Source organism: Triturus cristatus, chromosome 8 (genome assembly GCF_964204655.1).
Source record: "Triturus cristatus chromosome 8, aTriCri1.1, whole genome shotgun sequence".
Classification (NCBI taxonomy): Eukaryota; Metazoa; Chordata; class Amphibia; order Caudata; family Salamandridae; genus Triturus; species Triturus cristatus.
The window spans coordinates 924,488,794-925,642,226 of NC_140591.1; the positions used below are offsets into that span (position 1 = coordinate 924,488,794).

A 1,153,433-nucleotide genomic window follows, 5' to 3' on the forward strand; every position below is an offset into this window, starting at 1 on the left:
TTACTGCAGGGCTCCGCCTCTCCCCCGACTAGTTCCGGACTTGGCTGACATGCGGGAGAATGACTGTATACGCCGCTACCGCTTCCCCCGACGGTTGATTGAGGACTTGACGGCAAGGCTGGCACCACACCTGCAACCGCTACACAGGTATCCTACAGCACTGACACCCAAGATGAAGGTAATGGCAGCCCTACATTTCTTTGCCACGGGTACCTTTCAATATACCATTGCTCATGTGGGCGGGATGTCCCAAACGATGTTTAGCCGGGTTCTGCATGATTTTTTAGAGGCCATGTTGCTGCACCTGGATGAGTTCATTAAGTTCCCAACTCCTGGGCAGTTGACAGGTGTCAAGCGTGAGTTCTATGCCCTGGGAGGGATGCCCCATGTCATTGGGTCCATAGATGGGACACATGTGGCGTTGGTACCACCACAGGCACAGGAGGTAGCGTACAGGAATCGCAAGCATTACCACTCCATCAATGCCCTTGTGGTGTGTCTTGCCAACATGGTGATTTCACATGTCTGTGCTCGTTTTCCAGGGTCAGCACACGATGCCTACATCATGAGGCGTAGCAGGGTGCCTGAAATGATGCTGCAGCTGCGCAATGAGCGAGCATATATTGTTGGTGGGTACACTCTGTCAGTCCTGTAATTTTGCATTAAATTCCTGTCTGACTGCTTCTCCTGACCCACTTTTGTCCATGTTGTTTCCATGTAGGGGACGCTGGCTATCCCAACATGCCATGGCTGATCACGCCTCTCCGCAACCCCAGCACGCCGGCCCAGCACTGCTACAACACCGCCCATGGGCAGACCAGGCGAGTGATCGAGAGGATGTTTGGCCTCCTGAAGAGCAGTTTTCGTTGCCTCCACAAGACCGGCGGCGCACTCCCATATGCACCGGTGAAGGTCTGCAACATCTTCATCGTGTGCTGCATGCTGCACAACATGGCAGTTAAGAAAGCTGTGCCACTCATCCTGGATCCGAATGAGCAGGACCATCCACCCGTGGAGGATGAAGGGCTTGGTGATGAGGCTAGTGATGTGGAGGATGTGGAGCCGCAACAGGACATCCGGAGTCGGCTCATACGCGACTTCTTTGCTTAGTGGTGAGTTCCAGTGTCTGAGTGTGCACGCATTGGGCCTTGTGTGGCATGTGTTGCAATGTGTGTCTCCATCTGCATGTATGCCACGTGAGTCAGAGGTGTGTTTGGATGTGTCACTCGAATGATGGTGCAATTGATGAATGTATTCCCGGAGTCATCATTGTCACCTAGCATGTTGTCATCCTTATACGTGTCGAGTACATGCACATGCAAGTGGATGTGCTTATTGTGGCTGACTTCTTGTGTGTCTCTCATTCCCAGGTACTTGCGCATGCCGTCTGCTGGTGGCATTGTTGTGGTCCAGCTATTCCTCATGAACACAGCAACGTGTGCTGACTCAGCGTTACATGCACGGACAAGTTTGAAAATCTACTTAGGGTAATTGATGCATCAGGGGTTTTTGGGTGTGGTATTTGTTTAGAATGTGTGCACACTGCTCCTGTTGATGTTTTGTTACTTTGCAGACATGTAGCATCACCATGGGGCACATGACATGTAGCTGGATTCACCTGAATTGATGATCAGACTTGGTGACAGTCATCTGTAATGGGATAGTGGATTGTCATGAAGACATCAATGTGTGTAACACTGCCCTCGGAAACATACGGTTTGCACCGGGTTGACATGGTGTGGGACTTCCACATTAGAGGATCAATGGTGTATAGCAGCCTCTCCGTGAGCAGCAGGGGGTGTTTAGCTGTTACCCGTCACTTGTGTGCCAGTTCCATGGATTTCCAGCATCTGTGGTGCAAAGGGGGGTGCCAGTGTCGGACCCACATGTTAATCCACATGACCTGTGTATGTGTAATCAGAGATGCATTTGCATTCCGGAAAACATGACTAATAAAGGTGTCCCTCTGCCTCCAAGGTGCCTCTTCTCAGTCAATGCTGGTCTGTTGCCACGGTGCATACGGCATGTCTGGCATAGTTCTCAGAGATAGTGGCTATGAGTCTATGTGTAGAGTAGCAAGATGCAAGCTGTTTGTCAGGGATTATAATCTGTATTGTGCATGATGTCCATGGCTGTGTAGGTATAGTGGCATGTCAGTCTCCTTGACCGCCACTGTGCTGCATGTGCATCCATTGTGTGTGTGGCATGTTGAACCAGACATTCCTTCCTTGACATACACCATTTGCATAGTTCCATCCTGAGATCCTTGTCTTTGTGTGCAACTTGCGGCCTTGTTTACATGACATGGCGCATGCTGCTGCAGGCCCTGCTGCAAGGGAACACAGTGTCCACGCACAGGGGCTGGTGCTCATCATGGATTGCTTGCTCACATGTGCTATGCTGATCAGCAGCATCTGTGCCTCATGCTGCAGCACACTCTGCATTATGCGCAAGATCCCCAGTTCCATCCACCTCAAGACAAGAGAGTCCATCCCCCAGGTCAACTACGACATCCGTGTCCAATCCTTCCCTGCACTCTACGGACATGTGCCTTACAACTCCCATGATACTTGTCCACATACAGGGTGCAACTGCACAGCTCTGCCTCTACATCCGGCGACCATGCCACATCGACGTACAACAGAGATGGGGGGAATGGATCACTGGCAGCTGCAGGATGACCTCCTCAATCCACGCACACACTCAGGATGCAGCCCACTACCCCAACACAACCTTGTGACACTGTGATCCCAGACCCCATTGTGCCATCCCCATGCATCCAATGTTGGCCAGGCCACCATTCTCCACATCCACCTGACTCCAGCTTGCAGGACATGGTTCTGCCACCTGTCTACACATACCTGGGAGTAGCACCCCAGGAAACTCCACATGATCCCTGACCTCTGCGCATGACTGTTGCTCTACTAAATAGGTCTGTCTGCACAGTTGTGTGGGCACTCCCTGAGCTGGCTGGGCCCATCACGGGTGAGTATGGTGCTCCATGTCTGTATTGGATGATACATTGTGACCCATGTGTGTCCTGTGGCAGACTCAGACCCCAGGCTATGGATGGTTGAAGTCATTTAAGAACTCAGGCATGTTTTGACTTTACAACACACACATGTAATGGAATAATGCAAAATGAAGGCATCATCTCTTGATTGTGATTATTTTTATTTGTGGTGGGGGGGGGGGGGTGACAAGAGGTGCTTTCCGGGTGTGTAGAATCCAAAGTTCACTGGGGGAGTTGGTATCCTTGCCATTGTAAATCATCAGAGTCCATGCCACAGTCTTTGTCAACATTGGTCAGACAGTGACCAGCAAGTCCATGTGGCAGAGAATGTAATTTGCTGATGTGCTGCTGTTGGGCCAGTGGGCCAGGTGCCAGGCCAGGTGACCTGGGAGATGGTGATGTTCCGCTGACTCTCACGGTCTTTTCCGTGGACGACCCGCCTTCCTGCGGGGACCCTCAGAAGCAGGCCATGACGATGCTTGTGATGCTCCGTCGGCTGTATCCTCCTCCTCCTGATCCCTCCCTGTGGCTGGTGATGTTCTTCGCCTGGTGGCACAGGGAGAGTTGCCCATGTTGTCGGCAATCCGACGGAGTGAACGGTTAATTTCCGTGTGCACCGTCAAGAGCTCAGCCAGTCTGTCCTCCATCCGTCCTTGGTGTTGCTGTTGACTGGCATGTTGCTCGGCCTGCTGGGTCTTGATCTCCTCGAGGGTCCCCTTCATCTCGTTGAGGGTGGACACAACGTGGCTGATGCCCCTGGTGTCACGCCGGTATGTGTCCAGGATGTTGCTGACGTGGGAATATACCGGTTCCGCAGCCAACTGGTCAGGCTCGCGCCTCCGCCATCCTCCACTCCCACCACCCCTGCCCACTTGCGCCTGGCCTGCCGTTGTGGGCACATCAGGTCTCCGGGACCCCTGAGGGATGGCATTTGCGGTGTCGCCTGCCTCCTCCTGGATGCCCGGAGAACCGTGTCCCTCCTGGTCAGACTGGCTGCGTTGTGGTGGGCGGGCAGGGCTCTTGGGTGTCTCCTGGGATGTGGCAGGAGTGGGGGTGGTGGTTGGCACAGTTGTACCTGATGCAGGTGCTGCAGGTGGTTGGACACCAGAGGGGCCAGGTTGGTCGCGGTCGTCCACAGAGTGGTAAGAGTCGTCGCTGCCGGTGGGATCCTCGTCCCGCAGAGCCTGGTCCTGTGAGTCTTCCCCCCCAGTGTTGGGGGGAGATCGACGACGTTGACCTGTGTGTGAGAGAGACAATGTTAATTGTGTTCCATGCGACATCCATGTTTCATTCATTTCAAAGTTGGCACAGTTCCTCTGGGTAGTTGGATATGTCTCGCATTCCGCTCACAGTGCACTTGTGCATGGGTATGTCCCTTGGCCACAGCTTTTGAGACTTTACCTATGTGTGACACACTCTTACTTGCTGCGTCATTTGTGACTGCAGTCAGCAGTGGAGTGAGCAGGTGTGGCGCGCCATGCATTGCCGCCTTCCGTGTTGCACTGTACGTGGGCAAATGGTGTTGTTCCACACACTTAGAGAATGCAGGTAGGTAACGATCTACTCGTGCACAGATTGACACATGGCCCAGTGTTTGCCATGGAGAAGAGAGGGGGATTCAGGCACTGCCTAACCTTGTCTACATGCACACAGTCCACCTGCTGACGAGCAGACATTCCCACACCACCCAAGGGTGAATTGGTCTCCCTGTGTCTCCCTTTCTCCCTCCCTGTGTCAGCCTCCTCCCTCTGTCCGTCTCCCTGTGTCTTCCTTTCTCCCTCCCTGTGTCAGCCTCCTCCCTCTGTCTGTCTCCCTGTGTCTCCCTTTCTCACTCCCTCTCTCTCCCCCTCCCCCTCCCTCCCTGTGTCAGCCTCCTCCCTCTGTCCGTCTCCCTGTGTCTCCCTTTCTCCCTCCCTCTCTCTCCCCCTCTCCCTCCCTCCCTGTGTCAGCCTCCTCCCTCTGTCCGTCTCCCTGTGTCTCCCTTTCTCACTCCGTCTCTCTCCCCCTCTCCCTCCCTCCCTGTGTCAGCCTCCTCCCTCTGTCCGTCTCCCTGTGTCTTACTTTCTCCCTCCCTCTCTCTCGCCCTCTCCCTCCCTCCCTGTGTCAGCCTCCTCCCTCTGTCCGTCTCCCTGTGTCTTCCTTTTTCCCTCTCTGTGTCAGCCTCCTGCCTCTGCCCGTCTCCCTGTGTCTCCGTTTCTCCCTCCCTCTCTCTCCCCCTCTCCCTCCCTCCCTGTGTCAGCCTCCTCCCTCTGTCCGTCTCCCGGTGTCTCCGTTTCTCCCTCCCTGTGTCAGCCTCCTCCCTCTGTCCGTCTCCCTGTGTCTCCCTTTCTCACTCCCTCTCTCTCCCCCTCTCCCTCCCTCCCTGTGTCAGCCTCCTCCCTCTGTCCGTCTCCCTGTGTCTCCCTTTCTCACTCCCTTTCCCTCCCCCTTTCCCTCCATCCCTGTGTCAGCCTCCTCCCTCTGTCCGTCTCCCTGTGTCTACCTTTCTCCCTCCCTCTCTCTCCCCCTCCCTCTGTCTGTCACCCTCTGTCACCTCAGCCCAGCTTCCTAGGCACACACAGTTTGCAGGTCTTTGAATGGCCATTGGCTTGTTCATGTGGGTTTGTTTGTAATCTCCAGGCACCCATTGGGTGTAGTGTCTGAGTCTGCGCTGCTGCTGTGGTGGTGTGTGCTGCCACTCTTTCACAGTGTTGCCTGTTCATTAGCTGCTGTTATGTGCAAAATGTGCCTTCACACCCATGTCTTCATGCAATGCGGCCGCCATTTGCAGGCAAGTCATTACTGTGTGGGGACACACTGTTTGTCTGGCTGTGACCTAGGCCATATTGGCTGAGGGCATTGTTGTCTGCTTCTGAGTTGCACTATGTGAATTTTGAGGCCCACCCTCCCGCCATCCGGGATACCTTGTCTTGTGTTGGTGTTTTTTGTGGCCTGTGACTTGGTATTGTCTTGCTGGGTGCATGGGGCATGGAGGCGCTAGTGGCATGTGCGTGTTTTTGGAGTGTGGTTGAGTCAGGGGATGGCTTTGGGGTGGTTGCGTGCATGATTGGGATTTTGGTTGTGGATGGCGTTCCCCCCATGTGAGGTGAGTTGTTTGTGTACTCACCAGGCTCTCTGACTCCTTCTACTCCGTGCACTCCCACCGGCGGCAGCGTGGCCATCACCTTCTCCTCCCAGGGATGGTAGTGTACCGTTCTGCGGGGCGGCCCTCCTCCAGTGATGTTGGCCTGGTTGTGGTCGTCGGTCATTTTGCGGCGGACCGTCCTCCGCAGATCGTACCACCTGGCTTGGCATTCATGCCTGGTCCTTCTGGTGGCCCCAACAGCATTCACAGCATCAACAATCCTCTGCCAAATGGCTGATTTTTCGGATATGCTGGTCTGTCTGACCAATGTTCCGAAGAGCTGTGGCTCGACTCTGATGATTTCGTCGACAAGGATCTCCAACTCTCGGCTAGTGAACTTTGGATTCTTGTTAGTGGGCATGGTGAGGGGTGTGGGTGTGGATGGTTGTGGGGGTGTGGATGGTTGTGGGTGTGTGGGTGTGGTTGTGAAGGTGGTTGTGTGAAGGTGTGCAAGTGTAAGGTGTAGTGGAGGTTGTAGTATGGTGCAGTTGTTTCTATTTGTGGTCTGGCAGCAGTGGGTCTGTTGCAAAGGATCATGGTTTGTGTGTGTTGGGCCTTTTTATTGGTCTATTAGTGGGTGTGGCTGTGTTTGAAGTTTGGGTGGGTGTGTTATAAGGAGTGGTTGTGTTTTGGGCCTCTGTTTAGGTGTTTGGTAGTTGCAGGTCAGTGAATAGGTTGTATTTGGGCTTGTTGGACATGTTTTGTGGCTTTGTGCGATTCGAATTGAGTCTCCTTGTGTTGTTTTGCTTAGTCCTGGTTCTGTACGTGTGTTTTTGGTGTCTGTACGGTGCGTACATCGGCCATTTTGTTGTACAGTGCTGACCTTTGCTGTGGCTTAGTGGTAATCGTACATGCGCGATATTGGGTGAGGGTGCTGGTGTGGGGGCCTGGAGTCCGCTTCGTACATTGACTGGTGGGGTGTGGGTTCACTCCGTACATACACGGGTGGGGGTACGCTTCGTACATACACGGGTGGGGGTTCACTCCGCACATACATGGGTGGGGGTACGCCTCGTACATACATGGGTGGGGTTTCGCTCCGTACATACGGGGTGGGGGTACGCTCAATTCATACATGGGTGGGGGTTCGCTTCGTACATACACGGGTGGGGGTTCGCTCCGTACATACAGGGGTGGGGGTATGCTCCATTCATACACAGGTGGGGGTTCTCTTCGTACATACACGGGTGGGGGTTCGCTCCGTACATACGGGGGTGGGGGTACGCTCCATTCATACACGGGTGGGGGTTCGCTTCGTACATACACGGGTGGGGGTTCGCTCCGTACATAGGGGTGGGGGTACGCCCAATTCTTACACGGGTGGGGGTTTGCTTCGTACATACACGGGTGGGGGTTCGCTTTGTACATACAGGGGTGGGGGTATGCTCCATTCATACATGGGTGGGGGTACGCTTCGTACATACATGGGTGGGTGTTCGCTCCATACATACGGGGGTGGGGGTACGCTCCATTCATACACGGGTGGGGGTTCGCTTCGTACATACACGGGTGGGGGTTCGCTCCTTACATACGGGGGTCGGGGTACGCTCCATTCATACACGGGTGGGGGTTCGCTTCGTACATACACGGGTGGGGGTTCGCTCCGTACATACGGGGGTGGGGGTGCGCTCCATTCATACACGGGTGGGGGTTCGCTTCGTACATACACGGGTGGGGGTTCGCTCCGTACATACGGGGGTGGGGGTACGCTCCGTACATACACTGGTGGGGTGGGGGTTCGGCGCGTCCATCTGTGGGGGGGCTGGGTTTGGCGCGTACATACTGGGGCTGGGGGGGGGTTCGGCGCTTACATACGGGGCTGGGGGGGTGTTCGTCGCGTATGCGGGCACATGTCTCCATGGTTGCTATTGCAGTTCGGTCCGTACGGTCTTTTTTCCATACGGTTGTGCATTTGGACGGACGGGACGGATCGTACTTGCGCGTTCTGACTTTTCCCGATGCGATTCGTATGGACTTTTTCCCATACGAATCATACTTGGCAGTTTGTACGGCACTTGTACGATTCGTACGGAAAAAATTCCGGATACGATTCGTACGGGGAATTTTTTTAACGGATCGGAATCGGCACCTTAATAGTAATTTCCATAATCAAAAGGGTGATATGTCGAAGACAAGAAGCAACGTTTCTATAAAGTATGAAGGTATATGTTGAGAAAAAGAAGGAAAATGGAACTGTGTCTATAGACCCAAAAGCCTGTGAAACAAAAAGACTGTAGTGAATATTTAAATAGAGTGAAAACCCATAGCAATCTGTGTAACACATAATAGGCCGTTACAAACCTTTGGAACAACTGACCTTTCAAGACAAACACTGATTTTTGCGACTGAATCCACTCCTGCTTCTTAATTTATGAGGTGGAAATGTCGTTTGAAAGAAGGGTATTCTGTAATATATAATTGGAGACCATAAGTACCACATCAGATTTACATATGGTCAAAGACGTTTCTCCAATGAGAGCCAGATGAATTTCCCAAATCCAAGTCCACTGCTCATTTATATTTAACGAGGACGTTGGATTAGTATGTAAATCAACCACAATAAAATGGATAGAATATAGAAGAAAGGGATTGCTTACTTACAAGCAAAACCTTGAAATATTGTGAAAATCACAAGCAAATGACATCGGAAATATCGAGTCATTCTTTTGAAATATTACAATTCGCGACTGGTCCCACATGGAACTTACATAGTAAGTCCCGGTAAATGGTGTCCAAAGAGAAACGTGTTTCATTAAGGGAGACCCAAATTCTTTTCCGCTCCAATGTCCGTTCGTTACCGTAAGATGCTATACGTCTCCGTCTGTGGTACTTGGAAATATACAAGCCATCTATTTAAAAATGAGATGGGAAATAATCCCATAAGAATGATATTTATAAAAACGCACATCTCCAGTTTGGTACTTATGGACTCCAATTATATATTACAGGATACCCTTCTTTTAAACGACATTTCCACCTCATAAATTAAGAAGCAGGAGTGGATTCAGTCGCAAAAATCAGTGTTTGTCTTGAAAGGTCAGTTGTTCCAAAGGTTTGTAACGGCCTATTATGTGTTACACGGATTGCTATGGGTTTTCACTCTATTTAAATATTCACTACAGTCTTTTTGTTTCACAGGCTTTTGGGTCTATAGACACAGTTCCTTTTCCTTCTTTTTTTCAACATATACCTTCATACTTTATAGAAACGTTGCTTCTTGTCTTCGACATATCACCCTTTTGATTATGGAAATTACTATTTAATTGTTTGTCATTAGAGTACTAAAGTTTCTTCTTTGGAGGGAAAAAAAAAATCTTTTTCTTTGGGAAGCGTCTTTTTCTTGTTTTCCTTGAATTTACTCGATGTATAACAAGGGATTTGCCTATACTGATTTCAGTTTGGACAGGTTCTTTAATGTATGGATGAACATTACATATGGCGAAAAAAATTCTCTTTCATTATTTTTACAGCCTTGAGAAAGTCACTGGATGTGACGAAACACTTGTCGGCTGTTCTCGTGCATCTCGTTGGAGCTACGAAATTGAGAACTTATTGCGCAAGCCTTCCCCCTCTAATACATTTCTCACAATAGGGGTCTTTGTGTAATTTTGAATTGTACTATTGTGTACCTTTTGTACTGAATTTCTCTTTCCAAAAAAACGTTTTTTGTAATAGAAGTCTGCTTGTAATTTGGATGCAATTATCCTAGTCTCAGGAGTAAAATATTGAAAAATGTATTCACGTTGTATGACCATATTAATGATAGAGTATACTGTGGAAATAGCCTACTAAAGCAATACATAAGAAGAGATCTAAAGTTTTGAGTGCCGGGATATGCTCAGTTTTCATTGTGTTGTACAGTGACTGTTCACAGTATCTGTACTTTTGTGCACCCCAGGTAGTAGGGTACACTTTTTATCCCTAGGGGCACCAACAATAATTATATCTTTGCTTGTCTTAGAAAAAACATGATACATAACCGTATTTTGTAAATACCATTTCTGATGTAATACATTTCTGATGTGCGACTGTCCAGAAAACACTGCTACCTCTTTTGTTTTGTAAGTATCCGGTCGCATATTGATAGTGATGTGAAAAAAGTACAGTCTACTGCATTCTTAGGTTTTGCAGGAAAATATGACTGCTGTAGTGGTCATAATAAAAAACTAGAGTCTGAAAACACCCTTGGCTGTCAAGTTTTTTACGTAATTGTTGTAGATGTGAAACATCTCTTTAAGAGTAGGCTGGGCACCACTTTTAGTGACTTTGGAACTGCAACATGTTCCATGTCAGAATGCTTGCCACTTAGTAAGCAAAGAAATGTTGAGGAGCAAGTCAGGAAAAAAATATTTTAGAATGCATGAGAAATGGCTTGCAATGATGCATAGAAATGTCCCTTCACCAACCATGGCATTTGAAGTCAATGAAGCCTCACTGTGGTACTCTTCATAAGTTCTAGATCCCGTCCATAACGGGGAATTTTCTCCGGACTATGAAAAGTACTACTTCATTTATGACTGCTTCAATGACTCGGAGGACATATGCGCCCAGTTCAAAGCATATTTTGCAGAACCTGTCCCAGAGAATCGCAATCTTCAGGTTCACCAGTATTGACATGGAAAGCTAAGTCAGTGGCCAGACTTAGCAAATTGTATTGGCTGTTATGGCATTTCCGTCTGAATTGCCAATGTTGAGAGGGCCTTTTAACAGATAATAGTTTCCATGGGAAAGAAAGAGAGAGTATGCATGACCAAAGACTCACTGAAGAAATATTGTATGGTGCACTACAATAAGTTTGATTTGTAAAAATGTATTTGGACCGCATATACACTGTACATTCACTGTCTATATACCATGCATTATCAGTGCAGAAAGCAAGCAGTAATAAAAGCAAAGCGTTCCATAAACACAGGAAAAACACTGTTTCTATTGGTTTAGATGGCATGAAAATGTTTAACTACTAATAGAAACTGAAAACAGGAAAGCCAAATTATGTCTCAGTGCTATTCTTTCTATAAGCACAGATGGATGCGTAGTTCGACACTAAAATAGACTTCATATTTAAAAGAGATATTTAGCCACAAGTGGAAGATCGCATACATAAGAAAGAGTCTGTTGAAAGGGGGAACAGGTTTAGGCACGATTCAGAATTTTATCTTGAGTATAAGAGCTGTGTGTCTGAGTGTGCTTTCGGTGTAAATATTTATATTGCTGACTTAAAGGCCACAAAAAGGTTGACACATAGATACATCCAGAATCACATGTAATTTATTTTCATACATACAGACCCCAGTAGAAAATGTTAAATGCTATATACACTGTAGGAAAAATAATCCTAGAATATGTATCGATCACATGATTGTTCTGTAAAAGTATTCGGCCAACGTTTGCTCTCAACGATCTCTTCCTTCTTATACGAGTAGTGTCTAGGCTGGGGACGCTGGCTGCCCTTCCCCTCGATGAGGTTTCTTCTGAATGGACGGAGTAGTCCATATCAACATCGCTGTCATGGTAGCAGCCGTCAAATGCCATTGCCTGCACAGCTTCAAGGTTCAGCATTGTGGAATTCTAAAAATAGAAAACAAATGAAAGTATGAGTGCCTTTGCATTATCCATAATTTGTTTAGGATGACATGCCTGTACTAAGCATATGAATGGAGGCTGGAGATTAAGAAGGCACGCATAAGGTTGTTTGACAGGTTGCATATAAGCGAAATGCGACAGAGGTTGCGTTGGTGACATTTGTAGTTTATTTGTATAGAAGAGTAGTAATATAGATCCACACGTTTTTTGTTGCGTTTGGTTCTTTAGGGCTGCACTCGTCTTTGACTTTGCATTTTCAGTGGTATTCAGAAATTAAGGGATTTAGCCGAGGTTTAAAATCCGATTATTTATTATTCTCTTTCTAACGAGTTGGCTTCATGTCCAAGGTATCCATGAGAGAAGGGGCCCTTGTCACAAGTACTTCTGCAAGGTTCGTCAATCGAGCAAAGGATTCTACCTCCACCAGACAATCACGTTGTTGCCACTTCTTACCTGGGGCCTAAAATCTTTAATACTGTCGGTCCCTGTGAGACTTTCACATATCTCAGCAGTGGCAATAAAGGAAGTCTCCTCCTGCCTAACATCATGTGTCACTACTGAGATTAAAGGTTTCCTACTGTAAACTTTGAAGCAAAACAGGGTAATTGGAGTAACATGGATTACCTTTAGGTAATCAAAGCATTGCCTTCTCATCCCCATTGTATGCCCCAGCCCGTTCACTTTAAAGATATACCAACGTAGCATGATTTCACCCCGATCCCAAAGATGATTAAAACACATGGATAAAGAATATCTGTTTTAGCTGAACTGCTACTTACTTTGTCCTAAGAGGTGACATCCATTGTGTAAACTAGGCCTGGGCGTAGTTCGCGAAGAAGCACTTCGCGAAGCTACGCAAAGTGAAGTTCGCACTACGCGAGCTACGCGTAGCACTTCGCGAACTGCGTAGTACCTTGTTCGCACTGTGCCAGATGTCGTTTTCAATGATTGCACAGTGCGGAAAAGCAACCGGCACTGTGCAATCATTGAAAATGGCAGCTTGCACAGTGCGAGCTGTAGTTTTCTGCTGCTCGAGTAGATTTTTACTCGAGCTTCAGCTTTCTCAACGCGAACTGGTAGTTTCTCATCGCGAGCGGTCGCGAGCATACGCGACCACTCGCAATGAGAAACCTGACCTCCTCGCGTTGGGAATCTCGCCGGGAGGTTTATTTTCCATGCTCGCGATCGCCAACTTGAAGTTGCTGATCGCGAACAAGGAAAAAGTATCGCCGGGATGTCATTTTGCTTGCTCGCGGTCGCCAACTTGACGTTGAGGACCGCGAGCAAGTAAAAAATGACCGCAGCACTACGCAACACTACGCTACGCGTGTTCGCACTGTGCTACGTGCAGTTCGCGTAGTGCGAAGTAGCGCGAACTTCGCAAACTACGCGAGCGTAGCGTAGTGCTTCGCCCAGGCTTAGTGTAAACCCTAGAGATGGCACTTATAAACCGTATGTGGAAAAGACTGAAACATAATGCCACATTAGGGAAGGAATAACCTCCCATAGCATAACTCCTCCCCAGGAAAATGCATCTGTCTCCTGGAGGACGCTCACACAGCAATGGAAAAGAGCAGTGCTGCTGGCCCAAGATGTTCAGCAATCAAGGAAACCCACCCAGGCTCATAATCTTAGTGCTTGATTCCCAGCCATTGGCCACAAAATCGTACAGTTGCCCAGTGATGACCGACTATAAATTGGTTGCGGCCTTTAAACTCCAGGGTTGAGCCAAATGTAACCAGCCAACTGTATTCTCACCTCTAGATTGCCAAACTCAATTGGTGGAAAACAAAGCTCACTTATTCTCAGACTTTGTTAGGGACTGGGTAATTTGGCCATACTTTCACTTCACTTCCCTTAAAACGTTTTATTTCGACAAATTTGTCATAAAAAGCGATTACAACATAAAATACATGTTGACAATAAAAGATTTCTCCATCAAACAGAAACTATAATTTCAAAAGTTATCAGTTCATCAAAAATACGTCTTATTATTAAAAACATTGAGAAAAAGCGAATATACATGATAAGAAAATTAAAAGAGGTCAGGGATGACAACACATAGGGAAGTGGCCAATGAGTCATACAAATGTCAACAACATTTTTTAACAAAAAAACAACTGATAAAAATCAAAACAAGTAAATTAAAACACAAACAATAATAGGAGATGTAAACATTTCTAATGGATGTGCAGCGCCAAGACTCGGCATAAGCAATGGCATATAGATAGCGCCCCATGCAAAAGTCAAAGAAAAGCCCTGATATGTGGAATTTCGCCATATCCAAAAACTATGGAGAAGCTACATCATATCATTAATACATTAGCAGGCAGCAAGAAATAGATATTGATCAAATTGCAATTGGTATGCACGACCTATGCTTAGAATGAAACAATCTTCTGACTGCCCATATAAACCAATGTGGTGCCAATATTAATGACATTTGTCTTTTTCATATTTGATTGCTCTCGTTAGCAACTAGTTTTGATCTTATACACCACATCCACCTTAGAAATTTGGCTATGGAGATTGCTTATTAAGTTGAGGGGTCCGACATAAAAATTCTCAAGGCAACACTACTTTGTCTGGTACCCAGATTCTTGCAAGTCTGCACTAGTCGGACCTTAGGGGAAGCAGCAAAGGTAGGACAGGCAAACAGAATTTATAAGTCGGTTTCTGCATGCTCGATGCAGTGGGGGCACTTGTTATCTCCCAGTGGTGATCATTTTGCTGTAAAGGTTTTTAGCGGCAGGGTACCCACTCTAAATTGAAAATAAAGTTTACGATCATGGGGTATATTATAATATCCCAATAGAGTTTAAAACGAGGACAGGGTTTTGTTGAAATAAAACTCCCAGTCAGTGTGGTACTATCACTCAATCGGAAAGTATTTTGCCCACCGTTTCCCAATATCTTTCCTTTATAGCTTCTTTGGATAGAGACTGCACACTATATGGTTTATCCCACAGAGTTGGCAAGCCCATAGCCGTCAGTGCCCCTTTGCTGTCTCTGAGCCACCTTATTTTGTGGAAATGATCTGCCTCACTAACAATCCTAAAACCATATTCTACGCCAGTATAGGAAGGGACGGAGCCTCGCTAAATCATCCAGCGAGTTCCTTCCTAGGTCACTGAGCAGTAGAAGGGCAGGGGTGCTCTTGGGGAGCCTAGAGAGTGTTCGTAGGAACCTGTATTCGGCAGATGCTAGCGTGGTCCGATTCTCAAACCCCCTAAGCTCTGACCCGTACAGAACTAAGCTCACCACCTTTGCATTATAAATCTGTAAAGCAGGACTTAGTGGTTTTGTCAAAGATGTTCTGAATTCTTTGCTCAGGGCTCCCACCAATTGCCGGTGTTTTAATGCCATTGTTTCAATATGGAGTCTCTATTTCCTCTATTTCACCAGAGTAATGCCTAAATAAGTAAAGGCAACCGCTTGCTCTAGAGGCACACCCTCCGTAATAATTGTGCCCCTAAAGGATCGATGCTTGTTAAAAATCATAAGCTTAGTTTTAGCTGCATTAATCTTTAACCCTCTAAGCTTGCAGAAATCTTCAAATGAAGTCAACGCACGCTGTAGTCCGCTAGGTGTTTTTGAAATGATAAGCATGTTGTCTGCAAATCTTAAGATAGGGACCTTGGAGCCTACTAAGGTTGGAGCATCGGTGGGTATAATAGATAAGAATTTAGCAATGTCATTGATAAAAAGGGAGAACAGCGTTGGGGCCAGAACGCACCCTTGGCGCACTCCCTATTCAAACGGAAATGGGTCTGTGATGTTCCCTTGCATGCCCCAGCGTATATGAGCGAAATTGTTCTTGTGGAGGCGAGCTAAGAGGGCTCACAGATCCATCGGCATGCCTAGGTCCCGGGGCACCACCCAGAGCTTGTTGTGGGACACTAAATAAAAAGCCTATTTTAAGTCGACAAAAGCGGCATACATGCTACCTTCGCCAAGCGCCACTATTCGCCAATATTTTTGGATGAATCTGAAAACTTGATCTATTGTGCTTATGTGCGCACGAAACCCAGCCTGATGTGAAGTTGGAATATCATTATCTTCTATCCACTCTTACACCTTACCTAGCACAAGACGTGCTACCACCTTTTGAATTGAATCAATGCTGCTGATGGGCCTATAATTCCCTGGCAGAGATCGGTCATCCTTCTTATAGACTGGTAGAATCTCCACCCCCCTCCATGAATCTGGGATGGGGGCGCCCAGCGAGATGGTGTTTGCTAATAGCATTATGTATCTGCCCCACTTCTCCTTATTGTGTAGAAAGACATCAGCAGGAACGCTATCGATGCCCGGGGCTCCCCCCTTGATTGCATTGAGGGCGGCCTGAACGTCTGCTGGCTCAAAAACCAGGCCCGATGGATACTTTTCCCAAGAATCTGGAGAAACATGGTTTTCTAGGGGAGGGGGATGTGCACCCCTGCCCTATTTTAATTTTACAAGGGACCAAAAGTGTTGCAGATTACTTTTTGTACATGCTAATTTCAGTTCCTGCCACCTACCTTTGTCCCACTCTTTTTTTGCCTTGGCCTGCACTATTTTATATGCCTTCCTGGCGTTCCTTATTGCATTCAAGTTTTTTGATCTAATGGCTACCCCCAGAAATTTACGAGCTGACTTGCATTCATTGTTATGCCAGTTTTGTTGGGGTTTGACATAAGAGCCTCTACCACTATACAGTCTCTGAAAATGGGACCGCATTTTATCAAATAAGGAATTATGAATAGTGGTTATCAAGCCTACTGATTGAGAGCGAGTACGGAGGGCCACCATCTCCGCTACCACGTCTTCCACATCCTTACTGATAGAGGTTAGTGTTTCGGGATTTTCGATTATTTTGGCCCATTTAAGCCTCCTCATATCATTGCTAATCAGTGGGTCTCTGGTAGTCATTAAATGAGGGGGGTATATTGATTCATTTGATTGCAGAAGGCAGAAGGTTGAGCAAAGTGGGTTATGGTCGCTCTCCAATCACTCCGTAACAACCATGTCCATAAGGGCGTACCATACCTTTAGATCAACAAGAAGATAGTCAATTCAGCTAGAATGGCGACCATTGTTAAAAGTACTGGTCCCTTTTCTGTCAGAGATGGTTCTGCCATTGTCCGCCCTAATACCTCTTTCTAGACAGAGTGCTTTCAATTGTATCCCTGCTTCTGTCCATCTTTTTATTGTGGATAACTCTAAGTTAGGTATGTCCCAAACAGCGTCTTCCACAGCTGACAGGCCACTGTCCTCGCAGTCCAATGGCTGAAAGATTACATTATAGTCTCCAACTAGTGTAACTTAGGATTCACCTGCTTGTTTATCCAAAAGCTCATCTACGGCCGCTATGATATCTGATTTCCTCCCACCTCTAACCCCTCTTGCATATATATTGTAGATGTCAATATTACCATGGCTAATGTTCAACAGTCGAATGGCAATGATATCTGGGCTCCCTGTCTGGAGATCCCGGATCTTAAGGCCCATGTCCTGGCAGATCCAGATGGTTAGCCCCCTTGATGGGCGAACATTACTACCATGGATTTCTGGGGCGTAGTAATTTAAATATCCAGGACTGAAAACTGGGACTGCTGACCATGTTTCCTGGAATACGCAAATGTCATGTTGTTCAATAAAGGCGTTTCAGTTAGTGGAGACAGTCTTAGACCTAAGCCCTGCGATGTTCCATGAGAGTAGGGATGTTTGATGTGATATGAAGCGTGTTGCTGATGGAATACCAACCCCACAGTCTGAATTCCCCGATGTGAGTCTCATCGGACTCCTCCTTGCGATAACGCATGTCACCTCAGGGCTGGAGATTGCGCATGCTAAATGGGTGGTGGGACTGACCATCTGTGCCGCCAGTGGGGCCTAATTTATTAAGCAAGAGGGTGAGTGTAGCTGCCAATCTCTTTCCCTTAGCAGGGATGACCTACTAGCAGAAGGTAACGGGGGAAAGGCTTTAGCCAATGGGGTTATCTCAGGGAGCTTATGCTGGAGATATCCACAGCAAACCCCCCCACCTCCACCCAGAGCACCTCAGATTCTACCGAACATAGACTCCCAGAGAGGAAATAAACAAAGAATGCGCCTCCGGCCCTGAGGACTGCAGAAAAATGTGTTCTCTTCCAGGATCCTGTATTTTGTAAATTGGAAAGAAAATTTTGGAGAAGCTACATGCCCTCTGGATTCCACCTTTGACCTTCATAATTAATCTCTTGGGGCATACAATTGGGGGATAAAAATAAACCACCTCACCTAGCCAGTCTACCTTTGAATCAAAAACAAACTATGGAATGCTGCCCCGGAAAGTAGGCACAGTGACATCAGCAAAAGTAAACCTAAGGATCTTGACACATCTCCTCCTTGGCCCTGCAAGGGGAAAGATAGGGACATTGTGGTATTCTGTACTTCCTTGTTTCTACTTCAGACAACTCTACATTCTGCATTCTCTCTTATGCAACCTGCCTTTGTTAAGGTTGCTAGGCTATGATGTAATGTAGAATGTATATTCTAGGGAAAGAATGTTATATTTCAATCTGTTGACAGTTCCTGATTTTCAACTACTAATTGTCTCCAGCCTGTACTTTGAAATTGGGAGGCATCACCTTATTTTGGTGACGAGTGAACCTACTTCTTTCTATTTTTTCTTCAAGAGACCCCAACACGACGATTACTGCTGTAATCCTTCAACTTTAAAACGTACATGCTTACCTCTGCCACGCAAAAAAACTTACTCTTTGAAGGCTTTTTCTTCAATATCTCGCTGTGGAGCTGTATTCTGTTGCCATCTCCGCTATCAAAAGTGTTTTATCTCTGCTGTTCAGCCCTGGGAGGGGTGCAGCTTGTTTCTTTCTCTCCTACCTGTGTCTGCCATCGCATACAGGCCTTGCTCAGCTACCTATACTATTCATCAAATACAGATGGCTTTTCCTTGATTTTATTCCTGCCCTGCCGGTCCGGCTTCAACCTGACGTCACGCTCGGCCATGACTCATGTGCTGCAGCATGCCTGACTTTGCCTGGCCCATGGCCTAGTTTTGCATGGCACCCGTTGCCTAGTTACGCATATCTCTGGGAACACTGCTCTTGATCCTCTTGGCGTTCCCTGTGTGCCTGATGTTGCCTGGAGGGATTGTTCCCTGGTTACACCTGATGCCTTCAACATCTTGATGCTCGCCTGCCTGGTGTGCCTGGCCTGTCTTGCCTGACCTGCTCGTCATCACGTCTGCGTGCCTCTTCCATTTGCCATTGGCTGCGCTCAATTAACGTCGCAGCCACGTCAATCTTTTTCCATCATTTGAATGCATACAGCTTTATTTCTCGCTGATACGCACAGCCTGTTCGAGTGCTTTCTCTGTGCTTGGTTACTGTTTCCGGCACTGGTGAAGAACGCGTAGAGCTTTATTTCACGCTGATACGCACAGCTTGTTTCTGCGCTCAATCTGTGCTTGATGATTTTTACATTTCTGGGAACGGCAAGACTACATTTCTGAACGCGTACAGCTTTGTTTCACGCTGATACGCATAGCTTGATTCTGCGCTTAATCTGTGTTTGATGACTTTACATTTCTGTGAACGGTAAGACTATTTTTCTCACTTCAGTGTTCTGCTGTCATCCTTCAACTCAATGTGTGCGCTGATACACACAGCTTGTTTCTGGGCCTTGTTTCCCCTGACATTTGGATTTATTTCACGCACACTTGACATTTGTGAGTTACCTTAATTTACAACTACATCTTTATTTTCGTCAACCTTTTGTTGTTTTCGCTGATACACACAGCTGTTTTGCGATAAACTTGTTATATTGCTTTCTTTTCTTGTTTACAATGCAAAACGTTACCCCAGTGCCATTTTTCATATCCTCCCCTGGTGATCCAGCAATTCCCCGGTTAAAATGTAAAAAAGTTTTTGCTGACTATGTGAGGGTGTGTGGCACATCTCTAAGTGCTGAGAGAAAAGCTTCTCTATTAATGCACTGTCTTGGTTCTGAGGGTCAGGACGTTTTTCAACATCTCCCTGACCTTCCGGACAGTGAGGCAGCTTCTTTGAATGAATATGAGATTTGCATGAGGAAAATGGATATTCATTATCTTCCCAAGGTGAGTATGGTTTTGGAGCACTACCACTTTGGGAAGAGGATGCAGAGGCAAGAAGAATCTGTCGAATGATACATAATCACATTAGGAAAGTTAGCTTCAACTTGTGACTTTAGAGCAACTTTGGATGAAAGGTTGAGAAATCAATTAATGCTTGGTTGTCTTATTGATAAAGCGAAGGATAGCTTGTGGCAAAAAGACAATCTTTCTCTACAAGAGGTTATCACCATTTTAAAGTTACATGAACATTCTAATGCTTGTGTAAATACCATTTGTAAGGAGTGCGTGAAGAATGATGCTGTGGAGAAGTATGAGAAGGATGTGGTCAGAGAAGTAATTGCCAAACCTCCTTCCAAGAGTTCTGCTGACAAACCGGTTTTTCTTCTAAACCTTCTTGTAACAACTTCTTTCAGGGTAAATGTTACAGGTGTGGAAGTCCTGGTCATATGGCCAACTTTATAGATTGTCCCGGTTGGAAGTTCACTTGCTCTAATTGTGGTAAGAAAGGTCATTTCATGGTGCTACAGATCTAAAAAGGAGCAGAAAAAAGTCAGGGGAGTCAACATCTATGATCAAGAATCTGATTTTGTTGAAATCTGTCAAGTCTTTAGCGCAAGTAATGATGGTCCTTTAGAGGAGGTGTGTATAAATGACCAATCAGTAAGAATGTTGTTTGATTCCGGTGCCAAAATCACACTTATTCCCAAGAACTTCTATGACCGATGTCTTGTCAACAAGGTCAAATTGGTGAAACCAGACATCAAACCCAGAGGTTATGGAGGAGAAATCATTGATCTCTTGGGGTATTTTTGTGGCACTATTGAATTCAAAGGAAGAATTATTCCTGGGGAAATGTATGTCTCCATGAAAGGAGATTCATTAATTAGTTGGTTTCACCAGCGTGATCTTCATATTTATTTAGATCCCAATCAAAATCCTTCTGTCTGCTTGAAGGATTTACCTGATGTCAAAACAATAAATGAAGAGTCTGACATCTGGGTTGCTGAGTTTCCAGACGTTTTTAAAAAGGAGCTGGGTTGCCTAAAGAACTATGTTCATCATATTGAGATGAAGCCAGGTGCTACGCCCAAGGTCGCAAAAGTCAGAGGCGTGCCTCTTTTAGTAAAGGACTCTATGAAAGTTGAATTGGACAAACTTGTTAGAAATTGGATAATTCAAGAGGTGAAGGCAACTGAATGGATCTCTCCAGTGGTCATGGCCCTCAAGGCCAATGGCGATGCAAGACTTTGCTTTGACTTGAAGGAGTTGAACAACGAGGTCATTGTTCACCATTATCCTCTTCCCAATGTCACAGAAGTGCTTTCATCCTTGGGTGGGTCTAAGCACTTTTCGACCTTAGATCTTTCTTCTGCTTACCATCAGGTAAAACTCCATCAATCCTCCCAAGACCTCACTCCTTTCATAACGTCATTTGGGACCTTTGAGTTCCTCTGGATGCCGTTTGGTTTGACCTTAGTCACCAACAGCTACAAGTAACTGTCAACAGATTGAAATATAACATTCTTTCCCTAGAATATACATTCTAAATTACATCATAGCCTAGCAACCTTAACAAAGGCAGGTTGCATAAGAGAGAATGCAGAAAGTAGAGTTGTCTGAAGTAGAAACAGAGACCTTCATTGGTGATTAAGATGATGGATTGGCTCATCCTGACTCACAAGGCATGGTCTGTAACATGGATATCATGGACACATTTAAACATGGGTCATCAGGAGTACCGTATATTTCTAGGTGGATTTTAAATCTTAACATTTTGAGAAGAAGAGATCACGGTACACAGTGAGGAGCAGAAAGTATTTAACATTGAATTAAACATTGAATTAAAGTGATCATTTATGGCATGGATTAAATGTGCATGTGCTAAAGATATAATTGACGAAGACAGATGCACTTTGAAGACATCTATATCCAATGAGACATATAGGTTTAAATTGAGGATGATATCAATTTGATGAGGTGCAAAAAGGAACAGCCCGGCACAATTCAGGCCAACACCATTGTGGGCACTATTCATTCCAGTAAGGCCCATTCAAACATAATATTTTTTGCTTGCACTTGCAGGGGCCTCAGAGATGTATTATGTGATCAGAAAATTAAAAATAATTGTTACAAATGACAATCGGTTGGTTAATTTACTCTAAACAATTCTTGTATTGATGTAATGTCATCAACCCAAAATTATAATTTCATGAAAGTGGATGAATATCTTTATATTTCATCATCATAAAAGACCGAACTTGCCATGATATTTGTCTTATTGCCTCCCTAATGAGTCTTAAAGTCTGGTATACCCTATTTTCACACTTTCGTCAAGGTGTCTCACCCTCCGAGGACCTAAAAGTATCCTCTAAGCTCTGGATCTTCTATAAGGGTCTGCCTGACTCTGTGGGGCAATAGAGTACCTATGAGAAAAATACCAAAGAGGACTTTTCTTATGAACAGGTTGAAACCGCAAGGAATGCACAAAATAGCCTAATTTAATGCATATTAATACATGTCAAGATTGAAAATAAGGATGGATTGGTATGCAACCTGATTGATTACCAGTGGCTGAGATTAATTCAAGCATTCCATCCATTAATGTTTTTTTTATTTATTGTGTCACCCTAAAACAGATGGGTACACACAGAAATGGGCCCTGTGCACACTGTGCCACTGGAACCAAGTTGTACCTAGCTGATTAACCCATAACTAGGGTGAAACTGGTCCTAGTTTGCTTGTGTTCAGCTGCAGGGAGTACCTGGCTTGGCAGTTCTGCCTCAACTGTTTCCACTGGAGCAAGGTCTAGACTGATTTGCATATAGCTGAGTCCAAATTGAGGTGGCAAGATGTGCAAAATAACGATGGATTGGAATGCAGCCTGAGTAATTACCATTGGCTGAGATTATTTCAAACATTCCATCAATCAATGTGTTATATACTAATTGCAGGCCCACTAGTAGCATTTAGTTTACCAGCCCTGGGTGTATGGTATACCGCTTTACTAGGAAGTTATAAGTAAGTAAGCTAAACATGCCAAACAGGTGTAGGTCAATGTTATCGGGGGTGAGCACAAGCACTTTAGCACTGGATAGCAGTGCTAAAATGCATGGAGTTCTAACACCAACAAAAATGAATTCAGCAATACTTAGGAGGGGAGTAGGCAAAAGGTTTGAGGGAAGTCCGCCCTGAGGCTGACTGGTCTAAGAGTTGGCATGTATTTTTTCTGGGGAGCACAGAACCTTCTACTCTCCTAGGCTGAATCTTGGGCAAAGGTTTACCAACAGTCACAGAATGTGTGTTGCATGAAAATCTGCGGGGAACAGCAAAACATTGTGCCACCCCCTATTTACTACATGTCGGGCACGACAACAGCATGGACCACACTAAAGTCATTTTGTGTTTTTATGCACGATGTCAAACATGACTCAAAGTTTCACTGTTGCTGAAAGGTAAGCAGGCGGTCTTCAGAGTGAGATTTGCACTTGAGGCACACCAACCAGAAGAAATCTCTTAATTACAGACAATCACCCAAGTGTCATTCACCTAATATATGTAATTTACACATATTTGTAAATTTTACATATTACTGTCGGAGATAGTATGCAGTTTTCCTTTTGCCTATTGTTTGCAACTTATTTTCAATTGGCTTTAAGGCTTTATGCAAAACCTGATATGCACTTCTTTTTGTGCATTTGGTCTAGCTTCACTTGGCCTCCTTTGTGAATTGTACATAGTTCCACATCATAACATCTACTTTGCATCAGTTTTGTGAGGGACTAGCGCTATGTGGAGCAGTCAGTTTACCATGAGCGCAAAAATCATCTTGCACGTGAAGGTTGACTGAGTTTATCTGGGGCAAGAGCCAGCAATAAAGCGTAGTAAATGTTAGGCTTGTTTTATTATCTCAACCCTCCAAAAACAGAATGATCAACTTAAGTAAAAAGCTGTCCTGGGACAATCAGTAGTATTCAATGAAAAAAAGTGAGCACCTGGGATGCTGGGTGGTTTCAGCAAGGCTCTTTTCCCATTCAAGAGAGCTCATTTTCAACCAACTCTGGAAATAAGTAAGCTTCAAAATCAGGAGATCTGTATTAGTGGGTAGTAACTCGGAGGGGCAACAGTAATTATGATTACCTAGTTTCACCCCTCTCCATTCGATGTTTCAGATCAAATGTTCAGCCATTAAAGCATTTTTACCTCTGCTCATTTTTTGTCTTTGGAAAGTTTAAAAAACTCCCTGGGGTCTTGAATACCTTGGGAAGTGCTTTAGTTGAATGGATTCTCACGCACAAGAGTCTGTGCCTATGCTGGAGCGGAAATCAATTTAAATAAGACGGTTTAACATCTCTGTGTCACACCAATAGGGTTGATCGCCGCTCTTCTGTATTAGTTTAATCACTTTACTGCGACAGCTCTTTGCCACGGTTTATGAGATCAGGAGGTAATAATCACAAAATTCATATCACAATACTACTTCTAAGTTCAGTCAATAATGAGAGCTTTGATTAGTTTGAAGGGTTTTATTTTCATTAAAAGGGTTTAGTAGGTTTTATTTTTCTTGTTATTCAGTTAGTTTAAGTATCAGTGAACTTAAAGAATTAATTCTAAAAGAATGGTTAGAGAAAATCATAACAAATAATGCACTATGCGTGTTTCTTAAAGGAAAGAATTCCCTATTCTATAGAATGGGGCAAAAATGGTGTTAGCAGAGAACCCATAAAAAGTCCAAGTTTGTGGGAAGGAGTGAGATAGAGCATAAAGCTAAAAATTCTATCAGTAATAGCTAAACTTCCCATAAAGAGAAGTTGACCAAACTCAATAGAGTCTCAGCAATAACGCAAAAAGAACCATACAGTAGCAGTAGCAACAGCAATCAGCAATCAGTTGAGGTAGGATAGTAAATCATCATTCAGCCTTCAGCATAAAGGAGTTAGCATTCCGCTTCACTGTGGACAAGTGATATGGGTAAGAGCATAGAGGGATAAGGCATGAGGAAATTAATGTGTGTTAACCTACTTTAGGAACAAGCACTAAGATAAACAGTTGAAACAAAAGTTGCAGTTTGTGCAGCATCTTCTTTTCTCCTAGACCAATCAACTTTTGATTCTTCTAGAGAATATATTCTTTCCATCCTTTCCCATGTCTCCACACAAAGTATTCACTAAATATTTATTGAAACTATGTCTACATATGAGGCCTTTCGATTCTTAGACCTCCTTTCCCATAAATATGAGCACCTTCTTAACCTTCTAATGAAACAACTGCATGTTGGGCTAAACAATAGACAATCTTAAACAGAAACATCTTCTGCAGCAAATATTATTCAACATCACATTTCTTCATTATAAATAAAAAAACTACATTAAAGAACAACATTTTCTATTCATGGGTTGTATTAAGTGTGTGAAATAAGTAACCCTGGGCGTAGTTCGTGAAGTAGCGCTACGCGTTGCTACGCAAAGTGCACTTGGCACTACGCGTAGCACTTCGCGAACTGCGTAGTACCCTGTTCGCACTGTGCAAGATGACGTTTTCAATGATTGCACAGTGCGGACAAGCATCTGGCACTGTGCAATCATTGAAAACGGCATCTTACACAGTGCGAGCTGTAGTTTTCTGCCGCTCGAGTAGATTTTTACTTGAGCGGCAGCTTTCTCAAAGCAGACTGATAGTTTCTCATCGCGAGCAGTCGCGAGCATATGCGACCACTCGTAAAGAGAAACCTGCCCTCCCCGCGTTGAGAATCTCGCCGGGAGGTTTATTTTCCAAGCTCGCGATCGGCAACTTGATGTCATTTTGCTTGCTTGCGGTCGCCAACTTGACGTTGAGGACCGCGAGCAAGCAAAAAATGACCGCTGCACAACGCTATGCTATGCTACGCGTGTTTGCACTGTGCTACGTGCAATTTGCGTAGTGCGAAGTAGCGCAAACTTCGCAAACTACGCGAGCGTAGCGCAGTGCTTTGCCCAGGCTTAGAAATAATATGAATGTATTCCATTCAGTGATAAAGTGTTTCTAGCAAAACATTTCAAGCATTGCCATTAATCAGAAGCATTCTGGTATATGATGCGAAGCTTTCATTAAAAGACAAGTCAGGGTAAGATCAACTTTTAAACATTTTGTGCATGTCTAAGCACATTTAGGTTTGCTGCTAGATATAGTAAGCTTGCTTTAGACACTTTGAGGCCTTGTTGTAACAGGTATGGTTACATACTGCGTTTTTCCACATTTTAATGTCACATTAGTTCAATATAGATTGCATGTTAACATTGCACATTTGTCACGATTCGCTCCCTGCGCTCTCGTGCCCTCCACCTACTTGTGGGACTTTCCACTGTTATAATGAGCTGCTGGACCCTTCCCTTCATGCACATACTGACTTCCAGCCATTTGGACTCTACTTGAAAATGGCCATCCATTCCCAATCCATGCTGGGTTTTGTAGAAGCCAGTCTGCTCATGCCTGAAACTCCATTACCTAGAATTCCCTGCTCATTGCTCCATCTCCACCCCTACAGGCCAAGGATGGGTGGAGGAATCCAGTTCACCTGTGGCTGGCTGCTCACACCTAATGCATATGATTACAGTGAGCTCTTTAAAACCCCAGCTCCCTTCAGTCCAGTGTTGGTCATTGTGGCTGTGTACCGGTGAGGTCGACTCTTGTATCCTGAGCTTTTGATATCCTTGTTTCCAGTGTTTCCTGAGCTTTTGATATCCTTGTTTCCAGTGTTTCCTGAGCTTTAGTTATTCTGAGCTGCTGCTGTTTTCCTTGTTCCTGACTTAACACTGCCTGCAGTGCTACCTTGCCTCTTGAGCCTTGGCATTCCTTGTTCCTAAAGTTCAGGAGTTTCCCTTGTTAGCACTGCCTACAGTGCTACCTTGACTCCTGAGCTTTTGCTCAATTATTGTTCCTGCTCCCGCACAGCCTTCAGTGCTACTGTGTTTTCTTGACTCCTGCTACCGCACTATTCTAGTATACACTTGTAGCCTCCCCTTCTGTGGATCCTTTTGCTAGTTCCTGCCTTTCTTTCGATTTCCGTGTTTCCAGTTCCTAGTTTGCTGTCTTTCCATTCCTGCTATCTTGCTTCTATTATCTTGTAGATTTGTTACCTGCTTTCTGCCAAGTGTGCCCTGAGCACTCCTTGCTACCTCCTTGTCTATTGTGCTTATGTTTAGTTTTATCCCCCTTGTGTGTTCCTGTTTGATCACCAGGATCCATGGGCACAGCTGGCAACCTAGGTGGTGTTTCTTGTTCACTGTGAGTATTGTCTTTGAGTTACATTTATAACATCACCATAGGTATCAGCTCCACAGACCCTGCCATTGCATGCATATCCTATATGTGGGTATTTGCAATCAGTATCTGTAACAGCAATTGGGGGTGAGTAACTTACTGAGCTTCAGTCTTACCGTGTGGAGCTTCAGAGTGCTTTACCCCACTTTCCCTTTCTTTTTTAAAAATACATTTTATTGGTATTTGCATAATGACAGTTCATTCTTTTTCAAATAGAAACATGTTAACATCATCATCATTTTTTTTTTTAACCCCTTCGATGCGCATGACGGAGCGGTTCCGTCATGCGCATCGGTTGCGCTGTGCGTATGACGGAACCGCTCCGTCATGGCCCCGCCCGCGCAATAGAACCTTCAGCACAGCGCGGTAATCTGCGCCGCGCTGAAGGGGTTAAATACATTTTTATTAGTTTTTTCCAAAGAAAACACAAAAGGATAAGCATTTCTTAACAGGAGCCATACATTCCATTCTGTTACTATGTCATTCTTGATACATGTCCCCAAGGGATACATGTCCCCAAGGGATCAGCTTGTGTTACAAAGCATTGTTCTAAGTCCCTTAACACACATTCTACTAATCGCTGAATATAAACTTAAACAGTTAACATAGTCCCACCCCACCCCTCCTCGGGTCATGTTAATCTTGCAATGTCGATCCCAGATTCTGAAAGCTCTATCTCTATGTCTGTAGTCTACACAGGCCTATCATTCTCAGGTGTCAGGGAGCCTCCTACACCCCCTCTATCTCTGATCTATCCATGCCTGCCAGTAGTTTATCCGTTTCTCCCGAAGATGGGTCGTCTGTCTGTGTTAAGTCAGTGATCATGGTGTACCATGCCCTCGCATCCTCCTCCTGCCTATCATCTCTCCTGACGCTCTTCATTCTTATTAACTCCACCGTGGCCCATTCGCACATTTCTTTAGTCCAATTCTCCACCGCAGGGGGGTTGGACTCATTCATCTAATGGCTATCCGTCATTTGGCCAACACTAGTCCCAATTGAAGGAACCTCCTGGTAAGTTTCTTAGTTTTGGGCACAAGGAGAAGCCCAAGCAGCACCCCCTAACATTATGCAGCACCGTCCAGCCCGTGACCCTCTGTAGACATTGTACCACCCGCCCCCAGAAAGGTGTCAACTCCGGGCAGACCCAGATCAGGTGAAGGAAATGAGCGTCCACAGATCTACATCTGGGGCAACAGGAGGAACAGTCTGGAAATATTTTGTGAAGCACTCTTGGGGTCAAATACGTCTGGTGCACTATGTTATATTGCGTGAGTGTAAATCTAGCATAGTAGCTGATCTGTTTAACCCCCTTGTGTACTCTTCTCCACTCCACCTCCATCAAAGATTCCCCCAGTATATTGTCCCGTTTAGCTTGAACGGGGAGGGGGCCAGTGGGGAGGTCCTCCCTGAGTACCCTATAGATGTGGGAGACCAGCCTACGTCCTCCGGCCAGGGAGGTCATTGCCTGAAGGGTTGCTCTAATCTGCGGTTCTTGAGGAAATGTCGGCCACAGCTCATGAGCCACCGCAGAAATTTTGGCATACTGCAAATATTGCCCCCTGCCCAGCTCAAACATAGTTTCTGCCTCTTCCCTCATCACGAACTGTTGGGTGATGTATAGATCCACCATCGTTTGACACCCCCCCTCTGTCCATTTACCAATGGACATATTCTGTCCTATTCTCTTAAAGGGCTGCACTGCCCACAGCTGGGCCTCGGGAGCATACGGCGCCCTCTTTACTACAGTTTTTATTGCCGTTTCCCAGACTACACGCTGAACAATATATGGGAACGCTCCGGTACATGAAAAGCTCAGACAGCGACATATCATACTGTGTGCCAGCTAGCAGCCTCTTCTCCCAGTTGTCCTGGTCATCCAACCAATGCACCGCATGTTGGAGTTGCATTGCCATGTAATAGAGCCCCAATCTGGGGACCTCAAGTCCCCCCTCTCCCATTGCCACTGCAATGTATCTAACTTAACTCGTATCCTCTTGGATCCCCACAACAGCTCCATGAGTATACGTTCCAACCGCCGGAAATACATGTGCGGGATTCGATATATTGAATTCTGCATGACGTACAGGCATCGCGGCAAGATCGCCATTTTGGAAAGCGCCACCATACCCATCATTGATAGTGGGAGTTCCTTCCAAAAAGCCACAGACCTCTGGATACCCGCCACACACCACCCCATATTACTCTCCAGAAATGCCAATTGCGTGTGTACTAACTTAATTCCGCAATATCTTACCTCGTCGCCCACCCATCACATCCCCACCGGTGGCAGTTCCTGCTCCCCCTTCCAGAAAGAACTCCCATAGGGAAGAGTTTAGATTTCCCTGGGTAGAGTTGCAGTCCCGATACCTCCCCAAACTTTGCAAGCTCCCCAGTAAGCATTGGTACAGCTTCTTCAGGGTGCCGAACGTATACTAATGTGTTATCTGCGTACATAGACACCGAATTATTGTTGGCCCCCAGCTTGATACCCAATTGCCCCATTCGTAACCTGAGGGTGATCGCTAAGGGTTCCATTGCAATGGCGAATAGTAACGGGGACAAGGGGCACCCCTGCCACATGCCCCTCCATAGCCCAAAGCTATCAGACACCTGACCACGAAGGCGCACCCTAGCAGTGGGTCCAGTATACAGAAATTTAATCCACCAAATGTATGCATCACCCAACCCCATCCTTTGAAGAACCTCCCTAATATAACTCCACTCAACGGAGTCGAAGGCCTGCTGTATATCCAGCTGGCACAGTGCCCAGGTTTCTGCTTCCAGGTGTGGCGCATGCTAGACATGTGCCAGCCGACGCAAGTTATGAGTAGTGTTCCGCCCCAGGATAAACCTGGCTGGTTCGTGTGGATCAACTGTTACATGTATGGTAGAAGACAAGCCACCAGTATCCCACCTAAACTTTTAGCATCGATATTCAAGAGAGAGATGGGCCTGTAGGTCCTGAGGGAGAGTGAGTCCCTATCCGGCTTAGGGATTATAGACACCGTTGCTTCCAGCTTAGTCTTGGGGAGTTCCCCTTGATCTATGGCTTCATTATATACATCAAGGAGGTGTGTAGCTAATTGTGGGGTGAATCGTTTATAAAACTCCGCCTGCAAGCCGTCACTCCCTGGGCACTTCTCCGTCCTCAACTTGTTAATGGATGCGAGTGCTTCCTCCCTCGAAATCGGTGCCCCCAGTGCCTCACCGTCTTCCTCCCCCAAAGTGCGGAGCATCAAACCCCCGAGAAACTCCCGCAAAGAGCGCTTGCTAACTCGAGAGTCATCAGCGCATGTATTTTAAGGTGAGCTGCGAATTCCTTATGGCTCGCCCCCTGGATGTGTACTACTTTTCCGTCACCTCTCCGCAATTGTAGAATGGGTGAATGCTTTGTTTCTGTGCGCAATAAGCGCACCAGGAGTGCCCCGGATCTGTCCCCCCTCCATGTGCAATTTCTGCCTATATGTGGTGTACACAAATTTTTCCAGCCTTGTCCAAGCCTCCAATAGCTCCCCCCGGATACGTGTCCAGTCGGCCAACTGTGCCGGTGTCTTATTCAGAGTGTCATCTAATCTCTTGAGTTGCTTTTCCAGGGCCGTGATATCATCCCCATAGGTGGGTCTCATGCATCCCCATAGGTGGGTCTCATGCACACCCCCGTAGAACCACCTTCCTGGCCTCCCACTCCGTAGATCTGTGAGTCGTTGACCCCCAATTATCTGTAAAATAGTGTCGCAGTGCCTCTTCAATGGTGTGTGCATCAGGGGGGGTCAGTAAGCACCTCCGCTCTAAGTCGCCAGAGTGGAATCGGTGGACGACCAGACCCGCTTTTTAGAATGAGCAATAGCGGCGCATGATCTCGCAGAGGCAGCCCCCAACGGGGGCATAAGAGGCCGGCGCCATAACCAACGCCGGGCCCCCTCCCCACCCCCGCAAAAACCGTTTTTGGCGCCAAGAAAGCGCCCACAGGACAGGGGCTACCCGCCCCCTCCCCCCCAGCCGCAGCCGCCGGCTTGGCGCCAACCCCCCCGGCCAATGGGGGCCCTAGCGCCATACAAACGGCCCAATGAGGGGCGAACACCGGCAGGGGCGAGTGACGCTGGGGGGGGGATATAAGCATGGCTCCCCCAAGCTGGCTACTATACTTGGGAGCGGGGGAGCAGCACCGGCGAAGGACCCTCCTTTTTCTTTGGCGAACAACGGAAGGAATCATCGATCTTACCCGGCATAAGGAGAATCTCGGACTTCGGAGACTGCCGGGCTGCCGAGGACGCTGAAGACCGCCGTGCTGCCGGGACGACCAGTGCCTCGATCGGGGACAGCGGCGCGGTCCTTCCAGAGTTCGCCACCCGTGCTCGCCGCCTTCCCTCTGCCAAGTGCATCACGTCCCAAGGAGGCCGCTGGGGACCACCGGCGGTGAACAGTAGCGTGGGGCCGGCCAGGCAGCCTGGGGAAGCGCTGCGGAAGGAAGAAGCACACACGGGAGCAGGTACGACGTCCCCCGTGCCCTGAGGTCTGGCGCAAGTACCGGGAAGCGGGAAGCGATCTCTCCACAGCCAGCCCCGCCCCAAGCGCGAAGCAAGATACAAGCGGACGCGCCTTAAAGGGGCAGGCGCGATTTCACGCGGCAGGTGGAGGCAGCGTTTGACTGCCTTAGAGGAAGGAGAGCACGAAGCGGCCTCCGCCGAAGCAACATAAACAAAGCTGGGTTGCCGGGCAACGTGAGGGAGGCGACGCACACCATTACAGTGCCATCGCGAGCGGTTTTTGGTGCATATAGCCGGCGGCAGCACCCCGCCTTTTGGCCAATTAACACGGGACCTGGGTTGAGATCCCTAAGAAGCACACGAGATGGCAAAGAAGGGCGGGAAACGCCAGCAGGAGGATTTGGGAGAGCTGTTGAAAAGGATCCGCGCTGCGTCGCAGGAGCATGGGCACGACTGGATGGACCGGTATTCGCAGGACGACACCAGCGAGGGGGCAAGCAGCCAGCGGCAGGTGCACGCCAGAGCCCCGGCGGCCAAGAGGATAAGAAGGGCACCAGCCAAGCTTGCTGAGGCGGCCGCTCCCAAGAAAACTCCCCAGAGGAAGGCCCAGCCACCTGTAGCCAGCACGGCGGCGGCGGGACCAGGCCCAGGGGGCAGTGACACGACAACACCCGGTGAGCATATCAGCGCAATAGTGCAGGAATGTATTAAATCTATGACACCGTTGCTGTTACAGAGTTTAAACCAGGCACAGGGGGATCGGGGGACAGGGGCACCGGCAGCAGCAGAGGAGGGGCGGGCTGGTCTGCCGTGGCACCTCATAGACCCAGGGCAGGCACGGGCGCAGGCACTAGGGCGGGGCGCGGCCGGGTCCGGGGGAGACAACGGGGCGCCAGTAGCAGCCTGGGGGGGGCTCGAGCGCGCAGGGCAGCTCACACATGGCACCGCCGACGCCCGAACCATATGTAAGGGCGTCACCAGGCCCGGCATCTATGACCACCAGGGCGACAGGCTTGGCATGCCTCATACCGCCAGCAGTAAAAGAGCGAATTTGGCGAAAAGAGTTTATCGACATCTTCTCCCTGTTGGAAATACAGTTAGAAGGGCTGGACTTGACGGCATGTGATAGGAAGGACGACGAAAGAAGGGAAAGGCGAAGGGAGCGCAAAGAGAGAAATTTCGACAATTGGCTTGATGCATTCAGGATCATGGCCTGCATCATAGTAGAGAAATTCCCACGCTGCGCAGCTGACCTATGGCTTTATGAAGCCAACATACATAAAGCGCAAAGGCAATTCCCAGGCGATGCATGGTTAGAGTACGACAAGGGCTTCAGGCTAAAAATGCAGACGCACCCCGAAATGGAGTGGAACGAGGAAGATGTGTCCGGCTTCATCCATAAGATGATGGTTGCGAAGGAGGCCAGGTCATGGGCGGGGAGGAGCGAGCAGTCCTTTCGGCCCCCCTTCCACAAAAGTAGAGGGAGGCCTTTTCAAAAGACCAGGCAGGCCAGTTCAGGGAGGCCATCACACGCCAATGGGTCCCCGGCAATATGTTGGAAGTTCGAGGCTAACGAGTGCACTTACGGGGCATCATGTAAGTTCCAACACTGCTGCTCATCCTGCGGGGGGAGCACCCAGCAGCAGCATGTAAGAAAAGAAAGGAACACAAGGGGGACAGGAAAGACGCAAAGAAATAGTGAAGGGCACACGGGAGCCACAGGGGGTACTAGGGGGTGGGCGGCATTCAGGCTAGCATGGTCACCAATCAACACACACCGGTTACGGAAGCTAGCAAACAGATATCACAACAGGAAGGACGCAGAAACTTTGGTTCAGGGCTTTGAGGAGGGCTTCCCCATCCCATTCTCAGGCCCCCTCCCGCCAGGCAGCACCAAAAACTTGAAATCGGCATAGCTACACCCAGGAGTGGTGACCAAGAAGTTGGAGAAAGAGAGGTCCCTGGGCAGAGTTGAGTGTCCCCTCCCTCCCGACATGGGCAAGGGCATGGTGATCTCCCCGCTAGGGGTGGTGCCCAAGAAGGAGCAGGGACAGTACAGGCTAATACACCATCTGTCCTTCCCTCACGGCTCCTCGGTGAATGATGGGATCTGCGCGGAGGTATGTTCAGTGAGCTACTCCTCGATAGACGACGCCATCGACTTAGTTTGGGCCACAGGCCGGGGAGCGCTCATGGCGAAAGCTGACATTGAGTCCGCTTTCCGCTTACTCCCGGTACACCCGGCAAGTTTCCACTTAGTAGGTTTCCAGTGGGAAGGTAGGGTGTATTTCGACAAAGCTATGCCAATGGGTTGCTCGGTCTCATGTGCTTACTTCGAGATATTCAGCACCTTTGTTGAGTGGGCACTGCACGACAAGCACCCGGCGGGCGGGAAGCTCCATTACCTGGATGACTTCCTCTTCACAGGCCCGGCGGGGTCAGCGGTTTGCGGGAACACGCTGGCAGCATTCAGGGAATTGGCAGACGAGCTAGGGATTCCCTTGTCCCAGGACAAAACAACGGGTCCCTCTACAAGCATCACCTTCCTAGGGATAGAGATAGACTCGATTGCAGGGACGTCCAGGCTCCCCCCAGACAAAGTAGAGGATTTCAGGGCAGAGATTAGGGGCCTTTGTGGGCGGAAAAAAGCCTCCTTAAGGGAAATCCAAAGGCTCATAGGTAAACTAAACTTCGCGGCCAGGGTGATCCCAGCGGGCAGGGCGTTTGCCAGGCGCTTGACACAGTTAACATGCGGGCTCCACCAGAAGCACCATCATGTGAGGTTGGGTGCGGCAGTCAAACAGGATCTGCTAATGTGGGACACTTTTCTAGCAGACTTCAACGGTGTGCTGATATGGAGGGAAGGCTGGGTGACCAGCAAGCAGATCGCGCTGTACACTGACGCTTCAGGTAGCACAGGCTTTGGGGCGATCCTGGGCGACAAGTGGTGCGCAGGGCAGTGGCCTAGCAGTTGGCACAAGGAGGGCATGACCAGCAACATCACCTTCTTAGAGCTATTCCCTATCATAGTCGCACTCACAGTATGGAAGCAGGCCCTAAAGAACATGAAGCTGACACTTTGGTCCGACAACAAGGGGGTGGTGCAAGCGATTAACAGAGGGACAGCCAGGTGCCCCAATACTCTGAGACTAATGCGCCGACTGATTAAATTGCAGTTGGAGGGCAACATAGACCTGAGAGCTCGCCACGTACCGGGAGCAGAAAACGAGGTGGCGGACGCCCTGTCCAGAGCACGAATGGCAAGGTTCAGGGAGCTAGCACCCAGCGCGGAGCGGAACATGACCCCCTTTCCGGAACCACTGTGGGGCCTGGCGGGGTTGACCTATCAGAACTGATTGGCCAGGCACTCACCCCGGAGGCTAGCAGGAGGTATAGGAAGTACGTTGATACCGTAATGCAAGTGGGCGGCATCCAGACCCTGGGCGATGTGGAGGCATAGGGATTATAGACACCGTTGCTTCCAGCTTAGTCTTGGGGAGTTCCCCTTGATCTATGGCTTCATTATATACATCAAGGAGGTGTGTAGCTAATTGTGGGGTGAATCGTTTATAAAACTCCGCCTGCAAGCCGTCACTCCCTGGGCACTTCTCCGTCCTCAACTTGTTAATGGATGCGAGTGCTTCCTCCCTCGAAATCGGTGCCCCCAGTGCCTCACCGTCTTCCTCCCCCAAAGTGCGGAGCATCAAACCCCCGAGAAACTCCCGCAAAGAGCGCTTGCTAACTCGAGAGTCATCAGCGCATGTATTTTAAGGTGAGCTGCGAATTCCTTATGGCTCGCCCCCTGGATGTGTACTACTTTTCCGTCACCTCTCCGCAATTGTAGAATGGGTGAATGCTTTGTTTCTGTGCGCAATAAGCGCACCAGGAGTGCCCCGGATCTGTCCCCCCTCCATGTGCAATTTCTGCCTATATGTGGTGTACACAAATTTTTCCAGCCTTGTCCAAGCCTCCAATAGCTCCCCCCGGATACGTGTCCAGTCGGCCAACTGTGCCGGTGTCTTATTCAGAGTGTCATCTAATCTCTTGAGTTGCTTTTCCAGGGCCGTGATATCATCCCCATAGGTGGGTCTCATGCATCCCCATAGGTGGGTCTCATGCACACCCCCGTAGAACCACCTTCCTGGCCTCCCACTCCGTAGATCTGTGAGTCGTTGACCCCCAATTATCTGTAAAATAGTGTCGCAGTGCCTCTTCAATGGTGTGTGCATCAGGGGGGGTCAGTAAGCACCTCCGCTCTAAGTCGCCAGAGTGGAATCGGTGGACGACCAGACCCGCTTTTTAGAATGAGCAATAGCGGCGCATGATCTGAAAGGTAGAGGGTCAAGTACGATATTCCTTCCATGTTAGCAGACAGACCAGCTGTTAGGCAGCAATGATCTATACGGGAATACGTGCGGGTCGCCAGAGAGTAGCATGAGAATTCTCTCTTTGCAGGGTAAATGGCCCTCCATTTGTCCCATAGCACATGCCCTGCATCATCGTGACTAATGACAGTAACATGCGAGCATTAGTGTTATCTCTGGGGGGGCCACCTATCCAGCGCAGCATGGAAAATACAATTAAAGTCCCCGAAAAGGATAACTGCAGCCCCCATATATGGAGTCACTGCTTTTAAGAGCACTGGGAAAAAGTCTTGGCAATCCGAGTTAAGAGCATTCACAGTAATTATGCAGATTTTCTTGCTCTCCCATCTCTCATGTAGAATAACAAACCTCCCTTCCGTATTCCGTATCCAGGACATGGTGTAAATGCTGGAAGGGGACTCCCAGTGCCACCCACACCAGAGCCCCCCATGGGAAGCCCGAGTATGAGGTAGCATAAAGCTGACCCTCCACCGCCTCCGTATATTTGAGATGGTGTTTACCCATTCATGCATTTCCTGCAGCCCAGCTATCGCTATCTTATATCTCCTCAGAAATGCTTGTAATATACGGCACTTCTCCAGGCCCGCCATCCCCCTAACGTTCCAGTTAAGTATCTTCAGTGTTTGTACTGACATGATTACGTTGATGTGTACGAATCATTTCCGTCTCTCCCCCCCACAAATGACCAATATTCCTTCCCAGCATCTTATGTGACAAATATGCAATTTCCCATTACCCTGAAACTCCCATAACAACTAGAAAAAACATTGAAAATCAAACAGTCCCTCCCCCTCACCCACCCCCTGGGCAGTCACATTACCTTTGATGTATACATTGTAATCCAAACAAATAGCAGCACATACCGCCCCAAACCTCCCCTCCTCCTACCCGCTGTAAACATTAGTTCCCCCCACAGGAATTTAGAGGCAGAAAGGTATTCCGACCTCGCCTAGTACACGGTTAGGTCTATCGCATCTGTTGCTGTGCTAGAGAACCGACTTCACCCGGCCACAAGATTCCTCTCTAGCATCCCAGACGTGCCTGAACTCTGCTGCGAGGCATTGCAGCCCAGTGAGTGCCCTTGCTCCCACTGTGACCATTTCCAAACATATGTAATACTGAATACAGGCAATAAAGCAAAAATAAAGGGGCAGCTTGATCTCTGCTGCCCCCCAAAATAGGTCCCACCCGCACCCAATTCGGCCTCAATCACTGTTATTACACTTATCTGTACATTTTCCCTCGAGTTGTCCATTCATGACAGTTATTCATGTCCACCGTTTAGGGGAGCCGCCCCGTCCTCCAGATCCGGCGTCAAATCAACAGAGTCCGGCACTGCCTCTATGTCCGATGCCTGAAGGGTACCATCATGTAGGACTTGTATGAGACCGGACTTGCCGCCCTTACAACTTGCAGCTGTTGATTTGGATGCAACCGGCCCTGCACCTAATTCTGTGACCCTGTTGCTCCAGTGGAAGCTGTTGAGGGCACCAGGCGTCTCCCCTCTGTCACCTCTCGTCCAACCAGTCGCTCGCCTCCGCTGCTGAGAAGAACAGTGTGCGCCCATCATTTTCTACTCTGAGTTTAGCAGGGAACATCAGGGTGTACCTCAGATTCAAGTCCCGCAGCTGCCGCTTAAACACGATGAAAGTCTTCCTCTGCTCTTGTACTCGCTGTATACAAAGATATAGAATGTCCGTCGAAAAAGAAACGCCATCCACTCTGGGACATCTGCAGGAGCAGGTCTCTGTCCCGAAAATTAAGTAGCTTCGCAATAATTGCCCTAGGGGGGCACCCCGGGCTGAGGTGGCACCACCAGCTCCCTGTGTGCTCTTTCAATGCTAAAGAATTTAGATATTCCTGCTGGGGCCATTTCCTTCATTATCCACTCCTCAAGGAACAGTTCGGCAGATGGGCCCTCCGCTTTTTCAGTGAACCCTACAAAGTAAAGATTCCCCCATCTCGACCGCCCTTCTGAATCTTCTGCCCGGTCATCTAGTTTTTTTACTTATTGATTGAATTCCACCCCCGTGGCACTGAGATTCTTGACTTCCATTTTAAGAGTGTCCACGTTCTGCTCAGTCTCTGACACCCTGTCCGAAACCTTTCGTAGATCACATCTCAGAAGGTTTACGTTGATGGCCACTGCATCTATTTTGTGGATCATATCATCCCTGGTTGTCTCAATTGCCTGGATGACATCCACCAACGTAGGAGCCTCCGCAGCCCCCTGCTCATTAGCCCTCTTGCTGCCCGCAGGCTCCTCTTTCTCAACCCCAGGTCCATGGGGAATTGCCTGAGCCTTGGGTGCTTTATCTTTCCCCATGATTGCAGAACTATCAGGGTGCCTGTCAGGGCACCCCCTGGAGTTCAGCATGGCTTCCAGCTGCTTACTTCCCAACTTACAGTCAAGTAGTTCCAGAGGCAGTATGAGGAAGCTCCTCCATAGGGACCAGTCTCTGGCCACCACTGTTTTAGTGCGCAATCAGTTCCAGAGGCCTCTCCACTGAAACATACAGCGCACGCACAGCCCCATCACCAGGCCTTTCCTTCTTGCCAGTCAGCGGCCATTATGCACCTTCCAAGTGTCCGCCCCTCTGTGATGACCTCTCCCAAAGCTCAGGGGTCCACCCCCAGCAGAATCAGACCCACTTGTGCTCCTCCATTGGAGTATTTCTGGGCCAGGCCCAGACCACTAGGTGGCCAGGCATCAGGACTGGTCCCTCTCCCTTTTCTTGGTGTAGCCCAGATGAGCCCTCAGTGCGCCCATGAGGCAGGAGGGTCAGCGCACAGTTCTCTTAACGAGGTGCAGGCCTGGTCCCCCAAAGAAACAAATCCTCATTGTACCTGTGTCAGCCCTGGCCCCAGCTCAGTCTCTCCAGGTCTCTTCAATGACGGGCCTTCTTCCCCACTTCCAGCCCGGGGGAAGGTGCCACAATTGCTCCCGGTTCCGACCACACCCAGCAAACCACTCCACTGCTGACGCGCTGGTTTAATCCAAAAGCGTCCCATCCCTGCCTCCGGCTCTGGCCCAGACTCTCTGCCCTTCAGCCTTCCATTCTCCGAGGGGGGGGGGCGCAGGCAGGAAGCCCTCAGTCACTACTCTGCCACTCCGCCAGAGCCCAGGGCCTGTCCCATATACTTGTAGGCTCCGACGGGGTCCTCCTCCACAACCTCCTCGTTCAGCGTTAGCCCCAGGCATCTCTTGCTCTGGCTCGGCACCACAGATCCCCCTGCATGCCACGTAACACTCACAGTGTACCGCTCAGTCCTCTGAAGGGGGAGGCAGCCGCCCCTCACTGTTGAAGAGGAATCTGAACACAATGATCCGCGGCCTCGGGCGAATCCGAGAGCCCGTCTCCCACAGTCATCTCCCGGGGCAGTCCAAGATGGCGACACCGCCCCTCCAAGACAGCAGCACTGTTTCAGCTGCCCGGGGGGCATTGTCAGCATCACAGCTGCTGTCAACGGCTGCTTGGGTGCCTGCGGCGTTTTAGTGAGGACAGGATGTTTCAGGATTTTATCAAAATTAGGGCTGCTGCGCAGAGCTCCGTAGAAGCACGTCTACACTGCCATGTTGGCTAAACATGGCCCCCCTGACGACATCAATTTTGTGCAGGTTTTCTATGATATAAACTTTGGGCCTCATACTTTCTTTTTCTGTCTTTTGCTCTCAGATTCTGCTCCGAGATACATACAGCGCATTGTGCACAAATACCATTCTACTAACTATGCAGAACTTTAATAATTAACATATCCCCCATACCTCCCCCCCTGGTAGTGTGGTCGTATCAACTCCAAGCTCCGAAAGTCGTATCACTGTGGGGGTCTATATTCCTGCCCTGTTCTCGGGTGCTGGGGAATGTTTGGGTGTCGCTACTGCCCCTGTCCCACCCTGCTCTGCCCGCATCCCGTCTGTTTCCTCCGGGAGGGGGTCATCTCTTTTAGGCATATCTGCTATCATTGTGCACCAGACCCTCGCGTCTTCCTCTAGTTTATCATCTTTTCTAATTCTTTTCATTCGTATTAGCTCCGCCGTGGCCCATTCACGCACATCCTTAACCAAGCTCTCAGCTGTTTAGGGGGTCAGGACTCAGCCACCTAATTGCTATTCGTCTTTTAGCTAGTACTAGCCCAACTGGAGATATTTCCTGCTGAGATTTTTGGTTTTGGGCCAGGGGAGGAGTCCCAGTATCACCTCCTTGATAGTATGTGGTATCTTCTAGCCCCTGGCGTTCTGTAAGCAATCACCTTCCCCCTGTAGGGTGCTACATCCGGGTTGTCCCATATCATGTGCACGAAATAAGCGTCTTTATATCTGCATCTCGGACAGTGGTTGAGGTGTTCTGGGTATATTTTATGAAGCACAGCTTACGAGCAACCACAGAAACTTTTGCATATTGCAAATATTGCCCCCTGCCCAGCTCAAACGTATTTTACGCCTCCTCCCTTGTTAGGAATCGTTCACTTTCCCTTTATTGTTAATGTTGTGTGTATATATATGTCTTGCACGTCCGTTTGAGTGTAGTTATTCTGAATGCTAAATCACCTCATGAGTGCCTGTCCTTTCTGAGTCTTAGCCATCTTGTTTCTTCATGAAGGCTTCCCCTTTGGATCCCTTTTCTTCTCTGACTTCCTGTATGATCCTGGGCAGCACTGTACTCCTTTTTCTGCATACGTTTTCTACCCAGTCACCAGTCCATGCCGAAGTCCCTGACTGTGTTCCTAACATAGTTCCGGGCAGTCCCTGACAACATGCCTTTTTAACTATATTATTTTTAATTTAATAAAATCTTTCTCCCATCTGATGGCTATCTTAACCATCACAATTTTGCAAGTAACGTCTGCTCAAAGGGCACTCTCATTATCAGTTGAGTCTTGTCTCTTTCTTTTCAAACTTTTGAAGTTCAGTGACTTTCAGTATTGGTTATTAAGACGAAGTTTAATGCTAATTCTTTTTCAATTATTTTGCTAATTTATCCGCTTTTTCTTCTGTTAATACAATAACTACAGCCTTTCAATGGTGCAAATAGGAAGAGTAAACAAATCCCTATAATTAGTAATAGTACAATATAAGATTGGTCCCAGTAGAGAAATACTCAGCATAAACATACCGTAGAGAACATGGTGAACATATTTAAACGAATATGTGGTGAATATTTAGTCCAATGTTATTTAATCACATTGAACATTACATTTGTTTATAAGTCAGCGAAAAAATCAAAGAATGCACCAAAAACAATTGCCCATAGGGGGAGAAAAAAGGGCTAGGGGGAGAGAAGTATTATGCATCAGGTGATGGTTGAAGAGGTGTACAGAATAGGGTATGACATTAGACTCATTACACAATTATTTACATTGAAGAACGGCTTATCCTTAAGCCACACAATTAAAAAGATGAACATAAATGCATAGCCATGATTGAGAGTTCAATATCACAGTGAGAAATCGCTGTTGATCGAACTGGCATGTGACAGTTATATTGTCGACGTTTTGACCCCTGAAGAAATGTAGGTAGCTTAATCCCTTATGGCGGGGTCTTCCTCGGGACTGTGAAAAAGGGAAGAAGGGGGCACCATAAGCCACCCCTAACTGTAGGTGGTATTTGTAGTGGTGGGGCCATTAGGCTCCAAAGGCAGAGAGCGGGAAACAGGTACTTGAAATCAATTGAAAAGGAATCTATCCCTTAAAAATGGCCATTGGACCAATGAGGTCATTTTGGGCAAATCTCTCGAATGGTTCGTGACACTTGAGAGGCCGCCCAGGTACTTAAATCTCTATTCTTAGATCTGCCACTACAAATACCACCTACAGTTAGGGGTGGCTTATGGTGCCCCTTCTTCCTTTCTTCACAGTCCTGAGGAAGACCCCACTTTACATCGACAAACTAGGGGATGTCCTCTCTGCAACCAGTAAAGACACCCCGAGAGCCGTCTCCAAACTTATTCCTACAATTTTAAACGCAGATGACACGGAGTTGTTTACGAGGGCTGCAGTAGGTCTTCAAAAACGTATTGCTTTTATAGATTTTATGGATTTTCTCGACCTGGCAACTAATTTTTCTAAGTCCCATACTATGATGATTGGTACGCAGTAGGCTGTTAGGCGAAAGTTCTTTTGCAGGAGGGTAGAACTAGCTCAAGACTCATTCTTCCCTTACTTGGGTGAGCTGTTTGGTGACAGAGGTTCGTGGGTTGCACAAAGAGCACACAAAAAGAAGGTTTTGGCAAGGGCATTGGGGTCAACCATGGACTTCGCAAAAAGACTAGGGGTAAAGCCTGTACCTACCCTATTAAAGATGTATAGAGATAAATGTTTTCCAATGGCACCTTATGGATGCGATGTGTGGAGGTATAAGGATGTGAGAGACTTGCAGGTGGTGGATTCATGCGCAGACTTCTCGCTGCCCCCCGCAATCCTGCCTTCATTTTGCATGGGGAGCTTGGTCTGGGATACATCGCTGATCATATCACTGTTGCGCTCTTAATGCGATGGCTGAGAATCTGGACATGCCCAGCACCCACTTTAAATCAACTTGTAATAGCGGATTGTACTGCACTTGAGGGAGCCTTGTGTATTCCCTGGCTAAGGTATAGCTCAGAGCAGATGAGGAGGCTAGGCTGTCCGGATTTGTATACAAACCCTAGGTCTTTACACCCAAGTGACATTAGGAACATTAAACATCTGTTTACGGTCAGGAAAGGGAAGGTAGGGAACTTGCTAAGCCTTCGGTGAGAAAATGTATCACATTAAGTTCAAGCTCACAGGCGCAGCCCTATTTGCTACTTGTCAACAAAGAGCACCATCTCTTCCTGCTAACCAGATTTAGATTTATTCTTATACACTGGTTATTAGCCTCTCCCAAAGGCTTCTCAAAGTCTGGTGCCTCAAAGCCATGTTCATGTGACAACTTCTCTGACCAGGACACTCTGCATTTTACATTCTTTTGTGAATTCTATGCCCCCCTGCGGACAAAATTCATCCTTCCAATCCTTAAATCTGGCCAATTTGTCCAAGTAAGGCCACATTATTGTATCTACAAATGCTTTCCTCCCCTATGGTTTGCCTCGGGTCGCAAGTTTTTTTTCAAGTAGCTCTAAGACTCAGGAAGAAGATGCCCATGGTCCAGTAAGCCTGAATCTGATTAGTGTTCCTTGGTCATTACTTGTGCTTTTCTTACGATGGTACATTGCATGGTTTGAATTTGTTGCTCCCTGATCACGCCAATGCACTGTTATATTTGCACCTTATCTGCTGAATTTCATATTTCGAGCTGCCCTCTGTATTATCTTTTTAACAGTGAGTCTTATCTTTTGCCTGTTTGTAGATTTTTATGTGTGCTAACCGGAACTGCTATATATTTATGGTCGCTTTTTAAGCTTTTGTATGTATAAGTGTCTATGGTATAATTGGTTTTACTTGTGTAATTTTACGGCCTTTGCTGGCCAAATAAAGAATATTTGAATGACTGACCAAATCAGTGAATCTTTTGCAGTAATTGAGTATCATATAATCTGTTATGCTCACAAGTGCATTTGCAGGTACAGCTGGCAGTCTTATTGCACATCCCATGAAAATCTTGTGAGACTATAAACCAGTTCTCCTCACCGAAATACTTTGAATATTCATCAGTACCAAAAGCAAAGCATCAAGCCATTTCACTGATGCTGAGGCACAAACCTTAGCCAACTGAGACTTAATGGTGCCAGTTAGCTGCTCTACAATGGCAGAAGCTTCAGGTCAAAAGCTGCAATGGAATCTTTTTACAATTTGTAGTGTTGTTCATATGATTCTCAGGACCTCATTGTTAAAGTGGATTCCTCGATCCTGTTCCAGAGAAAACAGCATATCGTGCCTTGGAATCAATTCTCGCAATAACAGTTTTGCTACAGTGAGACTGTCATCCCTTCTGGTTTGGTAGGCCTCCAGTCATTGCAAGAATATGCACACAATGACCTGGACATATCTCAAGCTGTTGCAAACAGGAATCTCGATAAAGTTGATCTGCATTTAGTTGAAGGGACCACCTGGCTCCCTATGTTACTCAGTGTAACAGAAGTTCCTTTCCCTACTTTCATTTGTTGGCATGTCACACAACATTGGCACAATTCTTCCACAAGCATCTTAAATCTGGGATTGAACTAATTTTGCCTAAATAGCCTTGTCTTGGCATCCCTCCACAATATGTGTGTCCATGGAAGTGCTGTATCATTGGAAACAACAAACTATCAGGTAACACTAGTTTCCCATCGGCTGACATCCAAATGTCATGTGCGTTTTTCTCCCATCCTGCTCTGATCCTAGCTTGCCGTTCTGCTTCTGAAACATTTTCTTGCATCCTATTTAATTCTTCCCATGTGTCAGTGATTGACATCAACATAGAAAAGACAGTATCCTCCTCAGATCCACATGCAAAGGTTCTGTTAAATGTGCATGCCAATAGTTCCCAATACTGTGCAACCTCATCAGCTCATCTGTTTCCAACAGCAATGCAACCATTGCAACATTGCAACCGATGTGCTGTACATTTTCACAGCAATTGCAACAGGCAATTGGAAAGCTTCCAAAAGATTTTTCACTTGCTCCCCGTTCCTGATAGGGGCTCCAGAAGAGCTCACGAAACCCCTTTGTGACCACAATTTCCCAAAATCATGGACAATACCAAAGCCATACTGAGTGTCTGTAAATATAGACAATTTTAATGGGCTGTAAACATACAAGCTCTTGTAAGGGCAATTAATTCAGCAACTGGTGCTGGGATAATACCTCCAAGCTGTGAAACTTCCACAACATCATTGACTATGCAGACAGCATTAGCTGCTCTGAGAATATCTTCATTGTTTTTCAAACATGAGCCGGCAACAAAAATGATATAATCAGGCTCATTCAGGGGTCCATCTTGAAAGTTGGGTCTTAGCTTTGTGCATTAATCAGTGACATCCTGGCAATCATGTTCAACCTCATTACAAACCTCATCATTTATAGGCAACACATTTGATGGGTTCAAAACCTTATTTAAATTATTTTAAAGTCAAGTTGTCTGCAGCTAGGATCTGTTCATACTTTGTGAGTCTATTGTGGGTCATGTACTGGGCTTTTGTACGGCTCAATCAGGGTTTGTATAGCGTGGCTACTCACACGTGAGAGTCTCAAGGTGCTGAGGGGCTGCTTCTGATGATGGCAAAGAGTTCTTTGCTGTTGTGCGCACTGGCGTTGATTCTATCTTGAAAGTCCGTTTTCTTGGTGGGTTTGAGGAGAAGATGGTGTGCGGTCACGGCAGATTTGAAGGTTGTGTGGGTTTCCGGGGTTTTGTTGTTCCTTCATCTCTTCTTGAGTTGTCTACAGTTGCGTCTGGACTGGCAGATGGCGGGAGTGAACCAGAGGGTTTTTGTGAGTGCTGTTCGCCTGATGTCTTCTGGAGGGGCCAGAGTGTTGGCCAGTTGGAGATCCATTGGTGAAAGTCGCGCGCTGCGGTGTTAGTGTCTGTTAGCGTTGGCAACATGGTCATGCTGAGGAAGTCAACGAGAAGTTCTTCCATGGTCTTGTTCCAGCTGTGATGGAGAGCAATAAGGGCAGTGGTGTACGGTGGCTGTGGTGAAGGCAAGATGTTTCTGCTGGTGGAGAAGACGGGTTCGAGCATGTGTCCGGCTCTGTGGGTCAGTGCGGGGACTAGTTGTTTGAGTCCGATGTTGTCGAGGTTCTCCAGTAGGGAGTTGGTATTCTGGTTACTGGGATTGTCTAGGTGGAAATTTAGGTCTCAGAGTAGGATGTAATCAGTGGATGCGAGAGCCTGTGGTGCAATGAGGTCTAAGATGGAGTTGGTGAAGGGCATACGTGGGCCGGGGGGCCTGTAGATGAGGGAGCCGTGGAGGGTAGTATTGGGGTTGGTCTGGATCTGGAAGTGGAGGTGTTCCATGGTTGTTGTTGGGTTGTTTGAGTGCCTGATCAGTCAGAGGGTGTTCTTGTGGATGATGGCGATTCCTCCTCTTGGTTGGTTGGCGGTTCTTGCGGGTGATTTTGTAGCCATACGAGATGGCGATGTCCGGTCCAGTACAGGGAATGGTGCAGGTTTCCCTGAAGAAGGTGATTTCAGGAGAGGCGTCGTCAAGGAGGTCCCAGATTTTTGTGGTGTGTTTGTGGAGGCCTCGCACGTTGAGGAAGATGCAGTTGAGTCGGTCGGGTGTGCTGTTGGTCTGCTGGACAGTGAGAGGAGCTGGTGTGTTGGCGTGGGTGAAGGTGTGGCTGCAGTTCCAGCAGGCAGAGTCCATGGGTCTCCTTCATCGACACGCAATGCCAGGCAGCATGTCGTCCTGAGTTGAGGGCGAGCAGGTTGCTGGTTTTTGCATCATGGGAAGGATCAAAAACCAGGGTCCCTGGTGCTGGGTGTGGTCCAGGCACGGCTGGGCCAAGACGGGCTTGCCTTTGGTGCACCAGTGGTGCTGCCACAAGTGCTGCAGGTGGCTGGACAGCTGGGAGGTGGAAAACGCAGGAAGGGTCACTGGAGGGGAGCGGGCCATGGGGAAACACAAAGGCAGAGGTGAGAGTGGCAAAAGTAAGGGAAAAGGAAAACAGAACAAAGGAATAAAGGCAGAATCAAGAGAAAAAGAGCACAATAGAGGCAAAAAGCAGAAAAGAGACAGAGGGGCAGCCCTAGCAGCAGAGTAGAGATGCTCTGTCACTAGACCACCAAGGATGAGGCGCAGGCAGAAGGAGGGCCTCGAACACCTGACCAGTGTGTCAGAAGCAGCAATGGAGGCAGCAGCCGACATTAAGTAAAAAGTTAAACAGAATACAGAATAAAGGTAGAATCAAGAAAAAAAGAGCAGAATAGAGGCAAAAGCAAAAAAGAGAGACAGATGGGCAGCCCTAGCAGCAGAGCAGAGATGCTCTGCACAAAAGTACCAGGGATGAGCTGCAGGCAGTAGGCTGTGGGTGGAGGTGGGCCTCGAGCACCTGACCAGCGGATCAGCAGAAGCAACCGGGGCAGCAGCAGCTACGAGGCAGAGCTGCGCCTTGAAGGCAGCAAGTCCAGTAAAAGGTTAGTGGACTGTCGGGTGAGCAAACTTTCCACAGAGTATAGGACCATTATAGTTCAAGGCTGTCCCAATCACTATGTCCTCACTCCTCTCAATACCAGACGGGCAGTCCTACAGCAACAAGGTCAAGGGTTGTCAAAAGTATGACACTGGTTTTCGAGCATCTCCATGCATCTGAGTGAGCAAATAGAGTGCAACCCTCCCTCTCACTGCAAAATAAAGTAAACATCTTACTGTATTCAGCCATTCCTAGTGTTGGGGCACAGCAGAGACTTTATCTCAACTGTAGGAAAGATTTCAAGCAATCGTTGTCCCAAGGAAGTGCATCAAGCACATCTTTCTGTGACAGCCTCAGTAAAGGCTGAGCCATTAGGGGAAATTTGGTATTCACTCTATACAGTAGCCAACCATTCCCAAAAACATCCTGACTTCTCTCTGTGTTAAATTTGGATTCATCTGAAGAATTACTTTCATCCATTCTGGTGACACTTTTCTTGCTCCCTTCTCAGTATTGTGTCCCAGATACTCAGCCAGGGTATTCAAAAGTGCGATTATATCCTGCTTACAGGTTTCTCGTGTCTCTGATGCCACAAGTAGGTCATCCATATATTGCACACAAACTGATTTGTAGGGCATAAATAATGACTCTAGATTATTTTTCAAGATCTGGATAAGGATGGAAGAAATCTCTGTATACCCTTGTGGGACTCAGCAACCTGCGAAACGTTCTGTTGAAATACAGAGGAAAAGAGATATTGACTCTCCTTATGTAATGGCACAGAGAAGAAAGTTTGGCAGAGATCAATAACAATAAACCATTCTGCAGTGCATGGAATTTGAAAAAATATAGTGGATGGATTCGGTACCACGGGACAACATGGAACAACAGTGCTATAAATGTTTCGGAGATCCTGAACAATCCAATATTCACCATTGAGTTTCTGTTAACCCATGATTGGAGAGTTGCATGGACTCCCAACCAATTCTCTCAAAATCACTTTACCTGCATGTCCTCAGTTGCAGGTGTTATTCCTGCAACTTTCTCGGGTGTCACATTTTATGGCAATGTTCTTGGATACACAGCATTTGATTTTAGTGTGATTTGGACTGGTTCTACACCTTTGATTAATCCGATATCTTTTCTTTTGAAGTCCCATACTTCTGAGTTCGCAGTTTCTTTCAAATTAGGAGGAAACTCTTCAGTTGTTCTCACTGGGAAAAATCCTCCAACTGAGTCTTGTCGGGCCATCTTAAACTTAACATCCTCATCATGAGTTTGGAACTCAACACCATCCGGTGTGCAGTAAATCTTGCAATTTAACTTGCACAACAAATCTCTCCCTTTCAGGTTTACAGGACTTGTAACACAAACAACAAATTGATAGCTTTCCTCAAATGAGCCTATTTTTACAGGAACATTCTTTGAAACTGTGTTTGTGATCTATTCATTTGAAACTGCAACAGCTTGGATCTTCTTTCCTGTGAGAGGTAGGTCTGGGACTTTCACTGTTATACCAGTGGATCTGGTAGCACAAGTATCAATCACAAATGATATGGGGTGGCCATTCACCTCACCTTCTACGAAAGGACCATACTGGTCTACCTCTAAGACTGCGCCAAGCATTCAATCTTCCTTCGCCCTCAGGCATCGCCATTGAGAATTGTCGGAGCTGAAACCGTCATTATCAAATATAGGAAATTGTTGAAATGTATTCTGATTTTGATTCTGGAAGGGATTTAAGTTTGCCCTAGGCAACTGATTGAAATTAAATCTGTGGTTGCGCCATATTTTGTGGGACCATCTGGGCTTGTGGGACTTGCATCGTCTGGACCTGTTTCTGCATCGGCACTTGCATCTGCTCATTAGGCACTTTTTGCATTTGCATTTGAGTTCCCCCCTGCATTTGTGCATTTCCATTCACTCTATCAGGATTAGGCTTACACTCCCTCTTTTAATGCCTAATCTTAATAAAATAATGGCAAGGAGTCATTTTCTTCCCAATAGCAACATCCATACTGGAATTTGGATTAACCGGAGCACCTCTACCTCTACTGAAACCTTCTTGAGTACCTTGCACTCCTGCTTGTGCACCAACCGCTTGCATACAACTTTGATTTCCTGCAAAAGACTGATTCTGAAATTTTCTCTGAGCAAACATCGTCTGGGCCTATATGAATTTTCCTTAAAGCTTTTTCTGCTTCATTTCTTGTTCATCATTTCAATATTTTGCATACCTTAGGATCTCATCAAGTGACGTCTTCTGCCAGTAAACCACAATTTGCTGTATATGCACACTGATCTCTGGTCTTAACCCAATAACAAACTGAGATACAAAGAATCCGATATCACTGACAAGAGAATATTCTCACCCACTGTTCTGTTGAAACATCTGAAGCAATTGCTCATATTAATTATGAGGTTCTTTTCATATTTACCCAATAGAGTCATTTCAGAGGAACCTTGCCTCTCAGGAAAGCAATCACCACTTCATACTTCTCCATAACTATAGGAGATGGTGTATTAGGTGTGTACCTCTCTCATTGGCTCTTTACGTGGCCACTGCACAATGACCTTATATTCAGACCACAAATAATATGGCACGACAATCTCAAAGAATGCATTATAATCAATCCACAACCCCTTTCAAATGTTGACAAATCTGTCAACCTGTGTGTACCACTGCACCGGTTTGTCTCAGTTTTGGAAAATTATTTGTAAATGCTGCAAGATCACCTCTGCTCCATGGGACACACCTCTACCTAGCAAGGCAACATTCCCAGATACACTTCTAGACACAGTTTCAAACCTGAAACACTACACTTCAACCTACGTGTTCTGGGTGATCGCAATATTTGGTTTGACAAACCCAATGCGCCCCATCCCAAAGCAATCACCGCTGGACTAGATGCACTGAACCTGGATCAGATCATCCACGAACTCGCACACATCTGTGGACAGATCCTAGATGTTATTTTCGCTAATACAGAACTAGTTACCTTTCAAACGATGACTCCAGCCACATGGTCAGACCACCATTATCTTGCCTTCCAACATAAAACAACAGTAAGTGGTGCACATAAAGCCACCATAAGTGCTTCCACCTATCGGCCATGGAACAAACTCAACTTGAAATACTTAGAAACACAAGTAACATCCAGTATATATCTAGAAACAATAAATTCTGTTCAAAATCTATATGATTGGCTACATAAATCTTTTGATATCCTGATACCACTAAAAACCACACAGCAAAACAAAAGAAAACACGCACCATGGAGAAATACAGAGATAAAGAGATAAAACAACAAATTAGAGATCTGCAAGGTGCCTGGCTCAAAACAAACGCCAATCAAGACAAACTTCGCCTTCAGAAAATTAACAGACTATACAAGTCAGCTATCAAAAACGCAAAGAAAAGATACTATACAGACAGAATTCGAAATGCTAAATGTGCAAATAAGGAATTCTATAAAATTCTCAATTAATTTTGTAAACCAAATTACATAGAAGGAGCTCATACCGTTACTCAAGATTTCACAGACAAACGGACAAATCATTATACGAACAAAGCAGACACGTTAGACTCATACATAAAACAGAGACAAAGCATCAGTACCCTTTTACAAAGCTACAATCCAAGAAAACTCTAACCCAGCCTCTCTGTTCCTTCCAACATATTTCAGACGATGAATTTCTGGACCTGGTCAAAGCAAGCAGGCCTGCCAGCAGCCCTTCTGACCAGTGTCCACCGCAAACCTTCAAGACAATTCTTCTAACAACCTCTGCTGCCACTCCAATAAGGAAAATCACCAACAACTCCTTAACTACTGTAATATTTCCAAAAGAACTCAAAAAGTCATACATACGCCCATTACTGAAGAAAACAAACTTGGACCAGCTGAACCCTGACAACTACAGACCGATTACACATGAACCTTTCCTGGGCAAACTAATAAAAAGAGCAGCATTCACCACGAGTCACAGGACATTGAAGAGAATGCCATAATTTCAGACTTCCAAACAGGAATCTGTCCAGGAAGAGGCACAGAATCTGCCTTCCTTTCCATCTGGGATGAACACAGTTGACCGCAACGCGGTTGTTGCGCTACTTCTCTTGGACCTCTCGGCTGCCTTTGACATGGTTGACCATGAAACTCTGATACAAAGACTCTATGGAGTCGGCATAGAGGAGACTGCTCTGGACTGGATCGCATCCTACCTTCACAACAGATCTAATGTCATCCATACCCCCCCTTTCTCGTGCAAACCGTATTTCACAAAAGCAGGGGTCCCTCAAGGCTTTATTATCTCACCCATACTTTTCAACATCTACAGGAAGTAATTACCGGCACTGCTCAATCAATTTCACCACACATGCTATAACTATGCTGATGAAACACAAATGATGACACACAAATACTCCTTCAACTGGAATGCCCCAAAGACAGTGGAAACTCACCAGTTTACAGTTTTCTCAGAGCTATGGATCAATGGATGACATGGAGCCATCTCAAACTGAATGCTTCCAAAACGAAACACTCGTGTGTGGAGTTTGGAAAGATTATGACCCACTCACCGTATGGCCTGAAGATCTGGAAACAGCGCCTAAAGCATCAAAGGAAGTAAGAAACCTGAGAATGACCATGGACTTCAAGCTATTGATGAATGTCCAAGTGGACAAACTAGCAAGATCAAGCTTTGTTACTATAAAAACTCTGCAACAAATTTTCCCCCATTTGGAATTTTCACACAAGGTGCAGGCTACCATCACCCTTGCTCCGTCCAAACTCGATTACGCCAATAGCCTCAAACACGGATCAAATTTAACGACCATGAAAAGTCTACAACGGATTCAGAACTCGGCTGCCAGACTACTCTTACATATAAAACCACAAGACCATATCTACCCTGCCTTAAAAGCACCGCATTGGTTACCGGTTGCCAGAAGATCCATGTTCAAGCTGCTTTATATCACCCACAGCGTGATACATGGATGAGGACCGCTCTTCATCAGGAATAAAATCACCAAACACATTCAACAAAGGAACCTCAAAATCCCAAGATACAAGAAGAGAATCATGGGTGGGACATCATCCACTGTTCAAGCAGCCAAACTACGGAACTCTTTACCCCCAACATAAGATCCACGGATAACCACCTTATCTTCAGAAAACAACTCAAGAATTGGCTCTTCCACCCATAACCACCATACGCAAACAGAAAAATACAGCATATCTCTCTGTATATAAGCATTTATTTGTACTATAGATATGTACCTATATATATGTGTATTGGGTTATATAAATGTGTAGAATAATTATGTTTAAAACTAAAATATATAGATATTCATTAGTTCTGTTTAACAAATGTACATATTACTGATAGTTACATTATTCTATGTTTTTAACATGTATATGTGACTGCATAAATAAGTAAATCTTTTATCATAACCATTTTTTCTACAATTGCTTCACTATTGATTTACAAAAAACATATATATAAATAAATACAATTATTTTATCGTACAACAACACTTGAAAGCTATGTTTATTTAATGCTTCTTTAATCTACATATACTACCTTCCTTTATGCATGTATATATATATTCATTACTTTTCTTCTAATTCAGCATATCCAGTGCACTACCCTATTTTTAACCCTATACCGCTCTCAATATATCCTCAACCTCAAGACTATGACTCATCTCAAACCTTTTTCTACTACTGTTTCCAATGCACTTCCCTATTTCTCACCCTATACCTCTATCAATATATCCTCTACCTCTCCTCTCTCATTCATCCCAAAACCCATTCCACCACTAGGATCCCCCAAAACAAACCTTTCTAAACCCTTCTCTCTGACTCTTCCCCCTCCACCTCCCTTTTTCTCACACAAGCCTCCTCCTACTGCTATGAGCTCCACAAAAAATATATCTCTAAATCTTTCCCTCTTCTATCCCTCCACTATCCTTTTCAATCCAAATAACATACTAACATGTCCACCACTCAAATTAATCTCATATTTTACTATACTAATTCACCACTAGTCCTGTAAGGGCTCCGGAGTAGCGTGCTACTTGCTGAAAAAGCACTTCTAAACCTCATCAGGGGTAGCAAGCGCTATATAAAGGCAAACCCTTTTCCCTCTTCTATCCCTTCTCTATCCTTATCAATCCAAATAACTAACATATTCACCACTCAAATTACTTTCATATTTCACTATACTAATTCACCACTTACTTGATAGGTTTCAGAGTAGCGTGCTACTCACAGAAAAGCACTTCAACACCCTATCAGGGATTGCAAGCTCTATATAAATGCAAACCTTTTTTTCTCTTCTATCCCTCCACTATCCTTCTCAATCCAAACAACTGACTAACATATTCACCACTCAAATTACTTTAATATTTCACTATACTAGTTCACCACTAATCCTTTATGGATTCTGGAATAGCACGCTACTCACCGAAAAAACGCTTTGACGCATTGTCAGGGGTAGTAAGTGCTATAGAAATCCAATTACAATATAGTACAATACAATATACTCCACCTCCTATCTCACTTAGTGGATTAGCCAAAGCTTCTTCCACATCTTGTGAACCTGTTGATGACCTTTTTGTTTTCCCTATCTTCTTCTGTTTCTTTTTCTTTTCATGCTTCTAAGACCATTTTTATTCTCTCAAAATCACTCCAGTTACTAATGCATTTCACAAACTCAGTTATGTGTAACCTCATTCCTGAAGAACACATTGTCTCAATTGCTCCATCATCTAAATGAACCATGTAACTTCTCTGCAAATTAAAACTTTTTGAAGGCTCATCATCAATGTTCCCTCCAACTATTTTCCTCTGTGTGCGGCAGTGTAAGGTCTCTATGCACTGCAGCCAAGGCTATGTGTGCCGGGAATCAGACCGCGTATGGGTGCAGTGGCAAATATCACTACAAATTTTTTGCTTAAAAAAGTGAAAAGACGGTGCATCTCCACACCTGTAGCATCACATGAAGCATCTTAAGGTAGGTTTTCAATTTAGATACACACGCAACAACATGAATGACATGATGCTGACAGTGCCTCGAGTCCTCTTTGGGCTCTTGCTGCGGCACTGGAGATGGGCTCAGCTGACTGGATTAGCAGCTGAGACACCACATTTGCCTCAAGTGTCTGATACTGTCAAGTGGCCGCTGCCTGCGGAATTATCTTCTGTGACCGGTCACTGGGCAGGTGATTCACACACATCTCAAAGACTGAGTGAACCTGTGTCTTGCTGGTGAAAACTGTAATTGTTAAATAGACAGTCAGTGCCCCACGTGGACCCGAGGGCTGCGCTTAGCCTTTTCATATCTTCTGGCAAGACGCGCCTCTCACTGTAATCACGCAGAGCGATTGACTCCCGAGGCAAACACCCTGACAGTTGGCGTCCATTTAAAGTTTTGTCTTTCCAAGGACCTTCCGCCGCCGCCAGAGTCAATTGGCGCCTGGCCTCCGCCTGAGGTAGGGGATCGAGTGTGTCATTCTGGGAGCATTCGATGCACCATGATTGTTAACTATTGTTCCGTTACACTGCATGTCCTTCATATAAATTGTAGACCATAGAGGCAGCAAAACATTAGCATGCATTTCAATACATGAAGCTGCTTATGGAGTCTCCTAAAACCCCAGCGCACACAACCTGTTACCCTCTGGTACAGCATCACTCTAAACTAAACTGTGTCTAGTATTTTAAGTGCTCTCGCCTCAGCTACGGTGGCCCCCTTTCCAAGAAAAAAATACTGGCCAGTTGTTGTTTTAAGAGTCTGAAAGGCCTGGCTATGATATGAAATAGAATTTTAAACAAAATCATATATATTTTCTAACATCACTTTTCTGCCTTTGTTTCCTTTAATTATTAATCAGAAATCATTAACATAGCACTAGTACACATTTAAAATTGCTTTCTATTTATAGTTGTTGTTTGAAGTATGTACGGATAATGGATAACATTTCATCTTTAGGTGATTTTGCTTTTTTGTGTACCGGCCGTAACCTAAAAAAACAAGCATTGGCATAGCCAATAGGTCTCGCCTTTCGGACCTTATAAGTGTTTAGCCATGCAACAGTTGATGTTGCTGCACCAAGGATATTGTGCTGCTTAACTAAATACTTATAAGGTCCAAAAATCGAGACCTATTGGCTATGCCAATGCTTGTTATATTATGCATCAACTCAGCTGCAGCACGCAGTTCAGGTGGAGCAATGAAGGAAGCCCCTGTTGGCTGTAACATGTATAAACTACACACCAAGTCAGACATTTACCTTGGAGCTGGGAGTGCCAAGTAAACCTTCCATATTTGGCAGATTGTGAGGGTGGTACAGGTTTGTATTAGATTATTAAAGAGATCAGTTTGCAAAGTACCGTTCTGGGCCATTCATAGATTGCACACACTGAGGAAAGATATTTCATTCTTGAGATGGCAGGCGGTAGGTAGAGTGCCACATAGTAGGGAATCCATTTATGCAAGCTCAAACATTATTCTGTGGTAGCGTAGGCCAATTTTATTTTTACAATATAACAATGCAACTGACGCACGAAGGAGTAGGATTTATCTAGATTGTAAAGCATATATGAATTGCTTTGTGTCGGTCACCTTGAGATAGAAACTGCAGGGTCTGTGTTCATAAAATGAATTATGTAACTCCTTTCTAAAGACGGGCAGGTGGACAGATTCCAGAAGAAAGTGTGTTGCATTACGGTACCATCAGTAATATGTGCCCAAGCACATTCAAATAAGAAAAAGTGCTGTTCTCAGCAGCACATAAAGGCCTCGCCTCCGCTTACTTCAAAACGGGTTAAAACAACAGTTACGTGAAAAGTATGCATAATAGCAAGCCCTGAAAGAATTTGGATGGTCTTAATGAAAAAATTAGTTTGACCCACGTGTGCCACGTGTTGCCTACCAACTTAGGGTCTCCAGGCCAACGCTTCCTCAAACAAAAACAAGCATTGGCATAGCCAATAGGTCTCGCCTTTGGGACCTTATAAGTGTTTAGCCATGCAACATTTGATGCTGTTGTACCAATGATATTGTGCTGCATAACCAAATACTTATAAGGTCCCAAAGGCGAGACTTATTGGCTATGCCAATGCTTGTTTCTCATGGTTACACTGTCTGGAAAAATATTTCACCTCTTCAGTACCAGTTTAACAACCAAATATAGCGATACGTAACTGAAACCTGACCAGTCAACTTTTGCAAATGGTTTTCCACTGCACTGAAACCAAGTTGTGACTTTTTTAGTAACTTTTGACCCATTTCAGCTGGAAACAAACTTTTTTGTTAAAATCTGAAGATTATGAAACCGATGATGGATTATGTGGCAAATGCGGCCAATTCATAATTATGCAGAAAATGCCTCGACTGCTGAATCACTCAATTCCAGTGACCCTGCCCATGGCATTTTTACTTAGGATTGATTCTGGAGGCTCTCATTGCGGAACAGTTCGGGTCCTGAAGAAAACTAGGTGTGGATTTAGGTGTAAAATGTCTGGTACAACTAAGCTGATTATACTTTTCTTAGATGGTAAGGAATAAACTACATATTTCACTTTTATGAACACAGTTTATCTAACAGTCAGAAACGTTTACGTATTTTCCCGGTTTCTGCGTGGGCCTATTGACATTCATTCACATATTTGTACATTCTGACATCTAAACACTTCCTCGAGACAAATGTAAGCAGAACCGAAACGTCTGGTGCTTGCTTAGTAACAAACATTTTGTGTTTGCGAAATATCTGGTCTATAAATCTGAAAATGCTAGAAATGAGAATTAAAATGCAAACTCGGCATGTTCGACTCAGTGGTATGCAGCAGATTGTCAGTTTCAAGACGCATTGCTTAGGCAACAGGAACACGCTCGTGCATTTTAGGGCATTTGAGGGTTGCGGCTGTCCAGCCTGGGACAGGAGGAAACAAAAACAAGGCAGGGCGGTGCTGCATTAATATTTTTGCAGTGGCCCTCACGAGCACTTCGCGGCGCAGCACTCCCTCGGCTGACAGCGGGAGCAGGCGAGGCAAGAAGGCCAAAGTGCATGCGAGCCGGTCGGCCCGGCCTGACCCAGCAAGTGGGGAATAAGGGCGTGATTCTCCGGCCCTCGCCGAGGCTGACAGCCAGCAGGATGCTGCAGCCGCTGCCATGGCAAGCGAGGAGCCCGCATGTTGACGGCCTGACGGCGTTAGCAGGGCACAGCGCTGATCTCGCCATGCGAGGGCTTTTGACATGTGCACGCGTATGGAGGGACAAAGATGGCGTCGGGCTGTCCACATGCGCGTGCATTTGCAGCTGTATGTAGACAGCCCGACGCCATCTTTGTCCCTCCGTTCTTGTGCACATTTTGAATTGATTACAAAAAGCCCTCGCATGGCGAGAGCAGCGCTGTGCGCTGCTAACGCCAGGCGAGATCTAAAAAAGGAGAACCACAAACGATTTCCGAGAGCCTATGGCTTACCACATAACGCTTTTTCACCTCCACAGGGAACACGAGAAAGGGCTGCAATTGAAATAGTTTTTACCAAAGAGTAAACGGTTTAAAAAGAACCTACAAGTTGCCAAACACCTCTTGTCTTCTTCTTTTAAAGTGATTTTTAACTCGAGCAACAGTAGCTTCACAACGCAGTATTGCTCAAGTAACCCATATCGATAGCAATTAAATCAGTGTTTGTTCTAAACTATGATAAGACTGGAATAAAACAGACAGGTCCCCTTGTTGAACATATAGATGTATTTTACAGTATAATAATACATTATTTGGCTTCTATTAAAGACAGTGTAGTTTAGACGGAGTTTTAGAGGCACACATTGCTATGTTAGCATAAGCGTCGTAGAAGTTAGAAACGCCATCTTGCCACTTTTGCTGCTTTTGCACACAACACTGCAGATATATGTTGTTATATGAAAACTGCTTGTCTGCCTTTTCTTCACATGAGAACTGTCTGTTGTTCACATCCCTAGACGTGCACCGTGACCTTGGTCTGAACATTGTGTGCAGAAACAGTCAGGGCCAACAAACAATGTATGCTTTTGAATTCAGGTTGATCGGCCCACGCTCTAGCCATAACACGCGCACAGCTGCAAATATCTGAAACTCGAGCGCCTTTAATATTGCAGTTTGCATGCATTACACACACATTCTGGAGAATAACTTTTCCAGGCACAGAGCAAAGCTGATCCTGTGATGTGATTCACCTAAGCTTATATTTACGGTATGGGGTTCCCCATTCAAACCTAGAGACCTTCTATTAGTTTAATACTACTAACTTACTAGCGAAGGGAGGGTGGTTGTATTCCACTGTCATTTGTAACATGATTTCTCTCATTTTCTATGGTATTGTAACAATGCTGATGGTTTTAATTTTAATCATTTGTCTGCTTATGTTAGCCAAAGTACTGCATCTTAGGACATGTAGTTTATAAAATAAATGTTTTAAACTTTACTGTGTCTCTGATTACTCTTGTTGTGGACTGATATGAGAATAATAACGAACAGGTATTTCTGATTCCCACCATTCCTGAGAGTACTCTAAGTCGCATGTTCTGGGTTGTCTAATCATTGGTAGCTTCTAGATGATATGAAGAGCGAATGAGACACTGATGCTAGTCGGATAGGGGTTCTGGGTACTGAGGCGAGTTTTTGGTACACCTCAATTCACTGAGGTCCTGGTTTCCTGTGCATAGTTCTGTGCATGAGCAGAATCCCTGCAACAACAGCATATTTTTTTATTATTATTTTTTGGAGCGGCAATCAATTTGACAGCAAGAGCAGTTGATTAAATGTCTGATCCATATTGGCTACAGCTGCTTCACCATCCCCAGTGAGCTTCTTCCCAACTTCTCTGTAGCACATATCTTATGTGCCTCAAATCTACCATACAATTTGACTACACTCATCCTCTAAGTTTGAATTTAGCAAGAACAGACACATACATCAAAGGTAACAAAACAAAATGAGCATTTAACCCTCAAGCCAGACACTGATGACATTCAAAGGCCCAATATATATTGATTTACCACACCTTGATATCTGTCCAAAAAGTACTTTTCAAAACAGATAACTAAACACGTTAATCTTCAGAGACTTAAAGGAGCCCAGACAATCTGCAGCTAGAGGTAAATTTAGGCCAAGGACATTCTTCTCTGACATGTGCTCTTCCCCTGCACCTTGTCTTTGTATAGGGATACAGCTGAGAGTGATGAGCAGATACCCACTCCTGAAAAGAGTAAGCTGTATGTGTGGGGGTAATCTTTGCCATGTGAGTAGAGAAAATTGCATATTGGTGTCACAATTTAAGAAACTGTTTGTTTGGCTTGGTGTTTAAGAACACAGTTTTTTGTTTAATTATATGAAAATGCCTCACTGGGCATGAACATAAAAAAGAGCAAACGATATGCAAAACATGCTCGGACATGATGTTGTGGCGCTTCAAAGCGGTTTCTTTGCTTTTCAGTAAGTGCATTCTATGAATTAAATAATAAAATGGCTTTAGCTCCACGTCACAGATCATGTGCTACAAAGGGATTTGAAAACATTGCAAAATATGTTTTTGCTACAAAAAACAAAACTGCAAGCCAGGCTTGCACCAGGATGTTGATTTTCTATTTTAAAAATATACATAAGCATGTGTTGTCACAAACAGAATTTAGCACAGGCCTCTCAGACGAATGTGCAACCTGTACACACAGTCATTAAACATAGCATGGCCAAATCGAGTCTTCAATGCGTCGGTCGATAAATGTTGTAGCGTACGTTAAATTACCTTTAACATTTAATTGAGATAACACCAACGTGTATCGTTTACAGCCCACTGCTACATAACGTCTAAAAGCAAAATCGGTATGAATGAAAAAGATATGTTTGTAGATTCGTGGAGACAGTCATAAATTACATTAATCAGTTTAACCAAGTCACAGGGCATAGACATTTAAAAGAGTTTTCCTAATGCCGCAATCACCTACATTTTGAGCAGAGAGATCTGATGCACAAAGTCTGTATGTATGCCTAAATAGTGAATAAAGATGAGGCATGACATACATGAAAACAAAGCATCTTTCGACAAGTCGACTACAGAATGCAAACTGTATGTAAAGTACAAGCATCCAAACAACAAGACAAAAGGAAAAGAAAAGCGGAAGAAAAGTGAAGAACAGGCAAGAAAGTGAAAGCGAACGAGAGCAGGCAAATATCAACAAGTGCGCGCGGCCATGCTAATTGAAAACGGATGGCCCCTGCGCACCGCTGCTCGCTCCCGCAAGGTGGATGCCGCCACAAGCACGAGTGCTTGAAAAGTGCAGACCGATTTCTAAAGGTCATCTCCTATAGCAGCGCTTGCGCGCTGTGCTTGGCTCGACCTAAAAACAGTGGTGCTGGTAGAAAACTGGACTGTAGGCAATCCTAGCCTCAGCAGTTCCCCCTCCTAGAGCATTTCACGACCACCTGGTATGGGACCTGCAAACACTGAACACTTCTCTTGCCCTCCAGGTATGTTGTGAGAGCAGGGGCTGGGCTGGGCTGCAGAGCCCAGTGTCCGTCCAAACTTTCAAGTGTGTTGACGTGACCCAGCCTGCTGTGAGACTGAGTGATGGTCTTGGTTGCACTTGTTATGCTACAAAATTTGTTTTTTAGACTAGTCTGCGGTCATGAATGATCAGATCAATGAGGTATTCTTCTGAGCTGCTGTAGTGCCTGCCTGCCCTCTGTTACTGAGAAATGCAGTCACACAGACTGTCTCCGGATACTGCCCTTCCATTTCTGGTGCTTTGCTGTACTTTTAAGGTCTTCTGAGAGTTTCTTGTTGCTCAAATGTGTGTAATACCTGGTATTTGTGTTTTTGCCTCATTTTCATTGAATGATTTTACTCATGAGGAAAAAGTGTCACTCATACTCATTGTAATGTCATTCATAATTACTCTCAAATTATGAAAATGTCACACATGGTAATCTGAAACCTTGGCAGCTGTCAGCCCCACAACCAAGCACTTTTAACCAAAGAAATGCAGAGTTAAACACGACGTGTGCATTCAGATAATTCGAAAAGCACACATTGTGTTTGACTCTGCATTCCTTTTGCTAATAGTGCGGGGATGATTGTGGACCTTTGAGATAGTATTCATGTTAATTGCAGCGCTGGTGTACACTGCAATTAACATGAATACTATCTCAAAGGCCCACATTCAACTAAGCAGCTGTGCACTTTTAACAAATGAATGCAGAGTCAAACACGAAGTGTGCTTACTGAATCATCTGAAAGCAGACGTCGCGCTTTGGATTTGCCGCATTTCTTTTCCTAATAGAGCGCGGCTGTGGGGCAATTTATTGGCCTTTGTAAAAGTATAAATGTTAATTGCAGCACATGATGGTGCTGTGATTAACAACAATACTTTCACAAAGGCCCACAATCTGCCCCCGAGCAGTGCGTTATTAAGAAAAAAAATCGAATGGGATGTGCTGTTTGTGCACGCTGCATACGGGACACTGCACGCTTGGGTTGACTTTGGTGCACATGTGCACCTTAAAGGTAACAGTGATCATCCTCATATTTTTGTGCCAAATCAGACAATTTATCATGTGTGATTGCTGCATGCATTGTAATTTCCTTACTCAGGACAATTTATTTATTTCTTCTGAAATTGGTTCAAGATCTAAACAACCCCATATGATTTCTTTAAGTTCAACTTTTAAATTTGAAAAATGTGGTGGTCTCTCCTTTTCAGTTTCTGGGATAACTTGTCATTCCACACTTTCAGTCTTTTTCAGTCCTGCTGCTTCCTCAAACCCTGGTGGACAAAATTCCATCTTCAAATGCATTTGCCTCTCCCTGCATTATTGAGGTTGTAAACACAATCCCTCCCCCATCTCTAAACGAGTGCATGGTTGGCAGGGGTCTCCAGGCAACAATCTTTTGGGATAAACCATGAAGCAGCCAATCATCCTACAGCTCCTTAAACCTCTAGAGTCATGACAATGTTTATTTGGGCAGTCGCATGTGGGGCAGTTACAATCGGGACAGTCACAACTGGTCAATGCACAGTCTGGATAGTTGCAATTTGCGCTAATTGTATCGGAACAGTCATAATTGACGCTGTAACACCAGGTGTGATAACGGTTGGTATATGAACAACAGGTGGTGAGGCAACCTGAAATGTCTGCAATGATCTTTTAAACTGTATTATACTGAGTTCAACAGGCACTGTAGTACTTGCAGTTACCATATTATTGGTGCTAGTGGTGAGGTTATCATAAGCTGAGGGACATACTGCTAACATTTCTATCAAAATATCGCTCCCTGAATCACTATCTGTTTCATCATTTCCTTTGTCTTTCTGCTGTGTCTTAGTCTTTTTCAATTTCTCACGTATCTTAGTGGTAATAGCTGAATACAGTCTAGTTCCCACAACAATAGCTTTCCTCCATATCTATTGTGCTTCATCCCAGCAGGAATCTGCATAATTATACATTGTTCTTTTAGTCTTCATTTGGTTTTTCTCCCTTTCCCTGTCTCATGCTACGTGCTCCCAAATATTCAATGCTTTGTAGTGTGTGGTCTAGGTGGTAGCTTCATTTCATACAGATTCTCCTTCAATGTTCCAATTATTTTAAGCTGAAAGGTACCATATTTAGGAAAACTCAATGGACCATCTTTTTTGGTGAGCTTGCACCATTGTTGAAGCCATAAACATGTATATAATACCAATTTGGTTGCCATATAATGTGCAGGTGTACCCTCGGGAGGCACGTCTTCACCTTCCTGTATTGGAATTGTAACAACCACCTTTCGCAAAACTCTTACATTCTTTAAAGCCTTTCATGATTTTTGCTAAGTTGAACAATAATCCTTTCAATAAATGCAATTCAGTCCAATGTTTTGATTCTGTTCCGTAAACGTCAAATCTTTTCTTCCAATCGTGTCACAGTTTGTATTCTTGAAGACCTCTTAACCAATCTCAATGCAATATATACACAACCAACTGACCTATCACAGCGTGGCACTCTGTGTTGTCACCAACCAATCACAACAAGTCTAAACAACATTTCCCAGCACGGCACACTATGAGGTATGATTTTACTCCTTGCAGCAGTTCACCCTCCTTTTCAATTTCTCTCGTATACACGATTCATCAACTTTAAATAACTAAAATAGTTAATCTTTGTCTGCTCCACTAAATAAAATCTAAAATAATTCACCATTCGGAATATTACGTTTTGTACACCTTTCGACTTTCCCCACAAAAATAATTTTACATTCGCAAGTGAGATCTCAATCAGCGTGAAATCACCCTAATCAATGTAGCTTTACACAATCAGGTTCTGCCAACAGCAATCAATATTCGTACAATCAAAGGAATGTATTCATGTCTCAATTTGTGTAGTCAACTGTACCTCACAATCTACACCACAAACCTTTAGCAGAAAAGAAAGCCATAAAGCAAGAACTATTAGTGTCTTCTACACTTTTCTCAGTATCTGTTTATCTATCTATCTTGGGATCTTACACTACACCGATTATCTATCTATCTTGGGATCTTACACTACACCGAGTCTGATAACTCTTCAACTTCTTCACAATAAACACTAAACATATAAATTCATCAAAACATTCACCTCTTGTATTCAAAATTACTTCTCAATAAACACAGCAATAATCACATCACCCAATTAATACTCACACCTTCAAACAGCAACCGCCTTCGAAACTCGCATCTTGTCAGTCTTTAAGTTCTGGGCATTTGGCTTTGGGATTCAGGCGTTACTCTAACTCGGGCAAGTATTTTAAGGCTCCTCTTCTCAAGACATTAACCATCGCTCTTCTACCAGTTCTGCTGGAGCAGGAATCAATTTAGAAAAGATGGTTTAACATCTCCATCGCACACCAACAATTTGATCCCTGCTCTTCGCTGTTAGTTTAATTACTTCCCTGCAAACGATGTTTACTGCCGTTCATGATAAGATCAGGAGCTAATCATCACAAAAGTCATATCACAATACAATTTCCAAGGTAATTTAACACCGAGAGTATTCATTAGTTTTAAGGGTTTCATTTTCATTGAAAAGATTTAGTACGTTTTCTTTTTCTTTTTATTCAGTTGGTTTAGGTATCAGTCAACTTGCAGAATTGATTATAAAAGAATAGTTAGAGCAAATGAAAACAAATAATGCATCAGGTGTGTTCTATAAAGGAAAGAATTCCCTATTTTGGAGAATGGGGTGAAAATGATATTAGCAGGGAATCCAAAAAGAGATAAAGTTCGAGAGGAGGCACGAGATAGAGCATAAAACTCAGAATTTAATGACAAAACAGCCAAACTTCCCATTAAGAGTAGGTCACCAAACTCAGTAGAGTCTCAGAAATAAAGCAAAAATAATCCTGCAGTAACAACGGCAATCAGCAATCAGGTCAGGTAGGATAACAAATCAGCATTAATCTTCAGCATAAAGCCGTTAGCATTCAGTTTCAGTGCTGACAAGTGGAATGGATATGAGCATAGAGGGAAAAGGCGTGAGGAAAAGCATGTGTGTTAACAACATTTGTGTTGACACACAATAGGAACAAGCACTAATATAAACAGTCAAAAGGAAGATTGCAGTTGGTGTAGCATCTTCTTTTCTCCTCGTCCATTCAACTTTCGAATCTTCATGAGCACAGATTCTTCCCATCCTTTCCCAAGTCTCCACACAAAGGGTTGACTAAGACTTATCATGAAGTACCAAACATTTATTAAAACTATGTTTATGTATGAAACTATGTTTATGTATGAGGTCTTTTGATTCTTAGACCTTCTTTCCCATGGGTAGAAGCACATTCTTAACCTTCCAATGAAACAACTATGTTAGGCTAAGCAATAGGCTACGTGAAACAAAAACATCTTCTGCAACAAATATTATTCAGCATCACATTTCTTTATAAAATGGGAAAACTATGTTAAAGAACCTCATTTTCCATTAATTTGTTGCATTTAGTGTGTGAAATAATATGAAGTCATTCTATTTAATGATAAAGTGTTTTTTATAACAAAACATTTCAAAACAATATTATTAATCAAAAGCATTCTAGTATACAATGTGAAGCTTCCATTTGCATATTTCAGCACATTTAGCTTTGCTGCTGGAAAAATGAAGCTTGCTTTAAACAAGTTGAGACCTAGTACGAACATGTATCATAACATACTGAGTTTTTGCACATTTTAAGTTTTAATTCAATATACATTGCACGTTGACATTCCACATGTCTCTTTAACTATATTATTTTACGATTTAATAAAATCTTTCTTCTGCCTACAGAATCATCAGGGTATTGTCCTGATTATAAAATTATATTCTCAAAATGTTCTGCATTTTGCCTGAAACCCAATGCCAAAGGCTTGAAAGCCAAGTTAAAAAGAAAAAGAGAATGGGGGTGTCTTATAATTTGCTTAAGGAAAATTGGCCCAGTAAAATCATGTGGCTTGCATAGCAGCATTTGGCAAATATGCTTTTGACACAAGATACATTCTAGTTTTTAAAGATAGAACATATATAGAACCAGGAAATGGTCCTCACCACTTGGGCCTCACCACTCTGTCATAAACCTTCTCTGCATTTAGTAAAAGAAGGAATTCACAGTGTGCTTCCAAACTGCAGTTATTTTCTAGGTGCAGTACTTATGTCATGAACTCAGACAAACTCCTGGGGGCTATGCATCCAATCTAAGGGACTGATTTAGATCTTGACGGTCTTACCACTGTCCCTCCATGGTGGTGGTCCTTAGTACTCTGTCAAATTGACGGTCTTTCATCAACTGTATTTAGATGCATGCAGGCTAGCTTCCCATCCGCATCAATGGAGTTTCCCTCCGTGGTTGCAGCACACTGCAGCCGACATGGTGGATTCCAGTGCTGGTGAATAGTACTCCATCGCCATCAGGGCAGCGAGTTCCCGCGGACTCTATTTAGATTTCACATTTGTGCTGGCAGTCTCCTAGCGGCGGTTCCCTGATGGAGGGGGTCTGTCGAGATACCCGCTCAACAACACACTATCCCTGTGACCATTGGATGGATGCTAGTATAACACACCTGATGTCCATTGCTCAAATGGAAACACCTGCATACCACACTGTAAAACACACTCCATTTCAGACCATGATCCTTCGTCATTCCACTGCACAACAGCCTTTAATACCAGAGATGTTGAGAGTTAAGTGAGGTTATTTTATTCCTTTTTCCTGTTTCTTGTCCCTTTATCTTCTTTCATTGAGCACTTTAGGGTTCAGTTTTCTTACTTAACCAAATTTATTTGCACAATGCCAGGCCTAAAAAAAATCCCTGTTTTACTGAGGAAGAATTGTCAGTCATACTGGATGAAATCATAAGGGTAGAGTCACAATTGTTTGGAGCAGAAGTTCAAAATACACCCCATCCCAGAAAAGGCAAATGTGGACCAGAATAGTCAACAGAGTAAATGCTCTAGCTAACAATCTGCGCACACAGGTGGAAATTAGGAAGAGGTGGAACGCCCTGTAGGGGAGGGTGTGTTCCCTGGCCTCCAAGCATCACCTTTAGGCCCAGAGGACTGGTGGTGGTTCTCCCATGCCCCCTTACAACTCATGCCCTGGCAGGAGACGGTCATGCAGATCCCAAATATTGACGGTTTGATAAGAACACCTAATGGAGTGGAGTCTGGTAAGTTACACTTTACAAACTCTCACTAAACCTCAATGTCCTGTGTGCTTTGAAGTTAGCTGTTGCTAATATAGTGTGCACATATTTTCATAACATGGGAACCTCAAACTATCTGTTTCAGATAATTTAGATTGTTTGTGTGAATGTATTGTGTTTCAGCTAAGATTATAGGTGTCAATCTCCATTACATGTCACATGATGGTATGGTGCCTATAAGTGTTAGCACACCAAATAACCCATTACCCGTATGTGTGTCATATTGTACGAGTATATCCCATTTCCACTGCATATTTTCCACAGGTAAGTTCCACTAACCATTTTGCAAGTTTTGGTAAGTTGTCTTTGAAATGACTACAACTACCATGCTGCCCTGTTTTGGTTTTGTCAACAGAATATTGCTTTGTCATATTGCTCATTCTCTCTTGTCTAACTGATTTCAACTTATGGTAAAGTGTCATTTAGTAATCAATCCCAATTCAATGCTCTCTTCTGAAAATTGTTTGTGTTGTTTTATAAATGTTTTCCTGTTCTTCTCAACCAATTAAATTGATGCCATGAGTTTCACAAATACAACTGAGTTGACATAAAAATTGTAAGGTACATAAATGACTATGCTGAACATAGCTGCTACGTGCACAAATTGACTTTGCACTGTTCACATGATGAATAATGCCAAACATCCATCCAAGTTGTGGAAATGTCTGTTTTGAAGTCAGCTAGGCTTTGGAAATGTCAATTACACATTATACCTTTCCACTGTGATGAGCTGAATGGTTGGGAGATTTTAGATATACTTCCCAATCACTTCATGAGCATTTCAGGGCATCTTATTACTTGCTTATTTGAAGTTCTACTACTGGAAATTGCTAAAGGTTAGGGTAATATGTGCAGTACCACTGAAAACTAGAATCTCAATAATCGCTATCTATTTTTTCTTCTAGGTATCTACCTTGTTTGTCTCAAAAGATTTGAATGTACAATACAAACGTATACTAATAAAAATGTTATACATTTCTCAGTAGGTCCAACAGGCAGAGCATGTGGCAGGGAATCCACCACTGAAGAGACCTTAACTCCTGACCAGGATCAAGCCATCAGTGCGGACAACGCTTCTGGTAATCTGGAAGATGACAAGGAGCCTGGTCCATCTGGTCAGAACAAGTAGATGGCTCCAGTGAGACTCACTGAACCCACATCGACCACCCCAGCTGTAACACCTCAGCTAACTGGAGTTCACTTCCTGTGTTTCTACTACTGTGACACCGATCGTGTGTCCCCCAGTCCTAGGTCTTGTTGAGACCACAGCACCACCAGCTTCAGATCACCCGGGAACCAGTCAGATGGGACACACTATGCCAAGGGCACTGGGTAGTGGGGTTAGGGATTGTGGGAGGGATAAAGTGAGCCAATATAGGGAGGCCGATGGGGTCATGCTCACCCAGACCACAATTGACCAAGTCTGGGAGCCTATCACCAGTTCCAAGACATGATGGGCCAGGTACTCAAAAGCTCTGGGAGATGAAGCAGTTGCAGAAGGAGCTCAGTTAACAGATGGAGGCTCACAATTTCAATATGGGCTCCCTGACTGGGGTGCTGGAGGACATTTACACCCCTATGTGCAGGGCTTTCCAAGCACGATCTACCCATTCCTGTAGGCCTGTAACATCTGATACATTATATCTGCCACAGGAAGGGAGGCTCTGTCGCCAGAAGAACCACCTGCAGCCCCTGCAACTGTGGATCCCCCCCTCCCCTGCTGAAGGCGATATCACAGATATTACCAGACGGTGAGGATGGAAAGACCTCTGTCACCACAAGCAGGTAACCTTGATCCAATTTCCTCCAGTGTGTGCCTACCATTAACTCTGTGGGCTATTTCTGAATATATTTGCCTTCCAGATACCAGTCGTATTTTGGACATTGGTCAGACAATTTTGGCTCTCCAACTATGGTTTTATTCACCATGACTTTCTTCTTCACTCTATGGTTTGCTTTTTCATTTTCACCCTGTATATATTTTCACGTTTATTTTAACAAAATTGCAACACAAAAACTCATAGACTGGTGCAGTATATTTCAAACCTATCACTGAATTTGTTTTCTCTCATCATAAATTGACAATGACAAATATCAAAAGTTTGTGTGAACATAGATCATTTGCAAGTAGGTAATGTTTATCTCAAGTTCCCAACCATGACTCCCAAAAATGTCATACCATTCGGTCATCTACTACTATGCTTATTCCATTTGAGCAATAATTGTCTATCAACATTTGCACTCAAATAACAATCTGATGAATCATGTCATCAGATGGAGCTAGATCTCCTGGTTCACATAAGGAATCCCACATCAATAACACCAATAGGCAGAAACATGGCATTACTACATTTTCTAGACACAGGATCATTTCAATCCACTGTTCCAGTATCTGGTGGAATGTCACAATCAAGTTTCAGTGGTGTGCCACAAGACATATGTCTTACAATGATAAGACAGATCAACAGCTACATACACTTTGCACACAATGACGATTTTGCCAATGTGAAGGGAGAGTTGTATGATCTGGCTCCACTACCACACGTGGTTTGAGCTAATGATGGCACACATAGTGCCTTAGTGCCAACACACAACAGATTACAAGTCAAATGTATTCTTCAAATCTTCCAATCACAATGCAGGTTGCCTTGGTACAAGATTTGTACCCCCAAGGTTTGGGTCTGCCCATTCCAGGATCAACCCTTTGTACTTTGAAACAGCAGCATATACCTCCAAATGTCACAACTCTGAAATGTCCAAATAAAGATGACATGGTGAAGGAACCTAAAACAGATCAAAACAAAAAGAATACTAATCAAGCATAACATGATGGACCAGATACAAAGTCATCTTTTGGAGGACACAGTTTCAAAAAACAATCAGAGATAAACAATGTAATTGAACCCAGTAATTAATGTGTCAAAACCTAGATCAACAAACACTTTTGATCGGATGTTCCTGAACTTGCCCTTCCTAACAAATTACCAACACATACTTCTCTTATCATCATATCAATATTTGGTGTAAAGGTGAACATGATAACATGTAAAGATATACTTACACTCGTGAGAAGAAGTTGTCAATGACATCTTGATGTAAATCAGCTCCTTCCTCTTCACCACTATCATCTTCATTTGGCATTTTAGGATCCACACCTAGTGGCTCTCCATGGTTCCATCCACTGCAATGTAAGGGATGTTTAATCTTAGGGCGATGTTGTGGAGCATGCAGGAGGCAACACTGATTTTGCCCACCTTAATGGGGGAGTATAGGAAGGCTCCACCAGTACTTGCCTTTAGGAAGCCAAAATCCCGCTTCACCCGCCACGGTATCCTTCCATGGGCCTCATTGAGGCGCACTTCACATGATTTGTTGGATTCCTCTACGGTGCCAGCAACCATGGTCGATTGGGATACGATGAGTCTCCTAGATGCCACAAAATGTAACACAATTACAGATTATTCCTATTTCCCAAACAATATTATGAAATATTGTACTGACCAACAAGTCAGGCCCTCACAGGTCCAGGTTGTGACATTTACAGGGGTTAGGATCTGTTCCGTAGCACAAAAGAATCATGGGCAGAGCCAGGGAAACATGCACAGACACTTGTAATGTAAAAATCCTGTGGCAGACAACTTGTATGTTGATTGAATGGAAGTTGTTTCTGATTCCAGTAAACCTGTTCTCTGGCATTGGGTAGCACTAAGGCAATATGTGTGCCATCAATTGCTCAAGCCACATGTGGTAGCTAACTCAAACTATAAAAGTCCCCCTTCTCATTGGTTAGATCCTGCTGCCATGGAAACTGGATGAAGCGGATGATGTATGTCATCATTGAAGATAGAACTTCTCGTAGCACGCAACTGAAATTTGGTTGTGAGATTCCACCAGATGCTGATACAGTGTATTGGAAGGATACTGTGGCCACAAAATGAAGTGCTGCCATGAGTTTGACAATTGGTGTTATTGATGTGAGATTTCTGTTGTGAGGCTGAAGATTGGGCTCCAAATGATGACATAAATCCAGTATAGTTTGCCTATTCAACCTGAACTTCTTGATTATATCCCTTTCTCCCCTGGTGGCAAGGTCTGGAAATGGGTGGTACACCTGAGGCTATCATCTCCTCATTCTCCAAGAGGTTCATATGTCTGTAATGGAAAATGCATTTGAAACATTTTCCACAGCAACATATTTGGTAACTAATACTAGTCAATAACTTTATTTCGGCCCTTGCGGCCATAAAAGTGTCACATGCATACAATACAGTACAGACATAGTAAACGATCAATTATAAAAACAGGCCATAGTAGCATAGGCTTTTTCTTCTTGGAGTCCAGAATACCTAAAACACCAGGCAAATAAAGATGCCACAAAAGTGCATGTGCATAGGGAGTAATAAATTAATAACCATTTTACAGAAGCAAGAGCCTTGGATTAGTAGTCTGCCCAACCCCCAGTTGATAAACAGGGACCTTGAAAGTGCCAGTGCCTAAAGTGCATAAGGGACTAGAGATTCAGAACAGAGATTCAAGAGCTAGTTCAGTTCAATTATCTAATACAATAATAAGTTGAAAAAGGAAGGCGATAAAAACAGTTAAAATCAGAACCAGGAGTTGTAGCTGCAAAAGTCTATGCCGTACGAATTAACGGCATTACCCGTCATGCAGTACAATTGCATATTTGATGCAATACTTAATTAATAAATAAATACATATATAAAATTAGTCAAAAAGTGATAAAAAACAAGGGAATTACGTCAGTTGCATGGTCAATGCATGCCTTCTACTAATCCACACTTTGCCTAGAAATTTTGCAACTGCACAGACAATTAGCATGCAGGAGTCAGATTTTAAGATACGTAATGCGTCGCTATGACAACGAGTACCTAGCTGTTTACAGATGGGAGCTATCCACCTGGATCTCAAATGGTGGTACCTAGGGCAAGCAAAGAGTATATGACTGATGGACTCGGCTGCAAAAGAGCAACCGGGGCAGATCACAGATGCAGAAGGGTGCTGGGACCAGGAGGCAACAAAAGTGTTAAGAGGGAGGGAACCAAATCTGAATTGCATAAAGAGTTTCCTATCCTGGGCATTTGTAATAACCTCCAGATATTGCTCAAAAGCGCCCTCCAGTTTAAACTACATAAAATCAAGAGTCAAGCGGCCCCCGGTTGGATGGGAGATAAGGGACGGCGCCACCCAGTCGCAGTAACATTTCTTTAGTTGGGCTTTGGTTGGTAGAGATTCTTGGGTGTCAGTATGCCAAATGTCTCCTATCCCTAGAGTGAACAACAGTGATTTCACCCTGGTTATCCAGCCAATTTTCTTGTAGAGAACTAGCTCATAGATTTCGTCCAGAGCAGCAGCATACGGATGTAGCTCAGGTTGTTTTTAGATGTAGCAAAAAGAGCAGGGGGCGTAACTGAGCTTTTTCATAATCACAAATCTGCCCAAAATCAAATCTGAGCTGTTGCAGAGGGGTACTCTGTGGGAGGCAGCAAAGTGATCTCAAGAATTTATTTTCAGTCACTAAGAGTGCATTTAATTTTTCAAACCCCCAGAGCTCCACCCCATATAGAGCTGCTCCTAAGGCTTTGTGATCGTAAATGCAAGCAGGCAGCTATTGGCTTCACACAGTAGCCAAGTCTTCGGCACTTTGAACAAACATTGGCAACTTCTCAAATTAGACCCGGAATTGGGTCCCCATCTTCAAGTAAAACCGCAGATTGTTTATAAAAGAGGTAGGACTCAAAGAAACATCTTGAGTCCCTCGATAATTAATAATCCCACGAAGGCTACTAGTAACATGTGGCTACCTGGCAAACCAAAGGGTTTCTTCAAGCGCTCCATGTGTAGCATGTGTCAGTTTGCTGATAACAAGAAAAAAGAATTTTGCTACAATACCAAACAGATACACACGATACAGCAGTTTATTAACTGCAACACCAAGTATAAAGTGTACTGTATTGTCTGCCAATGCAATTTAATTTACGTTGGCAGGACAATACGGCCACTCAAAGAAAGAGTACAGGAGCACATAAGAGCTATCCGAAATCATAATGAGAATTACCCTTTAGCAATCCATTATAATACTGCGCATGCAAATTCGGAGATCTTGCACCTTAAGTTTCATGGGATTGCTGTGGTCCAAACAAATCCTCGGGGTGGTGATAGGACATCAATGCTAAGAAAACTGGAAGCTAAATGGCTTATTAAATTGCGGGCAGTGGATAGAGGATTAAACACAGATCGAGAACTGCATGTGTTTTTACGCGAATAAACTGCCATTGTTGTGTCCTGTCTTTTGATGCTGACTCTAGTTCTCTGTAAGATTGCCCATATGAACAGTTATTGAACTTTTTATCCCTGTATTGATGTATTATGGATCTTGTTCTTCAAATGTTTTGCAATACTTGGTTGTTTCTTGCTTTCTGTTCTAACTTTTGTGATACATACTCTGTTAAGGAATATATTGAAATGATGTTTTAATAGGATAACAATACATTAAGTATCTGTTACGATCTTGATCGCATATATCTTTCCATAAAATAATCAATTGAGATATTTATATATTGTTTATTTCGACATATTTGATCATTTGTCAAATTACTATCTGGAATTTATTATAAGGGATACTGATCTACACCAGTGGTTTACTTTTCCTGTCCTTTTCTATTAAACTTTTATTCACTTTTTATTACGACTTATCCTAATTTGCATGTCTCTACTCATTTGCTTATGAGGGCCACAATGTGAAGACACTGATTAATATGGCCCTAAAGTTTAAGTCGACTCGCTTTGGATTGTGACGAACTGTATTTGTGAATAGCAGTGATATCATCTATTTTATTTCATTTCGGATGTTTGCGCAGGTCGCATTAGTCAAATATAGCTCCAAACCCGGCTAGTATCTTGTCTGTTACGATGAGGTCGCGCTTGATTGCAGACATGACAAGATGGCGCTGCATTGGGGTATGTTGTTTAGGTCTCCGCTATGTCCTTTGTCTATTTTTACTCACTGGGATGGAGGGAAGTCATGTGACAGGTTGAAACTAAAGGAGGCGCCGTTTAAAATACGAGCGTTTCTCGCATTTCATTTTCATCTTCGGCACGTAAACACGCGGATCGGCGTCTCTATTCACTTTTGTTCGGTAAGTGCTGAAAAGAGGTGATATGCCTATTGAAACAATTAGATGCCATAGAACAGTATAGAAGCATGTTGTTATCTTTGTTTCAGGTGACATTTTATCATATTTGTACCGTGGAACATTGATGAAAAATTGATGAATGCAGGAAGCCTGATAATGGCATTTTTTTGACGAATTGTGTCTTCATGTGAGAGGTGAGTGTTGTGTACTTAGAGGAAAACAAAATGGCCCTTATTAGGTGGTGATAGGGTAATCGAGGGTTTCATTTATATAGGATGTTCTGTGTTTATAATTGTATCCATGGCACGGGTGTTAAGATTTGGTAGTTTTAAAATGAATGGATGCAACTCCGTTTAATCATTGATTGAGATTGTTTTCCCTTCACTCCATGGCGTTTTGATAGAAACACCAAGTACGGTATCTCAATGGATTAGGGGACATTGAGCTGGCGTCTCCACTATAAATGTATATTTTTGTATAAAATTATTTAATATGTAGGATGGTAGTTACTAGTCTAGAATCTACACGCTGATAGCAAGAAAATGTGAGTTTGTTGGTATTATATGACAACACACATTCGTGTCTTGAAGTTATGTTTTGAAATAACAAGCTACATTGTTGATGAATTACCAGGATTACGATGATTTACTCAGAAGGGTTGGAATGGTCTGATACAGTTGACTCATATTTACGAGGAGTGAGTCATGTTATATTTTTTATACACTAGTGGGATTCGAACCTGAAAATTACTGGGAAAGTAGATACATTTTCTATATATTTATTGTTCTAACTCATGTGGTGCATTTTGTCCAATTCATTTCCGGACAAGGTTATGGATTGTTCTTATTTGGTTGACATTTTTGTTTTACAGTTTTCTGAAGGGTATATCAATACCTACTCATGAGTCATTTTACAAAGCTCATCATGCTTTAAAGAACTCGGGCTACTACTAGTATATGATATGCAGTTGTATATTTAAAGGGTAGGTTTAATACATATCTTTTAGGGGTTTTGGTTGCACCCAATGAGGGTTTCACTGGTGGTTTTTTGGTGATTTGGGACTTCAACAGTTTTCACATTCCTGTAATTTTTGTTATTAATCACACTTCAACTTTTTCTGGTATGGTTCTGTGCTTGGTGATACAATGTTAAAATACTGAAAGCACACATATTGTTTATACCTTGGTCAGTATTTACAATCATGACTGCTCATGCCACTACTCCTGTGTAAACCTTGGCACATTGCTCAATGGATACGTTTTCTTTGTTATTTTAAAGTTTTTTATGGGTTTGACCTTGTGTGTCTATATATTTATGTTGGTGTGTTTATTATTCCAGCCTTGAGAAAGTCTTAGAACAAGACGAAACACGTGTTGGCTATAATGTGCTGGGAATATTTTATGAAAACAATGAAATATCTTCACGGACAAGAATAAAGAAATACAGATCTTCACTGAAATTGGATCGTGTTGAATCAATGTTTTGAATTCATGTTATTGTATTTTGTCTAATGTGAAAAAGAAGGGAAAATTATCCTTTATAGTTTTTATACACTTGATCTTGAATATCTATAGACCTATTATATATACGAAGGTGTGCCATAGGAACCCTAAATTTGTTATAATAAGTTGGTGCACGGAAATTTCTCCTTTTCGTGCTATTAGAGTCTTTTGGTGGTAGGCTCTTTTAGGGTAGAGCACCCAATGATATCACTTGTACACGCTTTACAAAAACAATAATTGAATGTCATATTGAATGTGCGGATATTTCCCTTAGGGAACACCACCACCTTTGCTTCAATTTAACTTTTTAGGTGAATCCTTGCACTTCAATTCCTTTGCGTGCGTGATCTGATTAAGGAGACTTATCAGAATTTACATTGATTCATCCAAAGATCGGATGGCGAATTTCGAAGATGACAGGGACAGTCCTGGTAGTACGGGGTAGGTCTACGGGCGACACGGACTCGGCGTGTCTAACGCAAGGAACTCCTTGCGTAACCTACCAGGAACTGCAGTGTACTATCCTATGGAGTTTATAGGGTAGACCGAGTCGCAGGTAAAATGCCAGCTATATACGAGAATGCTTTCTGTTAACTAACTAATGCAGTCTGTACGTATATGTAGATAGAATACATTTTAGGTCCTGAAGAATCGCTCGAGTATAGCTCATCTAAAGCGAGAAACATGTTGACCCCGATGAGGCAGTGTAGACAACCCAGAACATTAACCTGAGTTACCAACACTTTACCTCACAATTTTAATTAGGTGAGGAGGCATCATAATAAATTTGTTGAGATAGCACTCCCTCCCCTATTTTATTTAACAACTACCATCCTTTCATCTACATCATTTAGAGCCCCACACTCCCACTTCACCTAACGGCTGTATTGGATATAAAGATCTCCATAAGAGTGCTCTCCAAACAAGAGCCCGTCGGGTATTGCACCAGCCGACTCGACGTAGGAGCAGCCCGATGATGTTACATTACATCCTGAAGGTTACGTGATTCACGATATCCTGATGGTTGTGTGAGGGTTCCAATATCCAAACATAAAACTCCTCCTTACATGGTACGTCCCCTTCCCTTAGGAACAGCTTTGTCACTTTCATGTTGTATACAAGATTTTTATTGACATCTTTTCCAATAAAGGGATTCAAAATAAACAATCCACAAGTAAGGAGGATAAACCCAAAGGACTCAAACAGCTTTTTGTAAAACTGGAAAGGTTGCGTAAATTAGAGTTGTCAAGATGGTGGGATCTAACCACCTTGAAAAAATATATTGAGATATCATCTTCCCTACGTTTGAAGATCTTGACCTTTTGGTGGAGTGGGAGAGCCTAATACTGGGGTCATTCTTTGGCATGATGGACATACTTATCCGTCATGCAGAACGCAAAAGAGCAAAATTGCTTAGTGAAATTGAAGAAATAGAGGATGAAATCAAACAACTGAATGTAGCGGAGGCCCCCGATAAAAACTTTAAGATACTAAAGGAGGTACTAAGCTCGCACCAAAACTATATTAAGGATAAGAAGATTAGAAAACTTAAAAGAGATGAAAATGACTATAAGAACGGCAGAGTTTTCACGTTTGCCAAACAATTTGACGATATTAAACCTAGAACAGGTATTGCTGGTCTGAGGGATAAGAGAGCTGATACTGTTTTGGTTGTCAGTGAATCAGATCTGTCAAGTAGAGTGAGCGACATAAGTGAAGCAACACGTGAAACCCCATCATCTTTAGGTACAATTGAGAACATTGTCTCTGGTTCTCCTTTTTTACTAGAACTAGAAAGGTACCGCAAGGGTACGAAATCAGGATTCAACAGGAAAAATATGGGAGGAAAAGAACAAGAAGGGGTGGTAGAAAGAACGGAAACAGATCAAAACAAAAGGGTTACCAGATCGGTATCACGCGAGCAAAGGAAGTGAATAGTGTACAAGGTGATACATCGGAGAATGATAATGGTATTCTATTATAAAAAGAAGTAAAATCATCCAAGGATGTATCTATTGTCAACTTGTCGCAAAATTCATTAACTGATATTGAGTTGTCTGTTCTAAAAAAAGGCTCAAGTTTTTGCCCCATGCCAAAACCAGACTTTACTGAAATACATATTGATTTGTCCGCAGATTGAAATTAAAAAAATATTTTGATGCAAACAAACAAATATGTACGGTACCTTTATATACTGCAAATAAGAGTGGTCAGACAATTAAAGATATCCAAGATGTGCGAATGTTACTATCAATGGATGACAGTTTAGAACATCTACCCAGTGTAGGCGAAATAATGCAAGACTTGGATATAGAAATGGATTTAACAACTGAAAGTGGGCTAAGAATGAAATCTACTTTTTTGCCTGTCTTACAATCGGACAATCTCATTGACTGCTTTTATAAAGCAGTCACTGATGATAAAGAGGTGCGGGTCCATGTATTGTCTGTTCTGCTGTCCGCACAACCACCACAGCTCCAGGAACATTATTCTTGGCCCTGCTTAGATAGGCAACTCCTTGTGGACTTCGTCAGGAGCATAGTGAACAGCAGCATGCAAGACCAGGAAGGCCAGTCCCAGCACCTCAGCGGATATGAAGTTATCATCAGGGGCATCGATTTCATCTTTATACTCCTGGTGCTGGTCAAGGAATGCTCTAGCCCGTACCATATTGTTGGTCAGCTCGACGGCGTTACTAAGTGCGGACATCTTCGGCACTCAGCTGATGAAATATAGGAAGTTTGAGCGGCGCGCGTTCACAGCAGCGAGAGTCGCGGTGAACACAAAACAAAAATATGACTGGCAGACAGGAACTGTAAGCAATCCTTCAAAATAATGTGCTAAAGCCAAGCACAAGATGGTGGCACGCCTCTAGACGCCGCGCAGGATGGCTAGCAGCAAAGACGTGCGCCAAAGCGTAGACCACAGTAAGCAGCTTGAAGAAGATGCGAACGTCATAGGAGTTGGAGGCATGACACAAAGGTAAGACAGCCCCACCAGGAGCAGGCTCCCAACAGCTCAGCCTGAGTTGACTAACTGACACTCTAACACAGAGAGGCACTCAGGCATTCTATGATATCATGGAACATTCTAGCAGAGCAGTACAGTGGAGAACAGTAGACAAGTAATTTACTACAAGGACCAAACTCAGAATCAAGAGGGAACAATTGGCCTTAGACGGGGAATCCCTAGAGCTCCATGGTGGCAGCAACAGTGTCCCTAGAGGTAGAGAACATACTCATGACCATAGGAACGTGAGCAAGATAGTCCCTCCCTATCAGAGTGGGGATGACGTCCACAAATGGATAACTGCACTAGAGAGAGCCTGTAAAGGGTCCCTCAAGAGCAGTGGGCAGCTATATTGTGGCTCTCCTTTGCTGACAAAGGTAGAGACAAGCTCCTCACTGTAAGAGAAGAGAATGCTGATCATTACAAAGTCCTGAAAAGTGCTCTCATTGATGGGTTTGGCTTAACCACTGAACAATACAGGATTAAGTTTGAAGACACCCAGAAGGCACAGACTCAGGACTGGGTTGACTTTGTAGATTGTGCTACTAAGGCTGTGGAAGACTGGTTACTTGGCAGTAAAGTGTGTGAGTTTAAATGATTGTACAATTTAATTATGAGGGAACAGATCCTTAATAATTGTCAAAATCAGTTGTTGCATCAGTACCTGGTGGACTCTGATCTGACCTCTCCCCAAGAATTGGGCCAGAAGGCAGACAAATGGGTCAGAACCAGGGTGAGGCAGAAAGTTCAGAACCAAGGTGGTGACCCTAATAAGCACGATTCTAAAACCTCAGATAAGGGTGGGGGGAAGGGCAAAGACCAGAAGTCTTCGCAAGGGCCCCAAAAATCTTCATCTGGTGGGGTGTCACAATCAAACAAGAAGAAAGGCAAGAAGAAACCATAGTGTCATATCTGTAAACAGAAGACCCATTGGACAAATGATTGTTCCAAGTCCAAGGAATCTACTCCAGTCACCACTGCCACTAGGGCAACAGTTCCCCCTAGTTCAGCTCAAAGCGGTGGTACGCAGAATAAGGGTGTAGTAGGGTTAACCCTAGGATCTGAGATGGACTCTGGCCTAGTCAGGGTTCCAACTCAGGCTGTGTTAGTCTGTGATGGATATTGCCTCCTTATTTGTCAGTCCCAGTAATCTGGGCAAATACAGACGGCAGCCTTTGATCAACGGAAAGGAGGCCTTGGCATTCAGGGACACAGGTGCCAGTGTCACAATGGTGAGAAAAGATCTTGTGGCCCCTGAGCAAATCATACTTGGTGACATGTACCAAGTGACCAATGCAAGCAATGTCAGGACAGACCATTCCTTGGCACTTGTGAATTTCACCTGGGGATGGGTAACTGGCCCTAAGAAGGTTGTGGTAAGTGCAGAACTCCCTGTTGATTGCTTATTGGGCAATGATTTGGGAAACTTCAGCTTGGGCTGAGGTGGAACTCGGGACTCATGCAGAAACGTTGGGCATCCCTGCAGATGTGTTTGCTATGACTAGGTCACAGGCAAAAATGTCTTCCACTGAAGAGGCCCTGGATCCTGGAATAATGGACCAGGCACCTTTCAAGTTAAGGAGCAGTAGGGGTAAGGTAGTGTCTTCCCCCTGCCTCAGAGTACAGATCAGTCTCTTGAGGGAGATGATCTTAGTCCTGAAGAAGGTACTGTCTCAGAGGAACTTGAACCTGATCAGGTTGAGTTCTTGGGCACAGAGGGCCCTTCCAGGGCAGATCTGAGCCAGGAGCAGCTGAGCTGCCCTGTCTTGAACCCCTTAGACAGCAAGGTGCTGCTGAGGCTGCTGGGAGTGCCAGTGGGTCCCATAGGATCTACTGGGATGATGGACTCTTATACTCAGAGAGTAGGGACCCCAAGCCTGGTGCTACCAGGAGGTTGGTTATACCTCTGAAGTTTAGGGGCTTCCTATTGACCCTGGCAAATGATATCCCATTAGCAGGTCACCTAGGCCAAAACAAAACTTGGGACAGGCTTGTCCCTCACTTTCATTGGCCACATATGTCAGAGGACACAAAGGAGTTTTGTCGCTCCTATATCACCTGTCAAGCCAGTGGTAAGGCAGGTGGTACTACAAAGGCCTCCCTGATACCACTACCTGTGGTAGGGGTTCCCTTAGAGAGGATTGGTATTGACATTGTTGGTCCCATGGATCCTCAAACAGCATCTGGACACAGATTTATACTATTGGTGGTGGACCATGCCACTAGGTATCCAGAGGCAATTCCCCTTAGAACTACCACAGCTCCTGTTGTGGCTAGAGCCCTCCTGGGAATCTTTTCCAGGGTGGGGTTTCCTAAGGCGGTAGTATCAGACAGAGAAGCAAACTTCATGTCTAGTTACTTGACTATGTGGAAGGAGTGTGGAGTAAATTACAAATTTACCAGCCCTTATCACCCACAATGCAATGGGTTAGTTGAAAATTTCAACAAAACCCTCAAGGGCATGATTAAAAGTCTCCCTGAAAAGCCTCAGGCGTAGATGAGACATACTTTTGCCCTGCCTTCTCTTTGCCTGCAGGGAGGTTCCTCAGGAGGGGGTTGGTTACAGCCCTTTTGAACTTCTGTTTGGACATCCAGTTAGGGGTCCTTTATGTCTCATGAAGGAGGGATGGAAGTTACCTCTCAAACCCCCTAAACAGGATATTGTGGACTATGTACTTGGTCTCCACTCCCGCATGGCTGAGTACATGAAGTAGGCATTCAAAAACCTTGAGGCTAGCCAGGAATTGCAAAAGGCCTGACAAGACCAAAAGGCTGTGTTGACTGTTTATCAGCCAGGACAGAAAGAATTGGTGTTGGACCCTGTGGCCCCATCAGCCCTCCAAGACAAGTGGAGTGGCCCTCATACAATCATTGAGCAAAAGGGAGAGGTTAACTACCTGGTATACCTTGGAACTCCCAGGAGTCCCCATAGGGTACTCCATGTGAACAGGCTCAAAGCATATGTTGACAGGGTAGACATGGTCTTGCTTATGGCTACTGATGAGGGACAGGAGGAAGAGAGTGATCCACTCCCTGACTTGCTCTCACAGAACCCTGATGATGGTTCAGTGGATGGTGTAGCCTTGGCAGGCAGTCTTACTGACCAGCAGCAAACTGATTGCAGGCAGGTACTCAATCAGTTGAGACATATGTTCTCATTGACTCCAAGTCAGACACCCTGGTGCACTATGAAGTGGACACAGGTGACAGTCTGCCTGTTAAAAATAAGATTTACAGGCAACCTGACCATGTCAGGGACTGCATCAGGACTGAAGTCCAGAAAACGTTGTATATGGGAGTAATTGAACCCTCAGATAGCCCTTGGGCTGGTCCAGTAGTCTTGGTACCAAAACCTCAGACCCAGAATGGCAAGAGAGAGATGAGGTTCTGTGTTGACTACAGGGGTCTCAATGCAGTCACTAGGACTGATGCCCATCCAATACCCAGGGCAGATTAACTTTTAGATACTTTGTCCTCAGCCAAGTTTCTGAGTACATTTTTCCTGACAGCTGGCTATTGGCAAATCAGATTAGCTGAGGATGCAAAGCCAAAGACAGCATTCTCCACCCCTAGTGGGCACTACCAATTTGTGGTCATGCCCTTTGGTTTGAATAATGCACCTTCCACTTTTCAACGGTTGGTGAACGAAATCCTTACAGGCATGGAAGCCTATAGTGCAGCTTATCTAGATGATATTGCTATCTTTAGCTCCACCTGGGAGGATCACCTGGTCCACCTGAGAAATGTTTTGGAGGCCCCTGCAGAAAGCAGGCCTCACTATCAAGGCCCCCCAAGTGCCAGCTAGGGCAGAGTCAGGTTGTATACCTGAGCCACCTTGTGGTTGGAGGTCAGGTTCAGCAGAGCAAAATCCAGACCATCATGGACTGGGTTGCTCCAACCACCCAGACTCAGGTCAGAGCTTTCTTGGGCCTGACTGGGTATTACAGGAGGTTTGTCAAAGGATATGGATCCATAGTGACTCATTTGAATGACATAACTTCCAAAAGAATGCCTAAAAAAAAGTTCAGTGGACAGTTAGCTGTCGAAAAGCATTTGATGACCTGAAGCAGGCCATGTGCACTGCTCCCATTCTGCAAAGTCCTGACTATTCCAAACAATTTATTGTTCAAACTGATGCATCTGAGTTGGAGGTAGGGGCTGTGTTATCACAACTGAATGAAGAGGGTCAGGATCAGCCAGTAGCTTTTATTAGCAGAAGGCTGACCCCCAGAGAGAAACGTTGGTCAGCTATTGAGAGGGAAGCCTTTGCTGTGGTTTGGGCCTTGAAGAAGCTGAAGCCATACTTGTTTGGCACTCATTTCACTGTTCAGACAGACCATAAGCCCCTCTTATGGCTAAAACAGATGAAGGGTGAAAACCCCAAACTTTTGGTACATTTCTCTACAGGGGATGGACTATATAGCGGAACATAGACCTGGGAGTCACCATGCCAATGCAGATCGACTCTCCAGATATTTCCACTTAGAACATGAAGACTCAACTGGTCAAGGTTAGTTTAATATCCTTACATTTGGGTGGGTTGTGTAGGAGAGTAGGATCTGCTTCTTATGGTTACGCCCACTTTTTGCTGATGTATCACTGTTTTCGACTTAGACTGACTGGGATCCTGCTATCCAGGACCCCAGTCTAGCTGCTTTCTCCTCTATATTGATTGCATGTACTTTACTTAGACTCCAGATTGGATGCTGGGGTACCTTTATCAGTCCCTAGTGTATGGTATACTATGTACCAGGGCATAGGTACCCTAGAGGCCTCCCAGGGGCTGCAGCATGTATTATGTCACCCCTGAGAGACCATTCAAACTGACACCACAGATCTGCTACTGCAGCTTGTGTAAGGTGGTGCATGCAGATATAGGTTCACTATATCTATTCTAAATCACTGCACATATAAACCTATCAGTCACCACTATGGCAGGCCTTATCGATCCTGAAGGCAGGGTGCTGGGTTTTATGTGAGAGGGTGCTCCCGCTTGAGCAGAGCCCCTCTGTAGCCTTCGGAACCTATCTTCCGGGGTTGTTTGTGATGCAGCCAACCATATATGTTTAAGTGCATTATAACCTCACGGTAAATTCTAACTTTAAAACGGTTGCTTAGAAACATGTTGTGCTTTCTCGAGCTGGGCATCACAAAATGGATGCTGCCAGCCACAGACAGGAGTCTGCCCTCCTGCCGCTGAGCCAAGCTCGTTGCAGGGGAAGGCTTGACAATAGGTTTCCTGTCACAGGGAGGTGTGACCACCTCCCAGACAGGATTTAGTGTATTGGGGCTGGGTGGATGCACTCTGAGAGTATTTGAAGTCTGCACTAGGGGCACATTTGGTGTCCCTGTGCATAGTCCAGTTCAAACCGGTTGCAGGAGCCATTTGCTCCTGCTCTGGCGTAAAACTGGACAAAGGACATGGGTGTAGCCCCCCCTCTGTCCTGACCCTCCCATAGGTGGGTCCCCAGAGTTTGTCCAACCCCTTCCTTGGGTATAAAGTAGGAACCCTGACTACAGGACTTTAGATTTTACCTGGAATAAACTCTGCTACAGAAACCAAGTACTTCAAAGATCTACTCTACGCTGGATGACTGAAGAATCTCCCTTGGAGTAAAGGAGTTACTCCCCTGCAGCAGCAGGCACCTTAATGCATCTGACCGGTTTGCATCTCCCAAGCTCCTGAGGACTCCGAAGATTTCTGCAACACAGGAAGTGGGTTACCGAGGTCTCCGACGTCGATCTGTTCTCTCAGCAAGTCTGTGACGAGTATCCCTCGTGGGGACCGTGCAACCCGAACCCCTGTGCACCTGTGTACTTTTGCAGCAGCATATGCTTTTTGGCAATCCCTGAGGCTGTGCTTTAGGCTTCTTGTAGTCCTGACCCCGAGCAGTATTTCCACTGAAGATTTCCGGCCTACACTCCACGAGTGTTCCGTGGGCTAGTATTTTGTGATTCAGCTCGAGGTCGCGTTCGCGATCCCTGGTCTGTTGGCCTGTGGGTTCCTGTGAAGGTAACCTTTACTTTCTTTGGGCTTCCCTGGTTGTTCCAGATGTGCCCTGACTCTCCATTGCTTGGAGAGTCCCCAGGACCTTGCTGGTCCTCACCGAAGCTTATTTGCTCTGCCCGCATGGGTTGTAGTTGCCAAGGCTTGTTGGTGTACAATGCAGACACTGACCTCCCAGTACTCCACATCCTTTGTGGGACACCTCACCTCCAGACTTTGGTTGTCATCAACATCTCCTGGTCCCCGTGGCTGCAGAGTCAAGCATCGCAACTTCTCACCTGAAGCACCAGACATCGGTGGGCATTCGTCTACTGAGCCCGTGGTCACCCTGAAGTGACCCAGACTCTGTCCCCTCTGCTTTCAGGTTCTTCTCAACTCGGATCCAGGCATGGATTCCACCGGACACTTTTCACCTTCCCGGCAGCAGCACTTTTTCGCATCACGCCATTGAAAATGACGAAGGTTTCCGACACCACTTGACCCCTATGCACCCAGCTCCTCTTGGATAGGTAACATGGGTATCTTGGTACTCTCAAGGGTGCTGGCCTTAGAACCTTCTATGATCCTAGGGGTTTGCTTAAAGTCCTCTCTGGAGTGTCCTTAAACTCTAAAATTCCAACCGCGACTTTCCCATAGAGTTGTACGGAGCTCGGGCCTGTGTTCACACACTGCACCCGTCCTCTGTGGATCCCCTGTATCACTACTTTGAGTGGTTCCTTGGGGTCCAAGCGATTCTACGTGCTCTAGGCACTGTGCCTAAGTCGTGATTGTTATGCCACTGTCTTAGTATATGCTTTGGTCTCCCCCTGGAGCCTGCTGTGTATTGTGCTATTTACTGTAGTGATTTAATATTGTGAGCTTTGTGCTCTAATCTCATAAAGAGGTTAGTAGAGAGTGTTTAGTAATAGATACATATATTTTATATATCTCTTGTTTGGTTCTCCTTTCATTTGGTCATTCAGGAGGCTCTGATCTGGTAAAACAAGCTGCTTTACATTCCTTCGAGACTTAGCCTGAAGGCTGCTCTCCACAGCTACCACTGGGATAGCTTTCAATAAAGGTTGTCTTTAACTTAATCATCAATAAGGGTCATTTGGACTGGTGCAAGGTGCCCACTTTAATTAGTGGACAGCATATACCAGGCCAACTTCTCACATAAGGGAGCGCACAGAAAAAGATGTCAGATTAATAAAATGTGCAGAACAAGTTTTAGTCAAATTAAAACGAGTTGACATGAAATTGAGAACACCACCAGTTGCAGAGATTCTACCCATAATTGGAGATAAACTGAGTAAAGGGTTTTTGACGGAATTGATTGGAAGTTTATGTAACTTAATGATCACAGGTTTACAGAAACTAAATGAAAAAAAACAGGATTGTGCAGGAGATTAGCAGCATAACTGTTCCATGTTGTCCTATGGTACCGAATCCAGCCATCATATTTTTTCACATTTCACGTACTGAAGAATGGCTTACTGTTAATAATTTTTGTCAAATTCATGTCATAGTGCCATTGCATGAGAATAGTCAGGAGTACTGTCAAAAAGAAGATGAATGCTTGGGACACACAATTGGAAAAGGAGCTTGAAAGGTGTCACCAGAGAGAGTGGAAGTAATTCACCAGATGAATCCACCTCAAATTAAGAAAGAAGTCAGGATGTTTTGGGGAATGGTTGGCTGCTGTAGCCAGTGGTTACAAAACATTTCCCTAGTGGCTAAGCCATTACTGAGGCTGACACACAAGGATATGTCAGATGTATGACGTTACAACGCATGCTGTTACAACGCATGCTGTTACAACGAAAGTTTTACAACGCGAGTGCATTGACAACGCAGGACATTACAACGCAAGTCTTTACATCGACTTGCACTAGATGGCGTGCTAACATTAAAAAAGTGTAATTTACTATTCCAACTCCAGTCCACGTAACAGTAGGGAAGGTGTTGGGTTAGTAAACTACACTATTTTTAATGTTAGCACGCCATCTAGTGCAAGTCGATGTAAAGACTTGCGTTGTAATGTCCTGCGTTGTCAATGCACTCGCGTTGTAACAGTTTCGTTGTAACGGTAGTGCGTTGTAAAAGTTGCGTTGTAAAGGTTGTTCCCCGGATATGTCTGATCCGCTTCCTTTGGACAACAATTGTACAAAAGCATTCCTAGATTTGAAAGAGAAAACGTGTCATGCCCCGGCACCAGGGATGCAAGTTTATTTAAAAGAAAATATACCAATTTGCAGTGAGAGGGAGGGCTGCGCTCTCTCAGTGCCTGTTCAAAAACATGATTGTGTTAAAAAGTCTGTGACGTTTTTCCCAATGACCCCTGACCCCATTGTCACAGAAATACCCAGCTGCCTTAACATAGTAGCTGTGGTAGATGTCAGTCATAACAAAAGTGAGAATATAATGATGGAATGTCCAATTACTGAAATGGTCCCTTCCTTTGTAGAGTTGTTTTGGGAAAATACTGTGATCAAATCATGTCAAACGTATTGAGCTTACTGCCAGCAAATGAAATTGTTTGTGATGAAACTGAACAAGAATGTCTATGTGTCATGAATTTATGCTTGAAGCCAAGGTTAGGCTTTAATGATGAACCCCTGATTGACCACAACAATGTCCATTTTGTAGAGGGCCCATGTTTGAGATGTACAATGGTACATTGGGAGCAGCTCATGCTATTCTCCCTACACATTATGTCGTCAAAGCTTCATAACTTTCAATAGTTACCTTAGCTCACATTTCAAAATTGATTGCCCTTTTCATAACATGCAGTATACCTACTCAAATGGAAGTCACTATTGTCATGGGAGAGAGAAATGTGAATTCAGTTGTACAATAGTGTGTCCTGTTAGCCTATACATTCAATGGCATTTTCACATGTGAATCTGAGAAGGATACTGTTTATCTAATGTTGATGTTAATGACTTACACTTGAAAAGAATTAAGAGGCTCAAGAAAATGTTTCAGAGGCAGAACAACAAGGTTGTATCAGAACAGATTTTGAGAAAAATGACAACTGCATAGTAGCAAATGAGATATTACAAAAACTGATGCTCAGGTATAGATTGCCAGTTTCTCTGAAATCAGATCATAATGAGGTCTCAAAGATGATGTGTGCAGAACAACAGATTGGACAAAGATTGGATTGTAGCTATCTGCCTGACGTTTTAAGCACAATAAAGCAACACAAAGACAGCACAGAGTTTCACTTTGCAAAAGACTGTGTCTCAACATCAGTGAAGTGGCTTGAAAATGTACATGCAAATGCACTTGTGAAAACCACAGATGGGAAGAATAGCCATTGCTGGGAAGGTGGAGTCTCTGCTGACCAGATTGCAGCTGCTACACAAGATCTGCATAGTGGACAGTGCCAAAACCTTGATATGAGAGATGTTGTGAAATGGAAAGACCTGTTCCAAATGATCCTGGCAATTACTGTTGTGAAATGTGATGGCCTTCCAAATTGGGTGCATACCTCTCATACACGTATGGTCCTGTGTCCCCTTGATAAAACAGCTCCTCTTCAAGGAGAGATGCCAGCAGTGGTCAAAAGTCCACAGAAAAGGCCCAGTCAAGCTCTAAGGGAACACATAGAGTGTGAAGCAGTACTAGAGCAAACTGAAGTGGCACTGGAAAAGCAAAAAGTGGAAACTGGCTCAGATAAAAATGATGTCAAAAGGGTGAATGAGTCAGGTGCAGCCTCTGAAGAAGAAATTGGTGCTGTGGGCCTACAAGTGGAGGTAGAAAAAAACTGGCTGAAACGGTGTCCAAAACGGCTACAGTGATCCCCATAAAAATAATTTGCATGCATAGCTGAAACGTCTGAATCTGAACAAAGTGAAGATAAAAGTGAAAGGTTTGGATTGAAAACGTGTAAAGAATTGATGGTGCTCTGTCAGAGTTTTTCAGCACCTGAGTGGTCAAATTGCATGGAAAAAGTACAGAATTCCACATTGAATGATCTGTGTGATGCAAGGCTTGAACTGTATGAGCCACCTTGATGGCAAGCTGGTGACAAAAAGAGCCAAGAAATGCTGAAACAATAACTGAGAACTTTCAAGAGCTGAAAAGAGAAAGCAAAGATGAAAGAGAAAAAAGAAGAAGAAAGAAAAAGAGAACTTTTCTATTGGATTTTAGTTACTTATTTTAGAGAAAACTAACAGTTCCAAGAAGCTACTTACATAACTTTGCACGACACTTTTGAGCTTGGCTATATATGATCTAGTTACAGACAAAACTTGTGTTGTCTTGGAAATAGAGGTAAAATTGTTTTATGCTCAGCTTTTGTAATAACAAGTGATAATGAACATACTAATTTTAGTATGGATTTTTCTTTATATACCTGTGTGAAATTAAGTGTGCTAATGAAATTACCATGTCTACATACACTAAAGATAAATAGGAATATTTTAGGTAGAAAAAAACCATATATTTGACTGAACTAATAATTAGTGCTCTCTTTGAACAAATGTCACCTGTGAAATTAAATAAGTGTGATGATTTACAAATCATTTGAGGTATCATGATTTGTTTATCATCAAGTGGTGGGTTGAAGGAGCTCAGATTTCATCTATAGATTTAGGCATTACTAAATGACAAAGGCTGCTTTGAGTTTAGACACAAACTGCATTTTAAAACTTGTAGCAGACTTTTGGTGCATGAAAAATGAAAACAATCGATGAGGCCTTCTCGGCTGCTTTCAGTTCATGAATCATGTAAAACCATGCTCAATTAATTAATTCATGGTTGTTTAATTGTGTTACGTTTAGACTTAACCTCACTATAGAATGTACATTTAATTTGGAAAATGTGTTTTGAACTTTCAAAGTAGAATATATTTGTGCTGAATTAACACACATTTTACAGTGTAGAAAAGCTGAAATACACAGCTAGTGATTTAGTTTGCTTTGGAAGGCTCTCAGTACAAGGCCTTGAGATAACAATGGAATGTGCTCTTTCTTCCCTGTTCCTCCTGTCTTCATGGAAAGACCTTTCTTATAATTTACACTTGTGCCTTACTTTTTTCAGTATGCAGCTGTTTAGATAATGCTTTATTCACTTCATAACGTAGAATGAAACTGCAAAGCACACATTTTTCTTCTTGATTATTATAATATGTTTTCTCTGTTTCCGCATATTTAATACTTTTTTGTTGGAGAAAATGTTATTGTTTTTAGGATGTTAGGAGATAAAGTCATTTAGCACAAGACTCAAATGTGTTACAAGAACTCGCCTGATTGATGACGTGTCCAGTCAGCCCATGGGGTGTCGATGTGTTCTAAAACTCCAATTGGACAAACAACGATGACCAAGTCATGTGTTTTTGTTAGAAATATTGGTTGCTAGCTGAGGTTCTGGGGCTTTTCTTTATTTTTCTAGCAGGACGCTTGCAGAACACACAGCTTTTTTCTTGAGTTCTGCAGAGAGAAGGAAGGAGGGGCCCATGGGTAGCTTCTGTGAGAGACACACAGAAGCAGATGGAGATGAATAGCGCACAGACAGAGCTGAGGGGACGAGGGCAGGTTTAGATGCTAAAACTTTAAATTTTATGCTTTGACTAATTGGCTTTGAAAAGGCTTATTTGTCCTATGCATTTATTTCTCTGTAAGGGAGATTTTTGTCAATTATTAATTATTGACTTAACTTTGCAAAACGCACTCTTGCATTATATTTCTTAAAAACTCTTTAAGAGTTCTGATTGACATTTAAGCCTAATTTCTCCATAGAAATAGAGATGTCTTCCTTTATGGAGTGCTTTGTATGCAATCTATAATATGGTCTGTATTCATTCTTTTTTTTCCAATTTTTAAATTTTGTAACCAGATTGATATTTGACTAATGAATAAAGAGTCAGAGAACCTTCAATTTGATTAGAAAATAAATACTTTTAAAACTACTCACAACTCTCATTATTGCCTTAATTGTTTCTTTGCATCTGATTTTTCATGTTTATACAAAGTGACTTTATGGTGGTATCACAGTGGCAAAGATCCATCCCCTTATGCGGAAGACAAGAGGTAATGATGTTTTGCATTGAGAAATTACCATGAAATTTCCGCTCCATCACTAACAATTCAAAGATGGGATTCAGAGTATTTACATCTATATCAGGAAGATGAAGCTAGAAAACCATGATTAAGAAGCATTACGTTTCTTCATGGTGCTCTGCTGTCTCACTCCACTTTACTTGTTAGCTCTTGCCCCTCTGGTTGTAGAGTCTGTACTGGTAAACAAACATGCAAGTCTTCTTTATTAGAAGTATAGTGCATGCTGCTGACAGTAGTCTCATGTGTATGCAAAAGGATGCTGTTCTCAAATGTATACACCCAGCTCCATGTGTACACCTTGACACGTTGTTCTTCAAAGGCAGACTTCACAAGAGACCCGCGCATCTTGGTTGCATGTGTTAATCAGTGATTAAAATGTGGCAGACTATGTCTTTGCCTAGAAAAGGTTGATCCTATTCTGTTTCCATGTTTTGGCTAATTTACATGCATTGACCTTGGGTATGTATGTGACGAGGTATCAATGATTTTGCATGATACTTATATGAAAACATGATGGATAAATAGTGGGACTCATAAGGAGGCTCATCTCAGTAGTTCACATTGGATGTACTTATGGTTTTTCATTACTGTCAAAATGTTGACATCATAACTGGATTGACTTGTACACTTATCCGAAATCTTCCTGAAAGGGAGGACAGTATGTCAATAATGGTGCGTTGGGCTTGGATCTCTGACATGGCAAGCAGGAGAACAATTTGCAGGCTCACAGACCATAAGATTAGTCACCAGGACAAAACCATTAACAGATCAGGAAAAGGGGAGGATGAACCGCTTAGTACAGTGCCAAAATGTGCGACCGTATAGGTAGCACTTTAGAATGTAAACTATTTCACACAGCTGCTTGTGCTTTAGGGAGCGTTGCCTCCTCCAGTACTGCTAATAATTTGGCAATGTATGACAGCACACTACATAATTTGGAGCGTGACGTTACTGTTAACTATGCTCCACTACAGTCTTTGCTGGAGCCAGTTACAGGCCTAGCATCATGGTCTTCATGTTATGTTGCTGGTGCCCCTTCACTACTGCTGCTCTGCTATTCAGGGCTGCACTGTCAATTACCTCCTAGTCCATCTTCTCCCCTTCCTTACACATGAGCAGTTTGCCTGCTCCATAGCATCTATCACCTTACTGTGGTCAAAATAGTTCCCCCAATATGGCACTGCATACCCAGCATACATAAAGGGAGAAGCACGTCACTAGAAATGAAATGAAATGAAATGAAAGAAACATTTATAAAGCGCATGGCTACCCATAGGCCTCCCAGCACTAAGAACCAATCAGACAGAAGAGCAGACTGATTAAACAGTTGGGAATAGATACGTCTTCAAGAGTCTCCGAAAGGGAAGATGTTCCTCCTCCAGACGGATGGATTCTGGGAGGGGGAGGGTGCTCCAAGCTCTGGAGGCAACATAGGAGAAACAACGGCCTGCACTTCTGGACTTGAAAATTCTAGTAACCTTGGCCAGGCGTTTATTTTCGGAGCGAAGGAACCTTCTGGGACAGTATGGAGAAACTATCCTCCGAAGGATTAGTGGGCCCTTAGCGGCCATGATCTTATGAGTAACACAAAGGGCCTTGAATTTGATCCTTTCTGCAACAGGAAGCCAATGCAGCTGTCTAATTGCTCCTCTCGCTGATTCTCTCCGCGGAATTTGCAGGAGAATTCTTGCCGCACAATTCTGGACCTTCTGAAGTATGCTTATTGTTGATTGAGGGAATCCCAAATATAGGGCATTAGCATAATCCAGACGTGACAGAATTAATGCTTGGAGAAGCAATTTTTTTGCCTTAAACGGAAGAAGAGGCAGAATTTTCCGCTCTGTTTTCAGTATCCCGAAACAGCACCCAGCTACCTTTTTAGCCTGTATCTTCATGTCAAGTTTGGCATCCAGCCAAACTCCTAGGCTCTTGATGTGATTTTTTGGAGTAGGCGTGTTTCCCATACAGCTAGGCCACGCGAGAGGCAGGCTTGGAGGCAGAGGCCTACCCAACAGCATAAGATCAGTTTTTGCTCCATTTAACTGAAGACAAGACTGTTTCATCCAAACTGATATTTCCTCCAGACATCTGGAGAGATTACTTCCAGGCTGTCCTGGGTCTTTAAGGGAGACTATCAACTGGGTGTCGTCGGCATATGTGACAATTTGTATGCCAAACACCTCCACTATTTTGGCTAATGGGCTCATATAAATGTTAAAAAGAGTGGGGCTTAGTGAAGAGCCCTGAGGCACTCCACTCTTCAAAGGCACATTCATGGAAGTCAGTCTAGGACAGCCTGTTCTTTAAATTCTGAGCTACAGAACAATACCTGGCGGGTTCAGAGGTAAGTTTTGCAAGTTTTATATGTTTATTTTTCTTACTGAACGAGCTGTCTTGTTTTTCTTTTAGGGGACCACACTGCACTGCTGCACAGGGATGGGTCCAATTGCGGTTTGTGACGTGGAACACCCTTTCTCCCATTGTCTGTTCTTACCTCTGCAGGGCTGCCGTTTTGCATCAGGTGGCCAGCAGTTGCTTGACAGCTCTTCAGAGGCACTGACGGTCCTCTTGGACTATTGTGCTTCCCCCCCCGGCAGCCGCATGTCCAGAGGCTGTGTTTATATGTTCAGGGCCGCTCCCTGTCTTCTTCAACTCCCGTTGGTTTCGGGAGCAGCGAGAGTTTGGTTGCCTAGAAACTGGTGAGGTGCAGGGAGCATCTGTATTGTGTTTTTAAATGCCGGCAATGGAGTCTTCTTCAGATAGTGCTGCAGTGGTGACAACTTTGGCAGCACTATGCCTCTCCATTAATGAAGCAGTTAAGGCTGCTTTTCAGGTCAGGGAATCAGAGGGGCCTCCTGCTGAGGGTCCATGAACAAATCCTGAGTTTTCCTACGCCTGTGGAGCAGGAGTTGGAAGATGATTTTTTTATGCCATACCAGTGCCCTTGCTCCTGACTCTTTGCATTTTCACGGTGCTTTTCGCAAAGTGCTTTCCCTTTAGGGGAAGGAAATTGACAAGGCTGCGTTCCCTCATTTTCTGAGCAAGCGGTATGATTTGGAGGGGTTTTCCAATGAATTCTCGCAATCAGTCAAGGTGGATAGCCTGATGACTGACCTATCTTCACAGGGCATAGTGCTTTTGGATGACGGCCTTCCTTCCGACCCAGTGAATAAGACAGTGGAAGGGACTGTAAAGCGGTCTTCTGCCACCTCCATTTCTTCCATCAGGGCAACTGCCTATACGAATTATATTGTTCAGTCCCTTTTATAGGATTTTAAGGGTCTGGCGCTGCAGATGAGTGTGGGTGGGGATACTTCTTCTCTGCTGGCTCTGATGGAACTCCAGGTCGGCAACTTACCCAACATCGGCTTCGACTTCAGGGGCTTCCATTGTGGCACATATTGATGCAGGCCAGGAAGGTGGATGCCTCACTGAGTCTGTCCTCTTGAAGTTACTGTTTAAAGGTACAAAGGTGTTTGAACACACAGCTTAAAGAGATGTGAAGCAGTGAGCCAATAATCGAAAGCTGGGGGCTCCCATTCGCCCTCACTCCCGGGGTAGAGGTTTCGGATACATCCACTACTTTGTTTTTCCTCAGGCTAGAGGCGCTAGCCAGCGGGAAACATCCTTTACATCACAGTCAAAATCAGGATGTGCCTTTACTCCGTAGTCATTACCCGACTGCGATATTACCATCCATTCCTTTACCATGCAAGTCATTACAATGACTTGCTTTAGGGGACTCGTTGTTGGACTGGTGTTGGATTTTAATTCCAACGCCTTCTCTACTGATACACTGACTGGAGTTGGAATAGTAATTTATAATATTTCAAAGTCCAGCGACCCCTAAGGTAAGTCATTGTAATGACTTCTGTGGTGAAGTAACGCATGGTAACATCACAGTCGGGGTACTGACTGATGTGTAAAGGCATGCATGGGAAATGGATGCATGATTCCGTCATACCTACCTAGAAAGCTCTTTCATGGCAGGGGCCATGGCTGGGGGACCCTGGAAGTGACAAATCCCAGTCTCAGTCTGCTGGTTCTTCCTCCACAGCAGTTACTATCCACCCCTTCTGGATGGTGGTCGGCTTTGCTTCTGTTTTTACCAGTGGCATGGAACTTCTGATGCCTGGGCATTTCAAAGAGTGGCCTCCGGTTACTTGCTAAAATGTTCATCTTGCCCAACCCTGGTGTTCAGGGAAACTCCTCTACTCCGGGATCCCACGAAGCCAGCAGCGTTAATGGAGGGTGTTCAGCTTCTCTTGGAGATGGCAGGGATCATCAAGGTTCCACCGCAGGAGATGGGGATGGGATATTATTACATCCTGTTTCTTGTGCAGAAGTCTTCCGGTGAATACCTTCTGGCCTTGGATCTCAAAGGGGTGAATTTGCACATTCCTCATCATCACATTTCAAAATGGTGACCTTGCAGTCAATCCTTTCAGCTGGTTCATCAGGGGTGCTTCCTCGCATCCCTCGGCCTGATGGACGCTGACCTGCATGTTCCCATCCACCTGGAGGATCAGCAGTTTCTTCGCTGTGCAATGGGCTTGAGGCACTGCCAATTCCAGATACTTCCTTTTGGCCTTTCATCAGAGCTAATGGTTTTTACAAAAATCTTGGCCCTACTGGTAGGTATTCTCCATTCTCAGCCTTCCCTGCTGGATCTGTTTGTCTCGGAGAAGGCGGCGCTACTCTCCCACTTTTGAGTCTGATTCCCTTGATGTTGGCCTGGACGATAGATGCTTTCTCCATCCCATTGTCCCAGGGGCTCATGCTTGCTTTCCCCCATTTCCCTTGATTTCCAAGATCCATAGGAACATTTGGGTGGATCGGACAGAGATTTTTATGGACCAGGAGACCTTGGTTTCCCCCTCTTCAGGGTTTGGCAGGAAGGTACCCATTGGAGATTTCCCATTCACCCATCTCTGCTTCATGCTCCTCTTCTCAGCACGTCCTCTCTCCTGTGCCTCCCGTTGGTGGTATGGCACTTGAGAGGTTGGGAGGTTGACCTTTCTAGCTCAGGGTTGTTCGCTTGAAGTGGCTCAGAACATCCAGCTGTCTTGCAAATTTCTCATCCTGAAGTCTTACAGTCGTCATTGGAAAAACATTGACTCTTGTGTAAGGGGAGGAGTCTGTCTCCAGTTTCCTGTGACGCTGTCAGGGCATTGGATTTTTTAAGGGATGATTATGTGGTGATGCTTGGAGTCTCGACTCTTCGTGCCCAATGGGCCGCCTTTCTGGCCTTCAGAGGCTCTGATATGTCCTCTGTCTCTCTCTTGGTGACACGCCTCTTGCTGAGTTTTTTGCTTCAGCGTCCTGTCTCCCACTCTACAGTCTCCACCTGGGATCTTCCATTTGTGCTACAGGTATTGACAGGTCCTCCATTTGAACCCCTGGTTTCAGATGACATTAAGTTACTTTCTGCTAAAGTTAGTATTTTGGTGGTGCTTTCTTCTGGTCGCAGGGTTGGTGAGATTGGAGCTGTGTCCTGGCTTCTCCCCCTTTTTTACATTTCTGTCCAGACAAGGTGATTTTATGCACTAGTCAGGTTCTTCTGCTCAAGGTATTGTATGATTTCCATTGTCAGGAAGATATTTTCCTTCCAGTATTTTGTCCTGATCCGTTTTCTCCCGAGGAAGAGGTTCTCCATTCTCTGGATGTGTTAAGAGCCCTTCCCATCTACCTGGACCAGTGAATTTAGACAGGTGGATTCATTATTTTTCACCTAAGGTCTCTCTGAGATGGCTCTCAAGCCTTCCTCGTCCACACTGACTCAATGGGTGAAGTGTACTATTGTCTTGTCATACGAGGCTGCTCACCGTTCTCTTCCCTTTGTCCCGGGGCGGTCGACTCAGTGTGTCTCCTCATCCTGGGCAAGGTTTAAGGGTGCATCACTGTGACATTTGGAATGCTGCTACATGGGGCTCTCCTAACACCCTTGTTTCCCCCTACCGTTTTCAGTTGGGGATGGGTGCATACGCAAAGTTTGGCGCTCATGTTTTATCGGTTGTACATAACCTGTGATTTGTGCTGTCTTTTGCACTAAATATATCAAGTATATTGCATCCTCCTTGGTTTCTGTGTAAACCAATCACCATTTTCTTAGGTATGGGCTCATGTGTAAGGAATGGGATGGGAAAACGGATAAGGAGGTAATGCTAAGTTATTTACCAATAATCTTCATTCACCCTCTCTCGCATTTCCTCAGTTGGCTTCAGGCCAAGGGGCTTCTTTCAGTACAGGAGAAGCAACAGTGACCCTACCATTTGCCATGGCTGCAATTTAGTCACGACTCCTGCCTCGTGTGGGCTGGTCAAGCATTTTTTGCTAAGGACGATTTTTTTTATCTAATCCGGCCTGCTGCGTTGCACCACATCAGGAACATCGACTGGGTAAATACCCTCCTGACGCAATTCCTATCTGATGTACGGCTCAAGTGGTCTTTATGTTAATACTAACAGGCAGTTATTAAGTTTCAATCAGAATAGTTAATGTTTCAGAAGCTTCAGAAGGGTCTGAGTGCTACTGGGGTGTAACTTGACATTGTCTCACGGCAGCAAAAGAGCAAGGTGGTTAAACATGCCCTCATTGTCTGTGTGACATGGTTCTGTCAAAGATTTTTCAGATGTTCCATTTTGGGTTTCTTGTGCGAATTAGTATTTTTAATGATGCATACGACTGTAAAAAGTACACACATGATTTTGCACTTGAAACAATATCAATCTGTCATTTAGAAGTGTAATGAATAATGTAGTATAGTTATGGCACATTTAAATAAGAGACGCCATTTAATTATAAAATGGATGCAGTTTCTAGTGTGCTGCTCATCTTGTCTCTGCTCATTCCCACTCCCAATTAGCGAACGGCTGCAAGTTTTCTCTTCTCACAGTTTCCTCAGAACACGGAGAGCAGTGACGTCAATAGGTTGAAGTAATAGAAAGCATGTATTGTGAATGAAACTTTCCATCGTGTTCTCTATGTATCATTTTGAAGGATTTCCGCTGGAAGTTCTGATATAGGTAAGGATGGGATGTTGTTAAAAATGTTTCATACTATTTTTTTCTAATCTCCTTAGTGCAGTTGCTGAGGAAGTTTCTTTTACTTTAAGAAATGGGTTAGTGTTCATGATCTTTTGAAATTGCAAAATTGTTTTTGATTTGTCATTGTAACCTAACTAGGATAACTGAATCATGGTTCAGGAGATTAATAGGGTTCGGCTCCCACAGTTCCCCAGTTCAACATTGTAACTTTGCTCTGTAAGAGGTGTAGTGTACTCAGTCATAGTAATGCAGACATTGCATTCTATTTTGTGTTGTCAATTTACGAGTCTAGATATGCCACACCTGTCTTACCACATGCACACCCAGCTATTTCACCTTGATCGGCAAGCTGATCAGAGACGTAGCTAACATGCACCCAAACTTCTCTCATAGTGCTAAAACTGTAGGGCAGATCTATCTTTTGAGAAGGTGTCTAAGAAGCAGTGTGCTACATGGGAAACATTTTTTTGACGAAAAGAAACTGCAGGAATATTATATCACTTTTTCATAACTGCTTCTGCGCATAGTGTCCAATGTGTTTTGCAAGCATACTTTAAGCAAGGCGCATAGAAGTGAGTCCTCTATATATCTGCGATACATACACATACATTACAAAATTGGCACTTTCATCTCAGGTTTTTAGAAAAAATTAATGAATGGCCATAATGGTAAGAACGTATGCAGTTGCTTCTTGCAAGATATGGTTTAAAGGTTTATGTATTTGCCTTTGTAGATCAAACCATTTAGACCTGCTGCACAAAGAAGACTGCCAATCTTTGGAAGTATGGCATATGCCAAACATTGTACAGAATTAAATCTGCCTACAGGATTTTTAAAATTCCTAGACATGGGCTTAAGCGGCCAGATGTACGAAATCGTGTGTTTACGATTTCCTAGTTGTGAATTTTAGCGATTTGCTATTAGGAAATCGCAAACTGAGATGTACAACAGTGTTTTAGACACTGTTAGGATTCACAGTGGCTCGCAAATGGACCTGCCTCATCAATATTCATGCGGCAGGTCGCAATTTACGACCCATTGTGAATGTCAACAATCACAGGGATGGTGGCCGGCTCGGGTCAGCAGACCACCATGTCTGAGATTGCTTATTTGATAAAGCACATTTTTCATTTTGTAATGCAGCTCGTTTTCCTTGCATTTCAAAAATAAAAATGAACAGCTGCCTGCTCTTAAAAATGTTGGCGCCCACAACCATGAAAGGGATGGGGTCCCTTGGAGAACCCCTTCTTGTTTGCGAATGGGTTATCACCAACTTGAAGTTGGTGGTAACTGTGAATGTTTTGTGACGCCAATTGCAGTCGCAAAACATTCCTACATACCAGTGCGACTCGCTATTAGGAAGGGATGACTTTAACACGCCCCTTCCTAATAGAAACTCTAAACCCTATTTTGTGAGTTGGTAATAGGTTACCGATCTGCAAAATTGGGTTGATACATGCCAAAAAAGCATTTTACCAGGAGTAGTAAAATGCTTCGTACATCTGGACCTATGTGTCTTCAAATGTGGGAACTTAGTTATGGAAATGTATGATATTCACGGATTTCTAATGTATGCTTTTTTCACTATCAGTGCATACTATGCAAAAGAAAAAAAAAGAAGAAAATACTTTGTAAAATATATTTTTACATATGTTTAGTTAATGGAAATAATTTTAAATGAAATGGATTCCCTTGCTACAATGATGATGTAGGTCACTCTGCATTGTACATCTGGTTCAATAAATGCAGAACAGTGTGCTCAAAGCATTGTCAAGCATTGCAAAAGTGCCCACAGAGTTTCAAATATGATGTTTCCATTGCATTTCCCTAATCATATTATTTTTGTGCAGAAGTTCTGCTTTTGCGAGTTGCAACTATCACGCATCTGTGACTTACGAATTTTGACATGAGAAGCCACACTCATCGAAAAATCTGTGGAAATGTGACTTCAATATTTATTGCAATAGAAATCTTTGTGCCTTATTTTCCTGTTACAGTTTCTTGAAATGTATACGGGAATAGATGTTGAACATTTTGGTTAAATGCCAAAGAAGGATTCGTTTATATTACCTTTCCTCTCCTTTTAAGTTGTTTTCTTTCTTCTACAGTTGTGAGATAATTCACTGCTGCATACTCAATTACCGACAAGAAGACAAAGAGGAAACTGGTCCATAAGTACACATCCACAGCTTTTATGTAAGACACCTGAGGCATTGAGGCGCTTACTCCTGTGATGATGGTTGACATGGTTAGCACAGTGGTTATACCTGTCAAAAATAAATACAGTAATAGGTAAAAAATTAAATAAGAGTCTTTTCTCATATCATGTCTCTAGAGTTTGAAGCGAAACAAATATACTGGATTTTACAGCAATACTCAAGAATGTGCAAACACATTTATGTAAAAATGTAAAATGATGAACACTTATGAAATTGTTCGTAGTCTAAGATTTTCACATCAAACACAATAGTCAACACTGCAGAAACTGATTAAAAAAGATCGTTAGTAACCATCAGCAATTAATATAACATGATGCTAAACTACTCAGTCAGTGATTTACAAACTGAAAGCAATTATACAGCGCAATCTCAACCATGGAGGCACTTCTGGTGTTGATTACTTAAATTCGAGCGAGTATGCTTTAACAAATCGCAATAAGGTGGCAATAGCAATGAAAGGCTAGATCTCAAATGGGACAGCATTCCACATATTGCAGTCATCTCTCTTGCCTTGTCTGAGCTACTTAGGGCCTGATTCACAAAGGTAAACGTACACTTATGTGTAAGTTTACGATTTCTGGCTATTCATGAAGGTGTTTTACTAGTGGCATCGTTACGAATGCTGAGTCTTCACACCAGGCCCGGCTCCAGGAATTTTTATTTGGGTGGGCCAAGGGTGCATTTGGGTGGGCCACTGCAGGCTCGATTTGTTGCATATATGTCTAAGCAGGCCTTCTTTAGGGCCCTCCTTTATCTCTTCTTAGTCTTACAAGGCCCAGTAAAATGCACTCTTTTCCAAATCTCTTTCTAAATATTATCACTCTCAATAAGTGTTTTTTTCCATGAAATGTTCCATTGATGGGAAGAGGAGGTTTCTGAGGTGGGAATATCAGGCAAGTGACACTTCTCGGGCTCCCTTTCTGTGAGCCTTCAGGGAGAATCCCTCTTCATTACTACATCCACCTGACCACAGACCCTTCAAGCACTCCCTTACAGACTTGATTATCCACTACTCCTCTCCAGTGCACCTTATCTCACAGCTGACCTTGGGCCCCAGCCCCATATCAGGCACCATAGGGCTCCACTTTCATTTTTCCCGGTAAAAACATTAGTAAAATCACCTTCTAACTTAAAACATTGAATATAGCAGTAAATTTAATTAGTACACACTTTAAAATATGTTCCACAGTTGCCCTAATGACCCGACTGCTAATTAAATTAACAAAAACAGAAAGGCCATGAGAGGGCCGGCTTCAGTGCTGATGCGAAAGTCTTTCTTGGCGCGGCACCAATAACCTATTTCTCCGTAAATACCTTTACTACCACCTTTCAACAGTGCCCCTCATCCCTCCATGGCCCCCCTATTGACCTCCTCCTCAGATTCCCTCACTGCCACACGCCCCAAGTGCCCCTCATCTCCCCATAGCCCCTCCCCCTTGTGACCTTCTCGGATTCCCTCACTGCCACCCTCCACCAGTGCCCCTCATCTCTCTGTAGCCCCTCCCCCTCATGACCACCTCCTCAGACTCCCTCACTGCCACCCTCCAACAGTGCCCCTCATCACTCCATAGCCCCTCCCAGTACCTCCTCCTAGGATTCCCTTACTGCCACCCTTCAACAGTGCCCCTCTCTCATAAGCATTTCATTTGTTGATTAACGCTACTCATATCAGTGTAGTGTGTGTCAGTAATTCACACCACGCACACATTATACAGAAACAATGAATCATACAAGTATGTAAATCAGTCTACAGGGAATGTCAAATAAGCCAATGAGGATATCAGGGTGTATGAATCACATGTCATCCATACAGGTGGGCAGTATATTTTAAGAGGGTTTGGTCTGGGGAAACACATCCTTAGGATTTAAAGAGTATTCCATGGTGGTTTGAAGCACTTTGAGCCCAATGCTGTTGCGCGCCTGCCTTCAAGCCCTCACTGCGAGGGCCATGGCTCATGTTTGGGTGGGCCTGGCCCACCCGGCCCACCCGCTAGAACTGGCCCTGCTCCACACACAAAAAGATTCAACAGTCCGATCTTTGTATGTGTGGAGACCGTAGTTGTAAAGATACTACTAGTAAAATACCTTTCTGAATAGCAAAAAATCTTACATTTACACAAAAGTGTTAGTTTACCTTTGTGAATTAGGCCCGTAGTTTCTAGGGTTCAGCATTGTTGGCTATTGGAGGTGTGGTTGAGGAAATTCAAATACGGCCCCATCTTTGCTTGTAACACCATTATGCTGTTGCCCTCACTCAGGCCCCTTCAACCTTCATAGCGTTTCTTTCATGTTCTATACTGTTGCACATATTACACGACCTTTCCTGTTTCCCCGAGCTAAGTCCATTCTGAGACCCGGCTCGAAGCAACTAATCCCCCAGATAACCATCTATTGACCCTTGGTGACCGTTCTCGGCCTCTCCAGTTGCTTTACGAATCACCATCTTCAACACGCAAACACGTCCTGTCGTAAATTAATTCAACCAAGGAATGGCTATGCCACCTGACCTATAGGGTCGGGTAGAGAACACGACCTTAGGGAAGGAATTTCTATTACCCATTATCCTGTATCTTGTACAAAGGATGTTTTCTTGTGGATGATTTGTATTTTTATTGCACATTGTGGGGGCTGTTGCTTTAGGGGATTCAAGCGCTACAAAAGACTGTGAGCCACGGATTGAAGTGGCAGTCTCCTGAGAACCTACGACTGATGTACTTCTAGGACAACTGTACCTAGCTGCAGCTAATAAATTGAAGTTCCTATGCCAGACAGAGTGTTCCGTGTCTCTGTAATTTGGAAGGCGAACTCAGAAGATTTCAGGCGTACCCTGCGCCGCCAGGCTTAATAAGCCCGGTTCTTCAATTTGGTACCCTCTGTGAGGCCGCTTCAGAGGTCGTGGGTCCAGCCCGAGGATCGTGAGGAGCCCCGCAAGGAAATTCCAGAGGACGCGCACCACGTGATCGACCCCTGCATGTCGTAAGTGGACCGAAGGTTTTTTACCGTGTGGCTTCTCCCTCCGACGGCTGAAAAGACCTGCTGCCCTGACTGCGGCCACGCTTTGGCTCCCTTTGGTAATTTGTATCGCGAGATATCAGACGGACCTCTGTTGGCGTACGGACACATCTGGATAAGTTAAGTATAGTGGCCACTCCTTTGTCTTTGTTTTGTCTTTGTTCGACTTTTGCAAAAGCCGAAACCGAGGGGTGAGTGCAGTTTTTGTACTATAAAGTGACTGTTGGACCCGGCCTCGTGGCGTGGTCCTTAACCCCCTGGATTGTGCCCGTTCCCCGCCCCGGCCTTCACGGGCCACCCGTCTGAACTGCACCAAGACCCTTCACCCGGAGCTGCACGTGGTCGCATACTCCTCGTGGCTCCGCCATCTTGTTGGCATCCACGTCACACCGTGCCCCAGCCGGCGCGACCCCGCTCAACCCAGCCTCGACCCCAGCGAAGCCCCGCCATCGAGGCACCACGAACTAGCCAGGGGGTGCCGCAGGAACCATTCATCGCCCCCGGCGGAGGACAGTATCGATGGGACCCCCAACTGTCCTCCCCTCTCGAGGTGTGATCGCCCGGCAACTCCCATGGGCCTGGTGCCTCTCCTGCTGGGCGTCTGGCCACCTCCACCCGGCCACTCCGCCCCCTCGGGCGCATAGGTCCGGACATCAAAGGGCTCCAGACCTATATCTGGGGCGACCCCACCACAGCTCGGCAGTTGTATCCCCGGAGTCGAGAGCCCTGCTGATTGAATCGCGGCTGACCCTACGGAGAAGAACTCTTGTCGGAACCATCACGAGCCCTGCTGACTGCGTCGCGGCTCCTTCCTGTGAACCCTTTCTGAACCACCTGGAACATCGGAGCCCTGCTGACGCTGTCGCGGCCCAACCTCGCTGAAGCCTCCCTCGGAGCCCTGCTGACGACGTCGCGGCTCGAGCTGAGCAGAAACCATCTTGAGAGCCCTGGTGATTGGATCGCGGCTCTCCACGAACTGTACGCCAGAGCCCTGCTGACGCCGTCGCGGCTCGACCCCTCCGAGATCCGGAGGTCCTCCAGCTTGAGGATAAGAACTGGGCCCCAGGTACCCTCGTACCGCATTCCTGCCAAAGACTGTCCCGCTACCCCGACCCTTCCAAAGAGACACTGAGACTTTTGGTGGATCCCTCGATCCCTTCGTGTAAATATTGCCCTCGTAACCCTTTTATTGCTGATAAAGAATTGCTTGTCACAAGACAACCTCCTTGAGTCCTGTGTGGTGGTGTTACTGTGCTAGTACGTGATAGGAGAAGGATCTCTCAGGAGACTTCTCGGCAGCGCTCGGCTACTTCGTGCAGTGTGAGGGCCCCCCCTTGGTGGTCGCACCGACTCCTCGGGGTCCGCCTTCCAACATTTGGTGGCCAGCGACGGGATCCGAGCCGAACGCAGTACGTACCAGCCAGTACCCACTAGCTACCCATCCAAACGAACAGCATCATGAGCAGCCAGGAAAACAACGCGACAATGGAGTTCCAGCCCGAACGGCTGGAAGAATATACGCACAAAGAATTGAAACAGTTCTGCAAAGACAAAGGCATTGCAACCACCAGCCTGGGTACCAAAGAGGAGATGCAGAAAGCTCTGAGGGCATGGTTGGAGGCCGGGGCAGGCCCCTCCCAGGAGGAAGGGCCCTTGCCCCTGACTGAGACCGCAGCAACCGCACGGACTCCGGCAACCGGAGGAAGAAAGAGTCTAGAAACCGGCCTCTCCGAAGAAGAAATACGAGAGCGGGAAAAGGTCCGGAGCCACGAGCTAGAGCTCGCCCGACTGCGGCTGGACGGGGAACTCCAGCTGGCAGAGAAGAAACTGGCCCTAGAGCAGCTGCGCCTTCAAGAAGAGATAGAGGAGAAGAGACGACACCGGGAGTTGGAGGAAAAGAAACTAACTCTTGAGCACGAGCGCAGTCTCAAGGAGCTCGAGATCAAGGCCAAGAACGGAGGGACTGACACCCCCAGAGACACTCTACCGCCTTCCGAGGCCAAGGTGCATATCCCGAAAGAAGTCGTCAAGGAGTATTACAAGAATGACGACATCCAACAATGGTTCAAGGCCTACGAGGTGGCCATGTCCTCTCATCGGGTGCCCCGAAAGGACTGGGGCGCGGGCCTGTGGGGGCGGTTCCTGAGTGAGGGGCGGGACACGCTGCTCCAGCTACCGGAGGAGGTGATGACCTCCTACGATCACATGAAGGAGGCCCTGCTCACCCGCTACGGGCTAACAGCGGAAATGTACCGCCAGCGGTTCAGAGACTGCAAGAAAATCCCGGGTACCACATGGGTGGAGTATGTGGACTTTTTCAGTCTGGCCCTAGAAGGGTGGATCAAAGGGAGCAAAGCAACCACCTACGGGCAGCTGGTCGACCTCATCGTATGGGAACACCTTTCCAACAATTGCTTCGTGGAACTGAGGCAGCACCTCCTCGACAGCAAAATGACCGACCCGCGAAAACTTGCCGTCGAAGCCGATCGATGGGTCAACTCCCGGGTCCCCCGGAACTCAATGGGGGAGTACCAGAGGAACCCCAACGGGCCCCCCCGCCAGCGCGGTGGGGGGGGAGGGCCGAACAGGAACCGAGACCCTCCCGCCGGGGCCCCCAGGAGCCCCCCTCGAGGGCCACCGCAGCCACATCTCTCCCCGAGCCTAGCCCGAAAGGTGGGCCCGGCCCGACCCGGACCACGGCCGCCAGTGACCTGCTACGGCTGCCAACAAACAGGACACTTTGCCAGCGATCCGGCCTGCCCTCTGAACCGAAGAAACGGGGCCGGCGGGCACCCGCCCCGGCAGCTGACCGCCGCCGCCTTGGGGGGAGAAGAAGAGGAAGAGGAGGCCCTCGACCGAGAGAACACTGAGTGGGAGCCGGCAGCCATGTCCCTGGTCTGCCTGGGTAGCCGAGAGATGGTACCCTGCACCCCCATCCCAACCAACACCCAGAAGTACCGGCAGCAGGTCACGGTCAATGGACAACGGGCCGAAGCCCTTCGTGACACAGGCGCCAGTATCACCGCTGTCCGCTGCCACCTGGTGACCCCTGGGCAGATTCTGCCGAATGTGCTGTGCCCCGTACGGACGGCCGACAACAGTGAAAGCCTATGCCAGATGGCCCTGGTCCCCTTCGAGTGGGGAGGGGTGACGGGCCTGCTAAAGGTGACAGTGCGCGACGACGCCCCGGTCGACTGCCTCCTGGGGAACGACTTGGAAAGTTCCCCCTGGGCTCAAGTAGAGCGACGAGAACACCTCCGAATGTTGGGACTGGCTGATTGGGCCTGCGCCATCACCCGGTCCATGACCGCCCAGGCCCCCCGCTCATCCTCGACCTCCGGGACCGCCCAGCCCGAGGGGCTCACACCCCCTCCCGCCAGCAGCGAGGAGGAGGCGGACACCGACCCGGGACCCAGCGAATCCTCCCCCGAAGAGATGGCTTCTCCGAGCGCCCTCCCAGAGCTGACACAATGGCGACACGAAGGGGGCCCCACCCGAGAGCAGTTCCAGCAAGAACAACAGTCCTGTCCCTCTCTCGAAGGGGTCCGACAACAGGCGACCGCGCAAGCCAACGGTGACCAGACCGGCACCCACTGGATCTACTGGACCGAGGGCCTGTTGTACAGTGAACAGAAAGTAGCAGAACTCGGGGCCAGCCGCGTGTTGGTGGTCCCCCTCCGCTTCCGGGAGTTCCTTCTCCACCTGGCCCATGATGTGCCCCTCGCCGGACACTTGGGGCAAGACAAAACGTACAGTCGTCTGGTGACCCACTTCTACTGGCCCCGGATGCGGAGAGATGTGGACAACCACTGCCGGTCCTGCCAGACCTGCCAAGCCAGCGGAAAGACGGGGGGTCGGGTCAAGGCCCCCCTCCAGCCCTTTCCCGCCGTCAGCACCCCGTTCGAACGGGTCGGAATCGATATTGTGGGACCCCTGGACCCCCAAACCGCCCTGGGCCACCGCTTCATCCTGGTCCTCGTGGACCACGCCACCAGGTACCCGGAGGCGGTCCCGCTAAGAACTATAACGGCCCCTGTGGTAGGCCGGGCCTTGATGGGGATCTTCTCCCGAGTGGGATTCCCCAGCGAAGTGGTGAGCGACCGCGGCACGAACTTTATCTCCAGGTACATGCGGTCTCTGTGGCAACAGTGCGGGGTCACATACAAGTTCACGACCCCCTATCACCCTCAGGGGAACGGCCTGGTTGAGCGGTTCAACCGAACATTAAAAGGGATGATCCAGGGCCTGGAAGAACCCCTCAGGCGGAAATGGGATGTCCTGCTGCCCTGCCTCCTGTTTGCCTATCGGGAGGTCCCGCAGAAGTCCCTGGGGTTCAGCCCGTTTGAACTATTGTATGGGCACCCGGTCCGCGGACCGCTCAGCCTGGTCAAGGAGGGCTGGGAGATGAAACCCCGAGGCGCCCCTCCTGACGTCTACCGATACCTCCTGACCCTCCGAAACCAGACCCGCAAGTTCCGAGCCATGGCCGAAGCCAACCTCGAGGCCAGCCAGGAGGACATGAAGCGGTGGTACGATCGCAACACCTCTACTATAGAATTCGAGCCAGGACAGAAAGTATGGGTCATGGCCCCGGTCGAACCCGGCGCCCTCCAGGACAAGTGGACCGGGCCCTTCAAGGTGGTGGAGAAGAAAAGTCCCGTCACCTACCTGGTCGATCTGGAGTCCCCCCGGAACCCCCTCCGGGTCCTACATGCTAACAGGCTAAAACCCCACTTCGCCCGGACCGAACTGAGCCTGCTGCTGGCGACTGACGAAGGGGGCGAGGTCGACTCCGAGCCCTTGCCCGACCTCTTGCAATCCGACATTCACGATGGATCGATCGAAGGGGTCCAACTCGCCTCGTCCCTGACCCCGGAACAGCGCAACGACTGCCAGCAATTACTGCGGGACTACGCAGCCCTCTTCTCTCTCACCCCGGGGGTGACCCACTGGTGCGTCCACGATGTCGACACCGGGGAGAGCCCCCCCATACGGCACAGAGCCTACCGGGTGCCTGACCGAGTGCGGGCCTGCATCCAGGCTGAGGTAGCAAAGATGCTGGCCCTGGGAGTCATCGAGCCTTCCGACAGCCCGTGGGCCAGCCCTGTCGTCCTGGTGCCCAAGGCCGCAGCTCCCGGTCACCCCCCGGAGTTGCGATTCTGCGTGGACTACCGAGCCCTGAATGCAGTAACCAAGACAGACGCACACCCGATACCCCGGGCCGACGAACTCATCGACCGCCTAGGGGCCGCTCGCTACTTGAGCACGCTGGACCTCACCGCCGGGTACTGGCAGATCCAGCTCACCCCCGGCGCCCAAGAAAGATCCGCCTTTTCGACCCCGGATGGGCATTACCACTTTCGGGTGATGCCCTTCGGAATGAAGAACGCCCCGGCCACCTTCCAAAGACTAGTGAACAAGGTTTTGGCCGGGCTTGAGGCCTTCAGCGCGGCCTACTTAGATGACATTGCCGTGTACAGCAACCACTGGGCCGAGCACCTTCGCCACCTGAAGGCCGTCCTGGCCGCCCTTCAGCGGGCCGGGCTCACAATCAAGGCCAGCAAATGCCAAATCGGCCACGGATCCGTGACCTACCTGGGCCATCAAGTGGGGAGCGGGCAGGTGGCCCCCCTCCAAGCAAAGATAGATGCCATCCAGACCTGGGAACCCCCCACTACCCAGACCGCTGTCCGGGCCTTCCTGGGCCTCACCGGATACTACCGGCGGTTTATCAGGGACTATGGGAGCATTGTTGGCCCCCTCACAGAGTTAACGTCCAAAAAGCAGCCCAAGAAGGTACACTGGACACCCCGCTGCCAAACAGCCTTCGACACCCTAAAAACAGCCATGTGTACTGCTCCGGTGCTGCAGGCCCCGGACTACCAGAAGGAGTTCGTGGTACAGACGGACGCCTCCGAGTATGGGATCGGGGCCGTCCTATCCCAAGCCGACGAAAAGGGGCTCGACCGACCAGTGGCCTTCCTCAGCCGACGACTACTGCCCCGAGAGCAACGCTGGAGCACTATTGAGCGTGAGGCCTTCGCTGTGGTGTGGGCCCTCAAGAAGCTCCGGCCCTACCTCTTTGGCACCCACTTCCGGGTCCAGACCGACCACCGGCCCTTGCAATGGCTAATGCAAATGCGGGGCGAGAACCCCAAGCTGCTGCGGTGGTCCATCTCGCTACAAGGAATGGACTTTGACGTCGAACACCGGCCCGGCAATGACCACGCCAACGCCGACGGCCTGTCCCGCTTCTTCCGCCTTGACGAGGAGAATCCCCAAGGAGATGGGTGACTCTCCATGCCTTCGGCTGGGGGGGACGCCTGTTGGACCCGGCCTCGTGGCGTGGTCCTTAACCCCCTGGATTGTGCCCGTTCCCCGCCCCGGCCTTCACGGGCCACCCGTCTGAACTGCACCAAGACCCTTCACCCGGAGCTGCACGTGGTCGCATACTCCTCGTGGCTCCGCCATCTTGTTGGCATCCACGTCACACCGTGCCCCAGCCGGCGCGACCCCGCTCAACCCAGCCTCGACCCCAGCGAAGCCCCGCCATCGAGGCACCACGAACTAGCCAGGGGGTGCCGCAGGAACCATTCATCGCCCCCGGCGGAGGACAGTATCGATGGGACCCCCAACTGTCCTCCCCTCTCGAGGTGTGATCGCCCGGCAACTCCCATGGGCCTGGCGCCTCTCCTGCTGGGCGTCTGGCCACCTCCACCCGGCCACTCCGCCCCCTCGGGCGCATAGGTCCGGACATCAAAGGGCTCCAGACCTATATCTGGGGCGACCCCACCACAGCTCGGCAGTTGTATCCCGGAGTCGAGAGCCCTGCTGATTGAATCGCGGCTGACCCTACGGAGAAGAACTCTTGTCGGAACCATCACGAGCCCTGCTGACTGCGTCGCGGCTCCTTCCTGTGAACCCTTTCTGAACCACCTGGAACATCGGAGCCCTGCTGACGCTGTCGCGGCCCAACCTCGCTGAAGCCTCCCTCGGAGCCCTGCTGACGATGTCGCTGCTCGAGCTGAGCAGAAACCATCTTGAGAGCCCTGCTGATTGGATCGCGGCTCTCCACGAACTGTACGCCAGAGCCCTGCTGACGCCGTCGCGGCTCGACCCCTCCGAGATCCGGAGGTCCTCCAGCTTGAGGATAAGAACTGGGCCCCAGGTACCCTCGTACCGCATTCCTGCCAAAGACTGTCCCGCTACCCCGACCCTTCCAAAGAGACACTGAGACTTTTGGTGGATCCCTCGATCCCTTCGTGTAAATATTGCCCTCGTAACCCTTTTATTGCTGATAAAGAATTGCTTGTCACAAGACAACCTCCTTGAGTCCTGTGTGGTGGTGTTACTGTGCTAGTACGTGATAGGAGAAGGATCTCTCAGGAGACTTCTCGGCAGCGCTCGGCTACTTCGTGCAGTGTGAGGGCCCCCCCTTGGTGGTCGCACCGACTCCTCGGGGTCCGCCTTCCAACAGTGACTAATTAACCCCTTGAAGTTTGTAAAGAAACTATTGTGGTAGCGATGCCTAGTTTCAGTAAGTTTGGAAAATGGTTTTGTTGTAATCGCGATAGGGCTTCCCGACTGGAGGACTCTTGTCCGATTCCTCCGGCCGGAACTCCCACTTATGAAGTATATTCTAAACATGGTATTGGCCCCATAGCTTTTAATGAGGCATGGGTTCGCTATACTAGAAAAGATGGTGTTTTACGATGGCCACAGAACGGCAGTTTTGAGCTCAATATTTTAGATAATTTGGAAAACACTTTGTTGAAGCGAAAAGTCCGGCCGGCTATGTCTGACTCTTTTCGCCTATGGCGTAAGGAGGCCAAACAGAAAGAAATAAAACAAGCTAAAAGGGATAGGAGGGATATGTCTATTATGCAAGCTGCGCAACAGTTTAAAAATAATGAAACCGATCATGCGATTGAGGTCTCAGATAGGCAACATCGTATGGCGGTAGATAAATGTTATCCAGTGTTGCCAACTTCCCCTACGGAGAAAAATGTGGACCCTGAGAAGGATCCTTTAATGTCCCATCTGTTGAGATTACCCCCGCCCTATGCGCAGGGAGCTAATGTACCTTTTGGATTACCGCCTGCCCCCGGAGCGAATGCACCTTTATTGTTAGCACCTGCCCCGCCTGTTCCGCCTGTTTTCCCACCTGTCGCTCCCCATCCGGTTCCTGCACCCCCACCACAGTTTTCTCCGGCATTGCCGAGCTCTCCCTTACCTTCGGCTCCCTCCATAAATGTTACTTCCTCTTCTGCCCCGCCTAATATTCTGTCTCCTGTCCTAATGACGAATTCTCCCTCCGCTCGGAGGCGAATGATCGATACCGTTTCTGGCCTTTTGTCCCTTCTCTTTGGGACATTTCAAATGACCCCGGTTCCTCCTCGTAGACAAACTCGTAGTCAGCTACCAGGTCCGGAGGAACGGGAAGTGCTAGATCTTCAAGCCCGAAGGCGGATCACGAATGGCCCCCAGTATAGTGTGCAAGATATTATGGTCACCTTTCAGCAGTGGGAGGCACCAACGCAGAGATATGTTTTTGATACTATGTGTAACATTTTAAGTCAAGAGTGGGAGGATATGGGATTGGGACGAGCCCCTCAGGGCCTGCTCGATGTACAGGCCAAGTTTGATAAAGGGCTGATTGTGGGCGCAGAGGTCGAGGACGCGGTAGGAACGCTTGTCACTTTTAGAATGATGCTTGCCTGCCTGTCCTTGCCAAAACGCGATTCCTCCGTCAGGCAAAAATTAAAGCACTATCCCATGAGAGAGGTTCCCCCAGTGTGGAGAGAGGAGGTTGCAGCTCAGGGTGCTAACCCTATTATACCTGCTCACTTTCAACGCGTGTGGGTACACGTTCCGTGGAAACGATCTGAGGTATTGGCCCTTAAACAGTCGTTACCGGACCCCCGTAAAAATCCTGCTGGGTACTACAAAGAGTTGTCCCAAACTGTCGATGCATGTATTATGAATTTGGCCGATATAGACATGCTAATGGGTAATGTGGTCCCAAAACCGTTATGGGCTAGGATTCGGAAGGAGGACCATGTGGGGGAACTGGGGGGTGATTGGGCTGCCATACTCGCCGCGGACAGACTCCAAGTGGGTGGTGCCAAACCTGAGGCTCTAATTACAGAACTCCCAGCTAGGATCATTACCTTACTGAAAACTATGATGCCCCCTCTGCGAGTTAATTGGGATAAGTTAGCAGCTTGTAAGAAGAAAGCGGATGAAAACGTCTCTGATTTATTCACTCGTTTCGAGGAGACGTTCATCGATCATAGTGGTCAGGATATGAGCACGGAAGGTGGCCAACGATTGTTTGTAGACAAATTTGTGTCAAATTTGGTTCCGGAAATATCTAATAAGTTGAAGAATTCCAAAAGCGCGTGGGCGGTCTCCTCTTCGGCCCAGATATTGGCTGCTGCCCAGTATTATGAAAATAGGGATAAAGAGGAAAGAGAGAAACTTGATAAAAAGACTAAAGAGTTGAAAACAAAAGTTCTTTTGCAACAAGCTTATCCTCCTCGCCCTGCCCAACGTGAATATCAACCGTCTCCACAATTCCAGAGACAGTTGCAGAGGTCTGGGCCTTTCATTCCCCGACCCCCACTGGGCCAAAATCAATGCGCTTACTGTAAAGAAGAAGGCCATTTAAAGTATAATTGCCCGATTTTTTACAGCGCACGAGTGGTATTCCCGCGTCACGAGGCCAGGGTGGTTATCAGTCAGCACCAAGAGGTAGAGGACGAGGTATGCCGCCTAATAACCAATGTTCCATGCCCCCTGGAAACTCCACAAATTATTTTGATCAGGAAAATGTTCAGTCTACCAACTATTACAACAGTGATTACTATACTGTGGATGAGAGTCAGAATTCCCAACCTAGCTAGGACAGCCATGGACAAAGTAAGGGAGCAGTATCAGTTCCAGTGGACCAAAGTGGGCCTTATGTTGACGTGGAAGCACTAGGTGTTACAGAGCCATTCCTATTAGACACTGGTGCAACAAAGAGCTCTATGATTCACTCTAAACTCCCTGGGGCACCTTTGTCTGGCTGTACAAATGTTTCTGTAGGTTTTTCTGGCGCCCCAGTTCAGAACCCCGTTTCATGCCCTTTGCCCATTTCAATAGGTCCTTACAAATTGGAGGCCCTACTCCTTTTAACAACTGGTTGTGGTGAAAATTTGTTGGGCTTGGATTTATTGAAGAGATTGTATGCAACATTACACTGTTCCCCTTCAGGTGTACGTCTTACCTTAGGTAAGAAATTGACCTCACCGATGTATTTGTCTAAAGATCAGCTTCCCCCTGAATTACAATCTCTTCCAGCCACCCTCTGGGCCACCGGCCCCAATGATGTGGGCCTCCTGCGGATTCCTCCCTACATTGTAACGCTCAAGCCTAATACTAAATTTCCTCGCATTCCACAGTATAAAATTTCCAGTGACGGCGAAAAAGCTCTTTTGACTATAGTTCATGATTTGGTACAAAACGATGTGGTTGAAGAGACTAGGGGAAATGTATGCAATAGCCCTGTTCTGCCTGTTTTTAAACGAACCAACCCTTCTCAGCCACCTGTCTATCGTTTTGTGATTGATCTCAGAGAGGTCAACAAGATTGTGATACCCCAATTCCCTGTTGTCCCGGATATTAATGCCCTGCTGACAATGATAACAGCCTCAGCTTCCTGGTTTTCCGTCATTGACCTCAAAAATGTTTCTTCAGCATTCCCATTGCTGAGGAAAGTAGGGATATTTTTGGCTTCTCCTTAGCAGGCCGAAGCTTCCGGTTCAAGCGAGCTCCTCAAGGCTATTGCGAGAGCCCCTCCATTTATAGTCAAGCATTGAAATCACAGCTCGATACTTTGTGTTTACCACAAGGGGCCACTTTCATTCAATATGTGGATGACCTGTTGGTTGCAGCAGATTCTGAAGACACTTGTAAAAAGGCTACCATTTCACTGCTACGCCACTTATCTGACCACAACCACAAGGTTTCACCATCAAAATTGCAATATTGCTGCCAAGAGGTTACCTACCTAGGTCATCTCTTGTCAAAGGAGGGACAGCGATTGACCCCAGAACGTATCCAAGCAATTGCCCAAATGCCTATTCCATGTACGCAAAAAGAGGTGCGTGCTTTTTTAGGTATTACCTCTTATTGTAGACAATGGATCCCCAATTTTTCCCTCCTGGCAAAACCCTTGTTGGCACTTACTCTTAAAGATACACCACACCCGCTTTCATGGACTACGGAATGTCAGAAAAGTTTCACTGATTTACGCACTGCCTTGTGCTCTGCCCCTGTGTTAGGTACTCCTGATTACAGTAAGCCTTTCACACTCTATGTTCATGAGAAAGAAGGTTGCGCGTTAGCAGTTTTAACGCAACGATTTGGGGACAAGCAACGCCCCTGTGCCTATTTTTCGGCCACGTTAGATCCAGTGGCCAAGGCATTACCTAGCTGTTTGAGGGCTACAACAGCAGCAGCAGTTTCCATTCGCCAGTGTGCTGGCTTGGTATTAGATAATACCCTTATGGTCATGGTACCGCATGCTGTAGACACCCTCCTAAATAGAACAAAGAGTCAACACCTCACGAGTGCCGGCCTTTCGGGGTACGAATTGACGCTCTTGGCTAGCCACATACACATTAAACGATGTAATACCTTGAACCCGGCAACATTGCTACCAATTCCAGTAGAAAATGACACTCAGGAGCAACACGACTGCTTCCTCCGTACGGAGGAAGAGACAAAGGGCAGAGTTGATTTAAAGGATACTCCACTCCCGGACCCGGATGGGACCTTATGGGTGGACGGTTCTTGTTTTAAGCTTCCCAATGGTGAAACGACCTCAGCCTATGCAGTCACTACCTTATACACTGTTGTAGAAACAGCGCGTATTATACATAACTCAGCCCAGGCAGCTGAATTGATAGCACTGACTAGAGCTTGTGTGTTGGCTGAAGGAAAAAGGGTGAATGTGTATACTGAAAGTCAGTATGCGTTTGGAGTGGCCCATAGTTTTGGCCGCCTGTGGAAAGAAAGAGGGTTTCTCACATCCCATGGCACTAAGATACAGCATGGCCAATTGGTAAATGACCTCCTTGAATCACTCACCTTGCCCACTCAGATAGCGATTGTGAAGTGTAGTGCACATAAGAAGATCATTGATGATGTAGGTCAAGGAAATGCTTTCGCAGACCACATAGCAAAAGAGACAGCTAGAGACACTACAAGCCGCATGTATGTTGCGGGCTCTGCTAGATGGGTTGCACAAGGAGGGATTTGTGAGAATACTGTGGACAGTGTGAAAATGATCCAGGCAGAGGCCACACAGAAAGAATTGAGTACGTGGAAAGAAAGTATAGGAAGATTGGATGTGACAGGGTGCTGGACAGACTTGTCAGAACATCAACGCTGGTTGTTACCAGATGCTTATGTACTCCCAGTAGTTACCATGGCACATGGTCCAGCCCATATCAGCGCTAAAGGTTTATGCAAGCTTCTGGCTCCGGTATGGAAGAATGTGGGGATTCCTAAATGTGCAGACAATCTGGTTAAGCATTGTATTGTATGCTTAATGCATAACCCGGGGAAGGGAACACCAACACCAGCAGGACACTTTGCTCCCCCAACTTACCCTTTTGAGGTTTTACAAATAGATTACATCCACATGGAACGATGTAACAATCTGAAGTACGTTCTTGTTGTAGTATGTGCCTTCTCCGGATGGGTAGAGGCCTATCCCCTGAAAGATAATACTGCTCTATCCATGGCAAAAGTCCTTTTGAAGGAGTTTCTGCCAAGATTTGGGTTACCGAGAATTATTTGGAGTGACAACAGAAGTGAGTTTGTGGGTCAGATCATGCAGAAAGTATGTGCAGGCCTTGGCATTCAGCAAAAATTCCACGCAGCAAACCATCCTCAGTCAGCAGGTTTGATGGAATGCTATAATGGCACCCTTAAACTTAAGCTGGCGAAAATACAAGCCAGCACGGGTCTTGCCTGGCCTGATGCCTTGCCCTTGGCTCTCTTATCCACCAGAACAACCACCCATTCCCGTATGGGGCTTAGTCCTTATGAGGTTGTCTTTGGACGCCCTGCAAATGTTTGGGGAGTCCCAAGGCCAAAGAAATACTCAGAGATAGAGCATCCATTGTTGATTGACTATTTACATGATCTAACCACTAAGTTACGTGTCCTTCATCAACAGGTACAAGATACTTTGCCCCAGGCTTCAACGGATCCTGGTCACACCATACGGCCGGGAGACTGGGTCTGTGTCAAAAACTTCCAGAGGTCAAAGTACTTGGCACCTCGCTGGAGAGAACCTCGTCAGGTACTACTGACGACGCGTGCTGCAGTAAAGGTGGTCGGCAAAAAGAACTGGGTACATGGGGTACATTGCAAGAAGGTGCCCCTACCATTGCCTTATGATCAATGGGTTCATAAACAAATTAGTGACTCTGAAACCGGAAGAACACCAAAATTTGGACTATTCAGCGATGCACGCCTAGACTTTGTCGGAGCAGGACAAGACGACGACGAGGTCCTCCAGACAGCTATACCACCGGCAGTGAAATTGGACACTACTAAACCACATCTCCTTTTCCAAGAACAAACTGTACCTGGTTCCCAGAGGTACGATTTGAGGCCCAGACTGAACAAAATACCTCAATAGTGCTTCATTGATTTTTGTCTTTACCCCGATTTCCACATGATTGCAGGGCCGTGATCGTAAGTCTCAGAATTGTGACCCAAATGTGGCTCTAGGCCTGTGGGACTTGTAGGAAAGTATAAAGAACTACAGACAATCACAGCTGAGTGAAGCAACCTCCCGTCACGGGCAATATTTAGAGCTGGAAATGACTGTTAACAAGGGAATGGACAAAATACAAACAAGGAGCACAAAGCATTGTAAATTATTGCATAATCATTTTATAGTGGTTTTAATATTATTGATTTTGATATGTATTATATTGTCTTGTATAGGATGGGGACTACACGTAGTTTTTACACAGCCTACTCCCAAAGTTACGGTTGAAATGCATACACATGGCACTCTACCACCTCATGTTGAGTCAAGAAGGAGTGAATTCCGCAACAACACATTTGTTTCCATGCTACATCAACATCAATTGGCCACTAATGCGACGAACTGTTGGGTTTGCGGTCTTCTGCCAAGTTCGGTGAATACTGGAATGCCATACATTACCCTTCCTTTTTCATTTAATGGCTCTTGTAGTGCATGGTGGGAATTGAGCGCCAGTTGGGTATTTTCTGGAGATGGGGATACTCGAGAAGTAAGGAGCTTGGGAGTACATCTATACCATTTATGTTGGCGAGACAGAAAAAGGATATATGGGACGGATAGTGAGAAGTCAGAATATGCTGATCGCCAAACCAAATCTACGGATTTGTATTTTCTGCCCTCTAATAGAACCTCTCGAAAAGGGCAAACTTTTCTAGTGGTACCTGGACAAGCACCATTCTTTATTAGGAAAGGAGGGTTAGAATATAAAGGTACAAGCAATTGCCAACATATTGTGACATTGAATGGGACAGATTGGCCTCGCATGGTTCCCTCACGTAATACATACTTTGTGTGTGGAAATAAGGCTTACACTTCTCTACCAGGTAATTGGAGAGGCACTTGTTATATCGCTTGGTTGTTGCCCCCTACATATATAGCAGATGCCAAGCATCATTTACAGAAAAGAGGGGTGGCGTCTGGCCAGGATACGTCAGGACAAGAAGTCGGGGATGTCTTGAAAGGACTCCTTTCATTCTGGGGTCAATAGCCAACAGTAGAGACATAAGACAACTAATTCGAGTTGTAGAAGCCACTGTCAATGAAACAGCTAGAGCTTTGAGTAACATCACTGCAGAACTCGCTGCTGACCGCCTTGTCACGCTTCAGAACAGGATGGTATTAGATATAATCCTTGCTGACCGTGGGGGCGTATGCAGATTGATCGGATCTAGCTGCTGCATTTTTATTCCAGACAACGCCCCTACAGTATACCAAGCCATCTCTAAGCTACATAAGATCGCTGAGTCCGTTCACCAGGATGAAGGGAATTGGTCTCTGATGGGATGGTTTGGGGGACTACTGTCTACATGGGGATGGAAGATTCTTACCTTTGTTGGAGCGACTTTGGCTATTCTCTTCTCATGTTGCCTTTGCCTACAATGTGGTCCAGCTATATGCGGACTCTGCACCACCCTGTGTGTTCCAAATCCGGTATCACAGAAAGCAGCGAACACAAAGATAATGCTGCAACAACAGCTTGTAGATTTCATGGCTATTGAAGTCGATTCAGATTAACAACAGCCTCTGCCTTCTTTGCCTGAGTAATGGCAAAAGGAGGGTCTGAGGAAATTCAAATACGGCCCCAACTTTGCTTGTAACACCATTATGCTGTTGCCCTCACTCAGGCCCCTTCAACCTTCATAGCGTTTCTTTCACGTTCTATACTGCTGCACATATTACACGACCTTTCCTGTTTCCCCGAGCTAAGTCCATTCTGAGACCCGGCTCGAAGCAACTAATCCCCCAAATAACCATCTATTGACCCTTGGTGACCGTTCTCGGCCTCTCCAGTTGCTTTACGAATCACCATCTTCAACACGCAAACACGTCCTGTCGTAAATTAATTCAACCAAGGAATGGCTATGCCACCTGACCTATAGAATCGGGTAGAGAACACGACCTTAGGGAAGGAATTTCTATTACCCATTATCCTGTATCTTGCACAAAGGATGTTTTCTTGTGGATGATTTGTATTTTTATTGCACATTGTGGGGGCGGTTGCTTTAGGGGATTCAAGCGCTACAAAAGACTGTGAGCCACGGATTGAAGTGGCAGTCTCCTGAGAACCTACCACTGATGTACTTCTAGGACAACTGTAAATAGCTGCAGCTAATAAATTGAATTTTCTATGCCAGACAGAGTGTTCCGTGTCTCTGTAATTTGGAAAGCGAACTCAGAAGATTTCAGGCGTACCCTGCGCTGCCAGGCTTAATAAGCCCGGTTCTTCAAGGTACAAAGAACAGTACTCAATTGGCCCATGAACATAATCAGGAAATATTAAACCAAATGTGGTCTTTCACAGGAAGCCAATGCAATGTCCCTTGACTTTAGAAACATGGGGTTTCATGTAGTGTTTGGCGGTGCATCTGCCAAAATACAGGTAATGCTCCATTCCACCAAACCCGCAATTTCTCCACCCCATTTGGAAACACAGCAACTGCAGGGTTTTCACCCGAAGATCCTCAGCTGGTTCTATTGGTGGAAACCCTTGACCTAGCAGTTCTTCCATCACAGGGCCTCAGCTGGCGCTTATGACAGAAACCCCTGACCTGGAAGGTTGTCCACCACTGGGATTGTCATAGAAATCATGGTGGACCTAGGCAGGAACAAATCAATGGCCGAAAGCAGAAGAAGAACACTCCCTACAAATCAGGACAGTTGAATGCTATTTTATACAAAATCCTGCTTTGTGAATTTGCTTGTATAAAGCAAATGAAAATGCCGAGTGGGCCAAGGCAACATAGAATCCACCTAGCATGCCCGACAGTCTCCAGGGTAATCACCAGTTCTGCAGCTCTGAGGTAGGTTGAACCAACCTTGGCAAGAAGGGAGTGATCTCAAAATCCGGCATACCCCTGCCAGGTGAGCACAGGTCACAAGCTCTGGTGTCCTGATGTCTAGCAGGGCGCTTGTCCATGTGAATAGCCTCATGTACCTTAATATGGAGTGTGGCAGAATGGGACATCCTCCATTAGTCGGTCCCATAGAAAGGTGGGGGACGGTAGGGATTGCACCAGTGGAGGCTCAGGTGGCTTTGCTAGTGGGAACCTTTGAACTGATGCCCCATCTTCTACAGGAATATTTTCAAACATTAATGCTCAATGGTATCTATTGCATAGTTTCTAATAAACAGTGCTGTCAGTTCATGTGCTGTTCAGATTTTTTGGTTTTCTGTTTCTGACCTTTCGAAAGAAGCTAATATTTTTGTCTTAACCTAATCGCAGAGGGTGTTGGTCTTACATTGAGATATAATAAGCACTGAATGCCTGCTTTTGTGGGCATGCAGAACCCCTAAATATTTCCACCCAAAAAGAGACCTCAACCATACGCCCATAAGTGGATGGGTTGGGATGGTGTTAAACCTCAATTTCATGAGGCAATCTGTCCCATGATAAGCCACCACACAACATATCCAAAATGTAGTTAAATAAGTTAGGACAGACTCAATAAGTGAGTGCTAGGGCAGAATTCGAAAATATTGAAATATATATTTTACAAAAATCCAAAAGTTACTATACAGAAATTGTAGATGCATAAAGCCATTGCCATGAAGGCCGTTAATAAAGGAGCAAAATGGGGGGGGGAAGATTAGCCAACCAGGCCAAGATGGTGGACGCTTCTTGCTGAGCTCCCAAACATCTGGCCATGAGCGGCTGAAACCCTTGGTGCTGGAGGGGACTTCGGGATGCATCCATCCTCGTATATGACCCCCACACTTCTGCCCCAATTTCTGTCTCATGGCCAGCAGTGGCACTCAACGCCAGTGATCTCTATTGGACCGAGGGAGAAAAGTTGCTCTCGGGCAACATGGAGGGCGGGCCCTGAGCCTCTCCATGTGCTCACACTGCTTCTTCTGCGATGGACCCTATGGGACTCTAGCTAAGGCATCGCTTTGTCCCGGCGCCAGTGGGCACCGGTGCTCCCCCTTATGTTTGGTGTGGCAGGTGCACCTTATTATGCCAGGCCACAGGGGATCTCTAGAATGGCGGCTGTGGACTGCCCACACTCCGCAGGATGACACTGCAGTGGTAGGCCCCGGGAGAGACAACTGGAGACCCATGGCTTGGCCTGTCCTCTCATCCGGGACGTCTTTGATGCTACAACACCAGTGGCCCCAGTCTCAGCAGATCGTGACAGTGATCCCCCACTGACTGCCACTGAGGAGGGGCATTTTTCACCTGCTGCCCTTTCCAGTGAGGACTGAGGCCTCAGACCCCAAGCTGAGGACTGCTACATGTCACCTCCACACTCCGGACCCTTCCCACCTCCTCTACCCACCGAGACTGTGTCCTGGTTCCATCTGGTTCCATCGGGGGACAAGCCGGCCAGGTTGAGGGATATGATATCCTTCACAGCCTGCATGCTTCCTCTATCCTCCCCGAGACTGTGCCCTGCCTGCTTGTGCTGCCCCACCCTCCATCTGGTTCCATCGAGGGAGCATGTAGGCCAGGCTGAGGGCAATGAGATCCTTCACGGCCTACAGGTCCTTGACCTTGATGCAGCACTTGACCCGGTGGGCAGGTCACCGATGGAGGGAGCCCCTTGCCTCTTGGTGGTCTACCACCTGAGCGGTGACAAACCTTCCACCTCCCATTTGCAGGCTAAATTGACCACTACATGGCACACCACCATGACTACCCAGGGATCCTCGACTCCACTGGACCACTCTGCCATGCCTCTAAATCCAGAAAACAACAATGCCATCCTACAGGCCGTCCAATCCTCCCGGATCACTTTAGAAACTAAGATTGGCAAGGTGGGAGTAGAGGCCTCCTTTATTTGCCAAAACCTCAGGGGAGTGATGGACAGAGTTACAGAGACAGATGGCTGGGTTTCGCAACTGGAGGACACCATCAAAGAGATCAAGTGGACGGTACAGGGCCTTTTGACAGCTTCTGTGGCACTGGAGGCCCAGGCTAAGGATGGCGAAGGTCAGGCCCACCAGTGCGTGCATTTTGTCAGATTCTATGAGGGAGTGGAGGAACAATCTCCCATGCAATTCCTGGACATCTGGTGTGTCTCCTGATCTCCTGGCTGCCTGCCTCCTCCTTGTTATCTTGCTTCATGGTGGTGAAGGCGCATAGCTCCCTTGCACAGCGACCCTTTCCCGGGGTCCCACCACGTCTCATGATAGCCAAGTTTCTGAACTATTGAGACTGGGACACCATCCTTAGAGAGGCTCATAACCTGCGTGATCTCCGATATCAGGGCAGTCTAGTGATGATCTTCCCACACTACAGCTATGCAGTGCAATAGTGGCGTAGGACTTAGATTGGAGTCAAGCAACAGCAGAGGGTTTCAGTATATGCTTCTATTCCCTGCACGACTCAAGGTTCCCCATGACTCTAAATGTTGGTTCTTTGAGACCCCTCACCTGGATTATGGAACACCCTTCTTTGAAATGCAGCACTCCACTCCCTTGGGGCTCTACCGATGCAGAGGGGAGGGAGCCTTGACTCCCCCACAGTAGCGCACAAGATCAATGTGACTCAACCACCAGGACACCCAGAGACGCCCATCTATGGGCTCTGGGGGGGGACAGCGCAGAGGCACCCCCTACCTCCCTTTGCTCTGGATCACCCTCCTTGGCCACTGACTCCTTGGTTGACTGGTGCCTTACAACTGATGCCTGACCTGCCCTGGTGACTATACCTGCCTACTCTATCACTACCGCCAGTACCATTATATCCTGTAATCAGCTCTGGCTTGATCTAGATGGATTGATCCTTTTGATTTGTTCTCTACCTAGTTCTTATTTGTTGTGTATTGGGGCACCAGATGTTTCTGGGGTGGAAATGTGGGGCGGAGGGTGTTACGTTGGGGTGTTCAAAGGTTTCAATGGTTGTGCTTTTTTCTCTGTTTCTTATTTCAACTATCTGCTGCACTATCTGCCCAATCTCCCTAGCCCCTGTAGCACTCATCGCCCATTATAGATTCCGCTACATTGATCATCTCCCTCTCCTGGAACATCAGTTGCCTAAATCATTAAATCAAATGCGGGGCTGTATTCCAATACCTTAAATGACATTTCTCTCCGGTGGTGTTCCTGCAGAAAACCCACTTGTTCGGTAATCACTGCCCTGTCCTGCAGTGAGGGAATTCCACCCAAGTTTATCTAGCTGGTTATACGGCCAACTCCCGGGGCACAGCCATCCTCTTGCACAAACAGCTTTCCCTGCAGGTGACAAGATCCCATTTTGAGGCTCTTCGTCGCTTCGTCCTGGTGGAGGGAGACATGGAGGGTGTCCACTGGACAATTTCCTCCATTTATGTCCCTACCTCGCTGGTGTCCGATACACTACAGGTGCATTCACCGTTACTCATTTAATCCCCCCTGGGCCCCACTGTTCTGGGGGGGAGACTTCAACTCTGTGATGGACCCCCAGTTGGATTCCAGTAATCCCTCTGGATGCCGCCCATATGACATGGCAGTGTAGGCCTCCTCCCTTCCCTCTTTGGCACCTGGCTCTTGCTCCACCCCAGACTAAGGAATGCACCTTTTGCTTACTCCCTCACAACTCCTTCACCCAGCTTCATTACCTTTTCATAACCTGTACGGCCATGAAAAGATTGATTGAAGCTCACATCCTCCCCATGCACTAATAATATATAATAATAATAATAATAATAATAATAATACTTTATTCGAGTTCAAGATTCATGAAGTCATAAAAGTAACATGTTCATACATAGACAAAAGTAAACCACAATAAAAATATTATTAAGCAGTACCTAGATAAATTACCTAAAAATTGATTAAACTTTTCCTTTTTCTTAAAATACTTTTTAAAAAGCCCAGCATTATTGACACACAGTATTCATCCTGTAAAGATACTAAGAACAATAAAGCGGGCCGGCAGTGTCTCCATGAACCATGTTTTTTTTTAAATGGCTTAATCCATCTAGATCTTTCCATCGAATAAAATTTACAGAAACAGATTACATGCAAAGTTGATTGGGTAGACAGATTGTCACACGGGCAATTACATAGTTTTCTTGCCCAATCATTAACTGCGGGGAAGGATACTAGACGGAAGAAGACGTCGAACCTTAGCCTAGTTAGCAAAAAACGATCAAAGCCCACCTGACACCATGTTAAATAGGGCTGAATGTTATAAGAAACCAGTATACGTTGATGTTGCAATACGTGGTTCTTATTAAATTCAACACCTAGTCTGAGTGATTCAACATGAGACCAACATAGCTCCTTCAAATCCTTTCTTGTTAAGCCGCACATGGACTCTGGTTGAAAGTAAAACTCGGGTCTACCAAGATCCCTTGTGAATTGACAAATATACTTCAACCAGGGTATCCTAAGTGCCCTATCCAATCCCATGCAATCCTTGAGGATATCTCTATTTAACGTTAGGACTGGAGAAGTCCATACCCTATACCAAAGCAGGACTGGTTGTATGCTAATCAGATCACTCACATAACGCATACCTAACTCTGCATGGCAGTTAAAAACAGGGGAACTAGCAGGGGTTGCCAGGATGAATCTTAGGAATGCATTCTCTACCCTTTGTATTGAGGAAAAATTGTTATTGATCCCCCAAATACCTGCCCCATATATGGCTACACTGATACACTTGGCTTGATAGATTTTTAACAGTATTGCAGGCGGTCTCTTCCCCAACTTTTTCGAGAAAGCCATAAGTGCAGCGGTGGCTTTCTTGAAAGACAATGTCCTATTTCTGATGGCTGGCCCCCAGGACCCCTTTTCCTCGAGGACTATGCCCAGGTACGAAAATATTTTAGATGGGGCAAGTTCCTCCTTCCCCGCAAACAAGCGGCACACTCTTTTCTTACTACTACCACAGGACATCACAAATGATTTGGAAACATTGAGTTTTAACCCCCTGTTATCCATAAAATTTATGTAAGTGTCCAGGGCAGTTTGGAGACCTCTTTGCGTCCGGGACATAATCACTGCATCATCAGCGTATAGGAGGGACGCGATTTGGTGCTGGTTGGCCTGAGGGGAATCGCGTACTGCAGCAACTAAAACATTTTCTAGGTCGTTAGTATACAGGTTAAACAGCAGTGGGGCGAGTACGCACCCTTGTCTCACGCCCCTTTTTACATAAAAAGGCTTAGTGTATTCACCATTTAGACCATATCTAACCTTCGCCCTAGCGCCGGCGTACAACTGTCTTAGAAAGGAAATAAGTACTTCGTCGACCTTCATGTCGCTCAAGATCTGCCACAATCGGTTATGAATGACACAATCGAAGGCCGCACTTAGGTCAACGAACACGACAAAGAGTTTACCCTCTTTGGCCTGGGTATATTTGCCAACTAATGACGTAAAGTTAAGAACCTGTTCAACAGTGCCGCAGCCCTTGCGAAAGCCGTATTGAACCGGCGATAAGATGTTGGACTCAGCGGCCCATAGTTGTAAACGATTCAGGATAACTCGCCCGGTGACTTTCAAAAAAGAATCCAGAAGGGATATGGGACGATAACAAGAGGGTTTATCCCGGTCCCCTTTTTTAAATATTGGTATAATTATAGAGTCTGCCCAGGTATCAATAAAGCCCCGTGCACAGCTAGCCTCTAGAACACGCATAAGTAGAGGCGACCAGAGCTGAATTTTGAATAGATCAATTGGGACGCCATCTGCGCCTGACGCTTTATTGCCTTTGCTCTGGGTGATTGCGACAAAGATTTCATCAACGGTAGCGTCTAAGTTAATCGGAACGAAATCGTCCGCCATTTGACCCTGGGTAATAAGCTTCTTAACTACCAATTTGTCTTTCCCTCCCGGATTATAAACCTCAGCAAAAAAGTCAACCCACGAATCTTCAGTGATGGCCACATCCATTCTATCGGTTTCCCCTGTAGTAAGGAAAGGAGCCCTGACCGCCAGCCAGAAGGCAGAGCAATCCTTTTCCAAGGACGCGTTATATAAACCTTCCCACGCATCGTTCTTAATCGCGCATTTCCGAGCCTTCCGGGCCTGGTTGTACACACGTCTAAGGTGAATAATTTCAGTTTGATTCCTCGGAGTTTTCCCTAAGGCTATCTTTAAAGCAGTATGGGCCTTAGTGCACGCTGAATCAAACCACCCTTTTCTAGCTACTTTCCCCTCTTTAAGGGGACGATGTAGGTCCTCTTTAATGATCTTTGTAATTGTAGCGAAAGATTCCAGAATATCTGAATGAGATACTTCGTCCTGAAGGCACACATTAATGGAAGTTAATGCTTGTTTAATAATGTTCCTGTTCATCACCTCTTGATTACACTTTGACCATCTAAGGGCAAACCCATTCGTTCTATTTAGAGTGCAGTCAGTAGTCCAGGCCAGTTTCTCCACCGGAGAACGGACTGATTTACAGGGGAGCTGTATGCTAAAACTTAGTGGGAGATGGTCACTCACCCCGAGAGTATGTGTGGCAAAATCGGTTAACCAGCTGGAGTGGGAGTTGGTAACGGTAACGAAGTCGATCACGTACTAAACCCTCTCCCCACATATGTCGAGCTGAACTCCACCGGAGGTCTACAAAGCAAGTTAACAAAACCAAGATCAAATGATGCCATCATTTCATTAAATGAATCGCCCCCGCTATTATGATCGAAATGTGGTTGATATTCTGATTTATATTTTTCCTGATCACCGCAGCCACTCATAAAGTGTTTACAGAAGTGGTGGTTAAAATCACCTCCCCAAATAATAATGGAATCCCGTGGGGATGAAACTAGCAAGGCTCCTAAATCCTTAATAAGAGTATTTATCATACCATTAACTAGACCTTTCTCAATACTATTATACAAGTTAACGATGAGCATCTCCACCTTGGGAGTCACCCGGATTAGAATAATCTGATAGTGATTACATTGGCCCACCATTTTTACTGACAAGGTCTCCATCAGGTTAGATAAATAGATAATCAGGCCCCCTTTATTTCTCCCTGAAGTAGAGGGACTAGCAGGTTGATGAAAGGTTCTGTGGCCGGTAATATGGATGGATTCCAGGGACCAAGTCTCTTGCAGACATAAAATGTCTATGTCCTTAATATAATCAATCCATATAGGATTATCGATCTTGGAATGGAGACCGGCTACATTCCAGAAGGCAATCCTGGTTCCTTTATTTTTAACTGCCTCTAGTTGGTCCGATGGTAGGGTTACCTTCTGCACGTCGCTTACACAGGGTATCGCAGTTGGTACACACAAATCAGTCGTGGCAGAAGTAACAGCAACCTCCGTAGTTGGGCGTCAGTCCACTCCTTCAAGTCCGCTCAAAACTGAGAAGCGATTGACCCCTACGAAACTACGGTGGTGACTGTCGTTCTCACTCCACATCTGATTAGGAAACGTTTTCCTGGGGTATTCCCAACCTAAATTAAGTGGGGTGCGGTAGCTCTTCCTACCCCCAAGCTCAGAGATCATACTGGTGTTTGGTCTATTCAGCTCCCTGTAAAAATAATCAAGTGAGAGGATCTGGATACCCTTCGATTGTGGCTTTGCATTAAATAACGATTCGTCAATAATTCGTCTAACCAAAAAAGAATTATTAAAATTGAGTATAATGCAGTCTCCAGCTTTGGTCTTCTTGGATCTACCAATCCAGGCCACTCTACGTACCATTATTAAATCATTCCAAATGTTGTTACCCGCCATGGTGTTCTTTGTAAACCAGTGAAGCACCTTATTTTTTAATTGACCAAAGTCCTCACTAACGCCCTTATTCAATGCAGGGACATTTGCGAGCACTACTACTAAAGGTGAGCACACTGGTGGAAGGTTAATAACTGGTAAAGGAACCCGTTCAGCCTGATCAACCCGCTCTTTCTCCCTCAAACATTTATCACTAATTTGTAAGGATGTAGTAGTAAGTGAGGTGGATTCGGCAGTATTAACACTTTTAGTTAGAGGGGGCATCAAAGGTACAGTAGCGGTACAGTTATCGCCAGAAAGGGTTGTAGCTACCTGGGTATTTAGACCTTGAGGGGCTGAGTTATTGCTAGATGTTATTTCAGTACAGGTGATCGACTTGGGCGATGTTATGTTTTCGAGCCTACGCGTATTGATATTGACAAGCTCACCCAAGGCGTCTAACTTACCATTAATGTTTTTCAATCTCTCAATTATTGGAAGGGTAAAGGAACGCAAAAGATGGGTTATGTTTGAAAGTGATACTACTGTGTCCTCGACCCTACCGCTAAATATAGCTCTATTATTTAAAGCAGGAGACAACAGAACAGGATCTATCAGTACTTGAGAGTTCTTCTTGGGTTTTTTAATAGCATTCTTAGGGCAAGTTACACTATGTATACCAGACAGCTTTATAACTTTAGATTTCCTGCCTGTTTGACTGCTCCCGCCCCTTTTCCTTTTCCCTTTCCCTTTCCTATCCAAACTAGGAGGAGCCGCTACCATTTTGGCTTCAGGGGCTACATGATCTTCTGGCTGTAAGCTTTTCCTGGGCTCAATCGGATAGAAACCCTCGGATGAATCAAGACTGCTAAAGGAGTTATTACTCTTAGACACAGAATCCTCGACAAAAGGGTAGTCAGAGTACGTTGAAATGCGTGGGCATAAGGAAGTCGAATCTGCCCTTGCTGGTGACACCACATTACTTAAATCTCCTAGAGAGGAGCGTCTGGCGCTCAAAAGTTCCATAGACAAACGCTTTTCAGTCCGGGCAATCTCCCTACCCACAACATCGGCTGCTCTCAGGAAAAAGTCATCAAGAGTGCCGGTGGGTCTTCCACCTGCTGCGGCCGGTGTAAGGCAGCGTTTCCCCTCGTTATCCGTAGCAAGTGACATGATTACGTACAAAAGCAGAAGAGTCAAGGAGTTCTTACCAAGGGGATGTAGGCCTCAGGGACGTGGCCCAGCCCAGCCTCTATTGGCCTCGGACGGCCGTAGACGGCCCGCCCTTTGCCCGGGCTTCGCCCGGCGCGTCCCGTGAAGCGGGCCTCAATGCAATTTGAAGGCGCCTCCTGGCGCTGGCGCTGCGTTTGCTGACGTCGCGCCGCCGCTGGGGCAGCCGGGAGATGAAGTCCCGGGGCGGCGACGCGGGAAAGTGCCGGTTTCAGGGTCAAGCTATCCCCCCGTGACTCTTGGCGGTGGCGGCGTGCTGCTCTGCAGGTAGGTTCTGATTTTGCTTTCCTCCCCATGCACTAATTGGACCACCCACCCTGGCCCTCAGGCCTTCTAGGCATCAGCAAATAAGCCACTGACGCCTTAGTTTGTGATAGCTGACAGACTCCGACTTTGCAGACTTCCTCCAGACACAAATTTTCTGACTACTTGGACACTAACACACACTCTTTTGAGCCCCCATCACCCTATGGAAGGCCCTAAAGGGAACTCTTCGTGGCCAAGTAACGTCCTACCAGACCGCTGCCTGATCCCGTAGATTCATGGAGGTCGTATCCCTAGAACATGAACTAAGCTTGGCATAGGAAGCCTATGCCAAAAATCCTACCGCCCAGCTGAAACACGTAGAGGACCTAAAGAGGCTGGCACTTTACCAGAAACAGCTGGACCCTACATCTTTTACACACTTTGCCTCAAAAGGCCAGATCTGCGTAGTGGGGGATAAAGCCTAGAAGCTCCTACATTGGCTGGCAAGCAGGGACTTAGCCCTCTGCCTGATTCCCTCCCTGGATATAGAGATGGGTCAAAAGGTGTCAAACCCACACTCAACCACTCAAAAAGTCACCCGCTACTTCACCTGCCTCTACGTTTGCGGTCCGGTCCCTGAGGCTGAGTGGCCTAGCCCTATCATAGAGGACTTACTCCTCCACCACTTGACCAACACTGATTGTCAGGTGCTGGAGGAAGCCAGCATGGCGTCAGAAATAAGACAGACATTGGGGCACTCCCCACCGGGAAATTGCTGGGACCTTACAGCCTCCCACTAGAAATATACATGAAATAGACCTCCCCCCTGGTCACTCCCTTGCTCGCAATGTATGAGGATTCGGTGAGGACGGGCGAACTACCCTACCATATCAGGGGGGCCACTATCTCGGTTATCCTCTAGCCACAGAAACGCCAGGAAGACTTTGGGTCTTATAGGCCTTTTTCCATCCTGAACATGGAATCTAAGATTCTTGTCAAAGTGTTGGCAAACCGACTGGTGAAAGCTATCACCTCCCTAATACACCCAGACTAGAACGGGTTCATGCCAGTATATAGCACACAACACTGACTCCAAAGGGTACATAATGCAATTGCACTATCTGGGGACAGCGTGGAATGTTGAGCTCTCATCTCGATTGATTTCAAGAAGGCCATCAACTCGGTTTGATGGTAGTACTTGTCCTGCTTGATGGAGCGGATGAACTTTGGCCCCCTCTTTTGCCACTGGGCCTGAACACTCTATTCAGGACACTGGGCTGAGCTCCGTGTCAATGGGATAACTTCCCAGACTGTCCCCGTGCTACGAGGTACAAGGTAGCTGTCCACTTTCACCCCTTTTATTCACACTTGCAATTGAGCCTCTGGCAGGATGAATCCGACGAGATGAGCAACTCTGTGGTTTTTGATTTCTGGGTCTTGCTCTATGCTTATGACTTGCTGGTCTATGTGGGTGATCCAGAGACTTTGGTCCCCCGCCTTCTGCATATGTTATTGGTCTATGCAGATGCCTCTGGTCTCATGGTGAACAAGTCCACCAACATTCCCCACTACTGGGCTTTCATGAAGACATCATGGCCATGACCCCATTTCAATGGCCCATCGATCATATCTGATATTTGGGGATATAGACACTTTCTCCCAAAACAGGCCAAGGACCTCAATATCATGCCTCCTGTTACAAGAGCCAAGAGGGATATGGGTGACACTCCCTCTAAATGTGGCGAACACAGGAGTGCTGTTTAAGTTGGTCTCACTGCAGGGATTTTCTCCATATTTTGCAAAACTACCCATCCTCTATTCCACCCTCTTTTTTTCGCACACTACAATCTGATGTGGTGTGCTTTATTTGAGCCGGAGGCCTGCGACGAATCTCCTTCCGCAAATGTGTGGTACAGACCTACAACAGCAGACCGGGGCTCTCGACCTCCACTTATTGACTGTGCCAGCCACCTCCTCCCCATCACTGACTGATTTTTCTCAATCCATGATGACCCCTCCATAACAGCGGAGCTCGACGAATTGGAATGTCATCGTACCCTCAGCATTCTTTACTGACACACCATTCCCATAAATCTGCCTCCTGTTACCCATTTGAATCTTACTTAACACCAGTTGCTGGGGCGGATTAGGCGGCACGGCTTATCAACGGCAATGACACTGCATTGGGCTGAGTACTTGCTTTCCCAAGCAGCCACTTTGGAGTGCTTTTGGGCATGGGATTCCATAAGCATCTCAACACTGGGGAACATCTGGACGGGTACTTTTTGACATCTTGTGGACACTTACAATACACACAAGACACCCTTGAAGCCTCCCTTGACTCCGCAGAACCCCTTCTCCACCACAACCCCCTGGAAGCATACTTATTGGAATCACGGTTAGTCAGAAAGGGCATCTCTTGCCTCTACTGCTCACTAATAAATAATACTCCTGATCCCACGACTACTTTCAGAGAGAGATGGGATCGAGATCCGGGCCCCTTGGATGACAAGAACTGGGTAGAGACCAAAATGACCACTAGATCTTTAGCAATATTGATGAAACTCTGCCTTATCCCAACTGAAATTAACCAATGTGAATACTATAGTCCCTCACGGCTACACAGTATGGGAGGCACCCTTCTACCACAGTGCTTTTCGTGTCAACACCCAGCAGACACCTGCTTCCATATGGTCTGGGACGGCCCAGCAATCATCATCATCATAATAACTTTGTTCGAAATCTTTTTATCGATCCATAAAAGTGCATAAAATATGAAGAGAAAATATCAAACATAAGAATAAAAACTTCTATCAATAGATCCAAAAAGTACATTAAAAAAAGAATACATCTTATATAAAATTAAACTCATTCAATTAGTAGTTAGAACTTCAGTAATAAAAATCATCTTGTTTCCTTAAATTTTATAAATTATTATCATCCCAAAATCATCTTTCAATCAGCTTCATAGACTAGGTTATCTAAAAATGCAAGCGATTTCCTTCTTTTTATAGCCAGGCTTACAGCAACAGCTCGGCATACTAATTCATTATTGAGGGTATAAATAAAACTCATGGCATCCTTATAAAAGAAAAGTTCCTTTGCTATAAAGATTGTCCATACAAATATTCTCCTTATATCTCAATAAAACTTGCAGAATAGCATAAAGTGCATCACGGACTGGGTAGTTTTCCCATCATATGGGCATCTGTAAACTATTTTCTGCCATCTTTCATGGTTTGGAAAAGCCATCAGTTCATGAACAGTGCCCAAACGTAACCTTGTCAGGTGAAATCTGTCCTGGGTATTTGTAACTTTAACTAGATATTCAGGTAGACTAAACAGCATTATACTAGCCATATATCTTGATGCACTTGATTTTTTCTCTTCTCTGCTCGCTCTTTGTTGGCTTTGTTTCTCCATGTAAATCTTTTTAATTTCATTTTTGCCGTATTGCACAAAACCTGCAGGACTTATCACTGATAGGTCTTTTTCGATTGCCTTCAACAGCTTATCCATATATGCTGGCCATGGGATTTTATTGAAATAATCCAGTGCTAAGCAGTCCTTAATTCTGTCCCTGGTGAACTTTGTTCCCTCCTTGCACCAGATGTTATGCCAAGAGCATAAAGCTCTTGCTTGTATTAGGTCGGCAACATACGATGCATCTAGTTCTTTATGTAGGAGATATACAGATGTAGACCTTGGTACAGCCAGCATAAGCCAGAAAACAGAACTTCCACTGGATTGCAATATATTTGCACTGGCGTTACATCATACTACAGAGCCATAGGTTGCTACTGATAGGCATTTACTGCCATATAGTTTGAGCATATCGCGAATAGGTCTACTGCCTGTCTTGTTACAAAATCTGACTGCCCAGTCATCCAAACATACTGGTCACAGATGTGCACTACCTTTTCCCAGATTGTGAGCAGGGTAGCCCCTCTTGACTCTAAATTAGTATTCTTGGGCCTGCTGGACACATGGGGGGATCGCCATAATTGGTGGCATGTGGGGCTGGGGCTCATCATTGCAAAAAGGGGCATAGCCCGCAATGCCGCTCTGCACTGTCCCTGCCATTCCTCGAATAGGCTTGGAAAATGGATTTTGGTGCTGCAGCATGAAGATCCATCTAAAAATCCAGGGGGTGCCTGGGAAAGTACCACAGAATATGGGATGAATGATTGCCATATTCAGAATCTTTGCCTTTTGACAAGTAGTTCTTTTATGACATACTTCTATATCTTTGCCAGCTGGGTATTGCGAGGATGGAATTATTGCAGTACTATTGTTTTGCTCGTTGTATACCTTTTGTTACGTAACCTGAAAATCAATAAATATATATAAAATGAAAAAATAAAAGGGCAATACAGAAAAATAGCCAAAGTCAGAAATTATTTTAAGTCCGGAATGAGCAGTAAATCAATAAGAAATCGGCCAGCATCCTTACAATCATCCTAAAATTATCATAGAAGTTCTCTGGATCACTTCCAAATTTGAGAGTTTATATAGGACATCTTCTCATATGAATAATTTAAAATTGCAGAGTCATCATGGTGTGGTGTGCACAAAAGAATTATAGAATTTTGACAGATCAGAGCACATAATTATAAAACGTCATATTAGCTTATCTCATAAGTACTATCCTGCTAAATGAATATTGATTTTGTCCACTGTCTGCTAATGTCATCTGGAGATGGCATACCAAATTAATTACAGAACAACAGTGAACTATTGTAAATTAATGCAATACTGCGAGCAAGTGGAACAGACCTTGAAAAAGATACAATATTTAGCCCAAGTTGTAAACATTTTCTTCAAGAATAGCAAGAGCAACAGAAATAGACAAACATGAATTTGCTTGACTATGTGTAGCAGAAAAAATAAATAGTGTGCGTGCAGGATGAGACACATTTTAAACAAGATTGCGTTGAGGCCTAATTTAAGCTTATTTTAGCATAAGCCAAGGAAAAACACTTTAACAGGTCATGTCAAAATTGTTTAAAAAATAATAACATAGATATGTGTGAACATGTCGATTTAAGTGTAAATTCATATTCTGCAAGTTGATAATAATGCACAATTTTATGAATGTGTAAAAACGTCTACAAATTCCTGTCTCTAATTATTCTATACTCACTAAAAACCAACAATTAATTATAATACAGTCTGTATTACTTTCTGCTTCTTTCAATGTCATTCTCCCAACAACATCAGTGGATTAGCTACCCGATCTCTGGCCTCTTTCTTTTCAGTTTCATCCAACTTCTTCTTAGATTTTGCTCTCTACACCCACAATCTAAAAATAATAATTCATCAGCTTGAGAAACAGAACAATTGCACAAATAGACACAATAATTATAGGGATAAGTATAGTCCTAAAAATACCCTAACCCAAGCTATCAGTCAATTCACTGACCTTACTAAAACACTTTCCAATCTCACTAACCAAGGAACTTACTATTTCCCATAAGCCCTACTCTTCCAAAGCTTGAACTTCACAACAAATAGTAGTAATAGTTGTAGTAACCCTACTCTTATCTTGTATGAAGGTGCAGCATTCACTCACCTTCAAAACCATGCACACACTGCCTTCCTTCGTGAGAAGGATATTTAGTGCTAAGCGCTTTTGCATAATCATCGCACACATAGCAATTAACTAGTATTTATTTGTGTTAATGTTCCAGCCATGTTAGAGGTGAGCCAATTCATGACCAAAGATAATTTTCCATGTTTCACATCATTTATAGCCACACCAATAAATGGAATCATAGCTCTTAATACATCTAGCACAACCTGACCAAAACCATGTTTCACTCTCTTCAAACCAACTGCATCACTCATTTCAGTTCACATGATGGCCTCTAGGAAATACTAAAGACAGATAACAAGAACTCTTTAAGTATTGGTTTTTCACCAATCGGCAAATCACCACTAATAACATCACTCCTTTCACACTGACTCTTTCCTACACACTGTTCTGATTCACCTTTGATAGGTTCATGGTGCACCATACACAGTTCACCCTTTCTCTTATGCTCCTTTGACAACCTTGGATGCAAATTTAAAAACCCAAATTCCTCTTCAGCCTTAATCTGTTCTCTAATCTTCCCTTTCATCTTTCCAATTCCTTAAAAATGTCACTCTCCTCTCATTATTGTCTTTAACAAATTCATGTTTCTCTTTATTCAAACTACACACATGCTCCCATTAGTCGGTTTGGTGTTACGTTTGTGCAGCTGTGTTCAGATATTTACTATAGGTTACTCTATTTCCACTATCATCAGAAACAATATGGTATTACAGAGAAAAGGTGAAATCCGACAATCATGGCGAAATAAACTCCTGCTTATTAAATATACTAACAAAGACATTACACAATAAGCTGTAGAAAATTGGTAACTGTAGATACGTTGGCCCTTCCCCTGCAGAAAAGGGAAGAAAAGTACACACCATGCAATTTTTGAACCCCATAATGTGAACATATTCACCCAACATATTTGTATAGACATTGTCCTTAAAACCACCAACTAAACTTTCTGTATGTCTCAGTTTATTATGTTCAATCTCATTATGTACTGTAGTCAGTTCATCCTGTGTGGAAGCAGATCCAACAGGAGAAATCGGGCACAGCAACAGGCCTATAAGAACAATTAGTATTACTTTTATTGAAGTTATGCAACAATTTTACAGCATCTGCTGTATGCCATTTCTATTGAGATCAAAAACAAAAATTAAAAGAATTTGAAACGCAAAAATTGATTCTGTAAGAAAACATAATTGTTTAAAAAATATGAATTACAGCAAACATCAGACTTCAGAGTCGCATTTTTTCTTTTTTATCTGTTTCCTAATTTCCTAACTCTTATATTTACACAATTTCAAGATGGCTCTTCTTCAAAGAAAAATTGACACTGGTTTTTGAGATGTAGTCTTCCACATCTGACTCTCCTTCTTCTTCAGAGACAGATGCAAGATATGCTCATTCAGTTAAGGCGTACCTTCTTGTTGATCTTTTGACAATAGGCAAATCATTCTCACTGTTCTCTGAATCGATTTCAATTGCTTCTGGTTCTTTCCTGATTGATTCGGATCTTTAATTCTTCTAATGTCCTTTCTTACAAGTTCTCTTCACTGCCTTAGGTGATTCAACTCTTATATCTGCACTTGTGACTATTGCTGAGTCTTCTCCACTCATAGATGTTCTTGTGCTTCAAACAGGATCAACTCTGGACACACCCCGAGCAGACTGATTTATTTAGCACGCCATATGTTGGAAGGCGGACCCCGAGGAGTCGGTGCGACCACCAAGGGGGGGGCCCTCACACTGCACGAAGTAGCCGAGCGCTGCCGAGAAGTCTCCTGAGAGATCCTTCTCCTATCACGTACTAGCACAGTAACACCACCACACAGGACTCAAGGAGGTTGTCTTGTGACAAGCAATTCTTTATCAGCAATAAAAGGGTTACGAGGGCAATATTTACACGAAGGGATCGAGGGATCCACCAAAAGTCTCAGTGTCTCTTTGGAAGGGTCGGGGTAGCGGGACAGTCTTTGGCAGGAATGCGGTACGAGGGTACCTGGGGCCCAGTTCTTATCCTCAAGCTGGAGGACCTCCGGATCTCGGAGGGGTCGAGCCGCGACGGCGTCAGCAGGGCTCTGGCGTACAGTTCGTGGAGAGCCGCGATCCAATCAGCAGGGCTCTCAAGATGGTTTCTGCTCAGCTCGAGCCGCGACGTCGTCAGCAGGGCTCCGAGGGAGGCTTCAGCGAGGTTGGGCCGCGACAGTGTCAGCAGGGCTCCGATGTTCCAGGTGGTTCAGAAAGGGTTCACAGGAAGGAGCCGCGACGCAGTCAGCAGGGCTCGTGATGGTTCCGACAAGAGTTCTTCTCCGTAGGGTCAGCCGCGATTCAATCAGCAGGGCTCTCGACTCCGGGATACAACTGCCGAGCTGTGGTGGGGTCGCCCCAGATATAGGTCTGGAGCCCTTTGATGTCCGGACCTATGCGCCCGAGGGGGCGGAGTGGCCGGGTGGAGGTGGCCAGACGCCCAGCAGGAGAGGCGCCAGGCCCATGGGAGTTGCCGGGCGATCACACCTCGAGAGGGGAGGACAGTTGGGGGTCCCATCGATACTGTCCTCCGCCGGGGGCGATGAATGGTTCCTGCGGCACCCCCTGGCTAGTTCGTGGTGCCTCGATGGCGGGGCTTCGCTGGGGTCGAGGCTGGGTTGAGCGGGGTCGCGCCGGCTGGGGCACGGTGTGACGTGGATGCCAACAAGATGGCGGAGCCACGAGGAGTATGCGACCACGTGCAGCTCCGGGTGAAGGGTCTTGGTGCAGTTCAGACGGGTGGCCCGTGAAGGCCGGGGCGGGGAACGGGCACAATCCAGGGGGTTAAGGACCACGCCACGAGGCCGTGTCCAACAGGCGTCCCCCCCAGCCGAAGGCATGGAGAGTCACCCATCTCCTTGGGGATTCTCCTCGTCAAGGCGGAAGAAGCGGGACAGGCCGTCGGCGTTGGCGTGGTCATTGCCGGGCCGGTGTTCAACGTCAAAGTCCATTCCTTGTAGCGAGATGGACCACCGCAGCAGCTTGGGGTTCTCGCCCCGCATTTGCATTAGCCATTGCAAGGGCCGGTGGTCGGTCTGGACCCGGAAGTGGGTGCCAAAGAGGTAGGGCCGGAGCTTCTTGAGGGCCCACACCACAGCGAAGGCCTCACGCTCAATAGTGCTCCAGCGTTGCTCTCGGGGCAGTAGTCGTCGGCTGAGGAAGGCCACTGGTCGGTCGAGCCCCTTTTCGTCGGCTTGGGATAGGACGGCCCCGATCCCATACTCGGAGGCGTCCGTCTGTACCACGAACTCCTTCTGGTAGTCCGGGGCCTGCAGCACCGGAGCAGTACACATGGCTGTTTTTAGGGTGTCGAAGGCTGTTTGGCAGCGGGGTGTCCAGTGTACCTTCTTGGGCTGCTTTTTGGACGTTAACTCTGTGAGGGGGCCAACAATGCTCCCATAGTCCCTGATAAACCGCCGGTAGTATCCGGTGAGGCCCAGGAAGGCCCGGACAGCGGTCTGGGTAGTGGGGGGTTCCCAGGTCTGGATGGCATCTATCTTTGCTTGGAGGGGGGCCACCTGCCCGCTCCCCACTTGATGGCCCAGGTAGGTCACGGATCCGTGGCCGATTTGGCATTTGCTGGCCTTGATTGTGAGCCCGGCCCGCTGAAGGGCGGCCAGGACGGCCTTCAGGTGGCGAAGGTGCTCGGCCCAGTGGTTGCTGTACACGGCAATGTCATCTAAGTAGGCCGCGCTGAAGGCCTCAAGCCCGGCCAAAACCTTGTTCACTAGTCTTTGGAAGGTGGCCGGGGCGTTCTTCATTCCGAAGGGCATCACCCGAAAGTGGTAATGCCCATCCGGGGTCGAAAAGGCGGATCTTTCTTGGGCGCCGGGGGTGAGCTGGATCTGCCAGTACCCGGCGGTGAGGTCCAGCGTGCTCAAGTAGCGAGCGGCCCCTAGGCGGTCGATGAGTTCGTCGGCCCGGGGTATCGGGTGTGCGTCTGTCTTGGTTACTGCATTCAGGGCTCGGTAGTCCACGCAGAATCGCAACTCCGGGGGGTGACCGGGAGCTGCGGCCTTGGGCACCAGGACGACAGGGCTGGCCCACGGGCTGTCGGAAGGCTCGATGACTCCCAGGGCCAGCATCTTTGCTACCTCAGCCTGGATGCAGGCCCGCACTCGGTCAGGCACCCGGTAGGCTCTGTGCCGTATGGGGGGGCTCTCCCCGGTGTCGACATCGTGGACGCACCAGTGGGTCACCCCCGGGGTGAGAGAGAAGAGGGCTGCGTAGTCCCGCAGTAATTGCTGGCAGTCGTTGCGCTGTTCCGGGGTCAGGGACGAGGCGAGTTGGACCCCTTCAATCGATCCATCGTTAATGTCGGATTGCAAGAGGTCGGGCAAGGGCTCGGAGTCGACCTCGCCCCCTTCGTCAGTCGCCAGCAGCAGGCTCAGTTCGGTCCGGGCGAAGTGGGGTTTTAGCCTGTTAGCATGTAGGACCCGGAGGGGGTTCCGGGGGACTCCAGATCGACCAGGTAGGTGACGGGACTTTTCTTCTCCACCACCTTGAAGGGCCCGGTCCACTTGTCCTGGAGGGCGCCGGGTTCGACCGGGGCCATGACCCATACTTTCTGTCCTGGCTCGAATTCTATAGTAGAGGTGTTGCGATCGTACCACCGCTTCATGTCCTCCTGGCTGGCCTCGATGTTGGCTTCGGCCATGGCTCGGAACTTGCGGGTCTGGTTTCGGAGGGTCAGGAGGTATCGGTAGACGTCAGGAGGGGCGCCTCGGGGTTTCATCTCCCAGCCCTCCTTGACCAGGCTGAGCGGTCCGCGGACCGGGTGCCCATACAATAGTTCAAACGGGCTGAACCCCAGGGACTTCTGCGGGACCTCCCGATAGGCAAACAGGAGGCAGGGCAGCAGGACATCCCATTTCCGCCTGAGGGGTTCTTCCAGGCCCTGGATCATCCCTTTTAATGTTCGGTTGAACCGCTCAACCAGGCCGTTCCCCTGAGGGTGATAGGGGGTCGTGAACTTGTATGTGACCCCGCACTGTTGCCACAGAGACCGCATGTACCTGGAGATAAAGTTCGTGCCGCGGTCGCTCACCACTTCGCTGGGGAATCCCACTCGGGAGAAGATCCCCATCAAGGCCCGGCCTACCACAGGGGCCGTTATAGTTCTTAGCGGGACCGCCTCCGGGTACCTGGTGGCGTGGTCCACGAGGACCAGGATGAAGCGGTGGCCCAGGGCGGTTTGGGGGTCCAGGGGTCCCACAATATCGATTCCGACCCGTTCGAACGGGGTGCTGACGGCGGGAAAGGGCTGGAGGGGGGCCTTGACCCGACCCCCCGTCTTTCCGCTGGCTTGGCAGGTCTGGCAGGACCGGCAGTGGTTGTCCACATCTCTCCGAATCCGGGGCCAGTAGAAGTGGGTCACCAGATGACTGTACGTTTTGTCTTGCCCCAAGTGTCCGGCGAGGGGCACATCATGGGCCAGGTGGAGAAGGAACTCCCGGAAGCGGAGGGGGACCACCAACACGCGGCTGGCCCCGAGTTCTGCTACTTTCTGTTCACTGTACAACAGGCCCTCGGTCCAGTAGATCCAGTGGGTGCCGGTCTGGTCACCGTTGGCTTGCGCGGTCGCCTGTTGTCGGACCCCTTCGAGAGAGGGACAGGACTGTTGTACTTGCTGGAACTGCTCTCGGGTGGGGCCCCCTTCGTGTCGCCATTGTGTCAGCTCTGGGAGGGCGCTCGGAGAAGCCATCTCTTCGGGGGAGGATTCGCTGGGTCCCGGGTCGGTGTCCGCCTCCTCCTCGCTGCTGGCGGGAGGGGGTGTGAGCCCCTCGGGCTGGGCGGTCCCGGAGGTCGAGGATGAGCGGGGGGCCTGGGCGGTCATGGACCGGGTGATGGCGCAGGCCCAATCAGCCAGTCCCAACATTCGGAGGTGTTCTCGTCGCTCTACTTGAGCCCAGGGGGAACTTTCCAAGTCGTTCCCCAGGAGGCAGTCGACCGGGGCGTCGTAGCGCACTGTCACCTTTAGCAGGCCCGTCACCCCTCCCCACTCGAAGGGGACCAGGGCCATCTGGCATAGGCTTTCACTGTTGTCGGCCGTCCGTACGGGGCACAGCACATTCGGTAGAATCTGCCCAGGGGTCACCAGGTGGCAGCGGACAGCGGTGATACTGGCGCCTGTGTCACGAAGGGCTTCGGCCCGTTGTCCATTGACCGTGACCTGCTGCCGGTACTTCTGGGTGTTGGTTGGGATGGGGGTGCAGGGTACCATCTCTCGGCTACCCAGGCAGACCAGGGACATGGCTGCCGGCTCCCACTCAGTGTTCTCTCGGTCGAGGGCCTCCTCTTCCTCTTCTTCTCCCCCCAAGGCGGCGGCTGTCAGCTGCCGGGGCGGGTGCCCGCCGGCCCCGTTTCTTCGGTTCAGAGGGCAGGCCGGATCGCTGGCAAAGTGTCCTGTTTGTTGGCAGCCGTAGCAGGTCACTGGCGGCCGTGGTCCGGGTCGGGCCGGGCCCACCTTTCGGGCTAGGCTCGGGGAGAGATGTGGCTGCGGTGGCCCTCGAGGGGGGCTCCTGGGGGCCCCGGCGGGAGGGTCTCGGTTCCTGTTCGGCCCTCCCCCCCCACCGCGCTGGTGGGGGGGCCCGTTGGGGTTCCTCTGGTACTCCCCCATTGAGTTCCGGGGGACCCGGGAGTTGACCCATCGATCGGCTTCGACGGCAAGTTTTCGTGGGTCGGTCATTTTGCTGTCGAGGAGGTGCTGCCTCAGTTCCACGAAGCAATTGTTGGAAAGGTGTTCCCATACGATGAGGTCGACCAGCTGCCCGTAGGTGGTTGCTTTGCTCCCTTTGATCCACCCTTCTAGGGCCCGACTGAAAAAGTCCACATACTCCACCCATGTGGTACCCGGGATTTTCTTGCAGTCTCTGAACCGCTGGCGGTACATTTCCGCTGTTAGCCCGTAGCGGGTGAGCAGGGCCTCCTTCATGTGATCGTAGGAGGTCATCACCTCCTCCGGTAGCTGGAGCAGCGTGTCCCGCCCCTCACTCAGGAACCGCCCCCACAGGCCCGCGCCCCAGTCCTTTCGGGGCACCCGATGAGAGGACATGGCCACCTCGTAGGCCTTGAACCATTGTTGGATGTCGTCATTCTTGTAATACTCCTTGACGACTTCTTTCGGGATATGCACCTTGGCCTCGGAAGGCGGTAGAGTGTCTCTGGGGGTGTCAGTCCCTCCGTTCTTGGCCTTGATCTCGAGCTCCTTGAGACTGCGCTCGTGCTCAAGAGTTAGTTTCTTTTCCTCCAACTCCCGGTGTCGTCTCTTCTCCTCTATCTCTTCTTGAAGGCGCAGCTGCTCTAGGGCCAGTTTATTCTCTGCCAGCTGGAGTTCACCGTCCAGCCGCAGTCGGGCGAGCTCTAGCTCGTGGCTCCGGACCTTTTCCCGCTCTCGTATTTCTTCTTCGGAGAGGCCGGTTTCTAGACTCTTTCTTCCTCCGGTTGCCGGAGTCCGTGCGGTTGCTGCGGTCTCAGTCAGGGGCAAGGGCCCTTCCTCCTGGGAGGGGCCTGCCCCGGCCTCCAACCATGCCCTCAGAGCTTTCTGCATCTCCTCTTTGGTACCCAGGCTGGTGGTTGCAATGCCTTAGTCTTTGCAGAACTGTTTCAATTCTTTGTGCGTATATTCTTCCAGCCGTTCGGGCTGGAACTCCATTGTCGCGTTGTTTTCCTGGCTGCTCATGATGCTGTTCGTTTGGATGGGTAGCTAGTGGGTACTGGCTGGTACGTACTGCGTTCGGCTCGGATCCCGTCGCTGGCCACCAAATGTTGGAAGGCGGACCCCGAGGAGTCGGTGCGACCACCAAGGGGGGGGCCCTCACACTGCACGAAGTAGCCGAGCGCTGCCGAGAAGTCTCCTGAGAGATCCTTCTCCTATCACGTACTAGCACAGTAACACCACCACACAGGACTCAAGGAGGTTGTCTTGTGACAAGCAATTCTTTATCAGCAATAAAAGGGTTACGAGGGCAATATTTACACGAAGGGATCGAGGGATCCACCAAAAGTCTCAGTGTCTCTTTGGAAGGGTCGGGGTAGCGGGACAGTCTTTGGCAGGAATGCGGTACGAGGGTACCTGGGGCCCAGTTCTTATCCTCAAGCTGGAGGACCTCCGGATCTCGGAGGGGTCGAGCCGCGACGGCGTCAGCAGGGCTCTGGCGTACAGTTCGTGGAGAGCCGCGATCCAATCAGCAGGGCTCTCAAGATGGTTTCTGCTCAGCTCGAGCCGCGACGTCGTCAGCAGGGCTCCGAGGGAGGCTTCAGCGAGGTTGGGCCGCGACAGCGTCAGCAGGGCTCCGATGTTCCAGGTGGTTCAGAAAGGGTTCACAGGAAGGAGCCGCGACGCAGTCAGCAGGGCTCGTGATGGTTCCGACAAGAGTTCTTCTCCGTAGGGTCAGCCGCGATTCAATCAGCAGGGCTCTCGACTCCGGGATACAACTGCCGAGCTGTGGTGGGGTCGCCCCAGATATAGGTCTGGAGCCCTTTGATGTCCGGACCTATGCGCCCGAGGGGGCGGAGTGGCCGGGTGGAGGTGGCCAGACGCCCAGCAGGAGAGGCGCCAGGCCCATGGGAGTTGCCGGGCGATCACACCTCGAGAGGGGAGGACAGTTGGGGGTCCCATCGATACTGTCCTCCGCCGGGGGTGATGAATGGTTCCTGCGGCACCCCCTGGCTAGTTCGTGGTGCCTCGATGGTGGGGCTTCGCTGGGGTCGAGGCTGGGTTGAGCGGGGTCGCGCCGGCTGGGGCACGGTGTGACGTGGATGCCAACAAGATGGCGGAGCCACGAGGAGTATGCGACCACGTGCAGCTCCGGGTGAAGGGTCTTGGTGCAGTTCAGACGGGTGGCCCGTGAAGGCCGGGGCGGGGAACGGGCACAATCCAGGGGGTTAAGGACCACGCCACGAGGCCGGGTCCAACACCATAGGTAAGCAGAAACAGATATTTATGATTCTGTTTAGGCACAGACTCGGTTCTGGGCATCTCTCTTGTTGCTCTAACAGACCTTTAAAGTGCTGTTGGCTTATTTGCAGACTCCTAGGTAATTGTTTTTTTGTTTTTATGGTTACACTGAAGCACTTTGGAATAATTACTGCACCTGGTATTTGGAGGCCACATTTGTGACTGCCGATTATGTGATTTTGGCACAAAGGAAGCACGTACACGGCTCCTTTTTGAATGCAACGTGAATGGGATATCCTCATCCATTTACAAAGGTAGAATGTGGTCATTGCCACAGACCTCTTAAATTTATGACCCTCGTCGGGGACCTAGCAGAACATGTCCAACTTTTGAGTAGATGTTGTTTCCCAAAAAACGCACGCTATTTTTTATGATGAAGGTATCAATTTATCCAAGACAAGAGAGTGCACAATCCCTGGTACTCTAACCCAGACAGAGAAAATTATCTATTACAGGTGAGAATAATGTGAGAGTTCCACCTGTCAATAAGATTTCAGATTACACAATACACTGACACTCAGTTTAGCTCTTTACTACACAGGCTGTATATTATCGAATATACAGTCCTGAGGAAGATCTCATGGTGATGTTACTCAACCATACACATTTCTTTAGGGGTCGAAACGTCAACGTAATCTGAACAAGTGCTCCATGCCCAACTAGACATATCCATGTCAGAATGCAAAACATATATCTGTCTAGGTAGCAACTGTGATTTTTTGGACGCTCAAACTACTCGTGTTTTTATGTTATTCTTGATAAACGTCTACATGTTCCATGGTGTTTATTTTTATGTAATGTATAAGGCACATTTGTTTATAAATTCTATTATTTATGCATCAGACCTGTCTTTTAAATTTTGATTTGTATATCATATACAATATATATGATTTTCTAATATATTGTTCATACTTTTACAGTCCTGAATGTCGTTTCCATTTTGTTTCAATGTATTTCGATGTAACGCTGATTACTAGTCCAAAGTAACTGTGGACTTACCAAGAAAAGTACAAATAACAATTGCACATTCCATGACAATTATTGATAATGACAATGTTTTTCTTTCCCTGATTATTTCTCTAACAAATAACACACCTGACCACAAATCGTCTGCAAAATTTCAGAATGTGTTATTCAACCAGTACTTTTTAAAAGTCCTGATCATTTTGTCCCTCTCTATATGAGTCTGGCCATGCAAATTATGGCTCAGAGAATGTAATTTAGAATCAGGAAGTACATATTTATATTCAGGTGTAGTCCAAACATTGCTGAAATTCTTTTTGCAACCTGCCAACTCCCATTTCTGTTTTTCAACTTCTGTTTCCCCCCTCCTGGAGGTTTCTCAATTCACTTTACGTCGTCTGTATTGGACGTAACTCAAACAATTTGCATACTTTGTATTTTCAGCAGTACTTTTATGTTAATTTTGTTCTGATTCTTGCTCTGTGAATTGTTAATTTGATCTCACGGTTGCATTCCCAAGTGGTTGAAAGCCTGTGAAGTTTTCTAATGGCCCAAGATTATTGACTATTTAGGAATGTTCACCAGTGTCCGGGCAGCGGCTTTCTGCAGAGAATGCAGTTTGATCAATTGCCGCTTATCCGCCCCTAGATAGAGGGCATTGCAGTAGCCAATCCGGGACAATACGAGTGCTACCACACATATCATTGCATTGATTTCAGATCATGAATCCTCAAGGGCATAAACTTCAACAACTGTATGAAAGCAATCTCCACCCAGATGAGGGATAATTGCCTTAAGTAGCATGCTGAAAAAACGGAGGTGATTATCTTTGGAAGTCAGTCTGTGATTTGGAATAGCAATTGGTGGCCAGAGACATTGAGAACTTTACTCTCACCTGTGAAATCAGCAAAAAATCTTGGGGTTATTGTTAACAATCAACTTTCCTTTGATGTACAGGTAAACTGGACACTATCATCTTGTTTAACATGGTTAGAATATTGTGAAAAGGTTTTTAATTTTAAACACTGAATCTTCATCTTGAGTTTCAATTGCACTACAATCCGGTGTTCAATAAAAAATGGAGTTCATCTGTGTGAGAAGTTGGCCTGGCATATGCTGGTCACTAGTTAAAGTGGCTACCTTGCACCAGTCCAATTTGACTCTTATGGTAGATAGGTTTAAGACAACCTTTTAAAGAAAGCTATCCTAGTGGTAGCTGTGGAGAGCAGCCTTCAGGTTAAGTCTCAGAGGAATGTAAACTAGCTTGTTTTACCTTATAATCTCTTGAATTACCAAATGAACGGACACCACACAGGTATATATATCAAATATATATGTATTTATTCCTAGACACACTCTACTAATCCCTTTATGAGATTAGAAGTCAGGAACATATGCAAATATCAACGTTTCACAATAATTTAGGCACAAATATGGCTGGGGCCCTAGGGGCGTACCAGACCATATACTAAAAAAGAGGTTTAGGAAAGTTGACTTGCAAGGGGACAAGGCCTAGGACCTGTAGAATCGCTGGGGATTCACTAATCCACCCAAGGCAGGTAAGTAAAGGACCCACGAGAGACGCGTGCAGTGTGAGAACACAGCCGCGGGTTCCCTATTGATTTCAATGGAGCAAGTCGCGGTTGGATTTCTAAAGTTTAAGGGTACTTCTAGAGAGTCTACAAGCAGGCCACTTACAAGGTAAGTAGTTTGAGGGCCAACACCCACAGGAGCACCAGAGTGCACGAGTTACCTCACCTAGGGAAGCCAGGTGCATAGGTATCTTTTGGTGTCGGGTCATGTCGTCTTTTTTAATGGAAGCCGAATAAGTTTTGCTGCTTGTGAAGACTGGAGAAGTGTCCGGTGGAATCCAAGGCTGGATTCAAGATGATGAGGACCTGAAAGCAGAAGGGACCGTGTTCACAGTCACTTTCCAGTGACCCGGGGCCAGGAAGATGGATGCCCACGGAAGTTGGGTGATTTCAGGTGATCAAGGGTGTTTTGACTCTTCAGCCACGAGGTCCAGGAGGTGTCAACGACAACCAGGAGCTGGATTTGGAGTGTCCCACAAAGTTTGCAGCTTACTGAGGTGTCGGCAACCAGATTGGAGCCAACAAGCCTTGGCAACAGCAAGTCTCATGGAAATTGAAGAAAGTCAGCGTTGCAGACCAGCACGGTCTGAGGGACTCACCCAGCAAGGGTAGGTTAGGGCAGGCCTGGAGCAATCCGAGGAGCCCTTTGGTTTGATGAGAAAGTCTTCAGGGGACCCACAAGCCAGCTGGCAAGGGATCACAAAGATGCCTCATGAGGATTCGCTTCACAGGAGCCCACGGTCACTCGGGATGAGGTAGGCCTCTGATTTTCAAGGGAAATCTTGCTGGAGGCTTGACCCATATGTGGTTCAATGCACAAGTTTGTAGAATGTCGTGAAGGGGTTGAACTGGACAATAGTGCGCAGTGCCCGGGTATTGCTGTTCCTCGTCACTCGTGGGGTTCACCCACCTCAGCTCTGCTGGGGATTCACAATGACCATCGAGAAGTCAGGAAATCTACTTTTGGGGATGCAGGAACTTCGGACGCCGGCGGGAGCGGGAAAGCTTGCGACTGTTGATTCAACTTTTTGGTGCCTGCCAAGCAGGGGAGTCACTCCTTGACTCCAAGGGAGATTCTTCAGTCTTTCAAAGGTAGGGGAACGTCGATGGTCCAGGATTGTTCTTGTAGAGTGTCATCCAGGGATATCTGATTTGCAATGGCAAGGTTTCCCTATCTTATACTAAAGGGAAGGGAGGGACTAGCTCTATGACCACTCCTATGGGAGGGTCAGGGGAGTGGGTGGTTACACCCCCTTCCCTTTGTCCAGTTTCGCGCCAGAGCAGGGGCAGGTAGCCCCTGAACCGGTTTGAGCTGGCATATGCACAGAGGAGCCTACTGCTCCCCCAGTGCAGGACTTCAAAGCACTCTAAGAGTGCACCAACCCAGCCCCAATACACTAAATCCTGTCTGGAAGGTGGTGTCACCTCCCTGTAACAGGATGCCTATTGTTGGGCCTCCTCCACTGCGAGTTTCAGTCAGCAGCAGGAGGGCAGCCCAGTGTCTGTGCTGGTGGCATCCATTTTGTGATGCCAGGGCTCTTTCAGATTTCTACAGTGTTTCCACAGTAGGTACATGTCGTCCCCTCTAGAAGGGTGGGACCATACTCCCACACCAGTTACTGGTGTGGGGGTATGATACCAAGTTTTTTGACACCAAACACGACATGTTTTGATGCAGTCATTCCAAAGTTAGCATTTACCGCTAGGTTATAATGCACTTAAGAGTATATGGTTTAACCGCATCCACAAAAAGCCACAGAGAATAGACTTTGCCAGCTGCAGAGGGGCCCTGCTCATGCAGAGGCGCCCCCTCACATTGTAAACCAAGTACCCTGCCCTCAGGATTGATAGGGCTTGCCTTAGGGGTGACTGATAGGTTTATATGTGTGTGTATGGTGAGATATAGAGAACCTATACCTCTGTGAGGAGTGCTAACACTACCTCACCCAGGCTGCAGTAGCAGGCCTGTGGTGTCAGATTTAGTTTGCTTCCCAGGGGTGTCATAATACATGCTTCATCCCCTGGTAGGTTTGTGAAGTACCTATGCCCTTGGTACCTAAGGTACCATATACTAGGGGCTCATAAGGTACCACAGTATCCAATCACTAGTGCACCTAATATGCACTCCAAGTTGTTTAGAGAGAACAGAGAGACTGGGGCCCTGACTAGCAGGGACCCAGCCAGACTATAGCCAGAAACCAGTGTTAACATCAGAAAAAAGTGGGGGCAACATAAGTGCAGATCCTACTCTCCTACAATCTGGCAAATCAATTCCCTCACAAATAAATTAATAATCTTGAATCACATAATAAAAACTGATGGTTATTCCTTATCAACCCTATTTTAACTGGGATATCTTCCATAACCACATTGACAATCTGTTCATTGCTAATGCCTACAACTTATACTTCTTTTCCCCAGAGGGGCAGTTGGGCCCACCACAGAGAGAACATTAGAGTGGGTAGCACCAGTATCAATCAAAAATTATATGGGGTAACCATTCACCGCACCATTGAGATATGAGTCACTCTTTTCTAGTTCTAAGACTGCAGCAAGCATGCAATTCTCGTTCTCCATCGTTGTGAATTTGTTTCTGATGAAATCCGAGGAAACTGATTGTTCAGAATCCATGCATTCTGCCTATTACTCTGGATTGTATGACACCTTGTTTCTCAGATTTTGCTGCAACACTGGAGCTATAGGCTTATTTGTGCGGAACTGCCTTTGAATTCGCATACTCTGCACAGAAGTCGTTGGGCTCAGGCAACAAACTGTGTCTGCACCTGATCGGTGTTTTGCTACATTTGGGGAACAAAGTCATTCTAGATTCTGTCTGGATTCTGTCTTAACTCGAGTTTCCAGTGTCAGATTGTCCCACAAAAATGACAAGCATCGCTCTTCTTCAGCAAATTAATATTTGAATTCATTGTAGAATTATTCACATTTGCTCTATGACCCTCTATCAGCCTCATCTCATATCCCATTCTAACACCTTGCATCCCTAGTATCTCATTTATTCTGGCATGTTTAGGCAGTGTAAAATGTGAACCAGACCCATCATCTGATTCCTGTTGCTTCTCTGAATCTGATTTATTTGTGCAATCATCAACTTCTCTTTAATCTTTTTCGGCTTTGCATCAAAACAGTCACTTCCAATATTTAAAATATTTCAAGATCTCAGCAATACTCTTGGTTTGTCAACACATAACACTTCATTGAATGTTCAAACTAAGCTCCAGACTCAAACCCATACTGAAAGCTGATATTAATTCACAAACAACTTCTTTCTTGGCATCCCCAACTCTGCTATATTTACTATACATCTGTATAAACCTCTCATAATGCACTTGAACTGACTTTTTTTGGCACTTGTGTAGCCCTCATGATCTTTGCTCAGTTCAACTTTTCCTGACACCTTCTTTTTTAAATGCTGTATCAATGCTCTGTATGTGGCAGCAACCAATGCAGCTAGAGAATGCTCATAAGTCAGGTGAAAATTATTATCAAATAGCATACCCAAATCAATCCAAGGCGTTTTCAAAGTTGTCACCAATCTTTGAATCTCTTTTTAACACATGTCAGGTTCCTGTCTAAATTTTGGAAAATGTGTCGTTAAGGCATGAAGATCACCCCTAGTCCAAGGCACCTGTATATAGTTCCCCCATGCATGTCTCCCAAAGGAAATTCTTACACTGTCTCAGGATCTGAATCACTAATGACCATCTTAGCTTTCTTCCATGCCTTTGCTGCTTTCCTTTTTAATAGGAACTCCCTGTTTCCACTTTTCTCTCTTTACTGCTTCAAATCTCTCCATTCTTTAGTTTTCCTGGCTAAATCTTTAATGTTAGCTCTTAAAATCACTACGTCCAATTATTTTATTTCCGATTCACCCAAATTGATTTTATATTTCCCTGTAAATTATTCATTCTACTTATATCAAAATTATATTCATCTGCTAATTCTTCGGGCCCGATTCACAGAACTAACTTAAGAAAAAATCCTAAACTTACTACTTTTGGTATTCACAGAAGTTAGGATTTTGTCTTCAGTTTGTCTTAAGACAAACTTAAGACAGACTTAAGACAGACTTAAGACAAACTTAAGACAAACTTAAGACAGACTTAAGACAAACTTAAGACAGACTTAAGACAGACTTAAGACAGACTTAAGTTAGGATTTTGTCTTAAGTTTGTCTTAAGTCTGTCTTAAGTCTGTCTTAAGTCTGTCTTAAGTTTGTCTTAAGTTTGTCTTAAGTCTGTCTTAAGTCTGTCTTAAGTCTGTCTTAAGTTTGTCTTAAGACAAACTTAAGACAAAATCCAAACTTCTGTGAATACCAAAAGTAGTAAGATTAGGATTTTGTCTTAAGTTAGTTCTGTGAATCGGCCCCTTCAAGTTTATTGAGCGCTTCAGTTGCACACCTTGCCTCTTTTGTGACTAGATATCTCAATTTATCTACTTTATATGACAATCTATGAAAAACAACGGTTCTCCTATAAAATATCTCACAATTCAATCTTTAAAAGTCTAATATTTATCTCCCTCTCCTTTAGAAGTACAATTGGTTCAGGATAGGCAGGTGCAGCAGTAGGTGCAGTAAGAACAGCAGCAATATTCTCAGGTGGGACACTTGCACTTCATGTTATACTAGTTCTTGTCACTGCAAATGCTGTCAATCCCAGTGCACTCGTACTCAGGTCATCCAATGCACCCATATCGGGCACAAATGTAGAGCCGACCTGTGCGCCTATGTGTATGGGGGAGGTCTAGAATTCAAACATTCATTTAAAAAGGTATCCTCTACACCTGATTATTGTACTTTGTCTTGTTTCTCTCTGCTTTCTTTTTATTTGTTGTCTCATTAACTATTGAAGGAAAAACTCTCACTCTCTTTACCATAGACTCTCTACAGGATCTCTAGTAAGTAGCTATTTGATCTCATTTATTCAGTGCCTCAAGTTGTGAGGTTCTAGGTAATGACTTTCTCTCATTCATTGTCTGTCTCAAGAAATTTGGCTTTCTAATGCTAAAAGTACCCTCTAAAGGACAGTGTAAGTCTTTGCCTCCAGAAGTATATTCATGCCAATCACGAATCAGGTACACGTAGAGAGCCCAACATTTATCAACATTTCAAATGCTGGCGAGCCCTCTGCAGTAATCTCCTGTCCCTTCTAGTAGGTGCTTTAGGGGCTTAAGGCTTTTCTAATACAGCACCCATTATTTTCACTCAAATAATCCAAAAAACAAAACAAGAAAGTAAATAACAACCAATCCCATCATAGTTATGCTAAAAATCAACCAATCACAGCGGGTCTTTGACAGCAACTAAACAATGACAGCACGACCCTGTGGTGATGTTTCACCAATCCCAGTGTAACTCCTCAGGCCAGTCAGCCAATCACAACACAAACATTTAGTGAATGGAAAAACAATACAGGGCCTCTTTTCTCACTGCACACACACAAATAAAAAAATATTGTTTGCTCAACATAATCAGGAGAAAATCAGCAAGTTAGAATTAAAGAATTTCACAATCAATAGAAGAGATATCTGCGGTACTTGAAAACACAATTCACAATAAAGCAGACTCCGTCCAGCAGCAATTCACCTCTGGCTAGTGTACTCACTCCTCTGCATTAAAGAGAAAAATAAAATCAACCTAAATTAGACAAAAACCTAAAAAGAAAGCTTGTTATTAGGAAGAAATCCCTATCTGTGTGAAGGTGGTGTCTTGCAAAATACACTTCCTTTTTGCAAATAAGTTTGACAATAATATCTTGAGATCTTGGATAACGATGAATCCAGTTATACATCAATCAATAACAAAGCCAAAACATTTGATACAAATCACAAATAGTACAAGTACATCAGTATCACAGTACATAACCCACTAATTGAACCAAGAATCAAAATCTCATAACTGAAATCCTCACATGTAGCATAACAATCCATCAGTCGACGCAAACTACACTCTCAACTACACAACTCACAATGTGCCATCAGAATACCAAAACACTCTCAATCTCAAGAATCATTCTGCCGTATTAATACTTAAAATCTTATTGCTCAGGAACAGCACTGCAGCCTCAGGAAAGCAGCAAAAATCCACAAGGATAACCCACAATGAAAATCCACAGTGGACTTGGGAATGGAGAAAAAAGCCAGTTTAGGGACATGGTAAAAAATAATCTGTAATAGCAGATGGCTTTATTTTGCAACCATCCTCTGTTTTCAAAATGTTGTGGGCACGGGGAACCCCTAAATTTCTACACTTAAAAAGACACCTCAACCATACACCCATGGGTGTAAGAGTCAGGGACCCTACCCTTTAAAAAAATATATATACATATTAAAACTGTTGGAAAACACTCTTTTTTATAATTGTTGAAAATTGTTCACAAAAATGGCTCTTTTCAGAGCTACCCTATTGTTTCATGATCTATCTACTTTATACTATATTTCCCTTTTTATCCTTCTCCAAAGCTCTTGCGAGACTTTCTTGAAAGCCAGGGAGGCAATTCCTCATGTGCAGGCAGTGGAGGCAGTGTTCCTGGTTCGCTTTCACGAAACTCTCACAAAATCATACTTTTTATAAAGGACTTTTGTAGTAACCACAGAGGCAGTGGTTAGTGAATAAGATCCTTTATTTCTTTAAGATAATGAGTACGTACACATCCATAGAGTAACCTCCAGCTTCATCAACTGGCAGCATTCACAGAATCTCTCAGTGATGTCATTCTAATGACATCACTGAGTTCTACAGCATTGAATTGATTCTCCACACATCCCCCCCTTTACAAAGAGTTTACAATAAAATTTCCCAAAAACAACAAACTATACATGTTAAGATTCATAGCAATAACAAAACATTCACAAATCACAAGAAATACAAGAATGTGATCATTCAAAAGAATTCGGAACATCAATTTTACACAAGTTCCCCATGCTCCATATTTTTCCATCAGCAAGAGTTACCACATAATTCATTACTTTTACCACTTTTTGAGGTTTGGAAAACTTACTTTCACCTTTCTTTATCAAACCCATTCTTTTAGTGATCACCCAGTCACCAACTGCAATTTTTATATCCTTCACTCCTTTTCTCTTGTTGTAATCATCCTTATTTCTTTCTTGAGACTCTCTAACTCTTTCTGCAATTTTTTCTCGATCTACCCAAACCTGATTTTTCTTTTGTAACCATACAGGGGATTCTTTCGTTGCTGGTTCTCTCCCTTTTAAAGCCACGAAAGGTGAAACGCCTGTGACAGAGTGTGGAGTTACTCTGTGTGCCCACACCATTTTATCTAACTCTTCTCTCCATCTCAATCCATTACTTAATGATAATTGAATATTGTCCATTATGATACGATTAACTCGCTCAACCAATCCGTTAGATTGTGGCCTGAATACTGCCACCCTTTCATGCCTGATACCAAGATTTGAAAGAAACTTTGTCATCACCGTGGAAACAAGTTGAACTCCATTATCCGTAACTAAGCATTTAGGTATTCCCTCTTCCAAAAATGCGTTCTTTAAGAAATCAATAACAACCTCAGACGTAATATGTTCAACAGGCTTTATTATAAACCACTTACTATGGTAATCAACTAGAACTATTAGAAATCTGCTTCTCATACCTAGCCTGTTAATAGGACCCAAGAAATCCATTGCCACTTTCTCCCATGGCCGATTAGGAACATCAAGGGATCCCAGTGGAGGTTGACGAATTACTCTACATTTATCGCTATTGCAGCATGGCTGACATTCTTTTACAATTGCTTCTACCTCCCTGTCCATTTCAGGCCACCAAAAACTATGTCTAAACCTTCTTTTGCACATGCTTCTACCTAAGTGTCCTTCGTGTACCAATTTAACTAACTTTCCTCTCAACATCTTAGGAGGGACCACACGGTTGCACCTCAAAACTCTGTTCATTTGAATACTTAACTGGTCCTTAACTTTCAGATACTTCTTCAACTCTTCATTCAGAGTAATTTCATCGTTCCAACCATCACGTATAACATTTTTAAGCATCATGTATTCTTCATCGTTATCTAAGGCTTCATTCCATTCTTCTTGTTTCAAAGCCAAATTTAAATCATTAACATCGTACATAGATTCTACCTCAAACACTAAGAAAGATTCTTCCTCTTGTCCCTCAACTGGCATACGCGACAAACAATCAGCTATAACATTTCTTTTACCTCTTACAAACTCAATCGAGAAGTTGTAATCCATGATTGATAAAAGCCACCGGGATATTCTTGGAGTCACACCACCTTCAAGACCTTTTCCACCTTTAAAAATGTGTACTAAAGGTTTGTGATCCGTTTTAAGAACAAATGGCAAACCCCACAAATAAAATTTAAAATGATTTATTGCCCAACAACAACCTAATGCTTCCTTCTCGATAGCAGAGTAAGATCTCTCTGCTCCCTGCAAACGTCTAGATGCAAACCCAATCACGCTTTCACCCTCCACCGATCTTTGAGTTAATACAGCCCCCAATCCTATATTGCTTGCATCAGTCGTCAAAATTGTTTTCTTAGTCACATCAAAATGGGCTAGAGTAGGAGCACTAACTAATGATGATTTAATTTTTTCAAATGCTGCTTCACATGAAACATTCCAGTCAAACAATACCCCTTTTTTCAGCAACATCCTCATAGGTTCGACAATCTCTGAGAACCCTGATATAAATTTTGAGCAGGAGTCAGCTAACCCAAGGAACGATTTCAACAAATCCTTATCAGTTGGTTGTGGAGCTTCTACAATTGCTTTTATTATGCTTTTCTTAGGTTTAATTCCCTCAGCAGAGATCTCATGCCCTAGATAGTTCAATTTTTCTTTTCTCAGCTGACATTTTTCTTTCTTGATGGTCATGACTAGCAATTCTTTTCAAAACATTATTTAACAATTCATCATGGTCTCTAAAAGATCTCCCCACAATCATAATGTCATCCTGAAAGCATAAAACTCCATCCATTCCCTTAAAAATATCGTGCATGATTCTTTGGAACACTGCAGAGGCTGAGGCTAGTCCGAAAGGCATCCGTCGATAGCGGTAAGCCCCCAGCAGTGTAACAAAGGAACTTAAAGCTCGTGACTCAGGATGCAGATTTATCTGGTGATAGGCAGCGGACATGTCTAAGACACTAAATACTTTCCCACCACCCATAACACTTAGCATTTCTGTTATATTTGGCAGCGGTTGTCGATCCACCCATATATTTTGATTCAAGTCTCTTAAATCAGTAGACAGACGAATTTTATTTCCATTCTTCGGTGCGACGACAATCGGAGAAAGCCACTCCGAAGACTCAATTGGCTCAATAATCTTACACTCCAAGAGTGTGTCAAGCTCCTTTTGTAAGGGTTCCCTCATTAGCAAAGGTATGGACCTAACCTTATGCACTACTGGGCGAGCATTCTTTTTTAAAATAATTAGGTGACTTAAATTTTTGAGCATGCCTAAATCATCAGTAAAGACATGTGGAAATGACAACATCAATTTTCCTCCCCAATCTGAATTATCATCTGAAACAGGTAAACTACATTCTTGAGCAGATTCTACAATCATGACTGGTTCTTTAGCATTCGGATCAAGAATGATATTGAGATCTTTTTGATGTCGCCATCCTAAAAGATTTGACCCATCTTCAGTTATATATACTCTACCATGAACGCTATTACCTTTGAAAAAGATATCCATCCACAACATCCCTATGATGTTTATTCTTTTTCCACTATGCCCCACAGCACTTATATCTGAACGTTGTAATTCATTCAAACTTTTCTTTAAATCTTTTAAGTAAACTTCCCTTGAAATTAGTGTAAACAAACTACCTGAGTCTGCTAATACCTTGACTTCCGTTTTTCCTAAAATAATACCGCAATGGGGTTTGTCTAATTTGTCAGTACTTTCCATTTTTATATCATTATTAGTAACTACACTAATAATTTCTTTACATTCGGATACATCACATTCATCAATGGAAAGCATTAATTCCTCTCTCACTTCCCCCAAATTTTCCACAATTTTTACACTGGTTTGGCCTTTAATTCTACACATTTTAGCTAAATGACTTTTTCTTCCACATGACCTACATGTTACAGTCCTAGCACCACATGCCAGACTAGACGCAATGTGTCCGGGACATCCACACCTGTAACATATAATTCTTTTTCTAACAATTCCACTAGATGCATTGGAAGTATTGGGTATATTAGTAATTTTTTCATTTTTAAAGTTAGATGAATGTGAAGATTCTGCCTTGGGCGCTTTTTTTAGCCCTACTTCTTCCACATCAAGGTTAACTACTTCTTTTTCTGAAGATTTTATATTTAATTTTCCAATATCAATTTCTTTCATCCACACATCAGTGTGTTACTACATTTCTATGGCGACGAGGACTATCCCATCCTCGTCGCCATAGAAATGTAGTAACCACAGAGGCAGTGGTTAGTGAATAAGATCCTGTATTTCTTTAAGATAATGAGTACACATCCATAGAGTAACCTCCAGCTTCATCAACTGGCAGCATTCACAGAATCTCTCAGTGATGTCATTCTAATGACATCACTGAGTTCTACAGCATTGAATGGATTCTCCACAACTTTGCATTTACACTGAATATATCCTGATGTAGTATTATAATTTATATACACCAGAATAGCAACAGTGCGTTTAGTTTAATGAAATGCAATCATTTATATGATTGTGAAGAAAAAATTTATGAAAAAAACCCACTTGTTTTATCTGCATAAGACAAACATTGGTACATAGCACATATTGATACTCATTTATTTACTTCAAGTCCATTTATTACTATTAGAAAAATGTAAATCACTACTTTTTTATGATCCCACAAGATTGTAAACTTTTTTTTAGACGAAGAATCTACACTTTACTTTATTACAGTCCTTATGCCTTATAGTCTCCAGTAGTAGGGTGTGTGAGGAAGGTAAACTTTCAAATGAGAACTTTTCACAGTATAACAGTGAACAGTAGGGTTTAAGGAAACACTGGAATCTCACTGCCACCTCTCCACAGCCTAACTGTGTATAGTAGAATATGAGGTGAAACTGGCCTCTCCAGTGAGACCTTGTATGAAGGAAACAAGTAGAGTATGTAGTAAAGAGACACTGCCTCTCCACTCACATATTCCTCAGACTCAGCAGTATGCATGGAAGAGTGAGGAAGGTGCCCACCTCACAGGTAAGACCTTGGTATTCCATAGTAAGTATAAAAGGTACTGGCCTCTCTACTGAGACCTCTCTGAGGAAAATAACCATGTATATCAGGGTGCGGGAATGGATTTGACTGTCTAGTCACAGCTGTCCCCAGAATGATATTCATATATACTAGTGTGCAGAGAAACATTCTCTTCTCCACTAACACCTATCTCCAGTATAGTACAGTATAGTGTTGGCAAGGAGTTGCTCCTCTGCTAACACCTCTCCCTAGATCAACAGAGATGGTAGTGGTGTCTGGTAAGGGAGTGACCTGTCCGCTAACACATCTTATCAGTATGAGAGGTGTCCGTGGTATGGTTTGAGAAAAATATATGTCTCTGCTCATACCTCTTTCCATGCTGACATGTAAACATAGGCTGTGGGGAAGAACTGCCCTGTTAGCTGACAGATCTCTCTCGCATGATAAGTCTGCAAAGTACAGTGTGGGGAGAGACTGACCCCTCTCCTGTGACCTGTTTCTAGGACGATCGATGTGCAATCACAGCTCAACCCAAGGATGACTGGTGCATAAATAAGGTGTAGAGAGGAAATTACCTCTATGCTGAGAAGTCTATCTTGCATATCAAGTATACTGACTGGGGTATGGAAACACACTGCCCTGTCAGCTGAGGCATCTCCCCAGAGTAACATATGTGCAGAGCAGTCTGTGGGTAGAAACTGCACATACCTCTCATCATAATGATAGCTGTCTATAGTAGAGTACAATATGGAGTATCCTATCTGTTTAGAACTGTCCTGCACAACTGGTGTTCATATATGATTGTGGGGACATGCTCACATCTGTTTCATACATTTCCTAATGTCGACAGTCATATGTAATACTGTGTGCACAGCAGCTGACAGGAGTGCCTATTGGAGTGCTAAGATGTACTGCCCTCTGTTCCAGACCTCACTCTTGTATCAGAGGTCCCTATACAACAGCGTGGCCAAGGACTGATCTCTGTACTGACACACCACTGTTGCATGACAAGTCAACATAGCTGCATAACAAAATAATTGCATTCTCCATTACCAAGTCTCTGTATGGTAAAATATATAAATAGTACCATAGAGATACATATACATGCAGTGCCATATTTACAGGCCCTGAAGATGGAAATACCTGTTCTAGTTAATGTTCCAGTACTATAATAAAATATAAATTCATAATATATTTTGGGCAAAGAAATGAAATGTAACTTTAAACTTTATTACTTTCAGGGAGTTACAGAGTCCAATAAAGGTAAATAAGGTTTAATAAGATCTGCACTACAGCCCCCGAGATCCACCCTTCAGCAACTACCTGGCTTCTGCCCTTCAGATTCCACAATCTAGAATGCAGTGGGGATGACAACCAGATGCTGTAACGTTGCTACGATACAACAATTACATCAAAATCATTTAACAATACAAAACTACAACAACTATATTAATAATCGACAACTATTAAACAAAAAAATACAAGCATATAATATAATAACATTTTTCTCTGACACTCAACAGCAGGTGCTAATGTTTCCCCCCTTATTTGCCTACTGTTGTTTGACTTCACAGCAGTTCTTTCCAGTCTTTTAGCCTCCTTAGCCTGCCAAAGAGTCTTCAGTTTTCTGGTATATCATAGCTGGCTAGGTGGCAAGAAAGTCTTATCAAAGCAGCACATCTATCCATTACAGTTGTTCACAAAGCCTAGCTTGTGCTTTTGAACTGCACAACTGTTCAGGCACTTCCACATCCTTCCATCCTGAATACACTGTGCCTGAAGAAGTAGTTATTGCTGAACAGCACAATAACCCTGCTTGTGTTAGCAAGGCTCTTTTCTCTGCTTATGTAAGCAGATAATTATTTTCTCAGAGACAAGTTTCCATTTCCTTGCTAAAAAAGGCAAAATAACAAAAGCTATATTAACAAATCTACACCTCCCAAAAGAAGCTTTTCACTCTGTAAACATCGCGTAGAATACGTTTACCAACATTAGTACACTTATTGACATTTCACAACAAAGTTTATAAGTTCTTTCTTAAATGCAGATGAAGACATCAGTCTCTTTCAGCTCCAAATTTTTTTACATCTGCTGAAAACAACTCACACAGATTTAATTCTCGTCCACAACACCAAGGACAAACTGAAGTATCTCTGGTTCTGCTCCGAATCAAATCATAGCATTTCTTAAACTATGTAATAAGAATGGTAACTATTACTTGAGCCTTGGCCCATTTTGTTCTTTCTTCTCTCCATACAATCTTATGATTCTCTTGTGGGATCGTAAAACACCTTGTGGCAAGGGCGTGGCTACGTGCGTCAAGATGGCGGTCGCACCTTAGGTGTGCTCCGGACCCCTTCGTCATCCGCTCGATCATCCGACGCCATCGGGAGCATTCAACACCCTGTGCCCTGTACCTGGCTGCCGGGGGACCTCTGCAGCTCTGTTTGCATCGTGTGGCACGGCACTTGGAGAGTTCGGGCTGATCTTGATAACTGGAGCTGCCGGGCTGCGCTCCCTAAGATGGCGGCTGCGACCGCGCTGAATCTAGCTCCTCTGCCGGTCCGCTGTCTGTGACCGGCCTGCCCGCCTGTGTTGGGGGCTCCTTGGGTGGCGGGTCCCCCCTCTGTCCTGGATCCTTCATCGCCTCCTTGGTGGGTCTCGCCAGCACCATATCGGTGGCCCTGCGATGCGCAGATGCGACGCTGAAGGCCTGGCACTGCCGTCCCGTGCCGATCGGCCCCTCTGAGGCGGAGCTGGAGTGTGCGTGCTTCCGCGGCTCTGTGTGGGGTCTCGGTGCGCGCTGGCTGCCTGTGGTGCTTCTGGGGCCCCTGTGGAGTCCTGCCTGTTGCCCGGCCTGAGAAGAATGGAGTGGTGGACATCCTCCGCGGAGCGGTGAGTGGGGGACGGCGGGCCTCTGTTGGTCCTGGGGATTTTGTCGGCCCTGTTGGCCTTGGACTTTGCCTGCCTGTTGTGGCGCTGCGGCCCGGTGGAGACGCAGCCTGAGGGGGGTGACCTCCTGTCACCCCAGTTGCCCCCGCGGCCTTGTCTTGAACTTGCCGTGTGCACTATTGGTGGCGGGGCCCTTCCACCACCCCCTGCTGCCTGGCCCGGTGCCACTGGAGTGCCGAGATTTCACCTGCGGAGCTGTTGACCAGGGAGGTGTCCGCGTGACACCTTGAGGGCTGCATTGGTCGTTGCTGGTGCTGGAGACTGCCACAGGGGGGGCGGCCTCCTGGATGAGGTGCTCTTCTGTCACCCCCTGGCGCTGGGTGGACGTAGCTGACTCCAGAGGCCTTGCCTGAGCCCACGCGAGGTGGTCCCATCCGAGCCCCGGTGGGCCCGGCGGCCTGGGCCGCTACTACTGGTGCTGCTGGTCATTGGCTGCTGGAGGTCGCACTTCTTGAACAGGCCTGCAGGTAAGGAGTGGAAGTGCGGTGGTGTCTGGTCTGGGGGTGTGGGTCGGCTGTCAATCGGGCAGCAGGTGGGGCGCGGGGGGGCCCTTGGCTGGTGTGGCTCCTTCTCCCCGCCCCCGCTCCTGGTGGACCGTGCAGGACTTGCTAGTGGGGGGAGCTGGCCCCTTTTGACTGGCGATGGTGGCGGCGTAGTCCGCAGGCTTACCCTCCTGGGCCCGGGGTGTGGGTGCGAGCGCCTCGGCCGCCATTTCGGGCAGCGGTGTTCCAAGGTAACTGTGGATGGAGGCCCTGTGGCTCCCGTGGGGCTGCAATTGTAGTCACTGAAGTAGGATTCGTGGGTCCCCAACTCACCCCTTGGGCGGCCCACGCATCCCAGGGAGCAACTGCGCGTACTGAACCCTTCCCCCATCCAGGATCCGGTAACCTTTCTGAATTTCTTCCTCATCTGCTGTGTTTCTTGCCCTGGTGGGCTGTTCTGTGGCTCCAGCAGAGGGGGTTCAGCCTGTGGCCCTTGATTGCGACCCTTCCTTCCGGCTCCTCTATGCTGGCTGCGCCTCTTGGGTGGCGGCTTAGGCTGTCCCGGGTCGTCACATCGCCTGCCTGCAATTCACGGCTCCCTGGGTCGATTCTGCTGCTTCATTGACCTTCCAGTGTGGGGCCCCGCTGGGGGGTCCTTGGGGCCCGTCCTTCCCCAGGAGTCGAACATGGGTAGAACGGACAGATCAGCAAAGGTCCCTGCCACCCAAGCGAAAATGGACCACTTCACCACCCGGGGGGTGGGGGGCTTCTGGGGGAGTGGCTGGACAGGAGGCTCTGCCGTCCACCGAACTGGCCGCCATCCTCCAGGCCATTCACACGTCCCAGACTTCGGTGGAGGGCAAGATCGCAGAAGTGAGGGTGGACATGACTCTCATCAGGCAGGATCTTCGCAACGCGAACGCCTGGATTAAAGAGACTGAGTCCAGGATCTCCTCTGTGGAAGATGATGTGCAGCAACTTAAGGGGCAGGTGGCCCGTCTTCAGTCTCATACTCAAGAGTTGCATCGCCGGGCAGAAGATGCTGAAAACAGGTCTAGACGCAACAACCTCCGCCTGGTGGTCTTTCCAGAGGGAGTGGAACTGGGATGTACAGTGTACTTCTTGGAGAAGTGGCTGAGGTCGTGGGTCCCTGGGGGATCCTTATCCCCTTGGTTTGTAATCGAAAGCAGAAGTTGAGGGCGCTTAACATTCAGTATCGTCTCCTCTTCCCGGCTCGTCTGTGGGTGGTGTATGCAATAAAAAGACATTGTTTTTCGACAGCCCGGCTGAGGCTTGGACATGGGCGATGGAGGAACGCCCTCTGCGAGCTGAGGGTTGTGCCCATGGCAGGGGGGATGCGGGGGGGTGGGCACAGCCGCCCTGCTCCCTCTGCCCCCAGCCTCCACGTTATCGATCCCGCGGGTGCCGTGATCGTAGGCGGGCCCGCTCGGACTCCCTGCTGGGTCACTCACAGCAGCCACCCCAAGTCGCAGAGGGAATGCCGACTGGGCGCGTTCTGGTTCTGCTGGCCAACTGGACGGCAGAGATGCTGCATCCCGGTCCTCCGCGATTGACCTCCCAGACACGGATCTTTCCTGTAGCCAGATGCTTTTGAGGGACCCTGCTTGAGCCGGTCTCTGACCGCCGGGCCTTGCTCCGCGGCTGGAGATGGCGCTCTGACTTAGATCTGTTCCTAATTTCCCGATGGTCTTTGTAAACATGCATCCGTTCAAGAGGAGGGTTCCTCCACGTTTCCCCATTCCCAAGCGTTTTAGTTTGGTTGTTTGCCCAGTGTATTAGGGTGTTGCTTTTGAGGGGTCGACAGATGCTTCTGTTCCTGAAGTGTAGGGTGGGGGTAAGGGGGGGGGGTTGGGAAGGTTTTTCCCTGTACGTTATGTTTTTTGTTGGTTTTTGTTTCAGCTACCACGGAATGACACATGTTATCGGGGGGAGGGATGGGTGTGCCCCAGTAGCAAGCGAACACTCCCACCACTGTGGGCCCCAAAGCGCGCTTGTATACCCAAATCCATCTGCTCAGCCTAGACCAGGATATGCCTATCATGACAGATAACGCTTCCCCCATGGCATCTCTCCACATGCTGTTGTGGAATGTCAATGGCCTGTTGGACCGCCACAAACGCACAGCATCTCCACATAGATATCCTCATGCTTCAAGAAACACATCTCTTAGGTAACCGCTGCCCCTTCTTAGCTCGCTATGGCTATGATAGGGTATAGCACTCCGGCTTCACTATGGGCTCACGAGGAGTTGCCATCCTCCTGCGGCGTGCACTGCCCTTCGTCCTCTCCCATGTGATACATGATCCTCAAGGCTCTTCCGTGACAGTCTGTGGTTCACTGGCCAGGTCTCCTCTTACTCTCATGTCGGTATATGTTCCCCCCTCCATGCTCGTGACCACATTCGCGCACACTGCCACCCTGCTACACAATGTGAATGTAAATGTAAATGTCAAGGTACTTATAGAGCGCACTGTCACCAGACGGCCACCTTGCAGTGTCGCCTATGCGGTTTCCTGGCGCTGATACTCATACCGCTGTGGAACCCCTCCTGGCTTTCCCTGTGAAGTGTCCACTCCTGGGCACCCCCAGGGTGAAGCCAGGCATCCTTAGCGCTGTTGGGGCCGGTGTGGAGGCTAAGCAAGCTATTGCCCAGAGTTGCAGCGTGGGGCCCATGATTAGAATAGGCACCGAGGCGAGAATAGACAGGTCCGAGGAAATTGAGCCCGAGCCCCGCCGAGGCGGGAATCGAACCCTGGTCCCTGGCCAGAACTCTGCTTCAGGGTCTGCCGCTCTAACCATTGAGCCACACTCCTCCACCAATGTGCCCGCTGGCAATATGGTCATTGACGGTGACTTTAATGCAGTCTTAGCCCCTGGCCCTCGACACAACGGGACCTCCATCTGCTGCCCGGGCGGCGAGTGTGAAACAACTGAAAAACTGGTCTGAGTCCCTGGGGCTCTGCGATGCATGGCGCACATGGCACCCGTGCAGCACCCGCTTTACCCATACCTCCGCGGCTCACCACACCCAAGCGCGCATAGATGCGAAATTTGTCCCCGCGCCCGACTGTTCTATGATCCTTGACGTCCGCATCCTGCCCAGAGGCATTTCAGATCATTCCCCGATACTCCTTAGCATAGAGGCCCCCCTCCCTAGGCCCGCCAAACATGGAGGATGAACGCCTGGTTTCTTCAGGATAAAGACTTTAACTGGGCGGTGGGGATAGAGCTTAAACATTATTTTGCTACCAACGAGGGATTGGTAGTCTCCCTGGACACCCTATGGGAGGCAGGGAAGGCGACCATACGAGGTTTCGCAAAACAACAGCTTAAGCTCCAGAGGCAATCGCAGGTGCAGGATATCACTTCCAAGGAAGCACAGGTGTTTCGCTTGGAACAGCTGTTTTCCACGTCAGAGGACGCTGCCCAGACCCCACAATTAGCCCTCATCTGGGACGACATTAAGCAAATGTCCTTGGATGCGGCCAAGCTCCTCTGGAGGTCCTCGGTAGCAAGAATTTACGGTTGGGGGGACAAGAACGGCACGATCTTACAGAGATTGGCTACATATCCCAGTGCGAACCGTATCATCCCAGAGGTGATTGATGCTGCAGGGGCGGTGCAGTGTGCCCCAGTGGTGATGGCAAATACCTTTGCTGCATACTACCGGAGGCTGTACACAGCCCGCTTCCCCAAGCTGTCCGTTGCAGCTCTCCTAGCCCATGGTAGGGTGAGCCTTCCTAAGCTGGACTCAGCCGCTCAGAAGGACCTAGAGTGACCCATTTCCCTGAAAGAAATTGAAGAGGCAATCACCCTGGTTTCCCCGGGTAAGACCCCGGGTCCGGATGGCCTTCCGCAGGAGTATTATGCAGCATTCCGAGGCAACCCAGCGCCCCACCTGGCCAACTTCTTTAAAGAAGCCGTGGAGAGAGGTTCCTTCCCACCAGAAACAGACATTGCCACCATCGTGGTTATCCCGAAGTCCCAGCCTCCCTCCCGGTTGTGCGCAGCGTATCGCCCCATATCCCTCCTCAACACCAAAATCAAGCTTTATGCTACCATTCTGGCCCAGCGACTGAAACCATACTTGGCCTTACTGGTGCACCCTGATCAATGTGGGTTCATGCCTCAGCATTGGACCCGCCACTGACTCTGCAGGCTGCAACTAGCTCTGGCACACCGGCACCTGCTTACCCCATACTTGGCACTCCTGTCCATAGACTTCGAAAAAGCTTTCGATTCGGTGGATTGGACATACCTGCAGGGCGTGCTGTCCGAGATGGGGTTCGGGCCCCACTTCAGTTCTCTGGTTCGGGTCCTGTACGCTCGCCCAAGAGCGCGAGTGTTGGTCAACGGGGTACTGTCAGAGGCCTTCCCATTGCCAGGGGCACTAGGCAGGGATGTCCCCTTTGTCCCCTGCTATTCGCCTTGGCGATGGAACCCTTGGTGTCCCTGGTGCGGGCTGAAGACCGCCTCCGCAGATGTGAGTGGCCCAATACTGACACGGACAAGATCGCCTTATACACGGACGATGTCCTTGTCTTCCTGTCCGACCCAGCCTCCTCCAGGCCACATTGCCTCCGGATCTTGCACTCTTTCGAGCAGGCCTCAGGGCTGCGGTTAAATCCCGGGAAATCAGTGCTGGTTCCTCTGCATCTCTCTAGAGAATGCTTTGACTGGCAGTCTACCATACCACTCTGGAGGCAGTCCTTTAAATATCTGGGGATTTGGATTACCCTGCTTCCCGAGTTGGGCTGGTCCCTCAATGTAGCCCATTAGTTAAGAAGGCCAAGGTTGACCTCCTTAAATGGAAAGCGCTGCCTCTGAACCCCCTGGGGAGGGTGGCCCTGTTTAAAATGAGGATCCTCCCCAGATTCCTCTACGTCCTGCAGTATACCCCCTTCTGTTTTCCCAGGACTTGGTTTCGGGAACCGGATAGTCTAATCACTATGGGGCATATTATCAAGACAGGCGATAAAATAATCGCCGCTTTAGCCATCTAACATGGGCTTCAATTGGAATTCCATAGAGCATATTATCAAGCCCATTATCGCCGTTTTAGCGGCAGTTTTCTGCCGCTAAAGCGGAGATAATTTTATCGCCTGTCTTGATAATATGCCTCCAAATTTCTCTGGAGCGGGGATGGGCACGCGTGGCTATGTCTGTTTGACAAAATTCCCTCCTATGATGGCAGAATGGGGATGTCACACTTGTATCTATACTTTTTGGCGGTACGTCTCCTGGTGGTCCACGATTGATTTAATGGGGGCTGGTCAGACCCAGCCTACAGGCTTGAACTGAGTGACCTAGGGCTTGCGGACATCCAAGCCATGATGTATGGGGGGCCCATTCCAACTCGACTGCCTGATGTGACGCGCTCTGTGTTGTTGGCCTGGCAGGCCTAGCTCCGTAACACTGGTTGGATGGGGAAGTTGACCCAATGTACTCCCCTCTGGCATGGGGCGTGGTTTTGGGAGGTCAGTGGACTACAGGGATTCAAACCTTGGGACCTTATTGGCATTTCCCAGCTAGGGGATGTATGGGCCAGGGGCGGTATGTTGTCCTTCCAGGAGCTCCAAACCGGCTACTCCTTACATTTGTCCCAGTTTTATAAATATTTGCAGTTGAGACATGACCTCCACACACATGTTACAGACAAGACGAGGCTCCCCAAACATAGCCCTTCTGAAGCTCAGACGTTGCTGGGAGACTTGGGTTGGGGGGGGTCTCCCGCATTTATTGCACCCTAGTTAACAATACCCCCACATCCCTAGATAGATTGAGGGGTCAAAGGGTGGAGTGGTTAGGCCCCCTTGATGAGGTGGATTGGTGTGATGCCCTCATGACCCCCAGAACAGTCACCGTCTCCGCTAAACTCAAGCTGATCCAGCTCTACTACTTGCACGCTGCGTACCTCACCCCCTTACGACTGTATCGAGCGGGTTTGCACCCAGATGCGTCATGCGCGAGATGTAACCAAGCACCGGCCGACTTCCTCCACATGGTTTGGTCGTGCCCCCGCTTAGGACAGTTCTGGGGATCTATTGAAGTGGAGCTAATGGAGGTACTGGGCTGCGAGGTCCCCCATGATCCACATCACTCTTTGCTGGGGATCACCGATGGGCTGGACGGGTCCAGGAGTGACAAGTTATTTTTTAATATAGGTATGATGGTGGCCAAGCGGGACATTGCAGCGGCCTGGAAAAGCCCTGACCCACAGGCCCTGGAGAGGTGGTGTAGAGGGGTGATTGGTGCACAACCCAAGTAAGAGCCCTTTATAAAGCCAAGGGGTGTGACAAGAAATACCGCAGAGTGTGGGGAAGTGGTTGGGGAATGTGAAGGGTCTTGATTAACTTGGTTCCAGATTCTATCTATGTAATTTTTATGGGGTTCGTGATTCGACTATGTCGCTTTGGTGAATGGATTCAACTTTGTGAATTCCGTGTATTGGCTGAATTGTTTTCTGTGTTGTAAAATCAATAAAAATTTGCTTATCAAAAAAAAACACCTTGTGGCAGGCCCAGTAATTTTCCAAGCGGGTCTTGCGAGTGTCTCTCTGGATTGAATGAGCTTTATGTGGCAGGAATCACCCACTGAAGCTTGCACTCTACCCTCTCAAGTCTCTCCAGTAAAAAAAAACTGTTGGATCATGGGTGTGCATAATGGAGTGTGAGGAGGGACTACCCTCTGCTTTCAAATCTCTCTCTCAAATAACAACTATGCATAGTAAGGTGTGTGCACAGACTGGCCTCTCCACTGCATAATGGATGTGTACATAGGAGGGTGTGTTGTGGACTGGCTTCTCTTTCAGACCTCTCTTTCAGATAACAGGTGTGCCTAGTAGTTACTGAGAAGGCAATGGCCCTCCTTTCAGACCTCTCTTTCAGATGACGGGTATGTGTTGTAGGGTGTGTGGGTGGAGTAAATTTTCCTTTAAGACTTCTCATTCAGATAACAGGCGTGCATAGTAGTGAGTGGGGAGGGAATGGCCTCTCGTTTCAGCGCTCACTCTCAGATGACCAGTGTGCCTAGGGTATGTGGGTGGACTGGCATCTCCTTTGATGCTAAGACTTCTTCGGAGGCCATGCCCTCCTTTCTCCACCACTCTGCAAACGCGCCTCCTGGCAGACTACGGGATGGGGGATGGATTCCAATTTACTCCTGAGGGACTTTGGGAGCACAAGAAGCCCTCCCGGTACCTCTTGTAAGTCCTACCCAGCGGAATTCCTGAGCATTGGTCGAAGGCCCAGAACCCTTATTTTACCACTCTGCAAAGGCGACTACTATTTAAAGAAGTGTTTGCAATGTAATAGGTTTCGCATTTGCGAGAGTTAGAGCTATTGGCGCTGTAAATGTAAAAGTTTTTTACTAATGTTTTTTGGAGTGGAGTGGATATAAATTGTGTGCAGTGGTATTATGTGGTATGTTGTGCAGTGAAATTATGTTGATAGAAAGTATGTGGCATTTAGTGTATAGGAATTATGTAGAGTGGGATTCTGTGTTATGGAGAGTAATTATGTGGTATGGTAGTTTGTGTTGTGGAGTGGTAACCTCAGGTTTAGTCACCCTCGTTTCCATTGAAGTTCAACTATGAACTCAGTGAGACTAAAAAAAGAAGGAATCACTGAGGAGCACTTGTGGACCTAGTCATAGGTATGAGCAGGGGCACTAGAATTATGTGATTGTTTGGCTGCACCGACTTTCTCACAATTATACAATTTCTGCATTAGCCACATAATTCATCATCTGCTCCATAATCTGCAGATTTGTACAAAAAAAGCTTTGTTTCTAGCTCAAACGTTACCAAAAATGCAATGAAAAGTGTTACAGCGTGGTGGAAGGCCCTTTGCAAACCAAGAATGGTCACCTGTTACTTATTGCTAAATGTGGGTGTTAAATTGGTACTAGTGGTGTGCAAGCCACTCTTACTTCCCTCTGCGCCTCTCTTGCCTGCATTTCCGTTGCTTCTTTGTGCATGTTTCTTTCTTTTTCTGCACTTCTCTTGCCTCATTCTGCAAATCTCTTGTACTTTCTGCACCTCTCTTCCCTCTTTCTGCATGTCTGTTGCCTCTTTCTGCACCTCATTTGCTTCTTTCTGTACTTCTTTTGCCTCTCTCTCTATCCCACTTCCCTCTTTCTGCACTTCTGTTGCTTCTTTCTGCACTTATCTTGCTTCTTTCTGCACCTCACTTGCCTCTTTCTGCACCTCTAATGCCTCCGTCTGCAGTTCTCTTGCCTCCTTCAGCACTTCACTTGCCTCTTTCTGTAACTCTCTTGCCTCTTTGTGCACCTCTCTTGCCTCTTTCTGCACCTCACTTGCTTCTTTCTGCACCCCTTTTGCTTGTTTCTGTATCCCACTCCCTCTGTGTGCAACTCTCTTGCCTCTTTCTGCACCTCTCTTCCATCTTTCTGCACCACTATTGCCTCTTTACGTACCTCTGTTCTTTCTTCACCTGTCTTGTCTCTTTCTGCACCCTTTGTGCCTCTTTCAGCACCGCTGTTGCTTCTTTCTGCACTTCTATTCCTTCTTTCTGCACTCCTTGTGCCTCCTTCTGCACCTCTGTTGCTTCTTTCTGCACTTCTCCTGGTTCTTTCTGCACTGCTGGTGCCTCTTTCTGTACCCCCTCTTGCCTCTTTCTGCACCTCTCCTACCCCTTTCAGCACCGCTTTGCCTCTTTTTCCACCTATGTTGGTTCGTTCTGCACCTCTTTTGCTTCATTCTGCACTTCACTTGCCTCTTTCTGTACCTCTCTTGCCTCTTTCTGCACCTCTGTTGGTTCTTTCTGCACTACTCTGGCTTCTTCCTGCACCTCTGTTCCAAATTTCTGCATCCCCCTTTCCCTTTTCTGCACCCCTCATCCTTCTTTCTGCACCTCTCTTGCCTCAGGCTACCCACCTGTTCCCTCTTTCTGTACCTCTTTTGCCTGTTTCTGCAACTCTCTTGCCTCTTTCTGCAGTTCTCTTACCTCCTTCTGTGCCTAACTTGCCTCTTTTTGCACCTCTGATGGTTCTTTTGCACTGCTGTTGCTTCTTTCTGCACCTCTCTTGCAATATTCTGCACCCCTCTTGCATCTTTCTGCACCCCTTTTACCTGTTTCTGTACCTCTCTTGCCTCTGTCTGCACCTCTGTTCCCTCTTTCTGTACCTCTTTTGTCTGTTTCTGCAACTCTCTTGCCTCTTTTTGCACTTCTCTTGCCTCCTTCTGCACTCCAGTTTCTTCATTCTGCACTTTCCATGGTTCTTTCTGCACCTGTTTTGCTTCTTTCTGAACCCCTGTTGTCTCTTTCTGCACTCGTCTTCCCTCTTTCTGTACCTTTCTTGCCTGTTTCTGCATCTCACTTCCCTCTTTCTGCGCCTTTCTTGCTTCTTTCTACACCTCTGTTGGTGCTTCTTTCAGCAATTCTCTGGTCTCTTTCTGAAGTTCTATTGCCTGTTTCTGCACCCCTCTTGCCTCTTTCTGCACCCGTCTTCCTTCTTTGTGCAACTCTCTAGCCTCTTTCTACACCTCTCTTCCCTATGTCTGCACCACTCTTGCCTTTTTTGTACCTCTGTTGCTTCTTTCAGCACTTCTCTTGCCTCTTTCAGCATCTGTTGCTTCTTTCTGCGTGTGTCTCCTTTCTTTCTGCTCTCCTTGTGCCCCCTTCTGCACCTCTGTTGCTTCTTTCTGCACTTCTCTTGGTTCTTTCTGCACCTCTGTTTCTTTTTTCTGCAGATCTCTTGCCTCTTTCTGCACCTCACTTGCCTCTTTCAGCACCTCTGTTGCTTTTTTCTGCAGCTCTCTTGCCTCTTTCTGCACCCCTCTTTTATCTTTCTGCACCTCTCTTGCCTCTTTCTGCACCCATGTTCCCTCTTTCTGCACCTTTCCTGCCTGTTTCTGTACCTCTCTTGCCTTTTCTGTACCTCTGTTGCCTCTTTCTGCACTTTTCTTGCCTCTTTATGCACCCCTTGTGCCTCTTTCTGCACCTCTCTTGCTTCTTTCTGCATTTCTATTGCCTCTTTCTGCACCTCTGTTTCTTTTTTCTGCAGATCTCTCGCCCCTTTCTGCACATCACTTGCCTCTTTCAGCACCTTTGTTGCTTTTTTTCTGCAACTCTCTTGCCTCTTTCTGCACCCCTCTTTTCTCTTTTTACACCTCTCTTGCACCTCTCTTGCCTCTATCTGCACCCCTGTTCCCTCTTTCTACACATTTCCTGCCTGTTTCTGCACCTCTCTTGCCTCTTTCTGTACATCTGTTGTCTATTTCTGTACTTCTCTTGCTCTTTTTGCAACCTTCGCGCTTCTTTCAGCACCTCTGTTACTTCTTTCTGCACTTCTTTTGCTTCTTTCTGTACCCCTCCTGCCTCTTTCTGTACCTCTCTTGCCTCTTTGTGCACCCCTCCTACCCTTTTCTGTACCTCTCTTACCTCTTTCTGTACCTCTCTTGCTTCTTTCTGCACCTCTGTTGCCTCTTTCTGCACTTCACATGCTTCTTTCTGCACCTCTTTTGCCGCTTTCGGCACCTCTGTTGCTTCTTTCTGCACTTCTCTTTCCTCTTTCTGCACCTCTGACTTAGAGGTAGTTTTAATCCCCCTGTCCTATTATGTACTAGGGCCTTACAGGGGAGGTCATGCCAATCACAGGGGTACCCCAACCCATAGTGTACCCTAGTGTATGTAGGTGTTTTTACTGTATTCTAAGTGTCTTTCAGTATAACACTTGCTCCGGGCCTGGTTAGTCAGAGTCAGTTACCACCAGTACCAGTCAGCAAAAAGTTGGGGGCACAAGATGACTTTGCAAAAAGGCCTCTTTGTGCACCTCTGTTGGTTCTTTCTGCATATCTCTTGCTTCTTGCTGCACCTTTCTTCGTCTTTCTGGACTTCTGTTGCCTTTTCTGCATTTATCTTGCTTCTTTCTGCACCTTTCTGCACATGTCCAACTTCTGAAGGAATAGTTAGAATTTAACATTTAAAAATCCTTTTAAATTCACTGAAAAACCCATTGGTTTCAGTGGCGTTAAAATTAGAAACAAGCATTTAAAAAACCTTTGACATTCACTGAAAAACCATATGTTTCAGGGACGTTATAGTTAGAAACTATCATTTAAAAAACCTTTGAAATTCACTGAAAAAACCATAGGTTTCACGGACGGTAAAGTTAGAAATTAGCATTTAAAAAACCTTAGATATTCCCTGAAAAAAACACAGGTTTCAGGGACGTTATAGTTAGATGGACATTTCACTCGTACAAATCCAGAGATATCCGTTATAGTTCGTTTTTTTTTGCAGAGTTTTATATAGCGCGAACTTGACCCGAATCCAATCAGGTATCAGAGCACTTTACATAGCACCAGTTACGTTACATTAGGACACACATTCATTCTTTGTTAGGCACAGGGAGATTAAGTGATTTGCCCAGAATCACAGGATGTTCAGCGTCATTACCAAGACTCGAACCCAGTTCCCCAGGTCCAAAGTCGAGCGCCCTAGCTGTTAGGCCAACTCCTCTCCCCGAGTTGAGCTAACTATAACTTACGCCTCCGCAATGCACTGCTGATGATGTCACATATTACATCATTCATGACATGGTCAGTGACATCACTGATGACATCTCAAATGACATCACTGATGACATCATCCAGTGACTGTGTGTTTCTGTAAAGTTTAAATATGTTTTATACATATAAATGCCAAGGTGTATTGAAGAATGAGTGGGTGTATGAGTGTCTGTATGGATGACTTTGTGGGTGTGTGACTGACTGTATAAGTGAGTGCTTAAACGTGTCTTACTGAATGCATGGGTTATTGACTAAACTGTGTAAATCTCTGCATCAGTCTGTTAGATGGTGTGTAAGCGGCTGCATGGGTTGGTGAGTAGCTACATGAGTGTCTATATGGGTTATTGATTGGTTGTCTACCCCCACAATGCACTGTTTATGACCTCACATATTACATCACTCTTGACATGGGCAGCGGCATCACTGATTACATCATCCACAGAGCCACTCACACAACCACTCACATCCTCATACATCCGCTTGTATACCCTCTCACATACCCATACAACCACTCACATATCCATTCACAGACGCATACCAGTGCTCACATACTTACTCACTTCATACAGCCACTCACACAACCATTCACTCACCAATACAGCCAGTCACTTATCTGTACAGCCACGCACATAGCCACACACTCACCTATAAAGTTACTCATCATCATCAACCGACTTTATTTCTCACTTGAGTTAAAATGCATAGACGTACACATAAAAATTCATTTCATTGCATGTGAAGGCCAAGCATCGAAGTAGATACAGCACAAATTCCAAAATAATTTTTCCATTCAAGATAAAATAAAATCATAAAGAAATGATCATAAATATAAAAAAAAAATACATAGATTAAAACAGTGATCTTAAAGTGCGATAGCTGTTGTGCTGAAAACTTTACGGGTTCTCTGGTCAGCCAGTAAAAAAGAAGCCAGTGCGTAACAAACCGACTGAGTTTTTAACTGGTAAAATAGAAAAAGGTCTGGAGCTAGAGAGTTGAACAGTAAAATTCTTACTCTCTGCTATATAAAATGGATAGAAAATTAGAAAATGTAAGGTCGATTGAATCACCGTGTTGTCATATGAACAAGACTGTAGATTGCTTATAGGAAATAGATTGCTTGGATAGCCCAGGCATTAATGGAATGAGATTTAATCGAAATCTAGTCAGAATAAAATGATGCTGTTTATTCTCAACAAACCCAAAATAGGAGTGAAAATATTTGGGTATCTGCTGTAAACTTTCACAAAAGTTTGCAGATTATTTCTCTCTATGACTATCCCACCTGTCGCAAGTGGCTTTCGTTAAGAAAATGTATTTCAATCTACATTTAGGGAAATGTTCACAAAGGGTTGGGGTATTGTATAGGAATGCAAGTCCCAGCGATATTAAAATTAAAGTTTGTCTAACATATGATAGCCAGGGGATTTTATGAGCTTGGTCCAGGTTCAGAATATCTTTCAAAATCTTCTGTTTCAAATCCATAGTGCCCCTTTTCCATACTGATAGCCAAAGAGAGAGTGGAGGTAATTCAATGGCATCAGTAATAAAAGACAAGCTAACTTCTTTATGTGCAACAAGGTTGTTACATACTTGTGGGACTGACAACAATCTTTTCATACATTTATCTTCTATGACTTGAAGTGCCGTCATGTCAGTTATCCCCCAGATTGCTGCCCCATATATGGCTGTTGATAATGTTTTGGCCAAAAACATTTTGGGCATTTCTGTTATTGGCTTACAGCCCAGTTTTTTAGAAAATCTAAATATAGCAACAATACTTTGGGCCATTTAATTAGCTCGACTCTGTCACATCCCCATCCAATTTTGTTTGTGATCAAAGACAACTCCATAATAATTAAAATATTGTACATGCTCTATATTTCCCCCCCATCTGGGTGATATTGCATTGGCTTCTTTTTATCGCCACCCTTCGCCATAATATAAGTTTTGGCTTTGTTTACGGGTAGGTCTAGATCAAACATAAAAGCTGTATAGTGTGTGATGAGGTTTTGAAGGGCCAAAGGAGTCCTCACCAATAAAACTGCATCGTCTGTGTAGAGTAGGATAGAGAGGGTAGACATTAGTATTTGTGGAGTGTCTTTCAAGATGTTATCCAGGGCATTATTTTGATCATTGGTAAAGAGGGTGAACAAGAAAAGGGCCAAAACGCATCCTTATTTGACGCTCCTTTCAATTTTAAATAAATTTGTGCATTCGCCATGCCTCCCATAGCGTACCATGGTGGTGGCATCCAAATAAAGCTCCCTTATAACATTTATAATGGAGTCATCCACTCCTATGTTCTTCAAGATATACCAGAGTTTGCTATGCACCACACAGTCAAAAGCCTTAGACAGCTCCATAAAGGCCTTGTATATTGGGGCCTTCTTTACCATGGTGCACTTTCCTAACATCAATGTTAGGTTGAGACACTGATCTATGGTACCCCTACCCTGTCTAAACCCATACTGGGCGTCCATGAGGATTTTCTTCTCCTCTGGCCAGACTTCCAATTTATTTAACAATAGCCTACCCATATTTTTAGCAGTGCTATCGAGCAATGAGATGGGGCGATAGTTGCATGGATAGAAGCATCCCCTTTTTTATGTATTAGAATTATAACATATTTTTTCTAAGAGGGAGGGGGACCAGTTTTAGCTATTGCATTAAAAACCACATTTAATAGTGGGGACCAAAAAGGGATATCTGTAAGAAAGATATCCATAGGGACCCCATTGGGCTCTGGTGCTTTTAGAGATGGAGATTGTGTCAGAGCAAGTTTGATTTCCTCAGGATCAAAAGATAGGTAAGAAAAAGACCCTGTATCCTGGTGTAGAGGACGGGGTTCTATGTGCACACATTGCTAGGTTAGCATAAGCGCTTTAGATGTAAAACGCCATCTTGTCACTTTGCTGCTATTGCACACAACACTGCAGGTAGCTGTTATTACAAGAAAAACTGCTTGCTTGCTTTTTCTTCACATGAGAACGGTCTGCTGTTCACAGCCCTAGACGTGCACCGCAACTGTAGTCTGAACACTGTGTGCAGAAGCCGTCAAGGTCAAATAACAATGTATGCTTTTGAATTCAGGTTGATCGGCCCACGCTCTAGACATAACACGCACACAGCTGCAAATATCTGAAACTCGGGTGCCTTTAATATTGCATTTGCATGCATAATTCAGACACTTGGAGAAAACCTTTCCAGACACAGAGAGCAGAGCTGAACCTGTGATGTGATTCACCTAAGCTGATATTTACGGCATGGGGTTCCCCATTCAAGCCCAGAGACCTTCTATTAGTTTCATAAAACTAGTTTACAGGCGAAGGGAGGGTGGTTGTTTTCCACTATCATTTGTAATATGATTTCTCCCTTCATTTTCTATGGTATTGTAACAATGCTGATGGTTTTGTTTTTAATCATTTGTCTGCTTATATTAGCCAAAGTACTGCACCTTAGAGCATGTAGTTAAGAATAAACATTTTAAACTTTACCGTGTCTCTGGTTACTCTTGTTGTGGACTGATATGAGAATAATAACGAAAAGGTGTTTCTGATCCCCACCATTCCTGAGAGTACTCTAAGTCGCTTGTTCTGGGTTGTCTAATCATTGGTAGCTTTGAGATGATACGGAGAATGGGAGAACAAATGAGACACTGATGCTAGTCGGATAGGGGTTTTGGGTACTGAGGTGAGTTTTTTGGTACACCACAATTCATTGAGGTCCTGGTTTCCTGTGCATAGTTCTGTGCATGAGCAGAATCCCTGCAACACTGGCATGTATCTAAAGTGTGAGTTTCCTCTATTTTTGGGAAGATTTCCTGAAAATACCTTTCCCACAAATCTTTGTTGATGTGTACATTTAGGGAAGGTTTCTATTTTCTTTCGAAAGAGGCAAATTGTTTACCTTCCAGAAAGCAGTACTGTCACGGAGGAATAATGCTTGCTTTAGATTGTCCCACGCCTCAGATTTAAGCTGCCTCAACCTGCTTTCCCTTGCTAGTTTGTAAGCTTTGCTCAGGTGTTTTTATTTCTAGGTGAGGTTTTAAGAGCGTTTCAAAGGTTTGCAGTGGCAGCAGAGCAATTCTCGTCAAACCACTGGTGCAGTGTGTTATCTCTTACAGATATTGGGCGAAGCAATCATGATTTTATTGTAGTTTAAAAGATTATTAAACGCTTCAGTTACCTGTGTTTGGTTTAAAGAAGGATCCAGGTAGAATTTGATGTACTCCTGATTTGCCACAATAAAGTTCGTAAAAAAGGTGGCCTCATCAACTGTATCCCATTTTAAGATAAAACCATTATTTCTTGCTAGGGTTGGTTTAGGGACTATAGTGCCATTACAAATATTTGAATCCTGCCATGTTAAAGCACAAGAAAGCATGGCATGATCACTAAATTCTGTAAATTTAGTCTATAACTTAGTTAAGCTTGATCTAAGAGTGTCAGAAGAGATAATGTAATTGATCGTGGACGAGTATTCAGCTCTATGAATAGTAGGGAAAAATGGCCCCATAAGTGAATCTATTTAATTTTGGAGCTCGAATTACCACTTCATTAAAATACTGTTTATAACATTCCCCTGAAGATCATGGTGGAAATGGGGGATAGAAACTTCCTTTATGCTAAAATCTCACAATCAAATAACTTGTATAGGTTTGAAATGAGACTTTACTAGGCCTCTAGTAAGTTATCTAAATGCTGGGGTAGCACCTCAGGGGTTTAGAAGTTGTTATTATAGTAATTCACTAATACTAAGACCCAAATATTTTTGCTTTTAATAACCAAAATATAAAAGTAGGGGGATGTATTTATAAAACTTAAAACATTAAATGCGACCACGTTAGATATCAGTGTAAGTAAACCCCTCTTAGGCCTTCCCCCTGTTAAGGCCAAAGCTGAAGTTTGGAACGATCAATACCCATTAATAAAAATTGGTGCGATCTCCCAAGTTTCTTGCATACAGATAATATGGAAATCAGCCAAGACAGTGAGCCACTCCTTGTAGTTCCACTTGCTGTTATAGCATGCTGTATTCCAGGACAAGAGAGTATATGCCAGAATATGTGCACCCAGGATAGGTTCCTTTGCAGCCTTGTAAGATGGATTTAAGTGATTGGAACCAATACAAGTCCGCTGTTCTGTTTTCTCCTGAGAAGATCCCATTACACCCTTTGCCTCAACGCCAACTCCCTCTGTTTGGGATGGCATCTGAGATTTCTGGTTGTTAACCACTTGTCAATTGCAAGAATCCAGGCCTGATAATGGAGCGAACCTGTTAGGTGTACAAAGCTTTGTGTGATCATTCAACAGTGGTCTGTTATCATTTATGAAACGATCCGGGGCTCTGATTGAGACCTTTAAATACTGAGAAGTCTGTGGCTTATAAAAACGAACCCAGGGGTGTAGGAAATATCTTGGTCACTGTTTTAGAGGCTAAAGGCGGTTGAAAAAGTAAATCTCTTATGAGTTGTGGACTATCAAAATTTAAAACGATACAGTCACCCTCATAAACCTTTAGGGATTGGCCTACCCAAGGGGTTCTCCTCACAATTATAAAATGTTTCTGTGTTGGCTGCCCTGACCTGGTATAATTGGATAGCCAATGACGCGATTTTTCCATAAGCTGAATGGTAGATTCTCTTTGTGATGATCTGATCCCTGGGGCATTTACCACAACAAGGACAAGAGGACAAGCAGCGGTTGGAAGATTGAGAGTTTGATGTTTAAACGCCCTATGATTCTGTATAGATGTGCTGTGGGTAAGGTTGGTGTGGGTGTAGTTAAACTCACCAGAACCCTCCAATGTGTTATTAATAATGGATCTATTCTTGCACGCAGTCAGTAGTAGAGAGCCTGAAGATGTTTCATTAAAGGGCCTTGCTGTTAGGGTCAGAGCACCCCCACCTGGTTGTGCACAAGATACCTTCCCCAAGGCAAGACCTTTTTACCCGCACCTGGGGCCCTGCTCGTCTTAGAGTGTGAAGTACTAACAATGGGGGGATAATTAGTGGTGTGTGTAGAGTGATTTTTGGAGATGGTTGTTTGTATGGGAATTCTGCTAGAATTTAATAACTCTTGAAGTTTCAATTCAATATTGTCCATATGTAACAAAATAGGGTTTAACATAGAGGATAAACTAGCGCAAATGTCCTCAAGAGTGGCCAAGGACCGCAGTGGTTCGGGATTGTCCACTCTAGGCTCTGTACTAATCTGTAAAAGTGTCGATTTCCTTGGTTTCTTTGGTTTTGAGGAGGGAGGTTCTTTATAAGGTCCTTTCTTCCTCTTGCGCTTATGGTCAGTAAAGAGCTCTACTTTTCTACAAAGGGATGGTTAAGAGAAATGGGAGTGTCTTTGGAGGTAGTTGGTGCGATTAATGAAGAGCTAATGCACTCTGAAACACCCTGGGTTACAGCATTAACATTACTCAGTAACTATGGCGGTAAGCATACCTTCAGACCCGTCAAGAGCACCATCCCTCAAAGAGAGTCTTCGCTCCGCCAAGGCGATCTCCATAGAAATTGCGTTAGTCGCTTTAGTTACAAAACGAGTCAAGAGTGGATATGGTTACCACTGGGGTAGATGTAGTGATTATATTCTTCTTACCCATCACGACCCCGATATCAAGCACAGCCCAGTACAGGTCAGATGGAAGGGGTTAGAGAGGTGGCCTAGCCCGGTCTCTTCTGGGCGTGTACTGGCCCGCCATTGGCCCGGGCTTAGCCTGGGCGTGTCCACGAGTGCATCCTGCGCTGCAGGACCATGTTGTGCTTTTATGCGCAAGTCCAGGAAACAGTGGCAGGATGTGATGGGAGTTGTAGTCCTCTTCCCAGCGGTGCTTGGTGGTGTACAGCTCTCCCCTCAGCTGGCAGGCAGATACAAGTAAGTGCAGGACCATGTCACGCTTTTATGCGTGAGTCCAGAAAACAGTGGCAGGAGTTGATGGGAGTTGTAGTCCTCTGCCCAGCGGTGCTTGGTGGTGCACGGCTCTCCCCTCGGCTGGCAGACAGGTACAAGTAAGTGCGGGATTGCATCACGCTGTTATGTACGCGTCCAGGAAACAGTGGCAGGAGTTGATGGGAGTTGTAGTCCTCTCCCCAGCGGTGCTTGGTGGTGCATGTCTCTCCCCTCAGCTGGCAGGCAGGCAGTTAGTCACACACTCACTTATTCACTCACTCACACAGCCTTTCAACACAGCCACTCACTTACCCATACAAGCACTCACTCACACACTCACTCTCACACCCACACAACTACTTACATACCCAATCACACATCCATACAAGCACTCACACATCTGCTCACTCATCCATATAGCCATTCATACAGACACTTACTTGCCAATACAGCCATTCACATACCAATACACTTAACCAAACACCCACTCAAACAGCAACTCACTCACCCATACAGCCACTCACACACCAAGTCACTCATTCATACAGCCATTCAGACATGCACTCACTCACCCATACAGTCACTGACACACCCACTCAGTCACCAATACATCCACCCACACACAGCTACTCACATATGCACTTATACACCCATACAGCCTCTTACACACCCATACACACAAACATACAGTCACACAACCACTTACATAACATAAGTTAGAAGTAGTATTACTCAGTAGTAGTACACCAAGTAGTACTAATTTAACTTTTGTAGTTGGTTACTATATATGTTTGACACCCATAAACTCTTAAAAACAATTACACTCACTTGATGATGCCATTAGTGATGAAGGAAGTGACCAAAAAAGGGCCACCTGGGTCACTCAGACCACCTCTCAGCCTTCCTTACCAAAATGAAGAGTCAGTCAGACAGTAGAGACAGAGAATACAAACCAATAATCGTTTATTAGTATACACTAATCTGTCCGGTCGCTAGGAGTGCTGCAGAGGGACTGAAAATCAAAAGCATAGAGATATATATTATACTATTTGTAACTGGATTAAAACATGCCCATAATGGAATTTTCCAAGCAGATGCAGCTAGACAGTGAAATACAAAAAAAGTTACGTTTTGATCCTCATATCGTGCATTACCTCAGAAGCTCAAGGTTGTATCTTCCTGCACCCGCCACTGGACAAGTGGGAGAGGACCTTTATCTAATGGGAAGGTATGCGGCACATGAACAGTGTATTCATTAATGAGGAAAGTTTCATCATTCTGGGAAATGAAACCTAACAGGGGCCTTTTCTAAGAAATGAGCAAAGGTCTGTTTCACTCTCGCACCTAAAATGGTGGCGAGACACAAAATGATGCTGCGCATGCTAACTTACATAAAGCAATTCGTAAGCATGAATTTTTTTCCATCCTGACAGTGATGGCCTTTGAGATGTCAACAGTGATGTCACTGACCATGTCATGAGTGATGTAATATATAAGGTCATAAGCAGTGCATTTCAGGGGAGTAAGTTATAGTTAGCTCAGGTAACTATAGCTTCTTAATTTCACTGGCTATATATATGTAAAGGAATCTTCATTGTCAGTCATCTACAAAGGAGAAGCTGGCACTCTAGGGATTCTTACACCAATTATTTATTTTGACGGCTAAAGCGTTTTGACCTTGTGGTCTTTGTCTATAATGTATCGGTAACCTTTACTTTTTTCAATGAATTTCAACATTTTTTTAAATTCAGTTTCCTATCTATAATGCCACTGTCACCCTTGTTTTTTGTGTACATTTCTGAGGTTTTTTAAATGCTAATTCCTGACTTTAATGCCCCAGTAACCTTTGCTTTTTTTTCAGTGAATCTCTATAGTTTTTTTAACTAGTAGTCACATATGCAGAGTGGTGGAGAAAGAAGACTGGGCCTTCAACCAGCTCTTAGGAGTCCCGCTGTGTACAACTTACAGGAGGAACCAGGAGGGCTTCTTGGCCCACAAGGTCCCTCAGCAGTAAAGTGGACTTCATTCTCCAACCAGTAGTGCACCATGAGCCGCATTTGCAGAGTGGTGGAGAAAGGGGATGTGGTCTCCGAAGACCTCTTAGCAATCTTGCTGTGTGGTACTTATTGGAGATAACAGGAGGGGTACTTGGACCTCAAGGACGTCTTTGGGGGCAAACTACCCCTCTTATTACCTCCAGTAGGTACCACACAGCAGGATTGCTAAAACCCGATAGGAGGCCATACACCCTTTCTCCACAATTCTGCAAATGTGCCTCCTGGCATATTACTAGTAGGGGAATGGAGTCCCCTTAGCAATTGAGGGTCATTGGGGGCCAACTACCCCTCCTGTTGCCTCCGACAATCCCCACATCATGGGTTTGCTAAGAGGTTTTTGGTGGCCATGCCCCTTTTCTCCACCAATCTGCAAATGCGCCTCCTGGCGCACTACTAGCTGGGGGATGAAGTCCCTTTAGCTCATGAGGGTCCTTGGGGGCTAACTAGCCCTCCTGTTACCTCCAGGAAGATCCACACAGGTAAATTGCTTAGAGGTCAGCAGAGGCCACACCCCCTTTCTTTTCTTCACCACTCTGTAAATGTAACTCCTGTTGCACTACTTGTTGGGGTAGCTATCGACCACCTCTCAGCAAACCCACTGTGTGGGGCTTACTGGAGGTAACAGGAGGTATTGTTGGCTACTACGGACCCTTAGCAGCCTAGGGGATTTCATTCACCCAACCAGGAGCATGCCAGGAGGCACATTTGCAGAGTAGTTGAGAACCGGCAAGTTGACAGCTTTTAATTTTGTAAAATCTTTTAGGAAAGGGGGCTGCGTGGACCTCCCATTCCCTGGACGATATTGGGCCCCAGGTACCCCGTCCCCTGAGCCCTGACCCTTTAAAAAAAATAATATTTAAAAAATGGAGGGGGATGTGCGGCACCCCTACTGGGCCTATTTTGGCCCGTGCAATCCCATCCTCCAGGGGCTGGCATTTTTTAAACATATAATTCAAAAGGAGGAGCCGAGCTGTCCCCCACCTTGGCCATTTTCGGCCCCAGGGACCCCATCCCCCAAAGCCTGCCCCTTTCTTAAAATGAAGGCCCCCACAGTCCCTGCCGGCTCACCGCCGCCTGCGGGAGCCGGCATTACTTTGTAACTTGGGAGCTCCCTCAATCCCAAAGCAATGTCTGTTTCCCAGCTCGCTTGACAGTGGGCAGGGCAACAGACATGTTCTGGCAACCACCAGTAGGTAATATATATACATATATATATTTGAACCACCACCTCCCAGGGGTCAAATATGACATAAATGCGGGGGACTATGTGGCCCCTTGGCAGGCCTGGGGACCACCCCAGGGCTGTGACCTGTAATGGAGATGGGGCACGTGCCCCCCCGGAGCCCTAGATGGCCCCAGGGACCGCCACCTCCCAGGCTTCTGCTATGTCTTGGGGTGCCCATTCCTGGGGCATGACTGTTTGCTATGGCTTGGCAGAAGCTTTACTGCTCTCCCCAAGTTATAGCAAACTGCATTTTGCTCTTGCTTGCTCAAAGTGGAGCACAATTGCTTTGACAGAGAGTGAGCTGCATTTTTAGCAGCTCTCTCTCTGTCAAAGCTATTCCAGCTCCCACAGGTAGAGACAGCAGGGGCTTTAAGGATCTCAACAGAGTGGGTGCCCTGGGTGGGACCAGCACCCCACAAGTGAGGCCGGCCCTGGGGGATGGGGTCCACAGTGCCAAAATTGGCCCAAGGAGGGGGCCACACAACTCCCCTCCCTGAATAAATTAAAAATTAAAAATTAAAAAAAGACCGGCACGTTGGCGGAGGCCCTGACCCCTTTATTCACCAATCTGCAAACACCCCTCTTGGCACACTGTTCATTGGAAATGAAGTCCCCTTGGCTGCTGAGCGTCCTATCCAATAAGTTCCACACAGTGGAATTGCTGAGAGGTTGTCAGAGGCCATGCTCCCTTCGGCCACCACTCTGCAAACATGCCTCCTGGTGCACTGCTGGTTAATTGGTGAAGTCCCCTTGGATGCTGAGGGTCCTAGGGGGCCAGGAACCCCTTCTGTTGCTTCCAGTAAGTCCCACACAGCAGCATTACTGAGAGCTTGTTGGAGGCCCACCTCCTATCTCCACCACTTTGCAATTGTCACCACTAGGTAAAAAACCATAGAAATTCACGGAAAAAAACAAAGGTTACAGGAACATCATAGTTAGGAATTAGCATTTACAAAACCTTAGAAAATCACTGAAAAAACATTTTACAGGGACATTATAGTTAAGAAATAGAATTAAAAAACCCTTAGAAATTCTCTGAAAATAACAAAGCTTACAGGGATGTTATAGTTAGGCTCAGGTTTCACTCGTACAAAATTCTATGAAATTCAGCAGTTATAGTTAGCTGAGCTAACAATAACTCGCGCCCCCACAATGCACTGCTTATGACCTCACATATTACATCACTCATGACATGGTCAGTGACATCACTGATGACATCTCAAATGACATCATTGTTTTTTTCTTTTTAAACATATTTTATTCCCTTTAATGCGCTTCTGCGGCTTTCCTATATACATCTATTATAATTATATAGAAACATGGTATCTCGAACATTTCTTACATATTACATACTGCTTGTTACAATCTATTTACTTCGTAAGGACCATACATTCAGTCTTATTTCTCCCCCCAACTTCCTCCAACTCCCCCCTTCCGCGCCCTCACTGCAAGTCATCAAATTATCTTGTTTTAGCTAAGCTGTCACACCTTGTGTTGTTTATTGTGTGGTTGCACATTTTTCGGAGGTTACTCCCGGTCTTGTACTAATCTATGTTTCCTGTTGTCTAAAGATTTACTTCCCTGGGTTCTTGCTCTTCTGCTCCTTCTTGTTCATGTCTCATGGGGCTCACCTCTCGGGAGGGCATTGTTGGAGTGGTGGATCCAGATCCCTGGTCAATGTGTCTCGTCTCTTCTATTAGTGCCTCCCATGCCCTGGCTCGCTCAAGTTTACCCAGTCCCGTCTTGCATTCCTGAGCAAGATTCTGCCCTCGCAGCCCGTCCATTTCTCCAGTTCCTGCTTCCATCGAGTTATACTGCAGCCGTTCTGTGCCTTCCACTTGCTAGTGATTTCGCACTTGGCTTGAATGAAGGCCAAGTCCTGAAATTTGTCAGTAACCTTTGTCTTAGCTGTATGTGGGAACAAGCCGAGCAGGCAGTGCGCCGGTGTGCATTGCACTACTCGACCAGTGATTCGGGCCGTTTTGGTCGTCACTGCCTGCCAGTAGTGAGTCAGGGCCTGGCAATTCCATCATATGAATCGTCTCTATGGATGAAGCGATAAATTTGATTCGGAGTGATGTATGCCCGGTGCAGTATATAGAAACTAATCAGGCCAAATTGAACATTTTTGGAGACCCCGGGTGTCCTCTGCAGTATGCTCTCCCAGTCCTTATCCTAAAGGGGCCTTCCTAGGTCTTCTGTCCAGGTGTTCCTCAGCGTGTCCAGTGTCTTAGCAGAGTCATTACCTATCGCCGTATACAGGCAGGTGACTGCATTTATGGTGCCCCAGCTATTACTATGTACTCACACGTGGCGTGTTGTGCTGGCTCAAGGGTAACCATTCCCCAGTGGTGCCACATGGCTCCCGTAATCACCCTGTGGAGCAGAAACTGGCCATCAAATCACTTATGATATCATCCACAAAATCACTGATGCACCCACTCACATCCCCATATAGCTTTTCATACACTCACTCCAAATCCCACACAACCATTCACAGACACATACCAGTCCTTACACACCCACTTACTGATTCATAGATCTGCACACATATCCACTCACTGATTCATACAGCCACTTATACATCTACTCACTCAGTTCAGTTTTCATTTTCAAACACATTTTTGGGATGAGATTTTCTTTCATAAAAGTAACATAAATTTGGAAAATATAACACAATTCATACAGTTAAAATCCTAATCGTGGAGAATAAATATGACACGGATAACAAAAGCAGCACATTTTAAAATAGTAAAGTGCCAAATGCCCTTACAACATAAGTTAAAAATTAGCCTACATGTAAGCAGATTTCACATCAGATAATTGCATAACCAATGAAAACACAGCTCTACACTGCCTGATATTGTGATACTTCTTTCTAAACAAAGGAATTAAAACCAGCCTGGTATAAAATTCATAGAATTTACGAAACAGTAAAAAATGTATAATTGTTGGCCAGTTTTTTCATCACATGGGCACGGAATAGCAGCAAGATTTAACTGAAACCCAAGCAGGAAGTAAAATAAATATTTAACAGTATGGTTTTGAAACCTAAATAAAAGAGAGCACCATCATCTCCCACAAGGATGCTGCAGATAAACAGAGGGGCAATCTGTGACTCTCAGAGACAAATATGCAGTATTGCGTAGATTCATAAAAAATAAAGGCTCCTTTCTTTGGTTAAAGCTTGAACAAGAATTCAGTGTAAAAAAGCCGTCTGCATGACATTTTTACCCATTTCTGATTCAACATATATCAACCACAGAATTCGGAGGCCCTTGTCACAAGAGAGGCAATCAAGTATTATATATCTGGTTAATGATGCCTTCTCGTTGCTCCTGATTGACAACCAAAATATTAAGGGTCTCACCCTAATAAAATCAATTATATATCGTAAATTCAGTTCTTCATGGCCGATGACGTGTGGGGTAGAAATTGGTAATCCAAGGAGTCGCCTTCAAAACCTAATTTCATCATATTGTTTGGCTTCACAGTTTGTTACCCCCCCATATTTCGGCTCCGTAGGCAGCAATGGAAACACATTAAGATTTGTAAATCTGCAGCATAGGTACCATTTGCTCCCCCTCCCCGAGGTTGAGGGAGACAAACTAGAGGACCAATTGCCTTTGAAAGCTGCATTCTACGATGTACAATGCCAGGTGCCCATGCGCCCGAAGCGGAAAACATGACTCCCAGATATGGGAAACTATTGACACTAGTCAAACAATTTTCACCCACTTTCAAAGAAGAGAGTTAACTGCATCATGAGCCAAACTCCATAATGTGAGTTCGAGAAATTAGTACGTAGGTCACGATTAGTCATAAATTCAACAAAGGCAAATACTAGAAGACGCAGTGCTTTAGGTGCATGAGCCATAAGCACAGCGTCATCCCCAGTGTAGGAAGTCTAGCCCCTTTAACTGTGGGAATATTACTGGTAAGCTTTGCTCTAAAAGGGTGCAGGTCATTAAAGTACAAAACAAACAAAAGGGGCAATCACACACCCTTGTCTGACACCCCTGTCAATCTCAATATCATTGGACACGTTTCCATTGTCTCTAATTCTAACCGTAGCTCTCATATCCATGTGAAAATATGCAAAGAAATGAACAAGGGAGACATCTGAACCCTGCAACAGCAGCATGTGCCATAATTCGGGTCAATTGACACAATCAAAAATGGCACCTAAATTAATAAGACCAAATACAGTGGTGTGCGCTTTGCAACTGTATTTTTGCCTATAACCACATTCAGGTTAGCACATTGCTGGATTCTCACAATCTTACTTCTGAACCCATGCTGGGAGGGATGCAGAATGGACTAAACTTGGGCCCACTCCTGGATTCTATTGTATATAACATGCCCCAAGATTTTAACGGTGGTACCAATCAGCGAAACTGGCCTGTAGCAGCGGGGGTCATCTCTATTACCCTTCTTGAATATAGGGACAATAATTGAGGTATGCCAGGAAGCAGGCACATCTGAATGTGCCAGATTGCTAAGCAAATTAGTTAAGATAGGGGACCAAAGATCAGTTTTATATTCAAATAAGTCAATCAGGACACCTTTGGGCCCAGGGGCTTTCCCACTACACTTTGTGCGATGGTCTCTTCCACCTCAGCTGCTGTAATATTAACAACTGCTAGTTTCCTGCTATCAATGTTAAAAATATCCTCTGTTGAGGGGACAGCATACACTTTTCTAAAATTGGCTTCCCAGGCTTCACTCACATTATGGCAGGAGACTGGGGAAACTAACTGATTTTTATGTCTCATATCTGCGACGGTGGCCCAAAAATGCCTGCTATCTTTCATATGGGCTGCCTATGTGTCCCACTGGTCTGTTACAACTACCTGCCATCGTTTAGCCGTGACAGCCTTATATTGTTTACTCAGAATAGTAACTAGTGCTTAATCTCTAGGTTTTTTCCCAAGCACTGTTTTCAACTCCTGGTTAGCCACGGTACAATCATGATCAAACCAGCCAGGTAGCTTATTAAGAGGGCTTACTAGTTTAAGAAGGTTGTTTTTCACACTAGAGCAGAGGTCACTAAATGTGCCCACTATGTGAGTCGCACTGTCCTCTTCCAATAAAAAAACTTCCACTAGTCTCATATTCTTTTTTAGAATTGCTTCTTGAGTTCAGGCAGGATCACGGATTTTCTATATAAGCTTTAAATTAACCATGGAAGGTTGAAGGTTACTAGCCTTAATCTGTCTCTTATGCACTTTCCTTAAAACCATTGAGGGAGCGACCTCAAGAGGATTGTGATCGCTAAAAGTAGATAAAACAACAGATCCATACATAGGCTATTTGGTTTTAGGTTTAAACCTATAATAACTGATAAAACCCCACCGAAAGGCAAATAGCCATCACTGGTGTAATCATATAAACACTCAAAAAACACCTTTGCAACCACAAACTAAGTGCCATTCAAAGAAAGGAAAAGATGAGTGAAAGAGTCATTTTTATTTCGTCCTTAAGGGGCCAATACAATGCATCTTTGTTATACAAGGTAGTATCAAGAGAGACTGGGCTAACATTATTCTGCTTGAGTTTTGTTGTTTAGGGATGTCACTGAAACATTGTCTCTTCTTCCTTCTGTTTTTTTAGGTTTGTGGTCTTTGGTCTAAAGATGCAGTGTTTAGATGCATTTTTAGGTCTTATTTAGTTATTTTATAAACTGTAGAGAATTGGGAAATATCAAAATCATATTTGAAATTTTGGCTACATTTGACTTCACTGATAGGTGAAATGGCTGGATTAATTAGAATCTTTCCTTATATGTAGCATCACATTTACCAACAGACAGAGAATGGGTGAAGTCCTTTGATACATCTGTCCCCCTTTCTAGTGAGTCAATATTGATTGTAAGTGAATTGCCAAACAGCCCAGTTTTCAAACATTCAATGCAAGATGTAGTGACAGGTATGTGTGACACGGATTTTGTAACCAAGCATCTGAGATAGTGGTGAAAACATGACACCAGGCGTTTGGTAAACATGGAACACAGTGTCACTTTGAATGCTGCTGAAAAAAGTTTCTACCAAGTTCAATTAAGATTGGAGTGATATTGTTTGTATTTGCAGTAATTCAGCTACGTATATGAAAAAGTTGTATGATGGCCTGTCAAAATCGATACCTGAGCTGAAGTGCTTCCCTGTAAGAGATCCTTGTCACTTGCTAGAGTGTATAGTGAAAGCATCTTTACAATCTTCAGAGTTAATGAAGAATGCTATTGACTTAGTAGTCCATTCTGGTGCAGTAAAAATGTATTTGGTCCTCATATACCCTGTGCACACACTACCTATACACATGCACTATCAGTGCAGAAAGCAAGCAATAATTAAAATTGAATAAAAATTCCATAAACACCGGAAAAACACTGTTTCGGTTGTTTTTATTGGCGCAAAAATGTGTAACCACTGATAACCACTGTTTTTTAAGGTATTGAAAAAACTGGAAAAAACCCACCAGAATTTACCAAAAATAGAAACTGAAAACAGGAAAGCCTATCCATACATAAGAACCTCCTCCAAACTCATTGTGACAAATATATAATAAATCATGGAGGGTGCACCTCTACCTTTATATGTTGGTGGAGCAATAATATCTTTCCCTACAGTTTTCATTATGTCCTCTAAATCAATGGATGCTGCTGTCATCTCCAACTCCTGGCTTCTTGGATCCAACCCACCCCCAGTAGGAGCTGGAGTATTTCATCATGAAAGGAGACGAACGATGAAGTCGCCAGCAAGACACAGATACAGTAAATAGCCTTGGGTAACAACCTTGTCAGATAGCTTACTAAGATAATTGGACAATTCAAAAAACTTTGTATTAGGTACATTGACAAAATCGTTGTTCTAAAAATTAACCAGGTGTAGATTAAGATGGATTCTCCAGCGTAACATCTGAAAGCTAGTATCAGCTGTTTCCAGAACAACCATGTGGCCACCTAGAGATATATTCAGCCACACTGCCAGCCCAGCAGCTGCTCGGCCACAACATGATTTAGTAGCTGGGATACTATAACATTGAAACCCATAAATAAGAGATGGCACAACCTCCCATGTCCCCTGCAGCATGATAATGTTGTAACTTTTGATAAATGAAAGCCAGTCAGGCAAACATAACTTAGAACGGAGCCTTGCCACATTCCAGCTCACAATTCATATCGGAATACTTTCAGCAGGGGAAGCGACAACAATGAGGTTAACAGCCATGGGAAGCTTGTTAATGGCTGCTCAGGGTCCATGGCCGCTGGTAGTCATTCAACATTTTCCAAACTATTAAGTACATCAAACCTGTTTGTACAGGTTAATGGGTACCATTCCCTGGAGGAGGCGTCTAGAAAAGGCAGTAGTACTGCAGGCTTATAAAAATAACGAGGGTTAGCAATACAATCTGAGAATTGGTGTGATGTGGTGATTCTCTCATCTACAAGTTGTTGCGTACTTACATTGGAGCCTTAAAGTTTACCACTATGCAATCACCTGAAATGTCCTTATGCCCTCGGCCCACCCAACCAACCCTCCGTACCATAATAATTACCGGATATCAAAATACGCATGACTATTTAACCAATGTACAGATTTGATTTTTTTAACTGTGAAAATTGTTTTAATTGCCCTGTTTTAATGCCCTAATTGAGGAAATTGTATTAGAATTTGAGCCGTGTTCTTATGTGACTCGCACATATTTTCTATTGGGAGGAGGAAGCAGCTAAAATTTGCATTTGCACTTTTTTCTGCATTTCAGTCATTTTACCCTGATTGGGAGAGCTAGAGCCACCATTTTTTGGTTAGAACTATCTAATCTAGAAAGGATGACCCTCCCTATTACACCTTCACAGAGTCTGTGTGATACTCTAAATGAATTCTTTGTGGACATGATTGCCGCAATAAAAAGGAGCATCCCTTTGGGCTTGTCTGCTCCCGACCCCCCGCAGGGAAACACTAATAGCTTTGCGCTCTCGCACTTCCCTAATATATCGCAGGACGACCTGATGGAACTTATGACAAAAGTTAAATCAGGGTCACCTAATGATGTCTGACCTCCAAGAGTCCTTAGAGAGGTGGCAACCTCTGGTGGGGAACGTCTCTGACAATTTCTTAACTATTCTATCAGCTCAGGCCTGGTACCTAAATCCTTCAAAAAGCAGTCATCATACCCATCCTGAAGAAAGCGGGGGCAGACCCCTCAGACATGAAGATCTTTCGCACAGTGTCCCGTCTACCGTATTAAGCCAAGATTGTGGAAGCCTACGTGGCTCACCATCTCTGTGATTTCTTGGAGAAATCTGAGTTTCTGGACCAGTGTCAGGCGGGGTTTCGCCCAGCACACTCCACGGAAGCAGTGGTTACTTCGGTTTTGGACGAATTGCGAAGGGAGGTAGATAAAGGGAACACCCAGGCTTTAGTGCTGCTTGACTTGTCGGCTGCTTTTGACACGGTGGATCACACTCTGTTGGCCGACCGTGTCCGGGCTGTGGGGCTACGGGGCTCTGCATTGAGTTGGATGACATTGTTCCTGGAGGATAGATCTCAATCAGTGCAACTTGCTCCTTACTCTTCTAAAGAGGTTAAGGTGAGCTGTGGGGTGCCCCATGGGTCCTCACTCTCCCTCCACTTATTCAACATCTATATCCAACTTTTGGTCAGATCCCTTAAGATGATGGAAGTAAACATCTTCAACTACGCGGATAATATGCAACTGCTGTTTGCAATTGATGACAGTGATGCAGCTAGATGCAGCTAGACTGCCCTTCCAAAACACCAAGCGATTCATCAGGGGATGGATGAATGAGAACCAACTGAAACTTATAAAACTGAGATAGTCCTCACTAAGAGTTTAACGGTATGTTGGAACCCAGGGTGGTGGCCTAGTGAGATGGGCTCCCCTCCCTCTCCGAAAAGGGCAGTAAAAATCTTGGGAGTGATTATCGACGAGGATCTATCATGTAAACAGCAGGTCAGTGCAGTAACCTTGGCTTGTTTCCTGCAACTACGCTGGAAAAAAAAGATTAGGAAATTCCTGACGAGAGAGGCCTTGATCCAAGTTATCCTGGCACTGGTTATGTCCAGACTGGACTACACAATTTCTCTCTATCTGGACCTCCCGAAATCCCTCTTGCAAAAGCTTCAATAAATTCAAAACCAGGCTGATAGTTCAGCTTCCAAGAGGGGGTCCTATCACGTGGGTGACTAGGGACCTACATTGGCTACCAGTGGCACAGAGATGCAGATTTAAGGCAGGATGCACAGTGTTCAAGGCGCTGCACTTGAGATGCCTGGGCTTTGTGAAAGCTCGTATTGTAAAATACTGTCCGACGAGAGAACTGCAATCAAGTCACCTTCACTATTTGGTCACCCCCACCTTCAAGAAACTCAGGATTGGAGGTCGTAGGTTCTCTACCGCAGTCCCTCGCTTCTGGAATACACTTCCATTGGAAATGAGGCAGGCATTCGTCTACACCAAATTTAGGCAACTTCTAAAGAAGTGGTTGTTTACACAGGCTTATAAATAGTAGGGATCCTTGACTTTTCATTACCTAGCGCCAAGAGACCTAACCGGTGAAGTTGCGCTCTATAAATAACCAATAACATAACATAACATTTAGCTTCCCAAGACCCATATTCATTTAAGGCAGGATGCAAAGTGGGCGCGCTCAGCAAGCTGGCCTTTTGAAGGCATGTCAAAGACAAGCCTGTCTGCGCCTGTCCGCATCCCGGAAGCGTCCAGCGCCAGCCATTATGCCTAAGTTGACCAAGAAGGTAAATCACTGGCTTACTTATAGTTCTTTGCAACTGCTGAGGCTAGCCCCTGCACGGATTTGTTTGCCCTTAATCTTAGGCTCCTCTGTGTTAAACAATGATAGGTGTGCACAGTGCGGTTTCAACACTAATTCGATGGCCCTTGCAAAAATATCATTTCATTGCCCGGATTTGAGAGCAGTAAGACTTTCATTTTCTTGTCAGCCTTGATAAATTCTTGTTCACTTCCATGACACGCTGATAACATCTGTGAGTTGCTAGGTGAGGAGATTCTGGATGTATTAACAGCACAGAAACTTGTTTAATCGAATCCTCTGGCCCAGCAATTTGCTCAGCAATTCCTAAGGGCTATGAAACATGTAGAGAGGATCGCTTGAGTAGTAGAGGAGGGAGAGTGGCTATGATTTACAGCGGCACATTTTCTTTTTTTTTTTTTTATAAAATTTTTATTAGAAACCGTTGGTACACAGTAAAATACAGACAAGGGCCTACAACCACCAGGGCCGGCCGCTATAGAGCCCGAGGGCCCGCAGTGCAACGCCACACCTTCAAATGAACCAGAAGCAAAGCTCCCGGCAGTTCGAGAGCACATGTAACAGGCCGTGGCCATAGGCCAATCGCAAGCGGAATAAACAGTTTCATTTTTTATTAAATATAAAACACACTCAAGGCAATGAGAGTCCGGAATAACAGCGTGCTCTTCCCAGGACGGGGGACAACGTACAGTGTCCAAAGCAGTTCTTGTCTGGAAGCGGTACAGGGGGGCAACGGGAGAACAAAGCATGGAACACACTTCACACCATCCCGCAGAATGCGTGGCTAGGGGGACAAAGCAATATCGATCTCTAAGGGCAGAGGCGGGGTGCAGATACGTCCTCGATATAAATTCCATGGACCCCATACCTTAGTCCACTTCCCTGGTTTGCCTCTCGCCACATACACCGTCTTTTCCCTAAACATACACCAATCCATATTCTCCTTCCATACGTCGATCGTGGGCGGCCTCGGGGAGCCCCACAGCTGTGCAATGTTACGCTTAGCCACCATGTACCCCAAGGTCACCCACTGCGTCTGTGCCGCATTGCAATCATTCGGTTCCCAGACATTCAACAAACACCTCCTAGCCTCTGGCAACAGAGCAACGTGCATGACCTCCTCCATTACGGTGTGGATACCGTTCCAAAATCGCACCACCTCCGAACATTGAGCGGCACATTTTCTTGTACACTAATACCTATAGTGGGCCTAGAAGGAGTGGAGGCTCTTGGATTCTGACTCACCTTTTCCCCTAATCAATCTCTGGCAAGAGCATTAGTTTACAGTCCTCCAGGTCCAGCAGATATTTGCTCATCTCCTTATGTAGTGCTTTGTCACCTCTGGCTCTGAGATACTCCCACTTTATTCTCCTGGGTGAGTTAATCTTCCTACGGAGATGATTGTAGAGAAGGAGGTAGTGTCCCTTCTTGAGAGTATCTCTTCACTGGTTTAACCCTATTTGTATTTAAGTCTACACATCAAGCTGGTCATGTTCTAGATCGGATATTTTCAAATGTATCACTGGAAGTGGACACTCCCACCCCATTTGTTTGGTTGGACCTCTATATGATTACATTTTGGTGGTCTTGTGTAGGGGGGAAATCAACCTCAAGAGGTCTCAGTATCTCGAGTATCGAGAGCTTTTCATCAAATTTATTCAGAGGCCTTCTGTAGGGCATTGGAGGCCTACTCTATCGGGCGATGTGGTCACTGATTTTGGCCTCCTGGATAACTGGATTGGCTCCACTACTCACAATTTAGCACATGAACTGCCACGGCAGTCGCGCTGAGCTAAGCCATACTGTCCTTGGTTCACAGACTCCTTAAAAGAGGTCAAGAGTGAGTGTAAACATCTATAAAGACAGTGGAAGGTGTCACATAGCGCAAATTCAAAGGTCAGGTACGAAATGGCTTTTAAAAAAATCATAAAGAGGTCAAAATGGGAAACATATCCTATTTTGAGGACAGAATTCTAAATGTTGGTAATAAGTTGAGAGACATTTTTAAAATAGTGGAAACATTTATGTCCCCAGTGGCCTGTGTAGGACAGCAGGTGCCCTCCATGGAATGGTGTAAACAACTTGCTGAGTATTTCTAGAATAAAATTGCTAACATTCAAGCTAGTCTGCCCCCTTCTTTGCAGGTGAAGGAAATAATGGGGGGGCAATCAGCTGGCTAACAAAACTTATGATTCAACCCTCTCACTGGATAGGTTTGATCCAATCTCACTGGAACGATCACTAATAGCAATTCACAGTCTTAAGTGGCTCTCCCTCGGATTCATGTCCCACAAGCCTTCAAACTCTAGGAGCAGATGTCATTAACCCTTTTGCTAACAATCTCCTAAATGCCTTGCTCACATCTACCACAGTACCCAGTGCCTCTAAGCAGGCTAAAATTGTACCTCTGCTGAAGAAACCACAGGCGAATGCTAGGGATCCATCTAATTAGAGGCCTATTTTGTTACTTACAGCCCTCTCAAAAGTTTTGGAAAAGCATGTCAACCAGCAGATATCCCACTACCTGGAAAGCAATAATTTGCTGCATCCAAGTCAGTATGTTTTCCGCCCCAGTTGCAGCACGAATACGACGCTAAGGAGGTGGTTGATTACATCAGGGGTACTTTAGATGTCAGGGCAGGGTTGCACTAATTATGTTGGATTTGTCAGCAGCATTTGACACGATACCCCACTCCACACCCCTGGCATGCCTCCAGACTTTCCGGATCAGGGGGCAGGCGTGGAAATGGCTGATATCTTTCCTGGAAGGAAGAGGTCAAGAGGTCTGGTGTCCACCTTTTGTGTCGGGATCTTGTGATCTACAGGCAGGAGTGCCACAGGGTTCTGCCTTGAGCCCTACATTATTCAATATGTATCTCACTCCTCTGGCAATTTCATATGTGGATGACACCTAATTACTTTTTCTTGGGGTAGAGAAGAAGCATTCCCTGGTAAAAAAAAAACAGAACTTGGTTGTTGGAAGTTTATCAGTGCCTATCTCAACACCAGCTTAAGTGTAATATGGGCAAAACTAAGCTACTTTTTTTTGGTACAAGATCAGTCATTTTGGCCGGAGGAGGCTCCCCCGCCATTGAGCCACACTTGCTCTGATAAACATCTTGTTATTAACTTTGATGGTGGGCTCTCTTTCCTGTCACAGGTTAATGCAGTAGTAGGGACTTGATTTGGTCTGCTGCGAGTGCTCAGGAAGTTCGTCCCTTTTCTGACTCTCTCTGCTAAGAAACTGGTAGTAGAAGCTTTTATAACATTTAGGCTTGACTATGGCAATGCACTGTATCTGGGCATACCTGATTACTAAATCAGTAAGTTGCAGGTGGTCCAAAAATGCAGCACCCCGAACGCTTCTCGACTTGCCTCTGAGAACTGAGGTATCCCTCTATCTTAGAGAGCTGCATTGGCTTCCTATTAGGAAGAGGATTCTTTTCATGAACTCACTATTGATCCACAGAACACTTCATCAGTCTGGGGCAAGGTACCTGAGAGCAAGAATGCGTTTTAATGCTCACTCCAGGTGTCTGTGCTCAGCTAACCACTTTCTGGCCAAAATCCCGAGGGTTCGTAGGTCCACAATTGGGGGCAGGTCCAGTTCCGGAAGAAGTTGAAAACAAAACTTTTTTGTACGATTGATGTTGGTTCTCTCAGTTTCTCCCCACTGGAAGTGCAGAGCGCCAGGGCACTCTTCAGAGTAACAGTGCGCTATATCAATGCCTTCTACATTACATTACATTACACCTAGTCACTCACCCATACAATCAAACACACAGCCACTTACTCACCGATACAGATACATACACACCCACTCACTTACTCATACAGATACTAACATGACTTACTAATCTATACATTCACTGATACAAGCACACACTCATCCATACAACAACTCACATTCACTCAATCACCCATACAGTCACTCATATAATATACCCCATGACTCACCTATACTTATTTTCACATAGCCAGTTACTCACCAATAACCCACTGACTCATCAACTCACTCAACCACAGTCATACACAAACTCACTCAACCATACAGCCCCTCACACATGCACTCACTAACCCATACAGCCACTGACTCACCTACTCACTCATCCATACAGGCCGTCAAACACCCCCTCACCTATCCACACACACTCAAACACCCATATAGGTACTGGGATAACCGATCACACACCCATATAGCCACTTAGACACCAACTGATAGACTGATACAGACATTCACACAACATACACACAACCTGTCACTTAACCATACATTCACTGAGACACCAAACCACTCACTTATATATAAGGTCGTGGTAGCGTACTTGTTTAAAGCAGAATTATTTGATAGTAGCAAAACACAAAACTTAATTAGTTCTGGTATAAATCCCAGAGGGAAGGAATCCCAAATGCAATTGTAATCAAAGCATTAACAATTAGAGGCAACGCAGTTGCTCAATATAATTTCAATACAGTATTCTCCAGTGCTCTTAGTGAGGTAGAGGAAAAACGGAAGAGGTAGGGGTTCAGTGGTAACGTGAAGGTAAGGGACAGGGAAAAGGTGGAAGTGACATAAGTGCATCAACAATTCATGGTGTGGTTCTTTTCCAGCCTCAATGAGGTCACATGTTCCAGATGTTACACATAACTCAGTAGGACACCTAATTATTCCTAAATAATGTCGCCGGAGTTTGTGTTGTCTGTGTAGTCGACGTTTCGACCCCTGATGGCAGGACTGGTTGTTGTCCTTGCGGTAGGGTCTTCTTCAGGACTGGGGAGAGCACCTGAGGAATGATTAGAGAATGTGGGTGTGAGGACAATCAGTCTGTAATGGTGTTGGCTACTAGAAAAATAGGTTAGGAAAATACCTACTATGTTAAGCGTGACGGGAAACCTCTGCCGTGTGTGTTAGCAAGATGTGGGCTGGGTGAAGCTCCTACAAGAGAAGGGAGAGGGAAAAGGGAAAAAGGGGTCACAGGGCTGCTGGTTGACTGGTCCCGGCAGCAAGACCACTAATGATAATGGTAGGAATCAGATAACTTACTCATGCCCTAGGGATGCAGCATGAATGGCTGGCAAACGTGGGAGCAAATCTCAAAAGTTCTAAAACGGTAAAGGGAAAGGGAGGTACTCATTAGTTAAAAAGGTAAAGCCAATCCGGATGATTACATATGAACTAGGAGCGACGTTGTGATTTGCTGGGAATGGTTAAAGCAATCAAAAAAGTGGGTGCGCGCAACGAATGAATAAATATCACAGCATGCTGGTGTATCTGGGGAGAGGGGGGCTGGCGTGCAAACGCTACTGGGGTGTGAAAACGCTGAAGCTCAAAAGCAGGGCTGCTAAGTGAATGGCGAGAAACAGAGTGATCGAACATGGAAGCCTGGCGCCGTGGATACAAAGCGCGCGGTCTAGCACTTAATGCTGAAAAGGTCTAAACAAGGTAAAACTGAACAATAGGCGATCGCGTGTGTAGATAAAACACTACGATCATGGCGTGGGTATAACCTGAGCGCAGATACATGCACGTTAACTGGAAACGACAGTGTGAATCACTGGTAAAGGTTAAGGCAGTCTGACGGTGCAGATGGCGTAGAGAGTGACTAAACCCAATATGCTGGAGTGCTGGTTAACCTGGGGTGAGGGAGGCATGCTAGAACACGCTGCCGGGATGTGAAAACGCTAAAGCTCCAGGATAGGGCGGCTACGCGAGTGAGGAGAACCACGGTGAAAGGGTGATCGGAAACAGCAGCCTAGCGCCGTGGTGACAGGGCGCGTGTGTTCTGACACTATATGAAGGAAAGAATAAAATAAATGGGCGATATCGTGTGTCAGTAAAACGAATAGTAACAAAGCGATCAGAGCGTTAGTTGGACCTGAACGCAGACAACATGGGTGGCAAATAAAATAGGGGTTACGGGAAAAGTGAAGACTTTAAAAAGCAGTGTAACCCCCTTAACAATACATCGACTGGGCTAGCTGAATAGGTTGTAAGTGAGAGGGCTGACGGCTTACCTTGGTGGGAAGGCTATGGGCTCACACAGGACACACGAGCACTCAGGAGTTGACTGAATATAAGATGAGCAAGGTGGGCGTGTCCGAGGACGCGCTGGCGGAGAGCGTCAGAGAGACAGAGGAAGAGACAGTAGATGTCCGAAAACCTCAGCAGGGAGTGTATGGAAAGAGCCCCAACTCCTGAAAAAGAAGGGATCGGATATAAAGGGTGGTAGGTCCTCTGTAATATCCATGGATTCATGTAGAGGTATGGAGTGTCTCACCGGGCTGTATGTCAAGGCCTGTAAAAAGGTGCAAGGGTTGATGGTCATCATATTCAGTGGGAGATCGCGGTAATAGATCAAAGGCGATGTCAATGTTTAGTAGTCAAAATGTTTGGTCTGACAGTAAACGTTAAAATGTATGGAGGCAAAATAATCACATGATAGTGTAAAACCTGTTGGTGATAAAGGTTGTTACACAAAAATAAATATCCACAGAATACAATCGTGTGATGAACATGAGTACATGAGTTGGCAATTGTCGTGTTACACTAATGAAATCTTAACAGATCTACTTTGTAAGGGGTACATGTCAAAAAGTGCATACATGTTGTCTGGTGATGCCCATTGCAGTGAATAGGATCAAAAGGATAATGGGGTGATTGAATATCCTATACACCCATGGTGCATCTGAGGATATGGTCTCAAAAAGAACACATATACAAGGTAAATACAAAGGATGATAGATGGGCGAAACAATGATAAGATAACCCCTAGTCAGTTGAGAGGCCTACCAACTGAGCGTTATTGATGTCCAGCTCATTTAGTCCATTATTCACCGTGTCTAACAGGTACATCATCTTACACTCTCTGGTGTTAAGGATAGGTCCAATATCACCACCACTTGGTCCTAAGGATACCTTTGCAAGGACCAGCCATTTAATAGAGTCAGGTGGGTGTGCGTGTGTTTTAAAATGTTCCAACAAGGGTGCACCTGGAGTATTACACCGGATCCTGCTGCAATGTTGCAGTATGCGGTTCTTGACTCTTTGTCTCGTTTGGCCTACATATAATAAATTACATGGGCATAGGATGGCATAGATGACGTCACATGAATTACAGTTGGTGTGTGCTTTGAGTTGTATGTCATGGTGTTTGTATACAAATGACTTAGTCTCGATCACCATTTTACAGGCCTTACAATGTGTACATTTAAAATGGCCTAGTATTTGCGGTAGATTCCACATGGTCTGGATGGTTGGACTAGGTGGAGTGTCGAGAAGTGAGCGAACAACATGGTCGCAGACATTTTTCGCTTTCTTGAACGCATGCATAGGCGGCGCCTGAATGTCTAAGTGATCTGAAATGAGTTTCCAGTGTCCATTGATTATTCTCCTGAATTCATTGCTCCGTGTGCAGTATGTTGTGACACAGATCATTCTATTGCTATTAGATTTTTCTTTGGGCGTCAGCAGTGCTTCTCTCTGTTGGTACCACGCTCTTTTTCTAGCTCTCTTGACAAGTCTTCTGGGATATCGTCTTTCCACCAGCCGGTTGATGAGGTCATCTGACTCGCAAAAGTAGTCATCCTTAAGGGTACAGTTCTTTCGGATACGAAGGAACTGGCCATAGGGGTGGTTATCTCTGCATTTTCCAAAACCTCTCTAATCCATATTATAGTTGTGAAGGTGCAAATATCCCATGTGGCGCAATCAACCGAAACAGCCAAAATCCAAATCATATGTGGGTGAAAACAGGTCTCCATCACAGATACAACAAAAGGCAATTATTATTTTCTCAAAGAAAACTTATATGACCAATACAGTTAAAATAGAGAGAGTCGTCATATCAACTATGGTCGACCATGAGAAAGTCAGACATAACAATAACCAGTATCCACCAAAAAAACCTACCCTTATCTTGAAACTGTGGAAAATCAAATATCTTCAATGGTATAGTTGCACACTGCTACGTACCACGTCCTACATAAGGGACACCTCACTAGGTGATACAAGTACTAAAAAACAGCAAATATATACACCAAGGGATAATACCCAATATTTATGTTATTGGGTGTGGGCAAGAGGACGTAATAGAGTCCCAGCTCTATAGCTGAGGATTTATATTTCTACCTCACATTCTATCAAAGCCTGCACCAAAAGCAGGCACAAACAGGACAACTACAACATAATTAAATCCTATTACTTGAAGTGATAGTCCCCTTGTATATTATAATAATCCTGTATAAAAAAAGCCATTATTACTTGGGCCTTTAGTTGGGTCTTTTGTGTTTAATCTGAAGACATGGCTCATGGTAGATGGACAGTAATGTAAACACATGGGAAAGGTTGGCAAGGAAGGTGGGACACAATTTTATTTGATTAAGTAATCGGGAGAACTCACGCTACCAAACCATCACAGAGGTTGATGATCAGAAAACTAAAAATATCTTTGCCTCCTCCCTTCAGGAGCAGGGAGTTGAGGATTCGTAGTTGAAGGAGTCATAAAGCAGATATAACATTATTCACACCAGAAATAAACTTCTAAATGAAATTAAAGATATGGACTCTTAATGCTTTGTCCTGAGTTCCCAAACATGGATAGAATGGTGGGGAAAACGGAGAGTTCTATATGTACTGGTAATGCTAACCAAAAAACAGGTACAGATTTTGGTATATACAGCAAAGATACTTAAATGTCACCTGCCCCCTATTCTGACTACATGCTATATTAAGACTCTGATTATAAGTTATACAGAACAAACTAATGAGTGGTACAGAGACCTGAGAAGACATTAGGCAGCATTTCCAGCATCTCCAAAATGAGTTGTTGCTCTACAATGATGAAGGAATGAATCCAGAAACACTTGTCTAGAGTTACGCAGTACAGGCTGCCCCAACACAGGGAGGAAATGACTAAGACTACTGCTGAAGTGTTATCATGCACTGTATTTACAATGATGCATTAGGGTACATTGAGTACTGGGATGTGAGGCAGTGTGCTCCCACCCTCCTTCTGTTTGAAGAGGCTCTATTGAGCTACTTAGCTGATGAGTTTGTGTTGATGCACCTGAACCTAGTCAGTGGTACAGAGACCTAAGAAGACTTTGGTAGCATTTCCAGCACCCCCAAAATGAGTTGTTGACCTCTACCGATTAAGGAATGAATCCAGAAGCAGGTGTCTAGAGTTAGACGGTATTGTCTGCACCAACAAGGGTGAACAACTTAAAGACTACTTCTGAAGTACGTATTACCATGCACTGCATTTACCATTATGTATTTGGGTGAAGTGAGTGCAGGTATGTGAGGAAGTGTGCTCCCACCCTCCTTCTGTTTGAAAAGGCTCACTTGAACTACTGAGCTGACAAGCTTGTGTTGATCACCTGTGCCCAGTGAGTGGCACAGAGACTTGAGAAGTATTTGGGCAGCATTTCTAGCACCCCCTAAATGCTCTCTACAGATGAAGGAATGAATCTAGAAACACATGTGTAGAGTCACACAGCACAGGCTTCACCAACAAGGGTGGAAACTTAAAGACTTCTGCTGAAGTAAGTGTTAACATGCACTGCATTTACCACAATGAGTGGTGGGATGTGAGACAGCGTGTCCCCATCCTCCTTCTATTTGAAAAGTCTCCCTTGAGCTACTGAGCTGATGAGCTTGTGTTAATGCACCTGCACCCAATGAGTTGTACAGAGACCTGAGAAGCTTTTGGCAACAAAAACATCAAACTTGCCTGCAGCCTTGTCAACACACGCTCACTATGCAAGCATTCCTCTGAATTATTGAACCTCATTGCCACCCTTGCACCCGACACGTCTCCCTCACTGAGACCTGGCTCAAACTCGCATCCACCCCATATGATGCCACAGCATTCCTGCCAGATATAAAATCACTCACCAGGACTGAACCAAAAGCCGGGAGGAGGAACAGCCATAATACACAAAGAAACCATTCAGAGTACCACCACCATCGACAACACCACCCCCATGGAACAACTCAACTTCAAGAGCCACACAGACGACAAGACAACCATCAGAGGCACCCTCGTATACCGACCCCCACCTGTGCTCCAGCTTCTGCAACACTATAGCAGACTTCATTGTGTCCCTATCTTACCCAAGGACTACATCTACATCGATGACATATCTTTTTTACACTGCTGACCCCAATGACAAAAACACCACACACTTCTGCAACAGTATGAGTAGCCTTGGATTGACCCAGATCGTCTATGACCCCACATACACCACAGGACACGTGCTGGACCCAATTTTCATCTCTAGCACCTGTGTCAAGTACTGCCATGTCACACACAACTTACATGAACCTATCACCCTATCGTTCACTTCAATGTCTCTAGCGCCCCCCACCAGAGGTGGGACAAAATCCAAGAGACCAGCTGGCCGAATGCCCTCAACACCTCCAACCCTGCTACTGCTACCTACCTCAAACAGGGAGGGAAAAACTCCAGCGGCTTGATCACCAATTGCACAGACAGCATTATTCTCATCAACAGCAACATCCAGAGAAAATCTTCCAAAAAGGCAGTTTGTACACCAAAGACCTCAGAACAGCGAAACAAAAATCAAACAATTGGATAAGAGATGGAGCACCAGTAAGGATACCTCTGACAGGGCGCCTTCAAGACCTACCTCAAAAAAATCTACCACCACCTGCTGAGGGAAACAAAGAAGACAGCCCTTGCCTCACACATCAAAACCAGTGCCAACAACACTAAGGAACTTTTCTACATCATTAAGGAATTCTCGAACCCGACTGCCAGCGAAAACAACATCATGCCCTCACAGGAGTTGTGCAACAACCTTGTCCGCTTCTTCCATGACAAGTTTGCAACTATATACAGAAACTTTGAACCCCAACCCACTCCTACGGACTTCTTCAATAGATACGCCACCACTGTAACCAACACAGACCACGCACTGACCACCTGGAATATTCTCTCCACCCAGACCCAGGAAAGAACCTCCAACATGAAATCCATGCACTGGGCAGCTGCCACGGACTCATGCCCATACCACATCTTCAACCTCAGAAACCAAAGGATCGGCCAGGAACTCAGACCCTACTTACCACCTCTATCCCCACCGCAACATTTCCCGACACCTGGAAAATGTTGAAGTCAGACCACTACTCAGAAAACCCTCTGCCAACCCCAGCTAACTCAAAAACTACTGGCTAATCTCCCTGCTTCCATTCCCAGCAAAGGTACTGTAACACATAATCAACAACCAACTCATGGCATACCTGGAGCAGAACAAGCTACTCAATGCCTCCCAATCTGGCTTCCACAGCAATTACAGCACCAAAACCACCCTGATTGCAGCCACCAACAACATCCAAACCCTCCTCGACTTAGGAGAAACAGCATTATCCCCATCAAGAGCAACATCCAGACAAAATCTTCCAAAAAAGCCAGCTTGTGCACCAAAGGCCTCAGAACAGCGAAACACAAATCAAACAATTGGATAAGAGATGGTGCACCAGTAAGGACACCTCTGACAGGGCAGCCTTCAAGACCTCCCTCAAAAAAATCTACCACCACCTGCTGAGGGCAACAAAGAAGACGGCCCTTGCCTCACACATCAAAACCAGTGCCAACAACACTAAGGAACTTTTCTACATCGTTAAGGAATTCTCGAACCCGGCTGCCAGCGAAAACAGCATCATGCCCTCACAGGAGTTGTGCAACAACCTTGTCCACTTCTTCCATGGCAAGTTTGCAACTATATACGGAAACTTTGAACCCCAACCCACTCCTACGGACTTCCTCAATAGATACGCCACCTTTGTAACCAACACAGACCACGCACTGACCACCTGGAATATTCTCTCCACCCAGGAAAGAACCTTCAACATGAAATCCATGCACTGGCCAGCTGCCACGGACTCATGCCCACACCACATCTTCAACCTCAGAAACCAAAGGATCGGCCAGGAACTCACCACCCTACTCACCACCTCTGTCACCACCACAACATTTCCCGACATGTGGAAAACGTTGAAGTCAGACCACTACTCAAAAAACCCTCTGCCAACCCCAGCTAACTCAAAAACTACTGGCCAATCTCCCTGCTCCCATTCCCAGCAAAGGTACTGTAAAACATAATCAACAACCAACTTATGGCATACCTAGAGCATTACAAGGTACTCAATGCCGCCCAATCTGGTTTCCACAGCAATTACAGCACCAAAACCACCCTGATTGCAGCCGCCAACATCCAAACCCTCCTCGACTGAGGAGAAACAGCATCTTTGATCCTCCTTGAACTCTCTGCAGCTTTCGACACCAAACCCCACCACACACTGATAAAAAGACTACCTCATCAGCATCCAAGGGGACACACTCAGATGGATCACCTCCTTCCTCAACGAAAGAACCCAGAGGATCCACCTCCAACATTTCCCCTCTGAACTCAAGGAGATCACCTGCGTTGTCCCCCAGGGCTCATCCCTTAGGCCCATGCTCTTTAATGCATATATAACACTGCTGGCCAACATCATCAGATCACGCGGTCTAGACATAATTTTCTACACAGAGAACACCCAACTCATCCTCTGACTCACCAACAACCCCACCACCAACAGAACCAACTTCCACAGATGTATGACAAATGTCGCTGACTGGGTGAAGAACAACTGCATGCAGCTGAACACAGACAGGATGCAAGTACTGATCTTTGGCAACAGCAGCAACACACGGAATGACTCCTGGTGGCCATCAGACCAAGGACCCACACCCACTCCCTCCAACCACACCAGAAACCTCAAAATCGTCATTGATAACAAGCTCAGCACAAAATCACAGATCAATGCCATCTTCTCCGCTTTCTTCCTCACTCTACACATGCAACGTGAGATCTTCAAGTAGCTACCCCTACACTCAAAACACACCATGACACAAGCCCACATCATCAGCCAACTGAACTACGGCAATGACCTCTACATAGATATCACCACACAACTTCTACAGAGACTTCATACCATACAGAACGTTCCAGCCACACTCATACTCAGACTTCCCAGACGAACCCACAAAACACATCCCACCTCAGGAAACTCCACTGGCTCCCTGTGCAGAAGAGATGCCAATTCAAGCTGCTGACCCACCACACAAGGCTCTACACAACCAAATCTCCTCACTTCTGGAATTTCAAACGGCCATCAAGACCTGGCTGTTCAAATAAGCCTCATGGGCCAGAAAGCACCTGTTTACCAGACTGGGTGATTAGCCCCGCTTTATAAATTCTGATTGAGTATTTGAAGAAAGGAAGGGAGGCAGGGAGGGTCGGAAATGGATGGAGAGATGGATAGATGAAAGCCAAGAAGGAGACAGAGATGAGGATGAATGGATGATAGAGAGAAGTTTGAATGAAGAGAAATATGAATGAAAGGAAAAAAAGGTGTGATGAGTGGAAGTAAAAAAGGAAGATACAATGGATGAATGATAAAGAGAATTAGGAGAAGAATGGATGGGTGATGCTGGGACAGAAAGTCCATTGCATAGTAATAGGCATGAACCCTTGTACTGAATGCCCCAGCTGTGGTGCTATCTGGATCCTTGGTAACAATTTTCGGTCATGGACAAACAAGGATCATGCGTGTGTGCTATGAACTAGGCCTGTCTCACAGATTGCGGTTTGTGTAGCCCGGGAGGGGCGCACAGTGCACTAATCTCATAGTGGTAAAGGGCCACTGCCCTTACTTAGAGCTAAGTAGCACAAGTACAGTGATGGCAGTATACAATTTTGTAATACGTATTCAGTAATATGACAAGGACTATTCCCTTGCGTAATGGGAGTGGGGATCTACTTACCCACTTGGGTAAAATACTACGGCTGTGTTCTCATCTCCCTCTGAGCCTGCATCAAGATGGAAGCAGGGCCAGCAGCACATGCATATTTTGTATGTGTACTTCTGGGTGCAGTACATGGAGGCATGTGTATGTGTTGGTATACATGTTGGTATACAGCGCACTGGTATGTTTGTGTGTGTGGCTGCAGAACATGGAGGCCTTTATGTTTTTTGTGTACAGTATGCTGCTTTATATGTGTGCCTACAAGTGGTGCAGGACATGAAAGTGTTTGCATGCAGCGCCTAAGGATTCATGTGTGACCATGAACGGTACAGTGCAGGGAGACCTGCATGTTCCATATTGGGAAGCCCAGGGTTGCTGGAAAAGGCATGAGAAGGTAGAGATTTGTGGATTGCTACATTCCTGAGAGATAGATGGGATATACCCAGTGGAGGAAGGTAGAGTGAGGCCCTTTGTGCCCTTCAAAGGGACTCTTTCATTCAAGAGGAAGTCACTGGTCAGACGGGCCTGGGTACATCTCAGGAAGGAACTGGGGCTGATAAGAGAATCATAAAGAATAGGGCTGGGGCTTTTTGGCAACCTTTTGTTAAGCATATATCAGTGAAGCTGACATCCAAGTGTAAACCTCAAGACCCTCTCATGACCTGTGTTATGGGGGGTTTGATAATTGTAAACAAAATTTCTCTTTTTGATACTATTACTGAGCTCTATGGCTTTCAGATGTACTCAGTGGCTCAGACTATATATATATATATATATATATATATATATATATATATATATATATATATATATATATATATATATATATATATATATGAAAAGCACCTACTCTCGTCGTGACGAAAATAAACTCGGACTCCAAAGTTGCATGCAGATTCTTTAATATCCAAGTGCAAAACGACGCGTTTCACCTTTACGGCTTGGTCACGCTCGAAAATGCAACAAACCACCATGTTTAAATACATAAGTTCATTAAAAGACGGACTTTCACATAACATCAGGCTAGGTGTCACTTAAGCGGCCATCTTGTAAGGTTATCTCAATACAGTTATTCCACTTGAATAGTATCGTACATAACACAATATAAGGCCAATACATAATGAAATCAAAAGAAATGAAATGCTTCATTATAGTAGCAATTACAGAAAGTTGTACATAATGTCGCCCAAGTGGGCGTGAACAAACAGTAATTGCCCACTCAGTATTTCATTATCGGTTTACATATCACAAGGCTAATAACTGCTTGTCACAGCTATCTTGTAATCGTATGCCTGTGCAGTATTGTAACCTAAATAGTCTAGATATACCATTATAGGGCCAAGGTGAATGTATCAAAAAATACTTAGCGATAGCGTAAATTTCATTCTTGTGTACAATCCAATGACCCAGGTGGGCGTGAACACACTGTCCCTGCTAACATATTGCGGAAATACACAAATCCTAATAGAAACCTCTGTGCCTCCCTATAATTGGTAAAAACGGGACTTCCATTCACGCATATCGTTAGAACCCATCATGTGTCCAAATAGGAAGGCCCACAAATAGGAATACCTCCCTTTGTCAATTCAATAAAGTTGCATACTCCTGTAATGCCCAAATGGGCTTAAAGGCATACTGTCTGGCCCCTCACGGTCCAATCAGAACAAAACATGTTACTAGATTTAAGCCCTAATTAATACATACAGATACTAGGCAATTGATACATATAATCATTACAGTGAATATGACTTCCTTCCTCAATGTTCATGTGACACCGTCTGAAATACAAACAAATATAAAATTTAAAATGAGTCTAAAACAGCTTAAACAGACCATCATTCTTCTTTTATTCTTGCAGATGTATGGCTAATTCCTCACTCATATTTAGGCCTTTAGGTGTGAGGCTTTCAAAATCCACAATGTAGCGGGATTCTAATTTCCTCAACAATAGTTCCCTGTTACCTCCTCTTATTCCCAAGTCAACAGAATCAATTACCACCATACGCATCTTGGTTTCATCTTGAAAATGCTGGTCAAAAAAATGCCTGGCTATAGGGTACACTCGGTTATTATTGCGTATAGCACGTAAATGCTCCAACACACGTTTCTTTGCTGCATGTTTAGTACTGCCAATGTACCATTTGGCACATGGGCAAATAAGCACATACACGCAATGAGTGGTGTTACATGTAAGATTCTTTTTGATGATAAATTCTCTTTTAGAGTTGGGTACCTGTAACTTGACACCATCAGTGCTATTTCTGCAAGCTTTACACTTCCGGCAACACTTAAAGCCCCCATAGTTAATCTTAAAATCGCCCTCATTGTTTGTGATGTAATTGTGGCTTAATTCATCTGCCAGACAACGACTCTTTCTGAACGTGATCTGTGGGTTGCTACTCAGATCTTTTTTAAGGTGTTCATCCGTAAGTAGCACATGCCAATGTTTTCTGAATACCTTGCGTATCTCAGTGGCTTGTCCTGAGAAAGTGGTGATAAATCTAATTTTTTCTTCTTTTATTTCTTTCTGTTTGGGATAGATGAGTTCATTGCGGGTTTTTGTCTCCACCCTGAAAATAGCATCTTTCACAATCTTGGCACTATAGCCCCTCTCCCTGAATCTCTGGCACATAATTGCCATCTATTTTTCATATGCCACCTTAGTACTACAGTTCCTTTTGGCCCGTAGCAATTCCCCATACGGGATGCTTCGGACCAAATTCCCTGGATGGCTACTGTTAGCATTCAAAATGCTATTACCTGCCGTTTCCTTGCGGAATAATCTGGAAGTCAGTTGGTCGTTTACGACCTCTAGGCGGACATCCAGGAATTCCATAGAGTTCCTACTGATGTTCTCAGTGAACTGTAGATTACAAGTGTTCAGATTCAGTCTGTCAATAAAGATTCGAACAGAATCTTCATCTCCACACCAGATGAAAAAAATATCATCAATATATCGCAGCCACAGGGCAACGTTGTTAAATTCCTGCATGTTGGCCACCACCTGCTCCTCCCACCAGCCCATGAACAAGTTCGCGTAGCTGGGGGCGACGCAGGTTCCCATCGCTGTGCCCTGTGACTGCTTATAGATGGTGTCATTGAAAATGAAAAAATTATTTTTGAGACAAATCTCAATCATTTCCAATATCATTTGAGAGTGGTGTAATAGTGAAATGGATCTGGTTTTGAAAAAGTGCAGGATTGCTAGTAACCCCTGTTCACGTTGGATGCTAGTATATAAGCTACTAACATCCAAAGAGACCAGAGTATAATCCGCCTCCCAATGTATGCCATCAATAATGGTCAAAAAGTGCGTTGTGTCCCTTAGATATGAGGGTAGGGCAACCACATAAGGTATAAGAAAATAATCAATAAACCTTGAAGTGTTCTCATATAGTGACCCAATAGAGGACACTATTGGTCGTCCTGGTGGGTTTTGCATATCCTTATGTATCTTAGGCAATAGATACAAAATAGGTATTCTAGGGTGTGCACAATACAGGTAGCTAAATTCTTCTTGTTCTAACAATCCCCTGTCCTTCCACCCAACCAGGATCTCTCTATATGCAATCTTAGATTTTAATACCTCTGCCATGTCCGTCTTACAGTAACACTTCACATCCTGCAGCTGTCTCAATCCTTCCAACAGGTATTTTTGTTTGTCCAAAACAACCACATTGCCACCCTTATCTGACTGGCGGATCACAATATTGTGATCTGCCTTCAGGTCATCAATGGATGTGATTTGTTTTGCTGTGAGATTTTTCTTATTTCCTGATATTTTGTTATATCTCATTTTCTGTAGGTCACTCAAAACGCCCTTCTCAAAAATGTCAATGGCTTCACACTGTACAGTAGGGAGAAATACAGATTTAGGTTTAAATTTACTCCCTGGATTTTCATCTAAATTCTCGCCCCATACACCCCACTCGGGTACAGACTGGCTCACATCAACATTCTCTGTCATGTTGTACAATGCATGCACTAATTCAATATCCAACACATTAAGATTGCTTTCTCTGTGTGTATCACTTACAGTTTCTTGTTGCTGTGGTTTAGTATTGAACCATTTCTTAAGCTTGAGTTTTCTTGAAAACAGGAATAAATCGATACGAGTCTGCGTGTAATTCATATTCGATGTAGGGCAAAAGGTGAGGCCAAGTGACAGTCTCAATTTCTTCCTTAGAAAGAGACCGTTGAGATAGATTAACAACTGTCATATTTGTTGTTGTTTCTTGCCCCTTGTTTCCATTCCCATTGGGCTTCTGTCTACGTTGCTTCCTCCTCTTCTTGGCTTGTTGGTTCCTCTTATTCTCCCTCTGTTTCCTCGTCCTCGTCCTCGTCCCCTCTGTGCCCCACTGTCTTGTTGATATTCTGTCCTGTTTTGATTTAACAACTGGAACTGTAATAAAAAATTGCTGCCTCTTTTCTGTGTGTCGTTATTGATTTCTTGGTTCATGCCAGAAGCGGATACGTCAGATACGTTCCCATCAGAAACATCACTTTCAATTATCTCCTCCGTTGTACCCGCATCCGTAGGGGGAACTATCATCATACCTGTTTTCTTTTCAAAGAGATGATCATATTTTCTTTGAAAGGTCAGTGTTCTTCCAGCTTGGTAGTCTTTGTAATCACGAAGAAATTTCCTCTGTTTCTTTGCTGTTATTTCTTCTTCTAGTTTATCCATTTTTTTGTGTAAACTGTCCAAATGATTATCCAACGCTTCTTTAGGCATGATTTTGCTGATTTCTATTAGCAATTTATCAATCTCTTGTAGCAATCTAGCACGATCCTTCAAAGCATATTTCACTAGTATGCGCATCATGGTCATTGAGCATTCCGCCGAGTTGTTAGACCATTCCTCTAGCATATCTGTATCCGGATCTTCATAAGTCGGAATAGTAAAAATTCTCAGTCCTCTAGGGACTCTTTTAACTTCAATATATCTCTGTAGGGATTCAGCTTCCCACCACTTCGCCAGTTCCTTTCTATGCAATTTTTCCAGAGTACCTAATAGTGTTTGTAAATTGATTTCCTCCAAGATATTTGTAGAGGAATCCGATACACTATTTTTAGAGCCAATCTGCGTGAAGAAAAGCTTGTCCGCTGTTTGCTTTCTCCGAGCCTCCAAAGCACTTGCCATGATATCTTCTCGAATACCAGCATGCAACTTCTGCGTGTCTAATGGCGGCGTAATTTGCAGCCAAAACACGCTCCCTTGCCCTTCAGTAATTATATCCCCCGTAAGAGGCACTCTACATGCTGAAGAAAATCTTCTGTTCAGGCGCACGTCTACACTCTACAGTGCAAGCCCACAGCCTTCCCAAGAATCGTTCACTCCAAGCATCAGTACCTCGTAATGCTGGCTGTTTGACACCGTTCCGTGTTATCGCGAACTTTACACATCCGCCAAATTCGGACTTAGACCTGATGTTACCAGGTCACTGAAGGGGTCAGACCGTTCCCGTCAAAGTAAATCCAAACCACAAGTTCCGGTAGTAGGATCGGTCTGTCGCGGGCGGTCCGAGCCAGGAAACCGGATTTCCTAATATTTGAAAAGCACCTACTCTTGTCGTGACGAAAATAAACTCGGACTCCAAAGTTGCATGCAGATTCTTTAATATCCAAGTGCAAAACAACGCGTTTCACCTTTACGGCTTGGTCACGCTCGAAAATGCAACAAACCACCATGTTTAAATACATAAGTTCATTAAAAGACGGACTTTCACATAACATCAGGCTAGGTGTCACTTAAGCGGCCATCTTGTAAGGTTATCTCAATACAGTTATTCCACTTGAATAGTATCGTACATAACACAATATAAGGCCAATACATAATGAAATCAAAAGAAATGAAATGCTTCATTATAGTAGCAATTACAGAAAGTTGTATATATATATAAACGTATTTTTAAAGGACTACTAGAGTTTAATTTTTAGAGATTTTATGAATTTTTAGAAAGTTTTAGAACGCCTTTTTTAACAATGTTTAATGCTTGATTAGAAGGGCATTACCATTTTAGTATGTCATCCGGTCAGGTGAGGAGTGGGTGTTCTGTTTCATAGGGTACCCCAATATAGGCCAGAGTATCCTCCTAACCTTTCACCTACATTTACTGTACCATTGCACTACATAACGGGTTTTTGGTATTTGGTACCTAGTTAAGCGCTACATAAAATGTCGGGTGGTTTCCCTGAAAACTAGCCTCATTAATTATGCATGAAGATTCTCAGAATCACAGCAGAATTGCCATCTTCTGCATAAAAACTATGTATACGGGTCCTCCCTTCTGTCAACCTCGACCGACATGACACATCAAAGTAGAATCCCCTGAGGGTACCCTTTGGGTATATATACACCAAATCTTTGCCCAGGCAGGCAGAGGAGAAAGACTTCCATGCTGACACACTGACATGAGACGCTGAGGTTCCTGCACGCAGACACTCCAGCTCGCAGTGGTCTGACATCCCTCGTGTGGTGTCCATCTTGAGACCAATACGGGGTCCCACAGTTTCTCACTTCAGGTAATGGGGTCAGCTTCAGCCTAGGGGGATTCTTGGCTTTACACCTACATACATGCTAGGTACATCAAGTTAGGGTTGCATTGTAGGAATACACATTTATTACTGTTGTGTATTTATATACCTGCCTATATTCATTGTCTTAGCACTATGTTAGGAATCTGCCATCCATCCCTTTACACTTTGGTACTTATAATCCTTTATATCCATTCCTTCCACTACTTCCTTTAAAAAACCTGGTCAAACGACTACAACTGAACGAACATTAACTCCCTCTTCTTGTGATCATGCTCTTATGTTTGTTAAATAACCTAATTCTTATGGTATTACACTGATGTCTTAGTTTATGTTGTTATCTTATTTTGATCCAGTCCTCAATGGCTCCTTAACTGGATTAACTCATGATCTCGCTCTTGTTTTTGTTAACATTCCTTGATTCGTATGGCACTTCTTTGGTGCTTTCTATTTTATGATGTTTTACTCTGCGTGTTCTAAGGCACCGTTGATAACCCATACTCTTTAACTTGAATGTTTTCCCACATGTTAGACCTTCACTCCCTTTCATTATGTTTGTACCCTTGCTGGCACCAACTTTGTACAGCGCTCTGATACCCCTGTGGGTCTTGTTCGTGTTTTATAAAACTATTCAATAAATAAAATAAATAAATATCTGTTTCTGTCTTATGGTTGTTTCAGCACACCTATTTTACACTAAAATGAGGCTGGTTCAATAAATGCTTTTGAAAAACATCCCCACTGTTTATTCTGTGTATTTCTCTGAGACAAAGTGAACACGAGTGACTGAGCGAAAAGTAATGTACTGTTTCCACGATCCCTGATGGGACACAGTTGTCATGTTCGATAGTTGCCAAGAACTATTCCCTCCTTGGTAAGAGAACTTTATAGTGGCACTGTGAGCTAGCTGGTATACAGGCGAACATACCCGGTGTGGGTGTCTGGAATCAGTCTGGACATCAATCCCACAGTCCATGTTGTCTAAACGCGCATATCCTATATAGATTTATAGAAACTACATGATACATGGAGTCGCTCCTACTGTGATAGACTGCATTCTGGAGAAAGGGAAGAACAGGGGAGAGGGCACTTTAAAAGGAGCAGCACCCATAACATACATTTTAAAGACTAAGTCACTAAATCACATTTGTGTCCAGAAACAGATAATAAAAAGGGAAGCTTCAGTCTATCAAATTGTCAAACTGTATCTGTACACCAGTGTGGGGAAGATGAGCACGACATTTACCTGTTCCTGGTGAAGGACATCACCCAGGAGAATCAAGAACACTCATCCTGGAGAATCAGCTTGCGCCTGACCTATGACCGGAGATCACCTTGTGGGAGTAAGGTCCAGTGGGGGATCCTGCCTAGTGGATTATGAGAATGGACTGTGAAATTCTGGACAGTCTGGACTGCCACACTAATCGGACCGTCAACCCACGAGCGCTTATCACGACCTCCGTATGCCAGGTGGGGACAGTGGGGAAGATTAAGAGGCATCACCCTGGTGCTGCACTGTGATAAGAGAAAGGCTGTCACCTTGTACAGCGCTGTGACCAGAGAGGGCTGCTGCCTTATTTATGCTGCTGCTCACAACTCATGTATGCTGAGAAGAGTGGTAAAGTGAAAGAGTCCTCACGTTGCAACAGCATGTAGCCATAAAGAAAAAGCAGGTTGTGACCCATAGTGTAAGAGTGACAATCCACCTACCTGACTCTAGGAGCACCCAAAGCCTGCCACCGAAATCAGAAAGACTTACTTCTTGACAGGATGAGAGCAATGGACACCTGCTGCCTTGACCGCCGCATCCAGCCTTCTGCATCACAGGGCTGCAGATGCAGACCCAGGCCCTCCACACCGCCACATCAGTGAGAGTGGGTAAGATCGAATACCGGGTAAATGGGACTCTAGGTTAACTTGCCCTGACTTACGCCCTACAGCGCAGGGACACTTTGACTTTGCTAAAGCCATTCTGAAACTTTCCAAGACTTGAATTCATTAGGTGGCCTAGGTTTTGAGGTCTCCTCAGGTGAGTAGAGACTAACCACCGTCCTTAGACAGGGAAGTGTGACTCGATATCTGACCCAGGTAACACAAGCCTGTCTGCCTTATGAAGATTGTGTACATTAGTTGGGGTATGTTATACTTTGTGTTTGTACACAAATACTACATTTATATAGAGCAGGTTTTTGACTGGACAATCCTTTATTGGGGTGGTTTGATGTATTTGTAGTTGGAAGCCTGTGTTCACTATATACCTACCTCTTCTCTCGAGAAACCTTGCACTGCTCGACCTGTGCTGCCACTGAGAGTCAACTGCTGTGCGGGTAGTTGGCCAAGGTGCTAAGATCCTCCCTTAGGCATGTCCCTGAGACATCAGGAATAAAGGCCTATCACTGTGGTTGGGCCCAGTCGGTCCTGAATGGTCCTGTGAACGGGGTTGTGATATGTGTAAATATTTATTGTACAAGTGAATAAAAACCTTTACAAAAAGGAGATTGCTCAAGTCAAAACAAATTCATAAAGATAGTGCACTACAATTTCATCATTTATGCAAACATTAAAAAAGGAAAGAGCTATGGGAGGATTTGGCCTGGCCCAGTTTTTCCTTTTCAGATTGGTTGAGCCTTCCTCTGACAGAATGTCTATATCAACAAGTGTACTTTAGTCAATCCTTAGTCCGAAGGTTGTGATATAAAAACATAGATTAAAAAAAACTTAAGAATTGCATTTATATTTAAAAGTCAGAGAATTAATAGTTGCATTTATCAGGATTGTTTAGATTTTTATGATATAGATACTACTGGTCCTTCTAGCCCTTAGCCTTCCCAAAGCCCAATAGTTTTCAAGGCGATGAAAAGCTTTATTGTGTCAGCCGATCCCAGGTGTAAAAAATAAGAGGCCAATCTAGGGACCAGGCACGGTAAGCCCTTAATTTAGAGCTGTTTTATGGTGCGCCAGATCTCTTCATTTTCTCCTCTGCGGCCACCATGAATTGTACAAACCGGCATGCCAGCTGTATGTCTCCTCCACCAAAGCAAGCCTTCACTGCTTGCCTGCAGGTTCTTATCCTCTTGGTGTTAATGATAGATTTCAGAAACAAGCGTGGTTCTAGGTCCAGACCGTGGCAAATGCATAGTAGATGCATGATGCTCTCTTCTGCTTCCCCGCAGAGGCGGCACTGAGTTGTTTCTGCGGTTCACTTCCATGGTGGTAGATGCGGGAGGACAGGAAGAATTCCCAATCGAAACCGGAGGTATTTCTATTTTAGCCTCCTGCTGAAGCCAACACGCAGGTAATCTTGAATGCCAGGTGTTGTATAGCTCTACAGCACACACCAACCGTGGGACCTTCTCCTGAGCGTTTCTTTGTCTTCGAGTACTGAGAGCTTTTTTACTGTCTTATTCACCAAAGACTTAAAGCTGTTCTGCATTCCCATAGTTGCCCAGAGTTCCTTCAGGCCTAGGCGGTTTATGGATGCGGTCAGGTAATCCTTTGGGGTGCAAGCTCTGCTTAAGTTTATCTCTTTCTATAGGTGGAAATTCTGAGAGCATTTATCCGAGCTTCTGATCCTAAACCAGCATTTCACATAAGCAGCGTTGCAAGCTATGTTTTGTGACTGTAGGCCAAGTTCCAGCCTGATTTGCGCGGGAGAGACATAATTTGGTAGGCTAAAGATTATTCTTCCTGCTCTTAGCACAGTTTGTTCCAAAGTCTCTTCATCTTTTCCCCTGGGGCATTCGCTTCCGTATGTAAAAGCTGGAATTAACTTTGCTTGTAGTACTTGTAGTAAGGGGTAAAAGCTTTAGCCCGGCAGTTTTATGTTTCAGAGATTTTAGAGCTACCGCTATGGAATTTCCTCTCCGTTTTATGGCTTCTTTTTGTGGCTCAAAAGTACCTTTCTCATCAAGTATCACCCCTAGGTACTTGTATTCTGACACAACTTCCATGGCTGTCGAAAGCAGCCGAATAATCGATGAAGCAGAAGCGTCAGGGCAAGTAGATTTGTGATGGTCCCTGTGCCTTTGGAAAAGCCTGTCTGATTGATGGGGATGAGGGATTTTTCATTTGCCCATGCTGTTAGTTCGTCCAAAAGGAGACCGGCATAGTATTTCGCCTCAACTTCAATTAGAGCTACAAGTCTGTAGCTAGTAGGTTTATTCTTATCTCTCTTTTTGTAGATTTGAGATATTATGGAGCCTTTCCAGGAGTCTGGGATACCAGCCCCTTCTTCTATGGATTTGAACACTGGTAATAATGTAGCCGCTCAGTAGTTTGGATCAGTTTTAAACAATATTGGGGGGATACCGTTGGGACCAGGTGCCCCCTCTGGCCTTCCTTTGGCTACTCGGTTTTTAATCTGCAAAATCGTGAAGTGCAGTTCTCTTGTTGACCTCCTGCTGATGTTTCCATGGGTGCTCAGCTTGTCAGGCTGTCCTGACCCTGGTTGTGCTGTAACAGAGCTTTCCCTTCTTGTGTTAAAGTGTTCATGGAGGTGGCCTGCCCAGATTTCCTCTGTTAGGTGGGAATTGATGCCCTGCACGTGGGTTTTACCTAAGTTATTTATTGTTCGCCAGAATTTTGCACTTTGATTTGTCTTTGCGTCAAACAGGAGCTTAGCCCACAAAGTATCTTCTGCTTCCCTTTTTGCTTGCCAGATCATTTTCTTCTTTGTTGCTTTTAATTGCGCAAGGGTTTTTTGTAGGGTAGTTTAGTTTCCCCTTTGTCTTAGCTTTCGTAAAGTTTTATTTATATCTTTATTGAGGGCCCTCAGATTTGGTATAATCAAGATTGGTAAGTGGTTGAGTTGGTTTCCAGATTAAGATCTTACAATCTGTGTATTGGGCGATCGTCTGTCTGGCACATGGCCCTCTGATCTTTTGGCAAGTTGTTCCCCTAGTTGTTTTGTCACTGTTTCCTAACGGGCTTTTGCGTTACTATGTGCCTCTGCTTGCTTTTCCCAGATTGACTTGGCTATGGTTTGGAGTTTGTCAGGTTGGCTAGTTTTGCAGCTGAGCCTTCTGAGATTCACGGTATAAATAGTTGCAGGATCCTCCACTGGGAAGATCCTTTTATACACAACGAAATTTCCTGGGGCTGATGGTCGCTATGCTCTTTTGTTAGGGTTGGTCTCCCAGAAAGCGACCATTTAGTACCACAAGACTTAAGTTCTCCATGTCCTGTATAAAATTCCTAGACTGGGCTTTCAGCTTTATCTTTTTGCCCTGTACCTGGGTGGGGATCTTCCCTGCTGTAAGTTGTTCCTCCAGCTCAGTATCCCTCGATTGTGGTCCTATTAAATGCATTTTGAAATACCCGGCCAGAACAAGGTTTGTTGTTGACTCTTCCGAGAGTAACTTTGTTATTTCTGTGCCCACCATTTGAACTCCTCTGGCTTTATCTCGTGGGTGAATGTAAACATTTAGTACAATAATTTGTTGTTTAGCGTTGCTCTCCTCTATGTCCAGTGCAAGAATTTGGAGCCCATTTGTTGGGGTTAGATTGAAGTCAACTTCTCTTGTCCCCCTTATGGTGCTAATTGAGGAGTAGATAGAAAGGCCACCCTTTAGGTGTCCAAATTTGTCTCCTTTGGTTGCTGGGAGATGATGGGTTTTGTAGCCAAGTAGGTGCTGAGGTTCTTCCAGCCACGTCTCCTGCATTAGAATTAAGTCAAAGCCTTGGATATAAGAGACATTCTATGTCCGATACCTTGTTTCCCAGATCATTTACATTCCATGAGCATATTCGAAGGTTAGGGCCGTCCTCGAGGTCTTTGATGGAACTAAGTCAAGTGCCCTCTCCTTGTGAGTTTATTGTTCTAGCTAGCCAAGTCCAGCCGTCCTGTTGGGGTTCGCCATCCTGTCTTTTCCCTCCCGATGGATGCACATCCGTGCTCCGCGCGCCCCTTTGAAGACTGATTGGGCGGTCCTGGTATGTGGATAGTCTGAGTCAGCTGGTCTGTTAGGTATAAAAGGATCAGGATAGCCCAGATGTTGGTATAAAAGTATTTTGATTCCCCAGGCTTTTAATTAGGCATCCTTCGCTAGGATCCTCCTTGCCGTTTCCTCTAAGGCCCAAGTTCCCTTGGTCATCTCTCCTTTTGACAGCTCTTCATTGGTTTTGAACTCAATTCCTTCAAGATCAGCTGAGTTGATGTCTGCCAAGCTCCTGATTGATTGAATCAGATGCAAGATGTTCCCTCTATTAAAGGTATCCCCCTGGCCTCTCGATTTGAATTCAGGGATGAATAAGACTGCTCGGCTCTTCTGGTTCGTGGTGTTAATGGTGAGGTGCTTGGTCTGATTTACCTGGCCTGTTAGTGGGGGGCGATCGGTGCCACAGGCTGTCCCCCCCACGGCATGCTTTTGTCCGGCAGGCGGGTGTGCAAGATTGTTGTTAGTTATGCCGTTCAGGTTGCCGCTGCTGTCAATCGGCGTGCATTCTCTCCCCGCGGAGTGGTCTTGCGTGGGCTGTTCTACTCCGAGAACTACCACCTCCGGTTCTGGGGTTTGCTGTGATGTCTTGGAGGCGTGCGTGACTGGCATGTGTATGTGCAGTGCTGTTAGTTGTCCAGACCGGGTTACTGTTTTTACCGGTCGATGTATTTTTGCATCCCGTGCAGCAATTTTGCTTAAGTCGTTCTACTGCGGGCGCTTTCACCTCTGGTTCGGGTGTCTCCCTAAATACCCCGGGGGACGTCTCCTGGGAGGCCTTCGTGGTTAGAAGGCCCACTTTGCTATCTGTCTTTAGCAAGCAGAGTTCAGAAGTAGCAGTGTTGACCAAGCTTGCTGTCCCAAAATCTGGTCTATTGAGAGGAAAGTAGTCCGTTATGTTCTTCTTCCCGTTTCTCCCTTTCCTCTTTTTTTGCGATTTTGGGTACGCTGCTCCTTGATTTGCCCATTTTCCATGCCTTGGATGTTAGGGGCTTGTGCTATCAATGGTTCCCCTTCTGGCTCCTGCATGCGTTCACATTGCTCTATGTTGCTGCTCGCTTCCGTTACATTGTTCCCCTTACTGGTTAACCTTTCCGCCCAAGATGGCTCTATTCGCTGGCCCTCTGCGGCATCTGAAGTTTTAAGCCAGCGAGGACTTGAGCGGATATTGGATCTATCCTCCTTGGTGTGGGCCTTTGAGGGGGATTTATCCCTGCCCTTCTCCTCAGGGGCTAGTTCTCTACTGACAATTGCCTCCATAACGTATTTTTTGATGGTTTCTTGGGAGTTTGTCCTGGTGGTGTTCGTTAAGTTCCTAATGTCGCTCACCAGATCCCCCATTGCTGCAAGCAGTGTGGATAGTTTGTACACTATGGTGTAGCAGGTACAGGGTGCTTACGTTAATTGTGTTCCGTCCTGCACCCTATGTATCATTTCAGCCATGTTTGTAAGTCTGTGGTCAATATTAGCAACATGATTGGCAACTGAATTAAGGATAGTTAATTGTATATCCATTTTGTCCAAATGAAATTGCATTGCCTTGATGGACAGCTGCATAGTATCCAGTAGGGATGACCACAGCCTGCCTGTGTCTAGGCCGTCCGTTTCCTTGGGTCGGATTCGGTGCCCACTTTGAGACTCTGGGTGCCTTGTGCAAGAGGTGATTAGAGTGTCATGGTGCTCCTGTTCTGGCCCCATGTCGGGCCCGCTGCTATCAGGCTCGGAGTGTGGCAGATCTGGTTCACCCCAGTCATGGGTCGTTATGGATCCTGTTCATTTTTCAGGAGATTTGTTACTCATACTGCCTGAGGCTGTGATTATAGTGTTGCTTTTAGCATCTGGCCCACAGTGCTGTATTCCTTTATTTGCCTCATCTCGTTCTTCCTCCTTTCCTCAGTAAGTACTTGAAAACCACAGGGCAACTAGATCAGGCTCCGTGGTGGGGGAGGTTTGGTCTACGGTTCCCTGTGCCCCTTGTGAGGAATGATGCTCGTCCATCATTGATAATTGTTCCTCTCGTTTCATTGTGTGCTGTGTTGTGGTCTCTTGTACAGCATTATTGACCTCCGTAGTTGAAAATGAAGAGGAAACGACCGTAGGAATAGTGGGTTTCCCCTCCTTAGGATTTTGCAAATACTTGGAGTTTAAATCTTCTCTTCCTATCGCTACTGTAACTAAGCGTTCAAGTGGTTGGCCTGTTCTTAATTCAGATGGCGCGCCAGAGACTCTTGGCGCAGCTTGGTTTAAGCCAATCCATGTACCTCTCTCTATGGTTTTTATGGGAATCCAAGGGACTTTATTGAGTGTGGCTGCCCTTAGTGTATTTAAATCTGACCCTTCTTCTTGGGTGCCCTCCAGGCTCGGGGCTGCCCTTTCACCTTTCTTACCCTCGCCCTTGCCTTCTTCGTCGTCTTTTTTTCCTATTTGCTGGTGTTTTGAATAAGGTGCAGACTCTGGGCAGAGGGGAGAAGGGAGGTCACTCAAACTTTCATTATTGAAAGTTAGCACTGACCCTGCATCCTTTAGGAATGAGAATTTCGAGTAGATTTTGGGCTGAAAGCCACCACTACACATAGCACGATGCTGCGTTTGTTTGTCGTCTAGTGCTACCAGACTGCAATGTGATGCTTTCTCCTCCATAGCCTGTTTCTCGTAGCTGGAGATCTCGCTGAGGCCTTGCTCTTCCTTTTCCTCTTGCTGAGTATAGATGTATTGAGTATAAAGGGGGCAACCCATAAATACTACCTGACCTGGGTCAATAAGTGCAGTATATAACATAAGGTTGTGGTAGCGTGCTTATTTACATCAAGGATGGTTAATAGTAGCAATACACAAAACTTAATTAATTGTGGTATAAATCCAAATTATTTTAATTTAGGAAAAGGGATGGAATCCCAAATGCGATTGTATTCAAAGCATTAACATATAAAGGCAACACTGTTGCTCAATATAGTTATAGTACAGTATATTACAGTGCTCTTGGTGTAGAGGAGGAAGGGGGTAGGGGTTGAGTGATAACGTGTAGGTAAGGGACAGGGAAAAGGTAATTGTGACATAGGTGCATCAACATTTCATGGTGTAATCTTTTCCAGCCTCGATGAGGTCAAATGTTCCAGATAATACACATAACTCAATTGGACAATTAATTATTCGTAAGTAATGTCGTCGGAGTTTGTGTGGTATATGTGTTGTCGACGTTTTTGACCCCTGTGGGCAGGACTTAATGTTATCCTTGCAGTGGGGTCTGCTTCAGGACTAGGAAGAGCACCTGTGAAATTATTAAAAAATATGGGTGTAAGGACATGCGGTCTGTAATGGTGTATGCTACTAGACATATAGGTTAGAAACTACCTACTATGTTCGGAGCGACGGGGAACTTCCGCCGTGTATAAAGGAGATGTGGACCTGTTGAAGCTCCTGTCGGGAGAGGGAAAAAGGGTCACATGTCTGCTGGTCAACTATTACCGACTGAAAGAGCGCTCGTGTCAATGGTGAACATGAGGATACTTACTCATGTACAGTATTTGCAGGATGAATGGCTTGCAAACATAGGAAAAAATCTCAATGATTCTAAAATGGGAAAAGGGGGGAGAGAAAGGGACGGGTGGTAGTCATTAATGTCAGCGGCGAGAATAAAAAAATGGAGATAATCAAGCATGTGAAGAATTGCAAGTGAAAGAGCATCGGGGTGACAGTGTCCATTGCTGGCTTCGTCAGCAAAAAGTCTGCCGGTGCGCAACAGCGCAAAAACCTCAGTGGGGAGGGAGATCGGCATTACGCTGGTGTTCTGGGAGGGGCAGTGTTGTGAGGCCTGAGGTTGCTTGGGGCATGCGAGAGGTCACAGCTAGGATGTATCCTCAATCGGAGTGTGGGAGTGATGGATGGCGGTCATTAGACACATCCAAAAATGGCCCTCATTAAGGTTCCAAACAAAGACTCAAGTGACAAGAAGCTTAAGCCTAATGTTGTATTAGGTACACGGGTTGAACCGGGGGGGGTTCTGTTAAACTCGTGGTGGGAATCTGGATGCGAGTAAGATCGGTAATGACCGTACATACAAATAAGTAAGCTCGCACACCATACTGGGTCGGGGAGGAGGGCAGCGGCTCAGTAATCGAGGAAAAGGGGCTATGCTGAGTGAGACGAGGAACGATCTAATTGTCGTGAAAAGACCGCATGAACGGGCAATTAATGTTAAAACTCAGCGATCTGGGAAAAGGGCTACGCTGAGTAAAACGATCTGATCGTCGTAAAGCCCTAACGTTAGAAACAAAGATCGCGTAATCGGGCAATTGATGTTAAATCTCAACGATGTGTGAGACTGAACGTTGGTGGACAAAAAGCTAGTGGAAAAGAAATTGCTATTGAAACCTAGCGATGTGCCAGACAGTTGTACTAACTCGGATATCTCGATGGGTCGTGGTTAAAAGCGGGGATATTCTAAGAAGTGGGCTGAAGCTCCAACGTATTGCGATTAATAGAACAAGCGGCTTACCTTGATCGTGTGGCTGGGCGCTCACGAGACACACGAGCTGCCGAAGGATGCTGTAATATGTGATAGATAGAGTGAGCGTGCACGAGGACGCGCTGACGCTCATCGTCATTGTTGCAGGGGAAGCGACAGAACATGTTCGAAGGCGTCTGCAGGGACTATGTAAAAAAGGTCATACCCCTGAGGGAAGGGATGGAGTCTAAAAAGTGTGAGGTCATATCGATTGTCCCATGTTCAAAGTGATGTATGTTGTAGTGTTGGGGGCCCTAGGCCCTCATGCTGGGAATGACTGACGCGGACACATGGTTATATGGTGGGTTAACTGGCCACGAGCACGTGCGCTCGGCCCTTTTATTAGCCTAGTCACCTGACCCAGTGACGTAGGTGGTGGGTGGGTGTAAAGTGTAGAGCATACACTTCTGAACACTAGAACGTGTCCATGCTAGGACACTACATTCCTCCCAATCTTTAATAACAAAAACCCAGAGTCAAATGTCCAACCTATGGGAGAAAAGACATATATCTACAGATGTAATACAGTGACTAAACTTCTGCAGAGTCGCTCACGCTTCAGCAGCCTGGAGTCACAGACGATGTTCTTCCTGTCGCGGACGATGTTCTTCCTGTCGCGGGCGATCACCAGTTCACTGTGGCACCAGTCATGGGTGCTCGATGGAGTTGGTCTGTTTGACGGCTCTGCCTTGAAGTTGCTCTCACAGTCTTTCTTCGCTTTACTTTCTTGGCGACAAACGCAGTTGTTGAGTTCTTTTGGTTCAGCGCTAGATGTTGCCATTTATCTTTTTAGTCCAGTCCTTTTCTTTATCTGTGGCGTGTGTTCTGTTTTGCAGAAAGACGGGTTATTCGCAAGACACCCCTCTCACCAGGATGCCCCTCTCACAGGTGTTCCCCTGCCACGGGATATCCTTGAGGCCCTCTTCCTCAGATCTGGCCTGGGTTCAGTGTCCTGTATCGTGTTACTCCCATGCCGATAAGTACGGGTGCGGAGGAGACGGCAGGTCTCACCTCAGATGCCGCAGTCAGGCCTGGAGGGTGGCTGTTGGCTCCTGTCTTTAGCACGCGAAGTCTTCATCCTCCTGAGACCTTTGCTGAAGGGCGGCTGATGACCATCTCTCGTCGCGGGGATACTCTCTCTCACCGGCATCCCTGAGGCCTTTGCCCCTGAGTCACCACGGCTGGCATTGACCAGTGTCCGTGTAACCCCAAAGGTGGGTGTTTCGAATGGTCCGGCCTGCTCACCTCTGCAGATCCCAGGTGTGCTGAAAGCATCATCAAACAGATGGTCTTTTCTCCGTGCCACGGGTGTTCTTCAGGACTTGCGCACTGTGTTCTGACACTTGTCACCTTCCTTGTCTTTGAGGTGTGAGTAGTCTTGCCACACTCTTCTCCTTGTCCTCTATTTCTTTCTCCGTGAGGCTGTCATGTCACTCTGACTTCTTCTCCTTCTTACAGTGGCAAACGTGCCACTCAGACATCTTCTTTTCTTGTAGTGGCAAACGTGCCACTCAGACATCTTCTTTTCTTTTAGTGGCAAACGTGCCACTGCGATGTCTTCTTTCTTCTTAGTGGCGGACGTGCCACTCTGGTCTCTTCATCTCTTCGCTTCACGACCTACTCTGGACCGTTTCTGTTCTCCTCTTATCTGGCCAGGCTTCTCCATGCAGCGCGCGCACTCTGCACGTGTTCCCCCTGGTCTTGTCCTCGTCCGAGAACACTCTCTTCATCTTCTTCAGCATTCCGAGTTCGGGTCGTGACCTTCTCTTCATCTTCACCTTGTCACCAGTTACTTCGGTTGAAGTTCGTGGGGCCATGCTCATGGTCCGCTTCGGTCTTCTCCCTTTCACCAGTTGCTTTGGTTCTTCTTGAGCTTCTTGGACCACTTGACGGTCCGCGCTGCCGATCACTGGCAGGATACCTTCGGTCTTGCGTCCGACCTCTTTGTGCGACTCCTGGCGAGTCGGCTTCTTTGTTGCGACCATGTGGCAGGTCGGCTGGGCCTTTGTGGTGCGACCATTTGGCTGGTCGGCTTGACCTTTGTGGTGCGACCGTTTGGCAGGTCGGCTTGGCCTTTGTGGTGCGACCGTTTGGCAGGTCGGCTGGGCCTTTGTGGTGCGACCGTTTGGCTGGTCGTCTTCACGAGGTGCGTCACGTCGTGTGACTACCTTTGTCCGCTGCCTTGTCAGGCGCTGGTGCGTGCTACTCTTCGTACCGTCGTGGTACATCTTCAGTGTAGCGTTGCTCCTAGTATCATGATTACTTGATGTGGTGGCTTCTTGGCGCCACTGGGTGGGGCTCGACATCCTTGCCCGCCAGTGTTGGATACTTGCTGCGCCCATCCTCTTCAGTGGGTTCCTCTCGTGTAGGCGCTGCAGTGTACTGTCCGCGTCCGGGGTACCTCTGCGCTGAGTCCGTTTGTTCTCTCGAGGGTTCGCTCCACTTGATGCGGCGACAGCGCAGTCCTCGCTGGGGTGGATGTGGCTCGACACCGTTCTTCTTTCTTCCTCCTTGTTGCTGCGGGATGGCGCTGCATCCCTGTGGCACACCGTCTCTTCTTCCTGTGCTTCTGTCGCGTTCCTGCGCTTCTGGCACATTCCTGTGCGCCTCCGTCGCACTCCCGTGCGCTCACCATCGCGCCTCCTTCAGACCTTGCGGTACGTGCCTTGCTGCCTCTTCTCCCTTGCCGTCGGTCTCCTGTAGCTGCTGGACTTCCTTGGCTTGCTGTAGGCTTGTTGGTTTCTTAGTGCTGCAGTACCACCAGTGGCCACTGGGTGGCAGTGTTGCTTTTCTTTGGCTTCAGCAGCAACCTTCTGTACTGCCAGAACTCTATCCCTTGTTTTCCTTTCCACTGCTCCCGGCTTCACTCGTGAGTAGGAGAGCTGGAGGGGAGCTGGAGCCAGGCAGACCAGTGGAGTCCAGATGGGCTGGAGTAGGAGCAGAGCAGTGGAGTCCAGGACACGTGGCAGCAGGTAAGTCTTTTTCTTGTATCTATGTTGACTGAAAGGCAGGGGGCACAGGCATTGCAGAGAGGATGAGGCATCTTGCTATGGGCACTTGTTTATTGAGGTGCAGGGGGCACAGGCACTTCAGTGGGCGAGGCAGTTCTCTGTGTGTGAGATAGGCGGTGGGGGGTTACTTCCTCCGGGTGCACAGGTAATCCCTTCTACCCCTGGCAGTCCTCTCGATCCCAGAGCACTCGGTTGCTCTCGCCTGGGGCACCTCGCGCTTCACCGCGCTGCCCTGCATTCGCGCTTTCAGGCGCCTAATCGTCGGTTGTCGGGCATCGATCAGGGCACCCGTCTGCAGGCACCACCGGGGCTCGATGTCCTTGTCCCTAAACTCGGGAGTGCTCCCCGGGTGCCGGCGCTGTTTTCCGCCTGCTCCTCCCGCCCACGGCAGCTCCTTCATTCGCTCGCTGGCCGGGGCGGGGGAGAGTGGTGCTGCTGCTATTCCGGGCGATGCACTGGAATAGGGGAGGCAGGTACCTGCTCATACTGCGGGTGGGCTCCGCTTGTACTTTCCAATTCTCCCACCCCCGCAGCAGGTCCCTGCCCTTCACGGACCATGCGGGGGGGGGGGTCTTGCCGGTGCCGCTCGCTTCTCTTCGCCGGGGCAGAACGGGGTTGGCTCCCGCTGTCGCTTTATGCTAATCGCGCCCCCCACCGCAGCAGCAGCGGCACAAAGCTTACACGCTGCGGGTGGGGGGGGGAGAGTCACTGCATACCTTCAGTCGGCGGGGTGGGCTCTCGACCGGCTTCCTCGCACGGACTTCAGTACGCGTGGCCGTTACTTCTGGTGCGGCTCCTCTACGTTTGGCCGGCGGGCCTCTTGTCTCCCGCGGGTGGGCTCCGCGTGGATCGCTGCCCCTTGGTGGGTCGCGGCCGATGCGGGTGGGCTCCGCACGGTCCGCACTTCCTCTCCTTCACCGGGCAGGTCGCGGCCGACGCGGGTGGGCTCCGCACGGTCGGCACTTGCGCTTCTGGGCACCGCGGCAGGTCGGGGTGGGCACCCGACTGCGACGCTTCCTCCCTGGGGCACAGCGACGCCTACCAGTCTTCGTGGCGGTGCGGGGTGGGCACCCGGTCACCGCAGGGCCTGCTGCGGGCTCCGCTCGCCTGGCTGGCTTCACGGCGCGTGGCGCCGTCACCCGGGGGTGTGCTCACCGGGCAGTCCTCTTTCCCCCTCATCCATCAATGCTGCGCCGATCGGGGCTTGCACACGCGGGGTAGATTACCCGCCTCGTCGCCATTGTAGTGTTGGGGGCCCTAGGCCCTCATGCTGGGAATGACTGACGCGGACACATGGTTATATGGTGGGTTAACTGGCCACGAGCACGTGCGCTCGGCCCTTTTATTAGCCTAGTCACCTGACCCAGTGACGTAGGTGGTGGGTGGGTGTAAAGTGTAGAGCATACACTTCTGAACACTAGAACGTGTCCATGCTAGGACACTACAGTATGTCATCTAACTACATATAATATGCTGGGAAGTTGTACATGTGTTGATAATCATTGTGTTACAACTCAAAATAGGGGTAATCGATCGATGGACATTACAGATCTCTACATAGGGTATACATGTGAAATTGTATATACAGTTGTCTCACGGTGAGCAGTACAATACAGTTCATTATAGAAGTAGTAAGGTAGTATGCATCCTGTTGATTATAGATGTGGTTACTACAATGGATAATCACATGTTGCAATGGTGTAATGGATAATCACATACTGCATCTAGATACATGGTTTCAGAGTGAATACATAAATGGAAACAGATCGGCAGTTCATGAAAAAGGCTAATAAACGACAAATAATGACTACCTCCTAGTCAGTTGAGAGGCCTGCCAGCTGCGCATTGGTGCCATCTAGTTCATTTAGTCCATTGTTAACTGTGGGGCGCTGTAAAAACACTTGGCCAATTACGCTAACGGACTCTGTGCTCAACTGCTTGACATCTGATTTTTCCCGCCTGTGCCTGCCTGCCCTTGTCTCCCTCCCGCCGCCGCATCGTGTAAATCTCGTGGCCGCCGTGTGAAGGGAGACTACTACTCCCAGGCTCCTTTACACCTTTACACCGGAAGCTGTCACTGTAGCATCCGCGCCTGGAGGCGCTTTAAAAATCACTGCAGCCCCGGTGGAGCGGGGGCTGTAAAAACACTTGGCCAATTACGCTAACGGACTGTGCTCCACTGCTCGACATCTGATTTTTCCTGCCTGTGCCTGCCTGCCCTTGTCTCCCTCCCGCCGCCGCATCGTGTAAATCTCGCGGCCACCGTGTGGAGGGAGACTTCAACTCCCAGGCTCCTTTACACCTTTACACCGGAAGCTGTCACTGTAGCATCCGCGCCTGGAGGCGCTTTAAAAATCACTGCAGCCCCGGTGGAGTGGGCGCTGTAAAAACACTTGGCCAATTACACTAACGGACTCTGTGCTCAACTGCTCGACATCTGATTTTTCCTAACTGTGCCTGCCTGCCCTTGTCTCCCTCCCGCCGCCGCATCGTGTAAATCTCGCGGCCGCCGTGTGGAGGGAGACTACAACTCCCAGGCTCCTTTACACCTTTACACCGGAAGCTGTCACTGTAGCATCCGCGCCTGGAGGCGCTTTAAAAATCACTGCAGCCCCCGCGTCGCGGCGACGCATGCGGGCAACGCCGGGTGAAGCCTGGGCAAAGGGCGGGCCATCTGTGGTCATCAGGGGCTGGCCGCGGCTGGGCTGGGCCATCCCTCTAACTCATCATCCACCTGCCCCTTTGGAAAACTGTAATGTATGATCTTTCTTTCGTTAGTGCATTGTTTTTTCCCCTGGTCATAGTTTCTCCACATATGTCAGGATACTCTGCCTATTTACCTTTCTTATCTCTTGTACTGTAAAATTCATAAGCTTTTTACTGTGTTCAGCGTATTGTTAAAATTGTTATTGTCTTTAGGAACATGTGTTCCTGCACAACTAGAGGTAGGAAATCAATGGTGGGTGGTTCAGTGAGGGGGACGCTGGATCTTTTTATAACTAGAGCTGCATCAGCTCTTGAGCATGAGATAGCCATAACAGAACGGCGTCTTTCCTCGGAACTTCTCTATAAAAAACGCTCCTCATTGGGTAATATTCAGAAACATAGGACAGGGAAGACCACAAAAGATGGTCTTTCTATTTCACCTAAGTCTATGACAGAACTAATAGGATCGATGTAACTATTAGTGAAATCTCTGATATTGCCCCTCCTAGAGAGAGTCAAAAGATTGTCAGCTCAACTGGGGACCATGGAACAAACTCTTATAACCAACACAGATACGATTAGGGCCTTTACTCAAATTAGAAACCCAAAATCGACAGACGGCAAACCGCCCCAAGAACTACTAGGTGAGAAATTATTAAACCAACGCTCTCCAGTAGTGAAAGAAGCTGTCCCAACGATCCCCCAGTATCATACTAAGCCCCGTACAATTCTGAGAGAAGAGAGAGAGGCCGGCAAAAATAGTACTTCCTCTGAACAGGAGACTTCATATAAACCTGTACCTAGGCTGCCCCTACCTAGTGATAGGATAAAGGGTAAGCAGCAAATTATAGACCTCCCCCGGAAGCGGCCCCTTATGTGGTGGTATTGACGGGGGTACCGAAACTCAAAGATGGAAGGATTGAGGGACACCAGGAACTTAAGAACAAAGTGATCCACTGGCTAAGCTGCAATAGGCCTTTGCCGGCGCATATTGATGGTGAAATTCTCCATGTCAGGAGATTATGGTGGTTGGGACGCAGACCCAAGGATCTAAGAGGTGATCTTATCCTCATTAACTTTAGAGACAGAAAAGTGATTAGACATATGGGTGATTGGTATAGTGAGAATGGAGGAGATACAATTTCTACCCGGGATCTAACATACTTCTATCCTCACTCCATGTTGTCAAACCCCCCTAGAGTCTGTCCTCGATCTGGGCATATTAGTGAATTATCTGGCTTTAACATTCCTACCTCGAACCGCTACTCCGCACTCTCCGGATTGGAAGGTGTGGACTCACGCCCTAACCAGGTCTGTGGGAAAAGCCAGGACGGAAAACAACCCTTGCTAACAAACGAACCAGGTCTCCCTAATGGTAAATTTCCTACAGTTGAGTTTGTCGGCAACCCGCCGGCAGTATTAACACGCATAAAAGGCCAGATAGTCTGTTCTGAATTGTCCCATAAAAGTTTAGGTTCATTAGGAGATATATCATCAAACATTCTAGGCAAAAATCCTATTTTGCCTGAACTCAGGGAAGCTCCATTAACAAGACAGTTCAAAACCCAGACAGGAAATAAATCTCCCAAACCAGGACCATCAATAACGTTACTCTTCTGGAACATAGCAGGCTTACGCCCTAAAGTAGATAATGGTATTGACCCAATACTTTTCCATCAATCAAATATAATCTGCCTCCAAGAGACATGGACTACCAATGTAATACACCTGGTAGGTTATAGAACCTACTTCTCACCTGCGGTTCCTACAGTTTCTGGCAGAGCGAAGGGCGGTTTAACCATTTATATCACAAACTTATTAGGAAACCTTCAAATAACTACAGTTACTCTTGAGGCCTATTTCCAAATATTGAGTATTCGCTTTGGTAAAGGGGAATTGGTACTTTTGGTTGATTTTTATAACAACTTAAAGGAGCCCGAACTACTGGTGGTTCTGCGACAGATCTGCCTCCAACTAACAACACTGATGAAGGCATCCTTTACGGGTGCTACCATCATTTGGGCAGGGGATTTTAACCTACATCCGTGTAAAATGAACAACGGGATTCTGTGTGGGCTAATAGAGGAGCAAGAGGAACCAATCTTTCATTTTTCGCATTCTGGCCCGGGCGCTTTGTTAAATGAAATATTAATTGATATGGATCTCGTGATTGCCAATAAAAGGAACCCTGAAACTCAGTGGCCGGAGGCAACACTCATAGGTAGAGATAGCCATTCTATCATTGACTTTATTTTAATATCAAATATGGCGGGTAATCGGGTAAAGGAATTCGATACACATATCACCGTAATAAGCGACCACTGTGCCTTGACCGTAACATTTACTCCACTATATGAACATCGAATCCAAACTTTATCCAGCGCATTAAGACAAAATTCTCTCTACTTGGATAAACTTAATGGATACTCCTTGAAATGGGAAAAAGTGGATTCAGTAGAAATTATACATAGAATAATGAAAGAGGTCCCTCATGCCATTGTAAAATGCTTAGATTTACACACTACGGATCGTGAACTCCTGGCCCACTTTGGGGAGGTTCTGAAAGCAATTAACAATGCCTTGTTTGTGAAATCACAAAAAAACCCAGCCAAAAAAAGTAGGATGGTTTAATCATAGATGTACAGTAGCACATTCCAAATTAAAAAAAGCATTGCAAAAAACAGGCAGGGTGCCGCAGGAAATAACAACTTTGAGGAGAGAATATAACTCAGCCTTAAAAGATAGGAAAGCTGAACTTAAATTGGACCTATGGGTGCAACTCCAGAAAAGCAGTAAAAACAAAAATAGCTCTGCTTTTTGGACCGTAGTTAAATCCCCCTTTCTTTTGAATTCCAAAGACTCTCCTACTATTGAGGTGGCAATTTATGCGGGGGCTTGGGTAGAGCATTTTTCAAAGATTTTTGCAAACTATCCTGGGGAAGGGGACAGCCAAGATCCTGCAATTCTATCACCTCCAGGAAAATCTTATCCCCTAAATATTGGTATAACCATGGAAGAGGTATTACCAGCATTAAAAGCCAGCAAAAATGGTAAGGCTCCAGGCCCGGATGGGGTCCCAATAGACCTATTTAAATCTAATCTAGGACTTTGGGCCCCTATTCTGACAAGAGTATTGAACGCGGCATGTGGGGTGGGAATATTAGATTCGTGGTCCAAAACAATCATGGTCCCCATCTTTAAGAAAGGGGATCGTCAAGATGTAACATGCTATCGACCAATCTCACTATTGGATTCTGTGGGCAAAATGGTGGGGAGGATTATCCTAGAACACCTTCAGGGCTGGGCTGAGGACGGACAGATCCTATCGGATATCCAGTTTGGGTTCCGGGAGGGCCCAGGGACAGTCGATCAGGCCTTAAACCTGACATTGTTGCTGGGAAAATATGTATCTGCAAAGGGAGGCAGTGTCTACATTGTATATGTGGACCTGTCTGCGGCCTTTGACTGTGTCAGTCACACGAAATTATGGTCCATATTACGGGATATGGGAGTAGATATATCTCTTCTAAATTTCCTACGTGAACTGTACTCCAACGCCTCAGCTAGGGTAAGGTTTGGGGTAAATGGAGAATTAACTGCGTTGTTCAAGGTAGAGAGAGGAGTTAGACAGGGTTGTGTCCTGGCCCCCTTTCTCTTTACGCTCTATACTAATGGCTTGGAGAGAGCCATGTTGAAAGGGAGTCAGGACCTCCCATGCGTAAAAGATCGCCAGATTCCGGCCCTACTCTACGCGGACGACGCAGTGATATTGGCCAGAACCCCGATCGAGCTACAAAGGGCACTGAACAGATATTCCGATTTTATGGGTAACCTAGATCTACGAATAAATATTTAAAAAACTTTTGTTATGACCTCTGGCCCTGGTAAAAAAAGGATAAAGGAAATGTTTCTGAATCAGGAGAAACTTGCTACTACAACTCAATACCCATATTTGGGAATTATAATCGATCGTAAACTAAATTGGAATGCAGCTAATGAATCTAGAAAGCTCCAGCTTGTAAGAACTACCAGGGCTCTTGTCAATTTTGTCACAAAATTGGGAAAGAGACCCCCTGTAGAACTCTTAAAAATATCTATAGCCAAATGGCAATCTGTAGCGCTATATGGGGCTGGTGTGTGGGGGCACGTAAAAACAAACTCCTTGCAAGTGATAGACAACGCCTTTTTGAGATACCTCCTATCCCTCCCTAGGAGTGCATCGACTTTCTCATGTCACTTGGAATTGGAGATTGCTCACATATCAGATCTAGCCAGAATACAACCTCTCTTGCTCTGGCACCGTATATGGTCCTCGGATAAGAATATATTCACACAGCAAATTATCCGAGACTGTATGGAGCTGGATTTTGTAACCAAGATTGGCTGGTTAACCCACATAAAAACTTTCCTAACTGATCTAGGTATGGAAAAGTACTATCTGGTTCCAACCTCGATTCGATCGGTACCTAGAAAAACATTGAAAATGGTGTCCCTTAGCCATCTTGAAGAATTACGGACTGCTAAAGAAGTGTCAAAATTAACCGTACAACAAAGTATGGCCGTACAAACTACTTTTAGCATTCAGCCATATCTAACCTATGATTTCACCACCTTTGAGAGAATCCTTTTGGTTGAATATGCTCCATCGTCTGGTAGCTTTTCCAGCAAGCAACAACTGGGACAAGGTTTTACCTTGTTGTCCCTGTGATAATAGCTCTAGACAGGCAACAATCCATACAGTTTTTTTTTGTCATTTCTATAGGGATCAAAGAAAAATATGGCTAATACCGCTTTTAAAACTTTTAAAATTTACGGGCATCAGAAGGTGCCGTCCGGCATTATTGTCCCTACAGCAACTGGGTGAGGAATGGATAGCAAGGCTTATTGTTAAGTTTTTGAAATGTATTTTTCGACACGATTGAACTTATAAAAATTTTATGGCTATAGACTCTGGGACCTGATTTTTTAAAAATCTGAACCTGAATAAATAAACTTGTCTCTCTAAACTAATGATCTGTACTATTACAGAGACACCTTAGAGCATGATAACAGCATTTTATAATGGATTTTTATGTTTTTAACACTTCTTAAAATTGTTAAACTAGTAGCAGATACTAATGTACAATATGAGATGTACCTGTTTTCATTTTATGTAACTGCTTTTATGGTTTTTAAATTGACAAAAGCCGAATAAAGTAATTTTCAATTCAATTCAACTGTGTCTAATAGGTACATCATCTTGCACTCTCTGGTGTTCAGGATAGGTCCAATGTCGTCACCCCTAGGTCCCAAGAATACCTTTTCTAGAACCAACCATTTGATGGAGTCTGGTGGGTGTGCATGTGTCTTAAAATGTTCCACAAGTGGTGCACCTGGAGTGTTGCAACGGATCCTGCTGCAATGTTGCAGTATGCGGTTCTTGATGTTTTGTCTTGTTTGTCCCACGTATAATAGATTGCATGGGCATTGGATGGCGTAGATGACGTCACATGAATTATAATTTGTGTGGGTTTTGAGTTGGATGTCATGATGTTTGTATGTGAAGGACTTGGTTTCAATCACCATTTTACAGGCCTTACAACGTGTACATTTGAAATGGCCCATAATTTGCGGTAAATTCCACATGGTCTGAATGGTTGGACTTGGTGGTGTGTCGAGGAGTGAGCGAACGACATGGTCACGGACATTCTTCGCTTTCTTGAACGCATGCATAGGTGGCTCCTAAATATCTAAGTCATCTGAAATGAGTTTCCAGTGTCCATTGATTATTTTCCTGAACTCGTTACTTCGTGTGCAGTATCTTGTAACACAGATCATTCTGTTGGTGTTCGATTTTTCTTTTTGCATCAGAAGTGTTTCTCTGTTTTGGTACCACGCTCTTTTTCTAGCTCTTTTGACAAGTCTTCTAGGATATCCTCTCTCCAATAATCGGTTGATGAGGTCATCAGACTCACAAAAATAGTCATCCTTCAGGGTACAGTTCCTTCGGATCCGAAGGAACTGGCCAAACGGAAGGTTGTCTCTGAGGCTTCTGTTATGGTGGCTAGTGTATCTCAGCAGGGAGTTCCTTTCCGCAGGCTTCCTATACAATGTGGTGTATAGGTGGTTTTCCAATGTTTTAATAGTGACATCAAGGAAGTCTATTGTGTGTCTATCACAGTGGATGGTAAACTTTATGTCCGGGGAACAGGTGTTCAACCACTCAAAGAAGCAATTGAGTTGGATTTCGTCACCCGCCCAGATCAAAAGTATGTCATCTATGTATCTATGCCATTGTGTGACGTTTGCCTTGTAGGGGTTGCTGTTTGAAAAGACGTGTTGGTCCTCAAAGTTATCCATATACAGGATGGCTAAGTCGGGGGCAAAGGCTGCTCCCATCGCCACTTCTTTGGTCTGGATGTAAAAGTTGTTTTGGAAAGTAAAGAAATTTTCCATCATGGCCACTTCCAGGAGGCTCACAATGAATTCAGTGGGTACATTAGACGGTTGCGGTCTTTTGTCCAACGCCTGTCGTATCACATCCAGCGCTTGTTGTTAAGGTATACTTGTATAGAGTGATACAATGTCTAGGGTGGCCAGCAGTTGTGATCCCGGGTTAAAGTCGATTCCATCCACTATGTTTATGACTTGCATGGTGTCTCAAAGGTATGTTTTTGTCGTTTCAGCCAAAGGTTTCAAGAAGAAATCGACATATTTGCACACAGGTTCCAAAAGTGAACCACAACCTGACATAATGGGTCTTCCAGGTGGTTTTTGTAGGTTTTTATGTACCTTTGGTAGTGTGTATATGGTGGGAAGGCGAGGTTGGGTATTATTAAGATATTTGAATTCATGTTCTGATAGAAAACCTGCCTCCTTCCCATCTGCAGTTATCCGTTGGAACCGTTTTCTTACTTCCTTAGTTGGGTCGGCGGTGGCGGGTTTGTAGCTGATCCCATCTCGTTGTTGTGAATAGATTTCATCTTTGTAGTCACTTGTATTCTGGAGTAGAGATGTAACTGACCGCCTCTCTTTCCCTGATCTCATTTCTTTTATACTCCTTAAGTCTCTTGAGGTCTCCTGAGATCTCCTTTTTTTAAAATTGATTTAGGATAGCCTTGAGATGGCCTTATATGTTTGGTACTTCTGGCGTCCTGACCTCGTAGAGGCTGTTGGCTAGAATGGCTTCAGTGGCAACGGTGGCCTGTTCTGCTGATGTTACAAGGCCTTATGTTGTACAGTCATAGAGAAAGGAATGGGGGGGGACGCGAGCAGGGATCACAGTCGGCCCCGGGAGCTGTGCCCAACCTAGTTAGGCTGCTTAAATGGGACCGACGGGCACACACTCTGCCGCCACTTGCTAATGGTGGTAGCGCTCGCACCTTGCCCCCTTTGCCTCCTTCCTTTCTGCTTCCTTCCTTCCTTCTTTCCTTTTATCCTTGTATCCCCGTATTTGCTGTAGGGGCTACAACAAAGAGGAGCTGTGGACCGTAGCTCTGTCCAGCCGTCTATGCTGTTTTACTGTCTTTTGCTGTTTTAGTCTTTTTTTTTTTTTTTTTTTTTGAAAAACCTTTATTGACACAGCAGTTATGTACAGTCACGGGCCTACAACCTCCGAGGCCGGCCGCTAGTATGAAAAAGGGAAACACAGTACAGCCAACAAATGAGCAACCTACACGGGAGGGTGGCCAACAGGCCCACAACTAGACTCCATCCAACAAGAAGGTTTTGAATTAACATTTTATGAAAAAGAAACAACAAAACAAAACTAAAACCAGGCATGGAAACTACATAAGCAGGAACTTGCTCTCACATGGGGGGGGGGGGGCAGCCGCCACTCAGCGGCACTATAGGCAAAAGTTAGTATTAGGCGAGGTAGGAGGGGGGGCAGGGAAAAACCCAAGTACCAATTCCAGGAAGGAACAGGAATAGCCGAGCTAAGGGGACAGAGCTACATCGGAGGCGATCACCAGGGGGGGCGTGCATATATCTCCGCGGTAAGAATTCCACGGACCCCACATCTTGTTCCATTTTTTGGGTTTGCCTCTAGCACCATACACGGTTTTCTCCCGGAATATGCACCAATCCATGTTATCTTTCCATTTTGACACCGTAGGAGACCTACCCGAGCCCCACAGCTGCGCGATGTCCCTTTTGGCTATCATATTGCCCAGAGTCACCCAGCGCTCCTGGGCCGCGTTACAATCAGTCGGTTCCCACACATTCAACACACAGCGCCGCGCCTCCGGGAGTAAAGCCACAACCAGTGACCTCCTCCATCACTGCATGCACCCTAGTCCAGAACCGGACAACCACTGGACACTCCCACAAAATATGGAAAAAGGTACCAAGCAGGCCACAGCCACGCCTACATAAACCATCACTCGAGTAGCCCAAGCGAAGCAAACGGGGACCGGTAACATAGACCCTGTGTAGTATCTTTAACTGCACAAATCTAAGGCGAGCGGGTATGGCCACTTCTCTCGGCGAGGCTATAGCCGCAACCCAGTCCTCGTCGTCCAATTCTAGGCCATCCGCGACCCATACCTCTCGCAGGCGGGTGAGGAGGTCCGCGCGGGTATTAATCAATTTTTTATAGATCAGGGAAATGGTGCTGTCTGGCAAGTAACCATCAAGTATACGATCCTCCAAGGGGGAGGCCTCAGGAATATCCGCCGGGGTCGGAAAGGCAGAAAGCAGGGCGTGGCGGACCTGCGCGTAACGAAAGAATTCCCTATCGCTCAGGCTATATTCGGTCCGAAGGACATCGAATGTTTTAAAAGCGCCCTTCGCCCACAGATCCCCCACTCGGCTAATACCGATCGTGTCCCACTTCTCAAATCCCTTAGTGCGCCACAGCCCGCCCAACTCTTCAGAAGCATACAGCGGAGTCGCACGAGTCAGGCGGCCCTTCCAGCCCGTAGCAGCAGTGGCGCCGTGCCATGCGCGTACAGCATTGTTCGTGGGGCCCGTAAGTTTAGTGCGTCCCTTCTTGGAGTAAAGCATTCGATTGAAATCCCCACCCGGCAACAGTAACTTATCCATCTCATACGCGGGGTTCAAAGCTGGGCCATACGTCCCATGGTTCACTGCCACCAGCTGGGACGCCCAATAATACCTTCTGATATCAGGAAGAGCTATGCCACCATCGTACCATGGAAGAGTCAGCTTAGCAAGAGCGATACGTGGTCTCCCATCCCACACCAGCTGTCGCTGCAGGCTTTCCACCTCCCGAAAATACCGTGTAGGCACCACGTCCAGCGTATTCTGTAGGGCGTACAAAAAACGTGGCAGAGACATCATTTTAAATAAGGCCGCCCTGCCCAGCGGCGATAACGGAAGCCTCCGCCAACGAACTACGTCAGCCCGAAGCCACTGAAGCGGTGGCAGCAGGTTCAGAGAGTAACGAACCGCTGAACTCAAGGAGACGTGAATGCCTAAGTATTTAAATCCAGACTGAGAGATTTGAATCGGACAGCCGCGAGGGAGAGGAGGGGGGTCGCCAACCAACACATATACACAGGACTTGGCCCAATTAATAACAAGCCCAGAATTGCGGCCGAAGGAGGTCAAAACATCGAACAACACTATAAATGATTTCCGCGGCGAGGTGAGGTAGAGCAAAATGTCATCAGCGTATAGTGACACGCGGTCCTCAAACGTCGGAGACCACCGGATACCCGCCATAGAGGGCTCCCACCTCAGCCACGCCACCAGGGGTTCCAACGCAAGAGCAAAAAGAAGCGGGGACAGGGGGCAACCCTGGCGGGTACCCCTCCCGAGCACAAAGGGGGCCGACACCCTACCATTCACCACCACCTGCGCCAGCGGCTCCACATACAACAGTTTCACCCATTTAATGAATCCGGGTCCAAAACCAAACTTGGCCAGTGCCGCCCAAAGATACGACCATTCCAGCGTATCGAACGCCATCGTGGCGTCCAAGGACGCCAAAATGGTGGGCTCCTGGATACAATCGACCCTTGCGAGAACTCCATGTAGGCGCCTCAGGTTCAACGCGGTGTTGCGATGCGGAATAAAACCAGATTGATCCGGATGAACCAGGTCGCCAATTACAGTAATCAGTCGATTTGCCAGGACCTTCGCAAGAATCTTTGGTTCGGCATTTAGGAGTGAGATAGGCCTATACGATGCACAACAGTCTCGCGGCTTACCCTCTTTATGGAAAACCACAATAGTTGCAAGCCGTTGGTCCAGCGGAAGGGAGCCTACCTCAAGCGACGCATTAAACATCTCACGGAGATGAGGCGCCAGCTTCTCTGGACGAAGCTTGTACAGCTCGATCGGCAGACCATTCGGGCCCAAGGCCTTTCCGGAGCGGACCGCGCGAATTGCCAGTGCTATCTCATCATTCGTCAATGCCGCATCCATCAAATCTCTGTCGGAGACAGAGAGGCATGGCAATGTAATATCTCGTAACAATTGGCGAGAGTCATCCTCCGGCCTATCCGAGACCGACGTATAGACGTCACGCAGATGATCTGCAAAACAAGTCACTATCTCTCCGGGATCTGTGACACTCACACCGTCAGCGCGCACAATCACCGGAACCACACGATTCACTCTTTCGCTCTTTTCCAGCCACGCAATCAATTTTCCAGCCTTGTCACCCACATCATACAAGCGCCCCTGCTGTTCCCGACTAGTGAGCTTGGCAGCATTCGTAACCATTGCCCTATAGTCCGACTGCTTAAGGCTAAGGGCGTGAAGTTTCTCCCTCGTGACTCCCCGCCCAAGATCCCCTTCCATACTAGTTATGTCAGACTCCAGGTGCACCACCTCTTCGTTTTTACGCTTTTTAGCAAGGGAGATCAGGGATAGGGCCTGCCCACGGATCACCACCTTAAAGGCCTCCCACAATGTCAAGGCTGACGAGACGGAACCTTGGTTTTCCGCGAAAAACCGGTCCAGAGACATCACCAATTGGGCACGAACTGTGGGGTCACGGAGATACCAGGGGTTAATCGGTGCCACCCTCCCCCCAGCCCCCAAGGCAATATCCAAGTGGAGCAGCACCGGGGAATGATCCGAGATTCCACGAGCAAGATGTTTAACTTCCCCAATCATTGGGGCTTGGGCAGCCGGCATCAGCACATAGTCCAATCTAGACAGGGAGCCGTGGGCCCCAGAGTGAAACGTAAACTGAGCCAGCCCCGGGTGCATCGCTCTCCAACAGTCAACCAGTCCCATAGTGTCAATAAAACCACCTAACCAAGAATGCGCCCCAGGGAGGTCTCTGGGCAGGTGTCGATCCTCTCTACCAGACACAACAGAGTTGAAATCCCCACCAACCAGCAACAGGCCCTCAGGGAGCCCGAGCAATAGACCTCCCAGATCCGCGAAGGTGGTAGTCTGCAACCCAGTGAGGAAATATGAATTTTTATGGTCAATTGTGTCCCCTATCCTAGACTCCAACGACTCCATGTACATGCTACAAGTACATGTATGTTCCCTCCAGTTCCAGCTATGAAGACGCAAATACATGTGCGTCCAACGCCAACATGTCCTCTTTCAGATCCGCCATGAATGGGTCGAATATTCCATTCCTAAGTATGATTGGCCACCGACTTTATATGGTTCACTTTTCTAGTTTTACAGTTCAGGCGAGTAGGCCCTGAATTCTGCCTCTTATTTTGACTGAGTTATTCTTACTAGACTTTACCGCATAAAAAATAGTACAGGTAATTTAAATATTTACCACATAAATTGGCGCCCGAATAGGGACACTTTCTCATCTCACGCGCCGGAGGTGCGTTGCAGGCCCGGTCCCCTGCCACAGCTGAACGGACAAAAACGCGTACCCGCAGGATTTCCTGTATCTCCCTCCGGCCAAGCGGGGGTGACTGAGGCTGCGATCAACACCCAGACGAGGCGGTGAGAAGTGCGAAGTATCCCGACCAGAGCCTAGATGAGAGAGCAAGATCCGAGGTATACAGAGGCCCACCAGGTTCCGAAGTTTCCGAGTCGAGTCGAGTCCAGTCCGGTCCAGTTCAGTTCAGTTCCGAGGCCTTCCGTTCCGTGCTACCCGGTGAGTACCATTGCTGGGGAGGCATTTAGACGTGCACATTAATTTGTGCCGGTCCTGACGGGTTTGGGTACACAGATCCGGTCTGCACTGTTTTAGCAGTGTATCTGTACTGTTTAGCAGTATATCCAGTATGTTCATATGTATATAATTCAGTATTACCTAGTATTAGTATTATGTCAGTGGTTAGTTTTCTCTTAATTATCATTGTTCGTTAAATGTTAAATGTTAAATGTTTTAATGTGTTTGAAATTGTGGTATGAATGAGTGTTCATTATTGTGTTTATCGTATTAATTGTGTTCAAGTCCAGTTTGAGTAAGAATCAAGTAGCAAGGTTTAAAGATGCCGTTCTTTTCAAAATTAAGACAGATTAAAACTAGAAAAGGAGTACTCGAAGAAGCTGTTCCCATTCCACCTAGGGACACTCCAGGGTATTTTATGTACCATAAGCATGGCCTAGATGCCGTATTATATCTTGACTTATGGGTGGACTACACCAAGGATCTAGCAGAAAGTCAGAGGTGGCCCGCAGCTGGGACATGGGATGCAGATTGCATCATGAGAGTAGAAGAAGAATTATGGAAAAAGAAAGCCAGACAGTCACAGAAAGATGCCATTGAGTTATGGCGTAAAGAATCGCATAGGCGCACAGAGAAAGCGCTCAGACAGGAAGAGAAAAGTAGGGAGAACTCAAATAAAGCCCGAGAAAATATCTTAATTGAGGAAGGTACCAGAGTAAAAACAGAACAAGTAGACAGACAACGAAACACTCTTATGAATGGTATGTATTCTCTTTTGGCCGAAGGTTTACCTAAGGCCACCCCGGAAATACCGAAAGATTTGCCACCCCCATTACTCCCGATTAAAGCACATCCCAAGACCGCAAAAGATATTTTCCTTTCCTCCTATTTAGACGATGTAGCTCCCGAATATGTTAATGTTCCACCACACACGCCACCTGTCGATGGTGCTCAATCCCCGAGATCAGCCGCCCCCAACTCCGCAACCACAAACTCCTCCGCATATTCCAATAGGTCCATCTGTTTCCACCGCTTTTCCCGCATCCACAGTTTCTACCTTACATCCCACAAATCCTTTCGTGCCTAGCACCTCAGAAGGTGCGACAGGAGGTGCGACAGCAATTTTCGCCACGCCACCATCACGAAGTAAATCGTCTCTTAGAGATTTAGCAAACCAACGTACACCCCAAATAGCAACGTCCGACATGTTTAAGGAACATCTTGTAGATTGTAGATATGATCCAGTGCCCGGTAAAAATGACAGAATGCTGCTATCATCACTACGTATACGACGAGCTTCAATGTATTTAACGACACTACCAGGAATGATTAAACATTTAGACAATATATATCGCTTTGTCCAAACAGGGCAAGGCCCTGAAAGTATTGACGAAGCCATGGAATATCAGAAAGTGGATATACAGAGACTACTGTTACGTTTCTTCATAAACTGCTTGATCAGAGACAGAGATAGGTCCGAGGTAGATCAGGATGAAATGCAAGTACTTACCAGATGGGGTCAGAATATATCAGAGGGAAAACATGATAAACAGACATGTATAGTAGCTATGTGCCGAAAGATCCGCAAAGAAGTAGAACGAATACATAAAGCCAGATTGGAGGCAGACAAAACTGAATCAGAGGGAGAGGAGGAGGAAGAATCAGAAATGCCCACAGGACAGTTAGAAACGATAGCTTATGTAGGTAGGGGAAGACCTTGTAACAATACCAGATACTTTAATGACCCAATACGTCCGATACGTCCAGAATGTAACAGACATTTTCAAGCCCCTATGCTAAATACGAAGTCCCCTGAACACTTATTCCAGGCTGCTGATAAACTACTCCGAGACCGAAGGGGGTATCATATGCTCGATTCTATGGATGAACAAGAATTAGCCAGGTCAGCAGTACAATGGGCTGACAGTTCTGAAAAATACAGCGATGATGCGTTAGCACACACGTTTTTGAATCTTACCCCAGACGAACAGCGTTTAGCTGGTATATACATGATACAACACCTCGTTATATTATATAGAAGCCAACACTCCGATCCTGGTCCCCTACCTGATATACTGATAGAATTACTCATGAATAAATGGAGAGGTTCAGGTACTGATTTAATTAAAGAAATTCTAGAATATCGACACCAGTACATTGTCTTCGTATGCCCAGAACATGTTTCGGTTCCCCCCAAGTTGGAAAGAAAAACGTATCACATAGACAGACAGAATCCCTTACGCGAAGTGCACCCAATCAGAGGTGAGGACAATACTTTTAAACGCGTGTTTGTGTACACGCCCATAACTAAAATTGAATTATTAGAAATGAAGAAAATAGTACCCAGCCATGACAAAGACCCAGCAGGTTTCCACCGTGAGATAAAAGACATGTTACTCATAAGAGAGTATACTTATCCTGACATTATGAAAATATTGAAAGTTTTATTGCCTGCCGGTATTTACGAGAAACTCAAAGAAAAGGAATGGGAGGTGGGAGACCAAAAGATAGAGTGGACAGCATTAGAAAACGAAGAAAAAGCCCGAGCTGCAGGTTCAGGGCTTGGGGAAAAGACTACAGCATTGCCAGGATTATTAGTGCAGGTACTACCACGTTTATTAACTACGAAAAAGGAAGACTGGGGTGCAATTTCAGCCTGTAAACAAAAACAAGATGAAGACACTAGTGATTTCTATTCCCGATTTGAAATTTTTTTTGGTATTAATAGTGGCATAAAAGCAAGTAGTGAGTCGTATCCACATCTGTTTGTGACAAAATTAGTTGAGAATTCCCTGCCCCAAGTTAAGAATAGAGTATTAAAATTCGAGAGTACCTGGCAAGGTAACACACCGTCACAGATGTTACAAATGTTACAATATCATCACAATAGAATTAGAGAACAACAAGAACATGAACAAAGACGTATGAAAGACACGAAAATGAAAATGCTTGTTGCTCAGTCAGTTCCAGCTGACGGTCATAAAAAGGGTACGACGCAGTCCAATGATTCAGCGGGTCCTGTTAGAGGGACATGCAACTATTGTAAACAGCCAGGTCATTATATACACGATTGCGCAGTTCTGAAACATAATATCTCTACGGGTATAACGAAAGAGAGACCACGTCCGCCTAGACAGGATCAGATCCAACAACAAGTACCTCAGAATATACAGCCTATGCCAGCTGTACAACAGACCGCACCACAACAACAACAACAACCACAACAACAGCCACAGCCTATTGCTGCAACACAAAACACGACACAACAGATGTACCAGTATGCACAAAATGACTACCCAGAGTATCAGCGCTATATATGAAATAGCCTAGAGAGGGAAGTTGGCTTACCCCTTATTGAGGTTCCCGTAGATCAAGAGGGTCCTTACGTACAGAGTCAAGTATTAGGGAAAGACAGAAAGTTCCTACTCGATACAGGGGCAAGCAGAACAACTATCAGTCACAGCGAAGTTCCAGGGGCACCCCTCTCAGGCTCACAAAATATTTCCCTTGGTTTATCAGGAAAGCCTACTATTAACGAAGTATCGCAACCGCTTGCATTCACAGTCGGTCCATTGACACGGACTACAGATCTATTGCTTACTAAATCATGTCCAGAAAACTTGTTAGGTATAAAAACATTGAAGGCTCTAGGAGCTGTAATATGTTGTTCTCCGGAAGGAGTACGACTATTTTTGCGTGACTTCAAAGGTCACTATGTGTCCAGAGACATGGATCACCGGTTACAGAATTTACCCACACATTTATGGGCGCAAGGCCCCACTGATGTTGGTTGCATGCACATTACACCATATCGAGTCACACTCAAAACAGGAGTGGTACTACCACGAATGCGACAATACAAGTTACCCCCAGATGCTGTTGTGGCTTTACTGCAAATCATTGACGAGCTCATTGCACAAGGAGTGGTTGTAGAAACGGACTCCAATGTGTGTAATTCCCCGATAATTCCGATTCTTAAACGAACTGATCCAAAAGCACCACCAGTATATCGATTAGTTATCGATTTACGAGAATTAAATAAATGCATTGTACCACAATACCCCGTGGTCCCAGATATCTCTTCATTGCTAACAGCCATAGATTCAGAAGCAACGTTCTTTACTGTAATTGATCTCAAGAACGCTTTCTTTAGCGTCCCAATCGATCCGGAAAGCCAATATTTGTTCGGATTCAGTTTAAATGGACGAAGTTTTAAATTCGCACGCGCACCTCAAGGATTCACAGAAAGCCCCAGCATCTATAGCCAAGCACTGAAAAGAGAACTTGACAGTATCCACATGCCAGCTAACACTGCCCTGCTTCAATACGTCGATGATCTGCTGATCACCGCCCGAAGCGAACCTGAATGTGAAAAAGCATCACTGACGGTTTTACATTTCTTAGCCGACAAGGGGCACAAAGTGTCCCCTTCAAAGCTGCAATTCTGTGTCCAGCAAGTTGTGTACCTTGGGCACTTGCTGTCCAAGGGGGGAAGACAGCTTACACCCGACCGTATCCAGTTAATTGTTAACATGCCGCCACCCAAGACACAAAAGGAGGTACGGGCATTCATAGGCCTCACTTCGTACTGTAGGCAGTGGATCCCTCAATATGCATTTCTAGCGAAACCACTCATTCAGTTGACAACACAGGAGGCAGCGACATCGACTGTCCTCCCTTGGACTCAGGAACATACGCAAGCTTTTGAAAGCTTAAAGAAAGCTTTATGCCAAGCACCTGTTTTAGCAACACCTGTTACAACAAACGTTTTACACTCTTTGTTACAGAACGTGAAGGTACTGCTTTGTCAGTACTCACGCAGGAACAAGCAGGATCACACAAGCCATGTGCTTATTTTTCCAGTACATTAGATCCCGTAGCTCAGGCTCTTCCTGCGTGCCTGAAATCAGTCGCAGCAACAGCTTTAGCAATCAGACAAAGCGATGCCATAGTGTTAGGACATCAATTGACAGTACAAGTACCACACGCAGTAGAGGTTCTCTTGAACCGGACCCAAACACAACACTTGACTATAGCAAGACTGACGGGTTATGAATTGACATTGTTCCAGCCACACATAGAAATCAGACGTTGTAGTACATTAAACCCTGCCACACTTTTGCCATTAAGTGGAACAGACCCATTGGCACATGATTGTATTGAAGTTATTACTATTATGACGAAACCCAGACAAGACTTGACAGATATTCCATTATCAGATCCAGAACTGACATTGTATGTAGATGGTTCATGCATGAGAACAAATACAGGAGAGTTAGTGGCCGCTTATGCAGTCACAACAGATACTGAAATTATTGAAACAAATTGTATCGATACCTTGTCAGCTCAAGCAGCAGAGCTCATCGCTCTGACACAAGCCTGTATTCAAGCCAAAAATAAGAAAGTCAACATATACACAGATTCACGTTATGCATTCGGAGTCGTCCATGACTTCGGCGTGCTTTGGCGAGAGAGAGGTTATTTAACTTCTCACGGTGCCCACATCCAGCACGGTCCCCTTATTCAAGCTCTGTTAGATGCAATACATCTGCCGACTGCAATATCGATTATGAAGTGTAAAGCCCATACAAAAGTGACTGACATTATTTCTCAGGGTAACGACCTAGCTGACAGAACAGCTAAACAGACTGCTCAGAATCAGACTCATACAACTGACACGACAAAGACAATAGTTCCGACACCAACACACTGCATGACAGTTAAGGATCCCGCCCTTGATGTAATTGACATACAGACACATGCTACACCAGAAGAAATAAAGAGATGGACTGAATTAGGAGGGATCCAAACGGATCAAGGATGGATGACGAAGGGAAAATCTATATGGTTTCTTCCTGACTCTATGGTTCAAGTCATCATTAACACAATACATAGTCCAGCGCACCTAGGAGAGAAAGCTATGCTAGACAGTATTCAACACATTTGGTTCAATAAACACTTGCGAGCAGCAGCTAAACAGAAAGTACGTACCTGTATGATTTGTTGTCAGTTCAATCCAGGAAAAGGCGTACCTGTAGAACAGGGTGGATTTCAACCCCCCGATCACCCTTTTGAAGTCCTCCAGATGGATTATATCCAGATGGAACGTTGTCGAGGATTCAAATATGTCCTCGTAGTTGTATGCGCTCTTTCCCGGTGGACAGAGGCGTATCCCGTCTCAGATTACACTGCCCCGACTACTGCCAAACAGTTAGTTCGAGAATTCTTCCCACGGTATGGTTTGCCCCGTGTCGTGTACTCAGATAATGGCCAACCGTTCTCATCCGAGCTAATGAAACATGTTTCACTTCTGTTAGGCTATCAATGGAAATTCCACTGTGTCCGACATCCCGAGGCAGCAGGTCTCGTGGAGCGGCATAATCAAACTTTGAAAATTAGACTGTCCAAAGTATGTAGAGAAAAAGGTGTCGACTGGATAGTAGCTTTACCAGTTGCGCTCTTTTACATGAGAATGGTAGCACACTCTCGAACAGGGCTATCCCCGTATGAGGTGATCTTCGGTAGACCACCAAATATGTGGGGGACGCCTATACCTCGTAAAATCACTGATGTTGATTGTAATATGCTGACAGATTACCTGGCTTCCTTGATGTCTGCACTACAATCTTGTCGTTCACAGGTAGCTGCAGCTTTTCCCGATAACACTGAGGTGAAGCCCCATGACGTGGTTCCGGGAGACCTTGTACTTGTAAGGAACTTCGACAGAAGGAACCCGCTGGAGCCTCGCTGGCAGTCGCCTAAACTCGTCTTATTGACCACAAGGACAGCTGTGAAGATTGAGGGACGTAAAGGGTGGTTGCACTCGAGCCATATCAAAACATTTCATGGACTATCATCCGACTTGAATTTTCAGCCCTGCATTCCCTCACAGACTGACTCAAAACTCCCCCTGGTTGACAAGCCAGAAAAAGAAAACTATAAACTGAAACTAAGGTCTAGCAAGTCAGACAATTTGATTGTTTAAGTCCTCTCCAAGGTGAATCGGTTGAATTTGTCTCTGACATGTATCCTCTAGACCGAAATAGAGAGAGAAATAGACAGAAACAGCTCAAGAAACATGCGTACTGTAAATCACTTCGTAGTCACTGCATAGTGACATTGTTAATTATGTTTTTTCTAAGTCTTCTGATTATTATTACCAGTATATTATTACACATGTATTACCCTATTTCCAAGCGTGCTTTCAATGCTACTGCCGAACATTCTTTTAGCGAATTACCCCCGCATGAGTTGTCCTATAGATTTGCGCTGCGCAACAACACCTTCATTAGTATGTTACATCATTCTCATCAGACCAGCAATGCTACAAATTGTTGGATATGTGGCCGACTCCCTCCCTATCAGAAATACAAGGGAGTTCTGCCTCTCTTTCCGTATCCATTCACACACAATGGCTCCTGTGGAGCATGGTTTAGTTTGATTAATTCCCTAGATTCAAATTCAGTAGTTTATCAAGATAATTGGGTTTGGGGAAACCTGAACCTAGTTTTACTTAAAGTCTGCTACCCTAACAAGGAGGGACTTCCCAAAAGAACAGGAACTGATCTAGAAAATGAAGTATATGGATTAGGTAACTTTACACTAAATCTCATGATCCTGAATGTTGAATCCGAAGCTACACCAATCTTGCCCGCTATGTCAGTATTTCCAGCTAGAGGCGAATTATGTGTAAGAAAGAATGGTTCAATACACATGGGCCATAGTAAATGTACCACTGTAATAGAATTCAGTGATAAAGGCAAGTCTACATTTAGAGCTTCTCGTCACTCCTACTTCATCTGTGGTCACATCGCATACATACGCCTACCCCTATATTGGGATGGTACCTGTTACATTGCATTCCTTCTGCCACCTGTTTTCCTAGCCCCGCCTGATTACCATAGGAATACCCATTTAGTACACAATAGACAGCAGAGAGATCTCCCGATTGTCGACTACACCGAAACAGCATGGGAGCAATACACAGATTTCAATAAAGGTTTCTTTCCCTACATAGGTACAGTCACTAATAGTAAGTTGATACGTAGATTAACTAGAACCCTTGAAGCAGTAGTGAATGAAACTACTTCCGCCTTAGGCAACTTAACAGAGGAGCAGTCTGCGATGCGGATTGTTGTTCTTCAAAATCGTCTTGTCCTTGACGTCATTCTGGCCGATAGGGGCGGAGCTTGTAGGGTCATCGGATCAAGTTGCTGTGTTTTCATACCAGAAAACGCGCCGTCAGTATATAAAGCCATAACTCGACTTCATAAAATCGTAAGCCAGATACACCAGAATCCAGGCACCTGGACTTGGTCCGGTTGGTTCTGGAGCGTGTTGTCAGCCTGGGGATGGAGGATCCTATCCTTCCTAGGTATTGGCTTCCTCATACTATTCAGTTGCTGCTTGTGTCTACAATGTGGGCCAGCGATTTGTGGTCTGTGTGCCACATTGTGTATCCCGCCTTCAAATTTTCATTCAAGATCCCGGAAGAAGAAAGAAGAACAAATGATGCTATATGAACAGATTGATGGATTGATGAAGATGGATATTTCATGAGGGTCCGTAGGGGACAAGGAGGGAATGAGGAAATATGAATTTTTATGGTCAATTGTGTCCCCTATCTTAGACCCCAACGACTCCATGTACATGCTACAAGTACATGTATGTTCCCTCCAGTTCCAGCTATGAAGACGCAAATACATGTGCGTCCAACGCCAACATGTCCTCTTTCAGATCCGCCATGAATGGGTCGAATATTCCATTCCTAAGTATGATTGGCCACCGACTTTATATGGTTCACTTTTCTAGTTTTACAGTTCAGGCGAGTAGGCCCTGAATTCTGCCTCTTATTTTGACTGAGTTATTCTTACTAGACTTTACCGCATAAAAAATAGTACAGGTAATTTAAATATTTACCACACCAGGGGGGACGTAAACTGAAACCAAACACAAAGTCTTACCCTCCCACCGGCCAACCAGCACTACGTAACGCCCCCGATCATCGTGCTTCACCTCGTCCATTTCCAGTGGGAGAGAGGCTCGGACCAGAATGCCTACCCCTCTGGATCCAGTGGTAAAGCCGGAATGGGCCACCAAACGGTAGCCCCGTCTATTCAATGCCTGACAGGAGTTGCCCACCAAATGCGTCTCTTGTAGGAAGACGACATCTGGAGAGAGACGCTTCAGATATTGTAGCACCACCCCTCGCTTCACACGGTCCCCCAAACCATTGACATTCCATGTTAAAATATGCAACCCCCTACCCCCCATCCCAACCACAACGATCATCCCACCCACTATGAGAGCAAAAAACAGAACATCGATCACCTGGTATAAAACAAACCTGAAACAACAACAACTCCCCCACCACCACCCCCCCAACTCCCGTGACACACCCCCCCACCCTGCACCCCTGCACTAGAACATCTAGCCACCCCAACTCGCAGTGTGCCTGTCGCCCCGACATAAACCTAGTCTACGAAAAGAAAGAAAACCCCCCTAGAGGAGGAAGAGTCTCACCAGATACCCCGCAGCCCCCCGACACAAAAGGAAGGGCAATGCAGTCCCATGTACTAGGTCACCCCTGACCAAAGTCTGAGTTCAACACACGATTAGCCAGGAACCATAGTTCAGTAGTTCACGGGTGCTCCGCCGAGCCACCTCCGTCGTCCTCGGCCCGCTCCTCTCCCCCGCGTCGACGATGCAATGTATCAAGCCATTCCTCCACCGCATCAGGCCGGTCGAAAAAGTGGGTCCGGTCCTCCAGTTCAACACGAAGCTTAGCCGGGAAAAGCATGGCGTACTTCAGTCCCATGTCTCTTAATCGCCGTTTTACAGTCAGAAACCCCATGCGCTGTTTTTGGACCGCCTGAGTAAAGTCAGGATAAAAGCTAACGTCCACGTTCTCATACTTCAGCGGGCCATTTACACGGGAGGTCTGTAGGATGGCGTCGCGGTCCCTAAAGTTAAAGATCCTGGCGATGATGGGTCGCGGCGAGGCCCCCGGCTTCGGCCGACCCCCCGGAACTCTGTGGGCCCGCTCCACCGTGAAGTATTTACTGAGGCCCTTTGGCACGAGGTGGTTCAGGATCAGTTCCTCCACAAAAAGATCCACTGACCCATCCTCCGACCTCTCCGGCACACCTACAATGCGCACATTATTGCGCCGTGCCCGGCCTTCAAAATCCTCCAGCCGCTTGACCGAAAGGTCGGTGAGGGCCCTCAGACTGTGAAGCTCCGTCTGCAGGTCAGTAACATCTTTCGTAAGGCCCGAAGTTGTGAGAGCAAGTGAATTGACCCTGTCGCTGGTTTTCGAAAGGTCCGCTCTGAGTAGGTTAACATCAATTGACACAGTGTCCAGCTTGTGGGCCAGAGAGTCAAACCGCTGGCCAACCGACTCCTTCATGGCGTCGATGGCACCCATGACATCGTTGAGTGTCAGTTCCGCCGAGGATGACGGTCCCTCCCGAGCCACCTCTGCGAGCCCACTCTGACCAGGAGACCCCTTCTGATGGGCATACCGATCCATATTATTCGTCTGCACATAGCCACCTCTCCGGGTAACCTTGGGCCTTAGCTTGTCCCCATCTAGTCGGGCCGCCATTACACGGCCGGGGAAACCAACTCTTGGATGCCCGTGTGTTGTAGTGGTTCCCTGGGGGGGGGCACAACGCAATCAGTGGTAGACAGCTCCCGCTACCGATATCACCCGCCGGCCTCCGAGCTGCTCAGATGTGGAGCCTCCGCAGGCGCCCGCCCTCCACGTCACTGAGGAGAGTCGAAAGCGAAAGTGAAACCCGGGGGGCACGGGTCAGCCCGAAGCTCCGGATCCGTTGTTGTTCAATTGGGACACGGGGAAGATGCCAACCCGAGTCCGGGGCAGCGCCGCGGAGCAGGCCTCTTTTCCAAAGACCGAAGAAGTAAAGTTCCCAAAGTCCGATTTGAGTTCTGAGAACAGGAGTATCCTCAGCGTAGGTTCGCCCGTAGTATTCCTTCAAAATATCAGGATGAAATCCAGGATAATCGTGGGAGGCTGCGTGGACCCCGGGAGCCCTGTGCCTACGCGTCCATCATGGTTGGGCGCTAGGCTCCTCCTCGTTTTAGTCTTTTTTAACTATTTGGTTTTGGTGCTTTCTTTGTTGACACCACCGATGCAGGCCTAGTGGGCCAAACCTAGTGGCCCAAGCGAGGCGGTGTAATGAAGGCGCTAAGAGCGCTGAAGAAACAACCCAGCCACAGGGCGGAAAAGACTGGTGCTGGTGCTGGTACTGGTGCTGGTGCTGCTGTTGTAACGGAGCTCTGTGCGGCCCCCGTGTGGCCCCCGTGCTCCGCTACCCACTCAGTGCTCTACGCTCCGATACCTGTGGTCTGGTCTGGTTTGTTCTAGTGTCCGGGGGTGCACTTTAATCCCCCCTCAAACCACAGACCACAAGGAAGCGGGTGCTTGGGAGCAGAAGAGAGTGGCAGATACTGCGGGAAAGCTGTGATGTCCGGGGGGGTAACTCCATTGAGGAGAAGGAGGGGGATCGAGGTGCTACGGAATTGATACAGCTGCCAGCTGCAGATCCAGCCCACTCCTGCTCCACCCGACTCACCCCAGCACACTGGAGCTGCCCCGACCCCTGCACCTCCACCTCCTATGGCTGCCGATGTCCGTCGCCAATCTCGCCGGTCCTGGCCTCCGCCTGATCTCCACTTGCTCCGCTCCTGCAGCTGCTCACCTCATACAGGGCTGCGCACAGAGCTGCCTCGGTTTGAAACTTATGGATACGCTTTCTGTAAGCGGCCATTTTATGAACATCAGAGAGCGTGGCTGATTTCCAATGGTGTAAGATTTCCACATTCACCAATTCAAAGGCCGTGGCTAGCCATCTTTTTTCATGGCGGGTCAAGTCCTGGAGTGCTGACGTCATGTAGCAAAATGTCCATGAGCTCTCACAATTATTGCAGAAATACCAACATTCAAAGCCAATAGTATTTGAATTGATGAGCTAGTCTCTTTATTAGATACACAGGCTTCTTAGAATCTTTAAACCCACGCTACTTGACCTCAATAAAAGCCAACACGTGTTTTTGTTGTTATGGCATATTGGCCTCTGACTTGATCTGGACTCTACACAATATGTCACAAATCAAATGTTTCACAACCAAATACTGATGGTACCTTCACCAAATTAAATAGTGCAGTGAACATGATAATATGGTGAAAAAACACAGTCAATAAATGATGTCTTTGGAACAAAAACATCCACATACATATATTAGCAATTAAATCATCTGTCTCAAATATAGTTTAGTTCCATACAAAATGCTTGTAATGAACATGCTGTGATAACACTATAGTGACAGACCTTAACTTGTGTTCCAGTCCATTTATACCTGTCTAAAATCTATCATGCACTTACATGAGTATAGTTCACATGTCTAAGTAAACAAAGGAAACCTTGAAGAGTTGAAAGTGCTATTCCTATAGCCACGTCACATCTAAAACTATAAAGTTATTATTAATCCGACTATTCACCAGGAAAAATGCCCACCATGCATCCAACAGCACCTCAGCGAATCCTATAATCAGTATATGATTGATTCTCGGTTCACATGTGGTAGAGGGAATAGTGCCACAACAGAACCTATAAGTATGGCATTATAAAAAAAAGATCACTCCACGTCCAGCTGCTTTTATAGGACTAGTCCAGTGACATCTTATCAAATCTTACTAACATTAGCAAGGGGTCTCTTTATGGCGTAATTGTAGTGAAGATAAGAATTTTTTAGAAATGCTGCGTGATATTGAATTTAGATTTTTGATGAGGGGTTATGACAGAGCTGTAGTCAAAACGTAAATTGCATCGTTCTTCCACTTGGATGACTAAGAAACGTGATGCCAGATGCCAGAGGGAAATAGTGAGGTTGGTCACAGACTTCAATCCCGAAGCCAGTAAACAATACAATATTCTCTAAACACATTGGCATTTAATAACATCCGATAAGACATTACAATCATTCTTAAAGGTACATCTGAGTATTACTTTTTGGAAAGTCATTAAAGAATAGAGTCAGTCCAAGTTATCCTATACCCATGGCATAGATCATGGTTACTAAACATGAGTAAAAGCTTCTTTAAATGTAGATGCTGTAACGTGTAGGTGGGCAGTTGATAAGATGAAGACATTTTGCTTTGGTGACTATCGTGAATATGTGATAAATACTCACATTGACTGTGGTACACGTTATGTGGTTTATGTAATAATTTGCAAATGCAATAAGTTTATGTTGGGAGCATCACTAAGACACCGAGGGAAAGGATCACTGAGCACTTCAGAGCATTGAAACAAAATGATCCAAAGTACCCCATAGCGACACATGCAAGGGAATGTGTGGGCCAGAATGTACATTCAGGTTTTACATTTAATGATAACGATGATATTACTAATGATGTAAGGGTGGTAATAGTGAATTAAAGTTGAGACGCTGTGAGGCAGTATGGGTTATGAGATTAAAAGCTGCGGATCAGACTTTAAATGTAGATCATGAGTATGTTATTTACAAATGGGAAAGATTTTTTTCTGATGAGAATATATAAGTAGTAATTTGAGAAATATGGGAAGTACAGACTCTGTAATGTAGAGGGTTTTGAATTAATTACGTAATTAAATAAATCTCAATATGGCGCTGAATGTTTGCATTATACAATATGAGGAATGGGAATGTTCTGGTTAATTTTTTTCCACCGATGTATTTTTTTAATGACATGGGACTTATGGATGTTTGTTAAGATGGCCGCTGCATAACATTAGGAACTTAGCCTGTTACTATGTCCAACAGCAGTATATAAATGAATCCCAATAAGGCACCCAGGTACAACAGCAGATATACATATGGCAAGGACGGAGATGGCCTTAATATGGCGTTGTATGTTTGGATTGTATATAATGCGAAATGACAATGTTCATGTCAATTTGTTTTGATCGGTTTTTTATAACATGGGACTTACAGACTAGGTAATATAATGAGTATATGTTGTGTGCTTAGTTACCAGGAATGCTTGACTAGAAAGCATTCACGGAATGTTTGTGTTTGACTAGGCACTGATCATTGAGGCAGCTGAAGGAAGGACACTGGAGATGGTGGCTGTGGCCTTCCGTGCTCTTGAGCCAATAGACATTTTACTTCATACCACATCCAGTGCATCATTTCAACGGTGTAGTTAAGATTGAGTTGCCGCTTACTGCAGCTCCTGGTGTTCCTGACTTGCGGAGGGGGTGACGCCATGCGCTGTGATTTTACGCCGCACTGGACCCCAGGGGAGACTACCACTTCCGTCAACCCCTGCTGTGGATACTGCCTACCGTGCATAAAAGCGTGCCTCGCTCCCACGGTGCGCGACTGGCCAGGGCAGCATGCGTGCAAAGCCTGGGCTAAAGGAGGACCCACCCACGCCTGTCAGGGGCTGGGATGGGCCCCCGTCTCTGACACCTAGGATCCAAAATTGTGCTTCAACTCCAGACAACAGAGGGGAAAGATGGGGAAGAGGAAGACAACCCCACTAGCATCGGAGGGGGTAACTGTGGCAGCTTTAGACTCCTTTTTGATAAAAGTGACATCTGCTGTTGTAAAGGAAATTGCCCTGACTGAAAAGGGACTTTCACTGGGAGGTGGGATTGGTGAAAGGGAGACCCTTGAAATTGTTGATGTTGAACCCCTTGCTATGATTCCACCAGAGAAACCTTTGATAACTTGCACTCCTGAGCTTCAGTCTTTAATTCATTCTTTCCCGGGCCCCATAATTGTGCCTCGACTGCTCCTATTGGTAAACGGAAAAGAGGCTCCACCAAATACCTTCCTCACATCCCTCTAAAATAGTGCGTAAGACTGAAGTGATACATTATACTTCTAATTCTCAAGACCACTTTCAAGGACAACTCAATGGTTCATTAGCTCCGAACCAGAATTGGACTGAAGTATGTGATAAACTCTGTGATAACATTGCTCAGTTAATAAAACCCATCTCCTTGCGTCTGGCCAGTATTGAGCGGACATTGCATGAAATACTTTCTGCTAAGTCATTGGCTTTGAAGGGAGATGGTCCTAATGTACAAATTTCACAGCCCTATACAACAGTGAATCTAAAGCCTCTACTGAATATAGGTGCACAATCAGTGTCCTTGAGAGAAAAAGGAAGGCCTGATGTAACCTATTTGACTGATCTAAATCAAAGTCCGACGTTAACAAATGATGTAGTATTAAATAAAGCGTTAACATCTGCAGGGCAGGGTGGCACTAATGGTGGGTCAGGGAAAAAAAGGGGAGCATCTGAGAGCTGGCCTTAAATACCCCTGAAGCAGGGCCCACAGGTGGATAGGATGGGGAAGGTAAACAGATTCCATTATTTAAGCTTACCTCCTGTTGCACGCCGATTCGTTATAATCATGGTAAATGTCCCGACACTAAGAGATAATCAACAAAAAACTACGGTACAACTTATGGATAAAGCACGGCACTGGCTAACAAGGCTTGAGAGAGCAGCCCCTTTTATTCAGGATCATGGCTAGAAGAATACCTTTGGTGGGCCCTGCTCCAAAACAAATAGAGGGTGATTGTACAGTGCTTAATTTTGATAATTCGCGACTGGTAGGTGATCTGTTAAGACAACTCCCCTCAGCTTCCACATTCTCTTCACAGATTTACATGGTTCCACTGGGTTTCTTTTATAAACCACCCTGTTCTGATATATATTTGACTGTCAAAATCCACTCAGTGAAATGGGCAATTTAGTCTGCCTTTCACAGAGGGATACGTTAGACATTCCTATCAGATACGCCACGTTGGAGAACCTAGACAGCTGCGACTGTCTCACTCTTCCTGTCCAGGTGACACAACTTATAAATGGCGTCCAGTCAGCTAAGAACCCATTAAACTTGATTGTTGTACAACCCGCAATGCAGAGTCCTGAAGTAACAATAAGTAAGAAAGAGGCCAAGGACAAAACCACGCATCTGAATGCAATTAGGGCTAGAATAGGAGGAAATAACCTCATCTTCCTTATGTGGAATATTGCTGGGTAAATATTAAAAAGGATACCAATGAATGGCATAAAGAACTGATAAATTCACATATCATTTACCTTTAAGAGACATGAGAGGAAGATTCGATAAATCTAAATGGCTACCCCTCATTCCAAACTCCAGCTCTTCCATCTATAAGAGGCAGGGCAAAGGGTGGCATCTTAACACTAGTTGCAAATAAGATCTTGTTTAAAATAGTGAAATGTTAGAATAATTCACCCTATTTCATATATCATTTGTAAAAGGACTTCAGAGTAGTGACATGTTATTAATAAACTACTACAATAATAATTTTGCAAGCCTGACCTAAGTAATAGAGGCTCTAGGAAGATCTTTGAAGAACTACTCAATTACCACCCCAAACCACTACAAATTACATGGGTAGGTGATTTCAATGTAAACAGATGCCCCAGACAGGACCCACGTTTATGCGGGATCATAGACCACAATGGGGAGGCAATTAGTAATTTTCATCATGCTAGCCATGGGAACACCCTAAATTTAGTTACCCATGGGAGGAGCATAAATCAAGGAGGGATGAATTCATTCCTAACCCAATTCTTCAAAGAAATAATGGTTATACCCTAAAATGGGATAAAGTGGATGTAAACACCCTAATTGTGGAGATCATAACTAATACTGGAAAGGAGGTCTCCTTGTGCTTAGACCCACAAGCAAACGAACAACTGGTATCGATTGCAACTGAAAGTATTTTGGAGTGTACGAGAAGCCAATGAACTTGCTTAAATCAAAAGGAAAAGATTTACCCTATATTTCGGTGGTTTGACAAGGATTGCTCTTATGCCGCAGCTAAGTTGAAAGTAGCACTTAAGCTCGAGATAGAGAGCTAATAAGTAAATGCAGGCCAGGATATAAATTAGCGAGGGAAAAAAGAAAGAACCAGCTTAAAGGAGAAGCGTGGTAGAAATCACGGTGAGCTTCATCCTCTAGGCATAGTAAATCATTCTGGGAAGTGGTTAACTCTCCCTTCCTGCAAGAGAAAGGTGGTCCATCAATGGATGTGCAAATTGATGAGGCTACCTGGATAATTCATTTCCAGGTTATCTTCTTAAAGGAGTAGTGATAATAACGTAGAGGCCCCTATTATAGGCCAGAATGTTTCTTCCCCACTGAAGTTCGAACTTAAGGAAATCGAGCTTGCTCTATCCCAATCTTCTGCCTTGAAAGCGGCTAGTCCGGATGGAGTCCCAGTGGATTTATTCCTTGCTAATAAATCATTATGGGCACCCTTGTTGACTATTGTTTTTAATGCAATGGTCAAAACAGGCCCTCTGAACTCCTGGAAACGATCTGTGATCATTCTGGTGCACTAGAAGAGGGTTGGCTCAAATCCAGCAAATTACCACCGGATTTCACTAATTGACAGTTCAGCTAAATGAATGAGCAGACTTTTACTCAACAGATTGGAAGAATGGGCGGAGGAAAAAAATATTTTAGTGGAAATACAATACGGTTTCAGAAAGGGCAGGGGGACACTTGATCAGAGTCTTAATTTAACATTATAACTTTCAAAATATACCATAGCAAAGAAGATCAACTCTACATGGCCTTTATGGATCTATCTGCGGCATTTGACTGCGAGGCCCACAGTAAACTGTTGTCAGCTATGGGAGTTCATGCAGGAATAATTAGATTAATACGACAAATGTATGTAGAGGTAGAAGCGGTAGTCCACTATGCGAGACAAGGGTCATGCACTAAACCTTTTAGAATTGAGATAGGAGTAAGGCAGGGTTGCATCCTTGGTCCCTTCTAATTTTCACTGTATACAAATAGCTTAAATGAGGTATTGAATGATAAATGCAAGGATGTCCCTCACACCGCATCTATTTCTCTCCCAATCCTGCTATATGCAGATGATGCGGTTTCGATGGCCAGAACCACGATGAATTTGCAAAACTCTGTTGCAACCTACTCTGCCTACATGGCAGCCTTGGATTTACAGGTAAATAAAACAAAGGGCCCGATTCACAAAAGTAATCCTAAACTTACTACTTTTGGTATTCACAGAAGGCATTTAGTAGTAGTAAAGTTAGGATTTCTAACTTTACTACTATTAAACTGAGACAAAATCCTAACTTTACGACTTTTCGTTATTCACAAAAGGCATTTAGTAGTAGTAAAGTTTAGGGCACTGCATACCTTGAACCCCTACAAATCATAGATGACAAGTGTGTCAAAAGGCTATTATCGATTCAGGGTTTGCGCCCCAATGTTATTACACATAAAGAACTAGGTCTGCCATACATTAGCGATAGTATTGAAACAGCCCCGCTTTTGCTGTTGCTATCAATATGGAAACGAAAAGATAACCAATACATTATAAGGGATGTTATAAAACTTGATCATGCTGAATCCTTACCCTGGCTTATATATGTCGGGGGTCTTTTGTGAATCAGAGAGCAGGGGTAAGACTCCAAGCCCTAGGAAGCCTTGGGGCAGCCACAGCCATCATCCAAATGAGCCAAAGGCGCTTGATATCCTGGGCTTTGGCCTCTGCAGCGCGGAACACGTATGGGCGCTTGCCTGGGCCAAGACCGGGCCAGTCTTCCCCCGGTGGAGGCTGGCCTGGGCCACCCCCTTTTTGGCATATGTCAAGATCAAGTTACAAGTAAGACTGGTTGAAGCCCATTACCGTTTTTATGCTTTATATTTGTATTTTGTTCCCTGTATCTTTTGAAATATCAATGTTCTTGTGAGTCTTTCATACAACATGGGTAAACGCAAGACTGGTGACCTTGCAAAAAGTGAATCCTATGCCAAAAAAACAAGAAAGTTAGGCAAAGGCAGGTTGGAGGCACCTTCCCCAGAACTTTGTACACTGACTGATATTGACCATTTAATAGAGGAAGTGGGGTTACTTTTAACCACTACCGGGGATAAAAGGAAGGATACATCGCCAAAAGTAGCAGCAATGTAAAAAAATCTAAAGCTTGTAATCGACCTGATGAAGCTAATTAACTTTTAGAGACAGTGGAGAAAGCTCTGTCCCTCTGTAGCCATCCAAACAAGCAGCGCCTAGTGCGGACAAACCAAGTTGCCCAGAGGAAAAGGATACGGTTGTGTACCCACTATATCCTAAAATATTTGTAGTCCCAAATGTGCCATGTCCTAATCACTTTACTCCTTTACAGCCAATTGACCAAACCCAGCCAAGAAAGACACAGTTGGCAGTTAACAGGTAAGAGTGATGTAAACACACACAGCATCTTCCAGCGTGCGGCAGAACAGGTGCTGCATCAGTGCTGACTGTGGTTGGCTGGTGGCTCCTGTCCCTGCCAGCCCCCACAGTGCAGATGAGTGACAGGAGAGCAGGCGGGCGGGACAAGGAGGTGTAGGGAAATATCTGTCCATGTGCTTCTGCTTGCGGGGTCAGATCTGTGCAGCTGGCGGCAGGAGCTCCATCTGCTACCACCAGGTGGACCATTCAGAGCCCCTCACAGCTGGACAACCAGCGTGAGAGAGGGGTGGATATTTACAGAAGGGGAGGATGGGTAAAGAGAAACTGGGGCAGCAGCACCTCAGATGTAAACCAGGCTGCCAGAGGGACAGGGGGCATTAACCTCTTCAGTGCCCATGACGAGATAGTCTCGTCATGGAGCACGGTCGCGCTGTGCCCATGACGAGACTATCTCGTCATGAACCCCACCCACTAATGTAACGCCCGGCACAGGAGGGGGAAAGGGCGTGGCACAGAAGGGGTTAACAGGATAGACACACTGCAGAGCGTGGGAACACAGAGAAAAGGTAGACTATCACCTCACAGCAGTAACCCTGGGGGAGAGAGACTGGGGGCAAAGGGCCGGGAGGGATTAGACTGAGGTATGATACCTCATATAAGGGAGGAAAAGGGGATGTCAGGTGAGTGGGGAAAGAGAAAGCATGTGGATATATATAATGGAAAGATAGGAGGGATAAAAATAATGGAAAGGGAAGGGAAGGGAAGGAAATGAGAATCGGAGGGATTAAACAGGTGTGCAGACCAGTTACTGAAAATTATAGCCAGGCAAAGCAGGGAGAGTGCAAGGAGAAAGGGAAGGAAGTGGGAGAAAAATTAGAGTGAGCAATGAATAAGGTGACCACTCGTCAGCTATTTACATGACATCCAGCAAATTAAGCATAACGTCTGACATTCCTTGTTGCTCATTCAACGGATGCCATTTATCCATAACTAAAGAACTTCGGGGAGGCTTAGTAGCCACCGCTGGTTGAACAAATTCTGTGTGCTATTTCTAAGTCGGAAGTATTGCTAATTGCAATGTGACCTAGGATTGGAGCACCGGGGTCACGTCACCCAATGCCTGTGCATCACACTGAATTTGACTGGTTGTGGATGCCACATGAGCTATGTGAGGCCGTTGGGGGGGTGTCCTCCATGGCTACTTCTGAACGAATTGTTATATTCCATATAGGTATCATAACATATCTCATTACCCCCACCTATATTCTCTCCCTACATTACACTTGTCACAGTTTACAGAGACTGACCTTTTACCTAGAAATTACACTGCAGTCAGAACGTGAGTTTTCCTTAAGTTCAAAATCTCATGCATTATGCATGAGGATTCTTGGAAGCACAGCAGGGCTACCATCTCCTGCATAAAATCTATGTACAAAGTTCATGTCCAACGTCATCCTCGGCCAACACAGTAATACAGCAAGGTAGGACCCCTGGTGAGACATATGGGTATATATACATCACCCGGGTTACCGTTCACAGAGCTAGAACAAGCAGCGTACTTGTACAAACCGCAACTGAGTTTGATAGAGCTCTCCGGTACTCCGAACCAGTTCACATTCTGAACTACAGAGGTACAGATACTTCGGATTTGACATCAAAACTATCAAGGTGGTGAGTACCCACCTAACTACTAAGAGTCATAAAGTACTCTTCGAAACCCCGGTCCTGACGAAAGCCTCTAGAGGTTCCAAGAGGCTGAAACATGTTGACCAACACTAGTGCGTCAGACCAGTAACTTGGTCTACACACGCACAACTGCATTTTTAATTTCCCATGTCACTCTCTTTTTTAATAAAACTCATATGAGTAGTGACACGAGGAATTTTATTTCACCTTATTTCACTTTATCAGAGTCCAAAACACACCCTCTTTTCATTTCTGACCACTACTGACAAACCAGTTGGTCTTCCTCCTGGCGGAGGTCAGCATATTGACTAACAAAAGACCCAATGATCATGCTGTTACAGTACACCTTGGCGGATAACCAAGATACACCGCCCTTTTTCCTGTGTACGTATATGAGGGTTTTTTAAGACGGTCTCCACACGATTTAAGACCCTGGCTACACTGGACAAGTGGTCCAATCTCCCCCACTTTGATTTTTTATATATACATCACACCCTGCTAAGATAAGACAGAGGAGACCAAGAATTCCTGGCCGACACACTGACCAGAGATGCTGAGGTTCCTGCATGCAGACACTCCAGCTCGCAGTGGTCTAACATCCCGCGTGGGGTGTCCAACTCGAGACCAGGACGGGGTCTCTCAGTCTCTCACTTCAGGTACTGGGGTTGACTAGATCGTAGAGGGATTCTTGGCTTAACACCTACCACCATGATAGGTACACTTTGTTACATCTATTTATGGAAGCATTGTAGGAGTATGCATCTTTTATCATGTGTTTTATATATTCATATGTATTCATGACTGTAGTAAGATGATAGAACTATACCATCCATTTACTTTTATCGTACTGCAAATCATTTATATCTTTTACTGTCCAACGGTTATTGCAGCACATCTATTCTACACCAGAATAACAACTGTTCAATAAATGATTATTGAAAACGCCCACCTTGTTTTATTCTGTGTATTTCTCTGAGACAGACTAAGTAAGGAAAAGTAGTATATTGTTTCCATGGTCCTAAGGGATCAGGGTTGCCATGTTTGACGGTTGCCAGGAACTATTCTCTCCCTGGTAAGAGGAGATTCTAGTGGTACTGTGAGCTAGATGGTACAAGAAGGCCAGCATACCCGGTGGGGGTGATCAGAGTTCGTCTGATACCAATCCTACAGTGTATGTTGTCTGAACGCATAGATCCTGTATAGGTTTGATAGGAACTACACGACATTGCGCCACCAACGTTGGCTGGGTACTTATTTAACAGTAGAATATGCGTAGCTCAGTTGTGCTTTTCTCAGAAATCCCTATTCACAATAACACCAGAGACATCTGGAGTGGGTAGGCTAAACTCCGCCACAGCTGAGTGAGCAAAAATACTAATTATTAGCTGTTGGTTAATCAAGCTTGAAGGACACAGTGTTCCTAAAATTTTGCAAAACACCTTATCTTAGTTCCCTTGAAAAGTTATTTTGTGTTCTAAACACAATGACAAACCAGGTCTTAGACCCACTAGAACAGCCACTACTACTCTCGGAAGATGAGGAAGATGCTACCGCAATACATATTGCGGCAAACATTAGACATGCAGTCACCCTGAAACTGCTAGCGTATTGTTTAACACCTAGGGGTGGCGTAGTAGCTTTCGTGAATGAGGCACACAGATAATATAGAACAGAGGTATTTTATTCGTGGGTTACATTCCCAGCAGCAAATGCAAGAACTTTTCATTTTAAAACAAATGATGAACCACCAGCAGAATATTGTCCTTATGAGGACATTGAGGTTCCGCTCACATACCAGGAACATTTATACTGGTTTAAAGGCGCCCTACCCCATACAAGAAGAAGAGTGAGACTCGGCCCACTCGAAATAGAAGGGGCAAAATGGCCAATACTAACAGCCTACACACCACATCTTGACATTGAAACAATGCCGGGACCAGACTTACTCATACTTCAAAAGAATTAATAAAACTTTACAGAAACATGAGGACTCTTATGGTCCAGCCAACGATGGTAACAACTAATACAGCTCACGTTCAATACACAACAACTAAAATTACACCTCAAACATTACATGCAATAATGGGTAAAATGCCCGCAAAACGTGAACAAATTCCCTTCTGGGTAGCTCAGAAGATAACACAGCTAGAAGCAGTATTCCCAAATACTAGCCCTTATGAAAAACACAGAATGCTGACAATCTGCTTACCCATGGGGATAATGATGGAGCAGGGTTTTTTCTTTAAAACCGAATACCTGTTTCATTTTCGCATGTTATAATTAAAAGTACTACTGATTAATTATTAATTATTAAAAGTTTGTCAAATGTTGTCTAATCAACCTTATTAACAAGAGAATTACATGTGGGAATGCTATTGCATGGCTAAATAATAAGTGAACTAAGTTGGTGAGCAAACTGACAGAAAACGATGTTGCTTATGTGATGTTATTGTGTTTTGCTCTTAAATTAATATGCAATAAAGGCTTTTGATGTCGCAAATGGCTAGATAAATACACACACATAAGGGTATTAGCAGGGGAATAAAACTGTATAATCATTTCGTGCAGTAATTCTGTTTTATGTTTATTTTTGCTTAAGTTGACTGATGTGGCCTACTACAAAATGGCCAACACCCGCAGCCTGCACTTGAGTAGATGGAAAATCACAAAAAGGCTTCGCTCTGCCTGTGACTTTGCACCTCCGATGAACTGAAAAGCCATATGCATGATGACAAGTCCGGGACATCTGCCAAGAGCCCCTGGAAGACGGAAAAGTTGATACGAACTTGTTATGAACTCACTATTGAAACAAATTCACCTAATAGAGACATCCGTGAAAGTATCAAATTGGTCATGGACATTCAATTCTGCTATTCATTAGTTGGGACAATCTATGCGTGAGAAAATCTCGCATAATATCGAAAAAGTACCAAGATGACATTATTTCCGCCATTCATCCGTTCTGAATAAAGAAATGTAACTTTATAGAATGTAAATTTTAGTATAAATAATAGTAGACTAGAGAGGTCTAGCGCCACTTCTTCCCGAGCTGATGATTCGAGGTCCCTATGCTGACGGAGAGGACGATGACTCTACAAGATGGCAGAAAACTCTAATTTTCTACAGAGGACCGGTTCTGACTTAGGATCTGACATTTAGACAGAATAGGTAAATATGAGAAAATGAATTTTGCATTTAATTGGCTTTTCCTGAAACTTTAGATAAATGAACAAATTGTTTGAATTTCTGTCTCGGGTGGTTATTTCTTGTCATGTTTATTCAATTTATTTGTGTATTCTATGAAATGTTTCTTCGCTAGATTTACAAGCAACTAAGCTGGTCGCATTGACCTCAAAGTACAGGCAGATCGGATAGGTATCTAAAGGTGTGTTTCCCTTATACAAGGCACGGATAAGAGTGGTAGGATGAATGTTGGTGTAATGGGCCCCACCAGCGTGTGATGTGTGTGTGCGTGTGTGACTGTGAGATCACTCCGTCCGTGGAAGTAGAGGGGATTTGGAAGCTCTGATCTGCACCAGTTTCTTGGTAGCAGAATGATGGTTAGCTATTGTCTTGATCTGGCGAAATTGCGTGTATATAGGCTTGTTGATTATTGATTGATATTTGTACTAACACTAAGGGCCCGATTCACAGAACAAACTTAAAACAAAATCCTAAACTTAGTACCATTTTGGTATTCACAGAATGCACTTACTACTTCTGGTATTCACAGAATTAACTTACTACTTTTGCGATTCACAGAATAAACTTACTACTTTTGCTATTCACAGAATGGATTTAAGACTACTAACTTTACGTCCGTACTCGGGCCGGGCGGAGCTTCCGGCCTGGAGGCGGAGCTTCCGGCCCGGAGGCGGGGCTTCCGGGCCGGAGGCGGAGCTTCCGGCCCAGAGGTGGAGATTTTAAATCTCCGCCACTGGCCGGAATCCCCACCTCCGGGCCGGAAGCTCCGCCTCCGGCCAGAAGCCCCGCCTCCAGGCCAGAAGCTCCGCCTCTGGGCCGGAAGCTCCGCCTCCGGGACGGAATTTCCGGCCCGAGTGCGGACGTAAAGTTAGTAGTCTTAAATCCATTCTGTGAATAGCAAAAGTAGTAAGTTTATTCTGTGAATCGCAAAAGTAGTAAGTTCATTCTGTGAATACCAGAAGTAGTAAGTGCATTCTGTGAATACCAAAATGGTACTAAGTTTAGGATTTTGTCTTAAGTTTGTTCTGTGAATCGGGCCCTATATGTTGAAGTCGTGTTGAGTTTTTATGTATTGTGAACGGCTTCTGGGATGTAGGGAGTCGGTGACAGTTCTGTAGTAGAGCAGAGGGAGTGTTGCTCTCGGAAAAAGGCGGGATTGTTGGCCCTGTATGCAGGCCGGGAAAACGTGTGACAATTGAACTTGCGCGTCGCATTGTCTGGGTTCGATTCGGTAGCATCGCCGTGTGTTGCCATTAGAAACGTATTTTTCTGTGTGAAAGAAGTGTATATGGTAGCGAAGGTTGCCTGTGAAGTTCTGGTTTTGAGTCCCAGGGATCCGTATGGTGTTCCGTTAAAGCTTATCACTAGGAAGGTAATAGGTATTCTCTGAGCTTGTTAGAAGGACAGAGCAGAGGTAAGCGCTGCTTTGTTAACGTGTGATATAATTCTGTAGTAGAGCAGACTGTTCGCTGTTCTCGGGAAAGACAGAATTCTGTGTGAATGTACTACATTTTCTGGTGTGAAAGTGCGTGAATGAGAAAGCATTCTGGTTAATTGTGAAACTCTTCGGAGCATTCTGGAGGAAACAGTTAATTGGTGCTTGTTAGAAGGGTAAGGTAGAGGGATGTGCTACTTTATCAACGGAAGTAACGATTCTGTAGTAGGGCAGAGGTAAGCGCTGTTCTCGGGAAAGGCAGAATTCTCGTGGGAAAGGTCTTTTGCTGTTCTGTGGCTAGCGAAGCAGACAATGGAGATGTTTGTATGTTGTAACTAACAGACTCATAGAAGTTGAAACAAAGTCTACCAAGTAGTCTTGTAAAGGAGGGGTAGACGTGAGAGACAGAAGACAGGAGCAGAAGCGACTGCAGCGACTGCTGACGTCAGGGAGACCGCGCTGTGATTGGACAGTGGATTAGAACGGTGGAAGCGCAGTGATTGGTGTGCTAGTGTACGCCGCGCTAGGATTGGGAGACGTACAGGGTGACGTAGACGCTCCAGGATTGGTGCGTTAGTGTGAGTCGCGCTGGGATTCGCGGACCGAGTCAGTGACGTAGGCGCTCCAAGATTGGTGCGTTAGTGTGAGTCGCGCTGCAATTGGACAAGAGATCGTACAGTTGTAGAAAGAGTAAACAGCTTGTGGAAAATTAGAAAGATGTATTACCACGCTGAGGAAAAGAAGAAAAAATCCTTGCTTAGTAAAGTAAAGAATTGGTTTGACAAGGATAAAGCTATAGTGTCTAGAGAAGGACAGTTACTGCCCCCGATAAGAACCCCAGCATCCTTCATGGTTGCGAAATATGGGTATCATACTTGTATTTGGTTAGATAACTGGGTGAAGTACACTAAAGATGATGGAGTGTTAGCGTTCCCAGAACATGGTTCATTTAATCTGGCCATATTGAGGAACTTACGGGAACAGATGATGAATCTAGAGCCTCGGTCTAGGCCGACGCAATTTGAGGCATTGACTGAATGGGAAGATGAAATGCATGAACGAGAAAAGCAGAGGAGTGGAGGTCGTTACAGGTACATGTTTGGGCGGAAGTATGATCGCGAAACCCATCATGACCGGATGAGAAGGTGGCGTAATGCCAGTATGACTGAGGGATTATATCCTGTGAGAACGGCAGAGGAATCAGGAGGGAGAAAGTGTACAGAGAAAGAACATAATGTAGAACCTAGGAGATATGGGGCAAATGAGTCTGATGATGATGTCTTAGAGGACATGCTCTACAAAAGACCACCCCCGTATAGACGAGACCCAGAGGTAGGAACAGCAGTTACCCCAATGAGAAACAGCCTGCGGATTATAAAGACAGAGGCTACAGCCCCTGAGTTGAAAAGCAGTTGTTCTCTGGCAGAAAGAGAAAGAGAGAGAGATAGAGAGAGAGAGAAAGATAGAGAGAGAGAAAGAGAGAGAGAGAGAGAAAGAGAGAGAGAAAGAGAGAGAGAAAGAGAGAGAGAGAGAGAGAGAGAAAGAGAAATAGAAAGGGAGAATGAACTTGAGGATGAAAAGACCAGAGAACTAGCAAGAACTACCTTTGAACTGACAGAGAAAATCAGAGAGCTGACTAAGAATCTTGAGGCTGTTACAGTGCCTGTGACAATAGGCCCGATTATGCCGATTTTTGACAAACAGAGGAAGGGTGAAAGTGGTTTGACGGTGCCATATGTGGGCAATAGATTGATTGTTCCTCCGGAGCAGGCAGAAATGAGAGCAGGAGAAACCCAGTGGAGAGCAGGAGAAAATTCAGTGGAGACATACCATATGTGGAGGAGAATTGAGTGGGCAGACTAACTCAAGTTTGAATTCTGGATGTGTGGAAGGGAACAGAGGATCGATCTTAGAACCACAAAGAATGACAGAACCAGGGGGTGCAGAAAAATCTGTGATAACAGCTGAAGATTTGAATGATTGGCTGAAGACTTTGCAGAAAAAAGAAAGAGAATCACAGGGAATTGATGTAGCTAGGCTACGTATGGAAATGGAGGAAATGATTGTAGGTACACTCCCTACAGAAACACTGAAGAATTATCAGGAAGGGGAGATCCTGTTCCTTTGCAAGAGCATCACATGGAGAGCAAAGAACATACATGACAGGTTGAAAGGAATAGCCAGTGAATTGGGAATTGACATGGACAAGGTAAAAGCTTTACAAAAGCCTTACCGAGTGGATTTTACAGATAAAGATATTGAGAATCTGAACAATGCAGGCCGAACAGGGCAGATTAAGGAAATGATTGCTTTACTGAAGAAATGGGGAGATGTAGAGAAATGGAAAGACAGATGGTACCGGAAGCGAGAGGATGGGGCAGATAGAACTTACTCAGCATTCCCCTTGAAAGAAAAAGAGAAGGCAGTGACGGCTTACCCCATGAGAGAGAATTCAGGAGGTGGGTACGTACATGTCCAATGGACCAGACAGGATATTTTATCATTTACGAATGATTTCCCTCAACTAAGGGAGAAGCCTGTTGAGTGGTACAGACAGGTTGACAGATTTGTACAGCTGTCAAAAGTACTGTGGATTGACCTGAATAGTCTGTTTGATATAATTGTACCAGCAGACCTGTGGGCAGAATGTAAAATAGTCATAGACTGGCCCACTAAGGAATACCCGAGAGATCCAAAAACAGGAGCTCCAGACCCGGAGGTCATGAAGAAGTACGAGCAGGTTACGGCCTTCTTGAAAAATAAAGTACCCCCCAAGGAAACAGACTGGGGTAAAATAGATCGAACACACCAAGAATTGAAAGAATCAGTCCATGCTTACTATGAAAGACTGATACTAGCTTTTAATCAGTTCAGTGGAGATGAACATTTGGGAGACAAGGATCTGAGCCATTTTGTATATAGATTTGTGTACGGTTTGCGGCCGGAAATCAGTGACATGATAAGGCAGCACACCGTAGACTGGCAGAGTAAGAAAATTGATGAGATTCTGAGACATGCAAAATACTTCAGTGATGAGATTGAGGCAAACCAGAGGAAGTTAAAAGAAAAGGCAATGTGGGCACAGGTGAAAGTCGCAGAAAGACAGGAAGCTCAATTGATTGAACAAGCGAAATAACCCAGGAAATAAACCCAAGTTTGTTCCAGGAAAAGGGAAAGGGAACATAGAAGAGGCCAAAAAGAAGTTCCCGTGTCACAACTGTGGAAAATTAGGGCACTGGAAATCCGAGTGTAAGAATCCACCGTCTACTAATGACGATAATTCATCATTGAATTCACAGGTGCAGAGTGAGGGGTGTGGTCAGCATCGGCAACAGCAGAAAGCTGATAAGCAGCAGAATCAGGTGCCAAAACCACCCTTGCCACAGAGAAAATGATCCCAGAAGTACAGCCAAGAATCGGGGTTCTACGATGAAGAGCAGGTAATCAAACCAAAACGCGCAAGCGCTGTTTCGCAGTACTGGTTGAAAAATGAGGGAAGTGACTCTGAGGGAGACTTCTGACGGTGCCGAAGAGAGGAGGAGGAGTGCGTACTTGGCGCAACTCTAGAAATAGACCAGGCAGGGCCTTTTGTAGATGGGAAAATCAATGGTGAAAGTATCACGTTCCTAGTTGACACTGGGGCCACAAGATCAACTGTCAGGTCAGCTGATATAAAGAATCTTCCTCTCTCGGATGAAGCAATCCAAGTGGTTGGTGTGTCCAACACACAGATTAAGACTCTACTTACTGAACCAGTAAGGGTTAGAATAGGGAAATTTTCAGATATGCACCGATTCGTGGTGTGTGACACAAGTCCTGTGAACTTGCTAGGCAGGGATCTGCTGTGCAAGATGAATTGCACTATTTTCTGTACTCCAGATGGAATAACTTTTGAAACACCTGATGAGGATGTTCTATACAGAATGACCATGGACAATAGAGAATGTGAGGCTTTGGGAACATATGCAATATTTAATCCAGATGCATTACCCCCAGAATTGAAACATACAGTGAAAGCAGCAGTTTGGGATTTTACTGGAGAAGATGTGGGTCTGATGAGAAATGTAGATCCAGTAAAGATTACTGTGAAAGAGGGAGTGGTTTACCCAAACATACCACAATACAGATTGACACCTGAAATAATTGAAGGAATAACACCCTTAATTGAAAAGATGATCCAGCAAGGGGTGTTGAGAGAAATATTGAGCAGCCCATGTAATTCACCGATAATGGGACTGAAGAAACCTAATGGAAAGTTCAGAATAGTACAGGATTTGAGAAAAATTAACAAGATTGTTGTACCATGTTGTCCTATTGTGCCAAATCCATCAGTGTTTTTGTATCAGATTCCCCATGATGCAGAATGGTATACGGTAATTGATTTGTGTCATGCTTTCTTTTCAATCACATTGCATCATGACAGCCAGCCAATATTTTCTTTTAGATTTGGAGAACGGATTTTGGCATGGTGCCGAATTCCACAGGGGTATACAGAGAGCCCTTCAAAATGTAATCAATTGCTAAAGAAATCTCTGGAAAGTCTGACAATGCCTGAAAATTCAGTTTTGGTCCAGTATATTGATGACCTACTGGTGGCATCAAAAACACGTGAAGCATGTGAAGTAGACACTATTGCTTTACTGAATCACTTGGCAGATGGAGGATTAAAAGTATCTCCAGCCAAATTGCAATTCTGCAAGAAAGAAGTCCAGTATTTAGGACATAACATTGAGAAAGGCCTGAGAAAAGTGACTATTGACAGAATCAAAATCATTAGGGGAATGAGAGCCCCAATGACACAAAGAGAGGTGAGAATGTTCCTGGGAATGATGGGTTACTGTCGTCAGTGGATAAGTAATTTTTCCCTGATTGCCAAACCATTGATTAAATTGACCAAAAGTGAGGTGAAAGACCCATTAGAGCTAAACCCAGAGGAAATGGCTGCATTCAGAGAGCTAAAGGACAGACTTTGTGAGGCTCCTGCCCTAGGAATGCCTGATTATGAAAAGGAATTTGAGCTGTACTGTAGTGAGAGAAATGGATGTGCACTTTCAGTGTTAATCCAGAAACATGGACGTCTGAGGAGGCCAATTGCCTATTTCTCAGCAACTCTTGACCCAGTAGCTGTGGGTTTGCCAGGTTGCCTGAAAGCAGTAGCTGCTGCCTGCAAAAGTCTGGAACAAAGTGAAGGAATCATAATGGGATATCCTGTAAGGGTATTCGTACCTCATGATGTGGCTATCCTTTTAACAAGGAGCCGGACACAGTTCATGTCTCATAGTCGGCTGACTAAATATGAGAAAGTCATTCTTGGTGCAACTAATGTAAGCCTGGAGAGATATGTAAATGTGAATCCAGCGACACTGTTGCCTGATGCTGAATGTGTGGGAGTGAGAAATTATGTTGATCATGATTGCCTGGATGTACTTGATTACCTTACAAAGCCAAGGCCAGACATAAGAGATCTGCCACTGCCTGAAAGTGATCATGTGTTGTTTGTGGATGGATCTTGTCTAAGAACAGATGAAGGAGTGTTGAGTGCTGCATATGCTGTGTGTAAAGTCTCGGAAGTTGTGGAAGCATCACCCTTGAAAGGAGTTAAATCCGCTCAGGTGGCAGAATTGGTGGCACTGACAAAAGCCTGCAAGATTGGGAGGAGTGTAAGAGTGACTGTGATGACTGATAGCCAGTATGGCTTCGGAGTTGTCCATGATTTTGGCCAGCTATGGCTACAAAGAGGTTTCCTGACCTCAAGTGGAACTCCTATAAAGAATGCTGAAGTGGTTGGAAAACTGCTAGAGGCGATACAGCTGCCTAAAGAACTAGCAGTTGTAAAATGTGCTGCTCATGGTCATGGTGATGATTTTGTAACAGTGGGTAACAAGTTCGCCAATGACATAGCACAATATTGTGCAAGAAACAATCACTCAATTAACAGGAGTAAAGAGCGAGAAATGTCTTCTTGTTCCTTAATGTTTACTAATGAGGTGGGAACATGGGAGGAAGTAAAACAGCTGCAGGATGAGGCAGGAGATGAAGAAATGAGAGATTGGGTGAAAGTAGGTTGTGCACCTAGAGAAAAAGATCATGTGTGGGTCTATAGGGATGGAAGACCAGTCATGCCAAACAGCATGCTATCAACAATGGCAAGGATGTATCATGGCCAAGGACATCTGGGGAGGGATGCTATGATAAGAGCCTTTAAGCAAACCTGGTACAGTCCAAAGTTCAGACTGATAGCAGAAAGTCTCTGCCAGAGATGTCTGATATGTCAACAATTCAATCCTGGAAAGAAAACAGTGGTGAGCCTAGGAACAATAGGCAGGGAGGGAGGACCCTTCACAAGAATGCAGATAGACTTCATTGAAATGCCCCCAGTCAACAGATTGAGGTATGTCCTGGTGGTGGTCTGTTTGTTCTCAAGGTGGGTGGAGGCGTACCCAACCAGAAGAAATGATGGAATAACAGTGGCCAAATTACTGTTAAGAGAGTTCATCCCAAGGTACGGGTTCCCAGTAACCATTGAATCAGACAGAGGAGGACATTTTTATAATGAAATCATGGGTCTAATTTGTGAAGCATTAAGTGTACAGCAGAAGCTGCATTGTGCTTACAGACCAGAGGCTTCTGGCGTAGTTGAGCAACTGAATGGTACCATCAAAAACAGAATTGTCAAAATGTGCTTAGCCACAGGAATGAAATGGCCCGATGTCTTGCCTCTAGTCCTGATGACCATTAGGTCTACTCCAGACAGAACAACAGGTTTGAGTCCACATGAAATTATCATGGGACGTGCTATGAGGCATGCATATGTACCAGTGAACAAGCTGATGACTATAACTGATGACAGGATTTTGGATTACTGCAAAGGCCTGGCTGACGCAGTTCATTCTGTGTTTCACCAGGTTGGAGAAGACGCCACCACACTTGAAAAGAAACCAGCCCATGATCTGAGCCCAGGGGACTGGGTAAGAATAAAAGTCCAACGAAGAAGGAATTGCCTGGTTCCAAGGTGGGGAAGGCCAAGACAAGTCATTTTGACCACAACGACTGCTGTGAAGTGCGCTGGTGTGAAAAATTGGATACATGCAAGCCACACACTGAGAGTTCCAAATCCAAGAGACGGCACTGGAAAAGAATACTTTGAAGAATCAGATTCCAGTGATGATGCAGACAGTGAAGCAGTAAGAAGGAAAAAGAATCCTGAAAGTGGGGAAAGTGAGTCAAGAGAAATTTTCATCCCACCAGAAGAGGTTCTGAAGAAAACAGTGCAAACTGCAGAAGCAAGTTCCGACTCAGAGGAATTGCCTGAGGTTCCAATTGACAGTGACCAACACAAAAAGAAAGAAAGAAAAGACAAGAACAGTCCAACAGAAGAGATACCTGAATCACATGAGGAAATTGGACAAGTTCCACCTGAGATAAATATTGAAGGAAAAGGGACAGATAAAGACAGTGAGGGACAGTTTGCGGAAAAACCCCGAGGAGGTGTAGGGAAGATCCACGACAAGCTAGGTGAAGGGACAAGTAGACAGCAAGAAGATTGCGTGTCGGAGACCCGAGGAGGGACAGAAGTAGGGAAATCTCAATTGGTGGAAAAAGAGACTGTTGGAGAAAAGAAAGCTGTTAACGAACCAGAGGTAATTGAAACAGAGTCTGATGAAAGTGACAATGAAATACATGGAGGACGAGTTCTGAGAAAGAGAACTTGGCTTGGAGAAAGAAACAATAAAGAAGGAAAACAAAAGAGAAATGCTAAAGGAGATCTTTGGCCAAATAAAATAAAGAGACTGAGGTATAGACTGACACGAGTTAACTCTTCGAGAGCTGAACAAGTGAACGAAGTGTCAAGTCAAAATCCTACCAAAGAAGAGGAAACAGAGATACCTGAGAGAACTAAAAGAGTAAGAAAACCAAACCAGAGGTACAAGTCACCGGAATGGACGTATGTGGCACTGCCTGAAGAAGGAGAAGAGGCGGACAGCCAAGGAAGTCCAGAGGAGGCTTTACTGAAAGAGGTTGCTGAAGAAGAAGCTGTGGGAATCCTGAGAGTTATCTTGTCCGATATTGGAGAAGAGACGGATGTTCAGGACCTGATACAGTTTGATGATGATGAAGAGACAGTGAAAAGTGATGAAAATCCAAATTGAGTAAATCCAAGGAAAATCACTTGGAAAAGAGAAGAAAAAGAAATACTAAAATTAATAGATTGTAATAATCAGTTGGGTACTTGCTGCCCTTAAAAGTTCAGTAGAGGAGTAGAAGAGGCTAAGTCAAAAGACACGGTCAAATTAACAAAATGGCTAATACTGAGAATAAAAGTAGATGTACCTTTCTGAAAAGATGGTGCAAAATGTGCTGCTGCTGTACAGGTTTATTAATGCTGCTTTGGAGCGTGCTTGCTCTATTGATTTCATTTAAAGTCACTATAGACACTTTAGAAGGTCATACTGAGAACAAGACTAATATAGGGAAGAGTCCATTAAAGGTAGTACCAACTAGAACTAGTAATGTACATATACATAAGGATAGGTCAATTAATGATTTTTCTAGCAATGTTTTTTCTAAATTGTTGTATGAGTACGTAAAGACAATGGAAGTAAGGGATTGCTACGTCTGCATGCAATTACCTGCCTCTGTTTCGGAAGGAGTGACTTATCATCATCTTCCGGCTACGTATGGAATTTCCTGTAGTGTGTTGATTAGTATATTTTACCAGTTAGGGAAATTAGATTATAATATGTCTAATATAGATAATATTCTTGGGCAGTTGCCTATGAATAAAGCACTGAATCCTGCAAAAGAAGCTAACACTTTAGGTGAGATTTTTTTTAGAAACGAAAGAATTAACCTTAGAATATGTTTTTAGAAACAATTTAACTTGCAGTTTGAAGGGAGAAGAGAAGAATTTTCTAGACATGGTTGAGAGAAGAAGGTTGAACATGCACAAGAAAGCAGAAGGGCATAAAATGAGTGTCACAATGTGGGATATTGAGAAAGAAAAGGAGCTGAAAAATGGAGCCAGTCCAACTATGGCTATAGATGCCCCACAGAAAGGAAAACTGTGCATTACCAGGAAGAGATCCCAGTATGATTATTATTTCATAGGGACAAGTGAGTGCCATGATACATACTTTATTGCAACCGGATGGGGATTTAGAGGAGGAGAAGATCCAGTTTTCCCGGGAGTGTATTATATTTGTGGGAACAAGGCTTATTACCGTTTGCCTGACCATTGGTTTGGTACATGTTATGTTGGCCTGGTCTTTCCAAAGATTTTTCACATGGATAGAGTAGATGATGCTGAACATTCTAACACATTAACACGCTATAGAAGAGAAACATGGACAGAAATTGTAGGAGATATTTTTGGAGCTTTAATTCCAGCAGTGGGAATTTCTTTGAATGCATTTGGCATTCGGAAGCTGTCAACAGTGGTGGATCGTTTGTCAACAAGCACCGCTGGAGGCTTTCTTTTGGTTAATACAGAAATGGTTGCTTTGCGTGCTATGGCAATGCAAAATCGACTTGCCCTTGATAATCTTTTGGCAAAAGAGGGTGGAGTCTGTGGAATGCTGAAAGTTCAACATTGTTGTACTTACATTCCTGATGAAAGCAAAGATCTAAAAGTTTATATCAAAAATATTACTGATTTGCTTGAAGAATTAGTACCACTGGAAGCTGAAAGTATCTGGACTAAAATGGCTAATAAGATGATTGCTATTAAGAATTTTGTAACCAAGATAGGTAGTACCATATTTGGTAAGATATTATTTCCATTAACCTGTGTGATCATTGCACTATTGATCCTTAGATTAGGATGTATGTGTTGTAGATATAGAAGAAATAAAAAGAAAAATACAAAAGAAATTGTTAAAAGAAGACAAAAGAAACCAGAAAGAGATCCACAAGAAAAAGAGTTAGAAGAGCTAAGAGAAAGCATGTATATAGAAACTAAAAAGGAAGATGAGATGGAAACTAGGGTTTAAAAACAAGAACAAGAAGATATTTTGAATCTTTTCAAAAGGGGAAGCTAAATTGATTTTTTGGGTTTTGATTTTTGTGGTGATTATATATCACCAAAGGGGGGATTGATGGAGCAGGGTTTTTTCTTTAAAACCGAATACCTGTTTCATTTTCGCATGTTATAACTAAAAGTACTACTGATTAATTATTAATTATTAAAAGTTTGTCAAATGTTGTCTAATCAACCTTATTAACAAGAGAATTACACGTGGAAATGCTATTGCATGGCTAAATAATGAGTGAACTAAGTTGGTGAGCAAACTGACAGAAAACGATGTTGCTTATGTGATGTTATTGTGTTTTGCGCTTAAATTAATATGCAATAAAGGCTTTTGATGTCGCAAATGGCTAGATAAATACACACACATAAGGGTATTAGCAGGGGAATAACACTGTATAATCATTTCGTGCAGTAATTCTGTTTTATGTTTATTTTTGCTTAAGTTGACTGATGTGGCCTACTACAAAATGGCCACCACCCGCAGCCTGCACTTGAGTAGATGGAAAATCACAAAAAGGCTTCGCTCTGCCTGTGACCTTGCACCTCCGATGAACTGAAAAGCCATATGCATGATGACAAGTCCGGGACATCTGCCAAGAGCCCCTGGAAGACGGAAAAGTTGATACGAACTTGTTATGAACTCACTATTGAAACAAATTCACCTAATAGAGACATCCGTGAAAGTATCAAATTGGTCATGGACATTCAATTCTGCTATTCATTAGTTGGGACAATCTATGCGTGAGAAAATCTCGCATAATATCGAAAAAGTACCAAGATGACATTATTTTCGCCATTCATCCGTTCTGAATAAAGAAATGTAACTTTATAGAATGTAAATTTTAGTATAAATAATAGTAGACTAGAGAGGTCTAGCGCCACTTCTTCCCGAGCTGATGATTCGAGGTCCCTATGCTGACGGAGAGGACGATGACTCTACAAGACGGCAGAAAACTCTAATTTTCTACAGAGGACCGGTTCTGACTTAGGATCTGACATTTAGACAGAATAGGTAAATATGAGAAAATGAATTTTGCATTTAATTGGCTTTTCCTGAAACTTTAGATAAATGAACAAATTGTTTGAATTTCTGTCTCGGGTGGTTATTTCTTGTCATGTTTATTGAATTTATTTGTGTATTCTATGAAATGTTTCTTCGCTAGATTTACAAGCAACTAAGCTGGTCGCATTGACCTCAAAGTACAGGCAGATCGGATAGGTATCTAAAGGTGTGTTTCCCTTATACAAGGCACGGATAAGAGTGGTAGGATGAATGTTGGTGTAATGGGCACCACCAGCGTGTGATGTGTGTGCGAGTGTGTGACTGTGAGATCACTCCGTCCGTGGAAGTAGAGGGGATTTGGAAGCTCTGATCTGCACCAATAACACCACAGATAGAGGATTGTACCTCTTGGGGTACAGTTTTCGCTGCCATATATACCAGAACTCATGGTACACCATCCTTAACTGTAATACTAGATGTATTAAGACAAATACAAAATGAGTACGGAGCAAAGCCTGCTCTGAACTTAGGGATGAAGTTACTAGGTAACTATGCCCAGGTATCAGCCATAATATTAGCAAATATTGAAGGGGAGGCAGTATCAGTGTCCATCCGCCAACGCCTAAGGGAGTTCAGTCCTTTACCGCAGGAGCACAAACCACCCAAAATAATTAAACCTGTGTATGCAGAGTTAGGCAGGGACAGTTTGGGTGGAAAAACATTAAAACTACAACTGATGGGTAGTCCTGAGAAGGAGACTTCCAAGCAGACATCTAAAAGAAGTGGGATAATAACAAAAAACAAAATGTTAAAGAAAATAGATCTCAGTCCAGAGGTAGATCTTCTCCACAGGAGGCCTCTGAAAGGAGGTATAACCTTAGGAATAGGGATAATATTAGAAAACCTGACAGGTATCAGGATACTGATTGTTAGACGGACCGGGAGGGTCGGCCGAGGACAAGGGGAGAGGTCTCCGGGGAGAGCCGTCTCCAGCGATCGTACAGACGAGTAACTTCCCCCCACAGATGTACACCACACAAGGATAAGGTTTTAACGTTCTTTATAAGCAATCTCTTAGGTACGATAGAATGGTACAAGGAGGTCTGGACTCAGGGGTCCCCTCGATTCTAGTCTCTTGGTTGGGAAAGGGGGTAGCGGGACAGTCTGGTTACCAAACTGGTAGATGCGATGATATGATGGATAGCTCACAATCCTCGAACTCGGTGTTCTAGCGGGACGGGCCGCGGCAGCGCCAGCAGGTCCCGGTGAAGGTGGTCGTTACACGGTCCGCGGCAGCGCCAGCGGGTCCCGACGAAGGTGGTAGTTATAACGGTCCGCGGCAGCGCCAGCAGGTCCCGGTGAAGGTGGTCGTTACACGGTCCGCGGCAGCGCCAGCAGGTCCCGACGAGGATGGAGGATGCAGAAGGCCGCGGCAGCGCCAGCAGGCAGGATGATAGTTCACAAAGCAGGGCTACGGCAGCGCCGGTAGTCCGTCAAGGATGAGTTCTTCTCGGTGTCTCTCGACTCCAGGATACAACTGCCTTCCTGCTCTGGAGCTGCCCCAGTTATAGGTCTGGCGCCCTTTGATGTCCGGACCCTCGCACTTGGAGGTCGGGAGGTCCGGGATGAGGGAGTCCAGACACCCAGCAGGGGGGTGGAGCCAGCGCCCGGGGGAGCTGGGGGGCGATCGGCACCTGGCGGGGGAGAGCCATCGACACTTCTTTCTCCCATCGACCTGCCAAGTGGTCCGTTCACCTCCTGGGTGGATGGTGGTGCCGGGATGTCAGGGCCTGGCCAGGCCCAGGGTTAGGGTCGAGCTGAGGCCACGCGGCCTCGTGGTGCAGTGTCCAAGATGGCGGCCGGGCCGGGCGAGGGAGCCGGTAGTGGTTCGGCCCCATGATACAGAGATGTCCGGGGCAGGAGTCCCGTCTGGAGACGGGTTGCGGGTTGTTTCTGTGGGTAACACCTGGAGGGCCGGGGCTCGGGCCCTGTCATGCGGGGAGGGAGCAAGCCCTTCATGTGGCCTGTCCAACATGCGTCCCCCCCAGCTGAAGGCGGGGAGAGTCACCCATCCTCTTGGGGACTCTCCTCGTCGAGGCGGAAAAAGCGTGACAGGCCATCTGCGTTGGCGTGGTCTTGGCCCGGTCGATGTTCCACAGTGAAGTCCATCCCCTGCAGGGAGATGGACCAACGCAATAGTTTGGGGTTTTCCCCCCGCATCTGCATTAGCCACTGCAGGGGTCGATGATCTGTTTGCACCCGGAAGTGGGTACCGAAGAGATAGGGCCGGAGCTTTTTGAGGGCCCACACCACTGCGAAGGCCTCCCTCTCGATGGTGCTCCAGCGCTGTTCTCGGGCCAGGAGGCGTCTGCTGATGAAGGCCACCGGTTGGTCAAGTCCCTCGGAGTTCAGCTGGGAGAGGACCGCCCCGATGCCATGGTCGGAGGCATCTGTTTGTACGATGAATTCCCGACTGTAGTCGGGGGCCTGGAGCACAGGGGCAGTGCACATGGCGGCTTTCAGCTTCTCGAAGGCCGCTTGACAGTCTGGGGTCCAGTTGATCTTCTTCGGGTGGTTTTTGGATGTGAGTCCCGTGAGGGGCCCCACAATGCTGCCATAGTCCCTCACGAACCGCCGGTAGTAGCCGGTGAGCCCCAAGAAGGCTCGGACCTCGGTCTGCGTGACTGGGGGCTGCCAGGACTGGATGGCAGCGATTTTGAGTTGCAGAGGGGCCACCAGCCCGCTTCCCACCTGGTGTCCGAGATAGGTCACGGACCCCTGACCAATTTGGCACTTGCTGGCCTTGATTGTGAGGCCGGCCCGTTGGAGGGCCTGCAGGACCTCTCGGAGGTGGTGGAGGTGGTCGGACCAGTGGCGGCTGTACACAGCGATATCGTCCAGGTAGGCGGCGCTGAACTCCTCGAGCCCCGCCAAGACCTGGTTCACCAGTCGCTGAAAAGTAGCTGGGGCATTCTTCATGCCGAAGGGCATGACTTTGAAGTGGTAGTGGCCATCGGGGGTAGAAAAGGCGGATCGTTCTTGGGCCCGGGGTGTGAGACCGATCTGCCAGTAGCCCGCTGTCAGGTCGAAGATGCTGAGGTAGTGGGCAGCCCCCATGCGGTCGATCAGTTCATCCGCTCGGGGGATGGGATGAGCGTCGGTTCTGGTAACAGCATTCAAGCCCCGATAGTCGACGCAGAATCGGAGCTCAGGAGTGGTGCCGGGGGCAGCAGCTTTGGGGACCAGCACGACCGGGCTGGCCCAGGGGCTGTCCGAGGGCTCGATGACCCCGAGCGTGAGCATCTTTGATACCTCCTCTTGGATGCAGGCCCGTACCCAATCTGGTACGCGGTACGCCCGGTGTCTGATAGGGGGACTGTCCCCAGTGTCCACGTCGTGCAAGCACCAGGGGGTGACCCCTGGGGTGAGGGAAAACAAGGTAGCAAACTGCAGCAGGAGGTCCCGGCAGCCTCGGCGCTGTTCCGGGGTGAGGGCATCGGAGAGCCGGACCCCGTCCACGGAACCATCTTTCTCACGAGTCTTCAGGAGATCAGGGAGAGGCTCGGAGTCTTCTTCCGCTCCACTGTCTGTAGCCATCAGGAGGCTGAGCTCCGAGCGCACAACGTGGGGTTTGAGTCTGTTGGTGTGGAGGACCCGGAGGGGGGTCCGTGGAGATTCCATATCGATGAGATAGGTGACGGGGCTCTTGCGTTCGACCACTTTGAAGGGCCCCGTCCACTTGTCCTGCAAGGCACATGGTTCGGTGGGGGACATCACCCACACTTGTTGGCCAGGTTCGAATTCGATGGAGGAGGCATTTTGATCGTACCATTTTTTCATGTCCTCCTGACTGGCCTCAAGGTTCGCTTTCGCCATTTCTCTGAATCGCCTGGTCTGATTGCGTAGGGTCAGGAGGTACTTGAAGACGTCTGGAGGGGTCTTTAGGGGGGCCATCTCCCAACCTTCTTTGACTAGGCTGAGGGGCCCTCGCACAGGGTGGCCGTACAAGTGTTCGAAAGGGCTAAAGCCGAGGGACTTCTGGGGAACTTCTCGATAGGCGAAGAGGAGGCACGGAAGTAGTACATCCCACTGGCGACGGAGGGGCTCTTCCAACCCCCCAATCATTCCCTTGAGCGTGCGGTTGAACCGCTCGACTAGTCCGTTTCCTTGAGGGTGATAGGGGGTCGTGAATCGGTAGGTGACCCCGCACTGTTGCCAGAGGGACTTCATATACTTCGAAATAAAGTTTGTGCCTCTGTCGCTGACGACTTCTCGGGGGAAGCCCACCCGGGAGAAGATCCCCATTAAGGCCCGGCCGACCACCGGGGCTGTTACAGTTCGCAGGGGCACAGCCTCGGGGTAGCGGGTGGCGTGGTCCACCAGTACCAGGATGAACCGATGTCCTTGTGCTGTACGGGGGTCCAGGGGCCCCACAATGTCTATTCCCACCCTCTCGAACGGGGTGGTGACAACTGGGAAGGGTTGCAGAGGTGCTTTGAGTTTGCGGCCGCTCTTCCCGCTGGCCTGGCACGTGGGGCAGGACCGGCAGTGGTTGAGGACGTCGTTTCTCATCTTTGGCCAGAAAAAGTGGGTCACCAGGCGACTGTAGGTTTTGTCCTGGCCCAGGTGTCCAGCCAGAGGGACATCGTTGGCCAAATTTAATAGGAAGTCTCTAAAACGGAGGGGCACCACCAGCACTCGACTGGCCCCTAACTCCGCGATTCTCTGTTCACTGTACAATAGGTCGTTGTCCCAATAGATCCAGTGGGCTCCGGTGGTGTCCCCTGCGCTCTGGGCGAGGGCTTGCTGGCGGAGTCCCGCGAGGGAGGGACAGGTCTTCTGTTCTTGACGGAACTGTTCCTGGGTGGGCCCCCCCTCTTGACGCCACTGAGCCAGGTTGGGAAGGTCCTGGGGCTGAGTGAGCCCTTCGGGGGTTTGCTCTGGGGGGTCGGTATGGTCGGTGTCCTCTACTGGAGCGATCGGGGGAGGAGGTGCTGGCCATTCTGGTTCTCCTGGTCGGGGGATGGCACGGGCGGCCGTGGACCGGGTGGTTACGCACGCCCAGTCCGGGAGGCCCAACATCCCCAGGTGTTCTCTTCTTTCTACGGCGGCCCACGGGGAACTCTCAAGATCATTCCCCAGGAGACAGTCCACGGGGGCATCATCTCGGACCGTCACCTTCAACATGCCGGAGACTCCTCCCCATTCGAAGGGGACGCAGGCCATCCGACATAGACTCTCCGAATTGTCGGCTGAACGGACGGGGCAGAGAATGTTCGGCAGGATCTGCTCTGGTTTTACCAGGTGACAGCGGACGGCCGTCACACTGGCCCCCGTGTCACGTAGTGCTTCGGCCCGGCGTCCATTAATGTTCACCCACTGACTATATTTTCTGGTGTTGGCGGGTAGGGGAGCCCGCGGGACCATGTCTCTTCCCCCTAGGCACGCTAGAACCATGGCGGCCGGTTCCCACTCTTGTTGTTCCTGCTCGTATTCTTCCTGTTCTTCGGAGATTTGTTCTCCCCCCAGGGCGGCAGCAGCTACCTGGCGGGGTCTCGGAGTTTGGTTCTGTGGACAGTTCGGGTCATTGGCGTAGTGGCCGACTCGCTGGCATCGGTGACACGTGACATTGGCTCGGAACCCCGGGCGCATCGGGGGGTTTCCCCGGCTGGCCGGGGGCGGGGTGCTGGCAGCGGGAGCGGCCGGGACGGTGTCTCTTCCTCGTCCCTGGCCTCCTCCTCCTCCTCGGGGACGGTGCTGACCTTGGTTGTTCCGGTTCTGTTCGTGCGGCCCTCTCCGGCCCACTCGGGTGCTTTCCCACCGGTCAGCTTCGGCGGCGAGTTGCCGTGGGTCAGTCAATTTACTGTCGAGGAGGTGCTGCCTGAGCTCGACGAAGCAGTTGTTAGAGAGGTGCTCCCACACCATGAGATTAAAAAGTTGCTCGTAGGTCGTTACGTGGCTTCCCTTGATCCAACCCTCGAAGGCTCGGCTGAAATAGTTGACATATTCCACCCAAGTTGTACCCGGGATCCGGGTGCAGTCTCGGAACCTCTGGCGGTACATTTCGGGTGTGAGCTCATATCGGGTGAGGAGGGCAGCCTTCATGTGGTCATAGGATGACATCAGATGGTCTGGGAGCTGTAACAGGGCATCGCGGCCTTCATTGACGAACCTCCCCCATAGACCGGCTCCCCAGTCACTTCGATCGATCCGGTGGGAGGTCATGGCAATCTCGTAGGCCTTGAACCACTGTTGTATGTCGTCCTCTCGGACATACTCTCGAACGACATCCTTGGGGATGTGGACTTTCTTTTCTGTCGCTCCCGGGGTGCGCGGTCGCTCGGGCACCTCCAGTTCTTTGTTCTGCTTCCGTAGGTCTATTTCTGCCAGTTTGCGCTCGTGTTCGTATGCTAATCTCTTTTCTTCGAGCTCTCTCTGCCTCTGTTTTTCTTCCCGTTCTTCTCGGAGCCGCAGATGCTCTAGGTTCAGTTTTTGTTCGGCTAACTTTAGTTCACCGTCCATTTTGAGCCGTGCCATTTCTAACTCATGTAGTCTGTTTTTTTCTCTCTCTTGGATCTCTTCCTGCGAGAGGCCCGTTCTTCGCTCTTCGGGAGCCGTGGTGTTCCTCTCTGATGCTGCAATGTTTTGGTCCGGGGATCTGGCGGCCCCGGTTTCTGCCCACGACTCAATGGCGTGCTTGAAATCGTCTTTGGTACTCAGGCCGGTGGTAGCAATGCCTAGTTCAATGCAGAATTGTTTCAATTCACGATGGCTGTACTCTTCCAATTTCTCCATCTGGAATTTCTCGGTGGATCCGCTCTCTTTGGTTGACATTGTGGTTTCGTCGTGGGGTGAGCTACTCTCTGTACGATTACGCGTTGATTCGGATCGCGCCGCTGGCCACCAATGTTAGACGGACCGGGAGGGTCAGCCGAGGACAAGGGGAGAGGTCTCCGGGGAGAGCCGTCTCCAGCGATCGTACAGACGAGTAACTTCCCCCCCACAGATGTACACCACACAAGGATAAGGTTTTAACGTTCTTTATAAGCAATCTCTTAGGTACGATAGAATGGTACAAGGAGGTCTGGACTCAGGGGTCCCCTCGATTCTAGTCTCTTGGTTGGGAAAGGGGGTAGCGGGACAGTCTGGTTACCAAACTGGTAGATGCGATGATATGATGGATAGCTCACAATCCTCGAACTCGGTGTTCTAGCGGGACGGGCCGCGGCAGCGCCAGCAGGTCCCGGTGAAGGTGGTCGTTACACGGTCCGCGGCAGCGCCAGCGGGTCCCGACGAAGGTGGTAGTTATAACGGTCCGCGGCAGCGCCAGCAGGTCCCGGTGAAGGTGGTCGTTACACGGTCCGCGGCAGCGCCAGCAGGTCCCGACGAGGATGGAGGATGCAGAAGGACGCGGCAGCGCCAGCAGGCAGGATGATAGTTCACAAAGCAGGGCTACGGCAGCGCCGGTAGTCCGTCAAGGATGAGTTCTTCTCGGTGTCTCTCGACTCCAGGATACAACTGCCTTCCTGCTCTGGAGCTGCCCCAGTTATAGGTCTGGCGCCCTTTGATGTCCGGACCCTCGCACTTGGAGGTCGGGAGGTCCGGGATGAGGGAGTCCAGACACCCAGCAGGGGGGTGGAGCCAGCGCCCGGGGGAGCTGGGGGGCGATCGGCACCTGGCGGGGGAGAGCCATCGACACTTCTTTCTCCCATCGACCTGCCAAGTGGTCCGTTCACCTCCTGGGTGGATGGTGGTGCCGGGATGTCAGGGCCTGGCCAGGCCCAGGGTTAGGGTCGAGCTGAGGCCACGCGGCCTCGTGGTGCAGTGTCCAAGATGGCGGCCGGGCCGGGCGAGGGAGCCGGTAGTGGTTCGGCCCCATGATACAGAGATGTCCGGGGGCAGGAGTCCCGTCTGGAGACGGGTTGCGGGTTGTTTCTGTGGGTAACACCTGGAGGGCCGGGGCTCGGGCCCTGTCATGCGGGGAGGGAGCAAGCCCTTCATGTGGCCTGTCCAACACTGATACATGTTCCTCTCGTTCCTTTCAGGGTTCATCGATAAACTCTGAGAGGGAATGACGCTCGGACAGACAAGAAGAGTCTACAAAGTCCGGAGACAAGCAGAACGCTCAATATACTTCCAAAAAAGAAGATAAAGCCAAACCACAGTTCAAAAAGAAGAAGGTTGCAGGTCTAAAGATCAGACATGCCCAGAATTCTGAGGACTCGACTACTGAACGGGGAATGGACTCTGACATTTCTAGACAGTGCGGCAGAAGTAATAATAGCTTGCCAGAACCTTTAGGAATTTCTGGTGACAGCGGACTTGAATGATTATATCACAGTGGAAGCACCAGATACTAGGGAAAGTGTACCACACAAATTATATGAAATAACACTCCAAATGGAGGGGGACAAATGCAGGACAGTAAGAGGTCTCTTTTGGGAGAAACCTAACGTTAGACTATGATATTTTGTTAACTGAACAAGATTGGCTGCCAGCTTTCGTCATGGATTGCCCTAGGGGAGAAACGGTAATTTTTCCAGCATTCTCTGACCACGTTCCCAAATATTTAAAATATACATATGCGCGGGAATGGATGGTAGCACAAGCCCCAGCATTATACAAAAAGCATGTTGGATGGGATGAGGATTCAACCCACCACATAATTCCATTAAAAAATACTCCAACTGCACAAAGCCAGTATCCAATAAAGCAAGAAGCAAAGAAACAGGTCAGGGAGCTGTTATATCAACTTGAATACCAAAAAGTGATTGAAACATGCACCTCTCAAATGAATAATCCGTTGTTTCCCGTATCGAAACCAGACAACACATATCATCCAGTTTTAGATTAAAGACATTTAAACACATTTGCAGTGCAAAATGCCCACAGTGCAGCATTAATGAATAACATTGTGAGGAAAAAATACAAATCTACGCTAGAAATCTCAAATGGATTTTTTTGCCAAAATATAGCACCTTACAGCAGATATTTGACAGCATTCTCAACGCTATTGTCCCAGAGGCAATGTTGGCGACTCCCCCAGGGGTATAGGAACAGACCGGGGTTGTTTTCAGCCAGAGTAACTGAATTACTTAAAAATATGGATGAGGAGGTATTGTCCTATGTGGATGATATTTATCTAACGGATGATGACCAGGAGGAACACTTGAACAGAGTGAATACCAAAATCTTGGGATTTGCCTCTGAGGGTTACAAATGCAACTTTTAAAAAGCGCAACTTAATGTCCTTTTTCTAGGATATGAACTCTCAAGTGAAGTGAAATGTCTAGCAGCTAATTTTTTTAGAAAAATGCACGATGCTCCAACCTCCAACATCACAAAAAAATTTACAATCAATCCTGGGATTCCTGAACTCTGGCAGAACATACAGTTTGGATTACGCAGAAAGAGTAAAACCTTTCTATGATTTGATAAAACCTGACTTTTCAGTTAGGCAGTGGACACAGGAACACACAGATACTCTTTGTTCCTTACAAGCTGACATGATAGCTTCAAAACACTTACAGACACGCGTAAAAGTATGCAACCTAGTGATCCGTATAGTTGCGGGTCAATCTGGGTTCACCTCTCTAACATATAAGGAAGGTGAGACAGTGCCAATAGCATATAAATCCCATTGGTACACAAATGATGAGTTGTGCTTCGCATCTACAGAAAAAATTCTAACACTGGTACAGACTGCTGTAGTCAGACAAAGTGCCCTGGTTCAAGGGAAACGTATAATAGTCGTTACACTGGTTACAACCTTGGAGGCTGCGACTAAGGCAAGCGTTCTCAACACTAAAGCCTTCATCCAGGATGGATACAATGGGCTAATTCTCTCACTGCAACAGATGTAGAATACAGGTACCACCCACATCTAAAAACATAAGCATTTCTGCAATACGAACATGAATATCCTCTACCAAATGAAATTATGCCTCTAGATCAGTATGAATATATAATTTACACTGACGGTTCTGTGCAGTCGGCCATAGGGAGCAAACAGCAATACAGTGCCGCGTGTGCTGTCGTTAAAGGATGCATGCAGGATGGAAAGTTTCATCCAAAATGAACAAAAACGCAGTCTCTAGGAGACTGCAGGGCGCAGCTGGCAGAACTAAAAACACTGATACTGGCACTGGTAAATACAGATTGAGAATTCCCCACAATATTGTGTGCGATTCCTTTTACTGTGTACAGTCAAACAATGAATGTGGGTGTGGCCCCAGTGCTCGACTGACGCTCGAACTGTTATAAAAGATTTGCGAGACTTTATAGGGACATACGCAATTGGCACATTACATTCTGACCGTGGCCCAGCATTTAGCTCTAGGGCTTACAAGGAAGCTATGGGAAGTCTAGGTGTAGCAGTGCGGTACTCCTCTCCATACCATCTAGAGGGAAATTCGGTTGTGGAGAGGAAAAGCAGTCTTTAACAGCTAGCATATTAGATTTGGGTGTAAATTGGGAAAAACACCTGTATGGAGTCCAGAGGGCCTTAAATAATCATCCAAGAAGCTCTCTAGGGGGTTCATTCCTTATGAGGTCCTGTTTGGGCCAAGATTGTGGGTACCTTATCTTGATTGTGAAGGCACAGTGGCGGATGAAAAACCCTTTGACATCCATAAACATTTGGCTGTTTTACAGGAACTGAACGAAAGCAGGGCACTACAGAGTAATGTCCAGACGAAAAGGACTGCCACTGGGGAAGTAAAAAGTGTCATGGCAAGACCTCTCTGGATCCCTAAAGTCAGGGATCTGGTCAGAAAAAAAATAGCGGGCAAAAAAGAATTTGGGCCATCATACAGAAAGCCTGTACCTGCCCTGACAGTTAAAGGAACAAGGAACTTCTGACACCCCTTGCCAGTAGAAAGGAGAAAAGATTTTTCTCAATTGACCTAATCAGACCACACTATGTGGCCGATACTGAATAGTAGACCACATGGACTCCAAAGTGACAGACACCCTCCTCTCACAGCTATACAAGAAGTTCAAATGGCAAAACTCATCATTTTTGAAGGGTCACCAGCACGGAATGAAGGACTAAGCAACAATGCAATGGAACTCGTTCCTCTTGAAACTGAAGTTTAAATGAGAACTTCACTGAGAGACAAAATTCAATTACACCAAACACGGATATCTATGTCAACATGCCCCAACAAGTGCAAGCTACAGTTTCTACAAAACCTGAGGAAATACCGAAAATTGATCAAACTGCATCTGGCTATTTCATTGACTTTTAAACCTTTTCGTTATATCCAAGCGAACCTGAAACAACACCAGCACAAATAACTCGTCAACAGCGATTTAAAGATTTTCTGAACTTTCTTAAAAAGACTTACCTTATATCACCTTGGGTGGTACTCCAGATATCTACAGGAATACTTTTCTTTCTTTTCTGCATAGGCCTGGTAATAGTTTTAGCATGCTTATTAATGGAACTTATCTTCGAGAAAGCTCTGAGGCACAAAAAGTGAATATGATTCTGAAACCGCACCTATCATCACATCGTGAAAAAAGAGACTTGTCATCAGTGAACATTACAGTAGTTCCTATACATGATGGTATAGTATGGGACAAGGTTAATTTCGATATATTTGGCCCAACTGAACTTTTAAGGATACCACATTTATTTAAAATATAATTGAGTGATATCATTACCTCCAGTACATTTCCCGACGATTGGGATTATGAAACTGTAAATAATATGTTGTCTGATTTAGAGAAATCTGCTGCTTTTTCTAATAATGAAATGTTGGAGGACACATCCGACTTTCAGAAAATGTATAGCTATCAACATTATGGTCATCACTTTCTACAATAAATCTGCTAAGTGTTGGAATGTTTTCCCGTATCACCAATGGGAACATTGCCTAAAACCGCCGAAAAGCAGTTCAAAAACATTTGCATAAAGATTTCCATATTTTTTGGGGTTTAACGCGTCAGACCCAGCCTCATATTACTATAAGGTTGCACCCACACCGGCACAGAAAAATATGCTGACGAACACCAAACAGATTTATTCTGCTTCCTTTATTGCCCAGTTTTCTGAACAAGCGTTCAACCTATGGGAAGACACCATAGACTTAAAATCAGTCTGGGGGTTCTAGAGACTGTCAGGTCCAGGGAACAGAGGCACTTTTCAGAGCATGTCTTATTCCTCGACAAATAATGTTCTTGAATGAAATGGAGCAACTTGTTTTGTGTTAGCCAGGAATAAAGATTTGAATATACATCGGGTGCCAGCACCATCACACACCGAGGATAACATAACATCACAAAAACAGGTTACAGTAGATGACATTTTGCAAAAAAATAGATCAGACCCCGATTGGAAGGAATGGTTGGTTTGGTCCGTAGACACCAATAACGATTTTTGGGTAAAACTAAGGGATTTAGTATTAATAGGCCAGATCCACGTTATGTGCAAAGACAACACCCAGGGGTAGTGACATCATCATGCCTCGATTGGCTAAAAACCTCAACACTCACACAGGTGAAACAACACGTATCCTTACTTTCACAGGATGTGGACCTACAGGATTTTTTATTAGGTCCTAGGAAGCCACATCACAAACGTTTCTATTATGCTTCTACAGTGAGATTTGGAAAATGTCACAAGAGGCCGTGGAGAGATTACAAGAAATAGATTGTATAAACCTAGAGAAAGCTCTAGCAGTGGTGTACAATGGTGGGTTAATGACACTAACATCCAGAATATATTCACTGGTCAACATTGTAAGATCTGCTATCGATGTACTAGAACAAGATTTGTCCATATTACAACACGGGCAATCACAATTGGGTTCTATTATGTTGCTAAGCTAGACACTACAATCTTTGCGTGCAGGCTATATTCCTTGGCGTTTCATAAACAGCGCGTCTCTGTTTACCTCGTACAATCTGACAGAAAAACAGATAGAAGTGACACAAAGAGGAGCAAAGTATACAATACTGCGCATGAAAAAATTGGACAGATTAGCTTTCACAGTGGCAGAATCACCGTCCACAGAATGGTTAATCCATGGCCACATAACTCTTCCGGTCACTACTTTTCAATTTCAATATTGCCTTGAACAAATGCAGGCAGGCAGATATGAAGAAATGGGTAGGGAATTCATCAAGAAATCTTGGGGATTACCATACAGGTTCCGATGCCAAAGTGGGGAAAAAAAGTGTTTCAAAGCGGTACAAACTGCAAGAATACTTTAAGTGGATCACTTATATGCCAGGATATAATGCTTCATGGGGCCTGTTAGGGTTCAGTAGCAAACTTATCTTGTCACTTAAAGGGTGCCCCAGCTGCCGTGATCACGCCAGTGTTCAGGCTACTTTCAAATGGGACTGAATGGGATTGATGCTGAATGATCAAGGTTGCTGTGGGATGCTTACGGGCATCGTATATCTGGTGACTGTGAGTTCCAGGGTTACTTGCTGTATGCAAGTATTGTTTCCACCAACACATACAGTCAGGGAGTTGCCGTTATGGCCTTCACTAAATGTTTCATTAATGCGGTTTGATACTTTGAGCAGAACGAAAGCCATGCTTATACAAACCTGTGCCCTTAACCTCCGCTCAAGAGACTTTTGATCTTCAAGTAGCAAAGTCTTCGGCAGAGATACAGACACTTATACGTACAAATTGCCCTTTTCATTTCACAGAAATGGTAAATCGTATCTTTAACATGTCTGATACGACAGGCATTGTCCATCTATTCGAAGAACATAGGTTCTGGACTGTTAAGCACCTTTCAGACGGTCCTTGGAGTTATACCAAACTGTATACACTCCATATTTGGAAGCATCTTTGGAGGGTTGCCGCTGATCCTGTTTCTGATAGCAGGTATCCTGTTTGTCACTTTTCTACTACGCAATGGATGTCCCAGTCACCAAGGAGATGAAAACAGTACTCCTGGAGAAAAAACCGTTGTCGCATGGTACAACTTCAAGGCACATCTCGCCAAAGAGTACTAAGCGCTTCTTGGTTCTTGTAATTTAGACCAGTCTGGATGGACTGCATCTTACCTGTCCTTCGATGCCTGTTTTGCAGAGAAGAATGCGTGTTGGATCTCTGTATAGCACTCCGATCATGTACGCAACCGGACATTGACGCTTAACTGGAACCGATAACGGCCCATGTTCTGCCGTGTCCCCAGCATTTTCCCATGTTGATGGCGGCATTCCTAGAACCACCACAGGTAGTATCTGCTCCTGTTGTTATGGACACCAACTCCTCCTCTGACACCAAGGCCTTGGATGGCGCACAGGCTGTCCCAGCACTGGCTGTAGACAGTACAGAAGATCATCTGTGCTCAATTGACATAATATTATGAACATATATTTACCTCTGAACCCATAAATTGCAAGAAATATTTGATCATCAGTCCTTTTTATTTGGCTGAGAGAACCAATATCATTTTGCTTATTTTCACAATTTTCTATATACAGGGTAAACTCTACAACAATAGGCTCCTATATTTTTTTGCTATTCACACAAGTATCCTGTACATAATATTTACATTTATTTACACAGACATATACAAAAAACAAATAATAAGACGTTATGTAGCTAAGTTGTACACCGTTAGTTTTTCATAAGAGAAAAGTCCAATATTCTATAACCTTGGGACCTTAAGCTGATTATTCCTCAAGATATTTTGATTTTGTTGGTCCTGAGCAGAGTCAGTAACAAAGTTTGCGATGTTCAGGCAAGGGGTAACCTTATCTTAATTAGGTTCCTATTATTTAGGGGAGGGAAAACAAAAAGGGAGTTGTTTCCACTGTTCCTGTTTTTCAGGATCTCTGCTAGGCTGGTTTTTATATATAGCCTACGCGTTTCGACCTTTAAATGGACCTACAAAGTCGTGGAAAGGTCTTCTTCAGGGCTTGCTTTGTTGTGATATGGACATGTGATCTTGCCGGTCTCCTATAATCATATTTAGCTCATGTGGCTCAAACCGGTGTTGTTTTCTTGGCCAGGCTGTTTTCCAGATCGATGGAGGATGCCTGTGCGTTTCTTTGTTGTTATTTCTTATGTTGTTATAAGGATTCCAAAAAGCCGTTTGAAGTTTTGATTTCTTCGAGGGAGAAGGCTTAAAGTTCCTTTTTCTCTCTTCGTGATCCTCGCGGTCTCGTTCTTCGTAGTCCTCGCGTTCTCGCTGCTGTGGAGCCGTCAGCTGCTGCTGCTGACGGCTCCACAGCAGCGAGAACGCGAGGACTACGAAGAACGAGACCGCGAGGATCACGAAGAGAGAAAAAGGAACTTTAAGCCTTCTCCCTCGAAGAAATCAAAACTTCAAACGGCTTTTTGGAATCCTTATAACAACATAAGAAATAACAACAAAGAAACGCACAGGCATCCTCCATCGATCTGGAAAACAGCCTGGCCAAGAAAACAACACCGGTTTGAGCCACATGAGCTAAATATGATTATAGGAGACCGGCAAGATCACATGTCCATATCACAACAAAGCAAGCCCTGAAGAAGACCTTTCCACGACTTTGTAGGTCCATTTAAAGGTCGAAACGCGTAGGCTATATATAAAAACCAGCCTAGCAGAGATCCTGAAAAACAGGAACAGTGGAAACAACTCCCTTTTTGTTTTCCCTCCCCTAAATAATAGGAACCTAATTAAGATAAGGTTACCCCTTGCCTGAACATCGCAAACTTTGTTACTGACTCTGCTCAGGACCAACAAAATCAAAATATCTTGAGGAATAATCAGCTTAAGGTCCCAAGGTTATAGAATATTGGACTTTTCTCTTATGAAAAACTAACGGTGTACAACTTAGCTACATAACGTCTTATTATTTGTTTTTTGTATATGTCTGTGTAAATAAATGTAAATATTATGTACAGGATACTTGTGTGAATAGCAAAAAAATATAGGAGCCTATTGTTGTAGAGTTTACCCTGTATATAGAAAATTGTGAAAATAAGCAAAATGATATTGGTTCTCTCAGCCAAATAAAAAGGACTGATGATCAAATATTTCTTGCAATTTATGGGTTCAGAGGTAAATATATGTTCATAATAGTCTATCGATTCTGGCCTCTGATACCCTTATTGAATCAATCCCCTATTTTTCATACTCTACAATTGACATAATATGCAAGGTGTTACAGGGACCGCCAACTGCGGAAGCAAGCAACAAGAATGTTGCGTCTACCAGCCAGGACACATAACCATTTGACTCATTTGACCCGTCGTGTGCTGAGAAAAAAATTAGACTTTTTGGAAAGTAAACAGAAATTGGAACTCTATAACCAAAATTGACATTCTTTTTGAGCATGCATGGCTTTCAAATGCTTGTAGTATTTCGAACTATACCTACGAACATATTAGAGCTATAGCTTGAGTGCCAATTTCCATTTAAAAAAAAAAAATGTTTAGAACATTTTTTAACGTTTTTAACATTGTTTTTAAGAGTGAAAAGAAACTAATGTTTTTACTATTTGCGTACCAGTATCTAGTCAGCCTAGTAGTACGTTTAGAATTTAACTATGTCGTCCATTCGGAAGAGGAGTGGGTGTTATATTCCAAATAGATATCATAACATAGGCCTCGGTAATCTCATTACCCGACACCTATTTTCTCTCCCTACATTACACTTGTCACAGTTTACAAGGACTGATCTTTTACCTAGATATTACACTACAGTCAGAACGCGGGTTGTCCCTAAGTTTCAAATCTCATACATTATGCATGAGGATTCTTGGAAGCACAGCAGGACTACCGTCTCCTATATAAAATCTATGTACAAAGTTCATGTCCAATGTCATCCTTAGGCTGACACAGTAATACAGCAAGGTAGGACCGCTGGTGAGACCTATGGGGTATATATACATCACATCTTGCTAAGATAAGACAGAGGAGTCCAAGACTTCCCAGCTGACACACTGACCAGAGACGCTGAGGTTCCTGCATGCAGACACTCCAGCTCGCAGTGGTCTAACATCCCTCACGGGGTGTCCAACTCGAGACCAGGACGGGGTCCCACAGTCTCTCACTTCAGGTACTGGGGTTGACTAGATCGTAGAGGGATTCTTGGCATGACACCTACCACCTTGCTACGTACACTTAGGTACATCTAGTTAGGGAAGCATTGTAGGAGTACGTATCTTTTATCATGTGTTTTATATATACATATGTATTCATGACTGTAGTAAGATGGTAGAACTATACCATCCATTTACTTTTATCGTACTGCTAATCAGGTATATCTTATACTGTCTAACGGTTGTTGCAACACATCTATTCTACACCAGAATAACAACTGTTCAATAAATGATTATTGAAAACGCCCAGCTTGTTTTATTCTGTGTATTTCTCTGAGACAAACTAAGTTAGCACGAGTGACTGAGCGAAAAGTAGTATCTTGTTTCCATGGTGCTGAGGGATCAGAATTGTCATGTTCGATGCTTGCCAGGAAATATTCTCTCCCTGGTAAGAGAAGATTCTAGTGGCACTGTGATGTAGTTGGTACAAGAAGGCCAGCATACCCAGTGGGGGTGATTAGAGTTCATCTGACACCAATCCTACAGTATATGTTGTCTGAACGCGCAGATCCTGTATACGTTTTGTAGGAACTACACGACAGAATGAGAGTTATTGACACAGTGCAGAGACATTTTGTCTCCAGACTAAGCTAGGCTTTCTGAGGCTGTTGTTTGTGATGGGAGTGAGGAGTGGGCAGGAAAGCAAAGGCAGCTCAGAGTAGTACCCCCGGTGGTTAGAGTGAGCAATGCTGATGTTCTTTTCACCTGAATCAATACACAATCGGCTGGCATAGCACAACAAGCAGTAGTGAATAAGATGGCTGGTGCTGCTTTGGAGCGTGTAATGGGAATGCATTATAATTGTGCATTCCAAAGGAGTGTCAGCCATCTTACATGCTGATATCGAGGGGAGAGGATATGGCGTAAGTGCTACAGCGGCTGACCTTGAAGCCAGCAAACAAATTTTGAGTCTGGAAGGCTCAACATCCTGTATTTCTGTGTAAATCATTTAGGTCTCTATTATGAGTCTGGCGGTCTGCAGGGGGGGTGCTGCGGTGGTGGTCTCCCGACTGCCCTATTACGATAAGGGTTGTTGGACCACCATTGCCCCGCCACAGCCGCCAGGGAACCACCATTTCCTGGCAGTGTTGCAGCAGTCAGGAGGCAGTAATATGTTTGGTGGGACCGCCACGGTCCCACCAAGCATATTACAAGTTTCCTCTCCATCATGGTTTCCATGGCGGTTCTACTGCCATGAAAACCATGGTGAAGAGGAAACAAAGGAGACCCTACATGGCCTCCTGGTGCCTCACGCCCTGTGGATGCACACAGGGGGGCACAACATGTGCCCCCTGTGAGGATGCACACCAATTCCTGTACAGCATGGACCTAACAGTCCATGCCATGCAGGAACTTTTTTGGGTGTTCCCATTGAGGGCCTATTTTCAAGGCACCGCCGTGGGAATGAAAAAAAGCCCGCCAGAGAGGAGGACACTCCTGATCTTTTGGACTGTCTGACCACAGCTTTGGCTGTGGGGCGGTAGAGCGATCCTGGCGCCACACCACCAGATTCTTAATCAAGCCCTAGATATAAAGTGCTCCAATGCCTGTCAAATTGCAAAAGAAAAAAAACAACAACAAAGGGGGGTAATCAACGTAAAAAGAAAAATCCTCTCACTTTGAAGTGATCTAAAGTAAAATAAATAGGGGCCCTCCTGATGGCAAGGCAGGACGCACAGATAAAGCACGGCAGACGAAGCTAAACAAAATAAGCAGCAACAGGTGAAAAAAGCAACCCTTTCAAACAAAAAGTTATTCAAAACCACAACGTAAAGGGGCTTGGCAAAGACGGCGTAGGAAATGGGAGGTTTGTGAAAGAAATAGTACCTGCATTAAAGCGGAGGGCCTTTAATTAAGGAAAATTAATGTGTAGTTGAGTGGTGCGCCTTAGCTCCAAATGAAAGTGATGTATCGGTTGTTCAAATCAATGAGGAGTCACCAAATAAAAGCTACGCTGGAGTCAATGTATGGTATGCAGTAGGTGGGATTGAACTCCATATAGTGAATACAGCAAGTCTTGCAGACAGCAAATTCGCACTGCCTATGCTCGACCCAAGAAATTATATTCATGTATTAACCAAACCTAGCTAGTTCTGTGATATCGTTAGTATTAAAGCACAGGTATAGTGCTTCCTTGCATGTGGAGACCTCATTTAAAAAAAAGTTTTAAATAAAGCGCAATGTGCAGTTAAAAATGTAGGATAACAGTAGAGTAAATTAACAATGGATTCTCTCATGTAATTGCAAAACCTACAGTGTGATCTCGTGCTTCCACAATGCTCTGTACTCTTCTATGGGTAATACCATAAACCTTGTGCGCAGGATGAAGGTTCTGCATCGCCTTCTCAGTGCCACTCCTAGATATGGCTGACTTATCTTTTCTTCATAAGAGTTGCAAATTAGATTGAAAGGTCCAGCCTATTTCAGCTTACTTAAGTCGGCCTCCCTCGATATAACTGTAACTTGCCTTTTCAATATGGCTTTTAGGGCAGGGTAAGTCATAATTCCCAATTGGCCCTCCTTAATGAGCTTTAGGTCTCTAATGGCTGCATCCAGATATCTCGACCATGTTTTTTTCTAGTTTACAAATTTCTTGAATCACCATTTTAAGTGTGTCTGGTTTTGCCTTTGTTACTATGTAATAATATTTTATGGTTGCTGATTTGCATTCCAAGCCCTGGTTTAGAAGGACAAAGTCAAGACGAATTTGGGCTCATTGGGTATATGTAACGTGGGAGATGAAATATCTTTCTGTGTTAAACATTGTAGCTTGTCTAGTTCTGGTGAAAAATTGGAAGGGAAAGCAAGATGGCCCTAAGAAATTGTTGGGATCTATTGTGCTTTGGTAACTTTTGGTAACGTTTAACATAAATGTGAAAATAGTTTGCAGAGGGCAAATGACAGAGTCCTGGCTTTTTTCCTGATGTTGTGTATCTGCATGGTTGCACTACCATTGACCATTACCCAGACTCCAAGATAATTGTATGTTGCAGTAGGAGTCATTCTTAACTGCCCTAAAGTACAAAATGCCTGTGCTTGATTTAAATTTTTCCGTACACCATGAATTTGGTTTTATGTGTATTCATATGTGCATATTGGATCCGGGCTATGCTCTGCAGCGAGTGGCAGTTTTTCCCTCTGCTCCTGTGGGGTCCCTCGTGGGTTGCCCATGCTTTATGCATGTGTGTTTTGTTGGAGGTGAGCCAGTGGGATGTCATTTGGGAAGCCCAGTCTTGAACTTCCTCTCAAGCAGGGGGATTCGGAACTCGGTTATTGGCGCGAGGTCAACATGTCTTCATGTGCCTGGTGCTGCTTCCGGGTCTTTTGGAGGCTGCCTGTGTCTGTGAACTTACGAACTTTCAGTTCAACGTCCTGCAACTCAGAGCGCCTTACAAGCATGAACAACCCCATGAGCCTTTTGGATAAATAGTAGAGAACTCATCAGGAGATGATGGATAGTGCAGCTGCATGGGGAAATACACAGTCTAATGGAGAATTTCTATTGCTCTTGGGTTTCCAATAATACAGCACAGCTCCGTCTTCATAGTACATAGCTGCCAAGGTTTCAGATTGCTTATGTGTGAATTTTTCATAATTTCAGTATTATTATGAGTGACATTCAACAACGAGTGACACTTTCTCGTGAGGACAATAAAGCAATGAAGATGGGGGAAACATATAAATATCAGAAATTACACTCATTTGAGCAAAGAGAAACTCTGCAAAGCATGTAAAATAGAAGATCTTGACATCAGGGCTTTCAGTGGAATGATATTATTTGGGGGTCTCTAAAAGGGGCATGCATTGCCTATGTAATCAAGCGTATGACTTAAACACATAAACAACATTTGTAGGACATCCATAGTGTGCCTTCTGATGCCAGTATTTTGGTTCCTCTCTGACCATGACAACTTACATATCTCTAAAAACAGCCCGGACTATTGGCTTTGTCACTGGTTGTTAGCAGTTTAAGATAAATGAGTAAAAACAATGATTTTGTTGTAAATAATGCTGAAAATGTTTTAATTATGAAACAGCGAGACTCTGAATTTAACAGTGATGAGGCCTGTAGAAATGGTAGCGGACTTCTGGGTTTCTCAATCACTCCTGTTAAGTTCAACCTATGTTAGTCATGTGCGCTTATGTATCCTATTTCTCTCCACATCTGCATATCTTACACCTCACAACTTTTCTTCTTCTGACCTTCTTCTCACTCACTCTTGAATGCACTTCCACACAACTCCTTCACTCCACTTTTTAAAACATAAAACAGACAGACCCACTCACCTATAAGCACTGCAGTTTCTTCCACTTTTGCTGTGTCAATATTTTGACAACTGTAGAAGAGTAGGGTCTGCTATCCTATGGTCACCACAAATTTTTGCTTTTTGCTTCACTGGTTCTTGACATATTGAGGCTGTGGGCCTGCTAATCAGACCCCCAGCCTGCTGTTCTCTCTACTAAATTGACACTATGCACTATAGGTGCATAACCAATTGGAATTGGATCACCCTGTGAGCCCCTGTACCAGTGTACACTAGGTACCCAGGGCATTGGTGTATCTAAGGCCTACCAGGGGCTGAAGCATGTATTGTGCCACCCCTGGCCTGGCCTAGCAATTTGACACAACTGGCTGATCACTCAGCTGGGGTAAGTTGGTGTAACCACCTCTTACTTAGGTGTAGTATACCTATACCTAATCTTACATGGGACACATGTTAACCTATAAGTCACTCCTATGGCAGGCCTTAACAATCCTGAAGGCAGAGTGCTTGGTTCCATGTGAGATGGTGCTCTGGCATGAGCTGAGCCTGTCTGCAGTGGTCGGAACAACTTCCTTCTACCGTTTCCAGATATCGTCATACCATATACTCTTAAGTGCATTATGAACCTCGCGGTTAAATGCTATCTTTGGTTTGGCTTTATCAAAACATGTCGAGTAAGGTGTCATACGAATTGGAATACTAACCCCTCGCCAATTCTGGCGACGGGGTTAGCATTCCACCCTTCTAGAGGGACACGACATGTACAGTACCTGAAACCCGGGTAAAATCAGACATAGCCTCAGCTCCACAAAATGGATGCTGCCACCACAGACACAAGTCTGCCCTCCTGCTGCTGGGAGTCCTTCCAGCTTGGGAGATGTGGACAAAGGGTTTCCTGCCAGGGGAGGTGCGTGCACCACCCCAGACAGGATTTTGTGTATTGGTCAGGTAGGGCTTGAATAGAATCAGACATGCCTGAGGCTCACAAGGAGCCTCGGTGCATATGCCAGTTCAAACCGGTCCTGAGGCACACCAGCCCCGGACCTGGGGCGAGCTGGACAAAGGATTGGGGGTGTAACCACCCCCCTTCCTGGTCCCACCCTTAGGGAGGGACCTAGCAGGTAGTCCGGCCCCTAGAATCCGCTTAAAGGTAGGAGCTGTGTCCTAAGACTTCAGACATCCTGAAAAGTCCTGACTACTCCAAAGAGTTTATTGTCCAAACAGATGCTTCTGAGTTGGGTGTGGGAGCTGTGCTGTCACAACTTAATGTAGATGGTCAAGACCAACCCATTGCTTTTATTAGCAGAAGGTTGACCCCCAGAGAGAAGAATTGGTCAGCTATTGAGAGGGAGGTCTTTGCTGTGGTGTGGGCCCTGAAGAAGCTGAGGCCATACTTGTTTGGCACTCACTTCAAGATTCAGACCGACCATAAGCCCCTCTTGTGGCTAAATCAGAATAAGGGTGAAAACCCCAAACTGCTTAGGTGGTCCATTTCCCTACAGGGGATGGACTTTACAGTGGAGCACCGGCCAGGTACAGACCATGGGAATGCAGATGGTCTCTCCAGGTACTTCCACTTAGGACATGAAGACGAGTCTGGTCAAGGCTAGTTTAATGTCTCTGCGTTTGGGGGGGGGTTGTGTAGGAGAGTAGGGTCTGCTATCCTATGGTCACCCCAAATTTTTGCTTTTTGCTTCACTGGTTCTTGACATATTGAGGCTGTGGGCCTGCTAATCAGACCCCCAGCCTGCTGTTCTCTCTACTAAAATGACACTATGCACTATAGGTGCATAACCAATTGGAATTGGATCACCCTGTGAGCCCCTGTACCAGTGTACACTAGGTACCCAGGGCATTGGTGTATCTAAGGCCTACCAAGGGCTGAAGCATGTATTGTGCCACCCCTGGCCTGGCCTAGCAATTTGACACAACTGGCTGATCACTCAGCTGGGGTAAGTTGGTGTAACCACCTCTTACTTAGGTGTAGTATACCTATACCTAACCTTAAATGGGACACATGTTAACCTATAAGTCACTCCTATGGCAGGCCTTAACAATCCTGAAGGCAGAGTGCTCGGTTCCATGTGAGATGGTGCTCTGGCATGAGCTGAGCCTGTCTGCAGTGGTCGGAACAACTTCCTTCTACCGTTTCCAGATATCGTCATACCATATACTCTTAAGTGCATTATGAACCTCGAGGTTAAATGCTATCTTTGGTTTGGCTTTATCAAAACATGTCGAGTAAGGTGTCATACGAATTGGAATACTAACCCCTCGCCAATTCTGGCGACGGGGTTAGCATTCCACCCTTCTAGAGGGACACGACATGTACAGTACCTGAAACCCGGGTAGAATCAGACATAGCCTCAGCTCCACAAAATGGATGCTGCCACCACAGACACAAGTCTGCCCTCCTGCTGCTGGGAGTCCTTCCAGCTTGGGAGACGTGGACAAAGGGTTTCCTGCCAGGGGAGGTGCGTGCACCACCCCAGACAGGATTTTGTGTATTGGTCAGGTAGGGCTTGAATAGAATCAGACATGCCTGAGGCTCACAAGGAGCCTCGGTGCATATGCCAGTTCAAACCGGTCCTGGGGCACACCAGCCCCGGACCTTGGGCGAGCTGGACAAAGGATTGGGGGTGTAACCACCCCCCTTCCTGGTCCCACCCTTAGGGAGGGACCTAGCAGGTAGTCCGGCCCCTAGAATCCGCTTAAAGGTAGGAGCTGTGTCCTAAGACTTCAGACATCCTGAAATCAACTTACTACAAAGAAGAAGACGGGAACTTCGACGCTCTGCTGCACAGAGGACAGAAGGAAATCTCCCCTATGGTCAGGGAGTGACCATCTTGCTAACGCAAGCACCAACCAGCTACTCGACATCTGCTTTGCCGCCGCCTCCTGCCGGAGCCCGAGCCCAGAGCCCCTCAAGACCTGGACCTCCAGACCTCTCACCGCCCGATCCACAGTCCCTGCAAAGAAGGAACCCGTGGAGGCACCGAGACACGTGGAGCCAGCCATCTTGAAAGACCCACGACAAGCTGCAAGCACAACAACAGAGGCTCCCTCCAAGTTGTGCTTTGGGTCCTGAGAAGCCCAACATCCGAGCAGCATCTGCACCAAAGGTGAGCCCTCCAGCATCTCCACGATCTGCGTGGGGCCCCTCTGCACTTTGCATCTCGACGCGCCTGCCCGGTCCCTGGCCCGTTGGCTAGTGGCCATTTTGGCGACGAACCTTGAAACCTACAATGCTGGTCTGGTTGCTCCAGACTGGCCCTTGCTCCCCTCCAAAGGAGCCGCCCCTCTGACCTTGCTGGTCAGAGTAATCAGCTTTCTTCATTCTTCACAACTTCTGCTTTTGCCAAGGCTTGTTTGCTTCCTTCGAGTTGCCGACACCGCCGACAGCGAGAGCCTGCGTGGGACAGCTTGTGAACCGACTCCTGGATGTCGTCAACCTTCAGGGACCACGTGGCTGTGGAGACAAGCTACACCTCATCACCTGTTTGCACCCGACATCGCCTGGTACCTACCTGGTGCCATGCCGGTCACTGGCTAGTGACTGTGAACACTGTCCCCTCTGCTTTCAGGTCTTCTACAGCTCTGATCCACCCTCGGATCCACCGCATCTCTTCTGGACCGACCGCCTGCAGCATCTTTGTCATCAGGCTCCATTGAACAGATAGACGAAACCCAACGCACTTCGAGACCTATGCACCCGCTTCCTGTGGGTGAGGTAAAGCTGGCACTCCGGTGCCCAAGTGTAGAGAAACATCTCTAGTGTCTGTGTTTTAAGTCTTAAGTTCGTAGTCCATCCAAAAGACCCTTCTAGCAGTAACTTTTGAACTTTTACGCACCCATTGAAAACCTATGGGAGCCCGCGTGTAACTTTCCTCACTGCACACGCGACCCGTGGACCTCCTGGTCACTAACTGACGTTAGCTCCTTGTAGGCCCAGCGATTCTAGAGACCCTAGGCCTTTTCCCTTTTCTAGTCGTGGTACTTATACCACTATTTTAGTATATGGTTTGAGTAGCCACCAGGGCCCATCCATATAAAGTGCAACTTCTGTATATTGTAATACTTTCTTGTTTAACGATTTGTGCTCCTGTGCTCATAAAGAGTCTAGGGGATACTTTGAGTAATAAATACATATATATTTTGAATATATATCTGTGTGGTGTCCTTTCATTGGTATAAAGGGGGGTTACATATGGTAAAACAGCTTGCTTAACACGCTTTAACGAGTTTGGCTTCAAAGACTGCTTAGCCTACGCTACCACTAGGGCAGCTGGTCCGAAAAGGTTGACTTACAACCACACCATAAGGTTGCTTGGCATGGTACAAGGTGGTCACTTTAACTAGTGAACATCATATACCAGGCCAACTTCTCACAACAACTGTGTCCCTCCTTCACACAGAATCACAGTTCAAAGTGGAATACATACCATTCGTCTGTGCACTCTGCAAATAGGCCAAGGATTGGATGGACATGTATTGTAAACACTTTTTAACCCACAGACAAGCACTATGAGGAACTCTGACTATCTTCATCTTAAACTCTAGAGCTCTTGATTGTGGCTTGTTATTAACACCTAGAGGTGAATAGTTCAAAGTATGCACTCACTATATAGAAGTAAAATACTACACGAAAAAAATACATAAACACATCCCGTAATTAACTAACAATCTTAAGCAATGCAAGATTAAGGACAATTTGAAATATACACAGTAACTAAACTACTGACATCATGGATTACCTTAAACACACCGGGATGCGGTCAGTCGAGGCAGGATGGCCACAGGCTTCAGAAGCAGGCACTGCCAGATGATCACATGGTGCAGATGATCAGTCATAGTTCTCCCTTCCTCACTTGAGACAGTATGTCTGACTGTTCAGAGCTGCTGGACCTTTCATTAGTACAATTGAGATTGACTATAAAAATGTCTCCCCACCCAGCCTGACACACATGTGCCAGATATAATATGGTGCTTATTGAAAACACCAATCAGGTCAGTTAAATCAGGGTGCTGGGTGGACTGGATGAGTGAAGTTTAATCACATGGCTGTCCCAGGTTGCAGTAAACCACATCATACGCCCCCTCTGACCTCTGCCATCACTTAGCCAGGCCGGTTCCCAACATTTACGGGTCTCTCGATTCATACAGCAGCACTTGTCTGGGCAGTCAGCAGAAAAGAGGTAAAACAATCCTACTGGTGCACAGCTCTGCTCGGCAGGACCAATCCTCGGCAGTGCAAACCAGGTCCAACCACAACAGAAGAGGCCTGATCCACGTAGGTCATGCTTCTGTTTTCGTATTTCCAGCGTGTAAACAAATGTATCCAACTGCAGTTTAAGACTTTTGAGTCACCACAGCAATGATTCACGAGTCTCACCTGAGCCTCAGGCCTGCAGCTGGACGATGTTAACTATTAAATTGCCTGGGCAGAAAAAGCACTGTAGCAGCGCACATCAAGTGCTGCGTGTGGGCTGCTTACATAGAGTACAGCGCTGCATGATCCTTGAGGAGCATAATAAATGTGTGACTAATGCATTTTATTGCGGTGATGTGGACAGCAGCACTAAAATGTGTTAGTCTAACACCTGATGTGTGGTACTTGGCAGGTTTAATAGTAACCAACTCATACCTTCTATAATATGCTCTTGCATAATGGTGGCTCCATGATTTTCATCAAGATTGTGATTAAATTTTTTTAATAATGCCTCCAAAGTACCAAGTTCTCAATTGAACCACACATGTTTGTAGACTCTGCGTTTACCACTAGCTATTTGTGTGAGGGAAGTGGTGATCATAAAAACAGAATTTTAACTTGATTCACATTTATATACGGATGGACCTTAATTAAATTTCTGTGGACGGAGATCCAGTTGGCTCAGTCGACAGAAAACTTCGTCTGACGGGAGTAGAGGCTGTCAAGGAAGTACATTACTACACCCGCCCCATTTAGGGTGGACGGTTTAATGACTTTTTTTCCTGTCAGTCATCGCCAGGAAAAACCTAGTGATGAGGGAGAAGAAAACAAATTACCCCTATAACCTGGAAAAAAATCACAGATATTTTTGTTTTTTCAGATACAAATTTTCGATTTGGTTGTTTGTTTTGAAAAACAAGTAAATATAAAAAAGTTTGGTCGACGGCCGGTGTCAATTTTGTAAACTGAAAGGAACCTCTGTGATAGTGGTTCCTTTCAGTGTACAGAGATGACCATTGAGCTTGTGGTCATCTCTAAATTTAATGGGCGGTAGTCAATCAGGATGGCAGAGGTAATATCCTTTGCCACCCTTGTGAATGAAGTACTGTTCGTCAAATTCAAAATCAGGCTTATAGTTCTGAGTAAAGGATTAAGTTCCAGTATGATTAAAAAAGTGGAGTACTGAGAGAGTGGAAGCAGATCAATATGCACTTAAATTCAAATTGATTACCCATCTAATCAGACCCATAATTGTAAACTGGAGAAATAGGGTCCGATTTAGGGGGATATTTACAAGCCCCTTGCCCCACCAGAGCTTCAGTTTTTTTTATGCTTCTGTGGGTCAGTATGCTGGCCCATTTCTACAAGGCCACAAAAAGGCACCCTGAATGGCTTTTCATGGCCTTGTAAATATGGCCCTGTTTCATGCATTACTCTGCATGAAAGGAGTGTTTCATGGGGGTTGCTGTGGGTGTTCCCTCGCAACACCCATGGATTCTTATGCATTCCCAGATTTAAAAGGTTTTGTGAACCTGGGAATGCGTCAGATTCTAACGCCTCTCCATGGGAGGTATAAAAGTGGCGCAACAAGGAGAAATACCTTTATTTCTCCTCTTTTTTCCTCTTTCTTTGTGTGCTGCAGCACACATGGAAGGAGGAAAACACCATTGATGATTGTTTTTGTGCAGGAAGGTATTCCTTCCTGCACAAAAACAATCATACCTGCAATGCAGGCACCCGTGCACCATGGTGCAAGGGTACCTGCATTGGCGCTAGGCAGCACATGGTGCACCAGCTCAGAGAAAAGCACAGGGATGCGTCGTATTGTTTTAAATATGACGCATCACTGCACTTTCCTTATGACGCAGCAAGATGGCTTGCAGCACCATCCTGCGTCATTATCTTGTAAATATGCCCCTTAGAGTTCAGCAGCCTCTGTCACAAACATGGCAATATACCTATTTGCCGTATTGCAAATGCCATAGGATATAATGCACTTGCAGTATTATTTTTGTTTTGCAGATTTTATATAGCGTGAACTCGACCCGAAGGTATTGGAGCGCTTTACATGAGCACCGGTTACGTTACACATTCAGGCACGGGGAGATTAAGTGATTTGCCCAGAATCACAGGATGTGGACGCGACCCCGAGGCTCGAACCCTGGTTTCCAAAACCAAAGTCGTCAGTCTAGCCGACGGACTACATCCTCTCCTGAAGAAATGGTGGAAGAATGGTGGAAGGTATTTCCAACTCATTTGTGACAAAGTATCCCGGCCACCGATCTCTAAATCAGGCACCTAGATTACTCACTGGTACAGTTTCTGATACTAAAGTAAAAGAATAGATAATGCAATACATCGGGCCCGATTCACAAATGTAAATTGAGACGGAAGTCTAACTTTACAACTTTCAGTATTCACAAAGGGCATTTACTACTCGTTAATGCCCTTTGTGAATACCCAAAGTCGTAAAGTTCAACTTTTGGGATTCACTAAGGGCATTTATGAGTAGTAAATGCATTTTGTGAATGACAAAAGTCATAAAGTTAGACTTTTGCCTCAGTTTACCTTTGTGAATCGGACCCATCAAGCGTAACAAAACCAGGAGTTGCCTATATCCATTTTTGAGAAGCTTTGAAAGTCTAATTTGCGAAGCTGGGAGTTCTTTGTCCTGACCCTGAAGAAATTTGGAGGGGTTCTGGTTCAAATTGATATTTGAATTAGGTTATTGTACACTGTTCTGTTGTCCATGCTTTGAACTGGGAGCTAGTCACTGACGAATGGATCTCACATTGCCACAAGGCAGGGTGGGCCATTGTCTTCCCCCTTTCTAATAGCAATTGTACCAGTGAACAAAACAATTGTGTCTATTTTTCAGGTATAGGGATTGGCATTAGAAGGGCAAACATAGGTTGTGGTGTCATATGTGGACTATCTCTTCACCACATATGCAATGGATTGTGTATGGGTTAGACACTGACACGTGTTCGGCGGAAAGAGACACAACAGCGTAAGTAGCTTAGGGCACAGTAACAGATACATTGCTGATGCATGAAGAATTATAGAAGAGCAAACCCCCTAACCCACATAGGATTGTTCCCAGAAGCATTTTAGTTATTCGCATTACAAACAAATATAAATATAAACATTGTATAGAGTATGTAAAAGAGTTAACAGGAGAATAGAGAACACTCCTCCCTATGCCCTTATGTGAAATGTTCATGATAAGTACTAGCAGACATAAAGTAAGCTTGACAGAAAAGAGGAAAGGGGTAATAGAGAATATAAGATATAGTAACACCTTGATAAAGGCAGAATTAGGGAATTTGATGAACTAAAAGAACTTGCGATTCCTAGTGTACATTATAATTATGAATATAATGGCGAAATGCTGGCCAGACCTCCCACTGGAACGAAAAAGCCAAATAGATAAGCATATAGGATATATAAGAATAACAGGCATGAATAACTGCTTTTTTGCAGAGCCTAAATAGATGGGCAATAGTTGTAATGCTGGTGAATAAAGCGACTGTAATGAGATAGCGTTCGAGATATGAAAATTAGTGTAATATCGCAAGAGACCATGGGATAGTCCATGGCTCTCGCAGTAGTAGGGGTGGTGCCATAGTCAATCACGTTTACGTGCAAGGTGGGCTCGACGGAGGTCGAGACCACGTGGGATGTATTAATAAAAAGACCAGGGCGCTGGGCGTGGTTTAGTTACCCAGATAGCCACCAACTGAACTAACTGTGTCGGGGATGATTTGTTACAGCGTAGGCCTAACCTAGCACAACACTACAATAAGGAACGGTGTGATTCCTAGAACTCAATCTATTACACCTGGGTAGTGGAAACATATAGGGACCGAGGAAGTAGGAAAATGGGATATACATCATAAGAAGGAGAGATGAAAGAGAAGTAAATGTAGCGAGGTATGACGTGAATGAGATATCTGATGAAATGCTACATTGAGAAGAATTGGGGAGTAAAGAGCTTCTTGGTGGAAAATGCAAAGGGCATGAGTATATTGTGTACTGAGTGAGCTGATTAAACCTACATTGCTGTATTGTTCAGACAAATTTCGGCAAAACCGATAGGTCTCATCTTATTGACTTATTGGCTTTGCCAATGTTTTTTGTCAATGCTATGCAGCCATCTGCAAAAAGCAAAATGCTGTTTGCTGGTACCGTACAGCATCAGCGACAAAAGAGAAAATAAGGTGTGATGACACGCTGCTTTTGCTGGCCACGTTATTTTGTAGAAGTGCATGTGTGGTGACATGTCCTTGTGCATGGGGCCTAAGGAATGATGCAGGTATAATTTTTTAATGCGTGAATGCCACTTAGACTAGTAAATGAAAACAAATATGACAGTTAATTGGCGCCAAAGTGCTTTTGGGATAACGGAGTGAGCCAGCAGCAAACAGCAGTTGCCGGGCCCTTCATACAAAGAATAACAAAATATTTAACTGACTTAGAGGGGGTGGGAGCAATGGAGAAGCCGTTAGGGGGAAGCGATGCGAGGCGTGGGCGGGGGGTGAGGGGGCAACAGAGCTGCATGAAATCACTGGCTTTTAGAGAGGACATCTACCGCCCTCCATAAAAAGTCACATTAAATGAAATATTTGTTTTGAGGACTGTGAGGAGTAGTGGAGCAACGGAAGAGTGGATGGGGCGGTAAAGGGAAAGCAATAGGGGGTGTGTGTGTTAGAAGGAAGGTAAGCAGCACAGATAGAGAGAGAGAGAGAGAGAGATAGGGGAGGGCAGGAAAACACATGCACTTTCATGGAGAGCTTAATTAAGCACAAAAAAGTAGTCCCCTCAGAGTGAACAGTGGAAAGATACAAGTCATCCTATCAAAAGTATGCTAAAGAGGATATGCTCCAGGGGGCAGACATGCAAGAAGAGGAGGGGAAGCTATTAAAATAAGAAGGAAGTAAATGAGATTGTCAATAATGCCAACCAATGGTAAGCAATAGTTGTTCTCTAAATCCTCTGTACATTTTTGGTATGGGCCACAAGAGGCTTTCACCTACAGATAATTAAATGCTAAAATTATTAAAATGTTTGTGCTTCACCAAAGGTCGGCACTATTTTGCGGCCCATTAAGCTGTAACTTTGAAAGCATTACTGTCCAAACTCTGAAAATCATCTAATTTGACTGTATTAGCAGTCCTCTTAAACAATGGCTATTTCTAACTCAGCTGGCTTCCACTGTTTTAAGATTGCTATAGAACGGAGACCTGCGTAAGTGTTTGGATAACTCACTCACTTAGTCATAACCCTAACTCCATTGTACCTCAGCAATATTTCACACTCCAGAAACAAAATAAGCGATAAAAGTTTACCTAGTGACACTCTAGCTGGAACAGCTCTTCTGTCAATCCAGAAGGAAACCCATGAAAGCATGACCAACAGGATAGCCGGGAAGTAGGATTGCAACACAAAGAAGAAGATGTGCCTTCTGAGGGTGAAATTGATGAAGAGCCTGTTGTACCAACCTGTATAAAATATACATGAGGAGAAACATGTCATATATTACTCTTAAGGCTATCAAGTATATTCCTAGTGTGTCTGATATTAGCAAATAGCAAATATTATCATATGTCAATAATTTCCATGCAGAGCATTGGTGCCATGTGCCTTTTGTACCAGAATTAACAAATTAACATTTAATATTATTTGTCCTGTGAAACTTGAAAACGTTGTGCCCTCTTCCGATTCTGGGAAGATTACTACATGTGTGCATCACGGTAACATATGTTCTTCGAGGTAAAGATAGATAATGTAATGCTTGAAGTACCAGTGTGAGGGGCACATTGTAATGGTTGTACCTTGCTTTTCTACGCTCTTGCCAAATTTTGGGATGTAGCTGTAGGAAGGTGGATATCTGACTATGGTTACCCCCAACTTTTTGCCTAGTGTCTAGCTGGTTTTTCGACTTAGTTGGCCTGAGATCCTGCCATTCAGGGTCTCAGGCTGTCTACTCTCTCTTTAAAATGGACTCCATGTACCCTAGGTATATTCCCAATTGGTAAGGATCACCTTATTGGACCCTGTACAGTGTACCCTAGGTACCCAGGGCATAGGTGTACCCTAGGCCTCCCAGGGGCTGCAGCATGTATTATGCCACCCCTGGTCTGGCCTTCCAATCAGACACAACTGGCTGATCACTCAGCTGGGGCAAGGTCGTGTAATCACCCCTTGCTTAGATATAGTATACCTATATCTACCCTTAAAATAGACACATGTGTACCTATCAGCCACTCCTATGGGAGGCCTTAACAATCCTGGAGACAGAGTGCTTGGTAACATGTGAGATGGTGCTCTAGCATGAGCTGAGCCTGTCTGCAGCTTTCGGAACCATATCCTTATAGCTGTTCTATGATATAGCCTACCATATACTCTTAAAGTGCCTTATAATCTTAAACGGTTATGGTAACTATGGTTTGGCTTTATCAAAACATGTTGTGTAAGGTGTCTAACACTTTGGAATAATACCCCCATACCATTTCTGGTGATGAGGATATTATTCCCCCCTTCTAGAGGGAGAGACATGTTAAAATCCTACTTTGCTGTTTAACTCTAACCAAAGCCTGAGCATCACAAAATGGATGCTGCTGCCACAGACACAAGTCTGACCTCCTGCTGCTGGGAGTGATCCCGGCAAGGGAGGCTTGGACAATAGGTTTCCTGCTTGGGGAGGTGCTAGCACCTCCCCAGACAGACTTTAGTGTATTGGGGCAGGGAGGGCTGAAAGGAATGAGACATGCCTGGGGCACACAAGGTGTCCCATGCATAGTCCAGTTCAAACCGGTGCTGGGGCACTCCAGCCCCAGTCCTGGCACGAAACTGGACAAAGGGAAGGGGGTGTAACCACCCCCCTCCCAGGTCCCACCCATAAGGCGTGACCTAGCAGGTAACCCAGCCCCCCAGATTAGTATAAGTATGGTAGCTGAGCCCCAGGAGATTAGATTATCCTGAACCTGCAACTTGAACAGAAACTCTGGACCTTCGACATTCGACGAAAGAAGAAGACTGAAGAATCTCCCTTGTGGCCAAGGAGTGGCTACCCTGTGGAAACAGGCACCATCAAGAGACTACCCATTGCTTTGCTGAAGTTCTACGAGGGACCGACTGCAGAGCCCGACCAGAGCCTTGACTTCCAGACTTCTCCGACCCTGATCCACATCCACAGCCGAGCTGAGATCCGTGGAGGCGACGAGAGACGGACTGGCTACCTGGGAAAAGTGGCGAGTATCTTCCAGCGCAGCTTCTGAGGCACCCTCGAAGTTGTGCACCGGGGATTGAGAAGCCCCAACCCCAAGCACCATCTGCACCGAAGATCAGCCCCCCACACTCCACGAGTCCTGCGTGGGGCCCTTCTGCATTTTCCTGCTTGCCGCGCCTGTCCGGTTGCTTGCCCGTTGGCTAGTGGCCTTTGAGATGACGCATCCAGAAATCTTCACTGCTGGTTTGGCTCCTCCAGACTGGCTCCCGCTTCCTTGCAAAAGAGAAGCACCCCAGACCTTCCTGGTCTGCACCAGAAGCAAGTCCTCCGTTCTTCGTGGGTTCCGCATGCCAAGGCTTGGTGAGTCCTAGTTCAACTTCGACGCCGCCGACAGCAAGAGCCTTCGTGGGACAGCTCGCCTCCTGGTCCTGGTCATCCTCGACGTTTCCTGGTCCCCGTGGCTGCAACGACAAGCTTCACCTTCACCTGCAATCTTCACGACATCGCCTGGTTCCTTCCTGGTTCCACGTGGTCACTGGCTAGTGACCTTGACTCTGTCCCTTCTGCTTGCAGGTCTCCTCTCTTCTTGATCCCAGCCTTGGGATCCACCGGACACTCTTCACTGACTGCCTGTCAGCAACTTTCCTTCAGGCATCCATAGAAGTCCACGACGAAACCCGACGCAAGTTCACACCTATGCACCCGCAGTCCGTGGGCTAGGTAACTTGGGTACTTCGGTGCTCACAAGGGTAGTGACTATCCTAGGGTCTAGTTTCTGAGTCTCGACTCTCTAGCTGCTAAAGAAGTGTCCTTAAACTGTTAATTGCTAACAACTACTATTTCTATCGACTTTTACGCATTACGCGTGAGTGTTTCCACTCTGCACCTGAATCCCGTGGGCCTCCCACTTCCTAACTGTTGCTAGTGCAGTGTAGCCCCAGCGATTCCCTAGGCCTAGGCCTATCCTATTTCCGTGACAGTGGTCCTTATACCACTTACTTAGTATATGGTTTGCGTGGCCCCTAGGGCCTAACTGTATTACTTACCTGTGTGACTTAATGTATGCTTAAATAAGACTGTGTTGTACTTACCTCTAATCTCATAAAGAGTGCTGAGGGTTTGACTAGAATAAATACACTTTATTTTATATATATATATCTGTTGTGGTGTCCTTTCATTTGGTATTCAAGGGATTATATATGGTATCACAGCTGGCTTCACATGCCATTCAGAGTTTAGCCTAAGACTGCTCTTGTCCATGCTACCACTAGGATAGCTGGTCTATAAGGTTGACTTTACAACCAATCACCATAAGGGTTGTTTGGACTGATATAAGGTGTACACTAGAACTAGTGACATCATACATCAGGCCAACTTCTCACATTGGTGAGCAGCGGTTGGGATCTGAGCTTGCTGTTGTAATACCATTGTAATCTTGAGATACTAAATTGAAAGATCATACAGATATTGTTTAGGTACATATAACATAGATTATAATACTTAAGTCCTACTGGACTTAGTGGTTGTAGGTTGAAGGGAGTAACACACCCTGACTACAACTACTAGAGAGGTTTAGTAGATACAACTAGTGTAGGTAGGTGCACACACCACACCCTCACTAGAATCATGTCCCTGAATGGAGATCACACTGATACTCCCTCAGGAAAGGAGAATCCTGGACAGATTCCCTCTAGATAGGATGCATTCACTTTCCAGGAGATGAGACAACTGTGTACCTCCAGGAGATTAAAACAGGGTTCCAACCCTACCCTTAGACAGCTAGTGGAGCTTCTGGAGGCCTATGATGCTGAAAGAGCTGCCAAGTATGGTGCCATAGCTGTAGATAAGGGTCTACCCACCACAGATGAGTCAGATGGGACTTCAGATGAAGAGGTAGACAGCCAGGGCCAAGTAGGAAGACTTAGCCAGGCTAACCTAAGCTTACATGGGAGTTTGCATGGGGTCCCCCCATACAGACCCCCAAGTGGGCTTACCCAGAGAAGTAGGAGAGACAGATCCCCTTCAAGGGAATCCATTCACTCCCATGTCTCTAGCATCTCTAATGCTTCCTCTCACAGGGGAATGACTTCCCCTGAGAGAAAGGAGCATGAAGCCAGAATGAGGGAAGCTAATCTGAGGATTCAGAGGGAAGAACTTGCCCTTGCCAAGGAGAAGCTTGCTCTGGCTAGAGAGCAAAAATTGTGTGGGTCAGAACCCACTGGTGGCAGCAACATTCCTAGAGATAGGGATAGGTCTTATGACCATAGAAACCTAAGCAAGATAGTCCCCCCATATCAGAATGGGGATGACATCCACAAGTGGATGACTGCTTTGGAGAGGGCCTGCAAAGTACAGCAGGTACCCCAGAGTCAGTGGGCAGCTATCTTGTGGCTCTCCTTTTCTGACAAAGGTAGAGACAAGCTCCTCACAGTCAGTGATGAGGATGCTAACAATTACAAAGTCCTGAAGAGTGCTCTGATAGATGGGTTTGGCTTAACCACTGAGCAATATAGGTTGTTTTTCAGAGACACCCAGAAGACACAGACACAGGACTGGTCTGATTTTGTGGATTGTGCCACTAAGGCTTTGGAAGGTTGGTTAACTGGCAGCAAGGTGCAGGACTATACAGGATTGTACAACTTGATTATGAGGGAGCAGATCCTTAGTAATTGTCAGAACCAGCTTCTCCGTCAACACCTGGTAGACTCAGATTTGACCTCTCCCCAAGAATTGGGAAAGAGGGCAGATAAATGGGTCAGGACCAGGATTAGGCCTAAAAATCAGGGTGGTGACCAAAAGAAAGATACCACCACGCCTCAAGAGAAGGGTGGGGATAAAACAAAAGAGAAATCTTCCTCAGGGCCCCAAAACTCCACACAGGGTGGTGGGTCCCAAGCTCCCTCCTCTACCACAGTTAAAAAGCCTTACTGCCATGAGTGTAAAATTCCTGGGCATTGGAAAAACTGACAGCAGTTGCCCAAAGGCTAAAAACAAAACTGTTCCTCCAACTACTCCTGTCACACCGCCTATTACTGTCAGCAGTAATCCCCCTGGTGGAGGGAGTGCCCCCAAAAATTTGGTTGGGTTTTCTTGGGGAACACAGGGGGACCCTGGCTTAGCCAATTCCCCTACAGCAGCTACTCTTGTCTGTGATGGTGGCATGGGGTTTGCCAACTTCACTGCCTGTCCCAACACTTTGGGTAGGTACAGACAGGAGCCCTACATCAATGGTAGACAAGCTGAGGCCTACAGAGACACTGGAGCTAGCATCACTATGGTGGCCCATAGGATAGTTCCCTCTGAGCAGCTTTTGCCTGGTTTCTCATACCAGGTAACTAACATTGATGGCAAACAGAACAGTCATCCCATGGCAGAGGTATGTCTCAGCTGGGGAGGTGTCACTGGCCCTAAAAGGGTGGCAGTGTCTCCAACCTTGCCTGTGGACTGCTTACTGGGGAATGACTTAGAACTCTCAGCTTGGGCTGGAGTTGAACAAGACAGCCATTCTAAAATGGTAGGCCTTTCACAAAAGGGTAGTGGGGTTGTACCAGCCACAACCCCTGTCCAAGTAGATTTCCTCCCTGAAAAGGTTGGAAAGGCAGTGGTAGCCACAGCCCAGGTAAAGACAGACTTCCCTGTAGAGATTGGCAGAGCTGTGACAGTCACAGCTCAAACCCAAACTGAGTGCCTCCCTGAAAAGGTTGGCAAGGATGTAATGGTCTCAGCCCACACTCAGACTGACATAGGTGTAGTGAAGCCTGAAACTATGGATCACTCCACACAAACAGAGAGTAGTGGGGAGGAAGAAAAGTCTCCCTCTCCCCAGACATTAGGAAAAGGTCAGCCTCCTCGGGGATCTGACCTCACCCCTTGTGAAGGAACTGCCCCAGAGGTAGCCAGGCCTGGCCTGGCAGAACCTCTGATGTCAGTGGCCCCTTCCAAGGTGGTACCCAGTCTGGTGCAGGTAGCCTGCCTCTCTCTACCCTGCCTCAGTCAGCCCAGGGCTGCAGAGGTCAGGGAGGCCAGTGGACCCCAAGAGGGCCCCTGTCCACAAGAACCCCCCCATCAAAAGAATGAGGATTGCCTGGCTAGTAGCCCTAGCCAGGTGATGGGTAAAAACATTCCTGAGGGATCCCCTTTACAGGTAGTTAGGGACCTCCCCCAGAGGGATTCTGTTGGGCACAGGCAAACATGGGACCTTAGGGCCCCAAACCTGACCTGTCCCTCCAGTAAGCCCACAAAAGGGACCCAGCCTCCAGCTTTAGGTAGCCAGAGGCTGACCCTGAGAGCACAGTGCAACTCAGTTATAGAAAGAAAGGCATCCATGGTGGAGGATGATTGGAGGAAGCTGAGGCCTCACTTTGAGGACACTCACTTCAGTACTCCATCTCAACACCAGCCTTTTACTTTGCAAAGACACACCCAAGGTAGAGATTCCCTATGGTGGAGACCCTATGATACCTTTAGGATGAGGGATTGCTTAGTGGACCATGAGACAGGGGGTAACCATGCCAGTGCTGGTTCTTCCTTATATGGCCACTTAGGCAATAGAGGCTTACCTTGTCAAGGCCAGCCTTATCTCCTTTCATTTGGGGGGGGGGGTGTGTAGGAAGGTGGATATCTGACTATGGTTACCCCCAACTTTTTGCCTAGTGTCTAGCTGGTTTTTCGACTTAGTTGGCCTGAAATCCTGCCATTCAGGGTCTCAGGCTGTCTGCTCTCTCTTTAAAATGGACTCCATGTACCCTAGGTACATTCCCAATTGGTAAGGATCACCTTATTGGACCCTGTACAGTGTACCCTAGGTACCCAGGGCATAGGTGTACCCTAGGCCTCCCAGGGGCTGCAGCATGTATTATGCCACCCCTGGTCTGGCCTTCCAATCAGACACAACTGGCTGATCACTCAGCTGGGACAAGGTCGTGTAATCACCCCTTACTTAGATATAGTATACCTATATCTACCCTTAAAATAGACACATGTGTACCTATCAGCCACTCCTAAGACAGGCCTTAACAATCCTGGAGGCAGAGTGCTTGGTAACATGTGAGATGGTGCTCTAGCATGAGCTGAGCCTGTCTGCAGCTTTCGGAACCATGTCCTTATAGCTGTTCTATGATATAGCCTACCATATACTCTTAAAGTGCCTTATAATCTTAAACGGTTATGGTAACTATGGTTTGGCTTTATCAAAACATGTCGTGTAAGGTGTCTAACACTTTGGAATAATACCCCCATACCATTTCTGGTAATGAGGATATTATTCCCCCTTCTAGAGGGAGAGACATGTTAAAATCCTACTTTGCTGTTTAACTCTAACCAAAGCCTCAGCATCACAAAATGGATGCTGCTGCCACAGAAACAAGTCTGACCTCCTGCTGCTGGGAGTGATCCCAGCAAGGGAGGCTTGGACAATAGGTTTCCTGCTTGGGGAGGTGCTAGCACCTCCCCAGACAGACTTTAGTGTATTGGGGCAGGGAGGGCTGAAAGGAATGAGACATGCCTGGGGCACACAAGGTGTCCCATGCATAGTCCAGTTCAAACCGGTGCTGGGGCACTCCAGCCCCAATCCTGGCGCGAAACTGGACAAAGGGAAGGGGGTGTAACCACCCCCTTCCCAGGTCCCACCCATAAGGCGTGACCTAGCAGGTAACCCAGCCCCCCAGATCAGTATAAGTATGGTAGCTGGGCCCCAGGAGATTAGATTATCCTTAACCTGCAACTTGAACAGAAACTCTGGACCTTCGACATTCGACGAAAGAAGAAGACTGAAGAATCTCCCTTGTGGCCAAGGAGTGGCTACCCTGTGCAAACAGGCACCATCAAGAGACTACCCTTTGCTTTGCTGAAGTTCTACGAGGGACCGACTGCAGAGCCCGACCAGAGCCTTGACTTCCAGACTTCTCCCACCCTGATCCACTTCCACAGCCGAGCTGAGATCCGTGGAGGCGACGAGAGACGTGGGACTGGCTACCTGGGAAAAGTGGCGAGTATCTTCCAGCGCAGCTTCTGAGGCACCCTCGAAGTTGTGCACCGGGGATTGAGAAGCCCCAACCCCAAGCACCATCTGCACCGAAGATCAGCCCCCCACACTCCACGAGTACTGCGTGGGGCCCTTCTGCATTTTCCTGCTTGCCGCGCCTGTCCGGTTGCTTGCCCGTTGGCTAGTGGCCTTTGTGACGACGCATCCAGAAATCTTCACTGCTGGTTTGGCTCCTCCAGACTGGCTCCCGCTTCCTTGCATAAGAGAAGCACCCCAGACCTTCCTGGTCTGCACCAGAAGCAAGTCCTCCGTTCTTCGTGGGTTCTGCTTGCCAAGGCTTGGTGAGTCCTAGTTCAACTTCGACGCCGCTGACAGCAAGAGCCTTCGTGGGACAGCTCGCCTCCTGGTCCTGGTCGTCCTCGACATTTCCTGGTCCCCGTGGCTGCAACGACAAGCTTCACCTTCACCTGCAATCTTCACGACATCGCCTGGTTCCTTCCTGGTTCCACGTGGTCACTGGCTAGTGACCTTGACTCTGTCCCTTCTGCTTGCAGGTCTCCTCTCTTCTTGATCCCAGCCTTGGGATCCACCGGACACTCTTCACTAACTGCCTGTCAGCAACTTTCCTTCAGGCATCCATAGAAGTCCACGACGAAACCCAACGCAAGTTCACACCTATGCACCCGCAGTCCGTGAGCTAGGTAACTTGGGTACTTCGGTGCTCACAAGGGTAGTGACTATCCTAGGGTCTAGTTTCCGAGTCTCGACTCTCTAGCTGCTAAAGAAGTGTCCTTAAACTGTTAATTGCTAACAACTACTATTTCTATCGACTTTTATGCATTACGCGTGACTGTTTCCACTCTGCACCTGAATCCCGTGGGCCTCCCACTTCCTAACTGTTGCTAGTGCAGTGTAGCCCCAGCGATTCCCTAGGCCTAGGCCTATCCTATTTCCGTGACAGTGGTCCTTATACCACTTACTTAGTATATGGTTTGCGTGGCCCCTAGGGCCTAACTGTATTACTTACCTGTGTGACTTAATGTATGCTTAAATAAGACTGTGTTGTACTTACCTCTAATCTCATAAAGAGTGCTGAGGGTTTGACTAGAATAAATACACTTTATTTTATATATATATCTGTTGTGGTGTCCTTTCATTTGGTATTCAAGGGATTATATATGGTATCACAGCTGGCTTCACATGCCATTCAGAGTTTAGCCTAAGACTGCTCTTGTCCATGCTACCACTAGGATAGCTGGTCTATAAGGTTGACTTTACAACCAATCACCATAAGGGTTGTTTGGACTGATATAAGGTATACACTAGAACCAGTGACATCATACATCAGGCCAACTTCTCACAGTAGCAATTTTATGCATTGGAAAATATAATGACAAAGTATGAGAAACAAACTTTGCTCTCTATAATCTGACAGAAACTTTTGATTGTGTTTTATACAGAGGCTAATTTAATGCATAGTATCCTTTCCCGCTTTCTTTCTATTGCCTCACAACTTTGAAAACAGCACAAATTATATGATACTTCTTAAATATCAGTTCTACTGGTAATAACTGATTAAAAAAGAACACTTCCCACGATGTTTGCTACCAAAATATATTCAAGTACAGACAGTGAGAGAGGAGTTAGGAGTAGATGATTAGGTGTTAAGAGTTTTCGTTACAGGTTTAGGGTTATGAGTTGGGTTATAGGGCTAAGGGCGTCAGGTATAAAGGTTCAGATGTAAGGGGTTAGGATTAGGGTTAAGGGGTTAGGATCTGAGAATTAGGGGTATGGGAGTTAAGAGTATGGATGTTTAAGCTAAGGGTATAGGATTAAAAGTATACGTTTAAAGATGTGGAGGGTTGGTTAGAGATGAGGGTTTAACGGTATGAATTTAGAGGTTGGGTTTAAGGGTTTAGTGTCAGCGTTTTCCGGTCTAAGGGTTGGGGAATAGCATTAAGGGTTTGGGGCACAAGGTTAAAGATGACGTTTATGAGTGTAAGGGTTGAGAGTTAGAGTGAATAGGCTGAGGGCATGGAGTTATGGTTTGGGTTTGTTAGCCCTGACAAGTGATGACATCTTTCTTTCTTCTTCTGACATTGACCGCCTTTCAAAATTTGTCCACACATTTCCCCAATCTTCCATGCTTGCATCGGCCTCTATCGTCAAATCCAGACTTTGCACTAAAAATGATCTGCCATCTCACACCTGCACATTCACATTCCATTCATGTTTTGCATCAGAGCAATCGACTGGGAATGCTTCAACCTCACAAATGCACAGTTTTCGAACTGTTGCAATGTGTGATAATTCAATGAAATGGAAAAAATACCCGATTTAGTCAAATCATTTGATTTAAATTCAGTTTAGTTTGACTAAAATATTTTCACAATAAAACAATCAATACACAAAGGCACACATAAGCAATAAACACACTTGTTAAAGACAGCGAATTCATCTCTAGCATCACCAAAACATGAAATCAGCTAAGAGTAGCAGTTTATTACAGAGCATGATGACTGGCCCATGGGCTAACAAGTCAAGAATTTTGTAGTGCTAGAAGCACTCTTATGGTTTGACACCACGTGATGACCTTTGACTACCATGATTTTAATTGTCTTTTGGTGTTTTATTTGACCTTAGCCTGAATGTACGTTCTGCATATGCCTTGTTTCCCTTGAAGATTTCTTCTGTGTATTCTTGCAGTTTTAGCAAAGTGGGAGCAGCCCCAGAGTAGAACAGCCTTGCCAGGAACAGAACGTGTGGGATGTACATTTGAAAGCATGAGAGAGAGAGAGGTATGGAATGTACTGTTTGGTTCCGAAGTGCAGTGTCATGAGCAGTGGTGTACAAATGTGCATTGTTTTGTACATTGAGAGATGAAGTATGTGATGCTATAGGCAGTGGTGTACAAATGTGCATTGTGTGGTACATTGAGAGATGAAGTATGGGATGCTATAGGCAGTGGTGCACAAATGTGCATTATGTTGTACATTGAGAGATGAAGTATGTGATGCTATAGGCAGTGGTGCACAAATGTGCATTGTGTTGTACATTGGGAAGTATTATGAAGTTCCTACTACTGGCTTTGACATACCCTCATCTCATCTTAAATCCGGACTCTGTCATGCTTGAGCTTTTTGCGCGCACAGGCAGGCCCCCAGAGTGCTCAACTGTTTGGGTTATTTATGTTCAAGAATGCTTTGTTTTTGGAGAGGAGATTGTTGAATGTACCCTCTGAGGCTTTCGTAAGCTTTGCTGGTACAATGTGTGGAAAGTGTGCTTGGTGCCTTTCAGAGCAGAGATTGTTGTTGCCAGCGAAATGTGTGGAATGTACAGCTCTGTCTCAGAGTCAAAATACAGGGGCCTGTCCAGCTTCTGTCTTGACCTTGACACAGACCAGTACGGTCAGCTCAATTTTTTGTAATAGAAGAAAGGAGGCGAGGTTTCTAGAACCTTTGCCTTAGGTTGAGTAAAAGGTATTAAAGGCGGTGCATCTTGGCAGCCAGTGGAAGATCATTTGTGGGGCAGACGTGATGCTACAAAAAAGAATCTGGGATTTGAGTCCCGGTCAAGAGTCACTGCCTGGCTGTCACTGTGCTCCGCCAGCTTGAGTTGGCAAAAATTTCGAGTGAACGACCGGTGAGGTGTTTTCTTTGAGTATTGACCTTGCGATGTGTGTGAGTGACTTTGTATGCATATCCAAGTCTAGTGATTATGTTTGGGTGCCTGTGTGCACATTAAAGTGTAATGATCTGATGTATTTTTTTTAAACATATTTATATTGGCATTTTACATATTCGTTACCATTTCACATGCAGTGTTTGCAAAATGTTCCAGTATTATTCTCTTTCACCATTTAGACAGGGAGTCATACGTTTCTTCCTTGAGGAAGGCATGGTGACATTTACCTAGCACAATCAATTACTGTCCATCGCTTTTTGCATGGCCATCGCCCCCCATCCCATTCCCGTAACAATTTACGCAACCCCCGTCCACTGCTCATCTCTGCCTTGTCTCGGAGGGCAGTTCAAGTCACTACCCAGGATTCAGGGAATGTCTTCCTCAATGTCATTCTTATATCCAGAACCAATAACAATACAACCATTTAAAAAGGAAAAGAAAGGAAAAGGAACAAAACTAAACTGAAACCTAATAAAATACAGCATGCATAGGGGCCAGAGTATCATCCAAGTCCAAGGGTGCATTTGTTGTTCCTATTAATTAAATGAAATGTTCTGCATAGTGTGCGGGTCTCTAGGGGGGGAGAAAGACGGGAAGATCGCCCCTTCCCCAACCACCGATCACATTTTCTCAAGCGCTGTCTGTCTTTACCCTTTCCGGACCACTGTTTCACTTTCTCGTAGTGTATATACTGTGCCCAACCCCCCTTTCTGAGTCCAATGTCTTCCGTGTGTGAGCACGTATATCACTCACTGCCGCTCCCAGACTCCCCCCGTCGTCTGTTCCCTCTCTGGATTTTCCCAGTTCACCAGCACTTCTTTCCAAAGGTCTGCTATCGGTTGTTTTCGGATACTCCTTCCTTCCTCCCAGCTCAGGGCTCTTTCCTCCGCTCCTGCCCAATCAATAACCTCGCTGTTCCAGCTGGCCACCTGCGGCCCAGCGGAAGCCTTCCACATTAGCGCTATCTGTCGTTTAGCTAAGCCCAGTGCTAGGTCAATGAATCAGTTCCCCACCTTCCTTTTAGGAGGGCGCGGGAAGAGCCCTAACAAACAGACTTCTATGGTCAGCGCCAGCAACCTCCCCAATGCTGTCTTTATCTTATCTAGGATTACCGCCCAGTACCCCTGTACTACTCCACAGCTCCAGGTCATGTGGATAAACCCGGCACCCACATAAGCACACCTCGGGCATGTCCTCAGCTCACCACCATATGTAAAATTGAGTCTGTGAGGCGTCATTTAGACCATATGAAGGTAGATGAAATGCGTGTACCTAAGCCTAGTATTCCTCGATATTTTCGTATGGGCTCTCAGTACTTTGCCCCATTCCCCATTTGTGAGCTCCCTACCGATCGCTATCTCCCATTTACCTCGGAGAGCCCCTATAGGGCGGACGGACTCAGCAACCAAGGCCTCATGGTGCCACTTCACTTGGTGTCCGGCCGTGCCCAGAGTAAACAACGCATGCAGCACTGGGTGAGTCATTGGTTCATCTCTGATTCCACCCCATAACTGTCTGAAGGCTCGAACCAAGGCTTCGTACCGCAGAAACTGACCAGGATAAAGGCTGTACTTCTCCATTATGTCTGCAAATGGGACCATAGAGCCATCTAGGTAACAATCTCCCACTGTATCCAAGCTCACCTCTGTCTATGACCCCAGCTGCTCCGCCGTGAACACTGTCACCAGGTCCCTTTATGGGAGCCCAACCAGGAGCAGCGCGGGGGAGTACCAGGGAGTCCCACCCACCTTATGAACACAGCGTTGCCAGGTATTTATGGCTGTACGCTGTAATACCGACTTATATGGGACAGTGACAGCCGGTCTCAATAATTTAGCCAACAACATGTCCGGTTTACCATTGGGTTCCATCATCCATGCACCTGCTTCATTCACTCCCTCCACCCACTGTGCCAGCCACTGTAACTGGGCCGCCAACATATACAATTCAAAGTCCGGCACTCCCAAGCCTCCTTCCACCATTGGGAGCTGCAACGTCCGTAGGGAGACCCTCTGCCTGCCATCTCCCCATATCAGATCCCTCACCAGTGCATTCAAGGGTCTGAAGTTATAGGTGACAAAGAATTCCATTGGAAGGCCATCAGGCCCCAGCGTCTTCCCCTTCGCCATAGCTGAAATAGCAGCTCGGACCTCGTGCAGGGTCACAGGGCCTCCCAGTTCCTCCTGCACCTGCTCATCCAGCGTCTTTAAAGGCAAGGTTTCCAGAAAGTCCCGGATTTTGGATTGGGGGACCGGCTCCGGGCTGGTATATAGTTTCTCATAAAAGATACGGAACAGGCCATTGATGGCCTCAGGATCATGGACTGTCTCCCCGGAATCTGATTGGTCCTGCATAATCGGTGTCCCCTTTTCTTTAGGTTTGATCAACCACGCCAGTAACCGGACGGCCCTCCCCTCCTCCTTCTACACTCGGTCTAGGTATTCCCTTTAACTGTGACATCACTACCTCACCAGGACATCACTATAGGTAGCGCAAGCTTTATGTAAAAGCTCAGGAGAGTCTGTTCCCTGTCCCTGAACATTGTCCAGCTGCCTAATCCGGGATTCCAAATCCAATATTTCCTGCCGATTTACCCGCTGCACACCTATGGATTGTCCCAAGCAGTATCCTTGCACTACCACCTTGAATGCCTTCCATTCAACCAACACGGAGGACGCAGACGTGGCATTAAGTGGGAAATATGACTCAATGAGAGCCCCCAGAGAATCCTGGAAAGGCCCATCTTCTAATGCACGTGGGTTCAGATGCCACAGCAGAATTGGGAGTCGTTTCCCAATTGCCTGCAGGGTCAACAGCAATGGGCTATGAAAGAGTCCTGCCCAGATACTCTGTTTGCGTAACGGATGTGCTAAAGTCAGGTGTTCACAAAAAGGCTTCCAACCTGGTGTGTACCTGGTGCATTGGGGAGAAATACGAGTATTCCCTATCTGTCGCATTATGCACCCTCAAGGTATCTTCCAGATCCCAGTGACTCTTTCAATCTCGGAACCCTGCTGCCATTCGATGTGTCGGTGAACCAGGGAGTTGGGGGTGGGACCTATCTGCCACAGTGTCCGCCACACAATTGATATTGCCCCCAATAACTGCCTGTCTCCCCATATAATCAACCAGCTGCGCTGAGAGAGCAGTGAGGAATATCACCTGGTCAACATTAGGTACGTACACGCTTCCAAACATCACCTCCCGTCCAGTCAATCTTCCTGTCACCAGGACATATCTTCCCTCACTGTCTACTTTAGTGTGGGTGCATTCGAGTAGGACCCCTGGCCGCACCCATATCAATGCCCCCCTAGCAAACTCAGAATAAGTAGTAGCATATATCCTGCCCCTTCACCTCCTGCGCAGCTTATCCACTTCGCCACTAGTCAGGTGGGTCTCTTGCAAGAGGGCCACCTGCACGTCTCTCCTCTTTAAGTAAGCATAGATCTTATATCTTTTAGCCATGGACCCCATCCCCCTCACGTTCCACGTAATGAACTTGACTGTGTTATACATTGAATGGGGTGTGATCTAAGCCCCCCCAAAGACCCCACCACACCCCTGTCAGGCGACACTTCAGATTTCGCTCCTCCACCCCCATCTGCATGCACCAAACAAAAATCAATAACGAACACCCCTATTGGGACAACTCCCCAACCCCAGAGCGGTCTGGCAACGGCCATCCGCCCAGACCGCAGACAAAACTGCATCAACTAGTTAAGGCCCAAAGCTACTATTGCAAGGACCTAAGGGGCAACAGATGCTCAACAAGGAACAGGTATTATGTCTTGACGCCTCAGCCTTGATTGGCCGCTCTAGACTGCTCCCGGGTGCGCACCCGGCCACCTCCCCTCCCACATCAGGGACCCCCGCTGTAGAGAAGAAGGTCAGGTGAGGGAGAACAGGAAGATGGCAACCGAGCCCAGCGAAACAATGGGGGGAGAGGGTAAAGGGGAAAGTGAGAATAGCCATCTACAAATCATACTATCCCATCAGCCGTTTGAGGAGTCACAACAGGTAGCCAGACTCTGCTACTATGGGACGTGTCTGAGTCCGAACCCTCAGTCCCTCTCCTTGAACCCGAGCCCCTCTCCGACAACGTTCTCTGGCCCTGCATCATGGTCGCCACTGCCTGTAGTGCCTCTGCTCTCTCCTTTTTGGTCTGTGACGGGGTCGGCATCTGGGCATTCCCCTTCTTCTGATGTCTGCGTAGCCTCCCTGCCTCTGGTTGGGGCTCCTTCTTTCTACGTCATGAGCGGACCTTCAGTTTTATAGGCCTCAATCCACTCTCACGCGGACTTAAGATCCTCGCAAAAGTGAGTCTTCCCATCCAACATTGTAAATGTAAATGTAGTTGAGCTTATATGTAGTTGAGCTTATATAGCGCACAGCTACCCGCAGTGGTTTTCCCGGCGCTTGCTTAGGGAACCCGTCCAGGTATTCCCCTGTGAGATAGCAGGGTATCCACAAGGTGAAAGTCAGGCATCCTGCCGCGAGGGGCCGTTGTGGAGATTAAGCAAGCTATTGCCCAGAGTCGCAGAGTGTGAACCCGTGAGTTGAGGAGGCAACAGGGCGAGAATTATCGAGTCCGTGGAATTTTTTTTTTTTTTTAGCCCAAGACCCGCCGAGGCGGGGAATTGAACCCTGGTCCAGGACCGATCTCAGCTTCCGGGTCTGCCGCCTCTAACCCCTGAGCCACACTTCACATTATCCAGAGACGAGCCGGGTACATCAAGGAGTACTGAATTCCTTCCTCCCGCAAGGCCCCTTTGACTTCAAGGAAAGAGGTGCAGCGCCTCTGGACCTCTAATGTGTATTCTGGAAACAGCGACACCTTACTGTTTTTAACCTCATAGGGCCCCTCAGAGCGCGCCTTCTGCAGAAACAAGTCCCTGTCTTTGAAGTGGAGTAGTCTGGCCACCACAGGGAGCGGGGGCCTTCCCGGCGCCGGTGGCCTGGCAGGCACTCTATTGTGTTGGGATAGGCCTTCTGGTGCCACCACTTCATTGAGCCAGCCCTCCAAATATTTGACCATGTCATGGCCCTCCACTCCTTCCGGCGAACCCAAGACCCTCACATTGTTCCTCCAGTTCCGCCCCTCCGCATCATCTGCTCACCGTTCCAGCACGTTAATCCTGCTAGACAGCTCTCCAACCTGTCCAATCAGAGTCTGCTGTGCTGGGGTGAGAACTGCCAGGGAGGATTCAGTCTGCTTCACCCTGTCTGCTAACTTAGTATGCTCCATCCTCAGCAAGCCCAGGTCCACCGCAACAGTGCTGATATCCTGGTGTAGCGTCACCTTGGTATCAGCAATAGCTTCCAAGATCTTGGCCAATTGCTGGTGGACCGGTATTTCCAATAGCTCCCCCCACCTCCTTTTGCACCGGGTCAGTCGCGTTGTCCTCCAGTTCTGGAGGAGGCCCCACCTGTTTCCAACTAGGCTTTCCCATCGCCAGGGGAGCACGTTCTCCAGCCAAAGATCTAGTATGCCCTTCCCTAGGCGTCCGGGGAGCCATTTCCAGGAACTAGGCCTCACCACAGTCCATCGCTAGGTAGAAGTTCCTCCCGCTGCGGCTCAAGGTCTCTTCAATTGCCGCCCTTTAAATGGCCATGGTCCGCGTCAGCCCAAGAAACCACCAGGACAGTCCCACAGAGCACTTACCCAGAGTCTCGCACATGCAGTGTTTGGGTTCAGACCTTGCCACCCACGCAGGGGGTTCTCACAGTAGGGAATCTGGTGGGGGCTGTGCTGCTCCACAGTGCGTCATAGTCCTGCTGTGCCCATGCCGTTTTATGGTAGTTCTGGCCAGGGCCCCACCCCTCAGTATCCGGGTCTCCCTCCTAGTCCGTCTGGACCTTAACCCAGGTCGTGTCCAATTCTGCCGTCTGAGGGTCCCCGATCCTGCTCGCTCCACACCGCCTCACAGTCAGGCCCCGGCGTGCTCAGCGGAGCCACTGTCCTCAGCCTCCAGGTATTGCAACTCACCCAGGTCACAGGTCGATGCAATGCCCCCTGGCGTGGTGGAACTCCTCAACGCTACTGCCAGCTCTCACCGGCCAGTGGGTGTACCCCGCAGTACAGCCCCCTTCAGCGCGGCCAGCTCCAGAGTCGCCCAGTGCCAGCACATGAAATTAAGGCACAACACAGGGCTCCAACTTTGGCCTGCAGCAGTCACATTCTCTCAGAGGGCCCAGTCAGGATATCTGCCCCTGTCGCAGTGCACCAGTGCACCAGCAGCCAGCCTTCAGGCCTACAACGATGCCTCCACCGTTCACCTCAAGGAAAGCGCTTCCCAGGGGGGTGGGGGGCCACCCCGGGGCTCTCCACTGTGCCCCAGTCTCCCCAGGCATTTCCGCTGCTCTCTTCGGGTGAGTAATCGTGGGGAATAAGCCCGATGCTCTCCGGAGCAGTCCGCCCCCAGCCTCGTAAATGCTGAATGCTTCACTGCGCGTCTCTCGGAGGTCCCGGCCGGGCCAGCGACACACTCCGTCTCCAGGTCAGGAGTTGCCCCCAGCTGTGTCTTGAGTGGCCAGTGGTACACCAGACTCCGGAGTCCACCGTGAGCCAGCCGCAGCTTCTCTCAGGCTCCGGGCGCAGCCCGCCCCCTCCTCCGCAGCTCCGGGAATGCCTCAGGCTGCCATTGTGTCTCCTCAGCAGCACTGGTCTCGCGCTGCCCCAGCGTGGCTCCCTGCTCTTCCCCAGACCTCAGGGATGCAGGAGCAGGGTCCCCGGCAACCCCGGCGGGCCAGATCCCCAGAAAGTGACCCCAGGCACAGGTGGACAACACCGGAGCAGGATAAGTGGCACGGCTGGCATGGACCTCTCAGCTCACGCGTCTGCCATCGATGGCTTCCAAGCCACGCCCCCATGTAATGATCTGATGTATTTAGTGTATATCTATCTTTCTGATGTCCTGCAGGGGTCCAGTATAGCTTGCTGGTATTCTTGTGTCTTATTTCATAGTATTATTCATGCATTTAACAGTTGCATTTGCCAAGTGTGTTATTATTGCTTGTATATATATATATATATTACCTACTGGCGGTCGCCAGTAGGTAGTTATAGTTAGGACCACGTTTCCATAGGAAATCCGCAACATTCTATTTTGAATAACTTTGGCGCCGGTCGACGAATCCTCGCGAATTTTTCAAAATAGGTGGGGCGCTACGCTACGCTCCTACCCTGAAAGTCTCAGGGGGATTCGTCAAGCGGGGGCTGAGATAAAAGGGGGGTCCCAAAACGCGTTTTTCACATGCATTTTTCCATAGGACCTTTAGACAGGGCTACAGCCCGAACGGCTGAACAGAATTACTAGAAATTTGGCAGAGAGGTAGTCCTCAGGTCAAGGAAGTGCCTTTTGTAGGTTTGGTGTAAATCTGTTCAGTAGATTCTGAGAAAATAGCCTTTAAATCAATATATATATCTGAGCCAGCTTACGGTACGCTTACCGTACGCGTACGGTGGCGTGCGCGAGCGCGATTCTGATTGGCTCTTAGATCTTAGTAAACATTCGAATCGGCCGAAACCCGGAAGCGGCGGCCGCCATTTTCTCTCTCGCACTGAGAGTGATGATGAAAATACAAAGCACAAAAACATGTAAAGGGGCTGTTTAGACAGCGCCCACACACATAGCAATGTTGAGGGAGTCCCCAAAGATCCCCCAAGGCCAAAAACGGAATTATTATTTCTTCGCTAATTTTGCCGATTACGCTTACCGTACGCGTACGGTAAAAAAATATAAAAAAAAAAAAATTATCCACACTCTCCCCACCCCGTGTTCAAACGGTGTCCGAAGGACTCCATTTGTGCATGGCTTATAAGTTGTACGAAAAACTGAAATATAAAAAAAAAATATTAAACAAAAAAATTATCCACACTCTCCCCACCCCGTGGCGTAAAGTAACTTAGCATTTAAAAAACCGTACAAATTCACGGAAAAAACCATAGGTTTCACACACGTTATAGTTAGGAATTAGCATTTAAAAAACCTTGCAAATTCACGGAAAAAAACATAGGTTTCACACATGTTATAGTTAGCGGAAATTTTACTGATAAAAAACCAATGAAATTCCCCCGTTATAGTTAGTGCAGGCAACTATAACTCACGCGACCGCAATCTTCTGCTGATGACATATGTGTCTTTATGAAAAAAAAATATTTGTAAGATATGTATAGCTAAAAATGTATGGAAGAAGACATGGGCAAATAAGTGTCTAAATACAGTATTAGCATCAGCAGAGGATTGCGGTCGCGTGAGTTATAGTTGCCTGTACTAACTATAACGGGGGAATTTCATTGGTTTTTTATCAGTAAAATTTCCGCTAACTATAACATGTGTGAAACCTATGTTTTTTTCAGTGAATATATATATATATATATATATATATATATATATATTCACTGAAAAAACCATAGGTTTCAGGCACGTTATAGTTAGGAATTAGCATTTAAAAAACCTTAGAAATTCACTGAAAAAAACATAGGTTTCAGGGGCGTTATAGTTAGCTGGACTTTTCACTCGGACAAAACCATTGAAATTCCCCCGTTATAGTTAGATCAGCTAACTATAACTCGCACGCCCGCAATGCACTGCTGATGACGTCACATATTACATCACTCATGACATGGTCAGTGACATCACTCATGACATCACTGATAACATCTCAAATGACATCACTGATGACATCAACCTTGTGATAGAGTGGCAGACCTCCTCTCCCCAATATAACCTTTGATACACACATTCAAAAATAGAAACTAAAATTTTCAAAACAATGGACATACCAATATTGGTTACAACAACCTATTCAGTAATTCTAAGATCCACATACACATCCACTCATTCACCAACAGTCCTATACAGTCACTCATACATGTACTCACTCATCATATGTACTCATACACCTATACATCCTGTTACACAATGCCACTCATCCATAGAGTTACTCACACACATAGTCACTCATGCTAATAAAGAATCAAACATCCATTTACTTGCATATACAGTTATACACACACCACCACACTTACTTCTACAGAAACTTACACATACTTAGTCTTTTAAACAATCACTTATAGAAACACATACTTATTCATACAGGAACTCTTTCAATCTCTAACTCTCACATATACTCAATTATATACACCAATAGTCACATATACTAGTTTAAAACATATGTAGTTACTCATAAAGACACTATTGAGACAGTCATTCACTCACTAACACACCCATGCACACACTCATCCATCCATACAGTCCTGCACACATGCTGTCTTCAACACATACAAACAGTGAGTCACTCATTCATGCATCTATGCACTACGTAATACCCCCCACCGAACCATACAGACACTCAGACACTCATACTAATACTCAAAAAACCAACTAATAACCTATATAGACACTCATGTAGCTACTCACCAACCCATGCAGCCACTTATACACAAAGTGAGAGACTGATACAGATATTTACAAATTTAAACATTACTCACTAAGCCATGTATTCACTAAGATACACTTAATCAGTCAGTTATACAATCAATTTTTCAAAAACAAAGCATCCATTTAGACACTTATATAGCCATTTATTCTTCCATCGACCTTGAGATATACATATATAAAACATATGTAATTTTCAGAAAAACACACATTCACTGGATGATGTCATCAGTGATGTCATCAGTGGTGTCATTTGAGATGTCATCAGTGATGTCATGAGTGATGTCACTGACCATGTCATGAGTGATCTAATATGTGACGTCATCAGCAGTGCATTGCTGGCGCGCGAGTTATAGTTAGCTGAACTAACTATAACGGGGGAATTTCAATGGTTTTGTACTAGTGAAAAGTCCAGCTAACTATAACGCCCCTGAAACCTATGGTTCTTTCAGTGAATTTCTAAGGTTTTTTAAATGCTAATTCCTAACTATAACGTGCCTGAAACCTATGGTTTTTTTCAGTGAATTTCAAAGGTTTTTTAAATGCTAATTTCTAACTATGCCTACAGAGATAGGACATGTGAAGAAAGAAGAAAAAACGCACAGAAAGAAAAAAAAGAAATGCAGAAAGAAGCAACAGAAGTCCTCAAAGATGAAGAAAAGTGCAGGAAGAAGGATAACGTGCAGAAAGAACAAACAGATGAGCAGAAAGAAGCCTTGTTGCAAAATCATCCTGTACCCTCAACTTTTTCAGATGGATACTGGTGTTAACGGAGTCTGACTAACCAGTCCTAGAGCCAGTGCTATGTTAAAAGACACTCAGAATACAGTGAAAACACCTACATACACTAGGGAACACTATGCGTTGGGGTCCCCCTGTGATCAGCATGACCTCCTCTGTAAGCCCCTAGTATATAATAGGGCAGGGGATTAAAACTACCTCTTAAAACGCACCACAGTGCGTGTTTGCACACGTCACCTAAGGCCCCGTCCCCTCACTTCCCCACTGTGTAAAGACGCCCTGTGGCCATTTTAAGTTGGGAGATTAAGTCCCCTTGAATCCTGAGGGTCCCTAGGGTCCAACTAGACCACTAGGTACCTCCAGTAAGCGCCACAGAGCTGCGTTGCAGAGAGATGTAAAAAGGGGCACGGCCTAGACCACCTCTCTGCAACGCTTCGCAGTGGTGCTTACTGGAAGCACCTGGTGGGCTAGTTGGCCCCCATGGTCCCGCAGGATTGAAGGGGAATTATTTCCCCAACTTAAAACAAACGCGCCACAGGGCTTGTTTGCACACGTTAACTCAGGCCCCGTCCCCTCCCTTCACCACTGTGTAAACGTGCCCTGTGGCCGTTCTAAGTTGAGAGATTAAGTCCCCTTGAATCCTAAGGGTCCCTAGGGTCAAACTAGCCCACTAGGTACCTCCAGTAAGCGCCACAGAGCTGCGTTGCGTAGAGGTGTAAAAAGGGGCGTGGCCTCAGAACACCTGTCTGCAACGCAGCTCCCTGGCGCATACTGGAGATACCTGTTTGGCTCGTTGGCCCTCAGGGACCCTCAGTATTGAAGGGGAATTAATTCCCCAACTTACAACTGGCCAGGGGGAACGTTTGCAGAGTGCTGCAGGGAGGGGGCGTGGCCTCCGGCGCGATGCCGGTCTTTTATTTATTTAATTTTTGTAAGAAGGAGGGCTATGTGGCCCACCTTCTTTTTATTATTTACTGGCCCTTGGGATCCCATCCACCAGGGCCTGCACCCTAATTTTTATGGTTGAAAAAAATACATTTGGCCCTCCCAAGGCCTTAATCGGCCCCGGGGACCCCAACCCCCGGGTCATGGCCTTTTTAAAAAAAAATCTTTAGGAGGGGGCTGCGTTGCCCCCCTCCTCAGGCCACTTATGGCCCTGGGGAGCCCATCCCCCAGGGCCGGCCTTTGTTTTTTATTATTTTTAAAAAATATATATTTATAGAAACACCTAGGACATGCTGGATAAACCGTATGTACCTATCACCATGACGATTTGCGTGATATTCATTAAAAGTGACTATGCATAGAATGAATCCACATGGAATGTATTTACACCGCTAGTGAAGCTCTGACGTGTCTGACGCCCTACCGTGCCTAATCCCGGCGCCCCCGCCGGTGGGTACTCTTCAAGTAGACACCCTTGTCGTTTATTTATACAAACATGGGTAGCTATTGACGGGCACATTTAATATACACGCACACCAAGCCATTCAAAGGGGATTCGACAAAAATTCGACCAAACTATGCAAGAAACCCCCCTCACGGTTAATAAAACACACATCCACAGCCGGATGTGTAATACTTTTTATTTTACTCTCTGGAAAGGAGACGAACCTCACTTGAGAGTCACAGCATGCTCCTGGCTGAGCCCAATGCTGTGTTACACCCACCAGTGCCCGCCGAGTGCCCCACACCTCTGTGTTGTATTCCACCAGCTAGTGCGTATGCTATGACACTCTCTAGCCCATGTGCACTGTAACACCACCCCGTGAATATGTCATGTCATACTTTCCTTCGCACGGGTTATATTGCCCCATCTAACGTGCCTTCCTCGATGCCTATGTAATAACGCACAGCGCTATGCCATACATATTACAATCTGGGATCCATATCTTTGTCACAGTGCATATGCAACGTTACACTCCCCAGCACATATTTTATATTACAACTTTAGAGACTAGTTAGGTTACACAACACTGCCCTGTGCATATTACACTCCAAGGCGCATATCACATAGCACGCGCTAGTGCCTGTGCTATCTCGCGCTCTCCAATGAATCTGTCATTGCGCACAATGTATTGCATATTATATTTCACGCCCCGGTTCATCTTATATCACACTTTTTGGTGCATAGTTTATACCATATACTATATCTAGTTTTAATTTTCAATCGTGCTCTCAGGACTATGTTCTATATAACACTGCGTCCACCTACCCTTTTCACGGGCATTATATTTTGTGATGGGGGTGGAGGGTCAGGGGGTGTTTCTGCCAAGTGAGCCCGGAGTCACAGTCACAAACGTCCTCTTCTTCCTGAATAAAAGTGAGATTATGCTGCATACTTGTTCATATTTTAAGTAGTTCGCACAGACACACATTTTAAAAACAATAAAGTTCCTAATACCCACCTTCTCTGAACAGTTAGCTTGCTGCCCCATCCACCTCCTCCCTATCCTCTGTTGTCTGAATCCATGGACTAGCCTCCTCCCTCCTGCCATGCATGGTCTGATGTGCTGCAACTGCCCTCCATTTAGCATGATGTACCAGTCCACTCCTCCTGCCCTCCATTGCCCAATTCTATGGCCCATCATTGATCTCCTGCTTAGCCTCTGTGCTTAGCTTGCTGCCCCTATTCTTCCTTCCCCCTGCCCTCCGATGTCTTTGTGCATGCCCCTGCTCCATCCTTTTTGCCCACCATGTTCCATGGACCTGCCACTCCTATCTACTCTGAGTGTTATGTTGAGCTGCCACTCCCCTCCCACCTGCCTAGCATTGTCAGATGACTGTAACCTGTCCCTGCCACCTCCACCCTGCCTGTCCACATGCCATGCCCCTATCCCCTTCCTCCTGTCCTCCATGGTCCATTTTACTGCCACACCCTTCTGCCCTCCCTGGCCTGTTGTGCTGCAACTGCTCCTCCTGCCTGCCCCGCTCGGTCTGTTGTGAGGCCCCTTCCCCTGAACTCTCTTGTCTGTGCCCAGGTCCTGACCCTCCCTTCTATCCTCCATGGTCCTTTGTGCATGCCCCTGCACCCTCCTTCTTGCCCATCATAGCCATTGTGCTGCCACTAACCCTCCCGCTTGCCATGCATGGTCTTCTGTGCTGCCATGGCCCCTCCCACCTTCCCTGTGTGATCAGCTAGCTGCCCCTGACCCCTTCCCACCTTCCCTCCATGGTCTGTGTGCATGCCATCATGGCTTGTCTGTTCCATTGTAATGTCCCTGATCCGTCCCTCCTGCCCTTTATGGTCTGTTATGCTGCAGCTTTCTCTCCTGTCTGTCAATTATGGTCAGCTAGCTACCATTGCCTCTTTCCCCTCTGTTCTCTGTTGTCCATGTGCATGGTCCTGTCCCCTCCCTATTGCTTTCTATGGATTGTTGTGCTTGACTCCCGTCCCGCATGCGCTGTGTGGTGTATTGTGCTGCTGCAAACCCTGATGCCTGCCCTGTAGGGTCAGTTTGGTGCACCTCTCCATGTCCCTCCTGTCCTCTGTGATCCGAGTCCATGTCCCTACCCCAATTCCTCCTGCCTACCATGATCCAATGTACCATACTTGCGAACATTTTGAACTTGGTAAGAGGGAGATTTTGAAAAAAAACTGGGGCATTGATTTTCCCCTTTGAGTTACATTGAAAAAGAGGAGATTGTAGACAGGAGACAGATCAAATTAAGCCCATTTGAGCTTAAAAACATTGGACGTTTCCCGGCTGAAACGGGTCTGTTGGCATGTATGGTTGTACTACCACTGCCTCTTCCTTCTGCCCACAATGGTCTATTATATTGCCACAGCCTCTCTTGCCAGTCCTGTATTGTTGGTTTGTTGCCCTGCCCACCTTTCCACTGCCCTCCATAGTCTGTTGTGCTGCCACTGCCCTTCCTGCCTTCCCAGTGTGGTCAAATTGTTGCCTCAGCACTCTCCTACCTGCCTTCAATTTTCAGAGTCCGTGCCCCTGGCCTCTGCCTCTCAACAGTATCTCAAAGAACAACTAGATTGCTAACATTCTATATTTATTACAAAAGTGTGGAACGCCTGACGTCATCTTGATGTAATCAAAACTGTAATACCTAGAGTATTTCCTTTAGAAATTACATATATGAGAGGGTGTTATTTGCATCAAAATTATGGTTAGTGCTCTAAAAAACTAAAATGAGGACATATTTTCTGAGTTTTCAAATAGCGACAAAGAACTTTTAAATTATTTGTAATCTTTATGTTTTTTTATCCAGTTGACCACTTGATTAAATATTGCACCTAGGGGAGAGGATGTGGTGTTTCTTCCAGAGCTGCAGACTTTGCAACTGGGGAACCAGGTTGGAGTTTCTGCTTCAGCTCAACATTCTGTGATTCTGGTCAAATCACTTAATCTCCCCATGTCTACAACCAAAATGAATTTGATCTTGTGTGATGTAACCAATGCTCATGTAAAGCACTCCAATACCTGACAAGTCTGCACTATATAAAACTGCAAATACTCAAAAAATAAGTGTTTTGCACACTTCTGCCATTGGGCTACATGTGGGCTACATCTGGGTGATATTTGTGCTGCATTTGGGCTCTTTTGTCTTTGGTGGCCATCTTGGGAGATTTATTTGTTATGAAGTTTCCTAATTTCCTCATTTACTGCAGTCTCCTCAGTAGGAAATGCTTTCAGTTTTTTACTTTGATTCCATCAAGAAGGTATTCAGATATGTCACACATTTGCCATAAATTCTGAATGTTAGCACTCTAGTTGCTCATTAGATCACTGTAGTAAAGCTGCTGCTCACCACGGAAGTCTGCTGCTGGTATTAAAAGTGTATGTTTCAGTCTGCATGTCAGAATATTTTTATGAAATAGAAGAGGATTTGAGAAGTCAAAATGTGCCCTAATTTTTCTTTCTACAGAACTAATCATAATTTCTGTGGGAAAATGAACCCCCTCATTTTGGTCCTTTGTAAATTAAATGTTTTAAGTGTTACCACTTTATTCCAATCAAGATGGCTTCAGGTGTGCCATACTTTTGTCATAAGTAAGACTGTTAGCGCTCTAGTTGTTCGTAAGAACACTCTGGGACATTCTGTCATTGGGCTATACTTGGGCTACATCTGGGTGATATTTGGGCTACATTTGGGCTCTTTTGTCTCTGGTGGCCATTTTGGGAGACTTATGTGTTATGATGTTTCCTAATTTCCTCATTTACTACAGTCTCCTCAGTAGGAACTACTCTCAGTTTTTTACTTTGATTCCATAAAGTAGGCATTCAGATGTGTCACACATTTGCCATAAATTCCGAATGTTAGCACTCTAGTTGCTTATTAGATCACTGTACTAAAGTTACTGCTCACCAGAGAAGTCTGCTGCTGGTATTGAAAGTGCATGTTTCAGTCTGCATGTCAGAATTTTTTAATGAAATAGAAGAGGATTTGAGAAGTCACTCAAAATGTGCCCTAATGTTTCTTTCTGCAGGACTAATCATACTTTCTATGGCAAAATGAACCCCCTCATTTTGTTCCTTTGTAATTAAATGTTTTAAGTGTTACCACTTTATTCCAATCAAGATGGCTTCAGGTGTGCCATACTTTTGTCATAAGTAAGACTGTTAGCGCTCTAGTTGTTCGTTAGAACACTCTGGGACATTCTGTCATTGGGCTATACTTGGGCTACATCTGGGTGATATTTGGGCTACATTTGGGCTCTTTTGTCTCTGGTGGCCATTTTGGGAGACTTATGTGTTATGATGTTTCCTAATTTCCTCATTTACTACAGTCTCCTCAGTAGGAACTACTCTCAGTTTTTTACTTTGATTCCATAAAGAAGGCATTCAGATGTGTCACACATTTGCCATAAATTCCCAATGTTAGCACTCTAGTTGCTTATTAGATCACTGTACTAAAGTTACTGCTCACCAGAGAAGTCTGCTGCTGGTATTGAAAGTGCATGTTTCAGTCTGCATGTCAGAATATTTTAATGAAATAGAAGAGGATTTGAGAAGTCACTCAAAATGTGCCCTAATGTTTCTTTCTGCAGCACTAATCATACTTTCTATGGCAAAATGAACCCCCTCATTGTGTTCCTTTTAAAATTAAATGTTTTAAGAGTTACCACTTTGTTCCAACCAAGATGGCTTCAGGTGTGCCATACGTTTGTCATAAGTAGGACAGTTAGTGCTCTAGTTGTTCTTTAGAACACTCTGGGAAGCTGCAGTAGAACACAAAGGAATCAACTGACAGTCTCTGCCCTTGTTGGATGCACATGTTTTACTGAGAATGTCAGACTTCATTCTCACATGACTGAGAAAGATAATATGAATATACAGAAAATATGCTCTCAGTTCAGCTTATAGATCACCTTCCAAACCTCTGTGGGAAAAGCATGAGAATATAGTTTTCTCTCAAACATGATTCATGATATCACAGCAGAAGGCTTTTTCACATGGTAAAATCACCTTAGAACACACCACAATTCCTAAAATGAGTATGGTACCATCAACAAATGATTTATAATGTAACTAAAGTCTTAAAACCTTCTATTAACTGCAAGGCTTTTTTAATGAGGTTCTATCATGTATATTGGTCCCAAGATGGCTGCCAACACTTCTTGGATGAAGTGCTGACAGCCAGTCAGATCTCACGATGAGATGTGTGGTTAGGCTCCACCCAGATATATATGTGATTTTACTTTTAATTTTCTTAGGAACTGCTGAACGGATTTACACCATTTAAGCAAAAGGCATGAGTCTGAACTGAGGACCACCTCTTTGCCAAATTTGGTGTAATTCCGTTCAGGACTTCGGGCTGTAGCTGCGTCAACAGGTCCTATGGGAAATGCATGGGGAAAATGCGTTTTGGGACCCCCTATTTTCTCGGCCCCTGCTTGACGAATCACCGTGAAATTTTCAGGATAGGAGCAGACCGGAGCTGTCCAAACGTTTGGAAAATTTCGCGAAGATTCATCAATCGACGCCAACGTTATTCCAAATAGAATGTTGCGGATTTCCTATGGAAAATAGGTCCTAACTATTACTACCTACTGGCGACTGCCAGTAGGTGATATATATATATAACATAGGTTTCAGGCACGTTAGAGTTAGGAATTAGCATTTAAAAGGCACTAGCACCTGTGTCCCTGAATGCCAAAGCTTGTCTGACATTTATTACAGGCTGCTGTTTGTATTTGCCCAGATTACTGGGGCTCACTAGGAAGGACATATCAATGTCTCCATCACAAATCAGCAATGCCTGAGTGGGTACTCTGACTAGGCCAGAGTCCACTTCAGAACTCAGGGTCAACCCTACTATACCCTTATTCTGATTACCACCTCCACCAGTAGCTGTACTAGGGGAAACAGTTGCCTTAGGGGCAGGAGTGGTGGTGGTTTGGTCTTTGGACTTGTTACAGTCAGAAGTCCAGTGTCCTTTCTGTTTACAGAATTTGCACTAGGGCTTCTTTTGGCCTTTTCCTTTGTTGGACTGTGACTCCCACCAGATGCAGATTTTTGGGGCCCTTGTGAAGACTTCTGGTCTTTTGACTTATCCCCACCTTTCTCAGAGCCTTAAGGATCCTGCTTCTTAGTGTCACCCCCTTGGTTCGGGGTTTTCTGCCTCACCCTGGTTCTGACCCATTTGTCTGCCTTCTTTCCCAATTCTTGGGGAGAGGTCAGATCAGAGTCCACCAAGTATTGATGCAACAACTGTTTTTGGCAATTATTAAGGTTCTGTTCTCTCATCATAAGATTATACAATCCCTTAAAATCAGTAACTCTACTACCAACCAGCCAACCCTCCAGAGCCTTGGTTGCACAATCAACAAAGTCAGTCCAGTCCTGATTTTGTGCTTTCTGGGTGTCTCTGAACTTCAACCTGTACTGTTCAGTGGTTAAGCCAAACCCATCTATTAATGCACTCTTCAGGACTTCATAATCATCAGCATCCTCTTCTCTAACAGTGAGGAGCTTGTCTCTACCTTTATCAGAAAAGGAGAGCCACAAGATTGCTGCCCACTGCTTTTGGGGAACCTGTTGTACTCTACAGGCCCTCTCCATAGCAGTTATCCATTTGTGGATATCATCCCCACTCTGGTAGGGAGTGTGAGAAGTTGGCCTGGCATATGCTGGTCACTAGTTAAAGTGGCCACCTCGCACCAGTCCAATTCGACTCTTATGGTAGATAGGTTTAAGACAACCTTTTAAAGAAAGCAATCCTAGTGGTAGCTGTGGAGAGTATGTAAAGCAGCTTGTTTTACCTTATAATCTCCTGAATTACCAAATGAAAGGACACCACACAGGTATATATATCAAATATAAATTTATTTATTACTAGACACACTCTACTAATCTCTTTATGAGATTAGAATTCAAGCACAAAAGCAAACATCAACGTCTCAAAAAAAAGTTAAACACAAATATGGCTGGGGCCCTAGGGGCGTACCAGACCATATACTAAAAAAGAGATTTAGGAATGTCGACTTGCAAGGGGACAAGGCCTAGGGCCTTTAGAATCGCTGGGGCCTCACTAATCCACCCAAGGCAGGTAAGTAAAGGACCCACGGGAGACGCGTGCAGTGTGAGAACACAGCCGCGGGTTCCCTATTGATCTCAATGGAGCAAGTCGAGGTTAGATTTTTAAAGTTCTAGGGTACTTCGGGAAAGTCTACAAGCAAGCCACTTACAAGGTAAGTAATTCGAGGGCCAACACACACAGGAGCACCGGGGTACACAAATTACCTCACCCAGGGAAGCCGGGTGCATAGGTGTCTTTTGGTGTCGGGTCGCGGCGTCGTTTTCAATGGGAGCCAAAGAAGACTTGCTGCTTGTGAAGACTGGAGAAGTGTCCGGTGGAATCCAAGGATGGATTCAGAAGAAAGAAGACCTGAAAGCAGAGGGGACAGTGTTCAAGGTCACTTGCCAGTGACCCGGGGCCAGGAAGATGGATGCCCACAGTCGTCGGGTGATTTCAGGTGATCATGGGTGCCTTGACTCTTCAGCCACGAGGTCCAAGAGGTGTCAACGACAACCAGGAGCTAAATTTGGAGTGTCCCACAACTTCTGCAGCTTACTGAGGTGTCGGCATCCGGATTGGAGCCAACAATCCTTGGCAACAGCAAATCTTGTGGAAAGTGAAGAAAGTCAGCGGTGCAGACCAGCAAGGTCAGAGGAACTCACCCAGCTAGGGTAAGTCAGGGCAGGCCTGGCGCAACCAGGGGAGCCCTTTGGTTTGATGAAAACATCTTCAGGGGACCCACAAGCCAACCAGCAATGGATTGCAAAGATGCCTTGGGAGGATTCACTTCACAGGAGCCCACGTTTACTCAAGACAAGGTAGGCCTCTGATGTTCAGTAGAAATCCTACTAGAGGCTTGTACCACACGTGGTTCAATGCACAAGTTCGTAGAATGTCGTGAAGGGGTTGCACTTGACAATAGTGCGCGATACCTGGGTATTGCTGTTCCTCATCACTCATGGGTCCACTTGCCTCAGCTTCACTGGGGACTCACAATGGCTATCGATAGGTCAGAAAATCTACTTCTAGGGCTGCAGGGACTTCGGACTCCAGCGGGAGTGGGAAAGTTTGTGACCATGATTCAAAGTATTGGTGCCGCCAAGCAGGGGAGTCACTCCTTGATGCCAAGGGAGATTCTTCAGTCTTCCAAAGGTAGTGGAATGTCGAAGGTCCAGGATTCTTCTTGTAGAGCATCGTCCAGGGATATCTAGTTTGCAATGGCAAGGGTTCCCTATCTTATACAAAAGGAAAGGGAGGGACTAGCTCTATGACCACTCTTATGGGAGGGTCAGGGGAGTGGGTGGTTACACCCACTTCCCTTTGTCCAGTTTTGTGCCAGAGCAGGGGCTGGTTGCCCCTGAACCGGTTTGAGCTGGCATATGCACAGAGGAGCCTACTGCTCCCCCAGTGCAGGACTTCAAAGCACTCTAGGAGTGCACCCACCCAGCCCCAATACACTAAATCCTGTCTGGAAGGTGGTGACACCTCCCTGTGACAGGATGCCTATTGTTGGGCCTCCTCCACTGTGGGTTTCGGTCAGCAGCAGGAGGGCAGCACAGTGTCTGTGCTGGTGGCATCCCTTCGGTTGGTGCTCTGAATAGGACGACACGGATTAACTGAAGTAATCTGTGCTCTGTAGCATCATTCTTCGAAAGGTAGAGGTAAACTAACATTACCCCTAGAGACACTGGACCGGACTGCAGCTGGTTCTGTTGTCATTTACACCTTACCAATGAGTATGGTCTGTAATTTATTTATTTTGGTTATACGAGCAGAGTGATAATATTGAGAGGTCCTGATGAATGCCGCGAACAAGTAGTCATCTGGCAGAAACATGTCGACCACCAATAACTAGGATATTATTTCAAACCTAGATCACCTCATTTTAACTCTAGCTGATGGGAACTATTATTAAATTTAAATTTGTTACCCTGTAGCTAGTTTTATTTACTCACATTTTGTTTAAATTCACACTCTGCCCCTTACTCCCCCTGCCAACTTTGGTATCCCCATTAAAACACCTCACGCTCCTCTCTTATTCTTTTCTGAGAGTTGTAGCCCACACTGTATACCTTGCGGTTGCAGTGTGCAAGAGGGGACCCAATGATGAAGCATGTCACCCTCGGGTGAGTGAGGGTTCTCGTCTTTAAAAGAAAAGATTTCTTTTTCCTCCCTTGTTTACACACACTGATTTTGTCTTTTAGGGCGGTAGCATTTCATCACTTTTAGTGAGATACATTCATTTGGAGTTAGTGATGCCTGATGCTTTGTTTTACTCCACCATTCGAACCCCTTAGTGTGATACACATCCATTTTGTGATGCCAGGGCTCTTTCAGGATTCTACCGTGTTTCCACAGTAGGTACATGTCTATCCCTCTAGAAGGGTGGGATCATACTCCCACACCAGTTACTGGTGTGGGGGTATGATTCCAAGGCGTTTGACACCAAACACGACATGTTTTGATGCAGCCATCCCAAAGTTAGCATTTACCGCTAGGTTATAATGCACTTAAGAGTATATGGTGTAACCGCATCCACAAACAGTCACAGAGAATATACTCTGCCAGCTGCAGAGGGGCCCTGCTCAGGCAGAGACACCCTTTCACATGGAAACCAAGCACCCTGCCCTCAGGATTGATAGGGCCTGCCTTGGGGGTGCCTGATAGCTTTATATGTGTGTGTAAGGTGAGATATAGGGAACCTATATCTCAGTGAGGAGTGCTAACATTACATCACCCAGGCTGCAGTAGCAGGCCTGTGGTGTAAGATTTAGTCTGCTTGCCAGGGGTGGCATAATACATGCTTCAGCCCCTGGTAGGCCTGTGAAGAACCTATGCCCTTGGTACCTAAGGTACCATATACTAGGGGCTCATAAGGTACCACAGTATCCAATCGCTAGTGCATCTAATATGCACTCCAAGTTGTTTAGAGAGAACAGAGGGACTGGGGCCCTGATTAGCAGGGACCTAGCCAGACTATAGCCAGAAACCAGTGTTAACATCGGAAAAAAAGTGGGGGCAACATAAATGCAGATCCTACTCTCCTACACAAAAGAAGTGGAGAAATGAGCAACAGAGGTACAGAAAGAGATAAGAGGGGTGGAGAAAGAGGGAAGAAAAGTACAGAAAGAAGCAACAGACATGCAGAAAGGGAGAAGAGGGGTGGAGAAAGAGGCAAGAGGGGTACAGAAAGAAGCAAGAGAGGTGCAGAGAGTAACAAAGGAAGTGCAGGAAGAAGGAACAGAGGTGCAAAAAGAGGCATGATAGGTCCAGAAAGAGGGGTACAGAAAGAGGCACGAGGGGTGCAGAAAGTAACCAGAGAGGTACAGAAAGAAGCCTTAGAAGTGCAGAAAGCAGCAACAGAGCTACAGAAAGAGGTAAAAGAGGTGCTGAAAGAGGGAAGAGTGGTGCAGAAAGATGCACAAGGGATGCAGAATGAGGGAAGAGGGGAGGATAAAGAGGCAAGGGAAGTGCAGAAAGAAGTAATAGACATGCAGAAAGGGAGAATAGGGGTGGATAAAGAGGCAAGAGGGAAGCAGATAGAAGCAGGAGAGGTGCAGAAAGAAGCAAGAGAGGTGCAGAAAGAAACAAAAGAAGTACAGAAAGAAAGAAAACAGGTGCAGAAAGAGGAAGAAAGGTGCAGAATGAGGCAAGAGAAGTGTAGAAATAAGCAACAGGGATGCAGAAAGGGGGAAGAGGGATAGAGAAAGAGGGAAGCAGAAAGAAGAAACTGAGGTGCAGAAGGAAGCAAGAGAAGTGCAGAAACAAGCAACAGAGGTGCAGAAAGAGGTAAGAGGGTTACAGAAAGAGACAAGAGAAGTGCATAAAGAAGCAACAGGGGTGTAGAAAGAGGCAAGATAAGTACAGAAAGAGGCAAGAGAGTTGAAGAAACAGGCACAAGAGTTGCAGAAAGAGGGATGCAGAAAGAAGCAAAAGAGGTGCCGAAAGAAGAAAGAGAAGTGCAGAAAGAAGCAACAGAGTTGCAGAAAGGGGGAACATAAGTGCAGAGAGAGGGGAGAAGGGTGCAGAAAGAGGCATGAGAGGTGTAAAAATAGGAAAGAGAAATATAGAAAGAGGCAAGAGAATTGAAGAACCAGGCAAAGGAATTGCAGAAAGAGGCAAGAGGGGTGCAGAAAGTAAAAAAAGATGTGCAGAAAGAAGGAACAGAGGTGTAGAAAGAAGGAACAGAAGTGCAGAGAGAGGCAAAAGGGTTGCAGAAAGAGGGAAGAGGGGTACAGAAAGAGGCACAAGAGGTGCAGAAAGAAGCATGAGAGGTACAGAAAGAAGCAAAAGTAGTGCAGAAAGAAGCAACAGAGGTACAGAAAGAGGGAAGAGGGGTGTAGAAGGAGGCAAGAGAAAAATAGAAAGAAGCAACAGAGATGCATACAGGGGGAACAGGGGTGGAGAAAGAGGCAAAAGGGAAGCAGAAAGAAGCAAGAGAAGTGCAGAAAGAACCAAAAGAAATACAGAAAGAAGGAACTGAGGTGCAGAAAGAGTCAAGAGGGATGGAGAAAGAGAGAAAAGCGGTACAGAAAGAGGCACAAGGGGTGCAGAAAGAAGCAAGAGTGGTGCACAAAGAAGCAAGAGAGGTGCAGAAAGAGGGAAGAGGGGTGGAAAAGAGGCAAGAGAAGTGCAGAAAGAAGCAACAGACATGCAGAAAGGGAGAAGGGGGTGGAGAAAGTGGCAGGAGGGGAGCAGAAAGAGTGAAGAGGGGTGCAAAAAGAGGCACGATGGGTGCAGAAAAAGTGAAGAGGGGTGCAGAAAGAAACACAAGGGGTGCAGAAAGAAGCAAGAGAGGTGCAGAAAGAAGCAAAAGAAGTGCAGAAATAAGCAACAGAGGTGCAGAAAGAGGAAAGAGGGAAGAAAAGTTCAGAAAGAAGCAACAGACATGCAGAAAGGGAGAAGAGGGGTGGAGAAAGAGGCAAGAGGGGTGCAGAAAGAAGCAAGAGAGGTGCAGAAAGAAACAAAGAAAGCGCAGGAAGAAGGAACAGAGGTGCAGAAAGGGGCATGCTAGGTGCAGAATGAGGGGTGCAGAAAGAGGCACGAGGAGTGCAGAAATTAACCAGAGAGGTGCAGAAAGAAGCTAGAGAAGTGCAGAAAGAAGCAATGGAGCTGCAGAAAGAGGTAAAAAGACTGCTGAAAGAGGGAAGAGCGGTGCAGAAAGATGCACAAGGGATTCAAAAAGAGGGAAGAGTGGTGGATAAAGAGGAAAGATTAGCGCAGAAAGAAGTAATAGACATGCAGAAAGGGGGAATAGGGGTGGAGAAAGAGGCAAGAGGGAAGCAGAAAAAAGTAAGAGAGGTACAGAAAGAAACAAAAGAAGTGCAGAAAGAAGGAACAGAGGTGCAGAAAGAGGCATGATAGGTGCAGAAAGTAACCAGAGAGGTGCAGAAAAAAGCTAGAGAAGTGCAGAAAGAAGCAACAGACATGCAGAAAGGGAGAAGAGGGGTGGAGAAAGTGGCAAGAGGGGTGCAGAAAGATGCAAGAGAGGTGCAGAAAGAAGAAACAGAGGTGCAGAAAGAGGCAGGAGGGGTGCAGAAAGAGTGAAAAGGGGTGCAGAAAGAGGGGTGCAGAAAGAGACACGAGGGGTGAAGAAAGAAGCAAGAGAGGTACAGAAAGAAGCAAAAGAAGGGCAGAAATAAGCAACAGAGGTGCAGAAAGAGGAAAGAGGGGTGGAGAAGTGCAGAAAGAAGCAACAGGCATGCAGAAAGGGAAAAGAGGGGTGGAGAAAGAGGCAAGAGGGGTGCAGAAAGTCACAAGAGAGGTGCAGAAAGAAACAAAAGAAGTGAGAAAGAAGGAACAGAGGTGCAGAAAGTGGCAGGATGGGTGCAGAAAAAGTGAAGAGGGGTGCAAAAAGAGGCACGAGGGGTGCAGAAAGAGGGAAGAGGGGTGCAGAAGGAGATACGAGGGGTGCAGAAAGAAGCAAGGGAGATGCAGAAAGAAGCAAAAGAAGTGCAGAAATAAGCAACAGAGGTGCAGAAAGAGGAAAGAGGGAAGAAAAGTTCAGAAAGAAGCAACAGACATGCAGAAAGGGAGAAGAGGGGTGGAGAAAGAGGCAAGAGGGGTGCAGAAAGAGCAAGAGAGGTGCAGAAAGAAACAAAGAAAGCGCAGGAAGAAGGAACAGAGGTGCAGAAAGGGGCATGCTAGGTACAGAAAGAGGGGTGCAGAAAGAGGCACGAGGAGTGCAGAAATTAACCAGAGAGGTGCAGAAAGAAGCTAGAGAAGTGCAGAAAGAAGCAACGGAGCTGCAGAAAGAGGTAAAAAGACTGCTGAAAGAGGGAAGAGCGGTGCAGAAAGATGCACAAGGGATTCAAAAAGAGGGAAGAGTAGTGGATAAAGAGGAAAGATTAGCTCAGAAAGAAGTAATAGACATGCAGAAAGGGGGGATAGGGGTGGAGAAAGAGGCAAGAGGGAAGCAGAAAAAAGCAAGAGAGGTACAGAAAGAAACAAAAGAAGTGCAGAAAGAAGGAACAGAGGTGCAGAAAGAGGCATGATAGGTGCAGAAAGTAACCAGAGAGGTGCAGAAAAAAGCTAGAGAAGTGCAGAAAGAAGCAACAGGCATGCAGAAAGGGATAAGAGGGGTGGAGAAAGTGGCAAGAGGGGTGCAGAAAGATGCAAGAGAGGTGCAGAAAGAAGAAACAGAGGTGCAGAAAGATGCAGGAGGGGTGCAGAAAGAGTGAAAAGGGGTGCAGAAAGAGGGAAGAGGGGTGTAGAAAGAGACACGAGGGGTGAAGAAAGAAGCAAGAGAGGTACAGAAAGAAGCAAAAGAAGGGCAGAAATAAGCAACAGAGGTGCAGAAAGAGGAAAGAGGGGTGGAGAAGTGCAGAAAGAAGCAACATGCATTCAGAAAGGGAAAAGAGGGGTGGAGAAAGAGGCAAGAGGGGTGCAGAAAGTCGCAAGAGAGGTGCAGAAAGAAACAAAAGAAGTGAGAAAGAAGGAACAGAGGTGCAGAAAGTGGCAGGATGGGTGCAGAAAAAGTGAAGAGGGGTGCAAAAAGAGGCACGAGGGGTGCAGAAAGAGGGAAGAGGGGTGCAGAAAGAGACACGAGGGGTGCAGAAAGAAGCAAGGGAGGTGTAGAAAGAAGCAAAAGAAGTGGAGAAATAGGCAACAGAGGTACAGAAAGAGGAAAGAGGGGTGGAGAAAGAGGGAAGAAAAGTACAGAAAGAAGCAACAGACATGCAGAAAGGGAGAAGAGGGGTGGAGAACGAGGCAAGAGGGGTGCAGAAAGAAGCAAGAGAGGTACAGAGAGAAACAAAGGAAGTGCAGGAAGAAGGAACAGAGGTGCAGAAAGAGGCATGATAGGTGCAGAAAGAGGGGTACAGAAAGAGGCACAAGGGGTACAGAAAGTAACCAGAGAGGTACAGAAAGAAGCTAGAGAAGTGCAGAAAGCAGCAACAGAGCTGCAGAAAGAGGTGAAAGAGGTGCTAAAAGAGGGAAGAGTGGTGCAGAAAGATGCGCAAGGCATGCAGAATGAGGAAAGAGGGGTGGAGAAAGAGGGAAGAAAAGTACAGAAAGAAGCAACAGACATGCAGAAAGGGAGAAGAGGGGTGGAGAAAGAGGCAACAGGAGTGCAGAAAGAGGCATGCTAGGTGCAGAAAAAGGGGTGCAGAAAGAGGCACGAGGAGTGCAGAAAGTAACCATAGAGGTGCAGAAAGAAGCTAGAGAAGTGCAGAAAGAAGCAACAGAGCTGCAGAAAGAGGTACAAAGAGAGATGAAAGAGGGAAAAGCGGTGCAGAAAGATGCACAAGGGATGCAAAAAGAGGGAAGAGGGGTGGATAAAGAGGAAAGAGAAGTACAGAAAGAAGTAATAGGCATGCAGCAAGGAGGAATAGGGGTTGAGAAAGAGGCAAGAGGGAAGCAGAAAGAAGCAAGAGAGGTACAGAAAGAAACAAAAGAAGTGCAGAAAGAGGGAACAGAGGTACAGAAAGAGGCAGCAGGGGTGCAGAAAGAGTGAAGAGGGGTACAGAAATAGACACGAGGGGTGAAGAAAGAAGCAAGAGAGGTACAGAAAGAAGTAAAAGAAGGGCAGAAATAAGCAACAGAGGTGCAGAATGAGGGAAGAGGGGTAGAAAAAGAGGCAAGTGAAGTGCTGAAAGAAGCAACAGACATGCAGAAAGGGATAAGAATAGTGGAGAAAGAGGCAAGAGGGGTATAGAAAGAGGCAAGAGGGGTATAGAAAGACACAAGAGTGGTACAGAAAGAAGCACAAGGGGTACAGAAAGAGGGAAGTGGGGTGCAGAAAGAGACACAAGAGCTTCAGAAAGAAGCAAGAGAGGTGCCGAAAGAAGCAAAAGAAGTACAGAAATAAGCAAGAGAGGTACCGAAAGAGGCTAGAGAAGTACAGAAAGCAGCAACAGAGCTGCACAAAGAGGTAAAAGGGGCGCTGAAAAAGGGAAGAGAGGTGCAGAAAGATGCACAAGGGATGCAGAAAGAGGGGTGGATAAAGAGGCAAGAGAAGTGCAGAAATACGTAATAGACATGCAGAAAGGGGGAATAGGGGTGGAGAAAGAGGTAAGAGGGAAACAGAAAGAAGCAAGAGAGGTGCAGAAAGAAGCAAGAGAGGTGCAGAAAGAAACAAAAGAAGTGCAGAAAGAAGGAACAGAGGTGCAGAAAGAGGAAGAAATGTGTAGAATGAAGCAACAGAGATGCAGAAAGGGGGAAGAGGGATAGAGAAAGAGGTAAGAGGGAAACAGAAAGAAGACAGTGAGGTGCAGAAAGAAGCAAGAGAAGTACAGAAACAAGCAACAGAGGTGCAGAAAGAGGTAAGAGGGTTACAGAAAGAGGCAAGAGAAGTGCAGAAAAAAGCTACAGGGGTGTAGAAAGAGGCAAGATAAGTACAGAAAGAGGCAAGAGAGTTGAAGAAACAGGCAAAAGAGTTGGAGAAAGAGGGATGCAGAAAGAAGCAAGAGAGGTGCCGAAAGAAGAAAGAGAAGTGCAGAAAGAAGCAACAGAGGTGCAGAAAGGGGGAACAGAAGTGCAGAGAGAGGCAAGAGAGTGGCCAAAAAAGGGAAGAGGGGTGCAGAAAGATGCACGAGAGGTGTAGAAAGAGGCAAGAGAAATACAGAAAGAGGCAAGAGAGATGAAGCAATAGGCAAGAGAATTGCAGAAAGAGGGATGCAGAAAGAGGCAAGAGGGGTGCAGAAAGAAAAAAAGAAGTGCAGAAAGAAGGAACAGAGTGTGAGAAGAAATGTTCTACTGGTAGCACCCACAGGAGCACCAGAGTACTACTACTTTCTACTGTGAGAAGTTGGCCTGATATATACTGTCCACTAGTTATAGTGGGCACCTTGTATCAGTCCAAACAACCTCTTATTGGTTATAGGTTAAAGACAACCTTTATTGAAAGCTATCCTAGTGGTAGCTATGGAGGGCAGCCTTCAGGCCAAGTCTTGAAGGAATGTAAAGCAGCTTGTTTTACCAGTCTATAATCTCTTGAGTCACTAAATGAAATATATCCACACCAGGTATATATATAAAATATATGTATTTATTACTAAACATACCCTCCTAGTCTCTTTATGAGACTAGAGGTCAAAACACATAAGTTACACTTCAATATTCACAGTAAAATAGCACAAATACATGTCAGGCCCTAGGGGCGAGCCAAACCATATACTAAAATAGTGGTATAAGAATCACGACTTAACTAGACACAAGGCCTAGAGCCTGTAAAATCACTGGGGCTCCAAGGAACCACCCAAGGTAGTGACACAGAGGACCCAGAGGGCTGTGTGCAGTGTATGAACACAGCCGCGAGCTCCCGTTAGCTTCTATGGGGAAAGTCGCGGTTAGATTTTTAAAGATTAGGGACACTCAGAAATGAGTCAGGACCAAACCCTTTTGGACTTAGGAAGTTCTAGAGCTAGCACCCACGGGAGCATAGGAGTACTCGTGTTACCTCACCCAGGGAAGCCGGGTGCATAAGTGTCTTTTGAGTCGGGTCGCGTCGTCGATTTCAATGGGAGCTGGTGAAGAAGTGCTGCTGCCGTGAAGATGTGAAGTGTTCAAACAGATCCAAGCCTGGATTGAAGATGAGAAGATCTGTAAGCAGATGGGACAGAGTCTGGGTCACTTGCCAGTGACCAGGAAGGCGATGAGCAGATGCCCACCGATGTCGGGTGATTTCAGGTGAAGGAGGTGAAGCTTGACTCTTCAGTCACGAGGTCCAGGAGGCATCAAGGATGACCAGGAGCTGGATTCGAGCTGTCCCATAAAGGATGTCGAGTGCTGCAGCATCGGTGCCCGGATTGGACACAACAAGTCTTGGCAACAGCAACCCACGCAGAAAGAGAAGAAATGCTTCGGTGCAGACCAGCAAGGTCTGAGGGACTCACTACTTGGTGGGGAGTCGGGGAACGTCTGGAGTAACCAGGAAAGCCCAAGGAAATACAAAGTTACCCCCTCAGGGACCAACCAGTCAACGGATCAGGGATCACAAAGGGACCTCGAGACAAAACACAAAATGGCGGCCCACGGGTCACTCGGAATGACCAGGCCAATTATCTTCGGTGGATTCAGTGCTCTAAATGGGGGCTACAAGTCAGCCCAAGCACGACTTTGAGAGACGTTGAGAAGTCAATGCACTTGCAGAAATGCACGGTGACCATGAGTTCAGGTTCCACGCTACTCACGAGGGCTGCGGGTCTCAGCTTTGCTGGGGACTCGGGTTGGCCTCTGAGATGTCTGGAAATCCTCTTCCTGGGCTACAAATACTTCGGAGTCTAGCGGGAGCTTCGATGATGCAGTCCAGCAAATTGCCTAATTGGTGCCTGCCACGCAGGGGCGTCACTCCTTGACCCCAAGGGAGATTTCTTCAGTCCTCTGGTTTTGAGCAGAGCATCAAAGGTTCAGGATTCAGCTTCAGAGTTTCGTCCAGGATAATCTAAAGCCCTAAGGACAGGGGTCCCATACTTATACTAAGATAGGGGTTTGGACATACTCTGGGGACCCACCTATGGGAGGGTTTGGAAAGAGGGTTGGCTACACCCATGTCCTTTGTCCAGTTTCGTACCAGAGCAGGGGCTAGAAGCCCCCTGAACCGGTTTGAGCTGGACTATGCACAGGGACACCAAATGTGCCCCCAGTGCAGGACTTCAAAGCACTCAGAGAGTGCTCCCATCCAGCCCCAATATACATAAGCCTGTCTGGGAGGTGGTTAAACCTCCCTGTGACAGGAAACCTATTGTCCAGGCCTCCCCTGCTGGAGTTTCAGCAGCAGGAGGCCAGCCCTGTGTCTGTGGCTGCAGCATCCATTTTGTGATGCCAGGGCTCTATTAAGTTTCTACCGGGTATACCAGTGCTGTCATGTCTCTCCCTCGAGAAGGGTGGGATCATACTCCCACACCAGTTACTGGTGTGGGGATATGATTCCAAGGTGTTTGAAACCAAACACATCATGTTTCCGTGCAGCCAGTCCAAAGTTAGTATTTACCGTTTGGTTATAATGCCCTTAAGAGTATATGGGAGTATATGGTCAGGCTGCACTACAAACAGCATGAGAGAAGGGTCTCCGAATGCTGCAGAGGGGCTCTGCTCATGCAGGGGCACCCTCTCACATAAGAACCAAGCTTTTTGCCTGCAGGATTGATATGGCCTGCCTTAGGAGTGACTTATAGGTTTATATGTGTGTATATATATAGTGATATAGGTAACCTATATCACAGTAAGGGGTGCATGCACCACCTTACCCAGGCTGCAGTAGCAGACCTGTGGTGTCATTCTGGGTGGCTTTCCAGGGGTGGCATAATACATGCTTCAGCCCCTGGTAGGCCTCTGAGGTACCTATGCCCTGGGTACATAGTATACCATATACTAGGGACTTATAAGGGCACCTCAGATCCAATCTGAACTGTACCTAAAGTACATGGAATCATTTTAGAGAGGAAGCAGCTAGGCTGGGGTCCTCATTAGCAGGGTCCCAGCCAGACTAAAGTCGAAAAACAGTGAAACACCTGCAAAAAGTGGGGGTAAACATGTGAAGCAGATCCTACTCTTCTAGACAACCCGCCCCCCCAAAACGCAGGGACATTAAACTAACCTTGACCAGTTGAGTCTTCATGTTCTAAGTGGAAATATGTGGAGAGTCCATCTGCATTGGCATGGTTACTCCCAGGTCTATGTTCCACTGTATAGTCCATCCCCTGTAGGGAAATGGACTACCTGAGCAATTTGGGATTTTTACCCTTCATCTGTTTTAGCCATAAGAGGGGCTTATGGTCTGTCTGAACAATGAAGTGAGTACCAAATAAGTATGGTCTCAACGTCTTCAGAGCCCAAACCACAGCAAAGGCCTCCCTCTCAATGGCTGACCAACGTTTCTTTCTGGTGGTCAACCTTCTGCTCATGAAAGCTACTGGTTGATCCTGACCTTCATCATTCAACTGTGACAGTACAGCCCCTACCCCCAACTCAGATGCATCTGTTTGGACAATGAACTTTTTGGAGTAGTCAGGACTTTGCAGAATGGGAGCAGTGCACACGGCCTGCTTCAGGTCATCAAATGCCTTATGACAGCTAGCTGTCCACTGAACCTTTTTAAGCATTTTCTTAGAGGTTAAGTCATTCAGGGATGTCACTATTGATCCATTCCCCTTGACAAATCTTCTATATTACCCAGTCAGGCCTAAAAAGGCTCTCACCTGAGTCTGGGTAGTTGGAGCAATCCAGTCCATTATGGTCTGGATTTTGCTCTGCAATGGTTGAACCTGGCCTCCACCTACAAGGTGGCCCAGGTACACAACCTGACTCTGCCCTATCTGGCACTTAGTAGCCTTGATAGTTAGGCCTGCTTTTTGCAGGGCCTCCAAACCATTCCTCAGGTGGACCAGGTATTCCTCCCAGGTGGAGCTAAAGACAGCAATATCATCTAGATATGTTGCCCTATAGTCTTCCAGGCCTGTAAGGACTTGATTCACCAACCTTTGGAAAGTGGCAGGTGCATTCTTCAAACCAAAGGGCATCACCACAAATTGATAGTGCCCACTAGGGGTAGAAAATAGTGTCTTTAGGTTTGCATCATCAGCTAGTCTGATCTGCAAGTAGCCAGCTGTCAGGTCAAATGTGCTTAGAAACTTGGCTGAGGCCAAAGTATCTACTAGCTCATCTGCCCTGGGGATGGGGTGGGCATCAGTCCTAGTTACTGCATTGAGACCCCTGTAGTCTACACAAATCCTCATCTCTCTCTTGCCATCTTTGGTGTGAGGTTTAGGTACCAGGACTACTGGACTAGCCCAAGGGCTAACTGAGGGTTCAATCACTCCCAAATCCAACATCTTTTGGAATTCTGTCCTTATACAGTCCCTGACATGGTCAGGTTGCCTGTAGATCTTATTCTTCACAGGCAGACTGTCCCCAGTGTCCACTTCATGAGTGCACCAAGTGGTCTGACTTGGAGTCAGAGAAAACATATGTCTGAACTGGCTTAGAAGTTTTCTGCAGTCAGTTTGCTGCTGGGCAGTGAGGCTGCCTGCCAAGGCTACACCATCAACTGACCCATCATCAGTTGCCTCCAGCACAGTTCCATCGACGGAGCCGACCGGGGTGGTTCATTTGGCAGGACATTGTTCCATGTAGTCGTAAGTACGGCACAGCCGGCTGGTATAGATATTGTTAATCATGGCAGTGTCTTTTGTGTGACCAGTGGGCTACATTTTTCTCTCCCGTTCTTTCCATCATATAGGTAGCCTATTGTGGCACTTCCACCACTCGGTCCATGAGCTCATGAGGTTATTTTATCTCTTTACAGCAAGTATGTTGTGTTTTTGATATGTTCTACTGGCATGGATAAACCCCTTGAATATTGCGGGATCACAGGAATGCGGTTCCATTCTGAATAGAGCGTGTGTTTTATGTTTTCTGTATGTAATGTCTGATGTTTGTGTCCATTTGTCACACAGTGCCTTCACCTCAGATCACGTGGTAACGTTATGGATAGCGTTAAGAGGAAATTATTTTTCACTTCCTTTTCAGATCACTATTCTCACACGATGGATTGTTCATCTTCCCACGAGACTAATGTCTTTTTATCTCCCCTTTATGTTTGTTCCTTTAGGTCAATAGGATTATGTAAGACCTATTGAGGCATTACTACTGTGTGGAGGTTATTTACTTCCTTTTTTCATTAATTCATTCACTATTCTTCTTTTTTACACATCACTGTGAGTTTTAGGAAGGGATCCTTAAGGTCCTGACGAAGAAGCATGGGGAAGCTTCGAAACATGTCGACACCACTAGGAGGCATAGCTCATTGAGGCATACACCCTCCTCCCCCTCACCTTTTATTAATACCAGCTCAAACGTCAGAATAAATTTTCCTTAGACCAGAGAGCTAGGTATTTTTTAATTCACTTTTCCATCCACTCCTGACCCTTCCTCTCACACCCTTGCATCACACATAGCCGTCTCAGTAATAACAGTGCTCCCACGCAAACGTAGGTCGTAGCACGCCCCATCCCGTAGAGGGGCGGGAAGACCCCTATGATGAAGCATGACACCAAGGGCCCTTTTGGTGAGTGAGGGGTATTTAAACTACTGATGTGTATTCTCCACGACTGTGGGATACATATTGTGTAAACGGGAGGTTCCTGACATACTATACCCGTGGGTGGATCCCTATGTTTATGTACACCATCAACTGACCCATCATCAGGGTTCTGAGAAAGCAGGTCAGGGAGTGGGTCACTCTCTTCCTCCTGTCCTTCATCAGTAGCCATGAACAAGCCCATGTCTGCCCTGTCAACATATGGGTTTAGTCTGTTGACATGAAGTGCCCTATGGGGACTTCTAGGGGTTCCAAGGTCTACCAAGTAGGTAACCTCCCCTTTGTGTTCAACAATTGTAAGGGGGCCACTCCATGTGTCCTGGAGGGCTGCTGGGGCCACAGGCTCCAACACCCACACTTTCTGTCCTGGCTGGTAGACAGTCAGTACAGCCTTTTGGTCATGCCAGGCTTTTTGTTATTCCTGGCTAGCCTCAAGGTTTTTGGTTGCCTTTTTCACATACTCAGCCATCCTGGAGCGGAGACCAAGTACATAGTCCACTATGTCCTGTTTGGGGTGCTTGAAAGGTAACTCCCATCCTTCCTTAACCAGACACAGTTCAAAAGGGCTGTAACCAACCCACTTTTGAGGTACCTCCCTGTATGCAAATAAAAGGCAGGGAAAGAGTATGTCCCATCTTCGCCTAAGCTTTTCTGGGAGTCCTTAAATCATGCCCTTTAAGGTTTTGTTGAACCTTTCAACTAAACCATTGCATTGTGAGTGACAGGGTGCGGTGAACTTGTAGTTCACTCCACACTCCTTCCGAATAGCAGTCAAGTAACTAGACATGAAGTTTGCATCCCTGTCAGATACTACCTCCTTAGGAAAGCCTACTCTTGAGAAAACACCCAAGAGAGCTCTTGCCACCACAGGTGCTGTAGTAGTCCTTAGGGGAATTGCTTCTGGGTACCTGGTGGCATGATGCACCACCACCAGTATGAATCTGTGCCCAGATGCTGTCTGAGGATCCATGGGACCAACAATGTCGATCCCCACCCTCTCAAAGGGAACCCCCACCACAGGTAGTGGTATCAAGGGGGCCTTTGCGGTTCCACCTGCCTTACCACTGGCTTGGCAGGTCACACAGGAGCAACAAAACTCCTTAGTGTCTTCAGACATGTGGGGCTAGTGAAAGTGAGGGACAATCCTGTCCCAAGTCTTGTTCTGGCCCAGGTGTCCTGCTAGGGGAATATCATGGGCTAGTGTCAATAGGAAGCCCCTAAACTTCAGAGGTACAACCAACCTACAGGATGCACCAGACTTGGGTTCTCTACACTCTGAATAAAGGAGTCCATCATCCCAATAAACTTTATGGGTGCCAGTAGCATTCCCAGCAGCCTCATCAGCAGCTTGCTTTCTGAGGGGTTCAAGAGAGGTGCAGGTTTTCTGCTCCTTGCTCAGATCAGACCCTGTCCCCAAGAACTCAACCTGGTCAGGTTCAAGCTCTGCTGGGACAGTTCCTTCTTCAGGCTCAAGATTATCTTCTTGAGGAGACTGATCAGCATTCTGAGTCAGGTGGGAAGGCACTGCCTTAACCCTACTGCTCCTCCTCTTGGGAGGCACCTGGTCCATTATTCCAGAATCCAGGGCTTGTCCAGCTTTAGACATTTTGGCCTGTGACCTAGTCACAGTAAATACATGAGCAGGGATCCCTAACATTTCTGCATCTGCCCTGAGCTCCACTTCAGCCCATGCTGAAGTCTCTAGATCATTGCCAAGCAAGCACTGTACTGGTAGGTCTTCACTTACCGCAACCTTCTTAAGGCCAGTTACCCCTCCCCAGGAGAAGTTAACAACTGCCAGAGAATGGTCTGTTCTGACATTGCTAGCATTGGTCACTTGGTACATTTCACCAAGTATAATCTGCCCAGGATCCACAAGATCTGTTGTCACCATTGTGACACATGCTCATGTGTCCCTGAATGCCCAAGCCTCTACTCCATTTATTAAAGGCTGTTGTCATATTTGCCCAGATTACTGGGACTCACAAAGGGGGACATATCCATGCCCTCATCACAGACACCACAGCCTGAGTTGGAACTCTGACTAGGCCAGAGTCCATTTCAGAACCCAGGGTCAACCCTACTACACCCTTATTCTGCACATTGCCACCACCTATTGTAGCTGTACTAGGGGGAACAGTTGCCTTAGAGGCAATGGTGGCTGGAGTAGATTCTTTGGACTTGGTGCAGTCACTGGTTATGTTATGTTATGTTATAAAGTTTGTAGAGTGCATCTGTTACCCGTAGGTGTCCTGGCGCTATGGTAGAAGTCCTCCTTCAGTTGAGTGGGTTATCATAACTGCCTATTAATGCGCAAATAGCCAGGTTTTTAGTGCCCTCCTGAAGCTGAGGTGATCCAAAATACCTCTTAGGTGTCGTGGTAGCGTGTTCCAGGCCTTAGTAGCTCCGACCAAAAAACTCCGACCACCCCAGTTCGTTTTTTTAGCTAGTGCGATTGTGGCGAGTTTGGCTTCAGCGGAGCGTAATGCTCTTCTGGGTATATACCAGCGAATGTGCTTGGTCAAGTATGAGGGCCCCTTACCCTGAAGTGACCTATGCACTATGCACATGGCTTTAAACAAAATGCGTTTTTTTACTGGAAACCAGTGTAATTTTTTGATTTCGGGTGAGATGGCAGCATACTTAGGGATCCCTGAGATAAGTCGAGCAGCTGCATTTTGAAGTAATTGGAGTTTATTCAAAAGCCTTTCCCGAATATTTAGGTAAAGGCTATTACAGTAGTCCAGTTTTGAGAGCGCAAGGGCTGATACCACTGTTCTTAAACTCTCTTTGGGAAGAAGGGGCAGAATTTTTTTGCAGGACTTTAAAGTAAATGAGGTGGACGACACCACCGCATTAACTTGATCTTTGTAGGATAGCTGATTATCTAGCATTATCCCTAGATTTTTAACTTTCCTGCTGGGTGGCGGAAGTGGTCCCAATTAATCTGGCCACCATTCTGGAGTCCAAAAATTTAGATCATTCCCAAAAAGAACCACCTCGGTTTTGCTGGAATTCAACTTGAGGCAGTTTTGAGCCATCCGCTTATAAATCTCTGTCATACAGTCATTAAACCCAGAAGTAATGTTCTGCTGTCCTCCCGGGAGCAGAGACACCACAATCTGGGTGTCATCGGCATAGGAGGTGAGATAGAACCCAAAGGATTCTACCAGAGGGGCTAGCTGTTTTACATACACATTAAAGAGAGTTGGACTCATGGAAGAGCCCTGCGGGACCCCACAGGGGAAGGAGAAGGGTTTGGCAGAGAAGTCTCCCAGAGTAACTGTGTGCACTCTATCTTCCATGAAGGAGTTAATCAGATTCCAAGCCATGCCTCGGACACCAATTTCCTTTAATCGGTTCATCAGCAGCCCATGATGGACCGTATCAAAGGCTGCTGATAGATCCAACATAATCAGTGCCGCTTTTCCTCCTTGATCAAGGGTGGCCCTGATCTCTTCCGTCGATTTAAGGAGTGCCGTTTCCGTGCTGTGTCCCACTCGAAAGCCATATTGAGTAGGAACCAGCACCTGACCTGCCTCCAAAAATTGCTAAGTTGGGTAGTCATAATTTTTTCCACGATTTTGGCAGGAAACGGAAGCCTGGATATGGGCCTAAAGTTATTGGGATCATTGTTATCCAGTTGAGGTTATTTTAGAAGTGGGAGGATAGATGCTGTTTTCCAATCTAAAGGGAAGTGGCCTTTTGTAAACATAGCATTAATTACGGATGCTAAAAATTTAGTAACTGGTTCGGGTGCAAGTTTAAGCACTGATGCAGGACATGGGTCCAGCGGAGATCCTGATCTGATTTTAGTCAACACATTCCCTACTTCTGGAGCTGTGATGGAGGCAAACTGGAGTAACTGGTTTGGTGGGAAATTCGGATTATTCTGATTTAGCGCGCTTAGTTGGGAATTTTGAGATAGTTGTGAAAAGGTGGAAAATATCACATTGACCTTGTCAAAGAGGTGATTGGCTATCCTGTCGCAAAGCTCTTGAGAGATGTTTAGAGGAGGGGGAACAGGATGAGCCAGCATCATAACTGTTTTAAATAATTCTTTAGACGAGTTTTTGGCCTCATTGATTTTAAGGGAAAAAAATTCTTGTTTCGTTTTGAACACCAGATTTTTATATTCCTTAATACACTCTTTATAAAATAATTTCTCTACTTCATCGTAATTCCTTCTCCAATTTCTTTCAAGCATTTTGCAACTGAGTTTTTTTTCTCTAAGTTCCGGCGAATACCATGGGGACGTTGGTCGTTTCCTAGTGTTCCTGCATTTTGTTTGTGGGGCCAGTTAGTTGCTGGCGGCTTCCACCCAATTAGAATAACATCTGGCGGCGTCGTCTAAATTAGTGGGAAGGGTAGGAAGGGTGTCACCTAACAAGTTATTTAAGTCCTGTCCGCTTACCTTACTCCAGGGGCGGTATAGCCGATATGTAGTCTTGCCTTGTATTGGGTCGGGAGAGGGAGAGGTGACAGAGAAAATCACTGCATTATGGTCTGACCAGATAACAGGATAGGTATCAATGAAGTTAAGTTGTTCATTGTTGGAAAAAATTCCATCTAGGGTGTGCCCTGCTTTGTGTGTGGGCCCCGAGACATCTGTTTCAGATCAATTGAACTCATTAGATCAATTAAGGTACTAGTGTCTGGGTCTCCTTCTTTTTCTAAATGAAAATTGAAATCCCCTAAGATCGTGTAGGATCTTGATCCGAGTTAATTTTCAACCCAGCTACTAGCTTGAGTGAAGAACTGAGATTTGGGGCCAGGAGGCCGATAGACCAAGGTCCCTTTGAAAGTGTAACGTTGGGAGAGATAGAAACAGAAATCCAGTATCTCACATTCTGGTGTTAGTGAACCCTTAAACATAGCATTCAAAGACTCATGAAAAATTACTGCGAGCCCCCCTCCTTTCTTGTTCACCCTGTTGAGAGAGTGACAGCTATACCCAGGCGGTGTGGCTTTAACCAGATCTGGACCTGAAGCCTCGTTCATCCAGGTCTCCGTAAAAAAGCTATCTTAATCCCTTCATTTTCCAGGAGCTGCGCACATTCCAGACTGTGTTTAACTAATGATCTGGTGTTTAACAGGAGGCATTTAAACGTTTTGTTTTCGTGCTCTCCCCTAACTGTTTTATGCCGGATCTGTGTCTTCACTGACGCGTGGTAGTAATATAGTAGTATTCTACCACTACAGTTAGGGCAAGTTATCTGGTCTATTCCAGGGAGTGTGTTCGGGAATAGACCAATACAACCAGAGTTATGTAACTTACTATTTAATTCATGCAGCTGAGGGCTGGAGTATGTCCGGCGTGTCTCCACATTGCTTGTGAGGCCGACATTCGGACTGGCGCTGGTCGCGGATTGTGCCGGACGGGCGCAGACGGGCTTGCCTTTGGCGCGCCGGCGGCGCGCCCGCTGCGCGCGTTTGCTCCAGCTTCCGGCTAAGTAGCCTGAAGGAGCGAACCACTAGACCGCTAACCCGCCTCCCTTCAGACAATGGCGGTCAACAGCATGGTGTACGGACCCCCGAGGGACAGGGCACACACGAGGTAAAATCACAATAAGTATCCACACAATGCAATTGTTTAAAAAACTTAAAATCGATTTAAATGAAGGTTAAAAAGAAGGTTAAAAACTACCTTATATTGCGCTAGTAAATGTCAACCCGGCTCAAGCCTCAGGTGACGACCAGTCGCGTTCGCTCCAGCTTCCTGCTAAGTAGCCTGAAGGAGCGAACCACTAGACCGCTAACCCGCCTCCCTTCAGACAATAGCGGTCAACAGCACGGTGTACGGACCCCCGAGGGACAGGGCACACACGAGGTAAAATCACAATAAGTATCCACACAATGCAAATTGTTTAAAATACTTAAAATCGATTTCAATGAAGGTTAAAAAGAAGGTTAAAAACTACCTTATATTGCGCTAGTAAATGTCAACCCGGCTCAAGCCTCAGGTGACGACCAGTCGCGTTCGCTCCAGCTTCCGGCTAAGTAGCCTGAAGGAGCGAACCACTAGACCGCTAACCCGCCTCCCTTCAGACAATGGCGGTCAACAGCATGGTGTACGGTCCCCCGAGGGACAGGGCACACATGAGGTAAAATCACAATAAGTATCCACACAATGCAAATGGTTTAAAATACTTAAAATCGATTTAAATGAAGGTTAAAAAGAAGGTTAAAAACGACCTTATATTGCGCTGGTAAATGTCAACCCGGCTCAAGCCTCAGGTGACGACCAGTCACCGGCCGACTGGTCCATTGAGTCTTCTGTTTACAGATTTTGCACTAAGGTTTCTTTTGGCCTTTTCACTTGTTTGTTAGACCGTGAATCCCCACCTGAAGAAGATTTTTGTGGGCTTTGTGAAGACTTCTGGTCTTTACCCTTCCCCCCACCCTTATCAGAGTTTTTAGGATCTTGCTCCTTGGGTTCACCACTTTGGTTCTGTACCTTTTGCCTCACCCTGGTTCTAACCCACTTGTGTGCCTTCTTTCCCAATTCTTGGGGAGAGGTCAAATCTGAGTCTACCAGGTACTAGTGCAACAGCTGATTTTGACAATTAGTAAGGATCTGCTCACTCATAATCAAATTGTACAATCCTTGATAGTCATGCACTTTACTGCCAAGTAACCAACCTTCCAGAGCCTTAGTAGCACAATCTACAAAGTCTACCCAGTCCTGAGTCTGTGCTGTTTGGGTATCCCTGAACTTTATCCTGTATTGTTCAGTGGTTAGGCCAAACCCATCAATTAAGGCACTCTTTAGACTGTTGTAATCATCTGACTCCTCTTGTCTAACAGTGAGGAGTTTATCTCTACCTTTGTCTGCAAAGGAGAGCCATAAGATTGCTGCCCATTGCTCCTGGGGGACCCTTTGTGCTTTACAGGTCCTTTCCAGTACAGTTATCCATTTGTGGATATCATCCCCACTCTGATAGGGAGGGACAATCTTATTCAGGTTTCTATGGTCATGAGACCTCTCCCTATCTCTAGTGATGTTGCTGCCACCATGGTACTCTAGTCCCAGCTTTTTTCTAGCTCTATAGAGCTCTAGGGCCTCCTTATCTAGGGCTACCTGCTTTATTCTGATTTCAAGCTGAGCTTCCTCATACTTAAGCAGTCTCTCCCTTCTCTCTTCAGAGGTTTCCCTCCTATGAGAGGAGATTGAGGTCCCTATAGATGAGTTAGAATGGTTAGACTCCACTGAGGGAGACCTTGACCATCTTGGCCCACCACCAACTCTCCCGGGAGGGACAAAGAGGGGTCCATTTTAGTCCTCTCCATCACTGTCTAGGGGAGGTGGATTTTCCCGGTCCAGATCATTGTCATCTTCCTGGCCAGCCTCAGAGGTCAGGTCATGGGGAATTTCACCCCTAGGCCTTTCCTCAGGTGCTGTCCCACCCGCTCTGCCTACCACACCAGATCGTAAAGATCAGCTAAGGTCATCCAGCCTGAGTACCTCTATGAGATGCTCGGTGGTTGGACTTTTGCCTGTCTTCAGTTTCCTAGTTGTACACAATGCTCTCAATTCCATGAATGGGAGTCTATCATACTGGGAATATTGAAGCACATTGGCTTCTGGCAAGGACCTACTGGTTCCTGGCCTTGAAGAGATTACTAGTGTGGTGTGGTGTATTGCACTACCTACTCTAGTGTGGCCTACTAAACTCTCTTGAGTTGTAGAAAGGGTGTGCTATCCCTTAACACACAACTCTAAGTTCAGTAGAACTTACTGTATTCTAAAGCTTGTATTATATGTACCTAGGGTGCCTTTAGTGGTTTTCAGTTAGTTACTCAATTGAGAATATCTAGTAAAAGAATAGCAAGCTGGAATTCTACATGCTGCACACCAATGTGAGAAGTTCTAGGGCTAGCACCCATGGGAGCACCGGAGTACTCGTGTTACCTCATCCATGGAAGCCGGGGGCATAGGTGTCTTTTGGTATCGGGTCGTGTCGTCGATTTCAATGGGAGCTGGTGAAGAAGTGCTGCTGCCGTGAAGATGCGAAGTGTCCAAAGAAATCCAAACCTGGATCGAAGATGAGAAGAACCTGAAAGCAGAGGGAACAGAGTCTGGGCCACTTGCGAGTGACCAGGAAGGCGATGAGCAGATGCCCACCGATGTCGGGTGATTTCAGGTGAAGGAGGTGAAGCTTGACTCTTCAGCCACAAGGTCCAGGAGGTGTCGAGGACAACCAGGAGCTGGATTTGAGCTGTCCCACAAAGGATGTCGATTGCTGCAGTGTCGGTACCCGGATTGGGACAAGAAGCCTTGGCAACAGCACCCCATGCAGAAAGAGAAGAAATGCTTCGGTGCAGACCAGCAAGGTCTGAGGGATTCACTACTTGGTGGGGAGTTGGGGCACATCTGGAGCAACCAGGAAAGCCCAAGGAAATACATAGTTACCCCCTCAGGGACCCACCAGTCAACAGACCAGGGATCGCGAAGGGACCTCAAGACAAAATACAAAATGGTGGCCCATGGGTCACTCGGAATGACCAGGCTAACAATCTTCAGTGGATTCAGTGCTCGAGGTGGGGGCTACAAGTCAGCCCAAGCACGACTTCGAGAGTTGTCAAAAAGTCAATGCACTTGCAGAAATGCAAGGTGACCAGGAGTTCCAGTTCCACGCTACTCACGAGAGCTGCAGGTCTCAGCTTTGCTGGGGACCTGGGTCGGCCTCTGAGATGTCTGCAAATCCTCTTCCTGGGCTGCAATTACTTCAGAGCCCGGCGGGAGCTTCGATGATGCAGTCTGGCAAATTGCTTTGTTGGTGCCTGCCAAGCAGGGGAGTCACTCCTTGACAACAAGGGAGATTTCTTCAGTCCTCTGGTCTTGAGCAGAGCGTCAAAGTTCCAGGATTCAGCTTCAGAGTTTTGTCCAGGGTAATCCAAAGTCCTAAGGATAGGGGTCCCATATTTATACCTAAGAAAGGGGGTTGGACATACTCTGGGGACCCACCTATGGGAGGGTTTGGAAAGAGAGGTGGCTACATCCATTTCCTTTGTCCACTTTCACGCCAGAGCAGGGGCTGGAACCCCCTGAACTGGTTTGAGCTGGACTATGCACAGGGACACCAAATGTGCCCCCAGTGCAGGACTTCAGAGCACTCAGAGAGTGCTCCCACCCAGCCCCAATACACATAAGCCTGTCTGGGAGGTGGTTATACCTCCCTGTGACAGGAAACCTATTGTCCAGGCCTCAGCAGGAGGCCAGGCCTGTGTCTGTGGCTGCAGCATCCATTTTGTGATGCCAGGGCTCTATTAAGTTTCTACTGGGTATACCAGTGCTGTCATGTCTCTCCCTCTAGAAGGGTGGGATCATACTCCCACACCAGTTACTGGTGTGGGGGTATGATTCCAAGGTGTTTGATACAAAACACAACATGTTTCCGTGCAGCCAGTCCAAAGTTAGCATTTACCGTTTGGTTATAATGCCCTTAAGAGTATATGGTCAGGCTGCACTACAAACAGCATCAGAGAAGTGCAAAATGCGAAGTGGGTCGCACACCGCTCGTCATACTAGCAAATAACCCCATAGGATTCTGGAGAATGTAGTGACAGCGGCGGGTACACCTATGCCACGAGTGTAAAGTTTAAAATGCCATCCCTGGACACGTGTTTCGAGGTAATTGCCTCTCGTCAGCAGGGAGCAGGACCGTATGCGGGGTGCCAAGTAGACTGCCAAAAAAATAAAATCAGGTATAGTACCTCTCAAGGCGCGCGGGTGCGGGATCCGGGCTCGTCAACCCAATAGCTCAGGGAGCTTTAAATACAAAATGCGAAGTGGGTCGCACACCGCTCGTCATACTAGCAAATAACCCCATAGGATTCTGGAGAATGTAGTGACAGCGGCGGGTACACCTATGCCACGAGTGTAAAGTTTAAAATGCCATCCCTGGACACGTGTTTCGAGGTAATTGCCTCTCGTCAGCAGGGAGCAGGACCGTATGCGGGGTGCCAAGTAGACTGCCAAAAAAATAAAATCAGGTATAGTACCTCTCAAGGCGCGCGGGTGCGGGATCCGGGCTCGTCAACCCAATAGCTCAGGGAGCTTTAAATACAAAATGCGAAGTGGGTCGCACACCGCTCGTCATACTAGCAAATAACCCCATAGGATTCTGGAGAATGTAGTGACAGCGGCGGGTACACCTATGCCACGAGTGTAAAGTTTAAAATGCCATCCCTGGACACGTGTTTCGAGGTAATTGCCTCTCGTCAGCAGGGAGCAGGACCGTATGCGGGGTGCCAAGTAGACTGCCAAAAAAATAAAATCAGGTATAGTACCTCTCAAGGCGCGCGGGTGCGGGATCCGGGCTCGTCAACCCAATAGCTCAGGGAGCTTTAAATACAAAATGCGAAGTGGGTCGCACACCGCTCGTCATACTAGCAAATAACCCCATAGGATTCTGGAGAATGTAGTGACAGCGGCGGGTACACCTATGCCACGAGTGTAAAGTTTAAAATGCCATCCCTGGACACGTGTTTCGAGGTAATTGCCTCTCGTCAGCAGGGAGCAGGACCGTATGCGGGGTGCCAAGTAGACTGCCAAAAAAAAATAAAATCAGGTATAGTACCTCTCAAGGCGCGCGGGTGCGGGATCCGGGCTCGTCAACCCAATAGCTCAGGGAGCTTTAAATACAAAATGCGAAGTGGGTCGCACACCGCTCGTCATACTAGCAAATAACCCCATAGGATTCTGGAGAATGTAGTGACAGCGGCGGGTACACCTATGCCACGAGTGTAAAGTTTAAAATGCCATCCCTGGACACGTGTTTCGAGGTAATTGCCTCTCGTCAGCAGGGAGCAGGACCGTATGCGGGGTGCCAAGTAGACTGCCAAAAAAATAAAATCAGGTATAGTACCTCTCAAGGCGCGCGGGTGCGGGATCCGGGCTCGTCAACCCAATAGCTCAGGGAGCTTTAAATACAAAATGCGAAGTGGGTCGCACACCGCTCGTCATACTAGCAAATAACCCCATAGGATTCTGGAGAATGTAGTGACAGCGGCGGGTACACCTATGCCACGAGTGTAAAGTTTAAAATGCCATCCCTGGACACGTGTTTCGAGGTAATTGCCTCTCGTCAGCAGGGAGCAGGACCGTATGCGGGGTGCCAAGTAGACTGCCAAAAAAATAAAATCAGGTATAGTACCTCTCAAGGCGCGCGGGTGCGGGATCCGGGCTCGTCAACCCAATAGCTCAGGGAGCTTTAAATACAAAATGCGAAGTGGGTCGCACACCGCTCGTCATACTAGCAAATAACCCCATAGGATTCTGGAGAATGTAGTGACAGCGGCGGGTACACCTATGCCACGAGTGTAAAGTTTAAAATGCCATCCCTGGACACGTGTTTCGAGGTAATTGCCTCTCGTCAGCAGGGAGCAGGACCGTATGCGGGGTGCCAAGTAGACTGCCAAAAAAATAAAATCAGGTATAGTACCTCTCAAGGCGCGCGGGTGCGGGATCCGGGCTCGTCAACCCAATAGCTCAGGGAGCTTTAAATACAAAATGCGAAGTGGGTCGCACACCGCTCGTCATACTAGCAAATAACCCCATAGGATTCTGGAGAATGTAGTGACAGCGGCGGGTACACCTATGCCACGAGTGTAAAGTTTAAAATGCCATCCCTGGACACGTGTTTCGAGGTAATTGCCTCTCGTCAGCAGGGAGCAGGACCGTATGCGGGGTGCCAAGTAGACTGCCAAAAAAATAAAATCAGGTATAGTACCTCTCAAGGCGCGCGGGTGCGGGATCCGGGCTCGTCAACCCAATAGCTCAGGGAGCTTTAAATACAAAATGCGAAGTGGGTCGCACACCGCTCGTCATACTAGCAAATAACCCCATAGGATTCTGGAGAATGTAGTGACAGCGGCGGGTACACCTATGCCACGAGTGTAAAGTTTAAAATGCCATCCCTGGACACGTGTTTCGAGGTAATTGCCTCTCGTCAGCAGGGAGCAGGACCGTATGCGGGGTGCCAAGTAGACTGCCAAAAAAATAAAATCAGGTATAGTACCTCTCAAGGCGCGCGGGTGCGGGATCCGGGCTCGTCAACCCAATAGCTCAGGGAGCTTTAAATACAAAATGCGAAGTGGGTCGCACACCGCTCGTCATACTAGCAAATAACCCCATAGGATTCTGGAGAATGTAGTGACAGCGGCGGGTACACCTATGCCACGAGTGTAAAGTTTAAAATGCCATCCCTGGACACGTGTTTCGAGGTAATTGCCTCTCGTCAGCAGGGAGCAGGACCGTATGCGGGGTGCCAAGTAGACTGCCAAAAAAATAAAATCAGGTATAGTACCTCTCAAGGCGCGCGGGTGCGGGATCCGGGCTCGTCAACCCAATAGCTCAGGGAGCTTTAAATACAAAATGCGAAGTGGGTCGCACACCGCTCGTCATACTAGCAAATAACCCCATAGGATTCTGGAGAATGTAGTGACAGCGGCGGGTACACCTATGCCACGAGTGTAAAGTTTAAAATGCCATCCCTGGACACGTGTTTCGAGGTAATTGCCTCTCGTCAGCAGGGAGCAGGACCGTATGCGGGGTGCCAAGTAGACTGCCAAAAAAATAAAATCAGGTATAGTACCTCTCAAGGCGCGCGGGTGCGGGATCCGGGCTCGTTAACCCAATAGCTCAGGGAGCTTTAAATACAAAATGCGAAGTGGGTCGCACACCGCTCGTCATACTAGCAAATAACCCCATAGGATTCTGGAGAATGTAGTGACAGCGGCGGGTACACCTATGCCACGAGTGTAAAGTTTAAAATGCCATCCCTGGACACGTGTTTCGAGGTAATTGCCTCTCGTCAGCAGGGAGCAGGACCGTATGCGGGGTGCCAAGTAGACTGCCAAAAAAATAAAATCAGGTATAGTACCTCTCAAGGCGCGCGGGTGCGGGATCCGGGCTCGTCAACCCAATAGCTCAGGGAGCTTTAAATACAAAATGCGAAGTGGGTCGCACACCGCTCGTCATACTAGCAAATAACCCCATAGGATTCTGGAGAATGTAGTGACAGCGGCGGGTACACCTATGCCACGAGTGTAAAGTTTAAAATGCCATCCCTGGACACGTGTTTCGAGGTAATTGCCTCTCGTCAGCAGGGAGCAGGACCGTATGCGGGGTGCCAAGTAGACTGCCAAAAAAATAAAATCAGGTATAGTACCTCTCAAGGCGCGCGGGTGCGGGATCCGGGCTCGTCAACCCAATAGCTCAGGGAGCTTTAAATACAAAATGCGAAGTGGGTCGCACACCGCTCGTCATACTAGCAAATAACCCCATAGGATTCTGGAGAATGTAGTGACAGCGGCGGGTACACCTATGCCACGAGTGTAAAGTTTAAAATGCCATCCCTGGACACGTGTTTCGAGGTAATTGCCTCTCGTCAGCAGGGAGCAGGACCGTATGCGGGGTGCCAAGTAGACTGCCAAAAAAATAAAATCAGGTATAGTACCTCTCAAGGCGCGCGGGTGCGGGATCCGGGCTCGTCAACCCAATAGCTCAGGGAGCTTTAAATACAAAATGCGAAGTGGGTCGCACACCGCTCGTCATACTAGCAAATAACCCCATAGGATTCTGGAGAATGTAGTGACAGCGGCGGGTACACCTATGCCACGAGTGTAAAGTTTAAAATGCCATCCCTGGACACGTGTTTCGAGGTAATTGCCTCTCGTCACTACATTCTCCAGAATCCTATGGGGTTATTTGCTTGTATGACGAGCGGTGTGCGACCCACTTCGCATTTTGTATTTAAAGCTCCCTGAGCTATTGGGTTGACGAGCCCGGATCCCGCACCCGCGCGCCTTGAGAGGTACTATACCTGATATTATTTTTTGGCAGTCTACTTGGCACCCCGCATACGGTCCTGCTCCCTGCTGACGAGAGGCAATTACCTCGAAACACGTGTCCAGGGATGGCATTTTAAACTTTACACTCGTGGCATAGGTGTACCCGCCGCTGTCACTACATTCTCCAGAATCCTATGGGGTTATTTGCTTGTATGACGAGCGGTGTGCGACCCACTTCGCATTTTGTATTTAAAGCTCCCTGAGCTATTGGGTTGACGAGCCCGGATCCCGCACCCGCGCGCCTTGAGAGGTACTATACCTGATATTATTTTTTGGCAGTCTACTTGGCACCCCGCATACGGTCCTGCTCCCTGCTGACGAGAGGCAATTACCTCGAAACACGTGTCCAGGGATGGCATTTTAAACTTTACACTCGTGGCATAGGTGTACCCGCCGCTGTCACTACATTCTCCAGAATCCTATGGGGTTATTTGCTTGTATGACGAGCGGTGTGCGACCCACTTCGCATTTTGTATTTAAAGCTCCCTGAGCTATTGGGTTGACGAGCCCGGATCCCGCACCCGCGCGCCTTGAGAGGTACTATACCTGATATTATTTTTTGGCAGTCTACTTGGCACCCCGCATACGGTCCTGCTCCCTGCTGACGAGAGGCAATTACCTCGAAACACGTGTCCAGGGATGGCATTTTAAACTTTACACTCGTGGCATAGGTGTACCCGCCGCTGTCACTACATTCTCCAGAATCCTATGGGGTTATTTGCTTGTATGACGAGCGGTGTGCGACCCACTTCGCATTTTGTATTTAAAGCTCCCTGAGCTATTGGGTTGACGAGCCCGGATCCCGCACCCGCGCGCCTTGAGAGGTACTATACCTGATATTATTTTTTGGCAGTCTACTTGGCACCCCGCATACGGTCCTGCTCCCTGCTGACGAGAGGCAATTACCTCGAAACACGTGTCCAGGGATGGCATTTTAAACTTTACACTCGTGGCATAGGTGTACCCGCCGCTGTCACTACATTCTCCAGAATCCTATGGGGTTATTTGCTTGTATGACGAGCGGTGTGCGACCCACTTCGCATTTTGTATTTAAAGCTCCCTGAGCTATTGGGTTGACGAGCCCGGATCCCGCACCCGCGCGCCTTGAGAGGTACTATACCTGATATTATTTTTTGGCAGTCTACTTGGCACCCCGCATACGGTCCTGCTCCCTGCTGACGAGAGGCAATTACCTCGAAACACGTGTCCAGGGATGGCATTTTAAACTTTACACTCGTGGCATAGGTGTACCCGCCGCTGTCACTACATTCTCCAGAATCCTATGGGGTTATTTGCTTGTATGACGAGCGGTGTGCGACCCACTTCGCATTTTGTATTTAAAGCTCCCTGAGCTATTGGGTTGACGAGCCCGGATCCCGCACCCGCGCGCCTTGAGAGGTACTATACCTGATATTATTTTTTGGCAGTCTACTTGGCACCCCGCATACGGTCCTGCTCCCTGCTGACGAGAGGCAATTACCTCGAAACACGTGTCCAGGGATGGCATTTTAAACTTTACACTCGTGGCATAGGTGTACCCGCCGCTGTCACTACATTCTCCAGAATCCTATGGGGTTATTTGCTTGTATGACGAGCGGTGTGCGACCCACTTCGCATTTTGTATTTAAAGCTCCCTGAGCTATTGGGTTGACGAGCCCGGATCCCGCACCCGCGCGCCTTGAGAGGTACTATACCTGATATTATTTTTTGGCAGTCTACTTGGCACCCCGCATACGGTCCTGCTCCCTGCTGACGAGAGGCAATTACCTCGAAACACGTGTCCAGGGATGGCATTTTAAACTTTACACTCGTGGCATAGGTGTACCCGCCGCTGTCACTACATTCTCCAGAATCCTATGGGGTTATTTGCTTGTATGACGAGCGGTGTGCGACCCACTTCGCATTTTGTATTTAAAGCTCCCTGAGCTATTGGGTTGACGAGCCCGGATCCCGCACCCGCGCGCCTTGAGAGGTACTATACCTGATATTATTTTTTGGCAGTCTACTTGGCACCCCGCATACGGTCCTGCTCCCTGCTGACGAGAGGCAATTACCTCGAAACACGTGTCCAGGGATGGCATTTTAAACTTTACACTCGTGGCATAGGTGTACCCGCCGCTGTCACTACATTCTCCAGAATCCTATGGGGTTATTTGCTTGTATGACGAGCGGTGTGCGACCCACTTCGCATTTTGTATTTAAAGCTCCCTGAGCTATTGGGTTGACGAGCCCGGATCCCGCACCCGCGCGCCTTGAGAGGTACTATACCTGATATTATTTTTTGGCAGTCTACTTGGCACCCCGCATACGGTCCTGCTCCCTGCTGACGAGAGGCAATTACCTCGAAACACGTGTCCAGGGATGGCATTTTAAACTTTACACTCGTGGCATAGGTGTACCCGCCGCTGTCACTACATTCTCCAGAATCCTATGGGGTTATTTGCTTGTATGACGAGCGGTGTGCGACCCACTTCGCATTTTGTATTTAAAGCTCCCTGAGCTATTGGGTTGACGAGCCCGGATCCCGCACCCGCGCGCCTTGAGAGGTACTATACCTGATATTATTTTTTGGCAGTCTACTTGGCACCCCGCATACGGTCCTGCTCCCTGCTGACGAGAGGCAATTACCTCGAAACACGTGTCCAGGGATGGCATTTTAAACTTTACACTCGTGGCATAGGTGTACCCGCCGCTGTCACTACATTCTCCAGAATCCTATGGGGTTATTTGCTTGTATGACGAGCGGTGTGCGACCCACTTCGCATTTTGTATTTAAAGCTCCCTGAGCTATTGGGTTGACGAGCCCGGATCCCGCACCCGCGCGCCTTGAGAGGTACTATACCTGATATTATTTTTTGGCAGTCTACTTGGCACCCCGCATACGGTCCTGCTCCCTGCTGACGAGAGGCAATTACCTCGAAACACGTGTCCAGGGATGGCATTTTAAACTTTACACTCGTGGCATAGGTGTACCCGCCGCTGTCACTACATTCTCCAGAATCCTATGGGGTTATTTGCTTGTATGACGAGCGGTGTGCGACCCACTTCGCATTTTGTATTTAAAGCTCCCTGAGCTATTGGGTTGACGAGCCCGGATCCCGCACCCGCGCGCCTTGAGAGGTACTATACCTGATATTATTTTTTGGCAGTCTACTTGGCACCCCGCATACGGTCCTGCTCCCTGCTGACGAGAGGCAATTACCTCGAAACACGTGTCCAGGGATGGCATTTTAAACTTTACACTCGTGGCATAGGTGTACCCGCCGCTGTCACTACATTCTCCAGAATCCTATGGGGTTATTTGCTTGTATGACGAGCGGTGTGCGACCCACTTCGCATTTTGTATTTAAAGCTCCCTGAGCTATTGGGTTGACGAGCCCGGATCCCGCACCCGCGCGCCTTGAGAGGTACTATACCTGATATTATTTTTTGGCAGTCTACTTGGCACCCCGCATACGGTCCTGCTCCCTGCTGACGAGAGGCAATTACCTCGAAACACGTGTCCAGGGATGGCATTTTAAACTTTACACTCGTGGCATAGGTGTACCCGCCGCTGTCACTACATTCTCCAGAATCCTATGGGGTTATTTGCTTGTATGACGAGCGGTGTGCGACCCACTTCGCATTTTGTATTTAAAGCTCCCTGAGCTATTGGGTTGACGAGCCCGGATCCCGCACCCGCGCGCCTTGAGAGGTACTATACCTGATATTATTTTTTGGCAGTCTACTTGGCACCCCGCATACGGTCCTGCTCCCTGCTGACGAGAGGCAATTACCTCGAAACACGTGTCCAGGGATGGCATTTTAAACTTTACACTCGTGGCATAGGTGTACCCGCCGCTGTCACTACATTCTCCAGAATCCTATGGGGTTATTTGCTTGTATGACGAGCGGTGTGCGACCCACTTCGCATTTTGTATTTAAAGCTCCCTGAGCTATTGGGTTGACGAGCCCGGATCCCGCACCCGCGCGCCTTGAGAGGTACTATACCTGATATTATTTTTTGGCAGTCTACTTGGCACCCCGCATACGGTCCTGCTCCCTGCTGACGAGAGGCAATTACCTCGAAACACGTGTCCAGGGATGGCATTTTAAACTTTACACTCGTGGCATAGGTGTACCCGCCGCTGTCACTACATTCTCCAGAATCCTATGGGGTTATTTGCTTGTATGACGAGCGGTGTGCGACCCACTTCGCATTTTGTATTTAAAGCTCCCTGAGCTATTGGGTTGACGAGCCCGGATCCCGCACCCGCGCGCCTTGAGAGGTACTATACCTGATATTATTTTTTGGCAGTCTACTTGGCACCCCGCATACGGTCCTGCTCCCTGCTGACGAGAGGCAATTACCTCGAAACACGTGTCCAGGGATGGCATTTTAAACTTTACACTCGTGGCATAGGTGTACCCGCCGCTGTCACTACATTCTCCAGAATCCTATGGGGTTATTTGCTTGTATGACGAGCGGTGTGCGACCCACTTCGCATTTAGCATCAGAGAAGTGTCTCCGAACGATGCAGAGGGGCTCTGCTCATGCAGGGGCACCCTCTCACATAAGAACCAAGCAGGCAACAGACATGCAGAAAGGGAGAAGAGGGATGGAGAAAGAGGCAAGAGGGGTGCAGAAAGACGCAAGAGAGGTGCAGAAAGAAACAAAAGAAGTGCAGAAAGAAGGAATAGAGGTGCAGAAAGCGGCAGGAGGGATGCAGAAAGAGTGAAGAGGTGTGCAAAAAGAGGCACGAGGGGTGCAGAAAGAGGGAAGAGGGGTGCTGAAAGAGACACAAGGGGTGCAGAAAGAAGCAAGAGAGGTACAGAAAGAAGCAAAAGAAGCACAGAAATAAGCAACAGAGGTGCAGAAAGTGGAAAGATGGGTGGGGAAAGAGGGAAGAAATCTACAGAAAGAAGCAACAGACATGCAGAAAGGGAGAAGAGGGGTGGAGAAAGAGGCAAGAGGGGTGAAGAAAGAAGCAAGAGAGGTGCAGAAAGTAACAAAGGAAGTACAGGAAGAAGGGACAGAGGTGCAGAAAGAGGCATGATAGGTGCAGAAAGAGGGGTGCAGAGAGAGGCATGAGGGGTGAAGAAAGTAACCAGAGAGGTGCAGAAAGAAGCTGGAGAAGTACAGAAAGAAGCAACAGAGCTGCAGAAAGAGGTAAGAGTGGTACTGAAAGAGTCACGAGGGGTACAGAAAGAAACCAGAGAGGTGCAGAAAGAAGCAAGAGAAGTGCACAAAGTAGGAATAGAGCTGCAGAAAGAGGTAAGAGGGGTGCTGAAAGAGGCAAGAGAAGTGCAGAAATAAGTACTAGACATGCAGAAAGAAGGGAGAGAGGTGCAGAAAGAAACAAAAGAAGTGCAAAAATAAGGAACAGAGGTGTAGAAAGAGAAAGAAAGATGTAGAACAAAGCAAGAGAAGTGTAGAAAGAAGTAACAGACATGCAGAAAGGGGGAAGAGGGATGGAGAAAGAGGCAAGAGGGAAGCAGAAAGAAGAAAGTGAGGTGCAGAAAGAAGCAAGAGAGGTGCAGAAACAAGCGAAGAAGTACAGAAAAAAGCAACAGAGGTGTAGAACGAGGGAACAGGGGTGTGGATAGAGGCAAGGGAAGGGTAGAAAGAAGCAACAGAGTTGCAGAAAAGGGGAAGAGGGGTACAGAAAGAGGCAAGAAGGAAGCAGAACGAAGCAAGAGAGGTGCAGAAAGAAATAAAAGAAGTACAGAAAGAGGGAAAATAGGTGCAGAAAGAGGCACAAGGGGTGCAAATAAGAAGAAAGAGAGGTGCACAAAGAAGCAAAGGAAGTGCAGAAAGAAGCAACAGAGGTGCAGAAAGAGGGGTGGAGAAAGAGGCAAGAGAAGTGCAGAAAGAGGCATGAGTGGTGCAGAAAGAGGGAACAGTGATGCAGAAAGAGGTAAGAGAGGTGCAGAAAGGGTAACTAAGGGTACAGAAAGAGGCAAGAGGAGTGCTGAAAGAAGCAAGTGAGGTGCGTATAGAGGTAAGAGAAGTGCAGAAAAAGGGTAGAGTGGTGCAGAAATAGGCATGAGAGGTGAAGAAAGAGGGAACAGGGATGAAGAAAGAGCAGAAAGAAGTAACACAGGTACAGAAAGAGGCAAGAGGAGTGCAGAAAGAGGCAAGAGAAGTGCAGAAAGAAGCAATAGAGGTTGCGAAAGAGGGAAGAGAAGTGCAGAAAAAGGGAAGAGTGGTGCAGAAATAGGCATGAGAGGTGAAGAAAGAAGGAAAAGGGATGCAGAAAGAGGCAAAAGAGTTGCAGAAAGAAGCAACAAAGGTGCAGAATGAGGCAAGAGAAGTGCAGAAAGAGGCAAGAGAGGTACACAAACAGGCAGGAGAGGTTCATAAAGAGCGAACAGGGGTGCAGATAGAGGCGAGAGGTGCAGAAAAAGGGAAGAAGGGTACAGAAAGAGGTAAGAGGGGTACAGAAAGTAGCAAGTGAAGTGCAAAAAGAGACAACAGAGGTGCAGAAAGAGGCAAGAGAAGTGCAGAAAGTAGAAGAGATGTGCAGAAGTAGGCCAGAGAAGTACAGAAAAAGAAAGAAAGATGCAGAAAAAGCAACAGAAATGCAGAAAGAGGCAAGAGAGGCACAGAAAGAAGCGAGAGTGGATTGCACACCATTAGTACCAATTTAACACCCACATTTAGCAATAAGTAACAGGTGACCATAAGAGGCTTGCAAAGGGCCTTCCACCACGCTGTAACACTTGTCACTGCATTTTTGTTGACATTTGAGCCGTTTAAACCAGAAACAAGTTTTTTTTGTTCAAATCAGCAGATTATGCAGCAGATTATGTATTATCTGGCAATGCGGAAAATGTATAATTGTTACAAAGTCAGTGCAGCCAAACACTTGCATAATTACAGTGGCCCTGCCCATACCCTTGACTAGGTCCAGAAGTGCTCCTCAGTGGTTCCTTCTTTTTTGTCTCACTGAGTTTATAGTTTAGCTTCTATGGAAACGGGGAAGACTAAACTTGAGGTTACCATTCCACAACACAGACTACCATACCACATAATTACTTTCCATAACACATAATCCCACACTACATAATTCCCATACACTAAATACCACATACTTTCTATCCACATAATTTCACTGCACAACATACATCCAAATTTGACTACACACAACCTACATCTACTCCACTCATGAAAACATTAGTAAAAAACGTTTACATTTACAATGCCAATAGCTCTAACTCTTGCAAATGTGAGAACTATTACAAAGCAAATGCTTCTTTTACTGGTAGTCACATTTTCAGCGTGGTGGAGAAAGGGGGCTGGGCATCAACCCAGCGCTCAGGAATTCAGCTGCGTAGGACTTACAGGAGGTACCAGGAGGGCGTCTTGGCCTCCAAAGTCCCTCAAGAATACAGTGGACTTCATCCCCCAACCAGTAGTGTGCCAGGAGGTGTGTTTGCAGAGTGGTGGAGAAAAGCGAGCATGGCCTCCAAAGACCTCTTAGCAATCCCAATGTGTGGGACTTACTGGAGGTAACAGGAGGGGTAGGAAAACCTTGGGGGCCAACCACCCCTCCTTTTACCTTCAGTATGTCACACACAGCAGCATTGTTAAGTTATCATAGCAGGCCATGCCCCCTTTGCAGAAGTGTAGAAAGAAGGAACAGAGGTGCAGAAAGAGGCAGGGGTGCAGAAAGAGAGAAGAAGGGTGCAGAAAGAAGCAAGAGTGGTGCATAAAGAAACAAGAGAGGTACAGAAGGAAGCAAGAGAAGTGCAGAAAGAAGCAACAGAGGTACAGAAAGAATCAAGAGAAGTGCAGCATGAGGCAAGAGAGTGCAGAAACTGTCAGGAGAGGTGCAGAAAGAGGGAACAGGGGTACAGAAAGAGGCAAGAGAAGTGCCTAAAGAGGGAAGAAGGGTGCAGAAAGAGGCACATGAGGTTCAGAAAGAGGTAAGAGAAGTGCAGAAAGAAGTAACAGAGGTGCAGAAAGATTGAAGAGAAGTGCAGAAAGAGGCAAGAGTGGTATAGAAACAGGCAGGAGTGATACAGAAAGAGGGAACAGGGGTGCAGAAAGAGGGAAGAGGGGTGCAGAAAGAGGCATGGGGATGCAGCAAGAAGCAGGAGAGGTGCAGAAAGAAACAAAAGAAATACAGAAAGAAGGAACAGAGGTTGCAGAAAGAAGCAAGTGAGGTGCAGAAAGAAGCAAGAGAAGGGCAGAAAGAAGCAAAAGAGGTGCAGAAAAAAGCAAGAGGGATGCAGAAGAAGTTAAGAGAAGTGCAAAAAGAGGCAAGAGAGGTACAGAAACACACAGGACTGATGCAGAAAGAGGAAACCGTGATGTAGAAAGAGATAAGAGAGCTGCAGAAAGGGTAAAGAAGGGTGCAGAAAGAGGCAAGAGGAGTGCTGAAAGAAACAAGTAAGGTGCAGAAAGAGGTAAGAGAAGTGCAGAAAGAAGTAACACAGGTGCAGAAAGAGGCAAGAGGGGTGCAGAAAGAGGCAAGAGAAGTGCAGAAAGAAGCAACAGAGGTTGAGAAAGAGAAAAAGGGACGAGAGGTGAAGAAAGAGGGAACAGGGATGCAGAAAGAGGCAAAAGAGTTACAGAAAGAAGCAACAGAGGTGCAGAAACAGGTAAGAGAAGTGCAGAAAGAGGCAAGAGAGGTACAGAAACAGGCAGGAGAGGTTCATAAAGAGGGAACGGGGTGCAGAAAGAGGCGAGAGGTGCAGAAAGAGGGAAGAAGGGTACAGAAAGAGGTAAGAGGGATACAGAAAAAAGCAAGTGAAGTGCATAAAAAACCAACAGAGGTGCAGAAAGAGGCAAGAGAAGTGCAGAAAGTGGAAGAGATGTGCAGAAGGAGGCAAGAGAAATGCAGAAAAAGAAAGTTGCAGAAAGAAGCAACAGAAATGCAAAAAGAGGCAAGAGAGGCGCAGAAAGAAGCAAGAGTGGTTTGCACACCATTAGTACCAATTTAACACCCACATTTAGCAATAAGTAACAGGTGACCATACTAGGCTTGCAAAGGGCCTTCCACCATGCTGTAACACTTGTCACTGCATTTTTGGTAACGTTTAAGCCATTTGAACCAGAAACAAGGTTTTTTTTGTTCAAATCTGCAGATTATGCAGCAGATGATGGATTATGTGGCAATGCGGAAAATGTATAATTGTTACAAAGTCAGTGCAGCCAAACAGTCGCATAATTACAGTGGCCCTTCTCGTACCTTTGACTTGGTCCAGAAGTGCTCCTCAGTGGTTCCTTCTTTTTTGTCTCATTGAGTTTATAGTTTAGCTTCTATGGAAATGAGGAAGACTAAACCTGAGGTCACCACTCCACAACACACACTACCATACCACATAATTACTCTCCATAACACAGAATCCCACACTACATAATTCCCATACACTAAATACCACATACTGTCTATCCACATAATTTTACTGCACAGCATACCACATAATTCGACTACACCCAACCTACATTTACTCCACTCCAAAAACATTAGTAAAAAACGTTTACATTTACAAAGCCAATAGCTCTAACTCTTGCAAATGTGAGACCTATTGCATTGCAAATGCTTCTTTAACTGGTAGTTGCATTTGCAGAGTGGTGGAGGAAGGGGGCTGGGCATCAGAGCAGCACTCAGGAATTCAGCTGTGTAGGACTTACAGGAGGTACTATGAGGCCTTCTTGACCTCCAAAGTCCCTCAGGAATGAAGTGGACTTCATCCCCCAACCAGTAGTGTGCCAGGAGGTGTGTTTGCAGAGTGGTGGAGAAAGGCGAGAGTGGCCTCCGAAGACCTCTTAGCAATCCCAATGTGTGGGACTTACTGGAGGTAATAGGAGGGGTAGTTGGCCCCCAAGGAAAACCTTGGGGGCCAACCACCCCTCCTATTACCTCCAGTATGTCACACACAGCAGCATTGGTAAGTTCTCATAGCAGGCCATGCCCCCTTTGCCCACCATTCTGCAAAAGCAGTCCCTGCTGTGCTCTTAGATAGGTATTGAAGTCCCCTTCGCTGCTGGGGGTCCTCAGGGGCCAACATGCCTACCTGTTACCTGCAGTAAGCCCCACAACGTGGGATTGCTGAGAGGTGGGCACAGGCTACGCCCCCTTTCTCCACCACTCTGCAAACGCTCCTCCTGGTGCACTCTTGGTTGAGGGATGAAGTCCCCTTGCATCCTGAGGGTCCCTGTAGGCCAACTAGTCCTCCTGTTATCTTTAGTAAGCCCCACACAGCTGGATTGCTGAGAGTGGTCTGAGGCCATACCCCCTTTTTACACCACTCTACAAACACACCTCTTGACGCACTGCTGCTCGGGAGATGAAGTCCACTTTAGTTCTGAAGTCCTCAGGACACAAGAGGACCTCTTCATCCCACCAGCAGTGTGCCAAGAGGTGCGTTTGCAGAGTGGTGTAAAAAGGGGCATAGCTTCGAACCACCTCTAATTAATCCCACTGTGTGGGGCTTACTTGAGGTACCTGATGGCCTAGTTGGCCCCCAGGGACCCTCAGTAGCTGTGCAGACTTAATCCCTCAACGCAGATTGCACCAGGAGGTGCATTTGCAGAGTTGCGCAGGTAGGAGGCAGGGCCTCGGGCGAGTTGCTGGTTCCTTTAGTGTTTTTTTAAGAAGGGGGCTGTGTGGCCCCCTTCTCTTGAGCATTTTGGGCCCCATCCCCCAGGATCTGTTCCAATTTTTTATTATTGAAAAGGAGGAGGGTGCAAGGCCCCACTCTTGAGGCTGACTACGGCCCTGGGGACCTTATCCCCCTTGGCTTGGCCTTTCCTTTTTTTCTTTTTTAAAGGGGTGGGCGCTCCTCCCCAAGCTGATTTCGACCCTGAGACCCCATTCCCTGGGACGCCACAAAAATGTATTTTTGGCAGGAGACCGCATGTCCCCCCTTCCCTGGGCCTTTCCTGGCCCCTGGGACCCCATCCCCCAGGGCCTCGTCAGCCTTTATTTATTTATCTTTTTAAATTGGAGGAGGACGCGTGGCCTTCCTCCAGTGGCCAATTATGGCCCCAGGGACCCCATTCCCCAGGCTGGCCTTCCGTTTAAAAAAAAAGGGAGGGGTCCGAGTTGTAGGAGAGTAGGATCTGCTTCACATATTTACCTCCACTTTTTGCTGGTGTTTCACAGTTTTTTTTACTTTAGTCTGACTGGGACCCTGCTATTCAGGGCCCCAGCCTAGCTGTTTCCTCTCTAAATGGATTGCATGTACTTTAGGTACACCACAGATTGGATCCTGAGTTACCCTTGTGTGTTTGTAGTATATGGTACACTATGTACCCAGGGCATAGGTACCACAGAGGCCTACCAGGGGCTGAAGCATGTATTATGCCACCCCTGGAAAGCCACCCAAAATGACACCACAGGTCTGCTACTGCAGCCTGGGTAAGGTGGTGCATGCACCCCTTACTGAGGTATAGGTTTACTATACCTCACCTATCACTGCACATACAAACCTATCAGTCACTCCTATGGCAGGCCTTAACAATCCTGAAGGCAGAGTGTTTGGTTCTTATGTGAGAGGGTTCCCCTGCATGAGCAGAGCCCCTCTGCAGTGTTCGGAGACCCTCCTCGGATGCTGTTTATAGTGCAGCCTGACCATATACTCTTAAGGGCATTATAACCAAACGGTAAATGCTAACTTTGGACTGGCTGCACGGAAACATGTTGTGTTTGGTTTCAAACACCTTGGAGTCATACCCCCACACCAGTAACTGGTGTGGGAGTATGATCCCACCCTTCTGGAGGGAAAGACATGACAGCACTGGTATATCCGGTAGAAACTTAATAGAGCCTTGGCATCACAAAATAGATGCTGCAGCCACAGACACGGGTCTGGCCTCCTGCTGCTGACTGAAATTCGGGCAGGGGAGGCCTGGACAATAGGTTTCCTGTCACAGGGAGGTGTAACCACCTCCCAGACAGGCTTATGTGTATTGGGGCTGGGTGGGAGCACTCTCTGAGTGCTTTGAAGTCCTGCACTGGGGCACATTTGGTGTCCCTTTGCATAGTCCATCTCAAACCGGTTCAGGGGCTTCCATCCCCTGCTCTGGCACAAAACTGGACAAAGGAAATGGGTGTAGCCACCCCTCTTTCCAAACCCTCCCATAGGTGGGTCCCCAGAGCTAGTCCAACCCCTTACTTAGGTATAAGTAAGGAACCTCTGTAACCAGAGCTTTACATATACCTGGATGAAACTCTGGAGCTGAATCCTGGAACTTCGATGCTCTACTAGACTAGAGGACTGAAGAAATCTCCCTTGGGGTCAAGGAGTGACTCTCCTGCTTGGCAGGCACCAACAAAGCAATTTGCCGGTCAGCATTTCCGAAGCTCCCGCCGGACTCCGAAGTATTTGCAGCCCAGGAAGAGTATTTTCAGACGTCTCCGAGACCTACCCAAGTCCCCAGCAAAGCTGAGACCCACAGCCCTCGTGAGTAGCTTGGAACCAGAACTCCTGGTCACCATGCCCTTTTGCAAGTGCATTGACTTCTCGATGTTTCCTGAAGTTGTGCTTGAGCTGAATTGTAGCCTCTACCTCGAGCACAGAATCCACTGAAGATTGTTGGCCTAGTCACCCCGAGTGACCCGTGGGCCACCATTTTATGTTCCATCTTGAGGTCCCATTGCGATCCCTGGTCCGTCGACTGGTGGGTCCCTGAGTGGGTAACTTTGAATTTCCTTGGGCTTCCCTATTTGCTCCAGACATGCCCTGACTCCCTACCAAGTGGTGAGTCCCACAGACCACGCTGTCTGCACCAAAGTATCTTTCTTGTTTCTGCGTGAGTTGCTGTTGCCAAGGCTTGTTGTGTTCAATCCAGGCACCGATGCTGCAGCACTCGACATCCTTTGTGGGACAGCTCTAATCCAGCTCCTGGTCATCCTCGACGGCTCCTGGTCCTGCCGGCTGAAGAGTCAAGCTTCACCTTCTTCACCTGAAATCACCTGACATCGGTGGGCATCTGCCTATCGCCTTCCTGGTCACTGGCTAGTGGCCCAGACTCTGTCCCCTCTGCTTTCAGGTTCTTCTCATCTTTGATCCAGGCTTGGATCTCTTCGGACACTTTGCATCTTCCCATAGCAGCACTTCTTCGCCAGCTCCCATTGAAATCGACGACGCGACCCAACACCATTTGACAACTATGCACCCGGCTTTCCTGGGTGGGTGAGGTAACACGAATACTCTGGTGCTCCCATGGGTGTTGACCCTAGAACTTCCTATGTCCACAAGGGTTTGGTCCGGACTCAATTCTAAGTGTCCATAATCTTTAAAAATCTAACTGCGACTTTCCCCAAAGAAGCTATCGGGAGCTTGCGGCTGTGTTCTCACACTGCACACAGCCCCCGTGGGTCCCCTGTGTCACTACCTTGGGTGGTTCCTTGGGGTCCCAGCGATTCTACAGTCTCTAGGCCTTGTGTCTAGTTAAGTCATGGTTCTTATACCACTATTTTAGTATATGGTTTGGCCTGCCCCTAGGGCCTGCCGTGTATTTGTGCTTGTTACTGTCATATTTGAAGTGCAACTTATGTATTTTGACCTCTAGCCTCATAAAGAGTCTAGGAGGGTGTGTTTAGAAATAAATACATATATTTTATATATATATAACTGGTGTGATTGTCTTTCATTTAGGCACTCAAGAGATTATAGACTGGTAAAACAAGCTGCTTTACATTCCTTCAAGACTTAGCCTGAAGGCTGCTCACCATAGCTACCACTAGGATAGCTTTCAATAAAGGTTGTCTTTAACCTATAACCAATAAGGGGTTGTTTGGACTGGTACAGGGTGCCCACTATAAATAGTGGACAGCATATACCTGGCGAACTTCTCACACGAGTGGCCCCCCTCCCGGGCCACTTTTGGCCCCCGGCGCCTGGCCTCAACGTTGGGGACCTCGGGGGAGCCCCATTGCCCCAGCGTCCCTGTTGGCTCCCCGCCTCTTGCGGAAGCCGACATTGCTTTTGGAGAAGGGGAGCTGCTAATATGCAGCTCCCTTTCTCCAAAAGCAATTCTGCTTAGCTTGATGGAATCTAGAACAGTTTTCCTGCTCTTTCTTCCATGAAGTGAAGCAAAAGTTTGCAATGACAGGGCGGGAGCAGTGCACCCGCTCTGCCATTGCAAATTGCAATGTCCTGGGAGTGGGTACCCCGGGACATTGTTGGACCTGGCGCTGGGGGTTGGTTGCCCCCAGGGCCATGGAAGGCTCCAGGAGGGGGGGCGTGTGCCCCCGCTCCCAACTTAAACATAGCCCCGGGAGGTGGTGGTGCCTGGGGCCAGGGGTCTGCAACTGACCCCCATATTTCAATATTTAGTGCCACAATTTGCCTTTAAATTAAGTCCTGGAGAGGTGGTGGTCCCCTGGGCTTGGGGTGCCTGTGAGGCCCCCCACACGAAATAATTAAAGCCCTGGGAGGTGGCGGTCCCTGGGGCAGCATGGGGGGCAGGAGGCACCCCTTGCATTTCTTTTAAAAGCCCCAGGGAGGTATTGGTCCCGGGGGCTGCGGGGAGCCGCGTACCCCCACGCACAATTAACAAAGCCTCAGGGAGGTGGTAGGAACCAGGGCTTGGGGACCTGTGAGATCCCCCTGCCCCTATAAATTGAAGCCCCGGGGTGGTGGCAGTCCCCATGGCAGCGTGGGGGGAAGGAGCCCCTCCACAAATATTTTTAATAAGCCCCAAGGATGTGGTGGTGCCCCCACGCATAATTAACAAAACCCTGGGGAGGTGGTGGTCCCTGGGACTGCAGAGGCCCCCACGAGCCCCTGCTACATGTTAAAGCATTGACCATGGGACCTAGCCCACCCGGGGGCTTAAAACAAACAAAGCTCGGGATCCTGCGCTTCATTTAAAAAAATTCATTTGGCCGGATTTACAATCCCTACGTGAATCCCACAAAAAATTAAAATAAAAAAATGCTTTTTTGGGCTGTCAGCACTTCATCCAAGAAGTGTTGGCAGCCATCTTGGGACCAATATACATGATAGCACTACATTAAAAAGCATTGCAGTTAATAGATGGTTTTAAGACTTTAGTTACATTGTAAATCATTTGTTGATGGTACCATACTCATTTTAGGAATTGTGGTGTGTTCTAAGGTGATTTTACCAAGTGAAAAAGCCTTCTGCTGGGATATCATGAATCATGTTTGAGAGAAAACTATTTTCTCACGCTTTTCCCACAGAGGTTTGGAAGGTGACCTATAAGCTAAACTGAGAGCATATTTTCTGTAAATTCACATTATCTTTCTCAGTCATGTGAGAATGAAGTCTGACATTCTCAGTAAAACATGTACATCCAACAAGGACAGAGACTGTCAGTTGATCCCTTTGTGTTCTACTGCAGCTTCCCAGAGTGTTCTAAAGAACAACAAATCACAGTGATCCAGCACTCCACAAAATTGTTTTATGATCATATAATATATCAGTCCATTCAGCAGGTTTTGTTTCAAAATTATTTCTTTATTGGGATCTTCTTCTCTTTACAAGTATAAAAGACACATACAGCGTAAATGAGGAAATTAGGAAAACTTCATAACAAACAAGTCTCCCAAGATGGCCACCAGAGACAAAAGAGCCCAAATGTAGCACAAATGTCACCAAGATGTAGCCCAAGTAGAGCGCTAACAGTCCTACTTATGACAAACGTATGGCACACCTGAAGCCATCTTGATTGAAATAAAGTGGTAACGCTTAAAACATTTAATTTAAAAAGGAACAAAATGAGGGGGGTTCATTTTGCCATAGAAAGTATGATTAGTGCTGCAGAAAGAAAAATTAGGGTACATTTTGAGTGACTTCTCAAATCCTCTTCTATTTCATTAAAACATTCTGACTTGCAGACTGAAACATACACTTTCAATACCAGCAGCAGACTTCCCTGGTGAACAGTAGCTGTACTACAGTGATCTAATGAGCAACTAGACTGCTAACATTCTGAATTTATGGAAAATGTGTGACACATCTGAATGCCTTCTTGATGGAATCAAATAAAAAAACTGAAAGTATTTCCTACTTAGGAGACTGTAGTAAATGAGGAAATTAGGAAACTTCATAACAAATAAGTCTCCCAAGATGGCCACCAGAGACAAAAGAGCCCAAATGTAGCACAAATATCACCCATATGTAGCCCAAGTATAGCCCAATGACAGAATGTCCCAGAGTGTTCTAAAGTACAACAAGAGCGATAACAGTCTTACTTATGACAAAAGTATGGCACACCTGAAGCCATCTTGATTGGAATAAAGTGGTAAACACTTAAAACGTTTAATTTGCAAAGGAACAAAATGAGGGGGTTCATTTTGCCATAGAAATTATGAGTAGTGCTGCAGAAAGAAAACTTAGGGCACATTTTGACTTCTTAAATCCTCTTCTATTTCATAAAAAGAATTCTGACATGCAGACTGAAACATGCACTTTCAATACCAGCAGAAGACTTCCCTGGTGAGCAGTAGCTTTACTACAGTGATCTAATGAGCAACTCGAGTGCTAACATTCAGAATTTATGGCAAATGTGTGACATATCTGAATGCTTTCTTGATGGAACCAAAGTAAACAAGCATTGGAAATGAAATAGGTCACGCCCTCGTTTAAGTTAAAGAAATTCTGTTTGTAATTAGGTGGCTTTTTAGCTTTGCTTTTATTATTGTTTTTCAAACTTTCATGTACATAACATGCATATGTATGCATATATGTATATGTATGCATGCATTTTTACAGATATGCAGATTATATATATGTTTATATATGTATGTGTATATATGTACACATACATATATATAAATCCAAATGCAACTTTGACGCTGAAGGATGCCCAGCCTGTCGGGTCGGGGCTCGTCGGCAGGCGCCACTGCCCATATATTCCAAACGACACGCTCACCACCTTCGGAACAGCACTCGAGCCCACCAGCCAGTATTACTTCAATATTCTTTTATTTGAATGTGTCCATGGATAAAACAACCTCCGCTACGCGTTTCGACACCTTCCGGTCTTAATCATGCGGTAACACTGCGTGGTTTAGTACATTTGTTTAAATATTCACGTAATTAGTGAACACTATGGAAGGACTTCTGCACGGATCGGGTCGACACCTGCTATTTTTAAAGTTATAGTAACTATTTGGTGGTTAGGTATTTGTATAATCAGTGACAGTTTTAATTAATAGTACCTGGTCTTCAGTAGACCACTTGTATATTGCTTTGGTAGCACAATTTAAAAGTCATCATCACTGAAAGTCTTTTACCAATTGTAATATGCGGACCACAATATCCATAATGCTTTGCAATTGTTCACCCAGTGTGATTTACTGCCATCCATAATTGTCACTTTTCGTTATTTCAATGTTCTTTTTATGAAACTCACTGTTCGTTATCCATCACGTTCACACAGCATATTTGTTTAACTTGAGAGCTGGCATTTCCCATCCATAGACAACTTCGAGTTTAAAAGTTACCAAAGACTGGCTGCGCAGAGAACACTTTCCCCGCGAACCCTGGCTGCTTTACCTTTTTCAGTTAATTAGTACGTGACAGGCCTCTCGTTTCCTTGCCAGTGGCCTTACTTCACATTCTTCTTTCCCTCAAAGTCAGCAGCCGGCGGACATCCTTTTGTACAAAAATCCAAATGCAACTTTGACGCTGAAGGACGCCCAGCCTGTCGGGTCGGGGCTCGTCGGCAGGCGCCACTGCCCATATATTCCAAACGACACACTCTCCACCTTCGGAACAGCACTCGAGCCCACCAGCCAGTATTACTTCAATATTCTTTTATTTGAATGTGTCCATGGATAAAACAACCTCCATAATTCCATAATTGTCACTTTTCGTTATTTCAATGTTCTTTTTATGAAACTCACTGTTCGTTATCCATCACGTTCACACAGCATATTTGTTTAACTTGAGAGCTGGCATTTCCCATCCATAGACAACTTCGAGTTTAAAAGTTACCAAAGACTGGCTGCGCAGAGAACACTTTCCCCGCGAACCCTGGCTGCTTTACCTTTTTCAGTTAATTATTCCAAACTTTAAGAATAGCAGGTGTCGACCCGATCCGTGCAGAAGTCCTTCCATAGTGTTCACTAATTACTTGAATATTTAAACAAATGTACTAAACCACGCAGTGTTACCGCATGATTAAGACCGGAAGGTGTCGAAACGCGTAGCGGAGGTTGTTTTATCCATGGACACATTCAAATAAAAGAATATTGAAGTAATACTGGCTGGTGGGCTCGAGTGCTGTTCCGAAGGTGGAGAGCGTGTCATTTGGAATACATATATATAAATGCATATATATGCATATATATATGTGCATATGTGTGCGTGTAGAGAGATGTAGACAGAGGTAGAGAGGTAGAGGTGTAGAGGTAGAGGTGTAGAGGTAGAGAGGTAGAGGTAGAGAGGTAGAGGTAGAGAGGTAGAGAGGTAGAGAGGTAGATACTAGTAGAGAGAGAGGTAGAGAGAGGAAGAGAGGTAGAGAGTAGAGGATGACTAATAGAGAGTAGAGAGTGAGAAGTAGAGGGTAGTAGAGAGTAGTAGAGAGAGTATCAGAGAGTGAGTAGTAGAGAGTAGTAGAGTGAGTAGTAGAGAGTGAGTAGTAGAGAGTGAGTAGTAGAGAGTAGTCGAGAGTGAGTAGTAGAGAGTAGTAGAGAGTGAGTAGTAGAGTGAGTAGTAGAGAGTAGTAGACAGTGAGTAGTAGAGAGTGAGTAGAGAGTGAGTAGCAGAGAGAGAATAGTAGAGAGTAGTAGAGAGAGAGTAGGAGACAGTGAGTAGTAGAGAGTGAGTAATAGAGAGTGAGTAGTAGAGAGTAGTGAATAGTGAGTAGTAGAGAGTGAGTAGTAGAGTGAGCAGTAGAGAGTAGTAGAGAGAGTAATAGAGAGTGAGTAGTAGAGAGTGAGTAGTAGAGTGAGTAGTAGAGTGAGTAGTAGAGAGTAGTAGAGATTAGTAGAGAGAGAGTAGTAGAGAGTGAGTAGTAGAGAGTGGGTATTAGAGAGTGAGTAGAAGAGAGTAGTAGAGAGTGAGTAGTAGAGAGTGAGTAGTAGAGAGAGAGTAGTAGGGAGTAATAGAGTGGTAGAGAGTGAGTAGTAGACAGTGAGAAGTAGAGAGTAGTGGTGTAGTAGAGAGTGAGTACTAGAGAGTAGTAGAGAGTGACTAGTAGAGTGAGTTGTAGAGAGTAGTAGAGAGCAAGTAGTAAAGAGCAAGTAGTAGAGAGTGTGTAGTAGAAAGTGAGTAGTAGAGTAGTAGAGAGTGAGTAGTAGAGAGAGTAGTAGAGAGTAGTAGCAAGCGAGTAGTAGAGAGTGAGTAGTGGAGAGAAAGTAGTAGAGAGTAGTAGAGATCGAGTAGTAGAGAGTGAGTAGTAGAGAGTAAGTAGTAGAGAGTGAGTAGTAGAGAGTAGTAGAGTGAGTAGTAGAGAGAGAGTAGTAGAGAGTAGTAGAGAGTGAGTAGTAGAGAGTAGTAGAGTGAGTAGTAGAGAGAGAGTAGTAGAGAGAGTAGTAGAGAGTAGTAGAGTAGTAGAGGGTGAATAGTAGAGAGTGAGTAGTAGAGAGAGTAGTAGACAGTAGTAGAGAAGTAGAGAGTGAGTAGTAGAGAGTGAGTAGTAGAGAGAGTAGTAGACAGTAGTAGAGAAGTAGAGAGTGAGTAGTAGAGAGTGAGTAGTAGAGAGAGAGTAGTAGAGAGTGAGTAGTAGAGAGTAGTAGAGTGAGTAGTAGAGAGGGAGTAGTAGAGAGAGAGTAGTAGAGAGTAGTTTAGAGTGAGTAGTAGAGTAGTAGAGAGTGAGTGGTAGAGAGTAGTAGAGCGTAGTAGAGTGAGTAGTAGAGAGTGAGTAATGGAGAGTGAGTAGTAGAGAGTAGTAGTAGAGAGTAGTAGAGAGTAGTAGAGAGTGAGTAGTAGAGAGTAGTAGCGAGTGAGTAGTAGAGAGTGAGTAGTTTAATTTAAAAGGAACACAATGAGGGGGTTCATTTTGCCATAGAAATTATGATTAGTGGTGAAAAAATAAACATTAGGGCCCAATTTGAGTGACTTCTCAAATCCTCTTCTATTTCATTAAAAAATTCTGACATGCAGACTGAAACATGCACTTTCAATACCAGCAGCAGACTTTCCTGGTGAGCAGTAGCTTTACTTCAGTGATCTAATAAGCAACTAGAGTGCTAACATTCCGAATTCATGGCAAATGTGTGACACATCTGAATGCCTTCTTGATGGAATCAAAGTAAAAAAACTGAAAGTATTTCCTACTGAGGAGACTGTAGTAAATGAGGAAATTAGGAAACTTCATAACAAATAAGTCTCCCAAGATGGCCACCAGAGACAAAAGAGCCCAAATGTAGCACAAATATCACCCAGATGTAGCCCAAGTATAGCCCAATGACAGCATGTCCCAGTGTTCTAAAGAACAACGAGAGCGCTAACAGTCTTACTTATGACAAAAGTATGGCACACCTGAAGCCACCTTGATTGGAATAAAGGGGTAACACTTAAAACATTTAATTTGCAAATGAACAAAATGAGGGGGGTCATTTTGCCATAGAAATTATGATTAGTGCTGCAGAAAGAAAAATTAGGGCACATTTTGACTTCTCAAATCCTCTTCTATTTCATTAAACAATTCTGACATGCAGACTGAAACATGCACTTTGAAAACCAGCAGCAGACTTCCCTGGTGAGCAGTAGCTTTACTACAGTGATCTAATGAGCAACTAGAGTGCTAACATTCAGAATTTATGGCAAATGTGTGACACATCTGAATGCCTTCTTGATGGAACCAAAGTAAACAAGCATTGAACATGCAATAGGTCTCGCCCTCGTTTAAGTTAAAGCAATTCTGTTTATAATTAGGTGGCTTTTTAACTTTGCTTGTATTAGTGTTTTTCAAGCTTTCATGTACATAACATGCATATGTATGCATATATTTATATGTATATGTATGCATGCGTTTATATTTGTATTTATAAAGACATGCAGATTATATATATGTATGTATATATATATACACATACAAATATATAAATGCATATGCATATATATGCATATATATGTGCATATGTGTGCGTGTAGAGAGAGGTAGAGAGAGATAGAGAGGTAAAGGTGTAGAGATAGAGGTGTAGAGGTAGAGAGGTAGAGAGGTAGAGAGTAGTAGAGAGAGTGGTCACGAGAGGTAGAGAGTAGAGAGTGAGTAATAGAGAGCAGAGAGTGTGTAGTAGAGAGTAGTAGAGAGTAGTCGAGAGTAGTAGAGAGAGTAGCAGAGAGTGAGTAGTAGAGTGAGTAGTAGAGAGTGAGCAGTAGAGAGTGAGTAGTAGAGAGTAGTAGAGAGTGAGCAGTAGACAGTGAGTAGAAGAGAGTGAGTAGTAGAGTGAGTAGTAGAAAGTAGTAGTGAGTAAGTAGTAGAGAGTAGTAGAGAGTGAGTAGTAGAGAGTAATAGAGAGTAGGTAGTAGAGAGTGAGTAGTAGAGAGTAGTGAATAGTGAGTAGTAGAGAGTGAGTAGCAGAGAGGGAGTAGCAGAGAGTAGTAGAGAGTGAGTAGTAGAGTGAGTAGTAGAGAGTAGTAGAGAGAGTAATAGAGAGTGAGTAGTAGAGAGTGAGTATTAGAGTGAGTAGTAGAGAGTGAGTAGTAGAGAGGAATAGAGAGAGAATAGTAGAGAGTGAGTAGTAGAGAGTAGTGGAGAGTGAGTAGTAGAGAGTGAGTAGTAGAGAGTAGTAGAGAGTGAGTAGTAGAGAGTGAGTAGTAGAGGGTGAGTAGTAGAGAGAGAGTAGTAGATTAGTAGAGAGTGAGTAGTAGAGAGTAGTGGAGTAGTAGAGAGTGAGTAGTAAAGTGAGTAGTAGAGAGTAGTAGAGAGTGAGTAGTAGAGTGAGTGGTAGAGAGTAGTAGAGAGCGAGTAGTAGAGAGCAAGTAGTAGAGAGTGTGTAGTAGAGAGTGAGCAGGCGAGAGTAGGTGAGAGTAGTAGAGTAGTAGAGAGTGAGTAGCAGAGTGAGTAGTAGAGAGTAGTAGAGAGCGAGTAGTAGAGAGTGAGTAGTAGAGAGTGAGTAGTAGAGAGTGAGTAGTAGAGAGTGAGTAGTAGAGAGTAGTGGAGTAGTAGAGAGTGAGTAGTAGAGTGAGTAGTAGAGAGTATTAGAGAGTGAGTAGTAGAGTGAGTACTAGAGAGTAGTAGAGAGCGAGAAGTAGAGAGCAAGTAGTAGAGAGTGTGTAGTAGAGAGTGAGTAGGAAAGAGTAGTAGAGTAGTAGAGAGTGAGCTCTGCTGACCTGGTTTCTCTGGCTCTACATTAGGTCTGCTGACCTGGTTCTCTGGCTCTAAAGCAGCTCTGCTGACCGGGTACTATGGCTCTAAAGCAGTTCTTCTGACCTGGTTCTCTGGCTCTAGAGCAGCTCTGCTGACCTGGTCCCTTGGCTCTAAAGCAGCTCTGCTAACCTAGTTCACTCCCTCTAAAGCAGCTCTGCTGATCTGGTTCTCTCGCTCTAAAACAGCTCTACTGACCTGGTTTCTCTGCCTCTACAGCAGCTCTGCTGGCCTGGTTCTCTGGCTCTAGAGCAGCTCTGCTGACCTGGTTCTCTGGCTCTAAAGCAGCTCTGCTGAACTAATTCTATGGCTCTAAAGCATCTCTGCTGACCTGGTTCTCTGGCTCTAGAGCAGCTCTGTTGACCTGGTTCTCTGGCTCTAAAGCAGCTCTGCTGACCCGGTTCTATGGCTCTAAAGCAGTTCTTGCGACATGGTTCTCTGGCTCTAGAGCAGCTCTGCTGACCTGGTTTTCTCTCTCTAGAGCAGCACTGCTGACCTGGTTCTCTCACTCTAAAGCAGCTCTGCTGACCTGGTTTCTCTGGCTCTGCAGCAGCTCTGCTGACCTGGTTCTCTGGCTCTAGAGAAGCTCGGCTGACCTAGTTCTTAAGCTCTAGAGCATCTCTGCTGACCTGGTTCTCTGGCTCTACAACAGCTCTGCTGACCTGGTTCTCTGGCTCTAAAGCAGCTCTGCTGACTCGGTTCTATGACTCTAAAGCAGTTCTGCTGACCTGGTTCTCTGGCTCTAGAGCAGCTCTGCTGACCTGGTCCCTTGGCTCTAAAGCAGCTCTGCTGACCTGGTTCTCTCCCTCTAATGCAGCTCTGCTGACCTGGTTCTCTGGCTCTAGAGAAGCTCGGCTGACCTAGTTCTTAAGCTCTAGAGCATCTCTGCTGACCTGGTTCTCTGGCTCTACAACAGCTCTGCTGACCTGGTTTCTCTGGCTCTACAGCAGCTCTGCTGACCTGGCTCACGATGCACGCACCCGACTTCGCGAAAATATATTCAAAAATAATATACATTTATTATAAGTACAAATATATTATTTTTATGAATATCTTAGATAATCTCTTGCCCTAATATGTATATTAAAGACACATACATATCATTTTGGAACATACACTTTTTTTGCGGGAGTCTCGCACCCAGCGCGCCCCAGCACGTATATGACGTCACGTAGGACCCGCCACCGCACAAGCATCTCGTACTGTAATGCGCATGTCGCGAATGCGTGGGAGCAGGAGTCGCGCACTGGTCGCATACCAATCGCACACATCACGTAATATTAAATGTATATGATGTAACTGAAAAACATGCAGCCGTCGCACACCGTACGCGGATCCTTCACGACTTTTCTAAAATGGTGGCTAGAATCCGCGCACACACCGTGATGTGTACGCTTTAAGTGTGCGACTCCGAAAAAAAATTGGATTTTTTTTTGAAGAAAATAATATAAATAAATTAAAATAAAAAATGAAAACAAAAACATTTATCAATATTTCCGTTTGATTTTTAAAATATTTTTTTTGTGCAATTTTCAGAAAAATATATAATGTTATTTAATGAATAAAATAATTATAAATAAACAGTTAAAAAACTGTAGGAAATCAGTACAAAATATAGGTATAACTACTATCACACTTAAAAATTAGCATTTAAAAAACCTTTGAAATTCACTGAAAAAAACATTGATTTCAGAGAGGTTATAGTTAGAAATTAGCATTTAAAAAAGCTTTGAAATTCACTGAAAAAAACATAGGTTTCAGAGACGTTATAGTTAGAAATGACCATTTAAAAAATCATAGAAATTCACAGAAAAAAACATAGGTTTCAGGGGTGTTATAGTTAGCTGGCCATTTCACTCGTACAAAACCATAGAAATTCCTCCATTATAGCTAGTTCTGCTAACTATAACTCGCACGCCCGCAATGCACTGCTGATGATGTCACATATTGCATAATTCATGAGATGGTCAGTGACATCACTGATGACATTACTGATGACATCTCAAATGACATCACTGATAACATCACTGATTACATCATCCACATGAAAATCTGATACACCTCATCATACACTAGTATAACCTTTCATCACTCACTGTAAAATACAGAGTATCATATTTGAAACCATTGACACACCAATACCAGTTACTACATACCCACTCACTGATTCCTAAGTCTACACACACAGCTCTCCATTTAACAACAGAATCATTTATACATGCAGTCACTAATTAATAGAACACTATCAAATGCACTTATACACATATATAGACATTGACACATCAGCAGTCATCTTAGTCGGTTATGCAGTCATCCTACTCACTCATGAAAAAAAAAATAATCACACTTACATTTACTCACTTACACAATTATCCAACAACATCTCATTTATTCAAACACATAGTAACTCATAGTTAATATGTTAAAAAAATCACCTTTACAATTATACACTCTTTCATATAGTTACTCACAATCACTGACTCTTACACATACTTATTTATATACACCAACTCTCACATACACTGCCTTTAATTTTTTCACCCAAACAACTGTTTCCACATGCACTCTTAAACCTATACACCTAGTCAATCAACCATTCACACATCTATGCATAGAGTTACACACACCCCATTCAACCACACACAAACTCAGTTTCCCATACAAATACTCACCCAACTAATCAATAACTAATATACACACTCATGTAGTTAGTGACCAACTGATGCAGCATGTTATACAACAACAGAGACAGTGATGCGCACATGCACATAGTTTAGTTACTAATCCATGTATTATGTGAGACACATTTAATTACTCACTTAAACAGACAGTCAGACAGATACTAAATCCTCCATCCAGACAGTTATATATCCACTCAATCTTCAATACAGATTGATATATATATAATACATATTTAAATTTCAAACTAAACCACATTCACTGGATGATGTCATCAGTGATGTCATCAGTGATGTCATTTGAGATGTCATCAATGATGTCATCAGTGATGTCACTGACCATGTCATGAATGATGCAATATGTGACATCATCAGCAGTGCATTGCGGGTGCGCGAGTTATAGTTAGCAGAACTAACTATAATGAAGGAATTTCTATGATTTTGTCTGAGTGAAATGGCCAGCTAACTATAACACCCCTGAAACCTATGGTCTTTTTCTCTGAATTCATATATATTAATAGATATCTCTCTCTCTCTATATATATATATATATATATAAATATGATTGAGATATATATAATTTTTTTTCACTAAAAAAACATAGGTTTCAGGAACATTATAGTTAGAAACTAGCATTTAAAAAACATAGGTTGCAGGGACGTTATAGTTAGTTGGACATTTCCCTCGTAAAAAAAACAGAGAAATGTGGTCGTTATAGTTAGTAGAGATAACTATAACTCGCGCCCCTGCAATGCATTGCTGATGACGTCACATATTACATCACTCATGACATGCTCAGTGACATCACTGATGACATCTCAAAAGACATCACTGAGTGGTGTAAAAAGGGGTGTGGCCTCAGACCACCTCTCTGCAATCCAGCTCTGTGGTGCTTACTGGAGTGTCCTGGTGGGCTAGTTGGCCCCCTGGGACCCTAAGTATCCAAGGGGATTTAATTCCCCAACTTACAACATGCCAGGGGGTGCATTTGCAGAGTGGTGCAGGGATGGGGTGGGGCCTCCGGCGAGTTGCCGGTTCCTTTTTATTCTTCTTTTTCTTTTATGGAAGGGGACTGTGTGCCCCCCCTTCCCTGGACCACTTTTGGCCTCGGGGACCCCATTCCCCAGGGCCTCGCAGTCTTGTTTTTTATTTTTTATTTTGGGGAGGGGCCACATGGCCCCCTCCAGAGGCCAATTATGGCCCTGAGGATCCCATCCCTTGGGGCCTGGCTAGCCTTCTTATTTTTATTTTGGGGAGGGGGGACACGTGGCCCCCCTCCTCAGGCCAATTATGGTCCGGGGGCCCCATCCCCCAGGGCTGGCTTTTTGTTTTTTAAAAACAACAATTTTTAATTATTGGGGAGGGGGCCACATGTCCCCGCTCCCGGGCCACTTCTGGCCCCGGGGAACCCCATCCCCCAGGGTCTGGCCTCTCCATTGGGGACCGTGGGGGAAGCCCCAATGCCCCACGGTTCTGCCGGCTCCCTGCCTCCTGCGGGAGCAGGCATTGCTTTTGAGCAAGGGGAGCTGCTAACATGCAGCTCCCCTTGCTCAAAAGCAATCCTGCTTTGCTACATTGAAGGGAGAGCAGGTTTTCCTGCTCCCGCTTCAATGAAGCAAACCATGGTTTGCTATGATGGCTCCTGCCCTGTCATAGCAAACGGCAATGTCCCGGGGTGGGCACCCCTGGACATTGCAGGAGATGGCCCTGGGGGGTGGTGGTCCCCATGGCCACCAAGGGCTCCTGGAGGGGAGCTACACAGCCCCCCTCCCGTACAGTTTAAAGCCCCGGGGAGGTGGTGGTCCCCGGGGCTCAGGGACCCGCAACGGACACCCCCATTTAATTACAGAGTGCCCTGGGAAGGTGGTGGTCCCCAGGGCAGTGTGGGGGTGTTGGAGCCCCCAGACTTCATTTTTTAAATTTTAAGCCCCAGGGAGGTAGCGATCCCTGGGGTTTGGGGGGGGGCCTGCGAGGCCCCCACACATTAATAAACATTACCCCGGGGAGGCAGCAGTCCCTGGGGCAGCGGTGGCCGCGTGCCCCATCACGCATATATTTTAAAGTCCCGGGGAGGTGGCAGTTTCCGGGTCTGTGGGCTGCTAAAGTCTAACTTTAGTAGTAGTAGTAGTAAAGTTAGACTTTTGGACTAAGTTAGACTCTTGGTCTAAACTTAGACCAAAAGTGTAACTTTAGTAGTAGTAAAGTTAGACTTTTGGTCCAAGTTAGACTTTTGGTCAACACTCAGACCAAAAGTCTAACTTTACTACTCGTAAATGCCCTTTGTGAATATTGAAAGTCGTAAAGTTAGACCTTTTTCTCAGATTACTTCTGTGAATTGGGCCCTATGAATCTGTGCAGAGTTCACCCTTATCTGCACAATCTGTATGACACTGGCTGAGGATTCAGTCAGCTTCATTTGCATTCAGCCACAATCTCCCCTTAGGGGGAGTATTGCCAAGGGAGTGCAAATACTGTACTCATTCTCACTTTCCTGAACTCTCACATGTTCAGCTGAAAGGACACAGGCTACACTATTACTGAGCACCTACCAGATCTTTTCTCTCCTCTCATTTGTGAACGTTTTTATGGTGAACTAGCAGCAAATGCAGTGTCCTCTGAATGTTGGGCCTCACACTGTGCTTCAATTAGCAAACAGGCTGCCGGCTGATTGAATGCCTGAGATGTTCTTGAATGTGATTGTCGTTTCCCTACTGTCGCTTAGGGAATGAGTGGTAGAGTTAGTTTACAAACTTCCTTTAGTTCAATTGTGGTCAGAGATCATTAACGGTATGTCCCGCAAAAGGGATAGTTATTATGGTTCCAAATAAAATTGATATAGATGAGCCAACCTGTACTTCTCTCCTAGTTTTATATACACAATCCTCAGGAGACACAAAGGGAAATGACTTAGTGGGGTTAGAGAGACATCATCAGATGCCAGAATGCCAGAACTGAATGTATTTTCCCAATTAATAGATAAGGAGCTTGCATCAAGCGACTTTTGGCTTTTAATGCATGAGGGTACACTGTACAACATGTTTAGACTGCTCATGGTGACTTGAGAAATGCACATCGAGCCCTACACCATCTTACTGGCCAGTGTTCACAGGAAAGTATAACAGTTCCCTCCTGTGTGACACATATTCTTCCCTGGCCACAAAGATTTGATGATCCTTATTTTTAACATGTAACAGCCCATGAGCTTAGTAACCTCCTTTTGGAGGTGGCTAATGAAAAAAGGGAATAGTGTAGGTGCAACTAAAATTTGTTAAAGGAATTATTAGCAGAGGATAGGAGTAATAAGAAGAACTAAAATGAGTAAGAGAAAAACTTAGTTCGCAACAAATGCTTGACAGCACAGAAGCAAGTGAATGTGCAGAACGTTTAGATAAATTAACTGATGTACAATTTGAGATTTTTATAGTTGCCCCATACGCGGGTTCCCGGTGCAAGATAATAGAACTGCTGCATATTGCAAGCAACTGGCAGAGGGGGATTCATGTCTTTTCCATGGCCTCTACAGGTAATACTCTACTAGATCTGGCGTGTTGGTAATGCAGAGATAAAATGGTGTCTTGACTGACCCGAGTACTGGTATTGATGTAGCAACATTGAAGAAATCTATTTTATTGTAACGAATAGGGCCATTGGAAGAAAGGAGTGTGTCTTAATTCCAGTAGGGGAATGAGCAAAAAACAGATTCAAAATTCAGTGTTAGTACAGACCAAGGTTATCAACTCGTCCAAACACTTAATATGCCCAGGCCAAGGATACAACATCCTAATATATCCCAAGGTCCAATTATGCAGATTCCTCAAGCCCTGATGCCTCAGCAAAACATGAATGGTCCTAGATTTAATCCCAACCCAGGCCTGAGTTTTATTCAGAATTCCTTCCATAACCAAAATCCGTTTCAGCATTTTCCTGTGTGTTGACTCACTTGAGGGCTACGGTTCTGATCTGTCACAATGACGGTGCCTGAGTAGAGGAGGAAGATTGTGCAGTCTTAGAGGTAGACCAGATTGGTCCATTTGTGGAAGGCAAAGTGAATGGCCACCCGTGTCATTTTTGACTGACACTGGTAGTACTCGTTTCACTGTTAGAACAGCAGAAGTTCCAAACCTACCCCTCTCGGGAAAAAGAATCCAAGTTGTAGGAGTTGCAAATAAACAAATGATAAAAACGGGAACACAAGAAGTACTTGTTAGAATAGGGTCCTTTGAAGAGAGCCACTAACTTGTGGTGTGAGATTCTAGTCCTGCAAACCTTTCAGGACATCGATTTGCTGTGCAAGCTAAATTGCACCATTTATTGCATGCCGAAAGGTGTTGGATTTCAGACCCATGACGAGGATGTTGATTATAAATTCGGCGAGTCAAGGGTCAGACATTGAACTGTACCCTTTGATGACAACTGATGATATGCCACCGGATCTCAGAGATACGACGAAGTCAGAAGTCTGGTACTTTTCAGTAATGGACATAGGTCTCATAAAGGTAGTTGAGCCTCTCTGTCTAAATGTTAGACCTAATGCTAAATATCCAAGAACTCCTCCGTACAATTTGACTCCTGAAATGATAGCTGAGATCACTCCGGAGATTGAGCAAATGATACAGCAAGGCATAATAAAGCATTTATGTTTTCCTGCAGTGTGAGGGAGTGCTGCACACTCTCTCAGTGCTTACACAGATGCATGGGGATGAACAGAGACATGTAGCTTATTTCTCTGCTACTCTTGATCCTGTTGCCACAGGACTGCTCAGATGCCTTAAAGCTGCAGCGGCAGTGGGTATCGACATTGAAAGGTGTGAAAAATGTGAGAGTATCATCATGGGACACCCTCTTAGTATAATATTGCCACACTCAGTAGAAATCTTGCTGACCCGTACATGCACTCAGCACTTGACCAACAGCCGGTTGACTGAAGATTAGCAGATTATACTTTCTGCAGAGAACATAACCCTTAAGTGGTGTGCTTCCTTGAACCCCACTACCTTGTTACGCTTGCCTGAGAGAAAATAGTGATGATGAGGAAGTAGAGCATGACTGTCTCGATGTTATCACAGAACTATGCACTAAGCCGAGACCAGATATACAACATGATCCCCGGGTTGTGAATGAATCTTGCATAAGAAACGATGGGGGTACCCTAAAAGCTGCATACGCACAGCCATGGGTAGTGAAAGCCTCCTACCTCAAAGGGGTATCTTCTGCATAATTTGCAAAACTGATTGTTCTTACTAGAGATTGCTATGTTTCTGAACAGCTGAGAGTGACTATTTTTATCGACAGTCAGTATGACTTTGGTTTTGGTTCATGACTTTGGGCAGTTATGGTCACAAAAGGGATTCATGACGTAATCAGGATCCCCCATCTGTAATGGAGAACATGTCATAAGATTGCTGCAGGCATTGCAGTTGCTTGCTAAAATTTCAGTAGGAAAATGTTACATACGAGCTAAGAGGACTATGTAACGGTTGGCAACCAATATGCTGATGAGGTTGCATGATATTGTGCTCATTGGTACTGAACATTTAATGCAGAAAATGTTAAATTAATCTGAATATGAGACCAATCACAATCTTTTGTTAGCAACAGCTGATACTTGGTAAGAAGTGAAAAGGTTGCAGCAGGAAGTACCAGAGGCAGAACAGCAGGGTTGCATCAGAGCAGGTTGTGTTAAAACAGAGGTGACATTTGGGTTGCAGCAGACGGAAGACCTGTATTGTCGGATATCTTACTGTCCCCCACGGCTAGACATTTTCATGGTCCCATACATGTTTGGAGGGACGCCTTGGTCAGGCTGTTTCAACAGAATTGGTTTAACCCCTGATTCAAATTGTTGGCTGAAGGAGTGTGTTACTGTTGTATGTCAGCAAATTAATGTAGGGAAATAACCTAATTGACATCAAGTCATAGAGGGAGATCAGGAAGGCCATTCAACAGTATGCAGTTGGACTTCATTGAAATGCCGGTGTGCAATAGACTTAGATATGTCCTGGTGATTGTATGTATTTTCTCACGTTGGGTTGAGGCATACCCGACGAGGAGAAAGGATAGACTCACAGTAGCTAAGTTGTTGAGGGAACTGATTCCCAGGTTCGGTTTCCCAACTTTGCTGGAGTCAGACCGCAGAACTCATTTCAATAATGGGGTCCTGAAAATGTTGTGTGCAGCATTACAAGTGGAGCAAAGATTACATTGCAGTTACCAGTCTGAGGCTTCAGGCACTGTGGAACAGGTAAATGTTACATTAAAATTCAGGTTGGTCAAGGTGCATGCGTCAGCATTTCTAGGGTGGCCTGATGCTTTACATCTTATAGCTAATGAGTATTTGCAGCATCCCTAATTGGAGGGCAGGATGGTCTCCACATGAAATCATTATGGGTCAAGCAAATGTGATTGTAATTATTACAGATTATATGATACTTGATTATTTCAAGGGACTAGCTGATGTGGTACATATTGTGTCCCACCAGGTTGGAGCTACTACCACCTCACTGCATCAGGAGCAGTGCCATGACCTCAGACCTGGTGACTGGGCCTTGATGAAGAAACACGTTTGGAAGACGTGTCTGGAACCTCAATGGAAGGGTGAACCTTGTGACAAACTCTGCTTTTAAATGTTGGGGTCTCCCAAACTGGATTTATGCTGCCCATTCTCATAGAGTGAAATGTCCCCTTGATGATGTCACAATACCTCTGCCAGAAGTGCAAACAGCAACTGAAGAGCACCGGGAAGAGGTTGAATGAGCTACAGAAACTCTGCGAGAATCTGCAATAGCATATCCTCGGTCCGAGGGGGGTCTTATTGAGCCGGCATCAGAGGTTGAGAAAGGAAGAGAGTCTTGATTTTGTGGTACTGCTTGAGCCTCATTCAGACCTTGGCAAATGGCCTAGTGATGTGCCAAACTGAGTGGAAACTGGAGACGGCTGGCTGGTAAAGCAAGAGGGATAGAGACTAGGTCTGCCTGCAGAATGTGTATCAGGTACTATCCAAGAGGATACTGAGGATTTTGGCCTGAGTGACTGTGTAGACAAACAATCTATGCTCAGGAGATCAAAAAGAGCTAGAGTACATTAGGAGCTAGAATTTTTGTTCAGCACTAACTTTAGAGTGGAAACACAAGGGAGAACTAAGTGTGCATAGAAATGAATCAGTAGTCCACACAAAAGTGATGGGAAGGAGTGATTGTGATGATATGTTTGTATATGGAAGAAATTGCCCTTGTTCATGGGAGGTCAGGATCCTGTTTTTCCTGGAGTCTACTAGGCTTATAGGGAACACACATATTTTACATCGCCCTGAGGGTGGTATAGCACATGTTTTTTGGCTATAGTCTTCCCGAAGTTCTATCATGTAGAATGTCTGAATAATCTAATGTGGGGATCACAAGTTAGAACCAATTGGAACAGTAGTGCTTCTGAAATAGTCGGAGATATATTTGATGCAATGATTCCATCTCTATGAGTGGTTTTTAAGGATCTAAAAATTAGAAAGTTATCCACTATAGATGATAAATTAACTACTTGTACCGAAAATTCATCGTTGCCCATGGACACTGAAATGAGGTCTATGGTGATGCAGAACCGCCTTCTGTTAGACATCCTTCTTGTGAAGGAGAGTGGAGTCTGTAAGATGTTGAAAGTTCAGCAATGCTGTACTTATATTGCTGATAAGAGTGCAGAGGTGATGCGATACATTAAAAACATTGTAGGTTAAATGGAGAGTTACAGCAATTGGAAGCTATAGGTACTTGGAAAAGGATTGCAAATGGATTTGCTGTGGTAGGCAAGTGGTTTGAAAATCTTGGAATTGGGATATTGGGCTCCATTTTGAGACCCCTTGGGATCATTGCCAATTGTGCCATTTGTTTGTTTATAATATTTAAGGGGTACAAGTGTATGAAACAAAAAAGGAAAGAGCAGAATGAACGGGGAATGAAAAGAAAGAGAAAGGATGTGGAACTAGAGGAGAGTTAGTCTAGATTTTATGATGAAATGAAACAGTTAAAGAATTCCAGGTGAAAAATGTTGAAAAAAATCAAGGCTTTGAGCTGGTCTCATGAGATAAGATTAATGTTTTGTTGTGATAGCTATCATCACCATCAGAGGGGAGATTAGAGCAGCATAATCTAGGCTCCACCTTTATAGGTCACAATTTTCCAATTATATACTTATGTCTGACTATTTATCACAAATTATCACCCACTTCAAGTAGGTGGTAATGCATTCGCAAATCCCCTTAGCAAATGCATGCACATTTATTTTTTAAAGGCAGGCAGTGGTCCCAGGAACCACTGCCTGCCCTTAAAAAATGAAACAAAAACATTTCATTTTTTTTAATGCAACCCGTTTTCCTTTAAGGAAAAAAGGCTACATTTAAAAAAAAAGCTGCTTTATTTCAAAGCAGTCCCAGACATGGTGGTCTGCTGATCCCAGCAGGCCACTGTCCCTGGGAGGGCCAGCCATTCCAAATGGGGTCACAAAATGCGAGTGGCTCATTATTATTCATGCATTTTTCGACTCCATTGGGAATCGCAAACAGTGTCCAAGGCACTGTTGTGCATGCCAAACAGGGAGTTGCAAATTGCGAGTCTCAAAAGGGACGCAATTTGCGAGTCGCTATTTGGCAGGTCGTACATCTGACTCTTAAATGTTTACACCTTTCAGTTTTTCAAATTGTGAAGTCATTGATATGGGCCCCTCATATCATGAATAGTAGTTAAACAAGCAAGATGTTTGACCTGTTTTTTCTGTGCTGTAGCTTTGTGTGTGTGTATTGCCTAGTTGGTATGCATATGTTGGAGTTTTTATTGTGAAGATCTGATACTTATTTAAGGTATTTAAACCAGATGTCTTCTTTGCTGAAAACACAAAGTGTGCAGTCACTAGTCTAATTTCATTTTCAAGATGCAGTGGTTGTCGAACAGTAATATTGATGCTGAGACATTCTTGATATTTGTAAAATTTTTTGCATTAATGGAGACTGCACTGTTCTTTCATGTCTATGCATCAAGTGCATTGTTTAACATTTCAAATAGTGAATGCAATATGGCACTTACTATGTGTGAGAAAGGCCACACATCTGCATGAAGAGTGGTCAGGTCCACCATGCATCTAGAGTCACAGTATCTTTGAAAATGTATGTTGAAACAATGCATGTTTAATTTTTTTTAAATTTCATCATTGCCTGTTGCACCAATTGAGAGATCTTATTCTTGTGTCCACTTTATCTACTGTCTGTCGCTAACATACCAACTTGTAATGTCTATCTTTTTCAGGGGGAAAGGAAGGGGCCGACTGGATCGGACCGGCAATTCTATCTGGGTCCATACCCTTTTCTTCATGGCATAATTGGCCTGATGTTACGACACCCCAGCTAAGTTTTTTTTTCTTCTTTTAATTGTGCACTAGAGTGTATCATGTTCTTCACATCTCACTGTATAGTAGAGCCCTCTACAACCGAGGCATACCGATGTCGGCTCTCGCCCACTAGGGGAATCCATTTATATATATACTGAATTTTATGTACCCAATCATCAATGTACCAACGGTTATACCATGTTCAGACTTACCTCAATCAGCAGTTTCGGTTACATTTATCACTACGATAACTACACTATTGTTGAAACAATACACATGTCTTATACTGCATACTCGCCATACATGTATGTTATTCTAAGCACTTACTGTATATATTTGGCGGAGGCACACATTGACACTGTGTCGTCTATTGGATGTTCCTGAGAGTTGGGTGCCCAACAAGCACAAAATGTGGGGCTTATGTGGCATGAATTATTTCCCGGTTACCGCCACCTTTACTGGCTGTTTAGGTATGAGGTCTAGACTGATACAGCACAGTTCACTGTTGTACCGCTATGAAATACACTACGTTGTATCGTATCCACTATAAGATGGCTACCAAACTCAGAGGGTAGTCCTCTGTTTATGTCACTTGGGACATCAAGTCCTATTGCAGTGTTTACCTTTTGTATGTAATGAAGCTCTGTGTGTTATACACTTTGCGTGATCCAGGCTGCTTGACGGCCGAAACGCGTCACGTTGCGATTTATGATTGAATAAATCTGCTGTTTTGACATCTTTGTGTGGTATTTGAGAGCGTGTATTATCTTCTCTTGCTTGGATATATATATATATATATATATATATATATATCGAAAGAACTCCTGCGCCTGTATCCTGGAAAGCGCCTGTAGATCCACAGAAAAGGAGCACGGACCACCACTGGATGCAAAAGTTTGTTTATTTAAACTCGAGGTAAGTCAGCCATGACGCGTTTCGGCTCCGTGGAGCCTTGATCACATGACACGCCATGAAGTCACCTGTTGGTTTATATACATTTTTTTCTTTTTTTGCTCACATTTGATTGGTTACCATTTTGCTTTACATTTAAAGTGACAGTGCTTAATAGTGCCCAGTTACAATGATTTTTATACGGGGTTGATTTGAAAACATCTCGGTAAAATACCGCGGTCTCTAGTGACAGATGTGGTTACACAACCGTGTGTGTCTGCCAATTGCCACTGACAACATCTGATGGTATGCTTTTGATTAATAAAAACATTATTTACATCAATAAATAAATAAATAGATAAATAAATATGCATAAATAAGTTTAGATAACACGTTACACACTGATAATAATTCTAAAACCATATGTATGGATTAAAATCATAGAAATACTTAGACACAAATGTTATTGGTTAAAACTTTAGACATAATGATCATAAGTTTGCGTTTACCACTGTCTAACATGAGTGAATCATTCTGGTTTAAATACCATGTCACTGTCTTCTTGTATCAGTGTGTAGCTAATGCCAATCATAATTGATGTTGTGTGTAATTATGGTTGCGAGACCTGTCGATTAGCCCCTGATATATTTTGATGTTTGGTGTCAGGAAAAGTGTAAAAAAGATTATGTGTAAAAATCAGTGTACCCTATCAAAACTATTTTAGAAAGGCCTTTCACAAATAATTATTGATATAAAATACATTTAAAAGTAACCATCAAAGTATGTGTATTAAAAACATGGATAGAAAATATTGGATATCCTGTGGGGAAGGGGACTTCTGGGGTAAAAGAGGCCGCTGTGTGTTACCTTATCAACAATGCAGTACGTCGTGAAGTTAATTTGTGACGATACTAAGGTAAGCTATACTACTATGCAACAGGAAGTGTCTGTTGTCAGCCCATGGTGTATTATTTTATAGAGATACATGAAAGGTTGGTAAAGTCAAGAGGTTGTGGGGTACTGATATGCAGTCGTGAATCAACAGATAGTCTGTTTCAGAGATAGGTATACATATCTTCTGTTGCGTTCAGGCCATTAGGGCTCTTGGAGTCTAGTTCTAAAATGAAGCGAGTCTCCATTTGTCTAAGAATCTTCTCCCTGTTGCCCCCACTTTGTTAAGGGGCACACAGTCGATTATAAAGTATTTGAGCAGTTTGGGGTCTGAGTGGTGATGTTCTGCAAAGTGGCGGGCCACTGGGTAGGTAGGGTCTTTGTTGGTTATCGCTCGAATGTGTTGTAGTATCCTTTTGTGTCCCTGCAGTTTGGTACTTCCCACGTATTTCAGCTTACAGGGGCACTCAAGGATATAAACAGCGTATTCTGTTTTGCAGGAAAGGGCTTTATTGATGGTCATTTCTTGATCACTGAATGCAGTTTTATATGTGAGTGTGTTAACCCCGCATTGGCAGGCTTTACAGCTGCTGCATTTGAAGAAGCCCTTTCGCTGACTGAGCCAATTACCCTTAGGTTTCATGGTTGGATTGTTTTGTACTAATTTGTCTCGCATGTTAGGTGCCCTTCTGTTTGTCGCAGACAGTTTAGCAGGAACAGTAGGTCCTAAAATGGGGTCATTTTTGATTAGGGGCCAACTTTTCTGTACAATTTTGTTGATTTCATGCTGTTGTTTACTGAAGCCCAGTATCATTCGGAATTCATCATTTTTGGGGCACAGTATGGTGTTAGGTAAAGATGTTGATAATTCATTGGGATGTACTTGCAGAAGAGTAGTTCTGTCTAATGTTGTGCATTTGGTGATGGCGGCTTCTATACATTTTTTAGAGTAGCCACGTTGAAGGAACCTAATGCGGCTATCATGTTGGGCTTTTAGTAGTTCTTCTTCCGTACTACAGATTCGCTTTAACCGAATCATTTCGCCATATGGAATGCTCTGAACCAAATGTTTAGGGTGTAGGCTAGTTGCGTGGAGGACTGAATTGACAGCTGTAGGTTTCCGATGGATTTTTGTTTCGATGTTATCATTATGTATATAAATTTCTACATCTAGAAAAGTAACCTTAACAGCACTGATATCATATGTAAACTTTAAATTGATGTTGTTTATGTTAAGTTTGTCAATAAAAGCTTTTGCCTCCAGTTCAGTTCCATCCCATATTAAAAATAAATCATCAATATAACGCCACCAGCATTTGACATTGTTATTCAAAGTTTCTGAAAAGTTTCTGTGTAGGACCATTTCTTCCCACCACCCCATGTGGATGCAGGCGTAGCTTGGTGAAAAACTTGCGCCCATTGCTACGCCCCGTAACTGCTGGTAGACACAATTCTGGAATAGAAATAAGTTATTGTGCAGGCAAAAGTCTATCATATCCGTGAGCATTTTGCTGTGAGCTTGATAGATGGGTGCTCTCTTGTCCAGATAGTATTGAACTGCTTTGAGACCATCCAAGTGATTGATGCTCGTGTATAAAGCTGTAATATCCATTGTTATCAGTAAATATCCTTGTTTCCATTTGAAGTTGTAGATTTTAGTCAGAAAGTCCCCAGTGTCTCTAAGGTACGATGGAAGTGCCTGGACATAGTCTTGGAGGAAATAGTCAATATATTGGGATGTGTTTTCTGTTAAGCTGTTCTTTGCCGAAATGATGGGGCGCCCTGGTGGTTTGTTTGGGTTTTTATGTAACTTTGGAATGAAGTAAATTTCTGGAGTTGTGGGTGAATTGTTTCGTAGGAAGCCATATTCATCTTTGTTAATCAGCCCCATGCTCCTCCATGCCATAAGCTTGCTGTAATAGCATTGATAGGTAGATTTGAGTTTGAAAGGGTCGCTTCTCCGATAGCATTGTGTATCTGAGAGTTGGCTAAGGGCTTCTGTATTGTAGTCTTCCCTAGACCAAATCACTAAATTACCGCCCTTATCGGCATTTCTGATAACAATGTCTTGGTTATTGGATAGCTTTTTCATGAGTAGGTTGTACTTGATGTTTTGTTTTCGAATCTTAGGTTTGCTGTTCTTATGATTTGATCTGTTTATTTTTAGATTTAGATTTTTCAGACCCAAGATTATTTGTTCATGATATACGTCTATTGCATCTCTGGGCATAATAGGTACAAAGACCGAGCGTGGTTTGAACTTGGTTGTTGGTCTTGCTTTTTCTGTGTCTGGAGTCATGATGGTTGCTGCTGCGTCTTGAGAATCTGTGGATGAGGCTAAAGATTGCAAGTCTCTGAGTAATGGCATGTCTTCATTGGATAAACCAAAGACTTGAGGCTCATTTAGAGGAGGTGATGTTGAGATTGCATTACTGTGGTTCACTTGTTTCATCAGGTGATATTTTCTTAATTTTAATTTGCAAATAGTTTTGTAGACATCAATTCTGGTTGCCGCATAGTTAAATGAGCTTTCTGGGCAGAACGATAGTCCAAGTGAAAGTAGCTGTAGTTCGGCATTATTAAGGGTCAAGGATGTTAGATTGGTCACAGTAATATTCTTTGAGTGTGTTGGATCAACGTCTATTTTCGATTCCATCTGCGGGTTTGGTATCGTCTTGACGAGTCTCCTTTGGTGTGCCCTTCTCCTTTCTCTTCGTTTAATTGTTTCTTTGTTGATGTTTGTTGCGGTGGTCTTTTTGGTGGCATGAATTATTTTCCGGTTACCGCCACCTTTACTGGCTGTTTAGGTATGAGGTCTAGACTGATACAGCACAGTTCACTGTTGTACCGCTATGAAATACACTACGTTGTATCGTATCCACTATAAGATGGCTACCAAACTCAGATGGTAGTCCTCTGTTTATGTCACTTGGGACATCGAGTCCTATTGCAGTGTTTACCTTTTGTATGTAATGAAGCTCTGTGTGTTATACACTTTGCGTGATCCAGGCTGCTTGACGGCCGAAACGCGTCACGTTGCGATTTATGATTGAATAAATCTGCTGTTTTGACATCTTTGTGTGGTATTTGAGAGCGTGTATTATCTTCTCTTGCTTGGATTTATATATATATATATATATATATATATATATATATATATATATATATATATATATATATATATATATATATATATATATATATATATATATATATATATAAATATGTGCAAAAAGAGAAGCAGAGAACTCTGGATAGTTCTCAAGTTTAGGTGGAAAGCAGCTCCAATATAAAACACTCTAAATTTGCTCACATCAATTGTCTGCTTTTCTATCAAACTCTTTAAGTGTAGAATTAGCACAATGCCATTCACACCGAGATAGAAAGGGACAAAGTCTTTTACCATTTTCACAGAAAAGTCTTCGAACATAGGATTAACACAGTGCTGTCCTTGCCGAGCTGTAACATGGCCAAAGCCTTTTACCACTTCAGGCACAGTATTACAGCTTTGGATTTGTAAAATACCATCCAAGTCAACCTGAAATGAATAAAAGCAACCTCTGACACGTGTTTCACTCTCATTAGAGCTCTTCAGAGAGGTATAGCTTTGTCCAGACACAAAGGAGCACCTAGTAGAAGTCAAAACAAAACCCTTTTAGGCATAGAGTGACGCATAAATTATGCACAAAAGAAGCAGAGAACTCTGGGTAGTTATCAAGTTTAGGTGGAAAGCAGCTCCAATATAAAGCACTCTCAACACCAGCGACACTCTAAATTTGCTCACGTCAAATGTCTGCTTTCTTTCAAAGTCTTTAAGCGTGGGATTAGCACAGCGCCATCCACACCAAGATAGAAAGGGACAAACATCTTTTACCATTTTCACAGCAAAGTCTTTAAGCGTAGGATTAGCACAGTGCTATCCTTGCCGAGCTGTAAAATGACCAAAGCCTTTTACCACTTCAGGCACAAAAATATATTTCCACAACAAGTTTTCGGCCTCCACCTTCCTCAGCTAATAGGAGATTGTTTGCTCAGTGGCTGCGCAGCTGACACTGTTATATTATTAAAAAAAAACACCATGAGTGAAGATTCGATTTCAATGTGGAATCAAAGCAGTGTTGGGATATATTGAAATGTGCAGTCATTAGATGGTATTGTCAGTGAAGTTCAGTCCATCAGGATGCAATAATTTTACAGGCTACATCCAGAATTTTTCTCTGGAGTCCAGTAGTTCTTCCTTTAAGACATGTTCCAAAGAGAAACTCTTCAAATCTGATGGAAAATAGCCCACAATGCTAAAATGATTGGCTAGAGGCTGGTCAAGTTCCTTAATAATTATTGCTGATTTGCGATTCCTGACTCATTTGTGAAGGCCATTTACTGTTTGGCTTACATATTGTTATTTGCAGCTTTGGCATGGCACATAAGTACAAGGTTTGCTTATGTGTGAAACTGTCATAATTTCAGTGTAATTACGAGTGACATTCAATGACAATGAGTGACTCTTTCTGGTGAGCAAAATAAAGCAATGAAGATGGGGAAACATATACATATTAGACATTACTTCCATTTGATCAATGAGAAACTCTCAGAAGGTCTTGAAACTGCTACAAAGCACCAGGAATGGAAGATCTTGACATCAGGGCTTTAAGTGGGATGATAAAAGTTGGGGTCTCTAAAAGGGGCATGCATGGCCTATGTAATTAAGAGTATGACCTAAAAACACATAAACATAATTTCTGCTATTTCCATAGAATGCCTCTGACCAGTATTTTGGTTCCTCTTTGAGCTTGACAACCTACCTGTGTCCCTCCTTCACACAGAATCACGGTTCAAACTGGAATACATGACCATTTGTATTGCACTCTGCAAATAGGCCAACGATTGGATGGCCATGTATTGTAGACACTTTTTAACCCACTGACAAGCACTATGAGGAACTCTCACTGTCTTCATTTTAAACTCTAGAGCTCTTGATTGTGGCTCGTTATAAACATCTGGAGGTGAATAGTTCAAAGTATGCACTCACCATACAGGCATAAAATACTGCACAAAAAAATACATAAACACATCTCGTAATTAGCTAACAATCTTAAGGAATGTAAGATTAAGGAAAATGTAAACTATACACAGGAACTAAACCACTGACATCATGGATTACCTTTAAAGCACCAGGATGTGGTCAGTCTAGGCAGGATGGCCATAGACTTTAGAAGCAGGAACTTCAAGACTGTCACATGGTGTAGACAATCAGTCACAGTTCTCCCCTCCTCACTTGAGACAGTATGTATGGATGTCCAGCAGTGCTGGACTTTTTATTAGTGCAAGTGAGCTTGACTGAAAGAATTTCTCACCGCCCAGTCTGACACACATGTGCCAGATATGGTGCTTATTAAATACACCAATCAAGTCAGTGAAGTCTGTGTGCTGGGTGGACTGGGAGAGTGAAGTTTAATCACATGGCTCTCCCCAGCTGCAGTAAACAACATCCTAAGGGTCACCACAGCAATGACTCAAGAGTCTCACATGAGCCGCAGGCCTACAGCAGGACGATGTTAACTGTTAAATTGCCTGGGCAGGCAAAGCACTGCAGCAGAGCACAACAAGCGCTGCGCATTGGCTGCTTTCATAGAGCACAGTGCCGCATGATCCTTGAGGAGCTTTATAAATGCGTGCCTAATACTTTTTAGTGCAGTGATGCGGACACCAGCATTAAAATGTGTTAGTCTAAGGCCTGATGCGTGGTACTTGGCAGGGCCGATGGACTTGAATCACATAAAAAATGTATGTTGAATGACATGTAAGATGCTACCTTATACATAGGTTCTTCTTGTGACAGAGCTAGTTACTGCTGATGTTTGTAGAAGATATTCACAGTATGCAGTATCCTGTTGCAGTTCTCAATGTATAGTTATGATTCAGATACACCTTCCATGGAAAAGGCATCTTTTGATTTGCTTAAATCTTTTGACCTCATGGATTCATCTGTTCAAGATTTCACAATGGCTTGGAGTGGTTATCTGAGGTCCAACATGCCAATTGTCATGCAGATCCGTATAGGGGGAAAAAGTTAAAGAGAGGGGGTTAAAAAGATGAGGATTCCCATTTTAGCTCCCATGGGAAATACCCCAAACTACTGAACTGATTGACACCAAACCTGACACAAGAGTAGAACTTTACTCAGAAAGCATGCTTTTGTTAATTTGATGTGACTCCATTCGGTAGTTTGTGAGATATAAGTACTTTAGAAAGTTGCTAAGTGTTAACACTTTTGTATCTCTTGCTCTTTTTAATCATGAAGGATTTGGAGATCTTACCTGCGGGTATCCACAATTCAAAAAATGTAAAAAATTAGGAAATCAGAATGGTTTATGGAGACTTTTTCCCATCATTCCTTTTGGATCAGTACTTCTAATACAAAGCCCAAAACAAGCTTCACCAACACATCCATTAATATTTGGAGATTCTTAGTTATGGATTCAGAACCACGAACCAACAGAAGGATGGATACGGAACAGAGAATCTTGCCCGGAGGTCATTGTACCTTGCATGAGGCTTTCCCTCGTATAGCTATTAGATGCATTTTTTTTTATCTTTGACAATATAAAGAACTGCACAAAAATTATGTGGGGATCAGGGACTGACAGGCTTTTGATTCCACCAAGCATTCCCTCAGTGGCCAGAGCCCTTGCAGGGCAGTTTTGAAATCCCAGGTCTGCTCCTGGTGCCTCTGTCGCCATCCCCAGCTCCCAGAGATTAATTGCAGCAGGTACCAGGAGGCTTCAAGAGAGAGAGAAATATAGAGGGAAGGAGAGGGACGGTAGAGGGAAAGCAATCAGAGAGGCAGATGAGAGAGAGGAAAGAAGGGGGAGAGAGAATGGATGACTGGATGGAATGTGGGCGACTGCATGACACAAAGTGGGTGAGTCTGGTTTAAGTATTTCTGCTGGGGATGCTTTTGATTGCTAAGTCTGGCCAGGGTGGGGATTCGAGTAGGAAAATAACACACAATATACATATGTGAGAAACTGAGTTGTGGTTTGAGGTGGGGGTGAATCCTTCTCAAGCAGCATCCACAGCCCTTTCTGGTTGAATCACAAAATGTGACTAAATTACCCTGTGCTTAACACTCTGGTAGCTTCGCACAAAAGCAGTCAGGCTTAACTCAGAGACAATGTGTAAAATATTTATGCAGGACACATTTTGTTATAAAGTGAAAACACAACACAAGAAAATTCACAAATGATTTGACACTAAAACAACAAAAATCCTATCAGTAGAACCAAAGATATGCAATTATAAAGATTGAAGGTAAGTGTAGCACCTAAAGGCAGAAAGTAGCACTCATCTAGTTGTGCCATACCGGGTGAAAGTCTCAAGTTCAGGCTGACTGCGATGGAGCGCAGGCCAGAAACAGGTACCAGGTAAGTCTGGCTGAAAAACATACCTTCTAAAGTCCAGGTGAAGCATTCCTGTCAGACTCTCACCCGAAGATCCCGCTGGAGTGCATGATGCTAAATTATCAACTCAACCACCAGACCAAAGCCGCCACACTTTAAATGAGCAGCAGGTTACCCAACACTCTTTCATAACGCTCTGTGCATATACATGTAGGTCAATGTTCATTATGTGACACCATGGCCTCATTAATTTCAAGACTATTAAATAACTATTTTCAGATTACTGAATCTCTCAAATTTGCATGAATAATTAGCTTCTCGACTAAATTATTAGATGTTAGTTCGTGGTCAAATGTCAATAGTACTGTCTTGTCTGCTTTACAGATCCCCCAGTCCACATTAAAGGCATGCTAAAAAGCTGGAAGTTCAAGAGGTTTTACATGGCATGCCAGGGCACAAAATAAGTATGCGGCTGGTGTGTGCAGTGCGTTACTGCATTAATCATCATAATCAGTCTGGTCCTCTTATTCTCTCTTTTAGGTCTGAGTCAGGAATTCCACATAGAACCGAGCAGATGAATTCAAAAGCCGCTAAAAGATCCTCCAAAGATGCTGTAGGACATTAGCAAACAAGGAGGCTGCAACCCGGATGCTTGAATTCCTTCAAAAAACTGGAACAGCAAACGCTCATTCCTGGTTGGATGTGACTAAATAGCTGAGATCAATCAGCCCCAGCTAACATGACAGCCAAGCCTTGTGGGATTTTACACCATCCCTGGAAACAACCCTGATCTCCTCTCTGTCATTGCCGACTACAAATTGTATGAAGGGTATCTTTGCAAGGATCAGGTCAGTGTGCCCCTGAATCCTACCCGCCATAAAGTCTGACTCCGCAGCAAGCACTAGATAGGTCTGACAATTCTGTTTGCAGTGGAAGTGGCTTCATGGAGCAGGGAGAGTGCCACAGATGGTTGTCGCTGTAGTGGACAGTTTTTACTGTAGGGCAAAGATCCTGCCGGGCATCGCGGATGGTCGTTGCTGGAGATTTGCTTTGGTGGTCACCGCGGGCTGTCGATGGTGTAACATGAAGTGTACATCTTGCGTTTGTCGTCATCGGTGATGGCCACTGTAGCACGAAGAGTCAGGTTCCCTGGAGTTTCACATTGGTAGTCAGCGTAAGTGGCAGGATTTTGGCACAAACAAGCCTGTGTGTAGCAATGAAGAGCCCCAAAACATCAGGATGTCTTCCTTTCTTGAAGGAGGAGCTCGTCAGATTCCTCACCAACGGTCCAGGATCTGAGAGACACTTCTTGGGGACTCACTCAATCAAAGGTCAGCAGGGCCAGCTGGTCCACTTGCAGCAGATCAGCTGGGCATTTGCATTAGGGGCTCTAAAGCTGGTCTGTATGTCCCTGTATCTCAAAACAGGAGGTCAGTCAGCTGACCCTTGGAGTCACTGAGCCTGGGATGAAGGGTGCAGGTCCAGTCTTCCTTCTCATATAGCAGGGCTGGCCTCAGGCAGCAGGGCAATCCTTCTTCTGTAGTATCCAGTGGTCCAGGAGTGTGTTGAAGAGTGGGTCTGAGGGTCTTACTTTTATACCTGGTGCCCACTTTGAAGAGAAAGAAACTTCTGGTGTTTTCCCCCTGCAGAAGTGTATGGAATTTCCTACTATCCTGCCCTGCTCCCAGTCTGTCTGGAGGCACAAAAGGCTAGTGTAAAGCTCTTCATGTGTGAGCTAAGGCAGTATCTTTGAAGTACAAGTGTGGTAGGTGACAGCTCCACTCCCTCATGCTGCCAGAGATGGCCCATCCTTCCAACATCCAGACTCACTGCTGTGATGCTGTCTGAATGAATACACAAAGGCCAATTGCCAATAATATCTAGTCATATGATCCAGGAATAGACTGTAAGCACCAAATGGTTAGGAGTACAATGCCAATTTCGAAAAGTGTCCTTGTCATAATTGTGACTTAAAATCAAAATTTACCAGTAAAAAGGATTTTCAATTACAATTCCTCAGTCACCCACCTTAACTTTTGTACCTGCTCCCAATCAAAAGTTATCACCTATTAAATGCAATAAGGGAACCATATGTTATCCTATGGAAGATGTAGGCCTTGCAATGGTGAAAAACTAATTGAATACTTTTTAATTACCAGGACATGTAAAACAAAGGCTACCTAAGTGGGTGGCACAATAAATGCTGCAGGCCCACTAGTAGCATTTAATTTTATTTGCAGGCACTGAGAACACATAGTACCACTTTTCCTAGAGACTTACAAGTTAATTACAAGTAAATTAAATGTGCCAATTGGGTATAGGCTAATTTTGCCAAGGTTAAAGGAGAGTGCACAAGCATTTTAGCATTGGTTGGGTGTAGGCAATTTTTGCCATGGTTAAAGGAGAGACCACACACATTTTGGTTAGCAATGGTAAATTGTGCAGAGGTCTAAAGCCAACAAAACCAAATTCAGCAAAACAGGAGGGGTGAAGGCAAAAATCTACGGGACTACACCCAAGGATGTCATGTCTGACATGTGTCACCTCAGCTAAAAGTGGAGAGAACTACCCATGGGAGTTCTCATCACTAAGGCGGAAAAACCTGCCTAGACCATCAGCATTGGAGGGGTTAGTCCCAGGGCAGTGTTCACCAAAAAAATCAATTCCCTGTAGGGAGATGGATCACCTCAACAGTTTTGAATCTCATCCCAAATTTGCATGAGCCATCTGAGGCTTCTGTGGTCTGTCTGAACCTAGAAGTGAGTTCTAAACAGGTATGCTCTCAACTTCTTTAGTGCCCAGGCCGCTTCAAAGGCTTCCTTTTCTATGGCACTCCACCTCTGTTCCCTAGATAATAGCCTTCTGCTGCTGAAGTCTACAGGTTGGTCTAGGCCCTCTTCATTTAATTGCGAAAGCTTGGCCCCTATGTCATGCTCTGAGTCATCTGTTTGGACTGGAATTTCTTAGAGAAGTTTGGCGCCTCAGCACTGCTGCTGTGCACATAGCCTCCTTCAAGATGTTGAACACTTTGTGATAGACCTCTGTCCAGATCACCTTCCTGAGATGGTTTTTAGGGGCCACCTTAGTAAAGGAAGCAACAATGGTGCAATATTCCTTGATAAAACTCCTGTAGTAGCTGGTGAGGCCGAGGATGACCCTCAACTCTGTCTGGGCCTTGTATGTTCCCAAGTCAGGATGGTCTGAATTTTGGGTTGGAGGGGCTGCACCTTGCTCCCAGTGACTTGGTGACTGAGGTAGACCACCTCTGACACTTACCGGCCTTGATAGTTAGGACTGCCTTCGGTAGGGCCTGAGGCACTGTTCTGAGGTAATTCAGGTGTTTCTTGCAGCTAGAGCTCAAGATCACAATGTTGTCCAAATAGTAGACAGTGAAGTCCTCCAACACATCCAGGACGCTGTTGACCAACATCTGAAAGGTGGTAGGGGCATTCTTTAACCCAAAGGGCATCATGCTGAACTGGAAGTGACCCTCTGGAGTGGAGAATCCCAGTATCCCAATGCCAAATCGAAGTTACTAAATAACATGGCAGCTCTCAACTGGTCAATGAGGTCCTTAGCATGGGGGGTGGGGCGCGCTTCAGTCTTGGTGACTTAATTAAGCCCTCTATAATCTACACCGAACCGGAGTTCTGGGGTAGCGTTTGGTTGGGTGGCCTTGGGTGCCAGGAGCATTGAGCTGTACCAAGGACTGTTGGAGTGGTCAATCACCTTGGACACTTCTCCCTTGATACTGGCCCTCACTTTGTCAGAAAGCCTGTAGATCTTATTGTCATAGACATACTGTCCTCTGGGCCAATGTTGTGAGTACAGCAATGGGTGAGCCCAGAGGTAAGTGAAAACAGGGAAGAGAATTGCTGCAATGCTTCATACAATTTCCTGTTTGAGGGGTCAGAGAAGGGAGAGGTTCACTTCCTTTACTGATTCATCATGCTCTTTTGAGGAGAAGAGATCCAGGAGAAGTTCTCCTCGCCTCCATCTGTCACCAAGACCATAGTCATCTCGGACACCTCAAAGTGTTGCTTGAGGCAGATAAGATGCAGGAGCCATAAAGAGTTCCTTGGATCTGGATGTCCTTTACCTCATACGGGCCAGACCACCAGTCCAGGAAGACCTGGGGATCCGGTGGCTCCTTCATCCAGACCATCTAACCAGATTGAAACTCAACTGGAGTGGCTTTCTGGTCAGACCAGAGTTTCATGACTTCCTGGCTGGATGTTAAATTCTCAGTGGCAGTTTTCAAGAACCGCTTCATCTGAGATCTTAGAGTCAACATGTAGCTAACTACACCCTACAGTAGTTTCTTGCTGCTTGTTTCCACCCCTCCTTGAAACGGCTGAGAGGTCCTCTGACATGATGGCTATACAGAAGCTCAAAGGGGCTGACCCCAACTCCCTATTGAGGCACCTCCTTGTAATCAAGCAACAAGCTTTGCTAGAAGATGTTCCACTTTCGCCTCAATGGATTTGATAGGCCCATTATCATGCCTTTATGGTCTTTTTGAACCTCTCAACACATCCATTGGTTTGGGGATGATAGAGTGTAGAGAACCTTTAGGTTACAAAGCAAACATAGATCTGGGTATAATTCATCATTGTTTTATAGCTCACTGCGTCACCCCAGTTAGGACCCAGCCATGTACAAATTAATCTTTGAACCTGTTCCTCAGGGGAACAGTCCATCTCAAACTGCCAAACCAGGTCTTCCCTGGACCAGAAAAAAGCATCCTGGGACCGGTTTTGCCAATGTGCAAAGTGGAAATTGGAGGAACCTGGACCACAGCCCTGATTGGCATGGCTTTGACTTTGCACTGACATGCGGCTCCCGCATAAAGCAATCCATCTGGAATGGCACATCACTGTCACGGTCAACAACATGGTGGCTGACATAAATGGGGCTCGCTGTTTTTTCAAACTGGATCCAAATGCTGTATACCACCAGCGTATGCTTGGCGTGCTTGACGAGGCAAGCCTTTACATCACAACCTTTTCCACCTATGTTGGTCTGTGTAGATTCCGACATCGAAACTTTGGGATCTCGACGGCAGCTGGGGTCTTCGAAAAAGTAATTAGAGAGACACGGACTGGATTAGTCGGTGTACTCAATGTGAGCCACAACATCTTAATATTTTCAAATACCTTGGAAGACCACCATGTGAGACTAAGAGAAAGAGTGAAGTGCCTAGCGGACTGTGAGCTAACCCTCCACTGACAAAAGTGCTCATTATATAGCAACACTTTTGACTTTCTTCTGATACCACTTTTCGAGTGTCGGACTACAAGTTGATCTGAAGAAGGTAGAGGCCATACAATCAGAAGCTGTCCCAAGAAATGCATCAGAAGTAAGAAACTATTGTGTGCGGTTCATTCCCAACCTGACCACTTTGTCAGAGCCCCTCCGGGCCCTTACCAAACGTGACTGTCCATGGGAATGGGACAACAGAGAACAAAAAACATTCAGGATGGTAAAAGGAGCACTCCTGGATGATGCCACAATGGCGTACTTCGGCCCAGGCACAGAACAGAGCTGGTAGAAAACAAAAGCCTTGTGGTACTTGGTGCTGTCCTACTCCTGGATAAAGAGGAAGGGTTGTGGGTCCCAATCTCCCTCACCAGCCGGGTCCCCACTGACACTGAAGCATGGTACACTCAAATTGAGCAAGAGGCACTGGTCATCTAGTGGGCATGCTGCCACTTCCACTTTTATCTCTGTGGGCACACAAGTTCCAAGTAGTGACTGACCATAAGCCGTTGGAACCCTTGTTTGCAGGCACTGCTAGGAATGGTCCTCTAAGAAGCAAGCGATGGGCTGTTCAACTTCTGCATTACACCTTTGAAGTCGTATATCACCGAGGGGTAAACAATCCCACCAATTACTTGTCATGACACCCCATCACATCTGTAGGGACTAACAACATTGAAGTAGATGAAGGAGGAGAAGACTTAGTAAAAATGATCCTCCATGATGCCTACCCAAAAACTCTGTCCGTGATGGAGATCCAGGAAGCCAATAAAAGTGACACGTGCATAGCCAAGGCAAAAGAGGCTCTTCAGAGAAGGCAATGCAGAAACTTCCAAGATGGCACCAGGACACTAGCTGAAGAGGAGCGGGTGATGACAAAATAGATCTGGCAAGTCCAAGATGAGCTCAGCATGAGTGATGGTGGTCTGCTCATGTGGGGACATCAGACCGCAGACCTGAGGAGTCTGTTGTCAAGAATCGTTGAGCTGGCATACCAAGGAAACCAGGGCATCGCAAAGACTACAGCCCGTCTCCGAGACAAAGGGCCCGATTCACAGAACTAACTTAAGACAAAATCCTAAACTTACTACCATTTTGGTATTCACAGAAAGCACCTACTCATTTTGGTATTCACAGAAGTTAGGAGTCCTAACTTTAGGGCTCCTAAATGCCTTCTGTGAATACCGAAAGTCTTAAAGTTAGGATTTTTCTCAGTTTATTAGTAGTAAAGTTAGGACTTCTAACTTTAGGACTCCTAAATGCCTTCTGTGAATACAGAAAGTCTTAAAGTTAGGATTTTTCTCAGTTTATTAGTAGCAAAGTTAGGACTCCTAACTTTAGAACTCCTAAAGGCCTTCTGTAAATACCGAAAGTCTTAAAGTTAGGATTTTTCTCAGTTTAGGAGTATTAAAGTTAGGAGTCCTAACTTTACTACTCCTAAACTGAGAAAAATCCTAAGTTTAAGACTTTCGGTATGCACAGAAGGCATTTAGGAGTCCTAAAGTTAGGAGTCCTAACTTCTGTGAATACCAAAATGAGTAAGTGCCTTCTGTGAATACTAAAATGGTAGTAAGTTTAGGATTTTGTCTTAAGTTAGTTCTGTGAATCGGGCCCAAAGGGTGGTTTCTGAGGATGGGTACATAGGTGGACGAAAGAGTCCGAGAAAGCCACTCATGTGCCAAAATGCGTGGAGACCCACTGACAGCAACAGTAATCACCGAAGAAGAGAGTTTCACCCCATGTATCAGCATGGATTTCTGCAGTTTCCAGGATGGCAGACTCACAGCGGTAGTCATGGACAGCCACACCAAGTACCCTGTTGTGGAAATAGTGATGTCCACTGCCTTCAGATATGTCAAGCCTGCACTTGAGAAGATGTTATGTTATGTTATTGGTTATTTATAGAGCGCACGATCACCAGGTAGGTCTCTTGGCGCTAGGTAATGAAAAGTCGAGAATCCCTACTATTTATAAGCCTGTGTAAACAACCACGTCTTCAGAAGTTGCCTGCCTAATTTCCAAGGGAAGTGTGTTCCAGATGCGAGGATCACCAATGGAGAACCTACGTCCTCCTATCCTGATTTTCTTGTAGGTGGGGGTGACCAAGTAATGAAGGTAGCTTGATCGCAGTTCTCGCGCCGGACAATTTTTTACGATTCGACCTTTCACAAAGCCAGAGCATCTCAAATGCAGCACCTTGAACACCGTGCAGCATGCCTTAAATCTGCATCTTTGCGCCACCAGCAGCCAGTGGAGGTCCTTAGTCACCCGAGTGATAGAACCCCCTCTTGGTAGCTGAACTATCAGCCTAGCAGCTTGGTTTTGAATTAACTGAAGCTTGCTCAAGAGGGATTTAGGGAGATCCAGATAGAGAGAGTTCACATAATCCAATCTGGACATAACCATGCCTGGATAACTTGGATCAAGGCCTTTCAGTTCAGGAATTTCCTAATCTTTTTTATCCGTCGAAGTTGCAGGAAACAGGCAGAGGTCACTGCACTGTCCTGCTGTTTACATGATAGATCCTTGTCGATGATCACCCCCAAACATTTTACTGCCATTTTCGGAGTGGGAGGGGAGCCCATCTCACTAGGCCGCCACCCCATATTCCAACATACCGTTCTACTCTTAGTGAGGACTATCTCAGTTTTATCTGAGTTAAGTTTCAGTTGGTTAGCATTCATCCATCCCCTGATGAATAGCATGGTGTTTTGGAACTGCAGCCCAGCTGCATCGCTGTCATCAATCACGAACAACTGTTGCATATCATCAGCGTAGTTAAAGACGTTTACTTCCATCATCTTAAGGGATCTGACCAAAGATTGGATGTAGATATTCAATAAGTGGGGGGAAAGAGAAGACCATTGGGGCACGCCACAACTCACCTTAACCTCTTTAAAGGAAAAAGGAGAGAGTCGCACTGATTGAGATATATCCTTCAGGAATGATGTCATCCAGTTCAATGCTGCGCCGCGTAACCCCGCGGCCCAGACACGGTCAGCCAACTAAAGCTTGAGTGTTCCCTTTATCCACTTCTCTTCGCAGTTCCTCCAACACCGAAGTAACCACTGCTTCAGTGGAGTTTGCTGGTTGAAACCCCGCCTGACACGGGTCCAGAAAATCTGACTTCTCTAAAAAAGCGCAGAGATGGTGAGCAACACAGGTTACCAAGATCTTGGCTAAATACGGCAGACGGGACACAGGGCGGAAGTTATTCATGTCTGAAGGGTCTGCCCCCACTTTCTTCAGGAGGGGTACGATAACTGCCTTTTAAAGGATTTCGGTACCAGGCCCGAGCTGATAGAGTAGTTTAGAAATTGTCAGAGACTATGTGCACCAGAGGTAGCCACCTCTCTAAAGATCTTCATGCTTTTAGATAATCTGGACAAGATTAACAGGCCTCTGTTCCAGTGGCAGGAGTTTTAGTTGTGCCTCAACATCCTCAACATAAAGCACTGCCCCAGGCTCACAGGGAGGTCGAGCGCTTCATGCACACTCTGAACAGAGCCCTGAGGATCACAATGGAAGATGGAGAAGATGCAGAGTGTTGCTTACACCCATTTCTGAAGGCCTACCAGCAGACACCTCACAGTACCACTGGGTGTACCTTAAGTGACCTGTTGATGAGAAGAGGTGCTAAAGACATCATTCCAGCTGGACACGGCTGGAAACCCTCATTCAATAATGTTCAAGCCACACAGGAAAACTGCGAAGCCACAAATGACTGAGCTAACCAAGATCGCAGGGCCATTATATCAGACATCAAAGCAGGGGACAAGGTGATCATTAAGGACCAACACCCTGGGTAGAAGTTCCGTGCCTCATTCGAACGAGAATCATGGAAGGTCAGAAGAGTGCAAGGAACTCTGATCACCATCCAAAGTGGAACATTCAGAGTGTCTGGAAACAACTCTTGGTTCAAGAAGAACAGGTCAGTGGAACAGGAACGAGATTATCGCCATAAATCTGTCCATGATACGCCCAAACCTTAAGCACTGCCATGCAGCTCCTGCCAAGACACCAACTCTGAAGGGCAGGGACATGTCAGATTGACTGCATGTGGGGCCAGCAGCATAACACCTGTAGCCCCAAAGAATATGATCACTGAACAAGTCATGAGCCAGGATTGCAGTGGTGGCGGCCAGAGGTATCTGGACTACACCCCAATCAGGCACCCAGCCAGAGACTAAGAGACCGTGTATGTTTCATTCCATGATTATTCCAGTTATTGCTGTATACAAGTGATAGTTGGAAGGGATGTAGAGTGCCACCCCGATGTCTTTGATGCTTTGCAGCAGCATGCAGCCGGAGGGCCAGGCTGAACCCAAAGGCATAAATAAAGGCTTGGTGATCGATTGTGGTAACTGAGCAATACCAGTTACCCAGCATGTGTATTTGTTTATTCAGCTGCCCTGTATGTCCCACTGCCCGACAATCATTACCTGGTTTACCGGTTCATACAGAGATCTATTGGCTTTGCCAATGAGTTGTAGCCATGCTGCACCACAATACTGATTACACATGTGCTCAGGAGCAGCTTCTGTACATCAACTTAATTGGAGGAGAGAAAGTTGACAAAGACCATGTTTGCTATATAGGATTAAATTAATTTGTCAACTGAGCCATCTAGTTCATTCATCATTGTGCTAATGCAGATGGAACTCATGGGGTAGAAAAACAGTAATCTGGTTCACTCAGATGAGTCCAGAAGTCTGAGTAGCTGCTGCTAAGATATTTGCAACATAGTGCACTGACTGGGTTATAACTTACCAGGTTCATGACCAATTCTTTTATGTCCAGCTGGAGGTCGGTAATGGGGTTGGACCCTATAGTATTGATTAAGCTGGCAATTACATTAAAGTATCTAAAAAGAAAAAGTGATTGGACGTATAGTTCACTCAATTTCTTTGAAAAGACCCTTCCTTTGAACAAATAAGCAGGGTTTGGTATTTTTATTTCACCTTTTTGACTTTCACATAATTTTTTAACATACAAAAAGACATTAAATTCATGTCATATAGAAAGAACAGACATATCCATTCAACATTACATCAAAGAATAAACAAATAATTGACAATTAAAAGTTACATGACAAAAAACATTAATGATGACGAGTAAACAGAAATGACCAGTCCTTGAGTTGGAAAAAGCAAGAATGTAACGGTGCAGATCGATTTACAATTTTTAAGTTGCTGACACCTGCTACGCACAGCTAGTCGATAAACAGAATACAACAGGCGTACTGCCTTGTTTGTTCACTGTATCAATCAGTGCAATCCTAATTATTTTGTCCAGCTGTGAGGGTCAACGCGTTTCGGAACCCTATTATCATTGGAGGGTTCTCATCAGGACCAGGACTCGGCCGAACTCTAAAATGTAATGAGAACGATACACTAGTATGAATAGAAATGTGTGACTTATTTACCTTATTTTTTTAATGCACCACTGTAGCACATAGTCTTACCTATTGTCTAAAAAGTTGAAGAATTCGCAAGCTGCTTGTAATTGGGTTCGCATTGTGTCCGACTATTCAAAGGAATTGTCTGAAAAAAGTGATGTAAATGGCTCTATGTTAGGGTGCAATCACATGAGACCAGCCACAAGATGACAATAATTGAGAAGAATTCATGAAAAAGAGCTCATGACATTGTGCTCTATGAATGAACTGACTTGCTTGTGTTCTTTCGCAACTGTTGCCGGCGTAACAGCACTTGCTCCAATGTGCGTGATATTTCAGGGACCAATTAGAGCAACGTGTGCATTGTTGCACTACCTGACAAAATATAGGAGAATAATACGGGTTACAATTGTACCCTTTGTTGTTTATTTAAACCCATTTAAAATTGTGCTAAACAGAAAAAAGACGAGACCACTTACTTTGGCGGTTTTTGAATTTATATCGCCGTCAGTCAAATAATCAAGGCGTCTCACTCTCTCGTATGCCACGACTCCTATCGGGTCAAAATGATAATCGGGTGTCAGTCTTTATGAGCTGATGTCAGTATTTCATGAAGCTCGCGCTCGGCTGAAAAACTTGCCTGCATAAATGGTTTACGGATCCCTTCTTCCCAGCAACGGTCTTCAACATCCACTGAATGCGGAAGTGAAAAACCAGGCTGTTCCGAGTTTGGTTAGTAGAATCCCGTACGCAGTGCGGGTCACGTGATCTGCATTAGGAATTCTGGTTATTGTAGTTCTGTGTATGTGACGATTCATTGAAATAAATTAAAAGTGAAAATAATGCGGAATGAGCCCTCAATGCATAACGTTTTGAAGAATGATGATAAACAATGTATTTCACACTTTGGCTAATATTAAACAAAGCGACATTAATTTGCAATTCAGATGTTTTGAATGTAATAATCGTGTCAATTCACAGTCTATTTATTTCTGACATCTCATTCAGCCCACTGATAGCCGTGTTGAAGCGCATGATCAAATATGCCTCTCTTTGTAATAGTGTCTTTTCTAGGTCACCTCCTCTGGAGTTCGGTTTGATAACACTAAGGACTGTCCATGTAAAGTATTTTTCTGAATGTTTGAGTGCCACGAAATGGGCAACCAAAGGTACATGAAGCACATTGTTCTTGATTCTAGATCGATGTTGGCTTATTCTGGATCTGATCTCTTGTGTCGTCTTGCCTATGTAGATTAAAGGACAAGGGCAGCAGATGGCATACACTACATTCTTGGTTTTACAGTTCGAGAAATCCTTGTATATCCACTTGTCATTCACATTGGTGAATTCTGTTCCTTCTATAGTGGAACTACATGCTTCACAATTTCCACATTTGGAGTGACCCAATACCAGTGGTAAGTTCAAAAGGGAATGCAATGTGCCACATTTTTTGGGGAGATCATCTGATGCTCTGATGATTTGTTGGCCAATGCTTGCACTCTTTTTAAGTGCAAATAATGGAATCTGGAGGTCCTTATCCAAGTCTTTGATCAAATGGCAGTTCTGGCGTACAATTTTCTTGAATGAGTTTGTGTATGGGCCATATGTGGAGACACAAACCAAACGTTCCTTTGGTTTTTTGAGACGTTTCTCCAATAACACTTCACGTGGTGTGTACCACGCCCGTTTGCAGGAAAGCTTGAGTAGTTTATGCGGATACCCTTTTTCTTTTAGTTTCGCTGTCATGTTACTCGAATTAATTTCATAATCTTCTTTTCGAGTACAGTTCCTTCGGATTCGTAAATACTGGCCATATGGTAGATTCTCTTTAAGGCTTTTTAAGTGATAGCTCCTGAAGTTTAAGGCTGTATTATTATCTATTGGTTTTGTGAATAGTGTTGAAATCAATCCGGATTCTGTAGGTCGTATTTCCACATCTAAGAATGTGAGACTCCTGGTGCTGTGGTTCATGCTAAATTGGATATCTGGATTTCTTTGTGTACGGGATTCTACTAACCAAGCTCGGAACAGGTTGGTTTTTCACTTCCGCATTCAATGGATGTTGAAGACCGTTGCTGGGAAGAAGGGATCCGTAAACCATTTATGCAGGCAAGTTTTTCAGCCGAGCGCGAGCTTCATGAAATGCTGACATCAGCTCATAAAGACTCACACCCGATTTTCATTTTGACCCGATAGGAATCGTGGCATACGAGAGAGTGAGACGCCTTGATTATTTGACTGACGGCGATATCAATTAAAAAACCGCCAAAGTAAGTGGTCTCGTCTTTTTTCTGTTTAGTGCAATTTTAAATGGGTTTAAATAAACAACAATGGGTACAATTGTAACCCGTATTATTCTCCTATATTTTGTCAGGTAGTGCAACAATGCACACGCTGATCTAATTGGTTACTGTAATATCGCGCACATTGCAGCAAGTGCTGTTACGTCGGCAACAGTTGCGAAAGAACACAGGCAAGTCAGTTCATTCATAGAGCACAATGTCATGAGCTCTTTTTCATGAATTCTTCTCAATTAATGTCATCTTGTGGCTGGTCTCATGTGATTGCACCCTAACATAGAGCCATTTACATCACTTTTTTCAGACAAATCCTTTGAATAGTCTGACACAATCCGAACCCAATTACAAGCAGCTTGGGAATTCTTCAACTTTTTAGACAATAGGTAAGACTGTGTGCTACAGTGGCGCATTCAAAAAATAAGGTAAATAAGTCGCATATTTCTATTCGTACTAGTGTATCGTTCTCATTACATTTTAGAGTTCGGCCGAGTCCTGGTCCTGATGAGAACCCTCCAATGATAATAGGGTTCCGAAACGCGTCGACCCTCACAGCTGGATGAAATTATTAGGATTGCACTGATTGATACAGTGAACAAACAAGGCAGTATGCCTGTTGTATTCTGTCTATAGTCTAGCTGTGTGTAGCAGGTGTCAGCAACTTAAATTGTAAATCGATCTGCACCGTTACATTCTTGCTTTTTCCACCTCAAGGACTTGTCATTTCTGTTTACTCGTCATCATTAAAGTTTTTTGTCATGTAACTTTTAAATGTCAATTATTTGTTTATTCTTTGATGTAATGTTGAATGGATATGTCTGTTCTTTCTATATGACATGAATTTAATGTCTTTTTGTATGTTAAAAAATTATGTGAAAGTCAAAAAGGTGAAATAAAAACACCAAACCCTGCTTATTTGTTCCAAGGAAGGGTCTTTTCAAAGAAATTGAGTTAACTATACGTCCAATCACTTTTTCTTGTGTAGGTACTTTATTGGTGGCCCAGCTTGGACGTTAATACAGGCCCAACCCCCCCCCCCTTGGTTTAAAAAAGGCAATTACATTAAGACACCAGTGCACAGGGAACTGTCATGGAGTATGTGTCCCGGTGTAGGATCTAGCCTATTTCACAGGATGTCATGCTCGCAAAGCACCCATGCACGTGATGGTTGTGTCTCGCCATCCCTGAAGGGGCCCATATTTATAATATGGTTGTGAGGTTATAGAACTGTGCGACAGTAGCATTTATACTAGCTTAATATTAATTGCTTTTAAAGATGAGATAAATATGTGATGTATGTTTATAAGTAAATTTGAATAATAGTATATGGAATAATTATTTGCCAGAAAAGTTCTTGAACAATTGAGACGATTCAGAGTCAATGTTTAGGGCATAATGTACTACATTGTGTATACTATATTGCAGGCCTCAATCTGTCCTTTGCCTTTTTGTGGCAAATTTTGTAGACATCATTATGTGTGTTTTTACTTCCTCAAATATTGTACTGTAATTTCAATTTCATTGATTTTAATATGAACTAAAAACTTGATTAATTGATAGATTGCTTACATGTATGCACAATTCTCTCTTCTGTAGATAACAGCTGTTTCACGCCATGGTTATTAAGAACCATCACTTTGCAGTCATTTCAAAACCAGTCAGTCTTACAACGAATTCCTGTGGCCAAGAGCACAACAGTTCTGATATTTTTATGTTTTCATAGTAAACTTTGTTTATACATTTTCTATAATATTGTAGTTTACAACTGTGTATTTAAGCTTGTAATATCAATAACAGCATACCGGTGCTGCTGTATAAAGCGAGTCCACTTGAAGCACTAAACTCTTCAATGAAGAACTGGGATAGTGAAATATGCTCATCTGTCTTCAATGACTCATTTCCACGCTTCCAGTACAGCATGAGGTCCTCCTCGTTGTATGCATCTACAAACAAACAAACCATAATATATTTAGTAGCTGTCTTTCTACTTTCTCTCATGACAGTAGATCAATTGGATCAGATTCCATACTGGAGTGAAAGTCAACATTGCAGCTACAGATTAGTAACTTGTAGTGAGCCTAGAGTTTTTGTTAAAGTACACAGCAAGCCAAGCTCAACAGAAGTTAAAGGAAGGTTCTAATTACTTCCATCCAGGGACAGCCCTAATTTATGTTGACACCCACTGCCTTTATCACACTCGTTAGACCAAACCCTCATATTTGAATCTAAACTACTTGCTTGTTAATACTAATTGTAATTGGGGACCTGATACCACATTTAGAGCCTCATTACGATGTCGGTTGGAAAGGCTTTGAACAGCATTCATATTTTCCTAACCCATGTCGGAACCCATGATTCTGATCGACCCGGAAACATTTCCAACCGACCGATCATGATAGAAGGTAACCGTTTGGTCTTTTCAACTCAGTTTTGAACTGCATTTGGAGACTCCGAGTCAGTCGAAGCTGAATAATACAGCTCTCCAGACTGTGTTTCAGACTGACGTATTACAATGTTGAATTTGTACAGCACTTCCGAATCAGTTTATCTGACATGGAACGGCTGTCGGAAACTGACTTTGGGGGCCTGTGGGGGTACCCATGGGACCCATCTTTAAAACCATGCACAGTGTGGGAGGCACCATGGGGTTTCAAGGTTTTCCACAACCACCCCTTTTTTCAATAGGCGCCTGGGTTGTCGGTCGGAACACAGGCTCCCAATGAAGCGAATGGGAGTCCGACCAAATGGTGTTCGGAAACGTCGTAATTGGTCGGTCGGACTTCCTGAACATGAGTCAGTCAGAACCGATTCCTACAAGGATTCGGTCGGAATGCCTTCCAACTGACATCGAAATGAGGGCCTTATTTGTGAATAGAAATAGATTCAAGAAAAATAGCTGCTCTAATCAACAAGCATCGGGGTATTTGGAAAGCCTATAGACAAAAATGCTTATTGTAGCTGGTCTCAGTAGCCTAACTTGTTACTAGGGGTCACATATACAAATGCTTCTTTTATAAGGTGACAGTACCTTAAGACATTCATAGAGGTCTCTTGGGTGAAACACAAGCCTCTACTATAGCAGACCGCAATAATTCAAACTGTTAACTAGCGGTCCTTTGACTTAAACATAACTCTTCCACAGATTTCCAACACTGCACCCTCAATCTCAGAATACCAAATAATTGTGAACAGATAAGATATCCTTGATTGTTTTTCAGCTCAAAATGGAAAGGAACAATGTTAAAGAATCTTGACAAAGGTTTTAGGTCTCGGCTAGTCTGCGTATGCGCTGTCTCTTCCAGACTATTGTGTACAACAAGGGCCTTGCAGCTGGCCCATTGCATACCATTTGTTGACTTTATTGTAACCTTGGGTGTAGTGGGCCTAGTGGAGCTACGCGGAGGTCCACGGAGTTGCAAACAAACTCTGTGGAACTCCTTGGAGCTCTGCTTCACCACCCGCCTCCACCTCCCTATTAAGAAGTAAGTTAACAGTAATTAAAAATAAACTAAAACCACTTACCTCTTTACTGCGACATCCCTGGGCTGCCCTTCTCCTCTTCCTTGCCGTATGGGTAATGCTTGAGAAAACTGCAGATGTGGGCGAGCCTGCACATTTCTCGCAAGAGATGCGCGGACGCGTGCGCATGAGCAGTTTTCTCAAGCATTACCGGTACGGCGAGGAAAAGGAGGAGATCAGCCCGGGGACGTCATTTGTCCATGACGCAAATCTGTGCATGTTTCCACAAACATGTTTGCTTTAGAAACAAACACTCTTATTTTCATGACATGCTGTTTAATTTGACTACTTATATTTATTGCCTTCGCCCTCGCTTTTCTCATCTTGCTTCCCCAGTGTTTCCAAAACCACCCTTGTGCTCTTTGTTTTCTGTCATTTTATCCACTCCATGCCATTCCATGCTACACAATTCCATGCCACACAATTCCACACCACTCAATTCCCTACCCCACAAGTCCACTCCACACAATTTCACTCCACACAATTCCACACCACAACACACAATTCTACTACATGCCACACAATTCCATGCCTCAAAATTCCACGTCTCACAATTCCATGCCATAAAATTCAACTCCACGGGACATAATTCCATCCTACATCATTCTACTCTATGCCAAATATTTCTATACCACATAATTCCACTCCATGTCACATAATTCCACTCCCCTCATCATAATTTCACTCAGAACCACACCACATAATTCCACTCCCCTCATACCAACACACTTCCATGCCACAGAATTTCATGCCACATAATTCCTCTCCTTGCCACATAATTCCACTCCACATCATGCCACATAATTCCACACCACACTAAACCACACGATTCCACACCACATCACATAATTCTACTCCACAAACAAACTAGCCATCATTTTGAATGGTGGTGAGACACTCAACAGTCACAAACAAACTATTTGATCGTCCAAAGTGGCAGCTGCCTGACATCGCCATCAAGACATTTGTAACCAGATATCCGTGGCAGAAGTTGACCGTGCAGTGGGTGTTCAACTCCATGGCGGACACAGCCATAGGCTAACGTGTGTGATTGAAACATACGAAGGCCAATTGCTTTGTCCACCTGCGCTGACGATTGCATACATCATGTACATGTACCCAATGGTTACAAAAAAAAGCTCACTTTCCTCTTAATACTGCAGCTACCAAGATTTCCTTCACTTTTGCAACTGTTTGTGACCTCTGGGAGCAACAATGCCACAGTGCGAGGTCAAACAGGTGAGAGGACCCCTGCCTTCTTGCCAGCGGAGCTGGAGTTGCTAGCACAGGAGGTCCAGCTCTATGACTCACCAAAAGAACTTTGTACAAGTTGAAATGTGTATGTGAATCGGTCTAACTGTTTTTTTCCATTAACACATGTTACAATGTCCTTTTAAGTTCCTGAGTGAAGTGCAGTGATTGATGTGAAGTGTTTGTGCCATCCATGTAACATTGCCACATATGGCAAAAAGTGTGTCCTGTGCTACAAGTACATACCACACAGACTCTGTCACCCGTACAATTATATCCAATTTATACGTGCACATGTTCATACAACCCCAAAGAGCACGCTCTCGCTGACACAGATGGCAGCCCTTTCAGAGTGCCCTTAGTCATTGTATGTAGTTCAAACCAAACTATCTAGTTCTATGGACTTTAGTCATCAAGTCAATTAATGTGCCGTGAGAGTGTCAGGTAACAATGTGCAAGTTGTTTAGCCTTCAGTAGTTTGCAATGTTTTACACTGATCTGAAGTAGCTCACATCACAGAAAATGTAGTTTCCCCCTGGGCTAGATGATGTCACTGGCCTGGATTATTGAGTTCAGGACATGACATGGGATGAGAGTAGTCAACAGGTTACTACAAAAGTGTGCATTAATATATTTATTTTGGTCTGTATGTGAAAATACACAGAGTGTATGGTAAATTATGAGTCATGCTTGTGAGAGTTGTTGTAAAATTGTTACATCAGTACAGACAAACAAAAAGTGTGTATTAATATATTTATTTTGGTCAGTATGTGAAAACACACATAGTTTATGGTAAGTTATGAGTCATACTTGTGAGAGTTTTAAAATTGTGTTACATCAATACAGACAAAGAAAAAGCCACAAACATTCTTTGTTTCTTTAATTTCTTGTATCCATGCAGATCAATGCCCATCAGAAGCGGGATATCTGGAAGGCCAACACCAGGAAGGTGCAGACCCTTGGGGTCAACAAGCGGTGCAGCCTCCATTGCAGGAAGAGGTGGAAGGACCAGAAAGTCAGCCGAAGTCCAGCTTGGGCAGTCCGCTCAATGTGGGAAGCATGTGTCCCGCACCCTGACCCCCCTACTGGAACGCATTCTTGTGGTGGCCTATCCCCAGCTTGAAGGGCAGTCGAGAGCCCAGCAGCAGCATGAAGGGAGTACGTTCTTGTTTGAGTTTCATATGCTACATGACTAATTGTTTGTTACATCCAGTATTTTTCCCATCAACATTAAGGGTTACCCATGTCCAATGCACAAGAAGAGTTCTTGAAGATGTACGTTTTGCACAATGTGTAAGATGATGTGCTTTGTCTATTAATTTGTTCGAAAGGATCCCACCTGATGCCTGTTCACTTCCAAAGAACTGTTCTGAGCAGGCACATGACTGCCTAAACTACACATATACATCAGGTTGTTGGATGTCAGGAGGAATAGTTTACAACTATTCCTCATGACATCAAACAACCTGACAGGCCACTAGACATTGTTGTGTCACATTTGATGATCCTTTACTATTGAGGATGATGTAATGGTAGACCAATTACATGTGACAAAGCGTACTATGCACTTATAATACAGTAGATGTTCCAAACGTCACATTGGTAAGTTGGGATTTTACCCAAACAAGAGTGAGCATGTAAGCTCAAATCACTAATCACATCAGAATTAATGTCTACATTTTGCAGTCTCCACATGCCCCAATTATGTTTTTTATGTATAAAAGTGTCAGCGCTCGGTCAATCATCTCCTTGTGTTTGCTTTGTTCGGCCTAAGTTGGCAGGGTATGCCCAGACGTGGGTCCCTTGCTCACTTTGCCAATGGATTCAAGCTAGCCTGGATGATGAGGGCTGTTAGCCCGAAACCGGTCTCAGGATGCTTGTTTCCGGTCCAGGGAAGACATGGCTTGGCAGTTCGGGCTGGACTGTTCCGATGAGGCACAGGGTCATGAGGGATTTGCATATAGCTGTGTCTAAACTGGGGTAGCGAAGTGATCTAAAGAACGATGATGGATTCAACCAAGATCTGTGACTGGGGGTAAGTGTCTGAAAAGTTTCAGCGCTCCGTCTATCATCTGTTTTTTTTTTTAGTTTTTTTTTTATTGAGCAGAGCATTAAGTACATGATATACATGAAAATTATTCTTGAAACCATTAATACAAATACATTTTGTGACAACATTTAAAAGAATATGACTATAGCCGCTAATAGCATGAACAATGATTCCATCAAAATAACAATGTGCAAAAACCTGCAATAAAGTGCAATAGTAATAAAAAAGTGCTAATGCTTCTAGAGTGCAATAACAGAAAAAAAGTGCTAGTGCTTCTGAAATGTAACAGCAGAAAGTGCTAGTGCTTCTAACCACAATAACTACTAGGGTCATCTCATCCATATTGAGTATTAATTTCCCTCCTTAAGTTTTTCAAGATTATCAAAAAACTTCCAATTCTTTACAAACATTTGTATAGCTCCCACCCGTCTAGCGTATGCTTCTTCAAAATTCTGTGTCCTTTTCATTTTACTAAACCATTTTAAATGAGAGGGAACATCACTAGATTTCCAATTCTGCAGAATTAAAGAACGGGCTACAGTACAAGAGATGGATAAGAAAACTTCTTCAGCCTTAATTAGCGTTGTTCTACCCCTATATAGTCCGAACAAAGCGGCCTCAACCTCGGGCTGAACTCTCTTTCCAATTGCTAGCTTTATGTCGGCAAAAATTGCTTCCCAAAAGGGCACCCACCCGCTCCATTAGCCTGACAGTGGAAACATTTGTTTTCAACCTCCGGATATCTTTTTTGCAAAGCTGCCGGGGTCATGTAGGAGAGCCATCGTGATAAAAAGGCCATCCTTTTAAAATTGCCCACGGGCAAGGATTTGCTTCCTAAATGGGATATGATTTCCCAATCCTTACAAGAGAAGATACATTGTGTCTCACGACCTATTTTAGCCAAATGGGTCTCTATCAGAGGTACTTGTCCCTGACGATGTAACAATCGGTACCAGTTCCATACACCCTTTACTTTGGCCCCATAGAGCACCACCACAAGTTCATTTGGATCATCAAAAATGCTATTAATATTTCTTAAAAAATGAACAAATTGCAAATATTCAAAAAAGTCAGGTTTCCTAGGGTTCTCTGCCCTTGCCATTACCTCTTCCCAGGTGATCACCCTATTCTGAATGCCGAAATGTCTTAGCTCCTGCAGCCCGCAATCTTCCCAGTTGTTTAGATGACTTTCTCGAAATTGGAGATCAAGGCTAGTACATTCTCTTAATCTCAAATACTGCAGATCCGAGGAGCCCATTTTTTTTTAAAAAAAGGACTGAAGTCTAACAGAATATTCCTTTAAAGTCTTATATCTCGTTTTTTGGGGAAGTTTGGAGGTTTTTAAAAACACTCGACTTTGAAAATGAATTTCTTGTAACATTTTGTCTAGAAAGAAGCTATCTCGATTACATTTAGATCCTATCAAGCCCGCCACTATATCCATAAATGCGGCCTCATAGTATGTTTTTAAATGAGGCAAAGCTAAACCCCCTTGTGTGGTAGGTAATTGCACCACAGTCAACTTCACCCTAGATATTTTCTTTCCCCAAACAAATCCTCTTAGCAGTGTTTCCATTTCTTTAAAAAAAGACAAATTTACTTTTATAGGAACATTGCTAAAAAGAAATATAAGCAGCGGGAGTATAGACATTTTAATTAAAGAAACTCTGCCGATTAATGATAGAGGGAGTAGAAGCTATTGATCCAAAAGTTTTTTGATTTTATCTTTCATTCTTATATAATTACGTTTATACAACTGTTGATATTGGCTGGATACATCTATCCCGAGATAGCTGATTGGATCTTGTTTAATGGCTTGAGCCCTCAAACATAGTGGAAGAAGATTGAGATCTGTATTGAGGGCTAGGACCTCGGTTTTATTAGAATTTAGTTTGTAACCACCGATTAATTCGAAGTCTCTAAATTCCCTCAATACAGTTTCCATGTTAACTTTGTCGGGCATCAAATATAAAATTATATCATCCGCAAAGAGTTTCAACTTTGACATACCAGAAATGGGGGGTTGAATAGCAGTATTATTCCTGATTTTGATTACCAATGGCTCTATAAAAAAGGTAAAAAGCAATGGTGAAAGCGGACAGCTCTTTCATGTCCCCCGGTTTATTTTTATATTTCCTACTCGTTTTGAATTTATAAATACCTGGGCCGAAGCCCCTTGGTAAATATTGCATAACATATTGATAACCAGAGGGGGAAAGCCATATTGACCAAGGGCGAAAAACAAAGTCCTCCAATTCACTAGGTCAAATGCTTTCTCCGCATCCACCATTACTATACAAGCCGGAGTAAAATTAGAATTAAAATAGTCCAAGGCATGTATTAAGAACTCGGTATTAGCTGCCATTGATCTACCTGCTATAAAACCAGTTTGGTCTTTATGAATTTCTTGGGTGGCAAATTAAAAAAGTTTGGCCCATACTTTCATTAAGATCTTATAGTCCGAGTTCCAAAGACTAATGGGCCTGTAAGAATTAACATCCGCTGGATTTTTATCTTTTTTCACAAAGGACACTATTATCGCATCTTTAAAGGATGCAGGAACCGAACCACCATTTTTAATAAAATTGAATAGTTTTGTCAAAGGTGGGATTAGCACCTTTGAAAAAGTTTTATAAAATTCTGTGGGGAAACCATCCTGTCCACATGCTTTAGCTCCAGCTGATGCTTTAACAATAATCCAGGATCAGCTCTTACCCCACCGAATATTCTGTCAAGTAAAGTTGATAAAAATGTTCTAAAAAAACCTGTGGGATCAAATCACCGTTAACAACTTCAAGACCAGTCGGGGGTCAAGCACCTTAGATATTATGGCTGCTTCTTGTTTTTTCCTAGTGGAGTTAACCAGGAGTTTGCCTACTCACTGACTATCTTCATAAACATTTTGTTGATACATTTTGAAACTGCAAATCTCTTCTAATATGAAAAAATGCCTCAGAGCTGATCTTGTTAGTTCAAGTTGATTGGGGTGTTGCTGGAGCTGAAGAGCGTATTCTTTTTCAGCTGCGGTTTGTAGCTCAGCCATTTTGAGCCTCCGAGCATTTGATTGGGCAGTCGTGTAGGTGATTATTTGCCCACGGGCTGCCACCTTGAACCCACCCCACACAGAAAATGGGTCCGTCATATTTGCATTAATCTCGAAAAAATCAGAGATTCATTTTTCAAAACTTTTCACCCAATGCTGATCTTGGAGGAGGAGACGGTCCAGCTGCCACCTGGGCCGTTCTCTACTCTCCCCCTTCAAACCTAAGTTCGAGACCTATATATGCATGATCAGAGAAGGGATTGCACCCAATGTCTGTATCAGCAATCTGAAGGGATCTGGATATTTTAAAAAAATCAATTCGAGATGCAGTTCTAAAACGATACGAATAGCAGGTAAAAAAAGTTTTATCTGGATTTCTATTTCGCCATGGGTCTATTAGTTGGTACTCTAGCTTGATGGCCTCCACCATTTTTTGGGTGTTTGGTTTTAATTGTTTTTTATTTTTATTTGAAGTGTCCTTTGTTAAATCCTGTATGTAATTGAAATCACCTCATATGATAAACTGTGCAGGAGCTGCTCTCATAAGCTCATTAATTTTGGCCAGACTGGAGGCATCATCTGAAACCGGACCATAGTAATTTATAAAATTTTAATTCCTTCCATTTAATTTTGTTGCCACCCATATCCATCTCCCGTGTGGGTCCCAATAAACTTGGTAAGGTTCCCATGGCAATTTTCTAGAAAAATAGATGGCAACTCCTTTCTGGGCAAGACCAGCAGATGCATAAAAAGCATTAGAAAAAATACTAGGTAAAAATAATTTAGGGAAATTAGTTTTCAAATGTGTCTCCTGAAGGAACAAAACTTGGGGATTAAGAGATGCCAGCCATTTTATGAGAGCGCCATACTTTTGTTTATTTAAAATTCCTTTGGCGTTGACCGAAAGGGTCTTACATTTGCCCGTTTCTATTAAATTTTTCTAAATTGTTTGTTATCTGTACCTTTTGCTCTTGCTCTTTTCCCTGCAATAGACTCCTTCCCCTCCCCCCCTCACCCCCCCAAAAAAACCCACCTCTCAAAATGTGGAAGAACCCCAATTGACCACGCTAACCATATTTTGCCCCCCTTTTCCCTGTCTTGTGGGTGTCTTGGAATTACACCCCTAGTGACCCCACTGTCCCCCCGTCCCCCAAAACAGAACCAAAAAATAAAAGTTTTTTTTTAAAGTTATGGAAAAGTGGCATTAACCCCTGAACAAAAATGGCTCTTATTTCTAATAAGATATTGCAGATCCTAACATTTAAAATCTTAAACTATTCTTTTAGATTCAGGGTCCATGTGAGATCTCCTTTAATAGTGCCTGAGCTTCTTCCAAATCTGAGAACATGAAGAATTTGCCCTTAACTAAAACCCTCAATTTCGACTGTTGGGCAATTGAAGCTTGGGCACCATGGGATTTGAACAAATGGAGAAGCTTAACAAATTATTTTCTTCTGCAAGCGGCAGCGGCAGTCATATCTGAAAATATACATTTAGTGGTTTCATTTACTAAAAACTACCTCTGCTGGATAGCTTTTGTCAATATCCTTTGCTTAATTCGAAAATCAGCGAGATTCAGCAAGATTTTTCACGGCATTGTGGAGTTAGGGAAAGGATGGGCTGGGACACGATGTGCCCTAGTGATTGTCAGATCGCCTTCAAACTCTGGGAGAACTGTCTGCTTAATGAAAGAGTTAACCCATTGTGAAGTTTGTGAGCCTTCAATGCCTTCGGGAACTCCAACTATCCTGAGATTTGACCTCCGAGAATGGTTTTCTAGATCTTCGAGTTTGTTCTCCAGATAGTTCCCCCATAACTGTATTCACTTGGTCTTCCAATGCTGAAATTCTAGTTTCTGCCTCCTGAAGTTTGACAGGGAAACCTGACATTGCCTCTTCAATTTTCCCTAGTCGTGAGTGCAGAGCAGCAATTTCCAATTTCTGGGTCTTTTTTATCTCGCAAACCTCATCCAATATAAGGTTGAGCATATCTCTAATGTCCAGTTGGCAAGCACCTGATGTTTCTGTACTTTGGATAGGATTATCCTGAGATTCAGCTATATAACTTGACGTTTTTACAAGCATAGTGTCCTTCTGGGTCAACAAACCTTTAGGTGAAATTGAATTCTGTGGCAACGATGTTGTTGAGCTTGATGGTGCTAACGGGGGCCCTAGTTCTTGACTTTGACACCGGCCTTGACCTCGATCTGGACACTTATCTGGCTCCGGGGCTACCAGATGATCAGACTCGTGATTACATTGGAGTCTCTCTGGGTCTGGAGAAGCTGAGTTTATTGATACTGCAGGCGACACTGGTTCCACTGCTAGACCTTTGGATGTTTTTAAAGTTGGGCTTGGCGAGGGAGGTTGTAAGATAGCTTTTTTAAAGAGCAATGGAAATTGCTTTGTCCCATTTAATTTTGCCTTTAGGCCATCTAATACAACATTGTCTTGATCTATCCCCAATTCCTTGCATTCCGGAGGAGTGGTGGAGGGCAGTTCTTCCTCTGAGCTCTCGAGAGTACTATCGAGGCTACAGGAGTTAGTGGTATTTTCCTTATTGGCCAGATGGCTTCTTTTGCCTGCGCTAGGCGTGTTTTGGTCTTTAGACGGGCTGCTGAATCGGATTTGGCGACTGCGCTGGCATGTTTCGAGGGTTTACCCATTTCTTAGCTTTTTACAGCCTTCTTATTATTTATTTTTTTTACACCCAATGTCCCTTAGTGTCTCCCCTTCACTCCTTCGTACCTTCTTTGCACCTGGAGCACTCTGCCTAAATCAACTCCAACTCCAACTGGGTCTCCTTGGACTAGAATCGCTTCGACTCCCCCGCACAAAGCGACAACCCTGCTCACCAAGCACCAGACACCAAGAGCCCTTCCAGTTACAGTCTCCCTTTGTAGTAGCAGCACTCTCCTTCACCAAAGTCTTTTCACAATATTCTCCAAAAGTACAGAGGAGACAATTAGGTCTCTGAATGACCTTGACTCCCTGCAGCGCAGGAACCACAGGCACTGTAGTGCAGAGATAATCACCTCACCTCCCCTCGGTGAAAAGTATGTATTGTATCTTCCTCGTGTTTTTACCCAGCCCAGCCTTGCCTTTATTCACCTTGGCGAGAGGGCCTCCTGATTCCTATTTTACTCCTTGGGTCTTTCTCTCCGGGAAGCGCTCAATGTATTTATTATATTTGCTTTCCCCCGTTGTGTGAGACTCTCCCTGCTAATGCCTCTTCAAATTAGCGCGTCATTTCATTCCTGGCCAAACGATTACTACGCCCGTTTCGTCTGATTGCTCCCAGCCTCAGGGGGTCAATGAACCCAAAGGTAACCGCCGCGAAAATCCCAGCTGTCGTTCGGGAAATGCCCGCCTCCTCCTCACCTTCCGAGACGATGCTGTCTCTGCCTGCGGTGATCACTGCTATGCCTCGTGATCATGAACGCAGGAGCTCATCCCACATCCAGTCCCAGCGTCAAAATCGGGAGCATGCCTTCTCTCACAGAGACCACCTCGTTCAGCATGAATCACGAGGAACACCAGCAGCAGCAATCCAGTTACGAACCGCCATTGTTGGGGGTGGGGCAGCGATCACCTGTGGCTATCCGGAGGCGTGGTTCTCGATAGCCATCCCCACCTACCGCTCCATCCATCATCTCCTTGTGTTTGCTTTGTTTGACCTAAGTTAGCAGGGTATGCACAGACGTGAGTCCCTTCTTCACTTTGCCACTGGATTCAAGCTAGCCTAGCTGATGAGGGCTATTAGCCCGAAACCGGTCTCAGGATGCTTGTTTCCGGTCCAGGGAAGACATGGCTTGGCAGTTCCGGCTGGACTGTTCCCATGAAACACAGGGTCAAGAATGATTTCCATGTAGCTGTGTTTGAACTGGGGTGGCAAAGTGAGCTAAAGAACGATGATGGATTCAGCCCAGATCTGTGACTGGAGGTGAGTGTCTGAAATGTTTCAGGGCTCTGTCCATCATCTCCTTGTGTTTGCCCAATTATGTTTAGCATCAGATATACTGTTTCATACATGTTAAAAGTGACAGATTTGCATGGTGCCCTACTCCTTTCACAAATGTGTATGTAAGGCGGTGTGTTTTTGTGAAAATACTTGTGATAGGCATAACATTTTTGTAGAAACACGGATGAGATTGTGTACACAATGGTGACAGAGTAACACATACCCCACACCATTTTTAAATGTCCTTTGTTATGTCCAGATGAGAACTCAATGATCGGAGAAACATGACATCCTTGAAGGGATTTTGGAAGATTGAGCACCTTGATAATGTATTCCACAGATCAGTCTTTCAGGAGCATGAGTGAGTCTTGCGCTCTTTCCTAACCGATATTTATACTCCTCGGATGTTAAAATAAAGAGTTAAACGATGTCCACACAGGGAACATATTTTAAGTTATATGGAAGTGCAATGTATAGATGCTGTCGATATTAGCATGCATTGTCCTGCAGAGTAGACCAATATTTGAATAGTGTGTGCTTCGTACATGGCAACCTGTGAAAGACATATGGAAATATAAGAATTACAAAACGAATGGCCGAGATTAGAACGTACAGGAAAAACGAAATAATATAGGTTGCCTTCATTATGTAATGTTTGTGGAAGGCATACGTCTGCAAATCCAACTATAAGCAGGTAAAAATAGTTAATTTTACTTTTTTTGTTACCAACATCAGGGCAGGTGGATTTTCCGTTTCTTAAATGTCACCATAGCTATTTCAAAGAAGGATAAGCAGAACCTTTCGAAGCCATACTGGGAAAAGAATGTTATACCATAGACGTTCCTCTGTTAATGCAAAAGCTATATTTAGAAACAGTTTAATAGTTTATCTTCAGTTTGTATACATTGTTTTTCACAGGAAACACATAAATGTTCTGTGAAGACAGACTGATTTAGCTCCCTACTCATCCAGAATTCATATTGATATTTAGCTAAATACATGTAACAAATGCGTAGGTTATTGTACCAATACAAAACAAGAAGTTAATACTTTTAATATTTGTACTTACAACTTTCTAATTCAAGTGAGCAGTTCTGTGTGTCGAGAGGAAACCTGCTAAAATCCATGAAGCACATGGCAGAAACAGTTATCCTGTAAAAAGGATCAGAACGATCAAATAAGGAAAACATTAGCAAAGCAAACTACAAAGAACTTTGTAGATCTGGTTTGATACATTTAATAGATCGATAAAAAACAATCCATCCTCATAGTTTCAAACGATATATAGACAGGCAATCAAAGATATATCAAAACTCTACGAACAATCATAACATATACACAAACATCACACAACAAATATACAGTAATATAAGGAAAAGGTCAATTATTCTCAGCATACCCCCAATAAAATTACAACATAGCATATCTTCATAAGAATATTAAAACAGACTGCCTGCCTGTTCCTGTTTCGCTAAAGTATCGTCATGGCCTGGATTTAGAGGTGTTTACTGTGCTCAAAGGTCCTCCTTTAACTGATCTGAAATCATTATTCTCTGCACTTGCTAATTTAAATTCCTTTATTCACAAGAGCAGTAAATTGTTGGGTGGGGCTGAGCAAATGATCCTAGACAACTCATTAGTTGCTTGCCTTATTAACTACACCAACTCGCTCTATTTAACTTTGGGTGTCGAGGCAGAGATCAGCAGCACATTACCATGGTAATTGTGTGAAGCATATCAATGAGAGGCTGACTGGGGGATTGGTGAGGACAAGTTCCAAAACCCCTGGTAAAAATGAAGAAGGCATTCTAATAATAGCACCATACACTGGGAAATAACAATTTTCTGTCTTTGCCAAATGATCTTGTAGGCTGTTTAATCTTAATTGATTCAGACCCTTAAGATGAGACAGACATGATTTAGGTCTAAAACTGTGTTGGCAAAAACCCTAAAATCAAATGTCCTAACTGCTAGTATTTGGAGCTCTTTAAAAGCAAACCTCCAGCAGTAGTCAAACTATTCAAATTGGTGGGAACTGAATATGTTGCTTCCCTTAGTTCTGAGAATACAGTTTATAAAGGAGTGTCAGGTTTACGTAAAACGACCTCACTTCCTGACTTTTCTACTAGGCCAAAAAGAGAAAGGCAAAAGGCCTCCTATTACAAGAGCATTAATATTTCCGCTCAAAGAGCATCCAACGTTTATGATGGGGTAATTCAAGTTAAAGATGTACCTGCATCTTACTGTAAAAAGATCTCAGGAATCAATAGGACGTTAGAGAATCATTTTGCCAGCCATTTATTGATGTTGAACTGCCCCCCTAATAATCTTTTGATCTCTTAAGATTTACATTATATAGTTGTAGATTGTTGGACTTGGCCCTCTCTGCAGGGTCATCCCCAAACCTTTTGCTTTCTCCCTCCTGTTTTCTGAACCTGTTCTTTTTAGGGGATTTTAGAACTTTTCATACTTTACCACTACTAACCAATGCTAAAGTGCGTGTGCTCTCTCCTTTAAACATGGTTTTTTCAAGAAAGCGTGAAACATAATTTAAGAGATTTTCCAATTGTGGTGATCATTGGATATGCATAGTGACATTAAATTCCCAAGTTATAGTTGCTTCTTGGCCCTCAGCCAAATCTCTTGCAAGTGCCTCCATAATGAACTTCTGAGAAACTAGTATTACACTCTGTAGAATGACACCCTAAAATAACATGTTACTTAAATCTTAGGGACTATAAACGACACTGAATTGACAAAGGAATGTTTTCTGTTGATTTTAAAGACAGCTGATCTTTCAAAATTAACACAGCACACCCATCTCTTTTTTGGGTTTAGTCAAGATCTAGAATTTTACAACAAAATCATCCTTAGATATTAATAGCAGATCTATTGACCAATGTTTTTTTAAATATTTTAGTCGTAAAAGATTAGTACTCGTGTGAGGCATGGAATTTACCAACATTCACCTTGAAAAGCATATCAATGGTTTTTAAGAACCCCAGTTTGCCCTTACCTCAGACTGAAGAGCACATTGCCGTCTGGATACACACGAAGCATGATATTCTCCATGGTTGTATCATGGATGAAAGATCTCTTAGAGTGGACAAAAAACACATCGGGTACCCAGATCTTTTTTATTAGTCTCCCATCAAATGTCATGCTTCTGTTATTAGTGCTAGGAAAAGATAGCCTCTCGTCCTTCCAGTAATGTCTGAGGTATAACGTCATGGTGAAATCCTTTGTGTAAAAGAGAAAATAAATTAATGCAGTACACCCATAAATAGATACACACTAATGTTAATATCAGGTCACTTAAGCATTTCTTTAAAAAAAAATAAAGCCTACTCTAAACCGTAAGTAACTTGTGAGTCTGATCTCAAGCCTTTGTAAACCAGCTCAGAAGTGGGGCAAGAGCCAGCACTAGTAAAGCTAATATCGAATTTTAACATTATTCAGACATAGCAGCTGCTTAACTGTGATAGTGGGAATGAATGATTAAGCATGTTATACACTGCCATGTCATGAAATACAAACGTAAGATAGTGACACTGGGTCACCAATTTCAATTGAGTAATACTGATTGGAACCCATCTTTAGCACATTATGGTTTGCCCTAATCAAGGGATACAGGCTGCTTTTAATAAAACATCTTTACATGCTAGGAATGTGAGTTCATGAATGGAGGTCTATTGCCCTTTCCAGACCTTCCAACTCTTCAGTCATTCGTATAAGATCACAAAATGTTACTTGCCTCTTTAATATTTTTGAGACAGGAGGTTATGTGGCGTTCTAAAAATATACATTTTCGTTACAACTGACTAATACATCAGTCACTTCGCATAATGAAGGGCAGGTCCTAAACCCCTAAACCAGTCAGTTTGCAACTTGCACATTCTGGTTCCCTACCTTCCTTTAGTACATCTACAAATGCTAGAAAGTAGCCCCTAGAGACTTGGGAGCAGATGTACAAACATTAGGAATACTGATTTCCTAATTGCGATGCTCTCCGAATTACAGTTAGAAAATCAGTATGCCATTGAGTTTCATTTAGGGATTTCCTATGGGTCGCAAACCCACCTTATGAATATTAATAAGATAGGTTGTAAAACTACTACTAGTAAAATACCTTTGTGAATAGCAAACAAACATAAACATACACAAAAGCGTAAGTTTGCCTTTATGAATCAGGTCCTTAATCTCTGCTATTAACCCAGCGGACGGTAAAATAGTACTTAATCTCTGCTTTTTAGCCAATGGCCAGCTGAGTATCAGAAACTTCACTGGTTATCAGACTGCAGGCTAAATAATAGAGATCATGTACTATTTGATAAAATAAAAAGTTTGAAGGAGGTCTTTATTTAGCTGTACATTAAATAAAAAGGGACTCAGTACAACAGTAGGGTGATGGCCATCTTGTAATGGGGATGCATCATGTGTGAAGCATTTAAAAGTAAATGCAAATATAGATGTTTATACGCTGTTTATACTCTATCAATAGTTCATGTGCCTGTGCATGAACCCACATGTCTTCCAGCTTCATGCCTGGTTCTTTCAAGGTAAGGCATTGGAGTATGTTGGATTAGCAGCCTTGGATGATTTGGGCGTGAACTCCATTCTGTGGGTCATCTTCAGAGCAGGTGCTTGCCATTTCACATAGACACTTGTTGAATCTGTCAATTAATGCATCATTCCTTTGGTGGGCCTTTCACAGTTCCAAACTCTCAAAGTCAGGATTGATTTGGGGGTCGCAATACGCATTAAGCACGGTAACAGCAGTGTCATCGTTGTTTTCTTCTGCCATATTCGGCAGGTTTTGAAATAGTTTGAAGACCTTCCCTGGTGTAGTGTCATAACAGGACCTGCTGAGGACTAGATCTGCTTCTCTTATGGTCTGCAAAGTCAGGTCTATCCACGGGCTGAGGTGTAGGCTTAGTCAATGAGCTTGCTGTAGGGTGGCAATACGCTGGTTAGCATATGAACTGTGTGTTTGGGGGCCACTTGTGGCCCTGTTTCATTGGCTTGCATGCCATCAGAAAACAAGGGTTTCATGGGGTCTTAGGACTTGGTGCTGAAAGTGGTGGAGGCACAGTTGTGTCACGCACAGAGATACGCTGGTGAGTTCTCTGCAAGCTTCGCTGATGATGTGGCATGCAGAGGTTGTAGGCACAGGATGAAGCGGAAGGAACTACCACAGGCCCATCAATGTACTGCACTCTCACTGGAGGGTCTCACTGGTAGTGCTTTGGGGAGAGACAGCATGCCTTGTAGGTAGAGAAACAGGATACCTTGTAGCAGGGGTGGGAACTCAGCACTCCAATAGCTAAGTCATCTCAGCCTGGTTCTCTTTGCGGGGCTTTAGAGACCTGAATACATATGAGCCATGCATATAGGGCAGCCACATGTGGCTGTGGCAGTGAAAACAGGACATAGTGAGCCAATGTTCCTCATTGTAGATTAGTTTGCCAATCCGTGGCTGGGGCATACAAGCACACTGTGGGGTTGGTAGGGAGCTGCCATTAGGAGATGGAGGGAAGACCCCGGCTAGGAATTCCTAGTGTCATTTGTAGTGCTTGGCAGGGCAGTGGGGAACCACTGTGGTGCTTGGCAGGGAACGGCATAAATAATCCACACTGACGCTCACTATACTATTACTCACTCTGTCCTGATTGGCTGGACATCCCTTTATGCCTGAGGTCACGACCAGCCTCCGGTTGCATGCTGCATCAGTCGTAGCTCTTGCTGGTGTGCAGCACTAGACTGCTATATCCCAACAAGCTTGGCTCACTTTGGGCTTCTTACGGAAGAGCTTGTGCTAATAATGGGATTTTTATAAGGGGGATTGTGATTATTTTGCATTTCAGACACAGCAGCAGAGCAGCAGAGCAGCAGTCGACAAACAGCAGCAAACAGGGAATGCAGAGGTAGGTGGTATCTGGGCAATGGAGGGAGCAACACTTCCAGTAGACAACTGGTGCATAGGGTCCCAGTTCTTTAGGACACTTGAAGTTTAGTCACCTACCCAATATATCTTGGGAATGGTAGTTTTATTTTTAGTATGCTAAGCAGTGTTTTAAGCAAGCAAGGTCCTGTTGCTCATGGGCCCTCCTTTATATCCTTGATAAGTTTGTCTCAACAAAAGAAATCTGGAAGACAAAAAAAATCTGAGCGACAGGATAGGGGGCTGTACCAGACTAAAGTCCTAGTGGAAGGGACCTGAGGAAGAAAGGTTTAGGACCGGTAGAGAGTGGAGGATGATGACCAGTAGGAGGATACGGACCAGGAGGTGGACGACAAAGAGGGCTAGGATGATGTGAGCCAAGAGGTCCAGGACAAGAAGAGCCAGGGCTAGGGAAACTCAATCCAAAGTGACCATGGTTACCAAGACCAGTGGTGGGCCAGTAACAAATAGATGCGGGGCAACAGGACAAGGAAAAACATGGGCTAGAGCAAGAAAGATCAGGACCAGAAGGATATGGAATAGGGATTCAGGACCCAGTGGAGTAGGGGTAGAAGGAACAGAAGGCCCTGGACCAGCATGCCAAGGATGGCTAGGAGGGCCTGGGTGCACCTATCAGGACCAGAGGAACAAGTGCAACCAGGAACAGGAGTAGCAGACCCAGGTGGACAGACCCAAGAGGACCAGTAGCAAGAGAACAATGGCAATAAGGACCAGAGACAATGGGACCAGGAGTACAGAGATTAGATCAAGGACGACCAAAGGTCCAGAAGTACATGCACCAGGACTGAGAAGACCATGACCAGAAAGGACTATAGTTTGCAGGACCAGGAGACTGTAGATCAGCAGGACCAGAAGGAATATAAAGGACTAGGAATACTATAATCAGTTGGACCAGGATCAGAAGGTCCATGAGGGTCGACTTCAGGGGAACCCTAAATCTGGGATACGAGGACTATGTAAACCAGGGTGGCCCTCAACATGGGAACTAGGAGGACCAGTGCCACAGGATTAAGGAACATCAGATCCAGGGTGACGATTACTAGGAGGACTATGTCAGAAGGGACCATGGCCATATGAACAAGAACAAGGTGAAACAGGCAAATCAGGGAGACCAGGAGGACAAGTAGGACTAGGTACGGACAGGAAGACAGGAGGGCTAGGAGGAATAGGGAAACTAAGGCCAATGGGACCAACACCAGAAGACCCAGTACAGGATGACCAGACAAAGGAGTACTAGAACTAAGACAAGGACTACATGGACCGGGGATCAGGAGCTAGAGGTTTAGGAACCAGAGTTAGGGTGAAGAAGATGAAAACGTCCAAGACGGGGAGTCTGTGAAACAGGAGACCCAGGATCTAGAAAACCAGAGGCAGGAGTATATTGGAATGATGATCATACAGACCAGGATGTACAGGGTTCTAAGTCGAGCATGAACCGGAGTTCTTGGACCATCAGAACTGGCAATGGTTAGGATTTTTTGTGGTAAACCAGGACAAGTTATTGAAGAATCACGAGGACAAGGAGGAGGAGGGCTAAGGCCATGAAGATCAGAACCACATTGCTGCTGCTGATGAAGATCAGGACCAGAAGTGGCAATGGTCATTAGGGCCGGAGACCAGGATAAGCAGGCCAGAAACTAGTTAAACCAGGAATACCAGGACCAAGGGCCTTTACAGGACTAGAACAAGAAGCACTATGTAGACTAAAAGAACATTACCTGGAGTCGCGAAAACAGGGCTAATGGGGCTATGAAAGCCAAAGAATAGGGCAAAAAGGACCAGGATGACCAGGACCAAGGCAACCAAGACTAGGATGGCTGGTGAACCAGGTTCAGGAGAACTAGGCCCAGGCAAACTATAAGGAGCAGGACAAAGAGGACCAGGATCAATGAGGACAGAATTATGAAAAAGACAAAGACTAGGAAAAGCAAGAATAGGAGGGCCAGGGCCAAAGTAGAGAGGTGAGACAGGGACCCAGGCAACCAGAGCCAGAAGGATAATCTCATAGAGGACTAGTAAACAAAAGTATGGGGGTGAAAGATCAGGACAAAGAGCACCAGTACCAGGAGGACCAGGGCGAGGAGGAAAAGGAGGATAAGGGCCAGAGACATCAGGACCAGGATGCCCACACCCAAAAATACCAGGCGACAGTGTAAGAACTGGATGACCTGGAGACTGAGGAACAGGATGACGAGGCCCAGGCTGACAATAACAAAGAGGAGCATGGCCAGTTGTGTAGAACCATGAGGGCAAGAAGTAGGAGAACCAAGGCAAGGAGGATCAGGACAAGGTTCTGAAAGATTAGAAAGAAAAGGAGGATGAGGATTGTGGCCATAAAGGTCAAGTGGAGCAGAATAAGCAAGAACGATGAGGAGGCCAGTACCAAAGATATCAGGATCAGAACCAGGAGAACCAGGACTAGAACAAGGATTATTAGAAGGATCAGGGCTGAGTGTACCAGGAATGGACACATGTGTATGAGTTCTAGGGGAGCCATGACCTTAGGACCAGATACAAAGTGGAGCAGAAAGACCAAGATTGGTGGGAGGTTTTCCCGGGGCTCCCATGGTGCTAGGGGTGACTGGAACGAGGTCATATATGAACACATAGAGCCCGGAAAGGGCACAGGACCAACACAGGTGTTTATTAATGGCCCCATTCTTGGAAGCACTGGGTTTGGCCTTTATCTGGCAACTCTATAATGTAAGAAAGAGAAGCTACACTTTCTACTGCAGTTCGCACCACACTTTCTAACACCTTGTTTATTTCCTGCTACAGAGATTCACAGGGCAACAGCTCCTAGCTCGTGGCCTTTCCGACTACTCCTCAGTGGATCTCTGTATGACAACCAGCGAGCAAAGACTGCCGTTGAGATGTAAACTTGCCCCTTAGTCTCTTTAGAATATGGCATGCAGGACACATATAGGCGAGTCAATTGATATGCATTTTGCACATAACTGGAGGTCAGTAGACTCTCCGATTATTGCGTGGGAAGCCTTCAACGAAACCCTCCAAGGAACTATCATTACTATGAACCCATCATAGTTACTTGACAGGCAAAAAACATAATAAGCAAAAACTGGCCAATGATTTGGAGTCTCGGACACTAGATCTTGAGCGACGCTGTCAGGAGAGCTGGGGTTAGAGGCTAAGTAGAGAATTGGTTTGTACCCGAACTGGTTTGAAACATACACTATTGACTGAGGCACAGAAGATTTGGTTCACCTCGCAAACTTGTATTTACCAGTGGGGAGACAAGGCTAGCAAACTCCTCCATAGCCTGTGCTCTAGTATACAGCAGCACACCCCGATCCAACACCACACGGACCCATACAGGTCCAAAATCACTGGTGATGGGGCCATTGCCCATCGCTTTGCACAGCATTATTCTCAATTATATGCCGAGCAGGATGGACTGATAGGTGAATTCCATGACAGAGCAGTACCTATGGACTATTACTGACATAGAGTAATGATCTCTGTAGAGCAACCTAACAGCGGGGGTACTATCGGCGGCCTTGAGCCGGTTGAATTCTAGAAAATCACCCGCACTTAATGGTTTCCCGGGACAGTATTTCAAACAAGTTATGCATAAATAGAGTAACCCTCTGAAGATAGTCATGCACGAAGCAGTCCAAACGACACAGTTGTGTACCGACCTTCAGAGAACTTAGATTGTAGTGTTTCTGAAGTCGGGATGGCCAGCTGACACTAGCTCCTATATCGTCCTATCTTCCTCAGCAACATTTAGCCAAAATCATAGTGAGGGCACTAGCAGACTGCTTACTTACAGTGATTCCCCCACTAGTCCACCCACACCAAGCAGGATTTATGCCAGGACGAGCACAATATCAAGCCACTACATAATGCCTTGGCTCTCTCCAACTGACTGGGGCAGACTGCTGCAGTGCTCTTGGCAGACATGGAGAATGTTTTCAACTCAGTGGGTTGGTCCTAACTATTTGATCTTCTCAAGTGCCTTAACTTTTGCCCTCGTTTCCTCGCTTACATTGTATGGCTCCTGTATACAGATGTTGTGGAGAGTGTCACCTACCCACCAAATTAGTGCGCACAGTGTTCATTGAAACACTATGGTTTCTTCACATATCTTGATTTATTATTTTTTGAAAATCATTTCTCCATCGATTCAACTTCAAATATTATTGGATCAGTTGCATGTTGCATACATAATCATCGTCTGATGAAAATAATTCATTGATAATTTTCAATGTTAAACATCCAACCAATGCATTTCGGGTCAATAAACTCTGACCCTTCTTCAGGGGTCTAAAAGAAATAAAACAGGACCATTAAGTTCACTCTACAATTCAATCAACATGATATACAGTCTACTGAAACAAGATGTGCAGCCAAAACTGAAAGCAAATCATGAACTCAAAAATACAAGCAGAATGAGTAGGCATAGTTAATCAAGATAATGAGAAATCGACATTCAGTTGGCTCTGGGGTTTTCTTGTCAAGATAAACACACAATAATGTGTCACGGAGCAAACAAATTATAATTTCTAAAACCTAAAATATCTAAGACCTGAAATATAGCTTTATGCGCATTCGTGATCCGAATCTATATTTAAATACATCTCGTGTCTAACCTGAAGTCTAGCTTTACGCACAATCGTGATTCGAATCTGTATTCAAAGACATCCAGCATATAAACTCGATGCAATTCTGTTATAAGCATCAGAAACGATTTCAATAGAAACAACTTACGTGGGACCAATGGGTCTCAATTGCCGTAGGTTCACACTCTATTTGCGGACTTCAGTTTACGCGCCCGTACAATGGCGGTTTAAAAAGTGAAAGGTCTTTCAACCACTGATATATTGTGGCAATGGCCACGTGATCACGGTGCAGTTCGTATATGGGCGTGTCAGTAGAATAACCAATCCTGTTCTTAGTTCTGCGCCGTCTGCCCCACGTGATCGGGGAGACGATGGCAGTGACTACAGATGCACGTTATAGTGAACCTTGTTAAGTAAATAAAGTTAATGTGTGTGCATTGCGAAAAAAATTCACCAGAATATATACCAAACTGTGATAAGCTGATCAAGTTCGCGTTATTCGCGATGTAGAATATCAATGGTTCTGCACAAATTCAATCATAATGGACAAAACTAAAAGAGAAAATACATTAAAAGTAAAAATAAAAATAAAATAAAAGTCAAAATACATCAAATTAGAAACAATGTAAATAGATAACACTGATACAGGGTTCGGAGGATTCCTTCAGCCAATGTGATAGTGTAACATGTTATAAAAAACATGAATATTCAATACGATCATTTAACCCAATCGGAAGGGAACAGTTCAATTTTTTGATCCAGAAATATTCTGTTCTTAACCTCTGTTTCATGGGATCCTGGTCTCGGCGTTGTGTGATCGACTCTAGTATCGTGAAGCGTAATTGGGATATTTGATGCCGAGCTTCAGTCCAATGATATGCCACAGTAGATTTAGGATTCTTCTAACGAATATTACTCTTATGTTCTGTGATGCGGATTTTGACTTTCCGCTCGGTTTGTCCCACATATATTTTGCCACAAGGGCATTTGATGGCATAAATACAATTGGCCGTATCACACGTACTAGTGTGATTAAGATCAATTTGATAACCTTTTGTAGGATGAGTGAACTTATTACCTACAATAACATTACTGCAATGTGTGCAGTTTTGACATTGAAGCATTCCGCGCCATTTAGTGGTGATTCTTTTTGGAGTGTTCAATAGTTCTTTCAAATTTTTAGAACGCTGAAATGCAAATGTAATTTTTTCATCATATAGATCTTTCAACTCTGGTTCCATTTGAATTATTCTCCAATTCTTGTTGATAGCTCTTTTGATCTTTGACGATTCAGTAGAATATTTCAAGACACATACAGTCTTTTTCTTGTGGATGGGTATTCGTTCTTCTAATAAATCGTCCCGTGATTGCATTGACACTTTTTCCAAAGATGTCTTAAGAACGCTTTCAGGATAACCTCTTTGGCGATATTTGGCAGTTTGCTCTTTAAGGGTTACTTGTAAATCTTTACTGTTAGATGTGATACGTTTTATTCTGATGTACTGAGATGTGGGTAAATGTTTTTTGAGCGACTCTGGGTGGAAACTCTGAAATAATAGACTGGAATTTTTGTCTGTCTTTTTGGTATACACTTGAGTGCTGATTTGGTTATGATCTAATTTTACTTCTACATCCAAAAATGCAATGGATTTTTCATCAATGGAATGTGTAAATTATATTCGATCATTGTAAGTATTTAGCTTGGAAATGTTGTTTTCAAGTTCTTGACGAGATCCTTTCCAAATTAAAAATAGATCATCAATGTATCTTTTGTACATAACTAATCCTTCAGTCCATATAGGATTCTCAAGAATATAGTCAACCTCAAATTTGCTCATGAAAATATTGGCATACGAGGGAGCCCCCCCGAAGCCCATAGATGTTCCGCTTGCTTGATTGTAAAATTTTCCTTGCCATTCAAAGTAACTGTAATATAATACAAATTGCATCAACTCCATAATGAACAATTTCTGGGTTTCCTCCATATCGCTTCTTAACAAGCTCCATTCTAAGGCTTCTAACCCCTCATTATGGGGAATCGATGTGTAAAGTGCCGTCATTATGTCTCTTTTAGTTTTGTCCATTATGATTGAATTCGTGCATAACCATTGATATTCTACATCGCGAATAACGCAAACTTGATCAGCTTATCACAGTTTGGTATATATTCTGGTGAATTTTTTTCGCAATGCACACACATTAACTTTATTTACTTAACAAGGTTCAATATAACGTGCATCCGTAGTCACTGCCGTCGTCTCCCCGATCACGTGGGGCAGACGGCGCAGAACTAAGAACAGGATTGGTTATTCTACTGACACGCCCATATACGAACTGCACCGTGATCACGTGGCCATTGCCACAATATATCAGTGGTTGAAAGACCTTTCACTTTTTAAACCGCCATTGTACGGGCACGTAAACTGAAGTCCGCAAATAGAGTGTGAACCTACGGCAATTGAGATCCATTGGTCCCACGTAAGTTGTTTCTATTGAAATTTTTTCTGATGCTTATAACAGAATTGCATCGAGTTTATATGCTGGATGTCTTTGAATACAGATTCGTATCACGATTGTGCGTAAAGCTAGACTTCAGGTTAGACGCGAGATGTATTTAAATATAGATTCGGATCACGAATGCGCATAAAGCTATATTTCAGGTCTTAGATATTTTAGGTTTTAGAAATTATAATTTGTTTGCTCCGTGACACATTATTGTGTGTTTATCTTGACAAAAAAACCCCAGAGCCAACTGAATGTCGATTTCTCATTATCTTGATTAACTATGCCTACTCATTCTGCTTGTATTTTTGAGTTCACGATTTGCTTTCAGTTTTGGCTGCACATCTTGTTTCAGTAGACTGTATATCATGTTGATTGAATTGTAGAGTGAACTTAATGGTCCTGTTTTATTTCTTTTAGACCCCTGAAGAAGGGTCAGAGTTTATTGACCCGAAATGCATTGGGTGGATGTTTAACATTGAAAATTATCAATGAATTATTTTCATCAGACGATGATTATGTATGCAACATGCAACTGATCCAATAATATTTGAAGTTGAATCGATGGAGAAATGATTTTCAAAAAATAATAAATCAAGATATGTGAAGAAACCTTAGTGTTTCATTGAACACAGTGCGCACTTGTTTGGTGGGTAGGTGACACTCTCCACAACATCCTCTACATTCAAAGACACGGTTGGACTCCGTGTGACACAGGTAGCGCCAACAGGAACTCTCAAACCTCGTAATTATAACTTGAGTGCACGGGGATAACACTGTTTTGAATCCTGTATACAGATCTCACCACCTGTAGTCGTGTGAGCAGCTTGACATATGTGCCTTTTGCAATCTAGAGGGGCACACGGAAAAGTTGGCCATCCTTCTAGCCATTGCCATTGACCCTTTGGCTGAATGGTTTAGCATTGATGCACAGATACAGGGATTTGAATTGGGAACCAGGGTGTCAGATAGAATAGACATTCTTATCAACGACATCTTGCTATTTCTAATAGATATGGAGAGAATAGGTCCAAGTGTGATACAAATCTTTCAAACATTTGGAGAGAAGTTCGGTCTTTTCATTATTTTTAGCTAAGTCCCCGGTCTTCCCTATTCCCAACCACCTCCAAAGCCTGAGCTGAGCATCCGAGCTGATGGTGGCCGTGCAGAGATTTTGCCACCTTGGAGTGCTCATCCCCCTCCACAAACACGCAACAAGGGCGTGCATCATCCAACCACTGATAGGCAGACTTTAAGACATGGTTTGTGCTTCCTCTGTCCCTCATGGGAAGATCCACCAGATTTGAAACGGTGTCCCTCCCCCGATTCTTATACCAATTACAAAATTACCCTACTACCTATCCCAGTCATTCTTTCGCAAAAGGCACTCTATGCTCCATAGTTTCCTATGTAATCAAAGCCTTCCTCGTATAGCCCTCTCATATGCTTTAGATCCACATTTGAAAGAGGCATCGCTGCGACAGATATTGAGTCCTACTATAGGGCCTTACACCTTATGATTCTGAATAACTGGTGGTACGACACACAAGGGGATCCCACATATGCTTCTGATAAATGGGCACTCCAAGGAACCCCATCCAACTCCTCCTTTATGGAGGCTAAGCACAATCACCACTCTCCCCAGCAATGAATGTGGTGATCCGACTGTAGACAACTCTCTGCATTGCACAAAATGTACAAGGGAAACATACTGATCAGACACTGCTATGAGAGGGCTTCATGTTGCCCCAAGTGGCAACGCTACCCAATATAGTGGGGATGCACACGTTTTTCCGTACCTAGCTCACATTACATTCTCTTTTGTACTGCTGAGACACCTTCCCTGGAGGACAAACTTGATGATACAAAGCAAGACCTTCAGTCAGTTAAAGCCGATCTCCAGAAGATTTTACACATAACATCAAAGTTTGAGAAGTTCGGGATTGTCAACCTGACACCTGGGGCTAACAGTACCCCTCACATTATGATTCACCCACAAGAGCTAGACCGATCTATTCCTGGCATGGGTCAGCAAGCATTGCAAATCCACCGATTTTGCTTTGGCGATCCAGGCCCCATCCCAATCCCTTCACCAGTCCCCAGAGGGTTACAGACCATTTGTCTGAGACTGACATTCAATCCCTTCTGTTATCCTACACTACTACCCATAAAGACTCATCTCTTTTGCCATACACTATCCAAACTATTCCTTCCAACTCGCTCTGAGCCCTATCTCAACCAAAGAACCATAAACAAGCACACATTTTTGCAGGTCCCCACAAATACCAAGAAACTTTAGTCACAAAAACCCACATCAGATCCATGCTTCTTAACTGCAGATCAGTGATAAAACATGCTGCTGACATTGCCGATCTCATCTTTTCACAAGATCTTCATCTCCTAATCTTAACCGAAACGTTGCTGAATGATACCTCGTCACCCATTTTAGACATTCTAGTTTCCCCCGATTATGACATCATCAGATTGGACTGATCTGGAAGAGCTGGGGGCGGCATAGCATGCAATTTCTGCTCCACTCTCATGATGAAACAGGCACAAACTCCTCCTTTGTGCATGTGTGACTACCTAGTTATCGAAATATGAAACAACGACAAGATAATGTGCATACTCCATATGATATACCACCCCCAGTAAACAACACTTCTTTCACTGAACAATTAATGGAGACTATCATTGCTAACGTAGACCAACATACCAACCAGATCTTCCTTGGGGACTTCAATATAAACTGGAATGATGCAACTGATTCTTTACTGAGCTAAGACCTTCCTATCAGACTTCAACCTCACATAATTCTTTACTAGCTCAATGCATAATAGAGGCTCCGCCCATGACTTAATCTTAGCTAAAGATAATGTCAAACTACTGGAACCCATAACTCCCTATGATTGGTCAGATCATTACTGGATCTTCTTCCTCATCCTGGAAAAGGTACTTATTAGACTGGGACAAACTCTTAAACCCTGACATTGATCCAGAGACCTGAAAAATCTTAACATATCCAACCTAACCTCTGTAATCAACAACCATCTAACTCCTACCACAAACATGATGAATGTGAATGATCATACCAATCACTACATCCAATCCATGTGTGACCATCGCCCCGAAACAGCTAAAAAGAATACCCTGTAGATTCTCTAAACCATGGTTTAACATCAACGCTAACAAGTAAAGGCACAATTTAAGGCTTGCTGAAGGAGCATGGAGACTCACTCCCTCCCTAGCTACCCTCAAACACTTGAGGTCATCAAGAAGCACTTACAAGCACATTCAATGGTCTAAAGTAGAATACTTTAGGACGCAACTTAACAATGCTAAAAACAGACCCAAAAAGCTATGCAAAATAGTCAAACAACAAACAGTTGACAATTCTAGAAACCTCTTGGTTGATGATGTGCTACGCAACCAAATGATGGACAAAATGCTGAATAAATAATACATTCACCCCCAGTCAAGAGATCTGGGTTAAATCCATTGTTCTTTTGCTCATCATACCACCCCAGTTTAGACCCAGCCATATGCAAATCAATCTTGACCCTGTGCCTCATGGGAACAGTCCAGACAGAACTGCCAAGCCAGGTCCTCCCTGGACCGGAAACAAGCATCCTGGGACCGGTTTCCGGGTATAAGCCTTCAACAGCTAGGCTAGCTTGAATCCAGTGGCACAGTGAGCAAGGGACCCACATCTGGGCATACCCATCCCACTTAAGGCGAAAAGTGCTATGCAAACAAATGATGGACGGAATGCCGAATAAATCATACATTCACCCCCAGTCAAGAAATCTGGGGTAAATCCATTGTTCTTTTCTCACCATGCCACCACAGTTTAGACCCAGCCATATGCAAATCAGTCTTGACCCTGTGCCTCATGGGAACAGTCCAGACTGAACTATCAAGCCAGGTCCTCCCTGAACCGGAAACAAGCATCCTGGGACTGGTTTCTGGATATTACGATGGATTTAGGCCCAGATCTCTGTACTGGGATGAATGTATGACATTGTTCTGCATTCTGTCCATCAATTGTTCTTTTTGCATTTGTCACCACGAGTGGGACGGTTATGCCCAGATGTGGGCCCTGTGCTCTCCATGGCACTGGAGTCAAGCTATCCTGGCTGATGAGGGCTGAAAGCCAGAAACCGGTCCTAGGATGCCTGTTTCCATTCCAGGGAGGACCTGGCCTGGCAGTTCGGACTGGACTGTTCACTTTGGGCGCAGGGTCAAAACTGATTTGCATATGGCTGGGTCCAAACTGGAATGGCATGGTGCACACAAAAACGATGGATTTAGGCCCAGATCTCTGTACTGGTGTGAATGTATGACATTGTTCTGCATTCTGTCCATCAATTGTTCTTTTTGCTCTTGGTTGATGATGGGCCATCTCCCAGAGGAGATGTTTTCTCCACCCACTTCATTAAAAAGACTATGATGATTAAAGCTGAATTACAACTTGCCTCAGAGCTTCTTTTAATCCAGTTCCAGCCCAGTCTTCACCCAGTGCAGCACTTTATGTGATCCTCTTTGACCAGTCACTCGGTAAAAAATAATGCTAGTTGGAATACCTTCAATTTTCCAGAAGAAGCCGAGATACTCAAAACTATATTTTCAATCGAACCTTCCTCTCACTTTAATGATCCTCTATCCACCAAGCTCATCAAAGAGTTTAGATCGTCCATACTCCTGCTCTGGTCTAAGATTGTCTGTGCATCTCTCTCTCAGGGCATGGTTCCTGATTGTTTAAAAACAGGTCAAGTCACCCCTATCCTTAAAAAACCTAATCCGGACCTGCTGAAACTCACCAGTTTCCAACCAGTCATGAGCATCCCGACTCTAGCAAAACGTCTGGAGAAATGTGTACACCTGCAACTCTGCAACCACATTGAGCAGTTTCATCTCCTTGACAAATGCCAATCTGGTTTCAGAACAGGTCACAGCACTGAAACTGCTCTAACATACATTGTAGATGATGCCTTGAGACTACTTGATCAGAACGAATAGTGCTACTCGTACTTCTTGATCTCTCATCTGTGTTCGATATGGTCAAATATGACATGTTGATTGACCTTCTGGAGCAAAGGATGTGGCTATTTGGTACCGTATTAGACTGGCTTGCCTCTTTTCTGCATAACAGAACACAAAGATTTAAAGTCAACCATGCCCTTTCAGATATTACTCCGGTCTCTATTGTGGTACCTCAAGGATCAATGCTCTCACCCACATTATTCAACTTGTTCATGGAAACTCCCACCAAAATTTTGAAGCAGTCAAACACTCAGTAGCATATGTATGCAGATAATACGCAACTGTACCTGAAAATTGCCCCACCTGAAGATATCAAATGTCTCAATTGCACCCTACTGAAAACCCAACAATGGTTAACCCGTAACCACCTTATGCTCAACTACCTCAAGACTGAATTCCACACCTATTAACTGCACCCCCTGCCAATTATGTCACTAGATCACTAGGCATAACTCAAAAAATAAATGAATATGCAAGACCATATCAGTGCAACCACAGGGGAGCTAGCTTCCATCAGAAATCACTAAGGAAACTCTAACTCTTTCGCCCTCTGGATGACTTTCAACTAGCTGTTCAATCTCTTGTTATTTCCCAATTAGACTTCAGGAGTGCTACCCTGGCTGGCTTACCTGAAAGAAGGCTAGATCCTCTAAGGGCTACACTGAACTCTGCTGCCAGGTTCATCATGTGATCCAGAAGATTTGACCAGATAACCTCAGTGCTAAAACATTGTCTGCTGGTGGATACACAAGGTCCTGCACCATAGCATTCCAGTCTACCTGGTGAAGAAACTTAAATTTCCGGGTGCTATTTGCTCTCTAAAAAGCATCAACTCCCTACTGTTGAAACCTCAGAAGTTCAACAAAAGGAAAACTTACAGCCGCTCATTTTCAGGGCTAGCCCTAAGAATTTGGTATACAATCAGGTCTTAACCCTTGACTTTCTCTTTTAAAAAAACAGTAAAAGTACATCTGCCAAATAAATTCATTCAACCGTAGCCCTAACGCCACTCAGCTTTTTACTTTCTGGGGCACTGATGGTGCTTAATCATGGTGACTGAGTGTTATATTGTATATCCTTTAATGATTGCTTTTTTGTTTTGCATTTCTCCCTTGTTTGTATAACTTACCTGTTGTTTGTATACAGCGCTCTGAAATTCTGATGCTTCATGTACGCGCTATATACCACTCCAAAATAAATAAATACAAAAATAATAACTAAAAAAATAAATAAATAAATAAAGTGATTCGGCCAGTGGAACATGATAGGAATCTTCACCCTTCACAATCCTAAAGTCCTATCAAATGTTACAAAACGAACATGGGCTACACTGTAACCAACAGAAGGCATTTAGTAGTAGTAAACTTAGTTTACTACTACTAAATGCCTTCTGTGAATACCAAAAGTAGTAAGTTTAACCAAAAGTAGTAAGTATAACCAAAAGTAGTAAGTGCCTTCTGTGAATACCAAAAGTAGTAAGTTTGGGATTTTGTCTCAGATTAGTTTTGTGAATCATGCCCAGTTTGTTTAAACTTAGTTTTCATTTAAGCTGCACATTATTTTATATGTAGTTACTTGACAGTGAAAGACCAAAAAAAGTCCAGACTATTTCATTTTTTTAGCCACACCTATGACCCCACCCCATACTCACTGCCTCTGACCCCATTGCATGCAGCATTTAAACACTCTTCAAACACTGAGCATATCATTTCAACAAATTATCTAAATCCACAAACGTCTTACTTCAGGCACTGAGAAAAATCAGACATCTGTTGACTCCCAGCCAAGAACTACAGCCAATGTTCTAATTATTCATTGCATCATAGTCCATCAGTGCTAAAGGAACTCAAGCCACCTATGTATTCAAGCCAGAATACAAATCGAAATTAGTTGTTTGACTCAAAAGGTCTTTCACCTCAGTACCCTCCTCTCTAAGCATCTAACCTCACCGAAACCATCTCTGGAGCTGGGCGAGGTCTAAAGAGCAAGGACTCTTTCTACAGAGAAACTCCTGACTTGAACACCTCACTGTTTTCAAAGCAGCTCTTCACTGGTGCTGTACAAGGTTCAGAAAATCACTCCCATCATCATTTGATGCTCAATCGGATTGGCTGATCTTCAACAAGCCTTTGAAAACACACCTTTTCTGGATCTACCTGCACTGAAAGCATCTATTACAAACCTGTTTGAAACTCCCCTTCTCTTTCTTCTACTCACTGTTTTCTTGAAACTATGGGAAATCGTTCATGTCAAAATTACAGCTGCCCAAACAAGACACCTCCTGAAATCCATAATGGGCTGCAAAATTAATATGACACACACCAGATTGAATGTAACATAAACCAAACCAAATATGAATCAGGGCAGACTAAATATGACATATACCAAAATAAATATGAAACATGGCAGAGTGAATATACTACTTAGTGATTAATATGAATAACACACATTCTGAATTGAATACAAGACATAATGAAATATATCAATCATACTGAAATTAATACAGCCCTCACTGCAAACAATGTAGCAAGCACTGAAAGGAATACAATGGGCATCAAAAAAAGAATGGGGTATTTCCTCAAAATGACTGACATATGCCAAGAGGAATATGACATATGTTGAGATGAACATGACAAATTTAAATTAATATAAATTACTGAATAAATATATTATATTCTGAAAAGAATATAGTGCACATTGAAAAAATATGATAAACCTTGAAATTAACATTGCGCATGTTGCAATGAATATGTAATGCTTTAAATGAATATTGCTCAGATTGCAATGAATATAGAATGCACAGAAATTGATATTAGATTATGTAAAATGAATATGACTAGTGTTGAAATTAATTTAAGCCTCATTGAAATGGATGTGACACACCTTTATATGATTTTGACCAATGCTGAAATTCTCATGCCATTTGTCAAAACGAATATGGTATATATTGAAATTAATATGATACATATTTAAATTAATTTGACATAAATTAAAATTGATATGACACATCTTAAGATTAATATGACAAGTGTTATTATGAATATGACATTCATTAAAAAAATGTATAAGGATTGAAAGTAATATGACAAATATTAAAATGAATATGATGTGTTAATATATGTAGGCGCTTCATTGAAATTAATTTGACATGCTTTCAAATGAATATGAGTAATGTAAAAAGAACATGACATTTATCAAAAAGAATATGGCTTGCATTGGAAGTAATATGGTACACATTTAAATGAGTGTTATATGTGTTGAAATGAATATGACTCAAGTTAACATTAATATAGGAAGTGTTAATATGCATGTGACATCCATTGAAAGGAATATAAAACATGCTAAGATGAATATGGCACGCGTTGAAATGAATATGAGCGGGCGTGGTCTGGCCACGAAGGAAGATGGCCGCCTGAATGTGAGGCTCCACTGCGAGACGGACCCTTGACGGAGGCGGCGCACTTTACACCTCAGCTAGGATCACCCCTGTGGCAGCTATGCCTTCCTACAGCAGCGCTTTTACTTGTGGCTGAATTTCAGAGTCGAACAACCCTTTTTAGGATTAATTCTGACTGAAATACTTTCTGCTCCGGCAAGCACGTCCTAGGCCTCAGAAGCCTCGGCTCTTGCGTAACCAGAGAGACCCTCTGGCTGCATTCCTGAGAGGGTTTTATTACCGGGCATAGTGGAAAAAGGCTCTCTTCGTTCAGTGCTTCAATATTTCTCAGCCAGTAAGAAATATCTTTGCCTTTTGCTTCTGTGATTAATTCCTGCAATGACATGACCCTTTTCAAGGTTATCTCTGACTGGAACAATTATTCTTTCACCAAATACTTCGGAAGTATCGGAACTCAGCTGTTCTATTGAAACTTCACACACAACCTTTTGCGCTTCGATTAATGTGTGAAATGTTAAAGATCTTCACTGTTTTTTCTTTTTTTTATATTCTCCAACCTTCGTCTGCCAACACCTGCAGAGAGTAAAATTCAAGAATGGAGTTCACAGGTCAACTAATACTTTTTTCTCCCCTGTGACATATTCATTTCCAACATCCTTTCAGATAGACTTACGATTCATTTCAAAGCGCCCTTTCATGTTGGTAATGCGCAATATCTTCACTTAATACCACCTCACTGTCCAGTGGAAATATCTTTCCGCCTATGAAGTATTATTTATGAGGAATTTCTATGGCATATTATGCGTTTTTTCGCTCAATGATGTGAACACACTGTCAGCTTTATATTGCATGTTATGAAGGTCTAATGATTTTATACACAATGCAATAGAAGATTGAGCTCTTTTTTCTTATAATTTGTATTTTACTAGTTTCTTATGCTGATGTTGTTTTTCAGTGACAAACGCTAAATATTTTATGTCATAGGATGCCATACATTGTCATTTGTGACTGATTATTTTTGTCATTATTATCGGTAAGAGACTAAAATATTTATTTACGTGAGCCTACAGGGTTAAGTGTGATAAGTTTACTGTTTCACCCTCATATTAACCCCTACGTGCTCTAATTGTTTGCATCTGATTGTTAATCGCTTCATTTGTGTCTGGTTTTTTCAACACTCTGCGGACACATTTTACAGATGTCTAATCACAAAAATTACAACAAAAGTTCTAAATTGTCCCCTCCTGTAGACACACATAAGCAACTGCGCACTATGCCTACTAAAGGTTCACCCCCATCACCACCTACTTCATCTTTGGTCAACTCAACCGCTGAGTCAGCAGCAACTATGAATCGTATTTTTCAGCAAATTTCAACTATTATTTGCCGTCTGACAGAAATGGATAATAACATTTCCTCCCTCATGACAGAAACCAAATCCATTAGAGCGGATATTGCGCAATTTCATCAAAAAACTGATGGGCTGGATCGGCGATTAACTGTAGTGGAAAACAGGCTTGACTCAATACAAAACAGGAACCAGGATTTTCTACTTCTTCGCAGTAAGCTTGTTGACTTGGAAGATCGCAATAGAAGAGACAATGTTCGCTTCTTTGGATTTCCGGAGAAAATTGAAGGCCAAAATGCTCGGTTATTTCAATGTAAAATTCTTCCCAAATTACTTGGTACTACTTTTGACCCACCATTGGAAATCCAACGTGCTCATCGTATTGGTCATCCATGACCAAACCTGGATTCTCGACCACGGCCTCTAATTGCTTGTTTTCTTAGACATGAGCAAGTCAGACAGATACTAATATCAGCTTGCACGCAAAGATCTTACATCTATGATGGTCATCAAATACATATGGCAGCTGACTTCTCGAGAGAAACCAACGAAAGAAGGAAACTATTCTTAGCTATGTGACCACAACTGCGGAAGTTGGATATCAAGTATGGCCTGTTTGACCCAGCTCGCTTCCGCCTTACTAAAAATGGTGAATCACAAGACTTTTACAACCCTGAAGACTTACAGCATTTTCTAGACAGTTTAACAGCTCAGGATATGGATGTACAACATATTTCTCATGAGCAGTCTGGTCAAAGTTCTACACAACCTCAACAGTCGACAGATAAAAGGTGTCGCAACCTTGGGGATGTGCATCCTCGAGGTAGAGAAACAGAGCAACCTTTTCATACACACGAGGATCAAGCGTCCGCCTTGCAGTCTGTAATTACTACCACACAAGATCAACGTAGAGATAAGTCCAGATCTCCCTTAAAATCTGCTCCAGATGGAGAATGAGTTGAGTCCCTATTTATTATCCTCATAGTTACGGTCTTAGTTAATGTCGTTTTATCAACTTACCTGACTCTTTAAGTTCAGTTAATGCTTACTCCTTGTGTTTACTTACATCTTACTCTTCAGCCAGTAAAATGAATAAGTTCTACATATATTTATTATAGATGATTATAATATATTACTGAGCGTTTTTCCTTATGGATATACTTACTATGTATTTTAATATGTATCTTATTTCAGTCCCTTTATCAAAAGAATTTTATTCTAAACATTATTTATAATTTTATTTCACATTGGTCATATGTTATACGCTATGATATGTGCTTTTAATGTAGTACTATCTCACTTTATAAGAACAGGCTCTTTATCCATCAGACATTCTTTCTTAAATAATACCAACGTTTTTTCTTCTAGTTATTTATGAATTTAAGTTATTAATTGTTGTTTATTATGTAAATATTATGAGAATTGTATTTATGAATGATAATTTTAATAGTTTACTTTAACTTCTGGTATTCATTCTCATTCATTTATTGCTTTTAGACCCGTTTAATGCTTATCTATGTTTCTTAATAAAATGTGCTTATCCTCCCAACTCATACTATTATATGTATTTGGGTCACAGGAGTTTTCACTCTCATTACAGCTTTTCTAATTTATTGTCCTGGCTGATAATCATTTTAATTGTCCCCCCTCCTTAAGGTGTCTGTACTCGTAATGGTGCTCCAGTGAGCCCAGACCCGCGGTTAAAAGTTAAAACTTGTAGGTAACGAATCTATATCAATTTTTTTGATTCTCTTTTATATTTTAACAGCCAGAAATATACTGATTACATAGAACATTTTGATCCCTCTAATATATATCAATAAGAACCTTATTTTACATTTTCTTATATCTTTCTCTATTGTTCTATACCATACTTTATTATATTCTTTATTTGCTTCTTTATCACGTTTGTCCTCCATAAGTCTTTTTCTTTTCTTCTCTTTTTCTTTTTCTTTTCATATAGTAAACTTTCTTAACCTGTAAAACTATTATTTTCTTACACTTTTCTATTTCTTATCAACCAGAGTACTCTCCCTTCCCTATTCCCTCCCATTGTATTCCTACCTATTTTTGACTAATACATTGATTCCCAATCCCTTTTGATTGTATCCCATCATCGCTAATATTCATCCTTTATCTACCATTTCTTGGAATGTCCATGGCCTCACTCATTACATTAAACGGAAGAAGGTACTTTCTTATTTACAGTCCAAACATGTAGACATAGCTTTATTACAAGAAACGCACCTCAATGAGATTGAATCTGACAAACTTTGCAGAGATTGGGTGGGGAAGGTCATTCACAGAAGCATTCACAAAAAAGACCACACAGATACTAATCCTGTCCGCAAATGTGGAGTTGCAATTCTTATCCGCAGATCACTTCCAGTCACGATCTCCAAGACTTGGTCAGATCCTGATGGTCGATATGTATTTGCCAAATTACGTATCGGGAATTCTTACATCTGTCTTGGGTCTATTTATGCTCCGATTGGCACTAAAAAGTCTTTTTTCCTTCAATTGAATCGCCTCCTCACAGAAATTGATGCCTCGCAATACCTCATTGGTGGGGATTGGAATTTGGTACAAGATCCTATTTTAGATAAAACTGGTTCGTTTGATAAGTCCAATGCAGCGGATAGAGCAGTATTAAATGACATATTTTCGGGTAGCGGTTTGGTTGATCATTGGCGTCTTAGTCATCCACAAGACAAAGAATATACGTTCTTCTCATCCTCACATGGTACATTTTCCCGCTTAGACTATTTTATGATATCGCACAAAGCGGTTCAATTAGTCACAGAATCACGTATCCTAGAAGAAGCCTTGTCTGATCATTCTCCTGTCCTTTTATCTTTAGATTTAGGGCGTAAACCATGGCGTATGAGCATTCAAAGACACAGGACGCCCAAGGGTAAACTTCAGTTACAATCCCATCTACAGGACTATCTCTCTATTAACCAGGGTTCTGTCACCTCCAGCAGAACTGTTTGGGCGGCGGTTAAAGCCACTATTAGAGGGCAACTAATGCGCAATGCAGCACTTGCCAATAAGAATAATATTGCAAAGCAGACAGAATTAGAACGAGATATTCAACTCTATTCCCGTTTATATACGTCGGATCCTACCTTACATAATCGCAAGTTATTGGAGCAAGCACGTATGTCTCTTAATAGTCTCTTTACATCCAAAGCTGAATTTGCTTTACAAAGGATGAAAGGAAGACATTGCGAGCAAGGGGAGAAGGCCGGGAGGTTGTTAGCTGCACAATTACGTCAAAGGGAAGCAGCAATGGCTATTCCAGCTATTCGATCGACTCAAGGTGACATACTTACAAGGCCCCAAGAGATAGTTAATGAATTTGCCTCCTTTTATCAATCCTTATATACTCCAGGTAGTCAAATAGACCTAGATAAGATGTCCTCTTTTTTAGAGAAGGTGAGTTTTCCGCGTCTTTCTGATGATGGTAGAGCTCTGCTTGATTGTGAAATCACAAGAGATACGATCTCTAAAGCTATTACTGCTCTGCCTTATCATAAAGCTCTTGGGAAGATGGCTTCCCTGCTGAATTTTATAGATGGGCAGGTCATAGTATGATTGATACGTTACATGCTGCATTTCTTGAGGCTGATAAAGAATCATCATTGGGCCCTCTCTCTAATAAAGCAGTTATAGCTGTACTACCTAAACCTGACAAATACCCTCTTTTGTGCGGTAGCTCTCGTCCCATTTCTTTATTAAATTGTGATATTAAAATCTTGGCTAGCATCTTGGCATCTCGCCTCCGCAAAGTACTGCCTTCTTTAATACATTTCACTCAAGTAGGTTTTGTACCAGGGCGTTCTTCTCGGAACCATCTCGGCACCCTGGCCCACACCTTGTGGTCTGCTAAACATCTTTCAGAAGATACCTTGGCCCTTTCGCTTGATGCAGAAAAAGCGTTTGACCGCATTGAGTGGGAATACCTTTTCACCATTATGCATTGATTTGGTTTGGGTGATCAATTCATCAATAAAGTGCGTTTATTATATGACAATCCCTCAGCTCAGGTTAATTGCGGTGGTTTAATGTCCAATGCATTTCCAATACGGAGGGGAACACGTCAGGGTTGCCCGTTGTCCCCCCTTCTTTTTCTTTTAGCTATGGAACCACTTGCTGCTGCTATCCATCAATCTGATGATATTATAGGTGTGCCTCTCCCAATTGGACATTCTAAAATCTATTTATATGCAGATGATATTCTTCTTACTCTTACTAATCTTCCTCGATCTCTTCCATCCCTTCTTCAAATTATTAATGATTTCTCCTCCTTTTCGGGTTATAAAATAAATTGGGACAAAAGTGAAGTGTTACCCATTTCTAATGGCACTACAAGGGCAGTGATTCATGGATTCCCTTTTCATTGGCAGTCCTCACATCTTAAATATCTAGGAATTTTGGTCAACAAAGGTTTGGAAGATATGGTTGCAGATAACTTAGCTCCTTTACTTTCTCAAATGCAGAGGGATTTTGATAAGTGGAAAGCTCTGGGTTTATCTCTTTGGGGTAGAGTACAAGCTATCAAAATGGTCACCCTTCCTCGTTTCATCTATGTTTTAGGTATGCTTCCCCTCCAGATTCCTTTAGCTACCCTTAGATTAATAGATTCTAAGATTAAGATTTTTATATGGGGCTCAGCTAAACCACGCCTTGCTATAACAAAATTAAAGGCCCATCAGTTATGTGGAGGTATGGGTCTTACATCCATTGAACCCTATTCCCTTGCTCTACTTATCTCCCAATTTTCTTATTTGTTGCCAGGAACTAAAGATGTCCCACAATGGGTTTCCATTGAGCATCATTTATCCAAGAACTCAGATCTTTCTCTTTTATATGGTAGTGGCACTAGTTCTTCTGATCCCAAGAATCCGATCTTATCAGTCATGCACAAATCTTGGCAAAGGGGGCATCGTATACTAGGCTCAAACGCGCGTATTCATGTTAAGGCTCCTCTTTGGAACAATTCAGCTATCCGCAACAATGGTCGCACTTTATCCTGGCCTTTATGGCAAGCAGCTGGTATTTACTCCCCAGATCAACTTCTTCATGATGGAAATTTGAAATCATTTTCTCAATTATGTGAGGAATTTAATCTTCCTATACAATACTCCTCTAGATACTCTCAACTTCAACAATGTCTGAGGAAACACTTGGGATCTCCCCCTTGGGTGTTGCAGGTGTCCCCAATACTATCTTACCTAAATCTGTGGGGAAAGTTTAGAAGAGTGACCTCTGGTCTTTATAAAACCTTTATGTCTCCTTTATTTTCACAATCTCTCTCGTATGCTCTCCAAAATAAATGGCAATCTCGTTTATCTATTTCATATACGGCTTCTGAATGGGACAAGATACTGGAGGGATTACTTAAAGGCGTTTGTGAATGAAGGCTTAAAGTTTGAATATTTAAAATCCTTCATGAATGGCACTGGTCACCAACCAAGTTACATAAAGCTGGATTGCTTTCACACACTAATTGCTGGAGATGTTCCACCTCTGGTTGTGACATAGTTCATATCATTTGCGATTGCCCAGCAACAAGGTCCTTTTGGTCCTTTGTTGGCAAGACTTTATATTCCATAATGCCATTATCCTTACCATTTACACCTGCCACACTCCTTCTACATGATTTTCGACACTTTCCAAAACTTTCTAAATCACAAATACGTCTTCTACACACTGCATTGGCTACAGCTAAATTCTGTATTTTGCGTCATTGGAAGTCTCCTTTTCCACCCTCTTAGGAAGAATGGCTGGTGGCAATGATGCAAACAGCCCTACATGAGCGCACAATTTATAACCTTCAAGATCAAGTTGATGTATTTCTCCAGACCTGGTCTTCTTTTAAAAAAACTAAAATTAACACTGATGCCAACTCCACTCTCTCTCCTAATGCAAACACTTGAATTAACTAATTCATTATTTTATATTTTGTGTATTTCTTTTCTTTTTCCCTTTACTTTATCCTTCATCAATGTATTTCCCCCACTCCCGTCCTCCTTCTCCTCGCTCCCTTCCTCTGGCTCTATTATCTCTCACTGTTCTCTTATTCTCTTCTTTACAGTTTATCTCTTTTCTCTTCTTTTCTTCTTTCTTCCACTTTCCATATCAATTTTCTCCTCCCTTTTTTTTTTTTACATTTTTGTGCTCTGATCAAATTATTTTAATTTTTTTGTACAAAGTCATTCTTTTATATTTAGATTTATTCATATTTTATATATTATAATATGTATAATATCCAGTTCTTATTCATGTTCTTTATACCATATATCTACTCACTTATTTATTCATTTTAATATTTATATAGAATATGATTTCTTATTTATTCGTTCATATTTATCATCAACATATGTATTTAATATTATCAATAATTCATTGTTTTATTATTTCTGTATTACTCTGTATTTCATGATAAAATTCAATAAAACATTTCAACACAAAAAACAAAAAAACAAAAAAAGAATATGAGCCCATTTGGAATGAATTCAAATGTGTATTGCTTTGTACTCCCAGATAATGTAGAATACCACCCTCCCACACGGAGGCTCAAACACCACGAAGCAATAAAAACAACACAACACCACCTGGAAATTGATCTCATTTCTATAAAATGAAGCACATCAAATACTTTTTTCAGAATAAGGCTTAGGATTTTATTTATGCAATGCTCTCTAATAGAAAGGCTTTCCCAGATATCACATGAACAACATTCAAATGTATATACCTATCTCTCTCTCTCTCTCTCTCTCTCTCTCTCTCTCTCTCTCTCTCTATATATATATATATATATATATATATATATATATATATATATATATATATATATATATATATATATATATATATATATATATATATACACACAAACAATATTAACACTTTTGGCAAATGCAACTGTTAGATGCACAGTTAATAATATGAAATGAAGCCCAAGCAGATAAAAATATAAAATGAAACACAAGCAGCACGTCCTGCAAGAAATCAGAGAGATTTATACACTAAATACATCAGATGATTATAGCCACTGGAACCTGAATGTGCACACATACACTCACACATCACAATGACTGTTATAGCCACTGGAAAACTTGAATGCGCACACAGACAGCCACACATCACCAGGGCAACAATCAAAAATCAATCACTTCAACTGGGGCAAACTTCATCCTGGCCCACTCCAGACTGGGGGATTCACAGCCAGGGTCAAGTGACTCAGCAACCAGATGCCTGCACTGACGATGCGTCCACCGTTCAGGCTCAAACAATCCCAGTCTCTGAGTCAACAAACCCCAGCTTTATAGTCTCAAAACACACTAGAAGGATCTGAGAGGCCTCTCCTCTGCGCCAAGGAAACTTACTGGAATTGGCCACTCTCCATGCAAGCATTCCAAAGGCAAAGGAGTTCTCACTTTCTTTCTGCATTTTCATGTGCCCCAGCCTTTATCTTAATGAAGATTACAAAAGTCTCCCGCAGTACATTCAACAATCTCCAAAAACAAAGCAACCTTGAACGTGAATAGCCTAAACAACTTGAGTAATCGGGGGGCCTGCCTGTGCATGCAAAAAGCTCAAGCAAAACAGAGTCAGAATTCAAGATGACATGAGGGCACTTCAAAGCCAATAGTAAGAACTTCATAATACTTTCCAATGTACAACACAATACACAATACACACTTGTGCAGCACTAACTATAGCATCACATACTTCATCTCTCAAAATACAACACAATGCACATTTGAGCACCACTGCTCACAAAACTGCACTTCGAGATTATTCCACATCTCTCTCTCCCTCATGCTTTCAAATGCACTTCCTACGCATTCTGTTCCTGGTTGTTCTACTCTGTGACAGCTCCAACTTTAAATCAACAAAGAGATTACATGGAAAAATGCATATGCAGCGTGCATTCATGCTAGGGTAAAATAAAGCACCAAAAGTCAATCAAAATAATGGTAGTCAAAGGTCTTCACGTGGTTTCATAGGAGTGCCTCTAGCACTACATGTCTTAAAATAAACATTACCAATGCTGACACTAAAATGGCACTCTTCAAAATGAATATTGCATGCTTTGAAATTATTATGATGAATGTCAAAATAATATGACAGGTATTGAAATAAATATGAAATATGTTGAAATGGATATGACTCTTTAAAATTAATAAGCCAAGTGCTAATATGAATATGCCATCCACTAAAATGACATGAGTTGAAAGGAATATGACACATGCGAAGATGAATATGACATGTGTTAAAAAAGAACATGAGCCTCTTTTACGTGTCTTTAAATTAATATGACAAATACCGAAATTATAATGACACTTGCCAAAATTAATATGGCATGCTTTGAGATTAATAAGATAAACATCGAAATTAATAAAACATGTATTTATTAAATGAATCTTTATTCGGATGCAATCACTACCATAAAAGATAGAATCATTATGCAAAATACATTAATTACGAGTCCATAATAATTAAGTATAAAACTCAGGATTACATCTAATTAAAAACATAGTGACGAGAAATGTATACACACAATAATCAATCCGCAGGAAGTTTGTTACTACAAAAAGAGTACACTCGTTGGCAAAAGCTGCAAGTACATAAATGCCTCTCGTGCTTTCCTAAAATTCAGGGATATCAAAAGGGGATGAAGAAACTGCCTCCTAGAGTAGCTAAAATATTTACATAAAAATACATGTAGTGTATCCTGTGGAGACCTAGAGTCGCAAGGCTCTTTCAGGTTTGAATGATTATATCCCAATGGGGTAGCCAACAGGTGGTGAAGCTGATTACACCTAATTCAGGCCACCAGAAACCTGTCACTTGTGCTAGTAAGGGTGAAAAGATAATTCTACATGCCCGAGACTGATTTCAACATCCCGTGCCCCCTCACTGCAGTTTTCAAGAGTTCGATATTTTCACGGTGTGCAGAGGTGTGCTTAATGGCAGGTCCTTTACTGTATTGAGCTCTTGAGGACTCAGAGTCATGTTTGAAAAAAAATGTCAGCCCTGCCTAACCTGGTACCGTGATTCCTTAACATACAATAAACAAGGAATTTTGAGCACATGATCTAATGACAAACAATCTAACATATTCAGGCAGTTTAACTTGGCACCTTCCCTGGACCATATCTTCACTCAGCACAACAGGGGCTTCCCTGCCACCAGATCGACCATATGATTTACTTCAAGTTCCTTGTGTACGAAGAATGAGGGGGTGCTCTGGAGGACCTACAAAATTTAAGAACTTGTTTTGGGAAAACTTAAAATTGTGCACCGAGGTTTCCCCCATACTTCACTATCATATAAAACCGTGGAGATGCATTTGGACTCGTAGAGCTTTAAAAGCACGCCTGGGGACCACATACCCAATCTCTAGGCATAGCTAGCAATGGCCCCTATTGATTTATTCATACCACCCAGCTTTCCCTCTATCAACTGTTTCCAGTTCAATTTTGCATCAAACATGTATGGTGCCCCGCCTTAAATATTTTGGACATAGTGGACAGAGGGCAAGCTTCAAAAATTTGAGAATTTGTAAAATTGACCACCAGGCCCAATCTGTCCATAAAAGAGACAAACCCATAAATTAAATCCTCCTGGCCCCCAGCCGTGCGTGTCATGAGCACAGCGTCATCACCATATAATAGAATTGCCAATCATTTCTTGTCAACTCTAGGGCAGTCAGACTGTAGTAATGAGAGGGCGACTTCTAGACTGTTAATATAAATAGTAAACATAAAGGGGGCAAGTATGCATCCTTGACGGACATCACTTGTACATCTGAACTGCAATAAAAGGCCCACCCCCTGAGAGTATCTAACCGCTGCCGTGGTATGGAGATTAATCAATAGAATAACAATATCCCAGTCAACGCATAAAGAAACAATTAAGACCCACAATTTCTTGCGATTCACCCGATCAAAAGCGTACATAAGGTCCATAAATGCTAAATACAGGGTGTCAGGTTGGGCTACCGTGTATTTGTTGACTCGTAAATAGAGGTTAAGACATTGCACAGTGGTTGATTTACCTGGGCGAAAACAGAACTGCACCTCAGATATTAACTGGTTCATGTCAGCCCATGTTGATAATATGGTCAATAAGAACTGCCCAGGACCTTAACTACTCCTGCTTGAATAAGGGAGATAGGATGATAATCCTATGAGTTGTGTCCTTATCACCCTTCTTAAAGATCGGTATTATAGAGGCAGATGACTAAGATGGAAGAGTCCCCTCCCTTGTTGCTGCCTTTAACACAGTGGTCAAAACTGGACCCCACACCTCAATATTATCCCGAAAAAAGGTCCAGGGGAATTCCATCGGGCCTGGGGTCTTATCCCGGGAAAAGCTTGGATGCCCTGATAGACTTCCTCCAAGGAGAAGATAACTTTAGAGTTGCCCGCTGTCAATTCAGCCTCAGTTGGGCTCCCTTCATTCTGTCCAAGTGTACACTTCCTCAAAATGCTCAACCCACTGTTGGGGGGAAATGTGAAGGCATAACGTTGGTCTTATAGGCTCCAAAAATCAAGGCCTGTTTATGACCTGCCAAACAAGCAAGCTATCCCTCAGCTCACTGCTTCTGTAATAATTGCCTCAGTTTTTTCACAACCACCTGTCACCCTTGGCTTAAATCGGAAGTCCAGTGAGGTGAAGATTGGCCCGAGCCCTGATGAATTTGCCATAAAGTATTATTGGCAATGAAACATGTTGGCCTATCCTAAAGTGGTCTGAAACATGCTGATTGTCTTTAATCTTGCGTGGGCTCACAGCAATTAAAAAAATTGGAGCATGGGCATGTGAGTCTCAACTTATTTTTACTTTGGAGAAACGTAGATATTCTTTCTCGCACCACGGGGCTTAATTTGACACTAGCTCTTCTGTGCAACTTTTCACACAATTTTTCTTTTCTTCACTTCCTAATTTTAAACACTAGATTTATCTTTATCACTGTCAAGAAAGTCACTGATGATGAAAAATGTGAGCAAATTGGTGAGTACCTACCAGCAGCTCCCTTGGTGACGCTTATGTGAGGTACTTTCTGACCTTTCACATATTTTCTCTTTTCCTTTGTACACATTATGGAATAAGGGTACAATTGGGGTGGCTTGATAAACAATAAATAAAAATGTTATTTGGACATGTAGGACTGGACGCAACTGGTATTTGTTATAAACCAGTGTTAGGTTGGAGATATGAGTATCCCGCCACCAGGATTCCAGCAAAGTTGTTGAATTTCCATAACAGTTAGGTCTATTTAGTGGTCTGTTCTCAATGCAACTACACCTGTTGCATTAGTAATAAATAGCAGCACCTACGAGTAGAAGGATATCTTTTCTGCGTCTTTCACCCCTCTCCCACCAATGCCTGATAATCACTACATTCTACAAACAGACTCTGTACCTTTCGTTTCTCTTTATAGTTCCAGACAGTGCAAAATCAGCCCAAGGGCATTGGAGCGCTCATTTGCATGTGCACCAGTTACTTTAAAAATGGTTACATTTTATTCTTTTTTGCATTTTTTAGGCATCGGGAGAATAAGTGCCTGATTCACAAAGGCAAAGTTAGACTTTTGGTCTAAGTTTAAACCAAAAACCTAACTTTACCACTCTTTGGTATTCATAAAGCTAAGTTATGAGTAGGAACTTCACGTCCGCACTTGGAGCAGAACACCTGCACACGGGGCAGATTCCACTTCCAGTGCTGATATTCCACCCTGAATGTGGGCATGTTGGCTTCCTACTAAAGACGTTTCTAGAAGGATGGTATATACCCAGTGATTGGATGTCACTGTTGGGCTTAATGTGGGTGTGATGTATTTATAGTTTTTAACTCAAGCCTTTCTCTTTATGTATGAAATATGTACTACTATTGTACTAAACTGTATCTATGTTTTTATATGGAATGTGTATTAGTTATTGTATTTGTGTTTCTCCTTTTTAATTGTGTTTGTATCCCTGAAAAAGCCCTTGTCTGGGGGAAAACGCGTTGGTTGTGTCTGTTTGTTACACTTTCAACATTGAAAGAAAAGGAATAAAAAAGAAACATTCAAGCAATTCTGGACTCTATGGATAATATTGGAAATGATTTTAACAGTTGAATAAATGTTAAATTGATCTTCCTTGCTTATATGTTTCCTCCCATCTCTTATGCTGCTACAGGTAAAGGGAGGTAAGGGTGGTTTTTAGGGGTTAGAGAGAGGGTAGAATTGAAGGGATGTAAGGGATGAAAAATATAGCTTTCCCCAATAAAAATAAAAAAGTAGACATTTACACACTTATATACATATTTGAGTCAAGGCTGAGGAACGGAGACTGAAGAGTAAAAACACAAAACCAAAAATCAAGGGTGAGGGAAGAGGAGTGGGGCATGAGAAGTAAGGGATGAGAATTAACAAGTGAGAAATTAAGATGTGTGAAAGGTGATTGCGGGACAAGGGGTAATGAGTAAGGAGTGCAGGATGAAGTGGTAGAGAGAAGAAGTGTAGGACAAGGAGTGAGCGATGAGAGATAAAGACTGAGGAGTGAAGGAGGAAAAGTGAGATGAGAGATAAAGAACGAGGGCACAATTCAATAAGGTAAACTGAGAAGAAAGTCTAACTTTACGACTTTCGGTATTCACAAAGGGCATTTACGAGTAGTAAAGTTAGATTACTAATTTCTACCACTTCTAAATGCATTGATCTGTGGGCCTCCCCTACCTTTGTCTTGGACTGATCATTCAATAATTTGTTTTCAGATACCTAAAAAAGAGAGGTCGGAGAAACCAAGGTCTGGGCAGAAGAGAGTTGTTATATCCTGGCCAATGAAGTTGATGGAATCTGGTACATGGAACCATTGTGGTTTCCAGATTCCATGCAACAACAGTTGGCCCAGGATTCCTTAGGACAGAGATCACAATAAATATGTTGTGAATAAACCTACCTTTGGATATCACCTTATGCGTGGAGTGAGTCATTGATAGGGACTCCATGCTGGCAATGAGTGGAACCTGGTTAGGGGGAAGCCAGGAGCACTGCGAGAGCCCTACAGAGTGGTTGGTGTACAGCAGATCGCAAAGCGGAGTGCAGGAATTTGGACCTGGCTTTCAGAGGATTTCATTGGACATCGATAAAACCGTGTGTTAGATTTGGGGGTCTCTAGTTGGCATAGGTAGGTACCTGTGACAAATAGGGACCTTGCGTCTAGTCAGGGTAAGGGGGTACACTCCCAAAATAACCCCTGCTCACCCACTTGGTAGATTGGCACGAGCAGACAGGCTTATCTCAGAGGCAGTGTGTAAAGCATTTGTGAACACATACAGTAATCAAGTGACAACACTACAGATGAACACCACACAAGTTTTATATAAAAAATAAGTATTCTTTATATAGATTTAACACAAGACCATAAACAAAAAAAATCCACAATACTGTTACTTTAAAATGGTAGAATTTGGCTTAGTTCTCTTAAGATGGTAAATGCGACACTCAGAGTTCAATGTACCTTAAGATGCGACATGCAGGGCAACGAAAGTGTTGCAAGGACGGTGATGCGTTGAAGATCCAGTGCAAATAAACAAAGATGGCACTTTCTTCTTGATGCAACACTCTTCCCGGTGATGCGGCGGTGCCTGATGCGACGTCGATTCCCTTCTCTGGCGATGCGAGATGCTTTACACGATGCGAGCCGTGACAGGCCCTGCGACACACTTCCCAGTGATGTGGCGGCATCTGCTGCGATGTCGATCCTCTCCCCTGGCGATGCAAGTTGCTTCCACAACGATGCGAGCCACGACAGGCCCTGCGACACTCTTCCTGGTGATACGGCAGCGTCTGCTGCGACGTTGATCCTCTTTTCCGGCAATGAGCCGTGACAGGCCCTGCGACACGCTACCCAGTGATGCGGCGGCGTCTGATGCGATGTCGATCCTCGTCTCCTGCGATGAGCCGTGACAGGCCCTGCGACACACTACCCAGTGATGCAGCGCCGTCTGCTGCGACGTCGATCCTCTTCTCCTGCCGATGCGAGGCGCTTCGGTGGACCTGCGATGACTCAACGATTCTTCTGCGACACGCTTCCCGGTGATACAGCGGCGTCTGCTGAGATGTCGATTCTCTTCTCCGGCGATGCGAGGTACTTCGGGTTGTGAAGCGGCAGCGGCAGTTCGGCGACACGCTTCTTGTTCTTGAGTCGTGCTTCCAGCTCCTTGCGACACGCAAGTCCTCAAAAAGTCCAGCACAACTGCAGGCACTTCAAGAGAACTCTTGGGGAGCTGGTGGGTGAAGCCTGTTGGCCCTGAGACTTCAGCGGAGGCAAGCTCTTTTCCAAGCCCTTGGAGATCCTTCACAAGTTGAATAAAAGTGCACACAAAGTCCTTTTTCCTTTCTTTGGCAGTCAGGCAACCACTGCAGGCCAATCCCCTAAGCAGCTTAGGGATAGTCTCTCCTCAGGTTCTTCTGGTTCCACTCCTCAGCAAAGGTTTCTTCTTGTTTCCCAAAGTGATCTAAAGTTCTTGGGTTTGGGTCCCAATATTTATACTAAGTTTCTCTTTTTTCTCTGAAGGCAGAGAGGCCTTTGCCTAGTCCAAACCAGTTCTGGTCAGTCCTGGAGCACTTTGTTGACAAGACTCCTTCTTTCCTTTCAGAGAGCAGGGCAGATACATCATACACACCACAGGAGGTGGAGCCAGCATTGTGGAGGCAAAGCACAGCCCTATTCAGGTCCCAGGTGCAACTCCTCCCACTGACCCTATCTCCTGGAATTTCCCCAGCCCCTGTCACTCAAACTCCAGACAAGGAATACGTAGCCTAGCAGAGGCAGGTTTGGATGGTTAGACAAGAAAATACCTACTTTCTAAAAGTGGTATTTTCAAACACAGAATGTTAAAACCAACTTCACTAAAAGATGTATTTTATCATTCTGAGTTCAGGCATACTAAATTCGAATTTCAACCATGTTCCCTGAGTCAGTTAGGATTATAGGATGTAATAATCAAACTGCCCATTCCGGCCTATGGAGAACAGGTAGCCTTGCAATGGTGAAAAACAAAAATGGCTGTAATTCACTATTAGAACATGCCACACACACCAGGGCATGTCCTACCTTATACTTACAATGCATCCTGCCCTTGGGCCTACCATAGGGGTGTCTGATATGAAGAAAAGGGAAGGTTTAGGGACTGGCAAGTGGGTGCACTTGCCCAGTCTGCATGACAGTACCAGACTGCACGCAGACTCTGCAATGGCATGCCTTAGACACACTTTTACAGGCTGCTTCTGTGGGTGGCACAACCGGTGCTGCAAGCCAACCACCGGTATTTGGATTACCAGCCCTGGGCACTCCTGGTGCACTGTACTAGGGTCTGACAGGTAAACCAAACCAACCAATCATGGAATCCCTAATTCATACATCAATTTACAATAGGGAGCACTTGCACTGTGGCATTGGACAGCAGTGGCACAGAGCCCAAAGCATCTAACACCAGCAAAAACACATGAGGCAACAGCAAAAATTTATTTATTTATTTATTTTATTTATTTATTATTACATTTATAAGGCGCAACAGCTACCCAAAAAGGGTTTCCCAGTGCCTGGACAGTGCTGGAATCTAAAAGATTATTGGTTAAATAGCCAGGTTTTTAATGAGCGACGAAACTGGGAGTACAACGTTTCCTTGCGTATAGCAAGAGGAATGGAGTTCCAAAGAATGGGGCCTAGAACCGAAAAAGATCTACCACCCATTCTGGACAGTTTAAATCTAGGAACTAGAAATTTTTCAAGTGAAGCAGAGCGAAGATGACGGGTAGGAACATAGGGGCAGACGAGGGTGTGCAAATAATCAGGTGCTAAACCCCATTTGCTTTTAAACATAAAGCTCAATGCTTTAAATTCGACTCGCTTTTCAATTCTGAGCCAATGTAGATCCCGAAGATGTCCAGAGATAGAAGAACATCTGGGGACCCTACAGAGGAGTCTTGCAGTGGAGTTTTGTAGAAGTTGCTATCTGCGGGACAAAGCCTTTTTTGCACCCAGAAAAAGAACATTCCCGTAGTCCAGCCGTGATTTAATAAGAGCATGGACTACGGTTTTCTGGGTAGCGTTGGGCAGCATCCAGAGTATTTTGTACAGCAATTTTCAAATAGTAAAACAAGTAGCAGCGACCTTAACTGCTTGGTGGTGCATTGTCAAGGTGCCAGGACTAACACCGTGGGTGGTGCCAATGACAATTTTAAGGAACCATGAGTAACACGAAGCAGAGCATGCTGTGAGCGAGCTAACTGCAGTTGCCTGCGCGTGGAGAAGATCATCATTCTCGTGCTGCAGTCTGTATGGTTTTGGGCACCATCACCTGACGGGGCGGAGCTTTTTCTGCAAAAGAGAAAGTACCTAGCCACACTGCACTGTAGAAATGACATGTCCCGATTCTGTTTGTAGTATGTTACCAGATGGGGGCGGGGTTAGTTTTTCATACCAGGAAATTCAAGGCAGCTCACTCTTCTGTGGCGCGAATGAGCATCTGCTGCATTGGATCCTAGAGGTATTTTGCTTCTACTTTTCCCCTTTTTTAATCTCTTCCTAGGACTGTATGGTTGCATTTTAATATCACCCAGTTGCTGTCCCAACTCAGACAATACGGAAATTTACACATACAGTATAAATGACTTATTCAATTTCCTACTGTCCGTTAGTCTTCTGCAATGGGGGCCTTGCTCTTAATTTTTTCTGGGGCGTATATGTTAATTCTTACATGGTGTTCCACGATTGGGCACGAGTGATCGATCCACCACTCTTTTCTGATCTTTTTAGCATATTTTTTGCACCAAAGCCCCTTTTTAGTATTAAAACATAGTCAACACTATTAATACTTCCTGTTCAATGTGTTTTGTTTCTTTTTCCTTCATACATCACTTAAATTGGTCCCTTCAAAATCACTCATAAGTAATTAAAGGTCATTACTTTGCATTACTATTTTAATAGCTCTGCCCTTCTAGATTGGAGATTTCTAACCAGCACTGTCGTATTGTGTAGGCTCACATTGAAAAAAAGCATGCTCAAGGTCAACTGTTTACATTGTGTATGCTTTCTATGATGGGAGAGGAGCTGGCCTAACGGCTAGGGCGGCCGACCTCGAATCTGGGGAACTGGGTTCGAGTCTTGGCAATGACGCTGAACATCCTGTGATTCTGAGCAAAACACTTAGGGACAGATGTAGGTAAATTCAATTTTGCGAGTCCTTAATAGCGATTTTTACCGAATCACTATTAAGGACTCGCAAAATTGAATGTAGGTAGGAATAGCAAAAATATTTGCGATTCCTTATTATTCCTTAATTGCGAATCGCAAATTGAGATTTGCAATTAAGGAATCCAATCCCATTCATTTCTATGGGCCAAGAGGCCCATAGGAATGAATAGGATTAGTGCCCGGAATTTGCAAGTCAGCAAGAGGCCCTTGCAAATTGCGGGCACAATTTCAAGGGTGCAAGGGTTCCAAAAGGACACCCTGTTGCACCCCTGAAATGTGCGTGTGTGCACATGTGGCTCACATAGATGCCCTAAAGGCTTGTATGTGTGCCACATGGCACTTTGTGAAAAAAGCCAAAAAGTGCTTTTTGAAATGAAATCGCAAAATACTACCAACTTGAAGTTGGTGGTATTTTGCGATTCCTTAAGGCAAAATCCCAATTTGCGATGCCTACCAGCATAGCATTTAGGGAATCACAAATTGCGATTCTCTAAATGCTTGCGCAAAATAAGGAATCGCAATTTTGAGATTCCTTATTTTGCGAGTAGGTTTAAACTTACCTACATTGCTCGCAGCCAAATAGCGATCGCAAAAGCTGAAATGCTGCGAATTTCACAGTTTGCGCTCGCTATTTGGCTTCCTACATCTGGCTGAATATCTTCCTGCGCCTAACAAAAATGTGTCCTCATGTAATGCAACTGGTGCTATGTAAAGCACTCTGATACCCGACTTGGGTCAAGTTTGCGCTATATAAAACTCTGTAAAATAAAAATAAAAATAAATGATGGAACAAGAACATGAATTTATAAAACTCCCATTTGTTCTCCAAAATAGGACAGGGATGCTACCTCGAGTTTTGCGCTGAGGTCAAGGTGTCACTCGGTTACCTGCAATCATGGGTAAGCCACTTTATAGTTGGTTTGCCAACATGACGCTTTGTCTAATTTATTATTAACTTTGTTATGAACACGAATTGGTTCACTTTCTGATTATCATTTGTAGAGAGCGCTCCTTAACAACTGTGTGTTGATTTGAAACATTGTCTCTGTTCAGGTAACATATTGACTAGTGGGCTCTACATTTTGTAGAGACAAACCACTCCATCCACTGGTGTTGTATAATTACTTCATATTTTGTATATTGGGAGAATTTACTTCACCTTGTTCTTCTTTTTGTTGGTCCTGAAGAAAGCTGCTACACCTCTACGGAGGGTAAAAGGCTGAAACATTTCAACCCCACTGTTCTATGACTGGTTGAATAACTCCCAGCCATCTCTTTGTTTTAATCTTAAACTCTGGACGCCCCATTAGAGTTTGTCTTGGCGTTACGCAGCGATAGTTTTAGTTCACACACATTTTTCCCTTGGTCGCTTTACCACACCTTGCTCTTCCATAGGTTTTAGAATACTTCTTTTCGGACACAGAAAAACATCCCTGAGCTCCTCCTTCTTAGAGAGGGGGTTGTAGCCTGCATTATGACCAGGTTCGTAATGCGAGGAGGTTGCCCTATGATGAAGCATGCCACCTTCAGGTGGGTGAGGGCAAACCATCCTGTAAAAGGGATACTCCTGCACTCGTTCTCATAACAGACCCAGGGGGTCTATCTGGTGTTTTTGAATTGTGAAAAAGGTGAGTCGTCCCCAGCAGGGCTTTAAACCTCCTCAGTCCCTTCTTTGTGTGTTTAAGCACAAAACAAGGCCTGTCAACCATAGAAAATGGTTGTTTTGTTTACTTCTGGGGCCATTTTCAGGATTTGGGAAGCTTCAAGCTCAATAAATACTGTGTATGTCATAACTAAAGTAAATTCAGTTGCGGTGATTCACACACCTGTGCGGACACCAGGTAGTATCTTTGAAGACTGGCCAATATTACGTTCTTTATAATTCGCACACCAACCTGGTCAAATATTCAGGTCAGGAGGTACCAGTGTGTGGACTCTTCCAGTATTGCTTAAAACTATTAGGGAGTGAGTATCACGGCGCAAGCTCATGTCGGCAGGCTCAAGAATACTGCAAGCACGACCTGCGGTCAGACATGGCTGACATCATCATGCACATCTACGGCATCAAAATAAACTGGTGCACGAACCAGGTTACAATCCGGCTCTCAGCATTCCAGTCACAGTGATTCACACACCAGTTTATTGGCAAACACCGGCAGTGTGGCGGCATCAACGGCCAAATTAAGAATCCGGCTGGTTCTTAAGGGAAAGCAAGGTTTGAAACCACGGTGATTAACACACCCCTTTGAAAGTGAACATTGTGAGGATTTATTGCTGATTAACGCGGTGATTCACTCCTGCATATTTAATATCAATTTATAGTTATTGTTAGAGCTTTAACAACAAGCTATTGTCCATACTGCACCATAGATGGTATTGTTGCACACATGTCTTTCCTGCCCAGTCCTGGTGATCCAGTTTTGGAGTAGAAGCATTGGAAAGCTGGTTTTGAAGTTTATTTAGAAGCCATTGGATGTGATGTGTATACAGATAAATGTAAACTAGCCGTTTGTAGACAGTGTCTACGTACGGAGGGAAGACAAATTCTAAGTCATTTGCCACCTATTGTTGTGTAAGAGGAGGATGGGGAAGAGGTTGAGGCCGACGTTTATGAAACAGCTATATCACAATTGGATATCCTTTATGTCAAGAAAGTTAATGAGGTGGTTGCTAGATATAACTTTCTAAGTATGGGTCAATTGTCTAATGAATCCATTGATTCTTTTGATAATGATCTAAGAATTTTGGCATGCTCATTTGTGAGGAAGAAGTTGCTGTTGAAGCAGGAAGAGGGAGCCCCGGGACGCCGCAGGTCAGGTTTGACATTTTCCTTACTTTTTAACACTTTAAGTTATTTTAAAAGAGGGCAGGAGGGAGGCGGGCGGCGCGTAGTGGGGCTATGCGGAGTGTGCGAGTGTGCGTAGATTTGGCCACACTACGTGATTGATGCTCCACGTAGCCCCACTACGCCCACTACGCCCAGGGTTAATTAACATCAATGGTAAAGATATTAAGGTTATGGCCGATTCAGGAGCTCAGAACACATTAATAGAAGATCAATGGTTGAAGGAATTTCCAGATATACGCTTGATGCATTCTGATATTAAACTTTTAGGATATGGCAATAAACCAATTGAGTCTTTATGGTATTTCACTCCCTTCCAATATCAGTTTCAAAGGTAAAACCATTGTTGCAAAGGTTTATGTTGCCAAGGAGGGATCTTGTTTGTTGGGATGGCCTCAGCAAAGAGATTTACTTATCACCCTTGATCCTAATTACCCTGATATAATGATGTTATATCTCAGGTTACTGAAGATATACCGTTGGCATTGGAGAGTCTAATCCCCAAAGTGTTTTCAGCTACTTTGGGATTATTAAAGGATTTTGTACATAGGATCATTTAAAGAAAAGATGCTGTGCCCAAAGTATATAAAATTAGAAACATTCTCTTATTTATAAGATAAGCTTTAGTATAAGAACTTGATAGACTGTGCAATCAGAACACAATTGGAGAGTTTGAATCTTCGGAATGGTTGTCACCAGTTGTCATGGTACACAAACCAACAGCAAAATGAGACTTTGTGTTGATTTGAGTGACTTGAATTAATGTGTGTGGGAGAATCGGCACTCTTTGCGAAATATTGGGGAAATGTTTTTGATGTTGAGGGGGGCTACTGTGTTTTCAACATTAGGCTTATCTAATACATATCACTGAATTGCTCTGCATAAAGATAGTAAGCCGTACACTTCAAGAGGCATATAGATAGAAAAAGGGATGCCTTTTGGATTAATTTCAGCTTCAGCTGTATTCCAGAAAATCTTGCATAAATTGCTCAGGGATGTAAAGAATGTCCTATATTGTTAAGATGGCATATTCATTTTTGGGAATACTAAGTAAGATCATGCAGAGACTCTGTAATGTTCTAAGTCTATTACAAAATCATGGTATGAAATTAAACAAGGAAATATTTAAATAATTCAAGGTTTAGTCTGTGGATTATTTGGGCCATAACATTGGCAAACATGGGGTTTTACAGAAACGTAGTTCGGTTAAGGCAAATGAGGATGCTCCGTAACTTCAATACAAAGACCAGCTTAGATAATTTCTTGGCCCTAGCAGAATATTATGCCAAATGTATTCCATTGTTTGCCGATAAAACAAAACACATGAGAGGACTCATGAAGAAAAATCAAAAATTTACTTGGAACGAAGAGTCTGTTTCTGAATTTGTTCTATTAAAGAAAAACAATTTCTTCAGCTCCAGCATTGGCAACCTTTGGCACAAGGTACAACTCTATTATTATAACGGATGCCAGTAATGTTGGTATTGGAACTGTATTAATGCAAAATCATGAGGGCAAGTTGGTCACAATCGCATTCACCTTGAGATCATTAAGAGGTGTGCAGTTCAAGTATTTCACTCCAGAGAAGTTTTTTAGAAAATATGTAGAGAGCATTCAATTTAAAGTGAGATCATACTATTGTCCATTGGTGGAATTATTTACCACCAAAGGTGGTGGAAAGGCTACGCTTAGAATTGCCAGATGGCAAAACAAATTGCAAGAATGTAATTTGAACATTGAGTACATTCCTGGAGCCAGAAACATCATAGTGGATTTTTTGTTGAGATTACTTGTGAAGTTGACATGGATGTTGTTGATGATGATCTAGAGAGGGTTGTGTCCATTTGCGAGGTGTCAAGTAGTTGTATTAAACAAGACTGATGGAAGGATGCCTGTGATCATGATGAGGAAATTAAAGAAGTTATAAAATACAATAAGTCAAAGTGGCCAGATAAGAGGATGTTGGACAAAGATTTGTTACCATATTTTTACATAGCAAATGAACTATCAGAGGTAGATGATTTTTTGTTTCCCGGGAAACAGTTAGTGGTACCTCAAAGCTTAAGACAAGTTGTATTGGATGTGGTACATGAGGGTCATCTTGGCATGTGCAGCATATATAGAAGAATTAGAAGTGAGTTTTGGTGGCGGGCCATCGGTAGATGTATTGAAGCAAAATTCAAATCGTGCATTGAATGGTCTGTCAGTGACAACACGCAAAAGGGGATTAATTATTAGAAAACACCCATAACTATACCTGATAGAGTATGGGAAATTGTTTCTCTAGACATGGCAGGTCCCATATCTTTGTCCAACAGTCAGATTTTCACCATTGTTCTTATTGATCAGTTATCACAGTGGCCAGAGGTCAAATTGATACGCCATGTTGATTCACATGCTGTGATAAAGTTTCTTAAGGAGGTCTTTGAGGAGGAAGGATTTCCTAAATGCTTAGTCACAGACAACGATGTGCAGTTGAGGTCCTCTGAAATAAAAGATTTTGTGGAGAAACGTGGAGTTTTAAACACACTTCTGTGTGTTATCCACAAAGTAATGGCATTGTAGAAAGGTGGATAAGGGTGTTGAAGGAAGGCTTAGAGATGGCACGCACCAATAAAAAAAACTATCATCTAGCTCTCAAAGAAGTACTATGGAATTGCAGAGTCACACCTAGATCATTGGGAGATATGTCTCCATTTAAAAAAATGAGAGGTAGAAAGGCAGTCTGTAATTTAAATCAGATGTGGATGATGGATATCAAGAAAAATGTAGATTGATGTGTGGTGATAGGGACTGATCATAGATGGATGTCAAATGACAACTTGAGTTCAAGTGTGTACAAAAGAGTCATATACAGAGCTCAAAGTTGGTGACTGGGTATGTGTGAAAAAAAGAAAATTGGTAAGGTCTGGAGAATCCAAGTTTTTGATTTCCATGAAAATAATAAGAGTGGAACACCAAGTGGTGGAAATGACTGATGGAAACGTTTGAAATATGAGTAAGGTTGTAAGTTTACCCAAATGTTTGTAACCTGAAGTAGGTAACGGCAACATGACTGATAGTAATACGGAAACTAGTTATGACTCAGATGCTCGCCAAGAAGGAGATATATATCAAAGGGGGCAGCACATTGGAAAAAGGTTAAAGCTGAAACAGGCATGGTGCGAGGATCATTATATACCAGGCTAGCTGCTAACATTTGTAGGTACTCAAAGTCCATTATATTTTAACCTGGTAAAGTATAACACCATATGTATATCTCATATAAATCTAAAAATCCACAGTGGTGCTTGACATTTATGTTGTATTTAGTTAGTGTTCATTATTGTTCAATGTTGTTAACAGAGGTGGATGTGTTATATCCTGGCCAATGAGATTGTACGGAATCTGGTACGTGGAACCAACGTGGTGTCCAGATTCCATGCAACAGCAGTTGGCCCAGGCTTCCTTAGTATAGAGATCACAGTATATCTGTTGTAAATAAACCTACATTTGGTTATCACCTTACGCATGGAGTGAGTCATTGATAGGGACTCCATAAGAGTCTTACGACAATGGTAGCACAATACTCCTGAAACTTTCACGGAAAATTTTGGGATTTTCTGCAGCCAAAAAAGACCAAGATATAAATCACACCTTAGCTGACTATCATAAGGCTTTTTAATAATAACCACATGACTCTTTATACACCCCAGAGATGAGACAGGAAAAGTCTTTATGTAAAAAGCTGGAGATACGCGGGCGCCTGACTAACAATCCCTGAGAAATAGAGGCGTATCAAAAAGTACTTACTAAGTACCATCGTAACATAAAAGTTGCTCGCAAAAATTACATTACTAAACAAATTATTCACACTGGAACCTCTTCTTAAGTGCTTTTTAAGGTTTTAAATGACTATATTAATCCCCATGTTTGCTCTCAGTTGATTCAACCCTCTCAGGAATTATGTAACTCTCTTGCTGACTTCCTTGAGACTAAACTCATATCAATGTGTTAAAACGTTGCCTCTCCATCTAATCAGCCTAAAACTAAGCTAAATTTTACCACTACTCTCTGGAAAGATGGACACAGCTTGGGGAAATTTAATACGTTCTCTATTGAACAAATACAGTGTGCCATAAACAAAGCCAAATCTGGAACTCCTTCTGATCCGGGTCCAGCTAGAATCTCAGTGTGTCTCTCTAAGCAGATTGCACCAGCTATTAGGTCCGTACTTAAACTGGAAATCCACACCGATTATGCCTATTCAAACAAGGCCAATTTAGATCCCTCAATTCTCATAATTATCGGCCAATTTCCTTACTTACATTTCTTGGCAAGATTTTTGAAGGTCCTATCAACAAACAGCTGTCAGTCTATTTGGAGGAATATACTTTCTTGGACCACTTTCAATCTGAGTTCAGGTCTGAGCACAGCACAGCGAAGGCCTTGGTTGCTGTGATAGATTCCATAAGATGTTATTTGGATGTTAACACTCCCTCTATGCTTGTGCTCTTAGACCTGTCTGCAGCTTTCAACACTGTGTCGCATGATAAGCTTTTTCATGGGCCAAATGAGATAGGGATCTATGAAACTGACTTGGAATGGTTCCAAGACTTATTGGAGAATAGATCTCTCAGTAATCCCGTTCAGTGACTTTAAGTCGCGAACCATGATGATTGATAAAGGAGTAACATGGATCTTGCTTAATCCCCACCTTGTTCACTATATACGTGGCACCCTAGCTAAACTAATTAAATCCTTTGGCTTTGAAATCCTGTCTTATGCTGACAACACTATCTTCTTTGATAACAACATGGACAAAGTTAAGGAAACCTTTTCCAATGGGATGAAAGTGGTAGCTGAGTGGATGTCCGAGAACTACCTTCAGCTGAATGCTGAAAAGACCGTGATCATGCTCTTTGAGAAAGCCCAACAAATATGGACTACCGATTGGTGGGCACCAGAATTAGGTAGTGCTCCAACCCTAGTCAGGTGTAAAAAACCTCGATGTTAAATTGGATCAAGCTCTAACAATGAAAGAGCAGGTCCTATCAATGATGGGCACCTGTTTCCACATGTTGATATGACTGAGGAAAGCACTTCCTTTTCTCCCACTTGTGGCTAGGAAAACCTTAGTACAAGTTCTTGTTGTCAGCAGGCTTGATTACAGTAATGCGCTTTTGGCTTCCGCAATGAGACATTACTCTCTAAGCGTATTTATAATCTTACATCCAGATCTGCATCTACTCTACTTCTCAGAACATTACATTGACTACCAGTCAGAAAGAGAATTACATTTAAGATCTACTGCCTCACCCTTAAAGTTTTAGTTGGGAAAGGACCAAGATGACTACACCAGAAGCTTAAATGCTATTTCCCTGTTAGGAATCTGCGATCAAAGGATAAAGAGCTACTTACTATTCCCCATGTTCAATGTTTAAGGTGTGGAGGCAAAAACATTTTTTACATGCCCCCACCTACTGGAGTTGTCTGCCTTTTCCTAGTCTCACATGCTTTGATTACATCACATTGAAGAAACTATTAAAGACTTTCTCATTTTAATCCTACTCTTTGGTCCTCCTGTTTTGTCTATCCATAGCGCCGAGGTACCACATTGGGGTGATTCATGCGCGATATCAAGTTAAAATAACATAACAAGTGTGAGGTGTGAGAGTAGAAGAGTGGGAGATAAATGATAAGGGGTGATGAATTTAGATTGATAAATACGAATTGAGGGGTGACAACTGAGAAATAAGGGTTAATGGGGGAAGTTTGATGAATGAGGTGTGATGAGTGGGCCATGATGGCAAAGGAAATTGGATATAGGAATGAGTGTAAAGAAATGAGAAATAAGAACAGAGGCATGAGTAATAAAGGATAGACAGTCTTAAAATAGACAGGGTGTTGTACATTTTAGGTCTTCATCATTTGTCAATTTCTCCCATCAGGCAAAGTGGGGAGAAAGGTTAAACCACAAGAGATGTAGGAAAAATTATTAGGGGTTAGAGGTGAGAAATAATAAAGGGAGAGTAAAGAAAATAAAATGAGTGATGAAGTACGAGGGATTAGGAAGGAATATTGAGAGGCGAAGGATTGGAGGTGAGAAATGAAAGATGGATTATGAGGAATGAGAGTGGCAAATGAGGCCTGAGGACTGAGAAGTGAGGTATGGGTCATAAGGTTTAAAGGATGAGTGATGAAGAATGATGGTGTGGCAATGAGGATGTCTTAAAAGGGATTAGGTACTGCACATTTGAAGGATATAGAATGAAGAATGAGAAATAATGGATGAGGAGTGAGAGATGAGTTATAAGGAATGGGAGATATAGTGTGAGGGCTGAGGACAGAAAGTTGATTCAGTGAGGGATGAAGAATGAGGAAACAATGAGGGATGAGAAGTGAGAAATATGGATTGAAGATTCAGAACTGTGTCATGAGGAGGAAGGGATAAGGGTATCCTAAATGGCCAGAGTGTTGGACATTTCAGGAAAACATAATTTGCCCAGTTTTCTTGTCACTGCTGAAGTAAGGATGAGTCAGCAGTGATAGATGAAGAATGTAGACTACGTAGTGAGGGGAAAAAAGTGTTGAATGAGGGATGAAGAGTGAGGGAGGTGAAAGAGTTAGTGAGGGAATAGGAGAAAGGAATAAGGGGTGAGGATTGAGTTGTGAGGATGAGGAGTGGGAGAGGAGGAGAAGGCGAGTAAGGAATGAGAGAAAGAATGACAAGTGAGGGATGAGGTGTGAGAAAGGAGGAAGCAGTGATTGAAATTATGGATGAGAGATGACAAATGAGAAATTAAGGATGAGGAGTTAGATATCAGAGCTGAGCATTGAGGAGTGAGGGATAATAATGAGGAATGATGGCTGATTAAAAAAGGGTGAGAAGCTAAGAAAGAAGAGTGATGCCAAGAAGGTATGGACTGAAGGGTGAGAACTGGGGCACAGGATCACCATCTCCTAAAATTACAGTGTGGTATATGTTTTTAGGCATCACCATTTGTCCATTTCATTCATTTGTCAGAGGGGGTAGGAGCAGTGAGGGAAGAGGAAAGAAAAATAAGAAGAGGTGAGGAATAAATGTGACAAATAAGTTAGAAAAACTGAATCGGAAAGACTGGGAGAGGGATGAAACATAAAAGAAATAGATTCAGTGATGCAGAATGAGGGATATGAAGGGATGATCAGGGATGAGAGGTGAGAGATGATTTATGTATGGGAGAAGTTGTTGTATTCCGCTTTAGGTGTCGGTATATAGGTTTTCCTGAAACATGTGCTTATATAGGCACAATTCACATTGCCCTTATATAGACATAAGATCCCAGTCCTTATTTAGGCATTAGCCATGCTATCCAAATACAGGCATGGTCACCTACATCTGTCCACCCCAACGTCACAACGAGTTCTTAGAAACCAGACCCTTAAGCTCTTGGGAGTTTCCCCTAGCACAGGATTATTGATTTCTCCAAGAACACATTTATTATGCATTAATCGCTATTCCTTAAGGGTTCATTCCTGACGTCTTCCTCTGCCCGACTTTACGTCAATACTAACATTCCAAGGCACCTACCAGGTATAAATATACCTTCCCCTGCCCAAGCAAGTAGGAGGAGACCTTGACTTTAGAGGAGCCCATGTCCCGGCCTGACACACTGACAGAGAAGCATCTTATGAGTACTCGCATTTTTAGCTTATGTTATTTATGTTTATGAATATATGTGTCATATCTAAAAGATAATGCTAGTGCAGTATTATTTCTTTCTACTGCTCACGCTGTACATAATATATCTCGCATACTGTCTTATGATTGTAACAGCTCATATCCCTTACACGAGAAACAAGAGAAACAAGACTGTTCAATAAATGCTTTTATTGAAACGCCCGTCTATTCTTTCTGTGTAACTCTGAAGAAACTAAGCATGCACAGTTACTGAGTGAAACTGTTATCTATTGTTTCCACGATTCTGAGAGTGTTCCGATTCTAAAGGGAAACAAAGTTGTCATGTTTATGCGGTTGCTAGAAACTGATCCCTTCTTGTTTACAAGGCATTTCTAGTGGCCTCTGAGTTAGCTGGCACAAAGTAATTAAGTTTATTGCACTTGATAGGGGTATACTGACCTCAGTCCTATGCCAAATCTATAGGGTATATTATTCCAATGCGCAGAGCCTATTAGGGAAATAGGAACTACACTACATGGCGCCCAATGTTTGGTAAGGCACTAATTTAATGCTAGATACAGAGTAACTCAGTCGTGATTTTCTCAGAGACCTTTACTCACATACTCCATAAGACGTCTGGAGTGGGTAGGGTTAAGTAACCACCAAAGCTGAATAGGACAAAAATCCTATATATTAGCTGTTTGGTTTGTTCAACGTTGAAGGATACAGTGATCCAAAAATATTGTGCACCTTATCTTTGTTTCCTTGAAACTTCTTCTACATTTTTCAAAAACAATGTCCCAGAACGGGGATAATGCTGAGACTGATCCAGTCGTAACAGCTTTTAATTTTACAGGTGTAAATGAAACCAATGAGGGTGTCATAAGCATCCCTCCAAACTTAAGGAGAGCCATTACTCTAAAACTTATAAAACACGGCCTAACACCAAGAGGTGGTAGAGCAGGTTTTGTGATAGAGGCACACAAATCCTTTCAGACAGAGGTATTCTATTTATGGATTGTATTCCCAGAATCAAATCCAGTATCAAAAGTATTTCACTTCTTTAAAGAAGATGAACCACCTGAGGAATATATTCCTTTCGAGGATATTCAAATTCCACTCACATACCAGGAGCATAATCTCTGGTTTAAAGGCACCCTAAAACATCACAAAAACATTACCAGGCTCAGTCCACTAGGTCGACCAGAAGCAACATGGCCGATCGAAGAGATGTCAGAGGAGGAATTACTTACTCAACTACAAGAGTTAATAAAAATGTACAGACAATTAGTCCAATATGTCATGCAGACTTTCACAGTCCAACCACCAATAACCATTCCAAATCAAACCCCTCAACAAGGGTATACACTAAAAATTACTCCATAGACTTTACACGCAGTCATGGGTATAATGCCCACAAAACGTGAACAAATTCCATTCTGGATAGCTCAAAAAATTACTCAAATCGAAGCAGTATTTCCAAATACTAGCCCTTATGAGAAACAAAGACTCCTAACAATTTGTTTGCCAATGGGGATCACACCACAACTGGAAGACTGCACCACTTGAGGCACAGCCTTTGCTGCCATCTATACTAAAACACATGGTGTTCCATCAATTACAGTAATACCAGATGTCCTGAAACAAATTCAAAACTAATACGGGGCAGAGCCTGCTCTGAATGTAGGTATGAAATTACTGAAAAACTTTGAGCAGGTCTTAACAATAATATTATCTAATATTAAAGGGGAGGCAGCATCAATGGCGATCTGCCAACACTTAAGGGAATTTGATGTAACAGAGCATCAACATGAACTACCCAGAATAATAGAAATATCTTGTGCAGAATTAGGCAGAGACAGTTTGGGTGGAAAACCATTGAAGTCAGAACTGTCTGAAGGTCCTGAGAAGAACTCTATTAAACAAAATCCTACATCTTCTAAAAAGAATTGGGAAACTAATAAACAAAATCCAAAAGAGACACGTTTTCAATCCGGAGGTAGATCTCCTCAAAAGGAGCCCTCTGAAAGGAGGAATTACCTCACAAATAGGGATACTTTAAGAAAACCTGACAGGTATCAGGATACTGATACATTTTCCTCTCGTACCTTTCAGATATCGTCACAGACATCAGAAAGAAGAGGACAGTCAGATCACAAAGAAGAACGCCTGAAGTCCAAAGACGATCAACACATTCAGAAAAATAAATCAAAACCTCAATTCACAAAAAAGAAGGTAGCAGGTCTGAAGATCAGACATGCCGATAATACTGAGAACACAGCTCAAGAATGGAGAATGGGCTCAGACAATGCTGGACAGTGCAGCAGAAGCAACAATAGCTCACCAGAACCTGAAGGAACTTCTGGAGATAGTGGACTTGAATGAGTACATCACAGTAGAGAATGTAGACACCAGGGTTAGTACTCCACAAAAGTTATATGAAATAACACTCCGAATGAAGGGAGACATACAAAGATAGTGAAAGTACTCTTTTGGGAGAAACTTCAAGGGGTTATGATATACTTCTAGCAGAACAGGACTGCTCACCAACATTTGTCAGGAAGTGTCCACATGGCGAGGACATCATTATGCCAGCCTTCTCCAACCATATTCCAATTCACCTAAAACATACTTATGCCAGGAAATGGGCAGTAGCCCAGGCCCCAGCATTATACAAAAATCATGTAGGATGGGATGAGGACTCACCTCGCCACAAAATACAGCTAAAAAACAACCTACTGCACAAAGACAGTACCCAATAAAGCAAGAAGCTAAAAAACAGGTCAGGGAGATCTTAGATCAACTTGAATACCAAGGGGTGATTGAAACATGCACCTCCTCAATGAACAATCCTTTATTTCCTGTATCCAAACCAGACAATACATATTGTCTAGTTTTGGATTACAGACACTTGAACAATTGTTCCAAAACACTTGCAGTGCAAAATGCACATAGTACAGCATTAATGAATAATATTGTGCATAAAAAATATAAAACCACATTGGACATTTCAAATGGTTTCTTTTGTCAAAACATAGCACCTGAGAGCAGGTACTTAACAGCTTTCTCCATAATGGGAACCCAGGGTCAATTTTGTCGACTCCCACAAGGGTTATTCTCAGCAAGGGTAACAGAGTTACTACAAATTTATGATAACGAGGCATTGTCATATGTCGATGAAATCTATCTGACAGACAATGACCTAGATGGGCACTTGAACAGGGTGAATACCATTATAATGGGCTTCGCCTCTGAGGGCTATAAATTCAACTTTAAAAAATCCAGACTTGCTCATCTCAATGTCCTTTTCCTAGGATATGAACTTTCAAGTGAAGGCAAGAGCCTGGCAGCTAACTTTTTAGAAAAGTGTGCGCTGCTCCAAGCTCCAAAAACACTGAAAAACTTACAATCCATCTTGGGTTTCCTAAATTTTGGAAGAACTTACATTCTGAATTACGCAAAAAGGGTTAAACCTCTCTACGAACTAATCAAACCTGATTTTTCAATAAAACATTGGACACAGGAACACACAGACATCCTGCGTTCACTTCAAGCTAACATGTTAGCAACAAATCATTTACAAACACGCGGAAATAAACGCAATTTAGTGATCTGAATAATTTCGGGTCAATACGGATTCACCTATTTAACATTTAATGAGGGTGAAAAAGTACCAATAGCATACACATCACATTTGTATACACAAGCAGAAATGTGCTTCAGTTTAACAGAAAAAATACTGACAGCAGTTCAAACCGCTGTAGCAAAAGAAAGAGTCTAGCTCAGGGAAATCAAATTATTGTCATGACTCCAGTACCAGCCTTAGAGGCGGTTACACAAGCGAGCATTCTAAATGCAAAAGCTTTACATCCTAGATGGATACAATGGGTTAATTCTCTTGCTGCAACAGATGTTGAATATGTTTTTGATCCTGATTTAAAAACACAAGTGTTCCTGCAATATGAACATGAATGTCCTCTGCCCACTGAAATTCTGCCTCTCGATCAGTATGAATTTATAATTTATACTGACGGATCAGCACAACCCGCTACAGAGAGTAAGCAAGCTTACAGTGCAGCGTGCACAATCGTTAGAGGTCACATGCGCGATGGTATCTTCAGACCAATGGTCACAAAAACGTAATATCTAGGAAATTGTACGGCTCAGTGAGCTGAACTACAAGCATTCAAACTGGCACTTGAAAATTTATATCGCGAATTCCCCACACTTATAGTGTGCAATTCTTTTTACTGTGTCTAGTCATATAATGAATATTTACAGAATTGGCTTCAAAACGGATTCAAAGATGCAAAAGGTGGTACAATAGAACATAAAATGCTTTAGGAACAAGTAGTTCAGTTGTGAAACAAACTACCAAAAGCTCACTTCATACACAAACACATATGTGATGGCGTTCTCGTTGCAGGGAATTCATTGGCTGATGAAGCTGCAAAGGGGGCTGTTCAGACGGCTTCTGTAGCTGCGATCACTCGTTCAAAAATGAAAATAGACAGTGAGATATTGTTGGCTGTCTATGCTTCAAGCAAAGACAGTGGTGCAGTGTTACCAAAGAAATTTCCACTCAAGTACTCTTATGTAAAGGATGTGAACAACGTTCCTTTTGCTTGAATCCCTGGAGTGGGGGATAGGGTGATTCCAAACATGGAACGTAGATTAGGACTGATCCTAGCAGCACATGAAGGGATAGCCTCTGCCCATGCAGTTGTTTCTGCAACAGTATCTTTACTAAAGCAAAGATATTGATGGCCTGGCATTAGGAAACAGACCAAAAACTATGTTTTGGAATGTGAAATATGCCAACAGATGAAAGCCTCCACAGTGAAACGTCCTGTGCAGACACCCCTGTTGATTTCAGACAAACCATTAGCTTGTGTTTACCCGGATCACTGCTGTCCCTTGTAAAGGGATGGTAACTATAAATATATTGTGCTCAAGGTTCCTATGGATGTGGCCTCAGCACTCAGCTGACGCTTAAACTGTTATAAAAGATTTGCGAGTCTTTTTCAGCACATACGCAATTGGCACACTACATTCTGACCAGGGCCCTGCGTTTAGCTCTCGGGCTTACAACGATGGCATGGCCAGTTTGGGCGTAACATTGTGGTACTCCTCTCCGTTTCATCCTGAGGTCAATTCTGTTGTGGAAAGGAAAACCCGGGACATAAAGCAGTCTATAACAGCTAGAGTTTTAGGTTTGGGTGATGGGTGAGTCAAACATCTTTATGGGGTCCAACACTCATTAAACAATTTGCCAACAAGTTCTCTAGGGGGGGTCACTCCATATGAGGTCCTATTTGGGATAAGAATGTGGGTTCCTGATCTCGAATGTAAAGGCACAGTGGTGGAAAATACACCTTTTGATATCAAAGATCGTTTGGCTGTTTTACAGGATCTAAATGAACTAAGATCAAAACAAAGCAACGTGTTCCTGAATCCAACCTCCACTGGGGAAAAACCGGCAGGCCCAGCAAGGCCTGTCTGGATCCCAAAAGTTGGGGATCTAGTCGGAGAGAAGATTGCGGACAAGAAGGAATTTGGACCTTCCTACAGAAAACCAGTACCTATCCTAGTCGTCCACGGAACAAGAACAGTACTTCTGCCGCCCCTTGCTGGAAAAAAGGAGAAAAGATTTGTGCCAATCGACCTCATCAAACCACACTATGTGGTCGATACTAAATAGTAGGCCTCGTGGACTCCGACCTAGTAGCAGACGCACTCCTCTCGCTACTATCCAAGAGGTTCAGACTGAAAGACTCATTACCATCGAGAATTCAGCAGTAAGAGATGAAGGACTAAGCAACAATGCTATGGAACTCATCCCTCTTGCAACTCAAGTAACAGTTCGTCCAGATACACCTGTCTACACCAACATAACACGTAATCCACTGGTTCCAGTGATTTCAACGAATCCAGATGCAATTCCAACAATTGACCGAACTGCTCCTGGGTACTTCATTAACTTTTATACGTTTTTCTGAGGAGCTAAGTGAGCCTGAAACAAGGCCAGCCCTAAAAACTTTCAAACAACAAGTACAAGACTTTTTTCAATTTCTGAAAGAGACTTATCTGGTTTCACCATGGATTAAAATATGGATTATTTCTGGAATATTTTTCTTTCTGCTTTGGCTAGCTTTGATAATGACTCTTAGCATGCTTAGGAATGGCAGATACATTCGTTTTGACACTGAAAGTAAAAATGTGAACTTACTTTTAAAGCCACACAAATCTTCCCACCGTGCAGCAAGAGACTTGTCAGTAGTGAACATCACAGCCGTTCCTATACAGTATAGTATAGTTTGGGACAAAACCGTTTTTGACATATTTGGCCCGACGGAACTTCTGAAGATTCCACATTTATTTAAAATGTCATTAAGTGACTTTATTACCTCCAGTACCTATTTTGATGATTGGGACTTTGAGACTGTTAATAACATGATGTATGATCTAGAAAGGTCTGCTGCATTCTCTAACAATGAAAACTTAGAGAGTTCATCAGACTACGAACAGCTGTTTTGTTATAGCCACTATGGTCATCATTTCTTGCATAAATCTGCACCACTTAGAAATGTATTTATGTTTAACCAATGGGAACATTGTCCTACACCACCAAAGGGTAGTTAAAAAACTTTTGCAAATAAGTTTCAATATTTTTCAGGGTGCAATACATCTGATCCAGAAACATTTTTCTATAGAAATGTGAACACAACAGGACAGAAAAATATGTTAACTAATACAAAACAGATTTATTCTGCAGCCCAACCGTCTAGACAAGGGTTTGACTTTTGGAAAGACACAATCAACACAAAATCTGTCTGGGGTTCTAAAGATTGGCAAGTGCAGGGGATAGAAGCTTTGTTTAGAGCCTGTATTATCCCTCAGCATGTTTTTGAATGACACTGTGCAACAAACATTGCCTTGGATTAGCCAAGATCAAAGACATGAACACACCTTCTGTACCAACACCTGCAAGTTATGACACTTCACAGGGAGCGGTCACAGTAGACACAATACTACAAAACAACAGATCAGATCCTGATTGGGAAAAATGGTTGTTCTAGCCCACAGACACAAACATCTGTCAAGAAAGATTCCTGAATAGAATACAGGGCTTTACCATCCACAGGCCAGACCCACGTTATATTCAATAACAGCACTCGGGGGTAGTAACAACATACAGTGTAGGAAAATTGTGCCTTGACTGGCTACAAAGATCTACACTCGAGGATGCGAAACAACACTTATCTTTACTTAAAGAAGATGCAGACCTTAGGGATTTCTTGCTAGGACCAAGAAAACCGCATCAAAAACGTTTCATATATGCCGGCACTTATGCTGCTTATAATGAAATATGGAAGGTTTCATAGGCAGAGGCCGCAGAAAGAATACGTGAGCTTGATCGCATTAACTTAGATAAATCTCTCACTGTGGTCGACAATGAGTTAACAGCTTTGTCATCCAGAATATATTCACTGGACAACATTGTATCCGCTGCTATTGACATACTGGAACAAGATTTAGCTATGGTACAACAAGGCCAATCTCAGTTACGTTCTATTATGTTATTAGGCTGGACGCTGCATCCTTGCTAGTATACAGTGCTGAGCATTGAAAAACTGGAAAATTTACCATTTACGGTAGCAGAAAAACCAGCTACAGAATGGCTTATCCATGGCAAAATAACTCTGCCTGTCACTACTTTTCATTTTCAGTATTGCTTCAAGCAAATGCAAGCAGGCAAATATGAAAGGTTGGGTAAAGAATACATTAAGACATCTTGGGATTTACCTTACGAATACAGATGTTGGAGTGGGGGTCGTGAAGTGTTTCTAAGCAGTACACACTGCGATAATGCACTGAGCGGATCTCTCATATGTCAGGACATTTCTTTACACGGGGTTTGTAATGGTTCTGTGGCACACTTGTCCTGTCATCTGCAGGGTACACCAGCTGTTTTGATTAATACAACGTTTGGCCAACTTTTTAACGGGAGTTACCTTGAGTTGAATGATCACGGTTGCTGTGGCATGTTGCCAGGAATCCCATATCTAACTGTTGGCTCCAGGGTTACTTGTTGTATGCAAGTATTGTTCCCCCCAATAGACACAGTCAGGGAGTTGCCTCTATGGCCTTGATACTTTAAGCAGAATGAAAGCCATGCTTTTGCAACAGACTGTGCCTTTGACCTCGGCCAAAGAAACCTATGATCTACAAATTGCAAGGACTTCGGCTGAGATACAGGCTCTATTTCGTACAAACTGCACTATACTTTCCTAGAAATGATGGGACGTATCTTAAACATGTCTGATACGAGCAGGGTTGTACATGTATTTAAGACCATATGTTCCGGACTGTTAACACCTTTTCAGGCAGTCCTCGGAATCATTCCAAACTTCATGCATTCGGTGTTTGGTGGTCTGCCATTAGTTCTAGCACTCTTTGCAGGAATCCTATTTCTATTCCTACTACTACGCTATGGCAACCCTATCCAAGCCTATCCACCGGCGTCACTCCCAGAAAGCTCTCCTAGAACGGAAGTGCAACTTTTGGGCATATCTCGTTTACGGGAACTTAATACAACATGGTTTTTGTCATTTAGATCAGTCTGGCAAGATTGCATCTTACCTGTTCTACGCTGCCTGCTTTGCGGTGAAGAATGCGTGCTAGACATCTACACTCCCATCAGTCATGCCAACGGATATCGATACTCTGCTGGACCCGATAACGGCCCATGCTCTGTGTTGTCCCAAAGGCTACCAATCCTGACGAGTGCATTTGTTGAGATCTCAGAGACGCTTCCTGCTGCTGCTGAGGTACGAGCTGGATCAACAGGCACACAGGTAACAACGGTAACAACGGTAACAACGGACGCGAACATTGCTGCGGCATCCCATGCTGAAGGCGATGCTAAACATCTCTGTTCAGTTACCCTTCTAAACGATGTGTTCTAACTATTACTGACAATGGTAGACGATCTTTTGTCTACAAGAGTAGATGATTCCATGTTTTCACCAGACCTATACACTGACTTTGATTCGGTTCACAGTGTACCAGGGAAGCAATGAATTTGGTTTCCTTATTTTCAAAACAGAACAAAAACTTGGAACTCTTCCTAAAATTGATTTTTTTTTTTAAATTGGAAATACATGGCAATTCAATCTGCTTACAGTAGAACTATTCATATAGAAGGGACTTCTTTGAATACTTCCAGGGACACATTGTCACCTTATTTACCACATTTTCATTAAGTAACCATGATATGAAATGGCCTTGGTTTTTGAATAATTGTCAACCATTTCGGCATATGTATATATTTCTATTAAGTCATATTGCATTTATTTCCGATATATGCTTAGAATGAAAATCTGCTTCAAAATGTACAGTACCTTTGCATTACATGTTTAGCAAATAGATTTCAAAACAAACTTCTTTTAGTATGCTTTTACAAATGTTTTTAGCAACATGTGGCACTCAGTTTAATGTTTAGCATTTAGTATTATCGTTCATTCGAAAGTGGAGTGGGTGTTGTATTCCGCTTTAGGTGTCCGTATATAGGTTTTTCTGAAACATGTCCTTATATATACTAGGGTAAACACACATTTTACTGTGGAACAGGAATTGCCATAACCACACATATGTATGTATCACAAAGTGAATGGATGACTTCACAACAACACACACTGAAACATCGCAGGGCAACAGAACTACATGTACCCACAATAGTATGACATTGTGATGGGTCTGTGTACAGTAAAGCACAGAGGACATTGGCCATGACAATTCAAATGTCCACAGACCAAGTCACTCTACTGATTTCAGTGTCTCCAAATACAACAACACAAACGTGTTTGTGTCACAGTCGTCAGGTAAATATTTGTAGACAAAATCATTCTTGGATTTGAAAGATGCATGGCCCAACAACAATGTAGGATACAGTTACCATGTGTGAACTGATTCCGCTGTGCACAGTACACAATCTGTAAGTGTCTACGGTCATCTTTGGAGGATGTCATTTGCAGTCAGCATGTAGCTCATCAGGCTGTAGTGTGTCCTGAATATTAATAAGCCCATTTAGAATGTGCAGATTGTGTCTTGGACAGCAGTCTGAGTATACATGAGTCTCATTACTTATGATTCACAAACAGTGTTGGTGTATCTGGTGCACAGCTCATTGTGTAAGATAAGCTGCCAACCCGGGTGAGGATGCTGGGGGGTGCCTCAATCTGTGGCTCACCTAAACAAGAGACATAGTCATTCTCAAGCCAGGGGATATGGGTACATCTTGTGAGGATGAAAGTAATGTGCAGATTGAAGACTGCTTGGTCCACATTTGGCACTGAAACACAGTCCAAATATTTTTGGAAACATCAAGGAGATCTTCAATAAACACATATTACCATCAGGGCCTAGGACATATCTAATGGGCACAATGGGAGCACTCAGGGACACAATCAAGGGCTACCCTTGCAAAAAAATCAGAGATACATAAATTTAGAGGATGCAAACACTTATGGAACTGGGAGTACTATTCCAGTGTCACATGTGTTTGCTTACAGTGCAATGTGCTTTCCTCAGCACAACCAGAGATATCCTCACAATGATTCTATCTCACTTGCTGTCCCCATACCGCAGACACTCCAATTCAGAATGTGAGGAATACCCATGCATGTGTAGTGTACTGGCAAGTGTGGCAATGCGCTTTGCAGTAGTATGACCCCAGGTGGAACAACAACACACATCCATTACTTGAACATTGATGGGGCTGTACTCCTCTAAGGAATGGACTGTCATCCAATGTTCCTGAATCATGACATTGCAAATTTAGCAATATCAACATCTATCACAGGGCAGGTTCCAAGGGCAAGAATGACCAATGACGGAGTATAACTACCTACAAAGGGTGAAACGCCACATATGCCAACACACAACTCAGACAAGAAAAGGCTAGGTGGAGCCTACTTTTCTGGTGATGCCAATAGGTCTTGCATATGAAAGTGTACTCAAAGTGGCCATTAAAACAAACAGTCATGAACATCCAATGGCAGACAGCAAGCTGCAGACAACACATTCCACATTTTCACATTTACTCAGACAACAGTTTCTGACTACTTACATATACCAAATCTACGCATATGTATATAGCCACCTTATCTCATGGACTGCATGAACTCTACTTGTGCATGTATGACCCCCCTCACATCCACCCCAAAGTACATGCGCCACTTGCTAAACTAACATACACACAAGCACCTCATAAGCCCCCTCTGGTGCAGCTAGATGGAAACACATATCTGCCAAGCAAGCTACAGACTAGTACTCACAATATTCAAAGACAATTTTTGCAATCTCACACTGGTGCTTTACTTCCACACCTACATGCACAAACCTACACTTCATCACTATGTACACAACTCTCACATACATGACAGGCACACAATGTACTGTACTCATCACCTCCTCAGCAAACGTCAAATGTAACCAGTTGCACCCTTAGTAACGGCTTGGACTGCAATCAAATCACAACATGCAGCATCACCGCCCACTCTGACATACACACTTCACACATCACCACATCTCACATAAAGACACTTACATGCTCAATGCTCACCCTATTCTGCTTAAGTTCTACAGATTGTCATTTCTAAAACACAAGCATACACTGAAGCAAAAACAATATACATCATCTATACAACATCTAACATTTAACCATGCAGCACCCTAAATTACACAACTGTTGCATACCCTTTACATACACTTATCCACTTTGTTACATATGACTAGTTTAACCTTGTCTCACTGTGGCTCTGTAACGTCAACATATGACTTCCATGCCCAATAACCCCAGTGAATAATGCACATTAACAATTAACCTCACACATTGTAAATGCACTGTTCCACTCATATCTCACAATAGTGCCACAGAGCACAGCTCTCATCACATGCCATAATCTAAACATTTCTAACTGGATATACCCCTCTCAAGTAAAGTCAAATCAGCTTTATTTGGAGTAAAATCTACAGCCATAAAAGCATTCAAAGAATACACTAATCTGATTTAAAAACATTTTCAAATATATACAATTTTTAAAAATAACAATAGTTCATAACTTTCTATTTGTAACTTATAAATATGCAGAATACATATGCAAAATTTCCCAATGTACATACCCCTCTCACATTTAACTATTCATACCATACTTTGTTCACGATTAAACCAGTGTTACGAGCTTGCATACTCTAATTCACATCCCTACATGTAACACCACTCACAATGGGAGAATGTGGGTACTTCACGTCACCTACACAAGAACTGCCTATGAACTTAACCCCTACCTTACACTCTCTGATAATAGCAACGTTTATGCTGGCTCCATTACGTAGGATTCTCCACTCCATATCAAAGTTGCAAACACCAGTCAACCTCACCTCTACAATTGTTTGAGACAGCTTAGCACATGCATCCTTAACCTTGCAAAACACATCTGCAGCTAGTCTTCACAACAAAAAACCCACCTACTCCACTCTGTGGCAACTAAGAGCATGGATGTAACACTGGCTCCAGTGGCATCTGTACGGCAGACAGAACCACAACACTCCTGTACACTCACTGTCCACTCGGCTTACCACATGTAGCACAGGGCAATCCCACAGACATTACAGCACACCTAGTTCAGCTCTATGTGGTCTGGAACACCATGAAGCATAGCTCAAAATGACACCATTGTCAGACATGCAGAAAGGACAACCTACACACAACATATATGCTCAACTGCGACTGCTGTGCGATTGTGAATGTGATATCTGAGCTTGGACAGACCAAAAACCCCATACACGTGATTTCCCTAAACAAAAGCAGGATGGCATGAATGAAATCTAAATTAGAAAGCAATGGACTATTAAGACAACACATACCTTGCCTAACATGAATCCCTTCAGAAAGTGGAGTCCTTGGAGGGAGCAGGGTCAGAAAACTGTGAGAATACTGCTCACCTTACACTCACCATTGGCTCAGAAAATGTATCAGTGAGTACACAGTAATGAAGGGTATTTGCCTACAGAGGCATGCCACCTGTGGCAAGGTTGTCATTGCCACTAGTATACCAGATTTAAAGACGACACAATAATGGGTCCATCACTATCAAGTCACATACATGTATTGTACCATTACTCTGTGTACATGGATGTGTCCAATGTCACTACCATATAGTAAAACACCATATGTACCCAGTTGTATCGATGAGACAGGTGTCTTACTGTACATCACAAACATCACAAACATATGCAGCATGCTCTATCAAAACTGTAGCACTTTGAAACACTTGCACCATGTTGACATATGGAATCATGACCTATGTTCAATTGTGATGTAAAAAAGTGAAGGTTTGTGACTTCATGTCACACTCATAGCCAAAAATGATGTGGACAATGAACACCCAGCAAATGTAGACACCAAAATCTTAAATACATACTGTCAAGGCGCTCATACTCCATAGACCATATGCAATCCATGCCCTACTAACATCATTTATTACTTCCACTAATATTTGTCATGATTTACAGTTGACGTAAAAAACGATTTGAAGAATACAGAAATCTGCAAACGCAAATTCAAACATGCTTTATTCAGCATAAGAACTGAAGATATCAAATAACAAAAGGCCAATGGCCAGTCCATAAATGTTCATATGCCCAATGGGCACAAACAACTTGTCCAGTGACTCTTGCCTACACCAGAACTGAAAGGGGTCACCTCCCCTGGGAGGGGCATCTAGGGGGCATGCCAGGCACCAAAGGGACTAAACTAGGGAGAACTGGGTTGGGTTTTGGGAGGATGAGATCAGGAGTGGTGGGTGGGCCCACTGCAGTGTTAGTATCAGATTGACTGATAGTTGGGTCCGCTGCAGTAGTGGGCTTAGATTGGGGGGGCAGCTGTAGTGGCAGGGTGGGATGGGCTGGGCTTCACTACTTTGGGGATTGTAAAATCTTTTACGGTGTGGACAGGAATAGGAAGGGGTATGGTCTCTGTAAGAGTGTGGTTTTTTTGGGGCGGAGCTACTGGACTGGGCTTTGTCAGTATGGGATGGGGGAGTGGATTTTTGGGTGGAAGACTGGGTAGATTTTCTGGTGGGGACTGATTTGGGGCTTTGTTTCTCTACCGAGGGACAGATGTAGATGTCTGGGTCATGGGGGGAATTTGTCACTTCTTTAGAAGGGGTGTGTAGGTTTTGGGAGGGAAGAGTTCAATGGGAACAAGGTGGGGTGCCTGGGCGGGGGGTACAGGAGTTGAAACGGTAAGGGGTGTGGAGGCAGAGGGTTGTGAGGTCTGTGGAGTGTTTGTGTGTGTATGTGTGTTGTCTGGTGGTGGGTCCCTGGTGGTGAGTCTTCTGTCTGTGCATGTCTGTGGGTTTGCCCTGTGTCTGTGTGCTGCATGTGGCTTTTGAGGTGAATGCATGTGTGTGTTTGCATGTGCTTGGGTTAGGTAGGGTGGTTGGGACAGTGGATGTGGAAGAGGTAGAAGGGGAAGGGACTGCTGGAGCTGGGATACTGCTGTCATCAGTGTGGAGGTATGTGCCTGATTGAATCTGTGTAGGGCAGACAGTTCAGAGTGAACGCCCTCCATGAATGACAACATTTGTGTCAAAATAGTGGTATGCTCATGGAGGACATTCAATACTGAAGTCTGCCCTACAGATAGCCGCCTCAGTAGGTTTATCGCCTCCACACTGAGGGCAGTAGGGGAGACAGGGGCAGGGGTGAGATGCCTGGCCCAAAGGAGCAGGCTACCCAGCCACAGGAGCGGCGACAGCGGATGGGGGAGTGGCTGGGAGGATGAAGATGGAAGTAGTGGTCGACTCTGATGTTGAGGAATCATTTCCTGTGTCCACCACCAGAGAGTCATCACCAGAGCTTGACCAGTCCTCAGATGTGTCAGGTGGAATTGCCGACCTGCCCTCATCCTTCCCACCAGTGGATTCCTCGATGTCCGATTTGGTACTGGTCACAGACTGGTGCTCTGCTCCCCTACATCCGTAGCATGGTCTCCTCCTGTTGCTATTTCTGATGCTGTGAATAACAATGTAAAAGAATCACGTAAGATATCTGTATGTACTACACACATAGGTGACATCACAAATCATCACATTTCAAACAACTACATCTGTTTCACTAATGCTATCACCTCTACATACAATTACATACATGGAACTTTTCACTCTGCAAGTTAACCCTTTCTCCCTCACACATGTGGTTTTGTGACACATTGGGTGTATCAAGCTCATTTGCCAGGACCACAATATCAACGACTTCACCATGTAGCAGGTGATGTATTGTCCTGCGCACCTGATGGTATCTTACCTGTCTCATCTTCTTCAAGGGAGTGTAGAGCTCACAGTGGGAATAGGATTCACACAATTAAATTGAGCCATGCTATCCATTCTGCAGTCTCTTGTCATCAGATTGGGAAACATTGACCGTAATGTCACAGGTCAAATGACATCCTTGTTGAACTTCAATCATGCGTACTCATTGCATGGGTCTTGTCACACAGATAACAGTGAATGTGCTCATTTGTCCTGCAAATTAGGTTCTCTACCGTCAGGTCACACATCTGACTCTGATTAATAATTCAACAAGGTAGTAGGCATAGCTAGGGTGAGAGGCACATGGCCCACTGTCTAGTGTCATCTATGCACAGTGTCATGAGGATGAAGCAGAATTTTGTCCCCATTGCAAACAGTTCACCATTTTCCGATGTGAACAATGGTCAATACACTTCTAAGTCCAAAAACTGATTCTTCACAATGCTTCTGGTAGAACACAATGCCCTGGCCGATCTGGGTGCACTGTCTGTTCAGACTCTCAGTACAGAGCCTCCATTCTTCTTAAGTCCATTCAACACTGTGTACAAATCCTGTGTAGACTTCAGAGTTCCACTTTTGTATGTCCCAAGACTGAATGTCCCGCACTTCCATTAGACACATAGCACACTTCTGACAGCTTACATTTCTCTTTTTGAACATTTCATTTTTTTGAAGTACTTCAAGATGATGCATATCTTACAACTCTCATGCTGACAGCGATACATCATACACACAGTTAACAAAGCCCCAAGTATGTATAGTCAACAGCATTTACATACACGGAAACTGTTCTGAATGTGTATCTATCATCAGAACTCACATTTTCACCCATGTGTCAGCCAGTGACCACCTGTTTCTGTCAGTGAATGGCATGTGTTGTCACTGTTACAGAGCCAGACACATGGACTCCACACAATCATGTGACACACCAGTGTGACAGATGAGTAGAGTTAGCATACCTGTAATTCGCCCATGAGATACATCTCATAACACTGAGCAGCACGGCTAGGACCTAACCATGGCAAAATGAGCAAGCAAAACCCACCAAAGCCTCAGTCTTGATGTCACCTCCTGCAGGGATGTATACCATGGCCTATTCACACTTGTTTGTTTCAATAACAACATGCCTCACACATTTGTGGAAAGGACACTGAGAACAGGTCATACATTAGTCAATGTGCCGGCACAAGTTGGACATTTGCATTACCCAAGAAGTTTACCTTCATGCACATGCTTCTTTGTTTTTTGATGATCAGATGAACATGGCACTGTGGTCACTTCCATAAAAATAACTGACTCACATCTCCTTGATGAAAGGGTTGTAGCTGGGCATCAAATTATCACTGTGCATATGCAGCTTACAAAATGAATCAGTGGGTTTGCCTGACTTATAACCAGTAATAGGGGCAGAAGGCTAAGGCACTGTAACATGCATTTCAAACAAAGGTGTGCGACATGGCACATACTCACCCCCACCTTGCTGCTGCCTGGCTTTCAACTTCCCATCCAGGTCAGAGAAGACCATCGCTAGGATGTGGCACATGTGTGGGGTCAATGTGCGGCACCTGCCTCTCTTGCCAGGACGTGACAGGCCCAGCTGGACCTCAGCCATCTTCTTGGCCCAGCCACGAAGGTCATACCACCTCTTGGGGCAATGATGGATGCGCCTAAGCTCCAACCCCACGGTGCGCATATTCTGGGAGATGGTCCTCCAAATTTTGGCCTTCTCATGGGTGTTGACCTGTAAGGATGACATGGTGACAGAACCTTAGTGCATATGCAACATGTTTTTGAGTCAGACACCAGTACACACTGTTAGTGCTCAGTTTGGCTACGATGTCTAAGGGCTCTACATTTGGCATGGTATGCAGTTGTCCTGGGTTCCATGATGACTCTGTCCCATTATAACAGTGATGAGATGTTCCCCCCCCCAGTACACACACTTCCACATCAGAGTACCTGCCCAGACCAGTTATCTAAGCACTTTTGTAGTTACAGATAACATTTTACTTGCTTGACAATGAGATTCCTAATGGTAGTATTGCATGTTGATTGCACATGTCCAAAGTAAATGCAGTGTAATCATCACTCACCTGATCCTCTGGTTAGCCATAGAGCTGGCTGTGCTGTGGCAGTAGGGTGTCCAACAGGGCCTTGTTCTCCTACTTGCTAAAAGCTAGGGCCCTCTCTACTGTCCGTGCCATAGTAGCTCCCAGAGGATCTGGTAAAAGCAGAAGAGAGATGGGAGGTGCAGGAATGATGCAGGTTGTGCAGACAAGTGAAGTCTCTAGGGAACAGACAGACATATATATTTTGCAGAGGGGTCTCAAATGTATGCAGACAAAGCGATAGGTTCGCATCGGTCGAATTATCGGAATCGGTCCAATGCAAAACATTGCTTGCATACGACAAGCCTACCATGGCGTTTAAATCATCTGACCGCGATTGACTTTGATACATTGTTGATGTGAGGTTACCGAGTCTGTTTCCACGTGATGATAACACTAACAGAAACGCGCGTCGGTCACCATAACGACTAACAGCCAATGGCTTTGACCGAATTGATTCGGATGCGGCTACCATGTCCTTTGACTACTCATCCGCGTCTTTCACCATAACAACCAACAACCAATGGCTGTGACCGAATCGGTTCGGATGTGGCTATCGCATCCTTTGAATACTCACCTGCGTCTTACATTATAACAACCAACAGCTAATGGCTTTGATCGAATCGGTGTGGATGCAGCTACCGCGTCCTTTCAGTAATCAGTCTTCAGGGCAGACACTCCTGTAATTGATGTGTTTTTGTGCATTACATGTGTGTAGACGGTTTTTTAATGATGAGATAGCCCTTTCAATAAATATCTCACACTCCCATGAGGAGCTAACCTTGATGGGCACATGAAAACCCTTTTTGGAGGGTATTACCAACATTATGACCAATCTATTCCTTTGACACTCCTAACATTGATCACAGTGCAAACACTTGTTAGGGTATGCACATGTGTTTTATTTACATGTGCACTACTTTTGGTGACTGTGTGAACCCAATGTGCATTCTGTGATGTTTCTGACTGTAAATGTTGGGTGTGTGAAGTCATGTAGTCATGTAGTAAGCATTAATATTTGAATGAGTAGACTGTGACATTAATCAGACATATCAGCTTGTGTTTGTTGTTTGAATTACTAGTGTATATATGTGTCCCAGACTTAAGTGTATGATGGAGAAAATTATGCAACACCTACATTGTTCATGTTCTGTGAGTGTGATTGTTTGTGTTTGGCATACATAACAACATGACAGTGTCCTCGCTGTGACACTGGTGAGCAGGATTCTCATTGAGAGATGATGTGTGTATCATGTGTTCCACATATATGCCATTGCATGATCCTATTTTGGGTACCTTTTAACCATGTAATTTTTGACACAAACATATATCTTGGCTTATTTGGTGTGGAGTTGTGGAGTATGTGATGCTTGATCACATGAACAGTGACAGACAGTACAGGCTTTTTTTTAGAATCCAGCACTATAATTGCTCTATTTCCATCACTTGGTAACATCTCTGGGAAAGGTACTAATGCTGTAATATGTATCTAGGGTCAGCCTTTTTCTTAGAAATGTATATTTCAAATGTATTGTGCCTTTTTTGTTTTCATAATTAATGTTCAGTTTGACTCAATGCATGTTGCTTTGTACATTGTAAAGTGACACGAACTCTGTTTGCACCCTACAAATAGGTATCGTAGATGTCCTCCAGTCTAAAAAACCCTTTCCCGACCTTCAGACCATGGAGGAACGTAATACCATCAGGAGATTTCAGTTGAACAGTCTGATTATTGAGGATTTGACCATGCAGCTGGCACCACATTTGCAGCGTCAATGGCAATATCCTCTTGTGCTGACCCCCACGGTGAAGGTGTTGGCAGCCCTCCATTTCTTTGCCACGGGGTCATTTCAATATACTGTGGCAACAGCTGGTGCCATGTCCGAAACCATGTCTAGTTATGTCCTTCGCGATGTGTTGGAGGCATTGATGCAGCACCTGGACCAGTATATTCAGTTTCTAAAAACAGGAGAGTTGGATGACATCAAGGGTGACTTTTTTTGCTGTGGGGAGGATACCACATGTCATTGGGTCGATTGATGGCACCCATGTTGCTTTGGTACCACCTCAAACACATGAGAAGACATACTGTGAGAAGTTGGCCTGGCATATGCTGTCCACTAGTTAAAGTGGGCACCTTGCACCAGTCCAAACGACCCTTATTGATGATTAGGTTAAATACAACCTTTATTGAAAGCTATCCTAGTGGTAGCTATGGAGAGCAGCCTTCAGGCTAAGACTGGAAGGAATGTAAAGCAGCTTGGTTTACCAGATTATAACCTCCTGAATGACCAAGTGAAAGGAGAACCACACAAGGAATATATAAAATATATGTATTTATTTCTAAACACTCTTTACTAACCTCGTTATGAGATTAGAGAACAAGGTACACAATATTAAAGCACTAGAATAACAGTAAATAGCACAATACACAGCGGGCTCCAGGGGGAGACCGAACCATATACTAAGAAAGTGGTATAACAACCACGACTTGACTAGACACAGTCCCTAGAGCACGTAGAATCGCTGGGACCCCAAGGAACCACCCAAGGTAGTGACACAGGGGACCCACGGGGGCCGCGCGCAGTGTGAGAACACAGGCGCCACCTCCGTACAACTCTATGGGAAAGTCGCGGTTGGAATTTTAAAGTTTAAGGACACTTAGGAGAGGACTTCAAGCAAACCCTTTGGAACATAGAAGGTTCTAAGGCCAGTACCATTGAGAGTACTGAGGTACCCATGTTACCTATCCCAGGAGAGACGGGTGCATAGGGGTCAAGTGGTGTCGGAAACGCTAGTTGATTTTAATGGCGTGATATGAAGAAGTGCTGCTGCCGGGAAGATGAGAAGTGTCCGGTGTGATCCAAGCCTGGATCAGAGATGAGAAGAACCTGAATGCAGAGGAGTCAGAGTCTGGGTTCCTTCACAGTGACCAGGGGCACGATAGAGGAATGCCCACCGATGTCGGGTGTTTCAGGTGAGAAGAGGTGAAGCTTGACTCTGCAGACGCTGGCTGGAGGCCGATTATAGGATTGAGTAAGGAGGCAGTTCCTGTGAAGGTACAACGCCATCAGCGAGAAGGGTCTGTTGGTGAAGGGCTAGCCAGATTTGAATTAAGGGGGGCTCTTTTCAAACCTACCTTGGCAAGGCGAGAGGCTCGTGAGGCTCCTGAGGGTCCTGTCCTGCAGCGCCCGGTGAGGCTGGTGTGGCCGTGGTATGTGGCCCTTATCGCCGCCCTGATAGCGCCGGACTACATTGCCCTGAGTCCTAAGCGGGGCACTTCCGCCCGACATCGCGCCCGGAGGCGCAGAAATACCGCGAGGCTTCCTCCGCGTCGCGGGACGCGTGCGGGCGGCGCCGGGCTGAGCCCGGGCAGAGGGTGGGCCGTCTGTGGCCGTCAGGGGCCGGAAGAGGCCGGGCTGGGCCACATCTCTTATTACTCGCCTAACACACATCTGGTTACATCCGTCGAGGCAAGTATTCAACCATAGACACGGGACTTGGGACTCTGAGACTGTCGTACCCAATGTTGTCGCTTTGGTTGTATTAACTGCCTCTTGCTCACTGACTTCCTCAGTTGCCACAGCATTGCATTTATTTTGCCTCATATATTGGGCTTGAGGTGTTCTTAAGAGGTAGTGGTGGGGGAACTTGGTTTACGGGGACCGTACCCCCTCTCCTGCTCCTATTAAATCAAGAGCTGGGCAGCTTATCATATCAAGATCATGGTAAAGACCAAGAACTCCCAGCCCAGGGTGGAGGGAGGGGTAAAGGGTACCCTTGATGCCTTCATTGTAAGAGCGGAGTCCCTGCTAGCACATGAAATTTTACTGACGGAGCAGCGGCTCTCCTTGGACTCTTTAATAGCCAAGAAACAGTCCTCTTTGGGCAATATAGCCCTTAGCGCCACGCCGGGGGGAAGGGTTTTGTTACCCGAAACTTGTCAAGCCCCCCTAAACCCCCCGACCCTGCCGCAGCTTTATTGACGGCAGACTCTAGACCACAAGGGGCCTTAGAACTAGCAAGCCCATCTGTTAGAGTTATTTCCCCTACACACATGGTGCCGCAAGTGGTCGGCTTGACACACACTAATACTGTGTTAGGAGAAGCTGAAAGGGGGGCTTCCAGTGCACTCCCAATAGCACCAGACACCGAATCTACGCAGTCGCCCATCAGGGAAGTGGTAACTCGATCTAAAAGATCCCAATTGCAGACAGGGCCTTCAGCTAAAGGTGGGACGTACATTCCTACCAACACAAGTAGGCCTAGTCGTAGAGGACCAACAAAGCCCACTAAAGGAACCATTAAGAACCCCGAGTGCTCAGAATGCCCAACTTGTAAAATAGCAAATGGGTCGGCAGGGCTGCATGAAATCATTACAGCACTGGAGGGAAAAATGGAACAGCTCCTAGTCCAACATCTAGGCCCAGTACTAACCGCAATTTCTAATTTGGAAGGCAAATTAAGGAGGTTGGCAGACCCGGTTTCTGGAAAGCCAGCCGGGATTAATCTACAGAGGAGGCAAGAGGGAGGTGGGAGAGAAGGGGAGTCACATATGGTTGACAGTGGTAAAGCGGTCACCATCAATATTGACCCCGAGCCCAGAAACCGTAGGGAAGCTGTTTCAGAACGAACAAACACTGGTAACGGGAATTCTGGACAAAAAACCCAGGGCAATATGCGGATTCCCCTCGACCCCAAGGCCGCTCCCCGGGGACCAAAGGAGAACGCAGATAGGCTTAATATTAGCAACAATACTGTCTGCGCTCAGAACACTCCAGGTCTCCCGACATTAGACTTACCCCCCGCATCTAGCCCTTACACGTTAGTGTTAGCAGGCGTACCAGGTCTTAATAAAGACATTGAGGAAACGACTTGTACTTTGATTAATAAGACCTTACATTGGGTGCGTAACAACTCACACGGGACGAGGCTCCATCATAGGCACATTTTAATGGCCAGGAGGGTGGCCTGGATTGGGAACAGCGAGAAAAGATTTGCAGGTGACTGTATCATAGTTAACCTCAAACACCCTGAGATGGTAAGAGAACTGCTTGACAACCGACACACGGATGGGGGCTTCGGGTCATGTATAAGGATGCTACCCCTGCACTTCTTTTATAGGAATAGTGCACTTGAGACTGGGCAGAGATGGCTGGGGCCCTGGGATGCCAAAAAACGGAGGGGGGTGGTACCTGCACACGACACAAATAGATTCGCTCAGCTCTCTTGTTTCTCCGCACTGGATGAACAGGACTAACTGACGGAAATAGGGAGTATGGAGCCCGAGATGGTAAACGACACTCCGTGTAATATTGCAGACACTAATATCCCAGGGGTCCCGGACTCAGCTTCAGTAGTTGTCCCAATGGTAGGGCAAGGGACGGAAACGGAAGTCAGGCCGAAACTGCCATCTGGCCCTGACACTAGCCCTTTCCCAAGAAAGATGACCAGAATGATTAGGGGTTTAGATCCAAACCCTAAGGATCTGAGGATTATTTACTGGAATATTGCAGGACTTGCAGGCAAGATCCAAAATACTGAATGGTTAGCCTTCATCACAAAATTCCAAATCATTTGCTTACAGGAAACATGGGAAACTAACAAAATTGTCCCATTCCTGGAAGGTTACAAATTGTTTTTTGTGCCGGCCCGGAAATCCAGTATGGGCCGTGCCAAGGGTGGACTAATAATGTATGTAGCACTGTCACTGCAGGGGAAATGGCAAGATTTGGGGTGGGACTCCGGCTGCCTTCAGGGCGTAAAATATTCACTGACGGGCTTAAAGCTCATTTTTATAACGCGGGACAATCCTTAACAAACTTGGCGGAGCTAGAGGAAAGACTGGTCAACCTTCAGGACTAAGGGGATGAAGGCTCTCAGTTAATCCTTATGGGCGATTTTAATTGCCACCAGTGCCCATATTTGAAATGGGAAGGTGGCATTTGGGATGATTGTCCCTCCACCAAGGGTTGGCACCCGGAGCATACCAGAGAGGGTCTGGCACTGAGCACAGTCCTGAGTGAGTTTGCCCTAACTCAGACGATGGACATGATCGATCGGGGGAAGTCTGACAATATCGCCCCCTCCTTTAGGGGAAGGGGCTGTAATTCAATAATTGATTATATTTTCGTTTCCACCGTCTTAACAACTAGGGTAGGCCACTTTACGATAGTGCCCAGTGCGTTCAGCGACCATAATCCCCTGGTTATGTCACTGGTGGACATTATTCCCGGTACTAAAACGGATAGAAGGACCACTACGGGTGAATTCAAGGCAAAGGATCAGGGAAGAAGAATCAAATGGGACAATATTGATGGGGAAGAACTCCATAGGGTACTCCTTGCCAATGCCGAGAATCACTTGTGGAGGTGTTTAGATCTTACTGTCGAGGGGACGAACTTGATTGCAGCGTTTGTGGGCACTGCCCAGCATATAGACACCCTCTTAAGGAGTAAACCAAGGCCCCAGGTAGATCTCTGCCCTAGATGGTTCGATAAGAGCTGCTCTAGAGCCCACAGGGACCTAAAGCTGGCATTATCAATAGCCCCTAGGGATAAAGGAAAGATTGCTGACTGTAGGGCCCGGTATAAAAAGGCAATTAAGTTACGAAAAACATCCCTACAAATAGAGGCCTGGGAATCCCTGAGAGAGGCCGCGGAGCTCCACGATATGACCAGTTTTTGGAGGATCATAAATGCCCCATGCTTCCAACCCCCAAATAAGCCTCAGTTGGTCTCTCATATCCTGCCAGACGAATGGGCGGCGCACTTCAGAGGCTTATATAACCGTAGCGAGCCTGAGGAGCTGCCAATTCTAGTCGCAGGATCTCTCGGTGGTGATTGGTCACCCCTTACGGTTTATGAGGTCAAACTGGGGATAGAGGGTTTGGTGGCGAGGAAGGCACCAGGGCCAGATGGGATACCCCCTGACCTTTTTAAAAGTCAGGTAGACCTCTGCGCCCCGATACTGACCAGGGTGCTTAACACAGCCATTGAAGCAGGTATGCCCAGATCCTGGTCCATGGCCACTATTGTGCCAATATTCAAAAAGGGCAATAGAAACGACCCACAGTGTTATCGCCCAATTTCCCTCATAGACGTCACGGCAAAAATCCTGGGGAGAGTCGTTTTAAACCGTCTATTGATCTGGGCCGACGAGAATAACACCATCACGGACGTGCAGTACGGGTTCAGAAATGGGCGTTCCACTACTGACCAATGCCTCAACCTGTACCATCTGGTAGCAAAGAATACTGTGGCCAGGGAAGGCACTGTTTACTTGGCATTTATGGATCTCTCAGCAGCATTCAACTGCGTAAACAGAAGAAAGCTGTGGGAGATCCTGGATGCTTTGGGCATTGATCCAGGTCTGATCCATATTCTACGAACACTTCATCTAAACACCACTGCACGGGTCAGATTTAGTGAGAAGGGGGAAGTCACAGAGGACTTTCGGTGCCGTGGAGGGGTGAGACAAGGGTGCATTCTTGCCCCTTTTTTGTTTACGCTCTATATTATTGGGCTAGACAAGGCGCTTGGAGATCTGGAGGCCGATTGTCCCTGCATTGGGAGGAGAAGCATACCAGTCCTCCTTTATGCAGATGACGCGGTACTCCTGGCGCGCACAGGAAGGAGCTTGCAGACCCTCATCAGTGGATTCGTACGCTTCATGGCAGATTTAGACTTAGTTCCCAACCTTTCAAAGTCTTATGTCATGGAAGCAGGCAAAACGCCTCTAAAGAATTGTACCTTCTCCATAGGCACCCACAAACTTGAGAATTTAAAAACTTTTAACTATTTGGGAATTATGTTTGATAAGGACCTCACCTTTAAACCCCTTGTAAAGCACAAATGCAGTCAATACCCGAGAGCTGTAGGGTCAATCATGAACTATGCAAGCAGACTTGGCCGTTGGTCGCCTAATGAAATAGTAAAGCTATATAGGTCAGTTTGCTGCGCTAAGACACTGTGTGGGAGTGAGGTGTGGGGCTTTACAGACGGGCAAAAAATCCAAATGGAAGAAAATAAGTTCTTAAGGAGACTCCTGCAAGTGCCCCAATGTATCCCCTCTTATATTGTTCACGAGGAACTGGGCATTCCCCACCTCAGTGACAGGGTACAGCTCAACCCGATAATCTGTTGGGTCAACATTTGGACAAATCCTGAGGCACAGCTAAGCAGACAAATTTTGGAGGATTGCATGAGGGGGGAAAAGGGCTTGCAAATACCCTGGCTTAAATACGTTAGGGACGCACTAGATATATTGGGCCATGTACATTTTTTTAATAATCCATCCACATTGGCTAAAAAGGACCTGGGTCTTATAAAGGCAGATTACCTACGATACACAGCCAGGGCCAGAGAGGACAGAGAAGGGCGGAAACGTAGTGTTAGCGATTATCAGCTCACAAAAACCTCTGTGGGGATGGAATTCTACCTGTCTAATATATATAATAGACAGGATAGATTCCTGATGACTAGATTTAGGTTAAACCTCTTGCACCACATCCTGTCAGTCCCTGCTGGATTTGTAAGCGATGTTAGGATAAAAGGGTGCTGCGGCTGCGATCTAAGATCTCCGCAAGACACCCTACATTTCGTCCTACTCTGCCCCTTTTATGCACTCCCAAGGTCCCGGTTCTTAAAAACGGTCCTAAGACGAGCCAAAATCAGACAGGCCAAAGTGGCCCTCCTGTTCCTTAAACTGTCCACCGACCCTTTTGTTTTACTTAGCACTGTGCACTTTCTGCGACTGGCAGTCAAATTAAGAATTACTAGAGGAGAGGTCCATTGAAGTAGGCAGTGGATAATTGTGTAGGACTTATTGGCTGCTTACAGATACATTCTATATTTTTTAATGCATGATAGTCGCATATAAAGGTTTACTGCAATTGATTGTCCCGTTTTTATCCCATTAACCTGTTTGCATATAGGGGATTTAATATTATTGATTTTATATGTTATGTGCATATTTGATTCAAACTTTTTAAATGGATTGTATGATTGTTTTATGACGTGCATCTTTTATGGATATTCTTTTATCCGAATAAAGATTATTGAAATGAAAATGAAAAGACTCTGCAGCCACGGGGACCAGGAGATGTAGATGACAACCAAAGTCCACAGGTGAGCTGTCCCACAAAGGATGTCGAGTGCTGGGGGGTCAGTGTCCGGAGTGAACACCAACAAGCCTTGGCAACTGCAACCCATGCGTTCAGAGAAAAGATGCTTCAGTGAGGACCAGCAAGGTCCTGGGGACTCTCCAAGCAATGGAGAGTCAGGGCACGTCTGGAGCAACCAGGAAAGCCCACTGAAAGTTAAATTTCCCCTTCTCAGGGACCCACAGGTTGACGGACGAGGGATCGCGAAGGGACCTCGTGCTGAATCACAAAATACCGGCCCACGGAACACTAGTGGAGTGTAGGCTGGAAATCTTCAGTGGAAATACTACTCGGGGTCTGGACTACAAGTTGCCCAAAGCACAGCCTCAGTGGTGCCAAAAAGCATATGCTTCTGCAAATGTACACGGTGACCAGGGGTTCAGGTTGCACGGTTCCCACGAGGGATGCTGGTCTCAGAATTGCTGAGAGCACAGATCAACCTCAGAGACCACGGGAACCCATCTCTTGTGTTGCAGAAATCTTCGGAGTCCTTCAGGAGCTGCGTAGATACAAACTGGTCAGATGCATTTCAGGTGCCTACCTTGCAGGGGAGTAACTCCTTTACTCCAAGGGACATTCTTCAGTCATCCAGCGTAGTGTAGATAGTCAAAGTACTTGGTTTCTGTAGCAGAGTTTCGTCCAGGTAAATCCAAAGTCCTGTAGCCAGTGGTTCCTACTTTATACCCAAGGAAGGGGTGGGACAAACTCTGGGGACCCACCTATGGAAGGGTCAGGACAGAGGGGTGGCTACACCCATGTCCTTTGTCCAGTTTTGCACCAGAGCAGGAACAAATGGCTCCTGCAACCATTTTGAGCTGGACTATTCACAGGGACACCAAATGTGTCCCCCAGTGCAGGCATCAAAGCACTCTCAGAGTGCATCCATCCAGCCCCAATACACTAAAGCCTGTCCAGGAGGTGGTCACACCTCCCTCTGACAGGAAACCTATTGTCCAGCCTCCCCTGCCAGAGTTTCTTCCAGCAGCAGGAGGGCAGACTCGTGTCTGTGGCTGACAGCATCCATCTTGTGATACCAGGGTCGAGAAAGCTGGTACCGGGTGTACCGGTGTTGTCATATTTCTCCCTCTAGGAGGGTGGAATCATACCTCCCATACCAGTTACTGGTGTGGAGGTATGATTCCAAGGTGTTTGACACCAAACACGACATGTTTCCATGCAGCCGTTTTAAAGTTAGCATTTACCGCAAGGTTATAATGCACTTAAGAGTATATGGTTAGCTGCATCACAAACAACCCCAGAATAGAGGTTTCGAAGGCTGCAGAGGGGCTCTGCCCATGCAGGTGCACCCTCTCACATAAAACCCAGCACCCTGCCTTCATGATTGATAAGGCCTGCCATAGGGGTGACTGATAGGTTTATATGTGCAGTGATATGGAGTAGATATAGTGAACCTATATCTAAGTAAGGGGTGCATGCACCACCTTTACACAGGCTGCTGTAGCAGACGTGTTGTGTCATTTTGAATGGTCTCCCAGGGGTGGCACAATACATACTGCAGCCCCTGAGAGGCCTCTGGGCTACCTATGCCCTGGGTATATAGTATACCATATACTAGGGACTTAAACGGGTAACCCAGAATCCAATCTGGAGTGTACCTAAAGTACTTGAACAACCAATTTAGGGAGAAAGCAGATAGACTGGGGTCCTGATTAGCAGGATCCCAGTCAGACTAAGTTGAAAAACAGCAAAACACCAGGAAAAAAGTGGGGGTAACCATGCAGTCAGATTCCACCTTCCTACACATACCACAATTGCAAGCACTATCATTTTATCAATGTGCAGGTGGTATGTCTGGCTGGCATGTTATTATCCCATGTCTGCTCAAGATTCCGTGGCTCGGCGCATGACAGGTACATCATGAGGAACAGTGTCATCCCCCAGTTGATATCTCAGCTGCAACCTGACCGTGCCTGGCTTGTTGGTAGGTGGTGATGTTGTCTGTTTATGTTGTGGGGTGTGTTGTTTGTATGTCAGATAGTGCTCTGTTGTCAGATGACTGAAGTCGTTTCTGTGTTCAGTGTAGGAGACTCTGGATGCCCAACCTTCCTTGGTTGCTGACCCCACTTCGTAACCCTATAACACCTGCGGAGATTCGGTTAAATGAGGCCTATGGAAGGACCATGTGAGTGGTGGATAGAACTTTTGGACTCTTAAAGACTTGATTCCGCAGGCTGGATCATACTGGAGTAGCCCTTCGATATGCACCATTGAAGGTGTGCAACATCATCACAGCATGCTTCACAACCTGGCTATCAGGAAGGAAATCCCTCTGATACAGGATGACGAAGACCAGCATCCACCTGCGGAGGAGGATCCGGACTGGGACATGTTGCCAGTGATGAGGAGGACAAGGCCTTGGATGTGCAACAAGAAATCATCCACAACTTTTTCACATGAGTGTAAGTATGCAATGATATGAGATGACAAAGCCCATTTGTTTGCTTGTGTGTTGCTGGTGTACAATGTGTATGTATGCGTGTGAGTGTATGATAATTAAAATGAATTTGTCAAATGTAATGCTTCAATTAATGTTGCATGTTAACAGGTACAGTGCTAACATCAATCCTAGCTAGTTTTCACACAGACAAATGTGTGCATTTGATGAAACTGTCTTGTAATAATTATCAACTTATTCATGCTTTCCTGACTGTGTATATTGTTCCTCCTTACCAGGATAGTTTTCCTTGTCTTTTGCAGACTTGAGACCTCCAAAACATGCAGAGACAGATTCCATCTTTGAACATTATTTGAATTGCATGGCACACACTTACTTCAGACCTGATGGTCATCTTTTGTTGTTTTCTATGTTTTTTCATGGTGTGATGTGAGCTTATTTTGTGTGATGGCGCCAGGTTGTATCTGACGAATAAACCTGTGCTCCACATTGAGGTGTGCGTTGTCTGTTTTCAAAAATCCTGATATTTGTTTCAAAAGAAAACATGTTCCATGATTATCTGTTTTGATGACAATGGTTGTTGTTCGAGCTTACAATAGGTGCTATTTTTTTTGACAATATTCTTCCATTGAGTCTGCAACATGTGCTACGGATTGTGTGTTAACCTGGTTGTGTCCATCTATCGGGAAACAATCTTTACATTGCAGATTTTACTCTGCAATACAATCACAACGCGGTCGTTAGAACGGCCGCGTTGTAACCACGCAGTGTCATAAGTACGCAAGTCATTACATCAAGTTGCAGTAGATGGCGCTCTGACATAAGGAATAGTAAAGTTTACTATTCCAACACCTTCCCTACTGTTACGTTGGCTGGAGTTGGAATAGTAAATGATAAATTTCTAATGTTAGGGTGCCATCTGCTGCAAGTCAATGTAATGACTTGCGTAGTAATGGCATTGCGTGGTTACAACACGGTCGTTGTAACAACCGCGTTGTGATCGTATTGCGGAGTAAAATCTGCATTGTAAAGGTATCCATTCAAATCTATCATGCTGCAACAAGGTACATTCACTCACAATGCAGTGATAAATTTAATGAAGTGATTTGTTACCAATGTTACTGACACTTTCTTCTTTGTGATTTACTGCGTCATTTCAATTTGTACAATTTGAATTCAAAGTCACAACATCAGCTAGTATTTTGTGCAAAGTGATTTATTTTCATGCCTGAGTTGTTGAATTCATTCCACACCATATTGGAGTTCTCATACAACTACAAAACAAAGTGCAGATAGTAGTTGGTAGTGTTTGTAGATTAATTATTCCAAAGTAGATCCACAGTTATTTGAGCCTTCAGTCTAGCTTAGGCCCTCCAGCCAATGTGGGACAGTTCAATGACAGTCAACAAAGTGAATGATTGGCACACAATGGCTGATATCTGGGGCAGATTGTCACTTCCTGGGGGTGATGCTTAGCCATCTGTCTCTCAGTGTTTCTTCCTTGGACGACCCTTCCCACATTTTGGGGAGGGGGGCCCTCGGGTGAAGGCTGCAGCGGTGCTGGGGACTCTACAACCGAAGTTCAAATCCCTCCCTGTGGCTTGTGCAGATGTCAATGCATTGGATGTTGTGGGCAAACAGGGAGGGGTAGACCTGTTGCTGGCAATCTGGCTGAGGCAGGTGACAATGTCCCGGTGCCCCACAGCGATGCCATCAATTTTGCACTCGTACCTGTCTATTTTGTCATAGTGGGCTGCCTGCTGCTGTTGCATGGTCCTGAGGATCCCAATGACCTGGCCAAAAGATTCCGTGCAATCCTCATAGGTGTGGAGGATTCCGCCTAGCTGGGGGTGCTCCTCATCATCAGCACCAGCTGCATAATGGTCCCAGTCACCACAGCCCCTCCCACGGCCCCTCCCATCACCCCCACCCACCGAGCAGGCCCAGTAGTTGTAGGCACAGTCAACACTGAGCTTCCTTCTTCATTGACAGGGATGTTGTTGTCCACCAACTCCAGAGTGCCCTGTGTTGCTGTGCTTTCGGTGGGGGATCAGACTGTTGTGTCCCCGGGGGGATAGTGGTCATCTGGGTATTGTCAGCTGATGCAGAAGTGGTTGCAGAGGATCCAGAGGTAGACACTGCTGGTGCTGTGGGGCGACCCTCACCTGATGGGCCAGGTTGTTTATCTTCGTCCAATGAAGTTTGAGACACCTCAACGCCGGAGAGCTCTTCGTCGAGCAGAGTCTAGGACTGGCTATCCTGTGGGGGCATGAAAGACAAAATGATTGAGGTGAATGTCCACTGCCCAACAATTCTCAACCATGACATAGGCTACTGAACAGAATAATGAGTTACTGTACAAAGATTGGAAGTAGGACTATGTTTGGGGGATACAATGATGTCCAGCTATGTGCATCAATGGGCATGTTGTGTTCTGTTGACATTATATGGCCAGAAACATTGACTGGCTTGTGACACACTGTGAATGATACAGGTGGGTTGTTATGCATATCTTTAGTTTCATTGTGACATACGTGCTCTTTCTCTCCCAGTGTATGTATTTTTTAAACCAGGATACTTGGCTTAATGCCTGTCTTTAGCAGTCACATTGGTGTGGCTTACTACACACTCACAGTCTGTTGATCTTCCATGATATTATTTATGATGGTTTGAGTGAGGTGCTTCTTGTTCTCATCTCATTATACATATGAAAATGGATGTGATTACCAAAATGTATGACAGCTTACCTTAGTACGTACACAGATCATGTATTTTGTACATTGACTCCATAGTCTGAAGAGTTCTCACACTCGGCTTTCTGCTATTTTGTGTCACTGAACTTTGATGAAGTGTGGTTTATGTGCTTGAGCTCTGATTGTGAAACGTACACTCCTCCCACACAGCTGCAAGAGGCCACCATGACGAGTGTTGTCCTGAGAAATTTGGTGAATGTACTTGCAGGTGTATGTAGTTGCGACAGGTTTAGACATCAGTCTCCAGTGTCAGCCATCTTGCTAGTGCACATCCCCTCACTGTCATGTAGCCATAGGCCCAGATGAGCTGTTTAGTTGGTGTTATATGAGGAATGTTTTCCCTAACTCCATCTCCCATCAGGCCCTGTATTACATACACCTTCCTGCATAGCGTAAACAGACCAACATGACTTAGACTTACCTCATAATGTGTCTGAATGCACCTGCAGGATGCCTGACACTGGGCACTGTTGTCTGACTTTAGAATAGCGCCACTCCTGGCCTTGTGCTCCACACACCAGTCCCCACTCTCAGGCATTTTACTGTTACATTTGCACCCACTGTCAGGTAAGCATGCTTTATGGTGGGCCTGTAGTGCTGAGTGGGAGGTGGAGTGTTTTCAAGGGCCAGATCACCCATCAGGCCCTGTACTACACACACTCATTCCACTGTGCACAACAGCACCCCTGTAACCACGGTGTCCTGAGAGAGAGTGGATATGTACTGACATAGCTGGCTGACACTGGTGCATGGTGTTTGTAGCACAATGACCTGTTTGTGGTTGAGTAAAGGTCAGAGACCAGTGTCCAGTGTCATGCATCTAGCAAGCACATTTTAAGACACTGTGGGTTAGCTTAGTTCCTGTTGTGCTGTTTGTGGTGGGTGGGAAGGTATATGTTTGACAGGGTTTGATGTGAGTTGTAGCCATTACAAATACTCCTTCTCCCACCCATCCCAGCTAAATCCTCCAAGCATATGGCTGACTGGCGGTGACGGGAAGTGTACTAGCAATTGATCTGGCACTGGTGCAGTGGAATCCAAATCCCAACAAGACCTTGTGCCCAAAACACCATACAACAGTGTCAGCCAACTTGGTAATGCTCTTCTATTCACTGTCAAGTGGCCATAGGCCCTGATGAAGTTGTTAGGATGGGTGTTTGGAGGAGTGTTTACCATTACTACAACTTCAATCATGCACTGTCCTACACACACTCTTTCTTACATGATAAGACAAACCACATGGCAGTATGTTTTCATGACAGTGTTGTAGATGCATTATCAGGATGTGTGACATTTGTGTCTGAGTTGAGCACAAACAACATTAGTGCTTTGTTATCCACACACCAGTCCCCAGTGTGAGCCATCTTGGCAGCACATTGCCACTCACTGTGATGAACACAGAGTCCCAGGCAAGCTATTGGGGCTGGCTAGGAAGTTGTGTGTCAGACAGAACCTGATGGTAGTTGTGTTGACAGCAACCACTGCTTCTCCCAAACAGCACAGACATGCTCATATGTGTCAATGGCTACCTGACAGTGAATGTAAGTGTACTGACAATATGGCTGACACAATTGAATGGTGTTTTGTGCACAGGGCCTTGATGGGAGTTGTCTTCAAGTTCAACACCATCCGCCAGTGTCATCCACCACCCTAGTGCATTTCCCCTCACTGTGAGTTAAGCATAGGCACAGAGGAGTTAGCAGGTCAGTTTGAGAGGCTGAGTATTTGCAATGTCTAGAACTCCCATCATGCCTTGTCCCCCACACATCTTCACACCCAGCACGATAAGCCTACCTGTGACTCAGCTTCCCTGACAGTGAGTGAGAATGTACATGCAAGATGTCTGTCACTGATGACTGATGACTATTTGTCCCCTACTCCCAGCAGGGCATAGTTGTCCGAGCACAGGTCCACAGTGTCAGCCATTTTGTAAGTATTTGCTCACACTCTATCAGGGAAGCATGGTTCCTGGGTGTCTGTTTGTACTGGGTGGGAGGAGAAGTGTTTGGGCTGACTACAACTCCCATCATGCCCTGTCCTTCACACACCTTCTCACGCAGCTCAAACAGCACATCTGTAACTCTGCAGTCCCTGAATTATTATGGTAATGTCCTGGGAAGATGGCTGACCCAGTGGCCTGGTGTTTGTGTCACAGGGCCATGACAGTGCTTGTTTCCAAATTCAACACCTTGCAGCAGTGCCAGCCATCTTGCAAGTACACTTCCCCACACTGTCAGGTATATGTTAACCCAGGTGAGCTATTTGTGATGTGTGTGAGGAGGAGTGTTTACTGTCACTGCAACTCTCATCAGGCATGGTGCCTCCCCCCTTTCCACACAGCTCATACATCACACCAGAGAGAGTGATGTCCAAACAATGAGGGGTAGAGTACTCTCAATATGTCTGACAGGGGTGCCTGATGTCTGAGTTGACCACAATCCCATCATGGCCATGTGCTCCAAACACCAGTCCCCAGTGTCAGCCATCTTGCCAGCACATTTCCACTCCTTCCCAGGAAAGCTAAGTCACAGGAAGGATGTTTGGGATGGCTTAGAAGGTGGGTGTGGATACAGTGCTGATGGAAGTCGTAGTGACAGCAAACACTTCTCCTCCCATGCAACCCAACATGCCCACCTGGAACTATGCTTGCACAACAGTAAGTGGAAATGTACTGGCAAGATGTCTGACACAGGGGCCTTTTGTTTTCTTTGGCCCCCAACTCCCATCAAGGCTTTGTGCTCCTCACACCAGTCCCCAGTATCATCCATCTTGTGAGTACATCTCCACTCACTGTGAGAAAAGCACAGTTCCAGGTTGGCTGTTTGGGCTGGGTGGGAGGATGAGTATTTGCATTGACTTCAACCCGCATCATGCCCTGTCCGCCACACACCTTCCCATCCAGCCCAAACAGCACACCTGGGACTATGCAGTCCCTAAGAGTGAATGGGAATGTACTGTCAAGATCGCTGAGACAGGGGCCTGTTGTTTTCTTTGACCCCCAACTCCCATCAAGGCCTTGTGCTCCTCACACCAGTACCCAGTGTCATCCATCTTGCCAGTACTTTTCCACTCACTGTGAGGAAAGCATAGTAACAGGTGGGCTTGTTGGGCTATTTGGGAGGAGGAGTGTTAGCTTTGACTACAACTCTTATCATGCATGTGCCCACACCCATCTTACCAGCCATCCCAACCATTCTTCCTGTGACTCAGCTTTCCTGGGAGTGAGAGAACATGTGCTGGCAAGATGGCTGATGCTGATGGCTGGTGTTTGGAGCACAAAGCCTTGCTGTGAGTTTGTGAGAAGTTTGGACATGTTTGGAAGTTGTAAAATATTCCATTCCATTGCAGGTATATTGTTTGTCCATGTCCTATACACAACACATGCTAATTTACTCTAGAATGTTGTACCTTTGATAACAGTCATTTGTATAACAGTATCCTTGACGGTGATGTCTGTGAATGTGTCATTGGTAACATTAGTGGCATGTTGAGTAGGTACTCACCAGACTCTCTTGATCCTGGTATTCCATGGACGGACTCGGTGGAAGGATGGGCACGCACCTTCTCCTCCCAGGAAGTGAGGTGCACGGGTGGTGCAGGAGGGCCACCAATAGTCTGCTGGCTCTGGGCGTGTTCTCCACCCATCCTTTTTTTGATCCTCCTTTGCACACCGTATTACCTGTTCCTAATGTCATCCATTGTACGCAGACAAGGTGCTTGAGCGTCCACCTTGTTGACTATTCTCTCCCACATCCTCTTTGTCTGGGACAGGGGGGGTCTGTTGGACTTGGAAATAACTGTGGCTCTACTCTGAGCCTTTCATCAACAAGTACTTCCAACTCGTTATCTGTGAACCTTTGCTTCTTCCTTGGGGCCATGGTGGGGGTGAGTGTGAATGTGAGGGTGACTGTGAAGGTGAGCGTGAGTGTGATTGTGAAAAAGAGTGAGTGTTGATGATTTTTTTATCAATACAATCTGTACAAGTTGTGAGGTGGGTGCAGTGTGAGTGTGTGTGGCAGAGAGCAGTGAATGTGGACAGACTTCTGGTACCTGGCAGGGTTCAGTTTGAGCAAAGGATCATAGTAATATGTTTGGCCCATTATGTAGGTTTACTGGTGGGTGTGCCAATTATTTTTTTTTAATTTGCTAATGCTTTTTTAAGTTATTTTTGTCATTTTCCAATTGGCATTTGTGACACAAACAGGCATGGTCCAGTAACCCCGTCGGATGTATCGTCATCTGTTCGCGGGGTTAACCGAGTCTGTTTCCTGAGTGTAATTCTATTCTTCAGCGTTTACGGACAAATTGGTTGCATTGGGCTTGTTTGCGGATGATTCGGTCGGATGGATTTCGTTCTGGACGATTCGGTTGGAATTCACAGGTATATCATCCTTTATGCTTGTTCGAACAGCTCATGGTTGGGTTGTTTGGAAAGCATTCTGGAACCGGTTTGGTAGGAATGCTATCCTAGCGACATTGAAATTGGGCCCTAAGTAGCGAACTTACTCTGCCATGTTTCATATTTGTTTGGTACAAGTCATATTCATTCTACCATGATTCATATTTGTTTTAGTATATGTTACATTCAATCTGGTGTGTGTCATATTCATTTTTCAGGACGCTATGCATTTTAGGAGGTGTCCTAGAAGAGGAGCTGTAATTTTGACATGAATGATTTCCCATATGAAACAATCTTTCATTGTATTTCCCTGGTTACTGATAAAGCACACTTACTAGATGTAGCAGTGCTATACAAAATACGAAATACATAAGTACATAAAGCACAAAAACGGTTCTTTGTGAACTGGGCACAATATCTTTTGTGAATAACTGCTGCATACTTTGTAATGAGTAAACAAAAAACAACTTTGTTTCTCCTTTGGAGATTGAAGCACTGAGCCTTGATTTACCAATGTAATTGACTCATTTTTTAATGATTTACTGTTACTATGCCTCTCCATTTGACTAAAGACTCTGGATCTTGAACAAGGCTTGTGTGATTATTTTTTGACACAGCAGTTTGTTTTCAGGATGTGACTAGTGCACATTTACTCCACAGTTTTTTTTTTATATATATATATATATATTACGAGTCTTCGTGTTCTTTGATTGACCCACACAACCTATGCTCTTGATTGGAACACCACCACTGTAGCCTGAAAAATGGACAGTTGTAACTAAGTTAATTTATATCAACAATGTAAAACTTTTTCGACTCCGTTTGAGGCCCACAGAACAGACCATGGCTACAAGGAAGCAACAAACTAGGCAGAGTTCACCTCCTCCCTACTTGACTCGCAGTGCAGCAAAAACAAGCAGTCAAATGCTTCTCAAGTACTGTGGTGAGAAAAGACTCAGAACTCAACAATCAACCAACACAAAATATTTCACAGTCCAGCATAGAGCTTGTCCTAAGAGAAGTACTTTAATGTTACATCAAAATAAAATATTACACATGTTAACAGGGTCCTAAATAGGGCTCATTATTCCTATCTATGGGTTCTGTCTCACCGCACACCACCTCTATTTCTCTCTCCCCCATTCCTATAAGGCACATATGGTCTGGAATATCTCATGGAGATTAAAGATTATAAACAACAGCAACACAGTTGCGAGTGCACTAAGGGATCACCCTGTGGTGCCAACCTCAGGTCAGTTTGTTTAATCTTGAGCAAAAGGAGTTAGTGCTGGTAATGTTATGCTGGTCTTAAAACTTGATAGATATTGTTTCCACTGTCTTTTTATTATTTGTCATTTTAGGACTTATGATCTGACAGTCATTGTTTTGTTTTTACTAAGGCTCTATTCCTTTTAAAAGTTTTTAATAGAAGCATCTACTTTCTATATCAGAACTAACAATTAAAGGGTTTGCATCCACCAACAGAATGCTACGTGCAATGTTTCCATACGTCTAGTATGCAATCTAAAGTCTCGAAGCACCCAGCGCTGCTCTTAGATTTTGTTGATTTTCCGTTCAATTCTTTCAACACCCCCATAACTGTTGGAACTCTGTTGTTGAAAAAACCTACACATCATACACAGCTCAAGCGGCTCCTTCACACCACATACTATAGTGTCAACCCCAATTCCACATTTGTTCCCCGCACGAGAACTCACTTCTTCTTTCCTATGTATACCTTTACTGTATTTGTACTTTTTCCCTGTAAAACCTCAATAACATCCTGAAATTAAAAAACAAACTCTGCTGTTTAGTGCTGCTACATATGCCACTAATGTTTGCATTCATTTCACCTGAAGCTAAAGTTCAATTGATTACCTGCTAAGTATGGCTATTGGTGCATTTGAAGTTGTATACTTTGTTACAGTCATATTTGCTGTATGAAACGCTGGAGGTGTATTTTCCTATTTGTGATCTGCCTTGACAGACCAGGTGTCGCCAGATGTGAGAATCAACAAGAGGGTGGCTTTGGCTCCGCCCTCATGTTTGGAATCAGGAGTACATGTTTTGATTGGGCAGAAGTTGCGTGCGCTTTTATGAAAAAAAAGTGAAGTGAACGTTTCAGTATATTTTTTAGGTCTCGCCTAGGCAGCAGTAATATGTATATCTAGCCAAACTCCACCTACTCTACCGCCTTGCTTGTAATTGGTTAATTGGCTTGTCTGTTTGCATTTCTTCGACAGACTAATGTGCTTTGTAGATCAGCCTCTATTTTTGGGGGACTGCCTATGCAGCACTGACTAAGTACAGTAAACATTCTGCACGTGGAATGAGGTGTTTCCCTTGGAACTTGTTTTTTTTTCCCGCGGCTTGCATACTTTGGATTGCCGTGTTTGATGCATCTACCTTTTTTGGTTGTTTGCTCTTTTACCAGGTCTTTTATTACAGTGTTAATTGTACGTGTTTTTGTGCTCCCATTGATGTTATGTTTAACCGATTTTTTGATACATTGAGTTTCAGTGTATTCCACTGGTAGCTGTTTCTGCATTACTGTTTCAAATGTATGTGTGTTGTGCTCACACGTTTTTGTTGTTGTTGTATCCTGATGCGGTGTTTAAATGTAGAACAATTAACTTCAGCGCTACTCCCCTCTCCTCCCCCCCACTGATGTGTTCAGAAAATGGGTGCTTGGTTTCAATGCCTCTGCGCTAACACTCGATTCCTTGCTGCGATGTGAAAATGCTATATCACTTTTATTTATGTTCTCCTGATGCAGTGTTTAAATGTAGAACAATTAACTTCAGCGCTACCCCCCCTCCACTCCCCTGATGTGTTTTGAAAATGGGTTCTTTGTTTCAATGCTTCTTGGAAAACACTCGATTCCTTGCTGCGGTTTGAAAATGCTATATTGCTTTTATTTATGCCTGCATAGAAACAGCATTGTCAAACAGATTGGAAATGGTGGTACCATATGTTATGAGTATAGTACAACCTAGTCTTTATTTGCCAGTGCTTTCGTGTCAAAGTAACAGTGCTTCGATATTGTGAACAGATCATCTCCACTTATACATCCTACTTAAAGCCACGCAATATTGTTCCAACAAGTATTTAAAACTATAACAATTCTCAAGTTGCAAAATTATTTGTAGATACATTTGTAGCAATCAGCCTGTATTGGTATACTAACAGTTAAGTGTTTCATCAGTGTCACCAAAATTTGGGGGGAACTGGTTGCTAAAGACCTTTTACTTATATAATCACTACTCATCTGAAAATGGAGACCTGCTTGCGGTGTGGAGATACTGAGCGACAAATTTCACGTGAGAAATATGGCTGTTCCCCGAAGCTGGGTGGAAATTGTGAACAACAAACTTCATGTTAACAATTTGTTCTGTAAATGCTTATGCGATAAACACCAATGCGGTGTGGAAATGCTTTGTCGGAAATACCATTTTTTAACAATTAGATTTAATTTGAGTTCTACCGATGCGGTGTGCAAGAACTGAACAATAAACTTCACATCAGAAAAGCGGTTTGTAATGCTTTTGCGCTAACTCACGATGCGTTCTTCAAATCCTTTGTTGCGCTGCCTAACTATAGTGAATTAAACAGTGTGTTTAAATTATTGTTTTACTTTCTAGATGCAACCTACAGTTGGTTTCGGTACTTGGGCATCCTGCTGTTTCTTTTTCTAAAGTTACCAATTTGCATTTCACACATGCTGCTGATGGAAAGATTTCAGTCTTTACAATCGGGAGGCTTATTCCCAGATAATTAACTCGTCTTGGTTTCCTTGAGTCCTTGGTTTCTGTGATTTTTAACACTACGGCAGTCTGCCTACAAAACCAATGTTAATAATGTAGGATTTATTAATTCAGTGACATGAGCCAGCGTTACAACTACGGTTTTTATTATGAAACTCCCACCGTATTGAAATTTTCAATGTTTAAGGGTCAATTTAACATTTTGCACAAATGTGCCTTCAACCGCATTCTTACTGCTTATTTTGCATCCACATTGCTGAAGGAGCTATTATGTGACTTATAAATCCCGGAATGGCGCTTATTGTACAAATAAAGTACAATCCTTGACATTGCAACCACGTCTTTGCAGCATGTGCTCAATCTACTGAGCTACCGTACTAATGCTTTTTAGGTCTCGACCTTGCTATCGCGTAAGCGATCGCAAAGCGAGACTATTGTAAGGGGGTTTGAAAAGTGCTCCCAAAAAGCGGATTGCATGGCTAGCACACGCACAATCACGCGCATCGTGCTGCCATGCAATCCACCTTTTGGGAGCACTTCAAAGGGTCCGCTCCCCCGCCCCCGAGCGCGCGCGCGCCACGCTCCGCTGGGCTTGTTTTTCTTGTTCCTCTTGCTGCAGACGTGTGTAATCTTCGGTCAAAGGGTTGAATCGGCAAATGGCTTCTGGCTAGATGTATCTGTTGTATATGGGTCATAGTTTTCTATTTTATGTAAGGTAGTTGGTTAATGCTTTTATTGCAGCAAGACATATTTTAGCTACAGGCCCCTAGTTACACTTAGGTGAGTGAGTTATGCGCCCTTTGTTAAATATACATGTAAACTACAAGATATAATTGTTATTCATTAGTTGTAATTAAAAATAACGTTTAGGCCATTACTGAATAGTTCCTCATGGCACACTACACCCGTCGTGACTCCGCACCTTTCACTGCCCCCATTTTTGGCCTTCACAGGAAAATTGTTTCGTCACCAGTGCGTATTCCTATTCCTCCGAACACAAAACTGGAAACCCCATGGCCACTGCTGCTTTAGGAGCGGCTTTTGAGTGTTTTATCAAATGCATTACAATTGAGTCGGTCAAAACGGTCTTCCGTGAAAATCGTCTAACCAGAAGAGGGAAGACAAGGATGTATACATAAATATCGATTACATGAAAAGTTAGAACACACAAAACCCCTATTGACTCTCGCTGTAAACAGGGTAGTTAGTGACTTACATGTCTAACAAATGATCGACGACACCGCCATTCATTTCAAGGTCCACAGGCAGCAGCTGATACTGAAGGGACCGTCACCGAATTTCTATTTTTTTCTAAAAATAAAGTTTTACTCTTGGTTTTTTCCCCACACCCAATATATTATTCTATTTCATTTTCTTTTAAGTACGTGCGCAGAACATCGGTGCTAAAGCAGTTTGATTTGACGATTAACTCCTACAAGTAGGAACTCTTAACACACACAGATGGTGTTACCGAGGGGCGAGTTGTAGTTTTTGTCTCACAGAATAAGAAAAGATCTCAGGGAAGTGAGACACTTGCATTGACTCGTAACGCAGATAACTAGAATGGTCAAAACAAAACAGCAGCACATTTGAAAGACAAGCATTTGCAATGCAATAGGTCTCGCATTTACGCGAGTTTAAGCTATTGGCATTGTAAATGACGATGCCTTTTATTTATGTTTGAAAAACGAAAACACAAATAAAAGGCATTGTTATTTGCAATGTGAATAGCTCAAACTCGCGTAAATGCGAGACCTATTGCATTGTAAATGCTTGTTGTTCCTTTCACTGTAGCAGTGACCTGGTTTGTTTTTAAAAAAATAAGACCTTTGGCCTCACGCTGTTTGTTCATTTGCATCTCACTGATGCTGGGAACAAAGAGATTGCAATCTTTACTGCCGATCTTTACTGCCGTACGGCCCGCGAAAGTGAAAGCAAACAAGTGCTTTCAGGCCTCCAATGGCCGGCGCACATGCACTGTTTTTGGAGGCCTGAAAGCACTCGTTTGCACTTCCAGATCCCCCATTTACGAAAGCTCTCGCGAGAGCAGCGCTAAAGTGCTGTCTCAGGCGAGGCCTAAAAAAGTGGACTAGAGTAACCAAACCATTTCCTGTCTGTAAGAGCCATATTGGTAGTTTACAGCGTGGCGCACAAAATATTCAGAGATTCGTAAAACCGCAAAATCAAACCTAGAAGCAACCTTATACTTATATAAATGGCGTGCTGTAGACATGCACCTTATCCATAATTATAGTTGAAAATTATGCAAATTGCTGTATTAGTTTGTCAGCATTATTTTTAGTCTGCATCAAAAATAATGAACTCGATTAGGGACTGTTTTAAAACATAAAAAATATTAGGTTATGTTTTAGATATTTTAAAGCAAATGATAAATCTGCCGTTTTATTGGCACTTCTATTGTAAAAAATATCGCTCCAGTATGGCCGCCCCTTTTGGCCATCTTTGAAGGTACTTAGTCTTCATGCAATTGCTTGAATCTTTCGTCGTGACGTATATTTTAATACTTGTTTGCCATCTGTTTCCTTGCTGTCTCTCCCTTAGGAACAGCTTGGTCTTTTAAAGCAGAGATCTACTGACTTTTTCATTGCTGGTTAAAAAAAAAACATCCAGGCTAGATCACGTCATCTTGACGTGTATATGAATGTATATGTCAGCCATAGTATTGATGATTTGTGGGTGTCATTTTGTTTGTGTGTTGTTTTTATAATTTTACATGTAGTTGCACTGATAGCATCAGCATTTACAGCATTAGTAAGTCTAGCATAAGGCTCCAGTTTACTTACCAAAAACCTTTCTCGTCGCCCTGTTATCCCTTGCAACTGATACTAAAAGAATAATTTACATTCGTTTTCTGCACGACTAGCTCCTACATACAAACATCTTCTAATAATAAAATTAATGTCCATTTTTTCTGAACCATACAGAAAAAAATTGAAACATTTTGATCTTATCTGAATGTTTTTATCAGCTGACTGCCATGCAGTACACATGAAAAGGAGCAGCGCGCATTGTACACTCGCTGTAACAAGGGGGCCGGCTGCATCTGTCTCTTTTGATGGGGTGAAGAGGAGGGCCAGGGCAGCACGCCCCCTTGTGCGGCATTTCAGGCCCTTTAAAGATGGCCATCTGCTCATTAAACCTTGAATGGCGCGCGCCAGGCACATGGGACCGGAAATGGAGGATGGAAAGCAATCCATTGAGCAGGAGGCCTGAAAAGCGAAAGACAAAGAGCCCTCCCTGCCTTACTGTTGTTCGCCCTACATCGGAGGGAGAAATAAATGTATCTCAGACTTCTGCTAAGCACACCGCATGGACATCCACCATTTAAATGTAGAATACATCAGATCCGCTCCGTGTTCCAGATGTGTCTTGTTGTTGTTGGAAGCGATGACAAGTTTTGCTTTCGTTCTCTCTACAATGCGCTAAAAGTGAAGTTTTAACCATCTCGTTCTCTTCACGCTATTACTTAGCACCAGGCTCGTCAGAGGTTGTAGCGGTGTCAGAGTCAAACCACCCGAAGCGGGGTACTTCCTAGGAGAGGGACCTGTTTAAAAGTTTAATAAAACAAGCATTTGCAATGCAATAGGTCTCGCATTTATAGGAGTTTAAGCTATTGGCATTGTAAATGACAATGCTTTTTATTTAAGTTTTTTTTTTAAAACATAAATAAAAGGCACTGTCATTTATAATGCCAATAGCTCAAACTCGTATAACTGCGAGACCTATTGCATTGCAAATGCTTGTTTAACACTGGCTGAACAGTTTGGAGTATTCCTGTAGCGTCCGCCCCATCTCGCTCCTGCCTTTTCCTGCCAAAGTCATCGAGAAGACCGTCAACAGACAGCTTGCCGCCTTCCTCGAGACAAACGGATCCCTCGACCACTCGCAGTCCGGCTTCCGAGCCAACCACAGCACCGAGACCGCCCTCATCGCAGCCACTGACGACATCCGAGCCCTGCTCGACAACGGGGAAACAGCGGCCCTCATCCTCCTGGACCTCTCCGCAGCGTTCGACACTGTCTGCCACCGCACCCTAGTACAGCGCCTCAGCAACATCGGAATCCAAGAGAGGGCTCTAGATTGGATCATCTCGTTCCTCGCCGGAAGAACCCAGAGAGTCCGCCTCCCCCCATTCAGATCCGAGGCCACCGAAGTCATCTGCGGCGTCCCGCAAGGATCATCACTCAGCCCCACCCTCTTCAACGTCTACATGAGCCCCCTCGCAGCCATCGCACGCCAACACAACCTCAACATCATCTCCTACGCTGACGACACTTAGCTGATCCTCTCCCTCACCAACGACCCAGCCACCGCCAGAACCAACCTACACGAAGGGATGAAAGACATAGCCGAGTGGATGATGAACAGCCGCCTGAAACTGAACTCAGACAAGACGGAAGTCCTCATCCTGGGATCATCCCCCTCTGCCTGGGACGACTCCTGGTGGCCCCCCGCACTGGGCAGCGCACCCAAACCTACGGACCACGCTCGCAACCTGGGCTTCATCCTGGACTCCTCCCTCTCGATGACCAGAAAAGTCAACGCCGTCTCATCATCATGTTTCAACATCCTACGCATGCTCCGAAAGATCTTACGATGGATCCCCACCAAAACCAGAAAGACGGTCACCCAGGCTCTCGTCACCAGCCGACTGGACTACGGAAACACCCTCTACACCGGAACAACAGCCAAACTACAGAAAAGACTCCAACGCATCCAGAACGCCTCTGCACGACTCATCCTTGACATCCCCCGACACAGCCACATCTCCGGTCACCTGAGAGAACTGCACTGGCTCCCCGTCAGCAAGAGAATCACGTTCCGACTCCTCACCCACACACACAAGGCCCTCCACGACCTGGGCCCCAGATACCTCAACAACCGCCTGACCTTCTACACTCCCACACGCCAGCTACGATCGACCAGCCATGCCCTCGCCACCGTTCCACGCATCCGAAGAGCCACCATGGGAGGAAGATCTTTCTCCTACCTGGCAGCCAAGACTTGGAACTCCCTCCCCATCCACCTCCGCCTGACCCAAGACCACCTCTCCTTCAGGAAGCAACTCAAGACCTGGCTGTTCGAGCAGTAGCGGACCCCCCTCCCCCTAGCGCCTTGAGACCCTCCGGGTGAGTAGCACGCTTTACAAATGTCTTGATTGATTGATTGATTGATAGCGTCTGTCTCTTACCCCACCCCCTCCTTTCTGTAATGCCCCCTTCTCTGGCATCTGGAGATCAAAGGGCAGCAGCTCAGCCTCCGACCTAAGGGGGGGAGCATCACAGTGTCTGGAGATGTGCGCTGCACACCTAGCCCCCACCCCCTCTCTGCAGACAGGCACCGAAGAGCACAGGCCTCCTCCCAGGCCAGAGTTGTGGAATGGGGGAGAAATACCACATCCCACATCGAAGGACCTTACGACTTTAAACACTGAGAGAACAGAAAGAGACAGCAACCTGCACATTTTTGTCAGTCAAACCTGTACAGACGGAGAAAATAAATCCAATTTCTCAGCCACATACTGCTTCACTCCACTGAAGTTTCCTTGTTGATCTGTTCATCTAGAATATTTTATAAAGTTAAACTCGGCTTGCAATCCGAAATTTTGTGTTGCAAATGACTACAAGAGCGAGGTGTGTGTTTGTGAGAATCTGTGCTTAGAGGTGTGCTTCGATAATTCCGTCATGAGAGGGTTCAGAGGGGCTGTGGAACGTCGTGCATGACTTTACGTGTTTGTGTACTATAATAGCTGCTGCATGCGGCGGCATGTGCTGTGAAATGCTTTGCAAAGATATGTGAGTGTTTGTGTAACACACGTGTGTGTAGTAATGCTGTGCAGTGGTGTGTGTTTATGTATATGTCTATAAGTAAGGCTCTGCAGAGGTGTGATTGTAAGTGTAATGCTGTTCAAAGAGGTGAGTGTCTGTGGTGCAGAGGTGTAATTGATGCCATGCAGAGAGGTGTGTGTTTGTGTGCACGTTAGATGCTGTGGAAGATGTGTGCGTGCGCGAGAGAGAACATCTGAAGAGCAGGGAAGCTCGTGTGCACCCACTGCAGTGTTTCAGAGGCAGGGGTGTCGGTTTTCACTGTGGCGATGGAGGCTGGGAGTGGTTGCTCGCTGTGCTCATCGACAATGGAGCACTGAAATGAGTAACATGCTTCCCTGGCGTTGAGAGAGTAGAGACTTGCCAAGGGAGAGTTGGGCATCTATAGTCTCTCTGTCCAGGGAAAGACTGGGCCCGAAGGCCTTTCTGACATTTCACATCCAGCCGAAGGGTGGTCTGGTGTTCGTTAGATGTGGTCCGCCGGCTCAGTGGCGTAGCTAGAGCTTCTGGCGCCCGGGGCTATCCTCAAGATTGCTGCCCATGGCAGGTAGCGACGGGGAGGGGAGGGTCTGGGGACAAATGACGGCGAGCAGCAGGGGAAGATTGGCAGGGTTTAAGTTACGATGCCACTCTCCACTCCACTGCATAAGAAAGAGCGTGAAACTGAGGCGTAAGCATAGAGCAAACCTCGAAGGTAAAGTCTCAGTTGATGAAGACCTACCAGCACTAAAATGGTAGCTAAATGCATAAGTAAATGTATCCCTTCCTCCTCTTTACACCACTCAATACTTAACTGCTGCTACAAGACAACAGCAGTAAAATCACCTGCTAGACATTAAGCACAACACCAAAACAACTCCCACTTAGGTCACACTCTACACCCACACTCTACCAAACAACGACAGTATTTAGAAATATAAGCATTTGCTCCACTCCATGCATGTCATTTAAGAAACACCCCTCAGGTCCTAATGCATGAAACCAATGTCACATAGGCCTCACTACACACATTCTTTCTCGAGAAGGCCACTGAAGTTACACCGCGAGATAGTGCTCGTGAGAAGGCCGCTGAAGTTGCACCGCTAGATAGCAGTGCTTGAAGTGCAGGGTTCCCAGGCCTCCCTGCTCCGTGGATAGTTTCAATTTGGAAAGGAAAGTGATACTCTGTACTATTCATTATTTCTAATTAGATCCCCTAACATGGCATCCAGCATGTGGAAGAGACTCTTGGATCTGGGAATTTGTAAGTTTGAGAAATAGTACAGTGATCTTGACAGCATCACCATTTTAGTCAGGTATGCAACCGACCTATTATGTCTGCTGTTAGTGCAGAATTAACCTCCCTCCTCCTATCATCAGTGATGGCATTCCTGCTGTCTCCTGCTGGTACCTCAGTTCATGCAGCATGTCACACTGGTACTTATGCTCCTGTTGCATCTACTGCTGGTATAGCTGTTTTATAGCATCTCACATTCGCCCCAATGTCATTTCTGCATCTCCCACTAAAGTAACTTGTCCTGGTGTCCTTGGTTTTAACTATCCTTCACCCACAGTAGCAACTGCAGTTCAAGCACACTGAACAATGTTGAAGGCTATCCTTATGCCTCTCTTACGTTTCAGCATCATTCCCTTCTTCTATAGTACCTTCCTTTAACTATGGCTGGGTGGTGGGATGTGTGGTTGTTATTGTGGTCATGGCCACATTCTTGCTTTTTTTTTTGTTTGTTTTATGTAGCACAAACTCGACCCGAAGGTATTAGTGCGCTTTACATGAGCACCAGTTGCCTTACAGAGTGACACATTATTTTGTTAGGAAGGGGGAGATTTAGTAATTGCTCAGAACCACAGGATGTTGACCGTCCCTGCCGAGACTCGAAGACTGTTCCCCACCTTCGAGGTCGACGTTCTAGCCATTAGGCCATATCCTCTCCCCTAGCTATGCAGTTCTCAATGCTTATCAACTATGGGTCAGACACCCTAAACAAACCCAAGAGTGGAAAAAAACAAGTATAACAAAGATAAGCAAGCTAAAACAAAAGGAATGGTTGGTGGTACCAAAGTAGACATCAAAACAATATCCAGGTAAGCTAGAAAAAAGATCAAGGAGATTGAAAGGAAGGGTACAAAGAGGACTAAGAGAGAAGAAAAGAGAAGAATTAAAATATTACGAAGAAGGGAAAGGGGAGAAAAAATAAAAAGGGACTTGGAGAAAAAGGTAAATCAAGAGCCTGTAATTTTGTAAATAGGGAATATTGATTTGAGAAGAATAAAATGAAAATGAGTGATTTGAGACAGCGGGAGCAAAAAGGGAGCAAAAGATGAAAGAGAACAAAATCAGTGAGTAAGTAGCGGTAAAGGGAGATTAGAGGGAAATACTATGGAAAAGAGAAATCAGGGGTGAGGGTGAAAGCAAAGTAAAACAAGTAGGGAAAAAGAGTGGGAAAACTGAAATAATGAGAGAATGAATAAGTAAGAGAGAAATAAAACTCAAAAACTAAGTAAATGGTGTTTCTCTGAACAGGTTGTTCTGGCACTATCTGTCAGTGGTGTAGTGGCCCCTCCAAGCTCCACTTTCAGACATTGTTAGTGACAGAATTCAAGAGCTGATAGAATATTTAAATGCACACATTCTGTTGTGTTGCACAAGTTAGGTTGAATAACTGAGGGAGAGATAGCAGGCGTCCCACAGACTTGACTTACCCTGCAAGAGTTGCGACTCAGGCACATCCTTTGCAAGCACACCCTCGGCCATTTCCATTACCATTTTGCAGACCCTGTACCAGATGTCCCAAGATTCCTGCCAGAAGCTGAGGTGACAGTCAGCATGAAATCCTGGGGACATTCAATTGCTGCTCTAGATTCAAGAAGAGTTTGCTGTTCACGCTTGAAAATTGGGATTTAAGTAGGAGTACCTCAAAATACATCTTGTGGGCCCAACACACACACCCACAGACAGATCCATGCGCATTGTCTCTTAATGCGGTGCTTTGTTCTACCACGTCGTCGGCAGCAGGCAGGATATGCTCCAGAATGAGGAGGCAAAGTTCGATGACCTCATGATGATCCTTCAGAATGGCTGGCAGGTATCATTGGTTCCTTGTGTGTATACATGGCTGTCTGGTCCTATGTATAGGTGTTGGAAATCTGACTTCTGATAGCAATTGGAGTATATGAGCAGAGTCAACATCATTCAATATCTATAATGCAATCTACTTATGTACTTACTGAGCAGATGGAAACTGCCAATGCAGAACTCTGATTGGCTGGTGTGCGTGACAGTGGAGAGCTGTAGGAAATAAAAACTTGTGTAGGAAGATGGCATCTACAGACATGTGCAATTTGGCCCCACATGAGGCAAGATCATATGAGGCAATAAGGGGCGGCTCCTCCATTTGAGCGGAGGAGCGTCACCCCACATGTCCCAGTGCTGATAAATAAAATGTAATAAAGCTTATTTATTATTGTTTTCTTTTTAAGCAACCCGTCCCTAACTAATTGTCAGGATCAGGTGAGGCTAGTGCTGCTGAGTGTCAGCAGCAGGGAGCTGTGAGCTTTAAAATGTGCTTGTCTGTTTCACTGGCTGTCTTGGTACGGCCAGCCAGACATGCACATTTTAAAGATCTCTAACCTAGCTGGGTTAGAGAATGTGCAGGTCTTCAGTGCTCTTAGGAATGCTGAGAGAGCCTGCTCTATCCAATCCTGGTGCTGCTTTCATGCTGTGAAAGCAGCGCCAGGATTGGGTAGTGCAATTTCCAGCATCAGGAGCTTCCTGGAAGACACTCAAGGGAGGAGGACGTCGCACTGCGGATGTAAGTGTTTTTCTTTTATTTATTTATTTGTTTGTTTTTGTGACCCCCACCCTCAGTACAAGCCAGCCACCACTGGAATCAATAGTAGGAATATGCAAAGAAGTAGTCATTATTAAACAAATTCCAGAAAAGAGACCAAGGCTGAGGAGTCCAATAGAAAAGAAAATGTCCTGAAACAACAACATGAAAACAACTTTGTTTAAACAAATTCCTGTTTAAATTGCATAAAATAGATGGATTATCAAAATATTCTTGGTGACCCATTTTGCACAAAAAGTCTCTGACGTATTTCAACCAGCCGAAACATAGAGCCCCATCCAACCTGCAACAATCGGTAATCAATTGGCATTTCAAAATGGTCTGCTCTGAAGTCCAGATGCGATGCCAGCGAAGAATCGTTTGAATACGAATCTCATCCGTTATGTATGATGAACCAAGTTCCATATGGCAGTTAAAAGTAGAAACACTCTCCGGGATGGCCAATAAGAATCTAAGAAATCTATTTTCCGCCGTCTGTAGGGCGGTCGACATAACCCCAGATGCCCGCCCCATAAGTTGCGATAGCAACACATTTGGCTTAATACATTTGAAGTAATTCTGGGGGCGAGAGTTTACCCAGTTTCCTGCTAAAGTTAGACAATGCTGCCAAAGCCTTTAAGAATAACAATTTCCTTGACTGGACAGCCTGGGACCATGTGCCAGTTTGATCAAAAAGGACCCCCAAATAGGAAAAGGTATTAGAGCATTCTATATGGTTTTTCCCTAGGAAGAACGACCGGGTGTTCTTGCTCCCTACTCCACATTTTAAAATAAAGGTTTTGGAGGTATTGACTGAGAGGCCCAAGTTAGACATAAAATTAGCAAAACTAGATATAACTTTCAGTAGGCTAATTGGGGTACGGGCCATAAGGACAGCGTCATCTGCATACATAAGTGCGCGCTTCCCTACCAGTGAGAGGTCCTGGCATTCATCAATCAAAACTTTACCTAAGTTGTTAATATACAAAGTGAATAAGAAAGGTGCCAGAACGCAACCTTGTCTCACTCCTCTTCCAATGTTAAAGGGCTCAGTGTACTCACCCCCTGCTCTGTTGCGTACTCTGACCCTAGCCCTGATATAAAATTGTCTCAAAAAGGAGATAAGACTGGAGTCCACTCCCATACTTTCCAGGACCAACCAGAGTTTGTCATAGATGACGCGGTCAAAGGCCGCGGTTAAATCCACCAACGCCAAATAAAGGTTACCGCCCTTGGCCTTGGTATATTTACCGATGGTAAGATCCAAATTTAAACATTGATCAATAGTACCAAGGCCTTTACGAAAGCCGTATTGGACCTGTAGATGGGCAAAAAGATCTCTCACATTATTTTAACTGTCGAGTCTAATAATGAAATTGGCCTGTAACAAGCCGGGTTATGCATGTCCCTTTTTTAAAAAATGGGCACCAAAATCGATTCGCTCCAAGTTGGAAGAAAACCAAAGAACTACAAGCATTAATTACCTGAGTTAAAATGGGTCCCCAGAACTCAATATAATACTTAAAAAGGTCCACTGGTATACCGTCTGCCCGGGGTGCCTTCTCCCCTTCCTTGATGTTATAGCCTCCACGATTTCACTCAATTCAAATTGAAGGTGCGAATGGGAACTAATAAGCTGGGGTTCTTCCCTATCCCCAACCTGATCATTACTTGTAGAGTCAGATTGGGATTTATTTTTTAATTCAGAGAAATGCTACACCCATTCACCCTTCGTTATTGCAATTTCTATGGTTGCCCTCTCTGTATCTTCTAAAAAGGGGGCATTAACCGCATTCCAAAAAGCTGAGGAGTCTCTCTGTTCTGAAGCTTCACGCAAGGCCTTCCAAGCTTCCTCCTTTAAAAGTCTTTTCCTTGATGCCAGTGCACGCTGGTAACCCCTTCTAGCTTCTTTTATCTCTTTCTGGTTTTTAACTGTTCTACGGAGGGCGGTTTTAAGAGCGGAGTGAGCTTTCGAGCAGCAGGTGTCAAACCAACCCCTCTTTTGTGGGTGTTTACTTCTTGATTTTATATGTAGAGCATTGCTAAGAAACTCTGCTATTTTGGAGTAGCCCTCCACAATATCTTTCGGTCTGGGTTACCACTACCAAGACACTTATTAATAGCATCGCTACAGTTTGTGACAACCTTAGACATAAACACGACTGGGTCAAGTTTCTTCCAGCGCAAGGCATAGCCGTTTTGTCTGGCCAAGGTAATATCTACCACATGGGGAAAACTAGTTACAGACCTGCAAACTGCCTTATGGTTGACCTTGACATTTATGCTCTGTGGAAAATGGTCGCTAAGGGAGATGTCATGTGTATGAAACTCCAAAAGTCTTGAAGCATGTCTTACGGATATTAAAATAAAATCTATCAGAGAGAACAACCCTCGACCACTAAAGGTCGGATTAAAAGGGATCAACGGGCTACAGAGATTATTTGCAAATCCCAGATCTTCAGTAAATATTATTTCATTAATCATATCTCCCTGGGTAGAATGGATAAAATGAGGAATACTTGAAACTTTATCCTGCTCAAGACCGCAAACCCTATTATCCTCCTGGTGACATAAGGTTATGTTAAAATCTCCCCCCCAAATAATGAAAAAATCCTTTGAGGTAGCTGACTGTAGCCTATTAATACGCGATTTTATAACACTCAACAAACCAAATAGATCTTCACGTGGCGCATTATTATAGAGATTGACTATTACAATGGCTGTTGAATTATCCATGTTGGCCACCACGATTTGGTCATAGCGATTAATCACCAAAGTTGTAGTTATCCTAAAATTAAGACGATTTGAAACATAAGTACACAATCCTCCCATGGCTCTTCCATGGGTTGACGCAACCGCAGGCGTATGAAATGTTTTAAAACTGTTAATATGAATGGGGTCAATCAGCCAGGTCTCTTGTAAGCACAAAACTTCGAAGCCCAAAACAAACTCTGACCCCAAGGGGTTCACAATCTTTGCCTTTAGGCCCGCAATATTCCAAAACATGATATGACATCCGATACCCATCTTAAACCCATTAGCAACATGGGTACGAGTTCCAGGGGAAGAGACAATAGGGACCACAGGAGGAATGGTTAAACTAGCAGCTGTGGGGTAAGCAGGGGAAGTAGCTAGAGGCAGAGTCTTACACCTGATCATGGGTCCTGCTATCACTGATGGAACATAGTTATTGTGCCCCTGGTAACCCAATGAACTGGAGTCTAATACTGGTGAAGTACTCACAGAGGCTATAGTCCAGCCATACTCCCTAATTCCTGTAACAAAAGTGCCCATATTTATAAAGGTTCCCCCTTTTGCCATGTCTCCTCCTCAGGGGATAATTGGGAGTCAATCCACCTGATCTAGGCGGGAAAAGAGGTCAAAGCGGTTGTGGACTGGGACATTGTACAAAGGGGAGGCCTTCGAATAGTGTCCCCCATTAAAAGAATTTAAACGATTGGGGTGACTCAAATGGTGGAAAAAACCCAGAGGGAACACATTAATCCCACGATTTGAGATGAAGTGGGAACCTACCCTGGTTAGAATATGATGTACCAGTTCTGGGGATTTAAAGGTCAAAATCACACAATGCCCTGGTAGAGACTTCTGGCCTTTCCCTAGCCAACTAACACGTCTGACCATTTAACATTTTTTAAAGAGACTCTCTGGTGACCTGATTTTAGAACCCGACCAAGACAATGATTTATTCCTGAGTTCCTCCCAAGATTCAACTACCCCAGCCGATAACACAGGAACATTAGCTAGAATGAAAGTGTATGGGGTCACAGCTGGGGGTAGATCCAGCACTACCGTGGATGAATCAACTCCCTGATTCTGGATGGGCGCACGGATGATGGGAGTGGGATGTTTAGAAGTTCCATGAAGCATAGGAACTTGATAACCTGGCTTAGGGTCATTACTTATAATCTTTTGTGGGAATAATGTGTCCTTAGTTACGTTATCTGGGGTACTCATAAAGAGTCCACCAGGTATAGCCACCGGAGGAATGGGTGGAACAGGACATAGATCTAAACATGCCCTGCTCTCATTTCTCCCCAATACCGCCGACTGGTTGCTGGAGATAGTCGCCCCACTCTGAGGCGGATTATTGGCACCAGAATCAATATGCTTACACCTACAGTTGGCTACATCAATTACTACAGGGTCAGAAGGCTGTCGGGTATCAGGGCATTTCGATTTCTTCAATAGCACTTACTCTACTGGATAATTTAGTCAAAGTTTCTCTCAAGTAGAGATCTAATGAGTCAAGCTTATTAGTTAATAGTACCAGATTGCTGGCGTGATTAAGTCTAGGGCCCATGGCTGCGTTACCTTTACGTCCTTGCTTCGTAGACGACAATGGCTTGCCCTTAGATGCTGTATTTCTACGCGTTAAACAAGGGGTTGGGCTATTCTCATTTACTGCTATCTCTGGGGGCGTGGGAACGGTTTTATTTGTATTTCTTAAACGTTTAGCAGGAGGCTGGGAGTCGCTATCTAGATCACTGGCCGAAATATGGTCAGAGAGGTTCAGGACACAACCATTAGTGGTTGCACCGCTCCTTGAGGTGTTAAAACTGGCCGTAATAAGGGCGAGAGTGCCTGATTCCACAATACCTGTAGGGGGGCATAAGACCAAACCGGTTCTTTCTGTATTTATAGCCTCCTCCACAGAAGTAATCTGTTGACCTATTGCCCCCATAGCCCCGGTAAGGTAAGTTAAGAGAGAGTGAATCCCCCCCCTTAAGAACTTTTTTAGGACCACATGTAGTTTTCCTTTTACCCATCTCGAGGCGACACCACAGGATAAAAGCAATACAAACAATAACAGTAAGGGAAAAATAGAAAGTTGGAAAACAACAAGACTTAACAGTTTTGTGGGCTCACCGAGTTCGTGTCCATAAGCTCCTTTGTATATAATCAATGGAGTCCATGGGAAAAAATCCCCCTTCCTTCCTTAATGCAGCAAGGAGACGTGGCCCAGCCAGGCCTCTGTCAGCCTATGACGGGCTAAGATGGGCCTGTCTTCGCCCGGGCCAAGCCAGGGCACGCCACGTGCGCGTCCCGCGCTTTAGAACCGCCGCCGTGAATTTCAAGCCCCTCCAGGGACCGTGAATAAAGTGCTACGTGCGCTGACACCCAGGGACACGGGCAGAAAATACTTTGTGCAGGTTTGCGGTCTCCCGCGCTGCGGGACCGCCACCGTGGATTTCAAGCCCCTCCAGGGACCGTGAATAAAGTGCTACGTGCGCTGTCACCCAGGGACACGGGCAGAAAGTACTTTGTGCAGGTTTGCGGTCACTTTGCCTTTAATCCATTCACGCTGCCACGCATCCATCCATTTACTTTGCCATCCATCCAATCTGCCATCCACCCATACATTCATTCACTTTGCCATCTATCTATTCACCCTGCCATCCATTCATCATTCATCTACTATGGCTTCCATTCACAGATCTTTTCGCCCACTCATCCATCCCTTTACTCTATCCTCCTTTCAGCTGTCCCTCCACCTATTCATTCACTCAACGATTCATCCCTTTGCTCTGCCATCCTTTCACTTGTCCATCCACCTATCCATTCACTCACTCGCCCATCCACTCATCCCTTTACTTTACTATCCTTTTATGTGTCCATCCATCATCATTCACTTCTTCTTTTACCCACTCATTCATCCACATATACATTCATCCTCCTACTCATTCATCCCTACTTCCTTTTTCCACCCTTTTCTTCCAACATTCCTTCTTTCTTTCCCTGTTCTGTTTACCCAGCAGTTGGTTTTTACCGCCCCTGCTTGCTCTTCTATTCAGGCTGTATCCAGCATTAAGGATGAGCTTTTGACTGTCGAGTTGTAGACAGAAGTTGCCCATAAAGAATGCCCCTGCCCTACCCAACTCTGTAGCTGCTAAAGCGGGCATACACGACGCCCCTGGCAGCAAGCAGTTGTTACAACAAAAATGTTCTACTGCATGGAAAACCAACTGATTCGCCTCTCCAACAAATAAAGCAGTATGTGCTGACTATTGAAAAGAGAAGTAGCACTCACTTTAAATTAAAAAAGAATGGGGGGCATTTTCTGGAACCACACCAACCATCAGACTTACCTGGGCTCAGAGCAGCGGACTGTGGACGGGGAGCTAACGCTGTGTGTCTCCCCTGCCGCCCAAACACATCGCTGGCCGCAGTTGGGGGAGACTGCAGCTCCCGTGATCCTTTGCCGTCCGGCTCCCTTCCGGCCAACAGCGCGCCCGGAGGCGCTTCATAAGCAGCGACTCCCCCCGCGTCGCGGGACGCACGCGGGCGGCGCCGGGCAGAGCCCGGGCAGAGGGCAGGCCGTCTGTGGCCGTCCGGGGCCGGAGGAGGCCGGGCTGGGACATCCCTCTTGGTTGCCACATCAGGAAAATTGATAGGGAGTTATGCCTGTTTTTTTTTACTCAGGGACTGTAAAAGCTAATTTATAGCCCTGTTATTCGAGACTCTGTCATCTGATACAACATTTTTGTCGGTACTGTATCCTGTGAAAGCCGTGATAGGGGTGGAGGGGATAAAACTGCTTTCATTCCACGTTGGGTGTAGTGAAGGTGAGGTCTGGCGTGGGGTGAACAAGTACCCCCACGAGACCCTCATAGGTAAGGACTAATTGTTGCTGGGAGCATGACAGGCAAAACGGTCACACGCTCGACAAGAGCAAAGCTCAACACTCCCTCTGTTCCCCAGGCGCACAAAGCTGATACCAGTTCACCATTCCCCGTTATTATGCAGCCTACAGCTATTGATCGTATGCTCAAAAGAGCGTTAGGGGCTGTGTCTAGCGAAATTGAGCGCACAGAGAGGCGCCTGTCCCTAACCCCAGTATTTGACCCACCTGCAGCTACTCAAGATCAGCACCAGGAGGTCGTGTTAATTCCATCGCCCAGCCCTCCAGAGCCTAGCGAGCAGGATATTCCGTGTGCCCAACTGATTACCACCAGGAATAGGGAGGACTTAGGCCCAGCCAAAAATGCCACTTTGCAAAGGAAGAAGAAAGGCTGCCCAAAGAAGCGAAAGACCAAAAATAGCACAGTTAGTTCCTCCCATTCTGTGAGTAGAAACAACACTGGGATAGAGCGAGCAACACAGACAACCTCTCAAGCAGATCCACCAACATGGTTGACTCAAATTACGTCAGATCTACAAGCTCACTTAGAAACATTTATTGTAAATCAGTTGAAGCCGTTGGCAAGCAGGCTGGATAAGATTCTAAGTGAACTAAAAAATAGGGAGATAAAAGGCAGCTTAGTAGGGGAACTAAGTAATCCCACTAGTACCCCAGACACTAATTTAGTGCCCCAAAGGGAGAGGAACATCAGCAATATAAGGGACGCACAAATAATAACGGTACAGACCCATAAAGCCCCGGCTCCTCAAACACAAGTGTATAAGACCACTAACCCAAGTGATAGAGGATTGCACACTATTAATGGTCTAGGCGTGCAACAATCGGACAAGCAATCCCAACCCTCTGCTGACCCCAAAGTAAGAACAGCACACAATGTAGAGAGGGCTACTACAACAAACCCGATTAAGGCACTACCCACTATAAATTTACCACCAGAGTCGTGCCCGTTTGTAGTAGTTTTTGCTGGGGTCCCGGAATTGAAACACGAACAGAGAGAATCACACCAGGAGTTAAAAAATAAACTCATTTATTGGCTGACCCAAAATAGACCACTAGCTAATAACCAGGATGGGGAAATCCTTCTGGTTAGAAGAGTGAACTGGCTAGGAATCAGACCCAAAAACATTGGAAGGCAATTGTATTATTGCTAACTTTAGAGACAGGGGGGTGGTTGAGCATATCCTCAGACAGGAGTCACTTGGGCGTGTGAGTGGCATAAGGCCCCTGTCACTCAGCTATTTTTATCTAAGGCAGCAGGAAACCAATGAGGGTCAGTATAACACATGGAGAAGCTGGGAGGGATTAAACTCGATCTCAAATAGGGCCCCAAATTGCACACGAGGAATGACAGGGATCTGGGAAGGTGGACACCCATGCTGGGTAAATAGGTTTAGCCCATTAAGGTCTCTAGAGGAGACTGATTGACTAATCGCCCCATATACCCCGGTAAAGCAGGCCGTCACGGAACACAAGAATTTTGATTTGGACGTATTGATAGGGGGAACACCACTCACACATTTCTTGGTCAAAGAGGATAGACAGTCAACATTAGGGGTGGGCAGGTGCAGGACCCCAATAAAGACAATGGAAGCCTCTAACCCCATCGCTAAGGGACGCCTGCAAGTACTCTTAGGGACAGGAGCTATAGCCCCAGATCCAACACAGCAGGGCAGGGATTTGCAGAGACCACTTCCTAGGAACCAAGAGGGGTTGGTTAACATCTCTCAAGGCATGTCTGGGCCAGGGACTGATAACACTGCGAAAGAGGGACTGAGAACTATTTCTTGGAACATAGCAGGTCTTGCAGGTAAATTTGATAATGAGGACTGGCGGCAATATATGGCCCATTTCCACATAATTTGCCTGCAAGAAACCTGGGTAACGGACAACACCCACTTTCACATGGCTGGATATAAATGTTTTTTTTATCCCAGCACAAAAAACTACCTCAGGCAGGGCCAAGGGAGGATTGTCCATGTATGTAGACTTAAAAATACAAGGTAAATGGTCCAGTGTGGACTGGTTCGCATGGAACATCCAGGCCCTGAGGTTTAGGAACAAAGGGTTAAGGCTCGTGTTGTTTAACGTGTATAACACTGGTCCTCCAGGAAATGACACTCCCATTCTGAGGGAACTAGATGCCAGATTGAGCCAAGAACTTGCATCCGCTAACGGTGCCCCGGCTCCATCGACACTAGTAGTGGGTGACTTGAATTGCCACTTATGCCCCCTGTTGTTTCCGATTAATGTGAACTGGTCACAATGCCCAGTGAAAAAAGGTACCCATTTTAGCCACTCATCAAGTGGTATAGAACTGGGAAAGCTCCTCCAATCTTATGATCTGGAACACACGGTTGATATGATCCCACTGGGGCTAGATGGCACACTCCCCCCCACTTTTAAAGGGAGAGGGTGCTCTTCCTATATAGATTATATTCTTGCTTCTAGATGTTTAAAGAACCGGATCACTGAAGTAGGAATTGAGTGGAGCCCCTTCAGTGACCACAACCCCTTGGTCATGGAGTTTTTGTACCTGGCGAAACAAAAGAACAGCCCAGTTGGGGGCATCTCCGAAAGAGTGACGGACCAAGGTAGAAGACTTAGGTGGGCGAAATTAGACGGGGAAAGATTTTACCGGTCCTTAATGGAAAAAGGTAAATCACTCATTGATGAGTGTTTAGATCTCTCTGTCGCAGGGGCTCGTTTAATAAACGCATTTGGCCAAATAACTAGCCTGGTGGAAGGGCTATTGTGGACCAAGGCTCCAAAGAAAACCAACTCTAACTCGCCGAGATGGTTTGACGGGGACTGCACATGAGCCTTGAGGGAGTTAAAAAAAGCCCTTAGCAGTAAACCTAGGGACTCAGTAAAAATCAACATATGTAGATTAAAATATAGGAAGGAGCAAAAAAGAAGGAAAGTAGCACTGCAGGGGGAAGCGTGGGCGGCCTTGAGGGAGGCCTCCGAAAAAAAGGATATTACAGAATTTTGGAGACTAATAAACACCCCTTGTTTTCAAGATTAAAACGCCCCTGAGGTTGCCACAAATATCCTGCCGGAACAGTGGACAGCCCACTTTGAGGGCCTGTATAACCATGGGGAGGAAGATAGGACAGAGGAGATGGGGGCGGTTACGCAGGGACAGGCACTGGAGTTCTCCCTAGAAGAAATTGTCTTGGGCATTGAGGGACTCACTAAAAATAAAGCCCCGGGCCCAGATGGGACCCCTCCGGATATGTTTTTGAGTAATGTGGAGTTATGGGCCCCCATTTTAACCAGAGTAATAAATGCGGCCATTATGGTCGGTCTGCCCCGGTCTTGGTCGCTGGCTATTATAGTACCTATTTTTAAAAAGGGCAACAGAGATAACCCCCAATGTTATCGCCCAATCTCTCTGATAGACGTTACAGCTAAAATCCTAGGAAGAGTAATCCTGAATCGCCTGACCGAATGGGCCGAGGATAATAATATCATCTCAGACGCTCAGTACGGTTTTCAGACCGGCAGGTCTACCAGTGACCAATGCTTGAACCTCTACATGCTGGTTGCAAAGTATATTAAAACCAGCAACTAAGCCATTTACCTGGGGGTTCATGGACTTGGCCGCTGCATTCGACCATGTTACCAGGAACAAGCTTTGGGCGATGATGAATCACCTGGGAATTGACCCAGGTATAATCTGTACGCTGAGGGAACTGCACAGAGAGACCTCTGCCAGAGTATGTTACAATAAGGAAGGGGGGTTGACTGATTCTTTCAGTTGCACTAGCGGTGTGAGGCAGGGTTGCATATTAGCCCCTTTCTTATTTTCGTTATACATTAACAATCTAGAACAGTCCCTGACCAACTTAAAAACAGATTGCCCAAGGGTGGGGACACGCAACATCCCGGTGCTGTTGTACGCAGACGATGCGGTTCTCTTGGCGCGAACCCCCAAAAGCTTACAGATCCTAATTGATGGGTTTGTTAAATTCATGGACGTGTTAGATCTGTCTGTCAATTTAAAAAAATCTTATGTAATGACAGCAGGTCACAAACCACGGACTAGCTTCCCATATAGAATTGGAAATCACACACTAGAAAGGGTGCAATCTTTCTCATACTTAGGCGTGCTCTTTGACGAGTCATTGAAATTTGCCCCTCTGGTACAGGAAAGGTGTGGCAAATTGGTGTCATCAACTGGGGCTATTGCAGGTTACGGGAGGAGAGTTGGCCGTTGGTGCCCGGAACAAACTATGAACCTGTATGGCTCAATGTGTTGTCCCAAAGCCATGTACGGCTCAGAAGTGTGGGGTTTTATAAATCTTGATTCACTGCAAAGGGATGAAAATAATTTTTTTCGTTCAATACTGAAAGTCCCTAATTGCACACCAGCCGTCATAGTTCACAGAGAATTAGGAAGACCCTACCTAGAGGACTTGATTAAATTTAGACCAATTCTGGCCTGGCTCAAAATTTGGACAAACCCGGAAGCCGCGTTGAGTAGGCAGATCCTACAAGACTGCCTTGGCAGAGATAAATGCCTGAATATCCCATGGCTTAACTATGTCAAAACTAGCTTGGAAAATATGGGTTGCAAGGAGTTTTACTTAAACCCTTCAGTGATCATTTCACAGGATAAGCTTAACCTCAAGAGAATTTTCCTGGACCTAAGAGCATCTGTCAGAACCACAATGGAAGGGGTCAAACCATCAGTGAGTGCTTACAGCAGGCTTGAAACCACTGAATGGATGGAACCGTATCTTTGTGTTATGTATAATGCTCAAGAAAGGTTTTTAATGTCACGTTTTAGGCTCAATTTTTTATCATATTTGTTAGCCGACCCAGCTGGTTTTAGTCACTCAATTGAGCAGAAGGGTGCCTGCGGCTGCGACAATAGGTCTCCGCAGGACACCCTTCATTTTGTACTCTTATGTCCTCTATATACAATACCAAGACGAAGATTTTTAAAGGAAATTTTAAAAAAGGCTAGGTTTACTCGAGCCAAAGAGGCACGGACTTTTCTACAAAGGGCTAGTGACCCGCTAACACTGTGTTCTGTTATAAGTTTCTTGAAATTTGCACTAAGATTAAGGGTAACCAGAGGTCAGTACCACTCGTGAATCCTGCAGGTTCCCCCACCCGTTATTTTGATTAAGCCACCAAGGTGGATTCATTGTGAATAATGAATTATTTTTATGTATATAGATTCAGTCAATGTTCTTGCATAATCATTTAATACTATTTTAATTGTATATATGTGTACTCTTTTATGATGGTTTTTAACCACCGAATAAAGAATTACTGAATTGAATTGAATCTGGGTACCTTTGTCGTGATACATTTTGCCCTGTGTGCAAAGCGCCACAAAGGTGTCGTCCCAGAATATCGTTGAAAATATATCGTTTGATACATATATTGTATCCTATATACTGTCTATAAAATATTGCTAAATTTGGATTTAATAATAGAAAATGTACAACCAGTGGCACAATAGTGTTGGAAACAATATTTAGGCCACCATATTTATGGCAGACAATTTTTTGTATATGATATTATTGCATACAACAACCACAGTCTCTTCAGTTCTCTTACGATGCACAGGTTTAAAATACTAACCAGATCTGTTTTGGGATTACAATCCAACCCTAGGATGTACTTCTTTTACTTTATTTCATGATTTGATGTTATGTTACAAAGTTTATATAGTGCACCAGTGCCATTGGTATGGCTTTTCAGCACTTAGCTGGTTAGGTAGGGCCTCTCTATGCCCTGACGGGTTTGACTATGGAAAGGCATGGGTATCAAGTGGATGGGTGGAGTTAAGCTGGTGGTGGATGGTACCTGGTGAGTACTTCAATGTATACAACTACGAAGATAGACTGGGGGTCTAAAAGGAAGCACAATCGGTGATGTGTATACTGGTAGAAGGATAACTATTCTTTTATCCCTGGCAAACAGAGCTGAGCAGGATTTCCATCAAATTATGTCATTGTGATAGAGCTAAAGTATCAAGCTCTGTTGATCAGTGTTATCACGTGGTTATCCGCCACCTCCATGAGGGCAACCTTTTGATCATAAGAATTCCCTCTGTGGCAAGCTCATGCGCTCTCCCTGAATGCCATTCCCAACCAAGGCAAGCAGTTGATGCCACAACGTGTTGAAGAGTAATAAAGAAAAATCATGTGATGCAGTACAGTGAAAATTAAAAGGGTTATGTGGAAAGACCAAAGCGTTTCGGTAGTCTCTCTTTCCTCACACCTAGTAAAAACAAGGGGAGTTAACTTGAGTCTCCGCTATTGAGTCATAGCAGAAAACCCAATGACTCCTACTTCATGGTCAACATGTTTCAGCCCAAACGGAAATGATCCAGGCTTTCTTCAGGACCTATTAACAGCTACTGCACATTAATCAAAGTCTTCTTATATCAGAACACTGTAGTAAGAAGAACCATACAACCTCGCTTGATGCGAAACCTTCATTTACAGGATGCAATCATCACCCTGCATGATCAAGGCCCAAACCTCACCTCCCTGGAACCTTCCTCGGGTAGAAATGAGGCCCTGTGTCAGGGAAAGTGGAAGGGCTTTGGTGGGATGCAGAGTGACGTAGGTTGAGGGATGAAGTGTATCTGGACCGTGCTCTGATTCTATTCCATTTGTAGGGTTTTATAAAGCGCGTAGCTATCCAAGTAGGCCTCCCAGCACTAAGTTAGCAACAGATAAGGCTCTTATGTACCGTGTACTGGACCAAAGGCAGTTTTTTTTTTACAACGAATACATCTCGCACAAGTTGCCGTCCCCTGGAAATGGGGCTGTGGGGGTGCTTCCGGTTTCCACGTCAGACATGTTTGTTGTCCTTCTTACAGTCCACAAAATGTAATGAACTGACTTTTTGCATATTGCGGCACTGGGAGTGAGTCTCTCATACCAGAGCACACGTGGAGACGAGAGCAGAGAGACGGACGGGGCGAACATAGGAGCCACGCGGATATTCAGCACTTTCTTATACTACAGTGAGTGCCTTTCTGTTTATTTGACTTTTTGGGAGCGGTCAGTGTCGCACATGGGGCATGGGAACGCTTAAAGGAAACCGAACTAACAAGTGCAGTCCTATTCTAACTAAAGCTTAACTGAGAATTCTGTGCTACTCTGACCGATTCAAATCGCTAGGGCCTCCTTATGTAGGCAGCTTGGAGCGGTGGTGGTCGGTCTCAAACTAAGTGAGACGGCTGCTGTTCTTAATCTAGCTGGACTGTCTGCAGAAAATCGCCCAGCAGCACTGCCGAGACTCCAAGAGCAGGTAGTGGTGGCTGCATTTTAACAGCACTGTGCGGGGGCTGGCCCAAAATGATGCCCCGGGCCTTCAATGATAGCACTTTTGAGCGCTACAAGATTGATGGCCCTGGGACCAGGTACGCTTGCACTTATGTACAGTGCTGCTCAGTGACAGCCGTACGTGTGGGGGTGGTTGGTGTACATCACATTCAGTGACTATGTGCCCAAATATATCTTGGGCTGGCCACCAGTGCCCCGCAGCTGCTGCCGGCCGCCCCCAAAATAGTGCCGCCTGGGGCAGACCGCCCCCCTAGCTGCGCCAGTGCGCCGGCTAGACTGCCTGGTGCTGGAAACTAAGGTTCGAGCCTCTGGGTCGCGTCCACATCCTGTGATTCTAGGCAAATCTCTTCATCTCCTTGTGCCTGAATGTGTCCTTTTGTAACGTAACCGGTGCTCATGTAAAGCGCTCCAATTCCTTCGGGTCGAGTTTACGCTATAGAAATCTGCATTAAAAAAAAAAAACTCGACGGGCGCCACACCGCAGCGTTAACATTAAGATTAATGATGGCACTGCGTGGTATCAGCAGGACTTTCTGATTGCAAAACTGACTAGTTTATTTTGTGCTCACAACAGTTTATCAGTTGGCCAGGTGAAGTTTGTTTTAATTTACACGTTTCGGTCGCTGCTTTTAATTTCATTTTTTTTGTTTTTTAACTTGTTTATTAACTATTTTATATGTGCACAGGAGGCCCACACACTTAACCAAGTTATTGTATTTGACTTGCATACAACATGTATGGTTGGGTGGAAAGTCAGATTACAGAAAAACCTGAAAATAATCGTGTTTTCTCAGGAAAAGTAAACAAAAGTTATATCAGAACATTTTTCTTAGTAGTAGTTTATTTCAGTTTCTTCCTCCTGGATGTAACGTAATTCGTCCCTCACAGCACTACATGAAAAATACAGTGAACATAAAATACAACAAAACCAAAGTCGCTTCCTGAATATTGGCTTTAATAACGAACCTTCTATGGATAACACAAAATCATTCACTTGATGCAGGTGGATGTATGTGCCAGTATTGTGCCTCCTTCTGGGCACAGGTATGAAAACCAACATGGACCTCTCAGCACTTCCACCCAGTGACTGATAACATTGGTGTCACTGAGTTGACTAACAGGTACCAGTGATATTTACTTTGATATAAAATGTATGGTGTAAGAATACTAAATTAAATAGGTTATTCTATATTTGCTTAATTCGAAATACTAAGGTTCAATGGAAGTTGACCCCCTTGATGGCATGCATGTCTGTGCATTTCTGTGAGACAATTGCTCCAACGTTTGTGCAGACCTTCTATAAACATTAGAGGGGCACTTAGCTTGATATTTATCGCTCATGAAATAGGTGTTTCATAAGGGCATACGGTGTACACTATTACTGCAGATATTGGTATGAAATCACTATCAATGCAGGTATAGGTGTGAGATCAGTATTACAACAGATCTAGGTGTAAAATCACTATTAGTGCAAGTATGGGTGTGAGCTCACTATCACTGCACTATCACGCTTCCTCCGCGGACCGCAAAATTACCCAAATTTCGCAAGCGGAATTGAATTTACCGTCCAGGCCTAGTTATTTGCCCCTTAATGTGAACTTTTCATTGCCCAGTTTAGGTTTGTGCTGTGCATTTCTTGCGATTTTGTTCACGCACTGCGTGCTGCTGGGGGTTGCCCCCCCCTCTGGGAGCGAGGCGCACACTGGAGCCCAATCGGGAGGCCTGCGTGCGTCTCGGGAGCCTGCATGCATCTCTACACGCATGCAGCTCCCTCTAACACAAGCTGGAAGGACGCCTAATCCCGGGCTGGTGATTAGGGATACACTCAGCTGGCAGTCAGTGAGGCCGGTACCGGGCCTTCATTAATCAGGCAGCTTTCTTTCTGGTAGCGCTTGGGAGAATATTAACCCCTTCACCCCCACTTTCACTGGGGAATAATTTTTGGCTACCCTTGGCCGACTAGGCAGATAGGGTTTTATACCTGACCGACGCCTGATCTCTTGAGAGATTTTGGGTAGTAAAATTAAGCTTCTCTCTGGGGAATTTTTTGAGACATATATAATCCTATATATACTACAATATGACGGTCTGCAAGGTCTATGAGGAGGAGGTGGCTGCGTTTGATCCCCCTGAAGACGAAGAGTGCTATTATGAGGACTCTATGGAAGCTATCATTGTTAAGAGATTAGACGCTAAGCTGGATAAAGTCCTTTCCTCCGCCTTACTGCCTATTTCCCAATGTCTGGAACAACTAGTTGGGAATAACCCTGCTCCTTCTGGTACTCCGACACCGCCCCCCTCCACCGAACCAGCTGGGCTTCCCTGGCCTCATGTTCAAGTTTATTCAAAACTGCGCAATTCCAAAGAAGATGCCCCTACACTCTATATCCCTGATCCCACTACTGACACTGATTCATCCCAAGAATCCCAACACCGCTAACGCACCAAGAGGCGCAAACATTCTTGCCCGCCCGTCAGACCTTTCCCCTTCTCTTTGACCCTTCGGACATCGTACATTCCCGCTCCTCAGACTGGGCTCCCGCAGTAGCGGAACATATGCAAACCCACTTGCACAGGAGCTTCGATAAAAAAGTTAGAGCCCGCTTTAAATCTGAATGCCCCCGCCCTGATCTGGCTCACAAGGTGGCCGTTGCCCCAGATATTGATTCATCCATGACCACCTTTCTGAAGTTAGTTTAAGAATGGTTCAAAAAGGGCATAGATCGCGCCCTTAGGGCATGCCAGGATAAGTTGTTAGATGTTGCAGGCCCCCTGGCAAAAATCCTTGAGTTGGCCCTTCAAGCGCAAGAGACCAGAGCTGCTATTCATTGGGAGGTCCTGGCGGGGTGGACCCAGAGAGCAATCTGCCTCCTTGGCAACACCAATTGCGCTCTCTCGTCTGAGAGGCGCATGTCCGTCCTTTAGCGAATCGACCCGCAACTTGTGAAGTTGGCTTTGGCCGAACCAGGCCCTCTGGCTGAGGGTCAGCTTTTTGGGGAACGCTTTGTAAAGGACATAGCGAAATTCGTCCGCACCTTTGTCTCTCTAGACAAGTCACAGTCTTCGCTCAAGAGGGTCTTTCACCCGGTCTCTGGTAGGGCCGGTCGTGGCAGGGGACGCTCAGTCGGCCGCTACTCCAATCCAAGTCCCCAGCGAGGCTTCGCCCCACGGCACAAGGGGTATACCCAGGAGCCAGAATAAGCGGGCTTCTACCCCTCCAGGTCCCAAGGCTTCCGTGGCTGATTAAACAGGGGCGTCAACAGGGGTTACAAGACCATCGACACTCAGTCAGCAGGTAGGTCCATCAATCTTTCCAATGATCCCCTCGGGTCAGATTGTTACATTTTGTGATGACTTGGACACTACTAACCACGGATGCGTGGATTCTCCACATGGTTCAAGGTTATCAGATAGAGTTAATAGACTCCCCTTGGTAGATGGCCCCTCCTCTGCCTCTCCTTTTTTCCCTACAAGAGCAAGCTTTTATCGACTCCAAGCTTCAGGAACTTTTAGCCAAGCAAACTATTGCTGTCGGACCCTTCATTCCCGGCGGGTTTTGCAGCAACGTTTTCCTGGTGCAAAACTCTCAGGAAGTTCAACCCTTTTGTGATATACAGACACTTCAAGATGGAGGTTATCCATCTGCTGAGAGATCTTCTTCTTTTGGAAAAGGTCTGGATGGTTCGTTTGGATCTAAAAGATGCTTACCTCACGGTTCCCATTTGCCATTGATGGAGCGGGTAAAACAAAATTTTGTATACCCCCCCATTCTGCATGTTTACACTAATGAGAATAATCAATTAATTATAATAAGTATTAATGTGTTTGTTTGCTATCTAATCAACCCTACTAATGTATGAATTACACGTGGGATTTGCATTTGCATGCCTAAAATAATTTGTAAACTAATATACAGATGCATGCTAACACTAGAAAAATAGAATATTACATGGTATATGTTGCTTTTGTGATGTAATTGTAAGTTGCACCAGATGACATCATTGGGTGAGTATTAACGCTTTAAATGTCTCCAATATGCTAGATAATTACACTCACATAAGGGAATTAGTGAGGGTTAAACATTTTATTCGTTATTTCCATGTTTTAATTACTTTTTGTGTTTGTTTTGCTTAAGTTGACCAATTTGGCCTATGACAAAATGGCTGACTCATGGATGCGACGAAACAGCTACCATTCCACGAGGTTTCCGACTAAGTGCGCATGCTCCAGGCTCCTGAACAAGTGGCCTCAAGATGACCTACACAGACTGTACCAGAACAAGGTCGTGACTGGACTACGGCCAAGAGCTTTAACAATGGTCAATTTTCACAAACCGGATGGATCATGTCTAACAGTGTGACATCATAGACTTTGGGAAACCGAAACGGATGATCTTAACCATCCAATCAGAAGTGCCCAAAACTAACTTTGCTACATTTTGTCATTAATTTCATTATAAAAGAAGGTAGACTAGTGAGTTATTGGCAGATTTTTTTCTTTTTCCTGACGTTATGCTGACGGAGAGGACGGTGACACTGCAGGACAGCTGTTTCCCTGAATCTTTGACAGACTAAATTGATGCCCATTTCTCTGATGAACTGAGGTCTCTTAGACTGATGGGCATTGATTGATGCGTACACGCTTATGGTCCAGACCCAATCTTTGGGACTGTAGCGTGCTGCATGACGAATTGATTGACTTAAGAGGATGACTAATAGCCAGATTAGGTAACTATGATGTTCTGTGGATTGATTAAAATTCTTACAAAAATTTTGCATTAATTAGATAAAAATATTATTGATAACAAGCAAATTTGTTGGGTTATTTATTATCATCTGAATATAAATGAAAAGGATTAGAATCACTTTTCCAAATTCAACTAAATTGATCCATCGACTAAGTGGAAGGAATATCTTGAGATTCAGGATCAAGATGTTTTGGATTAAGGATATTTAGTGTTTGTTTATACAAATAGAATTTCATTAGATTATAAGATATTCTGTTCACGCCAGCGTTTGGAACATCTATCGCTCCTGTAAGAGCAGAACAAATGAGAGTGTGTGAGTGTTGGTGTTATGGGCCCCACCAATGAATGTATTGAGTGAAAGCGTTAGTATGGTATCTGGTTTGTGACAAAGGGAGGATAGGAAATTCCATGCTGGAGCAGTTTTTCTTGGTAGCAGGATGATGGTTTCTATTGTTTTGGTTTGGTGACTATTGCTTGTAAATAGCTTATTGATTATTGATTGTGGATAGGTATTGGTTTATGTATTAACACTCTATGTTGAGTCGCGTCGAGTTCTATGTTGTTTGCACGACTTCTGGGATGTAGGAAGTCAGAAGTTTGTAATGGTTCCGTAGTAGAACAGAGGTAAGCGCTGCTCTCGGGAAAGACGGAATTGTTGTTGCCCTGTAGGTACACGGTGAAAACGTGTGACGATTGAAGTTGCACGACGCATTGTCTGGGTTCGATTCGGTAACATCGTCATGTGTTGCCATTAGAGATATCTCCTGTATGAAAGAAGTGTATGGTAGCGAAGGTCACCTGTGAAATTTTGGTCTTAGGTACCGGGAGTCCAGAAGGCGCTCTGATAACGCTTATAACTGGAAAGGTAATAGGTGCTCCCTAAGCTTGATAGAAGGATAAAGTAGAGGGAAGTGCTACTTTATTAACGAGTGTCATAATTCTGTAGTAGGACAGACTGTTCGCTGTTCTCGGGAAAGACAGAATTCTGTGTGAATGAACTACATTTTCTGAATGAAAGTGCGTGAATGAAATAGCATTCGGGTTAATCGTGAAACTCTGGTTTTATTTCTCAGGAGCATTGGGTCTCCAACTAGGTGTCTTAATTCTGGAGAAACGGTTAGCTAATGCTTGTTAGAACGGTATGGTAGAGGCATGTGCTACTTTATCAATGGAAGTAACGATTCCGTATTAGGGCAGAGGTAAGCGCTGCTCTCGGGAAAGACGGAATTCTTGTGAAAAAGGTCATTAACTATCCTTGGTTAGCGAAGCGGAAAATGGTGGCATTTTTATGTCGTTACTAACAGATTTGTAAGTTAGAAAAAGCAAAAAGAACTTACCGAGAAAATTTTGTAAAGGAGGGGTCAGTAGAAGCCGGAGTAAGAGCAGTGGCTGCTGACGTCAGAAAGACCGCGCTGGGATTGGCCAGTCAGCTAGAGACGTAAACGCTCCGGATTGGTGCGTTAGTGTGAGTCGCGCTAGGAGTGGAGAATTACAGGATGACGTAGACGCTCTGGATTGGCGCGTTAGTGTGAATCGCGCTAGGAGTGGAGAATTACAGGGTGACGTAGACGCTCCGGATTGGTGCGTTAGTGTTAGTCGCGCTACGATTGGCTAAAATAACAGAATAGTCATAAAGGAGAGACTACCGATACACGAAAAGACAAAATGATGTATTACGATCCACCTGAAAAAGAGAAAAGGTCCTGGTTTGGAAAGATCAGGAAGTGGTTTAAAAAGGACAAACCGATTGTGACAAGGGAAGGACAGTTGCTTCCCCCACCGAAACCCCCCGCATCCTTTATGGTTGCGAATTACGGATACCACACTTGTATTTGGTTAGACAATTGGGTAAAATATACCAGGAATGACAGAGTTTTAGCATTTCCAGAGCATGGTTCGTTTAATTTAGTGGTTTTGAGAAATTTAAGAGAAAGAATGATGAATCTAGAACCGAGACCTAGACCAACACAGTTTGAAGCACTGACAGAATGGGAAGATGAGATGCATGACAGAGAAAGACAGAGGAGTGGCGGAAGGTATAAATACATGTCTGGCAGATACGGGCATGATACTCATGATGAGAAAATGAGAAGGTGGCGGAATGCGAGTATGACCAATGGGTTGTTTCCTGTAAGAATGGTTGAAGGAGTTGGAGGGAAAAAATGTACAGAAAAAAGACATCATTTAGAACCAAAGGGGTATGGAGTGAATGAACTAGAGGATGATGTTCTTGATGACATGTTTTATAAAAATCCACCTCCGTATCAACCAGTATCTGAAATGTTGACACCAAGTGCCCCAATGAGAGAAACTTTGCAAGTCATTAAGACAGAACTAGTACCTCAAGAATTAGGGAAAAGTAAAACGATGGGAGAAATAGAGAGAAAATCAGATGAGAAAACGAATAGTGAAAATTAAGCAGAGTTAGCAAAAACAACCTTAGAATTAACTGAAAAGATAAGAGAATTGACCAAAAATTTAGAAGCTGTAACTGTTCCGGTGACTATAGGCCCTGTGATGCCTATTTTTGACAAACAGAAGGATAGTGAACATTGTTTAATGGTTCCTTATAACAGTAATAAACAAATTGAAAAACCAAGGCAGAGCTCAAATGAGAAACAATGGAGACAGACAATGGGTACGATGGAGCCAAATGCCTCAAATAACCAATTTCTAGGCCCAAATGTAGCAGAAAGCCCTACTGTGAATATGGAATCAGTATTTGAAACCCAAAGGGACTTAGAACAAACCAATGTAGAGAAACCAGTAGGCCCATCTTCAGAAGAACTGAGTGAATGGTTGAGAAGTCTGCAGAGAAAAGACAAAGAATCTCAATCAATAGATGTAGCCAAACTACGAATGGTATTGGAAGAGTTTATAGTAGGAACTATTCCCACAGAGAAGTTAAAAACTTACCAGGATGAGGAGTTGCTGTTTCTGTGTAAAAACATTGCTTGGAGAGCAAAAAGTCTCCATGAAAGATTATAAGAAGAAGCAAATGAAATGGGTATAGACATTGCAAAGGTAAAGGCCCTACAGAAACCATATCGAATAGATTTCACTGAAAAGGACATTGAAAATTTGAATACCACAGGACAAATGAGTCAGATGTCAGATTAAGGAAATAATTATCCTGCTGAGGAAATAGGGAGATGTGGACAAATGGAGAAGCAGATGGTATCGAAAACGAGATGATGCCTTAGACAAAACTTTTGCAGCTTTCCCTGTTAGAGAAAAGGAGAAGGTAGTAACAGAATGCCCTATGAGAGAAATTCCAGGAGGAGGAAATGTACATTTCCCATGGACTAGACAAGATATTTTGTCATTTACAAATGATTTCCCTCGACTACGTGAAAAACCTGTCGAGTGGTATAGGCAGGTAGACAGATTTGTAAAATTATCCAAAGTATTATGGATTGATTTGAATAGTCTAATTGACATAATAGTACCAGCAGATTTATGGATGGAATGCAAACTTATGATAAATTGGCCCACACAAGAATACCCTAGGGATCCAAAGACAGGAGCCCCAGACCCCGAGGTAATGAAGAAATATGAGCAGGTCATTGTCTTTTTGAAAAACAAAGTACCCCCTAAAGAAACAGATTGGGTAAATATTGACAGAACTCATCAGGAAAGTAAGGAGTCGGTGCATGCCTACTATGAGAGGATGATTTTGGCTTTTAAAAAATTTAGTGGTGATGAAAATTTGAGCGAAAAAGACTTGAGTCATTTTGTATATAGATTTGTATATGGTCTACGTCCAGAAATTAGTGAGATGATCAAACAACATACCGTAGATTGGCAAAACAAGAAAATAGATGAAGTATTGAGACATGCATAATATTTCAGTGATGAGATTGAGGCCAAACAACGAAAGTTAAAAGAAAAAGCCATGTGGGCACAAGTAAAAGTGGCAGAGAGACAGGAAGTCCAGTTAGTGGAACAAGATAATAATATAGGTCCCAAAAAATTAATTCCTGGGAAAGGTATGGGAAATTTTAACATAGAAGAAGCCAAAAAGAAATTCCCATGTCATAATTGCGGTAGGATAGGGCATTGGAAATCTGAGTGTAAATTTCCCCCTTGTACTAACAATGAAAATACACCATTGAATCCACAGGTGCAGAATGAGGTGAGTGGTCAACCGCAGAGACAGCCAACCCAACAGAATCAGGTGCCAAAGCCGCCTTTTCCACAGAGTAAAAACTCCCAGAAATATAGTAATGAAACAGGATTCTACAATGAAGAACAGGTAACTAAGCTGCCGCGCGCGAACGCTGTTTCGCAGTATTGGCTACAACGCGATTCAAGCCATTCGGAAGAAGGTTATTGATGGTGCCGAAGGGAGGGAGAAGAGTGCATACTTGGCGCAACTCTAGAAGTAGACCAGACAGGCCCATTTGTGGATGGAAAGATAAATAATGAAAATGTTACTTTCCTGGTAGATACTGGTGCTACTAGATCAACTGTTAGGTCAGGTCTTCCTCTCTCGGATGAAACGATCCAAGTAGTAGGCGTATCCAACAGACAGATCAAAACTTATCTGACAGAACCTGTAAAAGTTAGCATAGGGAAATTTCCTGAAATGCACCGCTTTGTTGTGTGCGATACCAGTCCTGTAAATTTGTTAGGAAGGGATTTATTGTGCAAAATGAATTGCACTATATTCTGTCCTCCTGATGGTATAGCATTTGAGACCCCTGATGAAGATGTGTTGTAAAAGATGACCATGGCAAACAGAGAAACTGAGGTTACTGAAGCCTATGCTGTATTTAACCCTGATGACCTACCCAAAGAATTTAAACAAACTGTAAAGGCAGAAGTCTGGGACTTCACGGGAGAAGATGTGGGACTAATGAGAAATGTAGACCCAGTAAAAATAACAGTAAAAGAGGGAATAAATTATCCGAATATTCCACAATATAAATTGACACCTGAGATAATTGAAGGAGTTACCCCTATAATTGAGAAAATGATCAAACAAGGTATTTTAAGGGAAATAATGAGTAGTCCATGTAATTCTCCAATTATGGGACTGAAAAAAACAAATGTAAAGTTCAGGATAGTACAGGATTTGAGAAAAATAAACAAAATTGTTGTGCCATGTTGTCCCATTGTACCGAATCCATCTGTGATTCAGTATCAGATTCCCCACGAAGCAGAGTGGTATACAGTAATTGATTTATGCCATGCTTTCTTTTCCATTGCATTGCACCATGACAGCCAGCAGAATTTTGCGTTTCGTTTTGGCGATCGTATTTTGGCATGGTGCCGAATTCCACAGGGGTATACAGAAAGCCCCTCAATCTTTAATCAGATACTGAAGAAATCTTTAGAAAGCCTAGAGGTGCCCGAGAATTCAGTGTTAGTACAATATATCGACGACCTACTTGTGGCGTCAAAGACTCGTGAGGCCTGTCTAACGGACACTATAACATTGTTGAATCATCTGGCTGATGAAGGACTTAAGGTGTCACCATCAAAATTGCAATTTTGTAAGAAAGAAGTACATTACTTAGGCCATAACCTCGAAAAGGGTCTGAGAGAAATAACAATAGACAGAATCAGGATCATAAAAGGAATGAGAGCCCCTATGACACAAAGAGAGGTAAGGATGTTTCTTGGAATGGTTGGATATTGTCGTCAATGGATAAGTAATTTTTCCCTAATCGCAAAGCCATTGGTACGTTTGACAAAAAGGGATGTGAGAGAGCCCATTGATTTGCGCTAAGAAGAATTGGCAGCTTTTAAATAATTGAGAGATAGTCTGTGTGAAGCGCCAGCATTGGGAATGCCGTACTATGAAAAGGAGTTTGAGTTGTATTGCAGTGAGAGGAATGGATGTGCACTTTCTGTATTAATTCAGAAACATGGAAAACTGAGAAGACCAATTGCATATTTTTCTTCAATGCTAGACCCAGTAGCTGTAGCTTTACCTGTGTGCTTGAAAGCAGTGGCTGCTACCTGTCGAAGCCTGGAACAAAGTGAAGGGATTGTGATGGGATATCCTGTGAAAGTGTTTGTACCTCATGATGTGGCAATCCTTTTAACAAGGAGTCGCACTCAAGACATGACCCGTAGTCGGCTGACTAAATATGAGAAAGTCATATTAGGTGCAACGAAAGTGAGCCTTGAGAGGTCCTTGAATGTGAATCCTTCAACATTATTGCCTGATGCTGAGAAAGTGGAAGTCAGAGATGAAGTAGATCATGATTGTCTGGATGTACTCGATTTCTGTACCAAGCCACGTCCAGATATAAAAGATGTACCATTGTCAGAAAGTGATTTTGTGATGTTTGTAGATGGTTCTTGCTTGAGAACAGATGATGGAATGTTGAGTGCAGCATATGCAGTATGCACGGTTGCAGCAGTAATGGAAGCATCCTATCTGAAAGGAGTGAAATCAGCCCAAGTAGCTGAACTTGTTGCTTTGACTAGAGCATGTAAGATTGGGAAAGGTGTGAGATTGACTGTGATCACTGACAGCCAGTATGGTTTTGGTGTTGTGCATGACTTTGGCCAAATATGGCTACAGAGAGGATTTCGGACATCAAGTGGAATGCCCATTAAGAATGATGAAGTGGTTGGAAAATCCTCAAGGCGATACAGCTGCCTAAGCAATTGGCTGTTGTGAAGTGTGCTGCACATAATCAGTCTGGCGATTACATCGCTGTGGGCAATAAATAAGCCAACGATATGGATCAATACTGTGCACGAAATCAGAATTAAATCAATAGGGGAAAGGAAAAGGAAGTGACTTCTTGCTCCTTACTGTTTACTAACATTGTGGGTACCTGGGAGAAAGTGAGACAAGTGCAGGAGGAAGCAGGAGATGAGGAAATGAAACAGTGGGTAAAAGCAGGATGTGCACCAAGAGAGAAGGATCATGTATGGGTCTATCGAATTGGAAGACCTGTTATACCTGATAGTATGATGTCTGCCATGGCATGGATGTATCATGGACAGGGACACATAGGGAGAGATGCCATGATAAGGTCGTTTAAACAGACCTGGTACAATGCAAAATGTAGACTTGTAGCAGAAAGTCTATCAGAGATGTCTTATATGTCAGCAATATAACCCAGGAAGAAAGACAGTGGTGAGTCTAGAAACAATAGGTCGAGAAGGAGGACCTTTTACCAGAATGCAAGTGGACTTCATTGAAATGCCTCATTGTAACAGGTTTAGGTATGTTCTAGTTATGGTCTGTTTGTTTTTGAGATGGGTAGAAGCTTACCCAACTAGAAGAAATGATGGAATCACAGTGGCAAAATTGCTTTTGAGGGAATTTATTCCCAGATTCGGGTTACCAGTAACAATTTAATCAGATCGAGGAGGTCATTTCCAGAATGAGATCATAAAACTGATTTGTGAAGCATTAAGTGTACAGCAAAAGAAAGAAAAGAGGTTGGAAGGAAAAAGCAAGTTGAAACAGAGTCGGAAGAAAGTGAAGAGGAAATACCAGAAGGTAGAGTCTTAAGAAAGAGAGCTTGGAAGACTGAAAGGAATGAAAAAGGAAATAAACTGAAAAAACAGCAAAAGATGAAGCTTGGCCAAATAAGATAAAGAAGTTGAGATACCGACTGACAAAAGTAAAATCACCAAGCCTTGGGTTAGATAAACTAGTTGTGAAGTAGAAGAGGCTAAGTCAAAAGTCACTGTTCATTTCAGGAAAATGGCTGACACAGATGGTAGAAAAAGTAGATGTACATTTTTGAAACGATGGTGTAAAATGTGTTGTTGTTGTACAGGATTACTAATGCTTCTATGGAGTACATTAGCATTGATGATTACATATAAGGTCAGCTTCGACACAATAAGAGAACATAGTGAAAACACGACTAATATAGAGCAGATTCAAAAGATAGGTCACACTAGAATAGATAAAAGTTATATGCATAAACACAGGTCAATAACTGATTTCTCTAACAATGTATTTTCGAAATTACTGTATGAATATGTAAAGACAATGGCCGTGACGGACTGCTACGTTTGTATGCAGTTACCTGCATCTGTTTAGGAGGGAGTGACTTATCACCACCTTCCTGTAACTTATGGAATAACATGTAGTGTAATAGCTAGTTTATTTTATCGAACAGGGGAGTTAGAATATTATTTTTCAGATGTGGATAACATATTTTCACAAGTACCGTCAATTAACAAACTAAATAAGGTAAAACCTGCAAAGGTATTAGGTGAATTTTTCTTAGAAACTAAAGAATTAACATAAGAATATATATATAGAAATAATTTGACTTGCAGTCTAAAGAAAGAAGAAAGGACTTTTTTAGATATGGTTGAAGAAAGAAGACTGAAAATGCAAAGGAAGGTCTCTGAAGGGAAGGTAGAAAAGACAGTTTGGGATGTAGATATGGAAAACACTTGAAGGCAGAAGCTAGTCCAACAATGGCTTTAGATTGGCCTCAGAAAGGAAATTTGTGTATTAGGAGGAATAAGACTGCATATGACAATTACTTTGTAGGGAACAGTGAGTGCCATGATACATACCGAATCATGGGTAGATGGGGATTTAAAGGAGGAAATGATCCAGTTTTTCCAGGATTATATTTTGTCTGTGGGAACAGGGCGTATTATCGTTTGCCAGACCATTGGTATGGCACATGTTATGTAGGCCTGGTTTTCCCAAAGATCTTTCAAATGGAAAGAGGAGAAGATGGTGTACATACTTTAGGTAGTTATTTAGCACGTAGAAAGAGAGAATCTTGGTCAGAAATTGTAGGTGATATCTTTGGAGCATTGATACCAGCAGTGGAAATATCTCTGAATGCAAATAAAATTAGAAAACTGTCAACAGTAGTGGATCGCTTGTCAACAAGCACCGCTGGAGGACTTTTATTGGTAAATACTGAAATGGTTGCCATGCATGCCATGGTAATGCAAAATCGACTTGCCCTGGATATTTTATTGGCAAAAGAGGGTGGAGTCTGTGGAATGTTGAAAGTCCAACATTGTTGTACTTACATACCAGATGAAAGTAAAGATTTGAAAATTTATATTAAAAATATAACTGATTTGCATGACGAAATTGCACCACTGGATGTTGAAGGTGTTTGGGAAAAGATTGTTAAGAAAATATCTTCTATTAAAGACTTCTTAGTAAATTTAGGTAGTACCTTTATAGGTAAAATATTATTTCCATTAACATGTGTTATTTTCTTAGTATTAATATTAAGATTAGGGTGTCTTTGTTATGAAAGGAAGAAAGTTCAGAAAAAGTTAAAAAGAGAAAATTTAAGGAGACAGAATAAGAGACAGAAGAGGGAATTTGAAGAAATAAAATTGGAGGAGATAAAAGAATATATGTATAAGACAGCCAAAATTGAAGAAATTGGGGCGACTGAGATGTAACAATAAAAGCAAGAATTCACCTTTACTCCATAAAAAGGGAATACAAAATTTTAATGGTGTGGTGATAAAATCACCAAAGGGGGGATTGATGGAGCGGGTAAAACAAAATTTTGTATACCCCCCCCATTCTGTATGTTTACACTAATGAGAATAATGTGTTTGTTTGCTATCTAATCAACCCTGCTAATGTATGAGTTACATGTGGGATTTGCATTTGCATGGCTAAAATAATTTGTAAACTAATATATGTATGCATGCTAACACTAGAAAAATAGAATATTACATGGTATATGTTGCTTTTGTGATGTAATTGTAAGTTGCACCAGATGACATCATTGGGTGAGTATAAACGCTTTAAATGTCGCCAATATGCTAGATAATTACGCACACACAAGGGAATTAGTGAGGGTTAAATATTTTATTTGTTATTTCCATGTTTTAATTACTTTTTGTGTTTGTTTTGCTTAAGTTGACCAATTTGGTCTATGACAAAATGGCCGACTCATGGGCGTGACGAAACAGCTACCATTCCAACATTGCGAGGGACTTTTGGCATTTTTGCCTCGATCAGAAGATCAGTGTGATAGCGGAGTATCGGCCTGGCAAACTCAATCAGATAGCGGATTGGAACTCCAGGTTCCTGAGGGACTACAGCGATTGGAAACTCAATCCTTCGCTTTTTGCAGAAATCATGAATATGCGAGGTCCTTGCAGGATAGACCTCTTTGCCTCTCGCCTCAATGCTCACCTCCCACGCTTCTTCAGCTGGAGACCAGATCCGATGACGATGGGAACAAATGCGTTCCTTCAGCATTGGGGGTCTCAGAGGAACTATGCTTTTTCCCCCTTCGCTCTGATTCCGAGGGTGGCGACCCAGGTCCGTCGATGGGTGACGTCAATAGTGTTGGTCACACCATTGTGGAAGACTCAGTCGTGGTTTCCGACACTGTTGGAGTTATCAGTGGACTTACCTTTTCAGCTACCTGTGTTTCCAATGCTTCTCCAGGACCCAGTGGGATCCCCTCATTCTCTGGTCCTGCAGAACCAGTTATCCCTCATGGTTTGGACGCTCTCAGGAGACACAAACAAATTGAGGGCCTTTCATCTGCGGATGCAGAGTTTATACACCAAGCTTGGGCTCCATCCACCCGCAGGCGATATTCTGCTTCATAGAAGCGATGGGTGGGTTGGTGCCTTCAACGACAGGTGGATCCCATGGGATCAGATGTGAAGGAAGTATTAAACTTTTTATCTGAATGTGCTGAATAAGGTCTTGCATATCAGTCTGTTAATAATTTCAGGTCAGCTCTCTCGGCTGGACATAATCACATCGATGGTAAGCCGGTGGGGATGCATCCCCTTGTGTGTAAGTTGCTGCAGGGCATCAGAGTGGCTTGTCCGCCTCGTCCCAGATATACTACGTTATGGGTTGTTTCTAAGGTTTTGTCTTTATTAGAATCTTGTCCAGATAACAAAGACTTATCGTTAAAACACTTATCTGCTAAACTTACTATGTTATTGTGTTTAATCTCCCGTAAGAGAATTTCTGAAGTGCACGCTTTAGATTTGGCAGGAAGGATGTTCTCTCCACAGGGTGTGTCTTTCATCATATCTAGGAGGACTAAGACCATGTCACGTTCGGTTGAGTATCCTGCCGCTCCTCACAATGACAGATTATGTGTTTTAAAATGTTTAAAGTTATATGAGGAGTGCATGGTAGCTCATAGAACTGACCCCTTGGGTCAATTGCTGTTAGCAATCCAAAAGCCTTTCTGTCCAGTTTCAGCGGCCACCTTGGCACGTTAGGTCAGGTGGGTTATGTCTGAAGCATGGATTGACATTTCTCTTTATGGTGTGCACTCCACCAGAGGTGCTATGGCCTCTAAAGTATATATTTAGGGATCTCACTTAGAAGATATTTAGAAAGCTGCAGATTGGTCTTCGGACTCAATGTTTAAAGAGTTTTACTATAAACCTGTTACGCATGTTTCTTCTGTTGTTGTTGGTGAGCTTTGAACCAGCATAATCTGATCCTCCAGTCCTGCCATAGAATACAAAATTTTCCAGCCATCGCGCAAGAATTTTAGATTCTATTAAGGACACGGAGGCGAGGATTATCCCACCCATTGAGACAGGTAAGATGTCAACTGTCATGTTGCAGGATAATATACTATGCAATGTTCCTTTTTCCCACCCTGAGATATCAAACCTTTTGGGTTCCCTGTATCTCCTCGTCGTTGGAGGATTGCTGTCGTATTCAAGAATGTTGGAATGTGCTGTCCGTTGAGAGTTGGATCTGATGTTATTGCTGTCTGCTGAGAGCCAGGATTGTTGTTTGTTTTTCGGACACTTTCAGGACTGTTTTTTGCAAAGGAAGAGGAAGCCAAGATGGTGCCTCATTATTTTGTATGTTAACCTCTGTTGTTATTGGTTGATTAAGGAGGCGTTGTTCAAAGCCTCGTGAGAAATGTAGTTTATGGTAATGTTTACTTTTTTCTCATTGGCTGCTGTTGAGTAGTAAAGAAATTGAGAAAGCATAATCCTCACCTCCGTGTCCTTAATAGAATTTTAAATTCTTGTCTCGATAGCTGGAAAATTTTGTATTATCGCGCCCGCGCTTGTTTACATTTTCCTGTCTCGCGGTCGCTTTAATTGGAAACAGATGGCGTTCACTTTTGCAGCCGCGTGTTTCTTTTTTCTTTTAACTTTGATGCCTATTCCCCCCTCCCACCCGCTCCTCAGCAAAGTACTTGTTTATGTCTCGCCAGACCCAGCGCATGCGCTGGTCTGGCGAGACTTATTGAGAGGGCTCCTAAAAGTGCTACCAGGCCAGCCTAGAGCTACAGCGCATGTGCGCGGGCGTGCCGCTTTACAGCGATTACTTTCACTTTCCCGGCCGCACGGCCGCTTTGATGTTTGATCGTGATCGCGATCACTTTCACTTTGCATAGCCAATAGGTCTCGCTTTTGGGACCTTATAAGTATTTAGTTATGCAACTGTTGCATGGCTAAACACTCATAAGGTCCCAAAGGCGAGACCTATTGGCTATGCCAATGCTTGTTTTACTCCTGCCTATAGCACGGCCGATATTGAACTCAGACACTGGGGGAATGCTTAGGGCCTACACATGGAGTGCGCTGCTCATACAAGTCCATAAACAAAATGTATGCAATAAAATGCAAGGAGATTAATTCAGGGAGAGACGTGCGCTGTACAGGGACTCAGGAACACAACGAATACAGATCTTCCTCCGGGTAGGGGATTCTGTGCATGCGCACTTTATCGGCATTTGGAAACAAGCTGTCATCCCTCAACTTCAACTTTTGTCAACACCTCCATTGAGTTCACTCTCACAGAATGTGACGACTTGAATTCTGCGCGGCTTCACGTGGATTAGTCGTTTGTTGATTTCTCTCTGGCGAGCAACAATAAGAGTAGGACTTTCAGTCCGTTACACGGGCCAACTGCGGATAAACCTGCACCCTGCACTGCGTGGGTTGGAGAGCCGCTCCCTCCCATCCTCGGCTCTCCTTGTTCCCTTCCCTGCTTTGCCTTTCCCCACCCTCTTCAAAACACTCGCCTCTGCTGCCCTTCCTTCCCCAGTTCCATTATTCCGCCACCTACTTTTGCTTCTCAGGGTTAAAAGTGGCTGTTTACTTTGGTCTGTGTAGTGTAGGGACTCAGGGGTTGGCAGAACAGTCCTTACACAAGTTCTTTGCAGGTAAGTATAGGTTTATTCAAGTTTAACATTCAATTGTAATGGGATAGCGCTGGGGAACGTCTAACGCGTTCGTGGGCTCGGCGCGATCTATCGGCACCCAAAATGGCCACCACGCTCTACGTCATCACGTCATGCGTGAAGACTAGAGCGCGACGCTACATATCTCCTTTCTTTATGGATAACATTTTTATTTAAAGATTCCATCTCCCATCTCAAAGTCTCTAAACTTCTACGGTCTTACCACTGTCCTTCTGGTACGGGTGCGTCTCATTGGGGTGCCTGGAGTGTGCTTGGTACCCTCTTGGGAGCTTCTCGCTTCTCCACCTTCGGAACTTGGGGGAACTCCCCTGCTGGGAGATCCACTGTAGATTTCTGAGAGTTACGAGGCACCCGGGTCGCTCCCCCCTTCAGCTTCTGCTTCTCTCTCCTCTTCTCCGGGGCTGCCTGTGGTTGCGTCCACCGGGTTGGCTTCAGTCCCTTGAGTCCGGGGAGATATCACCTGTCCTTTTTCTCTTCCGTTCCATTGCATGATCTTATTGCACTTGGACATCCTATCCTGTGACCAAACTTTCCCATCGCTCAGTAGGGCTGACCGGTTATAAACTTCTTCCACCTGCAAGGGTGCGCTGAATTTGCTGTCCCCTTTTCTCCTTAACTGGGCCAGTTTGACTCGAACCCATTCTCCCCTCTCTAGCTCCGTCTCCTTGACATTTAGTCTTTTATTGTAGTGTTCCTTGTATATTCTTTGTGCTTTTTCTAGATTGTGGTGCACTACGGCGGGGGACCACTTGCTCGTGATGGTGCGCTCCTTCCATGCTACATTGTCTTTCGTGAAGGTGTCTCTACCCCTTAGGATCTGGAAGGGGCTGTACCCCGTGCAGGTAGGTGTAATCCTATACGCCCACAACATGCTCTTCAATTCCTTCTCCCAGTCTTTTCCAGTCCCGATCGCTGATTGTACGGACCCCATAATGACTCAGTTAAACCTTTCGGCTAGTCCATTTCCTGCTGGATGGTATATGGATGTGTCTTTAACCTTAATGCCATTCCTTCCCATGTAGGCGTTCCACTTTTCTGATACAAATTGGGGCCCATTGTCACTTAGGAGGGAGCGTGGAATACCTTCTCTAAGGAAAACAGCCGTTAGGAACTTCAATATTTTGTCCGTGTCCATGTCTTCTTGTACGCCCACCTCCGGCCACTTGGAGTACCGATCTACAAGTACTAACACATATTTCTGGACTCCCTGGCCATCCAATATCGGACCCAGGATGTCTATTGATAGGTCCTCCCATGGGTTCTCTGGGTTGTCAAACTTCCCTAAGGGTGGTTGCATCAGGCTCTGAGACTTGTCCGCTCTTTGGCATTGGGCACATTCTCGCATGTGCCTTTCTATCTGGTTGTCCATCGCCGGCCACCAGTACATCTGCTTCGCCCTCATCTTAGTCTTTACGATGCCCAGGTGGCCTTCGTGGATGAGAGCCAGAAGATGGGGGATCAACTTGTTGGGGGAAATATTTTTTCTCCTAACCTCAGGAAGATCCCTTGGTCGCAAACTGACAACTCTTCTCCCAATTCAAAGAATTTCCTGAGCGCCGCCTCCATATGCCTCTTTTCCGGCCATCCCCTTATTATGCATTGCTTGACTGCCTATATGTTTGTGTCGGTCTCGTAAGCTTCCTTCCACTCTTGTTCACTTATCACGCGTTCGTGATCTTCCATGAACGCCACTTTGGTATCCTCCTCTTCGGACGTGCTTGGAGCTTCATCCATGGCCGATGCTCGACTGAGGTAGTCGGCTACTTTGTTCCTTTGTCCTGGGATGTGTTCCACGTCGTATCTATAGTCTAATAATTTCAAAGTCATCTTCGCGATGCGGGGTGTTGCCGTGGCATGTCCTGACGATGTGAGGACCTTGATCAGGGGCTTGTGGTCTGTTCTCAGCTTGAATCTTGTGCCCCATAGGAACTGGTGGAACTTTTCCATGGCCCAGACTACTGCCAGCATTTCCTTTTCTATTACGCTATACTTCTGTTCAGTGGGTGACAACGATCTGGATGCGAAGCTGAGGGTGTACAGTTCTCCTCCTTTCAACTCCTGCATTAGGACTGCTCCCAGGCCCCGCTCGCTGGCGTCTGTCGTCAATACCGATCTGGCTTGCGGATCGTATCCACAGAGATGTATGGCCGTGCTGATGTCCGTCTTTATCCTTTGGAACTCCTCTTGTGTTTCCTTCGTCCACTCGAATTTGGTCTTGTCCCGTAGAAGTTGTTGCAAGTGGTGTGTTTTCATAGCGAAGTGCTGTACGAATTTGCTATAGAACTCGGCCATGCCTAGGAACGACCTGACTTCCTCCTTGGACCTTGACGGTGGTGCTTCACATATCGCCTTGACGTTGGACTGTTTGGGTGTGATGACTTGGTCGCTGATCACATGCCCTAAGTACGTGACTGACGTCATACCAAACCGGCACTTGTCCCATTCTGCCGTGAGGCCATTGCGTTCCCGGACTTGTAGAACTTTGGACAACTTGGCATCGTGGTCCGCTTTGTCCATGCCCATTACCAGGATGTCGTCTTGAAAGTACTGTACTCCTTCTACTTTGTGAAATAACTTATGCATTAGTCTCTGAAATACGGATGCTTCCTTCCACTCTTGTTCACTTATCACGCGTTCGTGATCTTCCATGAACGCCACTTTGGTATCCTCCTCTTCGGACGTGCTTGGAGCTTCATCCATGGCCGATGCTCGACTGAGGTAGTCGGCTACTTTGTTCCTTTGTCCTGGGATGTGTTCCACGTCGTACCTATAGTCTAATAATTTCAACGTCATCTTCGCGATGCGGGGTGTCGCCGTGGCATGTCCTGACGATGTGAGGACCTTGATCAGGGGCTTGTGGTCTGTTCTCAGCTTGAATCTCGTGCCCCATAGGAACTGGCCGAACTTTTCCATGGCCCAGACTACTGCCAGCATTTCCTTTTCTATTACGCTATACTTCTGTTCAGTGGGTGACAACGATCTGGATGCGAAGCTGAGGGTGTACAGTTCTCCTCCTTTCAACTCCTGCATTAGGACTGCTCCCAGGCCCCGCTCGCTGGCATCTGTCGTCAATACCGATCTGGCTTGCGGATCGTATCCACACAGATGTATGGCCGTGCTGATGTCCGTCTTTTATCCTTTGGAACTCCTCTTGTGTTTCCTTCGTCCACTAGAATTTGGTCTTGTCCCATAGAAGTTGTTGCAAGTGGTGTGTTTTCGTAGCGAAGTGCTGTACGAATTTGCTATAGAACTCGGCCATGCCTAGGAACGACCTGACTTCCTCCTTGGACCTTGGCGGTGGTGCTTCACATATCGCCTTGACGTTGGACTGTTTGGGTGTGATGCCTTGGTCGCTGATCACATGCCCTAAGTACATGACCGACGTCATACCAAACCGGCACTTGTCCCATTCTGCCGTGAGGCCATTGCGTTCCAGGACTTGTAGAACTTTGGACAACTTGGCATCGTGGTCCGCTTTGTCCATGCCCATTACCAGGATGTCGTCTTGAAAGTACTGTACTCCTTCTACTTTGTGAAATAACTTATGCATTAGTCTCTGAAATACGGCTGCCGCTGAGGCCAGTCCAAATGGCATCCTGCGAAACTGATAGCACCCAAAGGGAGTTATGAAGGATGTCAGCTTCCTGCAGGTACGGTGTAGTGCGATCTGGTGGTAGGCTGACGTGAGATCAATGGTCGAGAACCACTTCACCCCTTTGGTTTTTGCTAGCATCTCGTCTATTCTCGGCAAGGGAAACCGTTCTACTATGATGTTTTTGTTCAACTTCCTCAGGTCCACACATAGGCATATTTTACCATTCGGTTTCATGGCGACCACCAATGGAGCCAACCACTCGGCACTTGTTATCGATTCTATGATACCGTTTTCTTCTAGTCTATGAAGTTCTTGTTGCACCAGTTCTCTGATCGCCAGTGGGATGTTCCTCACTTTGTGGCACACCGGTTTGGCATCCGTTTTGAGACCGATCCTGCGTGTGAATTTTGTCCGTTTGCCAAATTTGCCTCCGAACACGTTGGGAAACTCTACCTTCAGCTTTCCTGCATCTGGCCGCTGTGCATCGCTGGTCATCAAGACTTGTGTGATACCACCTGGGTTCAACTGTATACCTAGATCTCCTTGGTCCATCCACCCTAGGACCGATGGGCCCTTTTCTGCCACATATAATTTGCACCTGGCATTTCGTTCCTTGAATTCAAATTTCAGACGGCGGTATCCCACCATGGGAATAGGGTCTCCTGTGAATGTGACTGGGCGAATATCTGGGGGCTCCAGATGGTCACCTAGGAGATTCTTGAAGTGTTCATCCCACACATTACGTTGTACTATGGTGTAGGGGGATCCTGAATCAGCTACCATCTGTATTGGAACACCTCCAATCACTAGGTCACATTGGGGTTTCTTGGAGCGGTTACAATTGATGCCTAGCATGTGTTTGTCTATGCACAGCACAACTGTCGTTGTCTTCTTCATTTTCTCCTTCTTCCTCCTCCTCTTGTGCGACATATTTGACGGCTATTCTCTTTTGCTTGCGGCGACATACCTTCTCATAATGCCCTGTTATCCCACAAAACATGCATTTGGCTTTGAAGGCCGGACATCGCTTGTCGTACGCTGGGTGTGACAGACTGCCGCACCTGTAGCACATGTTCTTGGCCTCGGTGCCCGGTTTCCTTGCCGGAGTCGGTCTGGGCATCCATTTGGTCTGTGTCCTCGTGTCCCCTGTTGCTCCCTTGCCTCTCTCCGGTGGCTCTGATTCAGTGACCTCATTCACCATGGGCCTAGGGGCAGCCTCTTTTTTCGCCGCTTCTGCACATCTCTTCGACAGCTCCGCCTTTTTTACCATGGCTATAACCTCCTTCAGTGTTGCCTCTCCGTTGACCCATAATTTGTCCTGTATCGTCGAGTTGGTGGTGTGCATGACTATTTGGTCCTTGATGAATTCATCGTGTAATGTGCCGAACTTACACGTGACTGCCAATTTCCTTAACACTGCTACGTTTTCATCTATGTACTCCCCTTCTGTTGTTGGAAGTTGTATCTGTCTATGGACGTGCATACCGCGGGTCTGTAGTGTTTGTTTAAGTCGTCTATCGCGTGCTGGAACACGTCGTCATCTGCCACCTGCCTCGGCGTGGGGATTATGTTCTGAAATACTCTGATCCCTTCCGGTCCCAGGTTGTGCAGCAAAATCCTCTTCCTCCTTTTGCTGGGGAATGCTTATCCCGACTCGTCCTCCAGAGCTTCCAAATAGTTCATAAAGTATTCTCTCCAATCCTCCCATTTCATCGACGGGTCTCCCGGTTTGGGTAGGAAGGGGATCGGTGTCGTGAGTGAGGATGGCTGGGCGCACATTTCCGTGCTCCTCCTTGGTGACTCTTCTTCTCCCCTCGTACTGCCTGGCGTGCTTTGTCTCTGCCGGCGTGGGGGGCTCTGGTGCGCCGCCACTCCGCCTCCACTGCCTTGCTCTGCCTGCCCCACCAGGGCCTCCCCTTCCTCTTCCGTCTTGCGCCTCGAGAACGGCTTTATTCTTGTGCCTAAGTGCTTGTATTCTGGGTGTCGCTGCACCCCGATTCAGTGGGCCCTCGTATGTCTGCAGCGCCCGCTCTTCCTGTGTTGTAGTGTGCTGCTGTGGCTGGTTGTGGCTGTGGTGCCGATCCTCCCTGCCGCGTGGTCTGGACTGCTTGCCAATGTGGCTAGGGGTGCCCTCTGCAAGCGCGATGTGGATTCCCACGTGTGTGTTGCTCAAGGCACGGGCGTCCCCTCTGCCGCGCTCTCCCTCTATGAGTACCTGTGTGGAGTCCATCACAATGCTTCAGGACACCTGGCCACAGGTATCCTCTGTTCATGCTCTCTTCGGTCTGCTCCTTCATTGGTCCCAGTCCCTCGTCGCCATTTGTAGTGTAGGGACTCAGGGGTTGGAAGAACAGCCCTTACACAAGTTCTTGCGGGTAAGTATAGGTTTATTCAAGTTTAACATTCAATTGTAGTGGGAGAGCGCCGGGGAACGTCTAACACGTTCACGGACTAGGCACGATCTATCGGCACCCAAAATGGCTGCCGCGCTCTACGTCATCACATTGTGCTTGAAGACTAGAGCGCGACGCTACAATCTGTCAGGAGCACCGGTGTTATCTGAAAAGTGCTGCGTAAAGCAGGTATATTTGCGATATGAAGAGATGAGTGAGCGGCCTCGGGTGAGCAGCGCCGGTTTCACCACGGCTCGTTATACAATGCGCCTGAAGACTGTTGGATAGCACATAATAATTCACGCACAGCCTTCCAACCATAATGTATCTAGAAATAACTGACAATTCTGCACGCTTTGCATACAAAGATAGTGAAACCGGGTGAAGAGTTCATGATTTTGAATAACCACCTGCAGCAAATATGAAGAGAGTCAACCCAAAGTAAATAATTATCAGAGTTAATGTTTTTCACCTTAACCAACATCCTCACTCTACAGGAATATGACATAACTGTCATCTAAAAGTTTGTAATAATAATAAGTGTAATAGTAACAACAAAAGCAATAATAATAAAATAATAGAAACACCAACAATATCTACTTTTAATACAGACTTTCTGCGGCAGTTCTTTTGTTTCTTACTTCTGTAAATGATTTCAAAATTCAAAGGTACTTATTTTAAGGGCCTTCAGCCAGATATAAACTCACAGACGTAGGCTTAAAAATACTCCAGCCACACCACGCGCCGCACAGCCACCTGACTTTTCTATGAATCCAATATTTTTGGAAAAGTCCCTTTGTAATATAAATCGCTAAGGAAACTGAGCTCCAGGAGGGTGGGGAGGGGGGGGGGGGTTAAAAAGAGCAAATACATTGTCAGTACTTCAACTACCAGGTGGGTGCTAGTATTAAAGCACTTTCGTTGAGTTGGCAGCCATTGGAAGTGAGACTACAAAGTCATCCGAATGATAAATGGTTGATTGTTTTAATATAGCGCTAACGTCCCGTGATGAGGTGTTAAAGCGCTTCAGATACTAAATCTAAAGTGGGGCAAGCGGGACGCTCTCTATTACCACCAAGTAACTTAAGCCAGGAAGTGCTTCGAAGCGCTTTGTGTAATACGTGCACGTCATGCAGACTCTCCCTGGTATTGTGGAACTGCCAAGTGGTGCGCCTTAGAAAGTGGATGCCCGGAGCGCACGCTATAACCACCGGTCTATTGCAGCTTATGTACCCGTGGTCGGGGTTTCAACCCGCTGAGCTGTTGCGGCAGCTTCATCCCGTCGGTCCTCTGCAGAGGGTCGGAGGGACTCAGGTTGTCGCTCTGTGTAGTGCGGGGCTAGTAGTAACACCCTTCCAAATGTCTCTTTAGACTAGATGCCCACACAGCCCTTTCATATTACACTTTGCATCAATCCGTGATACATTGAACGTCATCCTCCCGTAGGTCTGTGTCCAATGGGTTACGGATACCAGCACGATCTGACGTCTTTACCTTTTCTCACAGCGTCTTTTACCGCACTTCAGCCCATTCTAAGTGCTATAAAGATCCTGTGCTGTTACCGATAAGTGGCATCGTTGGGCATCTGAAGTTGTTGAACGATGAACTCTCTGTCGGACCTGCTGTGTCTGTAGCCGGGCCCTGCTGGTCCTGTCCGGTTTAGAAGCCCGAGTGGGCCCTGGCATACATACCTTAGGTGACCACCAATAACCTCCAGGCACCGAGGGTGGCAGAAAAAAGGTTCATGTTTATTTTGCTGTTAATTCTCAAGTGTATAGCTGTAGAATGGTGAACAGATTTTTGTGGGGGCGGTAAATTATAGTAGGGTGTCTTGAACATGCGGCCTTGTGTGCTCAGCCCTGGTGCCAGTTTGTGTAGTTGTGGAGAGCTACATAACTTTATAAATAGGAGTCTAGACCTTTGACCTACTTAGTTTCTAAGCGCTATGTGGAGGCTGGGCGCTACAATCCACCAGCACGTCTGTACTTATATGCTGGGGCGCCCTAGGCAGGCTGATTTCTTTTTTTCTCTGATTGTCCCTCGTTACACATCACCCTGGGATGTACAAACAGCAGATTCCAAAGCTGAGGCTATTGTGGCCCGGGCTTATCTCACTGTTTGTTACCTGTGAGTGACGTTCATAGTGCCTTTCGCTTTCACAATAACTCTCCACTACTCCTATCTAATTAAAGTACTATTTCACAACATCCACCCTCCCGTTGTTTATATCGCACACCTAACAATAACAAGCATTGGCATAGCCAATAGGTCTCGCTTTTGGGACCTTATAAGTATTTAGTTATGCAGCACAATATCCTTTGTGCAACAACATCAACTGTTGCATGGCTAAGCACTTATAAGGTCCCAAAGGCGAGACCTATTGGCTATGCCAATGCTTGTTCTCTTTCTAGAGGAGAACAGTGTTTTCTCCAACACTCACAGAGTGAACATACCTGATACATTCCAAGCCAGGGGATAGTGTCCCGACTGGCTCAGAAAAGGGACCCATCCAATCTAATGGTCCTGATGAAAGCCATCGACCTGTATGGGCGCAGGTAGGCTGATACATGTTGACCTTATAAGTATGTTGATGTGAGACACCTTATATTTCCCTAGACATGTCCTCTCTTTTTAAACCTTATCCCTGCCTATGTTTTAAGAAATTCCTGTTGCATTGCGACAGGAGGTAATTTTAGATCACTACCTACTTGTTACGGATACCCTACTGTCGTTTTGCTTTGAGAAATGCCCTCCTGGTAGAGGGAAGACCCAATGATGATGCTACCAGTTACTAGTATGTCAGTGGGGAACAAGCTATTGCCCGAAAGTAGCTGTTCAGGGAACCAAAATGTATTTTTCAAAAAGACTCCTGTGCAAACTACCTGGTCCCACCCTTTTTGATACTTGACAAAAAAGATTAGCAATGTCTTGGAGAACAGCCGGTGCAACTAGGATTGCCTGTTAGAAGGGCAAACTACTTGAGTGGGCAGAAGCAGAAAGCACAGAATGGAAGGAGGAGCGAGTTACATAACAGGATACAATTATATACTCTAGAAACTTACGGGAGACAATGACAACTGACCGTTCTGAGTACTAGGGAAGGCCCTAAATTAGACATAACACAAAAAAAAAAACACAACAGGACAACACTTCACGGACAAGACACACTTCACAGACAGCCAACATAAAAAAAGATGCACAGGGCTTCACCGAACTTGAACGAGATGTACTCACAAGTAATAGTGCCATTCTGGAGATTGGAGCCAAAACAGGAAATCGTGAGAAATCAAAAGATGGAAACCCCAGAAAAGTTGGGCCATTGGTGGGGGCAGCAATATATAAGAATAGCATTCATCAAATGTCTCAATGACTGCAAGTTGACATCAAGTTCTTCATTAAAGTTACAAGGAAAAAGCAAAACGTTTATGATTACTGTATGCTTGTTTTCACATAAACATTTCTAGGCATTGGTACTGGTGCAATTTTTAGGGTGATTCATCCGTTGGGGAATTCTTAGGGGAGTATGGAAATGTCAAACAGGTCTTTGTGTCCCCCTTTCACAGCAAAGTAAGTTTATCTATCATGTTAATAAATTTTTTTTTGGGGGGGGGGGGTAATACAGCGCTACACCCTACCTAATGTAGCCTCAGAGCACTACTAACAGATGACATCAGTATAAATCAGCAATTATAATGAATAGACGATAGTGAAGTTGTAAAATTCTTGAGAATCGGAAGCGCGACGAGTGTAGTTGCTGGTTTTTAGGCATCCAAACAATCCAAGCCTTAGTAAACACAAGTGGCCACCTGCATGGAAGTGAACAATGGGTTTAAAAAAAAACTGGGTTTTTATGAGTTTTAGTAAGTAATTTTCCAGTCAAAGATGCACTGGGAGTGAGCTCCCATGGGATGATCCTGGTGTTTATGTGTAAGGTCCTGCGACCAAACTTCTTGAGGTGGTATGACTGAATTGAGAGCAAGCTGTGGTTCCTAGATCGAAAGATTCTAGCTAGATGATCTGGAAGAAACAGCTTCCACAAGTACTTAAGGGACCTGCCCTGTAGAACCTTATGGTCTCTCAAAGGGGCGTGGCTTAAAAACATGTAAGCTAAAAACATGCTTAGCATAGTGTGCCTGCCGCCGGACGGGTATTTTGCTGCTTCTGTCATTGCATCCTGAATATTTAACACGACAAGCGGCTCATTAAGTAGGATGAAAAAACTGGGGAGTCTCTCAAAGGGGCGTGGCAAATGTAATCAAGGCCATGGCTTAAAACATGTAAGCTAAAAATCTGTGCATAGCATAGTGTGCTGCCCAACTTGTATTTGGCTGTTTCTGTTATTGCATCCAGATGTATGATACAACAAGTAACATCATACCTACAACATGTTAGGACTATTGGCTTTGTCAACGGTTGTTGGCTGCGTAAGATAAATAAGCAGCAACTATGGCTTGTATATAATATTGAAAAAGCTTCCACTTAAAGCCCTGGTGACACCAGGACAATGTTGCTGCTCCTGAGTTTCAAAAAGAGAAGGGAAAACCATAGAAAAAATTTTACTCTTTAAAGGATTTCCCTTCTCCTACCAGGCTCACCTGGCATGACCTAATGCCGTAACTTGTCCGCTAGTGAGAAGTGAGCAGACGCGCACATCCATGTGCCTGCTGTCACTGCAGTCCGGGAAAAAACGGACCGCCTGTGCCAGGGCACGAAACAGAGCCCAATAGAGCCCCGTTTCGATGCCCCTTTTAAAAAACTGCAGGTGCTCAGCACCGGTGAGACCCGTCCCACTTAAAGCCCTGACAAGAGGTAACATTACACCAACATCAAGCCAGGACTATTGGCTTTGCCAATGTATGTTAACTGCATAAGATAAATAAGCAACACCTATGGCTCCCCTGCATCGAATATTAAAAATGCTTCAGTTCTGAAATGATGAGGCTGTTAAAGAACTATAGCGAGTCTGTTTGAAGTTACATCAAAGGCAAGGAAGGGTTGAACCGCTGCCGAGTAAAGATTTCACCCTGAATGGTAAGGGAAAATATAGAGAGCTCGAGCGTCTCAACAGCTGGCAGGACCCGGCCCACTTAAAGTTCCGAGCCAGAGTATGTTTACTTTACTGCTGTTCGAACAATGTACCTTTTGTCAGATAGATGTGAAGACAATTATGAGCAATTATGTGAATGGCTACTGAGATCTAGGTGAACCTGAGTGACGATTCCCTCCATCTAAGACCTTGTGGAGGGAGGGCTGCTACTGAGTAAGAGAAGTCTGATGTGGTGTTACAGTTGTAGATGCGAGCAGAAGTGCAGAACATTGGTGTAGCTTACTTCTACATAGGCTAGAATTAGTTCCGGGATTATTTAAATAGGTGTTTGTCCGGGAAACAATTATTTTAGGATACGACGTCTTGGGACCACGGCAAAATGTCTGGTTAATGCTGAGGTGGAGCAGAGAAGCCCGGGCTAATGTTTGCCCGTTGCCTGGGTCACGCACCTCACAAGCAGCTCAGCGCCGGGCCTAAGAATGTGTCGAGCAGATTCCTCCTCCAGAAATGAAAGAAGACAAGCAAGAGCGCATGTGCTAGCTGCCGTGCACCCAATTAAAAAAATATTTTTAAAAATAGGTTCACGGGTATTGGGGATCGGATGTTCAAAAGAGGAGCAAGTGGGGGAATCAAACAAACAAAGCTGGATTTGGGGGAAGCAGGGAAAAGCAGCACACGAGAGAGCAGCAACACAGAGTGCTGAGGGAGATAGACATGAGGAAAGAGCAGCATGGTACGAGGGGAGAGGCACACGAGGGAAAAAACTACATGCGAAAGTGATCGCGGTAAACATCAAAGCGGCCGCGAAAGTGAAAGTAATCACTTCAAGCGCGGCGCGCGCGCCCGCGCACATGCACTGTAGCTCTAGGCTGGCCTGGTAGCACTTTTTGGAGCCCTCTCAATAAGTCTCGCCAGACCAGCGCATGCGCTGGGTCAGGCGAGACCTAAAAACTATAACAAAAAAAAATTAAAACAAGCAAGGAAAAATTGACAGCATTGCATAAACAGATAAACTACAACACAATGTTGGTGTTATTTCTGGTTTTTAGTAGGATACTTCTGTTGTATATAATCATATAGCATACAGTCTAAAGCGCCAAGATGCCCGTAGGGCGATAGCTGCGCTATACAAGTCTAACAATCAATCATCAATCAATAATAATTTTAGGTTATATATAAGATGTCAGAAATGGTTATAACACTATTTTTATATTAACTTATACATTTACAACATGCTGCACAACATTCACAATGCTCTACAACACATAATAAAAACATTAACAAAGCCAGTAGCTCTATCTAAACACTTATAACGCCCCAAAGGCGAGACCTATTGGCTATGCCAATGCTTGTTTATATTATCACCCTCTGTACCAGTTCACCACAGTTGTTTGTCTAATGCTGTTGAATGCTCTATCAGCCACTAGATGGCAGTATATCTCCACAAGTTTTGACTATTTGTACTCCCATTGTCTGTGAAATCTTTAATGCTCAGTCTTTTATCATTTCATAAACCGTAAGTCTCCATCCCGTTTGATGCTTTGGGCCTTGATTAGTAAGTAACTATTCCTCATTTAGAGTTAACCTATTTTTTTTTACTTGCTATACGTGAAATGCTATTTAAAGATGCAGCCCTTTGAATGTAATGAAATATAGCAGAGTGGCCTGTGGTTAGGCAGGTACGGAAGAGCTGTTTATTAAGAAATCTTTGTTGTCCCGAAAGCTGGCACTCAGGGCTGGCGCTAGGCATGGGCAGTGTGGGCAGCTGCCCAGGGCCTCGCACTTAGCCCACCAGCATGGGGCCAATCGAAGGGTGTCCTTGCAATTAGTGTCCATGGAAGCCCGCCCCCCTCTCAGAGATGGTGTCAGGAGGCCTGGGGGGAGAGGGACACTTCCTCGTGTCCCAATTGCAAGGGGACTATTCAGAGACACTGCGGGACGCGGGAACAACATCCTGGTGCCAGTTTGTTTTTGTGCCCCTACAGTGCATGGTATCTAGTCAGGCAGGCCCCACTATCTTCTTGTATGTCTCATTCTGAGCTGCAGACAGTGTTTAACAAGCATTTACAATGCAACGGTCTCGGCATTGTTAAAGTTAGAGCTATTGGCATTGCTCATGACAATGCCGTTTCTTTAAATGTTTTAAAAACAAACACATAAACAAAAATAATGTCATGAGCAATGCCAATAGCTCTAACTTTACCAATGCCGAGACCATTGCATTGTAAATGCTTGTTTATTGCTACTTTGGCGCATTGAGAGCTAGTCACCAGTGAGCAGAACGGCCATACCGGCTTGGAAACACTGAATTCCAATGTTGCTCACATATTTTCCCAGGGCACTTCTGTGTCCTAATTCACGCCTTCCGCCGTCTTTCCTTCTCCCCCACCCCCTGTTCCTCTTTGCCTCCCCTCCCGCCCCCCACAAACAGTGAAACAGGAGGCGGCGCAGCGGAGCTCTCGTGGAATTGAATAGGAGGAAGTGAGCACGTTCAGGCAGAAAGAAATCTGGCAGAAGTCAGCTGGAGAGGGGACAGGCCGGAGCCCTCTGCCGAGGCTGCGAGGGGCCGGCCGTGCTTGGGGTCAGTTCATGGACTGAGCGCCCAGAGGCGACCCGCGCCATGCAGGCGCTGTACCCGGGCACAGCGCGGTGGGGGTGCACCTGCTCGGGCGCATCCAGTGATGCTTTGGGGTGCAGGTGACGTCCATTGCTGGCCGTCGGAGCGGGTCCCCGGAGGAGAGCTGAGGTTTGGAAACAGTATTTACTTCTGGCTTTGGCTGGTCTGATGCCCTCTGTTGAGACGGGGTTATCCTGTGCCCAGCTTTGCGGGGAAACAGCAGAGTGGAAATCAGAGGATGTGTTTGTGTGGCTGCACAGTATGGAGGACACTGATGCTTGGAGCTGCCAGTGCTTGGTGCCAGGTACCCTGTCTGTGCCCGTGGACAGTTCTTGGGCTCCAAGGAGCGGGTTCAAAAACAGATCTGCGCCCTTGCCCCACGGTAATATCGCGTCTCTTTCTTTAAGCGTTGACACTTCGAGGCGCTGCACCTTTGGGCCTCTAGGCCCCCTTCTGCTGGAAGGCCAGGCGCCAAGTATTGATCCTTTCACAGTCACACGCATGCTCCACCTCAGATCCTGTGTAAACTCACAGGATCCATGTGCATTCCGTCCAGTGCTTTCCACGTGCTTCGAGGCGCTGCGTCTACTTGTGAGCTGTCACAGCTGTGTCCGAGCATCAGACTAGGCTGGTTTGTTTCCAGGTACTCAGTGGGGGCCGGGAGTCCGGATCCTGTCTCCGGGACCGGCTGGGGCGCGGTAATAGGCTGGCGGGAGTCTTAGGTCCATGCTGCCCTGCAGACCACATGGCCCTTCTCTGCCCATAGCGGGTTGCACCGAGGCACATTTCATGGGCCTTGCCAGGGTGTGTGGTTTACAGTACCGCAAGACCAGTGGGTATTAGGCACACGTACACCGTCAGACTTTTCCCCTTCTTCACATTCAAGGAACCGTTAAGTGTATAGCATTAAACGCCTTTACGGTGTTTTGATGAAACGCATGCCAAAGCCTTTTCGGGTACGATAGACGGGTGTTATTTCTAGCCCTCCCTCCAAATGAAATTTGACTCGTTGCACCTGTGCCTTCTTCCAGCAAAGTGGAATTTAAGGTCTTCTAAATAATTATTGGGCTGTGCAAAGATGCTTGGTCATTGCGAAGGTCCGGATGTTTGTAAAATATCGAACATCAACGTCCAAAAGGGTTAACAGGGAAGCTAATTCTGTTGGCGCCGGGGGGCCCTTTGTTTGCTCATGTGTCACTTTGTTATTTCCAGAGAACTGTATGTGGCCAGTGCGGAATGCAGACGTTTTGTAAAATGTCATGTGCCCTTGTGTTAGTGTGCAGAACGAAATGCTGCGTGGGTTTTGCAGTTAGCTGTGTGATATTCCATGTTTGAACACAAGAGGGGGCTTTTCTTCTGTGTGCGTACATTGTTTTCAAGATAGTTGAAATTAATCTGGTATTGACATTCGTGTAGCGCTTTTCTAATCTTTTCGATGCCAATTATTTTACAGTGCAGCGATCGCCGATTTACATGCCCACATCTTCAACATTTCTGAAACTTCCACTTTGCAAACAATGTGATGAAAGCGATGCCAATTATTTTACAGTGCAGCGATCGCCGATTTACATGCCCACATCTTCAACATTTCTGAAACTTCCACTTTGCAAACAATGTGATGAAAGCGGGAGAGGCAAGCACAAACGCAGCGTCCTTTTCGGATTCGGGGGCGTGTTTTGCTGTTGTCTCCTCCTTGAGACTTCTCGCAAAAAACACGCCCCCCCGATCCGAAAAGGACGGGGCCTAATCGGAGTGACTGACCTCTTCTCCATTGGCTGGCCAGCATTTACGAGGCCAGCCAATGGAGAACAGGGGAGAAGAGGGGCGGCTTCAAGCCCCTCTTCTCCAAGTCATTAAATCTCCGACTTCCGGTTCTGCCTTTCGGCAGACCGGTAGTCCTCGACCTAAAAAGAAGTCTGGGGTCTACTCTCCGACTCTTCCGTCAGTCTCTCGTAAGCCCAGTACGTACCAGCAGGGGACGGGCCTCGCCCTGCACTGCAGCCAATAAGCACAAGACTGCTCCGTCGTGGATTTATTTATTTAGACGTTTATAAACAGAGCGTACTTTACACAGAGGTGTGAGAGCGCTTTACAACAGAGCGAAGGATTTTTGTTAGCGCATCAAGGGGCATATTATCAAGCCATGCGATACAATTATCGCCGCTTTAGCTGCAGAAAACTGCCGCTAAAGCGGCGATAATGGGCTTGATAATATGCTCTTTGGAATTCCAATTGAATCCCATGTTAGATGTCCTTCACATCTAACATGGGCTTCAATTGGAATTCCATAGAGCATATTATCAAGCCCATTATCGCCGTTTTAGCGGCAGTTTTCTGCCGCTAAAGCGGCGATAACTTTATCGCCTGGCTTGATAATATGTCCCTAAGTACTTACATGGGAATTAGGTTCTTTTCCCACCTGAATGGGAAATTCCCACGTTAGAATTGAATGCATCCAACCCAACAAAATACCAAGGCCTGCTACACCTCACAGGGCCAGGGCAGGATAAACCTCACTACTCCCCCCTCCCACTTTTTTATTAAATTTAATTTCCTTCATGGCACGAGGCATTTACCATTATAATGACGAAAGTTTGAGATTTTAATGACCAAAATACAATTGAATGTACGAAAAAACAGCCACAGCCACATTTAATCTGCTCCTTACCCTAATTCTGCTTACAAATTATCACTGCGTTACCTGTGCTGCTACTCCAGACCTCCCTCCCAGCCACTGTTCATACTCTTCTCGAAGTTACATAGTGCACAAACTATGCAAACGTGCATAGTTTACAGCTTTATTTTAATTAATCAAATTTCGCTTACATTACATTTCCAACATATATGAACTCTTTTCATGTATCTCTCAATACGTTAGATGGTAAAACAACAAGTGCATGATATTCTCTGTGAAAATAGAACATACTAAATCATACAGACCACGTGAATCGCAACAGCCAACCAATGCCTGTAGTGTCCTGAGAGAGAGGGCACTAGGACCTCGCCGAGGGCAGAGGGCAGGACAGGTCACAGGACACCAGTTCTGGTCAGAGAGGGCGAGGGACAGAACACAGGAAGCAGGGACTGAGATAAGACGTGCAGCATGCTGGCTGCAGACGATGCACAATAAAGTAACATCAACTGACCTGGTGTTGTGGTGATCCTTGTAGCGAAGCGACGCGACAATGCCCATATGTTGAAATTGCAGCTCCTAGATTGTAACCAACCCTAGCCGGAGAGGAAGAGATGGAGGGTAACAGTAGCCAAGTTAATTGGGCCCACAACTTAAGATAGTTGGCAAAAAAAAACCCACACTGTGGGACGCTTATTGTCCAGCATTTAGCGCCGCCACAGTTTCAACTTTCAGCCCTCAAGCAATTCTCACACCTTCGGCCTAATACGAGCTATAAAAGAGGTGCTTGTAGGAGGCTGGGAGGAGAAGCTGAGGCCCAGGAGTCTTCTGCACAAAGCAGCTTCCTGAGCTGTGTCACATATGTCAATGAGAGGGGCCTTGCACATTCCCTTTTTTGCTCAGTGACCCGTAAATCCTAGAACCGGTCCTGCTGGCACTATCTTACACTGTCCACTGCCTATAACAGAGAGACAACGTCTTTTAGACCGCATGCAGACGTTGAGGCAGCGGAACGCCAAACGATCAATAGAAAAAGGAGAAACCAAAGAAGAAGAGCTAGTAGGAAAAATCGGCAACACAAAAAACAAGAAGCCACAATGGCGAAGAAGATAATTGAAAATGATAATACAATAATCAATCTGTCAGACATTGTACTTATTTAAGCAGAAATCCAACTGTTATCATTGGGACTTTCATTTTGCCCTGAGAGCAACTTCAACTATGGGCAAACACGAGTTGATATTTTCAAATTTAACCTCAAATTGAAATTGAACAAGTACTTCACCATCAAAGAGGAAGAAAATCGAAAAACACAATGAGGTGTACAATACCAATGAGACTGGTGACAATCTGCAGCTGTCTGATGTGACTACACTTATGACTTTACAGGTACTGGCAACTGATGACAATCGAAAACCTCACAAGGATTGAGTCAAAGTTCCACAAAAACTACATTATGTGAAATAGGCATAATACCAACATCCGCAACTAGTTGTCCATTTAAATTGAACTCTACGTTTATGCTAATGATGCCTAAAGATGCAATTGATATTTTTCATGAACGTGTAACAGAAGATCTTAAGAATTTATATTGCAAGACGAGACATCAAACTCGCCAACTGAAAAACTGGAATTACAATATGTAAAATTGATGAAAAAAAAAATCAAGAAATTGTGATCAATAAGTCATACAAGGGGGGAAATATGGTTCTCTGGCCAAAACAACAATACCTTAAGGAGGTGTATCTCAATTGGATGACAAACATAGAGGGTTGTTAGTATGGCAGACGGACTGGAGTCCGTCCACCATCCTGGTGGAGACCGGGACCGTTCGCAATCCATGTGGTGGTCCCTCACACCAAAACAGGATGTGACCGCCATCATGGCGGTTGCATCCTGCCATTCAACATTGCGGCGGGTGCTGCTGACTGCAGCACCCACCGAGATGCCAAAAAGGCAGGATGTGCATTTCACTGCACTACGTGGCAGGCACCACATAGTGCCTGCCATGTAGTGCTGTGAAATGTATGGGGGTACCCCCAGTGAACCCACACCACCTCCCAACACAAGGGGGGCCCGCAACGGGCCCCTGTATCTAATCCCCACCAGCCTTTCCATGGTGGTATTGCTGCCATGGAAAGGCAGGCTGTAGCCAGCATCCTGATTTGGTGGACGGTACCAGCTATACGTATTTGTATTTGTAAAGCGCAAACTACTCACCCTTACGGGTCTCAAGGCGCTAGGGACCATAGTGGAAATTAAGTGAGCTATTGCCCAGAGTCACATGGTGCTGAGCTGAGCTGCTTCCGGAGCCGGGGATCGAACTGTGAACCCTGTGCTCCGAAGTCAGCTGCCCCGGCCGCTGCACCACACCTCTCCACCCTGCTAGGCACCGCCACCATTTTGGGCTATCTGATCTGTACGCCAGGCAATCTGTGAGATTGCTGGTAGCGGTCCCGTGGCGATTACCTCCTCCATCGTAATGTGGTGGGGGGAAAAGCATGGTCCAATTGAGGAAGGACCGCCACCGCAAGGCTGGCAGTGAAGGGCCTTCCGTAATCGTAATCGGCCCCATTGGTATGAAAGATCAAGCATGAAAGAATACAATAAGGCCAGAGATAGTTTGAAACAAGAACTGCTACAATGGAAGAGACAGGGACTAATTTCAAATGACGAATATGGATTTATGCACAAAGAATTTCTTGTCCTTCCGGTCATCTATTTTATACCAAAAATCCACAAGGATGAGATGCCAACTCCAGGAAGATCAATTATCTCAGCCATTAATGGTCTTTTTGAGAAAATAACCAAATATGTGGATTTTTTCCTCCGGAGCACATCCAAGGGTTACCGTCCTACATTAAAGACACTGGAGACTTCTTGACCAAACTCAGTAAAGTTGAATGGACAGAGGGTCTTTTGCTAATTTCATTAGATATAACATCACTGTACACGAGTATTGAACATCAAGTGGTTCTGGAGGCTGTGAAACATTTTTAAGCACGAGACCCATTAATATGTACAGTCACAATGCAATGGTTTTAGATCTTATTAACTGGTGCTTATGGAACAATTTCTTATTTGGTAAAGAGATTTTCAGACAAAAGAGGGGAGTAGCAATGGGAGCCTGTTTCTCCCCCAGCTATGCATGTTCACATGTGGGCTGGTGAGAGAAACAGGTTCTGAGAAAAACTCATCTTGAGCTATATAGAACACATGTCATCCATTGGATGAGATTTATTGACAACATTTTTATTATATGGAAAGGAACCATAGAGGATGCACACACTTTCATCTAGCTGAATAATAAGAATGAAGTAAATCTAGAGTCTACCTCACATTTTAATGATCATACTATTGACTTCCTGGATTTCAAGATATATGTCTCCAATAACAAAGTGGAGACCACATTACACCGTAAACAGACTGCAGGAAACTCTACACTACACACAAAGAGCTTTCACCCCAAACACCTCATAAATAGCATCCCATATGGGGAATTTCTTAGACTCTGCAGAATATGTAGCACAACTGAAGAATTAAATAAGTACCAGCAAGAAGCTAAGGAAAGATTCCTACAACTAGGCTATGCAGATAAAATATTGAAATCAGCGCTTGCTAAAGCTAATACAAAACCCAGGGAGAACCTCCTAATACAGAGTAAAAGCAAAACCAATGACTACCAGGCGCTCAACCATGAGATAGAAACAGGAAATACTACAGGCAGACTCACTACTACCTACAATCGCCAGGAGAGGCAGTTGAGAACTATAATTAACAACAACTGGACGATAATTTTGACAGATGGAAATTTAGGACGCACACTACCAGCTAAACCAACACTCACATTTAGGCAAGCGCCCTCGATGAGAATTAGCCTAGTCAAAAGTAGCCCTGAGGTTAGTACTGTAACTACATGGCTAACATCCCAAAATGGGTTCTTTAAATGTTCATCTTGCAGGGCATGCAAATTTGGTATCAATACCACTCACTATACAACACCTTTCAATCCAAGCCCTGTGGCAATTATAGGAAATTATAATTGCAGGACTAAATTTGCAGTTTATGTTCTGGAGTGCACCTGCGGCTTACACTATGTGGGTAGCACGAAGCCGCAGGTGCACTGCAGAATCCTGCAGCACTTACGTGCAATAGTCACCCCAGATGCAACATATCAACTCGCATGACATTTCAAGGCTGAAGATTACAATGATTTGAAATGCCTCAAATATTATGTGATTGATGCAATATCAGTGTTGAGACGAGGAGGTAATAAAGAAAAACTGCTGCACCAACTGGAATCACGCATGATTATAGAATTAGACTGCAAAACACCATCAGGTCTCAATAATAGTGAGGACTTTCACAATTTCCTTTAGATACTTCACTAAAAACATCAGCCTCACCAATTTTTGGATAGACTATTATTTACTGTTTTGTGAACATTTCTATTAATGTATTAAATGTATATTTATTCATATTTATGTATTTATACATGTATGACATATTCAGAGGTGTGGGTCCAAGATTGAACCTAGGATATATTTTCATGTGTTAAACTATGCACCCAGCACTTTGGTAGCACAAGCACTTTTGTAGATTATAGAGCACACAGAGCACTTTTAGATGGATGATTAGATTTTAAACAACATATATGAGGGATGTAAATTTGTTTACATTTTAGACATGAGGTCTCATTGGCATCAATATTAATGTAGGTCAAGAACAACAATATAACTGGGAAACGCATGACAAAATGCATTATGCAGGTATCAATGCCACTTACTAGTTTTGTAATATGGTAAAGATAACTGGATATGTTTAAACAACATTGACCATGACACACATCAGTAATATACATTGCTTTTACATTGTTGGTTTTCTGACGGACAAATTCACTATCAATGCTATATTTTTTTTATATAAATAAAATGGCGATTGTATATCAATATGAACCAATATGAATGTTCCATGTTTTATAGTCTTTTATCTATGTTAGTCTAAGCAAGTGTCATGTGACATGATTTGGGTGATTTAAACCATTACCGCAGAGCGCTCACGTGAGGTGACCAAAACGCGCCATGGCATGGAGTGAGCAAAAATAAAAACGCACAGAAGCAAAAAGTGGAGATCGTGCCTGAGTGTTTTTTCAAAGGAAAAACATAAGGGACTAAGTATATATATACATATATATATATATATATATATATATATATATATATATATATATATATATATATATTTTGCAAAGGCGTCCAACGGTTCCGGATTAAATGGCGCTCTGTTTGAAGGTGCGGGGTCCTTGCGGCTTGGACCGCCGCTAATATGCCAACAATTTTTCTCCATTTAAAAAGAAAAGATAGGGTCGCACTCCAGCGAGTTGTAATAATCCTTGATTTTTATTCACAAATCCACAGGTTTCGAGATGCACAAGAGAAACCAACGCGTTTCGTCAGCGTCCGCTGACTTGCTCACGGTTAATTTACAACTTTCAAATCAAGTTTTTTTAAACAAAAAAACAGGAAATTGACACACCTTTCCTGTCATGTGCGGGGTGGTTTAGAGTTCCCCGGATTTCTGGGAAATGTAGTCCCGTTCATTAACTCACGTTTGCTTATATATTCATATGGATTTTTTAACGAAAGGCTAAATGTCACAAATGAAGTTGAATGCAATGCCATTAAGGATCAAAAAATGAAACAAATTTCATGGTTAAACCCAAAACCAAGTGTTGTCAAATTCAACATTGCATCGTGAATAAGAACCCTCTAGTGGGTCGACATTACTGTATTATCAATTTCAAAACCACATTATAAATAAATGCCCTCTAGTGGGTTGACATTGCAGTGTGTCCTCTGGTGGGCCTACATCTTAAAGACAGTACTAAATTTAGAAAATCATATTCATAGTGAATTACAAAACCTTATTTACATAATGTAACCATGTTGTTCAAATATAAAGCCGTGTTAAATGAAAAAAGTCAATGTATTTGTGTTACTGTCTAAAGATGTATGTATAGTTCTTCCGACTGGTTCAGACCAAACGGTGTCATGCTTCTAAAGTTAATGATGTGTCGCGATTCCTTTTGCCTCAATAATCTCTCCCGATTTCCTCCTCGTGTATTGATTGGTACAGTTTCAATTCCGTAAAACTTTAAGGACTTCCAATTGCTGTTGTGGTGTGTCTCCATGTGCCTTGCTACCGCGTTATTTTTGTCCTTGTTTTTGGTGGCCCTCGTGTGTTCCAAAATTCTTTTCTTTAACTCACAAATGGTGCTTCCCACATATTTTAATTTGCAGGGACATTCAATGATGTAAACCGTGTATTGGCTCTTACACGATATTAATTGTTTGATTTTCCAAGTTTTTTTGTTAGCCATTGTGATCTCACTTGAGGGTTTAGCAATTTGGCACACCTTACAATTTTGACACTTAATGAAGCCAGTCTTCTTTAGCCATGTTGTTTGTGCTTTGTTCGATTTAAAATGACTGTGCACCAATCTGTCTTTTAAGTTTGGAGCTCTTCTGTAAGTTATTACAGGGTGAGGTCCCATTATTTTTCCCACAGTCCCATCCAGTTGTAGTATTTTCCAATTTTTTTGAATCACATTCACGATTTCTTTAGATTCCAAAGTCTAATCCAAGATTAATCTTATTGGTTCATCCAACCCTCCCTAGTGTCAAGCATACCATACGGAGAATTTCTCCGACTTCGTAGACTGTGCAGTGAGGAAGAGGAATGGAAGAAACAAAGTGCAGGCACAATCAACAGATTCCTCAAGAGAAAATACAACAAAAACACTGTGAAGCAGTGTTGGAACAGAGCCAATCAGAAAACCCGGGAAGAGTGCTTGACACAAACCAAAGAGCCAGAGACCAAGGATGAACCAATAATATATATATATATATATATATATATATATATATATATATATATATATATATATATATATATATATATATATATATATATTCACTGAAAAAACCATAGGTTTCACACATGTTATAGTTAGCTGGACATTTCACTCGTAAAAAACCATTGAAATTCCCCCGTTATAGTTAGTGCAGGCAACTATAACTCACGCGACCGCAATCCTCTGCTGATGCTAATACTGTATTTAGACACTTATTTGCCCATGTCTTCTTCCATTAAATTTTAGCTATACATATATTGCAAATATTTTTTTTTCATAAAGACACATATGTCATCAGCAGAGGATTGCGGTCGCGTGAGTTATAGTTGCCTGCACTAACTATAACGGGGGAATTTCAATGTTTTTTTACGAGTGAAATGTCCAGCTAACTATAACATGTGTGAAACCTATGTTTTTTTCAGTGAATTTGCAAGGTTTTTTAAATGCTAATTCCTAACTATAACGTGTGTGAAACCTATGGTTTTTTCAGTGAATTTGTACGGTTTTTTAAATGCTAAGTTACTTTACGCCGTTCGTGGCGTGCGCGCCCACTTCACGCAGTTCGTTCCGTGCGCGCACGGTGCGCTTCGTGCACCGTGCGCGCACAGTGAGCACGCGGTGCGCTTCGCGCACTGCACGCCCACTTTACGCAGTTAGTGCCGTGGGCCATGCCGTGGGCCATGTACGCACGATGCGCTTCGCGCATCGTCCACACACGGAGGACATATTATGCGCGTCGTTGTGAAAGGTTATCTATTAAATGATCAAATTACAGATAAGCCATGCACTAAAGGTGCACTTCGGGTACCTTTTGCACACGGGGTGTGGAAAATGAGGATAAGCGCAATCGGCGCAATCGGCGTTTAAAAAAAAAAAAAAAAAAATGAATTTTTGGCCTTGGGGGTTCTTTTGGGACACCCTAACCATGGATAGGTGGTTAGGAGCTGTCTAGCCTGCCCCTTTTCATGTTATCCAACTTTGTTTTTCCTCGCCCCCTCAGAGTGCGAGAGAGAAAATGGCGGCCGACACTTCCTGGTTTCGACCGATTCGAATGTTTACTAAGATCTAACAGCCAATCAGAATCACGCTCGCGCACGGCACCGTACGCGTACGGTAAGCTTACCGTAAGCGCACGGTAAGCGCACGGTAAGCTGCCACAGATATATATATTGATTTAAATGCTGTTTTCTCAGGAACTACTGAACAGATTTACACCAGACCTATAAAAGGCACTTCCTTGACCTGTAGACTACCTCTCTGCCTTCCAATAGGCTGCTCAGATGAGCTTTATCCCTCGTTGCATCATGGGATTTGTAGTGTGTGATCGGCGCTCAAGCCTCACTTATGGAGCAGCAGTCCTTGGGGATTTGAACGGACCAGCGCCCAGAAACCCATTGGGGCAACATTATTGGGAAGATAGCGCCGATCACACACTACAAATCCCATGATGCAACGAGGGATAAAGCTCATCTGAGCAGCCTATTGGAAGGCAGTTAATTATTGATTGTGTGATGGCGGGAACCCCGAACTATTTCAGCCTATGAGGAAGGAGATTAAGAACTCCGAAACGCGTCAGGCCAATTGAAATTCAGAGTGCTGAATATCCGTTCGTGGAGAATAAAGACTCTTTGTGGTCAGCTGCTGTGTGAGTGCGCTCTCATTTTGCTAAGCAAAACTTTATTGATATGTATATATATGTATATATATATAAAGAAAGAGGTTGCCGCTCCGGATAATTGCACTCGCCGGAGATCAGGTCACAGGCAGGGCTTTTCCTACAAGACATCTCCCCATTAACGCGCCGCCTAAGCTTTTCGGGATACCTCCCTTCCTCTGGACGGCTTTCACGCTAAATGAAGAACGCCAGCAGTTTAAAAGGAAACTCCCATCTTTATTTTTGAAGTAGCACTGATACAAATCAGGTGAGTAGTAAAGCAAGGCATGATGGGATTGGAAGTCCTTTGAAATTTGATTATCCATGTGGACGCCGGCATTTCAAAATTAAAATAATTCATGGGACAAACAATGTCTGTGGTGCTTCCCTGCAATACAAACGGCCCCTCCAGCTCCGCAATGCTTAGGAAATCCATAGCTGCAGACCCACTCGGGTATTGTGGTGGTGCAAACCGTAGCCTGGGCTTGGCCACAGATATGTAAAGAAAGAGGTTGCCGCTCCGGATGGTTGCACTCGCTGGAGGTCAGGTATATATATATTCACTAAAAAAAATAGGTTTCAGGGATGTTATAGCTAGAAATTAGCATTTAAAAAACTTTAGAAATTCACTGGAAAAAAACATAGGTTTCAGGGACTTTATAGTTAGAAATTAGCATTTAAAAATACCTTAGAAATTCGCTGTAAAAAAACACAGGTTTCTGGGCCGTTATAGTTAGTAGAGCTAACTTAACTCGCGCCCTCCCAATGCACTGCTGATGCAGTCACATATTACATCACTCATGACATGTTCAGTGACATCACTGATGACATCATCCAGTGAATGTGTGTTTCTTTATAGCTTAAATATGTTTTATATATATATATGCCAATGTGTATTGAAGAATGAGTGGGTGTATAAGAGTCTGAATGGATAATTTAGTAGGTGCGTAACTGATTGTATAACTGACTGATTAAGCAAATCTTACTGAATGCATGGGTCAGTGTTTCAACTGAAAATGTCTATATCAGTCTGTCAGTTGGTGCATAAGCGGCTGCATGGGTTGGTGAGTAGGCGCATGACTGTCTATGTGGGTTATTAACTAGTTGTCTGATTAACAGTATGGGTGACTGATTGTCTGTGTGAGTGGGTGGGGGGGTGGGTGACTGTGCCTATATGTGTGAGTGGGTGATTCACTGGGTGTATGGGTTCAAGAGTGCATCTGTGAAGGGCTGTATAGGTGGGTGAGTGTGTGTATGGGTGTGGTGTTGAGTGAATGGATGTCTCAGTGGTACATGTTTGAGTAACTTCATATGCGAAAGGCAGTATATGTGAGTGTTGGAGTATATAAATTACTATATGTGAGAGTGAGTGATTGTGAGAGTGGCTGTATGGATGAGTGTGTGCTTGTATCAGTGATTGTAGAAGAGAGTATGTGTTAGTATTTGTATAAATAAGTGAGGTGGTCTGTGTATAACTGTATAGGTGAGTAAATGGATGTGATTGATTCTTTGCATGACTGACTAGGTGTGTGAGTAACTCTGGATGAGTGGCGGTGTGTGAGTGTCTATAGGTGTATGAGTGCATATGATAGTATTGTATTGATGAGTGACTGCATGTATGAGCGAATGTATGGGTAAATGAGAGGATGTGTGTGTAGACCTAGGAATCAGTGTCTGCATATGTAGTAACTGCTATTGGTGTGTCTATGGTTTCTAAAATTGTAGTCTGTATTTTAGAGTGGGTGTATCAAAGGTTATATTAGGGTGTGAGGAGGTGCACCAGAATATCATGTGGAGATGTCATCAGTGATGTCAGCAGTGATGTCATTTGAGATGTCATCAGTGATGTCACTGACCATGTCATGAGTGATGTAATATGTAACATCATCAGCAATGCATAGTGGGGGCGCGAGTTATAGTTAGCTCTACTAACTATAACAGCCGAATTATCTGGTTTTGTACGAGTGAAATGTCAGACTAACTATAACATCCCAGAAACCTATGGTTTTTTCAGCAAATGTCTAAGATTTGTAAATGCTAATTTTTAACTATAACGTCCCTGAATCCTATGTTTATTTCAGTGAATTTCTAAGGTTTTTAAATGCTAATTTCTAACTATAACGTCCTTAAAACCTATGGTTTTGGCTGTGAATTTCAAAAGTATTTTAAATGAGAATTTCTAAGTATAATGTATAATAGAAGAAGGTTAACGCCCAAAAAGTCACCATCACAATTTGCCAGAGGGTATTGTCAAGAGCATCAGAGGAGAAATAATCATGCGGTACCAGCAGCATGAAAAAACATCTGGAAACTCTGCACCCAATTCACCTGGCAAGAGAGGAGAGGAGGAGAGAATTGAATGCTGCTGCAGAACAAGACCCTTTGCAATTTTTAAAAGTGTGTGATTTACCTGCTCTGCACATCTCCCCGAGCACTCCCCCCTCTCCAGAACTGCCCGCATACACCGCGCAGCCGAATGGAACGCTGCCGCGGACTTGCCAACAAATCTCCGCCATCAAACCAGGGAAGTGAGGCCACGCCCACCACCCCGAGGCCACGCCCCCCCTGCAGACTATATAAGTCGCGCTGATCCTTTGAGCCCGCATTAGCCCGTAACAGAGACTCCTGAGGCGGAAGCCGGGAGGTTCGATCGCCGTTTCTTAAAAACTTTGCAATTTTTAAAAGTGTGTGATTTACCTGCTCTGCACATCTCCCCGAGCACTCCCCCCTCCCCAGAACTGCCCGCATACACCGCGCAGCCGACTGGAACGCTGCCGCGGACTTGCCAACAAATCACCGCCATCAAACCAGGGAAGTGAGGCCACGCCCACCACCCCGAGGCCACGCCCCCCCTGCAGACTATATAAGTCGCGCTGATCCTTTGAGCCCGCATTAGCCCGTAACAGAGACTCCTGAGGCGGAAGCCGGGAGGTTCGATCGTCGTTTCTTAAAAACTTTGCAATTTTTAAAAGTGTGTGATTTACCTGCTCTGCACATCTCCCCGAGCACTCCCCCCTCTCCAGAACTGCCCGCATACACCGCGCAGCCGACTGGAACGCTGCTGCGGACTTGCCAACAAATCTCCGCCATCAAACCAGGGAAGTGAGGCCACGCCCACCACCCCGAGGCCATGCCCCCCCTGCAGACTATATAAGTCGCGCTGATCCTTTGAGCCCGCATTAGCCCGTAACAGAGACTCCTGAGGCGGAAGCCGGGAGGTTCGATCGTCGTTTCTTAAAAACTTTGCAATTTTTAAAAGTGTGTGATTTACCTGCTCTGCACATCTCCCGGAGCACTCCCCCCTCTCCAGAACTGCCCGCATACACCGCGCAGCCGACTGGAACGCTGCCGCGGACTTGCCAACAAATTTCCGCCATCAAACCAGGGAAGTGAGGCCACGCCCACCACCCCGAGGCCACGCCCCCCCTGCAGACTATATAAGTCGCGCTGATCCTTTGAGCCCGCATTAGCCCGTAACAGAGACTCCTGAGGCGGAAGCCGGGAGGTTCGATCGTCGTTTCTTAAAAACTTTGCAATTTTTAAAAGTGTGTGATTTACCTACTCTGCACATCTCCCCGAGCACTCCCCCCTCCCCAGAACTGCCCGCATACACCGCGCAGCCGACTGGAACGCTGCCGCGGACTTGCCAACAAATCACCGTCATCAAACCAGGGAAGTGAGGCCACGCCCACCACCCCGAGGCCACGCCCCCCTGCAGACTATATAAGTCGCGCTGATCCTTTGAGCCCGCATTAGCCCGTAACAGACTCCTGAGGCGGAAGCCGGGAGGTTCGATCGTCGTTTCTTAAAAACTTTGCAATTTTTAAAAGTGTGTGATTTACCTGCTCTGCACATCTCCCCGAGCACTCCCCCCTCTCCAGAACTGCCCGCATACACCGCGCAGCCGACTGGAACGCTGCCGCGGACTTGCCAACAAATCTCCGCCATCAAACCAGGGAAGTGAGGCCACGCCCACCACCCCGAGGCCACGCCCCCCCTGCAGACTATATAAGTCGCGCTGATCCTTTGAGCCCGCATTAGCCCGTAACAGAGACTCCTGAGGCGGAAGCCGGGAGGTTCGATCGTCGTTTCTTAAAAACTTTGCAATTTTTAAAAGTGTGTGATTTACCTGCTCTGCACATCTCCCCGAGCACTCCCCCCTCTCCAGAACTGCCCGCATACACCGCGCAGCCGACTGGAACGCTGCCGCGGACTTGCCAACAAATTTCCGCCATCAAACCAGGGAAGTGAGGCCACGCCCACCACCCCGAGGCCACGCCCCTTCCGTCGGCCTCTATAGGATGTGCCTCTTCCGGACGCGCAGCGGACGCGCGCAGCGGGCGCGCCGCCAGCGCGCCAAAGGCGCGCCTAAGGCAAGCCCGTCTGCGCCCGTCCGCGCACGACCGGGCCTAGGGCCAGCCCCCATGCCGGAATCTACTGCCATTAGGATACCTTACTCTAGACGAGACCTCCTCAGCCTCAGACCCTCGAAAAACACCACCTGTCAGGCCATACATGACCCTAATGTCCCCTTCACTAGGTGTAACATCTGCAAACCTGGTAACCTACTTCTTCCCAGGTTGGCCGCCCCTCTCCCCGGCCTCAAATTAGCGACACTCAACTGTAGATCGCTTCCCAAGCACGCCCTTCTTATAAACCACTTAATTGCCGATCACGAGCTGGATATACTCTTCTTAACTGAAACCTGGATCACCGGCCACTCTAATTCCGACATAGTCTCGGCACTCCCCCCGGGCTTTCTCATTATGTCTCAACCCCGCCCCCTAGGTCGAGGTGGTGGTATTGCCATCATCTACCGAGACTATTTCTCCTGCCAATCTACCGAGATCCAGAGCAAGGAGTCGGAGAGCTGTATGTTCACACTGACGCTCTCGCCGACCTATTCCTTGTCAGGCCTTCTGGTCTACAGACCCCCTGGACACTTCGGCCCCTTCTCCGCCGCTTTTCTAGAATCCATCGCATCCCTGGCCCACTTAACAACTACCTTCCTGATTACAGGCGACCTCAACATCCATTTCGATGATCTAACTGACACAGGATCGTCTGACCTTATCAGCGAACTGGGTGCCCTTGGTTTCTCCTTGACGAACTCAGGTGCCACGCACGTGAAAGGACATCTGCTCGACCCTGTATTCTCGAACATCCCTTCACTCCAGTTCACCAATTCCCTCCCCCTTCCGTGGACGGACCACTTCCTGGTCTTAACCCATCTCCCAGGGGCCTTTAAGAAACCCCACAACCCCCCTACTTTTACCAGGGATAGATCTTGGGCCAGACTCTCGACGGACAACTGGGCCTTGGCGCTGAACGCCACTATCCCCTGTCTCTCAGCCGATCCCACCATGGCAGACAGCCAGTTCAGAGACTGGATTTCCTTATCCCTCGATAGCCTCATTCCCATCAAAAATCGGGAGGTGAAAAACAAGACCAAGCGCCATGCCCCCTGGTACAACTCGGAACTTAGAGCGCTCCGTAAAGTGTGTAAAAAAGCGGAGAGAGCATGGAGGAATGACTGGCTCCACAGCAACAAGGACATATATCACAACGCGGTAAGACAATATAAAACTGCCTTGAAATCAGCTAAATCTACGTTCTACGACAATAGAATACAGACCGCGACCAACTCAGCCAAAGAATCTTATAAGATAGTTAAAGAACTACTCAACATCCCAACAGCACCCCCCACTCACTCCCCCTCCCCAGATAGAAGCAAGGATCTGGCCAATTATTTTGAGTCTAAGATCCTGCGGATACTGGACTCCCTTCCTACTGTCAGTCCCCCTCCCACCCTGGCCTCAGCGGACGAAAACAACAGCCCACAGCTGGAGACTTTTAGATCAGTTTCCCTCACCGAAGTGACGTCCACACTAGAGAAAATGAAAAGCGGTTCCCCCCTTGACCCAGCCCCAGCCAGATTCCTTAAAAAGGTTTCCTCCACTATAGCCCCTATCATCAGGGACCTTATCAACTCTTCCCTCGCTGGTGGAACGGTACCCCCCAACTGGAAGAACGCAGTCGTGAAGGCTTTGCTGAAAAAGCCCCAACTGAACCCGGACGACTTGTCCAACTACAGACCAATCTCACTGCTCCCTTGTATCAGTAAGATGGCTGAAAAACTAGTCAACTCGCAACTATCCCAATTTCTCGAGACAAACAACATCTTGCGCCAATCTCAAACTGGGTTTCTACCCGGCCATGGCACGGACACTGCATTCCTCTCTGTCATCGAGGAGGCAAGGTGTATCCTAGATTCAGGGGGATCAGTGGCAGTGATCCTCCTGGATCTTAGCGCCGCCTTTGACACAGTGGACCACCGTGTCCTATCACACCGCCTGGCCAAGGCAGGAATTGTGGGTACAGCGCGAGCGTGGATCGAATCCTTTCTCTCCCATCGATCTTTTCAGGTGTGGGACGGCAACTCCCGGTCAGATCCTCTTCCACTGAAGAACGGAGTTCCCCAGGGGTCGTCGCTCAGCCCTACCCTGTTTAATGTCTATATGGCTCCCCTGGAAGACGTAGTGGCCCCCTACGGTATAAAAATAATCAACTACGCTGACGACACCCAACTTGTCGTCTCCCTGTCCCACCTGGATAACCATCCTGACAGCTTGCTGCACTGCCTCCAGGACATTCATACCTGGATGTGTGACTCGGCCTTGAAGCTGAACGGCGCTAAGACCGAGATCATGCTCCTGGGCAATAAATGGACTACCTTCCCACCCACATCTTGGCCCAACACTTTCGGAGATATCCCCTCTCCTAGAAATGAAATCAAAACTCTAGGAGTTTGGTTGGAACCCGACCTTACCATGAAAACACAGGCAGCCAAGACAGCAGGCACCTGCTTCGGTCTCCTGCGGTCCGTACGCAAGATCCTGCCCCTTCTTCCTCTCCCATCCAGGAAATTACTTGTTCAGGGTCTTGTCCTGGCCCGGCTCGATTATAGCAACGCTATCTATCTGGGGGCCCCGGAGTACACCCTGGACAAACTCCAACGCACCCAGAATGCGGCGGCCAGGCTCATTATGAATCTCTCCCCTAGAGTGTCAGCTAAGCCTGCCCTCAAAACTCTACACTGGCTCCCTGTCCGCCAACGAATAGAGTTCAAGGCCCTATGTACCGCCCACAAGCTCATCAATGGAGCTGGCCCTGCCGCGCTTAAACATATGGTTACCCCATATAAAGCCTCAAGACCCCTTCGCTCCGACGCCGAACACCTTGCTACGGTGCCCAAATTCAGGAAGGCTCGCACCGGCGGTCGCCGCTTTTCGGTCAAAGCCGCCACAGCTTGGAACTCACTCCCTCTCAGTCTACGACTGGAACCCTCCTACATGGCCTTCCGTAAGAAACTCAAAACCCTCCTGTTCCCCAAATAAGACACTCCCTCCTCCTCCTTCAGGATCTTTATAGGCTGAATAGCGCGGGGATGCCTACGGGTCACCAGGCGCTCTAGAAATCGCAAAAATAAAAAAAAAAAAAAAAAAAATGTTCCTTCCACCTCAGCACAGCAACTTAAACTTGCTTCAAGGCCCCACATTCTGCCTGAATTTTTAAATGCAACAGTAAGTTGCACAAAGTGCGACACCAAACTTTGCATTGGAGAGCAATGTGTGGCTGTCATCACTGCTGCTCTAAAAGCTCATAAATGCAGTTTTGTTTTGATAATGTGCTTTAGTTTTTGTTAGAGAGATCATTTGTTGAACTTCATTTTTGTCTGTTCTTATAAAAACAGAAAAACACACAAAAAAGTGAAAAAGGTTTTAAAAATAATGTTTGCAAAAAATTGTTCCAAAAAACCCGAAAAAACGGATCTTATGGAACCACATCTACTGGTTAAGAAAAGAAAAATTACCAGAGTGATTGCATGAGAGTATGGACACTGTGTGGGTGATTGGAGATATGCAAGTCTAGTGCATGGTTAATTTACAAATGTTTGGGTAGTGGCAATGTGATTGAACGAGGATAATAGCTGGGTAATTGGAGGAGTCCATGGGGAGTGACAAGGTGATTGCTGGACTGCATGGGTACTACCTGGGTAATTGAAGGTGTAAATGAGCAGTGTCTAGGCGGGTAGAGGACTGCATGGGTAGTGCACAGGGGATTGTAGCAGTGCATGTGTTAGTGCCTGGGTCATTGCATGAGTACATGGGTACTGACTGGATGATGAGAGTACTGGTGAATTAGTGCTTGGGTATTGGCAGAGTGATTGGATTAGTACATGGTACTGGCTGGGTGGAGGAGTGCATGGGTAGTGACAGGGTGATGGCTGAACTGCATGGGTAGTACCTTGGTAATTGAAGGAGTGAATGAATAGTGTGTAGGTGTTTAGAGGACTGCATGGGTAGTTCACAGGGGATTGTAGCAGTGCATGTGTTAGTGCCTGGGTCATTGCATAAGTACATGGGTACTGACTGCATGATTAGAGTACTGCAAGGAGAGTGCATGGTGAATTTATAACTGCTTGGGTATTGGCAGAGAGATTGGATTAGTACATGGTAATGGCTGGGTGATTGGAGGAGTGCATGGGTAGTGACAGGGTGATTGCTGGACTGCATGGATACTACCCGGGAAATTTAAGAAGTGAATGAGTAGTATCTAGGTGGTTAGAGGACTGCATGGGTAGTGCAAAAAGGATTGCAGCAGTGCATGGTTACTGCTTGGGTCATTGCAGAAGTACATGGGTACTGACTGGATGATTAGACTACTGCAAGGAGAGTGCATGGGTGAATTTATAAGTGCTCGGGTATCGGCGCAGTGATTGGATAAGTACATGGTACTGGCTGGGTGATTGGAGGAGTGCATGGAGAGAGACAGGGGGATTGCTGGATAGCATGGATACTACCCAGGTAATTGAAGGTGTGAATGAGTAGTGTCTAGGTGATTAGAGGATTGTATGGGTACTGCACAGGTGATTGGATAAGTTACATCGTACTGGCTGGGTGATTCCTGCACTGCATGGGTACTGCCTGGGTAATTAAAGGTGTAAATGAGCAGTGTCTAGGAGATTCGAGGATTGTATGGGTACTGTACAGGTGATTGTAGCAGTGCATGGTTACTTCCTGTGTCATTGCATGAGTACATGGGTACTGGGTAGATGATTAGAAAACTGCAAGGAGAGTGCCTGGGTGAATTTATAAGTGCTTGGGTATTGGTGCAGTGTTTGGATAAGTACATGGTACTGGCTGGGTGATTGGAAGAGTTCATGGGTAGTGACAGGGGAATTACTGGACTGCATGGGTACTACCTGGTTAATTGAATGTGTGAATGAGCAGTGTCTAGGGGATTAGAGGATTGTATGGGTGCTGCACGTGTGATTGTAGCAGTGCATGGTTACTGCCTGGGTCATTGCATGAGTAAATGGGTACTGACTAGATGATTTGAGTACTCCAAGGAGAGTGCATGCTGAATTTATAAGTGCATAGGGTATTGGTGCAGTCATTGGATAAGTACATGGTACTGGGTGGGTGCGTGGAGGAGTGCACAGGGAGGGACAGGGGGATTGCTGGACTGCATGGATACTACCTGGGTAATTGAAGATGTGAATGAGTAGTGTCTAGGCGATTAGAGGATTGTATGGGTACTGCACAGTTAATTGGATAAAATACATTGTACTGGCTGGGTGATTCCTGCACTGCATGGGTGCTGCCTGGGTAATTAAAGGCGTAAATGAGCAGTGTCTAGGAGATTAGGTGATTGTATGGGTACTGTACAGGTGATTGTAGCAGTGCATGGTTACTGCCTGTGTCATTGCATAAGTACATGGGTGCTGGGTGGATGATTAGAAAACTGCAAGGAGAGTGCCTGGGTGAATGGATAAGTGCTTGGGTATTGGTGCAGTGATTGGATAAGTACATGGTACTGGCTGGGTGATTGGAAGAGTGCATGGGTAGTAGTAACAGGGGGATTGCTGGACCGTATGGGTACTACCTGGGTAATTGAATGTGTGAATGAGCAGTGTCTAGGCGATTAGAGGATTGTATGGGTACTGCACAGGTGATTGTAGCAGTGCATGGTTACTACCTGGGTCATTGCATGAGTATATGGGTACCGACTGGTTGATTAGAGTAGTACAAGGAGAGTGCCTGGGTGAATATATAAGTGCTTGGGTATTGGCGGAGTGATTGGATAAGTACATGGCATTGGCTGGGTGATTGGGGGAGTGCATAGGGAGTGACAGGGTGATTGCCGCACTGCATGGGTATTGCCTGGGTAATTAAAGGTGTAAATGAGCAGTGTCTAGGCGATTCGAGGATTGCATGGGTACTGCACAGGTGATTGTAGCAGTGCATGGTTACTACCTGGGTCATTGCATGACTATATGGGTACCGACTGGTTGATTAAAGTACTACAAGGAGAGTGCCTGGGTGAATATATAAGTGCTTGGGTATTGGTGCAGTGATTGGATAAGTACATGGAATTGGCTGGGTGATTGGAGGAGTGCATGGGTATTGACAGGGGGATTGCTGGACTGCATGGAAACTACCTGGATAATTGAAGGTGTGAATGAGCAGTGTCTAGGGGGTTAGAGGACTGCATGGGTAGTGCACTGGTGATTGTAGTAGTGCATGGGTAGAGCCTGGGTCATTGCATGAGTAAATGGGTACTGACTGGATGATTAGAGTACTGCATAGAGAGTGCATGGGTGAATTTATAAGTGATTGGGTATTGGCACAGTGATTCGATAAGTACATGGGACTGGTTGGGTGATTGGAGGAGTGCATGGTGAGTGACAGGGTGAATGCTGGACTGCATGGGTACTACCTGGGTAACTGAAGGTGTGAATACGCAGTGTCTAGGCGGATAGAGTAGTGCATGAGTAGTGCGCAGGTGATTTTAGCAGTGCATGGGTAGAGCCTGGGTCATTACATGAGTACATGGGTACTGACTGCATCATTAGAGTACTGCAAGGTGAGTGCATAGGTGAATTTATAAGTGCTTGGGTATTGGCGCAGTGATTGGATAAGTATATGGTACCGGCTGGGTGATTGGAGGAGTGCATGGGTAGTGACAGGGGGATTGCTGGACTGCATGGGTACTACCTGGGTAATTGAAGGTGTGAATGAGCAGTGTCTGGGCGATTAGAGGACTGTATGGGTACTAAACGTGTGATTGTAGCAGTGCATGGTTACTGCCTGGGTCATTGCATGAGTAAATGGGTACTGACTGGATGATTAGAGTACGCCAAGGAGAGTGCATGCTGAATTTATAAGTGCATAGGGTATTGGTGCAGTCATTGGATAAGTACATGGTACTGGCTGGGTGCATGGAGGAGTGCATGGGGAGTGACAGGGGGATTGCTGGACTGCATGGATACTACCTGGGTAATTGAAGGTGTGAATGAGTAGTGTCTATGCGATTAGACGATTGTATGGGTACTGCACAGGTGATTGTATAGTGCATGGTTACTGCCTTGGTCATTGCATGAGTACATGGGTACTGACTGGATGAGTGCCTGGGTGAATTTATAAGTGCTTGGGTATTGGGGGAGTGATTGGATAAGTACATGGAACTGGCTGGGTGATTGGGAGGTGTGCACGAGGAGTGACTGGGGGATTGTCGGAGTGCATGGGTACTATCTGGGTAATTGAAGGTGTGAATGAGCAGTGTCTAGGCGGTTAGAGGACTGTATGGGTAGTGCACAGGGCATTGTAGCAGGGCATGTGTTATTGCTTGGGTCATTGCTGAATTATATGGGTACTGACTGGATGAATAGAGTACTGCAAGGAGAGTGCATGGTGATTTTATAAGTGCTTGGGTATTGGCGGAGTGATTGCATAAGTACATGGTAATGGCTTGGTGGTTGGAGGAGTGCATGGGGAGTGACAGGGTGATTGCTGGATTGCATGGGTAATATCTTGGTAATTGAAGGTGTGCATCAGTAGTCTCTTGGCAGTTAGATGATTGTATGGGTAGTGCACAGGTGATTGTTGCAGTGCATGGTTACTGCCTGGGTCCTTGTATGAGTACATGGGTACTGACTGCATGATTAGAGTACTGCAAGGAGAGTGCACAGGTGAATTTATAAGTGCTTGGGTATTGACAAAGTGATTGGATACATACATGGTACTGGCTGGGTGATTGGAGGCGTGCATGGAGAGTGACAGTGGGATTTCTGGACTGCATGGGTACTACCTGGGTAATAGAAGGTGTGCATCAGTAGTCTCTTGGCGTTTAGAGGATTGTATGGGTAGTGCACAGGTGATTGTAGCAGTGGATGGTTACTGCCTGGATGACTGCATGAGTACATGGGTACTGGCTACATGATTAGAGTACTGCAAGGATAGTGCATAGGTACATTTATAAGTGCTTGGGTATTGGCGCAGTGATTGGTTAAGTACATGGTACGGGCTGGGTGAATGGAGGAGTGCACGTGGAGTGACATGGGGATTGCTGGACTGCATGAATACTACCTGGGTAATTCAAGGTGTGAATGTGTAGTGTCTAGGTGATTAGACAATTGTATGGGTTCTGCACAGGTGATTGTAGCAGTGCATGGTTACTGCCTGGGTCATTGCATGAGTACATGGGTACTGACTGGTTGATTAGAGTACTGCAAGGAGAGTGCATGGATGAATTTATAAGTGCTTGGGTATTGGCGGAGAAATTGGATAAGTACATGGTACTGGCTGGGTGATAGGAGGAGTGCATGAGGAGAGACAGGGGGATTGCTGGACTGCATGCATACTACCTCGGTAACTGAAGGTGTGAATGAGCAGTGTCTATGCGGTTATAGGATTTTATGGGTAGTGCACAGGTGATTGTAGCAGTGCATGGTTACTGCCTGTGTCATTGCATGAGTACATGGATACTGACTGCATGATTAGAGTACTGCAAGGAGAGTGCCTGGGTAAATATATATATGTGGTTGGATATTGGCGGAGTGATTGGATAAGTCCATGGAATTGGCTGGGTGATTGGAGGAGTGCATAGGGAGTAACAGGGTGATTACTGTACTGCACGGGTACTGCCTGGGTAATTAAAGGTGTAAATGAGCAGTGTCTAGGAGATTAGAGGATTGTATAGGTGCTGCACGGGTAAATGTAGCAGTGCATGGTCACTGCCTGGGTCATTGCATGAGTACATAGGTACTGACTGGATGATTAGAGTACTCCAAGAAGAGTGCATGGGTGAATTTATAAGTGCTTGGGTATTAGCAAAGTGATTGGTGGAGTACATGGGTAGTGACAGAGGTATTGCTGGAGTGCATTGATACTAGCTGATTGATTGAAGCTGTGAGTGAGCAGTGTCTAGGCGGTTAGGGGACTGCATGGGTAGTGCACTGGTGATTGTAGTAGTGCATGGTTAGTGCCTGGGTCATTGCATGAGTACATGGCTACGGACTGGATGATTGGAGTACTGCTGGGAGCTTGCATGGGTGAATTTATAAGAGCGTGGGTATTGGTGCAGTGATTGGATAAGTACATGGTATTGGCTGGGTGATTGGAGGAGTGCATGGGTAGTGACGGTGATTTCTGGACGGCATGTGTACTATCTGGGTAATTGAAGGTGTGAATTAGCAGTGTCTAGGCGGATAGACGATTGTATGAGTAGTGCACAGGTGATTGTAGCAGTGCATGGTTACTGTCTGGGTCATTGCATGAGTACATGGTTCCTGAGTGGATGATTATAGAACTGCAAGGAGAGTGCCTGGGTGAATGTATAAGTGCTTTGGTATTGGCACAGTGATTGGATAAGTACTTTGTACTGGCTGGGTAATTGGAGGAGTGCATGGGTAGTGACAGGGGGATTGCTGGACTGCATGGGTACTACCTGGGTAATTGAATGTGTGAATGAGCAGTGTCTAGGCAATTAGAGGATTTTATGGGTACTGCACAGGTGATTGTAGCCGTGCCGGTTACTTCCTGGGTCATTGCATGAGTACATGGGTACCGACTGGTTGATTAAAGTACTGCAAGGAGAGTGCACGGGTGAATTTATAAGTGCTTGGGTATTGGCAGAGAAATTGGATAAGTACATGATACTGGCTGGGTAATAGGAGGAGTGCATGAGGAGTGACAGAGGGATTGCTGGACTTCAAGGATACTGCCTGGGTAATTGAAGGTGTGAATGAGCAGTGTCTATGCGGTTAAAGGATTGTATGGGTAGTACACAGATGATTGTAGCAGTACATGGTTACTGCCTGGCTCATTGTATGAGTACATGTGTACTGACCGCATGATTAGAATATTGCAAGGAGAGTGCATAGGTGAATTTATAAGTGCTTGGCTATTCGCGGAGTGATTGGATAAGTGCACTGCATGGATACTGCCTGGGTAATTAAAGGTGTTAATGTGTAGAGCAGTGTGTAGCAGATTAGAGGATTGTATCGGTACTTCACGTGTGATTGTAACAGAGCATGGTTACTGCCTGGGTCATTGCATGAGTACATCGGTACTGACTGGATGATTAGAGTACTCCAAGGAGAGTGCATGGTGAATTTATAACTGCTTGGGTATTGGTGCAGTGATTGCATAAGTACATGGTACGGGCTGGGTGAATGGAGGAGTGCACGTGGAGTGACATGGGGATTGCTGGACTGCATGAATACTACCTGGGTAATTCAAGGTGTGAATGTGTAGTGTCTAGGTGATTAGACAATTGTATGGGTAGTGCACAGTGGATTGTAGCAGTGCATGGTTACTGCCTGTGTCATTGCATGAGTACATGGGTACTGAAAGGCTGATTAGAGAACTGCAAGGAGCATGCCTGGGTGAATTTATAAGTGCTTGGGTATTGGTGAAGTGATTGGATAAGTACATGGTACTGGCTGGGTGATTGGAGAAGTGCATGTGGAGTGACAGGGGGATTTCTTGACTGCATGGGTACTACCTGGGTAATAGAAGGTTTGAATGAGCAGTGTCTAGGTAGTTAGAGGACTGCATGAGTAGTGCACAGGTGATTGTAGCAGTGCATGTTTATTGCCTGGGTCATTTACATGAGTACATGGATACTGACTGCATGATTAGAGTGCTGCAAGGAGAGTGCCTGGGTGAATATATAAGTGCTTGGGTTTTGGCGGAGTGATTGGACAAGTACATGGTATTGGCTGGGTGATTGAAGGAGTGCATGGGCACTACCTGGGTAATTGAAGGTGTGAATAAGCAGTGTCTAGGCAGATTGTATGAGTAGTTCGCAGGTGATTGTAGCTGTGCATGGTTACTGCCTGGGTCATTGCATGCGTACATGGCTACTGAGTGGATGATTAGAGAAGTGCAAGGACGGTGCCTGGGTGATTGTATAAGTGCTTGGGTATTGGCGAAGTGATTGGATAAGTACATGGTACTGGCTGGGTGATTGGAGGAGTGCATGGGAAGTGACAGTGTGATTGCTGGACTGCATGGATACATCCTGGGTAACTGAAGCAGTGAATGAGCAGTGCCTAGGCAGTTAGAGGACTGCATGGGTAGAGCACAGTGGATTGTAGCAGTGCATGTGTTAGTGCCTGGGTCATTGCATAAGTACATGGGTACTGACTGCATGATTAGAGTACTGCAAGGAGAGTACCTGGGTGAATTTATAAGTGCTTGGTTATTGACGGAGTAATTGGATAAGTACATGGTATTGGCTGGATGATTGGAGGAGTGCATAGGGAGTGATAGGGTGATTGCTGCACTGCATGAGTACTACCTGAGTAATTAAAGGTGTGAATGAGCAGTGTCTAGGCGATTAGAGGATTGTATGGGTCCTGCACAGGTGATTGTAGCAGTGCATGGTTACTGCCCGGGTCATTGCATGAATACATGGGTACTGAATGGATGATTAGAGAACTGCAAGGAGAGTGCCTGTGTGAATTTATAAGTGCTTGGGTATTGGCGGAGTGATAGGATAAGTACATGGAACTGGCTGGGTTATTGGAGGAGTGCATGGGTAGTGACGGGAGATTGCTGGACTGCATGGATACTACCTGGGTAATGGAAGGTGTTAATGAGCAGTGTCTAAGTGGTTAGAGCAATGCATGGGTAGTGCACTGGTGATTGTAGTAGTACATTGTTAGTGCTTCGGTCATTGCATGAGTACCTAGGCACTGATTGGATGATTAGAGTACTGCAAGGAGAGTGCATGGGTGAATTTATAAGCACTTGGGTATTGGTGCAGTGATTGGATAAGTACATGGTACTGATTGGGTGATTAGAGGAGTGCATGGGGAGTGACAGGCTGATTGCTGGACTGCATGGGTTCTACCTGGGTAATTGAAGGTGTGAATAAGCAGTGTCTAGGCGGATGGTGGATTGTATGAGTAGTGCACAGGTGATTGTAGCAGTGCATGGGTACTGCCTGGGTCATTGCATGAGTACATGGGTACTGAGTGGATGATTAGAGAACTGCAAGGAGAGTGCCTGCGTGAATTTATAAGTGCTTGGGTATAGGCGCAGTGATTGGATAAGTACATGGTACTGGCTGTGTGATTTGGAGGTATGCACGAGGAGTGACAGAGGGATTGCTGGAGTGCATGGGTACTACCTGGAAAATTGAAGGTGTGAATGAGCAGTGTCTAGGCGGTTAGAGGACTGCATGGGTAGTGCATAGGGGATTGTCGCAGTACATGTGTTAGTGTCTGGGTCATTGCATGAGTACACAGGTACTGACTGGATGATTAGAGTACTGCAAGGAGAGTGCGTGGCGAATTTATAAGTGCTTGGGTATTGGTGAAGTGATTGCATAAGTATATGGTACTGGCTGGGTGGTTGGAGGAGTGCATGGGGAGTGACAGGGTGATTGCTGGACTGCATGGGTACTACCTGGGTAATTGAAGGTGGGAATGAGCAGTGTCTAGGGGGATAGAGGACTGTATGAGTAGTGCACACGTGATTGTAGTAGTGCATGGTTACTGCATGAGTCATTGCATGAGTACATGGGTACTGAGTGGATGATTAGAGTACTCCAAGGAGAGTGCGTAGGTGAACTTATAATTGCTTGGGTATTGGCGCAGTGCTTGTATAAGTTCATGGTACTGGCTGGGTGATTGGAGGAGTGCATGGGGAGTGACAGGGTGATTGCTGGACTGCATGGGTACTACCTGGGTAATTGAAGGTGTGAATAAGCAGTGTCTAGGTGGATAGAGGATTTTATGAGTAGTGCAGATGTGATTTTAGCAGTGCATGGTTACTGCCTGCGTCATTGCATGAGTACATGGGTACTGAGTGGATGATTAGAGAACTGCAAGGAGAGTGCCTGGGTGAATTTATAAGTGCTCGGGTATTGGCGCAGTGATTGGATAAGTACATGGTACTGGCCGGGTGATTGGAGGACTGCATGGGGAGTGACAGTGGGATGTCTGGACTGCATGGGTACTACCTGGGTAATTGAAGGTGTGAATGAGCAGTGTCTAGTCGGATAGAGGATTGTATGAGTGGTGCTCAGGTGATTGTAGCAGTGCATGGTTACTGTCTGGGTCATTGCATGAGTACATGGGTACTGACTGGATGATTAGAGTACTGCAAGGAGAGTGCCAGTGTGAATTTATAAGTGCTTGGGTATTGGCGAACTGGTTGGATAAGTACATGGTACTGGCTGGGTGATTGGAGGAGTGCATGGGGAGTGACAGGGGGATTGCTGCACTTCATGGGTACTTGCTGGGTAATTGAAGGTGTGAATGAGCAGTGCCTAGGCAGTTAGAGGATTGTATGGGTAGTGCACAGGTGATTGTAGCAGTGTATGGTTACTGCCTGGGTTATTGCATAAGTACATGGGTACTGACTGCATGATTAGAGTACTGCAAGGAGAGTGCCTGGGGGAATTTATAAGTGCTTGGGTATTGGCAGAGTGATTGGATGAGTACATGGTATTGGCTGGGTGATTGGAGGAGTGCATAGGGAGTAACAGGGTGCTTGCTGCACTGCACGGGTACTGCCTGAGTTATTAAAGGTGTGAATGAGCTGTGTCTAGTCGATTAGAGGATTGTATTTGTCCTGCATGGGTGATTGTAGCAGTGTATGGTTCCTGCCTGGGTCATTGCATTAGTACATTGGTACTGACTGATTGGATAAGTACATGGAACTGGCTGGGTGATTGGAAAAGAACATGGTACTGGCTGGGTGACTGGAGGAGTGCATGGGGAGTGACAGGGTGATTGCAGGACTGCATGGTACTACCTGGGTAATTGAAGGTGTGAATAAGCAGCGTCTAGGCGATTAAAGGATTGTATGGGTCCTGCACAGGCGATTGTAGCAGTGCATGGTTACTGCCTGGCTCATTGCATGACTAGTACATTGGTACTGACTGGATGATTAGAGAACTGCACGGAGAGTGCCTGTGTGAATTTATAAGTGCTTGGGTATTGGCGGAGTGATTGGATAAGTACATGGAACTGGCTGGGTGATTGGAGGAGTGCATGGGTAGTGACAGCGGAATTGCTGGACTGCAAGGATACTACCTGGGTAATTGAAGGTGTGAATGATCAGTGTCTAGGCAGTTAGAGGACTGCATGGGTAGTGCACTGGTGATTGTAGCAGTGCATGGTTAGTGCCTGAGACATTGCATGAGTACATGGGTACTGACTGGATTATTAGAGTACTGCAAGGAGAGTGCATGGGTGAATGTATAAGTGCTTGGGTTTTGGCACAGTGATTGGATAAGTACATGGTACTGGCTGGGTGATTGGAGGAGTGCATGAGGAGTGACAGAGGGATTGCTGGACTGCATGGGTACTACCTGGGTAATTGAAGGTGTGAATAAGCAGTGTTGAGGCAGATAGAGGATTGTATGAGCAGTGCACAGGTGATTGTAGCAGTGCATGGTTACTGCCTGGGTCATTGTATGAGTACATGGGTACTGAGTGGATGATTAGAGAACTGCATTGAAAGTGCAGTGGGTGAATTTATAAGTGCTTGGGTACTGGCACAGTGATTGGATAAGTACATGGTCCTTGCTGGGTGATTTGGAGGTGGGCACGAGGAGTGACAGTGGGATTGCTGGACTGCATGGGTACTACCTGGGTAATTGAAGGTCTGAATGAGCAGTGTCTAGGCGGTTAGAGGACTGCATGGGTAGTGCACAGGGGATTGTAGCAGTGCGTGTGTTAGTGCCTGGGTCATTGCATGAGTACATGGGTACTGACTGGATGATTAGAGTACTCAAAGGAGAGTGCATGGTGAATTTATAAGTGCTTGGGTATTGGCGAAGTGATTGCATAAGTACATGGTACTGGCTGGGTGGTTGGAGGAGTGCATGGGAAGTGACAGGGAGATTGCTGGACTGCATGGGTACTACCTGGGTAATTGAAGGTGTGCATCAATAGTCTCCTGGCAGTTAGAGGATTGTACGGGTAATGCACAGGTGATTGTAGCAGTGCATGGTTACTGCCTGGATCACTGCATGAGTACATGGGTACTGACTACATGATTACTGTACTGCAAGGATAGTGCATAGGTACATTTATAAGTGCTTGGGTATTGGCGCAGTGATTGGATAAGTACATGGTACTGGCTAAGTGATTGGAGAAGTACATGGGGAGTGACAGGGGGATTGCTGGACTGCATGGATACTTCCTGTGTAATTGAAGGTGTGAATGAGCAGTGTCTAGGCAGTTAGAGGATTGTATGTGCAGTGCACAGGTGATTGTAGTAGTGCATGGTTACTGCCTGGGTCATTGCATAAGTACATGACTACTGACTGCATGATTAGAGTACTGCAAGGAGAGTGCCTGGGTGAATTTATAAGTGCTTGGGCATTGGCAGAGTGATTTAATAAGTACATGGTATTGGCTGGGTGATTGGAGGGGTGCATAAGGTGTGACAGGATGATTACTCTTTTAATTTGTAGGAATTGATAATTGATTGTGTTACTGTGTTTAAAAATAAAACTGTAACCTGTCCCAGTCTCCACAGGTGGGTCCCTGTCACTCTGCTCAGAACCATCCCCGGCTTAAGCCAATATTGCCGTGAGGTGGGAGGAGGCATAAATGTTCGCCGCAGCGGGGGAGCGCAGCAGACGCGCGCCAAAGGCAAGCCCGTCTGTGCCCGTCCACGTCCTAACGGGCCCCGGGGCCAGGCTTAATGCCCAAATTGTAAAATATTCCTCTGAGGAACTCAGATTATTGGCCCAGTCGGTCTTCCCCCTCGATGCTCTTACCATTAAGCGTATTAGTGCCAACAGTATTTATCAACCACGGAGTCGCCAGGTCATTCCTTCACCCCCATTCCTTACCACCCTCAAGACCCCTGCCCTAGCAAAGTAAAACACACGGCCTTACGTATTCTGTACCTCAACACCCGTTCCATGGTTAAACACCAGTTAGACATCTTTCTGCTGCTTATGTCAGAAAAACCTGATATCTTTCTAGTTACGGAAACCTGGTAAACCCTTGATTCCACTCCAGACATCCTAGCTGCACTACCTCAGGACTACTACATATTACATGCTAATCGGCCCCCAGGTAAATCAGGTGGCGGTGTTGCCTCCATCATTCATAAAAATCATAAATTCACCTCCATCATCACTCTCAACATCCGGGTGGTAGAGAACATGGCCATCAAACTGGACTCCATTTCTGGACCCCTTATCTGTGTTATTATTTATAGGCCCCCACAACACATGCCTTCATTCCCTCTCTCCTTGAGTGAACAGATGGCCAATTTAGCTACAAACTACACTAACATACTTCTCATAGGTGATCTGAATTACTGGCTTAACGATGCTCTCAGCGGGCCACAAGTTGCAGAATTATCTGACCTACTCTCAAACCTTAACTTCACACAGCATATTTCCTCCCCCACCCATATCAAAGCACACACTGGACCAAATTTGGTCCACAAATTTGACACTTTCGGCACCCACTATCTCACCATGCATTTGGTCAGATCACCATTTAATAAAATTTACAGTAACGATCCCCCTACACTTCAAGACCGCTACGGCGAAGGGTGGCATGATAAGAAAATGGAGGGCTCTTAACAAACAGGAATTCATTAATACCTTAGCCAATTCAGCACCCACCTCTGACCCCGATATTAATTCCATGGAAGACAATATCTCTACCTGGTTACTCGCTGCAAGCAACATACATGCCCCTCTCACAAAATTCAAGCAGGCGCGCCAAGCCGACGTTCAGAAATGGTTTTCTGACGAGTTAAAAAATCTAAAACTAGCGCTCCGTCAGAAAGAGAGGAGATGGAGATTACGTTACTCCAATGAAGAAAAAATTCACTACTTAAAGGCTCGCAAAGAGTTCAAAAATGCTATTACTGCAGCCAAGGCTGCTCACTTCTCCGCTAGAATCCTGAGCTCCCACAATAGGTCAAAGGAAATCTTTATGATTGTTAATGATCTTTGCAGTGCCGAGAGAACTCTCCCCAAACAGTCTCCTACTCAAGACCTATGTAACTCCCTCAATGACTACTTTATGAATAAAATTGCCAGCATTAAAGCCAGCATCTCCACTGCCAGGCATATGGTGCCTTCAGATACTCCGTTCACTAATACAGACACCATAGACCACTTCCCTGCCATTAGCTCACAGACCTTTCTAGACTTGCTGGCCCAAGTCAAATCAGGCTCCCCTAGAGACTGCTGCCCCCCCTATATTCTAAAGGAGATATTTTCTGCTCTACCACACACCGCGTTACCCTTTTTAAATGAATCTCTCTCGCAAGGCCGGGTCCCTAGTGCGTTCAAGAATGCAATAGTGGTCCCTCTCCTAAAAAAACAAGGAGCTGATCCCCTAAATCCTTTGAACTATCGCCCTATTTCCTTGCTCCCATTCCTGGCCAAGATATTGGAGGCACATGTCGCCAGGTGTTTGTCTAACTTTATTGAACACTCTGAACACCTTGACTCTCACCAAGCTGGCTTCCGACCCGCTCACTCGACTGAGTTGGTTATACTCGCGGTCCTGGACGCCTTACGAGCTAAGGCGGACAAGGGCACGCCTCAGGCCCTGGTGCTCCTGGACCTGTCAGCTGCATTTGACATGACCATGAAATCCTGATGGACCGTGTCAGACAGGCCGGCATACAGGACTGAGCCTTCAACTGGATCAAATCCTTCCTTGAGGGCCGCACCCAAGCAGTGCGTCTCGCTCCTTTTACTGCTCCAAGGATCGCTACCATGTGTGGGGTCCCATCTTACTATTGATAACTCCCCTGACTCAATGCAGGAATTCCAAGCCACCATGCTCATATCCAGCATTGGATGGATCTCAACCATCTTAAACTCAACCCGGGCAAGACCGAATTAGTCTTGGTCGGGAAGGCCCAGACCTTTTGGGGCCCACACTACTGACTGAACAAACTGGGACCTCCCCCCATCCCGTCCCCCTCTGTAAAAATCCTAGGAGTCACCATAAACGCTGATCTTTCGCTTAGAGGCCAAGTAGGGGCAGCGGTTTCCACTTGCTTCTTCCAGCTACACAAAATCAGGAAGATCGCCCACCTGCTAACCCATGCCGCCCTCATACAGGTGGTGATCGCCCTGGTACTCTCCCATCTTGACTTCTCAAACTCAATCTACCTCGGCTTGCCACTATTTTTACTTAAACGTCTCCAGCTGGTGCAAAACCAAGCTGCGAGACTTGTTCACAAACAACCAAAATGGCAATCTGCCAGACCTTTACTAGTAAAACTCCACTGGCTCCCAATCGCACAACGGGCAGCTTTCAAGACAGGGTGCCTAATCTTCAAGGCCCTTCATTGTAGGAGTCCTAAATTTATCAGCTGCCTGATATCGAGGCATGTTCCGTCCCGCAACCTGAGCTCAGCACACCTCCACCTACTTACCACCCCCACCTTCAAGCTCAAACACCAGGGAGGGTGTAGGTTTTCCTATCTGGGCCCCAAATTCTGGAACTCCCTACCATTAGGGATTCTATCATGCAACAACCTCCTGGGGTTTCGAAAAATGCTCAAGACATAGTTGTTTGAGCAGGCTCATGCGTAATCCGTTGCCGCCTTGATACTGTCCAAAACAAAGCACCAAGAAATCTCTCGGTGTATGTGCGCTATAGAAATTCTTATTAACATAAGATAACATTACTGCACTGCATGGGTACTACCTGAGTAATTAAAGGTATGAATGAGCAGTGTCTAGGCGGTTAGAGGATTGTATGAGTCCTGCACAGGTGATTGTAGCAGTGCATGGTTACTGCCTGGGTCATTGCATGAGTATATGGCTACTGACTGGATGATTATAGCACTGCAAGGAGAGTGCATGGATGAATTTATAAGTGCTTAGGTATTGGCGGAGAAATTGGATAAGTACATGGTACTGGCTGGATGATTGGAGGAGTGCATGGGGAGTGACAGGGGGATTGCTGGGCTGCATGTGTACTACCTGTGTAATTGAAGGTGTGAATGAGCAGTGTCTAGGTGGTTAGAGGGCTGCATGGATAGGGCACAGGTGATTGTAGCTGTGCATGGGTACTGCTTGGGTTACTTAATCTTACCTTTTTTGAAGTAGATATTAAAGTCATTGAAACAATTTTTTCAGTTCTTTTTTTATAATCTAAATTTAAAATAGTTTCAAACTTTAGAATATGGGTGTGTAAAAGAGAAGAAAAATACAGTTATAAAATATAATATTATAGTTTTAAGTACGCAACATGATTTTACAATTGCTTTACATATTCAGTTTGCCTTTTTTGCTGTTTTCAGATTCTATTAAATTTCACCATGATCATCATGTAACAGCGGGCAAAAAAAAACCAATCAATTAGATTGTTAAAAAAAAAAAGCAAATATGTGTTCAAAATATTTTTAACAAACTCAACTGTCTGTTTACATTTTCTAAAATAAACACTCTCATTTACATTGCATATAATACAAAGATCAAATATATGAACTGCTCCTTTCAAAAACAATTTCTAAATACAATTTCAAAGAATAGGAATGATAATTGAAACAGTAATTGTTCACATCTTCCCTATAGGCCGAATAATGTTTCCGGAATCATTTACATTGAGAATATTCAAAATAAACTTCTTAATTCATATTGATATCTTCTCAGTACGCCGAATGATGATTCTGAAATCGTTTGTATCGAACATTTCCTAAATAAACTCATTAATTCATCATGACATCTTCCCAATAGCCCGAATGATGTTTTCAGAACTTTGGCATTAAAAATACTAGATATGAATTTGGTAATTCAAAAGGCAACTGATATTTGAATTGCAAATGAGCATCATTACAATGTGTCCATCCTTTATTGCATTTTAAATACACAGTATAGTGTCCAGATGTTATAGAAGCTCCATCGTGGAAAATAATTGCCACTGCATTGAAAGTTCTTCCTGATATTGACAGTTGACTTGCCACACATTTTTTTATTTTAGTTTCCAATTTTCTTCCATCTGCTCTACAACGTTGTATCATTAAAATGATATATTGGCCAAATCTTTCCATAAATAATTTTGATAACATTTCTGGTTTGCAGTGACTACACTCCATATTTTGATAAGCTGATTTTACTAATTTTTTAAAAGACACTGCTTTGCAATCTGGTACTGTCAAATATATGAATCTTTCCGTGTCTATTTTTGTGGTAGAAGAAAAAGAACAGCTATCACATTTATAATCCCATCTGTAACTTAGTCCAAACAGATTTTCAATTTGTATTCCTTCATCTACCGATACTGCAGCATAAACATTAGAATTTCTTGAGCATCTTGCTGTACATTAAGTGTAAATTGTGAAGAACCAGAACATATATCCAGAAGATGCTGAATGCCAGAAGCACTTTGGATTTTAGTTTTATCGGTTGTCAAGTTTTCAAAAATAGAATGAAACAAAGAACAAAACCTTTTTTCTCGATTCTCCATAATTTGTTGTTGAAGATTTTCTAGAAAAAAATATGACGGTCACATCTACATTAGCATAGCAGTTGATACCTGAAATATTTTCCAACTGATATCCTACAATTTCTTCAACAGTGTCCTTTTTCTTTTTGTTTGGAACCTCAACATTCTCTTGATTTGTTTTCTTCTTTCCAACCACACTACAGAGTTTCTCATATGTTTGTTTTCGACATTCTACATGCTTTTCATATACAGGATATTCACCTAAGTTGGGAGCATACAGTCTTCTTAACCGATTATATTCTCTTACACAATTTGCATCTGCACTAATCTTTCTGTCATCAAAATCAATCAAATATGAACCAGATAAAGTTCTGACTCAGGGCAATGCAACATATGCCATGCCCTCTTTAAACAACTAACTTCCAATGTTTACCAATGCACTGTCTACACTTAAACCTTGAGATTTATTAATAGTCACCGCGTATGCTAAAGATAGAGGAAACTGTTTTCTACGAACATACAAGTCTTTAACAAGCAAAAAACAAGCAGTACAACGTCCAATCTGTTTTACCTCTTCAATCTGATCAAATTTAATCTTCAAAAATTCAATCCCATCTCTATTTGGATAATTAACAAAATCAACAACTTTTCCCATCGCTCCATTTACTAAATCTTTTTCCACATCCAAATTACGCCGTAAAATTACCCGACAGTTTTCACATACATATAAATTCTTTTCTAAAGCATCAGTCTTAGATATAGATTTTTCCAAAGAATCCAATTTTGTTTTTAATTTTTCGGACAAAATAATAGTAATTCCTTCTCGCTGTATTTTATCAATGGCTTCCATTTTTATTATTTGTTGTTTTTCCAGCTTTAAATGTTCTTCATTGAATGTAGAACACTCTTGCAGTGTTTGCATTAGGCAGATTATAGATTTCTTTTCTCCAATTTATTTGTATATTCTTTCCGGTGCAACATTTTCATTTGAAAACAGGTTTGTAAGTAGGCGACTTTGCAAAGCTTTTTTACCATGTTCTGTCAATACACCAATTCTTATATCTTGGAGAATGCTTCCATAATCTTCATCACTTGCCTGTCGCATATTTTTAATAAGTTCTTTGTATTCAAAATATGACCAAATGTTGACATTTCCAATACTTCCCAAAGATTTTCAGGTGGCTTCATGCACAAGTGTTTTAAAACTGGTTCCCCTTTTACAGGAGTAGGTTGCAGTAGAGCCCAGAAAACAATCACATGTTTTCCGCCAAATAACACATCATAATCTGTTTTTAAAATTTGCTGCATTCTTAAATGTACAAAGGCAAGCATTGAGTTTGAGACCATGCTCACCTCATCGATGATCTGAAGTTTCATTCTCTTTAGTACTCTTAAAACTTCCAAACAAGCTTATGATATTCCAACTTGTTTTTATGTTCAACAGGTAGCATTAGTAAACAATGTAATGTAATCCCTTTAATGTTGTGTGCTGCTAACCCAGTTGGAGCGGTTACAACACATGATAAATATGATTCAGTGGTTTCCTGTAGATAACTGGTCGAAACTTTAATTAAGAAACTTTTTCCTGTACCAGCTTGACCGCTGACATACATTTGAATAGGTTTAAAAGATGTGCAGTTGCATTCTTTATTTTCATGAAGTAAACCATGGTCGATCTGTTGTGTAACTTGCTGATCTATTTCTTTCTGTTCAATATTTAGTTATTGTTCCAAGTTTCCTAACTCCATAATATCCTGTTGAGCTTGCTGCATTGCTGTTTCTACTTCAGTCATGGCTATTGCTGCTTCATTTTCAAGAATTGGTTGTTCTTGTGGATCTTGATTCAGTGGAGCAGAACTTTGACTATCTTGAGAACTGTCTCTAGCAATCTCAGCTGCAATAGTAGTTTCTTCATTTAACATTTGGAGATAATTTGGAAAAAATTGTGCATTCAATGCTATCTTTAAATGCACTAAAAGAATCTTCGTAGCACTGAAAATCTCAAAGTAATTCCATTTCAGTACGCCAAGGCTTGAATAGTTGAGGAAGCGCTAAGTACTAAAATTCCATTTTATCTGATATTTCGCAACTGAGTTTCCTGTGATTATTGAGATTTCCTTTGGTATGTTTCACCAAACATCCATCACAGCCAATGACTTCATATTTTTCTTCATTTATGTTCTCTGTAGTATTTCTGTAATATTGCAGTACTTCATAGAGACATATGTTTTCAAGATAGGAACTTCTTTTAGGATAGTACGTATCCAACATGTTTGTTTTAACAATATCTGTACTTTCCGGTTCATTTAATGCTAAATATTCAATTTCTTGTACAGATTTCAATCCTCGATTTCATGTTGCAGCAAGACCTAGACTAACCGAAATGATTCCTCTTGACTTTGAATATAAACTTGCAGAGGTCAAGTGATCCGAACATTCGTAGGATCCAATCTCTCGGTGGGACAGGATCTTCAAACTAAAGCTGTACAATTTGTTACTAAGAGTCTTCTCTTCTGAAATTTTTTCCCACATTTCTTTCAACTCCGTCTTTTCAGATTTTGTTATGTATGACGTTACATAGAGAGCAACAGCAATGGAATTATCTTCACCATACTGAATATCCATATTTGCATTCCACATCGACAAAATCACTGGCTTGTAATCATTAATATACTTAGAATGTTCACTTCTTTTTAAATTGTAAGTATTTTTGGGAGATTTTCTAGTGATAGTATGCCTCACTGCTGACATGAAACTGTTGACTCTTCCTTTGGAAATTACGGGATGTGGAAATACAAAACAACATTTTGTATAAAACTTTTCTTTAGACTTGTATTTCCATCTACAGTATTTGCCACATCGATGAATTTGAAACGGTAAAACTTGTTGTCTTGAGGTATTTTCTTCTGTTTTTGGAATATCACATGTAACACAGTCTTCAATAAAAGATAAAACAGTCTCATCAGAATCACTTCCATATTTAGGTGCATCCGTGATCCTTAAAAGCATATGTATATGAGGAGCACCTCCAGCTTGGTACTCCTTTCTCCAAAAGAAATCAATAACTTCTCCTAGAGGTGGGTTATTTTTATTGCAGATAAAAGACATCATAGCTTGAAACCAATGATTAAAATATCTGCACACATTTACAGGATCCAAGAAACACAGTTCTCCAGGTGTCTTGAATTCAATATTTTTAATATTAAAATTTGCTTCACGAAGAAATTCAAGTCAATCGTCCCATGCGTATTCAGTACAGCTTAGTGTAACAAACCATGTAGGGGTTCCTAATCCGTGACATACATTTAAGTTCTCAATGACGACGATACCAATACTCATTAGTACCACATTGACACGCCATCAAATTAATCAATTGAGATTCTAAATGATCGTCTCTCTGTTGAACTTTGTCCAAAAATTCCTTCGCAGAAACATGTTTAAGATGAATTCCTGTTTTTAATATGTGGTTCACTGCATATGAAAGTCCAGACAAGTCACTTTCAAATAAAAGATTAAATATATATGGAATACATTGTCGAAATCTTGGATCTTCTGAGCACAATCTTGTACGATATGCTGACGCTGGAATCTGTACTGGTCCTTCGTCATATCATCCACCTTTTCCAGTGGGAACAGCTGTGGAAAACAACGAGCTTTCAAACTTTTTTCCCAAACACTCATGGGAGTTCTCTTCGCTTTCTTCATTTGGAATAATTCAATAGTAATTCCAAAGATTTCCTTTGAATGTAATAGGTGTACACGATAATGTTCATAAATTCCTTCACTTTTGGAGATGTCCACTTTTTCAGTTTGGCCACTTGAAATTTCGCTATCATCTCCTAAATCGATTTCTTCTTCCTCCACATACACAATTTTGTAGTAAACATTGTTTTTTGTGAGATATAACATAGCCTTTTGCTGAAATCTAATTCTTGCCATATTTTCCAACTCTTCGTAGGAACACCATTAACTAGAATAACTACAGGTTCTGTTTCCTCTTTCTCTACACCAATAGTTTCAATATATTTTTTAAAAATCTAAAGGTAAATACACAACTCTTCCTTTTAAGCTTCTTTTTAAATCTGATGGAGGCAGCTTACCTGTATTAGGCTCCATACGAACAATAGCCTGAAACTGGTGCACAGATTGAATCAGAATAGACTCATACATGTTAAATCTACCAGTTCTGGAGGAATAGCTACCAACTCTAGGTCATTATGTACAGCTCTAGCTGGCATTTTGGTCTCCTCTAATTTGGTATAACAATAGTTACAAATACGTTGATCACTACCCAACTCAATGCAATCTTCCACCAACAAATAAGCTCCAAATTCCTTCCCACTTCTCATTGTTTTCTTTTTCACTTTTTAAATACAGATAAACATTTCTAGTTTGATTTCTATAGTGAGTACGTCAACAACAAATGCACACATAGTTTGGTCTTTCACAACAAATTACTTTAAATTTTGTAATTTCATCTTCAAACTTCTCAGTACTACTATCTTCAACCTCTTCTTCAACACCTATACTTATCAAACTCTCACTTTATGTACACTCCTGTTCAGGACCAAAGAAAAAAACTCTATATCATCACAATCTTATTTTTTACATCCGATACTGTCCCATGCAAAAGAGCAGTGTTTAAGTCACTTAAAATTATTGCAGGACTTTTTACATAGTACAATCTTCTTACTAACTTCCGCATTTGAGAGTGATGTACTGCCAACCTTCTCAAATGATGAAAAACACTTTTACACACTTCTCTAGAAAGCCAGAGAATGAGCTTGCAAACCAGTATTTTTTTTCACTTTGCAAAAATCTAGTCCTTGCAACATCTTAATCTTTTGTTTTACACTTTTTTTACTATAGGCTCGTAAAAAGTTTCGTGTAATATCAATAGACTCCTGTCGTATACTACACATACTATTACAATACCAAGTATACACTGGGGTTTTAGTACATCTCCCTAGAACTTCATCAGCTATCACTTCTTCTACATTTCTAGGAACCATCTTTTCTTTTTCAATTGCAGAACCGTACTTCACTTCATAACCACGACCATTGGTCTCAACTGCATCAACTAATGTATTGCTTTGAAAATAGCTCTCTTCATTAAAAAAAGGCTCTGAACTTGAAGTGTGCTTTCATTCACCCAATTTTGTTTTACAAAAGTTAGTTCTGTTGATTAGTCTCTTCTTTTTATTTTTCTCCTTCATAGAATGCATTGGTTTATCTCATGTTCGCATTCTTTTTAAAAATAAAATGAACAATTTACGTTTTATTTCAAAAGCCTTTTCAACTATAGTTTCAATCTGTTTTTTCGTTTTATAAAAAGCAGTTCCCTTTATATTTCTTGCCATCTTTTAATACATTTTGTAGTACTCTACTTTTAAACAGACGTTTCCTTATATCATAAAATTGATTCCCCCTCCTTTTAGCATATATTGTTTTATCAGAAGGTGATTTGCCATTAATTTGTCATTTTTTCATTTCTTTCTTCTTTCTTTGTTCTAGATGTATTCTTTCTAGTTTCTACATTCTCAAAACCCTTTCTAGTCCTTGAAAGTCTTTTAATAAATTCTGTTGTTCTCTTACCGCAAGATTTTTTCTTTTTTCCCACATGTTGTAGTTCATCTAATTCCTGCTGTTGTCTTTTCTTTAAATAGTATTGTTTCTTTTCATGTATTCTCTTTACTGTTTTCTTTGTCACGGTAAGTCGTTCTTAATAATAATGAAGAATATCTGAAAAATGTAATATTATTTAACTATATACTATAGGGCTACATAGGTGCTTGTATGAATGCATGGGTAATGCCTTCATCATTGGAGGAGTGCATGGGGAGTGACAGGGTGATTGCTGGACTGCATGGGTACTACCTGGGTAATTGAAGGTGTGAATGAGCAGTGTCTAGGCAGTTAGAGGATTGTATGGGTAGTGCACAAGTGATCGTAGCAGTGCATGGTTACTGCCTGGGTCATTGCATGAGTACATGGGTACTGACTGGATGATTAGAGTTCTGCAAGGAGAGTGCACGGGTATTGACACAGTGATTGGATAAGTACATGGTACTGGCTGGGTGATTGGAGGAGTGCATGGAGAGTGACAGGGGGCTTGCTGGACTGCATGGGTACTACCTGGGTAATTGAAGGTGTGAATGAGCACTGTCTAGGCGGTTAGACGATTGTATGGGTAGTGCTCAGGTTATTGTAGCACTACATAGTTACTGCCTGGTTCATTGCATGAGTACAAGGGTACTGATTGCATGATGAGAGTGCTGTATGGAGAGTGCCTGTGTAAATTTATAAGTGCTTGTCTATTGCCGAAATGATTGGATTAGTACACGTAACTGGCTGGGTGATTGGAGGAGTGCATGAAGAGTGACAGGGGCATTGCTGGACTGCATGGGTACTACCTGGGTAATTGAAGGTGTGAATGAGCAGTGTCTAGGCGGTTGGAGGATTGTATGAGTAGTGCACAGGTGATTGTAGCAGTGCATGGTTACTGCCTGGGTCATTGCATGAGTACATGAGTACTGAGTGGATGATTAGAGAACTGCAAGGAGAGTTCCTGGGTGAATTTATAAGTGCTTGGGTATTGGCGCAGTGATTGGATAAGTACATGGTACAGGCTGGGTGACTGGAGGAGTGCATGGGGAGTGACAGGGGGATTACAGGACTGCATGGGTACTACCTGGGTAATTTGAGGTGTGCATCGGCAGTGTCTAGACACTAAGAGGATTGAATGGGTAGTGCACAGGTGATTGTAGCAGCGCAAAGTAACTGCCTGGGTCATTGCATGAGTGCATGGGTACTGAGTGGACGATTAGAGTACTGCAAGGAGAGTGCATGGGCGAATTTATACGTGCTTTGGTATTGGCGGAGTGATTGGATAAGAACATGGTACTGGCTGGGTGATCGGAGGAGTGCACAGGGAGTGACAGGGTGATTGCTGAACTACATGGGTACTACCTGGGTAATTGAAGGTGTGAATCAGCAGTGCCTAGGTGGTTAGAGGATTGTATGGGTAGTGCACAGGTGATTGTAGTGGTGCATGGTTACTGGCGGAGTCACTGGATAAGTACATGGTATTGGCTGAGTGATTGGAGGAATACATGGGTAGTGACAGTGTGACTGCTGGACTGCATGGGTACTACCTGGGTAATTGAATGGGTGAATCAGTAGTCTCTTGGCAGTTAGAGGATTGTATGGGTAGTGCACAGGTGATTGTAGCAGTGCATGGTTACTGCCTTGGACATTGCATGAGTACATGGGTACTGAGTGGATGATTACAGTACTGCAAAGAGAGTGCATGGTGAATTTATAAGTGTTTGGGCATTGGTGCAGTGATTGGATAAGTACATCATACTGGCTGGGTCATTTGGAGGAGTGCATGGGGAGTGACAGGGGTATTCCTGCACTGCATGGGTACTACCTGGGTAATTGAAGGTGTAAATGGGCAGTGTCTAGGCGGTTAGAGGATTGTATGGGTAGTGCACAGGTGATTGTAGCACTGCATGGTTACTGCCTGGGTCATTGTATGAGTACATGGGTACTGAGTGGATGATTAGATAACTGCAAGGAGAGTGCATGGTGAATTTATAAGTGCTTAGGTATTGGCAGAGTCATTGGATAAATACATGGTACTGGCTGGGTGATTGGAGGAATACATGGGTAGTGGCAGTGTGACTGCTGGACTGCATGGGTACTACCTGGGTAATTAAATATGTGAATCAGTAGTCTCTTGTCGGTTAGAGGATTGTATGCGTAGTGCACAGGTGATTGTAGCAGTGCATGGTTACTGCCTTGGACATTGCATGAGTACATGGGCACTGACTGGATGATTACAGTACTGCAAGGAGAGTGCATGGTGAATTTATAAGTGCTTGGGTATTGGTGCAGTGATTGGATAAGTACATTGTACTGACTGGGTGATTGGAGGAGTGCACGGGGAGTGAAAGGGGGATTGCTCGACTGCATGGATACTACCTGGGTAATTGAAGGTGTGAATGGGCAGTGTCTAGGCGGTTAGAGGATTGTATGGGTAGTGCACAGGTGATTGTAGCAGTGCATGGTTAATGCCTGGGTCATTGCATGAGTACATGGGTACTGAGTGGATGATGGCTTAGTACATGGTACTGACTGGGTGAGTGCAGGAGTGCACAGGGAGTGACAGGGGGATTGCTGGACTGCATGGGTAAAACTTGGGTAATTAAAGGTGTGAATGAACAGTGTCTAGGTGGTTAGAGGATTGTATGGGTAGTGCACTGATGATTTTGGTACTTCATGGGTACTGCCTGGGTCATTGCATGAGTACATGGGTACTGACTAGATGATTAGAGTACTGCAAGGAGAGTGCATGGATATTGAGCAGTGATTGGATAAGTACATGGTACTGGCTGGGTATATTGGAGGAGTGCACATGGAGTGACAGGGCGATTGCTGAACTACATGGGAACTACCTGGGTAATTGAAGGTGTGAATGAGCAGTGTCTAGGCGGTTAGAGGATTGTATGGGTACTGCATGTGCGATTGTAGAAGTGCATGGTTACTTTCTGTGTCATTGCATGAGTACATGGGTACTGAGTGGATGATTAGAGTACTGCAAGGAGAGCACATGGTACATGTATAAGTGCTTGGGTATTGGCGGAGGGATTGGATAAGTACATGGTACTGGCTGGGTCATTTGGAGAAGTCCATGGGGAGTGACAGGGGTATTGCTGAACTGCATGGGTACTACCTGGGAAATTAAAGGTGTAAATGAGCAGTGTCTAGGCAGTTAGAGGATTGTATGGGTAATGCACAGGTGATTGTAGCAGTGCATGTTTACTGCCTGGGTCATTGCAGGAGTACATGGGTACTGACTGGATGATTAGAGTACTGCAAGGAGAGTGCATGGGTATTGACCCAGTGATTGGATAAGTGCATGGTACTGATTTGGTGATTGGAGGAGTGCACATGGAGTGACAGTGTGATTGCTGAACTACATGGGTATTGCCTAGGTAATTGAAGGTGTGAATGAGCAGTTGGTGATTGTACCTGCCTGGGTCATTCCGTGAGTACATGGTTACCGACTGGATGATTAGAGTACTGCAAGGAGACTGCCTGGGTATTGATGGAGTGATTGGATAATTATATGGTACTGGCTGTGTGAGTGCAGGAGTGCACAGGGAGTGACAGGGGGATTGCTGGACTGCATGGGTACTACCTGGGTAATTGAAGGTGTGAATGCGCTGTGTATAGGTGGTTAGAGGATTGTATAGGTAGTGCACAATTGATGGCAGCAGTGCATGGTTACTGCCTGGGTCATTGCATGAGTACATGGGTACTGAGAGTATGATTAGAGAACTGCAAGGAGAGTGCATGTTGAATTTATAAGTACTTAGTCATTGACGGAGTGATTGGATTAGTACATGGTACTGGCTGGCTGATTGGATGAATACATGGGTAATGACAGGGTGACTGCTGGACTACATGGGTACTACCTGGGTAATTGGAGGTGTGATTCTGTAGTCTCTTGGCGGTTAGAGGATTGCATGGGTAGTGCACAGGTAATTGTAGTAGTGCATGGTTACTGCCTGGGACATTGCATGAGTACATGGGTACTGACTGGATGATTAGAGTACTGCAAGGAGAGTGCATGGTAAATTTATACGTGCTTGGGTATTGGTGCAGTGATTGGATAAGTACATGGTACTGGCTGGGTGATTGGAAGAGTGCATGAGGTGTGAGAGGGGGGTTGCTGGATGGCATGGGTACTACCTGGGTGATTGAAGGTGTGAATGGGCAGTCATTAGGCAGTTAGAGGATTATATGGGTAGTGCACAGGTGATTGTAGCAGTGCATGGTTACTGCCTGGGTCATTGCATGAGTACATGGGTACTGAGTGGATGATTAGAGAGCTGCAAGGAGAGTGCCTGGGTGAATTTATAAGTGCTTGGGTATTGACAGAGTGATTGGATTAGTACATGGTACTGGCTGGGTGAGTGCAGGAGTGCACAGGGAGTGACAGGGGCATTGCTGGACTGCATGGGTACAACCTGGGTAATTAAAGGTGTGAATGACCAGTTTCCAGGTAGTTAGAGGACTGTATGGGTAGTGCACTGATGATTTTGGCACTGCATAGGTACTGCCTGGGTCATTGCATCAGTACATGGGTACTGAGTGGATGATTAGAGAACTGCAAGGAGAGTGCCTGGGTGAATTTATAAGTGTTTGGGTATTGATGGAGTGATTGGATTAGTGCATGGTACTGGCTGTATCATTTGGAGGAATGCATGGGGAGTGACAGGGGTTTTGCTGGACTGCATGGGTACTACCTAGGTAACTGAAGGTGTGAATCAGCAGTGTCTAGGCAGTTAGAGGATTGCATGGTTAGTGCACAGGTGATTGTAGCAGTGCATGTTTACTGCCTGGGTCATTGCATGAGTACATGGGTACTGACTGGATGAATAGAGTACTGCAAGGAGAGTGCATGGGTATTGACCCAGTGAGTGGATAAGTACATGGTACTGACTGGGTGATTGGAGGAGTGCACATGGAGTGACAGTATGATTGCTGAACTACATGGGTACTGCCTGGGTAATTGAAGGAGTGAATGAGCAGTGTCTAGGCGGTTATAGGATTGTTTGAGTAGTGCATAGGTGATTGTAGCAGTGCAAGCTTAATGCCTGGGTCATTCCATGAGTACATGGTTACCGACTGGGTGATTAGAGTACTGCAAGGAGAGTGCCTGGGTATTGACGCAGTGATTGGATAAGTACATGATACTGTCTGGGTTATTGGAGGAGTGCACAGGGAGTGACCGGGTAATTGCTGAACTACATGGGTAGTACCTGGGTAATTGAAGGTGTGAGTGAGCAGTGTCTAGGCGGTTAGAGGATTGTATGGGTAGTGCACAGGTGATTGTAGCAGGGCATGGTTATTGCCTGGGTCATTGCATGAGTACATGGGTACTGAGTGGATGATTAGAGAACTGCAAGGAGAGTGCCTGGGTGAATTTATAAGTGCTTGGGTACTGGCAAAGTGATTGGAAAAGTACATGGTACTGGCTGGGTCATTTGGAGGACTGCACATGGAGTGACGGGGGATTGCTGGACTGCATGGGTACTACTCGGGTAATTGAAGGTGTGAATCAGCAGTGTCTAGGCGATTAGAGGATTGTATGGGTAGTGCTCAGGTGATTGTAGCAGTGCATGGTTCCTGCCTGGGTCATTGCATGAGTACATGGGTACTGACTGGATGATTAGAGTACTGCAAGGAGAGCACATGGTAAATTTATAAGTGCTTGGGAATTAGCGGAATGATTGGATAAGTACATTGTACTGGGTGGGTCATTTGGAGGAGTGCATGGGGAGTTACAGGGGGATTGCTGCACTGCATTGGTACTGCCTGGGTTATTGAAGGTGTAAATGAGTGGTGTCTAGGTGGTTAGAGGATTGTATGGGTAGTGCACAGGTGATAATAGCAGTGCATGGTTACTCCCTGGGTCATTGCACGAGTACATGGGTACTGAGTGGATGATTAGAGAACTGCAAGGAGAGTGCATGGTGAATTTATAAGTGCTTAGATATTGGCAGAGTCATTGGATAAGTACATGGTACTGGCTGGGTGATTGGAGGAATTCATGGGTAGTGACAGTGTGACTGCTGGACTGCATGGGTACTACCTGGGTAATTGAAAGTCTGAATGAGTAGTCTCTTGGCGGTTAGAGGATTGTATGGGCAGTACACAGGTGATTGTACCAGTGCATGCTTACTGCCTGGGTCATTCCGTGAGTACATGGGTACTGACTGGATTATTAGAGTACTGCAAGGAGAGTACATGGGTATTGACACAGTGATTGGATAAGTACATTGTACTGACTGGGTGATTGGAGAAGTGCAAGGGAGTGACAGGGGGATTGCTGAACTACATGTGTACTACCTGGATAATTGAAGGTAAAAATAAGTGGTGTCTAGGCGGTTAGAGGATTGTATGGGTAGTGCACAGGTGATTGTAGCAGTACATGGTTACTCCCTGTGTCATTGCATGAGTACATGGGTACTGAGTGGATGATTAGAGTAGTACAAGGAGAGCACATGGTAAATTTATAAGTGCTTGGGTATTGGCGGAGTGATTGGATAAGTACATGGTACTGGCTGGGTCATTTGGAGAAGTGCATGGGGAGTGACAGAGGTATTGCTGTACTGCATGGGTACTACCTGGGTAATTGAAGGTGTAAATGAGCAGTGTCTAGGCAGTTAGAGGACTGTATGGGTAGTGCATAGGTGATTGCAGCAGTGCATGTTTACTGCCTGGGTCATTGCTTGAGTACATTGGTACTGACCGGGTGATTAGAGTACTGCAAGGAGAGTGCATGGGTATTGACTCAGTGATTGGATAAGTACATGGTACTGACTGGGTGATTGGAAGAGTGCACATGGAGTGACAGTATGATTGCTGAACTACATGGGTACTGCCTGGGTAATTGAAGGTGTGAATGAGCAGTGTCTAGGCGGTTATAGGATTGCATGAGTAGTGCATAGGGGATTGTAACAGTGCATGCTTAATGCCTGGGTCATTCCATGAGTACATGGTTACCGACTGGATGATTAGAGTATTGCAAGGAGAGTGCCAGGGTATTGACGGAGTGATTGGATAAGTACATGGTACTGGCTGGGTCAGTACAGGAGTGCACAGGGAGTGATAGGGGGATTGCTGGACTTCATGAGTACTACCTGGGTAATTGAAGGCGTGAATGGGCTGTGTATAGGTGGTTAGAGGATTGTATAGGTAGTGCACAGGTGATTGTAGCAGTGCATGGTTACTGCCTGTGTCATTGCATGAGTACATGGGTACTGAGTGGATGATTAGAGTACAGCAAGGAGAGCACATGGTAAATTTATAAGTGCTTGGGTATTGGCGGAGTGATTGGATAAATACATGGTACTGGCTGGGTCATTTGGAGAAGTGCATCTGGAGTGACAGAGGTATTGCTGCACTGCATGGGTACTACCTGCGTAATTGAAGGTGTAAATGAGCAGTGTTTAGGCAGTTAGAGGATTGTATGGGTAGTGCACAGGTGATTGTAGCAGTGCATGTTTACTGCTTGGATCATTGCTTGAGTACATTGGTACTGACTGGATGATTAGAGTACTGCAAGGAGAGTGCATGGGTATTGACGCAGTGTTTGGATAAGTACATGGTGCTGACTGGGTGATTGGAAGAGTGCACATGGAGTGACAGTGTGATTGCTGAACTACATGGGTACTGCCTGGGTAATTGAAGGTTTGAATGAGCAGTGTCTAGGTGGTTATAGGATTGTATGAGTGGTGCATAGGTGATTGTAGCAGTACATGCTTAATGCCTGGGTCATTCCATGAGTAAATGGTTACCGACTGGATGATTAGAGTACTGCAAGGAGTGTGCCTGGGTATTGACGGAGTGATTGGATAAGTACATGGTACTGGCTGGGTGAGTGTAGGAGTGCAGAGGGAGTGACAGGGGGATTGCTGGACTGCATGGGTACTACCTGGGTAATTGAAGGTGTGAATGGGCTGAGTATAGATGGTTAGAGGATTGTATAGTTAGTGCACAGGTGATTGTAGCAGTGCATGGTTATTCCCTGGGTCATTGCATGAGTACATGGGTACTGAGAGGATGATTAGAGAACTGCAAGGACAGTGCATGGTGAATTTATAAGTGCTTAGCTATTGACGGAGTGATTGGATTAGTACATGGTACTGGCTGGCTGATTGGAGGAATACATGGGTAATGACAGGGTGACGGCTGGACTACATGGGTACTACCAGGGTAATTGGAGGTGTGAATCAGTAGTCTCTTGGCGGTTAGAGGATTGTATCGGTAGTGCACAGGTAATTGTAGCAGTGCATGGTTACTGCCTGGGACATTGCATGAGTACATGGGTACTGACTGGATGATTAGAGTACTGCAAGGAGAGTGCATGGTACATTTAGAAGTGCTTGGGTATTGGTGCAGTGATTGGATAAGTACATGGTACTGGCTGGGTGATTGGAATAGTGCACGAAGAGTGACAGGGGGATTGCTGGACTGCATGGGTACTACCTGGGTGATTGAAAGTGTGAATGGGCAGTAATTAGGCGGTTAGAGGATTGTATGGGTCGTGCACAGGTGATTGTAGCAGTGCATGGTTACTGCCTGGGTCATTGCATGAGTACATGTGTACTGAGTGGATGATTAGGGAACTGCAAGGAGAGTTCCTGGGTGAATTTATAAGTGCTTGGGTATTGACGAAGTAATTGGATTAGTACATGTTATTGCCTGGGTGAGTGCAGGAGTGCACAGGGAGTGACAGGGGGATTGCTTGACTGCATGGGTACTACCTGGGTAATTGAAGGTGTGAATGGGCAGTGTTTAGGCGGTTAGAGGATTGTATGAGTAGTACACATGTGAATGTAGCAGTGCATGGTTACTGCCTGGGTCATTGGATGAGTACATGGGTGCTGACTGGATGATTAGAGTATTGCAAGGAGAGTGCATGGGGAGTGACAGGGGGATTGCTGGACTGCATGGGTACTACCTGGGTAATTAAATGTGTGAATGAACAGTGTCTAGGCGGTTAGAGGATTGAATGGGTAGTGCAATGATTATTGTGGTACTGCATGGGTACTGCCTGGGACATTGCATGAGTACATGGGTACTGACTGGATGATTAGAGTACTGCAATGAGAGTGCATGTGTGAATTTATAAGTGCTTGGGTATTGATGGAGTGATTGGATTAGTGCATGGTACTGGCTGGGTCATTTGGAGGAGTGCATGGGGAGTGACAGGGGTTTTGCTGGACTGCATGGGTACTACCTGGGTAACTGAAGGTGTGAATCAGCAGTGTCTAGGCAGTTAGAGGATTGTATGTGTAGTGCACAGGTGATTGTAGCAGTGTATGCTTACTGCATGGGTCATTGCATGAGTACATGGGTACTGACTGGATGAATAGAGTACTGCAAGGACAGTGCATAGTTATTGACCCAGTGATTGGATAAGTACATGGTACTGACTGGGTGATTGGAGGAGTGCACATGGAGTGACAGTGTGATTGCTGAACTACATGGGTACTGCCTGGGTAATTGAAGGTGTGAATGAGCAGTGTCTAGGCGGTTATAGGATTGTATGAGTATTGCATAGGTGATTGTAGCAGTGCAAGCTTAATGCCTGGGTCATTCCATGAGTACATAGTTACCAACTGGATGATTAGAGTACTGCAAGGAGAGTGCCTGGGTATTGACGCAGTGATTGGATAAGTACATGGTACTGTCTGGGTTACTGGAGGAGTGCACAGGGAGTGACAGGGTGATTGCTGAACTACATGGGTAGTACCTGGGTAATTAAAGGTGTGAATGAGCAGTGTCTAGGCGGTTAGAGGATTGTATGGGTAGTGCACAGGTGATTGTAGCAGTGCATGGTTACTGCCTGGGTCATTGTATGAGTACATGGGTACTGAGTGGATGATTAGAGAACTGCAAGGAGAGTGCCTGGGTGAATTTATAAGTGCTTGGGTATTGGCGAAGTGATTGGAAAAGTACATGGTACTGGCTGGGTCATTTGGAGGAGTGCACAGGGAGTTTCAGGGGGATTGCTGGACTGCATGGGTACTACCCGGGTAATTGAAGGTGTGAATCAGCAGTGTCTAGGCGGTTAGAGGATTGTATGGGTAGTGCACAGGTGATTGTAGCAGTGCATGGTTACTGCCTGGGTCATTGCATGAGTACATGGGTACTGACTCGATGATTACAGTACTGCAAGGAGAGCGCATGGTAAATTTATAAGTGCTTGGGTATTAGCGGAGAGATTGGATAAGTACATGGTACTGGGTGGGTCATTTGGAGGAGTGCATGGGGAGTTACAGGGGTATTGCTGCGCTGCATTGGTACTACCTGGGTTATTGAAGGTGGAAATGAGTGGTGTCTAGGTGGTTAGAGGATTGTGTGAGTATTGCATAGGTGATTGTAGCAGTGCAAGCTTAATGCCTGGGTCATTCCATGAGTACATAGTTACCAACTGGATGATTAGAGTACTGCAAGGAGAGTGCCTGGGTATTGACGCAGTGATTGGATAAGTACATGGTACTGTCTGGGTTACTGGAGGAGTGCACAGGGAGTGACAGGGTGATTGCTGAACTACATGGGTAGTACCTGGGTAATTAAAGGTGTGAATGAGCAGTGTCTAGGCGGTTAGAGGATTGTATGGGTAGTGAACAGGTGATTGTAGCAGTGCATGGTTACTGCCTGGGTCATTGTATGAGTACATGGGTACTGAGTGGATGATTAGAGAACTGCAAGGAGAGTGCCTGGGTGAATTTATAAGTGCTTGGGTATTGGCGAAGTGATTGGAAAAGTACATGGTACTGGCTGGGTCATTTGGAGGAGTGCACAGGGAGTTTCAGGGGGATTGCTGGACTGCATGGGTACTACCCGGGTAATTGAAGGTGTGAATCAGCAGTGTCTAGGCGGTTAGAGGATTGTATGGGTAGTGCACAGGTGATTGTAGCAGTGCATGGTTACTGCCTGGGTCATTGCATGAGTACATGGGTACTGACTCGATGATTACAGTACTGCAAGGAGAGCGCATGGTAAATTTATAAGTGCTTGGGTATTAGCGGAGAGATTGGATAAGTACATGGTACTGGGTGGGTCATTTGGAGGAGTGCATGGGGAGTTACAGGGGTATTGCTGCGCTGCATTGGTACTACCTGGGTTATTGAAGGTGGAAATGAGTGGTGTCTAGGTGGTTAGAGGATTGTATGAGTATTGCATAGGTGATTGTAGCAGTGCAAGCTTGATGCCTGGGTCATTCCATGAGTACATAGTTACCAACTGGATGATTAGAGTACTGCAAGGAGAGTGCCTGGGTATTGACGCAGTGATTGGATAAGTACATGGTACTGTCTGGGTTACTGGAGGAGTGCACAGGGAGTGACAGGGTGATTGCTGAACTACATGGGTAGTACCTGGGTAATTAAAGGTGTGAATGAGCAGTGTCTAGGCGGTTAAAGGATTGTATGGGTAGTGCACAGGTGATTGTAGCAGTGCATGGTTACTGCCTGGGTCATTGTATGAGTACATGGGTACTGAGTGGATGATTAGAGAACTGCAAGGAGAGTGCCTGGGTGAATTTATAAGTGCTTGGGTATTGGCGAAGTGATTGGAAAAGTACATGGTACTGGCTGGGTCATTTGGAGGAGTGCACAGGGAGTTTCAGGGGGATTGCTGGACTGCATGGGTACTACCCGGGTAATTGAAGGTGTGAATCAGCAGTGTCTAGGCGGTTAGAGGATTGTATGGGTAGTGCACAGGTGATTGTAGCAGTGCATGGTTACTGCCTGGGTCATTGCATGAGTACATGGGTACTGACTCGATGATTACAGTACTGCAAGGAGAGCGCATGGTAAATTTATAAGTGCTTGGGTATTAGCGGAGAGATTGGATAAGTACATGGTACTGGGTGGGTCATTTGGAGGAGTGCATGGGGAGTTACAGGGGTATTGCTGCGCTGCATTGGTACTACCTGGGTTATTGAAGGTGGAAATGAGTGGTGTCTAGGTGGTTAGAGGATTGTATGGGTAGTGCACAGGTGATTATAGCAGTGCATGGTTACTGCCTGGGTCATTGCACAAGTACATGGGTACTGAGTGGATGATTAGAGAACTGCCAGGAGAGTGCATGGGTGAATTTATAAGTGCTTGGGTATTGGCAAAGTGATTGGAAAAGTACATGGTACTGGCTGGGTCATTTGGAGGAGTGCACAGGGAGTTTCAGGGGGATTGCTGGACTGCATGGGTACTACCCGGGTAATTGAAGGTGTGAATCAGCAGTGTCTAGGCGGTTAGAGGATTGTATGGGTAGTGCACAGGTGATTGTAGCAGTGCATGGTTACTGCCTGGGTCATTGCATGAGTACATGGGTACTGACTCGATGATTACAGTACTGCAAGGAGAGCGCATGGTAAATTTATAAGTGCTTGGGTATTAGCGGAGAGATTGGATAAGTACATGGTACTGGGTGGGTCATTTGGAGGAGTGCATGGGGAGTTACAGGGGTATTGCTGCGCTGCATTGGTACTACCTGGGTTATTGAAGGTGGAAATGAGTGGTGTCTAGGTGGTTAGAGGATTGTATGGGTAGTGCACAGGTGATTATAGCAGTGCATGGTTACTGCCTGGGTCATTGCACAAGTACATGGGTACTGAGTGGATGATTAGAGAACTGCCAGGAGAGTGCATGGTGAATTTATAAGTGCTTAGGTATTGGCGGAGTCATTGGATAAGTACATGGTACTGGCTGGTTGATTGGAGGAATACATGGGTAGTGACAGTGTGACTGCAGGACTGCATGGGTACTACCTGGGTAATTGAAGACGTGAATCAGTAGTCTCTTGGCGGTTAGAGGATTTTATGGGCAGTACACATGTGATTGTAGCAGTGCATGCTTACTGCCTGGGTCATTCCGGGAGTAAAAGGGTACTGAGTGGATGATTAGAGTACTGCAAGGAGAGTGATTGGGTATTGACCCAGTGATTGGATAAGTACATGGTACTGACTGGGTGATTGGAGGAGTGCACATGGAGTGACAGTGTGATTGCTGAACTACATGGGTACTGCCTGGGTAATTGAAGGTGTGAATGAGCAGTGTCTAGGCGGTTATAGGATTGTATGAGTATTGCATAGGTGATTGTAGCAGTGCAAGCTTAATGCCTGGGTCATTCCATGAGTACATAGTTACCAACTGGATGATTAGAGTACTGCAAGGAGAGTGCCTGGGTATTGACGCAGTGATTGGATAAGTACATGGTACTGTCTGGGTTACTGGAGGAGTGCACAGGGAGTGACAGGGTGATTGCTGAACTACATGGGTAGTACCTGGGTAATGAGCAGTGTCTAGGCGGTTAGAGGATTGTATGGGTAGTGCACAGGTGATTGTAGCAGTGCATGGTTACTGCCTGGGTCATTGTATGAGTACATGGGTACTGAGTGGATGATTAGAGAACTGCAAGGAGAGTGCCTGGGTGAATTTATAAGTGCTTGGGTATTGGCGAAGTGATTGGAAAAGTACATGGTACTGGCTGGGTCATTTGGAGGAGTGCACAGGGAGTTTCAGGGGGATTGCTGGACTGCATGGGTACTACCTGGGTAATTGAAGGTGTGAATCAGCAGTGTCTAGGCGGTTAGAGGATTGTATGGGTAGTGCACAGGTGATTGTAGCAGTGCATGGTTACTGCCTGGGTCATTGCATGAGTACATGGGTACTGACTCGATGATTACAGTACTGCAAGGAGAGCGCATGGTAAATTTATAAGTGCTTGGGTATTAGCGGAGAGATTGGATAAGTACATGGTACTGGGTGGGTCATTTGGAGGAGTGCATGGGGAGTTACAGGGGTATTGCTGCGCTGCATTGGTACTACCTGGGTTATTGAAGGTGGAAATGAGTGGTGTCTAGGTGGTTAGAGGATTGTATGGGTAGTGCACAGGTGATTATAGCAGTGCATGGTTACTGCCTGGGTCATTGTATGAGTACATGGGTACTGAGTGGATGATTAGAGAACTGCAAGGAGAGTGCCTGGGTGAATTTATAAGTGCTTGGGTATTGGCGAAGTGATTGGAAAAGTACATGGTACTGGCTGGGTCATTTGGAGGAGTGCACAGGGAGTTTCAGGGGGATTGCTGGACTGCATGGGTACTACCCGGGTAATTGAAGGTGTGAATCAGCAGTGTCTAGGCGGTTAGAGGATTGTATGGGTAGTGCACAGGTGATTGTAGCAGTGCATGGTTACTGCCTGGGTCATTGCATGAGTACATGGGTACTGACTCGATGATTACAGTACTGCAAGGAGAGCGCATGGTAAATTTATAAGTGCTTGGGTATTAGCGGAGAGATTGGATAAGTACATGGTACTGGGTGGGTCATTTGGAGGAGTGCATGGGGAGTTACAGGGGTATTGCTGCGCTGCATTGGTACTACCTGGGTTATTGAAGGTGGAAATGAGTGGTGTCTAGGTGGTTAGAGGATTGTATGGGTAGTGCACATGTGATTATAGCAGTGCATGGTTACTGCCTGGGTCATTGCACAAGTACATGGGTACTGAGTGGATGATTAGAGAACTGCCAGGAGAGTGCATGGTGAATTTATAAGTGCTTAGGTATTGGCGGAGTCATTGGATAAGTACATGGTACTGGCTGGTTGATTGGAGGAATACATGGGTAGTGACAGTGTGACTGCAGGACTGCATGGGTACTACCTGGGTAATTGAAGACGTGAATCAGTAGTCTCTTGGCGGTTAGAGGATTTTATGGGCAGTACACATGTGATTGTAGCAGTGCATGCTTACTGCCTGGGTCATTCCGGGAGTAAAAGGGTACTGAGTGGATGATTAGAGTACTGCAAGGAGAGTGATTGGGTATTGACCCAGTGATTGGATAAGTACATGGTACTGACTGGGTGATTGGAGGAGTGCACATGGAGTGACAGTGTGATTGCTGAACTACATGGGTACTGCCTGGGTAATTGAAGGTGTGAATGAGCAGTGTCTAGGCGGTTATAGGATTGTATGAGTATTGCATAGGTGATTGTAGCAGTGCAAGCTTAATGCCTGGGTCATTCCATGAGTACATAGTTACCAACTGGATGATTAGAGTACTGCAAGGAGAGTGCCTGGGTATTGACGCAGTGATTGGATAAGTACATGGTACTGTCTGGGTTACTGGAGGAGTGCACAGGGAGTGACAGGGTGATTGCTGAACTACATGGGTAGTACCTGGGTAATGAGCAGTGTCTAGGCGGTTAGAGGATTGTATGGGTAGTGCACAGGTGATTGTAGCAGTGCATGGTTACTGCCTGGGTCATTGTATGAGTACATGGGTACTGAGTGGATGATTAGAGAACTGCAAGGAGAGTGCCTGGGTGAATTTATAAGTGCTTGGGTATTGGCGAAGTGATTGGAAAAGTACATGGTACTGGCTGGGTCATTTGGAGGAGTGCACAGGGAGTTTCAGGGGGATTGCTGGACTGCATGGGTACTACCTGGGTAATTGAAGGTGTGAATCAGCAGTGTCTAGGCGGTTAGAGGATTGTATGGGTAGTGCACAGGTGATTGTAGCAGTGCATGGTTACTGCCTGGGTCATTGCATGAGTACATGGGTACTGACTCGATGATTACAGTACTGCAAGGAGAGCGCATGGTAAATTTATAAGTGCTTGGGTATTAGCGGAGAGATTGGATAAGTACATGGTACTGGGTGGGTCATTTGGAGGAGTGCATGGGGAGTTACAGGGGTATTGCTGCGCTGCATTGGTACTACCTGGGTTATTGAAGGTGGAAATGAGTGGTGTCTAGGTGGTTAGAGGATTGTATGAGTATTGCATAGGTGATTGTAGCAGTGCAAGCTTAATGCCTGGGTCATTCCATGAGTACATAGTTACCAACTGGATGATTAGAGTACTGCAAGGAGAGTGCCTGGGTATTGACGCAGTGATTGGATAAGTACATGGTACTGTCTGGGTTACTGGAGGAGTGCACAGGGAGTGACAGGGTGATTGCTGAACTACATGGGTAGTACCTGGGTAATTAAAGGTGTGAATGAGCAGTGTCTAGGCGGTTAGAGGATTGTATGGGTAGTGCACAGGTGATTGTAGCAGTGCATGGTTACTGCCTGGGTCATTGTATGAGTACATGGGTACTGAGTGGATGATTAGAGAACTGCAAGGAGAGTGCCTGGGTGAATTTATAAGTGCTTGGGTATTGGCGAAGTGATTGGAAAAGTACATGGTACTGGCTGGGTCATTTGGAGGAGTGCACAGGGAGTTTCAGGGGGATTGCTGGACTGCATGGGTACTACCCGGGTAATTGAAGGTGTGAATCAGCAGTGTCTAGGCGGTTAGAGGATTGTATGGGTAGTGCACAGGTGATTGTAGCAGTGCATGGTTACTGCCTGGGTCATTGCGTGAGTACATGGGTACTGACTCGATGATTACAGTACTGCAAGGAGAGCGCATGGTAAATTTATAAGTGCTTGGGTATTAGCGGAGAGATTGGATAAGTACATGGTACTGGGTGGGTCATTTGGAGGAGTGCATGGGGAGTTACAGGGGTATTGCTGCGCTGCATTGGTACTACCTGGGTTATTGAAGGTGGAAATGAGTGGTGTCTAGGTGGTTAGAGGATTGTATGAGTATTGCATAGGTGATTGTAGCAGTGCAAGCTTGATGCCTGGGTCATTCCATGAGTACATAGTTACCAACTGGATGATTAGAGTACTGCAAGGAGAGTGCCTGGGTATTGACGCAGTGATTGGATAAGTACATGGTACTGTCTGGGTTACTGGAGGAGTGCACAGGGAGTGACAGGGTGATTGCTGAACTACATGGGTAGTACCTGGGTAATTAAAGGTGTGAATGAGCAGTGTCTAGGCGGTTAGAGGATTGTATGGGTAGTGCACAGGTGATTGTAGCAGTGCATGGTTACTGCCTGGGTCATTGTATGAGTACATGGGTACTGAGTGGATGATTAGAGAACTGCAAGGAGAGTGCCTGGGTGAATTTATAAGTGCTTGGGTATTGGCGAAGTGATTGGAAAAGTACATGGTACTGGCTGGGTCATTTGGAGGAGTGCACAGGGAGTTTCAGGGGGATTGCTGGACTGCATGGGTACTACCCGGGTAATTGAAGGTGTGAATCAGCAGTGTCTAGGCGGTTAGAGGATTGTATGGGTAGTGCACAGGTGATTGTAGCAGTGCATGGTTACTGCCTGGGTCATTGCATGAGTACATGGGTACTGACTCGATGATTACAGTACTGCAAGGAGAGCGCATGGTAAATTTATAAGTGCTTGGGTATTAGCGGAGAGATTGGATAAGTACATGGTACTGGGTGGGTCATTTGGAGGAGTGCATGGGGAGTTACAGGGGTATTGCTGCGCTGCATTGGTACTACCTGGGTTATTGAAGGTGGAAATGAGTGGTGTCTAGGTGGTTAGAGGATTGTATGGGTAGTGCACAGGTGATTATAGCAGTGCATGGTTACTGCCTGGGTCATTGCACGAGTACATGGGTACTGAGTGGATGATTAGAGAACTGCCAGGAGAGTGCATGGTGAATTTATAAGTGCTTGGGTATTGGCGGAGTCATTGGATAAGTACATGGTACTGGCTGGTTGATTGGAGGAATACATGGGTAGTGACAGTGTGACTGCAGGACTGCATGGGTACTACCTGGGTAATTGAAGACGTGAATCAGTAGTCTCTTGGCGGTTAGAGGATTTTATGGGCAGTACACATGTGATTGTAGCAGTGCATGCTTACTGCCTGGGTCATTCCGGGAGTAAAAGGGTACTGAGTGGATGATTAGAGTACTGCAAGGAGAGTGATTGGGTATTGACCCAGTGATTGGATAAGTACATGGTACTGACTGGGTGATTGGAGGAGTGCACATGGAGTGACAGTGTGATTGCTGAACTACATGGGTACTGCCTGGGTAATTGAAGGTGTGAATGAGCAGTGTCTAGGCGGTTATAGGATTGTATGAGTATTGCATAGGTGATTGTAGCAGTGCAAGCTTAATGCCTGGGTCATTCCATGAGTACATAGTTACCAACTGGATGATTAGAGTACTGCAAGGAGAGTGCCTGGGTATTGACGCAGTGATTGGATAAGTACATGGTACTGTCTGGGTTACTGGAGGAGTGCACAGGGAGTGACAGGGTGATTGCTGAACTACATGGGTAGTACCTGGGTAATGAGCAGTGTCTAGGCGGTTAGAGGATTGTATGGGTAGTGCACAGGTGATTGTAGCAGTGCATGGTTACTGCCTGGGTCATTGTATGAGTACATGGGTACTGAGTGGATGATTAGAGAACTGCAAGGAGAGTGCCTGGGTGAATTTATAAGTGCTTGGGTATTGGCGAAGTGATTGGAAAAGTACATGGTACTGGCTGGGTCATTTGGAGGAGTGCACAGGGAGTTTCAGGGGGATTGCTGGACTGCATGGGTACTACCCGGGTAATTGAAGGTGTGAATCAGCAGTGTCTAGGCGGTTAGAGGATTGTATGGGTAGTGCACAGGTGATTGTAGCAGTGCATGGTTACTGCCTGGGTCATTGCATGAGTACATGGGTACTGACTCGATGATTACAGTACTGCAAGGAGAGCGCATGGTAAATTTATAAGTGCTTGGGTATTAGCGGAGAGATTGGATAAGTACATGGTACTGGGTGGGTCATTTGGAGGAGTGCATGGGGAGTTACAGGGGTATTGCTGCGCTGCATTGGTACTACCTGGGTTATTGAAGGTGGAAATGAGTGGTGTCTAGGTGGTTAGAGGATTGTATGGGTAGTGCACAGGTGATTATAGCAGTGCATGGTTACTGCCTGGGTCATTGCACGAGTACATGGGTACTGAGTGGATGATTAGAGAACTGCAAGGAGAGTGCATGGTGAATTTATAAGTGCTTAGGTATTGGCGGAGTCATTGGATAAGTACATGGTACTGGCTGGTTGATTGGAGGAATACATGGGTAGTGACAGTGTGACTGCAGGACTGCATGGGTACTACCTGGGTAATTGAAGACGTGAATCAGTAGTCTCTTGGCGGTTAGAGGATTTTATGGGCAGTACACATGTGATTGTAGCAGTGCATGCTTACTGCCTGGGTCATTCCGGGAGTAAAAGGGTACTGAGTGGATGATTAGAGTACTGCAAGGAGAGTGATTGGGTATTGACACAGTGATTGGATAAGTACATTGTACTGGCTGGGTGATTGAAGGAGTGCACAGGGAATGACAGGGTGATTGCTGAACTACATGCGTACTACCTGGATAATTGAAGGTAAAAATTAGCGGTGTCTAGGCGGTTAGGGGACTGTATGGGTAGTGCACAGGTGATTGTAGCAGTGCATGGTTACGGCCTGGGTCATTGCATGGGTACATGGGTACTGAGTTGATGAATAGAGAACTGCAATGAGAGTGCCTGGGTGAATTTATAAGTGCTTGGGTATTGGCAAAGTGATTGGATAAGTCCATGATACTTGCTGGGTGAGTGCAGGAGTGCACAGGGAGTGACCGGGGGATTGCTGGACTGCATGGGTACTACCTGGGTAATTGAAGGTGGGAATGGGCAGTGTCTAGGTGGCTAGAGTATTATATGGGTAGTGCACAGGTGATTGTAGCAGTGCATGGTTACTGCCTGGGTCATTGCATGAGTACATGGGTACTGAGTGGATAATTAGAGAACTGCAAGGAGAGTGCCTGGGTGAATTTATAAGTGCTTGGGTATTGACGGAGTGATTGGATTAGTACATGGTACTGGCTGGTTGAGTGGAGTAGTGCACAGGGAGTGACAGGGGGATTGCTGGAATGCATGCCTGGGTAATTGAAGGTGTGAATGAACAGTGGCTAGGCGGTTAGAGGAATGTATGGGTAGTGCACAGGTGAGTGTAGCAGTGCATTATTACTGCCTGGATCATTGCATGAGTACATGGGTACTGACTGGATGATTATTTCATACAGTATCTGAGCTGATCTCCCCTCGCACTGGCAAAATTAAATCTAGTCAGGAACTCTGCGAGGACATTGCGAGTTTTTTCCTGAACAAGGTGGAAGTTATTTTCTCCGCGTTCAATTGTAGTAATATAGATCATATCCCCCGTCAGGAGGGAGTAGAACTTTTAACGGATTCCACCCAGGTTTTTAATACATTTTATGATATTTCCTCAACTGACACTATTAAACTCCTTTTGACAGTGAGATCTAGCTCGCCTTTTGACCCATGCCCGGTCGCAGTAGTTAAGTCTTCCCCAAACCCGGTAGCTCAAGTCCTTACCCCTCTTTTTAACAGCATTTTTGACTCAGGGCTCTTCCGAAGAATTTGGAAAATGGCTTCAGTGTTACCATTACTAAAAAAGGTGTATCTTGATTGTAAGGACCCTAACAACTTTCGCCAGATTTCTCGCCTTCCTTTTCCAGCTAAAATGCTGGAGAAGGAAATGAATAGGCAACTAAGTGCCTTTCTACGGGATAACAAAGTGCTGGACCCCACGCAATACGGTTTTAGAGAGGGTCACAGCACGGAGTCAGCACTTATAAAATCAAGAGAAGAGATTAGGGAGACCTTAGATGGGGGAGGGAAGGCTGCCTTGGTTTTGCTTGACTTGTCGGCAGCTTTCGATACGGTCCACCATGGCTTATTGATGGACCGTCTGTCAGACTGTGGTATTCAAGGGAAAGCCTGGTTGTTTTAAATTCCTTTTTATCAGATCGTTCACAGACAGTAGCATTGGCCAATTTTCACTCTAAGCCTTTCTCCTTGCCTTGTGGAGTGCCTCAGTGGTCGTCTCTTAGTCCCCTACTTTTTAATGTCTACGTTTCCTCCCTTGGCTCACTGATTAGTTCATTTGGTTTTAAACTGACCTCATATGCCGATGATACACAGATTGTTGTGTCACTACAGCCAGGTCAGGATTTGGAAGTTGGAAAACAATTCCACAATTTCATGGAAGCGGTGGGAACGTGGATGTCTCGTAACTGCCTTAAATTGAATTCAGGTAAAACAGAGGTCATCCTGTTTGGGAATGATGTAAACTTCTGGACTCCTAATTTATTGCCTACCACGCTCGGTTCTCTTCCCACACCGTCTAAAAAGACCATAAAAAACTTAGGAATCTTGATAGATGCCAAGCTTAATTTTCTTGACCAGATTAATTCTATCTCATCGGCAACCTTTTTTATCCTTAGGATGATTAAAATGATCTTCCCCTTCTTACCGCCTGAGAGTCAACGAACAGTTGTTACTTCTCTCGTGATGGCCAAGATTGATTATTGTAATGGTCAATATTTGAGCCTACAGGAATGCCATTTGAACAGACTGCAAACGCTTCAAAATGCGGCAGCTAGGTTACTGTCAGGTGCAGCTAAGTTTGCGCCTATTTCCAAAGAAATTAGCAAACTGCACTGGCTTCCTGTGAGGAAGCGGGTTTGTTTTAAAGCCCTTTGTATTGTGTTTAAGGCACTTCAGGACATGGGCCCGGAGTTCCTGAAACAAAACATCCAATGGTATCATCCTAAAAGGACGTTACGGTCAATGGAAGCCAGGTTGGCGATAGTACCACGGATAAGGAAGGCTTCCTGGGGCGGAAGAAGCTTCATTCTGCGAGCCACCAAGGCATGGAACGCCCTTCCGCCCTATCTTAGAATGTGCCCTGATCTTCTGGCCTTCAGGAAGAGCTTGAAGCCCTACTTGTTTAATAGGTAGTGTGAAAGCTTTCGTCCCCACCTTTAGGAATAATGGGTAGCGCCAGGACACCCTTGGGTAATCGCGCGCTGTATAAATCCCCATAACATTAGTGTACTGCAAGGAGAGTGAATGGGTGATTTCATAAGTGCTTGGGTAGTGGCGTAGTGGTTTCATAAGTGCTTAGACACTTAGGTGCCGATTACGATCCTGTACAAAAATTCCCCGTACGACTCGTATCCGGTCTTTTTACCGTACGAATCGTACAAGTGCATTCCAAACTGCTAAGTACGATTCGCATGTGAAAAAGTCCGTACGAATCGCATTGGGAATAATTCCCCACACGTCCTCGGGTCGGAAAATGTGTCCGACACGTCCCCGGACGATTTACCGTACAAACGTGAAAATTGAAGTCCGACCGCGCAAGTACGATCCATCCCGTGCGTCCGATGTCACAACCGTATGGAAAAAACACCGTCCGCACCGAACTCCCATTGCAACCATGGAGACATGTGCCCACATACGCGCCGAACCCCCCCAGCCCCCATGAGTATGCGCCGAACCCCCCCGTGTATGTACACCAGTGTACGTGTCGAACCCCCCCTGTGTATTTACACCTGTGTACGTGTCGAATCCCCCGTGTATGTACACCCGTGTACGTGTCGAACCCCCCCGTGTATGTACACCCGTGTACGTTCGAGTCATACCCCCACCCGTGTATGTACACCCGTGTACGTGTCGAACCCCCGTGTATGTACACCCGTGTACGTGTCGAACCCCCCGTGTAAGTACACCCGTGTACGTGTCGAACCCCCCGTGTATGTACATCCATGGACGTTCGAGTCGTACCCCCACCCGTGTATGTACGGTGCATACCCCCAGCGAGTTTTTTTTTTAATGTTAACATTATTCAAAAACTGTGATGTTTGGAATATATTATTAAATGTAGAGATGTATATTGCAGTTTGTTAGATTGGAGTTAAATGCTGTTTAAAAAAAGAGTTTGTACACTAATATGTGTATTTTTTTTAAATGACTACTGATGTACATATAAGATGTGATTAATTAGGTTTGTTTTTAAGTCTGTACAAAGGTATAGTTGAATGATGCCACATAATTTTAGATAGTTGGTTGAAGATGCAGCACAAATTTGTAGTTTGAAAGATCTTCATATCAGGTGTTTTTACTTAAGTTTGTTTTTACTAGTCACAAATAAGGTATACTTAAATGATGCCACATAATTATACAGAAAAAGATAAAGATGGAGTATAAACATTGGAGACATCAGGTGCTGTAAATTAGGTTTCTTTTTTTTCTAGTCTGAACAAAGGTATAGTTGAATGATACCACATAATTTAAGATACAAGGGTGGAGAATAAAAGTGTGGGTTTTAAAATGCAAATAAAAGGAGCTGTTAATTAGCCTTCATTTTTAAGTCTGTTGAGAAGTATAGTTTTATGATGTCGCATATTTGTACATAGAATGGTGAAGATGTAGCTCTAAAATAAAATATCACATATTATTTTTGCAGGCATGTTGTATTTATCTTCTTAAATAAATATTATCTAATGACTCATCTATGTGTTCAGAATGTATTTATATAGTTATATGTATGCTTAGTGAACTATTGAGAGGCTGCCTGACCGATTAGAGGAGTGCAAAGGTAGTGACTAGGGGATTTGAAAACTACATGAGCGATGATTGACTGATTCCATAATCTGCAATCACCCAGTTAGGTGCCGATTACGATCCTGGAAAAACCGGGTACGAACCGTCGGTCGGAGCGTTTTCTCCGTCCGACTCGTACCCGGTTGTAAAACTGTACAAACATGGAAGTACGATTCGCACGGAAACACCATTTCCGTACGAATCGTAAAAAACACCGTCCGCCGAAAATATACATACGAATGTGATCCGGGAATGCTCCGACGTGATGTCGGGACGCTGTCAGGCAGCGTTTCACGACCCAGGAAGTACGATTCGAACCGACAGCAGTCCGGACGGCAATATTTTCACGGCACCCAAAAAGTGCCGGAAAAGCGAAGTACGCCGCGAAACGACCAGAATAGGGGACCCGGTACGCGCCGTACCCCCCCAGCCCCCGTGAGTACGCGCCGAACCCCCCGTGTATGTACCCCCATGAGTACGTGTCGAACCCCCCGTGTATGTACACCCGTGTACGCACCGTACATACACGGGTGGGGGTACGACTCGAACGTACAAGGGTGTACATACACGGGGGGTTCGACACGTACACGGGTGTATATACACGGGGGTTCGACACGTACACGGGTGTACATACACGGGGGGTCGACACGTACACGGGTGTACATACACGGGTGGGGGTACGACTCGAACGTACACGGGTGTACATACACGGGGGGTTCAACACGTACTCACGGGTGTACATACAGGGGGGTTCAACACGTACTCACGGGTGTACATAAACGGGGGGTTCGGCGCATACTCACGGGGGCTGGGGGGGGTACGGCGCGTACCGGGCCCCCAATTCTGGTCGTTTTGCGGCGTACTTCGCTTTTCCGGCACTTTTTGGGTGCCGTGAAAATATTGCCGTCCGGACTGCTGTCGGTTCGAATCGTACTTCCTGGGTCGTGAAACGCTGCCTGAAAGCGTCCCGACGTCACGTCGGAGCATTCCCGGATCACATTCGTATGTATATTTTCGGCGGACGGTGTTTTTTCCGATTCGTACGGAAATGGTGTTTCCGTGCGAATCGTACTTCCATGTTTGTACAGTTTTACAACCGGGTACGAGTCGGACGGAGAAAACGCTCCGACCGACGGTTCGCACCCGGTTTTTCCAGGATCGTAATCGGCACCTAACTGGGTGATTGCAGATTATGGAATCAGTCAATCATCACTCATGTAGTTTTTAAATCCCCTAGTCACTACCTTTGCACTCCTCTAATCGGTCAGGCAGCCTCTCAATAGTTCACTAAGCATACATATAACTATATAAATACATTCTGAACACATAGATGAGTCATTAGATAATATTTATTTAAGAAGATAAATACAACATGCCTGCAAAAATAATATGTGATATTTTATTTTAGAGCTACATCTTCACCATTCTATGTACAAATATGCGACATCATAAAACTTTACTTCTCAACAGACTTAAAAATGAAGGCTAACTAACAGCTCCTTTTATTTGCATTTTAAAACCCACACTTTTATTCTCCACCCTTGTATCTTAAATTATGTGGTATCATTCAACTATACCTTTGTTCAGACTAGAAAAAAAAGAAACCTAATTTACAGCACCTGATGTCTCCAATGTTTATACTCCATCTTTATCTTTTTCTGTATAATTATGTGGCATCATTTAAGTATACCTTATTTGTGACTAGTAAAAACAAACTTAAGTAAAAACACCTGATATGAAGATCTTTCAAACTACAAATTTGTGCTGCATCTTCAACCAACTATCTAAAATTATGTGGCATCATTCAACTATACCTTTGTACAGACTTAAAAACAAACCTAATTAATCACATCTTATATGTACATCAGTAGTCATTTAAAAAAAATACACATATTAGTGTACAAACTCTTTTTTTAAACAACATTTAACTCCAATCTAACAAACTGCAATATACATCTCTACATTTAATAATATATTCCAAACATCACAGTTTTTGAATAATGTTAACATTAAAAAAAAAACTCACAAATGTATAACTTACCTTGCATATAAATGTGTTGAATTTAAAATCTCACAAACTCTGACAGGATTTTTTTTTACACACAATCAATATAATGCACCAGACTCAGCACGGTAAAACCAGTAATGGCTAGGTTTGCCTCTCTTTCTTCACTCAAATACAGAGAAGTAACAAATCACATTGCTTCCCAGATTTTTTCAAATTGTTAAACACATTTCTAATAACCCTTAGCAACTTACTTCTGAAGGTTTCCAAACTGTTTCTACATTTTTTTTGAAGTTGCGACCCCATCATGCATAACCGCGACGGAAGTTCAAAAGCATATAGCAAATAAATGTAACACTATTTTTTAATTAAACACCACTTCTAAAGATAGAATTGGCTTAGGAAATAAATTTTTCCTATATATATATTAAAATGTTAGGGCCCGATTCACAGAACTAACTTAAGACAAAATCCTAAACTTACTACCATTTTGGTATTCACAGAAGGCACTTACTCATTTTGGTATTCACAGAAGGCACTTACTAATTTCGGTATTCACAGAAGTTAGGAGTCCTAACTTTAGGACTCCTAAATGCCTTCTGTGAATACCGAAAGCCTTAAAATTCGTATTTTTCTCAGTTAAGTAGTAGTATAGTTAGGACTCCTAACTTTAGGACTCCTAAATGCCTTCTGTGAATACCGAAAGTCTTAAAATAAGGATTTTTCTCAATTTAGTAGTCCTAAAGTTAGGACTCCTAACTTTAGGACTTCTAAATGCCTTCTGTGACTCCTGAAAGCCTTAAAATTAGTATTTTTCTCAGTTTAGTAGTAGTATAGTTAGGACTCCTAACTTTAGGACTCCTAAATGCCTTCTGTGAATACCGAAAGTCTTAAAATAAGGATTTTTCTCAATTTAGTAGTCCTAAAGTTAGGACTCCTAACTTTAGGACTCCTAAATGCCTTCTGTGACTCCCCAAAGCCTTAAAATTAGGATTTTTCTCAGTTTAGTAGTAGTAAAGTTAGGAGTCCTAACTTTAGGACTCCTAAACTGAGAAAAATCCTAATTTTAAGACTTTCGGTATTCACAGAAGGCATTTAGGAGTCCTAAAGTTAGGACTCCTAACTTCTGTGAATACTGAAGTGAGTAAGTGTCTTCTGTGAATACTAAAATGAGTAAGTGCCTTCTGTGAATACGAAAATGGTAGTAAGTTTAGTATTTTGTCTTAAGTTAGTTCTGTGAATCGGGCCCATCTATTTTAAAAGCACAGTTAACTTTAACCCTACCGCCATTCTGCGTAATGCCAGTTTCCATAGCAACAGTTCATGGAACATTCAACTGAACTCACAGGTCACAAGTTCACCATACTTTCAAGTTCACCACACAATGTTGCAAAAACAAACAGCAGGTGTGGTTGACTTGGCAAAATATGATCTAATCCTTTCTGTTTTAAAAAAGAAAAACGCACCCTATTTTTTGGTTTAAAATTTCTTTTATTGATTTGAAGACAGAGGAAATAACGAACCAGCCAATTTGCTCTATGGTCATCGGGATGCAACCCAGCAAATGCAGTATCATGGTTGGCCAAATGGAGAACAAAAGTAACCAAGAGGAGAATGCCCACCCACACGCCCCACCCTCCTCCCTCCAGATGTAGGTTGTGTTTCAGGAGATGGTGACAATAAGGTCAAACTAGGGAAGGCCCTTAGAGAGAAATGTGCTAGGTAGCAAAAGTGTTTAATGCTGGTGACCTGGGGGGATCCGCGAGTCTCAGAAGTCGCAAATATTTGGGATAAGTAAGCTCCGTGAAGTCGAATGTTAGTAACGTGGGAAAGGTTCCCATAGGTCATGAAAGGGGGCCCCAGGATGGGTCAAAGAAAGCTAAATCTTCTCCATTCCCAAGATGCTCCACAGCCTATGAAGCCATCCCAGCCGGGTTGGAACTGTTTTAGTGCCCCAGTGAGCGAGAATATTCTGGATCGCCGCCCCCAGTGCAAGTGAAATCTGTTTACCCCTTTGGGATTTGAGGGGAAAGGTGATAGCCATAGGAAGGCCCAGGAGGACATGCACTGGGAATCAAGGGATCTGTGTGTCGAAGTGGGAGTCCACATCATCAAGGATCTGCTGCCAATACGTCCCCAGGGAGGGGCAGTCCCACAGCAAGTGAGTGAGGGTACCTAACTGGCCACAGGCTCTCCAACATTGTGGGCTATGCGAGGGGTTACCTCTATGAAGTCGTACAGGGGTAAGGTACCAATAAATGGCTACTTTAGTGGCCGTCTCGATGGAGGACATGTTACGGGCAGTGCGGCGAGCCCTATAATAGATGTCATTCCACTCTTTCTGCGTCAAGGCCCTGTCTAGTTCACCCTCCCAGCGCAACTGGCCAGTAGTCTTCCCAAAGTCCGAGGCGTCCCTAGTAAGCTTGTATAAGTCTGAAGTCAGATGTGCATCAGTATGGCGTGTAAGCAGCCACTTCTCAAACGAAGTAAGGTGTCTCTCCGCGCCCTCCCTTATATCCCAGTGTAACACCTAGTGACGAACCTGCAAGTAGCGGTAATGCTCTGTTTCTGGAATAGCCTGTTCCCTGCGGAGATCAGTAAAAGAGCGGGGACCAGAGAGATCGAAAAGGTGCCCGATGGAGCGACATGACTCTGTGGTCCAGTGTCGGAAAGTCTCAGAGTCGAGGCCTGGTGTAAAATCGGGGTTATGGACAGTTGGCGTGATCGGGGACGAGAAGGTGGTAAGCCCTCGAGGGGCAGCGACCTTATCCCATGCCAGCAGGGTAGGTCTAATCACCTCAAAGAGGTATAGGTTTCGAGGCCATCCTAGACGCATAAGGAAGGGAACATCCCACAGAGGCTGACCAGCCGGCGACCGATCCATAAATAACCAATGTTTCTCAGACTCCGGACGAGACCACTCCATCAGAGCTCTCATCTGGGCCGCTCGCCAATAAGCAAGGAGATCAGGGATCCCGAGGCCCCCCTCAACAGGGTCTCTGTAAGTGAGCTCCCTGCGAAGCCAAGCCCTTCGGTCATGCCAGATAAAATGTTCTATGTCTCGCTGCAATGAGCGTATGATTCCAGGCGGAGGGACAAGTGGCAATGTGTTGAATAAATAAAGAAACTGGGGTAAAATCACCATTTTCACGGCAGCTATATGGCCCAGCCAGGAGAGAGAGCGCGGTCTCCACTTACTGAGGGAGGATCGGATCTGACGTGAGATTGCTGCATAATCTGTCACTCTGGTGGCCTGTATAGTGGCTGAGACATGCAATCCCAGGTAGGGATTAGAGTCGCGGGCCCATTGGACTGGATATGAACGCTGTAGGAGCCCCAGCTTCTCAGGCTGCAAGGAGAGGTCTAAAGCCTGTCATTTGCAGACATTGATTCTGAGATTTGCGGACGTTGATTGCCCTATTTTTAAATATAGAATGTTCTTAAACAGCTAATCAATTCTCTTCTTTTTTTTTAAACTGTATCTTGTCCACTATTTTACATACCTCTCAATCTACCAACTGAGTACCTCAGCTACAGACATCTTTTCATTACATCCAGGCTTCCCTTCAAGATGCTTAGAGTGTGGATTGTGGGACATAGCTATGTTTTCTGGTGCAAAAGGTATGCTGAACGCAGAGGTATTGATAAAGGTCTAGCTTTGTAAAATGTGGACATTAAATGGATTGGACAAAGAGGATTAAAGTGGCACCAATTGATGCCTTTGATAAAAACCTTTTTACATCCCTAACCTCATGATTGTGCATAATGGTGGCAATGACCTAGGCACATTGACTGGGGTTGGTCTGCAAATGCTAATGAAGGACACCTTTGCAGAATTGATGTTGCTTTCCCCCCAAACTGTCTTTGTATACTCTAACATGTGCCAAAGACAGAAATTAAAGTGGTCCAATCAATTATGTCCACAGATTGAGACAGCTAGAAAAAATGTCAATAAAGCTGTTTCCGCTTACCTCAGAGACCATAGGATGGGCTCCATCTATAACAGCAATCTACATTTCCATATGGATGACATCTACAGAAGTGACGGAGTACACTTCACTGATCAAGGCAACAGAGTGTTTCTCAACAACCTCAAGCTCTGCATCCACACTTACATGTAGCTACAATATTCTCCCATTCAAAACAAGGGCTCTTTTTAGAGCCACCCAACATATAATCAACTTTTAGAGAAAAATAAATCGTGATTATTTTTGCTTGGAGTCAGGCACCCACCGTGCCTTTAGAAACCGTGCACCCATCGCATTTACACTAGGGGGCTGAGCTGAGAGCCGTGCACCCAGCGCGTTTACACAAACGGGGCCACGCTGAGAGCTGTGCACCCATCGCGTCCACACTAGGGGGCCGCGCGGAGAGCCGTGCACCCATCATGTTCACACTAGGGAGCTGCACTAAGAGCCGCGCACCCATCGCGTTCACACTGGGGGTCGCGATGAGAGCCTCGCTAGGTTTCGCAAAAAAAACATCCACTTCTATCAATTTATATACGGCTCAGGGATCCCTCCCCCGGGACATGCCCAATACATTTTTTTTAATAAAAAAAAGGGAGAGGGGCCAAGTGGCCCTCCTCCCGGGCAACTTTTGGCCCCAGGGACCCCAACCCCCTGGGGCTTGGCCTCATGTTGGGGACCCCAATGTCCCGACGGTACTGCCAGCTCCCTGCCTCCTGTGGCAGCTGGCATTGCTTTTGGGCAAGGGGAGCTCCTAAAATGCAGCTCCTCTTGCACAAAAGCAATCCTGCTTTGCTTGATTGAAGTGAGAGCAGGTTTTCATGCTCTCGCTTCAATCGAGCAAAGCAGCATTTGCAATAACGCCCTGTCATTGCAAACAGCAATGTCCCGGGGGTGGGCACCCCGGGACAATGCAGGAGCCGGCCCTGGGGCATGGCGGCCATCAAGGGCTCCTGGAGAAGGGCCACACGGCCCCCTCCCAAAGTTTCTACAGAGGTGGTGATCCCCGGGGTTGGGGGTCCATAATAGACATGAATTTCAATTTTTAGTGCCTCGGGAGGTGGTGGTCCCCTTGGGGAGTGCTCTCAAGCCCCCCTTATTTAATAACCCCATGCTCTGTTTTTCCTTTTTTTTTTGCCCAAAGCTGCGCACTCAGTGCAACTTCCTTTAAAAAAAAAAGAAATAAAAAAAAATTATGGCCTTGTGGTTCCTTGTGGGAACCCCTGAGCAGGCCTAGGGGGTCGGGTGTTCCTACCCTGCCCCCTTTTCTTGTTTTCATCCTTTTTTGCACAGTTATCTTCTGACTCGGTAACCGAGTCACAAAATGGCTGCCAATAGTTCCTGGTTTGGATTGTTGGCAGCCAATAACAGTGAAGCTTGTGCATGAGAGGGTCCGCAAATCCTCCTCGGCGCTCAGATATATAATTTTTTTCTTTCTTTAATTTCTCAGCAACTACTGAACGGATTTACACCATTTAACAAAAAAAGGACTCTTTCTGAAGCAAGACCTACCTTTTTGCCATATTTGGTGTAATTCGCTCAGCAGTTCGGTCTGTAGCTTTGTCTGAAGTTTCCTATGGAAATTAACCTGGGTAAAATGTTTTAGGGGAGCCCCTTTTTTCTCGGCCCTCACTTGACGAATCACCCTGAAAATTTCAGTACAGGAGCTGACCAGAGCGGGCCACTAGTTTTGAAAATTTCGCGAAGATTCGTGAAACGGTGCCAAAGTTATTGGGTAAACAAAAAATGCATTTTGAATAGAAACGAGGTCCTAACTATAACTACCTACTGGTGACTGCCAGTAGGTTATATATATATATATATATAATAAAAAAAAAAAAACAGACTGAATGAAGAAACAAACAGACATACATAAAATAATTAACAAATCAAAATTTAGCACTAAAAATAAGAATGGAAATGTAAAATGGCGCCTAATGTATGTCAATGTTGAGTGTGGGTTAACATTCTAGTTCACAGATGAACACTAGATCAATTACTTGTTTTTTGCACTTTGTCACTTTAAAAAGACTGTCTAGATGTTGGGACTCTATGGTCCAGTTGAAGGCATTCGCCGAAACGCGTCGACCGTCCCTGTTGTTGTGCACCTGGTAAAGATGGAATAAAACGTTACTGATTGACCTTGCTATCGTATTGGACTTTCTTGTTGCCGTGGATTTCTTGGTGGTGGACGCTACTGAGTTCTTCTTTAAATGTGAAGTGCAGCGGCTGATCTGCACGCCACAGGCACTCCGTGATTGAGGTGAAGCAGTTTCTCTCCGTGAAAGCAGCCCCGAATCGTGATACGGAGTCCTGGAGCTGACGCCTCTGCCTCACGTCGTAAGCAGTGAAGAAGGACTATCCAAAGACTGCCGCGACGCAGAAATATTCAAGACGAAGCGAAGGAGAGCTGCCCGGTGAGTACGGGAAGACTGTGGGGGCTGTAGCGAGATCCTAACCTCGCTGTGGAGGCGGTGTGGGGGGTATACGCTTAGCCAACTCTGTCTGACCTTAAAACCGTGTCAGCACCCGACTCGCGAGAGACACGGTCCCGGGCGGATTAAAAGTGAAACCGCTTTGTGCCGGATGTCTCGCTCTCGTCTCAGGAAGCAGTAAAATCAAATTCTTTTGAGGCATACAGCGGAACAGTACGCACCTGCTAAACTGCAAGGTGCTTATGAGAAAGACCGCACAGCAAGGAAATAAAAACGATATTTATAATAAATCTCAATACTTCGCACCAAAACTGCACAACAATGTTAAAAAACCCCACATAACGAAAACTAGTGAATTGTTGTAGAACTGAGCATTAAAACCAAGGGAACTTATTTGATAATCAGACAGCTGCATGGCGGATAGAAACCTCAATCGGGCACAAAGAGCCAATGAGCTCTTAGATGACAACTCAGCCACCTCGGATCCATCCCGCCGCAACAGTGTTTCGACGGAGGGGAAGAATAAAAATGTCCACATTGTCGTTAGGGAATTACAACAAGCAAAAATCATGGAAATCAACAAGTGGTGGGAGAAAACCACGCTAGAAAAATTTATTGAATTCAAAAGAGTACCTAGAGGTCTACGAATTTTGATTATGCCCACACTAAATGATTTGGATACAGACCTCATCAAACAATGGCAAATGGACACAAATGAATGTTCCCTGAGATTAATGAAAACATTAATTATACACGCAGAGCGCAAATTGGCTGACGCCTTGGAAAGAATTAAAACCTTGGAGGCAGAGTTGGACAAACTTCCAAATAATGATGAGAAAAAAGAATTGATAGAAGCAATGGAGAATAAAATAACCAAACATGAAGTTGATGTGGAGAAAAGAAAAGCCAGCAAATTCAACCGTGATCGTATTGATTACGCTAATGGGCGTATTTACACATTTGCTCGAAAATATGACTCTCTAAGAAACAGAGTGGCCATGGACAAATGCATCAGCCATGAAACACTAGGATTGTATGATAGCTCGGATCTGAGCTCGACAGATGAGGACATAGAAATTTCCAAGTTGGATTTTTGTGGGGAGATGAGATTAGCCCAGATGGAGACGCGACAACGAGGTCGTCCAAGAACGTGGGGAAGGGGGAGGGGTCAAAACCCACCCCAACTAGACGTGGCAAAAGAAGGGGCAAGGCCAAAAAGAGGAGAAGAAAAGAAAAAGCAAAAGTAAAAAGATTCTCTCTTGATAAAAATTTGGTCATCAATCTTTCCAATATGATTTTAAATACAGACCACATCAGCCTGCTCAATAAAGGACTAACATTCTGTCCAAACACAACTCTAGACATCCCGAATATGCGCATTGACCTATACAAATTTTGCCGCAAAGCCAAATTAAAGAAATACTTTGAAGAGAAACTGACACCAACAGTAAGGGCCTCAACTTCTAAAACCCAAGACATCTCCCCTCTGAATCGCAAAGATCTACCAGCTTTAAAAACAATATCCAATCTTGAAAGCCCGAACCTTGACGAGAGCACCGGTATTGGTTCAAATATGAAAGATGATCTCAAATTTTGTCAAGAAGAAGGCATCACCACCCACGTAGGTGGTGAAAGTGGATTAAAATCCAAGTCTAAATTCTGTCCACAGCTACCCCCAGGAAATAAGATTGATCTATTTCATGAGATCGTGGTAGATGAAATCAATCAAATCACCATGGGAAAGCATAGGAGGAACAACAAACCCTCATGGAATCTCTCACGGGGGGAACAGCAAGCAATGAAGGAACTGAGAGATAATCACAACATCATTATAAAAGCCGCCGATAAAGGCGGCAATATTGTCCTACAAAATCGAGAGCAATACATAGCTGAAGCATATAGACAACTAAGGAACCAAGATCATTACACAACATTGGATAAAAATCCTATGATACAATGGACCACAGAATACCATCAGCAATTACTAATTTGGAAAGAGAGAGGACTAATCAACTTCGAAGAATTTATGTACCTCAAAGTTGATAATCCCATTACACCCACAATTTACTTTCTTCCAAAAGTGCACAAGTCCATTGTAGATCCTCCAGGTAGACCAATTGTCAGTTCTATGGGATCACTCTTGGAAAGAACATCACATTATATCGACGTGTTCCTAATTGAATATGTGACAAAATTGCACTCATACCTAAAAGATACGACGGCTTTCCTTAACAAATTGGAAACCATCCATTGGAATAAACATCAGACTTTGATCACAATTGATGTGACTTCACTGTATACATCTATTTGTCATCAAGATGGACTGGCAGCAGTGAACACATTTTTGGATACAAGATCACTGAGTTATTTGGAACATTCACAAATGATCTTAGATATGTTGAATCACTGTCTAACACATAATGTTTTTCTCTTCAATGGGGAAATATTCCTTCAGAGACAAGGTACAGCAATGGGGACTTCCTTTGCCCCGACATATGCCAATTTATTTATGGCAGTGTGGGAAGATGGTATTCTGAGGAGCAGATACAGGCCTAACATTAAAACATGGATGAGGTACATAGACGATCTGTTTATAGTGTGGGAAGGAGATGAATCGACACTGGAAGACTTCATCCAAAGCCTGAATGAGAACAATTACAACTTGTCTTTCACATCCAACTGGAGCAAAAACCAAGTAACCTACCTCGATGTAGAAGTTTTCATTCATAATCAAAAGATCTGCACCAGAATCCATCGGAAACCCACAGCCACAAATAGCATCCTCCATGCTAATAGTGGACACCCACAACATCTGAAATGGAGCATCCCGTATGGCGAGATGCTCCGCATCAAGAGGAATTGCTCAGAGATCTGTGACATAGAGAGAAATCTGGAAGATGCAAGCTCTAGATTCTTGGCAAGAGAATACCCCCTGAAGGTTATAAAAGACTCAAAACTTAAAACCATGGAAAAACCAAGAACAGAATTACTGAGGGAACGAGATGATACTGACAACGACGAAACAATTCGGATCATTATGGATTTCAATGCTGAAAACAAGTGCCTGAGGAAAATCATCAGAAAGAATTGGAATATTTTATTGTTGGATGACTCACTAAAGAAAAACTTACCACCAACTCCTAAAATCACCTACAGGAAGACCGCTTCATTAGGGGACATTTTAACACAAAGCCATCTAAAAACACCTAAGAAGGACAGATTAACATGGTTAACCACACCTGGCTTCTGGAAATGCTCCAAATGCAAAGCATGTGAACATGGAAACAACACTTTGTCATACATATTGGCCAATGGCAAAAAGGAATGGATTACTGCTCATATCACGTGCGAAACCAAACACGTGGTATATGTTTTAGAGTGCCCGTGTAAACAACTTTATGTTGGAAGCACCATCAACAAATTAAAACTGCGCATTCTACAGCATTTGCGAGCAATAAAAAACCAAGACCTGGCGTACCCTATGGCTAAACATTTCTCCGAAAAACATCAAGGGAACCCATTAGGGTTACGCTACTTTGGAGCCAAAATGATGCAACCCAGTGAGAGAGGTGGGGACATAACTCTGGAATTAAGAAGGGCTGAATCCAGATTCATTTTGGCACTAGGAACAGAAAAGCCTTTTGGCCATAACTTGGATGCAGAATTACATGTTCATTTATAAATATCATGGAAGACTCAACCCTGACCTATGGTTTTTAGTGGAGAAATTCAGGAGAACAAAAGGATGAGTTTTTTTATATACAATCAAAACTTCGAAGTGAGACTGAAAATGATTGGGATACCATGGGAACGAACTATGTGTTAATTGAAAGAGAGTTTTTAAACAAGACAACAACATTGATGGTAGATTGGAAAATGCAAATTTGCACAATGCATCAGAACTATAAATGAACTGATGCTACTAATGGCATCAAATGATATATCTTATAGGACTGAAATTGCTTGTTTGCACAATATTTTTGTATCTAATGATGGCTATGGCACCTTGTATTTATAAGTCTAAAAATTGCAATTTGCACAATATATTTGCATATTTGTACTTTACTGAAATGCATTATATAACATTTATGGCGGATTTGATCTCATGAGCCTAAATAATTGCATAATTTGCACAATACATTTGCACTTTACTATAATGCATTGTATTATAGGTATGGCAGCTCAGTTCTCATAAACCTAAAATAATTGCAAAATTGCACTATACACTCGCACTTTATTAAATATTAAACATCTTAGCAGGTCATTGACCCATAGATACAATTTGCACATTGCACAAACCACCTTCCTACCATCCTCCTTAAATAATTTTAATAAACTTCCCTTAAAATTGAGACATGATTAACCTGAGATTGCGTTTTTTTTTAAATAACCTTTGATAATTTTTTAATAAATTTGGAGGATTATTGATAAATTGTCTTGGACCCTGAGGTCCTTACTAAAACTTAGTTAAAAAACTTAAAAATCCGGTCTCTTTTTGCATAGTCATTAGGTGGTCCTTGGGACCCCTATAGGACCCTTCTAGGATCTCCCTCCTTTCCCCTTGGAACGTGAACCTATGCTAGATCTTGGCGATCATAACACACATGGTATCCTAAGGCCTTTGCAAATAAGTCTTTCATAATCGGTGAGTACTTCACTCAATAAATCCGCCAAGATTGTCTGGTTGCTCATGAGTCCGAAGACTCAGAAAAGGAAGTGGTTCCTATATATACAACAATTCACGTAAAATTAATACATAAGAAAATAAACATAAAAAACGAATAATATATAAAAATATATATATATATATATATATTTTTAAAACAGACTGAATGAAGAAACAAACAGACATACATAAAATAATTAACAAATCAAAATTTAGCACTAAAAATAAGAATGGAAATGTAAAATGGCGCCTAATGTATGTCAATGTTGAGTGTGGGTTAACATTCTAGTTCACAGATGAACACTAGATCAATTACTTGTTTTTTGCACTTTGTCACTTTAAAAAGACTGTCTAGATGTTGGGACTCTATGGTCCAGTTGAAGGCATTCGCCGAAACGCGTCGACCGTCCCTGTTGTTGTGCACCTGGTAAACATGGAATAAAACGTTACCGATTGACCTTGCTATCGTATTGGACTTTCTTGTTGCCTTGGATTTCTTGGTGGTGGACGCTACTTAGTTCTTCTTTAAATATATATATATATATATATATATATATATATATATATATATATATATATATTCACTGAAAAAACCATAGGTTTCACACATGTTATAGTTAGCTGGACATTTTACTGATAAAAAACCAATGAAATTCCCCCGTTATAGTTACTGTAGGCAACTATAACTCACGCGACCGTAATCCTCTGCTGATGACATATGTGTCTTTATGAAAAAAAAATATTTGTAATATATGTATAGCTAAAATTTAATGGAAGAAGATATGGGCAAATAAGTGTCTAAATACAGTATTAGCATCAGCAGAGGATTGCGGTCGCGTGAGTTATAGTTGCCTACAGTAACTATAACGGGGGAATTTCATTGGTTTTTTATCAGTAAAATGTCCAGCTAACTATAACATGTGTGAAACCTATGGTTTTTTCAGTGAATTAGCAAGGTTTTTTAAATGCTATTTCCTAACTATAACGTGTGTGAAACCTATGGTTTTTTCAGTGAATATATATATATATATATATATATATATATATATATATATATATATATATATATATATATATATATATATATATATATATACACATACATATATATATTCCCCCGTTATAGTTACTGTAGGCAACTATAACTCACGCGACCGCAATCCTCTGCTGATGCTAATACTGTATTTAGACACTTATTTGCCCATATCTTCTTCCATTAAATTTTAGCTATACATATATTACAAATATTTTTTTTTCATAAAGACACATATGTCATCAGCAGAGGATTACGGTCGCGTGAGTTATAGTTGCCTACAGTAACTATAACGGGGGAATTTCATTGGTTTTTTATCAGTAAAATGTCCAGCTAACTATAACATGTGTGAAACCTATGGTTTTTTCAGTGAATTAGCAAGGTTTTTTAAATGCTATTTCCTAACTATAACGTGTGTGAAACCTATGGTTTTTTCAGTGAATTTGTACGGTTTTTTAAATGCTAAGTTACTTTACGCCATTTGTGGCGTGCGCGCCCACTTAACGCAGTTCGTTCCGTGCACGGTTTTTATCAACTTTAATAAGCCCTGTACATTTGGTGGCCTTCGGCCACCAAAAGCACAGGGGGTGAGGTCAATGTGGATAGTGTTTTTTTTATTTCGATTTTATAATTTCATGTTGCCAAAATTACGTTTTTTTTCTCTATTAATAAGCCCTGCACATTTGGTGGCCTGCGGCCACCAAAAGCACAGGGGGTGGGGTAAGTGTGGATAGTGTTTTTTTTATTTTTATTTTTTTACCGTAAGCGTACGGTAAGCTTACGGTAAGCGTACGGTAAGCGTACGGTAAGCGTACCCCGCGAAATTGCCGAAAAAAAAATAAAACCGTTTTTGCTCTTGGGGGATGTTTGGGGACTCCCTCAACATGACTATGTGGGAGGGAGTTGTCAAAACAGCCCCGTAACATGTTTTTGGCCATCATATTTGATAAACAACACTCAGTGCGAGAGACAAAATGGCGGACGCCGCTTCCTGGTTTCGGCCGATTCGAATGTTTACTAAGATCTAAGAGCCAATCAGAATCGCGCTCGCGCACGCCACCGTAAGCTTACGGTAAGCGTACCGTAAGCGTACCGTAAGCGTACCGTAAGCGGGCTCAGATATATATATTGATTTAAAGGCTATTTTCTCAGAATCTACTGAACAGATTTACACCAAACCTACAAAAGGCACTTCCTTGACCTAGGGACTACCTCTCTGCCAAATTTCTAGTAATTCTGTTCAGCCGTTCGGGCTGTAGCTCGTTCTAAAGGTCCTATGGAAAAATGCATGGGAAAAACGCGTTTTGGGACCCCCCTTTTATCTCAGCCCCCGCTTGACGAATCCCCCCGAGACTTTCAGGGTAGGAGCGGAGCGTAGCGCCCCACCTATTTTGAGAAATTCGCGAGGATTCGTCGACCGGCGCCAAAGTTATTCAAAATAGAATGTTGAGGTTTTCCTATGGAAACGTGGTCCTAACTATAACTACCTACTGGCGACCGCCAGTAGGTAATTATATTATATATATATATATAAATCCAAACAAACAGGTTACCCACACGAAGCACTGCCACAGGAAGTTCAGTGAGCTCATTAGTTTTATTCATGGCATGACTGCGCATGACTGCGCACCCACTTGGGTAATACTGATTTGCACACTACGGCATCCACAAGGCCGTGCGAGTTCATGGCCACGCCCACAGAGGCAGGTGTCTATAATTACAGCGTGTGCAACAAATAGTGCTTTCATTCCTTTGAAACTTATGCCACTGAAGAAAGGAAATTGAACTCCTGAAACGCGTCTGGCTCTTGAATTTTGATGGTTGTCCCTGGTGGAGCGCCTGCTTGCAGGGTGTCAATAAAATCTTTGGAGCTCACTGAACTTCCTGTGGCAGTGCTTCGTGTGGGTAACCTGTTTGTTTGGATTTATAATGGCTGTCCCGGCCGTGAAGAGCTGCCCACCGCTTTGCGGGTCCTTGCTTGCACCACAACGGTGCCGGCATTATGGTAGGAATGAGCTGGCGATATTGCAGGGTGACGCCAGCTCAATGCTCGTGTTGACACCTGGAAAGTGGGGCAGGCTCTCACCAGGATACAGCATCGACCCACTGGGGAACATTGTTTTTATTCATGGCATGACTGCGCACCCACTTGGGTAATACTGATTTGCACACTACGGCATCCACAAGGCCGTGCGAGTTCATGGCCACGCCCACAGAGGCAGGTGTCTATAATTACAGCGTGTGCAACAAATAGTGCTTTCATTCCTTTGAAACTTATGCCACTGAAGAAAGGAAATTGAACTCCTGAAACGCGTCTGGCTCTTGAATTTTGATGGTTGTCCCTGGTGGAGCGCCTGCTTGCAGGGTGTCAATAAAATCTTTGGAGCTCACTGAACTTCCTGTGGCAGTGCTTCGTGTGGGTAACCTGTTTGTTTGGATTTATAACGGCTGTCCCGGCCGTGAAGAGCTGCCCACCGCTTTGCGGGTCCTTGCTTGCACCACGACGGTGCCGGCATTATGGTAGGAAGGAGCTGGCGATATTGCAGGGTGACGCCAGCTCAATGCTCGTGTTGACACCTGGAAAGTGGGGCAGGCTCTCACCAGGATACAGCATCGACCCACTGGGGAACATTGTTTTTTATTCATGGCATGACTGCGCACCCACTTGGGTAATACTGATTTGCACACTACGGCATCCACAAGGCTGTGCGAGTTCATGGCCACGCCCACAGAGGCAGGTGTCTATAATTACAGCGTGTGCAACAAATAGTGCTTTCATTCCTTTGAAACTTATGCCACTGAAGAAAGGAAATTGAACTCCTGAAACGCGTCTGGCTCTTGAATTTTGATGGTTGTCCCTGGTGGAGCGCCTGCTTGCAGGGTGTCAATAAAATCTTTGGAGCTCACTGAACTTCCTGTGGCAGTGCTTCGTGTGGGTAACCTGTTTGTTTGGATTTATAATGGCTGTCCCGGCCGTGAAGAGCTGCCCACCGCTTTGCGGGTCCTTGCTTGCACCACAACGGTGCCGGCATTATGGTAGGAATGAGCTGGCGATATTGCAGGGTGACGCCAGCTCAATGCTCGTGTTGACACCTGGAAAGTGGGGCAGGCTCTCACCAGGATACAGCATCGACCCACTGGGGAACATTGTTTTTATTCATGGCATGACTGCGCACCCACTTGGGTAATACTGATTTGCACACTACGGCATCCACAAGGCCGTGCGAGTTCATGGCCACGCCCACAGAGGCAGGTGTCTATAATTACAGCGTGTGCAACAAATAGTGCTTTCATTCCTTTGAAACTTATGCCACTGAAGAAAGGAAATTGAACTCCTGAAACGCGTCTGGCTCTTGAATTTTGATGGTTGTCCCTGGTGGAGCGCCTGCTTGCAGGGTGTCAATAAAATCTTTGGAGCTCACTGAACTTCCTGTGGCAGTGCTTCGTGTGGGTAACCTGTTTGTTTGGATTTATAACGGCTGTCCCGGCCGTGAAGAGCTGCCCACCGCTTTGCGGGTCCTTGCTTGCACCACGACGGTGCCGGCATTATGGTAGGAAGGAGCTGGCGATATTGCAGGGTGACGCCAGCTCAATGCTCGTGTTGACACCTGGAAAGTGGGGCAGGCTCTCACCAGGATACAGCATCGACCCACTGGGGAACATTGTTTTTATTCATGGCATGACTGCGCACCCACTTGGGTAATACTGATTTGCACACTACGGCATCCACAAGGCTGTGCGAGTTCATGGCCACGCCCACAGAGGCAGGTGTCTATAATTACAGCGTGTGCAACAAATAGTGCTTTCATTCCTTTGAAACTTATGCCACTGAAGAAAGGAAATTGAACTCCTGAAACGCGTCTGGCTCTTGAATTTTGATGGTTGTCCCTGGTGGAGCGCCGGCTCGCAGGGTGTCAATAAAATCTTTGGAGCTCACTGAACTTCCTGTGGCAGTGCTTCGTGTGGGTAACCTGTTTGTTTGGATTTATAACGGCTGTCCCGGCCGTGAAGAGCTGCCCACCGCTTTGCGGGTCCTTGCTTGCACCACGACGGTGCCGGCATTATGGTAGGAAGGAGCTGGCGATACTGCAGGGTGACGCCAGCTCAATGCTCGTGTTGACACCTGGAAAGTGGGGCAGGCTCTCACCAGGATACAGCATCGACCCACTGGGGAACATTGTTTTTATTCATGGCATGACTGCGCACCCACTTGGGTAATACTGATTTGCACACTACGGCATCCACAAGGCCGTGCGAGTTCATGGCCATGCCCACAGAGGCAGGTGTCTATATTTACAGCGTGTGCAACAAATAGTGCTTTCATTCCTTTGAAAATATGCCACTGAAGAAAGGAAATTGAACTCCTGAAACGCGTCTGGCTCTTGAATTTTGATGGTTGTCCCTGGCGGAGTGCCTGCTTGCAGGGTGTCAATAAAATCTTTGGAGCTCACTGAACTTCCTGTGGCAGTGCTTCGTGTGGGTAACCTGTTTGTTTGGATTTATAACGGCTGTCCCGGCCGTGAAGAGCTGCCCACCGCTTTGCGGGTCCTTGCTTGCACCACGACGGTGCCGGCATTATGGTAGGAAGGAGCTGGCGATATTGCAGGGTGACGCCAGCTCAATGCTCGTGTTGACACCTGGAAAGTGGGGCAGGCTCTCACCAGGATACAGCATCGACCCACTGGGGAACATTGTTTTTATTCATGGCATGACTGCGCACCCACTTGGGTAATACTGATTTGCACACTACGGCATCCACAAGGCCGTGCGAGTTCATGGCCACGCCCACAGAGGCAGGTGTCTATAATTACAGCATGTGCACCAAATAGTGCTTTCATTCCTTTGAAACTTATGCCACTGAAGATAGGAAATTGAACTCCTGAAACGCGTCTGGCTCTTGAATTTTGATGGTTGTCCCTGGTGGAGCGCCTGCTTGCAGGGTGTCAATAAAATCTTTGGAGCTCACTGAACTTCCTGTGGCAGTGCTTCGTTTTTTGTTTTCCCAATAACTTTGGCGCCGGATGACGAATCATTGTGAAATTTTACAAACTAGTGGGGCGCTCTGGTCAGCTCCTATCCTGCAGCTTTGGGGGTGATTCATCAAGCGGGGCCGGGAAAAAAGGGAGGTCCCAAAACGCGTTTTCCCCATGTTATTTCCCACAGGAAACTTTAGACTTGGCCACAGCCCGAACTGCTGAACGGAATTACACCAAATTTGGCAAAAAGGTAGCCCTTGGTTCAGAAAGCGCCCTTTTTTAAATGGTGTAAATCCGTTCAATATTTCCTGAGAAATTCAAAAAATAAAGGTCAACAAATCAATTTCCCATAGGAAAGTTTAGACACGGTTACAGCTAAAACTGCTGAACGAAATTACACCAAATTTGGCAAAAAGGTACTGCTTGGCTCAGAAAGCAAACTTTTTAAAAATAGCGTAAATCCGCGCTTCGTTATTAATTAGCCCGCGGGTGGGCCAAGTCCCGGGGCCATGTCAAAAAATAATTGCGGGGGCCCAGGGGGACCCCTGCAGCCTGAGGACAACCACCCCCCGGGGCTTTCTATAAATATTTGTGGGGGGGCACACAGCCCTCCCCACAGCCCCGGAGGCATTGATTAATAATTTTGCGGGGGCACAAAAAATACCTGTGTGGGGGCTCGAGCCCCCCACATGCTCTGGGGACCACCACCTCCCCAGGACACTAAGTGTTTAAATGTGGGGGTTCATGATTGACCCACGAGCCCTGGGGACCACCACCCCCAGGGCCGGCTCCTGCAGTGGAAACCTGCTCTCGCTTTCAAAGTCCAAAGCAGAATTGCTTTTCCACAGGGGGAGCTGCATGTCAGCAGTTCCCCATGTGGAAACAATGCTGGCCCCCGAAGGTCGCGGGGAGCCGGTGTGACCTTGGGGGCATTGGGGCTCCCCCCACAGCCCCCAACGTATTACATAGGCCGTGGGGGATGGGGTCCCCGGGGCAAATAGAAATTAATGGTAGGAGCCAGATTTTTTTTGCGGAAAAATTACGAGTCGCGTACCTAGCGCGGCGCTCAGCACGGGCCCCTAGTGTGAACGCGAGGGGTACGCGGCTACTAGCGTGAAAAGCTATGCCGGCTCCCGAAAGTCACGGGGAGCCGACGGGTCCGTGGGGGCATTGGGGCTTCCCCCACGGTCCCCAACGTATTACATAGGCCCCGGGGGATTGGGTCCCCGGGGCAAATAGAAATTAATAGTAGGTGCCGTTTTTTTTCCTTTGGAAAAATTAGGTTTCGCATACCTAGCGCAGCGCTCAGCACGGGCCCCTAGTGTGAACGCGAGGGGTACGCGACTCCTAGCGTGAAAAGCTATGCCGGCTCCCGAAGGTCGCGAGGAGCCAACGGGACCGTGGGGGCATTGGGGCTCCCCCCACGGTCCCCAACTTATTACATAGGCCCCAGGGGATGGGGTCCCCGGGGCAAATAGAAATTAATGGTAGGAGCCATTTTTTAATGGAAAAGTTAGGAGTTGCGTACCAAGCGCGGCGCTCAGCGTGGCCCCCTAGTGTGCACGCGAGGGGTACGTGACTCCTAGCGCGAAAAGCTATGCCGGTTCCCGAAGGTTGCGGGGAGCCGGCGGGACCGTGGGTGCATTGGGGCTCCCCCGCAGTCCCTAACGTATTGCATAGGCCCCGGAGGATGGGGTCCCCAGGGCGAATAGAAATTAATGGTAGGAGCAGGGTTTTTTTACGGAAAAATTAGGAGTGGCGTACCTAGCATGGCACTCAGCACGGCCCCCTAGTGCGCACGCAAGGAGTACGCGACTCCAATTCGCGCTGGGTGCGCAACTCCAAGCAAAAATATTTTTTTTAAAACAACATAAACCTAGGTTATATGTTAGGATATTGGGTGGCTCTAAAAAGAGCCCTTGTATTTATTGGGAGATTTTTGTAGCTACATGTAAGTGCCGATGCAGAGTCTTAAGTTGTTGAAGACTCTGTTTCGCCTATCTGTGAAATGTACACCATCAGTCCTGTAGATGTCATCCATATTAAAACGTTGATTGTTGTTGTATATGGTCCCCATACTCTGGTCTCTGAGATAAGCAGAAACAGCTTTATTAAATTTTTTTCTAGATTTCTCAATCTATGGACAAAATTGATAGGACCTCTTCCATTTCTGTCTTTGGCAAATGTTGGAGTACACAAAGGCAGTTTGGGGGAAAAGCAACATCAATTCTGCAAAGGTGTCCTTCATTAGCATTTCCAGACCTACCCCAGCCAATGTGCCTAGGTCATTGCCACCACAGTGCACAATCATGAGGTCAGGTGGTTGGAGATGCAAAAAGGATTTTACCAATGCATCAATTGGTGCCACTTTAATCCTCTCTTTCCAATCCATTTAATGTCTACATTTTGCAAAGTTAGGTCTTTGTCAATACCTCTGCTTTCAATATACCTTTTTCACTAGAAAACATAGCTGTGTCCAATAATCCACACAGATCACATCTTGAAGGGATTTCTGTTGGTAATCAGAAGATGTCTGCAGCTGAAGTAGGCAGTTGGAAGAATAAAATCTATCTAAAATGGTGGACAAGATGCTGTTTTTAAGAAAGTAGAGATTTGATTGGCTGTTTAAGAACACTCTACATTGAAATATAGGGTGCATTTTACTTTGTTTACAAAGCAGGTTTCTTATTGGTCATTAACATATGTTGGAAAGGTACAACAGAAATGATAAGGGCAAGCATTGCAAAGCCAACCACACCTGCTGTTGTCATTTGCAACATTGTGTTGTGAACTTGTGACCTGGCAGCTAAGTTGAATGTTGCATGACCTGTTGCTATGGAAACTGACATTAAGGACAAGGGGTGAAGATTTCAGTTGAAAAGTATTCTCTATGACCAATGGAAATTCTTTTTTCAATTTGAAAAACACTGGGAAGCAATGCCATTTGTTGCTTATGTCTGTATGTATGGAAAAATAGAGGGAACGTTTGCCAATACTGGTTCAACCTTGCAGAGTGTGTTGATCTACATTCTCTGTGTGAAAAAGAAAATCCTGACTGAGTGTGTGAGATTTTGCATTCAACAAATTTTTTTAATAGGTGAGTTACATATTTTTGAGGTTTCTTTAAAAAAGATTTGGCAATTTTATGAAACTGTGTTGTTTGAAATATATTATTAAATGCAGAGATGTATATTGGGATTATTTTTATTGTACTTGAAGTTCGTTTAAAAAACAGTATGTACAGTAATATATATATTTTTAAGTGTGTTGAAGGGTATAGTTGAATGAAGGCTCTTATTTACTATTAATTGGTTAAATATGTACTAAAAAGGTGTATTTTCTAAAATATTCATATAAGGTGTAGTTTATTACGCAAGATTATTTCTTCTGTGTAAAAAGGTATAGTTTAAAAACATTGTATTATTATAGATAGTTTGGAAAAAGGAGGTACAATTGTGCTGTTTGCAAGATGATCATATAAGGTGTTAATAATTATGATTCTGTTATTAGTTTGTACAGATTGTGCAGTTTTAAAAATCCTCATTAAAAAAGTTTTCTTTATTACTCTTCTTCATTAAGTCTGTTGAGAGGTACAGGTTGATGATGTTGCATATTTCTAGATTTAATGGACACTATATAGCTCAAAAGAAAGTCAGAACATTTAATTCTTTTTGGTATGTAGTAGTTATCTCCTTAAGTAGATAGTATGTCATGAGTCATGTATTTGTTTAAATTGTATTTATATACTTGTACGTATATTTATTGAATTCATGAGGGGTACCTGATACATTAGAGGACTGCAAAGGTAGTGAAAATGTGATTGTATAAGTGCATGAGAAGTGATTTTGTAGTTCTAGAATGTCTAATTTCGTAGTTAGTGTGTAAGTAAATGTGCACTACTGATTCACTCCTGCAAAAATCCAAGCAGTAGCCATGCAGATCAGCAATCACACTGTCACTCCCTGTCCACTCCTCTTATCATCCTGACAGAACCATGTCCGTATCTATTCTCTGTGCCAAAACACAAGCACTTAAAAACTCACCCCCCTGTCAACTACCAGAACTCTCACTTTTCAGTCACTGTCCATACAGCTGTACAATGCCTCAGGCATTAAGACATGCAGTGCTACACTCAAATGTGCACAATCTATGCAGAACTCTAACCCCCAGCAGACTACTGATTCACCCTTGCAATAAGCCAGGTAGTATTCATGTAGTGCCCCAATTAGACTGTCACTCCACTCTCTGTCCACTCCTGCAATCATCCTGATAGAAGCATGTCCTTACCTAATCTCTGTGCCAACACACAAGCACTTATAAACTCTTCCTGCTGTCAATTACCAGCACTCTAACTATCCACTCCGCATCCATGCACTTGTAGAATGACTCAGTGCTACAGTCAAATGTGTGCAATGTATGCAGGCCCCTAACCCCCAGCAGAGTCATGATTCACCCTTGCAATAAGCAAGGTAGTATTCATTTGGTGTATCAAAACACAAGCACGTATAAACTCTCCCTGCTGTCAACTATCACCACTCTAACTATCTACTCAGTATTCATGCACTTGTAGAATGACTTGGGCATTAAGACACGCAGTGCTACAGTCAAATGTGCGCAATGTATGCAGGCCCCTAACCCCCAGCAGAGTTCTGATTCACCCTTGCAATAAGCCAGGTAGTATTCATGTAGTACCCCAATCAGACTGTCTGTCTCTGTCCACTCCTGCAATTATCCTGACAGAACCATGTCCTTACCTAATCTCTGTATCAAAACACAAAAGCACGTATAAACTCTCCCTGCTGTCAACTACAAGCACTCTAACTATCCACTCAGTATCCATGCACTCGTAGAATGACTCAGGCATTAAGATACGCAGTGCTACAGTCAAATGTGCGCAATGTATGCAGACCCCCTAACCCCCAGCAGAGTACTGATTCACCCTTGCAATAAGCCAGGTAGTATTCATTTGGTGCCCAAATCAGACTCTGACTCTCTGTTCACTTCTGCAATCATCCTGACAGAAGCAAGTCCTTACCTTATCTCTGTGCCAACACACAAGCACTTATAAACTCTCCCTGCTGTCAACTACCACCACTCTAACTATCCACTCAGTATCCATGCACTTGTAGAATGGCTCAGGTATTAAGACACGCAGTACTACAGTCATATGTGCGCAATCTATGCAGGCCCCTAACCCCCTGCAGACTACTGTTTCACCCTTACAATAAGCCTGGTAGTATTCATGCAGTGCCCCAATCAGACAGTCACTCTTTATCCACTCCTGCAATCATCCTGACAGAAGCATGTCTTTATCTAATCTCTGTGCCAACACACAAGCACTTCTAAACTCTCCCTGCTGTCAATTACCACCCCTCTAACTATCCACTCAGCATCCATGCACTTGTAGAATGACTCAGGTATTATGACAAGCAGTGCTACAGTCAAATGTGTGCAATGTATGCAGGCCCCTAACCCCCAGCAGAGTACTGATTCACCCTTGCAATAAGCAAGGTAGTATTCATTTGGTGTATCAAAACACAAGCACGCATAAACTCTCCCTGCTGTCAACTATCACCACTCTAACTATCTACTCAGAATTCATGCACTTGTAGAATGACTCGGGCATTAAGACACGCAGTGCTACAGTCAAATGTGCGCAATTTATGCAGGCCCCTAACCCCCAGCAGAGTACTGATTCACCCTTGCAATAAGCCAGGTAGTATTCATGTAGTACCCCAATCAGACTGTCTGTCTCTGTCCACTCCTGCAATTATCCTGACAGAACCATGTCCTTACCTAATCTCTGTATCAAACCACAAGCACTTATAAACTCTCCCTGCTGACAACTTCCACCACTCTAACTATCAATTTAGTAGCCATGCACTTGTAGAATGGCACAGGCATTAAGACATGCAGTGCTACAGTGAAATGTGCGCAATGTATGCAGGTCCCTAACCCCCAGCAGAGTACTGATTCACCCTTGCAATAAGCCAGGTAGTATTCATGTAGTACCCCAATCAGACTGTCTGTCTCTGTCCACTCCTGCAATTATCCTGACAGAACCATGTCCTTATCTAATCTCTGTGCCAACACACAAGCACCGATAAACTCTCCCTGCTGTCAACTACCAGCACTCTAACAATCCACTCAGTATCCATGCACTTGTAGAATGACTCAGGCATTAAGACATCCAGTGCTACAATTAAATGTGTATAATCTATGCAGGCCCTAAACCCCTGCAAACTACTGATTCACTCTTGTAGTAAGCCAGGAAGTATTCATGCAGTGTCCCAATCCAACTGTCACTCTCTGTTCACTCCTGCAATCATCCTGACAAAAGCATGTCCTTATCTAAACTCTGTGTCAACACACAAGCACTTATAAACTCTCCCTGCTGTCAACTACCACTCTAACTATCCACTCAGTATCCATGCACTTGTACAATGACTCAGGCATTAAGACATGCAGTGCTACAGTGAAATGTGTGCAATGTATGCAGGCCCCTAGCCCCCAGCAGAGTACTGATTCACCCTTGCAATAAGCCAAGCAGTATTCATTTGGTGCCCCAATCAGACCGTGACTCTCTGTTCACTCCTGCAATCATCCTCACAGAAGCATGTCCTTATCTAGTTTCTGTGCAAACACACAAGCACTTATAAACTCTCCCTGCTGTCAACTACTACCACTCTAACTATCCACTCAGTATCCATGCACTTGTAGAATGACTCAGGTATTAAAACATGCAGTGCTACGGTCAAATGTGCGCAATGTATTCAGCCCCCTAACCCACAGCAGAGAACGGATTCACCCTTTCAATAAGCCAGGTAGTATTCATGTAGTGCCCCAATCAGACTGTCAGTCTCTGTCCAACTCCTGCAATCATCCTGACAGAATCATCTCCTTACCTAATCTCTGTATCAAACCACAAGCACTTATAAACTCTCCCTGCTGACAACTTCCACCACTCTATCAATTTAGTAGCCATGCACTTGTAGAATGGCACAGGCATTAAGACATGCAGTGCTACAGTGAAATGTGCGCAATGTATGCAGGTCCCTAACCCCCAGCAGAGTACTGATTCACCCTTGCAATAAGCCAGGTAGTATTCATGTAGTGCCCCAATCACACTGTCACTCTCTGTTCACTCCAGTAATCATCCTGACAAAAGCATGGCGTTATCTAATCTCTGTGCCAACACACAAATACTTATAAACTCTCCCTGCTATCAACTACCACCACTCTAACTATCCACTCAATATCCATGCACTTGTACAATGACTCAGGCATTAAGACACACAGTGCTACAGTGAAATGTGCTGAATGTATGCAGGCACCTAACCCCCAGCAGAGTACTGATTCACCCTTGCAAGAAGCCAGGTAGTATTTATTTAGTGCCCCAACCAGCCTGTCAGTGTCTGTCCACTCCTGCAATCATCCTGACAGAAGCATGTCCTTACCTAATCTCTGAATCAAAACACAAGCCCTTATAAACTCTCCCTGCTGTCAACTACCAGCACTCTAACTAGCCAGTCACTATCCATGTATTTGTACAATGACTCAGGCATTAAGACATGCAGTGCTACAATCAAATGTGCACACTCTATGCCTGCCCCTAATCCCCTGCCAACTTATGATTCACTCTTATAGTAATCCAGGTAATATTCATGCAGTGTCCCAGTCAGACTGTCACTCTCTGTCCACTCCTGCAATCATCCTAACAGAACCATGTCCTTATGTAATCTATGTGCCAAAACATAACCACTTCTAAACTCTCTCTCCTGCCAACTACCAGCACTCTAACTATCCAGTCACTATCCATTCACTTGTACAATAACTGAGGCACTAAGACACACAGTACTGCAGTAATATATGCGCAATCTATGTAGTCCACTAACCCCCTGCAGACTACTGATTCACCCTTGCAATAAGCCAGGTAGTATTCAAAGTCAAAGAATTGTATTGTATAATTTGTTAAAATTATCACAATACCCACATGTAAGAATAAATATATATAAAATTTTAAACAACCATAAAAACATCTAATCATTGTCACCAAAGTCCCGTAAAACTTGTTAAATACAATTATAAAAATTTGATTTGAGCTCGGGACATTCTATCTCTTCTTGAGGGTTCCGATGTTACAATCTTCCTGCTCTAGTTGCTTCAGGCGGGACCTTACCGCCCCCAAAAATTTGATTCCCCTGCATGCCAGGATTATGGAAGATCCTCCCAGCCAACTAATTACTGCTTGTCTACAAGTACGGACTTTTAGGACATTGAAAATTTGCTTTAAGTACCGTCGTCTCTGAGCTATTAGTGCTGGACATACACGAAAAATATGGGCAAGAGATTCTAGTTTGTATCCGCATAGGCGGCATTTTTCTGATTGGTAACTCTGTTTCCAGGAGGGGAGTAGATCTTTTGACACGTGCTGGCCCATCCGATAGTCCATATTGGATTTCTTTAGAAACCCGCTAAAATGAGAGGATAGGTATGCTTGTGGTTTCAATGATTTATAGGACGCAATAACTGTCCACCCATGCCGGCGTTTGGCCATTACATTTTTGTCTTCCAAGAAGGATTTCATTTTGGCTGCCTTGTTAATTAAACTACTTAAACCAGCTTTGTCGATCCTAGTTTCCCATGATGATTCTAGGTCGAGTTCTATCAAGCAAGTTTTCAAATGCTTTCCCCAGGTGCTCAAGAATTTATTGTCCGCCTGATACATAATTTCTTCCCAGCAAAGATAGCCAGGTAGTATTCATGTAGTGCCCCAATCAGACTGTCAATCTCTGTCCACTCCTGCAATCATGTTGACAGAACCATGTTCTTATCTAATCTCTGTGCCAAAACACAAGCACTTATAAACTCTCCCTGCTGTCAACTACCACCACTCTAACTATCCACTCTGTATCCATGCACTTGTAGAATGACTCAGGTATTAAGAGACGCAGAGCTACAGTCAAATGTGCACAATTTATGCAGGCCCCTAGTCCCCAGCAAAGTACTGATTCACCCTTGCAACAAGCCAAGTACTATTCATCTGGTGCCTCAATCAGACTGTGACTCTCTGTTCACTCCTGCAATCATCCTGACAGAAGCATGTCCTTATCTAATCTCTGTGCCAACACACGTGCACTTATAAAGTCTACCTGCTGTCAACTACCAGCACTCTAACTATCCACTCAGTATCCATGCACTTGTAGAATGTGTGAGAAGGTGGTCTGATATATGCTGTCCACTAGTTCTAGTGGGCACCTTGTATCAGTCCAAACAACCCCTCATGGTGAATTGGTTAATGACAACCTTTACTGAAAGCTATCCTAGTGGTACCTATGGAGAGCAGCCTTCAGGCTAAGTCTTGAAGGAATGTAAAGCAGCTTGTTTTACCAGTCTATAATCTCTTGAATTATCAAATGAAAGGACAACCACACCAGGTATATATTTAAAATATATGTATTTAGGATAAAACACACCCCTCTAGTCTCTTTATGAGACTGGAGTTCGAAGTACTTAAGTTACAAGTTAGCAATCAACAGAAATGGCACAAATACACGTTTGGGCCCTAGGGGCGTACCAAACCATATACCAATAAAGTGGTATAAGAACCACAAATTATCTGGACACAAGGCCTAGAGCCTGTAGAATCGCTGGGACCCCAAGGAACCACCCAAGGTAGTGACACAGGGGACCCATGGGGACTGTATGCAGTGTGTAAATACAACCGCGGGGTCCCGTTAGATTCTATGTCCAATGTCGCAGTAGGAAAGTTAAAGATTCGGGACACTTAGAATCGAGTCAGGACCAAACCCTTTTGGACTTAAGAAGTTCTAGGCCTAGCACCCAAGGGAGCACTGGAGTACTCGAGTTACCTCACCCATGGAAGCCGGGTGCATATGTGTCTTTTGGTGTCAGGTCGCGTCGTTGATTGCAATGGAAGCTGGCAAAGCACTGCTGCTGCTGTGAAGAGGAGAAGTGTCCGAAGAGATCCAAGCCTGTATCTAGGATGGAAGGAACCTGAAAGCAGAGGGGACAGAGTCTGGGTCACTAGCCAGTGACCGAGGGCAGGATGGACCAATGCCCACAGATGTCGGGTGCTTCAGGTAAGTTGACAGGTGTCTTGACTCTTCAGCCATGAGGTCCAGGAGGCATCGATGAAGTCCATGAGCTGGATTCGAGCTGTTCCACAAAGTCTGCCGAGTGCTGCGGTGTCGGCGACCAGAATGGACCCAACAAGCCTTGGCAACAGCAAGTCATTGGAATTCAAAGAAAGGACTGCGGTGCAGACCAGCAAGGTCTGAGGGACTCACCCAGCAAGAGTAAGTTGGGGCACATCTGGAGCAACGAGGAAAGCCCAATTAGAAGAGGAGTTACCTTCGTGGGGACCTGCTAGCCAACAGGCTAGTGATTGTGAAGGAGCCTCGAGTGGTCGCACTTGAAACTGGCCCACGGGTCACTTGTGGAGTGGAGGCCAGCAAGCTTTGGTGCAGGAGGTGCTCAGGGCTAGGGCTACTCAGAGCACAAAGCACAAGTTCGAGAACATCCCAGAAGATAGTGTTGCTGCAAAAGTTCACGGTGTCCAGGGGTCATGGTTCCACATCACCCACGATAGCCACAACCCTTAGCTTTGCTGTGGACTCAGGGTAGCCGTGGCGAAGTCTGGAAATCTACTTCTGGTGATGCAAAGACTTCACCGTCCAGCGGGAGCTTTAGCGATGCAGACCGGTCAGTTGCTTCTTTGGTGCCTGCCAAGCAGGGGAGTCACTCCTTGACCCCAAGGGAGATTTCTTCAGTCTTCTAGTCAGGATAGAACGTCGAAGGTCCAGGATATATGTTGCAGAGTTTCATCCAGGGAAATCTAAAGTCGCAAGGACTGGGTTCCCATACTTATACTAAGTTTCGGGGTTGGACATACTCTAGGGACCCACCTATGGGAGGGTTTGGAAAAATGGGTGGTTACACCCATTTCCTTTGTCCAGTTTCACGCCAGAGCAGGGACAGGTAGCCCCTGCAACCGGTTTGAACTGGACTATGCACAGGGACACCAACTGTGCCCCCAGTGCATGATTTCAAAGCACCAGAGAGTGCTCCCGCCCAGCCCCAATACACATCTGCCTGTCTGGGGAGGTAGTTACACCTGCCTGGGACAGGAAACCTAATGTCCAGGCCTCCCGTGCCGGAGTTTCGGTCAGCAGCAGGAGGCCAGACCTGTGTCTGTGGCAGAGGCATCCATTTTGTGATGTCAGGGCTTCGGAAAGTCCTACTGGGTTAGGCCAGTGTGAACATGTATCTCCCTCTAGAAGGGTGGAATGCTACACCAAACACGACATGTTTCCGTGCAGCCATCCCAAAGTTAGCATTTACCGCGAGGTTATAATGCACTTAAGAGTATATGGTCAGGCTGCACCACAAACAGCATCAGAGGAGGTACTCCGAACGCTGCAGAGGGGCTCTGCTCAGGCAGGGGCACCCTCTCACATAAAAACCAAGCACTCTGCCTTCACGATTGTTAAGGCCTGCCATAGGAGTGACTTATAGGTTTTATATGTGTGTGTAATGATAGTGATATAGGTAGCTTATACCACAGTAAGGGGTGCAAGCACACCCTTACCCAGGCTGCAGTAGCAGACCTGTGGTGCCATTTTGGAGTGCTTCCTAGGGGTGGCATAATACATGCTTCAGCCCCTGGTAGGCCTCTGAGGTACCTATGCCCTAGGTACATAGTATACCTAATACTAGGGGCTTATAAGGCACTCTAGAATCCAATTAGATATGTACCTAATGTATATGCAAACCATTTTAGAGAGGAAGCAGCTAGGCTGTGGTCCTGATTAGATGGGCCACAGCCAGACTAAGGTCGAAAAACTGTGAAACACCAGCAAAATGTGGGGGTACCCATGTGAAGCAGATCCTACTCTCCTACACAACCCCCCCCAAACGCAGGGACATTAAACTAACCTTGACCAGTTGAGTCTTCATGTTCTAAGTGGAAATACCTAGAGAGTCCTTCTGCATTGGCACAGTTACTCCCAGGTCTATGTTCCTCTGTAAAGTCCATCCCCTGTAGGGAAATGGACCATCTAAGCAGTTTGGGGTTTTCACCCTTCATTTGTTTTAGCCATAAGAGGGGCTGATGGTCTGTCTGAACAAGGAAGTGAGTACCAAACAAGTATGGCCTCAACTTCTTCAGAGCCCAAACCACAGCAAAGGCCTCCCTCTCAATGGCTGACCAACGTTTCTCTCTAGGGGTCAGCCTTCTGTTTATGAAAGCTACTGGCTGATCCTGACCTTCATCATTCAATTGTGACAGTACAGCCCCTACCCCCAATTCAGATGCATCTGTTTGGACAATGAACGTCTTGGAGTAGTTAGGACTCTGCAGAATGGGAGCAGTGCACATGGCCTGCTTCAGGTCATCAAATGTCTTTTGACAGCTAGCTGTCCACTGAACCTTTTTGGGCATCTTTTTAGAAGTTAAGTCAGTCAGGAGTGTCACTATTGATCCATACACCTTGACAAATCTCCTATAGTACCCAGTCAGGCCTAAGAAGGCTCTAACCTGAGCCTGGGTGGTTGGAGCAATCCATTCCATTATGGTCTGAATTTTGCTCTGCAATGGTTGAACCTGGCCTCCACCTACAAGGTGGCCCAGGTACACAACCTGACTCTGCCCTATCTGGCACTAAGTAGCCTTGATAGTTAGGCCTGCTTTTTGCAGGGCCTCCAAAACATTCCTCAGGTGGACTAGGTGATCCTCCCAGGTGGAGCTCAAGACAGCAATATCATCTAGATATGCTGCACTAAAGTCTTCCAGGCCTGTAAGGACTTGATTCACCAACCTTTGGAAAGTGGCAGGTGCATTCTTCAAACCAAAGGGCATTACCACAAATTGATAGTGCCCACTAGGGGTAGAAAATGCTGTCTTTGGCTTTGCATCATCAGCTAGTCTGATCTGCCAGTAGCCAACTGTCAGGTCAAATGTGCTTATAAACTTGGCTGAGGCCAAAGTATCTATTAGCTTATCTGCCCTGGGGATGGGATCGGCATCAGTCCTAGTGACTGCATTGAGACCCCTGTAGTCTACACAAAACCTCATCTCTCTTTTCCCACCACTGGTGTGAGGTTTATGTACCAGAACTACTGGGCTAGCCCAAGGGCTAACTGAGGGTTCAATCACACCCAGATCCAACATCTTTTGGACTTCTGTCCTTATACAGTCCCTGACATGGTCAGGTTGCCTGTAGATCTTATTCTTCACAGGTAGACTGTCCCCAGTGTCCACTTCATGAGTGCACTAGGTGGTCTGACTTGGAGTCAGAAAAAACATATGTCTAAACTGGCTGAGAAGGTTTCTGCAGTCAGTTTGCTGCTGGGCAGTAAGGCTGCCTGCCAAGGCTACACCATCAACTGACCCATCATCAGGGTTCTGAGAAAGCAGGTCAGGGAGTGTGTCACTCTCTTCCTCCTGTCCTTCATCAGTAGCCATGAGCAAGCCCATGTCTGCCCTTTCAACATATGGTTTTAGTCTGTTGACATGAAGTCCCCTGTGGGGACTCCTAGGGGTTCCAAGGTCTACCAAGTAGGTAACCTCCCCTTTCTGCTCAACAATTGTATGGGGGCAACTCCATTTGTCCTGGAGGGCAGCTGGGGCCACAGGCTCCAACACCCACACTTTCTGTCCTGGCTGGTAGACATTCAGTACAGCCTTTTGGTCATGCCAGGCGTTTTGTAATTCCTGGCTAGCCTCAAGGTTTTTGGTTGCCTTTTTCATATACTCAGCCATCCTGTAGCAGAGACCAAGTACATAGTTCACTATGTCCTGTTTGGGGGGCTTGAGAGGTAACTCTCATCCTTCCTTAACCAGACAAAGTGGACCCCTGACAGGGTGACCAAACAAAAGTTCAAAAGGGCTGTAACCAACCCCCTGTTGAGGCACCAGGGAGTGCTCCGGCCCAGCCCCAATACACATCTGCCTGTCTGGGGAGGTGGTTACACCTCCCTGGGACAGGAAACCTATTGTCCAGGCTTCCCCTGCCGGAGTTTCGGTCAGCAGCAGGAGGCCAGACCCGTGTCTGTGGTAGAGGCATCCATTTTGTGATGCCAGGGCTCAGGAAAGTCCTACCGGGTTAGACCAGTGTGAACATGTCTCTCCATCTAGATGGGTGGAATGCTACCCCCGCCATCAGAACTGGTGGGGGGGGGATAGTATTCCAAAGCGTTTGACACCAAACACGACATGTTTCTGTGCAGCCATCCCAAAGTTAGCATTTACCGCGATGTTATAATGCACTTAAGAGTATATGGTCAGGCTGCACCACAAACAGCATCAGAGGAGGTACTCCGAACGCTGCAGAGGGGCTCTGCTCAGGCAGGGGCACCCTCTCACATAAAAACCAAGCACTCTGCCTTCAGGATTGTTAAGGCCTGCCATAGGAGTGACTTATAGGTTTTATATGTGTGTGCAATGATAGTGATATAGGTAGCTTATACCACAGTAAGGGGTGCAAGCACACCCTTACCCAGGCTGCAGTAGCATACCTGTGGTGCCATTTTGGAGTGCTTCCCAGGGGTGGCATAATACATGCTTCAGCCCCTGGTAAGCCTCTGAGGTACCTATGCCCGAGGTACATAGTATACCATATACTAGGGGCGTATAAAGCACTCCAGAATCCAATTAGATATGTATCTAATGTACATGCAAACCATTTTAGAGAGGAAGCAGCTAGGCTGTGGTCCTGATTAGCAGGGCCACAGCCAGACTAAGGTAAAAAAAACAGTGAAAACCAGCAAAAAGTGGGGGTACCCATGTGAAGCAGATCCTACTCTCCTACAGAATGACTCAGGCATTAAGACAGGCAGTGCTACAGTCAAATGTGTGCAATGTATGCAGACCCTAACCCCCAGCAGAGTACTGATTCATCCTTGCAATAAGCCAGGTAGTATTTATTTGGTGCCCCAATCAGACTGTGACTCTCTGTTCACTCCTGCCATCATCCTGACAGAAGCATGTCCTTATCTAATCTCTGTGCCAACACACACGCACTTATAAACTCTCCCTGCTGTCAACTACCACCACTCTAACTATCCACTCAGTATCCATGCACTTCTAGAATGACTCCGGTAGTAAGACACGCAGTGCTACAGTCATATGTGCACAATCTATGCAGGCCCCTAACCCCCTGCAGACTACTGATTCATCCTTACAATAAGCCAGGTAGTATTAATTTGGTGCCCCAATCAGACTGTCACTGTCTGTTCACTCCTGCAAACATTCTGACAGAAGCATGTCCTTATCTAATCTCTGTGCCAACACACAAGCACTTATAAAGGCTCCCTGCTGTCAACTACCAGCACTCTTACTATCCAGTCACTACCTATGCACTTGTACAATGACTCAGGCATTAACACACGCAGTGCTACATTCAAATGTTCGCAATGTATGGAGTCCCCTAACCCCATGCAGACTACTCATTCAGTCTTGCAATAACCCAGGTAGTATTTATGCAGTGCACCAACTATACTGTCACTCTCTGTCCACTCCTGCAACCATCTTGACAGGACCATGTCTTTATGTAATCACTGTACCAAAACCTAGGGATTCATGAACTCACCATTCTCTTTTGTTGCAGTACTCTAATCATTTAGTCAGTATTTATGTACTCATGCAATGACCCTGGTACTAATAGATCACTATTATAATCATCTATCCAGTATTCATGCAGTCCTCTAAAACACATAAACACTACGTATTTAGTCCTTCATTTTCAAATTACTACCTCTGTATTGCAGTAAATGGGTTGTGATTTCTAAACAAAGCATATCAATATTTTTTATGTAGAAGATATTTGTTTAATATTACAATAAATAATTTTATAGATTTAGTTTAATAATATATATATATTTTTTCAAAACAGACAGTGTTCATCATCATTACAAAGAAACTCACCATGACTAAAAAAAACTGAAAGAAGGAAACAACAAAAAAAGGAGTATTATTTGAAGAAAACACAACAGCAACATTTAGATGAAAAACTACATGTGGGAAAAAAAAATCTTGCGGTTAGAGAACAAAATAATTTATTAAAAAACTTTCTAAGGCTAGAAACAGTATGCACAGTGTGGAAAGTAGAAAGAATGCCTCAAGAAGAAAGAACATTAACAAGAAAAAAGGAGAAGTTAATGGGAAATCATGTTTTCAAGAAAAAATATATGGTAAAAGTGGAAAGAATCAATTTACTGAAATAAGGAAAATAATGTTTTATAATAGAGTTGTCTTTAATTTGTTGAAAGATGTGAGGAAATATAAAAAAAAGCATTTTATAAAAAGAAAAAACACATTGAAACTATTGTTGAAGGCTTTTGAATTAAAAAGGAAATTATTCATTTTAGTATTAAACAGAATTCGATCATTAGATAAGCCAATACGTTTTATGAAGGCCAAAAGTAAAAGGAAGAGAGTAATTAACAGAATGGTTCCTAGAAATGTAGAAGAAGTGGTAGCTGATGAAGTTCTAGGGAGACGTACTAAAGCCCCAGTGCATACTTGGGATTGTAGAAGTATATGCAGTATACGTCAGGAATCTATTGATTTTTTACGGAATTTCTTACGAGAGTATAGTAAAAAAAAGTCTTAAACAAAAGATTAAGATGTTGCAAGGACTAGATCCTTGCAGAGTGAGAAAAAATACTGGTTTGCAAGGTCATTCTCTGGCTTGTCTTTCTAGTAAAGGATGTCAAAGTGTTTTTCATCATTTTAGAATGTTAGCAGTACATCATTCTCAAATGCGGAAGTTGGTCAGAAGATTGTATTACGCAATAAGTCCAGCAATATTTTTAAATGAATTAAACAGTGCTCTTGTGCATGGCTCAGTATCAGATGTAAAAAAAGTTTTGATGAAATAGAGTTTCATTACTTTGGTCCTGAAGATGAGAGTAGACAAAGTAAGACATTGATAGAAGTAGACGTTGAAGAAAACGTGGAAAAGATTAGCACAGAGAAATTGGAAGAAGAAATTACAAAGTTTAAGGTAATTTTGTGTGAAAGGCCAAATTATACTTATATTTGTTGTCAACGAACTCACTATAAGAATCAGACTAGGACTGTTGATCTGTATTTAAAAAGTGAAAAAGAAAATAATGATAAGTGGAAGGAATTTGCAACTTATTTGTTGGTAGAGGATTGCTTTGCTTTAGGTACTAATCAACGTATATATAAATATTGTTATAAAAAATTAAACAATAATAAAATGCCAGGAAGAGCGGTCCATAATGATCTTGAGTTGGTAGCTATTCCTCAAGAACTGATGGATTTAAACACGTATGAGTCTATTCTGATTTAATCTGTGCACCCATTTCAGGCTATTGTTCGTATGGAGCCTAAAACAGGTAAATTGCCTCCCACAGATTTACAGAGAGGATTAAAAGGAATAGTTGTATATTTACCTCTAGATTTAAAGAAAAATATTGAAACTATTGGTGTAGAGAAAGAAGAAAGTGAACCATTCATTATTCTAGTGAATGGTGTTCCTACTAAAAGTAAGAAAATCTGGCAGGAATTAGTGGATGTCAGGAAAGTGCAAAAGGCAACATTGTATCTTATAAAAACAATGATTGCTACAAGAATGTGTATGTGGAAGAAGAAGAAATACTTTTAGGAGATGTTAGTGAAATGTCAAGTGGTCAAATTGAGAAAGTGGACATGTCCAAAAGTGAAGAAATATATGAACATTATAGTGTACATCCTTTACATTCTAAAGAAGTGTTGGGGAATACTATTGAATTATTCCAAATGAAGAAAGTGAAGGGGAATCCCTTGAGTGTTTGGGAAAAAAGTTTGGAAGCTCGTTGTTTTCCCCAGCTGTTCCCAACTGGAAAAGGTGGATGATATGACGAATGATCAATACAGATTCCTGCATCAGAATATCGGACAACAACATTGTATGCAGAAGGTTCTAGATTTCGACAATGTATCCCATATATATTTCATCTTTTGTTTGAGAGTGACTTGTCTGGACTTTCATATGCAGTCAACCACATATTAAAAACAGGAGTACATTTTCGAAATGTTTCTGCAAAGGAATTTATGGAAGAAGTACATCAGAGATGATCATTTAGAATCTCAACTCATTAATTTGATGGCATGTCAGCGTGGTACTAATGAGTATTGGTATCGTCATCATGGAGAACTTAAATGCATGCGAAGGAATTTAGGAACTCCAACATGGTTTGTTACCCGAAAGTGTGCTAATACGCATGGGATGATTTACTTCAATTTCTTCGAGAAGCAAATTCAAATATTAAAAACATTGAATTCAAGACTCCTGGAGAATTGTGTTCTTTGGATCCTCTAAATGTATGCAGATATTTCAATCATAGGTTTGAAGCTATGATGTCTTTTATCTGCAACAAAAAGAATCCTCCTCTTGGAGAAGTTATTGATTTTTTGGGGAGAAAGGAGTATCAAGCTAGAGGTGCTCCTCATATACATATGCTTTTATGGATCAAGGATGCACCCAAATTTGGAACTGATTCGGATGACACTGTTTTATCTTTTATTGAAGATTATGTTACATGTGCTATACCTAAAAGAATAGAAGAAAACACCTTAAGGCAACAAGGGTTACGATTCCAAAGGCATCGAAGTGGGAAATACTGTCGAAGAAAATACAAGTCGAAGGAAAAGTTTTATACCAAATGTCGTTTTGGATTTCCACGTCCAGTAATATCCAAAGGAAGAGTGAACAGTTTCATGTCAGCAGTGAGACATACCATCACTAGAAAATCACCCGAAAATACTTACAATTTGAAAAGAAGTGAAGAATCAAAGTATATTAATGATTATAATCCAGTTATACTGTGAATGTGGAATGATAATATGGATATCCAGTATGTTGCGGATAATTCCATTGCTGTGGCTCGGTACGTAACATCATACGTAACAAAATCAGAAAAGATGGAGTTGAAAGAAATGTGGGAATAAATTTCCCACGAGAAGAGTCTTAGTAAGAAATTGTATAGTTTTAGTTTGAAGATGTTATCCCATCGAGAGATTGGAGCGTACGAATGCTCGGATCGGTTGTCATATGCAAGTTCATATTCAAAGTCAAGAAGCATCATTTGGGTGAGTCTAGGTCTTGCTTCAACGCGAAATCAAGTACTTAAACCTATACAAGAAATCAAATATTTAGCAATAAATGAACCAGGAAGTACAGATATTCTCAAAACAAACATGTTGGATACATACTATCCAAATAGAAGTCGTCATCTTGAGAACATATGTCTCTATGAAGTGCTGCAATTTTACAGTTTTAAGAAAAATACTACAGAAAACATAAATGAAGGAAATGTGCAGTGATTGGTTCAGAAGGATGTTTGGTGAAACATAGTAAAGGAAATCTGATTAATAAAAAAAAACTGAGTTGTGATACTCCTGATAAAAGAGAATTTTACTATTTAGCACTTTTGCAACTCTTCAAGCCTTGGCATGCAGAACTAGAATTACTTGGCGATTTTGAGTGCTATGAAGATTCTTTCAATGCATGTAAAGATAGCATTGAATGCACAGTTTTTGCAAATTATCTAAAAATGTTGAATGAAGAAATCGATCAAGAAGCTACAATTGCAGCTGAGATTGCTAGAGATAGTTCTCAAGATAGTCAAAGTTCTGTTCCACTGAGTCAGGATCCACTAGGACAATCGATTCTTGAAAATGAAGCATCCATCGCCATGAGTGAAGTGGAAACAGCAATGCATCAAGCTCAAGAAGATATGATGGACTTGGGAATCTTGGAAGAACAACTAAATAATGAACAGAAAGAAATATATCAGCAAGTGAAAAAACAGATCGTCCATGGTTTTCTTCATGAAAAGAAAGAATGCACATGCACATCATTTCAACCTATCCGAATGTATGTCAGTAGTCAAGCTGGTACAGGAAAAAGTTTCTTAATTAAAGTTTTGACCAGTTATCTACAGAAAATAGCAGACTCAGATTTATCTTGTGTTGTAACTGCTCCAACTGGATTAGCAACACACAACATTAAAGGAATTACATTACATTGTTTACTAATGCTACCTGTAGAGCATGAAAATAAATTGGAAATATCACAAACTATCTGGAGAAGCTTGTTATGAAGTTTCAAGAGTGCTAAAGAAAATTAAACTTCTGATTATTAATGAGGTGAGCATGGTCTCAAACTTAATTCTTGCCTTTGTGCATTTAAGAATGCAGCACATTTTAAAAACAGAATACGATGTGTTATTTGGAGGAAAACATGTCATAGTTTTTGGTGATCTACTGCAACTTACTCCTGTGAAAGGACAACCAGTATTTAAAACGCTTCTGCATGAAAACACCAGAAAGTCTTTGGGAAGCATTGGAAACGTTAATATTTGGTCATATTTTGAATACAAAGAACTTACTAAAAATGTGCGACAGGCAACTGATGTAGATTATGGAACCATTCTTCAAGATATAAGAATTGGAGAATTGACAGAACATGGCAAACAAGCTTTGCAAAGTCGGCTACTTACAACCTTGTTTGCAAATGAAAATATAGTTCCTGAAAAAATATACAAGAAAATTGCAAATAATAAATCTGTAATCTGCCTAATGCCAACACTGCGAGAGTGTTGTACATTCAATGAAGAACTTTTAAAGCTGCAAAATGAGCAAATAATGAAAATGGAAGCCATTGATAAAATAGAGCATGAAGGAGTTACTATTATTTTAACAGAAACATTACAAACAAAATTGGATTATTTGGAAAAACCTATATCTAAAACTGCTGGTTTAGAAAACAATTTATATGTATGTGTAAACTGTCGGGTCATTTTACAGTGTAATTTGAATGTGGAAAAAGGTTTAGTAAATGGAGCAATGGGAAAAGTTATTGAATTTGTCAATTATCAAAAAAGAGATGGGATTGAATCTTTGAAAATCAAATTTGATCAGATTGAAGAAGTAAAGCAAATTGCTTGTTGTTCTGCTCGTTTTTTGCTAGTTAAAGATTTGTATGTTCGTAGGAAACAGTTTCCTCTTTCTTTGTCATATGCAGTGACTATTAATAAATATCAAGGTTTAAGTGTAGACAGTGCTTTGGTAAACATTGGAAGTACTGTATTTAAAGAGGGTATGGCATATGTTGCTTTGTCCCGAGTCAGAACTTTATCTGGATTGTATTTGATTGATTTTGATGAGAGAAAGATTAGTGCAGATTCAAATTGTGTAAGAGAGTATAATTCTTTAAGAAGACTATATGCTCCCAATTTAGGTGAATATCCTGTTTATGAAAAGCGTGTAGTTGGTCGAAAACGGAGATATGAGAATATCTGTAGTGAAGCTAAAGAGAACAAAAAAAATCAAGATACTGTTGAGATTCCAAGCAAAAAGAACAAGGAGAGTATTGAAGAGATAGTTGGATATCAGTTAGAAAGTAGTTCAGGTATCAACTGCTATGCTAATGTAGTGGTAAATGTTGTATTTTTTCTAGAATATCTGCAACAGCAAATTATGCAGCATCGAGAATAAAGGTTTTGTTTTTTGCTGCATTCTATTTTCGTAAAATTGAAAACTGATAAAAGTAAAATCCAAAGTGTTTCTGATATTCTGAATCTTCTGGATATATGTAGTGGTTCTACGCAATTTACACAGAATGTGCAACCAGATGCTCAGGAAGTTCTAATGTATATGCTTGCAGTATTGGAAGATGAAGGAATACAAATTGAAAATCTATTTGGACTTCAGTATAAATGGGAACATGAATGTAAAAATTGTAGATGTACTTCTACCACTAACATAGACACTGAGAGATTAATATATTTGACAATACCAGACTGTAAAACAGTTTCTTTGAACAAATTAGTTAAAGCAGCAAATCAAAACATGGAGTGTAGCCAATGCAAATCAGATATGTTATCAACATTATTTATAGAAATATTTGGAGAATATATAATTTTAATGATAAAATGTTGTTCAGCTGATGGAAGAAAATTGGAAACTTTTATTTAAAATTTTGAAGCAAGTGGCCTATTAATATCAGGAAGAACTTTTGTAGCAGTAGCAATTCTTTTCCACAATGGACCTTCTACAACATCTGGACATTACACAGTCTAGTTAAAATATAAAGGATGGACATATTGTAATGATGCTCATTTGGTTTTTAAATATAATTTGACTAAGGAACTACCAAATTCATACTTAATATTTTTAAAGCCAAAGTTCTAAGAACATAATTCGGCCTATTGGGAATATGTTAATATGTATTATTACCAATACTTTGGACAATTTCAGTATGAAGGATTTCGGGAATATCATTTGGCCTACAGGAAAGATATTAATATAAATTAAGCAGTTTTTCTGAGATATTCTGACAGCAAATATTTTAAAGAACATCATTTAGAGTATATGGAAATTATAGAGAATTGTTGATTGAATTATTGTTTATCTTCTTTGATATTATACTGACAAAATTCTCTTAGAAAGAAGCATTTTATATATGCGAGACTTGTATTATATGCTATGTTCTTGAGGATGTTATTTTTATGCAATGTGCAGAGATAGTTGACTATGTTGAAAATATATTTGACACAGATTTGTTTTTTTTTAAACAATCTTATTGATTGTTTTTTTTTTGCCCGCTGTTATGTGATGAGTAATATTGAAATCACTAATAATAGTGAAATTCAATATATTCTGAGAACAGCAAAAAAGGCAAACTAAATTATTTATATAATGGTAAAATTATGTTGTGTTGTAAAAATTATAATATTATATATTATAACTGGGTTTTTTCTTCTCTTTTATAGACCCTAATTCTAAAGTTCAAAAGTTTTTTAACTTTACAATATAACAAACAACTGCAAATAATTTTTACAATATTTTGATATCTACTACTGTAAAGGTAAGGTTAAGTAATCCAAACACTATCCATCCACTACTACATTCATCCAGGCACTATTCATACACACCTTTAAACATCCACTCACTACTTATTCATGCTTAAAATACCTCAAGTATTACCCATTCAGTCCACCAATCACTATGTTACTGGTAATGCAGTTTTTAAGTCATTGTCTACTAGCATGTACTAATTCAATACCTGTGTCAATACCCAAGCAGTTATGCATTTCCTCAGGTAATCTCCTTGCAACACTGTAGTCATTCAGCAGAACTATGTCCTTATGTAATCACTAAACCAAAACACAAGCACTTATAAACTCTCCCTGCTGTCAACTACCAGCACCTCTAACTATCAAGTCACTGTCCATGCATTTGCACAATAACTCAGGTATTAAGACATGGAGTGCTCCAGTCAAATGTGCACAATCTATGCAGGCCCCTAACCCCCAGCAGACTACTGATTCACTCTTTCCATAAGCCAGGCAGTATTTATGGAGTGCCCCAATCAGACTGTCACTCTCTGTCCACTCCTGCAATCATCCTGACAGAAGCATGTCCTTATCTAATCTCTGTGCCAACACACCAACACTTATAAAGTCTCCCTGCTGTCAACTACCACCACTCTAACTATCCACTCAGTATCCATGCACTTGTAGAACGACTCTGGCATTAAGACAAGCAGTGCTGCAGTCAAATCTGCATAATCTATGCAGGCCTCTAACCCCCAGCAGACTACTGATTCACCCTTGCAATAAGCCAGGTAGTATTCATGTAGTGCCCCAATCAGACTGTCACTCTTTGTCCACTCCTGCAATCATCCTGACAGAAGAATGTCCTTATCTAATCTCTGTGCTAATACACAATCACTTATAAAGTCGCCCTGCTGCCAACTACCACCACTCTAACTATCCATTCAGGATCCATGCACTTGTAGAATGACTCACTTATTAAGACATGCAGTGCTACAGTCAAATGTGCACAATCTATGCAGGCCCGTAACCCCCTGCAGACTACTGATTCACTCTAGCACTAACCCAGGTAGTATTCATGCAGTGTCCCAATCAGACTGTCACTCTCTGTCCACTCCTGCCATCATCCTGAAAGAACCATGTCCTTATCTAATCTCTGTGTCAAAACACAAGCACTCATAAACTCTCCCTGCTGTCAACTAATCAGGCATTAAGACATGCGACACTCTCCTTGCAGTACTCTATTCATCCAGTCACTACCCATGCACTCATGCAATGCCTCACACCCTAACACATGCACTACTACAATAACATGTGCACTATCCATGCAGACCTCTAACCATCTACACGGTACTCATTCACACCTTCATTTACCCATGCACCTATTTATACACACCTTTAAACACCTACTCACTACTTATTCATGCTTAAAATACCTCAAGTATTACCCATTCAGTCCACCAACCACTATGTTACTGCTAATGCAGTTTTTAAGTCATTGTCTACTAGCATGTACTAATTCAATACCTGTGTCAATACCCAAGCAGTTATGCATTTCCTCAGGTAATCTCCTTGCAATACTGTAATCATTCAGCAGAACTATGTCCTTATGTAATCACTAAACCAAAACACAAGCACTTATAAACTCTCCCTGCTGTCAACTACCAGCACCTCTAACTATCAAGTCACTGTCCATGCATTTGCACAATAACTTAGGTATTAAGACATGGAGTGCTCCAGTCAAATGTGCACAATCTATGCAGGCCCCTAACCCCCAGCAGACTACTGATTCACTCTTTCCATAAGCCAGGCAGTATTTATGGAGTGCCCCAATCAGACTGTCACTCTCTGTCCACTCCTGCAATCATCCTGACAGAAGCATGTCCTTATCTAATCTCTGTGCCAACACACAAACACTTATAAAGTCTCCCTGCTGTCAACTACCACCACTCTAACTATCCACTCAGTATCCATGCACTTGTAGAACGACTCTGGCATTAAGACAAGCAGTGCTACAGTCAAATCTGCATAATCTATGCAGGCCTCTAACCCCCAGCAGACTACTGATTCATTTACCCAGGTACTACCCATGCACCTATTCATACACACCTTTAAACACCTACTCACTACTTATTCATGCTTAAAATACCTCAAGTATTACCCATTCAGTCCACCAACCACTATGTTACTGCTAATGCAGTTTTTAAGTCATTGTCTACTAGCATGTACTAATTCAATACCTGTGTCAATACCCAAGCAGTTATGCATTTCCTCAGGTAATCTCCTTGCAATACTGTAATCATTCAGCAGAACTATGTCCTTATGTAATCACTAAACCAAAACACAAGCACTTATAAACTCTCCCTGCTGTCAACTACCAGCACCTCTAACTATCCAGTCACTGTCCATGCATTTGCACAATAACTCAGTTATTAAGACATGGAGTGCTCCAGTCAAATGTGCACAATCTATGCAGGCCCCTAACCCCCAGCAGACTACTGATTCACTCTTTCCATAAGCCAGGCAGTATTTATGGAGTGCCCCAATCAGACTGTCACTCTCTGTCCACTCCTGCAATCATCCTGACAGAAGCATGTCCTTATCTAATCTCTGTGCCAACACACAAACACTTATAAAGTCTCCCTGCTGTCAACTACCACCACTCTAACTATCCACTCAGTATCCATGCACTTGTAGAACGACTCTGGCATTAAGTCAAGCAGTGCTACAGTCAAATCTGCATAATCTACGCAGGCCTCTAACCCCCAGCAGACTACTGATTCACCCTTGCAATAAGCCAGGTAGTATTCATGTAGTGCCCCAATCAGACTGTCACTCTCTGTCCACTCCTGCAATCATCATGACAGAAGAATGTCCTTATCTAATCTCTGTGCTAATACACAAGCAGTTATAAAGTCGCCCTGCTGCCAACTACCACCACTCTAACTATCCATTCAGTATCCATGCACTTGTAGAATGACTCACTTATTAAGACATGCAGTGCTACAGTCAAATGTGCACAATCTATGCAGGCCCGTAACCCCATGCAGACTACTGATTCACTCTTGCAATAACCCAGGTAGTATTCATGCAGTGCCCCAATCAGACTGTCACTCTCTGTCCACTCCTGCAATCATCCTGAAAGAACCATGTCCTTATCGGATCTCTGTGCCAAAACACAAGCACTTATAAACTCTCCCTGCTGTCAACTAACAGCACTGTAACTATCCAGTCACTATCCATGCACTTGTGAAATAACTCAGTCATTAAGACATGCAGTGCTACAGTCAAATGTGCACAATCTATGCAGGCCCGTAACCCCCTGCAGACTACTGATTCACTCTAGCACTAACCCAGGTAGTATTCATGAAGTGCCCCAATCAGACTGTCACTCTCTGTCCACTCCTGCAATCATCCTGAAAGAACCATGTCCTTATCTAATCTCTGTGTCAAAACACAAGTACTCATAAACTCTCCCTGCTGTCAACTACTCAGGCATTAAGACATGCAACACTCTCCTTGCAGCACTCTATTCATCCAGTCACTACCCATACACTCATGCAATGCCTCACACCCTAACACACGCACTACTACAATAACATGTGCACTATCCATGCAGACCTCTAACCATCTACACGGTACTCATTCATACCTTCATTTACCCAGGTACTACCCATGCAGTCCAGCAAACACACTGTCACTCCGCATGCACACCTCTAGTCACCCAGACAGCACCCTATACTTATCCATTCACTCCGTCAAAACCCAAGCACTTGCAAATTCAATGTACATTCTCCTTGCAGTATTGTAATCATCCAGTCACTACCCATGTGCTCATGCAATGCCTCACACTCTAACACGTGAACTGCTACAATAACATGTGCACAATCTATGCAGACCTCTAACCATCTACACGCTACTCATTCACACCTTCATTTACCCAGGTACAACCCATGCAGTCCAGCAAACAAACTGTCACTCCCCATGCACACCTCCAGTCTCCCAGACAGTACCCTATACTTATCCAATCACTCCATCAAAACCCAAGCAAATTCACCATATTCTCTCCTTGCAGTACTCTATTCATCCAGTCACTACCCATACACTCATGCAATGCCTCACACCCTAACACAAGCACTACTACAACAACATGTGCACTATCCATGCAGTCCTCTAACTATCTACACGCTACTCATTCACACCTTCATTTACCCAGGTACTACCCATACAGTTCAGCAAACACACTGTCACTCCCCATGCACACGTCCAGTCACCCAGCCAGTACCCTATACTTATCCAATCACTCTGCTAAAACCCAAGCACTTGTAAATTCACCGTATACTCTCCTTGCGTACTCTAATCATCCAGTCACTACCCTTGTACTCATGCAATGCCTTACGCCCTAATACATACACTGCTACAATAACATGTGCACTTTTCATGGAGTCCCCTAACCATCTACACGCTACTCATTCACACCTTCATTTACCCAGGTACTACCCATGCAGTCCAGCAAACACACTGTCACTCCCCATGCACACCTCCACTCACCCAGCCAGTACTCTATACTTATCCAATCTCTCCTCCAAAACCCAAGCACTTGCAAATTCACCATATACTCTCCTTGCAGTACTCTATTCATCCAGTCACTACCCATGCACTCATGCAATGCCTCACACCCTAACACATGCACTACTACAATAACATGTGCACTATCCATGCAGACCTCTAACCATCTACACGGTACTCATTCACACCTTCATTTACCCAGGTACTACCCATGCAGTCCAGCAAACACACTGTCACTCCACATGCACACCTCTAGTCACCCAGACAGCACCCTATACTTATCCATTTACTCCGTCAAAACCCAAGCACTTGCAAATTCAATGTACATTCTCCTTGCAGTATTGTAATCATCCAGTCACTACCCATGTACTCATGCAATGCCTCACACTCTAACACGTGAACTGCTACAATAACATGTGCACTATCCATGCAGACCTCTAACCATCTACACGCTACTCATTCACACCTTCATTTGCCCAGGTACAACCCATGCAGTCCAGCAAACAAACTGTCACTCCCCATGCACACCTCCAGTCACCCAGCCAGTTCCCTATACTTATCCAATCACTCCGTCAAAACCCAAGCAAATTCACCATATTCTCTCCTTGCAGTACTCTATTCATCCAGTCACTACCCATACATTCATGCAATGCCTCACACCCTAACACAAGCACTACTACAACAACATGTGCACTATCCATGCAGTCCTCTAACTATCTACACACTACTCATTCACACCTTCATTTACCCAGGTACTACCCATACAGTTCAGCAAACACGCTGTCACTCCCCATGTACACGTCCAGTCACCCAGCCAGTACCCTATACTTATCCAATCACTCCGCTAAAACCCAAGCACTTGTAATTTTACCGTATACTCTCCTTGCAGTACTCTAATCATCCAGTCACTACCCATGTACTCATGCAATGCCTCATGCCCTAATACATACACTGCTACAATAACATGTGCACTATTCATGCAGTCCTCTAACCATCTACACACTACTCATTCACACCTTCATTTACCCAGGTACTACCCATGCAGTCCAGCAAACACACTGCCACTCCCCATGCACACCTCCACTCACCCAGCCAGTACTCTATGCTTATCCAATCACTCCGTCAAAACCCAAGCACTTGCAAATTCAATGTACATTCTCCTTGCAGTATTGTAATCATCCAGTCACTACCCATGTGCTCATGCAATGCCTCACACTCTAACACATGAACTGCTTCAATAGCATGTGCACTATCCATGCAGACCTCTAACCATGTACACGCTACTCATTCACACCTTCATTTACCCAGGTACTACCCATGCAGTCCAGCAAACACACTGTCACTCCCCATGCACACCTCCAGTCCCCCAGCCAGTAAGCTATACTTATCCATTCACTCCGCCAAAACCCAAGCACTTGCAAATTCAACATACACTCTCCTTGCAGTACTCTAATCATCCAGTCACTACCCATGTACTCATGCAATGCCTCACGCCCTAACACATGCACTGCTACAATAACATGTGCACTATCCATGCAGACCTCTAACCATTCTACACACTACTCATTCCCACCTTCATTTACCCAGGATCTACCCGTGCAGTCCAGCAAACACACTGTCACTCCCCATGCACACCTCTAGTCACCCAGCCAGTACCCTATACTTATGCAATCACTCCGCCAAAACCCAAGCACTTGCAAATTCACCGTACACTCTCTCATCCAGTAACTGCCCATGTACTCATGCAATGACTCACGCCCTAACACATGCAGTGCTACAATAACATGTGCACTATCCATGCAGTCCATACTCTCATGCAATCACTCTGGCAATTTTCTTCTTTTAACCAGTAGATGTGGTTCCGTAAGAACGTTTTTTTAAATTTATTTTTTTAAACAATTTGTTTTTCTAACCTTTTTTAGTTTTTTTCTGTGTTTTTTATTTTAAAAACAAGAGGAAAAACGCTCAGTTCAGTGGCGCACGTAGTGCAACTATTAGAGGCATTTTGAAATTCAGGCATAATGTGTGGCCTTGATGTTGATGGCATTTTCCAGAGGTTGATGGAGAACTGGGGTCTTCAACAGCAGCAGCAGCAGCATTCAATTGTCGCTTGCTTTGCTCTCTAGCAAGGTGCGCAGGGTGGATGGTCTCCAAAAGCTTCTTCAAACTGCTTGTTCCACAAAAGTGCTTTTTGTCAGACCCTCTGGACAGCACTCTTTTGCAAATGATGCACGTGGCTTTGGTAGCATTCACCTTTTTCTCTCCCTCGGGAACACTAAAAAAGGCCCACACAATACTCTCCTTTCTCTTCCTCTTCTCCTGCACTCTCTCTTCTTCCTCCTGCACTGCAACTTCATCCACTTCTGCAAAATTTGAAGCCATACTTGGTTTCAAAATAAAGAAACACACAAAAAAAGTAATACTATGAAGACAATAAACAAACAGGTCTTCTCTCATTGAAAGTCAAAGAATAAGGGAAATATCATAAGGATGGATCCTCCCTCTCTCATAATTAAATTGATTTAAACCAATCAGAATCCTTTTTTCTCATGCTGACATGAAGTCGCGTAGAGTGCGCACACCCGTCACGCAACCGAAATTTCTATAAAACTTTAATAAGTATATTAGCAAAACTGTTCAATATAATATATTCTAACTTCCTATAGTCATGTTTTTTCAACTTTAAAATTACGCCGAATTCGCGAATTCAGCGCAATGTTAACACGATCGCAGCGCGACCCCGGAAACACATGCGTGGAGAGTTTGCGCACAGTACGCACCTACATGGTGAATTTCGTAACTTTACTTTCGACAAAATTATATTACAAATAATAATTTAAAAATAATGAATAATTAATTTTAGACAAACACTCAAACGAAAAGTTGTATTTATAATGAACAAATTCCGGCAAAGTTGCGACCCCAGCGCAGATTTTCAAAATGCCTACTGTACTATGCGTAGCCCTCGTGTAGGATGCACGAAGGCTGCGTGACTAAAAAAAACAATGGTTACAAGGACGTTAAAGTTAGGATCAGATTTCACTCGTGCAAATCCATAGAAATTCAGCAGTTATGGTTACCTAAGCTAACTGTAACTTATGTCCCTGCAATTTACTGCTTATGACATCTCAAATCAAAAACCAAAGGAAATGATGGACGGAGTGTTGAACATTGCAAGCACTCACCCCCAGTCAACTGATCTGGGTTTAATCCATCACCGTTCTTTAGCCCACTCTGCCACCCCAGTTCAGACATGGCCATATGCAAATCAGTCTGACCCTGTGCCTCATGGGAACAGTCCAGCCCTAACTGCCAAGCCATGTCTTCCCTGGACCGCAAACAAGCTTCCTAGGACCGGTTTCTGGCATTTCAGCCGTCTTCAGCCAGGCATGCTTGAATCCAGTGGCAAAGTGAGCAAGGGACTCACGTCTGAGCATACCCTGCCAACTTATGGCGAACAAAGCAAAAACCAAAGGAAATGATGGACGGAGTGTTGAACATTGCAAGCACTCACCCCCAGTCAATTGATCTGGGTTTAATCCATCACCGTTCTTTAGCCCACTGTGCCACCCCAGTTCAGACATGGCCATATGCAAATCAGTCTGACCCTGTGCCTCATGGGAACAGTCCAGCCCGAACTGCCAAGCCATGTCTTCCCTGAACATCTCAAATGACATCACTGATGACATCATCCACAGAATCACTCACATATCCACTCACTTCCCATAGAACCTCTGATGCACCTACTCCCACTCTCACACAATCACTCACATATCCTTTCACAGACCAATATTATTACTCACACAACCAATCATTCATCCATTGAGCCACTCACATATTCACTCACTCATACAGCTACTCATGCACCCACTAACTCACCCATATAGCCATTCATGTACCCACTCACTCACTAGTGCAGCCACTCACACATCCTGTCATGCAGATATACAGACACTTACAAACGCACTCATACACTCATTCAATCACCTGTACAGAAACTCACACAGTCACTCACCCAGCCATACAGGTACACACCCACACTCTCACCCATACAGCCACTCACACTGCCATGCACTCACAAATACAGCTACTCACACACCCAATTCTTTAACCATACAGCCACTCACCCACTCACTCATTTACCCATACAGCTGTTGACAAAGCCACTCACTCACCCAAACAGCCACTCACATACCCCTGAACAACTTACATACCCATTCACACATCCATACAACCCCTCCTATATCCACTCACTCTTATAGCTATTCACACAAACATTACCTCTCTAATACAGCCACTGGCACCCACTCACTTACCTATACACACACTCAAACAGGTACTCACTCACCCACATAACCATTCCAATACCCACTCTCTCATCCATACAGCCACTCACACAGACATTCAGTTACCCATAAAGCCACTCTCATACCCACTCACTTACCTATGCAGCCAGTGACATAGCAACTAACTCACCCATACAGCCTCTCACACACCCACCAATCCTACAATACAAGCACTCACACAACTACTCACACACCCATATAACCCCTTAGACATCCACTCACACACTGATACAGACGGCAAGACTGCTACTCATTTGAGATGTATAGAAATATTATGATTAACTATTAGTACAGAAAGAATAGCATTTTAGCTTATGCTGCAGCTTAGTATATATCTTTAAGTTGCAGAAAAGTTTACGAAATCCTCGAACTCACCGGATTATGTCATCAGTGGTGTAATTTGAGATGTCTCATGAGTGATGTAACATTTGAGGTCATAAGCAGTACATTACGGATGCGTACATTATAATTAGGTCAGGTAGCTATAACTGCTGAATTTTTATGGTTTTGTACGAGTAAAATCTGAGTCTAACTATAATGTCTGTGTAACTATTGTTTTTTTCAGGGAATATATATATATATATATATATATATATATATATATATATATATATATATATATATATATGTATGTATGTATGTTTGTATGTATATATATATATATATATCAAACCAAACTTCCTCGCATTCACCAAGAAGTCGAGCACACACGGGGTTTCAGGAAGAGCTGCTTTTATTGGACCTCCGGCATGACGCGTTTCGTTATGTAAACTTCCTCAGATGCCGCTAATCTCAACAGGTTTTCCCGCCCTCCTTTTGAATCGTCAATGCCCCTCTTCGATTGGCTGAGGCATCGCGGGCAAATCAGGATAGACAAACTTGACACTGCAAGTCCGTCCAGAACAGGCGACCTTGGTAAGTACAGCCCCAGTGGGCGGTGCCTGCTCCTTTCTCATGCTCTGCCATTTGTTGTTTACGGGGGGGTGGTGAGCAGCTCCTCTGATCCCCACATCTTGCCGCTGTCCCTGGAAATAGAGCCTGTAGATTCCGCCTAAGTAGGCGGCAATATCCAGCGAAGTCGCAGTTTTCAACAAAGTTGATCGGGCTCACATTGCAGGTAAGCGGGGTTCCGGCGTTGCCAAAAAGTTTTTAGTTACACCAAAGTTTGCCACCAAACCGCCGGAGCTCTTGGAAGATGGGCGCTCGTCGAGTACTGATGACTGCACTCTAAATATCAAACCAAACTTCCTCGCATTCACCAAGAAGTCGAGCACACACGGGGTTTCAGGAAGAGCTGCTTTTATTGGACCTCCGGCATGACGCGTTTCGTTATGTAAACTTCCTCAGATGCCGCTAATCTCAACAGGTTTTCCCGCCCTCCTTTTGAATCGTCAATGCCCCTCTTCGATTGGCTGAGGCATCGCGGGCAAATCAGGATAGACAAACTTGACACTGCAAGTCCGTCCAGAACAGGCGACCTTGGTAAGTACAGCCCCAGTGGGCGGTGCCTGCTCCTTTCTCATGCTCTGCCATTTGTTGTTTACGGGGGGTGGTGAGCAGCTCCTCTGATCCCCACATCTTGCCGCTGTCCCTGGAAATAGAGCCTGTAGATTCCGCCTAAGTAGGCGGCAATATCCAGCGAAGTCGCAGTTTTCAACAAAGTTGATCAGGCTCACATTGCAGGTAAGCGGGGTTCCGGCGTTGCCAAAAAGTTTTTAGTTACACCAAAGTTTGCCACCAAACCGCCGGAGCTCTTGGAAGATGGGCGCTCGTCGAGTACTGATGACTGCACTCTAAATATCAAACCAAACTTCCTCGCATTCACCAAGAAGTCGAGCACACACGGGGTTTCAGGAAGAGCTGCTTTTATTGGACCTCCGGCATGACGCGTTTCGTTATGTAAACTTCCTCAGATGCCGCTAATCTCAACAGGTTTTCCCGCCCTCCTTTTGAATCGTCAATGCCCCTCTTCGATTGGCTGAGGCATCGCGGGCAAATCAGGATAGACAAACTTGACACTGCAAGTCCGTCCAGAACAGGCGACCTTGGTAAGTACAGCCCCAGTGGGCGGTGCCTGCTCCTTTCTCATGCTCTGCCATTTGTTGTTTACGGGGGGGTGGTGAGCAGCTCCTCTGATCCCCACATCTTGCCGCTGTCCCTGGAAATAGAGCCTGTAGATTCCGCCTAAGTAGGCGGCAATATCCAGCGAAGTCGCAGTTTTCAACAAAGTTGATCGGGCTCACATTGCAGGTAAGCGGGGTTCCGGCGTTGCCAAAAAGTTTTTAGTTACACCAAAGTTTGCCACCAAACCGCCGGAGCTCTTGGAAGATGGGCGCTCGTCGAGTACTGATGACTGCACTCTAAATATCAAACCAAACTTCCTCGCATTCACCAAGAAGTCGAGCACACACGGGGTTTCAGGAAGAGCTGCTTTTATTGGACCTCCGGCATGACGCGTTTCGTTATGTAAACTTCCTCAGATGCCGCTAATCTCAACAGGTTTTCCCGCCCTCCTTTTGAATCGTCAATGCCCCTCTTCGATTGGCTGAGGCATCGCGGGCAAATCAGGATAGACAAACTTGACACTGCAAGTCCGTCCAGAACAGGCGACCTTGGTAAGTACAGCCCCAGTGGGCGGTGCCTGCTCCTTTCTCATGCTCTGCCATTTGTTGTTTACGGGGGGTGGTGAGCAGCTCCTCTGATCCCCACATCTTGCCGCTGTCCCTGGAAATAGAGCCTGTAGATTCCGCCTAAGTAGGCGGCAATATCCAGCGAAGTCGCAGTTTTCAACAAAGTTGATCAGGCTCACATTGCAGGTAAGCGGGGTTCCGGCGTTGCCAAAAAGTTTTTAGTTACACCAAAGTTTGCCACCAAACCGCCGGAGCTCTTGGAAGATGGGCGCTCGTCGAGTACTGATGACTGCACTCTAAATATCAAACCAAACTTCCTCGCATTCACCAAGAAGTCGAGCACACACGGGGTTTCAGGAAGAGCTGCTTTTATTGGACCTCCGGCATGACGCGTTTCGTTATGTAAACTTCCTCAGATGCCGCTAATCTCAACAGGTTTTCCCGCCCTCCTTTTGAATCGTCAATGCCCCTCTTCGATTGGCTGAGGCATCGCGGGCAAATCAGGATAGACAAACTTGACACTGCAAGTCCGTCCAGAACAGGCGACCTTGGTAAGTACAGCCCCAGTGGGCGGTGCCTGCTCCTTTCTCATGCTCTGCCATTTGTTGTTTACGGGGGGGTGGTGAGCAGCTCCTCTGATCCCCACATCTTGCCGCTGTCCCTGGAAATAGAGCCTGTAGATTCCGCCTAAGTAGGCGGCAATATCCAGCGAAGTCGCAGTTTTCAACAAAGTTGATCGGGCTCACATTGCAGGTAAGCGGGGTTCCGGCGTTGCCAAAAAGTTTTTAGTTACACCAAAGTTTGCCACCAAACCGCCGGAGCTCTTGGAAGATGGGCGCTCGTCGAGTACTGATGACTGCACTCTAAGTATCAAACCAAACTTCCTCGCATTCACCAAGAAGTCGAGCACACACGGGGTTTCAGGAAGAGCTGCTTTTATTGGACCTCCGGCATGACGCGTTTCGTTATGTAAACTTCCTCAGATGCCGCTAATCTCAACAGGTTTTCCCGCCCTCCTTTTGAATCGTCAATGCCCCTCTTCGATTGGCTGAGGCATCGCGGGCAAATCAGGATAGACAAACTTGACACTGCAAGTCCGTCCAGAACAGGCGACCTTGGTAAGTACAGCCCCAGTGGGCGGTGCCTGCTCCTTTCTCATGCTCTGCCATTTGTTGTTTACGGGGGGGTGGTGAGCAGCTCCTCTGATCCCCACATCTTGCCGCTGTCCCTGGAAATAGAGCCTGTAGATTCCGCCTAAGTAGGCAGCAATATCCAGCGAAGTCGCAGTTTTCAACAAAGTTGATCGGGCTCACATTGCAGGTAAGCGGGGTTCCGGCGTTGCCAAAAAGTTTTTAGTTACACCAAAGTTTGCCACCAAACCGCCGGAGCTCTTGGAAGATGGGCGCTCGTCGAGTACTGATGACTGCACTCTAAATATCAAACCAAACTTCCTCGCATTCACCAAGAAGTCGAGCACACACGGGGTTTCAGGAAGAGCTGCTTTTATTGGACCTCCGGCATGACGCGTTTCGTTATGTAAACTTCCTCAGATGCCGCTAATCTCAACAGGTTTTCCCGCCCTCCTTTTGAATCGTCAATGCCCCTCTTCGATTGGCTGAGGCATCGCGGGCAAATCAGGATAGACAAACTTGACACTGCAAGTCCGTCCAGAACAGGCGACCTTGGTAAGTACAGCCCCAGTGGGCGGTGCCTGCTCCTTTCTCATGCTCTGCCATTTGTTGTTTACGGGGGGTGGTGAGCAGCTCCTCTGATCCCCACATCTTGCCGCTGTCCCTGGAAATAGAGCCTGTAGATTCCGCCTAAGTAGGCGGCAATATCCAGCGAAGTCGCAGTTTTCAACAAAGTTGATCAGGCTCACATTGCAGGTAAGCGGGGTTCCGGCGTTGCCAAAAAGTTTTTAGTTACACCAAAGTTTGCCACCAAACCGCCGGAGCTCTTGGAAGATGGGCGCTCGTCGAGTACTGATGACTGCACTCTAAATATCAAACCAAACTTCCTCGCATTCACCAAGAAGTCGAGCACACACGGGGTTTCAGGAAGAGCTGCTTTTATTGGACCTCCGGCATGACGCGTTTCGTTATGTAAACTTCCTCAGATGCCGCTAATCTCAACAGGTTTTCCCGCCCTCCTTTTGAATCGTCAATGCCCCTCTTCGATTGGCTGAGGCATCGCGGGCAAATCAGGATAGACAAACTTGACACTGCAAGTCCGTCCAGAACAGGCGACCTTGGTAAGTACAGCCCCAGTGGGCGGTGCCTGCTCCTTTCTCATGCTCTGCCATTTGTTGTTTACGGGGGGGTGGTGAGCAGCTCCTCTGATCCCCACATCTTGCCGCTGTCCCTGGAAATAGAGCCTGTAGATTCCGCCTAAGTAGGCGGCAATATCCAGCGAAGTCGCAGTTTTCAACAAAGTTGATCGGGCTCACATTGCAGGTAAGCGGGGTTCCGGCGTTGCCAAAAAGTTTTTAGTTACACCAAAGTTTGCCACCAAACCGCCGGAGCTCTTGGAAGATGGGCGCTCGTCGAGTACTGATGACTGCACTCTAAATATCAAACCAAACTTCCTCGCATTCACCAAGAAGTCGAGCACACACGGGGTTTCAGGAAGAGCTGCTTTTATTGGACCTCCGGCATGACGCGTTTCGTTATGTAAACTTCCTCAGATGCCGCTAATCTCAATTATATATATATATTTTTTTATCTACTGGCGGTCGTTATAGTTAGAACCTAGTTTCCAGAGGAAAAGCGTTTTTTTGATTTGCCAATATCTTTTGCGCCATTTGACGAATCTTCAAGAAATTTTAAAAATGAATGGGTCGGCCCTCTCAGTTTCTCTGTTGAAAGGTTTGGGGTAATTCCTGAAGCAGGGGTTGAGAAAAAAGGGGGTCCCAAAGCGCGTTTTCTCCATGTTAATTTCCATACGAAATTTTGGAACAGGCTACAGCCCGAACTGCTGAACGGAATTTCACCAAATTTGGTTTAGAAAGTGCCCTTTTTTAAATGGTGGAAATCCATTCAGTAGTTTTTAAAATATTAAAGGGAAAAGAAATATAGATATCTGGGCAGAGCCTAACCATACATCTCCTCCCGAGCAAGAGTTTCATTCTAATTGGCTGCCAACACTCCAAACCAGAAAGTGTTGACAGCCATCTTGGTCCTTGCATCGAGTGAAAATCAAAAAGGTGAGGAAAAAAGATAAAAAACAAGAAAAGGAGGCAGGGTAAAAACACCCTGACCCCCAGGCCTGCTCAAGGGGTCCCTCGGGAACACCCAGGCCCAAAAGAAGCGTTTTCGTTTTGGGGTGGGGTCGCGCCAGTGCGTGAATCCGTCTGAAAAGTAAAAAAATAAGCGTTTTTAAAAGGCCCCGGGTAGGCCTGGTACCAGGGGCAATTTGATTTATGTAACAGGGGCCCAAAGGGGCCCCCACAGCGCCAGGGGCCACCACCTCCCTGGGACTTTCTAATCAATAGGGGCGAGGGGCCTCATGGGCCCCCCCAAGCCCCAGGGACTGCCACCTCGACGGGGCACTGTATATTTAAATACGGGGTCCGTTACTGCCCCCCTGGGTCGAACACATCTCCCCTCCAGTAGCCCTTGATGGCCCTGGGGACCGCCACCCCCCAGGACTGGTTCCTGCAATGTCCTGGGGTGCCCAGACCAGGGACATTGCCGTGTGCTATGAGTGGGCGGGAGCGAGAAACTTGCTCTCGCTTCCAAAAACCAAAGCAGGATTGCTTTTGCACAAGGGGAGCTGCATGTTAGCAGCTCCCCTGTGCAAAAGCAATGCCGGCTCCCGCAGGAGGCGGGGAGCCGGCTGGGACTGTGGGGGCATTGGGGCTCCCACCACGGTCCTCAACAGTGAGGCCAGGCCCCGGGGGATGGGGTCCCTGGGGCCAGAAGTGGCCCGGGAGGGGTGCTACACAGCCCCCCTCCCCTTTATTTATTTATTTAAAAAATGGCCAGGCCCCGGGGAATGGGGTCCCCAGGGCCAATAGTGGCTTGAGGATGAAGGCCACACAGCCTCCCTCTAAAATTAACAATAAAGGGTGGCCAGGCCATGGGGGATGAGGTCCCTGGAGCCAGAAGTTGCCTAGGGAAGGGGGGCCACGCGGCCAGTCTCCCATAATTAAATAAAAAAGACCACGTGTTCTAGCACTCAGCCTTTCATCTTTTAGGAGCAGGCAACCCTGCTGCTAAATCAATTTGGCAATTTTAGACTTTAAACTACTGCTTAATTTGAGCCGGGGTCTACCAGTGCGCACATGGGCACTTAATCATTAGCACTTGCTCTTTGGGCGTGCTGTGTAACAGACTTGTTAGGGAATATGCTGTTTCTGTTTTATAACACACAACACACAAACCGGCGAGTGTGATGATGCTAAAGCACAAGCCCACAAGGACGGACAATTCAGTGTGAAGAAAGTCTATTTAAGCCTACTCGATTTTACATCTATAGCATGTTTGTTTTGGCTTCATTATATAATCATTCGCTCAGACTAAGGTATATACAACTAAGAGACAGGTCGGGCTATTTTTACAGCTGAGCTAGTTCCTGTACATCCGGGGCTCTCTAAACTAAGCATCATCATTATTCTTGGTCAGTTTTTATATTTTTGAAATCTTGAGAACATATATGATGATTATAGGAAGCTGGCTCCACATATACTATACCAAAGTAAGATATAGTATGCACAGAGTCCAGTGGATCCCAAGAGGTGTAGCAGATGCTAAATTAGATAATCATTAACAGCTCTATTTGAGGTAGTGCGGTCGAGCAGTTAGGCTGAATAGGAGGGTGTGTTAAGTATTTATTGTATTCCCTCAATCAAGGCTGATGTCACACTCTCAGAGACAGAATCCAGACTAATTAGGTAATGTTAGAAATGGGATTTCTGGTTGGCTAAGGCTTGCGCCAAAGCCAGGCAGAGACCACCTCTCTATGTCAGGGCTGGGGAGTTACACGCCAAAGATAACCCCTGCTTGCCCCCTTGGTAGCTTGGCACGAGTAGTCAGGCTTATCCCGGAGGCAATGTGTAAAGCGTTTGTGCACGCACACAGCAACAACACCCTAGGCCCACCACAAAAGAAACTCCACACAAGGTTATATATAAAAATAGCCTTTGTATTATACCAAAACACATTAGATAATATTCACACACTTTACACTGTGCCAACTGCCACCGGGCAGAATTTACAGGGGGACTATTTACACAAGACAGGGCCAATGGACCACCGTCAGAATCATCACAAATCAACAATTGTAAATGTAGAACAAATAATAAATGTAGCGTACAACCAGTAACCACTGGTAAAAGGTAAGTACACCCTACGCAATCCTAAACACCTTAGGCATATATCACGCAGGGAACCATGAACTCACTAGCATAACCTATACTAGGAAAACAATCTCCTAAGCATAGACACATTTAGAAATACAAATAAGCATAAAGGCAATGCACATTGCGCAAACGTACACATGTAGAAATAACCATGTACCCTAGGTGAGGGCACAACACAGAAAAACTGTCCCCAGGCCAACTTGGCCTCTCAGGGGCTCAAACGCCCTTTGTCCAAAATGTCAGGGCTGGGCTGCCAAAGCAGCGTAAGCAACAGCGCACAGGGGCACAACCTAAACGTTGCAGCTGCCCACTGAGTGCTGGGCAGCTGTGAAACAGTCAAATGAGGCTTGGGCTCGCAATGGCCCTTGGAACAAGTTGGCCAGGCGTTGGAGCCACACGGGGCTCTGAAAGTAAATAATGCCCCCAAGCACTGTGGAGTGCACTGGTGCTCAGAAACAGATCATGCCCACTGTGGGAGCCACTCGGGGCTCTTGAAGCAAATGTGCCCAGGCAATAAAAGCAAGGGCCCCTCTGGGCCTTCCTAAAATAATTATGGCCATCGTTGGAGACACCTAGGCTCTAAAAATAACTATGCCAAGCGTTGGAGCGGCCCGCTGCCAGCCGGGGCTGCTCTGACTCTGTTTGCCCCACACAACGCGAACCCGCACTCACCGGGACAGGTGATCTCTCTGTAGCTCCTGGTGCCGCTCGGGGTCTTCTCTCCTTCAGGCAGCACTTTTCTCGCGGCGTGGGTCTTCCCTTTGCTCCTGGGAGCCCCGCACTGCCGTCGGCGGCCTCAGCCGCCTTTGTTCTTCACCCGGGCCCCCTCCTGGGACCCGGGACTTTTCTGCACGTCTGGAGGGGCTTCCACCCGCTCGATACCGCCAGGTTCGCTGCTCTCTCCCTCGCGTCTTCAGGATGGCAGGACTTTCTGTCTCACCGGCAGGACCCACCCACGTCGGGCTCATCCTGCCTGACTTCCGGGTCGCATTCATAAGCGACCCGGAGATTCCTTTTGCTTTGGCCCGGTTGCGGCGGTGATTCCTTCCTCAAGGGCAGGGTGGGCACCCGCCAGAACAGCGCCTAAGCTCCCGCTCAGAGGGCACAGAGGCAGGGGGGATCTCCATGCTGGGGATTCCCTCTCCAAAATGACCGCAGCTTTGTGCTGCAGCAAGAGACAGAAGCGCTGCTCCTCCTGGACAGAAACCAGAGTGCTCCCCAGGCAATAAAGGTATAGCGCTTCCCAGGCGCTTGAGGGCAAGGTCCAGGAACAAAGTCCTTAGGAAGGCAGGGGGCAAGGGCTGGGCCCAGGGGCAAGCTCACAGGGCCCTCCAGGTAGGGAGGCAGTCCCCAGTGGCAGTCCCTCTGGTGCCCAGCAGCAGCAGCAGGCCCCCCTCCAGTTAGGATCAGCAGAACCCCTTACATGGGGTCACAGCCCCCTTTTATATACACATTTCCTTTGTCTCAGGCTGCAGGGTTAAGGAAAAACCAGATGCAACTGGTTTTGAAGCACTCTGTTGTGCTCAGCCCCTCTCCCCATTCACTGGACAGGCTAGGGACATCAGTCGCACGACAGGGGGCGGAGCCAGTATTGTGTAGAGAAGGCCCAGCCCTATTCAGGTCCCAGGTGCACTCCTCCCACCCATCTGGATGTAAATCTCCCTATTCACCACTGGGGCAGACCCATCCTGACTCCTGGAGCCAGGCACACCAGCCAATCACAAGCCAGACAGTCACTTCACATTTATTACACAGACATGCCAGCTTCTAGAAGTGGCACTTCTACACTAGACACAGTAACGCCACACACATCATCGTGCAGCATTCAATCTCACGAGTTCGCACATACCAAACTCGACCCTGCACTCCCCACGCATCAGGAACTACCATGGACACACACATTCCCCATGCATTCCTATGGGAGGGCAGGCCAGTCTCACTCAATGTAACACAGAGAGTACGCACTTTACACGGGGACACCGTGCTAAAGTGCCTAGGGGTCTAAAACCACTAACACTCCATAGGGAAAAAGCTAGGATAACTGCAAAAAGTTTAGGGGTGAACCTGCCAGAAGGGCCAAGTCCAACACTGCCCCCTTCCAGCCAAAACGCAGGGGAGACAAATCACCACCGTGTTGGGCTTACCTGCTTTGGGTGATAGAACACGGACGCGGGCCCGCAACGGCAGGGACACCCTCCGGTTCTACGCCACTCTGAACCCACGTGGTTCCCTCTGTAAAAGCTCTGCAGACCAACTGGGCTGCCCCACTGGTACTCCTCAGCTGTCTGCGGCCAGGACCAGGGCCTAGGCCATCCAGATGCCACTGGTCCTTGCCTATCCACAGAGTGGGGGGTAGTAACGTCTGGCACATAGTAACCATTCTCCACTCTACCCCTCATCAGGGCAATTCTAGACTGCCACTGATCCTCCAGCCTAGGGTCTGCACCCTCAAGCTGACCACAAGTCACAGGTGAGGCTCTCCTCTCCCTACCTCTTCTTCTAGGGTTCCGCCCTCTCTTCCTCTGAGAGGCGACCTCGTAACACAATTCACCCACCAGCTCAGGACCTCTTTCCAAGAACTGGTCTCCCAACCTAGGGTTTAACCCCTCAGGTTGCACCGGGGTCAGAGGCGAGGACTCCCTCCCTCTGCACCCCCTTCCAGAGTCCGGCACCCTCCCAACTGGAGTGGTGCCCCTAGCAGCTACATCGGTCAGGACACTGCTTACAGTTGCCCTTCCCTCCAGGTCAGGCGGATCCTGAACCTGGCCTCCCAACCTTGGGTCTAAACCCTTAGGCGGAGTACTTGCCTGGCACGCCAGGACTTCTGGGGACTTACACACCATCCCCCCGAGGGTAACATATGCCTCATATGTTGCGTGACAGTCTGCCTGGCGCAGATCTCCCGTCCCCTGTCCACCTGACAGTGCGTGAAGATCCCCCAGGACCGATGTGTGGTCACCATGGTCACCTCTAGGAGACTCAGCCCTCCCGGCTGGTCCCTGACCCACTGGCTCCTCCACTGGGGAACACAGCCCCATGCCACCCCTCTTGCTGGACTTCTGTACCCTCCCTACTGGAGAGGCACTGCCAGACACCAGAACCACTGGAGTTCTACTTACAGATGCTCCAGGTTCTCCATACACTAGGGGATCCTCCTCAAATGGACTAACAGGATAGCCTAGGCCCCCAACCTGGTGTTCCCTGAAGAAGCCATCCAGGCTCTGAGACTGGGTTTCGGGTATCTGGGGACTCGAAGTCAAACACTCATTCCTACTCCACTGAGATAGGTCGTGAGCCCCTACACCCCTCTCACTACTCTGGGACCTAGCTGGGCTACTCTGAACCTCTTCCCCAATACTGGACGGGAAGATACCTGAGCCACTACTGTTGGAAGTACTCTCCCTTGCCTCATCAGAACCTTGGGCACTTTCCCAATGGTCTGCTTCTTCTGCAAGCTCCCAAGGATCACAGGGCTCCAACCTCAACAGGTGTTGGCGCAACTCCGGCCAACAACCAATACTGAACATTTGCTCTTTGAGAATCATATTGAGCAGTTCACCAATGTCATGTTCCGGGTCAAGCTTTACCCAATTGACCAGTGCATCATTACATTCCTCCACAAACTCCTCCCAAGACTGGTGAGACAGTTACCTACTGCCCCTGAATTTCAAGCTACACTCCTCTTCTTGGGAAACAGGTACCATACTCTGGGAACTGGAAATGGGACTTCCTGCACTGGACTCTATATCGCTGCCACCACTGGATCCCACCCTTACTGGTGAATCCAGAAAACCACAACTCCACTTAGGGGCTATTCTACCCTCGTGAGCTAATTTCTCCCTGGCGAAGGCCCTGTCAGCCTCCGCCATCCTCTCCTGCGCTAAGACTCTCTCGGTCTCAAACTGTTTCTCCTCCACATTCAGCTGCGCTATCTCCTTGGCATGCTCTAACCTGAGCTTCTACAAAACCAGCTGATGCTCCCTTTCTTCCCTCCTATCTACCCACTCCTCTGGGGATAGGAAAAGGGATGGGGCGCTGCCCCTGACACTGGACCCAGCAAGGGACTCCCCATCTATGGGGTCTTCACTATCTACTGGCGTCCCTGTCCTGTCACTTTCTTCCTCCTCTTCAGACTCCTCGGGGCTCCCCTCAGACCCACCACCCTTTTGGCGTGTGGCCCGGGCCCTCTCCTCCTCACTGCGCTCACGTTCCCATTCCTCCTGCCATTGGATCAGGTTTTCCCTAAGTTTTGACTGGGAGTCTGACACACTCACTGCTATGTCTCTCCCCTCACAAAATTCAACCAACTCCCCCATACTGTATCTAAACAGACCACAGAAATTAAAAGCAGACTCCATTTTGGCAGGACGCTCAGGGACAAGTGCAACACAAGGGACCTAGGTGTCTGAGCAGAAGCAAGAGTACACAATTCAAAAATGACACATTTTAGGAGAAGAATTTACAATAATCCCCAAACACGTGATTATCTAAAATGCAGAGTTTTGTAGTGCAGCCAGTTGTCGCTGTGGTACTGCGCAAACGCAAGTCCTAATCCCACTGCTGATCACCAATGTTAGAGTGGTGGTCTCTGCCTGGCTTTGGCGCAAGCCTTAGCCAACCAGAGAATCTCCCATTTCTAACAGGTAAGTATGAAAAAGGTATACTTATGGTTTATTTATAGAAACAAGCAGGACTTGGTACAGGTAAGAAATAAATACGTTTAAATGCATGACTGTCAAGGAAATGCAGTTGTTCTTGTACTTGTAACAGTTACAGGTTGATATCTCTTTTCAGGATACTTGGCATTACACAGTAAATACTCTCTGGTTACTTTTGGATTACGTTACAATATTGCTCACTTTTCCCACATACATTAGCAGTACTACATAGAACACTTTCTAGACCCCAAATCTCATACTATGAATCGCTGTCGGAGGAAAAATGGTTATCAACCTCGCAGGTAAGTATTGGCCTTACAAGGTAGAAGATTTGGGGTTAGGACCAAGGATCCCCAAGGTCCAAGTGGACCCTCTAATTGCACCACCAGCAGCAAGGGGCAGCCGGGTGCAGAGTGCAGGGGCCCAACGTTAGCCAACAGGCTAAGGGGGCCTTTGGGTGGGGTCTGGCAAGCAGGCCACTTAGGTTTTGGAGCAAAGCTCTTAAGGTTGCGGTCGGCACTGCAGGGGCCAGTGACTGACACCAGAATAGCACCCCCATGCACTGAGACGGCAGGGTTCAGGAGGGAAAGCGGACATCGTGGTCCCTGGCTGTCAGGTAAAGGCTCCAGGTTTAGTTTCCAAGCTTGTGCTAGGTCAGGGTTCACCCGATCCCAAATTACGATTGCAGGAGGACATCTTTGGAGTATGGGGCCACTCAACCTCGGGCCGCGGTGGTTGGGTGCAGAGTGGTGCAAAATTGCGGAGTCTGGACTCTGATGGTTAGTCTTTGGTTCAAGCAAATTCGGTGCTCATGGGAGACAGAGTCTATTAGTTGAGAACAGGGCAGGTCTTCTGGCTATGGGTGTTAGCTGCTACAGGACACACCTGTTTCTTTGCTGTAGGCAGGTCATGGTTGGGACAGGCAGGTAAGGCAGGGGCCTAGTCAGTTGGTGGCCTCGGTTTCTTCCTGTGCCAGCACAGTTCTTCAGTCCTTCTACTTTCTTCCTCGAATCTCAGGAGGTAACGTTCGGGGTTGCCCCTAAATATTGAATTTAGGGGTGTTAAAGGGGTGTGTAGGTTGGGCCCAATGGGTCCCTTCCTTGGGGTAGGTACACCCCCTATAACGAAACACTCCAGTGGGGAGGGCGCATGAGCCTCTTCCTAATTGGCTGAGTCCCCTCATCTTCAAAATGGTGGGGAATGAGATGTGTACTTCACCTCAATTCCCTTACCTGAGGGGTGGGGTTGGCAATGGTGAGTACACATCTCTTCCTAACTTGGATTTCCACCGATTCTCCTGCCCGAGTGGGGGTCAGAACCGGTGTGAGCCAGTTGCTGGGACAGCAAAAGGCAGGGAAAGTTTCTGGAGGTGGCACGCCTTTGAAACTTCCCCTTTTGTGGGTTCAGCCTATCCTGGGGGAGGAGGCATGACACCTCTACCAAGGAGGGGCTTTGTTTCTGGACCCAGATAGTGGAGGCCCTCTACTCTTGGTTCCAGAAACTTGTCTGGTGGTGGCAATGGTGGGCAGCCATTCAGGAAGCACGCCAGGGCTGGTCGGTTTTCAGGGGGCATCTCTAAGATGCCCTCTGAGTACATTTTAAATTAAATCCCACACTGGCATCTGTGTGAGTTTAATGTGCCGAGAAGTGTGCTACCAAACTTCCCAGTTTTAGGTAAAGCCATTATGGAGCTGTGGAGTTCGTAGTAGTCTTTTCCCAATAACTTTGGCGCCGGATGACAAATCTTCGCGAAACTTTCAAAACAGGTGGGGCGCTCCAGTCAGCTCCTATCCTGAAAGTTTGGGGGTGATTCGTCAAGCGGGGGCTGAGAAAAAAGGTCCTGGGGGCATGCTTAAAAAATGTGTGGGGGGGCCCAATCCCCCCACACTGCCCCAGGGACCGCCACCCCCGGGGCAAAGCATGAATATTTGCGGGGGGCACATGCCCCCCCCTGCAGGCCCAAGGACCGCCAATCCCTGGGGCTTGTTATGAAATCTGTGGGGGGGCCTTGGAGCCCCCCGCTGCCCCGGGGACTGCCACCCCCTGGGCTTTTGTTTTTAAAATAAAGAGATCTGTGTGGGGGGCACAACCCCCCACATGCCCCGGGGACTGCCACCTCCCCGGGGCACCAATTATTAAATGCGGGGGTCCGTAATGGACCCCCGAGCCCCAGGGACCACCACCCAGAGGGGCTTTCACAATGTTGGAGCCGATGATGGCCCTGGGGACCGTCACATCCAGGGCCGGCTCCTGCAGTGTCCCAAGGTGCCCACCACGGGACACTGCAGTTTGCTATGACAGAGTGGGAGCCTCGCGGCTCCCGCCCTGTCATAGCAAACTCTGGTTTGGTTTTGCTCTCTTCCAAAAACCAAACCAGATTGCTTTTCCACACAGGGAGCTGCATCTTAGCAGGTCCCCGTGTGGAAAAGCAATGCCGGCTCCCGCAGGAGCCAGGGAGCCGGTGGGACCGTGGGAGAATTGGGGACCCCCCCAGGGTCCCCAACGATGTGGCCAGACCTGTGGTATGGGGTCCCCGGGGCCAGAAGTGGCCAGGGAGGGGGGCCATGCAGCCCCCTCCCTCATAGTTAAAAATATACATAAGTTTTTAAAACACAAAGGCAGGCCCTGGGGGATGGGGTCCCCGGGGCCATAAATGGCCTCAGGAGGGGGGCCACGCAGCCCCCCTCCAATTTGTTAGTTTTAAAAAACAAAACTACTGGCCATACCCCTGGGGATGGGGTCCCCGGGGCCAAATATGGCCTCGGGAGGGGGGCCTCGCGGCCCCCTTTCCTTATAAAAAAACAACAAAAAGGGGTTTGGCCCTAGGGGATGGGGTTCCCAGGGCCCATAAAATAGAAAAAGAACGGGGGCCACACAGCCCCTCTTCTTAAAAAATAAAAAAATATAAAAACACGTGATCGTGCCAGAGGCCCCGCCCCCTCCAGCAACACTCTGCAAATGCGCCCTGTGGCGTGTTTTAAGTTTGGGAATTAATTCCCCTTCATCCAGAGTGTCCCTGGGGGGCAACTAGGCCACCAGGAACCTCCAGTAAGCGCCACAGAGCTGCGTTGCAGAGAGGTGGTTCAGGCCATGCCCCTTTTTAAATCTCTCTGCAATGTAGATCTGTGGCACTTACTGGAGGTACCTGGTGGGCTAGCTGGACCCCAGGGGCCCTCAGGATTCAAGGGGACTTAATGTAATGCCCTGAACGTCTCAGGATCGTTTAACAGACACGATAATGAGAACGCAACCACTTGTGAAGGTTTAGTTATTTTAATGAAGGCAAAAATAATACAAGGAATAAACAAAGGTTATAGTCACTGGAATCCTCCAGGCTAAGTACGTTACCAGCCCACAGCACGGATGGTCCTAACCGTCCTCTGCATATACGCCGATCCCGGCGTATGCCAACAGAGGGCAGAAATGAAATGGCCGACAATGCCAATCGGTAGGCTGTGAGGGGCACGAAGAGTGTTGGGGAGAATCGAGGAGTCAGGGAAACACCCAGCCGGGGTCTCTACCTGAAGGGAGCAGCCGCTCAACCTCTTCCTCAGACTGCACCGGGACGCGGAGTCACCTCCTGGTGATGTGTCACTGATACCCCAATCACAAGCAAAGAAGACTGAACCGAGAGCAGCCGCTCGATCGATCCCGTGGACTTCCGAGTCTGTAACGCGGCAAACACCTCCTGGTGTGCGTTACAGCTGGCAGTCCCTGTATCTCTGGTCGGGCTGGGAGTTACGACTCCAACCAGCAAAAGCGCCACTGCGCTTTGACTCAGCCGAGTCAAAAAGCGAAGCTCAATGGTTATCCGGTAGAGCTTCCGGGTCCTTCACAGGTGACGATGGGGCAAGACACGGCCCAGGGAGTAACGACTCGACCTACCTCCGTTCTTGCCTTACTGGAGCACCACTCCGGAACACTGCTCTTCACTAAGCAGGTACGTCGGTGTAAACACAATATCCGACAGCGTTGTACCTCCCGGTTCCTCCCTTTATAGGGCGTGTTTTCCTTGAGTTATGTAACAGCTCTCCTGTTTACATAAGGGCGTGTTTTCCTTGAGTTATGTAACAGCTCTCCTGTTTACATAAGGGCGTGTTTTCCTTGAGTTATGTAACAGCTCTCCTGTTTACATAACCTCTCAACCGCTAAGCATCCTGGGAGATGTAGTCCGTTTTCGCTGGTTACCGTTTTCCTCCCCTCGCATGACAGGAATTCTTGACAGTACATCCTCCCTCTCAGCGGCTCCCCACGGGTCCAGCGCTGGCAGGAAAACGCCGATGGAACAAGGAGACCAAGCGCGGAGCATGAACCCCTTCAGCCGGTTCCCATGACTGCTCCTCCGGGCCATAGCCTTTCCACGCAACCAGGTACCACAGCTTCCCCCTGCGCCATTTGGACGCCCTTATGCCCGACACTTCATACTCCACCTCCGACTCCACGCATACCGGCCTAGGTGTCCCAGACGGCTTGGAGGGTGCTGGTTTGAGCAATGATACATGAAAGACAGGGTGTATCCGCAATGACTGGGGCAAGCACACCTTCACGTTCACGGGACCCATACACTTGGTAATTCGATAGGGGCCCATGTACTTGGGATGGAACACACTGTTCTTTCGAAACCTCATGTTTCTTGTGGATATCCAGACGTAGTCTCCAGTGCGGTACAGTGGCCCGGGCCTTCTCTTCCTGTCTGCCGCAGCCTTGTATCTTCTCTTGGCCTCTATTAGGACAGCCCTTGAGCGCATCAACGTGTCTTTTATGTGTGCCACCCTGTCCGCTGTGGCGGGAATCCTGTCCTCTCTGAACGGATGTAGAAACGGCAAGAACCTGGGATGTTGGCCATAGTTGCTATAGAACGGAGATGACTGTGTGGAGCTGTGAGTGGCGTTGTTATAGGCTATCTCTGCAACCCATAGCAAGTCGACCCATTCTTCCCTGCCCTGGTCCACAAAACATCGCGGATACTGTTTGAGCGTTTGGTTCAGGCGCTCGGTTTGGCCGTCCGTTTGAGGGTGGTAGCTGGTGGACAGGGCGGTCTTAACATGCAGCGCAGTGCACCAAGTCTTCCAGAATTGCGCAGTAAACTGCGACCCCCGGTCCGACACGATCATCCCAGGTAATCCATGCAGTCGTACCACATTCTTTAGGAGTAGTGACGCCAATTCCCCGGCCGTAGGGACTCTCTTGCAGGGGATGAAGTGCCCCATTTTCGTCAAGTAATCCACCACCACCAGTATTGCCGTCATCCCCTGGTCTACCGGTAGGCCCACCACGAAGTCCAGTGATATGCTATCCCATGGTCTATCCGGGGTCGGAAGTGGATGTAAGAGCCCTTGGGTTCGGCCATGGTCGGCCTTCATGGTAACACACGTAGGACACTCCTGTCCCCACCCCCTGACATCCACTCTCATGGTTGGCCACCAGAAATGCCGTCCCATGCTAGCCACTGTTTTTTCAAAGCCCAAATGACCTGCGCATGGAGAGTCATGGCACCAGATGAATGCTTGTTTCCTTAGCCTAGGCGTGGGCATCAATAGGCACCTGCCCTTCAGGGGTATCCCGTCCTTCAGCTGCCATTCTCTGTGACTGAGGAGCCACCTCCGCCATGCGAATGACCTGATCCCTCTCTTTATTCCCCTCAGGAAAGTATCCGGTTGGATAACCCCCAATACCATCCTCGGGGAAATGATGGAATGCTCGGTCGCAGGCAATGGTTCCTTAACTGCAGATTGACGGGACAGGGCGTCCGCCTTCCGGTTTTCCGTCCCCGGCCGATATGTGATGCGGAAGTTGAACCCCGCAAAGAAGATCATCCACCACAGCTGTCTGGGAGAAAGGTGTCTTGTGGCCGTCATGAACTGTAGGTTCCGATGGTCCGTGTACACCGATACCACATGTCTTGCCCCCATCAACCAATGCCTCCATTCGGTGAAGGCTTCCTTGATTACGAGAAGCTCCTTCTCCGCAATATGGTAGTTGCGTTCGGCGTCGTTGAGTTTGCGGGACATGTACGCAACGGGATGAAGCACCCCTGTGTCGTGGTTGCGTTGGGACAAGATAGCCCCCAGCGCCACATCCGATGCGTCCGCTTCCACCACGTAGGGGAGATCCGGATCGGGGTGAGCCAACACCGGCGCCTTACCAAAGGCGCTTTTCAGGGCCTCAAAGGCTGTGTTCGCTTCAGGGGACCAGACAAACTCCTTGGACTTCCTCAGTAGCTGTGTGATTGGGGCCACCAATCCTGAAAATCCATCTATAAACCGCCTGTAAAAGTTGGCGAAGCCAATGAAACTTTGGACGTCCTTCACGCTTTGGGGCACCGGCCATTCTTTCACCGCCTTGATCTTTCGTTCTGCCATCTCCTGTCCCTCTGGACTCAGCATCACTCCGAGGAATTCCACGGATGTGACGTGGAAGTCACACTTGCTGAGTTTACAAAACAGCATGTTTTCCCTCAGCTTTTGGAGCACAGCTTTGACGTGGTGTACGTGCTCCTCCACACTGGACGAATAGATGAGGATGTCGTCGATATATACGACCACGTAGATATCCAACTCCTCTCTGAATACCTCATTCAAAAAGTACTGAAAGGCTGCCGGGGCGTTGCACAGACCGAACGGCATGACGAGGTACTCAAAAAGGCCGAACCTGGTCTTAAAGGCGGTCTTCCACTCGTCTCCGTCCCTCATGCGCACCAGATGGTATGCCCCTTTCAAATCCAACTTGGTGTAGATACGAGCTTTCTTGACCTGTTCCAGAAGTACACTGATGAGAGGCAAGGGGTACCGATTCTTTACGGTTATCGCATTCAATGCCCTAAAGTCCACACAGGCTCTCAGCTCCCCATTAGCCTTCGGGATGAAGAAGAGTGGCGAGGCGGCCGGAGACTTGGACGGGCGGATGAATCCTAGCTTGAGGAGTTTATCCAGGTACCCCCGGAGATGCACGTTTTCAGGCTCCGTCAGGGCATACAGCCTGCCGCTGGGAACGCTGGCCCCTGGCACCAGGTCGATCTGGCAGTCAAACTGTCTATGTGGTGGTAGCACTTCCGCCTTCACCTCATCAAATACATCCTCAAAACTGTGATAAGCCTGGGGGAGAGCCACATCTTTTTCTGCCGCTGTAGCCACCGTCTGACTCCCGCTCTCATCTGCGTCAAGGGATTCCGTTCTTATTCCACAATGCAGGATGCAATACGGTGACGTCAGTTCGATGCGATGTGTTGGCCAATCCACAGAGGGGTTGTGTTTCTGTAGCCACGGCAATCCCAATATGACGCCATATTGGGGCGCTCGGATGATGTTAAAATCGATTTGTTCCAAATGGTTCCTCCCACATCTCATCGGAAGGACCCCCGTGTGCTGCCCGATGGGCCCCGTCACCAATCGCCTTCCGTCTACAGCATAGACGTCTTCGGGTACAGCTTTGGGAAGAAGCACTAGCCCTAGCCTGCATGCCTCGTTGTGGTCCATAAACATGCCAGTGGCCCCTGAATCCACCATGGCCACAACGGGTATCCACTGGTCATGCACTCCCACGTGCACCGTGAGAAACAGGTGTCGTTGTCCCTTAGTGACCGAGTTGGAAAGTGAAGGGATGGATGAGTGACTCCGAGATGCCCCTTCTTTGGTCTGGGAGTCCTCTAGTTTTCCGCCGGTACGTCCACCACGGCTGTTACCGGCCGGTTGGCCCGATAACGTGACGTCTTCGGTTTGGCAGGGCATTCACGTACGTAGTGGCCTTTTTTGCCACAATATAGGCACAATCCTTGTTTACGGCGTGACTCTTTCTCCGTGGCTGTGAGGCTCGCTCGTGTTGCGCCGATGTCCATGGGTTCTCCCTTGGATGCGGTGGCAGTTTCAGGACTTCCCACTGTCACATAGGATGGAAGGGATTTTCCTTTTCTCCCATGATCCCCCTTTCTTTCACTTAGCCTATGTTCCAGCCGTAATACCAGGTTGATAAGGCCCTCACATGTCTTGGGTTGTGGGTCAATATGAGCCACGGCGTCCTTGAGCTCATCGCACAGCCCGTGAGGGAAGAGCGCCGTCTGTTTAGCAACAGGCCACTTGGTTTCCGCAACCAGCCTTCGGAACGCGTTGAGATACTGCACCAGGTCGTTGGATCCCTGTCTCAACTCAAGCATTTCACGGTCCGCCGTGTACGAGTCAGCCCTTCTGTCGAAGACCTTCAGGAATTCCTCGCGAAAAGCACCCCAATCACATAAGATGGGGTCGTCCCTGCTCACCAGAGGTAAGGCCCATTGTGCCGCGTTTCCAGCCAAATAGGATATAAGGAAAGCCACACGAGCCTGACTCGTGGGGAACGCCCTTGGTTTGCACGATAAATGTAGCGCCACTTGTGTGAGGAATACCTGCACTGTGTTAGGATCCCCACTGTACCTCTCTGGTGTTGCCAAGGGGACGGCTACCGGCATTTCCACTACTACCGCAGGGGTCTGGTTCGTGAGGGAGGTGCTGGGCGTGAGCGGGTCCAATTGGATAGCATCCAGTCTGGCTTTTACATCGGCTGTTTCTTGTCTGGAGGCAGCCAATTCAATTTGCACGGTCGCTAAAGCAGCCAGCACATCATCAAGTGTTGCCATGTCTGTTATCGACCGGGAGACAGTTAGTGTTATTAAGGTCGGATATTTTGTAACGCCCTGAACGTCTCAGGATCGTTTAACAGACACGATAATGAGAACGCAACCACTTGTGAAGGTTTAGTTATTTTAATGAAGGCAAAAATAATACAAGGAATAAACAAAGGTTATAGTCACTGGAATCCTCCAGGCTAAGTACGTTACCAGCCCACAGCACGGATGGTCCTAACCGTCCTCTGCATATACGCCGATCCCGGCGTATGCCAACAGAGGGCAGAAATGAAATGGCCGACAATGCCAATCGGTAGGCTGTGAGGGGCACGAAGAGTGTTGGGGAGAATCGAGGAGTCAGGGAAACACCCAGCCGGGGTCTCTGCCTGAAGGGAGCAGCCGCTCAACCTCTTCCTCAGACTGCACCGGGACGCGGAGTCACCTCCTGGTGATGCGTCACTGATACCCCAATCACAAGCAAAGAAGACTGAACCGAGAGCAGCCGCTCGATCGATCCCGTGGACTTCCGAGTCTGTAACGCGGCAAACACCTCCTGGTGTGCGTTACAGCTGGCAGTCCCTGTATCTCTGGTCGGGCTGGGAGTTACGACTCCAACCAGCAAAAGCGCCACTGCGCTTTGACTCAGCCGAGTCAAAAAGCGAAGCTCAATGGTTATCCGGTAGAGCTTCCGGGTCCTTCACAGGTGACGATGGGGCAAGACACGGCCCAGGGAGTAACGACTCGACCTACCTCCGTTCTTGCCTTACTGGAGCACCACTCCGGAACACTGCTCTTCACTAAGCAGGTACGTCGGTGTAAACACAATATCCGACAGCGTTGTACCTCCCGGTTCCACCCTTTATAGGGCGTGTTTTCCTTGAGTTATGTAACAGCTCTCCTGTTTACATAAGGGCGTGTTTTCCTTGAGTTATGTAACAGCTCTCCTGTTTACATAAGGGCGTGTTTTCCTTGAGTTATGTAACAGCTCTCCTGTTTACATAACCTCTCAAACGCTAAGCATCCTGGGAGATGTAGTCCGTTTTCGCTGGTTACCGTTTTCCTCCCCTCGCATGACAGGAATTCTTGACACTTAATCCCTCAACTTAAAACGCGCCACGGGGCGCGTTTGCACAGTGGTGAAGGAAGGGGGAGGGCTTGAAGTGACATGTGTGCAAACACGCCCTGTGGCGCGTTTTAAGTTGGGGAATTAATTCCCTTTCAATCCTGAGGTCCCCTGGGGGCCAACTAGCCCACCAGGTACCTCCAGTAAGCACGAGAGGCATGCGTTGCAGAGAGGTGTTCCAGGCCATGCCCCTTTTTACACCTCTCTGCAACGCAGCTCTGTGGTGCTTACTGGAGATACCTGGTGGGCTAGTTGGACCCCAGAGACCCTCAGGATTCTAGGGGACTTAATCCCCCAACTTAAAACGTGCCACGGGCATGTTTGCACAGTGGTGAAGGGAGGGGGCGGGGCCTGAGGTGATGTGTGCAAACACACCCTGTGGCGCGTTTTCAGTTGGGGAATTAATTCCCCTTCAATCCTGAGGGCCCCTGGGGACCAACTAGCCCACAAGGTGCCTACAGTAAGCGCCACTGCGCTCCGTTGCAGAGAGGTGGTCCAGGCCATGCCCCTTTTTTCGCCTCTCTGCAACGCAGCTCTGTGGCGCTTACTGGAGGTATCTGGTTGGCTAGTTGGATCCCAGGGACCGTCAGGATTGAAGGGGAGTTAATCTCCCAACTTAAAACAGCCACAGGACGTGTTTTCACACATGTCACCCCAGGCCCCCCCTCCCTTCACCACTGTGCAAATGCGCCCCGTAGCGCATTTTAAGAGGTAGTTTTAATCCCCCTGCCCTATTATGTACTAGGGACTTACAGAGGAGGTCATGCTAATCACAGGGTTAGCCAACACAAGTGTTCCCTAGTGTATGTAGGTGTTTTCACTGTATTCTCAGTGTCTTTTAGCAAGGCACTGGCTCTAGGCCTGGTTAGTCAGAGTCAGTTACCACCAGTACCCGTCTGAAATAGTTGTGGGCACAGGATGATTTTGGAACAAGGCCTCTTTCTGCTCCTCTGTTGGTTTTTTCTGCACATGTCTTGCTTCTTCCTGCACTTTTCTTCGTCTTTGCACACATCGGTTGCTTCTTTCTGCATTTCCTTTGCTTCTTTCTGTTCGTTTTTTCTTCTTTCTTCACATGTCCTATCTCTGTAGGCATAGTTAGAAACTAGCATTTGAAAAACCTTTGAAATTCAATGAAAAAATAATAGGGTTCAGGCATGTTATAGTTAGAAATTAGCATTTAAAAAACCTTAAAAATTCGCTGAAAAAAACCATAGGTTTTAGGGAAAGTTATAGTTAGTTGGACATCGCACTCGTACAAAACCCGTGAAATTCCCCCGTTATAGTTAGGTCAGCTAACTATAACTCGCGCCCCCGCAATGCACTGCTGATGACGTCACATATTACATCACTCATGACATGGTCAGTGACATCACTGATGAAATCACTGATAACATCTCAGTAGCTAAAATGAGAGCATATTTTCTGTAAATACACACTTTGTTTCTCAACCAAATGAGAATGAAGTCTGACTTTCTCAAGAAAACATGTACTTCCAACAGTAGCAGCCTATTAGTTGTTTCCCTTGTGTTCTACTGCAGCTTCCCAGAGTGTTCTAAAGAGCAACTAGAGTGCTCAGAGTCTTACTTATGACAAATGTGAGGCACCCCTGAAGCCATCTTGATTGAATCAAATTGGTAAAACTTAAAACATTTAATTTAGAAAGGAACACAATGGGGAGTTACGTTTTGTCATATAAATTATCGTTAGTGCTGTAGAGAGAAAACATAGGACAGGTTTCAAGTGAGTCCTCAAATATCTTCCTCTTCTATTTCATTAAATCATTCTGACATGTAGATTGAAACAGGCCCTTTCAAAACCAGCAGCAGACTGCCAATTAACTCCCTGGTGATCAGCAATTTACTACAGTTTTCTGATGAGCAACTAAAGTGCTTGTATTCTGAATTTTGACAAATGTGTGGAACACATATGACCTCCATCTTGATAGCATCAAAGTGGAAAAGTGAAGAATTTTCTACTGAAGATACTGCTGTAAATGAAGAGATTGAGGAGCTTCATAACAAATAAGTCTCCCAAGATGGCCACCAGAAAGAAATGAGCCCAAACGCAGCACAAATATCAGCCAAATAGAGCCCCAAGTTTAGCCCAATGTCAGTTTGCAGAACACTTAATTGTTTTGTTTTTTTGCAGTTTTATATAGCTCAGACTTGACACTAAGGTATTGGTGTGATTTACATGAGCATCAGTTACATTACACAAGGACACATTCCTTTTGGGCGTTAGGTATAGGGATATTAAGTGATTAGCCCAGAATCGCAGGATGTTGAGCTGACGCTGAAACATTAACCTGGTTCCTCAGCTGCAAAGTCTGGAACTTTGGCTGTAATGCCACATTCTCTCCCCTAAGTGCAACATAGGGAAGCCAGACGACAGTGAAGACCATGGAAATCAATAGGGAGGGGTCAGGGACTTGCACATGGACAACAGAGCAGAGGGGAGGGAGGCAAGGGCAGCAAGTTGACCATACTGGACAGACAGGAGAGACAGTTGCAGCATACGTACCATGAAGGGCAGGAGGGCAGGGGCATGAAAAATGACCAGGCAAGGAAGAAGGGAGAAGATAGAAGCCTGCACATGGAAAATGGAGGGCAGGGGGCAAGTGGTGAGGGCTGGAGCAGCAAGCTGACCATGGAGGGCAGGTGCAATGGGCACTGGAAGCACAACACCCCATGGATGACAGCAGTGAGACTATTATATTATATTATATGCTATTATAGCATGCACACAGACAACGATGGGAAGGTGGGAGACGGGAGGGGGAAAGGGGCAGTAAGCGGACCACACAGGGCAGGTTGGAGGGGCTGTGGCAGCACAGAAGGCCATGCATGGCAAGCAGGAGAGCTAGTGGTAGCACAATGGCCATGTTGGACATGAACAAAACACCATGGAAGACAGAAGGGATGAGTATTGGCTAGACACAGGCAAGAGAGGGCAGGGGAAGGGGCATCAGAACAGACCACGCAGGGTAGGCAGGAGGAGATGTTGCAATACAACAGAGCATGGAGGGCAGAAGGGAGTGGCTGCAAAATGAGCCATGGAGGACAGGAGGGAGGGGATCGGGGCATTGAACATTGATAGGCAGGGTGGAGTTGGCAGGGACAGGCAGCAGTCATCTGACCATGCTAGGGAGGTAGGAGGGGCAGTGGCAGCTCAACAGGACACTCAAGTGTAGATAGGAGGGGCAGTGGCTGGTCCATGGAACATGGTGAGCAAAAAGGAAGGTGCAGGGGCAAGCACACAGACATCAGAGGGTGGGAGAAGGAGGGTAAGGGCAGGAAGCTAAGTGCAGAGGCTAACCAAGAGGACATTGATGGGGTAAATAATTGGGCAATTGAGGGCAAGATGTGTGGGCAAGGACATCAAGCTACATGGAGGGCAGTGGCAGCACATTAGACCATGCAGGGCAGGAGGGAGGGGGCTGGTGCATGGACTCGGTAGGGAGGAGGTGGATGGAGCAGCAATCTAAATGTTGATGCCAGGTGGGAAGGGCAATGGTAGAACAACAACCACAAAGGGCTGTAATGAGGAAGCAGGGGCATGGAGTTGGAGAATGGATGGCAAGGAGGTGGGGGGCAGGAGCAGCAAGCTTGGATGGGGCTGCACAATGCCAGGCCAGGCCCTGCATCCAACTCTTACCCCCCAGGGTATTTTACTTAACATTTAAAAATCCTAGAAATTCACTGAAAAAAACAAAGTTTACAGGGACGTTATAGTTAGGAAATGGAATTAGAAAAAAACCTTAGAAATTCACTAAAAAACAAAGGTTACAGGGACGTTATAGTTAGATTCAGATTTTACACTCACAAAGCCAATGAAATTCAGCAGTTATAGTAAGAGTTATTTCAAGTAACTAACTTGTGCCGTAAGGTAGCGATAACCCGTGCCCTCGCAATTCACTGCTAATTACCGCAGATTTTACACCACTCTTGACATCTTTGACATCATTGAGATCATTGTAACATTTGCAGTAAAACTATTGATGTGAAAAAACTATGCATGATGAGGACACAAGTTATGGTTAACTTAGGGCACGAGTTATAGTTACTTGAAATATATATATATCTTAAAGAAGAAGTGGAAGATTACCAGGGACAAGATTGACTATGCGTCAAGCCGTATTTTGACCTTTGGCAGGAAGTATGATGGTGCAAGGAAAGAATTTAGATGCACGTTAGCCTTGGGGCAGCAGGAGATGGCGACTTATGAATCAAGTTCAAATGTGTCAGACTTGGATGAGAGACAGGCGACCACAAACAGTGGCCAGACCCCCTTCACAACTCTGTAGAAATACCATTTGATACAGCAAAACCAGGGACAAAGAAGAAAGCCCCCAAAAGAAAAAGGAGGAGGCAACGCAGGAGAAAAAGTGAAAGAGGAGGTGCAAGGAAAGGATACAGACAAGCCACCTAGGAAGGTACTTCAGCAAACCAAAAGGAACAAGTAATGTGTGAGCAACAGCTTTCTGTTATCAATCTTTCTCCCCACACCCTTACCCTGGATGAACAATCTCTATACGGATTAGGTCTCTAATGTTTTCCTCTGGCTAACTTGGATTATGCACACACAAGCATAGACATGTTCCTGTTCATTAGAAAGTTGAAGCTTTTGAAAATTCATGCCAACAAACAACCCAGCGGGATCCTGGGGTTTGGGGAAAGTGGATCTACTTCTGCCTTAACAGCTTCTAACATGTTAACTATTGGTGAAATTGATGGTTTGACATCCCTGAGGGAGTTAGAATTGGGGGAGAGGATTTGGGTTTCCGAATGGAAACTACTGGAGAATTTGGATTTGGAGGTTAACAGGAGAAATCGGAGGCACTTCAAACCCAAATCCTGATTCAAACCTATAACACCACATGACATCATAGATCCTTTCCATGAGGTGGTCCTACGTGACCTCAGGAAATTGGAATTAAGGGATACCAACCGGTTTGTGACAAATTTGACTAAGGGCCAACTAGCAGCCTTGGAATCACTACAGAAAGCCAAGTCCTTTGTCATCAAACTAACAGACGAAGGGGGAAATGTTGTGCTGTGGGATGTAAAAAAGTACACCACAAAGGCAAAGAGACAACTGGACGTTTCTGGTAGTTATAAGAAGACCAATGCTGCTCAATATGGCCTAGCAATTGATCTTTTCCATAGCATGGTGGCCAGCTGTCATGAGAGGGGCGTTTTGAGTATGGATGAATTGTTATTCTTAACTGTTAAGAAACCAATAGTACCATGTTTCTATATGCTACCGATGGTACACAAGCATAGTACAGAACCACCAGCTAGGTCCATCATTTCTGCCAAAAATAGTCTTCTTGAGAATGCTTCCATCTATCTTGACCACTTTTTGTTCCCATATGTGTGTAGCCTTCCTTTGTATTGCCAGGACAGTATGGAATTTATTTCTAAAATGTTTGAACTCCCATGAAAATCGAGCTATATCCTTGCAACAGTAGATGTGCTTTCCATCTATACTTGTATTAAACATGACTTGGGGCTAAATGCTTGCAGACTTTTTTTAAGGACAGACCACTAGCAACATATGATCACACCATGGTCATTATTGAGATGTTACAGTTTTGTTTAGAACATAACTATTTTTTGTTTGGCAACCAATGGTATAAACAACTTACCGGGGCTGCCATGAGAAGTTGCTTTGCCCCAAGTTATACCTGCATTTTCATGGGATGGTGGAGGTCAGAGTACATCTGGGCAGAAGAATTTGAGGATTACTCTCAACACCTGATTTTGTGGACACGTTCCATGGATGATATTATTCTGATTTGGGATGGTCCACAAAAGAAGCTGGATAGCTTTTTATGTAAGATATCTGAGAATGACCTCAACCTGAAGTTTACTAGTAAAACTGATAACAGCAAGATAGACTTCCCAGACATTATGGTAGACGTGGAAGAGGACACAATAAATTCCAAACTGTACATGAAGGCCACTGCGGGAAACTGCATTTTACATGCCCGAAGCAATCACTCCACAAATCTGAAATGGAGCATCCCATATGGTTAGCTCCTCAGAGCAAAGAGGAATTGTAGTACCAACGCAAAGAGGATGGTGGAGAAGTTTCTGAGCAGGGGGTACACACACAGAGTAATTGAGGCAGCAGTGAAAAAAGCGAAGGGCGTGGACAGAAGCAGTCTTTTGAAACCCAAACCAAAGGGGAAAAGAGAGCACACAGTGAGGCTGAGCACCACCTACAACTCCAATTCTTCAGAGTTACAAGCTATTTTTAAGAGACATTGGCACTTCGTGAAATCAGATTTGACCATTGGGAAGCTAGTTAGCCCCAACAAGCAGATTACCTATCGGAGATGCAGCTCTCTTAAGGACATCCTGGTGCACTCCTACAAGGAAATAGGGCATTGAATTGGAAGTACCTAGTTGAGGGAACTCCCAGGAATCTACAAGAGCCGTAAGTGCAAAGCATGCACACACAGCACAGCACTAATGTTGAAATGGTGTCACTACCCAGTGGCAGGGAACTTAAAATCAGGCACTTTATCAACTGCAATGCTGATTTTGTTGTGCATGTTTTTGTTTGTGTTTGTGGCTTGCTCTATGTGGTTAGCACCATTTGTCCTGTCAAGAAGAGGATCCTGGAACACTTGAGAGCTATCAGGTACAATGATACCTCATATCCCATGGCCAGACATTGCAATATGCTACATGGCCCTAACACTGAGGATCTTAACTTATTGACAGGATACCGGCACACACTAGAGGGGGAGATAGGGAACAAGCGCTGAGGAGACTAGAGTCAGAGTACATTATCCGTCTACACAGCAAGCAGCCGGGAAGCCTCAACCAGGATTGCGAGCTCCATGTGCATTTGGGTTGAAGGGTGGAGCCACAACTCACTTGCTTCAGGATTTTCCAGGACAGCCCAATCTGTTCCTTCCTCGTTTCCCTGTTCTTTACTTCTCACTTCTCAACTTTAGTCGCAGGGGGTTATCCCCCTTTCCATGAACTTACAACCTTCACCTTATTTCAGGCAATTTACTCCCTCTATTTTTTCCTCCTTTTCCTGTGGTTACTTGTTGGACATATGGGGTCTTCTGCCGCATAGAAGTGCGTTTATAACTGTAGCGTATTTGTGTGACTCTGAATGCTTTTGGTTACTATGTTTGTAGGTCACTGGACCATGCTGCTATGATAAATAGTACGACTCCTGTGCTTTGCACTGGCCACCATCATTTGAAATTTGGTATTTATTACATAACATAATTCTCATTGATTTTGTTTTCTATCTAATCCACTAGGAACCTTGGAATGTGTTTGTGCATTCAAGATGAAGTATGAATTTTTCCTTTTGTAAATTTTTATTTTTCCCTTCTGTTTATTTCGGTTTACTTGCATTTATATAATTGAGTTTGTGTTGACAGGAGTCTGTCTTTTGAAATCTCCATATATGATTTTAATATATTGGGGAAGTCTGTCTACCATGTTCACACTCAGGTGTATGTGTTAGTCTCTAAAGGCAGTAGTGCACACTGAAGATGTTATGGTGCCTTGAAAAAGACCTTGGTGGTCGAAACTTGCTAGCTTGGATTAAACGTGTTGTTGAAATTACACTTGAAGTGCGGGCATTCTTTGTTGGCGAGGCTGCATCAGCATTTTTCATATATATATATGTGTGTGTATATATATATCTGTGTGTGTGTATATATATATGTATATGTATATATATATATTCACTTAAAAAACCATAGGTTTCACACATGTTATAGTTAGGTGGACATTTCACTCGTTAAAAACCAATGAAATTACCCCGTTATAGTTAGTTCTCTTTATTTGATTTTTTAAAAATGTGTGCAGTTTGTAAATGAAAAGTATGTCCTTATGAGTTCTAAAGTATACTATTTTCTGTTTATGTGACAGCCCTGAAGAAGCGCAGTTGGCGCGAAACACGTGTTGGCACTTTGTGTGTTATTTTTGTGAACTTTGACTTCTGACGGAACAAGAATAAAAACGAATGAATAAGAAGACCTATCATCTGTTTCTGTTTTTGAATGTTAGATTTACATTGATCTCAGAAGAATCTGTGTTCAATATATATATATATATATATATATATATATATATATATATATATATATATATATATATTGAAACGAAGTCCCACTCGCGCTCTCAAAAACCTCTGACAGTTCATATCAATAAGGGGGTTTATTCCTCTCATAAACCCGCCGTGACGCGTTTCGCCACCGTAGTGGCTTGTTCACACAACGTTTTACAATAAAGTTTGCCATTACATATACTTTCGTGTTGGTATAGTACATAAGCATAGAGAAAGGACTATAACGTATGTGTATCGGGAGATCCCAATTTGAGCGCCATCTTGTAACGTCTTTTCACATCGTAACATTATATCTCCTATGCAAATATTGAACAAGTGTAAGAGAAATACCAATGTACACGCTTACATTATCGTCTGTACCATATTATTATAATAGTCATCTTATGTTGGTACTGTAGTATATATATTGGTACACGTAGTCAAACCATCGACATTCTCATTGTAAATCAATAGCAGTGTATATCGATGCATCATTGGGCGGAAAACCACACTGGACTTCACTATAACTCCCCTGATTCGGGGGTAATTCGCTTACAATCCTGAGCGTATCGTAACATAATAGTTAATAAGGTCTCGTGTACATGTTGTACTGTGCATGCTGGTATACGTAGTTGATTCGATATTAGCGACCTCATTGTATGGTAATGTAGATGTGTCCATACCATATAAACAAAGTTAAAATTGATTGGAGTTCCCCTAATTAGTGGGTATGCGTAATGGACTAATCTAAAACTCCCCTTGCTAGTGGGTAATTAGACATCTACATTGCTCTTAAAGGAGAAGTGTGTGTGGTGCAGACATCCGTCTTCTTACACTTGTACATGAGAAAGTAAACAGGCATCAAAATCACCACCCCCTCTTTCGAAATACCCCGTAGTATTCCCAAGTAATACAAAATGCCAAAATTGAAAAGTGCATATAGAATCTTATCTCAAATCTGTGACTGAAGGATGATCTGAAGAAAAGGGTAGGGATCGCGTGGGCACCTTAAAAGACCATTCCCTTCCTTTCCTCCCGCGAGAGATAGAAAAAGTACAGGTGTCAGATTGATAAAGTGTCATCAATCAGAGAAACACTTACCAACTAGTATATCAGAAATGTAACATGATACTAGAACATAGTGCTAAGACATAGTGCTAAGGAAACATGCAGTCAAAGGAACAAAATGTTAAAAAATATATAAACATATATTCAAAGGGGGGGGGACACGGGACATAGCATGTCAAGGCAACTCATTATGTAGAAGGCGTCAAAAAACACTTTGCGTTCATACAGCATAAATACATCCTTATTCCTCTTGCAGGTGTATGGCCAATTCCTCATCCAGGTTGTGACCTCCCGGAAAAAGAGTGCACATACCAATTATATGCCTTGATTCCCGTTGTCTAAGTCTTAAGACACGGTTCCCACCTCTCAATTTTGGTAGTACCTGCTCGATTGCATAGTATCTTAATTTCTTATAGTCTGAAAAATGATGGCTGGCAAAATGGCAGGCTATAGGGTATTGTCTGTCGTTGTTCGTAATCGCCCGCATATGTTCGAGGACACGTTTCTTTGCCACATGTGTTATACTGTCCACGTAGCGCAAGCTACATGGGCATTCCAAGACATATATAACAAAGGTACTGGTACATGTTAGAAATTGAGAAATAGTAATCATGGTATTTGTGCTGGTATTCCAAAATTCTTTGGCCATTTTGCTATTGCTACACGCCTTACAGTGGCCGCATGGAAAAAAGCCCTTAAGGTCTAGATCTCTCTCCTTTGTGATAGTTGTCAAATCACTATGTACCAAAGAGTCTCTGAGGCTGTGTCCCTTCCTATCTGTTATACTGGGTCTTTCTGGTAATGTCTTGCCAATTATGGGGTCATTTTTTAAAATATTCCAGTGTCGATTAATGACCTTACGTATCTGGGTGGAATTGACATTGTACGTCATAATCATACGTGTGCTGTTGCCCTCGTCATTTTCATTTTCTGTAGCTTCCTTCTCATTTTGAGCTAGGGTACTGGATCTTTCAACTTCTGTCACCCTTTCAACTGCTTTTTTGAGAACCCATGCTGGGTATCCTCTTGCTCTGAATCTTTCTATCATGGTTTGTTGCTCGCTCAAGTAGTCATCTAGGGAACTACAATTCCTTTTTGCTCTGAGCAGCTCCCCATATGGTATGCTCCATTTAAGATTGTCGGGATGGCTGCTCAGAGCATGGAGAAGAGTGTTACCTGCCGTGCATTTACGATAGAGAGTTGTGTGGATGGTGTTATTTCTCACTAATACTTGTGTGTCTAGGTACTCTACTTTTTCCTTGCTGATGGTACATGTAAGGGTAAGATTTCTCTCATTGTTGTTGAGTTCTTTTATGAACAACAACGCGTCTTTTTCTGTGCCCTGCCACACAACAAAAATTTCATCTATGTACCTGAGCCACATCCTCACGCTGGTAAGGGCTTTTTCAAGATTTCTGTTGGTACGAATCTCTTCCTCCCATGCCCCCATGAAGAGGTTGGCAAAGCTAGGTGCAAAGCACGTACCCATCGCGGTACCATGTCTCTGTCTGTATATTGACCCATTGAAAAGAAAGTAATTGTTCGTGAGGCAGTACTTGATCATCACTTAGGTCTGTTAAGTCCTCCTCACCTTGCTCCTGATGGTGTCTTGTATTTGTCTCTAGGACTTGGCCTTTTTCATATAAGTGATCATATTTTTTACTGTATGTCAGGACTCTGCCGGACTCGTAGTCTCTGCAATCCCTGTGTAGCTTGCGTTGTTTTCTCCTTTTGATGTCGTCCTCCATTAGTTTTAGACGTTTCTTCATTTCGTCTAAATACTTTTTGATAGTTTCTTGGTCTTCGTGTGTGCTTAGCACACCCTTTATTTGCTCTATTTCTTGTTTAATTTTCTCCCTGTCGGACCAAGCATACTTCACCAATATCGCTAGCATATTTTTAGAACTGGTCGCAGAATTGGTTGACCAATCCTCCAACATCTGGGGATCTGGTGAGTCATACGAGGGAGTTTTATAAATACTCAAACCTCGAGGTACCATTGATTTATCAATATAATCTTGTAGAGACGTTGCCTCCCACCATTTAGAGGTTTCTTGTTTGTGTAGTTTTTCAAATTTCCTCAGAGTTTCATGGATGGTTTTCTCCTTTGGTGTTATGTCCTGTGCATGTTTCCCAATGCCTGGTGCCCTTGCAAAGAGTGCCTGTGCCGCCTCCCTGCATTCCTTTTCTTCCTCCATCCTTGGTTATCAGGGAAACCAAAGGGATCCCTTATGAACTTAATGTCCGGTATGACTGTTAGTGTCAGAGTGTTTTCCTCTATATAGTATAGAGTTCCCCTGGTCCTTGGGTTATGACAGTATACTTTTGGGGCGGGATATCGTTCCGTTTAAAAAAAAATAAAAAAATAAAAATAAATGAAAAACTTTAAACACAACCTAACAGCTACACAGAAGAGCATTATAAATGAGCTTGCAACCGATGATAGCCTGGTGGTCAGACCAGCCGATAAGGGCGGAAATATTGTCATCTTACCAAGGGAAATGTACACAACAGAGGCACAGCGACAACTCAGTGATAGCAACACATACACCATCTCCGCTAGGATAGAATATAACAACAGTATCTGTAAGATTTGGGAACTACTCAGTGAGTGGAGAGACATGGGACTGTTAGAGTGGGAGGAATTTTGTTTTTTAGAAAAAGACTACCCCATTCTGCCAGTGATGTATTTACTCCCTAAAATACACAAGAACAAAGAAAATCCCCCAGGGAGGCCCATTATTTCCTCAAGGGGTAGTGTACTGGAAAACATCTCGAGGTATGTGGATCACTTTTTGAGGGAATTTGTGTGCACCCTCCCATCATACGTTAGGGATACCAAAGATTTTCTGAATAAAATTGCTAACCTGATGTGGGAGGAGGATTATATCCTTATAACCTTGGATGTAAATTCATTGTACACAGTAATTAATCACGACCAAGGAGTACAGGCATGTGCCCACTTCCTAAAACGCAGAAATATTGGTTTTTTAGAACATACCAATATGATCCTTGAGATGATCAAGTACTGCCTCACGAACAATTACTTTCTTTTCAATGGGTCAATATACAGACAGAGACATGGTACCGCGATGGGTACGTGCTTTGCACCTAGCTTTGCCAACCTCTTCATGGGGGCATGGGAGGAAGAGATTCGTACCAACAGAAATCTTGAAAAAGCCCTTACCAGCGTGAGGATGTGGCTCAGGTACATAGATGACAGTTTTGTTGTGTGGCAGGGCACAGAAAAAGACGCGTTGTTGTTCATAAAAGAACTCAACAACAATGAGAGAAATCTTACCCTTACATGTACCATCAGCAAGGAAAAAGTAGAGTACCTAGACACACAAGTATTAGTGAGAAATAACACCATCCACATAACTCTCTATCGTAAATGCACAGAAGGTAACACTCTTCTCCATGCTCTGAGCAGCCATCCCGACAATCTTAAATGGAGCATACCATATGGGGAGCTGCTCAGAGCAAAAAGGAATTGTAGTTCCCTAGATGACTACTTGAGCGAGCAACAAACCATGATAGAAAGATTCAGAGCAAGAGGATACCCAGCATGGGTTCTCAAAAAAGCAGTTGAAAGGGTGACAGAAGTTGAAAGATCCAGTACCCTAGCTCAAAATGAGAAGGAAGCTACAGAAAATGAAAATGACGAGGGCAACAGCACACGTATGATTATGACGTACAATGGCAATTCCACCCAGATACGTAAGGTCATTAATCAACACTGGAATATTTAAAAAAATGACCCCATAATTGGCAAGACATTACCAGAAAGACCCAGTATAACATATAGGAAGGGACACAGCCTCAGAGACTCTTTGGTACATAGTGATTTGACAACTAACACAAAGGAGAGAGATCTAGACCTTAAGGGCTTTTTTCCATGCGGCCACTGTAAGGCGTGTAGCAATAGCAAAAGGGCCAAAGAATTTTGGAATACCAGCACAAATACCATGATTACTATTTCTCAATTTCTAACATGTACCAGTACCTTTGTTATATATGTCTTGGAATGCCCATGTAGCTTGCGCTACGTGGGCAGTACAACACATATGGCAAAGAAACGTGTCCTCGAACATATGCGGGCGATTACGAACAACGACAGACAATACCCTATAGCCCGCCATTTTGCCAGCCATCATTTTTCAGACTATAAGAAATTAAGATACTATGCAATCGAGCAGGTACTACCAAAATTGAGAGGTGGGAACCGTGTCTTAAGACTTAGACAACGGGAATCAAGGCATAAAATTGGTATGTGCACTCTTTTTCCGGGAGGTCACAACCTGGATGAGGAAATGGCCATACACCTGCAAGAGGAATAAGGATGTATTTATGCTGTATGAACGCAAAGTGTTTTTTGACGCCTTCTACATAATGAGTTGCCTTGACATGCTATGTCCCGTGTCCCCCCCCCTTTGAATATATGTTTATATATTTTTTAACATTTTGTTCCTTTGACTGCATGTTTCCTTAGCACTATGTCTTAGCACTATGTTCTAGTATCATGTTACATTTCTGATATACTAGTTGGTAAGTGTTTCTCTGATTGATGACACTTTATCAATCTGACACCTGTACTTTTTCTATCTCTCGCAGGAGGAAAGGAAGGGAATGGTCTTTTAAGGTGCCCACGCGATCCCTACCCTTTTCTTTAGATCATCCTTCAGTCACAGATTTGAGATAAGATTCTATATGCACTTTTCAATTTTGGCATTTTGTATTACTTGGGAATACTACGGGGTATTTCGAAAGAGGGGGTGGTGATTTTGATGCCTGTTTACTTTCTCATGTACAAGTGTAAGAAGACGGATGTCTGCACCACACACACTTCTCCTTTAAGAGCAATGTAGATGTCTAATTACCCACTAGCAAGGGGAGTTTTATGTTAGTCCATTACGCATACCCACTAATTAGGGGAACTCCAATCAGTTTTAACTTTGTTTATATGGTATGGACACATCTACATTACCATACAATGAGGTCGCTAATATCGAATCAACTACGTATACCAGCATGCACAGTACAACATGTACACGAGACCTTATTAACTATTATGTTACGATACGCTCAGGATTGTAAGCGAATTACCCCCGAATCAGGGGAGTTATAGTGAAGTCCAGTGTGGTTTTCCGCCCAATGATGCATCGATATACACTGCTATTGATTTACAATGAGAATGTTGATGGTTTGACTACGTGTACCAATATATATACTACAGTACCAACATAAGATGACTATTATAATAATATGGTACAGACGATAATGTAAGCGTGTACATTGGTATTTCTCTTACACTTGTTCAATATTTGCATAGGAGATATAATGTTACGATGTGAAAAGACGTTACAAGATGGCGCTCAAATTGGGATCTCCCGATACACATACGTTATAGTCCTTTCTCTATGCTTATGTACTATACCAACACGAAAGTATATGTAATGGCAAACTTTATTGTAAAACGTTGTGTGAACAAGCCACTACGGTGGCGAAACGCGTCACGGCGGGTTTATGAGAGGAATAAACCCCCTTATTGATATGAACTGAGGCCTGGTTTACTGTGTCAGAGGTTTTTGAGAACGCGAGTGGGACTTCGTTTCAATATATATTAAATTACCGGTTTCTCCACAGGTCTCGTGCCACCCCTCAATGGATTGGGGACACTGAAGGAGCAACTTGGACTGATTATATATATATATATATATATATTCACTGAAAAAACCATAGGTTTCAGGCACGTTATAGTTAGCTGGACTTTTCACTCGTACAAAACCATTGAAATTCCCCCGTTATAGTTAGTTCAGCTAACTATAACTCGCGCGCCCGCAATGCACTGCTGATGACGTCACATATTACATCACTCATGACATGGTCAGGGACATCACTCATGACATCACTGATGACATCTCAAATGACATCACTGATGACATCATCCTTGTGATAGAGTGGCAGACCTCCTCTCCCCCTAATATAACCTTTGATACACACATTCAAAAATAGAAAGTAAAATTTTCAAAACAATGGACATACCAATATCAGTTACAACAACCTATTCAGTGAGTCTAAGATCCACATACACATCCACTCATTCACCAACAGTCCTATACAGTCACTCATACATGTACTCATACACCTATACATCCTGTTACACAACGCCACTCATCCATAGAGTTACTCACACACGTAGTCACTCATGCTAATAAAGAATCAAACATCCATTTACTTGCATATACAGTTATACACACACCACCACACTTACTTCTACAGAAACTTACACATACTTAGTCTTTTAAACAATCACTTATAGAAACACATACTTATTCATACAGGAACTCTTTCAATCTCTCACTCTCACATATACTCACTTATATACACCAATAGTCACATATACTAGTTTAAAACATATGTAGTAAACTATGCATAGAATGAATCCACTTGGAATGTATTTACACCGCTAGTGAAGCTCTGACGTGTCTGATGCCCTACCGTGCCTAATCCCGGCGCCCCCGCCGGTGGGTACTCTCCAAGTAGACACCCTTGTCGTTTATTTATGCAAACATGGGTAGCTATTGACGGGCACATTTAATATACACGCACACCAAGCCATTCAAAGGGGATTCGACAAAAATTCGACCAAACTATGCAAGAAACCCCCCTCACGGTTAATAAAACACACATCCACTGCCGGATGTGTAATACTTTTTATTTTACTCTCTGGAAAGGAGACGAACCTCACTTGAGAGTAACAGCGTGCTCCTGGCTGAGCCCAATGCTGTGTTACACCCACCAGTGCCCGCCGAGTGCCTCACACCTCGGTGTTGTATTCCACCTGCTAGAGCGTATGCTATGACACTCTCTAGCCCATGTGCACTGTAACACCACCCCGTGAATATGTCATGCCACACTTGCCTTCGCACGGGTTATATTGCCCCATCTAGCGTGCCTTCCTCGATGCCTATGTTATAACGCACAGCGCTATGCCATACATATTACAATCTGGGATCCATAACTTTGTCACAGTGCATATGCAACGTTACACTCCCCAGCACATATTTTATATTACAACTTTAGAGACTAGTCAGGTTACACAACACTGCCCTGTGCATATTACACTCCAAGGCGCATATCGCATAGCACGCGCTAGTGCCTGTGCTATCTCCAATGAATCTGTCATTGCGCACAATGTATTGCATATTATATTTCATGCCCCGGTTCATCTTATATCACACTTTTTGGTGCATAGTTTATACCATATACTATATCTAGTTTTCATTTTCAATCGTGCTCTCAGGACTATGTTCTATATAACACTGCGTCCACCTACCCTTTTCACAGGCATTACATTTTGCGATGGGGTGGAGGGTCAGGGGGTGTTTCTGCCAAGTGAGCCCAGAGTCACAGTCACAAACGTCCTCTTCTTCCCGAATAAAAGTGAGATTATGCTGCAACTTGTTCTTATTTTAAGTAGTTCGCACAGACACACATTTTAAAAACAATAAAGTTCCTAATACCCACCTTCTCTGAACAGTTAGCTTGCTGCCCCATCCGAGGAACTTTGATTTTCGATCACGATCGAATCGACCCGCCATTTTGTGACCCGCCGCCATTTTGTGTGTTGCCATCACTCAGGCAGCACGGCGAACAAAGTCTATTCTGCTTTTCCCGTAGCTTGGTGTCGAAATACATCCTCGGCCTTATTTGCAAAGCTGGTGTTTGGACTGGCCGAGTACACTAATCCTTGTCTGGTTTTCCTAATCCCAGTTTCAACTATCTGTAGGCTCTCACTATTCTTTCCTGATCATATCTTATCAACTGGCCTTCACTGTCTCCTGCTAGCATTCTCTTGTGTCACGACTGTCCTCTAACACACAAAAGCGTATCTCGCCACCTGCAAGTTAGTTATAATCTGTTAATGAATTAGTTCGGGGGTGGGATGACAAACACAGTTGGAGCAGAGGTCTCTTCGAGTCATCTGATATTTCTGTTTTCGAACCTTTCTTATTGGTTCCACTTTGTTTGTCCACTTACCCTATTGGCTCTTTTCTTCTATGCTTGGGGAGTGTGTCTCGTTAATAATTATGTATTGTATAGTATTTAATCTGATGCGCCACAGAGTGAAGTGGCAGTCTCCTGAGAACCTACTTTGTGTACTTCTTGGATAACTGTACTAGCTGCAGCTAAATAAATCCAATCTTCTAACGCCGACAGAGTGTCCCGTGTCTCTGTGTAGTGAAGCAGGTGAACTCCGAGGACAGAGGGCGTACCCTGCACCTCCAGACCCAAAATGTTCTGGTTCTTCAATTGGCGCCCAATGTGGGGCGGCTTCAGTGGTACCGGTTCTGCTCGAAGGCCGTGAGGAACACCGCAAGAAAATTCCAGAGGGTTCGTGAGCCACACTAAGCGACCCCTGTATGTCGAAAGTGGTCCGAAGGTCTTTTGCAGCGCGGTTACTCCTTCCTGACGGCTACTGACGACCGCTGCCCTGACTGCCGCCCTGCTTTGGCCCATTCCTTTGATGATGTATGGTAAGGCGAGACGATAGACGGGCCTCTGTTGGTGGAAGAAGACGTCCTTAGTTAAGTATTTTCGTGGGTCGCGCCCACAATTTGGTTCTTTGTTTTATGTCCTTAGGTTTCTTAGATTTAGCATTTGCAAAGGCTAAAACCGAGGGTAAGTGCATTTGTACTGCGTAAACTGAGTTTTACTCCCTTGAAGTTTGTGAACAGTCCAGAGACATTTCGAAATGCCTGGTCTGACTAAGTATGGAAGAATTTGTTGTCTTGGTTGTAATAGGGACTCCCGACTTGAGGACTCTTGTCCGATTCCTTCGGTTGGAACTCCCACATATGAGCTCTATTCGAAACATGGTATCGGCCCCATTGCCTTTAACGAGACATGGACTCGATACACGAAGAAAGATAGTGTTCTCAAATGGCCAGAAAATGGTAGTTTTGACCCTGATGTGCTAGATAATTTGGAAGCAGTATTATTCAAAAGAAAAGCCGGGCCGGCAATGTTTGACTCTTTCCACCTTTGGCGTAAGGAAGCCAAACAGAAAGAAATTAAAGAAGCAACACGAGATAGGAAAGCACAGGGTATGACAATTATACAGGCTGCCCAACAGTTCAAAAATGATGAAATTGAAAATGCGACTGAAATTTCAGAAAGACAACATCGTATGGCGATAGATAAATGCTATCCGGTGTTGCCTGTTTCTCCTGCTGATAATAAGAAAGATATAGAAGAGGATCCCCTAATGTCTCATTTATTAAGGTTGCCTCCACCCTATGCGCAAAATGCCAATGTGCTTCAGCCGTTACAGCCTGCTCAACTGCTGGTGGTACCTCCGCCGGTTCCGGCTCTTCAGCATTTGCTTCCTCCAGTATTACCGCCCTTGCTGGTTTTACCACTAGTCTCAACTTCTTTGCCTTCATCTCCTGATCTTAGCTCTCCTTTGCCTTCTGCTCCTCCTGCAATCTCCGGTCCTTCTCCTGTTAATTCTCTTAATACTCTGTCTCCAGTTCTAATGTCTAATTCACCGTCTGTGCGTAAGCGTCTCACAGATTCTGTCACTAGTATTCTATCTCCTTTCTTTGGAGCTTTTAATGTGTCTCCGGCTTTTGCTCGAAGACAATCTCGTAGTCAGTTTCCAGATTTTGAAGCTAGACTCTCTTGCATGAAGATGGATCAAGAAGGGTCCACAATATAGTGTGTTTGATATTATGCCTACCTATTTGCAATGGAATGCGCCTACGCAGAGATATGTTTTTGATGTAATGTGCAACATTCTCATTAAAGAATGGGAAGATGTGAGTTCGAGTCCGATCTCACAAGATCTGTTAGATGTTCAAGCTGATTTTGAAAAAGGACTTATTGTAGGTTCCAAAGTCGAGGAAGCTGTAAGGACACTTATCTCTCATAGATCCTTATTGTTTTCTCAGATTTTTCTTGATTCCGATCCGTCGGTTAAACTGACGTCGAAAAATTACCCTATGAGAGAGGTTCCTCCAGTATGGAAGGAAGAGGTTGCAGGAGTAGGTGCTAATCCAGCTATTCCTGCTCATTTTCAGCGTATATGGGTACATGTGCCATGGAAGAGATCTGAAGTTTTGGCTCTTAAGCAGACTCTACCAGATCCTCGTAAGAACCCTGCAGGTTATTACAAAGAATTATCGCAGACAATCGATGCTTGTATTATGAATCTAGCAGATATCGATATGTTGATGGGTAATGTCGTCCCACAGACAATATGGGCTAAGATTCGTAGAGAGGATCACGCACAGGAACTAGGTGCTACTTGGGATGTTATAGCTGATACAGATAGAGACCAAGTGGGTGGCACAAAGCCTGACGCTTTGATCTCGGAACTTCCTGGTAGAATCATTACGTTAATGAAAACTATGATGCCTGCACTGAGAGTTAATTGGGATAAGCTAGCAGCATGTAAACAAAAGAAAGATGAAAGTGTCTCTGACTTCTTTACTCGTTTTGAGGAGACATTTATCGACCACAGTGGTCAGGACATGGCTACCGAGGCTGGACAGCGATTATTCGTGGATAAGTTTGTATTCAATTTGCTTCCGGAGCTGTCACACAAGTTAAAAGATTCAGAGAGTTCTTGGGCTGTTTCTTCTTCTGCTCAGATATTGGCTACTGCACAATATTATGAGAATAGGGATAAAGAAGAAAAAGAAAAGCAAGAGAAAAAGACGAAAGATTTAAAAACAAAGGTTCTCTTGCAGCAAGCTTATCCGCCACGTTATGTTCAGCCTCAGACTCAGCAGCCACCGCAGTTTCAGAGGTTGTATCAGAAACCTGAGCCATACATTCTGCGACCTTTGTTAGGTCCTAATCAATGTGCCTATTGTAGAGAGGAAGGTCATTTTAAGAGTAGTTGTCCGGTTTTATTGCAGCGCAATGTAGCGTTATCTGCTCCACGAGGTCGTGCTGGCCTCCAGTCAGCAAACAGAGGTAAAGGTCACAAGAACAGCATGCCCTTCCTTCACCCAATTCCATGAACTACTTTAATCAGCAGAATGTGAGATCTACTCAGTATTATAATGAAGACCATTATGCTGAAGGCGAGAATGAGAGTCTTCATGCCAACTAGGACAGCCCAGGACAAAGTAGAGGAGTTGTGCCCATCCCAGTAGATCAAAATGGTCCTTATGTTAACGTCACTACAATGGGTGTATCAGAGCCATTTCTTTTGGATACTGGAGCAATGAGAAGTTCTATCATTCATTCTAAACTCCCTGGGGCACCTTTGTCTGGCTTAACAAATGTTTCTGTAGGATTCTCTGGCGCCCCTGTTCGCAATCGGGTTTCTTGCCCTTTGCCTATTTCAGTTGGTCCTTATGATTTGGAAGCTCCACTTCTGTTGACGAATGGTTGCGGTGAGAATTTGTTGGGTCTAGACCTATTGAAAAGAATGTGTGCTACAATATATTGTTCTCCTTCTGGTGTACATCTCACTCTAGGTCAGAAGTTGATCTCCCCAATGTATCTGTCCAAAGATCAGTTTCCTCCTGAGTTGCTTTCTCTTCCAACAGCACTTTAGGCCACGGGTCCGAACGATGTGGGTTGTCTTGAGATACCGCCTTATGTTGTTACTCTCAAGCCCAATGTTGAATTACCACGTATCCCACAATATAGAATTCTGCTGAAGGTAAAAAAGCGCTTTTGGAAATCATTCATGACTTAATTCGGAAGGATGTGGTTGAAGAAACAAGAGGTAACACATGCAATAGTCCTATTCTTCCTGTTCTTAAACGTACTGATCCTTCTCAGCCTCCTGTGTACCGGTTTGTGATTGATCTGCGAGAAGTAAACAAAATTGTGATTCCACAATTCCCTGTTGTTCCAGATATCACTGCCTTGTTGACTATGATACCTTCCACAGCGACTTGGTTTTCTGTTATCGATCTAAAGAATGCTTTCTTCAGTATTCCTATTGCAGAAGAGAGTAGGGACATTTTTGGTTTTTCTCTTGGAGGCCGAAGCTTCCGATTTAAGCGCGCACCCCAAGGCTATTGTGAAAGTCCCTCCATTTATAGCCAAGCTTTGAAATGACATCTTGATACTTTTCATTTGCCGTCTGGTGCTGCTCTCATCCAGTATATGGATGACTTATTAGTAGCCGCTGACTCAGAAGAGATTTGTAAAAATGTCACTGCTGCATTATTACGCCATTTGTTTAAGCTGAATCACAAGGTTTCACCTTCCAAACTACAGTATGTTTGTCGAGAGGTTACCTACTTGGGTCATCTCCTATCAAAGGAGGGACGACGATTGACGCCAGAACGAATTCAAGCGATTGCACGAATGTCTGTACCATCCACACAAAGGGAAGTACGTGCCTTTCTGGGTATCACTTCTTATTGTAGACAGTGGATCCCTAACTTCTCCTTGGTCGCCAAACCTATGTTGGCACTCACTCTAAAAGATACGCCTCAGCCCCTTCCTTGGACTGATGAGTGCCAAAAGAGTTTCACTGATTTACGCACTGCTCTCTGTTCTGCTCCTGTACTAGGCACCCCAGATTACACTAAGCCTTTTACGCTGTATGTAAATGCCCCCATGAAGAGGTTGGCAAAGCTAGGTGCAAAGCACGTACCCATCGCGGTACCATGTCTCTGTCTGTATATTGACCCATTGTAAAGAAAGTAATTGTTCGTGAGGCAGTACTTGATCATCACTTAGGTCTGTTAAGTCCTCCTCACCTTGCTCCTGATGGTGTCTTGTATTTGTCTCTAGGACTTGGCCTTTTTCATATAAGTGATCATATTTTTTACTGTATGTCAGGACTCTGCCGGACTCGTAGTCTCCGCAATCCCTGTGTAGCTTGCGTTGTTTTCTCCTTTTGATGTCGTCCTCCATTAGTTTTAGACGTTTCTTCATTTCGTCTAAATACTTTTTGATAGTTTCTTGGTCTTCGTGTTTGCTTAGCACACCCTTTATTTGCTCTATTTCTTGTTTAATTTTCTCCCTGTCGGACCAAGCATACTTCACCAATATCGCTAGCATATTTTTAGAACTGGTCGCAGAATTGGTTGACCAATCCTCCAACATCTGGGGATCTGGTGAGTCATACGAGGGAGTTATATAAATCCTCAAACCTCGAGGTACCATTGATTTATCAATATAATCTTGTAGAGACGTTGCCTCCCACCATTTAGAGGTTTCTTGTTTGTGTAGTTTTTCAAATTTCCTCAGAGTTTCATGGATGGTTTTCTCCTTTGGTGTTATGTCCTGTGCATGTTTCCCAATGCCTGGTGCCCTTGCAAAGAGTGCCTGTGCCGCCTCCCTGCGTTCCTTTTCTTCCTCCATCCTTGGTTATCAGGGAAACCAAAGGGATCCCTTATGAACTTAATGCCCGGTATGACTGTTAGTGTCAGAGTGTTTTCCTCTATATAGTATAGAGTTCCCCTGGTCCTTGGGTTATGACAGTATACTTTTGGGGCGGGATATCGTTCCGTTTAAAAAAAAAAAAAAAAAAAATTAAAAACTTTAAACACAACCTAACAGCTACACAGAAGAGCATTATAAATGAGCTCGGTGTTGTATTCCACCTGCTAGAGCGTATGCTATGACACTCTCTAGCCCATGTGCACTGTAACACCACCCCGTGAATATGTCATGCCACACTTGCCTTCGCACGGGTTATATTGCCCCATCTAGCGTGCCTTCCTCGATGCCTATGTTATAACGCACAGCGCTATGCCATACATATTACAATCTGGGATCCATAACTTTGTCACAGTGCATATGCAACGTTACACTCCCCAGCACATATTTTATATTACAACTTTAGAGACTAGTCAGGTTACACAACACTGCCCTGTGCATATTACACTCCAAGGCGCATATCGCATAGCACGCGCTAGTGCCTGTGCTATCTCCAATGAATCTGTCATTGCGCACAATGTATTGCATATTATATTTCATGCCCCGGTTCATCTTATATCACACTTTTTGGTGCATAGTTTATACCATATTCTATATCTAGTTTTCATTTTCAATCGTGCTCTCAGGACTATGTTCTATATAACACTGCGTCCACCTACCCTTTTCACAGGCATTACATTTTGCGATGGGGTGGAGGGTCAGGGGGTGTTTCTGCCAAGTGAGCCCAGAGTCACAGTCACAAACGTCCTCTTCTTCCCGAATAAAAGTGAGATTATGCTGCAACTTGTTCTTATTTTAAGTAGTTCGCACAGACACACATTTTAAAAACAATAAAGTTCCTAATACCCACCTTCTCTGAACAGTTAGCTTGCTGCCCCATCCGAGGAACTTTGATTTTCGATCACGATCGAATCGACCCGCCATTTTGTGACCCGCCGCCATTTTGTGTGTTGCCATCACTCAGGCAGCACGGCGAACAAAGTCTATTCTGCTTTTCCCGTAGCTTGGTGTCGAAATACATCCTCGGCCTTATTTGCAAAGCTGGTGTTTGGACTGGCCGAGTACACTAATCCTTGTCTGGTTTTCCTAATCCCAGTTTCAACTATCTGTAGGCTCTCACTATTCTTTCCTGATCATATCTTATCAACTGGCCTTCACTGTCTCCTGCTAGCATTCTCTTGTGTCACGACTGTCCTCTAACACACACAAGCGTATCTCGCCACCTGCAAGTTAGTTATAATCTGTTAATGAATTAGTTCGGGGGTGGGATGACAAACACAGTTGGAGCAGAGGTCTCTTCGAGTCATCTGATATTTCTGTTTTCGAACCTTTCTTATTGGTTCCACTTTGTTTGTCCACTTACCCTATTGGCTCTTTTCTTCTATGCTTGGGGAGTGTGTCTCGTTAATAATTATGTATTGTATAGTATTTAATCTGATGCGCCACAGAGGGAAGTGGCAGTCTCCTGAGAACCTACTTTGTGTACTTCTTGGATAACTGTACTAGCTGCAGCTAAATAAATCCAATCTTCTAACGCCGACAGAGTGTCCCGTGTCTCTGTGTAGTGAAGCAGGTGAACTCCGAGGACAGAGGGCGTACCCTGCACCTCCAGACCCAAAATGTTCTGGTTCTTCAATTGGCGCCCAATGTGGGGCGGCTTCAGTGGTACCGGTTCTGCTCGAAGGCCGTGAGGAACACCGCAAGAAAATTCCAGAGGGTTCGTGAGCCACACTAAGCGACCCCTGTATGTCGAAAGTGGTCCGAAGGTCTTTTGCAGCGCGGTTACTCCTTCCTGACGGCTACTGACGACCGCTGCCCTGACTGCCGCCCTGCTTTGGCCCTTTCCTTTGATGATGTATGGTAAGGCGAGACGATAGACGGGCCTCTGTTGGTGGAAGAAGACGTCCTTAGTTAAGTATTATCGTGGGTCGCGCCCACAATTTGGTTCTTTGTTTTATGTCCTTAGGTTTCTTAGATTTAGCATTTGCAAAGGCTAAAACCGAGGGTAAGTGCATTTGTACTGCGTAAACTGAGTTTAACTCCCTTGAAGTTTGTGAACAGTCCAGAGACATTTCGAAATGCCTGGTCTGACTAAGTATGGAAGAATTTGTTGTCTTGGTTGTAATAGGGACTCCCGACTTGAGGACTCTTGTCCGATTCCTTCGGTTGGAACTCCCACATATGAGCTCTATTCGAAACATGGTATCGGCCCCATTGCCTTTAACGAGACGTGGACTCGATACACGAAGAAAGATAGTGTTCTCAAATGGCCAGAAAATGGTAGTTTTGACCCTGATGTGCTAGATAATTTGGAAGCAGTATTATTCAAAAGAAAAGCCGGGCCGGCAATGTTTGACTCTTTCCACCTTTGGCGTAAGGAAGCCAAACAGAAAGAAATTAAAGAAGCAAAACGAGATAGGAAAGCACAGGGTATGACAATTATACAGGCTGCCCAACAGTTCAAAAATGATGAAATTGAAAATGCGACTGAAATTTCAGAAAGACAACATCGTATGGCGATAGATAAATGCTATCCGGTGTTGCCTGTTTCTCCTGCTGATAATAAGAAAGATATAGAAGAGGATCCCCTAATGTCTCATTTATTAAGGTTGCCTCCACCCTATGCGCAAAATGCCAATGTGCTTCAGCCGTTACAGCCTGCTCAACTGCTGGTGGTACCTCCGCCGGTTCCGGCTCTTCAGCATTTGCTTCCTCCAGTATTACCGCCCTTGCTGGTTTTACCACTAGTCTCAACTTCTTTGCCTTCATCTCCTGATCTTAGCTCTCCTTTGCCTTCTGCTCCTCCTGCAATCTCCGGTCCTTCTCCTGTTAATTCTCTTAATACTCTGTCTCCAGTTCTAATGTCTAATTCACCGTCTGTGCGTAAGCGTCTCACAGATTCTGTCACTAGTATTCTATCTCCTTTCTTTGGAGCTTTTAATGTGTCTCCGGCTTTTGCTCGAAGACAATCTCGTAGTCAGTTTCCAGATTTTGAAGCTAGACTCTCTTGCATGAAGATGGATCAAGAAGGGTCCACAATATAGTGTGTTTGATATTATGCCTACCTATTTGCAATGGAATGCGCCTACGCAGAGATATGTTTTTGATGTAATGTGCAACATTCTCATTAAAGAATGGGAAGATGTGAGTTCGAGTCCGATCTCACAAGATCTGTTAGATGTTCAAGCTGATTTTGAAAAAGGACTTATTGTAGGTTCCAAAGTCGAGGAAGCTGTAAGGACACTTATCTCTCATAGATCCTTATTGTTTTCTCAGATTTTTCTTGATTCCGATCCGTCGGTTAAACTGACGTCGAAAAATTACCCTATGAGAGAGGTTCCTCCAGTATGGAAGGAAGAGGTTGCAGGAGTAGGTGCTAATCCAGCTATTCCTGCTCATTTTCAGCGTATATGGGTACATGTGCCATGGAAGAGATCTGAAGTTTTGGCTCTTAAGCAGACTCTACCAGATCCTCGTAAGAACCCTGCAGGTTATTACAAAGAATTATCGCAGACAATCGATGCTTGTATTATGAATCTAGCAGATATCGATATGTTGATGGGTAATGTCGTCCCACAGACAATATGGGCTAAGATTCGTAGAGAGGATCACGCACAGGAACTAGGTGCTACTTGGGATGTTATAGCTGATACAGATAGAGACCAAGTGGGTGGCACAAAGCCTGACGCTTTGATCTCGGAACTTCCTGGTAGAATCATTACGTTAATGAAAACTATGATGCCTGCACTGAGAGTTAATTGGGATAAGCTAGCAGCATGTAAACAAAAGAAAGATGAAAGTGTCTCTGACTTCTTTACTCGTTTTGAGGAGACATTTATCGACCACAGTGGTCAGGACATGGCTACCGAGGCTGGACAGCGATTATTCGTGGATAAGTTTGTATTCAATTTGCTTCCGGAGCTGTCACACAAGTTAAAAGATTCAGAGAGTTCTTGGGCTGTTTCTTCTTCTGCTCAGATATTGGCTACTGCACAATATTATGAGAATAGGGATAAAGAAGAAAAAGAAAAGCAAGAGAAAAAGACGAAAGATTTAAAAACAAAGGTTCTCTTGCAGCAAGCTTATCCGCCACGTTATGTTCAGCCTCAGACTCAGCAGCCACCGCAGTTTCAGAGGTTGTATCAGAAACCTGAGCCATACATTCTGCGACCTTTGTTAGGTCCTAATCAATGTGCCTATTGTAGAGAGGAAGGTCATTTTAAGAGTAGTTGTCCGGTTTTATTGCAGCGCAATGTAGCGTTATCTGCTCCACGAGGTCGTGCTGGCCTCCAGTCAGCAAACAGAGGTAAAGGTCACAAGAACAGCATGCCCTTCCTTCACCCAATTCCATGAACTACTTTAATCAGCAGAATGTGAGATCTACTCAGTATTATAATGAAGACCATTATGCTGAAGGCGAGAATGAGAGTCTTCATGCCAACTAGGACAGCCCAGGACAAAGTAGAGGAGTTGTGCCCATCCCAGTAGATCAAAATGGTCCTTATGTTAACGTCACTACAATGGGTGTATCAGAGCCATTTCTTTTGGATACTGGAGCAATGAGAAGTTCTATCATTCATTCTAAACTCCCTGGGGCACCTTTGTCTGGCTTAACAAATGTTTCTGTAGGATTCTCTGGCGCCCCTGTTCGCAATCGGGTTTCTTGCCCTTTGCCTATTTCAGTTGGTCCTTATGATTTGGAAGCTCCACTTCTGTTGACGAATGGTTGCGGTGAGAATTTGTTGGGTCTAGACCTATTGAAAAGAATGTGTGCTACAATATATTGTTCTCCTTCTGGTGTACATCTCACTCTAGGTCAGAAGTTGATCTCCCCAATGTATCTGTCCAAAGATCAGTTTCCTCCTGAGTTGCTTTCTCTTCCAACAGCACTTTAGGCCACGGGTCCGAACGATGTGGGTTGTCTTGAGATACCGCCTTATGTTGTTACTCTCAAGCCCAATGTTGAATTACCACGTATCCCACAATATAGAATTCTGCTGAAGGTAAAAAAGCGCTTTTGGAAATCATTCATGACTTAATTCGGAAGGATGTGGTTGAAGAAACAAGAGGTAACACATGCAATAGTCCTATTCTTCCTGTTCTTAAACGTACTGATCCTTCTCAGCCTCCTGTGTACCGGTTTGTGATTGATCTGCGAGAAGTAAACAAAATTGTGATTCCACAATTCCCTGTTGTTCCAGATATCACTGCCTTGTTGACTATGATACCTTCCACAGCGACTTGGTTTTCTGTTATCGATCTAAAGAATGCTTTCTTCAGTATTCCTATTGCAGAAGAGAGTAGGGACATTTTTGGTTTTTCTCTTGGAGGCCGAAGCTTCCGATTTAAGCGCGCACCCCAAGGCTATTGTGAAAGTCCCTCCATTTATAGCCAAGCTTTGAAATGACATCTTGATACTTTTCATTTGCCGTCTGGTGCTGCTCTCATCCAGTATATGGATGACTTATTAGTAGCCGCTGACTCAGAAGAGATTTGTAAAAATGTCACTGCTGCATTATTACGCCATTTGTTTAAGCTGAATCACAAGGTTTCACCTTCCAAACTACAGTATGTTTGTCGAGAGGTTACCTACTTGGGTCATCTCCTATCAAAGGAGGGACGACGATTGACGCCAGAACGAATTCAAGCGATTGCACGAATGTCTGTACCATCCACACAAAGGGAAGTACGTGCCTTTCTGGGTATCACTTCTTATTGTAGACAGTGGATCCCTAACTTCTCCTTGGTCGCCAAACCTATGTTGGCACTCACTCTAAAAGATACGCCTCAGCCCCTTCCTTGGACTGATGAGTGCCAAAAGAGTTTCACTGATTTACGCACTGCTCTCTGTTCTGCTCCTGTACTAGGCACCCCAGATTACACTAAGCCTTTTACGCTGTATGTAAATGCCCCCATGAAGAGGTTGGCAAAGCTAGGTGCAAAGCACGTACCCATCGCGGTACCATGTCTCTGTCTGTATATTGACCCATTGTAAAGAAAGTAATTGTTCGTGAGGCAGTACTTGATCATCACTTAGGTCTGTTAAGTCCTCCTCACCTTGCTCCTGATGGTGTCTTGTATTTGTCTCTAGGACTTGGCCTTTTTCATATAAGTGATCATATTTTTTACTGTATGTCAGGACTCTGCCGGACTCGTAGTCTCCGCAATCCCTGTGTAGCTTGCGTTGTTTTCTCCTTTTGATGTCGTCCTCCATTAGTTTTAGACGTTTCTTCATTTCGTCTAAATACTTTTTGATAGTTTCTTGGTCTTCGTGTGTGCTTAGCACACCCTTTATTTGCTCTATTTCTTGTTTAATTTTCTCCCTGTCGGACCAAGCATACTTCACCAATATCGCTAGCATATTTTTAGAACTGGTCGCAGAATTGGTTGACCAATCCTCCAACATCTGGGGATCTGGTGAGTCATACGAGGGAGTTATATAAATCCTCAAACCTCGAGGTACCATTGATTTATCAATATAATCTTGTAGAGACGTTGCCTCCCACCATTTAGAGGTTTCTTGTTTGTGTAGTTTTTCAAATTTCCTCAGAGTTTCATGGATGGTTTTCTCCTTTGGTGTTATGTCCTGTGCATGTTTCCCAATGCCTGGTGCCCTTGCAAAGAGTGCCTGTGCCGCCTCCCTGCGTTCCTTTTCTTCCTCCATCCTTGGTTATCAGGGAAACCAAAGGGATCCCTTATGAACTTAATGCCCGGTATGACTGTTAGTGTCAGAGTGTTTTCCTCTATATAGTATAGAGTTCCCCTGGTCCTTGGGTTATGACAGTATACTTTTGGGGCGGGATATCGTTCCGTTTAAAAAAAAAAAAAAAAAAAATTAAAAACTTTAAACACAACCTAACAGCTACACAGAAGAGCATTATAAATGAGCTCGGTGTTGTATTCCACCTGCTAGAGCGTATGCTATGACACTCTCTAGCCCATGTGCACTGTAACACCACCCCGTGAATATGTCATGCCACACTTGCCTTCGCACGGGTTATATTGCCCCATCTAGCGTGCCTTCCTCGATGCCTATGTTATAACGCACAGCGCTATGCCATACATATTACAATCTGGGATCCATAACTTTGTCACAGTGCATATGCAACGTTACACTCCCCAGCACATATTTTATATTACAACTTTAGAGACTAGTCAGGTTACACAACACTGCCCTGTGCATATTACACTCCAAGGCGCATATCGCATAGCACGCGCTAGTGCCTGTGCTATCTCCAATGAATCTGTCATTGCGCACAATGTATTGCATATTATATTTCATGCCCCGGTTCATCTTATATCACACTTTTTGGTGCATAGTTTATACCATATTCTATATCTAGTTTTCATTTTCAATCGTGCTCTCAGGACTATGTTCTATATAACACTGCGTCCACCTACCCTTTTCACAGGCATTACATTTTGCGATGGGGTGGAGGGTCAGGGGGTGTTTCTGCCAAGTGAGCCCAGAGTCACAGTCACAAACGTCCTCTTCTTCCCGAATAAAAGTGAGATTATGCTGCAACTTGTTCTTATTTTAAGTAGTTCGCACAGACACACATTTTAAAAACAATAAAGTTCCTAATACCCACCTTCTCTGAACAGTTAGCTTGCTGCCCCATCCGAGGAACTTTGATTTTCGATCACGATCGAATCGACCCGCCATTTTGTGACCCGCCGCCATTTTGTGTGTTGCCATCACTCAGGCAGCACGGCGAACAAAGTCTATTCTGCTTTTCCCGTAGCTTGGTGTCGAAATACATCCTCGGCCTTATTTGCAAAGCTGGTGTTTGGACTGGCCGAGTACACTAATCCTTGTCTGGTTTTCCTAATCCCAGTTTCAACTATCTGTAGGCTCTCACTATTCTTTCCTGATCATATCTTATCAACTGGCCTTCACTGTCTCCTGCTAGCATTCTCTTGTGTCACGACTGTCCTCTAACACACACAAGCGTATCTCGCCACCTGCAAGTTAGTTATAATCTGTTAATGAATTAGTTCGGGGGTGGGATGACAAACACAGTTGGAGCAGAGGTCTCTTCGAGTCATCTGATATTTCTGTTTTCGAACCTTTCTTATTGGTTCCACTTTGTTTGTCCACTTACCCTATTGGCTCTTTTCTTCTATGCTTGGGGAGTGTGTCTCGTTAATAATTATGTATTGTATAGTATTTAATCTGATGCGCCACAGAGGGAAGTGGCAGTCTCCTGAGAACCTACTTTGTGTACTTCTTGGATAACTGTACTAGCTGCAGCTAAATAAATCCAATCTTCTAACGCCGACAGAGTGTCCCGTGTCTCTGTGTAGTGAAGCAGGTGAACTCCGAGGACAGAGGGCGTACCCTGCACCTCCAGACCCAAAATGTTCTGGTTCTTCAATTGGCGCCCAATGTGGGGCGGCTTCAGTGGTACCGGTTCTGCTCGAAGGCCGTGAGGAACACCGCAAGAAAATTCCAGAGGGTTCGTGAGCCACACTAAGCGACCCCTGTATGTCGAAAGTGGTCCGAAGGTCTTTTGCAGCGCGGTTACTCCTTCCTGACGGCTACTGACGACCGCTGCCCTGACTGCCGCCCTGCTTTGGCCCTTTCCTTTGATGATGTATGGTAAGGCGAGACGATAGACGGGCCTCTGTTGGTGGAAGAAGACGTCCTTAGTTAAGTATTATCGTGGGTCGCGCCCACAATTTGGTTCTTTGTTTTATGTCCTTAGGTTTCTTAGATTTAGCATTTGCAAAGGCTAAAACCGAGGGTAAGTGCATTTGTACTGCGTAAACTGAGTTTAACTCCCTTGAAGTTTGTGAACAGTCCAGAGACATTTCGAAATGCCTGGTCTGACTAAGTATGGAAGAATTTGTTGTCTTGGTTGTAATAGGGACTCCCGACTTGAGGACTCTTGTCCGATTCCTTCGGTTGGAACTCCCACATATGAGCTCTATTCGAAACATGGTATCGGCCCCATTGCCTTTAACGAGACGTGGACTCGATACACGAAGAAAGATAGTGTTCTCAAATGGCCAGAAAATGGTAGTTTTGACCCTGATGTGCTAGATAATTTGGAAGCAGTATTATTCAAAAGAAAAGCCGGGCCGGCAATGTTTGACTCTTTCCACCTTTGGCGTAAGGAAGCCAAACAGAAAGAAATTAAAGAAGCAAAACGAGATAGGAAAGCACAGGGTATGACAATTATACAGGCTGCCCAACAGTTCAAAAATGATGAAATTGAAAATGCGACTGAAATTTCAGAAAGACAACATCGTATGGCGATAGATAAATGCTATCCGGTGTTGCCTGTTTCTCCTGCTGATAATAAGAAAGATATAGAAGAGGATCCCCTAATGTCTCATTTATTAAGGTTGCCTCCACCCTATGCGCAAAATGCCAATGTGCTTCAGCCGTTACAGCCTGCTCAACTGCTGGTGGTACCTCCGCCGGTTCCGGCTCTTCAGCATTTGCTTCCTCCAGTATTACCGCCCTTGCTGGTTTTACCACTAGTCTCAACTTCTTTGCCTTCATCTCCTGATCTTAGCTCTCCTTTGCCTTCTGCTCCTCCTGCAATCTCCGGTCCTTCTCCTGTTAATTCTCTTAATACTCTGTCTCCAGTTCTAATGTCTAATTCACCGTCTGTGCGTAAGCGTCTCACAGATTCTGTCACTAGTATTCTATCTCCTTTCTTTGGAGCTTTTAATGTGTCTCCGGCTTTTGCTCGAAGACAATCTCGTAGTCAGTTTCCAGATTTTGAAGCTAGACTCTCTTGCATGAAGATGGATCAAGAAGGGTCCACAATATAGTGTGTTTGATATTATGCCTACCTATTTGCAATGGAATGCGCCTACGCAGAGATATGTTTTTGATGTAATGTGCAACATTCTCATTAAAGAATGGGAAGATGTGAGTTCGAGTCCGATCTCACAAGATCTGTTAGATGTTCAAGCTGATTTTGAAAAAGGACTTATTGTAGGTTCCAAAGTCGAGGAAGCTGTAAGGACACTTATCTCTCATAGATCCTTATTGTTTTCTCAGATTTTTCTTGATTCCGATCCGTCGGTTAAACTGACGTCGAAAAATTACCCTATGAGAGAGGTTCCTCCAGTATGGAAGGAAGAGGTTGCAGGAGTAGGTGCTAATCCAGCTATTCCTGCTCATTTTCAGCGTATATGGGTACATGTGCCATGGAAGAGATCTGAAGTTTTGGCTCTTAAGCAGACTCTACCAGATCCTCATAAGAACCCTGCAGGTTATTACAAAGAATTATCGCAGACAATCGATGCTTGTATTATGAATCTAGCAGATATCGATATGTTGATGGGTAATGTCGTCCCACAGACAATATGGGCTAAGATTCGTAGAGAGGATCACGCACAGGAACTAGGTGCTACTTGGGATGTTATAGCTGATACAGATAGAGACCAAGTGGGTGGCACAAAGCCTGACGCTTTGATCTCGGAACTTCCTGGTAGAATCATTACGTTAATGAAAACTATGATGCCTGCACTGAGAGTTAATTGGGATAAGCTAGCAGCATGTAAACAAAAGAAAGATGAAAGTGTCTCTGACTTCTTTACTCGTTTTGAGGAGACATTTATCGACCACAGTGGTCAGGACATGGCTACCGAGGCTGGACAGCGATTATTCGTGGAAAAATTTGTATTCAATTTGCTTCCGGAGCTGTCACACAAGTTAAAAGATTCAGAGAGTTCTTGGGCTGTTTCTTCTTCTGCTCAGATATTGGCTACTGCACAATATTATGAGAATAGGGATAAAGAAGAAAAAGAAAAGCAAGAGAAAAAGACGAAAGATTTAAAAACAAAGGTTCTCTTGCAGCAAGCTTATCCGCCATGTTATGTTCAGCCTCAGACTCAGCAGCCACCGCAGTTTCAGAGGTTGTATCAGAAACCTGAGCCATACATTCTGCGACCTTTGTTAGGTCCTAATCAATGTGCCTATTGTAGAGAGGAAGGTCATTTTAAGAGTAGTTGTCCGGTTTTATTGCAGCGCAATGTAGCGTTATCTGCTCCACGAGGTCGTGCTGGCCTCCAGTCAGCAAACAGAGGTAAAGGTCACAAGAACAGCATGCCCTTCCTTCACCCAATTCCATGAACTACTTTAATCAGCAGAATGTGAGATCTACTCAGTATTATAATGAAGACCATTATGCTGAAGGCGAGAATGAGAGTCTTCATGCCAACTAGGACAGCCCAGGACAAAGTAGAGGAGTTGTGCCCATCCCAGTAGATCAAAATGGTCCTTATGTTAACGTCACTACAATGGGTGTATCAGAGCCATTTCTTTTGGATACTGGAGCAATGAGAAGTTCTATCATTCATTCTAAACTCCCTGGGGCACCTTTGTCTGGCTTAACAAATGTTTCTGTAGGATTCTCTGGCGCCCCTGTTCGCAATCGGGTTTCTTGCCCTTTGCCTATTTCAGTTGGTCCTTATGATTTGGAAGCTCCACTTCTGTTGACGAATGGTTGCGGTGAGAATTTGTTGGGTCTAGACCTATTGAAAAGAATGTGTGCTACAATATATTGTTCTCCTTCTGGTGTACATCTCACTCTAGGTCAGAAGTTGATCTCCCCAATGTATCTGTCCAAAGATCAGTTTCCTCCTGAGTTGCTTTCTCTTCCAACAGCACTTTGGGCCACGGGTCCGAACGATGTGGGTTGTCTTGAGATACCGCCTTATGTTGTTACTCTCAAGCCCAATGTTGAATTACCACGTATCCCACAATATAGAATTCTGCTGAAGGTAAAAAAGCGCTTTTGGAAATCATTCATGACTTAATTCGGAAGGATGTGGTTGAAGAAACAAGAGGTAACACATGCAATAGTCCTATTCTTCCTGTTCTTAAACGTACTGATCCTTCTCAGCCTCCTGTGTACCGGTTTGTGATTGATCTGCGAGAAGTAAACAAAATTGTGATTCCACAATTCCCTGTTGTTCCAGATATCACTGCCTTGTTGACTATGATACCTTCCACAGCGACTTGGTTTTCTGTTATCGATCTAAAGAATGCTTTCTTCAGTATTCCTATTGCAGAAGAGAGTAGGGACATTTTTGGTTTTTCTCTTGGAGGCCGAAGCTTCCGATTTAAGCGCGCACCCCAAGGCTATTGTGAAAGTCCCTCCATTTATAGCCAAGCTTTGAAATGACATCTTGATACTTTTCATTTGCCGTCTGGTGCTGCTCTCATCCAGTATATGGATGACTTATTAGTAGCCGCTGACTCAGAAGAGATTTGTAAAAATGTCACTGCTGCATTATTACGCCATTTGTTTAAGCTGAATCACAAGGTTTCACCTTCCAAACTACAGTATGTTTGTCGAGAGGTTACCTACTTGGGTCATCTCCTATCAAAGGAGGGACGACGATTGACGCCAGAACGAATTCAAGCGATTGCACGAATGTCTGTACCATCCACACAAAGGGAAGTACGTGCCTTTCTGGGTATCACTTCTTATTGTAGACAGTGGATCCCTAACTTCTCCTTGGTCGCCAAACCTATGTTGGCACTCACTCTAAAAGATACGCCTCAGCCCCTTCCTTGGACTGATGAGTGCCAAAAGAGTTTCACTGATTTACGCACTGCTCTCTGTTCTGCTCCTGTACTAGGCACCCCAGATTACACTAAGCCTTTTACGCTGTATGTAAATGCCCCCATGAAGAGGTTGGCAAAGCTAGGTGCAAAGCACGTACCCATCGCGGTACCATGTCTCTGTCTGTATATTGACCCATTGTAAAGAAAGTAATTGTTCGTGAGGCAGTACTTGATCATCACTTAGGTCTGTTAAGTCCTCCTCACCTTGCTCCTGATGGTGTCTTGTATTTGTCTCTAGGACTTGGCCTTTTTCATATAAGTGATCATATTTTTTACTGTATGTCAGGACTCTGCCGGACTCGTAGTCTCCGCAATCCCTGTGTAGCTTGCGTTGTTTTCTCCTTTTGATGTCGTCCTCCATTAGTTTTAGACGTTTCTTCATTTCGTCTAAATACTTTTTGATAGTTTCTTGGTCTTCGTGTGTGCTTAGCACACCCTTTATTTGCTCTATTTCTTGTTTAATTTTCTCCCTGTCGGACCAAGCATACTTCACCAATATCGCTAGCATATTTTTAGAACTGGTCGCAGAATTGGTTGACCAATCCTCCAACATCTGGGGATCTGGTGAGTCATACGAGGGAGTTATATAAATCCTCAAACCTCGAGGTACCATTGATTTATCAATATAATCTTGTAGAGATGTTGCCTCCCACCATTTAGAGGTTTCTTGTTTGTGTAGTTTTTCAAATTTCCTCAGAGTTTCATGGATGGTTTTCTCCTTTGGTGTTATGTCCTGTGCATGTTTCCCAATGCCTGGTGCCCTTGCAAAGAGTGCCTGTGCCGCCTCCCTGCGTTCCTTTTCTTCCTCCATCCTTGGTTATCAGGGAAACCAAAGGGATCCCTTATGAACTTAATGCCCGGTATGACTGTTAGTGTCAGAGTGTTTTCCTCTATATAGTATAGAGTTCCCCTGGTCCTTGGGTTATGACAGTATACTTTTGGGGCGGGATATCGTTCCGTTTAAAAAAAAAAAAAAAAAATGAAAAACTTTAAACACAACCTAACAGCTACACAGAAGAGCATTATAAATGAGCTTGCAACCGATGATAGCCTGGTGGTCAGACCAGCCGTTAAGGGCGGAAATATTGTCATCTTACCAATGGAAATGTACACAACAGAGGCACAGCGACAACTCAGTGATAGCAACACATATACCATCTCCGCTAGGATAGAATATAACAACAGTATCGGTAAGATTTGGGAACTACTCAGTGAGTGGAGGGATATGGGACTGTTAGAGTGGGAGGAATTTTGATTTTTAGAAAAAGACTACCCCATTCTGCCAGTGATGTATTTACTCCCTAAAATACACAAGAACAAAGAAAATCCCCCAGGGAGGCCCATTATTTCCTCAAGGGGTAGTATACTGGAAAACATCTCGAGGTATGTGGATCACTTTTTGAGGGAATTTGTGTGCACCCTCCCATCATACGTTAGGGATACCAAAGATTTTCTGAATAAAATTGCTAACCTGATGTGGGAGGAGGATTATATCCTTATAACCTTGGATGTAAATTCACTGTACACAGTAATTAATCACGACCAAGGAGTACAGGCATGTGCCCACTTCCTAAAACGCAGAAATATTGGTTTTTTAGAACATACCAATATGATCCTTGAGATGATCAAGTACTGCCTCACGAACAATTACTTTCTTTTCAATGGGTCAATATACAGACAGAGACATGGTACCGCGATGGGTACGTGCTTTGCACCTAGCTTTGCCAACCTCTTCATGGGGGCATGGGAGGAAGAGATTCGTACCAACAGAAATCTTGAAAAAGCCCTTACCAGCGTGAGGATGTGGCTCAGGTACATAGATGACATTTTTGTTGTGTGGCAGGGCACAGAAAAAGACGCGTTGTTGTTAATAAAAGAACTCAACAACAATGAGAGAAATCTTACCCTTACATGTACCATCAGCAAGGAAAAAGTAGAGTACCTAGACACACAAGTATTAGTGAGAAATAACACCATCCACACAACTCTCTATCGTAAATGCACGGCAGGTAACACTCTTCTCCATGCTCTGAGCAGCCATCCCGACAATCTTAAATGGAGCATACCATATGGGGAGCTGCTCAGAGCAAAAAGGAATTGTAGTTCCCTAGATGACTACTTGAGCGAGCAACAAACCATGATAGAAAGATTCAGAGCAAGAGGATACCCAGCATGGGTTCTCAAAAAAGCAGTTGAAAGGGTGACAGAAGTTGAAAGATCCAGTACCCTAGCTCAAAATGAGAAGGAAGCTACAGAAAATGAAAATGACGAGGGCAACAGCACACGTATGATTATGACGTACAATGGCAATTCCACCCAGATACGTAAGGTCATTAATCGACACTGGAATATTTTAAAAAATGACCCCATAATTGGCAAGACATTACCAGAAAGACCCAGTATAACATATAGGAAGGGACACAGCCTCAGAGACTCTTTGGTACATAGTGATTTGACAACTAACACAAAGGAGAGAGATCTAGACCTTAAGGGCTTTTTTCCATGCGGCCACTGTAAGGCGTGTAGCAATAGCAAAATGGCCAAAGAATTTTGGAATACCAGCACAAATACCATGATTACTATTTCTCAATTTCTAACATGTACCAGTACCTTTGTTATATATGTCTTGGAATGCCCATGTAGCTTGCGCTACGTGGGCAGTACAACACATATGGCAAAGAAACGTGTCCTCGAACATATGCGGGCGATTACGAACAACGACAGACAATACCCTATAGCCCGCCATTTTGCCAGCCATCATTTTTCAGACTATAAGAAATTAAGATACTATGCAATCGAGCAGGTACTACCAAAATTGAGAGGTGGGAACCGTGTCTTAAGACTTAGACAACGGGAATCAAGGCATATAATTGGTATGTGCACTCTTTTTCCGGGAGGTCACAACCTGGATGAGGAAATGGCCATACACCTGCAAGAGGAATAAGGATGTATTTATGCTGTATGAACGCAAAGTGTTTTTTGACGCCTTCTACATAATGAGTTGCCTTGTCATGCTATGTCCCGTGTCCCCCCCCTTTGAATATATGTTTATATATTTTTTAACATTTTGTTCCTTTGACTGCATGTTTCCTTAGCACTATGTCTTAGCACTATGTTCTAGTATCATGTTACATTTCTGATATACTAGTTGGTAAGTGTTTCTCTGATTGATGACACTTTATCAATCTGACACCTGTACTTTTTCTATCTCTCGCAGGAGGAAAGGAAGGGAATGGTCTTTTAAGGTGCCCACGCGATCCCTACCCTTTTATTTAGATCATCCTTCAGTCACAGATTTGAGATAAGATTCTATATGCACTTTTCAATGTTGGCATTTTGTATTACTTGGGAATACTACGGGGTATTTCGAAAGAGGGGGTGGTGATTTTGATGCCTGTTTACTTTCTCATGTACAAGTGTAAGAAGACGGATGTCTGCACCACACACACTTCTCCTTTAAGAGCAATGTAGATGTCTAATTACCCACTAGCAAGGGGAGTTTTAGATTAGTCCATTGCGCATACCCACTAATTAGGGGAACTCCAATCAATTTTAACTTTGTTTATATGGTATGGACACATCTACATTACCATACAATGAGGTCGCTAATATCGAATCAACTACGTATACCAGCATGCACAGTACAACATGTACACGAGACCTTATTAACTATTATGTTATGATACGCTCAGGATTGTAAGCGAATTACTCCCGAATCAGGGGAGTTATAGTGAAGTCCAGTGTGGTTTTCCGCCCAATGATGCATCGATATACACTGCTATTGATTTACAATGAGAATGTTGATGGTTTGACTACGTGTACCAATATATATACTACAGTACCAACATAAGATGACTATTATAATAATATGGTACAGACGATAATGTAAGCGTGTACATTGGTATTTCTCTTACACTTGTTCAATATTTGCATAGGAGATATAATGTTACGATGTGAAAAGACGTTACAAGATGGCGCTCAAATTGGGATCTCCCGATACACATACGTTATAGTCCTTTCTCTGTGCTTATGTACTATACCAACACGAAAGTATATGTAATGGCAAACTTTATTGTAAAACGTTGTGTGAACAAGCCACTACGGTGGCGAAACGCGTCACGGCGGGTTTATGAGAGGAATAAACCCCCTTATTGATATGAACTGAGGCCTGGTTTACTGTGTCAGAGGTTTTTGAGAGCGCGAGTGGGACTTCGTTTCAATATATTTTAAATTACCGGTTTCTCCACCGGTCTCGCGCCATCCCTCAATGGAATGGGGACACTGAAGGAGCAATTTGGACTGATTATATATATATATATATATATATATATATATATATATATTCACTGAAAAAACCATAGGTTTCAGGCACGTTATAGTTAGCTGGACTTTTCACTCGTACAAAACCATTGAAATTCCCCCGTTATAGTTAGTTCAGCTAACTATAACTCGCGCGCCCGCAATGCACTGCTGATGACGTCACATATTACATCACTCATGACATGGTCAGGGACATCACTCATGACATCACTGATGACATCTCAAATGACATCACTGATGACATCATCCTTGTGATAGAGTGGCAGACCTCCTCTCCCCCTAATATAACCTTTGATACACACATTCAAAAATAGAAAGTAAAATTTTCAAAACAATGGACATACCAATATCAGTTACAACAACCTATTCAGTGATTCTAAGATCCACATACACATCCACTCATTCACCAACAGTCCTATACAGTCACTCATACATGTACTCATACACTTATACATCCTGTTACACAACGCCACTCATCCATAGAGTTACTCACACACGTAGTCACTCATGCTAATAAAGAATCAAACATCCATTTACTTGCATATACAGTTATACACACACCACCACACTTACTTCTACAGAAACTTACACATACTTAGTCTTTTAAACAATCACTTATAAAAACACATACTTATTCATACAGGAACTCTTTCAATCTCTCACTCTCACATATACTCACTTATATACACCAATAGTCACATATACTAGTTTAAAACATATGTAGTAAACTATGCATAGAATGAATCCACTTGGAATGTATTTACACCGCTAGTGAAGCTCTGACGTGTCTGATGCCCTACCGTGCCTAATCCCGGCGCCCCCGCCGGTGGGTACTCTCCAAGTAGACACCCTTGTCGTTTATTTATGCAAACATGGGTAGCTATTGACGGGCACATTTAACATACACGCACACCAAGCCATTCAAAGGGGATTCGACAAAAATTCGACCAAACTATGCAAGAAACCCCCCTCACTGTTAATAAAACACACATCCACCGCCGGATGTGTAATACTTTTTATTTTACTCTCTGGAAAGGAGACGAACCTCACTTGAGAGTAACAGCGTGCTCCTGGCTGAGCCCAATGCTGTGTTACACCCACCAGTGCCCGCCGAGTGCCTCACACCTCGGTGTTGTATTCCACCTGCTAGAGCGTATGCTATGACACTCTCTAGCCCATGTGCACTGTAACACCACCCCGTGAATATGTCATGCCACACTTGCCTTCGCACGGGTTATATTGCCCCATCTAGCGTGCCTTCCTCGATGCCTATGTTATAACGCACAGCGCTATGCCATACATATTACAATCTGGGATCCATAACTTTGTCACAGTGCATATGCAACGTTACACTCCCCAGCACATATTTTATATTACAACTTTAGAGACTAGTCAGGTTACACAACACTGCCCTGTGCATATTACACTCCAAGGCGCATATCCCATGGCACGCGCTAGTGCCTGTGCTATCTCCAATGAATCTTTCATTGCGCACAATGTATTGCATATTATATTTCATGCCCCGGTTCATCTTATATCACACTTTTTGGTGCATAGTTTATACCATATACTATATCTAGTTTTCATTTTCAATCGTGCTCTCAGGACTATGTTCTATATAACACTGCGTCCACCTACCCTTTTCACAGACATTACATTTCGCCAATGGGGTGGAGGGTCAGGGGGTGTTTCTGCCAAGTGAGCCCAGAGTCACAGTCACAAACGTCCTCTTCTTCCCGAATAAAAGTGAGATTATGCTGCAACTTGTTCTTATTTTAAGTAGTTCGCACAGACACACATTTTAAAAACAATAAAGTTCCTAATACCCACCTTCTCTGAACAGTTAGCTTGCTGCCCCATCCGAGGAACTTTGATTTTCGATCACGATCGAATCGACCCGCCATTTTGTGACCCGCCGCCATTTTGTGTGTTGCCATCACTCAGGCAGCACGGCGAACGAAGTCTATTCTGGTTTTCCCGTAGCTTGGTGTCGAAATACGTCCTCGGCCTTATTTGCAAAGCTGGTGTTTGGACTGGCCGAGTACACTAATCCTTGTCTGGTTTTCCTAATCCCAGTTTCAACTATCTGTAGGCTCACACTATTCTTTCCTGATCATATCTTATCAACTGGCCTTCACTATCTCCTGCTAGCATTCTCTCATGTCACGACTGTCCTCTAACACACACAAGTGTATCTCGCCACCTGCAAGTTAGTTATAATCTGTTAATGAATTAGTTCGGGGGTGGGATGACAAACACAGTTGGAGGAGAGGTCTCTTTGAGTCATCTGATATTTCTGTTTTCGAACCTTTCTTATTGGTTCCACTTTGTTTTTCCACTTACCCTATTGGCTCTTTTCTTCTATGCTTGGGGAGTGTGTCTCGTTAATAATTATGTATTGTATAGTATTTAATCTGATGCGCCACAGAGTGAAATGGCAGTCTCCTGAGAACCTACTTTGTGTACTTCTAGGATAACTGTACTAGCTGCAGCTAAATAAATCCAATCTTCTAACGCCGACAGAGTGTCCCTTGTCTCTGTGTAGCGAAGCAGGTGAACTCCGAGGACAGAGGGCGTATCCTGCGCCGCCAGACCCCAAATGTTCTGGTTCTTCACATCCACCTCCTCCCTATCCTCTGTTGTCTGAATCCATGGACTAGCCTCCTCCCTCCTGCCATGCATGGTCTGATGTGCTGCCACTGCCCTCCATTCAGCATGATGTACCAGTCCACTCCTCCTGCCCTCCATTGCCGAATGTTATGGCCCATCATTGACCTCCTGCTTAGCCTCTGTGCTTAGCTTGATGCCCCTATTCTCCTTCCCCCTGCCCTCCGTTGTCTTTGTGCATGCCCCTGCTCCATCCTTTTTGCCCACCATGTTCCATGGACCTGCCACTCCTATCTACTCTGAGTGTTCTGTTGAGCTGCCACTCCCCTCCCACCTGCCTAGCATTGTCAGATGACTGTAACCTGTCCCTGCCACCTCCACCCTGCCTGTCCACATGCCATGCCCCTATCCCCTTCCTCCTGTCCTCCATGGTCCATTTTACTGCCACACTCTTCTGCCCTTCCTGGTCTGTTGTGCGGCAACTGCTCCTCCTGCCTGCCCCGCGCGGTCTGTTGTGAGGCTCCTTCCCCTGAACTCTTGCGTCTGTGCCCAGGTCGTGACCCTCCCTTCTATCCTCCATGGTCCTTTGTGCATGCCCCTGCACCCTCCTTCATGCCCATCATAGCCATTGTGCTGCCACTATCCCTCCCGCTTGCCATGCATGGTCTTCTGTGCTGCCATGGCCCCTCCCACCTTCCCTGTGTGGTCAGCTAGCTGCCCCTGACCCCCTCCCACCTTCCCTCCATGGTCTGTGTGTATGCCACCATAGTCTCATTGTGCTCTCCATGGTGTGTCTTGTTTCTAGTGAAAACCAAAGGAAATGATGGACGGAGTGTTGAACATTGCAAGCACTCCCCCCCAGTCAACTGATCTGGGTTTAATCCATCACCGTTCTTTAGCCCACTCTGCCACCCCAGTTCAGACATGGCCATATGCAAATCAGTCATGAGGTTAATGAAATAGAAGAGGATTTGAGAAGTCACTCAAAATGTGCCCTAATTTTTCTTTCTTCATCACTAATCATAATTTCTATGGCAAAATGAACCCCCTCATTGTGTTCCTTTTTAAATTAAATGTTTTAAGTGTTACCAGTTTATTCCAATCAAGATGGCTTCAGGTGTGCCATACTTTTGTCATAAGTAAGACAGTAAGCGCTCTAGTTGTTCTTAACAACACTCTGGGCATTCTGTCATTGGGCTATACTTGGGCTACATCTGGGTGATATTTGGGCTACATTTGGGCTCTTTTGTTTCTGGTGGCCATCTTGGGAAATTTATTTGTTATGAAGTTTCCTAATTTCCTCATTTACTGCAGTCTCCTCAGTGGGAATACTTTTAGTTTTTTATTTTGGTTCCATCAAGAAGGCATTCAGATGTGTCACACATTTGCCATAAATTCTGAATGTTAGCACTCTAGTTGCTTTAGATCACTGTAGTAAAGCTACTGCTCACCAGGGAAGTCTGCTGCTGGTATTCAAAGTGCATGTTTCAGTCTGCATGTCAGAATTTTTTTATGAAATAGAAGAGGATTTGAGAAGTCAAAATGTGCCCTAATTTTTCTTTCTGCAGCACTAATCATAATTTCGATGGCAAAATGAACCCCCTCATTTTTTTCCTGTGTAAATTAAATGTTTTAAGTGTTACCACTTTATTCCCTTCAAGATGGCTTCAGGTGTGCCATACTCTTGTCATAAGTAAGACTGTTAGTGCTCTAGTTGTTCGTTAGAACACTCTGGGACATTCTGTCATTGGGCTATACTTGGGCAATATCTGGGTGATATTTGGGCTACATTTGGGCTCTTTTGTCTCTGGTGGCCATTTTGGGAGACTTATTTGTTATGATGTTTCCTAATTTCCTAATTTACTACAGTCTCCTCAGTAGGAAATACTCTCAGTTTTTTACTTTGATTCCATCAAGAAGGCATTCAGATGTGTCACAAATTTGCCATAAATTCAGAATGTTAGCACTCTAGTTGCTTATTAGATCACTGTAGTAAATCTACTGTTCACCATGGAAGTCTGCTGCTGGTATTGAAAGTGCATGTTTCAGTCTGCATGTCAGAATATTTTAATGAAATAGAAGAGGATTTGAGAAGTCACTCAAAATGTGCCCTAATTTTTCTTTCTGCAGCACTAATCATACTTTTTATGGCAAAATGAACCCCCTCATTTTGTTCCTTTGTAAATTAAATGTTTTAAGTGTTACCACTTTATTCCAACCAAGATGGCTTCAGGTGTGCCATAGGTTTGTCATAAGTAGGACTCTTAGCGCTCTAGTTGTTCTTTAGAACACTCTGGGAAGCTGCAGTAGAACACAAAGGAATCAACTGACAGTCTCTGCCCTTGTTGGATGTACGTGTTTTACTGAGAATGTCAGACTTCATTCTCACATGACTGAGAAAGATAATGTGAATTTACAGAAAATATGCTCTCAGTTTAGCTTATAGATCACCTTCCAAACCTCTGTGGGAAAAGCATGAGAAAATAGTTTTCTCTCAAACATGATTCATGATATCACAGCAGAAGGCTTTTTCACATGGTAAAATCACCTTAGAACACACCACAATTCCTAAAATGAGTATGGTACCATCAACAAATGATTTATAATGTAACTAAACTCTTAAAACCTTCTATTAACTGCAAAGCTTTTTAATGAGGTGCTATCATGTATATTGGTCCCAAGATGGCTGGCAACATTTCTTGGATGAAGTGCTGACAGCCAATCAGATCTCACGATGAGATGTGTGGTTAGGCTCCGCCCAGATATATATGTGATTTTACTTTTGATTGTCTCAGGAACTACTGAACGGATTTACACCATTTAAGCAAAAGGCACGAGTCTGAACTGAGGACTACCTCTTTGCCAAATTTGGTGTAATTCCGTTCAGCACTTCGGGCTGTAGCTGCGTCAACAGGTCGTATGGGAAAATGCATGGGGAAAACGCGTTTTGGGACCCCCCTTTTTTCTCGGCCCCCGCTTGACGAATCACCGTGAAATTTTCAGGATAGGAGCGGACCGGAGCTGGCCAAACGTTTGGAAAATTTTGCGAAGATTCATCAATCGACGCCAACGTTGTTCCAAATAGAATGTTGCGGATTTCCTATGGAAAATAGGTCCTAACAATAACTATCTACTGGCAACTGCCATTAGGTAATATATATATATATATATATATTCACTGAAAAAACCATAGGTTTCAGACATGTTATAGTTAGCGGAAATTTTACTGATAAAAAACCAATGAAATTCCCCCGTTATAGTTAGTGCAGGCAACTATAACTCACGCGACCGCAATCCTCTGCTGATGCTAATACTGTATTTAGACACTTATTTGCCCATGTCTTCTTCCATAAATTTTTAGCTATACATATATTACAAATATTTTTTTTTCATAAAGACACATATGTCATCAGCAGAAGATTGCGGTCGCGTGAGTTATAGTTGCCTGCACTAACTATAACGGGGGAATTTCATTGGTTTTTTATCAGTTAAATTTCTGCTAACTATAACATGTCTGAAACCTATGTTTTTTTCAGTGAATTTGCAAGGTTTTTTAAATCTAATTCCTAACTATAACGTGTGTGAAACCTATGGTTTTTTCAGTGAATTTGTACGGTTTTTTAAATGCTAAGTTACTTTACGCAATTCGTGGCGTGCACGCCCACTTAACGAAGTTCGTTCCGTGCGCGCACAGTGAGCACGCGGTGCGCACCGCGCGCCCACTTTACGCAGTTAGTGCCGTACACGCAAGGTGGGCACGCAGTGCGCTACGCGCACCGCGTGCCCACGTTATGCACCGTGCGCACATGGAGGACATATTATGCGCTTCCTTGTGATAGGTAATCTGTTAAATTTAATTTGTAAGTGATGACAATAATATGCCATGCACAGAGAGTGTTTTTTTTTTTTTATTAAAATTTTTTGCGCAAGCGCACCGTACGCGTACGGTAAGCGTAATCGGTGAAATTTTCAAAAAATAAAAATTTACAGTTTTTGGCCTTGGGGGATCTTTGAGGACTCAACTAACATGGCTATGTGCATGGGCGCTGTCTAAACAGCCCCTTTATATGTTTTTTTGCCTTTGTTTACAGCCCCCCCCTCAGAGTGCGAGAGAGAAAATGGCGGCCGCCGCTTCCTGGTTTCGACCGATTCGAATGTTTACTTAGATGTAACAGCCAATCAGAATCGCGCTCGCGCACGCCACCGTACGCGTACGGTAAGCTTACGGTAAGCGTACCGTAAGCTGGCTCAGATATATATATTGATTTAAAGGCTATTTTCTCAGAATCTATTGAACAGATTTACACCAAACCTACAAAAGGCACTTCCTTGACTACCTCTCTGCCAAATTTCTAGTAATTCTGTTCAGCCGTTCGGGCTGTAGCCCTGTCTAAAGGTCCTATGGAAAAATGCATGGGAAAAACGCGTTTTGGGACCCCCCTTTTATCTCAGCCCCCACACAGTGCTAAATAGTAAGCATGGGAGTGCAGGAGAAGCAGCTGGCTGTGTGCTAAGAGTGTGTTTCTGGAGACTGTGTATTGTCAGGTGCAAGAGAGATCTGCATGAAGACTGCAGAGATGTATGGAAGATCACCTGTGGTAAGGGTTAATTGGAGTTTTGAACATGTAAGAACTACCTCACCCATTGCAGGAGTGGAAGGAAAATCTACCCTGTTGTTTTCAAATGTGTTAGCATTTGCCTCTCATCTGTGAGATAGTGATTTCTGCTGAATGCTAACCATCACAGTTCAAGAAAACAAGCTGCCCCTTTCCTACGAGTGCAAGTCTTACAGAACAAGAGCAACACAAATTAAATCTCTGACAACAATTCCTGTGTGCACACAGACTCATGATGTGATTCTAGGAACAACCACAGTATTCCTGGGTGATACCAGTACACCTTAACTTATGGTGAAGACATACTCCATATTATCTTACAACTTCAAGGCAGTTAAATATCTTCCAAAACATAAAATGTAAAACACAACTTTAAAAGAAGAAACACATTTCTATTATTTATATCAAAATACACCACATACATCCCCTCTCAAATTCATAACTCACCTTTCAAAAGTAGTTAGTTGAGAAAGAAATGTGCCACTCACACAGCAGATTATCAGAACCAGAATCTCTGAGCTGTACTCCTCTCACCAGAACCACTAAATGGCAAAATGTCCCTCTCTTTTTTCACACATATACATGTTAACTTCAAATCACATTGCTTCCCACATTTTTTTTAATGGAAACACACATTTCTATTGGTTGCAAATTTCAACCCTTTCCAAATGATTCCTACCCCCAACATGACTTCTGCCTGCTACCATAGCAACAGATCATGGAAGACTGGTGTGAGCAGAGGGGTCAGAAGTTCAGCACACAATGTTTCTAATCCAAAGAGCAAGAGTGCTTGACTTTTCAAACCTAACAACATATCCAAAGTAATCTTCTGTGGGAACACATTTTTCTGAACCAATACAAAACATGCTTTTAAAAATTTAAACATACAGCCTAGTTTTTAGTGTTGAATGGTCTGAAACAGCCAATGAGTTCTTTTTATTAAAAAAAAAGTATGTAAGCCTCCATTTTACAACTATCTTTCTTTTCATATTGCCATTCTACTGAAAGACACCTTCTGAGTGCATCCAGATCTCCTTGAAAGATGTTCACAGTGTGGATTGTAGGTCATAGCTATGTATACTGGAGTGAAAAGTATGCAGAAAAAAGAGGTATTGTGAAAGACCTTGCTTTGCCAAATGTAGACATTAAATGGATTGGTCAGAGAGGGTTAAAGTGGCACCAATTAATGCCTTTGGTGAAATCCTTTCTACATCTCCCACAGCCTGACCTTATAATTGTGCACTGTGGTGGAAATGACCTAGGCACTTTAACTGGGGTAGGTCTGGAAATGCTTGTTAAGGACACCTTTGTGCAATTGATGTCACTTTTTCCACAAACTACCTTTGTATATTCTAATATATGCCAAAGGCAAAAGTGGAACAGGTCCAACCAATATTGTCCGCAGTTTGAGAAAGCAAAAAAGCACGTCAATAAGTCTGTTTCTGCTTTCCTCAGAGACTATGGTATGGGTTCTATATACCACAACAACTTGCGTTACAACATGCAAGGCATTTATAGAGGAGACAGTGTTCATTTCACAGATGAAGGGAACAGAGTCTTCCTCTTGAACTTTACACTCTGCATCGGTACTTACTTGAAGGTACAAAAAAACACTCAATGAACACAACGGCTCTTTTAAGAGCCAACCAACATCTAAACACTTAAACTTGATTTTTAATTCTATTTTTTTTATGAATTTTTTGCCGCCGTGCGTGCACCGTGCGCGCACGGTGCAATATTTTTTTTTTTTTTTTTTGGGGGGGGACCTTAGGGGTCTTTCATGGCCCCCCTGAGAAGGCCTAGGGGGTCAGGGACTCTCTACCCTGCCCCCTTTTCACGTTCTCCACTTGTGTTTTTAGCTCTCTTCTGCCTCTAAAACTCAAAATGGCGGCTGGGGGTGCGCGCACCCCGCGATTTTTTGAAAAAAAATAAAATGTTTTTTTCACCCTTCGGGGTCCTTCAGGGACCCCCTGATAAAGGCTAGGGGGTCAGGAACTCTCTACCCTGCCCCCTTTTCACATTCTCCAATTGTGTTTTTAGCTCTCTTCTGCCTCTAAAACTCAAAATGGCGGCTGGGGGGTGCGCGCACCCGTGATTTTTTGAAAAAAAATAAAATGATTTTTTCACCCTTCGGGGTCCTTCAGGGACCCCCTGACAAAGCCTAGGGGGTCAAGAACTCTCTACCTTGCACCCTTTTCATGTTCTCCACCTTTCTTTTTCACTGTCACACACAAAATGGCGTCCGACACTTCCTGATTTCGACCGATTGGAATGTTGACTGACATCTAACCACCAATCAGAATTACGCTTGCGGACATTTGGTGCGCGCCCCGTGCGAGCACCGTGTGCGCACGGTGCGCGCATATAGATATTTATGTACTTTTAACTGCAATTTTCTCAGGAACTACTGAACAGATTGACACCATAAATGCAAAGGGCACATGCCTGACCTGAGGACTACCTCTTTGCCAAATTTAAAGTAATTCTGTTCAGCCGTTCGGGCTGTACCTTCGACTAAAGGTCCTATGGGAAAATGCATAGGGAAAACGCGTTTTGGGACCCCCCTTTTTTCTCAGCCCCCACTTGACGAATCACCCCGAGACTTTCAGGGTAGGAGCTGAGCGGAGCGCCCCATTAGTCTTGAAAATTTCATGAAGATAAGTCAACCGGCGCCAAGGTTATTCAAAATAGAATTTTCAGATTTCCTATAGGAACTCGGTCCTAACTATAACTATCTACTGGCGAATGCCAGTAGATAATATATATATATATATATATATATATATATATATGTATATATATATATATTACCTACTGGCGGTCGCCAGTAGGTAGTTATAGTTAGGACCCCTTTTCCATAGGAAATCCGCAACATTCTATTTTGAATAACTTTGGCGCCGGTCGATGAATCCTCGCGAATTTCTCAAAATAGGTGGGGCGCTACGCTCCGCTCCTACCCTGAAAGTCTCGGGGGGATTCGTCAAGCGGGGGCTGAGATAAAAGGGGGGTCCCAAAACGCGTTTTTCCCATGCATTTTTCCATAGGACCTTTAGAACGAGCTACAGCCCGAACGGCTGAACAGAATTACTAGAAATTTGGCAGAGAGGTAGCCATAAGGTCAAGGAAGTGCCTTTTGCAGGTCTGGTGTAAATCTGTTCAGTATTTCCTGAGTAAATAGCATTTAAAAGCATATATATATGTGGGCGGAGCCTAACCACACATCTCATCCTGAGATCTGATTGGCTGTCAGCACTTCATCCAAGAAGTGTTGGCAGCCATCTTGGGACAAATATACATGATAGCACCTCATTAAAAAGCATTGCAGTTAATAGAAGGTTTTAAGACTTTAGTTACATTATAAATCATTTGTTGATGGTACCATACTCATTTTAGGAATTGTGGTATGTTCTAAGGTGATTTCACCATGTGAAAAAGCCTTCTGCTGGGATATCATGATTGAGAGAAAAATATTTTCTCATGCTTTTACCACAGAGGTTTGGAAAGTGATCTATAGGCTAAACTGAGAGCTTATTTTCTGTAAATTCACATTATCTTTCTCAGTCATGTGAGAATGAAGTCTGATATTCTCAGTAAAACATGTATATCCAACAAGGGCAGAGACTGTCAGTTGATTCCTTTGTGTTCTACTGCAGCTTCCCAGAGTGTTCCAAAGAACTACTAGAGCGCTAACAGTCCTACTTATGATAAACGTATGGCACACCTGAAGCCATCTTGCTTGGATTAAAGTGGTAACTCTTAAAACATTTAATTTAAAAAGGAACAAAATGAGGGGGTTCATTTTTCCATAAAAAGTATGATTAGTGCTGCAGAAAGAAAAATTAGGGCACATTTTGAGTGACTTCTCAAATCCTCTTCTATTTCATTAAAAAATTCTGACATGCAGACTGAAACATGCACTTTCAATACCAGCAGCAGTTTTCCCTGGTGAGCAGTAGCTTTACTACAGTGATCTAATGAGCAAAAAGAGTGCTAACATTCAGAATTTATGGCAAAAGTGTGACACATCTGAATGCCTTCTTGATGGAATCAAAGTAAAAAACTGAAAGTATTTCCTACTGAGGAGACTGCAGTAAATGAGGAAATTAGGAAACTTCATAACAAATAAGTCTCCCAAGATGGCCACCAGAGACAAAAGAGCCCAAATGTAGCCCAAATATCACCCAGATGTAGCCCAAGTATAGCCCAATGACAGAATGTCCCAGAATGTTCTTAAAAACAACTAGAGCGCTTACTGTCTTCATTATGACAAAAGTATGGCACACCTGAAGCCATCTTGATTGGAATAAACTGGTAACACTTAAAACATTTAATTTAAAAAGGAACACAATGAGGAGGTTCATTTTGCCATAGAAATTATGATTAATACTGAAGAAAGAAAATGAGGGCACATTTTGAGTGACTTCTCAAATCCTCTTCTATTTCATTAAAAAATTCTGACATGCAGACTGAAACATGCACTTTTAATACCAGGAGCAGACTTCCATGGTGGAGTAGTTTTACTACAGTGATCTAATGAGCAACTAGAGTGCTAACATTCAGAATTTATGGCAAATGTGTGACATATCTGAATACCTTCATGATGGAATCAAAGTAAAACACTGAAAGCATTTCCTACTGAGGAGACTGCAGTACATGAGGAAATTAGGAAACTTCATAACAAATAAATCTCCCAAGATGGCCACCGGAGACAAAAGAGCCCAAATGTAGCCCAAAATCAACCAGATGTAGCCCAAATATAGCCCAATGACAGAAGTGTGCAAAACACTTATTATTTTGTGTTTTTGCAGTGTTATATAGTGCAGACTTGTCAGGTATTGGAGTGCTTTACATGAGCATTGGTTACATCACACAAGAACAAATTCATTTTGGTTGTAGACATGGGGAGACTAAGTGATTTGACCAGAATCACAGAATGTCGAGCTGAAGCAGAAACTTCAACCTGGTTCCCCAGTTGCAAAGTCTGCAGTTCTGGAAGTAACACCACATCCTCTCCCCTAAGTGCAACATTTAATCAAGTGGTCAACTGGATAAAAAAACATAAAGATAACAAATAATTTAAAAGTGCTTTGTCGCTATTTGAAAACTCAGAAAATATGTCCTTATTTTAGTCTTTTAGAGCACTAACCATAATTTTGATGCCAATAAGACCCTCTCATATATGTAATTTCTAAAGGAAATGCTCTAGGTATTACAGTTTTGATTACATCAAGATGATGTCAGGCGTTCCACACTTTTGTAATAAATATAGAATGTTAGCAATCTAGTTGTTCATTAGGATACTGTTGAGAGGCAGAGGCCAGGGGCACGGACTCTGAAAATTGAAGGCAGGTAGGAGGGTGCAAAGGCAACAATTTAACCACACTGAGCAGGCAAGAAGGGCCGTGGAAGCACAACAGACTATGGAGGGCAGTGGAAAGGGGGGCAGGGGCAACAAACCAACAATACAGGACTTGCAAGAGAGGCTGTTGGAGGGAAGATCTATTACGGGTCAAGGAAGCTAGGGGCGGTCCCCAGATCCCCGGGAGCCACCACAGAACTGAGCAGGAGAGTGAGTCAGGGACAAAAGGGGCACCTTAATTTGAGCCGGGGTGCCTAGGAACGCTTGCTCCAAAAATGAAGAAAACAGACATATGAGACATGGAATTGGAGGCAGAATACAATGGCAGTTTAATGAGAAGATGCAACTTCAAAGAAACCGCAGAATAGAGACATAAAGTACAAAAAACAGAATCCAGATAATCATACAGCTGTCATAATATTCTCTGTATCTCAATTAATGTACTGACAGAGAGAGAGAGAAAACACATCTATAAATGCATCATGAGAAACAAGTTACACCAAGGAAAATGTTACCTAGGAACACTCACGTTTACTCTTAGAGCAAGCATTCCTGCAATTACAATACAAAATCTTTTAAATGCAAAAGTAAAGAGAACAATGGTTAAACATAACATGACATTTCATATAGGTAAAATAGAATAAGATACTTCAAGCAAAGCAGAGCAAGACATTTTAAGCAAAGGAAGACAAGAGCTCCCAGCTCTTGGGGAAAACCTGCACTGCCTGTTAACCTACATACAGACGGCGAGGTAGTCCGTCGATATCTGTGGGTGCTCCCTTTTTATATCATTTTGTGGGCTCCTTTGCACGCTACATCTACCTACGTATGCTACCCAAAAGCTTCGACTGCAGATTTTACCAGACATTTCGTCATTTACCCACTTAATGCTGACAATGGACTGGGTGAAAAGGTCAGTCTCTCAGGCCAATCGCTTATCGTAAGTTCCATAGAGCAAGCAGAAAATAATGGGTATTGTACGGGAATTCAATATATTCATGTATAAAATCTCCTCAGTTCTCCTAACTTGACGCTCTGCGGTTGCCACTTCCTTAAAAGCGGGAAACCTGCCCAGGAAGCAAGTACCAGTCCAGGATGCAGCCTACTGTATGTCTACAGCTTCAGGGGGATGTTGAACTTTGATACCGAGCACGGAGCACTCGGGTAGGGTGGGGGCTACTAGTTTGGATCAGAAGGCCTCGCAGACCTGCCTTCAGACTGCTATACACTAAAATTGCAGAGCTATGGTCAATTTAACAAAGAGGCCTACATATTGAACAGAAGGGCCTACACAGGGGTTTTATGCTGGCTGAGTGGTAAGGATGTCTCAGGATAATTATATAGCAATACAGGACCCGCTGGTCAATTTAATACGGCCTACAAATGCAGCTGGCAGGGCAAGGACAAGGGTCTCATACTTCAGGTGTGGACAGAACGGGCCAGGGGCCCCCTGTGATACAAAATCTACCCTCCTTCAAGGCTGTGGCAATGTAATAGACCATTGTGGGCAGAAGGAAGAGGCAATGGTAGTACAACCATACATGCCAACAGACCCGATTCAGCCAGGAAACGTCCAATGTTTTTAAGCTCAAATGGGCTTTATTTGATCTGTCTCCTGTCTACAATATCCTCTTTTTCAATGTAACTCAAAGGGGAAAATCAATACCCCAGTTTTTTTTCAAAATCTCCCTCTTACCAAGTTCAAAATGTTCGCAAGTATGGTACATTGGATCATGGAAGGAAATGGGATAGGGACATGGACTTGGATAACAGAGGACAGGAGGGACATGGAGAGGTGCACCAAACTGACCCTGCAGGGCAGGCATCAGGGTTTGCAGCAGCACAATACACCACACAGGGCATGCAGGACGGGAGTGCAGCACAACAATCCATAGAAAGCAAGAGGGAGGGGACAGGACCATGCACATGGACAACAGAGAACAGAGGGGCAAGAGGCAATGGTAGCTAGCTGACCATAATGGACAGACAGGAGAGAAAGCTGCAGCATAACAGACCATAAAGGGCAGGAGGGACGGATCAGGGGCATTACAATGGAACAGACAAGCCAGGAGGGAGGGAGTAGGGCTGGGGGCAAGGGGGCAGGGCAGGAGCAGCAAGATAGCCATGGAGGTCAGGCAGGATGGGCACTAGAAGCAAGACACACCATGAAGAGCAACAGTGAGACTGTGATGGCATACACACAGACCATGGAGGGAAGGTGGGAGGGGGTCAGGGGCAGCTAACTGACCACACAGGGAAGGTGGGAGGGGCCATGGCAGCACAGAAGACCATGCATGGCAAGTGGGAGGGTTAGTGGCAGCACAATGGCTATGATGGGCAAGAAGGATGGTGGAGGGGCATGCACAAAGGACAATGGAGGATAGAAGGGAGGGTCAGGACCTGTGCACAGACAAGAAAGTTCAGGGGAAGGGACCTCACAACAGACCACACGGGGCAGGCAGGAGGAGCAGTTGCAGCACAACAGACCAGGGAGGGCAGAAGGGTGTGGCAGTACAATGGACCATGTAGGACAGGAGGAAGAGGATAGGGGCATGGCATGTGGACAGGCAGGGTGGAGGTGGCAGGGACAGGTTACAGTCATCTGACAATGCTAGGCAGGTGGGAGGGGAGTGGCAGCTCAACAGAACACTCAGAGTAGATAGGAGTGGCAGGTCCATGGGACATGGTGGGCAAAAAGGATGGAGCAGGGGCATGCACAAAGACATCGGAGGGCAGGGGGAAGGAGAATAGGGGCAGCAAGCTAAGCACAGAGTTTAAGCAGGAGGTCAATGATGGGGCATAGAATTGGGCAATGGAGGGCAGGAGGACTGGACTGGTACATCATACTAAATTGAGGGCAGTGGCAGCACATCAGACCATGCATGGCAGGAGGGAGGAGGCTAGTCCATGGATTCACACAACAGAGGATAGGGAGGAAGGGGATGGGGCAGCAAGCTAACTGTTCAGAGAAGGCGGGTATTAGGAACTTTATTGTTTTTAAAACATTGTGTCTGTGCGAACTACTTAAAATATGAACAAGTATGCAGCATAATCTCACTTTTATTCAGGAAGAAGAGGACGTTTGTGACTGTGACTCCGGGCTCACTTGGCAGAAACACCCCCTGACCCTCCACCCCCTATCGCAAAATGTAATGCCCGTGAAAAGGGTAGGTGAACACAGTGTTATATAGAACATAGTCCTGAGAGCACGATTGAAAATGAAAACTAGATATAGTGTATGGTATAAACTATGCACCAAAAAGTGTGATATAAGATGAACCGGGCGTGAAATATAATTTGCAATACATTGTGCGCAATGACAGATTCATTGGAGAGCGCGAGATAGCACAGGCACTAGCGCGTGCTATGCGATATGCGCCTTGGAGTGTAATATGCACAGGGCAGTGTTGTGTAACCTAACTAGTCTCTAAAGTTGTAATATAAAATATGTGCTGGGGAGTGTAACGTTGCATATGCACTGTGACAAATATATGGATCCCAGATTGTAATATGTATGGCATAGCACTGTGCGTTATAACATAGGCATCGAGAAAGGCACGTTAGATGGGGCAATATAACCCGTGCGAAGACAAGTGTGGCATGACATATTCACGGGGTGGTGTTACAGTGCACATGGGCTAGAGAGTGTCATAGCATATGCACTAGCTAGTGGAATACAACACAGAGGTGTGTGGCACTCGGCAGGCAATGGTGGGTGTAACACAGCATTGGGCTCTGTCAGGAGCACGCTGTGACTCTCAAGTGATGTTCGTCCCCTTTCCAGAGAGTAAAATAAAAAGTATTACACATCCGGCAGTGGATGTGTGTTTTATTAACCGTGAGGGGGGTTTCTTGCATAGTTTTGGTCGAATTTTTGTCGAATCCCCTTTGAATGGCTTGGTGTGCATGTGTATTAAATGTGCCCGTCAATAGCTACCCATGTTTGTATAAATAAACGACAAGGGTGTCTACCAGGATTAGGCACGGTAGGGCATCAGACATGTCAGAGCTTCACTAGTGGTGTAAATACATTCCACGTGGATTCATTGCATGCATAGTCGCCTTTTAATGAATATCACGCAAATCGTCATGGTGATAGGTACGTACGGTTTGTCCAGCATGTCCTAGGTGTGTCTATAAATATATATTTTTTAAAAATAATAAAAAACAGTGGCCGGCCCTGGGGATTGGGGTCAAAAAAATATAATTAGGAGACTGGCCCTGGGGGATGGGGTCATCAGGGCCAATAAATTAGAATAAGAAGGGGAACCAAACAGCCCCCCTTCTTAAAAAACTAAAATAAATAAAAGACTGGCATCGTGCCGGAGGCCATGCCCCCTCCGTGCAGCACTCTGCAAACGCGCCCCCAACAGGCATCTCCAGTATGCGCCAGGGAGCTGCGCTGCAGCCAGGTGTTCTGAGGCCAAGCCCCTTTTTACACCTCTCTGCAACGCAGCTCTGTGGCGCTTACTGGAGGTACCTAATGGTCTAGTTTGACCCTAGGGACCCTTAGGATTCAGGGGGACTCTCAACTTAGAACAGCCACAGGGCGCGTTTACACAGTGGTGAAGGGAGGGGACGGGGCCTGAGGTGACGTGTGCAAACACGCACTATGGCATGTTTTAAATTGGGGATATAATTTCCCTTCAATACTGAGGGCCCCTGGGGGCTAACTAGCCCACCAAGTGCTTCCAGTAAGCGCCACTGAGCTGCATTGCAGAGAGGTGGTCCAGGCCGTGCCACTTTTTACACCTCTCTGCAACGCAGCTCTGTGGCACTTACTGGAGGTACCTAGTGGGCTAGTTGGACCCTAGGGACCCTCAGGATTCAAATGAACTTAATCTCCCAACTAAAAATGGACACAGGGCGTGTTTACACAGTGGTGAAGGGAGGGGACGGGGCCTGAGTTAATGTGTGCAAAAACGCCCTGTGGCCTGTTTTAAGAGGTAGTTTTAATCCCCATGCCCTATTATACACTAGGGGCTTACAGAGGAGGTCATGCTAATCACAGGGGGACCCCAACGCATAATGTTCCCTAGTGTATGTAGGTGTTTTCACTGTATTCTAAGTGTCTTTTAACATAGCACTGGCTCTAGGACTGGTTAGTCAGACTCAGTTACCACCAGTATCCGTCTGAAAAAGTTGAGGGTACAGGATGATTTTGCAACAAGGCTTCTTTCTGCTCTTCTTTTTGTTCTTTCTGCACGTTATCCTTCTTCCTGCACTTATCTTTGTATTTGAGGACTTCTGTTGCTTCTTTCTGCACTTCTTTTGTTTCTTTCTGTGCATTTTTTCTTCTTTCTTCACATGTCCTATCTCTGTAGGCATAGTTAGAAATTAGCATTTAAAAAACCTTTGAAATTCACTGAAAAAACCATGGGTTTCACACACGTTATAGTTAGGAATTAGCATTTAAAAAACCTTAGAAATTCAATGAAAAAACCAAAGGTTTCACACATGTTATAGTTAGCTGGACATTTCACTCATAAAAAACCATTGAAATTCCCCCGTTATAGTTAGTTCAGCTAACTATAACTCGCGCGCCCGCAATGCACTACTGATGACGTCACATATTACATCACTCATGACATGGTCACTGACATCACTCATGACATCACTGATGACATCTCAAATGACATCACTGATGACATCACTGATGACATCATCCTTGTGATAGAGTGGCAGACCTCCTCTCCCCCTAATATAACCATTGAAACACACATTCAAAAATAGAAACTAAAATGTTCAAAATAATGAACATATCAATATCAGTTACAACAACCTATTCAGTAATTCTAAGAACCACATACACATACAGTAATTCACCAACAGTCCTCTACAGTCACTCATACATGTACTCACTCATCATATGTACTCATACACCTGTACATCCCGTTACACAATGCCACTCATCCATAGAGTAACTCACACACATAGTCACTCATGCTAATAAAGAATCAATCATCCATTTACTTGCATATACAGTTATACACACACCACCACACTTACTTCTACAGAAACTTACATATACTTACTCTTTTAAACAATCACTTATAGAAACACATACTTATTCATACAGGAACTCTTCCAATCTCTCACTCTCACATATACTCACTTATATACACCAATAGTCACATATACTAGTTTAAAACATATGTAGTTACTCATAAAGACACTATTGAGACAGTCATTCACTCACTAACACACCCATGCACACACTCATCCACCCATACAGTCCTGCACACATGCTGTATTCAACACATACAAACAGTGAGTCACTCATTCATGCACCTATGCACTAAGTAATACCCCCCACCGAACCATACAGAAACTCAGACACTCATAGTGATAAAAAACCAACTAATAACCTATATAGACACTCATGTAGCTACTCACCAACCCATGCAGCCACTTATACACAAAGTAAGAAACTGATACAGATATTTAAATATTTAAAGATTACTCAGTAAGCCATGTATTCACTATGATACACTTAAACAGTCAGTTACACAAAAAAATTCCAAAAAAAAGTATCCATTTAGACACTTATATACCCATTTATTCTTCCTTTGACCTTGAGATATACATAAATATAAAAAATATATAATTTTCATAAAAACACACAATCACTGGATGATGTCATCAGTGATGTCATCAGTGATGTCATTTGAGATGTCATCAGTGATGTCATGAGTGATGTCAGTGACCATGTCATGAGTGATGTAATATGTGACGTCATCAGTAGTGCATTGCGGGCGCGCGAGTTATAGTTAGCTGAACTAACTATAACGGGGGAATTTCAATGGTTTTTTATGAGTGAAATGTCCAGCTAACTATAACATGTGTGAAACCTTTGGTTTTTTCATTGAATTTCTAAGGTTTTTTAAATGCTAATTCCTAACTATAACGTGTGTGAAACCCATGGTTTTTTCAGTGAATATATATATATATATAAATATATATATATATATATATATATATATATATATATATATATATGTACATATATATTAAAGCTCCAACGTTTCCCCAACTGCCAAACATTGGACGGGTGCTTTGTTCTGGTGACGTGAGGGTGAATCACATGAAAATATTAAAGCTCAAAAAACAGGCACGGAGCACTCACGGGTCATTCATGATTTAAATTGAGCAAATGCATTTCAGCCTGCTGCCTTCTTCAGTGCTCATTCAAACTTTATTAAGAGTACTACATGTTTAAATTGCTGCAAAAATAATTTCATTGGTGCAACGTTAAAAAATGGCAAGCAACAAAGTACTGTTAAAGTTCTTGGTAAAAATGCAGGTATTTATGGCAGCCATGTTAGCATGTATATTTACTACTCACCCCAGATGGAAAACCTTTTGTTTTTCCTCCCATTTAAAGTTCCTAAGTCTCTCATAGACAATGCAATCTGAAACCTTGCATAGGGTAAAAAAACGAAATGTTCAGAATGTAGCTTACATGCCGTGGTAGAAAAGTGATATTATCCCACCAACCTAGAGGGTTTTCAATTATTGAATTGAAGGGATACCGTCATACAGAGGAAAATCTGTGGGGAAGGATGCAATTTGAAAACCACAACAGCGGCGAGGGACAGAGTGATTGCTCACCAGGAACTTTGTTTGGGGCTACGATGGCTGTTATCTCGCAAAGGACAGTGTGGATTTGCCTGCATGTAAGCTACATTCTGAACATTTCGTTGTCTACCCTATGCAGGGTTTCAGATGGCATTGTCTATAACACACTTGCAGGATGGGGTCTCCTGGACCTTATCAGGCTCAACAAGGAGGTCCATGTGGCCCACTTTCCCTTTATATTTAAATCTTTTTATTGTGTAGCCAAAACAACATCAGCAATCATCTAAGGTATATAGATAGCAGCAACCCCAACCCCCCTACACATCCCCCTTCACCCTCATCCATTACCCCCCTGGTAACCCGTGCTAGGTAAAAGTCTTACAAGTCCCCCAGAGAAGCATTGGACCATCAGTGTGGCATTAAACAGGGTTTCTCAAAAGGCTCCGTAAGCCGTAGAAGGCGTAGGTATTTGGGGCAAGGATGCTTGTGGTACTGTGAGCTCAATAGGGTAAGGAACGGGCACCAACGGTCCGGAAAGGTGGGCCCCTGGTTCAGTAGTGAGAGGGAGATCCGTTTCATGTCCAACACATGCCATAATCTGTGTAGCCATCCTTGATAGGTGGGGCTCTGTTCTGAACCACAGTAGGATAATATGTTCTGCAAGGCAGCGCCTAGTGCAAAACCTAGCTGTCTGCCTCTGCGTGCCTTAAGCGGGAATGTAAGTGCGTTGGGTAAGCCATAAATGACGTATGTCATGAAGCGAGGCAGTTGTGTGTCGAAATGGGTGTCAACGTCATCAAGGACCCGTGCCCAATAGGACATAACTTTAGGACAGTCCCACAACAAGTGAGTTAGTGTGCCAAGAGAACCAAAGTCCCGCAAGCAGTCAGGTTTACGGTCTGGGCTGCCCCTGTGCAGTCTGGGAGGTGTGAGGTACTAATAAGTGTCACATGCAGTAATGTCACCCCATTCCCATTGAGTTAGCATGTGGCCCAATTCTGATTCCCAATGCTTCTGTCGGGAGATTTGGATGCCGGGTCTGGTGGGCTCAGGAAGTTATGAATCTCAGTAATGAGGCGAGTATTTGAGGTTTTAGAGAGCAGACATTTTTTGTAGGTGGTAAGGTGCGTTTGGGTGTTAGGGAGAATTGAGGGCTGCAATACTCAGTGTCGTACTTGCTTGTAGGGGTTTCGTTCAGAATCTGGCAGGTCTAGATCTGAGCAAAGGCTCGCGAAGGACAGAGGCCCCTCCCTGTCCAAGAGGTGGCTGATCGATGTGCACCCCTGTAGTGTAGTTCCTATATTCCTGATAGGCTCTGTGCATTGGAATAATATGCACTATAGTTTTGACATAGGACTGAGGTCAGTATGTCTCTATCAAGAACATTAAACTTAATTACTTGTGTGTGCCAGCTAACTCAGAGGTCACTAGAAACTTTTTGAATAAACAAGAAGGAATTAGTTTCTGACAGCCGCATAAACATGACAACTTTGTTTACCTTAGAATTGGAACAATCTCAGAATCATGGAAACAATAGATAATAGTTTCACTCAGTCAATCGTGCATGCTTCGTTTCTACAGAGTTACACAGAAATGGGTAGATGGGCGTTTCAATAAAAAGTGTTTATTGAACAGTCTTATTTCTCATGCAAGAGATATGAACTGCTACAATCGTAAGAAAGAATGCGAAGTATAATACATACAGCGTTAGCAGTAAGATAAAATAATACTGCAATAGCATGGTTTATAGCTATGACAGATATTCATAAAAATGCATACATAAATAACACAGGCTAAAATGTTAATACTCACCTGATGCTTCTAGCTTTTTCTACCCCAGTGTACCTAACCTAAGTGTAGTATGAGATAAGAAGTAGGTGCTGTTTATCTATAGTCTAGTTTAGCTATAGTTGCCAAGATTTGCCAAAAGTCCCTCTAGGTTCTAGTCCGCTCCATACCTTAGAATGAGTGAGGTTGGAATCTCTTTCTCTAACACCCCGCAAGGGGAGTCAGAAACACTGGAGCTGGATTCTCTGTGAGGAGGATGACAGCGTCTGGTCAGTGCGTCAGGCGGGGACTTGACTTCCTTCCGAACTTGCTGTGGCGAGCCGTGTCATGCAAGTAGGCAGCCGAACCGTGGTTTGCCATGGTAAGTGAAGGTATATTTATACCTTGAAGGTGTTTAGGAATGCCAGTATTGACGTAAAAGTCGGGCAGAAGAACGTCATGAATGAACCCCTATGGAATAGATGTTCATGCATAATAAATGAGTTCTTGGAGAAATAAATATCCAAGCAAGGGGAAGTCCTAAAGGCTTAAGAGTCTGGTTTTCCAAGAACTCGTTGTGATGTAGATGAACGGATGTAGGTGGCCATGCCTGTATTTGGTTAGCATGGATAATGCCTAAATAAGGGTAGGATTTCTATGCCTAAATATGGGCAATGCGAATTGTGCCTATATAAGGATATAAATCGTGAAACCTATATACAGTATCTAAATCGACACACAACACCCCTCTCCATCCAATACGTGGAAGGCCTTGGTGTTGAGACCGGGGGTGAAGTCAGGGTTATTTACTATGGGGTCCAAGGGTGAAGGGAAACAAGGGAGTCTGCATCTCTCAACGGTCGAATCCCAGGCTTTCATGGTGTATTTCATAATGGGGGATTGGTATAGCCTTTTGGGGCGTTTGGTTCTATGGAGAAAGGGGATCCTCTATAGAGATTGTCTGTGCCCGATCCATGAAAAGTCAGTACTTTTCTGATTCGATTCAGGACCATTCCAAAAGGACTCGAAGCTGGGTGGCTTGATAATAGCGATGGAGATTTGGTACATCGAGACCTCCCTCTCCTGGGGGTCTATAGCTCAGATCTCTGATGACTTAAGGCCACTTATCCGCCCAGACAAGGAAAATAAATTCCTGTTGAAGAGTGCTGAGGATCCCGAGTGGGGGCTCCACAGGGAGCATTTTGAATAGGTATAATATCTTTGGCAGTGTATTCATTTTTAGGGCTGCAATGCGGCACAGCCAAGAAAGGCCATAAGGCTTCCAGCGGTGTAAGCCCTGGCGGACTTGATGAAAGCATGTGCTTGTAATTGAGGGAAACTGTGGCTTAGGTTGAGGCTGTGAGTCAGAGCCCCAAATAGAGGATTGAGTCCGCAGCCCATGGAACTGAGCAAGAGCACTGTAAGACATCCCGTGTGGGGATGGAGAGAGAAATGCCACGCGCCTGTGATTTATGTACGTTAACTTTGAAGCCCGCCGCTTGTGAGAATGACTCCAGGGTCTTCCAAAGTTGCGATGACATTGTCTGCGTAGAGACTGACAGTGTATTTGTGCCCACCGAACTGAATGCCTGAACTGAATGTCCGAAATCGAGGGATCATCCTGCACTCTCTACACCGTAGGGTCCATGTACAGAGTGAATAGGAGGGGAGGGAGTGAGCACTCCTGACTCGTACCTGACCAATCGGGAAGGATGCAGATGAGTTCCAGTTCACCCAGACCACTGCTGTTGGCTGTGTGTAGCTACTAATGATCCATTTGCATAAATGGTTCCCAATTGAAAATGTTTGAGGGTGGCTGCCAGGTACAACCAGTGCACTCTAGCGAACACTTTTTTAGCATTGACAGAGAGCAGTGTTCTGCATCCTGGTTAGGTGCAGTAGCCTCTTAGTATTGTCGCTACACTGTCGGGTCATGACAATGCCCGCCTGGTCTGGGTCCACCAACCTGGGTAAGCATAAGCCCTATCCTAGCCACTAGTATCCCAGTAAAGAGCTTTAGGTCCACATTTAAAAGAGATATTGGTCGGTAGGACGAACAATGCCCTTTGTCCTTGCTGGGTTTCAGAAGGACCACATTGGAAGATAGGAGCATCGAGTGGGGGATAGCAGAGGAATTACCTATTGTGTTGAATAGCCTAGTCAGTATAGGCATTATGATAGTGCAGAAGGTTTTGTAAAAAATAGTGGAGAACCCTTCCGCGCTGGGGGATTTAAGAAGTTTAAGACTATGGCAGAAATCACTTCCTCAATGTGAATAGGGCTATCTATGTCAGCAGCCGATCCGGGGTTAGTGTAGTATGGGTCTGATCTTGGAGATTTCATGTCAATGCCTCCATAGGGAGTTGTCGTGCTGTGTAGAGGTTGGCGTAAAAGTTGCGAAACGCGGCTACAATCTGTGGGTCTTCATTGCACTACGATCTGGCTGCGTCCAACACTGACTGGACATTAGCCGCTTGGTGCTGTACTTGAAATTTGTTAGCCAGAAGGCATCAGCATGTGTCTCCCCACATAAAAAGGCACAATTACAAAGCAGCATGTTCTGTCTTATCCAGGTCCAAGCCTGTGAACTGCAAATGTGCTGCTTCAAGTTGGCACCAGATCCGTGGCACCCCAGTTCTCTAGTGAGCACACTGTCGGGTGAGGTCATCCCTCTTGTCCCTGTGCATCTTGTTGTCTGCAGAGGAAATCACTCTGAATGTCCATTCGGCCACTGTTTTTAGCGTTTCCCAGAGAGCGGTGATGGATGTATCAGGGGTATCGTTGAAAGCCAAGAACTTAAGTGTCTTGGCAATTTCCTGTACCATGGCAGTGCGATGAAGTAGCATGTCGTGCAGTAGTGATGAATGTGGGGGCCTGCTGGTTGGAGGGATAGCCAGCGTGAGGGTCATTGCAGCAAATTCGGAGAGCAAGCGGGCGTGATCTCCGAGGTCACAGCTAGGGAGTTGAGCCTGGCATATGTCTTATGTGCTTGGGAGTAGAATGTATAGACTATAGCATGGGAGTGTAATGTCAGCCAGATGTCTGGCAGCCCCGTATCTTGTAGCCACCATGACCTTTCCGAGGACAGGGCCTCAGATTCCCCTTGGCGTAGGGCCGAGTGGTCCAGCTGGTTGTCGAAGACCAAATTAAGGTCCCCTCCCATCACCACACAGCGGTCCGGTGATCCGGCCACTCCGACACTGCTTGGCATACAATTCCTCCTGTCCCTCATTAGGGGCATGTGTTGAGCTCAGAGTAAAGTTGCAGGAAACCATAATAAAAGAATAAGCCAGAAGCCTCTCTCTAATTTCAACCTGACTAGGCCCAACCTTCCCCTTGAAAGAGTAAGAGATGAATACAGTCACTCCTGCACTTTTAGATGTGAGATGAGAAATAGTGGTGTGGGAAGGCCCTCAGGCAGAGTCTGAGGATATCCCCGGGAAGGGGATGGGTTTCCTGTAGGAGGCAGATATGAGCTTCAGAATGTTCCAAGTAGGGCAAAATGGTCCTTCTTTTAGTCGGATTGTTCAAGCCCTTAATGTTCAGGGTAAGAATCTTGAGGCCCACTGTCATGTAACTAGGGTGATGATAAGGGGGCTAGCCATAGTGCGAATGTGTGGGGGTCCCAGCAAGTGAACAGAAACAACAACCCCCAACAATATTAACAACAAACAATTGAATGGGCATTAGGGAATTGGTCAGTGTCTGAAGCGTCATGCTCCAAGGAGAAAGAAAGAGATGGTACCAGTGGCCAGTATCCCCTCCGCCACCACCCGGGCCGCCCCTCGTCTCACCAAGAGGGAGAAAAAGAGAGACAAAACTGGTCAGCATTTACATGCTCGACCAACTCATGGTGACAAAGGGCTTGAAACTTCATCTGTGAGTGACACCAGAAACTGCCCGTCATTCCTTGGCCATAGTTTCAGGGTCTGGGTGAAGGACCGGAGTTGAAGGCCTGATCGTCGTCCTGCCGTGGCTGCTCCGGCGACCCAAGCTCAATTTAGCCAGCAGTGACGGATCTGGGGAGGCAGCCCCAATCACCAGGAGCTTGCATGCTTTCTTCACAGATCGAATTTGACGAAGCTCCCCCAGGAACTGGAAGATCAATCTGAAGGGGTGTCCCCAGGAGCAGGATATACTAGAGGTCCATATATGGGAGGTGACCGGGCGGAAGGCCTTATGGTTTTGAAGGGTGGTCGCTGCCAGGTCCTGGTGCAGGCTGGGTTAGTGGTCCCCCAACTGTAGGGAGTAGTTGTCCCTGGCAATTCGAAAGATGTGCTCCTTCAGTGGAAAATCGTGGACGCATGTCACGATATTTGCAGGGGGGACCAGAGCCGGTCTCCTGGGGCCAACCCGAAGGGTGCGATCCAGTTTGAGTTCAAAGTCTGGGGGCTCTTTAAGAATTGCACAGAAGAGATCGGACACAAAGGCCGCTATGTCTGTGTCCTCCGCCCCAGTTGCAAAGCCCCTAATGCGTATGTTATTGTGACTGGAGAAGTTTTCAAAGTCCTCCATGTGAGCCTGGAGATCCAGATTTTGATCGCAAAGTTAGAGTATTTTCTGCTGGAGACTCTCGATCTCCTACTCCCTGCTTGTCTCATGGTCCTCCAGGGTATTCAATCTGTCGCCCAGAAAATCCAAGTCACGGCAGACTTCCTTTAGGTCGTTCATGAGGTCTCTTGTCATAGACTGGAGATCTTCCCGTAGGGATGCGTACAGGGACTTGATGAAGGTGTGACTTTGGTCCACCCGAGTCCTTAGGGTCATCCATGGTCCGTTGTGGTGTGGGGCCCTCGGGTGGGATCAGGGCATTTTGAGTAGCATGCCCTTCACTGATCTGTCCTTATTTTCCTACCCCGTGGCTATCATGTACGGACCACAGCCATGGTCTGGGACACACCGTGAAGTAGTCCAGGAGTTGCGGATCAGTGTGCAAATAGAAAATATACCCCCAAGCCAGGGCACTGTCCAGAAATCAAGGTTGAGGCCCCGGCAAGGAAGACACCAAGGGTACCCAGCAGTATTGTCCAAGGAATACTCGTGAGGGCAAAGAGGTAGGCACCAGCCTCATGTGGTACAGCCCAGCGAGGGTCACCTGGCAAATCCAGACCAGGCAGACCGTCCCTGCTCAAGTTCCATTATTTCGGCCACTCCTGGGAGTTCCCGGCACTCCAGGGAGGCTATTCCGTGCATGTCAGTTGTGGCCTGGTCCAAGCAGGTTGCACGTATTTAGGTTCGGCATCGAGGTACCCATAAGGTTGCAGATCAGCAAAGGACCCTACCCCGAGGCATGCCGGCAGAGGGACCCCTTGCTCCTCTCAGAAGGCCCCGGTCATCTCTGATCACCCCCACAGGCCGGGTCGGCTTAGCTCACTCGTGGACGCGCTTTCCTTGCCTCTGTGATATGGGGCAGCAGCCCAGGCATGAGCACCTCTCCGGGTGCGCTGCCACGCAGCCACAACATCTCATGGGTGCAGGAGGACCGCCCATGTGCAGCTGCAGCCAGGACATGAGAACATTAATTATTTATTTCATTTTCATCCATCGAAATCACCCCAGCCGGCCCCACCACCCTACCACTCTTACCTGCAAGAGCCGCGACTGTCCCTGGGGCCTCTCCAGAAAAGGCCTTTCTTGGATACATGTAAAGGATTAATCTATATAATTGTATCCAAGAAATGTTGTCATGTTAGTGTTGTTTTCTATTTACGTTTTGTCTCTTGTTATTATGTCTGTAAATATATAGCATGTTCTCCAAAAAAATTCTTATAAAAACAAGCAAAGAAAAAATGCTATGATCTGAGAAAAATGTTTCAGGGATTTATTCCAAACAAAAGGCTTAAAAGTCACATGTACAGGTGTGCTACATCGTAGTGTAGACCCTGGGTGAAAGATTGAAAAAAATGAGAGGTCAAATCAAAGACAATACAGGGAACAATACTTTGGTTTCTTCCATTTAAGTGCCATTTGACTGATGGTCTGGGAGGCAACACCCCAACTTTGATTTATATTTTATGCACTGATTCCAGCCTACACAGTCCACAACTGAATCACTCCCACGTTAGGAGATAAGTCAAAGTTTTACAGCAGGGGGAAGTGAATCTGAGCAACCCATGGAGCCTTGCCCCTGTTTCATCTTTGTCTGCTGCAGGATTGGTGAAATGGTGGAAGAGCATGAGTACCTTCTCTGGGAACAGAGGAATGGAACAACAGTGGTCTAAAATGTGCGTTCAATTCCTCCACTCACCATAGCTTCCTAGCCACAAAGTACTCAGTACAAGAGCTTAAATGGGTAAATATTTTTATAATACAAAAACATATATAATACTTTGACTAAGCACACGTAGGACATTGAGAATTAAAAAATAAATGATTGAAGGAATGCTTGAACTTGCCCATATTCTAATCTATAATTTCGTACCACTATGTCACTACAGGTAGGGACCAACCAAGTGGTACAACAGGCATCACAAACCCCTCTTTGCTAAGCTGCATACATCTGCAAAGGAACACAAGCAATCTCAGGCATGTTTGAGCCTTGTTAGGCATCAAGACTGGAGCGCAGCCTGAGACCTATGACACGGTGAGAGCAGGGCCAAAGCCTGTACATACCTATTTCATGCAAGTTATCTCACAGAGAAACAGAAAAAGTACTTGTATTTCTATTTACATGATTTGTGGCCTAGCAGTTCTGGCTGCCCTATTCTTTTCAAGTAGGATGAAGAGTGATTTGTATATTGTTGACCTCATTGTATAATTATATGGACAAGAAAGAAAACATGGTAGGTAATGAACTCACAGTATTAGAACAGTGCAATTTAGACTCCATCCTTTGCACATCACAGAAATACATTTATATATATGCATTTGACATATTTGTTATGTGCCTTAACTTCATTATTATGTGTAAAGCATTAAAATATATTAATTAAAAGTATTTACTGTAAAGACTAGAGATTTATATAGTTGTGAACTCTTAAATGATAGCTGTAAAGTCTATGGTAATGCAGAATCGCCTTACATTAGACATCCTTCTTGCGAAGAAGGGCCGTATCTGCAAGATGTTGAAGGTTCAGCAATCTTGCAATTACCTCCTAGACAAGAGTGATGAGGTGAAGAAACACCTTAAGATTATCACTGACTTACAGGGAGACTTAAACGAGTTGGAAGCTTCAGGTGCTTGGGAAGCAATTGGCAATGGATTTGCTGAAGTTGACAAATGGTTTGGAAACTTTGGAAGTAGAATATTTGGTTCCATTTTGAGACCCCTTGTGTTAATTGCCATTTGTGCAATATGTCTGATTGTAATCTTTAAGGGATACAAGTGTATGGAAGCAAAAAGAGAGGTACGAGAAAGGAGGGCAGTAATATAATAGAAGAGAAGAAAGATATGAAACTAGATGAGCGTTAGTGCATAATTTATGATAAAATGAAATACTTGGAACAATGCTGAAAACCTCAGGGTTTCGATATGATCTTATCTGATATGATTTGTATGTAGATTGTGACTCCACACTTTGCATGACACAAAAATGCATATATAGGTTCTTCGGCCTAGATACTGTGCTGAAACACCCCAGAAGAGGCAATAGAGTAATGGCTCCCCATAGACTTGAATCAAGATTTATTCTGCAAGCTGGTTACTTGTTTCTGGATGGGATGAATAATGATAAAGAGTTACATTCACACTTATGAGCCCATGTTGATGTTTTTCACCGTCCTACCTGCTTATTCTCTGTCTTATCTTTCTCCACACACAGTTAGCTTAATGACTGTTGGAATTTTTTTCTTTTTTATGTGCATTTTATTGTACCGCAGATGTACTGTGAAATGTCAGGCATGGGGTGGTTACAGGGAATTTTTGAGTTATTCATTTGAATGCTATATGCCTCTCCTCTCTTGATCCTGGCTCATATTTATTCTACGCTTATTTGTCTTTCTCTCCATTCTTCCCCGTCCCAACCTTGGCCGAATGAGTCGATAACAGTGGGTTTAGAGTATTATCAATATTTAGAGTGATAATCAATAATTTACTAGACATGGTATGGTTGCCAAACATTAATTATTCATTTAATTTTTCTGAATCTAGATTTGCACATGGTAATTTTGCACTGATGAGCACCACAGATTCAGGGATAAACTGCACAAAGAAGTAACACCATTTTGGAACCTCTTCTTTGGAGTGTTCGGCTACCACAGCCAAATTGACTACAGTCTGCCCTACGATATTTTTTTACTTCATGCTGATCCACCCGATGGACCTGCAATAATTGCTCACCCCTACACGAGGGAGAAATCAAACAATGTGCCTGGTTACTTGATCCCTTTCAAATGATTGAATAACCAGTATATTGGGTCATTTGTCACGACGTTATTTGACATCTTGACTAACACTGCTACCACATTATAGTCCACCTTTCCCCTTTGGCAAGAGTATGAACCCAGATTTAATATATAGTGTAGATTTGTTTTTCACTGAACATTATAGGGCATTATGTGAAATAGTATGATCCTGATTGCAGGTACTACATCCCCCTTCTATTTCAAAAAGGCTCCCTTGAGCCACTGGGCTGACGAGCTCATGGGAGGCACCTGTGCGCCAGGGAAAGGTACAGAGACCTGAGAGGATTGTGGCAGCTTTCTCAGCAAACCCCAGAAGAATTTCGTTTTATCTCTACTGAAGAAGGATGAAATCCAGAAACACATGTGTCTAGAGATTAACAGCACTAACCTGCACCAACTTTGGTGAGACACTCTGCAAAATTTCAAGTAAGCATTTAAATTGAACTGCATGTACCAGGATGCAAAGGGGCGAACTGTGCTGGGAGGTAGCAGTGTGCTCCCATCCCCCTTCTATTTCAAAAAGGCTCCCTTGAGCCACTGGGCTGACGAGCTCATGGGAGGCACCTGTGCGCCAGGGAAAGGTACAGAGACCTGAGAGGATTGTGGCAGCTTTCTCAGCAAACCCCAGAAGAATTTCGTTTTATCTCTACTGAAGAAGGATGAAATCCAGAAACACATGTGTCTAGAGATTAACAGCACTAACCTGCACCAACTTTGGTGAGACACTCTGCAAAATTTCAAGTAAGCATTTAAATTGAACTGCATGTACCAGGATGCAAAGGGGCGAACTGTGCTGGGAGGTAGCAGTGTGCTCCCATCCCCCTTCTATTTCAAAAAGGCTCCCTTGAGCCACTGGGCTGACGAGCTCATGGGAGGCACCTGTGCGCCAGGGAAAGGTACAGAGACCTGAGAGGATTGTTGCAGCTTTCTCAGCAAACCCCAGAAGAATTTCGTTTTATCTCTACTGAAGAAGGATGAAATCCAGAAACACATGTGTCTAGAGATTAACAGCACTAACCTGCACCAACTTTGGTGAGGCACTCTGCAAAATTTCAAGTAAGCATTTAAATTGAACTGCATGTACCAGGATGCAAAGGGGCGAACTGTGCTGGGAGGTAGCAGTGTGCTCCCATCCCCCTTCTATTTCAAAAAGGCTCCCTTGAGCCACTGGGCTGACGAGCTCATGGGAGGCACCTGTGCGCCAGGGAAAGGTACAGAGACCTGAGAGGATTGTGGCAGCTTTCTCAGCAAACCCCAGTAGAGTTTTGTTTTATCTCTACTGAAGAAGGATGAAATCCAGAAACACATGTGTCTATAGATTAACAGCACTAACCTGCACCAACTTTGGTGAGACACTCTGCAAAATTTCAAGTAAGCATTTAAATTGAACTGCATGTACCAGGATGCAAAGGGGCGAACTGTGCTGGGAGGTAGCAGTGTGCTCCCATCCCCCTTCTACTACATTTCTTTTATTGATGTTTAAAGTACTTTTTGTATTAATGCACTTTGTATATTATGGATTATTTTACACCCCATGCACACACTTCCTTATCATAAGAGACACAATCTGTGTATTGGTTGCACGCTCGTGAACCCGAATGGGCCCTTTTTTTTTATTTTCATTTGCATATTGTGGCATTGACGTAGTATTTAGATGGCTAAGAAACTGTTTTGATCATGTGACCAAGACTCTGGTGAGTCAAAATGCGTTATCTTACGTCTTACGCTAAACAAACAATTGTAACCTTTGCAACAACTCTGGAGTGGCTGCTTCTTTTCCAGGGACCTTTTGGGAAAACAATTTATTCTGTAAAAAAATAAATACATATATATATATATATATATTCACTGAAAAAACCATAGGTTTCACACATGTTATAGTTAGCTGGACATTTCACTCGTAAAAAACCAATGAAATTCCCCCGTTATAGTTAGTGCAGGCAACTATAACTCACGCGACCGCAATCCTCTGCTGATGCTAATACTGTATTTAGACACTTATTTGCCCATGTCTTCTTCCATTAAATTTTAGCTATACATATATTACAAATATTTTTTTTTCATAAAGACACATATGTCATCAGCAGAGGATTGCGGTCGCGTGAGTTATAGTTGCCTGCACTAACTATAACGGGGGAATTTCATTGGTTTTTTACGAGTGAAATGTCCAGCTAACTATAACATGTGTGAAACCTATGGTTTTTTCAGTGAATTTGCAAGGTTTTATAAATGCTAATTCCTAACTATAACCTGTGTGAAACCTATGGTTTTTTCAGTGAATTTGTACGGTTTTTTAAATGCTAAGTTACTTTACGCCATTCGTGGCGTGCGCGCCCACTTAACGCAGTTCTTTCCGTGCACGCACGGTGAGCTTCGCGCACCGTGCACGCACAGTGAGCACGCGGTGCGCTTCGCGCACCGCGCGCCCACTTTACGCAGTTAGTGCCGTGGATGGGCCATATACGCTCGATGCGCTTCGCGCACCGTGCGCACGTGGTGGACATATTATGCGCTTCGTTGTGAAAGATAAATATTTATATACAGTTTAAATTAGATGTTATATGCCATGCACGGGTGGTGCCCTACGGGCACCTTTTGCACACGGGGTGGGGAGATTGTGGATATTTTTTTTTTTAATACATTTTTTTACCGTATGCGTACGGTAAGCGTAATCTGCGAATTTGCGTAAAAAAATTAAAATGAATTTTTGGCCTTGGGGGTTCTTTGGGGACACATTTAGCAAGCCTAGGTGGTTGGGAGCTGTCTAAACAGTCCCTTTACATGTTTATTCTCTTTGTTTTTCATCCCCCCCTCAGAGTCCGAGAGAGAAAATGGCGGCCGCCGCTTCCTGGTTTCGAGCGATTCGAATGTTTACTAAGATCTAACAGCCAATCAGAATCGCGCACGTCACCGTACGCGTACGGTAAGCGCACCGTAAGCGCACCGTAAGCTGGCTCAGATATATATATTGATTTAAAGGCTATTTTCTCAGAATCTACTGAACAGATTTACACCAAACCTACAAAAGGCACTTCCTTGACCTGTAGACTACCTCTGCCAAATTTCAAGGAACTCTGTTCAGCCGTTCGGGCTGTAGCTGTGTCTAAAGGTCCTATGGAAAAATGCATGGGAAAAACGCGTTTTGGGACCCCCCTTTTATCTCAGCCCCCGCTTGACGAATCCCCCCGAGACTTTCAGGGTAGGAGCGGAGCGCAGCGCCCCACCTATTTTGAAAATTTCGCGAGGATTCGTCGACCGGCGCCAAAGTTATTCAAAATAGAATGTTGCGGTTTTCCTATGGAAACAGGGTCCTAACTATAACTACCTACTGGCGACCGCCAGTAGGTAATATATATATATATATATATATATATATATATATATATATATATATATATATATATATATATATATTATCTACTGGCGGTCGCCAGTAGATAGTTATAGTTAGGACCATGTTTCCATAGGAAATCCGCAACATTCTATTTGGAATAACTTTGGCGCCGGTCGACGAATCCTCGCGAAATTTTCAAAACTAATGGGGCGCTACGCTCCGCTCCTACCCTGAAAGTCTCGGGGGGATTCGTCAAGCGGGGGCTGTGAAAAAAGGGGGGTCCCAAAACGCGTTTTCCCCATGCATTTTTCCATAGGACCTTTAGACACAGCTACAGCCCGAACGGCTGAACAGAGTTACTTGAAATTTGGCAGAGAGGTAGTCTACAGGTCAAGGATGTGCCTTTTGTAGGTTTGGTGTAAGTCTGTTCAGTATTTCCTAAGAAAATAGCATTTAAATCAATATATATATCTGTAAGCGCGCTCCGAGCGCGCACCGTAAGCTTACCGTACGCGTACGGTGCCGTGCGCGAGCGCGATTCTGATTGGCTGTTAGATCTTAGTAAACATTCGAATCGGTCGAAACCAGGAAGTGTCGGCCGCCATTTTCTCTCTCGCACTCTGAGGGGGGGAGGAAAAACAAAGTTGGATAAACTGAAAAGGGGCAGGCTAGACAGCTCCTAACCACCTAGCCTTGGTTAGATTGTCCCAAAAGGACCCCCAAGGCCATAAATGCATTTTTTTTTTTTTTGATAAAACGCCGAATGCGCTTACCGTACGCGTACGGCGAAAAATAAATGAAAAAAAAACAAAATCCACATAATCCCCCCCCCTGTGTGCAAAAGGTGCCCGTAGGTCACCTTTAGTGCATGGCTTATATCTCATGTGAACATTTAATAGATAACCTTTCACAACGAATCGCATAATAGGTCCTCCGTGTGCGGACGGTGCGCGAAGCGCATCGTGCGTACATGGCCCATCTAGCGTAACGTGGGCACGCGGTGCGCGCAGCGCACCGCGTGCCCACCGTGCGTGCACGGCACTAACTGCGTAAAGTGGGCGTGCGGTGCGCGAAGCGCACCGCGTGCTCACTGTGCGCACACGGTGCGCGAAGCGCACCGTGCACGCACGGAACGAACTGCATGAAGTGGGCGCGCACGGCACGAACGGCGTAAAGTAACTTAGCATTTAAAAAAACGTACAAATTCACTGAAAGAACCATAGGTTTCACACACGTTATAGTTAGGAATTAGCATTTAAAAAACCTTGCAAATTCACTGAAAAAACCATAGGTTTCACACAAGTTATAGTTAGCTGTACATTTCACTCGTAAAAAAACAATGAAATTCCACGTTATAGTTAGTGCAGGCAACTATAACTCACGCGACCGCAATCCTCTGCTGATGCTAATACTGTATTTAGACACTTATTTGCCCATGTCTTCTTCCATTAAATTTTAGCTATACATATATTACAAATATTTTTTTTTCATAAAGACACATATGTCATCAGCAGAGGATTGCGGTCGCGTGAGTTATAGTTGCCTGCACTAACTATAACGTGGAATTTCATTGGTTTTTTACGAGTGAAATGTACAGCTAACTATAACTTGTGTGAAACCTATGGTTTTTTCAGTGAATATATATATGTATATATATATTGTTGGTATTATTAGTGGTCCAGCTATCATTTTTCTTACTTACTCCGTGGTACCACAAAGAGAGACTTGTGAGGCGGCATTAAAGGACAGTGTCTGGCAAATGATTACGAGTGAAATGTTAATGGTTATTTTCTTTCCGTTCTTTGAACAACTTAATTTTATCAAGGGCACAATGTATTCACATTTTGGAGCACAACAGACAAACAACGTGACCCAGGCTTTTTAAATCTCCGCACCGGTTATGTGTTCTGCTGGGTGTTTGGCACGAGTTTGAGTTTTTAGTGAGGACCCGACACTGGTCGTTGGTATTTAACCAGCTGGTCTTCATAGTGTTAAAACTACAAAAAGTGCAAACACGATTAGCAGTGCACGTACTAGGTAGTAGGAGTTATGGTATCTAAAAATGAGCTGGGTGTGCATTAAATATGTTAGAAAGTTGAAACTGTCATGATTTCAAACCAATGTTGCATTTATAGTTTTGTTTTCTTTCTTTCGTGTTTATGCATCATGTGATTTGCCTACACTATAAAAGGTGAGCTCAATATGGCGCCCAAACTATGAGTGACAAAGACCTGTGCCTCTTAGAAATTCACTGAAAAAACCATAGGTTTCAGGGGCGTTATAGTTAGCTGGACATTTCCCTCGTAATAAACCCTAGAAATTCCCCTGTTATAGTTAGTTCAGCTAACTATAACTCGTGCCCCCGCAATGCACTGCTGATGACGTCACATATTACATCACTCATGACATGGTCAGTAACATCACTGATGACATCACTGATGACATCTCAAATGACATCACTGATGACATCACTGATGATGTCATCCCGTGAGTATGTGTTTCTGTAAAGCTTTAATATGTTTACTATATATAGGGAAAGGCCTGTTGAAGAATGAGTGGGTGTACAAGTGTGTGAATGGATGATTTTGTAGGTGTGTAACTGACTCTATAAGTGAGTCATTAAATGTATCTTACTACAGATTAGTGACTAAACTGTGTGAATGTCTGTATGTGTCTGTGTGTTGGTGTATAAGTGGCTGCATGGTTTTGTGAATAGCTATATGAGAGTCTATATGGGTTATTGATTGGTTGTCTGAGTATCTGTATGGGTGCCTGAGTGTTTGTGTGCGTAGGCTGTGTGTGACTCTGTGCATAGATGTGTGAGTGGGTGATTCTATGGGTGCATGGTTTTAAGAGTGCATCTGTGATGAACTGTATGGTTGAGTGAGTGTATGTATGGGTGTGTTAGGGATTGAATGTATATCTCAGTGGTACATTTGTGACTAACTACATATGTGAAAGGCAGTATATATGCGTGTAATAGTATGTAAGTGGGTATATGTGAGAGTGTGTGATTGTGAGAGTGGCTGTATGGATGAGTGTGGGCTTGTATCAATGATTGTATAGGAGCGTAAGAATGTGGTACTATTTTTATGAGTAAGTGAACTTGAGTGTGTATAACTGCACAGGTGAGTAACTGGGAGTGTAATTAATTATTTGCATGACTGACTAGGTGCGACAGTACCTCTATGGATGATTGGTGGTGTGTGAGTGTCTATGTAGGTGTATAAATGCATATGATAGTCTTGTACGGAGTGACTGTAAGTATGAGTGACTGTACAGGTGAATGAGTGGAGGTGTATGTAGACCTAAGAGTTAATAAGTGGGTATGTAGTTATTGGAGTATCTATGGTTTTGAGAACGGACGTCTGAAATTTTGAGTCGGTGTATCAACGGTTAAATTAGGGTGTGAGAAGATGCACTAATTTATCACATGGATGACGTCATCAGTGATGTAATCAGTGATGTAATTTGAGATGTCATCAGTGATGTCATCAGTGATGTCACTGACCATATCATGAGTGATGTAAAATGTGACGTCATCAGCAGTGCATTGCAGGGGCGCGAGTTATAGTTAGCTGAACTAACTATAACAGGGGAATTTCTAGGGTTTTGTACGAGGGAAATGTCCAGCTAACTATAACACCCCTGAAACCTATGGCTTTTTCAGGGAATTTCTAAGATTTTTTAAATGCTAATTCCTAACTATAACGTGCCTGAAACCTATGGTTTTTTCAGTGAATTTCAAAGGTTTTTTAAATGCCAATTCCTAACTATAACGTGCATGAAACCTATGGTTTTTTCAGTGAATTTCAAAGGTTTTTTAAATGCTAATTCCTATCCATAACTTATCTCTAAAGATATCATGAAAAACATTCTTTTTTAAAAGTAGGGTGCACATTAGTTTTGTGGAAAAGTATCTTTGTGATTGGTTAAGAAAAAGCAGTTTCAACGTGGAGTACATATCATAGGATAACATTTGCTCAGCTCAACCACACCTGCTACTTGCATTTGGAAGGCACGGTTCGAACTGAAAACAATCATCAACTTTTAACCTGCACGTGTCGTTAAATGTTCAAGAAAATGTTACAAAAAAATATCGTTAAGTGTTAAAAAATTGATGAACTTTTAACCTGCATGTGTTGTAGAATGTTCTAGAAAGTGTGTTGATAGAATACGTTGCACTTCTGACTTCTATGTGTTGTTGAATACGGAAAATTAAAAAGAAACCAATAGAGAAGTTTTGAAACCTAAAAGAATCAAGGAACTATTCTAATTTATTCTTGACATGTATTTATGTGTGCAGCAACAAAATTATAGGCACAACAGCACTAGGAAGAGGAAGAAGCAGGGAGTGGGGGGAGGGGGGAGATGGGCAGAATGGCACACATGCACAATTAAGTACAACACACATATAGACTAACAATGGCCAAAATGAAACACACCAACAAGGAGCACAAGTCACACAACCCGCCAACATCACACTGCTGAACGAGCATAGAAGTGAAAACCACGCTGCATTCATACAGGATGTGTACAAAGGCCAGTCGTTGGTGTTGTGGGATGTCTGCGACCGTGGTCATCATGGATGAGATGCCCAGCATGTGGCACATGGTTGAGTTCACTGTGTGGTATGTTGCCAAATGGCTGCTCCTCCCTCCCATGAGCCCCCACACTTTTGTACGGTGCGCTGTTGTATCTCGTGCACTCGTACGGCACACCATTGTAATGCCTATTTGCGCATGTCCTGCTACATTCCAACTACAACATCACAGTGCCGTTTGAAGGTGGTGCCTGCCACTTTACAACATCGACTGTAGCAGGCCACACCAGAACACAGAGACCCACTTACCGCACTTCCTGTACACGGACATGTCTGAGACACCCCGTTCCCCTTGCTGGATAGGCACACCCCTGCACTGACCTGTGAACCCCAGACCAGCACACACCAGTTGTGCATGCAGGAGGATGCGTGCGTAGCAACACATCCAGGCTCACTGCCAACGGTGACGTGACAACAAACTGTGATGTTGCAGGGCTCGTGCCTATCATGCTAAGACAATGACCACAGGGACACACTTACTAAGATGTGCGTTTGGGGGGCATTAGCGGTCCTGGAGTTGTTGAGATGAGTCTTCTGGCCCTCATGGGTATCCCTGTATCATGCTCATTGACTCTATGGCACCTGTGGGTGTTCTGGTGTGGCTCTTGGCTGTGTTCCCTTTCATGGTGCAGGTAGTTGTCCTGCTTAACACCAGCAGAAAGTAGGTGTAAAATCCCTGGTGCTTACGTGTCTTATCGCCGGAATTTGTTTCGCATTGCAATTGGTGTGAAAGTTGTGATGTGATTTTTTTCGTGTGCAGAACAATATACGAACTGAGCAGCGTACCTCGTCAAGATCTAGCACCTGACGCACTATTTCCAATCAATATAAATACAATGAGATTTCTTAATAGATTTTGTGTGTACACTGTAAGTGCAGCCAATACCTCAGTGCAATTCAATACAGGATTTTAGTATTTAGAATAAATCGAGAAGGTGCACCTCGTGTCTTTTTGCACGGGAACGGCTACTCTCCATTTCATTATCATCACTTTAACGGAAGTAAAGTTGAGATAAATCTAACACACTATTCAGAAGTTGGTGCAAACTGCAGATATCACCAGTATTCCAGCGATAAGTGCCCCAAAATTTAACACCATGGTGGACTCCATCAAATAACAGTAATAAAAACAAGAAAGAGTCACACAGCAGTTAAGAGAACAACCCAAAACGTTATTAATTTTTTTTTCAAACTTTATTTTTTATAATAATAAATATATAAACGATAAACTATTTTCAAACTTTATTTTTTTATTAACATATATATGAACAATAAACTAATAAACAAAATGTAACAACAATAATACAAAACAACAAGGCGGAACACTCCTGTGGGGACCATGGATGTCGATGACAGACCTGGAAAATCAGAAAGATTGTTAAAAAAAAAACAACATGGTATTCTCAACAAAATCTCACAGGAAACAAATCACAGATATATAAAATGCATACAGCTAACAACATTTTATAAGTTTAACTTACAAAAACTGTAAATGTTGGCGCTTTAAAATACTTACCGAATCTGAGGATTTTTTTTTGCAGAAGGCACCACGCCCACAACGTTTTTCTTCAGTGGTGAGGAAATTTTTTACTTTTCCCAAGGGGCAAACAAAGACCAATGCCACCTTTGTCACTCGCAAGATTTGCCAAAGAGTTCTGTTACGAGGGGATCCTAACAAAAAATACTCGTGCGGCACAGCAAGTATGATGGAACACCTAAGGACCCTTCATCCAAACAATCTTGCACGAGAAAAGAGCAAACAGATGAGAAACACTCCTGTTCTGTATCTGTAAAAAAGAATCACAAATAAATGTATATTAATAACTTTCAAATTTATACTATTCCATTACTGTACAAACACATTTTATATAAAAACTGACTAAGAAACTATAGCCCTGAACCACAAGTGTGATGATCGTTAAAACACTATATGCTTAGTCCATACTACTTTGAAGCAGTTCATGCCCTAAAGCCTACCTCACTAAAAGACTACAGGCTAACTGACTAAATGATTACAGTACTATAAGGAGACACACTGGGTGAGTGATGGGGTGTTTGCTAGAAGAGTATGAATACTAACTAGGGAATAGAAGGTGTGAAACACAACTGTGTAGGTGATTAGAGGACTGCATCCATACTGCATAGGCATTTAAAGCAGTCCATGTGCTAAGGTCTGGCTCACTGCTTGACTACTTGTGTACTGACTGAATGATTAGAGTACAGCAAGGAGAGTGCCTAGGTGAATTTATAAGTGCTAGGCTTTTCGCACAGGGAATGGATTAGTACTTGGTACTGAATGGGTCACTAGAGGAGTGCAAAGGCAGTGACAAGTGCTGGACTGTATGGATACTGACTAGGAAATTGAAAGTGTGAAATACAAGTGTCTAGGTGGTTAGAAGACTGCATGCATAGTGCATAGGGGTTTGAAGCAGTCCATGTGCTAAGGCCTGGCTCAGTGTATGAATACTTAGGCACTGACTGAATGATTAGAGTACTGCAAAGATAGTATCTTGGTGAATTTATAAGTGTTTGGGTTTTAGCACAGTGAATGGATTAGTACATGGTGCTGAATGGGTCACTAGAGGACTGCAAAGGGAGTGACAGGGTATTTCCGGGAAGTGTATGGATATTGACTAGGGAATTGAAGGTGTGAAAGACAATTGTGTAGGTGGTTAGAAGACTGCATGCATAGTGGATAAGGGTTTGAAGCAGTCCATATACTAAGGCCTGGGTCACTGGATGAGTACTTGGGTACTGACTGAAAGATTAGAGTACTGCAAGGAGAGTGCCTGGGTGAATTTATTAGGGTTTGGCGCAGTGAATGGATTAGTACATGATGCTGAATGGGTCACTAGAGGAGTGCAACGGCAGTGACAGGGTGTTTGCTGGAAGTGAACAGATACTGACCGGGGAATTGAAGATGTGAAAGACAAGTGTGTAAGTGGTTAGAGGACTGCATACATAGTGGATAGGGGTTTGAAGAAGTCCATGTGCTTAGACCTGGTTCAGTGCCTGAATACTTAGGCAGTGACAGAATCATTAGAGTACTGGAAAGAGAGTGTCTTGGTGAATTTATAAGTGTTTGGGTTTTGGCACAGTGAATGGATTAGTACATGCTGTTGAATGGGTCTTTAGAGGACTGCAAAGGAAGTGACAGGATGTTTCCTGGAAGTGTATGGATACTGACTAGGGAATTGAAGGTGTAAAAGACAAGTGTATAGTATGTTAGAACACTACATGCATACTGCATAGACATTTGAAGCAATCTATTTGGTACTTAGAAACTGACTAAATAATCAGACTACTTCTAGGACAGTGCTTAGGTAAAACTTTTAAATTTTCAGTTCTGCAACAGTGAACAGAATAGTACATGGTATTGCACCTTAGTGTCAAACCCTGACTCATTTTATCAACGCATAGGCAAAGATTAGCTTCTAATGCTACTAAAACTTGACAACATGAGAGGTTTTAAATTAGTTATCTGTCAGCAAATACACAATGTTACCAAATGCTTCTCTCACAGTGGTTCTCAAATGCACACAGACTCACAGTGTAATTCTAGACAACAACCACTATACCTAGCAGTTTACCAAAAATCATTCACTACTGTGGAAGTGGTAAGGGAACTGCACACAATCTTCATATTTCAGGACTGCACTTTTATGTCAAAGCCTGACTCATATAATCAAAGCATAAGCAAAGACTGGCTTCTAATGCTACTAAAACTTGACAACATGACCTGTTTTAAAACAGTTATCTGTCAGCAAATACACAATGTTACCAAATGCTTCTCTCACAATCCTTACCCAAATGCACACAGACTCACAGTGTGATTTTAGACAAGCAACACTATCCTAGGAGTTTACCAAAACTCATTCACTAGTCTGGAAGAGTTAATGGTACTGCACACAATCTACACAATTAAGTACACCACATCAGTGTCAAAGCATGACTCATTTAATCAACGCATAAGGAAAGACTGGATTCTTATGCTACTAAAATTCACAACATGACAGGTTTTAAAACAGTTATCTGTCAGCAAATACATGATGTTACCAAATGCTTCTCTCACAGTGATCCCAAATACACACTAACTCACAGTGTGATTCTAGACAAGCACCACTATCCCTATGAGTTTACCAAAACTCATTCACTACAGTGCAAGTGGTAAGGGAACTGCACACAATCTACATATTTCACAACTGCAATTTACTGTCAATGCCTGACTCAGATAATGAAAGCATAAGCCATAACTGTCTTCTAATGCTACTAAAACTTGACAACATGACATGTTTTAAAACAGTTATCTGTCAGCAAATACACAATGTTGCCAAACACTTCTCTCACAGTGGTTCCCAAATGCACACAGACTCACAGTGTGATTCTAGACAAACAACACTATTCCTAGCAGATTACCAAAACTCATTCACTACAGTGGAAGTGGTAAGGGAACTGCACACAATCTACATATTTCACGACTGCACTTTAGAGTCAATGCCTGACTCATTTAATCAACGCATAAGCAATGACTCGCTTCCAATGCTACTGAAACTTGACAACATGACAGGTTTTAAAATAGATATCTGTCAGCAAATACACGATATTACCAAATGCTTCTCTCACAGTGGTTCCCAAATGCACACACACTCACAGTGTGATTCTAGACAACAACCACTACACCCAGGAGTTTACCAAACATCATTCACTACTGTGGAAGTGGTAAGGGAACTGCACACAATCTTCATATTTCAGGACTGCACTTTTGCGTCAAAGCCTGACTCATTTAATCAAAGCACTAGCAAAGACTGGCTTCTAATGCTACTAAAACTTGACAACATGACCGGTTTTAAAACAGTTATCTGTCAGCAAATACACAATGTTACCAAATGCTTCTCTCACAATCCTTACCCAAATGCACACAAACTCACAGTGTGATTTTAGACAAGCAACACTATCCTAGGAGTTTACCAAAACTCATTTACTAGTCTGGAAGAGTTAATGGTACTGCACACAATCTACATATTTAAGTACAGCACATCAGTGTCAAATCATGACTCATTTAATCAACGCATTAGCAAAGACTGGATTCTAATGCTACTAAAACTTTACAACATGACAGGTATTAAAACAGTTATCTGTCAGCAAATACATGATGTTACCAAATGCTTTTCTCACACTGATCCCAAATACACACTAACTCACAGTGTGATTCTAGACAAGCGCCACTATCCCTAGGAGTTTACCAAAACTCATTCACTACAGTGCAAGTGTAAGGGAACTGCACACAATCTACATATTTCACGACTGCAATTTACTGTCAATGCCTGACTCATTTAATGAAAGCATAAGCCATAATTGTCTTCTAATGCTACTAAAACTTGACAACTTGACAAGTTAAAACAGTTATCTGTCAGCAAATACACGATGTTACCAAATGCTTCTCTCACAGTGGTTCCCAAATGCACACAGACTCACTGTGTGATTCTAGACAAACAACACTATCCCTTGCACTATACCAAAACACATTTCTTCATCTAGAAGTAGTACTATATTTTAGTATAGAAACATAACATAACTCATTTCACAAATTCATAAACAATGACTGGTTTCTAATTCTACCAACATGTAAAAACAGCACAGTTATCTGTCTACAAACACATGAAAAACACAAATGCATATCACAGAATGGTTTCTACATGCACACACATTGTAGAGAAAAAGAGTACTCCCTACACTTTAGCAGGAGAAATACATTAGTCTGATTAAAATCAAAATAGTCTACATACATCCCCTCACAATTAAATAACTAATCTTTCAAGTTCTTTTGTAGATTAAGAAGTATATCAATCACTCACCATATTTTCTTTTACAGAATCTCTTCACTGTGCACCTCTCAGCAAAAACAAAGAATGGAAAAGTTTCGCTTTCATTTTCCACACATATACATGTAAACATCAAATCACAATCCTTCACACATAAACTCAAAAGCAAACACACATTTCTATTGGTTAAACATTTCAACCCTTTCCAACTGAAATACATTTCAACCCTTCCCCCAATCTGCCTTCTGCCTGTTACCATAGAAACAGGTCATAGAACACTGCACTGAGCTCACTGGCTACAAGTTCAGCACACAATGTTACTAAACAAGACAGGAAGTGTGCTTGACTTTTCAACATGTCAGCTTATCATATATAATGTTCCTTACAATCTATTTTTGTTAACCAATAAGAATCATACCTTTAAAAAACAGAAATATACACCCTACCTTTCAGTGTAGAAAGTAGTCATACAACCAATGATTTCTTGTCTTTTTTCAAAAAACATTGCCGTGGATCCGCGCACCCAACGCGTGAGAATCCGTGCACCCAACGCGTTAGGATGCGCGCGCCGTGCGCGTATTTCAGCGTTTTTTTTTTTTAAAAGGTGGCCTCAGGGGGTCCTTCTGGGACCCCCTAAGTACCTCTAGAGGGTCAGAGTATTTCCACTCTGCCCCCTTTATATGTTTTACACACTTATTCCCCTTGCTTCTTCAGCCTCGCTTCTACCGAGGCAGAAAATGTCCGCCAACAGTTCCTGGTTTCGAATGTAGGGAGACACTCTACAGCCAATTAGCATTCAGCGCGCGATCGGGAGGGTGCGCGCTCGGTTCGGGGAGGGTGAGCTTACGGTGCGTATAGGGTTCGCGGATCCTCCCCGGCCATAGATATCACTAACATTTTTACCCTAATTTTCTCAGGAACTACTGAACAGATTCACACCATTTATGCAAAAGGCACGAGTCTGAACTGAGGACTACCTCTTTGCCAAATTTTGTGTCATTCCATTCAGCGGTTCGGGCTGTAGCTGCGACAACAGATCCTATGGGAAATTGCATGGGGAAAAAGTGTTTAGGGACCCCCCTTGTTTCTCAGCCCCCGCTTGACGAATCACCACAAAACTTTCAGGGTAGGAGCGGAGCGGAGCTGGCCAAAAGTTTGGAAAATTTCGCGACGATTTGTCAATCGGCGCCAGACTTATTGGGAATAGAATGTTATGGATTTCCTATGGAAAATAGGTCCGCCAGTAGATAATATATATATATATATATATATATCAACCACAAGAGTTGCCTGGAATGAGAGGGCCCACACAAGGGAGTAAGTATTTGCCACTTCTTTAATGGAGGATGCAGCAGGAAAAACAGCAAAGTGCCTCGCTGAAAGTCAACAGTCCTGGCCGACGCGTTTCCTGCCTAACGCACTTCTTCATGGGCTCCGGGCTTGATCTCTAAGGACTGTTGACTTTCAGCGAGGCACTTTGCTGTTTTTCCTGCTGCATCCTCCATTAAAGAAGTGGCAAATACTTACTCCCTTGTGTGGGCCCTCTCATTCCAGGCAACTCTTGTGGTTGATGTTTTGCGGCGCTGCCTGAGCCGCGAGAGGAGCACCGCTGCACGACGTGCAGCCCTGTTGCAACGCCATACGACGAGGCAGCTTTTGGACAGGGGTGCCCATGGAGGAAGAAACGAATGTGGGTTAGCAGCCAGGTGTATCTCGCAACCCACTTGGGACATTGGATTTGCATATACAATGAGTGTGGCACGGCGACTCACAAGAGAAAATTGAAAGCACTACACTTACCAGCAGGCTACGGAGGTAGCCACGCCCACATGGGTGGAGTTTTAAGGTGTTTGAAAACAGTGCTGGATAAAAGACCGTTGCCCGCCCTTAGAGATCAAGCCCGGAGCCCATGAAGAAGTGCGTTAGGCACGAAACGCGTCGGCCAGGACTTTCGACTTTCAGCGAGGCACTTTGCTGTTTTTCCTGCTGCATCCTCCATTAAAGAAGTGGCAAATACTTACTCCCTTGTGTGGGCCCTCTCATTCCAGGCAACTCTTGTGGTTGATGTTTTGCGGCGCTGCCTGAGCCGCGAGAGGAGCACCACTGCACGACGTGCAGCCCTGTTGCAACGTCATACGACGAGGCAGCTTTTGGACAGGGGTGCCCATGGAGGAAGAAACGAATGTGGGTTAGCAGCCAGGTGTATCTCGCAACCCACTTGGGACGTTGGATTTGCATATACAATGAGTGTGGCACGGCGACTCACTTAAAGAAATTTTTTTTAAAGCACTACACTTACCAGCAGGCTACGGAGGTAGCCACGCCCACATGGGTGGAGTTTTAAGGTGTTTGAAAACAGTGCTGGATAAAAGGCCGTTGCCCGCCCTTAGAGATCAAGCCCGGAGCCCATGAAGAAGTGCGTTAGGCACGAAACGCGTCGGCCAGGACTGTTGACTTTCAGCGAGGCACTTTGCTGTTTTTCCTGCTGCATCCTCCATTAAAGAAGTGGCAAATACTTACTCCCTTGTGTGGGCCCTCTCATTCCAGGCAACTCTTGTGGTTGATATATATATATATATATATATTCACATAAAAAACCATAGGTTTCACACATGTTATAGTTAGCTGGACATTTCACTCGTGAAAAACCATTGAAATTCCCCCGTTATAGTTAGTGCAGGCAACTATAACTCACGCGACCGCAATCCTCTGCTGATGACGTCAGATATTACATCACTGTATTTAGACACTTATTTACCCATGTCTTCTTCCATTAATTTTTAGCTACACATATATTACAAATATTTTTTTTTCAGAAAGACACATATGTCATCAATGATGTAATATCTGACGTCATCAGCAGAGGATTGCGGTCGCGTGAGTTATAGTTGCCTGCACTAACTATAACGGGGGAATTTCAATGGTTTTTCACGAGTGAAATGTCCAGCTAACTATAACATGTGTGAAACCTATGGTTTTTTAAGTGAATTTGCAAGGTTTTTTAAATGCTAATTCCTAACTATAACGTGTGTGAAACCTATGGTTTTTTCAGTGAATTTGTACGTTTTTTTAAATGCTAAGTTATGTATTTTTTTATTAAGTTTTTTCACCGTGCTCGTACCGTACGCGCACGGTGCGCTTCGCGCACCGTGCGCGCTCTGAAGTGTTGTGTGGGGTGTGCACGTACGGTGCGGGCACCCCGCGATTTGTCGCAAAAAAATATATATTTTTTTATCCTTGGGGGTCCTTCAGTGACCCCTTGACAAAGGCTAGGGGGTCAGGACCTGTCCATCATGCCCCCTTCTCACGTTTTCCCCCTTTGTTTTTCATTGCCTCAGACTGCGAGAGACAAAATGGCGGCCGACACTTCCTGATTTCGACCGATTGGAATGTTTACTGACATCTAACAACCAATCAGAATTGCGCTCGCTCACGTCACCGTGCGCGTACGGTATGCTCACCGTACGCGCACGGTGCGCGCTTATAGATATATATATGCTTTTAACTGCAATTTTCTCAGGAACTAATGAACAGATTTACACCAGACCTGCAAAAGGCACATCCCTGAACTGAGGACTACCTCTCTGCCAAATTTCAAGTAATTCTGTTCAGCCGTTCGGGCTGTAGCTTGGACTAAAGGTCCTATGGAAAAATGCATGGGGAAAATGCATTTTGGGACCCCCCTTTTTCTCAGCCCCCGCTTGACGAATCCCCCCGAGACTTTCAGGGAAGGAGCGGAGCGGAGCGCCCCAGCTATTTTGAAAATTACGCGAGGATTCGTCAATCGGCGGCAAAGTTATTCCAAATAGAATGTTGCGGATTTCCTATGGAAACACGGTCCTAACTATAACTATCTACTGGCGACCGCCAGTAGATAATATATATATATATATATATATATATCCAAGAAAGAAGTGACTCAAACAGATAGATTCACCAAAGAACAAAAATATATTTCCACTACAACGTTTCAGCTTCCGCCTTCCTCAGGTAGTACAAGATGGTTTGCTCTGTGGCTGCACAGATGACAGCTGAATTTTCAAAAAGCATCATGAGTGAAGATTCCATTTGGAATGTGGAATCAATGCAGTACTGAGAGCTCTTGAGATATGCAGTAATCAGGCTGTGTTGTCAGTAATTTTCAGTCCATCTGGATGCAGTGATTTTAAACGGTACATCCAGAGGTTTTCCCTGGAGTCCAGTAGTTCTTCCTTTGAAACATGTTCCACGGGGAAAATCTTCAAATCTGATAGTGAATGATCCACAAGGTTAAAATGATTGGCTACAGGCTGGTCAATTTTCTTATTAATTATTGCAGATTTGTGGTTCCTGAATCGTGTACGGAGGTCATTCCCTGTTTGGCCTACATATTGCTTTTTACAGCTTTGCCGTTGGCACTGAATCACAAATGAAATTCCCCCGTTATAGTTAGTTCAGATAGCTATAACTCGCGCGCCCGCAATTCACTACTGATGTCGTCACATATTACATCACTTATGACATGGTCAGTGGCATCACTCATGACATCACTGATGACATCATCCTTGTGATAGAGTGGCGGTTGCGCGAGTTATAGTTATCTGAACTAACTATAACGGGGGAATTTCATTGGTTTTTTACGAGTGAAATATCCACCTAACTATAACATGTGTGAAACCTATGGTTTTTTAGGTGAATTTGCAAGGTTTTTTAAATGCTAATTTCTAACTATAACGTGTGTGAAACCTATGTTTTTTTCAGTGAATTTGTACGTTTTTTTAAATGCTAAGTTACGTATGTATCATTATTTTTTTTATATATATTTATTTTACAAAAAACTATGTATTAAAAATTTTGCGCGCACCCCCGCGATTTAAAAAAAAAAAAATTTTAATGTTTTTTTCTGCTTACGGGCTCCTTCAGCGACCCCCTGACAAAGGCTAGGGGGTCAGGAACCCTCTACCCTGCCCCCTTTTCACGTTCGCCACCTTCCTTTTTCACTCTCGCACTGAAAACAAACAAAATGGCGGCCGACGCTTCCTGATTTCGACCGATTCGAACGTTGACTGACATGTAACCACCAATCAGAATTACGCTCGCGCACGTTAGGGCTGTACCTTTGACTAAAGGTCCTATGGGAAAATGCATGGGGAAAACGCGTTTGGGGACCCCCCTTTTTTCTCGGCCCCGCTTGACGAATCCCAGTGTGTGTGTATGTGTTTGACATTATATCATTATATTCACTATGTGCCTTAACTTCCTTAACATGTGTGAAGCATTGAAATATAATTAATGAAATTTATTTACTGTAGACTACAGATTTATATATGTTACATTAATGTTCAGTCTAAAAATGTAATCTTATATTCTTTTTTCACGTTTTACACTTACACTTCTAGTTATACTTGCATATGTACTCTTTTACTCACATTTTACATTTGTTTTTCACGTTACACTTGTGTATATATAAACATGCATTCTATATGTGCAGTGACTGCTTAATTAAAGTCAGCCTGACTAAAGGCCACAGTTGAAAGGCATTTTGCTTTGTCTGCATGTTTTTCCTGTTCTTGTTGGCTTATTATTTCGTTAGTTAGAGAAAGGCTTATTGTCTGTTCTAGACTGCTGATAGAGAGGCCTAGAGGGAAACTTGGCAGTGAAGGTGGAGAAACAATGGCAGCAAAATGCCTTCTGTTCACCATGTACAGGATGGCGAGATCATCATCAAGGCTGAGAACGGCAGTCTCAATTGGATGCATTGGGAATTCAGAGCTCTGTTGCAGATGCACTCAGGTAGTGGTCTGATTTGTCCCACGTGTTGTGAAAGGAGATGAGGAGGTTTCTGCATCTCTTGTTACTTCTAAGTTGATGTTCAGATAGTCAGAGCCACAGCAGATTCCCTTTAGACTTTGAGAGGTGCAGACCTCTCTGCTTTCCATATTATTGAAAGTGTGCAGCTTTATGCTAAACACTTATTTCCTTTTTGTTTAGAGTTCTACTGGAGTCTGATTATGCTGACACCTTTTATGCTCCTGAATTAGAGAGCCTTAATAGATAACTCTGTATTTGACTTATGTTTAGAAGAGAGAAGCAATGTTTCTCATTGGAATACATGTGTGATTTAATTTGTTACTGTATTGTGGTGGCTATCACAATTATGTATCTCAATCTGTTGCACCTTAACCTTCTGAGCTACTTCAGTTTACCTATTGTATTGATGTACTTATTGAACATATTTTTGGTTTGTATACATACTGGATTAATTGGTAATCCAAATAAAACCCTTTATCCATATTCAGCAATTCTTGGTCCTTATTGTGGAGTCACTTGGGCTTCACAAGTTAGAAATGTTTTGTTGTTGTTTTCTCCACTTCAATTCTTCATGTCAGCTAACAAAGTTCCATACGACCGATGGGGTAAAATCTATAACAACTTGTCTAAGATATTACATTGTAAGGCCCAATGCTCCTGCAGTAATTAGCAGTGGTTTCAAATAATTAAAACACTGTCATCCATTACTTTATTGCTCCCTAACCGAGTCACCATAAGCGAGGTGTGTCTGCCCAGACATAGGCTTTTTGCTTGCTATTCCATAAAGTCTCAATCTGCATCTCACTGATATCCAACAAGGCTTAAATCGGGGCACATAACGGATGAACTCTAGCAAGGTCACATCAATCAGTGGCTGCTCATATTTCTATTTAGAGGGGATACTGCAGGGCTGTTTGAGCTGTTCATATTGGGGGAAGAGCAAGACTAATTTGCATATGATTCGGCCCCTTCGTTAGTGGCATAGATAAACTAAAGAGTGAGTATGGAATATGTTGAGAGTGATTACCAGCAGTATAGATTAATTTGAGTATTTCCATACATTACTTTTTTGCTAAGTGGATCATCCAGTGCTTAATTTGTAAAATATGAGGTGCCAGGGCTCTAACCAGGAGGCCACTGCAGCTTGCACCACCCATCACCCCTGTCATCTCTGCCAAAACAACTACTAACCATCTCTCTTGCATGTGAATGCGACATTTCAGCTTATTCCAGGTCCCCAAAGCTAAAGGAATGGCTGGGGAGGCAGGTATTAGTAATTGTTTTTTATGTATATTGTTTTCCTACACAACTATTATTCTTCTCAACTCTAAATTATATGAGCAGCACCACCTTGTGGCAGACTGCCCTAAGTGTGGTTTGACAATTAGGTGCCGGTGCCGAGCACCGGAAACCAATTAAGTGCCGGTGCTCAGCACCAGAAAGCTCTGGCCCAAATTAAGCACTGGGATCATCTAAAGTGGTGTGAGTATGGTAAGAAGTTAATCCTTGCATGGCTTGCTATAGAATCTCAAGATGCACTTAAATGATGAGGCTCATAGATGCTGAAATCAAGAAGGAGTTGGTTGTGAACTTATTCAAAAGGAGCATAGCCTAGAAATATTCAAGGCTTTGATTCTCTTCTCTAATGGCACAGGAAACATTTTAAAAAGAGTGATTTGAAAGACACTCACGATAATCACTACTGGTTAAGAATATTTCAAGCATTTTAATCCATCGTTTTTTGCTGGATATGTGGGTCATGATCAGTAGTGTGGGTATGCCTAAAGTTGTGTTTCTCCATTCCGTGTCACAGGGATCAATTCAGTTGCATTGTTGACACCCAACAAAGCTGAAACCTGTATGGCATTGCTTGTGCTGCCGCTTAAATGGGTTGGGCACAGAAATTCGCGTTAGCCATGCAGCAAGAGCCAAACCGTATTTGCAAATGGTTGATTCTCTTCTGTAATGGCACAAGGGAGTTAAAACATGACAAATGTAAGGGACCCATATTAATTACCGGTTTGTCAGATTAAATTAAGCACTCCCATTCACCACTTTTTTGTTGACTAAATCAGGACATCAATCAACTGCCTCTTATGAAAAAAGCAGTGGTGTTGGAACGATTTTCAGAGTGGAGTGTTACCATCAATATTGCATCACTTAAGTCATAAGAATTGTGAAAATCCAAGCATCACACAAAGAACAAGTTTAGAAAATGAGTAACGCTTGTTCAGAAGTAAAGTGGTAAGGGTGTGTTATGGAGCTGGTGCATTTTGGAGCACATTGTTGCAAGTATATTACAGCATGGTGTGTTAGTGGAATATCATTTACAGGCTGCATATTCTCCATTGAAATGGGGATTTAGCATTTTGGCGGATGGAGGCTACGGAGAACCAGGCCTCCGTATAGCCTCATGTGACGCTACCCGCTCCACCCCCAGCAATGGCGAAATGCGCCTGGGCGATCTCTGAGTAGGACGCAGCGAAAACGTGGAAGAACAAACACCGAATAAGTCGGCATTTTCGCTTGGCTTGTTTTTCCGATTTCCATACAGCCGGAGGACAACGTGAATGCGAGTGCGGCAGGGAAGCAGTGAAGCCGCTTGCAGAGAGCCACCTCTGGTTATTGTTTGTGCACTCCCGCTGTGCCCAAACCGGTACCTGCACGAGAGCTGCATGGCGCCAGTTTCTGCCACGGGGGTTACCATATTCTTTTTCTTTTTTTCTTTTTTCTCCTCATCATGGACCTGCTGGATTTATTGCTTTAAAGACACTTAAAGATGCTTTTTCCCTTTATCTTGTGAAAGAGGACACCAGGACCTTGGAAAAGACTGGGCTGTGCTTCTGGCTACATTCAAATGAGTTGAAGAGGCATTGAGGCCAAAAGGTACAGAGCAGCTAAAGGTTGAAGGTGGAAGGAGGTGGAGGTTGAAGGAGGTGGGAGACATTTGATTTTGATGATCATAAGATCATAAGTATATGTGTTTATCCCCTGAATTCTATATTGAAACCTGGGAACAGCGGGTGCTGTCAGGAGACACTCGGACAGATTGGAGGGGTAACAAGAGGGCTGAAAAAAAAAGAAAGTGGGAAGACCTATAGTTAGACACCTCAAACATTCCAACGCAGTTGGCAAAGTTGACTCAGCAGCAGGGCTGAAAGCCAAAACCCGCTTAGCCCAGGCAAAGACAGCGGCATGAATAGCGAGAAAGGAATATAGCACCAATCCCCACGGCTCTGATGCCAGCTTTGAAAGTTCAGAAGAAGAGATGCCTCCCTCTCTGTATCAGGAATTGGTAGAAAATGGTATTATAGAGGCACCTAACTCGATGTAGGTTTCAGCACCATCAGCTAAGCAACAACAAGACTCCCCAATAGTCGATGGTCAGAAAAAGAAGTTAAAAGGGGCAAAGGAATTTCCTCTTTTTCTGAAAAAGGCGTCCCTACCGCCTCCTCCTCCCAGATCAACTAAAAAAGCATCAAAAGAGCCACCGGAGACCACAGGCAATTCACCGGGAAGTCTTGTACCGGACCTGTTGACATCACAAAGCGCCCAGCTGCCTGGACAGGCTCCATCTTCACCTCCTAAGAAAACCCCAGTAGTCCAGGATCAAGACCAGAACCAAAACACGGTTTCCCTTCAGAATCATCAACTTTGGCAGAAAAGAGTGCTCATAGCCCGACCCAGCCACTCATTCTTCCGTCGCAACGCAATAAGACGCCAGAAAGAGAGGCACAATATTCTTCACCATTACAGGACCCAGCCCAATCCCAGTTTCTACTTCGATCTCGTCTCAGTCTCCGGTATGGGGGATACCGCCAGGCGATGCCTCACGGGAAACAGAAAACTCATTCACTGAGAATTTGAATCAGGACGGGACGGCATCACAAATCAACATCAGTAATAGAGTAGAAGCACCCTTTACGCATCAGCTGGACATAAGAGACATGTTGAACCTTATTCTGGAAGAGGTAGGGGAAATGAAAAAATCACAAAAACTCGAGATTGCCTCTCTACATCAACGGTTAGGCAAAATTGAAGAAGCAATGACATGTTTCCCTATCAAATTGCAGGAAGCTGAAACCAGAATCTCACTGCTGGAAGATCAAATGAATGACATGCTCGGGAAGGTGAACAATGCAACTAATAACAAAAGTTTCTTGGAAAATAAGGTAGAGGAACTCGAGAACCATTCTCGGAGGTCGAATCTTCGTATAGTGGGGGTCCCCGAAGGAATTGAAGGGACCCAAACTCTTCAATGGGTCAATATGTTAATCAAACAAAAACTTCTTCCTGATTTTGAAGGAGACTTAACCATTACAAGGGCACATCGAGTTCCCGCTCACCCCTTCCCAAATTCAACGATATCACGAACAATTTTGTAGAATTTTGCAGACTTTCGTGTAAAGAAGCGTATTTTAACTAAGGCGATTCAGCAGAGACAGTTTGTTGTAAGTGAAACCTCTTGTAACGCCCTGAACGTCTCAGGATCGGTTAACAGACACGATAATGAGGACGCAACCACTTGTGAAAGGTTAGTTATTATAATGAAGGCAAAAATAATACAAAGAATAAACAAAAGTTATAGTCACTGGAATCCTCCAGGCTAAGTACGTTACCAGCCCACAGCACGGATGGTCCTAACCGTCCTCTGCATATACGCCGATCCCGGCGTATGCCAACAGAGGGCAGAAATGAAATGGCCGACAATGCCAATCGGTAGGCTGTGAGGGGCACGAAAAGTGTTGGGGAGAATCGAGGAGTCAGGGAAACACCCAGCCGGGGTCTCTACCTGAAGGGAAAAGCCGCTCAACCTCTTCCTCAGACTGCACCGGGACGCGGAGTCACCTCCTGGTGATGCGTCACCGATACCCCAATCAAAAGCAAGAAGACTGAACCGAGAGCAGCCGCTCGATCGATCCTGTGGACTTCCGAGTCTGTAACGCGGCAAACTCCTCCTGGTGTGCGTTACAGCTGGCAGTCCCTGTATCTCTGGTCGGGCTGGGAGTTACGACTCCAACCAGCAAAAGCGCCACTGCGCTTTGACTCAGCCGAGTCAAAAAGCGAAGCTCAATGGTTGACCGGTAGAGCTTCCGGGTCCTTCACAGGTGACGATGGGGCAAGACACGGCCCAGGGAGTAACGACTCGACCTACCTCCGTTCTTGCCTTACTGGAGCACCACTCCGGAACACTGCTCTTCACGAAGCAGGTACGTCGGTGTAAACACAATATCCGACCGCGTTGTACCTCCCGGTTCCTCCCTTTATAGGGCGTGTTTTCCTTGAGTTATGTAACAGCTCTCCTGTTTACATAACCTCTCAACCGCTAAGCATCCTGGGAGATGTAGTCCGTTTTCGCTGGTTACCGTTTTCCTCCCCTCGCATGACAGGAATTCTTGACAGTACATCCTCCCTCTCAGCGGCTCCCCACGGGTCCAGCGCTGGCAGGAAAACGCCGATGGAACAAGAAGACCAAGCGCGGAGCATGAACCCCTTCAGCCGGTTCCCATGATTGCTCCTCCGGGCCATAGCCCTTCCACGCAACCAGGTACCACAGCTTCCCCCTGCGCCATTTGGACGCCCGTATGCCCGACACTTCATACTCCACCTCCGACTCCACGCATACCGGCCTAGGTGTCCCAGACGGCTTGGAGGGTGCTGGTTTGAGCAATGATACATGAAAGACAGGGTGTATCCGCAATGACTGGGGCAAGCACACCTTCACGTTCACGGGACCCATACACTTGGTAATTCGATAGGGGCCCATGTACTTGGGATGGAACACACTGTTCTTTCGAAACCTCATGTTTCTTGTGGATATCCAGACGTAGTCTCCAGTGCGGTACAGTGGCCCGGGCCTTCTCTTCCTGTCTGCCGCAGCCTTGTATCTTCTCTTGGCCTCTATTAGGACAGCCCTTGAGCGCATCAACGTGTCTTTTATGTGTGCCACCCTGTCCGCTGTGGCGGGAATCCTGTCCTCTCTGAACGGATGTAGAAATGGCAAGAACCTGGGATGTTGGCCATAGTTGCTATAGAATGGAGATGACTGTGTGGAGCTGTGAGTGGCGTTGTTATAGGCTATCTCTGCAACCCATAGCAAGTTGACCCATTCTTCCCTGCCCTGGTCCACAAAACATCGCAGATACTGTTTGAGCGTTTGGTTCAGGCGCTCGGTTTGGCCGTCCGTTTGAGGGTGGTAGCTGGTGGACAGGGCGGTCTTAACATGCAGCGCAGTGCACCAAGTCTTCCAGAATTGCGCAGTAAACTGCGACCCCCGGTCCGACACGATCACCCCAGGTAATCCATGCAGTCGTACCACATTCTTCAGGAGTAGTGACGCCAATTCCCCGGCCGTAGGGACTCTCTTGCAGGGGATGAAGTGCCCCATTTTCGTCAAGTAATCCACCACCACCAGTATTGCCGTCATCCCCTGGTCTACCGGTAGGCCCACCACGAAGTCCAGTGATATGCTATCCCATGGTCTATCCGGGGTCGGAAGTGGATGTAAGAGCCCTTGGGTTCGGCCATGGTCGGCCTTCATGGTAGCACACGTAGGACACTCCTGTCCCCACCTCCTGACATCCACTCTCATGGTTGGCCACCAGAAATGCCGTCCCATACTAGCCACCGTTTTTTCAAAGCCCAAATGACCTGCGCATGGAGAGTCATGGCACCAGATGAATGCTTGTTTCCTTAGCCTAGGCGTGGGTATCAATAGGCACCTGCCCTTCAGGGGTATCCCGTCCTTCAGCTGCCATTCTCTGTGACTGAGGAGCCACCTCCGCCATGCGAATGACCTGATCCCTCTCTTTATTCCCCTCAGGAAAGTATCCGGTTGGATAACCCCCAATACCATCCTCGTGGAAATGATGGAACGTTCGGTCGCAGGCAATGGTTCCTTAACTGCAGATTGACGGGACAGGGCGTCCGCCTTCCGGTTTTCCGTCCCCGGCCGATATGTGATGCGGAAGTTGAACCCCGCAAAGAAGATCATCCACCGCAGCTGCCTGGGAGAAAGGTGTCTTGTGGCCGTCATGAACTGTAGGTTCCGATGGTCCGTGTACACCGATACCACATGTCTTGCCCCCATCAACCAATGCCTCCATTCGGTGAAGGCGTCCTTGATTGCGAGAAGCTCCTTCTCCGCAATATGGTAGTTGCGTTCGGCGTCGTTGAGTTTGCGGGACATGTACGCAACGGGATGAAGCACCCCTGTGTCGTGGTTGCGTTGGGACAGGATAGCCCCCAGCGCCACATCCGATGCGTCCGCTTCCACCACGTAGGGGAGATCCGGATCGGGGTGAGCCAACACCGGCGCCTTACCAAAGGCGCTTTTCAGGGCCTCAAAGGCTTTGTTCGCTTCAGGGGACCAGACAAACTCCTTGGACTTCCTCAGTAGCTGTGTGATTGGGGCCACCAATCCTGAAAATCCATCTATAAACCGCCTGTAAAAGTTGGCGAAGCCAATGAAACTTTGGACGTCCTTCACGCTTTGGGGCACCGGCCATTCTTTCACCGCCTTGATCTTTCGTTCTGCCATCTCCTGTCCCTCTGGACTCAGCATCACTCCGAGGAATTCCACGGATGTGACGTGGAAGTCACACTTGCTGAGTTTACAAAACAGCATGTTTTCCCTCAGCTTTTGGAGCACAGCTTTGACGTGGTGTACGTGCTCCTCCACACTGGACGAATAGATGAGGATGTCGTCGATATATACGACCACGTAGATATCCAACTCCTCTCTGAATACCTCATTCAAAAAGTACTGAAAGGCTGCCGGGGCGTTGCACAGACCGAACGGCATGACGAGGTACTCAAAAAGGCCGAACCTGGTCTTAAAGGCGGTCTTCCACTCGTCTCCGTCCCTCATGCGCACCAGATGGTATGCCCCTTTCAAATCCAACTTGGTGTAGATACGAGCTTTCTTGACCTGTTCCAGAAGTACACTGATGAGAGGCAAGGGGTACCGATTTTTTATGGTTATCGCATTCAATGCCCTAAAGTCCACACAGGCTCTCAGCTCCCCATTAGCCTTCGGGATGAAGAAGAGTGGCGAGGCGGCCGGAGACTTGGACGGGCGGATGAATCCTAGCTTGAGGAGTTTATCCAGGTACCCCCGGAGATGCACGTTTTCAGGCTCCGTCAGGGCATACAGCCTGCCGCTGGGAACGCTGGCCCCTGGCACCAGGTCGATCTGGCAGTCAAACTGTCTATGTGGTGGTAGCACTTCCGCCTTCACCTCATCAAATACATCCTCAAAACTGTGATAAGCCTGGGGGAGAGCCACATCTTTTTCTGCCGCTGTAGCCACCGTCTGACTCCCGCTCTCATCTGCGTCAAGGGATTCCGTTCTTATTCCACAATGCAGGATGCAATACGGTGACGTCATTTCGATGCGATGTGTTGGCCAATCCACAGAGGGGTTGTGTTTCTGTAGCCACGGCAATCCCAATATGACGCCATATTGGGGCGCTCGGATGATGTTAAAATCGATTTGTTCCAAATGGTTCCTCCCAAATCTCATCGGAAGGACCCCCGTGTGCTGCCCGATGGGCCCCGTCACCAATCGCCTTCCGTCTACAGCATAGACGTCTTCGGGTACAGCTTTGGGAAGAAGCACTAGCCCTAGCCTGCATGCCTCGTTGTGGTCCATAAACATGCCAGTGGCCCCTGAATCCACCATGGCCACAACGGGTATCCACTGGTCATGCACTCCCACGTGCACCGTGAGAAACAGGTGTCGTTGTCCCTTAGTGACCGAGTTGGAAAGTGAAGGGATGGATGAGTGACTCCGAGATGCCCCTTCTTTGGTCTGGGAGTCCTCTAGTTTTCCGCCGGTATGTCCACCACGGCTGTTACCGACCGGTTGGCCCGATAACGTGACGTCTTCGGTTTGGCAGGGCATTCACGTACATAGTGGCCTTTTTTGCCACAATATAGGCACAATCCTTGTTTACGGCGTGACTCTTTCTCCGTGGCTGTGAGGCTCGCTCGTATTGCGCCGATGTCCATGGGTTCTCCCTTGGATGCGGTGGAAGTTTCAGGACTTCCCACCGTCACATAGGATGGAAAGGATTTTCCTTTTCTCCCATGATCCCCCTTTCTTTCACTTAGCCTATGTTCCAGCCGTAATACCAGGTTGATAAGGCCCTCACATGTCTTGGGTTGAGGGTCAATATGAGCCACGGCGTCCTTGAGCTCATCGCACAGCCCTTGATGGAAGAGCGCCGTCTGTTTAGCAACAGGCCACTTGGTTTCCGCAACCAGCCTTCGGAACGCGTTGAGATACTGCACCAGGTCGTTGGATCCCTGTCTCAACTCAAGCATTTCACGGTCCGCCGTGTACGAGTCAGCCCTTCTGTCGAATACCTTCAGGAATTCCTCGCGAAAAGCACCCCAATCACATAAGATGGGGTCGTCCCTGCTCACCAGAGGTACGGCCCATTGTGCCGCGTTTCCAGCCAAATAGGAAATAAGGAAAGCCACACGAGCCTGACTCGTGGGGAACGCCTTTGGTTTGCACGATAAATGTAGCGCCACTTGTGTGAGGAATACCTGCACTGTGTTAGGATCCCCACTGTACCTCTCTGGTGTTGCCAAGGGGATGGCTACCGGCATTTCCACTACTACCGCAGGGGTCTGGTTCGTGAGGGAGGTGCTGGGCGTGAGCGGGTCCAATTGGATAGCATCCAGTCTGGCTTTTACATCGGCTGTTTCTTGCCTAGAGGCAGCCACTTCAACTTGCACGGTCGCTAAAGCAGCCAGCACATCATCAAGTGTTGCCATGTCTGTTATCGACCGGGAGACAGTTAGTGTTATTAATGTCGGATATTTTGTAACGCCCTGAACGTCTCAGGATCGGTTAACAGACACGATAATGAGGACGCAACCACTTGTGAAGGGTTAGTTATTTTAATGAAGGCAAAAATAATACAAAGAATAAACAAAAGTTATAGTCACTGGAATCCTCCAGGCTAAGTACGTTACCAGCCCACAGCACGGATGGTCCTAACCGTCCTCTGCATATACGCCGATCCCGACATATGCCAACAGAGGGCAGAAATGAAATGGCCGACAATGCCAATCGGTAGGCTGTGAGGGGCACGAAGAGTGTTGGGGAGAATCGAGGAGTCAGGGAAACACCCAGCCGGGGTCTCTACCTGAAGGGAGAAGCCGCTCAACCTCTTCCTCAGACTGCACCGGGACGCGGAGTCACCTCCTGGTGATGCATCACCGATACCCCAATCAAAAGCAAGAAGACTGAACCGAGAGCAGCCGCTTGATCGATCCTGTGGACTTCCGAGTCTGTAACGCGGCAAACACCTCCTGGTGTGCGTTACAGCTGGCAGTCCCTGTATCTCTGGTCGGGCTGGGAGTTACGACTCCAACCAGCAAAAGCGCCACTGTGCTTTGACTCAGCCGAGTCAAAAAGCGAAGCTCAATGGTTGACTGGTAGAGCTTCCGGGTCCTTCACAGGTGACGATGGGGCAAGACACGGCCCAGGGAGTAATGACTCGACCTACCTCCGTTCTTGCCTTACTGGAGCACCACTCCGGAACACTGCTCTTCACGAAGCAGGTACGTCGGTGTAAACACAATATCCGACCGCGTTGTACCTCCCGGTTCCTCCCTTTATAGGGCGTGTTTTCCTTGAGTTATGTAACAGCTCTCCTGTTTACATAAGGGCGTGTTTTCCTTGAGTTATGTAACAGCTCTCCTGTTTACATAACCTCTCAACCGCTAAGCATCCTGGGAGATGTAGTCCGTTTTCGCTGGTTACCGTTTTCCTCCCCTCGCATGACAGGAATTCTTGACACCTCTAAATGCCAAATATTTTCCAACATGACAGCTGTGGCAGTACGTAGACGAAAATAATTTGTAAAGATGCTTTGTCTATTTAAAGCTCAGGGTGCCCAAGCATCTATAGCACAACAGTCTTAGCTGCTTGTTTTGGTTAAGGGGAAGTTCCATCTATTTTCATATTTGGAAGAGGCCCAGAGGCCATTGAAAGAAATTTTGGCTGGATCCAGAGCCTGACTTAATAGTAAAGAAAGTTTGAGCTCTTTATTTGCTGGGGGCAGCGGGGTCACCTAGGGTGTAGCACCAAGACACCCATGAGGTCAGTAGGGTGGGTTGAAATGTGGCTAGCGTGGCTAGTGGGGTTTTTTCTGGATTTCTGTGGGGGGTTCTTTTTTACCTGGGGAAGGGTGGGTTCGAGGGGGGGACTAGCAGAAGGAAAAAGAGCAGCAGCAAAAGGTGCAGACAGTGGTATATACAGATATTGGATTTTGAGCAAATTAGAAATTTATCTGAGAAATAGAAACAGAAATCGTTAGTAAATGTAAGATCCTGTCAGTCAGTGCCAATGGAATGTTTAACAAACAAAAATATGGCGCACTCATTTGGTGGCTCACCTCGGTCAATCCCCATGTCCTGTTCTTTCAGGAGACACATTTAAAAACAAATTCTCCCAAACTATATTTACCTAGTGTTTTTTCAGACTCCTTTTACACGCCAGCAGGCTTAGCTATGAGAGGGGTTGCTATTTATTTTTCCAAAAACTTGCCATGGGAATTTGAACAAATTCGAAGGGATCCACAGGGGAGGTGGTTATGGGTAGTAGCAAAGCTGAACGGGAAGATCTTAAATTTTATAAACTACTATGGTCCAGTCACAGATGATACCTCAGGGCTGATTAAAATCAATGAGCTTTTGAGGGTGGCCCCAGGGCAGATCATTATCTGTGGAGATTTTGATTATATACAGGACCTAAAGAAGGACACCTCAAACAAAAACAAAAAACAATTGAAACCAAACACTAAAAAAATCTTTGAGGCTATCAGGCATGATTATCAATTAATAGATCCCTGGCGGAATATTAATACCGAAAAAAACACCTTCACTTGCCATTCGCACCTCTTTCAGACTGCTTCCTGAATTGATTTTTTCCTAACATCTAGATCCCTATTGATCTTAAAGGCAGATATCGGGAGCAACCCCTTCTCTGATCATGCGTATATAGGGCTTGAGCTTGAACTTGGTGAGGGGAGAAGAGAGCGACCCAGGTGGCAGCTGGATCACGTCCTTCTCCAGGATCAACAAAGGGTGGAGAATTTTAGAGTATGGATCTCCGAATATTTTAGGATCAATGATGAAACGGCGGGACCCTTTGCAGTATGGGGGTTCAAGGCCGCAGCTCGTGAACAAATAATCTCCTTTTCAGCCTCCCAGTCTAGGGCTCGGCGGCTCAAAATAGCTGAATTGCAGGGAGCGGTGGAGAGGGCTCATGCTCAGCAGATCCGGTCAGGCCCACATCAATTGGATAAGGCTAGAAAGGCCCTGAGAGACTTCTTTGTCTTAGAAGAGATCAGCAGTTCCCGATCCTATCAACAAAAGGTCTATGAGGACAGCCAGATCGTCTGCAAATTGCTGGCTAACTCTACAAGAATCAAACAAGAAGCAGCCTTAGTTACAAAGGTGACGGATCCCAAGACCGGAGCAAAAGTAACCAATAGTGAGGAGATTCCACAGATCTTTTTAGAACACTTCCAGCAACTTTATACTACTGAGTACTTGGTGGGGGAGGAGTCTATACAGGAGTACTTTGACAACGTAAATATTCCCAGATTATCCGATTTTAGGATAAACCAGCTAAAATCAGACTTAGAAACTGCTGAGATCTTGGCATCCATCAAATCAACGGCCGGAGCTAAAGCATGTGGGGAAGATGGGTTCCCAAAAGAATTTTATAAGACCTTTTCAAAGGAGCTAATTCCACCCATGAAAAAACTATTCAATCACATCAAAAACGGTGGCCTGGTCCCCTCGTTTTTTAAGGAGGCAATTGTTGTCTGCTTCGTAACAAAAGATAAAAACCCAAAGGATGTCAATTCTTATAGGCCCATTAGCCTCCTCAATTCAGATTATAAGATTTGAATGAAGGTGTGGGCTGAGCGTTTTTTATTTGCCGCACAGGAAATAATTCATTAAGATCAGACTGGTTTTATAGCAGGAAGATCCATGGCAGGTAATGCAGAATTTTTAATACAGGCTTTGGATTATTTTAACACCAACTCTATCCCTGCCTGTATTATTATGGTTAATGCGGAGAAAGCATTCGACTTGGCGAACTGGAACACTTTGTTTCTCGCTCTATGCCAATTTGGTTTCCCCCCTCAGGTTATTTCCATGCTACGTAATATTTGTCAGGAGGCTCAGGCCCAGGTGGTAATTAATACGAAACGGGCAGGCACGATAAAAATAAATCGGGGACTAGACAAGGATGCCCGCTCTCCCCATTGCTTTTTACCTTTTTTATATAACCTTTAGTTATTAGAATGCGTGATAATGCTGCTATTAAGTCCCCAATTTTGGGTATGGCCAAACTGAAACTTTTTTGCGGATGACATTATTTTTATTTGAAGCCCACCAATGATAATTTGGAAGTGGTGTTGAGTGAATTTAGTAAATTTAAATTAATTGGGGGCTACAAAATAAATTCAAACAAAACTGAAGTTCTAGTTTTGAATCCAGATATAAACTTCCTCCCACCCTGTCTGAGCGCACAAGCCGCAAAGCCAGACCAAATTAGATACTTGGGGATCTTCGTGTCCAACCAATATCAACAGCTATATAAATTAAATTATGTAAGAATTCAAGACAAAATAAAGAGATTATTAGAGCAGTGGCTTCTACTCCCTTTGACTTTGGTGGGACGAGTATCACTAATTAAGATGTCCATACTTCTGTTACTCATTTTTCTATTTACTAATGTTCCTATTAATATAAATATTTTTTTTTTAAAGAAATGGAAATCCTGATTAGACAGTTCGTCTGCGGGAAAAAAGTTCCAAGGGTTAAGCTAACATCATTACAATTAACGACTGAACAAGGAGGTCTGGCTTTACCTCACTTAAGAACTGCTTTTTTGGATCTACTAGCGGGTTTAAGGGGATCTTATAGCGCCAGAGATAACTTCTTTGTTGATAAAATGGTACAGGAAACCGGCTCTCAAATTTCAGTATTTTTAAAAACCTCCAACCTCCAAACTCCCCAAAAAAACAAGATATAAGACATTGAAGGACTATTCTTTCAGACTTCAGTCTTTTTTTTAAATGACGGGTTATTCTGGGTTACAATACTTGAAATTGAGGGAATGTAAATGTCTCGGCCTCCAAATTTGATCAGGCCACTTGAGAAACTGGCAAGGTTGCGTGCTAGGGGAGCTAAGACATTTTTTAATTCAGAATAGGGTGATCTCCTCGCAAGAGGTGCTGCTAAGGGATGGGAATCAGAGGAACCCTGCCTTTTTCGAATACTTACAAATTGTTCATTTCACAAAAAATTTAAATGCTATTCTTGATACACCAAATAAACTTGTGATAGCTCTTTTCGGGGCTAAAGTAAGTGGTGTAGGAAACTGGTATTGTCTGTTACATAATCAGGGCCAACTCCCGTTGATAGAGAACCATTTGGAAAGAGTGGTTCGCGAAACACAATGTACTTTTTCTATTAATGAATGGGAAGCTTTATGTCTTCAAGGAAGAAAGTCGCTTAGAGCATCCAATTTTAAAAGAATGGCTTTTCCTATCCCAGTGGCTGGCTTACCTTACTCCGAAGCACTCAAGAAAAGGTATCCGGATGCTGAAAATAGGTGTTTCCGATGCCAGGCGGATGGAGAAGGGGGTTGGCTCCATTTCTTTTTTATATGTCCTAGGCTGGGGCCTTTTTGGGAGGCAATCTTCTTGGCTCTAAACCGGGCATTTGTAAAGAGTATAGTGCCAGAGGAAGAGGCTGCCCTGTTTGGAATTTGTAGCGATAGAACGACTTTAACGGAAGCCTAGGCAACTTTTCTCTCTATCACTTGCTTGGTAGCCCGTTCTTTAATCCTTCAAAATTGGAAATCCAGGGATGTTCCCACTTACGTTAAATGGTTGAATAAAATGAAAATGACGCGGGGTTTTGAAGAAGCTTATGCGAGATGGGTGGGAGCTTTCAGGAAATTCAATAAGAACTGGACGTTATTAAGCAATTTGGTAAACACGATAGAGGGATAATGTTACCCGGAATTTAGAATCTAACAGCTGTTTTACTATTTTGATAATGTCTGGAGGAATTAGAAATATTCTTTGTTAAGTATTTGAGCACTTTAGTGTTGCAATTTAGCAATTCAGCATCTTTTGCACTAGCACTTTCTTATTGCACTTTTTGCACTTTGCTATTTTATAATTATCAGCCAATTTACTCTAGATACTTATAAACAGCTGTGTTTTAAAAATAATTTCCTGTGTCATTGTTTTTAACTTTGAAAGAAGCTATCGTATTTGTGTCAAATAGTCCTAATGTTTGCTCATATGTTATTGTTATTTTTATGCTCTCAATGCTCTGCTCAATAAAAAAAGAAAAAAAAGAAATGGGGATTTAATTTGTACAGACATATTTTACTGATATAAATACATACTGCATACATGATAATGTGTCCCAAATCAGGTTTCAGCTAATATTTGTTGTGTATCATAAAGTAAAGTGTATTTATTTGTTTTGATCCCATTAAAATCTTTGTTTCCATCAAACGTATATTTTTGAAAAGTTGTACAGTTCATTTATAGTATTTGAAGTTTGTGTCTGTTTGAAACATATTTACATCTTACAGCCTTTTCTTTCACACCATTAAGGCTGTCACATAGTTCATTTTACGAAATCCTCTCGCTTTGCAGTCAGACAAAGAAAAGTAAATTTTAATTTTCATGATAAAATAATAAGCATCAGTTTGTCAGAAGACATAGCCTGACATTTAACCTCGATCTCTCTATGCAAGGCAAATGTGGCATGATAAAAAATTACATTTAAAAGCATCTTTATTGCTCATTCACCTTTGGAACGCCATCATGGCTATTTTGGGGTGTTGTAGCACCCCCTCTACACCCCTACTTCCAGCACCTATAGAGAACAGGTAAAATGAACGACGACTTCAGCGACTTTGGGTTGAATAAAACATTGCCCCTTCCACATCAGGTGGCAAAGCAGAAATGTCCCCTAATGTATAAATAAAGAATTCAAATAAGACTTTATACTTCAAAGAAATTCTAAAATTATTTACAGGCAAGCTTTTGATCATTTCAAAACTTACCATGTCAACTTCTGAAATACTGTCAATGCTTTCTATCTGCACGTCAATGCCCACTGGAATAGGTGATCCTTTAAAATAATAAAATTAATTCTAACTTAAATTATAAGAACAAAGATATCATATGAACGCATTTGCAACTAATGATTCATTCATACATTCCGTTTTTAAAACACGCTAAAACACAGCTGTGTGAAAATAATTTGTAAAAGCACATATTAATATAAATAACGATTGGAGTAAGGAAGTGAGGTAGCTGTTTAAGGAATACAGATATATTACAAAAAAAACATACAAATCATAAATTGAAGCACGTTGGCAATTGTGTTGGAAATGTATTCGAACAGTTCACACCTGAAAGTGGGAAACATTGCCATATAGTTTTCAATTTAAGGAACCTTGGAGTTTTGTGTCGTTGGGTAATGTGGCCATCATTTTATTTCTCTCATATTCGCACTTTACCTAGAAGGTACGGGGGCACATTGCAAGTACATAGATTTACATTTCAAACAAACAATTGAAGTGGTTTCTGGGTCAAGGATCTTTGACTTGATCAATTCAATTAAAACTTTATTCGGATACAAATTTTGTGCCCATAAAAGTATACAAAGGTTAAAAACAAATTTTTTAAAATCTTAAAAAGAATTAATATAGATCACAAAAAAGTTCTTATATGTGCATGATAAAAACACCAAGTATATAACACATTATTACTTTCAGTTTGGATCCCAATCACGATCTGTCGTTTTATAGCAAATCATAGTTTGCACGGTATTTAACACAGACTTTTAAAAAACGGGCTATTGGGAAAATGCTATACTCAGTGTCCAAACATTGTAAGGCAAGAAGGGCCGGGCGACACTGGCGTAAGCCTATGAGTTTTAATAAAGGAATAATCCACTTCTTACGTGGTAATTCGTAATAACTACAGAAAAAGACTACGTGCAGTGGCGATTGTTCTGATTGCCCATTACAAGGACAAGGAGTTAGGTTACTAGACCAATCTTTTGTCTTCGGGAAAGTTATCAGCCGATGGAAAGTATTAAACCGGAATCGTGTTAAAAGATATTTTTCATAGGGATTAACACTGGATAGTAAATACGGCTGGATCCCAAATGAGACTTGTACCGAAGCAAGATGGAGATTTGTGGGCTTTATGATCTCAGTTGTTAAACGAAGCTCACGTAAATGAGATAAACACGCATTTTTCAGCTTTTTGCGTGATACTTCGATTGTAGTCTCAGGGAACGTGAAAAAAGATTCCAGGTTTACGTCTCTCAGAAAGTTATGGACATATAGCAACCATGGGATGTTTTTCCAATTTTCCAGAGTAAGACAGTCAGAGATAAGCAGACGAGTCATTTTACATTCTATAGTTACCCAGAGTCGATGCCATAAGAGAATTGGTTGGATAGCAATGAGATCAGAAATATAATCCTCCCCCAACTCCATGTGGCAACCGTAAGTTGGGGAACTTTTGGGAGCGGCCAAAAGGTACCGCAAAAAGCCATTTTCTACTTTTTGGATAATTTCCGTGTTGACATAACCCCAAACCCCAGCCCCATACATTGCCACTGAACGGCACTTAGCCCTATAGATCTGAATCAACTCCCGCGAGGGACGCTGGCCTAGTTTTTGCGCAAATGTGATCAAGGCTGTTGTAGTTCTAAGGAACCCCATCTTTCTGGCCAGAAGGGCTGGACCCCAACTAGAGGTATTGTCTATCAGAATACCTAAATAGGGGTACGAAGTTGCGGTCTCCAGGATGGTATTATTTATCTGGATACCGCCGGAGTGTTTGAGACGTTTCCCCAGGTGCATGACAAACGTTTTCTTTATGTTTACTTTTAGATCTAGGCTTGCCATGAACTCACAATATCTATCAAGAAGAAGTTGGAGTTGGCGTGGGGTCCTGGCCATGATCACCGCGTCATCCGCGTAGAGCAACGCGGGTATTGGACGATGATCTATCATGGGCAGGTCCTGGCTTCCTACTAACATTGCAGCCTCCAAACCATTCGTATATAGATTGAAAAGAAAGGGTGCCAGTACACATCCCTGTCTGACACCCTTAACTACTGGGAATGATGTTGTAACTTCCCCCCCAGACCATACCGTACTTTTGCTGAGGCCCCTGTATAGAGATTCTGAATGAAACTCACCAAGGGGGGGATCAACCCCCATAGTCAGAAGGAGTTTCCAACATTTGCTATGGGAAACGCAATCAAAGACCGCCGAAAGATCGACGTAAGCTAAATGCAACCTCCCCTTTTTCGCCCATACATATTTACCTATCAGTAATGAAAGGTTTAATACCTGCTCCACTGTCCCCAGTCCCTCTCGAAAGCCATACTGGAGGTCAAAAACCACTTGATTGCTTTCAGCCCAGTCTTGGAGTCTTTTAAGAAGTAGCCGACCCATCACCTTGCCGGTAGAGTCCAAAAGGGAAATTGGACGGTAACAGGCGGGGCTATTGCGGTCGCCTTTCTTAAAAATGGGAAGAAGAATAGAAGTTGTCCAAGACTCTGGTGGGCCAATTTTAGTGGCTGCTTCGAAGACCTTTGTAAGAATAGGGGACCATAATTCTAAATTGTTTTTGAATAGGTCCACGGGAACCCCGTCAGGGCCTGGGGCTTTGCCACATTTAGAAGCTTGCAATGCCATGAGTACCTCGGCATGGTCAAAATGAAGGTTAGGGTTAGAGGAGAGGGATGGTCTTCTATAGTTTTGAGTAGCCGGCATCGCCAAACTTTCTGAGGGGAGCTCTGTCAAAGAATCCTCCAAAATACCAAAGATCCTAGAAAAATGATCAACCCAAGCTGCCTCACCCACTGCTACCTCAATCCGTGGGATCTCTCGTTGGTCGGTTAAGAAAGGTGATCTTACTATTTTCCAGAAGGTGGCTGAATCCTTGAAGGAACAGTTCTGATGTAACTTAGCCCATAGTTCCTTCTTGATATCCACCTTACAGGATTTAAGTGCTTGCTTATAACATTTTCTTAATCTTATCACTTCCCCTTTGTCCCTTACGGTATAAGTCAGAGCTTTCTTTAGTAAGAGGTAGGCGCTCCTTGTTGCGGGATTAAACCATCCCTTTTTTGTTTGATTAACACCCTTAGTTTTATGGAACAACTCTCTCTTAATTTCGGATGTAATAACAGAAAAGCTAGCCAGTACCTGATCGGGGACAGATTGTGAGTTTAAGCATACTTCAATATGTGGGAGTGTACGACTCAACACTGCTGAGGTAATCTTTTCAGCATCCACTTTATCCCATTTAATTGCATACCCGTTCAGTTTATTTACCCCTAATGTTTCTTGTGTTAGGAGAGTTCGCTTGCTGGGCAGTTCTGGCGGGATATATGTCGTTACAACGCACACTTTTACAACGCATGCACTTACAACGCATTTTTTACAACGCAAAATCCATTACAACGCACTACACTTACAACGCATGACACTACAACACATTTTTAAAAAATACCTTTACAACGCATACCATTACAACGCATAATATTAAATTGCATTTAAGGTAAGTATTAGATAGTATAGGGGTAAAAATTACTTTTCTAACTCCAGGGGGTGCAACAGTAGGGTAAGTGTTGGATAGTATAGGGGTAAAAATTACTATTCTAACTCCAGGGGGTGCAACAGTAGGGTAAGTGTTGGATAGTATAGGGGTAAAAATTACTATTCTAACTCCAGGGGGTGCAACAGTAGGGTAAGTGTTGGATAGTATAGGGGTAAAAATTGCTATTCTAACTCCAGGGGGTGCAACAGTAGGGTAAGTGTTGGATAGTATAGGGGTAAAAATTGCTATTCTAACTCCAGGGGGTGCAACAGTAGGGTAAGTGTTGGATAGTATAGGGGTAAAAATTACTATTCTAACTCCAGGGGGTGCAACAGTAGGGTAAGTGTTGGATAGTATAGGGGTAAAAATTACTATTCTAACTCCAGGGGGTGCAACAGTAGGGTAAGTGTTGGATAGTATAGGGGTAAAAATTACTATTCTAACTCCAGGGGGTGCAACAGTAGGGTAAGTGTTGGATAGTATAGGGGTAAAAATTACTATTCTAACTCCAGGGGGTACAACAGTAGGGTAAGTGTTGGATAGTGTAGTGTAATATTATGCGTTGTAATGGTAGGCGTTGTAATGGAATGCGTTGTAAAGGTAGTTTTTAAAAATGCGTTGTAGTGTCATGCGTTGTAAGTGTAGTGCGTTGTAATGGATTTTGCGTTGTAAAAAATGCGTTGTAAGTGTAGTGCGTTGTAAAAGTTGCGTTGTAAAGGTTGTTCCCCGTTCTGGCGTATCAGGAATAGTGATCATGAGAATGTTGGGAAAGTGATCACTGCTAGGATCAGTGCCTGTTCGGAAGCTACGTAGCTGCTCCTTAGATGCTTGCGATACCAAAACAAAGTCAATCAGACTAAATAGTCCCCTGCCATTAAACGTGGGAGTAAAAGAAACTGGGGGGGAAACAAAATCGTTTGCAAAACCGAGATCTAAGTTAAATATTATCTCGGTCAGAGTGTTCCCTAGTTTGGTATGAGGAAAATGCGTTAAGTTACAACCCAGGTCATCAACAATACCACAATTGTTTGTATCGCCTCCCTTACAGAGATTTACATTGAAGTCCCCTCCCCAGACTATGCTAATGCTAGTTCTAGAATGTTTAAGTCGCTCCTCTGTTAAGAGTAGGGAAATATTTTCCAAAACTGGGAGTATGTCCTTTGATGTCAAGTTGTTATAAAAATTAACTATGTAGAACACATGTGTTTTACTAGGTATTAACTTAAGGATCTGGGAATAGGGATTGCTGTTAATGATTTTGGTATCAGTGATTAGGAGTTCATTTGAGAGATAGATTACCAAGCCACCTTTCGCTCTCCCACATAATGAAGGTTGGGCAAATGAATTAAAGGTTTTATATCCTTGCAGATGAATGGGAACAGTTAACCATGTTTCTTGCAAACAGATAATGTTATGTTCCCTAATGGTAAAGAGCCATGGTGGATGGTCTACCTTAGGGCGCAAGCCGGCGACATTCCAGAATATTAATTTGAGGGATAGGTCAGGTTTAGCCGAACCCCCCCCAATTATGGTATCGTCGACAGGGGATTTTGTCATAGCCCTTGGGGAGCCTAGGTCTAATTGAAAATTTGATATACCCTGCAATGAGGGTTGAAGCTCCTCGATGGCCCTACTGGAGGAAAGGAGCTGGAATACTTGGTTCTCTTTTTCAGGAAATGGACAAGTCGGACAGACTGAAGACTGCGACGATTGAACCAGTCAGTCATTTGCGTCCAGACCTGATGAATAGTCGGATCTATAGAGAGCTTGGAAGGGTTTAGGGCAATAGAATGGATTATAACCTTTGTAGCCATTACTGTTAAACAAACAGTTGTTGTGGCTGAACATAGGACGCTCATTAGGGTAACTAGTTAGTAGTCTCAGATTAGGTGTAAATTCTACTGCAGATCTCGGGTAGAAAAATATCAAATCACGTGTCATGATACCCCCTGACCCAATTTCCTGAAATTCACCTAGGATGTGTCTTACAGTTCTATGGTCTGAGAAATTAATAATAATAATTTCATCGGATAGGTTTTTCCTTCGACAGCCCAGCCATGGCAGTCGCCTGACATGAATAATTTCACCATTCAAATACAGAGGGAGCGGCCGATTTTGACGGAGCGAAAAATGCACTTTGTTTTTTAGTTGGTAAACATTTTCCGTCTTACCTTCCTCTAAGGGTGGAACACCTGTCAGAATGACTACATACGGAGCCGCTTCCGGGGGAAGGTCTACTGGTCTAGTCCTAGGCTCTCTCATTACATCAAGTTTTGAATGGGCACCTTGATCAGGGGCATATCTTAGGTTTGTAGGGTTCCCACCCCCCTGTATGTTGTTCACCCTGGGTTCAAATGCTAGACGTGATACACGAGGCGCACTTAGCTGGGAAGGTTTTGGGTTAGAAGGATTGATGTTCTTTACCCCTCCCTTTTGGGGGGGGGGAGATCGATTATTATTTTTTACACATCTTTTTTCCACGGGGACAAAGGTAAGCTTTGATGGAACAGGTGTCAAGGATGGTGGTAACCCTTTCTTTAAGGAGACGGATGTGGGGGTCGGTACTGCCGTTACCAGGGATGCAGATGATGGAACACTGTTAAGTTGAGCCTTATTTGCTACTATGTTCTCCCTAATTACTTGTTCTAGGGACCCTAATTGGAGAGTGATTCTATTCAATCTCTCTATTACTGGGAGAATAAAAGATCGTACTATTTGCTCGATGGTCCCAGTAATGTTGGTAATAGGGGTCTCCTTAGATGGAATGGATTGAGGGGTAGGCGGGGCAGATGTCATGTGCAATTCCGGGGTGGATAGTGCAGGGGTATTATCAGGATCAGGATTTTGGTTTAGAGTTTGAGTAGGCCTGCTTAATTTACCCCTTAGCGTTCTACCTCCCCACTTTCTCCTTCTTTTTGTTGGCGGGGGACCTTGGCAAAGATCAAGATTGTGGTTCCGAGTGTGTTTCTCTTTTTGGGCAGTCTCTACCACAGGTGACGGAGTGGGCGCCCGGGACTCAACAGGCAAAAGGAGGTTACAAGAAGAGGTAGAAATAATGACACTTAATTCATTAATAGAGTCGGCAATAAGGTCAGTAATGGAGTCTATTAGATTGGATCTGTCCCGGAGAAGCAATGGAGTGCTTTCAATACTAGAAGATTCACAAACTGTTGGAGTTATATGAGTCCCATCGTGAACCGACATGCTTGGTTGTATTGAATGCGGGGACGTGCGCATGTTCTTAATATGCTCAATCGAGCGGCGCCTGTCAGCTCGCCGCTCAGCAAGAGAATCCTCCCTATCTGTGTCCGGAATTGTCCTGATGACAAAATGGTCCAAGGTTCCTTTGATAGCCCTTTTTACCAAGGGGGTTTTACCCGTTACACTCATGCTTCGTGGTGTTTGGGAAAAGGGACTGACAAACTGGGATAGGGGATATGGTAAGTAACCCACAGAGCCTTAGTAGGAAATTTAGAAGAGTAAAACAATTGGACTAGGTCAAGACGTTTTGCAGGTACAAACACGGAATTTTCATAGTGTCTTACTTGAGATGACCGTTTCGAGGATGACAAAGGGGGGGCCCAGCCCGGCCTTTTCCGGCCTAGGACCGCCGATGATGGCCCGCCCTTTGCCCGGGCTTCGCCCGGCTCGTCCCGCGCACGTCCCGCGAAGCGGGCCTCAGGGTCTGTTATATGCGCCTCCTGGCGCTGGCGCTGCGTGTCAGGGAACGCGCCGCCGCAAAGGCAGCCGGGAGTTGAGGTCCCGGAGCGGCGACGCGGCTGATTACACCCAAGGACTCCTGGCGGTGGCGGAGAGATTTGGTAGCAATAATCCAGGTAAGGTCCCCAGCTCCGCCGGCCTCAGGGTCTGTTATATGCGCCTCCTGGCGCTGGTGCTGCGTGTCAGGGAACGCGCCGCCGCAAAGGCAGCCGGGAGTTGAGGTCCCGGAGCGGCGACGCGGCTGATTACACCCAAGGACTGCTGGCGGTGAGATTTGGTAGTAATAATCCAGGTAAGGTCCCCAGCTCCGCCGGCTTCAGGGTCTGTTATATGCGCCTCCTGGCGCTGGCGCTGCGTGTCAGGGAACGCGCCGCCGCAAAGGCAGCCGGGAGTTGAGGTCCCGGAGCGGTGACGCGGCTGATTAGACCCAAGGACTCCTGGCGGTGAGATTTGGTAGCAATAATCCAGGTAAGGTCCCCAGCTCCGCCGGCCTCAGGGTCTGTTATATGCGCCTCCTGGCGCTGGCGCTGGCGCTGCGTGTCAGGGAACGCGCCGCCGCAAAGGCAGCCGGGAGTTGAGGTCCCGGAGCGGCGACGCGGCTGATTACACCCAAGGACTCCTGGCGGTGGCGGTGAGACTTAAAAATTAACAGGGATGAAAGCCTCTGGCTGCGGACACTAACTAAGCTGCACTATTAACCACTGCATTAAATTACTGCAAATGAGTTTAGTTTATTAGCGGGTGTTTTCAAAACTATTTATTTACAGCTTGAATTGAATGGCAGACATCATACTCCTGTGCTTAGCAGCACAATACTGCGAAGGGTTTTTGAAAATGTCCAAATTTGCGAGAAAATTATTTCTCAAAATTGATGTTTTTTATAATGCATAGAGTCGTAACCGATGAGTTAAAGATAATGTACCCTGATAGAAATTGGGTTGTTGGTTGACTGCGGTGTGAACCCTGGTCAAGCAGCAACCACAATCCTAGTCAGGGAAAGGCACAAGCAAACCCAAATGTAATTTATGCTTACCCCCTGGTAGCTTGACAGAGCAGTCCGGCTTAACTTAGAATATTTGCACAACATTTCAAACAATGCAACAGTAAAAACACCCCACAAAAAAGATCCACGCTACGTTAAACAAATAGGGCTTATTGTAATAAACAAAACAAGACCAAAATGGCAAAAATCCAATTAGTAGAACTGGTGATATTCAATTACAGAGTTTTAGGTCAGAATTGTACCAAAAAGCACAAAGCTGCAACTGTGGATATCTGGTCGTGCCGGATTGGGACAAAGTCCCAAGTTCAGGCCAACCACAATAGAGTGCGGGCTGGCTACAAGGTCCCAGCTGGGCCTCTTGAACAAAGTACCTTGAATCCTGGTTGTGGAGTGTTGCATGGATATGGTACGATGATGAGTTGCACATCCGGATAGAGGTCCCCCTGGCGATCCTAAGTTGGGATCCAGTGGACCCTGACCTCTCACAAGCTTCAAACCTAAACCTGCAGCCTTTACTTGAAGGGTCCCCCTGACCGCGACCGAAGGCAGTAAGACAACTGCACCTTTATCCAAAGTGCTCCAGGAAGTCCGACCGTGTCTGTCTGACTGACACCAACCGTGACTGATCACTGCCTAAGGAAACCGACACCTAGGACACCTCAGCCCTGACGCCTTCCCATCCTTGGGTGCTCCAACCGACGGTGTTCAAGCATCCTCCCAGATCCCCGGTCACCTTCCCAGTTGTGGATCACCTCCAAGAAGTCCTCCCAACCGTGTCTGCAGCTTTCCAAAACCGATGGTCTCCACTGAGAGCCCAAGGACCGGGACATCCGCTTTACCTCCTGCACCAGACTGCCTCGGTGCTACTGACAGTGCAGTTCTTGTGTCGGTTATTGGCCCCTGCAGTGCCGACCGCAACTTTAGGAGCTTTGCTCCCTCACTCAAGTGGCCTGCTTGCCAGCAGACCCCACCTCAAGGCCCTGTAGCCCATTGGCTAATGTTGCGCCCCGGTACCACTGGTATTGTAACTAGAGTTCCGTAGGTAACGCACAGCTTAACTCAGCATGGGATACATTCCATGGCCGACCGGGGTTATTCATATGGCTTGCTGCTACAGACAGAAGACAGTATGGCCCAATCACCATCACTCCTGGGGTCATGTCCGTGCACTCACGTCACACATGCCACATGACCGGAACTACTGAACACCGCGGGAACCAGACTTTAAGACGCAGCCTTGTCAAACCTCCCGTTACCAGCGAGGGGAGCAGACGGAACCACTAGGTTTTCCCATGGGATGGGACCCTTGGTGTTGTGAGTAGGAGCAGAGGAGCGAATTAAAGACATTACCTTTTGCCTGTTTTTTACCCACTGAAATGCATTACACTTTAACGAAGTTCCTGATTCAGTTTTTCTTCACTTCCCTCATTCCTGGGTGTATATATGTGTGTATACTTATCTTTATTTTGCTTAGAGAGTGTGAAGACAGGACCTTCCTATCGCCGCCCCCTGACAAGTATTTCTTGTCAAAGATTGGGCCAAGTTATGTGTATATACTACTTTATGAAGAGCTCACGATGTCACTCATTACCTCATTTGTCATAAAGTAACCACACAAATTACATGGATACTATGCTTCTGTTCTTGTAACAGGTACGCTGATGTGTGTATGTACGATTAGTTGTTTTTTTAGAATAAAGTTGATTAACAAATGAATCCATTACCAGGGTACCCCGTTCGCATTTACCTAAGCTAAATCATGCTACATACGAGACCTTAATCCCTTTTTCCAGAGTTACGGATGTATAAAAATAACATTTGGTGTGTATACTACTAAAAATGTAGGTGATAAGCAGGCCTGTGTTAGACGCACAAATGTCAGCACTGATATGTGTGAACCTGCTACTGCGAGAGATTGCATATTGAAAAAATGAAGAGTGAAAAAGTAGAAACTGATTAATCTTCCGCTTTCCTTTAAAACCTCTGTTTACATGATAATTTCCCAAGGAACAGTAAGTACAATCTTTTTAATATAACAATCCGCACTGGCAGATTGTTTTACACCGGGGTTAACACGCCGGTTTTGCATGTTCACTCTTGTTAACATCACAAGGTGACGCTACTGGGTGATCGCTTCTATAGTAACGCCCTGACGAATGCCCTGGACCCACATGGGCCAATAGAGTAGGGCAGAAACATGTTGGCACATGGAGCTTAGGGTCATAGGACCACAACATCCTGATTGCCCCTCTCCTTTTTTCATTTTTATTATCCCTGCTCACCCCAAAAATAAAGCGATACCAGGGGTGAACTAGGGATTTTTATCTTAATGCTTAAAGACGCCCTAAACAGTAAGACAATGTGTTTCCTAAGTGCTCCCTGGAAGACGGTTGAGCCCACCCTGACCTTTACGAGTCAGGATGAACCCGATGATGAAGCATGCCACTATTAGAGTGGGTGAGGGCTATACATAAAAAAGAGGGTTTCTCCTCTTCCCGCCTCTAGAGACGGTGATAACTCATATACTTACTGTTTTCCTTTCTCTTTCCATTTTTCTAAATCTCAGTGAGTGGATACCTGTTTTGAGTATATAAGTAACTATTTTCCTTCCCACAGGGACTCATAGTATGAGATTTTGAATCTAGAAAGTGTTCTATGTAGAATTGCTAATGTATGGGGAAAAGTGAGCACTATTGTAACGTAATCCGAAAGTAATCAAAGAGTATTTACTGTGTAATGCCAAGTATTCTGAAAAGTGATATCAAACTGTAACTGTTACAATTACAAGAACAACTGCATTTCCTTGACAGTCATGCATTTGAAAGTATTTATTACTTACCTGTACCAAGTCCTGCTTGGTTCTATCAATAAATCATAAGTATATCTTTTTTATACTAACCTAATCGGTCTGCATTCTGTTCCTGTTTGTGTGACGTCAACCTTGACTGAGTGAATACAATAAATGCTTCACACACCCTCCTGATAAGCCTAACTGCTCAACCACACTACCACAAATAGAGCGGTTAGCACTTCAGGGGGCAACGACCGACACAAGAACTGCACCACCAGTGGGACTGAGGCAGCCAGGTGCAGGAGGTAAAGCGGGCGTACATGTAGCAACTATATCTGAACTATAATACCTGGCTGTAGGATGGTACAATGCATGCCTGAACAACCCATGCCTGTACCACGCGGTCCCTACCACGATCGCGCCTTTAGCACACATGCCTTTAACATGCATGCTTTACCCACAATTTCCTGGTAAAGACATGATGGATAAAGGGGCATGTGGGCTAAAGATCATACCCCTGCCCCCTGCCCTGTAAACGGTCCCTTTCCCCCTATCCTGCCTCCTAAAAATTAAACCCACACCTCCCAAAAACGAGCCCGACCCCAGCCCCGCCCTAATCCCTAAAATAACTCCTACATCCCTAAACTACCCTGACCCTGCCCTGTAAACTATCCCTTCTCCCCCTGCCCTGAGCCCTAAAAATTAAGCCCACGCCCCAAAAACTACCCCGACTCCGACCCCAGCCCTACTGCCCTGAGCCCCAAAATCTTTCCCCTACATCCCTAAACTACCCCAAACCTGCTCCCTGCCCTGTAAAATGTCCCTTTTCCCCCCGCCCTTAGCTCTAAAAACTGTCCCTCACCCTAAAGGCCACCCGACCCCCTCCTGAGTCCAAAAACCTACCCCCACCCTGGAAAACTACCCCCTCCAGCCCCCACGACCATCCCCAGCCCCACTTACCTCACCTTGTCCTCTCCCGATTCCCAATAGTCCTTCATCTTCCTACCTTCCCCTTCCTATGCCTCCACTCGGCAACTAGACAGCGTATTTCCATTACCATGCCTATGCGTTGTTAAGGCACATTCGTGGTTAAGGCAAGCATGGTAAAGCTTGCGGGCAAATGGCACGCATGGCTCAGTCAGCGTTGATAAGGCCGTTTCTCATAATACCTACCATGCCTAACCTGACACTAGAGAGATGCCTTTAATTCGAGGGATTACTGTCTTTTATGATAACGTTGAAGACATAGGAAAATATCTGGCTCTATTTATTTGTGCTTTATAAAGTCTACCCAGATGTTTGGTTGTGGTTTAATTTAAGATGGAGCTCCACCAGGTCTGAAAGAGGATAAAAAAACTGTGATCTAAAATGGGTGCGTGTACCATTGTTTAACATTTACACAACCGACCATGGCAGGGAGGTCACTAAGGCCCACTCTTTTCTCCCCTTTATTTTGATTTCTGCATAGTCTTGTTTTACAACGCTTGGATATGGGTATGAGCCTATTATGGACCACACCAAAGTTAGCCTCCAGCGCTTTCTGTCATCCTTAGAGAGCACAATCACAGCACCTGGCTAAAGCTCAGTCTTTTAGACATACAAATTGCAATTTGTGGTGAGTTCTACTGTAAATCCAGTTCATAGCATTTAAGTTTCTGCAGAAAATATTGTGCATCTTCTTGCAATTATGTAGGAATCTGATTTAATGAGCGAGTTTCCAATCTCAAAATAGGGGTTCAACATTTGTTTTTTTTTTTATACAGTTTTAGTTAGCGTGAACTAGACCCGAGACATCGTGTCTCAGAGCCCTTTACATGAGCACCAGTTTTGTTACAGAAGGACACATTTACTGGCAGTTTCCCGTATCTGGGAGTGGTCTTTGCTGCGAACAACTCCTGGAGTGGGCATATTGCCCACGCCAGGAGTAAGTTCTCAAAGTCCATCAATTCAATTTTGAGCCTCCCCCGTCCAAAACTGACCGGGGCATTGCCTGCTATCCTAAAAATATACAAAACTCAATGCGTCCCGGTTGCTACTTATGGTGCCGAGGTTTGGGGTACCGCCAGTTGCTCGGATTTAACTACCGAGGAACATAGATTTTGTAGGAAACTTCTCTGTGTTCTCATTACTTCCCCACATTTTATATGCCACAGGGAATTGGGTTTGCACTTTATAGGGGATTTTATTCGCGCCCGTCCAGCCCTTTTTTGGCTGTCAATTTGGAAAAATCCCGCCGCCAAACTGACTAGGGACATTATTGAGGATTGTCTCCGCTGCGACAGGGGCATGTCCATTCCCTGGCTGTCAGGGGTGCATAGCGTCCTTCGCAGCGTGAACTTTGAAGACATTTTTCTAAAACCCTCTACTACCAAGCACCCTACTAAATGCGAACTCAAAAAAGTACTTTATACGTCTTTTGATGCTGAAAGGGTAGCTAGGGAGTCCCTGAAATCTAGTGTTTCTGGTTACTTAGCTTGTAATTTTATAAATTACCCCACACCCAGATATTTAACCCTCCCGTTGAGTCATTGGGAGCGAGGCCTTATATTTCGCCTTAGGGCAGGCACCATTAAACACGCACTCAGTTTCCCTTTATGGAATTTTAATGACCAATGTGCTGAGCCATGCCCCTGTGACTCCCAGAGCAGGCAAACAACTCTACACTTTTTATTCTTCTGCAAGTTCTATATGAAGTACATCAAATGGTTTTTAACTCCGTATTTTAAAAAATTTAAACCAATTAGCCTGGAACTCGCATTTTCTATGATTTTGTCCCTAGACGATGATGAACTTGTCTTTCGTGTGAGCTCTTTTTTAAAAACTGTGGTTCGTGCCCGGTCTACAATGTCTTAAAGCTTTGATGGTTTATTTCCTATGTGTAAACAGCATTTTTTCTTACTGCATGATTTTATAATTGTTTTCTTTTGTACTTTTATGGATTGTCAATGATCCGAATAAAGTTTTCATTGATTGATTGATTGACACATTTATTTCTGTTAGGCACAGGGAGATTAAGTGATTGACCAGAATCACAGGATGTTGAGCTTCGCTGCAGAGAATCGAACCTGGTTCCCCAGCTTCGAGGTCGAGCGCTCTAGCCATAGTGCTACATTCTCTGCCTCTCACCCTTATGAAACTCTGTTCTAATTTTGTGAGCCCCGTCAGCAGGTGTGGGGATCCACTGGACTCTGTGCACACTATACCTTACATTGGTATAGTATATGTAGAGCCAGCTTCCTACATCAGTGGAGCAGCGGTGGGGTGTAAAGCCTTTCGTTTATTGGACTAACTTAGTCAACCTCTGATCACATGACAAGAATTCAATAATTGTCTTTAGTACAAATCAATTTCTGAATTGAGTATTTTATTTCTCAAAAACTCTAAAAGTCTTGTTAGGGCATTGTGTCAAGCCCCTTCTCTGCAAAGCTAAGCAAATAAGAACTGGGTCCAACCTTACCAGACTACAACTCCTGGAGTTCCTAGCAGGGCATGCGAGGGACCACTCCATGGAAGAAGGTGAAGACCTTCAGGAGGATGGGGAAGGTAGTGAGGAGGATGAGGTCTTAAACCGACCCTCTCAACTACTTAGGGAGGAAGGGAACTTTGTGTCCTGCCATACCCAAGAGGTACAGAGGCTGGCTCCTACAGGGTTAGGGCCAGCTCCCTACCAGACAGTGAGGGCAACCTCACTGAGGAGGACCGCCTTTAAGTAAGGATGGCCAAGAGACTAGAGCTAGAGATTAGGCTACTCGCCCTAGAGAGGGAGAGAACAGAGACGGGCCTCGGACCCATTAATAGGGGAAGCAATCTAAAAAGCTTAGCGAAAGAAGGGTCTTCCCCTGCATGCCATCCCTGCAAACCACTGCCTAAGATCTAGGTAAGTCTCCCCTCTGGCAGGGTGTACTAGTCCTAAGGTGAGGATACATAGGCATGAGCCATGTACCCCTACAGTGCCTAAGTCAATTTATAAACATTGTAAGTGTAGTAAAGCCATAATAAATATATGGTCTAGGAGCTGGTCACTGAAAACTCTACAGCTCCATGATGGCTTTACTGAAAACTGGGAAGTTTGGTAGCCAACCTCTCAGCACATTAAACCCCCACTGATGCCCGTGTGGTAATGCAAGCGAATCATAAGATGAATGTAGCAGATAAAAATGTAACTGCTATGCTGAATGGGGAGATACTATCCACACTCCCTCCCACATCACCTTAGGCAATGCAGCTCACATTAATGTTTCTTAGTCCATATGAGACACAATTGAATCATGTTGGGTCACATAACATACTGCTTGTTTTTTTGATAGTCCTAATGACAATTATAGAGACCTCACTGGGTGAACAACTGACATGGAAAAAATAGTGCCACAATTAAATTAATAGTGGATATTTTAGACAATAGTGAGTTGGAATCATACCCAACAAAATAATCTGTTGATAAAAACTCACAGCAGTAGAAAATGAATGAGTTAGTTGCTAATTGTGTGCCTCTTCCTTTAGTTCTGGGTCATTCTAATACATCAGTATTGACAAAACATAAACAATTAAAAACTAGGAGTAGGTGATATGTTTAATTGTCTGACTAATGGCAAATGACTGTAATTTTAAGGTTCTTTCCGTAATGAAAAATGTTGCGTGCAATATTGTAAATGGTTTTGGAAATAGTCATATTGTTGGCAAGCGTGGCTGGTGAGAAAGTCAGTCCTGACAACTGCTAAAAGTGATGGACAGGGATCATCTTAGTATCCACTGTAATAGAGTTAACAACTGGTTGAACCAATTTGATTTGGCAAGAAAGACACTGTATTTAGTCCCATCTTTCCTTTGGAATCTCCTAGTGTGGTAATAAGCCATTCATTGGTTCTCACTTTATTTTCAATGACACCACACCGGTGGGCACCACTTCATCAGATATAGAATTAGTCTCTTTTTTGTTTACATTTCTTTATTGAGTTTATGTTTTAAGAACAGGTCTCATACATGCATATGCATCAGTCATAAGTAAGCTTTGAGACTCGGATGTTAAGGTTCAAAATTGAAGGTGCAGCAGTACACAGTGCAGATGGTAACATTTGCCAGATTGTGCGCTAAAGAAGCTTATGTTCTAGGGGGACACATGGTGCATAGAAGTAGTTGCTACATTTTGTGTTGGTGGCTCCCATGTGTGAATGAAGCATGTCTGGGGTGGGAGAGGAAGGGTTGTATAAAGGGGGAGGCAAGGTCAGGGTATGAACAAATAAGCTTTGCTCAACTCCGGTCTTGGTCATCCCTCAACGCTTCCCTATCACCCATAATTTGTTTAATGGTAGTATCTTCCTTTCCCAACATATGGTGTAGTTCCAGGTAATGTGTAAGGGATTCGAGAATGGAGGGTGATCCATTCAATTGCCTGCTGGCTCCCTAGTGTGCCCCCCTCTGCACTTCGCTGTAAGTCCCTACAGGTGCCGCTTCAGGACCTGTGGTGGGGGTCTGGGGTTCATCATCTGATTGCCAGGTGTTGCAAAGCTCCTGCAGGATTACATCCCATGCAGCTGCCATTGGCAGCTTGCAAAGTCCCAGGGTGTCTTCGCAATGTAAGGCTAAACTTTCTGCCTGCGCTCAGTTCGTCAGTGAGCAGAGCGTGGCCTCCAACAGCTTCCAGTTCTTAGTGTTCAAACTCTTGGCCGTAATTAACCCCAAATCAATGAACCTAGATGTCGCCTTGTGTTTTTTGGACCTGCGGTAGAAGCCCAGGTGGCACACCTCCCAGGTGCACTCCAACACACGCCTGGTGCAGTGGATCAGGCAGGTGACAACAGACTGCAATTGAGTAGTGAGTGCCGTACAGCTCCACAGCATGTAATTAAAGTTTGCGTCCACCAAGTGGCAGCTAGAACAGTGGGTGTTGGTGCGCCTGAAATACTTATCTGTTTTGGCCAGTGCCTGATATGTTCTATGTATTATATGGTAGTATTTGAGTCGGAATCTAGCATATCTGGGGAGGAACGTGGGCCCCTCCATTATAGCTGCCCATTCGCGGTTTGTGCACAGCCAGAGGAGATCTGCATCCCAGTGGTGCCTGAGGGATGTTAGCGGTTGTGCCGTGTGGGAATGTAACATGTCAGCGAACAATTTAGTGAGGTGTCTCCGTGTACACATCACATGTATGTACTGAATAGTAAGGTGTATTGAAGGCTCCTGCGATAGGCACATAGCTTGCAGCACCGTAATCAGCAAGGTATGTAGGAGAAACTGACCCCATGGCAGACTGTCCTTATCTGCGAGGACATCAAAGGGTGCCAATTGGCTATCACAGTAGAGGTCTCTCAATGTCTGCAGCCCTACCTCCCCCCAGGTGGAGAGCTCTGCCCTGATAGTGACCTGCTGTCCCATCGGTGTGCCCTGTAAAGGCAATCCAGGTGCACAGGGGACCATCGCACTTTGGATGCGCAGGCTTAGGAGAAAGAATCTATGGGCCACCTCCAGCATCAGCTGGGTGGGTGTCGATCCTCGCCTCCGGGGTTGAAATATCCTGAAGATTAACAAGTGCGTCCATGCTGGTAAGTGTGCGGCGGTGCCTCCTAGGTTCAGCCCGCAAGCCCACTTGGCCACCAATTGCAGTTGTGCCACCAGATAGTAATGCTCCAAATTGGGCAAGTCTAGCCCTCCTTGGTCAATTGGCAAGAACAGTTAGGGCTGCATAACCCGGCATCGTGAGCCATGCCAAATAAACTCCTGCAAAGTATATTCGATAGAATGAAAGACAGCAGGTTGAATGTATATTGGCAGATTAGTGAAAAAGTATGAGAACCGGGGCAGCCCAACCATTTTGAGTAGGGCTTTGCAACCCATGACTGTTCCACCAAAAGAGCATCTGCGATTTGATGGTAGTGATCGCTAGCAGGAGGTTCCCCTCCAGCAGATCCGCAGGTTGATGGTAAATCCTGATCACTAAGTATCTAACGACAGATGGCTGCCATTGCACGCCCACGCCATTAACAATCAGCATGAGATCCGTAGTGAATGGGTACAGGCACGATTTCACCCAATTCCCCTTGCGACCAGATAGGGATGCAAAGTCAGTGAGCGTCTTTACTATATCATTGCAGGGGTCCCTTATGTCTCTAATGTAGAGAAGCAAGTCACCGCGTAAAAGGAAATCGCATGTGTCCCATCACTCAGAGGAATCCTCCAGCCCGCTCCGCTGTCCAGGAGGGCCACCGCCAACGGTTTTATAGCCAATGAGAACAATGTTGGTGACAGTGGGCAGACCTGCCTGGTGCCATGGCCAATGGTCACAGGCTACAACACAAAAGGGATCGTCCTAACTTTTGCAGTGAGGAAAATATATAAGAGCTGGACAAAGCAAAGGAAACAAGTTCCCATATTGGGAGAGGGTGGAGAATAAATATTCCCACTCCAACAAGTCAAATGCCTTCTCCAGATAAAGCACCAGGCACCCCGAATGCGCCCAGAGCTCGGCCGAATACCTGGCCATTGGGAAGAAGTGGCATAAGTTGAGGGACATGTTGCCTCATGGTACAGATCCGTTTTGATCGGTATGCACCAGTAGGGGTACCAGTGGAGCCAGGCGGTCTGCCAGTATCTTGGCCAAGATTTTATAGTTGGTATTCAGGAGCTGGGTAGCGGCCGGTATGAACCCAACCATTTGGGTTCCCTGTCTTGCTTGGGCAGGGAGACGAGCAATGACTCATGGAGAGAGCCCGGTAGGATAGACATCTCCAGTGATGCTTCATAAAGGGCTAGCAGGCAAGGGGCCAACACTGTAGTGTATGCTTTGTAGTATTCGGCCGGTAGGCCATCTGGCCCAGGTGTTTTCGCCTGGCTAATGCTTTAATGGCTGCTTGGACCTCGGAGAGTGTGAACGTACCTGTCAGATCTGCCAGCTGTGGCAGTGTTATGGTAGGTAGGGAGAGGGTGGGGAAGAAGGACTCCAGTATGGCCGGTTCCACACTGACCATGGACTTGTATAGTGCCAGGTAGTGCCTGAACAGCTTCCAATGTATCTCCTGCTGAGTACTCAGCAGTTGGCCCAACATCGAGCGCAAGGAAGGAATCGGGCGCCGCATCTATTCCTGGTGAATCAGCCGCGCTAGCAAGCGTCCCGCTCGCTCTGCTGTAGCGTGCGTGAGGACAGAGTGTACAGCATAGTTAAGGCAGTGCAGTCGCTCCACTAATTCCACGTGCTCCCCTTGCACCTCATCTAGCCGCCACGTATGCCCTGAATCTACCACCACATCCGACTCCACCTGAAGGAGCAACCGTTGAAGGCATGTTATGTCCCAATCCACGTGCTTGTGGATGCCCCAACTGAGACCCAGGCATTGTTCCCTAATCCCTCCCTTGAATGCGTCCCACTCTATCCCCTTATCGGTGACCGAGCCTGTGTTTTCTTCAAAGAAAATGTAGATGGCAGTGCCCAGTGACACCCGAAAGGGCGGATCTTCAAGTGCTGCTGGCTGGAGTTGCCATATGCGTGTGACCTGTCCAGCACGCTCCCAGTCAATCTGGAGGAGTTGGGTGTTATGATCCGAGTGCGTCCACCCCATGTAATCTATATGATGGCAACTGGGAAGCAGGGTTGCCGAACCTACAAAGCAGTCAATGCGGATGTGGGGGTCATGTGGTGGTGAGTAAAAAGAGTATACCTGCACGCTATGATTCAGTGTCGTCCATATATCAGTTACATTCCAATGGTGTAGCCACCCTCCCAAAGCCCGGGCATTAGATGAGGCAGCTGTGCGTGGGAGTGGTAGGAAAGTCAAGTGCAGTGTCGAGGCCTGCATTAGAATCCCCTCCTATGAGCCAGGGGAGGGCACTCCAATGAGCCAGCATGCCAGAAAGTTGTCTGTTCTGTGTTGGGAGTGTATACATTCCCAAGCAACGAGCACCTCCTGTCAAGGCGCCCACTCACAAACACATATCTGCCATTTGCATCTACTTCCGTCTCATCCACCGTGAAGAGAACACGCGGCCTCACCCAGATAAGTGCCCCCCTGGCATATGAGGAGTATCCGGTGGCAAAAACTTGACTACGCCATTTGCATTGGAGCCTGCGGATCTCGGGCAAAGCAAGGTGTGTCTCCTGTAACATAGCTATGTGGGTTGATCTGCGATTAAGGTAGGAGTATGTGGCATAGCAGCACCCGGGGGGGTATTCATGCCCCTTACATTCCAGGTAATTATGTTAATGGCCGACATCTATCACACGGATTAAGAATGCGGCTAGGTGTTGCGGCGTGTGGGGGTGAGCCAAATATCTAGAACTGTTTCTACAGGTGTGGCCCCACCTGTCAACCTATACTCTGTGAAACCGTTGACAATAACATATCTAAAAGAGTTAAAAACAGTATAAACATGAAGGAGTTGAGAGCAGAGGGACAGCATTTATCCGCCCAAACTATTAAGAACGCCTTACGGCAACTACCATCTAATCACACTGGGCTTCTAAAGCTTGGAACCTATTGAGGGGTGTAGGAAGCCCCAGGATGTCGTAGTAGTAAGCGCATGGTACTGTGCCATAAGTACTAAGTCCAGTTGTCTAGGTGTTACTTCGATGCTCAGTTGGCAACACCTCCCCTTTGATATCCGCAATGTCTCATTGGCATGCCCAGTAAATTATGCCCCAGCATGCAGACCACAGGGACCTCTACCAGCAGTTTGTCTACTGTTTGTGGAGTGACACTCTGGGGTCTCCTTATTTCTCCACCAGATGGCCATGTTGCTGAGAAGCCATTGTCGCTGAGGGAGTGATCAGATGAGGTATCCTGTTCCTGAGTGCTAATATGATCACGCATCATTGCATCTGCTTGTATAGCTTGTCACCTTTCCTGCATCATCTGTTCCAGGTTTGGGGCAGCTCGTGGTGGTGGAGGCAGGCGTTTGCTGCACCTGTGCTTCCTTCTGTGGCTGGCCCTGCTGGTGTCGCCATCCTGCACAAGTTCCTCTCTTCTGGGTCGCGGCGCCCGATGTCCAATGGATTCCAGCCCAGTCGAAACATCTTCTGGCGTACAGAAGAAATGGGTGCTGCCATCAGAGATGACTGGGAGGCGAGTCGGAAAGAGGAGGGAGTATCATATATTCAATTCATGTTAATGCCGTTTGACTGCCAAAAAGGACACCCTCTGCCTCTGCCCTCCCATGGCATAATCTAGGAAGAAGAGCACTGCAGCATTCTCCATGTCACCTCTGCTAGCTTACGAACCTCCCTGAGCACAGTGTTGCGGTCCCTGTAGTTTAGGAGGTGGAAGAGGAAAGGCCTCAGCCTCGTTCTCGTTGGTGGGCAGCCTGCCGGCACTCTGTAGGCCCTCTCAATTGCAAAGACGAATGAGAGCACTCTGGGTTGCAGCAGATTCCATAACCATTGTTCGATGTATGCCACAGCATCAGTCCCTTACGCACCCTCGGGTAGTCTCACCACTCTACCATTATTCCATTGGGTGCGGCCTTCTGTGTCCTCCACTCCTTGTTTCAGTAGCTGTATCCTCTCCTTCAGGTCTTGCACTTCAGCCAACACCACCGGGTAGCAGGGCAGACCTCTGCCAACTCATGCTCCACATCACGTACCTTGTCAGCTAGTTTGCGATGGTCAGCATGCAATAGGCTGAAGTTCACTGTAATTTTGCTGATGCGACCCTCTAGGGTAGTGCATGTTTGGTCCAGGGAGGTTCCAAGCTTCCTCCTCCTGTAGTACAGAGTCTAATTTAGTGTCAAGGACTAGGGCCATCACCTGTTCTAATGGCCTCTGATCCTGATCAGCCTTGGTGGCATTTGTGGTTGGCTGTGAAGGCACAGGTGCCACCCCTGTAAAATGGTGGCCCATTGTTACCAAAAGTGTCCAGGCTCAAGGGAGAGGTAAACATTGCAGTTCTTTGTCTCTCACCAGATTTCCTGCCACTTGGCCTTTCTGCGGGCCCCCGAGGCTCACATCAGCCAAGCGCCATCCAATATGTGTTATCCACACTGGCCCCTGTCCCCAGAGATGTCTCTTTGTCTGGAAAGCGAGGAGGGCCGTCCCAGCGCTCTTCCCTTCCTGTAGCGCTGTGTGTGAATTGGATTTGGGATTCGCACGTGGGCGTGGGCGTGGGCTCGATTTGGGCCCCGGGCCCCAAGTCTCACTATTGTTGATATATAGGTCGGTGGGGAGGCAGCACCTGCCAAATGCTTCCCCCACCTGTGCTCCAGTGTGTTCCTTTCCTGATGTTGCCTTTAACCTACTCCACCCGAAACCAACCAGAGTAGCAGAATGAAATCTGCAAACCCCGTGTGATCTCTGGGGGAAGGGGGATGCGGGAAAGTGAGAGAGAAAACACTGCAACCTGGATATTGGTTCGGAGGACTGTTCGTATGTCTCTCTCTGGAAGGGCTGTTGGGATCTCAGGAACCTGCCCAGTTGTACTTTGGCGATGTCCTATTTAAACAATAAATAATAAATAACTCAATTCTACATAAATAATGTGCTTCAATAAACTAAGGAAGAACTTCTGTTCTCTCATTGAATAGTAACACTGCTCACTTATTGAACATACCCCAAAAGGAGAGCCCACGACTTGCACCCTTCTTGTATACTGTGATTTGTCAGCAAGCTTTGTAAATCTTATTGTTTTATCCTTATTAAGAAAACACAAAAGAAACAACCAACATTTACTAGTTATTTTGCATATTCAGTCTTTGCGTTTTCCAATCTTGTTTAACTTTACTTTTAACTTCTCATACCTTATTTGTTTCCAGGCGTCGCTTCTAAAAGGGATTCAGAAAAGAAAACAAAAAGAAACACAAAAGCAATATCTTTGGACATTTACAAGTTCGTGGTAAATCACCACTTTTTGTCTGAAGTCCAAATAAAACTGTTCTTTTCAAATAACAATGTTTTTAAAATAATTATTGCCCTCCGTGAATAATTGGCAACTTTTAAATGCTCTTTGTTGTGTCTTTGCGCAATGTTAATTGTTTGTTAAACTGAAGAAATAAACTTCTTACCCAGAGCTTTCTTTTCTAAGAAAAAATGAAGGTTACCAGCATTGCATTTCAGGAAGTTGCTTAACAACCTAATTGTTGATGTTTCTTGTTTTTATCTGCAGGAAATCGAAGGGAGCGCTGCCAGCCGGAAGACACGCAAGCAGGAATCACTGGAAGGGACTGGATGCCGAAGGAAGACGCCGGGCGAGCCAAAAGCCAGCCGGATGTCTTCTGCAGGCGGGTTCAAGGACGGAAGATCTCAATGAAGAACAGGTAGGTACGCTTTCAACTAAAGCGAAGCGCTCGGGTTAGGCGGCCGGGGGTTTAACCCCTTCGCTGCTAGGCCTTTTCCCCTCCTGTGCTAAGCCTTTTTTGGGCTATTTGGGGTAGTGCGCGCTTAGGCCCCTGTAACTTTTTGACCACATTAGGTATCCATGCCAAATTTGCGTCCTTTTCTTCCAACATCTTGGGGATTCTAAAGGCACCCAGGGTTTGTGGATTCTCCTACAGGGTTCCCAGAAATTAGTCAAAATACAGCCAAATTTTGTTTTTTTTGTGAAAAATTGGAAAAACGGACTGCAAATGAAAGCTTCTGGGTTTTTCTCTGCAAATGGTATCAAAAAAGGGTTTGTGGGGCTGAAATCACCATTTCTCCAGCTTTTAGGGAATGACAGAATTTTGTTAGAAAACCAACATTTTGTACACAGTTTTGGTATTTTTCTGGGACATACCCTATTTTTGCTATTTTTTGTGCTTTCAACCTCCTTCCAGTTAACGGTAGAAATGGGTACAAAAACAATAATGGATCCTGGAAAGCTATACATTTTTGAAAAGTAGACAAAATTCTGAATTCAGCAAGGGGTCATTTGTGTAGATCCATCAAGGTTTCTTTATAGAAACTTACAGGTAAATATAGGAAAAATTAAAAATTTGTTGAAAAAAGCAGCATTTTGAGTCAACGTTTTCACCTGTAACTTCTTCGAATTATGACATCTCTTTGAAAGCAATGTACCATTACATCCGGTGGACCTTCCTGGTTGTGGGGACATATAGGACTTGTAGGTTCACCAAGAGCCCAACGAACCCAGAGTAGAAAACTGCGCAGCATTTTGTAATGTTTTTTTTTTTTGTTCCGGGTATATAGCAATTATTGTGGGAAAATGTATACATGGAAAAATCGGTATGAAAGACACCTATGTATTTCTGAAATGGGAACAAATTACAGAGTTTAGAAACAGTGCATATTTGTACATTTTCGAAATTGGGAATACTCATATTTGCATGACAATTATTGGTCATTTTTCAAAATGATTTTTTTTTTACACAATGTCTTTCATTTGGAAGGGAGAAATGCATCAAAAATCAATAGGTAATAACAGTTGCTTTACAAATCTGAACTACCCTAAGTCTCCCGATAAAAATGGTACCTCACTTGTGTGGGTAGGCATAGTGCCCACGACAGGAAGTGTCTCAAAACCTAGGGTGAACGCACCACATTTTCACACTGAAAATTTACACTTTATTTGCGAAGAGTCTAGCTGTAGTTTTTGAACCTTAGCCCTGCCGGCACCTAGGGAAACCTAGCAAACCTATACATTTTTGAAAACTAGACACCCAGGGGAATCCAGGATGGGGTGACTTGACTGCCTCCCACCATGGTCTGTTACCCAGAATCCCTTGCAAACGGAAAAAATTGACAAAAAAAACACATTTTCACCACATTTCTGTGATGGAAAGTTCTGGAATCTGCGTGGATCCACAAATTTCCACCCACCCCGCGTTCCCCAAAGTCCTACGAGAAAAATGGTACCTCACTTGTGCGGGTCGGCCTAGTGCCCGCGACAGGAAACGGCGCAAAACGCAACGTGGTTTTGCAGTGAAAAATGACCCTTTTTTTGGCAAAGTGACTAGCTGTAGATTTTGAACCCTAGCCCTGCCGGCACCTAGGGAAACCTAGCAAACCTATACATTTTTGAAAACTAGACACCCAGGGGAATCCTGGATGGGGTGACTTGACTGCCTCCCACCATGGTCTGTTACCCAGAATCCCTTGCAAACGTAAAAAATTGACAAAAAAAACACATTTTCCCCACATTTCTGTGATGGAAAGTTCTGGAATCTGCGTGGATCCACAAATTTCCACCCACCCCGCGTTCCCCAAAGTCCTACGAGAAAAATGGTACCTCACTTGTGCGGGTCGGCATAGTGCCCGCGACAGGAAACGGCGCAAAACGCAACGTGGTTTTGCAGTGAAAAATGACCCTTTTTTTGGCAAAGTGACTAGCTGTAGATTTTGAACCCTAGCCCTGCCGGCACCTAGGGAAACCTAGCAAACCTATACATTTTTGAAAACTAGACACCCAGGGGAATCCAGGATGGGGTGACTTGACTGCCTCCCACCATGGTCTGTTACCCAGAATCCCTTGCAAACGTAAAAAATTGACAAAAAAAACACATTTTCCCCACATTTCTGTGATGGAAAGTTCTGGAATCTGCGTGGATCCACAAATTTCCACCCACCCCGCGTTCCCCAAAGTCCTACGAGAAAAATGATACCTCACTTGTGCGGGTCGGCCTAGTGCCCGCGACAGGAAACGGCGCAAAACGCAACATGGTTTTGCAGTGAAAAATGACCCTTTTTTTGGCAAAGTGACTAGCTGTAGATTTTGAACCCTAGCCCTGCCGGCACCTAGGGAAACCTAGCAAACCTATACATTTTTGAAAACTAGACACCCAGGGGAATCCTGGATGGGGTGACTTGACTGCCTCCCACCATGGTCTGTTACCCAGAATCCCTTGCAAACGTAAAAAATTGACAAAAAAACACATTTTCCCCACATTTCTGTGATGGAAAGTTCTGGAATCTGCGTGGATCCACAAATTTCCACCCACCCCGCGTTCCCCAAAGTCCTACGAGAAAAATGGTACCTCACTTGTGCGGGTCGGCATAGTGCCCGCGACAGGAAACGGCGCAAAACGCAACGTGGTTTTGCAGTGAAAAATGACCCTTTTTTTGGCAAAGTGACTAGCTGTAGATTTTGAACCCTAGCTCTGCCGGCACCTAGGGAAACCTAGCAAACCTATACATTTTTGAAAACTAGACACCCAGGGGAATCCAGGATGGGGTGACTTGACTGCCTCCCACCATGGTCTGTTACCCAGAATCCCTTGCAAACGTAAAAAATTGACAAAAAAAACACATTTTCCCCACATTTCTGTGATGGAAAGTTCTGGAATCTGCGTGGATCCACAAATTTCCACCCACCCCGCGTTCCCCAAAGTCCTACGAGAAAAATGATACCTCACTTGTGCGGGTCGGCCTAGTGCCTGCGACAGGAAACGACGCAAAACGCAACGTGGTTTTGCAGTGAAAAATGACCCTTTTTTTGGCAAAGTGACTAGCTGTAGATTTTGAACCCTAGCCCTGCCGGCACCTAGGGAAAACTAGCAAACCTATACATTTTTGAAAACTAGACACCCAGGGGAATCCAGGATGGGGTGACTTGACTGCCTCCCACCATGGTCTGTTACCCAGAATCCCTTGCAAACGTAAAAAATTGACAAAAAAAACACATTTTCCCCACATTTCTGTGATGGAAAGTTCTGGAATCTGCGTGGATCCACAAATTTCCACCCACCCCGCGTTCCCCAAAGTCCTACGAGAAAAATGGTACCTCACTTGTGCGGGTCGGCATAGTGCCCGCGACAGGAAACGGCGCAAAACGCAACGTGGTTTTGCAGTGAAAAATGACCCTTTTTTTGGCAAAGTGACTAGCTGTAGATTTTGAATCCTAGCCCTGCCGGCACCTAGGGAAACCTAGCAAACCTATACATTTTTGAAAACTAGACACCCAGGGGAATCCAGGATAGGGTGACTTGACTGCCTCCCACCATGGTCTGTTACCCAGAATCCCTTGCAAACGTAAAAAATTGACAAAAAAAACACATTTTCCCCATATTTCTGTGATGGAAAGTTCTGGAATCTGCGTGGATCCACAAATTTCCACCCACCCCGCGTTCCCCAAAGTCCTACGAGAAAAATGGTACCTCACTTGTGCGGGTCGGCATAGTGCCCGCGACAGGAAACGGCGCAAAACGCAACGTGGTTTTGCAGTGAAAAATGACCCTTTTTTTGGCAAAGTGACTAGCTGTAGATTTTGAACCCTAGCCCTGCCGGCACCTAGGGAAACCTAGCAAACCTATACATTTTTGAAAACTAGACACCCAGGGAAATCCAGGATGGGGTGACTTGACTGCCTCCCACCATGGTCTGTTACCCAGAATCCCTTGCAAACGTAAAAAATTGACAAAAAAAACACATTTTCCCCACATTTCTGTGATGGAAAGTTCTGGAATCTGCGTGGATCCACAAATTTCCACCCACCCCGCGTTCCCCAAAGTCCTACGAGAAAAATGGTACCTCACTTGTGCGGGTCGGCCTAGTGCCCGCGACAGGAAACGGCGCAAAACGCAACGTGGTTTTGCAGCGAAAAATGACCCTTTTTTTGGCAAAGTGACTAGCTGTAGATTTTGAACCCTAGCCCTGCCGGCACCTAGGGAAAACTAGCAAACCTATAAATTTTTGAAAACTAGACACCCAGGGGAATCCAGGATGGGGTGACTTGACTGCCTCCCACCATGGTCTGTTACCCAGAATCCCTTGCAAACGTAAAAAATTGACAAAAAAAACACATTTTCCCCACATTTCTGTGATGGAAAGTTCTGGAATCTGCGAGGATCCACAAATTTCCACCCACCCCGCGTTCCCCAAAGTCCTACGAGAAAAATGGTACCTCACTTGTGCGGGTCGGCATAGTGCCCGCGACAGGAAACGGCGCAAAACGCAACGTGGTTTTGCAGTGAAAAATGACCCTTTTTTTGGCAAAGTGACTAGCTGTAGATTTTGAACCCTAGCCCTGCCGGCACCTAGGGAAACCTAGCAAACCTATATATTTTTGAAAACTAGACACCCAGGGGAATCCAGGATGGGGTGACTTGACTGCCTCCCACCATGGTCTGTTACCCAGAATCCCTTGCAAACGTAAAAAATTTACAAAAAAAACACATTTTCCCTACATTTCTGTGATGGAAAGTTCTGGAATCTGCGAGGATCCACAAATTTCCACCCACCCCGCGTTCCCCAAAGTCCTACGAGAAAAATGGTACCTCACTTGTGCGGGTCGGCATAGTGCCCGCGACAGGAAACGGCGCAAAACGCAACGTGGTTTTGCAGTGAAAAATGACCCTTTTTTTGGCAAAGTGACTAGCTGTAGATTTTGAACCCTAGCCCTGCCGGCACCTAGGGAAACCTAGCAAACCTATATATTTTTGAAAACTAGACACCCAGGGGAATCCAGGATGGGGTGACTTGACTGCCTCCCACCATGGTCTGTTACCCAGAATCCCTTGCAAACGTAAAACATTGACAAAAAAAACACATTTTCCCCACATTTCTGTGATGGAAAGTTCTGGAATCTGCGAGGATCCACAAATTTCCACCCACCCCGCGTTCCCCAAAGTCCTACGAGAAAAATGGTACCTCACTTGTGCGGGTCGGCATAGTGCCCGCGACAGGAAACGGCACAAAACGCAACGTGGTTTTGCAGTGAAAAATGACCCTTTTTTTGGCAAAGTGACTAGCTGTAGATTTTGAACCCTAGCCCTGCCGGCACCTAGGGAAACCTAGCAAACCTATATATTTTTGAAAACTAGACACCCAGGGGAATCCAGGATGGGGTGACTTGACTGCCTCCCACCATGGTCTGTTACCCAGAATCCCTTGCAAACGTAAAAAATTTACAAAAAAAACACATTTTCCCTACATTTCTGTGATGGAAAGTTCTGGAATCTGCGAGGATCCACAAATTTCCACCCACCCCGCGTTCCCCAAAGTCCTACGAGAAAAATGGTACCTCACTTGTGCGGGTCGGCATAGTGCCCGCGACAGGAAACGGCGCAAAACGCAACGTGGTTTTGCAGTGAAAAATGACCCTTTTTTTGGCAAAGTGACTAGCTGTAGATTTTGAACCCTAGCCCTGCCGGCACCTAGGGAAACCTAGCAAACCTATACATTTTTGAAAACTAGACACCCAGGGGAATCCAGGATGGGGTGACTTGACTGCCTCCCACCATGGTCTGTTACGCAGAATCCCTTGCAAACAGAAAAAATTGACAAAAAAAACACATTTTCCCCACATTTCTGTGATGGAAAGTTCTGGAATCTGCGTGGATCCACAAATTTCCACCCACCCTTCGTTCCCCAAAGTCCTACGAGAAAAATGGTACCTCACTTGTGCGGGTCGGCATAGTGCCCGCGACAGGAAACGGCGCAAAACGCAACGTGGTTTTGCAGTGAAAAATGACCCTTTTTTTGGCAAAGTGACTAGCTGTAGATTTTGAACCCTAGCCCTGCCGGCACCTAGGGAAACCTACAAAACCCACGCATTTCTGAAAACTAGACACCCGGCGGCTTCCAGGGAGGTATGGCTTGCGTGGATCCCCCAACGTTTCCTTACCCAGAATCCCCTGCAAACCTCAGTTTTTGCTCAAAAAATCACTTTTTTCACACATTTTGGGGTGGGAAAGTAGTGGCATCACCGGGCTCACACAAATTTACCACCACCCAGCGTTCCCCCAGGTCTCCCGGTAAAAATGGTGCCTCACTTGTGTGGGAGGCCCAAGTACCCACGGCAGGCAAGGGCCCAAAACGTAGTGAGGTTACATCAAAATGGCCTATCGCAAAACCACCTGGTTTTGCAAGGGGGGTCACTTTGGTCTTTGGCCCGGTGCTCGGCGGCCATCTAGGGAAACCTACCAAACCCACGCATTTCTGAAAACTAGACACCCGGCGGCTTCCAGGGAGGTATGGCTTGCGTGGATCCCCCAACGTTTCCTTACCCAGAATCCCCTGCAAACCTCAATTTTTGCTCAAAAAATCACTTTTTTCACACATTTTGGGGTGGGAAAGTAGTGGCATCACCGGGCTCACACAAATTTACCACCTCCCAGCATTCCCCCAGGTCTCCCGGTAAAAATGGTGCCTCACTTGTGTGGGAGGCCCAAGTACCCGCGGCAGGCAAGGGCCCAAAACGTAGTGAGGCGACATCAAAATGGCCTATCGCCAAACCACCTGGTTTTGCAAGGGGGGTCACTTTGGTTTTTGGCCCGGTGCGCGGCGGCCATCTAGGGAAACCTACCAAACCCACGCACTTCTGAAAACTAGACACCCGGCGGCTTCCAGGGAGGTATGGCTTGCGTGGATCCCCCAACGTTTCCTTACCCAGAATCCCCTGCAAACCTCAATTTTTGCTCAAAAAATCACTTTTTTCACACATTTTGGTGTGGGAAAGTAGTGGCATCACCGGGCTCACACAAATTTACCACCACCCAGCGTTCCCCCAGGTCTCCCGGTAAAAATGGTGCCTCACTTGTGTGGGAGGCCCAAGTACCCGCGGCAGGCAAGGGCCCAAAACGTAGTGAGGCGACATCAAAATGGCCTATCGCCAAACCACCTGGTTTTGCAAGGGGGGTCACTTTGGTTTTTGGCCCGGTGCGCGGCGGCCATCTAGGGAAACCTACCAAACCCACGCATTTCTGAAAACTATACACCCGGCGGCTTCCAGGGAGGTATGGCTCGCGTGGATCCCCCAACGTTTCCTTACCCAGAATCCCCTGCAAACCTCAATTTTTGTTCAAAAAATCACTTTTTTCACACATTTTGGGGTGGGAAAGTAGTGGCATCACCGGGCTCACACAAATTTACCACCACCCAGCGCTCCCCCAGGTCTCCCGGTAAAAATGGTGCCTCACTTGTGTGGGAGGCCCAAGTACCCGCGGCAGGCAAGGACAACAAACGTAGTGAGGCGACATCAAAATGGCCTGTCGCCAAACCACCTGGTTTTGCAAGGGGGGTCACTTTGGTTTTTGGCCCGGTGCGCGGCGGCCATCTAGGGAAACCTACCAAACCCACGCATTTCTGAAAACTAGACACCCGGCGGCTTCCAGGGAGGTATGGCTTGCGTGGATCCCCCAACGTTTCCTTACCCAGAATCCCCCGCAAACCTCAATTTTTGCTCAAAAAATCACTTTTTTCACACATTTTGGGGTGGGAAAGTAGTGGCATCACCGGGCTCACACAAATTTACCACCACCCAGCGTTCCCCCAGGTCTCCCGGTAAAAATGGTGCCTCACTTGTGTGGGAGGCCCAAGTACCCGCGGCAGGCAAGGGCCCAAAACGTAGTGAGGCGACATCAAAATGGCCTATCGCCAAACCACCTGGTTTTGCAAGGGGGGTCACTTTGGTTTTTGGCCCGGTGCGCGGCGGCCATCTAGGGAAACCTACCAAACCCACGCATTTCTGAAAACTATACACCCGGCGGCTTCCAGGGAGGTATGGCTCGCGTGGATCCCCCAACGTTTCCTTACCCAGAATCCCCTGCAAACCTCAATTTTTGTTCAAAAAATCACTTTTTTCACACATTTTGGGGTGGGAAAGTAGTAGCATCACTGGGCTCACACAAATTTACCACCACCCAGCGTTCCCCCAGGTCTCCCGGTAAAAATGGTGCCTCACTTGTGTGGGAGGCCCAAGTACCCGCGGCAGGCAAGGACAACAAACGTAGTGAGGCGACATCAAAATGGCCTATCGCCAAACCACCTGGTTTTGCAAGGGTGGTCACTTTGGTTTTTGGCCCGGTGCGCGGCGGCCATCTAGGGAAACCTACCAAACCCATGCATTTATGAAAACTAGACACCCGGTGGCTTCCAGGGAGGTATGCCTTGCGTGGATCCCCCAACGTTTCCTTACCCAGAATCCCCTGCAAACCTCAATTTTTGCTCAAAAAATCACTTTTTTCACACATTTTGGGGTGGGAAAGTAGTGGCATCACCGGGCTCACACAAATTTACCACCACCCAGCGTTCCCCCAGGTCTCCCGGTAAAAATGGTGCCTCACTTGTGTGGGAGGCCTAAGTACCCGCGGCAGGCAAGGACAACAAACGTAGTGAGGCGACATCAAAATGGCCTATCGCCAAACCACCTGGTTTTGCAAGGGGGGTCACTTTGGTTTTTGGCCCGGTGCGCGGCGGCCATCTAGGGAAACCTACCAAACCCACGCATTTCTGAAAACTATACAACCGGCGGCTTCCAGGGAGGTATGGCTTGCGTGGATCCCCCAACGTTTCCTTACCCAGAATCCCCTGCAAACCTCAATTTTTGCTCAAAAAATCACTTTTTTCACACATTTTGGGGTGGGAAAGTAGTGGCATCACCGGGCTCACACAAATTTACCACCACCCAGCGTTCCCCCAGGTCTCCCGGTAAAAATGGTGCCTCACTTGTGTGGGAGGCCCAAGTATCCGCGGCAGGCAAGGACAACAAACATAGTGAGGCGACATCAAAATGGCCTATCGCCAAACCACCTGGTTTTGCAAGGGGGGTCACTTTGGTTTTTGGCCCGGTGCGCGGCGGCCATCTATGGAAACCTACCAAACCCATGCATTTCTGAAAACTAGACACCCGGCGGCTTCCAGGGAGGTATGGCTTGCGTGGATCCCCCAACGTTTCCTTACCCAGAATCCCCTGCAAACCTCAATTTTTGCTCAAAAAATCACTTTTTTCACACATTTTGGGGTGGGAAAGTAGTGGCATCACCGGGCTCACACAAATTTACCACCACCCAGCGTTCCCCCAGGTCTCCCGGTAAAAATGGTGCCTCACTTGTGTGGGAGGCCCAAGTACCCGCGGCAGGCAAGGGCCCAAAACGTAGTGAGGCGACATCAAAATGGCCTATCGCCAAACCACCTGGTTTTGCAAGGGGGGTCACTTTGGTTTTTGGCCCGGTGCGCGGCGGCCATCTAGGGAAACCTACCAAACCCACGCATTTCTGAAAACTAGACACCCGGCGGCTTCCAGGGAGGTATGGCTTGCGTGGATCCCCCAACGTTTCCTTACCCAGAATCCCCTGCAAACCTCAATTTTTGCTCAAAAAATCACTTTTTTCACACATTTTGGGGTGGGAAAGTAGTGGCATCACCGGGCTCACACAAATTTACCACCACCCAGCGTTCCCCCAGGTCTCCCGGTAAAAATGGTGCCTCACTTGTGTGGGAGGCCCAAGTACCCGCGGCAGGCAAGGACAACAAACGTAGTGAGCCCGGTGATGCCACTACTTTCCCACCCCAAAATGTGTGAAAAAAGTGATTTTTTGAGCAAAAATTGAGGTTTGCAGGGGATTCTGGGTAAGGAAACGTTGGGGGATCCACACAAGCCATACCTCCCTGGAAGCCGCCGGGTGTCTAGTTTTCAGAAATGCGTGGGTTTGGTAGGTTTCCCTAGATGGCCGCCGCGCACCGGGCCAAAAACCAAAGTGACCCCCCTTGCAAAACCAGGTGGTTTGGCGATAGGCCATTTTGATGTCGCCTCACTACGTTTGTTGTCCTTGCCTGCCGCGGGTACTTGGGCCTCCCACACAAGTGAGGCACCATTTTTACCGGGAGACCTGGGGGAACGCTGGGTGGTGGTAAATTTGTGTGAGCCCGGTGATGCCACTACTTTCCCACCCCAAAATGTGTGAAAAAAGTGATTTTTTGAGCAAAAATTGAGGTTTGCAGGGGATTCTGGGTAAGGAAACGTTGGGGGATCCACGCAAGCCATACCTCCCTGGAAGCCGCCGGGTATCTAGTTTTCAGAAATGCGTGGGTTTGGTAGGTTTCCCTAGATGGCCGCCGCGCACCGGGCCAAAAACCAAAGTGACCCCCCTTGCAAAACCAGGTGGTTTGGCGATAGGCCATTTTGATGTCGCCTCACTACGTTTTGGGCCCTTGCCTGCCGCGGGTACTTGGGCCTCCCACACAAGTGAGGCACCATTTTTACCGGGAGACCTGGGGGAACGCTGGGTGGTGGTAAACTTGTGTGAGCCCGGTGATGCCACTACTTTCCCACCCCAAAATGTGTGAAAAAAGTGATTTTTTGAGCAAAAATTGAGGTTTGCAGGGGATTCTGGGTAAGGAAACGTTGGGGGATCCACGCAAGCCATACCTCCCTGGAAGCCGCCGGGTGTCTAGTTTTCAGAAATGCATGGGTTTGGTAGGTTTCCCTAGATGGCCGCCGCGCACCGGGCCAAAAACCAAAGTGACCCCCCTTGCAAAACCAGGTGGTTTGGCGATAGGCCATTTTGATGTCGCCTCACTACGTTTTGGGCCCTTGCCTGCCGCGGGTACTTGGGCCTCCCACACAAGTGAGGCACCATTTTTACCGGGAGACCTGGGGGAACGCTGGGTGGTGGTAAATTTGTGTGAGCCCGGTGATGCCACTACTTTCCCACCCCAAAATGTGTGAAAAAAGTGATTTTTTGAGCAAAAATTGAGGTTTGCAGGGGATTCTGGGTAAGGAAACGTTGGGGGATCCACGCAAGCCATACCTCCCTGGAAGCCGCCGGGTGTCTAGTTTTCAGAAATGTGTGGGTTTGGTAGGTTTCCCTAGATGGCCGCCGCGCACCGGGCCAAAAACCAAAGTGACCCCCCTTGCAAAACCAGGTGGTTTGGCGATAGGCCATTTTGATGTCGCCTCACTACGTTTTGGGCCCTTGCCTGCCGCGGGTACTTGGGCCTCCCACACAAGTGAGGCACCATTTTTACCGGGAGACCTGGGGGAACGCTGGGTGGTGGTAAACTTGTGTGAGCCCGGTGATGCCACTACTTTCCCACCCCAAAATGTGTAAAAAAAGTGATTTTTTGAGCAAAAATTGAGGTTTGCAGGGGATTCTGGGTAAGGAAACGTTGGGGGATCCACGCAAGCCATACCTCCCTGGAAGCCGCCGGGTGTCTAGTTTTCAGAAATGCATGGGTTTGGTAGGTTTCCCTAGATGGCCGCCGCGCACCGGGCCAAAAACCAAAGTGACCCCCCTTGCAAAACCAGGTGGTTTGGCGATAGGCCATTTTGATGTCGCCTCACTACGTTTTGGGCCCTTGCCTGCCGCGGGTACTTGGGCCTCCCACACAAGTGAGGCACCATTTTTACCGGGAGACCTGGGGGAACGCTGGGTGGTGGTAAATTTGTGTGAGCCCGGTGATGCCACTACTTTCCCACCCCAAAATGTGTGAAAAAAGTGATTTTTTGAGCAAAAATTGAGGTTTGCAGGGGATTCTGGGTAAGGAAACGTTGGGGGATCCACGCAAGCCATACCTCCCTGGAAGCCGCCGGGTGTCTAGTTTTCAGAAATGCGTGGGTTTGGTAGGTTTCCCTAGATGGCCACCGCGCACCGGGCCAAAAACCAAAGTGACCCCCCTTGCAAAACCAGGTGGTTTGGCGATAGGCCATTTTGATGTCGCTTCACTACGTTTTGGGCCCTTGCCTGCCGCGGGTACTTGGGCCTCCCACACAAGTGAGGCACCATTTTTACCGGGAGACCTGGGGGAACGCTGGGTGGTGGTAAATTTTTGTGAGCCCGGTGATGCCACTACTTTCCCACCCCAAAATGTGTGAAAAAAGTGATTTTTTGAGCAAAAATTGAGGTTTGCAGAGGATTCTGGGTAAGGAAACGTTGGGGGATCCACGCAAGCCATACCTCCCTGGAAGCCGCCGGGTGTCTAGTTTTCAGAAATGCGTGGGTTTGGTAGGTTTCCCTAGATGGCCGCCGCGCACCGGGCCAAAAACCAAAGTGACCCCCCTTGCAAAACCTGGTGGTTTGGCGATAGGCCATTTTGATGTCGCCTCACTTCGTTTGTTGTCCTTGCATGCCGCAGGTACTTGGGCCTCCCACACAAGTGAGGCACCATTTTTACCGGGAGACCTGGGGGAACGCTGGGTGGTGGTAAATTTGTGTGAGCCCGGTGATGCCACTACTTTCCCACCCCAAAATGTGTGAAAAAAGTTATTTTTTGAGCAAAAATTGAGGTTTGCAGGGGATTCTGGGTAAGGAAACGTTGGGGGATCCACGCAAGCCATACCTCCCTGGAAGCCGCCGGGTGTCTAGTTTTCAGAAATGCGTGGGTTTGGTAGGTTTCCCTAGATGGCCGCCGCGCACCGGGCCAAAAACCAAAGTGACCCCCCTTGCAAAACCAGGTGGTTTGGCGATAGGCCATTTTGATGTCGCCTCACTACGTTTGTTGTCCTTGCCTGCCGCGGGTACTTGGGCCTCCCACACAAGTGAGGCACCATTTTTACCGGGAGACCTGGGGGAACGCTGGGTGGTGGTAAATTTGTGTGAGCCCGGTGATGCCACTACTTTCCCACCCCAAAATGTGTGAAAAAAGTGATTTTTTGAGCAAAAATTGAGGTTTGCAGGGGATTCTGGGTAAGGAAACGTTGGGGGATCCACGCAAGCCATACCTCCCTGGAAGCCGCCGGGTGTCTAGTTTTCAGAAATGTGTGGGTTTGGTAGGTTTCCCTAGATGGCCGCCGCGCACCGGGCCAAAAACCAAAGTGACCCCCCTTGCAAAACCAGGTGGTTTGGCGATAGGCCATTTTGATGTCGCCTCACTACGTTTTGGGCCCTTGCCTGCCGCGGGTACTTGGGCCTCCCACACAAGTGAGGCACCATTTTTACCGGGAGACCTGGGGGAACGCTGGGTGGTGGTAAACTTGTGTGAGCCCGGTGATGCCACTACTTTCCCACCCCAAAATGTGTGAAAAAAGTGATTTTTTGAGCAAAAATTGAGGTTTGCAGGGGATTCTGGGTAAGGAAACGTTGGGGGATCCATGCAAGCCATACCTCCCTGGAAGCCGCCGGGTGTCTAGTTTTCAGAAATGCGTGGGTTTGGTAGGTTTCCCTAGATGGCCGCCGCGCACCGGGCCAAAAACCAAAGTGACCCCCCTTGCAAAACCAGGTGGTTTGGCGATAGGCCATTTTGATGTCGCCTCACTACGTTTTGGGCCCTTGCCTGCCGCGGGTACTTGGGCCTCCCACACAAGTGAGGCACCATTTTTACCGGGAGACCTGGGGGAACGCTGGGTGGTGGTAAATTTGTGTGAGCCCGGTGATGCCACTACTTTCCCACCCCAAAATGTGTGAAAAAAGTGATTTTTTGAGCAAAAATTGAGGTTTGCAGGGGATTCTGGGTAAGGAAACGTTGGGGGATCCACGCAAGCCATACCTCCCTGGAAGCCGCCGGGTGTCTAGTTTTCAGAAATGCATGGGTTTGGTAGGTTTCCCTAGATGGCCGCCGCGCACCGGGCCAAAAACCAAAGTGACCCCCCTTGCAAAACCAGGTGGTTTGGCGATAGGCCATTTTGATGTCGCCTCACTACGTTTTGGGCCCTTGCCTGCCGCGGGTACTTGGGCCTCCCACACAAGTGAGGCACCATTTTTACCGGGAGACCTGGGGGAACGCTGGGTGGTGGTAAATTTGTGTGAGCCCGGTGATGCCACTACTTTCCCACCCCAAAATGTGTGAAAAAAGTGATTTTTTGAGCAAAAATTGAGGTTTGCAGGGGATTCTGGGTAAGGAAACATTGGGGGATCCACGCAAGCCATACCTCCCTGGAAGCCGCCGGGTGTCTAGTTTTCAGAAATGCGTGGGTTTGGTAGGTTTCCCTGGATGGCCGCCGCGCACCGGGCCAAAAACCAAAGTGACCCCCCTTGCAAAACCTGGTGGTTTGGCGATAGGCCATTTTGATGTCGCCTCACTACGTTTGTTGTCCTTGCATGCCGCAGGTACTTGGGCCTCCCACACAAGTGAGGCACCATTTTTACCGGGAGACCTGGGGGAACGCTGGGTGGTGGTAAATTTGTGTGAGCCCGGTGATGCCACTACTTTCCCACCCCAAAATGTGTGAAAAAAGTGATTTTTTGAGCAAAAATTGAGGTTTGCAGGGGATTCTGGGTAAGGAAACGTTGGGGGATCCACGCAAGCCATACCTCCCTGGAAGCCGCCGGGTGTCTAGTTTTCAGAAATGCATGGGTTTGGTAGGTTTCCCTAGATGGCCGCCGCGCACCGGGCCAAAAACCAAAGTGACCCCCCTTGCAAAACCAGGTGGTTTGGCGATAGGCCATTTTGATGTCGCCTCACTACGTTTGTTGTCCTTGCCTGCCGCGGGTACTTGGGCCTCCCACACAAGTGAGGCACCATTTTTACCGGGAGACCTGGGGGAACGCTGGGTGGTGGTAAATTTGTGTGAACCCGGTGATGCCACTACTTTCCCACCCCAAAATGTGTGAAAAAAGTGATTTTTTGAGCAAAAATTGAGGTTTGCAGGGGATTCTGGGTAAAGAAACGTTGGGGGATCCACGCAAGGCATACCTCCCTGGAAGCCGCCGGGTGTCTAGTTTTTAGAAATGCGTGGGTTTGGTAGGTTTCCCTAGATGGCCGCCGCGCACCGGGCCAAAAACCAAAGTGACCCCCCTTGCAAAAGCAGGTGGTTTGGCGATAGGCCATTTTGATGTCGCCTCACTACGTTTGTTGTCCTTGCCTGCCGCGGGTACTTGGGCCTCCCACACAAGTGAGGCACCATTTTTACCGGGAGACCTGGGGGAATGCTGGGTGGTGGTAAATTTGTGTGAGCCCGGTGATGCCACTACTTTCCCACCCCAAAATGTGTGAAAAAAGTGATTTTTTGAACAAAAATTGAGGTTTGCAGGGGATTCTGGGTAAGGAAACGTTGGGGGATCCACGCGAGCCATACCTCCCTGGAAGCCGCCGGGTGTATAGTTTTCAGAAATGCGTGGGTTTGGTAGGTTTCCCTTGATGGCCGCCGCGCACCGGGCCAAAAACCAAAGTGACCCCCCTTGCAAAACCAGGTGGTTTGGCGATAGGCCATTTTGATGTCGCCTCACTACGTTTTGGGCCCTTGCCTGCCGCGGGTACTTGGGCCTCCCACACAAGTGCGGCACCATTTTTACCGGGAGACCTGGGGGAACGCTGGGTGGTGGTAAATTTGTGTGAGCCCGGTGATGCCACTACTTTCCCACCCCAAAATGTGTGAAAATAGTGATTTTTTGAGCAAAAATTGAGGTTTGCAGTGGATTCTGGGTAAGGAAACGTTGGGGGATCCACGCAAGCCATACCTCCCTGGAAGCCGCCGGGTGTCTAGTTTTCAGAAATGCGTGGGTTTGGTAGGTTTCCCTAGATGGCCGCCGCGCACCGGGCCAAAAACCAAAGTGACCCCCCTTGCAAAACCTGGTGGTTTGGCGATAGGCCATTTTGATGTCGCCTCACTACGTTTGTTGTCCTTGCATGCCGCAGGTACTTGGGCCTCCCACACAAGTGAGGCACCATTTTTACCGGGAGACCTGGGGGAACGCTGGGTGGTGGTAAATTTGTGTGAGCCCGGTGATGCCACTACTTTCCCACCCCAAAATGTGTGAAAAAAGTGATTTTTTGTGCAAAAATTGAGGTTTGCAGGGGATTCTGGGTAAGGAGACGTTGGGGGATCCACGCAAGCCATACCTCCCTGGAAGCCGCCGGGTGTCTAGTTTTCAGAAATGCGTGGGTTTGGTAGGTTTCCCTAGATGGCCGCCGCGCACCGGGCCAAAAACCAAAGTGACCCCCCTTGCAAAACCTGGTGGTTTGGCGATAGGCCATTTTGATGTCGCCTCACTACGTTTGTTGTCCTTGCATGCCGCAGGTACTTGGGCCTCCCACACAAGTGAGGCACCATTTTTACCGGGAGACCTGGGGGAACGCTGGGTGGTGGTAAATTTGTGTGAGCCCGGTGATGCCACTACTTTCCCACCCCAAAATGTGTGAAAAAAGTGATTTTTTGAGCAAAAATTGAGGTTTGCAGGGGATTCTGGGTAAGGAAACGTTGGGGGATCCACGCAAGCCATACCTCCCTGGAAGCCGCCGGGTGTCTAGTTTTCAGAAATGCGTGGGTTTGGTAGGTTTCCCTAGATGGCCGCCGCGCACCGGGCCAAAAACCAAAGTGACCCCCCTTGCAAAACCAGGTGGTTTGGCGATAGGCCATTTTGATGTCGCCTCACTACGTTTTGGGCCCTTGCCTGCCGCGGGTACTTGGGCCTCCCACACAAGTGAGGCACCATTTTTACCGGGAGACCTGGGGGAATGCTGGGTGGTGGTAAACTTGTGTGAGCCCGGTGATGCCACTACTTTCCCACCCCAAAATGTGTGAAAAAAGTGATTTTTTGAGCAAAAATTGAGGTTTGCAGGGGATTCTGGGTAAGGAAACGTTGGGGGATCCACGCAAGCCATACCTCCCTGGAAGCCGCCGGGTGTCTAGTTTTCAGAAATGCGTGGGTTTGGTAGGTTTCCCTAGATGGCCGCCGCGCACCGGGCCAAAAACCAAAGTGACCCCCCTTGCAAAACCAGGTGGTTTGGCGATAGGCCATTTTGATGTCGCCTCACTACGTTTTGGGCCCTTGCCTGCCGCGGGTACTTGGGCCTCCCACACAAGTGAGGCACCATTTTTACCAGGAGACCTGGGGGAACGCTGGGTGGTGGTAAATTTGTGTGAGCCCGGTGATGCCACTACTTTCCCACCCCAAAATGTGTGAAAAAAGTGATTTTTTGAGCAAAAATTGAGGTTTGCAGGGGATTCTGGGTAAGGAAACGTTGGGGGATCCACGCAAGACATACCTCCCTGGAAGCCGCCGGGTGTCTAGTTTTCAGAAATGTGTGGGTTTGGTAGGTTTCCCTAGATGGCCGCCGCGCACCGGGCCAAAAACCAAAGTGACCCCCCTTGCAAAACCAGGTGGTTTGGCCATAGGCCATTTTGATGTCGCCTCACTACGTTTTGGGCCCTTGCCTGCCGCGGGTACTTGGGCCTCCCACACAAGTGAGGCACCATTTTTACCGGGAGACCTGGGGGAACGCTGGGTGGTGGTAAACTTGTGTGAGCCCGGTGATGCCACTACTTTGCCACCCCAAAATGTGTGAAAAAAGTGATTTTTTGAGCAAAAATTGAGGTTTGCAGGGGATTCTGGGTAAGGAAACGTTGGGGGATCCACGCAAGCCATACCTCCCTGGAAGCCGCCGGGTGTCTAGTTTTCAGAAATGCGTGGGTTTGGTAGGTTTCCCTAGATGGCCGCCGCGCACCGGGCCAAAAACCAAAGTGACCCCCCTTGCAAAACCAGGTGGTTTGGCGATAGGCCATTTTGATGTCGCCTCACTACGTTTTGGGCCCTTGCCTGCCGCGGGTACTTGGGCCTCCCACACAAGTGAGGCACCATTTTTACCGGGAGACCTGGGGGAACGCTGGGTGGTGGTAAATTTGTGTGAGCCCGGTGATGCCACTACTTTCCCACCCCAAAATGTGTGAAAAAAGTGATTTTTTGAGCAAAAATTGAGGTTTGCAGGGGATTCTGGGTAAGGAAACGTTGGGGGATCCACGCAAGCCATACCTCCCTGGAAGCCGCCGGGTGTCTAGTTTTCAGAAATGCATGGGTTTGGTAGGTTTCCCTAGATGGCCGCCGCGCACCGGGCCAAAAACCAAAGTGACCCCCCTTGCAAAACCAGGTGGTTTGGCGATAGGCCATTTTGATGTCGCCTCACTACGTTTTGGGCCCTTGCCTGCCGCGGGTACTTGGGCCTCCCACACAAGTGAGGCACCATTTTTACCGGGAGACCTGGGGGAACGCTGGGTGGTGGTAAATTTGTGTGAGCCCGGTGATGCCACTACTTTCCCACCCCAAAATGTGTGAAAAAAGTGATTTTTTGAGCAAAAATTGAGGTTTGCAGGGGATTCTGGGTAAGGAAACGTTGGGGGATCCACGCAAGCCATACCTCCCTGGAAGCCGCCGGCTGTCTAGTTTTCAGAAATGCGTGGGTTTGGTAGGTTTCCCTAGATGGCCGCCGCGCACCGGGCCAAAAACCAAAGTGACCCCCCTTGCAAAACCAGGTGGTTTGGCGATAGGCCATTTTGATGTCGCCTCACTACGTTTGTTGTCCTTGCATGCCGCAGGTACTTGGGCCTCCCACACAAGTGAGGCACCATTTTTACCGGGAGACCTGGGGGAATGCTGGGTGGTGGTAAATTTGTGTGAGCCCGGTGATGCCACTACTTTCCCACCCCAAAATGTGTGAAAAAAGTGATTTTTTGTGCAAAAATTGAGGTTTGCAGGGGATTCTGGGTAAGGAAACGTTGGGGGATCCACGCAAGCCATACCTCCCTGGAAGCCGCCGGGTGTCTAGTTTTCAGAAATGCGTGGGTTTGGTAGGTTTCCCTAGATGGCCGCCGCGCACCGGGCCAAAAACCAAAGTGACCCCCCTTGCAAAACCTGGTGGTTTGGCGATAGGCCATTTTGATGTCGCCTCACTACGTTTGTTGTCCTTGCATGCCGCAGGTACTTGGGCCTCCCACACAAGTGAGGCACCATTTTTACCGGGAGACCTGGGGGAACGCTGGGTGGTGGTAAATTTGTGTGAGCCCGGTGATGCCACTACTTTCCCACCCCAAAATGTGTGAAAAAAGTGATTTTTTGAGCAAAAATTGAGGTTTGCAGGGGATTCTGGGTAAGGAAACGTTGGGGGATCCACGCAAGCCATACCTCCCTGGAAGCCGCCGGGTGTCTAGTTTTCAGAAATGCATGGGTTTGGTAGGTTTCCTTAGATGGCCGCCGCGCACCGGGCCAAAAACCAAAGTGACCCCCCTTGCAAAACCAGGTGGTTTGGCGATAGGCCATTTTGATGTCGCCTCACTACGTTTTGGGCCCTTGCCTGCCGCGGGTACTTGGGCCTCCCACACAAGTGAGGCACCATTTTTACCGGGAGACCTGGGGGAACGCTGGGTGGTGGTAAATTTGTGTGAGCCCGGTGATGCCACTACTTTCCCACCCCAATATGTGTGAAAACAGTGATTTTTTGAGCAAAAATTGAGGTTTGCAGGGGATTCTGGGTAAGGAAACGTTGGGGGATCCACGCAAGCCATACCTCCCTGGAAGCCGCCGGGTGTCTAGTTTTCAGAAATGCGTGGGTTTGGTAGGTTTCCCTAGATGGCCGCCGCGCACCGGGCCAAAAACCAAAGTGACCCCCCTTGCAAAACCAGGTGGTTTGGCGATAGGCCATTTTGATGTCGCCTCACTACGTTTTGGGCCCTTGCCTGCCGCGGGTACTTGGGCCTCCCACACAAGTGAGGAACCATTTTTACCGGGAGACCTGGGGGAATGCTGGGTGGTGGTAAACTTGTGTGAGCCCGGTGATGCCACTACTTTCCCACCCCAAAATGTGTGAAAAAAGTGATTTTTTGAGCAAAAATTGAGGTTTGCAGGGGATTCTGGGTAAGGAAACGTTGGGGGATCCACGCAAGCCATACCTCCCTGGAAGCCGCCGGGTGTCTAGTTTTCAGAAATGCGTGGGTTTGGTAGGTTTCCCTAGATGGCCGCCGCGCACCGGGCCAAAAACCAAAGTGACCCCCCTTGCAAAACCAGGTGGTTTGGCGATAGGCCATTTTGATGTCGCCTCCCTACGTTTTGGGCCCTTGCCTGCCGCGGGTACTTGGGCCTCCCACACAAGTGAGGCACCATTTTTACCAGGAGACCTGGGGGAACGCTGGGTGGTGGTAAATTTGTGTGAGCCCGGTGATGCCACTACTTTCCCACCCCAAAATGTGTGAAAAAAGTGATTTTTTGAGCAAAAATTGAGGTTTGCAGGGGATTCTGGGTAAGGAAACGTTGGGGGATCCACGCAAGCCATACCTCCCTGGAAGCCGCCGGGTGTCTAGTTTTCAGAAATGTGTGGGTTTGGTAGGTTTCCCTAGATGGCCGCCGCGCACCGGGCCAAAAACCAAAGTGACCCCCCTTGCAAAACCAGGTGGTTTGGCCATAGGCCATTTTGATGTCGCCTCACTACGTTTTGGGCCCTTGCCTGCCGCGGGTACTTGGGCCTCCCACACAAGTGAGGCACCATTTTTACCGGGAGACCTGGGGGAACGCTGGGTGGTGGTAAACTTGTGTGAGCCCGGTGATGCCACTACTTTCCCACCCCAAAATGTGTGAAAAAAGTGATTTTTTGAGCAAAAATTGAGGTTTGCAGGGGATTCTGGGTAAGGAAACGTTGGGGGATCCACGCAAGCCATACCTCCCTGGAAGCCGCCGGGTGTCTAGTTTTCAGAAATGCGTGGGTTTGGTAGGTTTCCCTAGATGGCCGCCGCGCACCGGGCCAAAAACCAAAGTGACCCCCCTTGCAAAACCAGGTGGTTTGGCGATAGGCCATTTTGATGTCGCCTCACTACGTTTTGGGCCCTTGCCTGCCGCGGGTACTTGGGCCTCCCACACAAGTGAGGCACCATTTTTACCGGGAGACCTGGGGGAACGCTGGGTGGTGGTAAATTTGTGTGAGCCCGGTGATGCCACTACTTTCCCACCCCAAAATGTGTGAAAAAAGTGATTTTTTGAGCAAAAATTGAGGTTTGCAGGGGATTCTGGGTAAGGAAACGTTGGGGGATCCACGCAAGCCATACCTCCCTGGAAGCCGCTGGGTGTCTAGTTTTCAGAAATGCATGGGTTTGGTAGGTTTCCCTAGATGGCCGCCGCGCACCGGGCCAAAAACCAAAGTGACCCCCCTTGCAAAACCAGGTGGTTTGGCGATAGGCCATTTTGATGTCGCCTCACTACGTTTTGGGCCCTTGCCTGCCGCGGGTACTTGGGCCTCCCACACAAGTGAGGCACCATTTTTACCGGGAGACCTGGGGGAACGCTGGGTGGTGGTAAATTTGTGTGAGCCCGGTGATGCCACTACTTTCCCACCCCAAAATGTGTGAAAAAAGTGATTTTTTGAGCAAAAATTGAGGTTTGCAGGGGATTCTGGGTAAGGAAACGTTGGGGGATCCACGCAAGCCATACCTCCCTGGAAGCCGCCGGGTGTCTAGTTTTCAGAAATGCGTGGGTTTGGTAGGTTTCCCTAGATGGCCGCCGCGCACCGGGCCAAAAACCAAAGTGACCCCCCTTGCAAAACCAGGTGGTTTGGCGATAGGCCATTTTGATGTCGCCTCACTACGTTTGTTGTCCTTGCCTGCCGCGGGTACTTGGGCCTCCCACACAAGTGAGGCACCATTTTTACCGGGAGACCTGGGGGAACGCTGGGTGGTGGTAAATTTGTGTGAACCCGGTGATGCCACTACTTTCCCACCCCAAAATGTGTGAAAAAAGTGATTTTTTGAGCAAAAATTGAGGTTTGCAGGGGATTCTGGGTAAAGAAACGTTGGGGGATCCATGCAAGGCATACCTCCCTAGAAGCCGCCGGGTGTCTAGTTTTCAGAAATGTGTGGGTTTGGTAGGTTTCCCTAGATGGCCGCCGCGCACCGGGCCAAAAACCAAAGTGACCCCCCTTGCAAAAGCAGGTGGTTTGGCGATAGGCCATTTTGATGTCGCCTCACTACGTTTGTTGTCCTTGCCTGCCGCGGGTACTTGGGCCTCCCACACAAGTGAGGCACCATTTTTACCGGGAGACCTGGGGGAACGCTGGGTGGTGGTAAATTTGTGTGAGCCCGGTGATGCCACTACTTTCCCACCCCAAAATGTGTGAAAAAAGTGATTTTTTGAACAAAAATTGAGGTTTGCAGGGGATTCTGGGTAAGGAAACGTTGGGGGATCCACGCGAGCCATACCTCCCTGGAAGCCGCCGGGTGTATAGTTTTCAGAAATGCGTGGGTTTGGTAGGTTTCCCTAGATGGCCGCCGCGCACCGGGCCAAAAACCAAAGTGACCCCCCTTGCAAAACCAGGTGGTTTGGCGATAGGCCATTTTGATGTCGCCTCACTACGTTTTGGGCCCTTGCCTGCCGCGGGTACTTGGGCCTCCCACACAAGTGCGGCACCATTTTTACCGGGAGACCTGGGGGAACGCTGGGTGGTGGTAAATTTGTGTGAGCCCGGTGATGCCACTACTTTCCCACCCCAAAATGTGTGAAAATAGTGATTTTTTGAGCAAAAATTGAGGTTTGCAGTGGATTCTGGGTAAGGAAACGTTGGGGGATCCACGCAAGCCATACCTCCCTGGAAGCCGCCGGGTGTCTAGTTTTCAGAAATGCGTGGGTTTGGTAGGTTTCCCTAGATGGCCGCCGCGCACCGGGCCAAAAACCAAAGTGACCCCCTTGCAAAACCTGGTGGTTTGGCGATAGGCCATTTTGATGTCGCCTCACTACGTTTGTTGTCCTTGCATGCCGCAGGTACTTGGGCCTCCCACACAAGTGAGGCACCATTTTTACCGGGAGACCTGGGGGAACGCTGGGTGGTGGTAAATTTGTGTGAGCCCGGTGATGCCACTACTTTCCCACCCCAAAATGTGTGAAAAAAGTGATTTTTTGAGCAAAAATTGAGGTTTGCAGGGGATTCTGGGTAAGGAAACGTTGGGGGATCCACGCAAGCCATACCTCCCTGGAAGCCGCCGGGTGTCTAGTTTTCAGAAATGCATGGGTTTGGTAGGTTTCCCTAGATGGCCGCCGCGCACCGGGCCAAAAACCAAAGTGACCCCCCTTGCAAAACCAGGTGGTTTGGCGATAGGCCATTTTGATGTCGCCTCACTACGTTTTGGGCCCTTGCCTGCCGCGGGTACTTGGGCCTCCCACACAAGTGAGGCACCATTTTTACCAGGAGACCTGGGGGAACGCTGGGTGGTGGTAAATTTGTGTGAGCCCGGTGATGCCACTACTTTCCCACCCCAAAATGTGTGGAAAAAGTGATTTTTTGAGCAAAAATTGAGGTTTACAGGGGATTCTGGGTAAGGAAACGTTGGGGGATCCACGCAAGCCATACCTCCCTGGAAGCCGCCGGGTGTCTAGTTTTCAGAAATGCGTGGGTTTGGTAGGTTTCCCTAGATGGCCGCCGCGCACCGGGCCAAAAACCAAAGTGACCCCCCTTGCAAAACCAGGTGGTTTGGCGATAGGCTATTTTGATGTCGCCTCACTACGTTTTGGGCCCTTGCCTGCCGCGGGCACTTGGGCCTCCCACACAAGTGAGGCGCCATTTTTACCGGGAGACCTGGGGGAACGCTGGGTGGTGGTAAATTTGTGTGAGCCCGGTGATGCCACTACTTTCCCACCCCAAAATGTGTGAAAAAAGCGATTTTTTGAGCAAAAATTGAGGTTTGCAGGGAATTCTGGGTAAGGAAACGTTGGGGGATCCACGCAAGCCATACCTCCCTGGAAGCCGCCGGGTGTCTAGTTTTCAGAAATGTGTGGGTTTGGAAGGTTTCCCTAGATGGCCGCCGAGCCCTGGGCAAAAAACCAAAGTAACCCCCCTTGCAAAACCAGATTAACTATTGTTACTACAGCGTGAGAATTTAGGAATAATACTGCAAAGAAAATGTGGCAGACAGTTTGAGGTTTACAGGACAATGAGGATAAAAAATATTTTTCAATTCACTAGAGAGACATCACCATGAACTCCCAAGGGTTTTCGACAATATCTACAGTTGGTGGGTTATTCTTACATGGAAAGTGTACCTTGGCAGAGAAACTAAAGACAAAGATTCCTGCACAACCATCTATTTCTCAAACACACACACATACTGGTTGGATTTGGCACGAGGGCGAGTCATGGTTCAGTGTATTAAATTTTAATAACAAGAGATTTCACAAAAATGAAATGCACTGTCAATAATTAAATTCACAAAAAACCAAACCAATGACTCGCAGCTCGTGAGCTGTAAAGCCACGTCAAGGCACCAACCACTTTACAGGCCATTCACACACCTTTCATACGTGATACAAACAAGACCATTCGCACCACCAGGTACAAAAGCAACACAGCCAAAAAGGGACAAGGTACACCCTGCTTCAGAAAGACAAATATTACTGCACAGCCATCTAACCCGCAAGCACACACACATACTGGTTGGATTTGGCACGAGGGTGAGTGATGGTTCAGTAGATAAAATTGTATTAGCAAGTGATTTCACAAAACATGAAATGCACTGGTAATAATTGAAAGGGCGAGAAACTGAACCATTGACTCACAGCTCATGAGCTGTAAAGCCACGACAAGGCACCAACCTCTTTACAGGCCATTCATACACCTTTCATACGTGTGAGACATACAAAACCATTCACACCGCCAGCCGCGGGCCCATCACATAACAAAACTCACACCAGCACACAGCGCCATTCAAGGGCCCATCACTTTCACACGCCCACAATCCAGACACAGCAACTACACAGGCTGAAGGATTGCGTGGAGTGGCACTCAGCTAGCAGTGTGTGTAGTGACCAGCAGAAAGTCACTACTCACACACAGCCAGCCAAGTACCAGTCGACACACACCGCTAGCCAAACGCCAGTCCACGCACACCGCTAGCCAAGCGCCAGTCCAGGCACACCGCCATCCAATCGCCAGTCCAGGCACACCGGCAGCCAATCGCCAATCCACCTACACCGCCAGCCAAGCTCCAGTCCACGGACACCACCAGCCAAGCACCAGTCCGCACACACCACCAGTCCACGCACACCGCCAGCCAAGTACCAGTCCACGCACACCGCCAGCCAAGCACCATTCCACGCACACCGCCAGCCAAGCTCCAGTCCACGCACACCACCAGACAAGCTCCAGTCCACGGACACCACCAGCCAAGCTCCAGTCCACGGACACCACCAGCCAAACACCAGTCCGCACACACCACCAGTCCACACACACCGCCAGCCAAGTACCAGTCCACGCACACCGCCAGCCAAGCACCATTCCACGCACACCGTCAGCCAAGCACCATTCCACGCACACCACCAACCAAGTGCCAGTCCACACACACCAACAGCCAAGCGCAAGCCTACACACACCGCCATCACATTTTGGATTTTTTTAGAAAAAAAAAAACCACAAACAAATTGCAAATAGATACAAATATTCTAACAGAAAATCAGCAACTAAATACATTGCACTAACACCAACCTTGAAACAGAATCATATTTTCCAAAGAATACAGACCAGGCAGTTCACTTTACCACTCATGAATGTTCCCAGAAATTTTTACGCGTGTGGTACGCTCTGAAACAAGCAGGGAGACACAGTGCAGGATGAGAGGGACAATCGGGGCAGTACATACGACTCTCCTTCCGCAAACCTCTTCGCCAACAGACTCTACATCTCCTACTGGGAAAATCTTTTGCGGGTGTGGGAGGAATGTGATCTGGAAAGTGGCGTTCTTTCAATCTAGCAACATCCTCCACCAGTCCAACTCTAGGAACACTTGCCTGTTCCACTACAACAAGGCTGCCTATTACAGACTCCTGAAACTTAGCAAAAGTCATCTTTGACTCAGGGCAAGAATCCTGGAATACAACAAAAGCATTAAACATTGCCAAGTGTAAAAGATGGATAGCCAACTTCTTGTACCAAATGTAAGCCTTACGAAGAGCAGCGTAAGGTTCCAACCTCTGATCTACTCTGTCAACACCACCCATGTGCCTATTATAGTCTAAAATGCACACAGGTTTGCGCACTTCAGCGACCTGACCCCAAACAGTCACAGGTGTAGTGCTTTCATCATGGATGGAAGTCAGCATGTAGACATCTCTCCTGTCTGTAAACTTCACAGCAAGAAGCTCCTGGCAACGCAACGCACTGCACTGTCCCCGCACAAGCTTTTGACAAACAAGTTCTTTCGGAAAACCTTTACGGTTACAGCGGATTGTGCCACAAGCAAAAGTGTCCACTTTGGCCAATTCCCTGAACAACCGCACACCAGTGTAGAAGTTATCTACATATAAATGGTGGCCTTTGTTAAAAATTCCTCTACCAAGTTCCCAAACAATTTTCTCAGTCACTCCAAAAGTGGACGGACAACCAGGGAGGTTAAACCTAGATTCCTTACCGGTGTACACCCTGAAATTAGAGACATATCCAGTCCTACTGTCACACAGCATATAGAGCTTTATTCCATAGCGTGCCCTCTTACTAGGAATGTATTGCCTAAAAACCAAGCGGCCCTTGAACAACACCAAAGACTCATCCACTGCAATTTCTCTACCAGGGGCATAAATCTCAGAAAATCGATCAACAAAGTGATCAAGGACAGGCCTAATCTTAAAAAGACGGTCACAATCAGGGTGATCTCGTGGCAACGCTAAACCATTATCAACAAAGTGCATCATCCGAAGCAGAAGCAAATACCTGTCACGACTCATGACTGCCGGAAAAATAGACGTTGCCATCAAGGGACTGTTAGACCAATATGAAGCCAATGATGGCTTCCTTAGCAAGCCCATCAAAAAAGTTAAACCCAAGAACTTCTTCATCTCTTCAACATTTGTGGGAGTCCACCGGGTAGCTCTAGAGTGTGGCTTAAGACTGGCACTGTTGTCCCTCAAAAACTGTTCGGCATACAAATTAGTCTGCTCAACAATCTCTGCCAAAAACACATCGTCCATAAACAACTGAAAAAAATTTACAGGCAAAAAGTTCTCAGTATTCACTCTAGACCCTGGAACACCAGTAAACTCTGGAAATTCCGGCTGCACCATGCCAGGGGCAACCCAGAGGTCATCACTTTCAACGGGAAGACTTGCAGCCCCAGCCTGCAGCCCAGATGCCTCTTGCTGCACTACACCAACGGGAAGCCTTGCAGCCCCAGCCTGCAGCCCAGATGTCTCTTGCCGCACTACACCAACGGGAAGCCTTGCAGCCGCAGGCTGCAGCCCAGATGCCTCTTGCCGCACTATCGGCACATCAGTCTCCTCCTCTAACACAGGCACTTCATCCGCACTAAGAGTATCTTCATCATCCGATGACCCCATACGGAGAGAAAACTCACTGCCAGAATCGTCCCCTGCCTCCTCTCCCTCAGAAGCAGAGTCAGTCTCTGAACCAATATCAGAGGAAGACTCAAACAGCAAACCAACAACCTGCTGAGCAGTCATCCTGCGGCTAGCCATTATACTTACTAAGATAGAAGACTGCACAAACAAGTCAACAACAACCAACAATGTGCAAACCAAGTAAGTAAAGAAATGTGTACGTTTTATCACAAAGATCAATGTACTCAAAAACTATACAATCCAATTACAAGAGACAGCTGCACTCACCAGAAACAAACTCTGCAGTGACACAGCAAAGACCAACGATATCAAACTAGAAAGAAGAAAAAAAAACAAATTACTCACAAGACAACAAAATACACATCGAGCACCAATGCAAAAAGTTTTTGACACTCAAAAACCAAACATACTGCTATTATTACACCATTTGCAAAAAAAACAGGCAGAGAAATCAAACACATTTACATTGTACAAAAAAACAGTCTCTTACCAAACTACACAAACAGCAGAACCACCAGTAACAAAACGTCAACGTGAAAAGAAGAAAAGCCTTCACCTAGAACAAAAAAGTAAACAAAAAAAAAACATTACAATTGGAAATCACAAAAAATATAACAATAAACATTATAACATGCCATGTCACTACCCAAATGGTCAATCGGGTTGTGTGCCAGGTGGGGCAGAAAACAGCAGGAAAAAAAAGGCTACTCAGTCCCGGGGCGGGTGAGCCAAATACATATAACAAATTGCACCCTGGAAGCGAGGGGTCACTTCTATTTCTAATTGAACTAATTCCCTGGTGTCTAGTGGGCTTTTCTGCCCCCAATGGGAGCAGAAACGGCAAAAAAATAAAACCGATCTGCCCCCAGAGGGGGCAGAAAAGTCTTCAAAAAATTTAGGGGCCCAAGGAAGCGACCCTTGCCCAAGGGGTCGCTTCCTACAATAATATTTATATCCCTGGTGTCTAGTGGGCTTTTCTGCCCCCCCCCCCTGGGAGCAGAAACGGACAGAAAGACGACCAATCTGCCCCCAGGGGGGGCAGAAAAGTCTTCTAAATAATTAGGCCGCAAAGGAAGCGACCCTACATAAAGAAAAAGACATCCCTGGTGTCTAGTGGGCTTTTCTGCCCCCCCTGGGGGCAGAAACGGGCAGAAAGACGACCGATCTGCCCCCAGGGGGGGCAGAAAAGTCTTCTAATTATTTTGCCACCCTAGGAAGCGACCCTTGCCCAAGGGGTCACTTCCTACATAACATAAAAGACATCCCTGGTGTCTAGTGGGCTTTTCTGCCCCCCCTGGGGGCATAAACGGGCAGAAAGAAGACCGATCTGCCCCCAGGGGGGGGCAGAAAAGTCTTCGAATTATTTTGCCCCCCAAGGAAGCGACCCTTGCCCAAGGGGTCGCTTCCTACATAACGAAATAGACATCCCTGGTGTCTAGTGGGCTTTTCTGCCCCCCCTGGGGGCAGAAACGGGCAGAAAGAAGACCGATCTGCCCCCAGGGGGGGCAGAAAAGTCTTCGAATTATTTGGCCCCCCAAGGAAGCGACCCTTGCCTAAGGGGTCGCTTCCTACATAACATAAACGACATCCCTGGTGTCTAGTGGGCTTTTCTGCCCCCCCTTGGGGCAGAAACGGGCAGAAAGCGGACCGATCTGCCCCCAGGGGGGGCAGAAAAGACTTTGAAAAATGTTGTACCCCAAGGAAGCGACCCTTGCCTAAGGGGTCGCTTCCTACATAACATAAACGACATCCCTGGTGTCTAGTGGGCTTTTCTGCCCCCCCTGGGGGCAGAAACGGGCAGAAAGCGGACCGATCTGCCCCCAGGGGGGGCAGAAAAGACTTCGAAAAATTTTGCACCCCAAGGAAGCGACCCTTGCCTAAGGGGTCGCTTCCCAAATTCAAAGAAACAAATCCCTGGTGTCTAGTGGGGCATCCCTACTCCACGATCGCGACGCTGTGCAGGAATGCCCTGTATTGAGACATCAGGGGAGAGGAAATACTCTTTCCTCTCCCCCGATGCCTCAATACAAAAGAAATCACCCCCGCGGCCCCCACCGGACAAGGGAACCTACCTGCTGCTGCCTTGGACGCGCTGGAAGAAATGGATTCCAGCGCGTCCAACGCTTCCTGATGACGCCGGCGCGCGCTGTGCGCGCTGACGTCATCAGAAAGCGTGGGGGGGCTCGGGGTGGCAGCGGAAGCTCTTCCGCTGCCACCCCCGTAAGTGGGGGCACGATCGATGCACAAGGGGGGGAGCGCCAGCGCTTCCCCCAGGGGCTGTCCTCATGACGGAACGGTTCCGTCATGAGCACAGCCCAACCGATGCTCATGATGGAACCGTTCCGTCATGAGCATCGAAGGGGTTAAATAGTCTTTGGGGAACACGTGAACACGTGTTTTGTTTCAGACGGTTTACTCGTGTTTCCTGAGCTGCCATTGCAACGTGTGCTAAAGTGGCTCACATTAGCATATTGAAATGTGCATTGAATTGTGCTGCATTAAGTAACATTCAACAAGCATTGGCAATAACATGAATAGTGTTACATTAACCAAACTTCAACAAGCATTGGCCAAACAATAAATAAACCTCGAATTTTATAATACCATAAAAATATTTGAGGATGATAATATGACAGCTTGACTACATGAGACATGTTGAGTTCTGGTCTAAGACAACTAGTTAGATGACCAATAATTGTGAAGGGAATCAGGGGGTACAACTTTGATTGGGGTTTTGGACACACAGCTTAGGTTTTTCCAACAGTTCTCCCCCTCAAAGGTCGTCTAATCGGACAGGGTTTTTCTGGATGTAAAGCGTGAAAAGTCCTCACAAGACGTGGAGCATGTACATGTGCTTCAGGTTCCCATGATAATTCTGAGACATCATACCCTTTCCAGTCTATCAGATAAAACAAATGACCACAAATGCGTTTTGCATCCAAAATGCGATTGACCTCAAATTCTATGTGATCGCCCACTACAATCGGAGGGGGTGGATTGTCCTGTCGTGTGGAAGGATCATGTGGTTTCAAAAGGGAGACGTGAAACACTGGATGGATTGCAAACTCTTTGGGTAAGGTCAGTCTAAAAGAAATTGGATTTAAGACTTTTTCTATGGGATAAGGGCCTATGAATCTTGGTTTAAGTTTTTTCGGTCCTTCTATCTGAATATTTCTTGTAGACAACCAAACCAAGTCTCCTACTTTATAGTCTGGTGCTGGTTGTCTGTGTTTATCGGTAGTCAGTTTCATTTGTAGCTTATTTTTTGCTAGACTCTTTTTGGCTTTTTCTTGTATGACTTGTAAATGGTTTAGTCTCTCGGTTACAGCTGGCATGGAATGTACGGTATCTGGGAGAATTGTCGGGAGAAATCTTGGGTGCATGCCAGTCAAAAAAGAGAAAGGTAAACAACCTAACACAGAATGATAACTGTTGTTGTAGGAAAATTCTGCTAAGGGTAAAACCTCATCCCAATTGGAAGATACTGTGGATGTTAAACTACGTAAACACTGTTCCAAGTACTGATTTAATTTTTCTGTCTGGCCGTCAGTTTGTGGATGGAAAGCGGATGATAGGGCAACTTCAATTTGCAAGTATTTACATAATTGGTTCCAGAATTTGGAGACGAATTGGGGTCCCCTGTCAGAAATAATTTTACTGGGCAGGCCGTGTAGTCTAACAATTTGTTTAATAAAGATGTCGCTAAATTCTATTGCTGATGGTAACTTTTCCAAGGGAATAAAATACCCCATTTTAGACAATTGACCCACAACCACTAGAATAGATAGTAGTATATTTGTGGGAATCAGGCAGATCAGTGATGAAGTCTAAACTGATTGTGTGCCAGGGTAACGGTGGTATTGGCAATGTTTGTAAGAGTCCTGTAGGAGACGTATGAGATGATTTTTGGCTTGCGCAGACTGGACAGGATTTTATGTAGTGTTGGACATCCTGGTAAAGGTTATGCCACCAAAAATATCGTTGGCAGAGTTCAAGAGTTTTATGGACCCCTGGATGGCCTGCTGTACTGGAATTATGATTCCATTTTAAAACTTGTTGTTGTAGATCTTTTTTAGGAACGTTAATTTTGTCTTTGTGAAAGAAATATTCGTCACAAATGGAATGTTCCTTGTGAGAAAGCCATTTTCTTTTGTCTAGTTTTTGACAGTGCCTTTTTACTTGAGTTACAAAGGTGTCAGTTTGGGTAATGGCAATTATATTTTCAGGTGGAATAATGTTTGGTAACTCAATTTTTTCTTCTGAACCTTTATCACTCACTATTCTTGACAAGGTATCAGATAGAAGTTGTTTCTGGCCTGGCTGATACGTGATAATGAAGTCAAATTCACTAAAGAACACCAACCAGCGCATTTGTCTGGGAGTCAAGGCCTTGACTGTAGCAAAAAACTGTAGATTCTTGTGATCTGAAAATATAGTGATGGTGTGTTTAGCTCCTAACAAGTGATGTCTCCATTCAATAAAAACTGCCTTAATTGCCAACAATTCTCATTTGGCGATTGTATAGTTTTAATCTGCAGGTAAGAGTTTACGAGAATAAAAGGCAATTGGATGAAGTCGTCCAGTATTGGAATCTTTTTGAAGCAAAACTTCACCCAAAGCTGTTTGTGAAGCATCTGTTTCAACAAAAAATGGTTTGTCAGGATCTGGGTGAATTAAAATGGGTGCTGAAGTAAAAGCCCCCTTTAATTTGGTGAAAGCTTGTTCAGCGTCCGAATTCCATTGAAATTTCACCCCCTTTTTAAGCAATTGGGTGATTGGCGCCACTAAATCTGAAAGGTTGGATATAAAACGCCGATAAAAATTGGCGAATCCTGAGTGTCTTTGACTGATGATGGAGTTGGCCAATTTAAAATGGCATCTATCTTTTTAGGATCCATGGTTATACCAGCAGGGGATAACCAATACCCTGAGAATTCTACCTTTTGGGTATGAAAAACGTTTTTTTCCAGTTTACAATACAAAGAATTGTCTTTCAGTCTCTGTAAGACAGAACGAACATGTTTTACATGTTCTTCCAAGGTTCTTGAGAAAATCTAAATGTCATCAATATAGACTATGACACATACATCCAGTAGATCGTGTAACACTTCATTAATGAAATACTGAAATGCGGCTGGAGCATTGCAGAGGCCAAAGGGCATTCCAGTATATTCAAATAGACCATACTTAGTGCGAAAGGCAGTCTTCCACTCGTCGCCCTCCTTAACCCACACTAAATGGTATGCTCCACGTAAATCTAGCTTGGTATATATACTGGAGCCATTAACTTGGTCTAGTAATACCGGAATCAGTGGTAAGGGATAACGTTTTTTAATTGTAGCCTTATTCACTGCCCGATAGTCTATGCACGCTCTCAGATCGCCAGATTTTTTTATATACAAAAAAGAGCGGCGATGGGACAGGTGATGTTGAGTGTCTGATGAAACCCTTTTCGAGGTGGCAATTTAGAAGCCTGTACCGGATCAAAGACTGCAGAAAATTCCTCATACTCCTTGGGTAATTGAGGTACGTCAGGAATCAAGGCTGAACAAAACAAATGAGGAATTGGGTCTTGAGTGTCCTTATAACAATGAGTTCTACAGTATGCCGAATGTAGGGTAATCTTTCTTTTGACCCAATCAATTTTGGGATTATGCTGTTCTAGCCAAGGAATGCTCAGAATTACGCCAAAAGTTGGTGTATCTATGGGGTCAAAAATCGTTTCCTCGGTATGTCCGTTTTCTCCTACAATTGTCAAAGGTTATGTGTGAAATTGTATTAATCCTGACGACAAGGCTGACCCGTCAACTGCCCTTACTACCTCTGGTTCTGACTTAGGGACTCGGGTTACACCTAATTTTTTAGCTAAAGCTAAATCAAAAAAATTACCAGTAGCTCCTGAGTCAATCATTACTGCTAAACTGTGTCGATGTTGTGTAGTGAAAATGAAAGTTAATCTGATTGTCAAATGTTTTGGAGTGTGAGTAATAACATTTGTTGCATAGTGAGAGATCACAGCAGTTTTTGGTCGCGAGGAAACGATCTCCTCTTTCCTCGGGAAAGCTAGTTTTCCGAACTTTCGTTCTGTGAATCAATCGTTGCAACTGATTTCTTTTTATTGGGCTTAACTTGACTGTCCTTGGCAAAATGTCCTGCTTTACCGCAGTACAAACAAAGATTCTCCTTTCTTCTGCGTTCGTTTTCTTCGACAGTGAGTGGTCCTTTTAAAACACCTATCTGCATAGGTTCTTGAGTAATGTTTTTATCTTCAACTTCCTTCTTTTCAACCTTAAAATGAAGGGCTCTAAAGTCATGTTTAGGTTTCTCATTTTTGCGTTCTCCTAGTCGGTGGTCCAGTTTAACTACTAAATCTAAGAACTCAGTGTAATCATTGGGCAAATTGACTATGTGGGCTAAAGAGTCCTTCGGGTCATCTCGAAGCCCTCGATAAAATAATGAAATCCTTTTATCCTCAGGCCAATGTGTTTCTGACAGCAGTCTGTTAAAGGTTGTGACATAAGTTATTAAATCTTTAGTTCCTTGACGGAGGTTTAAGAGTTCGTTGTCTGAAGCATGAATGAAAACATGTTTAGCAAATAGCCCTGACATGGCGGTTTTAAAAGCATTAAGATCATGTAGTAAAGGATCATTAGTATCTACTAAGGGCATAGCCCAGTAAGCCGCCACACCTCCCAGATAATAAATAATAAATGCCACCTTAGATGTATCATTAGTAAATATCTGTGGTTTACATATAAAATGTAATTGGCATTGGCTCATGAAGGTTGAGCAACGATTACTGTCCCATGTGAAGCGTTCTGGATTGGCCAGGGGTACGGGACTGGGGGAAACCACTGTAACTTGAAGGTTTTGTTCAGAACTTGTACCATTAGCTACACCTGTAGTTGCTGAGGTGAAATTAGGGACAAACTAAGCAGGGGAAATAATGGGCTTAAAAGGAACTGGACCTGGTTCTCTCCAACTGGTGAACCCGCTTCTAGTTTTAACTAGTTCTTGTTTCAGGGTCTGGTTTTCTTGTCTTAGTTCGTCCATTTCTGCAGTAAGTTTACGAACTAGTAACGTTAATTCAGATGGATCAAGGGTTTCGTCCTCAAAATCCATTATGCAAGATCAGGAAAGGAACTTTGTGTGTGGCTTCGCTTTCTGTTGCGAGATCACCCACCTGTGCTCCAACGTGTTCCTTTCCTGATGTTGCCTTTTCCCTACTCCACCCGAAACCAACCAGAGTAGCAGAATGAAATCTGGAAACCCCATGTGACCTCTGGGGGAAGGGGGATATGGGAAAGAGAGAGAGAAAACACTGCAATCTGGATATTGGTTTAGAGGACTGTTCGTATGTCTCTCTCTAGAAGGGCTGTTGGGATCTCAGGAACCTGCCCAGTTGTACTTTGGCGATGTCCTATTTAAACAATAAATAATAAATAACTCAATTCTACATAAATAATGTGCTTTAATAAACTTTTATATATATGTATATATTCACCAGAAGATGCCCTTGCATCAGAGACACACTCCACCAGCCGGTAAGTATTCAAACCATTTATTGCAAAGGAAACAGGATTTCAGCTCCGCTTTTAATGTCCATCTGCCTGACGCGTTTCAGAGCAATCATTGCTCTTTCTTCAGAGGCAGTTTAAAAGGGCACATCTCGTTTTCATGCTCCCACAGTTCCCTGCGTGTTTAATTAATAAATTGACCTCCGGTGTGGTGTACTAAGTAAAGTCAATTCCAAGGCACGCCGGAACTTGTAGTTTTAGTCCTTGCATCATTATAATCCTCAAGTGGATGTGTGCATTTTTAAACCATTCTTGGACCGTTTCTGGCCCTCCAGTGGGCCCCAGAGCTAAAAGCTTGTTCCATGTTTAAGGCACCAGCTGCGCCGTCATTTGCCCAAGTAGTGCAGGTCAGACGATCCTTTCCCTGTCTTTTAAGGCGAGTGCGTGCTCCCACGGCCGGACCAGCCGCGTTAAATATTCACCAGAAGATGCCCTTGCATCAGAGACACACTCCACCAGCCGGTAAGTATTCAAACCATTTATTGCAAAGGAAACAGGATTTCAGCTCCGCTTTTAATGTCCATCTGCCTGACGCGTTTCAGAGCAATCATTGCTCTTTCTTCAGAGGCAGTTTAAAAGGGCACATCTCGTTTTCATGCTCCCACAGTTCCCTGCGTGTTTAATTAATAAATTGACCTCCGGTGTGGTGTACTAAGTAAAGTCAATTCCAAGGCACGCTGGAACTTGTAGTTTTAGTCCTTGCATCATTATAATCCTCAAGTGGATGTGTGCATTTTTAAACCATTCTTGGACCGTTTCTGGCCCTCCAGTGGGCCCCAGAGCTAAAAGCTTGTTCCATGTTTAAGGCACCAGCTGCGCCGTCATTTGCCCAAGTAGTGCAGGTCAGACGATCCTTTCCCAGTCTTTTGAGGCGAGTGCGTGCTCCCACGGCCGGACCAGCCGCGTTAAATATTCACCAGAAGATGCCCTTGCATCAGAGACACACTCCACCAGCCGGTAAGTATTCAAACCATTTACTGCAAAGGAAACAGGATTTCAGCTCCGCTTTTAATGTCCATCTGCCTGACGCGTTTCAGAGCAATCATTGCTCTTTCTTCAGAGGCAGTTTAAAAGGGCACATCTCGTTTTCATGCTCCCACAGTTCCCTGCGTGTTTAATTAATAAATTGACCTCCGGTGTGGTGTACTAAGTAAAGTCAATTCCAAGGCACGCCGGAACTTGTAGTTTTAGTCCTTGCATCATTATAATCCTCAAGTGGATGTGTGCATTTTTAAACCATTCTTGGACCGTTTCTGGCCCTCCAGTGGGCCCCAGAGCTAAAAGCTTGTTCCATGTTTAAGGCACCAGCTGCGCCGTCATTTGCCCGAGTAGTGCAGGTCAGACGATCCTTTCCCAGTCTTTTAAGGCGAGTGGGTGCTCCCACGGCCGGACCAGCCGCGTTAAATATTCACCAGAAGATGCCCTTGCATCAGAGACACACTCCACCAGCCGGTAAGTATTCAAACCATTTATTGCAAAGGAAACAGGATTTCAGCTCCGCAGGGAACTGTGGGAGCATGAAAACGAGATGTGCCCTTTTAAACTGCCTCTGAAGAAAGAGCAATGATTGCTCTGAAACGCGTCAGGCAGATGGACATTAAAAGCGGAGCTGAAATCCTGTTTCCTTTGCAATAAATGGTTTGAATACTTACCGGCTGGTGGAGTGTGTCTCTGATGCAAGGGCATCTTCTGGTGAATATATGTATATATATGTACCAAATACCTCAGCACCCCCTCTCCCCACCAGTTCAGACAAGAAATATAATAGCCACTTAAAAAGGAAAAAAAGTTGAAAAATAATTCATATACATCATAAGCACAATCATAATTTTTAGGCCATCGCTTACTCCCCAATTTGAAACATGTAAATAAAGCTCAGTCCTAATGTAAGAGAATACAAAAAGTGCAAGTGCTTTAATTATGAGAACATAGTCATAATGCACAGAATGTGTAGAAAGTAGCAGTTAAGGGGACCTGTGCTCACTATGTAAAATTGTGCAAGATAACTCAGACAACCCAACCATACAATATTATCATTAGAATAAAAAGACCTTAGCCAGTTGCGGCCAGGTAGTAGACAATGCGGATCGAAAAAAACTATAATTTATCATTCTTCAATACCCCAAAGCTTCAATTTTAAGAGGAGGAAAGGCTAAACCATCCTCATCTCAAGATTCTTTATCCATGTTTTAATATCCTACTCTCAAAAAACAAATATGTACAAAATAGGTTAATAAAGTGAGTAAAAATGACCAGTTTAGATGACCAATTGGTATTAACATTGTCCAAGCAGATAAAGAAAAAAAAGGGATGTTGACAGATTATGGCCTAGCAACAGGAGTTCCAATGGCTAAAAAACATTACTCTTGATTGCAAACAGTATGTCATTAATCATTAGTTCAGATAAACGGAAATTGAGCCTTAGCTCAGTGGGACCTCAAGCCTACGTGCTACGAAAGGTTGGAATAAATCTCGGAGTGATATTCATAGATAGTTCCCTTTCAAAAGAAAAATTCCTTAATCGCTGATCTGAGTGAGCCACCTAGATAGGGGCTCCCATATTATTAAACCCTTCTTTATGGCCTGTATGCCTTTTTTGGAGTAGATGGCTTTCTCAAGATTACAAGTGGCAATAAGAAAGGCTAGCCATTGACAAAATGATGGAGGGTTTGGGTCTATCCATGCTGACGTGATACATAACCTGTATATTGTCATAGCGACAAATATCAAACCACTGCCATTCTTTCTATCCACAATATCCTGAATACCCAGCAAAATGGTTGCAGGTGATAGCGGAATATCTTGTTTAAGAACCTTTTTTAAAAAATCCTGAATTTGGTTGATCAGAGGCCCCAGTTGTGCGCAAGAGGAGAACATATTTATTGAGTCTGCTCCAAATTCCGCACATCTGGGGCATAACGTTCCCCGGCCTGTCCCCCACTTTGCTATTCTGCTTGGTGTAAGATAAAGGAAAAAACAGTTTTAAAAAACTGAGCCTGATGTTTGGCTGAAAGGAGGTCGCTCTGAGCAGCACATAATGCAAGGCTAAAAACATTGTCAGTAGTGTCTAATTTTTGCTGCCATTTACAAGAAACTCTGGCCAGATCATCAGGCATAAGGTTATTCAGGATTGAATAAATATATCCGATGCGAGGCATGGGGGATCCGCATAGTTTATTAATTAAGTCATTTAAAGCAAATCCCGAGGGCCCACCGGTCTTACGAGTCAGAAAATCCTTAATTGCAAATTATTTAAAGGCCTCATGATGGCTCAAGTTGTATTGGGTTTTAAGAGCATCAAGGGTCAAAATACCTTCGGTTGAAAAGAAGGCCCCTAGCTTAAGAATGCCTGAATTAAGCCAATTTTGAAAAATAAGATCTCCTGAAAATAGTGGGCAGATTAGGGTTGTGGTTGAAGGGGGTATAACAATTCAGCCTGCCTAGGCCTAAAAGTTTCCGAACAGAGGTAAAAACCTTAAATGTACCCATCAAAGACTTAAATCTGACCTTTTTATAATACCCATATTCCACCTGACGCCACAAGCATCCCCAGGCTTCGGGCCCAAGCAATAATTCAAACGGAGACAGGAGTAGCATTGTTGTGGTCAAAGGTTGTTCTTGTAGCAGTATAGAGCAGTTTTGCAAAACTGTAGCCCAATAATATAATCTTATGTTAGGGAGTGCCCAACCCCCTCTGTCTCTAGGAAGGGATAAGAACCTAAACGCTCTTCTGGGTTGGGAGTCTGCCCAGATAAATTGAGAATAGAGATGTTCAAATTTCTGCAATTGTACGTTTGAGAACTCAAAGGGAATAGTTGTAAAAAAATAAAGCAACTTTGGAAAGAATATCATTTTTAACACGTTGCAACGTCCCACTATAGTCAGATGCAAGTTGTTCAACCTATTCAATGCTCTTTTCGTTTCTGTGGCCAAGGGGAGCAAGTTTTCTGAGACAATTGAATCGGTGTCTGCAGCTATGCTTACACCCAAATATTTCGCCCTGGTGACGACTCTCTTGTCAGACCATTTGATTTTCTCGTTAACAATAATCTGGGTTTTTTCTCTGTTTAGGGCATAACCAGATATCTTTCCAAATTCTTGAGCTTCTAATTCGATAGCTATTATTGCTTTTTCCGGATCAGAAGTCACCAGGGCCAAGTCATCGGCATAAGCCATAATTTTTGCTTCCAGGCCGAATCTATTGATAGCCCTGATATCTGGGTTGTTTTGGAGCCTTTTTATTATGTGATCTATATATAAGGCAAAAAACAACGGGGAGCAGTGACAACCCTGCCGCGTCCCTCATGAAATTACAATCTGCTCAGGGGATTGCCTATTTATCGATAGACTAGCTGTAGGGCTGCAGTAAAGGGCTTTTATTGTTTGAATAGCTTTAGGCCCAAAGTGCTTCTTTCCCATGACCCTCCACAAAAACTGCCAGGAGACCCGATCGAATGCTTTTTCAGCATCAAGCAGTATTAACGCGATCGGATCTCCTGTAGTTCGAGCAGTATCGAACAAAGTAATGGTTGGACAAATATGATTGATAATACCTCTCTCAGGGATTAACCCATGCTGCCATTTAGAGACCAGGTGTTCGATGATAGAGGATAATCTGGTCGATAAGATCTTAGCATAAATTTTGGAATCCCCATTAATGAGAGTGATTGGGTGGTAAGAGCCCATTTGTAAGGGTGATTTATCTTTCTTGGGGAAAATAACAATTTTGCTATTGCCCAAGAAGCAGGGGGAGAAGCGCCATTGAAGATTAACTCGATTAGAGTCATAAAAAAATCTTTTATTTGTGGAAAAAAGGTCTTATGAAATTTCCACAGGAATACAATCAGGCCCGGCCGTTTTGCAATCAGGTAGCTTAAATAAAGTTGTGGTAACAACTTCCGGAGAAGGAGGATCTTCTAATAAGTCATGATCCTCAGGACTAAGTTGTGTTAAAGAGACCGTGTCTAGGTAATTATTCATCATTTCCCCTATTGGTTCTTGCGGTCCAACTACTTCTTCGGAATATAATTTCTGATAGAATTCATGAAATGCTAATTGAACATTATTGGGGTCGCTCATAGTTTCCCCTGAGGACATCTGTATTGCCTGTATTTCATTAGGGTTACTTGTTGCCTTGTTCTAACGGCTAACTGATGGCCGATAAGCTCACTACATTCATACATTTTTTTTCTTGAGGCAGCCCATTTTGCCGCGGCTTTCTCGGCCAAAATCATTCAAATTTTAGCCCTTATGCCAGAAGCATCTAATTGTGCAGGTTCTATATCAGCACCCTTTTGGATTGCTTCAGTTAACTTCTTTCAGCATTTGCAAGCTCTCCCTGGAGCTCCAAAGATTTGGTTTTTTCCTGTTTATTTTTACTTGCAGATAATTGTAGGGTTTCCCCTCTGACACATGCTTTCAGTGTGTCCCAGACAACCATTACGGGGGCAGACCCAATATTTTCAGCCAAAAATTTCATAATATCATAAAGAAGCGCTCACTCAAAGCTCCGAGACGAGACTTCTTTGTGAGAGGCTAACCCTGTTATGTTTAAAATAAGTGGGTTGTGATCCAACAAAAAGCGAGGAGCAATATCAATATTACATTTGCCTATCAGAGAAGATGAAACAAGGAAATAATCCGGCCCTGCTAAAGAAAGATGGGGGGCAGAGTAGTAAGTATAGCTTGGCTGGCTCGGTTTCAGATAGGCCCAAATATCAATGAGCCCATGTGTATCCATTAAATTCCTAATAGCTTTAAATACCTTAGGTTTTCGACCTGTGTATCTCCACTGATTACTCCTCCCCCAGTCACTGGGTAGGTTGATATTAAAATCCCCATTTAGGATTACAGACAAGGGCCAGTGAGGTAGTTCGTTATATGATATGCCCAGACGTGGGTCCCTTGCTCACTTTGCCACTGGATTCAAGCTAGCCTGGCTGATGACGGCTGATTAGCCAGAAACCGGTCCCAGGATGCATGTTTCCGGTCCAGGGAAAACATGGCTTGACAGTTCGGCCTGGATTGTTCCCATGAGGCACAGGGTCAGACTGATTTGCATATGGCCATGTCTGAACTGGGGTGGCGGAGTGAGCTAAAGAATGCTGATGGATTAAACCCAGATCAGTTGACTGGGGGTGAGTGCTTGCAATGTTCAACACTCCGTCCATCATCCCCTTTGGTTTTGCTTTGTTTGCCCTAAGTTGGCAGGGTATGCCCAGACGTGGGTCCCTTCCTGACTTTGCCACTGGATTAAAGCTAGCCTGGCTGATGACAGCTGATTAGCCAGAAACCGGTCCCAGGATGCTTGTTTACGGTCCAGGGAAGACATGGCTTGACAGTTCGGGCTGGACTGTTCCCATGAGACACAGGGTCAGACTGATTCGCATGTGGCCATGTCTGAACTGGGGTGGAGGAGTGAGCTAAAGAATGATGATGGATTAAACCCAGATCAGTTGCCTGGGGGTGAGTGCTTGCAATGTTCAACACTCCGTCCAACATCCCCTTTGGTTTTGCTTTGTTCGCCCTAAGTTGGCAGGGTATGACCAGACGTGGGTCCCTTGCTCACTTTGCCACTGGATTCAAGCTAGCCTGGCTGATGACGGCTGATTAGCCAGAAAACGGTCCCTGGATGCTTGTTTCCGGTCCAGGGAAGACATGGCTTGACAGTTCGGGCTGGACTGTTCCCATGAGGCACAGGGTCTGACTGATTTGCATATGGCCATGTCTGAACTGGGGTGGCGGAGTGAGCTAAAGAACGATGATGGATTAAACCCAGATCAGTTGACTGGGGGTGAGTGCTTGCAATGTTCAACACTCCGTTCATCATCCCCTTTGGTTTTGCTAGTTCGTTATTGAGCCAGTTGAGTACCTCAGGATCATCCACAGTGCACCCATAAACAGAGCATAAGGTGAATGAAAAACCTGAGGATAGCTGGCATTCAGCCAAAACCCATCTTACGCTGGGATCGGCCTTGGTACAAATGAAGATCTGCTCTGTGCTAAATTAGTGTTACTTTCAATGCCAGAATAATGGGTATTTCAATTTCTGGTGATAATGAACACATGTTAAATCAAATATGTAACCAATCCAAGTTCCGACCTTCCATAGGCCAAAATTGAAGATTTGTGGTGGATAAAATTCGAACTGGCAAATAATTCAATATATTGATGCTAAATGGCATCTTTCCAAGAGATGTCCAAGTGGAGTTCACGTGACCTTTAAGCATGAATGATTTAATACTAGTATACATGTTTATAAATTGTCACGACATTTCTTTGCTGTTGGATTCCTAAATTGGACTTTGGCTGCGAAATTAATATCTTCCTCAGATTACTACCCTTCCCCATAAACATGTCTGTTTATCTGGAAGAGCCGCCTAAGGACCTTGTATAAAGGTAATCCGAGTTACACCTTCCTATTGAAAGTAACGAATGTTTGTATTTATTTAATGTTTTATCGTGGAATTTATTAGATGACTAGAGGTATAAAATGATCCCTTGGTCTTGAAGGGTGGGCATAGGTAGTCTAGTTGGTTGGTGCAAATATTGTATAAGTTATATAAGGCAGTGTGGGTTGGTAGAGCAATTCGGAAAAAACCTGACATGGGATGATGATGGTGATCGTATTTAAAAAGGGTGAGAAAACGGTGTCAGTGGTATTGCCTCTTAGCTATCATATTCCATGCCAGTAACATTTTCTTAAGAGTAATTTGGGATGCTCTGACGGCCTGGGTTGAGGAAAATTTCATCTTCTCAATTATGAAAATATGTTTGTACAATTTCAATAAACCCTAACATTTCTATTTTAGCTAATTTCATCTCACTCACCCAGAATAAGAACAAGCTGCCATCAAATTGCACTTTTATTGTCATAAAAAAAAGTAGAGTTAACACTATTAATAGACTGGACATGATAATAAATTGCACAATATTAAAGTTGTAGAGGAGATGATAATGTGGCATTTTATTATTATGCAAAATACATGGGCAAGGATTTTGCATGGGCAGTGAAAGAGGTTACCAACAACAAATATCAACTGGGATTGGAGTAAAACAAGAATGCCTAGTAGCCGGTCTTATATTTAATATGTCTTATAGCAATCCTGCATAATCTCATTTTAGAAACTGGTGGATGTCCTCTTAACAGGTGCATTTTTTATGTCCCCACATTATTTTAATTCTTCGTAGTTATACCCCAATTATTCTACGACATTTACAAAATCATTACTTAATTTGGCTTTAGCTATTTTTATTCGCTTGATTTGGGAAGAGGAACTTTGTTCAGCCATTGGAATGTGAAAATCAATATAAATCCAGGTGCTAAGACCTGAAGGAGGAATTATCTCTGTCAATGCTAGACCAAATGAAGATGCTATTCGCCTACTTGCCAAATTTAAAAGAGCTGATTTTAAGGCTTGCTGCAGAAATGTGCTCAGAATCTCGAAGCATGGGCCTATTTAATAGTGCAATACTGTTTAAAATTTTGAAAAGAAAAAAACCCACAACGAATTTTAAGTCCTGGATTGCACATTGTAATTACATAAAGTATGAAATGGTATGGAAAACATTTGGAGTTAGGGCTAAGTACACAACTTCCATTGCAATGTATTCTTTCCAGTGATACTGATGTGAGCCACATAGCTATGATGTTCCACCTCAGCCAGATAGTGACTAGAAAGTGACTATATCCTGGCAGAATTAGTATGATAAGGAGTTAGTGTGTTGTATGCTGTAATTTGCACATTTTAAATGTGCGCTCTCTATCTGTGTAGTTCCTGTTAAAAAATGTCCTTGAGTTTTTTGTTAAATCACTCATAATTTACAGTTCTTTGGAAATGTTTATTTTATCTACAACAGGTTATTACCTCACTGTCTGCTGCAGAAGGCATACCCATATAATGTATAAATGTTCAAGGTTGATGTCTTCGCTATCAGAATTGTATTTTATTCATATTTGAAAGTAGCTATTGTTTAGCAGTGCAAAGTCATTTTAAAGATGTTGGTTAAAAATATACTTGTTGATTAATTTTGGGAGGGTTTTAGAGTGAGCTTGTTTTACATAACGAAACTTCTGGATGATGAAAAGCTTTTAATAAAGTAACATTAGGACTACAACCCATGTGCACAGTGTTCATCGGGGTCATTACATTCAATAGATCCACCCCACCTCTTCTCCCTGCCCTACCTACCCACACCCACTTAGGACACACTTTAATTCCCTTGCCTTTCCCTATGATTGAATTTGCTTGATTATTTTCTTGGAAGCAAGACGGTGACAATGTTTGACTATGTGCTTCCTGTCTAAATATACATACTCTTTTGCCATTACAAAGAAGTTGAATGAATAAAGATTGCAGAAAAAGGAGTACAACCCATGGTACCACTCCACACCATGCGGAGGGCCTGGTTCTCTGTGCCGAAATGCTATAAACACGGTTAGGTTTTTGGGATGTGAGCCAGAAGATTTTGTTTTTACTCACAGACTCAAGGTCAAACAAATGATTGAGTTTGAACTTACAGATTTTCTCATGTTTCTCTACTGCCTTTAAACTGAGCAATCCTTAGGACTCGTATTTATAATTTACCTTGACCTAGAATGTATTTCGTTTTCGCTATTAACTATAATAAGGCCCAACTTCCTTTACATATGCTGATTTACATTTTGAGTATTTTGAATTGAATTTTCCCTTGCTTGTTTGACTTCTGTAGTATTTTCTAAATTTTAAATGAATCGTCATTGTTTGTCCTTGAATTTTGTCTTGTGTGGATTTCTCAGTGTGGGTTTCCTATGTAGATTTCAGTTGTGTGCTCAGGTTGTTATAATGCACCATCTCAATAGTTTATCCATTCCCTGCTGTTGATGAGTGTCTGTGCCTTTAAGAGTGTCAGTTGGAGAGAGAGGGCTGAGCAGTGAGGATGCTGTCCTAGTGGGGCATTTATATAAAACATGTAACCTGTAACCTAAGAGATATCTTCTTCAATAAATCTACATTTTGTAACCTACGTGAACCAGCTACCTTATTGCAACACTGGTGATAGCCTGAAACAGAACTATGCATGAACGGAGCTTGAAGATAAAGTGAACCTAGTGTAAGAAACAAACAGAACAGAGATTATTGCCTAAAGAAGAAAAAAGAAACACCCGGAAAGCCCTTCATTAAGGTGCAGTCACAAACCAGTGCTGTTGTGGCTATTTTCCATGACCTAATTAGTGTGGCAGAATGGCTCATAAACAGCCTGACCTGACTGGCACCCCATATAGTCACTTAGTGGTCAAGGCAAGCCAGTGTGTCTCTGTCAATTCGGACCAATGGGTCCTGCTGGAACAATACCCCCTATTCAATCAATCAATATAATCCTTACTCAATCTTAAATAGATCATGAAAGTACAAGATAAAACCAGTATAAAAGTACATATGGATAAAAAACAGATATCATGAATAAAAGCTGTTAGGAACATTCTCATTTCATTAATTAGAAACATTAGAATCAAATCTAATCCATCACAAGAAACATTAAAAGGATATATAAAAACTATCCCCCAGTTTACCACAGCTGCGCTCCTGGCTCCCCTCCACTGATTTTCTACTACAAATGGCCATCTTGAGAAAATAAAAGACACTCGGACGATGGACAGAATGCAGAGCAAATCAAAAATTCACCCCCAGTCAAGATATCTGGGTTAAATCTATTGTTCTTTTGCTCACCGTGGCACCCTAGTTTAGACCCGGACATATCTAAATCTAGCATGACCCTGTTCCTCATGGGAACAGTCCAGCCCGAACTGACAAGCCAGGTCCTGCCTGGACCGAAACCAAGCATCCTGGGACCGTTTTCGGGTCATCACCCCCCATCAGCCAGGCTGCCTTGAATCCAGTGATACAGTGAGCCCGGGACACACATCTGGGCATACCTCGTGCACTTAGGGCACCAAAGCAGAAGACACACAGACGATGGCTGGAATGCAGAAAAAATCAAACATTCACCCTCAGTCAAGAGATCTGCGTAAAAGCCGTCATTCTTTTGCTGACCATGCCACCCCAGTTTAGACACACCCACATGCAAATTAGCCTTGACCCTGTTCCTCATGGAAACAGTCCATCCTGAACTGCCAAGCCAGTTCCTCCATGGACCAGAAACAAGCATCATTCCGTCCTTCACCTGTGTATCTTGTGCTTTCTCGCCCAAAGTGCACTGGGTATGCCCAGACGTGGCTCCCGGGCTTACTGTACCACTGGATTCAAGGGGTTCAGATTCATTACGAACTTCAACCATCTCTCCAATGTGCTTGTCAAAAGTCTGAATAGACATTGGCATATCCTGAAAAAAGACGAGACCATGATGGGGGTGATTAACCATAAACCTGAGATTACCTACAGAAAGGGAATTTGTCTCAGAAGTCTCCTTAGCCCTAGCTACCCCACACCCACTACTAACAGAAATTGGCTATCAACACACATGGTGGGCTTCCACAGGTGTGGACACTGTTCAGCCTGCAAATGGGCGGACAGCAAGAAATTGGATTTCATGGGCCCAAACAAAAAACTTTACAAAATCAATACGAATATCAACTGCAACACGAATTTTGTAGTATACATTATTGAGTGCAGATGCACTAAGAAATATGTGGAAGCACGATTCATCCCTTACGTGTAAGAATAGGGGAACACATGAGGGCAGTAAAACAGGGCGATCTTAGATATCCGATTGCAACAGATATCCTGGAATGCCACTCACAGGGTATACATAAGGACTTTACATTCTATGGTATAGAGCAGACCATGAGGAACCCTAGAGGGGGAAATAGAGAACTCACGCTTCGCAGAAACGAAGCATCTTGGATTCTGAAACTACGAACGACTGACATTGGGATGAATGTTGATGAGGAGATGCATTATTTCCTTGGCAAATGGAAGTAAGGTTTTATATGCAACCATGCTGACATGTTATCTCTTTTCTTGATCATATACTGACATATTAATAGGGACGTTACGAAAGAATGCAGTTAACAGAACTTCCTTCCTAAACATGATGTTATTATTATGTGTTAAGATGTCACTCACTCATACACAATAGTCACTGACAACGATATTTGAAAATTCTGTACCAGACTACACATAGACCGGTATGTGTGGACTCTCTCCTCCACTGACGATTACATTTAAATTCTGAGCCGGGATACATATAGACCGAGAGGTGCAGTCCCCTTCTTTTATGATTTACGTTAGGTTAATACAGCTAGTCTACAGGCGGTGCTCTCATTATTTCTTAGGAGCCACTTCTGCTTATATAAATAAATAAGCACCTGAAACGCGGCACAAATCCAGCACGTCACTAATATAGGACATATACAAGTCCACCTATCGTACCGTACTGCTGGTATCATCGAGATTACCATTAGATCCTATATGCCTCCTATTCTACGATTTGTTCGCGATAGGTATTAAATAAAGTGTCCTTCCATACTATGCTATGGATCACATCCCTATCCAACATGGCTGCCATTGAATTTTTAACATAATATCCGAGACATAATTTGATTTTGGCGATAACTACGGTGATCTGTTCTAACTCACGTCGTTCATTTGTATATAACCTACCTTTACATTAGCGGGATATTAGAATCGAATAGAATTTTTCAGCCTGATGCCGTCTTGCTACATATAATATTACATGCAAATTAGGGATATTGTACATAGTTCTGTGCTTGATACAAATATTACACGACACTAATTCGTGTCACATTTGGGTTCTGACTATATTTAATGTACTACATATACTCCTCTTGTATATGGCGCCTTGGTTTGGGTGCTACTTAGATTTGTTCGCGGGACCGATTTCCGGTCATGTGACATCGTTAAACTAACTTAACCATGCCTTTATGCATTTTGCCGGCAACTCGAATTCGGAGCCAGGCGCGAGGAGGCAGCAGCACTTTTCAGGGACGTTTCACTAACCCGGAGGTAAAGGGAATATCTATAATCTCTCTATACACACTTGTATTTGTGGCAGACTTTCTCCTGACTAAGTGACTATACTCAGTGTAATTCAAATATACGAATTCACATTAAAGCAGAGACACTTCTTGTCTTTTTCTGAAATAGATTGGGACCGTACAAAATAGCATCGAATACCGCATTGAATTCGAAGTGCAACCTTACAAGGGCTTGCCCCTCACGTCGCATGACTGTGTGACTTGGAATTATCGTCACACCCGATGTACGTATTTAATTAATTTGGCACCTTGTAACTGTTTCTGCGGTGTTTTACTTTCGACTCGTATTCTGAGACATAGATCCTTACAGCCACGTGCCTTTCTTTTTCTGCTCTTGTATATTTTCAGAATTTATTTACAAGACAGTATTCAGGTCAGTGACCTTGGGATCTCCTAATCTCTGTTTGCATTATCAGCCCTGTTTTAGAGACTATACATACCGCATGCAATATATGGAGACATCACGTAGAATGTATTTTCCACCACATAAACAACCAGTTTCACGTGCACCGCTCACCCGCTGAAATCCTTGTCCGTTTGGATATTTATCATCATAAATGATAAGGCTACAACTCACTTCAATTCACGGTGCATGTATGTACACCAAATCAATGTAATTCCACTACATGTTTAGAGTACAATACGTCTTCACCTACCCTGGGAGCACATTTGTTAGCTAATATTAACAAATGTTTGCGACATTTATATTAACATTGGATTAATGTGGAATATCATATCATTTTGTACCTAGCCGTGAACAAGTCGCATGTATGATCTTACGAAGGCGACGAAACACGTGTTGGCTTGGGAACTACTGTGAAAACGAAAATATTAAATTGAAGAAATACACAAGAAAGAAACAAAGAATTGCTTTATTGTGTTGCATGCTTAATCTACATAATAATCTTGTAAACTAAAATCTTGCGTGTGCTTGGGTATTTTCAATTTCCACTCCAAAGAGTGCAACAGTAGGGAAAGTGCTGGATAGCAGAAGGGAATAATTTACTATTCCCACTCCAGCAAGTGCAACAGTAGGGAAAGTGTTGGATAGCGGAGGGGAATAATTTACTATTCCCACTCCACGGAATGTAACAGTAGGGAAAGTGTTGGATAGCCGAGGGGTTAAAAGGACTATTCCCACTCCAGTAATTGCAACAGTAGGGAAAGTGTTGGATAGCGGGAGGGTAAAAATTACTATTCCCACTCCAGTGAGTGCACCAGTAGGGAAAGTGTTGGATAGCGGGTGGGTAAAAATTACTGTTCCCACTCCAGCGAGTGCAATAGTAGGAAAAGTATTGGATAGTGGGGGGTAAAAATTACTATTCCCACTCCAGTGAGTGCAATAGTAGGGAAAGTATTGGATAGCGGGTGGCTAAAAATTACAATTCCCACTCCAACGAGTGCAATAGGGCAAGTGTTGGATTGCGGGTGGGAATAATTTACTATTCCCCCTCCACCAAGTGTAACAGTAGGGAAAGTGTTGGAAAGCGTAGGGGAATAATTTACTATTCCCACTCCAGCAAATGCAACAGTAGGGAAAGTGTTGGATAGCGGAGGGGAATAATTTAGTATTCCCACTCCTGCTAAATAATTAACATTAATTAAGAAATAATTAATTGGTCAAAAATAATTTACCTCCAACCATCTTCCCCTATAAACAACACCACCAATATTGTAAAATAATACACAATTATCAACCTTAATTAACAATTAACAAGCAATCTAAAAACCATCAAAAATAAATTATATCACACAATTAACACTATAAAATAACTTTAAATAAATATCATATAAAAAAATAAAAAACATTTATTAAAATGAAATTACTACCCACCCTACTCCCCTATCAACCTACAACCCACTCCTAAAATAATTACACAATTAACATATTTACCAATTAATTATTAATTATTAATATCCAATTAATGACTAATTAATACAATTTTTAACACAATTAACAATATAAAATATTAACTACATAAATATTAATTAATTAATTATAATTAAAATTCTTCCCACCCTACTCCCCTATAAAACCACAACCCACTCCTAAAAAATTCGACAATTAAATATTTACCAATCAATTATCAATCATAAATTACAAATTAATTAACACAATTAACAATATAAATTATTAAATACACAAGTATTAATTATTACAATTATTAATGAATTTCAATTAAATTACTTCGCACCCTATTCCCCTATAAACCTACACCCCGCCACAGAAATAAAACACAATATTTTTTTTTTAAATTAATAACTTCTAAAAAAGTATTAATTCATATAATATAATTAAATTACTTTCCACCCTATTCCCTTATAAACCCACAACCCGCTACACAACTAAAATACGCAAAAATGAATTAACATAAATGAATTACTTGTAAAAAAATCAAACATACATTAGAAAATAAGCTATACTTTTAACACATATACTAACATACAGAACACCCCAACAAATTTTGATATTATAAACAACAATATTTTTACTTATGATATTACTAACTTCGATATTAAGTAAAACGATATTTCTTGCCTGCATGTCGATATTCTTGTAGACGATATTCTTGCAGGTCAATATTCTGTCACATCGAAATTTAAACATCGATATTATGGTATATCGATATTTAAAACTCTATATTATGTCTGCATACTGCATTTCCCATAAGGGAGGCCCAGTGGCTTCTGTGCTCCACTGCATAACGGGTAATGTGGATGTATTGGGCCCTGATATGGCATATGTGGTTGATTTGTGAAATTACACTATCAGGCTATGCCTTGATGTGGTGTTGTGACTCATCACTTGCAATTAGCAGGAAAGGCACCCATATATTCAGTAATGGTGGTATGCATATTTGATGGCATGATATTTCCCTAATATATGCACGCTTACATGGGTGTACTCTAGTACCCTGTTGATGTGGTTTATGCATAATGTGTTGTGCTAAGTACAGTTCCTACCAGTAGCTACTGGGTTGTGCTAACTGATGTTTATGACAGTGGCCCGATTGGCCAAGAGATTTATGTAATCACTGTAAAGTCATGACGAGTGCCTGGTGGTACAGTGCAATATATGTGATTGTGTTCTAATGTGTTTTTATGGATAATACAAAGGATATTTTTATATAACCTTGTGGGGAGTTTCTTTTGTGGTGTGCCTAGTGTGTCGCTGCTGTTTGAGTGTGTTGCGCAAATGCTTTACACATTGAATCTGGGATAAGCCTGACTGCTCTGCCAAGTTACCAAGGGGGTGAGCAGGGGTTATCTTAAGCATGTAACTCTCATACCCTGACTAGAGTGGTGTGTTCTGCCTGGCTTAGGTGCATACCCTAGCCAACCAGAAACCCCATTCCTAACACCACTCTTCTTCACTGACTATTAATCGGACAACACTTGCCACATGTCACTTTTTCTTTTTGTGGCGCATGGCCCATGCACAGAATAATTAAATTTTATTAGTGTCCATCTGCAGTCTATCCGCTGTTCACGCAGGTTTTTAGGTACTATTTGTTTTCTCTCTCCCCACCCTGGCTGTTTTGCTTTTAATCCCTACCCCCCTCCCCATCTGTTTTGCTTTTATTCCTCCCTCACATCCGTTTTGCTTTTACGCATATCCACCATCCCAGTTTTTTTATGCCAATGCTTGTTTACAGTGCAGCAGCTATTTTTAGGTCTCGCCTGACCCAGCGCATGCGCTGGTCTGGTGAGACATTTTGTGAGGGCTCCAAAAAGTGCTACCAGGCCAGCCTAGAGCTACAGTGCATGGGCGCGGGGGCGCGCATCGCGCTTTACCGCGATTACTTTCATTTTCACGGCCGCGCGGCCGCTTTGGTGTTTGATCGCGATCACTTTCGCGGCCTCACAGCCACTTTGATGTTCTCCGTGAGGCTTCAATAGATTGCAGCAGTTAAAACAAGCATTGGCATAGCCAATAGGTCTCGCTTTTGGGACCTTATAAGTGTTTAGTTATGCAACTGTTGCATGGCTAAATACTTATAATGCCCCAAAGGCGAGACCTATTGGCTATGCCAATGCTTGTTCTCAAAGGAGCAAATGTTATGACTAGCTCAAACGGTCACAGCCCTTAATTATTGGAACAAAAGCCCCTTTAATGCAATATTTTAATTTATAAACCAATCAATCAATCAAAGTAGCTTTATTTCGATAAAAAACTATCTTAAAAAGCATTACAGCAATAAAAACACAACAAAGTTAATTAAAACCTATAAAAACATAAACAATAAGTAACTAAAAAAAAGTCGAATCAAGGGACCATTATTAAGCAATTAGTAAAAAGCCTTTTTGCCCTGATAAGCCATGCCCAGCTTAAGTATTTGGCTAAGCCACAAACATACAGCGGCCGGGTATCTGAGCTCAAAATTCGCAGGGCGACGCTGCATAGTCGAGTACCCAACTCCCTGCACAGTGGCTTTAGCCACCTAGCGCGGGGCGCTTTGTAGGCAGGGCATACAAACAAAAAATGGGGAATCGACTCTATCTTCGACGGGCAGAAAGGACAATAGGGTGTGGTTTGGGCCGGAGGTTTCCACCGGGCGGTCAATATTCCCACCCGCAACACACCAATTCTGAACTTGAAAAACAGGGCTCTATCCCTGGAGGTTGTAATAAGGTCCAAGTAAAGTTCCCGAACTGCCACATCCTTTACAAGCAAGAAATCCCTGGAGGCATGGCACAGGTTAAGATCGTTATTTCTTTTACTTGTTACCCAAGACCAGTATAAGTTCTTCAAGACTGCTCTGGGAGGGGCAGACCGAGAGTGCCAAGCCCCCTCAAGACCAAGATCTATCAGCAAGCTTTTCACGTCCCTTAACCACCTTATTTTTGCCCATCCAGACAAACCTAAAATCTCCTTTAGCCCCTCGGCATAACTGGCCAATTCCGGAACCCTCCACAGGCGAGCCCACAGCAAGAGAGGACGCAGCCTGGCCTGGTCCCGGATGGAACGACACCCCATGTCCAACAGAAGGGGAAGAGTAGGAGTGCTCTTAGGAAGGGACATCAAGCCCCTCAGAAAGTTATTCTCTGAGCACACCAACTGGCTCATATTCTGAGCGCCCCATAGCTCCGCTCCATAGAGCGTTGCACTAACGCCTCTAGCAGCATAAATGTCGAGCACCGGGGTGATAGGTTTCATAGAGGATGCCTTCTGCTCCTTCAGAAGAGCTCCCACCACCCTTTTATGGCTTAAGGTCATTTTGTAGAGGTGACTGTCCCACTTCATATTATCAAGGAGGCGTATGCCCAAATAATCAAATTCCTTGACCCTTTCCAAATGAGCCATGTTAAGCACTGGAGGCCGTCCAAGTTTTTTGGGGGGGTTCAAAACAAGGAACTTGGTTTTGCCAGTGTTGATCTTTAACCCTGTTAGCTCGCAGAATTGATCAAAGCCATCCAAGAGACTCTGTAAGCCAGTCTTGGAAATTAGCAGGGTATCATCAGCGAATAGTAGGGTTGGGATCTTCCTCCCTGCCAAGGATGGTGTATCAGCTGGGATTTTAAGGAGATGGTCCACTACCCCATTTATATAAAGTGAGAAGAGGGTGGAAGCGAGGACGCACCCCTGGCGCACACCTCTTCTAACTTTAATACGAGCAGTCCTTTGTCCCTGGGTTCCCCACCTCACCTGCGCGAAGTTGTTCTCATGGAGTTTTATTATTAGACACAGTAGGTACGGGGGCATGCCTAGTTTTGCCAAGACCCACCACAGGCGCTCCCGGGGTACTAGGTCAAAGGCAGTCCACAGGTCAATAAATGCCAGATACAGACTGCCTTTGCCTATCACTACCACCTTCCAGTAAAGCATCAACAGTCGAAATGACTGTTCGATGGTCCCGGTGCCAGCCCTGAAGCCTGCTTGGAAGTCAGACAATATTTTATTCTCTTCTACCCATTGAAGAACCCTACTCAGAATTACTTTCCCTGCCACTTTTTGGGATGAGTCTATCAAGCTTATGGGGCGATGGTTAGTTGGGTCATCCCGGGACCCTTTCTTAAAGATCGGGATGACCTCTGCACCCATCCATGACTCTGGGAATGAAGCTCCTAGCCTAGATGCATTAAGCAAGGAAGCAATAAGAACCCCCCACTCTCCCGAATTAAGGCGGAACAGGTCCCCAGGCAAACCATCCGGCCCTGCAGCTTTCAACGGGACAAGGGATTTAATAGAGTGTTCGACCTCCCTAGCTGTGAAGAGGACATCCGCCCCTGGGTCATGACAACCAAAAATAGGTGGGACAAAAGGGTCTAGTTCATCCTCCATGTTCACGGTGTAGAGGGAAGAAAAGTGCTCAAACCAGGACTCCTCAGAGATGTTACAAGTAATGAGCGAATCTATGGGCCTGTGTTTGGCTCTAATTATGTTCCAAAAACCCCTAGGATTTTTCTCTGCACTTGCGGATTTCAGGTCGCTCCAGAACTTGTCCTCCCAGTCTCTCTTTGCGACCTGTTGTACTGACCTGTACTTCTTCCGCGCGGCCGCCACTAACCCTCCGTCCCCTTTCTTCACTGCCATAATTAATTCCAGCTTCGCTTTCCGACAGGGGGCGGAGTACCAGCCATGGTTACCCTTGGGGCGAGATGCCCTCCGATCGCCGTCCACTCGAGTGGGGATAACAAAAAGATCCCCTATTGATCTGATGGTGCTACTAAATAGGGAGGAAACCTCAACAGCATTTAATGTAACAGCTGATAACCTTGGTAAGATGTTTGACATGATTACCCTTATGCCCGTGACCTTTTCCTCGTCAAGGACAAACTTGTCCCATTTTAACCGCCTCCCGCAATTCGAAGGGCAGACTTCTCCGGTCAACCTTATGACAGGAGGGGTTTCATGACTGATGTTTTTACACCATAAGGTGGTTAGGCTCAAAGAAAGTGGGTTGTGGTCGCTATCCGTAGATGCAACGACCTCCATGTCTACCAAATGAGACCAGAGACGAAAATCTAAGAGGATGTAATCTATCCTAGATGTAAGTCCAACCCTATTATAAGTATGTGCCCCGTTCTGATCAGAGATGGATCTCCCATTGGTCGCCCTTATGCCAAACTCCAGTGTGAGTGCATTCAATTGTAATGCACGTTGAGACCATCTCTTGATTGGACTTATATCGAGGGGCGGAATACCTCTTCGGGTGTCCTCACCTAGGGTATCCAGGATATCGTCCCCTGCAAGTGGCTCGTACGTGCAGTTAAGATCCCCCATAACTAGAATATATGAATTCGAGTTGCACTCCCTGAGCCCGTCCTCCAAGGCCACTAAGGTCGGGGATGGTAAACCTCCTTTTAGGCTTCTGGTATAGATGTTAAAGATCTCCAGAGGACTGCCACTACGAGAGCCCCTCACAGACAGTCTCATTAAGTCGGGGGAATTAGTCTTGAGCTGCCTCACGTGCAAACCCAAAGAAAGTCTCACCCAGATGAGTAGCCCACCCAACGGGCACCCCCTTCCCATAGTGGATGTGCTTGCGGCAACACACAAGGTCATAAAGCCCACTTTGTGCCGAGGTTCTACAGACCAAGTCTCCTGGAATGCACAAATGTCAAAGGACTCAATAAAAGAGTTCCAATCAGGCATCTCTAGATTACGGCTTATGCCCGCCACATTCCAGCTGAGAACCTTAAGGTTTGCAATGCTGGGGGCTTGCACTACATGAGATAGGAGGGAGTCATGGGTCGGCCTAGAGGAGATGAGGTTGCTTCCAACATCAATTGTTGCCGACTCAATTCCATTTGCAACACTGCTGGATCCAATAGGAGCATCTCCATTCTGGCAGCTATGCAAAGGGGCCAAAGAGGGAAGTGAGGAAGGATCACTAACACAAAGGGGCTCGAAGCATACTAAAACGCTTAAGTCACTGCATGTAGCCCCAGCGGCTCCCGGAGGACTCGGGTTGGCCGCTCCATAATCATCCCGTCAGCAATCCTGCCACAATAAATATGGGCGAGGGCCGACGTTCCGAGACATGAGACTGGGGTCGAGAGTATCATAGCGGGGGTACCAAGAGCCCCTACCCTCCCAGTTAGTCCGTTTACCAGGCCAGTACGATGGTAAGGGCCGATAAAAGTAGCCAAGATCACAAGTACTAATGGCAGAAAGTTCATGGTCAGACTCCTGGCTACAGATAAGCCTAGCTACTCTCGGGTCCCTAAAATTAACTAGGATGCAATCTCCCTTTTGGTTCTTTGGCCTGTTGCCGACCCACCCAACCTGTCTCACATGAATAATCCGACCATCAACATCACCAGGTAGAGGTCTATTTTCTCTGAGCCAAAACATTGTTTTGTTTTTTAGATCAGCATACGACTCTTGACTGCCTGGATTTAATGGGGGGACCCCAGTGAGGACCACCACAAATGGTTGACAGCCAGGGGGAAGTTTAACATGTGGTGCAGTTATAGTCCCCTTCTTCCCTCTTTCCTGCACTTTCGATACTAAAATGGCAGAAGAGGTTGAGGGTACTGGACAGGACCCGCCAACAAGAGCGCTACAGGAAGTATTGGTATTCTTAGCGAAAGCTACTGCACCCACTTTTGAATGATCTGTGGTCTTCATAACAGATTTGGTGGGTTTTTTCGAGTTACCAATGGTTTTGGGCTGTGTTTTATCAACCATAGGTGGGGACCCTAGTACCACCCCCCCCCCCCCCGGATGCAGAGTGGGATTACACGACACGCTTTCCCCGGTTACAACCTGTGTCTTCCCCACTGTAACTAATGTTAGACCCGGACTCCTTACAGGGGGCCCAGGTGAAAAGTGAGAAGATTGCCCATCCTCTCTAATTTTCGAGTGCAATTTGATCAAGAATTTTACCGAGAAAAAGTTGTTAAGGACAGTCTGTTCAAAGGCATCCACCCGCTCTGACAGTTTTTTTAACCTCTCTATAACCGGGAATATCAGTGATTTCACTAAGCACTCAAACTTAGGGAGCAAGAGGTTCTCCGAGGTCGCACCAAAGTGTGAGGCTGGATCTAATCCTACAATCCGCTGTTGCTGGAGATTATTCACCCCTGCTACTGCCTGCTGATTTTTTAAGGGATCTAACCCCACCCCTGGGCTCTTCCCGAATGCAACCCCTTATGAAGATTTTTCTTCCTTAGCTTATTATGGGGTTTAAACAAATTCCCCCTACGAGGGCTGACAACACGTTTCCTTTTGACTGGAGCAGCTCCCCCCACTACCTGTGCTTGAAAATCCGGCTGAGGGGAGAGAATATTAGAGGCCTGAGGCACAGGAAAATTTGTGACTGAGGGACAGGGTAGCTGGAGTGTTAGAGGACTATCTGGGTCTATTAAATTAACACCACCCTGGGCAATTAGAGACAACCTATCCAGGCTTGCCCCAATTCTGTTAACTCGTTGGTCATCATGAGGTGAAAGATCATCAATAAGGGAAACAGGAACATGGACAGGAGATGAGGCTAGTGCCAGGTTGCCCAGGGATGAGCGTTTGTTGGTAAGAGATTCCCGAGAGAGTCTACACTCCGTCAGGGCAATCTCCTTCTCTACAATGGAAAAGGCACGCGTTAAAAATAGATCCATGGTGCCGCTCACACAGTCACCCCCCCTCTACGCAATTTATTCGAGCGAGTTGCCATCGGCATTTGAGGATGGACAACAGGCCCGAATTTACACCAGCGCACTACCCAGAGGGGTAGAGGGGAAACCTGAGTGCGTCTCACAGGGGAAAGCAAATATCACCGGATAGGAAGGGCCAAATCAATGTTCCTTGCCAGGGCGACTTCGAGAAATGGCCCAGGCCGGCCTCCTCCGGCCCCTGACGGCCACAGACGGTCCCGCCCTTGTCCCGGGCTTCTCCCGGCGCGTCCCGTGAGATGTAGAATCGGCAGCAAGCCCAGGTCCGCAGTACCAAGCCCAAGTCCACAGGGCCAAGGAAACAACAAGCGGCGTCCACCAACAAGGGTCCAGACAAAAAGAGTATCCCATAAACATAATCTGGCAAAGTCCACTAAAAGCTGTATCCCACTCTGTGCGCCCTACATGTGCATATTGGCCACCGCGACTCATCTCTGTTCCCAGAGGCAAAGAATCTCTGGTCAATGTAAGCCATTGTAGGCTGCCGAAGTGCACCATACCGCGTCCACTGAATTTATGGCACCAGCACCCCTTCTTTTTGTGAGGGATTGTCACAATGGGGTTGCAGCCCGATGTTTATCCTTTTCCGTTCTGGCATCCGAAAGGGTGAGGGTTCATCTCCTATTTCGGATTTTATGGGTGGGACACTTCCCGATAGTATTAGCTATCGGTGACTGTTTCATTCACAGTAGTGCACAATTCATATCCATTGACCATACCGGGTCAACATCACACTCCTTAATATCTATATTTATTGGAGGAGGAGCATACCCGAACCCCATCTGGTTCACTTGTAATCGAGTTCATTGCGATAACTTAAATCTTGTCCTACGTCAGTTCCAACCATATGCCTCGTGACTTCATGTCACAGCTTTCACCCACAGTCTATGTTTCTTCATGATTCCGGACCTGATTCTTCTCCCCCCCACCAATCGCTATTTCTTCTCACCCTCCTGCCAACAGACTCTGCAATCCCTGTATAAAAACCTTTCTCTATTTTTTTTTATATTTGGCGAGGTAACGCACTGTGTCGCCTATTACAAAAATAATTACAATAGAACTTTTTTTTTTTAAACTTCAATTTCATTTTTAAACAACCGTATAGAATATAATGACACGTTGATCTGTCATCAGATCTGTCATCAGGTTTCCCGTGCTGATAACACTTGGACAGTATTTACCTATACTGTCCAAGTGTTATCAGCACAGGCAACCTGATGACAGATCTTACAGTCAGGGTAGCTTGGAAGAATACATGGTGCAATACTTAGCAAAGAGTCAGAACATTTTCACCACAGTCCCCACAATGCCTGTACCCTCCGTCTCCGAAAGCCAATCAGCAGACCCATACACAATCACCATTACAGTTTGGAACTTTCCAGGGCCTTCCATCCAATGGGGTCATAGCAATAGTTGCTAGTCCACGCCGGTATCTCTACAGTGCCCTCCCGCTCATCGGTAGTCCCCATATGCACAAGAACTGCTTGATAGGGCCCTCAAATATCCTTCGGGCTGCTGTGGACTGGCATTAGGTCATAACATGTGTCAAGCTGAGTGTGGCACTGGGCCATGTCCGCGTGCCTTTCCCGCAGTGTTGGGAGCGGACCTTTCGCTTCGGGCATCACTATCCTGTACCTTGCCAGCAGCAATCCAAGGGCTACTACACACCTAAAGGTCTTCAGGACATCCCTATCATAGCCCAGCAGCGTTAGCAGGGGGGACGAAATGATTGGCTCACCAGTAGTCTACTGTAACTCCCCGAAAATGGCAGCCCAAAGGCATTGCACTCAAGGGCAAAACCAAACAGGCAAACTCCGCTCCTTCAACTCCACAATGAAGCAACAAGAAGTGTCCTGTAAGTCATAATGAAACGGTTGAGTCGGCGCGTAATACACCTGATTAATATACATAAAGTGGATCTACTGGTGTTGACTGTTTAAATAGACAGTCCGAAAAATCGCGAAGCAATAGGTCCATTCTTTGTCACTAATAATCAGGCCCAAATCCTCCTGCCAGTCCAGACGGGCCTTAAATACTCCTGGCTGCGACGTCTGCTGCGAACATACATACAGTTTTGCAAAAATGCTCTGGAACAAGACCTCTGACCTCCTGGTCAAGGACCAGCTCTCCACCCCGCAGCTCTGCTGTTAAGTGCAGCTGTTCTGTGCACTGTGCTCTGCCTGGTCAGGTAGGTGTTCGAGGCTCTCTTCCACCCGCAGGTTCCTGCCTGCTCCTCATACCTGGAGGTCCAGAGGGAGAGCCTTGCTCTTCTGCTGGCTGCTGCTGTCTGGCTCTGTCTTTCTGTGCCCATTTTTCTGTCTTTCTTCTAGCCTCTTCACTTTATTTTCCATTGTGCCTGTCTTGTCATTGTACCTGTGTGCCAATTAGACGTTTTTTCTGTTTTCTGTGCCCGTTTGCTCCCTGTGCCCTTCCTGCCGCTGCTGCCCCTGCGGCCCCCCCCCCCCGCCGGTTCACGTGCTTCCCTCTCCTACTTAATGGCGGCCGCACGCAGCGGGCGTGCTGCTGGCGTGCCGCTGGCGCGCCAAAGGCTATCCCGTCTGCACCCGTCTGTGCCTATCCGTGACCCAACCGCGGCCAGGAACCCTGGATCTGCAACCTCCCACTGCTACAACTCCGCTGCCCTCCTCGCACTCAACCCCGGAAGGAACAACAACTGCCAGCGGTCAAGGCCGAACATCACCCACGGCCAGTTATCCTGCCATCACTGCCTCCAATCCTTCACCTCTGACCACACCCTCACGGCACCCGCACCGAACACCAACAACACCGAAGCCCTGAAGTGCATCCTCCACAGCGTGCGCTCCCTGCACAGACACGCTGTAGAGATCTGGGACCTCCTCGACACCTCTCGCCAGATGTTGCCTTCTTTACAGAAACCTGGACCAACGCCTCCTCCCCCCCGACGGATACAAGATCCAGAGGGAGGACAGCCCCAAACACCCAGGAGTAGGACTTGCCATCATACACAAGAGCTCCTTTCGACTCTCCACCTCCACCACGAAGGACTCCTTCCCCACCACCGAACACCTTCACTTCCAGATCCAGACCAGCCCCAGAACCACTCTTCGCAGCACTCTCGCCTACAGACCCCCCGGACCCTGCGCTTTGTTTGCCACTAACCTCATCGCACCCCACGCCATCATCTCCATGGACTACATACTCATCGGAGACCTGAACTTTCACCTGGACATCCCCAGCGACCCCAACTCCACCACCCTCCTGGACAACCTCGCCAACATCGGACTGAAACAGCTCGTCATCACGCCCACCCACAAGGCAGGACACACCCTCGACCCCATCTTCACAGTCGGAAACAACATCCACTTCAGCCACACCACACAACCCCCATGGACAGACCACCACTGCGTACACTTCCACGTCAACAAATCCACGCCACCCAAACATGCACCGTTCCCCCCACGAAGGACCTAGAGCAAAGTCACTGAGGAAGAACTCAACTCCACCCTCAACCGCGACGCCCCCACCACGTCGACCCACGCCAACCTCGCAGCCAAAGGACTACGCAGATAGATCTCCAGCTGTGCAGGCAAGCTTGCCACAATGCGCAACCCTGACAGTCAACGCCCCAGGAAAGCCACCTGGTTCACCGCTGACCTCCAAGAATCCAGAAGCACCTGCAGATGTCTTGAGAAGAACTGGAGAAACAGCAAAATGCCAAAAGACCGCACCACCTACAAAAACGCCATGACGGAATACCACCAACTCATTAGATCCACCAAAAGGACCTTCATCCAAAACAAGATCCTCACCAACGCCGGCAACTCCAAGCAACTCTTCAGCATCATCCAGGAATTCACCAAGCTCCCCAGCGAAACCACGGACATCATCCCTTCCCAGGACCTCTGCGACAAGCTTGGGTTCTACTTCCATCTGAAAATCAAGCCACTCGACGACAACTTCAATGACCAGACACCCCACTCCGAAATCACTTCTTGCTCCGGAACACCATCCAGCCCACCATCTCCTCCTGGACCCCAGTCACCACTGAAGACACCACTTCGACCATGAAAGGCACCCTCTCAGGGGCCCCCACGGACCCCTACCCTCTGCACATCTTACTCAGAGCCGCCACCTCCATCGCTCCTGAACTACGACACACCATCAACACCACCTTCAAGACCGGAATCTTTCCTGTCGACTGGAAACGGGCAGAAGTCAGACCCCTGCTCAAGAAGCCCTCAGCAGACCCCACTGACCTCAAGAACTACTGACCCATCTCCCTCCTCCCCTTCATGGCCAAAGTCACCGAGAAGACCATCAATGCACAACTAACCAATTTCATTGAAGAAAGCTCCATCCTCGACCCCTCCCAATCCAGATTCCGCAGCAACTACAGGACCAAAACCGCTCTACTCGCTGCCACAGACGACATCCGTATACTCCTCGACCAAGGACACACCACAGCCCTGATCCTACTTGACCTCTCCTCAGCGTTCGACACTGTCTCCCACCACACACTCACCGCCAGACTCCACAACCCCAGCATACAAGGAAACACCCTCGACTGGATCCACTTGTTCCTCACCGGCAGAACCCAAAGAATCAGACTACCACCTTTTCTCTCCGAACCCACGGAAATCAACTATGGAGTGCCCCAAAGATCATCGCTCAGCCCCACGCTCTTCAACATCTACATGGCCCCCCTTTCCGCCATCGTCAGACAGCACGGACTCAGCATAGTATCCTACGCCGACGACACCCAGCTCATCCTCTCCCTCACCAAGGACCCAATCACCTCCAGACTCTACTTCCAGGAAGGAATGAAGGATGTTGCATCCTGGATGAGCAGAAACTGCCTGAAGCTCAACTCGGAGAAGCCGGAAGTCCTCGTCCTCTGACCCTCCCCTTTGGCATGGGACAACACCTGGTGGCCTATGGCTCTCAGCAGTCCCCCACACCCACGAACCAAACCCGAAACCTCGGCATCGTACTCGACTCCTCCCTCTCCATGACATGACAGGGCAACGCCGTCACCTCCAGCTGTTTCAACCCCCTATGAATCCTCCAAAAGACCTTCAAGTGGATCCCCCCAAGTCAAGGAAGGCCGTCACCCATGCACTCATAACCAACAGACCGGACTATGGAAACGCCTTCTACGCTGGGATCAACAAGTCTCTACTCCGCAAGCTCCAGATCATACAGAACACCGCAGCCAGACTTGTCCTCTGCACTCCTCGACACAAACGCACCAGCCGACCCCTATGGAACCTCCACTGGCTCCCCGCTGAGAAGCGAGTCACTTTCAAGATACTCACCCACGACTACAAATGCCTCCACAGCACCGGACCCCAATACCTCAACAAGAGGATCTCCTTCCACGTACCCAAGAGAAACCTCAAATCCGCCGCCCTCACCCTCACCGAAACACTGCACATCCGCAGAGCCAGAACAGGTGGAAGAACCTTCTCCTACATCATAGCCAAGACTTGGAACAAGCTCCCGCTCAACATCAGATGTGCCCCCACCCTGAGCATCTTCAGGAAGATGCTCAAGACCTGGCTTTTTGACTGATAGGGAGTGGCTCACCCCTCCCCCCGTTAGGTTTGCAAATCCATTATCGTCATGTACCCGTTATATGCTATATTAGGGTAGCAGTGTGCGGTTAAATAGAAACCATTCATATTCATTGCGTTCAACCCACTGAGTTATCTATGTAATGTGTAAGACTCAGTTAGCGAGTGTGACTGCATTTTCTATTTCGTAATCCCTATTAGGCTGTGTCTGAACTAGGCCTCATGACTCGTATTGCTTGCATCAGCAGAACCCTGTTTCCAGTGATTATTTCCTTAGTTGCTCAAGGTTGGATCCTGTCTTACTAATACATAGGCCATTCTGCCATTGCATACCTATCCTTGTGTGTAACTCTGCTCCCACGTTAGGAGACGCTGAGCTCCAGTGCGGCAACTTTGAGACCGCGATAGCATGTACCCATCTAGAAGGTGGTGTCTCATCGTCCTGTGCCTCCTATGTTCATGTTCGGCCTGAGCCGGTAACTTTCCACTGTGGGCGTGGTTGAGTGATTTTGGACTAATGATTATGCATTGCAGACTGTTGGAGGGTCAGTCCCCTCAGCAGACATCTTAGTGTGCAAGTCAGATTGGACTCCTCTGCAGCGTATTACTAATAAATAACCGTTTGTATTCTCTACTGTCTGCCCGACCCTTCATTTGTTTGGAAGGTGATTAGTTGGTGTAGATAACCCGGGTGGCCCTTTTGGTTCACTTCCTTCACCCCCCCAGCGCCTTGAGACCCTCACGGGTGAGTAGTGCGCTTACAATTCCCTGATTGATTGATTGAGTGTTGTCGCCTGCAGCAAGTACATCAAAGCAGGCAAATCCGTGTTCTCCGCCAAGGCCAGCCCTAGTAAGCCCTGCATTGTGTGCTGCACCCTGTAGTACTGAAAATGAGCCAGGAAATTACACAAGAACTTGACTCTAATAATGCATCAGAGTTGAGTTCTGATGTCACAATGCCTGCTGCCAGAGTCAGCAGCTGAGGTAAAAAGAAGATACGGTCACAGAGCATAATTAAAGAATGCAAAAGCTGTTCAGTGACAAGCATCAAGTAGATATTTTTGGCAACGTGTTTATTTTTTGCACTACTTAGGTATCTATAGAAAACTTCGAATGTTTCTGCCTGTTTTTACTGTGCCTTTTAAAAAATAAAACTGACTTGTATTAAACTGATTTTAATGATTTTTTGCAACAAATATCTGACTCTATTTTTGATGTGTTTTGGTTTCCACTAGATATTCTTTTTTTATTCTCCATGTTTGCAAACATGCTCTGTCTTTTTATGAAAGAGCTACACATCAAGGATTTAAGTGTTTTGAGGAAAAGGTGATGTGTAACCATGTATTATAAAGAATAAAGTACCCCCATGCCATAGAAGACGAGGTTATTGCCAGTCACCTCACAGTTCCATCACCTTATATAGGAGCTCAGCCTTTTGCATCCTTGATATATATGACCATGAAACTCCTTTGTGACTTGCAATATCCTATAATGCTTGGTGGGGTATTTTATCCTGTATATGTCATGTACCCCTACACCTGCTGCCCTCCGCTATTAGCTTACTCAGGACACCTTCACCTCACATCTGGATAAAAATTCTATCACCAATGATTCTTAATCAACTACTTCGGGCTATCCAGAAAGCATACTGTGAAGAGCAAACATTTCTTGGATCAGCAAATCTCAGGCACTGAGTTTGACTTGGAAAGACAACAATAGTCATTCATCCCCAAAAGGCGGGTTCCTTATGACCATCTCCCTCCTCAGGGCCCATGGTATGCAAAAGCAAGGCATCATAATTAAGGAAGATTGCACCAGTGCTAGCCACAGAATCCACAAAGACCAGATATTTGGGACAAACTATGTTGTCTCATTTCCACAAAAACCAAATGTTCATCCTAATACATGAAATGTTGTCTCACGTAAAGCTGCTCTACCTTTATATCTGAACTCCCTAAAAGCTATATGAGAAGACATATACACAAGAGATTCTATGCATACACTCAACATATGTGAACTGTGGTATAACTAAGTTTAAAATACCATCAAATACAATTGCCAGTAATAAAACAACATGGTAATGGATGGCATCTGATAATGTCCACTGAGACTGAGCTACAAGCCTTTGTAAAAGAACATGGGATAATTGGGGCAGTTGGGCTAAGTGGAACACATTAGAGGAACTGCAAGAAGTATAACTAGCTAGGAACATGATTGAATTGAATGAAATGAATGAATGAGTGAGTGAGTGAATGAATGGATGGATGAATGAATTAATGAATGTATGATTAAACTAGATATTTGTTGAGTGCACTGTTACCCCAACCGTAGCATCCTGGCTCAGGTCCAGAAAGAGTAAGTACCAATGGGTGAATACTGCAGAGGTTAACTCCCATGGTAAAGAGAATAACCAGTCTTTCAGATGTTTTCAGACAGTTGCCTTAATTTCCATTTGTCTCAGGTAAAGAGGGAGTTGATTCCAAGTCTTAGCTCCCAGAACAGACAACGATCTTCCTCCTTTGGTGCTCACTCTGTATTTGAGAATCCATAAGAGTTTAGTATTGGTGGATCTCAGTATTCTTGGGGTCTTATACTGCATAAAATCGTTACAAAGATATTTAGGTCATGTTTGATCCTAAGATCTGAAAGTGATAGTGAAATATTTGAACACAATTTGTTTATGCGCAGATATCCAATGACGTGCCCTAATCTTCCTGGATGTAGACTCCTACGAGGGAGTTCAAGCACCAGTCAAGCAGTGGCATTTTTCACAACCTGTAATTTGTTAATTAAAAGTTTAGAGATGCCCAAATAAAGACTATCACAGTACTAGAACCCTAGAAGTAAATAAGGCAAATACTACAGTCCTGCCCCCTTTTTAGAAAGCTGGGAATCAGCGAGCACAAGGAGGCATTCATAAATTTGCAGACAGATTCAAGCCAGATTGTGGTATTCTGCATGGCCAAATTCCTGATGGCAAAGTGGATAAGACGCATGAAATATGTACACAATAGTCTTTAAACACTAACTTTTTTGCAAACCTCTTCCTTTATTCTGCTATGTTGATGTCCTGTAGCTAATACTGTCTTTTAGCTCTTGTAGAAGACTTTTATCTTTTATATGTTTTTATTCTAAAAAGTGTTTCAATTATGTAATTTAAAGATTTTATGGGGGAGCCTTCCTCAATAAACTGCTACTTACATGGATTAACACATTAATATTTAAAGTTCTCTCTGTCTTATGCATTCAGTTTTATCTGTTTAAAGAATATATGTAATGATTCATTGTGATTGCATGTGTTGTGTTTTGTACAGTACTTTTTTGATCTAAAGTGATCGAAATTATGTCTTTCTGAACTAAACGGAACTACCGTCTTCCTAGAGACAAGAGGGAGAAACCACATTTTTTTAGAGATTCAATTAAGGAAAAACAGGTTCCTGACACTGTCATACCTTGGTGACTGAACAAGAGATCACTGTCAGGTCTGACCCCTAGATTCCTTACCACAGAAGTCAGAGGGAGTGGGGGGGGGGGGGTCCTAGCAATGGAGAATATGTTGTTTTCTCAAAACAAAAGAATTTCTGTTTTGTTTGCTTTGCACTTGAGATGATTTGCGTTCCTCCAGCTGAGGACATGATTAAAACAGTTTTTAAAATTAAATTCAGAACTCAAGGAATTCTTATCCAAAAATAGAATCAATTAGGTATCATCTGCGTATGATGTCATAGTGATTCCAAAGGATTAAATAAGAGAAATCAACAGAGACATGTTTACTTTGAAGAAAGTAGGTCTAAGAAGAGAGCCCTGAGGGACCCTCCACTTTAACACTTTTTCCGCTGACATAAAGTGATCAATCGTAAGTGCCTGCTTCCTGTTTGTCAGGAAGGATTGAAACCACAACAAACATGGCCCTGGGGTCCAATGTCGGCAAGACACTGTAGTATCTCATGTGACACAGTGTCGAATGTTGCTGAGAAATCTAGGAGAATTAAAACAGCGTTATCTCCTTTATCCAGAGTGATGTTTATCGGCTACAAAACTTCAAGAAGAATTGGCTCAGTCAAGTGCTGTGGTCTGAATCCTGATTAAAAAGGATGAAAAGGCTTGACCCTTTCCAAGATGTCCATTAATTGAACATTGACAAACTTGTCCAACATTTAAAAAAGGCAAGAAGCAAGGTGATGAGTCTGAAATTAGTAAGAACCTTGGAATCTGCTGTTGACTTTTTCAACAGAGGTTTGACCTTAGCCAACTTCCATCTATCCAGGAAGGAGGTCGGGCTCAACAAGAAATTTAAAATAGAGTTTGGAGTTGAAATTACAATGTTAGTAGCTTTCCTGAGAATTGAAGGAACACAGGGATCCGAGGGGAGTCAGATTTTCTGAGTTTGATTGCACATCCTGATTCCTGTAAAGTAGTTGGTTAGAACTCTGCAAGTATGGTTGTGGAGCTGGAAGAAGCAGTAACTAAAGATCCCAGCCACACCCCTGGCTTAACTTATTGTTGGGAAATCCTGCTCAAATCTCTTCAGTGTTATGTTCAAACTAATCTGGCAGCTGATCACCTAAATCTTGTGAGAGCTAAATTCCGCCCCTTTCTTTTATATGAAACTACTTATAAGCTACATGTCACCAATAATCAGGCTCGCCATTGTTGAAACACAGATGGGGTTGGATCCATCCAAGCTGAAGCTATACATATCCTTAGAACAGCCATTGCCACAAAGATTAAGCCTTGCATGTTCCTTGGACGATTTACTCCAGCTGTACCTAAAATTATTTCTTCCACTGAAATTTCTATTCTTGCATTTAGAATCTCTGATAAAAATCCTGATATATCAGTGATTAGTTCCTGAAGTACATTACATAATGCAAATATATGTACAATATCGGCCTCATATAAAGCACAACATAGGCATACCGTTCCTTTACAAGACCCCCACTTGGCTATCTTGCTTAGTGTATAATATAACGAAAAAAAAGTCTTATAGTATTGTGCTTGTAGTCTAGTGGACATTAAAGAGAGACTGAGATAATTCATAAGAACAATAAATATTTCTGGCTGAAACCCTCAATTTAGCCTGCCATTTTAAAAATCATTTATCCATATAATCTGGAAAAGAGGCATTCATACATTCGTAAACTTCTCCAATAGTTACTGTTCTATTTTTGATTAGGATCTCCATGGTTTGGACTTTTAGAAATTTGGATCCTCACCCCTTTCTCCTCAGAAAATCCCTAACCTGGAGAAATTTAAAAAAATCCCTATGGTCTAGTCTATAATCATTATTTAATTCCTCTAAAGACTTCAGCCCTAGGGTTGAATAAAAACAACTCAGCTGCGTGATCCCGCCCGTATCCATCTACGCATACATGCATCTGTAAAAATATCTGGTAGATTGTGATTATTGAATAACGGTGTATAAAAGGATAACCTGCCAATTGTCAAAAGTTTGCGTAAATTCTTCCAAACTTTTTGAATACTGAAAAGGGTTTTAAAACGGATTTTCATAAAATAGCTATTGTGTAATTGCCGTCAAAGACACCCTCTAGTTTCTTCATCCAATATAAGTTCCTGTGGTGTTGGAATACTAACATTTGCCATGCTATCTGTATTTGTCAATAATAATTCAATATTGTATCTTAATGTAGTAGCCCAATAATAAAGTTTAAAATTATGAAGGGCCAAGCCACCTCTGTCTATAGGCAAGGTAACGAATCTTAATGCTCTATTATAGCCCCATATAAACCAGGAAAACATGCTTTCTATTGTCTTAAACCATTGAGGAGTAAACTCCAAAAATATTGTCCTGAAGAAATATAGAAACTTTGTTAAAAAAAGCATTTTGATCACATTACACCTGCCCCCAATGGACAGATGAAAATTATTTAACCTAACAAGATTTTTTTTGTGCGTTGTATTAATGGTTCAAGATTTTTATTAACTAGACTATACAATTTTGACGTTATGCTAACACCCAGATAAGTAGCTTTTTCCACTACTCGGTTGTCTCTCATCCTGATTTTATGGTTGAGAATTATCTGCGTTTTATCTTGGTTCAGCTTCTAACCTGATACTCCTCCAAAGATTTTGGCCTCTTCTTCTATCGTTTTATCGCAGTGACCAGATCGCAGGTAACTAGAGCGATTTCATCAGCATATGCCAGTGTTTTTGTGGGCCAATTTCGTGACCATATTGGTGGTATTAATGTGTTATTCTCCAGTCCACGGATGAAAGGATCAATGAACAACGCAAATAGAAGAGGGGAACATGGGCACCCCTGTCTAGTCCCTCTGCTAATAGCTATCTTTTCTGACACCATCCCATTTACCATAACTACGGCTGTTCAGTGTATAGCATTTGGACCGCCGTAATGAAATGCTCCCTGATGCCACTTCTTGACATAGCTGTCCATAAATATTTCCAGGAGACCCTATCAAAGGCTTTTTCAGCGTCCAATAATATGAGTGCTATAGGGTCTCCTGTAACATCAGTAATATCTAAAAATGTAATCACTCTTTGGAAATGGTCGGTGGTAGACCTCCCTGGGATGAACCCATGCTGGCGATCAGATACAATTTTATGAATAACAAATGCCAATCGACTAGCTGATAATGTAGATTAATTTTTGAGCCGCCATTATTCAGGGTGATAGGGCGATAAGACCCAAGTTCAGTAGGCTCTTTGTTTTAAAAAAAAAAAAATAACACAATTTTGGCTAAGGACCATGATCCCGGGGGTCGCCCACCCTGAAAGATATGTGTAAATACCCATTCGGGAACTGTATCTGGACATTATTGAAAAACCGTTCGATAGAGCTCTCTATTTCAAGTTTAGAGTTGGGACTCTCCCACTAAGAGCGTTTACAGCACGGTGGAAAATTCCGGCACAGACAACTGCCTTTTGCCCTTTTTGTACAACTTGTACCGAGACCCTAGCGCATTTTTTGTTCCAATGCCCGGAATATGTAAAACCCAGGAAAAAGTGGCTCAAAGCACTGTGTCGGCTTTTAGGCACTAGGTCACACATTGAGGCCTTGCGTATCTTAACGTCAGATTCACGCCCACTTTATGTCTGTGGTTTATCTAAATTTTTATCATGGGCCTGGTATTTACGTAGCAAAAGGCTTAAAATTAATGTTTAATTCCTTTTTATTGTTCAATTGCTAATTGCTTTTAACTTGTGTAGAATGTATTTATTTCTTCGTTGAAAATTTATGGAATCTAGTGGTTCTTGTAAATGTCTTTTAAAATGGAAAAATGTATTTATATTCAGCTTTTATGATATGTTTTTATCGAAATAAAGCCTTTTTGACTTGACTATGTGTAAATAAATCACAGATTATTCTCTTTAACTGCAGAGAGAATTTAGCATAATAAAACTCTGTTGGTATCACATCCGTCCCGGCCACCTTCACCTTGGCTAAGATATTCATAGACAGCAAAATTTCCTCCCATTGTGGTACACAGTCCAAACTGTCCTGATCCTCTACCTTTAATCTTACAGATGGACTTTGATCTAGATATTCCTCGATCTTTTCCTGTTCTATACCAGTGTCATCAAATCATTTTTGATAATACCATTGAAATGCTGCTCTTATTTCTTTAGACTCGGTTTTTTGCCCAGACTCTGGATCTTTAATTTCCCGTATTAGATTGGCTGTATTTTGTTGTCTAGTACGAACTACCAATTGATAACCAACCTGCTCGCTTAATTCATAAGTGATTTCTCTATATGTTGTTGCCTTGGCTATGGCTTTTTCTGTTAAGATATCAATGATAGAATTTTTAGCAATCGCCATACATCTTAGTTCACTTTCAATTTCCCATCCCTCCTGTACAGTCCTTATCAGTCCTTCCTCGGCTACTCCCAAATTTCTCTGCAGTGGCGCCATTCTTTGTTGAGCCTCCTTGTTAAAATTTTGGGAAAATCTTAACGTTTCCCCTCTGATCCCTGCCTTCAGGGCGTCCCACACCACATGAATTGCAGCACTGCCCATATTATTCTCCACAAGCCCAGGTATCCTTTTGCTGATATGTCAACAGTATTCCTTGTTAAGCAGCAGTGCTCTTTCAAAAGTCCATACTTTCACATTGGGGTTCACTGCTCCCATTTCTATATTTAAAACTAGGGGATTATGATCAGATAGGACCTGTGGTAATTTTTCTATTGAACAATATGAACTCACAGTGTTCGAAGCAAACATAAAATCCAGTCTCGCATGTGTTGAATGTGGATTAGAGAAGTAGGTAAATCCTGGATCATTTGGGTGCATTATTTGCCAACAATCTATTAAGCCATGGGTCTGACATAAGTTTTTAAGGGCCTGAAACACTTTTGGTTTCCTTCCCGATATCTGTACCCATGTTCCAATGACCAATCACAGGGAAGGTTCAAATTGTAATTGCTGGGTTGGTAGTTCGGGCTGGACTGTTCCCATGAAGCACAGAGTCAAGACGGATTTGCATATGGCTGGGTTCAAACTGGAATGGCATGGTGAGCAAAAAAACGATGGATTTAGGCCCAGATCTCTGTACTGGGGTGAATGTATGACATTGTTCTGCATTCTGTCCATCAACTGTTGTTTTTGCATTTGTCACCCGAGTGGGACGGGTATGCTCAGACGTGAGTCCAGTGCTCTCCATGCCACTGGAATGAAGCTATCCTGGCTGAAGAGGGGTGAAACCCCGAAACCGGTCCTAGGATGCTTGGTTCCAGTCCAAGGAGGACCTGGCTTGGCAGTTTGGGCTGGACTGTTCCCATGAGGTTCAAATTGGAATGGCATGGTGAGCAAAAGAATTATGGATTTAGGCCCAGATCTCTGTACTGGGGTGAATGTATGACATTGTTCTGCATTCTGTCCATCAACTGTTTTTGCATTTGTCACCCCGAGTGACGGGTATGCTCCGACTTGAGTCCCGTGCTCTCCTCTTGGACCACCTTCCGCCTGGATATTTCCTGCCATTTTCTATCTTTCTTATACCCTAATTGGCCCCTTTTAGTTGCACCCCTTATTACAACCACCTGGCTGAGATTTCCCCCCCACCCACCTCCCACTCTCCCTCCACCATCCCCCACATACGTTAGCCAACCAGGCTCAATCCTGAGCCTGCATGATAGTGTCTGAACCACACTTACCCACGCTCCACTTCCCTCCCCTCCACCAGTGCTCAAATATGATTTTAGCCATCACAATCACACTCAAACCCAATATATTGCAAAAATAATACTGGAAAGTCCATACGAGAATGAAAAATCAAGAAAAAGAAAACACAATATCTAAAGAGAAAAAGAAAACACAGGCTGGAACAGGGAGAGACAATTCCTCCTTTTGAAAAAAGAAAAAGTGTCCTGGTCTCAATCCTCATTATGCCTTAAATATTAAAATGTAATATTTGCTCTCGGCAGTCCCAGCATTCCCTGCTGTGATATCCTCTAAAAATTTCTGAGCTTGTATTTCTGAAGTAAAATAACAGTCCAAGGAGGACCTGGCTTGGCAGTTTGGGCTGGACTGTTCCCATGAGGTTCAAATTGGAATGGCATGGTGAGCAAAAGAATTATGGATTTAGGCCCAGATCTCTGTACTGGGGTGAATGTATGACATTGTTCTGCATTCTGTCCATCAACTGTTTTTGCATTTGTCACCCCGAGTGACGGGTATGCTCCGACTTGAGTCCCGTGCTCTCCTCTTGGACCACCTTCCGCCTGGATATTTCCTGCCATTTTCTATCTTTCTTATACCCTAATTGGCCCCTTTTAGTTGCACCCCTTATTACAACCACCTGGCTGAGATTTCCCCCCCACCCACCTCCCACTCTCCCTCCACCATCCCCCACCATACGTTAGCCAACCAGGCTCAATCCTGAGCCTGCATGATAGTGTCTGAACCACACTTACCCACGCTCCACTTCCCTCCCCTCCACCAGTGCTCAAATATGATTTTAGCCATCACAATCACACTCAAACCCAATATATTGCAAAAATAATACTGGAAAGTCCATACGAGAATGAAAAATCAAGAAAAAGAAAACACAATATCTAAAGAGAAAAAGAAAACACAGGCTGGAACAGGGAGAGACAATTCCTCCTTTTGAAAAAAGAAAAAGTGTCCTGGTCTCAATCCTCATTATGCCTTAAATATTAAAATGTAATATTTGCTCTCGGCAGTCCCAGCATTCCCTGCTGTGATATCCTCTAAAAATTTCTGAGCTTGTATTTCTGAAGTAAAATAATAGTTCCGACCTTGAAAATTAACTATAAGCTTAGCTGGATTCTGTAAAAAACGGTATCTCCTGTTCTTTGGAAAGGTGCTATAAGTTGCCCGAGCCTCCATCTTCTTTCCACAGTGGCGTGTGCAAAGACTGGTTTTGCCAAGAAGGAGAAATTCACCCAATTCCTTTTCATGTTAGGCCTGGCCAGATCGTCAACGGCCTGACAGAGCAGAAAATTTCCAAAATAGATTAATATTGCACGTGGATACGACTGAGCGTTCGAGGGGCGTTTGCATATTGTTAAGGGGAATCTATGTACACGTTGGATTTCTCTACCTCAATCCCAGTGTGCTAGTTCTGGCAGAGAGTTTTTCAGCATGTTTATTGTGAACTTCCTGATGTCACTGCCTTCACAATTCTCGGGTATCCCTACCAGCCTCAGGTTGTTGCGCCGTTGGCGATTTTCTGCCTCTTCTAGCTTCCTTATCACACCCCTCACTTTGCTCTCTTGTGAGGTAGCCTGTAGTTTCAGTGTGTCTACCATATTTTCTAGCACCTCTGTGCGAGTTTCCAACATGCTTAGACTCTCCGCTATCTCTGTAAGGTTTTCCCATTCTTACACATTGAGCCTTGTAGTTTTTTGAGGCAAGCCGTGCTTGTCGATTTTCTATTTTGACCTCATCTTGAAACGATCTTAGGGATTCAATCAGAGAAAGGGAGGGCTCTGCAGACTGTTCGCAAGTTTTCCGTACGGTCATACCCATCGGTTGTTCTCTGGGAGTTCTCCCTTTCTTATTTGAGCCATTAGGGTGTAATAACTGTGTGGCTGAGTAATCCCAGCCGAGTTCTCCCTCTACCTCTCCAAGAATTCTCTTATGGCTGCTCCTTTTTCCTTCTGATATCCGCTTTGTTCTCCTTGGCATCCTTCACTCCCATTGTTGACTATAGTTGCTCATGGTGGAGTCCCCACAGTCATCGTCGCTACTGCTTGACACCACAATATCCATCTCGCCGGATTCCTCATTCAGAGAGAAGAATTTTTCCAGGGAATCAGGGGAGAGGAATCCCGCCTCCAGGTTCTTTTTCTGTGTACACCCGTCTGTAAAAGCACATTGTTTTATCTCGTTTGTCCTCTCCGGTCTATTTATCACCTTCGTTGTTATTGCTGGATTACAAATAATTTCCTTGGAGGAGCAATCCTTGTCCTACACATTTTCGTTAATAATGTCCCCTTTTAGCTGGGTGCTGACGGGTACCTCCGGAGTTCCCAACACAATGTTATCACAATTTGAACCCCACAAGACTCGCTCCTCCCGTAATTCTAATGTTGTATTCTGTGAAATACTTTGAGGATTCACTATGTCGGCTGGTTTCCCGCCAATAGATATACCGCTTTGATCGTCTAGCTTTTCTCGTGCCCCCTTCTCCATCTCCTTCTCTTTCTCTTTTCCACACATGTCTAAAGGTAGAAACTAACTTGTTATAGCAACCTGCTTTTTCCCCTGCTCCCCCGCAGATGTCCCTCTCTGAGCATTGCTTTTGTTAAGCTCAGTCTTTTCCCTGTCCAGTTTGCTTCCCTTACCTATACGAAGCTCAGTTTTCGTGATGTCTGTGTCAGTTTTGGGGTCAGTTTCAACCCGTCGTGCTGGTGCCTGCTGGATATTCGAGCGCGGTTTGCCTCGTCCTCCTCGCGCTGCCATAGTCTCTGTGAAGTGAGCTCTGCAAGCTCCCCCAGCGTCCCCATCACTAGGCAACCCAAGCCTCCAGCCATCGCTGTTTCCCAACCCAGAAACTGTAGTCAGCAAAAGCAGAGCAAGGGATTCCTAGAGGCACACAGCAGCCCACGCTTTTTCTTTCAGTGCGGTGGTCGCCTTGTCTCCGCCCCCTTTGAGATGTCATCAGTGATGTCATGAGTGATGTCACTGACCATGTCATGAGTGATGTAATATGTGACGTCATCAGCAGTGCATTGCGGGCACGCGAGTTATAGTTAGCTGAATTAACTATAACGGGGGAATTTCAATGGTTTTGTACGAGTGAAAAGTCCAGCTAACTATAACGCCCCTGAAATCTATGGTTTTTTCAGTGAATTTCTAAGGTTTTTTAAATGCTAATTCCTAACTATAACATGCCTGAAACCTATGGTTTTTTCAGTGAATTTCAAAGGTTTTTTAAATGCTAATTTCTAACTATGCCTACAGAGATAGGACATGTGAAGAAAGAAGAAAAAACTCACAGAAAGAAAAAAAGGAAATGCAGAAAGAAGCAACAGAAGTCCTCAAAGACGAAGAAAACTGCAGGAAGAAGGATAACGTGCAGAAAGAACAAACAGAAGAGCAGAAAGAAGCCTTGTTGCTAAATCATCCTGTACCCTCAACTTTTTCAGACGGATACTTGTGGTAACTGAGTCTGACTAACCAGTCCTAGAGCCAGTGCTATGTTAAAAGACACTCAGAATACAGTGAAAACACCTACATACACTAGGGAACACTATGCATTGGGGTCCCCCTGTGATCAGCATGACCTCCTCTGTTAGCCCCTAGTATATAATAGGGCAGGGGATTAAAACTACCTCTTAACACGCGCCACAGGGCGTGTTTGCACACGTCACCTCAGGCCCCGTCCCCTCACTTCCCCACTGTGTAAACACACCCTGTGGCCGTTTTAAGTTGGGAGATTAAGTCCCCTTGAATCCTAAGGGTCCCTAGGGTCCAACTAGACCACTAGGTACCTCCAGTAAGCGCCACAGAGCTGCGTTGCAGAGAGATGTAAAAAGGGGCACGGCCTAGACCACCTCTCTGCAACGCAGCGCAGTGGCGCTTACTGGAAGCACCTGGTGGGCTAGTTGGGCCCCAGGGTCCCTCAGGATTGAAGGGGAATTATTTCCCCAACTTAAAACGCGCCACAGGGCTTGTTTGCACACGTTGATTCAGGGCCCGTCCCCTCCCTTCATCACTGTGTAAACACGCCCTGTGGCCGTTTTTAGTTGGGAGATTAAGTTCATTTGAATCCTGAGGGTCCCTAGGGTCCAACTAGCCCACTAGGTACCTCCAGTAAGCGCCACAGAGCTGCGTTGCAGAGAGGTGTAAAAAGTGGCATGGCCTGGACCACCTCTCTGCAATGCAGCACAGTGGCGCTTACTGGAAGCACCTGGTGGGCTAGTTAGCCCCCAGGGGCCCTCAGGCTGGAAGGGGAAATATTTCCCCAACTTAAAACGCGCCATAGGGCGTGTTTTCACACATCACCTCAGGCACCGTCCCCTCCCTTTCCCACTGTGTAAACACGCCCTGTGGCCGTTTTTTAAGTTGGGAGATTAAGTCCCCTTGAATCCTGAGGATCCCTAGGGGCAAAATAGCCCACTAGGTACGTCCAGTAAGCGCCATTGCAGAGAGGTGTAAAAAGGGGCACGGCCTGCACCACCTCTCTGCAACGCAGAGCAGTGGCGCTTACTGGAAGCACCTGGTGGGCTAGTTGGCCCCCAGGGTCCCTTAGGATTGAAAGGGAATTATTTCCCCAACTTAAAACGTGCCACAGGGCGTGTTTGCACACGTCACCTCAGGCCCCGTCCCCTTCCTTCACCACTGTGTAAACGCACCCTGTGGCCGTTCTAAGTTGAGAGATTAAGTCCCCTTGAATCCTAAGGAACCCTAGGGTCAAACTAGCCCGCTAGGTACCTCCAGTAAGCGCCACAGAGCTGCGTTGCATAGAGGCGTTTGCAGAGTGCTGCAAGGAGGGGGCGTGGCCTCCGGCGCGATGCCGGTCTTTAATTTATTTTCTTTTTTTTAAGAAGGAGGGCTGTGTGGCCCCCCTTCTTTTTATAATTTACTGGCCCTGGGGACCCCATCCCCCAGGGCCTGCACCCTAATTTTTTTTGTTGAAAAAAATTAATTTGGCCCTCCCAAGGCCTTAATCGGCCCCGGGGACCCCAACCCCCGCGTCATGGCCTTTTTTAAAAAAAAATCTTTAGGAAGGGGCTGCGTTGCCCCCCTCCTCAGGCCACTTACGGCCCCGGGGACCCCATCCCCCGGGGCCTGCCATTTTTTTATTTAAAAAAAAAATATATTTATGGAAACACCTAGGACATGCTGGACAAACCGTACGTACCTATCACCATGACGATTTGCGTGATATTCATTAAAAGGAGACTATGCATAGAATGAATCCACATGGAATGTATTTACACCGCTAGTGAAGCTCTGACGTGTCTGACGCCGTACCGTGCCTAATCCCGGCGCCCCCGCCGGTGGGTACTCTCCAAGTAGACACCCTTGTCGTTTATTTATACAAACATGGGTAGCTATTGACGGGCACATTTAATATACACGCACACCAAGCCATTCAAAGGGGATTTGACAAAAATTCGACCAAACTATGCAAGAAACCCCCCTCACGGTTAATAAAATACACATTCACCGCCGGATGTGTAATTCTTTTTATTTTACTCTCTGGAATGGAGACGAACCTCACTTGAGAGTCACAGCGTGCTCCTGGCTGAGCCCAATGATGTGTTACACCCACCAGTGCCTGCCGAGTGCCTCACACCTCTGTGTTGTATTCCACCAGCTAGTGCATATGCTATGACACTCTCTAGCCCATGTGCACTGTAACACCACCCCGTGAATATGTCATGCAACACTTGCCTTCGCACGGGTTATATTGCCCCATCTAACGTGCCTTCCTCGATGCCTATGTTATAACGCACAGCGCTATGCCATACATATTACAATCTGGGATCCATATCTTAGTCACAGTGCATATGCAACGTTACACTCCCCAGCACATATTTTATATTACAACTTTAGAGACTAGTTAGGTTAAACAACACTGCCCTGTGCATATTACACTCCAAGGCGCATATCGCATAGCACGCGCTAGTGCCTGTGCTATCTCGCGATCTCCAATGAATCTGTCATTGCGCACAATGTATTGCATATTATATTTCACGGCCCGGTTCATCTAATATCACACTTTTTGGTGCATAGTTGTTACCATATACTATATCTAGTTTTCATTTTCAATCGTACTCTCAGGACTATGTTCTATATAACACTGCGTCCACCTACCCTTTTCACAGGCATTACATTTTGCGATGGGGGTTGGAGGGTCAGGGGGTGTTTCTGCCAAGTGAGCCCGGAGTCATAGTCACAAACATCCTCTTCTTCCTGAATGAAAGTGAGATTATGCTGCATACTTGTTCATATTTTAAGTAGTTCGCACAGACACACATTTTAAAAACAATAAAGTTCTTAATAACCACCTTATCTGAACAGTTAGCTTGCTGCCCCATCCACCTCCTCCCTATCCTCTGTTGTCTGAATCCATGGACTAGCCTCCTCCCTCCTGCCATGCATGGTCTGATGTGCTGCCACTGCCCTCCATTTAGCATGATGTACCAGTCCACTCCTCCTGCCCTCCATTGCCCAATTCTATGGCCCATCATTGACCTCCTGCTTAGCCTCTGTGCTTAGCTTGCTGCCCCTATTCTACTCCCCCCTGCCCTCCGATGTCTTTGTGCATGCCCATGCTCCATCCTTTTTGCCCACCATGTTCCATGGACCTGCCACTCCTATCTACTCTGAGTGTTCTGTTGAGCTGCCACTCCCCTCCCACCTGCCTAGCATTGTCAGATGACTGTAACCTGTCCCTGCCACCTCCACCCTGCCTGTCCACATGCCATGCCCCTATCCCCTTCCTCCTGTCCTCCATGGTCCATTTTACTGCCACACCCGTCTGCCCTCCCTGGTCTGTTGTGCTGCAACTGCTCCTCCTGCATGCCCCGCGCGGTCTGTTGTGAGGCCCCTTCCCCTGAACTCTCTTGTTCTGACCCTCCCTTCTATCCTCCATGGTCCTTTGTGCATGCCCCTGCACCCTCCTTCTTGCCCATCATAGCCATTGTGCTGCCACTAACCCTCCCGCTTGCCATGCATGGTCTTCTGTGATGCCATGGCCCCTCCCACCTTCCCTGTGTGGTCAGCTAGCTGCCCCTGACCCCATCCCACCTTCCCTCCATGGTCTGTGTGTATGCCATCATAGTCTCATTGTTGCTCTCCATGGTGTGTCTTGTTTCTAGTGCCCATCCTGCCTGACCTCCATGGTCATCTTGCTGCTCCTGCCCTGCCCCCTTGCCCCCAGCCCTCTGTTTCCATGTACAGACCCCTCTTCCCTCCCTCCTGGCTTGTCTGTTCCATTGTAAGGCCCAGATCCGTCCCTCCTGCCCTTTATGGTCTGTTATGCTGCAGCTTTCTCTCCTGTTTGTCCATTATGGTCAGCTAGCTACCATTGCCTCTTTCCCCTCTGTTCTCTGTTGTCCATGTGCATGGTCCTGTCCCCTCCCTATTGCTTTCTATGGATTGTTGTGCTGCACTCCTGTCCCGCATGCGCTGTGTGGTGTATTGTGCTGCTGCAAACCCTGATGCCTGCCCTGTAGGGTCAGTTTGGTGCACCTCTCCATGTCCCTCCTGTCCTCTGTTATCCGAGTCCATGTCCCTACCCCAATTCCTCCTGCCTACCATGATCCAATGTACCATACTTGTGAACATTTTGAAGTTGGTAAGAGGGAGATTTTGAAAAAAAACTGGGGTATTGATTTTTCACTTTGAGTTACATTGAAAAAGAGGAGATTGTAGACAGGAGACAGATCAAATAAAGACCATTTGAGCTTAAAAACATTGGACGTTTCCTGGCTGAAACGGGTCTGTTGGCATGTATGGTTGTACTACCACTGCCTCTTCCTTCTGCCCACAATGGTCTATTATATTGCCACAGCCTCTCTTGCCAGTCCTGTATTGTTGGTTTGTTGCCCCTGCCCCCCTTTCCACTGACCTCCATAGTCTGTTGTGCTGCCACTGCCCTTCCTGCCTGCCCAGTGTGGTCAAATTGTTGCCTCTGCACTCTCCTACCTGCCTTCAATTTTCAGAGTCCGTGCCCCTGGCCTCTGCCTCTCAACAGTATCCCAATGAACAACTAGATTGCTAACATTCTATATTTATATGTCATCTTGATGTAATCAAAACTGTAATACCTAGAGTATTTCCTTTACATATATGAGAGGGTCTTATTTGCATCAAAATTATGGTTAGTGCTCTAAAAAACTAAAATGAGAACATATTTTCTGAGTTTTCAAATAGCGACAAAGAACTTTTAAATTATTTGTAATCTTTATGTTTTTTATCCAGTTGACCACTTGATTAAATGTTGCACCTAGGGGAGAGGATGTGGTGTTACTTCCAGAGCTGCAGACTTTGCAACTAGGGAACCAGATTGGAGTTTCTGCTTTAGCTCAACATTCTGTGATTCTGGTCAAATCACTTAATCTCCCCATGTCTACAACCAAAATGAACTTGATCTTGTGTGATGTAACCAATGCTCATGTAAAGCACTCCAATACCTGACAAGTCTGCACTATATAAAACTGCAAATACACAAAAAATAAGTGTTTTGCACACTTCTGTCATTGGACTACATGTGGGCTACATCTGGGTGATATTTGTGCTGCATTTGGGCTCTTTTGTCTCTGGTGGCCATCTTGGGAGATTTATTTGTTATGAAGTTTCCTAATTTCCTCATTTACTGCAGTCTCCTCAGTAGGAAATGCTTTCAGTTTTTCACTTTGATTCCATCAAGAAGGTAATCAGATATGTCACACATTTGCCATAAATTCTAAATGTTAGCACTCTAGTTGCTCATTAGATCACTGTAGTAAAGCTACTGCTCACCACGGAAGTCTGCTGCTGGTATTAAAAGTGCATGTTTCAGTCTGCATATCAGAATTTTTTAATGAAATAGAAGAGGATTTGAGAAGTCACTCAAAATGTGCCCTAATTTTTCTTTCTTCAGCACTAATCATAATTTCTATGGCAAAATGAACCCCCTCATTGTGTTCCTTTTTAAATTAAATGTTTTAAGGGTTACCAGTTTATTCCAATCAAGATGGCTTCAGGTGTGCCATACTTTGTCATAAGTAAGACAGTAAGCGCTCTAGTTGTTCTTAAGAACACTCTGGGACATTCTGTCATTGGGCTATACTTGGGCTACATCTGGGTGATATTTGGGCTACATTTGGGCTCTTTTGTCTCTGGTGGCCATCTTGGGAGATTTATTTGTTATGAAGTTTCCTAATTTGCTCATTTACTGCAGTCTCCTCAGTGGGAATACTTTCAGTTTTTTATTTTGGTTCCATCAAGAAGGCATTCAGATGTGTCACACATTTGCCATAAATTCTGAATGTTAGCACTCTGGTTGCTCATTAGATCACTGTAGTAAAACTACTGCTCACCAGGAAAGTCTGCTGCTGGTATTCAAAGTGCGTGTTTCAGTCTGCATGTCAGAATTTGTTTATGAAATAGAAGAGGATTTGAGAAGTCAAAATGTGCCCTAATTTTTCTTTCTGCAGAACTAATTATAATTGCTATGGCAAAATGAACCCCCTCATTTTGTTCCTTTGTAAATTAAATGTTTTAAGTGTTACCACTTTATTCCCATCAAGATGGCTTCAGGTGTGCCATGCTTTTGTCATAAGTAAGACTGTTAGCGCTCTAGTTGTTCGTTAGAACACTCTGGGACATTCTGTCATTGGGCTATACTTGGGCTTCATCTGGGTGATATTTGGGCTCTTTTGTCTCTGGTGGCCATGTTGGGAGATTTATTTGTTATGAAGTTTCCTAATTTCCTCATTTACTGCAGTCTTCTCAGTAGGAAATACTTTCAGTTTTTTACTTTGGTTCCATCAAGAAGGCATTCAGATGTGTCACACATTTGCCATAAATTCTGAATGTTAGCACTCTAGTTGCTCATTAGATCACTGTAGTAAAGCTACTGCTCACCAGGGAAGTCTGCTGCTGGTATTCAAAGTGCATGTTTCAGTCTGCATGTCTGAATTGCTTTATGAAATAGAAGAGGATTTGAGAAGTCAAAATGTGCCCTAATTTTTCTTTCTGCAGCACTAATCATAATTTCTATGGCAAAATGAACCCCCTCATTTTGTTCCTTTGTAAATTAAATGTTTTAAGTGTTACCACTTTATTCCAATCAAGATGGCTTCAGGTGTGCCATACTTTTGTCATAAGTAAGACTGTTAGCGCTCTAGTTGTTCGTTAGAACACTCTGCGACATTCTGTCATTGGGCTATACTTGGGCTACATCTGGGTGATATTTGGGCTACATTTGAGCTCTTTTGTCTCTGGTGGCCATTTTGGGAGACTTATTTGTTATGATGTTTCCTAATTTCCTCATTTACTACAGTCTCCTCAGTAGGAAATACTTTCAGTTTTTTACTTTGATTCCATCAAGAAGGCATTCAGATGTGTCACACATTTGCCATAAATTCAGAATGTTAGCACTCTAGTTGCTTATTAGATCACTGTAGTAAAGCTACTGCTCACCAGGGAAGTCTGCTGCTGGTATTCAAAGTGCATGTTTCAGTCTGCATGTCAGAATTTTTTTAATGAAATAGAAGAGGATTTGAGAAGTCACTCAAAATGTGCCCTAATTTTTCTTTCTGCAGCACTAATCATACTTTCTATGGCAAAATGAACCCCCTCATTTTGTTCCTTTTTAAATTAAATGTTTTAAGAGTTACCACTTTATTCCAACCAAGATGGCTTCAGGTATGCCATACGTTTGTCATAAGTAGGACTGTAAGCGCTCTAGTTGTTCTTTAGAACACTCTGGGAAGCTGCAGTAGAACACAAAGGAATCAACTGACAGTCTCTGCCCCTGTTGGATGTACATGTTTTACTGAGAATGTCAGACTTCATTCTCACATGACTGAGAAAGATAATGTGAATATACAGAAAATATGCTCTCAGTTTAGCTTATAGATCACCTTCCAAACCTCTGTGGGAAAAGCATGAGAAAATAGTTTTCTCTCAAACATGATTCATGACATCACAGCAGAAGGCTTTTTCACATGGTAAAATCACCTTAGAACACACCACAATTCCTAAAATGAGTATGGTACCATGAACAAATTATTTTTAATGTAACTAAAGTCTTAAAACCTTCTATTAACTGCAATGCTTTTTAATGAGGTGCTATCATGTATATTGGTCCCAAGATGGCTGCCAACACTTCTTGGATGAAGTGCTGACAGCCAATCAGATCTCACGATGAGATGTGTGGTTAGGCTCCGCCCAGATATATATGTGATTTTACTTTTGATTTTCTCAGGAACTGCTGAGCGGATTTACACCATTTAAGCAAAAGGCACGAGTCTGAACTAAGGACTACCTCTTTGCAAAATTTGGTGTAATTCCGTTCAGCAGTTCGGGCTGTAGCTGCGTCAACAGGTCCTATGGGAAAATGCATGGGGAAAACGCGTTTTGGGACCCCCCTTTTTTCTCGGCCCCCGCTTGACAAATCACCGTGAAATTTTCAGGATAGGAGCGGACCGGAGCTGGCCAAAAGTTTGAAAACTTTCACGAAGATTCACCAATTGACGCCAACGTTATTCCAAATAGAATGTTGCGGATTTCCGATGGAAAATAGGTCCTAACTATAACTACCTATTGGCGACTGCCAGTAGGTAATATATATATATATATATATATATATATATATATATATATATATATATATATATATATATATATATATATATAAGGTTTCCTGCTACGATAAGCAAAAACACGCTCTCAGAAAGGTACAGCTAGTGGGAGTTTATTCACAAGATAACGCTACGCGTTTCAGCACAGAAGTGCCTTGATCACACGTTAACCACAAACCAATCAGGAACATCTTATGTACAAACACCAATGATCACCATGTATAGTCAACATAGTAGAAGGACACTGACATTCAAGAAAATGCATCGGCCATTATTGAATAGTTCTTTTGCGTTAAATCTCTATTACATCATAGAAATTTAGAAATCAAAACAGTGAATTCAATCAATATATATGGGAAACCTGAAATCCATCTCATATTGAAAAAACAGGTTTTTTTTGTTGTTTTTTTTTATAAATTATAACCAAGCTAATGAATCCGGTAGATGTATTGCTGGGTGGGCATCGCCCCTTAATGCAAACATGTTACTCTGTAAGCAACCGGACTTAAAAATAATAATAATACTTGAACAAAAGCTAATCTAGTAGTTCGTAATACATAAACATTGGGTCCTTGTATGACCTATACGTAACATTACGACCATGCAATGAAGTCAGAGTCAATTGTGCATAAAAGTGACTGCATTTCCGCATTTGACAATGCTATTACCACGATTCAAACAGTTTTTGACCCATGTGGCATTAAATCAATAGAACTATATCGTCTGACGTGATTCAAACAATTGCATATGCACCAATGTCAACATAATCATGATCCGTATAGGGTGCTTGTTACAAACCATTGCTAGACAAGTAACCGTTATAGCCAAATGTGAGCTGTAAGTAACATTTTGATCATGCGATGCAGTCAGAGTCATTTGTGCATGTAAGAGAATGCATTGTCGCATTTAACAAGGCTATAACCACGATTCTAACCATTTCTGACACATTCAGCATTACCCCCATAAGACTGAGTCGTCTGGCATGTTCATAGTGCATAGGAATAACTTATTGCTAAGCGCCTATGTCGCAGCATCACATATTTACAAAAAGCAAATTGCACTCGGTCTAGTGCCCGAAAAGAGTCAAATGGAGATTTGGTGAGTGATCAGGCTAAATCTCATAGTCTCTAAGGTATCCTTCCTCCAATAAGGTGATCAAAATGGGTTCTACTAGGGATGTTCCATCAAGATAAACAGAGTGCATCTAGATCCAAGGATCAAGGAAAATAAAAAAAATCCTGATGTTCAACATGTAATCCGAGTGTTCTTGCAAACTGATTGATGATGATGTTTTTAATCCATTTTAATCACTTGTTCTTATTGCCTCTTTTTAGGAGTCAGCCGGGGGCACGTCACTCCTTAGAAAATCTGAGCACCCCCCCTTTTTTTGATTTTTTTGATTTTCCTTGATCCTTGGATCTAGATGCACTCTGTGAACCTTGATGGAACATCCCTAGTAGAACCCATTTTGATCACCTTATTGGAGGAAGGATACCTTAGAGACTATGAGATTTAGCCTGATCACTCACCAAATCTCAATTTGACTCTTTTCGGGCACTAGACCGAGTGCAATTTGCTTTTTGTAAATATGTGATGCTGCGACATAGGCGCTTAGCAATAAGTTATTCCTATGCACTATGAACATGCCAGACGACTCAGTCTTATGGGGGTAATGCTGAATGTGTCAGAAATGGTTAGAATCGTGGTTATAGCCTTGTTAAATGCGACAATGCATTCTCTTACATGCACAAATGACTCTGACTGCATCGCATGATCAAACTGTTACTTACAGCTCACATTTAGCTATAACGGTTACTTGTCTAGCAATGGTTTGTAACAAGCACCCTATACGGATCATGATTATGTTGACATTGGTGCATATGCAATTGTTTGAATCACGTCAGACGATATAGTTCTATTGATTTAATGCCACATGGGTCAAAAACTGTTTGAATCGTGGTAATAGCATTGTCAAATGCGGAAATGCAGTCACTTTTATGCACAATTGACTCTGACTTCATTGCATGGTCGTAATGTTACGTATAGGTCATACAAGGACCCAATGTTTATGTATTACGAACTACTAGATTAGCTTTTGTTCAAGTATTATTATTATTTTTAAGTCCGGTTGCTTACAGAGTAACATGTTTGCATTAAGGGGCGATGCCCACCCAGCAATACATCTACCGGATTCATTAGCTTGGTTATAATTTATAAAAAAAAAAATAAAAAAAACCAGTTTTTTCAATATGAGATGGAGTTCAGGTTTCCCATATATATTGATTGAATTCACTGTTTTGATTTCTAAATTTCTATAATGTAATAGAGATTTAACGCAAAAGAACTATTCAATAATGGCCGATGCATTTTCTTGAATGTCAGTGTCCTTCTACTATGTTGACTATACATGGTGATCATTGGTGTTTGTACATAAGATGTTCCTGATTGGTTTGTGGTTAACGTGTGATCAAGGCACTTCTGTGCTGAAACGCGTAGCGTTATCTTGTGAATAAACTCCCACTAGCTGTACCTTTCTGAGAGCGTGTTTTTGCTTATCGTAGCAGGAAACCTTATTGACTTTAACTCGGCGGGGGGATTGGCCGAGTGCAACACGCCACCTGACAATGGGATATGGATCCCGGAAACGAATCCTCTTGTGAAGCGACTGAATATATATATATATATATATATATATATATATATATATATATATATATATATATATATATATATATATATATATATATATTCACTGAAAAAACCATAGGTTTCACACATGTTATAGTTAGCGGAAATTTTACTGATAAAAAACCAATGAAATCCCCCCGTTATAGTTAGTGCAGGCAACTATAACTCACGCGACCGCAATCCTCTGCTGATGCTAATACTGTATTTAGACACTTATTTGCCCATGTCTCCTTCCATACATTTTTAGCTATACATATATTACAAATATTTTTTTTTCATAAAGACACATATGTCATCAGCAGAAGATTGCGGTCGCGTGAGTTATAGTTGCCTGCACTAACTATAACGGGGGAATTTCATTGGTTTTTTATCAGTAAAATTTCCGCTAACTATAACATGTGAATTTGCAAGGTTTTTTAAATGCTAATTCCTAACTATAACGTGTGTGAAACCTATGGTTTTTTCAGTGAATTTGTACGTTTTTTTAAATGCTAAGTTACTTTACGCCATTCGTGGCGTTCGCGCCCACTTAACGCAGTTCGTTCCGTGCACGCACGGTGCGCTTCGCGCACCGTGCGCGCATAGTAAGCACGCGGTGCGCTTCGCGCACCGCGCGCCCACTTTACGCAGTTAGTGCCGTGCACGCACGGTGGGCACGCGGTGCGCTACGCGCACCGCGTGCCCACGTTACGCTAGATGGGCCATGTACGCACGATGCGCTTCGCGCACCGTGCGCACATGGAGGACATATGATGCACTTCGTTTTGAAAAGTAATATTTTAATTTTTCGTAATTTTTATAAGCCATGCACAAATGGTGCCCTTCGGGCACCATTTGCACACGGGGTGGACAGAGTGTGGATAATTTTTATTTTTATTTTATTTTTTTTAAATATTATAGTTTTTCTATTTGTCTTATAAGCCATGCACAATTGGTGGCCTTCGGACACCAATTGCACACGGGGTGGGGAGAGTGTGGATAATTTTTTTTTTTATATAATTTTTTACCGTACGCGTACGTTAAGCGTAATCGGCGAAATTACCGAAAAAAAAAAAATTCAGTTTTTGGCCTTGGGGGATCTTTGGGGACCCCCCCACCTTGGCTATGTGTGTGGGAGCTGTGTAAACAGCCCCTTTACATGTTTTTGTGCTTTGTATTTTCATCATCACTCTCAGTGCGAGAGAGAAAATGGCGGCCGCCGCTTCCTGGTTTCAGCCGATTCGAATGTTTACTAAGATCGAACAGCCAATCAGAATCGCGCTCGCGCACGCCACCGTACGCGTACGGTAAGCGTACCGTAAGCGCACCGTAAGCTGGCTCAGATATATATATTGATTTAAAGGCTATTTTCTCAGAATCTACTGAACAGATTTACACCAAACCTACAAAAGGCACTTCCTTGACCTGAGGACTACCTCTCTGCCAAATTTCAAGTAATTCTGTTCAGCCGTTCGGGATGTAGCCCTGTCTAAAGGTCCTATGGAAAAATGCATGGGAAAAACGCATTTTGGGACCCCCCTTTTATCTCAGCCCCCGCTTGACGAATCCCCCTGAGACTTTCAGGGTAGGAGCGGAGCGTAGCGCCCCACCTATTTTGAAAAATTCGCGAGGATTCGTCGACCGGCGCCAAAGTTATTCAAAATAGAATGTTGCGGATTTCCTATGGAAACGTGGTCCTAACTATAACTACCTACTGGCGACCGCCAGTAGGTAATATATATTATCTACTGGCGGTCACCAGTAGATAGTTATAGTTAGGACCGAGTTTCCATAGGAAATCTCAAAATTCTATTTTGAATAACTTTGGCGCCGATTGACGAATCTTCGCGAAATTTTCAAAACTAATGGGGTGCTCCGCTCCGCTCCTACCCTGAAAGTCTCGGGGTGATTCGTCAAGCAGGGGCCGAGAAAAAGGGGGGGTCCCAAAACACGTTTTCCCCATGGATTTTTCCATAGGGACTTTAGTCGCAGCTACAGCCCGAACGGCTGAACAGAATTACGTGAAATTTGGCAGAGAGGTAGCCATAAGGTCCGTTTGGTGCCTTTTGCAGGTTTGGTGTAAATCTGTTCAGTATTTTCTGAGAAAATAGCATTTAAATCAATATATATATCTATACGCGCGCAGCGTGCGCGCAGGGTGCGCGCACTCGGCCGTCCGCGAGCGCACTTCTGATTGGTTGTTACATCTTAGTAAACATTCGAATCGGTCGAAACCAGGAAGTGTCGGCCGCCATTTTGTCTCTCGCACTGAGAGGGGGGTGAAACACAAAGGAGAAAAACATGTAAAGGGGGCACGCTGGACAGTTCCTGACCCCCTAGCAGGGGTCAAGGGGTCCTAGGAGGTCCCTCAAGGACAATTAAAAAAATGTAATTTTTTTCGGTAAATCGCCGAGTGCGCGAAGCGTGCGCGCACTATAGAAATGTAAAATATTCCGCGAGGTTCGCGCAGCGTGCGCGCACGGTGTAAATGCTTAAAAATTAAATTATAATTTCAATCCCCCCGTGTGCGCATGCTGCGCGTTGCGCAGTGTGCGCCTGCATGGCATACCACTATCTAACAGATTATGCCAAAACCCTTAACAGCAAAGCGTATCATGTGTCCTCCTTGTGCGGACGGTGCGCGAAGCGCACCGTGCGTACATGGCCCATTAAGCGTAACGTGCGCACGCGGTGCGCGTAGCGCACTGCGTGCCCACCGTGCGTGCACGGTGCGCAAAGTGCACCGTGCGTGCACGGCACTAACTGCGTGAAGTGGGCGCGTGGTGCGCAAAGCGCACCGCGTGCTCACCGTGCGCGCACGGAACGAACTGCGTGAAGTGGGCGCTCGGTGCGCAAAGCACACCGCGTGCCCAACGTGCGCGCACCGTGCGCAAAGCGCACCGTGCGCGCACGGCACGAACGGCGTAAAGTAATTTAGCATTTAAAAAACCGTACAAATTCACTGAAAAAACCATAGGTTTCACACACGTTATAGTTAGGAATTAGCATTTAAAAAACCTTGCAAATTCACTTAAAAAACCATAGGTTTCACACATGTTATAGTTAGCTGGGCATTTTCCTCGTGAAAAACCAATGAAATTCCCCCGTTATAGTTAGTGCAGGCAACTATAACTCACGCGACCGTAATCCGCTGCTGATGACGTCAGATATTACATCACTGATGACATATGTGTCTTTCTGAAAAAAAAAATATATATATGTATAGCTAAAAAAAAAAGGAAGAAGACATGGGTATATAAATGTGTAAATACAGTGATGTAATATCTGACGTCATCAGCAGCGGATTACGGTCGCGTGAGTTATAGTTGCCTGCACTAACTATAACGGGGGAATTTCATTGGTTTTTCACGAGGAAAATGCCCAGCTAACTATAACATGTGTGAAACCTATGGTTTTTTAAGTGAATATATATATATATACATATGTCTAGACAAACTCGTTGTGAACAGTCGTTCACTCTCCTGTCGACGCCGATTGCCTGCAGCGGTCACAACACCGCTAAATGCAATTTCCATGAATAAGCACTGTTCGGGACCTACCAAGTAACTTCAAGTGGCACACCAATGGGCGAGCACAATAAAGATTTTATTATATAAATGGTTTGAAATGCACACGTAAGCCACTGGAGGGTAAAACTGAAATTGAACTGAACTACAAGTCCCGACGTGCATTTGAAATACGATCTATTCAAGAGGGGCACACCTAAGGCCTAATTAATTGTTTGAAGCACTATTTGGGACCTACCAAGTAACTTCAAGTGGCACACCAATGGGTGAGCACATTAAAGATTTTATTATATAAATGGTTTGAAATGCACACGTAAGCCACTGGAGGCAAAAAATGAAATTGAACTGTACTACAAGTCCCGACGTGCATTTGAAATACGATCTGTTCAAGAGGGGCATACCTAAGGCCTAATTAATTGTTTGAAGCACGCAGGGAGCTGTGGAGAGCAGAGGAAAGTTGGTGCAATCAAACTGCCTCTGAGGAAAGAGCTCGAAGTCTCTGAAACGCGTCAGGCAGCAGGACAGAAATGATCAGAGTAACAGTGCCTGTTCCTTTGAATTAAAAGATTTTGTGAAATTACCGGCTGGAAGAGTGCATATCTAAATGCATGGATGTTGTTTTCAGATATATATATATATATATATATATATATATATATATATATATATATATATATATAATGCAGAGTAACTTTTTTGTGGATATATATATATTATATATATATATATATATATATATATATATATATATATATTCCACCAAGTGCCCTCAAGCATTGGGAGAGCACTCCCAGCGTTCTCGCCTTTCAGCTGTAAGATGCTGCTCGCTTTTCAAACTCCAAATTAAAACGTACAATGCCAACGCGTTTCAAGGCTCAAGGCCTCTTCTTCATGGGCTGCTTTTAAAAACGCATCACAGGCTCCCATCATTTCCGGTGTTATTTATTCAAAAGTTCAAACCCTCAGTGGGCGTTGCCAAGTGCAGATATTTGAAATGCATGATGGGACATTTAGTTCCCTTTAGTAGGTTGATGCGCATTTAATTAATTAAGCATTTTTAAAGTCCTTAGTAGGATTTTGCAGAGTGGAAAAACGGGCTAGTAATGCATGTAGAATGCTGCGCTGTCACGGTTCTGGACATTTCAGATCCTCAGCCTCACTTGCAGTGACGGTGCTCTTCCCCACAGCTGGGCTGCCGTGTTAATTCATGTTCCACCAAGTGCCCTCAAGCATTGGGAGAGCACTCCCAGCGTTCTCGCCTTTCAGCTGTAAGATGCTGCTCGCTTTTCAAACTCCAAATTAAAACGTACAATGCCAACGCGTTTCAAGGCTCAAGGCCTCTTCTTCATGGGCTGCTTTTAAAAACGCATCACAGGCTCCCATCATTTCCGGTGTTATTTATTCAAAAGTTCAAACCCTAGTGCCATCCCGATGCTTCAGGGCACTTTTGAATGAATATATATATATATATATATATATATATATATATATATATATATATATATATATATATATATTCACTGAAAAAACCATAGGTTTCACACATGTTATAGTTAGCGGAAATTTTACTGATAAAAAACCAATGAAATTCCCCCGTTATAGTTAGTGCAGGCAACTATAACTCACGCGACCGCAATCCTCTGCTGATGCTAATACTGTATTTAGACACTTATTTGCCCATGTCTTCTTCCATACATTTTTAGCTATACATATATTACAAATATTTTTTTTTCATAAAGACACATATGTCATCAGCAGAAGATTGCGGTCGCGTGAGTTATAGTTGCCTGCACTAACTATAACGGGGGAATTTCATTGGTTTTTTATCAGTAAAATTTCCGCTAACTATAACATGTGTGAAACCTATGGTTTTTTCAGTGAATTTGCAAGGTTTTTTAAATGCTAATTCCTAACTATAACGTGTGTGAAACCTATGGTTTTTTCAGTGAATTTGTACGTTTTTTTAAATGCTAAGTTACTTTACGCCATTCGTGGCGTGCGCGCCCACTTAACGCAGTTCGTTCTGTGCACGCACCGTGCGCGCACAGTGAGCACGCGTGCGCTTCGCGCACCGCGCGCCCACTTTACGCAGTTAGTGCCGTGCACGCACGGTGGGCACGCGGTGCGCTATGCGCACCGCGTGCCCACGTTACGCTAGATGGGCCATGTACGCACGATGCGCTTCGCGCACCGTGCGCACATGGAGGACATATGATGCACTTCGTTTTGAAAGGTAATATTTTAATTTTTCGTATATTTTATAAGCCATGCACAAATGGTGCCCTTCGTGCACCATTTGCACACGGGGTGGAGAGAGTGTGGATAATTTTTTTTTTTATTATTTTTTTTTTAAATATTTTAGTTTATCTCAGCTCAAATAATCCATGCACAATTGGTGCCCTGCAGGCACCAATTGCACACGGGGGGGAGAGAGTGTGGATAATTTTGTTTTTTTAAAAAAATTTTACCGTACGCGTACGGTAAGCGTAATCGGCGAAATTACCGAAAAAATAAAAATTCAGTTTTTGGCCTTGGGGGATCTTTGGGGACTCCCTCAACATGGCTATGTGTGTGGGAGCTGTCTAAACAGCCCCTTTACATGTTTTTGGGCTTTATATTTTAGAAATCACTCTCAGTGCGAGAGAGAAAATGGCGGCCGCCGCTTCCTGGTTTTGGCCGATTCGAATGTTTACTAAGATCTAAGAGCCAATCAGAATCGCGCTCGCGCACGCCACCGTACGCGTACGGTAAGCGTACCGTAAGCGCACCGTAAGCTGGCTCAGATATATATATTGATTTAAAGGCTATTTTCTCAGAATCTACTGAACAGATTTACACCAAACCTACAAAAGGCACTTCCTTGACCTGAGGACTACCTCTCTGCCAAATTTCTAGTAATTCTGTTCAGCCGTTCGGGCTGTAGCCCTGTCTAAAGGTCCTATGGAAAAATGCATGGGAAAAACGCGTTTTGGGACCCCCCTTTTATCTCAGCCCCCGCTTGACGAATCCCCCCGAGACTTTCAGGGTAGGAGCGGAGCGTAGCGCCCCACCTATTTTGAAAAATTCGCGAGGATTCGTCGACCGGCGCCAAAGTTATTCAAAATAGAATGTTGCGGATTTCCTATGGAAACGTGGTCCTAACTATAACTACCTACTGGCGACCGCCAGTAGGTAATATGTGTATATATATATATATATATATGTATATATATATATATATATATATATATATAGTTTCCCAAAGTACCCTTGTACAGCGAAGGGTCACTCAACAAGCGTTTCACCATCCGGTTTCACAATGCAGTCCGCTTTCCACATTAATTTGCAATTCATTTTTGCCAACGCGTTTCAAGGACTTAATCCTCTTCTTCTTGGGCTGCCACAAAGCACATCTGAAGCCCGCATGATTTTAATTAGCGCTTTTATTTGTGTCCATGCCGCCCCCAGTGGGCGTCTGCCAAGTGCATGGATTATGGGACATGGAGTTCCCAATACTAGCATAAGTATTCTTTTGGTAAATTCAAATGCGCCATGTTAACTTTAGGCTAATTTCTGCCTTCGTAGGTATAAACATGAGAGCAGACTAATTTGAGCATTAATAACGCTGTGCGCTCGGTTCTGAACAGTGCAGGCCCTCTGCCCCACATAGCCGGCAATTCCAGTCCTCACCAGCTAGCGATGGTGCTCCCCTCCGCGGCCGGGTCGCCGCGAGTAATTTTGTTTCCCAAAGTATCCTTGTACAGCGAGGGGTCACTCAACAAGCGTTTCACCATCCGGTTTCACAATGCAGTCCGCTTTTCACATTCATTTGCAATTCATTTTTGCCAACGCATTTCAAGGACTTAATCCTCTTCTTCTTGGGCTGCCACAAAGCACATCTGAAGCCTGCATGATTGTAATTAGCGCTTTTATTCGTGTCCATGCCACCCTCAGTGCTAAGCACCCTGACTCTCTCTGATAGCGGGCTGCTGGTGAGGCGGTATGTCGGACTTTTTCTGACACCAGCATGCGACTGAATGTATGCCCGGTTACCTCGAGAGCAACGACGGAGTGCTGGTCTGAGGGACTTTGCTAGTGTGTGGCTGCATGCAGGGAGCCCAGAAAGGCTGCCATTTCGGGTTACCTCATATAGCGAGCTTCTGCAAGGCTCCTGAGACTGCACCCCCACCTCCACGTTTCCTCCGGAAGGATTCTGCGCCCTGGTTCCTTTTCCCACCTGCGGGCTGCCCTTTGTAGAGCTCCCTCGGAAGACAGAGTGCGCCCAAGCCGTCTCTACACATAAGAAGAGCAGCTTGCGCCCATGCTCCCGACGTAGAGACCCTGTGGGAGGCGCGCTGCATCCCAGGCTCCAGGCGTGCTCATAAACCTGCTGCCCAACGCATTGGACTTCTGTAATCTGTGACTGATGTGCGCAGTATAGCCACAGAGCGGTGAGTGGGGGACCTGTCTGCATGAGGAGGAAAACAGGGCCTTCCAGACCTGCACAAGAAACTGAGGCCCCGGCTTGACTGCTGGCCGGGGAGGGGAACTGGGCTGTGGACTGCCTGCACTACTCTTTGGCCAGCTGCCATGAGGGGAGCACCCTGTTATTAATCTCTCCCGCTTTGTTTTGCCGTCGCAAGGGGAAAAGGCTTTTTGAGCCCCGCTGCCTGTACCGCTACACCGCTCTGAGGGAAACGGCTAGGTGGCAGGCGGAAACTACAATTCCCAGAAGGCCCCACTCGTTGCCGGTGAAGGACGTCATCACCTTTCATCTGCGAGTAAGGTCGTTGATACAGGTACTGTTGTTGTCCCTCTCCCGAGTTATTGTAACTGTATTTGTCCAGCAGTAAGGTGCTGTTTGGATATATATTAGTTCTCATTGCATTTTATCCTGATGGACAATGCATGAACTTACATTCACACATAAAACGCGTTTTTGTAAGAGACATTGGACCAAAATACTCTGTCCTACGTGCCTGGACTTTATACTGCACTTTGTACTTTAGCGCCATTTTACTGTTGAACTGTTTTCACTGATGCTGCTAATTAGTATTTAACGCACATTGCACTTTCTTCTGGATTTTTGTGGATTTCAACTAATGGTTGGAGGAACTTTTGATTAAGGCTTTGCACTTTGTATTTTGCACATTGCTTTACGTAACCGGCCATTACCTTCACATTCGTATCCTATTCGGGCAGGGTGTATTCACCTTAAACGTGTTCGTAGGCTGTTGAAAATGAGCAAGCGGCACGGGAACACAGGGAAAAATGTGGCCGGCACTTTAGAGGCCTTCATTTTGAGGGCTGAATCTGCCCTCATTCATGAAATACAACTAACAGAACGTAGATTATCCCTTGACACACATTCCCCGCTAAGTAGACTCTCCCTAACCCCTGCACTTCCTGATTCCTTGCCTGTACTGAACCAAGACGCTTCACCAGTTAGGCCGAGTTCGCTGCTATCTGTACCTCCAGTTATATTAATAAACTCTGGTTCCTGCCCCTTTAAGGAGCAAGAACATACTCCCTTGAAATCCAAGGTGACTACCAGAGGGCAGAAAGCTAAACTTAAATTAGATTGCAACAAAAAGAAAGGGCCAAGGGTGTACAAAATAAAAAAAACTGTACAGGGATTTCCGGGAGGGTCAGTATCAGTTACTCCCTCAACAAGTGGTGATAAAGAGGGCAATTCTTCCTATATGAATCAGACTATGCCAGGGCAACTGCTTGATAGCATGGCGGAGGGTAATTTGTGGAGTACAAATTATACTATCTATCCTATTAGAGCCGATGTTCCAAAAAATATGTGGGATAGAAGCTGGGTTGGCTAAACTGTAGGGATCTATTGTTTGTAACCCTCCAGCTTTGCTGATAGTGAGCCTACCTACAAACATAGATGTCACAGCTATGAGGGGCAAAAGAGCAGGGGGGAAGGAATAAGGGGGAGCCTACTGTAAGGACTGCAGTGAACAGCGAGGCACAAGACAATAATAGTCCCACCAGTTTCAGGCCCAGGAGTCCAGATACCCTGGCCACTACTCGTCAGCACCCTAGTCGAGCAGGAATCTGTACGGAAAGGGGGTCGGAGGGTAGGAATCATCAATCACCAAATCTTCCGATTATAGATCTTCCACCTGAATCTACCCCATATGTAGTGGTGCTGGGGAATGTACCGCCTCTCCCCAACGGGGCGGAGGAAAATTTTGGGCAGCTGAAAAATAAAGTAAATCATTGGTTTACCCATAATACCACCCTGGGCCACCGTGTCTGTAAAAATATTCTCATGGCACGCAGGGTAAGTTGGATAGGGAGCTCACGTAAACTGGCCACTGGAGATTGTGTCAGTGTAAACTGTGATAACCCCTTTACTGCTGGGCGTATCTTATCCGGGGATAATAGTCTCTTCTCGACAAGGGGATCCGATGTTATGGCTTTACCCCTGGGCTAATTTTATAAACCAGCCCCCAATAGGGAATTGCCAGAATTCGGTCATAAGGTATGTCATCAAGGAGGCTGGTCAACCAAACCAGCCCCCAGGCAACAATTTTCCACCCTAGCCCATTTACCCTCCGAGCCAGACGGGCAGTCTTGTAGTACCAACACATTGGCATTGGATAACAGATTCACAGTTTTATCCGGATTGGATAACTGCGATTGACTAAAACCTCTGCACCTCCTGGACTACAATCAGTTATACCTCCTCAAACCCCAGGGTTGATAGTTGTGAGGCATACCACTGTGAGACCCAATAACTTTTTATCCTGGAACATTGCAGGGTTGGCCAATAAGTTCCAAGATCCTCGGTGGTTACGTTATATGAAGCAACATACTGTAATTAGTCTTCAAGAAACATGGTCGGTGAATTGTGATCTTTTCCTAGAAGGCTATAAGGTATTTTTTGTCCCTGCCATTCCATCGGTGAGTGGAAGACCAAGGGGTGGCCTAGTTACTTATATCTCTGTGGCGTTGATTGCAAGTTGCAGGTGGTTCCAAATACAAATCCTGGAATTCTGGCACTCTCAGTATCTGTACAAGATGGGGAATTTTTAATTTCTATAACTCGGTGGCCTGTCCGCAAGAGGGGTGTAACATCTCCAACTTGGTATCTCTCTTAAAACAACTTATGGATCACGGTTTTTATAAGTTCGTGGTGTCTGGTGATTTTAATATACGCCCTTGTGGTAATCCTTCAACATCCTGCATCTCGGAGTTAGGCTGTCCACGTATGAGGGGCTTTCATTTTGATCACCATCCCCAAGGAGAATTGTTGAATAACATGTTAAACGAATTAGATCTGGTAGTCTTTATGTCTTTATCTGACCCTCACACTAAGTTCCCTGTACCAACGTTTAAAGGAAATGGAAGAGGCTCATATATCGATTTTATCTTAATTTCTTCGTCATTGTTATCCTTTTTTAATGGTTTTAATATTGCAGCGCGTCAATTTAGTGATCACAATCCCCTAACAGTTCATATGTCTGGCCCACTACTGGTAAAAATTGGGGAGGCTACCAATAGGGGCACTATAAAACCGATGGACGGAAAGAGAAGATTAAAATGGTCTCAGGTGTCTCCGGACAGTTTTTATAACCAGGTGAAAACATCTTGTGCCCAGGAACTGTCGTTATGTACATCTGAGAGGTCCACTCCTAACGAGATCCTTGGTGCCTATGAGGTAATAGCGCAAACTGTGGGTGAACTGCTAAGTGCTCAGGTCGGAGGCACTGCCTCTCATGGCCCCAGATGGTTTGACTCAGATTGCTCCAAATCGGCTAAGCGGATAAGGGAAGCTCTGGCAGCTAAACCAAGAATCCAATCTGAGGTCCGTGTTTGTCGTAGGGAATATAAGATAGCCCTGGCCAAACGTAAGGGAGCCCTGAAAGAAGACGTCTGGAAGGAGCTGATTGACTCTAGTACTCTGAGGAACAGCTCGCAGTTTTGGAGTGTTGTAAATGGGCCCTTGTTTCTCACTGAAGGGGGGAGGGCCTTGAGGCTCATATCACAGAGTGGGTGACTCATTTTAAAACCATGTTTGACTGCCCGCTCGAGCCTACTCGTAGTGAACCGCTGAACAGGAAGGAAGCAGTGATATGTTTTGACAGGAGTGAGATCTTGGCAGGGATTCTAGGGTTAACTATCAACAAAGTCCCGGGCCCAGATGGGATCCCCCCAGACCTATTTAAGTCAGACTCTGTGTTCTGGGCCCCGATTCTAGAGTCCCTATTTAATTCGGCGGCCAAAAAGGGGTGTCCTCAGTCCTGGGCTTCGTCAACCATAGTCCCAGTTTTCAAAAAGGGCAATAGGAATAGTACTCACTGCTATAGACCAATCTCGCTTATTGATTCAGTGGTCAAAGTGGTGGGCCGTGTCCTTTTACAGAGATTAACAACTTGGGCAGACGAGAATAGGATTTTGTCGGAAGTCCAGTATGGCTTCCGGCCGGGGCACTCCACCATTGCACAGTGTCTTAATTTATTTATGATATTGAATAAATACACTGTTGCACACCCTGGAACCATCCACCTTGCCTTTATGGATCTGTCATCTGCTTTTGACTGTGTAAATAGGGCAAGGCTATGGCAGTCCATGAGGGCTAGGGGGGTGGATAATAGTATTGTTAATTTTCTTGAGGACCTGCACTTATTGACCAAAGCTAACGTCAGGTTCGCTCAGAACCTGCAGGTATCCAGGGACTTTGAGATTAAGAAGGGTGTCCGTCAAGGTTGCATCTTGGTGCCATTTTTATTTAATTTTTATATTAATAAATTAGACAGTGTGTTGAGGGCAACTGGCGCTGATTTCCCCTATGTAGGATGGCGGGGCATCCCCGTTCTGCTTTACACGGATGACGCCGTTCTAATATCCAGAACCGAACTGGGCTTACAAACCCTTTTAACTGCATTTTCTGGATTCATGACAGATCGGGATTTAGCCATTAATAATTCAAAGTCCTATGTCATGAAAGTAGGGAAAGATACGAAAAAGAGTTTCCATTTTAGATCTGGCCAGGACAAGATTCCCCGTACAAAGTTTTTTTCTTATTTAGGGGTCTTATTTGATGATCAACTTGGGTGGAACGCCTTAATCAAAAGGAAAAAAGGGGAACTGGTGCGGGGCAATGCTGCAATTTTTAATTTTGCCTCTAAAGTGGGAAAGAAACCGACAGGAGCTATGCTTCAAGTCTATCAAGCAAAAAGCTTAGCTACAGCGACTTATGGCATTGAGAGCTGGGGCTATACGACAACGGAACCCCTCCAGGTAGTGGAACATGTTTTTTTTTAAAAGGGTATTATATGTCCCGAGAGGAACTGCAAACATGGAGGTACATGAGGAATTGGGGGTCTCCTACCTAAGTGATACACTTGCTCTGCGTCCCTTGATTTTTTGGCTAACGTGTTGGTTAAACGAAGAGCTATTCCTCACTCAATTGATCCTAAGAGAGTGTTTGTCTTTAGATAATATGGCTCGTATCCCCTGGCTTAACTATATTAAAAGAGGATTTGAATTGATTGGGCGGGGAGTTTTATTTTTTAAACCAGATGTTATTGTACGAGAGGATGTGAAATTAACCAAGACAGCCTTCTTGAGCAGGAGACAAGCAGATCAGGATGCAGAAGAGGTACGGAAACCAAGTGTTCGGGCACATTTATTGCTTAAATCGCCGCCACTGTCTGAACCATACCTTATGGGGTCCTTGACGTCACATGAAAAATTTCTTTTAACCAGGTTCCGGATTAATCTTTTCCATCTCCTGTTAGCAAGACCCAAGGGGGCTTCTAGAGGTCAAGTGCTAGTAGCTCCCTGTGGCTGCGACGGAAAGTCTCCTCAGGACTTGCTGCACTTTATGTTCTTTTGCAAACTGTATGAAGTCCCCAGGAGGCATTTTTTAGTTCCTATTTTAAAGAAATTGAATTTTAAACAGGTTAGACCTGCATTAATGCATCTCCAACTGTTGAAGGATGATTGTATTATTTTTATTGTAGGGGTTTTAAAGGCAACTATGAAATCCAGGCACTTTATGGACATGTAGAGTCTTTTTATCTAGACCTGTTTTCAGATGAATCCTTGTGTGGCAATGGAGCCTGTTTTTAGAATATGTCACAACTTATTGTTTGTATTGTATCTGTGTAACTTTTATGATTTTAATAACAAAAACCAAATAAAGTTTATTGACTGACAGTGGAGGCGCATTGCAATCTCATGTTTTTTCAATTACTGCCCCACATAAAGAGACAGTGATGTCCAAGTGCGTTTTGCTTTAAAATTTACAGCTCATAGCAGGAACACATTAGTGGCATGCACACTGTTCCGTGTTTTGTGTCTGTATATCTGGGTTTACTTGCAAATAATTCTTAGTGGGAGAGCATCAGTAACACACACAGTTCCTTATTTTGAATATGATCATCTGGTTGCCTAGCCAATAGAATATTTTGCAGGATCAGCGGTGTGCATAGTCCTAACTCAGTGATACGCACACTGAATACCCGTCAGTTGTTATATTTTGGAGTGCAGTTTCAGGGCCACAGACACTTGGACCTGGTGTGTCAATTCCTGCGCCTCATGTATATATAGATGTTTATTCTTAACTCAGTGATATGCATACTGGATACCCATTGCGTGTTACATTTGGAGTGCAGTAGTGTGGAGCACAGTTTAGTGACACACAGTCACACAAATTTTGTTTCACACAAATTGTGTGCATTTTGTTTTGATCTACAAAGCAAGTCTAGATAATTTATTAGCACCTGTATATTTTCTGCAAAGCCCCGGAGAGCCTCCTATCCCATGGGAGGATTGGAAGGAAGGGTTCAAAGCTTATGTACAAGTCATTTGGGGTGACATCTTTACTACAGCAAGGAAATTACCTTTGCTAAAACATTTTCAGAGCAGAGGGTGGGCGTTTATTGAAACATCTTCTAGATTTATCTTCAGAAGTGGACAAAGGGGAAGAGAATAGTGATGATGGAGAAGGTATGAGGTTGCCGTAAAGAAATTAGATGCACAGTTTGAAAAAAAAAGAATGAGGTTGTAGAGAGGTTCAAGTTTTTGAAGAGAAGTCAGCTGCTTGGTCAATCAGTGGAGAGTTATGTTGCCACTTTAAGATCGCTAGCTGCGACTTGTAACTATAAGGGGTTTCAAGATAAATGCTAAGAGAGCAACTGGTGTTGAAAGTAAATATTAAGAAGGTACAAGAAAAATTATTGAACACCGAAGGGTTGAATCTTCAAATGGGTATTGTCTGAATGAAAAGAGCAGAGTTGATGTATGAGGGATTAAAAGGGTTGAAGTCAGAATGCAAGGTTGAGGCGGTCCAGAAAGAGACACGCAAACTGAGGAAAGAAGAGGACAGGGAGGCATGCAAACAGTGGAAAGAAGAGGACAGTGGGAGTAAAAGAATGGGAGACAAGAGAAATGTTATGTGCTACCGGTGTGGTTATAGGGGTCATGTGGCTTTGGGCAAATTGTGTCTAGCCATGGGACAAATGTGCGAGAAGTGCAGGAATAAAGGGCACTTTGTGAGATGTGTAGAGGTAGAATGGGAAGGGTGAATATGAGAAGACCCTTACTAATTATGACAGAGGGAAGAGAGGGTGATGATATTGAAGAATATGTAATTTTGTAAATTGGAAAAGTTAGTGAAGACAATCCACTTTGTAACATCAGTATTGATGGTGTTGTGGTGAAAATAATGGCAGACTTGGGAGCTAGGCACACTCTTATTGGTGAGGAATATTTAAAAGACGTTTCGTAACATGTTCTGAGAAATCCATACATGAGGTTAACGTCCTATGATAATAAACCCATTGAATTAGTGGGTTTCATTGAAGCCCAGCTAGAGTTTCAGCAGAAGGTGGTGCAATCTAAAGTGTATTTGGTAAGGAAGGTTTGTGTTTGTTAGGCTGGCCTCAGCAAAGGGACTTAGGAATTAGTTTGGCTCCTAATCATCCTGATCAAGTGCTGGGGGGTTGGGGAAGGACTGCTATACGTTATGGTGTTCCCGGATGTTTTTAAGGAACAGTTTGGTACTCTCAGTGGATGTATGCATAACATTGTGTTGTGCGAAGGTGTAACTCCGGTAGCGCATAAAGCAAGGAGTATACCATTAGTGATGAGAGAACCTCTGCGTCAAGAACTATGCAGGTTATGTGAGAGTGGGACGATTGAACAAATAGAATCATCAGAGGTACTTGCTCCATTGGGTATGGCTAAGAAAGGTAACGGTGACATCAGGTTGTATGTAGACTTGAGGGATCTTAATGTGGCCATTTGAGTCGATTGGCATCCTCTTCCCAACATTTTTTAAATGTTTACCACTATCATGGGCGCAAAGGTGTTTTCTCCTTTATATCTCTCTTCAGTCTGTCACCACATTGCGCCGCATTCTAAGTCGAACCCCTTAACATCTTTTGTCACTCTGTAGGGGGCATTTAGATACTAACGTATGCCTTTTGGTTTAGCTTCAGCAACAGCCGTTTTTAAGAGAACTATGCACCATCTGCTAAAGAACATGCCTATGGTGACATAGTTTCAAGACAACATATTACTCTTTGGCAATAATGATGCAGAACATGATGAAAAATTGAGGGATGTATTAAGAATTTTACAACAGAGAGAGTTAACCATCAGGAAGGAGAAATGTAAGTTCAAAGTGAAGGAGGTGGAGTATTTGGGGCATTGCATCAGTGTTGATGGTATAGCTCAAAAAATGCAACCAGAGTCTGCCATAGAGGAAGCCCCGTCTTCAAAAAGTAAAGATCAGTTATTGTAATTTTTAAGATTGGCCGAATATTATTACTGATATGTACCAATGTTTGCTGATATGCCTAAACACATGCGTGGTCTCATGGTCAAAAATGTTAAATATGTTTGGTCTGAGAGTTGTGAAAAAGAGTTTGAATATTTGAAGAAGAACATTGCCACAGCGCCAGCACTTAAACCATTTGACACCAATGATCCTATTGTAGTTAATACTGATGCCAGTTTGGTGGGTTTAGGTGCTGTGTTACTTCAAAGAAAAAAGATGTAGTTGTGACAACTGCCCATACTTCTAAACTATCAAGGGATGCAGAGAAGAACTATTCCACCATAGAATGAGAGGCATTGGCAGTGTGGGGCGGAGTCAATCATTTTAGAACATAAGTGTGGGAAACTAATTTTACAGTCAGAATGGATCATCAATCACTTATAGAAGTATTCACAACAAAAGGGGGAAGGAGAGCATCTCCAAGATGTACACGATGGTCTATGAACATTTTAGAATACAAGTTCTGCATGTATTATCTGCCCGGAAAAAAAAGTGTTGGCCGACTGTTTGTCGCGATTGCCATCAGGAGGTGTGTCTGGTGTGTTGAATGAAGAAGAGGACTGGTTGGTGGTGACAGTGAGTGTTACAACTAAAGACAGAGTGTCACATGAAGAATGGTTGGATGCCATTAAAGGAGACAATGTGTTTGGGGAACAAGGCATGTCCACCTTTTGATGCAGAGTGTTTCCACAGGGCAGTCAGGCATTGGTGGTGTTGAATGGTGTATTGTTGAGAGGTGATTTGCTGGTAGTACCTTCAGTATTAAGGAAGAGTATAGTTAAAGTGGCGCATGAGGGACACAAGGGAATAAGTGCTAATAAGAGACCAGAAAGAGAAGAGTATTGGTAGCCCAGGTTAGATCACAATGTGGAGAAGAACATCAGAGAGTGTGTGCTTTGTGCTTGGAGAGACAAATCCCAGAAAACTGTGAGTTATCCTTCAGTAGAGTCTGAAACATCAGATGGTCCTTGGAAGAAAATAGGAATTGATATTACTGGTGAATTGCATGCATTGGGTGGTAGTCCCAAATGTGCCATTGTTGTGATTGGCTATTTCTCTAAGTGGCCTGAAGTAAGAATTACTGGAGAAGTGACTTCAGAGACAGTTATTGTGTTTTTAAAGAAACTGTTTATAAGAGAAGTGGCGGAAATTATGGTTTGCGATAACTGCTTCCAGTTTGTTTCTCAGTGAATGAAAGATTTTATTCTACAGCAAGGCATAGAGAAAGTTTGTTCTTCTGTGTATTATACTCAAATCAGTGGCCTTGTGGAGATGTGGATCAGAACACTGAAAGAGGGAATACAGCTGGCTTTGGCAGGAGGAGAATATTGGAAAGTGGCGATGAGAAAATAGTTGTGGTCTTACTGCTCCACACTTCACTCTGTAACTGAAAAATCTCAGTTCAAAGCAATGAGAGAGCACTGTTGTTCAAAGGAGTGGAGTAAATAACGGTGGTGGTGGAGAGTGAGCCCAGACAACTTAGTGAATATATGAGTGGTGATTGGGTTTAGGTATACAAAAGCCATATGATTAGTAGGGGTGGGCGGAATTTGCGAAATTCACTTTCGCAAATTATCGCGAAAATGTTAAAAATCTCTGCAAACACGCGGAAATATCGCGAAGATGCGGAAGTTTTTTTCCCGCCCGTTCGCGGTATTTTCTGCGTGGTCGCAGCTCGCCAACTTACCCATGCGGTTGCTCGCGGGTGCGACCGTCTTGTTTTCACTTGTCTCGCGGTGCATGATCGCGAGAAGAAAGACGTGATCGCGCGACGAATGACGTTACTGCGGGCGCGAACTGTCGCGAGACAGCGCAAATGGCTACCAACAATCCAATATCTCGTGGAGAACGCGACCGGATCGGGAAAACTTGTCGGCGAACGCGGGGATTCAGGTAAGGTGATCGCGCGCACGCGAGAATGTATTATTTTACAGCGCGAGCAAGCAAAAAATTTCCGGTAAAATGTGGATTGCGGAAATTTTCACATTTTCACGCTCTCCGCGGAACACAAAAATGTCAAATTATCGCAATTTCCGCGAGCGGAACGGAATTTTAGCCCAGGCCTAATGATTAGTAAAGGGTGATCTAAGTATTCAGAGCCACTTCAGGCGAATAAAGTGTACAGAAATACACTCTTGTTAAGTGATAGAAATGTGTGGAATAGAAAGAAAATAGTAAAGACAATATTGAAAATAGAACAGAAAGTACAAGGTAAACTGGATCAAGAATCCAGAGCTGGTTTGTGTGGGAGAAACAAGTCCAGAGTCCTCAGGAATTGTACTGATATTAAAACATTTTTGTTTGTGAACTACTGTTTCTCACTAATTTTTTAATGCAATATGTTTTTTGTTTGAACTGATAACTTTCAAATGCTATTTATGATTTTTTTTCATTGCTGTTTACTTATTAGAATTTTTTCTGTTTTGCTACATTTGTTAAAGGAAGGATATGTGTAGTGTTCCCACTATGTATAATCTTGTGGAATGTCACTCTGTTCAAGAGCGCTGTGATCCCCGGGCTCGAGAAGAAAGCGTTTCATGTGAGTTGGCTGTTTGTCTCCCTCCCGGTCAGATGTAATAAACTTACCACAATACTTCCAATCTGTTCCAGCCTCAGAATTCTTCAGATCCCCAATAAAAAAACTCCACTCTGGGATTGAACTGATGGAGAATAAATACTCAAAGAGAACTTTTGGTGGAAAACGTAACGAGTATTATTCAAATGAAGTTTGTATTTGGGATTCCAAAAAATGAAATGGATGATGGTACTTTTTTTTTATTCAATAAAAACACCACATCATAAAAAGAACAATAACTACAAATATGGAAGATGACAACTACAGTTCCCAATTTAAGAGTACAACTTACCTCCAAATCCTGGTCTCATTGCAAAGTCATGATCTTCTATGCGTAGCAGTTGTTCCGATTTTACTTGTCGGAATTTGGTATTATCAATTTTTCTTATTTTACTGTGAAAAAAATGAAACTATGTTAGCCTAGTAAATTTCTTTGTGTGTGCTTTAAGTGTTTGTTGGATTTATTACTCTAGAACAAAGTTATTTCAGAATATATAAAAATTCAAAACAAAAACATGATAATTTATCTGTATTAAGAATTATTCTATCTTTAGGCAGTTACGTAGCATGCCAATTAATATGAGTTTTCAATACAACGTTAAATTGGATCTCAATATCCCATTTTGTTTCAAACTGAGAAACATAAATCCAGGAACAATAACTGAAGAAATGTTGCCCTGATGCCAAGAGTCTGTAAATGCCAAATATATGTGGGCTTTTCCTAGGGCAATGTTTTTCTGCACAATCACTATGTAAGTCTGGAACAGATTACCAAATTGACGAAGAATCACTGTTTGTGGTGCACTACTATGTTGGTGCTAATATTAAACTGAGGAAAGTATAAAAACTATACTCTCTCAAATTCTTTAGAATCTAAGGTATCTGGTTCATGCCAGATCTCACTTGCCTTCACTGGCAGTCAAGGAGAATGTGCTAAACATTGCCTTTATCAGATTTTCAGCAATTGTTTCTCAAATCATTGTCATTTCTTCCAATGTTGCTCATACAGGAACATATTACTGCCACTATTTGGCCCACATGTGTGTTCCTATAGGTTTATGCAGGGTGAGGGTATTCGACAAGTGTGCTTTTCCAATGGGTTTGGAGTGCCCACAGAGGATAAAGTTGGCAAAATGTGACAGCAATTGAAAGTGAAATGTATAGTTTAGTGTACCTGTCTATTTCTTGTATCTGTATATAGGTTGTCTCATCCCAGGTACCACAAACATTTCGTTTCAACATTTAAGGTCTCTATTGCTGGGAGCAAGACCCTTGTTGGCATGGTTGGCCTGCTGCGAGAATGTGTTGAACGTGACATTTGTCAGATTTTTAAAAAATGCTCCCCAAAACATGGCAATTCTCACTAGTCTTACTCATGCCACAATATATCCCTGCCAAGGCTTGGCCAACATCTTTGTTCCTCTAGGTCTCTGAGTGCAGGTGTCAGACATGGTTTGTTTTAAATGGGTTTTGGGTGCCCACAGAGAATTAAATGGATACATTTCACTCTGCAAAATTCAAAAGCAACTGAAAGTATAATGCTGGTTTAGAGTAAGTGTCTTTTGGTTGCAGGTATGGGCAGTGGGCTCCATGGAAACCTACGACAACCATGCATTTTCAAAATGTACACATCTAGCTGTTTCTATCACTGGCTGCCAGTCCTCTCTAGTCTTTGTTCGCTGGCTGAGAGAGTGTGTTCAATTTGACATTTGTTATATTTTCAGCAATTTTTCTCCAAAACATGGTAATTTCTCAGGTCTTCCTCACTCAGTAATATGACACTGCCAAAGCTTCACCCACGTACCCAAATTTGTGTTTTCTTGGGTCTCTTGAGTACAGGAAACCAGACAAGTGGGAACATTTTTGATGGGAGAGATTCCAAGATGAATGACTACAGCATTCATGTACAATGCTTTGCTGCCTTTTGCCTTGGTTTGCACTATAGAAGTACTATGCATACATACACACATACATGCATACATACTTACATATGTGTAGGAGAGTATGATCTGCACTTACGTTGCCCCCACTTTTTTTCTGATGTATACAGTGGTTTCTGGCTATAGTCTGGCTGGGTCCCTGCTAATCAGGGCCCCAGTCTCTCTGTTCTCTCTAAACGACTTGGTGTGCATACTAGATGCACTAGTGATTGGATACTGTGGTACCTTATGAGCCCCTAGTATATGGTACCTTAGGTACCTAGGGCATAGGCACTCCACAGGCCTACCAGGTGCTGAACCATGTATTATGCCACCCCTGGGAAGCAGACTCAATCTGACACCACAGGCCTGCTACTGCAGCCTGGGTGAGGTGGTGTTAGCACTCCTCACAGAGGTATAGGTTTCTATATCTCACCATACACACACATATAAACCTATCAGCCACCCCTATGGCAGGCCCTATCAATTCTGAGGGTAGGGTGCATGGTTTACTATGTGAGGGGGTGCCTCTGCAGCTACCAGAGTCCATTCTCTATAACTGTTTGTGGATGCAGTTAAACCATATACTCTTAAGTGCATTAAAATGCTAACTTTGGAATGACTGCATCAAAACATGTCGTGTTTGGTGTCAAACAACTTGGAATCATACCCCCACATCAGTCCATGATGTGGGAGCATGATCCCACCCTTCTAGAGGGACCGACATGTAAAACGACAGAAATCTGAAAGAGCCCTGGCATCACAAAATGGATGCCACCAGCACAGACACTGGGCTGCCCTCCTGCTGCTGACTGAAACTCGTAGTGGAGGAAGCCCAACAAAAGGCATCCTGTCACAGGGATCTGTCACCACCTTCCAGACAGGATTTAGTGTATTGGAGCTGGGTGGGTGCACTTCTAGAGTGATTTGAAGTCCTGCACTGGGGGAGCAGTAGGCTCCTCTGTGCATATGCTCAAACTGGTTCATGGGCTACCTGTCCCTGCTCTGGCTCGAAACTGGACAAAGGGAAGTGGGTGTAACCACCCCCTACCCTGACCCTCCCAGAGGAGTGGTCATAGAGCTAGTCCCTCCCCTATCTTCAGTATAAGATAGCATGCATTGCCATTGCAAAGCAGATAACCCTGGACGACGCTCTACAAAGAAGAATCCTGGCCCTTCGATGTTCCACTACCTATGGAAGACAGAAGAATCTCCCTTGGAGTCAAGGAGTGACTCCCCTGCTTGGCAGGCACCAAAAACCTTAATCAACGGTCGCAAACTTTCCCGTTCCTGCCGGAGTTCGAAGTCCCTGCAGCCCTGGAAGTAGATTTCCTGACTTCTCAACAGCCATTGTGAGTCCCCAGCAAAGCTGTGGCGAGTGGACCCCATGAGTGATGAGGAACAGCAATACCCAAGGACCGTGCACTATTGTCGAGTGCAAACCCTTCACGACATCCACAAACTTGTGCATTAGACCATTTGTGGCCCAAGCCTCAAGCAGGTTTTGCAGCGAAAATCAGAGGCCTACCCCGTCCCGAGTGACCGTGGGCTCCTGTAAAGCATTTCCTCTAGAGGCGTCTTTGCGATCACTTGCCCATTGGCTTGTGGGTCCCCCAAAGACTTTCTTGTCAACTAAAAGGGCTTCGCTGGTTGCTCCAGGCCTGCCCTCACTCACTCTCACTGGATGAGTCCCTCAGACCTTCCTGGTCTGCAACGCTGACAATCTTCACTTTCCACAAGACTTGCAGTTGCCAAGGCTTGTTGGCTCCAATCTGGTTGCCGACACTGCAGTCAGCTGCAGACATTGTGGAGCACTCCAAATCCAGCTGCTGGTCATCATTGATCTTTCTTGGACCGCGTGAGTGAAGATTCAAAACACCATCGACGACCTGAAATCACCCAACATCCGTGGTCAGCCATCTTCCTGGCCACCGGTCTCTGGCAAGTGACTTTGAACACTGTCCCTTCAATTTTCAGGTCATCTCCATCTTGAATCCACCCTTGGATTCCACCAGACACTTCTTCAGTCGACGCAAGCAGCAAGTCTTCTTTGGTCTCCATAGAAAACAGCGACCAGATCCGACACCAAAAGACACCTATGCACCCGGCTTCCCTGGGTGAGGTAACTCGTGCACTCCGGTGCCCTAGTGCATGTTGGCCCTCGAATTACTTACCTTGTAAGTGACTTGCTTGTAGACTTCCTCGAAGTACCCTTAAACTTTAAAAATCAAACCGCGACTTGCTTTATTGTAATCAATAGGGAACCCGCGGCTGTGTTCACACACTGCACGCGTCTCCTGTGAGCCTGTTACTTACCTGCTAACACTGCAGTAGTGAAGCCCAAGCGATTCCCCAGACCCTAGGCATTGTCATTTTGCAAGTCGACATTCTTAACCCATTTTTTTAGTATAGGTCTGGTACGCCCCTTGGGCTCCAGCCATATTTTGCTTAACTTATTGTGAAACGTTGATATTTTAATGTGTTCCTGGCTTCTAATCTCATAAAGAGATTAGTAGAGTGTGTCTAGAAATAAATACATATATATTTGATATATATACCTGTGTGGTGTCCTTTCATTTGGTAATTCGAGAGATTATTAGGTAAAACAAGCTGCTTTACATTCCTCAGAGACTTAGCCTGAAGGCTGCTCCCCACAGCTACCACTAGGACAGCTTTCTTTAAAAGGTTGTCTTAAACCTACCTACCAAAAAGAGTCGAATTGGACTGGTGCAAGGTGGCCACTATAACTAGTGACCAGCATATGCCAGGCCAACTTCTCACAATATGCTTCACTTTCCGGCAGCATGCTGAGATTACACTCTACCACCATGAGTGGGCTACATTAATTTCTACAGGCCTACACCCACTTGATGCTTGGTAATACCAGGAGGCGTTACAGTACTAATTTCAATACCCTAGCTCATGGAACACACACCTATGTCCCTCCGCTTGCTACTGGTAAGACACTATGCTACGGTAACTTATACTCACACAACTAGGCGACTCCCCACTACCCCTTCCTCCCATCACATAATTCCTACAACCTTTTGTTACTGCCTGCACCGATTTCTTTTCAAGCCAGAGCCTGGTTTATATTCAGTGATATGGAAATGCGTTTGTACGAAGGAGCAGTCGCACCAAGCGTAGACTCTTGTCTCATGATGTACCTGCAAAATATTGTTTCTGTTACTTGCCGTAGTTGCAAGCAACTGCACTTGGTTCAACCTCACTGTCATCAGTTGAGTGCCAGTGATATGCTGTGTACTTGACATAAACTTGTTAAAACTAAAATGAAGTATTGCCATAAATAATACATAGATGCATACTAATAATAATGCAGACATACATACAAAGTCACATACATACATACATATATGCATTCATACACACATATGGACCAGAGAATGACTGACACCCAGGGAATCGTACAAACGCTGGATATTTCTGACACTAGAGACCCAGGGGAATCTAAAATGCTGTGGGTTGCATGAAATAAAGCACAATTTGTTACCCAGAATTCTAAGCAAATTTTAAAGTTTGAGTAAAGTAAATCATATTTTCTACATTCTCTATGACAACAAAAAATGCTAGCTTTTCTGCCAAATGGCAATAGTACTTCTATTTGTTGTTCCCACACTTCTCCAATTGAACATGGTCCATCACATGGAACAGTTATTAGCCAAAACTTTTCATCAGCTTGTGAAAAGCAGATTGACACTACACTGTCTTCATGTGTCACTGTTTTGGCTTTTTGTTGCCTTTACAGTAGGTTCACCCACACATATGGGATATTGTTTATGAGGAAGCTCCGATGTTGCAGGGACGTTATAGTCAGGCTCAGATTGTACTCATATAAAACCATGAGTTTTATAGTATAGTTACTTGAGCTAACTAAAACTTATGCACCTGCAATGCACTGCTTATGACCTCACTTATTACATCCCTCAAAATATGGTCAGTGACATCACTGATGACATCTTTCACAGAACCACTCACATACCCACCCACACCCCATACAACTTCAGAGGTTGAAATCTAAATTAATGTGGGAGTGCTTACGCCAATAATAAGGGAGTCCCCGCAGCCCCTCCATAGTCTCAGGAACTGCTACCTCCCTGGGACTGAAATATATTAATGTAGGGGGTCCGTCGCCGGGGACCACCACCTCCCCAGGCTATATTGTGCAATGGAGGGGGGCCGCATGGCCCCCCTCGTGGAGCCATGCATTGCCCTGGGGTCCACCACCCCCCAGGGTGTTTCCTGCTATGTCCCGGGGTGCACATCCCTGGACATATTAGTGGGAGCTGCCAGCTCCCACAGAACAAAAGCACACATAACTCTGATGTCTGCAATCCATAGCAATGAAACAGCCCCGGCTTACAGAAGCTGAGTTTTCATCTGTTTCTCCGCACGCAAATATGCATGTAGAGAAACAGATAAAAACTTTGCTTTGACAGACAATAAGCTCCCTATCAGCAGCCCCCTGTCTGTCAAAGCGATGCCAGCTCCCGCAAGAGGTGGGTATCCAGCAAGGAGCGCGGGTGCCTTCAGGTTTCCTCCGCGCTCCCTAACTAAAGTCACTGGGTGAGGGTGTGGGACCAGGGGACCCAGAATGGAGGCCCAGCCCTGGGGGATGGGGTCCCCAAGGCCGAAATCAGCTTGGGAGGGGGGTCTGTGTGGTCCCCTCCACTAATTTAAAACTAAATAAAAAAAGGTTGGCCCTCCTTCCTTTCAATAAAAAGAAATGGAAATGAAGAGGCTGGGCCCTGAGGATGGGGTTGCAGGAGCCTAAATCAGCCCAGGGAAGGCAGGACACGCAGCCCCCCTTCGGAAGTAAACCAAAAATATATTTTTAATAAAATGGATCAGCAAGTCACTGGAGGACCGCCCCCTTTCACCATCACCCTGAAAACGCACCTCCTGTTGCACAACTGGTTGAGAGACAAAGTCCCCTTGGCTGCAGAGGGTCCTTGGGGACCCATAACCTCTCCTGTTACCTCCAGTAAGTCCAACACAGCGGGATTGCTGTGAGGTCTTTGGAGGCCACATCCCCTTTCTCCAACACTCCACAAATGTACCTCCTGTCACACTACTGGTTGGGGGATGAAGTCCACTGTTCTCCTGCGGGTCCTTGGGAGCAACTACCCATCCCCTTACCTCCAGTAAGTCTCACATAGAAGGATTATGAAGAGTTTGGTGGAGGCCACACACCCTTTCTCCACCATACTGCAACTGCACCACCTGGTGCGCCATTCGTTGGAGGGTGAAGTACGCTTGGCTCTTGAGGATCCTTGGGGGCTAACTATCCCTTCTGTTACCTCCAGTAGGTCCCACACAGTGGCATTGCTGAGAGGTCTTCTGAGGCCCTGCCCTATTGCTCCACCACTCTGCAAACACACCTCCTGGCACACTGCTGTTTGGGGGATGAAGTCCTCTTGGATGCTGAATGATGTTGGGGGCAAAGAAGCCCTCATATTACCACCAGTAAGTTTCATACAGCGCATTCTTGAGAAGAGCCCCTTTCTCCCTCACTCTGCAAACGCAACTACTGGTTACAAAAACAGAAATTCACTTGAAAGGTCACAGGGAGGTTATAGTTAGGCTCAAATTTCATTCATACAAAACTTGTGAAATTCAGCAGTTACATTTACCTGAGCTAACTATAACTTATGCCCCCCGCAATGCATTGATTACAACCTCACATATTACATCACTCATGACATGGTCAGTGACATCACTGATGACATTTCAAATGACATCACTGATGATATCATCCACAGACCCACTCATACAACCTTTCATACTCCCACTCACATACCCACACACCCACTCACATACCCATTCACAGACCCATACCAGTACTCACATATCCACTCACTCCTCCATAGAGGCACTCACACACACACACACTCACTCATTCAGCCACTAATACAACCATTCACTCACCCATAGAGCCACTCATACATCCAGTCACTCAATCATACAGCCACTCACATAGCCACACACTCATCTATACAGCTACTCACACACCCACTTTTTTGCCTACAGTCACTCATATACCCACTCACTCACCCATACAGCTTCTCAATCCATCCACTCACTCACCCATATAAGCACTCACACACTCACTCACATATCTGCACAATCACTTACATACCCATTCACACATCAATACAAGCAGTCACACATCTGCTCACTCACTCATATAGCCATTTAGACACCCACTCACTCACCAATACAACCACTCACACAACATCTCACTCACCCACAAAACTACTCACACAGCCCCTCATACACCCATGAAACCACTTACACACCCATACACACAAGGATATGGTCACATAGCCACTCACATAATATATGTTAGAAGTAGTATCACTTCTAGGGGAGCGAGTTGGAATATTGGTTTCCTGCTTGCAGATTTTAATGGGACTCCCAGAGCATATAAGGAGACGTAAAAGCAAGGCAGTGGCATTACTTATGTGGCAACAAACGTTGTATGCACATTGGAACTGTCTGAAAACATGATTATAATTGCAGCGTTTAATAATGGACTGTGATTTCTACAAATATGCTGGTGTGAAAATGGTTTTCAGTGCACATTTCATAGAAAGAACACAACCGGAAAACTACAATAATAAAGTGGTTTGATGTACGAGGGACATATGGTCAGTCTAAAATGGAGAGAAGCTCACCTGGGATCAAGGCTCCTGAGAGAGCTGAAACGTGTATGGTTGGAAGTGAACTTCTGCATAGCTCCAGAGAAAAATAAAGCATCTGAAACTCTTTAAAAGTGGATGTAGACGTCTTCTTGTGAAAGAGAAATATATTCTGTAAATAGATGAGATGCTTTGTGCCCATCACGTTGAAGCTGCCCTGCTAGGGTCTAGGGCTCCTTCACACAGAGAAGAAAGTGTTGGATTTGTTGAAAGGAGCCTGACCTGCCCTTCCTTACAGATAAAAAAACAGGATTATTCCTTAATGAAATCAGGAGTAAGAAGAGCAAGGGAGCGAGCTGGAATATTGGTTTCCTGCCTGCAGATTTTGAAGGAACTCACAGTACATATAAAGAAATGTAAAAGCAAGGTAGTGGCACCATTTATGTGGCAACAAACTTTGTGTGTGCATTAGAACTGTATAAAAACATGATTACAATTGCAGCGTTATAATAATGGACTGTGATTTCTACAAATACGCTTCAGTGAAATTAATTGATTTTATGGTTTTCAGTGCACATTCCATAGAAAGAACACAGCCAGAAAACGACATTGATTTACGAGGGACACCTGGTCAGTCTAAAATGGAGAGAAGTTCACCTGTGATCAAGGCCCTTGAGAGAGCTGAAACATGTAAGGTTGGAAGTGAACTGCTGTATATCTCCAGAGAAAAATAAAGCGACTGAAACTCTTTAAAAGTGGATGTTGGTGTCTTCTTGTGAAAGAGAACAGCCTAAGTACTAGCATGACATTATCTGATATATAGACACTGGATGTATTTCCACATGTCCAGCAAGTTTTGGTTTTACCTTTGGGATTTTCCATGTGTCCTACTGTCAGATGTCCACGTGCCCAGCTAAGGCTGTTCGGTCTTTCATATGGTTATGATTTATTTGGACACATTGTCAATACGGTTCAGATTTAATTTGGTTTTTGCTGGATTTCCAACTTTTGGATTATGACATGATGAATATTCGTTTACCTCATCATGATTTGGCATGTCAGTGCGCTCCTGCTCACTTGAGTTTTGAAGAAGTGCATGATCATTGTTTATTTGCTTACCCACCATGTTTCATATGTATATAATTCAATTTGGCCGATCCATGAACTTGTTTTTAATATGACCATGCGCATATGTACATTTATTTGCCAGTCATTATTTGGCCTGAAATAGACGTTTTCACGCGATCATTTTTAGTAAGGAATGCCATGACTACTTTTGGAAGACTATGAGCAGATACGATATCTTATACCTCTGTAACCATTCCTATATGTCCGATCTATGAACATTTGAGTACACGACCGTCATTTGTATCTAACATGCTTTTATAAGGCACTCATTGGGTGTGCACTTTACACGTGACCAAGACTGCGGGGCAGTCAAAAAGTGTAGTGTAATGAACAATTTTCATTCGTCTACCTGGTTTGAGTGTTTTTACATCCTGAGAGCGCGTTTACTGATACTTTAGATTGTGGTCTTTGTTGCCGGTACGCTCTGCTGGCGAGCGTGCCACTTTGCTATGGGTCTTGGCGATCTGGAAGAAGCAATGAAATTGGGATATATATTGGGGGTTAAAAGGTAACCTGAGACAAGATTTTGTACTTATCTTCGCTGCATTATTGAAAAATGGTGATAATTATGAACAACAAAAAAACTGATAAAATAACTGCCCCTTTAAAAACTGAAAGCATTGACGGTTGTCCTTTCTCAATGTCTCATGAGTTACGTTATATTTGAAATCTAACGAACCCACTGAGATCACAGCAAGCGGCATATGATTAAGAGTCGTGGGACTCGAAACGCGTTATGCTTGTTGTTCTTCGAATAAAGAATCTTGTCAAGCACTGTTGGTGTGGCCCGTGTTGCGTTGCTGAAGAAGCGCGTTTTCTTTGGGATTTCACTAGAGGTGTCTGACACACCTCAAAACGGGCCCCGATACGTGAGGAAGTGGCACTCCTATGTGTCAGGATGATGGATGAAGCGAGTAGCTTATGTTTATGGAGTGCCCTCCGGCTGTTAAATTGAACAGGAACAAAGTTTTTGATGGAAGGGCCACTGTGTGAGGCCCGCCTCAACTTGGGGAATGAACATGGAAGCAGCCAGGATTTGCACGAGGAATTTTTCCTACGCACTTCGTGCCTGAGGTAATGAATTTGAAAGGCAAACTACAGCTGTATAGAAACTCAGTGGTAGCGGGACTTTACTTTGAAACACTGTGACCGAGTATTGGAACTGTCCTTCTAAAGCAAGTGTTGCACTCGATACACAGTGAAACATTGTGCAGTTTTGCCAAAATCTACGTTGAGAACCAGTAAGAATGAAACGGGCAGTTACAATGTATTCGGTGAATTATAGTCCCGAACTTTGAGTAAGAACTAACGAAATCATGCAACGAAAAACACATTGATATTAATACCATTTGGGGGTTAAAAGGTAACCTGAGACAAGAATTTGTACTTATCTTCGCTGTATTATTGAAAATTGGTGATAATTATGAACAACAACAAAAACTGATAAACTAACTGCCCCTTTAAAAACTGGAAGCATTGACGGTTGTCCTTTTTCAATGTCTCATGAGTTACGTTATATTTGAAATCTAACGAACCCACTGAGATCACAGCAAGCGGCATATGATTAAGAGTTGTGGGACTCGAAATTAGTTATGCCTGTTGTTCTTCGAATAAAGAGACTTGTCAAGCACTGTTGGTGTGACCCGTATTGCTTTGCTGAAGAAACGTGTTTTCTTTGGGATATATATATATATATATATATATATAACTGAAAAAACCATAGGTTTCAGAGGCGTTATAGTTAGGAATTGGCATTTAAAAAACCTTTGAAATTCACTGAAAAAACCATAGGTTTCAGGGGCGTTATAGTTAGGAATTGGCATTTAAAAAACCTTAGAAATTCACTGAAAAAACCATAGGTTTCAGGGGCGTTATAGTTAGCTGGACATTTCCCTCGTACGAAACCCTAGAAGTTCCCCTGTTATAGTTAGTTCAGCTAACTATAACTTGCGCCTCCGCAATGCACTGCTGATGACGTCACATATTACATCGCTCATGACATGGTTAGTGACATCACTGATGACATCACTGATGACATCTGAAATGACATCACTGATGACATCACTGATGACGTCATCCAGTGAGTCTTTGTTTCTGTAAAGTTTTAATATGTTTAATATATATATTGAAAGGCCTGTTGAAGAATGAGTGGGTGTACAAGTGTGTGAATGGATGATTTTCTAGGTGCGTAACTGACTCTATAAGTGAGTCATTAAATGTATCTTACTGCAGACTAGTGACTAAACTGTGTGAATGTCTGTATGTGTCTGTGTGTTGGTGTATAAGTGGCTGCATGGTTTTGTGAATAGCTATATGAGTGTCTATATGGGTTATTGATTGGTTGTCTGAGTATCTGTATGGGTGCCTGAGTGTTTGTGTGCGTAGGCTGTCTGTGCATAGATGTATGAGTGGGTGATTCTATGGGTGCATGGTTTTAAGAGTGCATCTGTGATGAACTGTATAGTTGAGTGAGTGTATGTATGGGTGTGTTAGGGATTGAATGTATCTCAGTGGTACATTTGTGACTAACTACATATGTTAAAGGCAGTATATATGCGTGTAAGAGTATATAAGTGGGTATATGTAAGAGTGTGCGATTGTGAGAGTGGCTGTATGGATAAGTGTGTGCTTGTATCAATGATTGTATAAGAGCGTAAGAATGTGGTACTATTTTTATGAGTAAGTGAACTTGAGTGTGTATAACTGCATAGGTGAGTAAATGGGAGTGTAATTAATTATTTGCATGACTGACTAGGTGTGAGAGTACCTCTATGGATGATTGGTGGTGTGTGAGTGTCTATGTAGGTGTATAAATGCATATGATAGTACGGAGTGACTGTAAGTATGAGTGACTGTACAGGTGAATGAGTGGGGGTGTGTGCAGACCTAAGAGTTAATGAGTGGGCATGTAGATATTGGTTTTTGAGTATCTATGGTTTTGAGAATGGAAGTCTGAAATTTTGAGTCGGTGTATCAAAGGTTATATTAGGGTGTGAGAAGATGCGGTAATTTATCACATGGATGACGTCATCAGTGATGTCATCAGTGATGTCATTTGAGATGTCATCAGTGATGTCATCAGTGATGTTACTGATGATGTCATGAGTGATGTAATATGTGACGTCATCAGCAGTGCATTGCGGAGGAGCGAGTTATAGCTAGCTGAACTAACTACAACAGGGGAATTTCTAGGGTTTTGTACGAGGGAAATGTCCAGCTAACTATAACGCCCCTGAAACCTATGGTTTTTTCAGTGAATTTCTAAGATTTTTTAAATGCCAATTCCTAAATATAACGCCCCTGAAACCTATGGATTTTTCAGTGAATTTCAAAGGTTTTTTAAATGCCAATTCCTAACTATAACGCCCCTGAAACCTATGGTTTTTTCAGTGAATTTCAAAGGTTTTTTAAATGCTATTTCCTATCTATAACTTATCTCTAAAGATATCATGAAAAGCATTCTTTTTTAAAAGTAGGGTGCACATTAGTTTTGTGGAAAAGCATCTTTGTGATTGGTTAAGAAAAAGCAGTTTCAACGTGGAGTACATATCATAGGATAAAATTTGCTCAGATCAACCACACCTGCTACTTGCATTTGGAAGGCACTGTTGGAACTTAAAACAATCATCAACTTTTAACCTGCACGTGTCGTTAAATATTCAAGAAAATGTTACAAAAAAATATCGTTAAGTTTTAAAAAATTGATGAACTTTTAACCTGCACGTGTTGTAGAATGTTCTAGAAAGTGTGTTGATAGAATACGTTGCACTTCTGACTTCTATGTGTTGTTGAATATTAAAAAAATGGTTCATATGGAAAATTAGAAAGAAACCAATAGAGAAGTTTTCAAACCTAAAAGAATCAAGGAACTATTCTAATTTATTGTTTACATGTATTTATGTGTGCAGCAACAACATTATAGGCACAACAGCACTAGGAAGAGGAAGAAACAGGGAGTGGGGGGAGATGGGCAGAATGGCACACATGCACAATTAAGTACAACACACATATAGACTAACAATGTCAAAAATGAAACACACCAACAAGGAGCACAAGTCACACAACCCGCCAACATCACACCACTGAACGAGCATAGAAGTGAAAACCACGCTGCATTCATACAGGATGTGTACAAAGGCCAGTCGTTGGTGTTGTGGGATGTATGCGACCATGGTCATCATGGATGAGATGCCCAGCATGTGGCACATGGTCGAGTTCACTGTGTGTTATGTTTCCAAATGGCTGCTCCTCCCTCCCACGAGCCCCCACACTTTTGTACGGTGAGCTGTTGTATCTCGTGCACTCGTACGGCACGCCATTGTAATGCCTATTTGCGCATGTCCTGCTACATTCCAACTACAACATCACAGTGTCGTTTGGAGGTGGTGCATGCCACTTTACAACATCGACTGCTGCAGCTCTTGCAACAGGCCACACCAGAACACAGAGACACACTTACCGCACTTCCTGTACATGGACATGTCCGAGACACCCCGTTCCCCTTACCGGATAGGCACACCCCTGCACTGACCTGTGAAACCCAGAGCAGCACACGCCAGTTGTGCATGCAGGAGGATGCATACGTAGCTACACATCCAGGCTCACTGCCAACGTTGAGGTGACAGCACACTGTGATGTTGCAGGGTTCGTGCCTATCATGCTTAGACAATGACCACAGGGACACACTTACTAAGATATGGGTTTGGGGGGCATTGGTGGTCCTGGAGTTGTTGCGATGAGTCTTCTGGCCCTCATGGGTATCCCTGTGTCATGCTCATTGACTCTATGGCACCTGTGGGTGTTCTGGTGTGGCTCTTGGCTGTGTTCCCTTTCATGGTGCAGGTAGTTGTCCTGCTTAACACCAGCAGAAAGCAGGTGTAAAATCCCTGGTGCTAACGTGTCTTATCGCCGGAATTTGTTTCGCATTGCAATTGCTGTGAAAGTTGTGATGTGATTTTTTTCGTGTGCAGAACAATATACGAACTGAGCAGTGTATCTCATCAAGATCCAGCACCTGACGCACTATTCCCAATCAATATCAATACAATGAGATTTTAGAGATTTCGTGTGTACACTGTAAGTGCAGCCAATACCTCAGTGCAATTACCTCAGTGCAATACAATACAGGATTTTAGTATTTAGAATGAATCACAAACGTGCACCTCATGTCTTTTTGCACGGGAACGGCTACTCTCTATTTCATTATCAGCACTTTAACGGAAGTAAAGTTCAGAAAAATCTAACACACTATTCAGAAGTTGGTGCAAACTGCAGATATCACTAGTATTCCAGCGATATGTGCCCCAAAATGTAACACCATGGTGGACTCCATCAAATAACAGTAATAAGAACAAGAAAGAGTCACACAGCACTTAAGAGAACAACCAAAAACACTATTAATTTTTTTTCAAACTTTATTTTTTATAATAATAAATATATAAACGTTAAACTATTTTCAAACTTTATATTTTTATTAACATAAATATAAACAATAAACTAATAAACAAAATGTAACAACCATAATCCAAAACAACAAAGCGGAGCACTCCTGTGGGAACCACGGATGTCGATGACAGACCTGCAAAATCAAAAAGATTGTTAAAAAAAACAACAACATGGTATTCTTAACAAAATACCACAAGAAACAAATCACAGATATATAAAATGTATACAGCTAACAACATTTTATAAGTTTAACTTACAAAAATTGTAATTGTTGCCGCTTTAAAATATTTACAGAATCTGAGGAATTTTTTTGCAGAAGGCACCACGCCCACAACGTTTTCCTTCAGTGGTGTGGAAATTTTGTACTTTTCCCAAGGGGCAAACAAAGATCAATGCCACCTTGGTCACGTGCAAGATTTGCAAAAGAGTTCTGTTGCGAGGGGATCCTAACAAGAAATACTCGTACGGCATGGCAAGTATGATGAAACACCGAAGGACCCTTCATCCAAACAATCTTGCACGAGAAGAGTGCAAATGGATGAGAAACACTCCTATTCTGTATCTGTAAAAGAGAATCACAAATAAATGTATATTAATAACTTTCAAATTTATACTATTCCATTACTGTACAAACACATTTTATATAAAAACTGAATAAGAAACTATAGCCCTGAGCCACAAGTGTGACGATCGTTAAAACACTACATGCGTAGTGCATACTACTTTGAAGCAGTTCATGCCCTAAAGCCTACCTCACTAAAAGACTACATGCTAACTGACTAAATGATTACAGTACTATAAGGAGACACACTGGGTGAGCGACCGGGTGTTTGCTAGAAGTGTATGAATACTAACTAGGGAATTCAAGGTGTGAAACACAACTGTGTAAGTGATTAGAGGACTGCATCAATACTGCATACGCATTTAAAGCAGTCCATGTGCTAAGGCCTGGCTCAGTGCATGACTACTTGGGTACTGACTGAATGATTAGACTACAACAAAGAGAGTGCCTAGGGGAATTTATTAGTGCTAGGCTTTTCACACAGGGAATGGATTAGTACTTGGTACTGAATGACTCACTAGAGGAGTGCAAAGGCAGTCACAAGTGCTGGACTGTATGGATACTGACTAGGAAATTGAAAGTGTGAAAGACAAGTATCTAGGTGGTTAGAAGACTGCATGCATAGTGCATAGGGGTTTGAAGCAGTCCATGTGCTAAGGCCTGGCTCAGTGTATGAATACTTAGGCACTGACTGAATGATTAGAGTACTGCAAAGATAGTATCTTGGTGAATTTATAAGTGTTTGGGTTTTAGCACAGTGAATGGATTAGTACATGATGCTGAATGGGTCAGTAGAGGACTGCAAAGGGAGTGACAGGGTATTTCCTGAAAGTGTATGGATACTGACTAGGGAATTGAAGGTGAGAAAGACAATTGTGTAGGTGGTTAGAGGACTGCATGTATAGTGGATAACGGTTTGAAGCAGTCCATATACTAAGGCCTGGGTCACTGAATGAGTACTTGGGTACTGACTGAATGATTAGAGTACTGCAAGGAGAGTGCCTGGGTGAATTTATTAGGGTTTGGCGCAGTGAATGGATTAGTACATTATGCTGAATGGGTCACTAGAGGAGTGCAAATGGAGTGACAGGGTGTTTGCTGGAAGTGAACGGATACTGACTGGGGAATTGAAGGAGTGAAAGACAAGTGTGTAGGTGCTTAGAGGACTGCATGCATAGTGGATAGGGGTTTGAAGAAGTCCATATGCAAAGACCTGGCTCTGTGCATGAATACTTAGGCAGTGACTGAATCATTAGAGTACTGGAAAGAGAGAGTCTGGGTGAATTTATAAGTGTTTGGGTTTTGGCACAGTGAATGGATTATTACATGCTGTTGAATGGGTCTCTAGAGGACTGCAAAGGAAGTGACAGGATGATTCTAGACAAGCACCGCTATCCCTATGAGTTTACCAAAACTCATTCACTACTCTGTAAGAGTTAATGGTACTGCACACAATCTACATATTTAAGGACACCACATCAGTGTCAAAGCATGACTCATTTAATCAACGCATAAGCAAAGACTGGATTCTAATCCTACTAAAACTTCACAACATGACAGGTTTTAAAACAGGTATATGTCAGCAAATACACGATGTTACCAAATGCTTCTCTCACAATCCTTACCCAAATGCACACAGACTCACAGTGCGATTTTAGACAAGCAACACTATCCTAGAAGTTTACCAAAACTCATTCACTACTCTGGAAGAGTTAATGGTACTGCACACAATCTACATATTTAAGTACACCACATCAGTGTCAAAGCATGACTCATTTAATCAGCGCATAAGCAAAGACTGGATTCTAATCCTACTAAAACTTCACAACATGACAGGTTTTAAAACAGTTATCTGTCAGCAAATACATGATGTTACCAAATGCTTCTCTCACAATCCTTACCCAAATGCACACAGACTTACAGTGTTATTTTAGACAAGCAACACTATCCTAGCACTTTACCAAAACTCATTCACTACTGTGGAAGGGGTAAGGGGACTGCACACAATCTACATATTTAAGTACAGCACATCAGTGTCAAGGCATGACTCATTTAATCAACATATATGCAAAGAGTGGATTCTAATGCTACTAAAACTTCACAACATGACAGATTTTAAAACAGTTATCTGTCAACAAATACATGATGTTACCAAATGATTCTCTCACAGTGGTTCCTAAATGCACACAGACTCACCGTGTGATTCTAGACAAGCACCCCTATCCCTATGAGTTTACCAAAACTCATTCACTACTCTGGAAGAGTTAATGGTACTGCACACAATCTACATATTTAAGTACACCACATCAGTGTCAAAGCATGACTCATTTAATCAGCGCATAAGCAAAGACTGGATTCTAATCCTACTAAAACTTCACAACATGACAGGTTTTAAAACAGGTATATGTCAGCAAATACACGATGTTACCAAATGCTTCTCTCACAATCCTTACCCAAATGCACACAGACTCACAGTGTGATATTAGACAAGCAACACTATCCTAGAAGTTTACCAAAACTCATTCACTACTCTGGAAGAGTTAATGGTACTGCACACAATCTACATATTTAAGTACACCACATCAGTGTCAAAGCATGACTCATTTAATCAACGCATAAGCAAAGACTGGATTCCAATCCTACTAAAACTTCACAACATGACAGGTTTTAAAACAGTTATCTGTCAGCAAATACATGATGTTACCAAATGCTTCTCTCACAGTGATCCCAAATACACACTAACTCACAGTGTGATTCTAGACAAGCACCACTATCCCTATGAGTTTACCAAAACTCATTCACTACAATGCAAGTGGTAAGCGAACTGCACCCAATCTACATATTTCACAAGTGCAATTTACTATCAATGCCTGACTCATATAATGAAAGCATAAGCCATAACTGTCTTCTAATGCTACTAAAACTTGACAACATGACATGTTTTATAACACTTATCTGTCAGCAAATACACGATCTTACCAAACACTTCTCTCACACTGGTTCCCAAATGCACACAGACTCACAGTGTGATTCTAGACAAACAACACAATCCCTAGGAGTTTACCAAAACTCATTTCTATGTCAGTAAATACACGATGTTACCAAATGATTCTCTCACAATCCTTACCGAAATGCACACAGACCTCACAGTGTGATTTTAGACAATCAACACTATCCTAGGACTTTACCAAAAATCATTCACTACTGTGGAAGGGGTAAGGGGACTGCACACAATCTACATATTTAAGTACAGCACATCAGTGTCAAGGCATGACTCATTTAATCAACATATAAGCAAAGACTGGATTCTAATGCTACTAAAACTTCACAACATGACAGATTTTAAAACAGTTATCTGTGAGCAAATACATGATTTAACCAAATGATTCTCTCACACTGATCCCAAATACACACTAACTCACAGTGTGATTCTAGACAAGCACCACTATCCCTATCAGTTTACCAAAGCTCATCCACTACAGTGCAAGTGGTAAGGGAACTGCACACAATCTACATATTTCAGGACTGCACTTTTATGTCAAAGCCTGACTCATTTAATGAAAGCATAAGCCATAACTGTCTTCTAATGCTACTAAAACTTGACAACATAACATGTTTTAAAACAGTTATCTGTCAGCAAATACACAATGTTACCAAATGCTTCTCTCACAGTGGTTCCCAAATGCACACAGACTCACTGTGTGATTCTAGACAAACAACACTATCCCTTGCACTATATCAAAACACATTTCTTCATCTAGAAGTAGTACTACATTTTAGTATAGAAATATAACATAACTCATTTCACAAATTCATAAACAATGACTGGTTTCTAATTCTACCAAAATATAAAAACTGCACAGTTATCAGTCTACAAACACATGAAAAACACAAATGCCTATCACAGAATGGTTTCTACATGCACACACATTGTAGAGAAAAAAAGTACTCCCTACACTTTAGCAGGAAAAATATATTAGTCTGATTAAAATAGTCTACATACTTCCCCTCACAATTAAATACCTCATCTTTCAAGTTCTTTTGTAGATTAAGGAGTATATCAATCACTCACCATATTTTCTTGTACAGAATCTCTGCACTGTGCACCTCTCAGCAAAAGCAAAGAATGAAAAAGTTTCCCTTTCATTTTCCACACATATACATGTAAACATCAAATCACAATCATTCGCACATAAACTCAAAAGCAAACACACATTTCTATTGGTTAAACATTTCAACCCTTTCCAACTGAAATACATTTCAACCCTTCCCCCAATCTGCCTTCTGCCTGTTACCATAGAAACAGGTCATGGAACACTGCACTGAGCTCACAGGTCACAAGTTCAGCACACAATGTTCCTACACAAGACAGGAAGTGTGCTTGACTTTTCAACATATCAGCTTATCATATATAAAGTTCCTTACAATCTGTTTTTGTTAACCAATAACAATCATACCTTTAAAAAACAAAAATATACACCCTACCTTTCAGTGTAGAAAGTTGTTATACAACCAATGATTTCTTGTCGTTTTTCAAAAAACGTTGCCGTGGATCCGTGCACCCACCGCGAGAGAATCCGTGCATCCAACGCGATAGGATGCGCGCACCGTGCGCGCCTTTCGCCGCTTTTTTTTTTTAAATGGGGTCCTCAGGGGGTCCTTCTGGGACCCCCTAAGCACCTCTAGAGGGTCAGAGTATTTCCGATCTGCCCCCTTTATATGTTTTACGCACTTATTCCCCTTGCTTCTTCAGCCTTGCTTCTAACGAGGCAGAAAATGGCCGCCAACAGTTACTGGTTTCGAATGTAGAGAGACGCTCGACAGCCAATTAGCATTCAGCGCGCGATCGGGAGGGTGCGCGCTCCGTTCGGGAAGGGTTCGCTTACGGTGCGGGTACGGTCCGCGGATCCTCCGCGGCCATAGATATCACTAACTTTTTTACCCTAATTTTCTCAGGAACAACTGAACAGATTCACACCAAATATGCAAAAGGCACGAGTCTGAACTGAGGACTACCTCTTTGCCAAATTTGGTGTCATTCCGTTCAGCGGTTCGGGCTGTAGCTGCGACAACAGATCCTATGGGAAATTGCATGGGGAAAACGCGTTTTGGGACCCCCTTTTTTCTCGGCCCCCGCTTGACGAATCACCACGAAACTTTCAGGGTAGGAGCGGAGCGGAGCTGGCCAAAAGTTTAGAGAATTTCACGAAGATTCGTCAATCGGCACCAAAGAAATTCCCAATAGAATGTTGCGGATTTCCTATGGAAAATAGGTCCTAACTATAACTATCTACTGGCGAATGCCAGTAGATAATATATATATATATATATATATATATTTAAACCAGTCCTGAATTACAAGCATACGAAGACAGGCGCTGACACCGTGGGACGATGTATCAAAGAAATATTTATTTCAAAAGTATGCCCTGACGCGTTTCGACGGATACAACCGTCTTCTTCACTACATCGGGTCCCTCTATAGTGTTTACTTATATAATGAAAACGAGGCACAATCCACCATAGTTGTCACAACAACACTTATCATAGACATAAAAGAAATCTCATTTATGTCTGTGCCAAATGGCAATAATTAAAATGCAGTGATTTGAAAATTATAATGAAAGAACACTGTGGTTTCAACCTAATGGGAAACAATCAATACATTGTGGCACAATCAAACCAAGTGTTAGTTTGAACCCGCTTAAGGAACTGTAATGATACACCAGTGTGTGGACGTTATACAGTTAAAGATGTATACTTGCATGTGAAAATAATTAAATGCAGTATGTTACAAATGCTGGTTGACAATTAAACAGTTAATCAAAGATCCAGTGTGCCATATTGATGAAATGTTCGTTATTTGAGCCCAAGTGGGCCGACAAACAAAGTGTTCAAAAAGGATAAAGAAGAAAATGACAGGTGAGAGTGCCATGAAAGTAAGAAAAAGGTTATGCAAAAAAGAAGGATCCAATATTGCGGATCGAAATTCAAGAGCGAGATACATACACAGCTGGTAGACATTTATAATAATTTTCTAGAGATGTACATTTAACGCTTCGTCAGCGTTCATCCCATTAGGGATCTTGCTGTCCAGAAGTATAATGTATCTGGATTCTAATCTTCTCAGACATAATTGTCTGTTCCCTCCCCTTATGTTTTTAGGAATACTGTCAATGACACAATAGGATAGTTCATCTATTTTGCCATCGTGCTGTAGGTTAATATGTCTCGCTACCGGATATGTCTGGTCATCATTAGTGATGGCCCTTAGATGTTGCAATATCCGGACATGTACAGGATGTATCGTACTCCCTACATATGTTTTGTTGCAGGTGCAGCGAAGGACATATACTGCAAAGTCTGTTTTGCAAGAAAAACTTCCCCGGATTTCAAAAGGGGTTTTTCTGAAGGGAAGAGAGATAGATCTAGTATTCACACCGTGTTTACAGGCTTTGCATTTTGAACACTTCTGAAAGCCTCTCTGTGGTTTAAGCCAGGTACCTCCCTTGGTAAGTGTAGGTGCATTAGTTACCAATTCCTGTTGCATACTTTTTGCTCTTCTGAAAGTCAACTGGGGGAATTTTTGGCATGTAGATCCTATTGTAGGGTCATCACGCACTAGAGGCCAATGTCTATATAAGATCTTTCTCAGATTCATGTGGTAGGTGTTATAACCAGTAATGAGTCGGGGTGTGTTGTCGACTATCTTGTGTGTCGGTTGTTGGCTATCCTTGAAGATCAAATCTTCCCTTTTAAATTTGTCACATTTCTGTTTGGCTGAACTTAATGTTGTGGTATTGTAACCCCTATTCTTTAGCCGTTTAAAGAGACTGTCTATAGAGCTATTGAGACTGTCTTGAGTGCTGCAGTTACGTTTCATCCTTAGGCATTCAGCGTAAGGGATGCTGTCAATAAGATTACGTGGATGAAAACTGCTGGCATGGAGGATAGCATTGCCTGAAGTGGGTTTCCTAAATGTTCTTGATTGTATATGTTGATTTTCTATATACAATTCCAAGTCTAAAAAGCAAATGGACTCTTTACTGGTAGCACATGTAAACTTCAGGTTTAGAGAGTTCTCATTGATGACGGACACAAAATCAATAGCGCTCTGTTCAGTGCCTTTCCATAAGATAAAAATGTCATCTATATATCTTTTGTATAGAATGACATTATTCATGAAAATGTTTTCATGCCTCATCCTGAGTACCTGCTCCTCCCACCAGCCCATATGCAAATTAGCATAGCTGGGGGCGAAGCAGGTACCCACGGCAGTTCCCTGTACTTGTTTGTACAGTAGCCTGTCAAAAATGAATATATTGTTCTCCAGACACCACTCAGCCATATGTAAAAGCATGAGTGTGTGGTGGTGTAACCCTATGGGTCTGGTGCCTATATAGTGGTTGAGTGCATTCAGGCCATCTTTGTGTCTGATACTCGTGTACAGACTTTGTACATCGAGAGTCATGAGTACATAATCATCGTGCCAAGCTAGATCATACATTTTTGCCAGGAAATCACCAGTGTCTTGGATGTAGGCTGGGAGTTCTTTAACAAACGGTTGCAAAAAATGGTCTATAAATCTGCTGGTGTTTTCAAATAGGCTGCCAATTGCAGATATAATTGGCCTGCCTGGGGGGGTCTGAGCATTCTTATGTATCTTTGGGAGGAGGTACAGTTGGGGCGTGACGGGGTAATCCTTTTTCAAAAAATCAAATTCAACTTTCGAAATAAGTCCGCCACATCTCCAATCATATAAACACTTATGGTATTTCTCTTTTACACTGATAATGCCTGTAGTGCTAATACGAGTATAACATTCTTTATCTTGCAATTGATTTAGTGCCTCCTTGTTATACATTTCAATGGGCCAAAGGACCACGTTTCCCCCTTTATCGGAACAACGAACAACAATGTCAGTTCTGTCCTTGATTTTCTTCATGACATTTGCGTATTCAATTCTAACATTGTGCTTCGTTCTTATAAAGTCACTGCTACTCATTACAGCCAAATCTTTTAGGTCTTTGATTACCCTTTCTGCGAAAATATCAATGCCATCCTTGGGCATGAGTGGTGTGAATACAGACTTGGGTTTAAAAGGTGTTGGAGCAGATTCGAAAATATTTAAGTCAGAACTGATTGCCGCCTGAGTTGTAGTGATGGGGCAAATTTCTTGATCATATGCCAATTCTGTGATGTCTTTGAGGATGGTCATGTCAGCTACATTAAGTCCTTCAAATCGTGAAGTGCTGGATGTCTCCTTGATTGCTTCAGTATTGGTATTAGTACTGGTGAAGAAGTATTTACGTAGTTTTAATGTCCGTGTGAAATTATATAAATCAATCCTGGTTTGTGTGTAGTCAAAATTTGTATTGGTACAAAATGATAAGCCAAGGGAAAGGATACTTTCTTCTTTTTTAGTTAACGCCATGTTGGTAAGATTGATAACTGTACTGCGGTTGTCGATATTCATGTCTATCTGCGTCTGTTCCTTCTGTACGACGGTTTGCCTGTTCTTTGCGTTGCGTTTGCCCCATCTCCTGTCTTTCCTTCGTCTCCTTTTTGACTTTGTGTTCTTGGTATTTGGTCTTGGCGCATAGGTCTTGGTCGTAGACTCATTATGCGCTCCATACGTAAAAAACCAAATTCCTCTACAGATGTTGGCGCATTGCAGGTGTGGGTAATGTTGCTCATAGCTTCAGTGTCAGATTCTAATTCTGAACTCAGTTCAGATTCGCTGGGTACCACTGGTCTTATTGTACTGGTGCTTGCTGATGACATTTGTTGACGGCGAATGTTGTCAAACTTTCTCGAGAAAGTATAAATCCTTCCTTGCAGATAGTCATTTCTATCACGTTGGAATTTCACGGCTTTGCGTTCCTTGATAGTTTGTTCATGTTTCATTACTCTGACTTTAATTTCTTCAAGATTTTTGTTGACTTCCTCTTGGTCTAATTTCTTCAGTTCATTGAGGATTTCTTCAATTCTGACCATTATTTTTTCTCTGTCGGTAGTGGCATACTTGATTAGGATCTGTAACATGTTCCTTTAGGATTGCGCATTATTTTCTGCCCATTCCTGTAGCATTGCAGGGTCTGGATTTTCATATGTGGGTGCTACTAGGATCCTCAGCCCCCTGGGGATACGGCCCACATCGAGGTAACGTTTCAGAGATGTACACTCCCACCATTTGGAAACTTCATGTTTGCGTAGTTTTAAGGTGTGGCAAGAAACGCTGTGCACTTGGTAAACCAGCCTATGAAGAAGGAATACTATCCGAAACGCGTCGGCTACATCCCACTGTGTGTTGAGGCCTGAGGAGATTGATTGCATCTAGAGTGCGCTTCGCTGAATGGGCAACTTGGAGCAGAATATTTTCACGGTAGCCCAACCGTGGACAGCGCAACACCGCACATGCAAGCGGGCCGTGGGGCTTGAAATCACGTCTGGCTCCTTGGGGGAAGCGAGATTCATCGCATCCAGAGTGCGCGTCGCTTGTGGGCAACTCGGAGCATCATGTTTTCACGGCAGCCCAGCCGTGGAATGCGCACCACCGCATCATAACAGCGGTTTGAGGGGCTTGGAATCACGTCAGGCACCCTGGGAGAAGCAATACCCAGCAATAGAGACCCAGCACACGATGGGGCCCATTTGAGGGTTTGATTTGGGGACCCTATGCACACAGCACCCATTTGGGTAGAATGAACTGCACTACAACTCCCATAAGTCCTTGGAGAAAGCTCATTGGAGCAAGCCTATCAGCCTATCAGAAGGCAGAAAGTGGTATTAAGGTGTGGCAAGAAACGCTGTGCACTTGGTAAACCAGCCTATGAAGAAGGAATACTATCCGAAACGCGTCGGCTACATCCCACTGTGTGTTGAGGCCTGAGGAGATTGATTGCATCTAGAGTGCGCTTCGCTGAATGGGCAACTTGGAGCAGAATATATATATATATATCCACAAAAAGTTTGCCCTGAAGCAAGGACGCAACTTCCCAGCTGAGTTGCTTTTCAAAAGCCTTTATTGTTGAAAACCGGCATTTTCAGCTCCAAACATTCACAAGTTCCTGACGCGTTTCAGAGCCCCCAGGCTCTTTCTTCAGCAGAGGATGACACTGCCAAACTGAAATGCAAGGTAGGCGCCATTAACTGCATGCATTATATATACAGCCCACGTGGGCTTCTCATGTGAGTCACGATTGCAGCATGCTGGTACCTGTAGTTTTGAGTCCAATCAAAGTATTCCCCATGTGGGTTCAGTTTAGGTAACAGTATCCTTTCTTTTAAACAAATAAAATACCACAGTGGGTTTCGGAATGAAATCCCCAGTTTTCTTTTTCCATAACTCAGCTGCGCCTAAAGGTCATGAATGTTCAAACCTCTGTGGCCCCATTTAGACTCCATGGTGAGGCATCCTTCTCGGCCAGGCTGCCGAGTATAAATCCACAAAAAATTTGCCCTGAAACAAGGACGCAACTTCCCAGCTGAGTTGCTTTTCAAAAGCCTCTATTGTTGAAAACCGGCATTTTCAGCTCCAAACATTTACAAGTTCCTGACGCGTTTCAGAGCCCCCAGGCTCTTTCTTCAGAGGATGACACTGCCAAACTGAAATGCAAGGTAGGCGCCATTAACTGCATGCATTATATATACAGCCCACGTGGGCTTCCCATGTGAGTCACGATTGCAGCATGCTGGTACCTGTAGTTTTGAGTCCATATATATATATGCTTGAAGGTCCTTGCTGACGCAGCCATGCCACACCACAAGAAAAGTGCCCGCACTCCAGGTAAGTCCATTAAAGTTTATTGGGGTAGCTGACGCGTTTCGACCAGGAAGTCTTTGTCAAAGCTAGGGAACACACATTGTGACAATGTATTTATGGCATACAGTGAGACACCATGGAGGGAAAATTATTATATATATATATATAACCTACTGACGGTCGCCAGTAGCTAGTTACGGCTAGGAAAAGCATTGTCTGACTTGTCTATAACTTTGGTGTCGTTCAACCAGTCTTAGGTTCTGTGTGTTATGGAAAGTATGAGGGTGATCCGTGTAATGGAGACCGAGAAATAGGGGTGTGAAATAAGTGTGTATTTGTGATGTCAATTACCATAGGAACCTTTTGCCACACCTACAGCCCAAACTGCTGAATGGACTTAAACAAAATCTGGTAGGGAGGTAGATGTTGGGTCAAGGCAGTGCCTTTTGCTTATTTGGTGTAAATCCGTTCAGTAGTTTTGAGAAATTTAAGAGGAAAATCGTATATATATATATATTCACTGAAAAAACCATAGGTTTCACACATGTTATAGTTAGGAATTAGCATTTAAAAAACCTTGCAAATTCACTGAAAAAACCATAGGTTTCACACATGTTATAGTTAGCTGGACATTTTACTGATAAAAAACCAATGAAATTCCCCCGTTATAGTTACTGTAGGCAACTATAACTCACGCGACCGTAATCCTCTGCTGATGCTAATACTGTATTTAGACACTTATTTGCCCATGTCTTCTTCCATTAAATTTTAGCTATACATATATTACAAATATTTTTTTTTCATAAAGACACATATGTCATCAGCAGAGGATTACGGTCGCGTGAGTTATAGTTGCCTACAGTAACTATAACGGGGGAATTTCATTGGTTTTTTATCAGTAAAATGTCCAGCTAACTATAACATGTGTGAAACCTATGGTTTTTTCAGTGAATTTGCAAGGTTTTTTAAATGCTAATTCCTAACTTTAACGTGTGTGAAACCTATGGTTTTTTCAGTGAATTTGTACGGTTTTTTAAATGCTAAGTTACTTTACGCCATTTGTGGCGTGCGCGCCCACTTAACGCAGTTCGTTCCGTGCGCGCACGGTGCGCTTCGTGCACCGTGCGCGCACAGTGAGCACGCGGTGCGCTTCGCGCACCGCGTGCCCACGTTACGCTAGATGGGCCATGAACGCACGATGCGCTTCGCGCACCGTGCGCACATGGAGGACATATGATGAGCATCGTTGTGACAGGTAAAATATATGTTTTGCATTATAAGGTAATACGCCATGCACAAATGGTGCCCTGCGGGCACCATTTGCACACGGGGTGGGGAGAATGTGGATATTTTTATTTTTTTTTATTATTTATTACCGTACGCGTACGGTAAGCGTAATCGGCGAAATTTTCGAAAAAATTAAAATTGACTTTTTTCACTTGGGGGATCGTTGGGGACACCCTCGACATGGCTAGGTGCTTGGGAGCTGTCTAAACAGCCCCTTTATATGTTTTTGGACTTTGTTTATGCTGCCCCCCTCAGAGTGCGAGTGAGAAAATGGCGGCCGCCGCTTCCTGGTTTCGACCGATTCGAATGTTTACTAAGATCTAATAGCCAATCAGAATCGCGCTCGTGCACGCCACCGTACGCGTACGGTAAGCGCACCGTAAGCGCACCGTAAGCTGGCTCAGATATATATATCGATTTAAAGGCTATTTTCTCAGAATCTACTGAACAGATTTACACCAAACCTACAAAAGGCACTTCCTTGACCTGAGGACTACCTCTCTGCCAAATTTCAAGTAATTCTGTTCAGCCGTTCGGGCTGTAGCTGTGTCTAAAGGTCCTATGGAAAAATGCATGGGAAAAACGCGTTTTGGGACCCCCCTTTTATCTCAGCCCCCGCTTGACGAATCCCCCTGAGACTTTCAGGGTAGGAGCGGAGCGTAGCGCCCCACCTATTTTGAAAGATTTGCGAGGATTCGTCAACCGGCGCCAAAGTTATTCAAAATAGAATGTTGCGGATTTCCTATGGAAACGTGGTCCTAACTATAACTACCTACTGGCGACCGCCAGTAGGTAATATATATATATATATATCTCTGGTTGCAGTCATTTTTGCGGGGACTCCCCAAATATTCGCGGAGGCACGAGCCCAGCGAAATGCAGTGATTGGCTGCCCGCAACCCCTCTAGAAAATTGTGGCTGCTATTTCCTCGACTGGTATACAGTCATTGGGCAAATAAAAAAAAACTGAAATAGCTGTAAGGGTTGAGGGCAAAGGTACCTTGAACCAATAATGAACAGTGAAGAGTGATAAATATAGCAAGCATGAGACTGAAATACTCTTTTTAAACAAACTTGTGATATTCGTGGCGACGTTGTGATCAGCTTTGCGAGGTTGTCTTGAATATCAGCGACAACAAAAAAGTACAGTGACTACTTTTTGAGATTAATGTATTAAAATGTAGATCCCTCTCAGACACTGAAAAATCCAGTCACACATGTACTCTTACACTGACACTTCCAGTGACAGACCTACTCAGATGCTAACATACCCACTCACACTCCAAATTTGACACTGACACACCCATTCACAGACCCACTCAGACAGTGACACACCCACTTGCAGACCCACTGAGACACTCATACACCCACTCACAGACTCACACATACACTGACACACACCCAGTTACAAACCCACTGAGACACAGATACCCACAGATCTACTCAAACACAGAGACACCCAGTCAGAGACCCACTCATACACTGACACTGTAAATTTTTCTTTTTTATCCTTTTCTTTTTTTTTCCTTCTTCCTTTTGTGGCTTTATTATTTCAGGCCAGACACTTGTCGTAGGTTTAATCTAACACTACTCAGATATTCTATTTCATTTTGGTTCGATAATATTAAATTTAAGTTTTTCAACCCTGATGAAGTTGAGGTATTACTCACCTGTTGATGAAACACACGTTGGCTGCGTTTTTCTCTTAAAACATTTGTATTGGAATCTTCTTTGGTTATGTGGAAATCAATGTTTCTTGATCTGAAGAAGTTTTGGATTACACCTTCTGTTGGCCCGACCATGGATTAAAGTGGACTTTTATTCCTTAATTTTGGATGGACATCTCAATTTTTTACCTTTTGAGTGCTCTGATTATTCTGTTTATTTTGTGTGTTCCTCTGTTGATGAGCATATTAGGGTTGTTTGGTAACCAACCCTGTTTTCCTGTGAGCACCAGTATAGATACTTGGGCTGTATCACTTTCCCACACTCATTGCAGATCGCCTATTGTTGATGTGACCTGGTTACCAGTTTACCATATTATACCAATTTATATATCCATTTATTGATTCATACAGACACTGATACAGTCATTGAGTTGCTTATACTTGCACTGATGTTCCTAATCAGTAATTAAGGTACACTCTTATGCACCCATCCAATCATACACCCAAATTTAAAATGCATTTTAAAGATAACATTTTTTCAAGTGTTGCTGGCTAGTGAATGTCTGCTATTGTTTTGCCCATTCACGAATAATTAAAAAAAAAAACACAGAAAGAGATTCATGTTAGGAAAAAATGTAATATAGTTAGGGCAGTAGGGAGGGCTATGATTAGAGCCTTTGGGGTTAATTTTGATTATGTTCCGGCTACAGATAAGTCTTGATGCAGAGTTTCAGGTTGCACAGAATTACCCTGTTGCTTTCATCTGTAAAGCGCACTCCATCAGGTCTGTAGATTTCATTCATGTCAAACTGCAGATTTTTGTTATAGATACAGCCCATGCTATGGTCTCTGAGGAATGCAGAAATAGTTGTATTAACATGTTTCCTGGATTTCCCAGTCTGTGGACAGCATTGATTTCATCACTTCCATTTCTGTCTTTGGCATATATTAGAATATACCAAGACAGTGTGAGGGAAAAGTGACATAGGTTCTGCAAAGGTATTCTTCATTAGGATGTCCAGTCCTACCCCAGTCAGTGTGCCCAGGTCATTTCCACCACAGTGCACAATCATGAGGTGAGGAGCTTGGCAATCCACAATAGTTTTAACAAAAGCCAGCAACTGATGAGATTGTAACCCTCTCTGGCCACACCAAGTAATCTCCACATTTGGCAAACCCAAGTTCTTGTCAATACCTCTCTCTCTTGCAGCCTCTCTAGCTCATTAGACCTAGCTGTGGCCAACACACCACACTCTAACTATTTTGAAGTGAAGGAGCTGAATGAGGCAGGAGCTGAATGAGGCAGTTTTACAAATGGAAAGTGGTTAAAATGGTTGTGTTTTATAATAAATTATTGGATGCTATCAGTATGTAGGTGACTAAAATTAGGGAGTGTGCTGGATGCATTAGCAAGAAGTCCCATTTTTGGCTCTTGTTTGAAAAAAGTAATACAGACATGGATATGCTTTGGAATCTGTGGAGTAAACCACACCTGCTGCACCTCATTTGGAGGTAGTATGGTCCTTCTAGAATGTGTTGTGAACTTGTGACCTTCTGGGTTGCTAGACACACTGAGTTAAGAGTGTATTGGGGAGGAAGGGTGTTAAAGAGACAGAAAGGTAATTAAAAAGTATACGAGTTAACTAATTATACATTTTAATTCCAACTCAGGACTATATAATAAACTGCTGTGCAGTATTTAAATAAAAAAACTAAGATAAATATAAGTTTGGACTCCAAATTATTTTTCAAATTCTCTGCAGTGATCGCGAAGATACAGCAAACATGAATAGACAGTAATATCTTTTTGAAAGTGAGGAAACGTGTTAACAGATACTAACCATTCACAAGTGGATATAGGGTAGTCTAAAATAAAAGAAATGATTTCTTTTGCTGCCTTTTGCATTATCACAGAATGCAAAGTTGAAGATGTTTCCATTTTATTGTTGCTTTGTATGAGAGTGGTGTACCATTCTTATGCTCAGTTTTCACAAATACTAACATTGTCAAAACCGTCCAAAACGAGCTAAAACAACAATACGATCTCCAAACTCAATTCACTGGATGTACATAATATTTTAATCATAGAAAAAAAACATTAAAATGAAGATGCATATGGGAGTTTGATAAAAAAGAGTATCACGGTCATATGAAAAAAATATATGAGATGAACTGTAACTGGCAGTGTGTGCGGTTTTAAATATTTTGAGATAGGTGGCTTATATTTAGTGTGTATTACTTGTAGGGTATGTCTTAAAGATATTGATACCGAATTTCTTTGGAAGTAAGAAGAAAATGAATTTGTGCCCCTTTATTCCATTGAGTACTTTATAGAAAAACAATAGTATAGTGCTGTTGAAAGTTACAATGAGCAATGCCTTTAAAAATGACAATGTTTTCAATGTCCAAGCATCAGGTGCAGAACATACAGATCGATGTTATTTGCATTCTGGCAGTTGTAGTACTTGTATTCACATTATTAAACAGGAGTAGTGTAGTCACAGGTGAAAGATAAGAAAATGGGCTGTATATGAATTATGAAGTAGTAATACTTGTTAGGTATGTAATAAGTGTTTGTCAATGTGGGTCATAACTTATATGACCGGTTTGCACATGCTTAGATGGTGAGATATGTTTTTTGTATGTACGATGAGACTCTTGAGTTTACTTTTAACATGCAGAGAACCATATATTTTTGAAAAGATGGTCCAAAGGTGTATATCTATTATGAAATCGCACATATGCCTACATGATGATCTATGTTCGTCAAGGGCTGTTGAAAATGTAATGTGCATGGTGAGGTTAGGGTATTTCTTTACACATGCTCTGTTTAAAATTGAGGAGCGTTAATAGTACAGAGTGTCTCTCTAGAGTTCTTGTGCTAGCTTCACTTGGCCTATAACGTTTCATTGAGAAATGATGAATACATGTTTTAAACACACAACAAACATTTGAGAAATTATGTAGGTATGCCAATAAGAAAAGGTTTTGTGCTTTGAAAAAGCAACAATTGTTTTCAGTATTAGAAACTTACCGATGTATGTGCAAATAGAGTAAAAGAGCAATGGACACTCCTAGAGAGCCATGTATACAATTATATATCAAATGTGATATCTAGACTTCATGTTAGTTGCACTGCCCCATTCGGGGTGGTGTCCCTCTGTGCGCACAACACTGTGGGGTAACGAAGTTACCAATCTTCACAAGAATGAGTTTAAGTCAAAATTTCATCTATTCATGATGAAAAGTATGTTGTCATATTGTAAACTTCAAATGTTAAATCACAACGATATCAACGGATATCCTCTATGCATTTCGGGTAAAACCCTTCATCAGGAGGAATCCTGTAACAGAAATAGGAGAGCATGTTGCTAATCCCCTTTAAGATACAATAATTGAACAAAGCATACTAAAGAGTAAATGACATTGCCCTTCCGTGAAAGGTCAGAATTAAACTAAATAGAGTTACTCGAAAAAGTATATGTGACAATGTTGCAGTGAAAAATGAAACGCAAAGAATCACAGTAACGATGACACTTAAGAGATTACAACGGTGAGAAGTGAAAAATAAAATACAAGTAAACTTGGATGGTGAGAGACACCACACATTGTGATGCGACAGTAAGTTCAACATATATGCGAAAAAATCAAACATTGAATGAACCTGGGTCAAACACGGGTTAATACGTGAAACTGCGTGTGTGAAGTTGTACGTTTGAAGCGCTGGGGTGAACGCTTAAAATAGTGCTCCAGCGTTGTAAACAGGCTAATGCCCGTGACGGAATCAAAGAAACAGGGTCAAAGGAATCAGGGTTAGAAAAGAAAATTACCTCGATTCGTTGGTGAAATGGGCATGATGAAATTGTGCCGATCCGGAAGATCGTGAATTGTAACGGTCACCATGTTAAATAGGAAATTAGGTGATAGACAAAAAAAGAGGACTCAAAGTACGGCGGCCATTTTAAAGATGCTAAGTGTATTCGTAGTTGTGCTGTTTATCGGCAAATGTAAACCAAAGAAAAGACAAGAGATTTACGTGATAACAAAGGTATGCTGAAACAGGAATGTTGAAACGAAAGACATGTCAGAAACAATAAAGTTAGGAAAGTGAGTTGAAAGGGATAATAAAGTTCAAAAGAAATGTTCAAGAAAATAAGATAAAATAGGTAAAAAAGTTCGGAAATGTTAGAAACGTTAAAAACGAAAGTATAAAAAGTAAGGGTTGAAGAAAATTAAAAGAAAAGAACAACTTACGAAAAAGCGTTGAAAGGTAATTAAAACATTGTAGAATTAAACGTGAATACATAAGTTTTCACACAGGCATCGATGCAAAGTCAAATAAAGCAACTGAGTTCAAGGCGGTCATTCAGACCATGTGGTACCATCGAGTTCATTTTATATATCCAAGATGTTTCTCTTTGGATCAAGAATTTTCGATTGTCACATCCATCTTTTAGTGGAACTGTCTCGCACACCAAAAAGCGTAGTTGACTGACATTGTGTTTGTGTTCGTTGAAGTGTATTGCTACTGAAGATTTGAGATTGTTGTTTCGGATATTACTCTTATGTTCATTTAATCGTATCTTCATCTTTCTTTCCGTCTTCCCAATGTATGGAAGACCACAAGGGCATTTCAACATGTACACGACATTTTTGGAATCACAAGTTGCTGACACAAAAAGTTTAATATTGTGACCCTTGGTTGGGTGCTGTATGTTGTTGCCTTTGATAATGTTGTTGCAGTTGCCGCAGTTATGGCAGGGTATGGTGCCCTTATATTCAGAAATACACTGTGGTGAGCTTGTTGGTTTCAGAAGATCCATGAGATTTTTGCTCCTTTCATAGGCGAACAGTGGTTGATCTGAAAAAATTTGGTTGAAGTCAGGCTCCATACGTAACAAAGGCCAATGCCTAAGGATTGATTTTCGTAGGTTGAAACTTTCAGTTGAAAATTTGGTCACCATGACCAATCTCGCATGTGGTTCTGAGGATATCGGTTGTTTGTTTAATAATGATCTCCTTGGTTTGTTTAGAGATTTCTCAATAGCCTTCTCTAGAATTTGTGATGGATAGCCCCGCTCAGTAAAGCGTCGTTCCATGTCTGAAGTTTGTTGGTTCAGTTGATCCGGCTCAGAGATGATGCGTTTTATCCTGAGGATCTGTGAGTATGGTAAGTGACGTTTCAATGATGGCTGATGAAAACTGAGGTAGTGTAGTAAGTTGTTTCTATCAGTGTCCTTCCTGTACAGGGTGGTTTGAATGTGTTGATTAACAATGTAAATGGAAACATCAAGGAAGTTTATGTGTGTATCACTGATTTGAAAAGTGAATTTCAATCTGTCGTTGATGGTATTAAGATCCTCAATCGCTTCACTCAGGATGGGCTTGGGACCCTTCCAAATTAAAAAGATGTCGTCAATGTAACGAACAAACAGTAACAAGTGGTTTACCCATGGTGCGGTGTGTAGAATGTGATCCAACTCAAACTTATGCATGAACAGGTTGGCATAGCAAGGGGCTGCACAATTGCCCATCGAAGTTCCATTCAGTTGAAGGAAGAATTGATTATTGTAACAGAAATAGCTGTGGTAAAGTGTGAAATGTAGAAGCTCCATTAAGAAAACTTGTAGATCGTGAGGAGTCTGTGATTGTAAAAGAAAATGTTCCGTGGCCTCCAGTCCCATGTCATGGGGGATTGAGGTATATAAAGAAGTCACATCTATAGTGCAAAAGTACATATCAGTTTCCCATGGAATATTGAAGTTCAAGAGGATATTCAAAAAATCCGTGGTGTCCTTAACAAAGGTAGACATGGCCTGCACTAAAGGTTGAAGATGTCTGTCTATGTACTTGCCAACTGGTTCATGGAGCGAGCCTCTGGTGGAAACAATAGGCCGCATAGGAGGATCCAATAAGTTCTTGTGTATCTTGGGTAGCATGCGTAAAGATGGATTTTTTGGGAATCTGGAAATCAAAAATTTCTTTTCCGTATCTCCAATGGTACCAGATAGGACTGCTTTGTCCACCAAGGTCTGTAATGTTTTCAAAATTGCCGATGTAGGGTTGTAATCCAGTCTAGAGTATGTATTTGAATCTAGCACATGTTCATCCAATTTTCGAATGTAGTGTGTAGTATCCATGGCGACAAGTGCGCCGCCTTTGTCAGCATCGAGGAAGGTGATGTCAGGATTATTTGCCAGTTGTTTGAGCAATGATTTTTCTTTTGTCGTAATGTTAGGATGTCTGGGTTTGCGATGTTTGAAAACCGACTGAAGATCTTGTTTCACCAAAGTCTCAAAAGTATCAAGAATCTTGTGACTCACTGGAGCCACAAAAGTACTTTTTGATGATAGTCCTTTCAATGTGTTTTCAGTTTTTTTTGTAGGTTCAATAAGGACGTTGTCAAAGAAGTGTCTAAGTCTGAGTTTCCGCATGAATTTATGAAGGCTTACCTCTGCTTCCATAAGGTTACTGGAATAGGTGGGAACAAAAGATGACCCCTTCTGTAGTAAGCGTAGTTGTGATTTATTGAAGGTGCTTGTAGAAATGTTAATAACCAAGTTATCCTTCACCGCTGGCTCCTTGTAGTTCTCTTGTCTAGTGGTGGAACTGCTTTTTTTGCCCCTCCTGGGTCTCCTTGATCTTTTTGGCCTGTCCCTAAAAAAGGGACCGCAGAAGATAAAGGGGTGGAAGTTGAGGTTGAGGGAATTTCAGTATCTGTTGTTGTTTGTGGTTGTTGGCGATCTTTTTGAGGAACATTTCTTGGTTTTCGACGAAAAGTATCTGAGTCACTAGAGACTGGAGATGTATCGGTATCAGATGCTTTTGACGTGGGTTTGAACTGTCTTCTTCGGGCGTATATCTCCGCCCAATTATAAACCTCTCCCAGTTTATAATCGATCGTGTCACGTCGAAACTTTCGAATTTTTCTCTCGTTCACTTCTTGTTTGTGTTTCTCGAGTTGTTCATTGATATCATTGAGAGTTTGAGATAGATCATCTGAAGACATTTTTGTGGCCAATTCATTTTTGAGTTGAGTGATTTCTGTATTCAAGTCTTCTAGGATGTTGGATAGTTCCTCGATTATCAGTAATATGAGATCCAGAGAACATTTATTAAGGATCCCATACCATCCGTCGACAAATTTTGGGTCATTTTTGCACAAGGATGGTTTGAGAGGGATGCGTCGGCCCCTCGGAATTCGTTGTGCTCGGTGATATTGAATCATTGTGCTAGCGTGCAGACGTTGATTGATCTCACGTTTCGTCAAGTACAGAAGTTGCTTAATGTTACTTTGTATGGTGCCTGTGCCTGAGGGGGTTGCTTCGATGTCTCCTATTAATGAGTAGATCCTTTGAGCTTCATCATCGCCGAACGCGAACGTCTCGGCGCGTTTATCTGTGAGGTTGGTGATGTCTTGATAGGCCATGGGTGCTGTGATAGTGGTTGAGCGATGTAGAAAGTCTAGACTTCACTCACACATAGCTCAGTAGAAAAGGATAAATACACTAAAACAGGTAGTTTGATACTGATAGAAGGTCTTAAACAATCAATCACACATGTAGTCACAACTGTTATATATCTAACAGCAATGCAGGTACTTTCACAGTCACCCAGGCACTACTCATGCACTCATCCAATCACCTAGCCATTAATCAGGCAGTCATTGAATTAATCAGGCACTACCCAAGCACTTACCCAATCACCCAGGCACTACACATGCACTCTTCCAATCATCACCACAGCTGTACCTATGCACTCATTCAACCACCCAGGCACAACCCATGCACTCATCCAAATACTCACTCACAACCAATGCACTCATTTAAATACCGAGGCACAACCTGTGCACTCATCCAAATACTCAGGCCCTAGTCATGCCCTCATGCAATTATGCAGGCACTACCATTGTTCTCAACCTATCACACATCACACAAAAGAAGGAGAGAGGCACAAAGACAGAAAGAACAACTTTAGGGAATAGTTGATAAGGCCTTTGCTTTGAAGAGAAAGCTTTTCATATTGAATATAAATAAATAGCATGAAGACCCTTGACAAAATTGTGTTGTGTATGAGCAGACAATACAAGAAGAAAAGATTAGTGAATAGAAGTAACATTTGTACAGTTTTTACTGGAGAACATTTACATATTTCTAGAATAGAGCCTTTATTTAATGAAGAAAACTATCTTAAGGATAACACATTAGTTCATTCTATTGATGAAACAGGACAATGTTATGAAATAAAGAATGGCACTCCTATACCGAAAAAGGTGATAGTACCTAGAAATATAGAACAAGTTCTTGCAGAAGAGGTATAGGGAAGGCGTAGTCAGGACCCTGTATACAAATAGAATTGCAGTCGTGTTTTTTAGTATTCAACAGCAATCTATTGATATATTAAGAATATTTCTATGTAGCTTTCCAAGGTGAAGTTTAAAACACAAATAAGTACTTTACAAGGATTGGATCCTTGCAAAGTTAGAAAGCATACAATATTGCAGGGACACTCACTAACTTGTTTATCAAAGAAAGTGTGCCAAAACACCTTCCATCATTTCAGGATGTTAGCTGTACACCACTCAACAATGCAAACTTTAGTAAGGAGGCTGAACTATGTGAAAATGCCTGCTCTATGTTTAGGAGAAATGAATACAGCACTTTTGATGGTACTGTGGCAGAGGTAGAAAAGGTTTGTGATGAGGTACAGTTTTGTTTCTTTGGACGCTAGGAAAAATGAAGAGTTGATACAGGAGGAGGAGTGGGAGAGGATACAGGTATTACAGTTGAACGTTTTGAAAATATTAGAAAATGTAATACAGTGTCCTCTGAATAACTAGAGTGTGTTTGTATATGTGCTCCACGCACACACTACAAGATTAACACAGACTGTTGACTTGTATTTAAAAGTGACAAAGAAAACAATGATAACTGGCAAGAGTTTGCTGTGTACTTATTTGAAGAGGAACAATTTGACTTGTAGATACAGCAAGTTATATGTAAGTACTGTTACAATAAATTAGAGGATAATAAAATGTCAATGACAGCTGTGCATAACAAGTTAGAACTGGTTCCCATTCCAGAAACACTTTAAGGTTTAAATGTTTATGAGCCAATTCTGATCCAAAGTATGCATCTATTGCAGGCTATAGTCTGTATGGAGCCAAGGACAGGCAAGTTACCACCCAAAAAGCTACAGAATGGTCTTGAGTTTACTTTTAACATGCAGAGAACCACATATTTTTGAAAAGATGGTCCAAAGGTGTATATCTATTATGAAATCGCACATATGCCTACATGATGATCTATGTTCTTCAAGGCTGTTGAAAATGTAATGTGTATGGTGAGGTTAGGGTATTTCTTTACACATGCTCTGTTTAAAATTGAGGAGCGTTAGTAGTACAGAATGTCGCTCTAGAGTTCTTGTGCTAGCTTCACTTGGCCTATAACGTTTCATTGAGAAATGATGAATACATGTTTTTAACACACAACAAACATTTGAGAAATGATGTAGGTATGCCAATAAGAAAAGGTTTTGTGCTTTGAAAAAGTAACAATTGTTTTCAGTTTTAGAAACTTACCAATGTATGTGCACACAGAGTAGCAGAGCAATGGACACTCATAGAAAGCCATGTATCCAATTATATATCAAGTGTGATATCTAGGCTTCACTCACACATAGCTCAGTATGAAAGGATAAATATACTAAAACAGGTAGTTTGATACTGACAGAAGGACTTAAACGATCAATCACACATGTAGTCACAACTGTTATATAGCTAACAGCAATGTAGGTACTTTCACAGTCACCCAGGCACTACTCATGCACTCATCCAATCACCCAGCCATTACTCAGGCAGTCATTGAATCACTCAGGCACTACCCAAGCACTTACCCAATCACCCAGGCACTACACATGCACTCTTCCAATCACCACGGCTGTACCCATGCACTCCTTCAACCACCCAGGCACAATCCATGCACTCATCCAAACACTCACTCACAACCAATGCACTCATTTAAATACCAAGGCACAACCTGTGCACTCATCCAAATACTCAGGCCCTACTCATGCCCTCATCCAATTATGCAGGCACTGCCATTGTTCTCAACCTATTACACATCACACAAAAGAAGGAGAGAGGCACAAAGACAGAAAGAACAACTTTAGGGAATAGTTGATAAGGCCTTTGCTTTGAAGAGAAAGCTTTTCATTTTGAATATAAATAATAGCATGAAGACCCTTGGCAAAATAGTGTAGTGCATGAGCAGACAAAACAAGAAGAAAAGATTAGTGAATAGAAGTAACATTTGTACAGTTTTTACTGGAGAATATTTACATATTTCTAGAAGAGAGCCTTTCTTTAATAAAGAAAGCTATCTTAAGGATAACACATTAGTTCATTCTATTGATGAAACAGAACGATGTTATGAAATGAAGAATGGCACTCCTATACCGAAAGAGGTGATAGTAGCTAGAAATATAGAATAAGTTCTTGCAGAAGAGGTATAGGGAAGGCGTAGTCAGGCCCCTGTATACAAATAGAATTGTAGTAGTGTTTGTAGTATTCAACAGAAATCTATTGATATATTAAGAATATTTCTATGTAGCTTTCCAAGGTCAAATTTAAAACATAAAATAAGTACTTTACAAGGATTGGATCCTTGCAAAGTTAGAAAGCATACAATATTGCAGGGACACTAACTAGCTTGTTTATCAAAGAAAGCGTGCCAGAACACCTTTTATCATTTCAGGATGTTAGCTGTACACCACTCAACAATGCAAACTTTAGTAAGGAGGCTGAACTATGTGAAGATACCTGCTCTATGTTTAGGAGAAATGTATACAGCACTTTTGATGGTACTGTGGCAGAGGTAGAAAAGGTTTGTGATGAGGTACAGTTTTGTTTCTTTGGACGCCAGGGAAAATGAAGAGTTGACACAGGCGGAGGAGTGGAAGAGGATACTGGTATTACAGTTGATAGTTTTGAAAATATTAGAAAATTTAATACAGTGTCTTCTGAATAACTAGAGTGTGTTTGTATATGTCCTCGACGCACTCACTACAAGATTAACACAGACTGTTGACTTGTATTTAAAAGTGACAAAGAAAACAATGATAACTGGCAAGAGTTTGCTGTGTACTTATTTGAAGAGGAACAATTTGACTTGTAGACACAGCAAGTTATATGGAAGTACTGTTACAATAAATTAGAGGATAATAAAATGCCAGCTGCAACTGTGCATAACAAGTTAGAACTGGATCCCATTCCAGAAGCATTTTAAGATTTAAATGTTTATGAGCCAATTCTGATCCAAAGTATGCATCTATTTCAGGCTATAGTCTGTATGGAGCCAAAGACAGGCGAGTTACCACCAAAAAAGCTACAGAAAGGTCTAAAAGGTAGAATAGTGTATTTGCCATTAGATCTCAAGAAAAATATTGCAACTGTAGGGGTAAATAGAGTTTTAGAAGAAGGACTTGTAATTCTTGTAAATGGTGTGCCTACCAAGACGAAGAAGATATGGCAGGAGTTAGTAGATGTTAGCAAAGTTAAAAAAAACAACTTTATATCTGGTACAATATAATATTTACTATAGAAATGGAGATATCCTGCAAGATATCACTCATAAGGAGTATCAGACATTTCCATCAAAAGGTCAGATTGAGAAGATGGATTAGTCCAAAACAGAAGAAATTTATGAACATTATATCATCCACCCTTTGCAATCTAAAGCAGGTATTGGTGATGCCATTGATCTGTTTCAAATGAAGGTGGCAAAAGGAGCTCTATTGAGTGTGTGGGAGAAAAGTTTAGAAGCTCTATGTTTCCCACACCTTTTTCCTACTGGAGTAGGTGGCAGGTATGGTGAGCGGCCTGTGCAAATACCTGCAGCTATGACTTTAGACTTTATTGAGAAGACCCTAGATTTTGCTAGTATATTCTGTATATATTTCATCTACTATTTGAGAGTGACTTGTGTGGCCTTTCATATGCTGCGAATCACATTTTAAAAACAGAAGTTAATTTGCGGAATATATCAGCAAGAATATTTCTAGACAAAGTTCAAGGAAAAGATGAACACTTGGAATACAATTTAATAAACATAATGGCATGTCAACTTGGGACTAATGAATATTGGAATCGGTGTCATGGTAAACTCAAATGCACGTTGAGGAACCTTGGAGCACCTACTTTGTTTCTGGCACTCAGTTGTGCTGACCATGCATGGGATGACCTGCTGGAATTCTTGCAAGAAGCAAATTCAAATATGAAAGACATCCATCTGAAGATGCCAGGAGAACTGTGCTTGCTAGACCCTGCAACTGTTTGCAGATATCGCAATCACAGATTTCAAGTAATGATGGCAAAGAGTACCAAGCCAGTGGTGCTGTCGAAGTCATCTTTCTTATATGATACCAAATGCTTGAAGATTTAGGCCCTGTTATGTTGACATAAAAATCACTGCACAAGATGCTTGTACTTTTCCAAATGTACCTCAGTAAAACTGCTTCTGTAACGCAAGGCTTGCTCAGCAAACATACGAGAACAGAGAAAGATGATAGCCTCACCACAAAGTATTTCAGCATATCACATTTAGAAATATTTATGGTACATGCTATGATATTACAAATTGTTACATGGAAAAGTACCAGGACTAATACATTGCATTACAGTGGAAAGTCCTAGAAACTGCCTGCTTGAGACACATGGTCAGCAACAGTATATTTCGGACCATAAATGGTATAGCGCAGCCTAGGCCTTTGCTAATTGGTCCAGTAGGCCATGCTTAATTTGTGTAACGTATTTTATGTGCTTATAAAAGCTGTCAGAAACGTCACATCTTCGGACTCTCAGTGACTACTATTTCTGTCTCTGTGCTGCATGTATTTTGAATTATTTGTTGGTCTCCAATAAATTCTGCTATATTCTGTGCTGACAGAGAACAGTATCTGTGGTATTATTTATTTTTCTTATTTTAGATTCCACAGTGCTACCCATATTACTATGCTGTTGTGGGTAAAAGACGCCCCACAGTTTGGAACTGACAGTCGGTGTTGTCTTTTATAGAGCAGTATGTGACTTGCGCCTTTCCAAAGGAGAGCGGTGACAAAATGTTAAGACAACAAGTTTTACGATTTTAAAATCATAGATGTGGAAAATACTGTCAGCGACAATAAGGAGCAAAAGGGAAATTTCACATAACACGTCAATTTGGATTTCCATGACAGGTGATTGCAGAAGGAAGAGTTAACAGGTTTTTGCCTGCAGTCAGACATACTATCACATGCAAATTGCCAAAGATATATAATATGAGAAGAACAGAAGCTTCAAAATACATAATTGACTATGATCCTGTCATTTTGAAGATGTGGAATGTCAAACATGGACCTACTATTTGTTGCAGACAAGTCTATTGCTGTTGCTCGACTTGTCACCGCTTATACAACAAAGTCAGAGAAAACTGAGATGAAGGAGATCTGGTGGAGGTTTCAGCAAAAAGGAGTCAGACAAAGTTATTGTACAGATTTAGTTTGAAAATGCTTTCTCTCAGAGAGATAGGCTCTTATGAATGCACAGAACGGTTAAGCTCAGCTGGTTTGTTTTCTAAATCTAGAGGAGTTCTATGGGTGAGTTTAGGGCTTGCTAACACTCGTAACAGAGTACTGAAGTCTTCGACTGAAATCAAATATCTTGCGGAGTTTGAGCCTCACAGTACAGATATTCTGAAGACTAACATGCTGGATACGTAGTATCCATGAAGGAGTCCTTATCTGGAAAGGATGTGTCTCTATAAACTAATTCAACATTATGCATACAGAAATAATGTCAGTAAAACATAGAAGAAGGGAAAAGGTGCTATAATTGGATGTGAAGGATGTTTGGTCAGACATAACATAGAAAATTGAATCAACCATCAAAAGCAAAGTTGCCAAACTCCAGACAAAAGAGAGTTTTTCTATTTAGCCCTTTAGCAGTTGTTCAAGCCAGGTTGAACATAAAGCAAGCTACTTGGAGCATTTGAGTGAAATGAAGACTCATTCAAAACTGTGAAAGACAGCATTGAGTGCTCTGTGTGTTCCACTGCATCTAGAAATGTTGAGAGATGAGATTAAAGCAAGAAGAAACAATTGCTGCTGGGATAGCAAGATATAGTTCTCAGAGCAGTCAAAGTTTAGCACCTGGATATCAAGATCCTCCTGGACAGTCAATCATTCAAAATGAAGCTGCAATAGCCATGAATGAGGTGGAGAAAGTAATGCAGCAAGCATGACAGGAAACTGTTGATCTTCATCAACTAATACAGCAATTGAATACAGATAAAAAACATATAAACCATTTCTATTGTATATAAGTGGTCAAGCTGGAACTGGAAAAAGCTTCTTGATTAAAGTAATGACAATGTATCCACAGAAAACAACACATTCTAATTAGTCAAGTGTAGTTACTGCTCCAACAGGCTTAGCCACACATAATATTAAAGGAGTTACCCTTCATAGATTATTAATTCTGCTAGTTGAACATGACAACAAATTAGAATACAACAAATTATCTGGTGATACTTTTCATGAGGGGGCAAGAGTACTAATGAAATGAAAACTACTAATTATTGATTAAGTCAGCATGGTGTTTAACCTAATGCTAACATTTATATATTTAAGAAGGCAGCATATATTAAAAACTGACTACTAGGTGCTATTCGAAGGAAAACACTTAATAGTCTTTGGAGACGTCCTACAACTAACTCTAGTGAAAGGAAAACCTGTACTCAAGACACTACTACATAATGACATTAGGAATTCAGTCGGAAGTATTGGAAATGTAAACGTTTGTGAAAACTTTGTAAACAAACAGTTAATCAAAAATATGCGCCAAGCATCAGATATGCAACACAGAGCTATATAAAGGACATAAGAGGGAGAGTCCCTACAAAAGAAGGATAGACATCATTACAAACCCACCTCATCAAAAATCTGTTTACAACTAATGCTTCAGTTGCAGAAGTAATGTATAAATTTGTAAAGGAAGGGAAGTCTATTTTTTGTTTGATGCCAACCCTTGAGAAGTGTAGTAAATTCAATGAACAATTACTGCAACTGGAAAAAGAAGACATAATTGAAATTACAGCAAATTATAACATGGAACATCAAGGAGTTACAGTGCTACTTACAGAAAAACTGCAATCAAAACGCTATAGTTTAAAAAAGTCTGTTTCTATAACTGCAGGATTAGAAAAACAGTTACGTGTCTGTAAAGATTGTCGTGTAATCTTGCGTCACAATTTAAATGTTTACAAAGGGCTTGTGAATGGCGCAATGGGTAAAGTTATGAAATTTATTAATTTTCCAAATAGAAATGATGTGGAATACTTAGCCATAAAATGTTATGATGTTTTTGAAGCTAATCAGATTGGTAGATGCGTTGTACATTTCCTACTCGTGAAAGACTTGTTTGTCTAGCGAAAGCAGTTCTCAGTGTCTTTACCGTATACAGTAACTATCCACAAATCATAAGTTTTAAGTGCAGATGTAGCTCTTGTTAATATCTATAGTAGTGTTTTCTAAGAAGGAATGTCATATTTAGAATTTTAGCGAATTAGAACATTGGATAATTTCTGATGGATTTTGATGAGAAGAAAGTAAGTGTTGACTTGAGCTGTGTAAGGGAGTTTAATCGGTTAAGAGGTCAATATGCTCCTTATTTCAGCCAATATCCTATGTTTGAAAAAACGATTATGTGTCCAAAGTGTAAAATATCAAAGCAGTCTATCAGAGCTGACCAGCGAGATGAACAAAAAGGAAAAAGAAAAATGACAAGGACCTAAGAAAAGAAAACTACAAGACAATGAGGAAATGGAAGGCTATCACTTTGGTAATAAATCTGGAGTGAACTGTTATGCAAATGTAGTGTTAAATGGACTGTACCATTTGCCCCATTTTACAAATTCTAATAAAGAAAAAGTAGATACAAGAATGTCTTCAAAGCTATGTAGTTTACTTGAAGAACTAAGAAGTGACAGAACTGTTATACATTCTGCTTCTGGAATAAGAAAAGTTAGAGATGAGTGTATTGGCTCAGTAGTGTTTTCTCATAATCTTCAACAGGAAGATCAATAATTGTTATTGGTAATTCCAGGACTATTACAGGAAGAAGATGTGAATATCAATGAATTATTTGGTTTAAATTATAAATGAAACCATAACTGTAAATATTGTGAATTCACCTGCAGCACTGAAATCAATTTGGAACGATTCCTCTACTTGACATAACCATGTTGTAAAGCTGTGGCCTTTGAAAATGTAACCAAAAACGCCCATCAAGATATGTCCTGTCCAAACTGCAGATCAGAACTTAAGTCTTCATTGTTTCTAGAAAGGTGTGGAAAATATGTCACGGTTTTTCTACAATGATGCAGAGTGGATGGTACTAATTTACAAACTTTTTAGCTGGACACATTCCCATTTCAAAAAGATCTTTCACAACTATAGCAATCATATTTTGTAAAGGAGTTAATATAACGTCTGGACACTACACAGTATATTTAAGATGTCAAACAGGATTTTCAGAGTGCAATGACATGCAATTGACATTCAAACCAAGACTACCTAAAAAGATACCAAACTCATATCTGCTATTTCGAGAACCGAAGTTCTAAGGACTATTTAGGATAACAAAATGTGGTATTGTGTTGACATGTATATAAATTATGTTTTTCTGAGACATTATGTGGCCTTTAAGGGGTATTGTCTACAGCAAGCTGTTAGAAATGAAAGAGTATTTTTAAATGCGGGAATGGAATTTATAAAAGATTACAGGACTACATTCTGTTACTACAGATAAAACTAAATGGATGTACTATAATAACAGCAGCCTTAAGTTGCATTTAATAAGTCTCTTCGCCACTAAAAAATTACCCCTTTTGTTTCTGCTTCAGCAACTTCTACGTACTAGTGTGTGTTATTTTTGGAACATGGACCAAGAACTTTTTAGACTGCTTCATAATTGTTGGACATTTTGTACCAGATATAAAAATATCTGACATGGTTTTAACATATAGTTGCTTTCATTGAGGTAGAAACATATCAGCAAGACACTATCAACAAAATAGTAGTGCGTGCAATGCATAGTATCATATATTTGTAATGATGTACTCTGCACATTTACTTTTTTTACATTCCATTGATTGTTTTTCCCCACTGTTTGATAACAATGCTTCATACAGACCACTGTTGAAAGTGAAGAAGTATGAAAGCTGTAAACAGTAAAAAACAGTAAAACATTTTTTCATGTTGTATTAAAGTATTGGAGAAAAAATAATGTATCTTGTTTTGGTTGCCTAATGTTGAAAATGAAATCCGAATACATTTTTCTCTGTTTATATTTTTCTACAGTGGTTGCTGTTTGGGTATATTATGTGTGACAAATCACTAATCTATTCTCAACCAATCACAAACACACTACCTATGCACTCAATCAAACACCCAGGCACTACTGATGCACACATACAATCACCCAGCACTACTCATGCTTTCAAACAAACACCCAGACACTAATCATGCATTCATCAAATAACCTGGGCACTACCCATGCCCTAATCCCATCACCCAGGTACTACACTTGCACTCATGCACTTACCCAGGCACTATACTTGTACTCATCCACTCACCAAGACACTGCACTTACACTCATCCAATCTCTCAGCCACTAATCAAGCACTCATCCAAACACCTAGGTTGTACTCACAGATTCATCCATTCACTCAAGTACTACCCATGCATTCATGCAATTGCCCGAGCACTGCACTTGCACACATACAATCACCCAGGCACTACCATGCACTCATCCATTCACCCAGGCACTGCACTTGTAGTCATCCATTCACCCAGGCACAACACTTGCACTCATTAAGTCACCCAGGCAATACTGAGGCACTCATCCAATCATCCTGGAACAACCCATGCACTCGTCCATTTACCCAGGCACTGCACTTACACTCATCCATTAACCCCGGTACTACACTTGCACTCATCCATTCACCTAGGTACTGCATTTGCCACATCTATTCACACAGGTGCTACACTTGCACTCATCCAATCAACCATGCACTTCCTTGCACTCATCCATTCACCCAGGCCCTGCGGTTACACGTATCTGTTCACTCAGGCACTACACTTGCACTCATCCAATCACCCAGGCACAATACTTGCATACATCTATTCAGCGAGGCACTACACTTGTGCTCATCCATTCATCAAGGCACTGCACTTCCACTCATCCCTTCTCCCAGGCACTGAACTTCCACTCATCCCTTCTCCCAAGCACTACACCTGCACTCATCCAATCATCCAGGCACTACCTAGGCAGTCATTCAGTTACCAGGTAGTGCACATGCACCCATCCAATAACTCAGGCAGGACAAATGCAGGCCTCCAACAACATACAGGAATTGCAGATGCACTGATGCAATCACAGAGGCATACACTCATACAGACTACTTTTTCTTTTTTTAATTGTGAAATTTGGTTCCAACAGGAACCTTTTTTTGAGAGCTTAAATGTTGTATTTTTTTTACTTTTTTGAAATGCTGTGGAAAATGGAGAGGGAAACCTTGAAAACTGTGCACTCACAAAAGGTGCAAAAACTGTACTGTTCAATAACAAAACCTAGCATTTGTGATTCTTAGCAGCATTGCTAAGTACTGTGATAGACTGCTCTCCCACACTCAAAACTGTTCTGCAGTCTAAGCAGTAGGTTGCAACATGACTTAATTCAGGAGCCATGTCGTCAGCAGCAGTGTTGACTTCAGAAGAAATATACTGGCCCAGTCTGCTTAGTGGAGATGATGCAGAAAACGCTCCTCCTCTCTCTCTCTCTTAGTATTTTCTTCAGGTGATTTCCATGGAAAATGTTTAGATGGTAGAGCATTTTTACCTCAAGAGAGAGTTTTATCACATACTTTGCATTGCACAACCTTTGCTACTGTTTTCGATTCTCGTGATGGAATTCTAAAAAAATCCCAGGCAATGTTGAATTTCTTCGGGGAGCCTCCTCCTCTTCAGATTACCCTGAATCAATCTCCTGAACTTCCTGCTCCTCCTCCTGGACCTCCTCTTCTCCCTCTCCAGGCTGAGTTGCCATTTTTTACTTAAAAAACCCCACAAATTACTTTCTTAAATGCAGCCACATACTCTCTATCAAATTTGCTGATAGAAAGATAAGGAAAGGTTAATGGGTGTGTACTTCCTGTCCACATACTTGAAAAGTGTAGTATCCAATCATATTCCCTTGTGACGCGGTCACATGATATTTGCGACATCTGATGTCATTGCAAGTACAGGAAATCCTTTAAATTAGTACACAAAAATAAGTGTAAATAATGTAGCAATAAACTCCTACTCATCAAAACCCAACATAAAATATCTAAATGTGCATTAAACACTTTCTCAAAAACAAACAGTGGTCACGACTGCCGGATGCTTCGTAGCGTCTGCGGACATCACGAATTCTGGAATATATATTAAACAGCATTTTTAAAGTAAAATGAATATGAAACATAATCTTTCTTTTTTTAGAAAGCCTCTAGTATACAGCAAACTCAAGGGTATCTTAATATATGCAAACCTCAAATATTAAAAATGGCGCAAGCATTGTGGATGAAGACGTCACCATGACGGCTGGTGAATCCGCGTAGTGAAACAAAATGAGGAGCTCATTTGAAACTAAAATACTTAATATGCACTATTTTATAGGGTGAACTACAAAACCCCAAGTGATCATTACTGTGTCTGAAAATGCTAAATGTATGTTTTACACTGTTTATAAATTTGCTATGTTTTGGGACATCATCGAAAAACTTTCGAAGGCTTTGCGAATATTTACAGCATTTAAAAAATATATAAGAACAAATAGAAAAAAAACTAGCGTCATACAAAACAAATAAAAGAAAGTCATTAACAAATTTTCAATTATGAAATAAAAAGAAAATTAAATTTTCCGCATGCACAACTTAACCCCAATATCTAGCCACAAGCAGACCCTGTTGACAATAATCTGCTATGAATATAGAAAAATAAAATATTTGGAAAGTAATCAAATGTTATGATGAACAAGATAAGTTAAAAAAATATTTACAAAAAACAATAAAAATTCACACGAAAAAATATTTCACAGACATTAAAGTTAGGAGATATAATTTAAAAAACCTTAGAAATTCACTGAAAAAACAAAGGGTACAAGGATGTTATAGTTAGGAATTAGCATTTAAAAACCCCTAGAAATTCACTGAAAAAACCAAAGGCTCATAATTCCCTCACACAAACTAGTGATATTCGGCTTTTATAATTAGTAAGCTAACTATAACTCGCGCCCAATCAATGCACTGCTTATGACCTCACGTATTACATCACTGATGGCACCATCAGTGACATCACTGATAACATCTCAAATGACATCACTGATGATATTAATGATGACTTCATCCACAGAATCACTAACACACCCATTCACACCCTCATCTAACCATTCTTATACCCACTCCAACTTCCTCACTACTGTTTTCAAACCCATTCACTCATCCATACCAGTACTTATATACCTGCCCACTAATTAATAGGTCTATACACACATCTACTTACTCACACACACAATCACTCATATACCATGCTTTGACAAATACATCCACTGACATATCCACTCCTACACCCATACAGCCACTCACACACTGATTCAGTCAATCATAGAGCTACTGACATACCTACTCACTCACACATACAGTCAATAAAACAGCCACTTGCTCACCCATACAGTTACACACCCACCCACTCACTTCCTCATACAGATATTAATACATACTCACTCACCTATTCTGTCACTAACCCAAGCACACACCCATACAACTACTCTTACATTCAGTCACTCACCCATACAGTCACTCATATACACCATCAGTCACCTATCCTGCCTTTCACTTGGGCAGGTACTTACCCATATGCTACTGACACAGCCACTCACTCACTGACACAGACATACACATACTCACTCACCCATACAGCCCCTCCCACATGCACTCACTAACCCATACAGTGACTACCTAACCAAATTACTCATCCATACTGGCTGTCACATACACTCTCCCCTACACCAACAGTAACTCAGACACCAATTCAGCTACTCAGACAAGCAATGACACACCAATAGAGGTATACATGTACCCACTTACACACATACAACCACTTAGATACCAACTGACACCCTGAAACAGACACTCACACAACCAGCCATTTGCCCATACATTCAGTAACACACCTAATCACTCACTTATACAGCCAGCCACGCACTCACTGAATCATCCTTACAAGCACTCATACACCCACTTATTTACCATTTCACCTTGGTAGATATAATTGACACTCATATTTGTTTTAAAACACTCATCAGTATTATCATCAGCGATGTCATTTGAAATGTCTTGAGTGATGTCACTGACAATGTCATGAGTGATTTAATATGTGAGGTCATCAGCAGTGCATTATGGGGGCGTGTGTAATAGTTAGCTCAGCTAACTATAACTGCTGAATTTCGATGGTTTTGTATGAGTGAAATATCAGCCTAACTTTAACGTCCCTGTAACCTCTGTTTTTTTCAGTGAATATCTAAAGTTTTTTTAATCCTTTTTCCTATTACACCTTGTAACCTTTGATTTTTTTCAGTGAATTTCTAAGGATTTTTAAATGGAAATTCCTAACTATAACTTACCTGTAACCTTTGATTTTCCATGGTTTTAGCAATGGTCTTTGCAGAAAGGTGTGGAAAGGGGACAGGGCCTCTGACCAGCTATCACAAATCCCACTGAGTAGGACTTATAGAAAGTACCAGGAGGGCTTCTTTGTCCCCAAGGTTCTTTAGCATCCAAGACAACTTTATTTCCCAGCCACTAGTGTGCCAGGAGACATGTTTGCAGAGTGGTGCAGAAAGGGAGTTTTGCCCAGAACACCTCTTAGCAAACTGACAGTGTGGAACTTGCTGAAGGTAACAAGAGAGAAACTTGGCCCCCAAATACCCTCAATAGACTTCATCCCCCAACTAGTACTATTTCAGGAGGCACGTTTGCAGAGTGATGCAGAAAGGACGTCCTTGATGATTGCACAGGTAGTGCCTGTATGATTCTATGAGGGCAATTGCCAAGGACAGACTGCGAATACCAGGTGTTTTTGACAAAGTGTAAAACACATATATAGACATATTTGACATAAGGTTTTAGTGTAGCTATTTTGTAAGATATTAATGTAACTTTCCCCTTTGTATTCATTTGTCGAAACAACTACATAAAAAATGCCTTTTCCTTCTTCTCAGTAGGACCAGAGGTCACAATGACATCAGTAGACACGAATTCAAATAAAAGTTTCAGTCTAGCTGTTTAGTAACATATTAGTTTAACTTTATTTTAACAACATGTTTGTAAAAAAAACTACAGTTTAAAAAAAGAACTTTCCACATCTGAATTCACGAACACAACATAACTTTTAAACAAACATCAAACTATCCATTGTTACCCAAACTCATAGGGTATGCCTCAAAACTAGTGCAATGCACAATGTGTGACAGGACCCTCTCTAGAAGGATGAACAAAAAATATCCATGTAGGACTACGTTCATCTCATATTATCGTAAAACCTGCCATAGGGAATATCTCCAACTGGTAATATCAAAGAGAGAATCTGGAGGACCATCTACCTCAGTGACAGCAGCAACAATACCCGGCCAGAAAGTCCCTTTAGAGGTACAGACTACTACAACAGATATGGCTCCACAATTTTCAAGAATGGCCATGTATTGCTTGGACTGTAGTGTTGTTAAAACAGCTGGTGAGCAGTGTGTTACAGCTATTCACAATGCTGCCAAAAATCATACATGTTTTTTTTCCTCCTTTTATATTTTTTGCAGATTTGATGAGAGGAGTTCATAGTGAGCACCAAGAAGGTAATGCAAAGTTGAAGAACCCTCGACTTCAATAGCAGCACAACAACACCGAAGCAGAGAGTCCATTCAAAAGTCCAATCTCAACTTCAAGATTTGGCTCCACAGTTTTTTTTTATTGAACTTTTCATATAACAGAGTCATATGCCATTACATTATATAGTTAAACATACACATATTGCTTGTATTGGAGACAATCATAACATGCGTCCTATATCTTTAAAATGTTCCCCTGAAATACCCTTAAGTGAAGGAACTGCCACCCTAAAAATAAAAGAGCTTCCTAAACCCTTCTCAGTATAGACCATGACATGAATTCGGCACACTACCCCATCAATGTCAAGCCCCTCCCCACATTAGGAACATTATTTTCACTCAGTCTTCGGCTTCCCTATTTACGGATTGCAAATGTGTCGCGTATGGGGCCCAAAAGTCTTTTGGTTTTGATACTTCAGGCAGTTCTTCTGCGTATGTTTCGAGCTGCGTCTTGCAGTAGGCCAAATCTCGCATCCACTTTGATGGCTCTGGCATCTTTTTTCCAACCCAGCAAATAGATACTCTACGTTTAGCCAACAGCGGGGCTACAGCCACAAATTTGCTCTGTGTTTTTGATATGGATTTGAGGAGACCAAGTGAACAGACATCGGGAGAGCATTGAATTCTGATTCCCACTACTGCCGTTAGTATTCGCATTATCTGATTCCAGTATTGCGCTACTGGGCTACAGGTCCATTCTAGATGAAGGAATCCTGCCTCCACCTCCCTTCTTATTTTAAATTTTGACTCCTGGCATAACTCATATTTATACAGTTGCTGGGGGTGTGTTAGGTCTGTTGTAAGTATTTAAAATGGATGATTTTTAGGTTGCAATTTGAAGTGAGTCTGTCTAGCAGCACGCAACAGGACACCCAGTCCTCTGGTGTTAGAGATGTGTCTAAGGTCATATTCCGCCTCTCCCTGGCTGCATCTGTTGGGACCTTGCACTCCTGCTGAGATGCCTTATACAGCTTAGTTATCATGTTTTTCCTATTGGCACTCACTAGCATGGTCTGCAACGACGTCAATTTGGGTGAGGCCCGAGGGAAGCAAGGGTAAAATGCCTTCATTTCAAACCTCAATCTATGGTACACGAATCCCTGCATCAGAGTGCCACTAGAGCTATCGATAAACTCATCTAGCGAGATAATCTCTCCACAGGGAAGGCATTCACCAGGGTTCTGAGCCCTGCTTCCTACAGTGTTATCAGTGCTCCTTCTTCCCTAGTAACCAACATAGAGGGGTGATGCAGTAAGGGTAGTTTGGCAGCATATAGCGGAGCCTTATTCGCTCGTGTTGCAAGTTGATTCAATGCTCTGATTGTGCTATCTAGCGGACTTACAGTTTTGAGGTTCGCCTCACGGCACTCATGCGATAGCATCGCGGGGTGTCGGATGTACTTCATCAGACTCAATTTGCTGTGTGTGCAATGTTTCTTTGGGGGTGATACCAGTTGTTAGCAAAGTGGGCATCGGCATATCAATAGTAGAGGTTGAGATCTGGGGCATCAAACCCACCCTGTGCGTAGGGGCGTGTGAGTGTCTGCCAGCTTATCCTGGGTTGTTTACCCGCCCAGGCAAGAGTTATCATGCAAGATTGCAATGTTTTTTAAAAGTCTTGCGTGAGGGAGATGGGGACGTTGACGAATAAATATAAAAATTTGGGCAGGATGACCATCTTTATTATTGTGAATCTGTCAGTGAGCAACAGAGGGAGCCTAATCCAGTGCGCTATTGGATCTAGCAGTTTTGTAATAGCAGTGCCGTGTTTTTGCATTTGTCACCCCGAGTGGGACGGGTATGTCCAGACGTGGGTCCCGTGCTCTCCATGCCACTGGAATCAAGCTATCCTGGCTGAAGAGGGGTGAAACCCCGAAACCGGCCCTAGGATGTATAAAATTAGGTGTTAGGGAATAGACTTAGCGCTCCAACAAGATTCCACAATATAAATTGCTAATTCTGTACAAATAACTGCGGTGCTATCCAACTTGAGGATACCACCCAGTCCTAGGATGCTTGTTTCCAGTCCAGGGAGGACCTGGCTTGGCAGATCGGGCAGGACTGATCCCATGAGGCACAGGGTCAAGCCTGATTTGCATATGGCTGGGTTCAAACTGGAATGGCATGGTGAGCAAAAAAATGATGGATTTAGGCCCTGATCTCTGTACTGGGGTGAATGCAAGACATTGTTCTGAATTCTGTCCATTAACTGTTGTTTTTGCATTTGTCACCCCGAGTGGGACGGGTATGCCCAGATGTGGGTCCCGTGCTCTCCATGCCATTGGAATCAAGCTATCCTGGCTGAAGAGGGGTGAAACCCAGAAACTGGCCCTATGATGCTTGTTTCCAGTCCAGGGAGGACCTGGCTTGGCAGTTCGGGCTGGACTGTTCCCATGAGGCACAGGTTCAAGACTGATTTGCATATGGCTGGGTTCAAACTGGAATGGCATGGTGACCAAAAAAACGATGGATTTAGGCCCAGATCTCTGTACTGGGTGAATGTATGACATTGTTCTGCATTCTGTCCATTAACTTTTCTTTTTGCATTTGTCACCCCGAGTGGGTCGGGTATGCCCAGACGTGGGTCCCGTGCTCTCCATGCCACTGGAATCAAGCTATCCTGGCTGAAGAGGGGTGAAACTCCGAAACCGGTCCTAGGATGCTTGTTTCCAGTCCAGGGAGGACCTGGCTTGGCAGTTCGGGCTGGACTGTTCCCATGAGGCACAGGGCAAGACTGATTTGCATATGGCTGGGTTCAAACTGGAATGGCATAGTGAGCAAAAAAACTATGGATTTAGGCAGAGATCTCTGTACTGGGGTGAATGTATGACATTGTTCTGCATTCTGTCCATTAACTGTTGTTTTTGCATTTGTAATTTTGGCGTATGACTTCTTCAGGGTCCCTGTGTATCCAAACTCCCAGGTATTTTAGTGATTTTTTTCACCACTGCATTCTATTGAATGAGGCATGGTTACCGGCACTGTTATTCTATTCCAATTAATAGTCAACCCAGAGTACCATTCAGATTTAATATATTCCCTCACCGTGGGTTCCAGGTGTGAGATTGCGTCTCCAATATAGACCACCATTTCATCCGCATAAAGTGAGATTGCGAGAGGCCATTGCCAGAAACGCAGGGCCCCAGATGAGTGTTTCTGTCGTATGATGCAGGCCAGGGGTTCTAGTACAATGGAAAATAAGATCAGCAACAGTGGGCATCCCTGTCATGTTCCTCTGCATATTTTAACTGCCTCTGATCTTATACCATAGACCCTAACCCGGGCGACCAAGTCCGTGTCCAGCAGTTGTATCCATTTCAAGAATGTTTGGGGCATTCCCATCCTGGCCAAGATCGGAAATATGTACGGCCACTATATGCAGTCAAACGCCTTTGCGGCGTCTAAAAAGACTGCCGCCGCAGGCAACAAGGGGTTTATTTGATGCATAACTGCAAACAGAATACGGAGGTTGTGTGTGGTAGACCTCGAAGGTATAACATCTGCTTGGTCTGGTAGTACCAGAGCCTGCAGTAGCGGCTGAATCCGCGATGCATTAATCATCAACGGAATCTTTATGTCCGTATTAATTAGCGTCAGCAGGCGGCCTACCTGCTTGGGTGGTTTACTGGGTTTCTGCTGCGTTATTAATAGCGCGTCACGTAGGGAGGAGGAAGAGATTGTTTATTATACGCCTCCTGATACATATCTAATAATTGAGGTGTTAGCAGATCCGAGAAGGTTTTGTAGAATTCATTTGGAATCTCATCACTGCCAGGCGACTTTCCGTTGGGTAGAACACGGATAGCATCGCCCACATACTCTTCCGCTATTGGCTGCACCAGGTATTCTCTCTGCCCTGGCAATATCCATGCTAGCACTATGTCATTTAAATATGCATTTGTTTTGCACGCAGTGGCAGACCGTCAACATCCATACAGGTTCACTTAATAGTCCACAAAGTTTTTAAGAATTTCTTGGGAATTATGCTTCCTTTTACATTATGTGTGCTAAGGGTCTGTACCTGGGGTATGTCACAAGGCCCTTTTATTTTGGTGGCTATTCTGTGCCTCGGTCTCTCTCCCTCCCTGTATGCCCTCGCCACCCGTCTTTTGGATAGAAAGTGGATATCTTGGTCCACTGTCTCTGTGTACTCTTTAAGATGTGTTCTAATATCTGCCAGTGTTTGGGGATTTGGATCGGCTTCATATGCTCTCTTGGACGTCCGAAGCTGTGTTTCAAGTTGGGACATTCGAGTGCATGGTGTCAAGAGGACACCAGCCCGAGACAAATGCGTGTGCCCAGTATGGTGACCTTGAAGGCCACCCACAGTACTCCTGCTGTGTCTACTGATCCCTCATTTTCCGTGAAATGTGGTATAGTAGCCATCCTTACCCCATCCCTGTAGACAGCATCTGTAAGGGCTGAGGCCTGCAACCTCCATTAGAGCGGTGCGGCGTGTCAGTAGGTAGGGTCAGCGACAATATTACTGGGGAATGGGCAGATGTGTTTTGAGCAAGTGTCTCACCTCATTTGTCCAGTTATTTACTTTATGGGCTACCAGCCAGTAATCTAGTCGGGACCACATGTCATGTGCAGTCGATATGAATGTTCCCTCTGTTTTTCCCGGATTATGGAGCCACCAGATATCGCTAAGTTCCCAGCCCAACATCCTCTCTTTGAGTATTCTGCTTGATTGTTTGATCAGAATTGCATGAGTTCCGGATCTATCTACAGCTGGATCCAATGGAAAATTAAAATCCCCTCACCATATAATAGTGGAAGGTTGTAGTTTGTATATTCTATTACATATTGTGGTGAAGAGTTCATGGTCATCCACATTAGGAACATGATGATGAGACTGGGGTTTTTATATTTGTATTTATATATTTGTACGAGTTTTATCTATGTAATTTTATGGTTGTTATCTTTCAACCACATAAAGTTTATAAACTGAACTGAATGCCCATGGGAGATATGGATAACAAAAGGGTGTCATCTGCGAACAGTAGAGCCGGGACCTTCACCCCAGCAAGAGATGGAACCTCACCCTCACATTTCTCTAGATGTGAAATTAAACTATTTATATAAAGAAGGAAGAGGTTGCACACACCCCCTACTCCCCACCGATTTCCAGGTATAGGATCGGTCAGTTCGCCCTTGGGTCCACATCTGACCTGTGCAAAGTTATTGGTATATACCTTAATGACAACTTTTTAAAAATAGGCAGGCACCCCCATAGCTCCCCATAAAAACTCTCTTGGGACTAAATGGAAAGCAGATCAAAGATCTACAAAAGAGAAAAAAATCAACCTCTGCTCAAAGACACATTTTCAAGTAAATAGCTGTATTTGAAAGACCTGATCAATAGTGCTAATGCCCTTTCTTAATCCAGCCTGCAACAGAGTCAAGACTTCCACCATCCATTCACTCAGTATATTCAGGATGATATGAGAAAACAATTTTTGGGCACTATCAATAAGACTTATAGGTCTTTAGTTAGCAGGGGATGATCTGCAACCTTTTTTAAATACTGGAATGATCTCTGCCTTGGTCCACGTTGAGGGCATGGGAGCACCGGACAGCAAGGCATTAAAAATGAGGACAAAATATGGTTACCATATGTCTTTGAACATCCTAAACAGCTCACCAGGCACTTTGTCAAAGCATGGTGCCTTATTATTCATAATCAGGTCCAGGGCATTGAAACCCTCTACCTCTGTTATGCAGAATATCTAAGTGTGATTGATCAATAACGAGGCCAGCAGTGGCAACACCAACAAAATTGCCAGTGCTCCACATAACCTTCACATTGCCAGCTGTAGCCTGAGATTATTCCTCTCCTATAGTCACGTTCTGGAAACTTCCTGACAGATTTTGAGTGGAAGCTCCCTGGGTTTCTGCTCAAGCATACAAGTTGGAAATATACTCAAACCAGACACTTGCTGCAATATTGTTACCAAGTGGGGACTGTATGCCTGAGTCACCCCCAGCAACTAAATGCCAAAAGGTATAGAGATCTTTGCTTCTAATTGCATTATCATCATAGACCATTAATCACATTACCACTCTCTTTTAGCTTTTAGTATAGAGTCTTTATAATGGAACATGGATGCCCGTATAGCATCGCAATATCCTGCTCAGATGGACCTTTACAAAGCACGCCTGGCTTCCCGGCAAGGTATATCAGGCCTCCTTTTTCCTGTTCCTTGCTCCCAAGGAGTCTTTTGTAAGTAGTGCCCTGAGTGAGGCAAACATAGATTTATGCATTGCATGTACATTTTTCAAAGGGTTTAGGGGATTATTGTCTGCAATCACACCTGCCACTGACTCTAGCCCTGCAGTTACAACCTCTAGCATCTTCTTGAGAGTTTCTTCTGATTCAGCCACCAGACTCCATTGAAGCCTCCACCAATTATTAGCGGGCACTAGTCTTCTATCTAGGGCCACACTTGGTGCTGCAGGGAGAGAATCACCCTGGGCTGCCAGTGATAGGCTCAAAGCATTATGATCACTATCCGGCCTTTGAATTACCATCATGTCTTCCAAGGTTGCCCACAGTTTTATATCCATGGGAATTTAATTGATAAGGCTGGAGTAGTGTGGTCGATTATATGTAACTCTCCCCACCCTATCTGATTTAGATTTCCATTACATGCCCGAAGGCCATTTCTGAGAGTAAATGCATTCAGCTGAAATCCTACAGGAGACCATTGTTTTACAGGAGGGAGTAATATTTCTAGGATACCCCAAACTTGGTCTTCTTCGCTGCAAATGGCTTCTTGCGGGGCTGCCAAAGGTTTATATCTACAATTAAAGTACCCCACAACTACTTTAATAAAAGATTTCTGCAGGTCGGTCAAATGCCAGCCAGCAGATAAATTACCTGGGACTCAGCTCCACTATTGCTGATCCTAGAGTACACATTATAAAAATAGTACACACTACCAGAGGGGAACAATAAAGCAGTACATTGGGGATCAACACTGTCCAGGTGGATAACAGTAGACTTACAACATAGAGAAGTCCTGTCCCAGACTGAAGGCTCCCCAAATAACCTGCCTTTCTCTGAGGTGGTAGCAGGCACAAAAAAATTCACATACCCTGCATGAAATTGCGAGACCAGTGCCCAGGTTTCTTGGAAAGCACCCATATCAAATGTGTCTATAGATGCGCCCTAAATGGGACAAGAGAGTTTTAAGAGTAAGTCAGCAACATTCCAGGAGACTAACAGAGTACTGCTGTGATTTGGGGGTGAAGAAGCACTTGATTCAGAATAGTCCGGTGCATTCAGCGAGGTTATAGGTGAAACCTCACACCTAGGTGGCAATGCACACAAGCCAGAAGGTGCATGCATGGAACCAGAGGGAGTTTCAGCAAAGAGTTAGCACCAGCCGATGGCCAGCAACAATCAACCTCCCTTCCCACCTTATGGGGCTCAATAACTAAAGCAGTGCTACAACTATTGGCTGGGCCTGAGGATCAATATTGTTAGTTCGATTTGGTGAGGGGAGCAAATTAGTTGGAGGTCGAGACAAGGGGTGTTTTTCCACTGTTGATCCTTTGAGACAGGGCTCCTGGATCTCGCCACTGCTCCAGCTGGGGGACGATAAAAAAAACCGAAGGGGGATAAATCTAATACCATCTTTATTCAATGAGGTCTCTCTCTCACAGGTATCCAGCTGTTGAGCTAATCCAGGGCCCCTAGAGTTGACGACGACACAGTCCCCATCAATAGTCTTCGCCCTCAGGCCGATTCAACCCACCCTCCTGACTAACAAAATGCCATCATATTCCAATAGGCTAAAGTTAGTGTTTCGATTCAGTCAATGACAAGCTTTGTTTTTACGATCAACATATGATTGTCTGCTAGAGTCCCGTGGCGGAGGTACTCCCGTGAGGACAGCTACATATGGACAACAGTCGGGGGAGGGTCTAGCCTAGATTGGGCCTGGAGGGTGACGTCTTTAGAAGAAGACTTGGCTCCATATCAAGAATTACTAACAACTCTGTTCACATAACTATTTTTGGGACCATTACTCATAGCTTGACCCCCTTGCCCACCTACACCTGCCACAACCGTCCAAGGATGAGGAGGGCCATCCAACACCCAGGAGGGGCAGCCTAACCCATCACCACTGAGGTCACCTAAACTGGACCCATGTCTTTACAAGTTGAAAATAAGACATATTTGTAAATACGGGCCCTGTTTTTAGTTACTGAATTCACGATTGAAGGCTGCTTTTTTTTTATTTCCTGGGCTATTTTCTTTCCCAATTTGATCCTGGGGTAAAGAGAGGATATTCCCCTGTCCAATCCTGTCTGCTGGTTGAACTTTCAACAGGAGCAGAGCTACTAGGAAGTCACTGTAGACTATAACCAAGGCCTTTTGGCCTAAATCAATCAGAATCAATCAGAAACACTCTTGAAGTCTGTCTTTAATTACAAGTAACTGAGGGAGCGGGTTTTCTATTTCTCAGTCTGGGTGTAATCACAAAATAACTTCTGCCACTGGTCATATGGACCTTTGCTTGGAGACAAGGAGTAGTAAGGAGCAATCATCTAGATAGCAATAAATCATCGAAGACTTAGAGCATTAGAGTAAGTTGAAGGGTTTTATTTCTAATCCTTTTAGTTTTTCTTAATTTTCTTCATTAGATATTAATCTTTAGATTTTGTCATTAAATGCTAATATTGTCCATTAATCAATATTTGATTATAAAATAGAAGAAACTATTTGTTAGCATCACAGTTAATATAGTAATTATACAGCAAGCGTGTTCCATAAAGGAAACTCCCAATTCTTAATTAAGTTGGAATAATGGGAGAAAAAGGTGTCAGTTCAGATACCCATGAAGAGTACTGATGAGAGAATCAATGCACACATGTAAAGTCTTTGCATAATGAGCTGGAAAGTATTCTCAGCAAACACAAAGAGATGATGGATGGAGTGCTGAAACGTTTTTGACACTTACACTCACCCCCAGTCACAGATCTGGGTTGAATCCATCATCATTATTTTGCTCACTTCGCCACGGCAGTTAAGACACAGCTATATGCAAATCAATCTTGACCCTGTGCCCCATGGGAACAGTCCAGTCCTAACTGCCAAGCCATGTCTTCCCTGGACCGGAAACAAGCATCCTGGGACCGGTTTTGGGGTCACACACCTCATCAGCCAGGCTAGCGTGAATCCAGTAGCAAAGTGAGCAAGGGACCCACGTCTGGGCAAACCCTGCCAACTTAGGGCGAACAAAGAAAACACAAGTTCAAGTTATCAGCAGACAATTTATTAAAATTTAAATAAGGCATTCGAAATTCAAAGGCGAGTCTCTAGTCAGAGATTTGGGGAAGGAATTCTACTCCACTCTAGGTACACAGACTCATAAAAACACACAAATTGAATGTCGAAACATAATTTTCTTTCTTCATCTGAGTCCCCCAATCAAATTTCAGTTTACTCCTGGGAACAGGCAAACGTTTACAGGCACAATATACTTTCATTCATTAAATCTTGAAAAGTTACATTGTTGATGTTTTGTTGTCCAGGCAGTTCTCCCCATGAATAATTACTCAGGTCACCTCCACTTCTCCCTGTGAGAACTCACAATCAGTTGTCTAATACATAAAAAATGCCTATTCACTAGCTAACAGAAGGCTTCTGGAAATTGTTAATGTATTATTTTCAGTTAACATAGCATTGATAGTTAGGCTAACTTAAATCAGCACTTTTATTTCTTTGCAAGCCTATAACATTTAGGTATGATGACCCACCTCAAAGCTTGCATTTTATTTTATATTTTATTTAGACGTGAGCTTTGTACATTATTAGTAAAAGCCTTCTGTTGTAAAATAAAATTCGCATCAACAGGTTCCCCCTTCTGATGATTGAAAAACCATCACAATTTTCTTCACAAATGAATCTTAAGAGAGTACTCTTATTATCAACTGAGTCATCCTATCTATTTTTCAGGGTTTGCATTTCCTTCAACTTCTTATATTCACTATTCTTTCTCCCTTACATTTCTAATTCTCTAATTTGTCTTTTTCTTTTCTTCTTCTTTGTTAAATAGCAGCTAATTCCTTCACATAGAGCATATAAGCATATTATACAAATTCTAATGAATAATATAGGTCTCAATATGATTAAAAAAGTCTTCTACCCACTGTTGCAAGTCATTACCAAAAGCTGATTTGCCTAAACTCCGTAATACACTAGTGGTTTCTTAAGATTCTAATTCAGGTTTCAAGTCAGAAATATTCTTTGCAAATTGTTCTATCTTTTGGCTAATGATGTCTGCAGCAAATCGATGTTGTATGACCATTGACTTAATAGCCACTAATTCTGGGTTAACTACCAGCAAGGCATCAGATGTGCTAGTAGTCATTTTATCTACCACTGTTGATAACTTTCTAATGTTCTCATCATTTAAAACTACTCCTACAGGTGGTGTGATTGCTCCAAACATGTCTCCCACTAATTGTATTCCATCATTAATACTACGTATGTGTTTATGGGGTGGTGTCATTGTTAAAGCATCTATGCTATTCACATGATACATTTTAGGAAACAATAAGACTAAATAGCAAACACCCACCCAACCAGCAATTAACTGAAAATGGGCATATTGTCCACAAACAAAATAAACTCCTGGAATAACTGCTTCCTCCCCTGTTAAAATGTGGGCATGTCCTCCCAAAACTTTGAATGTGTGTTAATAATTACTTATTCCAAAATGTTGTTTTCTAATTTGATTCCTCCTTTCATAAAAACATAATTTCCCTTTGTGTCTTCTATCTAATTTAAATTTTGGCTAAACCATTTTCTTTTTGTTTTCATCTTGTACTTTCTTACAAACATTTCTCAAAACATCTTCCCCTTTATTGGCATTCTGAAAAATGTGAGCTCTTCTCTCATCTAATCTTAAAATGACCTTTTTTTCTAATGGCCTCATTAAGAATGTTAGTTTCTTCTTGTATGGCTTAACAGTGGGTTATCTAAAGACATATCATGCAATTCCAATGTATTTTGCTTTGTGAATCAGGATTCATTATTTTCTGAAGAGGAATTTTGCAACGAATCATATCATAATTAGAAAAATGATATTCAAAGTGTTCCTATCTATAAAATAATCTAAGTAAAATGCTACATGCAATTGCATATGAAAGTGGGATGTGATGATACGTCACTTCTTCTGGAGCTGAAGAAGGTATGTTTGCGCAAACATAACAGTCCTTAGTATCTAAAGCTTGAGTGTATTCCTAAGTAATCTAGAGTAAACATTCGTCAAAAAATAGTGTTTTGGATGATCTACAAATTAAGCCTTTAATTTCGTGTCATCTGTAGTGTGTGCAGACATAGATGCAGGTGTACACTTAAGTGTTTCTATTTCTGGTGTGAAACTCATTCCAACCAAAAGGATTAATATTGCCAATACTACAACTATTAGTCCGACAACAATAAATATTCTACACTTAGCTGTGGTAAGGACACACATGTTTGTCTACAATCAGACCTTTAGTAAAATATAGCAGCAGGCAAGTTCAATATTCTGCGTTGGCTTCTATTTGTACAAACAAGCAAAACATTTTGCTTATATACAATGATCATCGTGAGGCATCCTAGCCCTATTCCATCTTCTAATTATTTTATCCCTACTCTTCTATTTGAACCTTGCCCTTAGGGAATTCTTCTTGATTTGTTTTCCACTTCTGTTTATTGTTTATATTCTATTCCATTTATTTCCATCATTTATTTTCCTGCTTTCAACTCAGTTCATCATTTGTCGTTCTCACTTATTTCAGTCTTGAATTCACCAAATAATACTTGTCAATTTCTTGTTTCTATTATTTGCTTCAGAAATGTCAATTAATCAATTCTGTTTTATAGTGTGGTATATCACTAAGGCTCAAATGTTTCTTATCTGAATTCAATTGGAATTTGACCAGATGCATTTGGCACAGTCTCTGAGTAATAAGTCCATTCAGGTGCAGAATACATGTGACAAGGTACTCTCGCTCTTTTGGATCTCCTTGGTGGCAGTTGATCTTCAATGCTTTCACTTTTGCCACTAGATTATGTTTCTTCAGTGATGGTTTGTGGTATGTGTTAAACTAACACATTGATCTCAATTGCCTCCTACCATTTGGCCATTCTAATCTCCACAGGGGTCTTTCTCTTTTCACACTTGTTCTTTCACCTGGATCATTTGGGTGCCCTGAGGATGATTCAACAGTTCCTTTATCCTCAGCTCTCAATTCATCTTTGTCAGTGGGTATTTCCACATAACTTTGTGAAATTTCAGGAACTTGTACCAGTATGAGATTTTGCTGCACTTCAACCCTCTCTAATTCTTCCAGACATGCAGGTACAGGAGATCTCGGACTTGGTTCAAGGAACACTACTTCTTCGTATGGGCACCTTACTCTCTGAGTGTGTGAAGCTTGCACCCAGTTAGGTTGCTCAACACATTTGACAGCAGAGTTGGTTATCAGGATGACATGGTAGGGGTCTTTTCACCTCAGCTCCAAGCAGGATTGTTGCACATTTTTCTTCACCAAACCCAATTTTCAGTGTTACGTTCATGGCACTGCTCCAGATGTGGACTGGCAATAGCAGCTCTACACTGGTGATAAACAGAACGCACCACATCAGCTAATCCTTTGCAGTAATTGAGTATCATGTCATCTGTGATGTTTATAAGTGCAGTTGCAGGCACAGAAGGCAGTCTCATAGCTCGACCCATGAGTATTTCATGTGGAGATAATCCAGTTCTCCTGTCAGGAGTGCTTTGAAGACTCATCAAACCAGTGGTAAAGCATCCAGTCAATTCAATGAGATGGATGCACAGACTTTGGCCAATTAAGACTTCAGAATCCCGTTTACCTGTTCTCCTAGCCCTTGTCGTACTTTAGAATTTGGGACCACGTAGGAGGCAGGGCCCTACCCCTGTCTATCCCGGTATTAGTGAACCGCGAATGGTTAATGCGGTATGTACAAGTGCTTTGTGTAACGTTTTAGCTATGAATGCACTGTGTATACGCTATTTCACCTCACTACGTGGGTTCCATTTTAGAGCGGTGGCCATCTTATGGTTGCCCTCACATAGGCTATATAGCATGAAGCGAATACGGGCCTTTTAGAGCACATGTGCCTTTCTTTGACTTTTCTGTGACCTGGGCAGCTTGGCTCCGCTGCCCCAGGTCAAACTGGTCCCACGAGTTCCCCGTCCTCTGGCCACCTGTGATTAGCATCAGGGCTTGACACACCATAAAGTCTTTTCATCCTACACGAGCCTCCAGCTAATCTCTTTCTCACCTGACTGTTCCTGCTTTATGGCTTGTTTTCCAAACAGGAGATGCTCATGTTTATTGGGGCCTATCGATATCTGATGTGGGATCTGAGCCTTGCTGTGTAAATAATTGCGGGCTGGTTTAACTGGAATGTGGGATGGTCATCATGACTCTGCCTTTACGTTTGTAATGTATACATGTAATGGCCATATCGTAAACTAAGGAATGTATGCCTGAAGCAGGATATTCTGTATTTAAGAAGAAGCCCGTTTCTGTGATTTTCAGCAGTCTCCTGAGAACATACACGCTGTTGTACTTCTAGGATACCTGTAATTGGTCTGCAGCCAATAAACTGATCTTTGACTTCACCCAGAAGACTCTGTGTTTCTGTAGGTCTGAAACAGGAAGAACCCCGAAGTCATAGGGTGTGTTCCCCTGCACCGCTGGGCTTAAAATACCCAGTACTTCAGTTGGCGCCCAACTCGGCGCGATTTCAGCGGTACCGGTCCAAGCCAGAGGTTCGTGAGGAGCTTCGTGTGGAAATTCTGGAGGAAGGCCGCCACTTCATCGACCCCTGCATGTCGACGTGGTCCAAAAGTCTTTTCTACGAGGTTCTCCGCGTCCCGACGGCTACGAAGGACTGCTGTCCTGATTAATCGCCCTGTTTTGGACCCTTGACGATTTTTTGGTAGAGCGAAACAATCGAGAGAGTCTTCTGGTGACGCCATCGATCATCAATATTCAGTTAAGTATAAGTGGAGCGTCTCCTAGTTTGAATTTGGTATCCTTCGGGATCATTTTGATTTGGTGCTTGCAAGTCCCAAAGCCAGAGGACTCGTGTATTCACGAGACTATCGTATTCGATAATCCTTTGACGTTTGAAACTAGACTAGTGAGCGAAGATGCCTGGTTCTAGTGTATTTTGTAGATTGTTTCGTTTGGGTTGTGGAAGGGATTTCCAGTTAGAGGATTCATGTCCGGTTCCTCCAATTGGAACTCCTACTTATGAGCTTTATGTAAAACATGGCGTGGGCCCCATTGCATATAATGAAATATGGATCCGATATACTAGAAAGGACGGTGTTTTAAAATGGCCCCAAAATGGTAGTTTCGATACAGATATCTTAGATAATTTGGAAGTTAAATTGTTTAAAAAGAAAGCCCGGCCGGCGATGTTTGATTCTTTCCGCCTATGGCGAAAGGAAGCCAAACAGAAGGAAATTAAGCTAGCGAAAAGAAATAAGAGAGAGAGAGGTATGTCAGTGATGCAAGCAGCTGTGCAATTTAAAGATAATGAGGAGGAACAAATGAAGGAACAGTTACATAGACAGCGCAAACTAGGGATTGATAAATGTTACCCTGTTTTGTCACCCCTTGTGCAAGATGAGACAAAAGAGAATGAGAAAGATTCCCTAATGTCCCATTTGTTGAGTTCGCCACCCCCATATGCGCAAAATGCCACCGCACCTCCACAGCTTGTGAATGCGCAGCCTCCAGTAAATATGCCGCAAGCCTTCCCACAGGCGCCAGCTCCTCTTCAGCTGGCTCCTATCCCTGCAGTGCAGCCCTCTCAAGGGCCGCCAGTTTTGCTACCTGTTACCCCCGCGCTTTCTGCGACTTTGCCTAGCACGCCAGCGGCTTCCCCTGGCGCTCCTTCTTACACTACCCAGGTACCTGTATCTGAATCTGTTTTTCTTCCCTCTGTCTATCCCCCCGTTTTTGCCTCAACTTCTCCTTCAGCACGACAACGACTAGCTAATGTAGTTACTAGTCTAATGTCGCCTCTCTTTGGGTCATCTAGTGCGACTCCTGCCTTACAGCGTAAGCAATTGCGCAGTCAGCTGCCTGATTCTGACGAGAAAGAGGTGTTAGATCATCTGGCGCGTAGGTGGATTGGTTTCCCTTCATGCTATGATGTGGAATCAGTTGTTGACGTGTTTCATCAATGGGATGCCCCGAAACAGAGGTATGTGTTTGAGAAAATGTGTGAAATCCTCTGTGAGGAATTGGATGATCATGGTAGAGATCCAAGCCCGCAGGAGTTGTGTCAAGTGAGATTCGATTTTGGAAAAGGTACGATTGTGGGCCCCGATGTCAATAGAGCAGTTGCGATCTTATTATCCTTGAGGAATGATGATTGTCAACAGCCGTTGTTTACACAAGATTTCCCTGTGGGGAGAAAGGGAAAAGCGCGACAATACCCCATGAGAGAAGTCCCTCCGGTATGGAAGGAAGCCGTTGCGGCTGATGCCGCTCAAGGTATTGCTGCTGCTCCAGCACATTTTCAGCGTGTTTGGGTACATGTTCCATGGAAGCGTTCTGAGGTGTTAGCGCTTAAACAGACATTGCCTGATCCCCGTAAAAACCCTGCAGGATATTATAAGGAGTTATCACAAACTGCAGAATCATGTGTCATGAATCTAGCCGATATAGATATGTTGTTTGGGAATGTGGTTCCACAGCCCTTATGGGGATCCATTCGTAATGCAGATCATGTTGCGGAACTAGGGGACACATGGGCTAATATCATTGCCGCAGACACTAGACAAGTTGGTGGTGCAAAACCTGAGCCCCTCATAGCAGCGCTCCCTGGTAGAATTATTACCTACATGAAAACTATAATGCCTGCGATGCGCGTAAATTGGGACAAACTATCCGCATGTAAGCAGAAGAAAGATGAGACAGTGTCTGATTTCTTCACCAGGTTCGAAGAAACGTTTATCGACCACAGTGGTCAAGACATGAGCACTGAAGGTGGCCAACGGTTATTTGTTGATAAATTTGTGCAGAATCTACTTCCCGAGTTGTGTAAAAAATTAAAACACTCAGAAAGTTCTTGGGCTGTTTCCTCTTCAGCGCAAATACTGGCTACTGCACAGTATTATGAAAATAGAGACAAAGATGAGAAGGATAGAACAGATAAGAAAACGAAAGAACTAAAAACAAAGGTCCTCTTGCAGCAGGCCTATCCGTCACGTGGAGGACAGAGTAATTATAGGCAAACACAAGGTATCTATCAGCAACCCCAACAGTTTTAGAATAGTCAGCAAATGAATGGGTATTATCAACCACGAATCCCTGTAGGTCCCAACCAATGTTCATATTGCAAAGAGGAAGGTCATTTTAAATATAGTTGCCCTAAATTAATGCAGCGTAACAGTAATGCGTATGGCGCAAGAGGTAGAGGTGGTCAGCAAGCTCCTAGAGGTAGAGGGCGTGGAAATGCTCCTCAGAACGCGCGTCCTCTTCCGCCTCAAAATACCATAAATAGCTTTGATCAGCAAGCCAACGCGACTGGTAATACAGCTCAGTACTACAATAATGATTATTATGCAGAAGATGACAATGTAGAAGATAATGATTACTAGGACAGCCGTAGACAGAGAGAGGGAGTTGATTCAGTGCCAGTGGATCAGAGCGGACCTTATGTTAAAGTAACTACAGCAAATGTAACGGAGCCCTTTCTGCTGGATACTGGTGCTGCAAAGAGTTCAATCATGCATTCAAAACTCCCTGGCGCGCCTTTGTCTGGCGAAATAAATGTCTCAGTAGGTTTTTCTGGCGCCCCAGTTAGGAACCCGATTTCTAGTCCTATGTCTCTTTCTGTTGGACCTTGCGAGCTAAAAGCACCTCTCATCCTAACAACAGGTTGTGGTGAGAATTTGCTAGGATTAGACTTGCTAAAGTGATTGCATGCAGCGCTATATTGTTCTCCCTCAGGAGTACAACTTACACTAGGCAAGAAAGTGATTTCCCCGATGTATCTGTCTAAGAATGCAATGCCACCTGAATTGTCATCCCTTCCGGATGTCCTTTGGTCTACTGGTCCCAATGATGTGGGTCTCTTGGAAATACCGCCATATGTGGTAACTTTAAAAGCCAATGTCAGATTGCCACGTATTCCCCAGTATAAGATCTCCAATGAAGGTCAAAAAGCGTTGTTAGAAATTGTCAGCGATTTGATTAAAAAGGGTGTAATTGAAGAGACAAGGGGCAACGTTTGCAATAGTCCTGTTTTACCTGTCTTAAAACGAACGGACCCTTCACAGCCACCTGTTTACAGATTTGTGATTGATCTTAGAGAGGTTAATAAGATTGTTGTGCCACAGTTTCCAGTTGTCCCTGATATAACTGCCTTGTTAACCATGATTCCAGCCTCCGCTGCATGGTTCTCAGTGATCGATTTAAAGAATGCTTTCTTTAGCATCCCAATTGCAGAGGAGAGCAGAGACATTTTTGGCTTTAGTTTAGGAGGTCGCAGCTTCCGCTTTAAACGCGCTCCTCAGGGCTACTGTGAAAGCCCATCAGTATACAGCCAAGCTTTGAAAGCGCAGCTTGATGCACTGGTTTTACCCAGTGGCGCTATCCTCATTCAGTACGTCGACGATTTACTAATCGCCGCGGACACTGAAAAGATTTGCAAAAACGCTACCTTGTCATTGTTGCGTCATTTGTCTGCCTTCCATCACAAAGTGTCTCTCTCAAAATTGCAATATTGTTGACAAGAAGTGACCTACTTAGGTCATCTCTTATCGAAGGAGGGAAGGAAACTGACCCCAGAAAGAATTCAAGCCATTGCACAGTTGAGTGTGCCAAGAACACAGAGAGAAGTGCGTGCTTTCTTGGGCATTACTTCATACTGTAGGCATTGGATTCCTAATTTTTCCTTGTTGGCAAAACCTTTGTTAGCATTAACATGCAAAGACACACCGAATCCTATCCCATGGTCTGAAGAGTGTCAGAAAAGTTTTTTGGAATTGCGTAATGCATTATGTTCAGCTCCTGTATTGGGTACCCCTGACTACAGCAAGCCTTTTACATTGTATGTTCACGAGAAAGATGGTTGCGCATTATCAGTGTTAACACAGCCTTTTGGCGATAGACCGCGTCCATGCGCATATTTTTCGTCAACCTTGGACCCGGTAGCGAGGGCATTGCCAAGTTGTCTGAGAGCCACAGCCGCCGCAGCTATGTCTATTCGACAGTCTGCTGGCCTAGTAATGGATAACACATTGATTGTTATGGTTCCACATGCTGTGGACACATTGTTAAACAGGACCAAGACACAGCACTTAACTAGTGCGCGATTATCTGGTTATGAGCTGACACTGTTAGCAAATCATATACACATCAAGAGATGCAACACGTTGAATCCAGCTACACTATTGCCAATTCCAGCAGACCTAGATGAGATTGAGCAACATGATTGTCTGTTCAGAACAGAAGAAGAGACGAAAGGGAGAGTAGATCTCAAAGATACTCCCCTGACTGAGTGTGATGGTACCTTATGGGTGGATGGTTCGTGTTTCAAGCTCCCGAATGGTGATACGACTGCTGCATATGCTATCACGACTTTGCACACGATTGTGGAAACTGCGCGTGTGCCACAAAATTCGGCTCAAGCAGCAGAATTAATTGCCCTTACGAGAGCATGCGTGCTGTCTGAAGGAATGAAAGTGAACATATATACGGATAGCCAGTACGCCTTTGGCGTGGCGCATAGTTTTGGGCGATTGTGGAAAGAACGTGGGTTCCTGACTTCGCATGGAGCTAAGATTCAGAATGGCAAGTTAGTGAATGATCTCCTTGAGTCGCTGACCCTACCGTTGCAAGTTGCGATTATGAAATGCGGCGCGCACAAGAAAATCACTGATGATGTTGGTCGTGGTAATGCGTTTGCTGATGAAGTCGCGAAAGAAACAGCAAAAGATGTAAAGACTCGAATGTATGTTGCAGGCCCTCCAAGATGGGTTGGTGATGTTGGAATGTGTGAAAACACAATAGAAAGTGTAAAGTCCCTTCAAGCTGAAGCCACAGAGAAAGAGTTGAGCAAGTGGAGAGAAAGTATGGGTAAGTTGGATGAGAATGGGGGGGCGCTAGAGGGCGCACGGCGAGATGGCCGCCTGTTAAGACGGCTCCGCCTGGTCAAGCCGAAAATGCGGTAGTACAAGCGTAAGGCGGACTCGGAACGGCCCGCAAATGGAAGCAATGGTCATCGGAAACGTGGGGCTCTGATCGGACCGTGAGATAAAGCGGACTCACGGCTGCTGCGACCCGTGAGCCGAACTTTCTCTCCGACCCGGAGAAGAGAAACGGCGCGAACAAGATGGCGGCGCCCAGGGACCAACGGTAAACGCTGGAGCGACGACGGAGGCGGGCTACCTCGGTGGCGCAGAGAGGCAAACGGAGCGCTGCGTGGCCCCCCCCGGGACTTGCTATGGCTGTGTGGGGCGCCTGAGGGTGAGGAGGGGGACCCACACCGACGAGTGTCCGCCTCGCCTGGGGCGGCGCTGCATGTGGCGAAGTAGGTGAGTGCAGTCAGTGGAGCGGCGAGCGACTGCCAGCGGCATGCAACGGAGGAGTGTTGGACATTGCGGTGGGGGCTGCTGAGACATGTTCGTTGAGTGGGGGCGCCTGTGACACCTGCGGTGCCGCGTCGGGGCAATAGAAGACCGCAATTGCTCCCTCCCATTGGGGAGCTGGCGAGGGGAACCCGGCCTGACGGCTACCTGTGGAAGTGAGCTGAGTCTGACGCCATCGGTTCACTGTGGCGGTGTCCCCGATGTGGTTCTGCTCGATCGGGCAGTCTCGGAGGTCAAGCCGTAGCGCTGTGAGATATGCAGCTCCATAATGCACTGCGGATGGTCTGGCTGTCGGTGTCCTGTCCCAATGCTGCGACCATGACGACGATGGAGGGCTGAACAGTGTGCAACAACGTGTGGTGCTTGACGACCTGGGTGCCAGCCCCACTGCGGGCCCAGACGCAAACAAAATAGGACCTGGAGTAAAAGCCCCGGCAATAGTGCATTACTAACCTAGTGGCAGTGCCCACAGGACCAGGCTGTGATCCTTGCCATTGGCGTGGCGCCGCCCGGCGCAAACGGTTGCAGTGCCGGATTGGCATCAGCGGAAAGGCGCCATGGGAAAGCCGGACAAGGGACAGGCCAAGCTCCAATTTGAGGCAAAAAAAGCGTCCAAGGAGGCGACGACGACGCAGGCCACCGCACCGGACACTGACCCGAGGTTGTCGGAGGGCATGGAGGGGGTACTGCAAGCCATACAACGAAGCCTACAAGACATAAACGGCAAGCTAGACACGATCACTCTACATGTGGACAACATGGCGGCTAAACTGGACAAACATGGGGAACGGCTGGTGGAGGCGGAAACTCGTATCTCGGCGGTGGAAGATGAATCACATGGAACGACCAAGAAATGTGCAGAGATGGAACGGCTACTGGACGTTATTAGAGCCAAGTCGGAAGATTTAGAAGCGAGGTCCCGACGTAATAACGTTCGTATCGCGGGGATTCCTGAGCCAACAAACACAGGCCGCATGGAAACATATATTGAGGAACTACTCCGTGATGTATTTGGCGTGGAGAATCTATCCACAATGTTCGTGGTAGAACGTGCCCACAGATCTCTGGCCCCGCGACCGAAGCCAGGAGCCACGCCACGTATTATACTGGTCCGTGTTCTAAACTATAGAGACCGCGATACTATATTGAGGATGGCACGGGAAAAAAAGCAGATCAACTACAAAGGTAATAAACTGGAATTTTACCCGGATTTCACGATGGCAGTGCAGCAGATGAGGAAAGAATTCGGAGCGGTAAAAGAGAGGTTGCGAAATCTCAAAATCGAGTACGCAATGTTGTATCCCGCGCGACTAAAAGTGAACTATAAAGGCCGCGTCACCATCTTGCAGTCACCAAAAGCAGCTCAGGACTTCCTCAAGCAATTACTAGCCAGGCGCAAAGAACAACAGCGTACAGTGCAAGAGACTGACCAGGACTAATTGACCACCGTGGGTATGTTGACACTTGATACTGAAGCATCATACACTGGTAAGAACTACCTATATATACTCCTATGGGATATTATAGACTGGACCTGGCGAGCCCCAAACTAATGAACGGTTTGAAGTGCAGTAAGACACTGGTGGACATGGGCTGCGGGGCGGGAAATCAGACCGCCATTGTTGCTATTAAACGCCGGGTTGGTGGAAAAGAGATCAGTAAACATGATGTATCGTGGGTACACTGGGCACAAAGAGTCTCAGGGAGTGCTCATGCCTGCACGGCAGTGAACCTGGAATTGCGGGCTGGGATAGGTCTGCGAAATATCCGTATGCTTGACCACATCCATTTCGGTGGATGAAGATGTGTGCTCTAGGTGGATCCCCTGCATGGGAGCTCCCCAAACAAAGTTTGAGTTATGTGTTCAACTGATGAGGGGATATGGCTTTGGCATGGTTGGGGTGCTGAAGTGGGAGGTGGGGGGATACGAGGGGGTTGGGGTTTGTTTGTTCACAGACTGGGGCGCTTGAGATACGTTGCTGAATCCACTGGGACTTTTTGGACATATGTGATTATGTGGCTGTGGGGGTATTGGTACATGGTTGCAAGTTCTCAACTGTTTCATCTTACAGAGTTGATAGATGCATCTACACAACTATGACAGCACGACATAAGCTACTGCATTTTCTAACATGGAATGTCAGGGGTCTCAATAATCCCAAAAAAGTTAGACAAGTCTTTGCATACTTAGATAGACATGCGATAGACGTTGCACTACTACAGGAAACGCACATAGCACCCACAGCTAGGTCAAAGCTGGGGAGCCGGTGGGCGGAGGCCACGCACGGATCATCATATTCATCATACGCCAGGGGAGTGATCATATTGGTAAAGAAGGGGGTACAGTTCGATATTGACACCACGCTCACTGATGACACGGGGAGGTCGGTCCTCATCACGGGCAGAGTGCGGGGGCAACGAATAGCCATACTCAACACATACGGTCCCAATGTGGACGACCCCGAGTTCTACCACAAGATCTGGCGCACACTAAGTGAACTGCCAGACATGCCAGTGTTATGGGGAGGAGACTTCAACCTTGCGCTGAATGACACACTAGATAGGTCGGGCACTGCATAGGAGCCACATAGAAAGGCGGTAAGCAAAGTAACGGAACTCATGATCGACAGGCGTCTGTTAGATATCTGGCGGGTCCGGAACCCGGCCGGCAAAGAGGCGACACATGTTTCGGCTGCTCATGGTAGTTGGTCACGCATAGACTATTGGCTAGGATCGGAGGAGATAATACACTGGGTGGATACCGTTAAACACCTCCCCAGGACGCTATCGGACCACAGTCCGGTCCTGCTGGCGCTGGTGATCCCGCATTATGCACCGCCACCGTATAGCTGGAGATTCAACGCTAGGGCACTGTTGGACCCGAACTATAAGGAAACGTTAACTCAGGCTATAGAGGAATATTTTGCTATTAATGCCCCCACAACGAAGGACAAGGGCCTATTATGGGAGGCATTTAAGGCGACTGTTTGGGGCGTTTGCATTGGTACAACTGCGGGCATTCTAAGGGATATCAGACGACAGCTTACTATACGAGAAGATAAGCTCAGCGACTTAGAACATGAATATGAAAGCACACACGATTTGCGCTTGCTCGGTGAAATTCGTATTCTCCTCACGGAGTAACAGACATATGCAGACGATGAATTAAAATATATGGGCAGGCGACAGGAAGCGCGACGCTATGGGGAGAGTGGCCGACCGAGCAACAGTCTGGCAGCAAAAATCTGTTCCGGCCGACGACCGCAGGTAGTCAGGGCGGTAAGAGATGACGGGGGCGAACTACGGTCGGACATGCCAGGCATAATGGCGGAATTCAAGAAAACGTATGAAGCTCTCTATGCGTCACAATCTAAGGCAACGTCGGAAGAGATAATGGAATATCTGGCGGATGTTGCGATTGCGTGGCTGTCAGACGCACAGAGGGAATACTTATCTGCGCCTATAACTGAGGAGGAGGTGACGGAGGTCATCAAATCTCTCCCTAACGGCAAAGCGCCGAGCCCAGATGGGTTTACAGGCGAGTTCTACAAAACGTTCGTAGAACAATTGGTGCCACACTTGGTGGACATGTACGGTGAGGCTCATGAAAGACAGAGGCTGCCGCCGTCCTTGCGAGAAGCCATGATTATAACCCTCTTAAAACCGGATAAAGACCCCGAATGCTGTGACTCGTATAGGCCATTGTCCTTAATAAATGTCGATAATAAAATACTAGCTAAGCTCATAGCCATGAGGTTACAACCGCTTATGACTAAATTGGTGTTGCCGGACCAGTCGGGATTCATTCCGACTAGGTCCACGGTTCATAACACCAGGACGCTATTTGCACTGTCGCACTATTTGCTTCCTAATACCAAGGCGGCGGCAGTGCTCCTTGATGCGGCGAAGGCCTTCGATTCCATCGAATGGCCTTACCTGCAAACGATTCTGCAACGCATGGGCTTCCCACAGCTTTTCCTCCAGGGGATACAGTTGCTGTACACGGCACCCACCGCCTGTATTAAGGTCAATAACTACATCTCTGACCCCATACGCATAGCGCGGGGCACGAGGCAGGGCTGCCCGCTGTCGCCCCTGCTTTTTGCGTTGGTGTTGGAGCCCTTGGCATGTCAAATTCGGCAAAAACACCACTACTCGGCGCTGCAGTTTCCACAGCGACCGCTACACATCTCGTTATATGCAGACGACATGGTACTCTATGTCCGTGACCCTGAGCTCAACCTGAACCCCTTGCTGAGGGAATATATCCGATTCGGACGACATTCGGGCCTAAAAATAAACTGGTCTAAATCCCTAATCGTACCACTAACGGACACCACAAATCCGTGCGACTTGGACTACCCCCTGGAGTGGCAGTCGGACCCGGTGAGATACTTGGGTGTCTGGTACCATCGGGATCCGGAAGTGGTGATTCGCACAAACTACGGTAGAACAATTGCGGCATTAGAAGAAAAAGTAGAGCGATGGATTCAGTTGCCATTGTCCCTGGCGGACCGCTTAGCTGTGGTGAAGATGGTCATACTGCCGAAGTTGTTGTATTTATTTAACAATATTCCGATTCAACCCCCGCTCGAGGTGTTCCGTAGGATATCCACCCTAGTTCTTCGCCTAGTATGGGCAGGCAGACACGCTAGAATCGGAATGCGTGCTCTTACGCTACCTTATGCCAAAGGGGGATTTAGGGTTCCTGACTTCTTCTTGTATTATTTATGCGCGCAGGCCCAGCATGCCCACGTGTGGTACCACCCAGTTCCCTATTTGACACACGCAGCGATAGAAGAGGGAGATGCACACCCAATTCCTTTAGACGCTATCCTACCCCACCAAAGACCCCCATTACATAATCGTGATATCAACACTATTGACGCAACCGCTAAAGCGTGGAAAATCATGGGCAGGAAGGCGGGCAAACTGCCACTGTATGCACCGGCGATGCCGATACACCATCATCCGGAGCTGTCGGTCACTCGGGAGGAAGTGGGTATGGGACTGCTTAGGCAGGTGGGGCTTGTCACAATGGGTGACCTCTATGAGCAGGGGGCTTTTAGACCACTCACAGACCTGACATTTATAAGTAATCAAACACTGCTATTCCAATTCACATATCATCGGCTACAGGGAGCACTGAAAGCGCTCTACCCGTCACACCCAGAGGAACCACCGGCAATGGCTACATTGCAACTGCTGATGACGACTGACACGGCCACACATATGGTTTCGAGACTATACACCTCACTGCAAGAGGACATAGCGGGAAACACAGATGATGCGAAGGGTAAATGGAGCAGTGACTTGGAAGAGCCTTTGACGGAGGAAGAGTGGGCTACAGCCTGCTCCCTCACTGGTATGCTAACACCTAATGGAGGCCTGCGTATGATACATTACAAATACTTACATCGCACATATTATACCCCAGAAAAACTTTACAAATATGGGCTGCGGGCGGATTCCAGATGTTGCCGCTGTGGGATGGACAACGCAGATTTCGCACATTTGGCATGGTACTGCAGTGAGATAGCTGGATACTGGGTGGAGGTCACACAGACGGTGGGGAAGATGGTAGAGGCGACAATAAAATGTGACATTAAAACCTGTCTGCTGGGACTGATACCGGGGATAAGGGCGAATAAGAGAAAATTCTGTGCGGTGGCATTGCTAATGGCCAAGAGAAGGGTGTCGTTGTGCTGGGGCGGAAGAAGGGCACCCCAGACTAGACAATGGTTACAGGATTTGACATACTGTAAAGAAACGTTACAAACGTACGAGGAGGAGCTACCAATGGGCTCTCGGCCCAGAGACTACTGGCACTACCTGGTGCAATACTTGCAAGCTTACCCGATTGCCTCAATGTAGATGTATGCTGGAATTGTACTTACGGAGATCCACAGCCTTGGGACACTCTCGTTCATAAGTGGATGACGAATGTTGTTGCGCCACAGTATGTATGTTACAGATCTGTTGACATTGTATGCCATTGTATTGGTATTAAAATGCCAATAAAAAATAAAATAAAAAAAAAGTTGGATGATAATGGTTGTTGGATTGATTTGTCAGAACATAGGCGATGGTTGTTACCTGATGCATATGTGCTCCCAGTGGTTACTATGGCACATGGAATGGCACATATCAGTACGAAAGGAATCTGTAAGTTGTTGGCTCCAGTATGGCAGAATGCTGGAATTCCTAAGTGTGCAGAGAATGTGGTCAAGAATTGTATGGTATGCTTGAAGTACAACCCTGGTAGGGGAACCCCAACTCCAGCTGGTCATTTTGCGCCTCCATCATATCCATTTGAAGTTTTGCAGCTAGATTTTATCCACATGGAAAGATGCAACAACCTGAAATATGTATTGGTGGTTGTGTGCGCTTTCTCAAAATGGATAGAGGCCTATCCTCTAAAAGATAACACTGCTCTGTCCACAGCCAAAGCCCTTGTGAAGGAATTTTTCCCTAGGTTTGGAATGCCAAGAATGGTGTGGAGTGATAATGGGAGAGAATTTGTGGGCCAAGTGATGAAGAATGTGTGTGAGGGACTAGGTATAAAGCAAAAGTTCCACGCTGCAAATCACCCCCAATCAGCTGGATTAGTAGAGCGCTACAACGGCGCTCTAAAACTTAAATTGGCCAAAATCCAGGCGAGCACCGGTCTTAAATGGCCTGATGCTCTGCCTTTAGTACTCCTATCCACAAGAATGACCGTACACTCACGAGTGGGACTTAGTCCTTATGAGGTTGTTTTTGGCCGCCCGGCCAATGTATGGGGCGTGCCAAGACCGACGAAATTCAGTGAAATCGAACATCCAGTACTGCTTGATTACTTGTATGATTTGACAGTTAAACTGCGTGTTTTACACCAACAGGTGCATGATACTCTCCCCCCGGCTTCTGAAGCTCCTGGACACCCTATCGAACCTGGCACGTGGGTCCTTGCGAAAAACTTCCAGCGGAAAACCAACGATGAGCCCCGCTGGATTGGCCCTCATCTCGTGCTACTGTCTACAAGATCAGCTGTTCGAGTAAAGGGGAAAAGGGACTGGATCCACGGCGCCCACGTGAAGAGGATCCCTTTGCCTCTGCCGTATGACCAGTGGGTCCAGGAGGGTATCGCTGACTCTGAAACAGACACTGTACCTCGTTTTGTGCCGTTCAGTGATGCACGCATAAAAGGCACAACTTCAGCACAGGAGAGTGACGATATTTTGCAAGAAGCTGTGCCACCGTCAATTCGATTGGACACCACAGAGCCTGAACTCTTGTTTCAAGATCAAACAGTACCTGGCCGTCTCCATTACAATCTAAGACCAAGGCCTATGGACAAATAAATATTCTTTTTCTTTTACCTTTTTATTTTTTGATAACCAGAGCTCTCCCATCTGAAGGACTTTCTGGATTTTTGTTTTTCGAACCACCATCGCGGTCGCGGTGCCAAGACTTTGGGGTACAGGCCGAAGACGTTAGGTCGACGGTTCTGGTTGGTCTAGGGCGTTCCCTGGACTGACAGGCGTACTCCTTAGCAGAAGATACTCACCCGCCGCGAGCGGCACGATTAGAGGATGGAGTTTTTCGAGATGGAGAGACCCGCTGAGGAAATGAACTTTAAAACAAGAATGTGTAAAATAATGAAGCGCAAACGTTTTGTATTTTTATGCCTGTTTGTATTATGTAGTATGGTAGTGTTTACTGTAGGATTTGTATTCTTCTCCTCTCAAGAGCCCATTGCACCCACTGTACAGCCTATACCTCCTCCTACTATCTCCTCACACTCTTTTCACCCTCTGTCTGAACATGAACAAGCTAGACGATCAGAGTTTGTGAATAACTCGTTTATTCAGCTCCTGCACCAGCACCAACTAGTCATGAATACAACAAATTGTTGGGTGTGCGGTTTAATGCCACATACCATTAATAAGGGTATTCCCTATCTAGTGCTGCCGTATAGTTACAATGGATCGTCATGGGCATTCCAGACCATGTTTCTCTATGCTCTAGATGCGTACTCCCCGCGACAACCGCGTTCCATCAGACCTAGCACCAATAATAAAGCCTTAATGAAAGGAGTTGCCGATATGAGCAGAGATATTGATGCATACTCATCTATACCCAAAGAAGAATTGAGAGCTTATGTAGGGTGGAACGCAACAGGGTATAGTATTAGTCTGGGTGAAAGACAGCGAAAAATCTCATCCCCAATCTGGGTCGTACCCCACATAGGTCGGTTCTGTTTGCAAGGTAATGGTCAGAATCCTAGAGCTCAACTGGGAAGAAGTGACTGTACTGAAACGTACACCTTTCCGTCACAGTTTTCCCCTGCGTTTTTTGCTGCCAAGGGTACATATTGTATCTGCAATGACCGAGCATATACATGGTTGCCCCCTGATTTCTCGGGCACATGTTATATTGCAAATCTGCTACCGCCAACATTTACTGTCGCCTCTGACTATCACAAGACCAGAGTTGTGAGAGGCGTGATTAGTAAGGAGGATACTGCCGGTCAGGAAGCGGGAGATTTCTTTTTGGGTTTCCTGCCGTTTTGGGGACCTATGGTCAATAGTAGGAACCTGAGACAACTGACTCGTGTGGTTGAATCCACTGTTAATGTTACGGCTGGTGCCCTTGGTAATTTGACAGCTGAGCTCCAAGCGGATCGCCTCATGACTTTGCAGAACCGCATGGTTCTAGACGTCATACTTGCAGACCGCGGTGGGGTATGTAAGGTTATCCAATCTAGTTGTTGCATTTTCATACCAGACAACGCTCCAACAGTTTATCAAGCCATCTCCAAACTACATAAAATATCTGAGTCCATACACGTGGATAAAGGAGATTGGTCACTGGTGGGGTGGTTCTGGAAACTGATATCTGCTTGGGGTTGGAAAGTTCTGATGGTCATTGGAATGATCTTAGCCATCCTTTTCCTGTTCTGTCTGTGCATACAGTTTGCTCCTGCGATATGTGGCCTCTGTGCTACATTATGTGTAAGGAAACCTGTATCGAGGGACGAGCTAAGTAATAGGATGATGCTACAGCAACATCTCCATAACTTCGTGAATATTGACCTAGACTCGGATTGAAATGAGTATAGTTATTGCCTATGTAAGGGCAAAAGGAGGGTCTGTCGTACTTTAGAATTTGGGACCGCGTAGGAGGCAGGGCCCTACCCCTGTCTATCCCGGTATTAGTGAACCGCGAATGGTTAATGCGGTATGTACAAGTGCTTTGTGTAATGTTTTAGCTATGAATGCACTGTGTATACGCTATTTCACCTCACTACGTGGGTTCCATTTTAGAGCGGTGGCCATCTTATGGTTGCCCTCACATAGGCTATATAGCATGAAGCGAATACGGGCCTTTTAGAGCACATGTGCCTTTCTTTGACTTTTCTGTGACCTGGGCAGCTTGGCTCCGCTGCCCCAGGTCAAACTGGTCCCACGAGTTCCCCGTCCTCTGGCCACCTGTGATTAGCATCAGGACTTGACACACCATAAAGTCTTTTCATCCTACACGAGCCTCCAGCTAATCTCTTTCTCACCTGACTGTTCCTGCTTTATGGCTTGTTTTCCAAACAGGAGATGCTCATGTTTATTGGGGCCTATCGATATCTGATGTGGGATCTGAGCCTTGCTGTGTAAATAATTGCGGGCTGGTTTAACTGGAATGTGGGATGGTCATCATGACTCTGCCTTTTCGTTTGTAATGTATACATGTAATGGCCATATCGTAAACTAAGGAATGTATGCCTGAAGCAGGATATTCTGTATTTAAGAAGAAGCCCGTTTCTGTGATTTTCAGCAGTCTCCTGAGAACATACACGCTGTTGTACTTCTAGGATACCTGTAATTGGTCTGCAGCCAATAAACTGATCTTTGACTTCACCTAGAAGAATCTGTGTTTCTGTAGGTCTGAAACAGGAAGAACCCCGAAGTCATAGGGTGTGTTCCCCTGCACCGCTGGGCTTAAAATACCCAGTACTTCACCCTGAAGCCCCTGGGCGATAGCTACAGAGTAATTTCTGTTCCACTTGAAGAGCCACACACAGCATTCAAAGGACCTCATTATTGAAAAGTGTCCCTCGGTCTGACTCCAGAGAAACCGGGACTATAAAACAGAGAATGAGTTCATGTAAAAGCAATTTAGCTACAGTGAGACTGTCATTTTTTCGTCTTGAGTAGACTTCCATGCATCAGGAGAACATGCACGCTATAACCATAACATAGCGCAGCCCACTGCAGACAGACATTTAGAAGAACTCCAGCTGCCTCCTGTATAAGGGTCCTCCTGATCTTCCAGTGTGGCTAAGTGTGACAGGGGTTCTCCTTCCTACATTCATCTGCTGACATTTTACACCCCTATAGCATAGCTCTTCAGCTAATGCTCCGAATAGGGTATTGAACCAATTTTGTCCAAACAATTAAAATCTAACCAATCTAACCAGTGCCTATCTTCCAATGTGTGCAGGAATATAAAACCTTTGCATCATGGTAATCAATTAACTGTCTGGAATCACTGGTCTTCTGTCTGCTGAACCTCAAATGTCATTTGCATTTTTAACAAAGCCTGCACTGATCCGCCCTTACTGTCTGCCTCTGAAACGTCTTCCTGCAATCTTTTAATTTCATCTCATGTATCAGCTACAGACAACAACATAGAAAGGGTAGTGTCCTCATCATATTTGTTTGTATATTACCTGTTAAATGTGCATGCAAAATATTGTGCAACTTCATCAGCATATCGATTTCCAACAGTGACATAGTCATTGCCACTTTTGTGAGCTGCATATTAACTTCTGTATTCTCTTGGGGTAACTGCAAATCTTCCAATAATCTCATTACATATTCCCCATTTCTAACCTGATGTCATCATAAATTCCCTTTGTAAACATAACTGACCAAAACCATAGACCAACCAAAGCCATTTTGACTATCTATAAATATAGTCACTTTCAATTGAGCTGAAAGGAGCAAGCCCTTGTAAGGGCAATTTATTGTGCCACTTGTGCAGCGGTTACATCTCGAGGCCAAGAGGCTTCTACCTCTTCTTGAACTGTGCAAATAGTGTAAGCTGCTCTCAAAGTTCTATCATTGTCACTTAGACATGAGCTGTTCACAAATATTACATAGTTGGGCTCATCAAAGGGTTCATATTTAATGTCTGGTCTTGGCTTGGTGTATACATCCATAACATATTAAATTTAATTTTCAGCAATTTCACTCTCAGGCAATGGTAAAAATGTAGCTGGATTAAGTGTTTAACATCTTTTTAAAGAAACATTTTCTGTAGCAAGTATTTAGTCATATTTTGTAAGTCTACATTTTGTCAAATGCTGTGTTTTTGTACGGGTGAGCAAAATCTCTGCAGATTGAGGGACCCTCACTTAAAGAGGGTGTCCCAACCCTATGCTCTTATATCTCTCAATACTCACAACCACTGCAGCAACGGCTTTAAGGCAGCCGGGCAATCCTGTGGTAACAGGGTCGAATGTGGTTAAAAAATATGCCAAAGGTCTTCATGCATGTGAGTAAACACTGAGAGAGCACAGCCCTCGCTCTTACTGCAAAACAACGTGAGCATTTTATTGTAATCAGACATTCCTGGTGCCGGTGCATGACAGGAACTTCTCTCAGCTCTAGGAAAGCTTTCAAGCAATTGTTGTCCTATGGAAGCCGGTCAGGGACATCTTTTTGTGTCAGCCTCAGAGACGGCTTGGCCACAAGGGAAAAGTTTGGCATCCAATGCCTATAGCAGTCAACCATTCGCAGGAACATTCTGACTTCTCTCTGGGTTCTGGGTGTATTCATCTTTAGAATTGTCTCTATTCTCTCATTTGACACCTTTCTCATTCCCTTTTCAATTTGATATCTAAAATTTAAGATGTCTTTTTGACAGTATTGAAATTTGCTCTGGGTCACCTTGTGTTTATTTTCAGCTAAATTATTCCAAAGAGCAATGAGTCATCTTTACAAGCTTCTTCCACACTCGATGACTCAGGCAGGTCATCAATGTACTGTCAAGAACTAAATTGTAAGGCATCTGCAGAATGTCCTTTCCAAGAGTTGAGTATTGGTGCTCCACATACAGTGGGATTAGCCAGAACAAGAATATAACTGGACCAGGTGTCCCTATCCTGCAGGAATACGCCAGCGGGTATGCCATCGTTCCTGGTGCCCTTCCCCTTGCAGTTATGTCTAGAGCAGCAGAGGAATTGGCTAGATTGCATTGGGGGCTGGTCGGTGAAGCAAGGAAGTCCTCAATACAGAGTGCACTATGGCCTTCACCTACCGTGATGGGGGGGTCCTCGGAATAAAGGTTAGCAAAATGGTCAACCCAGGTGAAAGGGGTGATGTTATTTTGTGGGTTTGACACACGGGCATCCCTTCCCCAATTAATTAGAATCCAGAACCTCATGGTTCCTTACTGAAACAAGCCAACCTCAAGTCCTGACACTTACCATCATCACAATGCCTTTTGTCCCAAAACTGTGCCTGTTTATGAATCTTCCTAGCCAAATAGGTCTGTTGCATAACCTTCATTCTCAGTGCCTTGTCCAGCTGTCTACATGCGAGCCTATATTTCCTATTGAACCAGGTTCTGGCTCTAGGCAATCGTCTTCTAGAGTTGCTATTTGATATAATAAAATGAGATAATATTTTCTTGAAGAATTTATTATGAATATCAGTTATTATATCTATGCCTAATGCATACTGGGAGCTCCTAGACAATTCCACTAGGAAGTCAAGAAGATCTTCCTTTATAGCAAGCAGGATGTCAGGAGATTCCAATGCCTGGGACCACGTGATTCGCTGCATATTATTAGCGGTATATATATCCTTGGTACAGACTGATATATGGGATTCATTTTCCAGCTTAGAACAAAGGTATTTCATAGACAAGTACAACGGAATATGGTTGATATCATTACTTTTGAGGACCACCATATCTGTGACAAGAGAACATAGTTGAAGGTCAATTAGAATGTAATCTAAGTGACTAGAGTGTAAAGCACCATTGTAAGTGTTGGCTCCCTTCCGATCAGATTTAATCCTGCCATTAGCTGATCTTACCCAAATTCCAGGGATAGGGCCTTGAGCTGTAGGGTAGCCTCAGTCCATCTACGTATATGGGGTAAGTCAAGCTGTGGGATGCCCCATACCTCATCCCCCTCTTCCCCCAGATTAACATCATCATGATCAAGGGGCTCATACTCTTTTTTTAATTTTTTTTATTGACCAGCAGAGATGGGCATAAAAACATTGTACACTAATCAATGATCAAGGATAGAAAAAATTATGAAAACATCAAACAAGATCTAAAAAAATCCTTAATTAATTAATAGCATTTAGCAATTATGGTTGATACAGAGCAGGAAGCCGGTAAAAAAGTACAGCATGCAGTCGTTTCTAATATTCCAGAAAGATACAAATGGTGCAAAAGACTTAGACATGGGATATGTAGACAACTCTACATTATAATTCTTATCGTTTCCCTTTGCCAACCCAAAAAAAATGTGCATATTTATTAATCCTGGACTTCTTATATAGATAAAATGTCCTGTGCTAAAGTGCTAGGTGCCAGTCATTAATTGTTCACTATTAAAAAATGTCCAGTTTCTGGTAAACTTGTTCATTGCCCCATCTCTTTTGGCATAGGCCTCTTCAAACTTTTTTGTCCTTTTCATTTTATTCACCCATTTTAGATAAGAAGGAATCTCCTCTGATCTCCAATTTTGAAGGATTAAGGAGCGGGCTACTAAAGAACAGATCGCCGTATAAAACTCTTCGGCTTTGGACAAGTCAGATCTTTTTGTTGAGATATCAAATAAAGCAACCTCAGCTTCAGGATCAAGCGTCTTGTCAATGGCCTGACTTATTGATGAATTTTTTTTACGCCAAAACATTTCGAGTTTAGGGCAGGTAAAAAAAAATGTGAAGCCAGCCGCCCCCCTCTCGAAGCTGGCATCGGAAGCATTTATTTTCAACTCCCGGAAAGCGTTTATTTAAAGCTTTTGGAGTAAAATAGGCCAACCAACGGGATAAAAACAACATCCTTTTGAAATTGGCAGCTCTAAGGGCCTTGCCTCCTAATTGGGCGTTCTGCTCCCATTTCTGCCTCGAGAAGGAGTAGTTAGTTTCATAAGTTATTTTGGCCAAAATACCTTCAACCAAAAACGACTCTTCGCCCTTACTCAGTAAAGTGTACCAGTTCCCCACTCCTTTTAATTTCGCTTCATAAAGGGCATTAGCCAGAGGTGGTGGTGACCCGCATTCCGAAAGACTGTATTTATTTATTACATTTACAATCTGTAAATATTCCAAAAACCCCGTCTTTAATTGATTACTAGACCTGACCTGGACCTCTTGCCAGGTGATAAGTTTCCGGCTTAGAAAAAAAGAGCCCAAATCACCCAATCCAGAATCTCTCCATTTTTTGAGCTTACCAGAATGAATTTGAAGCCCAAAGATCTTACACTCTTCCAATTTTAAGTAATAAAAACCACCGGACCCTACCAGTTTAAAACAAGACTGTAGTCTGTAGGAGAATTCCCGGAAGGTCTTATACCTGGTCTTTTTGGGTAGTTAAACTGTTTTTAAAAAAATCGGAACTTGCAAACCTGCCTCTTGTATCATTCTGTGATAAAAAAACATATCAAGCAGCCCATTAGGATCCAGTAAACGTGCTGCGAGATCCATAATCGCTGCCATATAATAAAAACGAATATTTGGAAATGCTAGACCCCCTTGAGCAGTTCCCAACTGCAATACTGACAATTTAACCCTGTATGCTTTCTTATTCCAAACAAAATCCCTGATCATTGACTCAATTTCTCGAAAGAAATTAGAGTTGGTCTTTAACGGAACATTTATAAAAAGAAAAATTAATAAGGGGAGTATTGACATTTTAATTAGTGCTACATGGCCAATTAAGGTTAAAGGAAGAAGAGTCCATCTATCAAGCAGAATTTTTATTTTATTGCGCATAAATAAATAGTTCAAACTGAATAGTTGATCAAACTGATTAGAAACATAGATACCCAAGTATCTAATCGGTTCTGTTTTTAGGGCTTGGGATTTAAGATTTAAAGGCAAAAAATTACAATCAGCGTTCATTACTAGAATCTCCTTTTTGTTTTGATTAATTTTATATCCACCGATCTGTTCAAATTGACTAAATTCAAATAGAACTTGATTAAGGATTTATCAGGTCGTAGATATAAGATTATACCATCGGCGAATAATTTTAATTTCGCCACTCCTTTTATTGGTGCTTTGATTTCAAGATTTTCACGAATTCTTATTGCTAGGGGCTCAATAAAAAAAGTAAACAAAATGGGGGACATCGGATACCCTTGTCTGGTTCCTCGATTAATATTGATTGTCCCTGTCGCATTGGCATTAACTACCACCCTGGCTTGGGCACCTTGATAAATATTTTTCGACATAGTAATTATCTGGGCCGGGAAACCAAATTTTTGCATATCGAGGAATAAAGCATCCCAGTTTACCAGGTCGAATGCCTTTTTGGCATCGACCATTGAAACCAAAATTGGAATTTTGTTGATAGAAACATAATCAAGGGCCTGGATTAAAAACCCGGTATTTGACGACATAGACCTCCCAGACACAAAGCCAGACTGAACAGGGTGGATTAAAGCCTGGGCAATCGGGGTAAAACGTTGGGCCCATATTTTCATCAAAATCTTGAAATCAGCATTAAGAAGGCTGATTGGCCTATTCGAGTTTACATCTTTGTGATCTTTCCCTTTTTTAACAAAACTGACGATGATAGACTCCTTAAATCTCGGGGGGACAATGCCTCCTGATTTAACGACATTGAATAATTTGACCAGAAAAGGAGTACATTCTTTAGCAAAGATTTTATAGAATTATTGGGAGCCCGTCTGCTCCACAGGCTTTCGCTCCAGCTATGGATTTGACTGTGTCTAAAATTTCTGTGTCCAAAATATCACTCTCCATCAAAGTATTTATGAATAAGATCTGCCCCTACCTCATATTTGGTGGAATAAAGCTGAGAGTAGTGATCCATAAATACTTGAGCTATGCCTTCTTGATCTTTAATAATATTTTGAGTCTTGGGGTCAACGATCTCTGTTATTAAAGCTTTTTCCTGTTTAGTTTTTGTTTGACCCACTAACATTTTGTCTACCATTTGACACTCCTCGTATACTTTTTGTTGGAAAGTTTTGGAACTGTTGATTTCCTCAATTAAAAAAAATTCTTTTAAGGCTGCCTTCGCCCTTTCTAGCTGTAAAGCAGCATCTCCCCTCCCCACAGGAAGAGTATCTCTCAGATTGGTAGCATGATTTACAGCCTGTTGGAGTTGATTGATCTTTTCCCTCCTTTCTCTTGACTGAGCAGCTGAGCGTGCAATCATCTGGCCTCTAATGGCTGCCTTAAACCCGCCCCAAACTGAAAATAATTCTGCTGAGCCTTCATTTAATTTAAAGAACTCTAGTATCCACTCTTTGGTTACCCAATTGGGATCTTGGAGGAGTAGACGATCCATCTGCCACCTGGATTGAGTCTTAGCTCCCCCTTCGATCTCAAACTCTACAGAAATTAAAGAATGATCTGAAAATGGGTTAGCGCCTATAGTGGTATCAAAGACCTTAAGGGATCGTGATGTAAGAAAAAAATCAATCCAAGAAGCCGTGTGAAATTGTTTAGAGCACAGTTCTTCAAACTGTGGGGCGCGCCCCCCTGGGGGGGCGTGGATGGGTTCCCAGGGGGGCGCGAAGGCCTCTGCAAGCACATGTAAATGAAGACGCCTGGAAGTGCAGCGATGTTTATTTGCTGCATTTCCAGGCTGTCTTCATTTACTCTGAAGCCCTCAGAGTGCCTTGGGGCAAGAGGTCAGTGGGTGTGCTGCTGGGGGCTCGGCTGGGCAGTGTCTGGAGTCTTATTAAGACTCCAGCACGCCCCGGTTTTTCACAGGTCTTTAAAGACCATTTACATACCTTTGGAAACTGGTTACGGAGGCTGTTTTTTTTTCTTTTTCCAGTACCCCCTGGGCCCCGACTCTGACTATTCCTCCTTACATTTGTATTTTACATACACTGCTGTAGTGTGAAATGCATTTCATGAAAATGAATATAAAAAAGGGTTGCCAATAGAAAAAATGCCAGCCATGTATGTTTAAAGAGCCTGCTTTGACACTAAATAGGGTCTTAAATAAAAAAGTATGTATTCATTTGTAATTTGACTTTCTGTCTGATCCTTTTATTTTCAGTCATGAAACATTCAGGCAGCCCTAGAACACATTTAAAAGTGCTTTGTATTTGCTTTTCGAAGAATGCACAGATACGTGCTGAAAATAGGGCTTTAGGTGACTGTTTATTTTTGTACCGTCTGCAACATCCAAATAATGAGCTGGCAACCCTAATCATAAGACTGGAAGTTTGTTGCAGGATCAGCACTTAATTTTTTTCCTTCACCCTCAATTCCCTGATGTAATTCCATAGTAGCAATAGTTTAACTTGTGTCTGAAACCCTACGCCCCATCAATAACATGCTGATTAACTTCAAGTGTCTGGGAATTCACCCTGCATTCAGACAACTCACTCCTCATTCTCACCCTTCACTTTCACACTCGCCCTGCACTCACAGCGCATAGTTATGGTTTTCCCGCATTTGCCACACAATCCATCATCTGCTGTATAATTTGCAGATTGAAAAATGCAGCAACACAGGTTACCTCACAGTGGAAGGCCCTTTCTAAATGTTGACTGGTCACCTTTATGTTGCTTACTGCTATATGTGGGTGTTAATGTGATACTTATGAGGGGCAATAAAGGCCAGGACAATGTTAACAAGTGTAAAAATAGCAAAATAGTGCAGTAATGCTATCACAAAATATGCAGCATAATTTGCCTTTGCTTGCTGCGGAATTTAGTCAACCATGCTTCATAATTTGGTCTTCTCCTGCCGCATAATTCCAATGGCCCTGTATATAGTGCTATGAGGTCCCAGCCTGTAGCAGAAAGCACTGTGAATATGTAAGTCATTATTTTAAAACAGTATTTACATACTCTAAGCTAGACAGCGGCAACATGATGCAGTGATTGAGATAAAACAAGTTCTTACAAAACATACTTTTTAGTAATAAGTAATCCAACTGTATCAAATGCAGACATTTTTGTAAGTGTCTCCACTAGTCAAGATCCCAGCTGATAACTCCTTTACATTACATCTTAAAAAGAATAGATCTATGCCACCATAAAGCTTTAAACAGATCCACTGGAATTATTCAGCAGAAGAGGACAACATTATGCGGCAGGTTTGACTAAATTATGCAGCAAAAAAAGGTAAATTATGCGGCACAATGCGCCACATTTTGTGGTTAGCATTACTTCATTATTTTGTCATTTTAACTCACGGTAACACTGTCAGGGGAAATAGTTCACCTCATTAGTACCAGTGTAGCACCTAAATACAGCAGTAAGCAACCACAAGATTACCAGTCAATCTTTGCAAAGGGCCTTCGTCTGCTCCGGAACACTTTGTCACGCTTCAAGTAACTTTTGTTCCGTTTGAGCTAGAATCAAGTTTTTTGTTGTTGAAATCTGCAGATTATGTAGCAAATGCAATACACTGATAATTATGTGGAAAACGCTGCTGCAGAAACTCATAATTCCATGGTTTCCTTTTTAACTTTCTGCACTACCACCCGCACTTCAATTTCAGGCAGAGGCATCTCAAAGTCAGTATTAACCATTCAGGGGCAGTTTTTTTGTGAAAGCTGAGTCCATGGGGTGGCAGGTAGAAGGCCAGCAGGATTACATTCAGCTGCAGAGCCCTAATCCTCTCGATCCCTGGGGCCTCATAGTAATGGTCTAGGAGACAGAGGAAAGGAGCGAGATTCATGGATATTGATAAAGAGAGGGCCTAGAATAGGGAGCACTGTATGGGCACTCATTTTTATGTTTACAAATGGCCAGAGACCACTTCTTCAGCGAGATACCCTAAAGAAGGGGACAATATAAGTGTTTTTGTTTTTTTAAAAGGGAGATTCATTAGTGAAGCTGGTACCCCTGCCAAGTGTGTAAGTGGCCACTGCTGGTTATCATAAAGGAGCAGATGCAGCAGGACTGGGACCCATGGATTTTGGGGGGCCCACTGCATCACAATTATGACCGTCTACCTTTAAAAAAAGGGGCATCAGAGCGTATTGTCCTTTCAAGCATTAGGACAGAGGTGATGATCGATCATGGAGGGGAAGAGGTAAAAAAGGCAAAGGAGATAGCCTGCTACTCAGGACTGCAGTTATCATTAATGCAGCAGGTATAGTTGTATTGGGGTCAAAGAGTGTGAGGGGCTCAAAACACCCCAATTATGGGGAGCAGTTTGTTTGGGATATCTGTTTTTGTTTGATGCATTTGCTGTTTTATAAGTTTCATATTTGGTGCAGTTCATAAGCTATAGAAAAAGTATTCCTGAAATCATCTCATAAGCCCCGCTCCCTGCACGCAGCCATGTCCCTCCCGCTCCCCCAATCCTTGTCATGAAGTTTTGGAGGGGGGCCTGACCTCAAACCATTTTGCTTAGGGGGGGCTCAGAGTAAAAAAGTTTGAAGACCTCTGGTTTAGAGTAACAAATAAATTTCGCAACGGTCGGATTATGTTGGCGCCATTGATCCACGAGTAGATGTTGCTGTTTTAAGGCTTCCAAGACTTTCTTTGTTTGGGGTTTCAGTTCTTTTTTATTTTTATTTGAGGTGTCTTTTTTCAGCTCTTGAATAAAATTGAAATCCCCACCCAGAATTATTTTCCCGGAGCCCCTCTGAGTAGCTCACTGATTTTGAGTAGGGCTTTAGTATCATCTACTATCGGGCCGTAATAGTTTAAGACATTTAAAGCCGTCCCGTTTAATTTGGCCTTAACCCAGAGCCAGCTCCCTAGGGGGGTCTCTCCGAATTTCACCAATTTCCTAAGGAAGACTACGGCAAAAATAAATAGCAACCCCTCTTTTAGCTAACCCAGCAGAGGCAAAAAACACATGCGAAAAAAACCTGGGGAGATATAATTTAGGAAAATTAGTTTTCAAATGGGTTTTCTGGAAAAATAATACCTGGGGCATACAGGATACTAGCCACCTTATTAAAGGTCCATATTTAGATTTATTTAATATCCCATTAGCATTAATGGAGATAATGCGACACGTACTACTCATTGGTCGGCATAATAGAAGGGTATGAAGACAACTAGGAGACTAGGAAAAGTGGGTGGCTAACTTAACAATACCTAACTCAGAAGTTCGATATCATGTAAGGGTGAGGTTCTTGGGGAGTTAAAGACAGAAGGGGATTAGTTATTGTCATATAATAAGCGCCACAGTGTGTACATACAACAAGCATAACAATGTTTAGAGCTCAGTTTAGTGTTGCTGTTTACCAAATTCTATTTCAAATTTTAAAGCATCATGAGATTGTACGAAGTGGATATTAATTATAAAATGTTTTAATTGCAGTTACCCCCGAAGAAGGACTCATGTAGTCCGAAATGCATTGGGTTTAAATAAAGAACATGCCTGGGAAGAATCATGCGTTGTTCGTATTTGTGATAGAAGTCCGGATGGTCTCATCATAAGTATATGAAACTTGGAAAATTGCATGGTTCTTTGTGTGGATCAAGCGGCGCTGAGTAGACTAAAGATAAATAATGACGAGTTGTGCAAGATTGGACAAGTTTAGCAGCATGAATTAATGAATTACGCTGTGCGCCTGGCTTGGGGTGTTAAGGACACCCCAATCATTGTTTGATGCATACAGGATACTAGCCACCTTATTAAAGGTCCATATTTAGATTTATTTAATATCCCATTAGCATTAATGGAGATAATGCGACACGTACTACTCATTTTGCCCTGATTGTGGATAAATAGAAATAAAAAAAATTAAAAAAAAGCATACCAAAATTGAAACATTTAAACACTCGGGGGCCGATTCACAGAACCAACTTAAGACAAAATCCTAAACTTACTACTGTTGGTATTCACAGAAGTTAGGATTTTGTCTTAAGTTTTTCTTAAGACAAACTTAAGACAAACTTAAGACAGACTTAAGACAGACTTAAGACAGACTTAAGACAAACTTAAGACAAACTTAAGACAGACTTAAGACAGACTTAAGACAAACTGAAGACAAAATCCTAACTTAAGTCTGTCTTAAGTCTGTCTTAAGTCTGTCTTAAGTCTATCTTAAGTTTGTCTTAAGTTTGTCTTAAGTCTGTCTTAAGTTTGTCTTAAGTCTGTCTTAAGTCTGTCTTAAGTTTGTCTTAAGACAAACTTAAGACAAAATCCTAACTTCTGTGAATACCAAAAGTAGTAAGTTTAGGATTTTGTCTTAAGTTAGTTCTGTGAATCGGGCCCTCCCATTTTCTTAAAATCTTTTACTTCAATGCCCCTACTTCTGCTCTTTTTACTGTTATTCTTTTTTACCCTCCCTACACCCCCCTTTGCCCTCTCAACCCAACCCCCAGAAGAGGTGTCCCAACACGCTAACCACCTCTTACTACCCCTAGCGATTTTAATGGGTGCTATGAATCTGCACCCGTGGTAACCACCCCCCCTTGACCGGCATACGGATGTTATACACCACCTAACTGCCAAAAACAGAAAATTGCAAAACAAACAAGCAATAGGAGATAGGAAAATACATACAATAGCTCACTTTTAAACCCTGAAGAGATACAAAAAAGGCTATCAAAAAGAAGAAAAACATTCTTAAGAGAATGTCTTCATTATGAACTAGAACTGGAAATTTCCTTAAGAAAAACCTGTGCATCTTCTAGGTTAGTGAACATAAGAAATTTCCCCTTAACAAGTACACGCAATTTCGACTGTTGTGCAATTGAAGCCTGAGCACCTTGAGCTTTAAACAAAAACAGCAGTTTAACAAATTCTTTACATCTCCGAGCAGCAGCGGCAGACATATCCGAAAAAATTCTACAATTGGAGGTCTCATTAACTGGGAATTGTCTCTGCTGAATGGCTTTGGACAAGATCCTCTCCTTTATTCGAAAGTCAGCAAAATTGACTAAAATAGTGCGGGAGCCACTCGTACTTGGCAAGGAATGAAACTGAACTCGATGGGCCCTAGTAATTGTGAGATCCCCGCTAAACTCTGGGAGGACTTTATCCTTAATAAAGGATTCTACCCATTGCAATGTCTGGGCCCCTTCGATTCTCTCCGGAATTCCCACTAAACGTAAGTTGGAACGCCGAGAATAGTTTTCCAACTCCTCGAGCTTCATTTCTAGAGTACTCCTGTCCTTTGTAGCTTCTCGGACTTTGCTTGACAATCCGATTGTCTGGTCCTCCAATTGGGAGATCCTGCCACAGCCTCTTCTATCTTTCCCAGACGGAGATGAAGAGAAGCAATTTCATTTTCCTGGGACCTTTTCATATCTCTTATTTCATCCAGAATAAGATTAAGCATTGTTTTAATATCGAGCTGTCTTGTTGAGTCATCCATCTGAATTTCTACAGGGTCTACAGAATGTACAGGATCTGAAACTTAGCTGGAAGCAGTTTTTTGAGAGGTATCTAATAACTTCCGCACCTTTTGGCTATGAGCCAGTTGTCGTAGCTGTTCCTGGGACCCAGGGGAAATTACCGGGTTATTATGAAATAAAGACTGGTTAAGGACAGGCTGAGAGAGTGCCGGCTAGATGGATTCTACTGCAGGCACAGGCGCAGGAGCGAAATTCAAGGAATCAACATTCAAACCTTGTGATAAGATGGATAAAGTCAACGAGTTTTGATCTTGAGGAGGCGCTAAAGAGACGGAGGAGGTATCCGGCGAAGAAGGCGAACTGAGATCGAGGGGGAGCTGGCAAGGGCTGGCAAGATCCGTAACCCGCATCTGAGATGTATTAGGCAGGGAAGGAGCCGAATGCGTTAACTTTTTCATAAAGAGGGGAAACTCTTTAAGACTTTTCCCTCCTCTTTACTACTTTTAGTAGTTGCGACAACTGCGGAATTATCTGCTTTCGGTTCATGTATCCCATCGATTCCTTTTGTAAATGCCGTAGGGGAGATTCTGTCTCCCAGGCTTACTCGGGGACACTCGTCAGTAGAATCGTTTTCTGAGCTCTCAAAACTGCAGTTATGATCAGGGCGGTTCCCCAACGGTCCAGCTTTTCCTGTACCAGAAGATACAGTTTTTGCCTGAGCCAGAGCCTGACGGGTTTTTGCCTTTAGGCCAGCTGCCGTATCGACTCTAGAGATAGGATTGTTTTGTCTATTATGTCTCCCCATTGCCGACTCCAGCAGTGCGATGCAAGTAATAAATTACCATGCGTGACTTAAGGCAATTTCTCCTCTTTCTAGCGAAAATTATCACCGCTACTTCGCCCTTAAAGTTCACTTTTCACCACTTTTCACCACTTATCCCCACTTTCACCACTTTTACTGAGCTCCACCAGTCCTCACTTCACTTTTCCCAATCTCCTCACCTCCTCGCCTCTCCTCGCCTCTCACCTCCACTTCTTTCTGCCGTGGTTTACTTCTTCTTGCTTCCTGACAGCTGAGATAATAAATTATAGGTATTAACCTCTGAACTAGACCAGCATTACGTTTCTCACCACTCAAACTCAGGGAAAAAAGCTGTCGTCGCGCTATGGTCCGGTCCGGTCCCAATATTACTAAGCTTTCTGTCTTGTTACTTTCCTGGATCCTCTGCTGGCAGCAAGCGGAGAAAAAAGAAAAGTTTTGCTAAACCGCGTTGTCTTCAGCTGCTGCTGCTGCAAACGCCAAAGCCGCTGTGAAGCACCGCCGTCGGGAGGGGCGTGGTCACCAGTAGCTACGCGGAGGCGTGTCTCTCCGTCATAGCTCATACTCGGTATTAAAATTCTCTGCTATTATTAAATGTGAGTTGTTTGGCTGCTTTTCCAAATGTTCCTCTGGAATCATAATGGTTTTGGACCTCAGACTCCTGTAGCATAGATATTATAAACAACAATGCAGATTGTATTATCTATCACTAATCTTATGGCTAGAATGTCAGGGCAGCCATTATATTTTTGGTGGGTTGAATCGTCCAGATCTAATCTGGTCCATTTTACTAGTCCACGTGAAGGTCTTCCAGCAGAGCCACATATTGCAGGGATAGAATGATTTAGATACCCATGTTTGAAGACTAGGTCCAAACACCAAGTTTCGTGGAACAGGCAGCTATCATATGTTCCTATAAAGATGTTCCATTCAGGAAGTGGAATTTTTTATTTGAGACCTGCCACATTCCATTAAACTATGGAAACCATGTCCCTAACCTGAAGAGAAGGATAACATGTGAGTTCTACCTCAAACCCTGTCTTGAGAATTAGGGTCATCTATAGACGCAGTGTCAGGGTAGATGGGTTCTAGAGCCATCACATCGGCCAGCTGAAACAATGTTAATAAGGGAGGCGGTAAGAGTGGTTGAGGAAGGATTGACCATACCCTGCTGATGATTATCTAAAAGTGGAGGGCGACCTAAGTTAGGGTAGTTGTTAATGGGGAATAGTTGTTAGCCTACCATCCGGGTAGGAGAATATCTGGGTGGGAAGTGAGAGGGGGTTACACCCATCAGTAAGATAAATTCTCTCATTTAAGCAAACACCAGTCTTTACCAGGGAGTGACTAAGCATATCAAAGGTCACTAGCTTATCGACTAGCTCTCTGTTTAAGAGGGTTAGTTTGATTTTGTTGAAGCTAGTGCCAGTTAACGGGTGTCTCTTAACTCTCAAAATGTCTTCCCTCATGAGTGAACAACAGCCTCTCTCCTGGCGAATCCAATGAATAGATTTGTTTATTCGAGCTTCCTCCCTTTTATAAATCAAAGGATGCTTAACTTTGGGAACATTAGTCAAAAATATAGCACAACTACTAGTTGAAGCTGGTAGATACACGTGTGGAATTATATTTTGTACAAGTGCTTGTGTGCACTTAGGGCCAGTCTACTTGCTAATGCTTAGAAGAATTGGCACAGGCAGTCCAGACATCATTGTTAAGTCTCTGTCCCCCATTCCTTTTGGAAGTCTCCATAGAATTAGTCAAATGAGTGGGTTCTTTTAGAGATACCTGATTTCGGGGCTGTTGGTCCCATATGTGTGTGGGGCTCATGGTGTTATCTACAAGAATGTTTTTGCTCATACTGGCTTGACTTAACAATGTCAAAAGGCATGCCATCAACACTGGTGACTAGCGGGTCGTTCTCCTAGCCCCTGGTCTCCTAGCCCCTGGTTCGACATGGCGGCTGAGTGCCTTTCTAGGATGCCTGCTGCTCATGCTGCATGCGCCAGTGCAGAGTGGTAGCACCCTGTGTGCGTATCTCTGTGGAATCGTAACTCTCCTGGTCTGCGCACAACACGTAGAGTGTCAGCCCCTGAACCTGCTTTTGCGGAGGAAGGTGTGGTGTGCCACTCCCTGACTTCAGCCGCTGTGGTTGAGTTAAAGCCTGCTGCCGGCACCATGGAAGAATATGGCTCGAGGTGAGAGTGCCCCCTGCTGGTTTTTCCAAACACATTGTGCACGCTTACCACATGTGCATGCTACAGCTGCAAGTTGATAGTGTAGACCTCATGTGGAGGAGCAGCCTCTTAATTTTGAGTGCTAAAAATTGTGGACCACTGTGAGGAGTATCTCTCTCTTCTACACACTCTTTGGGTGCATGGTGCATGGTGCCGATTACGCTCACATTTTCAACATCTGCAATGTGGCCAATATGCCAGACATTGAAGCCTTCATAGTTCAGGGCGACCCATCTGCACAAACACCCAGTTGGAAGGACTGGGTTGAGAGAGTACTACTCTCCCTTGACACCACTAAAGTGTACAATGCACAGAAAAGGGCAATGGTTTTATTCTTAGGGAGCAAGGACAGTCCTAAAATCAATTGTTAAAGCTGCTCTAAAGATGCACCTTACTCTCATTGCGGCTCTTTATGCTCATTTTGAACCAATGGTGAACCAAGACTATGAGAGGTTCGTATTCCGAAAGGCGAGGCAGCAGACCGAAGAATCTATTGACCACTTCTACCTGCACTTGAAGGAATAGGCCTGTACATGTGGCTCCTCTGATGACAATGAGGAGATAAGGGGACAAATAATTCAAGGGTGTGCATCAGCGAAGCTTCATGAGCAATACTGGAAGAGTCAGGTAAATCCTAATCTGACATCCTAACGATGGGCTGGACCAAGATAGTTTCAAAAGTTCATGATGCTCACATGGAATCTGCTTTACACAATGCCAATAAAGACTGAACCAGTCCATGCTGTCGCACTCACTTGCAATCCAAGACAATTCTGGAGGAAAGACACAACTTCCCAAGCCTGTGGCTATTGTGGAGCACCTACCCGTTGCCTGTTGGAGTGCCCAGTGAGAGGTAAGAAGTGCGCTGGGTGTGGTAAGCTCAACCACTTTATGAATGTTTGCCAATCAGGATAAGGGCATGCCCAGCATATCACAGTGAACGCTGTACACGAAGTACAAGAAAGAAATAGTGGCTTGGATGATGATGAAAGCGAAAAACACACCATCCACTCCGTTTGTACCATCAGCATGGCCTCTCAAACCAAGCGTTGCCTGACGCAATGCCATATAAGAGTTGGAGATCATCCAATGCTAGCAGTGGTGGATACCAGGGCTACCATCAACATAATGTCCTCTGATGCTTATTGTGATATGCAGCCACTCTCAACTTTACACCAGACTGTGACTAAAGTGTTTGCCTATGGCCAAGACAAACCCCTTGTTGTGAAAGGAAAGTTCAAGACAACTATAACTTACAGATCTCAGTCTGTTGACACTCAGATTTATGTTGCTGAAGAAGGCCACAGCATGCTCCTAGGGTGCTGGGCAGAGGAAACTCTTGGCATTGTGACTTTTGGGTTTGGACTGCATCAAGAAACAGTCATTCACATCCTTGAAGAATTTCAGAAAGTTTTTCAGAATATTGGATGTCTGAGATGCAAGGAGATTCACCTTCACATTGACCAGTTGGTGCAGCCTGTGGCCCTCCGGCACTGGCGTATTGCGTTTCATTTGATACTCCACGTGGAAAAGGTACTAGAAAAAATGGAATCTGTAGGCATCATTGAAAAAGTGACAGGGCCTAACCTGTGGATATCTCCGATCATGGTAGCAAGGAAGCCCAAGCAGCTTGTGAGGTGCAAATGTGAGTCAATATGCGCCTGCCCAATGCCGCAAGACAATGTCACCTAACACCCACAGTAGACCTGATTGGTGAACTCAGCGGACCGGTTGGTTCTCTAAGCTAGATTTGCATTCAGGATATCATCAACTAGTCCCTGCAAAAAAATCCTGTTATATTACAACTTTCTCGATACTTGTCAGTTTGAGGCGCTACAAGCGACTGAGTTTCGGCATCTTGAGTGCTCAAAGTTTTTCAAAACGTTATCCACAGCCTTTTTGTTGACCTCCCAGGAGTCGTCAACGTCAGCAATAACATTATGATACTGTGTCCGAACACAATGTGAGGCTAAGGAAAGTATTACAGAGAATTTAGAACTTTGACCTCACTCGACATCACAGCAAGTGTGAGTTCCTACAGCAAAAGCTTCAATTCTTTGGATATGTCTTCTCGTTTGAGGGCATGGTCCTTGATCTGGCACATTAAGGACACTCCTTTACCAGCCACTGTGACAGAGGAGCACAACCTCTCAGAGAGCTTACCAAGATGTCAGTTCCATGGTCATGGGGCCCGAGCAAGAAGCAGCTTTTCAAGCCACTAAAGATGCTGTGTCTGCTGATACGACATTGGTTTACTTTGACTGCCGGAAGAATACCACTAAATCAGTAGACGAGGGCCAAAAGGTCTGGGAGCAGTGTTAATGCAACGAAATACAAAATATGAAGAATGGACCCCTGTTGCATTTGTGAGCCGATCTCTTACCATGACGGAGCAGCAATATTCTCAAATTGTGAAAGAGGCATTAACAATAAAAATAAGTTTAAAAAAACAAACAAAAAACAATTCATTGGGAATGTCGCCATTGCCATATGTCAATCCATTCACTCTCACTACTGACCACAAGCCTTTAATTCTGCTTTTCAGAGGAGAGGTATCGCTTTAAAATCACCTTTGCGGGTTTAAAAGTGGATGCTGCAATTACAGGAGTATAATTGTCAAGTGGAATATCACCCTTGGATCCATAACCCGGCGCACTACCTGTCCAGGCACCCTCGTGCTGCCACACTTGATGAGGAAGAAGAGGCAGATGAGACAGAAGAGTATGTGAAGTATGTGGCTGACCGGTCTTGTCCCATTCCTCTCTCCATGGATGCTATACTACAAGTCTCTAGCCAAGATGAGTGTCTCCGAAAGACATTGGAAGCCGGGAAGAACAACCAGTGGCATGCATTCAAGAGCAATTGGTCCCTGCTCACACCAGAGGCTCGGCGACTCATGGAAAGCCTGTATCACGTTCACCAGGAGTTTAGCGCCAACCCTGATAGCTGTCTTCTGGGAGGATATCGTTTAGTCATCCTCACCAAATTCACTGATCGGGTGGTGCAGCTTGCTCATGCAGTACATCAGGGTATGGTCAAGACCAAGAATCTGTTGGGAACCAAAGTATGGTTCCCCTTGATGGATGAGAATGTCAAGGCTTTGGTCAGGTTGTGCCCCTGGTCTCAAGTTTCAGATGATGCTGTTGCAGCGTGGAACATCAAATTCCCCCTTCGTCACAGACCAATTACCTCAATAGCAAATTCACTCAAATACATTCATTGGTGAGGCCCATAACACCAATACTCACACTCCGTTGATCTGCTTCCCTAGAGGAATAAGTTTCCAAACGCTGACATGAAAGGAATATCTTTACCTAATTCTAAATGCATTGACTCCAGTCCTAAGATATTCCCCTCATAAGGTAATGAATCATTTAGTTGTTTTATAGGTTTAGTGAACACAGTCATTTATCTATACTTTATACACTAAACTAAATTATCTTCTTTAAATAACTGACACCACACATTTGTCAATTAATCAAATATCATTTATCTAAGAAATATTGCAAAATAGTTAGAAATCATCATCAGCATTGCAGAACATCATATTTACCTAATCTGGCTAAAAGTCGTCCTCCAAGTCAGTCAGGTCGAGGAAAAAAATCTTTATTTCATCAAAGTTAGGCCGCAATTCAGTCTCTCAAAGATTCAGGATAACAGCTGTCCAGCAGTGTCACCGTCCTCTCCGTCAGCAGAACGTCAGGAAATCAAGTTCGTCAAAAAAGAGCGTTTTTTTAGTTCAATTCCCTACCTACTTTTATAATGAAAATAATGTCAAAAAGTATCAAGATTGGGGTTTTAGAAAGTTCTGATTGGTTGACTTGGGGTCGAGGGGTAAAGTTCTCGTAGAGTCTGCAAAATGAAGTCATTGCACTTGCTGTTTCCGGTTTTAAATTGTCTATTGTCTTGTCGTTGGCGAAGTTCCCGGAGCAACCTTGAATAGGACATCTTCTCCTAGGGTCAGGACCAGGCCACTGCTGCTGGCGGTGACGCCTGCGCACTTCACCCAGAACCTCGTGTTGTCAGGGACAGTCACGTTCAACGTCTCGTTCAGCCATTTTGACTTGGCCGAAATGGGCAACTTAAGCAAAAGAAACACAAAAACTTAATTAAAACATAGAAATGGCTAGTAAATTGTTAACCCCTCGCTAATACCCTTATGTGTGAGTAATTATCTAACAGAAAGCAACATTCAAAGCGTTTATACTCACTTAATAAAGCACAATTTACAATCACATCACCAAAGCAACATATATCATGCACTGTTCTAATTTTCTATTATCAGTATGCGTACACAAGTTAGTTTACAATTAGTATAGCCATGCAAAGTGCAATTCCCACGTGTAATTATTTTGTTAGTATGATTGATAAGTCTTTCACTGCAAACACATTAATAAGATTACTATTAGTTGATTATTCAGATTAATATAAACATGCAGAATGGGGGGGTGGTATACAAAATGTTGTACTACCCGCTCCAGCAATCCCCCCTTTGGTGATTATATCACCACACCGACAAATTGTATCCCCTTTTATGGAATTCCAAATTGATTTCTTGTTTCATTCATATTTCAGTTTCCCCTGTTTCTTCTCTCTTTGCTGTTTTATACATACTTTCCTTGGTCTCTTCTAGTTCTATTTCTTCAAATTCTCTTTCTTGTTTCTTATCCCTTCTCCTTAAGTTCTCTCTTTTTATTCTTTTCTGGTTTTTATCTTTTCTACTACCAATACATCCTAATCTAATTATTAATACAAAGAAAATCACACATGTTAATGGAAATAATATCTTACCTATAAATGTACTACCTAATTTTACTACAAAGTCTTTAATAGCTGATATGTTCTTACCAATCTTCTCCCAGACACCTTCAACCTCCATGCAATTCTGTAATATTCTTAATATAAATTTTCAAATCTCTACTTTTGTCAGGAATGTAAGTACAACAATGTTGAACTTTCAGCATTTCACAGACTCCACCCTCTTTTGCCAATAAAATATCAAGGGCAAGTCGATTTTGCATTACCATAGTACGCATGGCAACCATTTCAGTATTTACCAATAAAAATCCTCCAGCGGTGCTTCTTGACAAGCGATCCACTACTGTTGAAAGTCTTCTAATTTTGTTTGCATTCAGACATATTCCCACTGCGGGTATCAGTGCTCCAAAAATGTCACCCACAGTTTCAGTCCAAGATTCCCTCTTACTACGTGCTAAATAACTACCTAAACTATGTACACCATCTTCTCCTCTATCCATATGAAAAATCTTTGGAAAAACCAGGCCAACATAACATGTGCCATACCAATGGTCTGGCAAACGATAATATGCCCTGTTCCCACAAATGAAATACAGTCCTGGAAAGACTGGATCTCTTCCACCTTTACATCCCCATCCTCCCATGATTCGGTATGTATCATGGCACTCTCTATTCCCTAGAAAATAATTGTCATACGCCGTTTGATTCCTTCTTATACACAATTTCCCTTTCTGAGGCCAATCTAAAGCCATAGTTGGACTTGTTTCCGCTTTCAAGTGTTTTTCCATTTCAACATCCCAAACTGTTTTCTCCACTTTCCCTTCTGAAGCCTTTCTTTGCATTTTCAATATCCTTTCTTCAACCATATCTAAAAATGTCTTCTCCTCTTTCTTTAAACTGTAAGTCAAATTATTTCTAAATATGTATTCTAATGTTAGTTCTTTAGTCTCTAAGAAAAATTCACCTAATACTTTTGCAGGTTTTACCTTGTTTAGTTTGTTAATTGCGGGTACTTGTGAAAATATAGTATCTACATCTGAAAAATAATACTTTAATTTACCTGTTTGATAAAATAAACTAGCTATTACACTACATGTTATTCCATATGTTACTGGAAGGTGATGATAAGTCACTCCTTCAGATACAGATGCAGGTAATTGCATACATGCGTAGCAATCCCTTACGTCCATTGTTTTTACATATTCATACAATAATTTTGAAAACACATTGTTAGAAAAATCTGTTATAGACCTGTCTTTATGTAAATAGTTTCTATCTATTCTAGTCGGAACTACCTTTTGAATCTTCCCTATGTTAGTTATTTTATCACTATGTTCTTCTAATGTATCTATAGTAACTTTAAATGAAATTAGTAGTGCGAGAATACTCCAAAATAGCATTAATAATCCTGTACAACAACAACACATTTTGCACCATCTTCTAAAGAAGGTACATCTACTTTTGCTACTTTCTATGTTTGCCATCTTAGCTAAAATGAGCCGTGTCTTTTGACTTAGCCTCTTCTACTTCACAACTAGTTTCTAACCCAAGGTTCTACCAGTTTTTGTCTTTTCCAGTATGTTATTGTCTTTCAATCAGTATATGTCTTGTCTCATTCAGTTTGGCATCTCATCATCTTTCACTTTCCCTTCGTTTTCAGCATACAGGTTGTCCTGAACGTCCGCTTCTTCTCCAATATTGGACAAGATAACTCTCAGGATTTCCGATTCTTCGTCTTCCTCAACCACTTCCGGTACAATCACCTCTGGATTTCCTTGGCTATCCGCCTCTTCTTTTATTTCAGGCAGGGCCACATATGTCCATTCCGGTGATTTATACTTCTGGTTAGGTTTCCTTGTTCTTTTGCTTTCTTGAACCACTGTTATTTCTTCTCCTTTCGATTTTTCCTGAACTGTCACTTCATTCACCTGTTCAGCCCTTGGCGAATTTACACTTGTCAGTCGATATCTCAGTCTTTTTATTTTATTCGGCCACACCTCGTCCTTTGCTGCTCTTTTCAATTTACTCCCTTTATCATTCTTTTCAGTCCTCCAAGCTCTCTTTCTCAGAACTCGGCCTTCTGGTATTTCATCTTCGCTTTCCTCTGACTCTGTTTCAACTTGCTTTTTACTCTCAACAGTTTCTTTTTCCACCACTTCTTTTGTTTTCCCTTCTTCTGTCCCTCCTCGAATTTCCGGCACGCAATCTTCCTGCTGACTACTTGTCCCTGCTTCTAACTGGATGTTGGAGTTCCCTACACCTCCTCGGGGGTCTTCCGCAATAATCTTTCCCTCTCTCTCTGTATCTGGCACCTGTCCATCTAAAGGTGTTGTTTCAGGTGGAATTTCTCTCAATCTTTCATCTGGCACTTGCTTCTCATGAATTTCTTTTATTGTCTCTCTGCTCTCCTTTTCTTTGTTCTTCCCTTGTTCTTTCTTGGAAGAGTGTGCTCTTTGTTCTGTCTCTGAGTCTGAACTGGTATCAGAAATCTGTAACCTCCTCCTCAGGGAATTACTTCTGGGAACCAAAGTTAAATTCGGCTCTGTTTCCCCCTTTTCAGGGTTTTCTTTTTCTTTGTCTTTCGGCACTCCGTCATCCGACTCAGTACTGGATTCTGATTCATCAAAATACTCCTCTTTGCTGTCAACTGGGTTTGGAATTCTCAAAGTATGACTTGCATGGATCCAGTTCTTCAATCCAGCACACTTCACAGCTGTTGATGTGGTCAAGATGACTTGTCTTGGTTATCCCCACCTGGGAACCAAACAGTTTCTTCTTCTGTGGACTTTTATCCTTACCCAGTCCCCTGGGCTTAGATCATGGACTGGCTTCTTTTCAAGAGTGGTGGCATCCGCTCCAACCTGATGAAACACAGAATGAACTGCGTCAGCCAGGCTTTTACAGTATTCCAACACCATGTCATCAGTTATAGTCATCAGCTTGTTGACTGGTATAAACACATAGCGCATGGCACGTCCCATGATGATGTCATGCGGACTCAAACCAGTAGTTCTGTCTGGAATTGATCTAATAGTCATGAGTACTAGAGGCAAAACATCAGGCCATTTCATACCTGTGGCTAAACACATTTTCCCTATTCTGTACCATTCATCTGTTCCACCACACCAGAAGCCTCTGGTCGGTAGGCACAATGTAGTTTTTGTCGTACATTCAATGCCGCACAAATCAGTTTTATGATCTCATTATGAAAATGTCCTCCTCTGTCTGATTGAATTGTTACTGGGAACCCAAATCTAGGTATAAATTCCCTCAACAGTAATTTTGCCACTGTCATTCCATCATTTCTTCTTGTTGGGAACGCCTCTACCCAACTGGAAAATAGACATACCATAACCAAAACATACCTCAACCTGTTACAAGGAGGCATCTCAATGAAATCCACTTGCATTCTGGTAAAAGGCCCTCCTTCTTGACCTATTGTTCCTAGACTCACTACTGTCTTTCTTCCTGGATTGTATTGCTGACAAATAAGACATCTCTGACAAAGACTTTCTGCTACAAGTCTGAATTTTGCATTATACCAGGTCTGCTTAAAAGACCTAATCATGGTGTCTCTCCCTATATGTCGCTGCTCATGATACATCCATGCCATGGCAGACATCATGCTATCAGGCATAACTGGTCTTCCATCTCGATAGACCCACACATGATCCTTCTCTCTTGGTGCACATCCTGCTTTTACCCACTGTTTTACTTCTTCCTCTCCTGCTTCTTCCTGCAATTGTCTCACTTCTTCCCATGTTCCCACAGTGTTAGTAAACATTGGGAAACAAGAAATCAATTCCTTTTCCTTTGCCCGATTGATTGAATTCTGATTCCGTGCACAATATTGCGCCATATCGTTTGCGAATTTGTTACCAGTGGCAATGTAATCACCACTGCGACTATGGGCAGCACATTTTACCACAGCCAATTGCCTAGGCAGCTGTATCGCCTCAAGCAACTTTCCAACCACTTCAGCATTCTTAATGGGAGTTCCACTTGAGGTTAGGAAACCTCTCTGCAGCCATATTTGGCCGAAGTCGTGGACTACCCCATAGCCGTACTGGCTATCGATTATCACAGTCACTCTCACACTTTTACCAATCTTACATGCTCTGGTTAGGGCAACAAGTTCAGCTACTTGGGCCGATCTTACTCCTTTCAAATAGGATGCTTCCATCACTGCTGCAACTGTACGTACAGCATATGCTGCACTCAGCACTCCATCATCTGTCCTCAAACAAGATCCATCAACAAACATGACATAATCACTTTCTGGTAAGGGTTCATCTTTTATGTCAGGTCTTGGTTTTGTACCAAAATCAAGTACATCCAAACAGTCATGATCTGCTTCATCTCTTACTTCTACATGCTCTACATCTGGCAACAGCGTTGAAGGATTCACATTCACACATCTCACAAGACTCACATTTGTTGCACCCAATATGACCTGTGCGTCATATACTGAGTACGGCTCCTTTTAAAAGGATCGCCACATCATGAAGTACAAACACTTTCACAGGATATCCCATCACAATTCCCTCACTCTGTTCCAAACTTCGACATGTAGCAGCTACTGCTTTCAAACACCCAGGAAGGGCTACAGAGACTGGGTCCAACATGGATGAAAAATACACAATTAGTTTCCTCAGTTTTCCATGCTTCTGTACTAGAACAGAAAGTGCACATCCATTTCTCTCACTGCAATACAACTCAAACTCCTTGTCATAATCAGGCATACCTAATGCAGGTGCTTCACACAATCCTTCTATCAATCTTTTGAATGCTGTCAACTCCTCTTTGTTCAAATGAATTGGATCTCTCACATCACTTCTTGTCAATCGTACCAGAGGTTTTGCAATCAGTGAAAAATTGCTTATCCACTGACGACAATATCCAACCATTCCCAGAAACATTCTCACTTCTCTTTGGGTCATTGGTGGACTCATTCTTTTTATGATCCTGATTCTGTCTATGGTTATTTTCCTGTGTCCTTTCTCAATGCTATGTCCAAATATTGTACTTCCTTCTTACAAAACTAATTTCGATGGTGACACTTTTAGTCCTCCATCTGCCAAATAATTCAGCAAGGCTACTGTGTCTACCTCACAAGCTTAACGAGTTTTCGATGCCACAAGCAGGTCATCGATATATTGGACTAATACAGGCATTTCTAGACTTTCCAAAGACTTCTTCAATAGCTGATTAAATATTGAGGGGATTTCTGTATATCCCTGTGGAATTCGGCACCACGCCAAAATACACTCACCGAAATGAAATGCAAAAATTTGCTGACTGTCATGGTGCAATGGGATGGAAAAGAAAGCATGGCACAGATCAATCACTGTATACCATTCTGCGTCATGAGGGATCTGATATAAAATCATAGATGGATTCGGTACAATGGGACAACATGGTACAACAATTTTGTTTATCTTTCTCAGATCTTGCACTATCCTGAACTTTCCACTAGGCTTTTTCAGTCCAATTATTGGTGAATAACATGGGCTACTCATCATTTCTCTCAAAATTCCTTGTTTTATCATTTTCTCAATCACAGGAGTAACTCCTTCAATTATTTCAGGTGTCAGTTTATATTGTGGGACATTTGGGTAACTCACTCCTTCTTTTACAGTTATTTTTACTGGATCTACATTTCTCATCAATCCTACATCTTCAGTGAAATCCCAAACTTCTGATTTAACAGATTGTTTTAATTCTTTTGGTAATTCGTCAGGGTTAAATACAGAATAGGTTCCTGTAACCTCTTTCTCTCTGTTTGCCATTGTCATTGTATAAAGCACATCATCATCTGGTGTTTCAAAGGCTATTCCATCTGGAGTACAAAATATGGTGCAGTTCATCTTGCACAATAAATCTCTACCTAAGAAGTTCACAGGACTAGTGTCGCACACTACGAACCAGTGCATTTCAGAAAATTTCCCTATACTAACCTTCACTGGTACTGTAAGGTATGTTTTGATCTGTCTGTTGGATACACCAACTACTTGGATCGTTTCATCCGAGAGAGGAAGATTCTTGACATCAGCTGATCTAACAGTTGATTGAGTAGCACCAGTATCAACTAGGAAAGTAATATTTTCATTATTAACTTTTCCATCTACAAATGGGCCTGTCTGGTCTACTTCTAGAGTTGTGCCAAGTACGCACTCTTCTTCCTCCCTTCGGCACCGTCAAAATCCCTCTTCTGAATCGCTTTCATTGCGTTGCAGCCAATACTGCGAAGCAGCGCTAGCGCGTTGCGGCTTATTTACCTGTTCTTCGTTGTAGAATCCATTCTCTTTACTATACTTCTGGCAATTTTTGTTCTGTGGAAAAGGTGGTTTTGGCACCTGAGTCTGTTGTGTTACAACCTGCTGTTGTCGTTGCTGTTGACCACTCACCTCATTCTGCAACTGTGGATTCAATGATGCATTTTCATCGTTAGTACTTGGAGGAAATTTACACTCGGATTTCCAATGCCCTATCCTACCGCAATTATGACATGGAAATTTCTTTTTAGCCTCTTCGATATTCCCTTTATTTTTCCCAGGATTAAATTTTTGTCTTGACCCAGCTTATTCCACTGATTGTGCTTCCTGTCTCTCTGCTACCTTTACTTGTGCCCACATAGCCTTTACTTTCAGTTTTTGCTGTTTTGCTTCAATTTCGTCACAGAAATATTTAGCATGTCTCAATACTTCGTCTATTTTTTTATTTTGCCAATCTACTGTATGCTGTTTTATCATTTCACTAATTTCTGGACGAAGACCATATACAAATTTGTATACGAAATGACTCAAATCCTTGTCACTTAGATTTTCATCTCCACTGAATTGTTTAAAGGCTAAAATTAACCTCTCATAATAGGCATGTACTGACTCTTTGCTTTCCTGATTTGTTCTGTCAATTTTTACCCAATCTGCCTCTTTAGGGGGTACCTTGTTTTTCAAAAATGCCATAACCTGTTCATATTTCTTCATTACCTCGGGGTCTGGAGCCCCTCTTTTTGGATCCCTTGGATATTCCTGTTTTGGCCAATCTATCACGATTTTACACTCTGTCCATAGATCTGCTGGTACTATTATGTCTCACAGGCTATTCAAATCAATCCACAATACTTTGGATAATTTTACAAATCTGTCCACCTGTCTATACCACTCGACGGGTTTTTCACGCAGTCAAGGGAAGTCATTCGTAAATGACAAAATATCCTGTCTAGGCCATGGGACATGTACATATCCTCCTCCTGGAATCTCTCTCATAGGGCATTCTGTCACAACCTTCTCTGACAGGGTAAGCCGAAAACGTTTTGTCTGAAACTTCATCTCGTTTACGATACCATCTGCTTTTCCATTTGTTCACATCTCCCCATTTTTTCAACAAAATAATTATTTCTTTAATCTGACCTATTCGTCCTGTGGTATTCATGTTTTCAATGTCTTTTCAGTGAAATCTACTCAATAGGGTTTCTGTAGTGCTTTTACCTTTTCAATATCAATACCCATTTCATTTTCCACTTCTTCTAATCTTTCATGAAGACTTTTGGCTCTCCATGTTACTCTTTTACACAGAAATAACAACTCCTCATCTTGATAAGTTTTTAACTTTTCTGTCGGTATAGTTCCTACTATTAATTCTTCCAATACCATTCGTAGTTTGGCCACATCTATTGACTGGGATTCTTTGGGCCCGATTCACAGAACAAACTTAAGACAAAATCCTAAACTTAGTACCATTTTGGTATTCACAGAATGCACTTACTACTTCTGGTATTCACAGAATGAACTTACTACTTTTGCGATTCACAGAATAAACTTACTACTTTTGCTATTCACAGAATGGATTTAAGACTACTAACTTTACGTCCGCACTCGGGTCGGAAATTCCGGCCGGGAGGCGGAGCTTCCGGCCCGGAGGTGGAGCTTCCGGCCCGGAGGCGGGGCTTCTGGGCCGGAGGCGGAGATTTAAACTCTCCACCTCTGGGCTGGAAGCTCCACCTCCGGCCCGGAAGCCCCGCCTCCGGGCCGGAATTTCCGGCCCGAGTGCGGACGTAAAGTTAGTAGTCTTAAATCCATTCTGTGAATAGCAAAAGTAGTAAGTTTATTCTGTGAATCGCAAAAGTAGTAAGTTCATTCTGTGAATACCAGAAGTAGTAAGAGCATTCTGTGAATACTAAAATGGTACTAAGTTTAGGATTTTGTCTTAAGTTTGTTCTGTGAATCGGGCCCTTTGTCTTCCTTTTGTAAGCTTCTCAACCATTCACTCAATTCCTCTGTAGATGGTCCTACTGGCTTCTCTACATTCCCTTGTCCAAAATCCTTTTGTGTTTCTGACATTGACTCCACTATTGTCATACGCTTTTCTGCACAGTTTTGGCCTACAAACGGGTTATTTGAAAAATTCGGTTCAATCATACTCATAGTCTGTCTCCATGGATTCTCATTCTGACTTATTCTTGGTTGTTCAGCCAGTTTACTACTTTTATAAGGGACTGTCAAACAATGTTCGCTATCTTTCTGTTTATCAAAAATAGGCATTACTGGACCTTTCGTTACTGGAACAGTTACCGTTTCTAGATTCTTAGTCAATTCTCTTATTTTCTCGGTTAATTCTAGGGTCGTTTTCGCTAGTTCTGCTGAATTTTCATCATATACTTTACCTCCAGACTTCTTCTCTACCTCTCTAATGGAATAGTTTCTTCCCAAATCTTGGAACTCTGGTTCCGATTTTATGATTCGTACTGTTTCTTTCATTGGGGCACTTGGGGTTAATATTTCTGGTTGTGGATTCTTATAGAACATATCATCAAGAACATCATCCTCTGATTCATTCACTCCATACCCTCTTGATTCCACATTATGCCTCTTTTCTACACACTTTCTTCCTTCATTCTCTCCTGCAGTTCTTACGGGAAACAAACATACTCGCATTCCGCCACCTTCTTATTCGATCATCATGCATCTCATGTCCGTATGATCTGCCAAACAGGTACCTATATCCTCTACCATTTCTCTGTCTTTCTCGGTCATGCATCTCGTCTTCCCACTCCGTCAAAGCTTCAAATTGGGTCGGTCTAGGTCTTGGTTCTAAATTCATCATTTTCTCTCTCAAATTTATCAAGACAGCCAAATTAAATGAACCATGTTCTGGAAAAGCCAACACTCCATCCTTTTCGGTATATTTGACCCAATTATCTAACCAAATACAAGTGTGATATCCGTATTTCGCAACCATAAAGAATGCAGGGGTTTTCGGTGGAGGAAGTAACTGTCCTTCCCTAGTTACAATCGGTTTGTCTTTCTTAAACCACTTCTTAATTCTACCAAACCAAGACTTTTTCTCCTTTTCTGGTGGATCGTAATACATTTTCCTTTCTTTCCGTGTATCACTAGTCTCTCTTACAACTGTACCGCTATTCTGTTCAATCGTAGCGCGGCTCACACTAACGCACCAATCCGGAGAGTTTATGTCACTTTTACAATTCTCCAATCCCAGCGCGACTCTCACTAACGCACGAATAGGGAGCGTTTACGTCACCCTGTATTTCTCCACTCCTAGCACGGCGCACCCTAACGCACCAATCCGGAGCATTTTACGTTTCTGACCTACTGTCCAATCCTAGCGCGGTCGTTCTGACGTCAGCAGCCACTGCGGCAGCTCCTGCTCCTGTCTACCCCACCTTCACAAAATCTGCTCAGTAAGTTTTTGTTTCAAATTTACAATTCTGTTAGTAACATAAAAACACCACCATTGTCCGCTTCGCTAACCAAGGAATAGCAATAGACCTTTCTCACGAGAATTCCGTCTTTCCCGAGAGCAGCGCTTACCTCTGCCCTACTACGGAATCGTTACTTCCGTTGATAAAGTAGCACATCCCTCTACCTTACCCTTCTAACAAGCATTAGCTAACCGTTTCTCCAGAATTAAGACACATAGTTGGAGACCCAATGCTCCTGAGAAATAAAACTAGAGTTTCACAATTAACCCGAATGCATTTACATTCACGCACTTTCATACAAGAAAATGTAGTACATTCACACAGAACCCTGTCTTTCCAGAGAACAGCGAACAGTCTGTCCTACTACAGAATTATGACATACGTTAACAAAGCAGCGCTTCCCTCTACTTTGTCCTTCTAGCAAGCTCAGAGAATACCCATTACCTTTCCAGGGATAAGCGTTATTGGAATGCCATTTGGACTCCTGGTACCTAAGACCAAAATTTCACAGGTAACCTTCGCTATCATACACACTTCTCTCACACAGAAAATGTCTCTAATGGCAACACACGGCGATGTCACCGAATCGAACCCAGACAATGCGTTGTGCAACTTCATTCGTTACAGGTTTTCCCTGTGTACCTACAGGGCAACAACAATTCCGTCTTTCCCGAGAGCAGTGCTTACCTCTGCTCTACTACGGAACCGTTACAAACTTCCGACTTCCTACATCCCAGAAGCCGTGCAAACAACATAAAACTCAACACGACTCACATAGAGTGTTAGTACATAAACCAATATCAATAACCAATAATCACTAAGCTATTTACAAGCAATAATCACTAAACCAAAACAATAAAAACCATCATTCTGCTACAAGAAAAACTGTTGCAGCGTGGAACATCTAATTCCCCCTTCGTCACAGACCAATTACCTCAACAGCAAATTCACTCAAATACATTTATTGGTGGGGCCCATAACACCAATACTCACACTCCGTTGATCTGCTTCCCTAGAGGAATAAGTTTCCAAACGCTGACATGAAAGGAATATCTTTACCTAATTCTAAATTCATTGACTCCAATCCTAAAATATTCCCCTCATAAGGTAATGAATCATTTAGTTGTTTTATAGGTTTAGTGAACACAATCACTTACCTATACATTACACACTAAACTAAATTCTCTTCTTTAAATAACCGACACAACACATTTGTCAATTAATCAAATATCATTTATCTAAGAAATATTGCAAAATGGTTAGAAATCATCATCAGCATTGCAGAACATCATAGTTACCTAATCTGGCTAAAAGTCGTCCTCTAAGTCAGTCAGGTCGAGGAAAAAAATCTTTATTTCATCAAAGTTAGGCCGCAATTCAATCTCTCAAAGATTCAGGATAACAGCTGTCCAGCAGTGTCACCGTCCTCTCCGTCAGCATAATGTCAGGAAATCAAGTTTGTCAAAGAAGAGCGTTTTTTTAGTTCAATTCCCTACCTACTTTTATAATGAAAATAATGTCAAAAAGTATCAAGATTGGGGTTTTAGAAAGTTCTGATTGGTTGACTTGGGGTCGAGGGGTAAAGTTCTCATAGAGTCTGCAAAATGAAGTCATCTCACTTGCTGGTTCCGGTTTTAAATTGTCTATTGTCTTGACGTTGGCGAAGTTCCCGGAGCAACCTTGAATAGGATATCTTCTCCTAGGGTCAGGACCAGGCCACTGCTGCTGGCGGGGTCGCCTGCGCACTTCACCCAGAACCTCGTGTTGTCAGTGACAGTCACGTTCAACTTCTCGTTCAGCCATTTTGACTAGGCCAAAATGGGCAACTTAAGCAAAAGAAACACAAAAACGTAATTAAAACATAGAAATGGCAAATAAAATGTTAACCCCTCGCTAATACCCTTATGTGTGAGTAATTATCTAGCAGAAAGCAACATTCAAAGCGTTTATACTCACTTAATAAAGCACAATTTACAATCACGTCACCAAAGCAACATATTTCATGCAATATTCTAATTTTCTATTATCAGTATGCGTACACAAGTTAGTTTACAATTAGTATAGCCATACAAAGTGCAATTCCCACGTGTAATTCTTTTGTTAGTATGATTGATAAGTCTTTCACTGCAAACACATTAATAAGATTACTATTAGTTGATTATTCAGATTAACATAAACAGGCAGAATGGGGGGGTATACAAAATTTTGTACTACCCGCTCCAGCAATGCCAGTCAGCCTTCTCCAGTGATAATGGAAAATGGACCGCAATTTCCTTTGGTGTGTGCCAGTCTTGACTTCGGGAGTCTCCCTGACAGTTTGCATACCATGGTCATGATTGATGAGTACTCAAAATACCCTGAAGTGGAGGTTGCATCCTCTCTGAGTGCTAGGGAGCTAGTGCCCAAGCTGGAGAAGATTACGGCTACCCACAGTATGATCAAAGAATTCAGGGCAGACAACGGCCCTCCCTTCCAAGGACAAGAAATGCTTCGTATCTAACATTATTTGGTTACATTCACAGATAAATCACTCCTCACTGTTCCCAAGCGAACGGAGAAGCTGAAAGGTTTATGAGAACTTTGAACAAGGTCATTTGGATCGCCTCTGTGGGCCAGCAAGCTTTGGAGCTGGCTATCTATTCATTCCTTTCTAGATTGTCGCCAAAGCCCTTACTTCACTACTTGGCGAGCCCCGGGGCACATTTCCATTCCTGGATTTGATCCCTTACCATCTCCAGTGGGTCTCTGACCCTCTTGATGACCAGCAGGTCTATGAAAGAAGATAGAAGTCCAATGCCAGAGTTAGCCATGGCACCAAAGGATTAGATCTGGAGGTTGGTGACTTGGTACTGATTCTGGATCTTTTCGCTGGCAGTAAATTCAGGTTGCCTTTTAAGTGGAACCCGTGGATTGTTGTCTCCCTGCGTGGCACCAAGGTCACTTCAGATTGTGGGAAAGAAACATTCACCCGGAACATTTCCGTGTTTAAGAGATTTCATCCAAGTAGCAAATTGTCCTCTGGATATAGACAAGAGTGTCCCTGTGATGGAGGAAAAGGACAGTTACATTGAACTGGGTGACCCTTATCCTCTATCGCCGGGATCTACTGACAGTGGGAATGATTCTCCTTGCTCCCCTGTGGAACTCTCAGACAGTCCAGGTGCCAGTTTGTCTGACCCTCAGTATAGTCGCATTACTCGCACCAGGTGCAATCCAGTTCCGTCAACTCGGCTGAAGGATCACGTGGTGTGATGGTGGTGATTCTTCCATGTCTCAGGTAACACCTGTCCCCAGGTATGTTACATGTTGCCCTCTCAGTAGTTATTGTGTGAACTTTGGACGTAATGCTGTGTATCTACATGTCTGATCACCTGCTGATAAAATCTTGTCTATATTTTGAAGAAGAATGTAGTGTCGCTCAAGTGACTTAACTGGAGCTCACAAATGTTTAACTTTAGTGTGTGTAAACATATAGGGGGTTGCGGTTTCACCCCTGTTAATGTAAGTTGGATTGGTAGACCCCGTCACCACCTTGGGTTAGAGAATAAATGTGTTCCCCTGGGCTTGGCCTCAAGTGAGACCCTGCCAGAATGGAGTGCAATCTAAGCTGCCTCCGAGTCGTATTTTCCAGGCCTACTGCCCCACTCAACAAGCAGTTACAATTACAGTGATCGGGACTGTCACACTATCATTGCTGACTCCTGACAAAACAATTTCCTGATGGGCACCTAGCTCATTTCTGAGTTTTCCTAGCTGCTGCAAAAGATCTGCAGTGGCATTTGAGGGAATAGACAAGGAAGCTCTAGCTAGATCAGACTTTCCAGTTCTCTCTGGGAGTGATAACGATTCTATCTGCACGGGTAGGGGCAGGAAACGGTTACTGCAAGAGAGCGGGCAGAAGTGAGCACCAGGTTTTTCCATATTTGGCTGCCACTAAGTTCGGCATTGAAAACGTCTGAGGCCAGGGGAGGTGGTTCACAGCTGTGCTTTTTATTTGTCTGCCCTATAAAGAAGCTTGAGATTGATGCAGGACCTTTCTTGCCTTTGATGTCGTTCTAGCTGGCAATTGGGTGTCAAATGTAGACATCCTCTAGGGTTTAGCTCCTAGGTTAGCTAAAGTCTTAACAGGCCCTTTATTTTTTTTCTGCCTGGATAGAAGTATATGCTGATAAGAGACTCGACCACCTCTATTAGTAAGTGGATCTCTTTAAGTTTGCAATTGTCTGGGTTAGGGGAGCACTTTGAGTGTTTAGCATTGCCCTGTACAAGGTCAGATGCTTTCGCTTGCCCATATTTAAATGCTATGCAGAAGGAAAAGAAGAAGAAGAAGAAAAAGGAAACCTTGGAAAACGGGACTCTGCCACCAAAATGCCCTAGAATAGAACAATGGGTGCAATAACTGATTAATAAACATAGAAAGACAGCAAAAGTACACAAAATGCAAGTACTGCCTCAATTATAAACGATACAGCTCTAAAAGCAGTAAAACCATCATGTAATTAAATCATATAATTGATATGCGTTCCAGTCCAGGGTTAGGAGTCCGAAAGGCCACTGGTCACTACTGTGACGTGCTTATAGAAATCTCATAGGTTGTGCAAATGCAGAGATGTATAGTCTACATGCATGAAAAATGACACCTGTAACAATTCAGTAATTTGATGCATACTACATGTAATCAAATGCTGTACAGCACCAAACTTGACCAAAATGTAATGTCTTAATGTTCTTAATGGATGCACTGGATATAAATAGAAAACCAATAAAGTATGTTTGAAAAAAAAATGAGGTGCTTATAGAAAGTTAGACAAGTTCCTCATGAACCCAAGTGCATATGGACCAGCCAAGAGAGTGGGCCCAGCCTTCTCCGGGGCCTGATGGCACCAACAGGCCCACCTTTGGCCCAGGCTTTGTCTGGGGGCGGCACTTGCGCATCCTGCACAGCGGGGATGCAAGACGCTTAAATAGCGTTTATTGTAAACAGGTGGAGACCCCAGAGGATGTTGCAGAACATGTGATCCCCAGCGGTTGCAGTCCACAACGGCTCACCCCTTCAGCCAAAGCAGAATCCAGGTATACAAACGAAGCGTTCCCACACAGTAACCAGCAAGAGCAAAGGTCAGGTTGTAAGAATCCCCTGCAGTGATAAAATGTCAAGTAAAATGTCAGCATTGTCCCAATAATATGAATTATACTGTGAAGGGGGAAAAAAGCCAATATCATCACCTTCTTTGAGGAAGCAGATCCATATGGATCAAGATTATGTGTTTTTTTTTTTGTTTTTTTTTTTTTTACAAATTACCTGCCCCAACAAAGCAGTTTATTAGCATTCGGTCACATTTCTAGCCCGCATTCAAGGTGTCTCCATGGTGAGAGCATGTTTAATCTCAGGAATTTTCTGAATGGAGTGGTGAGTGTGAAGTTCAAATAGATTCTGCAGAGCAAGTAGCTGTTCCAACAAAATGTAATGATTTAGTGACTATCCTGATACATTTGCTTTAGCAGTGTAACAGTGGAAATGCCTGGCCTGGTCCATGTGCTGCACCTTTCTATTCCTTGCCATAAAAGTATGTAAGTTAAGACACGCTCAATGGACATGCAATTAGATGGTTGCGTTCTCCACTACTCACTATGGAATACATGAAGACATAACACTTTTTGCTCTCCTGATTTTTTCCCTATCTTTGTGGACATCATTTAGGGGTCGCAAGGGGTAAATTTCAATTTGGTGGATTGATCTCCCTGCCTCCCTTGCTTCCTTTGTCTGTTTCACCCCGGCACATCACATTGCATTATACAGTATAGGATCACTGCATGTGCACACTGCACACTACAGGGCCACCATGTGAGTACTTCACAACATCACTGCACAACATACAATAGCAGCAGGAGTATAGTGACTCTAGTTCTCCTACTTCTGTCAATCACCCAAGGTTGAGGTGGCTGATCTTTTACTGTATCTTGACCTACATATTTACCAAGAATGAGTACTGTTTATCAGTGCTTTTTCCATGTTAAATATGAAACTCATATTTATTTAACTTTTCCTGAGAACACCGATTCTACCAATAGTTGGGAATACTTTTATAGGATTTGGGTTAATTTTATTATTGAGCATTTGTTTTTACATTAATTTCACATAGGAAATCATTACCCACTTTCATGATGTAAGATCTTATGATGCCCTGTGCTTCAAAGACTTAGTGATGTCACACCCTGTGATGTAATCAGAGCCATTTGTCATGTAGTGCCTCTTCTTGTTTGGCCAAAGTTAGATTCATGCAATATCATGGAGGGGGCAAAAAAGCACTTGATGCCACTTCCGCTACTCCTGCCATTTTGGTAAATCAGCATCCAAGTGGGTACTAACTTGTGAACTCAATGAGCTCAATACACTGCCAGCAGAGTGGTTGCATCGGAGAAGGTACATATACAAAGTTGAAAGCTGCACCAGCACACCCTTGAGAGACCTGTTGCATCTTAACATTGACTCTGTGGATTCCCAGTGACTTGCCAGAGTGAGACCACGAGAGGGGCAGCTCTGTTGGGGATATTGGCTGATGTCACTGATTCTGAACAATAGGGATTTTTGAGTTCCTTTCTATGTTATTATGAATAGACTTGCACTCATGTAACTATTAATAATGTTTTTTATTCAAGGGATTCAGATTAACATTATAAATCACTCACGGTATAACAAGGTGAAAATATCCCCTTCTTGAATTTTACCACTGTGACATGATCTATGGTAACTAAGTACCTGCAAAGCTTTTCACATTCCCAACTGAGCTGCTCTAATGGACAAGCTAAGTATGGAGTGATCAAGGTTTCTGGGGTAGTCATGAAGAATATATCCAAACTTGTGATGTTCTTGTCTTCTTCCCCTCTTATTCATATCACTCTACATTTCCAACACACCCCATCTACATTTAAAATTGTATCTGATTGGACAAACTGTAACTGTATTTTAAGGCTCCAATATTGCTGTCTCTTAGCCCTGGCACATATCCACTTAAAATTAGCCCCATGGGATTTAAAATGCAGGTCCTATGAAAGAAACCCTTCTGATTGGCAAGGTCTGAATTGCACTATTTGAACTATTCAGGTTGCCTTCCTAATGATTATGAGGTAACATTCTCCCTATTGCTGGAGAAGGAGAATTGCTTGCCAGCAGCTAAAGTGACCCAACCCCTTTCTGACGGAAGACACCAGAGGTTTTATGTCCAAAGTAGTGAATGTTCTCAATATTTGAGCTGTGTACGAGCTCCACAAAACTATTTTTGCCAAAATTAATACACTTCCATAGTAGGACCTATGGCAGAAGAATCAAGATACATGAGCATAGACTAAGGAGCCGATTCACAGAACTAACCTGAGACAAAATTATACATTTACTACTTCTGGTATTCACAGAAGGCACTTACGATTTTTGGTATTCACAGAAATCACTTATGACTCCTAACTTTACGTCCACACTCCAATTTTCGCACCCGATGCGAATGTCTCGCACTTGGGCCGGAATTTCCGCACCCAGGCCGGAATCTCCACTTCCGGGCCGTAATACCAGCATCCTGGCCGGTTGATCATTTTCCTCAATGCTAAACACCTGTCCAAGTGCCTAACAAGTTACAACTAGGGGTGGGCGGAATTAGCGAAATTCACTTTCGCAAACTATCGCGAAAATGTTGAAAATCTCCGCAAACACGCCGGAAATATTGCAAAGACGCGGAAGTTTTTTCCCCACCTGTTCGCTGTATTTTTTGCGTGATCGCGGCTCGCCAACTTACCCATGCGGTTGCTCACGGGCGCGGCCATCCTCTTTTCAATTGTCCCACCCGCCCGCGTTCGATATGACGTGCTCGCGTCCTCATGCTCTCGCTTGCGGTGGAGAATGACGTGTTCGAGATCTCAATCTTCTCATACTCTCGCGGTGCATGATCGCGAGAAGAAAGACGTGATCGCGCGACAAATGACGTGATCGCGTGACAAATGACGTTAATGGGGGCGCGAACTGTCGCGAGACAGCGCAAATAGCTACCAACAATCCAACATCTCGAGGAGAACGCGACCGGATCGGGAAAACATGTCGGCGAACGCGGGGATTCAGTTAAGGCGATCGCGCGCACGCGAGAATGTATTTTTTTACAGCGCGAGCAAGAAAAAAATTACCGGTTAAATGCGGATTGCAGAAATTTTGACATTTTCGCGCTTTCCGCGGAACGCGAAAATGCCAAATTATCGCAATTTCCGCAAGCGGAACGGAATTTTGGCTCAGGCCTAGTTACAACCCCCACATGCATCAGATGAAGTCAATTAACATCAACTGCAAGACCAGCACCACAAACCATATAAAATCAGCACACATTCAAGGAACAGGTTTGGCCACAGAGAGTTCCTGTTTTCATTTGCTGTGCATCGCTACTGGAAAGCCAGGTCAAAACACACCCTGCACCACACAACAAACAACCAGGGAGACAGACACTGCAGGAGTGGCTGCACAGGAACACACAGCACAGTAGCACAGGGCCAGGGAAACACACACACCAAAGTGAACACATGCAAGGAACAAACATCCAAATGGACACACAGCCTACATAGTCACACATTCATACCACAGACTGACACACATACACATACACACCCCACATGCCCCACATGCCAACAGCATTGGAGCACAACAAATATGAAAACCAAAGGGGGCTGCACACAAATGGAAGCTCCTGGAGTTGGTGTTCTGGTAATGTGTTAGGGTTCAGAGAAATTTTTTTGTATGATGGTCATGAGGTGGACCATGGTATCGGTGTGCCATCACAATGTCTCTGCAAAGAATCATTGGCAGTGTGTGTTAATTTTGTTTAGAGACATTGTCCCAAGGAGTGTTCCTTCCTCTGTGGCACCTGACATCTTCCCTGCAAACAATTGCACAATTGTTGTGCTGACCTGTGTCAACATTTCCTTTGTTGGTGACGGATCCCTTCAACAATGGCCATGCCTGCTCACCGATGTCTCCTGCTGAATCGTCTGTGCCATCCTTGCTAGTCACTGTACTTGTGTTTTGAGTATGTCAAAATGCCTTCATGGACAAATTCCCCCTTTTCAGCACTATGCATGTGTGTAATCACGGCCTACCACACAAATGGTACTTGTTATGCAGGGTATTTGGGCACCTGACTGACAATTGTGGGCATTGTGTCTAGGGGACTTCCACCCTATTCCTTCCATGAGAGACAACATCTTGGTGGCTGGACCAGCACCTGGACATTCCTATCAGTCCTGGGATGTGCGTGACAGTGTGTGTTCCCATTGGCTATCTTAGTTTTGTAGGCAGTTACATGACTATACAGTTTTGTGGCATGATATCAGGGTGTGTATTGTGCTGCATCCGCCATGGGTGGGTATGCATGTGTTATATGTCCTCACACCCACATGTGGTGTGTCATGCAGTGTGTGAAATACATCCATCCTCCTGGGAGTGGGACACTGCTGTCAGTGATGTGTTGTTATAGCACTATCATCATAGTCCAAAGTTAGGGATGCGTCCATATCACCATGTAGGTGTGGTCATCTGATAATGATGTACAACCCCCATATCTCTGTCCACTGCTGGGAGTCTTCTGCACCCACCCCCATGTCTCTGTCCACTGCTGGGAGTCCTCTGTGCCCACCCCCATGTCTCTGTCCACTGCTGGGAGTCCTCTGCACCCACCCCCATGTCTCTGTCCACTGCTGGGAATCCTCTGCACCCACCCCCATATGTCTGGACACTGCTGGTATTCATCTGCACACACACCTCATATTGCAGGCAACTGCTGGGATTCCTCTGCACCCACCCCCTGGCCTCTGTCCACTGCTGGGAGTCCTCTGCGCCTACCCCCTGGCCTCTGTCCACTGCTGGGAGTCCTCTGCGCCCACCCCCATGTCTCTGTACACTGCTGGGAGTCCTGTGCACCCTCCCCCATATGTTTGGACACTGCTGGTATTCCTCTGCACACACCCCTCATATTGCAGGCCACTGCTGGGAGTCCTGTGCACCCACCCCCATATGTCTGGACACTGCTGGTATTGATCTGCACCCACCCCTCATATTGCAGGCCACTGCTGGGAGTCCTGTGCACCCACCCCCATATGTCTGGACACTGCTGGTATTCATCTGCACACACACCTCATATTGCAGGCAACTGCTGGGAGTCCTCTGCACCCACCCCCATGTCTCTGTCCACTGCTGGGAGTCCTCTGCGCCCACCCCCATGTCTCTGTCCACTGCTGGGAGTCCTCTGCAGCCACCCCCATATGTCTGGACACTGCTGGTATTCATCTGCACCCACCCCCATGTCTCTGTCCACTGCTGGGAGTCCTCTGCACCCACCCCATGTCTCTGTACACTGCTGGTATTAATCTGCACCCACCCCTATATGTGTGGCCACTGCTGGGAATCCTCTGCACCCACCCACCCACCCACCCCCTTGGAGCAGTACACTGCTGGCCTGAACCTACACACACACCAATATGAAGGTAACATGCAGGGCCAGTCCATAAGCCCACATTCCTGGCATGTGTACGCCTCGTATCCCAAATGTACTAGTGCCGTAGGGGTACGTGTGAAACGTACCGTACCCACGCATTCATTGCGTGTGTACCATCCGTATCACTGTTCTACTGGTGCCGTAGGGGTACGTGTGGAACGCACCGTACCCACGCATTCATTGCATGTGTACGGTCCGTATGACTGTTCTACTGGTGCCGTAGGGGTACGTGTGTAACGCACCATACCCACGCATTCATTGCGTGTGTACGGTCCGTATGACTGTTCTACTGGTGCCGTAGGGGTACGTGTGGAACACACCATACCCACGCATTCATTGCGTGTGTACGGTCCGTATCACTGTTCTACTGGTGCTAGGGGTACGTGTGCAACGCACCGTACATGTCCACTTCCGTTGTTGCGGTAAGCAGGGGTTGCTGGCCACGCCCCCCCAAGTGACCAGACCCTGGTGGTAATGTATGGGCTCCATATTATAGGTTTTGCTTTGGGTTTGGGGTATGTTTCCTGCCCCCCCCCCGGCCCCTGGGTGTTGTTCTCACCTTCTGCGGCATGTGCGTCGGGTCCGGTGCACCAGGTCGTAGGCTAGGAGGACCGGGATGACACGTACGATGGGGTTCATGGCGTGTACGTCGCGTACCGGGGCTCCGTTGCATAGCAGTTCGCGTCGGACTCTGCTTTTCTGGCTGTGTTTGGCTCCCGTAAAAAAAGAGCAGTACGGAGTGACGTAGGAATGAAATGTACTTGCTGGGCCGGAAACCGCTGCTTGAATGCGTCCGGACGTCGCGTACAAGCTGTTCCGGATCAGAATCGTTGTTTATTTTTACCCGTACGGTCTTTTGTACGAAACGTACAGAAATAGGCTTTCTGTACGAATCGTACTTCCTAGGTTGTACGGACAGTTTACCGGGTACGAGTCGTACGGAGAGCACGCTCCGTACAACGATTCGTACAGCCTTTTCCCAGGATTGGAATCGGCCCCCTTATGTTCCACACAAGCTGACAGGAATGCTTACAAACACTTACACACATGAGTAAACACAACAAAGCTGGTGAACCGTGTCATCTCAGGGGCATCAGGATACACCTTTGTCTGGTTCAATGAAGGTAACACTGTACCGATTGTATATAAATCACATTTAATACAACAATGCGGAAATGCGTTTGCTCCTCCAGAAAACATACTGACAGCAGTACAGACTGCTGTGGTGAGAGAGTGAGCCCTGGCTCAGGGTAAACACAATATTGCTGTGACCCTGGTGCTGAATGCAGAGCCCATCACCAGAACAAGTGTTCTAAATGCTAAAGCATTACATCTGCAATAGATACAATGGGCTAACTCACTCACCGCAACAGATGTACATTACTGATTTGACTTAACACTACAAATACAAGCATTCCTGCTGTACAAACAAGAATATATTCTGCCTAATAAAATTAATGCTTTTTAGAACGCTATGATTACATTATATATACTGACGGTTCTGCCAAGCCTGCCATAGGGACAAAGCACCAATACTCAGCAGCGTGCACAATTGTAAGAGGGCGCATGCACAATGAAGAATTCCATCCTGAGAAAACTTACACACAATCACATAGGGCCATATGTAGGTAGACTGTGTTTTGCGATTCTCTAATTGCAATTTTTAAGGAATCGCAATTAGAGAATAGCAAAATGCAATGTAGGTAGGATTAGCAATTTTTTTTGCGAATCCCACCCATTCCTTATTTGCGATTCTCTAATTGAGAATCGCAAATAAGGAATACCTTGCCATGCATTCCTATGGGCTAAAAGGCCCATAGGAATGAATAGGAAGACATTCTCAATTTGCGATTCTCAATTAGAGAATCGCAAATTGAGAATGCAATTTCAAGGTTGCAAGGGTGTCAATAGGACACCCTGTTGCACCCCTGAAATTAGCATGGGTGCACATGTGGTGCACATACATGCCCTAAGGGCATGTGTGTGCACCACATTCCACTTTGAAAAATGCAAAAAACTGCATTATTACAAGAAATCGCAAATTACCACCAACCTGTAGTTGGTGGTAATTTGCGATTCCTTAAGGCCAAATAGCACTTTTTTGGAGCTTCCTACATTGCATTTAAGGAATCGCAAAATTTGCGATTCCTTAAATGCAATTGCAAAATAAGGAATCGCAAATTTAGCGATTCCTTATTTTGCATGCAGATTTGCCTTCCTACATTCCACTTAGCAAATTTGCGATCGCAAACGCCGAAATTCGGCGAATTTCAGCGTTTGCGATCGCAAATTTGCTTTCTACATATGGCCCTTGGTGACTTCACAGTTGGCTGAACTAAAGGTTCTAATTTTGGCACTTGAAAATTCGGATCCTGCTTTCCCCACACTCATAGTGTGCAATGTGCAATTTGTATTATTATGTCCAGTCTTACAATGAATATCTACACTACTGGAGCAAGAATAGATTCAGAGATTCAAATGGTTGCACAATAAAGCACAAGTTGCTTTGGTAACAGGTGGTAAGGCAGAAAGACTGCTTGCCACGGAATCATGTAATACACACATTGAGTCATCAAAGTGCTGGTGTTCACATTGTGGGGAATTCCATGGCTGATTAAGCTGCAAAAGCAACAGTTCGCACTGCTGCAGTTGCTGCAATCACTCATTCAAGTACAAGGATAGAAAGAGACATCATGGTGGCTGTCAATGCTGCTTTGAAGAACAACCACCTGCCAAAAGGATTTCCACTAAAGTACTCCTGCAAGTTAGGTGCACAAAATATTCCATACACTTACATTCCTAGAGTGGGAGATAGAGTAATAGCAAATAGTGATCGCAAAGTGGATTTAGTACTAGCTGCACACGAGGGTCTGGCATCTGTACATGCAGGGGTGGCTGCTACAATTTTGTTATTGCAGCAGTACTATTGGTGGTAAGGTCTTTATGAACAGACCAAGGAATTTGTACTTAAATGAGACATCTTCCACCAGATGAAGGGTTCCACCATGGCGCACCCACCACAAACATCTCCACTTATTTCTAACATGCCTTTGACTTGTGTTTATGTGAATCATTGTGGCCCTTTATCATCACACAGGGCTTACAAGTACATCTTGGTTGCAGTGGATTCCTGCTCTTGATTCCTGTCAGTGTGGCCACAGCGATTGGCTGATGCCTGAACTATTACAAAGGATCTGCGAGTCTTTATCGGGACGTATGCAGTTGGCATGACTCCACCTCCATGTGCCACTACACCACCTGGTCCAAGAAGCCCTCCAGCTTACCAAACCACTGATAGCTCTACCTCAGCTGTTCTGTTCTCTCCCCGTTCAAGTGCCCCAACAGTCCCCGAGACACAGCCAGCTCCCAGTCCGCCTGACAGCCAAGTCTGAGTGTTAGTCACCCTCACACACCTGTCTCTCACACAGGTGGGCCTGTACTGCACATTGTTACCCCATGACTGTGTTGCTGACCATGGAAAGGTACAGTCGCACACATTCCCTGTGCAGCTTCTCAGGGACCTACTCTGTACTTTCCCCTGGCCACTGGCCTTGTTGTTCACTGCTGTTTTGCCCTTGCCTGTGCAGCTTCTCATGGACATACTCTGCACTTTGCCCTGGCCACTGGACTTGCTGTTTTGCCCTTGCCTGTGCAGCTTCTCATGGACCTACTATGCACTCTGCCCTGGCCACTGGCTTTGTTGTTCACTGCTGTTTTGCCCTTGCCTGTGCAGCCTCTCATGGACATACTCTGTACTTTGCCCTGGCCACTGGCCTTGTTGTTCACTGCTGTTTTGCCCTTGCCTGTGCAGCTTCTCATGGACCTACTCTGCACTCCGCACTGGCCACTGGCCTTGTTGTTCACTGCTGTTTTGCCCTTACCTGTGCTGCTTCTCATGGACATGCTCTGCACTTTGCCCTGGCCACTGGCCTTGTTGTTCACTGCTGTTTTGCCCGTGCCTGTGCAGCTTCTCATGGACATACTCTGTACTTTGCCCTGGCCACTGGACTTGCTGTTTTGCCCTTGCCTGTGCAGCTTCTCATGGACCTACTCTGCACTCTGTCCTGGCCACTAGTCTTGTTGTTCACTGCTGTTTTGCCCTTGCCTGTGCAACTTCTCATGGACATACTCTGCACTCTGCCCTGGCCACTGACCTTGTTGTACACTGCTGTTTTGCCCTTGCCTGTGCATCTTCTCATGGACATGCTCTGCATATTGAGCCTTGCTCTTCTCTTCTCATGGTGCCTATCTGTGCAATATGTGAATAAAGACAGTTGCTCCTGTTGTCTATTTTGTCAGTGTCCTTACTGAATGAAGTTATTTTGCTGTGTGTATATAGTTTACTGTGCCACATGCTATGTGTGCCACTTCAACATGGTCAATGTTTGGGCTCACTTACGAATCTGTTTTCTGAGGTGACAGGGTCTTCAGTTCTTCCTGACCCAGATACTTGTGGGGGCAATGGTGTACTATTACAATGGGAAGCAGTTGTCATTTACTTAATTAGTTCATGTTGGCTATATTGTACACATGTCAGGTTGGGGGCACTGCTGGCACAGAGTGGGTTTCTGCACACAGTATTGCAGGCAGGCTGTCCAGGGTCATCATGTATGTGTATTCTTCCTTTATGTGTGCCCAGTGGTGTATGTGTGTGGTCATCTTGTGATGGCCAGTCATCCTAGTCCCACGGCTTACTTTTCATGTGTGCTCTTGGATGGTTAGGTAGTGTGCAGTGTGGAGGTGGTGAGTTTGTCGGGAGTGTTGATGTGTGCATGCCCCTGCATTGTCAACTACACACATGTGTCACCCAGGAGTTGTATGCCTGTTGTTTTGATTGTTCAGCCCTGTGGATGTGGTTGTATGCACATGTGTGAGTTGTATGTTGTGCACTGTGCAGTGTGTTGGTGTGTCCTTGCAGTTCTGTCTGCCTCCTACTTGTTGTTTTTGTCACTTGTGAGTATGCAGAGTGTGTGACTGGCAAGTCAGTGTTGTGTTTTGTTGCACATCCATGTGTCTTGTTGCTGTTTATGGAGACTGTGCAGACCTGCTGTTCCACACTGCCATTGTGGTTGTGTTTTCTCATGCATTGCTGTCACATAGTGCTTTCTTGCCTCCAGTGTGGCATGTTGTTTGTGTTGTTATACCATCCCCTATCTGTGCTTCAGATGCCTACCCATTGTGGGTCTGAACTCCCTCTCTTTGTGTATGGTACACTCCTGCCATGTCCCCTACTGGCATGCAGTACACTTCACTTTGGTGTCAGCTGTCCCCTTGGTTTACATGTGTGTGTGCCTCCCCATCACTTCATTTGTGACACTGTGCTTTGTGGTGCAGTTCTTTGGCCAGGGTCAATGTGTCACTCAGGGCATTTCCCCAATGGGTTGTATGTGATGTTCTGGTGCTGTTTGTCAGTCATGGTTGCTCCTATGCAGTTGAACTGTGTGTGCTGCCCAGTCCTCTGGTCAAGTTGGTTCCACCTTTGTGTCCCAGACTTGTGCATCTGTTGGTGTTGTGTTGGGTGTATGTGTGTTGGCTGTGTTATTGCTTCACTTCCTGGGTGTGCTGTTGTCGCTGTGCTGTATGGTGTTGTGTGGGTTGCTGTTCTATCACTGATGTCTGTGTGTGGCTGGTATGCTTGGTGTGCACACACTGCTTGTTGTGAATGCAGTGCTGTGTGTGTCTGTTGCCTTGTTATTGCCTGGTGTGCATCCCCTGATGTCCTGCTGTGTTTGCTATGTGTTTTCTTTCCCTGTACATCTGTTGTTTGTTTGATGTGGCTGTGTTGTTCTGTGATGGTGTACTTCTTGTGTGTGTTGTGGTATGTTGTCTGTGCATTGTTCCTGAGTGATGATGTTGTGCCCTCCTGTTGTGTCTGTGCTCCTATTGCTTTTCCACAGTTTAGCTGCACAGGGTATGTGTGGTCTTGTTGTGGTTCTGTGTGTGTTTTGGTTGGGTTATGTGTTTGTGTGTTGTTTTTGTGCAGACATTTGTTGTGGCATCCCTGTGTGTGCTGTTTGTGGCTATCCCCAGGGTATGTGATTGTTTGTGTGTGTATTGCCTGGCAAGTATTGCCAGCCTTCAGTGTGTTTGACACTGGTGTTGTGTGTTGCTGGTGTGAGGGTGGGTATTTGTGTAGATTCCTACTGGTGTTTGTCAGTCATGGGGTGTGTCAATGGTCCCTGTGTGTAGTGCTGCTAGTGTACTCCTGTGAAATAGTTGTTTAGATGTGTGGCTGTTCACAGTTTGACTTCAGGGCCTTCCTTTCATCTTTGTGCCTCTATATGGTTTGCCTTGCTGTCTCCCTGTGTTGTTGCACTGTGATGTCTGTGGTTTGACCTCACTGACTGTACCAGCCATGTGTGCTTTGATGGTGTGAGGGTGTTGTTCTCTGTTCCTTGTCTTGTATGTGAATATGATGTACACATGCTTGTTGTGTGTCTCCATGGCCTTCCATTTGTGTGCAGACCACTTTGGTTTTCCAATTTGTTTTGCTCCATTGCTGTTGGCATGTGGGGTGTGTATGTCTCTGTGTGTCAGTCTGTGGTATGTATGTGTGACTATGCAGGCTGTGTGTCCATTTGGTTGTTTGTTCCTTGTATGTGTTCATTTGGCGATTGTCCTCCTAATTTTTGCATTCCCTGAGTGTGGTGTTGTGGTGGTGTGTGTGTTTCCCTGGCCTACTGTGATGTGTGTTCCTGTGAAGCCACTCCTGCAGTGTCTGTCTCCCTGGTTGTTTGTTGTGTGGTGTAGGGTGTGTATTGACCTGTCTTGTTGTTGTGCATGGGGGTGCACAGGAGGGGCACATGGCATGTGCCTTCATGGGGTGTGCTAGTGTGTGTTGGGAGGGGGTGTGGCCCTGTGGTCTTTGTGCCCTGCCCATGCCTGGCATTGGCCCTACCTTCTGCATTGTGCGCATGTATTTCCTTGTGTTCACCGCAGCGGTGACGTAACCGGGACATTGCTGCATGGTGGCGGTTGCTGTGTGTTCAGGATGCAGAGGGGTGACTTGGTGGCAGGTGGGTGATGTGTGGGTGCCTTGTGGATGTGTGCCTGTCCCCACCAGGGTGTCTGATGTGGATTTGGACCCTGTGTCGGCCCATGTGTTATGTGTTGTGTTATTGCGTACCTGCGGTGGCGTCCACAGCGGTCCATGAGTTGCTGGTGATGTAGCAGGTACAGCACCGGAAAGACATGTACAGCTGGATTCATGGCGGTCGTGACCGGGTGGTATGGACCGGGACTCTGGTTTCGCGCTTTGTTGTCGAGCTTCCGCTGTCTCTGGTTGGGCAGTTTCTCCGCTGTGGTGCGTCTGCTTGTTTGGGGCATCCTAATTTGGAAGGTAAAAGGGGAACGGGGTGGGGGCCTTAAGAAACAATTAACCCAGTTGGCTGGGGGCTGCATGAAAGGGTAACCAGCACTACATTATAGAGGAAGCCCACCCTAAAACTATAACAGAAATAAAGGCAGTGATAGGTCTTCCCGAATTACTGAATACCGATAATCTCCAAATATAAACGGATTTCCAGGCAATTGCTACTCAACCACTTTCCAATACATTTCAACCTTCAATTATTTCCAAATGCAGTGTCTATATGCCTGGGTCTGCAATTCACAGTGAATGAACAACCATTTGGATTAAACCAAGGGGCAGATTTACAAGAACTGGCGCATCTCTGCATATCAGCAGAGATGCGCCAGTTAATTTGCTTCACGGAAAAAAACCCTTGCGCCACTATGGATGCTCGCATTTACAATGCAGCGCACTGTGGCGCAAGGATTGATAGATGCGTGACGAAAAGGCAAAGCATTGCTGGAGTCGTGTCACAACTCCAGCAATGCTCAGGGGTGGCCTATACTTATTGTGCTGCGTCACTCCTTACGCCTGCTTCAATCAGGCAGAAGGTTTTGACGCAGTGGTATCGTAAAAGTGACTCAGTGAAATCTTGTAGATTTCACTGCATCGCTTTTACAAGGCTTTCTTGCGTGGGAACACCCACCCTGCATACATTATACCTGACGCAGGTATAATGTAGCGCAGGGCTTTACAACTCCCTAGATGCGTCACGTTGTAAATATGTTGCAACATGGCGCCTTTTTCCACGCCGCTGCATCACAAAAGCGACACAACGGGGGGGGGCGTAAAAGTGTCCCAAGAGGCTTGTAAATCTGCCCCCAAGTATCTATAACTGTCGATCATTTGTCTATGTCGCAGGCCGGACCTTTCTGCATTTTTGATCAGTTTCTATTCCCACCGCAGTACCAAAATGGTCAGGGCGTCTTGTGCAGTATTTTTAGAGTACATTTTTTGTTTCATTTCTGTGGAGGATGCACTTAAGAATACACAATGCGCCATTGAATTTTTAAAAATATGCAGTACCCTCACTAAATTAATTGTTTTAAATGTACACAAGTTGTCCAGGAGATCACTTTATCCAACAAGTCCAAAATGAGGGCCATGAAGGCAACACAGTTCATATACAATTTCTCAAAAGTCTTTGAGGCCTTGGGCACAAATTGAACTCCGACATTGCAGTATGAGGCAGCAAAGAGAGACCCGAGGTACTCTGCTCTTCACTGCCACTCTTCGCTAATGATATGACCATGGCCATTGGAGTAATGCTAAGGGGGCCAATTATGCTTCAGGATACTACATAATGCAGCAAGAAAAAAGAAAAAAATGTTGTGTAATGTGGTACATTACTTAATGGTATTTTAGACAGGTTTCCACTGACTGACAAAGTTTAAAACTAATTAGTACCAACCTAAAACTCAAATGCAGCAAGACGCAATAGAAAGGTGACTGGTCAAAATTTGGGAAGGAACTTCCACTACACTGCATCACATGTCCCCAGGTTTTAAGTAACTTTTTATCCCTTAGCACCTAAAACAATTCAATTTGTCAAAATCTCCAGCTTATGCAGCAGATGGTGTATTGTGTACAAAAGAAGCAAATTCATATTATTCCCGCTAAAACCACCTCCCGGCTCTCCAAACAACTCGCTGCTCCCATCTGCTCTATCCTCAATTGTTCCATGAAAGAAGGCCGGCTTCCCCATGAGTGGAAGGCGGTGCAAATAATTCCCATCGGAAAAAGTCTTAAAGCACCCATAAAGGATTTATCCAACTATCACCCCATCTCTTTGCTTCCTCTCCAGAGAAAGATCTTAGAAAAGCACATTAACAAACATCTGTCTGAATTTGGCGAAACCTCAAACTGCCTTGATCCATCTCAGTTGGACTTTCGACCCAGACACAGCACAGAGTCGGCTTTGGTTGCAGTTACTTATAACATCAGAATATTACTGGACAATGGTCAAGCAGTACTTCTTGTGCTGCTTGACTTTTCTGCAGCTTTTGACACAATTTCCCATCAGACTCTGCTCAGGAGGCTCAGGGAAATCGGCCTCCAAGGGAATGCTTTAAAATGGATGTCAAATTTCCTGTCTGATAAAACTCAGACCATTAATCTGGGCCCTTTCTGCACTGAGACCACAAGACTGACCAAGGGAGTACCTCAGGCCTCTTGTTTAAACGCTACATTATTCAGCTTATATGTTGCTCCCTTGGTGGATTTACTGAGGAATTTAGGATTCATCCCAATTTCCTATGCTGATGATACTCAACTCCTATTTTCCTTTGATAAAAACAACCCCAGTGTTCAGTCCACGTTTTCGGAGGGCATGACGGTTATCACTGGCTGGATGAGGGATAACTTCCTCCAACTTAATGCGGGAAAATCGGAGATAGTGCTGTTTGGAGATGCAGCGGTGAGGTGGTCTCCAAGATGGTGGCCATTGGAACTGGGCTCCGCACCAATTCCAAAACAGGTGGTCAAAATCCTGGGAGTCCGAATGGTTCAGAGATCAACATTGAAAGAGCATGCCACTAATACTGTTGGGGCGTGCTTCCACGTAGTTAGTCTTCTCCGAAGAGTATTCCCTTTCCTACCTCTAACTACTCTGATACAGGCACTAGTGCTAAGCTTCCTGGCCTACTGCAATGCCCTGCTGATCTCAGCCAATGAAGTCTCCTTAAATCGATTACAAGTAGCCCAGAACACCGCAACTTGTTTGGTCTCCAATGCTCCTCCCCGAACGGCCTCCCTCCCTCTTCTGCAACAATTGCATTAGCTTCCGGATCAGATTAACATCTGTTGCATTGTGCACAAATCTCTAAATGACCTAGGTCCCAGTTATCGATCAGATAAATTCACCAAATATCTACCACCTAGGTCTCTTCGATCAGGTTCCAAATCTCTACTTCTTATTCAGCGTGACAAAAAAATCTTGCTTGGGTGGTAAAGCTTTCTTCCACCTAGCCCCGTATTATTGGAACCAACTCTCCATCCACCTGAGTCAGTGCCCAGACTACTTGAAGTTCAGAAGGCTGCTAAAAACCTCACTGTTCTGATCCGCTGCTGCTCCTGGTTGGCTATTGTAACCATAGCGTGTAGATACCCCTGCTGGGGTGATTCGGGCGCTTTGTAAATTAAGAAATATCAATATCAAATAATTATGTGGAAATCACTTTGGCCGCAAAATGGCATTATTCCCCAGGCCCTGGATAAAACAAACTTGTTTCAACAGAGACTTTTCCATCATTATTACAGTGGGCAGCTCCACAAAGAAGACCATCCCAATGATTGTTATGTTTTCTCAGTGTAGTAGCACTGCACTGGTCCCACCACCACTGGTGGTAGTCCCCCAAATCTATGCACAATGCAGCCCTTAGTAACCGTTTAGTATGCAAAATTAGCGAATTTCCTAATAAGTGTGGTATTTTGAAATTGACTAGGGCTGTGACAGAGTCCATGTTGCCCTGTTCCTATTTTCCTGCGCTGCTCCGACCTGTAATGCCCTGGTTACTTACCGGTAATCTTCATTACTCGAGTCCTGGTCTTCCTGGATGCAGTGCTGAGTCCCACCCTCTAACCCAGGCATGGCTGTTGACTATTTCCTGTTTTTCTTGTGTCATTTAGCATGGCATGTTACAAGAAGTGATTTGTTTGTTCCTCCCTTTTGTGGTGGCTCATGGGTACTGGGGGCCATCTTGGGGAACTTTTTTGAGTTTTCAGCTAGGGAATTGGTTCTGCCAGAAGGGAGAAGTATCATGCATAAGGGCTGCATCCAGGAAGAAGGACACGGAGGTAATGACACACCAGTGAGGTAACGGGTGGGATGTAGTTAAAGTGCAGCAGGGGTGTCCTAGATATGTTACCCGCCCCGGTGTTCTGGTTTTTCGGTACCACATGGGCCGCAAGTAATTAATCGTGCTGTGGGTAGGCGGGGTCAGTTCAGGACCACCTACACCACGACTCCTAATAACTAAGCCACATTTTCCCAAGTGCTTTATTTATAGGTCCACAGGCCACACATTACCTGCAGTGCAGCAGGTGATTGATGCTCCCCAGTCACCAGAACGTCAATCACGAGGAATGGCGAGGAGGTAGGCGTGCCATTTTCTTTGCTCAGTTGGACAGGGTCCTTATTCGTGTCAGGAGCGCAGTATTTGTGCCACGTGATTCGTCCCCAGTGCTGTGCCTGGATAGAGTTCGCACTGGCCACTCCATTCCCCTCTGCTGAGATCGAGGTTACGCAAGGACGTGGACCCCACAAAGGGCCTCCCAGGGCCAATGGTACGGGAGCCTGGTCTAGGCACAAGTGCCCACATGCCTGGAGTAAGAATATCTGGCCCCTCCCACGTCCTGTTAAATGCCTACAGAGTGGATAAGCAGGCCCCACACAGTGCAAAGTGGGCTTTTCAGACATCAGCTAGTCAGCTGGAGCCCAGTGGGAAGGAAAAAAACATAAAAATAAAGGAATCAGCCTGCAGAGCCCCCAGAAATAAAACAGAGTCTAACAGACAGCAAACCTTGCAAGTCACAGAAGGGGCCATCCTTTGCCTCGCATACCTAGAAATAAAACAGAGTCTAACAGACAGCAAACCTGGCAAGTCACAGATGTAGTCTGGAAGGGAACCAAGTAGGCGACACACCATGAGGAGATCTCCCGTCAAAATTAGATACACGAAAACCCTCATCCACCCAAGACCATGGGGCACAATTTTGCTTACATATAAATACTACGTGACAATGGTTGATCGTATGTATTAACGCATGCTTATTAGTTGCAGGGTATTTTCTATTTTCTTTTGAATTCCTGATTGTAGGTCATTTAGGAGTGGCGTACACAGGGCTGGACCCTGTGTAGTCCTGACGAAGAGCTCTGGGGAATGCTCGAGACATGTTGACGTATACTAGGGATTCCTAACCCATTACAGCTAGGTCTTTCCAGTATCTTACCCCATTTTTAGACATACCAACTAGGAGCAAGAATAAAGAAATTTCGCCCACTAGCTAGGTATTTTTAATTCACCTCTGTCCACTCCACTACACCACTGCACCACACAAAGTCTTCACAACAGTGCTCCTACGTAATTCCGCAAGTCGCAGCACTCCTCAGTTTGCAGCGGACTGAGATGGTCCCTATGATGAAGCATGTCACCAAGGGGAAACCCTGGTGAGTGAGGGGACTCAAGAAAGAAAGTTTTCTTTCCTGCAGATTTTCTGGCTTAGATTGAGCGAAAATCTCTCCCTTTTTGCTAGGTTTTTTACCCGACATTTCGGGTTTTTCAGGTCTAAGTCACAGAAGGGGCCATCCTTTGCCTACCCAAGAGACTCACATCAAGTGCGTCCGCCTTCTCCTGGGAACCTGTGACACAGCCTTGGCAAGGTTATGTGATCATAGCAACAGTGCGCTGCCACCATCTTGGCTCAGATCCCTGCAATTGAACTGTTTATGATTGACGACTGTGCAAGCGCACAAATGGAGAGACTGGGTTGAGAGAGTAGAACTATTCTTCGAGGCGACAGAAGTAACACATGAAAGGAAGAGAGCCATGCTTTTCAAACTTGGAGGTAAAGCCATCCATAAGATATCTAAAACGATAACTGAAGTTACCCTGAAGACACATGCCACACTCATAGCTGCTCTTATCGCATATTTTGAGCAGATGGTGAATCAGGACAATGAATGTTTCATGTTTCACTAAGTTCGGCAACACCCTGAAGAATCAATTGACACATTTTATACATGATTGACAGAACTAGCGAGTACGAGTGGCTTCGCGAATGAGCAATAGGAGATATGGGGCCAAATCATTCAGGGCTAAGCCTCAGTGAAGTTAAGAGAACATATCCTGCAAGAATCAGGCAAATCGCTAGCCGACATTCTGACCCTGGGCCACTCCAGGGAACCGTCAAAAGCCTGAGCATCCCACATGGAAGCAGCATTGCAAAGAACGGTGAAGACCTAGCCGGTCAATGGGGGCCATGCCTTTGAAAGGACTAGAGAAGCTCAAGAAGACCACAACGCCATCACAGACATGAGGCTACTGTGGGGGGACCCATCATCAAGCAGAGTGCCCAGCAAAGGGCAAACGGTGTGCAGGATTTGGAAAATTCAACCACTTTGCAAACGTATACCACTCCAACATAAGCCGGGCATCCCATATAACTGTCAACACAATACTGGAAACAACATCAAAAACAGCGACATGGATGATGATGAAGCTATTGATCACACAGCACACTCCGTCTTTACAGTAGGGACTGACACTAAATCACAGCGTCATTTAGCACAGTGCCAAATCCAGGTGGGGGAGCATCCACTCCTAACTATTGTGGGGGCACAAGTGCGTCCCTAAACATCATGGCGGCAGAAGCCTTCACATCCATGATGCCACCTCCACCACTCCATTCTGAGTGTTCGCATATGGACAAGACACACCACTGCCCATGCTTGGAAGATTCAAAGCACCCGTTACCTATGGATCCCAGACTGTGGGCTCACACATTTATGTTGCTGACAGTGGTCATAGCATGCTGCTGGGCTGTTGCACCGTAGAGGCCCTCAGAGTCGTCACCTTTGCATTTGGAGTCCATCTCAAAAGGGTGCCCCAAATATTGGCGGAGTTTCTGAAAGTATTCAATGGTATTGGCTGTCCCAAAGGGAAGATTGCGAAACTACCCATAGACTCATCAGTCCAACCAGTAGCTTTGAGACACAGATGCATTGCTGTCGACCTGAGGCCCCTGGTGGAAAGAGAACTAGAGAAGTTGGAAGCAACTGGGATCATAGAGAAGGTGTCAAGCCCTACCCCATGGGTTCCACCCATCATAGTGGCTCAAAAATCAAAACAACCAGGTAAAGTACACATATGCGTAAATATTCAGCTCCCTAATGCTGCGATGATAATAAGAAAATGCCAGTTGACCCCCACCATTGATGACTTAATTGGAGAACTGAGTGGAGTTAGCTGGTTCTCAAGAGTGGACTTACGGTCAGGATACCACCAGCTCACCCAAGATGAAAAGTCGAGATTGATCGCAACATTCTCCACTCACATGGGCCTACGACACAACCGGAGATTTAACTTTGGGGTTTCGAGTGCCGCTGAGGTGTTCCAGACACCATACAGGAACTGCTAGGGAGCCTACCAGGGGTGATTAAAATCAGTGATTACATGTTTGTCTACACAAAATCAGTACCAGGACTCAAGACTCACCTTACACAGGAGAAAATGTGAATTCCTCAAGCAGAAGATTAACTTCTTTGGATACAGCTTTTCAGCGGAGGGTGTAGCGTCAGACTCTGCAAAAAGGGAGAGACATCAAGGAAGCATCCTCGCCTCCCACTGTGTTGGAGGTTTTTACAGTTTTTTAGGCATGGTAAATTACTGTGGCCGATTCATCAAACACCTGACTACCCTGACCCAGCCACTCCAGGACTTAGCCCCCTGGGTATTGGGAGAGGAACAAGAATGGTCATTGCAAGCCATCAAAGATGCCCTTTTATCTGACACCACCCTCACATACATTGAGACCAGAAGAAACACCACCAATGCAGTATATGCATGCCCCAAAGGACTCGGGCAGCACTGATGCAACAGACAGAAACTGGAGAGTGTGCGCCTGTGGCATTTGTGAGTAGATAACTTAAAGAATAGGACCGTGTTTGCGCTCCTGCATGCGCGCACAGCATTTTCCTTTTATTTAATGCTTATTTTCGAATTTTCTAAAAGTTAGTCCATATACTCCAAACATTATCATGAGTTGATTTATTTTTCAGATGAACAATCACACGTGAGACAATATGTCTTGAAATGCTTCTTATGCCTCAGATATGCTAATCCAAGCCTTTCTCTGGGCATGACACAACACATAAAACATCTTCAGGAGTGAATAATATGGTACCCAATGCATTTCTAGCTATGAATAAGCTCTTTTTCAGTGGTTTCACTACAAATAAGAAAACATAAGTTAATAAATTGCAACTACCAAGCCATAACAACAAGGATTCTGCGCTTTTTTTTTAATGTTTAAAAACCATGCCTCATATTATGACCAACACTACAGCAACGTATTCCCTCTACAACCGTAACACTGCGTTACCCAATAGATGTCCTAGGGGTCCCATGATCAAAATGCTTCACATTGCTATTTCCGCTCTACCGTACAGTTGTTAAAACCCATGACGGTATCAACCAGCATCAATCTCCTGTAACTCGATACCCCAACTGCAATAATCAACCTTGTGTTCACGTACCTTCGTGTTTCTTCGTGTCTATATTCCTAAGCTTTTCTTGAAAGCAGCAACTGACTTCCTGATCTTTCTGAACTTTTAAACCTGTGTAAAGTTGCCCCTTCTCTCCTCGTGAACCAATGATGAATCAGCAACCGTTTAACTTCCATACTTTTGACTACCCGCCCCACAATGCAATGTTTACAATCGTGCTCGTTCACGAACAGCGGCACCAGCTCCTTACTTCCTCAATGGTTAAACCGGTCCCACCAGTTAACACCCCTGGACACTTACATGATTGACCCGCCCTCTCCTTTGATAATATATACCACGCTGCTCAAAACATGTTGCAATTCATAAATACGGACTGATATCTGGTATACATAATGTATTACAATTTTCACATGACATGGATGAAATTATACAAAGCGCATGATATAAAAGACCAAGATTATAACATAGAGCCAACTGTTTACGACAAAGTTCCTTCTAAAAACCATAAGGAAAACAAGGTGTGCACAGAAACATTCTAATGGAAACTACATTTGCGAGTAGATCCCTGACTCCAAAAGAACAAAATTTCTTGCAAATCGAGAAGAAAATCATAGCTGTATAGTGAGGGTGACACAATTTCCGTTTGTACGTGTATGGGCACCCTTTTGTGGTTACCACTAACCACAAACCACTAATTCCACTGTTCCAAGGAACCGCATCAAAGCCACCACTACAGATTGAAACATGGATGCTACAACTACAGGAGTTTAACTACAAAGTGGAATATCGTCTGGGAACCACCAACTCGTTGACTACTTGTCATGCTATCCCCCAGAAACTACCCCCGAAGAAGAAGAGAATGCTGAGGAGACTGAGGAATATGCTGCAGATCACTCCTACCCTCTACCCATGTCCATGGACACCATATGCCAAGCCACCACATGTGATGAGTTTCTGCAGAGGGCGTTGAAGGCTGCCCAAACTGGTCAGTAGCATCAATTTCGAAGCCCACTGGGCTCAACGCATGCCTGAGGCCCTGCGCAGTTGGGACAGTCTGTACCATGTCCACCATGAGTTGGCTGAGGACCAAAATGGCTGTCTTTTGAGAGGACACCCACTTGTCATTCCTACCAATCTCACCAATCACGTAGTGTAGGTTGCCCATCACGACCACCAGGGGATGGTTAATATCAAAAGTCATCAAAAGTATGTTACCCACTCATGAATGAGCTGGTTGAGACAGTAGTCTGCTCATGCCTGTGGTGCCAAGCTGCGGGGGGCATCCTGAATTTCCAAGGGTCGCAAGAAGTGCTTCCCAAGTGTTGAGGACATATATTGGCCCACCTTTCAGGGACGAGAAGTAGCCACATACCTAATACCTATGAATATCAAACACAAGAAAGTCACTCCCTTCTGGTCCCAGGCTAATAGGGAAGTGGAATGCTTCATGAGGACTTTACATAACGTCACTAGAATTGCACAGGCCAAACCTACAGCAAATAGAATGGGACATCTACTCCTTCTCACAAGAGTATCACTGTATCCCACATTCTATGACAGGTCAAGCAACTGGACACTTCCACATGGGTGAGTTATTCAGGAAACTATGCACCACCATCTAGAATGGACCCCACCACACTCAATGATCAGCAAGTATTGGAAAAATGCCAGTCCACTTACAACCAGGCCAGTTGGCGGAGAAGAGCCAGAAAGTCCAAACTGAGAGTCAGTGACATGGTGCCTGTGAAGGACCAGTGCACTGGTAGCAAATCCCAGCTCCCTTCCGAACATCACCCCTGGGTGATGAACCATATGCAGGGTACCAGAGTGACCATGACCAGGGTGAGAAGGAAGTCAGCAGAAACCTCTCACATTTTTAGCAATTTAATTTGTAAGCCACTCCTAATGTTGACCAAGAAAGACATGAAAGGAATTTGAATGAACCAGGACTATGCCTCGGTGAGTACTGATTCCTCCCCTGATATTCCAGAACTGGCGAGAGGGGCAGTAGTGACACCACCCCTACTGCCTCTTCAAGGGCAAACAGTGAAACCACCCAGCCTGACAGAGTGGAGAACTGCAGCACCCACACTGGGTATGGACTGAGAGGTAACTGCTCATTCCATTCGTTTGAGAGACCATGTATTGGAATTCTCACATTCTAGTTTGAGCACCAGACACAGATAGGAGTACAGTGATGGGTGTTTACAGTTTGAAGAAGAATCTATTAATCACATTATGTCCTGAGGTGAGCCCAAGGACGCCAATGATAAGGGGAGGGTCTGTTATTTTTTTTTGCATATTCTTACATTTAGTTGCTTCATATTAAAATAAAGGAGGATTATAATGTCCCACCAGTGAAGTACCTTGTGGGACGTAGTAAAAGGACACACCCATGTGCAGCAGGGGTGTCCTAGACATGTTACACGCTCTTTGGGTCTGGTGGCTTGGTACTGCGTACCACGTGGGCCACAAGTAATGCATTGTGGTGCGAGCAGGCAGGGTCGTTTCGGGACCAACTGCACCACGACTGCTGACAATCAAGTTTCAGTCTCCTGAGTGTTTATTTCTAGGCCCGTCGGCCACAAATTACCTACAGTGTAGCAGCCAACTGACACTCCTGTGTCATCAGAGCATCAGTCACCACACCACACTCCCTCCCTTTGTCCATGTTGGCCCTCCCACCCCATATAAAACAAGCATTGGCATAGCCAATAGGTCTCGCCTTTGGGACATTATAAGTGTTTAGCCATGCAACGGTTGATGTTGTTGCACCAAGGATATTGTTCTGCATAACTTAATACTAATAAGGTCCGAGAAGCGAGACCTATTGGCTACCTCTATCACACAAGTTGGCATCACACCACAAACATTCTTTAATACTAGGCCTTCCGACTAAGGGGTGGATGCCCTACTCAGTCCCAATTGTATAATGGCCAAATCCAAGTAGATGTTATACAAAACCATACATACATAAATAACGTATTAAACTAAAGGATGTAACAGACAGATAAAAGGGGGGAAAGTATTTGAAGTGTGCTCACGAAAAGAATGGAGGGGGAAGGATGTAAGGTGGACGGTTAAGAGATCTCCGAGGCAGGAGCCAAAGAGGATAGAAATGAAGAGAGAGATGAAACTAAGAGATAAATGTGCCCTGCGGCCACTGTGGAGTGGTTAGTAGCGCTTTACAACAATCCAGCATAAAACAAATTAAACTCAAATAAAGGGAAGGGGATGAATGCTTGAATTGGTGCCTTCTGGAAAGCACTCCATCCATATATTCTGAAAAAAAACAGGATTAAAGTAAAGAAACCCCATTAAAATACTAAGAGGCGCAGTCAGAGCGCTAGAAAAAATATGTCGACAGTCAGGGAAACAAGTATACAGTTGTCAGAATGCAGTACATGATGTGCGAGGAAACCCGTCCAGGAAGTTATGCGCCTACCTCCGTGTTACAGGCTTTCTATGCGCTTTATTGCGCCGCCAGGAGCAGTGTGCGCTGAATCGAGTTTAGATGCGGCGGCCCACTCACAAAAAGTTGTTTGCTCGCAGAAGCAACAACATGTCCTTTGTGCAACCCTTATTAACACAGCTTATGTTTCTAAGCGCTGTGCTGCTTTTCACAAGTTTGGAAGTGGAAGTAGGTTTTGATAAAAAATTCTGGCATTTACACCTTGAAGTACCGGCATTTTTTCATTTGATTTTTTAAAATACGAAAATATTTTTTTTATTTGAAAGCATACACGTTTTGTATTTAAAATTGCAGGGATGTTTGTGTTTGAAATTCCGTTTATTTTTAAATATAAGGTACAGCCGGTGTCATTGAAAAGACGTTTATTTTCGAAACAGTAAATCCTGCATTGCTGGTGTTTGGAAATATTTTTACATTGAAAGTGCAGCTGGTGCTTGTGTTTAAAGGTACGTTTGAGCTTTTTTAATTTTAAACGTTTGGGGCATTTTATTCTTAAAGGTACTGTGCGAGCGATGTGAGGGCCTGTCGCAGTACAGAGGACTCAAGATGTTAGTATGCTGGTGGCGGGGTGCCCGGAAGGGCCCTCCTAAGACGGACAGTCAGTACTGTGGTGGCACCACCTCCCTCTAAACCTGTGTTGCTCTAAACACCAGAGGTGGCATTTATTTGAAAGCACATCTTATTTAGATAAATGCACTTTACAGAAAAAAAAAAGTTACAGGCACATATTCCATCTCTCCTAGTGTGACAGGCACAAAGAGGAGGATGCGGCGGGCAAATGACTGGCGACAATATGTCTTCTCTGTCTAGTGCCTTGAACAAATGCTTCATGTAGCGATATTAAACAATAATACTTGCACTAAGACCAGCAATTACAGTAGCAATAATATAAATAAAGGATGTGCTGTGGTTATTACTGACATAAACACTATCCCGTCACGATAGCTCAGTGAGTTAAATGTTCGCCGCAGAGAGTTCAGAAAATTGAGCGCCATCAGTTAATAATAAGGGCTGTCCTTTACAGCGCTTGCTATACTATTGCTCTATATACTTGCCGCCAGGAGCAGTGCGCGCTGAGTCGAGTTTAGATGCAGCTGCCCACTCACAACAAGACAGCATGTGTATTGCAAGGAGTAAAAGTGCTCTAATCAGAACAGCACCCAGAGCCGGATGGGCAATTCTGCTATTTACCCCATGTGGTTTATGCTGGGGGCTGCTTTCAGAGCAGGAGGAGCTAGAATGAGTTAAAAAGAGGAGCAAGGAAAGAAAGAAAGAAAGGAAAGAGTAAAGGGGTCCGGAGAAGGAAGAAATCAATAGAGGGGGAAGAGAGGTAATTGAAGAGTAGGTGGAAGAGAATGAAGGCAAGACAGAAGATATACAAGCATTGGTCACGAAAGTCATCGCAATCACGATCGCTGTGAAAGCGATAGTGATCGCGATGACGCAGAAAGGCGTTCATGAGTGCTGCTGGCTCTGAGAGAGTTATGACGCCTCTAGTGTTAACCGCATCGTAGCACTCTTTTTTACTTTCAGCGATGCTGCAGACCTAAACAAATGACAAAGCCAATAGATATTTGAAAGAATCCAATACAACAAAACAACAAAGTATATTGATTGTAGATGTTGGCAGAATATTAAGGCTGAGGCAATAATCCAGATTTATCAAGTAGAGGCAAAGTAGGTAGCTGTATACCCCGACCCTAGTTCAGGCTCTTGCTGTTTGGCTTTTTTTGTGAGTCAACACTCACATAGTGCTGTGCCTGTGAACTTCAACATGATGTGAAGTGTGACTGCAATACAGCTCGCATGATGCTCAGCGCAAAGTACACCACAGATCCTACTCCGACAATGAGCACCATAATTTCAGAACCCCTCCATGGGCCCTCCAGATGGAATGTTCTGCTATCCCGCACCAGAGTACACCTCAGATCCTGCTTTGTGCCGAGTGCCATGAAAGCAGTTCCCCTGAATGGGCGGGCAACTGAACTCAAAGAAAAAGTGTTGTTGCAGTGCAGATTGCTTTGCTGTGTGTGCTGGATGTGAAACTGCGCATGATGCAACAATAACCTGATTGGTGCATACCACATTAAGTTCCCCGAATTCTGCTCTGGCATAAGGTTTGCAATTAAACCAATGCAAAACGAACAATTGATGGACAGAATGTGGAACAATGTCAAATATTCATCCCAATACAGAGATCTGGGCCTAAATCCATCGATTTTTGCTCCCCATGCCATTCCAGCTTAAATACAGCCATATGCAAATCAGTCTTGACCCTGTTCCACATGGGAACAGTCCATCCTGAACTGTTAGGCCAGGTCCTCCCTGGACCAGAAACATGGATCTTGGGACCAGTTTCTGGGTTTCACCCCTCATCAGCCAGTCTAGCTTGACTTCAGTGGCATGGAGAGCATGGGATTCACATCTGGGCATACCCGTCCAACTCGGGGTGACAAATCCAAAAAGATCAATTGATGGACAGAATATTGAAGAATGTCAAACATTCACCTTAGTACAGAGAGCTTGGCCTAAATCCATAATTTATTTTTGCTCCCCATGCCACTCCAGTTTAGAATGATGGATTAAACCCAGGTCTTTGTGACTAGGGGTGAATGTTTGCATTGTTCAGCATTCCGTCCATCATTTGTCCATCATTTGGTCCTTTTGCTTTTGTCACCCTAAGTAGGTAGGGTATGGGCCCCATGCTCACTGCACCACTGGATTCAAGCTAGCCTCGCTGATGAGGGGTGATGCCCCAAAACCAGTCCTAGGATAATTGTTTTCAGTCCAGGGAGAACCTGGCTTGGCAGTTTGGGCTCGACTGCGTCCAGTGAGGAACAGGGTAAAGACTGACTTGCATATGGCTGGATCCAAACTTGGGTGGCATGGTGAACAAAAGAACGATGAACTAAACTCAGATCTTTGTGGCTGGGGGTGACTGTTTGGATTGTTTAGCATTCTGTCCATCATTTGTTCCTTTTGCTTTTGTCACACTAAGTGGGAAGGGTATGCCCAAACGTAAGTACAATGCTCACTGCACCACTGGATTCAAGGTAGCCTGTCTGATGAGGAGTTATGCCCCGAAACTGGGCCCAGGGTGCTTGTTTCTGGGCCCAGGAGGACCATGCTTGGCAGTTCAGGCTGGTCTGTTCCCATTAGGAACAGGGTCAAGACTGATTTGCATGATTTGCATATGGCTGGGTCCAAACTGATTAAACCCAGATCTTTGTGACTGGGGTTGAATGTTTGCATTTTTCATCCTTCCGTCCATCATTTCTTCCTTTTGCTTTTGCAATTACACCAGGCAATACAAATAAGTGCCAAATACACAAGCGCTGCAGCATTGTTTTAACATGGATTTATCATTGATGACAGTCTGGCTATGTACATATAAAGAGACCAAATGCTATAAACACCTCTTCTCCTGACCCATGGAAACTGTAATAGTCAAGACTGTGCACCATCTGTGAAATTCCATGTCCAAATACGTGAATGACAAACCAATAGGGTAATATCTCAAGGGGGTTAATTCAAGCAGGACACTGGCTGAAGAGTGAAGCGAAATGTGATGCATTTGTGGGTCGTAAATCAAGGCTTATGTGCCGCAAATCAGCTTTGCACCACATTGAATTGCGTCATGCATCAAAATTACCTTAAGAAGTGATGCATTGAAAAAAAAATCCAACACATGAAAAGGGAGACATGGAGCAGGCAGCAGCCGTCATGGCAGAAACCCCAACATCCCCCACACCAGCCAGGATGTCCAGAGAGAACCTCGGGGAAAGAGGAAGAGTGATTTTAATGAGGAGGAGAAACACATTTTAATAAAACAGATGACAAAGCATGAACATTAACTCTTTGTCACCTCAAAAATGCCATTAGGCAAGAAAGAAGACTTTTGGCAGTCCATGGTGGAGAAGATAAACAGTGGAGTGCAAACTAAAAGAACAGTGCCAGAGTGCAAGAAGCACTGGCATGACTATAAGCACAGGACTAAGGAGAAAGTGGCCAGCAACCTGAGGCAGCCATGCGAACCAGAGGTGGAGGACCTGAGAACCAGGAGGAGCTGGACCCCTTGGAGGAGTAGATCGCCTCAGTCATCCCAGCAGAGTTGGTGGCAGGAGTTCCCGGACAAGACAGTGCTGGTTTAGAGGGCCAGGAAGATCTACAGGGTAAGTGGCAACAAGGGACAGTATGGTTAATAATGTCACACTGTGCAGCACAGTAATCTATGTTCCTGCACTGCACTGTGCTGTGTGCAAGGAAAAACACAGGAATCTCTCACTTATTAATTCATCCATCACATTACTATAAGTCATATTGTCCAGTGACATGTTGTACAGTCCAGTCTAGCTCCGTCAAGTATGTCCAGTCAATGTGTGATGTGCAGCACCAGTCCAGGTTCACCTTTGTATACTGATAATTGTAGTTGAATATAGAACAGTGACCAGGGCTAATAATCCTACAATACAAAGGGAAAAACCTGGACTGGAGCAGCACGTCATGCATGGACAATTGAACCCTGCTCAACCTGACTGTGACAATGCCGACCCGCTTGCACCATGGGGCTAGTGAGTCTAACTTAGGCCCATGCAGCTAAATATGGACTGTAAAGCAATGGAATGGCATGGGGCTACCTGAGGATTAATTCCTCTTCTGAGAGCGGATACAGGTTTGGAGTATGCAAAGTATCACCAAGTAGGATCTTGCGAACAGCCACATGAATAGCCACTAGTATGAAACTACTTTGCATGGAGCTATCCTGATGTGTTGGGTGAGAGCACACTGGTGTCACCCGCCATGTCAGAGATCAACCTACCTCCTTTCATGTACAAAGGTATACTGGAAGTGGGGGTCAATGCAAGTGATGCACACCAGAGAACCATGAGTGTTTATTGCCAGAATAGATGTTGTATGGGCCTGGTGGGCCCCTGGTAGTGTAGTGCAATGTCAGTGTGGCTGAGCACATTGAACAAGCACTGTGTCTGAATGGCCATTGCATAGCAAGAAATGAGTTGTGATATTTGCACTTCAAGGTAGCTTGAGTGATAGTCATGCAGTTCTGTGTCTGATAGTGTCACACTTGTATCGCAGCTGTAAAGGGATGCCATAGAATTGAGCAGTGGTGTACTACATCCTATATGTAATGTGGACCAGGTGTCAGAAGGGAGTTGTAAATCAAATGTTTGACTATGCCACATATACCAAAGCAGGAGGATGTGAAACATGGAACAGTGAAGTGACTGGATGAGAAAGATCGGTTTCGACAATAAGGGGCAGAAATATTTAGAGCATCAGTGGTAGCAATTTTCCTACTTTGGCTGGGCCTATCCCCGTCCCAGTTGGTGCACAGTGGCTACTGTTCTGGACTATGGAGATAACTGTGTGTGTTATGAAATTACATGAGTATACACAAGTAAGCAAACCATAGTAGGTACATGGCCTTACACATTCCTGCAGTGCAGCAAGGTTGCTAGATGTGCAGTGTTGTGTGGAAGCATGCTAAATATGAGCCCTTGGCCACATGAGTGCACAATGTGTATGCAAGACAGCACGACAAAGCAGACTGGCATGGTGTACTGTGTTAAAGGCAGACTGCAGGATCAAATCAAATACATGACCAAAACTGCATCACTGTCCCAGGAGTATGGTCTGAGTAGTGGCTAGAAGGAATGCAAGCATCCTGGTGACTTAGTTTAATGTTCACAGTAGTGGTACCAATGAGTGACACTCTAATCAGTACAGCCATCGTGAAAGAGAAAGCTAATCACCAAAACAGATGTGGCCCTTACCTAAGCTTAGCCTCCCAAGCAAGGCTGGCCAGCAAGCGGTGTAACTGTGTTGCAATGTATGGTATGACACAAAAAGACACCTTTGTCACACAGTGGTCGTGTGAACAATGTAAAGTATTGCTATCTGAAAGGCAACTACAGTGCAACTTGGCTTCAATTCCTATGAGTAACATATGTCCTACACTTGAACGTTTAACTGAAAGTGTATGAGAAAAAAAGTCTGTATGTCCCCCAAAATTACTCATGTCAACATCTAGCATAGACCACCATTAACATATTTCAAATTAATTGCAGAGGATGAAACAGCACCTCCTGATCAGCCGCCTGTCCTGGATTACCAACCTGTTGGTAATGACACCTTCCAGCAACTCCTGGAATTAATTGAAAACCTTCTCCAGTCATGGCAAAGGTTGACAGCATCGCTGGGTCTTCAGATGAACTGCCTACAACAGGATATGCCCCATCTGCCAGCCCAAGCCCAGCTCTGGACCTCGAGGACCCCCAAGTTGTTCTCCAATGGCAAGTGGTAGGAGTCTAGCAGCAGCTGGTAGATGAGATGTGGTTGGGGATGGAGTCCATTGTGGGCACTCTAGCGGGAGCTCCTATGTGCCTGAGTCCCAATAAGCTCTCCTCTGAGGCAATCAAAAGAACCTACCCTTCGCTCCACAGAATGGAACAGTCCCTGGATAACATTGCTGGTGTCATGAGGCAGAGTCAAGAACAGCAGCCTTGCTAATATGACACCAGTGAGGTTGCCACCCACCTAGAGGCCATCCACGCCATCCTCCAATCTATGGAGCACAAGCAGGACTCCTATATTACAACTATGGGTGCCTTCCACAGTGACGTTGTTGCCTTGTTGACAAGCCATCAGGCCCTTTTACGCTCTGTGCTGCCTTACTTGCTGGGAAAGACAAATGCTGCTGGGGACAGGGGAGCTGCATCTTTTGCCCCTGAAGTGTGTGGGCCTCAGATGACTCCCACACAAACACCACCACCCCCAGGGGAGGCACAATACACATCAGATGAGGAAGATGTGGACTTTACCAATTTCCAGCAACAAAGTGCCCAGTAACCTTTGTCAATACCTCTTGGCCAGTTTCTCATTGGACATGTGTTTATCACCATGCCACCTCCTTTGTCACCTGGTACTGTCCCCTTTTTGCATGCCCACCTGTTTATCTGATCCATTTGTGGACTCTTGATGAAGCCTAACTTCCCTAATGGCAATTTGGACCTCCTTTCACTGGAATTCTCCTCGACATGACACTTTATATGTATCCATATGATCTCTGTCTGGACATCTTTTGGTCTAAAACAATGTTGGGGTTGTTGCTCAAGGGCTGCAAATTTGTAAATATCTATTCACATACAAGTAAATAAATGCACTCCTATGAACCAGGGTGTTGTATGGCTGTTGTAGATAGGACTAACTAGACCATGGTGGATGTCTATAGACAAAAGCCACTTCTTAGCATCTCAAGAAAATAGCACTACAGTCACAGTCACAGTCACATGCTTGGGTTCAACATACCCACACATCATGTAATCAACTGCCATGGTTTTTATGTAGAAAGTCTAATTTAACTATTGAACGTCATGGTGTGACAATAAGCATCAGATACTTGACTGTCACACAGTAAAGCTGGCTACTAATCACACAAATGCCTACCTGCACAAAATGGGTCCTGTGAGGCATGTGAACCACTAACAAAGTTTCACACATTCACATATATCTTGCTCAGTGATCATGACTAAGTGATCATGCACATATGATATCCCCAATGCTTACATTGAAGATATCCTATAAGTACTATGATTATGCACCGACAATATGCAGATACTCATGACCAGACTCTTTCTGATTTAGCATAATACCTCTGCCAATCAAGGATGAAGAAGCTCAGTGCAACACCTTGGATTTCAGTATGCATGACATGCAAGTTATAAGTATTTGGGGTCCTGTGTCAGCAGATAAATTGAATTGAAAGGAACACGGGGATATGTAGGGTCTATTTGTTCCTCTGCCATGAGAGTCCTTGTTAGTCCTGCAATCCTTAGGGCGGTCTTCCCCAACTTCTTGTCTGCTTACCTCTACTTTGTGCTGTATCTTTCTGTTGGCATTAGGACTCTGAGCATTTCACCACTGCTAAATGTATGTGCTTCTCTGCTAAAGGATGGTGACATTGGTAAATACCTGACTGGCATATTTAGTTTACATGTAAGTACCTTGCAAAGTTGTATACCACATACCCAGGGCCTCTAATCTAAATGGTACTTTAGGGCCTGCAGCACTAGTTGTGCCACCCACACAAGTAACCTTTCAAACCTCTCTCAGGCCTGGCAATGCAGCGCTTGTGTGTGCAGCTTACTGCCACGTCGACTTGACATTTAAAAAATACTTTCCAAGCCTTAAACTCTCCTTTTGTGGTCACCCCTAAGGTAGGCCGTGGGTATCCCTAATGTCAGGGTGCTGGGAAAAACAAAAGGTAGGACATGTACTTTTAAGTTTTACATGTCCTGGTAGTGACACACAGTTAAATTCCTTTTTCACTACTGTGAGCCCTACTCCTCTCATAGGATAGCTGTCATGGGTACCCAAGTTTTGGCACAGACACCTCATGTACGGAAAAGCACCATTCTGTCCACAGGGTTCCATTGGGTTGTTTGCTCCCAGCGCTGGCGCAGGAGATATTGCACTAAGACCTTAAGTTTATCCCCGCTTGATCATGACTGGGAGGATATGGAGGGTTCTGTGTAAATGCAGGAGTTATTGCTGTTATTCATAGCGCCTGAGTTGATCTGTGTGTCTTGTTGCCAGTGTCTACTTAAACAAACACCGCAATCAGGCATTAGGGTGAAGCGGCACTATTCTATGTCACAGTGACACAGCATTACTGGTTGGGAACTTCATCTCCCATCAGGCCCTACTTTGCGCTCACGTTCTTGCACTATGCTATGTTACAGTGACACAGCATTACTGGTTGGGAACTTCATCTCCCATCAGGCCCTGCTTTGCGCTCATGTTGTTGTCAGCGTTGGTCTTGGGAGGGTATATAACAACTCCCACCGCTCACGCCCATTGCTAGGCAATCCGCCTATGTTAATGTTAATGTTTGCATTTGTAGAGTGCAGCTTCTACCCGAAGGTGTCCTGGCGCTAAGGTGAAGATCTCGAGGGGGATCAAACGATTGGTGTATTGTGCGACCTAGTTGGTGAAAGCCAAGTTTTTAAAGCCTTCCTGAAGGCCATCAGATTAGTCATGCGTCTCAGATGTATTGGGAGGGTATTCCAAGCTTTAGCAACATTGGCAATGAAACTTCTCCCGCCCCAGCTAGCTTTTTTCATCAGGGGCATCATCACCAACTTAGCATCCGAGGACCGGAGTGCTCTTTAAGGTGAATACCAGCAGAAGTGTTGTTTTAAAAAGTCTGGCCCTGTTCCCTGAAGGACCTTGAATACCAGGCATAGAGCCTTGAATACCAGGCATAGAGCCTTGAATTGGGTGCGCTTCCTGACTGGCAGTCAGTGAAGTTTTTTGATCTCTGCTTTGACGGATGCATACTTAGGAGCGCCCGTGAGGAGTCTGGCCGCTGCATTTTGCAGCATTTGTAATTCATACATTGCTCCTTCTTGTAGCTTGAGGTAGAGACTATTACAATAATCCAATCTGGGCATTACTAATGTGGTGACTACCGTCTGTTGTGCGTCTTTATGTAGTAAAGGCATTATGTTTTTGCATGAGCTAAGAATGTACGAATTAGTAGATCCCAAAGAGTTCACCTGGTCCTTGAAATTAAGTGAATCATCAATCCATACTCCCAGGTTCTTCACCTTTCTAGTCGGGGAAGGCAGTGATCCTAGGGAGTTCGGACAACAGTCTGGGGGCCAGAAAATAAGATTGTTGCCGAAAAGCACAACCTCCGTTTTGCTAGAGTTTAGCTTTAAACAATTCTTGCCTATCAACAAGTGACATTCTCCGCTCCTGCCGTCTGGATCCAGACCCAGCCGGAAAACTTCTCCGACCAGATTCCAGTCGTCGAGGGACGCCCATCAGAACTCGGCTCCTGCCGTCGAGGAATGCCCACCCGATCTCCGCTCCCGGCATCTGCTCCCAGCATCCGCTCCAGCTCCAGGGAAGCGGTCCTGTGCAATGGGGAGGATTCCCCAGTCAGCAAATTCAGTGCGGCCGAGGCCTCGCGCACGCGCATGACTAATTGCATTGTTGTGTTGAACTAACTCATAAATCAAGTGTGCTGGACATGATTTGCTGATGTGACAATTCCCATAGTATGTTAAAGGCTAAGACTCATTAGTCGTTTCAGTGCCAGCACGTGTAAAGGACCTCATTAACATTATTGAAACCGCATGTTAGGCAGCTCATTTCCAAACTTTTTAACCCTGGCGGACCACAGGTAATGCAACCTTGAGAAGGCATTACAACCTACTAACATGTTTATAATCCGCATGTGACACAGCTCTAGGAAAGCAGGAGGGAACTTTCAATAGAGAGGCTTTCATCTCTATGGACTTAAGTTTCACTGCGTTTCCTGTTCATCCACGTGTTTAACAAAGACACGCAGTTTGTAGCCTTTATGTAAGTGGTTTATTCACATTAGCTGCAGTACGCAAGTATGAATGTAACCTCATACAAACCTAACTTCCCGTATGTTTGTTGAGTGAACGATTGAGGAGGCTAAGCGTGCTGATATTCTCTTGTTATTTTCTCACGCAGTTGGTAAACACTCCATGGGTCTTCCAGTCCTTGCAGTCACCATTTCCAGGAAGACTAACCGGTGAGGGAGGTCCGCTATCTGTGCAAGCTGTCATTTATTATTTTATCCCAATCCCCCATTCCCCTTGACTGGCTTCTCGGCGAGCAATTTACTGTTCTCCGCAGTGAACGGCATTGAGAGTGGATTGGACTATCATCTTGATCGCTCCTGCTGTGTCTAGATACAACAGGTTAGTGCACATGTGTGTTTGGCTTCTGACATTAGCATTGGGAATTCCTTAATAAACCTTTAAGCTGTAATTACTGATTAGAAAGGAGTAGCTAATTCATGTTTAATATCTTTGGATTGGTAATGATAAATCCTTTTGGTTGCAAAGTTTGATTCAGCATTACTATTTTAAAAATGTCACTTTTAGAAAGTGGTCATTTTGTTGCTCTTACCTGTGCTCTGTGTGCCTGCAGCCTGTCTCCGATACAAATTTGGGCTGGATGACAGGTAAACCTTGTGCATTCCATCTAGAGATCCACAAACACAGGAAGGGTGGGTGTGACAGAGGACTCATCTGCATTCATCTGCATTTTGATAGTCTTCCTGGGCAGGAATGGCGAGAGCGAACTCACTCCTACATCTGAATAGGCGGTGTCATATCCCCACACAAAGGACTGATTATCCCCCACAGATAGCCTGGCAGACAGGTCTGGAATGAAAGAAGACCTGTGCATTTCAAGGAGCTGCTTTGAAGCTCCTTCCCCACATCAAAGGCACATCATTTGCTGTAAGTGCTGGGGCTATGACCCTACCAAATGAGTACACTACTGGATCCGGGAAGAAATTAGCTTGAGTAATTACTACTGTGCTGTAAGGATTGCCACTTTGCTTTGACTGACTGTTCTGAAGAACTGCGTCTATGCTTTGCTGAGCTGCTCTGCTGTCTGCTAATCTCTGCCCTGCTGAGAACAAGTAATGGACCCATCTCACTTGAACCCAGAGTGACTCGAAGGCCTTGCTGTCTTTCCTCCTGTTCTCTGAGTCTCTGGGACACAAACGACTTACTGGAATAATGCTGGTGCTGCTGGACTCTGCCATCTGTGAGTCCGATTCTTGCGTGAGTTGCCACCTCTAGTCTGGGCCTCAAAAGAGGTTTCTGCAGCTGATTTTCTACAAAACCGACGCATCATCACCACTACACCGGTTGGAACAGAAGCATCACCCTTTGACGCCAATGCAGAGTCTATTTGAAGACAGCGGTTCAACAGCCTGTGTGTCCCGGTGATTACGGTATGCGCGGCTTAATGACTACACATTGCCTTCATCTCAACGGAGCTCCATGACCACGCAGTGACCTGACTGCGTGGAAAAGATCTATGCATCATACCCTCAGCATCAGTGCTTTGCTCCATCCAAGACACTTTTTCAGCAGTACCTGCAGGAGTCTCGTAGCCAGCCTGTCCTCCATTGCGGTCGGCCTGAACTTTGGATTTGCCCCGCTCTCACGTGACTCCAAGTAATCTTTAGGTGCTATTGACTTCTAAGCACTGTTTTTGCATTGATTCTTTAAAAATTCCCATCTGGACTTCTACTTTTAGGAGTTTTGTTGTTTTGGTTTTGTTTTACTCAGATAAATATTCTCAATTTACTAAACCTGTCTGGATCCTTTTATGGTGTTTTCATTGTGTTACTGTGCGTGTGTTGCACAATACATTACACATTGCCTCTTAAATTAAGCCTGCCTGCTCTGTACCAAGCTACCAGAGGGTGAGCCCTTGGTAATTTAAATTGTGTATCCATCTTACCCTGACTAGGATTGTGGTCCCTAATTGGACAGGGTGCAAACCTTTACCAACTACTGACCCAATTTCTAAAAGCCTGTTAGACCTGGCATCTTTTGTCATGTTTCCCCTGTCTTTTTGCTTTCTGACCTCCCGGTTTTGACTTGAATTATGGATTGGTGTTACCAAGCTTTGGCATATTTGATTTACTGGTAAGTCCTGAGTAAAGTGCACTGAGAGTGATAGGCCTGTAAATCAAATTTTGCTAGTGGGTCTGCAGCACTGATTGTGCCACCCACACGAGCAGCCTTGCAAATGGTTCTCAGACCTGCCACTGCAGTGTCTGCTTTCAGTTTTTACTGCCATGTCGACTTGGCAAGTGCACCCACTTGCCAAGCCCTAGTCACTTCCGAACTCCCCCTCGTGGTACACCACCCTATTTTGGTGCCAACACTGATGCAGAATGCTCTAGATTCCTGAAATTCTACAGGTAAATCCCATTTTTCTTTTATCCAAGCACTGAGCACTATCGTTATGGTCATTTTTTTCCTGATTCACATGTGTTGGGTTCACAGAGTCATCTGTTGGAGGTGATGTTTCAGCCTGAGGATACGGCTAAATGTTGAATTTCACTGGTACTTGCTCTCTGTTTGATACATCAGCCGGGTACTGGTACTATTGATTTATTGCACTTTTTTATAGCATTGTCTGTTTATCTCCATTGACAGGGGATCGCCCAAACCCGGTCTACATTTACTTCAGTGCCATTTTTTGATTTCGCGTCACACTCTATTCATGGTCTATCTCAGGGATTGATTTCTCCTAATATCTTTCAGTTTACACTTCACATTCATGGCACTATCTAACACATGACTGCTTGTTCATGTACTACACCAGGTTTTTATGGCATGCCATGTTTTGTGCCATTGGAACTACTGCATGCCCCAACTTGATGGTTTTATTTACTTTTCTTCATTCCATTCCTTATTGAGCAGATTGGCCAATTTCACAAAGAGCAAATATTTTCATTTAATGTTTTAAAATGTTTATGTTTATAATTGATGACTACAGCACGTCAGACTGTGATGTTTTGGTAAATTGCAGTGCAATGCACGTAATGCCTTGGCTTTATCATTTTGTAAGGATATGGGTGCGCTCCAAGTTTTTCTCACTGCATGCTGTCTGTATTTGAACCTGTGATGAAACCTTTGATGTGTAATAAGTGATTCTTCATTTTAAATTTACAGTTACACCTGATGAAGGGTACCTTTTACCCAAAATGCCGTGGGTCATGTGTTACAGCCATGAATATCCTCTCTTAATGAGAACTTTATTTTCTCGTCATATGCAAGTGTGACACAACATTCACAAAAAATATGACAAGCCTACAAGCAACTTACTGAATAACTCTGTTTAAGTAAAAGCATTGTTTCGAGTCTCTTTAGCATTGCATTGTTTGATTATTTTGAATATTTTTTGATTGACATTGTTTACCTAGAAGCCTTAGGTCACCAGCAGTGCATGTTGTGTCTAGTACACTTCGATGATCTAGCTTTTCCTCAAGGTAAATCACGGTCCTGGGCAGGGCTCATAACAGCACTGCACGCTAAGTGTGTATCTGAATGTTGTACTTCTAAAAGAATTGGTTACATTTGTGTAACTGAGTGCACAAGAACCATTGTTCATTTAGGAACTCTGAGACACACAAAGTTTCCTTATTGTGCATTATCTCCTTATATACATGTATCCAGATATAGATCTTGCACACTTCAATATAGGAAAAATACACAAAAGATGTATAGGCCATGTTTATGTTTGGCATCACTGATAACAGTATGCCACAAAATGCAGTAGGAACATACATACATACCTATGGGTCCACCAATCTTTAGTCCAAGGAGGTCAATGACATCGGCCTCACATGCAATGATATCAGCCCATCTGTGTTACATCTGAATGGTGGTCGCGATATCTTGAAAGTCTGCTGATGGTGCCTGCACCCACGCTCTCAGCCCTGGCTCACCCTGCTCCCAGCTGCCAGCATCCTTGGCAGATAATGCACTATGAGACATATCAGCACTTCCAAATCTGCCTCTGAAAAATTCCTACCCTTTCCAGACATTTCTCTATCCCTCTCAAACATACAACACTCAAAACAACCCCCCTACTAACTATTACTACTAACTATTACTACCCCAAAAATCAAACCTCAAGAAGACTAACTTCCAACAACACAATGACAAATATTTATACAAAACAATGTGACAGGACAAAATAGGTATGACGAAGAGCCAAATAGGGACAATGGGCACACTGACAAGAAAATAACACTAGAAATGTGCACACACACTCTCCAAACACCTCCAACACCAACCACAGATTAACAGAGTAAGAGAAAAGGAAAGTAACTTCTCACTTCCTACTTTGCAGCCTGCCTCACCCATTGTATCACTTCATGGCTGTATCCAGCCCTTTTTGAATAAATGAGTAATTTTTTATAATGCATGAGTACAGGAACTGACATTGCTTGATTAACGCACAGCAAAATTAGCACTTAAAAAGCATTGGCCTCGATGAGCTGCTTACGACCGCTGCAACAGGTGCAAAGCACAGCGCAAATGGGTTGATGCGTGGGTTCTGACACATGCAACTGGCCTATTGTCTGGAATACACTGCAGAGAAATGAGCAATGCAGGAAAACACATCTCGGTATCACTTTCCTTGCTCCTCTTTTCTTACCAGACAGGTTTAATATTTTCTGTTTTGTGTTTTTTCAGTGGTCATAGTGTGCCTATGTGTGAGATTTTTCCTAGTTAGTGGTGACATATTGTGTTACAAAATGTTTTAAAGTAAAAACAAGTATTTATTGCAATGTATAGATAAATTCACAAATATTTCTTCCTTTTGAGGTTTGTAGTATGCTTGAGTGAACATAGGCAGCTGCGTTGTAGGCAGCTTTATGTCAAATATATGGTGTTACTATGCCTATGTGCAACGCTATTGTATTTCCTATTATGCACAATATCTACATTCAGACCATCTAGTAGGATTCCTGCTATAAGATGTGTTACGGATGCAGCACACAATCAGGGAAGCACAGAGTCAGCTTGGTACATCCAGTCCACAGTGTATGTGGCAGCCAGCTTTTACTGAATGAATATGATAGATATGGTATAAGACCAAGTTGGCACCTGTGATTGTCTGACAGCAATTTATCTGCACACTTAAGTAGGCAACTTTCATCATGTAATGTGGTGGGACAGACACATCTGCAGTCAGGGCTACATATCTGAAACAATGTGCATGGCGCATGCACAATTCACCTTGATAAATGTATTTTGCAAATCTGTTTCTTATTGCTTGAGCATCACATGGGCAGCTTGAGTAGCCAAAACAAGTGTCATTAATCATGAGCGCCACAATATATTGCAATTCACTGCATTGCTTTACTCTGTACCAGAGAGAGGTACCTTGACCTTTGCATGTGGGTAGCCATTCACACCAGATAGTAATCAATGCATTTACAGACAACGCCAGGCAGACCTGCAAATGCATCAGTCAGTAGTACCTTCCTAGCAGTGACATTACATGGAGTTAGACCTTAACATCTGCTCTCTCCTTCATTTTTCTTTGTGTCCTCTGTATAGCAGCACACATAGATGGATCACTGTGGTACACAGCATATATTGGTCAGCAGTAGGAAGCACCAGCACAGTGGACAAGGTAAGATGTTAATGTATTTTGTTATATACAGTAAATTTTCTTGCAATTTGCTTTCAAAGATAGCTGTGGTGTAGGGAGACTGTGTGGCCATGCTCATTATATGCATCTCTGTTTACAGTCCCAGGACATCAGGAGACTGTACTGTGATCCACATATGTAATATGGCATAAAAACTCATGACAGTTAGCACACACACTCAGTCATTGTACAATGTTTGGAACTACACTCCCTTTGCACTCTTCTAGAGGGTCTGAAGTTGAACATATTGTTTCAGCACACACACTCTCAGCATGTGCGCACTGCTCCTTATTGCAAGATTCCTGTTGTGTATGTCTTGCTCAGGCACATGTGTTCTGCACATGTTGTTAACATGCACACGTTTCAACAGACATGATGTTGAGCAGGGGTAAGTGTGACACACAGCAACTGACTTTTGGAATAGGTGAGTGAGCCATTAGGCCTCACTGCAGTGAACCAGGGACACATGGTCAGATACACTACTTTTGTTCAATGTACATCATTCTGCCAATCCCTTGCCTCCCTCATGTTATAGGCAGTTGCAGCACGGTAAATATCCTTCACAACAAATTGTTTATAACAAATACTATTACCCCGCATTAAATTACACCGCATGGTGTATTACAACGCTGTCTTTTACTCCGCATATCATTACAACGAATAGACTATTACCATGCATCTTTTACAACGCGTTAATTAATTTGTTGTAATAGTTTGTGGAGTCACACAGAGTCTATGGTAAACTGCACAAGGAACATACTTTTATTTTTTTAATTCAATTATTTATTGCATATTTCACAATTATACACAGCCATTCGCCTACAAACCCTGGGCCGGCAGCATATCGTCTTGAATATGTTAACACAGCTAATAAGTAGGGCTCCCGGTTTTATGGTATTTATTTTTTTGCCATTTCCGTCTGTATTTATCCATATTTATTTTTTGGGCATTTTTTCTGTATTTATCCACATTTATTTTTGCCACAAACAAAAGCCAACGCTACAGCTAGTATTTTTCCACATTTATTTAAATTGACAATGCACACAGGGCCAGCTCTAGGGCGGTGCGACTGGTGCCACCGCACCGGGTGCTGCCTTCCTGGGGGCACCGTGTTTGCAAGTTTAGTATGTTTTTCAAGCACCTGCTGCAGCGTTTCTTTCTTCTGGTAATTACCAGGCCTCACAAAAATGTCAAGAAAACTCGTGTGATTAATTATCTTCCTGGAGAGAGATCAGTGTTTTGTATAGTTGAGGTTTTAACTTATGTTAAGTTAGTGCAGAGGGTTAACATGCCTGCTGCAAAGAACGTGTACCAAGTAGATTACAGAGTGCATATAATGTAAACAGATCAGCAGGTTACTGCTTTCAAAAAAGACATCCTTTTGTTACTTGCAATTTATAACTTAAAGTCCTAATATTCAACAGTGAGCTATTAACTTTCATAGGACTGCATGCCCACTGCAAAGTATACATTAGAACATTGATTAATGTTGTATAAAGGGTTAATTTGGCTAGAATTCGATTATTGTTATTGAAAAAAACCTCCCAACTATGCTGTTTCTTTTTCGACTCTGAGTTTGTGCTTCTCCAGACCAAGCACTCTTAAACTATACTGCCTACCAGTATGCATGACATGTACCTACATTTTTAGTCCTTTGGCTTATGTAACATTTCCTATACACTGATTTACACATGTATGATTGATAGTCTCTATGTAATGTGTGTGTTTGATGCAAAGTGCTCTGGCACCCTACACTTGTATGAGGGAGAGCCAGGTACCTATACCCACAACCCAACATGCAGAGGCTGACACACACGAAGTACAAACAGGATTGAACTCAGTCTCACCCTATGCAAAAACAATCAGACAGTGCACACTTGGGCACGTAGAGAGGAACAGGGAGATACACCGACAGAAAGGACGATGTATAAATGCAGGTTTCATATCCACCTAATATTTAATCATTTGATGATGAACTTGGGCGGGCACAGAAGATCCTGGGCAGAGAGGGGGGAAGTGCCGATGCTGACAGGCACACACACACAGACAGTCTTTGAGCTGCCAGCCGCACCCGAGTACTTCACAGGTCTTTAAAAGACCATTCACTTGTTAACGAGGCTGGGTGGGGGTGGGGGGGGAAGGGTGTCAGGCGTGGGCTTAACTGGGAGTTTTATATAGCGCTAGCGGAAAGATGGGCTGAGCGTCGATGTTTCAGTCTGACTTGCTGAGCATCCACGAGACCATCTTCAGTGTTGTGTTGTTTATATGAAGATGATGGACCCCCCATACTACAAGCATTAAAAGGGAACAGAACTGTACTACAAACACCGCATTGGTTTGTAACGTTAAGCATACACCTGCAATGAACTGAGCAACGGAGCCAAGGGTGCTGCTCATAGGTATGTGAGGATAGAAACCATCACAATATTTAAAAACACCAAAACTGGTATATCACCTTTAAAGAGTTCCCTCGAGATGGTTGTGCCTAACATACAAAATAAATGGAAAAGAGTTAAAATATCATTCATAGGACATCTGTTTGCAAGGTTAGTTCTAACGATATTGCAAACTGAGAAGTGAGTTAAAAAACATAGCCAAGGGTGTGCTATGAGGACTGTAATTTAGGATGTGCATTGTTACGTAACGTTCATCATAGAAAGAATACAGCTGCGCTTACTTTGAGGGCCTGGGGCAGTGAAGTAATTGCCCCTGCAAGAGTTGTGCACTGGCCTGGCAGGTTGCTGGCAGTGCGTACCTCCCCCCCCCCCTCCACGTTTGTGGCAGCCCGGGCTGAAACAGCTTACACACAGCCGCCCCCGAGCACTTCACAGGTCTTTAAAAGACCATTCGCTTGTTAATGGGGCTTTGTTGGTTGTTCACCCCTTCTAGAGCCCCCGCATCGCCACTGCTGGAAGAATTAGCACCTTACACAATACTGCCCTGTCAGCTGAAACCCAGAGGCATCGGGTTTTTGCTTGCAGGAATCGGGAGGCGGGAGACTAGCGCGGCAACATTTACTCGTATTTTACGGTTTATAAATATAAATACAGACAAAGGAAATATCGATTTCCGTCTGTATTTATATGTATAAATCCGTAAATACGGAAAACCGGGAGCCCTACTAATAAGCCAACAACCCAAGGGGCAGGCAGCAATCAATGACCAAGAATGAAGGATGTCTATATGCAAAAAAAACCCTCAAAATACAACAAAAGCTCCAAAAACAATACCCATTCAGCCTATGTCCGTACTGTGGTGTCCAATTGCGCATATAGCATTGAGATGTTGCTTGTGGGTGAACACACGGAGGAGCACAGTGTCAATCCAGCTATTCAATCCAGCTATTCAGTCACTAGACCCGTACTTGCCGCCTCCCAGTATCACTGACAGTGAGGGAGTGTCATCTAAACATAGTCTCAGTATTTCCTCCAAGTGAACCTACTCAGAAGAGCATTGCCTGGTACAGATTAAACAGTGTCGGCATGCGCTGTGTCACCAGGGTCCGTGGGGTTTGCGTCTGCAGTATCCACATTTTTGGCAAGTAAATAGGTTGTGTAAAGAACCCAGAAATTCTTGGGTCTTCACTAAAATTCTCAGTTTGTGTGCTGCAATATAGCATGTCATGTGACCACTGTGTGATTGTGGGTAAGGGGCCTTTCGACCAGCACATTGCAACCCGCCTCTTTGCCATAAGAAGACCCATATCTACTAGCCTATGCACTGACTTGGGCAGTTGTTTGGTATACCCCAGAAGGGCACTAATCGGGTCCGGGGCTAGCTCTGTGTCTACTATGTTCGCTAACTTCCCAGTATGCATACACCCCCGGGCATTGCCACGCCAAATGAATAAAAGCGGCAACTTGTGCTCTGCCTCTATCACAAGCCGATGTCTCTCGTAATCCATACCTGTGCAATCTTTCTGGCGTGTAGTACACCCTATTGACATACTTGAAGTGAATCAGCCTGTGTCTTCCGTGTAAGGAGATACGCCGAGTACTAGTGCAACAATAAGTCCACATGGCATCATCTATATCCTGCTGTAAGTCTCGTTGCCAGGCAAGTCTGGCCTTAGTATACTGGTTCGCGCGATGGGACATCCCTAGTTTATATATATTAGTGACCATTTTGCAGGGCGACTTAGCTCTGATTATGTAGGTCAATTCTGGGACTTCTGGGGGTTCCTGTAACTCATCTCCTAAAATACCGCATAATGCTCTCCTCACTCTATGAAATTGAAACCGTTGTAGCATATTACTAGCTATCACAGGGTTATCCACCTCTTCCCAGGTTTTCACTGCACCATCTCGAAATAAGTCTCCTGTCGTCATTATATTCAATGACTGTAACACCCGTACAACCCCTTTATCCCTGCACGGAGCCAACAAAAGGTTCCAATCTATGTGCATGTCTGGGGAGTAGAGCTGTTCCCCTGCCTGCATTTGACGTATGTTGTGCCATGCATGCCGAGTGGAATTAAGAGAGTCTAGAATCCCCGTCCTGCGGTCGGTGCGCTCAAGTAGCATGGCCGGCAGGGGAAGGGGAGCAGCGAAGAGATTTTCAATACGTAGAAACGGAATATCAGGCGCACCATGCATCCAATAATAAGCTTGGGCACCCTGCGCCGCTCTATAATACAAATTTTAAATCTGGCACGCCTAACCCCCCCCAAATGATATGGCAAGGTAAGTATCCGCCAATTGACCCTCGCTTGTTTAACCGGCCAAGACAATTTTATCAGTAGTGTGTTAACTCTCCGGAAGAAAGAAAAGGGTAAAACAATAGGAATATTCCTGAAAAGGAACAGAAATCGCGGCAGAACCACCTTCTTCATGATAGAGATACTACCAAGTAACGACAAAGGCAGTCTAATCCAGGTTTCTACATCGTTCTCCATCTTACTGACCGCGGTACCGTCATTTTCTCTGAACACAATCTCCGAGTCCGTGTGTAGCCGGATTCCGAGGTATCGTATTGCGTCAGTCGTCCATTGTAGCGGGAAGTCCGGTTTGAAAGGTAGCGTGGCTGGAGTGATCGGGAAAATTATGGATTTAGGCCAATTAACGCGCAAACCCAACAGCGCTCCGAAATGCACCACTTCTCTAAGTACGGGGGAGGGATTGTTTTCTGGCTCACAGACATATAACAATGTGTCATCTGCATATGTGGACACTATAATGTTTTAATTTGGAAAGCGAACACCTCTGTGGCTGTGGTACTCTCGCAATGCACAAGCTAGCGGTTCTGCCACCAAGGCGTAAAAGATAGGGGATAGCGGGCAACACTGCCTCGTGCCTCTGGATACAATGATAGAATCCGTCACCTACTTTGAGCCACGCTGTGGGAGAATTATAAAGTACCCCAATCAGTTGGAGAAAGACTGCGCCCAATCCCATCCTAGTTAGGACCCGTCGCATGAAGGGCCATTCGACAGAGTCGAAGGCCTTCTCCATATCAAGGAAGACCGCGACCGCCTTTGTGCTAGGGTTGGTATGTTGGAACGTGCCAAACACCGTGCAAAGGTTATATGTGAGGTTCCTATCTGGAATAAACCCCGCCTGCTCCGGAGACACTAATATTGGCGCCAGTGGTGCTAGCCGGTTAGCAAGAATCTTAGCAAACAACTTGGTGTCTACATTAAACAGGGAGAGCAGAAGATAGGACCCACAGTCGGCCAATGGTTTGCCAGGTTTTGGAATGGCCACAATAATTGCCTCTCTCATTGTTGGTGGCATTGTGCCCGACAGGCACATGTCGTCAAAAAGCTCTGAGAGGTGAGGGAGTAGCAAAAGAAAACTTTTGTAAAAGTCAACTGTCAGGCCATCCGCCCCCGGTGCGCTTTTAGTTTTCATACCAGACAGAGCCAATATGATTTCATCTTTTTCGATAGGGCGCATGAGATACTCCCGTGGGTAATGGTGAGAAACAGCAACTTAATATGCTCAAGATAGGAGAGGATGTCTTCTTCTGTGCCAGATGACCGAGATGCATATAATTCTGCGTAAAATTGTTTAAACCTATCCGCTATGTCTACTTCATCAGTTAATATCTCACCCTCTGCCGTCTTGAGTTCTGTGACCAGCGTTTTACCGCGATTCGCCTTCAGTATTTGTGCTAATACGGAACCCAGCCTATCACCCTCCCCATATACTCTTGCTGTGGCATATTTACAGAGATGCTTGATTTCACTGTCTGCCGCCTCTTGATATTCATCAAGTAAGGCTTTAATATTACTCGATACTGCCTCATCATTACACGTATGTTGTCGTTTTTCCAGGTCACCCAATTTCCGCTTGAGTTCGGCAAGTCTTTGACGAATAGAGCGCAAAACACCCGAGTGCTTAGACATAGCCACCCCCAAATGTAGACCTTGAATGTCTCCCAGACGACCTGAAAGCTACCCACAGACCCCACGTTAATGCTGAAAAAAGTTTCAATAGCGTCAGCCGTTTCTTCTTTGAAGACTGGGTCCAGCAGCGAATAAGGTGGAAACCGCCAAGTAAATGGCGGAAGAGTGATTGGAGAGTGTACGAGGGAGTACTAAGCATTCCCAAATGCGTCCCATGAGAGGCGATTAAATCAATCAGTAGTCTATATGAGTGTGTAAATTGTGATAAGCAGAGTAGTGCATGTATCCCCACCTATCTGGACATCTGACTCGCCATACATCACAGAGATCCATGCTCAGCAGCACACTCTCTGACTAGATTAAAATCTCCACCCCAAAGATATTGTGCCTCTGGATACTTAGAGGCCGTCCGAGCAAGGGAATTATAAAACTCCGGGCAGTCATAATTGGGCCCATAAACATTAACTACAATGATATCGACTCCTTTCCCTCGACACCTGGAGACCACAAAACGGCCGTCTCTGTCTGAGTCCAAGTGTACCATTGTGATGGCCGACCTGGGGTTAACCCATGTCAGCACCCCTCTAGCATGTGTGGTGAATCCTGAGACAGTGATGTTATTCAACAGTCCTCTACTACGCAACACTACACTATTTAGTGGTAGATGTGTCTCCTGTATCAAGGCAATATCAATGTTCTGTCTATTGAGATAGTTCAGCACCTTGCGCAACGTCCGGAAGTCATTAAGTCCCCGCACATTACACGTAAGTGCTCGTAAAGAACCAGGGGCTTCTAGCGTACTTGTGTCACCTCCTCCCATTGTCATGCATAGTGGAGCCCAGAGTATATCCCGACCCAAGCAACAAATTGGCAATAAGCACTACATAGGCATATAGACAAGGAGCTTCAAACAATCGCAATAACCCAACTATCCCTCCCATCCAGCCTCCCCCACCCACAACAGACCTCCCCAACTCGGCCGTGACTCATCTCCCAATAACCCCAAGTCGCCAACCCTCCGCCCCACCTCAAAAAACAATTATCCAGCCCCTTGTGTGATACACTCGTGGGCGGATGTAGCTCGACTTGCTATAGATAACAATGAAAGAAAAACAGCATGAAACAACCCACCCCGTGCATTGTCAGTGAATAGATATGCATTCCCACAGGCTCATTGTATACAGGCCGTAACTATCACATAGTACAAGGTAGGAAGTTGACTCCCCATATCCGTTGTATGTTATGTCGTGAAGTTGAAGGTACCACCAGTATTGATTCTGAAATGAAAACCACCAACTCCGCTTATCCCTGCCCCAACTGCCAGTCGTTAACACCTTCACTCAGACTTGTGTCTAATAGTCCCCCTAGCAGCACCTCGAAGCAGCTCAGGCCCAGCAAGTGTCTTCTCCTCCCCCACATTATACCAAGGATAGGCAGCTACAGCCCACATTCCGAATCTTCAAGAACAGATAGAATTCCACCCTCAACCCTTTTCACTCCGACCAATTGACCATACTTATCATCTAGCTGCCATTCCTTTTTATTAGTTTTGTTTTCTAAGGCACCCCCAGACGCCTCGTCTAGTAGCTGCCCCTCCGGGATCTGGCGTCTCTCCTTCTGCAAGGCCTTTGGGTCAGTGAAAATGTGGGAACGGCCCTATCTGTTGACCCTAAGCTTTGCCGGGTACAGCATGGCGAAGTCGATGCCCATATCCCGCAGCTGTTTTTTCATGGGGACAAACTGATGATGCGCCTCCTGCACTCGGATTGTGAAATCAGGAAACAGCAATATCTCCGAGCCTTCGTAGTTCAGCGTTACCTTTTCCCTAGCCAGTCTCAGGGCAACATCTCTGTCTCGGTAATTGAGCAATTTTGCAATAATCGGGCGTGGTGGTGCTCCTGGGGGCGGACGTGGTCCCAGGGAGTGATGCGCCCTCTCCACCACAAACATGGCAGAGAAGACCCCTTCGCCACGCAACATGACCAGCAGTTTTTCGATAAAGTGTTCCATGTTGCCCGTCAGGGTGGACTCCGGCAGACCGGTGATTCTGAGGTTACAGCGACGAGAACAAGCTTCCAAGTCCTCCGTTTTGTCATGTAGAACACGCATAACCCTCCCCAATTGCTTGTGGTCTGAGTCCAGTGTGGTGTGTGCTTCCTCCAACTCCATCAGTCTCCGTTCCAACACATCCAAGCGCTCCACATGTTTGTCTAAGCGTTCCCCCATTCTGTCCATCCGGTAAAAGAGGGCCTCCATCTTCGTGCCCAGTGATGCAACACCACTTTGCAGACTTTTTTCCATGGCTATTAACATCCCGCTGAATGTCTGGGCTAGAATCGTCGGACACGGGGGAGGTCTGGGTCCTATCCGCTCCATCTGTGGTGGCATCATGTGATTTCAACCGTTTCTGCTCAAATGAGAGCTTGGGCTGAGCCCTGTCCACTCTGCCCATGGTGTAACTCGGTTGTTTCTCCCAAACAAGGTCCACCAGGGCACCAGCCTTGAGTATATTCACTCCAAACTACCACCAGGGTATGGGGAACCTCCAACCGTACAAGGCTTCTCTGTTGACCAAACTATCAATGCAGCGATATCGTGTGCCCCTTTACAGGTGCCTGCTGTTGGCCCTCGCTGTCTCAGCCCCCAGCATGCTACAGTAGCGCTGCACGATACTCACTCGCCCGGCAAATGGTATCCCCAGGGCGCAGTTAGCCTCTCAGGTGCAGAGGTTCAATTTCGGTGTTAGTAAGGGCCCCAAACCGCCAATCTCAAATCCGTCATGGTAATCTCGCCCTGAACCCGCTGCAGGGTGGCGCATCAATATCACAATACCTTTAAACAAGGGTTGAGTCCAGTGCCAAATAAGGTGCTGATGTAAAATAGAGATAAGGTGACCCAGCCAAGCCTCTTTCGGCCTCCGACGGGCGCAGACATGCTGCAAGGGTCCGCGGCCACTTAAATGGGCCGACCAACGCGCGCAAAGCGCACAAAACGTGCTCCTAGCACGAGGGCTGCTGGGCGTAGTAGTTCTGTACCCTGGGATGTGGCTCCAGCCCAGTAAAAAGCATAATGCAGCAGGATTCACCCTCTCACCAGCATGAATGGCTCTCGACAGGCAAAAGGCTACGGTGCTACGGTGCAAACAAGTAGAGGCTCCCCACAAAGTCACTTATGGCCAGAGCTCATGGGGGTACACAGAGGGCAACTGATCAGACAATAGTAGCAATCCCCTAGTAGTTCCGTTAGCAATTCCGTTAGTAATTCCATATAACCTCTTCGAACATGAGGTGATCACACGCTGCCACTCTTGAGGGGTAATAATGAAAAACACCTCAGAGCTTATCCTGGTACAGCTTGCCTCTTATGGCTCGTTTTCTCACTGTGTCTCCTCCCTGCCTCACGGAAGTCCTAGCAAACGGCTTCAGCTTCACCAATGCTGACACGGCTGATCTGCGCTGCACATCAAGCCCAGCACTGCAGTTCGGCAGACCTGCAGTGCCACTGCTCACTCACTGCCTCAGCTTGTAGCTCACAGCTCACCCGTTCTCTCACTGCGTCTCAGTCCGTTGCCACTCCACACACAACAAACAGCTGACCCCAGAGCTATTGCGCCCTGCTCCTGGCACTCGTGTTTCTTCACCGCGCCTCTGCAGCGTGTTCCTCTATTACCGCAGCTCCGCTCACCGCATGGGTCTTACTCCGCTTTTCTTTGTCCGTGAAAACATGGAAAGCTGAGCTCCCCCAGGGCTGCCCCAGCGGTATTCCGCTATTCCGTTCTGCTCCTCCCGCTGCATGTAGCTCTCTCACCACTGTCCAGCACACCCCCACGGAGGTCACAGCGGTAAAAATGGGCATGCGCCGATGTATGTGCGCCCTGTGTATTTCAAGAAACAAAATGATTCCACATCATTGTGAACATTATGTTAGAGAGTTTTTGACTAACTCTATGTATTCTAATTGTAAAGATACAATATTATCAGGATAAATAGTTGATGGGATATAATTCGGCATTGTGCACGACACAGACACCCAGATATTAATTACGGCTTTTTTAGCTCTGTTTTGAATTGCCCAGACATCGGCCCTGCAAAAAGATGTTGTAGACCTGTTAGTGATAATTGGAAATGGATAAGATTGATTACTTGATTTTTTGTAAATAATATGTATATATACAAGATCAGGATGTATATATGTTTGTAAATTAATGTATATAAAGAAACTGTTTTTATACTTGTAAATGTACACTTAAATGAGCCGATGTGTACAGGCAATTACAGTTTGTGTTTCTCTTATTATTGGAGTTATCAAAAATATGGCCACCTGAGGAAGGCTGAACGCCGAAACGCGCGTAGACCTAAATATTAGCCATAATTCATAATTAATGATGACCCTCTGCTCTTCTTTTTTTGTTTTCCTTTCTTTTGTACCTAAAATGTGGAATATAAATGTATTTTTTTGAATGGGCATGGAACAATACTATGTTGATAATAATAAGCATTCAGAAAGAAGGGTTATAAGGAAATATGGAAAATGAAATGACCTTCTATTGCTAAAAAGAATACATAAAAAAACAAATAAAGAGATTTATTGAAAAGAAAGGTCTTTTATCAGTCATAATTGTTGGATGGGGTGCACATAAGAAACGTTTAATTGTCTGCACATTATCTGGCTTTTTTATAAATTGTTTCCTATATAGCTTTGTTCAAAAAAAGTTTTGCTTGAAAACCCTGAGATAGGAAACTAAATTAGGGGTACCCTTGTTATGTTACAATATATTTCTCCATGGCCGGTCCATGTGGGGTAGCATGTTTGTTAAAATTGTAATAGTGGACGTTGAAATCCATTTCCAATATACTTACAGGCTCTAATAAAATTGAGGGCTTAATTAAGTCAAAGCCCCTAGTGAACCGTACTTACAGTCTATAGTTGAATAGCCATCAAGATTCTCCCGATACTCTAACGTAGTCTAAAGTTAATAGACATTAAAAATCTCCCGATACTCTAGTATAGCAACATGGAAAAGCTCCAAACATTTGGGTTTACGGATGAGGATCTAGCGTCCCTATTGGATGACTTTGCCATCCATGGGTGGCCAGATGGGACAGATATCTAATACTGTAGGTAATGAAGATTTCAACAAACTAACATCTTTAAAGAAAAAGGCTAAACGAATTGAGATGCACGGGCACTTTATGTTAGAGTACTTAAAAGTAGGAATCATCCCGCAAGGGTTAAGGGTCAGAAATATTCCAGGTCTCTTTGTCAAAATCCGAAAATTCTTAGAACGCTGGTCTCATATAGCGAACAGATGCTCCCGGGATCTGATGATCCTTATTGTAGAAAGATCCAAAAAAATGATTCAAGCATTGATGGAGGAAATCCAGGAACTGGAAAATAAAATCAAAAGTGATCAAGCAATTGAAGAGGCGAAAAAGAAATTAGAAGAGGTAGAAACTGAAATGTTATCTTATCATGAATATCTAATGAAGCGAAAGACAGAAAAACTTAAAAAAGATGTGAGGTATACTAATCAGGAAAAAATGTACCCATATCTAGCTGATAACTTCTAACAACAATCACCGGTTGAGAAAGATGAGTTCCAACCAAGGAATGATAGATTTGCCAAAAAAATAGTGACCTTTTCGGACACTACAGATTCAGAAGGGGAGGGCTACAACCAATATCAAGCCAGCACATCGGGCCAACAGACCCCAGGTAGCAATAGGGGTGATAGATCTGGTTTTTTAGCCCGGCGAGGGACGCGGAGAACCAGATGGCGACCCAGGTACCAGCGGCGCCAGCGGGGCAATTACCAACAGGCATACAATTACCCGCAGGCACAAAATTTCCACCAGGACGACCCCCAAGTACTGACGACAAGACATGCTCACTATTGGCGCGAGTAAACCAGATTCCTATTTTCAATTTAAGTACCATCAATATTGATAGTCAGACAGAAGCCATACTAACTAAAGGGCTATCTTTTATCCCCCACACAAAAACGAATAAGTTCGAACTATTCCAGGATTTAGTCTCCTTTTTTCGAAAGATTAGACTACGTGCTTTTTTTGAGGAACGATCTAGTCAAATGTCGCCTACACCTAATAGATCCGGGCTAGCACCTTCATCCACATTTGTTCCAACACTTGAACAGGTGGGACCTGAGGTTGCTGTTTTTGAACATGTGGTGTTCAATAAAATCACAGCAGCCACTAAATTTATCCCTGCGCCCAAATACAATATACCTCGGGAGGAACATCAAGCGTTAGCCACCTTGAAAAACAATAAAGACATTACGATTAAGGGCTGCGATAAGGGTGGGGGCATAGTGGTGATGGATACAGATCAATATGTCAATAACATGACAACTATGTTATCCAACCGAAACCACTATGCCCCCATCAGTATTGATCCCACCAAAAGAGTATCTAAATTGATAAAAGATTTGACTAAAAATGCCCTGGATAATGGGGATATTTGTGAACAAGAATGGATGTTTCTGAATGTGGCCAAACCAAAGATGGCCTCAATATATGGGATCCCTAAGATCCATAAAAGTGTCACAAATCCACCATATAGGCCCATTGTAACCACCATTGGGTCAGCCACGGAGGCCCTATCCAAATATGTTGATGCCATATTACGTCCTCATGTCCCTAGAATAAAATCCTACATTAGGGACACATCTGATATCATCAATAAAATTGAACAAATCAATTTCAATCAGGTGGCACAACTTTTGGTAACGATGGACATAGAGGCCCTCTATAGCAATATTCCACAAGCAGCAGCACTTGAAGCCGTGAGATGGTTCATTGAGACCTATGAAATTGTTTGCCCGGCTAAATTCATACTGGAATGCCTTGAAATCATACTCCAAGAAAACACCTTTGAATGTAATGGATCTCTATATCAACAAACCCAAGGAGTAAGCATGGGGGCTTCATGTGCCCCAACGGTAGCAAACATCTTCATGGCGCATTACGAACAGAAATGTATCTACAACGATGTGGCACCGTTCAGTGAATCTATCACTAGTTGGTCTAGATTCATAGACGATGTCTTTTACATTTGGAATGGTGCAGAGGATGATTTAGCGGAATTTGTCTCTTGGTTAAACCTTTGCGACACGAACATCCGCTTTGTAGCTGTCAGCAACAAAAATAATGTCGAATTCCTCGACGTGACTATTAAAGCCAAAGGGCAGCAACTATGGGTGGACCTGTTCACTAAACCAATGGCAAGAAACACACTCTTGCATTTTTCTAGTTACCATCCTAGAACACAAAAAACAACTATCCCGTTTGGACAATTCCTCCGTCTTCGGAGGAATTGTACCAATCTTGTAGATTTCGATAAACAGTCAGAGATCATGAAAGCTAAATTTTTAGCTAGAGGCTATCCAAAAAGATTGATACGCGACTCCTTTAAACGAGCATGTTATTATGATCGCCAATGTTTGTTAAATAAGAAGACACCTAAAGAACAAAACCGCTTGGTAATGATAATGAGGCACTCGACTATGAATGAGTCTGTACGGCAGATTGTAAATTCGAATTGGCACATTCTCAATGCAACAAGAAACAAATTAAATCCCCTACCAAAACCTATGTTTGCGTATCGGAAAAATAAAAACCTTAAGGATCTAATAACAAGGTCCCGGATGCCAAAGCGTACAACTACCTCCATACAAACTACTATTGGAGGGCTCCCGGTCATCAAAGGAAACTACAGGTGCATGTCATGCATTGCTTGCAACTCGGCATTGGAGGTAAAGCAATACTCCATCAACGGAGTTGCAATAGAATTGCAAAATTTTACGAACTGTAAAACTACCAATGTAATCTATGCAGTCCTATGTCCCTGCAATAAGACCTATGTGGGTGAAACATCTAGATCTATGGCGGCCCGCCTAACTGAACATAGATCAGCAATCAGGACGAAAAAATTACAAGCACCACTGGTACAGCACTTCATTGATTTTAATCATACCATTGAGGACATTCGATGGCTAATCTTGGAAAAAGTCAATATCAGTGGACCTCAAGGAATGGAGATCCGCAAGAGAAGGGAAGTATATTGGATATTCTCCCTGGACACATACAAAAGGGGTTTAAACAACGAGATTCCTTGGAGTCAAGCGATTCGTTACAACACCTGACGGGTCCTTGTTGCTTTGAATTAAAATAAACTGGCATGACAAGTTGCTTTTTACCGTATTTTGATGAGAGGAGTATTGAGGCACTATAGGCTTTTTTTGTTCCCGTTGTCCATATAATTTAATTGCAATCAAATGCAGAATAGGGGAGCGCCTATATGTCTGCAGCATGTAGTTGGGCATTGACCCCACTTCTACATCTTTTGGCGGTGCTGCCGATTTGCATGGCGGCACTAACGCGTATATACGCCTTTAACTTGCAAATGGACATTGAGAGTTCAGGACAGGCCATTGGTCAAACCAAATAACTGTTTTGACCAATGGCAGAATGGTTTAGGCCATATATCAAACTCGTCGACTAACGGCATTGGCTTCACACCGACGCGGCGTTTTGAAACCAGACGAAATGAAAATGACGATAGCAGGGTAAGTGCGGCCGGAATCTGTTCCTATAGGAAAACCTCTCTTTTAAACATTACGGCTGTGACAGATAGCCATAATGATGCATGCTTACTTTTAGATAGCGGCTCTGCACCATTAACGGAACGAGCGGCTCAACCAAACGCTGTGATTGTGGTGGGATAACCAAACTGCCGTCCGCCTATGATACAGTAACATTTTCCAGTAAGTATTCGATAAAAGCATCAAGTCCGAAGCAATAGTGAGAGCGATTTCTTTGACGAGATGGTAATTTAAAAACATTACTGTGAATACTCGTTTTTTCTAGATGACCAGGTAGCATAACGGCATTGGTTGTGCATCGACACGGCTTTGTAAATCCAGACGTAATGAAAATGACGATGACCTGGTGAGTGCGACCTGAATATATTCCTAAGCGAACACATTGAACTTCTCTTTTTAAAATCCGCGGTTGTGGCAGGTGTTCATAATGATGCGTGCTTAACTTTTAGATGACATTACTGCATCTTTAAGAGAACGAGCAGTTCAACTAAACGCTGGGATTCTGGTGGGATAACCCAATTACTGTCCGCCCGTAACACACTAACATTTTCTAGTAAGTGCTCGATAAAAGCATTAAGTGCATGGCAATAATAAATGATATTGTCTATACCGAGACGTTAATTCAAAATAGTAGTGTTAATATACGTCTTTTTCTAGATGACGAAGCAGTATAACTCGGAAAGTGAACATTATCTGACACGCCTGTGGTTTGGAGGAAACGATTAACCAACAAACATTAGGCTTACGTGATCATTGGGAAGTAAGTCAACAAATGTTACACTTATTTGAACATTCTTTAAAGGCCGGAAGTATAGAGAAGGTGCCACTGTTGAAACATGTGTACCGTTCTGCCCCTATAGGTTTGAGAATTGAAGTTATTAACACGGTCGACAGGTCTTTGAGTTAACAGGATATCATTAAACTAGAAGGGATGACCTTTGTTTAAACCTATCTTCATCGGAAATCTGCAAACGGATAGACATATTAAAACCCAAGAAAACAGGGATAATACGTTAATGTCATCATATATGCAGAGTAATGCGATTATATATGTAGAATAAGGGAATATATGATTAATTAACCCGTTGCCTGTCGATAGTTAATTGATTAATCCCAAAATTAAGGTTTCAAGAAACAAAATGATTCCACATCATTGTGAACATTATGTTAGAGAGTTTTTGACTAAATCTATGTATTCTAATTGTAAAGATACAATATTATCAGGATAAATAGTTGATGGGATATAATTCGGCATTGTGCACGACACAGACACCCAGATATTAATTACGGCTTTTTTAGCTCTGTTTTGAATTGCCCAGGCATCGGCCCTGCAAAAAGATGTTGTAGACCTGTTAGTGATAATTGGAAATGGATAAGATTGATTACTTGATTTTTTGTAAATAATATGTATATATACAAGATCAGGATGTATATATGTTTGTAAATTAATGTATATAAAGAAACTGTTTTTATACTTGTAAATGTACACTTAAATGAGCCGATGTGTACAGGCAATTACAGTTTGTGTTTCTCTTATTATTGGAGTTATCAAAAATATGGCCACCTGAGGAAGGCTGAACGCCGAAACGCGCGTAGACCTAAATATTAGCCATAATTCATAATTAATGATGACCCTCTGTTCTTCTTTTTTTGTTTTCCTTTCTTTTGTACCTAAAATGTGGAATATAAATGTATTTTTTTGAATGGGCATGGAACAATACTACGTTGATAATAATAAGCATTCAGAAAGAAGGGTTATAAGGAAATATGGAAAATGAAATGACCTTCTATTGCTAAAAAGAATACATAAAAAAACAAATAAAGAGATTTATTGAAAAGAAAGGTCTTTTATCAGTCATAATTGTTGGATGGGGTGCAGATAAGAAATGTTTAATTGTCTGCACATTATCTGGCTTTTTTATAAATTGTTTCCTATATAGCTTTGTTAAAAAAAAAAAAAAAAAAAAGCTCTCTCACCACTGTCCAGCACACCCCCACGGAGGTCACAGCGGTAAAAATGGGCATGCGCCGATGTATGTGCGCCCTGTGTATTAACACGGCCCGGGATCGACCAACAGCTCCGGGAGGCAGCGCGTCTTCCTACCACCTCGCAACGCAGACTTTAGCCCTTCAATTGTTCCCCTGGGGTGCAGCACCAACTCCGAGCATGAAGAGGCAGTCAGATCAATAGTCCTCCCTGGCGCGCCGTATGCCGAACGGCGTCACTGCCTCCCAGCGGCTCGCCGTGTAACAGGTTCCGCCTCACTGTTCACTGTGGCTTGGGGATCTGGGCCTACTGGGACACTCCTCTCCACAGCTGCGCAGCTCCACTATGCATGATCTGAGAGGAACCAGAGTCAGATCGCTAAGGTTCTGATGGTGTCTAGAGCTCAGGCCACTGTATGTGACATGTAGGGCACCGTGGGAATACCGGATATTTGAAAGGATATTTCTGAAATACACGAAGCAAAGGGCTCAAGCGGCCATCTTGGTCATGAGCTAGCTCCGCCTCCCGCACCAGGAACATACTTCCCACCTGTAGCTTCGTTGTTGAAGATCACTATCTCCATGGTACGTAAAGTCCAGAACTGGCTCAGCACCCCGGTCAACGGCACTCATGAATAATTATGCATGCTCAGCTCATGGAGGAGGGAAAATTCAGCGAGCTCTGTGCCCCCACTTACTCAAGAATGGCCATAATGAGTGCAGAAAAAAGTATTAATAGGGCCCTATTTGCCTGCAGTACACTCAACTATTGAGTGTCCAGGAACCGCGTTGTAACTGTTATGAAAAATTGTCCCTTTTTCATGTTTATACATGAAAATGATGAAAGCGCTAACACGTTTAATGCTTTTTTTCACAGAGCGTCGCAAGCTAGAATGACTGCTACAGAGATGTGCGTAAAAGAAGGAAAAAAATGATTTTAATAGTTCCAGTAGAGAGGAACCATGAGGAGATTGAGGTAAGGGGAATTGGACCTGGGGTGGGGGTAGTGTAGGGGGTCATGCAGGGTAGTGTTTCAGTGTAGGGACCGGAAAGGAGGTAGGAGGAGGGTAGTGTTTCAGTTTAGGGACCCGACTGGGGGTAGGGGCGTGGTCGTGCAGGGGGTAGCGTATTAGGGTTTAGGGTAGTGTTGTGGTGTTTGTGTAGTGTAGTGTAGTGTTTTAGGGTTTAGTGTAGTGTCAGGGGGTCGTGCAGGGTAGTGTTTGAGTGTAGGGACAGGACTGGGGGTGGGGGGAGGGTCATGCAGGGGGTAGTGTTTTAGGGTTTAGGGTAGTGTTGTGGTGTTTGTGTAGTGTAGGGTTGTGTATTAGGGTTTAGGGTAGTGTTGGGGGTTGTGCAGGGTGGTGTTTCAGTGTAAGAAGCTGACTGAGGGTAGGGGGGTTCGTGCAGGGGGTAGTTTATTAGGGTTTAGAGTAGTGTTGTGGTGTTTGTGTAGTGTAGGGTAGTGTTTTAGGGTTTAGGGTAGTGTCGGGGGTCATGCAGGGTAGTGTTTCAGTGTAGGGACTGGACTGGGGTAGGGGCAGAGTCGTGCAGGGGGTAGTGTATTAGGGTCTAGGGTAATGTTGTGGTGTTTGTGTAGTGTAGGGTAGTGTTTTAGGGTTTACGGCAATGTCGGGGGGTCATGCAGGGTAGTGTTTGAGTGTAGGGACTGGACGGAGGTAGGGGTGGGGTCATGCAGGGGGTAGTGTATTAGGATTTAGGGTAGTGTTGTGGTGTTTGTGTAGTGTAGGGTAGTGTTTTAGGGTAGTGTCGGGGGTCGTGCAGGGTAGTGTTTCAGTGTACTGGAGGAGTAACATATTGTTAAAATTATTAAGAAATGTGCAGTTTTAAATTATTAATCGATTATCAATTTTAATTACATATTACATAATTTTTAAATTACTTAACCACCCAAAAGCCCTGTTTTACTGCCATCCCGTCCTGGTGCAGAAGTAACATTTAGTAAAAAAATATTTAGAATTGTAAAGTTTTAAATTAATACTCGAGAATTTATAAAAATTACATTATTTTTAAATTACATATGCATCCAAAACCCCTGTTTTCCCGCTATCCAGTCAAATTGGAGAAGTAATATTTTGTTAAATATACTAAGAAATAATCAGTTTTAAATTAATAATCGAGCATTAATTTTCATTACATTATTTTAAAATTATTTACCCACACAAAACCCCTATTTTCATTGCATCCCGTGCCAGTAGTTAAGTGTCTAATTTTTATATTTTAACATATTTTCACATTTATTTTTCGTTGTAATAGCATGCGGTGTTTTAAATTGCAAGGTAAATATACTTTTAATAGTAAACATACAAATTTCGTTGTATTTGATGTGATATTTTGTGGGGTCATTGAATTTGCGTGGTAAAAAATTTGTTGTAATGGTATGCAGAGTGTTTGTTTGCGGGATAACATCATATATTCTTGCAGCACATATACTCTGAGGGTCGGTCTTTGCGTGGGCCTCCTGTAATGGCACACACGCAAATGCAATTTCACCATTGGGATGAGACAAGATTAGAGAACCCCTCAACTATGCACTTGTACACTCAGGGCAGGTGTAAACTACTCTAGCCATGCAGACCTAAGTGTTTATCCACATTCCTCCATTACACCATGTTCAATGAATGTGTGTGTATGTGTAACTATGCGGTTTTGCCAGACTTTTCAGATGGACATATCACACTCTTAACATCTCTGTATTCTTCTAGTGTTGTGTTGAACGCAAAACACATCTCCATTGTCATACTCCTCTGGGTAATTACTCACAATGCAAAGCCATCTTCTCATATTGCTGTGTTACAGGACTTTGACTCTCACCACATAACTGTACAAGGCCTGTGAGTTGTGTATACTGACAACTGTGGACTAAAGTGGTATGTATTGCAATTAGGCCAGGAATTGAGTAACATCTGTAGTGTGTTGAGGTTCCCAATGCATGCATGTATCGATTCTCTAACAAGAAAATGTCATCTTGTACACATCATACTTGGCCTTTTGCCATGACAACTGTCACTCATGATCTGTGAAGGCATGTGGTACTATATTTGCTCCTGAAAAGTGCTGCCATTGTGAATGGTACCACATTGGTGAGACTCGCTACACTGAGTTGATTGTCTCAGGTATGAATATATTTGGTGGTTTGTGTTCCAACAATCGCTGAGTGCCATCTGAAACACACTTTTCTGCAGCAGAATACAGCAAGACTACTAGCTGTGCAGCTCTGCACTATTCAATAGTGTGGACAGAATTGCCATTTGGGATATGGATATGAGGCATGCATGGCCTGTCCCTTTAATTCAGTCCACTGCATCACATTGCTGTCCTGTATAGATGGTTTAAATAATGGGAGCTATGGCCCTATGTTACTCAATGATAACATGATTGTTACATGTTGAGGCCTAATTCAAGTTGAGGAGATGTGAGTTGATGTTTAGAGTGACGGTGACATAATATTTTGAGCACAGGTAAAGTACAAACATGTATTTACATTTTGCACATTTAGGTCACATCTGAAATTTTGTCCCTCCAGTAAATGGAATTTTACACCAAGGAATTCTACACAAGGTGGTTGCGTCACCTACTACCTACCCCTATTCAATTCTTAATGGGTAATACATCCAAGAATAATTAAAAACCTCATTGTGCGACAGAAAATATTTTCATTTTGGTTTATTTTATGAAAACAATGATATAGAAAAACAATTATATAAAATATGTATTCAATTTAAACAATTCCTGAAATTTCTGCTTATAAATGTCAGAAGAGCCAACCCTACAGAGAGCAAGGATATAGACGATACAGAAAGTCATAACTCACAAAACACACCTAAACAAAACATACATACCAACAGTACATAAATGGGAAGGAAAGAAAAAACAAGAGTACATCAGATATACAATGGTCACAGAAATTATATTAGAGTTTAAACAACAAACATAGGACTACAAATAGCAAAGGAAATTCTTCATTTCAATTAATTGACAAACAAAGCGCCGACGCGCGTTTCGGAGTGGACCTAAAGTCCACCAATTCCTTCCTCAGGGCCCAGAAGGTAACGGTCATCAAGTGGTCACAAGTCCCAAAAAACAAAGACGTCCATTCTAACAACCAAGGTATGTCTGAGCAATCAGTGGTATGTAGAATTTTTAGCCACATTTTTACTGAATAGGAATGGTTTTATGACACGAGGATTTTTCATATTGTTACCAGGATTTTTCTGAATAATCAATACAAGCAGATGTTTTGAGAAACACTTCTCGATTAAAGACTAAGGTAAAAATGTTGGAGCACAATTAAGGGGTACTTCTTTTACTTCACCAATATCTGGGATGCCCTGTTTTTAATAAAATATAGTCTCTAAAAAGGTGTAGCCTTCAGAATGACATAGTTAGACTCCCCCAGATCTGCAAACGAAAAGGTGATTAGTGGCCAAGCGTATAAATGTGTTTGCCATGTTCTGTTTTCTTCCCTATTTTTCTCTAGCCTTTTAAGAAGTGGCATTTCTATTGGATTTGAAACTTTATAACATGATAATAAATTGTAATGACAATTTGTTATATTAAGTAGGGTAACAAGAATCCCTGGTAATTAATAGTGATTTTAATGTGTAATGCATATTAGTAGTATGGTGCCCGTACAATGAGGGAACCATCGAGTACAAATGCAATAGAAAAATTAAACTGGTATAAAGTCTCTGGGTCTTTTTTTGCAGGGCTGGCATAATGTTTTATACAAGCACTTATGGATGGGTAGTACAGTGTTTGATCAATTGGCCCTGGGTTTTTACAAACAATGTTGTCATGTGTATATAATTTTAATTGTATATATGCTATTTGTATTTCTTTGGAGCCCTGAAGATGTCTTGTGAAAAGAGACGCAATACATTGGCTACGTTGTTGTGAACATGTTTTTATACCATCAATAAAGAATTTTCAACACACGACAAGTCTGAAACCAGTTTAATGAACTTGGGGAATCAAAAAGCAAACTTGGTATATTGAATAGTGTTTAAATCAGTGTTGCAACTAATTATACTTTGTTGAACCAGAACAGACCATATTTGCTTAATACAACATATAGTGGGTGCCGTTCTCCGATGTATATAAGTCTGTGGCAAATATGAATGTTCACTGTGATGCCTTGTCCAGATTGCATTTTATCCTATGTTGATGACTGATGTATGACATGTTTGCCAGTATTGTGTTAGACTTTACAAGTTTCCCGTTGCTTGACTCATTTGATTTTCATTTGGGCAACTTACTCCTCAGTTCAGGTGAACCCTCACATTGGTAACATCAGTCAATGCGCCTGTAAACCCATTTGTATGTGTATACGTAGTCAGTCATTTAAATAAATAAATAAATACTTATTCAGAAGTTAACACAACCATATCAGATAAAAACATACTGTAAAAGGAACATCATTTCAGATATATTTCATTAAAAGAAGTATTGTTCAAAATCACAAGGTTTAAGCGGGCATCAATCACATCTTGAGCTTCTTAATCTAAAAGCAGACCTCAAGAAATTTGTGAAAACAAAAAGAGTATGGTCGTTGGGCAATAGCTGCCAGTACATAAGCGAAACCCAGGCTTGTCTAAATTTCATAGCTTTTAAAAGGGGCCTAAGAAACAATCTCCTGGTGTTGGCTAAAATATTTACACAAGAGGACAAAGTGTAAAGTGTCCTGTGGAGGCCTATCGTCACAGCCACAGGGCCCTCTCACATTTGCAGGTAAAAACACAAAGGGGGTTGCCAGCAGATAATGGTTCTGATTGAATCTAAAACGTGTTACTAAAAATCTTTCAGAAGGGTTTTTAAGGGTCAAAAGATAATTCTCCATTCCCTGCCCTGATTTTAGCAAAACATCCCCTCTCACAGCTGATTTCATAAGCTCAGTATTTTCGTGGTGAGCAGCGGCATGTGTACAAAAACGTTCCTTGACAATTCTCATGTCCTGAGGCCATGTATTTTGAGTGCATGATCTAGCAACCGACAGTCTAAAATAATCGAACCAGCCTCATCCCTCGATCATATCTTCACCACAACAAGGGATTCACTGCCACCAAATCCTCTATGGAATTAACTCCTAGTTCTTCATGTACGGTAAACGAGGGGGTGCCTTGTGAGACCTTCAAAATTCAACTCAAAAAACGTATTTTGAGAGATGTGTAAATTATTGGCCTTTGTGTACCCCCAAACCACGCTACAGTACAAGACCTTGGAGATACATGTAGACTGGTATGACTTTAAGATCATCTCAGGGGACCAAGAACCCAATCTGTGGGCATAGCTGGCAATTGCTTCCATGGCTTTATGCATGTCACACAACTTTCCCTCCATCAGTTCTTTTCAATTAAGTTTTGCATCAAATAAAATTCCCCGGTAGGTGAAAGTGGAACCTTCGCTAAGGTATGAGCGCATGCCATAAAAGTTTTGGACCAAGTCGCCTGAGGGCCAACTTCCAAAACATACGATTTTGTGAAGTTGGCCGACAGGTCCAGCCTGTCCATAAAGTAGAAACACCTGTTGATCAGGTCTTGGAGGCCCATTCCTGTACGGGCCATCAGCATCGCATCGTCAGCATATAAAAGGACTGGCAATGCTTTCATGCCCACTCGAGGGCAATCAGAGTGCGGGCTGGACTACCAGAGAACTAAGTAGGTCCCACAGTTTCTTGCGGTGCACCCGGTCGAAGGCAAACGTAAGGTCCATGAAGCCTAAAAGGGCACCAGGTTTAGCTAAAGTGTATTTGGACACTAATAAATAGAGGATAAGACATTGGTCCGTGGTTGATTTTCCCACACGGAAACAAAACTGCCCCTCAGAGAATATTCCGTTTGTGTCAGCCCATGCAGAAAGTCTATTCAGTGGAACCCGACCCAGAACCTTAACTGTAGAGTCAATGGGGGATATGGGATCATAGCAAAAAGGGTTATCCTTATCCCCCTTCTTCCAATTTGGTATAATGGTGGCAGTTGACCAAGAAGGTGGCATCCCTTTCCTTGCTGCTACATTTAACATTCTGGTCGAAACCGGGGGCCCACACTTCTATGTTGTCCCGGAAGAAATCCTGAGAGATCCCATTGGGTCCAAGCGCCTTATTCCGGGACAATCCCTCAATGCTGATGCGTACTTTCTCCAGAGAGAAAGTAACTGATGTATCACCCGGGCAGGATTCTATCTCAGTGGGGGGCCCTTCACTGTGTCCAAAGTTGTACACCCTTTCAAAGTGATCATCCAATTGTTCTGTGGTTATGTGATAGCATAGCACAGCCTTGATGGCTCCGCAAAACAGGGTCTGTTTATGACCAGCCAAAAGAGTGTTCTAGCCCGCATCTAACTCGCTTGGGCTAGTTCATCCCAGGCCTGTCTTTGTAGGAGACACCTCTGTTCTTTCAGTGCTCTCTTACAATTATTATGACAATTAACCACCTGTAATCTATCTCGGGGGACTGCTTCAGTGCTTTATTCATGAGGTGAAGGGCCCATGAGCACTCAGTGTCAAACCATTTCAGGTGGCCAGGAGCAGGGCCAGCCATAGGCATCTTTAACAAATCAGCGACCAACTGGGCGATGGAAATACATGAGTTTAAAGTCTCTTCACCAGGGGCTAAGGGGTCTAAGCAGGTTAATATCTCCTGCTGTCAAGTTTTAAATTGGTTACAATTGAAAGACATAGCGTCTATCTGCGATCATCGTTGACGCCTCCCCAAGTTGGTTAAAGATAGAGTGCCTGGTGATGTGCAGGGGTGCTCCACCTGATTCCCCGTTCCTTCAAGTACTAAGGCAAGGGTATGCGATCGATGAATGGGCTGTGTAGGATATTAAAAGAAAATGAAGGCCAAACCAATGAGGCCGATACAAAAATAGAAACAATTATTGTGGCAATCAATCAAAGTATGCTTTATTCGAAGGATATTCATAAAAGCAAGATACATTATACAATAACAGTTCATTAGATACATTAAAATACTATTAAATACAATACATTTCGATACTACATACTTTAACAAAATCTGGTTAAATTACATCCAAAAGGGAGACATTATTTCATTTGGCAGCAGTGCTGTTCAAATCACATGCGGGTTGACACAATTGAAGCCCTGGGTTAGACATTCCGCGATAATAACAGTGGATACTTGTTGTTAAAACAATGATATTTAAATAATTAAAAGTTTTAAAACAGATTACATACGATAAAATGCTAAGAGTTAGCAGGGGGGGGAATAGTAAAAGGACTAGCAGTCTCCCCCGGTTCAAGAGAATAGTCAATTGACTAGCAGTCTCGATCTAATCATCCACGCCCATCCTAGATACTTTGCAGTGGCAATTGAAATCCAAGGCAATGTGCTGGTGCATATAATGCGTAAAGCAACAGTGCCACTAGTAGTTCCTAGATTTTTGCACATTGGAGTAAGCCATATACGCCGTGGAGCAGCATAGATTTCACAAGAAAACAAGAAATGACCAATAGTTTCATTTTTTGTACCACAGGCAGGGCAAACAGCACTATTTCCCGCTTCCCATTTTACTGTTAAAGATCTAAGGGGAAGTGCTCCAGCTCTTAGTTGGAAAAAAAGCTTCCTATCTCTTGGCTTGGTTATGATATCCCAATAAGGCTCAAGCTGGGGGTACATCTTGGCCTCTAGGAACTCTCTAGTCATGTTACCAACACTTGGGCTACACCAGTTCCGCTGGGCAACCTTCTCCCAATAAATGGTCTTAATCGTACTTTTAGAAGGGAAGGTTGCTCCTGCAGGATCTTCCCAAAGTGTGCTCAAACCAAGCTCAAGCAAGGATGCCCTAAGTGCTTTTAGCCAGCCTATTTTATGGTGAAGGTCAGTTCTTATGATGTCTAGAAAACCCCCTGCATAGTGGGAAAGCGCAGGCGTGGTCCATAACCTGCGCCAGTACAATATTGGGCGGAGCCGTGCCATATCTACAATGGCTCTTCTACCCAAGTCATACTTAAGGGGCAGTAGCGGGGTGCTTTTGGGAACGCCTGTGATGGCCCTAAAAAATATATTCTCTGCAAGTTGAAGAGCCGGCATTTTTTCAAACCCCCACAACTCGGCACCATAAAGTACAGAACCCAGAGCTTTAGCTTCATAAACCTGTAGGACAGGTTTCACAGGTTTAGTGAATGATTTTCTGTGTTCTGAGCTGATTGTGCCTGCCAATTGCCTATGTTTGATTGTTGCAATTTCAATATGGTGCCGCCAGGCCTGCGCATTGGATATATGCATACCCAAATAAGTAAAATTGTTAACTACCTCCAGTGGACGATTGTTTAAGGTAATTTTTGTCTTAAAACTACGATGGGGGTTAAAAGTCATCAGCTTCGTTTTTGTAATGTTTACTTCGAGGCCATACTCTTTACAAAATTGGTCAAAGATTGACAAAGCACACTGCAATCCACTTGGCGTTTTAGCTAGGATGAGTGTGTCATCTGCGAACATTAAAATAGGAATTTTAATACCATCTAAAAAAGGAGCATCCACTTGGGCGGAAGTCATACGTGCTACAACATCATTGATATAAAGTGTAAAAAGGACTGGGGCCATCGAACATCCCTGTCTTACGCCCCTCTCTACTGGAAAATCTGAGGTAACTGAGCCTAAGCCACCCCACTGTATTCTTGCATAATTTGATTCATGGAGTCTCATTATCATAGATAACAAATCGTTTGGGATGCCCTGCTTCTGTAAAACCGACCATAGCTTTAGTCGAGGGACCAGATCAAAAGCGGCCCTTAGATCGACAAAGGCCGCATACAAGCTTCCTTTGCCGAGCACCACCGTCCTCCATTGAATCATAGTAAAACGAAAGACCTGATCCACCGTACTTGTGGATCGTCGAAAGCCAGCCTGGAAGGTTGAAAGGGCCTTCGTCTCTTCCGCCCAATCCAGGAGCCTATTGACGATCACACGCCCCACTACCTTTTGGATGGTATCTATAAGGCTTATAGGGCGGTAATTACCTGGCAATGATCGATCTCCTTTCTTGAAAATGGGGATAATCACTGCACCCTTCCAGGATTTTGGTACTGATGCACCCAAGGCAATAGCATTGATAAGATGGTGGATATATGAGCACCAGCAATTATTGTGGCACTTCCCCTTCCTTTATATGTTGGGGGGACAAAAGACTTAAACAAGTTAGTCATCTTTTCAAGGGTGAATTTAAGATTGTTTAAAAAATTACTCAGTTCAGCGCCTTGCAGGCAATGTTCCATGTGGGTGCCCTCGTTGATCGTGTAGGTTTGGTAACTATGCAAAGAGTTTATTGAGTATAGACATAAATGGCAATTAAAATCCCCTGCCAAGATAAGACTCTCCTGAGTGAGGCCCTCTCCCCTTAATGAGTCAATAGCGCCACTTAAGATTAAAAGATTGGAGGGCCCTTGTTTCCCCTTTTTTGCAATATAAAAATTAATTAGTACCAAGCAGAGAGATCTCCCCACTATCAATTTAAGGCCCTGAAACACTTTGGAGTCCCACTATTGTCTGCACTGACCCACACTGCTCAAGAGCTAAAAAAATAATTAAGTCCCCGCTCGCTCTTCCTGCTCTGGAACCCACAGCCGGACGGAAAAAGGTTTTAAACCCCTCAAGAAAGAAATTGCTCTCAACTTCCCACGTTTACCAAGGACAAATAATAATAAAGGACTTGATAAACAATATTCACCTTTCATCTAAAAACATTGCTGATAGGCCTGCCACAATCCATGAGACGAGGCTTAAATCTTTCCCAGTACCCTGGTTGTGGCTTGATTATAGGGCCTGCAGAGGGTTCTGTGGCCCCGTGAGAAAGTAACCTACTAAGTTGGTGCTCTGAAATTAAAGGGGGGTGAAACCTTGCTATTTCCCACTTCCCGTAGGGGCGGCCCTGTGAGAAAGCCCTGAGATGTGCTTCTGTTTTCACTTTCTGGAAGTCAGTACAAATCATTTAGGTCCACCAGGGGCACGTAATGATTTAAAAGTGCCTGAAACCCATCCCAGGCACATAGTGCCTCACTGCTGGCAAGAGACAGAGATCCATTTGAAATACTCTGAGAGGGTCTATAAAAGAAGCCCAGCAGCAGTAGTTTAATACCAGTTACGGGGGAGTAAGTCTGGGAAGAACGCCTAAGCATGTTTCCTACCATTTCAGGATATCTGATGGTAACAATCACACAAGCTCCCTAAAAGAATTTCTGGGAGGGCCCAATCCAAGAAACCCTCTGGGCCATCAGAATGTGCCTGTGTTCTGAGGTATTATATCTAGTTTGTTTGCCTAACCAGTGGGAGAACTTGCTGATTAGTTGGCCTGTTGCTTCCTGGTTGGGGGAAGTAAGCCATGGGACACCTGTCAAGACTAAAGTATAAGGACAACAAGCTGGGGGAAGAATAATTACCGGTAGAAGGGGACTACTAATGACAGTGCCAGAAATATGCTTGGCTACAACAGGGGTGCATGACAGGATATGCTGGCTAGTATGGCATAAATCCTTATCCCGGGAATGAGAATCAATGGGCTGCGTGATGGCATTCTGACTCGTGGCTGCCGGTAGCACGAGTTTACATATACAGGGCTGTCTGGTGCTCGGGTGATCATTAGGGGATAGTTCAGGGTTTGTACTTTGCCAACGCGTTTCGAATCCCCAACAATTCCGGGATTCTCTTCAGGACTCGGACTTGGTTTGGTTTGGGCTCTCAATTGTGCTGCAGACAGATGTCCATTATCTGTTCTTCAAGTCATAGTGTTAATCGAGGCTTACATTTTCTGGGCGTGTGGAAACTCTTGATAATGATTTCAAAACGGTCCTCTCATTCAAACTGGTGCTGCCGGCTTGAATGAGAGGAGCCAGATGATTTTCTAACTGCCTTCGGATTGGCTGAAATGAAAGGATTATTGCAAAAGAAATTCATGGCGATGCGCCCAGGAGCTCTAACTACATTTCACAAGTCTCAAGATCCTGGACCGTTTTTAAATCATTATCAAGAGTTTCCACACGCCCAGAAAATGTAAGCCTCGATTAATCCCATGAATTGAATAACAGATAATGGACATCTGTCTGCAGCACAATTGAGAGCCCCGGAATTGTTGGGGATTCGAAACGCGTTGGCTGTTGAGTGTGGGGGACAGTAGAACAGGGTGTGCCACGAGGGGACTGAATAGAAATTATTTCCCCTAGTTCTCGGTTGTCAACACCCTCAAGTAGGATATGCATCCCCACCCTCCCACAGGAAGGACAGTAGACATGTGTCTTTGAATGAGCAATTGTCCGCCTTGTGTTTTCAGTGCAAATGCAGGACTGGTTTAATTTCAGGCTGGCACACATAATTTATCGATGTTTGTCGTGTGATCATTGGTTTGTTGTATATATTTTTGTCACAAATAATGTTTGGTATTATGTATGTGTTGTATATATTGTCTCACAAAAGAAATGGTTCTAAATCACGCATCCAAATGTGTTGCAATTGTGTGATTTACTAATGTGGTGTTTCCTTTTAAAAGACATGTCCAATTGATTTATGAATGTCTTTTTGAATGATCAAAACTAAGCAGAATAAATGCTCAAAAATCTCAGAATTAGTGGTCTCAGGTTTATCCCGCATATTTAAAATAAACCTCCCTTGACACCTCTCTGTGATTTCAATATTTGGGTGGTCCAGTCTGGGGAGCACAGGACCCAAGCCTTCCTTGTTTTCACTAGTTAATAAGGCCAGAGGGGGAGCCTTGAAGACCCTATTATGAATGAGGGAATCTGGGCCTATCAGTGATACATCTTTTTCTGGCCCTTGAGCATTTGGGACCACTGAGTGAGGGGCTTTCAGGGGCAAAGGCTGGGGTGAGCCCTCAGGACCTACAGATAGCCACCTTTTAGACAGCTCAACTTCTTTTGTGATAGCCCCCACTGCTTTTGTTAAAAAGGTGTCAAAAGTTGAACGGTGTGGCCCCACAGGTGTCGTAGCAGGCATAACTTTCCTTTTCCCCATAGTCAATGTGTCACAAAAATGGGAGACAATGGGACCAGGGCGTTGCACTGTAAAACAGCTACTTAATGAGGATGCTTCTTCTTATTGGGTTCTGCTGCACAGTATGCTGCTAGTATTGCCCCTACCACACAAAATTTAGAGGGTGGGAGCCTGTCGAAGAGCCAACAGGGTAGGCCCAGCCCGGCCTCCTCCAACCGCTGATGGGCGCAGATGGTCTTGCTCTTGGCCCGGTCTTCGCCCAGGCGTGCCCCGTGTGCGCCACGCGTAGCGGTGGCGCTTCCCAGTATTTTAGGTGTGCCTCCAGGCGCAGGAAACGTTTGTTGGCGTCTCCAGCCGCAAGGAGTCCTGGGGCTTGTGGTCTGCCCCCACCGTTCTCATGGCCCCCAGAGAGCGGGCCACTTCCCGGAATTTCAGGCACACCTCCGGACTGTCAGTATGGCTGAGTCATTTGAGTGTTTTGTACTGTTGGTGTCACAATGCTAACATTAACACGTCTGAGGCCTACACTGACATGACCTGCCACACATTGCCTTTCCATATACTTCTTCCTGTGCTGCTCCTGAAACTTTGGTAAACATACAAGTATACTGCCATGTGTGACGCACTTACTCATTCCCATAGCACTTATTTTCATACCATTGAAATTGTTGACCTTTGACTGATACTCAGAGTAGCTACGCCATTGAGGAGACGCTCATCCCACATTTATCTTTTGCTTTGCCTTTGCACTCATGTTAGCTTGTCTCGCATGCCATATGGTTTTGATCGTTACCCAGTTCAGTTGATGTGGTTCACTTCATCAACACAGAATGAAATGACACATCACTACTCACTGATGTTCTGTAGCTAGTCATTGACTGATTAATGAGTGCATGTCAATGTGGGACATCATTGTCTATACTTTGCAGTGTGTTGGACCCACTATGTGCACACAACACAAAGACCCAAATATTTTGGGAAATGGCACCTTGCAATGCAGAAAGTCACCTATCTGCATTAGACTGTGTCACTGAGAAAGGGCAGCACTGCACAGTATTCAGGCCACACAGCACAATTCTGCCCTTTCACCCAGCACTGGCACACACTGGGCTGCCTAGCAAACCCACTGGCACACTTGCACCATGGTACTAGGATGCCTGCAATGCATGCATGATTGTCTTTGTGCAGGAGGGGTCACCTTCCTGCACATAATGAACCCTTACAGGCCTGAAGGTCTATGTATGTGTGCCACAGTATGCAGCACAGAAGGGAAGCGGAGTGACTTGGATGACTAAAGGTTTTTATCCTTGTTGCACATCACCTGGGGAGACTAATAGATTTTGCGCATTTCCAAGTTTACCTTGTGTGGTATACATGACATGCCTCATTAATCATGGGAGTTGCATGGAGACACCCACACACAGTTCTTGGAATCCCTCCCTTGCACACAGTGATGCAACACTGCATTTTGCACAGCATTGCATTGCCCTGGATCTCTATGCCACTTAAAGGAACACAAAGTGGCTCTGCGTGTCTTATCATGCCTAATTTAGCGGTTTGTATTACACATGGACCATGATGCATGGTGCAAATATGAGGCACACCCCTCATACATGTGGTCCTAGCTCTGTCGACAAACACAGAGATGGCTATTATGTCATACATTGCTTAATGTCAGTAAGTCTGGTATGTACTCTAGATTTGCTTACCAACAAGTAGGCCATTCCCATATCGCCCACTCTGGAAGTCCTAATTGATTAGGCTGTGACTGAAGATGTACGTTACAACAAACAATTGATGGACGGAATGCTGACAATGCAGACATTCTACCCCAGTCAAGAGATCTGGGTTAAATCCATCGTTCTTTTGCCCACTACGCCACCCCAGTTTAGACATGGCCGTATGCAAATCAGTCTTGACCCTGTGCCTCATGGGAACAGTCCAGCCCGAACTGCCAAGCCATGTCTTCCCTGGACCGGAATCAAGCATCCTAGGACCGGTTTCTGGCTATCAGCCGTCATCAGCCAGGATAGCTTGACTCCAGTGGCGTAGTGAGCACGGGTCCCACGTCTGGGAATACCCATCCCACTTAGGGCGAAAAGCGTTACAACAAACAATTGATGGACGGAATGCTGACAATGCAGACATTCTACCCCAGTCAAGAGATCTGGGTTAAATCCATCGTTCTTTTGCCCACTACGCCACCCCAGTTTAGACATGGCCATATGCAAATCAGTCTTGACCCTGTGCCTCATGGGAACAGTCCAGCCCGAACTGCCAAGCCATGTCTTCCCTGGACCGGAATCAAGCATCCTAGGACCGGTTTCTGGCTATCAGCCGTCATCAGCCAGGATAGCTTGACTCCAGTGGCGTAGTGAGCACGGGTCCCACGTCTGGGAATACCCATCCCACTTAGGGCGAAAAGCGTTACAACAAACAATTGATGGACGGAATGCTGACAATGCAGACATTCTACCCCAGTCAAGAGATCTGGGTTAAATCCATCGTTCTTTTGCCCACTACGCCACCCCAGTTTAGACATGGCCATATGCAAATCAGTCTTGACCCTGTGCCTCATGGGAACAGTCCAGCCCGAACTGCCAAGCCATGTCTTCCCTGGACCGGAATCAAGCATCCTAGGACCGGTTTCTGGCTATCAGCCGTCATCAGCCAGGATAGCTTGACTCCAGTGGCGTAGTGAGCACGGGTCCCACGTCTGGGAATACCCATCCCACTTAGGGCGAAAAGCGTTACAACAAACAATTGATGGACGGAATGCTGACAATGCAGACATTCTACCCCAGTCAAGAGATCTGGGTTAAATCCATCGTTCTTTTGCCCACTACGCCACCCCAGTTTAGACATGGCCATATGCAAATCAGTCTTGACCCTCTGCCTCATGGGAACAGTCCAGCCCGAACTGCCAAGCCATGTCTTCCCTGGACCGGGATCAAGCATCCTAGGACCGGTTTCTGGCTATCAGCCGTCATCAGCCAGGATAGCTTGACTCCAGTGGCGTAGTGAGCACGGGTCTCACGTCTGGGAATACCCATCCCACTTAGGGCGAAAAGCGTTACAACAAACAATTGATGGACGGAATGCTGACAATGCAGACATTCTACCCCAGTCAAGAGATCTGGGTTAAATCCATCGTTCTTTTGCCCACTACGCCACCCCAGTTTAGACATGGCCATATGCAAATCTCTGTACTGGGGTGAATGTATGACATTGTTCTGCATTCTGTCCATCAATTGTTGTTTTTGCATTTGTCACCCCGAGTGGGAAGGGTATACTCAGACGTGAGTCCCTTGCTCTCCATGCCACTGGAATCAAGCTATCCTGGCTGACGAGGGCTGAAAGCCCGAAACCGGTCCTAGGATGCTTGTTTCCAGTCCAGGGAGGACCTGGCTTGGCAGTTCGGGCTGGACTTTTCCCATGGGGCACAGGGTCAAGACTGATTTGCATATGGCTGGGTTCAAACTGGAATGGCATGGTGAGCAAAAAAACGATGGATTTAGGCCCAGATCTCTGTACTGGGGTGAATGTATGATATTGTTCTGCATTCTGTCCATCAATTGTTGTTTTTGCATTTGTCACCCCGAGTGGGAAGGGTATACTCAGACGTGAGTCCCTTGCTCTCCATGCCACTGGAATCAAGCTATCCTGGCTGACGAGGGCTGAAAGCCCGAAACCGGTCCTAGGATGCTTGTTTCCAGTCCAGGGAGGACCTGGCTTGGCAGTTCGGGCTGGACTGTTCCCATGGGGCACAGGGTCAAGACTGATTTGCATATGGCTGGGTTCAAACTGGAATGGCATGGTGAGCAAAAAAACGATGGATTTAGGCCCAGATCTCTGTACTGGGGTGAATGTATGACATTGTTCTGCATTCTGTCCATCAATTGTTGTTTTTGCATTTGTCACCCCGAGTGGGAAGGGTATGCTCAGACGTGAGTCCCTTGCTCTCCATGCCACTGGAATCAATCTATCCTGGCTGACGACGGCTGAAAGCCCGAAACCGGTCCTAGGATGCTTGTTTCCAGTCCAGGGAGGACCTGGCTTGGCAGTTCGGGCTGGACTGTTCCCATGGGGCACAGGGTCAAGACTGATTTGCATATGGCTGGGTTCAAACTGGAATGGCATGGGGAGCAAAAAAACGATGGATTTAGGCCCAGATCTCTGTACTGGGGTGAATGTATGACATTGTTCTGCATTCTGTCCATCAATTGTTGTTTTTGCATTTGTCACCCCGAGTGGGAAGGGTATGCTCAGACGTGAGTCCCTTGCTCTCCAAGCCACTGGAATCAAGCTATCCTGGCTGACGAGGGCTGAAAGCCCGAAACCGGTCCTAGGATGCTTGTTTCCAGTCCAGGGAGGACCTGGCTTGGCAGTTCGGGCTGGACTGTTCCCATGGGGCACAGGGTCAAGACTGATTTGCATATGGCTGGGTTCAAACTGGAATGGCATGGTGAGCAAAAAAACGATGGATTTAGGCCCAGATCTCTGTACTGGGGTGAATGTATGACATTGTTCTGCATTCTGTCCATCAATTGTTTTTGCATTTGTCACCCCGAGTGGGAAGGGTATGCTCAGACGTGAGTCCCATGCTCTCCATGCCACTGGAATCAAGCTATCCTGGCTGACGAGGGCTGAAAGCCCGAGACCGGTCCTAGGATGCTTGTTTCCAGTCCAGGGAGGACCTGGATTGGCAGTTCGGGCTGGACTGTTCCCATGGGGCACAGGGTCAAGACTGATTTGCATATGGCTGGGTTCAAACTGGAATGGCATGGTGAGCAAAAAAACGATGGATTTAGGCCCAGATCTCAGTACTAGGGTGAATGTATGACATTGTTCTGCATTCTGTCCATCAATTGTTGTTTTTGCATTTGTCACCCCGAGTGGGAAGAGTATGCTCAGACGTGAGTCCCTTGCTCTCCATGCCACTGGAATCAAGCTATCCTGGCTGACGAGGGCTGAAAGCCCGAAACCGGTCCTAGGATGCTTGTTTCCAGTCCAGGGAGGACCTGGCTTGGCAGTTCGGGCTGGACTGTTCCCATGGGGCACAGGGTCAAGACTGATTTGCATATGGCTGGGTTCAAACTGGAATGGCATGGGGAGCAAAAAAACGATGGATTTAGGCCCAGATCTCTGTACTGGGGTGAATGTATGACATTGTTCTGCATTCTGTCCATCAATTGTTGTTTTTGCATTTGTCACCCCGAGTGGGAAGGGTATGCTCAGACGTGAGTCCCTTGCTCTCCATGCCACTGGAATCAAGCTATCCTGGCTGACGAGGGCTGAAAGCCCGAAACCGGTCCTAGGATGCTTGTTTCCAGTCCAGGGAGGACCTGGCTTGGCAGTTCGGGCTGGACTGTTCCCATGGGGCACAGGGTCAAGACTGATTTGCATATGGCTGGGTTCAAACTGGAATGGAATGGTGAGCAAAAAAACGATGGATTTAGGCCCAGATCTCTGTACTGGGGTGAATGTATGACATTGTTCTGCATTCTGTCCATCAATTGTTGTTTTTGCACGTGACTGAAGATGTAGGCATCATGCGAGCTCCAGGGTATTTTGCTAGCACATTGATGAACATTCCCAGATGGTCCACAATGGCCTGGACGTTGATGGAGTAGGTATGCTTCAGGCCTGTACAGACATGATGTTTCTGCCGGGAGAACCAGTAGCACATGTGTGCAATCCATGGTACCTAACACATCAGAAAATTCTGCAATGGCATAATAGTCATGCTTGGTGTCCACCTGTTGTTGTTGTGTCTTGCGGCCTATTGTCATGGAAATGTGCAATGCAGGAAATCACACCTTAGGCTCACTTTCCTTGCTTCTCTTTTCTTGCCAGGCAGGTTTAATATTTTCTGTTGTGTGTTTTTTAGTTGTCATAGTATGCCTATGAGTGAGATTTTGCCTTCTTAGCGGTAACATATTGAGTCGGGTACTGGGGGTGAGGCGGATAATGGCATCCAAGGCAAGGGGTAGGAAGGCAGAAAATGATGACTGCCATATTCCTGCCACTCTGGCTGTTATGATCTGGAAGGATCGTAATACAAATAGAATGGGGGACCGGGAGCATAATTAGAGAAAGGTCCAGTACCCGTGCTCCCTCAGAATACAGTGTATATATTGAGAGGGTAACTGTTCCTAAAAAAATGCTGAAGAGATGTTATGTGTGCTGTTAGTGCGGTCGGGTGAAAAGTGAGTGTGGGGAATTTCTCCTTTAGAATATAGTGCCCTCACACACCCTTTCGAGTGTCATGCTTCATCATCGGGCGTTGCTCCTCGTAGGGGTGGCGCTGCAGTCCCCCACGGGCCCCGCAAGAGCGCTCTTTATCGGAGATCTTTTATGGAGACGCCGCAGTTGTGCATGGGGGTGTGTGGGCCTATAAAAAGGGAGGTGAGTTAGTGCGTTAAAAATGCTATGCGGAGCCCAGAACCTAAGTTTTTATTCACGACTCCGTGTAGCAAAGATTAAAAATGATCCTGGAGCTCCTCTTTGTAAAGAATGATTGAGGGCAGGTGTGTAATAAACTGCTATTCTCAGGATGGGTGAGTGGAAGTCCTACAAATATGGGGTCAACATGTTTCGCGCATTAATGCTGGTCCTTAAGGGATCCATTAGCGCTTCGTCAGGACCGGATATAGGGTGAGTGAAAAAATATATATAAGAAAATAAATTATATTCTAAAGACAAGGTTCCAGGGAAGTACAGTACTGTGAACCTGTGGTACCTTAGTAATAAAGGGATAAAGCGTCCTCGCGCTGATAGGAACTCCTTCTTTTAGGAACCTATACCCAACCCTTCTAGTACAGGGAATGTGCTGCGTCGGTGCCTCGGAGATGGCAAAAAGAGAGAGAGTGCTTGATTGCCCAGGGTGTGGAAACCTACCCCTCCTCCGTGGTGCGCCGGGATTGACTCTCTCTCTTTTTGCCATCTCCGAGGCGCCGACGGAGCCCATTCCCTGTACTAGAAGGGTTGGGTATAGGTTCCTAAAAGAAGGAGTAATATTAGGAGATGGTAATCCCACAAATTGTAAAGGCCACGCATTAGATATAATCTGTTGTAAAACTCCACGTTGCTCAGATGAAGCATCCACTGTCTCCCTATAGACTGACCATTTCAACATTGCTTTCAAGATAACAGTGACACATTGTTAACATTCAGTGGCTAAAACATTTCTTATACTCTTTTAAGGTTGCAAAATTGCAACTTGTGAAGGCATTTCACTTTCTATCTAGAAATCAACTCTAAAATATTGCTTGATCTTCAGCTTTTGATGTACAACAAACTAATCATTTGATTCCTCAGTTAAAGCAAACATTCTGTTCCTGGAAAGATTAAAAATGCCTCTTTCACTGGAACGGAAAAACAGCTTTGCACCATGGAGCATCTGGGATACAAGGAACATAACTTAAAAACGAAAATACAAGGGCCACAAAGCTATAAACATAAGTTAGCAAGCAGCTCAGCAAAATCCGTCTCTGCTTGGAAACCATTCCCTGCCATGAATCTCTTGAGAGATATATTTTAAACTGTGACTGAGCTATGAACGCAACAAATTAACAAAATCACTGGTGCTATTGAACAAATAGCCATTCTTCAAATGTTTTTCGAGATAAAATTAAGCCAATATTGTTAGGCCATTTACTCATCTACCAAGGGCCATATTACAGATGCTGTGCATTTTCCTGGATTGCGCTGGCTGCAACTTTTAAAAGGTGCCCCCAGCGCAATCCAGGAAAATGCGTTGCATTATGGTGAATGCCCTGGGGGCTCCACATTCATGTGAGAAACGGAGCGGCTGCTTTAAAGCCACTCAGTGTTTTCACAGTGCAGACGGCATCCTGGGATTTAGAGATCCCCTTGCAGGTAGGTGCAGTCAGTGAATGCACCCACCTGCAAGGGGATGCCGGGGGGTCCATGGGACCCCCTTCACCCACTCCAGAGGACTGCCATCAGTGGGCGCACTGACTGTGCGCTACCATTTAGGTGACGTACTGTCACTCCACCTCTTGAGAGCTTCTTTCTCCCAGCGCCCACGTCTGTAATATGGCTCAGGCGCAGAGGCAAAGGGATTCCTTCATTTGCATAGGGCACAACCCCAAGCAAATGAGGGAACGCCCTCTTGAGGAAGCGTTGGCGCCTTATGTGCACCAGTGCAATCGGTAGTACAGAAGGGGGCATACAAGCCTCTGCTCTCCCTTCTGTAATACCAAAGACCTCATTTTCTTTGGAAATGGGGCTGTTTAAGTTTTACTTTTGAAATGATTCCTCAACTTTAATTTCTTCCCGGCCATTGTTGCCTTGACACACACGCTATTGCGGGGGGGGGGGTTCCATCATCCATCATATTATCGCTATTTACGAAAAGAACAGCTACTACTACATGGTGGTCAGTTCTGATTGGACAGGACCTATGATTTTGGTATGACATTGGATACCAATTGCCTATTTTCTCAATACAGAGTCTATCCACGATCTGGGACCTACATTGCTGTAATGAATAACCACCATTAGAATAGATATTACTCTATGTAATGGGAGTGATGGTGGCAATTAGGTGGTGCCTCTCCGGACACCATAGGGCCTTACTAGGCCTAACACACTGGCACGAAATATGGTATGTCTTAGAGAATTATGGTATTACTCACGAAGAGGAGGTTCTATGCAATTACATAAGGGTCATCCCGTTGGAGAGCATTGCTTTCCCTGTCTTCGTTCTATCGTATTTTCATACCCCACTATAACATTACTTAAGCATATAACAAGGGGATCACACACTATGCATGATAGGAGGTGCTTTATTTTGTACCTCCATTTTTTGTGATAAGTTGTTTGTTTATGCTTATTTAGATTTCTACGTGTGGAGAGATTCTGTTCACAGTTGAGTCGGACCTTATCTAAATAATTCTGGCAGGTATAAGTAGATGCTCACTGAGAACACCCTAAACATGTTTGACAGCTGTGGTGGTAGACACTGGTGTTGCACCCTATTCTATGCAATCCATTCTATATTTCTTCCTTTGTGTTTTCACAGTGCCATCTGACCCACCCAAGAATTTGATGCTATAAGCACAGCTGGTCAAGTGTTTGTATGGCCTAATTATATAAGGAGTATGACATATATATATATATTTGCACGTTTTATATACAGCAGAGTGACTTATCGTCTTGGTACCGAAGAATGCCCTGAACATTACAGTCATACACGGCAGAAACATGTTGACCTAATACAGGGTAAACATCCACATCCCTTTTTCACTATGCTTTTAACCTCTCTCCTTTAGGGCATAGGAATAATGTTTTTTGCCCTTATTGAGATAGTTTTAAGACACTTTTTTCTTTGGCACTCTGCCCCGTAGGTAGTAGTACTTTTTGTGCTACTGAACAACCCTGCTCCTTTCCCATGAAAAAGTCGTAGCCCACACTTGGTACCTTGTGGTCCCAGTGTGCGGAGGGGACCCTATGATGAAGCATGTCACCCTAGGGTGAGTGAGGGTTTGCATCCAAACATAAGTAGTGGCCCACATTCACCTATATATTTTCATCTTTTTACCTTGTACACAGTATGAGTTGAGACTTATTTGGAGCAGTACATTTTGAATTGGGTAGTGTAAACTCCCTTGTGACCCTTTGGGTGAGATTTATATTTCTTGTAATACAGTAGTCTTTACTCCTGGCAGTGTTCATTACAAGTCCAATATTATACTGTCTTGGAAGGATCAAAGGTCCAATACTTATATCCAGTTGAGCCTTTGAAGTGGGGGTGACTTTAAAGCAGACTCTTTAAGTGCACAGTTTCCCCTTTCATCTCAGCCTCGGCTCCAGACTCAGTAGGGAGTAATCAGCACTCTGTGTGGAAAACAGGACACTGCCTTTTCAGGTGCAAGTGTCAACTCCCCCCTCTCTTCC

The 1,153,433-nt window shown here is 44.7% G+C and overlaps 1 protein-coding gene and 1 long non-coding RNA gene across 2 annotated transcripts; one reads left to right on the forward strand and one right to left on the reverse strand.

Annotated features, from left to right (window-relative positions):
- Window positions 1-11,411: 11,411 nt before the first annotated feature.
- GABRR3 (gamma-aminobutyric acid type A receptor subunit rho3) lies at window positions 11,412-956,794 on the reverse strand. Its single transcript, XM_085623786.1, has 9 exons — window positions 956,757-956,794; window positions 956,146-956,246; window positions 827,124-827,191; window positions 440,878-441,101; window positions 438,931-439,013; window positions 425,841-425,981; window positions 309,029-309,181; window positions 99,587-99,783; window positions 11,412-11,705 (listed from the first exon to the last, which is right to left on the reverse strand). Exons 1-9 carry the CDS (start codon window positions 956,792-956,794, stop codon window positions 11,412-11,414), a joined length of 1,299 nt encoding a protein of 432 aa, XP_085479912.1.
- Window positions 73,775-77,580, forward strand: LOC146805271 (uncharacterized). The gene is made up of 3 exons (XR_014967823.1): window positions 73,775-73,908; window positions 73,995-74,099; window positions 75,244-77,580. It is a non-coding gene; the product is annotated as an uncharacterized LOC146805271 (long non-coding RNA).
- Window positions 956,795-1,153,433: the final 196,639 nt, after the last annotated feature.

What these genes read in the sequence shown, in the direction of transcription:
- GABRR3 (XM_085623786.1), bottom strand. Translation starts at nt 956,794, where the DNA reads ATGTTTAGCACATTCTCCTTGACTGCCAGTGAAGGCAA. An exon ending in GTATTTCAGAAGTTGACATG is followed by an intron (nt 441,102 to 827,123) that starts GTAAGTTTTGAA and finishes TTTTACACAAAG; the next exon opens with GATTTCACCATGACGTTATA. An exon ending in CGCTTTATACAGCAGCACCG is followed by an intron (nt 309,182 to 425,840) that starts GTATGCTGTTAT and finishes TATTTTATACAG; the next exon opens with GTTGGTACAACAGGCTCTTC.